Below are 1153433 nucleotides of genomic sequence, written 5' to 3' on the forward strand. Positions count from 1 at the left end.
TTCTAGATAGAGGTATGTGTTAAAGGCAAAATTGTAATGTCAATCAACTGATGTAATTTGTTTTTTGTTTGTTTGTTTTAATGGGTAATGTAATAGCATTGAAGAGAATTTGTCTCCTGGGTAAACATAAAACAAAATATCTGTTTATTCCATGGGAGAATTCTTAAGATTTCTGCTGCCATGACTCATTGCAGCTTCTTTTACTAAATTAATCCCTGTCAGAGAAGGAGGCAATGTTTTACTTTCTGCTGTAAGAGCATAACATTAACAAAGAATACTTGAACAACAGATTTATAATTTTATCAACATTTCACAAACTAACTGGGAAGGAGAGCATGGAAAGAACTGAAATAAGATTCCGACCACATTTTTAAGAGTACTTAAAGAATGAGCAAAGAATGAATTCACAACTAGCAACAGTGTAATAAGAAAAGGTAAGACAGATGTGACTAGGATCATGAAGTTAGTAAATCAAACAGTACTGCAGGTATGTTCTGCAGGATACAGTGCTGTGCACTACACCCAAGGACCCCATACCCCAGTTGCTGCTGGATCACATTGCGGATCCTCATCAGGATAGAACACAGGCACTGAACGTTTATAATAGTACTGAAGGCGTGAGAGCAGCTTTTTCACCACATGAGGATATTTTTCAGACAACTCGTTTTTCTCTTCAGGATCACGAACAATATTAAACAGCCAAAGCCTCTTCGTTGCTGGATCATATGACTGAATCTGTGACTCACTGAACAAAGATGGTGGAGGGAACCAATGACCGCAGCCTACAGAAACAGGAACAGAGTGTTAATTCTCTGATACAGAGCAGAAGTAGAGAGGCAGTTTGTAAATGAGGAAATCACTAGACAAGGCACTGGTCAGTGACTGTTGCTGCATTGCTAGTCCAGCACCAGAATCTCTCTACTCTAAGACTACCTATACATAAGTTATATCTGTACAAAAAAAAATTGCACCAAGTTCTGTGACTTGCATGTTGCTGAATTTCAAATCAAGTAGTTTCATGGACTTACTTCTTGACAGTTTTTCCAGTACTGAAGAAGACAAATGTGTATAAGATATTTACAAAATTGAAAGAGTGTGACTAGATTTTAGAGTGCCCCTTCTAGACTTGTGCATTTGACCAAAATCCTGAAAAGCTAGCAGAATGAAAGAAATGGTAATATATTAAATAGAATATAATTGCTTGGGATGGGGGAGATACAACGCTATGTACAAGAAAGAGTTACTAGTTACCTGGGTATCCAGTTAGTAACTTCCATTTTCCATGACGGATTGCTGCATGCACAGAGATATTGAAAAGTGTATTATCCCACGGAAAAGAATAGGTCTGTGGTAAAGATGTCCTGTTGTCAATGCCAAGACCTTAATGAAATAGTAAACTAAGTTACATACATAGCATATAAATGAAATCACACTTAGAATTCTGATGGAAAGCAAAACAGTATATCATTCATTTACTTTTATGCATTGTACACAGAATTTGAGAATATATGTGCAAAGATCCATGCTGAAATTAATTGGATATATTTAATTCTTGTAACTTAAACTGCAGCCTAGAATGTGATATAATTACCAATGGAGAAAGTCACTCCTGAGCCCAAATAACAGAACTCATCTCATTATATATATTATATGACCGTATGATTATAATACATATATTATATGATATCATATGTTTATCTCATATGCTCACTCTAAGAAATGTAGATGCTAAATTTGTTCATTGGACTTAAAAGTCTCTAGAATGAGTGTTATTATTGTTAATTCCATTGGATCACTCCAGAAAGCAAGGTAGATGTCAACCTGCATCCACACACAAGAGAGCTTGCTCTTTGGAATGACTGCCTGCATTCACATAGATCCACATCTCTCAGCTTCTATGGCAAAACACTGAGAGTCCGTGAAGCATTTCTTAATGGTGTCTTTGGTAGAAAAACTATTTTACGATGTGACCCCATAATCCAGAACTGCAACAAATTCTCAAATATTAACTATGCATTGATTCCCTCTTAAGAGGAATATTCATATGTTCTTTATATGAAGTAGCTCAGAAAAAAATGTAACATGTATACACTACAGATTAGGAGATGAGTTCTGTACTGAAAGAGGAATTCTGTACTGAAGGAGGGAATCAGACACTCAAGGAGAATCCAAACCTTCAGCCATCTTGCATATCAGTTTTCATAAGAAAATCATGTTTACAAAACAAAATCTAGGAGTTTTATAACAATTCTACCAGCTGATACCTGCTTACAAAAGGACTATCAAAAGGCAAGTCTGTTATTGGAATAGAAACCAGACGTGAGGAGAGGACAGAAACTTATTTTGGATTTCTAGCATTTTTCAAGAGATTATTTTCAATCAGTTTGGGGAATTTGAAGGACTCAGCTGACAGATTTATGCCTCTGAAAGAAAAAGAGCAATTCATGAAAGGTGAAATGATCATGTGCAATCCAATATTGGGAATAATACTAGAGGTTTCTACAAAGAGGGAATTCAGTATATCATAGTGGGGCAAATATTCAGACAGAATACAGAAACCAAACATCTGAAAAGGAAATGATTGGATGTAATTTTTGGGGATTTTTATTTTTTTTTTAATTTTTATTTTTGTGTGTGTGTGTCTGTGAAGGTCTTGATAAGTTTCTGTTTTATTACTAGGCATCATACCATTAATTAATTTTCTCTTAATAAGCACTTCTTGTATGTACCCAAATTTTCTGTTTACATCAGATTTGTATAGTGTTCCCAGATAAATAAGGCCATAAAACTTGTATAGAACTTGCATGCACAGATTAGGAGGGCTTAGCTCAGCTTATATCATGAAATAGTGGAGTTGATGGAAACAAAAAAGAACCTATCTCCCCTTCAAAAGAATACTACATAAACAAGAGAAAGATTTGTAAAAATAACCCAAAGAATCTCTTCCGGAACATAAATCTGACGCAGTCATGTGATGCCCATATCAGATAACAACAGTTTGAAGATTTATATTGGCTGCTTTTCCACATCATTACACTACATATTATTCTGTCATACTGTTTGCTAATGGGAAAACTCGTATTTGCCATTTACTTATTTAAAGAGTGCAATAAAGGACACACAGTAGATAAAAAAACCCACACCTCTGTTTTTTAAAACTTTATATCTCAAAATTACGTGGTCTAACAGAAAGATTATTGAAGTCTACTTTTTTCATCTAAGGGTTTAGGATGGAGAATATACTTCTGACTGATAGTGTGAAATTGCATTACATTGCACAATATACATATAAATGATTTAGAATACTTCAAATAAACAGTATGAAAGGTTGCACATTTAATATACTTTGAAAGATATAGGTGACAAAATGGAACAAATCCTGAACTAAGAAATGTTTTTACCACAGCTCGGAGTAGAAGTTGTTTTAGTATTATATCTGAGTAAAATTTATTGATGAGAAAAAGATAAATGCATTCATGTTGAGCTATTATAAATAGAACCCTGCCAGTCACACTGACACACCTATTTTTAAATGCTTATCTTGTGTCAAAGAGATGTGCAGTCTATCATTCAACCAAGCACATTGCTTCACAGGAAATAACAGTCAATTTCTGTCAGATATTCCAGCTATAGAGAACAGACTGGTGATTGCTTGAATGAGCTCTACACAGAATGTTTATAAGACTTCCAGCTGATTACATTATATAAACACCAGATGAAGTGCTTAGAAAACATTGCTTGATATGAGTAGTGTTTCCATCGCAATTTTCACCTAAAGCTAGAACATCTTCCCCTTGCATTTGCCTGTATTTCTCATGCCAACTGTTAAGCTTCCACCTCTGCCCTCATTCTTCAGCTTCTGTAATTGCAGCTGAAATGAAAAATCAGGCAGTCTTTTCCTGCAATATGGATTTTACAGAGATCTCTTATCCAGGTCAATAGACAAAATAAGTCATATTCTTTTTGTTTCCTTTGCAAGATAAAACATTTGTTCCTTAAGCATCTACGAAGCTATTCTTTGCATTTGCTCAAGATTGGTTTTGATGTATGATTTCTTCTTTTCTTCTTTCTTTTAGCATGGCTGACTTGGCAGTAGCTGTAGGCCCATGGACTAATTCAGCATATAAAGCAGCAGCTTTTCATGGAACAATCTAAGTCCACCTTCACATGCCCATATACTTCCTTCACAGGCTTATGTATCTAAAATCTGATGGCTGTGCCTATGCAAAGGCTAGACACTTTATTTTTTTTCCAATTTGCTCAACTCTATCAATAGCTAAAGGAATATTAATGCTTAGATTCCACTATGAACAAATCCTTCAGGCTTTGCTATCATTTATCTCATTTTCAAGCTTAAGTTTCCCATTTCTAAAGCCTAATTTATGGCCCACCTGCTATATTAAAGTGCACTAATAGAAAATGATAATGAGTTTTATTATTTAGGAAAGCAATGACATTTTGTTCATTTTTTCAACATATAAGACTACAACAAATAGATCTAAGTGTTATATTGTTCTGTTTAAAGTTTTAGGTAACCAAAAAAGTATTCAAAACTGAAATAGCATTTATATTTCTAGAGGAAAAAAAAACAAAAAACGAAAAACAAACAAAAAAAAACCAACAAAAAAAAAAAACCAAGAACTTCAGAAAAAGTTCTCCTTGGATAAGTGACTTCGAGATTTATGTCACATTTCAAAACCATCTGTAGTCTCAACAACCTGAAAACTGATTTCAACAACCTGAAAACAGATTCTAAAATCAACTGAGGTGGCTAACTCCCACCATCCACAAAAGCTGTTCATGATCTAAAATCCTGGTACTGTGCCAGATTAAACTTATGATGGAATATCTATGTGAATGACTACATAAACAGGACTTTCATCCCCAAAGAGAAACGGCACAGAAATATGAGACAAATAATCACAGACTGAGAAAGGAAGGAATACTAGTCTTTCATAACACAGGGCACCAAATAAATTATGAGGCAGCTCATTCAAAATAAACAATAGGATGTACTTCCTCATCACAAACACAACTCAACACTGGAACTCCTTTCCAAGGGATGTTGTGGAAGCCAAAAATTTACATGTGTTGAGGGATAAAAAAAAGTGTTTAAAAACTGCAAAAAAAAAATCTATTAAGGATTATAAACGACCAAAACACAGTGTACGAATCAGGAGCTCCATTAGCTCGCTGTAGGTTGTGAGGATATACAGTAGAAATACATTTGTGCCCTTGCGCCTGTATGTTTCCAATATTGATACTGTTGGTAGCAGAATAACAACCAAGACAGATTATTTTTTTTTTTTGCCTAATTAAATACAAGATTACAAAGTTACCTTCAAGTCAGGGTGAACCAAATATTTTGTATACGAAAGGAAGGGTAAGTCCAAGAAGATTTACGCAACTCCTGTTGCTAAATTAATCACTAAGTGTACTTAACACAAGGGGTTGACACACATGTACACGACAAGCCACTTCTAGCATACCCTCTAGTTAGCTTCTCAGTTCTTCTGTAACTTTGACAATTTGATACTTGTGATGCAATATGACATTTAAAAAAGAGGGATTGACCCAATTTTCACTACATTTTATAACTTCCAGTTTCTTATCAGAAGCTCTCTACAGAGTCTATAAATATCAAATTTGTATATTTTCTATGTCTCATCATGCTTCTGATCTGTTTCATTGATATCACTGATATTTCACTAAATATTTAATATTATCAAGAGCAGGCTCAAAAAAAAATATTAAAAACAAAACAAAAAAAGTTTGCCCAAAGTAAGCAATGTCAAGAAAAAAACAAAAACAAAAATAACAAGAATAACAAAATGCCACTGCAACACAGTACTTGATAGCTGGGTTGGAAAATTCAGACCAATCAGGAACTTTGCATACACCCACTACAATTCAATCTTATTTCCACTTTACAAAGAAAATATTTCAAATATTCAATGGACATAATCTGATTTTTTTTTCTAAGAAAAAAAGAATTCACAATATTCAATTACCTGTACTATGTAAATTTGCAAGGCTAAAAGGATTGAAGTCTAAACCTTTTACTTATTTAACTTTGTCTAACATCTATATTTATTGAAAACATTTCACTACATTTAATAAATTCATAGAAGTGTATATTCATTTAGATTTTCCTGTCCAGTTATTAATCAAAAAAAGGAAGAAGACAGTCTGTAAATTTCCATCTGAAATTTTAAAAAGTGAATATATATTTGAAGTGAATATATATATATATATATATATAAGGAAATATATTCTATAGATATACATAGGTACGATACTTGTAGAAATTCAATAAGTATTCCCATAGCTCTCTTCTTTTTTCCCCACTGACAATGGCAACTCAATTGGTAGAAATCTAAAATGCAGAGACAAAAATAGTACATACAAAAATAGAATATTCTGCTCTCAATCTGTAATTAGGATGATGAAAATTACCCGTGTTGAGAATAAGTTCTCTTGGTTGGTAAAAGACCAAAGAGCAGAGAATTCTCTTTAACATACCATTTAGCAAGAGATCGACCACAACATTTGGAGGTCTAAATAATATTGCTATGAAGCATACTGTATTTCTGTACACATATGGTCTATGATACTAAAATGTAGGGAGGAAATAAAGGGTATTCGATACAGACAAATGAATGTTAACTTCTTAATTATTTGGGAAACAAAGCCCTGCCCAAAGATGTAATCTAAACAACCTAATCAGTGCTGGATTGTAGAGTCCATGTCTCTACAATTTTTCAATATACTACACAGGAACAGAGATTTTCATCTATATATGTATGCAGCTACATACAGGGCCCTTTGTGGATAACAGAAGCTAAAGAAACTCATATGTTCAATTCTGCATCTGTAAAGCAATAACCTAAAGCAGTTATATATATTTTGCCAAGGAACTGAAAAACAGAAAAGTAACAGCATTCTCTGTATCAAATAAGAAATTCAACCATATGCAGGGAAAACACAATCACAGAACATCAACATTTCTTGTCACACGTGTTTGTGTGCATTTGTCATGGTTTTATGATTTTTGGTACTGGTATTCCACATCATAACATCATGTAGTGCATTTAGAGTTAAAGAGTTAATGCTCCAGCTCCGTGGATCATCGATAGTTCCAGGTATACCTGTCTCAGAAGAGAAGAAGAACTCCATTCCCCAGAGGACTTTGCGATGCTTTGCGTTCTTACGTGTTTACGCTCAGAGGGAAAGATAAAAACTGTCTGCGGTCACGGGACACTCTCTTTCCTTTGGGATGGACTCAGCAGTGGGTGCTCGCTGCCGTCCGCCTTCAGCGTTAGCGTAAGGCCTTCGGTTTATCGGACACTCCCTCTTGCTCATTTTATTTGATTTATTAGCTTTAATTCCAATTATATTGTATTATATTGTGTTATTTTGCTTTCTGATATCTATTTAGTAAATTAGCTTTCCTCCTCAGATCGTTGCCGCTTTTTTGTTCCTAGGCCCATCTCCCTTTTCCCTTTTCCCTTTCCCCCCTCCCCTTTCCTGGGGCGTGGGTCCGTGGGTCCCCCGCACCAATCGTCACGGAACCGGGCCGAACCTGCCCGTAAACCGTTGACAGCATTATACTACTTGGGTACCTATATAGTTTAGAACTTACATTTACATAAACCTTTGCAGTTTACAATGTTTCTGCAAAGGAAACATACTTCCAGGTATTCTGTTAGTAACTAAAAAATTTTCTCTACAGTTCTCAAAACTTATTTCAGTAGAACATTCATCTGGCCATGCAACTCCTTCTATCACTTATTTGGTTATTTCGTTTCCAGACTTAAACAATACATTAACAGGATCCACACAGACCAAAAGCTTACTTCTTGCACTGTATAAATTATTTAAGGAAAGTGGAAAAGGTAGACAGTGTTAACGCTAAGACTTGTCATAAGAAGAGAAGACAACATAAATCATTTTGAAGAAATCTGTCAGTTCTTGACAAAGAAGATCTGACAGATAAAGCCTAGTTCTATTTCCAAAAGGCTCTAGATAAATAAATTAATTAGCCACGGGATAGGAGGAAAGATCATCACATCTATTAGAAGGCACCTAATAAAACAGGAAACAAAATTTTAATTTCACATTGGAAACATCACTGGATTGCTGAAGGAATTTGTGCTGGGGTTCATATTGTTAAGATATATTTGCCAAATGACCTAGAAAAGAGGAGTGAAAACTCAGATTACACAATCACAGAATTGTAAGGGTTGGAAGAAACCTTTGGAGATCATCTAATGCAACCCCTTGCTAACACAGATTCCCTACAGTATGTTCCACAGGAAGGTGCCCAGACTGATCTTGAATTTCTTCAAATAAGGATACTCTACAACTTCTCTGGGCAGCTTGTTCCAGTGCTCTGTCACAATCAAAAAAGTTCCCTCTCTTGCTCGTATGGAACTACGTCTGAACCTGGACCTGACCTTTTCAACAACTGACTAGATGTCAGATAGAACACCAAATGGCAATACTACACCACACACACACAATAAGAAAAACTCAAATATGCTGAAATACTGGATGAATAACAAAATTATTTGCCTGAGTTTTCTGTTTCCAGTAACAGCCATGTTCCAGCCAGAGTAGACTACGACATTAACAATCTTGTCTACATCCTCAAATGCAATTATATATATATTTTTTCAGTCACTAAAGTTTTCAGGGAACATTTCCATGTTTTTCTATCTCTTTATAAAACCTTCCGTTAAAGCTGAGATGCTTTTGCTGTCAGACAGCAGCTCTCTCTCTCTCTTGTTTTTCTGCTGTTTCATGATAAAAAAAAGTTCATTTTGTTTGCAGATGCTACACAAGCAACATTTGTTATTAGGACAGCACTGCAAGAGAGTCCTGTGTGTCTCTTTCAGGAGGATTAAACACACTGGATGGGACTGCTCATGCTTCCAGACATAGAATTAAACTCAGAGAATCACAGTTTGGAAGGGACCCATAAAGATCACAGAATAGTAGGGGTTGGAAGAGACTTCTAGGGATCATGAAGTCCAACAGCTCTGCTACAGCAGGTTCCCTAGAGCCAGATCACATTTCTGCCAGTGAAACCTGGAGAGGTACATACTCAGCTGTAACCATGACATACATCACAATATTCTTCTAATTATGCATTTAGAGCAAGGATCACAGATATAACAGAGCTTCATCATACAGCCAGAAGAGAAAAAACTACTCAACTGCAGAAAGTAGTGCTTGCAGTATTGCCTTTTCTCAGCATTTGGAAACAGTGATGCTTATGCATATGTCTAAAATAGATACTGCATTTAAAACAGTATAATCCTATTCATACATTTCGTGAAATGACATAAGTCATTCACTCCAGGAAGATGAGATTTCAAAAGGTACTTCTATCCTGCAATGTAAAATTTTGAAGTATTTTCTTTCCCTTTTTAGTACTTATTTTAAGATACTCTAGAACACTGAGTGACTGAAAAAACACTTTCTTTACTTGTAAAAATGCTTCTGGTAGAAGAGAACATCTCTGTACAATATGAAGTAAAAATATGCTCAACAGTTTAACAAAATACTGGGAAAAAAGACACAGGCTATTACCACTAGAATTTAAAACCAACAAACAATAACTCATATTATTTTCATAGTAAGGCAATGCATATGCCTTCTTGCCTCTTGTGATCTGATTAGTAGCCTATAAAAACCACAGAGGAGATCCCCAGACAGAAGTCTGGGACTCACAAACCAAAAACCACTTAAATGTGAAGAGAGAGGATATTTTCCAGTATGTTCACTACTACATTTAAAATAAACATACTGTTTTAATGATGCAATAAATCTCTATTGAATTCAGTAGCTCCTATATATTGTCAAATACAGCAACAGTACGATTCTCCACTGTCTCTGTCAAAATATGTCTACACTTCCTTTTCTAATGTAAATAATTTGACTTTTTTATTAGGATTTGAAACATTTACTTACAAGATGTCCTTTAAATGGAGAAGATTTTTACCCAAAACAACAGAAGAAAGCCAATCTTCAGTTAGCAGACACCCAAACAACTGACTATATATAGTAGTGTGCCACCAAGTAAGAGAAATACAAAGTGGAGAAATGAATTGTAAATTCACTGCAGTACAACTTGGGAAGCCATGTTATAACTATTCTTTGTGGTCAGAACTGTTTCCCATAATCACATCTTAGGAACTTTTATTGGATAACATTTTTCCAACTGTCCAATAGTTTGGTCCCCTTAGGAGAAAATTCTCATGTTACACTGAAAGCTCCATGCAAGTATAGGCTATATACATTATTTTTTTTCCACTACAGCAATTAGAAAGAGATGTTAATTTAATGATAAACTCAATTATTTTTTCAATTAACAGGAAAAAAATAATAAAGTTTAATAAAGCTTTATTTTAATAAAGATAATCTATCAATATCACTATCAATATGTGAGTACAGCAAGATTTTCATGGTTATTTCCAAGTCTACTACAATGTTATGGACATGTTTGTAGGCAAGGCTACTTGTGAGAGACCATGAGAGAGATGAGAATGTGTAAAAAGGGATAGCAAGTCTTCTATGGTCATTTTGAAATTCAGATGGCTCTGCAGACTAACAAAACCTTTGCATACATATAATTTTAACCAATTTCTCTTTTTTTGAACTGTGATGTATGGCTCAATTATTTCACCTCAATAAGGAAACTGCAAATGTCAAGGGCTCCTCCAAACTGCACTGTGACAATGAATTACTAAAAAAATAATGGCTTTTGCTACTTCACTAAGGAAAGACATTTGGTGACCTTTTGCTGCTTTATAGTAATAATGAGTTTTCTACAGAACTCTGAGTCTTTCTGTTACATTATTAAAATAAAAGCATTTGAGTAATAGCAAGGCCTCAGACACCGTAAAGCCCTAATGTCTTGTTGATGAGGCATAAGTCTGTGCCACAAACAAACTCATACAGTGAAGTTCACCTGCCTTAATCCACTTAGTGGAATGTTGTGAAAAAACAGTTTCAAACTAGCTTGTTATCCCTCCTAATTTCATTTTTCTCATGGCAATTTTTTATTCCAAATAAGAGATTTATATGGAATATAAATCTACCAAACTCAGACTCTTAGCCTGTAAACTTATACCCTTCTAAAATTAATTTCAACAATAGTAAGCATATTAAAATATTCTTGTTCTTGTTTCAAAGTACTCTTCACCTCTATTTTTACAACAGGTTATGATTGTACCTTAAAAAACATACAACATAAAGAACTGAGTGAAATCTAGAATTAGTAAGAGCAGTAAAAGAATAAAAATAAAAATAAAATTGCCAAGATAATCAAGAGGGTGAAGCACTTACTGACATTATTACACTCTTAAACTACCAGAGAATAAAAATATCTAAGTTCTTCTAAATAAGAGCAAACTGATCAATACAGCCTTCAAGATTAAGCATCAAAAAATGAGAGACAGTAAAATGAAGTGCTTGACTTTCATCCTTCCTGGAAAAAATATGAAAAAAATACTATTTTTTAAAAATCAGTGTTTTTTTTTTTCCTCCAGGAAACAGTCTGAAACTCAATGAAATAGTATGTATGAAGTATAGAAGACATCAAGGGTCTTGTTGAGACAGCCTTCCCTGTGAAACACACAAACCTCACCTGTGTTACTATAAGACAGCACTTCTAATAACAAAAAAACCTGACAGTCCATAATCTGATATACATATTGTGTGCACAATTAAAACTTCAGATTTCCAACTCAGAGATATTTCATTTGAATAATGTAACCTATTTATGTCAAGAGCAACATAAATAAAAAATTTAGTGTTATGTTCAAGTAGGTATTGGATATAATGAAGCATAAAAAAGCAGCAGTAATAAATTTCTGAATGCCAGCTGTAATATTGGCATTGGACACTTTATCAAGTGACCTATCAATTCTAAATTCTAAAAGTGATTACCTACATCCCAACAGAAACATGGGAATAAGTACTTTTGAGACTAACCAAAAGTGCAATAGCCATATTACTTAGCATAGAATACTATAACAATGGATGATTTACATTCAGATGCAGGTACATTAAGAGACAAGGAAATGTACAACCAAACTTCCCAAGCTACGCCTCCACAAGAGCTACACCATAGAAACTGCATATAAACAGCAAAAAGAAAACACTACACATCTCCGATCTGAACAGCAGTGAGCTGGCTGGAATTATGCCATCCCATCAGCAAGTGGGGTTGAGTTCTACCCAAAATCATCACATCAGCATTAAAACACCACATGAAGTTGTTGAACATCATGCACAGCACAGCTTCAGGGTCACACATTGGCAACTCCTGCTTTATGCAAACACACGGTGTCATCTGAATGTATGATTTACTTGTAATGAAAAGATGACAGATTCCAGATGGTCAGCATATAGACTGTTCAATTTTGTAGAGAGATAGAAATTCAGAGTAGCAGTGTATCTTTTCCCCATTCTGGATCACTTTCGCATTTCAGCTGTCGCAACATAAGCCCAGTCATCTAAAGATACCAGTAGCTTCTTCATACCCTGGTTCTCCAAGAATGATTTCTGAGTCTTAGCTTAGTACAGACTTGGTAGAACATTTCTCCAATTTATAGTCCAAAGAGCATAATCATCCGTGCATACTTATATTGTTGTATGCTTTTGCTGCTGAATGACTCCATTACCAGGGATTGTTTTTCTTTTCTCTTCCACTCATAGTTCTAAGGAAGCTAGATCATCAGTAATAAAATAGGAGAAGAAATCACTTCTGATCATCCATGTCTTTGAAATCATCTTTCACCTGGACACTATAAGTAACAAATGGGGCCTAAAGGAGCCTAGAATGTCTATTTCTTAATCAAGATTAATCATTTTGGTATGTGTATAGATATAATATATAATGCTGTAGCCAATATAATGCAATTTCAATGCCTGTGAATGATATATCAGTCCCAGAAACAAAATGATTTCTCTGTTGTAATATATCATATGTTCATTCTGCACAGAGTAGATTCAGCTCTTTATAAGCAATCATTTATTTTGGCAATTAATAGTGCAATATATGAGGTAATGCCTTTCTTCAAATGTCAAGGAGAGCAATGTAAAGTTTTATTTGCATTGAGAAAATGAATCAAAGCTTAGAGAAAAGTCACAGAATGTTTTTACAAGTTTTCTGTCTTGGATGTTTGACTCTGTGAATAGATATATTCAAGACAAATTGTCTACTATTAGTAGCCTACAGTTTTATTACGCCTTTGATGTTCTACTTTTTGGTTAGGTCTGGAATTTTAAAGGAAGGTAAAAGTTTTTTCAGCCTGAAACAGCCCCACCCAACAACATATTTATTTTGAATACACCATAGTGATTTAAAGATTTAAATTATTATTATTATTATTATTATTATTTCTTAAAGAGAAAGTGATTCTACATATGCAGTCTACAAGATTTTGTAAAATCGACTAAATTCATTAATAAGTTTAGCAAGTCAGATTAAAAAATAATACAGTATGTACTGACAGATTCTTATTAACAACTCTGAAATAAGGGATGGGTTTTCTTTCACCATCTCATTTAGCTCTGATTCTCAAAATAAAATTGCTTTCTGTGGGATATAAAGTTTCAATACTGCTTCAAGACAGAGCTACTAGCAATGATTGTGTGGTCAGAAACATGTTTGGGTTAGTAGTTAGGGGAATTCAGATTTAAATCCAGTTGGTTTTCAATTCAGCTGAATCACCAGAACTTGATGAAATGCCATAAAGACTATCTAAAAGAAAGCAGATATTTCACAATGGAAGAGATGACGTCATCTTCACAGCTGCCAAATCATCAACAACTTGGCGTTACACAGAAATGTGGTAAAACAATTTTGTTCCTTCCAATGAATGAAAACCAGATTTTGATTTATGCAACTTTTCAGTTACTTACACATTTTCTTTGAGATTTCTTAACCTATTTATTACAGAAAAAATAATACTGTTTGAACATAATTCTAGAATTCTGGTTTTAATTTTCTTAATTTCCTAACAAAGTTCTAACAGAAAATGCGACTGTTTCAGACAGAAACCTGCAAGACTGTAAGTCTTTCATAGCTATGGCCTGCTTTTATGGAATTGTAAACTCTCTAATAAATTATCAAGTGACTGAGGCATATATTCACCTTTTTCTGTTTGTTTTATTGATTTTAAATAAAATGAACTGGATGAAGAAGGAAAAACAACAAAAAGGAAAAGATAGTTTTTAGCAAGGAGTGAACAGAGGAACTGCTCCAAGAAGGCAGGGTCCATCTCCATATGGAGAGCTCAGCAGACTGGTTTAGCACAGCAAGGTCCAATAAAAGGGTGCAGCCCACACAGTTTCCCCTGAGGCTCTGGCACCAGGAACAGCCAGCTGGCACTAGGAGGATTGGCTCTAGCTCTCCACTTTCAATTGCACAGCCTTTCTCACCCCACCTTCCTCTGGCACCCATCAAATCTTTCAATGAGTCAGCCAGCTCATCCCAAGTGAAGTGGAAAACAATCTGTTGCCCACTCTAGGTATGCAGGTTGAATCAGTCTGTGGAGCCACTCGACAAGTACTAGAACAGAAGCAAGACAAGCACGGCGACCATGTGGTTTTCTCTAACAGAAACCTGCTGAATCACATTTTCCCCATATTATGAAATAGAGACCTCAAGGTTTAGCTTCAGAACTATCAACAGAATCATTAAAAAAATGTTTTTTCTCTCCCTCCCTTTATGCCAAAATGAACATTAGGTTAAGTGTCCAAAGTGTATTGTAAGTTAAAAATAGGTATTAAAATTTGAATCAATATCTGATTTTATTCATAGCCTGGCTATATGAGTGATACTGATAACTCAGAAGAGAGAGTGACTTTAGCTGATCTAGTGATCATGTTCTGTGGCCATTCCCTCTGTCTGCCACCAACCACACAATCCCATCTTCTCTCAGCCATACAGCTACTGGTTAAGTTGATTCAGATGGCTGCTTTAGTGGAACTCCTTTTTAACACTGATAAAGACAACTGAGAAATTACAGTTTAAAACACAGTCAAGAATAGGAACTCCTTTTTAACAATGACAAAGAAAACTGAGAAATTACATTTTAAAACACTGCAATATGTTTTAGACCACTCCAAAAATTTTACATTTGAATGAAGAAAGTCTGCTTGCAGATACATAAGGTAATAACTAGAGACAGACAGTAATACAAGACTTCCCAGCAGTGTTTTGTAAAGTGAAACTGCAGATGAACTAGTTTACTGTGTTTTGCCTCTTACATTGCTTAGAATTAATGGGAGTGAAGTTTTATCCAGTACTTTGATAAAATACTACTATAGTGCTATTGTATTTGCCACTGGACACAAATTCCAGAACACAGACAAGCAGCTGCCGCTAAGTAGATTCACCAACCTGCTGCTGTAACCATGGCTGATGCCCAGATGTTAGGTTGCAGTGCCCAACCTAAGGATTTGAGAAGCTGCACGATGTTACCCCCCAAGTGGCAAACTCACAAGTCAAGGTTAGTTGTAACTGACCATAGCAGCAAAGATTTAGTTACCTCTGTAATTAAGATAGTATACCCAGCTTTAAATTTAATATTCCATTGAAATCGTTGTTGAAACTGTTAACAGTAAATTAATTATCTTTTGTGTGAATTCTTTCCTGAAAACAATGTCTGCCATTAAAAATCTGAATAGAACAAAATTCACTTTCCGTATTTCAGTCAAAAAAATCTATGAATTATGTAAGACATCCCCTGATGCACTCTACTAGAATATGTATACTATCAGTTTATTTAGAGATGAAAGATAGATGCACTCATTAAATGACAGATTCATCCTATAAAATACAAAACTATTCCAACTTCCAGTTGAGAAACTGGCTACATTCTAACAGTTCAAGTACAAGGCAGGAAGGATTCTTGTTCCCAGCAATGGACTACTAATTCATAAGTTATTTTGCAATAGGAATGGTATGTTCATAAAAAGAGTGGTGATTTGAAAAAGTAGAGTTTTATTTATGTTCTACCATATATAACAGGGATATACATTGTCAAACGTAACAGTAACAGAATTACTTACAAGCAAATCTTTTAGTTATGGTATCATAAAATTCAGAATTAAGAAAAACGTAATACATTCTAATTTAAATGTCACTTTGCCTCTTCTTGACTGAAAGTGTCGTTAAGGGAGAAAGTGAAACGAGTGGCACAAAGCAGCTTTGCCAAAGTTATACACCTTAGCTCAGAAGCGAAACCATACACCAGTTATGTCCAACCTGCAGCCCACCCCCTGCCCCATGCTATAAAGGAGGTGAAGAATACATAGCCATGCTTTCCATTTTGATAAAGGAGTTTGAGAACATGTTTCAAGATTACAAAAAAAAAAACCAAAAAAACAACACTACTTACGTATGTTTACAAGACCATTTTCAGTTGATATAAATACATTACCTGCAATTTTTCCAAATGGAATGTATAGATCTGCAGTCATATATTCAACTCAAAAATCTAATCATGTCTCTTTACCAAACTTTCCTAAGACCCCTCTTACCAGAGAAAAATATCCTTTGCTTCCAATCACACCTTATTCATGGCATAACTTATTGGCAGTACACACATTTGTAAACAATTATAAAAAATGAAGTAAAGGAAGAGTAAAATTTCATCAAATATCTCTGATGAACACCTTGGGAGCTCACTGAGAACTGCAATCACTTTCACTGCACCAGAGTGATACACTAGTTTCACAATAACAAGTCCAAATATTTTACTGGTTTTATGTATTTTTGTTGCTCTCTTTTTAAAATATTTTTTAATAAAAGTATTAAAAATTAAAATATTTTGTTACTTATATATTAATAGTATTGTATCTTTTATGAGGGCTGCTCTGAAATTACTTCCTCCTATGTTAATAATTTGGCCTATGATACCACAGGCAGATTTGGGTTGTATGGCAGGTAGAATTGAGCCTTCCAACCAATATTTCGCTATGTTTTGTTGCTGTGTGACAGCTGGCAGCAGAGGGACAGTCTGAGAAAATGATTTCTAGCACAGAACCCCATATGAAGCAAAGGTCTGTACTGAATTCCTTCATGCACAAAACATCAATGTTTTCTGAACATTTATGGGGACCAAACAATGGATGTGAGCACACCGAGACAGTGAGCAACAGTGGGTCACAAGCACTGGATTTTCATGGTGCAGCATGCAGGCTCTTGTTCATCACTGATGAAAATGTATATCTAATGGTGGTAACTATGCTGAAAAATAGTGTTTTGCAGTTGACAATTTGCTCTATCAAACTTCTTTATTGTGCTCTTCACATTGGTTGTGTTTTCCATGGAATAAATAGAAGGCATTAATTTCAGAGCAACTTGTGTATATGCAGGCTAAGACAATTCCTCTTTAGTCAGTGAAGCCCAGGCAAGCCAAAAGATTTGACACCCATATCATATAGGGTGTTTAAGGACTTGCAGGTGAAGATTTACATTTTGTTTCTCATTACTACAGTTTTAAAACAGTTTATAAAAGCATTATGAATGTAAAGGTACACAGTCCCCTCCCTCCATTCATGATAGTTGAAAGTCACAACTCATTCAGAATAAAGTAAAACTTACTACACCTTCTGCTCAGCTGCCTTGTTGCCTGCCCAAATCTTACACAACAAACAAGCACATAAAGATATGGTGGATGTTGTGTTCAGTAAAGAATCATCAAAGTATGGCTTCATGGAAACAATCTGTGCGAATATTTCCTGAGCTTAGACTTCTGAAAACTTCCTCTTCTCATCCCTTTTATATTTAAAGCAGGAAGCTGGGTATTTAAACACTTCAGCTGTGCCCAATAACAGCAGCTCCCACATGGAAATGATGGTCTCTGAAGTACACCTCAAAACACCACATCATGGCATAGCATTTTATAGGAATGCTACAATTCACTGAGGATTCTTTGAAGGGAAATTGGAGTAGCTATGCCTTAATTCCATCATTATGTAGGAATTATCTGCAGGCAGTATTGTACAGCCAACATCAGATATGCACAGTATTTCTCCTCAGAAAAGCAGCACAGAACCAGATGTGCATTGCAGGCTACCTTGCCACTTTCCTTCCTGTTAGCACAGCAAAACTTGTATCTATCATGCAAGTAACATATCATAGTTCCCACTGTACTACTTACTATTCCTACACCTGGATTTACTTCTTCATCTAATGAATCACAGAAATGCTATAAAAACACTGGGAAGGACCTGTTCCAATGTTCTGTCTGAACAAAATCTCTGCTTGAAAAGTTTGTAGTCCTTAGTAAACCAATAGTGCTAAATCATAAAACAGACAGTGTTCAAAGAGCTATGGAATTGGCAAAGTTGGATTCCAATTCATGTGATTACAGCATTGAATATTCTACTCATGTGATTATGGAACAAAAGCAATCACAAAGCTTGGAACTTCTAAGCTTCTCACTGACTCAAGTTTTCCACCTGCAAGGTCAACAATACAATCACATTAAATAGACACATCAAGATATGCCTGGCTGAGCATTTCATTGGGAGCTACCTGCCAGTCTTGGAGCACTGGAGACAGTATTTGGTGGTTTGTTTTGGCTGCCTGCCTTGCTGTGCACCTCAGTCACATGGCTGCTTGCGAACAACTCCTTGTCACAAACAAGGAGTGTTACAAAGATAATCTGTATGTTTAACAAGTCTTTATCAGTGGCATACTCACATGGGTAATCATCCACAAACATGGGATCTATGTTATGAAGCAGTTCCACTCTGGGGGAAGGTCTTCCTTCACTAGAAGAAATTTCAAAAGAAAACATTAACTTCCTTCTACAGCTTACTAGGATTCTGCATGTTTTATTTCAGTGCTCTTCATCATACTAACACAGAATTAATTCATATTGATAAAATAATTAATCTAAATATTCTCTTCCAGCCCAGTAGCAGTAGCTTTTGCCCCCACCTATCTTCCTCGACTCCAGTGATTTGTACTTGGATTATCCACAAGCTTAAAAAGTAAAGAATGAGCCTTACTAAAGAAGGACTTTCACTATTAGCAACTTTAAAAATCAAACCATGAAAAAAATTATAAGCTAAAACCCTAAACTTCCTCTGCTCCCTGTATACCTGAACAGAAATCATCACCCTAGAATTCTCTAAGCATTTTGGCCATCTGCTTAAAAAAAAAACAAAAACTGGAGGCATTGGCTAACCTTTAAAAAAATCCAACACCTTTCTTTTGTAAAGAGACCACAAGGATTATTTAGATACTCTGAACCTTCCTCTGCAAAAATAAATAAATAAATATTAAAAAAACTGTCTTTCCCCAGCCATTAGTACATAGTATGAAATCCAGAGTTATCAAGAAATTCATTGAATTAAAGAGAACACAGTTCTGAAAGAAACTCAGTAAAATAAATTCAGTCCTTTTAAAGGATAACATGGGGAGGAATTAATAACTAGAAAGAACCTCGTCTACATCATGACAAAATATTATTGCATTTTCTGACTAAGAACGTAAATGTAGGTTTTTAGAAACTTCCAAATAACTCATCAAAAATTCAACTTAGGCCACTAAAGCTCTCGATATTAAAAATAAAAAATGAAGTAATTAACTTAGTGGAACTCTTATAAACAAAAAATGGCACTTAGTTTAACACATATTTCTGTACAAAGTATTTAATAATTCAGTAATATTCACACATAATTTAAAACTTTCAATATCAACTAATTAAAATTAATATCATTACATATCACTTCTAAAATTATTCCTGGACGCTACACATTTTGAGTAAATAAAAAATTAACAAGGAGGATCAGATGAAGGACTACAGTTATTCAGATGATATGACTTAGCAATTAATACAGAGGAAGCACAATAATTAACCTATAGGCTAATTGGTGGTCACACTATTGAGTGACCTGTAACACACTATCAAGAGGTTGTTTATACTTAAAATTTGATCTTAAATTTAAGAGAAGTTTATTGCCTCTAGATCCTCCCGCTGTTGTCAGTGTGCCTTAGCTGTTAGGAAGTTAATACTACTATGGACAATTAGTGCAAGTTAAATTAGGATTATCCACAAGCTTAATTTAGGATGTGAATTAGGATGTGAATTTAGAGTTTACAATTGATTTTATAGAAGCTGGTCAGAAGATATTATCATTCTCATGTGTGAATCTTAAGTATTCTTTCAAAAATGGAGGTTTATAACCACTATATATTAATCATAAAACAATAGCCAGAGAAAAGAAGGAAGAGCTGAAAGTTAGTGTCTGGCTGACAGAAGAGGACATCATGAAGGCAGAATCAATGCCCTTGTGAAAACAAGAACAGAACTTAAACTCGCAGGAGAGTTCCCTTTTTCCTAAACTCAGCCTTCTTCCCAATTTGCAGGAGTCTTAGTCCCTTCAGATGGCCTGCATTAGGAATATGTACATCTAAATAAGAAAGCTGTAAGATTCTCTATGGTATGTTACTTTTGTAATTTAGCAGGATTCATTGTAACCATATCCTAAAATTCTCTTCTTTCAGAATATTTATTTTTAGTCTATAATACATTGCTTCCTCACTCTAAAAATAAGGAGTTTTCCTTTGTCTGCAAGTTTTTATCATGTCAACTGAGTATTTAATTAAGCAACTAAATTGAAAAGAATTTTTTCCAAAAATAAAAAATAAAAAAATGCTCTCAGAATATCTGGATTGAAACATATTCATCAGACTTCAGAGTTAATAGAAGAATTAGCAAATTTACGCTGAAAATATCAGTCTATCTTCTCCTTTATAAATACATATAGAGAGATGTATTGCTCTCTAGTGTATTTTAACAAACATCAACATGTGATCATTCACTTTAATAGTTGTAAAATAGGCCGAAGGTGTCCTTGATAGGAAATCAAGGTTTTTCAGAGTAAATATATTTATCTTTCATGAAAACATCCTGAGTATAACTTAGCAAAAGCATTTGCATGATCTTGTCATTTCTGTGGTTCATATCTGTATACACTTCTCCAAAATAATTTTATTCCACATTTGCTGGAAATAAACATTACTCTCAGCTTTCAACTGCTCTGTTTGTAAGCAGTTATTTATACCATAAATAGATGTGATTGAACTTTCTCCAAACAGTTCCCCAAGTTAACGTCACTATTTAGTACAAAAGAATTTAAGCTGATTTTGCTTTCTACTTCACCCAATCAATTTTAATCTTTCTAACATCACAAAAAATATATAACTGCAACACACCAGGCAAAAGTATCAGAGTAAAACCTCCCAAAATTGCTAAAAAGCTTTAGAGATATAGTAGTTATTCTAATCACATTTCATTTTGAATCTTAGTGTCTATCACAATGCTTCATGTACTTTACTACCATCAGCACTACAGTTTTACTTTTTTTTTTTGTTAATGTAAAACAAAAGCTGCCTGAGCAAGAAACAGTAGGTATTCAGTACTGAAAAACAGAGTATATCAAAACAATGCATCAACAAGGGCAGATTTCTATGTCATTATTTTGCCCCCACATCTCTATTTCAACAAGTTAGAAAGCATCTGGAAAACAGATGTTTCTTAGAAATGTGTCTTTTGAGAAAAATGCAGTACAGTCCAGACTCCCTGACTAGCTGCATTTTAGTAGTTTCCATTAACTGTTTTTGTTATTCTCTATTACTACTTTTGCAAAACATTAAGTGAATTTTCTACTGGATTTTAGATATAATTTCTAATAAATATATGGCTTAAAAGGCTCCAGATACAACGCAGTGTTACATGTGACTATCTAAGGTACTAGATAAGTGGAATCTACTGTGTAAATACAGAATGTCTATGCTTGAGATATTACAGTAGAGAATTAAAACAAAAGGCAATATATTGCCCATGCCATAGCACCCTATGCTACAGTGAGAGCTGGAATGGGAGGCTGAGAAAAGCTGATTAACATTGGTGGACACTGAAGTGACATGAGGAATCACAGGAAGCTGCTCTCAGGGAATACTGGAATGATTTGACGGATATTAAAAAATTGGTGGTTACAGAGATAATATTCTAGGCCACTTTCAAAAAGGAGTTGGGGACGTCTAATTTTATTTCCAAAGAAACCTGGATGAAATCAATTTTAGGAATTACTGGTCCAAAGATATGTTTGAACAGTTTTGCATAGAAGAGCTTCTTTGTTGTCCTAGCATCTTTTACTACGGAGAACTGTAACAGAAAGGACAAAGTTAATATGAATGGAAAGATTCAGACTATATATGTGGGATAATAGCAGCAACACATATCATGGAAAGGTCTCTCAGAATGGCCTCTGTTAATGACACCCAGTTTTGAAGGTGAATAAGGTCTCAGCATGACTACTTGTTCAGGATGTAGATATTTGGAGCTAAACAACAATGAAGACTTCTGATGCCTCAACAGAGAAAAACAGCACCAGTAAGGGAACAAAAAGGCATAAGAAAAAGCTGTGTATAGTCACCAGTCTAGGAAGAACACAGATGTGTCCTTTGACTGCAGCACCACTGCAGCTGAGCCTGGGCATGAGTGTGACAGTGCTCAGTTGCCTATGGTTTCCCTCAGAACACCTGCCATGGTGCCTGGATTCTGGGCAGAGTCTTTAAGATATCCATCTTCTGGTGACTGTGACCATGTGGGTGAAACCTATTTTATTTCTGTTTCTGTTTAAATAAAATTACATTTTACTGCCATTAGGTCTCCCACTGATACAGTGGTGCAATACCATTTCCTACAGTACTATGTCAGTAGATGAATTTGAAAAAACAGACATGGTTTGAGTTCAAAAGCTCTGTGCAACAGCTTCTAAGTTGCATACAAATTTTAATCTAAAAGAAGTTCAAATAAGGAGGACAAGAATACTGTTTTTATGCATTTCATGCATTGTATGACAGGAACTTAAACTATAACTCGGCAAAAAGGATATATATATATATTTGCCTATGAGAATCATGTGCTTATGAACTTAAGTTTTTCATGTCTCATTTGCTCCCAGTCATCAATGTTTCTTCTGGTTCTTCAATCAAAATTCAGCAGAGGAAGTGCAGAATGAACAGCTGCAGACACGTGGTTTTCAGCTCTATTTACTGCAAGAATTTAATATTAATCAATGTCAAGTTAATACAATTCCTAATATGGACTACCAATCATTCTAAAATAATTAAAGAAAGTTTCTTTAATGATTTCAAAATTTATATTTCTTCCCTATATCATGATCTATTTAAACATACCAAATATTGTTAAATAATTGTTTTCAAAATTGTATTTACTCAGAAATATCATATTAAGAAAAGGTCCTTTAAAAAACTATCAACTATTTATAGACAAATCAAATAGATTTAGGAATGGATCCAATACTTCTGTTACTCCTGAGATTATCTGTGTTATTTCATGCAGTGCTTTGAAAGGGTGTTAAATTAATATCCAAAATTTAAAAAATTTTCCCCTTTGATTGCACATATATTAAATAGTTATACTTAGACAAAAGGTTCAAATAAAAATCCTCAAAAAAACCCAGAAACTCACAGAAGCATATGCAGCTTCTCATATTGTATCAGGCAAGAAAAAAATACAGATGTAATGTAGTGATAGGCTATTAATTTCCATTTTTCAAATGAGGCAGAATCTTAGCAAATTTCACTCATTATGAGCTATCTAATCCTAGAAAAGCAATACATTTGAACTTTCTATCAGATGTCACAAAAAAGGCATTATTCCTTCATTGTTTACTACCCAATTGTCATGCGACCTTTTGAGTTATGATCATGAAATTTAATATACTCATTTCTCCTGATTACATGGGAAAAGTCATGTGAAATTTGACATTTATGCTGCAAGTCTGACAAAAAGCAGCCTGACAATTCACAAAAAATGGCTTTTATCCCCCTCTGGACAAAGGCCCTCCAGTTGGCACTACTGCAGGCATATGAGATCAGCTCTACCCTGGCACTACTAATAAACAATATTCAGTAAGAGATGAGATTAAAGTGACATAAGCACACAGCAGATGCACAGCTGTACCTATTATTCCTCACATATCATTTTTATACTGAAGTAAACTGACCTAAGAAGATCAGTCTATAACAAAGAATGCCTGTTTGAAAAGCAATCAGAGAAGACAGGAATCCCGACGGTAGCTGGAAGAAAGGTTAGTCCATGATTTAGCAGTACCCCAAGATCTTGCTGATGCTGTTTTCTCAGTAATGTCAGCATGTGAAACATTTAGCTGTGTCTGGCTCAACAGAATTTTCAGTTTCTTCCTGGAAGTTAATGGACCCAGCCCAAAGGTATTCACATCCTTGTCTTCTTCCACTTGGATGAGAGCTATGCAGTGCACCTGTGCACAGGACCACAAGCTCTCTGCAAAAGAGAGATATCTCTATCTCCAGCTGGGATAGAACACCACCACAGATAAAAAGACATCACTAAAGAAGAAATCAAGCTAGGTATATTCAGAACAGATAATACTACTATTATACAAATATAATAAATCTTTTTGTGAACATTTCCCTTCGTCCTATCACCACACACTGCTGAGAGGAGTCCGGCTTCATCTCTTTGTCTCCCGCTCCTTAGATATTTATAGATACGGATCAGATCCCCTCTAAGTCTTCTTTTTTCAAAGCTGAACAAACCCAGGTCTCTCAGCCTTTCCTCATACAAGAGGCACTCCCGGCCCTTTATCATTTTTGTAGCCCTCCACTGGACTCTTTCCAGGACATCCATGTCCTTCTTGTACTGGGGATCCCAAAACTGGACACAATACTCTAGATGAAGCCTCACCAGGGCAGAGTAGAGGGGGAGGGCCATCTCCCGTGACCTGCTTTCCATCCAACAGGACACCCAGGTTCCTCTCCTCAGAGCTCCTCCCCCAGCCTGTACCGATGCATGCGGTTATTATTCCCTAGATGCAATACTCTACACTTGCTCTTGTTAAACCTCATTTGGTCCCTTTCAGCTTAATTCTCCAGCCTGTCCAGGTCTCGTTGAATGGCAGCACAGCCTTCCAGCATGTCAGCCATTCTTCCCAGTCTCATATCATCAGCAAACTTGCTGAGGGTGGACTCTATCCCCTCATGAAAGTCACTGATGAAGATGCATCATCAGTCCAAACAGATGGAAGTCAGAAGGTGCCAAATCTGAAATACATGGTGAGTGCTGTAGGACAGTCCAGGCAGGACTGGCAATGCTCTTCAGAGTGTGTTGGGTCTGGCATTATTGTGTTGTAAGAGAAAGACAGTCTTCTCTTATGTGACTCAGGAAGTATGAGCCTTTAGCTTTGTCAGCACAGTGGATTAGTAGTCAGAGTTGATAGTTCATCCAAGTTTCTGGAAATCCTAAAAGATCTTTTCCTATCCCAAAAGGTAGCACACATCTCCTTACCTGCGGAAGGCTGAGACTTGAACTTTTTCTTTGGCAGTGAATTTACATGTTGCCACTCCATAAACTGCTATTTTGACTCTAGCTAGTAGTGGTGACGGCACATCTTGTCACCACAAAATGCAACCCACAAAAAAATGTCACCTTCATCCTCATATTGGTTCAATACAATATGGCAAACTTGCATATGATGTTCCTTCTGTTCCTCTGAGAAGATATGCAAGACTCACTGGTGCAAATTTTGAGATATTCCAATGTTACCTTCACTTCCAGTGCAGTGAAGCTAACATTCAACTCCATACACAGTTCTCTAGTTGCAATCTGCTGAATGAGCTGATTGAGGTGCTCTTCATTTTGCGGTGTGACAGCTGTGAATGGTTGTCCAGAACATGGTTTGTCTTTCATCTCAATGCTACTACTGCTGAAATGCACTGCCTACCACCTCACTGTGTACACATCCTCTGTTTGGTCTCCAGAAGCACCTATGAATGTCAGTGGGTGCCATTTTTTCTGCATGAAGTAATTCAGTGACACACCTTTGATTCAAACACACTGCCACATCAGATGCCATTTTGGCAGGCTGCTTCTCAGTTGCCACCTGTCACACAGCAGCAAAATGCAATGGAATATTGTCAGGAACACTAACAGCCACATCTAATTTCATGGGCCAACATCATAAAATAGGAGGCTATAATTTCAGAGCAGTCCTCATATGTCGTATTAAATATATACCACATTTGTGTATAAACACACACAAAACAAGTGATACACAATGCAATTGCTCACCACTCACTGACTATGCCTAGTCAGTCACCTAGCAGCAGCCACTTCCCCGACACACCCCACCCAGTTTTATTAGTGAGCATAAAGCCACAGGGCATGGAATACTCCTCTACTCACACTGAGAATGGAAAGTTCATGAAAACGTATACTATGTTTGTGCAGCATTGTGCACACAGTGATAAATTCAGCACACCTAAGCTAACACATTACAAAGGCTTTGCATCTGGGACAAGGATTAACCTGCAACCTTGATAATTTTCTCATGAGCAAAAACCTGTATCTTCTCTTCAACTAGGGAAAACAATAAATAACATTTTTCATTTGATTCAGCTCTTTTCTCTAGGTTGAATGAATTCTTCCCATAACAGAATTCTAACTCAGTGATTTGACATGCAAGTTACCTGATAGTTTTCCAAACATCAAAGCCATCCAAAGGCTTAGTGCCGTTGGTACTTCCTCCAGCAAGGTGCACCAGTGTTGGCAGCCAGTCAGAGATGTGGATAAGTTCATGACTTTCTACACCTTTTTGTTTCAGTAAAGGACTTGCAACAAAGCCTACTCCTCTAACACCTCCTTCCCAGAGGGTCCATTTTCTTCCTCTGAGTGGCCAGTTGTTTCCACCTGCCATAGTCTGTCCTCCATTATCTGAAAGAAGTAATTAAACAGATCAGAAATAAGTAATTAAACAGATCAGTGGTAAGAAAGAAACAGAACAATCCTCCCTACAACATTTATTCATCTGTTTGAAAAAGATACATATATTCATTCTTTTTGTTTGTTTGTTTGTTTGTTTGTTTGTTTTCCAATCTAAGCATGACACAGAAATTCACACGGTGAATATATTCAGAGAGTATTAAAAACTAAGATAATTCTTGCAGGAGTCTTAGAAATTACTACACTATAAAGTTATTAATGGGCAAAAATAGTACCATATTACAAGCTGATGATTTAAAAGGTAATATTTATAAACATCCTCTTACCTCTAGACAGATAAAGTTTCTGGGATCAAGGACTTCTAATTCCAAGTATATTTGGGACCACAGAAAAAGTTGCTATCAAAACCATCACTAGTGCTCAGACTACAGTATCATTCAATTTTCCAAAGTAGTCATGTTTTAAATAGAAAACTGCTATTTCAGTGACAGGACACCATGCTCCTCATTCACAATTTTTTTTTCTTTTCAGTTTTTTGTAAGATGTCAAAATCACTGATGTGTGATATCAGACAAAACAAATAGCTTCTCAATCAAACTGTACTGTACATTTCTTCTTGTTTATATCTCTTTTAATGATTTCAGAACAATATCTGATGACAAACCTTTTAAGCATGACTTTTTCTGTATTTCAGTATGATTAAAATTACTTTCAAAGCAGTCACTGAACTAACCTTCATTAAAATTTGTCCAGTCTCTATTTTAAGTATTTTTTTATTAAAATCCTGAAACTTGGGGTAAGAAACAGGAAACTAATGTTCAATCCACTACAGAAGGACTCTACTTTAACTGCCAAATGATCTCCCTTCTGTTTCATTAATTAGGGATCAGTGTAAAATACTACTACTGAAAGATTCTTTTTGTTCTACTAAGGAATAACCTGGTAGAAGATTTTCAAAAGTGGAAGCCTTAGCTAAACACTTGAAAAAAAACACCATGACCTGAAAAGTACAAACTGTTTTGTGGCTCAATTAGCTTCCAGGAAGGCAGCTTGCATAGACAGCACTTTAGGGTTAATAAACTAAATAAATCAAGAGCTTTATGGTTTTCAGTACAAAATACAGGCAAAAATAGTAGTTACCAATATTTCTCACACAAAGATCTTGAGTACTGGGACTTAAGAACTTGAGCAGTTGTCTGTGACAAAATAAAAAGACATCAGTTTGACAGATCCTTCTGATGTATGAACAGGAATTTCTATCAGGAGTAATGATGGGACAGAGTTCTCAGTAGCTTTTAACCTTAGTATAATTACAGTGTATACGAGATGGGTTTTACAGTCCGAACTTAAGATCTAAAATTTGTCCTATGTTAAGTATTTACTTACTCTTCATATCAATTTAACAGTTTAGGGCTATAGAAACTAAATATCTGCAAACAGCAAGGAATTAGAGAAGCAGAGTAAGTAATAGAAGAATAAAGGAACTGTACAATTTATGGATTACGGTCAGAACTTTAATACAACTACTTTTTTCTGAGACTTTACTATCTGTAGTTTAGTAAAGACACTCAGCACTGCCAGTTTCATTATGCAGTAAACTCCCTGAGCCAAGGATTCTATCCAACATAAATCTTCAAGTAAGGACTTGTATGCGATGTCATATGTAGTATATGATTAAAAGAAACGGGAGGAGGGGAACAAAATTTTCTTGTTTTGCTAACTTATCTGATATGTAAATGGAAAAAAAAACCCAACATATGAAACAAGCTTCATGCCACTCACTTTCAAGTCGCTAACTTAGTATTTCCTTCTCCCTAAGAAATTTATATGAAAGGCTTGCTTTCTGCTTCAGTACTTTACTGAGCTACCAAGAAAGTTTTGAAGAAGGGAAAATAATGGTCTGTTTTAATTCTTCAAGTTTTCATTCTAGTGAACTAGAACAGAGTCAATGATGCCAGTATAAACTGGCAGCTTATACCATTTTTAAAGGATATAATCATGTATTTCTGAGTGACCTGAACTATTACTTGGGACTTCAAATACCAATAAGAAATTAAAGAGGAGAAAGTTTCATAGCATTAAAAGATCATAATGGTATTTATATTGATGAAATAATAAGGAATAAACAAGAACTTCCTGACTGTATGAGATGTAGACTTGGGAGAAAAAAGCCATGGAAAACCAATAAAAAACTAACACAAGACCACCTAGAAATCAGTTATATCTAGACAACAGGATATTAAGCAGACAGCTGCTACTTATGCACACCCTTTCTCTAAGATAATTCCTCTGGATGTTATCTCATTGATATTTTATCTACCGATGCTAAAAGTTTGCATGGATTCAGCCACTGAAGGAGTTCAAAGTTAAAATATCACTGATAGGTCTTAAGTGAAAACCAGCTCCTCTGCTCTAGGATTTCTTTAGCTATATCTGCTGAAGATTTGAAAATTTTCACAAAATTTTCAGTGAAAGACATCAATGATAAGTTTTAACACTCTTTCAGTCACTTGCTGCCAGATACTGCTATAGTGAGAGGATACATATTCAGATGGATCCTTTGTCTACAAAGTACAGCCGTTCTCACATTCTCCCAAACAACCTAAGTCTTCATGTTATTTCTCACTAAAATTTCATGTTATCTTAGCAAAGTATATTGACTATGGAACACACTCTGTAGTACATACAGAAAATTCCAGTAGCTTATAACACACACTTAACATCCACTTAGGTAAGAGATAAATAGGATCATTGTTGCTTAATGTTCTATGCCATCTTCACATCCAATTCCAAATCTACTTCAAAACAATATTTCCTCAATGATTTATTATCCATTTTTGCAACTGTTTCTTTCCATGACTCATCCTAATACATTATCTCAGTAGACAGTCTCCAGAGCAAAGCTTTCATAATCACGATGGCTAAAGGCTCTGATTTACAATACTTCTAACGAAAGCTTCAGCCTTGCTACTTCAGCTGAAAGCACAAGCACTCCCCCAGGCATGATACTTTAGTTGTCTCTTTGCGGGAGACAAACACCAGGTATGATTTTCATTAAAAATAATAGCAGAATAGTCTGGAAAATGAAGTGAGCATATTTTTCCTATTGGTAAGAATAATTTCTGCAATTATTTCTGTATAGATTCATAGATACATTAGGTTGGAAAAGATCTACAAGATCATCTAGTCCAACCATCCTCCTATCACTAATTTAGGCTTTACTAATACTCAAGACTTATTATGTCCATTAGAAAAATTATAAAACAAACCAGCTCTTGTTCATAAAGAACGGATGAAAGTGAAGAGAATAAGCATATAATTAGAAATGATGGTACTTGGCACAAATATAATCTAGCTAATTTATTCAGTATTGCTCGTTTTCCCAAATGGAAGAAGCATTTGTAATAAGCTTTGTTGTTGCCTCTCTTTGCTCAGATAGCTGTTTAGCTATATCTATGTTCCTTTGGTATTCTTATAAAACTTATCATTTTGTGCTGTTTTTAAGACAGGAGCACCTGAAATGCTCTTTAACACTCTGACAGAATTTTCTTCTTTAAGATTACATTTGATACATACATATGTAAGGTAAATGGCCAAACAAGAACAGAAGAAACAAAAGAGACAGAGAGAAGGACGAATTCCAGCCACTTTAGAAGTCTGGTTTCAGCAAAGTGGCATGCACTTGAATTAACTTTTGTACTGTATAATATAGCAAAAACCCCAATTAAATGCTTTTACTGGTTTGAGAAAAGGTATAATTCTTACTATTTAAGAAATCAAAAACCCTAAAAAAAATTAAACATATTTACAGTTCTAAGTACTGTGGAGAGACCCTGCAACTGTCAGATTTGAGGGAAGCGAGTAGTCACAGGTAGAATAGCCTTTTAAGGGCAGTAGATATTTCTGAGAATCAGCAATTGGACAAAAACCTCTGGGTATAAAAGTCAGATTAATCTCTGATATCCCTGAGATATTATCATCCCTGTTGATTCATGCCTCCTGGGAGTAAAGTAATTGTCCTAATTTTGTATTGGCCCTCAGTATCAAAAAAATAGGAATCCTCTTCTAAAAGAACTGCCACACTGAGTAACTTCAGTGGAACCAACACCAACAAAAGTAGTAGATCTAAAATCCCTAAACCAATAAAACGCCTCCAGACTGTAAACAACAATATTTTGTATGCCAGTTTTTCCATACAAACGTATTTGTGGGAAACAATTCCTTGATATAAACCTTTCCAGATGAAATATTCTTTGATTTAGTAATAACAATACATGATACCCTAGTCCTCTGGAGGTGTTTAACATACTGGAGAAATGCTGCCACACATTTTGTTGATAATTTATGCCAGTAAACAAACATATACATATATATAGATCTCCTAACACTAGTAACTATTCAAATATCCCTTCAAAAAAAAATCATTTCACATAAGACAATTTTTACATTCCTTCAGTCTTATTCAGTCTATTATTTCAGTCTATTTCAAAACCTATTTACATTCAATCACCTTCCCCCCCCCCCCTTTTAACGTCAGTACAATGCTATTCATGTTCAAACATTTTAGTGGTCTAAATTGAAATTAAAAAAATCTTTGTATAACAGGATGTTCTTCTTGTAGATATTGTAGATTTTCTTAAAGGCAATGATTTTTTTTTAATAAAACCTTTAAATGTGACCTAAATAAAAGCAAAAGAAAGACTGTGCATCTTCTACACCTTTAAAAATGAAGGACGATGGTTTTTTTTCCCCTCACAAATATCTGTTTTTTTTTTAATTAATATTCACTATCATTTATGCGAGAATGACTTCAATTTGCTAAATCTGTAATCTGTAAAACTGTCAAAAGATGTTCCATGGGAGTTCTTAAAGGAATCAATAAACAAAACTAAACAGATACACCGTCCTGTTTCTCCCAAACTCTTCTCTGAAGAGTTGCCAGCTGCCTAACAGTCTGACAAGTGCACTATATATATATATATATATATATGTATATATGCAGTAGTGTGGGATGTATGCAAGCAGTAAACAGTTTAATGAATATAACTTCTTTGAAGAATGGTTTGATAATAAAGAACAGGAATAAAGCAAATTCTGAAAACAATAACTAATGAAGCACATACAAATTCCAGTTTGACAAACTTTTTAACTGAATGACACAATGCAACAGAAGCAACAGCCTACTTCATATAATAAAGACAAACCACACAGGCAACAGATAGTAAAAACTATGGGAAAATCTTCGTTTGTCATTTATCTCTCTCTAGACAAAAGAAAAATCAAGTATGGTGAAAGTAAAGACCTCTGAATAATCTGACTAATGATCTTCCCAAGACTGTCTGTCTAAGTCTCCTATGTACACTTCTTGTGAAGATTTACAGGTAGTTATTGAATTCAGATGCAACATTATTTGCATAAAGAGATTTATCAAAATTCCACATCAACAGGTACAAAAGTTATTGCTTTGAAAGCAAGTCAGATGGAAAGAGTACTGCAACAATACATGATGCCAGTTTAAAGGTTCTGTTTTAAGAAAATAATCATCTCCCAATCAAGTGCTCAGAAATAATTACTGCCAATGTAATAGAATTACAAACTATATAGAAGTGATAAAGAGACCTTTAAGTTTTACTTTTGGTTGATGGGAAAACATTGTAAGAAGAGTACCCAAATACACTTAAGTGCAGTATGATCTGCACCTTTCCTCATAAGGTGGCCCAACACCCCAAGCAACTGCTTTTCTGTGACTTCTACTACTAGCACATACAGTTTTAGCAGCTTCTACAAATCATGTGTCTCAAACTAATGCTCTAGAATAGAGGTACTATTGCACAAATAGGGTAGGATATTGCCTTTGTTGTAAAGACTTACAGCTCCTGCAAGACTTAAGTAGCTATTTTAAAAGACTGTAAACAGTACCTCCCAAAATTTTGCTTTCTTTCATGTAGTATTCAAAATGTATTCAGTATAACTTGTCATATTGAAACTGTACAACAAAAGGTGATGATGTCAAGGACAGTGCCTTCTAATAGGATACAAAACTATGAAGCACTAGTAGACTGCACCTCAAGAGAAGAGCAACCTCTGTCCAGAGAAATGCTGCTCTAGTGGCTGTCACCACTTAAATGAGGGGGGTGGGTGGATCCAGGCACTTGAGCAACCTGGGTTAGCCAGACATTCTCACCTGGTGCTCAGCTATTATCTCAGGCTGTGACCTGACAATTCCACTATTGCAATCTACTTGTTCTCAGAAAGGCTGGATATTGTTTCTACTATAGCAAAATAACTTACTTTTTTTTTGTTTGTTTGCTTGTTTCTTTCTTTGTTTGTTGTTATTTTAATAGAGCACACTTTTCTATCTTGTGATTGCGTTCATCTTATGAACGCAACTGAGCTAAACCTTACCTCACAATCCTATTGACTTGCCTGGCAAACTGCTCTAGATGAGCTCATCGTAGAAGGTTTCCTGAAAATTCCCCACAGATCCATCCAGGATTGTATTAGATGCTGTTATTAGGCAGTTTTAATCCCAGTATTTGTTTTCAAGATTTTCTGTATGTCTACTCCAAATAAAGAGCTACTCACAAGCCTCCTTACAGAAACCATCTTTAACTTTCATATGTTCTAAACCTTCCACTCTCATAACATGAGAAAATCAGAAGCTTTAGATTTATAATATATATTATACAACCTTGCTATGGCAGAACTGTAATGCTAAGTTTGTATGTTAGTAATCCTAACGATCATAACAATTTTAAAAAGTGTTTTTGTCATTTTCAGAATAAAAAATGCTACAACAATGTGGAACATTCAATATAATTCTAAAAAAAATAAAAATAAAGCTATAGCATATAATTATTTCCTTTAAAAGAACAGTCTTAACAGACTCCTCTCCTCTTCCCACCCCTCCCCACCAAAAAAACAACAAAATCCAACCCACAACAGTCAAAAGGATCAACTATTCTGGACCTTTTAGATGTGTCAGTGAAACAAAGTCTGCATAAATAAACTTTAGCAGTAAGTAAAAAAAAGAAAAAAACAGTTAATATCTAAAAACATTAACATGCACTATATTTCATCATAAGAATATTAAACACACAAATCCACTTAGATACCTACGTTCATTTTGTAAAGTAGGTATCCAAAATCTTAACAGTTCTGTATACATATATGTTCATGCATACAGAGCAAGAAATAACCAACTAACATTTAAATGAAGGATTCAATAAGGAGTTGAAAAAAAAAAGAAGTGCAAAGCAAGAGAAAATTTGAGCACTGAGGACATTATAAATGCAATCTGGTATCACATATCTATTCACCTCCAATTGTCTATCATGTACAGGTGCCATTAGAGTTCGTAAAGAGCATATTCAATCTAAGAATCCTGTCTCTCTGGAAAATATACCTTATTTCCTGAAATCTATTACAAAATATTTGCCAAATACTCTTGCTGTACCAACAGTACTTCTCAAAGCCAGCATTCACGTGGCAGCTTTTTTTTCTGTTTTTCACCTGTGCTTAACCTCCTTGCATTTTTCAACAACTGTTGAATTTTTCTGAAGCTTTAAGAGAAAACTCCCATACTCTGAAATTTCTCCTCATGGGCCCCTGCAGTAAGTTGATCCAGCACACATCTGTCTGATATATAAACCATGCTAAGCTCTGTTTGAAAGGTTTGTCTAAAGCCATGCAGTATTTTAAAAGTGAGGACAAAAATTAAAAAAAAACACAACAAAAAACAGCCATAATTGTTTAAATTTTATAAAGCAGATCAGGACATTTCAATATATTAAATCAAATTGAAGCATCTTCAAAATAAAGGGAAAAACTCCTACAGCTAAAGGCTACATCACCTGCATATAAACCATCTTTAAACATTCACAAAATGTTTGAAGGGCAAATATGGTCAATAATAATTTATAGTACTTAATCCAGTTTCTTGCTTTTAAGTAACTGATTGTTTTGTCAGGATGAGAGGGGAAGCAAAGCTATTTTTTTGCCAAAGGGATCGATGGAGTTTGTTCTGTATGCTCTCTCTTTTCATTTAAAATCAGGCCTGTACATTTCATTTAGAAGATTGTTTAAATTCACATTTCGCTTTCAAGTACAGCCCTCTCTCCTCTTACTAAGCAGAAAAGATAGGTTTATGTGGTAAACAGACACTCCTCCACGAGGAGAGGAGTGGATATGACTGATAAATGACTGTGAATAATGTAGGAAGCACCAAACTTCAAGCATAAAGCTTGTATGAGCCAGAAACTGTCCAACAGTTGGCAGCGTCTAGGTGTTTCCATTCAGTAAAAGCATTCGGAAGTTTGTTTTGAATATATTTGAGTTGCTTCCTCTGCTTCTGGAAGCAGTGTGAACTCACTTAGGACAAGTGTAGTGCTGTTATCCAAAAAAATGTAATGGATATAATTAGGACATATTTATAGCAACTTTTTGAGGAAAATAGCAGGAAGCCAGGCAACAGTTATCGTACTTATAGACACTCTGTATAAGTACCAATCAGCCAAAACTAATGTACATATACTTCCAAACATATGGAAAATGCCTGACCTGAGGCCTTCTGGTCTAGTCTAGTCTGTTCAAGTTTCAGCTGTAAAGTAACAGATGAACAAATTCTAACATGCGATTACATGATCCAGCCCAAAACTAGCTTTGTATCTATTGTTGATCAGTCCTGTACAATAGATCTCCCTGAATTCAGACACAGCAAAAGTTTTAACGTGCACAGACTGCAGAGAAGGCTGCAAACATTAGAGAATCACTGCTTCAGAAAGAATATTTTGACTTTACGCTTCTTTAAAAAGAAAAAAATATTTAAAAAATAAAACTTCCAGGCTTGTGAAGCTGCCAAAATCTAGAATTACATGCAAACAGTAGAGACAAATGATCCAATTTACATGCATTAAAGCCTCATGCTTATGTCTAGAATATGCATCTTCCATCATAATATCCTGTACCCCCTTTTCCGCTGTGTTTATTTGAGGAGGACTGTTAGGATTGCACTTTGTCACTTATCTTACCCAAAATAAACAGAGCAATCTGGAGCTAATTTAAGTGGTTTAGCGTATCAGGATACAGCTGGGAAAGATTTTAAGAGAAAGGCTCCAGATGAACAATAGCAGTGTGCAGCCGAGCAGGAGCAAGCACAGGAAGGCTATGCAGACAGGCTGGCAGACAGCTGTCAGCCATTCCAATAACAATTCCTGCAGCCAGTGTTAAATAGTCAGCACTGAAACTCCCCAGCCAGCTCAGGAACAGCCACAAACAAAACAGAGAATTAAAAAGTTCACTTGAAATGACAGGAGTGTCAGGGCCACAATTCAGTGTCGTGCGCATTTCAGTTGTTCTTCTCTCTTCTAGCAACAGCACAACTCCTATGTGCCTATGATTTTTATAGATCATCTGCAGGGTCCAGATGTCTTTTTTTTCCCCTTGTTAATAATAAGTGGGTATATGTATTGCCTTAACACTATGCCTTGATTCAGGCAATTGGATGAATTTATACATCTGTTTTTCACATCACTTTTCCTTGAGAGGAGTGACTTGAGCTCTTACCCACTTGGGGCCCTACCTATACCCAGGAAATCCTGGCACAGTTCATAACCAGAAAGAAACACACATCTACTGGCATAAAAACATTAAAATGAAACAGAACTCTTTCATTATTACTTGACATTTATACTGGACATTTGAAAGAAGGGCAGCAAGTACCTTAACAAATGTATCTTTCCCAAGCCAATTCTCAAAAAAGCACATAACCACAAAAATTGAAATTCCACCTGATAATTCTCCCAACCAAATAAATGAAAAAAAGTATTTAGAAAAGAAAAATCTCTGTAATACTAGTCCTAAACTTCAAGGGAGAAGAATTAAAAAAAAAAAAAAGTGTAATTACTTTGCAATCTGTTGTAATCATTTTGTCTACCGTAGTCTATTTCATTTTTCTCAAGATGACAAAGAAATGAAACAGATAAGTTTATTAAGTATACACTGACAAGATAGAAAATGCATCAGTATTGTATCCATACATTCAGCACTGCCCAAGCATATGGAAGGCCTAAACTACCATATGGTGGCCCTGCCTGTGGCAAAGGGGGGATTGCAACTTAATGATATTTGGTTGATTCCAACACAAGCCATTCTATCATTTTATGGTGCCAGTAGTAATGGCTGAATAATATATTGCCAAATATAAGAAAGAAGACATTAATCTGGCTATAACTGAATACATTTCCTTGAATAATAAAAAATAAAATAAGAATAAAAAAATACTAGAGTGTTTTTCAAAAGATGTAACATTCTTCTTCTTCTTAATGTTGCCCCATTAATGCCACATCCAAGGGGTAACAAGAAGCACTTAAAATTTTTTGTTAAACAGAAATTATTTTATTCAAAATTTATGACTTCTTTTCCCAATCACATGCCAAAATAAGCACTCCTCTAATTGATCTTATAAACTTAATCACTGCAGTATACCTCTGAGACACCATGGTAGTTCAGTGAGGTTGTCAGCAATCTTTCTCCAACATCATCATCCTTATCCTTGAACTTTCTGACACTTTTGATCATATTTCCTAAATCCTGAAGTCATGAAATCTCTCCTCTTGAAATGCTCTGCCATTACTGATCACATTCAATTCTCAAATACATATTCTCAGCTCTTTCAAGAAGTAGCTGTCCATATTCATGGCAGAAAAAAAAGACTTCAAGGAAACACTTGAATTGCATATCTTGCGATTAGTGGGCATTGTAGGCTGATGTTTTCATGCCAGTATGTAAGCCTCTAACTTCACAGTTCCACTCATCAACACCACAGTCCACATAGACATTTCTGAGGCATACATTTTCCTTTTCTTTCTTCCCTTTTGTTGTGATTTTCCTTCTGTTGTCTCTGAATTTTTGTAACTGTAACTGTTGACTGGCAGTAGTTTACATCTCCTAGTCAATGTGAATCACTTGTGGTCAGTAATGTGTAATTATTAAACTCTCTTAAACATAGGCTTTGCTTTTTCAGTCAATCAGAAGCGCTAGTATAAAGCCTAAAGGCAGATATACAAGGCATTAATATGCAGTAATTTCAAAAAGAAATATATGTTTTTGTATATTTGAAGCCTCAGCTTTCTACATACAACTTGCTTGAGAACAATGGAAGTCACATTTTTTTTTTCCCCAGGTGAACAGTAATAAAAGAATACTATTGTAATATTTTGGACTTCACAGAAAAGCACAGGATGCATAGGATGTCATTCGTAACATCCACAAATAATATAACAAATGCTAATTTGATTTCAGAATGTGTTATGGTGTTGTAATGCAAACAATAGCAGACTGACAACAGTTACTAAAACTATCGTTACATTTTGCAGATGTCCACATATTTCAACACTTTCACTGGTAATTTGTTAAAAATTTCTCTTGCAACTTATCAGAAGCAGCACAGTACCCTGATAGATGCAGTTACTGCTCTGCATATAAGGAGTAATTATCTTTCATACAGCTTAAATATGTGGATCGCATCTAATATAAGAATTTTATAAGGAAAAGCATATACTGCAGTTGATGTAGTTATTACTTTTGCTTGAAGCCATTTGCTTTAAAATACAAGTGAAATCTCTGCTGCTGCTTCTTCTCAACTAAGTTCAAGCAACTCTGTGATCTTAATTTGAATTCAGGGTCGGTTTACTTCAATGTACACAAAGCACTGGCTATATTTTAACATGAGAAAATCCAATTAGAGGTCAAATCTCAAAACAGGCACAGGCAACATTCTACATGGCTGCAGTGCTATATAAGTTCATAAGTTCATAAGTATATAAGTTCATATAGTAAGTGTTCCTGCTGAAAGAGAGGTTTGAAGATGAAATACTATATGTTAAGGGACATATTCTAGTCATACGAGACATATGAAGACATCTAGAGATATAAAAAATTGCAAATGGTATGAAAAACATTAGTAGGAGAGTATAGCAGAAGCAGAACAAAGATTAAGTTTGAGCTGAAAAAATGACCAAGATACAAAGAAAAGTCTTCGTGAAAAGAGGGAAAAATAAGTATATTAGTTCAAACCTTAGTGTGAAGAGCTAAGAACCTACAACAGATATTGCATTAAGCAGTCTCCCAGCCGGTTTTAGGTTAGATGTTTATACTATCTGATACATTCAACCATGGCCAAATCTTAACACTCAGAACTAATGTTCAGAGCTACTTTGAAACTCTCCCCTTGTTCAACTTTAGTAGCAGTGAAGGACAGACACTTTCTGTGTGCTAGCCTTCACAAGCTTACAGATATTTTTTCCCAATATTAAATAAGTCACTTATGTTCCCCAAACTGTTTCATTAAAAACAAGCAAACAAACAAACAAACAACAAAAAACCCTTCTGCATGCACAGGAGGCGAATAACACTAACCCTAATCTAACCATACAATATCTTATGACCATCAGTTTTCCTCTGTCCAAATCCTAAAGATTGCCAGGCGATGCTGGAAGCACTGCTTTTCATTCAGTACCGCAGATGTTTAATTTATCTACTTTCGCTTTTCTCCATGAAAATAGACACTACAAGATCCCTTTAATGTTTGTAGGTTTATTTTCTGTATAACCTCAGAAAGAGTCCACTTAGTCTTCATCTCTATCCAACACCTGGGAGAGTTAATGTTCTGACACTTGTCTCTCATCATTTCGCAGTAACAAAGACTTTGTTTCCTTATATCAGATTATTTCATTATGGTCCAAAATGACTCCCTTGTCTGTGCTACAACATCCTCTCTGCTCTTCACTGCTGCTAAATACACTGCCATCCTGTCAGTAATCTAGATCAGTATAATGGGTGATGTCTTTAGAATCTGCTACTTCTGCTTGAGCATCCAGATATATTCTAAGACTTGGTTCCATCAGCATTTTGAAGAGGTGATAGAGAGAGAGAGTCAATGAGTGTGGAATGCATGTCCGCGCCCTTATTTTTTCATTTTTTTTAATCATCCTTAGGAAATCCTACTATTACCTAGTTCACATTTTCATAAATATATCCATAGTCTCTTTTCCAGCTCTTAAAATTAAAGCTCATCTTTCCTTCTGAACATTACTGTTTTTTGCTATCTATTTTTCTAACCTCATTTATTTCATTAGTTTCAAGACAGAGGACTTAAAAGTAACAGCTTTTCTTATGCAGCCTACTGTGCATTTTACCTATCCAATGATTCTTATGTTTGCAGCAATGCTTCCAGCCTGCAAAAGCCAGGGTCCTGAATTATGAAAATTACTTACTCTAGGCAATCAAAGACACAGCACAGCAAAACAGGGTAGAGATTTTCACGCTTTAAAAATTCTTATCCTATCCTGCTAGATAAACACAATAATTTATTCTGTTATTTTATAATATTTCACATATATTTTAGGACAGAAGTCATAGTTTTACTGTATTACCAGAATCAAACCTTCTCTTTCATGCCATTGAGTAATCAATATGAAATGTCATTCAGATGAAAGCACACTGTCCAGAAAAAAATTCCAGCACCAACAAGTGCTTCAAAGAAAAGTGCAAATTCTTGCACTTGCCAAAGGGAGAGTATTTACAAAGTCCACTAAGAAAGCAATATGTATTTCATGGCATGAAAAGCCTAAATTCCTTCTAAACATCTATGAGAGAAATGGATGACAAAAGAAAAAAAAAATCAAAAGGAAAGAGCACAAAACTAGAATACTAAATGTTCAATATACGTTCAAATGTTCTAAATTCTGCTGGTTATACTTATGGATTTAGCATAGAGGAAAAATCTTCCTGCTCTAACACGTGCTAAAGTGTAATTTTCCCCAAATACAGATCTATTATGTTAAATGCACTGGAAAAACATAGAATCATAGAAGCCTTACAGTTGGAAGGGACCTTTAAAGGTCATCTAGTCCAAATTTTCCGCAATGAACAGGGACAACACTGAATGAGGGAAAGCAAAAGCAAGAAAAGAATGTAGAAGAAAGTTGTGCTGAACTTTTATATGAAAGCTCTGCTTTGTGTGTGTGTGTGTTTTGTTTTGTTTTGTTTTTCTAGAGTTTAGCCTTCACACATTTATCTGGGGCACACTTTAATTCTGAAATATTCAAAAGTATAAAAATCAGACATACTGGTCAAGCCCTAGCATGCTTATGAGTATAAGCATTTCTTTCAGAGCAGCCTTCATAAATAGGAGGCATTACATTTGGGGTGACCTACATAGTTAAGAGAGTAGTTGATTTGAAAAAGGCATATCTTGGTTATGTTTTAATATTTAGTATCTTTAATAGTATCTGATGATTTAATAATACCTAATGTATTTGTAATTTCATAGCCACAGTAAAAAAACAACTTAGAGGACAAGGAAGAAATACTTAAGGTTATGAAAGGAAAAGTCATGAGGAAAAATGAGAAAGCTTATTTACCCAATTTTTTTTCTAGTATATAGTCCCTACACAAAGTGATATTTCACCACTTGCTTATGCAAGATGGGCAGATCATTCAGAGTTCGTCATATTCACTAGATCTAAATAAAATAAGTACAGACTAAACTCCTTCCCTCTCAAGTTTCCAATGCATTTCCACTGTGCAAAAACCAAGCATGAGGTAAGCTTAAAAAGGAGTACAAACTGGCATATTTTGGAGGCCTTTCTTCCTTTTCTTGTTGTGCTTCTGCCTTAGGAGACTTTACAGTGTATCATAAACAGCAAAAACAAACTTATCTTCTAATCCTGCATCTCACAGCACCTAATGTGATCCTACCACTTTGATGCCGTCAGCCAGGATGCACAGTCATCATAACAGCATGAACTGCATAAGAAAATTGACTGGGAATGCAACATTAACTACCTAAAATGACCACCAAATTGGATTACTGAAGATGTTGCTTCATCTTCTCCTTTGCGTAATTCTGTATATTTTGCAATATTGAATTGTTGAGTTTTCTGATATTACTGCACTCCAAAAATCAAACCCAATTCAATCTTGAATACTAGAGACCATATAGGTTCTTTTAATCCAGAACAATTAGATATTAATGGAAGAAACCAGTACAGAAAAGTTGGCAGGAATAATATGGCAAATCTCGTTCAGTTCTGTAAGCATTTGTTACAAGCTATATATCCAGTGTTCCTTTGTAGGACTGGTGCTTTATGAGCAATCATGCTCTTACACCTAATCACTACCATATGGAGGCCAGTGTAAGGGCCCATCCACAGTGAAGCAGAACTGGAAAGTCTATTAAAAGTTAACTGAGAAGTTATTTTATATGTAACTTACAAACTTTAAGAACCTTACTAACAATGTTAGTCTCAGTACGGTTGAAAACTGAGTATATCAACAGATTGCCTTGCACTACACATTATGTTTCTACAAAGCTATTTTCTAAGTTTGCAATTATTTTAAAAATAAGAAAAACAAGTAACATACAACATGCACACAGTCAAAAATAAACAAAACACAGACACTGAGATAAAAACAGAGGATGGGAAAAAGTCAACTTCCACATAACTTCCTTGCTTTTGTCCATTTGTGTGCAGAATTCTTGTACACAAGTTTTGGATGCTACACTTCCATCATCCATCAGTATGTCAAAGTATCACTTTGTTGCTGGTGGTGGTTTTTGGTCTGTTTTGTTGTTTTTTTTTTCTTCCCAATTCTGGCGTGAATTTGATATAGACAAAAGGGAATTAAATAGCATTTACTAGTGCCAGACACAGTATGAGCAAGCACTAGGCAGCTTCAGTGCACAGCTCTATAAATGCATCTTATTTTTAACCTCCAACATTCTTACTGAAAGTCTAGGTCACAGAACAGGACTTCAGAGCCTTTCCTTTGTATGATTGAAGCTCATGATTGTGACTCAGAATTAAACAGAGAGGACTGTCAATAGCAGTGGTAAAAGATCACATTTGGATAAAATTTTTCCCCTCTGATCTTCACAGCATGAATTCTGCTTATTCTGCACATGTTCCAAGTGTGGAACTCCCATTGAGGCTTTGTTCAAAAAAAAAAAAAAGAGAGAGAGAGGGGGAGAGACAGTACAGCATACAGAGCAGAGATCTACACTGTGGATAAGCTTCTCACAGCATGAATTAGAGAATAACTTTGCCCTTAATTTGAACTCAAGTTCTTTCCTATTTCTCCATACTGAAATTGAAAGATCCATCCGTTGCTGCACTTTCTGAATTGTGCTAAAAGTGCAACAAAAATGTAAGCACACTCCTCTGATGGCTAGCATGAAACATGCATTTTCAGTGAAACAAACAACATTCATTTAGTTAAGTTTTGCAGATTAAAAAAAAAACAAAACAACATCCAATGTATACTTCATTGTGATGCTGTATATACTCAATGGAAAGAGTAACCTTGAAGGTTCAATGTGAGCAGAAGAAAAGCTACTCAAATTATTCAGACAGCTGATCCATTACTATATTTGTAGTACTTAATACAGATTTTTGTGCGCATATCACAGAACTACTGAAAGCCTTTCTGTTAGATGCACAGAGGAAACAGAAAACCACACTTCTCCTATAGAATTCTGCTCATGTAACTTTTGTCAATATTTAAGTGCACCCATAAGGCTTTCATTTCCCAGCAAGAGAACATAATAGTTCTGCTGCATCAGAGCACCATGTTTTTACAGAGAAGTGTTCAGATAAATCAACACTTTTTTATTTTTATTTTTTTCTTTGCAGCTTAACAGAATTGTCTGTTATTCTTCTGACTATTCTAACTCACACACATACACATACACACACACACAAAAAAAAACCATTGATCTCATGGAAAAAATAAATTTTATACAAAGATTCCAACAGTTTCTAACACAGCCTTCCAACAGCTGCATATACAATGTCCTTTTTCATTCTGTTCTTTTTTCTTAATCCCTCCTCCTCTCCAGTACAGTTATAGCAAAAGGAACGATCCTAGAGCAGCTAGTTTCAGCCGATCACTTAGCTTCAGTAACTAAACAGGTCTCAGAGTTACAGACCCTGCTCTGTCAGGTCAATATTAGCATACAACAACATTAAAGACAAAAGAAATATAAAGGCAAATTTTAACATAAAACCAATGTGAATAATCTGAAAAGCTTCCCACATGTCTGCAGTAAGCAAATTAAACGAGACATAAGTAAGAAAAAAATGGAATTCTCCCACTGATGGAGCACAGAACCAGGCCATCAAATTGGATACAGAAGATTCTGAGACGCAGTATAATGTATTTTTTAACACTATTATGGAGAGCAAACCAGTATAGTTGTATAGGAATTATACTTTAGCACAAACTTTTAACAGTAGTGTGAAATTATTAATGTGTGAAATTAGCTGTTTTCAGCATTCACCATTACCCTTCGCCTGAGAAAAAAAAAATTGCAAGGATAACTATTAGCCTGGTGAAGTCAAAGTTTTAACCAAAAATGGACAGCTGTCAACACTGGCCAAATTTCTGAGTTTTATTTACAAGTGAATTTCATTTTAAGTACTGGCACTTCCTTAAAGCAGGAAGAAAAATACCAGGTGGATAGCCAGACTCCAGAGATTTTAAACACAGACAAGTAAGAAGTGAGTATCTCTGTCACAAGGTTACTCTCTGTTCAGTAATTCCATTTCAGAATGCTAAGTTTTGCAAGAGAAAAAGTAGGGAAGGGTGATGGGACTTAATGCTATAAGAAAGCAAAGACGAATAAATGTTTCCTACAAAACATTTCAGGTTTTCACAGGATTTTAGAATAGGAAAAAAAGAAAGGTAGTATATTTCTTTAGTATCGATATTTTCTCAGCTTTTATTTTGAAATTAATTTCCCTTTTAAGATAACATTTCTGCTTTTCATAACATTCTTATAAGACAGTCTAGATGTTCCATTACAACTACCTGCATCTTGTGGCATTAATTTAGATGTCACCCATACTTAATTCTGGAAAATTGGAAAGAAAAAAAAAAGGATAAAAGCCAATATGGAATATGAAACACCAAACATATGGCAGCAATGTGCACTTGCAGCCCACGAGGCCAATCGTATCCTGGGCTGCATCAAGAGAAGCATGACCAGCAGATCAAGGGAGGTGATTCTGTCCCTTCTACTCTGCTCTGGTGAGACCCCACCTGGAGTAGTGCATCCAGTTCTGGAGCCCCCACCACAAGAAGGACATGGAGCTGTTACAGTGCATCCAGAGGAGTGTCACAAAGATGATCAAAGGGCTAGAGCACACCTCCTACAGGGATAGGCTGAGAGAGCTGGGGCACTCCAACCTGGAGAAGAAAAGGCTCTGGGGGGACATTTTAGAAGCTTTCCAGTACCTGCAGGGGGTCTACAAGAAAGCTGAGGAGGCACTTTTTATAAGGGCATGCAGTAACAGGATGAGGGGAAATTGCATTAAACGGGAAGAGTAGATTTAGACTAAGTATTAGGAAGAAATTCTTCACTGTGAGGGTGATGAGACACTGGAACAGGTTACCCAGAGAGCTTGTGGATGCCCCCTACCTGGAGGTGCTCAAGGCTAGGCTGGATGGGGCTTTGAGCAAGCTGATCTAGAGGAAAGTGTCCCTGCCTATAGCAGGGGAGTTCTAACTAGATGACCTTAAAGGTCCCTTCTAACCCAAAACATGCTACGATTCTAAGATTAGATGCACCTTCCATTATTACTCACTCACAGGCAATACCTGTGACCAGTGCAAATGCAATGGTAAGATGCTCCTTTCGCTTTTAGAACAACAACCTTTAACAGACAAGACACAGAAGTAGTAATTTCAAATATACAAACTCAGATGTTTTCACTGAAGGTGGTTGGAACTTAGATATGAACTTAAACAATGCAGATTCTCTGGCACATACTCTGATGACAGTACACTGAACCTGTCAGAATTTCTTGTCGGGACTGATTAAACCAGTTCCTCAGTAAACCTGCTATAATTGAGGAGGTATACTAAAAATTCTGTCTGGTAGCACATCTAACAGCACAGTCAGATAATAACTTTTCCAATCAATCTGTCCTCCAACTGCCTTTGACATAGTCTCCCACAGTATTGGTAGGAAAACTGGCAGCCTGCCACCTGGACAGGTATACCCTCCTTTGGGTAAGGAACTGGCTTAAGCACCATGCCCAGTGGGTAGTGGTTAATAGAATTAAGTCCAGTTGGCGTCCTGTTATGAGTGGTGCTCCCCAGGGCCCATTTTGTTTAATATCTTCATTGATGAGCTAGACGAGGGGATTGAGTGTACCCTCAGTAAGTTTGCAGATGACACCAAGTTGGGAGGATGTGTCAAACTGCCTGAGGGTAGGGAGGCCCTTCAGAGGGATTTGGATAGGCTGAACAGCTGGGCTGAGCTCAATGGTGTGAGGTTCAATAAGGCCAAGTGCTGGGTCCTGCACTTTGGCCACAATAACCCCATGCAGTGCTATAAGCTTGGGGCAGAATGGCTTGGAGAATGTAGAAAGGAAAAGGACCTGGGGGTGTTGGTTGATGTTTGGCTTAACATGAGACAGCAGTGTGCCCAGGTGGCCAAGAAGGCCAATGACATCCTGGTCTTTATTAGAAATAGCGTAGCCAGCAGGAGCAGGGAGGTGATCATCCCCCTGTACTCAGCTCTGGTGCAGCCACACCTTGAGTATTGTGTTCAGTTTTGGGCCCCTCACTACAAGAAAGACATTGAGGCCCTGGAGCGTGTTCAGAGAAGGGCAACAAAACTGGTGAGGGGTCTGGAGCACAAGTCTTATGAGGAGCGGCTGAGGGAGCTGGGATTGTTTAGTCTGGAGAAAAGGAGGCTCAGAGAAGACCTCATCACAGTCTACAACTTCCTCAAGGGAGGCTGTGGTGAGGGAGGAGTCAGCCTCTTCTCCCTGATAAATAACGACAGGACAAGAGGCAATGTCCACAAGTTGCACCAGGGAAGATTTAGACTGGATATGAGAAAAAATCTTTTCTCTGAAAGAGTGTTCAGGCACTGGAATGGCCTGCCTAGGGAGGTGGTTGAGGCACCATCCCTAGCGCTGTTCAAGAAGCGTTTAGATGAGGTGCTAAGGGATTTGATTTAGTAGCTTAGTGGGTAGGGATGGTGATAGGAGAATGGTTGAGCTAGATGATCTTGTAGGTCCTTTCCAACCTAGTGTTTCTATTTTCAGGCAATCTAGAATTAAAAGACTCCCTGTAGTCCCTTACCCTCAAAAGAGAATGAATGGAAGTTCACCCAAGACTAAAGACACAAGGAAGATATAAAAAAAGATATTTTAGAAGTCCAGTGAAGGTCAGATCCCTGTTTTGTAACAAAATAGAGGGAAAATATACAATATTTTTTTCAGACAAAAGCCACAATATGCTTAACACAAAATAAAATGAAATTATATGCTTAAAATAAAATAAAATAATATAAAATAAAACAAAAAAGAGTGAGAAGAATTTTTTTAATAGAGAAAGATAATATAACTTCATATGGAAAAATATGTGAGTTTGTAAGAGAGGCTGTATAAACATCAGGAAGTATGTCCAAGAGAATTTATGCTTCTATTAATCATAATTCTAAAATGACAAAAAAATATATTCTGAGTGAAAACAGTAATCATTGTCACATCCTTCATCATGAAGAGGATTTATGTAATTTTCTCTTAGCCATATAAGCCCTGGATTGAAGTTAAATGCTATACATATTTTACTGTTAAAAGCCCTCAAATGGCAACTAAGAGACACTACAGTGCTGATCCACTTGTAAGAATAACAGTCATACTGTAAGAGAGAGTGTTACGGGGTATTGCTTCAAAGCAGTTCAGAATACTACAAAGCTGAAAGATATGTAAGACAAAGGATATCGCCTCTAATTTAGAACTGAAAAGTCCTATTTGTATTTTCTAATACTGGCAAGTTTCCACTCAAATAACTTGTTGAATTTTGAAGAACTTTGAATACATGCTATAGATAGCAAACCTCCACCTCTTACCTCGAATATAGGTCTACATTGGAAGCAAAACTTGGGCTTCTAAACCAGTGTTAATAGTGCTGAGCTAAATTTATGTGACTAGAATGCTTATTATGACCTTCGGGTATTTTAAATCGAGATCCTCTTCAGGAAAGCTGTAGTTACAGTCTCTTACATTTTCTAAAAGGAAAAATAAACTGTATGTTGTCATTTTGTATTTCAAATGGATAAAAGACCATGGACACCCAATACAATGTTGCATCCATTTTTATCTCTTTCAGTGTAAAGCATTTGTATCTGCAGTACAATCATGCAAAGCTAATTCTATTTTGCAATGAACCAGTCAAGAAGTTGTCTGTCTCTACTACTTGATACATAAATGTAGTACCACCTAATATTTTTATTTCCCTATTTACCTGCAGAAATAACTAGTTTATCTGTTGAAAAAGATCTGCAATGTTGATGTACATGATCTACTTAGGAGTGGTGAGACTCTACTGATCATTAGATGACTTCATTCTTGGCCCAGTACTTCCATGACGCCTTTAATTTCCTTTAAAGAGAAACCGGAGCTCTATACAATTTGCAAAGCCCTTGGAAGATGTGCAGTAGTTCCATTTGCCAGCTGGCATGTTTTCAAGTGAATCTTGATTGAGCCATTACATTATACAAATAGGAAGAAACACTAAAGAGTTTAACAAAAAGAAATCCACTATGAGAGCAAAGATCATATCATGTTTTAGATTGAGTATTCACTAAAAAGAGATCTTTTGCTTTGGGTTTGATAGCAAACAGTGAAGGAATCAACAGGATGACACGTTTGTTTCAATGCTAAGTGGTGTAGCAAACAGCAGCAAACAATCATTGTAGTTTTTACACTGTTTGTCTAAATTTCAAAACAGTAAGGCACAATCTTCAGAATGACAATTCAGGCTATAACTAAAGAAAGGAACAGTAAATAATAAAGGAAAACCTACTGCAAAACTAGAGGCTTCTATCTACTGTTTTCCAAAACTACACTTACCGAAATACATGGGTTTCTAAGAAAACTGAGGGTGTCTTTATGGTCTTATATCATTAACTGAGAAGAAATGTGGCCATAGTCCAATAGTATTATGGATACTATTTACCAATCCCCAGACTCCTCCTTGTAACAGTCTTCATTTAAACTCCTAAATTAACCTTACTGATCCTTAACTTCACAACTTAGGAAGAATTATCTTCAAGATAACTCCAAGTCATGTATGAAAATGTGTCTTTTTAGTCATATGAAACAAAAGGAAGTCCCACAGGTTCAGAGTGGGGCTGGCCTTTGAGAGCTTAAGAAAATGTTTAAGTATGCTAGAAAAATAACTAGATAGGAAAAAAGGGTGAAGAGGAACCTAAACATAGCATGAAGTAAGCAGCAGAAGGCAGAGAGTATATCAACTGAGACATTTGACAGAAGGTAAACTTTCATTACAAAGAAAGTACCAAACAAGTCAAGAAAGGCCTAAAGCCAGAACATACAAGAGCACTGATTTAACTTCCAAAGAGTTCTCACATAACACAATTCTCTGCATAAGACCAACTGCAGACCCTCTTATTCTTCATTTCAACCACTTTCTAATGCCCATTTTAAAACATACCTTCTGCAAAAGCAATAGATGGAATATAGGAAAGTCGAATAGATTTCTCACTTTTTAGAAAGTTCTTAATGGTTTCAACATTTGATATTTTGGATACCGGATCTTTAATGTATGCAATGTTTTATGCTTATAAGGACCAGTTGTGTGAACTAAAGAGAGAACAGTGGAAAAAAATGAATCACTGCTCTGTGATCTGCTTGATCTAGGCTCAATTTCCTTGCATTTCAATCATTAAATTCCACTCCTGGCAGTTTAAAACTTCAGTTAAGTCAAAACAAGTCCCATTAGATAAGAGACACTAGATTCTCCTGTCTGAGTTCTGTTGAAAAGCACATGCAACTGATTGCAAAATAACTACTGTTAAAAGCAAGGTATACTGTGATTATTTTGGAAAAACAACAACAAAACAACGTATTAACACAACATAAATTTGTCCCTTTAATTTCATCATACACTGGACTTCCAATTCAGATGCTTTATTCCACAGTGTACTGAAAAAACATTACTGCAAAAGCTCTATCAGGACCCCATGAACAGAGATTGGATTTTTTCCACATGGAATAACTATTGGTATCATTTTCCATATGGTTTTGCTTACTGTCAGTTCTAAATATGAAAATATTGTAAATGGAAACAGGCACAGAAAAGTTATCAAATCCTGTTAGAGACAAAATCTGGACACAAATGCAACATCACAAGGGAAAAAGGCTTGGACTTAAAGCAGCTGATAAACTCAAAATAAATCCCTGCATTTTCACCAAAATTTGAGTTCTGCTTTCCAGGGTTGTTTTTTTGCGGCTGATGGTTGATTTTTTTTTTATTTTTTTATTCTCAGCATCATCCACATAAAATGCACTTGCTATTTTGACAGCCCTAATATGTAAAGCATGGGAAAATAAGCAATTTTTAACAGGCAGCTTCCCACTGCCAACCAAACATCTATTTTCCTGAAATCCAGCCAAACAGTTGTATTTCAGAAAGGTTTCATTTCATTCCTAGTTTGAATACAAAGGAAAATGCTTTATTATTTGCATTCTGCTATATTAATGAACCTCTGCTTCTCAGGTGCAGTGTGCCAGTAAAATATATTAAGATAGAATTGTGCAAAAGTCATGTTACATGAAAGTAAGGAAAAATAGGTTTTGATTTCAAAGTGCTTGCCAACTGACAGTTTGTGCCGTCTGTGACCTACGTTGATTTACAGACTGATGAGAAAACCACCTATTGCTCAGGACATATGAATTTGGTAGATCACTCACAGTAAGGACTCAGTTCTGATAGATATTCACTGACTTCAGTGCCAAATAAAATTTCTCCAGTTTTACTGTACTACTCTGTATTTACAACACAGTTTTTTTTTTCCAACAGGAGTACCCTCCATTTCCATTGATAGTTCCTGAGAACTGTTTTAATCATACACAAAAAAGCTGTAAGAGGGGGGAGAGCTTTCCTTATGGTTTGTGTTTCCTCTTTCATCCATCTTCTGTAATTACAAATCACACTGGGGAACAACACAAAGGCCAGATGTCTCTGCACTCAGCTTGTTAGACATTATATTGGCACTGTATAAAATATATTACTGAAACCATATAATCAAATGAACTTACCAGTAGAGAACACAAGAACAGTGTTATCCCAAAGACCATATTTTTTCAGAGCATCAGTAAGATTTCCTACAGCTTCATCCATAAGAGACACCATTCCTGCATAACGACGCCTCTTTTCATCTTTAATGGAGGAATATGGTTTCATGTACTCTTCAGAGACCTCAAGAGGTTCATGGACAGACTGAAAAGCAAGGTATAGAAAGAGGGGCTGGGGTGGAAGGGAAAGAATGTAAATTAGTTTAACACAAAGTACTATATGAAAAAAAAAAAGCTTTAATTCATTAACAGGTACAGGAATTTATTCTAGACTTTTAATTTTAGTGGTTGCTAAAATCACAGAGAACACTATTGTTGGAGATGACACAATACACCTGAAAGACAGTACTATCATCAGTTATAGCCAGCACACGTTCACAACTTCCTTTTATGACAAGACTAACAATTCTGTTGACTAATGGGAGTCAGTAGACCTGGTCATTCTGGATTTCAGTGAAGTTTTCAATACTGTTTCTCACAATACCCTTCTGGATAAAATGTCCAGCATGTAGCTAGTCAAAAATAGAATACGATGGGTGAACAACTGGCTGATGGGTCACACTGAAGGATTACAGTAAATTAAGTTACATCAGGCTAGCAGCCAGTGACTAAGGTGATACTGCAGGGTTCTGTTAGGGGGCCAGTTCTCTTTAATGTTTTTATAAACAAGCTGAATGTAGGACTTGAATTCATACTAAGTACATTAAAGGAGCTTTGATAAAAGACTTATCCAAAGGTGTGAGAAAACATCATCTGTTTCTTCTCTTCATAACACCATTAAGAGGTTTTCCTCTGAAAATTCTCCCACTATTCTCTTTTCAGGAGAGCAACTAAAATATGCTAAAATATTTTTATAATTTCGCTGCCCCTATTATTAACAATGAAATGGAGAAGGGTAACAGGTCAGGGCTGTGCAAACCAAATTCATTCAGGAGGGGAGAAAAGATCTATCAGTGATACTTCTCACATTTAGTTGTTCTTTGTGCAACCTGCTGAAAAGCAAAGATACAATCTCTGCATTAATGTTTCTCTCTCTCTTTTTTTTTTAAGAATTATTCTTTAGTGTAAGTAAGAACTGCTGACTATACCTTCTCAGTTTTATGATTGGCTATAAGGTCTATAGCTCTTTCTGTAAATAAATTTGTGGAGTACATGTTTGTAAACCCAGCTGCAACTTCTTCTCCATCTCGGAAGTCCAGAGCACAGCGTGTTACATTCTTTGCTTTGATGAACACACAGTGATCATGAGAATAATAATCCTCACTCCCAAGAAGGTAACCTAGAAACAACAAGTACAGAGGTCCATATAACATCACAGAAGCAGATATAGGGAGAAAAAGGCTAAATAACATGTGTCAGAACATTACTGCTTTTGAGATGAGAAACTAATACAACTCTTGACAATCTGTAGTGACAGTTCATGACAGATCTAAATAGTTCAACATTTAACACGCAGACATTTTATTACTACTACTAGGTAGTAATTTCAAAACACACAAAATAACCCGAAAGCAGTTCAGTGACATTTATGATCAAGTCTTTGATAGAAGTTATAAAGTAATACAATGTTGGTGAAAGAAGTGACCTATCCCAGTAATACTGAGGATTTATATCTGGTACAATTTTGTATACTTGCTTTTTTATGTAAGACTTTTCTGTCTATTGGGAAGTTTGGCTACGTTTTCTCAGTGCTTGTTTTTAATTTTTTTTTTTGTTTGTTGTTGATTGTTTTGGGGTGTTGTTTTTTTTTTTTCTTATATTTATTTTAAAACACTCAAAATATGAAGTGTTTATTCAGCTATAAAGAAATTTCTGATCCACTGCTGACCCCAACTGGTGAAAAGAAGGTATTAAAATTTGAAGATAACCAAAAGATTTAAAAAAATAAATTACAAAAAAATAATCTAGAGGTGTAGACTTGCTCCCCCCACAAATTATACTGTTAAGCACCAAGTATCTTTACTTTTCATTGCCTGGAAATAAAACTCCTTAAAATCATTCAACTCTCATAATTCTAAAATTAGATGTCAGATATTTCCGATATTCCAGAAAATAAAGAAGAAAAAAAAGCAAAAGCTCTGAATTTTTTTCTTAAGTTCTGCAAAACAAAGCTAAAGCTGAGGATAAAACTTCAAAATGGAAGAACTCTACTTAAATCTTATTCATCAGCTTCAAGTATTTTTAGTCATGAAAAAAAATAACTACAGGAAGAAGAAAGAGTTATTAAAACCCAATACATTCCCTACATTTTAAAATCAAATAAAGGCTTTTCTTTCAAAGCATAAACAGTGGTTTTCTGTGCAGACTGCCTCCTTCAATCTATTCAAAACTAAAAATTTCATTTTTCTATTTTGAGTGTCTTCTGGGGGCAACACTATCAAGCTTATTACATAATGAAAAGCTTCTAACTACAATCAGAACCTAGTAGAATTAAAGGAATTTAATAGGGTAACAAACCACCACATTGTCTAAAAAAGAATTCCCTTGGTATCATGCTGGCTGCCCAATGAGCATGCCTAGAGACAACACTGGCCTAGTATTAAATCCTGCTCATTCCTAAGGTGAGATTTCACAATGAATGTAAGCCTGTATCTACATCTGTGATCTCAAAAAGAACTCAAGCTCATTGAAGAGACTGTAGCAGACAGTCAACATGGGAAGAGGTATAAACATTCAAGCAATGATCCATCATATTATGATCCCTATTTAATAGCTTCATTCAGTTATGAAGCCATAGTCTCAAGTTCCCTAAAGAGTCACGAGACAAAACAACCTAACAGAACTGTTCTTCACAGCATTTTCAACTTGAATCATAAGTATCTACAAGGGAATATAGCACAACCAGGCTCTGAATTTGGATACCTAGCATTAGAAGAGAAAGGGCTTCAGAAGGCATAGATGTAGTTTCTCGGTCTTGATTTCCCAGATGTAAAACTGGGCAGCGGCAATTAATAGTGACAAAGTTATTTCCAAGATGGTGTGATTTGAAATTCTCCATTCAATGAAAATTCTTTAAAACCAGTCAAGCAGAAGTTAACAACTTCTTAGTCAGTATCAGGTGATACGAAGGATATTTGTGCAAAGCTATTAAACATCTAATTAATATTTGGAAAGGAGACTTTGTGAGAAAAAAGATGTTATATGTAGTTACAAATTCCTTTGTAACATACACATAGTTGGACAATCTAATTCTGGCTTTTTTGTTGTTTTCTTTCTTTATTTCATTTATTTTTAATCTAGGTGACTCACTTCCTATCTTTTAAATTCCTGTAATATTTTGACTGTTGTTTCAGAAAGACTCTCATGCTACATTCCTTTCCAAAGGAAGTGGAAAATCTGAGATACTCTATTCACAAAGCATGAAGATTGTACGGTGTGATGTCTATTTATCTCCCTTTTAAATGTATCAGCTTACTATAAATATAATATTATTTGCATGTTATTATTCTACTGTTTGATCTAACCCAAAATGTACAGTTTAGAGATACTTCTAAAAAATGAAATCAATCACTACACCTTATATCTCCTAATCATTATGGAACAAAGTTAGATGCAATTCTTTAAAGATACATACATTTAGAGGGACTCAATAATCACAGCATTTTCTTCAGCAAGTTGTAAGGCTTGGACATACATTTAAGACACTACACTTTATACCGTTACGCTTTGCAAATAAGCATACACAAGCATTCATTTACTTAGAAGTCCTTAGAAGAATGAAGCACTTTCCCCATCATTTTTTAACACCACATTTACTGCAAAGATTAAATCTACCCATTACCGAAGTATGTATCAAATCCTCTGCGGGTTGGAAGGCATTCCTTCCTGTACATCCCTAAGTGCCACTTCCCCACCATGTGAGTAGCATATCCTGCATCTTTGAGTAGCTCTGGAAGGAGTTTCTCATCAAGGGGTAGACAGCTGGGCTGGCACGGCCAAATTATTTGGTGTTGTAAACCTGTGTGGATCTAGTTAGGAAAAGGAAGAGAGATTACTTACAATGCAGTGACACATGTATGTACGCTATATATCAAGTCCAAAAATAAAAAATACAGCAGGTGAGCATCAGTTTTAGGGCCTGTTTTCACTGACGTAGCATGAAGTTCAGGAACCCAAAGAGGTTCCTCCATAAGAGTATATGGAGGAAGACTATGAACTAGCACTGCTGGTGTTAAGAGGAGCTTCTTTTCAGGCAGAAATCAAGCACAAAAGACCAATTTAAAAACAAACCAAACAAACAAAGAAGTCCTTTGGTCTTCCACTGAAAAATCCAACAACTGACAACTACCCAACTACCACTGCAGTCTTTCTCTTAGATCTCTAACTACTCCATCTTACATTTCCACACTTAACAAGTGGTGAATTTTTTATCTCTTTACAAAAGTATGACCACTAATGAAAGTTTGATTAGTACATTGTGTTCAATGCAAGAAACCTCTTCCATGACTACGTACCATAAGCCAAATTTTGTTAATTCCCTTAACAACATAGACCATGGGATCAAGTTTACACTCAGAGAGTTTGCTGATGACATGAAACTGAGTGTTGTAGTTGATATAAGGAAAGGATGCCATACAGACTGACTGGACAGGCTTGACTAGTGGGCCCATGAGAACCTAATGAGGCTCAACAATGTCAAGTGCAAGGTTTGCACTTGGGTTTCATAGAATCATATAATCACAAGGTTGGAAACAACCGATAAGATCATCTAGTCCAACCATCTTCTCATTACCACTGCTACCACAGGCTACTAAACCATATCCTCATCCAAACGCCTCTCGAACACTGCCAGGGATGGCGACTCCACCACCTCCCTGGGCAGGCCATTCCAATGCCTGACCACTCTCTGAGAGAAAAAGTATCTCCTCGTGTCCAACCTAAACCTCCTCTGATACAACTTGCGGCCATTTCCCCAGGTCCTGTCCATTACCTTGGAGAAGAGGCTGAACCCCTCTTCACCCCAACCTCCCTTCAGGTAGTGGTAGAGTGTAATGAGGTTTTCCCTGAGCCTCCTTTTCTCCAGACTAAACAATCCCAGCTCCCTCAGCCGCTCCTCATAAGACTTGTGCTCCAGACCCCTCACCAGTTTTGTTGCCCTTCTCTGAACACACTCCAGGGCCTCAACATCTTTCCTGTAGTGAGGGGCATCTTTCCTGTAGTTTGGTCAATCTTAGGTATGTGGATAGATTCAGATAAAAACTCATTCAGAGCAGCCCTGCAGAGAAGGACCTAGGGGCTCTGGCAGACAAAAAGCTGGACATGACCCACCAGCGTGCATTTGCAGCCCAGCTGCCCAGTAGTACCCCGGGCTGCATTAAAAGGGGGGTGGCCAACAGGGAGTGAGGGGTGATTGTCCCACTCTGCCCACATCGAGCCCTCTGAGAATACTGTGTCCAGATCTGGAGCCTCTAGCAGACAAAGGATGCAGAGTCTAGAAGAGGGACACAACTAAGATCAGAAGGATTGAACACCTCTTCTGTATTGAAAGGTTGAGGGAGTTGGGTTTAACTTCTAGAAGAGAAGGCTTCAGGGAGACCTCACTGCAGCCTTTCAGTACCCTTAGGGAGCTTATAGACAGGAGCTGAACTGACATTTTACACAATCTAATTGTGATAGGTCAAGGGGGAATGGCTTTAGATTAAAAAATGAGAGATTATATTAAGTTAGGGGGGAAACTTTTCACTGAAGGGGTGATGAGTTGATGGAACAGACTGCCCCAAGAAGCACTGGATGCCCCATCCCTGGAGCTGTACAAGGCCAGGCTGGGTGAGGCACTAGGCAGCCAGATCTAGTGGGTTTCACCTCTGCTCACAGCAACTGGGTTGGACCTGGGTGGGCTTTAAGGTGCCTTCCAAATCAAGCTATTCTATGATCTCTCACCAAAAATAAAAACAAAACAAAACAACAACAAAAAACCAGCCCCTAAACCTACAATAGAAAGCACACTGCGAGTGTATCCTTCTGGCTCAGACTCTATAAATAAACACCCTACCAAACTGTAACACTGTGAATGCTTGCTATCTTTGTGACTGGTTAAGAGAGGACCTGCAGCAAACTGGAACTAGTGAAACAGAACTGTAACAATCTTGTGAAGTCCTCACAACATACTGTAACATGCCTGTGAAAAGTTGCATAAACACATGTTGCATGCAAGCACAGTGGAGAAATCAAGAGTTAGCTGCCTAGCATAAAGAGGTCTTGGGTCCCATCCTCCAAACACGACCCTCCAAAACATTGTGAAAAGGAAGAAGCACAGCTGATACGCACAGCACATGATACCACACACTCCCCGCCTTGCAATAGCTTCTGGTCTAACTGCAAGGGGCCATCATATGACATAAAAGGGATTGCCAATCCCACCACAACCTCAACCTCACCAGAAGAAGGATGGACTCTCAGGACATCATGGGATCTGCAGTGGTGATTTGCTTTTCTTCCTTTCCTTTCTTTTTTCTTTCTTTCTTTTTTTTTCTCTTTTTTTTTCTTTTCTTTTCTTTTTCCTCTCACACACCTGAATTTTAATAAAGGCACACTCTTGCTTGATCAACACTGTTTTGAGTCTTAGTTTGGATGGATTGGGATCAACATGAGGAACAACAAACCTTTTCAGCTTGTATCACACATACATAAACAAGTTCAAATATCTTATTTACAAAATATTTCTAGTAAACTGCCACTGTCAAAGCACAAAATCAAGACTGAACTCCATGTATTTCCAATTTCTGCTGTTCAGATCAGATACAGTGTCATCCCACTGAAACTGACCCTCACCTTATTAAGCATATCAAATATAAAATGTGTTCTAGAAATGGTCAACATGACAAAATGGGAAATTTACATAAAAAAAAAACCATAAAGAGTTGGTGAAAAAAATAAATGACATCTTTCTATTCCTTATTACTCAGTCTTGATGTTTGAGAATACAGCAAATGTTGCTCACACAGGGTGTCTTACCTGGTGCAGTTGCTCTGAGACAACATACAGAAAAACAGGGTGCATTTATTTTCATTCTGAGCAGTTTCTCTGGCAAATCACTATGGTTAACATACAAATACAGCACTTCTTTAGAGAAAGAAGATGTTTTGGAAATACACTTAACTCCATGTCATTTCCCCCATTTTGAGCTTGCTAAAGTCTTCTTTTTCCTCTCTTTGCCGAAGTTACAATAAAAAGTAAGAGGAAAAGGAAAATAAAATACAAGGACAGCAGAGTGTGAAGACCAACTCTTCTGCAACAGTAAAAAACAAAAATGAATCATGAGCATACTACAAAGTAGGGAGACAGTCAGGTTAAGGTTCAGTCAAGGGACACACAAATGTCTGCACCAGGGGTATCACTCAAGGAGGACGGGTAGGTAAGAACACATTTAAACACTGCTGAGCGATGAATTACCCATAGTCACCGAACTGCTGGGGTTGCAAGTGACCTCTAGAGATCATTGGGTCCAGCCCGATGCAGGTAGCCCAAGCAGGCTACCTGTGGTAGGCTGCACAGGAGAGCGTCCAGGTGGGCTCTGGGTATCTGCAGGGAAGGACACTGCTCAGCCTGTCTGGGCAGCCCGCTGCAGTGCTCCGGCAACCACAGTAAAGGAGTTTTTCCTCACGTTCGTAAGGAACTTCCTGTGTTCCAGTTCGTGCCCACTGCTCCCTGTCCTGCCCGGGGGCACCTTGGAAAAAGAACCTGGCTCCATGCTCTTGACTTTAGACATTTGCAAGCACTGACAAGCCCCCTTCTCACTCAGAACCCCACTTCTCTTCACCCTAACGAACAAAAAGCGAAACACTGACGGGTTCGTTTCCACCAAGCGGCACGAAGCAGGCGTGCCGGGCGATACGGACAGCAGAGCCCCGCCGCTCCCTCCCTACCTGGTAGCGGCCGCTGAGCAGCTGGCTGCGGGACGGCGTGCACAGCGGCTGCGTGTAGTAGCTCTCCAGCCGCACGCCGCCCGCGCCCAGCGCGTCCAGCCGCGGCGTCCGGATGGCCGAGCCGTGCCAACCCACGTCCCCCCAGCCCAGGTCGTCGGCCAGCACCAGCACCAAGTGCGGGGGGGCCCGCGCCGCCGCCGGCCGCAGCAGGCAGCACAGCAGGCAGCACAGCAGGCGCAGCCGCTCCATCCTCGGCCGGCGATCAGGAACCGGACCGCCCCGCTCGTAGCCGGGGGCCCGCCTCGGGGATGGGCCGCGGACGGGGAGGAGGGGGGGGGGAAGCGCTGTGTGGGTTGGGTTACTTCTGCCTGCGTACGCGAGGCCGTGGCCGCTTGCCCGGTTCTCCCCACGCAGCGTGGACGCGGTCGGGCACTGCCAAGCCGTGCGGCGGCCCTGGCGAGTCACGGTGCCTGAGCCGCGCGATTGCAAATGCAACAGGAGGAGAAAGCACGCGGCCTCCCCGCTGCACTTGTGCACTTCTGCTCACGTCCCTTCCCCTGCCCATGGCCCTTCTTCCTCTGCCCATTCCTGCTGTGAGTGAGCAGGGCTTTGCTCTTGGTTTCGGTCTTTGCGGCTGAGGCCTGGCTCTGCTTCTGACATTTCCTTTGTGGCAGTTACAGCGTAGGAAGGAAGTGAAGCAACCCAGAAGCAGAGCTAAGAGCTGTGTCAGCAGAGCTGCTTCTTCAAACATTTTGTCTGCTAAGGCAGTATTGTAAAGGGTCACTAACCTACATTCAAATCTGGGTGTACAAGCTCAGACTGTGAAAGAACAGAAGGAGCTGTCAGATGAATTTCGTACATCCACAGACCGCAAAAATACTTCTGTTTCGAGTTAAAAAGCACAACACCATATGTTTCAGATTTACCTAGAATGGTACATACATACATTCCCAAATTTATGTAGCTGTTTGGCAACAGCTGGAAACAGTATTTATTGGTTAAAAAGAAGGCAAATATCAAGTACACCAAGCTCCTGCCTACTTTCTTTTTGGTTCATAAATCTCTGTAGAAAGTAGGTTCCTGCTCCTCTGAATGAAGATGAGTGGATAAGCCTATGAAATTAGCAGATGCTACAGAAACCCCAAAGGATTCCCTGCTCCTGCTCGTTTGAAAACATCAGCATTGACAAGAGAGGACATGCCTTTCCACAATGATCAATAATAAATTGACTTATATTCCATTGGGGAGTTCATCTAACCTTAAATTTTCAACTCTAAAACATACACAGTATCATCTGGGTGATTCCCAGAATGTTTTCAGACCATTACTAGTTCTGATACCTGTCTAGGTAGATGGTACTTACTCTCTTTCCAGCTTCCAGATCTTCTGATGGAAAAAGTGGTATGTGTCACAGAGGCATTCCAAAGAAAATGATATGAGGAGTGATTGCAACTGCATTCAGTATGCAGGAGATGAACATCCATAGTGAAAGAAGGCAGAGAAGCAGATGTGGACAGCTCTAATAAGATGATACATATGACAGGTAATGCAAAGTGCCAAGGAAATCCAAGCAAAAAGGAATCTGATAAGAAGAAAGGGTAAGAAAGCAGAATATGAGAGGGAAGAGAGGTACTAAAAGAAAAAAACTGATTTCATTGTTAATTTTTTCTCTCATAAAAGACAGTGAAGAATGAATGGATATTATTAAGGTAAGCTGACATTGGTTCTGTTATACCTAGATGTGTAGATTCTATTTTTCTAGTTATTATTCCTGTCTTTGTATGATTTTATTCTGCAGATTTATACCATGTTTATTTTTACCCTGAGTGAACTTCTGGAAATGAACTCTGATATGCAGAAGGTTCTGAAAGAGGGCTGTTCCTTCATGCTTTTGTTCACTTCAGCTCTAGGACTCAGGTGAAAATTAAATAAATTACTCAATTAAGATAACAAAATGTTTGTTGTTGTTGCTGGAAAGAGGCAGCCCTGAGTCAAAATAGAACACTGGCAGTGGAACAAGAATCAATAGAGTCACTTTTCCCTGAAGTAAATTCCAGTTTTCCTGACAAGCTGATATGTGACAGTGAGTTATATTTCCTTTGTTCAGGTTTGATTCTTACTGTTTCTAACTCTGGAATGTTCCGACTTGCCTCGTTTTTAGTCCAGATCCTAGCAGTGGTCAGTTGTCTCGAAAAAATTATGTATTTTGCTAATTTATATAGTTTTCATTCTAGGAAAAATCCCTTTCAAATGTTATCACACTCTTATGATCACAGAATCACAGAATTGTAGAGGGTGGAATGGACCTCCAGAGATCATCTAGTCCAATCCCCCTGCAAAGCAGGCTGGTGAAAGACTCAGCATGAGCCAGTGGTGTGTGCTTGTAGCCCAGGAGGCCAGTGGTGTCCTGGGCTGAATCAAGAGAAGTGTGACCAGCAGGTTGAGAGAGGTGATTCTTCCCCTCTACTCTGTGCTCATGAGTCTCCACCTGGAGGTACTGCATCCAGTTCTGGAGCCCCCCACACCTGAAGGATATGGAACTGTTGGAGTAAGTCCAGAGTTCAAGCTGAATTCATATCCCCTTGTAGAGAGAGGTCAACATTTCTTTCTGTTTGTCCTGCTAAACCATAATGATATGTAGACTGATTGCCTGATTAGCCAGAGCTGAAGTATTTTAAACTACCTAAAACAGTGACAGCAGGTACTGTGCACTCACAGTCTGGATGTTGCTATCTTTCTTTTTTTCCTCCTGTTTTTCTTAGTGCTAAGCTTATTACTGTCTTGAGAAATGGGCCCATGTGAACCTAATGAAGTTCAAGAAGACAAAGTGCAAGATGTGTACAGGACTGAGAGAACTAATTCAGGACACCCCTGTTGAGAATCAGGTCCTGCCTGATAAAAAGCTTAACATGAGCCAGCAGAGTAACCCTTCAGCCTGGAAGGCTGGCAGTATCCTGGGCTGCATCAAAAGAGGGTGGCCAACAGTGAAACAGACAGGGGAATCCCTCTCCTCTCTGTCCTTGTTTGACCTCACCTGCACCACTGCATCCAACGTTAAGAATCACAGAATTACAGGGGTTGAGAAAGACCTCTAGAGATCATTGAGTCCAACACCCCAGAAGGACATGGCACTGTTGGAGCACATCCAGAGGAGGGCCACAAAGATGACTGAACGGCTGGAGCACCTCTCCTATGAAGTTAGGCTGAAGGAGCTGGTCTTCTTCAGCCTGGAAAAGTTAAGGTTTTGGGGGAGACTTTACTGCAGCCTTTCAGTAGTTAAAGGAAGCTTATAAGCAGGAGGGATACTGACTTTTTACATGGAGATTTAGATTAGATATTAGGAGGAAATTGTTTACTCAGAGAGTGCTGAGGCATTGGCACAGTCTGCCCAGGGAAACTATGGATGCCCCATCCATAAGAGGCGTTTAAAGCCAAGGTTGGATGGCGCCCCGGGCAGCCTTACCCATGGCCAGGCATTGGAACTGAATCTTTCAACACAAACCTTTCTGTGATTGCATGACTGTTACTATTTTAGGGATTTGGATTCCCAAACAGAAGAATATAATTTACATCAGAGAGCATTCTCTTGAATAAAAGAAAAAATGCTGGAAATGACTTGTGTTCAGTCACCTCGGTGTTAATCAATCTTTTTTGAATTTGGGCTTGAAAAATTTCAGTGCTGTTTGGAGCTCTGTGATTAATGAAATCATTAACGTGACAGAGAGGATTATAGCATCTGTGTTTGTTTATCATCTTACACAAAGCATGAACATGGTAAAGTATGGAAACTAGGACCAAAAATTCAAGTGGAAGTAGTAACATCCGCTCTTGGACACAAAACTCTCTGGAACCGGGAGGAGAATAAAGGAGAATAACATAGATAGAATGTGTCTAAGAAACCTGCCTTTTGAAATGTCCTAATCCATCCACACACATAAATATGAATGTTTCAGAAAATGTCCTTGATGACCAACAGTTATTTTTTTCACCTCATTACAGACTTCTCTGCTAATTAATGTTGATGCAGAAGAAAAGATGCCTCTGCCATCCTTCCTACCCCGTTATAGCGGTTTGATTGGATGGAAGTCTTCTTAAAACATGGATGTAGTACTTAAACATCCCTGCTCTTACTTTTTGCTGTGTCTCAACACCACAAATTTGTGCGACACCAAATCACAATGTGCACTTTTACAAAAAATGACACCTCTGATTGGTTCAGCAAAGCAGAACCACTTATGAAAGCAAAACAGAAAATTCGTTCAGAATGGATTTTTCACCCAAAACAGTACTGCATGCAAACTTCCAGGTCTTTTCTGTCTTTTATTTTGACCTTTGTAAAAGAGATTCAGAATAGCACAACATATTCTCAGTGTGGAGTAAACCTTTCAACAAGTGTAAATGTTCATTACTCAAATTGTGTTTATCCTGGTATATTCTACTTACATATTTCCCTCTTTGATAAATATTTTGATGAACTACTTGGAAAAAATCACTTGGAATATTATTTATATTCATATGAACTTTGAAAATGTTTCTCTATAGCCTAAAGGTGAGTGTCATTACATGACATTATGATTCAAAAGAACTGATGAGCATATTATGGAATTCAGAAGTGTGTTTTAATAATTCAGTGCATTCCCATTGTTTACATTAATCCAATCCTACTTATTTGGTTTATCATATATAAAAACCTCCAATCCTGTGGATTAATTTTTTTTTCATTGCTAATATTTCTGTCTAACAACAGATGGTTCTAACTACTGTTCTGTCTATAATTAACAGGATAAGGAGGAACAAAAGATCTTCAGTGAAAGACCTGACTCTTCATATTTAGACCAGTAAATCCACAAGACAGTATTTTAGTTCCTTTCAGAGACTGAGCAATAACACGTACATTTATCTAGCAACTCATCTGTATAAAATACTGAAAAACATGTTTTCTGTAACTGTTGAATTAAGAAGAACAATATTTTGATCATTTCTGCCAGGGTGATACATTGAGAAAAAAAATCAGCAATTCAGTTTGCCTTTAATATTGTCTTTATTACTTTTTAATCTTATGGGATAGATTTCAAATCTTTAGAGAGCATTTCTGTGCAGAACAGTGATATTATTTTAATGATAAGTTTGTGAAGTCATAACCAGTTGTAAAGATAAGCTACTTTACGCCAAGGACAGACAAAGGAGGAACTATGAGTCTCCAGGTGAAGGAAGATTTTGCTATTAGTCACTACTAAGAGCAACTTTTTCCTCTACATGAGTTCAGATCTGCCAGCCAGTTACTATTAGCAAGACAAATTAAGGATCTGCTCATTCCCAGGCACCTTCTGCTCCCAGCTGGTACTGAGAAGAGTGAACACATACTGGTCCATACACTGTACAATCCATACAAGGAAGCATGGGCGCAATGCCATTAAATTTCTCAGGGAAGAATGGCAGTGAGGTTCTTACATTCAATAATTAAGGAACTTGAGTAGTTTAAATCTCTTAATTGCATGCATATAGAAGGAACTACTTCATACTGCACCATTTCCTGTATTCTCATCTGTGTTTATATTTTGGGACTTTGACCCTTTCTCTGAAGGCGTGTTCTTGTTGGTTCAGTCAGCACCAGTGGCTCTTGTATAATAGTTGCTGAATAATTTTTTCCTAAAAGTTCAACTTCCAATTTTTGTCCAACTTTGCTGAGCTCTATGGGAACATATGCAAAAGCCAGACTTTGCTGAGCACTATAGCTGAAACTTCCAGATGTGGTGTTGCCAATAACCTGGATAAAAAAACAAACAACAAATCTTAATGCATATATTCAACATCCATTGAGCTTGTTTGTTGGTTAGTTTTTCGCTTGCTTATTTTTTTTTTAGTTTTACAACTCAGATACTAATTTTGGATTGTATTGTTGATATCTGTAGTAAATTTCGAGCTCATCATGCAGTTTGCAACGTTCTCTGTGAATGGCATCACCTTAAACTGGTGTTTGATCCCTGAATACAAGTTTATTTCTGTTGTGTTCAATTTTCACCAGGAACAAACACTACACGTATGTATAAGTACAACTGATATATAATAGATACACAATAATTTCATTGCTAATAAGTGTTTCAGTGCATAATCTGAGCTGAAGTGTGAATGCCTAAGCTTCACTGTTGTTATTTTTTCTTTTAAGCAAATAACAAAATCATCTTAGAACAATGATGAACTTGCAGAATGACTTAGCTGATAATTCAGTAAATGGATGACTATACTTCAGTCTCTTCTATTCCTGTTTTTGTGACAGTATTCCATACATAAACTTTACTGCTTCCTTCCTGAAGATTAGAAAATGGTATCATAGCTTTAAATTATTCTGTGCCAGTGAAGCAAAAATATTACATTCACACCTGAAACATGAACTTAGATTCTGTTCATGAATTAACTTTAGTTTCTTGTAACATGATCTATAGTCATTACCTTGCCATTATGCCACACACTTTCATTTCCCTCTGGATCAACATCATCTGTTTCCAGGGCGAGATACACTAGTCGCCGTTTGAGTCCCTTTTCTTTAATCTGCTTCAGTGTTTTCTTTCCTGTAAAGTCTACTGGCTGAGAAAATAGAAAATAATGATGATATTCAGGTTACTTAGGTTCTGCAAAGTGGTCAGAGATAAAAACATTTATATTTATCTTCATTTATTTTCTTAGGACTTAAGTATTCTGTAAGAAATACAGATTAAATCAATTCTTTTTACAGACATATCTTGTATCTTGATGTTTTTATATTGGTACATTACCTCTTGGTAACATTATTTAGTATATTAATTCTACTAGATCCTGGTCTTTCAGTGTCTGTAATTCCAACATATCTATAGGAAGGTATGTATCAAAATGTATGTTACGAGACTGTCTACTCGGTTAAAATTGTGATGGTTAAGTTTCATTTCAGTTTCAGTTTAAAAAAAAATGGGAATACCAAACCCTAAACTCCTGGCCTCCCCCTGAGGACGTACATCCTATTTGATGGTATCAACAGCCACTACTGTTACCTGTTACAATTCCATTTTGGTACCTCTGTGCCAGGGTACAAATCTGGCAGTTTACTCCATATTCTTGTTTTAATTCGTGTGTGGAGATGTACTCATATCTACCATTTTAAGAGATAATAAAGCATGTTATCTACAGAATAATACTGCTATTTGGAGTTCCTTTTTTCAGCTTGCCTAGGAAAATACAAGTAGACCTTCACTTTTTTAGAAGCAGATAGCATAAAGACATGGCAAGTGCTATGGGAGCCACCTGTAAATCTCTGAATAATAAAAGATATAGAAGATAGATGCTTGCAACAATGTTGAGCTTGTTGAGCTAGCTTGATTCCACAGCCAGGATCGGTGACATGAGCTTCTTCTGCCTACCAGAGGCTGTAAGCCTGACTTTTCTCACACTCATATTTAACTTTTAGATGTACATCAGACAACTTTGTTGCTTGATTGGCTGGGAATAAACTGGAAAAACAAGTCATAGGAAGAATTGTTACAGACTTTGCAGTGCTGGATAGAATGTCTCCAGTGCCAAGAGAAAGCCCTTTTCAACACTGCCAACAGCCTGGCTGAAATGTGTCTACACCAATGCACATAGCTGGGGAAACAAGCAGGAGGAGTTGGAAGTCACAGCATAATCAGAAAACTGACCTAATTGCAATCACAGAAACATAGTGGGACGATTCATATGACTGAAGCATGATGATCAATGGCTAGAAACTTTTCAGAAGAAATAGGCAGGGAAAGGAGGAACAGGGAAATTGCCCTCTGTGTAAAGAGGTGGATATAGAAACAGCCATCATCAGGTTGAGAGCTTGCGGGTGAAATTCAGGGGCTGTACCAATGAATAACATTTGATGCCACCTGACCAGGGGTAGCATATTGGTGAAGCCTCCTTGCTTCAGCTACAAGAACCATTGCACTCGTAGGCTCTTGATGGGGGATTTTAAACCACTTGGATGTCTGCTTGGAAAGCAACATGGCCAGCTGTGCTGAGGACAACATCCTTGTCCAGGTACTGGACAGATCAGCCGGGGGTGAAGCATTACTGGAACAGGCACTCATCAACACAGAGAATTTTATTAAATAGATTAAGATCGGAGGTATTCTGGGCTGAATGCCCTTGTAGAGTTTGTGATTGTGAGGAAGATGGCCCTGGCAAAAAGTAAAGCCAGGATCCTGAACTTCAGGAGACCAAACCTCAGGCTGTTTAAAGAATTACTAAATGTGATCCCCTGGGAAGCTATCCTTAGGGACAAAGGACCAGAGCAGAGCTAGCCACTCTTTTAAGGATGCCTTTCTGAAAGAACAAGAGTCTGTACCAAGTATAGCAAAACAAGCAGAGGAGGAAGGAAACCAGCAGTGCTGAGCAAAGACCTGCTGTTAAAACTGAGGGATAAGAAAGACAGCCCAGGCAGCAGCAGCAGGGATGAGAGGCCTGGGAAGGATACAAGGATGTTGTCTGGACATGCAGAGATGGGATCAGAAAAGCCAAGGCACAGATGAAACTGCATTTGGTGAAGGATGTGAAAAATAAAAAGAAGGGATTCTACAGGTACACTGAACAAGCAAAGGAGAGTGTACTCCCTCTGATGAGAAGGGAAAACTAGCTTCAACAGACAAGGAGAAGGCTGAAGCACTCCAAGAGATCCTTGTCTCAGTCTTCACTGGTAGTCAGGCTTCTTGTGCCTCTCACATCCCTGAACCTCCAATCCCTGTACCTCTAGTTGAGTGCTTGGGGAGCAAAATTCTTCCCATTGTAAGAAAAGAGCAAGTCTGAGACTGGCTCATGAAGCAGAACATATATAAAATCTATGGGGCATAATGACTTGGCTTATATGGCTGCCAAACCATTCTCCACCATATCTGAAAAGTCATGGCTGTCAGGTGAAGTCCCCAGTGACTGGAAAAAGGGAAACATCAGTCCTGTTTTTAAGAAAGGGAGAAAGGAAGACTGAGGGAACTACAGGCTGGTAAGCCTCACCTCTGTGCCTCAGAAGATAATGGAGTGGGTCCTCCTGGAAACTATGTTAAGGCACATGTGAGATAAGGAGGTGATCCAAGAGAGCCAGCAAGGCTTCACGAATGGCCATTCTGCCTGACCAATCTAGTGACTTTCTACAATGGAGTGACATCACTGGTGGACAAAGGAAGGGCAACTGATGTCATTACCAGGATTTGTGCAAGACATTTGATATAGTCCCACACCACATCCTTATCTTTAAATTGGAGACATAGGTGTTCGAAGAATGGACTACTTTGTGGATAAACAACTGGTTGGAAGGCCACAGCCAGAGTATTGTGGTCAACTATTCTATGTACAACTGGAGGCCAGTAATGAGTGATGTTCCCCATCTTGGCTCATCTTGGAGTGCTCAAGGGATGGGTTCCACTTAGCATCTTTATCAGTGTCATAGATGATGGGATTGGATGCATTCTCAACAAGTTTATGGACAAACTTGGTCCAGCAAGGGAACTGGACAAGCTTGAGAAGATGGCCCACATGAACCAGATAAGGTTCAACAAGGCCAAATGCAATGTTCTGCACTTGCGTCAGGAGAATCCTAGACATGTATACAGACTGGGAGAAAATGAGATAAAGACTTGGGAGTTCTGATAGATTAAAAGCTTGGCATGACCCAGTAGTGGTGCTTGTAGCCCAGAAGGCCAACAGTATCCTGGGCTGCATCGAAAGAGGGGTGGTCAACAGGGAAAGCTGCTGCTTACAAAATCTAAAGGGAGCTTATTAACAGGAGGGAAATAAAAATTTTTAAGAAGGTAGACAGTGACAGAACAAGGGGGAATGGCTTTAAACTAAAAAAGGGGAGATTTAGATTAGATGTCAAGGTAAATTTTCACTCAGAGTGTGGTGAGACACTGGAACATGCTGTCCAGAGGAGTTGTGGCTGCCCTGTGTCTGAAGGTGTCCAAGGCCAGGTTGGGGGCCCTGGGTAGCCTAACCTAGTGCCTGATTTAGTGGTTGGCACCCCTGCCATGGCAGTAGGGTTGGAAACAGATGATCTTTGAGGTACCTTCTAACCTAAGCTGTTCTATGATTTTCTATTCATTATTTATTTATTTTTCTCCAAAAGCATAGGTCAGAAACAAAAAAACCTGCATTCATCTAATTTGCCAGATGCACATCATCCTGCCATGTGGGCAAGAAACATAATAGCAGTTAGCATTTTAAAAGCATTAAAGAGAAAAGGAATGAAATAATGTTGAAAATGTCAAGATACTATTTCCAGTATTGTTCTTTAATTTCCATAAAGAATTATAGGTCCTAGCAGTTATTTGAAATCCACTTGTTATGAGTGTTCTGCTTAAAGAGTGATATTCAAAATACCAAGTTCGAAAGTTCTGTACACTGGAAGCAGCTCCTTGTGCGTCAGCACTGAATCATTATTTTGCAGTAATACCAGTAAGAATTACATGCAAAACGTATAGTACTTGTACTTGGAATACATTATTGCACAGTTAGAACGTGTTCTTATTTCTGTACATCTTATTCAGTCTATTTGTAGGCTCAGAAGTAAGCCCTAAAGCACTGATGACTTTTGAAAGAGTGGACTGTACAAGCAAAGGTGGAAAACAGTGAATGTCATGAACTAAGGATCAGTTAGTCTGAAAATCAGTGTGGGCCAACTGAAGAAAAAGGCATAAGTGTCATGAACACTCTACTTCGAAAGGCAGCATGAAATACAGCACAGATCAGACAAAGAAAGGACTGATTTTAGAACTCTCAAGATGCTGCTGGAAAAATATAAAGCAATCAGATAGTAGCTAGCAAATGGGTAGTTCCCTATCCACAAAACTGCTTTTGTGTTACACAGGTATATTTATAAAAGGAATCACCTACAACTAGGAACACAAATAAGACGGTATACCACAGCACATCACACAGAGTAAAACACTTTGCATGAGACTGATATCTAGGAAGCAAATACTCTACAGGTGAGCTTAACACTATATCAACCTCCCTTCCTGCCCCCAGCATGTCAGTGTAGTACGTGGCATTTAGTCTCAAGGAATGCAAATGTAGAACTAAACACAAGAACTCAAATCAAATGGCACATGCCCTACGTCTTCCAACTGCTGATCAAGAAGTTAAGTCTCCCTGCAGTCTTTTGTCATATTTATCCACACAGTACAGATGTTTCTTACTAAGACATCCAAAATGACACTATGGATGTCTTTAAATTCCCATATGGATGTCTTTATATTCCCATATCCCCTTAGCAAAATCTGAACAGTAACAGACAGGACTCTTTCAAAACTATCTCCTATGAGTATTCTTTTACTGTGTCATTGAGTCACCCTTGAGTTTTCCAGAAAAAGAGAACTGTAACCTATGACTTTGGGAATTAAGTATCACATAGCACTAACATAGCTAATGCTATGCTGTCAGTATAGCATTTTTTTTATTATTATCATTATTTTTATTTTTAATGGAGTATTCAGATATTTGTGAGTGCATAAATATAGAAAGTTGAAAGCTCTTAAAACATGTATCATTTTCATTGGTGCGTGTGTGTACAGTTGTTCTTTTTTAATTCAAGATTTCCAGCTAATTGTTACCTCTGTAAGTTTCTTGTTTACAAACAGGTGAACAGTTCCATAAAAGTGAATGTGTCAGTCATAAGGAGAGCCTTGAGTATGACCTAGGAGCATGTAAATACTACTTTAATGGGTCACTTCAAGATTAGCTGTGTAGACGATAGTTAACTCCTGTTAATCTACTAATTACTGGAACCTTAAGGTTGACAGCAAAAAGAAAAACCTTTACTTCCACGGAACCCATTAGGAAAAACTCCAAGCAGCTTGCAGGCTTTGTAATATATGTATTTCTGGATTGCTTTTTTGCCTGTTCTTTATGGATACAAAATGAAATTTTTGCCAAATTAATTTCAACTGGGTTAGACCTTTCGCCACCTGGAATATATCACAGTATATTGTATGTTAACTGGAGATAGATTTGGCAGCTTTTAAACAATGGGCTCATTGTTTGCGGATTTATATTCCTTAAAGGTTAGAATTTTTCTTATTATTAGAATTCTGGCCCGGAAAAATAACCTAAAGGTAACCAATAATTCAAACTCTGCAAAACATACACACACATACACACATATGCACACACATAAACAATCTTCAGGAATGATTCTGTGTTTCACAAAAACACAGAATCACAGGGGTTAGAAGAGACTGCCTGAGATCATCTAAACCCTACTAAATCAGGCTCCCTAGAGTAGGCTGCACAGGAAAATGTCAAGGAGTATTTGAAGTATCGCCAGAGAAGGAGACACCACAAACTGAGCTGTCACTCACAGTGAAGAAGTTTTTTCTCCTGTCATATGGAATTTCATGTGTTCCAGTTTGTGCCCATTGCCCCATGTCCTGCTGACGGACACTGCTGAAAGTAGCCTGGTTCTATCCACTTGACTCCCACACTTTTAGATATTTATAAGCACTGATACAGTCTTCTCTTCTCCAGGTAGAATAGTCCCAGATCTCTCAGTCATTCCTTATGTGGGAGATGCACAAGGCCCCTTTTCACAAATATTTTGTGTATATATAGATATGTAGGTTGCTCCAAAGTACTGTTTCCTATTTGTTTCAATGGAAACTACAACAAAGAGCACAATAACACTGTTTGATAATTTCTCAGCAATCATATAGTATTTCTCATCAGATTCACCATGCATTTTAACCAGCAATCACAGAGAGCCTGCATGCCATGCTTGTAAAAATCTGTACCAGCAGAGCTGAACAGAGAGGCTATTATCACTACTGAAACACAACAACTGCCACACTGCTCACATCCACTGTTTGGTCTCCATAAACATTCAGCAAGCATCAGTGAATGTCAGTGGGTGCCATTCTTATTTCACATGGAGAAATTCAAGACACTCCTTTGCACTATATGCACTTCTGTGTCTGATGCCATTTTGACAGAGTGACCCTCTGCTGCCATTTGTTACACAGCAACAACATGGAATGGAATATTGGTGGGAAGATTCAGCCCCTACTGCCATACCCTCAACATCTGCCTCAGACATCAAGACATCTTAAAGTAGGAGACATTATTTTCAGAGCAGCTCTCATATATAGACACACACATGAACATTACGTGAACATAGCTAACATCTATGTATAAACATATATGCATATATAATGTACTACTCTGAAGAAGACAATATATACAACCATTTTTAAAAAAATAACTTTTTAAAAAATTCCAGCTGTATGAATCTGAATAATTCGATTCTCCTACTTCACACTTCCTATGTCAACTGTACAATGAGCACAGTTCCACCATTATCCATTTTTGATTTGTGTGTGGGTGTGTCTGTTTATGTGCATGTACACACACAGATGAGGTTGTATTTGTTCCTATTGCCTCTTCACTTAAAAAATAAAAAATAAAAATGGAGAAACAATATAATGCTTCCATTAATAAATGATTCTCATTAAACTAAGCCTAAATGATAGAACACTTTCTGTTATCTTAGCATGTGCTTCCAAAACACTAAGGTGGAGCAGTATTATTTTTCACAGTAAGTAAAAAGACTGAGAATCAGGATAAGGACAACAGTACTTAGCTCCATGTACATTAGTTTGAGTGCATTGCAAAAAAGAAGGGTTTAGGTCTTTATATACTGGTTTGTAAAGGAAATTTGTATCTCAATGACAAATCAGCTCAAGGGAGGCCTTAAGGTTATCTAATCTATTAATATATCATAGATGGATTTTGCCTTGCCATTCTCCTCATCAGGGTTACATCTTCTGTCAGTTACTGTGTGCTTGTTAGCACAAAATAAGAGCACTTAAAAAAAACAGTTTTAGAAAGAAACATTTACCAGTGAGGTGATCTTAAGCACTGTAACATAGCCTGAAAAGTTTACCTCGCTGTATTTCAAACATGCTTGGTGTTTGTTCTAAGGCCTAGGGATCCTAATTCTAATTCAGTACACTGCTTAATCAACTTGCTAAAGCAAAGAAACACAAACTGCATACAAAACTTGAAATTTTCTTTTTTAAATTGTGCTGCTTAGTGGAACAAAGTCTGTGTTTCTTGGAAGAAAATAATCGTATCCCATCGTATCGGCAGCAAATATATGCAAATCTCTTTTAATAATTAAATGTAATTGTAATTTATTTTGAATGAAACTTATGCATGTGGGCATACAGCCAAATTATGTACACAAAAGCACCTGACTGAGTAAGGCAGCACCAACAGATGCTGCAATCTGCTATAACCATGGCATTACAACACACTGGAGACAGCATCAATGCCATATTTTGAAAATAATTATTTTTACTTGAATGCTCTAGAGTAATTTCAGAGGTACGCTCCAAATGGTATCAGAGGGTGATAGCTGAAGACCATTTTCCTCCACAGGAATAAAAAACCACAAATATTTGATAAATTTATTTTTCAGCAGCAAACCAAAGCTGCAGTTTATACTACATGAAATAATTTTCTAAAGGACATATGGCCAGTCAGTATGTATGGCACCTCTATCACTTCGTCTTTCATTCAGTTTGCCTAAGCCCTTCTTGTATGCAAACAATCAGCTCAAACAAACTGATACGAAATAAACTGCTGATGAGTTATTTTGGCTCAAAATTCCTAGTTTGGTGGGTGCCTATATTTTTATATGACTCGACGAACATAATGGGAGTGACTCAAGTGTGTGTTTTATACAAATAACAAAATCCCTGCAGATATTTTCATACCCTGTATAAACTGGTTTTCATGACACCTCTGAAGATCAAATGAAACAATTAGAGCCTATGATACCACTCCTAAATTTCCACTCCTACCTCCTTTTCTTGCTTGAAGAAGGAGTAGCACAAAAAAAGAACCTTATTCCGGATTGTGGAGAGGGGTCAGTAATTACTACTTCGTTCATTCCTCTCTGGACAGGTGGTATGCAAGTCAGTGAAAGAGAATGCAGGACAGACCTTGACAAAGAGGAAATTAAAGAAACTCTTGCAGGTTCACCAGCATCAAAGAGTTGGAGCTGTGCTTCCAGCACACCTGCTCAGCAATGGCCAGGCATTCCATTCTTGAAGCCTACCCTATGCAGTTTATACTGCATTTTAGAAGCAAGAAAAAAAAATATTTATCACTTGCTATGGTTCTGCAAACACAGGACCATTTAAAATTCTATGACTGTTTAAGTAAAACAAAAATTCAATTAAGAAAACACATAAAAAGTGCTGAAAGTGTTTGCTTTATTGGTTACCAGTTTCAGACCTTGCTCCATTCTTCTGAAACATTTGTCTCCTTCAGGTGAAAGATTCTGATTTCTTATAACTGCTTAACAGCGCTGTAGTTCACATAATTTAAGCATGGAATAATGAAGGATTACCAGACCAGAAAAATAGCATTTTATATACCTCATGATACAAATGACTACATACACTGCAGTGCTGCAGAGAATGAGAGCCAGCATGTATATCCTCCTTTCTTCCACTTTCCCCATGCTTGCCACCTAGCATTGGTGGTGTTTGTGGCCGGAGTCACAGAGGGCCATGGCAAAAGTAATTCTGCTAGTGCTCCCTTTTGGAGAGATGGCCCCTGTGCTTGGGCCAGTTCAACCTTTTTTTGGTGCTCCTTACCAAAACTCCATCTATAAAATGATGCAAAAAACCCACCCCTTTTCCTAAAAGAAGATTTTGCTCTGTTCTTCAATGAATCAGGACATACCACTTCAAACCATGATTTAGGGTGATGAGGCACTGGAAGATGCTGCCCAGAGAAGCTGTGGATGCCCCATCCCTGGAGGTGCTCAAGGCCAGGCTGGATGGGGCCCTGGGCAGCCTGAGCTGATGGGTGGCAGCCCAGCTCATGGCAGGGGGTTGGAACTAAATGATCTTTAAGGTCCCTTCCAACACAAGATATTATATGATGCTATGATATGGTAACAGAATGAGTTGGACTGATACAGCTTAGGGGTAGTTCTAGAAGAGAGGAAAGCAGGGAGACAAACAGCTGGGGAGATTGTGCATTTGTAAGAATGAACTTGCTGCAGAAGGAATAAAACATGTCTAATAGATGAAATAGCAACAGCCATCACAGAATTCCAATGCCAAGTAAGAAGTGGTAGGCCTTGTGGTGTAAGAAGCACTGTTTGACACTTAAATGTTGGTGGAAATATGACAGAAACAGTGGGAAGCTGACAGGGAAGGAAGATGGAAATAAACCATAAGGTTAAAAAACAAAATGCAGGTATCATAGGCCTAAGAAAAAGCAAAGAGATGGAGACTGGGGGTAATGTCTAATCTGGGGAGAAAAGAAAAAAAGAACTTTGAATAGAGAGATTGCCTCAATAAATAAACAGGACTGCAACAAATAAACACTGCCTCTGATAAAGGTATTTCCTGCTGGAGGAAAACATGCTAAATACTGGCTAACCTCTTCGATCCAAGCCCGGATGCCATTTGGCGCCTTTCCTCGCAAAACCGCAGTGAGCTGATGCTGCACATAATGCCCAGCAGATGGCAGTCTTGCATACACATCAGAGCAAGTTAAATGCCGACAGTTAAAAAAGGAATTTTGTTAGCAGAAAAAAAACGATAGTTTGCTATGAAGCAAAAACAGTTGCAACCTTTTCTTTCTTAAAGACATCCTGTGAATTCCCTGCCACAAAGTTGATTAGGACCCTAATCAACTTATTCACGAGATGTAGAAAGTACAGTGTCTAACAAAGAATAAGGAAGAGAAGGCTCTGGGGAGACCTCACCTATGGCCTTCCAATACTTGAAGAGAGTGTATAAACAGGCTTCTTGTGCCTCTCACATCCCTGAACCTCCAATCCCTGTGCCTCTGGTTGACTGTATGACTGTTTACATGGGATAATAGCGATGGGACAAGGGGGAATGTTTTTAAACAAAGACAGGGAGATATAGGTTAAATATTAGGAATAAGCTTTTCACTCAGAGGGTGATGATGCACTAGAAAAGGTCACCCAGAGAGGTTGTGGATGCCCCATCCCTGGAGGCATTCAAGGCAAGGCTGGATGTGGCTCTGGGCAGCCTGGTCTAGTAGTTGACAAGCCTGCCCATGGAAGGCTGTTACAGCTAGATGATCTTTGAGGTCCTTTTCAACCCAGGCCATTCTACGATTCTGTGCTATTCAGTGGAAACAGCTGAAAACAGAGACAATAGATATTCAAAAAATCCTGCTCCTGAAACAGGAAGACTTTCTTTGTGAATTCATAAAAATGATGTGTACACTATTCTGTTATTGTACGTTCACTTCGATTTAATCACAGTCCATCCTGCTCATCTCCACACCATCAACAAAATAATAAAGGAGTACTAAGAAGAAGCCAGACAAAAACATCTAGAACAATAGTACCTTTTCAGCTTCTCATAAAACAAAATCTACGATAGAAATCTTGAGGAAACAAGTTTACTTACTGTTGTGCTATTATAGATTGTGAAAAAATACCAACTTAAGCTTTATCATGTTACTTAAATAAAATTCATAGTCTCTATGTACCTGAAGATGATGCATAGACTAAGCTTTTTAAATGCAAAGAAATATCAAGATTTTATCATGAATTTGCACTTCTTTATTTTTCCATGACTTACCAGTAAAGATTCACTTACACTGAATTGAATATTTTAGCTATTTGTTGTGCAGTAAGAAGCACTGCCCTATAATCAGCTGAATAGCTTATTTTAGTTTTAATCTACACAAAAATAAACACTTTCTGCAACTGGGTGTGTATAGTTAAAGTTACAATTTCCATCAGAAATTTCCTGCAGACAAAGATGTTTAACAAAAATTTGTTGCTTATGGCCTTTTTTTTCTTAGAAGAAGAAAAAGTTTATTTGACAACAGGAATAGCTGATAGTGATGATAAAAGAATATTTTGCTTGTATTCAGTCACCGTGTCCTGTAGGAAATACTGAAGTCTACGCCATGCCAAATGGACATCAAAGCCAGAGGCAGGAAATTGTAACTAAAAATGGGATTCACAATCCCAACCTGCCAAAAAGAAGAGTAAATAATCTCACACGGCAGTTCACGCTACACTGTTTAGACTGCTTCCAATACGAGTTAATTTGGGTACCCCTGCAGTGTCAACAGTCACAACTGCCCTCTTCTCTAAGTCAATAAATAAACATTGATTATTTCCTCCTTCACATTTGTTCAACAAAGTGTTTTAAGGCTGACATCCTGCATCTATGACAGGTTCTCTTCATACCTACTTGTCTACAATATGAATAACCATGGAGAAAAGTGTGAAGAACAGCAAAATCTAAGTATTTCATGCATAGTAGTGTCTTTGCATATTCTGAATGGGCATCTTGTCAAGCAACAGCTTTCCCAGCACCTTCCTTCCCATACTCAAAATAAAATAAAACAAAGCAGGCAAGCAACAAAGCAACCAAGAACATATGTATGCATTGGAAATGGAAAGAACTGGAAAAAATAATAATATTTTCAATTGTATTAATCTCTGATCTCAGTTTTGTTCTTCTCAAGATGGGAAAGTCATCAATAGCTATGTAAATTGTTGTCCTAACATGTAGGATTTCCTTTAAACATCATTTTCTCTGAGCAGGGAAAAATTACACAACCAAATGGAGGCAGTTGTAGCTTTGCTATATCTAGGAACTCTCTGTCAGCACTTTGCTTTCCAGTGGATAAGCTACATAGCTGGGCAGGGATAAATTCTGTGATACAGCACACATTGATGTTTGTCTGTAATAAGAATGGATGCTTTACTGCTCCTGAATTAAAGCAATCTCTCTTTAACACATATGGACAAGCATTTTCTTGGATTCATCCCTCTTACTGCTAGTACACTTGTCTCATATAGGTAAAAAGCAAAATTTTATGTTTTAACCTGAGTCCATAATTCTTGTGTACCCAAAGATGAAGATCAGTAGCTTATCTGGAGCTGCAACTTATAAGTTGGAGCTATTCGTTTTTTAGGTTAGAAACTTCGTATCCACTGTGTAGGTGACTCGTGTATGAGTCGATAAGCCAACTGATAGCAACTTGTAGCAACTAACTGGTGGTATTGAAGATTCACAGGAAAAGATTTCACAGGGTTTCATGGAGAGTTGGGATACTTGGTTTGTTTATTTATTTGGAATAGAAAATTACATACCATTTCTTAATCATTAAACAATAATAGATTTTGATTTTCTAAAATATTACTACCATAAGAAAATGCAAATGGTAATAAAGGGAGATAGGATAACGTTTTTACTTTTATCACACGTTCAAGTTCAACTAATTCCATTCTCTGAACTGCAACTCAGATGAGAACAAGTTATGAGCAGGGGATCTCCTCAGAAATTCTATCAACTTTCTTTTTTTCTTTTTTTAACCAAGTTAATAATATATCTGATATATTTGACTAGTATCTGAGTTATCAATTCAGCATTTCTTCTAAAAAAACTTTTTTTTTTTTCTCCGTGATTTCTGTACCTAAGCAGTCAGGAGAGATAATGATACTACAGATAGTTTTTTTAACAAGGATAAGCAGGTAAAACATTTTCACAATATGAACAGGTTCGTTCCGCTCATACATACATAACACTCTTTCAATAGCACATAATACATCTTTCTAGAAAAATGAATCAAACAGATAGATATAGTACTACATCAAATGTAGTACTTTCAAGTTCCTGATCTAGTATATACTTCTGTTATCAAGAATCACGGAAAAATAAATAAATAAATAAATAAATAAATCTGTGCTTAACACTATATACTGTAAAAATGTTGCTCAGCTCATTTTCTATCATGTTTTGTTTTACAGATAATTACATTTTTTCTTTTCAAATATTGGAAAGGATAACTCTGCACATAATGGAACATTTTAAAAATAATTTGGACATACCTTGTTTAGCTTTACAAAATATTCCAGTCCAGCTTCCAACGGATTAGTGTCACAGTTCATCTGTTCAAAAGAAAAAGACAAAAGCCATCTCTACATGGTAGTCAGTAGCAGGTTTTACCTTTAAGAAAATATAAATTATTCTGTGCATTCTTCTGTTTATTCCTGGATCAACGTTGTCCACACTGCTTATGTACAACTTCCATCTGAATATACTATGCTATAAACTTCCTAATACATGATTTCAAGAAGAATACTGTATGATCCTTAAAAAGTAGATATGCAAATCATACATTTAAGTTTCAATGTGCAAAGTAAATACACATTTCAATCAGAAATGAGACTTTTTTTCAAAGCAGAATGGAACTTACAGAACCTTGAATAATTGGGTGATAAAAAATAAACTGTAACACACCAGAATGTCTCAGCTAGAGACAAAAATAAAATGCCAGGTTTTCTTATTGCCTTCCTACTGGAGGAAGAGGGGATAACAGTTTGTTGGATAGCATTACAAGAATGAATGAAAATAATTATCAGTGAACAAAGGAAAAGTATTCCCAGATGCCCAGCATTTTATCTTCCTCATTTCTTTCCTTTCCAAAGGAATTAAGAAAAAAAAAATCAGGTAAGCAGAATTCCACTGTTTTTCCCCAAATTCTCTAGCTCTCCTGAGTATTTCTTTACTGTGGATAAGTAAATTCACTAGAAAGAAACTAAAGGGAGATTAGTAAATTCCAACAAATACATTATGAAGCAAGACTAACTGGACTCTCATGACTTAATTACTAGAGAAATAAAACATATTCAGAACTCATCCAGTATATCTTTGATTTCAAAAGACTATAACTCAGCAAAATCCTCATAAGTTTGTTATACACAAGAGGCAAAAGTATCAGTGAATCAACACAAATGTCTCCTTGCCAGCACTGCAGTGGAGTATGGTATCTATTTTTTTTTATTATTATTATTTAGAAAATACACTGTTCAGAATTACATTACTTTCCGCTCAAAATAAATTTATTTTCATTCTAAACTTAGAAACTGGAACAAAAAAGAAACACTATCTTTGCTAATATGGACTAAAAGCTGTATAGTCATAGGGAAATAAATAAATGGAAAGAGCAATACAAAAGTTTTTTCCTGACCTCTGCCCCCCAGGCTCGGAAACCCTTTTCTAGCCTTAAAGCATTCAGAGCATATGTTCCAAAGTTGTCAATTCCCTCTTTTTGGCCAGCATCCATGACTGCATTGTAAAGAGCTACAGAATCTTCTTTTCTGTGATACAGTTCCCATCCCAATTCACCTGTTTGACAAACAAGAGTAGCAGTTCGATCAACTCAGCATTGAAACAATCCTAGTAAACACAGTCTGCACATTGGTGAAAAGTGAGGAGCAAGAGTGTGTTAATTCATGTTACAGGATTAATTCTGCTATCATACATGAAGTCAAATTCCCTGCAAGAGCCACAGGAGAATTTATGCCCTAGATCTTAAGCGGTGGTAATATTACTCTTATTTAAACTGTTAATTGATATCTGAGAGGAAAAAAGACCAGAAAAAAAATTGGCAAGAAAAGATAATGTAACAAAGTGACAACTGGGGATGAAGCTTAAGACATTATAAACTGATGGTGAATTGGCAAGTGTACAGCAACTGTAACAGTGTAAATAAGCAAAAAGTGAATATGTTATTTCATTCTTTGCACAGTGAATTTCAGTGACTTCAGCTGCTTCAGAATGCTCTGAATTCATTCTTTTACAACAGAGATTAATATAAAATAATAATAAAAAAGTAACTCGGAAAAGCAAATATTCCAAATTTCAGTGTTACATTTTCAAAGCACTTGAAGAAAAATATATGGAAATCCAAAACCAATTCTTGACGTTGGTTTTGCAGCAAATACCACAGAGGTTATCAGAACTGCCCTTTTGTTCTGTAAAATAAATATTTACATATTCTAGAGAAGAGGATCTTGGAAAATCTGGAACCGACCATGACCAGATTGCATCTGAAAAAATCGATGTACTGGGTTTCCTCACACATAAAAAAAAGTGTGGTGAACCTACTTAAGAACATACTCGATATACTTTTGATTATACTGATTATATTATTTTTTGCCTCTTTGACAGTCTCTCTTCTTTTATCACTTACCTGTGTATGAAATCCTTACAGCAGTAACAGCAATATCGGAGAGTTTCAAATGTCTAGACTGGAGAAATTTAAATGAGCCATCACTCAGATCCTCAGCTGTCAATTTCTGGAGGACCTGTCGTGCATATGGACCCGCTACACCAAGTACTCCCATCTCATCTGTCATGTTTTCTATTTCAACTTTGTAACCACCTCTCGCTACCTCCTCTTCTATCCACCTGCATGTAAACCACAGCAAAGATGTTAACTCTATGTATCAAAATATAACAACCATATCAAGATTAAAAATGATGGGTTTTTTTCTTACTGCTCAACTTCTGGTGAGATAACTGGTAAAAGAACACAAGCATTTGAGGCACAGTGAGGAAAGTGAGAGAATTTTCATACGTTGAACACTTTATTTCACAGAATGTAACACAATACCAGAATGGCTGAGGTTGTCAGGGATCTCTGCTTCTATCTGTTGCAACCCCTGCCCAAGGAGAGACTTCCAGAGCACGGTGCCTGGGACCATGTCCAGGTGACTTCCGAAGATCTCCAAGGAGAAGACTCTATGGGCAATGTGATCTATTGTCCTGTCACCAGCATAGAAAAAGTACCATTCCCAGATGTTCAGACAGAACCTCCTGTGTTCCAGCATGTGTCCATTAGCCTTGCTGTATCCTCTTTGCATTTTCCCTTCAGGTATTTATACACACATTGATAAGTTTTCTTTAAGCCTTCTCATATCCAGGCTGAACAGTCCCATCTCACTCAGCCTTTCCACCTAGGAGAGAAGCTTCAAGTCCCTAAATCAACCTAATGGCCCTTTATTCGATTCTGTCCAGTATGCCTACGTCTCTCTTCTACTGAAGAGCCCAGACTAGTCACACTATTTCCACATAAGTGTCCTCACCAGTTGAAGGATTACCTCCTTCAACCTGCCAATGAACCTTTGTCTACTGCAGCCCAGGATACCCTTAGGTTTCTTTGCTGCAAGGAACATTCCTTGCTCATATTCAACCTCGTGTCCACCAGGCTCTGAGATCCTTTTCTGCCAAGCCGCTTTCTATCTGAGTGGCCTCCAGCATTTATTGTCACATTTTTTCTTCCTCTCCAGGTGCAGAGCTTTGAACTTCTTGTTGAAATTCATGAAATACCTCTCAGCCCATTTGTTTAGCCTGTTGAGGTCTCTCTGGATGACAGCACAATCTTCTGGCAAATCAGTTACTCTTTCCAGTTTTGTGTCACCTGCAAACCTGCTAAGGGTGCATTCTGTCCTATTATTCAGATGAAGATGAATGTTTTATATGGGACGATGAAGAAAATGTTTCATATGGGACTGGACCCAGCACCAACCCTTGGGATACACCACTAGTTACTCACCTCCAGACGGATGCTGCACCACAGAACATTGCTCTCTGAGCTCAGCCATTCAGCCAGTTTCCAGTCCACTTCACTGTCTGTCCATTTAGCTCATACATCAACAGCTTGTCTACAGGGATCTTATGGGTGACCACCTCAAAGTTTGTACCGAAGGTCAGGCGGACAACACCCACTGCTCTACCTCACCTGCCAACCTAATTGTTTCATCACAGAAACATATCAAATTGATCAAGCATGACCTCTTGGTAAATCCATGCTGACTACTTTTCTATTATCAAGATAAAGAGAAGGAAGTGATATCACAAGACTGAACACAGAGACCTGCCTTTGGATTCAGAATATGTCAACAAAGCCTCAGCATTCAAAAAGAAAAAGGATCAAACAAAATGAACACAAGGAACCACAAATAAATTTCTGTGCTAACATAAATGTACATATGAGCTTTTTGCTTACTGAATGCAGCATTTAAAGTATTGGCAGCAAGTTCAGTTTGGAATCCTGCTCTAATTAAAAACCACAGCTGGGTACATCCTTCAGGAAGTTCACAAAGTAAATGAAAGGAGTATATTTAAAATCTTATAAATTATTGGTTTGTTAAACAGTGTTTAAAGATCTCAGGCCTAAGGGAGTATCAAAAAGCATTGCAGAAGTTCTTTAAATGTAAATACATTAGGTCTGTCCTTTTTTATAACCATGGGGCTGTTATGAATGTGGACTATGCATCATTTTATAACTGTAGTAAATTTCAGCCTTCATGTATTGAGTAACTTCTAAGAACTGATTTGTCAGAAATTAAGAAAAAACTATTAATTTTAATACTACTAATTACACTATAAATGTGTATCTTATTGGAAAAAAAAAAAAAGAATCTAATGGATATTATTGAAAAAAATTAAATGAAGTAAATGTGCAACAGCTTCCACCTCCTTTCTCCCACTTCACTTTATGGCCCCAGAGCAGAAGACATTGTCACACGATCAGAAAGAATACTACCCATCTCTATTAGCCAGGTCAGTGCCCCTGGGGTCATCCATGGTAAAAGTCAATTCTCTTTTTTATGTAAGAGAAAACACTGGAAAGGAACAATCATGCTGTGTTCCATCATACTCAAATAGGTTTGATAATAAAACAAGAACTACTTAGATTAAAGTATACTACATAACTGTCAGTAAATTACCCACCTTTTACACCAACATTAAACCCAATATTCAATCGCTTATATTTCAGGATTCACTTAAACTAAGTTTCTAAGAAACCAAGATCAATGAATAAGTAGAATTATCTTGAAACTAGTGAAAAGACTGTTGAATAATTATTAAAAATTTTGCTCTTACTAAAAAGATTTCTATATTAATGTGACTGTTTAGCATTATGTACTTACTGTATCAAAAATAAATTTACCTCAGATCATGAAGTTCTGATCCTGAGCCAGTTACAAGCATAAATTCTCCTGGATACAGTTGAGACACTGTTAGCTCAGCATAAACTTTTCCTCTGGGTGTCAACATGTGACTTATATTTGTGGAACCAACCTACAGAGTACAATTTCTAGTTAGTAAGGATGCAAAGGATACAAAAAACCTTTGAATTCTTAATCATTATTAAATACGCAGAAATAAGTGTTTACTTGAAATAATAACTTCTTGTGCCTGTTCTGCTATGTCTTAATAGGAGAGATTCTGTGTATAAATGTTTTCCCTAAAGGCAAAATTTCAACAGGTACTTAGCTACGACTGTAACATGTATGTATGTTCATACAGATACCATCTATACAAACAGAAATTTAAATGTGCCAGAGCTGTTGCTCTTGTCTGATTCCAGAGGGAGAATTTTATCCCTCCTATTTCATTCTGCTTTCATAAGAACCTTATCAATCACCCAGGCAGTGCCCAGATTCCAATCTTCTGAACAGAAAATGTAAAAACATTGCAGATACTGTCATTCTTTTACAACGTCATACTACATGACTATAGTTACCACAGCACATTACAGGTACACAGCTTAATTTTCACAGTCTGATGCTAGTCACATTCAAACTAGTTGTGATAGTTGTGTCCTTTTAAGTGTACTCATAAGCTTTGTTTTGCTATCTTTCTTTTTCCCGTCAGCAACTCTTCTAAACTCTATAGAAACTATTCAATTTTTCTTCATAATTTCCTGTTCAATGCTGCTTTAATTCAAAACATAAATATATTCAGCAATTGTTATCAGTGCCAGTTGATGATATCATACCACCTCTATGCAAAGCTGGAAAGAAGACATTTAACCTATTTAATACAGTAAAATATAGGAATATATGGCAGTTTAAGATCTTTTTTTCTCTCAAATCTATGTGACATCTTTCTTGTGTATAGGATTCACATCCAGCTGTCTCTGAGCTCTAAGTAAACATCTACATTCATGACTAAATTCTCAATGTACTTAATGTTTCCTCACATTTCCTTCCTCTGCTTCTGAAGTAGACAAAACCATAATCTACAGAAAAATAAAATAAAATAAAATAGTGACATTCCATTCTGGAATAACAGAACCTCAGAGATTTAGCACTTCAGAAAAGAACAAGACTTACCTTTAGGCACAAATCATTGAGACATGCAGTTCTCAACATTAGAAAGGATCTCATATACCACTGACTGGTGGTGTATCTCTGAAGCTAGACACAAGATAAGAACAGTGGACAAAGCAGAAAAACAAAAGAGACGCAAGGAGCATTACCATGAACTGAAGACTGACAGTAAGAAATCTGGGTTAGTTTGCCAGTGCACCATTTTGGAGAACAGGATAATACTCAGTGGATCTGTGAGCAGATTCAGAATTATGGAGAAAGGAGAGGTATGAGTTTGAAAGGTGAACATCTAGAATATTTGCAACCCTGCCTGCTGTAGGCAGAAAGACATAAAACACAGTTGTTATGAGGTGTGTGGAAAACAAGTATGAGACACATTTAAAAACAAAACAGAACATTAATTTGGAGATTCAGAAAAAATACAAAATCCAGCTATGGTCTGGCAAGAGCACATCCCATTGCTATCCTCTGCTACTTAAAGCTGCATCCTTGGTAAGCAGCTTCCAAATTATTCAATTATTATTGTAAATGAATTCCAGGTTTTCCTCAGATCAGGCTTTGAAACACTGAACATTCTGTCTGAATGAAAGAAAATACTTTTTTAATGTGAGGATGTCAAAGCACTGGATTGCCCAGAAAGGTTTTGGAGTCTCCATCCTTAGAGATATTCAAAACCCATCTGAACATGGTCCTGGGCAACCAGCTCTAGATGACTTCCTTTAGTAGAGGTTTTCACAGGATGACAAGAATGAGGTCTGTTATAACATCAACAACTTTGTGACTCAATGATTTGTGTCAAAAGGTACATCTTGAAGCTACTATAGTACAAACTCCACTGTTTGTGCTCCTGACAATGGAATTTTTTCAAAGGACCTGAATGCTTGGTATCTGAAAGACAGGATGGCAATGTTATGCCACATTTTCCACATTTTCTGAAACGCATCTAGTTTGTCTAAATCTTACATTAAAACAGTTATCATCATCCCCACCCCTTTTACCTTTGGAACAACATTTGCAAACAGATGATCCAGCAGCTTAACAGAATCAGTGCCTTTTACTTTAAACTTGCCAAATGGTGATAGGTCAATCACGCCAACTTTTTCCATTACCTGCTTATACTCACGACCCACTGGGTCAAACCAGTTTGTGCGTCGAAAACTGGGTCTGAAACAGATCATTTATATACTTAACATTCAATCTGGCCACGTTGCATGCTTTTCAGCCAAATGTAGTTAGTCTTGAGTTTTTTCAGTTTAATAAGAGACAGGCATTCCTAATCGTAGGTAGCTTACCCAATATTTTGCTTGGTCTAACATAGCTTAATTATTAAATCATCTAACAGCAGAAAAAGATATGGCTTGATATTTTATCAACTTTGTAGAATAAACTGTGAACTGATCAAATGTTGGAAGAAAGTAGAAGTCTGCCATGTATAAATATATAGAAGAAACAGTAATAGATTTACCTAGTAGACAACTTCTAGCTGAAACAAATGATAAATGTACACTTTACTTTAAATCTAAGTCACCTCTCCCTTGATGACAATTATCAGGAAAAAAAAAATCTTTCATTTACTTGTATCCAGTCTCATCTCCAGGTTTATAGAACCAGTGTGGTTGTTCCCATCCCGCATGAAAGCCCATTGAACATTTTGTTTTCAGCAAATTATATAGACCACTAATCCTCTCTGTTGGTCTCCCAGCAAATCTTTCTTCCTTAGGATAAATAACTAGGGAAGAAAGAAAAAAACCTCTATGTCACAGGATAGAATATACAAAAATGTGTATGTAAACAGAAATCTAGAGGCAGCCTTTGTTGGAATTAATTTTCAGAATATAAGTACAATTAAAAGTATTTTCTTACCAATGTTATTAAAACCATAAGATTCTCTTGCTTTGGCTGCTGTGTATTCTGTAGTGGTCCACTTTCCATAGCGATTAGGATCTAATTCTATCAGGTCAAATGGAGGCTCCCCTTCAAGGATCCAGTCACTCAGGTACTTTCCTATGCCACCAGCGTGTATAATTCCATACCTTCAAAAAAAAAAAAAAACCACACACAAAAAGCCCTGCAGTGCCAAAACTTTTTTTTTTTTTTTTTAATTCAATAGTAGCAAATTTTACTAGAAAACCAGACTAAGACATTCTAGTAGCTGTGGTGAATATTCACATTACAGAGACAAGAACAGCAGCAAAAGTTAGGAGGTAATATTATCAAAACAGTCTTAGATAAACTGAAATAATACATTGCTCCACAGAAAATCAGGGAATTTTGGAAACTGGGGGTAAAGTTAGAAGATTTCATTGCAGTGCAGCCAGAACTGAAAGCTGTCTTTCCTCACTGGATTTGCCTTCTCCATACTCCCAGTATTACAAATATAAACAGTTCCAGAAAATTTCTACTGAACAAATATACATGTAGGAATTTTCTTCTACCAGTCTGTAGCAAAAGCCTGTTCCCATCTAGTAAGTGCGTGAAACACCAGGACGTAGAGTTCTTTTGTTAGAAACTAGGAACAACAGGAGACATCAAAACAGTTTAATAACTCAAAAAATTAAGAAATGATAGATCTAAGGTTTTATTATTTAAGCATTTTGTACATAATTTAATTTCTCAAAACACTCAACATCCTAATTTCCTTGAGAAAAGTCCATGTGTGAAACATGTTTCTGCCCCATAGCTAAGCAGGACACTAAAAGAAGGATCTTTGGTGTACTGCAGTATGTGTATATCACCACTTAGTTTGCATACAGCTAAACAGTAACACACAATGCTAAATCACAGGCATCTGGGAATTGACACTGAAATGATTAATGACAAAAAATTGCTAATAACAAATGATTTTAAAACTTTCATATTAATGTATCTGTGAATTAGTTTCCCATGTCTCAGAAAGTGTCCTACTATCCTTCTGTACAGACAAATTAAGAAAATAAATTCTTAAGTTAGTTATGGAATGCTCCAATTAGTAGAACAGAAAAATCTCGAAGAAATAGTAAACCTGTGCAAAAGCAAGATTAAATTAGCATGCTACAATTTAATCACAGAGAGTCAAACTGAGTAGTGAAGCTAAAATAAGCCTGAAATATCATTCACAAATCTTGCGTTCTGAATTCTGTGCCCTAAATTAAAAAAATAAAGATCTTCTGGGAAAAGAAAGAAAAAGAAGGAAAGAAAGAAGGGAGGGAGGGAAGGAAGGAGGGAAGGAAGGAGGGAAGGAAGGAGGGAAGGAAGGAGGGAAGGAAGGAGGGAAGGAAGGAGGGAAGGAAGGAGGGAAGGAAGGAGGGAAGGAAGGAGGGAAGGAAGGAGGGAAGGAAGGAGGGAAGGAAGGAGGGAAGGGAAGGGAAGGGAAGGGAAGGGAAGGGAAGGGAAGGGAAGGGAAGGGAAGGGAAGGGAAGGGAAGGGAAGGGAAGGGAAGGGAAGGGAAGGGAAGGGAAGGGAAGGGAAGGGAAGGGAAGGGAAGGGAAGGGAAGGGAAGGGAAGGGAAGGGAAGGGAAGGGAAGGGAAGGGAAGGGAAGGGAAGGGAAGGGAAGGGAAGGGAAGGGAAGGGAAGGGAAGGGAAGGGAAGGGAAGGGAAGGGAAGGGAAGGGAAGGGAAGGGAAGGGAAGGGAAGGGAAGGGAAGGGAAGGAAGGAAGGAAGGAAGGAAGGAAGGAAGGAAGGAAGGAAGGAAGGAAGGAAGGAAGGAAGGAAGGAAGGAAGGAAGGAAGGAAGGAAGGAAGGAAGGAAGGAAATATACTGATCCTACTGGATATGCATAAGAAGATTTAGTCCTATCACTTAGTCCTGGCACTTTCTAGCTATAGAATGCCTGACTTCATAGTCTCCATGAGCTTACTTTGATATAGTACTGCTGTTTTTATAGGGACATATTTTCACTGTAGCTTGTTTTTGTTGTTTTTTTATTAACAAAACTAATATCAAGCAGTTGAGTGCATGAAGTAGTTCTGCCAAACATACTTTTTTAGGATGTTCACCAAAAATCTTTAGATTCACAGCACAAGTTTGTATCACACAGCTGATATAGTAAGGATGACAGCTTGTAAACAGTCACTCTCCAAGTACTAGCCAATCCTTGTATTGATTTAGTTAGCCAACTCCTAGGTACTCATGGGTTTCCATTTTGTAAATATAGCTCCAGAAGAAGTTATAGCCACCTCAAATTTCCCTGTACCATTCACTGCAGCCAGAAGCAGGGGGAATGCAGCACAGAGACCACCATGGATGGCAACAGCTCAAACACAGTGAAACTTCTTATCTTCAGCAGATGACTGCTGAGACAATGGTGCAGTACTTCCACGGGAAAGACAGACCAGGCAGCAACCTTGCAAGATGGAGTTGCTAAGACAGGTATAAAACTGCACCAGAGCCAACTGGTCTGCATTTTGCAGAGCTTTCCAGCATTGACTCTACACATATAGCTCACTATCTATGATGCCCCCAGCAGGGTCTACATCATCAGAGATGTTAAATTACCCAGGGCTCCCAAATCCCTCATCAACTCAGATAAGGAGTATTAATAGATCTTTCTTCTGCTGTAGTTTGCAATGATAGTACAGCTGTAAAGACTGGTACAGCTTAGAAGTTTCAGTCTTTGTATGGGGATTTAGAGTAACCTGCCTCAGGGAGCACAATATGCCATTCTGTTTTCTTTCCTTCCAGTTCCTGACAATGATACTCTGCTTTATGCAGTCTTCTCCACAATCTCTGTCCTATTCTTGTATCATATTTCCTTGTGATTCCTTCTCATTAATTTTTGAAGATTTTCATTCTAGTCCCTCTTCCTAGGAAACCAAAGTCCCTGAATACAATGGTCCCTTCTCTATTTACTTCATCCCATATTCAGCCATTTTTCTAACCTGAGTATTTGTACTGCCGCAGGAAAACTCCTATTCAGTCTCTGTCTGTAGAATATGTGTGGATAGAATTAATGAAGATCTAGTGAGTCCCTGTTAAGTGTTTATTAGCCTTAACTTTTCTAAAGGCTAGTGAATGGGTGTCACGTATAGACTTTGAAGGATGGCAGAAGGATACATCTTCTAGGAGAAAGGTCACTGCTGTCAAAATGAATGTGAAGTTCATTCTCAGAAAATGGGAAGATTAGAGTTCTTTGAAAGAAAGACTTCTGCAAAAAAACAAAAACTTAACAGGGCAAAACAACATCCCTTACAATATTCTCATTCTTTTGAGCAGTTATTTTGCCTTGACGCCAACTTCCCTGAATAGAATGCCAGCCTCTTTGTTAAAAATTTCGAAGCTATAAATAACTGAAAGCAGTCTTAAATGGGAAGCATTGAGCAACCTTAATAATAAACAGTGTTACATGCCCTGCTAACTATACTTAATAACCTCTTTGCACATTAAAATGCCTAGCATGCTGCTAATTTTAGATAATAAAAATCCTCTAAACTAACAGCACTAAGCCCTCTGTCACAATGTCCATGCTAGCTGACTGTGAGATAAGGATTTGCTAATGCACATGAAAGATTACAACACTGGCAGAAACACCACTGTGACCCAGAAGTGCAGAACAGAGTCAAAAGTCCCTGAAAAGCAGACAAAGTAATCCAATGACAGCATTATAATTGCAACCTGTGTCTATACATTTAGAGATTAATCAAATTCCTGAAATAAGGTTTGTTTGTTTTTTTAAGAAACTTAAGCACATAACCTGGGCTTCAATTATTCCTGTGCAGAACTTTGATTCTGCTCCCATTGATGCCAATGAAGGAAAACAGGCTCCAAAGTCTGGCAGTGTAGTAATGAACTTAAATAGTCTTTCTAGTGAACTAGGACTAGGCAAACCACTTTTGTAACTGTAAGTTCTGCAAATGTTACTGAAAGATAACAGTTTTGTTGGTTCTTTTTTTTAATCCAAGCAGCAAAGGTGAACACCTTTCACAATGAATCATTGCAAAATTACCAAACCCTTTTATTTTGAGGGCCTCAGAAAGCAAGTTAGTGATACTGCCTTATCTTATGATCTAAGGGTTTGTTTGGTTTGGACAGAAAGAACACTAGAAAAAGCTTAGCTGGATTTTGAACAGCAAATTAGGCAATTGGAAAAGCAATGTAAACAGCACGTGATCAATAACATGCATCTGGAATTGCATTCAGTTCATTCTGTCAATCTTAAGACAATAGGCAAACTAAGTCAATTAAAGATAAGTAAATAAGAGTTTTACCATTGACTCCAGTGCAGCCAGCCTATATAAAATGCAAATCACACTCAAAGAAAATATCATAGTGGGCAGAAGAAAATAAAGACCATTAAAACATTAATTCTTGTTTTCACAATAACCTCAACTTCAGTGATAAAATGAAAGAGAGTAGTATAAGTTCTTAATATGTGGATAGAGGTTAAGACTACTTCCAATCATATTTTGCACAGATATTAAAACCAAAACCATGACATTTTGCAAAGCTCTAGCTAGCCATTATTTTAATATGACAGGCAAAAGTTGCCATAACAAATTTACTCACCCAAACCCAATAGCTACCCAATAATTTCTGACACCTTGATGTGGTCCCACCATAGGAAGAATGTCTGGAGAATAGGTGATAGGACCTGAAATTGTGTTTATGATGTTTGCTTGTTTCAGAACTGGAACCATTTCCATAGCAGCCTCAACATATTCCATTATTCTGTCTAAATCAGATTCAAAAAGTTCTTTTCCAAAACCTGCAGAATATCATTATATACTTGTTAATTACACTGAAAATACTTAAATTTTAATTACAGTTATGCAGTCTAGATATATAAAGTTTATACAGAATTTATCAGTATTGTCAAACTTTTACCACTCTACATGAGAAAAATAGTATGCATAAGCCCCTAGTTAACTGCAGGATCAAGTTTACTGCCACTGCAGTTACACTGTCTTTTATACATATTTGTTTAACCCTAAGGTCATGCAAATTCAACAAAGAAGTAGAAAAGAAGTAGAGAAAGACAGAAACTTCCTTCCGTGTTAATAAGATCAATTTATTTTTCTCATTATGGCAACAACTTAAGGAGAGAAGAAAAGGTACTGCTTGGGTCAGCTTATGACTCCCATGCCGTTTACTGAATTCCTCGATATATTTCAGTCTTTAGTCTGTGCTCTAAGAATTACTGAACATCACTCTATAGAAGGACTTGTCACCAGTGGAGGCAACAAGCTTGGAAAACTGACAGTGTCATTCGAAGCCCAACAGTTTTAACTGTTTTTTTATATGAAACATCTGTGGGATTTTTTTAAACATAAATACACTGACTTACTTAATTTCTGTGAAGAAGTGAATAGAAACCTGAAGCGTAAGTGTATTACAGTATTTTTTTTTAATAATCAGCCATATGGCAAGTATGTGATACTTTTGTATAGGAATTCAGTACAAATCTACAGGTCTCTTCCACTTACACCTGAAAGCATTTCTTTGCTGACATCTCTGCTCCTACTTGTAAACCACATTACTTCTGAGAGAACAGTCAAAAAACTCAAACCAATTACTATGCTGGGCAGGACTGTAGCTTAAAAAAAGTCCCATTCACATGCAAAAGGGTGTATAAAGCAGAAACTGGATTTAATCACAATAAACAGATACCTATTCAGAGATGAGACAAGAATATGTGTCAGTTTTGTATCTTTTATGTCACATCTTTATTTCTTTTCTTTTTTTTTTTTTTTTTACATTAGAGGTCACAGCGATTCTTCAGAAAAAACATTTATGCACTGCAGTCATGTATTACAAGTACTTTCTGTTTTCCAACACATTTTGTGGTTTGATATGGTGGGATTTATATAGATTAAAACATACACTAGTATGTATCAGATCTGAAGATTTAATCTTTTTAGTTACCTGGTGGGACTCCATTTGTGACCCAAGAGTCCTGCAGCTTCATCTTCTCCTGACTTTCATACGGACCAAATAAAAGACCATCTCTTTCTTGCCTTAGATAAAATGATCCTTCTAAGTCACGAATCACAGGCAATTCTGTTTTTAGGGCTTTCACTTCAGGGACAGTTGACGTCACAACATACTGATGATGGACAGGTATGACAGGGTGCTGTAGGCCAATCATTTTGCCTATTTCACGGGCCCAAAAGCCTACAAAAGACAACAAACAAAACAAGAACATTCAAACACTTTCCATACAACTATTAGAAAATAACAGTAAAACATTATCTAAAAGCATTCTGTTTCATGGAATGTGAAGGATTTTTTTCCATGCTTTCACTTTTAAAATTATTTCTTGTATTATCCTGTGTTACTTTCCACCCATGAATTGACATTCTTGTTATTAATTTTACCACCAAACATTACTTGAGTAAATAGGTATTCAAAAACACCACTGAAAAATATGTTTCCAAAAGTTCAGAAGGTAATTCAGTTATTAGTTCCACAACCCTCACTGTTTGTTTCAAAGTAGGTTTGCAACACACAGAAATCAAAAACAAAAGTAGATAAATTAGCTCAATACAATAGCTGTTGCCCTAGCCTCTTATCTCAAACAAATCAGCTAGAATGCTTTTCCAAGAGAGGAGTCAAGTCCTAACACAGCAAGACAGTTCTTTCATCTAGCTCATCTTTCCCTCTTCTTTTATATGTACCATGCAAACTCTACAACTTATGCCTTCCATGTAATAGTCAGTTCATTATGATTTTCCTATTAGTAAGTAGTGAGTGTGCTCTCTTGCAGCTAATTAAATGTCCAGATACAAACCATCTGAAAAAGTGAGTAACAGTTTCCCAGGCCTTGAGCCTGTTCAAGGTACTTCATGTGAACTCCTACACATAAATAAAGGCCTATTTTTAATCTGTTAGGGTCCTTTCTGACCAGTTGTTTCTACCTTGTTAAGAAACATTCACTTAATGGTGTACCAGTGTGTTCTTAGTTTGAGCATGGCTCATGTCTGCTGTGAGGTCGGAATGAATAGATGAGAGAATCTACCAGATACAACAGACTGAGATGGCAGCTGCTCTTAGAACTTGGAAAGTCTTTCAACATGAGCCTCCTGACTCTTTGGATCAAAGAATGAAGATCTCAGAAATAGAAGTGAAAATAGAAAATCCAACAAAGCAGGAATTTCAGAGGAGTCTGTGGTGACAAGTGTTAGGGTTGCGAGAAGGCAGAATGGAAGATGAGGCTGAGGCAACAGGGCCTTTCAAATAAAAGGCAACGTGCTGTATGCACCCCCTAAAACGAGTTTGTACAGACCGGTTCCTGTATAACTGGCTGACTCCAAACTCTAAGAAAAACTATCAGCAATGTTTGCTACCTAATGGAGCTTCCCTTTCTCCTAGGCCTACAGTCATGACGATCAGCTTAACATGCAGCTTTTCTTTCTTTCTGCAGCTTTTTGAAGCTTACTTGGCTTCAGAACCAGTCTTCTCAATCTATATTTTTCCAAGAATTGGTCAAATTTTAGCTCACAGGACCCTGTGAGCACTAACATGCCTCAGTGATCTCACCTGTGACATTCACCTACATCCCTGCCCATGGGTCCTGTAGCACCACTTCTGCTCTGCTCAGTACCAGTCTGAGCTGGTTTGATTGGAGGTGTGCCTGTTTACAGCTCTGTCACAACCATGCCTGTGCCTGGCCATGGACCTCATTGATCCAGACCCTGATCTGTGGACTACTTCCCACTTTGGCCTCAACCCAATCTCGTCACCATGGACCTGCTTGTTGACAACTGAGCAGTCTCCGACCCTGGTTACTATTGACTTCCTGTCTTGTCTGTGGCCTGGGATTGACACTATATGTCACTGTGCATCTTCTACACAAATTTCTCTGGAAATCTCAACAACGGGTAGATGACAAGTGCCTGTCTGTGGCCTGCCCCACTCTTTCCCTTGCACAGTACAGGACGAGGCCCTTGCTGGCAAGATCCTTGCCCTCCTGGCCTTATTTCCATGCTTCTACAGAGAGCAATCATCCCATGCTGCTTACTGACACTTGGGCATACATCATCTCATCTCTGGCATGGCGTAAACCTGGGGCAATTAGAAAAGCTGAGTCGGGCTGTGCTGGCTTGGAGCCATTCCTTCATGCCAGGAGGGCTGTTAAATCTCCTACTTAATATTCCAAGCCAGCCTCAGGGATATAAAAACCCAGAGTTTATAAAATAAAAGAGTTTCCAAGAGGAAGTTTTTCTGTGATAACTCACTTGACAGTTGCTAAAAGACAGGTGAAGCAAGGGACAATTAAATCCAGGATGATGACTGGCATATTCAAACAACTAAAAGCCCCTGTTCAGTAAACATGAAAAAAAAAAATAGTATGTACTGTTCTGCATTTATCATATGTAAGACATTTGCTTCTGAACTGCATCCTCACTACTTGGGGAGACTCACAGACAGCACAGTTGTTAAAGTGGTCAAATTTGTTCAGATAAGATAGGGCTGTAGTTACAGAGATTCAAAAGATCTTTTTAGGGCTTCTGAAACCTGATTTATGCTTCTTAATGCAAAGAACAACCAAAAAAACCTAATGGAGTTGAATTTCCAGCACATCTTCAAGGGGCCATTATCACATGAAAAAAATGAACGTGAATTTAAGCACAGGCTAAGAGGACCTAAAGCTCACTAATAAAATCATTAAAAAGTAAAAAAGAAAAGTGTTCACTCACTTACTAGGTGTTCTGCACACTGCTCCTTTCTATCAACTCCAGGCCATTGACTAGTCAACTACAATCACTGTTAATACAGCTATTACAGTGCTTAAGACTTCTCAGAATCCTTAGGGTAAATTTAATTCATTCATATAAAAGAGAACTCTTTCTTCTAAATCAGCCAAAGATCTGGTCTTTACTACCTCTCTTACTGCTTCCAGAAATCTAGTAAAGCTCACCTAACTGTTACCCAATAATTAGCAGAAGTAGTAATCGGATGGTTTGACTTTATAAAGCATTTTGTGAATTTTTCTATATTAAATCTTTGTCCAGAAAAGGCATGTACTAATCATTTAGAAATCTCTCAGATCTGAAAGCAATGCTCTCATTCTTGAAGTTCTGACATAGGAACACTGTAGATGTGTTAACATGGCTGCATGCATAAACACGTATATATATGATATGTGTGTATATGCATACATACATACATACACATATCATACAATGGAACGGCACATCAAGATCGATAGGGGGCTTATTTTGATCTGGACATTTCCAGGCCACCTCCACAGAATTTTAAAATAAGGCCAGTTGAAATCCATGTAAGAGTAAAGAAAGTGAAATAGCACATCTAGCATCACATTCTCTTGCCAAAAATGTTTAGATTTAAAAGAGATATTTGCAAAAAATACTCCAGGCATGATATTAAAAGAAATTCAATATTCTGCTTACTTGTTAAAAGAAAATTAGAGGAAAACATTAGAGAAAACATATTCAAGATCCTCAAAGTAAAAATGGTAGACGATTTTAGAACTCTGAAACTTAACTTTGCTTCTTTGAAAATTATTTTCCTTTTTTTTTTAACTAGAAAAACATAAAGTTTCCAGAAATACATGGCAAACAATTGATTTTAAACTGCCAATGAATTAAAAGAAAGTACTTCAGGCGTGCTTAAAATAAAACCTTACATATTGTACTTCTAAAAAAAATCATACTTAAACTAAATGCTCATTTAATTGTTTAAATCTACAACAGCTGGCATTTACTAAATGAAATATATCATACTCTCTTTGTTTAAAGTTTTTGAACCATGTGCAAAAGCCATTATAAACACAAAAATGACAACAGAGAGAATATGCTCTCTGAAACAAAATTATAATTGGAAGCAGATGTCAAATCCTATCACAGCTAGAAGAGATAAATGAAGGCATAAATTACATCTCAAGGACATTTATAAAGATTAAATTCTAGAGATCGCAAACATCTGATGCAGAAATATTTACTGGTGATATTACTGAGCGTATCTGTTCAACTATGTAATCTATCTCTTGTATTTAAAAGAAGATAAAATCTTCCATCACTATACATGTACAAATGGTAATATACAGATTGTGTACAGGCCTGAACATGTGTGCTTACGTATGAATATACATATATATTGTACAAATTAACTAAATCCACTATTTTTGCAGATTTTAATTAACTTTCTGTTATAAATAGGCTGAAAATCACTCTAGCAGGCTCAATACCAGTTAGCTCACGTCAGAGATTATTTATTAGACATCTGCTCTCTTCCAAAATGGAAATCGCACATAAGGAACAGCTAAAGATTGGTTGAAACTAGTTTACTCCAATTCCAGTTCCATGACAGATGCTGGCTGGGGGATGAGGGAGGAAGAGAGAATGTGGAGAGCCCTCTGCTATATTCTTCGCTCATATTGCAACATGAGCCTTAAATAGGATCTCTGAATTATACTATTCAGGAACTGTAGTGGAATGCGATAAGGCTGAGAAGAAGAATAAATGTTAGCTGATGGTACATTTACAAAAAATATGGGTTATACAGTATTAAGTATACATCCTTAGCCAGAATGTAAAACGACATGTACTTCTAGTGTTCATTTTGGCTGAACAGTTAGCAGTATATTTTTGGATTAATAAGTTATTAAGTCAGAAAAAAGACTTTGAAAAACTTGTAAGGGCTCATTTTGATTTTAGCAAACTCTGAGAAGCAGTTACTAGAGGATTCTGCCTATTTTCAAATTGATGTATAAGCCAAAGAAAGACAAATACACTACAAAAATTTAAGGAAATTACTACATATGCAGTACTCATAGTTCATATGGTGCAGAGTCAATATTTTGGAATTATAAATATCTACAAGTTTGGGGCCTAAATGAGAAGTCTGACTGCCAAAATTGCTCTTCGTTCCATAATTCTGGAATGTTTCCAGACCAATACATCCATCCTGTCTAAGAAATGACACAAGGATCCTAGTAAGAGAAGTTGTGATTTTGTAACTGAACGCTGTCATGAAACAGTTCATGACCCAAATAAACAAAGACAAAACTAAGACAATCTAAATATTGATGCCTTTCATATTCTAAGTGCTTGACTTTGCAGTGTACATAAAACTAATTTGGCTTCCCTGTCTGTGTGGTTGCCTCTTTTCTAGCAAGCGCACTGAACTCCTCTAGACATCTTCAAAATGTCATTATGGCACACAACACTGACATCATGACAGTCTATGAACTCAAGGTAGGATATTTCAGCAACACTGATAGCAACAGCAGATGAGCAACTATGTATGGAAAGTGTATATGATGAGAAAGCACACTTTTCAATGGGTTTCTCAATCTTTACTGAAAGGCTGGAATGATTTAATGCAGGGCTCTTCACATTCCTGAAATGAAAAGGTCACCTAGTACATACCATTTCTCTATCCAGAGTACCCAGAGTACAACCCTTTTAACTCAATTCCCTCCAAATGACTCACCATTCAGACTTCCTACCATCCTTTATCAGATTGTTTTTTTTCCAGGTACAAGTCAGTTTCCCTCCTTTGTCATGTCCTGTTCCACTTGCTTTGTCTTCCTTCCAGCCCATTCACCTCTACCTTTCTCTTGCTTCTCTTACTTCTTGATTCTTCTGCTTCTTTCAACCTGAGATAGCTCAGACAGCTTCAAATTTCCAGTTCCATTTTCTCCCAAATCTAGTTCTCAAATATCCTTCCTCATCTTTTTTTTTTTTTTTTTTTTCCAAAAAAGCTCCTCCACTTCCTGTAATGAAACATACTGGATCCCTTTAAGCTATCTCCTTCTTTTGTGTCTTCCTCACTGTTGACTTCCCCACAGACCCTCACAGTCTTACCTTCCTTATTCAACACCTCTCAGGTCTTGTGCCAAAGTTGCCAGAGCTCCCAACCACATTCTAGGACCTTTCCCAAACATATGACCCTCCCAAATTACTCTCTTTCCAATCCAATCCACTCATATTTTTAACTACTAGCCATAGTTATTCTACCCACGAACAAGAAGAGTACCTGCCTCACTCAAATTGTTTAGGAAAACGAAAACAAATACTGTTTGAAAGCTCTCTGAAACAGAAACATCAGTTTGGCTTCTTTAACAAATGAAGAATAAAAATTGCGTATGTAAATACAAGCTCCTTGCAAATGGGAAATTTTTATTATGTGTGAAAATGCACTGTTAAGCAAAGCGTACATTTAAAATAATAATCAAAGGAAAACAAAATTCTTCCCTTTTAATGATATATGGATAGAGATAAGTCTTAAGGAAAGATAATACTGAAATGGGCAATTATCTTATTCAGTACAAGTCCTCAGCCTCTTCACAAAACAAACAAACAAATAAACAAAACTGAAGATAATTCTACTTCATTTGTACAATCCCATCTGCCTAAGTAACCCTCCTAAGATTTTAGAGACAACATTCATTCACAGACTGTTTCTTCTACACAGTTTACTGCATAATAGAAGGGGTCTCTTCTGCTTCTAAAATCTAACAAGATAGCCTAACTAGTAATTTCTGGAGACAAGCAAGAAAGAAATATTATTAATGCGTAGTCAAGGGCAACTAACTGAAGAGCTAAACTTTCACAATAATGTGAAGTAATATGCACAGAGTATATTTTACCAAAAACGAATACTCAAAATTATTGCTCATTTCTGTAAATCACACAGTTTATTACAGATCCTCAGTGTCACCTGGTTTGTAAATCAGAAGAGAATAAAAATTATTATGTTAAATCCTACCTGCAGTATTCACAATTCTCTTCGCTTGAATTACTCCAAGTGGAGTTTCAACCTCCCATGTCCCATCTGATCGAGGGTTTAGATTAGTCACTTGGACTGGGTAATTTAATTGGGCACCATATTTTCTGGCTCCTGCAGCCAAAGCCATTGTCAGAGAATAGGGATCTATATGACCATCTCCAGGGTTATACAGGCCTGCTAAAACCTATGTAGATGAAAACCACACAAAATGAAAGGTAATAAAAATCAAAATCAACTAATTTTGTTTCAAAAATGCTTTATTTTCTAAATGTGATCTACCTCTCAAGTAAAACTTAAGGAATCAAATCAAAATAAATTTTAAAAACTTAGAGTAATATAGTGCTGACTTAACAGTGGCCCTAATGAAGAAAAATTACACAGTTCTCCCATGAAATTAAAGGCTCCAATGCTTTGGAATTATAGCATATTCACTAAAAAACGAGTGATTCATGCATTTTTTCACTGAAAAACAAAAGCTTCTCATGCCATTTGTATACACAGGCTCTAAAATTAAATATCTAGTCAATATTTAAATGCAATTGAAGTTATTTTTCTTAAAATTAGGTTCTTTACCTTATCCATGTTCAATAAGGGGAATAGCTCTTGCACTTTCTCAGGTGGAATGAGGTACTGCTCTGTTGGATGCCAACCAGCACGTGTCATTTGGTATTTGAATTCATCCACCCTAGTAGGGGTTGACGCAATTCTGATGCTGCCAGGTTGATGAAACCCCACAGCCTAAATGAAAAAGCAAAAGCTAAATACTGTAAGAATCTTTACTTAACTCCGTACATGCACGTTCCTATGCTATGGAAAGTCCACAGGAATTCTGTCATTAACATGACTGAAAAAGAGCCATGCAAGTCAAGCATTCTTGAAGGAACAGGATTTAGAAGTAAATACTTTTTTTTAATATTATAAAATGAGCTTCCCAAATAAATACATACTACCATCAAAAAAGTTCTAAAAAGCTTTTATTAATATTTGATTAATATTTTAATTTATAGGTTCACATTTAAAACAGAAAATCAGATACCTCTGAAAAAAAACCCAACATAATAGTTTATATTAACATTTATCACCTATGTAATTTTCTACTGAGATACAGCAGAATAAATCTAGCTGACGAAGCACTTTTATTAACACAATGAATAATCCCTCTCCCTTTTGCCTTTCTGATAATGTAGACATCCTTAAATATTTAGACAGTGAATGCTCACTTTTTGGTATATATTATGTACTTCATCTTTTCTCTGTTACTTCACAGGATGTTAATATGGCTTTTAGTAGAACTCCCAATGACAATTTGCTGTAGTATCTTATCTAGTTACAGAAAATGGCAACAGAAAGAAGAAAAAAGCTTGTTATGACAATTAATAAGCTAGTAGACTAGTACTATGATTGCCACACAGTTTCAACTGTAGTATGAAACGAGCATGAGTGTAGTGAAATGAATGGCTAAATGATGCCAGATAAGGAATACATCCCCCTCTCTGCATACCCATTCCTTAAGTCACTAAATAAAAGCATGACTTCTAAAGGGATATGAAGAATTGCAGCAATCTTCTTAAGTACTGACTATCATATCATATTAAGTTAAAAGTGGGCACATTTAAAGCAGGAATTTATCCTAATCAATCCATTCATTCCAGATCCTTGATGCTATTCTAGTTCCTACAGCAAGATAAAGTTGCAGACACTCTATCTGCTGAACTTCTGAGATGTTTGATGAAAACCATCTTAAACTTTACAAAGATCTTGGAAACAATCTAAAATATTTACTGATCAAGCATCAGACTTCAGTATTGACATGCAGGCAGAATATATTTAAATAAAAGGTAAGCCTTATGATATTTTTGAACAATTATATGCAATCTGTCCATTCCAAACTCATTTGTAAGACTATTAATAAGATTTATATTTATTTGAATTAACACTTAAGAAGTCAGTTACCTGTCCAGTCTCTTCTTCCAGCTTTTCATAGAGTTTGATGCTGTAAGCATGGATTTTCTTCAGGTTTATTCCAGGATGAAAATAAGTAGTTAAGCCAGCCTCAAAAAAGAAACAGGAACAACAACACAGTGATTCAATTAGAAATACAACGTTTTCTTTCCCTCCTTTCAACTGTCACTCAAAAAAGGAACTGTCAACATACTGTAAAGAAAAGCAACACATGGATTGGGACAAGTGTCATGAAAATAAAACCAAAATCCTATCCCTACTTAAGGCATTCTTCTCTGCACACATGTTTTTCCACCTGTCCTTTCTCATCAAATTTGGCAGCTCCAGATACTCCTGCAGTTGTCTCTCCTATGGTTTCCTTTCTTCCTTAAATTATAAAGTTGTTCCAAATCATTTGGAAGTGACACACAACCCTCATCAACTTCGGTTTCTGCAGTTGCTGTGTTTCAGAAGTAAAATAAGAAATTGGTATAGTATTTTGCACACTGTTTTTCTATGTTTGACTTCAGAAAGCTGATGAATCCCTTTGGGGCCATACAAATGTGAAAGCAAGTTACTGCAGCCTTTTCTGCATTTAAGGAAACTATTCACTTGCCTCCTCTAGAGGCAGCTGTGTCAATCTAATGACACTCATAACTGCAGATATTGAGCAACTATAAAAAGCAGAGTTTAGGTCTTACAATAGTTAAGCACGTCTTTGTATCTCCAGAATACATCTCACTAAAATCCTTCTTCCAAGTCAGACAACAGCAATGAAAAAGCACATTATGTTTTCAACCTGAGTAACTACATTGTTTTAAATGTATTCGTGTTTCCTCTTTGCTGACTAAAATATATCTTATTCACAGATAATAATTGCTTTCCTTATTAACTCAAATTATATATGAAGGATACATTTACTTGCATGGATATACTAAAGTACGGTACAGGGACTTTTAAAATTTTTAAAGGAAATAGACACCAGAGTTCACCTTTGAGTTCATAGCTGTTTTGTGGTAAAAACAGCAGGGAATCCAAAGGTAAAAATTAACACACATAGTAGAGTTTTAGGCTAGCCACAGTGCAAAAATTTTTTCCTACTTTTCTTCATGTGGATTTTATCTTTCTAATATCTTAAAGTTTATATACAACACCATAGTGTAGCAAATGAGTGAAATTACACATTTTTCAGTTGTATTTTATTTTTACATGTGGCTGCAGTTCCCTAAGCATGTTTAATATTGTTTGTTAACCAAACAATTTAAGCTTAAAAGTGAACATGTAAGTCCACAGAATATCCACCAAAGGCCACATTAAATGCAAAACAAATACCTTAGATTCAGGAAGTACTTAAACCAGGTAGATATTCTAAGGAAGTATTCCTTGTTGTTTTCTTGTTAGGATATTGGCTCATCTGTATCATTGTGGACACAGAGACTGGGTATGTGACTGTGCATGGTTTTGATCTCACTTGGTACATGTGGTTTTATGTGGTTGTGAACATGTTATTTAATTTCCTCAGTTAATTAAAACCCAGGGCTGCCTCAGTGCAAAATATGTAATTAAAACTTGCTTACCACCTAAAAAATAAGCCCTATAGGGCTTTTTTCTGTGTATAGGGAATAAAACAATAAATTAGGCACTGAGGTTTACATTTCTTCAGACACTTGCAATAACCAATGAGTAATTCATTCATTTGTACTTGGAAGTTCTGCCATCTCATATTATTTTTAGTCTTCTATTGTTCATGAAAATGTTTTCTGTTTGATCTTCTGTTGTTTTTATAAATTTAGCAGTATCTTTTCCAAAGTTAAGGAAATTCCATTTTAGTGGCCACTGTTAGTAAGGTCATTTTAACCAATGAATCACAGATTACTTACAAATTAGTTATGAAACCATCAAAATGTATTTAATTTCAAGAATCTATGACAATAATCTTTTTAAGAAAAGAATTCTAAACACATTTAGAATGTGTTTAGAATTCTCGTGAAAAAACTTTCTGATTTCAGGAATGTAATGAGGAGACAAATATAACTTAACTGGACTGCAACAAAATTAAGATAATACAATTACAGAATAATTTAGGCTGGATAGTATCTCAGGAGTTCTGTAATCTCATGCTTTATGCAGGGTCAGCTGTGAGATCCAATCAGTTTCCGCAGTTTTCTCCAGCCTGGAAAATCTCCAAGGACAGAAACTACTCAATGTCTATGGACAATTATTTTCATACTTTGCATTTGCACTTGATAAATTTCATGAAGTTGTTGTTAATCCATCCCTCTGGTCTATTCAGATCCCTCAAAAGGCCCTGCCCTTTATTGTATTGACTGGTTTCCACAGCTTGGTGTTAACTGCAAACTTGACGAGCATGCGCTTTTGTCTCTTGCTCTAGGTCACTGATAAACAAGATGGGTCCAAGGACAGACCCATGTGACAACTCTCTTGCTACCAATTTTGGGTAGAATATGATCCATTAACCACTACCCTCTGAGCACAAGCATACAGCCTTTTATCAGATAAAATATTTAGATGTCCTTGACATACAGTCCATAAAATCTTAAAACTGAATATAGAAGTATTATGGGAGACATAACAGTCTTGCTGAAGTTCAGGCAGATGACATAAGCTGCTCTCCTCTTGTCCCCAGTATCAGTCATTTTGACATATAAGGTACTGGATTTGGTCAGATGTGTTTTACATTTAAGAAATCTATCCTGACTGTTCCCAGTTATGTTCTTCTTTATGGGCCCAGACATATATCTGAAACTTGCTCCACGATTTCCTAAGAACCAAAGGAAGGCAAGTTGCTGGCCTTTAGCTCTGCAGTAATCTCTTTGGATTCTTATGAAGTTGGACACTTTTGTCCTTTTCCAGATGTAGGTACTTCCTTCAACTCCATAGTCTTTCAAAAATGATACAACAGCAATCTTGCAATGCCATCAATGCATCCTTGGATTCAGACCATGTGAGCCAATGTATCTGCAGAAGTCAAGTTCTAGTAAAACCCGGACATTCTACTTATTCACTGCTGATAATTCCTCTATTCTCCAAACTGTTTTTGTACAATCACAGAGGCACAAGAAACTTTGCCATGGAAACTGGTAGTCGAGGCATTGAGTATTTCAGATTTATCAGTGTGCAGTATGGCTCAATCACCAACCTCACACAGCAGAGTCCCACATTTCCCTCGTTCAGCATTTTAATGCTAATGTAACACTGAAAGATAACATTGGCCTTAATGTTCCTGGCAAGTTACATCCCCATTACACACCTATACTTTTTATTTTATTTATTACCTCTTTGTAGCCATTTTCTGCTTCCACTTCTTGCATACTACGCTTTTGTATTGAAATCTGGTCATGGTTTCCCTGCTTAACTTAGCTGGCCTACCAGAATGTCACCCTGAATTTCACAGTGAACCAATATCATACTTGAAGATTTAAGTTTTGCTCTGTTCTTGTGAGATAGATTTTCTTCTTGTAGGTGACCATGAACAATGAAAATAATTTTCTTAGAATGGACATTACGCTATAAAAATTGACACAGAAGTTTCAAAGCATATTCGTATGTTAAATGTTTATATTTTGATGCATTCTTTTCATTTTATTCCAATCTGGTCAGCATCCTTGAGTGAAATGGCATCAACACTTTTACCACTACCATCAGCTTTTCTTAGGAGTTTGACCAAATCTTAACAGGTTTTTATTTGTCTTGTGCTGTGATTTATTAACTATCAGCAGCAAAATCAATTGAATGTTGCAAGAATAAGTATTACATAGCAGAACGATACTTGACACATTTTCTTAGAAAACACCTCTTAAAAAAATAACTACACAAGAACTACTTGCTGGATCTTATATATGCATAGTTCAGTTCTTAGAACTTCAGTAGTAAGACTGCCAACAATCTGATCTGCCAGATACTACAACTTCAAGAACTCCACGTTCTTGAAGCCCTAGTCCTGACCTACTTTGCATTCATATAATAACCATTACTTTGTTATAGCTAGGTAGGATTAAAAAAGAGCAGCACACCCCCCATTATTTACATCTACTCATTACTTCTCATCATTATCACTGTTAACAAAAGAGTGAGCATACTTTCCACCTTGTTTTCATTTCAATATAATGAAAGTCAGACAAATTTATCTCAGACTGAGACATGGAATAAAGTTTTGGCAGTAACACTGGCAGGAGTATGATCTATATGAAACATGATCCTGAGCTCTGGAAGGACTTACTAGCCTGTGAAAGAGAAAATCTGGTATACTATAGCATTATCTGGTACTTTATAGCAATATCAGAATCAGGCTTTCTCAGATTATGGGGCTGCAGACAACATGCTGTGTGCCATTCCACATGCTAACTACATGTGTAATTTTCATTTAAACCTAGCATTGTATCACACTGAGGAGGCCACTGATAAATAAATATACAGTACCTACTGCAGTGAAGAACTGAATCACAATTTTTATGTCCTTGATCTTGTGAAAGAACATTTTCATCTTCAGATACAGCACTGTAACACTGAATTCTAACAGCAATACTATACTACGTATTTTACTTCACAGTTTTTTCTGATCTGCCTCCTACAGGGTATCCTGCTGTGTTAATCACCACATTCTGTTGCATCAGGGACTACAAAGCAGCACTTTCGCCCTCTCTGCTGTGGTCCTGTCCCTATCCTTACAGCAGAGCTCCTCACCCAGTGCTCCATCATTACACTCACTAGGATGTGAGAGCCAAATAGGGAAGGATTGGTTGACAAAGTTACAAGTAACAATCTAGGGGGAGAGTACAACAACAAAACACTTAGAAACAATTCCCCCTGTATGATTTCAGTTTAGAATAGAATTCAGTCTGCAACTCTTATATGCTAAAAACAAATTATTTATTCAACCATTTCACAATCATCATCCCATTTCAAGATGCATGACCTGACATTTTCTATATACTGTTCTCTTCTTTTTACTGTATCAACTACACTGTGACTGTCTAAAATAAATGTAATTAATGGATTTTGTTTTCCTAACTCCACACAGTGTGTTTTTTCCTGCTTTTCTTCTGTCTCAGGCAGTGTTTTTTTCTAAATATCATTTTTTACTATTATTTTCTTGTAAGGCTCCAGACACACAAACATCTGTGTTATAATGAAGTTTTTCAAACTTCAGACCTCCTCCTCTGGGAAATGTAGGAGAACACAAATCAAACACGATCCACCTGAATCATCCTTCACTCAGATATTAGTTAGAAATATTGCATAAATGCTCTATTGTATTAACAGAAAAAATCCATAAACAGCAAATGGTTGCTTTTATATCCATTTTTATTACTATACACAGGAATAGCTTTCTCCTAACTTCACCTGAGTGTAGCTTGAAGTGAGTGTAAAAAGCAACTATGATTGCGGCAGGCTTTATTTTATTTCTTTACACTACCTACTGCAGACAGACATACAAAATATGTAGTTACATGCATGCATGCTGTACATTACTGCATCCAGTTGACTAGCATCGTAAGAAGAGGTGTCCCCACCTGTCACTATTACACTATTAATGATATGTTTTGTAATTCTTTTAATAAGAGTACAGACAACTGGCCTTACAAAACCAAGGTGTACCATTGTTATTTTTGCTCCTCCATTTTATGCAATGCCAGGGATGGCAGGAAAGAAAGCTGCTGCCTCTAACAAGAAACAGTTCTGGGACAGTGATATTCCCTGAGAATTGGACAATGCTGCTGCTTCTCTATCACTCTATCACTCTATCACTTCTCTATCACCTTTTTCAGGATAGCATGCATACTAAAAATGATTAAGCATAAAATAATGCCAAATTTCACATTTCTGGTTTATGCATCACTTCCAGATATACTTCCAGGATAAGGTGAATTACTTATGAAATAAAAAATTAAGTTTAAAAAATTCAAGTTGCACTAAAGTATAAAGTCTACTTCCTGCTAATTACAAAAAATGTCTAATAATGCTAACAGTTATCTTTCACCAATTCCAAAATACCATCAGTATTTGCCCAGATTTTCACAAATGAGTAAAGTATACTGTGGATAGCTAAATCAACTTTGAAAATTCAGAGAAAGTCTATACAGAACCTGGTGCTAAAGTTCATAGGTATGAAATAATCAAAATAGCATCTTGAAAGCCGGGGAATGAAAGGGAAATGAAATTTCCACAACCGTTAGATAAACAAACTGTTGTTAATCTCAGAGATTAACAAAATATTCCTTACTGCATGCCAAGTAGATCCTGCAGTGAGCTCAGATTTTTCCAGTAGCAAGACATCCTGTAAGCCAGCCTTAGCCAAGTGATAGGCTAGACTAACACCAACACAGCCGCCTCCAATAATCACTGTGTCTGCTTTATCTTTCCCTAAGGAAGGAGATTGGTCTTCTTTCCTAGGGGAAACAAAATAATACAGTTACAAAAAGACAACTGAACATTTGTCCATTTTCACTGCTTACAATTCCAAACACAGCACAATTTGGTCCCTGCTTGAGAATCTAAGCGCCTTAGAATTTAACCTATTCACACTTACCTTCTTTTAAAGTAAATGCTCCAAAAAAATCTTCATACATACATAGTACTAATGAATCCACAAAGCAAATGTGCTTCCAATCTCAGCTTTAAACTTTTGTTATTTGTGCCATTTATTCTTATATCTGGACCTCATTTCTTAATGACAACCTGTACCCCACAAGCAACATAAAAATCTAGCTTTCCAAAAATGCTACAGTGCATGCAACAGTCTTCTAAAAATTGTGATCAGCATGGCTGTGGTCAGTGGTGCAGAGTCTAGTTTAAGGCATACAGCTAGCGGAGTTCCCCAGGGGTTGGTACTGCATCACTCAACGTCTTCATCAGTGGCCTGGATGAACAGACAGAATGCATCCATGGCACACTTGCTGATGATACAAAGCTGGGAAGAGCAGCTGACACACGTGAAGGCTGTGCTGCCACTCAGCAAGACCTGGACAGGTTGGAGAGTTGGGTAGAGAGGAATCTTATGAGGTTCAATGCAGTTAAGTCGTATTTCTAAACCTAGGGAAGAATAACTGCACAGTATAGGTAAGAGGCTGATTTGCTGGAAAGGAGATCTGCAGAGAAGGGCCTGGGTGTCTCAGTAGGCAATTGGATGGCTGTGAGCCAGCAATGGCCAAGAATTACACGGAGATGCGTTAAAAAGAACACAGTCAGCAGGCTAAGGGAGGCGATCCTCCCCTTTTACTCTGCCCTAGTAAGGCCACGTAAATGAATACTGCGTCCAGTCCTACAGCGCTACAACGATGATGAGGAACCTGGAGCATCCCTCTTCTGAAAAAAGGCTGAGAGACTCAGGGCTGTTCAGCCTGGAGAAGAGTGACAGGATTTTATTAATGTTCATAAATATCTAAAGGGTAGGTGTAAAGAGGATGAGTCAGGCTTTTGGTGTTGCTGGATGACAGAACAAGGGACAATGGGCACAAAACTGGAGCACAGGAAGTACCATACAAACATGAGGAAAGACTTAACATGTTTTGATGGTGCTAGAGCACTGGAACAGGTTGCTCAGAGAGGTTGTGGAGTCTCCTTCTCTGGAGGTATTCAAAACCTATCCAGATGTTTTCCTGTGCAACTTACTGTAGGGAACAAGTCTTATGAGGTGCCACTGAGGGAACTGGGATTATTTAGTCTGGAGGAGGCTCAGGAGAGACCTTCTCACACTCTACAACTGCCTGGAGGGAGGCTGTGGTGAGATAGGGGTTGGCCTCTTCTCTGATGTAACTAGAATGGGACTAGGATTGTGAGGAAATTGCCTCAAGTTGAGCCAGGGGAGTCTCAGGCTGGACATTAGAAAAAACACCTTCTCTGAAAGAGTGGTCAAGCACTGGAACAGGCTGCTCAGGACAGTGGCAGTCACCAGCCCTAGAGGTGTTCAATAAGTGTTTTAAAGTTGCACTGAAGAACATGGTGTGGTGAGAACTATTGGTGACAGATTAACAACTGGACTGGATGATCTTGGAGGTCTTTCCCAACCTTGGTGATTCTGTGATTCTATGAGCCTGCTTTAGTGGGAGACTGGACTAGATGATCTCCAACACATACTATTTGCCAATTCTGTGAAAATGCCTAATTAGGAAAGTTCTCTAATGTGTCAGCAGACTACATCAGTGTTCATGAACAATGAAACTTAGTTTTTATTTCCATGTTCTTCCTATTTTAACAAGTTTTCTTTTTCTGAAGTCAGAGCATTATGAAAATAGTTTTTTCTCAATTGCTTGCATACAGCCGCTAAGCTGCACTACAGTTCCAGTCACTTTACACCAGGGAAAACCAGAACTGATACCACAGGCAGCTCCATCCTTCTCTATCTTGTGTGATCCCCTCCTCTGCTCTTTCTCCCACAGACTGTGAAACAGCAAGCAGATCAGGAAATTTATCCAAATTAAAACCAGCCATTTTTTGGATGAGTGAGACAAGGTCAGACCTCTTTGTGCAGGAGATGTTTCAGACAGCTGTGAAGCTGCAGCATCTGTTGCTCCAGGACAGTTAATCAATACTCTTTTAATTTTATCTCCACTCTTCTTCCACACAGCTTTTCGCTCTTAACTTTTAACTTCTCTGACATAAGGCTATCTAAAGTGCAACAGGTCTTTCACCCACCCGCATTCAGAAATCCACGATGTCAGCTGTGTGTATTATGAACAATCTTATAAAACAATATCTTAGATATAAATGCAGGGGGAAGCATGCATGCTCACCATGTGGCAGCGAAAGAAAACAGAGGGAATCAGTGGACACCAAGAGTTCACTGTGGTTGACCTATACACACTCACACGCGTTCGTTGTCAAGATTACATATTAATCTTTTCCCAAGCTATCAGTAAACTGTTTAACGGCCTCATGTGAAATGCAGCAGCTCCTATACTGAATGCTGTTCTGAGGTACATATTAATCAGGGTCGAGCTTCTTCAGTTTGAATTTAAGACTTCACCCCCTGGCCTTCTGCTAGTTTTCAGACCAGCTCAGAATCCACTAAGCCCGTCTCCTGCGAACTCCACCACTCACCCCGATGTGACAGAATGTCACTGCGCGTGTGCCCACATCACCCACAGCACAATCGGCTCCGCTCTCCGCCAGCCGATGCCCCACCAGGAGCACCTCCCGCCCCACGGAGGAGCTTCCACGGCCCCCGCCACGTGGGTTTGCGACGGCTCGCGTACGTCGGCAGCGAAAGTCACCTCGGAGAGACCGCCGTTATCGGGCCGGGGGCCGGCGGCTCCCACACGTCCCGCGCCACACCGCAGCCAGCCCCGCACCCGCAGCCCCTCGCAGCCCCCTCGGCCCAGGGCCCGCACTCACCCGCCCCGGGCGCCCGCGGCGAGGGCCCGCGAGGCAGCGGAGGGGCCGGCACTCCCGCCGCGGCGCGGGAGCGGCAGGCGCCGCAGGGCAGCGCGCAGCACCGCGCTCATCCCGCACGGCTCAGGGATGCGGAGCGCTGGCGCCGCGCCCCTCCCGGCGAACAGCCCTCGCGGGGAGGGCCCCGGCCCGCCCCTTGGCCGCGGCTGCCGCGCGGGTCGGTCCCTGAGCGCCGCCGGCCGCCCACCCCTGGCCTCGACCGGGACGGGAGGGACCGAATGGGCGCGGAGCTGTCTCGGGCAGGGCCGGGCGCGGGGGCTGCCCTCGGGGTGAGGAGGTCAGGGGCTCAGGGGGCGAGCCTGGCCGGGGGTGTCACCCGCAGCGCTGCCCCGCGGCCCGCCTCCCGCCCGGGCTATAAAAGCGCCGTCTGAGCGCCCAGTCTGCCTCCCGCTTCGTGCCGAGCCGTCTGGTCCCGCTAGAGCAGCCGGCGTCCCCTTGCGAGGAAGATGCTGCCGATCGCCAAGACCTTGAAACAGGGCAAAAGGGTAACTCTCCCAAACCCCTTCCCAGCCCGGCGGCACCGCGCTGCGGAGCCTCGCCAGCCTAACGACCGCGCCACGCCGCAGGCCGTGCTGCCCCACAGGCAGCGCTGCGCACCCCGCGGCACGGAGCCACTGCTCCTGCGGGTGGGGCGCGGCGTGGCGGGCTGCTGTAAGGGCAGCTGTGGGCTAGTAGGGCGTATTAAACCGGACTTAATGCTGCCCCGGCCCCTAGAATTTTGGTTTGCTCGGAACGTAGATTGCAGCCACAAAAATCCGTTTCGTTTCACGGTATTTAATAAGAAAAATTTGCAACTCTAGGTATTGAAAGCGTAAGCTTTCATTAGGTGGGATTTCTCTTTCCAGCCGACTCTATTTAAGAGCCCCAAACTGCTCTTGCCTTGATTGATAGGACTAAATGCTAGCAGTGTAACGTGAGTACCACCCGCAGTGTATGCACGCCCTTTGCACTCTCATTCAGCAGAAGAAATAAGTCAGTATGAAGTTATATTCTGGCATCAGCCGTTCTGCCTATGAAGACAAACCTTTAAGCAATGTCTGAATCAAAATCTGACCCATAGCAGTGGTGCCACCAGTCATTGCTGCTTGCTGGGGGTGCAGAGCAACACGTTCTGCCTTCTTGCCAGGACAGTGCTGTTTTACTTGTAGAACACCTCCTAGTGCTGTTTTCATTCATTTTTATGTCTGTCTCTTTCATGTAAAACAGTTGTGAATCAAGAGCTTGGGTTAAGATCTTAGTTTTCAGATGCTTTCTTTCTCTTTTCCGATGGGGATAGGTAGAACAAGCAAGCTCTCTGCTGACATGGTTCAGTTAAAGTTCTAAGCAGGTTGGAGATATCTTCATATAGTCATTTGTATACTTTTGGTGAATGCACTGAGTGGTGCAGTGTGATTAATGGTAGCAAAACTGAAAAGGTGGCTTAATTAGATTTTTACGCTATCTTTTCCTTATTATTTCATACCAGATCTGTGTACTACTGGATTGTCACATGGTATAATTTTGATCTAGATTGGATTTAAGTGCACAGCTGTAGTTCAACTGTACAGAAAAAACAGAGCCAGTTGTGAACTCACAAGATCTGGTTGAATCAATGGTATTTCATTCAGTGGGGATGAGTACAAATGGTGTAGTGTGATAATACCGATCTATAATAAACTGTATAAAAGTGATTTCCATTTTGAGCTAAAAGTAATTTCTGTTTTGAGCTAACTGGACTGAAAATACAAGATTAAGTGCTGCCTTAGCTTATGTTGCTCCTGTGTGTCCAAGATGAAAACTATTTTAAAGCACAGTTTAAAAAAGCTATAACGGAGGGGAAACTGCCATTAAATCCAAGAAGTGACTTGTTAGAAGAAAAAAGTTAAGTGTTGTAGTACCTTTAAATATAATCTCTATATATGAAGTCAACATGTATCTATCCCTTCATCTTCAGTCAGTGAGCAGTGCCTGAAGTTACTTTTACCTTCAGGGTTTTTCCCTCTGCACTCCTATTTCCTGCACATTAAACTTCTGAAGCAGGCTTTGTCTGTTCAACCTTCAACAAGCAGAAGAGAGAACTCAGTCATTGATCCTACAGCTGCTTTTTTATGCCGTGCTTGAGCATTCAGACTACAAATCAGTTAACTGCAAACAATTTTCACAAAGCCTCCCAACACGTATACATACAACAGAGCTCCTGTCTGTTGAGGTATGACTGGGGAACTTGCTGAAAGTTAACTCAATTCTGAAGAATTGGTACTATTGAATGAGTTCTACCCTTGTCCTGCTGAAATAAGGAGCATGCATACTCTCTTGAATGCTAGAATTAATCAGGTCACTGTTTTGGCAAGTCCGCAATGTGCAGTAGAATGTGATGCAAGATCTGCATGCCAACACTTGGCCAGGCTCACATAACTGCACAGCGGCCCCATAACCTTGCTGCCATGTCAGCACCAAAAATGCTGACCCTCTCAGGAGGGTTTGTACGTTGGGATGGCTACACACTGAAGAGACCGGTACTGGACTCGGCTACGATACGCAGTGCTCTGTGTTGGGACGATGTACTCTCATCCTTCCTAAAGGGCAGCAATGAGAAGCTGTAGATGTTTGTCTTTCTGACTCGTGTGATAGAATAAATGAATTAGTGGAGAAATTATACATTCTGAGTATGCTAACAATACTCAACTCTGACCATAAGGCTTTTCTTTTTCCTGCTCCATCAGATTTCATTTACTCAACTGCTAAGTGTACCATCAAGGAAAATATAGTCATTAATTTTTTTCTGTGCCTCTTACCTTTGTTAATGTAATGTCCGCATTCATGCATTTTTTGAAATACCATGGAATTATGGTAGTAATCTATTTGCAGTATGAAGTACTGTTTAGTGTAATAGCACAGAACATTTTGGAGAATTTTAACAAGGCAACGAAGCAGTGAATGGAATACAAAAACTAATACCTAATAGGTGCAATTGGTATATATTGTTTTCATATACTTCCCTTAAAAATAGAAGGCTTTTAAAACAGGTTGTCTCCTGGTCTTTCATGATAATTTCAAGAAGGAAATATTCTAAAGGTGTTTCTTTATCCCACAGATATTTCTGTCTTCCTGTCTAATATGGGAAATGACAACAAATCTCATAACACTCGTGAAACTGAAGAACTGTAATTATTAACCTTTCCTCTTGTTTCTTCAGGGTATTCTAGAGCGCTTGGATGCTGGAGAGATTGTGATTGGAGATGGGGGATTTGTCTTTGCCCTGGAAAAGAGGGGATATGTAAAAGCTGGGCCTTGGACTCCTGAAGCAACAGTAGAACACCCAGAAGCAGGTCAGTTTTACTAGAAAATGGTAATCCTGTAAGAAGAGTAAAAATAGTTGGAAAAATAATTAGTATATAGAACTTGTAGCAAGTTTTTTAATAGAAATGTTGCTGAAGAATTAGACATTGTGAAGAACAGCATAAGAACCTGTAGAACAAAAGTTCCCCTTATTCACCTTCCATCTTTCTGTAACAGCAACTAAAAGCAGTTGTCTGGCTAAGAATGAGTAGCGCCTCATTATATATAATACAGTGATACCTCTCCAGAATGCATCTTGTCTTCAATAATTTTTGAACCAGATGTAGTGTCTTTGTGTTCAGTAATCTCTCTTGTGGACTTGTCCTGCCTGTCCTCGAGTCAATATCAAATTTATCCTTGACAGCATCTTGTGACAAAGATTTCTACAGGTGACTATCTGTTTGGTTGGGTTTGACCATTCTAGGGTTTTTATATTGCTATAAATGAATATTTTTTATGGGTTTTTTTTTTCATGAAAATAGTGGCTTTAAATAAACAGTTGAATGGGAGTGGAGTATTTAATGTATGTGCCTCCACTGTGAAAAGGGAAATGAGAACCCAGCTGTTCCAGAAAAGCAGCATCATTTGCTGGGCCTCTACTGTTTAATGAAGTAAGTGCCAGCAGTGGAGGGGGAAGAAATGAGCAATTAGAGTGTCCCACAGCATAAAGATTGTTGTGCATAGAGACTATTTAGCATAGATAGTGCTAAAATAGATTCTGCAATTTTTTAATATGCGTTCCATTTACCTTTTTGTGAACACTCTCATTATCACATCTGAAAAATAGTGCATATATTACAATGTGATTCAATCTGGGAAGGGTCTATTGGTTATGAGCTAATGTCAGCTGGTTTAACCCAGGCAGTGCTAATTGTCTGCCTTGCTGAGATTCTGCTTTATGCTTGGTTCTTGTACTCAGACAGTGCTTTAAAGAATTAGATGTGTCTTCAGATCGTGTTGTTTACTTTCTTTGGCACATTTTATATGGAAAAAAAAACTCACATAGGTGACATAGATGAGCTAAAGAGCACACAGACCTGCTTTAAATTACTGCCTAGTTGTCATTGGTTGGGAATAGACATCTAAGAATTACTGCTGGCTTACTGGTGGCTATCTGTAGAACATACTGCTTATGTCCATAATATAGTTACAACATTTTAATAAACCTTTCTATAGGCAACTTATAAACATAGACCTAACTGGGAATATGTTCATTTCTTGTACTGCAGTGTGCTGCCTCCCCTCCATTACTGATTTTTGCTCCTGCATGTTTTAAGAGTCATGTTACTTGGAAAGCAGGTGTGAAGAGCACAAGGAACAACTGGCTGGGCCAGCTGGTACAAAATTCATACAACTAACAGCCCTTCTACTCTTTGTAAGGGAAGAAGGAAAAGGAGGGAGGTTCTTAGAATGCAGCAAGGCATGCTCAAGAAAAAAAACAGTTGGAAAGCCATTCTCTGTTACAAGAGAAAGTTCTACGAGGCTGACAACTGTTCTGGGCCAGATCAAGTATCTCTGCTGCTGCCCTGCATGGGGCAGTGTGCGTGTGCACTTTCCCAATCTCCTGTTAGCTTAAGTCTGTCTTTTGTTAAATGCCCAACTCCTAAAATGCATCAAATAATTATTAAACATTATTTGTCCTTACTTGAGCTCTTAACTCCATTTCTCAAATGATGGAAGAAACCATAGTTTGAGTAATATACTAGAAATCACACCATAATTTACATAGTTGTTTGGGTTTTTCTGTTAGTGCCACGCAGGTTGTAGGTTTTAAAATAGTAACAGAATATTGTGGCTATAATAATATCTGCCTGGGATTGAATAAGATTCAGGATGATAGTTTACTAATAAGGCTGTTTTTTTTTCTCTCCAAATGTGGACAGAAGACACCTGAGTGAGTCTATGAAACTAACAGTTTGAAATAAGTGTCTTATTGTTTCATCTGCTTGTCTGTATCACTGTCCTTATTCACCCAAAGCCCAGGAATGCAGCTGTTTTAAATAAAGGCCAAACTAACGTGGGTAAATAAAGCTGGTTTATTATGGAAGTCATAGAGCATTTCTGAAAATATTTGTAGAATTTTTTCACTTTTTCCCGTTTCCTGGCTAGCTTTCAACAATGTTTTCTATTCTTTCTTGTGGAAAAAAAAAAAAGAAAATCAAAACAAAAATTTCTGTGGACCACTAGAAACGTACAGAAACTGCTCTTTTGTCTGCAATTAGTACTCTGTTTTAATGCTGTAGGAAAATGAATTCTCTGTGAAATAGTGAAGTTTAAAATTAATGTAGAAGTTGTAAAAACTGAAATCTGATCCCAATAGGGACTTTTTGATCTGTAGCACAGCTACAATCTGTGTTCCTGAATAGGCCTCTCTGACTGCTGAGTAAACAAGCACTGTATTAAGTCACACTGTGGTTGGCCAAGGCTTTAACTGAAAACAAAATACTGCACCAGCAGAGAAAAGCAAGCGACACAACACTGTTCCTTTACCAAAAGCAGATGAGTTCATGTGATTGACGCTAGCAACTACTGTTCGAGCTTCTCTGGCGCATAATGCTGTATCTGTTGTAGCTGAAGGCAGTAACTTCATTATGACACAGGCACACATTTTGCTAATGACACGGAGGTATGATATAGCAGGCATCAGGAAAACTTTTCCAAATGTTTGCCATAAAAACTTAAAGAAATCCTCAGTTATTCGTAGCTGGGAGTAACTAAGTTTTCTGCCTGACGTTGTAAGAGTGACGGGGGGGAAGGGGAAGAAATTCTGGATACACTACTCTCTCTCACAGTGGCTCTGCTAGTAAATACTACGTCGCTTGTGTCACAGTAACATTACTTCAGTAAGCATTTAATTTTAGGATACCAATATTAATAACTGTACTAAGCATCTCTTGTCTTCTTTTTCAGTTCGTCAGCTTCACAGGGAATTCCTCAGAGCTGGATCCAATGTTCTGCAAACATTCACCTTTTATGCCAGTGAGGACAAACTAGAGAACAGAGGCAACTATGTAGCTGAGAAAATCTCTGTGAGTTGAGTGCTATTTTGATGTAGATACGAACTGAGATGATTAAATTCAAAAGCTTCCTTAGAGTAACTTTTGGTATATTTGAGCACAAAAAATTAGATGATGCAGTTACAGAGTTTGGAACAGTCAGAAGGACATGATTAAAGGAGAATAAAATTACAAAATAGGACTAGAGAATACCCACATCTTTTTTTTCTGGTCTGCAGAGATTAGCTTACTCAAATTTTGATATGAAGAGTATGGGGAGAAATCATCTGCACAGAGAGCAAAATTGTTTAGGGTTAAATAGTGAAAGAAATGCTTTAACACCCACTTAAACAAATCAGCTGCTAAAATCGTGAAGAATCCTAGAAATTAACATTGGGTTAAAAAATATTGAATGTTTTTTTTTTTTAAGATCATTTCTTCAGTAAAGTAATATTTTGGATTTTTAGTTACATTTTGTGGCCAGTACTCCCATCCTCGTGTGTAGGGGTAACCTGAACAGCAACAGAAGTACAATGGTGGTGTTTTCTCATTCTGTGCACCAAGGAAGTGTAGGATGCTGAGAGGCTTTACTAGATGTAGGCAGCAGTTCGAATGGGACTTCAGTCATAAACATTTCTAGATAGTTCCCTTCAGATTAGGTTTGCCAGTATGTTTTCCCTGATCCTTTCTCCCTTAGTCATGCTGTCTGCTTAAGCCACTGGAAAATAGAAAAGATGCTGTAGGAGCAGAAGAAGATATAGCAGTCCAGAAACTGGATATTAATGAAACACTTGTGTCACTTTTACCCTAAAACTGTTGTACCTGTCTGTCTGGCTGAGCTATTACAGCATTATTTTCAAAATGCAAAGTTTGACATCAGTTCTCATTTATGTAGGCAGCCTGCTAAGTGATTTCTTTTAAATATTTGTTAAAAGAGCATAATTTTTTGTACTGCTTTCCAGTTAATAAGAAGATTGAAGCCACTTTCTGTACAGATTACATACATAATTCTGAGTAGAATTAATCAGAATTCTTCAGATTCTGAGGGGATTGGAAACACTGATTATAAAGTTGGTAGTACCGTGAGGTACCGTGCACAGCTTAGGGTACTGGTGTGGGAATGATTCAGAAGATGCTAGTTCTACTTAATTAAGTGAAGTCAGAACAAACTGAATGAAGAAACATTAATGAATATTTTCTCAATTTTCTTATACCCATTTAGATTGTGGCCATGTTTACCCTATTTTTTTAACTCTTTCAAACAAGATGAGTTCTGTATGTTATGGATGTTCCTATTTACTATCAACAGTATATAAATGCATGCTTTATTGCTGCTTGTGGCTTTGTGTTTACAGTTTGGAAATGCTTCTGTCACTACAGTTGAAACTTCAGCTCATGGGTATAAAAAATGATTCTCCCTTCTCCCCAGGAGCTGTTCAGTGCATGCAGCATCAGTCATAATGTTGTATGACCAAATGTACTTGGAATACAGTGTCTTTACATTCAACAGATGCAGCATTGGAACACTTGTTCTCAAAACACAGTACCTGTGGAACAAGCCATGCTGCAGCTCCTGCTGCCATGCAAAATGAGAGAGGTTGAAAGAGCACCTGGAAACAAATGCGTTGCAGCAAAGCTTTTAAGACTGGCTTGCTTGTTCTAGAGTCAGGTTCTCCAGCTCTGTCTAGTGTATGGCTCCAGATTCTGGAGTTCCCAAACATGTACCTGATTGCTGATGCAAGTGGAAGTCACTCGGTCAGGTGTAATGTTTAAAAAAAAAACAGCTTTATCTTTTGGGGCATCCATGAAACACTTCAGCTATGAGAAGCCTGTGTAGTTTCTAAGTAACCATTGGCCACAAACATACCTGTTCAAACCAGTACTTGCTATCAGTCCCAAATGATTCATTTCCAAAAATCTTTTTCTTCAGCTTAATGTCTTTTTTCACAAGCTATTATAGTCACCTCTGAGTATAGCAATAATGTCCTTCAGTTTAGGTGATTGATTATATACAGTGCCAAGTCTTGCCTTAATGGTCTTAAATTGGCCATTCTAAAAAGTGATAACTATATCTTTTTTAAATGCCTTAGATATATCTATATGAATATCATATATTTTGATAATTTTCAAAATGCTAAGATAAGTAAAAAATAGAATGAAAAATTAACTGTTCAACTGAGATAACTACGCATTTTTCTTCCACCCACAAAAATGTACACTTAGTCTTACTGACTTCTGAAAGACAAAGCAAATTGTACTTGATAACAAATATTTATGTGGCTTTTTATAACTTTAACTGTTTAAATCGTGTTGAGGGTAATAAGCTCTTAAGAATACATCTAAATGAATATGAAGAAATTACTATGGGTTTGGACTCTTGTCTGTGTTGTACTTTTAAAGCTTCGTGCATATCTCTGATGAGATATAACAAATGTAATCTATATTCATGCAGTGCCAGAAAGTGAATGAAGCTGCTTGTGACATCGCCAGAGAAGTGGCCAATGAAGGTGATGCTTTAGTAGCTGGAGGAGTTAGTCAGACACCATCATACTTAAGCTGCAAGGACAAAGCAGAGGTTAAAGCAGTCTTTCGAAAGCAGCTAGATATCTTCACAAAGAAGAATGTGGACTTCCTCATTGCAGAGGTAAATTTGTAGTTAAAAATAAATGAATGCATTCAACTAATACAGCATGTTAACTTTCAGCCTCCTTTTGGGAACGCAAGTTATATATTGCTTCCTCCTTTAAAATTTTGATTATACTTATATTCTGGTAGCATCAGAAGCTTTTTGTCAGTGCACAGCAGCATCTGCAAGTGTTCTAGAATAGACCCTTGAATTATAAATTTCTTTCTCAAGTCAAATTCTATAACAGCACAACAATTATAATTGAAGATGATTTTGGCTAGCTCCTGTTTCCTTATGTACTCTGAATAGCAAATTATTCTGACTTTCTAGATAAAACTAGTTCTTTGGAGATAAAGCCCTCATTAACCCTCTACATAGGACATTTTTACTCTGGAACAAGAGTACTTGTTTGTTTGCTTGATTTACTGACTTCTTAGAATTCTTTTTTAACAGTATTGTCAGTGAATTCAACAGTTAGAGTATATCATTGTGTTGCTCATTAATTTGGGGTATAATTAATGTTTATGCTTCATCTCCAAGAAATTAAACTTGTCCTGTTTGAATGTCTTTCAGTATTTTGAACATGTTGAAGAAGCTGTCTGGGCAGTTGAAGTCCTAAAAGAATCTGGCAAGCCAGTTGCAGCTACAATGTGCATAGGTCCAGAAGGAGACATGCATGGTGTGCCCCCTGGACAGTGTGCTGTCCAGCTGGTGAAGGCTGGTAAGAAGCTGGTTTAATCTGCTCTCTGAAAGTATGGAATAAATTGAATTACTTAGACATTCAGAAACATGAATGAGTATCCAAAGGAGATAAATTTCTGATTATGTCTTTTAGAAGAGCTTTTGTTTTAACTTTAATAGAGAAGTCTTGTAGAAAACAAAGAATAATGCAGATAAAAAATCATATTAACTGAGATGGCAATGGGAGCAGTAGCCAGAGGTAGCTAATGCTGAATAAAGGAAAGTGCTAAACAAATTCCTTTTTGGTTACAGAGACAGCCCCAAGTTCTGGGATCAAAATTATGAAACATAAGCAGAATCCAAAGCAACACTTGATTGTGTTTTAAGAATCAAAGACTGGAGTAAGTTCAAATTCAGGATGAAAAACAATGAAAAAAAATGATTTTTTGTCTAACAAAAGCTGTATTTTTTTTGCATAACAAGTGGAATCATAGAATCATAGAGTGGTTCGGCTTGGAAAGACAGAAAGAATTAGTCGGTGGCATAATGGGGAATACCTGAGTTTCATTGTATCTGTCATAAACTCTTTTTTCCTTTAGAGTTAGTGTTAAAATCCCAAGGCAGAACCTATGTTAGAAAGCTCCTAGCTAATTGCATATGTGGCTGTGGATGTTTTTCATCTTGGTACTTCATCTTGAAGATAAAGAGGAGTGCTGCTGAATTCCAGATGGAATGATCTGCCTCATGAGAGTTGAGACTGGCTCCAGCCCAGCTGCCTTTTCATAGAGCTGGTGTACAGATGGACTGCTTTGCTTCTAGAGTGCTGTGGCTAAGAATCTTCACTACTTTCTTGTGAATATGTGACTTAAGCTTAATATGTGACTTATTTTCGTCCTCATAGGTGCTTCTATTGTTGGAGTCAACTGCCATTTTGACCCAGATACTGTACTGGAAACTGTGAAATTGATGAAAGAGGGTTTGCAAGCTGCTAAGCTGAAAGCCCACCTGATGACTCAACCACTTGCTTTCCATACACCTGATTGTGGGAAGCAGGGATTTATTGATCTTCCTGAATTTCCCTTTGGTAAGACATCCTTTTTATTGCATGCTTCCTTTTTTTCCTGTTTTTAACAAAACTGAAATTATAAGATATCCTTTTATATGACGAGTCCCTACTATCCTGCCTGGCATTCTGCATAGAGGGCTTGCAGTGTAATATCAAATTCAAGTTCATCCACACAAGAGTATTTAAGTAGTACGATAGCCTGTGACTGAAAATTAAATTTTAATGGAAATTGTTAAAATGCCATGACCTGAACTCAATTAAAAATACACACTGCTTCCTCATGCTAAAGAGCCTTGTTCAAGGTCACTGTAGAACAGCTCAAAGAAATGAGTAGGTGCAAACAGACTAAAAAGAAAACCAGACTTTAAATGCCTTTGGACTGGAGCACACCAATATTCTGGATTGTGGCATGTATTACACAAGACAGTGTTTATCTTCATAAGAATGTTTTGTTCAACAAATGCAGAAATGGATCAGTATAGGTACATTATTATTGCAATTCACAAATTGAGGAATTACTAAGGTTGGAAAAGACATCTAGTCCAAGCATGCACCTACCACAGAATCACAGGATGGCCTGGGTTGGAAGGGACCTCAAGGATCATGAATCTCCAACCCCCCCTATCACAGGCAGGGCCACCAACCTCCCCGTTTAATACTAGACCAGGCTGCCCTGGGCCCCATCCAATCTGGCCTTGAAAAGCTCTAGGGATGGGGCTTCCACAACCTCTCCAGGCAGCCCATTCCAGCACCTCACCACTCCCATTGTAAAGAAGTTTCCCCTGACATCCAATCTATCATCAATATTTCCCACTAAACCATGTTTTTCAGTACATCATCTAAATGTTTCTTGAATGACTCCAGGAATGGTGGCTCCACTATGTCCTTGGGAAGTCTGTACCAGTGCCTCACCACTCTTTGGAGAAGTTTTTCCTAATATACAGTCTCCCCTGGAGCAACTTGAGGCCATTCCCTCTAGTCATATTGCTAGTTACATTGTAGAGGAGGCTGACCCCAACCTTGCCATAGCCTCCCTTCAGGCAGTTGTAAAACATAAGGTCTCCCCTGAGCCTTCTCCAGACTAAGTAATCCCAGTTCCCTCAGTTGCTCCAAACCCTTTCTCTGGACACACTCCAGGGCCTCAATGGGTCCAAAACTGAACACAGTACTCAAGGGGCAGCCTCACCAGTGCTGACTACAAAGGGATGATCACCTCCCTGCTCCTGCTGGCTGCATTATTTCTGACAGAACCTAGGTTGCCATTGGCTGTCTTGGCCACCTGGGCACACTGCTCACTCATGTTCAGCTTAGTGTTGGCTGATTCTCCCAGGCCTGTTTCTTCTACACAGTCTTCCAGCCACTCTACCCCAAACCAGTAACAATGAGTGGGATTGCTGTGACCAAAGGGACTGGGCCCAGCACTTGGTCATCTTGAACTTCATCCCATTGCCCTCAGCACAGTTATCCAGACTGTCGAGATTCCTCAGTGAGGCCTTCGTACCCCTAGGCAGATAGATACTTCCAGCCAACTTGGTGTCACCCTCAAACTTACGGGGGCTGTACTCAGTGCCCTCATCCAGGTCATCAATAAAGATACTGAATAGGACATGCCCCAGTACCGACCCCGGGGGAACACCACCTTGTTACCAGTCACCAGCTAGATTTAACTCCATTCACCACCAACCTTCAGTCTCTTAAGTATAACTGTCTAATGTACGATTAGAGATAAACCAGAAGTAGTATGTTCTTTGATGTTACTAACAAATGGAAAAGCAATTTGGAAACATTTAATCATTTGTGTGCTCAGGAGAAATTTCATGAAATCTGAAAGACTAGGTCACTTTGTGTATACAAGGTTTTTTGTATTTTGGGGCTTATTTGCACCTGGGATGTGAAAGATCACATTCTCCTTAGATGAGAGGAACAAATCAGCCAAAATATTCTTAAATTGAATATAAAAATTGCTCTGTTTACAGGTATCATATGCTCTTTTTTTAAGATCAGTCTATAATTCAGGTATTAAAACAATTGAATTTGTAGGAAAAAAACATTGAGTTTTATGATTTTCAAGATTCTTTTTCAAATTCCTCTCTTTAAATAGAGGAAGGAAAGTTTGAAGCATGAGCCTGAGGCATTCATTAGATGATAAAATCATGATGATGTTCTGAAAATATTTTGGGATACTGAAATGGCAGGAACTCATTTTTGCTGTTTGTTCCTTCATACAACTCCTCTGATTGCAAGCAAAGAGATAAAACAGATGCAGAAAGTAATCGAGTGAGTTGAAGGATTCACTGTTTTCTTGTGTTTATTGGCTTGGTCGCTCCTTGGAGAGACCTTTGTTTTCAGAAATAGCAAGAGGAAATTGCAGAAGCCTGGGTCCGTGAGTATTTATCAGTACCCAGAAGGAGCAACTGATCACTTGATAGTAGATATGCAATTTGGTTATAAAGATCACTTAGTTAACTTTTTGATGTGAAAGATAGCATGCAGAACAGGCACTTAGATACTTGAAATGTACTTCACTTCTGCAAAGGCCAACAAGACCCTGTACTGGCAAACTCCAACTTCAGCTGTCAAAAATGTTTTATCAACCATTAAGACTTGAATTTCCAGTTTTGTGTCTTCCCTTCTATGTAACCACAGTTATCCTCAAATGCCACCAGTTAGGCAAGGATAATGTTTGAGAAAGAAATGCGCTGGTCAGTCAAAGCATACCCAATTATTTCAAGAATAAATGCATAGAAGGGCTAAATCTAGGACCCAGTTACAATATTCTAATCAAAAGTTGATGAAAACGTCAATCTTTTTATAAAATAAATGAATGAAAAGTTAAGCTGTAAATACTTATTTCTGAGTAAAGAAAAGAAAATGAATGTTGTAAAACATTACTACGCATTAAAAATAGAATATTGGATAACTGTGGGGAGGGGAAATAAGAAACAAAAAAAGACATCAAAGGAAACACATGATGTATGTGGAAACTTTTTATCAAATGTGTTTGTTTTTAATCATAATGTTCCTCTGTGTGTGGCCAGTTGATACAATGAGATATATCCCTGTTTCTTTAAAGACATTTGGCTGGCGCTGTTCTTGTGCTTCTGGAGCCTAAGGGCTGATTGTGACAGAGTAGGTGATGGAGAAAAGACCTTATACAGGGAGACACCCTATACTGTTCCCCTGAAGTTTAGTTTTTTATACAGGCATCAGCTGTGTGAAAATTACTGCATTCTTACAATTCATCATTTTGTATTGATGTTGCATTTGCTTTTTAATATATGTGAGACAAGGAAATCATGAAGTGGTGCTTCTGATGTTTTATCTCACATCTACAGGACACAAACTTACTAGTATTTGGAGAGTATTCTAAGGTAGCATTTTTATTTCCTCTGATACAAGTCCATGATTTTCTTTTGTCCATTCTCACCAAGAGCAATGATTTTCTTTTAAAGAACACTTTGCTTTTTGTTGTTGCCTGTCTCTTTAACTACTCACTGGACTTTATGTTCTCATTATGGTTAATCTTCTACAGATGTGCATAAAGGAACAAGAGGATGTTCTGTATTACAATTTCTCCAAGTTATTTTTTGCAGTCCTTGTTCCTTTATTTCCAGTTTTGCAATTCCTGTGCTTTTTTTCCCCTGAGGTGTGCTTTTTTTTTGTTCTTCATATTGCTTACCTTCTGCAAGTGTTTCCTCTAATCTCTGTTGTCCATCCAGTCTGCTTGCTACAGTCTGCAGCAGGGAAAATGACTCAGCTGAGAACACCCTTTCTTGAGCCATCTACACTCAGAACTTTCCAGAAGGAAGTAAGGGACGTGAGGCAGTGGATGGGAGTATAACTAAGTAAGGGATGGGCTAAGAAACAGCTGGTTGCCAACAGCTAGTCGTGGAAAAAAGCTGAGTAAGCACTCTTGAGGAATAATGTGCGGGCTTATTGCAGTTGTAGGAAAGACAGTATCATCTCCTTTAACAGATTATAATCAGATTTCCCAGCTGTTTTCTGCACATTGTGAATGTAACAGGGAAAATGGTCCGGTATTCCAGCTAAGAACTCTAGGAGAATGGCAAGCATGTGGCTGAGAGCTTGATCACTCTCGGTGGACACTGTTTCCTGTTTTGCTAGATGGAAGAAACTTAAGACAAGCGTAGTTCAGCAGCCCATAACAGAATCTAAAAGTTGGCCTTAGGAAATTTTGCATCATTAATTCTAGCACAGACAGTTCAAACATCTACATTTACCAGCAATTTTGTAAACAGTATGGAAGTGTCTCAATAATGTGATTCTTAACTAAAAATCTGCTGAAATGGAGTGTTGTGGAAGCCCAAGATATTCATATCTTTGCAGGCCTGGAACCACGAATTGTCACTAGATGGGATGTTCAAAAATATGCAAGAAAGGCTTATGACTTAGGAATCCGCTATATTGGAGGTTGCTGTGGATTTGAGCCATATCACATCCGAGCAATAGCTGAAGAGCTGGCTCCTGAAAGAGGATTTTTGCCAGAAGCTTCTGAGAAACATGGTAGCTGGGGCAATAGCCTGAGCATGCATACTAAACCCTGGGTCAGAGCAAGGTATGTATATCTGAACTGAAAAGCACATTAAAGCAGTCCTTGCAAAGGCTTATATTGGTTCATAAAGCAGACCGAATTTCAGCCATCTAAGTATCACCTTAGGTTTTCTACATGTTAATAATTTTGAGGAATTAAATCTGGTCTGGGAGCAGTGAAAGGGACGCAGAGGCAGAAAGAGTACTCTAAAAATTGATCATAATTAATGAGAAAGTAATGCATGAAAGTTAAAATGGAAATCTGACAGACTACTGTAAAACAGCTCACAGTATTCTTTTTGAGGATGAAAAGATGCTTTTAAAATGTGTAGCATTTTTTCGCATACTTCTGTTCATCTTTCTGTATCTAAACATAAAGTTGGATTTTCCAAGTCAAAGGATCCTTTGTAATGGCCACAGTTTCTTTGGTATTGTGAGGTGCTGAAACAAACACTTTCTTTTCTTTGTTTCAGAGCAAGAAAAGAATACTGGGAAAATCTGAAGCCTGCTTCAGGCAGGCCATATTGCCCTTCAATGTCAAAGCCAGATGGCTGGGGAGTGACCAAAGGGGCCAGGGAGCTGATGCAGCAGAAAGAAGCAACAACTGAACAGCAGCTGAAGGAGCTCTTCCAGAAACAGAAATTCTAATCTGATGCAATTGTCTGAATGCTAGGATGTTAGAACATCTCATCCTTTGAGAGAAAACTTGTGAAGATTAATATCCTGTTAATTTGTCAATTAACATGTAATGAAAAAGGCAAAATGCAAATGCAAAGAGAATGTTATTACAAATTAAATATGAGTAGCTTTGATAATAAAATCTTACTCTGGACAAATAGATGGATTCTCTTGATTCTCTTGAATCTCATCCCAACCATTCTCCATTAAAGCCAATACCTCTGTGAAAATATGCTTGAAGTTAGAATGTTGAAAGCCGTAGTTGGGCTATTTTTTATGTATGAGCTTCTTCATTATTTCTATGTCCACGCTGGTATTCTGCAGTTCAGGAAGTATTTAAACATACATCACTTTAATTGTGAACTTGACGTATACTCCTCTGTCTGATACTGCCATATAGATTTTCAAAGAAAGCCACCTGCCTTCACCATGTCTATAACAGACTGAAATAATTTCCACTTGGAAATTCTGCCTGAAAGCTGAAAGGAGACAAATCAAGAAAGGGAGTATGTTTAAATGTGGATTATTTGAAAGCATGTTTAGATATAAACACAGTACATTAAACTTTTTATTTTGATTTCCTTCCTAAATCTTTCTGGCAGTTCCTCCTGCAAGAAGTGGAATAATGCAATATATGTGAAACAACAATCCACTCCAATTATCACCAAAATGCTGTCAGCATTAAAGATGTACTAATGTGAAGTGAATTAAAATACAATTTCTAAATAAATGTTTTGAGCAATCATTACCAGTTTAGGGACTAAACGTAGTGAAGAATGCAACTTGACCGTCATACCATGTACAGAAGCTGCTGCACTGGCTTTTCTAAAACTATCCCAATGTGCAAAAATTCCTGAATGACTTCACTATGCAGGCACTTAAGAAAGAGTGTATTTAAGATGATGTCCAAATATTATTTTAAGGACTTAACTTTCAGAAAGCCGGTTTAAGAAGTAGAAAATCTGACATTAAAAAGAAGCACTGAGGAGATTTAAAACCACACAAAAAGAAACCAGGCCCAAGGGGGAAGATGCAAAACCCCTGTTTGATTGTTACTGAGCTTAGGAAAGAATTGACAACGGGATGAAAATGAATTGACAGGATGCTTTACTGATTACTGCAGAACCCCAAACTCTCCAGGGAAACAAACAAACAAAATAAGATAGCATAAATAAAATCAGTCAACAAATCCTGATTTCCCACCTCTTTCTCATGGTCTATTAAATGACTTGTTAAGGCAACAAGGCACAGACTAATAGCGCAGTCCTAGGAAGTTTGTTTCCTCAGAGAGTCTATTTGAAAACGTAGATAATTAGAAGTGAAAGGGTCTTTAGAAGGCCTCGACCTCTCGTTATTACCCTGAGGTAGGATCAGCCCTTCTTAGGAGATGTTTGTTTACACTGATTGTAAACACACCTAATGATGGAGATTCTATGCCATATCCACCAATCCATTTACTTCCTTTATCTTAACAAACTATTCCTAATTTGAATACTCCTTGAGGTAATTTGAATGTATTTTGATGGAATTTGAATCCATTATTTCTTTCCAGCTCATTACAGACACAAATAATTTATTCCCTTTGTCTTTGCTGTCTTTTATACATTTGAACATTGACATGCATTCCTTGTTTCTCTTCCTGACTGAACTGACTTTGTTCACTCAGTGATTATTTATCATAAATTCAGAGATCACCTCCATCCAATCTTTTCTCACAGCATAGAATCAGAGAATGCTAGAATGGCTTGAGTTGGAAGGGACCTTAAAGATCACCGAGTTCCAACTCAGCTGCTCAGAGCAGCCTGTGCTAGTGCCTCACCACCCTCAGAGTAAAGAATTTCTTCATAACATCTAACCTAAATCTCCCCTCTTTTAGTTTAAAACCTTTCCTATCACTGTCTACCCATGCACAAAGTTTATTTTCCTCCTGCTTATAATCTCCCTTTAAATACTGGAAGGCGGTAATAAGGTCTCCCTGCAGCCTTCTCTCCTCTAGGCTGAACAAGCCCAGCTCCTTCAGTCTGTCGTCACAGGAGAGCTGCTCCAGCCCTCTGATCTGCCTTGTGGCCCTCCTGTGAACCTACTCAACAGCTCCACATCTTTCTTGTGCAGGGGGCCTCAGGCCTAGACATGGTACTCCAGACGGGGCCTCATGAGGGCAGAGTAGCAAGAGAATCACCTCCCCCTTCCTGCTGGCCACCCTTCTGCTGGAAGCCCTCTTTTGACTAAGCCCAGGATACCATTGCCTCATGTTTTTTGTCTACCAGGACCCCTAAGTCCTTCTCAGCAGGACTGCTGAGATAGATGTCTGTAGTATGGCAGTGTAGGCTGAACCTTCCCACCAGTATCTGTTACGTTTTGTTGCTGTGTGACAGGAGGCACCAGAGGGGCAGTCTGACAAAACAGCACCTGACATGGAAATGAGTATGAAGAAAAGGTACATCACTGAATTCCTCCATGCGAAAAAAATGGCAACTGCTGAATTTCACTGATGCTTGCTGAACATTCATGGACATCAACCAGTGGATGTGGGCACAGTGAGGTGTTGGGTGCTGTGCTTCAGCAGTGGTGACAGCAATGTGAAAAAACAATCCAGACAGCCATGTGCACAAGTCACATCACAAAATGAAAAACATCTGCATCAGGTCATCTGTGCAAATTGGCTAGTGATGGTGACTCTGCTGAAAAACAGTGTTTTGTAGCTGAGAATTTGCTCTATCAAGTACTGTCAACGTGCTCTTTGTTTCTATTGTTGTTTCCATGGAAATAAATAGGAGGCATTACTTTTGGAACAACCTATTTGGAGTAGGAAGAAGAAGCTGATTCCATCTCATGACTAACAGCAAATATATGCAAAAGATGCTTTACAAGCATTACCAGTTATCAATTAGTGGTTCAATAATGTTTAGCAGCTTTAATCTGTAAATGTTTACATGTCATCATCTCAATGCAATAGAAGAAAGAGACAAATTGGCAACTGAAACAAAAGAGAAAATCAGTAAAAACACGAATAAACTCTGCTTTCCAATTTATCTGCTTGCAGATCAAGACACCAGACTTGTTCAGCCCAAAGGCTAGTCATTGCCTTCTAGCAGCCCATGTATCAAGCTTTATGACTGGTATTAAGCAAAATATTATTTTTTCTTTATTTTCCATCAAGCAAAGAAAGGCAGAGGAGTTCCACACAAGAAAAATCAAGAATAAAAAATTGTACTGTTCTTTGGGTCAAGCAGCAGTGCTTTTTTTCTCACATTGGGAATGAAGACTTTATCTACAAAAGGGGTGCCCTGAAGGGCATAAGGAAGAAGGTTCCTACTCCCTGTCTTGCCACTTCATTCCAAACCTCTAAATCCCTAATGTCTAGTCCATGGTTCTCTATCTACCATATCTTAGGAGTCAATTGCATGGGCTGATCCCTCACAGCTCTACCAGCCCACAGCTCTACCAGCCCTGCTTCCAAGACTTTGCAGTCCCATTTAGCTGTAGGGACTTTAACATGTTGGAACCTCAGGCTGAGACAGCTGACTAGTTTGCTGTTATTTATTTTGAATGTGGTGCATTTTTTGGACATTTTTAAAGATCTAACACATACTATTGTTGTTAAGATGTTAACGCAAACAGTAAGAGGCTATGTGCAGAGTTACATATCTGATAAACAAAATCTAAATCCATTTATGTAAAAAAAGCATTTCTTAGTAGTGCCATGGTACTACAACTTCATATAAAATTGAAGATATGTGCTGTTAAGACAAAAGATTTTTGGAAACCTTGTGTCTTATCCTTTATTTTTTGCTTAGTCTGTTTTTCTGTGTGAGACGTCATGAAACTGCAATTAAAATACACAGCCTTTCAGAAAAATGTGTAAATGCTGCCTCCTGGTGAGCCATTGTAAGGCTACAGGATGTGGGAAGGTGGAATCTCAAATGGCTTCTCAGATGAAAAAAGGCAAAAACCAGAAGAGCAATTTATTTTTATCTAACTTCAGAACAGAGTTAATCACACCCATATCTGTTACTTAACAAGGAATTGTTCTCAAGAACTGACAGAGACAATTAAGTATCCAACTGTACAACAATTCATAATTATTTTACTGCCAGGATAAAAGAGCTGGATTGAAGTTTCTTCTTTGTACATGGTAAGGTCTGCTTTTATACTGAAAAGATAGACTGCGATATGGCATATACAAGCATTTTAAATTATATGAAACAGGGCAATGGAGAAAAGATGAAGATAGAAGGTTGTTAAGAAGTGTTAAAGTTAAAAAATATCTACACACCACCTTCCCATTTAGCACTACTTCCAAGTCCCAACATTACTATAATGCAGAATTTCCATAGCTTGATTCTCATTAGTTGAAAAACTTAACTATTATGTCCTTAAACCTACCTACGTGGGTGCTCATTCTATCCTGTGAATAATACACAGACAAAGAGACACTGTGTGCAATATTAAATGCTGTACAATACTAAATCTAGCACATAAAAAGGGCAGAATTTAGCTGACATGACAGGCACACAGTGCTGCATCCACTGTAGTCACAACTCTACACGGCCGAAATTGCCAGGTTTCTGTTTGTTGCCTTGGTGAGGCTGCCCTGTAAATGAGCTGCAAGTTGAGACCATATTATTTAAACCTTCTTATGGGCTTCCTCAATGGTTTTATTCATTTAAGAATTATTTTCACAGACAAATCTTTGTTATTCTATCCTACTTTCCTACTGCTACACCTACATTTAGTTTGACTGGTTCTGCTGGTTATGCTAGGCAGACAGGTCTTAAAGATAATTAGTATTTGCATCACTGACCTGAAAGATTATTTGCATATATTTCTTCAGGCCTGAAGGTCCTGAAGATCCATTCTGTTCGTACTGATATGGCAGCAGAAATGAGTAGAGGATTAGCTGTTTGCTAATGATGCTATGGATTAGCTGTTTGCCTTGAAATGAAACAATCCCTGGATAGCATAAAGATGACACCAAGTCTCTTATTGCTGGCTTCTTCGCACTTGTGGGAAATGGAACATTTCAAAGGTGTGCCAGTGTGGCCAGAACAGCTCACACTCCAGCTACCTTTGACTAGAAAATTAAAATAGTTAATCAGATTTATCGACTAAGCCTATGGAAAAAAAGGCTGCATAGGAATACAAGTAAAGAATTACAATCTGTTCATGTTTTATGTTCACACTGGATAGAGTTATTACCAACTGCCCAATGTTGGTAATAGCAGCATAGCAACTTAGACCTTTGATTTTTATTTGCGATTTCCACTGAGCTGTTTACCTTGTTTGTACCCTGAGATGTTAATGAAAAGATGTGCCAGAATGTTATTTTTGTCTGAGAATAGAAAGGAGAGAGGAGGATGTCCAAATGGCAACTGCCAGCACTTTTCATACTGCATGCAGTCCCCTGGTTCAAACCATCTAAAGCAGCCACAAACAAATCTGATTAGTTATTCTGTACTGACAACTAGAAGCAGAAAATCATGGATCTAAATCACTATACCTTTGGGTTATTAATAGCAGCACATCTCCCACAAGTGAGCATTAAATGCTGTCAGACCAAAATGACCTGCTCCAGATCCAGACCTCTGTGCTGGTTTCTTCCATGGCATGTAAATTAATAGCTTGGATTGAGGCAAGACACAGAGCACATAGTGTAGTTCATTGCTGCAGAAGCACCAGAAACGTAGTTCACTTTTAGGTACATCTTCACTGTTCATGGGTGTGTTTAACAGTCTGACTGGAGCAGGATCTGTTCTAATAGTGTGTCTGGCTAACAAGCACTTATTTATCCAAAGCACAAAGAGATTTCTAAGTAACGTAGGCTATTCCATTACTCACCTACCTCATTGCAACTAATAAATCAAAGCTCTTCTCATTCTTTTATCCTAATATCCTGTCCTTGTTTCTAAAAGTAGTGCCTCAGTGTTTGTTGTGCATGTGACAGATCCATGTATGAATCCAATTCTACAGGCAACCTACAGCTTTGCAGACATGTCTGGTAGGACATTCTTCAATTTATTTTTCCTGTAATAGGGAACACGTAAATCAATCTTCTATAAAACAGCTAAAAAATCATATTCATCTGCAGGAACATATAATGACATATTTGTTATAATCTTCAATGAGCTGATGCGTGGAATTCATTAAAATAATAAAATGTATGATACTCATAGCTCAGTATTTCCTTAAAAGTGAAAGACAGACATATTTTCCATGTGAAAACTTTCTGCCCCTCAGCGGTTTCTAAAAGAAGCAATGGAACAATGTCATCAATCACTCAGATGAAAATCTGCTCCTCTGGGTTAATAATGAAATCAAATCTTCCTTGACATCACTAGTATGGAGTCAAGGAATACCTTCTAAACAAAGACCTAATGACAATGCCATATTGGTCTATTTACTCACTGAGCCGGGCCCATGTACCTCCCTTTCCCTCTGAACAGTGTTTGCTGTCATTTCCAAAACAGTGACAATAAAATTTACAGTACATTATAGCTTGAGGTCTTAGCTGATCCTGGAAATGGAAAAGACGGAAACTCAGAAATTCTTAAATTCTTAAGGAAGCTGGCCCCAAAGTTTAGAAACACTTAGTGTTTGCAGCTATGGAAAGAGCCAATGTGACCTGCAAGCAGTTTGTATGATCAAAACAAAATTATTCTCCAAGTAAAAAATATTAAGACTGGGATTCCTCATCTGAAATAACATCTAGACCCTGCAACCACTAATAACATAAACAACAAGGATGTAGCAGAGGGTTATGGTAATGAAAGTGCAGTTCATAAGAAGAAGCTTATGTAATTGAATTGCATTTATGTAACTTCCCTTTTTGCAATATTTCAGTGCTCCATAGTCTTATAAAGTATTGAATTTTACAAGAATCCAGTGGGGCAAACAACTACCAACCACCTATCTTACAGGTGGGAAATCACAGCAAAAGAAAGAACAAGAGCTACATTCAGATATATTCACGTAAGTTAACTCTGCTATCATAAGTAACTCCTCCACAGTGCTATGGGGTTTTCCTGTCTTGTAGAAATAGAGCTCTGAACCTCTGAGTGCATTACTGAAATCAGATGCCACAGAAGATGCAAAACCAAAGGTTTCGTACTGAGACCAAGTGTCCTGAATATGGCCCAAAGAGCTTTTCTAAGGCCACATTTTGCTTGAAGTAAAACAGAAGGCTGTAGGTAGATGTTTCCCAATTCCTGCAGGTTAGTTAGGATAAACTGTGGAGTAGTAGAATTTCTGTAAGTAATCTTTTAATGTAATGACAATTTCAGGCGTGCCAGAGAAAGTGCAGTCCCCCTGTCCTGCTTTCTAAGGTCCTACAGGAGGTTCTGGCAGATGTTCACACAAACGCTTTACTCTGTGATTCTCTTCACAACAGCCAGTTAGCTCTCTCTCCTCTCTGAGACATTTTTTTTCCATTTAAGAGACCAAAAGCCTCATTTTCAGTTCAACTGAAGATGATTATAATTGATGTGAATTATGCAAAGCCTCTTGTCACATTTTCCATTCTGGCTGACTCAAAGCCCTGGATCTCAAACCCCACTCTGCAGTGCTCTTCCAGGTCTGAATCTGTAGATCAGGTCCCTTTCTCACTTCAGACATCTTTGTCTAGTAGATAATATTAATAATTGTGTTTTATATGAACTTAAGTCACTACATCAAAGTTTGAGTTAGTGCGTGAATACCATCAGATGAAACTGTCCTTTAGTAAGTCCTTTGCAATACATAAATAACTCTGCTGAGAGCAAAACAAAGGCCCTTTGTGTTATTGCGCAGCAGAGCCAAAAATGTTCTCGAAGCAAAGTTTGTTTTCAATATAATTACATACAGCTCATACATAAAACAGCTTGCCATTCTGTAGCCAAAAAATGCAGTCCTTTAGATTCCATGAACATCTCCAACTATATTAACAATAGAAACAAATCTATAGTAAAACTGCTTGTATTTCACTGGTTCTTCTTTTTTTATTTTTTTTAATTCCACTTGATGTATTACTTGCTGTCTTAGGAGACAGTCCTGTAAGAATCTTACTGCTGGCACAAATGTCTGCCTGTACAAACGGCCTTTCAGCAGTGGGAGTTTTGAGAGTGAATTCAGGACTGTTTTGGTATACTTTGGGATAGTGCCTGTTACTGATCATGACTGGGGACTTTAAAATCTACAGTGACAGAAACAAGCAGAAAAAGTATCAAATACATTTTAAAATGCTGCAGGAAAAGATGTAAATAAAGAATTGCAGCATTTCTTTACATTAGGTGTGCTAAGAACAAGAATAGATTCAAACTTCCCAGTGAGAGACATCTATCAGCTAAGACATCCAGTCAGGATGATCCATTTGGATCTCAGCTATTAATTAACCCTTCTGCACTTGAAATGACAGGAATAAGTTTGAATCACTCAGTGTTGGTGCTGGAATCAGACAGTGGCCCCTCCAGCAGACCACTAACGTTGGAAAATTTTGTTTCTTAGTCATTTTCCCTCACATACCTGCATCCTTCCATTCCACAGTACAGTGACTGTGGAGCCAGATGCCAGTCATACCCAAATCCTTATTGTGTTCTCACTGACATTTCAATGAGGTTTCATTTTAATAGCTTTCTTTCTGAATGCACTAACAGGAAAGCAAATGATGATAACCCACAATGCAGTCTTGTTACCTAATAGTGTACATTTCATTGCTACTACATGTCCATGTTGTTCCAAGAAGAATCACCTTTACAGAAATAATTTTCTTTGTATAGGAATCCATTGTCAGTAAAGGGCTGCTATAGCTGGACAGAAGAAATGCGATGTCGATGCTACACTGAGGTGTGGAACAGACTGAAGGACAGCTGCTAGTTGAAATACTTCAGGATCACATAAAAGCTGACTTTCTCTGTTCAGAACAGGCAAATCCCTGCAAGTCTGAGATCAAAGTAGCCAAGATTTGTGCTAAGCACAATTTACTCTGCTACAAGAACATGAATCATGATGCTACCAAAGGGCCCAGGTCTCTGGAAAAATTCTCCCTGCTACTTGAAAAGTCCATTTCCATCTCAGCTGACGGAAGCAACATGACTGGAACAGCACATAGCTACCATTACCACCAGTAGCTAGGAACTGTGTTATCGTGTATCCACAGTCTTCCGGTTCTTATCATCTGTTATTACCACCTGTATGTATCATACTCCATACACTGTACTGGTAGCAGCAACTGGGAACAAGGAAAGCACCCTAAACATTTTTGCATTCACTACACAAGCAGGCTAGACTACAGTCTTATCCTAAATCACCATGTATTATGAACACAGCCTGGAAATACTAATGACACACAAAGTTGGGCAGGAGTGTTGATCTGCATGAGGGTAGGGGGATCTGCACAGGGACCTAGATGGGTGCATCAATGGCTGCATGCAGTTGCATGGCATTCAACAAGGCTAAACATCAGGCGCTGCACTTGGGTCACAACAATTCCATGCAGTGGTGCACAGCTGGGGAAGAGTGGCTGGAAAATTGCCCGGCAAAAAGGGACCTGGTAGTTCTGGTTGGCAGCCTGCTGAACATGAGCTAGCTGTGTGCCCAGGTGGCCAAGAAAGCCAATGGCATCCTGGTCTGCATTAGAAATCACGTGGGCAGCTTGCATAGGAAAGTGATTGTCCCTCTACACTCAGCACTGGTGACACAGACCCACCCATTCTCAGCTTTGGGGCCCTTACAACATGAAAGGTATTGAGCTGCTTTTTATCAAAAGGAAGTAAGATTTGCACCAAAAATCAATATGCATTTTATCACTATTGTTAAACCCCTGGAAATAAAACTATTTGAATGATTTCTTGTCTAACCAGTTTCAAGCTAACTGGTAACTTGCACGGGCCAAAGTACTTCTTTGTGAGCCAGATGAAGAGGTAAACACAGCCACAAGGAGAATTTTCTGTCAGGGAAGGAAAACTTTCAACATGCTTTCCAATTGTGTGTCACAAATACAAGCTGGCAGATAAGGGATCCAGCAGAGAAGAACATACAAAATGACAGAAGGATGGAATCTTCTTCTAAGATTCTAGAATCTTCTAAGTTGGAAAATACCTTCAAAATCACTAAGTTCAACCCTCCGCCTGACCCACAGGGTCCCATTACTAAACTGTGTCCCTTAGTGCCATATCCAGGCAACTTTTAACTTTTAAACACTTCTCAAGACAGAGACTCCACCACTTCCCTGGACAGTCCATTCCAGTGCTGACCACCCTCTCCATGAAGAAAATTCTTCCAAATGTGACCTAGCTGGCACAGCTTGTGATCATTTTCTCCACTTCTAAAGTTAAAATTGAAACCGGGAAAAAAACAGAAAAATTAACAAAGTAATTTTGGACTCTTTGGACATTCTGCCTGTATTACAATAAAAATTTCAGACTTGCATAAGGAAAATATTGATCAGATTTAGCTAGACATTCAGTGGCAAGACAAACTAGAAAAGCTAAAAATTTTACTTAAAATGTCATTAAAATATGTGGAGTTTAGACAATCTAGTGCAATTCCAGAAAATGCATATGCAAAAGTAGAAATAAACCTTCTGTTTACTAGGTCTCCTACATCTCTACAGCGATGTTTCAGCAGTCCGCATTCACAAGAAGTATAAGTTCCTACATTCAAAGTAAACCAATTAACAGTGACTGTGAAGGTATGCAAATAAAAGACAATAGATACTCTTCAGTTAAAACTCACACCTTGGTTTTCAGAAACACATACTGCTCAGTCACAAACAGTTCCATCTCCAGAACAACAGAGCCACAATCTGTCACTATCTATCAACTACATTTCCACTGAGTGTGTCTTTGGTCTGTGAGCAATTGAACTACTTAGCTGAGGTTTCTGGGCATGATAATTGTCTTCTATCCATCCTGTTTCAGGGAACAAGTTACAGAGAAACCCCTCTGTTCAAGGATGGCTAAAATAGAAGCAAGTCAGTCACACAGGGACTCACCACAGTGAGGGCACAACAGCCGCTAGCTCCAGGGTCCCAAGGGCTCTCCCTGTGTGTGGGAAACAGTGTGGGCATATGGGATTGATTTGAGTGCAGAACAGTGTGTGTGTGCAGGCATGCTTGAGAATATGTGCAAAAATATATGTGTGTAGCAGAGCAGTGAAGAGAAACTTTACAGATATCAACAGTCACAAAAAATAAAAAAGAAGAGAAACAGCAGCTGGAACGTGACCATGAGCAAACCTAAAGTAAGTAAGAGCTTTTGGGCTGTCTGTACTGAGGGAGGATTGGAAATGAGAACAGAGAAATGTGTCCATGTGACCTGAATGCAGATATACTCAGAGAAATACTTTGTTACTATAAAGGCGCAGGATTGAATTTAAAAATACCTAACTGCATTTTCAGTTTCTTCTTTTACAGGAAATATCCCAAGACTCCTCCCAAACAGATTAACTATTCATACCAAAATGAGGAAACAATGTTATAGTAGAAAATTAGGGATGCTGTAAGGGTTTTAGAACTAAAGTCTTAAATCAGAGGTAATCTGGATTGTATCTGCAGCAAGTTTAATTTCTGGGTGTGGGATGTACGCTACTGAAATAAGTAATGCCTTCAACTACTTGGTTTATAAGAGTTGCACAGTGTCACTTTTGTGCTTTTAAGCCTGTATTAGATTGCTGTCCAAAAATGGGTTGCAGTTCAGCAGCGATGACAGCAATCCTCCATACTGCCATCTTTCTCTACCCTGCTTCTTTCCCATTTCAACCGATAGAAAGCAAACACAATTCCATGGACTAACAGCATTAGTGAGAATAGTTGATGTTGTTATGAAACAACATCCTCATTATGAAACTTAGAAAATGTGGCATAGATGAGTGGATGGTGAGGTGGATTGAGAATTGGCAGACTGGAAGCGCTCTGAGGGATGTCAGCAGCAGCAGAGTCTGGTTGGAGGCCTATAACTAGCAGTGTTCCCCAGGGGTTGGTTCTGGATCCGACCTTGTTCTACATCTTCATCAGTGACCTGAATGAATGTATTGAGTCCGCCCTCAGCAAGTTTCCTGATGATACAAAGCTGGGAGGAGTGGCTAGAACACCTGTAAGCTGTGTCAACAGCTTCAACAAGACCTGGACAGCCTGGAGAGTTTGGCAGGGAGGAACCTGATGAAGTTTAACAAGTGCAAGTGTAGAGTCTTGCACCTGGAGAGGAATAACAACATGCATCAGTACAGGTGAGGGGATGACCTGCTGGAGAGGAGCTCTGCAGAGAAGTACCTGGACAAGCCGGCCATGAGCAAGCAGTGTGTCCTTGTTGCCAAGAAGGTCAATGGTATCCAGGGGTGCGTTAAAAGGAGCATGGCCAGGGGTCAAGGGAGGTGATCCTCTCCTTCTACTCTGCCCTGATGAGCCCACATTTAAACTACTGTGCACATTTCTGGGCTCCCCAGTTAAAAAAAGACAGAGATCTCCTAGAAGAAGTCCAATAGAGGGCCACAAAGATGATTGAGTGCCTGGAGCATCTCCCATATGAAGACTGAAAGTGGAGACTGGATATGACTGGATATGAGACTGGAGATTCCTTCTATGGAGACATTCAAGACTTGACTGGCTGCCTACCTGTGAGACCTATTGTAGGGTTCCTGCTTTAGTAGGGGGTTAGACTTGATGATCTCTTGAGGTCCCAAACAACCCTTGTGATTCTGTGATGTTCTTGTTGAATGAACTCACTATACTGGAAAATGAATATGACACATATATTAAATAAATAGCACAATTTTCCTAACTTCTTTTACCGTGCAGAAAAAAATGTTAAAAAAAAAGAGACATTGAAGTGATTCAACTGGACTCAAATATTATACTGTATTTCAGTACCTGTGCTGCTACTCTGGTTAAGGTAAAACCCCATGTACTTGCTGAATATTGGAACTTACTCAGAATATTATTCACCTTCTATTGTTGGAAGAGCTTACAGGAGGTTGTAAATGATGGCGCTTTCATGGAGATGACTCCATATGGGAATCAAGAGACTACAGAAGGTGTCATGGCAACTGGGAATTGTAACTAAAAATCAGAAATAGCCTTGCAATTGGAAGTGCCAATTGCAAAATGACAGAGAATGGAAATAAAATGCATACAAAGCAGAGCTAGCGAAAGATAAAGGCACATACACTATTGCTTTGGTTTAAATTTTAAAAATTTTTGAGGGAAGAAGATAAGAAGATAGTATTTCTTTGTCTCTATCAAATATATAGTCATGAAAAAGGGAGAAAACAATTTTAAACTTGGAAAACATAGTCAAAACTTCAATACAATTTTGTCAGATTGTGTATTCTAAGGAATAAAAGTGGCAGAAAAAAATCCGGCTTTTAATTCAGAAGGGCGGTTAGATAGTAACTGGGGACACCCAAAGGTCAAACAACAAAAATCCAAGTGATGGAGTTAAAGGAAATTAATGACCAAATCAGGAATACAAAAAACAGGGAAAGTATCATAGAACAAATCACAGATTGTCTTGGGTTGGAAAGGACCTTAAGGATCATCAGGTTCCAAGTGCACCACCACAGGCAGGATTGTCACCCACTAAATCATGCACTAAATCAGGCTGCCCAGGGCTTCATCCAACCTGGCCTTAAACAACTCCAAGGATGAGGTATCCACAACCTCTTTGCACAACCTGTTCCAGCACCTCACCACCCTGTAAGAGAAAGTCTTCCCTTGCTATTTAATCTAAATCTTCCCTCCTTTAATTTAAAATTATTTTACCTTGTCCTATCACTATCTACCTGTGTAAAAAGTTGATTTCCCTCATGTTTACAAAATCCCTTCAAATACTGGAAGGCTCCACTTGCCCTTCACTCCATCAAGCTGAACAGGCCCAGTTCCTTCAGTCTGTCCCCACAGGAGAGATGCTACAGCCCTTAGATCACTTTAGTGGCCTTCCTCTGGACCCTCCCCAACAACTCCACATCTTCCCTGTGCTGGGGGCCTCAGGCCTGGATGCTGTACTCCAGATGGGGCCTCACAAGGACAGAGTAGAAGGGGAAAATCACCTCTCTCTCCTACAGTACTTTTGGCCTTCTGGGCTGCAAGCACACACTGTTGGCTCATGTTCAAGTTTTTCATCAACTAAGTCCCTAAGTCCTTCTTATCAGGGCTACTCTCAAGGAGTTCTTCTTACAGTCTGTATACATATCTGGGATTGCCCCAGCTGAAGTGCAAAATCTTGCACTTGGCTTCACTGAACATCATTAGGTTCACCTGAGCCCACCTTTCAAGTTTATCAAGGTTCCAAGTAGAGCATAAGGAAAATGTGAAACAAAAACTGCTGCTTATCTCTTGCTGTGGTCCTCTGAAAGGTTAGGTTCATCTTTTACGCCTACGGTTTCCTGCCCAAGGGTCTCAGTGTTTCACAACTGTAGCAGTGCATCACCATGAGAATGCACTTGTCTCACAGTATAACCCACATTTTTAAACATTTTTCCTTGATGTACATCACACCTATTTCATTGACAGCAGTCCATCAAAGCTATTTAGAGTGCACTGCTGAGCAATCAGTTTGTCTGCCACAAACTCATCACTGCAGATTCGCACCCAGCAGTTCCTATCCCTCTACAGCTGCACCTTCCACATCCTTCCAGGCTGTATCTCCTAACACTGACAGAACACATTGTGGTAAAAGTGGATTCAGGTGGCTCCATAGCAGAAAATGCTTCTTTTGAGGCATTTGAAGATATACTTACCAAACACCCCCTATCCCTTATCCAGGCACCAAATAATGCTTCTTGGGCAATAACATACAAAAAAAAAAAATAGTGTTTGGTTTTCTTCACATCTTTTAAATTTATTTAAATCTCTTTGACTGCAAACCAAAGGGTATGTAGGGCTTTGGCTTCTCCCCAAGACTCTGGTCTCAATGAAATATTAAGTCCCAAACACAAAAGTCCAGTGCAATTGGTATGAAGATATAGGGTTAATCTGAAATCGTACAATAAAGATGAGGACTACTAAGAAGGCTGTATGATGCAAAATATCAGTAGGTGTTGCTTAAGAGAACATGCATTACTGGCTGAGCAGAAGCACAAAGGTTTGGACTGCCCAAGTACAGTCAGACAACTGTTTTGAACACTGGTGTCTTCTGGTCCTAAAATGAAATATATATATCCTTACAAAATTGTATTTTCCTCCCAAGATAAGAAAAAATATAATAAATGAAGGCTAGTTAATGAATACCCTTGTATCCACTCCAGCTCAATTAAAAGTGTAATGGTTCTTTAAGGAAAACATAGCCAGTAGCATGGTAAATAATGGTATTTGAAGAGCTATGTGTGTCTGTCAAACTATAATAGTAACAGCAGCTCAGATTGCCTGACGTTTGAAGCCACATGCCCTGAAAGAAGTACAGACTGGGAAAAGACATCCAGGAAATGTCAGCATTGCACAGAGGCAGCAGGCTGTAAAACAGCACTATTTGTACAAGTCAGAAAGGGTTAAGGTTAGAAAGGTTTCTAAGTACCCACCAAGGACCATGAAAGCTGTGGCAAACAGATCAACCATGACCACACTGTGTCTCCTTCATTCAGCCCTAAGAAACATCTCGACAAGAGGAGCACCAAAGGCAGGACACACATGACGCTGCCACTTCTGCCAGCTTCAGCAAATGCTGGGCTGGAAGACAAAGGGGTTTGCTGTCATCTCTCTTCACTTGTGTCCCTTTGCTTCCCCAGTGTACATCTTCTTGTTTCTCCAGCTCATGCCTTAGCTGGAACACTCTTCTTGGCAGCACTGAAGTAAGTTTAAAACAGGAAAGCAATGCCTTCAAACAGTTCACTGCCTGTACAGGTTAGCCAAATCACTGGCTACTGTGCTTAGTCTCCTCTAGCAACGATGCTGTAAAAAAGTCAGGAGAAGAAACAGAAGGTACACTTTCTAATTTGGCATTTTTCCCCCGTATCCTTTTGTGTGTACTTGTCTTAATTTATCATTGAAAAGGCAGATTCAGGCTTTTACTGTAGCAGTAATAACAGCAGCTCTGGCTCATTATCTTAACCTCTTTTTCATCCAAAAAGAGCAGTTATTACCATCTTTAATACTACCTAGAAGGCTGCCAAATACAACATCTTTCCTTATTATAAGAAACAAAACAAAACCAGCAGTGACTACTGCAGCTATTGGGAAAGGAAATAAGAGATGTAGATAAAATCTCTCTCAACCATTTTCCATGTTCTTTTTTACTTTTATTTGTAGCTAACAAAGGTTTAATCTTCTGGGTTTTTATTTTATATGTGGGTTTTTGCTGCAAGATGTTTAGTTATCTCTGAATGTCCGCACTTTAACTACTCAGTACTGTACAGTGGGTCATATAAATAAATACCTTTGACCCTCCTGACTCATTTGTTCCAGTAAAACAGGCTTAAAACTTCTAATTAATACAGGATGTCACTGTTGCCTCTCCATCCCCCACAGATGACTCCATAAACACTGTGCCATTGTTTCCTCATTATTTTCTTCTTTCCAGTGCTTCTCCTCTCACTGCTCAGCTGCCACTCCTTGGGTTACTTCCCTATCCCCACTGACTTAGGAGCTCCCACCATCAGAGCTACCCCTTGGAAAAAGTTGCTGCTTCTCCGAGGTCTCTTAACAAGCTGAAAGGCAGTCCTTTATGCTAAATACCACAGTATTTAATACTGGTGATGATTTCAGATAATTTATGTTTCAGATCATTCACATTCTTGCCTTCAAAATTCTGGCCCACAGTACTGGCATGATTTGTCATCCCATTTATGCACAGTTACCAAGACGCCTACCTGCGGACACATCAAAGCTGTGGTCAAATCACAATGAAGCTAGGCTCTTGGTAATTGTTTAACAAAGGAGATATGTTTCCACCACCTATGGCCCCATTATAGATGCCCTCTTTGTATCTGCCTCTCCCCATATCCCTTCATCAGCTTCTTACTGCTTGTTCTGACTGCAAACTTGTCTGGACAAATAGCTTATGTGAAATCTTGGCCAGACTTCCTGGAATGGAAGATGTTCCATTCAGGTCAGTGAGACAATTCAAAGAAGTGAAGTGAAGTACATACATACTTGTAAAATACTAGTATCATAACACTGCAGATTTAAAGGAACTGTGAAAACACATTCTGATAGCTGTAATAATGAATTACAAATCACCTACAATGAAGTTATACTTCAGATGACCGAAACAGCATTAGTGCTTTTGTACTTCAACCAAGTAAAAACAGGGTCTGCAGTAAAAGAAACATTTTTAATTGCCACATAAATACACTTGGTAGTACTGAAGTGAAAACTTTCATTTAAGTGAAAGTTAAATGAAGGGATGCTGAACAAATTCACCTGATAGCAGGAATTAACACAGTGACCAGTGAAATATCTCCATTATCAGAAGGAAATGATGAGTATCTCACTGAAATGTTGAACTCCACTGATGTACCCAATAAAATCAGAGTATGTTATAGCTGATTTGACTTATTCACAGCAAATGAGGATCTTTAATATTGCGTTTCTGTCAGCAGATATATATCAAAACCTTTGCTGAAAATGATCAAAAGACAGGTTAAAGTCTGACAATTTATTCTAAGCCACAAAAGCTGTTAATTAAAGCAGAATGTGTGATACTCTAAATAAGCAGATCAATGCACTCCTTAATTTGCTGTGTTGGTAAGGCAAACAATGAATCAGCAAGAAAAATAAACAGGGGCAACTTTCAGTGTTCAACAAATAGTAAATAATCATTAAGAAAACAAGCATTCTTCTACTATCAGAAAGGATCTTGTAGACAGTGTAAAGGAAAAAAAAAACAGCAAAGACCTACAGATAGAATTCAGTTAACAATACTTGAAGAAGAACACTTTTTCCCTTATCTGTATTTCTCTACTAAAAGATCTATCTTTCCCTTGTTTTTAGTAGTTAATCTTGCATTTTTTACAACTGTGGTTATGACAGCCAAGATATATCCAGAAGGAATAAACATACAAAATATAACAATTAAACAGAAAGGATTTGCCACAGGATGATGACAGGAACTTAAAACAGGAACCTGAATAACGATTCAGACCTGTTCAGTTCTTGCATCAACAGCAAAGAATGTCAAGATGTATTTGTTGCATGATGCAATTCTAGGAATAAAGACTGACTGGAAAAGGTGTCAGCTGGTGACTAATGACAAACACAGGAAAAGTCATTAATAAAAACCATTCCTATGGATGTCTTGTTCTTCTCTAAAAGAAAAATAAGACCACAATCTTAAAAATATACATTACTGTAATGAGAATTGGCTTGGCTTACATCATGTTAAAATCTAATAGGAGATCACAGACTTATTACATTTCCTTTCAGTAATGTCAGGAGAAAATTTTCTGAACAGATGCTGAAAGTAAACCTTGGTAATATGAGAAGCAGTGCGTGAGTTAGCAAAACAGAAGAGCCAGTCCCAGAGCCCATTGCTTGGAATGCTACAGTAGCCTGATATTGTGCGAAATCAAGGCTTCCACAGTCACCAACACTTTGTGCCTCAATTACTCCATGTCTTAGAATAGTTGAACATTCTGTCCAGTTCTAATCAAATTTGAAATCAGTATTGAATTGCAAAATAATTCAGGTTGGATGAATCCAACTGCTTACATGTCCGAACATAACTTAATTTTGGCAATGCTGAATGACAAAATGATTCAGGTTGAATGGCACCTAAAGAGGTCATCTGATTAAACTGGTAAAGAGCCGAAGGATGAACACATTTTTTACAAGTCTCAATAAATAAATAAATAAATCATTATGCATATACATACACAACTTATACTTTGTGTCAGCTGACTGACCAACGTACATACGTATTTAATAATATTAAGATAGCTTTGGGCAAGTAATTGCTCATACTGATGCTTACTCAGATGGGGTGGCACGTCATAGGAGCATAGGGTGGGTTACTATGTTGAACAGACCACACGGAACATAAATCTGTAAGGAAATAGTTTTGAATATTCTATTGCTCATAGTATAAATTGTTTGCCTAAGGCATAAATGTTAGAATGAAAACAGTAAGACTCATCAAACAGGCTAGAGAATAGCAGTGTTAATCTTCTTCATAAAATCTGACACATGCAACCTTCTGATTTCAATTAAAAAGTCTACGTGCTATTTTTGCCTGAAAACATATTTGTGCATTAATGATTTGAGTGCTGCTTCCCATTCTCAAGGTCCCACAATCAGAACATGAATTTTTGTGAAAAGGATCTGAGGTAATACTTAAGAGGAAAAATATTTATTTTTAGAAATAAAAGCTGCTTGTCTTGTTTGACAAACCTGATTCGCTTTCAGACCAGCTATTTAACAATCATAATAGTAATAAAATAATCAGATACACAACCATTTTCTATGAATGCTGAAATTGATTTGGATACAGAATAGCATGTAACATCATGCTCTATCTCATCCCACATCCATGAACTTTGCTGTTTCAATGCAGAATGAAAACACAGGAGCTAGCCAAATAATATTGTCCAGTGACATTAAAGAAGAAAGAAAACTCACCTTTCCTTTATCACTCTCAATTAAACTACAAATTACAGCTGTGTACAAAATCCCTCTTGGACTTTGCTACTCTTTGAAATCTGATCACATAGATTTAAGGAGGGATTTAACCTCTCACAGGGTAGTACACAGGTCCAACAGCAGAAGCTTTAGACTTCTTTCTACAAGGATTGCTTCCCTTCCTCAGTGCTGCCAGTGGGACCACACGGCAATTAAGCTGAATTTGGAATCAGATGAAGATACCATCTATTTCTCCCATACTGAGTAAAGGGATCAGACTCAACCATGCAGCAGCTTCAATTGTACTTATGTCCATATATCACCTCTCATACCCAGCATTTCCCCTGAAAAGCTTAATCAGAATAACAGTTACAAAAGGGAGGCTAAGTCTCAAGTCTTCCACTGACACACACAAGAGAGCACCTAAGCTCTCTTAGATGTAGGAGTCTCCTCCTAAAATTCTTTGATGAGGACACTTGGAATTCAGGCTTCCTATAGCATCAGCAGCAATGTTATGACCTTTCACTCCATAAGCTGAGTTTATTCTATTTTATGATGTTATTTCCAGAGTGCTCTGGCGAATTTTGTTATAAGACTTTCTCACTAGTATATATTTATTTACTCATCAGGCTGTTCCCTTTCTTGAACTTTCTCCAGTCTCACTGGATCCCCAAACTGCTGCAACACATATCTGGCAAGCAGTAGTGGCTATCAGTAATTCTTTTTGCTCAAAAACTGTTCAGACTTTAAATTTCTCTCTATCCTGCTGACTTGCATGTTATTAGGAGATAACTTTCATAATGCCTCGGAAAATACTCCATACTTAGTAAAAATCATACCAGCCTAATGTTTTTTATGTTCCAAAGTCTGTTAATACAGACATTATTCGGCCTTGTGTTTTATCTTCTGCCCCAACTCTGCCTTTCACATCAGCATACCCTGCTGTAATTGAAGACGAATGTATATATTTTCTGAGACACCGCTCTTTGAAGACTATTAAGTGCAACTACACTGAAGCCAGACCTATGACTAAAACTTGCACGTTTACATGGTGTCTTTTAACAAAAGCAAGTTGGGTAGTTAAGAACAGTGTAGCTGAAGCTTCAGGCAGATTACATATAGAATGGACATTAGCTAGTTTCTGTGTTGAAACTAGCAAATAATTCAAAACCTACTAGCATCCTTAAGACAGTAAGTGAATAAATAAGCCAAACATAAGTATCTATGGTCTTCCCTGACCTGCATGAAAGAGGAGCAGAATGGTAAATATCAGAATGTTTTGCTGAAAAACTAAAACAAACTAACAAAAATTAACCGTGTCCCTGTGATTTTTAAAAGTCACAGACAATTCAATAATTGACTAAGCTTATAATCTTCATTATTACAGCACTATCATTTACTTTATGATTATTTTTCAAGAGGTTTTATCCATAGATCACACTGGGAAAGAGCTACCACCTAACAGAAAAACTAAAAAAATTGACATTTATCAGATGTACTATTTACTTACACCATACACATTTTCTCAAAACTTAATCAACACAGAGAAAGTAGTTGGACAACTAAGGACAAATTTCCTGTCACTTCCTCAAGGTGTTGTCATGATTGAAATCTCATCTCAGAAGGCAGAACTCCCTGTCTGGTTAGATAACTCCGAAAATTACAAACAGTGCAAAGAAATCCTGGTATTTTCTTGGTTTGGCAGAGATTTTTGACAGCTCTGTAGATTAAACTCATCAGATTCAAGCTAAGACATTACTGAGTAATATTCCCATTACTCAATCTACTCTTAGCTGGTTAAAGAATATATTTAGAAATTTTACCATCCAATTGTGACCCAAATACAGCATTGGCTCTGCATACAATAGTCTGTTATGCTCATCTCAGCCAGTGTATAATATGATGACACGAGTTCTGCAGAATCTCTGAGGGATCAGATGGCCTGGAAACGTATTGGAAGTAAGAGTGACTCATGGAGGACCCAGTTTTTAGACCGAAGGAAGAGTGGTTTACATGTTTATGGGAAGTTCTAGGATCACACACTAAACCAAAAGCTAAGTGGTCTTCAACACACTTTCTTCATTCAAAAGTCAGCCAGAAATCCACAGAGAAATATTTTTCCATACAATCAAAGTATTTTAGTGTAGGCCTTATGTGATCCTGCAGATAGATTAGGCTCACAGTCTATCACTTTATCTGTAAATCAGACACCAAGAAGATGGAAATTCTTAAGGCCACTTAAAAACATCTAAATTGTTTTCTTTTCATATGATATGATCAATCGGAAGGCAGACTGTATTCACTACTGCAGGAACTATAATTTCCTTTTTTTTTTTTAGCTACATGTAGGTATTCTGTCTGTTATAAATCAATGCCTGTTCTGTGGTTTGGGGCTTTTCCTGCCTTCTTACAAATGTTCTTGATTGACTGAGTTAAATTGTGGATGTGGCTATACCTATTGCTTCCTTTTTCCTTGAATAATAGCTTCCAACGCTCTACTACAGTCTTTATATTGCTGCACTTGTTCACACACTGTGTTCAGGGCCAAGAAAGCATTTTCTTTATTTATCAAAGTATTTCAGACTGGAATTTTTCACTCTTGTCCTCAAAGAAAATACAACTTCTAGGCAATTGGTACAATTATCTTTAATTATAAAATATTAAATCTGAGAAAGAAAAAAAGTTAGAAATATTCCTTGAATTTCTGCACTTTCAACTTTAAAAAAATCGCTTTTTCAAAACTACTAATTGTTCTTTCTGTCATCGGGATCATTTTCTTTATTGCCATATACTTGGGTGGAGCACATAAGAATATAGTTTCTGTAAACAAACAAGTTGAAGAAGTACCTTGTAAACCACTGAAGAGAGGCTGCAAACACCATCATTCCCAACTCACCCAGCCTGAAAGACGAGACTGGTCCAACCATGTTTCTTATGGCACATGTCTTTTTATTTGCCACAGAGACTACTGACTACTTTCAGACAGTTTAGTCAAACTCTAGTTAAAATTAGAATTTTCCAACTATAACAGCACATCTAACTTGAAAACAGGTTTTATATCATCTCAGATTCCAGGGAGGGAAACGTAAGCATTAGCAACATGTAATTCGCCATTGTCACTTAAACAAATTAAGTGCATAAGTCTTCCCATTTGGCTAGAGAGAAAATATTGGCTTTTATGAATGATTCCTTTCAAGGAAAGATTGATTTGCATTTAAAGTATTGGGTTTTCTCAGCAGTTCAACTTAATCACACGTTTGTAAAGTTTACCATGCAGTAACAACTCCACATGGTCTACAACTGCAATAATATTTGGTTGCAGAAAATTCTCCAGTTTGGAGCCAGCATAAATATAAAAAATATTTAGTCTTCCTTTATAGAATGGACAGACTATTACATATACTGCTGTATACTTTTTTCCCCTGCACAATGCAATTCATTATATTTAGAAACTACCCCAAAATTCTTCTTCCATCAAAGTTGCTAAGATTAGACATTTTCAGAATTTCAAGCACAGATAAAACTATTAACAGAAAGTGTGATTTTTTTAATGGGAATTTTAATGAATGAGTGCTACTAAGCCATCACATACTCAATAGTGCTTTTATGTAGTCAGCTTCTAGTCTCACTTCACACATACATACTCCAGAAAAACACTCCTGAACTTTTGCCAAAAAAAAAAAAAAAAAGACTCCCACTAACAACAGACAATTCTACTTGGCTTCCCCACATTAAGTTAAAATCACACTATAAACAGAAACCTATTACAAATGCTTATCTGCAATAGTTGTGTTAACACATTACTTAACAGCAATTTCAGGACACAAAGATACTTGCACTGCTACAGCACTTCGAAGCATGCTAAGGAATATCTTCCACTCTCCATCTCAGCTACAGTGAAGCATGGTACAGCTGAGATCACATCAGTCTTGTATAGGAACAGAAATCATATTACAATACATACAGTATTAATAATACATATTACAGTTTGGAATTGATTAAACTTTAGATTAGGTCCAGATGAGACCTTGTTCTCTCAAAAAATGCTTTAACCCAGAACTAGTTTATCCAAGGTGTTCAAAGATACAAATTCAGAACAGTGTTTCAGCCTGAAGCAATCTGTAGGAATCACACATTCACTGGAATGCTTGTATAAACAGTAATGGGAGTATTTCTCTCCTTGTTCATAACATCAGTATGCAGATGACAATTTAGACAGCATTGGATGAGACCACGGGTTATTCCATCCACGGAGGACTCAACCTTTTATGACAGGAAATTACTAACCCACCCTACACATGCACAAGTACATACATGCAATTCCATATGGTTTCATACTGCTACCAGCCTTTGTACTGTGTACTCCTAAGCAGTCTACAGTCAATGCAGCTGAGAAGCTTTCAGTCCATCTCCTTCACTGCTGAATTCTGATTCTGAAGTTTCCTTGTTTTCCCTACACCAATCTGAACTGAGATCATGTCTGAAAATTGGCTGGTCCGAGAACTGGCTCAGGTAAATGAAACTGCAAGGCAGAAAATAAGTACAGAGAAACTTGTGGAAGTTTATTTATCACTGGCTCACTAACCCAAAATCATATTAAAAATCACTGCTTGGAGCCTGCCCAGGGATAGCAATGACTCAAAGTACTCCCTGTATAAAAGTTCTGGCGCTTGACCCGATTCTTTAAAAAAAAATAACGACATCAATTAAAGTCCCAAGCTTACATTTCAGCTCACTAGCAGTAGAATGCTTGTGGCACTCAGAAACCTTTGGCTCTTTGAAACATAATAATCTAGCTTGTTGACTGAGTACCTGTTTCCAGTATCTCCATTAATAAGGTTAACTAGGTCTCTCATACGTGGTTTCCAGTTAAGTGATGGGATCCATGCGCTCTGAAGTGTGGCAGCTCATTTCTCTCCAGGCAGTCAAATTCTCTTAGAAGACAGACACTCCCCAGCAGTTGTCTCAGTTACCACAAAATTTTCACTTTTCTAAACTGTGGAAATCAACCACAAGACAAGCTAATTGGGCCAGGCTCATCAAGTGCTATCTAACTACTTACCAGTGAAGAAGAGCACAGAATAACAGAATAGTTGAGGCTGGAACAGATTCCCAGCAGTCATCTGGTACACCCTCCCTGCTCAAGCAGGACCATGTCCAAGTGAATTTTGACTATTTCCAAGGATGGAGATGCCACAGTCTCTTGGAGCAATCTATGTCAGTGTTGAGCTGACCACACAGTACAGAAGCACATCCTGATGCACAGCAGAAACTTCCTGTGTTCCCATTTACGTCCATTGCCTCTTGTCCTGGCACTTCTTTTCAGAGTCTGGCTCCATCCTCTTTATACTTCAAGTATTTATAGACATTGATGAGATGCTGCTAAGTCTTCTCCAAGCTGTAGGGTGGGCAGCTCTCTCAGCCTCTCCTCTCTGAAGAGGTGCTCCAGGCCCTTCATCATTTTCACGGCCTGCTGTTGAACTCCCTCCAGTATGCCCATGACTTTCCCATACTGGGGAGCCAGCATTGGACACAGCACTCCAGGTGTGGCCTCCCTCAACCTGCTGGCAACATTCCTCTTAAGTAGACTCTACCAGAACCCTTGTTCAGAAGGAAATTCCTAGTCTTTAAGAAATCATTTTCATTTTTTGCTGTTTTACTCGGTATTGTTCATTGATATATTTCCCTCAGTTGGTCTTAAGAACAAAGCAACAAAATCAGGAAAGCCTACCCTTTGTATTTTTGAGTGACAAGTTATGGGTGTCCAACAATAAAGAAGTTGCTATAAAGGTTATTCTGTGTTCCTTAATAATGTGATTTTGAAAAGTTGCTATTTCCTCGCATTTATTTTTTTTTCCCTAAGTACAACATTGGCAATACACAATAGCTTTTGAGACCTGATTGCACAGCTTTCTGCTGCATTAGAACAAGCCTATCAGAAACTTATCAAATTTCAGACTAATTTTCATCCAGCTCCCCAAATGCATTTACTTAATATCTGCTTTAAATTCTAATGGCTCATCCTGTTATCTGAGAACAGCCACAATTGCTTCAAAGATCTTGCCTTTGAATAGCATACTTGAAATACTAGGACTGTGATCTTTGGCTGATGAGAAATCTTGAATCCATGTTTAATCTTCTTAGGCCTGTGTTTATGTGCATATACATACACGCAGACTGACCCACATTGTGGAGAACTGGCTTGGGAAAGGAGGTTGTGTGTGCTTATCCTTGTAGCAGTGCGAACAAAACAGCATGTTCAGATCACTGAATTTTGAGAAGTAGTGCACCGTTGACCAGGCAACGATGAGGGAGTTAAGTTTGCGGTGGAATCAGATGGCCCTGGTATGTGTGGGAAAAGAAGAACTAATTGGACACTACTTATCTTGCAAGGACAGAGCAAGAACCACTGCTTAACAATTATTCTAAAAATAGCATATGTTCAAGGGGTATAAAAGTATGTAACCTGCGCAATAAAGTGGGCTCAGCTGCATAATCATATTGATGTCTCTCTGAGTCCTTGCATCGGCATCTTAAGAAGATCGTTCCGGCGCGGCCGTGGTTCATCCTCCTGGGGTCACAGCAACACCACATCTGCATTATTTTAATTTTTCTTTCATGCATTTCTAATGACAAAATTGGATTGCTATATTCTATCATCCTCTGCAAATTTGTTTCTGAATATCTAACGATCAAAATATAGTTTATTCACCAACGTATTATCATTGGCCTGCTTTGACACTTACATGTTGCACATAATCAAATCTTTCTGATAATTTCACAGATGTTTTGATCTGCGCTGAAACTTACAGCACTAGGAAAGAATGCTGTTCTCTGAGGTGTAAAGCACACACCATCACCATTAGCAGAACCCACTTCTGTCCTTTCCTTCGGCTTCTGAGCTATCATTTCCTTTCTAACAGCTGTTACTTTTGGTATTCAACGTGTGACCCTCCTGACCATGAGGTTGCTCAGTTAATGACCAGAGAACGGCTGGATTGTCGGCGGCTCTCCCCAGGCTCTGCAGCCGGCAAGGACAGGACGCCAGTCAGCACAATAACCTTAGGAAAAGGCAGAGCCCCTGACTCACCCTGCTTCTCGATAAACTCAAAACTATTCCCCCATTCCTAAATGGCAACGGAACAGCAGGATCACAGGCGGCTCAACGCACTGCCTATTATATTTCCGAAGCAAGTATCTTTGGATGCATTTTTGTTTAAGTTTATGCACAGAGTGAAACAGAATATCCCAAAGGGCAACGAGATCCTAGCGATAGCTCTCCTTCGGATCACGTCCGGATAAGCGCTGCTGTCAGTCACGCTTCCAGGAGCGCGGCCGACAGCTCCCTGAGAGTGGCGCGCCATGCGATACGCTCGGAGGCCTCAGCCAGCGCTGCGAGCGCTGAGCCGGACAGGCCACACCAGCACGCAGCGCAGCGCCCGCCCCGGCCCCCCAACCTCAGCTCAGAAGGCACAGAAGTGGCACGTGCCCCTCCCATCACGCCCTGCGCGCGCCTCAACGGCCGCATTGTACGTCCGAGGGAAGGGACGAGGGGGGCGGGGCAAGCGCGTCAGCAGCCAATGGGAAAGGCGATTGGCGGGGCGGGGGGCGGAGCTCGGCGGGCGCGGCGTTGAGTTGCCGCAGCGCCGCCGCTGCTTGTAAACAGATCCCGCCCCATGTGACGTGCGGCAGTACCTGAGTGGGGGCAGCGGGCATTGTCCGCCGCGGCAGTGGCGGTGCGTGAGCTCGGCCGTGTGGTTGCCGGCAGCCCTTCTCCGTCCTCTTCCCGCGCCGGGACGCGGAGCATCGCCCCCCCAGCCCGCGCATCGCAAGCCGTTCCCCCTCCCTGCCCCCCCCGCGCTAAGATGGCTGGCGGTGGGCGGTGAGCGGCGAGGGCTGCGGGCTGCCGGCCGGCCGGCGAGCGGGGGCGGCTGACGGGACGGGAGCGGAGCGGGGGGAGGCGGCCGCGCGGCGCCATGTCCGCCTTCGCGCTGGAGGAGACGCTGGAGGCCGACTGGGTGGCCGTGAGGCCTCACGCCTTCCAGGAGCGGGAGAAGCACAAGTTCGTCTTCATCGTGGCCTGGAACGAGATCGAGGGCAAGTTCGCCATCACCTGCCACAACCGCACGGCGCAGCGCCAGCGCAGCGGCTCCCGCGAGGCCCGCGCCGCCCCCAAGGCCTCCAGCCCCGCGGCGCGTAGGGCCGCCGAGCCCGCCCTGCTGCCCCGCGCCGAGCGGGCCGACGCGCTGCCCGGCAGCCCGCTGCGATCCTCCAGGGCTGGCCCGGCGCGCAGGGCGGCGCGGGGCGCGGAGGCGGCCGCCGAGGAGATGGAAGTGCTGGAGCTGGGAAGGGAGGAGGCGGCCGAGGCGGGCGCTCCCGACGCGGAGCCCGCAGGGGAGGAGTGCAGCTGGGCCGGGCTGTTCTCCTTCCAGGACCTGCGCGCCGTGCACCAGCAGCTGTGCTCGGTGAACTCGGAGCTGGAGCCCTACCTGCCCGCCTTCCCCGAGGAGCCCTCGGGCATGTGGACCGTGCTGTTCGGGGCGCCGGAGCTTTCGGAGCAGGAGATGGACGCGCTATGCTACCGGCTGCAGGTCTACCTGGTGCACAGCTTGGACACGTGCGGATGGAAGATCCTGTCGCAGGTGCTCTTCACAGAGACCGACGACCCTGAGGAGTACTACGAGAGCCTGAGCGAGCTGCGGCAGAAAGGCTATGAGGAGGTACTGCAGCGGGCCCGCCGGCGGATCCAGGAGGTAAGGCTCCGACACGGTCTGCACCTCGGTGTTATCCTCTGTGACACCTTCTGTAGTATTTCTCTGCACTTGGGCCTGTCTGCCTTTGCAGAGTTGACTGAGCCACGGATGAGTAGGAGTGGGGGACTTCACGTTTCCAGGGTCTCCAGGGCCAGGATTTAAAAGTTGCAGATTTCAGTCTGTGCTCGGTGTGGCTCATTGCTTTACTTGCTGCAATCAGATGCAGACGTTCGTGAGCAGAGATCTCGGGTTTGGCAAGGCCTTGCTGCCAGACTTCTGCTATTGCGTTGCTTTGCACTAGAATGGGTTTGGAGCCTGTTTTATAGGAGCAGTAACATGTGGTGTTTATTTTGATAGTACAGTTTAGCCACTGTAGGCCAAAAAATGTGGGCTCTGGGTGCTGAATCTGGTATTTTAAGGGAGACGATGTCTTCTCGTGGAGTTGGCGTAGCTACAGCAGTTGCACAGCCTTGAATAAGTTCTTAGAGTTGGGATTTCAGCAAGAGCGATTTGGCCCTAGCGGGGCTCATTCAGCTCCCCACACTGCCGTTGCCAGTGTCTGACAGGCCTCAGGTGCAGCTGGATGTGCCATCTTGCTTCCTCATACCTTACTCTGCTCAGACAGAAGTTAAGGAAGTTGCATCTGATAGTTTCCAGATTCAGCATGTGAGGGTTTTTTTTACTTCTTGCACTGCTGGAGGTATGCGAGACCCCCGATATGTGTTAAAGAGGGGACTCTTGTTGTTATACTTCTGTGACCCTATGCAGTATGCACCAAGTGTAGGTGTGACTATGTGCATGAATCAGGTCGTGACATTTTTGTTTTTTGTAAACACCATCGAAGTTCTACTGTATGGCTGTAGGTAAAATTCAGCTGTTTCTGCAGCCCACATATATCCTACAATGTTGTGTTTTCAGAAATGTGTGGTGATTAATGTTTTTTTTTTAATGGTGGAGTATGAGCATACATGCTTTGCTGTCTGTGTAGTTGGCATAGTGTTGAGTCTACGAAGGATTCTATGATTTCTGTAATGATTATAGTTACTGAGTATGTGAAAATTGTTGTCAGTGATGAAATCATGACAAGGGCATCTCAGTGTAGCTTTGTCAGATACAAATTTATTTCCAAACTGTTAAGCTAGGATATGTCCCTGTAACTTTAATACTTTTCATTTTTATTTTTCCTTATCCCTATCAAAAGGGCTGAATTCATCATTGTTAATTTTCGTATACTACTAGTCATCCATCTAACAATGTTCTTTGGAAGTTTTAGTTCAGAGCATGTTGAATTGTATCATCTAACCACTTTTTTCTTTGATATAAATGATTGGTAATGTGTACCTAGATTCACTACGCCTTCTGCTGAGTATTTTTTTTGGTATAGCTGATCAGGAAGAGAAATGTTGCTTTTAAACGTGGAATTTGGGTACTGGCTATCTAACTCAAAGTGCATGGTGTTTTTGAAGAAGCATCCTTTCAAAATTACTGCACAAGAACTGTTAGTTTCAGCCACTTGCAGCCATTCCTCAACAATGAAGAGTATCAACTTCGATCTTACTAGCACCAGTTCTGCAGTCAAAAAATAAATCGGTTATCAGTAGTCGCTACAAGTTTTATCCATAAACATACCATTCTCTGTTTAATGTTCAGAATCTGGTGCAGACAAAATAGCAGCTCATATTTGTGTACTTGACTGCAGTACAATCTTCCTTTCTCATGGTAACCAATCTACTGCTGTGCCTTGTGTCAGTAAGCTGTACTTCTGTCACTGTCCATTGTGTAAATCAATCCTTCATTAAAGGTAGTTCATGTTTAAGAAAAGAAACCAATAGAATGACCTGCACTTTCCCGTTTTGGCTCTCAAGTTTCTCTTTTCCTTACCTTGTTAGTGGTTTACCTGGTCATCAATGTCTTTCTCTGAACTAAATGCTGATATTGCCTGCCATTGAGTTCTAAGCAAATGAGGCAGTGGGTGACTGGGTGTTGGTATTTTTTGAAATGAGGGTTTTTCATACTTTTAGGTTGAACTGAATCAGTGTTTCATCTCACGTTTTAATTTCTCAGCTATACCTGAAATCTGCCCGATAGCTGTTGAGAATGTTGTATTACTCAGATTAGCAATTTTAAGCATTTTACTTTTAAATGTTTCTTTTTAGAAGAGTTTCTGAGGAGGAGGGAAAGGGAGTGAATGCCATTGGCATCTGAAATAGTATGGAGGAGCATAATGAATATAGAGGACTTTCATTTACATAATGTTACGTGCAAGTTTAGAACACAGAAACTTTGGTTTAAGATGGTAACATATGCTTCTGAGGACAATTTTCCCTGTACAGTTACATTACTTCAGAAGTACTTTGTAGTTTCTCTTGCATACCTTCTTTGGTGTGGAGGAACAAAGTGAGCAGCAGAACCTCTCCTGTTCATTGTTTCTGCTTCCCCTACGTGGCCATCTGTTTCTCCAGTTTATTCTCACAGTAGTTAATAGTTGTTGGTTTTTTTAATAGGCATTTTTATCTCTGTCACAATTATAAGCCTTTGGTAGGCCAGAAGAACATTACAAGCAGAAACAGACCCAAGATGGGAGGAAAAATAGTTGCAGAGTAGTTATATGACATGAAATTATTTTCTTCTGCATAAACTAGTGTTTTGAAATACCGTGTCTTTTATTTTTCCAAGCAAAAATAGTAATTCTTTAAGAACTTAGTAACATTTATTTCAAAGTAAACTCATGTATCTAAGGGAGTAGAAGTTGTTCTACCTCAATTTTTGAAAACTAGTAGGCCCTTTTTTTTTTTTTTTTTTTTTTTTTTTTTTTTTTGAACTCTGGTTTGTTAAAATGTATGCCTATTTAAAAATTCCTTGGGTGCTCAGCTAGAAGACTAAACACCCAAGTAGAAACATGATGTAAAAACAGTTAATGACCAGATTAAAAAGATGTTACTATTTCAAAACAGTGGATACCACTGAATCATTCTTTAGGATTACGGCTTCTTGGCCAATATTTCTAAGACTTTAACATTTTGTATGTAGAAGGCAGAAAAGGTTATTCTCTCTACTCTTGTTACTGACAGTTCCCTGGCTGTTATAATGTAGGAGGACCTTTTCAGACTAAGCGTACTTGCTTGTATATCTTTGTAAACATAGTAATATCAAAGATGGTTACTACGTATTTGTCATTGCTGTGCTGGCAGAAGGTTGAATGTCATCACAGTTTTACTGAAGAAGTGCTGTTAGTATAAACTGTGATTAACAGGAATTGTTGGCATACTCATAGTCATAGGCATAGTCATGCCAACAAACATATTCTGTTGTATGTGTATCTTTTTCCTGCTCTTGCATAGAAAGTTGTAAGTAAGGAGGCCTCTCTACAATTCATGCATGAATTTGAGTTCGTGGTACCTGTAAATCTCTCTTTTCCTTAAAGCTCAAGTGCTGCAGTGGTCTGAAATTTGGCAGGTGATACTGAATACCAGTTATAAGACTAGTCACAGGCTTGCTTTCATTTTGCTGTTTTCTCAGTGTAACCTGTGGATTATTGCTGTAGGCAGACTGAAAGACCATTCTCTGTGTCTGTTGTCTGGGTCCTTTTGAGTTGGTTTAATATAAAAGCTCAGAAACATTTCTGTAGATGGTTTAACTCAGAATAAGTTCTGAGAGCATCGTGTTTTCAGTGTCTAGTTTATGACTGCCCTGGGACTGGTGGCATCCCCCTTGTTCAGTGGAATGTTAAGCACCAAACTGTGTGAATTTCAGTTTTATGTTTGTTGACTTAATTTTCTTTCCTTTTGACTCAAGATAGAAAGGTTTAGAAAAATACAGTCAGAATGTTTCATGTATTTTGTTATGGTAACAGCTTCTTTTTACGAAGAAAATGTTGTTTGATATTGATGAGGTTTTTTGTTTCTTTCCTTGTTTATTTATTTTTTTCCCCCAGAAACTCTTCTGTCACTTTCTTCTCAGTTATTATATGTGTTGGTGGTGAGACACACAAAAAAATAGTTTTCCACAGATAAAATGGCCTGTTTGTAATCAGTGATCTGCTGCTAGCTAGATTTAGTTGATGCTGAAGGTATCTTGTGGGAACATCAGAATGTATCCATTAATTTAAATTGGGTTGCATGGAGGATTAAAATGACACATACCCTAGATATTTTTTTCTATTTTAAATTTCTATTAAAAAGTGTGGAGCAGGGTCAAACTATTGTGGAGCATCCTGGAAATCCAGCCTATTTTTGTTTGGAATCTGTTTTTGTGTACCTCAGTAGTTGTAACGTGGGTGGTTTTTTTTTTTGTTTTTTTTTGTTTTTTTTTGTTTTTTTGTTTTTTTTCCCTCCCCCAGTAGAACTGTTTTGATTCATTTTGAGTACTTTGTAAGTAAACCATTTAAGCAGTAAAATTCTACTGCAAGTTTCTACTGGGCGAAATGTAGTGCATCACCAGCTGTAGGGCGTGCTCCGTGTTCTTAAGAAGAGCTTTGTGAAAATAGTGCACCAGCTCCTACTTTTGTTGCTGTTCAACCAAAGACTTTTTTTTCTTTCTGGAGTGTGTTCTCGAAAGCCATCAATCTTCCTATTTATCTAATCAGCAGTTGGAGTCCCTGGCGGTGCTTTTGGTTGTTACAGAGTAGTCTAAATGTAATAAACATTTTAGATGTTTGGTACTTTAGTAGCTGAAAGGTCACACCTGAGTCATTCTGTAAGTATACTCACTGTACAGTGCCGAGTATATAATTTCACAAAAGCAGAATGAAATGTGGAGTGGTTCCTCCCCCCCATTTTCCGCTAACAATGAAAAGTGTAAGCCAGATAGATATTTTGCTTTTGAAAAGTTTCTAAACTTTGGAATTTCAGTGAATTTGTGAAATGTTCTCTATGTATGTAAAAAAATGTTACAAGCTAAATGCTTTTTATAAAGACCTGATATTACTGTAAAACGTGGAACTGAGGTAGAGAGAGCTGTATCCCTTGAGAGATGCTTGATTCCCTGTAGCAGCAAGGACCAATAAGTATCTCAGCAACTTAATCATATAGTGGACAGTGCTGAAAGTCATAGCTGTTATTACGTACCATTTTAAAATACATGTTTTAAAATGTCTTCTAGGAATTCAGTATTTAGAGAACATTAAATCGTCTCACCACTGTGTTGTTTTCTCTTTATCCTGTAAATTAAAACTTTCTAATTCCTAAGCAAAATGTTTGTCTTTTATCCAGAAATCTTTCATTTTTCATCCTTCTTCCATTTGATATCTTCCCAACTAGATGTTTATTTTTCTGCTGTTCTTCCCTTTACTTCTCTTGTATAGTTAGCAGCAAACTGCTTGTGATTGCTTATGACTTGTGGATGCAGTTTAGAGTTCTTGGATACAGCTTTTTTTACCAGTCTTTTTGTACTGTGTCTTTTCCAGACTCAGTCAGATCATTGTGTTATATCTGAAGTTACAGTTTCTTAAATATTTTCCTTCCTATTATTCTAAATGGCGTATGTATGTAGGTGAACTTAATATGTTGATTTACTTGTATTGTCTTAGTTTGATGAGCTAGCTGAAGATGAATATTACTAGTGTATCTGAAAGCACTGAAATTCTTAAAATGTACACTTCTTAATTTCTTCAAGATTTATATATGTTATGTGCACAACAAAAAAGGACATCTGCTTGTAAAACTAAGTTGACAGAATTTAAATACTGCATGAGAAAAGAATGACGCTTTCTGTAGAAGATATCAGTACTATTCAGGACAGCACTTAGTCAGCTAAGACCCTAGTGTTTAGAAACTGAACACAGCAGCTTTCCAGCTTCCCATATTTTTCTTCCCTACTCAAATACCCAGGAGAAAGGGAAAAATGAAATAAAATGCAATATATGTTCTGTTTAATAGTGGGAATTGGAGTTGAAAAATCATTTTAATGTTGTAGTTGGGGAAGGATTCTGTTGTGAAGTTTATTTTATTTGGTATTGCATTCAAAACTTGATTTTTTTTTTTTTGTTTCCCTAGATGTAGAGAGAGACTTCTCCTGTTCTATTTTTTTTTAATATTGTTCTAGCTGTTGGGAGTTAGAGTATTTTCATATGCGAGGATACTTTGAAGAGCTTTGTACAGTGTATGCAAGAAAAACACTTTTTAGATAGTGTTGGGTAGTTTTTTTCCTTTATATTTACATTACTTTGTTAGGCATATTTTTCTCAAATTTTGCCAGCATTGCTTTCCTTCTCACTCCTCAGTTTAATGTGTTACAGTTACTGTTACAGTTACTGTTCAATATCCAGTTACAGTTACTGTTCAGTATCCAGTAAGTTTTTTTCTCTTTGGTTTCTATGTTAGTATTACATAGAACGGCTTAGAATTAAAAAGCAGATTCTTTCTAAAAGTTGCATCTTCTTACATTTCTTTCTACAAGACATTGCCAATAGATGATCAGTGATGTTTACTAAAAAAAGAAGCACAAGTTTTTAATTTACAAAGCAATAAATAGCTTGTAAATAAGATACTCTGTTGTAGACATTTTACTGTACTAAAAATTGAACATCCTGCTGTGTATTGGTGTTCAGGATGCTAGTGCTTCAGGAATGGGGCATATGAGGCACATGTAGATGTAACCATATTATGTATACTGATCATGATGTTTTTGAGGAAGGGAGCCTAAGCTGATATACTTTTTAACAATTTCAGTTACTTGGGCATTTTGCATAGCATTAATGCCTCTACAGCCATACAGAATAAGAATCTTGGATAGTTTACCAAAAATCCAAATCCCTGCTTTAAGTACTATACTCTTCAATAGCAAATATGCAAGAATGTTTTAAGAACAATAAAGAAAAAAAAAACTGTGCTGTCGCAAGAAGTAGTAGATTAATCTCATTAGAAATCTGTTGGCAATATCTGCAAGCATATGAGTTAGTGTCTAAGAATAATTGTTAAAGCCTATGTGTAACTTGAAATGGGACTATAAAAATACAGGAAATAGTCTCAGTTTGTTGGATAGGAGATGGATGATCTCACAGTATCTTCCAGTCATGAACTGTATAAATTAATAAGGGAAATGTGTTTCTGCTTTAATTAGTTTATTGCTGAAGCTTGCCTAGTTTCCATTTTCTGAAGAATTTGTGCCTGAAATATAAACCAAGCCATTCTTAGTTTGTCTCAAGACTCCATGAAGAATTTCAACACGTGGGGCTATATTTTTAACTTGTAGCGTGTCCATAAATGTTTCCTTGTTTTCTGACCTCTGCTTTTCAGTGTTCTACTTTAATCCTGTGTTTAAGTAATTCACATTTGTTTGCAATGACTTGTGGGCAATGTACGCAGGTCATCTAAAGTGAGTAGCGCTCTACTTTTTGCATAACAGTCTTGCATCATGGCTTTTCTTTCATACTTTGGGGTAGAATATACTAGGATACTTTGGGGAGAAGGTTGTGTAAAAACGTTTTTCGGTAATGTAGAATCATAGATTATGTTAGATAACTCTGCAGATTTTGTAGTCAAACCCCATTCCTAAAGAGATGCTAATTTAGATTAGTGGATCTTTCTTGTTAGTTTTTAACATCTTGATGAAAACTGTATGCTATATTAATTTTAGGGAAATTAAAAAAAAATGCAACAGTTCTGCTGTGAAGCTTTTGAGGGAGAAAATCTGTAGATTTAGAAGTTTCTAAAAGGTTATAATTTGTCTTTAAATAGCTCTGTGTGTTCAAAGCCCAAATTGGTGCAGTTCGCTCCTCTAAGAATGTTATTTGGACTTGAAAGTAGTGTAATGTTTGCTTGGAATATCCATTCTCAGAATTTCTAATTAAACCCTTTGTTACTCCAGGGTAGTATAATTCAGAAAAATAAGCATGCTCTGGTAAAGTTTAAAAAAAAAAAACAAAAAACAAAAAAAAGAATTCCATACTACTTAAAATGTTAGAGTGGTCCTAGAAGTGTTTAGTGGGTAAACTGTATGTAACATTTGAACTATGTTTTATCATGCTGCAGTACCATGGGTATTTTATTTATGCATCACATTCTTTTTCTCTCGCTTGTCATGAAAGCAGGAGGAAAACTAACCCAAATGGATAGAAGTCTGTGTTCATCTGATATTAGTTAAAATTTCTTTGGAAATGTTTTCATGCTGTGAAGGTAATTAATAGCTTGCTATTTATGTGGTATTTACTACTAGAGTTGGAGGTTAAGCAGTGTTGCATGATATGGTATTTCAGGAGTTTCTCCATGTCTCAGCTTTTTTAATGGTAGTAGCAGACTTTTTATTCTTTTTTTTGATGTTGTATTCAATTCCTAAATAAAGAAAATATTATTTTTAGATTATAAGCTTTCAAAATTGGATATTATTATGTGCTTCCTTCTTAGACATAGCTTTTTGCATGACTTCACTATTGCATAGAGCGATGCAGAAGTTGAAACTTTGAAATTACCTGAATTACCTGTGAGCTGTTGTCCAGGGTTTAAAGGTACCTATCATTTTTACAGCTGCAGGGAGATGAAGAGCTGCACAGTGCTATAATGCACCACCTACCTCAGCTTGCTTTGAGAGGGCGGGACCCTCTCCTGCATCTTGTTCCGTCCTCTTGTGCATCACTGTCACTCAGTGTAAACTTCAGTAAATTAACCCAAGGGCTTTCTGCTAGGCATCAGGCACTTCAACAAGGAAACCCAACAACTAGCAAAGTTTTAGAATGTGGAGTGGAAAAGGTGCAACAGATGGTAATAGAGGAAAAAAGGAGTGGGAATGGAACTGGAAGAAGGAAAGGAATAGGGATGGGAATTGGGATATCTTTTCAGTAAGAGCAAGCAATAAGCACAGCTCAGCTTTAAGAAACTTAATTTGGCCTTAGTGTTGCTTTGAATCTGGTGTTGTTCATCTTTTTAAAATCTAATCCAATAGTAGTAAAACATTATGACATTACCTTAATCTGAGAATGTCTGCTACCAAGCCAAATGCATTGTACTGATGGCTACTAATTCTGCACTGGAAGCCTGAGTCCTAGAAGTTAACTTCAATATGATGTTGATCACGTTGTTTTAATTTCTTTGTTACTGTCAAATTACCTCATTTATATTGAAGACTATTTACTGTTCAGTAGGGTGAGTTTGGTTTTCTGTGTATCTGTCCTGAGACTGCAAGCTGTACACAAAGCAAGGGGCTTTAGAGTAGTGTAGTAATAACTTACATTCAATGAGTGCATTAAATTATAAATATTATTTGTAGGCATTGTTAGTCTAATGTCTTTCTGCCAGATATGCATGCATAGAAATAAAGGATTCATGGACCATAAGTTGATGTATATAACAGCACAACATGAACCTTTCATGTCACATGTGTTCTGATCTTTTTTTTTGGGGGGGGGCAGGGAAGGGGGATTGGGCCACTGCAGGAGGAGTTCCTTAGAACTCATTAGTACCTGACAGCTCTTCGCCAAACCTTCAGGGTGAGGTGTTGCATAGAAGCCTTGGTTCAAAGTTACTGTGTTTTAACTCGTTGGTGATTCATTACTGACTTTATATTTTAGTTATTTTAACCTGTTCCAAAGTGAAGGAGATCCAGAGTACCATATTAACTCTGGAGTAAGGTATTTACCATACGTCTATTTTACTCATCAAGTTACATTGCAGTGTAAATACTCATTTCTTTGTTCCTTACAGCAGAAAAACGCATAGCAATCCTATGTAATTAACTTTTGTTTGCATGATTTATGACATTTATTTGTAGCTGTGTTGTTTCAAAGGAATATACTAAATTCAGATACCTGGGTTTTGTGGGCACTTACATGACACAACTGCATAATTCAGGAGTGGCACAACCACATCATATGGTAATGTTATAAATAGATTTGACGGACTAAGAATCAAAGAGTCAACTATTGAATTTTATTAATCAAATTGAGCAAGGAGCAAAGAGGCAATGCAGCGCTGGGCGACAGGGGACTCTGCGTTCCACCAACTGTCGCAACAGTTGAACCAATACCCGATCCTTTTATACAGTCCGTCTTCCGTATACGTGTCCTTTTCGCTTCCTCATTGCGGTGTACTCTGCGCATGATCCAGTTGTTGCTAGGGGGTCTTCTTCTGCCAGTAAGTAGTCCTCCTCCATATCTCCTTCTTGACCCTTTCTGGTGGTTTTTCCTTTTATGGTATGTTATTTATACAAACAAATCTCACTGCACAATCACTAGTCCTTGAACGTGTTTAGGCTAGCTCCCGGTTTGCACAAGTTTTGTGTTTTCGCAAGCTAAGCTTTCTTATAGTAATGGCTATCTTTTGTGGCTTTCTTGACTGCTTAAGCAGAACATTCATCTGCGTTACATGCTAAATCACAAATCACGGTTACTTATTTACAGGTCCCTTCCTTCTTACAGCGAACAAAAACATTACTTTCTCACAATTCCCTCCTTTTTCTTTTATTACTATTTTTTGTTCGTGGTATCTCAGTACCCCTCTTTCATTAAGCTCCAGATAATCCTCTGTCCCTGTTTCATATTTGGCCCTCATGAGCATCAAATGGACAGCCTCCAATCTCCCTTTCACTTTAGAGATTAGTTTACTGAAAATACAGGGCCCAAAGGTTAACACTAAGATCAGTAGTATCGCAGGGGTTGCATCTAAACGAGGGACTTCCTGAGGTTATCACTGTATGAAGGACCTGATGATCTTTCCATCTTATTAATGACCATTTGAAAGGTTCCTGGCTTTTCTCATGATTCTCTGCTGTTACAATAGGGGGTCCTATAAGTCCTTTAATCATACATAATGTGAGAGCTAGGAGAAGTCCACTGCTGGATTTATTTAACCTTTCGCTTTTTTTTTTTTTTTTTCCCAATACTGTTCCCTGTCCGGCCTTGAGTTTCCAAAGATCCTGGAGCCACCTTAGTATTTATGTTCCATGGGAGTTCCCTGTTCCCACCTTTTATCCCTCTGCCTTGCCCGCCAACCAGGTTGCTGCTGGCTGTGGGGTAGCCCATCTTCACGGCAGCAAGGATTTCAGGGGCGGGTGTCACTCCTCTCTCCCACCTTCTGGCGGTGAGGTATTACACCGGGGCTCCTTTGTTCACTCTCGGTACTTATGTTGGATGGACCCGGAGGCTCGTCGGGGTGATGATGGTAAAATTCAGAATTTATTTCTTTGAAATATATCTATCATTAAGTCGGGGATCCCACTTTTAGCTTTCGAGCTGCCGCCTTCCGGTTCAGGACCAGAGCAGTCAGCTCGCGCTGCCCCTCCCAACAGGGTTGACACATACGCCTAGGAGCCCTCCCTTCTCCGGCAGTGAACTTACCACAACTCTTTACAAATTTCACAACAGAAGCGAGCAAATAGGTGACAATTGCAATTTAGTCATCTACAGATTTCTTCTATATCATTATGTCTTGCGTTACTTTCCCATTTTATAGTTTTCCCTACAAGGTTGACATGCAAACCCCTCTAGATATTTACTCAGCCAATCCCTACAGCCATGTACCAGTTATACTCAGGGCAAATTTGGTAGACTGACCTCACTTAATGTTCTATCAAAACATTCGTCCTTCAAGTCTTAGGAAATGACTCTCATTCTCCTTTATACATAAACACAAATTCCTTTCCCACACTTAACGACTTTCCATAAGAAATACCCAATTAGTGACAAGATTAATGCTGTCACAAACCCTATTAAACACTGTACAGCGAAGGGTAGGTGTTCAAACCATGCCCCAATCATTTCTTCAGGTAGGTTGAGATTTCTTCACCAAAGGGATTATATTGGTTTTCTTCCGTTGTTCACAGAAGTCCTGGATAAGGGTGATTTCTGGAGCTGGTTGATATTCTTGCAAAATCTGTTCTGGGGCCTGCCCGAACAGATTTGGGGATTCGGTAAAGCCCTGTGGTAGTACTGTCCACCTCAGCTGTTGTTTTCTCCCTGTGTCCGGGTCTTCCCATTCAAAGGCGAAATAATCTCGGCAAGACTCATCTAGAGGGCAAGCCCAAAACGCATCTTTCAAATCAATTACACTATACCATAGGTTTTCAGGGCCTAATTTACTCAATAAGGTATAAGGATTAGCAACTACAGGAAAGTGAGATATTGTCTTCTTATTTATTTCCTGTAAATCATGTACCAAACGATAGGTACCATAAGGCTTTTTTACCGGCAATATGGGAGTGTTGAATGGGGACATACAAGGTTCCAGTAACCCCTGCTTTATAAGTCTCTCTGTTTCTGGTTTTAGGCCTCTCCTTCCCTCCAATGAAATGGGGTACTGTTTTACTTTTATAGGAATTTCAGGGTCTCTAAGTTTAACTGAAAAAGGAGGTATTTCCAAACGCCCCACACTTTCGATTGTATACCATACTTCAGGGTTAATCCTCTCTTCATCCTCCACCCTTAAAGGGCAAAGTTTAATCTATTGGGGAATGGCTTCAGGAGCACGGAGGTCCTGGCAATATGTATGAGCATAGCTTGCATGGTAGCACAGACTACATATTCATGGAATAGTACTAGATGTTGATAGGAGGTCACGATACCCCTGGGCCAAGTGATAAACAGCTCGAGGCGGACAAGAACTGCTGCAGCTGAGCAACCCAAGCTGCCAAGACATCTATGGGAAACTTCTGTGATTATGTTATTCACCCTGCTTTCAGTGAAGAAGGCTTCACAGGGTTGCTGATAATTGTAACTATAGGTATTTGTAGAATAAGCTGTCCTTGGTAGTCTAGTCTGTTTAGCTTTCCTTTGGGCTCTGTGTTATGCGCTGGCCACGCTGATACGGCACTCAGGGGAAAGTACACTGTGTGAACCTAGAGAAAAGCAGAAGCAGGAGATGGTCTGTGGCGAGTGGGAGAGGAAAAGTGCACTTTGAACAGGGGACGCCCTGCCAGCACTGCCTTTCACACCCTCTGCCGACGCATTCCTGTTTGGATTTCTTAGGATTAGGATGATATCAAGAGTTACCTCCCTCAGGATGGTTTCTCACTGCTGTTAATTGTTGGGAACTGCTTAAAGTTGTTTTTTCTCTGAGGCTCTCAGCCAGTGATTGTGTGCCATTCTCTGTACGCCCCTGTCTTAAACACTATAAGAATAAGGCTGTCCGGGTAATAAATGAAAGCTTGATCACTCATATTGAGTTTTTGTCATGCTTCCCCGCTTGAGAGCAATCAATCCGGACCCGGAATTCCGCGACATTAATCCTTATTTCCCTGTTCTTTACTTCCAAGCTTATCCCCAGTTCTATAATTAGATCTCGTCCCAACAAATTGAATTCAGCTTCTGGTACAATTAGAAAATCTCCCAATCCTATCTTAGGTTCTGTTTCTATTTTTACATTTTTAACAACCCCTACCTTAAAGGGTTCTCCCTTAGCTCCTACTACTAGGGCTGTTTCTCTGGACAATTTACATCCAGAGGGTAGTTGTTGTATGGTGGATTTCTCAGCCCCCGAGTCCACTAAAAATTCTATTTCTTCTTGTTGGGGACCTATCTTTAATTTTATCAAGGGCTCATGGTGTTTCTGGGTCCCCAAAAGGTAAAGCCCCTGACCTCCCTAGTCTTCTACACAATAATAAATCATCTTGGCTTTACTCTTATTTCCTGTCCCAGGATAATACCTCCACATTTCTAACATGAATGCTAGAGGAGAATCCTTCGGGACTGGAGGACGTTTCATGGCAACAGGGACCTTGCTTTTTCCCTGTCCCATCTTCCGGAGTGCCTTCACTCAGCCGTGTGTGCGTTCCACTTGCTTCCCCTCGTTCGTGGCTCACACCTTCGCAGGCAATGAGAACTGCACTACTAGAGGGTCCACACTCGCTTGGGTTAGTCCGAGCTACCGGCCCCCTCTCACACACACACCACTCGTCACACTCCGGGAAACCCGACCCCGACCGAACGGAAAACCCCTGCCAAAACGGCAGTCACTTACGCGTCCCGCGTCTTCATCCGGACTTCTGCGCACAAAATTTAAGGGGTCGACCAGTCCTTCCTTGCCTTTTTGCTCTTAAATTTCGGATCGTCAGTAGGAGTGAGGCAGGGAATCAAGAGCGGGGCCACCAGTTCTGGCGGGGCGCCTCCCCAACCCTCAGAACCCGGCCACTACTCCTATCCGAGTCACGGCACCAATTGTTATAAATAGATTTGACGGACTAAGAATCAAAGAGTCAACTATTGAATTTTATTAATCAAATTGAGCAAGGAGCAAAGAGGCAATGCAGCGCTGGGCGACAGGGGACTCTGCGTTCCACCAACTGTCACAACAGTTGAACCAATACCCGATCCTTTTATACAGTCCGTCTTCCGTATACGTGTCCTTTTCGCTTCCTCATTGCGGTGTACTCTGCGCATGATCCAGTTGTTGCTAGGGGGTCTTCTTCTGCCAGTAAGTAGTCCTCCTCCATATCTCCTTCTTGACCCTTTCTGGTGGTTTTTCCTTTTATGGTATGTTATTTATACAAACAAATCTCACTGCACAATCACTAGTCCTTGAACGTGTTTAGGCTAGCTCCCGGTTTGCACAAGTTTTGTGTTTTCGCAAGCTAAGCTTTCTTATAGTAATGGCTATCTTTTGTGGCTTTCTTGACTGCTTAAGCAGAACATTCATCTGCGTTACATGCTAAATCACAAATCACGGTTACTTATTTACAGGTCTCTTCCTTCTTACAGCGAACAAAAACATTACTTTCTCACAGTAAGGTGATTAGACCAGTACTATCTTCAACACCTGAAAATTAAAACTACTATGTTGTTACACATATGTTTGACTTGTTCACAGAAAAGGAGGTGTGGACTTTTTACTTGTTGATGTGCCCCTCTTCAGCTTTTAGGAAGAGATTTAATGTGCCATACGTTGTCAGAGTTGGCAGCTTTAAGTGAAACTTGTAATGTTTCAAGTTATGTGGAATATACTGCTACGATTTCTATTCAGAGTTTTGAGTAGAAGGAGAGTAATTGCATTGTTCGGTAAAGTTGCATGCATGAAAATAATACTTGGTTCAGTTGGCTGCATTAAAAAACTGCTTCAGTTTTCCTTCAGTAATTCAGTTCTTTTCTGCTGCCTTGAATTACAGGTAGTGTGTTGCAGCAAGGTACATTTTGGTAGGTTTTGTATATGAACTTAGTGATTGTTGCAGTCCCAGGAGCTGTTAACCTGAGTGCAAATGCAAAGTGGCTATGATATTTCTGATATGCACTCAGGTACTGTGCTAAAAGACAGTTTTAAATGGGATTTAAAGGGAATTAATGAAGTGCCTTACTTGATGTGAGCAGTTCTCCTAAAACATAACATGGAACATTTTATTGAAGTACTGCATTTTATATCCTACATTTTAAACAAACTGCATTTTAATTCCCAGTACCCTTGTTTGCTCTTGTTATTTGCTTTGTGTGTATTCAGTGTTCGTTTCATAGAATAGCTGCAAATTTTGTTAACCTTGTTTATCTGTATTTGTCTTGATTACTTTAGATCAGTCTTTCTGTACCAGCCATTCAGAGAATCCTCCTTCCTTAAAAATCCAGACAGTAACCTTTGCTGTGCATCGGTGTACACATGAATCCTCTAATTTGGAAAGCTTGATTGAAAAAACAGGATTTTTTTGTCCACTCACTAGGTGGAAGTTTGCTTCATATAGCAATTATAACCTGTGGTTTCCAAAGCAGTTCAAAACATAACTTACTCATTTGTATCTTCTTTCAGACTTCAGAGTTTAGACTGATGAGCTCACATACTGATTCCTACACCTCTAATTCTGAGCAGTATTACATGATTTATTTATGCTGTTCCAACTCTGTGTCCAACTGTTGTATTCTCCTAGGTGACATATATTTCAGCAGTAAAATACATTTATAACTGTAATGGAGAAACAAACTTTGGTCAGTTACTAATGTGTTTATCTGCTATAGTTATTCAAATTGACTTTCTGTATTACCGAGCTGAGGATGCTGATGGCAATGTGCTCATGCAGACAGAAAGCTGAATGTCATAGAATTGTAGAATCATAGAATGACTCGGGAAGGGATCCCTAGGATCATCATGTTCCAACCCCCCTGACAGAGGCAGGGCTGCCAACTTCCAGAATGTCCTAGGAGGGGCTGATCTTTTAACCTATCCACTAAATGTGACATTTAAATACAGGAATGTGCATGTAAGAGAGAAAAGTTGTTTAACTGTAGAACAAATATTGTGTAGCAGAGGCTCCTGCTTATTATGAAGATGCACGTGTGCGTTATGTGCATTAACAATAATGCGTTTTGCTTAAAGATAGCTTAAAAACAGAGTCCAAACAATTTTTAGCATGTTCAAATTTAAGAACTTGAAGTTTAAAATCACCATTTGCATCTGAATTCTGTGCGCTCTGGGTTTTTCCTTTTTTGTTGTTGTTGTTTCTGGTTGGTTTTTTTTTTTTTTTTTTTTTTTTTTTTTTAGGATATTGCAAGTTTATCAGCAGGAATATTCAATATTTTTTACATAACACCAATGTTCAAGTGGAAAGAATGTTGTGTCTAAAAATACTGTAACTGCAGTACTGTAATTCATATGCCCATAAAAAAGCTATCCATGTTTATCTGCAATTTTAAATATGCTTCTCCAACTAAATATGTGTAAAATGTGTATAATTATTTATGGAATTGGCAAATAATACAGGCTTTGAGAACTGAAATTAGAGTAGTATATTCTGTAATTACTATTATTTCCAAAGTATGTGCACTGTTAAGAAAGGTTTGAAATATTTATTGTTCATTTTAGCTACAGTTGAATTTGTGGCATGTTTATAGATTTTTATGAATTATACAAAATAAGAACAGTGAAAGTTTTGAAAATAATAGCAAAGGTAATGTAAGAAAGGGCCCTTCACTGATGGCTTTGGAGTAACCTCCTAACTGCAGGCAGCTTTCACACAATTGCACAGTCATCTGTATAGGTTTTAAAGATTTATGGCTAAAATGTTTTTAATACTGAAGACAAAAATAGTCTTTGCTATATAGTTGAAGTATATATACAGTTAAATCAGAGAAAAAGAGTTTCCTGCTGACTAGAGTTTATCTGCATAATAGTTGCCTAAAATATATGAATTCAATTGTGAACAATATAACATCTGTGTAACATCATTCTTAAAATAAATACAGTATTGAATGGTTAGTGCACTAGTCAGGCCCATGCAGGATATTACTCTATCCTCCTCCACCCACTTCATTAAATAATATCTTAAAAAAAAATATGGAAGTAAAAATATTCATACAGAGGTGGCTAAAGTAAATGAATGGTAACATTGAATGTCTGTGTTAAGAATTAACCATCAGTGGGACGTAAATGAACGATTTCTGTGGCATATTTTGTTTTATTCTAACAGTTTTGAAAAGGTACGATTTTAAGGTGCTGGGTTGGTTTAGGCATTTGGCCAGCTTAACATATGTCTTACAAAAACTCAGCTATTACCTTTTGTATTTCTAAAATAGAAATTAGATCCTTCAGATACTTCCTGCATGAAATTTGGAGTATGCACAGTAAACTACCTGTGAGACTGTGAAGGGCCAGGTTTTTCTTATGACATTATTAATTCAGTGGATTCTGTGCTAGGCCTAGCATTAATGTTATCTGATAGTCTAAATACTGTCTGGATGACAGCCAGGTTAAAAAAAAAAATGCTTCATCTGACAGGACAGGACTTTCTAGACAGGAAAGGCTCCCTTCGACTGCACTGTAGAGCAGAATGGAGGGAGCACAGCTAGTGACATCTGTCTGCTCTTCCCTTCAGGACTGATAGCAATAAACCAGCCTCTGCACCTCGCTAACTTATGGGGCCATGTCTACTAGGAGAATCTAAGCTGTCGTGCCTCTCTGGATTGGTAAAGAGTGTAGTAATCACATCAGTTCCAGAAAAGGAGAGAGGGTAGTTTGACCCTTCCCTATACCCTTAAATTGTGCATGTTGTAACTGTCCCTTCAAATAGATTTCGCCATTTGTGCTGTTTTCCAAAACTGGATCATTTAGTACTTCTTCAGTCTCTTATTTCCCTCAGGTAGCACTGAACTTAACTGAAATTTGAGACAGTGGTTTTATGATGTTGATCTGATGGAACGCGCTTTTGAGCTGATTCACAACTTTTCTAAGAGGTTTAGATGTTTTTTCCTTTCAAATGCAGACTGAATAAGCCTTTAGAAGAACACGTTAATGGGAAGGTGTGTGTAATGAGGCTATCTGTAACCTGTATTAACAGGCAGGCAACTTTCCTACCTGTTTCTTACCTGTTTTGAAGAATATCCCTATTTGATATCTCATTGGTCTAAATGAAGAAGGTGGTATTTGGTTGTTTCTCAGTCAGCTTTCCAGTTTTGTCTTTTTATTGAAACTTTAATTATGTGAAAATTGCATCACCGTTTTCATTTAAATAAATGTCTTTATTAGGCACAGGACATGCAGCATGCGTGGTTTGTTGCTGTAGAAATGAAGAAAGGCTACTTGCCTTGTGTTAAAAGTTTAAGAGGATAATAAGTGTTGTGTGAATAACATGCCATTGCTTGTGTTTGTTTTTAAGAGTTTATTCCTTGGGGCTTGGTATTTTGAATGAGTTGGGAAGCATCTTCAGGCATAGAATTAGGGGAATCACAGCAGCAGACCAAATGAAATTGAATGTGTGAAATTATTCCCATTATTTTATCTATGCACCTGAGTGTCAAGATACCTCATGACATTATCAATCCTGTTTCCATTTATGCAATTTTCTCTGAATGACTAACAGTGAACGTAGATACATGCTGCTAGTGTCCTTAAGTATCTTTGCGCACTGTACAGATGGTCATGCATTTGAAATGAACCTTTATTTCCTGGTGCCATTTTAGTCTCTTTTCTGAAAAGCTGTGACTGCTTTCCACAATACTAACTATTAGAAAGGTCTTAAGAGTCATCTGCAAAGGAAAAAAAATATTTTTAAAGGAAACAGCCAACCCTTCCCCACCCCAAGCAACTATATATTGTATTGCTCTGATTCTGAAATTAGATGAAAACCTTCCTTTAAATGGTGATATGTTTTTTCTAAATTTTGTTACTTCTTGCCCTATATAGTATGTATAACAACAGAACAGTAGGATTTCATACTAAAAAAAAAAATTATATACTCAAAAAACAGTTACTATAGCCTAAGCCACTGCTAGAAAACTAGCAGTTCAGTGTATTATAGACTTAGTGTCACAGGTGGCTTGAGAGGGAAGAAGGTTTGTTTCTTTAGTACGTTGATGGAGAAATAACTACAGCTTTGGGATTATGGGAAGGTTTTTTATATGCCTGGTATAAGCAGGAGAAGGCTTGAGTATGGCAACTGTATTTTGAGGCACTGGCAGCAAGCAAGAAGAGCTGAGAAAGTGGTGGCTTTGTAGTCTGAATAGTTAAAACTGCTTGTGGGTTGGAAAAATGCATGGTCTGTAAAAATGTAGGAGTCAAACCCAGTGTGTCTTGCCTGACACTGTTTCTGCAGTTGGAGGTTAAGTTACGCGTGCTTAGCCCAGAAATGTGCAGAGAGCATTAGTTTTATAGACTGCAAACCACAAAACATTACCTAGTACCCTCACTGAGGACTTGAACACCACCGGCTATTACATGCTGCTGGAAGACAGCAGGAGGGTGTAGTGAAGGAGCTTGCAGTAGGAGCGTTTTCTGAGATGGAACTGTTTACATGAAACAACAAATTGTCATATTGCTGATGAGAAACATCCCCACTATTCTAGAGTCTCCACCTGACCTCTCACCTCCAACAAGGGAGGGAAAGACTTTCTGGCCTGTCATCTGTCAGTCATCTCAATTGACGAACAAGCAGTTGAAGCTACTATGAGCCTCTCTACTTCCTGTTTCTTATCTTGGCTGATTAAATTTAGAGTTTCAGAGGAAAATTGAGGGGGTGTAGTGGGGATCGTCAGATGCAAAATTTGTGTTAATGTTTTTTCTTTTCATTTGGATAACAAATGCAGCAGAATAATATAAATATACTGGAACAGAGTAGATCACCCTGGTAAAAAGACAGTTCCAGGTTAAAGATGAGTCAGATGCCAAATAACTATTGATCAAAGATTTGGTTTCTCATCTATGGTTCCCTCTATCTTGTTTTTCAATATTCATACTTGATGAAGTTTTGAGTATATGGCTTATATTTCTTGTACATTGAGCATCCAGCTTGAGAGAACACAGAAGATACAAAATGGTTATTCTTTAGTTTCATAATCGAAGATTAACTAAACTTGAACTGTAAATATATGCTTTTGAAATGGTGATAGGAAGGTCAAGAGATTGACTTTCAGGGTCTGAAATTACATAAGGGAGGAATTTATTTCAGATAATCTTGACTTTGTAAACACAGAACTCCACATGTCTGTATGAGATCATCAGTATCTAAACAGTTGTATATATTTTTGGAAACAATAAGAGGTTTCCACCAGCATGTGAGGTTTGTTGAGACATACGCCCAAAATAGATGCAAAGCAAACACATAAATTGAAAACATATATTGTAGCAAACTTGCTGCACTTAATCCATTTTCCAGAAGATATGAAAGGAGGAATGGACAGGATATCTCCTTAGATGAAGTAAAACTCATGCTTAAATGTATTAAATTTAACTTTTTTTAAATGATTTCCTTGTTTAAAAATATCTAATAGAAACTCTGCACTTGAACTTTATTCCTAAATTATCTATGATAAAATGATGATCACTGTTCTTCACTTAGATTTCTGTCTGACTGGAGCAGCACTAACATAATAAAGCTGTGTGGGTACAAAGTAAGTGAGGTAGGCCATCTAGGAAGCTTGGGATCTGATTTCTCTTTTGAATTAACTTCTCTTCCTCATCATTCCTCCTACCACACCTGGAAGTGGGAAACATAGCATCATATGTGATGAATATGTTATTTCGCATTCTTTTTTACTCTCATTTATTATTAATGGTGATTTTTTGAAGAGAAGAAATTGTAAGGAATGCCATGCATTTTTAGTTAAGGTGAAAGTATCTGACTAGCTAAGTTCCAGATGCAAGTGGGGAACTGAAGTTTTTTTATTTGGTATGTCCATGTGAGAATTTTTGGAGAAGGGAAGTGATGGGCTGAAAGAAGCGCTTTTTAAATTATTATTGCTTTCAGTAGGAATTTTGGATACATTCATTAAGACTGGCATTTTTCTTTTTGCAGCTGCTGGAAAAACACAAGAACACAGAAAGCATGGTAGAGCTGCTTGAACTGTATCAAATGGAAGATGAGGCCTACAGCAGTCTTGCAGAAGCTACCACAGAGCTTTACCAGTACTTATTACAACCATTCCGAGATATGAGAGAGCTTGCAATGCTTAGAAGACAACAGATAAAGGTATGGTAAATGCAGCTGAACTTTTCATTCAATACTTTTTATTTATTGTTTATTAAGTCGTATGTGTAGTGATGGTTTTTCCTCTAGCTATTCTTGTTCCTTTATTCAGAGGAGTGCTTCTGCAGAGTAAGGACACGTCTGACATGTGGCTTGACTATTACCTGTTTTATTCCTATGTTAAACTCTTTAAATTCATTGTTGAATTTAGCAAGTGAAACAATATTATGGAGGCGTACTATATATATAAAATATAAACAAATATTGCACAATATCATTTTAATTGTTAATTTTACAAGGTTCTATGGGAAGTTATGTTTCATTTTTGTTTTCTGAAGTAATCTGATAAACTGTTAGGAGTCAGCAGATTCTAATCTTACGTTGTGGAGCAATTAAAAATAAGTGTGTTAAAAGTATTTAGTTCACTGTAAACCGTAATAGAGTATTTTCCCAAGAGCTAAAGCATTATAACCAGCTGAAGAATACTATTTTGATAGAACTTTTTTTAGAACACATTTCACCTGAAAATAAGAATTCTATTATCTTTAGACTTATTTTTTTTAAGTACTTAACCGAGAGAAACAAACGCTGTCTTTATTGCATTGCATAATTACTTTTACTAATCACAGTTGTTATGCAGTTGATTAGACTACAGCCTTCTGAGTGTTTTAAAACATATGTTGTGACATAGGGGTAAAATGGGCCTATTTTGTTCAGTTTGTATTGTAAATATCAATTTGTATGAGCTTGGTACCTTATTCACCTAGCCAGTGTTGTTTTTACTACTTTCAGTTAAAAACAAGAATATTTTTCTCTGTATTTGAGTATAGAATGAGGGAATGAGGCAAGAGGATTTAAGATTCTCCAACTAATTTTATTTTGAGCCATTTCTATGTCTAAACATAATACTATTTGAACTGGAAACAAGTTTTTCCAAAGAGTTGTAAATGTTGATGCACGCAATTTGAATATTTCTTGGGTTTATTATATCATTCAGGATTATGAACAATACATAAGCCTTTTTCAAAGCCTGATGAAATAGTTCCTTTTTTTCTTTAATTTGTACAACAGGAATTTTTTGTAATATTTTATTTTTTCCACTTGAAAAGAGGAGATAATGGTTCATCTGGAATACAGTACTTAAGAGTCTTTTCTACTTTTAACTTCATTGATTTCTTAAGACTTTTAGAAAATTGTGAAGTCTTTTTTCTACTTTTTGTGAAATAATACGTTGGTAAGCTGAAGAGATATATTCTGTAGTGTATTACTTTATTCTTATGTAGTTGCACTTAATGGACATTTAAATTCTCTTCCTAACTTGGCAAATTTTGAGTTATAAAACTCAGTCATATGTATTGGTTGAGAAAGATGCCATCTCTTGTTTTTCATTTCGTTGCTTGAAAGAAAGCAGTACTTGTATCTATGATGACAAAATATATATATATTACACTTGGTAGCTAGGGTGGATGAATTCATTTATAAATAGAACTTGTGCTTGTGATGGTTTGTGCTAACTTGCCACATATGTGTTTCTGGAAGGCTAAATAATGGAACAACGATCTCTAGGTTTCAATAAACCGTTACATTGGGGTTGCATTTTCATGCATATTTTTGATGCATTCTGCCTCAGTTAATGAGAACTGTGAACACACATTGTTTAAATACCAGTAAGGAGAAAAAGGTTTAGGTACAGGGCATGGTAAGAACACCAGAGCCTGTGGAAGAAGTCACTAACTGTAAGGATAATTATGCCTGAATGCATATATTGATCAAGATTATCTGTGCCTTCTGTAGTGAAGGCATAATTTTTGTTGTGGTTTGGTTTCTTTTATGAATTCGGTTATTTTTAACAAGTAGTTTAATCAGTTTCATTTCAGTCTCTTTTCAGAATAAGATGAAAAAGAAATGAGTTGTGTTAACTGTAGTCCTCAAAAACAGTGTTTAGTGTCCTCTCCTTTTGGCACAGGATATAAATTTTAACATATGTATCTGGTGTTGAATTTCTCCTGTCAGTCTGAAAAGTTAGGTGAGGCAAGCCTTCAGAAGGGAGAAACCCCATACTCTGGGCATATTGTGGAGGCTTGTTAGAACTGTGCAGCTGGTAGCCTAAGTGTTGAGGAACCTGAACGCTTTGTGAGAGATTGCTGACTACAAAACTTCAACACATATTTGATAATTTATATCTGATGATATGCAAGGTGTACAGAATACAAACTGCTTGTATGTTCAATTGTAAAATTGACTGATAAGGTATATAGAAAATGCCAGAAGTCTTTCTGGGGGGATCTTCTCTTACAAAAGGCAGGATTGGATGATAAAGTGACAGATCTATTGTCAACAGAAGTTGTCAGCAGATGAAAACTAAAGCCTGTGTAAAAAGGTGATGATAACATGTGAGAGTATACATGTACGTTTGTACGCACTTCACTATTACTTCTGAAGAAAATGTATGAGAATCTTAGTTCTTGGAAAATAGCTTACCATTCAGCATTCTTAAAGATGGAAGGAAAATTTTGAATTACTAGAGGGGAAAAGAATTATAAAATAGTACTATACTTTTGTATATATCACTGTATACTCATGTATTGAACAATGAAGTTTCAGTTTGTCTATCTCCCAAAGATACTGTAGAATCAGAATAGTTGCAAAACAGAAGGATGGTAAAGGTACTCCCATACCAACAATCTCAAATTAATCAGAGTGCTTTATTTTTGTTATGCAGATAAGATTAGATATGTTTATCTAATTCATTAATGTTATAGGAATTGAAATACTGAATTATTTATTTGACTATTTTTTATACACGCACATGAAATCAAGGGCTTTGTCATTGAACTTGTGGTATTTCTAGACAGCCTGTGAACAAAGGAAAAAAACTCAAAATTCCTATTAAACACCTCACATGCTCTTTGGCAATAGTTTCCACTTTAATTATGGACGCTAAGTATATACATGTTCCAGAAAGAGGCGGGTCCATTGTTGGCTATTAACGGTGATTCAGATTAGCCATTAGCTCAAGAAGCCTCTAAGCTATTCAGTGACAGAAGCTGGGAGGTATCACTCTGTCCATAGCTTGTGTTTTAGTTATTAGTTATTATTCTCCTCTGGCTGATGATTACAGGACAGGACAGCCTTGTATCTGACTTAAGAGTAAGGTACTAGGGAAAGACTGAGGAAGGACACAGGTCATGTGTGTGTTTTTAGAAATACATTTTGATGAGAATCTGAAAGGTCTATGAACTTGCAGAAAATACCAGATTGCTGTAGCAGTAACAGTAAAGAAGGGTGTGAACTGGAGATGTGATTTTTGATGGCTAGGATGAAGATGGGGAAGGATAAGGGAACAAGGTAGAGACTTAGCAGCAATGTTAAGCTGGCTATGAAAGGCAAGAAAAAGAGCTTCAGAAGGATGGATGTGTGCTTCATATTTTGCTGTTGTTTTTCTTTATACTGAAGATTGAAACGCATCCAATCTTTTCATCCACAACAGGAGCCTACAACTTTCTGAAATGCTAAAATCACTTGCTTAAACATTTTTGAGTAACTGGATTTTTTTTTTAAGAATTTTTTTTCAGCCTGGAATTTAGTCAATGAAGTTGAAATGCAGTTAAAATTATATGACACGTGAAGTATAAGTAGACGAAAGGCACAACTCAAAGTATACAACCTTAATCCTATTAATAGCCTGTATAAAATATTTTAATTTAGCAATTTTCACATTCACTTGTGTACGTTGTCATGTGTCTGGAAAATAAGAAACGACAATTGAATAATCCTAATACTTACTTTTTCCAAAACTTTAACATTTTATGACTTCCTTTTCACTTTCTAATTTTTCAGCATTCTTCATAGTTCTGGAAAAAACATTCATCGCTGCAGTTTGCGTATCAGCAATTTTGTTTAGTCTTCTTTGTGTATGTGTTAATATTGTATTTGCTTCTAAGTATGTTACTGAGTTTATTGCTGATGTCTTTATTGACATCTGCCATTTTCCTATATATCAATAGATGAAGTCTAAACCTCTGTAGTTTGTGTTGGTAGTCCTTGGCTTCAGAAACATTGAGGACTTTAAGCCCTTTGATCTAAGTTGGTTTGGATATATTAACATTAAAGTCTATTATAGTATTAATTACGATAAAACTAGTACAGTTGTAGAGCCAATTCTAAAGCTGAATGCTTCTACCTAACATATTTGGGGCTGTACATTCAAAGTTAGAACATATTTTGGGAAATAGTGCTGGGAGCACAGTTAGATTAAAACTTGAGAGACTAACTTTGTCCCTGAGGTAATGAAATGGATGCTTTCTTCTTATTATATCCAACATTCTAGTTTATATTAGTTGTCCTGCCTATTGGAATCTGAAAGGTAGCTAAGGGGTGGAGGTGAAACGATCCTTTATGTATGAAGCCGTTTTCCTTTTTTTTGTCACCTCTGCTATGTGTAGTGCTCCCTAAACTTATTATTTCTTAAGAGTTAAGTGTCCTGCTGTAGTTTAATCTTGTGTTTTTTCTCTGTTTCTGCCTATTGCAATTCTGACAAGGGATATAACAATGGGAATTTGAGAGGTATATAACAGATCCGTGCCTAAGCTATAAATACGACCTGTAGTAAGTCTACTTTATGCCAGTCTCTTCCATTTTTTTCCTGGCTATCTTCAATCAGAGATGGCAAATATTTGATAGCACTGAATGAATGTTTTTCTATTTAGGTGATGTGTATTGCATAAAACTTAACAAAATCCTATAGATGCAGACCTGTTTTTAGTATCACAGTAAACTTACTTTATTATTTTTAAGGGGATAGAAAGATGGGTAAGATCAGGATCTGTGAGCTTTTCCAGGGAAAAATGAATATTCCAGTAGAAGTGTCTCATCTGTCATCTTCTTTCTCACTTGCTCACAGCTGGACTTGGGACCTCTAGTTGTTTCCTCTGAAGAATGAACTAGTTTTCTTCGATGCTTATCTATACAGTCTAGTAAATTTTACGCTTTATTACTCTGAAAAATAGCAAACAGGAGTAACTTGGCGTATGTTGATAGCTTCTGCATTTTCTTCCTTTTCTTTTTATGCTTGCTTACTTTCAAGAAGGCCACAAATAATGTTTTTTTAGTTTCAAAGTATTATCCAAAATAAAGCTTGAAAAATATGAAAGCCTTCAAAAGAAAATTCATCTTTAGGAAAAAAAATAAAACTGATCTTAGCTGATATTATCTTGAGACTTTTACCGTGATTCTTCCCTAAATGAATGCAGTTTTTAAGGAAGAGCTAGCTGAAATGGTGCTTTTTGAGGAAATGGTTATTAGAGGAGAACTTAAGGTGTTGAGGAAATAGTTCAAGTTGCATCTGGAGAGGCTTAGACTGAATATAAGGAAGTATACGTCTTTTCATGGAAAAGAAGACACTGAAACAGTCTGCACAGGGAGGAAGTAATCCCTGGAGGCTCTTCAGAAACATGCAGATTTGGCACACTGGGAAATGGTTTTAATGGTGGATTTGGTGGTTGTATGACTGGCTGTTATGACTTCAATGGTCTTCTCCAACCTAAATGATTCTGTCGTAGGATTTGTGAACTAGTTGTATAAGAGGAGGAAGAAAAGTCTTACTACACTTTCTCTGGGATTTGAAGCCCAAACAGGGAAGCAAAATTCATTTTTCTAACTAAAATTTCTAATTAAAATCTTTTTTACTGGATCAAAAGCAGGTTTACAAGCAGTATCAGTTAAATAATGACAGCATTTTGTAGTTGTTTTTCTCACTACCATTTCAAGTCTTTGGTGTCTTCTGGTAGTCGTATCTTATATGGACAGTAGTCACTTTAATAAAAAAAAAACCAAATACAATTAATTTTGAAGGGACGTAGATCAATTTGTCCAACTGCCTTTCCAGTTCAGGGCTAGCCAAAAGTTAAAGCATATTAATGAGGGCTTTGCCCAATGCCTTTTGAATACTGACTGGTGTAGGGCATCAACCACCTCTTGAGGAAGAGATGTTTCAGTGTCTGACCACCCTCAGAGTACAGAAGGGTTTTCTAATGCCCAGCCTGACCATCTAGCAGTTCCCATGCTGCCATTCCCACCCTGCCATCAGTTCCCAGGAGCAAAGCCTGTCACCTCCCTCTGCCTCTGCCCCTCTGGGAGCTGCAGGGAGCACTGAGGTTGCCTCTTGGCTCCCACGACTATGGGCTGAGCAATCTACGTGTCCTCAGCTCCTCCTTGTAGCATATGCCTTCCTGCTCTGTTATCTTCTCTGGATGAGTCGAAGGAATTTAATGTCCTTTTTATTTTGTGGAGGCCAGAACTGCACACAGTATTCAGGATGAGGCCACACTGATGCTAAATACAACAGGAGAAGCACTTCTCTTGACTGTGGTGTGTTGATGCACCCTGACATACTGTTTGCCCTCGTGGCTTCTAATACACACTGCCAGTTCATGGTGAGCTGTTGGCACCAGCACTCCCAGGTCCCCTTCTTCTGCACTGTGCTCTCTATTAGTGTTACTCTATAAAATGACCTATACTCTTTTATGGACTATAAAAACAAAAAGGTGATGGCATAGTTGAGATGTGCAGTGAAAAAAATGAAGCCTAAATATGTTGTGCATGCATCACAAACAGAATTGGGGTTCTGTAAGATTTTGCTTTCTTAATGACAGTTATTACCTTCACAGATATGTTTATAAAAAGAAATTAATTTTTAAGGAGACAATAGAAAGTAACATCTGCAACACACATGGGCCTGCTCCTGTTTCTGTTTAGTGGGCCATATATTTTGCCCCTATCCTCTCCATTTTCACAGCTAGGTTAAGCTGTAGATTTCTGAGTTCACTCTTCTTTTGTGAAGGCGTTGTAGATCAGTTACAACCTCTGTCTTCCCTAGTTTTCTGTTTATTACAACTGGCATGTCTCTTCAGTTATGCTACTAGTTGTTTTCTGTTGGTGGTGGTTTTTTTTTGTTTTGTTTTTTTTGCCATGAACTTTTTAGTTCCTATGACTGTAATTTGGAAAGATTGCTGACAGTAGTTTCTTTTGCATTGGCATCTCATTTTCAGTAAATCATTTTTCTTTGTTACGTTCCTTGATGAAAAGATTGAATAAGATAGAACACACTATCTGGATGAGAAGAGATTGCTTTTTCTCTGGGGAGTGTTGGAACTCCTTCAGGCCAGTGGAGAGGCTCCCAGAGGCTAAAGGGTGCATGTCAGGCAAGTCCAGGAAAGGAAGCCTCTGTGTTATGCACATTTACTCCAGCCCTTCTGTGGGACAGAGTGGCAGGCAGTTCGACATTGGAGACTGAAATAGTCTCAGAGTTTGCTATCACTCAGAAGGCAAAGGACCTAATTAAAAAAAATTTTTGAAAACAAACAAACCAAAAAACAGAGAAGCAGTCATTTTTTAGGATACAGTACAAAATTTGTTTCTTGAATATGTTTACATCCCTCTGACAGGGTCCGCTTTCCACTAAATGAGGTTCTCTCATTGTTTTCCTTGCACTTGCCTGAGAGTATCTTTGGCTGCTCAGTGCCAAGCTCCTGGCATTACAGAAAGACAAGCAACTTCCCTGAATTTTCTTTGATCTGCTGTGCCTTGAGCAGTCTAAGAGGCCTTCTGCTGGCAGCTAATGTTCATACTGCATTGTTCCAAGTAGAAGTCTTCATAGATCAGTGTTCTTGCTCCAGGAACATCAGTCTTCAGGAGCTTATTTGGAATTCTTGATTCCCAAGACTCTTGTCTCTTACTCTGAGTTTGTTACTGTGAGCCTCAGATGTCCCTGGTTGGCACAGGTGACAAATGTTGTTGGGGCAAGCAATATACTCTAGTCTCCAGTTGTGGATATGTTTGTGCTCATCAGTAATTTCACAGATACTGCTAAGGCAAAGGCTTCTTAGGTTTTCTGTGCCTTGTCAAATGAGTAACCTCAGTGTGCATGATAGTATAGATGATGTAATTGAGATTGCAATTAATTAAAAGGTGTTTTCCCTTTTTATTACTTGTAAATATTTGATCTCTGGAACAGAGGTACAACAGTATTGGAAAATACTAAATATCTGTTCTGTGCTGTGTATGAATAATGTTTAGGCAGGGAAAATTTGAAGAAATATTAAGAAATGTTGTATTGAGGCTTCTTATTCTTTTAGAAAAGATGGCTAGTAATGATATTCCTCACACTACTTGGTGATCGCATTTCTATTTCCATATGAAATTATGTAATCACTACCCAAGAATATTAAAGGGAGACTTTTAACTGTATTACTTTTATCCTGCTTTTTGAAGTTTTTGCTTCATAGTTCTGTGTAAAGCATTAAGTCTGCTTATCATCATTCACTGATTTATACCTGTGGTTTGACTTTTATTTGAAAGTTCTTGTCTTTCATAATCATTACGTGTGGAAATTGTGGTATGCATGTGTTTCATTGAATTACATGTTACAAGGTGTCTAGAAGAGTTAACATTCACTTAGTTCACATTTTTATTTTGCATGTTGTCTTTTTTAGGGTTTTTAGGAATATGTATGAAATATACATATATGAAGTACATTAACATACTGTTTTAATCTACTGCAAACATTTTAAAAACCATTACATATAAGTTGTCTATGTATTTTTTGCTTTTAAAGATAGTCACTATAAGAAGTAAGTGTATATGCAGAGGTATAGCCTGAATGTAGAAGCCTACTGTTTGTAGTAAAACTACAGAGTGAAATGGCTTTCTGACTGAAGCTCTGTGAAATTGAGATGTATTTTTGAGACATTAGAACTTTAGGTTAAATATCTGATTGCATAGAATACAGTGAGTTTGGGGCTTGGGGCTTTTTGTCATTAGCAGTGAAGTATCTTTTTGACCAATATAAATATTCATAATTAAGGGTATAAAGGGTATAAAAAAATAGTTAGTGATAGAGAGCTATATGTTTTTTTAATTTATAAGAGAAACCCCAGATCCCTTACTGGCTTCAAAAAATTATTAGTTCTAATTAAAATTGCCTCTATTTTAGGAATGGAAAAAGTATCTGAATTCTTGGTCACTGGGGAAATACATTTCAAGTCACCGTTAAAATGAAGAACTGCTAAAACTGATGATAATTTCCCAGCATCCCAAGACACCCCCTTTTTCCATCTGTATTATCTAGGAGCTTTCACTTACTCAGTTTGGAATATTCCAGACTGTAAGAAAGCCTGGTTAAAGCATGTTTATTGCTTGATGATATAGTATTTAATGAGAAGTTACTGGTAAATCAGATCTGTATTTGAGTTTGTTGGGTTTCTAGTAAGAATAGTAACAAAGCCATGAATGTATGTTTTCAACAGAAAGGAAAACTTTTTTTTTTCCTGTTGAACAAAAGCTGTGATGATTTATTCATAGTTTTTATCTTTTTTGTTCATCTTTTTTCATTCTTTTGTTCTTAGCCACACTGAGACTGATCATTGTTCAGAAGCTAGTGGTATTATTAACCATGGTCTGATTTATTTTCAGATCTCAATAGAGAATGACTACCTAGGCCCCAGAAGAATTGAGAGTCTACAGAAAGAAGATGCTGATTGGCAGAGGAAAGCCCACATGGCTGTACTTTCAATTCAAGATCTTACAGTTAAATACTTTGAAATAACTGCTAAGGCACAGAAAGGTAGTTATTTTCTATTATCCTGTACTTGAAGTAAAATACCTTCCAAGGTTAACGTCTGTCATGTTCTGTATTGTACCATGTGGTTTCTTTTTGTCATCAATCCTGTGTGAGGAAAATGCAGTTGTCATTCTCATTTGCTTTTATTTCTGTGTATGTTGAAATCTTTCTCAAATCAGTCTTTACAGAATGCCATCAGAATCAGTCACAATATCAGTTTTTAAATAAAATTTCACAACAAGCTTCACAGTGGGATTTTATTAGTGGCACTTACATTTACTGAAGATTTAGGAAACATGGAATCCCTAATGGATTCTGTCTTCTGCATTGGATACTGCAGACCACAGTAAGAGTCCATTACTTTTCACTTAGTTTCATTTTCCGTTTTTCACCGCCTTCCAGTAAATGTTTTCATAGCTCCAAGCACTAAGGAACAACTCAGTTTTACTACTCTGAAAGCAGCTTTGTTTGAAATTCTTCATAGATAGATCTTTAACAGCAGTTTTACTAAAATGAGTCATGCAGTTAAGCAAGGACATATGCCTTTCATAGACATCTGTGTTCTTATCCTTGTATCATTTTAACCTAAATAATCAGTTAATTAGCTTAAGCAAACCTCAGGGTGTAGTTTTACCTTCTCTGTTTTAGTTTGACTCTGGGCTACTGCTGACAGAAGTTTGTCGTCTCTTTCCCCTGCCTGACTGCAGGTTCCTGTCTCTTTCTTTGTTTTGGTGGTAGCAATTGTGCAAATAGATGAATGAGCTGTACCCCTGGGAGAAAATCTTTCAGGATGGGTAGGTTTCCTGTCATCTCCCTGAGTAGATCTGCGTTGAGAGAAGTAATCACTTGTAAACAAGTAAACAAGGAAGAAATACATGATTACAATTAAATATCTATTATCTAACAATAGTGATTGGTATCTTCTGCCACCTGCGGACTGAGTGCTACTCTTTTTGGCTGTGTGACTTCCATGATTTTTGCTATGCAGACTTAGTTGTGATCAGTATCATGTGATTGTTCTGTATGTTAAAAAAAAAAATGGTGAAAATCTGAAACATGTTAGCCTAGATTTTTTCAGGAGCTCAGTGAGAGAAATTCTGAGTCAATGAAGGGAACTGTTGCTACTCTGAAGGCTTCATGAAAAGATTCTCATTCATCTCATATATCAAAGGCAAATTTTACCTTATTCTCTAACTAATTCATAAAGCAATTTTATTTTTTTCTTTTTTAACAAAAATAGACTTGTTACATTCATTATTGTTTCTGAATTGCACTTGAGGTCAACTTCAAATTCTTGTTTAAATTTTAATTCTTATTTCATTCTGCCAATTTATGTTAAATTTATGACTGTACCATAGAATTGGTGAAGGGAAACTGATGAGTTCAGTAGCTGGTGGTAGAGGCTTTCTGGAGCAGGGGGAATCTGGGATTCACTGTAAGACCACATGGTAACATTAACAAGTATTTTTGTTAAGTAAAAAATTCTTAACTTTTGGTTCAGACCTGAACTTTTGGTTCAGATGCTGCATATTCAGAATAGTTCCTCTGAGTAACAGAAATTGGAATTATAAAAATGAAATGGTAAGCAAATAGCTAATTACATAACCTACGTGAATCCTAAAAATGCTTGAAACTTGAATTTGAAGGTTGTTACTTTATAGAATGATTTCTCTGCCAAGAGAACTCTGTATTGTTTTGGATATAAATATGTGTATAGTCTCTACAGTACAGTCATTAGAGATCTGAAGAGAAGACTGATAAAATGTCTGACTTTTCCCTTCCTTCTCTAGCTGTGTATGACCGAATGCGAGCAGACCAGAAAAAATTCGGTAAGGCAGCATGGGCAGCAGCAGTGGAACGTATGGAAAAGCTTCAGTATGCAGTTTCTAAGGAGACTTTACAGTTGATGCGTGCTAAAGAAATCTGTTTGGAGCAGAAGAAACATGCATTAAAAGAGGAGGTAATTTTTCATACTATTAGGTAGAAAAATTTAATGCACAGTTAAAAAATTGATCCTTTGGAGTATTTGTGCACATGAAGAAATAAAACCAACAGACTTGAAAGTCATTATTTTTCATATTTTTAATAATAAAAGTCTGTATTTTAATTCCCTACATTCTGTCATGTTAAGCAAATGGAATTGCACTGTAGGTGTGGCAGAGTCCTGAGGGGATTTGCTGATGTATCACCAAGTCACTCTTGATGTTTGAAAAGTAATGTTGGTCAAGTGAAGTCCCAGGTGACTGGAAAAAGGTCAGTAAAGCAGTCAAATTAAAAATGGCCAAAAGAATGACCCAGGGAACTTCTGACATACTAGCCTCACCTCAGTGCTGGGGAAGATCCAGGAGCAGATCATCCTGGAAGCTGTGCATATAGAAAAAAAGGGAATTGATGTGGGAAAACTCAGGCATGTCCAACTTCAGTACAGCCTTTGACATAGTCCCCCATAACACCCTTCTTTCCAAATTGGAAAGTTATGGATTTGATGAGTAGAATGTTTGTTGGCTGAGGAGCTGGTTGTGAGATAGTACCCAGAGAGTGGTGGTCAGTGGCTCAGTGTCTGGAAGGTGACTGATGACAAGCAGTGTCCCTCAAGGCTTAGTAATAGGACCAGTGATTTTTAACACCTTCATCAGTGACACTGATAGTGGGATCAAGTGCGCCCTCAGCAAGTTTGTGGATGATGCTGTCACGCTCCAATATAAAGGAGGGAGACGAAGGTTCTTTGATTATGTATATACCCAGCGTGAGATTAAGAAACAACGGTTCAGATGTTTGTCCGACCAGTTTATTACCACTATAAACCAGGGAGAAGGGGAAGGCGGACACTGTTAGGGTGATGGGGAAGGGAAGGCGAGCGATAGGAAAGATAGGAAGGAAGCAAGGGCTTGTACAAAGCAGGGATAGTCACCAGCCAGGATCCCAGGGGCGGTCCGGTTGCAAGCGGCTCCGAAGCGGGGAGAACAGCAGCAGCGACGGGCAGCCCTGAGCAGCAAGCAGTTGTCCGTAGAAGCAGCACCGGGTCAGCACAGGAGGAGGGGTGCGGGGTCAGCACGGGAGAAGCGGCGAGGGGTCAACCCCCGCAGGGGCAGCAGCGAACAGTGATCAGCTCGTGAGGTCTCTCCAAAGAGGAGGCCTCTCCAGGAAGCAGCAGGCAGTGATCAGCTTGGGAGGTCTCTCCTAAGAGAAAGCTTCTCCAAGAGGAAGCCACTCCAGAGAAAACCCTCCAACTTCGTGGCTGCAGGACCCCTCTATTTATCTCCCAGATTTCTCCAGTCTACGTGACGAACCCCTCGAACCCCTCAAACCTCTCCTGCTTGGGCATCAGGCGGGTATCACCTAAGATGGTTATCTCCCCCTGGAGATGAGTTCCATAAACGAGTGTTCTCCGGTCATTGAGCTGCAGCGTCAGGGGAGTATCACCTGAGATGGTTATCTTCCCCTGGAGGAGAGTTCCACAAAAGTGTTCAATGGCCACTGAGCTGCAGCTTAGGCAGCCCCAGGACATGCCCATCAGCTTGTCCCTGAGACAAAGGATTTCACAACCCTTTCCCAGGACTAACTTGGACATGTTCGGACATGTTCATCAGCAACCTTTGAGGCAATGGTAAAAGATATTAGTCTCTTACAGATGCCAAGCTGCGTGGTGTGTTTGACATGCCCAAGAGGCTGGATGCCATCCAGAGAGACCTAGACAGACTTGAGCCCAAGTACAAGCTTGTATCAGTACAAGCTGAGGAACATAAGGATAGAGCACAGCTCTACTGAAAAGGATTTGGGGGTTCTGGTGGATGGCAAGCTGAACATGATCCAACAGTGTACCCTCACAGCCCAGAAAACCAGCTGGAACTTGGACTGCATTGAAATAAGCGTAGTCAGCAGATCAAAAGGACGTAGTAACTCACTGGTGAGTCCTTATCTTGAGCACCACATCCAGTTGTGGAGTCCTCAGTATAGGAGGTGTGTGATCCCATTGCACATCCAGAGGTGGGCCACAAAAATGATCCAACACCTCCATTGCAAGGGTAGGCTGAGGGAACTGGGCTTGTCCAGCCTGGAGAAGACAAGGTTCTAAGGCCGCTATCAGTTCTCCCTGGAGTATCTAAAGGGGGGGCTAAAAAAAAGGAGGGGGACTCTTTAGCAGAGTCTGTTGGAACAGGAGAAGGAGACATGGTTTCAAACTAAATGAGGAGAGATTTAGATTGGATATAACAAGTTTTTTGCAATAAGGGTGGTGAGGCACTCTAGCAGGTTGTCCAGACCAGTGGTAGATTCCCCATCTCGAGACATTCATGGTCAGGCTGAATGGGGTTAAGTGCAGCCTGATCTAGCTGCACTCAAAAGATTCTAAGTTTTGTACCACTTTCTTTCTGTCTTTTCCTGGTTAGGCGAGCAGGATGACAGCTTTTATAGTTAAAGTGTACAGCTATCCACTAAAATGCAGTAAAAAAAAAAAAAAAAAGGAAGAGGAGCTGAAATCTGCTGTGTGATTTCCACACCACCTCTCAGGGGCATGAGCACTTTTTCTTCAGAGTAACTTTTGACAGTCCATGTGTGGAAGGTGTTGGCACATTAATAATTATACAGATGACTAGGCTATTCTATATGCTAGTATACTTTGATTTTGCTTACCCTGTTTATTAAGGCCATCTTCCAGAGGGATTGGTACTAGCTGCAGTACTCTTGAGGAAAGAGTACATACATTAAACTGTGTTTAAATGTCTTAGCAGAAAAAAACATACACAGTGGATTTTATCATTACCTCCTCAAAATAAATATTCACTCTTCAAATGTTTATTGGCCAGCAAAATTTCACTGAATTCTGTTTGAAAAATGTTATTCAGAAAGTTCAGGACTTCAACATAGTATAGACTGGTAAGTCTGCAGACAGATCATGTGCCTATTTTATGATCTTCTGCGGAAGACAGAGAACTTCATGTATGATGGAGGGAATGCAAATATGAAAATAAAGTATGCCTCATTACAATCATTTTTTATAGTTGAGATTCATCTTGAGACATGAGTGGTTACTGAGATGTGAAGAAGCATTTGGGACTAGATAGAGAAATGAGATTTGCTGTAGTATAGTAGGGTGATAGAGGACTCTGAAGTGAAAGGTTGGGAGCTTTTTCAAAAAGAGGAACAAGAAGCGTCTGAGTATGCATCAGCACAATGCTTCAGGATGTTGTATAATGTTGAAGTTTAAAACAAGCTGATCAGGATGATACCAGGACCAACTTCTGTTCTGAAGTGCTTTTTATACTGGTTTGATGATGGAATATCCATAAGGCTGCATACTTAAGGCTATTAGGAAAAAATTATTCTCAGAAACAGTGGAAATGATGCCCAGGGAAGCGGTGGAGTTGCTGTCCCTGGATATTTTCAAACAAAGAGCAGATTTGGCACTGAGAGACATGGGTTAGTAGGCATGAAGATGATGGGTCAATGATTGGACTAGATGATATTAGAGATTTTTTTTTCTGACCTTAGTGATTCTGTGGAGAATTAGATGTGACAAAAGTGACCTGGAATCCTCCATGGTTGGAGAAGGGTTTCAGTCTTACCATAGCTCTCATTTAGTATGTTAATGACACTTTTTTTTTGTCTGATAAGATGTTTACACTTATGGAAAGCTACTACATTATCCAGGCTGCCACAATATGCCAGTAATTTTCCTCTGTATGTGAGCATTAATAAAATTACTTTCTCTGTGCATAGTAGTTCAAAAGGATTTAAGTGACTAATTAGCAGTGCTGGAGCAGCATCTTTTTTTTTGTTTGCTTGTTCTGATACATTTCCAAATAGCCTGTTGGAAAGCTGTTACTACAAGAAGATGGAGATGAGCACACTAAAGATAAAAAGATCTTGGTAAGGCCTGTGTAAGTGGTAGACAGCAACAACGGTGTTAAAAGGGGGACTCGTGGATTAGCACACAGTTTATTTGTTGCTGTAGTACCTTGAGGATCATCATGGGTTTTTTTATGATGTCAAAATAATTCATAAATGGTAAAGGTGGGATATTTTTGTTGTAAAAACTGATTGAAATGTCACTGTAGAAGAGCTGGGGAAATCTTAGAGATAGGCATAACAGAAACAGAATAAAATTGCAAGATATGCAGTGACACTGAAGTAAATTCCAAATTAGCAAGCTCATATAATAGTACATAGCTATGGAATTGCCAAAGGTGTGCGGTTTCTGGGAACATTTGACATGGTCATGCACCACATCCTTAAGTCTAAACTGGGGAGAGTTGGATTTGAATGTTAGACTGTTCAGTGAATTAAGAGTTGTTTGGCTATAGCTAAAGAGCCACTGTGGTCAGTGGCTGTATGTTCAAGTGGAGGCTGGTGATGAGTGGTGCTCACTGGGGGCTTTTCTTAAGGCTGATGCTCTTCAACATTTTTATCAACAATGTAGACAGTGAGATTGAGTACACCCTCAGCACATTTGCTGGTGACGCGAAGCTGAGTGGAGCAGTTAATGTAACAGAAGGAAGGGATGCTATCCAGAGGGATCTGGACAGGCTTGAAAAATGGGCCCACAAGAAAGTAATGAGGTTCAGCAAGGGCAGTTGTTGCAAGGTGTTGCACTTGGTTCAGGATAATCCCAGATAGGTATACAGACTGGGAGAAGGATCTCATATAGAGTAGCCCAGCAGAGAAGAACATGGTGGTCCTGGGAAATGGAAGGCCGGATATGAGCCAGTGCTGCACTTGCAGCCCAGAAGGCCAACTGTATCCTGCGCTACGTCAAAAGAGGTGTGTCCAGCAGGGGAGGGAGGTGGTTGTCCCCTTCTGCTCTGCTCTCTTGTGGCCTCACCTTCAGTACTACGTCCAAGCCTGGGGCCCCCAGCATAAAACAGGCAAATGTGGAACCATTGGAGTGGGTCCAAAGGAGGCTTCAAAGATGATCAGAGGGCTGGAGCACCTCCCCTATGAGGAAATGTAAGACAGCTGGGCTTATTCGTCTTGGAGAAGAGAAAGCTCCAGGGAGACTTCATTGCAGCCTTCCAGTACTTGAAGGGAGTTCACAAACAGGAGGAAGGCAGATTTTTTTAACCTTTTGATAATGAAAGACAAGGAAAATGGCTTTAAACCAAAAGAGAAGAGGTTGAAGTTAGATACTAGGAAGAAGCTCTTTAGTCAGAGGTTGGTGAGGCACTGTTCTGTCCAAGTCTGGTGGGTACAGCTCTTAGGTGGTCTGCCTATGTACAATTCAGGAGACTCAACCATTTTGGTTGGACAAAATGGGTATTTATGAAGTATAACAAATCCAGCTAGAAAGTCATGTGAAAATTCTCTTATGTTGGTTATGATGTTATTTAATTGGAATTACTTGTTTTTAGGGAAGCCTATCTGATCTCTCACTGTTTGATCCTTTTGAATCTTCATGTATGTGATTTTGTGAACAAAATAATGTAAAACGACTCACGTTAGGAGTCAAAATTCAAGAACAAAGTTATTTTTTTTAACATTTTATGTCTTTCTCGCTGTGACAAAGTCTTAAAAAATAATACATCAAAATTAGTTTTCACTTTTTTCATGTGTAGGCTGTTTAATTACTACTCTAATTGCACATCAGAAATTCCGCGAAGAAGCTGTTCATGTCAATGGTAATGTCTTTGAATTAGGTAGTGTCTTATAAATTTTAATGAAGTGCTGACTTTAACATTAATTTAGCTTAGGAGAAATGGATATTCTCATAAGTTAGTGAAGTATTGTATATAAACAAGTTAGGTAACTGAAAGTGATGAAATGCAAAGTTAGAGCCCTTCTGCTGTATGTGTAGGTACTTGGGATTTAAGCAACATTCTAGAAGACTAAATTGAAATTTAAATTAGGCTAGTTATTGTTTATTTAACAGTTGAAACTGTTAGTGTTATTGCTATCAGTATTTTTTAATCAAAAGTAGAGTTCTACACGAATTACACATAGAGCTTTCTATTATCCTGTTTAGTACCTCTGTAAATTCCATCTGTTATTCTGAATTTTGTTTGAGGGGAATGATGAAAACTTTCCTTTTGAGGCAGACCAGAGTCTGTTTTTGTGGACTGGTTCCCAAGTCATGTCCTCATGACAGTAAACAGAAACACTAAATCACAGTAAGAATCCTTTGTAATTCAGTAAGTATGTGAAATAGTTTGGACAAATGAAATGTGTAACTGAACACTTAAAAACCAACAAGTCCTCCTTCGTATTTACGAATCCGTAACTAGTCTTGTATTTTTTCTTTTTTTATTTTTATTTTAGAAGTGTGTAGTACAGTTCTAGACATTCACTTCAAAACACTTTACATGTGTATGGTAAATGGTTAGTGAAACTTTCATGAAAATATATTCCAACAAATTACTGGTTGAGTTCTGTAATTTTTTTTTGTGGTTTGTAATTGTAGAAGTTCTTTCTTTTCTTGTGCAATGAGCTTAAATTAAAAACTTTTACTTCAATGAATTTGAATGTTTAAGCATGTCTTGAATTTCATGACTCTTATTTTGCTTTTGCCTGTGTTGAATGCATCAGCAAAAATAAAAAATACCAATCTAGGATTCTATTCAAGGGAACATGAAAAAGTATTTCTAGAAAGCAACTTTTTTTTTTTGTTAGTTAGCAGCAATATGTGTTAGCAGTGAACAGCAATTTGCGAAAGAAGGATGCAACAAAATATTTTTCAGAAAAATGTTTCACAGTAGTAGCTGCGTATCTTTTTCTCAGCCATTTTTCTTTGTGGCAGTTTTTTAGAAAGGCTATGTAAAAAAGTAAGATTGGGAAGTCTTTGAAGTATTTAAACATACTTGAATTATTTCTAGTAACATATTAGGGACGATTTTGCATTCTTCACTTTCTGTGTTCAAACTGATAGTGGCAATGATCTGTTGAATCTGGTATTTCTGGCAAAGGGAGAAGTGTTAATTGTGCTGCATACAGCAGTTGTGAAGTTTCTCCAACACTTTTCTTCTGTATTTCTGATCAAACAAGAAGGATTGGTTCTTACTGTTGCAGGTGCAGAAAAGGTTACTACAGTGTTGCCAGAATGGGGAGACTTCTACAAGTGTTTTGACAAATAAAATTAAGGCTGTGATGATACACCACAAATACACCAATGAGAATAAATCTAAGGAAATGTAATGTGTGTTGCTTTTTAGAATTAAAAAAAAAAACAAAACAAAAAAAAAAACAAGCAATGTTATCTGTGAATAAACAGATTTTGAAAATAAGATTTCTGGCAGTTCAGAGGGAGTAATTGAATGAATTTTCAATAGAAGTTACAAATACACGCTTCTGTAGGAGGTGTTTTTGTTTTTTTTTCCCCAAAACCAGAATAAGAACTACATTAACAATATGGAAATTATTATAACTCAATTTATAAAAGCAGTTGCTTTTTTTTATTTGTCTGCAGCCATTCTGCATAGTGATATTAAATGCTTTAAACAGATCAGGTGAGTGGCAGGATTTCTAATGTATGCTTGTAGGGCTAAGATTTTGTTCTCAGGTGGGCCCTTTATGTTGCAGCCACCAGTGCAGCTGGAAGAAATCTTGAGCTGCTATAACTTCATAAGCTTACGTAGTTTGCGTCTGTGCAGTCTTTCTGCAGTTTCTCTGGGCTTAAAATCTGTGAACTTTTTTAAATAGAAGTTTCAATGATTTTAATAGTTTACTGACAAAGGATGACTTCTTAGACATAGCAGAGATTCTTATTTTGTGGTAGAAGTTTAAATGGCATTGTATTAATTTGCTGAAAGTTGATGTATTTTTTTTACAGTAAGAGAATCCTTTTAACATGCCAAATCAGAGGAGTGTCTTTTGCAAACTGGCTTCTATGAAAACTAGGAGATTTTGAAGTAGTAGTCTTTTTGCCCTGAAAACTTGCAATCTTTGTTTCAATTACTGCTTTGATAATAGCTGCATTATTTATTTTAAGATTTATGATAATCACTTAGACTTACATCCTTTGAATTGAAGGATAACTAAAAAAAAATGGATTAGGTAAATGACTTAGTAGAAGAAATTTTAAGAATAGAAATGTTAAGAGTTATTCACAGTCCTTCTATTAGTCTACCAGTTAATCTCAGGCAGAACAAAGTATCATTTAGGGAGCTGTTTCCTCACTGTTGATTAAGCTGTGAAGTCCCTTTCAATGGGTCATGATTCAGGTGCTAAGAGCTTGCATACTGTTAAAGAGGGGGATGGGATGAAGTAATGAAGTAAAATCAAGGGCGTATGTGCAACATAAAAGGCAGCTTAAGAAGTCTTAAACTGCAAGCTTTGAGAGAGGCTAATGAACTATTTTAGGGAAGTGTCACTGTACTGTCTGTTTTATTTCATCTTCCAGGATATTTGCTGTTATGGTCTTTGTTTGAACCAGTAAGGTACTTTTTTGGTTTGATTCAGTACAGGGGTGTTTTTGATCTAATATGATTACAGTCTAAATTTAGTCTAGGTACATATGATACATTAAACTTAGAAAACTGTTTTGTGGTTATTGACAGCACTGGTCCCTCAAGAGACCACCAAAGTGAAAAGATCTTGTAGCAAGTTTTGTTTTTTTAATGTATAGCTGGCTGGGTCCTTTATTTTATCTCAGTGTCCTTTTCTAGTGATTGAGTCCCTGCCCTATGGTAACTGGATCCCCTTCTGGGAGAATGTTAAGATCACAAGTCTTCAGTAAGAATTAGATTTATTTTCATCCTTTTTATCAGAGAAACTGTAAGGGATTAATTTTTGAGGAGGTAGAGAGTTCAAATGTGACCATAGCGCTTCTTCTGTGTACAAGTTGTAGAGCTGCATGGCTTTGAATTCTCTCTAATGTGAAAACATTTTTCTTGAATATGATCTGATTGGCCAACTATTTAAATCTTGTTTTGCTGATTACCTATTTGAAGATAGGAGAATGATCTGAGTTCGGTGTTTTGGTGTTTCTCATGTCACTTTTTAAGACAAAAGACATAATTACTAAAAAATATATGAAGTTCTTTGTGCTTTGAAGGACTCCAGAAACAAGGCTGCTGTAAGATTCTTTACGTTCTGAAGTGGTAGACCTTGGTATTTTCTTAAATTTTATGGGTGTTTTCCTTCCAAGCTGCAATACTAGATAGGAGTTAGGAGATTGTTCTAACAAATATTTTGGAAAAATAGTATAAAGGGCTTTGGCTTTGCAGATATTCTTTATGTCTGTATTCAAGAATGTTAACGGTGTAATGTTGGAATAGAAAACATAATAAAAGCACCCTTTTTAACCTCTTCAGTTTTTTTTTTTAATTTTGAAATAAACTCTTAAAGTTGTCATCAGAAATCAATACATGTAATTTGCCTTGATTCTCACCACCTCACCATTTTCCCTACTTCAGATACAGTGACCATTTTAGGGTAGTTTTCTAGATGCTGTTATACTTTTTTGGATTGGAGATAATAAAATTGTAGTATCTCTTGAGAGAATCAGGTGATAGAGTAAGAGTGGTAGGCTTATTTCACATTTCTTACTGTATGAGGCTCTGTAGCAGTCAGGAGTAATGTAATATATTGAAAAAAATGCCTGATAGTGTGTTGCTTATCAAAACTAGCCTTCTGGTCTTGATGCATTCAATGTTAACATGCTGTATTTAGTGTACCAGACTGTATCTAGCTGTAATCATATAACTTGTAGTTTTATTTAGTTTAGCCTGGAAATGTATGTTGATTCTTCTTTTTTTCCTCTTTCCATTTAGATGCAAAGTCTGAAGGGTGGTACAGAAGCCATAGCCCACTTGGATCAGTTAGAAGCTGATTATTATGATCTGCAGCTTCAGTTATATGAAGTGCAGTTTGAGATCTTGAAATACGAAGAGCTGCTGCTGACAGCACAACTTGAAAGCATCAGAAGACTGATATCAGGTGCTTTGTGCATTTTAACTTAACATATAATCTGAAAAAGATAATTCTCTTCCTAAAGGTCTAGTAAAGCCTGTGGGAATGAAATGTGAGCAGTCTCTCTACCATATGTCAAGCTGGATATTCTACCATAACTACTATTAAATTGAGTTTACACTTTTTCATAGGTAATACAGATTCAAGAATTTTAGTATGACTCTCGTTGTTTGAAAATGAGCAAATGAGGTTCTGTGTAAAGTTTAGGAAACTAAATTCAGCCAGGAAGAAATGTCTTTATTGCTAGACTTATGACATAAAGGCCTTCATTTGTGTTACTTGTTTCTTAAAAGTGACTGGTTTCCAAAAGATCTTCCTTTAAAACGGAATTCTTCAGCAAAATCTTGAAGCTGTTTTTGTCACAGTCTCACTGCTTTAGAGCAGTGGTGCAAGCCTCTTATTTCTAAACTCTCTTGTGTACTTCAATACTAAAGAAATGGTACAAGCAAACTCTACTACATTTTTGAATCCTGTTCTGTCTGTGGACCTTCTTGGCTTAATGTTTTTATTCACATAAGCTATGTTTTATTCTTTAGAGCATAGGGGTTATGTAGCTTTTTTTTTTCTTTAAGAATAGGAAAGTATAGAAAAGTAATTTGAAAGAGAAAAGATGTAAATAATAATATATTATCTTACTTTAAATGGCATTAATAGTCTTTTACTGTCATTAATCAAATACTGGGAGTAACATTCTAAAAATGTGATTTATTAGGTTAGAATTCTAGAGAGTCTTATCCTATTCATACAAACTTTCTGTACATCTTTGTAAGATGGATTTATGGTGGATGTATTGCCATCAACAGAGATTGTGATAGTTGGTTCCTGTTTTGGATGGGAGGGTGTTAACAGTTGAAAATAACATGGATTAAATCTGAGGGTGAATAATTCTTATCATTTTATTCTAAGTCTTTGTGTCATTAAAATGTGGAGGTACTTACCAGATTTTATAGCAATTTGAGAAGTTCAAATGCGTTCAACAGGAATGTTTTGGAACTTTTGATGGATTTTGCAAGAGAATTTTTTTTCTTTTCCAAACAGCAAAACATTGTTTAACATGTTGACCTGATGGAATAGTAGGGATTGGCATCAAAGAATGTTTATGAAGGGTGTTAGGAAAAGGTTCTTCAACAGAGGCACTGGAGCAGGTTCCCCAGCAGCCCCAAGCTGCTGGAATTCAGAAAGCATTTGGACATATCTTAAACATAGGGTTAAAATCTTGGGCTGTCCTGTGTGGAGCTGGATTTGGACTTGATGATTCTTGTGAGTCCCTTTCAATTCAGGATATTATGTGATTCTTTGTTTTATATCTGGTACATTTGACAGTTTAGCAGCTGAGCTGTTACGGTTTCATTTGTAAACTGCTATCCTTAACTCCTAATGAAATCACATTCTAAAGCATGTGAATTCTTCAGTTTTATAAGTGTTTAGGAAAATCTAATTGTTTTTAGACATTGTTTTTCTCACTATTTCAAAGTGAATTCTAATGACTTAATGGCTTTATGTCTGGGTGAAATTCTATATATTTTTAAACTGTGCACTGCACTCAAGACTTAAATAGGTCAAATGTTTATTGTTCTGATAGTGCCAAGTCCTGCTCACCTAAGATTATCATTACACAGTCAAAATTTTGTTTGCAGCAGAGATCTTATGCACAAATAATGTGAACTAAGAACCACTTTTGAAGTGAACATTGTTCTGAAGAAGACCCTGTCCTCTTCCCTATATAATCTACGAGCAGAAGGAGGATGAAGCCACAGTCTTCCTAAGAGTTAGTTGATGAAGGAGAAATGAGACTTGGTGATACTGTGGAGTAGATAGATACTTGACAGTCATTCTAGCTGTTAACTGCCAGTTGAAGTCAGCAGTAACTTTTATTATTTTTGTTATATTACAAGCAATTCCTACTTGCTATGCCAATGAACAAGAAGCCAAGGGAACAAGAAACCTTTTCTGCTTCTTCATCAAAACACTTTGCAAGGATTTGAAACCATCTTTCTTTTTTTCTCGGTGAAAAATGAGAAGACAGCTTTCAGAGCTGAACTAAATGTTACACTGTGTGCTTCTCTCAGGAGGCTAATAAAAAAAATCATGTGTTGATTAAAAAAAAAAACAATTAGTAATGACAAGCCTGTAATGTTTTTGAAGGACTGCCTTAAAGTTACCTTTCTGCTGCTGCCTCTGAGCACAAGTGGTGACTGGGAGGTTAGAAACTGCCTGAAAGGATTTTTGGTGAAGTGCTGTCTAATTTCCCTGGTAATAGTAGGTTGTGGCAGAAGAATATCATGCTTTAAGACTTCAGTAAGAATCTACATGTTCTGAACTTTCTGGTGAAGGCAGAGGATGTTACTGTATGGTGTGGGTCCCTTATATTGGTTAAGTGATCTGAAGATGTGCATGGGTACTGCAATCAAGTTAGTTTACAGACAGAAGTGCACGTTTTCAGTAGCATTTGTTCTTTTATGTTTGAGCTTACCTGAGTAACAAGCTAATAACCTTTTGATTCTACTCTTCTTCTGAAATGATTGTAGTATCCTTATGAATTAAATCTTGGTGGCATTGTTATGTAACAAAACAAAATGTTGACCAAAGACACAATACTGATTGGACTTTTCTTCGTTGCTGACATCTTTTTAAAACAGAGAAGAGAGATGAAGTAGTATATTATGACACTTACGAAAGCATGGAAGCAATGCTTGAAAAAGAAGATCCAGCAACATCTGTACACTTGCAAAAAGAGGAGCTCCAAAAGTTGCAACAAAAAATCCGCCAGCTGGAAGCAAGGCGTGGACGTATTTCAGCCAAGAAAGCCTACCTCAGAAATAAAAAGGTACTAATAAATTGCAAAACTCTGTCATTACTAGCAAATTTAATAAAACTTCAGAATTGCATTTTAAAAGATTGTATTACATTAAATGTTTTCCATATCTCAGTTTCTGTGGTTTATAATATTTACTGTATATTAAACTTTGTTTTAGAATGTAATTAGACAACTAATGAAGTGTGTATAATAAAACTAATATCATGAGATTCTGTTAAAGTGAAGATAAATTGAATCTTCAGTAACATGGAAGTGAAAAAATAGAATTATTTTTAACTTATTGAGATGCTTGCATATTGAGGTTCTAGCATGTTTTTAAGGAGAGGAAATTTATGTCTTGATTTCTACATTGCAGAAGAGAATCTTTATGGATGCTTTCTCATTCATGAGTTATGTTTTTATTCCTTACTTCTGCCCTTTCAAGCAAAAGCAGTTACATGTGAAATCTAGTATACGCTCTTAATAGCAAACCTAGTTTTATAAATTATGAATTAATAGGTTCAGTTTCAGTTTTTAATATATTTCATGGTTGAAGTTTTCTGTTGACATGCATGTCAAGTGTAGGTAAATATATTCATTCCTTTTCCCAGTATGGCTTGTTCGTTGCTCTCTAGCAGTTGATGCTTATCTCATTATTAAAGCATATTGATAGAATTTAATGAGTAGATTGAAGTTTTTAGAGAACAATCTAATACTTCCTAAAAAAGATGTTTCCACACCTTTCTATACATTCTCAACATATGTATAAGTCCTAGATGAGATCCCATTTCAAATTAGGATCTTTATTTTTTTGTTTTATATGATTAACAAAATATTGATAAGGATGATTAAAGAAGCACAGGAAACAATTGTCATCAGATTTTGTTTTTCAGAGAAGGTTGTTTCATCAACCAAGTATTTGAAAACCATGTCTGCTAAGAAGATAATGTATGAACAGATAATCAGTTACTGTATATAGAATAAGATTTTATGTAATGTAAATATAAATTTGACTGTAATCATTTTCTTTTTCAGAAAGTCTTTCATTGTTTATGGAATTGATATTCTTTTTTTCTTATTACATTGTCAAATATTTTTAACATATCTTTGCTTATAAACTTTTCTTGCAGATTTGTTAAAGGTCTTAATCATTTCTACTTCTGAGTATTGGACCAGATGTTATTTAAATTTGTTGTTTTGCTGTGGTCATTGCAGCTTTGCTGTACTTCTACTAACTTCACTGATATTTTACTAACATGAATATAATCTCTATACTCATGTTTTTTTACACAAATTCTATTCACATTTGTTAAGCGATCATTTCCTGAAGTTCCTTTGTCCTGATGACTGTTAGGGGAGAGAAAAAAACGCTCATTATTTTTCTTGTTTCTTTAAGGCATGTTATGAATTTTTCGTGAGATCTCTATTGTTATCCCAGTCCACCCTCTGCTGGCTGCACAGTAGTATTAATTGAGTTATCATATGAAACAAAACTCTATTTTATTATAGAACTAGATCTCTAGCAGTGTTATGGTAATGAAGATAATCTAGAAGGGGAGTTGAAGGGGCATGGCCAACCTCTTGTCAGCAGCCTGTGGGGACAGGAAAAGGAAAAATGGCCACAAAATGGAGCATGGGAAGTTGCACACCAGTGTGCATGGGAGCTTCTTTACTGTGCAGTGACGGAGCAGTGGCACAGCTGCACAGAGAGGTGGTGGACGTCTCCCTCTGGAGACGTTCCAGACCCACTGGACTCCTACCTGTGCAACCTGGGCTGGGGAGTTATTTGGCAGAGGGTTTGATGAGGTGATCTCTGGAGATCCTTTGAACCCCTACAATTCTGTGATTCTGTGACTCTGTATCTGGAAAAATTATTTAGAGAACAGAGTTAGGAATAGAATTATTAATTATCCAGTGAAAGTGTTCCTTATCCTGAGCAGCAGAGAGAAGGAATCATTTGGTGAAGTTCTTTGGGCCGTTTTTACAGTGCAAGCATTGACCTCTTAATCTTCTTCACATGCGATGTCCATTTAATAGGAGAATTTTTCTGTTTTGCAAGCACCCAGATTAAAGCACAGCCCATCTGTAAGCAGGTTTATATGCATTTGCAGTAATAGTTAACATAAGATTACACTGTATGGTTATTTTGTACACTTTCATACCATTATTATAACTATTATGTTCTAATGACATAACTACTAAGAAATCTTAAAATATGCTTTCTGCACATACCAAGTTTACTAAATTATAAGAATTTTTTAATTGGTACACTGTTCAATGTGAAAAAAAGGTTCACTGTAACTACCTAAATGCTACAATAATACAGACATCTTTTCACTATGTTACAGATTGCTAGTTTTGAATACTGTAGCCTATCTACTGTTAAAAGTTAAGTGGATGAGTTCTCTTTTTCTGTCTTTTGAGTAGAGCTACAGAAACTGGTCAGTTGATGAAAAGCTGCAAGTACATGTAGATAGTTTCTGAAGATTGTATGGTTGGTCAGCATCTTTCACGAAGTGTGGCCCTCTAGTGGGGTCATTGCGATCAGTTAAAAGTTTTTAACAGCCCAAACTGAAAGATTGTCACATGTGGCAGGCTATATTTCCAATTATAGAGTTATATAATCCTTATAGTTGAAATATTTTTTTTAATGAGAATGAGATTGATTTATGTACAACTTGTCATCCACCATAATCATCCAGTTCATTTTCTATGATATTTCCATCTCACTTTTTTTTCCTCATCATCCTTTGCTTGCAGAAGCTTAATGTTGTCTATATAGAACCTTACACTTATCCCTATGAAATTGCAGCCTTTCTTTGTTAGGAACGTTTTGATAATTAAAATGATTCAGAGTTATAATACTCTGCTGAACTTGTTTTCAGCTCCTCCTATTTGTTGTGGGATTTTTCTTGGTATTACTTCAAGTCATGCAGAACTAATTACATTAAAGTAGGTCATTTCTTTATTAGTATGAAGTCAGCACCAGGGATGTTTTTGACCATCTTATCTGCTTTCTTTACATGTTTAAAATATATTTCATTATTGCACTTATTCAGAAAGATTTAAATATTGATGCTAAACAGAAAATTTCAGAAGTGTAGCCCCAGTTAGTTAGGAGAATACCTTCTGCAATTTATATACTGAAGTACCGTTCATACTGTTTTTCACTAGTCTTGCCAACATACAAAAAAACAAACCAAGAAATAGAGCAATCATCTTCACAGAATCATAGGAAGCCTTAGGATGGAAGGGACCTTAAAAATAATCTAGTTCCAACCGCAGTGCCGTTTGCTGGCTTGCAAACCACCTGCCCATGGCCCCCTCCAACCTGGAATTGAACACCTCCACGGATTCGGCCTCCACAGCTTCTCTGGGCAGCCTGTGCCAGTCCCTTACCACCCTTTGAGTAAATAATTTCTTCCTAACATCTAACTTCAATCTCCCCTCTCTTAGTTTAAAGCTGTTACACGTGTAAAAAGGAGAGAATGTAAAAAGTCCAGCATATTCCTGTTTATAAGTTCCCCTCAAGTAACTAGAAGGCTACAATGAGGTTTATCCAGTGCCTTCTCTTCTCCAAGCTGAAAAGTCCAGCTTCTTCAACCTTTCTTGCAGGAGATGTGTTCCAGGCCTCTGATCATCTTTGTGTCCTCCTCTGGATCTGCTCCTCACCTGTCTTGTGATGGGGGCTCCGAGGCTAGATGCAGTACTGCAGGTGGGGTGTCATGAGGGCAGTGAAGGGGGAGGCAGTCACCTTCCTCTCTGGCTGGCCACCCCTTTTGTGATTCAGTCCCGGATACTGTTGTCTGTCCTGGTTGCAAGTGCACTGCTGGCACACGTCCAACTTCTCATCCACTAGGATCCCCAAATATTTCTTTACAAGCTTAGTTCCATCTGTGAATGGCTTTCGTGATCCATCTCTGTGTGTCTGGACAGCATCCCTCGTACTCTTCCCAGACCACACAGTTCTACTTCTGCTGCCTGGATGCATCCTTCTTATCCCTCAGTTTGAACAGCAAGGCCTTGCTCAGCCATGTTGATTTCCTGCCTGATTTCTTATGCTGGGAGACAGAGAACTCTTGTGCTCTCAGAAAGGTGTCCTTAAAGAACTGTCAGCTCTGTTGTATTCCTGTGTCCCTAACAATCATTTCCCAGATCTCATTCAGCAATTCCTTAAATAATCAGAATTTCTCTCTCCTGAAGTTTAGGGTCCTGAGTCTGCTCTTTGCTAGGCCTGTGTTCCTTGAGATCATGAACTTGACTAGGGCATGGTTGCTACAGCTACTTCCTATCCGAACCTCTTTAATGAGCTCTTATATATTGATGTCCACCAGGTCCAGTGACATTTCACCTCTGGCTGGTCTGTCCAATACCTGGGCTGGGAAGTTGTCCTCAGTGTACTGCAGGAGTCTCCTGGGTTGCTTTCAGCCTGTTTTGTTGTTTCCCCAGCAGACATCTGGGTTGTTGAAATCCCCCATCATGATGTTAGTGCAGTGCCTTTTGTAACAATGAGGCCTTGTCATCAGGCTTCCTTTGATCAAGCAACCATTGGTAGACCCCAACCACTAGATGCCCTTTACTGGTCTGTCTCCTCTGGAGATAGTCCAAACCTAACTAGTCACTTCTCTGTGTAACGTGCTTTAGTGAAGTTACTTTAGCAGGGGGAATGGACTGAATGAACTCCACAGGCCACTGAGGAGTACTGAGGAGTATACTCCACTGAGGGTATAATAAATGAACCTGTTTGTGCATGCATAAAATTGTAACAACTTTATTAATGTTTGTAGTTGCAGTTAGTTTATGTAAAAGATGAATGCACAGTTATAAATGGGAAGCTACCTTGTTCCAGAAACAGAAATACGTAATATACTGGAGTCAGTTATTACCATATATACAAACACAAAGAATTGCACAGGAGTTTTGTGAAGTTTTTATCTGATCAGCATTTGTTATCACATATTCATTCTGTAGAAGGAACTTTTCAAGCAGCCATTGTCTATTCTTTGACAACTAAAAGCAGGAGACTTGGGTTTGTTTCTCTAGATCTTGTTTACATGTTATAGTTTTATTTGTAAGTTGAATCAGCTTTGTTAATTTGTTTGTCTGAAATGGGCTTTGTCATTTTTCTAATTCTTAGTGCTGTTTGCTAAATATTACATTATAAACTGAAAATTGATATTTGAAGTTCACATTTTATAACAACATCTTATGTCTCTACAGGAGATTTGTATTGCAAAGCATAATGAAAAGATCCAGCAGCGTCACCAGAGTGAAGAGGAGTACAAAATGCACCACACTGTTCAGCTAGTAAGTTTGAGCTTTCTGCTGTTCAGCTGGCATTTAGATAATAACTTCCATTCCTTGTTATATGTTCATTAGTAGAATATCAGATCAGACTTATCATGTTATGTTGGTAAGGAAGATTGTATTGCTGTGTTAGGATGTCATTGAACCCAATCAAATAAAAAATAAAAATAAATCATTAATACTTGTTTCACAGTCTAAAGTAAATGGGCTGCCCAGGGAGGTGGCAGAGTCACCGACCCTGGAGGCATTCAAGGAACATTTAGATGTTACACTGAGGGACATGGTTTAGTGAGAACCAGACTGATAGGCGGATAGGTGGACTGGATGATCTTGTAGGTCTTATCCAACTTTGGTGATTCTGTGATTCTATGATTACTGCTAGAGTTAGGCTGCATGTGGAATTTCTTACATAGTTCTGGATCTTGCTCTACCTTTCTGTGTGTAGTCTCACTCTGCAGAATAAGCTATGTAGTCGCAACTGTTGTGTTGCCTATAACAGACTTTTTTTTACCGAATATTCCAACTCTGGGCTAGCTAGCTCTTCAGTGCTGATGTAATATCAGTATTTATTAAAGATCACTAACAAAGATGCGTTGAAATCTTAAGTCTTTTTTATTCAGATTTCAGTTAGATTATTGAAAAGATTCTGGGTTATACTTCTACATTTTTAATGTATTCGTCCAGAAACTCAGCTATGTAATTTATTATGAAAAGGTTTCATTTACTGGCATACTCTTTCAGGAACTTGCAAAAAAAAATATATATATTTTTCAGTTCTTAAAATAAGGTGAATAATTTTATTTGCTGGTTTCAGTCCATGTATCACTCTTAGAAATAAGGAGACTTGACCAGCTCGGTCAGCAGGTCAAGGCTGGTGGTCCTGCCCTTCTCAGTACTGGTAAGATCTTACCTGGAGTACTGCATAGTGGTATGGAGTCCTCAGTACAGGATAGACATCGACCCATTGTGCATCCAGGGGAGGGCCACAAAAATTGTCCAAAGGATGTAACATGTCTGCTATGAGGACAGGATGGGAGACCTGGGGCTGATCAGCCTGGAGAAGAGAAGGCTTCAGGGAGACCTGGTAATGGCCTTTCAATATCTAAAGGGATTGGTTCTGAGAAAGGAGACAGATGCTTTAGTGGTGTATTTGGTGATAGGTCAAGGGGAAAGGGTTTAAAACTAAAAGATTTTGATTGGATATGAGAAAGCAGTTTTTAACGGTAACAATTGTAAGGCACTGGAGCAAAGCTGCCCCATCATTGGATAAAGTCAAGGTCAGGCTGGGTTTTCTGAGCAATCCTGATCTAGCTGTAACTGACTGTGTTCAATGCAGGGGGATTGTACTAGATGTTCTTTAGGGCCCCTTTCAACTCTATTCAACCCTATTCAACTCAAGATTCTATGATTTTGTATTTTCTGGTCTCTTAAGTATGAAGGGCTTTTTTATTTATTTCATGGGTTTGTTGACTTACATTATATAAAAAAACAAGCCTTTATTTGACTGAGAAATATCCACTATTGTTGCAGAGTAGGTTTTTACTCTGACGCATGCACACACTCACACAGATGCTCTTTGACCAGGCTGCATATGTAAAATGTAAGTGTGGTGGTAGAACTATACTTTCCTCTTGTTATTAACTTTTCTTTGTATTCTTATAATTTTTTTGCCCCTTTGCTCAGTTTCTTTCTCTTATTGCTTTCTTCTTTTTTCTGTCTCCTGTCTTAACCATTTTCTATGCGTGTACTGCTCTTCCTCTCTCCAATGCATCTATCTATAACAATCTCATTAGAAAGCATGTGAGCTGGTTCTTGGTAAAGAACAACTAGCTAACTTATGAAAACGGCAGATAGGCTGACTGCTTTTATGTTGATTGAATAAGGATAAAAGTTCTTGAAGGCAATAACCTGAACTCTTAACAATATGTATCAGCTTTTTTTAGTTGTATTTGATGCTATATGAGTCTTATAAGAATTAACAGCAGCCTTAATTCTTATGAGGTTTTTCTTTTTCAGTCATTTGTTCTATGACATATCATTCTTCTGATAAATTTTGTGCTTATGCATAGAGTGACTTTTGCCATTTGATACTAAGTACCCATTTGCAATGAATTTGACCCAAGTGTTTAATTCAAATAATAAATGTCCTAGCTGAAGTTTAGTGAAAGTGGATGACTAGTTAATGGAAGTGGATCCAAATGTGTTTGCCCTGGGTTAAGATCCGCAAGCAAAAAAACACCACTGTCTTAGCAGCAAGGAAGAACTTCAAACCTTTACTTAAAATGATTACAGAAAATCAAGCTAAATTAAATATCCAAGCTTAAGATAGTAAAATTCAAAACTTCAGTTTAATATTGTTGCTGAATGTTATTTATCATCTTTCAAGGTAAAAACTTCCAGTCCAAAGATTCTAGTTCCATACTGCAGTCTTTTTACCAAGCTGCGTATTTCATCGAAGTTACAAAATAGGAAATCTCTACTTTTTTTGAGGGGAAGACAATAGTGAAGTTTTGAAATTCAGAAATGTGTTTATTTGAGAAATAGAACATCAATTCATTACAATTATTAGAAGAGTTATTAAAATACAGTAATTTTATGATGTTAAACATAGCTTTAGATGTAATATTTATGTTTTCCATGCATTTTCTCAGAAGCGAGATCAGCTGCAAGATGAAGAGGAAAGAAAGAGCTCCTGGGTTAGTCAAGAACGGCAGAAAACACTGGACAGACTTCGCACGTTCAAACAGGTAACAGAAGAAGATTTGTTCTACTTTTTTTTTTTACTATTAGTAAAATTTCTTCTTCTGTAGAGTTAATTACTCTTTGGGAAATCTGTCACCAAGTATGGCACTGGTAGAAGCAACTCTTTCTCATTGTTATGTTATCAGTGCCATAATAAGCTTCTGTTCTCTTACATCTGCGCATTATGGCAAGACATTTAATGCTTTCCTAGAAATACAATCTAAATGGCATTTCCTACAAAGAGCATTGCCATCTGATAAAACTACATCACTGCTGACTGTTAGCAAATGTCTGTCAATACCTGTCTCTTCCTGTTAACCAGTGTTAGTATCATAAAATCAAATGAAGACTTCATGAAAGGTAGAGAACAAGGAGGGGGATTAAAGTGCATGAAAATGGAGGTTGTATTAATTGGTGAAGAAAATAAGGTAGATGTGAGAAGTTTATTTACTGGAAAGCTTTCTTCCTTTGCAGTATGTTTTTTATATCCTTATTTTCTACAAGGCTTTTTGATAATCTACATTCTGTAAATTAAAGCAAATATACTTATTCATCCATGGATTAATCAAATTTGAAAAGACATATTGAGAAAATAAATTCAGGAACTAAATTAAAAGCACTGGAAATTTAAGAGATATTTGATAATCTATGAGAGCTAACTTTTTAAGTGGTATGATTCACATCTAAAGCCTGTGTTTTAGGCTGGAGTGGGCTTTGTTATGGGGAGAGCCTTTAACAAAGCTTTTATGGAAGATAAGCAAGAAGAAATTTTCAATTTTACTTCTCAGAAAAAAAGTTTTGAATGTACTGTCTGTTTATTAGTGAAATCCTAATCTTAACATATGTGAATCCCTTGTCCAGGTATGTATAACTTATGGCTTAACTAAGAATTGAAATTAGAAAAATAGATTATATGCGCATAAATGTGAAGATATATTTGCTATGGTTTTATGTCTAGAGCAAAATGAATGAAGACAGTAGATGAATTCTACTTGTTGGACATGCGAGCCCTAATGACAAGTATTCAGTATCTAAAGTAGTCTGCTACATATACTTACCTAATTGTAATTAACTTCTATACTCTAGCGGTACCCTGGCCAAGTAATACTTAAATCGACCAGACTACGACTGGCTCATGCAAGAAGAAAATGTGCAGCCAGCTCACTGTCCTCTGTAGATCAGCCTCAATCTTTGCCAGCAACCATACAAATCCAAGAGAAAAGTGAAGAGGTGGAATTGGAAAGTGCAGTTCAGCCTTCACAAGTGCAGGAATCCACGAGCTTAGAACAACTTCCGGATATCTCGTTACCTCCCAACAGTGTTACATCTGAACTGCCTCAAGTTAGTCCTTCTCCACTCGTCAGTAGGGAGCTACAAACAGAGACTGTTACTGCAGTACCACTTCCACCCCCTCTGCCTCCACCACCTCTGCCTCCACCTCCACCTCTGCCCTCCAAGGAAGATACCACCAAATCCTTAGAGAAAAGTGACAGTTTTGTCAAACGTCAGAGTGAAGAGAAGGGAGTCCAGCACTCTTCCAGTGTCCCAACAGCATATCTATTTGACAGCAGTCAACTGGTCAGTGCCAAGAAGAAGCTTAAGAAGACAGGTGACCTAGAAGGTTTACAGAGAAGAAGAGGTGATGTTTGCATTCCAGTGCATTTAACTGTAATGTACATAAATTGCTCTGTTGTACTGCTGTATGGAAAAGTCTGTGCTGTGATTTAGGAATAATCATTAACAGCTTAAAGAATGTTGGCAACTGCTGGCAAACAAATTGTAGGATCCTTATGACAGCATATTATATACATGCTGATTAAACAGAAAGCAACTCATGGAACTGATTAAATGATACACCTTATCAAATCAGATAGAAAATGGTGCTAAAAGTTGCCTTAAGGAATCCTTTCCTATCTTACTTACAGCTAGCTCCACCTGAGGGTGTAATGTTATTTTTTCTTCAAACAAGAATTTTACGTAATATATGACCTAATAAATATTGTCTTGGGACATGAGAAGCCTTGAGAATGCTTTCTTCAAGGTTTTTTCAAATTTTCATAGAAAAATCCACAACTTTTAAAGTCATCTTGAGAGCTGAATAAGAATATACACATCTAACTAAAATTGAAAATTACATCTGTAATAAACCAGCCAAGCATGTAACTTCATTAGAGACTTCATTGGTAAGTAAGTAGGGCACAGGGCTGAGTTGGTAGGTTTGTTACAACTTTACTGAGTGACTCTGTGCTATTTGTTTTTAACTGTTTAACCTTTATATCACATATAAAATGGGGAGGCAGCAGCTGGATTTGAACAAAATGATTTTTAGTTAGAATATGCTACATTAAAGTTTTTTTTATGAGAATTGGATATGGAAATTTCAAAAGCATTGAACTGTTGTACAGAAAGCTGCTGAGACAGTACCTGAGGTAGGCCTTCATTTGCAGTACTGTAACATGAATTGCATTAGAAATTCTGTTAGGGTGTGTCAATTACAACTGCAGGAGGCGTCCCTCAGTTGATGTTTTTCTTCATGCATATAGAATTGTGGCTGCTTTTACCTATCAGACAAGAAACAAGAGTGTTTCTCTTTAATGCTCTTTAAATAACCAAAATACCTTGAAACAGCTGGAGAGCTGTAGCATTCTAAGTTCTTATGAGTCTTGCAGATACTAAGTACACTGTCTCAAGTTCATGATAAACACTGATGCTGCTGTTCTCCATTTTTTTCTCTGTAGCCCTATTTTTTTTATTTTTCTGATACCTGCTTTGTTTACATTTTATATAAAACAGATATTGTGTGTGCAACTTGATATACATCGTAAAATAACAAATAGAAAATCAAATTATATCTTTCCTCTTAAGAGAAGCAGTAATGTTAGCAGCTGCATGCTACCTGCTGCTCTGTGGATGTGAAAAGATAGATGTTCTAAATCTCTAAGCAGCTTCAGAGATGTCAGTCTACAACAGATGAGTGTTTAACAGTCTTCCCTATTTCCTTCAAATGTGCAATCCTTTATATTCTGTCTTTTCCTCATGTCTGTTCCAGTTGTCTGAGCTATTAGTCATTTGGACAAGATCCACTCTTAAATACAAAGGAGGTTTTAGACAGGAACTGGAGCTGGATATTCATCTGTTATGTGTGCTACATTTTGTATGTGCTAGTATTTGCTAACTATTTTGTATTGTTTATTGTATTGCATCTCTGAAATAGAGATATTACCTACCTGTAGCTCTTAAAAGAGCCAAAGCCCAAATTTTATTTCTGCAGAATACTAGCTTCAGTTTGGTGATAAAGAACGTGTGATAAAGTGTAAACCCTTCTTTATAATTAATGACGACAAAAGTAAAAGTAATATATACAGGCACGTTGTAAGCAGGTGTACCTTGGATAGGCTGAACAGCTGGGCTGAGCTCAATGGGATGAGGTTCAATAAGGCCAAGTGCCGGGTCCTGCACTTTGGCCACAATAACCCCATGCAATGCTATAGGCTTGGGGCAGAATGGCTTGAAGAATGTAGAGAGGAAAAGGACCTGGGGGTGTTGGTTGATGCTCGGCTCAACATGAGCCGGCAGTGTGCCCAGGTGGCCGAGAAGGCCAACAGCATCCTGGCCTGTATTAGAAATAGTGTAGCCAGCAGGAGCAGGGAGGTGATCATCCCCCTGTACTCAGCTCTGGTGCGGCCGCACCTCGAGTACTGTGTTCAGTTTTGGGCCCCTCACTACAAGAAGGACATTGAGGCCCTGGAGCGTGTTCAGAGAAGGGCAACAAAACTGGTGAGGGGTCTGGAGCACAAGTCTTATGAGGAGCGGCTGAGGGAGCTGGGATAGTTTAGTCTGGAGAAGAGGAGGCTCAGAGGAGACCTTATTGCACTCTACCACTTCCTGAAGGGGGGTTGTGGTGAGGAGGGGGTGGGCCTCTTCTCCCTGATAAATAATGACAGGACGAGAGGGAATGGCCACAAGTTGCGCCGGGGAAGATCTGAGAAAGCATCCAGACCTGAGGAAGCATTTCTTTTCTGAAAGAGTGGTCAGGCACTGGAATGGCCTGCCTAGGGAGGTGGTTGAGGCACCGTCCCTAGCGCTGTTCAAGAAGCGTTTAGATGAGGTGCTAACGGATTTGATTTAGTAGTTGGGTAGGGATAGTGATAGGAGGATGGTTGGACTAGATGATCTTGTAGGTCCTTTCCAACCTAATGTATCTATGAATCTAGGTGCTTGGACATATCTTAATCCAAAGGAGCAGGAAAATGCATCATGTGGCAGTTGGCTGTGCCACGTTCCTCACTGGCATGCATTAGTACTTATACAGTAGGTAAAATTGCCCATAGAATGTAAGTGCAGAAAATACAGATTCTCCTCTGATCTTGCATTCCTGTTGCTGTACAGTCTAGTATCTGCTAATTGCATGTTTCCAAGTCAAGAAATATGGAGCAATACAAGCTTTCATTATATTTTACTTATCGCAGATATTTTGATTTTCCTGACTTGGAACAAGAAAGCCATTTTCAAAAGTTTTACTACTGAACTATTATTTCTTCATTTCAGAAGTTTTAATTGTTTTTCTAGTCTAGTTTTGACCTGGTAACAGGGAAGATTATTTTTGTACTAGCTTCCAAATTTGAGCTACAGAATGATAAAATTGAAACTGCAGTCTCCTTTACTGTTATGCTGTGGAGCTATTACGTTAATTGCATACAGATACTTTGGGTTGTGTAGGAAACATAAATAGATGCTGAATAAATTCAGTAAAAATGATACTGAGTATATTTTTATTTTACTGCAGTGAGTTCTCCAATGGATGAAGTGCTGGCTTCTTTGAAGCGTGGGAGCTTTCACCTAAGAAAAGTGGAGCAGAGAAGTCTCCCTCCTTTTCCTGATGAAGATGATAGCAATAACATCTTGGCACAGATCAGGAAAGGGGTGAAACTGAAGAAAGTGCAGAAAGATGTGTTGAGAGAATCCTTTACAATTCTGCCTGATACTGACCCTCTGACAAGGAGCATCCACGAAGCATTACGACGAATTAAGGAAGCATCGCCTGAATCAGAGGATGAAGAGGAGAGTTTGCCTTGCACAGACTGGGAAAATTAACCTGTAATTAAATTCATTTAAAATACATACATATTTCTTCAACACTTTTTTATAACAACAGCTGCTAAGCCTCAGGTTGTGCATTATAGGATACCTAGTATGAATGTGACTAAACTGTGTTACGTCCAGTGTGATAAAACATGCACTTAGGAATTCAGTATCACTGACTTTTTAAAGCAATTTAGAGTTTGTATTAAGGAAAAGTTTTTTAAGTCAACATCTTAGTCTGTTATTGTTTGATTACTTGTGCTGAATAGTGACAGGACAGCTACTATAAAAAGCTTTGTTTCATTAGGAAATGAAGAGACTGCAGCTTTAGAACTTTAAAAACCTTTTAAGTAGCAAAGTAAAAGCAGCACAATCACTCTTGGACATATGCTATCATTATTTTCTGACTCCTCTTGGCCTTTTAAAAAATGTAGTATTTACCACTTCAGACTGAATACCTCCAAGTCAAGGATTGTGGATTTGACTGCTGAGCACATTGAAATCTCACTGGCTACCCTGTGTGACTGACTCTTTAATAGCTTGGTTTCAGTCTGTGAACACTCTGAATTTCCAGACTATAAGCATTAAAGATACAATTTGTACTTCTGCTCTTCTCATAAATTCCGTAAACTTACCTTATATTAGGCTACAGTGCCTGAGAGTACATGCGTTAGACTTCTGCGCATGAAGTTAGTTGTTTCAGAACAAAACAGAGATTGGCATTACATTCTGAAATTAGGGCTGTGTCAGCCTTAATTTTTGATTACAGCTGCATACAGCGCTGTTCTTCTGCGGTGTTTTTTTTTTTTCTGTTACTGACATGTGGTTGAGCTTAAGTCTGAATGAAAGGTCCTACTAAATTTATTTGTGAGTATTTTAAAATCTGGAGAGAAGAGAGGTGACAATCTCTTAAAAATTATTTATATATAAATCTGCTTAGAAATCAAAGGCTATTTCAAGAGTATGAAGCTATGGAAGATAAATATTTATAATCCATGTAACACAGCTAGTAGTAGGAAAAATAACCTATTTTGATGCTTTCCATCAGGCAGTTCTATACTGGTTAGTTTTTATCAGTTGTTGCTGTTCAACTACAGTGAAGTGCTACAGCTGTTTAAAGTGTGTTGGTGATGTAGCACCATCTGCGGCATGTTAATGTGATTATAGAATACTGTGTTTCAAATTGTACATTGATATGCTATTTTCAAATAGCTCTATTTAAAACTTTTAGAAAGGAAAGTAAATTTTGTAGCTACCAGCCACACTAGTGGTTTACTACTGCTTAACTGTGGCATGTTCCTTCTATACCAAAGATATTAATAGTTTTGAAATTGAAAATCCAGCAGTGGAAGTGCAGTAAACTCTTGCTGAAGCTCAAAGTTCTGTATTTTGCATTTTGAAAACTCCCACTATCACAGAACTTTAGAAATCAAGTCATAGGTGTAAGAAAAGACTTGCCTTGGAATTGAATTTGTTTTCTCAGTGCAGTTATTTTCTGTTTCCTTGATCACTTAGCAAGAGTATTATCTAACACTAAAGAACACTTACAGATATATACATATATTCAAAGTCACTTCTGGATATATATGTATGTGGATATATATATACATGTATCCAGAAGTGACTTTGAATTTTTTTTAATCTAATAGGTGAATTCTCCCTTGGAACTGTATTTTCACAGAAGTCTTACAAGTACATTGCTGTACAATATAATTCAACATTTTTCTCGTTAACTTTTACAGACCTTTACATGCATTTCAGAGTGTTGGTTGAAAATCACTGCTCTGAAGTACCTGTAGTGCACCAATTCACATCACCTTTCGAAGCAGCACTGAACTGAAGTATCCTGTCAGTTTGCAGCTATAGCCTTTTCCCATTTTGAGGATGCAATGCTGCCAAACACTGAGATCCCATGAAATCAGTTGTACGTAAAGCAGGGTGCGGTGTTGGAATTCTGTGTGTGTGCTACTTGGAGTTTTTCACCCATCCAGAACCTCCTTTCTCTTGTCATTATCATACTCTATTAAGAAAACCATCCTTTTCTCATGAGATGAGATTTAAACAGACAGATTTGATTGAAGAACAGTTGTACAAAATAGCTAGCAGGTTAGAAATGAAAATCTGGCCCATGTTATCCAAGCGTGTGAAGTAATCTGCTAAAATAGGAAGTCTGAAACAAAGTCCATTTGAAATTCAGAGGAGTAAATAATTTTCACATAGATGAGTGGTTGAACATATAGCCTGATTACAGAAGAACAGAAAAAGTTGAAAAACTTGCAGAATAGTATTTTGTTTTTACTATTATCAGTTATTACTGAAATCATCTTAATATCGTGCTTTATTAAAAAAGGATTGATATATTAATTTGTATCTGTAAGATCTGCATATCCAAAAGCAGTTGCATATGAATTTTAGGTCCAAAACAGTTACAAAAAAGTATTTTGGCAGCTGCATTATTAAGCTGAATTTTGCTTAGAATATACACATCCTTATAGGCTAACTGTAATATGATTATTTGCCTTAAGAATGACAGGTAAATCTATAATATGTTTATCAAATGCCAAAAAGTGTCTTAGAATACGCATAGTAAGAGGAAAGAGTATTAATGTACACTAATTTTCTTAACTATTGACATTTGAAGATAATAGTAATTAACTTCTGCGGGAGATCTAGTCATATCTTGTGTTAGCTCCCACGTGAGTTAAATTCTATCTAAAGTTTATGTGATTATCTTCTTTTTTTTTTAAGAGCATTTCCTTCCATACCTCATTCTAAGCCATGTACACTAACGCTGAGGCATTCTGTGTATCTGAGGTACAGGTGAACAAGCAGCATAAAGATGCAGTGAATTCTCTGTGGGTAAAAAAACAAAACAAGATTTTTGGTTATCAGAAGTATCCCAAGCATTTATAGGACACAAGATGGCAATAGTACATTCAGAGTACTGTAAATAGTTGCAAAGCCTGGGTTCCTGGTAGTGATGGGTAGAGTAACCAGGTGAAGAATTCATCTTTTGTTCTCTACAGCCTTCTAATTCAGGGCTTCTTCATGCTCAGATCAGTGCTCAGTGCAAAAATACCAGAAGTAAAAGGAGACCTGTGTTAAGGTATTGTTAGTCTGGGAGCAGTGTTGCCCTGGGAACAGAGAGAATCAAGGGGTTTTTTTTTTTTTTAGACTAAGATAAGTATTGCATGTTGGACTTGCTTAATACATTGATCGGAGAGGACTTGTAAAGCTCTTTAGCTTTTCAGATGTTCCTTTTTTTTTTTTTTCCCAAACAGGTGATATACAGCCACTGAAGTCAGAAAAGAAACCCCAGTTGAAGATCACTTTTCCTCTTCATTTTGAAAATTCAGAGCCAGCCAGCAGTTTTGACCGTCAGTTCCGCAGGTGGCTTTCTTTCACAAAGAAATACTCTTTCTTTGGCAAAAGATTCAGCATCTGGAAAAAATGGCTTGAAGTGTAAATTTTTCAGGTCACTTTTTTCTTCATGTGTTCTAAAAATTTTGGTTTGAGTAGAAAGTTAAGTTATGTCAACATTTGTTTTATATAATCAAGAATGCCCGACTCTCGAGCACTTTTCATATTTGTGTTTGTAGTGTGTGGTCAGTTAAGTGGAGAGAGCGTTTTGAACTGGGAGAATACTTGGCTGTTAAATGAACTGTGTGATCTGGCTGAAGCAACAAAACAGTTATGAAGTCTTTCCCTTCACTGCACTGAATATATCATCTGCTTGAAAAGCAATTAAGAAGGTCCTCGCAGAAAAGCTAGCACTGACATTACAGAAAGAGCAGAATTCCTTGTTGCACCACAGTAGCTGAAATTCAGTAATGACTTTCTACTTAGTTTGAAGAAGTGTATGTCAGTATGAAAAACGGCGAGTGACCACACGGTAATGAGAAAGAGGAGCTGAATTCAGTACATATTTTAAGAATGTGTTTCCAGCATGGTGCTTTTATAGCAAGACATACTGACAGAACCTTTTTAGAAGGTCATTTGTAATCTTAAACTTTTCTAACATAGACATTTTCATGCCTTTTTAGAATAATATTCAGCTGCGTTAAACCAAGTATACTTTATCATTTGTTGTAAGAAGCAATATTTTGTAATTTCATACTTAAAATTATTTTTCAGTTTGGTTTAAAAGGCTTTGTTTGAATACAGTAAGCAGCCATCTAAAAAGATCAAAGCATTTGAACATATTTGATACTTCATTTTTGAAGATGTGCTTCTCTTGCTTTCTTTTGTTATTCTCTTCAGTGGCTGCAGAAATATTTGTATTTCATACCCAAAAGCCTGCTGGCTGCAAAAAAAAAAAAAAAAAAAAAAAACCAAAAAACAAGTCCCCTTTTGTTTGTGACCATTTTTCTTTTTTTTTTTTTAAAAAAAAAAAAAAAAAGGAAAGTTGCAACCTCCTCTGCATTGAGTACCTAGAAGTAATCCTAAGCTTCATGTCTGATGGCTGCAGACAGCTGCACTTAGAATGTGTATCACTAGGGTAAGAGGTGTCAGTAGAGAGAGAGAGTGAGTCTTGGAAGATCCAGAAGCTCCATGTGATACTACTGTCAGCCTGTTACAATGTTAAGAAAGCTAAATTGTCACCAGCATTCTTCATTCATTGGTGTGACATAACTCTGCATTTGAGAAGTGTGCAGTCTGTGTCCTCGTTGTAGTATGTTACTTTCACCATTCCTCTTGTAAAATCAAACTATTATGGGGATAGTGTTTTCTTTCTTAGAGCAGTTGCGCTTTGCTGCTGTCATACAGTGAACATGTGCTGTGTCAGTGTTCCTGACAGGAGATTGCATGTCTTGCCATTTCTGTAAATAGGAACAGGAGCACCCACCTTAGTAACAGGTTACATATACCTGCAGGAACCTCAGAGGTCGGACCCTTCAGGTGTTGTCCTGTGGCTGTCCTGAAATTAAGGCTCATTCAGACGTCTCAGAAGGATGTCACAGTACCCTTGCTATTGACAGGCATTTTCTTAACCTTGTTGCCTTATTTATAGTAAGTGAACATTCATTCTTAAAGCACCCCTGAGTAGTGTTACTTTGGAGCTGTATTGATTTTGCTGTATGTATTACTTGTTAGGTCTGTGTGCTTCTCTCCTGAGATCAGTTCTATGGCACATGATACTGTCTTTCCAAGGACTTAAAACTACAAGGCATAATTTTTCATAAACTGCTTTTCTGAGCTCAGTTAATGGTGCGGTTGTAAGCTAGCACTGTGCTCACGCAGCAATAACTGTGATTTCAATGTTGATCAAAACCACTGGGCGTTGCCTGTACTGTTAGGGGTGTATTTTTGCTCAGCATTTGTCTTCGCTTCCAGTCACACCACAGTTTGAAACTAAATTCTTGGCCATAAAGCAGAGCACAAAGCAGAATTTGTCGTAGAGTGGTAATTCAGATTATGCACTTCATCTGAAGCTTAGTGCTATGTAAATAGTGGTGATTGAGCAACCATGTCAGTTATTCCTATTTTCCAGCCTACGTTTTCATTCCTTACAGTATGCATATGGGATGCAAGCAAAATTTGAGGTCAGGAGACAATATCATAGTTTTGAGATATAGGTGCAACGGTTCCTTTGCACAATGTTTGTGTCTACAGTTTACCGTTGTGTTGTGAGAAATACAAGTAGCTCAATGCTTTACTGTACTGCAGCTTTACAGATTTATTTGCCGTGTGGTCTGTCAATTTTGCCTTGAATGTGTGCATGATTGAGAAAAATTACTGTCCTTAATCTGGTTTATATTTAGTTGAAATCTTAGACTCCTGTAATAGCTTAGTTGATAGAAGTGGATTTATCGTAGGAGCAAGTATTTTATGTGCACACAAAGAGTAGTTGTGCTGAGCATAGCAGCTTATATCAGTTCCAGAACTGCCATCTTCCACATGGAATGAAAAGTATTTTCTCCCACATGCTGCTAAAACAAAAACAAAGCAAAACAAAAAGAAATCCTAGGTTTTAATCTTCAGCAAGTCACTAGATGTCACAATTTCACGTTCCCCACTGTGATACAGAAATTTTGTATGCGTAGTGTGCAGACTAATGCATCAATCTTCCCATCCTTCTCTGCAACACCACATTTTGCAGTGGGGTGGCGGGAGCAGCAAACAGGAGGAGTGTGGTCACAGCAACCTTACTGGAGTTCTGACAATCCTGCAGATTTGGCTCCTCCGAAGCTGAAAGAAGCTAACGAATGTGTTGGCCCTTTAGAAACCATAGCATCACTACAGAAAACTCAATTAGGCATATGCAAGGAAAGAGAACCTCCATGAGAAAGGCCTTTCTATGTATTACTGATATTTTTCCTTTCTGGCTGGACTTCTCTGTGGTGGATGCATCCGTCTGTTGCTTCTTGTTTATATGAAACAGTCTGTCAGCTCTCACGCTTCTTCCATCTTTAGGAACTTCCTTCCATGGCTCTGGTTAAAACTGTTTTATATTGTATGACTGATCCACTGTGGTAAGGAGTCGGAGTGTATATTTATTGTACAGATGCATATCTGAGGACTGAAACACCTATGAGTGAGATCAAGAAACGAGAAGCGGGACTAGTAATTAGATAACCAAAACGTCAGGCAAATAGGAAGGCCTTCCTCAGAAACAGAATCTGCATCAACGTGAATTTCGTCCTCTCATTCACAGAGGTTCCAGATTCTTTAAAAATGACCAATATTCTTAGTTTGTTTGCTTTCTTTTCACGTCGTAATTAGTTATTTTCCTTAAGCATCACTTTTAAGGTTTTCTAAAAACTGACAGTCTGCGTCCTATACCAGACACCTGTAAAATAACTTAGTATAATTATATATTGTGTTTTTTTCTTTTTGTGGCTGCATTGGGGATAGAACTCAACATACTTCACTATGTTATTTGTAAAGAATCATTTTGATATATAAGCACTATATTCTGTAATGTCTAATATTAAAGTAATGACAGATGTGTTGTTGAAATGCAACTTAGTGAGAGGAGGGGCAGGGGCTGTCGGTGGTCAGTGTTCCCCTCGCTTGTTTGTTGCACGGAGTTACAAGAGTGTAATTTGTGAATCGATTTTGTTCACACGTGTAATCCGATTTTATTTTCATTGTAATGCTTATGTAATTAACTTACCCGTGTATACTTCTGGTAACGATTCCATAAGCACGGACAGTACATTATGTTTAGCACTACAGAGTTAACGTTAAGAACAAGCGAAGCTTATTGCAAAGCAAAGGAGCAAACAGAGCACCTTACTGGGAGAGCACGCTGTGGAGTCAGCGCTGCGGGGCCGACAGGAGGTCATTCCAAACTTGACTGCAAATTGCTCTTCAGTGTAGTAAGCACATTGACACACTGCTGCCGGTGCTGTCAGAAGCACAGCGGTGGCTGTTTTTAACCTATAAATATACTGTAATTTAAATTTTTTCCTATAAAATGAGTTTATATTTAATTGCTGCCTAATACATGTACTTAAAATTAGGATTTTTAGCAGGGCTGAGGGCGGGTGGGCGTGCCTGTGTATTTCTGGGAGGGGCTGTTGTATATACATTTCTTTGCACTTCCTGCTCAGTTTAACTGTTAACCCAAACCCAGCTCTGACTGCGACATTGATGTACTTTATTGTGATGGAGGTCCATCTTCTGTGGCCCCAAGCTTCAGCGTTTGACAGAAAAGGTCTTTCCATTCAAATGTGAATACTCTGATGTACCTCTAATGTGGAAATGACCAGGCAATGAATTTTACTCTGCTGAGCTTAAGATGGCTGTAGAGTATTATTTAAAGCCAGTACCTGAAGCTGTTAACCAGCATTTGGAAAGAGTCAGAGGGACGATTGCCTTTTGGTGAGTGCAGCCCTAACTCTGCAGCGCCGTCGCTGCAGAGACTGTTACCTGTTCCGTACTGTTCTGCCTTAGGTGGCTTTGACTTTCAGATCCTTTCAGGAGCACTTTTGATTTCTGAACTGTGGAACAGGTGTTGGGGATCGGGGACACTCACTCAACATCTCCCAGCGTGTTACTGTGCTTGCTGTATGTGTTGGATTTAGTCTTACGTATTTACAGATACATCATCATGAGATTTAAGGAATTGGGATGGCTGCGGATTGTCTCGCACGAATGACATTGGTAAAGGTTAATGATGTTAACTTTTTTTTTTAAACCTGTTGAATAAATGAGAAATAATCAAAACCAGTTTTCTGTTCACTAGCTTTGTGCAATATTATTGGTAGAATCGAACACTAGTGCTTGGCAGCAAGGAAGCCCTTTAACACCATGTACACAAAGATGTGTTAAGTGTGTGTGTTATTGTAAATGACTGCAGATCTGCTATCTCTAAAAATGCTCAAGACCATAAGGTATTAGGCAACAAGCATCTAAAATAAAGAGGATAAACTAAGTAAACATTTCCAGCAATACCTAAAAACTAAAACAACGGTAACTGTCTGCCTTTTGCTTTTTTTTTTTCTTGTTAGTGCAGTTTCCCTGCCATGCACATTTATTGCTGTGTATTTTGTTTTTATTACCATGACTCGGGAGTTTAATCCTGTACATACACTAAGTACTGAACTCACCTTCTTGTACATGCATTGTAACATCATACTCACAGTTTTGGTGCTTAAAAATGATTCCTTTTTCTTTATTAAAGGATATTTATTTGACCACTGTTTCATTTGAGTACATAGCGATGCTGAAAAAAATAAAAATAGTGCAGTTTGGTTCCTCCACAAAAAAGAAAAAGTCATCCACTGTTAAGTTTCTGTTGTTACTGTTTGAGTTCCTCAAGCTGCCCATCTGCTACGAATGGCAGACAGCAATGCCTGAGCTGCACTGCTGCAGGAACTGTCGTACTGATGTAATATCTTCATGAACTGCTGCATAAATAAATCAGGTGTCATAGGAGAACTTCGCTCTTCAGTAGTGCAGGGAAATTGAGCTTAAGTGCAAGCAGAAAACCAGTTGTCATCACTTAGTGAAAGGACAAATACCTTTATGAAATGCACAGATGTTTAAAGTCAGAATGCTCAGATCCCTGTGAGACTCCTGTGTCTCAGAGCTTGCTGGTGGTGGTGCCGTTGCACGGGGGCAGAGCAGCCTCCAACTGTGTGTAAGAATGCAAGGGGTGGTGGAGAGAGGCAGTGGGGCTGGAAGCATCTGGCTTCACTCCTTGCTTGCTTCCCCTTTTTTTTTTTCTTTGTTGTGGCCTCACACTGCAGGTTCAGGTTGGAAATTAGGAAAAATTTCTTCTCAGAGTTGGCAGTGCGTTGGCATGGGCTGCCAAGGCAGAGCTGGTGGAGTCACCATCCCTGGAGGTGTTTCAGGACAGGGCAGAGGTAGTACTTAGGGACATGGGTTAGTGCTGTACTTAGGGGGCTCTGTTGCCATCAGCAGTGTCTGCTTTGGTATCAGAGGTTACTTTTCTGTCACTTGTAAGGCTATTCCTGTGGGCTGGCAGTAGGTGCGGTGCTCACACCGCATCTATAAATCAGAGAATGGACCTGGATGCAGCAGTGATACTCAGAGTAAGGCCCATATGTCTGCACAACACACGGGGGATATGGGAGCAGGGCAGAACTGTCTTTTTTCATGTTATATGTCAGATGGAAAGGTACATTGCCAATAAATACCACTGGGCCACAATCCACCTCACACTTAACAAGCAACACCTATCTGACAGCACTCACTGATGCTTGGCTTTTACTCCTTCTCCAGCAGTCAGCAGAGGGGCTGTGGGGGAGGAGAGACTTAAACACACGGAGTGAGTTTTCCAGAGCTCCTTTTCTGACATTTTTTGAGATGCTTTCCTCAGCAGTGCTCACTGCTATCTCCCATTTCGCAGGTTTTCCCTTCCTGTTGCAGGAGGAAGGAGGCAGCACAGGGAGCCCATCTGGGCCTAATGCTGTAAAGTTTTGTGCCACGCTTTTTTCTGTCGGGACAGAGCAATATAATTAACTGAATTATTATCTTCTCTGTGAAACTCCGATGGATCCCACGGGCTGTGCAACTTGCAAGCGGCTCTCTGCTGGTACTGCACAATAGCAGGTGATACTCCAGGGGCATTATCCAGAATGGTACCAGCACAGCCTCGTTCAACTGTGGCAGAAGGCATCAAGTTTTCCATTGGCAGAATTGTGAACCCCCCACCTCGTTGCTGCCATGCTATTCCCCTATCCCCCTTGCTCTGATACTCAGGTCTGTCTCTTTCTCCTGAGTTTGTGCAAACCTTCATCCCAACTCAGTTTTCACTAGCACGCCTCCCTCAGCACAGCGCCTTGGTGCCAGGGCAGCTGGACAGAGCTGCTGCCTGTCTTCATTACAGGTGCACTCCTCCTTAATAAGCCAGAACTCTGGCAGCAACAAAAACAGCATTATACTCCAGATCAGCCCCTGTATCCACCACCTTCTCCCTTCCTCCCCACAGTAACCACGTGCGGTCTGTGATGTGTGTGGGGGCAAGTGCAGAGATAACAGCTTCTTGTCACTCTTCTCACCACACGGACTTCACGTCTCCAGAACATTTCACTTTGTGTGTCCTGCATTGCTTGTGTGAGGCCAAGAACATCCATGGTCTTTCAAACATCATTTATTCTTTAGTTCATTTTTTTAATCTTTCCTTCTAACTTGCAACACAATCCCTCTGCATATTGCTGTTTGAAATTCACAGGAATAAGAAACTTGAAGAATCATGCAATTCATACAAAACATGTATATTGGCCACACTTTTTCTTCATATTTTATTTCAATCCCCATTAAATTCCAGCAGGAATGTATCTGAGCTCTGAGTGTACAAAGTCATCAGCGCATGCTCTTACTGCCATGCATGTTACCCGCACAGTGTAGACATAACGGATGCTCTATGAACTGACTTAATGTGAAGCACCATGAGGCGATGGCCACTCTTTTCCCACCCCCTTGCTTGCTGTGAGTAAACCAACATCTGGAGCAGATGGACACCCACAACGAACAACTTGACAAGCCCCCCCCCCTCCCCCCCATGCTATGTCAGGCTTTTAAAGGCATGTTGGGAAAAAATAAAATAAAAAATGGCCTTGAATAGACATTCATCAATAAATTGCACAGCCTGCCTACCCCCTTGTCGCAGGAGCACATACACCTGCCACCTCTGCACCAACTCTCAGCAGCCCGCTCTCATGCCCACCACCGCCTCTCCTTTGCTCGCCTTCGTGGTGTTGGCCACCTTCTCCAGAGCACAAGGCAGCAGATGGGGCCCGGGGAAGCAATGTGCTGGTGGAGTCATTCAGCACGTGCACGTTGTGAGTGATGCTTAAGGTAAAAACCAGGGCAAATTTCTGTTCAGGATATGAAATTTTGTCACTTTTAAAAGACCGGTGTGTCTGCTCATGCTATGTTCAGGGGAAAGCAGCTGCAGGTTGCCTGCCAGGACGTGCTTTGCTCAGATGTGTAAACAATCCTCTTCTACCTAAAACACTACAAATCAGTTGTGGTCCCAAGTCAACACTTGGTTACATTTCACAGAAAAACAGACTTTCAAGTCTTCAGTACTCGGTCTCAATTTGCAGTAAGAAAAGTCGCACAGACATCTAACCAGCATTTGTCAAGTCTGCACCATCAGCAGTTTGGAGTGGACCCGTGTGCTGTTCCAGTCACCAGCAGGTCCTCCCTGCACCAGACACACAACTGCCTTCAGAGAGTCCTCAGCAGCTGCCAAGTCTCAGGGATGCTCCTAAGTGGCCGTGGGCACCGTCTGTACCAGTCTGCACCAGCTTGTTTAAACTGAATGCACAACTTCAATTCTGTGCCCTTTGGAGTTCGGCCTGTGGAAGGGACATACCTGTTCCCCAGGAGGTTGTTCTTTTTTCCCTTATCCCCTCTACCTGTCACTGGCATAGCAAACCACGGGTTGCCTTAAAAAAATATATTGTAAATAGTACTGAAATAATTTATGTTGCCATTTCTTCTATCTGCCAAGTCACTCAGCGTAATGAGGGCCTGATCCTTGGAACATTGTCACCATGGCTGCCAGCTTGGCAAGCAGCAGCAGCAATTCCCAGCTGTTCCTACTGGGACAGTTCCTCAAGCACTGCTCCTTCTCCTGGCACAGCATTCAGAAGAGGGACCGACAAACCCCATGGCCACACCATGGCCATTCAGTGCCAGATGAACCTGCTGCCATTTCATCCCTCATGTAGGGATAGCATAGATGTACTAGGTCCCTGTGTGCAGGGCACTCATTAAAGGGCTGACTGTGCCTCTCGTGGTACCCTGGCTCCTTTCTGGATTTTGTTTATGTTCTGGTTGCACAGCCCCTTGTTACATTGCTACGATATGGACAAACTGTCCTCATTTCCCTACCAACCTCTGGTTCACAGCGCGGATCACTGCCTGCCCCCCACGCGAGTGCGGATCCAACCTGACACGTATCCCTGTCCTGGTGCTCCCTGTGAGGTCTCCATGCTCCTGCAGCTCTGATTACAGCACACCGACGTTTTGTTGTTGCCGCCTGTCCCCACTTCAGTGACTTTCCAGCTCCTCGGGACTCAGCAATGTCCAGGGACAACCCGCAGTGTGCCCCAGACGCACGCCTATCTGCCTTCTGTGTGACTCTTAAGTTTAGATTTGTGGAAATGACATCCATGACAAAACAATGTAATAAAAACAGGATTAAAAGGGATTTAGGACATGTAGGTTCCAGCGATAACAGAAAACACCACCACAAAAAAAAAAAAAAAAAAAAAATCATGATCTCTTTTTCTTTCAAAGAGGTGAGCGCTTGCTGCTGTGCTGCTCTTAGAGCTGCAGACCAAAACTTCCTCTCCATTTCTCCGCCTGTATGCCCACAGTGTGGAGCAAAAGGGCTGCTGATAATGGAAGGAATGCAGGAAGGGCCTTCAGCCACTGCCGTGACTAACACCAACACTGGACCTCGGGGCTAGTGGAGGTCAGAAGAATGGCACGAACGGGGTTTGCGGACTGACAGGACTTTGGCTTTGGTTACAAAGCACAACTGTAATGCTGCCTTTGAGGAGCCTGCAGCAGTTCTGGGGCAAGCCAGATGTGCTCAGCATCGTTCAGATATTCTCCGCTGTGCAAGATTTTCTCACCTATCTCACAGCTGGTGGTGCTGCAAAAGGGAATCCTTTGGACAGCCATACATTTCTCCCCCAAAATCTCTGACATCTTCGATGGTTCCTCCCGCTTCCCAGGCCTATCAGCATTTGAAAATGCCACGGGCTACTGGATGCACTGCCCCGGCTAATCTGAGCGTGCGCTAGAGCAGGCAGGGGGAGAAAGTGGGAATAAACTGCGCTGGTTTCTTTGGTCCTAGGATGAGCTGCGGAGGCAGCACGGACAGCTGCAAGTCCCTGAGAGGCTGTGAGACCCAGGAGGTGTGGCAGGAGCTGCGGCACCTCACCGCCACAGGCTGACGCCAGGGGCCAGCCAGCGCTGCCTCTCGTTCCCAAACACGGAACAGAACGCGTGAAATCCGTCACACTTGTCAGGAGCAAATAGAGAAAGAATAGGAACTAACTGCGTAAAGAAAAGCACAGGTTTTAGGAAATACCTATTGTTCTGTGGTATGTTCTCTGCTTAGCACCATTCAGAGGTAGTGTGCATATGCAGCATCGCTACGAAAATGTAAACGACAATCTGAGCAGCGCTGTGCACAGCCCGGCCCACCTCCTGGCTAACGGCGGCGGCGTGGAACCGCACCCTCCACTCGGCATGCTCACGTGCCGGCACTGCACGCGTTTGGCTGCAGTTCCTTGACGGGTTTTCGTTTTGTTTTGTTTTGTCATTCCCCTTTTGACACCCGGGCCTAATCTCTACTAATATTTGGCCTCAAGATCCAAGATTTTCTCATCAATCAAATCAAGCAAGCGCCTTTACTGACACCCAGAGTTCTGCAGAGAATTAAGGCCTGCGACATTTTTCCATTTCCCTTCCCGTGCCGAACTTCTGACAAAGATTTCCATCTTCTGCCTTTGAAATGATCCTCCTAATGAACCAAGTGCTCGCGGCCACTTCGGTACAGAACATGAACGGCAATAAAACAAAGCAAGGTCCAGCCCCTGACTGCAGGTAAACCTGGAGATAGTCCCTAGCCAGTAGAAAACAGAGCAGGAAACAGAAACCTTGCACAGCTGACAAGACGCATCCCAGCATATTCATTTTAATTGACGCACTGCTCATTCCTGCAGGATTTCTGTTGAAGGAATTACCCTCAGAATGCCACCAATAGCATTAAACGATACTTATTTGTGTTACATCTGTTTTAGCCCTTTATTATATTTTACCTGAAAATGTATTTTCGTAGAGAATTTATAACAATATTTCTGCATTATCAGTTCATTTTGTTTGCCTCTTTCCTGGAATATTAGCCAGGAAAAGGAATCCCCAGTCTGTAACAGACATTAATTCACACATTTTACTTTGTGCACATAGAAAAAATGCAATTTCTGGATCATTGAGGCATATGGATTATGAACAAGACACTCCAAAAACCAACTATCTGGACGGGAATATACTTACAAAAATCTTTTTATGTCAGAGTCAGGATTTCACAACATAACACGCTAATGCAAAATCCAGTAGCACCTGAAAGATTAAGGTAGCTGCTGCTATCACTTGCACATACTTGAAAAGATATAAGGAAAAAAAAAAAAGTAAAAGTACATTCTCCAGAGAACAGCAAGTGTATTTCAAAAATAAAAACCGTATTTTTGATTTTTCTTCAGGTTTTGTTAGATGTTTGTCAGTTGTTTTTTTTTTGTTTGTTTGTTTTGTTTTGTTTTTTCACTGTAATTCTCATTGCTCTTTTCTTTTTTACAAGACTATAGTTGCCATTTAACAAAGTTTACGCAGCGCGGCCACTCGCCTCTCCTGTACAAGTTCATGTTCCTGTTTTCAAGCTGCAGGTACTCGACACTGTTTTCACGTACACATATTCCCACAGTTTTGTGAAAGATAGGTACAATTCGTAATACCTGTCTCTGGGAAAAGTCATGTTTCAAATAGGCGAACTATTGTCTTCGAACAGAATTGGAGAGGCTACAGTAGGCATAACCACCTAAGAACCAACTTTAGGTTTCAAATTCTAAACACCCACCTATTGTAAATAAACATCAAAAATACTCATAGCATTCAGATTTTTTTTATATGTGCACGTAAGTCCACCTTATCCCATATTTATGTTTGACAACTATGTGGGAATTCAAAGGTGCAGCCCTCAGTAATTGTAAAAAATGAAATGAAGCGTATCTACCGAATGAGAAAAGAAATTCTCAAATATCAATTTCCAATTTAAAATTTAATTTCAATAGGAAAATATTAAAAATGTGCACATCTAAATTTTTTCGTGTTCTTTATATACATATGTGTGTGTACGTATACATAGAAATACTCATGTACCACACATATTCACAAAATTTAAGTGGAAGAATTTCTGTCCACTATTTTCCCACAGGTAAATGACATCATATCTTTAAAAATGTCAATAATAATATCATTAAAAATAATATTACATTTATTCCATCATCAAGTTTTCTAATGTTTTTATTCTTTCTTCATCCTTATTATGTCCACTGAGCAATAATTAACGGGCCAGATTCTCCTTGCATTTCCTCCAATGTTATGCCAGCCAAACGTTGCTGACACCGCATCAGGGATGCACCTGGTTTACAGCAGCACAAGTGACAGGAAAATCGGGCCCAAACATCCCCAGTTAAATTGAAATCTTGTGATATTTGCTCATGTGGACCTGATGAAGATGTACACATCACTGCCTAAAATCACTGAAAGAAAAACATGTAGCTCATCACAAAGTTTTCAACCAGTAGCACACTGAATCAAGCTCCTCCACCCCACCAATAAATAAAATAGGTGAGAAAACACCCTAAAAATATGGATAAAACTTAAACATTGTGTACATTACATACAGTATAATACATGATGGTTTAGCATTTGACCTAAACCATTTTCCTGACTAGTCAGGGGACACCTGATAAATCACTGGTAAAGAGAGGAAAAAAAAGCAGTATTTTAGAAATAAAGCACATATTTCTAATATAAATGAGAACCTGTGTGTATTATATGGTATATACATACAGTACACACAAAACCAAACTTATCTTTTCTAGTTTTCAGTAGCAGTCTCTAAGTGGAGAAAATTATGTCGTACAAATTTATAAGCAGCTAGATTTCATGTTTAACATTCAAATGAACTTGGGGAGCAAACAGTGCATCTTTCAACTCTGAAGTCTGACACTCATTCATACATTTTAAAAAAGCCCTCTTCAAAATTACAAGCAATTAATTTATGGCAAGAATGTACTTTGATGCAAGACACGTGACACTTGGCTTACCTTTCAGAGTTGTTTTTTGTTGTTGGTTTTTTTTTTTAAGTATATCTATTATATAAAGAAATGTGTGTTTGCCAAAAGTCTGTTAAAATTACATCAGAACAACTTTAAAACCTGCTCGTTGAGGATAACTGGATTAAATCATTTCCTGCTTTTAAGCCTCTAGTTAACAGTAGTGAATATTGCCTGGTGTTGTTTCAATAAAGAGGTGATATGAAGACCCATAAAAGAGTAAACATGTCTCCATTTCAATTTGTTATGACAGCAAGACTTATAGAAACAGCTTTCTTGGCTGGACAAGTTCAGTGTCCAAGTAGTCCCTTGCAACAGCTCTTGCCCTTAATGCAGTCTATAATAAATACTGCTCCCCACAAGCCATTATTTACAAAATCTGAAATTCATGTGACATTCTGAAAAAATCTCCTGCAGAACAGGCTAACAGTTAATTCAACATAGATATCTGATATATTTAGCAAGGCCAGACAACAAATGACTAGCTATTTCTTGTTATCTGTGCATGTCAAAGCTAACATTTTAAATTCCCATTTTCCTTTTTTGTTTGTTTGTTTTCTTGGTTGTTTTTTTTTGTTTGTTTGTTTGTTTTGTTTTGTTTTTTTCTCCTGGGGGACTCACCTGCCATCATTGGTTGGCTTCAACATACAGGTTAGTGGAAGATAGCATCTTGCTGTAATTACATGGAATTCATATGATAATGTAAACCTTACAGTGGACAATATTGTAGAACACCAGAATAAGCTCCATAAAGAAATACAATATATCCCAGTAAATATATAGATTAAAAAAACAAACAAACAAACAAAAACCAGCTGACCAACCAACTGAAATACCCAGAAGTAAGAACTTTACACAAGCAGTTAGGAACTTTGTTTCAATTAAAGATGCAAATCTCTCTCACTCCTGGCAAGAATAAATTGGTAATGGCACTGTTTCTCCACAGCGCAAAGAATCCTGAGAAATTATTAAGAACAACAAAATACAGGGCTGTCATCACTAAGTTCTTGCACAAAACACAGCAATTAAATATCTTAAATAAATAAAACAGTAGATAACCTGTATTGTGGATGTTATCTGGGACACTGGTAATTCTTCCATCACTGATAATTAGAAAAGGATTGCATTCAATTACTGCTAATATCTTTCAAGTTATGTATGGCCAATAATGTACAAGGAGGTAATTTGTAATTCAAGTTTTTTGTTTTGTTTTTTTTCTTCAGCTAGCTACAAGCTGAGTTCTGAATTTTACATTGAAATACGATTCAAATTTAAAACGAACCCTCTCAGAGGAGCATTTCTAATTTTGTGCAACTTTGATGCAGAGCCCAACAAAGTCCTATGAAGAGAGACAGTGCATCTTTAAGCTGATTGGCACTGAAATCCCATTTTCTTTAGCTGCATTCTATTAGCTTGGCCAAGTTATCTCGTAACTCTGTTAGTTCAAATATTTTTCCGTCAAGAATTTCTAAAAGTGTCTTCAAGTTATTGCGAAAAGCTTCTTGCTCATTCTGACTTTTCTCCAGACGTTGCTCTAGATCAGACAGCTGGCCTTCCAGGTCTTTGTTTCGAATTTCTACTTCCTTCAGAGAAAATACATAACATGTTAATGTGTTGTCTACAAACAGAAAGCAGTCAAACCTCCTCCTGGTATTCATGAGATACTTTCGTTTTCAAAACAGTTTGCCATCCTTTAAAGTTTATGTGGTACCAAAACCAGAATTCACATTTTTATTAGAACTGAACAGCCAACCTTTCTTCTGCTGGTTTTTTTTTTTTAGTAATTCAATCTGAAGGAGAGACACTTCTGGAGAGGGATAAAATTTTGTCAGTGTACAGTGTGTTATGTTCAGTGATCACTTTATAATTTGAAAATACGGCACCTATTGAAAACAACTTCTCACTTATTTAGAGATAGATGAATGCTCCAGGGCAGAGTCCCCAGGAGGTGGCCTTGCACAGAAGCTCACCATGATCACTGCTTTATATAGCAAGGAGTACCACTTCTGTTTCATGTTATATGCCTTTTCACACTGAATATTAAGACTAGAATAAAAGCTGGAGGGACTGATCAAGGTGAAATCACTTGTAGCATATTTAAAAACATAAGCAACAAGCTGTGCCCTGGAACAGCCTCCCTCAAGGGCTGTAGCACAGTACAGTGCCATGCAGACAAGCTCTGTGCTCAGCACATGCTGGGGCCCTCTCATATCTCATTGCTAGAGCATGGTCACATTGCACTGCAACAGCATGCTGTTCTGTCTCATTCATGGCACGTCTCATACATTCCTGATAAATTTATTAATTTTAGCTATGGAAACTACTTCTGCAGGCAGCACAGGAACAGCATGCTTAGAGCACCTTGAGCAGCTATTTCTAGAAAGGCGTGGTCTGAATTAGTATTTATGTACACACCAACACATCTCCCTCCTTTACAGCAGTTTTGCATCACAGAGCTCTAAGGGATCTGCTCTGAGCTTTAAGATCAAGGCATTTCACCCAGCCTTAGGGAGGGAGGCCTGGCACCCTGCAGCAGCCTCTGCCAGCACCAAACTTCTCTTCCTCCCCTCCCCACCTCCCACTGCTTCCACTGTCATTCCTCTGTTGCCCTCAAAACTCTCCAAGTGCCATAGAGGTGGAAGGCAGCACCCCAGGCCTGGGCAGGGAAAGCTCTGGCAAGCTCAGGACCCCTAGGCCTCATCTCCTTGTGGAATGGAACAACTTGCTCACTGCTCCTCTGTGAAGTGGCAAGTTAAAGAAGATTTTAAAACTCTCTGGAGATGCTCAAAACCATCCTGGACACATACATGTGCAACTGGCTGTAGGGAGCCTGCTTCAGCAGGGCACCGGACTAGGTGATCTACAGAGCCCCTTTCCAGTCCCTACAATTCTGTGATTCTGCAACAGAATTTTGGCCACACTTCCTGAACAGCACAACTGAGAGGAATTACCCCTTGCTGCCATCGTGAAAATTATTTTAATCCGTTTGACACAGATCAATATAGTTGCCAATAGATTAAAGGAAACTAACTGAAAAAGACTGTTTGTAGACACAGCGTAAATTAAAACGGATGGATGTTTAGGTAACCATTAGCTACCTCACAGCTGTTAGAAACAAAGGAGCTGACTGTCACCCAGCCAACACTGACACCCACCACGGGTTATCTTGCACCTGCCCTAATAGAGGAAGCTCTGGCAAGGACCACGCCATGCAGTGCTGTGGGGGGCTCAGCAACCTGGGGCCAAGTGGCCATGTCCAGAATGAGCCAAGGAGCTCAGCATCATCTTGGCCCTCCTGGGATGACACAGTCTTTCCAATAGCTCATGCAGAACTGACTGAGCATGCCTTTTGCTATTAATGTATGGGAAACACTACCTCCCAACTGTTGTATTTGATCCCCACACATCTTTAGCCAGGGTTAGTATTAGTGGTTTTTAAAACACTTAATTGAATACTCACATCCTGCTAATGTGCAGCTTCCTACTGCAAATCAGACTACCTCAAACCTGTTCCTTTTTAATGGAAGAAGTGGAGAGGTATCCACGTAATACAATCTATTCCCTTAATTGTATCATTTCTCTTTATATGCAGTTAATTTCCTCTGACAATAACCTGATGATACATCCAGGCCCTGGACATGGTTTTTAGATGTTCTTACAGAAGACATGATTACTTTTTATATTTTATTTCCTTTTAGAAAATAAATAAACTACTAAGAAGTCATGTTTGATATTTGCACTGTATGGATCTCCCGGGGAAGTCAGACAAAGGATCAGAATAAAATATTCAAACCATATACAACAGATGTACTTAGGGATCAGGCATATTAATAAAGATATCCTCACTTATCATGAGAATCACACTCATCATGACTCATTCATATATCCTAACTAATGAAATTATTATGTAACAAGAGCCCCAATACTTACCCTGCACAGATATACCATACTACTACTTACTGATATTTGTCTATGATTGATTTCTAATTAGTTGCCTGATACAAGTTTGTCAGAAATGCAAAATATCTTGAAACAATTTTTGTACACTGCTTTTCATACAGGCTGCATTCTAATTAGTTATGTAATCTGTTTGTGAACTCAAGAGGGGAAAAATAGATCAGAGGAGGAAGGAGTGTGATGAACAAATACAGACCCTATAGTCGATCACCCTAAAAACAGGCAACAGGTCTAATACATTAACACACATGGGATGGTCAGTCTGGGGCTACAGAAGAAAACACAATTTTTCTGGCGTAGAAAGAACAGACGTAGGGTGAAGGATTCAGAGAAGGCTGTTACTGTCAAAGCAGAGGCAGTGCTGCATTAAGCAAAGATGCATGACCTTTTATTGCTGCATCAGGTCAGCAATAAGCTTGAACCTGAAGACGAGCAACTTCTATCTCAGATGTTAAGACAACTTTAAACTTATTTCAGTAGAACCACATATAACCATTTTAAGAAACTGATCACTTACAAAGTGACATATGGACATATATACATAATATATCCATTTGTTTATTGAACATAGACCAAAAAGAAGCTGCAGACTTTATAATTTTTAGTAAAAATATAGCATTTTTGAATGCTAAGACATCTTTCTTTTACTAGTCTCCCATAATGCCACTTACTAAGGATAGCTGCTTCTCAGCTCCTTATTACTTTTGATGAGATCTCATACTGATATTATTACATATACTACTGCAAGAACAATTTCTAACTTTCATCATTATCTCTTTTTTAAGCCTCCTTTTCAGTTGAAAATTCCGATGCTTTAGTCTAAACTTAGCAACAGTTCTTGGAATAGTGGAACAGATGAACTAAAAACAATCTTTGAAGAAACATCATAATAACATACTTTTTTTTAAAAAAAAAAAGGATGGTGGAAAATGAATAAAGTACTTCTGCTCTTATGTGGTTCATTCTGTATGTTAAAATGAGTTTCAAGGAAGTTCCAATTCATACAATGTATTTCAAAGAATACTTGTTTAATGATCATTTATCTGCGTACAGATTGATGGAGCTTGTGTTTATCCTGATTTAGGACAAGGTGATGGTCAAATTTAGCTCTATGGATTTGGAACTATTTAATGCCTGAATTTCCAGTTATATCAACATTCTGAAGTCTGAATTCAAATTCATTTCAGCTTCAGGTCTCCCTTAACATGGAGGAACAAGTCTGGGCTGGCTGGTCAGCCCAGCAACAGAAAGGCACAAGATGTAGCAAGAGAGAGCATACTGCTCCCAGATGCTGAGGAATCTGGCTTTACATGTAGGAAAGAAAAAAACAAGAAAGAAAGTAAAAACAGTAAAAACACAATAATTCTAAATAATTCCAAGAAAATGTTAAGTTCTGTTTTTAAAGTCTGTACTTCACGAGAACATTTTAACCTTTATCAGAGTATGTTTAGAAGCTGATTACAGATTCATCCCAACATCATGACACACAGTCTGACAATTCAGTGGGCCCAAGACTATGACAAGATACTGCTGTGAAAATGAGACCAGCTCCAGAGTTGGGTGGAGATCTGAGGTGTTCTAAATGGAATTTGGGTCAGTTCCCTTAGGAAAAAAGTAGTATTTTATTGCAGGTGGAAACTGTGGGACAAATTCCCAAGGAGTATCCTGACCCCACCACTTAGATTTATCTGGTAGCTTCAACCAACGCAGCAAAAACTGCTGATGTAAACTGCTCACTTGAAGATCATTTTGTCCTTCTGTCTAAATGAAGATAATGCATTATAGCTCACCTGTAACTTCTGGGTCAAAGAATCCCTCTGTGCCTGGAGCTCTCTGGCATTGTCGATTTCTTGTTTCAATCTTTCAATTTCCTAAAGGAGAACAAACAATCCCTTTACCAAGACACTACATGGTTTGGCTTCAGTGCAGGTGAGCTAGCTGCTTCTTCTTCTCTTGAATAAGTCATAGCAAAAATACCAAAACTGGCAACTGGCTAATGCCATCTTAAGCCATGTTCTCAATATTCCTGAATCATAATCCCAAAAAGGCAATTGTGAATAAGCAACAATAATGGTAAGTATTTTCTTTGTTACAAAAGTCCAATCCTCTTCCACTTCAAAAGACGTGAAACATTTTTTTCCTAAAATATTAAAGGTTCTTGCTGTTGAAAATTGTATACTTAATGCTCTATTATAATTCAACCTTCCAATTTTTTTCATGAGAAAAATCCAATTTTCATCTGTGAGCATTTTATTGTGTCAGAAAAATTGCCTGCTTTGGCCATTGATTTCTATAATTAACTTGAAGCTAACAAATACTTTTTTCCAGAGGGCTGTACTAGCCTTTCTTTTGGAAAGAAGTCTTTGCATTCAGCATCTTAGAATAATTTGAAAGAGCATGTGTGGGCACCAAAATGGGAAACATTACCAACATAAGGTCAATCTCAAGTATGAGGGAGCCTGAGAAAGGCTTTCTTTAACTCTGGGAGAATATTCTGTTTACATCAAGGAGCCCCTCTCCTGCATCGTCCTTAGAAGCAGCTAACAACAACCCCAACTTCCGCTGGAGCCAGGACCCTGCAGGTTACTGTGGATCTCCAAAATCTCATGCCAGTGCATGCTTTGTCTCTCATGGAAGGCTCAGAGAATCTGGCCTTAAACAGGACAAACAAACTGTCATATGAGGATTCTTCCACCACCCTTTTCCTGTCCTACATGGGTTGATTCTCAACCATTCTATAGCATATATCTGCTTTACTCTAGGTCCCATGTCAATATAGGTCTTATTCCAATTGCTTCCACATTTCAGGTGATGATCTAGCAGAAAGGCAAATGGCACAAGAAAAATAATTCCTGCTGCAGGCTGGAGGTTTGGCCTGCTTTGAACTAAATGACTGATCTTAGGGATATTAGTCAGTTTTATTAACATAGCTCAAAAAAAACCAGATTGGCCTGAAAAGAGCAGAGCATTGTTCTTTTTTTTTTTTTTTTTTGCTTCAAAGCCCTCTCTCTAGAAAAAGAAAGCATGCAGATGACTGACTTCTTTCTTACTGAGTGCTCATAGCATCACAGTGATGATGATTGCTCTAAAGGAACCACTTGTGCCACAATTTAGATTTATTTTTGATAAGAGTAATCTCAGAAAAGCCTTTGGAAAAAAATGATACAATTTTTTGTTCTTCAGATACCCCATGTTGAACTGCAATTATATAGAATAAAAACCAATATTTTCAAATCAGCTGAAAAATTAACTTTTTATCATCTATAGGAAAAAAAATGTGCTTACCAGTCATTGCAAGATTAATATCCAAAATCTTTAGAAATTATGTGAACAACAAATAAAGAAATAAACATTAGGAAATACCTCTTCTTTCTTCTTCAGTGTAGATTCTAATTCCTGTATTGTCTGGTTTAATTCTGTTTTATGTGTGTGGACTGCATTGGCTTGACTGCTCACACATTCCAGCTCAGTCACCTGTTGAAATAATTAGTAGCAACATATACAAAATTAATTGCAACAGTTTTAAGGTACCACTACTTCTTTGCATAAATAGCTGCATTTGAAATATTATCACTCAGTTCTGGGTGACTTACACTGATGAAAATGGCAAAGCCGTTCTTATGAATCCTGCATAAAATTTGTCAAAAAACATTTTTGCAGAAAATGGCTACCATGTTTACTACAATAACTTTGAAACAGTGATTTTGCATCTTGCAGGCTGAAAATAACATTAATTAAAAGTAATACTTATTATTTTATAGAAGAAACTTTATTACAATTTCAGAAACTGTATTGTCTAGATGATTAAAAACAGTTATGTCCATCTAACTTACCTCTCCATCTGACACTTTTTAATGTTTCATCATCTTAATAAACTAAGCCACAACGTTCCCTCCCTCCCTAGCAAGCCAATTAACATTTCACAGCCTCATTTTCTGACACTGCTTCAAGTGTAACAGTAGTCACTCAGCTACCAATGCACAGCTGCCAACTTCTTATGTCCTCTAGATTCACATCTCATCTTGCAGTCACAAAGCCAACAGCTAATGGCACAATTTGGATTGGTACAGTTCTTCTTTATTAGCAGGCAGCATTCTCCATCTGCCCTTGGATAAGATACCTGGCAATGGTATGCCCTTTTCATTTTGCCTCTTTAATTGAAGAGATGTAAATATCCTGCTATTCATAGATAAATTGACATTAAAAAATGTACCAAAGAAATAAAACAGTCTACACAGAACGTCTTTGCTCACATACCTCTCAAATTACAGATTAGAGAACTCTCACACCACATGTCTGCATGGATATCTGCACTACAACCCCACAGTTAAATAACAAATTGTCTGAAGTATATGTAATTTACAGACTAATAGCTCATTTTTTTTTTCAGAATATATACACCCATCAGTCTTAGCACTTAGCCTAGAACAGAGTTGTGTCATCTACCTACAGAACAAATCTGCCTTCTAAGAAGAAAGGATGTTTCCATGCCACTCAATTTGGCAAGGTAAACTTTTAAGTCTCAATTTAACTTCCTTAGAAAAGCAGTCCATAGACAGTGTGGAGGTATGCTTCAGGAAATTTTTCTTGTTTTGATTTTTGAGGAATCAAGATTTGTGCCCTTCATCACCAGTGTAGTCTCACTAGTGAAGCCATTGTCATGCTAGTAATTTCAGACTCTGAACTGTTTGTATGCTTGAAATAGAGATTACAGAGTACAGGAAGAAGTTGAGAGAAAGCCAAGATTGAAATAGAAGAAAATTAAAACAAAATACCTCTCAGCTTTTCCCTTCTGAGTCACAGGGCATGAACCTTCTCTGTTTAACAGTCACAGCTAGTCTACATTGTCCTCCTGGAAAGCTGTCATTTGGCATTTTTGAGCATCAGATTTGAAGATGTTTAGACACTAAGACTACAGCAGTTCTTAGGAGGGATGAGGGAAATTAGGAAAGAGAAGATAGCTTGACAACACCTCCAACCCCCAACACAAATGCACTAAGAATTATCTCATTTACTGGAATTGTCCCAAAAGAAATATCTGTGCTCATAACAAAACAGTAACAACAGTTTATTCAGTTTTACATGCTACTGAGCATTATGACTGCAGTCTTAGATCATTTTCTCAATTTGCTAGAATTACACACAAATATATATATTTAGATCTTTTCTGACTACTACTGATTGCAACTGTTAGAGTTCTCACTTCAATAATTACACAAACACAGACAACCAGAATACAACACACTGACTGGGATAAACCTATATGTAAACAGTGCCTGAACTAACATGCTTTTTTACATTATATTGTGTAAATACATAAAGAATGACAAAATCATAGAACACATTCAGGCCCCGAGGGATGGTTCAGGACCTCATTCAAAACTGGCCACGGTTGGAAGTCATATTTGGTTGCTAAAGGTCTTGCCCAGTCAAGAGCCATTCACCATTTAGTAGAGATGTCACACTTCTACACATTCCTGCATTTCTGTTCTAAGCTCAGCACAAGTCCTGCCACTAATGCTTTATGTTGAGCTCTAGTCCATTCCAAACTTTTGCTACAACTGCCATCCACACCAACTATCTTCACCCCTTCTAAAGTTTAATCTGTTGAGCATTTCCAAGCTTTTCTGCTGAACCAAATCTTTAAGTCAGAAATGGATGCCACTGTGAACCCAGGGTTAGTGATGATTTAGGAACCCAAGTTCAGACCCTCTCCCATCCATTGTAAATGTCTGGAACAGTGTATGATAATTCCAAAGAAGGCCAATCTCTCTTACAAAGCAGTTGTACCCTTGTAGTAGTAATAGGAGTTTGGGGAAATTAAGACTTCCTCTTGGTCAAGGAGGATCTGGCCAGAGGTCATCTAGGCAAACTCAGCACAGTTAAGTCCATGGGCCCTGATGGGATGTAACCATAAGTGCTGAGGAAACTGGCAGAAGTGACTGCCATGCCACTCTATCATCTTCAAAAGGTCATGAAGAACAGGAGGGGTGTCTGAGGTCTGGAGGAAAGCCTCTTGAGGAATAACCACATATACCAGTACAGGGGCTGACCTGCTGAAAGGGAGCTCTGCAGTGAAAGATCCGGGTGTCCCGGTGGACAGCAGCTTGGCCACGAACAGGCCTTTGTGGCCAACAAGGCCAGTGGTTTCCTGGGATTTGTTAAAAAGAACATGGGAAGCCTGTCAATAGAAGTGGCCTTTCCCTTCTACTTTGCACTGGCGAGGCCACATCTGGAGTACTGTGTCCAGTTCTGGGCTCCTTGGTTCAAGAAAGATACTGAACTTCTAGGAAGAGTCCAGAAGAGTCCAGAAGAGGGATCATTTGTAAATATGATGAGGGGCCTAGAGCATCTCCCATATGAGGAAAGACTGAGAGACCTGAGACTGTTCTGAGCTAGGAGAAGAGAAGAAGGAGGTATCTTCTCAACACTTATTAAATATCTAAAAGGTGAGAGAAAAGTGGGAGGGGGTCAGGCTTTTTTTGGTGATGCCCAGTAATAGAACAAGGGGCAGTAAGCACAAACTGGGATGGAAGAAGTTCTAACTGAACACAAGAAAAAAATTATTCATTCTGAGCATTGCAGAACACTGGAACAACTGCCCAAAGAGGTGGAGTCTTCTCTGGAGATACTGAAAACCTGCCTGGATGTTTTTCATTCCGCTTCCTATCTATACACAATCTACTTCAGCAGGGGGTGTGGACTAGATGATCTTCAGAGATTCTTTCAAAATGGTACGATTCTGTGATTCTGTAAATACTCATTTACACACTCAACAAGAGAAACAGGAGAAAACTCAGTCCCAAAATGACCTTTCTAGTGCTCCAGAAGCAAGGGTGCATAGGTGTCTCCTGTGAGCTAGCGTGTGTGAAATGTTATTGTTCTTGGCTGCCTATATTGCTGCTAGCAGGAAACGCTGACTGGAAGAGACCATTTGTGGCTGCATGGCTCACATGAACACTCCTCAGTATGCTCTGCACAATACTAACTCAAGGCACATTCTGAAATTGCTTAAGCAAACACAGCTGATTTTGCTTGAGTGAGTAGGGTTTGCTATACAGATCTTCTTGCCAAGAGTCAAGCACTCTCAGAAGGGCAATTAATTACCCATACTAAAGGGGCTGTGACATGGACTCTAGTTCAGCTTTTCTCTGGGCAAACATGCGTTTCTGTTATTCTATGATTTCTTATTGCTTTTATGCAGAAAGATAATGATTTGTACAGCTGTTTTGTTAAATGATTTTGAAGGGAAAAAAAAAAAGTACAATTAAAAGGACACGGTTACTTTAATCGAACTTACTGTCACGGTGTTATCCGTGACAGTGACCCAAGGGAAACCGAGAAGAGAGAGAGAAAGGGAAAGGAAAAAAAAAGCCTGCACCGTTAGTGGCCACGCGGCCGCTGAGCAGAGCCGTGTGCTCCGGGGGGAGGGGGGGGGGGAAACAGAGGGAATAGATGGGTCTACAAAAAAAAACAAAACAAAACAAAACAAAACAACGGCACGATCTGAGAAGGAACGGTAACTTTACTAAATCTAATAAAATTGAACAATTGAGAGAGAGACAGTTTCCAAACCAAAAGCTGTGAGCTTACGTTGGGGAGGAACTGCAGGGAAAGCACACGCGCTGAATCTCCACAGCAGCCCAGAAAGCGCGCCAAAAAAGAGGCGGGCCTGGCGTCTGGTGCGGAGCTCCGCCCCTCCGCTGCTCCCACAGCATTAACTCCTTCACTGCTGCGTGATGTTCTGGTGTGGAATACCGGCATCAACACCACAAAACCACACCACTTATTTAAATGCCTATTCCTACACAGATCTGAAAAGATGTCACATATTTTCATGATGCTCTCCTCCTGAATGTACGTTCACATAAGAAAATAATATTATGACCTTTTAAAAAATTTGCAGAGTAAGATGGGTTGGAAAACTACCCAATATAAAGCATATGTAAGTGAAAACGTAAGTAACAAAAGATAAAACTAGGCAAAAGTCTGGATAACGCTTACTTGCTCAGTTCCCTTGTTTGAAATTTATTTTTTTTCCTTGTGATCATGGTCCAAAAAACATTTAAAATAATTACTTAAGCATTATGCACAGAGGGAGGCAAATAAGAATGGTAAAATATTTTCGTCTAACCATCCCAATTGTTATTTTCAGGGACATCTCCTTATACATTTTTTTCACATTTAACAATCAATCTCTCAAACTTTTGCCCAGTAACACCAAGCAACAGAACCAACTTATCAAACCTTGTTTCTGGTACAGAATTCTGACTGTAGTCTGAATTCTGACAAATACTGAAAAAACAAATCTGGAACAGTAACAGGTTGAACAAAATTCTTTCTGACACCATAAGACTGCCCTAACTTGCATATCTGGAAAAAGTCAAATATAGTTCTTAGCCCCTACTTCTGTATTTTACATTTGTCACGCAGGTAATGATTGCTCTTAAAGAAAGAAGATCTGAGAGGGCTTTTTGGTGATGATTTAATAGGATACGTTTTCTTGTATATGGATATTATTATACCTAAATCCATATCTGAATGAGAAATATATCAGCTCAAATAAGACAGAAAGATAAGTTGCTCTGATGGAACCTTTCCTGCAGAGGCCAATCTTTTTGATCTACATTTTGATCTAGGGTCAACAGCCTATAAATAGAGAAGAATGCCTAGCAGAAGTTTTCACTGGAATGTTCAGCTGCTGGCAAGACAGGAGTGAGACCATGTAACAGAAGGGATAACAGACTTTAAATAAGCTTAAGACAGTGAACTGCACAAAGATACTCCAAGGAAGCAAACCAAATCAAAGCTCTAAGAAACCAAGTGAAAAGATTGTATCAAATCTCAAAATAGACAACTGTTGAAGGCTGTGGTCAGACAGAGGCAAAGAAGTGGGAATAACAGAAATATTTCAAGTAGCCACCCTTCCAGAGCTATTAATGACCAAATGGATCTGGTATATATTTGCTCTAGGTTGATTCATTATTTTCAAACTACTTTCTTGACATAGCGTGTACTCTTCTGATGTCAATCAACAAGTTTTTATTCAGGATCTCTACATTAGATGCAATAGGTCATGAATTTCTTATTCACCTTCATATAGAAATTATTTCAACTATTACAGAACAGTAGAGAAAGATATGTTAAGATAAATTTTCAGTGCTGCTTCAGTTTGTTTTATAGATGTATCTCATACTCAGTCACTTTCTAAATAAGTCTTCCCCATTTGTATTTACTGTGGAACAAAATATCCAAGGTCTACTAACCCAGGCTACAGTGCAGAACAGCAGAATATTCATGTGCAGTTCAAGTATTCCTTATGTATTTTTAGCCAGTTGAGTTACATCCCTTAATGGATTATAACCACAACTGTGATAATATTATTGCATCAATAATTGAAAATGAGCCTCTTACAAAGGAAAAAGAGCCCTCTGCTTTCCACAATGAGAAGCAAAATGACATCAAGTGTCTCAGCAATACTTGGAATTACTGTTTCACCAAACTTTTGCGCAATTACTTTCTCAGTTCTTCATTCTGGAATGTAAGATGGAGAACAACATGTAAACAAAAAAAAAAATCGTAAAGAACCATCTAGTATAGCTTTCAAGAATAAAAACTCTGGGAAGATTTTTGGATCTATGAAACGTGAAATTGCAGAAAACAAGGAAAAATGCATTCCAAGGTAGCTACTGAAAGAAAAAAAAAAGTGAAGTATTATTCAGATGGATCATTTCTGACAGCAAATTTACTATTTTCACTTTCAAAGATTTACCCATAGATAAAATGAGAACCTGGGGAAATAAGTAGTTTTTGTGAATTACCAACAATATATTATCTTTTCTTCTTGGGCACTGAAGCCTCAGGCCTCAAACCATGGAAATATCAAACTGTTTTCCACAGTTCTTCATTTCTGCAGAGATAAAAGAAGAACAATCCATCATTTGCTTGCTTTGTGTGAATAAAGTAATGAAACTGAAGTAGGAATATCTGAAAATACAGAAAGTGTACTCAACTTCATGCTGTGAGCATCAGCCATTAATTGTTTTTAGCAACTGATAATTCTAACACTAACTTCACGGGATATCTTAGTCTGCAGTCCAATCAGCAAATATTTTTTCCAGCTATCTGGCCATTTAATTCAAGATGTGCAATAGCAAACATGGTACAGAAAGGTTGTCCTTTAATCCTGAGGACTTTATGGCCAGTCATTTCCATATTCTTCAATGGAGTTCTGTAATTATAGTTTAGATTTTACAAAGCTTTGACTATACAAAAATTACATGGTATGCTTCCACAAAGTATGCTTTCTATAAGATGCAGATCTTACAACATGTCTTACATTATTTTTTTTAGAAAGATGATGATAAAGTAGATGATAAACCATTTTTTTTTAACCTTTCCCAGACTGACAGCAGGTACTTTTCTAGCATCTTCCATGAAGTGTAAGTGAACTCCCTCACAAAAAATAAAGTATTTGTTTTGGGTCAAAAATGGATATCTGCTCTAAAAGTTAACAAGGCAAACAAAAAATACAGAAAGGACTTGCCTTCGGTTCACTAACTTTCCATAAAAAAAAGCAGGCTTCACATTCTGATTTCAGGAAACAAAACAACCATTACCTGATTCACCTGCTCTCTGTGAAAAGGGATGGGCTATTTAAGAAACTGGAAGTATTAAACAAGGATTGAACCTTGATAAAGACTATACATGGACTATTAGGACTATTATTCACTCACCAAAAGGGACCTGAGACTGTGCTAGCCAACAAAAGACAATAACAAAAGCAATATTAAATGTATGATAGTTGAAATGGGTTTGAGGGAGCAAAAAAGTGTATCTGAAAGGAAAATACTCCTAGAAACAAAATGTTTGGCTTTTCTCCTTTGGTTATCCCCTAATATCACACAAAGAAGATGGCCACCTTCACAAGGCTCTTCCCAAGCACTTCTAAAATAATACTCTGGATTTCTTTTTACTAGAAATTAGTTCCACTGTGAGGATAACAGACCTTAAGCAGATAATCACTGCCTCCTCTAAAACAGAAACTCTTCTTTTAGGAAAATATTGTAGTTTCAAAAATTAAAAGTAAAGTTACTGTTTTCCCTTGTACCTTCTTGAAACTTGAATATAACAGTTATAAAGACTAGCTTTTTCAGAATTTACTTCATTGTTTCTAACCTTAATACTCCTCAGAACAATTCTATTGAACATTTGGTCAGTATTTAACGTCATTTGGGCAACAGCATCCTTACTAATTTTTCTTTTTCACGACTTTCAAGCACAAGAACTTGTCAGAGATTAATAGTCTGTATATGTAAAACTATTGATTTGCACTATTTTCTGTGCACTCAGGACTCCTCAATCTGTACACTCATTTGTTCCAATCAAATGCACTAAAAAATACTAGCAAAATGGTAATCACACTGTTTCAATTAAATTGCCAAGCTAACCATTCTTACCCTGCAAAACGTTTATCTATTTACTTTATAAGCAAATGGCACAACATGATTCATATGCTAATTAAAATAATTAAGAAGGATGTTAAACTTGGACAATTTTTTCCATTAATCAACCAATCTAAATTTTAATACAATGTAAGTTCAGCTTGTTCAGTAGGAAGAGGAGGGACACAGTCTTGAAGGTAGAATGAAAAGAGAGGTATCTCACAAAAAAAAGGTGTACTGACAGAACGTTTGTGTTTTTTTAATTAAATCTCCATTCATCAGTTTCTTGTTAACAAACTTTCTGTCACCTTATTTCATATTTCCAAATTTAGGAAATTTCCTTCCTTGCTCACATAAGACAGTTATTCACAGAAACCTCATGCTGCTGCTAATAAATGAACACTGAATTCTCAGCAAGTAAGAAGTCCACTATACCTGCCACGAACCAGCTAGCAATCACACATCTTTATGTTTGATGCTGAATCTTGGCTATTCAATTATCAATGCAGGTGGTGAAAACGAATAGGTTACTGATAAGGGCCTGTAAAGATTTTCTACATTAATTTTTAAGATAATCTGAGCAGATGGTTTATATGGAATCCCATACCTCTTTAAAGTTAGTTTAATAATTTAAAGAAATTTGATTTCTTTAGGTAGCATAGAAATGGCCTAATAAAATGGACATATTTCTGTATGTTCATGCATTTTTTTAAGGTCCACTTTTAAATTTCCTTTAATAATAATGAAACCAGGGTCCATTACTTCTCAGGGGTTCTTTATGATTGTATAAGATGTCTTTGTACTCAGTTCATTCACTAGATGAGAGAAACAGAATATAAGAAGAAAATTTTATCTTATTTCCTAAGAAGTCTTGGTAAAATGACAACACGGGATTTTACTTTTCTGTTCTTTTAGGAATATGCAAGAACTCGATCACTTGCCTTCACAGTGGTACTACAGGTTTCTCTTCTTTCAGAAGAATGATCTTCAAGGATTGTAGCATTCTTAGTATGCAGTGGTGGTATTAAACTGTGCCATTGCCCAGTGGCATAGAATGATTTACTTTAGTAGCTGGCATGCAAGAAATGCATAGTTTTCATTTTTCACTTGACAAAGGTGAAACTTTGGGTTGCTTTCCATAATTCATATCACCATTCAATCCTTTCCTTTCTATGATGCCAAGATTCATATTAGTATCAGTGCTATTTTATTTGTCTGATTTTTTTTCTTTTACCAAGCTGTTCTAAGCTCATGAGTCCCTTTTTAACTTCAAAAAGCTACACAGGATGTGTAGGAGTGCTTCCCAACCCTGTTTAAGGGAAATCTCTGTTGTTAAGCTGCTTCTGAGCAGATTAGAGGACAGGAGGCTTAGAACTCTCAGTTAAGCTCCCGACTGGGCATCATATCTTCTCAAAATCATTATGTATTTTTTAGAAGGAAAAATCCATACAGGAATTTAGTGACCTTTTGAAAAATATGTCTGACAAAATACCAATATACAGTATTTCTGACTTAAGCTCATATGATATCAGAAGAGAACACAAAGCTTTAATTTATGGAGAACTTTACACTCAGTCACAGTGAATCTGTATTCTATTTCTCTTCAGTTCCAGGCATTATTAATGCACAAAATAAACAGGAGGAAAAATGATAAAAGCCTCAGAGAATGCAAATAAACTTGATTTAATATGAGAAACTGAATTGATAGATGAGAAAATCTTAATTAGAAAAAAAAATATTTTTTTAATGCAATCAAAAATCAAGTACAGGGACATTATAGCTTTGTCTCCAGATTTTGAAAAGCATAAACTGTGATACAAAGAAAAACTGCTTCAGTCAACTCTGAAAGCAGTTACAGAACAAAAAATGTTGAGTTTAAAATAATTTAAAACATCTTAAAAAGCAAAGCTTACAATGAGTACTGCATGAGAGTGGGAAGCTCTGCAGAGGGATAGGATGAACTGATGGGCTGCATCCAATTGCATGCCATTCAACAGGGCTAAATGCCAGGACATAACGTCCCCATGTAGCAGTGTAGGCCCGGGGAAAAGTGGTTGTAAAGCTGTCCTCCCAGATGGACAAGAAGGCCAGTGGCATCTTGGCTTGTATCAGAAAAAGTATGGCCATATGGCATAGGGAATTGTCCCACTGTAATGAGGATTGGTGAGGCCACACCTTGAGAACTGTGTTCAGTTTTCGGCCCCTCACTACAAGGACATGAAATCGCTGGAGGGTGTTCAGAGAAGAGCAACAAAGCTGGTGAAGGGACTAGAGAAATAAAAAAGAGGAACAGCTGAGGGAATTGAGATTGTTTAGTCTGGAGAAGAGGAGGCTCAGGGCAGACCTCTTTGCTCTCTTACAAATACCTGAAGGGAGGTTGCAGCAAGGTGGATGTCTATCTCTTTTCTCAGGTAACAAGTTAGGATGCAAGGAAATGGACATAGCAAGTTGTATGATGAGAGGTTTAGATTGGACAATAGGAAGAATTCCTTCACAGAGATGGTGGCCAAGCATGGGAATGGGCTGCCCCAGAAGGAGATGGAGTTCAGTGGAGTTATCATCCCTGAACATATTTAAGAGACGTGATCAAACAGTGAGGTAAGCTAATGGTTGGCATGGTGATCCTAATGGACTTTTCCAATCCCCATGAGCCAAAAGACTCATTTTACAACACTGAATGAGAATAATAGAAAATATGAGGGAGATATAAAGTAAAACAAAAGTATGTCTGTAAGTAAATTGTGACAAACTTGAAACTGATAAGAAAGGTACCATAAGATCTTACATATAATAAAAATATTAGCAACAAAAAGACTTTATATATATAAAGAGGCAACTGTTTATGTAAATTAGGCTATTTTAGGGCTGTTTATGTAAAGAGAAAACTAAAAACAGAGGTGATAACATTAAATTTACTAATTTATATGCACTACTTCTCCCCACCACCACTCTTGACAGAGGATATGAGTCTGCCACGGCTTGCAGATAGATGACTCAGGCACCAAGCTTAAAGCCACAATTACATTATATATAAACCACAAAATATATTATTAAATTGCACTAAACATAGCAGCAAGAGCTGGAAGTACAGTTCTTAATTTTGGAAGCTGGTCTATTTTGTACAACCCTATGACCTTATAAGTGAGCATGTCTATCTAATGCATGAAGGTGTACTCACATCTTTCTTCTCCAGCAGGCAAGATGCTGTAATAGCCAACTTGTGCAAATAAAACAACAACTACATTGCAGCTAAAGATGCAAACCAATATTCAAAATTTTCTTTCTCCTTGAAGTAATTTTTTTCTATTTTTTTCTAAAAGTCATTTATTCACTCTTTTCCGACATAGTTCCTTTTGGATCAAACAGTATTTAACCTTTGAATTGGCATCATATGCAAGTTGCAGCATGGTAAACTCTAAATAGATATTAGGAAAACAAGATCACAAGAAGTGTGGAAAAATGTTGGAACAGGCTGTGCAGAGAAACTCTGATTCTCCATTTTTTAGGACTTGACATGGCCCTGAGTAATCTGTTCAAGCATGGAGCTAGATCTAACTTTAAAGTTGGGCATGCTTTCAGTGTGGAGTTGGGCAAGGTAAGTTGCAAGTTCCCCTCCATGTTGAATGATTCTGTGATACTGTGAAATAAAGATGGATTTTGTCTCATTTGACTAAAAGCACTTCCAGAGGACTCTCTAGATTATTAGCTTACGGAGAAATTCAAGCACTTACAGAAACAAATTCACTGAAAATATTAGTAAGTTTTCTTACACTCATGTTTTTGTTGCTATATGAATTATATATATTTTAAAAAGAGATCATCATATTAGACATTATATGTAACTTCTATAATCTCAGGGGAGATGGATTCCAATCTAACAAACATTTTGTTATCAGTTGCATATGTTTATTATATTTTAGTTGAACAGATAAATCTCAGACACATGTACAGCCTGGGAGAACAGAGCAAACCCCTACCAAAAAGGAACTAAGAGCACTGGTGAATGGGAAGCTGGACAGGAGCCAGCAATGTGCTCTCAACCCAGAAATACAACTGTATCCTGGGTTGCATTAGAAGGTTAACAGGGCGAGGGAGTTGATCCTGTCCCTCTGCTCTGCGCTAGTGAGACCTCACCTGGAGTACTGTGTCCAGCCATGGAGTCCTCAGTACAGGAGCGACACTGGCCTGTAGGACAGTGTTCAGATGAGGGCCACAAAAATGTTCCAAGGGATGGAATACCTTCTCTGTGAGGAAGGCTGAGAGAGATGGGGCTGTTCAGCCTGGAGAAGAGAAGGCTGTGAGGGAGACCTGGTAGTGGCCTTTCAGTATCTAAAGAAAAGATGTAAGAAAGAAGGGAACAGACTCTTTAGCAGTGGCTGTTGTTACAGGACAAGTAGAAATGGTTTCAAACTAAAAGAGGGGAGATTTAGATTGAATATATGGAAAAAAAAATCCTACAGTGAGAGTTGTAAAACACTAGAATAGACTGTCCAGAGAGGTGGTGGGTGCCCCATCCTTGGAGACACTCAAGGTCAGGCTGGAGCAGGCTCTGAGCAACTTGATCTAGCTGTGATGTCCCTGTTCACTGCAGAGGAATTGGACTAGATGACCCTTAATGGTTCCTTCCAACTCTAGGTATTCTATGATTCTTTGATAAGGACTCAATGAGAACAAGACTCGGGGTTCTGGTGGATGAAAAGCTGGACGTGAGCCAGCAGTGTGCACTTGCAGCCTGCGAGGCCAACTGCATCCTGGGCTGCATCAAAAGAGGGGTGGCCAGCAAGAATAGGGAAATTGTTGTCCCACTCTACTCTGCCCTTGTGAGGCCCCATCTGAAATACTGCATGCAGATCTGGGGCCCCCAGCACAAGAAAGATACGGAGCTGTTGGAGCAGGTCCAGAGATGGCCACAAAGATGACAGAAGGGCTGGAGCACCTCTTCTACAATAAAAGGCTGAAGCAGCAGGGGGTTGTTGAGCATGAAGAGAAGGCTCTGGGGAGACCTCATTGAGGCCTTCCAGTATTGGAAGGAGATTTAGAAGAAAGCTGAGGGGGACAGTCTGTCAAGTGTGTAATGATGGGTGTAATGGCTTCAAGCAAAAAGAGGAGATATTTAGTTTAGATGTTAGGAAGAAAATTTTCACTGAATGAGTGGTGAAGCACTGGCACAGGCTACCCAGAGAAGCATTCAAGGCCAGACTGAGACCCTGGGCAGCCTGATCTGCTGGGTGGCAGTCCTGCCCAAGCCAGGGGCTTTGGAACTCGATGAGTCTTAAGGTCTCTTCCCACCCAAGCCAGTCTGTAATTCTATAGTTCTATAATAAACCTAACAAAATGATTACATCATACAGTTTCATAACACTTCTTGCTACTGAACATGCCACAGCCAACAATATCCAGATGCAGCATTTCACAAGCACGTTTTCTGTATGTGTAATGGAGAAATATCTGGATCACAATTTCTTTTTGAAATGGAAGACTACTTCAAACTGAAAGATCAGTTTCCAGCACGCAGGTTAGAACAGCTTTTGTGCTGTATGGGTAACAGATTGAGATGATTGATTTTTTTTTTTAACATCCTTTGCACACTTTTGCCTAGAGAGTTTGATTTACAATGTTAGCAAAGCCTCCATTTCTCTTAAAGCAATTCCAATAGAGAGCAGTACTCCTGATGAACTATCTTGTGATAATTTACAGCCACGCCCAATAACCATAAACACAGAGATATGCAAGACATCAGTAAGTCTCATGGTTACAAATTATAGAAAATTTTAATACAAGCATGTAGAAGATGACTGTAACAGTGCAGTGTAGATAATCCCAAGTTGTAGCATTTTGTTTTCCTTCAGAAATACAAAATAATTGCAATAGGTCTGCCTGGCAAATGTAACAAAAAGTAATCATCTATTAATTAATGTAGCTAATAGTGACTGCCAATAACAGGATAGAACTAAGTGACAGACAAAGGGACCATCTTTTACCACACCTTGTTCATCTTGTCTTGTGGGTCTCTCAGCACTGGGCAGGAAATTCAGCCACTGTTGTTCGGTATTTCTTTTATTATCTTTGTTGGATCAGAGCTGCACTGTCTCATCTTTGCAACTAAAGTTATTAATACATATTATTATGCAGAATGCCACTTCATTACGTCTATATTTTAGCAAAAAAGTTATTCCCTCCAAAACCTATCTAGTGGTCAAATAGACATGAACTTCTGCAGTGTAGCAATCACGCAGTAAGTTTATAATTTACACAAATGTATTAACTATGATTAATACATTTCACTCACAAAACTGAACCGCAGGTTAGAACTTCCACCATTCCAAAGGAGATGCTTAAATGAAACAAGTGAAAGACTCTCCATACAAACATATATGACAAGCTTCTGCCTCAACAGAAAATTTCTGAAAAAAAGCAATTTTGCCATCATCTACCAATTTCTTGAGCTGAAAATAATTTGCAATAAATCACCAGTTTTAATTACACTTCACACATTTCATCTGGACACATGAACACATGCAGTTAGGGTCTATTGCAAAATGTCACTATTCCCAGTTGAACTAATTTATCTGAGATTTCAGGATTCTTGTTTCAAGTCAGACTAGATACAGGACATTCCCAACAACCTGATATTTGCCATGGTTTCTTAGGTCAAGGGAATTTTTACTACTCTACTAGAGTTAGGATAAGGATAGTTGGAACCTGCAGAATTTCTCATCTTCATACCAACACAATGCTTGTTCCTGTGTGGAATATTACTGGAATTGACATACTGAAATGTCCAGTTCTTGACAGAAGGTACACCCCAGGGTGGAATGTAGTGGATAATCTGTTCCACGATAGTTCCCTAATGTTACCTGCAATCTTAGCTGTTAGCAAACACCAGGGTAGATGACACTAAGAAAAAGCAGCATGGAGAGCAAAGCAGAGTGGAGTCCACCCGGCCAGACTCCATGATAATCTTTTCAGGGATGGGGACACGGTGATACAACTGGAACTGGTAAACTACCTTGCTGTAGTGAGCCAGCCCTGAACCAGCAGTTTTCCACTTTTACGTCTGACTAGAGTCACACAAGCTCCATCTTAAAGTAAGAAAATAGTATAAAAATGGCTTAAGAGGAATGGAAAGGAAGATATCATTGCTGACTTCTGGGATCTGTCAGCAGACTGAGTCTCTCTTCCACAGTTATGCTGAGTTATGCTAAATGATGCCCATGGGAAACTTAGCAATACCTGTTATAGAGTTATTCCATAATTTAATGTATTTGCATTTGGCCATATTATTCATATTTTTTGTTAACCTCACATTTTGTAGACAGATCACTTATCAACAGCAATCCAAAAGAATCTGTATTCCTGATACTTTAATAAATTGCACTATTCAGTCCAGCCATGATCGTTCTCAATGGGTGCAGACAAATTCCTTAAGGGTCATCGTGAGAGCCCATTTGAACATGACTACGTGAATTGGGCAGCGTGCTACTTGTGAATACATAATTGTGATAACACTCTATTGACTGTGATCAGATTGTTGAACTGGACATCACCCAGAATCTAAGCCTAGCCACTCCTAGACCTTCTGATATCTGAGGACAAGCTGGAACACCAGGGGGCTATTTTCTAGCAAACCTCTCTGTCCTTTTAATGCAACATCCTGTGATGCCTATAAATATCTAAGGAGCTGGAGACACAGGATGAGGCTGGATTCTTCTCAGCAGTGCGTGGTGATAGGATGAGGGGAAATGGCCACAAACCAAAGCACAGGAAGTTCCACACAAATGTGCGTGGGAACTTCTTCCCAGTGCAGTGACGGAGCAGTGGCACAGCTGCACAGAGAGGTGGTGGAGTCTCCTTCTCTGGAGACGTTCCAGACCCGCCTGGACGCCTACCTGTGCAACCTGGGCTAGGGAGCTAGCTGGGCATCAGTCAAGGAATAGTGATCAATTACATATGCACTGCTTATTATATATGTATATATATGTCATAGTTATTATCCTTTTCCTTTTATCTATCTTAGTAAATAGCTTTCTTTTGACCCACAAATTCAAATTCTTTTTTTTTCATTCTCTCCCCCATCCACTGGGAAGGGGGAAAGTGAGTGAACAATTTTGTGGAGCTCAGGCACCTGCAAGGTTAAATCACAACGAGGCCCTTTTTTTTAATTTCTTGACTAAAATAATCTCCTGATGTTAACAAAACTGTAATAAATTTCACCAAATATGTATTTCCTCCATACATGTCTTATAATTGCCTTCATTTTGCACAAATGTGTCCTAAGCTACAATTACAAACTCATGTGGATAAAAGTGAATTACTATAGTAATGTTCTAAGTGTTACATAGGAAAAGAGAAATCATATACTTGTTTTCCCTTCAAACTTGTGTACTCTCTATTCCTCGCAAAAGACTGTTACTCTCACCTGCACTATGCTCTGACTTCTGGTTTGTCAAAAGATTTCTTCAAAAGTGAAAAGGAGAGGATCCTGTCCCTCCTGTACAAATGCAGGAGCAAATTTTTCATTGCATATTGTGAGCTTGATCGTATGCTCAGTTTTCACTGGGTGCAAGGACAAAAGGAAGCTGTTGGACTTTGCTACCTCTGGAAACTACAAGAGGATTTCTTAACTGAATCAGATGTCATGTTTCTATGGGTTTAAAAGCAAGAAGGTGCTGACTGTTTTAACTCCATAGCATTCTATGGAGAAGGTCCTGAAACAAACATGATGCAGCTGACATAAAATGAAGAGTCAATGCTGGCAAAAATGCCCTAGAGTTCACAGTTCAGATAACTTCTACTGCAACAAAATCCTGTACAGAAAAGAAATGGATAGAAAAGAACTTCCTTGTGCTTTAAAGTGATCATTAGTGCCTGTGTGAAAGATTTACCTAAAGCTTCAACATTACGCTTATTTGTTCTATTTCAATATGAGTAAATACATTCATCAAAACTTCCACCTCAATGATCCTGGCTGTTTGCCTTGACTTACCCGCTTATGAAGACGTTCTGCTTCCTCTTGATATGCAGCAAGCTGTTGTTTCCATTGTTTTACATTGGCAGTGGACTCCAGCAGGGCTGCTGTGAGCTTAGCGTTATTACCCTTGAGTGTGGCCAGTTCTGCCTCCCAATGCTTGCTGATTGTCGAACTGTAAGAACAGAATGAGAATGCTCAGACTCCTCAAATCTCTATGACTAAATCTTCAAGTAAGAATGCTGGTGCTCAAATAAACCAAACTTTAAATACAGAAAATAGGCATCAACAGAATTTTTAATATACATATATCGTTATTGGAAAACTACCTCTAATCTCTCAGCTCAACAAATTACTTTGTTTTAATAAAATGTTAATGATGATGAAATCCACACCAACTTCCCAAATGCAACACCTCGTAGTTCTAGAATATGCATATGATTAGTCATCACTTTAACATATATACATTAAATGCTTTTTCAGCCTAGTCTTTAATGAAAAATAATGTAGAAAAACATCTGTAACGAAAGGGATAAAGAGGGTTAAAGTAGTGCTTTGGAACTACAGCTTAGTTGCCCTAATGCAAACCTTGCATGACTGAAAAATACATTATACTTTCTTTTTTAAACTTAATTTATACTTAGAATTCAAAGATCATAATTTCAACATCATAATATTGTTAATTATACTTCAGTACTATAGGCAAAGAACCTAAAGATCAAGAAGCACAGAGATATTCTTTCACTACTGCACACAGGATTTGGTTCGTGAGGTTTATTGAGTAGTCTATGGATGAACAATTTCTGCATACAGTTACTATCTGAGCAAATACAGGTTTTTCATTTTCAGAGATAATTAGTCATCCAACATCCATAGACTCCATCTTTGCACTGAGTATCCAAAGGAAAAAACACATCAGATATGTCAGGTGAATGTATTAGTATTCAAACAGGTCATCCTTGTTTACTTTTATAAAGACAACAGCATGTGAGGTACACACCTAGACGGAAAATATAGAGAAAAAATAAATTTTTTTGCCTGATTAGCTTACTGTTAAAAGCATCATTGAAGACCAATGATATGTAACTCTGGTCAAAATGAATATACATATATAGTTAATTATGATTAATTACTATAATCTAATTATTATGATGTAATATGTTTAATTATATTTTGCATGTTAGGTTTATGGGTTTATTTGAACTTTGCATATAGGAGCAGTAAAACATCCTGCCACCATTTTACGCACTTTCTTTTTTTCCAATTAGATATGCATAGGCTGTCCCACAAAAACATGTTTCAGAAACACGACAATAATTTTTGGAGAACTTCCTGAGGTGTTCAAAGCCATCCAGTCACTAATTAATATTCATTATCCATTCAGATCACATCTACTGTTTCACTAAAACGGGATGTCTGATTCTTCTGTGCTCCAGCATTTTCTTCCAAATATATTGCTACAACATCTTGAACAGGAATACAAGTTCTTTCAGAAGTGGAATATGGGTTCTTTTAAATTGTTCTAGCATTGCATTAACTATTCAAATAATCAGAAGTTCACCACTAGAAATTTTAAATTTTAAATGACTAAACTAAAATAATGCTAATCCTATTTCATCAGGAAACACTGGTTCACATATTAAAGAAGGTGGGAACAAATTTTTGAAGCAATGTCTATGCTTTTCTTTCTCTTATCAAATTTATTTTTCACCTATGATAGCATATCATATCAACAAATTCTGTAAAAAATCACTCTATAGTTCATCATCATATTCCCATATACTTCTAGACGTTCTGAACTTGCAAACAAATGACCACACCAAAAGGTTCATTCAAGTGAGTGGCCATATTCAATAGCTCCACTGCAGCAGAACAAGTAGCTAACCATGTGTATGACACTACTCCTGCTTACAAAACATACCTTAATACTCATCTTTCCTCAAGAAGAATTACACAGGACTCAAAATTCACTTATCACAGCAGATTACATGATATGTGTCTTATTATTACAAAAGAAAACTGTTTTGACCACTTCATATCACAAATGAAGATGCAAAAAGGGAAATCAAGGGATTTTTTAGCTCGTACTGTGTATTCTCACAATGATACTGGTAAACTTTCATAAGCTGACAAGATCTCAGAAGACAGAGTCCTGGCTAATGAAGAGTAATCATGTGAGTGGGTTTCCTAGTATAACTCACCATCACCTTTGCTCAGTGCCCTAACCACCCTGACAAGAAGGCAGGTAGTAGACCTTCTGTTATCTCATGTTTACTAGAATGCCAGTGTTAAAAATGAATCATGTATGTTCTATTACTGCCATAGTTACTCTGGTCCAACAGCTGGAGGATCTCTTAGGAGCTGGTTACTTTAAATTTGTAAATTTCAACAGAACTGCATCAGCAATATTTTTGAACCTTACTCTTTATCTCTAAAAATCCACACAGTGGGCTTGAACATGTCTATTGTAATGCTAATGTTATTTGCTTGTAACATACACTGATTTTCATACAAATAACCTCTCCTGTAATATTTTAAAGATAGTACTACTGCTCCATAAAATAGAATAATATTACTTAAATTAGTCTAGTTTTCTATTTGATAATACACAATATTTTTCCAATTATTTAGGGTTATCCTGTTTCTTCTCATAAAAGTCCGCATTCTCCAACGTAACTACAATGTGTTGGATATCATTATGATAAAACAAAGAACCAAAGGCATGGATTATTTTTTGTATTACTGTACTTCTTAAAATCATAATCTGATTAAAATAGCCTGCAACCAATTGTAGGAGTGCTGATTTAGCTTTTCCAAATAACTTACTGAGGAAAAAAAAAAAAAGGTATGCTTTGTGGATTATTTTGATTAAAGCTGGACTTATTTAGATTTAAATACATTATTTTAGGAACAAATAAAAACAAACATACATCAGGCTGCTCTCAAACCATACTAAGATTACCTGCGTTGAGGTCTATCCCTGTAGATTGGTTCAAATTTATCTACAGTTCCAGAGTAAAAACTGAGAAAGACAAACTTCAGGCTTGACAGCAATTCTCTCTTAGGAGAGAAAATTCTGGGGCTAACACCTGGGCTGGAAAACACACGGGTCCAGAAGCACAAACATGGGTAATACAAAATTACAACTGAGCCCATGGCTAGCACTGCAGTCACTCAGGATAGGTATGCAAGGGCTATACATGCTCTTTAAAACCTTTTATTTAACTGCGGATTGAAAGATTTTTTGCTGAAAGGAAATGATTTTGCCCTCAATATATTAGAGTGCATCACAGGAAATACAAGCAAAGCTCTGCCAGTTGTCTTAACGGTTGCAAGCATCTGAAACAAACCCAAATATATTTGCTCATACGAAATGGAAACAATATACAATGATGAAAGTGATCAAAACAGCAATGTAGCTTCTGATAGAACACTTCAAAAGGTGTTATACACTGCAGCTCAAAGAACAGAGTAGTCTATGTACACAGAGTGACACAAGCACAAACATATTTGCAGCTTAAGGATTAAACATGCCTAAGTATGGGTCTTTTTTTTGTTATGTTCTGGAAGCCAGGCATCTTTTTACCGGCACTGCCACAATTTTAATACGCATTTCTTCAGGCCTGTCACAATTAACAGCACTGGATTCCTGGCACACTCTAAGACTGTTTTTCAAAATAAGAAACATTCTTCACACTTCTGCTTGTTGCCTGTTTCTCATCATGAAAAAGTCTACTGTAAAGCTTAGAAGTATTGTAACCAAAGATGAAATGTAATCATTTCCCATGTGAAAATTCTGTGTGTCTGAACACAAGATAACAAGCAGTTTTACAAACATAGGTGCATCGGTGCTTCTGCAGCAGTGGAGTATAAACCAAATACAAGAGAGAAAATGGGCCGGTAATGGCTAACAGTAAAATAGGAAAATTACTGCTTCATCTGACCACAATGTACAAAAATTGCTTCCATAACAAAGGCTTAGGTCATACTGATTGTAAGTAAAATTGTCTTCACAGTTCATGGGACTGTGAGCACTTCTTAGTGAGCAGATATTCCTAGAACCTCTGATCCTTGCTGCTGGCCACAGAATCTGTAATGTGGGTAATATCATATCAGTGAAGGGCTGGGATGGATAATGGTTCCTGCAGACCCTGGGAATAGAGGTAGCTTTATTCCTCTACCTAGGTCCTTCCAGTATGATAATCTGTGAAAACTCTCAGATTGTAGAACATCTGAGGCTGTCCTCATACCTTCCATTTCAGAGAATGCCTTCTGAAGAGAATTCAGGAAAGTATTTTTCCCTGAGAGGAATGAAAATAAACATTACTAAAAAGTACAAAAGAGACAGGAATCTGCTGGAAAGAGTCCAGCAGAGGGACACACAGATGATAAAGGGCGTGGAACACCTCCCTTATGAGGAAAGGCTGAGAGACCTGGGTCTGTTCTGCCTTGAAAAAAAGGGACTCAGAGGGGATCTGATCCACATGTATAAAAATCTAAGGAGCAGGAGGCCAAGGGGAGAGGCTGGACTCTTCTCAGCAGTGTGTGGTGATAGGATGAGGGGAAATGGCCACAAACTGAGGCACAGGAAGTTCCACACAAATGTGTGTGGGAACTTCTTCCCAGTGCAGTGACGGAGCAGTGGCACAGCTGCACAGAGAGGTGGTGGAGTCTCCTTCTCTGCAGACGTTCCAGACCCGCCTGGACGCCTACCTGTGCAACCTGGGCTAGGGAGCTGCTTGGGCAGGGGGCTGGACTCCATGATCTCTGGAGGTCCCTTCAGATTCTTGTGATTCTGTGATCTTCACACCCAGAACAGTGCATGGTGTCCACCTTCAACATAAAGGCTTCAAAGTCACATATTTAACTTCTGTAGAACACAGTACTTTCACCCCTGCTACAACATCCTCCTACAGCAAAGCACTGCTGGTATCCTAGCATAACTGTGACACCTCTGAAAATTAAGATAGGATTTGATGATCTTGCATACTTTTAGGCATTCTGACCAATTACATTGAGCTGAACTCTGTTCTCACTGGGTATTGGTTATAACTCCAGTAAGTCACTGAGGAATAGCATTGCTATCTGTCCATCTGTGACCCGAATAGAGTGCCAGAGGCTATAAATGAGAATCTTTCTCTGTGAAGTAGGTCGCTTACAGAAAATTAATCCTAAAAGCTGCAGTCACCATGTTTAGACAGTTGGAGAAGACTTGCACAGGCAGGGGCAGGGAGCACGTATTAATGAGCTGTATTCAGAAAGAAGTTATTTCAAGAGATGCCTTCAAGAAATGAGGGAACAAAAGCAGTCTAAATCAAGGATGTTTTCTGAGATATTGCTTATTCATTACTTGCTTCACTGTAGGCAATATCAACACTGTAAAACATGGTTTAAGCTTTCCTTCAGATTTACAGGAAAAAAGAGTGTGCAGAATTATGTTTTATTAATATTATATGGCTTTATTAATATTCTATGGCTTAAATAATCGATTTGTTGCTTTAAAATGAATTAATTTAGAAGTTGGATTTCAAACTCCACTGTAGTCAGTGTTGCAAACCTTTGCACAAGGGCAAGTAAATTCTTTAGGTGTCACTGACCTGCACTGGAGATGTAATGATGAGCAGCACAGTCTTGGGATACAGAAATGAGGAACTTGGTTGAATGGAGACTGGAGTATTTTCACTACAACATTTGGCATCTGGTAATAGTAACTGACTCCACAAGACTTGACAAAAATGAATGAAGCAACGTCCCTGCAGCTGCTGTTTGGATTATAAATAGTGGCACATGTTGGAAGCAGACCAGGAACTTGGTGGAGTGGGCACTACCAATCAGCAGGAGAGGAACGTCAGCTGGCTGCTAGCAATGTGTTAGCTGTGCTGGAAGTAAGGAGCAGTCCTTACTGACAACTGTGCTGGTGAGCTGTACAGAGCAGATCTTCAAGCTCAGGGAAGCAAAGGGGACTTGTAATAATTCTGTTCTCTTGCAGCAGTATCAGATAGCTCTAGTGAAATCAGTCAGCGTAGCTTCCTCTTCCCCTCAGAAACATAAGGTTAGAGTGTGGATTTATGTAAGGCTCTTGGGTGAATTTGGTAAGGAATTCTGACCAAGATCCTTATGAAATCTGTCATATGAAATAAAAGTCCTGCAAATGTTCTCCCACAGTGCTGTGGGAACAGTTACTGCTCCTACCTAAGTAATGAGAACTGCAAATGGTGCTGCAGGGATAAGATGGTAAGCTTTAAAGGGCACTTTAAGAGAACTTCATAAGCTCCACATCATGCTGAGGTCCTAGGCTGGAAGGGTGAAGACTCTGCAATGGGCTGCAACAGCAATTGCTTCCGTTTAGATATGACTCTGTTAGATGCAGATGATGACTCTGTTAGCACAGAGGACGATAGCAGCATGCCACAAAGTATTCCTGAAAGCTCACAAAATACTTTCATTTACACTGGGAGTTAAAATCCACAATTCACATCCTGATTTAGAAAACATTTCAAACAGGCATATTGGGAATATCACCCATTTACAGAGATTTCAAAGGATATTTCCTATGGCCATCTATTCAAAGTGGAAAGCTACTTCACAACAGAAAGAATTTAAACGTGATGTTTTTAGAGTTTGTCCTGCTACTAGTCCAACATACCATATGCTATATGGCGCAAAACTCAATTTTCTTAAGTCTTCCTCTCTCTTAAATATTCAAAACTAATTTGGAAACAGAAAAGCTTTGGTCATGTATTCAATTATCCCTAACCCGGAGTTAGAGCAGAAAGCTGAAGAAAGTGCAGAGGAGCAGACAGACATCAGGTCCTACCTCACCATTCCAAGAAGAGGCAACAATGGAAAATCTTGGTCATATAAAGTTGTACAGGCCTAATATATTCAAACACTCAAAAGATGCTAAAGTTGTGTGCTTGAGGGACATGGTCATCTACCATACAGTTATACCATGACAGTAAAAATCAGCAGAAGCGGAAAACTACAGAAGGAATGACAGTTTCTGTAAGTAGGAAGCCTAAGAAATAAGACAAAAAAAAAAAAAAAAAAACACAAAAACAACCACCCTACCTCTTCATGAATACTGCTGATTGTGCTTTTTATCTGAAGTTGCTATTAACTGGACACATGCAAAAGGAAATGTTATTTGATAAACTGGAATTTATTCTAATACATGGTAAGTCTTCTCAAAGTTATAATCAAGAGATAATTACCAGGAAATTGCTTTGAGTTAAATATTTTCAGTGAAGACGATGAAAAGCTAATTAATATTCAAAAAAGATTTTATTCTTAATTAGAGTATTCAAAAGAATTTTTTAGCAAAGGAAGATAGGTACCCTGGGGAGAGAAGTAGGAATATTAACTGAGCATGAAAGATCTGTTCTTCCCTTTGGGACAAGGAATATCCATATAATCTCAATGGAGTTACGTCAGCATAAAACAAAGGAAAGTTAGTTGTGAATCAGCTCTTTAGACTGGAGTAAAACACAGTTTAAATGACAAATTCATTTGTAGCATAAAAAAGGCTCTTGAAGCATATTTGAAGTGAGGAGATATTCAATATCCATGAACTTTCAAATGATATCTCAGCATTGATGATAGAAATGCAGAAATTTTTCTGCAAATTTGGATGAGGGGTACCTATGGAGCTGTTAGAGGTTTCTCTTTCATGGTGTTTCATACAAGATTTTTCATTTGAAAACATGATAAAACAGAAAGGTTGAATGCAAGTTCTCATTTATCTAAAGCACACATGAATCTCATGGACAGAAGAGCTGACTTTCCAGCGTTGCTATGGACAGTCCTGTTATTAGGCATCTCTTTTCTTACACTGGAGGTTGAGTAATGGCACAGACTCCTTTCACTGTGTGGCACATGACTATGCAGTGAAAATCAGTGGCTATATCCTATTTATCTCTGAAATCCATGTGCTGTACTTCATTAGACAGTCTTAATTAATCACAGGACCTACTGAAATCACCACAAGGCAGACAACTTATCTCTGAAAAATAGACCTCAACGAAATTAAATTATTTTTAAGAAGGAAATATTCCATGGAAACACTCTACACCGTATCTCAGAATTACACTCTTCTAAAAGATAAGAAAGCTAGGGACAAAAAATGTCCAAGCATGGTGATGTTCAAAGCTTATTGAAACACTAGGAGTCAATTGTAGCAGTTTTTCCATAGGATGGAGAAGACTGGGTACTAACAAAAAATGAATGCTTCAGCTACAGTCCTTATCCATCAGGGATTTAGATTCCAGTCCTGACCCAAGTTATTGTGGGGTAAAAAGATAAGAATCATTCTTCCACACAGAATCAATGAAGAAACATTCCAAGCTTCATGCACTCACTGTCTGCTACTGAACTCAGGACGTATTTAGGTAAGTAACATTTAAACTCTGATTTTCATTAAATTTACACTGTTAAAAATTGAATGCATGTCTTTTAAACATTGTATCAGAATGTGAAAGACTCATTTTTAACCTGAATATCACAGCAGCGCTAAGAAAATCCTTATTTCCTCATTTGAATTTTACTTTTGAAAAGATTTCTCATTTCTGTCTCAGTCGTTTAATTTCATAGAACAAGGAGACACTTATTTTTCCATGAAGATCACACAGCATAAAACAAAGTCAATAATTCTGTTTCATAATTTTCAGCTCTTTGTGGGAGCAAGCACAGCTAATTTCTGTGATTTTTTGCACTAAACATTAAAAACTTGCAAACCCAAAATTTCATCACATATTCTGAAAAAATAAAGATTTGCCCTCACTCCTCTACTGAAACTGCCTATCAGTGTCACTGAGAAGTATTTCATTCTTATGCTTTTAATGTAAATTATATAATTGAAAATTGATAACCACTGATTTTTTTATTCTGTTAAATTAATATGGGATATGAGGAATAGTTCCTTGCTGTTGCTATGGTGCTGAATACTTTAAATATTCCAACAAAACTAAATTTTCAAAAGCAACCTAAGTTATTTAGGAACTTATGTCTCATTTTCTAAAATGACTAAGTATTTGGCTGTGAGGTAAGTCAAACTGACTAGAGCTCTTATGGCACTTGATCACTATATAAAAGCAATTAGATGATGTGGTTAGCATCAAGTGAGATACTAGGACACAGTGACCCTGACATTAAAATGATCCAAACAAAGGCTGTTTTCATTCTGTAAGTCATCTGTATACTGAAGAATTTAAAGCAGTTTAACCTTAAATTCATACTTTGAATCAGTACAAACTAATTTTCCAGAGGCCCCGGGTAGAGAAAAGCCTGTTTCTTTCAAAAACCCTACCTAGAACAACATACATCAATACAATCCATTTTCTATCAGTAACATAAAAAATGAAAGACTGAATGGGACTGCCTTATGCTTCTCTCAATCATCTATTGAGTGCAATCCTGCTTTCAAGAATTTCAGTGAATTGTGCTCTCATCAATTACAGCTCTGTGAATTTGGGCATCTCTCCCACATTCACCACGGCCATGCTGTGACAGTAATGTCAAGGAACAGCTCTTTTCCTAGTGAACACATCTCAACCCTAAGCAGAATAGGGCCCGGTGCCCTGAGCATCTGAAGGCCCTACAAATCTGCTCTCTCCCTAGACTTCTACAAAGTTTTCCAAAATCACACTGCAGAGCTCTTTGCAATCTTCAGGCCTCCCCTGTCCAGCTGAAACCCTTATGGCCATACATGCTCTCCACTGGCACGTGGCAACACGACCACCAAACCACTGCATGTATTTGGAAAGGACTCTGCACAAACAGAAACTGTCTTACGCCACAAGGACACAGCACAGGCCCATGCAATTACACTGTTGAGATGCCGGCCCTGGTGTGAAGGCCTGTTTTATTTGGCAGCATACACGTAGCCAATAGGAGGCAGCTGCAGCTACAGGTTGATTCTGCAGAGATCAGCAGTGAAGGCCGGGTTTGCACAGTGATGGTAGACCGAACTGCAGTGGAGAGGGCTGAGGAACTGCACCGCATGGAGCAGTGAGGTGGCTAAAGTCACCCCTCTTGGTCCCACAAATCAAACACACACCATACAACAGGGTGGAGATCCTTTGCAAAAGCCAGTTACACATGCTCTTATGTTAGATTTAATGGAGCCTTTTTGTCAGTGAGACAAGAGGACACCTTAGTCTCTAAGATCCTCCAATGCTGGTTCCTGTCTTACTTCCACAACAAATTGAATTTAGCAGAAGAATAATTGCAGATGCAGGACCTTACAAATCTTCTACAAAGAACAGAAAGACCTTCCATAGAATGATAAAAATAAATATTCGGAATAAAGTGGAATGGAATAAAGATTCTGAATGAAGACTATCTGACCTCCATCCAGCTAGTACATTTGTTTATGTCACAGTACAAAATAGTAACAACCACTTGTTCAATTAATGCATGAATTACAACTGTCAATTTGCCTGTCCTAGTAAATACGATGACATGCATTAATGGCACAGTTGGTATAGGAGGTGAACTGTCAGTTTATTTGTTGAAAACAATATCATTTTATTCAATTAAGGGAATACAAGCTACTCTGATAGCCATGCAATTACATAGAGGCAATAGCCTAAGTATACAGCCCAAACTAAATAATCTACGGAGCTGTCAGAAGAACTTAAAAGAACCAGCAGTAAGTGCACATGAACTATATGACCAGAATAATCCATACTGATGGTGTACGTTCAAGAAGAACAACTCGCTAGTGCCCTGCAAAACTTATCGGTGGATAGAATCATAAAATCAGTATATCATGAAGGTTGGAAAAGATCATCCAGTCCAACAGTCCACCTACCACCAATACTTCACACTAAACGAATAGCCTTAGTACCACATACAAATGTTTCTTGAACACCTGCAGTGACAGTGACTCCACCACCTCTGGGCAGCTTGTTCCAATGCCTGACCACTCTTACAGAGAAGAAATTTTTTGTGGGATCCAACCTGCCACTCAGGTTGTTTTCTATCTCAGATTTTTATAGAGAACAGAAGTATTAAATTGGCCTTGTTTAAACCAAATCCAAAGCCAAGAAAAGACTGAAATTTTTGGACTAGATTGATCTTGTAGTCAAATTTACTTGAAAAAAAAAAAAGAAAGAAAGAAAAAAGATGGAATCTGGTACATGAATGTCTCTGATACTGGTACTTTTTCTATGAACTACAGGAAGAAGCATTCCTGATATAAGTTTCTCTCTCTTCCCTACTGTAAAAATAAATAAATAATAATAACAGTTCTTCTAGATAAAAAACATGTCACCTTCTTTAACTCACCAGTGGTTGTTATTTTTTTTTTCACTCAGTCTACACTAGCGGGATCTAAATGACTTCATTTCCTTCAGTCACTTTTCAGAAAAAATGCACAGGTCAGATATTTTGGCTTTTAACCTTATCGATAAAAGGGAAATAAATACAGGCTAGTTCTCAATTCAACACTTAACTTAAACACCAGTTTCTAAAAAAGAATCCTCTTCTCCCCCTTCAATTTACACATTTATTTTCTAAAATAGTGAGCTCTATTTCACCTTATTGTTTAGTCATCTGGAACAGGAAAAGGGTACAGCAAGCAACATGATGTGGACATACATAAAAATAAGCTTCCCTGAGCCCCCCACTGCACTGAATGAAAGTAAGCCCAGGACAGATAATTTCCTAAATTGCTAAAGTAGAATTAAATAATAATATTAAAATCTCTGAAAAATGTAGCAAGAAGATGTTACAGAATCTGTGTTGTCATATAATTAAACTAGTTCTAAGTTTTTACAGTATTTTCTATATGAAATGAAAATGATAAGTCCCAGTCATACACAGTGAGTGGAGGACAGTTTGTACTAAATAAGCTATTTTAGCAATCTCTTAAAATTCAGGGCAAATTAATACGAGTAATTTATTTACTCGTATTAATTATACTCATACAAGTATAATTTTCAAGTAATACCTACTTGAAAAAACATTTAGTTTGAGACAGTGAACTGAAGACTGATTTCTACATTTATTCTCACAATTAGAGAGGTAATTTGTTGTTTCTTCAGCAAACTAGGGAGTTAAATAATTAATAACTACTTGCATGAAGTACAATTCACTTAGGAGGGTGTTTTGTTTTGTTTTGGTTTGGTTTTATGTGGGTCTCGTTATTGCAGACTCCCAGAACAACAGTTTCCAAAATCCTAACTTGAGCTTCAAAACAAAACCCTTTGCACTCCATGAAATAAAAAAGAATATTAATACACCAAAGTGCCACAGAATAAAAACCACAAAGGCAACAACCCTATAAAACCCATTGCACCCAATAGTCATGTTTTATTTCTATGTATCTGAGAAACCAGAGGCCTAGACATCCCAGGCATTTTATTTCACCGCATTCACTAGCTCCAGGTTTCTTCATTTGCCAACTGGCTTAATAGCTGATATAGAAAAACCCTCTAAAATACTATATGATTGCTGATTTGTGCCCATCCAAAGCATTTATGACAAAACTTGATGACTATTCAATGCAACTGTGGAATAACTTGATGATGCTCACGCATTGCCTGCTTACGCATTGCACTGCTGTTCAGTGACTTGAATCCATCTCATCAGAGACCCCACATGGTCAAAACACTGATCAACACAAACTGCTTTCTGCTGTACTACAAAACATCAGTGGCATCTATAGTGATATTCAAGGAACTCCTAAGATGTGACACTTTAGGTACAGAAAGGTTCTCTAAAGTATAAAAAGCTGAAATACTACAGGTGATACTGATCACCATTTGGCTGTGTTCCCCATTCTACCCCTTGAGCTAACTCTTCCATCAAGAAGACAATGTATCGTGTACTTCATGTTTTTACATATGAAATATTCCACTTAGGTGCTTATTTGTGCCTGCCCTGAACCTTTGGAAGACAAAGATTGATACCCTCAAGTTTCCACTGTAGGGGGTCTCCCTACCAGAATTCAACAGAAATCAACACAATACCCTTTCTGACACAAATATTTTCAGTAAAACAACTGCTGTGCATAGAGCCCAAACAATGCTTATGTGTATTTGGATGCATTCTAGCAAGGTTCAAAACCTTACTTCATCAATGAGCTTTTTTACTTGCATTTTCCAGGGGCTTAAGCTACTATATTAATAGGAACCAACACTTGGAGATGGGAGTCAAGTGCATGAAATAACCTACCAAGGAGACAGACAGTGTGACAGCAATACCAGGAAGCACACTACTGTGTTATCTCTGTGGAAAAGGAGAAACACAGCTCTGAATCATAATGTTGGTAGGAAGTTTTATGCTGGATGTGCTAAAGAGAACATAGTAGATGAAATCCACATCCTCTAGGTTTAGATGTTCAAAAGCAAAAGGAAGTATCATCAGATGGCAAATTTATCTGATAGACATTAGCTGCCTATCTAGGATAAAAGGCATCGGGCACAAAGGAATGAAAAATTTCCAGGACCTAATGTCATGAGAACATGGCAAAATATCCTGGCTTGCTACAAACTTTGCTACTACCTTAATTGGGTTTAATTGTATAGCTTACCTATAAGTAAGGGAAAAATCCTCTGCAATGTTAATTCATCTGGCAAAAATGATATAAACCAAAGAGTATGATACTAAGAAGCTAGTGTGGGTCTTCTGGATTTAGACTTAACAACATAAAGTTAAAATTGACTGCTCCTGGGCCTTGGTCCTACATCTCTTGTAGGGGTGCAAAGGGATCAGTAAAAACATGCAAAGCTAAACAGCTTATGAAATTCAGACAGCTCTACTCCACATGAACTCCAGACAAAAATTACTTTGATGAATCCTATTTTTTGCATTAAAAAATGGGCTCCATTTGAATACGAAACAATTATTATAAAAAATACGCCAGATACTCATACCACGTGTTTTTAATATAGAGTCTTGTGAACGACTTTTTTCTGCTTTGTCAAATGTTAGTTTATAAATAAGAGTTCTTTCAAGAAGTAGACATACCTAATCCATTTGGTAGGATCTTTTCAATAAACGAAAAGATCATCAAGTAGCTTTATCAAATCTGCAGCAATTTTTTTGCATCACACAGAGTCCTATGTTGGCTCCAATCTGGAGAATCAGAGAATCAGAGAATCATGGAATCATTAAGGTTGGAAAAGACGTGCAAGATCATTTAGGACCTGCGACCATCAACCTATTTCCACCATGCCCACTGAACCATATTCCTCAGTGACAGATCTACAGATTTCCTGAACATCTTCAAGGATGGTGACTTCACAGCCTCCCTGGGCAGCCAGTTCAATGCATTACCATTCTTCTCTTTCAGAGAAGAAATTATTCCTAATATCCATCCTGAGTCTCCTTTAGTGCAACTCAAAGCTATTTCTTCTTGTCCTACAACTGTTACCTGGGAGTAGAAGCTGATCCCCAACTTACTACACCTTCCTCTCAGGGAGTTTTAGAGAGCAAAAACCTCTCCTTTGAGCCTCCTCACACTACAGACCCAGCTCCGTCAGCCACCTTCCATAAGACTTGTGCTCCAGAGCTTTCACAGCTTCACTACACTTCTCTGAACATGCTCCAGGGCCTCGCTATCTTTCTTGTAGTGACTGGTACAAAACTGAACACAGTACTCGAGGTGCGGCCACACCAGAGCTGAGTACAGGGGGAGGATCACTTCCCTGCTCCTGCTGGCTGCATTATTTCTGATAGAAGCCAGGATGCCATTGGCCTTCTTGGCTACCTGGGCACACTGCTGGCACATGTTCAGTCAGCTGCCAACTAACACTCCCGGATCCTTTTCCTCTACTCAGTCTTCCAGTCACTCTGACCCAAGCCTGTAGAGATGAGTGATGTTGCTGTCTGGGCACTTGGTCTTGCTGAAATTCACCCCATTGGCCTCAGCCCAGCTATTCAGACTGCCCAGACCCCTCTGCAGAGCCCTCCTACCCCCAGGCAGATTGACACTTCCACCCAGCTTGGCGTCATGTGCAGGCTTACTGAGGGCGCACTCAAACCCCTCATCCATGACATCAATAAAGATACAGAACAGGGCAGATCCCAATACCAACTACTGGTGACTACTGGATTTAACTCCATTCACCATCACCCTCTGGATTTGGCCACCCAGATAGTTCTTTACCCAGCAAAGAGTAAATCTGTTTAAGCCATGAGCTGCCATCTTATCCAGGAGAATTCAACAGATGAAGCACCATTAGATCCTAAGCTGAACTCCACCTGTGCCTGGAACTCAAAAATATTCCAGGGGACAGAAACACTCAGTCAGCTCTATCCAATCCCCTTTGCTGTGTAACTACTACAGCTAACCCTAGCAGCTGCTTAAGGTACAATTACTCATGAGATTTAACTATAGCAAAGGAGCAGGAACAGCAACCACCTCAAAATATCACTCTCCTCTGCTTCCTCTTAATGCAAGCAGAATTTGGCACAGCAGTATCTCATGCCTTCAACAGGAAAAGAATCATACAAAAAGAAAAAAGATATCTGTTGACAGCTATCTGGGGCTCAGGCTTCCATGGTCAATCCCCCAGGAGTAATTTATCTAATTGATTAGAAATTATCTAGTTTCTAAATCCATATGGGCTTCATTAACACAACTAGAGCACTTTTCAAATGGCAAAACCATCCTTTCTGGAGCATATTTCAGTCCACAATTAATAATTTGCCATCACCAGAAGTGGAAATACTTAATGACTTAAGATGATTGACACCTTCTAACGCAGGTCAGATGTACTGTCAATTCCCCTGAGCAATACCTAATCATATTCTTATAAATGCCAACAGGTATATAGTAATTGATAGACCTTTAAACTTAAATCACTGCAAAAGATGGTTCTAGGTGGACTGATTTCTGCTTGCAGTATTCTTCTTATCCAAGGAGAGGGGGTGGTTAAGAAGGGTGTCATACAGAGAAGACTAGGAGGAATATATAAATAAGTAAAGCAAACGGATCCTTTTGTCTCAAACATGAGCTGTTAAGGGCTGAAGGTATATGTATTTATACCCTTCTTGGAAATTTGAGAAAAAAAGAGTTTTGCACTGTCTCAAGAGTCATTCATATTGTCACGATTGTTGTTTTTATCATAAGGCAATCCAGATAGCACTGAAACTGCAACCACACAGCATATAAAAATGTTAGAACTCAGCATTTATCTATGTGCATGTGCAGCTTCTCATATGAGAACTACAAGTCACTCATGATCCACAACTATGCCTGAGACAACATAGAAGGCAGAGAACTGCTTTGGTGTCAGTAAGAGAAGAACTGAAGTTGTATCATATGCATTCAGTGAAGTGTCACTAAAATGCATTCAGTTATAGACTTCTTTCCTTTTTCTAAAGCATATTCCTTAAGTATGGGTTTGGCCCTGCTGCCTGAAGAACTTAACACAGATGTTTGTTAGATACATGTATGATACATGGGAGAATAAAGCACACAGACGTGGCACAGAGACAAAGATCTTTGCGAAGTGCAGGTGAGTGGGCAAACAGATGCTATACCTGGAATGGGGTACAGGGGCCAAGCAACTCGGAATTGCAAAGAGCCTACTTTTGAAAAGAACCAACAACTGAAAGTTTGGGCTTGCTTTGCTCGTTCTGTTGGACCTTTTTTCCAACCTTTTTCTTTTGATTATTTAATTTTAGTTCCTGCCTTCTCAGTACACTGGGAAACTGATTCATGGAAGATGGGTGAGTTATGAAATTACTTGAGCGATTTGAAATATTTCTTCAGTAAGAATACACATTTAAAAAATATTCAAAAAAGAATGTCTTTGGGCATACACTTACACAGGCTTTGAAAAAATTATATGTTAAAACTGATTAACTGTAATGAATTGTAACAGATTTAAACTGATGGTGTTGGCCTTCTGAACTGTGAAATAATAAGTTTTCCATCTTTTTATGTATTTTTATTTAAAGATGGTTTTTGGCTTCTGGAATTTGAACTCAGAATTTCTCAGTAGGACTTCATAATCCTTCTCAGGAATATCTCATGTACTTTTTACCATGACTACAATCAATTTCACAGGTGAATCCATGTTCTGTAAATTGATTTTACAAAATAAATCAAACCTGACAACAAATGAACCTTGAAATAAAATAGTAAAAATAAGATAGTGATACATGCTGTTCTGCAGCATACTTAAAAATGATCCAAAGAACATAGGTGGTCAATGGCTTAATGTCTGGATGGAGATCAGTGATGAGTGGTATCTCACAGGCTCTGAGGCTGACGCTTTTTAATATCTTCATCAATGACATTGACCGGGGGGTTGAATGCATCCTCAGCAAGTTTGCTGATGACACCGAGATGGGTGTGGTCAACAGAGCAGAGGGACAGGATGTCATCCAGAGAGACCTCAACCGGATTGGGCAGCGGGCCCAGGTGAATCTCATGAGGTTCAACAAATCCAAATGCAAGAACCTGCACCTGGGTCAAAGCAACCCCCATTATCAACACAAGCTGGGGGATGAAAGGATTGAACACAGCCCTGCTGAAAAAGATGGGGGGGTATGACATATGGGAATCTGGACATGAGCCAGCAGTGTGCCCTCTCAGCCAAGAAGGCCAACCGGATCCTGAACTGCATCAAAATAAGTGTGTCCAGCAGGGTGAGGGAGGTGATCCTGCCACTCTACTCTGTGCTGGTGAGAGCTCACCCTGAGAACTGCATCCAGATGTGGAGCCCTCAGTACAGGAGAGACACAGACCTGTTGGTGCGTCCAAAGGAGGGCCACAAAAATAATCCAAGGGATGGAACACCTCTTTTATGAGGACAAACTGAGAAAGCTGGGGCTGTTCACCCTGGAGAAGAAAAGGCTGCAAGTGTGGCCTTTCAGTATCTAGAGAGGAGCTACAGGAAAGAAGAGGACAGACTCTTTATCAGGGTCTGTGGTGACAGAACAAGGGAAAATGGTTTCAAGCTGAAAGACAGATTTAGGTTAGATATAAGGAAAAAATCTTTTACAGCAAGGGTAGTGAGGCACTGGAACAGGCTCTCCAGAGATGTGGTTGATGCCCTGTCCCTGGAGACTTTAAAGGTGAGGCAGGATCAGGCCCTGGGCAGTCTGACGTAGCCGTGGTATCCCTGTCCATTGCAGGGGAGTTGGACCTTCAGAGGTCCCTTTCAACTCTAAGGATTCTATGATTCTCTGATAACACAAATCTTCGGTTCTTTTTAAATTTACTTTCTTTAGAATTGTGTAGCCATTTTAATGATATCTATGTGGATGGTAATATATGACCTGAAACCAAGATCTCAAGTATTTTCCAGTATCACAGAACAAGATGATGACTCCAGAGTCTATTTGAGGGATATAAAACAGTAAATGAACAAATCTGGAAAAATTTATTTAGCACTCCAGTTACCAGTACAGATGGTTGTGTGTTTGTTCTCTGTTGTTAAAGATAAGTGGACTACGTTTTGTGCTTGAAATTAAGCAGCTACCTATCAGCTACTATAAGCTTTTAGTCTTCTAATATATTATACATCTTACTAGCCATTTAGCCATAATTTTAAGAGGCCCACTTTTGGAGAGGTGGAACATGTGTATGTGCAGATGAGAGCAAATTTAGTGACACTCTTACCTGCAAAAGAGACTGCCATAGTAATGTCTTGTTCTCAAATAGGCAAAATTCCAGACTCTAAAGAAAGCCCCTCCACCTCCTCATCAATATAAATCCCAAAGTGAACACAGGAGCATGAATGGTTCATGACTTTGGTCATGAAATACTTCCACTCATCAACTTCCTTAACCAGTCAGGATGAAACAATGAAGTTTGAGTGATCAGACACTGAAAATTACGTTAAGAGTTGTCCTGTATAACATCCCCTCTGCCCTTGCTTTTCCCTGAAGACTTCTCATTTCAATGTTCATGACTGTTATAAAATTCACTTGAGACTCAGGGGATCAATAGCAATGTGCTTTTCATTACTGGTAACCTTGGGCACTAATGGCTTTCTGCTCCCGTAGAAGACATTTTTTAAACATGTCTGAAAAATATTTTTAAGTATGCACTGAAGCTTCCAATTCAAGCAAGGCATGAGATCTGTAGTTCCAATGTATTAAGTCATTCCAAAGAAGATTTTTAAAGAATGGCACTTCTACAAAGTGGCAATTTCCTCTTAAAAATTTTCACTGTGATTTTTTTTTTTCTGGAGAAACTGCAGCATCTTTATTTATTTATTTGTTTATTTAGTGTCCACAGTATTTGATTCTAATGACATTTGAGAGTTGAAAAGAAAGTTTCAAAAGACAGTAGTGGAAGAGGTATCTGCTATAGTTGTAAATGCTGATCTAACTTCAACAGTAACTATCCAGACAGAGCTCCAGTGTATTAAAGACAACCTATTGGCTACCTCATGGTGCCCTGGGAAAGCTAAGTTTGTGGTTATCCCTGTTTACTGGTAGAAGGGTTTCCAATGAGGATTCAGGTGGCCATAAGTAAAGGAAGTATGAGTAAAGAGAACATGAGATACGAACCACCTACATAAAATTGCCTATATCTGCAGCCGGAATCCTTCTTGAAAAGATGACTGCATGCTTCAGGTTCAAACGCAGATAACTACACATATTCTAAATATTATGCATGAAAATAATCCTACCCAAAAGAAGAAAACTCTCAGACAGACACTCGGTATAAGAACATACAAAAGAAAAAGTTCATTATGCAACTGAATTACTGGGAACATTTAGAATAAAGAGAATAGCTCCATCATCTTATAGATGACAGAAAAGTAACTGTGTATTAAGACTTGTAAAAGGACTTACACATTTTAGAAACATGTGTCTTTGAAAAATGACAGTGAGGCAAAGGACATAAGCAAAAATAAATACAGAAATAAAAATCACTGCTCCCCTCTGCCACAGAAAACCACCCCAAGGAATCTGATTTTGTGTTGAATATCAGATACTTGTAATGCTGAAGTTTATAGTTGCTGAAGTATTAATCTTTTCATGTCATCCATGTATTGGATTGGTTGAACACGATGTATTCTTTTAAAAAGTGCAAACTCATTCCTTAAGCAATTTAGCTCCTTTTCCTTTCTGTTAGGGTTTTTATTTCTATTATTACTATTTATTTTATGTACGTGATTGAAAGAGGAAAAAATTACATGTTCCAAGTTGTATTCCTTTTTTTTATTATTTTTATTTTTTAATTTAAAGTGAATAAGTATTATATTTCTCTTCTAGGAATGTACTTGACCGTTATGTCAGAAGAGTGCTTCCTTGCCTCTGAGGATGGTATTTACAACATTTATTTTTTCAAACACACAGCTCTCATCTTCTGATACCCCATGGAGCTCTCAGTAAATAAATGGCAGGAAAATTCACATGCTCCAGACTAGAACTTGCTTAGCTATTCAAAAGAGACAGTAAAATTTCTTAAGTATTGGGCTGTTTTCAGTTTTGTCTCTCATTCATTCCCACAACCATTAAAATCAGCTCTATCAGTTGCAGAGTTGCTTTATTTGAAAGAGCTCAGCAACACAGACTGCACAGCCATTCCTCTAATAGCAGATAGAAGTACTCTTTCATCTCTCCTCCCATACCTACAGACACCTTCTTAAAATGTGACAGTATAAGCTGTACTGTGCTGTGCTTGCACACTGCTGGTTTAAAAACATGTAATTGTTTAGTAGGTATTCCAGATTCCACATAGAATTTTCAGAAATTGTCACAATCGGGAGAGCAAGAGAGAAGAACAAATGTGCATAAACACAAGATCTTCAGTTCAAATCACTGATTTCCTAGCAAGAACTCCTATTGTGAAGGACAGTCTGCTTCAGCTACATCCCAGCTGCTTATGCAGAAGTGTGGGAAGCTATCAGTTGGGTGAGGGAAGAAAGTCATACTTTTCCCTGTGCTTCTTCAACAGACCACCAGGGTCTTGCTGACAGAGAGGTAGAAGAGGAAGAACTGCAGCACAGCTAGGACCTTCATAGTGTCAAACAACTGCTGTTTGAGGTGAAGTCAAGACCTACTTCTTAGGTGCTGTACTAATCAGTCTTTGCTTACTCTGACAGTGGGAACTTGTCACATTTGAGTTGGTTCTCTAAATGTGCCACAAGAAATAATAATCTTTTATCAAAAGAGTAATTGAATTTACTAGAGTCTCTCCAGATGCCACTGTTCTCTATAGCACCATACAATTCAAACACAGTTATTGCCTTTTATGTCATAGAGACCCCTTTTAAAAAGACATCTAGCTTTAACAGTCTCCAGTCTTGGAGGTTTTAAAAACCCAGCTAGATAAAGCCTGGAGCAGCCTGGTCTGATCTTGATGCTGATCTGCTCTGAGAAGGAGCTTAGATTACACACTTCTTGAGGTTCTGCTCAACATGAAAAGTATCCTAAGATCAGGCTAGACAGCATTTAAAATCCAGAATGAAAAAAAAAAAAAAGTTATGCACACCACCAGCACTGCTTGGTAAGGAAGTGATATGTACCATCATAATGAATGTCCTAATACTGAAATTTGATTATAAATTCAAATTACAAGACAATACATAAACCTATTATCTCAAAACTTCTCTTCAAGGCCAATTTAACAACTCAGTGCAATCCATAAGGCATTGTTACAGTAACATCACTAAAATACTTAAGCTTCTGAAGTGCGTGGTTGTAATACACAAAGTGAAAAATATACTAAACAGATTTCTGCATACAATTTTTAATGAAAACTCAGTGATAGAACATGAGCTAGTAGCAAGATCTTAGGGTTTTTTTTCATTTTTTTCTATTTTTTTGGTTACAGAATTGGATTTACATGCAGCATTATTAATTGTTAAGCTATCTAGACAATAAAATATCTAAGATACCAACGTAATTTGAAATGAGTCTGTTTTCACTAAGGCAGTGAGTGAATATTTCATATTAAAAACTTATTTGAATACAAAAATAGGAATTTTAACGAACAAGCAACAAACACATGCATATTGTCAACTCAAAACATTAAATTATAGAAATTCCAACTTTCATTAAGTTTAGATGGAACATCCTCATATATGACATGAAAAAAATGATGTAATAGGTTCAAGTCACAGCTGACAGAAAATTGAAGATTTTCAAGACTTGTCCCAGAAGAATCCTCTTATAGTAAGCTTTGTTTCTGAATGCATGTTTTATCCCACAGCTTTCTACAGTGCCAAGAAATTCGAATAAAACTTGTTATGAACAAATTTATTCTTTTCAAAGGGGAAAAAAGCAAATTCATCAAACAGTTATCAAAACAGCCCAAGCAGCATTTGCAGACTTTGCCAGATATACGATTCAGTTTTTACATTTGAGTTACATTCTAAGGCTGAATGAGCTTTGAAAAGTATTCCTTTGGGCTCATTCAGACATCTAGCCATTCTATACTGTGCACCAGTATAATTAAACTTGAATTTAAAAGTCAGGTGCATTCACATCAGAAGTGGTGTGGTTTAAAACTTTTTAGCATCTAGTTTCTCTCTAAACTCAATTTTATGATCAAACTATTTCTCAGTTTAAAAAATATAAAAAGCACGTAATAAAAAACCAAAACAAAATAGAAAAACCCCAACACAATTGAAAGATTATACAAAATACTGAAGGAAAAAAGAGAGGCAGAAAAAGTTAAAAAGATGTCTGAGAAGACTAGGACTAAGAAACTAAGAAAGAAAATCTGTACTTCTTTTAGTCTCATTTTAAGTATTAGATTTTATTAACTGTCTTCTGTTACAAAAAAAGCATTCCTTCAGTAGGGGCTTGGAATTGATGATCTTTAGAGGTCCCTTCCAACCCCTGCAATTCTGTGATTCTGTGTGATTCTGGACAAGCCATCGTTTAGAAAAGGACTGATCAGCATCTCAGCCAAAATTATTAAAATTCTAATGCCAGCTTAGGCTATGTTTTATTTTCATTTCTTCTGGCAATATTTAGTAAAAATGGCAATGTTCAGGCTGTACAGGACAAATACAAGCTCCCAAGTAATAATACTTCATAATTCAACATTAACCATCACAGTTTTTAAAAAAAGGCAAGAGATTTAACTGCAAGTGTTTATCTTCCTGTGCAAGTCTCAAAATGGTTAAATACTGTTTTCTCTCCAGCAGCTGACTAGAACCATTGCTTGTGGACAGCTGTAGACTTTACAGTTAAGAAAAAATTTAAGTAACTAGACAGAGTTTTGTTCTGCTATGCTTACAAGATGTGAATGGAACTGTAGACTTGCTAGATAAAGTTAATCTCAATACTTGCAATTGTTTATTGAAATAATAAGAATTAAAGTTCTAATAACAACACTAGTGAATTAAGTAATGCTTTTATTCAGTTTTTGGGCATAAATGGACAGAAAATAACTATAAATACCATAGTCTACATTTATGCTGCAGAAACACAAGCCCAACTAATCACACCAGGACATACAAAGTGCAGAGAAGAATGCTTGCAGATGACGTATCTGTTCAGAGAAGATGAGTTAGAACAAGATGAAACAGAACATTTTTCAGATGTGCAGATTAAAAATGACAAGCAAGATGTAGCCTAAAGCATGAACTCCACGCTTCTGACTCTGACCTTGTTAATGCCAATCAGACCCTTCCAGTTCACAAAAAAACATAAGAATTCCTTCCCCAGATGACTGTTCTGACAACAACCCCTGTCAACCTCTTAACCCTACCCTCTGCTGCAACAACACTGCACACAGCTGAGCCTGCCTAGCCCTCAGCAGCAATGCAGTTCCCACCTAAAATGCCACCTTGTGTGGTGCTGCAGTACCGTTGCCCATGAAGCTTCAACTTCTACCTGCAGCTCCACCTAAGCCTACCCCATGCTCCAGACTATACTGAGGAGCATCCCTTTCAGACCTTTACCTGGTGAGCAGGTGCTGTCACAAAGCAGAACATAGATAAATCCAAATAAAGCAGCTCATTTCCAAACTAAGTTTTGACACTGATTTGCAAAACATAATCATGCCTGGGAAGTAACTGTTATCTTTTGAAATACAAGGATTTTTAAATGGTAGCTTCCCCCTGACAAAGTGTTCCTTGACTCTCAGACATGACAAAGTGTTCCTTGACTCTCAAAAAGGCTTCTTTTCCTACTATATGAAGAAATGGTCAGAAAATGTTTTCAAGCATTTTCTTCTTGGTTAAATAATATAAATGCCCCCAGTTGTCGTCGTCTTTTTTTTTCTTTTTCTTCATTAAAAACTTGCAGATGCCATCAGCAAGACGAAATGATGTGCTTTGAGAATCATCATAACAAGTGTCACCATTCTAAATTTAGAGATAGCTAAATATAGATATATCTCTAAAGACAGAGATATCACTGGAATGCCAATTCTCGCTAGCAGTATATAACCATACAAGAAACTTAAACCAGGCGCTCACACTGCATACATGAAGAAGAAAGCTCGGTAGTTTTGCTACCTCTGTTCTACCCCATCCACAATTACAACCAGGTAGCTTCAGAAACATCTTCAGTCATGCTCAATGCAGTACAACATGTACTTACTACACTGGCATACCACAAGTTATATTTACACATACATAAAGAGAGAAAAGATCTTGCAGCTATCATTAAATACAAACAAAAAAAACACTTACAGTCTGTGGACCTTATCACAACTACTTTTTGCAAAAGTACTGAGAATTCCAACATAGAAGTAACAAGTTTAAAAGTACTCTTTACAGAACACTAATAGACATGCAACTTTCATATAATTCCTTCAGCATGCAAAAAGCACTCTTACAAGACACCATTTATTTTAAAACGTGTAATAGATGCTCTGGTAACAGCTGAAGTATAAAAATAAACACAATAATTCTGCTAAAAAATTAGTGCAAAAGTATAATTTTTTTCTCAATTGAAAATGCAAGAGAGCTCTCCAGATACTTTTATTATTCTCTCAAAAAAATGAGAAGCTTTGAATAATTTCATCTCTGCGCATTCCAAATAATATGAATGACATATCTGAAGTTCTACTATTCCCCAACTTTTGATTGAAGGCATAAAGCTGTACTGAGACCATTTACTACTACTAATAATAATAATAATGTAGTATTTCTAGTTTTGCTCTAAGATCATTAAATATTTATGTTACTCTCCATGGTCTCAGTACATCACGCGTTTTATTGAGATCCCCTTTCAATCAATAATTTTTAACAAGAAAGACACATCCATCTTAACTTATTCAAATAGAAAATCTTTGCTTTTTTAAAGAACACAGTGGAATTCAGCATCCACAGAATCATGGAGTGGTCTGAGTTGCAAGGAACCTTGAAGACTCCCTGGTTGCACCTCCCCTGCCATGGGCAGGGTTACCTTCTACTAGATGAGGTTGCTTTCAAGTGCAGTGAATAATAATTCAGTCCAGAGCAAAACTACATATCTCCTGTGTTCTGAAAAGAAGTTTAAAAATGTTTTCAACTATCGGAACTGTTCAGTTAAAGGTTGCTTTTAACTGCATAATCCAGAAGCAGCGTAAGAGTCCTTTTCTTCTAACAAGTTATCACTGAAAGGCTGATCCAATGTTACCAGTTATTTAAATAAAAATTGCAAAAATAATTAACTGGAATATTCTACAAAGTGGTTATCTTTACTAAGATCTCAGTCATTGAAATAACACTTCCTGTTAAAGGGACGCCTGTACTAATGAGCATTCAAATTCTTATGCTCAGCTGAATAAATTACAAAATAATGCACTCCTAGTCTCATCCCAAGAGACTTCCTCATACATGGTTCTGTTTCTGTCTTCTGAAAACAAAAATTACATTGCAGATCTGAAAGCCAGTGCTGTACTTTGTTTTATGTTATTAAAAACCATGTAATTTAATTCTTAACTGAGCTAGGTAGAAGCTATGAGATGGAAAAGGTCCCTTTAACAAGGAAGAAGACAGATATCACTGTATCAGGATGTGGGAATGGAATCTGTACCTATGGGTAAATGGCAATGCATTCTGGGTTGGTTCAGCCCTTGGTTCTGAATTCTGTGTCACTTCTGGCGTAGCTCTCTCGTCATCTGTCCCGTTAATGCTTTCTGGCGTTAAAGGAGACTGAATATCCCCTCCAGCTGATTCCTTATGCAAAACAAACAAATGATAAATTAGAATTACAAACTGACCTGCTCAGGATGACAATGTGCTAATAAGCATTACTTTAATTCTTACATAACATACAAATTTTAGGCAACATTAATGTGAGGATCACAGATTTCCAGTGTTCCCCGTAGACATATTTCATCATGTGATTTAATTTAGAAGTGTATTACCATCAGATTCACACTGTCTTACAGAAAACACAACTGACATAAGATTTCTTTTGCGAGCATCCAGCATCCTCCTTATTACAGACATATATCACTCTTGCCTGATATTTACATTCAGTCTCAAACCCGTAAATACACCCAGGATTCTTACCTCTTACTCTATATTCTATCACAAAGAAACAAGTGCTATTTGTTTCAAAATACAGACTTCATATTCTGCATTAACCTAAGTGAACAGTGGAAGGGCCTTTGCAACTGCAGTCAGTCTCATGTAGAAGACTCCTTTGTAAATAACACTTGGTCAGTAGAGTCTTTGCCAAACTTAAAGAGTCACAGAAGCCTGGCTGTCATTCCGGATGTTCACAGTACCATCCGGGAAGGGCAATACTCCAACTACAAGCAAACAGCTTCCACTGCTGCTATGTAACTTGATATCTGATAAACTTGATGGCTGCCGCTTAGCCAGAAGGCATTGGTGCAGTTTATCAACCCTTATCAAACCAGAATATGCGTTTGTGTTTTGATTATCAGACACAACTTGCTTACTTGCAGACACTATTTCTTTAAAAAAAAAAAAAAAAGAGTACACCATATAGCCCACATCCTACCCAAGAAAGTTATAGGACTTTCAATCTCTGTACATGATTTAACTTCAGTATTTTCTTTCCTATCACACTCATCTTCAAATAATGTCTGTCACAGAAGATAAAAAGGGTGATAAGTTAAGTTGTTTGTCCTGATTTTTATATACCTTAGTAAGCTTTTAGTAATGAAGTGGCAAAACTGAACTCGCAAAAGAAGACTTTCATGAAGAGTTAAATGAACACCATGTCAGTACAACAGAAGATGGCTGAACAACAATTGTTCTAAAAGCCAAGCATATCCTATGACCACACAGACTGAAACCATCTGCATGGGTATTTTATGTTATTAAACTGAAGCACAAGCACAGTCTCTGAAAAGTTAATTCCTCCTCTTTCCAGCTCTTTGGCACTGACTAGAAACCTGAAGAATAGCAATCTCAGAAAGAACTGAAAAGTATCTGGCCCATGATCTTAAAAGATCAAGGTCTAATCTCTAGCACCTCCTTGTAGCCTTCAGCTAGTTTAGAAGGCAGCACTGAATCTACGTCTATAGGAAACATGGCCTAGGACTTTGAGACTTAATCACATGGAGTACCTTAAGATCTTCAGAGAAAAATAAGATCAGGCTGTCATCATCACTTTCCACAAAGCCTTGGTGCCACTTAGCCAAGAAGACCGTAATTCACATTTTTCAGTGTGCTTCGAATTACATTAAGCGATAAAGTACAACAGGTATTAAAACTGTGCGTTTACTCTGACAACCATCTCACATGAAGTGAGAGAGATATCTCACATTCTAACTCTACAACATGAATTAGAGAGTGATGCAGAGTAGTACCGTAACATTTTAATACTGACTTGAACTTCGTCTTTTATATTTAGTTTTTATCCAGTAATTCTAAGCACATGTACAACTTGCTCCAATCTTATGAAATTCTGGTAGGTTATAAAGAAGAAAATAATTAATTTATCCTAATTTGCCACACAAATATAAAGCGTTACATATAATAAAAATGCAAATCATTTATTTTGTGAATGTAAACTGTTCTCTACTTCTGGGAGAAAATCTGTTACTTTATACTCAAAAGTTACCTCATATGATAATACCATAAAAGTAAAAAATACATCCAGATTTTTACAGGACAACTTCACTGAAGTGAAACTGAATTGAAACTAAGTGTGGAAGGAGAGAATAATTGGCAAGATAATCAGGCACATACATTGTGTTATATAAATTATGCATTTTTGTCTATTATTATCCTCTGATGTGATGAAGAGTTCCCACCTACATTAAATGAAAGGCAGTAGGAACCCAAAAGTTTCTGTTACTTCCTTCTTTTCACCAGTTACACTTCATGTTCTAAAAAAATACATACTACATTTCATGAAAACTGGTTTGCTTGTGTCTTTAAGCTGAAACCCCTGCAACACTATTATTATGTTCATAAAATCAGAGATTGTCTATTAAAATGTGTTAAGTATGAAAGCATGAAAGAATTTTCTTCAGCAGAAAAAAAATGTGCAAGTTCCACCTATGCCTATTTCTTAGTAAAGCACTGTGACAAACTCCTAATTTGAGAGAAATTTAAGTGACAAAAATTCCAGCACACAAACATGACAGTTTACGTAATACCCAAAGGGTCACTGCCTGTAAATGAATTCCAGCTTGTTTTTTAAGTGTTATATTTTGTTGTTGTTATTAAGTGTTCCACGCACTACCTTACATTTCCCTGCTCAGTTCTGACTTGCAGTTTCACAGGGCTGTGAGCTACCAACTCAGACACCATAATATGAGTGGAAACACTTGTACCAATACAGAAATTCAAGCACTGCAGTCACTTTTTCACAAGTTCTGTGAGAAAACTGTGTCCACAAAGAAGCCGATGGTTGACAAAACAGAATCACAGAACTGTAGGGTTTGGAAGGGACCTCCAGAGATCATGGAGTCCAACCCCCTGCCCAAGCAGCTCCCTAGCCCAGGTTGCACAGGTAGGCGTCCAGGCGGGTCTGGAACGTCTCCAGAGAAGGAGACTCCACCACCTCTCTGTGCAGCTGTGCCACTGCTCCGTCACTGCACTGGGAAGAAGTTCCCATGCACATTTGTGTGGAACTTCCTATGCCTCAGTTTGTGGCCATTTCCCCTTGTTCTGCCAACACACCATGACCATTTTGTCAAAACTGGTCCATTCCTTGCACTTTAAGAAGACCTGACACTAAAACTTAGCAAACAATCACTATCCTTAGTAGCGTGCATAACAAGGGGTTCAGAGTCAAGTAGGAAGAGTTGGATTGTTTTGAACGTCAGTCAGCACAAAATTTCAGATGTGTTATTAAAATGGCTGTGGTCACAAGAAATGTCTGAGGGCAGATTCTGGCTAGGAGAAGAAAAGAACTGATATTCAGACATGAGTTGTAAGAGTGGAGTAAGGGTTCAGGCACCTCAGTCTGTATCATTCAGTTCTGCACTTGAACATTAAAAAAAAAAAAAAAAAAAGGCCAACAAAAACAGCAACAAAATAGTTATCAGGCTATTGCCTCAGGTAGTTCAATGAACTGGTTAACAAAGTGTTACTCCTTCAATGTGCAGGTAAACCAGTAACTGAAAATAGGCCATAGGTCTCTTGTCACTGAAAGATCTATTGTTTTATGTCTCTGTATTTGAGTCTGAAAAAGAAGAGGAGGCAGAACAGAGGAGCCTGTATTTCAGTTTTATATGAACAAGGTAAGGTCCTTGCAAAACCCTAATTCAAAGGTAAGGTTAAAAAGTCAACAGATGGGGTACCTATTGCACAAGTGATTTTATAAGTACCAAAGTTGATAACTTCTTTCTAGTTCACCTCAGTCTGAAGCCTTCATACAGCTCAGATATAAATAAAGTGCATTGTTACATGAATCCATCTTAACAGAGATGGGTAGAAAGTGCAAGTTCTTTGACATAGAAATAATGCTTTTCTTTTTATTAGAAAAAAGTACCATCCACTCGGTGTGACTTACACGTAACAAAGCAGCATCTCTTTCATGATTTGTTGGTCTACACCACTGTAATTCTCTGTACACATTATGTTCTTTCTATGATGAAGGTAAAAGGTGATTTTATTTATTAACTGATATTCTGGGAAATTAAAGCAAAGCCTGCTGGTAAATTGGAACAGGACAGGCAGTATTAAACAAGCGGTTAAGAATGTAGAATTTCTACAAAGTATTTCAGTGGGGGAAAAAAATAGTCGAAGAATACATGTCCTCAGATGAAAAAAGCTGTGAAAAAAAAATTCTCAACATGGGACTACTACTTCCTAGCCACTAAAAGACTTCTTAAGGGTGAGAAATACCTAGCTAAGTAGTACCAACACCTCTAAAGCTATAGCATCTTAGAAAAATAGCCCAACTTCAGTGGACTTTAGATAAGATGGCTCTTAAGTTTTCAACATGATTAACTGGAAAGTATTCAAGCTATAAATTCATATTCTATTTATAATTGAAACTGATACATGCCAGTTAATATTTGCAGGGTTGCATCAAACAATGTTGGGCAGTAAGTGCTTTGTGCACGGTTTTGTTATGCTAGATGCAAGCATATTTTAATAAAGATTCAACGTGTAGGAACATACTGAATGCAAAAAAGGCATATGTCCTTCTCCTAGAGCTGTGCAGCACAGAGGGTGAGCAATGTACCTTACCCAGTACATTTAATTAACTGGTAAATAATGAGAAAGACATTTTCTTTAAACAGTACTGTAACACATTTTATGTAAGCTTTAAATATATGTTTTCCAATTTTGATATATAGTGTTATCATCAATGTGATGCAGAATGACTATCTGAAAGTCTATGGCAGCAGGGGATTAACACTTGAAGTGAACTGAAATATTCTTATATACCACACTGTTTACACACTACCTCCCACTGCCTTTCCTGTCAAAATTTCCCCAGGAAAAAAAACAAACAAAAAAACCCAAAAAAAACAGGTTCCTGGGAAGTCCTGTCTGGCCACTGAATATATCTCCTTCCTTAAGTTGGAAGGGTCCCACAAGGATCATTAAGTCCAACTTGGGGCTTCACACAGGAACACTCAACATTTAAACACTATGTCTGAAAGAACTGTCCAAATGCCTTTTGAACTGTAGCAGGTTGGGGACCACTGCTCTAGGGAGTCTGTTATGTGTGTTCTTCACTCTTCCTAACACCCAACCTGAGCCTGCCCTGATGCAGCTCCATGCTGTTCCCTCAGGTCCTTTTGCTGGAAACCAAAGAGAAAGGGAAGAGCTGTAAAATGATTAAGAAAAACAACACTGGAGTTAAGTGCCCTGCAACCACATTTGGGAAGACAATCAAAATGACAGAAAGTACACCTTAGGTGTCTCTAGGGTCCCACCTACCTTACCCACTACCAATCTTCCCCTTCAGTCATTACTTTCTTTAAATAAACCCTAGCACCATATAAGTGCCAAAGTATGCCATGAAACCATCACTTCTCATCTGCTCTGAACTCAAGAATTCCTGATTCAACTGCCTTCTCTCTGGGGAACTAACGAGAAGCATTAAGTATGTGACAACTATTATGCTGATGTGTCAGTACTTGCACTAACTATACCTTCTGAAATGCACTAACTTATCAATACAGTTAAAAGCCAATAAATGAAAATGAAGGATTGAATAAGAAGTTATTCTTGAATGTGCAGTAATTAAGTTGCAGCTCTCAATGTGCATTATAGAATTGTTCAAGGTAGTATTTCTATAGCTGCCTACAGTATAAAATGTTGGGCTCCAACTATACAGGGAAATGAACAATAATAATAGCATGCATAGAGAAAGGGAAAGCTTAACCCTGGGCAACTGCTAGATGAAAGAATCTTGTCTCCGACTAGTTCAAACTTATGTCGAAACCAAGTAAGTCACTTCATTTGACACTGACAGATTTAACTGCTGAGTCCAGACTGTTAACTAATATGACTGTTAATAATATAAAAATGTCAAAAATAGAAGCACAGTGATCATTTCATCTGTAATCCTGATTAACTAGAGACCTGGCTGAAGTATTCCACTGTCCAAGAAACTATGTGTATATACCAGTTTATAACAGATAATGGAATCAGATATTTTGATATGTGCTTATTATGAAATTTACCAGAAATTCAAAGACAGTCATGAAAATCAGTATGTAAAATAAATAAGGCATCATTTTTCTCCTCTTATTCTACAGACAAGCAGTTTCCCTTTAATACCGAGTCAACTCAGGACTAGGGCAAAATGCCTACCAGTGAAAAGAATATGAAGTTATTTCATTGCGTATATCCTTGAGGGCATCCCTCTGACATCTCTTGGAAGGACACCAGGTGTATCTTTCTTCTGGTGGCAGTAAACCTACGGCATGCTGCAAATCACCTGCCATCATTTTGCAGTCAGTGCAAAAGCACCCAAGAGATGCACTCACTCAATGAATAAGGATGCACTCTCCAAAAAATAAAAATAAAAAATAAAAACACAACTCATCTGCATTAATCCCACTCAATAAAGAATCCTTGTTGAAGTTGTAAAGCGGTGTCATTTTCCAAAACCAAAAATTACTTGTCTTCATTATTGCTTTGAAACACTGGAATGGAGAATCATAAATGCCTCATGCAACTTCTTTTTTTTTTTCCCCAATGTAAAGTCCAAGTACCCATTTTCAAGTAACTTAATTTTAGGTATGATTAATTTCCATTATACATACATAATATATAACATTCATAACAAACATAACTATGTTATCTTTCTTCTGGGTTTATATTAAAGCAGTTCATATGTTTTGAGACATCTTTTAGTTCTTCTATTACAACATGGCTAACTGCAATAAAATTCAGAACCCACAGGTACTATCATCACCTTTCATCACACAGCACAAGTGAATACTACTAAGTTGGAACTAAGTAAAAATAGCGTGCTGTTTTAACTTTGATTTTTGTTTGAATGATTCTTACATAAAGTCCTTTACAGTGTATCAGTTTAAGTTTCAGGGGTACAACAGGAAAAGAAACAAAAGGTCTTAAGCTTTAATCTTAATTATGGCCGTTGTCTTTCCCTAGCCCTTGCCTCAGCCCACTGGCCTCTGTGAGCATTGTCCTGGAGCTGCCCTGTGGCAGACAGCAGCCAGATCCAGACAGCTCCAAAAACAACACTCTTTGAGTCCTCCGGAACATACAATTAAATGCGTTCTTAGACTTCTGGACACTTCTATAGCTGACTGTTGAAAGGATTCAAGCTAACTGGGAAATACTGGTTCCTTTTTTTAAGTAGAACATGTGTTTAAAGATATAATACAAACTGTTAAAACAGTATGCACAGACTGTGAAGTACTAGGGTTGAATGAGGCAGTAAAACTCACTTGAGAGGGTGTACTTGTCAGCTCCATCTTTTCTTGGGATTTCTCCTTTGCTAGCCGTGCAGCTTCTTTGAATTCCTGGAATTTTTCCGCAAACTGAATGTGCATATGTTTTTTTAAAAAAAGAGAGAGAAAGAAGATAGTAGGTTTGAATTAGTTACAATACATGCAAAACACTGCATTGCACAACATCAAATTACGTCAGTAGAATTTTTTAATTGTGTTCTTATTAGATACTCATTTGATTAACATGGTGGCAAACTTCCCATATCTTTCAGAGACAGCATGCTCTGTTTATATAGCAGGAAAATAACTGCAAAAAAGTTTCAATCAACCAACCAACCAAACAATAGTTCAGATATGGCTGGTAACAATAAATCAGCTTACATAGCTACTGCCAGATCTAGGTTTCATTCTCCTCCTTGCAATGAATAACCAGGTTCTGAAGCCTGATGCGGTCACTACTCACTGAAGAGCCCTCACTCTTTCATGACTTAAACAATACCAATTTCTTTCCAAATTCTGTAAAAGCATTTATAGTTCCAATAGTTATCTAAGAAATCGGCAGTGGGTACAGGGTTAAATTCATTTGTTGCAGCAACTGTCATGTGAATCTTGAAATTTCTGCTACGTGTATTCATAAAGCATTAATTTAACCTTAAACCTGAGAGTTGAACTTACTAAGAACTGTGCCTAGATCCTCTGGTCACAGAAAAGTTTTGTGATCTCAGCTTTACAACACACAAATTGCTATAAGGAGCCAAGCATTTGATTTCACTTGCTACTGCTTTTATATAAACATGATTTTACTATGATTGGCCAAACACCGCATTCTGCAAAAACACTGGGATTTTTCCCAACAGCTTTTAAATGTCTTGAGCAGCGACATATACATAAATTGTTTGAGGTTGGGTTTTTCTGTTTGTTTGTTTTGTTGTGTTTTTTTTTTCTTGGATGGTTGGCTGTTGTGTTGTACTGCACATATTCAGAAGCTAAAAAGGCTACCTTTGTTTGATATACTCTCAACTATTTTCAATTAGAAATTCATTTGCTATCCAATACAAAAAAAAAATTAATATCTTTAAATTTATCCTGCTAGGCTATTAGTACTTGAGGAAGTATAATTTTTCTCATATGGTATCCTGTTTTTCAGCTAGTGGGTTATTTAAAAGAAACACCAGATATAAACACTAATCCAGCATCAAAAAAAGATCTCAGAACAGATAAAACTGACAATAGGTCCCCAGAACTAGATTATGCCCTTCTAGGAGTACTCATACTCATACATAGACCTCAAAACCTCACTGGTAACCTATTATTTAAGTCAGAGGACTTGAGGACCAGAGGACTGGTGAATGGAAAGCATGATGCTGAAGTTTAGAATATGTAGTTGAAGAAAACCAAGGCAGTAAACATAATCTTCTGTATCACATTGGTAGAAATTGCAAAAAAAAAAGAAAGTTAATAGATGGACAAACTGGCAATATTGTGAAAAAGAGCCAGCCAGGCTAATGTAAAGGAAAATTTCATCAATTTAACAGAATTCCTTGAGATCTTTGGGTGGTGGATAATAGCAATCTCTTGATACAATCCCCAATTAACAAAGATGAGATCTCCTGGAATGGTAAGAGTACACTGGAGGATTAATAATCTAAGGAAAAGATGAAAAGTTGTGAAAGGATAATACCCACAATGACACTTATGCCACGCTGCATAACTCTTAGATTACTCACTATATGTAGTAAATACATATATATGTCAACTAATTTAAAGGGATACAACAGGAGCTTTTCCTCCCATCTTCTTTGGAAGAATGCTATCCAAAGCACAGACTTATATTCCGGTTGGAAAATTTGTTTAGTTCTTGATGAGTATCATGGGATATTCTGCTTTTTCTACTTCACAAGCAAGAGGGACTATGATAGAAAATCCTAATGCTGTGAAATGAGTACTCTTCAATGCAGAAATCATCTTTTCAATACTGCTGACTTCTGCTTGACTCCTTATGGAATAATCTCAAAAGTGAATCTGTGGTCTGACATGTTGAGAAAAGCTCTAATGTAGATAAACAAATGTTCAATTAATTTTCTTCTATTCTTCTTGCACTTAAAGAGTTGATTACCCTGCTTTTATTTTTTAATCAAATATTCTCAGTCATAATGATAATACTGAAAATGTTTACCACTATGCACTCTGCTCTGGGAATTAGTTTATAAAGGACAAAGGTAAATGAAACAAATAGTTCTGAAGTCAAGTGTTTAGAATAGGCTTTGAAAATCATCTTATGTTTAGAGTGACACAGCTAAGTAGACAATGATATAAGAACAAATATTTTGTTAGAAGACCTTATTATATGTTTCATTAGCCTTTTCAAGTCAGTCACTGACTGGATTGAGTGCTTTGTGGTTGTGGGTTACCTGGAATGCTAAATATTTTCACAGTGTCCAGACACTTCTGCAAAACCAGTTACACATAACAGAGATGTTCACTTTGGGTCTCTGATTCAAATACATAAAAGAAAAGTACCTGTATTAATTTCAAGGCAACTTCTACAAGCAACCTGTTCCTGAATAAATCTGGGGACAATTTCCAAAAAACGTCCTGAGGATTTGTCACCATTATCTTTGGAATGGGTCTGTGACTTGTTATATATCTCAACGGATTTGTGTATTTTTCATGAATCACAGCAATCTGAGCAACTGCTTATCAAACATGTTCTTTTTACAAAATATCTACTGTACTTTTTCTGATTATTTTTAAAATAGCAGTGTAAGATTTTAAACCAGGAGTATACTGAAAAATCTTAGATATCAGTTTGATGGTACCTAAAGAATGGAATTAAACTGGTCACTAAGTCAGGAGAGCAAGGAGAAAGCAACAGAAAAGATAGATGAAAATATAAATATATACTCTTCAGCAAAAACAACCCAGCATTGAAAGCCTGGCAAGCACAGGGTATGCATGACTACAGCATCACAGTTTGCTTTCAAAGAGGTGTTTCATCACTGAGAAACACGAATAGTACATGAAAGAGATAAACTAAATTGGCATTTGCAGTAGATCCTTTTGGAGGCTAACAAAAAAGTTATCTCTGTATTAATCAGTAAGAGCCTCTAGGATATACACACCAATTTAAATGACAAAGTTTCTAAGTTCACTGAAGCGATAATGTGCACAAATTTACATGCAAACATATAACACCAGTACCACTTGGAATTTTGTGGATTTGTGTTGCATCACAGAAATTAAAGCTCCCTGTCTATGAAATGAAGAAAACTTAAAAAGAATCTTACATTGTCCAAATAAAGTAGATGTACTGGTTCTCCTTCTAATGATTTTCTAACAGGCCTGTGCTTACCATTTGTATAGTGATAATTACATTCTCAAATGGGCTGATATGTTTTGGTTAGTTGGTTGGTTTCATGTTGGGATTTTTTTTTGAGACAAGCCAATCATTATTCCTTACTTGAACCCATACCATCTATTCATTTCTATTTCAGTTAGGTTTCCAGATCTTTTGTGGACTTCAGAAATGATACATTTCTGCTTAATGTAGAGACATTCTCAAACTGAAAGCTTTTTTCTGGTGAAAGATGACACTGGCTTCTACAGGTTCCCAGACTTACCTACCAGATTCATCTAAATAGCAAAAGGTATCATAGAAGTGTTTCTCATGGCAACTCTACCACCACTTAAAGGATTTACTGTTTTCCTCAGATTAAGGCCGACTACCCACCTGCTCAAGTAGACTATCAACAAAATAAAAATAAAAAATCTTGTATAGCAGAGAATGTTCTTGTAGTTATTTTAACTTCTGAATTCTAACAAGAAATGGTGACTTTCTTTTACATGAAATAAATTTTTCACTAGCTTTACCTTAAGCCTACAGATGTCACATTATCTGTAACAAGATGCATATAGCAGAAAAGTTAAAATGAATGTGCCTTAAAAGACAAAAAAGCATTAGAAGACTACCAGTAACTTTTTTCTAGGCCATCTCAATATAGAAGTAATACTAAATTGCTGATTCTTTTGAATTCTATCATGAAAAACCTTTTAAACATGAAGAACAGAACAACTTTAAAATAGAGAAGCCTAACAAATCAATAATTAAAAATCATTAACAACACACAATGTAATACCTGTAAGTCTTCTCCCTTTTTCCAGTCAGTTAAGAGAAAATGCACAGGTATCTAAGTTATCTAAAAGCATACTGCCATCATGATCTGTCTTGTCTTTTCATACTGTAAGGACATATACTGTGTGGGTTTTTTTTTAATTATTATTATTTGTAAATAACAAGACTGAGTCAAGGTAAAACAAGCAGGAATCAAATAATCTTAAGCTGTTTGGCTGGCCTAACAGTTTTCATTGCTCATACTTACTTTTGAAAGATGATGCTCAGACGAAAATCCCAAGCCATATACTGTATTTGCCCTGCTGTCTGCCCACTGGCCAAACTTCTGGGATGTTTTAGTAAATGTCATGTTGGGGGTGATAGTGCTGTTTATTATTGCCTGAAGAAAAAAAAAAGTGGATGTTGTAAAAAAAAAACTGGACTTCTTTTGTTTGTTTCAAATATTTTTAGACTTTCTCGTAATCAAAACTACCAGCACTACAGTTAAGTATCTGTGTACCATGAATGCGACAGAAACTAGCAGTTAGGGAACGTTCTTCTATTTCAATCACAGCTAAATTATGAAAGCCTGCATTGGTATAGATTGTCTGAAAAAAAAAAACGGGGGGGGGAGGGGGTAAGAAGCTGTGGTAGAGGAGCTCCCTGTTGACAATTGCAAGTAGAGATTTAATAGTTAATAAGTCTAAAAAGAATCCATCAAAGCATCCATGTAGTCTGATGAGATCTGAAGACAAGGACTAGCAGTCTTTTTTTCTCACAAGTATGTTTCTTTGTCCCCTGAGGCAATGCCTCCCAAGCTGCACTGTTGCAACTGACCCATTGCGTATGAAATTCTCACCTGGAAACATGCAATAAAGCAAGAAGAACAATTTATTATATAGTTATTTTTAAGTTTCTATATTGCAATACTCTCGTTTCCTCTATACACAAACAAAAATAGCTAACTATGCCAGGGTTGTATAAGTGCAGAAGAAGAGCTACTCTTAGCATTTTTCTCTTCTTGTTATGTATAGAATGGAAGGAGAACATGTTTCAGCTGCACTACTCAGCTTGATGTCACCTGCAAACTTGCTGAGAATGCACACAATCCCACAATCTATGTCAACTGATGAAGATGTTAAAGAGCACAAGTCCCAAGACCGACCCTTGGGGGGACACCACTCGTTACTGGCCTTTCCCGGCTCACAGAATCACAGAATTATAGGGGTTGGAAGGGACTTCTATAGACTCACAGAGTCTAAACACCCTGCTAAAGCAGGTACCCTTCAGAAAGTCACACAGGTAGGCATCCAGATGTGTCTTGGATATCTCCAAAGAAGGAGACACCACAACTGCTCTGGACAGCCTATTCCAGTGCTCCATCACACTCCCAAAGAAGATCTCCTGTGAGTTCACTTGTTTCCTTGCTCTGTTACTAGAAACCAACTTAGAAAAATCAGTCACTACCAACTTGACTCCCTCAATTTACATATTACGAGATCTCTCATCATTCTCTTCTCCAGGCTGAATAGTCCCATGCCTCTCAGCCTCTCTCTCACAAGGGAGATCCTTCAGGCCCCTCATTATCTTTGTGGCCCTACACTGGGCTCTTTCCAGGAGATTCCTATCTTTTTTGAACTGGCACGCCTAGAAATGGACACAGTATTCTAGGTATGGCCTCACCAGGGCAGAGTAGAGAGGGAGAATCACCACCCTCAACCTGCTTACAATGCTCAGGATACCACTGGCCTTCTTGGCCACAAGGGCACACTGCTGGCTTACAGCCAAGCTGCTGTCCACTAGGACACCCAGCTCACAGTCATCTTCTATGGGTATATGCTGATTATCAGATGAAGTAGAGGAGAGGAGCATTGCAGGTAAGTTCAGAAAAGACTGAGCATTGCAACATCTGAAAAGATAAGAAAAGCTCACAGAATCCCAGAATAGCTGAGGATGGCAGGGACCTCCAGATTCATCTGATCCAACATCTGCTCAAGCAGGGACACCCAGAGCAGAGTGCCTGTGTGGATCTCCAAGGAGGAGACTCCACAGGCTCTTTGGGTAGCCAGTGCCAGTGCTCTATCATCCATACAGCACAAAAGTGTTTTCTGGTGTTCAGAAGGAAGTTTGTACACACTGCCTCTTATGCTGGCATTGGGCAACAGTGCCTGCTGGCTCCGTCCCTTTTGCTCCCTTCCTTCAGGTATCTATAGGCATGAGATATCTTCTAAGCCTTCTCTTCTCTGGCACGAAGATGGGTTATTCCTTCACAGGTGTAGGACGTAAAGGTACTAAATCACAGATGAAGCAACTTTAACAAAACTAGCAGCTTCTACAGTGTCTTTGGCAGCTCCACTACGCATTCATTAAATAGGAAAAGAAAATCTGAATGTAGCTGAGGATGTCAAACACGCAGTTCTCTCTGACAGCTTTTGCCTCAAAATGCAAGTTTTGCCTGCTACTGTGAAAAACTGCACAGTTTTGGAATGCCTGGAAGCTTACACTTGGTTCAACAAGTCTCAACAGGTAAAGAACAGAATTTGCTGTCTGACTAAAGGCTGAAAAAAACATCTGCAGCCTTAATTGTCCACAAAACATAACACGTTTTCAAATAGGACACATTAGGCAATGAAGTCATTAGTAATTCAGACAATATTATCCTTTCTTCAAGCATAAAGTTGAAGGTCCAAATAAAGCCGGTGGGCTTGCAATTGCACTAAGGCCCTTAAAGGACATCATCAGGAACAGCAGTCTGCATCAAAAAGGACAGAAGAAAGATGTGACAACAGAGATACACTTAGAAGTTCTGAGGCTCTATTTATCTTGTATCCTTCTTGCCTTCTTAGTACCTAGAAGCCCTCCTTACTAAACAATCCTGTGGAAGCCCATAACAGAGCTCTTGACGTTCCTCTAAGTCTGGTCTCTTCCAAAGTGGAAGCTGTCAACAGTAGAATATTTGAAATGAACTATCCTGGGGACAGTGTAGAAAACTATTCTCCCCTAACTCAAGCTGTAGCTATTCTTAACCCCCACTCGTTAACTTGTTAATTGGAACTAATGTGACAGATTTGAGAGTGCAGGTATTTTATCACTAGTGTAATTCTCTTCAGTGCAGGAGAGGACTCAGAACCTGCAAGCAACAGGCAGGTTGGAAGCCTGAGGACTAGAATCTGCTGCAGTGACTGCAAACCCAGTGCAAAACCTTGGAGAAATCAATGAGTTTTCATCCGAGACTACTCAATGATTCAGCTGAGACCAGGTGCCTGCCTGCCTAAGAGATAATCCAGGAATGGGCAGCACAGACACATAAAGGCTGTTTGTTTTGACAGCATTCTGCATTCACATTGGATTACCTAAACTACCTCTTTCCAGTTGATAGGAAGAAAACATTTTAGAAAAATAACACACTGAGAAAGGGCTGCTACCATTCTGCCCTTTGTTTTCCAACGGGAAAAAAAAAATAGGATGCTCCACTCCAGCAGACAGTATTAGTCTGAAGATAGCAAGTTTCTTGCTGGGAAGATTACACTCAGATCCCACTGATACAAAGACAAGTCCTTTCATTAGGTATACCAATTCTAAAAGAAAATCAAGGTTTTCAGTTGTCTCTGAATTAAAAGCATTAGTGTGCTCAATCTCTCGTGTTTAATTAATTATGCTTTAAGAGTGTGCAGTGCTAAAGCATACTACAGATACAGGCTGTGTTAGCTACTTCTGGAAATACTAGATATTAATATCTCATATTCAGCTTTAAAAAAAAAGGTTTTGAAATTATCATTTATTATTAAACTTGTTTCATCTATGCAAATACTATTTTAACTGCTCTCCCTCTATGCCAAGAGACTGCACTGTAGAGTCACCAGTGTAACAAATGTCAAATATGTCATCAACTTTAAGAATGTTGTTAGTCTAAATGTACAAGAATATCTTAAAAACAGAACAGAGTCAATCTGACAGGCAGACATTTAGCTTTTGTAGAAAGTGATCTTGTTATCTTCAGATTTAGTTGGAATAATAAAATAGCTTTCATGTTTTCCTTTCAGATGAGTTTAGCTATGAGAAAATAGAGCATGTGTCTTACTAGGCTCTTCATTTTCCTGACTGCAAGCCCAACACCTGCAAGAAAAACAGCAGCAGTCAAATATGATTTTAGATTGTGCTAAAGATGATGGAAATAATAATAATTAAGACACAGAGAATCTTTGAACTTCTTCAAAGGAAGATCACTTAAGACCTGGGCTTCTGGGACTTATTTACAACTGGTATTTAGCATTATTATTTTAACATATGATTAGTATATTTGACAAGTCATTAAAATGCAAAGATCACTGATGACTGACTCAAAGCAAAAATATTATTTGCCTGGCTTATGAAATCTACAAGCAAAAATCACTCTTTTCCAAAGTTGTCTTTTGTTTTAGATGGATGCAAATTACTGTACTTTTTCCCATTTTGCAACAGTGAAAATAATATCAGAGCATGCACTGGTACTTAAAGAACCACTAATTTTCCTTTCTTAGTGGCTACCAGAGACTGAGGAAAAGACAGAGGGATTACGGTAATAAATAAATCCATATGCAGTGTTACTGGAGAAATAATGGAAGCTTCCTTCCATCACCTGCTAGAAAAAAGACACAAGAAATGAAGTGAATATATAATTAATGTGAACTGAAAGCCTTAGCAACAGCTTCTTGATGTTGTCACGTTGCATTGCATAAGAGATTTTATTTTTCAGGCTTCCTCTTGATTTTTACCATTGTATGAGGAAGTTGCATAAAAAGCATTTACTCACAGTCAGGTTATAATTCTACCAGATTATGTACAACAGGATCTCTCTGAGATGGGTGATAGAGATTCAGATACTGTGAGTACAAAATATGTCCTGTTCAGTGAACACATTATGATCCTAGAACATTTATCAGAAATAAATTAAGAGGGAAATGCATCAATTCCTGCACAAGGTGTTTTATGAGGATACAGCAGCTTCAGAAAACATTACACAGAGGCGGAACACAAGTGAATGGACTTAAAAAGTGAATAACATATATAGCTGGAATAATCTCATAAAATAGCAGTTTAACTACCTAAATACTACATCCACAAGAACCATTAACACAATGACTTGTCCAGCTGTCTACTTTTATATAAGAGAAATTTACAAACTAAAACCAATGGAAGTTCACACCATTTTGAGAAGGATAAAGCTGTTTGAGGAAGGATGAGTTGTGCTTGGCTGCTCCATCACCCAGTTTATACAACACATTTATTTGAGCCTCTAGAAGGAGTAAAGAGAGCAGTCTACAGCTGCATCTGGCTCACAAACCAAGTGATACGGAATAAGGAAAAAAAACCCAAAAACCAAAATGCATCAAAGTTCTCCACAAGCAAATTCAGGTGTATCTGAAATGCATGGTAGGATTTCTCAGAAGTGAGTGGAGATCATGCCATAAAAGATCGTGTCCTGTTTTAAAGAAGAACAATGCAGTGATGTTCAGTCTTTGGGTATAGCAGTTCAATTTTACTTGGGAAACCAAATGAAACAGATGGGGTTGGGGAATGGGATCTACAAACATTATGAGGCTTGTTTGTGGTTTTTCCATACAAACCAGCACCAAAACTCTAGTTTTCAAGATACTCTAAGAAAATAAACAAAAAAAAATTGAAGAATTGTTCCAGTTACTAATCAAGAAAAATGAGAAAGAAAAATAATTTTTTTATTTAAAAATAGTCACTGAAAATGGCTAGCAGAGAAGATATCTCTATCCTCTGATAATAAACATCCAGCTTATAGCTGGCTGGCTGGCTGTATAAGCAGTCTGTAGCATGCTTATTTTCCCTCAGGCCTGCAGAGAGTAGATGGTGAAGTCTTGCTCCATGGGTGAGCACTAAGGGAATGGAAAGTATCTAAAGAGTAGAAAGGCGCATGGATGGCAGAAATAGCACCGACTCAAACCTCACTCTCTCAGACTTCCCTTTTTGTAGTCCAGGTGGAAAGACTGCTCAGCAGCTATCACTTACCAAATCACAACCTAACCCACCATAACTAAGCAGCCATGTGCTCTTCATTCTCTCCAAACCCATAAGGTACTATACACCTCAACAGCAATGTGGCTTTCAAGAAAACCTAGTAGGATCATCTATCTATTCCTCGAGGGATGAGAGCTGCAAAACCAGCATAGTATGACAAGCATTTTTATCAACTGATAACATATACATTCCAGACATTTTCAACATAAAACTTGTTAAAAAATAAAATGGAATAAAGATTATTTTAGTTTCAAAAAGCAAACTAATTTGCACAATTTTTTCTGCCTATGTAACTCCTCTGTGTGACCATTAGACCACATGAGGCATTGTAAGCTCAAAAATCACTAGTGTTAATCCAGCTGTAGGCAATATAGCAAAGATGTAATTTGGATGCACTCTGAATTCACAAATGCTTTTAGTTTACATTTAGTCCTTCATACATACCAGACATATGTGCAGATGTGTTAAGAAAAGATACGGCTATAATTAAAAACATAAGCATTACACTGAAAACATCATAAAGTTCTTTCGGCAGTCCTCCTGGTATTCAACTGTGTGTTTCAGAGAAGTGTAGTGATCCCTAAAACAATGCATCTTAATCATGTTAGATCCTAGATCTTAGTCAGATAAAAAGATAAAAATATTACTAAGATTGCAGCATTTAAAGAAATAAATAAAATTACAGACTGGATTATCAATATACCTTGTCAATACTACTGTCAATATGAAGGAAGAGCTGCAGTAGACAAAAGAGCGCATAGATAGATGAACAACAGCTTGACAATGTAACCCAGCAGGCATACTGCAAGAATTGTGGCTTTAGACAGTCAACAGAACTCTGTATTGGAAGAAGGATTTTGTAAACTGCAGATCAGTTTGAGTGCTATAGATTACAACTATCAGCATTGATTTTATGCAAACACCAAGTTAAGATCCAAAAGTCTTTTATAAATAGTCATGAAAAAGGTATCCCAATTATCTGATAGAAGCAATCTGAAGGAAGGCTGGGAAGGGAAGACAATAAAGACAAAATTTGAAAAATATTGGTAAGCTTCAATACCAGAGTTGTGGTCACCTTAAGGAGTAACATAAAGAGATCTTGGACAAAAAAATTCCTAATGCTTCTGTACGACAGAACACTGTTTTCCTCAACCAAAATAGCAATACTCAAGACCTTAAAAATGCACAATAATGGTTTTCAGATTTCAATGAAGAAACCTCCATGAATACTGTTGTACTTCAACGAAATGCTTCAGTTCCAGCCATTGTGAATGTGCATATCTACAGAAGTTGTAGCTGAAAGTATCTTGAAAAGATTACAGCTTTTGATGACATTTTCTAAAACTTGATTTTTCTTATTTATGAGATTGCTGACAAGTTGTTTGCAAAACTACTGCTTTTATACACACTTGGGATAGAACTTAAAAAACAGTCGGGTGTTTTCCCCAAGACTTCTAATTACTATCTCAAAGTTTCAGTTCAACACATTACCTTAAGTAACATAGAAAAATGAAAAAAACAAAACACAACCCTTATCTCAAACCCAACCCAAATGACTTTTGCTAACTGCTTACTATGGAGAGCTTTAAGATGGAATCACCACATGCTGTACTGAAAAAACTGGAAGATTAAGTAACAAAGAAGGATTTACTGAGTGATTACAGACCCTGAACAGATGTCTTTCATAACGATGAAACCAATGACTTAGATATATCATTGGATACCGAGAGAGAAACAATTTATTGGAGCACTATTTGTAGTTTTTGGAACACCACAAAGGAAATGCCTTTTGACTGCTCAGTATTAATAGGTCATCACTTATATTTAGCAACAGATTTATCAAAGTCTATATCAACAGAAGGAAAATGGTATTTTCCAAAGAACACTTAAGACATCTAATAAAACCATATAACCATTTTAACATATCACTAATCTCTTACTCAGATCCTGACAAGAGCATCTAAGAAAATACATACAGGACATCAGTCTCGAAGATGAATGAATGAAGTAATAGAAAGTCAAGCATGAAAGTTTTCTCTAAGATAAAACTTACCTTTGAGCCATCCAAACTGATTATTCTGTAGACATTTCTTGTGCTGTCGTAGAAATAGGACACAGTAACAGCATGCTTGCTGGTGGGAACCCAGTTCTTCTTAGTGTTTGGGTCAATCTGGAAGACATGAGCTCGGGTGCTGAAGATAGGTTGTTCCCTGAAGGACAGAATGTTAAAGATATGAACATGACTGGGATGTAATATCGTTATACACAAGTTATCTACCATTTGTGCCAAGTAGGATGCACACATTTCACTTTACTTAAAGTTCTTAGGAAAAAAATATCATGTGCTGCTGCGTTCAGGAAATGAACTGCATTAATATACAAGAAAATGCAAGCCTTCAAAAGCAAAAATCAGCACTTAACTGTAGAGTAAGATGAAAGCTGATTTCTCTCAACAGTCAGCCCTGTCCCATTACTCTTCACCCACTACCTTCCACCCATCACTTTAAGCTGCTGTTAATACACGTGTAACTTCTCAATCACTGTATGTTGCAGGATTCATGCAACTTTGAACACCCATCTTCTAAAAAGCTTTTCAATACTCCAATTTTTCAGTCTCAGGTTATAACCTGAAACTGAACTGGCTAATTAAATACAATTACCCTAAAACATTAATTAAGCTTAAGAACATCATAATCATTGTGAAGCCCTCACTTTTTCAAGTTTCACACCTAAATGTTTTCACAGCAACACTAAATACATACAACATAAACTGTTCAAAGTTAACTGCTTAGCAAATCAAATAACGCCAGGAAAAACAGAAGACTACTTCAAAATTTATGATTTTCCCTCACGATCATTATCAAGACACAGGGCCTGGAAAGAATATAGGGATACAAACCAAGACATTTAGGAACAGGATCAGGAAAGCCAAGCCACAGTTCCAATCTCCTGCTGTGGGCTGCATTGCCACCCACCAACTCAGGCTGCCCAAGGTCCCCTCCGACCTGACCTTGAGTGCCTCCAAGGATGGGGTATCCACAGCTTCTCTGTGCAGCTAGTGCCAGCACCTCACCATCCTCTGAGCAAAGAATTTTTTCCTAACATCTACTTTAAGTCTACCCTCTTTTAGTAAAAACCATTACAGCTTTCCTATCAATACAGACACACGTAAAAGATCTCTTTCCATCTTTCTTATAAGCTTCATTGGATGTAGGTGATCTTTACCTTCTGAACTAAACCATTTTGTGTTTCTACATAGTATTGCACAAAATAAAAAAATACTTTAGATTTACTAACATGGATGTTACTTTAAACTTAGTTACACTTTACTGACAAATAGATTGTTCTGAGAATGCTTCATCAAATCCAAAAGAAATGGACAATGAGCATTTCAATTTGGGTTTAACTTTGTAGGCATTTGCATTACTTTTCTTATTCCTGTTTCTAGGATGATAATAAACATATCCTTCATCCCCGCCCTCATCTCCCTTTAAGTAAGAGGTTAAGCTCTTAACACATTTTTCTGCCAAAAATAAAAGCAAAAAAAAAAACAAAACAAAAAAAAAAAAAACCAACAAAACAAAACAAACAAACAAAAAACAAAACAAAAAAAAACAGGTCTTGGAGTAATCACAATCAAACAGTTTCAATCTGGCCTCACTATAAATCAGTACATGTGAAACCTCAGTAAGACTTCAGCTGGTTGGCAGTGACAGCACTCAGAAGCAGCTGCCTCCAGTAGCAGAACTGTATTCCTCAGCTGAGAGGTAAGGCTACTTGAAGCCCATCTGCCAGAAGATGTGGTGTTCTCCTATGCTAAATGTAAGAAGAAATTATCTGAGGAATACAAAACAAACCAAAGACAGTATTGTTCCAACGAAAGCTAAAGGAGAAGACATGCAGTCCAGAGGGATGAATGTATGTTTTAGTTCTCCATACAGATGTCACAGTATACTTAATAACAACTAACACTCTCCTTCTGTCACCCAGTTATGTAAGGTTGGCTAGCAGTATTCCTGATTATTCATGATCCTGATCCCTTGTACAAACACAAAAACTACATAGAAGTGACTTTTATAGCACTACTGCTTCAATATAATCTTTACATTAATTGCTCTTTTGAATGCCTTGAATAACTTCATCGTACTTAAAATTTCATTCTCGATTTCAATATTATATAAAAGCATCTTTCACTTACCTCCCAGTTAAGCACACCCAAATGTAATCTAATGCCTATTACCATAATGCAACCAGTTATTTAACACTGAGACAGTTTAAGAGCTCAACAACACACAAAAAAAAAATCTTAGAAGCTATCTGGAATTATCTGGATGAAGACTGGTATTAGAAAGAGAAAATAATGGCCCTAACTACATTAACTAAAAAGACAAAAGAAAAGCTGAATCTAAACTGTAGATGTGTGGTTAATGAATATACTTTTGATCAGAGCTGCTATCCAGTTCTATCACAGTACCAAATCTCGTGCAACTGAAACATTCAAAAGCTAAGACTTTGCTATGTACAAGCTAGGTGAAAACTATACAACTAAAGCAGTTAGGAGTGCCAGTAGAAGTCCATCTGATCAGCCCTAAGATGATGCTCTCCTGCACTGCCAGCACAAAGAGCTTCCATAGCCCTAGCAACATCTCTTCTGTTTGATTAGATAGCCTGCATATCATGGACAAATGATTAGCAGTGTTTCTCAAACACAAACCAGAGCACTTTGCAAGGCATGTGTGTCCAGCATATGCCTCACAATCTTACATGGGCTATTTTATGGCTTCTGATAAACAAGTTACAAAGCATTTCCACGTTCTGACTGAAGCTAGAGGTTTGCTGTCTAAAAACTGCGATGACAGAGCAGTAGACACTGCTAAAATCCATGGCATAATAAATACAAACCAATTAGATAAATCATAATTTTACCAGATCACTGCTCTAATTAGGAGTTTTTTCAAAAAGGATGCCAAACTTCAGATGCCTCTAAAACATGTTTTGACACTTGATGAACATTCGTACCAATTACATCTTAACACAAATGGAAGTTACCTTACCTACGCAGGATGAAGTCTGTTAAAGAATCCGTCACTGATTTGCCAGTATAGCCCTTCAAAGCTGCAGTAGAGTTACATCATTTGTACTTCTATGCTGCAACACACTGCAGAGCTACTTTAATTTTAGATTTGCTAAGACATTCAGACATGAATGTAAGTTAATATGTAAAACAAACACAGTAATTACAACTTCAACTAACCAATCCTTACTATGAGACTTTCTGTTTTTCTGTTAGCAAAACATGACACGAGGTCCTACCAGTTTGGAGGTTTAAATTAACTCAGTTGAAGTAATACTACTTATTTAAGTGAAGAGTCTCCTTTTTCTCATGGTAAATGCAATACACAGTGCATACATGCCTCTGTTTGTTGATATGTAATCTGCATTAGTCTAGACTTAGGAGACAGGTCCACATCCTAATAGTTGGTGTTATGGTTTTATGATTTTTGTCAACACAACAAAAATCATAAAACCATAACAGTTGGATAAACTGTGCTTTCAAACACTCTTTCCATTTTGACATCTTAACATTGCCTTTTCACAAAAAGAAAAAAAACAAACAAAAACATATTAATGAATATAAGTACCTATGAGTCCCTTTTTCTACATCTGAGATTAATTAAAGCTTTCACAAATGAAGTGAAAGTTAGCACAAAAGGTTAGAAAGAACTTTCCTCACTAATCTGTAATTGGCATTAAAAAATATAATAATTTATCACTCTAGTATCATTCACTGATGTGATTGTGTGTCTGATAATTCCAGACTTCAACAACCCAAGTACCAAAGACCACCATCCCACCGTACTACCATGATGTTGTTTACCATGACTCCTAAACTACGCTCACATTGATATAACATCTACATCTTCTTAAGCCAGAGTTTCTGTTTGCTTATATGCTATAAAAACAGAAAAGCAGGTATGATTATCTATAGCAATAGATGACATCCTACCTGTTCTACAGTGCTAAAAATAAAAATAAATAAATAAATAAATGATAAAAAAGATTCCCTTGATGTTGGGCTAAGCTGACACAGTTTCGGTCACAGAGGTGTTGCAAAGTGTAAGAGATGGTCAGGAACCAATTTGTGGACATGCAAGAAGAGAGTAGGAGAGGAACTACAGAAGCAGAGGCACACTGGTAGTCAGCCAGTCAGGAACTGGAGCTACCCAAGCAGGGACAGAAGGATGACAGAGGAGTAGGTGATTCTGGGTTGATGTTGGCTTGTGGAGAAGTAGCATAAAGAACAGGGATAATAAGAGAAAAGAAGCCACCAGACACTGACCCCTACTCTGTGCACAGAAGAAGCTGTACAACATCTGTAGTAAAGGTCTGGGGAGACCAGGAAGGGGATAGAGAGGTGTCTTCAGGGCAGATTAAGTGATTTCTATGTTTGTTTAATCATTTGTCTGCATACTAAATGACAGTAAACTAAATAAGTTGAAATGTCTTGATTCACATCACTCTTGTCCCCACCACATATACACACATAGACTTATAGCTTAAATAGACTTAAAGCTTCACATAACACTTTCTAGGATCTCTAAGGTGTTGAAGTACAGTAAAAATTACAAGTCTTCAAACAGAACTATCTTTCCCAACTAGCAGGATAAAAGAGGATGAATAAACAAGTCCAGTATGATGAGATCCTTCTACTCAGCTCAGCTAAAAGACCCCTGAAGTATCCAAGTAATGAAAACTCAGTGAGAATGAACATCTATACTCCTCATCTCAGCCATTTCTATTTTCCTGATATGGAAATTAAAACTTAACTATGGGTTTCCAGTGTGCATTATCCATACTTCCTGTTTTGGAAGATCATTTTCAAGACAAGTCCAACAGTACGTGCCTAGAAGTCCTTGCCATCACATCTGCAAGTTGCAAATGCAGCAAGATGTCACCCCTCAGATTCTAGTCCTAAGAGACTCTGATGGAAATGACACTGTGTATACCCAAAGAAAATAGGACAACATTCCAGCACTCAGATGCTCTGAGCACCTGTACTATCTACCACCCGAGCTAATTTCTCCTTCTCACAGAAAGCATTAATCTTCTGCATGATCTATTGCACGCTTGCTGATTATTCACAGGTTTGGGATTAAAAAAAAAGAAGACCATACTGCTTTTTCAAAATGACAATATATCAAAGTTACAATTCTCCTGTTCCTTAAAGAATACTCTCCCTGGCTTGTTTGTAAAATGGAAGCAAGATTGTTCTACTCTAAGCTGCTTCAGGAGACATCCTAGTAAGAGAAGAGATTTAAATGTGCAGCTACAGTCATAGGTTCATAGATACATTAGGTTGGAAAGGACCTACAAGATCATCTAGTCCAACCATCCTCCTATCACTATCCCTACCCAACTACTAAATCAAATCCCTTAGCACCTCATCTAAACACTTCTTGAACAGCGCTAGGGATGGTGCCTCAACCACCTCCCTAGGCAGGCCATTCCAGTGCCTGACCACTCTTTCAGAAAAAAAATGTTTCCTCAAATCTAATCTAAATCTTCCCTGGCGCAACTTGTGGCCATTCCCTCACGTCCTGTCATTATTTATCAGGGAGAAGAGGCCCACCCCCTCCTCACCACAACCCCCCTTCAGGAAGTGGTAGAGTGCAATAAGGTCTCCTCTGAGCCTCCTCTTCTCCAGACTAAACAATCCCAGCTCCCTCAGCCGCTCCTCATAAGACTCCTCAAATCTAGTTTGTCAGCTATGGCATCCAAATACGACTAGTGGTTTCTCATGAGTCATTGTCTGTAAGTTCTAAAGGCAATACAAAGCAATAGTAAAGTAAAGAATTTAGTACAAATTTAGTTAGAAAATGCAGTGTGAATACCTGAAGTCTGATAAATACTATATAGAGTAGCTTATGGTGACAGTGTTGAGTAGGCTTGCCTTCTTGTGGTATGGAAAATGCTCTAATACAGACTCTTTATCTGAACATAACTAACAACTGCCAGCTTGAAGTAAGAATTAAGATTATAAGGTACTTGAAACATATTCAGTGTATTCTTGAGATTTTGCTTTTGATATTTTATACATATAATCAATGTCTTAAAACAAGATTTGAAATAGTAAGAAAAAGATAGCTACAATCAAGTAACTAGATAGAGATATCTTCCATACCACCAGTTGCTTATCTACTGCTGCACTGTCAGGGTTTTATGATATTCTGGTATTGGAATTCCACATCATATCATCATGTAGTGCATTTGGAGTTAGAGCGTTAACGCTCCAGCTCCGTGGATCATCAGTAGTTCCACGTATACCTGTCTCAGAAGAGAAGAAGAACTCCATTCCCCAGAGGACTGTGCAATGCTTTGCATTTTTAAGTGTTTACGCTCAGGGGGAAAGATAAAAACTGTCTGCGGTCACGGGACACTCTCTTTCCTTTGGGATGGACTCAGCAGTGGGTGCTCGCTGCCGTCCGCCTTCAGCGTTAGCGTAAGGCCTTCGGTTTATCGGACACTCTCTCTTGCTCATTTTATTTGATTTATTAGCTTCAATTCCAATTATATTGCATTACATTGTGTTATTTTACTTTCTGATATCTATTTAGTAAATTAGCTTTCCTCCTCAGATCGTTGTCACTGTTTTGTTCCTAGGCCCATCTCCCTTTTCCCTTTTCCCTTTTCCCCTTCTCCTTTCCTGGGGCGTGGGTCCATGGGTCCCCCCCACCAATTGTCACAGAACCGGGCCGAACCTGCCCGTAAACCGTTGACATGCATTAATGTTCTTAAGCCTGCTTTTTCTGTTAGGCTCTGAGTTTAAGGCAGGTTTACTCACAACCAGTAAAAGCTTAGGAAATTGTTCCTAAAAAGCTTAGAAAGTTTTACATATTCAATAGAAGTTACTATACAGATATATCTACTTAACTATGTAACATTCAATGGCTTACTTTATACAGTATATTTTAGTACAACATAATACAGCACAGAGCTGTGCCTTCAAACTGTTTTCTAAACTGTTTTGTTCCCATTTAATATTATATCTTTGACCACTTCTGTGTTACTGTATCATCACAAGTAATAGCAGCAATTTGTCAGGAGCTGAGAAAAATGGGCTAGAACATTCCATTAAACACATAAGGTTAAGGAAACGATACCTTTAACTGTGCCAGAAACAACAATGCATTCTGTTAGATTTTTAAGGATCTGAAGTTTTGATCAACTGCAGTGCTTTTGCTTGAAATTCAACACCATTAAGTACTTAATGGTCATAACCCATAGGAAGTCAGAAGAAAATAGTTTATGTATGTGTTCAAATTTCCATTTCTATGAAAGTTGCCTTCTGTATCAGGTGAACAGAGAAGTCTTGCCAGTAATCCACAAGACACCTGTCTGGCCTGGTGGCCTAATCAGTTCTGGTTAGTACTAATACATTACTTTTCCAAGCGTAAGTTGCAGGCTTTGTTTACACTATTCATTTTTAAAATCTACAATAGACATTCTGATGTTCAGTACTGCCTATTCTTAGTCAGAAAAGGTCCAAACCCTAGCCTGTAAACTTCTGCCCCACCCCCTCAAGGGTCCTTTGTGCATGCTGTGCTTCCTCCCATGTTCCATCTCTCCTCATTTACTCTGCTCTTACACGTGAGCAAGGAAATTTCAAAGACAGTACAACTATATACCATGCTTTGAAATAATTACAATTCCTATGAAATTAAACATCAGTTTGAAAGCAGTAAAAACTTATACAAACCCTGGCATTCTAAAATTCCTTAAATGTCAAACAACTCAACAGACAATGGCAGAACTCCTACTGAAATGATGAAACAACTTATAATATCATAAGGGCTCATAACTAAGTAAAAGTATAGTCAGTCCTCCTTCTTAGTCAAACTACACTGCACAATGGTGACAGTAATATTAAATGGACTTTGAGTCAGAGCTGGCTTTAGAAAAATTGAGTTAGCAGCTGCAGCCCAATAAATGGGAAATCACAACATGCTGCAAGTTACTTCAAGCAGTTGTTTACTACTGGAAATGATTCTGTGTTGGGCTTGTACGAAAGTATCTCACAGGAAAAGATTCCAGAGCAGTGGTATTACTTCTAGTGAAAGTAGACAAGCATATATTTTTAGTCATAGTGATCTTAGTTTATTCTGTGGCTAACTACTAATCAGTGCATAGAAGAAACAGATCTGGAGGTCTTGGTTTACACTTGGCTGAACATGAACCAGCAATGTGCCCAGGTGGCCAAGTAGGCCAATGGCATCCTCGCTTCTGAAAGAAATTGTGTTAGCAGCAGGAGCAGAGAGGTAATCGTCCCTCTACAGTCAGCACTGGTGGAGCTGCACCTCAAGTTCTGTGATCAGTTTTGGGCCCCTCACTGCAAGAAAGACATTGAGACCCTTTAGCGCATTCTGAGAAGGGCAACAAAGCTGGTGAGGGGTCTGGAGCACAGGCCTTATAAGGAGCAACTGAGGGAACTGAGATTGTTTAGTCTGGAAGAAGTTCAGGGGAGACCTTAAAGGTCTCTACAACTGCCTTAAAGGTTGTGGCGAGGTGAGGTTTGACCTCTTCTCCTGCATAACTAGCAACAGGATGAGAGGGAATGGCCTCAAGTTGCACCAGAGGAGATTTAGGTTGGACATTAGGAAAAACTTCTCCAAAATAGTGGTTAGGCACTGTAACTGGTTGCACAGGGAGGTAATGGTGTCCCTGTCCCTGGAGGTGTTCAAGAAAATTTAAGATGTTGAACTGAAGGACACAACTTAGTGGGGAAATAATGGTGGTAGGTAGACAATTGGACTGGGTGATCTTGGAGGTCTTTTCTAGCTTTGGAGATTCTACAATTCTATGAATGTTAGAAAATCAATATGAAAAATAGGTAACAAGATTGATCTGCAGAAGACAAAGCAGAAGACATTCCAATGGAATTGTTGCAGAGGACTTCATATTCACTCAGGTCTACATCTGCACTATTTTGTTTCATCCTCAAGAGACAGTCTATTGTTCAGTTCAACATAGGATACATTTAGTAAGAAGTTGCTGGTGATGACAACCACTCTTCCTTAGCAAGATATCTTAGTATCTGTAAAAATACACGATTAAAAGTATTTGTATAAAAGCAAATTTTATCTCACATGGTTCAAAAAATAAAAAATAAAAAGGAAACTTCCACCTGAAACCTCCCTGATTTTTTGCACAGATCTTGCCTCTATTTTCAGTGAATTCTCAGAAGTCTACTACCTATCTATCTAAAAAAAATTGTTTAAATTTCAGAGCTATTCAGAAAGGATGTGGAATAATTGCACTATATTCATACATCTTAAAATCCCAGACTTTTAAGAAAAAAAAACTTCACAATATTCTACTATGAGCTAAGAGATATGCCTTACAAGTAAGCAACCAGATGCAAATGCTAGCTTTATAGGATATGCATACATATAAGGTAAATTTGACACCAACAAGCAGATGACTTTAATGAAGTTAGAAAAGATAAACAAATCCATATGTCTACTTTAATTTGTATGTATCAATAAATAAAACTTTCTGTATGACACAGGAGGCAAGTAATCTCAAAAAGCAGGGCAGAAAAGAGTTTTGAAATATGATCTAATAACATTTTGGCACATCCACTACTGCGGATGGCATCTTTATGAACACACAATCCTTTAAAACAGTCCATTCAGTTAAAAAACAAACAAACAAACAAAAACAACAATAACAACACACTGTGTATGTGCCAGTCTCAAAATGCTGATGAAGACCTTGAGGTGCTCCAGGGACAGAAGGGAGTGAAGAAAAGCAGAGGATATCCTACAAGTAAGCACTGCAAGACAGCTAAGATAGCAGTAAAATGTATTATCAACACACACAATCATACAAGTTAGGACTACTATGCCTGAGAAAATGAGGCTCTTGCTATTAAACGAACAACATAAAAACAACAAAATGAACTGCAGAGCTCCTCTTCTGTATTTGCTTCCACTTCATAACAGGTTAGTGAGGCTTACCCTAATTAACAGAACATTCCTTTCAACTAAAAGTTAATAGTCTGTGATTTTTTCCAAGTCCCACTCTTGGGAGCTAAGATGACACAGCACGCTGTGCTTATATGCTCCGGTAGGAGCCAACTCCCCACAGTGTCACACATCCACTGTTTGATTCTGTTAGCAAGCTACTTACAAAGCCTATCCCTCCCATCGACAGGTACCTGGTGTTAATAACACGCAGTAACTGCCTGGAGTCCTTTCCTTACAAGGATGGACTACTGGATTTCTTAACACGTGAATGGTTGTTTTTCTTATGAAACAGTGTATAATATGGGTGGCTGCAATCACTGGCCAGAGAACAGAAACAGAGGGGGAGATACTGCCAAAATGTTATCCCTCTGTGATCATAATAAAGCTTCCACCTGATCTGTCTTAAACTGTACCTGCATTACTATGCACTCAGAGTGCCTATACCTGCTTACAGACAATAGCTCTTGGCAAAATGTATAATAGTAAAGAGCATATTCCACAGCATAGATTTAATATTAAGTCCCTCTTCAAGCACACGTTTTTCCAATCTATTTCAATAGCACTTATGTTTAGGCATCTCACTGGCTGTGAAACTACAAAACAGCAGTAATAGGAGCCCCAGAATAGTAGCCCCATTGCTAGCCTACCAACTGCTTTGTGCAGCCCAACTAACAAGCAAAGCAAACATGCCCTCAAAGTCCTGATCAAAGCAGAACACAGTGAATCACATTTGACACTGAAGCAGCAAACTTCTACATCCTGAAGAAAGTACATAAAATTAAGGTTTATATTCTAGAGCAAGAAGAAAGCAACAAAATTCTTTTGGATTTTTGGTATAGTGTCATTGAATGCGGAGTCACTTGATTCATAGGCTAAAGAAGCAAGAAAAGCAAAACAAGATCCCTTGGAATCTGGAAGATATATACTGTACTGTTAACTTTATTTTTAAAAGAAAGAAAATAAATGAAAAATCAAATTGATACCACTTTCATAAATTCAGGTATTTTTTAAAGACTGAACCTGGGAGAAAAGCCTTTTATCCAGTGCCACCAGCTACTGCATGCTGCTGAAGCTCTGTGGGTAGGCAAATACAGTTGTTACTGGAAAAATGCACACCAATAATTTAATACTGACTATGCAAGCTTTTCTAAATTCAGTTCCTAATTTGATATTCAGTGAGATTTCGTGTCCTCTATCAAGTCTCATCATAACTGTGTCAAACTTCTGACTGCTGTATTTCAGAGTATGTAGCAACAGGGGCAAAGCTGATGTATTTTTCAACTTAGAGAGATGTGGATTTTGGAACCTGAATAGGAACAGAAAGACAATCAGGTCATAGAACCATTTCATTAAGTGCTTCCACTGAGATAATCAGCAATTACATGGCAAACAAAGATAATATTACAAAATGAATATTTTTAGATGAAGTTAAACGTAACTAATGTTCTTCAGATCATCTTTGAGAGAAATAATCAATACTAGTCATAATTTTGATGAACAGATCTCTCGGCAACTTTTTCACTATAAAAAAAAAACAAAAAAACTTATCCTCCCAGCTTAGTATGAGACAGTTTTCATTTGTCCCTAATGAATTTTTGTTGCAAAATAGGGTTTCTGCACTTTAGTAACTCTCCCTGTAATGCTTCTTACCAGTGTTCTTACATTACCTTCTTTTTTTGGCTTTAACCTCCCATTTAATTCACTGTACATCTTTGTACAGAAATACCCACACCTCCTTACCACTCCTCAGCCCATCAGTCAAGTCCATCTCATCTTTATCTCCAACATACTAATTTTCATATGTCTTCTGCATGTGAAAATGCTTTTTATTCCAGTCACTTGTTATTCCTTTTGTTTCAAACTTAAATCTCACAAAACTTCTATTTGAACATTAAGAAATTGCCAGTTAGCAATCAGTTTAAAGAGGTTTTACACTTATCTCTCCAAAAGACACACCCTGTAGCAAATCATTAGAGCAGTGTGCACTTACACTGCAGACACCACAGCGCTGAAGCTACACTCACGTCAGCACCAGAAGGATCTCAACTTACACATGAAGAAGTCAGAACAAACAAGGCTGAACAGACCTGCACTTCATAACTAACACCATCAACCAGTCTTCGAAGAATCCAGAATTCCTTCCAAGACAGAATAGCTGCTCACTGTGTTTTGAAAAGAATCATTAGCCTACATCACAAGATGAGAACTGGATTATTTCATTTGTGTCAAGGAACTGAATTAGACTCCTAGAAAGGTAAACAAATTAATTTTATATTCACAGGTAACAAATGAATTTGTATCATCCCACTGAGCACTGCGGGAACTATAAAGCCTCTTTAATTCACTCTGAGTATGCCATTATCATGCCAGCAAGTCCCTCCCACTGGATAACTTACAGCCTAGTAACTATTGAATGTCAGAAGCAGAGGCTGCATCTCTGATGAGCCATAACTGGAAGTGACAGATCTCTGTTTCCCTGATTGTTAACATTATACATATCCAAAATAGGTTCTGAGACATATCCCACCCGACAGGGCTCAGCAAGGAAAATCACCAAAAACATTCCTAGCATGGCTCCAAATTCTAGTTCCCCATGTGAGCTGTCAGGTCACCAAAAACTCTCATGTTAACACCCAAGAGGGGCTTAACTGAACCATCAGATAAAAGTCAGTGTACAAGAAACTGGCAATCTCTGATTCATAGGTTCATAGGTACATTAGGTTGGAAAGGACCTACAAGATCATCTAGTCCAACCATCCTCCTATCACCATCCCTACCCAACTACTAAATCAAATCCCTTAGCACCTCATCTAAACGCTTCTTGAACAGCGCTAGCGATGGTGCCTCAACCACCTCCCTAGGCAGGCCATTCCAGTGCCTGACCACTCTTTCAGAGAAAAAATGTTTCCTCAGGTCTAATCTAAATCTTCCCCGACGCAACTTGTGGCCATTCCCTCTCGTCCTGTCATTATTTATCAGGGAGAAGAGGCCCACCCCCTCCGTGGTTTTGAATTTAGAAAAACAATACTTGTTATGTAATTTAATTGCTTAACCTGGCGAACAGAATGTTATGAGTAGGAAGTATGAATACTATACTAAACTGCAAAAAAATATCAGTGTACAAAAGCAAGTGGAGATAAACAATTATTTAGGAAGGTAAACTACACATACATGACTTGATAATTTAGAACAAACTTTTGTACTTGCATCTAGCAGGTACTGAAGTTAAGTAATCACTATTTGACCTGCTTCATCTTTGTCTGATGCTTGATCATGATCACTAATTTTCCAGACCTCTAGCATAATAGCATACTAGTTTATAAGCTCAATGCATCTGAAGTCATTATTCTCTTCTTTGGTCCACTTTTTTCACTTGCTAGTCACTGTAACTGTCAAATTCCAGTCAAGAAGGTAAAATGCTATTGTGCCATTCTGCTTAAGGATATCTCTTGTTCAAGAAGATAGAAGTTTCAAAAACTACCTTTTCGGAAGCTCTGTCTATCATTTCCTGGAAGGAACGCCATTACTTATGTCTCGATGTTCTGGATGTCTGGGCAGCAGGCCTGCTATATACACATGAGAAATTCCTCTGTGTTTGTAGAACAAGAACTAATCATTGTCACAGAAGAGTTTTATTTTATTTTAATTTTTTTGCAAGAAAAATACTTTGCACTCTAAGACCACCCTACATGGCATCACAGGCCACAGTAAACCCAGTTCTAGTACCTTTGCAGTATTACCTACTATGATTTTTACTATGAAAGCCACAATGAATGAGAAACTGTCTAGTGGACAAGTTCCAAAAACACCTTCCAGACTTCAGCTTCAAAACTGAGAGCAAACTAGGACATGTATAGCTATGGCTCTAAACTGTTGGAGATTTTTTGATCGTATCATGTCAGCATAAGTAGACAGAGCTACAGAGAACCTACACAGACAGAGAAAGGTAAGTCTACCCCACATGTATCAACACATTGCCTGTGCCAGCTCCTATACTTGCACAGACATGTAGCAGTAATTCAGTCAAATACTTACTTGACATATTGCAGAGTTACGTATTTGTGCTGTAGTACAGACAAGAAAAAGCAGTTCCAAACTTCTGTTGTTCTCTCTTCCTGTTGGAAAGCTCATTGAAAACTTCATGATCAATGTGTTGACAAAGAACACAGCCACAAAAAAGGACAAAACATTGCCTGTGAATCGTTCACATGTATACAGTGGAAGAAGAAAAGACCAAGAAGAACTGCAAATTTCAAACACTTCCCTCTTTATTCAGGTAAAACCCTTTACTCAGAACCAGTCTTACTGACTGGAATAACCATCCCTGGAGGTTTTCAACAAAGAGGTAGATGTGATACTGAGCAACATGGTGGTGATGGGTTGACAGTTGGACTAGATGATCTCAGTGGTCTTTTCCAACCTCTATAATTCTATGATTCTACTGTTTCTAAGTAACAGAGTTTCTTTCTGTAACTGGAAAAAAAGATCATTACAAGGATACTGGAAATGTCAATATGTGCTCATATCTGGCAAACCAGCATAATCTATTGCATGCTTAAACAGTGTCTGCCTAGGCCAATTTTTTTAATGCTGACTGGCATTCACCACTATTTGCCACCAGAAAAAAATGTGTCAGAATGCAGGATTGCCAGAAGCATATTTGTGAGGCAGTTCCAGAAAAATCAATACTATATTCAAACACAGTTCCGTTACTTTGCAGAATGGAGCAGACAACATTAACATTACCACTGGGACTCTGTGTTGATGCAACAGTGCCCAACACTGCACGTGCAAGACCCAGATAGAGTAAAACAACAGCTTCCTCTAGCATCTTTTCCCCCTCTAACCTGTCTTGAACGTATTAATTTCAGTGGGTTCTGAACTCCCAAACCTCAGGTAAAATAAAAACTAAGATAATCAAAACAGAATCAGGAAAAGAAACTTATATTCACAAGCAGATAAAAACACTGATGTTTGGTGATGAAATGCCTCCACATCCATAGCACCCTATTTAAGACCAGGTACATTTCAAAAAGCTTTGCAGGGAGAGTAGCGTGAAACACCAAAATAAAATCCATGCTTACAGATCATCCTACAGATGGCTTTCTCATAAGAAATGCCTTTAAATATACATTTCAACCTAACACAGTGTCTTTGAAGAGAAAGGATAATGTACAAAGTTCTCTGACTTTAAGTAATACAGAATAATTTGTTTCTGTGCTCAGTGTTACACTTTCTCCTTGGTAAGACTACAACCACACTAAGGGTTGCCTCAGATACAACAGACAACCTTGTTACAACACAAGCACACTGAATTTCTGTGTAAATATATACCTAAAGTGATGACAGTTCCACATCTGGAACTGCTCCCTGTCTCACTGGGTACATCTACAGCATACTCAATCTTAAATAAAAGACTTCTTGATCTACAAGAGTGACCAGCCCTTGACACCTCAGGCCTTAACAACTTCAAAATTAAAGATATCTAAAAGAGTGGAAACACTAAGCTTCTAATCTGGACATGACATTTACACTGAATAGATGGTCAGTGATCTGGAAAACACTGGAAAATCATAGGCTCAGCTGAAACTGTGTCCCAGGCACCTTTACTAACAACTAAGCCAGAGTTGGGTTACTAGATAATGTTTTCTTGTAGCATGCTAACACATAGGCATAGATTTGGAAGGCTGTCATTTGAAGAGTGACCAGCTAAGAGCTTTACATCTAATGACAGTTTTAAGAGACAATCATGAAAAGTAAATGTTTTCCAACAAAATTTCCATAAAAGCACTGACTTCTACTCATTTTATCAGTTAGCAAGCAGAAATGGTCTAATGCCATTCAGGAGTCATTTCCTCCTCTAATCAGAAGTCAGAGCCTGTCACAGTATATCAGTCTGTTACGTTCTCTGTGGTTTGAAGACCACAAATTTCTTCAAGCAGTGGCCTGACACGCAGTTAAGGGTCCTGCAATACAATGGGAATAGTAGAAAGGTGAGCACTCTTTGAGATGGAGAAATCACAAAGGCACAGACACAAGATATTCATCTGATGTTTGCCTAGAGATACTGCGAGTTAAAATAATCTCAACATGATGAATTAGAAGGATTTACATGTTTTTCTGCAGAACTAGGTCTTCACTCAAGAGCTGGTCTATACAATCCTTCTAATGCATGGCAATATTGGAGCAGATCAAATTCAGCCTTAAGGTATTAGAAATCCCTTCACTGATTAGCATGGAGATAACCCCCACGGCAGTCAGGACACTTGTTTATGTGTCGACCATCCAGAAAAGCTGTTTTAGTCTTCTCATGCTTATTTTACAGTCATAAAAGTACTGTGACAGAAGACAATTTAGGCAGGATTGAGGTCTCTCCACTTTATTGTCTAACAAAAAGGTTTATTAACCATTTCATGCTGATTTACATACAGTCCATCTATCCTGGTATTTATATCTCACCAATCACAGTTTGTGGGTACCTGCAGTAAGTAATGATGATCTATTTCTGTTACATCCAACACAATGCTACAGAAGATAATGCAAAATTACTTGCAGCCACTGCTTTCTCACAGGAAGCATCTCATTTTAGATTTGAGATGGCAAAATGGCCAGGAACCACAGTAACACCAAACTACCAACAAGAAGCTGCACCTTGTCACTTTTTTATCTGCAGTATTTCTGTGTCAGAGGAGCACAGCTGAAGGAACTGCTGCTAAGAGGAAGCTCTGGGAGCTTCATTAGTCTGTGTGAGAATGAAAAAGGTTGAAAAACCTGAGTGAGGTCACATTCAATGGTTAACAAAGATTCTGGTTCCTAACAACTTCATAATGTCTGCTATCCAGTTAAAGAAAGGAAAACAAAAAGTTTAAGGTCAAAAATTTCATTTGGAAACACCTGATAAATCAAGAAGTCAACAGGTAACAAACAAAAGCCAGTTTCCACAGCAATACTTGTCTATTTCATACGCTCAAGCAGTGTAGATTTGTGCATAATTTTAGATTTAAAAGCTTCAAATTGTTTTTGTAAAAGTTATTACAACCCTGAGAGTAGACCAATCAGCTCCCCTGCAGCTACAGAACTCTCATATCAAACTTGCACCCTACACCTTGAATGCCTTAAAGACATGCATGTGACCAACCCCCTATGCTTCAACAAGAGTGGGAATCAAGAATGGACCAACCAGTAACTGCCATTTTCCACTCACTGACAAGAACTAAAATAAAGTTCTTATTTCCAGGCAACGATAATGCTAATAAAGTACATCTTAAAATATTCATCTTCCACAATACTCTCTAGCCAGCTTAAGAACTCTAGTATTGTAATTCTGCCATCTCAAACTGACACAAACCATAACCATCTCTGGGAAGATAACATACTAAATATAGTCCAAAGTGAAGAGAAGCTGAAGTCTTTGTAAAGACACCTTGATTAATGTGACATGACAGCGACAAGAAGATCTAAAGAAACTTTTACCTTGTAATTCCTTGTCATTTAGCATGAGTGAAGGAAAAAGCTAGTAAAATGAACTTGGATCTTTGTCCACAGAACAAAAGCATAAAGAAAAGTAATTATAGGGAAAATACACATTGATAAAATTGATAAATTAGGAATTAATCCAAGAGACTAAGTTTTACAGAACAGCAGATTCTTGGTCTTCACCAACTGTATCCACTAAAACTCAGTAATGACAGCAACACAGCCTACGAGTATCAACCTCTAATTCCCCTGCCACCACATCAAGTAAAGGCAGTACCAATGACCAGTAAAATAAGGCAATAATTTGCAGCTTTCAACATAAACTTAACTCAGCTATGTATACATTAATCTGGTCTACAAATACACATTCATAGTACGTTTACTTAAGATCTACTTCTTTGGGATTTTTAATCTAATCAAATCTTTGCTCAAGTATGACCAACTGTGCAATACTATCAAAATGTTTACTGCTCAATACTTTTGTATTGCCAATACAAAAGAGACATTATGAACTAGAACAGAACACATCAAGTTCTGATTTATGTAAAAGTCAAGGTTTTCTTATTGAATAGTCATTCGGTGAGAGCAATCCAAGAGAAAGGCCTGCACTGATAAATGGCATATCACTGACAGTAACTACTGCTCTCCTTATGCAACAGGAAGGACAAATTACAAGAGGGAATGAGAGTGGCAGGTAGAGGAACAAGAGCAGACGTGTACTGTCCCTGGAGCTCGATTCATTTACCCTCTCCTGTGAGTCAAGAGGGACACACACAGACATCAAGGACAGAACACCAGGGAAGAGTGGCTGCACCCTACAAGCTTTTCTCAAGCTTCAAGCTTCCCACTGCAGCTTCAAATATTTCATCGCAGTACAACTTCAGAGACCACCAATCTACAGCAAGGTATTCACCATGTAGTTACCTGATTTTTCAGATAGTACTCAACCAGCCAAGCAGTTTGAACTATACTGTCAGAACAGGGAATTCTTCAGCATAACTTATAAAACTAAGAAAGCCATTGCTGGTTAGCTAAGCAAGTATTTCTCCCCAGTTCCAAGTTTTCTTTGTTCTGACCATAGGTAAACTCTCCACCTCCCAGATACTACAGATTCACCATATGTAGCTCATGCACAATAGCAACATCCATTAACTACCAAATATACAAGGTTGCTCTGAAAGTAATGCACTCTATTATTTCCATGGAAACCTCAACAGATACAGAGAGCACAGTAACTCCATTTGATAGAGAACATTTTCAGCTACAAAATACTTTTTTTCAGCCCAGTCACCATCATTAGCCAACTTGCACAGAGCAGCTGATGGAGATGTTCTTCGTGCTCTGACAGCTGTGTATGTCTACCCCCAAAGTGGCTTGTCTTTCACACACCAGCCACCTCCTCATGAGCTCACATCCACAAGTTGCTCTCCATAAACGTTCAGCAAGTGTCTATGAATGTCAGTGGGCACTATCTTTACCGCATGGAGGAGTTTAATGCCACACCTTTGCTTCATTCACACTTCCATGTCAGATGCCGTTTTGTCAGGGTGCCCCTCTGCTGCCATCTGTCACCCAGCAACAAACCGTAACAGAACAATTGGTTGGAAGGTTCAAGTTTCACTGCCATACCACTGACATGTGCCTTTGATGCTGTGATGCAACAGAATAAAATATGAGGCATTACTTTTGGAGCAGCCCTCACATGGCTGGATACATGATTATCAGTCATTTTTCCAACTTGCTTCTAAAGGACTTGATTTTCAGGCCTCAGAAGACTATCAGAAGACTATTTTTATAACTGCAGTGTTAAGATTCTAGTGTGTGTTGGTCTCAAAATAGCCCCAAATCCGTAGGGAACAGCATTTCAATGCTAATTCAAAACAGCTTTAGAAACAGGACTCAGAACATCAGCAAATGCCCAATACCTAACTGCAGGTCTACAGGGCTGGCACAAGCTTGGATGTGCTCCCCCGAACTGGCATGGCAGGGGGCCTATCAATAATACACACTCGCATTTCTAGTTATCTCCATCTTGTTAAAAGATGGTCTGCAAAGGAACTCTGCTGCTGTACCTCAATGTGCATCATCTGAAGTGTCTTCAAAACACAAACCAACTTTTGCCATCCTGACCTCAGTGTTCAAAGATACCAACATGAAGTCACCACAAAAATATCCTGGCATTAATTCTCCAAATATTCTTCTAATAGTTCTTCAGTATTCAGGCTTTTCTCCACTCTCTACAGAGAGTGATTTGCTCATTAAGAAACTGCAGCACCATCACAGCAGCAGCACTGAGTTTATTAAACGGAAGGGGCTTTTCACCTTTTTTCTTTTTTTTTTTTTTTTTAATCAAGTATTTGTTTTCTGAAAGCTCTGTTAGAGGACAAGCAATGCTTAATACTCAGCAGTTCTCAGTATTTGCAGTAAGTTGCACCTAAACAACATCTCTGCAAATAATACTGATTTTGAATAAATGTGATGTTTTTCCATTATTTGAATTCAAAAACGTGAAAAATTCTCTGCCTGTTCAGCAGTTTTATGGATAAAGCCCCCCAGAAAGCTTTACTACCATTTAGCCCTTCGCCACGTTTTCAGAACGTATGACCACTTCCCTGAAGATGCAGACAGCCGCAAGCTTGGGTTTATTCTGCAAGGACCTTTTCTTTAAATGGAAAATAAAACCTAATAACTAAGGAGACGTTCCTTCCTACATCTCGCACACTCCTGGTGACTCGGAGCACCAGGAACAGCTGCCACCACCACGACAGTCAGGTTCGTACATTGGAGAGTTCCATGTGCCTTTGACAGCCGGAGGAATGCTGCACCTGCAGCTCCACGTTACTGCACTATGCTAATTTCACATCCAAATTCTTGAATGACCAAAACGAAGACGACTCAAGTTGTAACTCTTAATACCCTGAGCTACACAGCGGTCTCAGGAACTCAGCGTCCTGTTGATGCATTAAAAGCCTGCCTCCACATTGCAGTTACCAAAATCACATTGTGCTTCTGCTGCCTTGGAACATGGACGAGCTTCCACTCCCCATCCAGAGGTTACCAGGCAAACACAGCAGTAAGTGTTATTTCATCACCTCCCTGTACAAATCGGAGATCGCAAACGTGGAAAGTTTCCACAGGTATCTATGCCACTTTTATGTCTCCGAGATTACATGCAGCTAGCTTCGCTTTAAAGATTTTATTCCTTCCCACTCCTTAAAATTTCGAGTGGATGCCCCACGTACTTGAGGGACGCGCTGCGAAGCAGATCCCTTCAGAGTCCACTTCACGTGTGGGCACCTGACACGCTCGATATCCCCCGAAGGCTACAGGGGAGGTGCAACGAACCCCGGCCGCGCCGCAGCTCCCCCGCCACACCGAGCCCGGGGCAGTCGTTCTCGGGCCCGGGCGCCCGCCAGCACCAGGTAGGGCAGGGCCCCCCGTCGGTAAGCCGAGACGGATCCGGCACCCAGCGCGTTACATCGGCCAACCCCGCTCGGTGCCGGTGGCAGAGGCACCCGTTCCCCGCTGCGCCCGCCCCCACTCCACCCCACCCCACCCCGCCCCGCCGCAGCCCGGCGGCCCCGCGAGGTGCTTACCCCATGGCGGCCGGCGGCGCCGGGCACCGGCGGTGCCGCGCGGGCCGCGTCCCCGGGGCGCTCCTCGCCGCGCCGCGCCTCGCCGCGCCGGCAGCTCCGCAGCCCCGTGGCGGCGGCGGGGACGCCGCGTTTGGCTGCCCGCGCCGCTCAGCGCAGGCCCGGGGGTCGCGTCGCCGGCCGGCAGCGGCCGAGCGGAGCCGAGCCGAGCCGAGCCGAGCCGAGCCGAGCGGGACCGCCCGCGCCCTACGGAGCGCCCCCCGCGGGCCGGGCTCGCATGGCCGCCGGCCCTGCCGGGCGTCCGCAGGCAGCGGCTCCGGCCCGCGAGCGGGCGTGCGGCAGCGGCGGCTGGGCGTGCGGACAGGTCCCTCAACCGCGGGCGGGCAGGCGGGCGGGCGGGCAGAAGGCGCTCGCCTTTTCCACGCGGCGCTGTCGGCGGCTGCGGCGCTTCTCGCCGAGCGCTCGGCGCGCCTCAGAGGCGGAGCGGGACGGGGCGGGCGGTGCGCGCAGGGCTCCGCGCCGCCGCTCCCCCTAGCAGCGCGGCGGGCAGCCGTGCATCTCCCCGAGGCGGCAGAGCGAGCCGCGGCACCGGCATCGGGCTCCTGGCGGCTGGTGGCGGGCACCGGGGCACCGCGCTCCGCCCGCCTGCCCCCAGCTGCGGAGACGAGGGGCGCCGCTCCTCCTTCCCGCGGCAGGTCCGCGCCTGGCCGTCACGCCTTCTTCTGCGGCGAACGGGCGGGCATCGCGCTGGGGCGCGGCGGGCCGGGCGCTGCCGGCGGGCGGGGGGCGGGAGGGGCGGCCGCCGCCGGGCCGCGCTGCTCTGCGGCGGGGCCGCGGGCTCAGCCCCGCCGTTCGGGTGGGATAGGACGGAGGGAAGGAGGGAGGGAGCGGGCGGGGGGTGCGGGGAAGGCGGGGGGGGAGGCTGGGGGAGTGCGCCGCGTCAGGCGGTGCCCGGCTGCTGCGAGCCGCTGCCTGCGGCCGCCCGCATCCCCACCTCCGCCTCACACCTCTGCCACCGCCCGCTCTCGCGCTGGACGGGCGCAGCCCGCAGCCGTCCCGCCGCCCCGGGGCTGGGGCGGAAGCCGGGACGGGAACCGGAGTAGGAGCGGGAACGGATCCGGCTGGGGCTCTACAGTGCCCGCCGCCCGCCAGCTGCTGCTCGCCGCGGCACCCGCTCACTCTGCCTCCATCCTCCGCCCGGGGAGCTTTAAATAGCGCACGTCACCGCGCTCCCCTACGCACCGACGTCACGCACTGCTCCCCGCGCTGACGTCACCGGGTGCGGGGGATGATGTCAGAGCGGCCCGCGCCGCCGGAAGCACTTCTATAATAGGGAATGGCGACCGGGGGGGGGCGGCGGGCGAGGCTGCGAGCTCGGCGCGGTGCGGCCGCCTCCGTGCACCTCCTCGGGGCGCCGGCGGCACCCGCCCGCCCCCGCGGCGCCGTCTCCGCGGCAACACCGCACCTGCCCACGGTGCTGCGGAGGCGGCCCTGGTCCGGAGCGTGGGGCCGTGTCCGCAGGCGATCCGCCAACGGCCCGACCCCGACCCAAGAGGGAACCGCAGGGGCATCCCGACATCGCTGGTGAAACGGAGCCGACACCGCCAGCGCGCCCAGTGCGTTGCTTTGCGCCGCGTCTCTCTGCGGTGCCGTGCGGTGGATAACGTGTGTCCCACTGTGCCTAGTTCAGCGGAGCAGCCCGGGTCCTCTGCGTCCCGCCGATAGGCACCCGATGTGTAGGTTAGCACTCCTGACTGTCAAGTGTAACTGTTGCTAGGCAGGGCAGTGGCACTGGGTGGTGGGATGCGCCCTGGCCTCTGCCCCTGCAAAGGCTGGTTTCAGTTTTTCAGGTGTTTGCCTATTCAAGAAAAGTTGTAGTTACCCCAGATATATTAAACTATGAGTGCGCAGGGAAATACTGGTGAGGTACAGACATCAACCCCTCTGCAGAAATGGCAGAAGGTCCAGGTTTTACCCGTGGATTGGGCATGGCACGGCAAAGTAACAGTGTGTTTGCAACTGCTCCTGAACAGTTTTGTCTCTTCCACGGAGGCTGAAGGGGCTGGAATGGAAAAGTGGATCCCCCGATCTACCCTACCACCATACCTCCCAGGATGAAAGCAGGCACTTCCACGTGTGGCTGTAATTCATACATGTGTTTGTGTTACTGATCATCAGCATCTGACCTACAGAAATTACCATCTATGGGATGAGTGGAGCAAACAAGTTAAATAGCAAGGGAGACCTCCCAGCGAAACTAAGCACAAGAGACCTTGCATGAATCATTTGTACCCACAGCACGGAGGTGCAAGGCACATCGCGTCACAGGGAGAAGAAAACAGCAGCTTCCTCACTTTTACACTTCTCACAGTACCTCTCGGTGCAGAGTGAGGCCTCAGCACGAGGGCAGCTGCACAGACTCAATGGCACTATCCTGAGTGGGCAGCACCCCCCACACAAGGTTGTGATTAGTCTGCTTTGTCTTTCTGGATGGCTATTATCACTTTTAGTTTGAGTTTGTACATGCAGTTCAATTCAAGTTTATGTTCCACTAAAAATCAAGCTAGATGTACTATTTTCTGGCAGTAAATTGCTCATGGCAGCCTCCATTGCTATCTGGGGAAAGAGAAGACCCACACCAGCTCTTTCTGCCACCTTACAGCAGTGATGAGAAAGAAATAGACTGTGATCAAAATAATTTAGTCTAGACAAATGTTAGCAGAATGCAGCTTATAAATATATTTTTTTTATGTCAAGTAGCGAGGAGTCTAGATTTATTAACTTCTAAAAAGCCCTCATGACATTTTACATGCAGTAACAGCGGGTCAAGAGCAAAGGAATGAAGGCTCTAAATCCATAGACGAATAAGTGTTGCGTCAGTTCTGTTCTTTCAGCTAAAGCTCACACACTAATGAAAATGCTTTAGTATTTCATTATGTCCAAAGTGTTTTGTTTAGATATCACGGAGATGGCTCCATCTGTCTCTGCCTTTCAACTTATTCACGAATTTGGCTTGCATGAAGTATTACGTTTTCCCACTGCATGGGTGCAAAAACAGAATTCACTATGACTGAAGATAAAAGAAAAAAATATAAAAGAAACAAAACTGACACAGAGCCCTGGGGAAAGAACTGTAAGTGCACTTGAGAAGCAGAGGTGTGAGAAGATCCAGGGGCAAAGAAAAATCACTATCTCCAGAACAACTCTGTGGGGGATACCAAGAATGTCTTCATTGACTGGTGAAATGTCCTATATATTTCATACTCCTCTGTAAGTAATAATGTAGGAGTACAGGGACAGTACAGGGAAAGATAAGATCCTGGGTAGGGTAAAAGATATAGAAACAAGGAAATTATGTCTCCAAGCCTCAAGGCAATCTCAACCTTAATCTTAATCTTAATTTTTTTTTTCCTACTTAGTTCTTCATTTAAACAATGTTAATTAGTTGTTACAGTTCAGTGTAACGGCTCCACGTAACTTCCCTTCCTTATTTACTGTTATCATTCCTCCAGGTCTGACTGAGCCATTTCCACACCTTAAGCTTCCCCTCAACTACATCCATCTGCAATTTTGATCACTTTCCAGGTTGATTTGGTTAAATTAACATCATTTGTCTCCTGGAAATTGTTCATGCTTGCCAAGCTAACAGAAATCAACTCTCTTTCATGCCTGTTCATAAATTAATTTAGGAAAACATGGTGATAACTGTCAGTTGAGGCTGAACTGTACATGCAGATAATGAAGAAAGCAAGACAAGAGATTAAGTGATATACACATACTGTGGCATTAACAGAATTGATTCAGAGTGTGACCACCTCATATTGAAGACGGAGGAAACGTAATACAGTGAAATTCAATGGTGATGACTAGAGGTTCAGCTCTAAGTTTTTGCTGTTGCTTTAGAGTGCTTTTCTTTGTTTGTGAAGCACTGTGGTGGAGGCAACCTTAAGCTGTAGGAGACTCTAACGGATGGAAACCATCAGCAGGTCAGTGGCTGTAACTCTCGGTAAGAAATGCCACGATCAAATGAGATGGATGGCTTCAGGCAGACCAAAGCACAGTATGGTCTGGGAGAGAGGCTGTTGTTAGCTGTCATGAAGCAGCATATTCCTGGCACGTGTATTCATAGGCAGCAACCAAGCTGCCAGACCTCTTCTGACACCACTACCCTAACTGACCAACCAGCTGGGGCAACACCTGTAAGCTTGGCAGAAGTATCAGTACCTCTGAGAGCAGTGTTGTGTTGAACCTCCCACTGTGATATCTATAGAAGGAAATCAGCAGATGGCTGTGCCATTTGAAGCTCAAGCCTGCTGAGTACCAACATGGCCACTGGCATGGACGAAGTCTTGGAAATGCAGCAGAACAGAGCTGGAAAAGTCAAGAAGCACCACAATGGATCTGTATTTTGACTAACCCTTCTTAGTACCTCTGTGTTCTCCATACAGAGCCATATCTGCATTGGTGAATCACATATTGGTTATGAGCCATCATTCCAATGGAAAAGGCAGACATGCTTGTAACATGGAAATCTCATTGAAAGATCTGGTATGCAATCTCTTCTCAGTTCGAGTCAGCACTTTCAAGAAAAGGTATTCTAGCCATACCAAAACCAGACAAATTATTGATAAAGATATTTAAGGAATTTGAGAGCAGATATTTGAAGATTTGCTTGTTTGGTCTATCAAACCAAAACGTGTAAGAACATAGTCTTGTGCTTTCCAAATATTTTGGGTGTTGTCAACACAAAGGAACACAAGTTCTATTGAAGGGCAAAGGAATAAAAAGGTATAAACTTTCTCATAATAACTTCTGACAATCCAAAGGATGTTGATTTTCCAAGAACAGATGGTTTGAAGAGCAGCCTTCCAAAATAAGAGCAAAAACAAAAGCAGCAATGACTAGAGAGTAACCACAGGATCAAGACCTCCTTGTCTACAGGTGAGGGTGGCTGCAGGGACAGAGACCTTCGCTGGTTTGCAGCTTGCAGTCACCACCACCTCCAGGCATCTGGGCTTAGGCATCACTGCTGCTCACTTACATCAGCTGCTGTTTAATTTAATACCCAAAGTTTGCATGTTCCAAAATCCCTAAGGAAGCCAGTGTGTTCATTCCCTTTGAGGATGAGGGAGGATGAGGGAGCAAGCACCTCACACTGGCCTCATCTCAAAAATTGCTGCTGCACTGTATCTCTTCCTTCCTCCTACTCTTTCATGCCTCGTACTTTCCCTGCTTGTCTAATCACAAATCTCTTTCCCCACATGTGCTTCTTTCAGTGTGTGGGATCACTTTATCATATTCCCTTGCAGAATCTGTCTTTAATTTATAAATGAATTAGAGAAAAGAGGGAAATAGCATAGCTGGTATCTTCTTCCCTGAGCTCAAGGTTTCTGTCTGTATTTCCATCAGCCTAGAAAAAAAATCTTCACTTCCATTATCAGGTGGGCCTGGAGGGATACTGGAAAAATTTATATTCACCATTTTTTCTCTTAGAATACTTGAGAAAACCTAAGTGCTCCCTTGTATTCAAGGAAACGCAGTACACTGAAACTACAACTAGATTTGTTTTTGAAAGCAACTGTATGACATAATTCCCTGAGATGCCTTATGGTCCAATATTTCTCAGTCCTGTTGCCAGTGAATGGTAGTTTTCCGGCACCCACTTCCAACATCTAATTGTCTTATCACCAGAAATAGATCACACATCTCCTACACAGCTCTGTGGCATTACACCCCTACAGAAAATTTTTAAAGACACTGAACTGTGAGTAATGCTTGCGCTTCTTAGTCAGTTTTATCAGTGGTTGCAGTTCCTTACCATGCTTTTTCTGACCACAGTGAAAGCATGGCTTATGTTAGCAGACTGACTCTTTCAGCATGTCACTTCTATTTACTCCGTATTTATCTAGGTACATTACTGAAGTTGCTTCCCAATGCTTTCAGGTGTTCTTTTTTGCAATTTCAGCTGAAGGGACTGAAAATACTGTAAACAAGCAAACATTTTTTACTTATGAGTTTTGAAGTGCTCCGATAATGGCACTGTGGATCTCAAACCTCTCAAACAACATCCCTTTCCTGACCAACTGTACTTGCACACACAGAGTCTTCTTCTCTAGTGCTCTGTGTGGGTCACATCTGAGAAACAGCATACTTATTAAAAATATTTTTTCAGTCATATTTATATTATCAACAATATGATCTGTTTTCATAAAGTCATAGCAATCATATGGCTCTTCTCCTTTTGCCAGAGAAAAATATCCAAGTTCTGCCAAATCAGACTAACTTTGTTTCTAGTCAAGTTCCTAGCAAATTCCAGATTTCATCCATGATCTATTCTTCCTATTATTCCTCTCTTTGCAATAACAGCTTGATATTTTTAAGATTATTTCATAGGATCTGAAAGCTTGTAGTATACCAAATAGCATTTTACTAAGTTCTTCTAATAATAGAATCTTTCTGTGAATATTTGAAAAAAAAAAGAATCTTCATTTTTCTGCCTGAATATTCCTTCTTAGAGATGAATTTTTCTGAGACTCTGAGATTTATCTTCCCATAAGGAATCGTTCCACAAAAGACATTGGATACTCTCAACTATTTCCAAACAGTTTCTATGCACGCAGTTTTGGACAGCTGCTGAGAATGAAGTCCTACACATCCATTATCTTGTCCATTTGAGGAAGTTTGGCCCAGGCTTCCTTTGAGAAGCACTAACATCTTCATGCAGTGAAATGGGAAATGGAAAGCTGTCCATGAACATTCTGAAGTGGGTATTTTTTTCCCCCAAATTCTAGTCCTTTTCCATTCCTCTGCCAGTTGTTTCCAGTTTCCACTATGCTGAACTTGATTAGTGTGAATCTTCACTCGCACTTGGGAAATTCACCTACAAATCTCTACAGACTGCTTGTTCTGTAGCTCACACATGACAGAGAAAACAGTATTGAGATTGGGAACAGTTTTACAAGTAGGCAGAAAAGAACATGACATTACAGGAAAACGGAAGTCCAAATGGAAACAACAACTAAGGATCAGAGAGTGAAATGTAAAGTAACTGAGTGGGATACGGTGAATCAAAGATCAAGTCACAGTCAGATGCAGACCCTAGATTAGAATCCCATGAGATAGGTGTGGATAAGTACCAAGCAGGCAAACTGAGTGAAGAACAAGTATGGGGAGAATCTATGGTGAAGGGAGGAAGAAGAGCTTCAGGCTGGACAGGAGGTGAATAAAGAAGAAATTGGAAAGTTCTGGTCAAAACAACAGACAAGTCAAAAGAGAGGGTGAATGGTGTGTTACAGAGCAAGCATAACTGCTCAGATATGATGACTGAAAGGGCATGAGAGGTGTGCATAAGAAGGTAGATATTTCCTCCTGGTATTAAGAACCTCTAGTACATTATGAACCAAGCATGTCATCATGTCAGATGCTGCCAGAACACAGCAGCAAAACCCATGTGCTTAATCTGTATTTTCACCCCTGCCCAGTGCTGACTGTGTAATGACTGATAGCTGTAAACTCTACCAGTTGTTCTGAACTGTCAAGTAACAAGTAGCTTGATTCTGCTGGTGACTCATGTGGATATGTATAATGCCACAGGGTGGGATTTGTCTTTTACAGTTAAAATTTTGGAAGAACATTCAGAGATTGCACTGAAAGACTCTTAAGGGTCAGAAATTCTAGAATTGAGGATGCACAGACATACTTCATCTTCTTATTGTGTATATACATTATGAATTATGATTAAGTTACTACATGACTGTGTATACAGAATCACAGAATCGTTAAGGTTGGAAAAGACCTCTAAGATCATCTAGTCCAGCTGTCCATCTGCAACCAGTATTGCCCACTAAACCATCTTCCTAAACACATCCAGGCATGGTGACTCCACCACTTCCCTGAGTAACTTGTTCCAATGGCTGACCGCTCTTTCTGAAAAGAAATTCTTCCATATGTTCAACCTGAACCACCCCTGGCTCATCTTGAGGCCATTCCCTCTTGTCCTACTGCTAATTATCTGAGAGAAGGGGCCAACTCCCACCTTGTAATTTCTTGCACAGAATTCCAACCTCATTCTATGGATGGGATACCTCTACTGTGAAGGGAGACCTGCAATGAAGGAAAACTTCCATCTAAAAAGCATGGTCTACTGCTTTACTTTGAAAATACTCATTTCCTGGAGGAAACAGTCTTTACCTTCCTGGAACAAAAGGCTTACACTGCAAGGCTACAGAGCCATAGACAATTCATAGAAGCAGGTTTTAAGTGGAAAAAGAGAATGAGAAATAAAGAGGGAGTGAGAATGATTTTATAGATGTAGTGGCTGAATGCTGTTTAAGGGAACCTCACTTCTCTCTGCTGTACTACACTTGTAATTCTAGTTTAGGGGCTTTTTTAAAGTTGGCATGACTGCTACCCACCTCCCAGGAAACTTAAGATCCTGGGAATACTAACAATTAGGACTGGTGTTAAGGGATTTCTGTTTCAACAGGCAAAAGCGTGTATTGTTTCTACCTGATGCATATTCCCAAAGTGAATTAAAATTACACAAATAACCTCATTTCTACAATTTCCTAACAAAAAAAAAAATTGGCTTTATACTTAAACTCTATTGGCAATGTCTGACATAGTTCTTTATATGTTTATTATGTATGTGGAGATGTTGAGGTTTTCCTTTCTACAAATCTGTGAAATATAGAATTCAGACTGGAGAATGTTACCACTCTTTGTATTTCTGTTCCCATTTTTTTCCATGTTTCATTTATTCTCTGTGTCTTCTCAGTGTATGTTTATGATTCTGCTCTTCTAATGATTTTAACAAGCTCTGTAATGGCCCCATGTCAGTGCTCACTGTCTTCCTTCAGCACTAACCAGCCACTGCTGGCTTCATATTTCAATGAGTCCAAGAAAAAATTAATTTTCTCTCTTCTGCTGATGCCAACCATGTCCTTTCACTACTCTGCCTTTCCTTCTGTTGATCACACTAACAGCTCATACTCTGGGTAGGGCAGTCAGTGCAGCAGTCTGCATGTCCCCACTCCAGTTCCCAGTCCTGTGGCATGGCCTTGACAGGTCAGGAAGGGACAGAGCATTTCTGCTGAGACTTTGCACAGCATCCTAAAACTTGTAATGCATACCCTGAAAAGGTGCTGTGACCTCAGTGTTAAACATTTCAAAGCATGGGATTCTATAACTGAGTAAACTGTTTTTCTAAAAGGCAGATTTTCCTCTCACCCAGCCAGCCCACCAGTCTGAGTGAGTTCTAATAAACAGGTGTAAAGATTTGTTGTTTTCTTTTTTCTTGATTCTTGACTTTCCATACAGTAACATACTTGATTTTTCATCATCACCTTGAACTCCTTGAGATTAAATATGCTTCATGGTAGTTATTAATCTTCATTAACTTCTGTGATTGATTTAAAAAAAAGCTTTGGGTTTCTTTCTTTTTTTTTTTTTTTTCTGTTGAGAAGGGATATGAGCTTTTTTTAAAAGTTACCTATGTAGATATGTGCTGTAGATATATGCATAACCTTGGTTGGCAGATCCACACTCAACCAGTGGAGAAAATAAAACTAAAAAGCTCGTACATCTATATAGACAGAGGGATAATTTACCACCATGTCCAAAGCAGACTTGACTTGGGGTAAATTAATTTAGTTTAGTGCCAATTAAAAATAGACTACAGTAGTGAGAAACAGAGACACAAACTGAAACACATCCCTCCCCTTCTTTTTCTCAGGATCAGTTTCACTCCCAGCTCTTATCCAGAGAAGCACATGCAGATGGGAAAACGAGGGGCTGTGGTCAGTTCCTAACAGTCCAACCCTGTTGCTTCCTCAGACTTCTCCCCTGTCTGATGGGAGCAGCTGTAAGAATGATGTAGTTGTAACAGGAAAAATACTGTCAGGAAATCTCCACTGAGACACTGACAGAAGATGTCTGCCAGCCTAGGAACTGCTAGCCTGAGAACCAGCCCTGTGAAGCTGAAGCATCCTTGGAAGGCACAGCTGGCACCTCTGAACTGCAGCTGGGTACCTGGGAACCTGAGGCATCATGAGATGCCCTCAGTAAACACTAAACCAAGAAGCTACTTACTGTCCACAGAAGTAAAAAATAGTCAAAAGGTGGAGCAATCTGGGAAAAGAGGAAATAGCAAGAGCTATTGACTCTTTCGGCTAGGAGAACAGAGTAACTGTTTGGGGAAATCAGTCTGAGAGAATAGACAACATCATCTGTTGACTGTTCTGGGTGAAAAACAGCAATAGTTACTGGCTGTTCTAGGTGATGGTGTCAGGTGACCTCTAATGCCTCTGTGATACAAAAACTACTTGCTTCCTACCCAGAATTGAACCTCACTCAGAGACCTCATCACATAAACTTTTTCTATTAGATCTCTTTACAGACTGAACCTTCACTACAGATTCTGGCTGACTTTAAACTGTGAGCTGGATCATTTTTTACTTTGTTCACCATCAATTGGCTCCGCTCCCAGAATGGCTTTGTGTGTATACTTGTAGTCTGGGTAAACCCTTTGACTGTGATGTTGTCCTCAGGTGGGCTGCTCCCCACAGGCTGCAGCTTTGGTCTGGGGTTGCTACTGCAGGGGTTCTCCATGGGCTGCAGCCTCCTTCAGGCCTCATCCATTGCTGCACCATGGGCTCCTCTAGAGCTACACATGGAGATCTGCTTCATACTGTGTCCATGGGCTGCAGGGGGACAGCCTGTTTGTCCATGGGCATCTCCTGGGCTGCAAGGAACTTCTGCTCCACACCTGGAGCATCTCCTGCACTGAGGATTGCAAGACTGCTTCTTTCTTGTTTTCCTCACATTGCAGTTCTTCACTCATTCTTCAGCACACTTTGACAGCAGCTCTGCTGGCTGCCCTGACTGGCTCAGCTGTGCTGTGCCCCACAGTGGTGCTACTGGAGCCAGCTGGACCCAGCCTGGAGCAGCTACAGCCTCTCCTCCCAGAGTCTGCCCCAGCAACCCTCTCACTGTATTAAAAACAATCATGATGGCTAGAAAATTTAGTGTGTTGGAAAACAAGTGGGAGGAAGGCTAAGCACTCAGTTGCTGCAGTCAGCGAATAGTATGACAATAACACAAAACTCATAGACTTCTCTAGCCTTGTAGGCTAATCCTATTTTTTTCTATTTATCCTTTTGTCATGGTTTACAGGTTGGCCACGTCCATGACTAAGGGGGTGAGGGGACCCATGGACTCATGTCCTGGGAAAGGAAAAAGGGAAAAGGGTAGGCACATGGGTCTAAAAACAAAACAGTGGCAAAATCTGAGGAGGAAAGTTAATTTACTAAATTAGATAACTGAATGCAAGATAACACAATGTAATACAATATAAATGGAATTAAAACTAATAAATTGAATTAAATGAGAGAGAGAGCATCCAAAAACCAAAGGCCTTACTCTAATGCTGAAGGTGAGATGGCTAGTCTCTGTGTCTGATGGCAGACACGCTGCAGAGATGAGCAGAAAAGGAAAAAGAGGACATCTCATGACCTGCAAGCAGTTTTATCTTTCCCTCTGAACAGAAAACAGAAATGAAAAGTCCTCTGGGGTATGTAGTTCTCCTCTTCTGAGATAGGTATCCGGAACTTAAAAAAGAAACAACAAACAAAAAACAGAACTATCAAGTGATGAAAATAACAGAATTCAACACATTTACTTCAGCTCTCAGACATTTAATGCCCTTAGACTGCAAACGGATGCACACACTTTCCAGTATATATGATAAAAAACCCACGTGTTTACCTGTGCATTGTATTGCCCTTTGTGTTATTTGTAAGTGTAAGTAATCAATATTTCATTACTTAGAATCATAGAATCATATAGAATCATAGAATCATATAATCACAAGGTTGGGAAGGACCTACAAGATCATCTAGTCCAACCATCCACCCATTACCATTGCTACCTCAAGTTACTAAACCATATCTCATTGCTGTCATCCAGATGCCTTTTGAACACTGCCGTGGACAGCAACCCCCATAGGCAGGCCATTCCAGTGCCTGGACACTCTCTGAGAGAAAGTTTCTTCCTTATGTCCAATCTAAACCTCTTCAGTTGTTTAGTGCAAATATATAGAATTGACAGGTTTTCCCTATCAATAACAGACAGGAGCTTATGGCATTTTCTTCGCTGGTATAAATAAACAGTTTTAAAACGGAGGACTTTGTTGTTGTAGAGAAGAGGGTGCAGTCTACTCTTGAATTTCATCAACTGTTTCAAGAAATCACTGAATGGCTGAGGTTTGTAGAGACCTCTGGAAGTGATATCCAGTCCTATCCTCCCACTCAAGCAGGTTGTTCAGGTCCATATCCATATGGCTGGAGATTATGATGGAGACTCCAACACCTCAGGGCAACCTCTGTCAGTGCTCAGTCAGATCGAGCTGCCAGAAGGGCTGCAGTAGTCCTTGTGAGGTGCAAGGCAAAAGCATTTGGGAGTTGTAGGGCAAATAACCCCCATAAATGGCACTCAAAGAAAATAGTACGGAAGATGGTACATTTTGTTTTGGCCAGAGTGACCATGAAATTTTGGAGTTTGCTATTCTTGGTGACGTCAAGAGGGTGACTAGCAAAACTGCTACCTTGGACTTCTGGAGGGCAGACTTTGACCTGTTCAGGATGCTTGTTGCAAGGGTCCCTTGGGACTCGCTCCTGAAGGGTAAAGGGGTTCAGGAAGCCTGGATGCTCCTCAAGATGGAAATCTTAAAAGCACAGGAGCAGGCAGTCCTGGAGTCCCACAAGTCGAACCAAAGGGGAAAAAGACCAGTATGGATTTATCCAGGAACTTTTGTTGAGACTCTGAGAGAAAAGAAGAGTCTATGTCCTCTGGAAGATGGGACAGGCTACTTGGGGAGACTACAGAGAACTTGCCAAGATCTGCAGGCAGAAAATTAGAAATGCTAAAGCCCAGCTTGAACTTAGACTGGCTACTGCTGTAAAGGAAAACAGGAAATCCTTTTACAAATATATTAACAGCAAGAGAAGAACTAAGGAGAATTTCTCTCCTTTACTTGATGAGGCAGGGAATGTAACCACAGAGGATAAGGAAAAGGCTGAGGTTCTCAATGCCTTCTTCACATCTGCCTTTATAATAGAGCAGTTCATAGGTTCATAAGGTTGGAAAGGATCTACAAGATCATCTAGTCCAACCATCCTCCTATCACTATCCCTACCCAACTACTAAATCAAATCCCTTAGCACCTCATCTAAACGCTTCTTGAACAGCGCTAGGGATGGTGCCTCAACCACCTCCCTAGGCAGGCCATTCCAGTGCCTGACCACTCTTTCAGAAAAAAAAAGTTTCCTCAAATCTAATCTAAATCTTCCCCGGCGCAACTTGTGGCCATTCCCTCTCGTCCTGTCATTATTTATCAGGGAAAAGAGGCCCACCCCCTCCTCACCACAACCCCCCTTCAGGAAGTGGTAGAGTGCAATAAGGTCTCCTCTGAGCCTCCTCTTCTCCAAATTAAACAATCCCAGCTCTCTCAGCCACTCCTCATAAGGCTTGTGTTCCAGACACCTCACCAGTTTTGTTGCCCTTCTCTGAACACGCTCCAGGGCCTCAATGTCCTTCTTGTAGTGAGGGGCCCAAAACTGAACACAGTACTCGAGGTGCGGCCATACCAGAGCTGAGTACAGGGGGATGATCACCTCCCTGCTCCTGCTGGCTACTCTATTTCTAATACAGGCCAGGATGCTGTTGGCCTTCTTGGCCACCTGGGCACACCACCGGCTCATGTTAAGCCAAGCATCAACCAACACCCCCAGGTCCTTTTCCTCTATGCATTCTTCAAGCCATTCTGCCCCAAGCCTATAGCATTGCATGGGGTTATTATGGCCAAAGTGCAGGACCTGGCACTTGGTCTTATTGAACCTCATCCCATTGAGCTCAGCCCAGCTGTTCAGCCTATCCAAATCCCTCTGAAGGGCCTCCCTACCCTCAGGCAGGTTGACACATCCTCCCAACTTGGTGTCATCTGCAAACTTACTGAGGGTACACTCAATCCCCTCGTCTAGGTCATCAATAAAGATATTAAACAAGATGGGCCCCAAAACTGACCCTTGGGGGACACCACTCGTAACAGGATGCCAGCTGGACTTAACTCCATTAACCACTACCCTCTGGGCACGGCCCTCTAGCCAGTTCTCCACCCAGAGAAGAGTGAACCTGTCCACACCACGGGCTGCCAGTTTCCCCAGGAGAATACTGTGGGAGGCCATGTCGAAGGCCTTGCTGAAGTCCAGGTAGACTACATCAACAGCCTTTCCCTCATCTACCAGTCTGGTCACCCAGTCATAGAAGGAGATGAGGTTGGACAAGCACGACCTGCCCCTGGTGAACCCATGCTGGCTGGGTCTGATCCCCTGGTTGCCATGGACGTGTCATGTGATTTCCCTCAAGATCATCTGCTCCATAACTTTCCCTGATACCGAGGTCAGGCTGACAGGCCTGTAGTTCCCCGGGTCTTCCTTACGGCCTTTCTTGTAGATGGGAGTCACATCGGCAAGCCTCCAATCTTGTGGGACCTCTCCAGATAACCAGGAATGCTGATAGATGGCAGAAAGTGGCTCAGCAATCACCTCTGCCAGCTCCCTCAGCACCCTTGGGTGGATCCCATCTGGCCCCATGGACTTGTGGCAGTTCAGATGGAGAAGATCTCTGACCATCTCTGCTTGGATCACAGGGGGTGCATTATGCGCCCCGTCCCGGACTTCCAGGTCAGGGCAAGTACCCTGTGGACAACTGCTCTGTCTATTAAAGACAGATGTGAAGAAGGCATTGAGAACCTCAGCGTTCAGTGCGACCTGAAAGGTCCACTGCCTGCCTCCCCACATAAATGCAAATTGATCTTGTGATTCTTTAGCAATAGGTATACTAAAAAATGCATTTGCCAAATCCAGGACACAATAGTAGGTTTTGATTTCCCTACTGAGAGCATCCATTAGGGAAGCAATATTGGGTACGGCCGCATGGATGGGTGACATGACCTTATTTAGTTCCCTATAATCCACCGTCATTCTCTATGTTCCATCCGACTTCGGTACTGGCCATGTGGGGGAATTATATGGACTGTGTGCAGGTCTTACAATACCTACTTTCTCTAATTCCTGCACTGTCTTTGATATTTTTTCTTGCCCCCCCAGGAGTCTATACTGTCTTACATTAGTAAACCAGTGTGGTTTTGGCAAACAAATGGGCTCATGCTTTGCATGGCCCCTCAATATTGTCTGGATACTAATGTACCTCTGCCGAAATCTGAACTCTCCCACAGTTGTCCGGAGAGCCAGACCCCATAGAATGTCTATGCCCAGGATGTATTCTGGAACTGGGGCAATCGACACTTTATACTCCCAGGGCGGGAGACACCTAACCCCCAATTTCAACCATGTTTGGGTGACTGGAATAGTCTGTCCCCCAAATCCACCAATCATCACTCTGTTGCCCTTAAATTTTGTTGGATCTCCCATCTATAATCAATGTTTCTGCACCAGCGTCTACTAGAGCCGTCACCTTTTGCACATTCGTCTTAGACCAAAATATTGTTAATTCTACATACAGTCTCTGGTCACATCTGGAGGCCCTAAGGGAACCAGTATTCTTCGTTAATCCATGAATTTTGCTAGATCCAGGTCTTTTGCCACAAGTGGCTCAGGCACTGTAGCCCGCAACACCTGCGGATGTTTTTTCTTCTGTCTGGTATTATGAAATTGGCCAGATTCCAGGTTGTCGTAGGTGCTTCTTGTATTATTCATACTCCCAATTTTCTGGGAGTACTCTGAAATTTTTGATCATTCCTAAGCTGTTTCCACAGCTGTAACAAAATGTGGTTGGGTTGCCGATCGATTTTTAACAAATGCAACCCCGGCCCATATAAGATCATTATCCCATCTTTCCGGATACCCATATGGGACCTGATCAGGGTATCCATAGGGCAGGCTTTTTAGTTTTAACTGGAAAGGCCTCAGCTTCTTCCATTATGTGAGCATTGCAGCTGGTTCTTATGCGCTCTGTTTCCCCCAGGTCTGCCACCAACTGGGCTGCCTGCTGTATGATGGCCTCCGAAGCCACCAACGGATTTAGTATGGAGACCAATGTCCCATATAGGTGGGAGGGGGCCTGCTGCAATATTAGGTCTTGCATACCTGCTGCAAATCTTTCCGTATCAGGGCTTTCAAACGCTTCTGAATACATAGCCTCTCTCATACCTAAATCCTGAATATATGTTTGGAGGTCCTCCATAGAGGACCGTAAACCAGTATCGAGAGGTATGTCAGTCTTATTAGGCCACATTAATCAGCATGCTGCCATCAACCAATCTATAATAAAATGGTTTTCATTGGTATATTGGATGGCTGCATATAACTCAAGGACAGGTGTATAGTCATGGATGCTAATTTCAACATCTCTGTCCCACTGACTAGTACACTTCCTTCTCCTGCATCCCATAACCTTAGGAGCCACGATAGTATGCTTTCTCTTGGTTTGTGATGGAACCACTGTACTAAGTCCATCAATTCATTTGCTGTATTTGGATGAGCTGTCACATGTAAGCAAATTTCAGCGGGGGCCATTGGTCAGGAGGCACCCCCGCTGGTCTATCTTGTGTCGTCTTCATTTTTTGAGTTACAATTCGTCAGATCTCAAATGGATCCATTATAGATGGAGTTTCAAGATTTGCCTTAGAAATCTTATTTTCTGAAATATCCAGGTCTGCTACTTCTGGGTCCTGGATGTCCTCCACTGATATGCTACACATTTGCCTTGTTGGGACATTTAGGCCAGGTTTTTTGGTCACTAATGTGCCTAATTGTTGTTCCAACTTTTCAATATGGTCTCTTAATAGTTGATTTTTGGTTTCTATGTTCATATTTGTTGTTTCTAATTTATGTAAGGCCATAACTAGAGGCCAGGCTACTGCTGAAGCAGCTAGCTGACGTTCCTTTGTAATAAGTATATCTCTGTCTAGACCCTGAAAATAGTCCATCAAATAGGCTGGGGAGGGAGAGGCACTCCTTGGAACCCACAGGGGTCCCCAGTTCTCAATAACAGTTGCTAACCCATAATGGGGTGACCCCATAAACCCTGGAATTTGACCAGGGATTGTCTGGTCTAACATTCTCCCTCCTGCCCCATTTGAACATAATATATTCCAAATAAAAGACATGATTGATATATATTTATTATTTTTAAGCATTCCTGGTTCACCAAATGTAGGGCAAACAACCCCCCAAGAATGGGGCTCAAAGAAAATAGTACAGAAGATGGTATATTTTTAGTAGGCTTATGTAGATGGTATATAGACAGCTAGCAAAAGAGAGTGGCTCACCTTTATGATGGTGGAGACGCACCATTGACTCCACACAGGAGGGATCTCTGAGAAGAGATCCTTCCCTGGTGGTGGTCAGCCCTAAAATAGGATTTGGGAGAGGTGGAGCCAGGCTCCAGCCCTTCCAATCACACAGGAATATCACCTTCACCTGTGCGCTTTGTGGCTGACTCAGTGCTCACCCCAGGTGACCAATCAGTGGTTCAGGCTGTGATTCAACAGCTCCTATACAGGAGTCTGTAAATATTATGTGAGGATGTTGTTCAGATACTCATGTTGGGATGCCTTGATGAAGATCCAAAGGTGAGAGAACGGGATGACGGAGGAAGCAGCATGGGCAAGAAGACTGATAATTCTAGGAAACTCTGGGCTGGAAAAGGGAACTGAGAAATGTCCAGGGCAGCCTCCTGTTGCAAGCAGCACCAATGAAACTGTCAGACCAGGGATCACAGACCAAAGATCACAAGCATCGTTGAGTTCAACTTCTGACTCCACACAGGACCACTCAAAATTCAAGCCCCATGTCTGAGGTCATTGTCCAAGTGTTTCTTGAACTCCCACAGTTTGAATTCATGGCAGGCCTGGGCAGCCTGTTCTAGTGTCTGACTACTCTCTCTCTGGTGCAGACCCTGTCCCCAACCCCCAGCTGCCCTCCCCTGGCACAGCTCCATGCCGTTCCCTCGGGCCCTGTCGCTGTCACACAGAGCAGAGCTCAGCACTGCCCTCCGCTCCCTGGGAGAGCTGCAGCCGCCATCAGGCCTCCCCTCAGCTGCTCTGCTCTGTGCTCAGCACACCCAGGGGCCTCAGCCATTCCTCATACATCTTGCCCTCTAGTCGTTACACTGCCTTCATAGCCCGCTTTTGAAGGCTCTTTAAAATTTTATTTCCATCTTATGTTGTAGCCTTGTCATGGTTTTGGCTGGGAAAAAGATAATTTTCTTCATAGTAACTGATACATGGCTGGGATTTATTTTATTTTTTATTTTTAATTAAAATAGTGCTTATGACACACAGTGTTTTCAGTTGTTGCAGAACAGTGCTTACAGTGAGTCAAGGACTGTTCAGTTTCTTGTGCTACTCTATTGTAAGGTAAATAACTCCTAATGATGATACTCCACCAGGGAATAGTATAGAGGATGGTATATTTTAAGTAGTTCTATATAAACAGTTATACAGATAATACAAAAGAGAAGATAGCTCACCTCTATGATGACAAGGCTCGCAGGGGACTCCACATGGGAGGGATCTCCAAGAAGAGATCCTTCCCTGGTGGTGGTCAGCCCTTAAATGGGGTTTGAGAGAGGAGGAACCAGGCTCCACCCCTTCCACCCACACAGGTATATCACCTTCACCTGTGCCCCCATGGCTGACTTGGTGCTCACCTCAGGTGACCAATCAGTGGTTCAGGCCGTGATTCAGCAGTTCCCATACATCTATCAGTGAGAAGCCGGATGTATGAGAACTGGGAAGGGACACAGCCAGGACAGCTTACCTAAACTGGCCAAAGGGATATTCTGTGCCACAAAGCATCATGCTCAGCAGTACGAGCTGGAAAAAAAGAGAAAGGGGGGGCATTTGGAGTGATGGCATTTTTCCTCCCAAGAAATTGTTACACAGGATGAGCCCTGCTTTCCTGGAAGTGCCTGAACATCTGCCTGATGATAGGAAGTAGCAAATTAATTCCTTGTTGTTTTACTTTCTTGCGCAGCTTTTGCTTTACCTAATAATCTGCTTTAATCTAAACTCATGATTTCTTGCGCTTTTTCTCTTCTGTCCCCCAGTATATCTTCAATTCCCGCATCCAGGTCATTTATAGAAATGACAAAGAGAACTGCCCCTAAAACAGAGCACTGGAGAACCCATCTAGTGATTAGTTACCAGTCTGATGTGACATCCTTTGAATTTGATCCACTGGCCAGTTGTTCTCCTATTGCATTATGCGTTTGTCTAGTCATATGCTAGGAGGCTTAGGGCTTCTTCCAGCCTGCTCCTGGAAAGCTCCAGGGATCTGTGGACAGGGCTGCTAGCATGGCTGCTCTTTACAGCATATGCATTAGCCAATCTTAAGGACAGGTGTCCTGGCTGATTATCAGAAGGTTCAGACTGTCCCCTCCCAGTGTTTAGAAGAGGGAGGACAGGAGCAGGAGAGCAAAACAGGATCTGCTGCAGTAATTCTGGGAAAGAAAATCACAACACACTCCAAGAAGCACATTGCTGAGATAGGGATAGAAAATATTTCCTGCAGACAGTTGTTCTTTGAAGTGCTTCGTCTGTTTATTCTAAGTCAAGGAAATGCAGGAGCCGAGCACGGAGCATCATCATGCTGAAATTTCTGGGATGCCCTTCCACAGGGCTTGCTGGGTGCTGCACTACATTTGGCAGGGCTGGCTCTCTAAAGGTGCTGGACACAGAGGGCCCCTCAGCTGCATTGATCCTCGGCACTTGCTGGCCACCTGCAGGCTCCGTTCTCCCTTCCACGGGCTGATCATTGCTGTGATGCGGGCGCAGGTTGTTTTGCTGTTGTCGGGATCTGTTCTGCATCCTCTGCCTGGATGTCTGCCTCTGGCGGTGGGTGAATGGGCTGAGCAAGTACTGCTGGTAGTCACCATCTGCTTCCATAGCACACAAGACGCGGTCAAAAGGCTTCCGGCAGATTGGGCACACAGCATTCATGGAAGCCCACTGCCAAATACAGCTAAAGCAGAAGCTGTGAAAGCAGGTGGGCACGTGGGCAGCATTGGTGATGGCATCCAGGCAGATGGGACAACGGTTGTCTTCTTCCTGACATGGCCCTGCCTGACATAGTTGGCTTGCATTACTGCTTGCCGCAGAGCCACCTGGCTTCAGATCCTCATCGGTGCTCGACGCCATGCCCTGCCAAGAGAGACATTCTAAGTGATTTTTCTTGCATTGGGAAGAGAAAAGCCCATAAAGCAGTAGGAGAGATGAGGGATGTGCACCCCCAGAGGGTGTTCTTGCAGCTGTATCCCTGCGAGCCATCCAGCTTATCTAGGCTGTATACACAAAGGCAAGCTAGCGAAGGCACAAATGGCTGAAACAGAAATTAAATGAACAAAACTGAAACAAATGAAATCATCAGATTGTACCAGCAGAAGTCCTGATGCAATTCATTTTTGTTGAAAGAGCCACTAGCTAGTTCAGATTAATAGAAGAAAAAATACTACTTTAGACCAATTAGCATACTATCTACTGCTAATTCAGTCCCAAAATGGCAAAAGGAGAAGCTACAAAGGAATTCTGACAGCTTACAAAGGTCCTTTCACCCTGCAATTCCCTAGCACCTGAAGTATTTTTGTTAAAGGAGTATCAAATCTTCCTGAAGCACAGAGAAGCTGAAACAAATAAAGTACTTTTAATTTTCCTTTTAATTTACAGTAGTCACATGCTAATCTTTCATAAAATCAGTTGCTAGCATATTAGTGACTATTTGTAGGCTATGATTTTGCAGGAAGTTTGTATTGACATACAGCAGCAGTATTTAATGGGGTTCTGTATTACGATTGATGTATTATGATATGAGTTTTAAGATCTGAGTTTTCATTTGAAGTTCTCAGCCTTCAAAGTATTGTTTACAAAAGTCTGATTTTGAATTCTTTTTTTCTTATAACAGGTTTTGGCAAGCACTGTAATTGTTTTTTAGATGTTATTAAATAACAACTAATGTTTCTCTCCCGAAAATTTTATTAGTTTATCAATATATTTAAAGACTGATTTTTTATTTTCTAGGGGGTACTTCTCAATGGCAGTTGTAGGTACAAAGATTTTACTTTAGCTGGACATCATGGCCACCTATTGCAGTATTTATAAATCCTAGAAATATATTTACTGTTAACCAAACAGTGCTGCCAGAAGTGCCACGAACAGGTTAAGAAATAAAAAATAATGAACAATGTTTTATCCATTTTTTTTAATACTACTTTGATGACAATATTTCAAGCTTTAATAAATGTACTGAAAATTTCAGTTTCAAAACTGCCCCTCCTAGAAACAGATTGCTCTAGACACTATATGAATTACCATAATGAATACAGGACTTCATCTGAGTAATGTACATTTTTCAAGATAACATACTAAAGAAGTGTTGTGGTTTTGTGGTGTTGATGCCGGTATTCCACATCAGAGCATCACGCAGCAGTGAAGGAGTTAATGCTGGGGGAGCAGCAGAGGGGAGGGGCGGAGCTCCGCACCGGATGCAGGCGGCGCTCGGTCTGGGCGCGTTCCTCTGGGCTGCCGTGGAGGTTCAGCACGTGTGCTTCCCCTGCAGTTCCTCCTTAACGTAAGCTCACAGCTTTTGGTTTGGAAATGTTATCTCTCTCTCAATTGTTCAATTTTATTAGATTTAGTAAAGTTACCGTTCCTTCTCAGATCGTGCCGTTGTTTTCTTGTAGACCCATCTCTTCCCGCTGTTTCCCCCTCCCCCTCCCGGAGCGCAGCTCTGCTCGGGCGGCCGCGCGGCCACTGACGCAGTTTCTTTTTCTCTCCTCTCTCCCTTCTCGGTTTCCCTTGGGCTACTGTCACGGACAACACCGTGACAATTATTGGTGGAGAATGCGGGCAGTGCAGTATTTGTACTCCATTGTAAATGTGGTGCTAAGTGGACTAAGGTTTTTCATGTACCTTATAGCATGCTGGCGTCTTTTTAAGCTCCTCATGTTCAGCACCGGAGTAATGTGTGCATACAGCTACTTTAGTGTGCTGGGAGGGTTACATACCTCCTGCCTAAACACCCTGGCTAACGTGACAGATTATGCGGCATTTGGATTGGTTTCCAGTTACTCTTTTCAGGTCTTTACCTATATTCAGGATGTCAGCCTGGCAGTTGTGTTATCTGTTTTTCTGAATGCACTCTTGGCAACAGTAATTTACATCATGTGGAGGGAGCGTTCCTCAAAACCAGAGAGTGTTGAATGGCAGGGAAGGTGGAAAAAATTAGGAAAGAAATTAGAAGCGTGGGGACCCCCGGTGTTATGCAATTTTGGTCTTGAGCACCTATGGGATCCTGAGAAATTCAGTGAGTGTTTAGGTAAGGAGTCATGTGACTCAGGACGATCTGAGAAGGAATGTATTGTTTGGGGTCTGGCTTGTGCTTATCGAGCCATAATTGATATTCTGGAGAGAAATGGTTTCCAAACCACGGTCCAAAGCAAAAATGAAAACCTCAAAGTTAGACCTGACCAATCACAGGAAGCACCGGCATCAGTGTCGGTTGCCCCTGTGGAAGGCCAGAAATGGACACGGCCGTCCACCACCTAGAAAGGCCACTAAGAAAAGTGAGAGACATGGAGAAGACTGCGATGATGATGGAGTCACTGTTACCACTACTCGTCGGCCCCTAAAGATGACTGAAATACAAGGTTCAAGAAAGGAGTTTGTACAGCGCTCGGGTGAATCTATTGTCACCTGGTTGCTGTGGTGTTGGGACAACGGTGCAAGCAGCGTGTCCCTAGATGGCAGCGAAGCCCGCCAACTGGCAAGCATTGCTCGAGACCCAGCTATCAACAGAGGAATTGGCAGATGTCTGAATGGAGTCGCTACCCTCTGGGAATGAGTACTAGTGGCTGTAAAGGATAGATATCCTTACAAAGATGATCTGGAGCCTAAGGTGGAAAGATGGAACACCGTGGAGAAAGGCATCCAATTTTTGAGAGAAACAGCTGTAGTAGAGATGCTGTATGATCCCAAATTCATCCCTAACAACCCACACCAGGACCGTGATCCTGATAGAGTAAGGTGTACACCTGATATATATCGTAAGATCTCAAAAACAGCACCAGAGAGGTACGCAAGTACACTGGTAGCAATGTTCCATAGATTCGAGGGTCAAGACAGAAGACTCCCAGTTTATGAATTGACTATTACACTCCAAAACTTTGAACAACAGTTTCCACCATCACGTGCTTCCATTGCAGCTGTAGTAGCAGAAGAAGTAGGTGAGATAAAGAAAACTATACTGGACAAACTGTCATTGCTGATGAATAGGGATGAACCTGTGTCAGTATTGGAAACACCTGATGAAGACGAGCATGACCCAAAGAATCTGATGAAGCAATTTATCAAACTGTTGAAAGTCTCGGCCACCAAAGGCAACCGCCTCTCTGCACGAGCAAATGACAGCAGTAACATCATGTCACGTGTGGCCATGTGGAGCTTCTTATGAGAAAACGGAGAGGACATGAGGAAGTGGCATAAAAAACCCACTCCTGCACTGTGAGCACGGGTGAGAGAACTACAGCAGAGATCAGCCACCAATGAAATTGCTCCCGTCACTGCAGGTAACCAATAGAGGGGCCCTGCCCTCAGCCAGGGGAGGGAAAGGGATAACAGAGTGTATTGGACTGTGTGGATTAGATGGCCTGGCACATTAGAGCCACAAAGATATAAGGCACTGGTGGACACTGGTGCACAGTGCACTCTGATGCCCTCGAGTTACAAAGAGACAAAATTGATACATATTTCTGGAGTGACTGGGGGTTCTCAGGAACTGTCTGTGTTGGAGGCAGAAATAAGCCTCACCGGTAAAACCTGGCAGAAGCATCCCATAGTGACTGGACAGGGGGCTCCATGCATACTCGGTATTGACTATCTCAGAAGGGGACATTTCAAGGATCCCAAGGGATACCGATGGGCTTTTGGAATAGCTGCTGTAGATGCTGACAACATTCAGCAGCTGTCTGTTTTACCTGGCCTGTCAGAAGATCCGTCTGTTGTGGGGGTACTGAAAGTGAAAGAGCAGCAGGTACCTATCGCTACAAAAACAGTGCACAGACGGCAGTACCGCACCAACAGGGATTCCTTGCTCCCCATTCATAACTTGATCCGTCAGCTAGAGAGCCAGGGAGTGATCAGCAAAACTCACTCACCTTTTAACAGCCCCATATGGCCGGTGCATAAAGCCAGTGGAGAATGGAGGCTGACGGTAGATTACCGTGGCCTGAATGAAGTCACACCCCCACTGAGTGCTGCTGTGCCAGATATGTTGGAGCTGCAATATGAACTGGAGTCAAAGGCAGCCAAGTGGTATGCCACCATTGACATTGCCAATGAATTCTTTTCTATTCCTTTGGCCACAGAGTGCAGACCACAGTTTGCTTTCACCTGGAGGGGCGTCCAGTACACCTGGAACCGTTTGCCCCAGGGGTGGAAACACAGCCCAACCATTTGCCATGGGCTGATTCAAACCACACTGGAACAGGGTGGGGCACCTGAGCACCTCCAGTACATTGATGACATTGTTGTGTGGGGTGATACAGCAGAGGAAGTTTTTAAAAAGGGAGAGCGAATAATCCAAATTCTTCTGGGTGCTGGTTTTGCTATTAAACGGAACAAAGTGAAGGGACCTGCCCAAGAAATTCAATTCCTAGGAGTAAAATGGCAAGATGGACGTCGTCACATTCCAGGAGATGTGATTGACAAAATCACCAGTATGTCACCACCCACTAGCAAGAAAGAGACACAGTCTTTTCTGGGTGTAGTAGGTTTTTGGAGGATGCACATCCCAAACTACAGCCTCATAGTAAGCCCCCTCTATCAGGTGACCCAAAAAAAGAATAATTTTGCATGGGGTCTTGAACAGCAGCAGGCCTTTGAGCAAATCAAGCAGGAGATAGCCCGTGCTGTGGCCCTGGCGCCAGTACGGATGGGACAGGACGTAAAAAACATCCTCTACACTGCTGCTGGAGAGAAAGGTCCCACTTGGAGTCTGTGGCAAAGAGCCTCTGGGGAGACCCGAGGCCGACCCCTTGGATTTTGGAACAGAGCATACAGGGGTTCAGAGGAGTGCTACACTCCAACTGAGAAGGAGATTTTGGCAGCATACAAGGGGGTTCGGGCTGCCTCTGAAGTAATTGGTACTGAGACACAGCTCCTCCTGGCACCTCGACTGCCAGTGCTGAATTGGATGTTCAAAGGAAAGGTTCCCCCCACCCATCATGCTACCGATGCCACCTGGAGTAAGTGGATTGCACTGATTACACAGCGAGCTCAGATGGGGAACCTCAACTGTCCAGGAATCCTGGAGGTGATCATGGACTGGCCTGAAGGCAAGAAATTTGGAACATCCCCATCAGAGGAGATACCTCGTGCTAAAGAGGCCCCACCATATAACAAACTACCAGAGAATGAAAAGACGTATGCCCTCTTAACTGATGGATCGTGTCGTATTGTTGGGAAGCATCGCAGATGGAAGGCTGCTGTGTGGAGCCCCACACGACGAGTTGCAGAGGCCACCGAAGGAGAAGGAGAGTCAAGCCAATTTGCGGAGGTAAAGGCTGTCCAGCTGGCCTTAGATGTGGCTGAACGGGAGAGGTGGCCCATGCTATATCTTTATACTGACTCTTGGGTGGTGGCAAATGCTTTATGGGGGTGGTTGCAGCAGTGGGAACAGGACAACTGGCAACGGAAGGGTAAACCTATTTGGGCTGCTGAACTGTGGAAAGGCATTGCTGCCCGAACAAAAAGGTTGGATGTAAAGGTGCGTCATGTAGATGCTCATGTGCCCAAGAATCAAGCTACTGAAGAGCAGAAAAATAACCATCAGGTAGATCAAGCTGCCAAAATTGAGGTGTCTCAGATCAATTTGGACTGGCAGAACAAAGGAGAGCTATTTTTAGCTTGGTGGGTCCATGAGACCTCAGGCCATCAAGGAAGGGATGCGACCTATAAGTGGGCTAGAGATCGAGGGGTAGACTTAACTATGGATGCCGTTGCACAGGTTATCCATGACTGTGACACATGTGCCATAATTAAACAGGCCAAGAGGATGAAACCCCTCTGGGAGGAAGGTGATGGCAAAAGTATAAATATGGGGAGGCATGGCAGGTTGATTATATCACCTTGCCACGAACTTGCGATGGTAAGCGTTACGTGCTCACCATGGTGGAGGCAACCACTGGGTGGCTTGAGACATACGCAGCACCCAATGCTACCGCCCGAAACACCATCTTAGGGCTCGAGAAACAAGTCCTATGGCGACATGGCACTCCAGAGAGAATTGAGTCCGATAATGGGACTCATTTCAAAAATTCTCTTGTGGATATCTGGGCCAAAGAACATGGCATCGAATGGATCTACCATATCCCCTACCATGCACCAGCTGCTGGTAGGATCGAGCGCTACAACGGGTTAAAAACCACGTTGAGAGCAATGGGTGGCAGGACATTCAAGCACTGGGAGAAGCATCTGACAGAAGCCACCTGGTTGGTCAACACTAGGGGATCAGTCAACCGAGAGGGTCCTACACAGTCCAGCTCCCTACAGACCATAGAGGGAGATAAGGTCCCTGTGGTACATGTAAGGAGCATGTTGGGAAAAGCGGTGTGGGTCCTTCCAGCTTCTGGAAAGGGCAAACCCCGCCGTGGAACCGTTTTTGCGCAGGGTCCTGGGTGCACCTGGTGGGTAATGGATAAAAATGGGGACGTCCAGTGTGTCCCACAAGGGAATTTGATATTGGGGGAATGCAGTCTGTAATTACATGTGTATGTATGTATATATATAGATTTCTATGTAACTTTTGTTATTACTGTTTTGGTTATGTATAGATGTGTGTTAAGCATGATGTGATGATGTGGAATAAGGGGTGGAATGTTGTGGTTTTGTGGTGTTGATGCCGGTATTCCACATCAGAGCATCACGCAGCAGTGAAGGAGTTAATGCTGGGGGAGCAGCAGAGGGGAGGGGCGGAGCTCCGCCCCGGATGCCAGGCGGCGCTCGGTCTGGGCGCGTTCCTCTGGGCTGCCGTGGAGGTTCAGCACGTGTGCTTCCCCTGCAGGTCCTCCTTAACGTAAGCTCACAGCTTTTGGTTTGGAAATGTTATCTCTCTCTCAATTGTTCAATTTTATTAGATTTAGTAAAGTTACCGTTCCTTCTCAGATCGTGCCGTTGTTTTCTTGTAGACCCATCTCTTCCCGCCGTTTCCCCCTCCGCCTCTCGGGGCGCGGCTCTGCTCGGGCGGCCGCGCGGCCACTGACGCAGTTTCTTTCTCTCCTCTCTCCCTTCTCGGTTTCCCTTGGGTTACTGTCACGGATAACACCGTAACAAGAAGTTAAACTACTTGCTGCCAGGTTTCTTGACTTGAGGTTTGTAATATTCAATATCTGTGCCTTTCTTGCATATTAACCGAGGCAGTGTCTAATTAAAAGGAGACAAAACATAAAAAATTCCCCCTTTGACAGGCAGATAATGGAATTTGGAATTGGGCATAGGAATTCTCAGTTTTACAGCCTAACGAATTGTAGAGATTTCATACAGCTTACTGATCTATCAGGAAAGAAAACAGAGTAGAAAGAGCAAGAGCTATGTTCTTGTGAAATACAAGATGGAGTACTGGAGGAAATAATACGTTTGTAAAGAATGAGTGCTGTACTTCTATGTTTGCTGAAGAAGCATACCATGGTCATAGTTAAACCTTCCACCAAGTACCACTTACATTTTACCTCCTGTAAACTGTGCCTGTGTTTTCTAAGATTTTGCACTTCTGACAGTGCTCCAAAAGGTGATAGCCATAATGTCCTATTCTCAGAAAAAAACCACTCAATACCTTGACTGGTAAGATAGCCATAGTAACATTTTCTGGATGCACATCATACAGTCCCCTTTGTCAACATGCAAGTTATTTCAGTGCAGCCGGCACAGGTCATACCTGAATGTCTGCTGAACCACCAATGCAATTAATATGTATTATAAATAACATTCAGTATCATTATAATTCATATAATAAAAAAGAGGGCATATGTAATGGAGTTGTACAAAGAGAAAATTATTAAAACCAATGCCACACTACCTACCTGAAGGTGTACAGTTAAGGTTTCCATGGCAACCTTAACTCTGCACTTCCTGCCTTTTGTATTTTGAAAGCTCAGCTTCAGTGTTGCTTTAATATAGTATTTTGTACTGAATATTTTTACCAATAGAAGGATTATTTTGAAACCTGACATTTCTAGGACTCCTAATACTAACCCAGTTTGCACAACAATACTATAAATTATTCAGAAGAAACTGTACTAATACATATCTCACAACAATGACTGAACTTGCTTCCAGCTGGTGTTACGAGTATCTGGTAGCTTCTCTACAGATAAGATGCTAGCAACTTCTCTTTGGAGCCCTGCTTCGTTTACTCCTTGACCTTAGCTGAAAAACTATCTTTCCCAAGTAATTCACATTAAAACTGAAGGCAGGAAGGAATATGTCTGCACATGTAAAATGGGAAACATCTGACTATTTGAATTGTACCTCATTAAAGAACATATACCATGATGGTTTTGAGAAAAAAGAAACACTCCAGATTACTATTGAAGTAGACAGAATTGCTTCAGTTTTGAACCTCTAACTTTTGATTGGGCTTCTGTAACTGTTTCTGGCAACACTGTGCATAGGTATTCCATACATACAGATATCTGCCCATTTTTTCACTGCTTACACTTCTACAACTTACTAGTAGTAGAAATGTTAGTAATCTGAAAGAGGCTTGGGTTTGCAGAGTCAAAGCACAGAGGTCTACATCCTTAGAGGCTGCTCTACTTCAATGCTAAGTAAAAAACATATTTTCATTTACTTCTACATTAAGGCTTCATAGGAAAGCCCTGAAGAAAGCACACATACACATACTGAAGAGTTTATGATACTTCTGATACTGAACAACAAGGACATTCATATATCTTGAGTATATCTGAAACAGTAGAACATTTTATTTCAAAGTTTTTACAGTACATTATTCTGCCAAGTGTATTTAAATTTGGCAAACTTCACGACAGCTTTAGTGTACAGACGCCTATAATAACCAGAATAGTAGCGTTTAGTGATTTAAACTGGCATGCAACTGAGCAACATACACTCCCTTCCTCCACAGTGGAATCGAGGAAAGAACTGAAGGTGAAGGAACAAGAACTTCTAGGTTGCAATAAGAATAGTTTAAAAAGAAAAAGAAGAAAAAAGAAAAAGAGGAATAAAGCAAAAAGAAAATAGAGAGGAAAATACAAAGCAAGTAACATGCTCTACGATTGCTTACCACCAGACAACGAATGCCCAGACAGTCCAACACTGTAGCTCTCCTCCTCACCTATTCTCCCTGGTTTTATTGTTCCACATGACACAGAATGGTTTGGGACATCCCTTTGGCCAGTTTAGGTCAGCTGCCCTGGTTTTGTTCCCTCCCAGCTCCTTGTGCCCCCCAGCCTCTCCCTGGCAGGACAGTACCAGAAGCTGTCCTTGGCTCTGTGCAGCACTGCTCTGCAACAACTAAAACATAAGTGTGTTATCAACATTGTTCTCAGCCTAAATCCAAAACACATCAGCTACTATGAAGAAAATTAACTCTACCCCAGCTCAAACCAGGACATGCCTTTAATAATCTTCTAGTGTAGAGGAGAAGAGTGAGGAATTGCTCCCTAGACAGGATTAGCCAAAAGACACATTTTTATCACTAAAGGCACTAGAGAATTTTTATTGTTTTCATAAAATACCATCGTTGTATATACCTGAATGACCGGAAAAATTTGAACAAAAAAAAAAAAAAAGAGTGTTCAGTTGCATCATTCATGAAGAAATAAGTTGTCAAAACCAGTCATAAAAATGAGGAGACAGTAAGAAATGTAACACAACAGAATGCAGGGTGATCACCAACAGTTAGATCTCACAACCTACTCAACATCCTGCAGTGCTAGGAACTGAAGAAAGCAGGCAGCACGTAATATTTTCTTTGCTAGCCCATAGTCAGCCATTCCCAACTTGTTCAAACCTCAGTGTCCTAGTTGAGACATATTCAGTACATGCTTAATTCAGTAAAATCAGGTCTAAAACAGATACTAAACTAAAGTTTCTATAAAAATCTTAATGCTTTACTAATGAAAAAAAAATGTATCTATCTGTCCCTCTGTTTGCCTACGTTAATATATGCATGAATCTAATCTAATGGTTAGGTATTGTTTCCAGATCCGTTAACTTGAAATGGTTGTTTCTCACCCATTGATAAAAAGAACAACTAGGCCACAGAGAAATGTCCACTAGACCTTCATAATAATACTCAAAATCCTCAATTCCATTATCTAACCTTCAAGAACTGGCTTATCAAGCAAAGGCCTCGAAAGCATTACCCATAAGTTTAGGACTTGGGAAACATTAATATCTCTGCAGGACTAAAAAGCCCAACAAACAAAACAAAACAAAAAAAAAACAATGTGAAAGAATATTGTTTTGCAGAGCTGAGAAAAATCAAGTAGCATCATCCAAGGTTTTCAATAAAAATTCAGGACTTATTTTTTAAAATTTGTCTTTATTTGCACAGCGGAGAAAACAGCAACATTAAGGAAAATGAGGAACTTAGACCCTCCTGTTTAAAGAGTTGTACATAAAGAGTCTAATTACAAAATTTACAATTCCAGATCACTGAATTGATACCATTATTAGCAAATACTAGACTAACTTGTGCTCAGCATTGACCATTTAGCACAACAGCCTTGGTGTTATTATGTTGGCCCACAATGTCAGAGGCAGATGGTGGTACGGCAGTAGAAGTGGAACCTTTCCACCAATATCCCATTTCATATCGCTGCTGTGTGACAGATGGCAGCAGAGGGGCAGTCTGACAGAATGGTGTCTGACACGAAAGTGCGTATGAAGCAAAGGGGTGTCACAGAATTCCTCCATCTGAAATATGCCATTGACATTCACTGTGTCTTGCTGAGCATTTATGAAGACCAAAGAGTGGATGTGCGGCAGTGGGTGGCACGTTTCAGCAGTGCTGACAGTGGGTCACCTCCACAGGTGCAGGGTTTTACAAGTGTGGTGTGATGGTTCTTGTTCATTGCTGGCAAAGTTGCATAGCTCATGGTGGTAACTGTTGAAAAGCACTGTTTTGTAGCTGTGATTTTCCTCTGTTAAACAGCATTATTGTGCACTTTGTATCTGTTGCAGTTACCATGGAAACAAATAGGAAGCATTACTTTTGGAGCGACATGTGTATAGGTTCGTTTGCGTAGTTACTATACATTTTGATATCAATGTCTAAGGTATACTTACTACCTTTCATATATAGTTCACTGTAGATTGTGTGATATGTATGTAAGTATATGAAACCTTATTGTAATAAAGAAATACATCACCTTATTTCTCAAATAAAAAAGCAACAGAGAAAGTACATACAGGCATAACACAAAAATTATTAAACCTGCTTCAACACTGAACATCAGAACTGACACACAATAAGAAAAAAATAGTGCATGTCTAATTAAAAATAAACAAACAATAATAATAAAAAGCAAAACATTCATTTCACCTTCTTCTTTGCTAAACTTTTTAATCATGTTTTTAATGCAGTAGATACTTATATGGACACCTGACAACCTATAGCAATAGATTTGTGTACACCTGATTTAAGTTCTTTGCAGTATTATTAATATTTTGTATTGTTTTCCTGAGGAAAGCTGCTTTTTGCCTCATACATAAAATTTATTTTAGACCTAACTCTGTTTTGGCATCAATCCCAGAATATCCTGGTTGCTAAACAAACTGCAAAGTGTATCATATGGATATCATGATGAAAAAAACTGCAGTCTTCACTGTGGATTCTGCATCATATTAATCCCTTTGTAGCTTTGTTTATTTCATTATAGTTACATTTCTTATTTTAATATACTTACTGTGTTAGGTCTCAGCACAAAATATGAAAATTGCATATTTTATAATGAAATGCTGTACTGATAAAAGTCTCATTATTTTAGACCTGATCTTGTGTTATGACTGTTTTTGATACTGAAGAATGTTTCAAGGAAGTTGATTTTGTGGCTCCGGGCAGCCTCGTCTAGTGGTTGGCAACACTGCCCAGCAGGGGAGTTGAAACTACATGAACTTTGACGTCTTTTTCAACCCAGGCCATTCTACAATTCTATGACTTGTTTCCTAGTAAGGAGAGTATATGGCTGCTACTATATGGCTTCTTGCTGTTGTAAAGCATCTTCTAAAGGTATAGCTGGCTCACTTCCCATAAATCTTGCCCTGTGCAAACAGAGTGAGTAAAGAGGCTACAGACTTTTTAGGAATTTTAAGGTTTCCATAGAATAATAACTTCTAAATCTGGAGTATTTCAACTGCAAACAAAAATAGGAACTTTAATGTTGTTTAATTGTTTCCCTTCCATAACAGAGATTTTAACTGCTGTACTGGAGCAGTAACAAAAATTGCTGTATCCAGAATTGGCTTCTGAAAATAGTTTTCTTCTCTATCCAACGTAAATAAATATAGTTTTCACAGGCAAAAATTCAGCCATCTGCTTCTATTAAGGATCCTAAACTTCTTTCATTGTTCAGTTTCTTTGTTGTTCTGCTAGATTTGCTTAACAAACTCTTCTAATAACTGTATCATATTTATTAAACAGTATTATCTTTGGAGGCAAGAAGTACATGGTAAATCCTAATCCCATCCTATTTTGGAGTTCAGGTGAAATCTCTAGAGCCAGTTTTGAAACTCCCTGTTACACAGCTCTTAGTATCTCTTGACAAGCAGCCTGATTCTTCGCAAGAATGACTGAAACCTTGATTCTTCGCAAGAATGACTGAAACCTTGGTAAGGCCTTGAAGCTCTTTTCCTAAACAAGGGGATCTGTGCTGTCTGTTAACTCCCTGAGACCACAATCAGGGTCAGGATGGAGGAATGTACACAATGGAAAAAAGCAGAATAGCTCTTGGCATATCAAAGCACAGAGATTTGTCTCAAAGGGCTGCTGCTGCTATGTAAAACATGAGGTTACTTCAAGTCCTTCACTAAAAATTGCAGCTATTTTGAAAAACAGATGTAGGCAGAACATGGGGAAAAATCCTAAAGAGTAAACAGTCTCAACAACAAAAAAATAAACTAAGCATCTGTTACACTATTTATCCTCTGTTAAATCTCTCTCGAGACTAACTGCCTTCACAGCAAGAACTTTGTTTTTCCCAATCTCTACCACTGCAAACCCCTACCAAACATCCCAGTAGGCACTTCCACCTGGGCATAACACTTACAAGTGGTAGTCCTAATTTAAGACGTGACCTGACCTTAGCAAAAGACCACAGATTTTGGCCAAGGCAGTAATACTCTTTGGTGAGAATTCTTTATGATGCACAAACCTCCCCTTGTCAGCCTCTTTACAGCCTACCACAACACTACCTTTGAATTTTGTTTCTCTTCTGATCCTAGGCCTGAAATTGGCCAGATAGGCTTTAACCCAGAAAACCCAAACCATAGAAAATTTAGAACAATTCTCAGGAGATAACTGATTTAGCAGACCACACCTTCCCCTGGCAGCCTACCTACAGCCCCACTACATCTCAGTCCCTTCGCTTTGTCTCTCTTGGAACCCCAACTGCAGAAGCACATCAGGTTTTAACCTCAGAAAGCTCCAGGTGCGGTCCAGATGAAAACATCCTCAGGACAATTCATTCTGCAGCTCAGACCTTTCCTCAGCACCATCACTCCAACTACTCCCTACGGACTGTTGTCTCAGTCCTCACTTTAACTGGTGTAGTTACTTAAGGGCATTTGAATCCAAACATGGCTCAGTCATGCAGACCCAATCTTTCCTTGATAGCTCTTCTATAGGGCTACCGCAGTTGGTCCTCTATACTGCTTTTCTTCAAATCTTAAAATTGCCTAGAACCCACAGAACCCTCTCTGTGGGCAAACCTTCCCTTGGCAGCTTTTCTGCAACTCCACACCTAGACCCACAAGCTTTGCCTCCTTCTGAATTAAAAAACTAACCTTAACCCCAACTACAAATTGCGCCTTATCTCAACACCTCAAGCTACAGCCCTAATAAAAAACTAAGGGAACTTTCTTATTGTGGCTAACCTTTCTTTTGGCAATACCTTTGATGCCTCATTCTGTTGTATATGCAGGCTTTGTTTCTCATAAGCCTATTGCCAGTCTAGCTATGGGCTGGCTCTTACAGGAGGATCCAAAGCCATGGCTGAGATGATGAAGTTCTGAAGAAAGAATTCTTTTTGCAGCCCAAATTTCTCTACAAGCCATTTGCAGCTTTGCTTGACCCAGATCACTACTCTTTGTCACTTTTCCATTTATGAGCAGCCAGAAGCCTAGGCCATGATGCCTCTACCTGCGAACCAGCTCCCAGGTGAAGGAGTCCTTAACTTGCCACTTCCTTATCAAGGACGGAAGTTTCTCTAGCATCTCCATATATTTCCTGATCTCATGACTTCAGTACCCACCTTGGCTCGTTTTCCTAACTTCCCAAGGGAGGGATCACACCTTGATATGGATCCTGTCTTTTACACCGCTTGGCTACTCAGGGTGCAAGCACTTCAGCTCATTCTTGTCTTTGTATTCATAGTTGTCTTAGTACATCTACTGCCTCCAGAGGCTAAATCCTGACTTCTTTACCTAAACTTTATATTCCTGATTTATTCCTTATTTGCAATCAAAAAATACCCGCACTGCCTGTCTGCTCCCTGAGTTTCACTTGGCACTGCTCATCAGTGGGACAAAGCTGCAATCTACTCCTCTCCATCCTGCCACAGAAATGCCACAGCCACGTGCTGTACAAGGCATCGCTTACAGCATGGCTGTCCAACCTTTTGGCTCACTTGAGCCACAATGAGTAATCAGGAATTTCCTTGGGCCACATATAAAATATATAATAAATTTCATGTATAAAAATAACAAAACTTATTTTAATGGTTTTTTTTTCTTAAAATATAAAAAACAGAGAGCAACAAAAAACATATAACTAGTGTGATGTTTCATCTTGTTTTTGTGTGAATGCACCAAGCTGGTTTGATGGCAATGGATGAGATTCCCATTTAAGTTCTAAAGGCGTTCGTCAGAGATTTCTGATGAAATATCACGCTTCCTGTGCTTCATCCTTGACAGACATTTTCCCCAAATGTGTATACTGCCAAAAAGTGATGACATGAATGAAGTGTGACTGTGAAGTGAAGGATATTTTTCTCTGGTAATAGAGAGAGCTTATGAAAGTCTAGTAAAGAGACATGGCCAAATGCTTTGAGTTGAATGTCTAATTGCAACTCTGAACATTCCATGTGAGAATTTGCAAATAATGCATTTATGTCAACTGAAAATGGAGTTGCAAATATATATATAAAAGTGTCCTTTTTTGAAATCTTGAAACCTGTTCTCAAATTTCTTTATGAAAATGTAATGCACAGCTGCATATTTTTCACTGCTGACAAGACTGTGTTTAGTCAATGTATCAAAATGCATGAAATTATTTGCCATAAATTAAGCTTGCCATAATTTAAATTTTGCTTCATATGTTGTTACTGTCTGAAACATAGCACAGTCAAGGTGATTTTCACCTTGAAAACATGTTTAATTCATCTACATGAGTGCTCGGATACACCCAAAAGGCTAAATCAGTGAGCCAGTGTTAATCCTCATATTCTGCCAATGTTAATCCTCATATTCTGAAAATTTCCTTTTGATTCTGTAAAAAGACTTGATTTCACTTTGCAAATTATAAAGTCTAAATTTTTAGCATTTTACCCCACCTTAGCCACCTTCCTTCAGAAAAGTAAATGATGACATCATAACCAGCGTCTGTATTTTTAAGGAACTCCTGGAACTGGCTATGACTCAGTTCCTTGGACTTCATGAAATTCACAGTTTGATGACGATTTGCATGACATTATCCATTTTTAAAGCTTTTGCTGTCGTGGTGTTATCTGTGACAGGGACACAACGGAAAAAAAGAAGGGAGAGAGGGAGGGGAAAAAAAACCTGCACCATCTGTGGCCACGCGGCCACCTGAGCAGAACTGTGCACTCCAGGGGGAGAAGGGAGGGGAAGGGTATGGAGATAACAGATGGGTGAAGAAAATTAAAAAAAAAAAAAAAATTTCCTTGTGGTACACACTGAACATCCCCATTGTTCTCCTTCACCCAACAAGTGGACCCAGGTCCTTGTGCAAAAAAGGATCCATGGAGGGGTTTGCCCTTTCCAGAAGCTGGGAGGGCCCACACCACTTTCCCAACATGCTCCTTATGTGTACCACAGGGACCTTATCTCCCTCTATGGTCTGTAGGGAGCTGGACTGTGTAGGACCCTCTCGGTTGACTGATCCCCTAGTGTTGACCAACCAGGTGGCTTCTGCCAGATGCTTCTCCCAGTGCTTAAATGCTTCACCAACCATTGCTTTCAACATGGTTTTTAACAACCCATTGTATCTTTCAATTTTACCAGAAGCTGATGCGTGATAGGGAATATGATAAATCCATTCAAGCCTGTGTTCTTTGGCCCAAATTTCCAAGAGTGAATTTTTGAAATGAGTCCCATTATCGGACTCAATTCTTTCTGGGGTTCCATGTCACCACATGCTTTGCTTCTCTAAGCCTAAGACGGGTGGTAGCATGGGGTACTGCATATGTTTCAAGCCACCCAGTGGTCGCCTCCACCATGGTAAGCATATAACGCTTAACATAGCGAGATCGTGGCAAGGTGATATAATCAACCTGCCATGCCTCCCCATATTTATACTTTTGCCATCACCTTCCCCCCAGAGGGGTTTCATCCTCTTGGCTTGTTTAATTGTGGCACATGTGTCACAGTCATGGATAACCTGTGCAATAGCATCCATAGTTAAGTCCACCCCTCGGTCTCTAGCCCACTTATAGGTCGCATCCCTTCCTTGATGGCCCGAGGTCTCATGGGCCCACCGAGCTAAAAGTAACTCTCCTTTGTTCTGCCAGTCCAAGTCTATTAGAGCCACCTCAATTTTGGCAGCTCAATCTACCTGATGGTTATTTTTCTGTTCTTCAGATAATGTGGAATACTGGCCTCAAAACCACAACATTTGCACATCATTTCTTCTGTTGTCTGCAGAGTCATCAGACATTAATTGCTGGTGGTAACCGCATCATCTCCCATTAAGTCCCTGGGTTTTTTTACTATCACTGGAGCACTATCCAGTAGCTGCATCAGATATGCTCACAATTTTTTTCTTACTGTTTCATAGAAACCAAGCGATTTGTGTCTTTCAATGTCACCCAAGAAGCCATTTATTTGGCGACATTACATTCAGAGCTTCTAATGAAAACAGTGAGTTGAGCCCTATCTGTAGCATCAGTACTTTATCTATCACCAAAGTGTAAAATTTGGTATTAGCAGCTTTACTCTTCAGATCTGTTCTGACAGAAGTCCATATTCCTTCAGTTCACCGGGCTGTAGACTGGTGAGAGAAGCTGATTTTAGATTTTTTTTTTTTTAATCAGGACACACCCTGCCTGTTGTGCTTTCCATTTGTTGCTTAACAAACTCACCACCAGGAAACGGTTCCGAATTTTTTTTTAGAAACGCATCTGCTATCACGTGACCAGCTTTGATCACAGAACCCATTTGAGCTTTAACTTAAGAGAAGCTGGCATTTCTCAGTCATGCTATTTCGTCTACGCGAGGCATTCCTTGAAACGCATCGAATTTGTCAGCACTTTTCAAACCGCAACTGTTAGAAAGCGGGCAGGGTTTCCCTCCCAATGAAGCACAGAGGCGCACAACGCAGCACCGCACGGCTCCGACCGCCGGGCCACCATGAGGCGGCAGCAGGAGGCGCGGGCCGGACGAGCCTGGCCTAGTGGGACAGTTGCAGACGGAGAACGAACTGCGACGCGAACGCGTTCGCTCCACGTCTCAAAGGGGAGCAGAAGGAGCTGCCCCACTTCTGTCTGAGGCCACAGCCACGACCCCACAACAACGCCCGTCACTACCTCCGCTCCCGGCGGCGCACGCGCCGGACGGGGAGCGGGAGAGGGGTGCGGGGGGGGTGTAGGCCGGCGGGACGATCTGGATCCGGGTGAGAGGCTGCGCCTGGCGAGCTGTGCTGGCTGTTTGCTTCCGGTCGTGCCGTATCCGGTCGGCGGCGAAGCGCGGGCGAGGTGGGTGCTGCGGTACAGAGGCCTCTGCCCAAGCTCGGTGTGAGTGTGCCGGCGGAGCTAGTGTCGCTGCGGAGACGCTGCTGGGTCGAGCGGCGCGTCGCTGAAGCGGGGCGGGCGTTGACACGGCCTCTGGGCCCGGGGAGGAGTGTTAGCAGTTTCTTGTTTACCTCCCCCAGGAGTATGCGCTCGTCTGAAGGAAGTGCCAGTCTGAGGGACTGAGCCTGAGCCGCCGCGTTCGTGGGGCACCCCGCGGTCTCAATCAAGGTGCAGCCTTGCCAGCCGCCTGAGTGTCGTCACAGCTCCTGCGAGGCAGCCGTGGTATTGTGACATGGCAGGTTTCCAGCTGGGGAAATTGCTTCGTTGCTTTTGGTTCTCTCTCTCCTTATTGTTTCTCTTTCTGTTATTTCTCTCTCACTTTCGATTGTTTCTGTTATTTCTCTCCCCCCACCCCCCCCCCCCGGCATTTGCAGCCATGAAAGCCTGTTGCTGTAGCATCTAAGTCCTCAGTTCTTATGCATTGTTGTGCTTTGTTGCTGATGAAATATGTCCTTCACCTCTTTCTGTATGCCTGAGCACTTGAGGTGATCAGAATGGGATGTGGGATGCTAAATGTTGTTAACCTGATATCTGTGGAAATTGAGGTGTTGGTGCTTGCTCTTCACAGGAGCATTTCTTCATTAAGAAATTACATATTTCTTACTGTAATCCTTACTGAGTCTGCTTCCTCCTCTAATTCATTAAATGCGAATTAGATGGGTGTTTTGCTTGTTTCATGGCTTCGAGGCTATGCTTAAGTTTAATTCAGACTGTACAAATGTCAGGTAACAGGAAGCAGTGGAAGAGGCAGAGGAAGACTTTCACTGCAAGAATTGAGTGGAAATAAACTCCTTGCAATTCTTTTATGTAGGTTCTGTGCTAATGCTGCTTGCACCAACTGCCAGAGCTGTCTGAGGAGGTCAGAACACAGCAACATTTTGCAGTGGTAGGTGAAAGATGAGATCAGGACTGTGGGAACAGTGACACGTTAGCTAGGAATAACTGATTTTATTTCAGAGTGTGACAGAATAGCTACTAATGTAACCGATAATGCAGTTTATATGTATTTGATTAGTTTGATAAGAGAACCTAGAAGTCGTGTTCTATTCCGAACTTAGACTACTGTATAGCACTTCTTCCAGTTGTATTACTATGGCATTGGTTTGATGAAAGATTTTGATATAATAAATAGGGAAACGCTGCCATTACTCTTCTGATTTCTGAATGTTTAAATGTTCAACAAACTTCTCCCTTATGTTTGAATCCCTTTGTTGTAATAAGTAGGTCAATATTTTTAAGAAAAGTGTCAAGATTAATCATGATCAGCTGTGTTGATCAGTGATACGCCTTGATTATTTATAAGGTTCTTATATGAGATCCAAGGAAAAAAACGGAAATTGAAGGAACCTCAAAATTATACCAGGTTTTCACTGTAGTTGGGAGAGGTATACAATATTGATAATTGGTATTTTAAAATCTTCTGATGTGGTCTTGACTTGTAAATTCTGGATTTCTGTTGTTTCCATCATATAAATTAAACTTACAGTTCAATATAGAGGATTTGCATATCATCAGCCATTCAGCCTGTTGTAGAGACAATGATTTTCATTCAGTAGTTCTGTTAACGCATAATCCATGCAGTTGTAGAAGATCAAATAGTAGTCAGTTGTGCAAGAAAAAGTTTTAAATTTAAAAGAAAAAATCAAATTTACTATCATGGTATCTATGTATAAAACAGTGCTATATATATATTTTTTAAATTATTAGTAGATTACTTTCCAGTTGCTGTCATTGTTTGGCAGTTTCTTTGACTGTCATGGAAAAAAACTAATTTTGCTTATGCTTGGTGATCAGCAGCATCTTCATGTTCTTACGATGGAGTATATTTTGAACATTGTTTTCGAATAGTTGGATTATAAAACACTTCCCATTCGAATACATTATTTTTCCTTGAGGTGAAAAATCTTACATTTTATTTCATGGATTTTTTCTAAAATAAAACATAAAGTGGAGGGGAGCAAATAAAAATGCAATTTTAAAAATAAATAACTAAGTAGTAATTGTGGAACTTGGAAAAAAATAGTATTGTCCTGAAAGGAGGTGCAGCTAGCCTGCAATTGCAGTTATCTTAAGCAGTATATAGAAAATTATTGTAAGTTATGCAAATTTTTAAACCCAGGAGTTTAAAAAGCAATTATTATTTATTTGATGCCTATTTTCATTTGATTATTTGCCTTTATTGTAGGTGAAAGGATACATGTTCACCTCAAGTGAAAAGGAGCATGTTCCCAAACACCTCCAACTTGGGTTGTCCACCCTTTCCTCCTAAATATCAACAACAGAATAATTTCCACAGTAAAGTTCCTCTCTATGTACAACCTGTTCTTCTCTCTCACCAGCAAATTATTAATGCTCAGATTAACTTTCAGAATGCAATGTGAGTACAGTGAAATTTGTTACTGGAGATTGAATTGAAAAGTACAGTTTACTGTCTTTTGAAATAAGTGTTTCTGTTTGGGGGGATATTATTTAGTGTTCTTAGCATTAAATTTCATTAGTCTTACAAAATAGTGTCATTTGTAAAGCAGATGTGTAATTTCATATGGTTATTTGCAAATTTTAGTGTTCTACCATGTCGCGCATTCTGCGTAAGACATCTCCGCATCGGTTAATAGAGAGCAAAATAACCAATTCCTAAAAAGGCATTTTAGTCATTAAATGAATAGCAGTTACAGATTGTAGTCTTTCCAGGGCTTCATTGAGTGGGAACCTTGCGACCACAGCAGCTGGTACGACACAGCCATTGACATATGGAAATGCCAGTCCAGTGAATACGTCTGCTGCTTCCACATCATTCCGAGGAAAAAAGTAAGATGGTGGGGGAAGTGGGCGGGTGTGCAATTGATTCTGGTTGTGCTGAACATGTAACAGAGTTTGTCCCATAGTAATTTTTTGTGCGAGTTGAATTCAGTTAGAAAATTTATGAATACTAAACAAAACTTTTTTGATGAAAGGACGCGTCTTGGATCTTTAAAGTGTTCTTGAATGTGCTGTTGACAATTTTAGTCCTTGTAAATGGCTTAGTGCATGAAGTTTTCTTTCCAACAGTTGTGGCCTTATGAAACTGTGATTGTGCATTTTCTTTTAATACCATAATAGCTCATATTCTGTGTATGCTTGACATGGGAGGATTTCTGTCAGTGAATGTTCTCTTCTGTACATTTGCAAGTTAAAACTACTCAGTGTTTATGGGATCTGTGTCATTTTTCCAATAACACTTTAAATCTGTTTTTCTTAATTATGCAGTTGTTTGGTTGTTTTTTTTTTTTAATATGAAGTGTTAAATTCAGGCATATGTAAGTTTTGTGTGTTTTTTTTTTTTTTAAGAGGAAACAGTTTGTATGGAAACAATTTGCCTACTTGTGAAAAACAGATTTAGTTAAGAAAAACAGATTTAGTTAATTTTGTTTCTCCAGCTGCAACAGGAAAAGGAATTTCAGAATTTTAGAAAAAAACTACTTCATAGGAGTTTTGAAATAGTTGATACGTTTGCACACTTCTTAATAATTTTGTGAATCATACATATCAAATTTTGTAATCTTTCTTCATATTTGTTTCTCATATGCAGTTTCTCAACCACATTTTTAACAGAAGTTAAGTAGGAAGAAATTGACTATACAGTAATTGACTATGCAGGCATTGTGTGAACTAAAGATGTTCCTGGTTTAATGCTGCCGCATTTGTGCTTTTTTTCCTCTTGAAAAGCTGTGCCGTATTAAGAGATTTGCTGTCAAGTAGCTAATCCTTAGATCTTGAGTTGACTCTTAAGCTATTTCTGTTGAAACAGTCTCATGTTTGGATTTAACATTACACTGCAAGTTCCTTTAAGACTGAGGGTAGGGAATGTTACCAGAACTTCTCTCATGCTTGAAAACTGAAATGATAATTGGAGGTCTCTTCAGTAGAATTTTGTATTTAATCGGTAATACTATCTGTCCTGATCCCCAGACTGCATTGCTGCCAGCTTTTTGAAAGCATGTAATAATTGAAGTTTCATTAATTCTTAATTCATTGCTTAATATGAGCACGTTTGATTTCACGTTGGCTTTTTTTTCTTAATATATGAACACCATTGTGCTAGTTAGCTTACATGCAGTACTAGATACATGGAAGATAAATGTCCTTGTATTTATTTTTCTGTGGATAGGCCACGGTATTCAAACCCTAATTAGCTTTTAGTATAATTTATTCTATGTAAAGATTCAGATGCAAAGGGGCTGTCTGTTAAGATCACTGTATCTCTTAAAGATAGATAAATTACTGTGATGGGTGAGTTAAGGAAGAAATGTACGCAAGTTTGTGTTTGAAAATGAAACATTCAGTTTATGAACTGAATGACTAACTAGTATCATTAGTTTGATTTGTCAAAAGAATAGTGCTGCTTTTCTTTGCCCAGGTTGTATATTTTACTGTCTGTGTAGTTTAAGCCTACACTGGCAAATGCTACATTTTGATTGGCTGTTTTCTTGAGGTTTTTTCCTTCCCTTCCCACTCCTTATTTTATTCATCTCTGAGTATTTGGGATTCACAAAATTTTCTCACCATACTTCCGTTATTTAAAAGAAATTTGCGCTCAGTCTGTATGTTTCTACAAAAAATAAGAAATTGATGGTCATGAAAGTAGTATGACCAGTATTAATCTTTCCTAGCTGTTGTGCCTAGCTAAGCTTGCCATTTAGTTAGTGTAAGTATTATTTGGTTAGTGTAAGCAGTTTTGGTAAGTGGTTGCATCAATCCACTTCAGTGGAAGCTGTGCTTTTGTAGTTGTATATTCTGTCTTCTAATTTCAGGTTGCTTTCACCTGATATTTAGGATAGACATGCTGCCTGCTCTCTAAAAGACTTTACTGTAGTGAATCAGTTATGTAATTAATTATTAGTGTTTGTTCTTTGCAATAACTACTACTCATTAATCATAGGTTGAAGCTTGTGTGATAGCTTTGAAAGTTTTTCTTTTCCTCCTTTCTTTTCTTAGGAGACTAAATGAACAGAGTGTTCCATATGTTATCAAACGGCAACGATATCATTCACCTCACCGTGAAACATCTGTAATTAACCAAGCAGTGCCTTCACCACAAGAAAATGTGTATTTGTTTTCGGGGTCATCTCCACTGGTCAATGTGTGTTATGTACCAGATCTAAGTGTACGTGTTCCTCGATTGCAAGATACTTCCTTTCCAGACGTTACAGAAACTACACTTCCTGTGGCCAAAGATAAGGTATTGTCTTTCTGTGACCATGTTTGATGCTTGCCTTCTGCATAGTTTGTTTTTATTAAATAAAAAACAAACTTGTGGCTAATCAGTCTTAATGTTTTATCTGCATTAATATAATAAAAGATTTATTTTAGTATGTATATCTGTTGATTATAGCATGAAATTGTGATGTCATTGAAGAGAAACACTTAATACCCGTTTCCACTAGAGATCTTATTACTCTATAAATTTGCAGTGCACAAAATAATGATGCCAGCATTATTCAGATTTAATATTTTCTTTTATCCTAGTTACTTGTAGGCAAATAGTTGATATTTAAGTCAGCAAAAGATGTTCCTAGTCTTTTACTGCCTTTTCCTGTCAGACTTAAGATATTGATCAAATAATTAAAATAAATAAATAAAAATAACAGCAGTTTCTTTGGGGCAGGTGTTCAGGGTGAACTAAAGTGGTGGAACATATCATGTGAAACAACACTGACTTTTTTTAAATGCAGTTTTCTGTTTTTCTTATAATTGCAAGAGGAACAAATGTTCACTTCTTTTGTCTTTACTTTTTGAATATGTGTCAAGTTAAGTCAGCAGGTTTTGGAGTTGTTTCAAGTATGCCAACAACAGACGTGTGATTTGAATAGGAAAGAGCTCTGCAGATCAGAACTCCAGAGGGAAATTCAGCGAATTTTTCCATGTATGTTTTGAATTTGATTACTTAATACTTCTTTGAATGTTGTTGAGGTTCACAATTCTTCCTTACTCTGAGCTATGGTGTGTCACATCAGGTTTTATTCTGTGGTTCTTTTGTTACAGGTAGCAGGCTCTTTTTGGTTGGGTCCTCTCTGAATGGATTTGGCACTCGTACAAGTGATGGTGATTTATGCCTGGTGGTTAAAGAAGAGCCGGTAAGTAATTAAATATATATATTTATACATATAGTTAAAGTCTGTTTGTTAGGTGCACTCTCTAGTAACTTAAACACATTTTATTCAGTAACATTTAAAAACGTATGTGCTTTTATAAGGCTGGCTTCTAAAATGAAAAAAAGTAAAAACTCTTTTGATTTGATAACATATTTTTGCACTGATTATAGCTATGGTTCATGGGTCTTGTAACATTACACATACTAAATAGACCTTATAAACCCTTTAACCCAACAAAGCATTCCAAAAGTGAGCTTTCTCTTCACTTCACAAATGGTCAAAGCACAGCAAAACAGAAGTAGGTTGGCTAAGATCATGAAGAAAGAAAGTTGTCTAAAGAACACTTAATTCATTTTAGGTGCAGGAACTACTTTTAATAAGTTACATTTTTATATGAGTAGGGTTGGTGTTCTATAATATCTGAATGTGTGATAGTTACTTAGTATATTGGATGTGAATTGGTTATGTTTTGTCTAATTTTCACTGCACCAAACACGTGACGATTAACGTGTAGGTATAAGTGTTTGTGTCTTACTGTGAGAACTGATAGATGTTTTCTGTGGTGCTTATTTTTTCTCAATTTGAAAAGTAAAGCATGCTTATTGCATAAGAATAAGGAATTTAAATTAGAGATAACAATGTTTTTCTTTAACTTTAGTGTTATATTTCAGGTGAATCAGAAGACTGAAGCAAGGCATATACTCAGCTTAGTCCAAAAACTCTTCAGTACTAAACTTTGTAAGTTCCAGGCTACAGTGAGGTGGTAAGACTATTAGCACTTTTGGAAGTTTTGTTGCATGGCTATAACTACTTCAAGTGTTTTTCTATTGTCTAGTTTCTAATGACAGTATTATTTGAAGTTAAAAATACTTAATAATGCTACTTATGGTGTGAGATGACACTGATAGATAGTAAATAGAAAAACCTAAATGTTTTTCTTAAAACTAGTAGGCTTCAAGAATGGGTAGGATCTCGGATGATTTTTGAATGATGAAGCACAACTAGGGGTGAAAAGGGGGATGTGAGGGAAATGGATTTCTTTTTCAGAAACCTCTGTTAGTGGACTAATACTCTTTTAGAATGCATTGTATTTCTGTGGATGGTACTTCAAGACTCTGTGAAATAAGCTATTAATCACAGTAGACTGTGTAGAATTTTTTTTGTTTTTCTCTTCGCAGCTTTGATACCAGTGGAGTGGCTAATTAGGGTGCTTAGAGAGGAAAATTTAAGAGAGGATGCCCTCAAGTTGAGCTATAAGAGTTTCATATTGGGTATTAGGAAAAACTTCTCAAAAAAAGTGTTCAGATGCTAGAAGAGGCTACTGGGGGAGGTGGTTGAGTCACTGTCAGTGGAGGTGTTCAGGAAACATGCAGGTGTGGTACTAGGGAGCATAGTTTAGTGGGCAGCATTGGTGGTAGGTGGACGGCTGGACTAGATGATCTTAGAGGTTTTTTCTGAAGTTAATGATTCTATGATTCTAGGTTTTTATACCATTGATTGAATTATTAAAGGTCATGTCATTTGTTATTATCAGTGACTGTCTCCCCTAGTTCTCAGTCTTGTGATACAGTCTTTTATGACATTCCTTACTCATTAGAACAGTTCTGCAGTGGCAACAGGAACTCTACATTTCTGTGCTGACTTCAGAATTTCTGTACAGGCAGATGTGTATATTTGGCCAAGAAGACCAGTGGCATCCTAGGGTGTATTAGAAGGGGTGTGGTTAACAGATCACTCTGCGCTGGTGAGACCACATCTGGAATATTGTGTCCAGTTCTGGGCCCCTCAGTTCAGGAAAGGTAGGGAACTGCTTGTGAGAGTCTAGTGTAGAGCCACAAAGGTGATTAAGGGAGTGGAGCATCTCCCTTACAAGGAAAGACTGAGGGAGCTGGGTCTCTTTAGCTTGGAGGAGAGGAGACTGAGTTAATTACTCATTACCTCATTAATGTTTATAAATAAGTAAAGATTGAGTGTCAGAATTATGGAGACAGGCTCTTGGTGACAACCAGTGATAGGACAAAGGGCAATGGCAAGTTGGAATGTGGAAGATTCCACATAAATATGAGGTATAAATTCTTCAGTGAGGGTAACAGAACACTGGAACAGGTTGCCCAGAGAGGTTGTGGGATCTCCTTCTCTGGAGTTATTCAAAACCTGCCTGGACACATTCCTGTGTGACCTAATCTACCTGCTGGATCAGGAACACCTAGATTGGACTAGATGATCTTTTGAGGTCCATTCCAAAACCTGACATTCTGTGATTCTGTGATCTTTCAACCTGTCCTTCAGAAGCTTACTTGAAGAGTAGATGTGTTTGTCTTAGCACAGGTGTCTGATTTTTAATGACTTATTATTGGTGTTGTGAATTGATGATTGTTTATGTAGTCCAGAGCTTAGTCTAGTACACTTGCAAGCAACACAAGTAATTTCCATTGCTGAGAAATAGTGATAAATTAGTTTGTTTTTAGAGACCAGAAAGGGAATATTAAAATAATAACTGCCTTGCTGTATCTTTTTTTTTTTTTTTCCCAAGAGGTTTTTGAGAGTTTTAGACAAAAAAAAGTTTGTTTTCTAGGGTGTACTATTAACATAAAGGCATTCCTGTCATGGAACAACAGTCCCTGAAGGTTTTTCTTCTGCTTTTACTCTCCTTGAACGGTTTCCTAATTCTCTGTTACACTGCGTTTGCTTTTGGTAATCTGCATTTAGTCCAGCTCTCTTTAGAAGGTGAGGCTGGACAAAATGCCTCCTATGCTGCTGCTCCTGTCTTTTATTATAAGCTGTGGTATGTAGACCTATTAGGTCATCTCATTTTAACTTTAGTGCTATTGTGGATGTGAATTTGTGTATCTAGCCATCTATCTTCGTGTCATGTTGGTGGAGCTGGTAGGCTAACGTTGTTCAAAAGTGTTCACCTGACTTAAAATGAAAATGCTTTTCTTTGTAATGTCTTTTCATTTGGATATAATTCATTTACAATCTTCTTTTCAATTGTGCTGAAGTTCAGTACTTTAGAAACAAGGAGGTTTTCCAGTTACTCTGATGAAAGATCATTTAAACAGAAGTAATTCTCATCCACAATTTAAGAATAGCTTGTGTGATTTAAGACGGGATAGTTTTTTTGTTTTCTGTCTCCAGGTTAGCCCTCAGAAGCTAATACATTCATATGCCTTCTCTTCACCTCTAGGAAAGCAGTATTAACAGTATACTACTGTGGTGTCTTGTGGGCACTCCTGTAGGTTTGTGGATTCAGGCTTGGACTGTGTAGAAATGGAGGAAATGTGCTTCTTAAAACTTGGTTCTTAGTCTGGCTTTGTGAATGAGTTAAAGAGATAAAAAGGTTTCTTGGGTTTTTTTTTTTTTTTTTTTTTTTTGTTTGTTTGTTTGTTTGTTTTGTAAGGCAGTGTTTGTGCAATGGGTAGTATTCTAAGGTTTTTTTAATCCTTTTACTAGATTACCATAGTATAGAAATTCGGGAGATTTTTCTAGGCATACCTCTATCATTCTCTTTGTTCCTGAACTATTGCATTCTTGTGCACATAAAAATGAAAGCTAAAATACTTCACTGTGCAGCCTGTATCTATCCTTTTCTCACCTTCTCACCTCTCTTTTATGTAAGCCATCTTTAGAACTTTGTGCTGTATCTTTTACTCTTTCTGTTGTTAACTGTGATTTTTACATGAGAGTTTCACTCAAGGAGGTCCCTATTTGGATTCAACATTTTTGTAAACTTCAGCTTTTTTCCTTTTAGGCATGCAAAAGTTAAAAAACATGAGCAAGAAACTCAAGAACATCAGATATGAAGTCCATGTTGTCACTGCATTTAGAATACTGACTGAAATAAAGATGTGTTCTTTTATGAATAGTCAAGTTGCTTAGTCAAGCAGGAGAAAGCTTCTGATATTTATTCAGTATTTTATGTGACATGTTGGTCTCAGCGGTAGGTATTGTGTTTAGCTGTACTGTGTTCACTGATTTTTCCTATCTGAGTAAGTTAGAAAGACTTTTTATCTTAGTTGTATGTAGGAATGCAGTGGTGGTCAGACTAGGATTTCAGAATGTAGCCCTTGTAGCAGTTGTCTAGTAGGGAACTTGAGCTCAAATCAATGGCCTTGAAGGATTTTGCAGGTAGGTGAGAATATAATGTACTTAATGATGGTGTGGTCATAAGCCTTTCTTAGTTTTCCAAACATGACGTAAAAAGAAGAGCATGTCTTAAGAAGAGCACTCTTCATTCTCTGTCTGATTCTGTCTGATTAGCATTAAGATCTTCAGGCTTTTCCTTTTACCTCCTTGCTCCTGCATGTATAGTTTGTATATGAGATAAAACAGAGGGCTGTAATAAATGTGATGTAGAAACATAGCCACATCTCCCTGGTGAATTCTTCACAACTGTTAAGCATCTCTTAACTTCCTGCCGTAAAACCAAATGATATTAACCTAATTCCTGTTTGCTGTACTCTGTCACAGAGATGATGAAATTTAGTAGGTTTAGAGTAGCATCACGTAACAGTAATTAATCCTTTACTTAGAATAGATACACCTGGTGTCATGTGATTAAGTTTATTGTGTGTTATCAGTATATACTACTTACAGTAAATTGACAGTAGACAATAAATTTATTTATTGTGTTTTGTTCTGTCATTCTCTAAGGCTTGTATCCAGTTTTCATTCCGTTAGTAAGATACTATTTAATGTAAGTGGAAGAAAACATTTATTTAATTAAAATATGATTTTGCAAAAAGATGTCACCACAAGAAAAATGAATTCTGGACATGAATGACTAATTCATCCTCTCTTGGATGGTACTGTCCTCATTACTTCATTACTCTGCATTCAGAGTTCTGTGCCTGAATATCTTGTTTCTTTCATTAGTATAAAGCTGTTAATGAGACAAGGCTGTAAGTGTAGGGTGCCAGAGATCCTTTTGGCTTGTACCATGTTTGGAGTTAATATTTTGTACAATCACTTAGTCATTTATTCTGCAAAAGGAAAGAAAGAATTAAATTGCTTAGTCTGAAATTCTACATGAATACTTTATTTTGTTTATAATGACAGTGCTTAGTCTTCATTGAATTGATTATGTTTTCTCACTACAGCTGAAGTAGCATCTGTGACTTGATTTCATTTACATGCCCAAAAATGAAGTTGCTGTGTAGAATTCCTTGCAAGATTTTTGTGTGTACCTTCTGGTCATAGCATCAAGGTCAGATAGCATACTAAAGATGCTTATTCAATCTCTATGTATTTCAGAATTTCCCATTCTGTGTTTGTATTATTTATACCAGGGAAGAAGCAATCCTCTGTTTAAGTACAACAGACATTCTGCTAACAGTGTTAATGATTGTGAGCCGCTAACAGTGTCAACATCAAGTCACAGCCTTCTGACATTATCTGTTCTATTTTACCCTTGGAAAACAAATTGGACTTGATTTTTTTTTTTTTTTTTTTTTACTTAGCCAAATAATTTGGCACGAGTACCTATCTGAAGTTGGAAGATACTTACAAGTATGTGTTAGGAAGTGTATTTCCACTAGATTAAATCCTGTTAATACCTGACAGGCTCTTGAGAAAGACTGTAAGTGAGGAAAGTTAAATTGCTGTGGCGTGCATATGGATACTAACAGTTGTCTCCTATAGACTCTGTGTCATGCATCTTTATTGTAACTTGGGCAAAGAAGAAAGACAGGATTCTGTAGCTTTAAATTCAGAATGTTCTGGTGAGTTGTAGAGAGACACTTAGTTGTGTCTGTAAATACAGATAGAAATAGATACGTTAGTGTAAGTTGTTCTACATTGTACGTGCAATAACGATAGACCACACTACCAGCTGTAAAGTTCTTTCTTTACAGTTTGAAAGATTCACTTTTTTTTTTTTTTTTTTTGGGTATGTACTGGGGTTGTGTGTGTGTATTAGCTATGTGTTCCTTGGGATCATATGTGCATTCTAATCCAAATCAAAGATTACTTCTGTTGAATGTGTCTGAACAACATATCTATGAAATACTTTCAGAAAGTCCTGAAAGGTTTCACCAAACTTGAAGATACTACCCAAGCACCATAGAGCTGGGAGTATTTTATTAAAGTAACTATCCAAACTGGTAGAAATTTGTTTCCCAAAAAGTAAACATCAGCATTCATTTAAGGTTATCTTTAATCTGCACTACTACTATCTTTTTCACAATTATGAGTGCTTATTTGAGGTTAACTTATGGAAACAAGCAGAAAATGTCTGAAGTTAGCTCTGGTCAAATTGAAGTGAACTTTATTTTGCAACATAAGAGATGACTCAAACTGTGATTCTTGCCCATTCACATGCAGTTTAATACACAGACTCTTTTTTTTTTTTTTCTTTATTTTCCATTGTTGTCTTGTGGGTGTTTTGTATTTAGGATTATGGCAAATATTTCCTAATTGTCTGAAATACTGTGGAGAACTGGTAAATGGCAGGTAACACAACTGATATAGCAGTTTCAGGTAGCAAATACGCATTTGTTGGCCTGGATGCATTTGACAGAGATTCATGTGCTTAGTTTTGAGTGTTGATGCTTTGAGGATAATCATCTGAGGTGCAATTCTGTGATGTGTACTTAATGTATGTCCTATCTCCTTTGAAACAAAAGGTAAATTAAACTCATTCCATCTTTGTTTGAAAGTGATATCTTAGCTGCAAATCAGATTCCCTTTTTCCAGGATTGATTCACTGGGAAAAATCTTTCTTGGTACTTCTCTGTTGATCAAAGATACAGTGAAAATTTAAGTATTATCTGTTCTCAGTGAAGATACAGTTATGCTAGTATTTTTGATCAGTAAAATGTATAATTTCAACCATAGGAAAATTAGACTCAATTAAAAACTATGCAGCTGATTATGTCCCACTTGCTGTAATGTAATAATGGGCTTAGGTACCTGGTCGTGTGGCATATAAGTGCGTTCTTGCTTCCTTAGTTTTGTTCCTTAATGGTAATAGAAATCCTGAATAATATAAGTACTGCTTTTTGAAGGCACTTTAGACCTGCGTTATTTATATTCAAATTTCTTGAAAGTATTTCCTGCAGAAAAATTTTGCACTGTTGTTTTCTTCTAATGTTTAGTGCATTTTTATATTCCCTATATTGCACTTCTACAGCAGTTGCTAAATGCTACCTAATTAAGGACCACCTTTCTGAGAATATTCTTGTTAAATGTAGTAAGCTTCTATTCACTGTAGATTACTGAGTTTGACTCTACTTTAAGGCATCTTGCATAAAACTTAATTAAGTATTTTCTCCCTTTCAGCAGGTTACATAGAGCGACCTCAGCTGATTCGAGCAAAAGTGCCAATAGTGAAGTTCAGGGATAAAGTCAGGCAAGTATTCTGTTCAGTGTCATTTCTTGGACTTTGACAAGGGAAAACAGTCTGTGTATGTGCTGTCTATAAAAGTTAGCCCACTGGAGTCTTTTTGTTGTTGCTGTTGATGTGCTGTAGTTGAATTGCAGATCTGTACAGTTAGCATGCAGTGGCAGAGTACTTCCTTGGTGGACCAGAACACTTCTTCTGATGGAGATGCTGTTTCATTTCTGTGATGTGAACTAATAATTTGTGTATTGGGGATTCCAGTTAGCAGATGTATTTGTAACAGGTAAAAAAAGATAGTAGGCAAATGTGAAAGATGACTTTTGTGTGTGTGTGTGTGTGTGTGTGTGTGAAAACAGCTGAACTTCCGAGCTACTTAAGGACTAGTTCGCAGCTTTTTACAGTATGCAAACAATACTAAATCAGTCTTCGGTTTCTTGTAATGGCATAGTCTCCTAAAATGTCAAAAATGTTTCAAATAAAGGAAACAATCTTCTGCCCTCTCCTAGGGAGGTATCCTGTGTTTAAACAGAGTGTAATGTTGCATGTTTGCTTCACAATGTTAGGTACTAATTTTGTGGCCTTTTTTATGATGGGAAGTTATTGGAGTGAAGTGGATGTGTTACATATTCTTTCATTGGTTTTGTATTTGTTATGAACACATGAAAATAAGTAACCAAAAGGAATATACAAGAACAGGGAACAATGTAGTTCTTATCAGGTATAGTAGGTATCTAACACTGAGGAAAAAAATTGTGTAAACTGATCAGATTTGTTGAGAGTATTGAGTAATGTTCAAATCTTAATACATCGATGGACTTACATTTTGTAACAGTTACGTATATTGCACGTAGATAATAACATAATTCAGCAATTCTTTGTGAACTGAACTTCAGACAACTTTGTTTTATCCAACCATCTTATCCTACCCACACACTTCTAAAATTCAGCAACTCTATTTCTGTCTGTTAAAAACAAGCAAGCCCACTTCTCTGGTCTCTCTATGTAAAAGCATATCATATTATGCTTTTATAAATGAATCATGACCATTCATATTGTGGGCAAAAGCACACAATAAGCAAAAACTCTTCCGTGATAGAACTGAGTCTGTCATGTTCACAATTTTATCTGAGAAATTAACAAGTTTTTCATCATCTTCTGATATTATGCAATAATCCTGTAATTGGAGTCTGCTACAGACTACCTGACCAGGCAGATAAAAGCAGCCTTATCTTCATAAGTGCTGGTCCTTGTTGAGGACTTGAACCACACAGATATCTATGGGAGGGACAGTAACACAGGATGGCATCAGTAATCAAGGTGGTTCTTGGAGTGATAACTTCTATATCCAGGTGGTGGAGGAGCTAATAAGGAGAGACACTCAATCTGATCCTTTATTTTACATATTGTCCTGAGAGTGTGATGGTCACTGCAGCCAAGGCTGCCTTCAACCTTGAAATGGTGGAATTCCAAGATCCCTAGTGTGAATAGCAATCATAGCCATGAGCAGACTTGAGCCTCTTCAAGAATCTGCTTGGTGGAGTCCTGCAGGGTAAAGCCATGGAGGGAAGAGGGACCCAAAAAAGGTTGTTAATATTCAGGTATTGTCTTTTTCAAGCTTAAAAGCAGTGCATCCAAAGTCATGCAGGAATGCCAAGAGGCCTTCTTAATGAACAGGAAGCTCCTGTCCAAATTCACAGACAAAAAAGGAAGCTACAGAGCATGGAAACAGCAATGGGTAACCTGGAAGTAATACAGAAACACTGTTTGAGCATTCAGGGATGAAGTTAGTAAAGCCCAAATGGAGGTGAGTCAGTCAAGATACGTCAGAGGCAAGAAGAGCTTCTGCTGAATGCCTTCTTAGCTAGCAAGATCAACTTAGAAGAATCCCAGGTACTAGGCACCACAGTGAAAGGCTGGAGCAGGAAGGGGTGTATCCTTAGTGGACAAGGATCAGGTTAGAGGATAATTGAGCAAACTGGACATTTGCAAGTCATAAAATGGTAGAAGAGCTTGGGCTTAAAAGGATTATGAAGGTCATCTAGCCCCAGTCTCCCCTTGCTTGGGCAGAGTTGCTGTCCACTGCATCAGGTTGCCCAGAGCCCCATTCACCACAGCTTTGAACGTCTCCAGGGGTGGGGCATCCACAGCTTGTTTGGCAACCCATTTCAGTGCCTGCATGATTCTAGCAACTAGGATAAGTACCTGAAAAACAAGAAAGCAAATGCTACTCAAATCTTCAAGAAAGGCAAGAAGAAGAACCCAGTCTGTGGGAAGGTGATAAAATACATAATCCTTGAAACCATTTCCAGACATATGAAATGGAAGAAAATCATGAGAAATAGTGAGCATGCATTCACAAAGGGGAAGTTATGCCGGACAAACAGTTTTTTTCAACATTGTTGCTACCATTAGTTATGAATTTTTGCCATCAGTGAACAAGATTCTGCATCACCATCTCAGGGAAGAAAAAAAAAAATGCACACTGGATGTGACCTGTCATCACTGCTGAAACATACCACTCGCCACCTCGCTCTGCTCTCGTCACTGTTTGCTCTCCATAAAAGTTCAGCAAGTCAGATGCCATTCTTTCAGATTGCCCTTCTGCTGCCATCTGCCATGTGTCAACAACATGTAATGGAATATTGGTTGCAAGGTTCAACCTTTACTGCCATACCACTGACAACCTTTGAAGAGGCATTACATTAGGAGCAACCCTCATAGGTTTTTGAGTGCTATGGGTAGTTAATGGGTGTAGGCAGTATGAGGTTCAAATTTCATTGTTGATCAGGTACAGCAGGTAATGCTTGTTTGCATCATTTCTTTTAATTATATGAAACTGTTATTAAAAATCCTGTGCTCTGAATATTTGATTGATATTTATTATTTTTTCACCATTTTTTCAAATGCACTATTTACTAGTAAAAAATATTCATTTCAAAGTGCTTACTGATTATCCCTAATCGTCACTGCAACAAAGAGATTCTTCACATTTTGACCTCTTCCAGTTACATATCCTTTTCAGTTCAGTGGCACGATGTGTTGAATGAATATGCTGAACAATCCTTGCTAGCATCAAATGTGTCAATAGTAAATCATGTATTGGAATTCTATTTAGGAGAAAGATTTGTTAAAATTTTAACAAGTATATGTTAAGCTGTTCTGGTTTCTAAATTTGTATCTGTATATATTCTCCATAAATACAGCTGAATTTGATAATGCAATTGAAGTTTGTAAGTAATTCAACTACTGTAGACGAAACTGGAGTAAAAAATCAAAATGTATGATTTCCATTGTTTGGGAGGCTTCTAAAGTATTGCTATCTTAAGGGTGCATTTCTTTACTTCTGTCACTTGGTTGGTAATAAATATTTTTGGAATTAGTACATAGTTATTGATTTTTTTTTTAATTTTTTCTAACAGCTGTGTGGAGTTTGACTTGAATGTAAACAATATTGTAGGAATAAGAAATACATTCCTTCTGAGAACCTATGCATACAGTAAGTTTTTACTTTATTTCCTTGTTTCAGTAAATTTACCATGCTTTCTTAGTTTGTATTTTAGTGTTGATACACGATGAAAATGCAATTCAGTAAGGAACTATATAAAATTATCAGTTAGCTACATGAGTTTGATTGAAGCTAAATTTCTTGCTCACTTTAAATGTGTGGATTAAACAGTGGGTGGCCAGCCTACGGACTTGCCTAGCTGCGTTGAGTGAAAAGGAAATGTCTTGGACCTCGTGTTGCTCCAGAAGTAATGCCTCCTATTTATTTTCATGACAATTATAACAAATACAAAGCATGCAATAGCACTGATTGACAAAGCAAATTCTCAGTTACAAAACACTATTTTTCAGCAGATAGTTGCCACCATTAGTTATGCATTGTCACCTGAGATGAATGAGCCTTCATGCTCATTTAAATCATTCAAATTTTTAAATCTGCACCAGTGGAGGTGATCCACTGTTGCCACTGCTGAAAGACACCACCCACTGCCTCACTGTGCACACATCAGCTGTTTGATCTCCAAAAATGCTCAGCACGTGTCAATTTCAGTAGGTGCATTTTTTTTTCTACACGGAGCAACTCGATTCTACACCTTTGCTCCATATACGCTTCCATGTCAGGTGCCACTTTATCAGATTGCCCCCCTGCTGCCATCTGTCACACAGCAACAAAATAAGGGAATACTGATGACTATGTTCAACCTCTACTGCTGTACCACTATCTGCTTCTGACATTGTGGACCAACATTGTATAACAAGAGGCATTACTCTCAGAGCAGCCCTTGTAAAATGTATAGTATTGTTAATTCATAAGTAACAAAGCTTTTTATTTTTTAATATTTTTCTTAAAATAATAAAGAGAACAAAACCAGAAAGCTAGTGGGATATTTGATCGTGTTTTTCTGAAATTAACACATCAGTCTGGTTCAGTGGAAGTGGTTACAGTTCTTAGCCCTCAAAATGATTTTTGCTGAAATTTCACTCTTCCTGTACGTAAACCTTGAGGAAGGGTCCTGGACAACTATTCACAAATACGTGTACTGCCAGAAAGCAGTGACATGGATAAGATGTGGTTGTGAAGCAAAGGATATTTTTCCCTGGTAAGAGAAGTCTTAAAGTTCGTTAAAGAGACATGATCAGAGATTTTTGAGTTGAATATCTGAATATTTTTGAAAATATGTAGGTAATCTATTTATATCAACTGAAAATAGTGTCACAAGCAGAAATCAATTTGCTTTCAAGTCTTAAAACTTATTTTCAAACTTGTCTATTGAAATGTAAAGCACAGCTGTGTATTCTTCACTGTTCACAGTACTGTAGGCAGCCAGTGTATCAGACTGCTTACAGTTATTTGCCATCACTTGAATCAGCTCTGTTTTCAGAGGACAGTGTTAATAGCACACCGATTTGGTTGTTGCTGAGTGATAGGAGCATGCCTAGGCCCACTCTATAATAAAGAGGTATTGCCTCTGTAGCTTGGGACACAGGGATGGCCATATTGCCAGCCATGTTGGGCTCTTGGTGGGCCACAGGTTGGACATGCCTGGATGTGTCCACTAGATATGTTTCTAATCAAATACTGTAATATACAGAAGGTAACAAATATTCTTCATACTAAGGTCCACATATCTCGTAAGGATTTACTTCAGTTTTCTGTAGGTAATGAGGGAGGGGAAGGGTGTCAAGGACATTGTTCTGTTCCCTTTCTTTTGTGTCCTGACAGTCATTAATTGCCGCGTATGACTGTTAAGCTAGCTGTAGCTGTATGTTCTTCAGAGTCTTTTCTTGGAAAAATGCAGAATGCTGCTTCAGTTCTTATACTCACTACAAAATAATATGGGCTGTGACTCCTCAAGAGTTTGTGTTTCAGAGAGGATTGCGAAACAGGCTCCTTAATGGGAAGTAATAGGAGTCTAGTAAACTTAAGTTTTTCATAGTTGGCACCATAATGTTTTGTAGCAGATTCTTACATAAGAAACAAATTTCAGGCTAATTACAGAATGAAAGTGGGTGGAAGGGATCTCTGGAGATCATCTAATTCAACCCACTGCTAAAGCATATTCCCTAGAGTAGGTTACATAGGAAAGTGTCCAGGTGAGTTTTCATTATTTCCTCAGAAGGAGACTGTACAACCTCTCTGGGCAGCCCATTCCAGTGCTTTATCACTCACAGTAAAGAAGTTTTCCCTCATGTTCATGTGAAATTTCTGTGTTCCAGTTTATGTCCATTGCCCCTTGTTCCGCAGTACTGAAAAGAGACAGGCCCTATTCACTTCTCTCCTGCCTTTTGCATATCTATAAGCATCAATAAGGTCTTCTCTCAGACTGTTTTTTTTTTCCCAGGATGAACAGTCCCACGTCTCTCCAGGACCCCGATTGTCTTTATGACCTTACACTGTACTCTGTCCAGTAGTTCCCTGTCTTTCTTTAACTGGGGAGCCCATAACTGGACACAGTACTCGAGATCTTCATTCCAAGGGAGTTGTAGGTGTAGGAAGCTATCAAGTGACCTTTACTGGTTAATTTTGAATAAGATTTCAAAGCAAGCCATTTCAGTGTTCCATTTTCATTTTATTATCGCAGTCTAACTCTTGCTCAGGATAAGCTACTAAGTATAATTCTTTTGTACATCTTTGTCTAGAAAGGAATTTAATTCTGAGTTTTAAAAGAGTAGGAAAAAGTTTTCAATTTATGGCTGTGGGTAAGGGTTTATATCAAATGCTTATATAATTGTTCCTAGCTTCTGCCGCAGATTTCTCACAAATAACTAGCTGTATGGCAGATAAGAATCTAGATGTTAAAAGGAGTGGAAGGTGTCCTACTGTCCCATCTTTCCTTTCATTCTGCCTAGGTACCCTCTTTAAGGCCAGGACAACTAATTAAGTTTGCTCTGCCCCCATCCATGATTGAAGTTTTACTGTCCCTTTTCCTACCGTTGCCAAAGATTTTGAACTCAGCTATTTCATCTCCACTGTCACCACAATGAAAAGAATTTACACTTTGCCTGTAAGACCTTCTCTTTACAAGAATCAAATCTAGCAGGGCATCTTTCCTAGTAGGTACCCTATAGTACCTTGACCAGGAAGTTATCATCAGTGTGTGTTCAGAATTTCCTCGACCTTTATGTAGCAAGTGTGTGGTTTTTCTAGTGAACATCTGGAAAATTGAAATCATTTTTAAGGACGAGGGCAGCTGATGTAGAGATACCCTCTTGTTTTTTATAAAGTAATATGTCAGTGTTGTTCTGCTGTCTGGATGGTCTATATAGTAGAATGTCACAGCAGTAGAGGTTCTCAACTGTATCACTGCCAGTGCCAAGCACCGTACAGCTTAGCTTCTCCGTTACATATAGCACCACCCCACCTCACCTTCCCTGTCTCTCCCTCCTAAAAAGTGCAGGGCTATCTGCTCTGATAGACATCGCAGGACACTTCTCACCATGTCTTGCCAGTTGAATCATAGTTCTGGAACTGAGGCAATGCTTCTGAATCCTCTTGTTCCTCATGCTGTGTGCATTGATGTAGAAAAGAAATGTACTTAAACCAAAGAAAATTACAAAATTAAGATTTGAGTGCATGCTTACTGCTTTAATGGACCTCAAAGAAAACTTAAACATAATCTCAGTGGCTTTTAGTCATAAAAATTGTTTTTCCTACTTTCAAAGTTCATATGCTATAAATATAAAAGACCTGCCTTTGGTCTGTCCTGACGGTAAGTCAATTCAGGGGATTCATGCAATAAACTGGAAAGAACTTAGAATGCAGCACTGCTTCATTAACTGGTGCACCCAGTTTTGTCTTACCTGCAAGTTACATTGCAAGAGTTATGCTGGCTAGATATCTGTGAATCTTACCACTCAAGTGACAATTTTTCAAATGCAAATGTTTTTTGTGACTTTTGTAAGATGGATGGAAGTTGTAGAATGATTATGTACATTCTATTAAAAGTTTGCAAAAGGTAACTTCAGAATTCAAGAATAGTGTAATTTTGGTCAAGAAGAAGCAAAAATTGGCTGTTGCTGTCTAATTGAATGTGCTTTTTTTGAGAAGTATTTCTTTTATTTACAGTTGAGAAACGTGTTCGTCCATTAGTACTGGTTGTTAAGAAGTGGGCAAGTTTTCATGACATAAATGATGCCAGCCGTGGTACTTTAAGCAGCTATAGTCTTGTACTGATGGTTTTGCACTATTTACAGAGTAAGTATGTTTTTACATGTTATAACTGTCATTTTTGAAGTTTATATTTGTGTAATTTTCTCTTTAAAAAAGTTAAACACTGGCAGAAATTATCTTCCGCACAGAAAAATCTGAAAAGGAAGTGATTATACTCCATTCCCCACGTGCTGTGATTTGATATAAAAAGTGGACCTACTCTCTGGAGGCAGTTACTGAGTTTAAAGAGAAAAAAGGAAGAAAAAAAAAAAACAACATAGAATTTGCAGGACAGTTTTTAAAATAAACTCAAGCTCTAGTTTCTGAAAAATGTGCCTGTGTTGAAAAGTTCTAAGCTTGAAAAATAACTTTTTTTTTTTTTTTAATTTGGGAGCTTTCAAACAAATTTGGAGACAAATAATGTGACATCAATTTTCCTTGTTCTTAAGTGCGAAGGACTGAATGTGGAAGAGATGCACCATGTGGTTAGACTTTGCTCTGATGTGAGATTTCCTTCTGTAAAGTGACTGATGTTGAAGACCATTAGAAGTTGGGGGATTTTACTGCAAGGGGCAGCATCTTTTTCTTATGTCTGCAGTGTGTTGAAACATTCAGCATCTGTTTGGAGCAGGAGAGCTTTACCTGAAGGTCTGAGGATCCCTGCTGAGAATTCAAGAAAGCCATACAGTCTAAAAATGTTACTGAAGAATAGTTTGAAATAAGCTTTCCCCTGTCACTTTCTGTCACCAGAGGAAATCTACTTTTGTAATTCTGCAGTTTGCAATTCTTGCTTAAAACTTAAGGAATCACATGAAAGGTCATTTAACCCAATATGAGTTTCTTCATTTCTTGTTGTGAGATAAGTAATTCCAGAAAGGAGGACAAGAAACCACTGAAGAGCACGTCATCTGGAGTAACAAACCTGTGAAACTATTTTCTTAATTCCTGTCAGTTCACACGTAAAATTTGTGTTTTGCTGCTTAATTCTGCATCTTTGTTTTGTGGTTGTTTTTTTTTTAATATACTAATAGTCCTTTAAACTCATTTCAACATTTTTTGTCAGTTGTTGTAGGTTTTTTATTTTATTTATTTTATTATGGATTTTTTTCCATTTTTGAATCATATGAATCATCGAATGGCTTGGATTGTAAAGGATCTCAAGGATCATTGAGTTCCAACCCCCCTGCCAAAGGCAGTGTTGTCAAGCACTACATCAGGTACTGGATCAGAGTGCCCAGGGCCCCAACCAACCTGGCTTTGAACACCTTCAGGGATGGGGCGTTGGCATCTTCTTTGGGCAACCTGTTCCAACACCTCACCACTCTCTCAGTAAAAAAGCTTTCCCAGCATCTGATGCAATCTCCCTTTTTGTTTAAAACCATCCCCCCTTGTCCTATTCCTATCAATCCTTGTTATAAGTTTTTCCCTCATGTTTATAAAGTCCCTTTAAATATTGGAAGGCCACTATGAGGTCTCCCTGCAACATTCTATTTTCTAGGCTGAACAAGCCCAGTTCCTTCAGCCTGTCTTAGTAGAGGTCCTCCAGCACTTGGATTGTCTTCATGGCCTTCCACTGGATCCTCTCCAACAGCTCCACATCCTTCCTGTGTTGGGGGCCCTATACTTGGTTACATACAGTACTCCAACTGGGGCCTCATGAGAGCAGAGAAGAGGGGAACAATCACCTCCCCGTCCCTGGTGGCCACCCCTTGATGGAGCCCAGGATACCACTGGCCTTCTGGGCTTCAAGTGTATACTGCTGACTCACATTTAGTCTTTCATCAACCAGGACCCCTAAGCCCCTCAGCAGGGCTACTGTCAAGGAGTTCTTCTCCCAGTCTGTATATATGTCTGGTTTTACCTTGACTCAATTGCAAAATCTTTCACTTTACTTTAACTTCTTCTTTTTTTTTTTTTAAACCATTGGAAAGATGCAGTGTTTAAATCTGACAGCTTATTTGACCTGGAGTGAAAATAATTATTATAGAATGAATAGCCAACTATTAAGTTTCAAGATCACACTACACCCGCTCGCTTATCGGGTGGAAAGCTTTTTTTATGACAGTTCACTCAAGCTGGTAGTTTCCTTACAGCTGAACAGTATCTGTAGTAGAGGACCTAGGAGGATGTTTATGTGTTTGGGATCCAGTTGGCTCTGTTAACTTTTTGCCTACACCACATGCATACTGTTAACGTACAAATCCCAAGGACAGTAGAACATAAGGTTGTCTGTCATGTATGGTGTTTTCTCTACATCTGTTGTGGTGGATTTCCATAGGTATATTTGTTTCTGTGGAAAGAAGACATCGAGTCTGTTGTCACAGCACCAAACCTATACTTTAGGCAACTGGGTACTTCTGTGTAGATTATTAATAAAATGCAAATATATATATACATATATGATTGATGTGGAGGAGGTGGAATGACAGTGAGGTTTGAAAAGCTGAAGTGATTTTTACGTGCAAGATTGAAAATGTTTGGAGCTACATTAGGATACAAAGATTACTATGTAAAGGTGAAGCCAAAGCAGGAAAGGTGGAAAGTATGTTGTTTAGCAATTAGTGAACATCTTAAGAATGACTTGATTTAGTGGTTAATAATGCTTCTAGTGGAAACTGCCCTTTTCAGTTGGCAATTTATTCTCAGCATGTAGCAGTAACTGGACACTGACAGGGTTGTGGAATTTCTTCTATTGAATGCTGTTTACAGACATCATCCCATTGTTGGTCTGTGCATCAGAGTACAAAAGTAAGAGCAAGTGTAAACGTAAGGGCCTGAAGTAATGTTAACAGTTTTGCAAGCACGAGAGCACTTGCTGTAGTCATTTGCGGCAGCTGCCATAGCTGTCTGGGAGAGAAGAAAGTTTGAATAATTATTTTCATGGAAGTCTGTGCGATCAGTCAGTTTCATAAGGAGTAACAGCAGTTGGTGTGGTCATGCATCTAGCACCTAATATTTTATTCCTGCAAATTTCAGGGTTTTTTTGTTTGTTTTTTGTTTTCACTTCTACTACATGTATGTGATAATATTGAAAGCAGCTTATGTCTCAGTCACACAATTTTCTAATGAGGCTTTTGTTGATAGTACTAGGGAAGAAAAGAATTTAAAATAAAAACTTCCTTTAGCAGGAGATAGTGTCCCTGTCTTCCCCAGGCAAACTGTTTTCCTTTAGTTCTTATTCATTACCATGTTTTCATACTCGTGCAGAAAACTTAGAGCCTTGGCTGAGTTTATTTCTTAAATGCATCAATATCTTATGCATGAACCTTCCTCCAGGTAGCAGGTCCAGCTGTCTCTATAAACTGGGAAAACAGTAACTTGTGGCAAATGCTAGTGGCAAGTAATTTTTCCATGTCTCCTTCCTCTCGGTTTATTATACAGACCCAGATGAAATATCTTAATTACTCACATTGCCTAGGTCTTGTAACCATTTCTTTCATTATGGCAGAGGATAGGAAAATATTCCAAATCACATAGAAGTAAAATATTCTTTCCTGTTTGTAAACACCCACAAACAAAATGGTTATTCAAGCAACTGCTAGTTCATATATTACACTTCTTGAAGGTATCCCAAGCATGCAGTGAGATTTCTGCTGATGTAATACTGCAAGAGGGATTCTTTAACATCTTTTCCCCTGTGAGACCTTGTTTGAAGGTTGAATTAGGTCCCAAGTCAAGGTCCTGTATGCTTAACTTAATTACCATTTTTGCTGGTGAATGATGTACATAACTGTGTAAAAAGAGATGCTACGCGGTAATATTAAAGCTTTAGTACAAGAACTGTACTAATAGTGCTGTTCATGCTCTAATTCTTTATAAGGATGTTGATACTTTGGGATTTTTTTCTGATCACTTTTAGCACCATCAGATCTGGGAGATAATTTTTTCTCTCTTTTATTGTGCAGTTTTGTTTTCCCTGTTAGTGACTGATAAAAGTTACAACTGTTTAGTCTGTGTTGTGCTAGTATCATTATTGCCTGTATGATCTTAATGTCCTGTTTGCTGTTTAGTAGACCAGTTAAGAGCATAACTATTTATTTATGTTATATAAATAGGAACAGCTACTAAGTACTGGGAGTTTTATGTTCAAGTTATCTTCAAGACTTTACATATTTAGCAGCTGAAGAGTGTGTACTTACGCTGCATACAGAGATTTCCTGTGCTTTGGCAGAATCATATTAAATCTAGGGGGGAAAAATGAGTGAAGTTATGATTTACCTTTTGGAAATACAGACTAATTTCTTAAAATGATTAATTAGCATTAATTTTCAAAGTCAAATAGTACCCAGCTGCTGTAGATTTTTTGTGCCTACTGCAAATAACTGTCTTAGTAGCAGTGTCTGCCCTGAGCTGAATTAACTCCTTATACAATTACATACAAAATCAAGTAATATAAATATTGTGGAATAACTTTTACTTTCCATAATACATGCAAGTGAAGTTCATAGTAGATGTTTTTAAGATAGCATTTCAGACCAGCCCTTTAAGGTAATTAGTGATATTGTTTCTTATGAATTACATGAATCATCAACTTCGAACTTTTTTTTATAGCCCTACCTGAACCCATCCTTCCGTCCCTTCAAAAAAAATACCCTGTAAGTATTTCTTACATATTTTCTACATCATGTATGTATATGAAACTATTTATCTAAACTATATGAATTCTTAAGTGTCTGTAATGGGTTAAATTAAACAGTTTGTAACCCTGGTCATTGATAGAATAAACTTGAGTGTAAAAAGGGTTATTTGCTTCTTTTGATCACTTCTTTAGTGAAAAAAACTTACTTTATAAGAGAAGACTTCACTCAGTCAGAAATGCGTGCTAATGACAGCTACTGACCTAATTCTCCCTATGCTGACCTTAAAATATCCCTGTATCTTCTTCAACCGTGGTTGTAGTGTTGGTTCTATCCAACTGTGGCATTTCAGTTTTGTGTACCTTCCAACAGGTGTTGAGTTGCCTGATATTTTTTATTTCAGAGACTGAGTAATGTATGTTTGCTATGAGACATTTGAGACCTCACAGAATTGTAATGCCATTCTGGCATAGCGTCTGTGGCTGTATCCAGATCATACTTTGTTCTTTCCAGAGAACTCTGTGAATCTGTCTGCTTTTGATCCTATGCAGAATTACGACTATAATTAGTGAGCTTTTATCTAATTCCTTACCTAAAAATAATAGCTTATCTCTGCAGTGTCTCAGGCACGAACTCAGATGTGAACGATCCGAATTGTTTATTACAGGTTTTAACATCCCTTATATACACAATTTCTCTCTTGTAACTTTCCCACCCGCCTTTACATACCAACAATGTAACTTCCCAAAACAGTCCTTAACCGTGCATACAGGCGGTTATCCAATCAGGGCTGTGAATCTTCCCAAGCCATGCACTCTTCCTCCAATTAGGGCCTGATATCACGCAGCTTACTTGAACTTGTTTTCCTCTTCTTCTGGAAGTGTCCTTGGTTCTCAGCCTTCCTTTCTCATGCTGTTTGTCCTGTTCCACAGCTGCAGCTCTAAATATACTTTTTGTATTCCCACATATCTCTTCAGTATTTGTTTGAGGACGGAACTGTTGCTGAATGTCCAATGTCATCATTTATCTAGAAAAATTCTTCATGCCTTCCTCCTAACATTTTCATTTCAGCTGCTTTTTCTTTTATTCATTGTTTTCATATTTTTCTTTATTCATTGTTGCTGTATCTTGATGTCTCTGTATGGTTGTTTTTTTACTGTTGCTAATAATTTTGTGGAGATAGTGTTAGAAAGCTACTCTTTCTTTTGCATACACTCGCTGTAATACTGAAAAGGGAGTATTTCATAATGCTGTATTTCAGGGAGAAAATATATGGTGTCAGCCATCTTGGATAATTAGGATAATTGAGATGCCGAAGGCTTTGAGCTAATAGGAAGTAAAAGTTTTTATTTATTCCTGTTTTGTAACTCTTCTCAAGTATACCTCTGATAAATTTTGGTGGTATTTATTTTTTCTCTGATTTTTCCCCGTTTTTGCTGAAAACATTGCCGAAAAGCATCTGGAGCTGTTCTTGTATGTTTAGGTTTATCTCCTAGATTTTTTTCTTTTAATTACTAAATTTGCTAATTATATTTGCCCAAATTTTATATGCTGTAGTATTTTAAGTCTATGTAGCATGTAATTTAAAGAAAACACTTATGAGAATCAGTAACATATACTTGTTTGTAATAATAATTCAAATTGTAGTGGTTGAACTGCATAAATGTCTTCAGAGTACTTTACAAGTATGAATGATTTAAATGAGCAAAGCAAAAATGTATACAATACCATAACTCTGAAACTGCTAATGAGCATGTACAAATGCAAGTTTTCATATGTGAAAGTGTTAAATCATTTTCAAATTCCTGTGTTTCCAGAATACTGCTGTAAGAATACCATTTTTACCCTATCTCAGCACATTTTTTTGTTTGTTATCTTGCCTTAGGAGAATGAACTAAACATTATAGGATTAGTAATAAAATTAAAAGAGTATTCTATACGTGATTGCCTTAGAACTAAATCAGAACTGTGGATTAAGATGTTAAGAATGCATTCTGGAAGTTCACAAATACATTTTCATTTACTCTCTCTATTAGGAGTATAGTCAAGTATTTAAAATGTGCTGCAAAGTCACAGCTTCTGAAAACTGATATTGAAAAGAAAATGAAAATGAGAAATACAACAATATGATTTTGGTCTTGTATGTTGTAATAACTATGGAGCATAAGCAAATCCTAATTTCCTAAGAAAATGTGTGATTTTTCTTGTTGTTACTGCACATAAATACCACTTAGCTTCTTCAGAAACAAGCCACCTTTCTTAGTCTGTTTTTCTACAGAAATCACTGCTGCAGCTCTTTCTGCAACCTGAAAATACTTTTGTGCTTTGAAGGAAACTACTTGCTTTAGATCATAGGTGCCATGTATATCTTGAACAAGAAACAAAAGGCAAATTCTGTGACTCAATATATCAGTACCACATATGTGAAGGGTGAGAAGTCCTGGAGTGCCACCAGATCTGCCCACCTGTGCATTCTATTGCTGTGTGGCATCTAGTCCAACTGGCACCAAGCTGACTTTTTGCAGGAGCGCTGAAGCATATTAGTCATGGAATTAGATTCTGGGGATTCCTGGCTGTCCAGCCAGATGGGATAGATGGGAGTAGCCCTCAAAATGTGTCAGCCTGTTCTGAAGCTTATACAGAACTTGCTTCTGTGTTAGATTTTCAGACGTGATCTCTGGAGATCCTGTAATAGCTTAGGTCATTACCACTTCTGAAAGAAAAATGTACTTAACTTAAATGTCGCATTCTGTATTCAGTTTTTTTGTGTTAAGTCGCTTTTTATTCTTTCAGGTAGCTTGAGTATCGAAGATAATACTGCTTTAAAATAATTATATGGCAGAGTGCAGGTTTATATTAGAGTTAGTAGGCTTGAAATGCAAGTTTATGCTGTGAGAAAAAGAAATAAAGTCTTCCTTTTGGATTGAGTGTTTCTATATTGCAGTTATGGTAACTTGTATACAACTGAATTATCTTCACCTACACTTTATTAGTTCAGCTGCATTCAGCTTGGTGTAGGCTATCTTACTATTCCTCTCCTCTGCTCATGCTGTTCTAATAGCTTGTAAACACAAGTCCAGTTCAGAGATTTTCCCATGTTAATATTCTTCAATGAACTGAAGGCAAGGGATGATGTCAGAGATTCCTATACTAGATGATTCTGCTCATTGGAGTGATTAAATATCTAACAGAGGAGCACAAGAATAATTCAACCTTTTGCTTGTTAAGTTCTTCCTGAATTTCTGATAAACAAATGAAGGGCAGCTTTTGTTTTGTAAAAAATATGTGCAACTAGATTAAGGTTGTTTGTGTGTTTGTATAAACATACTCTCTGATTTTTTATTTTTTTTTCTACAGGAATCTTTTGATCCTACTATGCAGCTGCATCTTGTTCATCAGGCACCAAGTACCATTCCTCCTTACCTCTCAAAAAATGAGTCAAGTCTTGGTGAACTGCTAATAGGCTTCTTCAAATATTATGCCACAGAATTTGAGTAAGTAATAAGCACATCTTAGTGTTTAGAATATTCTAAGTTTTCATTTCTTCAATTCAGTGTATCATGATTTTATGATCCTAGAAGAGTCAATAATGCAGCACTAATAACTGAGTGAAGAAACAAATGGAAAAGAATATAGGAAAATAGGAATGCTGATAAAAGTATTTGATGTCTTGAATGTCTGGCTAGCTTTTCCAGCATTAATTGTAAAATATTTAAATGATGGACTGATGATATTTTGCCTAAAAACGTAACAATTATCCATTACAAATTCTGTTTGAAAATTGTCTATAGCTGAGAAATCAGGTTGGGAAAAGTCACATCTGATGCAGTAACGTGCATTACTTTTAACTCTTATTACTGTGGAAGTAAAACTTAGTGTTACTGTTGACTTGGTCATCTGTATATCCCTGATAACTTTAAATCTTCAATAGAAGAGTGTTTGTCTTGAAGTTTTCAAAATTCTGTAGAAGAAATACCCAAATTAATGCCCATGTTGAGATTAAGGCAGACAAAAAATGTTTAAATATTTGTTTGTGTGTGTATGTGTGTGGTACCAAGGCAGTGAGAATAAACATAGTGCCACATAGTATATGATAACTTTGCTTTGAGGCTCCTGGTAGAAACAGTGTGATAGGTGGGAATAATTATGTGTTAAATAGACAAAGCACAGGGTTTGTATCTTTCATAGAGCTGTTGTTTTTCATTGCTGCAATCAGTACAATTTTTCATGATTTTCCTTTCCTTGTAAACATTTACTAGTCTTCTTATGCATTTTTTTAACAATTTTATTTCAGATGATATGGCTGTGAAGTTAGGTCATATCTAACTAACATGTACTGTGCCAGTTAACTGTCTCTATTGAATTGCAATGTGTTTGATTAAAAAGATTACTAAAGAAAATGATACTCCCATTTTTGTAAAATTGAATCTTATAGATTCCTATCCATTGTACAGGACACAACACTACAAAGTTTAATACCCAGGATCCATTTTGCTAAAAGAACAGTGTGTAATGGTCAGCAGTGATGATCAGATTGTGTATGAAGATTTTTGATGTTTGAACAGAATAAGTAATTGAAATTATTTGCCTGGATTGCTCAGGTGATAAACTGTTGCATGTATTGATCAGGAAGATGAAAGCAAGGTGGAGATACATTATTTTAAATTTTCCCCTTAATCTTGCAATGACTAATAGGTCATTTCAGTTAAAGTGTGTATTTTATTTTTCTTGGTGCAGTGAATAATATTTGATAGCAGGATAGATCCAACAAGTATGGCCAGAAGTCATTTTATCACCTTGTGTTCAAAGATACTGCAGGTTACTATGTATTTGTACATTGCTCATTTCACTGTCTTAGTCTGGGCTTTTTGTTGTGCATGTAAGAATTAAATTTTCTCCTCCTTTCTACCAAAACTGTGATGTAGAAGTTCCTGCATAGATAAAACTGTTAGGGCAAAAGTTAAACATTATCAACACAGTTGGAAATTATCTTGCTGTAGAGTTCAAGTCTGCATGATGTTTCACATGATACAGTTGGCTATAAGTATGCTTATAACTTCATTTTAACTTTCATGGAGGGTTTGACAAAGTATAGAAACATATAAAAATGTATAGAGGTGTTCTTGAAAGAAAGTATTTGGAAACTGGTCCATGTTTACCAGGGCCTCTTTGAAAAAGTGTCTGATTTCACTTCTGCCTCAGTGAGTGAAGGCAGCAGGTTTCATCTTGGCTGCCATTTTACATAGTAAGACCTTGAAGTAAGGCCTTGCTGCACTGAAAATACTGTTAGGGAACTAAAGATTGTCATCTGGGACTGTGCTGCTTTTACAATTTTTGTTTCAAGTTAAGGCTATTCCTTGTTATCTTCGGTGGACATGATCAAAAATGAGCTATGTTGTCTTGATAAAATATAAAACACAATTGCTGACAGCTCCCTTCAGGGCAGAATTAGGTAATAGTGTTACATTCTTCAATAGCACTACATTAGGTTAAATATGTTTGCAGTTTGTACACATTTCATAAGCCAAAGCTCCTTACAGATAGTAACACTTCCGAAAATACAAGCTTTTAACTCATACACACCTGGTTTACTATCAAATTCTTGCATTCTACATGAGGTGCACATACATGATGTGGGCAATGACACCAGAAATGACTGATGTCTTAGATAGCTGTTCAAATGGTTGTTGTTAACCTATGGATGAAAATACAAAGATTTAGAGTACTCGCTCTGCATTGGCAATCGTGAAGTTGTGTGGAAGTGATTTAAATCAATTAGCAAATCATTTGCTGTTGGTAATTCACTTTTAATTCATACTGGTTTTGGTACCAAGGCAGTGTTGAAGAAGATTTAATGAGATAAACCAGTTGTTTTCATGTTTTTATACAAAGATTTTTGAACAGATAGAAACATCTTTTATCACTACATCTTAAAAATCAGTATATTATGGATGTTTTTTATTACTTGATGAAGGATCAAGCCATGTATAACCTAGGAAAAAAATATATCAAGAGCAAAAGTGTTTGTGTGAGGTGAAACAGTACTTCAGCCAAATAGCTGAACTGTTTGCTTCTTTCTGTCACAACCAATGTTCTGGAGCTGTTGCAGTTTCTTGTTTTTTTAATTTTGTCTGGGTTTTGTTTGTTGCTGAAGAGCAATATACATGCCCTGTGGAAGGCTGACTTTCAAAAGTAGCTTTAATCATGAGTCCATTTCTAGAATCTGCAGGCACAGTCTTTTAGCTAGTGTAAACTGTCTTATCGCTACTGACTTGGTAAAGTTATGACAGCTGCTCTATGACCTATGGGGCCCAGAGTTCTTCCAAACTTAACTAATGATTTACATTGCCTGTATCTTTGCATTATGTCAGAAGGCTGGTACAGGCAGGAGATCCAGTCAGGTGTACGTAACATCAACTCAGCTAGCAGCATGCTACCCTGCTATTTCTAATTCCCATGTAGATGGGGTGTATTGTGATCTGTTGGTGGAATTTTAGGCTTTTTGCTGTGCCACAGGAGTTGTCTGGCCTAGTTAAGAACAACTGAAAAGTGGCTGGTTAAGATCATAAAACTGTAAGTGTTGCTCTGGCTGCCATTATGCATATTATTGTGCCAAGCCTCATAAAGATTGCCCTCTGAACTGCACTGCTGTTCCTGTTTCAGTGTTGTCATTTCCTATGGTTTCATTGTTGTAAAACTGTGCAGAATGCAGTAGCTTACATTCAAAGGCAGCTTCGTGTTGTCCTAAATGTTGTAGTTGCAGCATATCTACATTACCACATATACTAAATATTAATACTTTCTAATAAGCTTAATAAGCACTGGGAAAGCTCATCTGTAAGCATGCTTTCTTTTTCTCTCTTGATCACTGATTGCATGTTAGTGAAATACTTTGTCTTTCTCTGTTCTTAAATTCTTCTCCAAAGAAACACCTGAAAGATGTATTGGACTGTAATTTGTTTTGAGTTTAGAAATAAATGCAGGACTCCATGTTCAAATTGACAATGGTTGTTTGTTTGTTTGTTTTTTTGGAATAAAAAAGAAAAACTGTCATGGAAATCTTAAGTTCTGTTTTGAAGATGTTTTCATAAATATACTTAAGTGTTTGTGGAATTTTTTCTTGTTTCCTACCCAGCATTCCTTACTTTGGTATAGTACTTTATATTAACGTTCTCATTATCATAAAGGTCTATAATATACAGGCTTGTGACAGAGCAGTATGACAGTTTATTGATGTAAATAGACATTAACTCAGAATTGAGTTAAAAGGTCTGCAATTTCTTTTCCTTTTCCCTAGTTGGAGCAATCAGATGATTTCAGTTCGTGAGGCCAAAGCTATTCCAAGACCTAATGATGCTGAATGGAGAAACAAATATATATGTGTAGAAGGTAAAATTTAAAGCTACATTATCATTTCTAACTACTAAGACACTAAATCAGTCACTTAGATTTTATGGTGCTCATCTTTTAATAATGTGCATGTGAAATATATGCATGCAGTAAATGAAGCTTGATCAGTGTAAATAGTGTTGGAAACAGTCTTACTGAAAACATTTGAGAAGGAAGCTTTAAGTTCTGTAGCATTTAAAAATAGTTCTCCTGACCTTTTCTTCAAGAGGACTCATTGCCCTGTTACTTTTGGCACAGTGATTAAGACTTTGATAAGGAATGGCCTTTATGGACAGTAGTATGCTTTGCTGCTCTGTAAAAATAGTCTTCAGTTTTGCCAAGTCTGATCTTCTGAAAAAACATAGTGGACCATGTTCAGGTTCCTCTGTAAGAATATTCTTGTTTTAGTAATGCTCAGGCATTTGAAGTCTTAGCAGTAAGTAAATTATGCATATGTTGATCCACTTGCAGCTACTGTTTTTGATGGGCATTTGAATAGTTTCCACAGAGACTGCAGAACTGGAGGGTAAACCTAGGCTTTGTTTTGGAGTCACTGGTCTTGGTACCTGCAGCTCAAGCTGAACTGGGAATTAACATAATGCAAGAACCTACTTCTTGTGTTCTTGCTGCCTTTCAACTCCCATTAGTCATCTACATGGAGAAGGTGAAGCTTGAACCAGGAAAAGTGAAAGTAATAGAGAAGGATTGTGATGTTAGAGCAGAGTGTGAAAAGAAAAGCAGGGAAAGGAATTGAGTATTATGTAAACTGGAAAGAGTTGCACTGTGAAGATGAAAGAAAAAAGATAAATGAGAGTCAGAGTGCAGCAGGTGAAGGTGAATTTGCTGGGGAGGAGACTGTGAAAAGGAGCCAGGGTGAAGAAGTAGAATTTAAAGTATCCAGTCTAGGTCACTGAGGTAAGAAACAAAGGTTTGAGAAATGGAAGTGGCTTGGGTCCTGGCTTCAAGTACATGTGAAACTATTGGGATTAGGACTTCAAGGGTTGAAGTTTTTGGATAAGAAAGAGCTGGAGCTTGGGTAGGACTCCGACAGTATGGCAAGAGTTGTTGAGAGACTGCAGAAATCTTTGGGATGCATTGGGGCAGTAAGGCAGAAGGCCTGTGGTTTAGATGCAGGCGTTCCTTAGATCCAGGATTCCTAGCAGGGTGGGTGTGCGTTGTATGTGCATGCACATCATTTCATGTGACTGTGCTACTCTGTGCAGAGAAAATTACCTACTGGTGAAATCAGCTATTCTGTGGCTGGAGTTCACTAACTTCACTGTAAATCATATGGATGGCTGCATGAAGCCACACAATGAAAATTCCTCTGTTTTGTTTGGTTCAGGGAAAAAAAAAAAAAAAAAAAGGAAAAGGAAAGGAGAAGTCATGAACGAAAACAACCAAAAAATCTCCAGCCAATTGTAGGGTAGAATACACTGAAACTTATGAAGAAGGCTTCACATTTAACTTCACTGTTTCAGAGTTAAGAAATGTGAGAATTAAAGAGTAGTTGTGCAGCTGATCTGGGATAGTGTAGTGTAGACATTGCCAAGGCTGTGTTCTGAATGTGGGAGGTGGGAATGCTCAGCAGCTGTGCCTACTGCCGTCACATGATGCTGATGCTCTGTGTTACAAGGCGGCTGCCTATATGTTTCAGGCTTTCAACTTTTTCTTGGCATTTCAGTGTGGTAGAATAAGATTTTCTTTCTGCTAAGTTGGAAAATAGAATATTAGCATACAAAATAGCCATTTTAGAACTCGTGTTAAATATTCTTGGCTTCGTATAACTTTTTAAAGGCTACATTTTGCATTTGAACTATTAAAACAGCAAAATTATCTGTAGTTGGTTCTTCCTATTCCTTCCCGTTACAGTGTGCTTCCACTGAAAGTGTGATTAATCATCGTATTCTGAGTTTTTATTTATAAATTGGAAGGAAAAAAAGTGCATTTCTTATTTCTACACAAAGTAGGTCTCATATTTTCAATAGCTGTTGAGCTGAACTAGTTTAACAGAAAGTATTTGGCTAAACTTTGTAATTGGAGAAGAAACTTTTTTAAGGTAGCTAAAAGTGTCAAAATATTATGGTTTCCAAGTCTGTCAGGACTAAAATTTTAGTGTTTGCTGTTCTATGTATTTTTAATGTTCAGATATATGTGTTGATAGATAATAGAAATCTGTGTGTGCAGTTCTCCATGTAGCAACATATTTAGGCTTGCTCAAAGAAAAAAATATGTTTTAATTTTTATCTGTCTCGAGGCTGATTCTTACTTTATTTCTGCTTTCTGAGAAACAAAATAGCAGAGTTGCTCTTTCAAACAGTTTAAAATTTGGCAGGCCATTACCATTGTAGGGATAGAGAGAATACTACTTTTATTAGTGCATATTCCTTGTCAGAATCTCTAAATTGCTGATGATTAATCTGTTTTGAGGTTAAATCTCATCTATATCAAACAATATCGTATGTTCTCTTTTTGAAAAAAGAGATAAATTTGGAAATGCTTGGAACTGGGTAATTTTATGAGAATTAATTAGCAGTCGCTTAGGGAAACAGTATTGGAAGCACTCTAAGCTGTACATTATTTTTTCTTGTATTAGATGTTAAAAATAATAATAAAAGTAATTCTTCAGGATTCTGTAGCAGTTTTGGAGTTTTATGATTATTTTTATTTTCATACCAAAGAATGATGCCTTTTTAGCTTTCCCTAAGTATTGGTGTTCAAGTTGTATTACATTTTTTCTTTTTATATTTTCATCTCAGTGCGTGAACGAAGTAAATTTTGATGGAGTCTTACTGTCCTGATGGTTAGAAAATGTAAAGTGGTATAAATAGTCACTGATTGCAGAAGAATTTTTACTGTACTTCAAGGAATTAATTTGTCTGTTGACAGCTAGTAAATATGCAAGAAAAAAGGGAAGATGTGAGTCAGCTCTTTGTGACTAGGAAGAGTGCCTTTTCCCCAGGGAGTTAAGGAAGATTGAACAGCTGTGGTCCTGTTAATTCACAAAATCTCTCTTGGCTCAAATACAGAGTAGATCGTGGCTTTATAGTAACAATTAGGGTCATATGTAAGACAAACAAAGGAAGTGCTATACTGTTTCATATGTTGAGGGATATGGAATTCTTTGTAGCAGTAGGTGAGTCTGCCAAATGACATCACTGGTGCTAGAGGACTAGGTACCTTAGAAAATTGACAGTTTTCTGTTTCATTGATAATCATTCAATTCTAAAGAAAAGTATTAAAATCTGCCTTATAAACATACGCCAATAACTTTATATAGGTAGTCTGAAAAAAAACTTGCAGAAACTTCCCAAATGCAACTTTTACTGCTTGAAATTGTTTTTTTTTCTGCAAATTTAAGTAGGTTTCAGTAGTAAAACTCCAATGCCACAGAATATATTCCAAATTTGAAGTCCCAGTCTACATAGTGTCACAATCCGTTCTGATGTCTATTGAGTGCTTTATTTTACCTTATGTCCCTATCTGAATAAAACCAATTCACAACCAGCTGTTGTGGTTTAACATATTAGGTAGCCAAGCAGCACACAGCTGCTTGCTCACTCCCCCTTCTCAATGGGGCAAGGGACGAAAATACAATGAAAAAAAGTTTTTGAGTTAAGGACACCAGTCATTCACTCATGAATTACCATGGTGGTCAAAACAAACACATTGTAAGGAAGATTATTGTCATTTATTGCCAATTAATAGTAGGCTAGAGCAGTGGGAACTCAAAGGAAACTACAGACACCCTTCCCTTTACCCACTCTTTCCTACCTCCTCCCTCTGAGCAGCAACAGGGTGCGGTCACTCCTTAACTCTATCTCTGCCACTTTTTCATGACCTACTCATTGAGGGTCTGTCCCACGGGATGCCGTCCTTCCTCATCTGATCCCGTGGGTTCTCCATCGGCCACAGCTCTGCAGGCACTGCTCCACACGGCTCTGTACCACGGGGCCCACCCTCAGGAGCAGCTCTGGCTCTGTCCCCACGGGCGGCAGCTGCCTCAGCCCTCCTGCCCAGCGCGGACTGCTCCCCACGGACTGTGGCTCCGGACAGGGGCTGCTCCTGCGTGGGGGTATCCGTGGGCTGTGCCTGCTCCAGGCCTCAGCCACTTTCCTGTGGCCTTTCCTGTGGCTGTGTGGGAGACCTCTGCATGGTGCCCATGGGCTGCAGAGGGACAGCCTGCTCCTCTGCAGGCCTCTCTTTGGATGCAGGGAAGTTCTGCTCCACACCTGCAGCACCTCCTGCGCTGATCCTGGTGTCTGCGAGGCTGCTTCTCTCCCATTTCCTCACTCCTCTCTCCCAGCTGCTGTTGTTCAGGGTTTTCCCCTTTCTTGACCATGCGCCCCCAGAGCACACCCAGCATCATTCATAGCACAGATCTGGCAGCAGCAGGTCCCTCTTGGAGCAGCTGGAGCTGGCTTTGATCTGACATGGAGCGGTGCTGGGCTCTGCTCACAGAGGTCACTGCTGCAGCTTTTCTGATAGCAAAACCTTGCCACATAAACCCAGTATACCAAATAATCAACAACAACAAATCCTAATGTAGCATGCATTTTTATGCTTTGTTGGCCTTCTAGGACTTTCATACATTCCACCACTCTGAAAAATACCTGTTATTTAAGTAGTTTTCTCGTAAGGCAAAAAAGGCTTAAGAAATCTTTAGTGCATCATAATAGATAATTGTTTAGTGTCTGTTACTTTTCCATAATGTCAGCAAGTTTTATCAGAAGAAATGAGTACTTTAATAAAAAAATGTTCCAAAGTATTGTTAGGGAAAAAAAAAAAAAGGAAAACACCAAAACCATATAAACCTGTAGTCTGATAGCTGCAAACTTTAATCTCTGTTAGCTGTTAACTTCTGAATAGAGATTGTAGAATAGGTTTTTACAGTAGTCCATACTTGCATAAAAAACAATAGTCAGTGTTTTAATATCTCTATGTATTTCACTGAAACTTTTACACGAGCTGAATTTATCATGTAGCAAGTCTCAAAACATTTCCATATACAAAATCTTATTCTGATATCACAGACTAATAAGCAGTCACAGATAATTACTGATGCATGAGTTCAGCACAACTGTATCGTGCCTTGCAAGAAATCATTATTTTACATTATTGTGGTTTACATGTTAGTATGTTTAGGGTTTGAAACTGTTTTGGGTTAATGTTACACAGAAATAAAGATTGAGAAACAAGCTGGAATCAGCTGCTTAAAAACCTCTAGGGAAGAAATGGTATGTTGAATCCTCTTTTTTCTTTATTTTTTTCCCTATTGCTAGCTCTGTGAAGATATAATAGCTGTAGTTTTTTTCAATACTTCTAATGTTTGCCTTTGATCTTGCAGAGCCCTTTGATAGGACAAACACTGCTAGAGCTGTACATGAAAAACAGAAGTTTGATACTATCAAAGAGGAATTTTTGAAGGTAAAAATAGCATCCATTTTATTTTTCCGGTCACTTTGGTTTTCAAGATAGCTAAACAAAGGATAATTACTGTACCTGCATGATTCTGATGTTTATGATTGTGTTTGTATTACGTAGTGTGTATATGTTTATAGATACACATTTAATATAGGGTGTATACTAGATATGTATTTTATGTTACACGTTGAAAATAGAATATTCATATAAATATGCATAAATAGAAAACGTTTATTAATTTTTTTAGGAAATAATGTAGTGTAAATATGGCTGCTATTAAGTGCTATCTATTCCTGTGGTTTTCATTACCCAAACGAGTGTGCATTAACATAGGAGAGTCCGTGCAGTTATTTGCAAGTTCATGATCTAAAAGTTGTGACAGATGTGTCTTGGAATCCACAAGAGAATATAGAAGAAAATTTTAATAATCTGTTCTAAAGACACAGATTCTGCAAATAATGGAATATCATTTCCTGTATCAGGAGTTTTGGTATGTGTGCTTTTAAAACAATTATTTTGCAGTTAGAGTATCAGTGTAATACTTGAATAATGCAGGCATCTGTCTCAGTCTCTGCAAACTTAAATCTGCTGTCTTCGTGAAAGGATGTACCTTTCTCAGTAGTCCTCTGTATTTTGTTTACCTTTAGATTATTTTCCCCTAAGTAAATAAATAAATAAAAATCTTTTCTTGAGAGGGGAAAAGTATTAAATGTATTTGTGTGGATATGTGAGGCCTACTACTTTAAAGGGTATTTAAACATTGACAAATATATAACTTATCCTTCTAATCCTTCTACCTTTTTCTCAGTCTTGGCAGATACTGCGAGACAAGAAAGACCTGAGCTTTGTGTTACCTTTAAGAGCTACCATACAGAGAAGATAACGAACTTCTTCCATTTTCTCCATGTTGGATCCTGCTGAAATTAAGAACAGTATAAAAAACCAGGTGTAGTCAATACTTCTGTTAAAGAAATCTTTGCAAGAAAGACTACGTGTTTTATTTTTGTCATCTATTAATGCACTTGTTCACGCAGAGATTTGTTTTCTGAAAACACTTGTATTATTGATTTATGGATGAGAATGTCGTGACGGAAACAGCAGACCACAGGAATAAATTTGTTGTAAACAGTGAATGGGGATGTACTGACTTGTTTCCATAATCTGTGTAATCATCAGTTCAGACAAATATAACAGTGAAATAAATGAAATCAGAGCTAAAACAATATATGTGTCTGTATCCTTAAGGCACTGCACACAATAAACTCTCCTTAATGAACAGACATCTTGTGCTTTATGTCTGTTTAATGCAGTATGCACTTTTGCTCAGCTTGGCACTCCACAGTTTTATTTTCCTTTTATATTGAAGAAAGGCAACAATGCATGAAAATTAAGATAGATAAGCTGGATTACAGTTGGTAATCTTCTAGATATCAATAAACTGGAATTTTCTATCAACAGTTCTACTACAAGGAAGTTGACCTGAAAAAGGACAAATCAGTTTACGTAAATGATACATGTTCACGTAGTAGGCAAGATAATTTTTAGTGCTTCATTTTACATATTCAAAGTAGTAGCGATATCTGCTTAAAGTACACCCTGTCCTACCGTAGCCACACTAAGCTGGGCTTCTGTTTTGATTTTGTGTAAATATTTGTTAACTGGAAGCTGCTGTAAATTGATTTCAGATAAATAATCTTAACAACTGTAGCTTTTCTAAACAAAGTAATGAAACTTTTTAGACCTGCTGTAGCACAGTTTGTGCCTGTCATGTGTTACTGAAGACCAATTCATTGTCAAAGCTGTACTTCTAATTGATGTCAAATTCATATTTTCATATTTTCATTTTTTTAAATATTTTATATGCTGTTCAGTGGAATAAAGTTTATAGAGAACACAGCTTCCTTTGCTGTTTTATGTTCTTTTGTACTGGACATTTAATGCAATTCCTCTAATTAAGTTGAAAAGGAAATGAATGTAAAGGTCAAGGAACCTGTTAAAAATAAAAAAAAATTATATGGGCATTTTGTACTGCATATGTGTACAGGTACAACTGTCATCCGTTGCCACTTTTAACAAGATTGTGAAAGCCCTTACAACTCAAAATAATAAACATTATTTATTCTTGTGCAAACATTAGGTTCTAATTTAGTTGAAGTCTTATAATTTAGAAGTTCTGGAAACAGTAAACTGTGTGCCTGCTGGAAGTTGCTTACCATGCACACTTAAACATGATCTAGTCTAATATTTTGGCTTGCTTCTTGAAACAGCTTCCTTTAAACAGGCTTTAAGTTTTAATCTGACTTGTCAGCCCTCTAAAATGTTCTCCCTCCATGTGGATGTTCTCCACATCATCCCTCATCTTTATCAAGTGGTATGATGGGTGAAACGTTTCATTTAGCCCTGTTTTATGTAAAGCACTACCAAATTTTTTTTAGCACAGAATGGTGCCTAGATTCAAACACTGTCTGTAGATAGATTGGCATGAGGGGGATGTTGCTCCTTTTGTAAAAAGCTCTGGGCCTGGGTCTTTGTCTTTATGTATCTCTTTGTCTATAAAGTGTAAACTCTGAAAATAATGTAACTTAAGAAGGGATGTCCAAACTTGGCAAAAATGCATTTTAAGTGAACTGGATGTAAGGCATCAAACTGAAAATGAGGATCTCTTAAGATATTGCATTCAAAAAAAAAATATATATATATATATAGAAAAAAAAGTGCCTTAAATTACTGCATTCTGTTTGAAACAACTTTTTCCTGAAGCTTCCATGTAACTTTTCAAAAACTGACCCATCATATTAATACATCTTTACACAAGCTTACAATGACCTGTATCTTTACAAGTAATCCTGTGTGTTTTTCTTCAGTTCATCTACTTCTGATATTTATAATCAAAATTATAAAATCTAGCTGATAGTTTTGCCCAATACCAGGACAAGCACATTTATCACAAAGCTCCCCCAGTAATAAAAGTACAGTAGTAGTTGCAGGCACCATACTGCAACAAGTGCAATGCAACGTGACTTAGTTTACCTCACAGTGAAAGAAGTTAATTGGGTAAGTGGGTATCTGGCATAGAGCACACAAAGTGGCAGTACTTTCATATATTAAAAAATATTCTGAGGTGTTCAGGAAATAAATTTCACTAGCTGTCAAACTGTCATATTCTTCATCAGGGCAAACAAGAGCAGTGCTACTTTCTGTGTTAGTGCCAGACAACTGGAACACCATCAAGTAAACATGACATGTGGCGAACTGTAACTTCGGATAGAAAACTTCAGATAAAGTTCCAACACAATTCTAACAATTTCAAAATGAAACCCTTCATTACTCCCTGTGAGGAATATTTTTGCTGGGAGACTTTACTTAGTAGGTGTGTTTTCCGCTGCTGACCAAGGTTTCAAAATGTGTGTAAGATGCTAACTTTTTGAAATGAAAGATGCTTTTGTTCAGCTCTTGTATTTTAGGGTTAGTTTGGGGTGCCTGTTTGGCACTGGGTTCACTTGTCACTTCTCATCTCACACGATGTCAGAAACTGTTAGAGCCTTAACTAGTATTTGAGGGACTCTCTAGTCTTCTAGCAGGACTTCTAATTCATAGGTTCAGATTTGTATGGGAGAACCAGACGTTTCCGGCAGCTTCCAATTCAGTAATTATAACAGAACTGGAATAGGCTACACAGGGGCTGTGCCATGTGCCCTGACACCCGGTTGGTGCTAGGACCTGGGGTGGGACCAGCAGCAATCAGGGCTGCAGCTTCACTGCTGTCTATTTAAAGACTGCCCTGAGTCAGGAGAAGCGAGAGCTGCTGGGGATGACAGTTGCTTCAGGCAACCCTGGGGAGGACAGGGTTGGGGGTAAAAATCAACGACGAGAGCCTGAGCTAGAAAGAACATGGAGGGGTACCGTGGTGCAGAGTGCGACCGGGCATCTGAGACGTCCTCCTTCATAGAGGATGAAGAAGAGGAAGAAGAAGAAGAGGAGGAGGAAGAAGAGGAGGAGGAAGAGGTGGACCCAGAGGAAGCAGAGGAGCTGACTCACAGGTACTGCCTCCCCTGGAGCCTCAGCTCGTAGTGCTGCCTGGGGAGGTGAGGGTTTGGGCCTGGGCCTGCTGAGCCCCTCTTCCCCCTGCCCTGTGGCTTCAGGGGCTTTTTGATTACCGTAGCTATGAGGCGGAGGCTGTTTTGGGTGGAAGTGGCTGCAATGAGATTTGCGCAGCAAGCGCCAGCCCCGCGTTCCCTGAAAGCTTTTCTATTTAAAGAGCTGCTGGCCTGACAGCTCAAGTGGCATCTCCCTCTGCTCCTCCCCTTCTGGCTGACTGTCACGTATCAGTCTGAGAAACACTGGAGGTTTGCCTGCTGAAGAGAAAATGGTCGAGTATCATAATCGTGCTTTGGATTTTTTTCCCTTTTTTCTACCCTTGCTCCCTTCCCATTCATCCCTCCCTCACCAGTCGCTGTATTTCCTGAAAAAGGAAAAGCTTCATCAGCTTGATCTATGCTACACTCTCCACTGACAACCAGGATTTGTGGGGCTGATTTTTGGGTGGAAGTAGGAATACAAGGAATACTGTCCCACTCCGAATTTTTGTTTTTATTTATTTATTTATTTATTTTACTTATTCTTTTTCACTTAGTAGCTGTTGTACAGAAGCTGCTTGCTGTCCTAACACTGCTCTTTTTACTGCGAGGAAAATGTGGAGAGGGAACTTGTCCCAGTGTGCAGTGGATGGGGCTGGTCCTGCGCTGGGGCAGGCAACTCAAGGGGGGCTCTACTGACCACAGTGAAACAGAGAGGTCTGAGAATTAACCTCTGTATCAGGTTGCAAGATTTTTTTAGCAAAACCTATCAGTTTGGGTTGGATAGTGTTGGGAGAACCAAAAACATAAATGGTAGCAGTTTAAGATATTTTCAGAAAGCAATTTTGAAAGAAATTTAGGTCATACAATTCCTCGTATCTAAGTGCTGTGGAGCCATCCTGCATTTAGAAACTAGTCTGTGCTTGTCACCTTCTTGATTCAGTGGACTTCACAGGAGAGAGTGAGATGGCCACAGAGGGGGGTGGGACAGCCTCTGTGCAGAACCACTCCGAGTGCTCTGTGGGAACTCAGTTCAAACAGGGAAGCATAGCACAGGAGTGCAGGAAAACAAGCCTCTCCGCTGTGAGAGTGAAGAGCTGGGTTTTCAAAGTGAGGAGTACTGCCTGTGTCTAATGCTGATTTTATCCCAATGGAGATGTTGACTTAGGTCCACGCTGGCAGAGAGCTGGGTTACTTGACTATAAACACGTGTACAGCTGCAACCCAACAAAAAACAGCTAAAGCTGGTGCTACTCACTGCAGACAACAAAACCACTGCTGACTAGATTGCCCTTTAATGCAGCCTACAACTAAATAGCTAGTAACACAATTAGAATGGTAAAAATAGAACTAGGAATGGCTAACTTTTCCATTAAAATAAGGGTCATGCATGTATGTATGTATGTATGTGGGAACATAGTTACTAAGCTCTTGCTAGGAGGTCAGCCTCTCCACAAGTGCCTGTTTTCAGCTCCCTATGGCTGTGTCTTGCTTCTGGCTAGCAGCCTCTGCAACATAAACTTGGGCACTGCATCACAATGTTTAATTAAATCACAGAAATCATTCCCTTTAGACGTCAGTTATGTTTTAAATTGCAGAGTTCATACCTACCCTTAACTGTCTTCCTAGTAAGAGAGATCAGATTCAACCAGAGAGGTTTTTTTTTGTTGTTGCTTTTTTTGTTGTTGTTGTTTTTTAACAGCTGCACTCAGTGCTAACAAATTATAATTTAACTCCATTTGATTAATCAGGCTAATAGAGATGAAAAATTTTGGTTTTGGCACAGATATGGAGATATGGTAGCTGCACTTGGCACTCAGAAATAGCATGATAAAAGTTAACTAAAACTGATTATTTATCTGTGTAAGTTTTGTTGTGGCAAATATCAGTGTGCTTGTAGATGTTAAAGCCTTCTGATCCGCTTGCTGCTGGGGCCAATCTGTGAAGCAGTGGCTAAGCAAGAAGCAGCAGAGCCAAGCCCCTGGGATATACTTAGTCTGTGCAGTAATTATTGGTTAGCAAACACATTTTAAAGCCCCAGTTGCAGAACAGATTTCTATTTTGTGTTTCGAAAAAGTAGCTGAGAGGATATGTAACCAATATGCAAAGTTGGCTGAAGATTGCCTGTCCTGGACCCTGCCGTCATGGATTTATTTTTAACAGCCCCAAGCTCTCTGCCATTTTCGTGTTCCTGCTCTACATGCAGCAAAGCACCTGATTGTGCAACACTGCAGTCAGCGGGCAGTTTCCCATGGGCTCCTTCTATTTCCATCTTTCAAGCATACATGTTCTCATTCCTATTTTATAAAAGAGTTATGCAACACAATGATGGCCCAAGGTCAGGAAGTGCTTCTGTGAGTGAAGCAACGAAGTCCTGGTGTTCCCCTGCTCCTTTCACAAGCTCCAGATGATTTGCACCACTTCCATGCACATCTTTTTGCAGCAGTTATGGAGTCTGGCACATTTTTTGCTGCAGTTCTCTTCATGCATGCCCCTTCCAGCAGAGATGCCTGGCCTTTGCATCTTGTTATTCCCCACCAGCTGCTGTAACACAAGCAGATGCCTGTGTGATGGGGTTCTGGTGGTACACTAGGGTAAAGGTTGGTGCTGTTTTCCTTCTGTAGCACAGACAAAATGCCAGTCAGCTATCAGAATCCCATGGATTACTGACAGCACTGCTGAGAACAAACAGAAAATAGTATTTCTCTGATGGAAAATGCTTTCCTATAGGAAATGCACTACTTAATGTTTAGGGTGCTCAAAAAAAAAAATAGCATAAATATAAAGCAGCAGCAGAGCTTATGACTTGTCTAAGAATTACGATGCCCATATTAAGATTTTTAATGAAATTTTAAAATAATTTTGATTCTCAACTCAGTTTTTCTATACTAGAAATGAAAGCAAAACTTGGCATCAGAACCTATTATGAAACTGGTCTAAGGCATCACGTCCTTGTCAGCATAAATAACCCATTGATCCTCAGAGGGTTCATGCAATATTTTCTTGCCTTTGGGCATTTTGCTGTCTGAGACTGATGACTCTTGACAGATGTCTTTTGTTTCTAATTCTGTGTAGAATTAATCATTTAAACAGCAGAAGTATATTGAAAACATGTTTTGTATATTTTAAAGCAAACAGCAAATAAGAGTATGATGTTAGTAAGTTAGTAAATTTTTGTGTTGTTAACTGTGAGATTACAGTCCAGTTATGGAAAGGGAGTACCCAACTGTTTTATGTACCCTCTACAATACTGGAGTATCTAACGATTCCCGGATGTGTGCGTGACTCTGGAATAGTTCTGCCTCTCATGAATTCCCCAACCAACTTAATTCTGCAGTGGGAAAGTCACAGGGTGTGTCTATATCCAGGGTTTACACATAAAGGGCTCTGCAGGCAATTTATAAGCACTTCCAGGTAACTTCATTAGTGGTGACATAAGAAGGACAGTAAATGAGCAGAAAGTCATAGAGTCTTTGAATTTATTTATTCATCTATTTTAATGAGGGTCATTCCTCAGGAAGATCTGAAGTTAGCAGATTAACAAGTGAAAGGCTGGGTTTAAAACACTGCATTTCTTTAAAGCCTAATTCTGTTACTCTGAAGAAGGAAATGCATGAGCTCTAGCCCTAGAAAAAGCACAGAAGACAGAAGAGATGCTGCTGAACTTACAATTGCTGTTGGTCAAAAGAGCGGTAAAGGCAGAAACCGCACAAATGTATGGAACAAAATCACAGAAAAAATGATGTGTTTACTTCTACTGGAACAGCAGTTGGGTCAATGCTTTTTATTCTCCTTGCACCGTGTCTGATTCTGGAAGCAGCCTTCAGGAAATGAGATGTCTTATCTGTGCAGGTCATTTCTACACCTTGACGTCTCAGTTGTTTCATGGGGTTGTTTCCAGCTTGTGAGGTGTCATGCAGCACAACAACAAATTTGAATCATACCAGGAATGACAAGGTCTGATGTGAAGAGGATGAAAAGAGGCTCTGGATGATTTTAGAAAGCTAGTGCTTCTAAGTGTTTCTCTGTAGTGGCAATGGTGTAGCACAGACAGACAGACTTCAGTGTCTGAACCCTCCTGCTCTGGCAGATGGGGAGGGGAAAACTCTTCCCAACATGATACATAAGGGAACATGTGCCCAGCCTTCTGTGCTGGACTAGAAATCCGAAATCACAGCAGGCACAGCCTTTTGAGAAACAGAAGACTGTGAGAAGGAGGAAGTGGGAAGAAAAATCTGGGGTTTGGGCTATTATGACAGAAAGAACAAAACAGATTATCAGTGTATTTGAAAACTGTAAAAGGTTTGAGCCACTGTCCATTAACAGACTAGTGTGACAACAGGATGGGGTGTGAAATGTCCATCTAAAATATAGCAGCACTGGCTTTAGTCCCTAGGTGCCAGTGTGGACTACAACTGCAAGTCTGGAAAAGAGACCATGACATGAATTAATAAAACTCTTTGATTAGGCAGGGCCAGGGGTGCCCACTTTTATTGGCTAATATTGGTTGAAATGGGAGTGCTTCTCTGTTCTGTGTGGGACTTCATTTTATAGCACCAGGTAATGTAGAATAGGTCAAAAAGTATATGAGGGCTATGTAGAAGTTGAAAAGTCTGTAAAAAGCTTAGATTTCTAGTATTGTGAACTCAGATAAGATATGAATTCTTCCTTAGTATTAATGATATTGATTTTTCTGCTGTTGTCATCTTTGCTAAGCCCAAGTTAACCAAATGCCAAACCATGAAAATGGCAAAGGAAAAGCTAGCAGCAAAATTGATACAGGTTTCTTTGGTTTGTTTTTTCTTCTGAAGTATATATTTTGCCTTATGAAGCCAGCCTTGCTAGGGAGTACCATTCCTAGGCAAGTGAACAGCTGTACATGCTGCGTTTTTGTTTGTGTTGGTTTTTCACTCTGGGTTTTGGTATTTTTGTTGGTGGTTTTTTTTTTGTTTGTTTGTTTTTGTGGGGTTTTTTTTGTTTGTTTGTTGTTGTTGGGTTTTTTTTGTTTGTTTTGTTTTGTTGGTTTTTTTTGGTTTTTTTTTTGTTTTTTTTTTTGTATGGGTTATGTTGGGTTTTTGTATGGGTTATGTTGGGTTTGGGATTTTTTTTTTTTTTTTGGCTAACCAATGATTATTTGTTATCATATTGTCAGATTTGATTTGAACTATGGGCTTTAGTGCAAGTTGTCTTGCAAAGGACTGCCTGCAGGCCAGCCCAGTCACCACTACTAACTTCAGTCTTTGGTTAGTGCAGACTACATCAGAGATGGAGTATGATCTGCATGAATGTTAGCATAGCCAGCCCATGTGCTTCTTGTGCTGTGATCTTTCAAGCAAATTCCCTCAGTTAGCTGAAGGTAATGCCAGCAGTGCTAGAAGTATTAGAAGATTAGAATCTTTTTTGTCTTCTCTCAGAAATCTTTGCCTCCTGCTGTGTGCTTGGTGCCATGAAGGCTAATGCTCAGGGCTCCTCACCAGTGTTCCTTTGGCCTTTGGCACACTTGTGATGCTGGATCGTAGCCTCTGGTGTCAATTGGGTTCTCCTTTCTTCTCCTTTGTTAAAGTGCTTTATCGTGATCACATATAAATTGGCCTTATCCTCAGTTTAGTGAAACTGGACTTTGTGTAGCCATAGGTTTGTAGCCTTCTCCACTTCATCTCTGCTGAAGCTTCTGCCAGCTAAGCACTCTACATTTCTTTCAGTTAGCTACTAGCACAATTATCTGTTATTAACTAATATCTACTCAAGGATTATGGGTGTTGAATGCAATAATCATCATTCATATGCTTTCATGAAGTAACTATTACAGCCCTAATTAGATTATTTTTCTTAACAGTACTGTTTCAGTGTCTTTTTATTTCTTTCAATATTCTCTACATTCTTATTTCTGATTGTTGTTTGTTTTTCAAAGCTTCCAAGAACACATTTCTTTTTCTTTTTCTTTTTCTTCTTTCTTTTTCTTTTTCTTTTTCTTTTTCTTTTTCTTTTCCTTTTTCTTTTCCTTTTTCTTTTCCTTTTTCTTTTCCTTTTTCTTTTCCTTTTTCTTTTCCTTTTTCTTTTCCTTTTCCTTTTCCTTTTCCTTTTCCTTTTCCTTTTCCTTTTCCTTTTCCTTTTCCTTTTCCTTTTCCTTTTCCTTTTCCTTTTCCTTTTCCTTTTCCTTTTCCTTTTCCTTTTTCTTCTTCTTTTTCTTCTTCTTTTTCTTCTTCTTTTTCTTCTTTCTTTTTCTTCTTTCTTTTTCTTCTTTCTTTTTCTTTTTCTTCTTTCTTCTTTCCTCTTTCTTCTTTCTTCCTTCTTCCTTCTTCCTTCTTTCTTCTTCCTTCTTTCTTCTTCCTTCTTCCTTCTTCCTTCTTCCTTCTTCCTTCTTCCTTCTTCCTTCTTCCTTCTTCCTTCTTCCTTCTTCCTTCTTCCTTCTTCCTTCTTCCTTCTTCCTTCTTTCTTCTTTCTTTCTAAGACTAGATTTAATTTCAGCCTGTGACAGTTTGATTGCTTATCATAAGGATTCAAGTTAGTTTTATAAAACATTGCTATTTCATTCAGTAATAGCCTGGATGGTTTAGATTGTTGAATGTATTCTAAATTACATTATTTAATATTTACACTGCTTAGACAATGAAACAGGAGAAGACAGCAATAAACTATTCTCTACTACTGTGCAGATTGCATAAGCATTTTACAATTAGGCAAAGCAAGTGTAGGTGCAATTAAAACACTGACAGTATCTTATGCATGTTTAGTACAAAATTTTAATTATACTGTGAGCTCATCAGCCACTGGTTCAAAATCCATATGATCTCACAAGGTCAGAAGAAATGCAGTTTTCCTGGATTGTCATGAGCATTCAAACACCTCCCCTTTGTTGAACTAACTTTGCAACACAAAGTCTTACAAAAATTCATCTAAAATACATCTGTCAGATGAAGTATGACTTTGCTTCTGTTTCTGTTTCAAAATTTATGCAAGTGCAGCATTTTTATAAGGTTGAAAAAAATTGCTTTAATGCACCGATTTCACTGCAATAATTTGATGTTATTTGATTTTATGGCTCTTTTTCTTTCTTTCTTTCTGTTTCTTTTTTTCTTTATAGTTTAAAAGATCTTATTCAAAGTGAAGATGTGAAACCCAAGCTGCAGTACATCATGACTAACCCCTCCTTTTCTATGGTAACAGTTCAAAGTGAAGATAGTGGGATAACATGGGAAACCAGCTCAAGCAGATGTTCTACTCCCTGGACTTCAGAAACTAGTACAACTTCCGATCTTTACAGTATGGAAAGTTCTCCAGTGGGTTCTCCTCCAGGAAAAGTTATTTTTATTATGGATGAAGGTAAAATTGTTCGGAAAAGGAAGCGTAAACCTTCAAGTTGGGTGCCACTGCCCACACATGTGAGAGGAGGTCAGGGCAATAAGAAACGTGACTCTTCTGGAATGCAGAGGCAAGAACCAAGAATTGTTCTAGGAGATGTGCAGGGCTCAGTGTTAAATGTTGAACAGGTGGAAGCACAGGACACAGATGAAGAAATGTTGGAGGACAAAGAAGATTTGGAGAATATTGCAGAGCAGCCAGTAAAACGTGCTCCAATAAGATCAATATTTAGAGAAAGCAGACTGCGAAAAGTAGGGCCAATCCTCGGAGGACCAGTAAAATCTAGGATCCAGCTGTTCAATTCAATTTTTGGAGGGACTGGGCCACTCCCTGAAACACTAGAAAAAAGTAGAATCCACAGAAAGAGTTCAGTTTCAGGAGAATCTGAATGCTTCCTTGAAGAGTCAGTAAAAGAAAGATCGCATAAGTTCCTTTCAGAAACAACACATACAAAATCTTTCCAGAGAACAAGTAGAACTTTTGGAGCACCATCAGAAAGAAAAAGGAATCAAAAGCAACAATCCACAACACATTCAAATCAAAGCTATTCTTCTGTAACACCTCTTGAAAAACAGCTTACTGGAGAAGATGTTTCATTTCAAAATACCAAGCCTGTTAAAAGAAAAGATAAACAAAGCAAGTTTTCAAAGTCTGGCGAAGAAACATCTTTTCAGCATGAAGAAAGAAAAGACAGGCAATCTCAACTGGAAAATCTGAATCAGGTATCAGGGCGATCACAAAAGTTCAGCCCCCCTGAAGAAGCGAGGAATCAGCAAAGTTACTCACGTTCGCCTGCAGCTAATAGAGCAATAACAGAACAGTTAGCAACTACTGCACTAGAATCTGATTATAAATCAGAGGAACAAATACCACTTCCTTCAGATGAAGCTGCAAATAAGAAACTAGATCAATCACTGCTAGTAGCATCAGATCTTTTAGATGAACCAAAGGAGCAGGAGATTCAGACCAGCTCAACACTGCAGTCTGTTTCAGCAGATTCTGTTAATAAATTAGACGGACAATCTACCCAGCCTACAGAATCCACATCAGAACATCTTGAGAAGGAAGTACAGAAGTCAGCAGTTCAATCTTACTTACCTAATGCTCCGTCAGCTAAATCCAGATATTCCACTCCATCTGAAACAAGACAGGAGAGTATTATTCCTCAGTCATTAGAAACTACACAATCAGAGTCTGAACATGTGCTTTTATCACATTCTGTAGATGAAATAGAGAAGCAAGAAACAGAGTGTCACTCATCAGCATCTGCACAGTCAGAAACTGTGAAGAGTCAAAGGACTCCACAGCCAGGAGTGGAAAATATTTGCTTAGAAAAGCAAACAGAGTCAGAACACGACTCATTCTTTGATCAAACAGAGGATCAAGTAATCAAAATAAATTCATGTACTCCTGAAAAGACAGATTCTAAATATTTTGGCATTTCATATCCTGTTCACACAGAAATGCAAGAAACTCATAAAAGATCAGTTGTAAATAAAGCAGGAGATTTGGATCACCCTGATTTTTCTGTTAATAAAAACTATCAAGCAGAGAGTGCACAAATGGATATAGAATATCCATATTTTTCATATTCCACTGAAGAAAATGAGGAATCGGATAGAAAACAGGCAGGGACAGAACATACAGATTTCTCTTTTTCCAAGGAAGTAACAGAGGAATTGGAGAGTGCACAGCTAGACACAGATGATTCGCATTTCTTATATTCCAGAGGAGAAGCAGATAAATCAAAGAGTTCACAAGGGGAGACAGAGCAGCCAGATTTCTCATTTTCCACGGAAGAAGTGGGGAAATCAGAGAGTCCACACCTGGAGACAAGACATCCAGATTTCTCATATTCCAGGGAAGAAATGATGGCATTAGAGAGTGCACAGTTAGAAATGGAGCAGCCAGACTTTTCTTTTTCTAGGGAAGAAATAGAAGACTTGGAGAGTACGCAGCCTGAGATAGAACATCCAGATTTCTCATGTTCCAGGGAAGAAATGATGGAATCAAAAGATGCGCACCTGCAGTTGGAGCAGCCAGATTTTTCACTTCCCAGGGAAGAAACAAAGGAATTGGAAAGTACACAACTGGAGACCAAGCATCCAGAATTTGATTTTTCCAAGGAAGATGAGCAGGATTTGGAAAGTACACAGATGGAGACAGAGCATCCAGATTTCTCTTATTCCAGGGAAGAAATGGTGGAAAGAGAGAGTGCACAGCTGGAACAGACAGACTTCTCTTTTTCCAGGGAAAGAACAGAGGAATCAGAGAGTGCACAGCTGGATTCAGAACATCAGGATTTTTCATTTTCCAGGGAAGAAACAGAAGAGCAAAAATCTATTCCCTTTGAACTGGAACAACCAAAGTCTTACTTCCCTGAAGAAGCAGAGCAAGAAGGAACAGCACAGCATGAGTTGGAACCTTCAGACATATCCTGTTTGATGGAAGAAGCAGAAAAAGAAAACACTACAAAACTTAAATTAGTATATCCAGATATATATGATTTCACTGGACAAGATAGGACGCAGCAAATGGGGCATAAGGAAACAAGACATGCAGATTTACCATATCCAGTAGATGAAACAAAGCATCAAGAATTGGCACAAGTAGATACAGACAAATCTCTTTTGTCATATTTTGGTGACACAGGAGAACAGCCACAACCTGTACAGCAGGATTCACAACCTGAAGATAAACTTTACTCCCTTGGCAAGTCACTGCAAGGAGAAACTAATCAGCTTCAGTCAGAGTGCCCATTTTTGCCATATTCTGCTGCAAAAGAGCAACAACATAAAGAAGAGTCAGTTACTTCATATTCCACTGGAAAAACAGAACAGGAAATACTGCAACCAAAGGTGGAACATGCAGATTTCCCATATTCCCAAGGAGAAGCAGCACAAGAAGCAAAAAAAGACATAGGGAGTCCAGAGTGGTCGTGTTTCATTAGTGAAGCACAACAAAGTGAAATTGTACAACAAGCTTCAGGAAGTAGGGATCTCTCATTTACCACTGGAGAAACAGTGCAAGAAGAAAAAAAGTCAGAATCTTTGTACTCCTCATGTTCATTTGATGGAACAACACATGGGGAAATAGTTCAGCTGGAGCAGGAACATTTGCTTCCTACCTATTCCACTCCTGATAGTCAGCAAGAGGAAACTACATTACTGGATTTGGCTCAGCCAGACACATCATATTCCACTGGAAAAATAGAACAAGAAAATAGAGTACAAGGAGTACTGGAAGTGCTGGAAGAAGCCCAACCAAAAGCTACACAAATTGAACTGGATTATTCAGATTTGCCAGAAAACTGGGGGAAAGCAGAAACACAGGACATGGACCAAATAAAATTGGCTCAGCAAGAAACAATCGAACCAGAGTTAGCATGTATGCCTTTGCCATATTCTTTCAGTGAACTAATGCAAGAAGAAAGGGAAATGGAACCAGCATATGCAGAACAGACACTTTATGCAAGTATAGACATGCAGGAGGAAGAGACACAACAGAAATCAAGGCAAACATTTATTTCATGTTTCACTGGAAAAACAGAACAAGATGACATAATGCATCCAGAGCAGAAGCAAACATTTGTTCCCTCTTCTAGTGGCAAAGAAGCACCACTGAAAATGGAAATGGATTCAGAATATCCAGATTTGCCATATTCCTCTCACAGATCTGAACAAGAAAAGTTTAGACATCCAACTTTGCCATTCCGTTCAAAGCAACAAGAAACTACACCACTAGTGATGGAATATCCAGATTTTTCATGCAACACTGGTGAACTGAAACCAAGTAATGCCATACAGCAGGAGGCGGAATATCCAGAGAAGTCATACTCCATGGAAGAAATGCAACAAGAAGCAGAATATTTAGGTTCACCGGAAACTCTGGGTGGAGCACAAGATGAAACTGTGGAAGTAGAATCTGAATACCCAAATGTATCATCTTCTGATGGGACAAAAAGCCAACAAGAAGCCTCACAACTGGTTTCAAAATATCCAGGTACATTGTCTTCCTTTGGTGATTTTAAAGAACAAGCAACTCAGGAGTTTGAATCAAAACAGAAAGATTTGCCTAGGGTGGCGAGGAAAAGAGCTTTACCAGGAACAGAACAAATAGACTCAGATCATCCAGATTTGACATATTCCTCTGGAAAAGCAGAGGAGCCAGAAATTGCACAATCAGAAGCAAGACCCTCTGACTTTTCACATTCCACAAGTGAAACAAACAAACAAGAAGCAGCACTGTTGGATCAGAATCACAGAAAAATTTCTGTTGATAGAGAAAAGCAGCAGCAAACACCAAAACAGCAGGTAAAGCAAGAAAAGTTTTCATATTCTTCTGGCAAAACGGAGAAGTTAAAATACGCTGAAGAGGGCTTTGAAAGACAAGAGTTTTCATTTTTCACTGTCAGGCCAGATGAAAAAATGGCTCTGACAGAAGCAGAACACACTGAGTTGATATATCCTCTGGAAGAAGCAGAGGGGCAACAAAGGGTACAACTGGAATCAGAACGAATGGATTCAACTTACCCCTTTGAAAAAGCAGAGCAGCAAATGGCTCAGCCAGAAGTGGAAACATCTCTTTTGACCCATTCTGTGGGTAAAGCAGAACTAGAAGAAATAGCAGAACCAGGGCAGAGACATCCTGACCTGCCTCATTCCGTTTTCGAAATAGGAAAACTGCATAGTGCAGAGCTGAAACCTGAACATCTTGATCTAGCCAGTTCCTTCAACAAAGTACAGGAAACAACACAGCTGGGGAGGAAACAACTGAATGTGTTGGATGACCATGACAAAAAAGAGAAATGCCCACTTGCTAAACTGGAGTTGGGTAATGAAGATCTGGCATCTACTGCTGATAAAGCTGGACAGCAAGGGATGGTGCATACAGTCTTAGAATGCCCTGATGATAACCAGTCTGCCAGCAGAGCAGAGCATCCACAACTAACAGAAGAGAAACCAGGAGTTCCAGATGCATCTTCTCTTAATGGAAAAGAAGAACTAAGAGGAATGGCAAAACCGGAGCTGAAGCACCCTGATTTATCATATTCCATTCATGGAATTCAACCACAAAAATATACACAGCTGGAGTTAGGAAAACCAGACCTAGCAGCTTGGCCTGGCAAAATAGAGCAAGCACAACCTGCACAAGAGAAGTCAGGCTTCTTACTTTCTGTCAACAAAGAGGAAGTACAACCAGAAATGGGACATTCACAGTTATCTTATTCTGTTAGTAAAGCAGAACAAGAAATTGCACATGAGGAATCAATCCATCCAGCTTTATCTGCTTGCAGATTAGAACAGCATGAATTCATACAACTAGAGGCAGAAATAATGGATTTATCATGCTCAATTGGTGAAACACAGCAATCTCAAATAGATGAACTGGATTTGGAATATCCGGATTTATCACATTCCACTGGCACACTACATAAACAAGAGGTGCAACCAGAGCTGGAAGAGGCAAGTGATTTTTCATCATCTCTCAGCAAAGAGCAAAGAGAAGATGCAGGAATGCAGGCAGAATGCTTTGAGTTTCAGTGCTCTGTTTGGAAAGCAGAAAGGCTGCAAGACTCACAGGTGGAATCAGAATGCGCATATCTGTCATCCTCTGGTAACACAGCAGAAGATCGTGAAACGCCACAATCAGAGTTGGAAGAACTTGATTTGTTGCATTCTTTCATCAAAACAAAGCAATCATGGGGTTCTCCGCAGCCTGATCATCTAAATGTCTCAGATGCCATGACCAAGGGAACACACCCTAACTTGCTTTCTTCCAACAGTGAAGAAATACAGAGCGCACAACTGGATTTTAAACAAGAGAGAGAAAGCTGTGCATCACACACAGAAGAAGCAGCAAAATTGAAGTTAGAACAGCCAACACTTTCAAGTGTTCATGGCACAGAGGAGAGACCAAAAAGGACAAAAATGGAAGGAGAGTTCCCGGACATCTTGTATTCCTCTGGTGAAAAAAGAGAAAACAAGAAAGAGAAACGAGATACAATAAGACAAGATTTAGAGTATTCAAGTTTATCAGATTCTACTGACAAAACACAGCAGCAAGAAATCACACAACCTGAATCAGGACAACCAGATTCATCATCTTACTCTGAAAAGAAAAAGCAACCACAAACTGTTCAAGTGGAAGGAGAGTATCAGGAGTTGCTATATTTCCCTGGCAAAACACAATGGCACGGAACAGCACAACCAGAGTTTGAACATCCAGATTTAACATATTCTGTTGGCAAAGTAGAGCAGCCACAGGCTTCACAATGGAAATCAGAGCAGCCTGTAACAACTCATCACACTGGAACAACAGATCAACAAGAAGTGGCACATTCAGAGCAAGACTTGAGACAAGATTTTATAGATGACCCTGGTAAAACGGATGAAATACAAACTGTGCAAGGTGAACTGAAACATATGGCTTTATTGTCTTCTCCTGACAAAACAGAACAAGAAATGGCAATGTCAGAGTTGCAACATCCACAGCTATCTCATGCTGTACGAGTAATAAAAGAGAAAACAGACAGTGAAGATTTGTCACATTCTACTTGCTGTCAGGAGCACCACAAAACTGTACAACCAGAGATGGAAGAAATGGATTTGTCCTATCCAACTGACATATCAGAGTGCTCACAGTCTGCCCAAATAGTACTGCAACAGCCAGAGTCTTTGAAGTCTTTTGACAAACTGGAGGCAAAGGGATTGGCTCAGCCTTCCTTTTCTCACTCACTTGGTGAAGAAAAGCAGAAACCATCTTCACAGTTAGACTTAATGCAGTCACGTTTATCACATTTACTTGATAAAGCAGAAAAACAGGAAACTGCACAAGAAGTGTTTATGTCTTCTGATTTCTCATATTCAGTGGGGAAAGAAGACCAATTGCAAGCAGAACAAGTAAAATTAAAATATCCAGATTTTTCATATTCTCTTGACAAAGCAGAAACTCATGGAGTGAAACCATTGGGTTTATTATCCTCTTATAGCAAAGCAGAGCAGACACAGACAGCCCATCTGGAACATCCAGAGACATCATACTTCACAGGCAAAACAGAGCAGAAGGATGGGACCCATCCTGAACTGCAGCATTTTAGTTTGCAATCCTCTGCTGCTGAAGCAGAGCAACAAGAAACACTTTTTGTATCTTATACCTCTGCCAGAACTGAGGAACAGGAACCCACAGAACAGAAGTCTAAACAGCCAGATTTACTAAATTCTACTGAAAAAGTAAAAAAGCATGAAACAGCTGTATTTGGAGCAGGACATTCAGAGAAGTGGAACACTGGGATTGTTTCATCTGTAACTACTCCGTTGGAAACTGAACAAGATTTATCCTTTTCCACTGAGGAAACAACAAGCCAAAAAACTCAACCCAGTTCATCTCTGCCTGAAAAAGCGCTATACATACCTTTGGGTATTTCACATTCTGAAACAGAAATGGAAAGAAGTCCGAAGTCTTCACCTGTGACTGGAGGTCAGTCCTCTAAGCATTTAGATTTGTCTTACAGCCAGTGTAAAACAGAAGTGCCATCAGAAACAGAACAACCTGTATCAGGTTTCTTCTTTACAAGAAAAGAAGCAGAGAATACAAGAATTAATCTACATTTGCCCATGGCTGCACAGTCAGAGGCTGAACATGTAATTTTACCTGAAACAGAGAGAGAACAGACTGCACATTACTTCCACACAACTACACAATTAGAATCTGAACAATTAAATAAGACATATTGTCTAGATAAAACAGAGACTCTAGAAAGTCAGGAGTGTTTAACTGTACCTTCAAAACTGGAGACTGAACTTTCACCTCCATTTTATTCAGTGGATGAAACACGGCAAGAAATTCCACCTTATTCAAAACCTGCCTGTGAGAATTTGGTTGCCAAGTACACTCTTGCTGAACAAGAAGAGCAAAGCATGAAGTTAGCTATTCCCCAGTCTGAACAATCAGAGTGTAAATATGTAATTCCACCACATGGTGAACCAGAATTGCAAAAAAATCAGCTATATTCACCTAAACCAGCAAGCCTGAAGACAACACAGTTGGAAAATAAGACCATATTGCACACAAAAGAACAAGATGAACAAGATCTCAGAGAATGTTTGCCATTAGAGCAGCTAAGTTCCCCCAAATTACCTGTCAAGCAGGATAAGCAAGAAGTACAAGCTGATGTACAGAAGGTGCCACAGCTGGTGAGTGCAGAGTCAAAGACAGCTGCTGTAGCAGACCAGCAACCAGTGTCATCAGATACATTTCTACCTTTTCATGCTTTACCTGAAAGAGCAGTATCTGTGGCTTTCATTGATGATGAAGAAAAACAAAATATTCCATCATCTTTAACTAACATAGTAGGCATACCTGAAAACCAAACAGATATAGTTTCAGGTAGTTACGCTGAAGAAGAGGATAGACATGAAATGCGGCCATATTTCACAGGGCAGAAGCATGCATCCTTAGAGCAACCAAGATCTGTTTCCTCAGATCATGTTTACGAAACTGTGGCACATAAAACTCAGCATTATTATGGTGAACAGGGTAGACTTACTTCGATGGAGTCAAAATCTATTTTCCCCAGTCCTAATGAAAAGCAGAATCCAGATATTCCATCTCTTGGACTGGCTAGCTGGCTGGCAGGAGAAGTGGAAGTTCATTCAATTAATCCTATACAAGCTAGCAGACAAACAGGCACTACAGACAATAAGGGCAATACACTTAGAGTTTCTGATTCACTGTCAACTGAAATTTCCCATGGACTGTCCTCTGAAACTGGTCACAGAATAGGAAGACAGGATTTACTATCTCCGGGAGCAGATAATCCAGGTCCAGACAAAGGTCCAGGGAGTGAAACTAGGTTTGGAAACCCTACAAAAAGGGAAGTGGTATCACATCTGGAAGCAGACAAAATGTCTGAAGTGCCTGAACATTACCTGAGAAGAGAAGAAGAAATGAAGCATATGAGCACTGTCGAAGACAGTCAGCATGCTCCAGAACCAATTGAACAAAAAGATCTATTCAATATAATTTCAGAAGGCTATGAAATACTCAACATTCATGCTCCTACACATATTTCTTCCATTGATCAAGAAGAAAGTAAACACATGCCAGATAAACTAGAATACTTGGAAACAAATCCTTCATTTAAGAGAAAATTAACTCAAGAAAGCCATGGACTCTCAGTTTCTGGAACAACAGAAATTTCTGATATCTCAGTTTTGGGAATGTCTGAAAGCCACGAAGTAGAAGAATTGGTCAAAACTGATGATACTGGAGAAACTGAAGAAACTCAAGAAGAAAATCCAGTGTTGTCAGAAAGTGAAAATTATGGAGTCTTGGATCCTGACAATGGTATATCTGAAATTGATTATTTTGAAAAGTATACCTTGATTGATGACAAATCCCCAGTTAAGCCACATTTTGAAAGACCACGTTCATCATTCCCCACAAAAGAAGATCTTAATGAACCTGTGGAACAAGCTACATCTTCCAAAGAAACTGCTGAGGAAGATAATTTGGAAGAGGAGTTTGCGTTACTTGAGGATTTAGATGAAGTGTTTTACGGTACTGTGAAAGGAGAAAGCAAAATGCAGTTCTATGTGGGTGCTCCAGAACCTTTTCCTCTGCAGAAATCGATTGACATTAGCAGTAAAAAAGGTACAAGTGTAGAAGATGAACAGAAGCCACCAGGCACACCCCTATTTGATTCAGAAGAAGGAGTGCTAGAACGATCTTTGTTGTTTCCTACCACTGTTGCTGCTGTTAATCCAGAGCTTCTAGAGGAGCCGCCTGCTTTATCATTTTTATACAAGGATCTCTATGCAGAAGCAGTAGGAGAAAAGACAAAGGATGAGACTCCTTCCGATGAAGAAAGTGGTAACTCTAATGCATCTTTTCCAAGTAGAAATTCAGATACAGATGATGGAACAGGAATATATTTTGAAAAATACATTCTCAAAGATGAAATTCCCGGTAAAGTCCCAGAGCCTCCAAAGGATCAGGTACCCAAAGATGAATCTTTTAGTGGAGGAATTTCTGTTCTGAGTTCAGAGGAGAAACACAACCAGAGCTCTGCTGATGTTTTAAGTATCAGAACTGAGATTCTGCCACAGAGAGGTATTGTGGAGAAAGTCCACAGTGACATTAAAGCAACAATTTGTAAACCAACGCATGCCATTCCTTTTGGAGGAAGAGTAATTGTTTCAGGTTCAAGAAGTGATGGTACTGAACAAGGAGAAGAAAATGTACCTGTGGAAACAACTGAGGAATTGCCAGAGCAAACAAGTCAACAAGAATATAATCAAATAGTTGATTCTCCAGGAACTGCTCATCAAGAATCTAGCAATAACCAGGAAGAACAGCGTGGAATAACAGCAATTACTCAAGTGGAAAAATATGTTCCATATACTAGAACTCCTGTTGAAGACAGCGAAGATGATCAGTATACCCAGGAAATTCTTTCTCATGTTCCTACCATTCAGCAAAGGGAGAAGCCAGACTTTCAAAAAGAAGAGCAACACTCCCGTGCTTATGAAGATTTCGCTGAGTCAATGGACTATGATGTGATAACACAAGAAGAGCTTCTGCAAGATGAAATATCATCTGAACTCACACATGAGGAGCTATTATTTGAAGACAGGGACTCTTTTGAGCATGTTGGGGATAGTTATGAATTTTTTAATGAGCCAGAGCAAAGAACACCTGTTGAACTTGAAGATTCAGGATTTGTGGTGATGTATCCTGAAAAATCAGCAACAAACATTCCTGAAATTGAGAGTCCACAAAGAGAATTGAAGAAAGCACAAACAGATACATACTGTTACCACTGCAAATGTCCAATATCTGCTATTGACAAGCTTTTTGGAGAACACAAAGATCATGAAGTCACAACACTAGAAGATGCTGCAACTAAGATGAAGGTAAGAATTAGTTTGGATGGGGAAGGAAATTCTGAGCTTAATTTCTCTATGCTTCCCAAGTAGTCAGTAGAAACTTCAGAAAGCATTTGAAAGACTGTCATGGTATCTATAAAATAAAAGCTGTTCCTAAATACGTGAGAAATCTCGAAGGGAAAATATAATTAAGGTGTTTCGTATCTTAAGTAGTCCTAAGCATGCTAAGCTGATATTCTTTTTTATTCAGAGGTTTGAATGGCCATGCTTATATGTAGTTGTTAAAATAATAGTCAACTTTTAGTCTTCTTATCTGTGAAAGTATGCTTGTTTTCTGTGTGTTGAGTAAGAATTGGGAAGATATTCCTATGAAGAGAATTTTAGTAGAAGCAGCTCATTTCATTTGACAAAGTACAGAAACCTCAAAATGCATGGGCCATTATCATCACAAAGTGTTCCCCAGTCCAGTTATGTGTACTGGTTGCTTGCAGATATTAGACTTATTACAGAGTTTACAATGCAATTTTAATTTTTTTTTAAACCTTATCCTCATTTTCTTTTCTTTCTGTTCATGTTTGCCAGCCCTAATAGTATTTTAGCTGTGCTGCAGCCAAGAGTTTTACAAGTCTTAGTTCTTTTCACTATTTTTAAGCTGTACTGGGCTAAATAAAAGCAAAAAATAAAAAAAGCAAAACAAAAAGATAGAAATTCATCCCATTTCAGTAGAGTACACCTTCAATCTCAGTAACAGTGGAAATGTTTCGTTTCTGTGGAAGTTCATTCTTCGCTTAATTATAGTTCTACTTGTAAAAACCACAAACGTGATGTTTCACTTTTCCCATAAAAGATTTTTTCATGTACAAGTATAAAGATATTCTGTTCTTTTTTACCAGCTGTTTAATCTTGCATCTGAAATGCGAAGTCTCCTTTCTGTCATGGTCAGTTGCCCATAATACATATTTAGTGCAGTTTCATTAACATTCCAGAAGAGCTCATATTTCTATTGTTATGTTATTTTTATGATGGATCATATATAAGAAAAAAATTAAAAGTAGAAGAGGAATGCGCCAGTTTCAGATATCAGTATTTGCAAGCTATCTCCATAGTGAGCAGATGTATAGCAGAGAGCTGTTTTTTATATATGGCCATTCCTGCTTGACATAGAAGTGATAATTAGCCACCAGCAAGTCACTAATAAAGTAACAAACCTCAGCCATCTCTCATATGTACTTGCATTGCTGCAAGTCAAATTAAGCCACAAATAAATGTCCCAAGATATCACTCCCTGGCTGTGGAACATGGACATGAAGCCAGTATTAATTCTGGCCACAGCACAGGCTTGATTTGATTCTAGCACTCGGGGCTCAGGTTACTTTGAGATGGTATTTGTATGTTTCTTGTTACCTCTGTATAATCACTGAGAAGATGTTAGATAGCAAAATACTTGTTGCCTGAACTTTATTGTGGGGATATAGTTTCACAATAAACAAACAACAACAACAACAAAAAAGCTATGGGTGGCACTTGATAGACTTTATCTTTACTAACAGAACTTTGACCTTTAACATTTATAAAGTCAGCTTTCAGTTTTACAGTCCAATGTGACATTTAAAATTAATGGAAAGCCATGTGCTAGTTTTCAAACAGATTTGACTGTAGAAGTTTGCCACAATAGGAAGCTGTTACCAAAGGAGTTGACCCTCCTTTTAGATTTATGTAACTTATTTACAACAAAGTATTTTTATGAATTTAAATCTTACTTGAGTACACATTTTCTTTCAAGAATGGTCAAGAAGCAGTAAGAAAAAGTTCTGAGCTGCTTCTGGTGCCTGTTATCCCTCGGACTGCTTTTGTTTGCACATCTAATTCAGTGATTTTGATGGATTCTGGTTTATAAGGAAATATTTTTAAAATTCTAATTAAAAATAATAATAATATGAGACTTCATGACCTGTCAGCTTCATAATTTCCTGTCATAATCTCTTTTCTTCTAGTCTTTTTTCACTTGAGGATACTCATGAGGCTCTAAGTATCCTCTGTTTCTAGCAGAGCTACAGTGGAATCTGTAGTGTTTAACAACTTGTAGAGACACACTCAGCACCCTGTTGAACTGAGGTCACTTTTTTTTTTTTTGTTTGGAAACAGTTTTGTAGCTGTTCCAGTTGCTATTTCTGTGCTTGTCTCTGCATCCAGGGAGATGCCTGAACTTAATTTAGCAATTGTTCCAACGGAGGCTTATGGCAAAGAAAAACATTTCTTTCAACAAAAAAAAAAATTGTATGTGAGAACTCTATAAAACAACACAGTTAACAATTACTTTTACATTTCAGGATCAATTAGATGAATTGCTAATTGCACTGGAAAAAAAGTCAATGAAGATTGAAGAGTTTGTTGGTGACATTGAATCCCTATTTAACTCTGTTGAGGTAAGTCCACTGTTTTTTCACATTGATTTTCTTTACCTCTACAATATTGCTTCTAAATTATGTTTGACTTTTTCATAGTGTCATATTTTATGCTATGATGGGCTATTTCACCTCTCCTCAAAATGACTTCTCCTGCTGGAAGGAGTTACATTAAGGGGGAAAAAAATGATTGCTTTTTTGCATATTGTCAACAGTTTACGGGCAGGTTTGGCCCAGTTCCGTGATGATTGGTGCAGGGGACCCATGGACCCACGCCCCAGGAAAGGGGAAGGGGGAAAGAGAAAAGGGAGATGGGCCTAGGAACAAAACAGCAGCAACGATCTGAGGAGGAAAGCTAATTTGCTAAATAGATATCGGAAAGCAAAATAACACAATATAATACAATATAATCGGAATTAAAGCTAATAAATCAAGTAAAATGAGCAAGAGAGAGTGTCCAATAAACCGAAGGCGTTACGCTAACGCTGAAGGCGAGATGGCAGCAAGCACCCACTGCTGAGTCCATCCCAAAGGAAAGAGAGTGTCCCGTGACCGCAGACAGTTTTTATCTTTCCCTCTGAGCGTAAACACGTAAGAACGCAAAGCATTGCAAAGTCCTCTGGGGAATGGAGTTCTTCTTCTCTTCTGAGACAGGTATACCTGGAACTATCGATGATCCATGGAGCTGGAGCATTAACTCTTTAACTCTAAATGCACTACATGATGTTATGATGTGGAATACCAGTACCAAAAATCATAAAACCATGACACATATCATTGCAAAGTGTAATATGTGACTATTGAGTATGGGAGGAAGAAACTCCCTTGATTTTGATTTTTGCTTATAAAAAGTTCACTCTGTAGCTATTTTTAGAGCCCTGCATTAAACATCTACATACATTCTTAAGCCTTGAGGACTGTATTAACTTTAGTTGAAAGCATGAATTTTTAGCTATTTTGTTATCAGACTTCCTCCCTATGCTTAAATATAGAAGTTTAATTTTAAGCATTCATATTAAAAAGATATATCTGCCGTTATTTTAAATGTATTTCTCCAGCATTATTTCTCCCAGATGAGTTTGCCTACAGGAATAAAGTTCTCTTATTGTCAGGATGCCAGGAGTCTCGTGGATGAATCAAGTATGGGTGCTGAGAATTTCTGTGTATTCATGAACTATAGTAATTTCAGTCTGAAGATCAATTTACATCTGTTCTTATTTTCCAGGAAAATTGTAAGAAGAATGCGGAGTTATTGGAAAAGCAGAATGAAGAGATGCTTAAGAAAATGGTAGCACAATATGATGAAAAATCAGAAAACTTTGAAGAAATGAAGAAGATGAAAATGGAGTACCTTTATGAACAGATGGTCAACTTCCAGCAAACTGTTGATTCAGCAAAGGAAACTTTGGAGACAACAGTAAAGGAAATGGAAGAACTCAATGGATTTGTTTTCTTAAATGTAAGTATAAATTGCATTCATACTGTAGATTTATTGTACTAGTTAGGAAAGAACTTAGAGCTTACACAGTGCCCGAGCTGAGAAAGAGATATTTATGTTCCTTTTTTTTTTTTTTAAGATCACTAAATCCTGCAAGCTCAGTTATTCCATCCTTAATATGCCAGATCAGCTACTTTTGTCATGTGAACAGAGAATTGCAAAGGTGATGCATAGGAAGAAAATTTGACTTACAACATTAAAATAGTTCTGTTTTATTTTTGGAAGAGAAAGTTGAGAGACATCTCAGTAATTTATCTAGAATTAACCACTGAGGAATAAAAACTTAGAGTAAGAGTTACTTTATTGTAGGAAAAAAAAGTGGAAAAATAAAGCATAACTGAAAGTTAACCAATGTGGAAGCAGAATGGGTTCTTTTGGTGGTTTCATTTGCTCATTTATTTGAGGAGACAGAGAGTAGGTATGCATTCAAATTATAGACACTGAGATAAACATTTACTACTGAAAGATTTCTAAACATATGTGGTTAAGAAACATACATGTGACATTCATGTATGTAGTGGTCCTTTCAAGATTTGAAAAACATCCATTGTGAATATGTGTGACTTGAGTTACCTGATGACACAGTCATCAGTCAGACATAAACTCATTTTAGAGACTCTTGCATGTTAACCGTTAGTGGCCTGGATCTCCCGTGATTGTTCTTGTGTTGCAAGAATTGTTCACAGGTCAGCTGAGGAACTTTCCCCTGTTTAGAAGTGTTTCAGAAGATGTTGGGATTTCTGTGGAAAGAATCATCTCCCATTGTAGAGTTAGCCTACAGGCTGAAAGATGCAAAGGTTATCATAGGATGCAAGAAAATGAAAAATTAAAACTACTTTTTGAAGACTAATCATTCACACAAAATAAAACAGCTTTCATAATAGAAGCTCCTAGACCAAATGCCAACAGTTAGAGAAATGGGGGAGCAATATTTGGCTTTCCTCTTGTTGTGTTGCTCAATGAGTAAGTGAGTCCTTAAAGAGATAGAATATCTTGGGATGGATAAGAAATGTTTTTTATCTTGATAAAATTTGTGAAGTGCTGGATTAGTCCACTTTGTAACATTAAATGTTCACTTTGTAACATTAAATTCTTTTTTAGGGTAGGATAACTATTTCCCATGATACTCAGGGTTATAACTAGCTGTGATCATAAAAGATTTGCTAGCCATTGCTTTTACCAGTATGGGACAGGAACTTTTTTTTCTCTGAGAAAGGAAATATTAGCTGAAGATTCATGGAGTGTGGGAAAAAGTCTTACTACTCCACAGGTACAAATATCACACTACTTCTGGTAAACAGGAGTAATGAAGGAGATTTCAGCCAGAATTTGTATTTAAGTGTTATTAATGCAGAAGTTATTTTCTTCTGTAATAACTTTGATTTAGAAAAGTATTTGATTGTGCCCTAGGGTTATAGCTAGATATTGAATACTGACTCCTCAGGAGTTTTAAACCAGATGTAGACTCTAATAGCCTGCTGAGTGAGAGTCTTGAAGAGAAATACTATTAAGGAACCAAATTCTCTGTGGGTGTGAAAGAGCAGCATCCCAACCAACATCAAGTCAATAAAACTGTGTTTTTATCTCTGTGGAGAGTAGCAGAACTGCGGGATGGATGAGGGGCTCTTCAGTTTCTCAAAGTTTTGAAACTGTTAATATATTTCTTTTTTTTCCTTAGTCATCTAAAGAATTGAATAAAAGGTATCTGAAGTATGGATTAAGTGCACTGTAGTGAACACTAGGCTTAGTGTGCTGGATGCTTCATTTACTAACTACACTGCTAATATTGGTAGTAACTTTCATGAACCTTGTAAATAATGAAATTAAGGGAATGTACTTCATACTTGTAACTAACTTGTTGTGACATGTTTTCTATGTGTTTTATAATATATCAATTAAATAAGTAGCATTTTAAATTGTCGACTTAAGTTTAAATCTAAGGTATTAAGAACATGTTCCTTGTAGTTATTGCTATATATACATATACTAGAAACTATTTTGACCATGTTTATATTCCTTAACATCAATATTACATGATCTCTTAAAGTTTATTATGCAAATTATAAGTTCATAAGTTCATAAGTTCATAAGGTTGGAAAGGACCTATAAGATCATCTAGTCCAACCATCCTCCTATCACTATCTCTACCCAACTACTAAATCAAATCCCTTAGCACCTCATCTAAACGCTTCTTGAACAGCGCTAGGGATGGTGCCTCAACCACCTCCCTAGGCAGGCCATTCCAGTGCCTGACCACTCTTTCAGAAAAGAAATGCTTCCTCAGGTCTAATCTAAATCTTCCCCGGCGCAACTTGTGGCCATTCCCTCTCGTCCTGTAGTTATTTATCAGGGAGAAGAGGCCCACCCCCTCCTCACCACAACCCCCCTTCAGGAAGTGGTAGAGTGCAATAAGGTCTCCTCTGAGCCTCCTCTTCTCCAGACTAAACAATCCCAGCTCCCTCAGCCGCTCCTCATAAGACTTGTGCTCCAGACCCCTCACCAGTTTTGTTGCCCTTCTCTGAACACGCTCCAGGGCCTCAATGTCCTTCTTGTAGTGAGGGGCCCAAAACTGAACACAGTACTCGAGGTGCGGCCGTACCAGAGCTGAGTACAGGGGGATGATCACCTCCCTGCTCCTGCTGGCTACACTATTTCTAATACAGACCAGGATGCTGTTGGCCTTCTTGGCCACCTGGGCACACTGCCGGCTCATGTTGAGCCGAGCATCAACCAACAATCACTCACATGGCTGAGGTTGTTGGGCTGTATTTGTGAACACCTCAGGGGGGGAGAGAAAGGGGTGGAAAGAAGAGAGAGAGAAAGTAGCTGGTTTATCCACAATTTCCATCATTGCTTTTTCAAAAGCTTACCAGGAGACTACAGAGTGATACTGTCCTGTTTTCTCATTGTTGCCACCTGACTCAGGATGTTAAAGATGCTTAATCGTAGCTGCATCGTGGGTCACCTGCATAAACTACCAAATACATAGACTGCAAACATTTATCTTACATATGTATAATAGGTCATACTCCTTGGGGGAGTCATTTTGGTGATCTCCATCCTTCATCAGTCAGAAGTTCAATTTAGTTCATATTACCTTTGTCAGTGCTGCCTCAGTCGACTCAGTGATACAAATGCTGATCTGAGCTAATGGACCAAGAGGTAAAAACTAAATAAGGGTTCCAGCTCATTCTCAGATTACAAACCCAGGAGAATGGTCTGATAAGAGTGTGCCATATGTCCCTTCATAGTTCCCATATATATTTTCAGGATTAGGACTATAAATTTAGATTGCTGTATGCTTAGAAATTTTTGTTAACTTACACACTAAACATTAAGTCTGTTTTGTGCATGGGTTTGGCTGTTATTTTATTTAAGAATACCTGACAATAAAAATGCTGAGAAAAACCTATTTAACAATGCATGCTTTTCTAAAGATAATACATTTAATACTTGTTTTGCTCAGTGAAAATTACACATAATTAACTTCTACAGTGATTTTTCACTTCTTCACTGTAAAGCAATGAGGAGAAAGGTAAATTTAAATTGCTTTGAAAAAAATAATCTTTCATTTCCATCATCTGTTTCTGTCTCAAAATTAAAAATATATCGTTTGATTTTTTTCTTCTAATAAACTCAGTGTAGGCTAATCAGGTGAAATCCAAATTCCTTCTTGTTTGTTCTTATTTTGTTTTGTTTGTTTGTTTTCCACAAACAACTGCTTCACCTTACATCAGTGGGTCAGCCGCTGTAGTTCAGTGCTGACTGTAACCTTGTGCTACTATGCCCAAAACCTGATGTTCTTGGAAGTCTTACTGAGTATTTCAAATCCTCGTATTCTCAGAGATTATATACAAACATACAGTATGTACAGATTGTGTTTGTTTTCAGGGTGTTCCTCTTGTGAATTGTGAGTATGTTGTAAATGTTCAAAATCAGAATAGCTTGTCCTTGCATGTAGTCCTCAGTTTAATGGTTGCATGGACATTTCTTCTGGCTTTTCGAAGCTACATGGCACCACAAGTGATTTACATGGCTGCTTTTCTTCTAAAATAGGTTATGTTCTGCAATGGATGCTACTCTTTCTTTAGAAAAGGTGCCCAGTGCATTTTCATTGTTTGAGCACTATGCGGACAGTCCAGGAAAGAGCAACCAGAACTCTTTAAAACATGTGGCTGGTAAGAATCTCTGAATCTCATCTTCAAAAAAGATTATTATTTTGGCAATACTTTGGAAATTTTAGGAAGCTAAAAACAGAATCAGTTCAAGAAGTATAAATTTGCAAACCATATTATTAGCAATCAAAGCTGAATGTAAAATTAAGTCTAATTGTGCACAAGTGTTTGGCTTATAGTAGGACCTTAAGATGAGCTGAGGGAAGAGGGCTATAATGGAGGATTCTTTCCTTTTTTAAAGGTCAGTATATCAGACTATCTCATGGCTGTGGGTTTATGCCATGAGTATGAAAGCACACTGAAACTTCTCCAAATGGGGATGTGAAGGGGACTGATAACTTTAGTTGGAATAAGCCTCTGCTTCTGAGGACAGTGGTGAAAATTGCACATGATAAATAAATTTATTCATCTCTATTTCATATCCTGTAAAAAGCTTGTCCAAGTGGGCTTTCTGCTCTGCCTGTACATACATTTATAGAAATTACCCAGATCTAGAGAGCTACTAATGACAATCCATTTCTCTTTTAATGGAGTCTAAGTCCAGAGTGACTTTCTCAAGAGTAGGGTTACTCTGGGAGATCACATCTCACTGTCCTGCTTTGTGATCTCCCTCTCTCTATCACATTCACCACTGCTGTCACAGTCACTCTGTGGCTATTCAGATGCCTTTTTCTCATGTCTGGCCCCTGAGCAGTGCAACTAGAGCATCAGTGTCCATGTGGTGCTTTGTTTACTAGATGGATTGTCAAGTGGGATGTTGGAGAAGTGCAGTCTTGTTCATACTCTCCTGTACCTAGTATTTACTGATTGCACTCAGCAGTGTCACTGACTAAATTGTGCTCCTTCTGCACATAGTCACTTACTTTTATTTAGTAGAGAAACTGAATATCTCTCAGACCTTAACTTCCTTGACACACTTGTGGATTTGTGCAAGGGATTCAAAACTGCTCAGGTGAGATTAGACTGGTATTTCTGCTTGCAATATTATCTCAGCCTCGCCTGCTAAGGAAATCAGATGAAAATACACTTTTTTTTTTAATTCTGCACTTAGCCAGTGTTGACTTTGAAGTGTAAATGTGCAATATACCACCTTTTAGTTATTAAACTCCCTCTCACAATTCCATACATGCAACCATGCTTTCCTTCTGGGTAGTTAACTACTGTCAAGGTCATATGGGAGAACAGACCCATTTTTTTGTGCTGTATTTCCTTTACCCACAAGTCATTCCCAATGCGTTCTTCCCAGATTGCTGAGATCTGCTGTTTAGTTTTATTTGCGTTAGCCACTGTGCTTATTGAACACCAAATGGCTCCAGACCAGGTCTGCTTTTCAGACTGGAAATGAGTGACTGCCAACCTGCAACTGACTTTAAAAGCTCTTCAACTTACAAGCTTCATACTCTATTTTTCTTTCTAAAATTCCTGTTTTTCATCCTTCATTTCAGCTACTAAATATCTTTGTTCCTATTGTGATTTTTACTTTAGTGGGCAGTGGACTAAATCCTTTTTTTTTTTCATGATTGTGCCCTTCCTGAAAGAAAATGGAAGTAAGTGCCTGCGGGAAACTAAATTTTCAATTGAAAACTCTGACTATATAGCTTAGCAAATAGTGGAGGCAAATGTCAGACATTCAGAATTTGTTTTGATTTAATCAGTTTGATGAAATAGATGTGAATTTGTCACATTTCTTCAATCCACATATTTTTTTCCTTCAGAAATAACAGTCTTTTACTGAGCAAATACATAGAACTTTTATTTTCATCACTACAGAAAAATCTTTCCTTCAAAGCACCACCCATTTTTTCAAATATTCCACATTCATTAGTGAAAAGTCCTTTTTCCTCCAATTCTTCTTTCATTTAAACCACCCATTACCAAATATATAGTCATACAGAAGACATAGCAGCGTGTCCTTCTGCACACTAAAGCACATATTCTGTCACAAGAGGAGCTGAAATCATTTTAAAATCAGAAAGTTATTTATTTCAAAAGCCTAATAGGCCCTGCCCATTTACACCAAAATATGAGGACATTTGATGATGGTAACAATCATCAATGAAAATAACAGATAAATGTAACTGTTCTCCTTCTTCAAGATTGCAAAGCAAAGGAAAAATTATTTCCCATTACATGGGAAAGGTATAATTACCTATCAAGCATTCTGGATTATGTTCTTCTATGTCCATGGAAATCAGGTGCCATAAAGGACAAGTTTCCTTAAAGCACAGTACTTCAGAAATTAAACAGATCAGAAAATGTCCAATTTTTCTGTTGAAAAATATAACTTAGTATGTTTTTTATTTTAAGAAGAGCCATCGTTTTGATAATGCAGAAATATTCTATTTCCATAGAGAACAGTTCAACTTTTTGCTTAGAAATTACTTCCTTTCGAAAGTTTATTTCTTATTATGCAAAAGTAAATGAGAAATCAAATGTTTTTCAATGCTACTGAACTGAATTTTATTTGTAACTTTTTTTTTCCAGTAGCTTCATTCAATAAGCTAGCTTCTCTTCAGATTTGGCATAATAACAAATTTTGCAATTGTGGGGTTTCTGCGATCGTAGCAATTTCTAGGCAACTTCACAGGAAAAGAATCTGGTTTTCCCACTGGGTCCACTGAAAGGTAGTCCTTTCCTAAGATGATCAATTTTTAAATGGACCAACTAGACGCAGTCAAAAGACAAAATGGGAATGGTTTTAGCAATGAGAAAGATTTTTTTTTCAGTGGGAAGCAGATGTAGTCCAACTGTACTGGTAGCTCTCTGCATAAATCATAAGGAAACAAACAGCATCTGCATTTGCCTTGTTCATGCCACAGGGGATCATCATCATTACTGTGAAGATAACTGAGAAAAAGCAAAAGCTTTTTTTGCTGAGATTCTAACAGAATTAATGCAATATGGAAATATACTGGGTGAAGAAAGAGACCAATGTATTTCTGTTCCCTGCAATTACTTTAACAATGAACATCTTTGGGGGGTTTTTGCTTCTTTCCCCTCTCTCCCTGTTAATCCATTATCTTAGAGAGTAATAATATCTCAACAGAGATTAATCTGTGCAGATCAGCAGCAGACAAAGTTTATATGAAATCTGGAGAATTTTGGATTTTGTGTTACTTTGCATTTTTCTATTTTCTGTTCAGAGGGAAAGATAAAATTGTTGGCAAGTCATGAAATCCCTCTCTCTTTTCCCTTTCGGATCATCACAGCAGCGTGTGTGCCCCTAGTCATCTTGCCTTCAGCATTAGAGTAAGGCCTTCAGTCTTTGGACACTCTCTCTCATTTTGATTTATTAGCTATAATTCCAATTATATTGTATTATATTGTGTTATTTTGCATTCTGATATCTTATTTAGTAAATTAGCTTTCCTCACTGCTGCTGTTTTGTTTTTAGGCATCTCTCCCTGCCCTTTCCTCCTTTTCCCCTTTCCCTTTCCCAGGGTGTGGGTCCCCAGAACCAGCCTGTAAACTGTTGACATGTGCCTTGAAGTGGAGACTTGTCAGTCCAGTGCCAGACTGCAGCTGGAGGAGCTGTGACTGCAAGGAGCAGGTCTCCTGGAAAAAGAAGAGGCATTCTTGCTGCCTCTGGGGTTTTGTGACAGTTCCACTTGTCCAGGCCTGGAAGGTGGCATGCTGCTCCCCTCAGCCTACTGGAAACTAGAAATGAGCAGCCACACAGTTATCCATCTGTGGAATGGTCCTGTAGGCAGGGACTCTGAGAGCTGTGCAGGGCATTGGTGCGTGCTTTGGTCTGGGTTTCTGTGGTCTCAGGACTGAATCTTGACTTTTGGGTCTGTGAGAGAAATGGGTAACCAGATTCTTATTCTCAGTAGTTAATTTTTACCATCTTTAGATCAGATGAACTACTTTTCTAAAACTGCACCACTGTTGTCCATGTTTCCAATACTTGCTGTATTGTTCTGTGGAAACAAGTACCTGAATGAAAATAAGAAACCTGATTGCTCATGAACCTGTAGTTAATTCACCTGAAAATACAGGATTGTGAATAACAACTGAGGACTCTCCATTCAGTCCCACAGACACCGACCTTAATACCTCAAGAGCCAAATTCAGCTACCAGCACTTCCATTGCTGTCTACTGGACTGTGAATGAAGGGGATACCATTGACTGCTTCCAGGTGTATTGTATGGAGGAGCTTCAAGCCAGCAAAGATGAAGGAGGTACGTACAGTCTTGCCTTCATGACAGTAGCAGCCCTTCTTCCAATGACTTCATGTCAGCACAGGGAAGGCTGAGCTACAGGGGTGGGCCCAGGGCACAGTGGTGAAATCCTGCATTGAACAGGTAACAGTAGAGGAGAGCATGAAGTAGATGACATTCCCAATCTTCTCATTCATCCTTCAAAATACAAAGTAAATACTATGGTCTGCAAAGTGCAAGACAGCTGCTTGTGGAGAAGCTACTTATTCAGATGCTTTTAAAAAGCAATCTGACTTTCAGAGAAGATATGTCCTTTCTATTCCTAACTCTCCTATACTAATGGAGAGTGCAGATAGAGCTTGCAAAAGGATATACCCAATTAGGTTTGTAGAGCCTCAAAATGTATCCTAATTTAAAAAATGACAGGAAAAGGTCATTAGCATTTCCACAGTTTTTCCATATATTCCAGAGATTTTTTTCAAAACAACATCAAAAAGGTTAAATATTAGGTATGGAAACTGAGAAAAGAGGATACAGGTGCTTCATTCATCGAAAAGCTCAGGCTGATGGCCGAGTCTCTCAGAACATACATCCATGCATGTGTTTGTTTATGTGCACACACAAATGGATGTATGAGGTATAAATTCCATAATGATAAATTGTTATTTTCTAGAGAAATGAAGTCAACTGTTCAATGCATGTCTCAAACTGCAGCTTACTTCACAGTAAGACTGAAGGTCATAAGCTCCCCTTACCAAACGCACTCAAAAGCATATCAAAAACTCTGTCAAAACTGAGTCAGAGTAAAATACTGACTTTTTGGCTAGTATAAATGTTTCAACATATTTCTTACATGTTAGATGAGAGTAACAATTACAGGCCCTACCAGAAATAACATGTTCGTGTAACAGCCTGTGTATATTTCTCCTAGCTTTGGTGGAAGAATACAGAGTGACAGTGAAGGAGAGCCACTGCATTTTGGAGGATCTGGAGCCAGATCGGTGTTACAGTGTGTGGGTCATGGCTGTGAACTGTACAGGGTGTAGTTTACCTAGTGAAAAATCCATTTTTAAAACAGGTATGTACATAGTTTGGTGTTTGATTACAGTAAGCTTCAGGTTCTTAGAGAAATTTTAGTCTGTATTGTTACCAAAGCAGAGAAGGCTGTTTCATTCAGTCCATCTGTCAGATAGTAGGCAACTCACAATCATTTCCCTTTTTGCTACAAGATGACAGCATAATTGTTCCTGAGAGGTAATTTGAAAGTATTCGGATACGAAGATGTTTCTAAATCTCAGTCCCTGTGACTGGGGCATTGGAGCAACGCATTACAAATTTATCTTCTGAGGGTACTGCAGTGCTCTAGGGCAGCTCGGGGAAAAGCCACCCTGTTGCTCTGCCACTGGTTCTCCTGTGGAAAATTGAGGTAATGGCTGCATTTTTTACCTCTCCACCATCCTCTCAGACACATCTATGTGGATTGATTAAATGATTAACTTTTCAGGGGGAGGCGTGCTTTACAGATCTTAGAAGCCACATCTAGCTCAGTGGAACACACATCTCAGGTGCGGCTGTGAGGCTTTGCTCCCTTTTGGGTAGTGTAAATTACGTTGAGTAATTAGACGAGTACTGTTTATGAGCTTCATTTGACTGATCAATTTTCCCAATTTTAATTTCCTAAATAATTTCTATTGACAAAATATTGATTCTTGAATTACAAACAAAACATGGCATCTTGTGTTCAAGACCTTATCTGAGACACTCATGCCAGATGATTTTTCTAGTGTTACTGGGTAAAAACAATCATTCTGTTGTAGCATTCACAAAATCTAGACAAGGGTACTTAACAATTTCATAATGCAATAACTGTATGACATTGAGTATATTGTTGACATCACTTGGCAGCAACCATAACAAGCCTTTTGTTTAATCCATTAGACATCATATTTGTTGATAGAGGGCAGTAAATATCTGTCTTCTACCTGTCTACGCTCAAGTGACATCCAGATGAATCCTCCGCAATGCTAAAGAAAAAAGAGTAAACACACTTTCTTTAGTCATTCAAACCTATCTGCTACTTTATCTGAGAGGCATAATAATCATTTACCCATTTCTACCTTTTGTCTCTTAAAAGATCTCTCATGAAACTATGAGAATATTACAAGGAAATCAGCTGTATGTTCTAATTAGTACAGTAACTACAGTTAATTTGTTAAAAAACCTTAGAAGCACAGTGACAATTCTTTCTGACAGTGACAATACTGTTCTTCTGACTCTGCCTGCTCTTTAGATAGATCATTTCAAATAAAAAAAAAAGCCAAACAGGTTAAGTCTTGTGATGTACTGATTGCACATCCATTATTGTGGGTATGTGTTTCCATTTCTGAATGCAGGCATTTGTGGATTTAGCTATTAATTTTTCATTCTCTAGCAACAGATAACTTTAAAAACAGACAATAATCAAGTATATCCGAGGAGAATTAGAGGACGATTGCCAAGGGAACTGCACTGGTTTATCACCAGATAAAAGTCTATCCCACATATTCTTTGCTCTGGTGACTACCTAGATTAGCTGTTCCTGTATTAAAACATCAAGTACATCTTAACATGAAACCTGATTTTCACTAAATGAAGAAATCAATATGTGCTTCTGTATTTTCTTCTTTCCTTCTCTAATAATAAGAAATTATTATTGATACAAAGTAGAATGCATCTTCCATATGGGTTGAGGCTCTATAAGATTATCTTGTCATAAAATTGTCTTTTTCCTGTCCTTTACCTAGACCTTCTATTTGAGGCTTGATTTTTTTAAAAGCATAACAAATTTCTATGACATGTTTAAAAATAAATTTTATTTTAATGATTGGTGTTAAAGATGTTTATGAGAGTGAACAGTAGATCACAATGTTCATTTATGTTGCTCTTCCCTGGAAAGGGATAGAGTAGATGAATACAACAAAACTGTTTTAGGCCTGTGATATTGGATGTGCTATTTCACAGAATAGCTTTTGATTACTTTCATTTAGTGCATTGCTTTACATTCAGTTTTCTGTTTTGCATTTGGGCCTGCAGTTCTTGAACTGAGGCTCTAAAAAAGAGAAATTACAGTACCAAATTTTAGTATCCACATTGCAAAAATAACACTACATAATTAAGCAGAAACTCATCATTTCCCCCTCAGTTCTACAGCAGCATATTTCTTACTGATGAAATTCATGCAGGAGCTGCTGAGAACAGGACTGAGATAACCTGCACAGAGCTATACAGAGAACTGCCTTGGTGCTCTGCTCTGTAAAAAAGGGTGGAAATGAGAAATGTATGCTTGGGAAAAGGCATAGAATTCTACTTGGACATTTTAAAGATGTGCAGAAATGCACAAACATTCAGAGACTTTGACAGCATGTTTCCCCCCTCCCTCACCCCCTTATATGGTTACTCTTTGCTGTTGAAGCATGAGTAAGGAACAGATCATCGCTAGACAGGTTAAGCTAACTATTCTGTGTTTTTTGAATGGAGATGACTCTCCCTTTCCTTTACAAGTATCCCCTATGAGCTGCTGGTGTCTTCTTTGCAGTACAGCTAATATGTTCCTGTGTCCCCAGCGCCTGCCATCCCCACCATCAAGGCTGAAGACTGCACAGTGTGTTGGGACACAGCTACCATCCGCTGGCAGGTTGCCTCAGCAGCAGCAGAGTCCTTCACCCTGGAGTACTGCAGACAGCATTCGCCAGAAGGAGAGGGTCTCAGGTCAGTGCTACAGCTGAGAAACATTGGTCGTTTGGATTAGGCAGACATTAATGAGCGCTCCCCAGACTACGGGTTTTAAACAGAAAGAAATAAGTTTCTGCTTGCTGAAGATCTTGGAGGCTGGATACTAATCTGTGAGATTAGGCTGAAAGATACAAAAATACTTCCCTTTCATTCTGCTTAACTGAGCAATCCCTCTCACTTGGGGCCAAAGCCCTGGAGACATTGCACTGCCTGCAATCAACCAGAAGTTGCATGACTATGTTGGCTGGGGAAACAATCACTCCCACTCAGCTGTGATGGCCCCAGGCAGGGCAGGAGAGAGCAGCTGAGCTCTGCAGGAGTGAGTGGGATGAAGGGGTTCTGTTCAGTTTGCTCTCTGCTTTGTGGGGAGCAGAATGGAAACCTGCTGGGTACACAGCAAAGGTAATACCGGTGTCCCAGTAAAGTTGATCATCCACTTGCATACATGCAGATTCCTCCTGAAGTACAGCTGAGCCCAGTGCTGTCCTGACTTGCATGTGTGTGCCTGCACTCCTCTGTGCAAGAATGCCACAGGAGTCTGCAGCAACCCTAAGAACAGCTTGGAAACTGGGGGTAGCGGGTGCTTATTCCATACATTTTCTGGTTTCCACTGTACTACATCTGAACTACTTAAATGAGAGTGTGAGAAGAAACAAAGAGCACAAAAAAGTCAAACCATGGAGTGTGTTGAAATGCACAGAAAATTATATGGTAGTCTGTGTGTCTTTGGATTTGTTTGTTTTTCAAAATATGATGACAACAACGTTCCAAGAAACTACAGTTGCCGATGTAGAGAGTGGGACCCTATGAAAGATCTTCAAGCTCTTTCACTCCCTGAAGACCTGACTGTAGTTTTTACGTATAGGCTAGCTTACGCGGTCTTCATGAAAGTGTGATAGGTAGGGAAGGACTCTGCTCCTTGCAGTCATAATTAGCTAGCTGGACTTAAATGTTCACAGGTTTCTAGTAGGCATGTAAGACAGAGCGATTGTGTGTGCATTGTTGCTTACAAAATTAGGCTAAAAAATGAAAGAAAAAACTTCTGCAGGGTTGAGCTACCCTGTTTTACCCGGCACCAGCATGCTGTGTTAATGCAAGCAAGTGGAGGAGGGGTGACATACCCAGCTTTTCTGCTCTTTGGGAGAGCAGCCATGACCTGTTCAGGTTTATACATATTTCATGAGGCCACCAGGACACTGTCAAACTGCCAAAGTCTCAGTCGGTCAGGAATAATATAGCTGCTCCCAAAATCTAGGCTGTGTGTTTGCCCTTAAGTTTCATTGCTGTTAACTGGAATTGCCTCTTTTTTTAAAAAAGAGCAAGGAAGTGTGAACTGTAATCTGTGAGCTAGGTGCTGTTAGCACCAAGCAGTTTGTTAGTGTAGAGTTAATTGTGGCAACAAGCTGCCAGAACTGACCCATTCCCTTTTTCAAGTAAACTGATGCAAAATCATATTACTGAGTCACGTGTGACTTTTTAGCCTTTATGTGGGCAGAAGCTGTCCTTTTACTGTGACACACGAAAAATTCACCAAGATAAAATCAAGACTTTTCTCTGAATGGCTGCAGTTGAAATGTCTTTATTTGTAGAAGGGCTTTGACCTTATTTTTACAGTGCCAAAGACCACCTTTTAACCACTTATTTTCCCTCAAAGCAGTACCTCTCTTTATTTTTCCAAAAACAACCCTCCTAGGATTAACCTAGGAAGCTTTTATAATAGCACAGGAAGTTTCAAGGACAAAGAACACCTTTCTTTTTAAAAATTACTTTTTTCTTCTTTCTTTTGTGGGAGTGTAAAGCCAGGGGAAAAGGAGCTCACTTGTAAATGAAGCATAATGTCTGTATTACTAGTATTTAATGCCCCTGATGTGCAAGTTAGGACTAGAAATCAGTTCCTTCTGTGGCTAATGGGTGAGAAAAATAACTCCAGGTGGTGAGTCAAATCTTAAATATTTGGTCTGACTTTCCTTCTGAAAGTACATGCAAGGAGCTTTGTGTTACTTTGCCACATACCTGTATTAGGTAAAATAAAGTTGTGTCTTTAATGCCCACATAGGAGCATTTGGAGCTGAAGACACTGTAGTTTATTTTTACTACCTTCCTTGAAAGCTCAGAGTATGTCCTTCTCTGGTTTCCTGAGGAACGCTCATCTTGGGAACCAGCCAAACACAAAATCTTTTGACAGACAGCCTGTGCGTCTTATCAGTCTCTAAGCTGTGCAATTCCCCTGTACCCATGTGGGAGGTCAAACGTGCTTCCCGGCAGTCCTGGAAAGTTCATATAGCTCCTCGCAAGCACACAGTAGGAAAGCAGAGGTGAGGGAAGGTCACCTATAGAAGGTGTGAGCAGTAATGATCAGCCATCTCACAAAATTCACCATCTGCAGTCCCAGCTTGAATGTCTGCTTTCACACATGTCATTCTGGAAACTTATGCAAAGTAAAGGACACTGCCAAGAGAGGAGCAGGTAGGGAGAAATACCCCCACAATAAGCTGGGGCTGTGTGGGATTTGCACATAAGGCATTAGATGTGCTGGTGGCTGTTTAGCTCCTGTGTAAACCTTGGGGATCAAGATCCACAAGGTTGTCCCAGAAAGCAGACAAAGGAGGGAGTGTTTTGCTGCAGTATAGTCCTGATTGGGCGAAAGGTTGTGGGAATAAGCAGGAAACAATTCAGCACAGAATCTCAAAGGCCTCACTGCTCAGAGTGAGATCTTTTATTTCACTAACCTTGAAATTAACACTAAAGTTCATATCTGTCAATATCGTAATGATCTCTAAGAAGAACGTGTTAAACATGTATGACTGTAGTATTTCACTCTCCACCCAAAGCATTTTTAATGTCACCCCGGGGAGGAAAACAGAAATAGGGTTTAGAATGTCAGGGGGGATAGGAAGGAAGAGAAAGGAATAGAGACTGAAAAAAAGAGATGGGATGGGAATGGGGATGAGGATGGGAAAGGTATGTGAATCTGTATTACTCTTCTTCCACTAAGAAGATGACACTACTTTGGTGAGCATTGTGCCTCACTTTTGGGTGAAGAAAATAAGCAGGCTGGCATGCAACTTGCTGGCATGGTCGTTGTACAAGGGCTGCTCTGAAAGTACTGCCTCCTGTTTTATTATGTTGGCCCACAGTATCAGAGGTGGGTGTTGGTGGTGTGGCAGTAGAGGTTGAACTTTCTTGCCAATATTCCATTACATTTTGTTGCCATGTGACAGATGGCAGCAGAGGGGCAGTCTGACACACTGGTATCTGACAGAAATGTGTATGAAGGAAAGGTGTGTCACTGAATTCCTCCATGCTGAAAAAATGGCACCCATTGACATTTGTGGATCATAGAATCATAGAATGGTTTGGGTTGGAAAGGACCTTTAAGATCATCTAGTTCCAATCCCCAGCTGTAGGCAGGGATGCCTCCCACTAGACCAGGTTGCTGAAGGCCCCATCCAGCCTGGTCTTGAATTATTCTAGGGAGGAGGCATCCACAACCTCACTGGGCAGCCTGTTCCAGTGTCTCCCCACCCTCACAGTAAAGAATTTCTTCATAATATCTAGTCTAAATCTACCCTCTTCCAATTTAAAGCCATTTCCCCTTGTCCTGTTACTACATGTCCTTATAAAAAGTCTCTCCCAGCTTTCCTATAGGTTCCCTTCAGGTACTGGAAGGCTGCTATAAGGTCCCCCGGCAGCCTTCTCATCTCTAGGCTGAAGAGCTTCATCTCTCTCAGCCTGTCCATGCAGGGAAGATGCTCCAGCCATCTGACCATCTTCGTGGCCTTCCTCTGGATCTGCTCCAACAACTCCATGTCCTTCTTGAGTTGGAGGCCCCAGAACTGGATGCATTACTCAGGTGGGGGTCACGAGAGCAGAGTAGAGGGGCAAAATCACCTACCTCGACCTGCTGGTCATGTTTTTCTTGATGCAGCTCAGGATACAGTTGGCCTTCTGGGCTGCAAGATCACATTGCTGGCTCATGCTGAATCTTTCATCAAACAACACTCTCAAATCCTTCTCCTCTGGGCTGCTCTCAAAGCCAATCTCGACCCAACCTTTGTCTGTGCTTGGGATGCCCCGACCCAAGTGCAGGACCTTGCACTTGGCCTTGTTTAACTTCATGAGGTTGGCATGGGCCTGCCTCTCAAGCCTGCCCAGGTCCCTCTGGATGGCATCCCTTCCCTCTAATATGTCAACTGTACCATTCAGCTTGGTGCTGTCTACAAACCTGCTGATGGTGTGCTCAATTCCACTGTCCATGTTACCTACAAAGATGTTAAATCACCAGTCCCAACACTGATCCCTGAGGAATGCCACTTGTCACGAGTCTCCATTTGGACATTGAGCCATTGACCGCAGCTCTCTGAGTACAACCATCCTGCCAATTCCTTTCCTAGCAAGTGGCCCATCCATCAAATCCATTTTTCTCCAATTTGGTGACCAGGATGTCATGCGGGACAGTATCAAATGCTTTGCACAGGTCCTGGTAGATGATCAGTTGATCTTCCTTTATCCACTGATGCTGTAACTCCATAATAAAAGGCCACCAAGTTTGTTAGGCATGATTTGCCCATGATGAAGTCATGTTGGTTACCACCAGTCACCTCATCTTTCTTTTCCACGTGCCTTAAAAGAGCCTTCAGGAGGATCTGTTCCATGATCTGATCAGACACAGAGGTGAGACTGACTGGCCAGTAATTCCCTGGATCTTCTTTTTTTCTCTTCTTGAAAACGGGAATTATGTTTTCCCTTTTCCTATCAGTGGGATCTTCACCAGTCTGCCACTTTCAAACATGGTGGATAGCAGCTGGGCAACTTAATCTGACAGTTCCCTCAGAACCCATGGATGGATCTCATTGGGTCCCATGACTTGGGCACCTTCAGTTTCTTTAGATGGTCTCAAACCTGAACTTCACTTACAGCAGGCAGATCTTCATTTTCCAAGTACATACCTTTGCTTTCTGCAGCTTGGGCAACGTGGCTAGAGCCCTTGCCAGTTAAGGCTGATGTAAAGAAGTCACTGAGAATCTCAGATTTCTCTGTATCCCTCATGACCACGTCTCCGGTTTCTTTCCAGAGATGGCCTACATCATCCCTGGCCTTCCTTTTATCACTGATATACCTGTAGAATTTCTTTTTGTTCCTCTTTATGTCTCTGGCTAGATTTAATTCTGACCAGACTTTTTTTTCCTAATCTGATCCCTTGCTGTTCACTTAACTTCTTTGTAGACTTCTCAGGTAACTCATTCCTGTTTCCACTGCCTGTAGACTTTCTTTTTATACTCAAGTAAGTCCAGGAGCTCCTTGCTGTCCACAGAGGCCTTCTGGCATTATTGCCTGCCTTCCTTTTATCTATTTATGCTTGCTGAATATTTGTGGAGAACAAACAGTGGATGTGAGCACAGTGAGTCAGCGGGTGGTGTATTTCAGCAATGGTGACACTGACTTGAAAGACAAGCCATGTTACAGATGGCCATGCACTGCTGTCACACCACAAAATAATGAGTGTCTCGATCAGCTCATCTGCACGAATTGATGAATTATGACCAGGGAACTGTGTATGGAGCTGAAGATTGGCTTCAACACAATGGAAATTATGGTAGCAACTCTGTAATCAATCTCAAAGTTTGTGCCAAGTGGATTTCACAAATGACCACACAGGAATAGAGAACATAACATATGCAAGTTTCTCAGGACCTGTTGAACTAATACAAAGATGACAGTTTGCTGCATTGCATTATTATCAGTAATAAGATAGTGGTATCACCACTACAGGCTAGAGTCCATGGCAGTCCACGTGGCAACATGTGAATTCCTCACTGAAGAGAAATTTGAAGACAAAGCCCTGATGGATAAAGTAATATGCAGTGCCTTCTGGGATAGGAAAGGAGTGTTCTTTATGGATTTTCTGGAACATGGACAAACCATTAACTCTGACCTCTGTGTCACAATGCTGACTAACCTGAATGCTCAAATTTCCAGCATCAGGCCAGAGAAGAAGACAACCTTTCTCTTGCATTAGAATAACACAAGCCCTATACCAGATTGAAGATGATGCAGGACATTCCTGATGTTGGTTGGACTCTCTTACCACACCCACCAAATCTTGATTTGGTACCTTCTGACTTCTGTGATTTTAAATCTTCTACAACTATTAGTCTCTGACCTACTTCTGGGGTTTTAAAGTTCCTCACCTATTTGATACTTTTTTCCAGTATTTTTACAAGGCTTTGAAATGTTTCTTCCAGTTTCTTCCAGAGCACTGCTATTTTCTTGCCATTCAGTATCTTTGTGTTGAGAAGTCAATGGAGCTGTGGGTGGAAGATGGAAAACTGTGAAGTGTAGTCCAGGGATTGAGTATGTGGGCTGTTCACAAGGAAGCCATGTATCACATTAGAAGAAATCTGTAAGACTTGGGGAGGCAGAAATCATTATGGTATGCAGTGAGTTCATAGAAGTGGAAGTGAATGAGTGTCATGCTCTCTATTAATGTGATACTGACAACACTAGTGACTGAAATTTTCTGCCTGCTGAAAGAACAGGTCTAACATTGGAAGCAGGATATCACACCTTCCTCTGATGGCTTTGCTCACAATTGTCCAAACAGATAGGGAAGCAGTTGTGTAGAAAATGGGGAATCTTATTCCTCTATGCCTGTGCTGAGTTTGCCATCTAAGGTAGCATTGAAGACCATTGCAAGGGATGCTTTGGTGATGTAACCCTGTGACGGAGCAGGAATGGAGGAGAGGAAATGAAGCATGCAGTGCAACTGGATGGAATTCAGAGCAATTTACTCTTTTTATTTAGCTTCAGGGGCTTTTTTTTTTGCACTCATGGGGCACCCCTTCTGTGTGCTTGTGCACTTTTTGTCGGAAGCTTACGTGCTTTCAGCTCGAGCTTGGCATCAGAGGTACCAGCACAGGTCCAGAGGTGCTGTTTCAGTGGGATGCTGGGGGTGGGAATGACAATTACAACACAGAGGGTGTTCTAAATCACTACCAGGCATATCATTTTCTGGGTTCATATGCAATATTAAAAAAATATTCTCTAGACACCATGTTCTTGAAATAAATGAGGATGCTGATGAGAGAAATATGCATCAAAACACAGCATAAGATTTCACTAAAAACAGGAAAATCACAAACGTAGCAGACAGATGCTGCTGTAATATTGCTTGGCAATTTAAAGGTGAAAAGACATGTAACTCCTTTTTGCTCTGTGTTGAATAGCACACAACAAAAATGTGGAGCCTGGATTTTGAGACTTAGAAATTCTTATAAGAACAGAGATATATAAAAGAATTAACTTAAAATATTTCTTGAATTTCTAGATTTTGAAATTTTATCACGATGCTGTGAGATTGGGAGGACAGTATAAATATTAAAACATTTCTGCTAAAGGACAGAATGCATCATGCTTTATCAATTAAAACTATCACATTTCCCATCACCCTTAAAGTAGGCATATGTGTGCATATGTGGGAAATAGGACAAAATAAAAGGTTACCTTTACATTTCTCTTTCATGACTGAAACTACATGCTTCAATATAGTCGGCAATCTCAAGGAAGGTCTAGCTGCAATGCTTCTTACAAGAGCTCTGAAATGAAACAGGCTTTTCCCCAACATAGTCAGGATATTAGAAATGCATTTTCCCGTCCCTTCTCCTGTGCTTGTTTTCTATTTCTGTAAGCTGGGCAGCGATCATACCTTCTTTTCATCTTTACTTTTTCTATTACTGATTGCATGGTTCTGAAACATGACAAACAACACTGATTGCTCAGAACCTGGGAAGATCTTGATATTAACTCTTCTCCCCCCTCACTCTATCCTTTACTCAGAGAGAGAATAGTAACACTTATTTCCTCTTTGCCCTTCGTGTCTCATGATCTTGGAGCCAGCTAAGTATTGAAGACAAAAGTCTTTCTTCCTGGCACGTTCTATTTCATAGTTGGCAGTAGCCAACAATGTTTCTTAAGCCATACTTGTAGGTAACACTGATCGGCTCTTATTCTTAGAAAAATTAAAGCTAGCTAAAAAAGATTATCAAGTAGAGAATGCTATCCAAAAATCTGATTGCTGCTTTACTAACCAGATACACATAAAGATCAGGTCATAAAGATAAGGACTAGATATTTCTTTCTCACTATTACAGTTTAAAGAAGTATGCTATTACTATCACATTTAAACATGCAAGCAAATTCTTTGAGGAATTTCAAGTTTGAAAGAGACAGTAATCTGTGATAGCTGACTCTATTCTGCATTCAGCTGGATCCAAAATCTTCTCTGAGTACCCGGGCTCTGGGATTCAGACTTAAGAACATGAATATCCCAAGTTTACCTATGGCATTAAAATTTACTTGCCCGCTTAGAATTAGAAGATTTTTTGTGTTTTATTAACTAGACAGCAATTAAATAAAAGTCAGTAGTATAAGAAGAAAATACCTTCTATTTTCCAGAAGACGAAAGAAGGCACCAGAGAATATGGCTGTAATTTATACTCAGTGATCTAGATGTTGCCACAAAAATCTTTTGAGGGATAGCTTAGTATATCCTCATTTCATCTCACCTGATAACTTCTTATTCAAGCTTCTTGGTGGTTTGTGCTTCAGACTCAAACCCATTATGTCAGAATGGTAATCTTAAGGGACAGATTGGGCCAGACTTGCATGGGAAGCATGAGCAGTTTTTTTCAAAGCTTGGGTACTCTCTTCCTCTGCTTCCTCTTTCCCGTTCTTCTGCTTCTGGCCCCATTTTTCTTTCTATTGCTTCTTTTCTGTTTGCCTCCTTACTCAGTTCCCATCTTGCATTTTTGTTCAACCCATCTTTCCTTTTTCTCTTGACTCCTATGCGTGACAAAGCTTTTTTCCTTTTTCATATCTAAAGGTCACTCGTCGTCTTGCATCTCTTCCCTGAAATTTCCAGGGAAGTTTCCAAGAACTTCAACCTGCCTATTTCCCAATGCCTTGATGAAGTGCTCTTGTAGTCAGGGCTTTGGTTAGTGAAGCAAAAGTGCAATTGCTTTGGGCAGCGTACTTCTTTTTTTCACATTGCATTAGTTCTATTGTTAATATAGTACATTCTGCAAAGGCAGCAGGGCTCAGTGCTGACCATGCAAGAGCCTTGAATGGTCTGAAATTTTTTCAAATTGAAAAGATCGCAGGAGCACCCAGTGCTTTTTCTCAATGTTTTTAATCACTTCTAATGTCACCTGTCACTACAAAATACCTGATACAGACTAATAAAGATGATGAATTATCCTTTCCCCTGACAGTATCCTCCTAAGACACAGAGCTCTGTGTGGTTTTAACAGGAATATGCTGTATGTAGGGCTGTGGGTTTTTTTACCTTAGTCGGATAAATGCAGCAGTGACATGTGAAAAATCCTAATGGATGAATGAACAGTGATTATTCTTCAGATTGTACTGCTCTCTGCTGGGTCGGGTGGGGAAAAACATTCACTACAAATGAATAGCAAAGATCTTAGCTGACAGCTGTCTTGCCTGCCTTACCTCCTCTGGGCTCACAGTAATTAGTGGTGGAAAAAGTGATTTGTTTAATCTAGCACCGCACAGAGACATTACTTGAAGGACGGTACCTACTGTATTGGGCTCCATCTCTAACCCCGCTTGGAAAGGAAGATGCCTTGCATGCTTACAAGAAGTAAATCTGCTGTTTGTGAATTTACTGGAGTACAGATTGAGTCTTCTGCATTCGTCTCATTTCTTACCACTGAAGTTACCATCTTTCAGCCTAGAGGTCGGGGATACCTGCATTAAACTTGAATACTTGCCTTGAAGATTTGTGGAAGAAATCATTGAATTGCCTGTTCTATAAAAAACCTGTCTTCACTGAACAGACATACAGTGCAGTGTGAATGCACTGTGTTTCTTTGCTATTATTATATGAGGCAAAAATGAGGAAAATCAGGATCCATTTATGTGAGGATTTGTTAAGCTCATCTTTCATATTCCCAACGATATATAAAATAAAACTGACATCTTCCTAGCTATCCCAAGTGTTTTCACTGGAGCTTCAAAGTGCCTGTGAAGCATATTGACTGGATACTGACTCTCTTTTGGCTGCAGTGTAACAATAGATCAGTGGCTCTGGATGTTAGTACTTGAGTTTTTCTAGACAACTCAAACAGGAGACTTAGTCAAAGCAGTGCACTGTGCAAAGACAGTTCTCCTGCTGCTACCTCATGCAAAACCAGCTTGTTGGAGCACACAGTGCGGTGAGGGAGGCAGAGCCGAGACTTCACTGATAAGCAATTTGTGATTCAGGAGTTAATAAGCTCCTGGTTTATGTATGTTCTTAGAAAAGGGTATCCATTCTTTTGTATTTGGAGCCTGTACCCAAACAGTACAAACACAAGTACATTCACTATCAAGCAGATGAATTAATCACAAACTTTCCTCTTCATTAGCTTGTTCATTTTGTAATGCAGACTTTTTACAGCAGGCAGATGAGAATTTTATGCTGTGCTGCTTGCATTTTATGTGATTAATTGTGCTGCAAAATGAACATAAAGTGAGTGTTATACTAAATGACTGTACTGAGGGAGAAGGTGTAAGAAGCGAAGGCCTGAAAATTTGTCAGACAATGCGGGCAGGACATATCACGAGAAATAGTAAAGCTCCTACAAAACCTGACTGTTTGTGAAAATAGTGGTTAGTCCTCTGTCTTGGATCTTCCCTGTGGTGCTTGTTTCAATAGTCAACAATATGGTTTGCTTGGTTATCTGCTTGCATAAATTAGTCTTTCTTGGTTTCCATATCTGCATATATATTAATGTATGTAAATCTTCCAAATTTGCAGATCTTTTGCTGGTATAAAGAGACATGAACTGAAAGTATCCCTGGAGCCCAATGTGAACTATTTCTTCTACTTGAGGGCTGTCAATCCATTTGGGACAAGTGAACAGAGTGAAGCTGCTCTCATCTCAACAAAAGGTAGATCACCATTTTCTGATGTCGGAAAAAAAAAAGAGATAGGTGTGCAAAGCAGTAATTTTCTTATCATCTTTCTCCAGAAGTTGTATCTGAATTTTCAGTGATAGGAAAAAAGAGAAAGGTATTGAGATAAAAGAGACCAAATTTTATCTGCTTAAAATTAACACAAACTGAGACAAATTTATTTGAAATTGTTAGGTTTATGTCAATGAAAAACTGTTGTGACATCAGAGGCAAAACTATTAAATTCTGTCAGAGATATGACATATGAAATCATACATGATTCTTTCAAACCAGCCTCAGAATTCAAATTTGCTATTTTGAAAAAGCAGTTGATTGAAAATTATTCAACTAACTAACACCAAAGAGTGTTTTACACCTAGCTAATTTTCTGAATAGTATAGCCTATTATGATCCTTGTGCCTGGTTTCCAGAGATTGCTGTAGCAAACAAACACAGATCAGAAGAGTTTTTGCATTTTGTCCAGTTTTCTGTTCTGAATTGTACCAGGAACTCGATTTCACATACTGAGCGACACAGCTCATCCCGCTTTACAAATCTCCCCTGATGAAACTGTGATCTGCCTTCCAGAGAAAGCTACATTCACTGGGTGAGTAGAAGCATGCGAGCACAGCCAGCCTATGGCGTTCAGGATGGGCCTCACTCTTTCTTTTCTCTGTAGGCAGCTTTAACACATCACTAACTAATTTTGTAGAACTGAATTGTTTCAGTCCAACAGTCGTGGACATTGTGTGACAGACTTCCTTTCAAACACTGCAGTGGTTGCAGCATTGATGTAGGTGCCAGGCAGTGTTTGATGTTGAGGAATTTCCATAGAAAGTCAATGACAGAGGAATTGCTTACTGGGAAAACTGAATTTACATCAGTCAATGGTTACTGCTTAATGTTTCAGAGCTCTATAGTCTCAAAAGAATCTGTTGCTGCACTGAGAAGACCAAATGTGTGAGTTTGTTTTTAAATATATTGTGGCTAGAAGTAATCTGTCCTTAAACTTCATTCTTCTGCTGAGGGCATTACTAGTAATATTTTGCAAAGCATCCTTGGCTTTCGTCAATTAGGAAGTGCCCCTGGTGGGTATTAGAATGATTGTACCAGGCTTGTTCCATCTATTGCAAACATGACTTTTTTTTTTTTTACTTGCTGATATCAGTCTCATCACAAGCATAGAGCCTCCTGTATGATGTGTCATACTTATACAGCTTCCTGTAAAGTAATGGAGTATAACAAATCTTAACACCTTTTTTTAAATGTTACAACTTGCACACATAGTGTTTGTCACTGTGTCTACTTAAAATAGCCATGCTTTCTGGCGTGAGCAAGCCTACTAAATTTGAGGTCTTTTTTTTGCCTCCAAAGTCACCCTTCCACCTTTTGCTAGCTTGTGAGTTTTCTGTACTCAAGATGGTCCACTTTAGTGCAAAAATAGTGACTCACAGTAACAACATCCAAGTCTTATATAGAACCCCGCAGTCAGAAGAGTCATCCATTAATTTTTGATTATGCTGCATGATGTGGCTGCAACAAATATCACAGTATGGTTGACCTACCACCATATTCACTTTACTCTCTACCTCTTCCACAAATAGGTTTCCGTCAGTCCTGGGTGAACCACTGCCAGCTCGAGGATGTCATTATTGGGAAACTGTTGTCACTGCCTGCAGAAGCTACAGGATTGGGATTTGCTATGAAACTACACCACAGAGCAGTGTTGTGGGACTGAGTGATACTTCCTGGTGCATGCACTGCTGTCCTACGCAAACAAGGTAAAGCTGAGTCTAGCTAATTGAGAAGTTACTTGTGTGTCATGTAAGTAAAGCTGGACAACTTTAACAGTTTCAAGAGCAGAAAGGACCTATCTGTTTCCTGTCTGCAAGCAAAGGGCAACTGCAAAGATGCTTTAAACCTCCACCTCTTAATTAAAAATTTTGTAATGCACATTCAAAAACTTCCAACCAACTTACCTCTCTCTTTTGGTTCATGAAGGCCCATTTCTTAAACCTCTTGAGGTCCCTCTGGATGGCATCCCCTCCTCCTATTGCTTCAGCTACACCATGCAGCTTGGCATCATCAGCTAACTTGCTAAGGGTGTACTCAATCCCACACTGTCTTATGTTATTTGATAAAGATGTTGAGCATCAGTTCCTGGACAGAGCCCTTGAAAACTGCACGTTTGACCACCTCCACTTGAACATCAAGCTGTTGGCCACAACCCTCTGGCTGCAACCATTCAACCAATTTCTACCCACTGAATAGTCTGCCCTTCAAACTTGTATCTCTCCAGTTTAGAGATAAGGAAGTGGCATGAGCCTATGTCGGAGGTCTTGTACGAGTCCACATAGATCACATCCATTTCCCTTTCTTTGACCACCAGTACTCACAGAAAGTATACCATAGAAGGCCACCAAACTGGTCAGGCATGCTCTGCCCTTGGTGGAGCCCTGGCTGTCTTGAATCACCTCCCTGTCTTGCATGTGCCTTAACATAGCTTCCAGGAGGGCCTTTTCCATGATCTTCCCAGGCACAGACAGTTCATATCCTGAACTGTTTCACAAAATCCCACCATGTCCATAAATGCAGTCTTTATTGAATCTGCTTCTAGCTCCAGAGAATTCAAGCCTCTGTAGGGAGTGCCTTCTCCTGCCTTGTCCTTCACAGCAACAGGGATCCACCTACTACTGTGGCAGATCTACCAGCTCATGTTCACTGGGCCTGCATTAGGCTACTTGGAGTTCTGTGAATAATAAACTTCTTCATGGTATAAAGGTGCTCTTGATGTAAACAAGTGTATTATTGTAGAGCAAAATTATGCAGATGCATGAACATGACCAGCTAAACAAGCCATCTGAGAAGCAAAGGGTTTTGCTAAAGCACTGCTCATGTTTAAATCCCCACAAATATGTGTAAGATGAAAAATATAGATGATTACAATTTTGGCAAGTCTGCTTTTGACATGAGAATTCAAAGATACTGAACAAAAGGACTCCTTGGTGTGCTTAGCAGGGCATTGAAGCAATGCCACTTTTCACTTAAGTAGGTGGGCTATGTGCCGAGCAAAATTCTGTTGCCACATGATGTGCTGCTGTTTATGGCAAACTGTTAATAGGTGGGAATTAAGCAGTAAGTTATTTCTGGTAAATCACAATGAGGAGGCTCGCTGTATTCTGATTTTCATTTTCCTGCAGCTTTCTTTACAGATTTTTTCACACGGATGTGATGAGTGATGTGCACGTGACAGAACAACTGGCCAGGATTGGCATCCTATTGGATTACAATAGTGGTAGACTGTTATTCTTCAATGCAGAGAGAGGTCTGGTGCTGTTCACCATCAGGCATAAATTTACTGATGCTGTTTATCCAGCCTTTGCCCTGGAGAAGGCTGGAATGCTTACCCTGCACACCGGAATGGAGCTGCCAGAGTTTGTGAAGTACAGCTAATCTGCTTCACACTCTTGGGAAAGCTAACAATTCCAGTGTTAGGGGCAGGGAGGGGTGTCAGAGGGAGATGTCAATTTTCAGTGATGAATGCTATGCACACAGCTCTCCCCCGCATCATCAGTAATTGCAGGTAGTGCTCAGACACGTAATCACCCTGAGCCTGCAGAGAAAACAGCACCTTCAGGTGGAACATGCACCTAGTGATATACACAGCAGAATTTTTGAGGGGAATAAAAAGGTTTGTTAGATATGAACATTAAGGAGAGGGGGAAAATGTACTTTCCCTTTGAAAATAACAATAGTTTTCTGTCTCTTTAAATTTGATGATGAGTCTGTGTATGAAATAAAAGCATCTCTCACTGCAGTGCGTGACTTCTTTTGTCAGAAAAATCTGTCATTTCATCATTTAACAGAATAGCCAGAGACCAAATCCAAGATGTATTTGAAAAATACACAAACATTCCAACAAGTGCAATATTATGCAGGTCAATATATCATGTTATTGTTTGCCGTATCCTTTATTTAAATGTACAAGAAAACTTAGAAACTGAGAAATCTGTCTGTGCAAAATGAGTACCAGATTAGACTTATATCAGCTATGTAAAGTTTGAGTATGTAACACCTGCCCACCCTTCTCATACCAGGCTAACAGACAGTCACCTGACTGTGTGTCAGCGAATATCTGAACTTGTAAATATGTACTCGTGAGAAACATGTTCCTCAGGTGTATGAGGAAAACTTGACAGTAGCACCAAAATCCTACTCATATGGTTTCCACCCTTCACCTTAGAGAACAATCAAATTGAAAGTGACCTTCTGGACCACCTCTTTTCCATCACTGCTTTTTACCTTTGCACTCATAGATTTGATGCTCCTAATTTCAGGTTTGTGGATATTTTTGTGGGTCTCCCTGCTCTGACGAGTTATCTAGGCTAGCACCAGGACATGTTAGCGTGATGCAGTTTTTCAGGGCTGATGAACTGAGCAGGTTGAGCCTGGTTGGTACTAATGGAGGAATAGAATGCCGATTTCACCCCCTGGCTTGTTGAAATCATGTTTCAGAGACCTACACAAATCAGTGTCACTGCTTCCTTCCTGCCTGCCTCGAGGGTGGAACACACAACTGCCGGTGATGCTAAACTCCAGTGAAAGCTGGGCACATATTAATCCTAAGGAAAGTGGGAGATGTTTTTCATGCTGTGTGTGCTCTGACAATTTCTGCCACTGGGGACTACTTCGCCAGACTCACTTCTGTGCTCAGCTGAAGAGCTGTGCTCCCTGTAGTAAAGCAGATTTCAGGAGTCTAATAGAGAGAGTTTGCCTCTGAAGAGAGAACTTCAGAGGGTTACAATGAGGCTTCTGTATTTTATGCTCAGAGAAGGTTCCTGCTGTTGCAGTTTTATTTATGATTTAACACCACCTAGACATGTGTTTTAACCCACTTAATAAGGCATGCCTGGTGACCCAGAGGAGCCAGACTCTTTAACTGTCACAGCAGGCTCGGGCGGGATGTTTGAGGCAAGATAAACTGGATCCTGTGACCGTTTATCTTTAGCCAGAGCTCTTTTTGGCATTTCAATTAAAGAGTGCCATTTCTGAGTCCCTGCTGGGGAGAGAAGAGAATGAAAAAGCAGGATAGTGCCTTATTGGTTAAAAAGGGTGTTTTGCAGAGGTGTGGAGGATGGTGAGAAAAAGGTCCAGGATTAATTGGAAAGGAAAGACAGCAAGGGTGTTGGAGTGATTTTATTGTGAAGGCTGAGGAGGAGGAGGAAGCAGAAGGCAGGCTGGAAACTCACACACAGCAGATGGTGACAAACTAAAAGTCAGGTCAGCTGTGTCATCAGTGTGTATTCTTTGGGCCCCCACAGCAAATGAGCTCACTAGAGGTTTGGCCATCTCAAGATATTAACATGGAGCTTTGAATTAAACCTGAAAAATCCTGGCACTGGGGTGGTTTTGCCTGCGTCCTCCTCTCCCTGATTGCTGCTGCCACCTGTGGGATTGCTCCACAAATGTGACCATGATGTATTGTCAAGGGGATAGCCAGGGGTACGAAGAACAAAATAACATTAAATTATTAGGGTAATTTTTAAATAAGGCAGGAAGCAATCACCTTCTCGAAGGCAACTGCTTGTAAATAAATATTGGTTTTAATATGAAAAGCGAAGTCCTGACCTGTTGCCACCCTTTATTACTTAGAACACAATGGGACATTTTGCTTGAAGATATGTTTTTAAAATCACCTCTTCCTTAAGTACTATTAATTTCATTCTGAAAAACTATCTGACTGTTTTCTGATAAATTTGTTTTAGGTTCAGCTTTGGATTGAATAATATCAAAAAAATGTTGTTAATGATTTTGTGAAAGCTGGGTAAACAATCTGGAGTTAAAATGTAACTTGAGTTAGCCCTCATAATGCTATCCTGACTTTCTAAATTTGGTCTGCATTAAGCTATGCCAAAAGAAGAAATGCCCAGAGACACACTCCTGGTTTGGAGAGACTGAACAAAATGTACAGTAAACAACCAAACCAAGAATGCAATATACAAAGCTCAAGATTTGGTCTTGGCAAAACATTCATACTAGAAGGGAAAGCAGATCCTGAAAGCCAAAATTAAGTTGCTAGGACTTACGGTACAAACTCTCCTGGCCTTGGAAGACCTCAACGTAAACCTGCTGTGATCTTCTATTTCACTGATGGGCATGAACTTGCACCAAGTTCAGGAATTCACTTTCCAGATGGTAACTATCCATTAACATTTTAATGTACAATGCAGTCCATTTGATTTTATGTTCAAGAGTAGCTGAGATTCTGAGATTTGTTGTACTCATTTTTCCTGCACATTGTAGTTCGAAACCATATACTAGAAAAGAGAGAGCAAAAACTCCTTGTCACAGCATTTTTCTAGTATTTAACAAATCCAGCATTTAGAAGTGTACCAAAAAGTACATTAAAAACAGTGTTACGTATGTTTCTGCAGAGGATGTTAGTTATGCTAGTAGTAAGTATGACTTCGTGCAGTTGCTTTTATACACAGTCTGATCTTCATCCCATGCTTAGAGCTACACAGGAACTTATTCTAAGTGTCAGATAAAGAACCGTAAGAGACCTACTCAGAATTTTGGAGGTCATCTTTGTTCTGAAAGTACAAAAGTGGATGTCTGACACTGCAAGTATTATTAATAAATATTTGCATTGATCTGAAACACATCACATTAGAAGGAACTATTTCATTTCAGTGGAGTTTAGATTAGGCTCATAAACCTTTGTGCGCTGAAATAAGAATACAGGACTGACTACAAGAGTGAAACATCAATTTCTATTGTCAAAACAGCACTGAACTGGAATACTGCTAGTATCAGTACTATTGGTCCACAAATCTCACTACGGTCCTTCTGCTCCAGAAAGATCTTAATGCTTCCCTGCAACACCAGGTAGAGGAGCTTGCCAAGGTCTGTAACATCACTGAGCATGCAGTGGGCCATCATGAAGAGACAGCTTTGCTCTCATGCTAGGCCTTTTTGAAAAAGGGTATGTCACTAACATTTATATGTGTTTGTACTGAAAATGGTATAGTCATGCCTTATTTTAGAAATTAAAAACTTCCTCCCATCCCCAACACTACTGTTGTGGAGACTGATAGTGTTTTGTCATGAAGACTGTAGTGAGACACATACCTAGCAATGCTCAGTACCAAGAAATTGTTGCTAAATCCACAGTACTGTGATAATGTTTATGATGTATATGTAAGTTACAGTTTCTATCATCAGAGGCTTGAAGAATATACTTAAGAATATACTTAAGAAAAGTATAAAGTTGTGATCTTTTTGAGCTTTTCTCATTTCCAAATAATAAATAGGACTTCTGTATGGAGGCTGAGATTGGATTTGGAAAAACTACATTTTGTGGTGGAATCACTATTACGTTACTGACATTTTGCTGAAGGATTTGCTAGCTTTCAGGAAGCTAATATGCTCAGACAATTGCACAACCAAGTGGGAGTATCTCTTCCACGCCCAGCCATGTACTGTGGAAGGGAGATTGGACTAGAAACTTATCTTCATCTTTCATGTAGAGTTTGGCAGTTTTCTGTCATACTAGAAAGCAGCATTTGCTGATCAGGGACGGCTCTGAAGAGCACAGCTCCCACATGAGCACAACCTGGAAGGAGGTGGAGCAGATCTGCTCCCTCAACCCTGCCATGATTTTGTAACAGTTAAGATATGTATGATTTCTAGCACAGCTCTACTCTGGAAAATGTCTGGGTAGAAAATGTCTGTCCCACAGAGATGCTGCATTTCTAACACATACTTTTGTTAACTGTGAAGCACTGCTGTAAGCAGGTAGGGAAGCAGCCCACAGCTCATCATACTCCATTAATTCAGTGGGCAGCTGAATTTCAACCTTCCAGAATGTTACCACACCACCAAGCAGTGAGGGACGAAGAGCTAGCTTGACCCCTGGCCACAGAAAGCACATGAGGGAACTGGTTTCTGCTGAGCAAGCGAGAAACCAGTGTGACTGCAATGCTGAGGCTGGCAAAATTTTATAATGCTGAGCATTATTTTATATAAACCAGCCTTGTGAGACTAAAATCCATCTCACGCCATGTCACAAGCCATGTCAGAAGGCATGGCATGTATGTAGTCCCACAGCTCTCATTTTCATGTTCACCACAAAGAAACTAAGACTAGAACTGCATTTTGAAGTAAAATTAACAGCAACTTTTTTTGCGTAATTCTCTAATTTAATTCTATATCTATATCTGACACGATTTTGTAATGTGGCATGTCTCACCGAATGTGCAACTAGTAACGATCTGCTAAGAGCCAAAGAAGTAGCTTTTGTTTGCTTAGCCAGACAACATCCAAGTTTATTAAGCATGCTTAATGCTTTAGCTGATGCAACTGGAGCTAAAAAGGATGCTGCTATTATTCCTCCATGACTCCAAAATTCTACATTATCCTTGCAGTCTGATTTAAATGCATGCACAACTCTTTTCTGGCATCTGTGATTTTTCCTGTGTTCGTAGATCATAGTAAGATTGGGTGTTAATAAGGTTAGTCTCCCTAGACTATACAGACCTCCTCTAATTTGGAAAGGAATGCCAGACTATGCCCTATCCCTGCAGATGAGGAAAACACCTGCTGGCAAACTAACTGGGTGGTTAGTAGAACTCAAAAAGTTAGGTGAAGTGTAATTACGTGAGGCAAAAGCATTTCTATAAACAGTTAAGCTGGAATCAACATTCAAGAGTTAGTGATTGATCTTTTCCACTATAGTTAAATGTACAAACAATAGTCCATTTTAACTGATCCCAGTAATTCAAGTTCTTGTGGTTCGAGGCTACTCTCTTGATAATAAGATGCCCACTAATCTCATTGATGAATTATATTGTTCATGTTCGATGACATCTGAAGAGCAAACCTTGGGAATGAACTCAGAATGGGCCATTTATCAAGAGGCTGTCCAAAGAAACATGTTGAGAATGGGTTCTCTGGTGAGGTAGTCAACAAACAGATTGTATCTTGTCCCATTGCACTGGCTAAGGTAACCCACACATTCTGTTCTGGCTGCGCAGGTACCCAAAAGGCCATCACGGTGCTGCAGGTACCGGGGAGGATGATGACTGATGCAGGTACAGCTTCACCCATTTTGCTGCTACCCATCGTGGTCCAGAACCTGTAGAAACACAAGCATAACCTCAACCCCAAGTCAGTAAGATATAAGGACCTGTCCACTGACCTGTCATTGCATCCCATATCAATACTTTCACTTCATTTTTAACTTCTACAAGACTTCCCGTCATACCCTTGACATTCTGTACCATCAGAGGAAGGTTGTCACCACAAGTATGAGGTGCTGGCAGAGTTGCCATCTAAGCACCCTGGGACGATGCTATCTGTGTCTTAGTGTGGAGAGTTGGCATGCTGTGCAACCCATTACCCAGTCCCTCAAGAGAACCATTGTGATGATATTTCAAAAAACGTCTTTCTGCCCTGTGCCCTTCCTTTTTACAATGCACACATATTTCTCTCTGTCCTGTCTCAGGTCTTGTTTTGTATGAAAAATTCCTTTTTCTACACTGCACTCTAAGATGACCTTGTTTCCCACAGTTGTAACACTTTTGGCCAATGCACGAGGCTGCTGCAAATGCATTTGCTAACATTGACACACAGTGCTCATTTGCCCCGACTGCATTACAAGCCTCAATCATATCAACTATAGTAGCATTTGGAAGTGTTCTTAACAAAAGTCGTTTTTAATCAACACTGGCATTCTCAACTGCTAGTTTCATAAGAATGGCAAATTTTGCTTCATCATCAGATATCTGTTTATTCAAAGCGTCTCTGAGTCTATCAATAAACTGCAGGTATGGCTCTCCATTGCTTTGTTTTACTTGTGTAAAGGACTGCATTTTCTTTTCCTCTTCTGGCAAAGATAACAACGCCTTCAGAGCAAAACATGAAGTACACAGTGCATCTACTGGCAGTTGTGCCTGTGCCCTTGGATCTCTGAACGGAGGTGCTCCTACCAGCTGACCCCCCCCTACATGGAGTAGTGGGTCTCTATCAGGTCTGCCTAGGTAATGCCTCAGCAGCACACAAGCGTTCCCACCAAGCTTCCCATAACAATTTTTGTGCCAGTGTTACTAACAGCCCTACTAACTGTTCCCAATCCCAGGGGGTCAATACCTTAGCCCTATAAATATTATCCAGTAGAGATTGTGTGAAAGGAACAGAGAGTCCATGACTGGTAATGGCTTTCCTTACTCCTTTAATCTGGTCCCAGTGAAACAGAGACCACTCATGTTTATTGGGTCTTACAGACACTGGAGAAGCTTGAAGGCAGAGTACCTCACCTTCAGAGGCTGCTGCTTGCTGAACTTGTTGCTATCTGCTTTGCAGATCTTGTGGATCTCGTGATCCTCCAGATACTGCTCTTCCAGTATCTCTTCTCTCTAGATTTGCTGTTTTTTACAGTGGCAGCCCCCAAAGCATTCGATGGCCAGTCTTCTTCTTGGGGGGGAAATAAATCAGGTTCATTTTCACTAGAATCAGAGTCTTTTGCAGCCACATTGTCTGAGAATGGCTCAGTTTGTGTGGAAGACACTTCTTCAGAGGAAGTGGGTATTACAGTCTCTGTCACTTGGGGTGAGGGCTATGACAGTGCAGTAGGCTTTACTTGCTCCTGTTCGCCTTCATTTGGTGACTGCTCATCTAATATTTTCGTTGCAACAGACGCAACCTTTCACTCTGCACATAAGGCAGAGCTGAGCACAGACCCCTGGAAGGTCAGAGCCAGGATTTTTTTTTTACAGTGTCTGAGAAAGACATGAACCACAGCAAGTGTCTCATGCTCCAGGAAAAATAACAAAAGCCACTCCTGGAAAGCTCACTTCAGGCAGGAGTGATCCATGCCAGTGTGGGAACAACTTTCTGGTTGGGGGCAACAAGCCATGAGGGACCTGCAGCCTTCTCAGCTGCCCTCCCTACTATCTGGTCTCCTTGATCCTCCAGGGCAGATGGCATGGGGTGGCTGATTTCATTTTGTGTGGTCTGGATGTTGTTAACACCAGTTTCCATGCTGGCTGGGTTCCTCCTGCTGCTCTCAGCCATTGCACAAGTTGATTGCTTTGCTCCTAATTCCATTCGCAACTGCATCTTCTAACTACTGCCAACAAAGTCCCCCAGAAGCACTACTCCACAAGTGATTTTGCTAAAGGTTTGGCTTAACTTTTCTCTATTTTTTTTCCTTTTCTTTCTTTTTCTGCATAAATAATGGAGAATCTTTTTTTCTATCAGACCCCATCCATTGGAGGGGATTCCACTCCTGAGCCCTGAGTTACTCCCAGCCAGCTGTATCTGGATGCCACTCTGCTTGCTAATGCCTGGGAAACTCTTCACCTCTAGTATGAAATGGCCAATGTTGAACACTGTCATCAGCAATTGTAGTTAAGCACGATGTGCCCTAGTCTTGCAGAAATTTCACAGCTGTGTGTCTCTTGCTATAATTCTAGAAGAGTGGGATTATTATTCTGCAAGTCTCACAGAAATTTGCACAGCCCAGTTATGACAAATTAGGCATTTTTTTGAATGCAAAACTGCATCATAAGGAAGTTCTTGGCTTTCTGCTTGTAACTGGCACTCTGTTGTCCATTTTGAATGATTTTTTTCATTCAGTCCAAAGGGGGAAAGGCATTTGGACCAGGTAACCAGGCCAGCTCTGCTAAGTCTTATCAGCCCACCTGGCTGATGTCTGCTTGCCTAGATGTTGCAGATAGATACTATACATTTGTAAGAGGGAAGTAGCAATATATTTATTAGTACTAACAGTGCTTTAAGAAAGTTTAATTATAAGCGACAAGATTTAAGGTGGCAAAGTGTCCTTGATTGTTCACTGCACAGAGAATAGGGTTAAGCACACACTCAACTAAGGAACCTGTCATTGAGTTAGAAGGCTCAGAATGGATCCCCTTGCTTTCTAAACTCCTTGAACCACAGAGATTTGAGCCAAGGTGCAGCTAGATCCACTCCTGCTCCCAAACTTGGACAATGGTTTATGTCTAAGGGATCATATGTGCAAAGACGTAAAGAAGCTATCTGTCAGTCACTTACAAGGGAGCTGTATCAGCAAGGTGTGTCTTGAAGTTAGGAATCTCTGCAGCAGATGTAACCTCATGAGGTGTCCCCACTCAAGGAGAGATCCTGCTGTCATACAGGGGAGCTCAGAGGGATTTGGGGCTGTTCACAATTAATGGGGCAAGATGACTTGTAGTCATACCAAATATAGATTGTGGTTTTGACCTAGATGTTATTTCCTCAATAACCTAGCTTAAACAAGACTGCATGTAGCACTGCAGTTAGGTTGGTGCTGGTTGGCTAGTCCTCAGCTGCAGAACAAGGTGCCAGGTTCTCTATCAGGCAGCCAGGGCCAGAAAGCAACCACTACTGTGGTCATCACCTGCCCAAAAAAGGTTACTGGTGGAATGGTGAGTCTGGAAAAAGGAGGGGGTGGGGCAGCACATCATCACACTGGCAAAGAGTTTCTTGTTGGATTCTTAAGGTGGTCAGCTCACTAACAGCCTAACAGCTTGTTCAAGCCCACCTGCCTTCTGTGTGTTAACAAAAAAGAATTCTTTATACTTTTAAACTGTATATATCCTGCATGCAATGTTCTTGCTTCAAACAGAAGTAGCAAATACAACAGCATCTATGAGTAAGCAAACTAGCAGCTACTGCAGGTAGCACATTTCTCCTGCAGCCTCTCTGCTTTTGCAAGTGTCTAATCCAATGATTGCAGCAGCGTGAAATGCTCTCTTGCTTTCTCCTACTTCAGTCTACAAAGTGCATGTGTGGGAGTACATCATGCAAGAACTGCTTCACAAGAAGGACTGACAATTTTTTTAAATGCTTTCCTCTGATCTCACTCCAGGAATGACCCTGCTGCCCACAGCAGGAGCTTCAGAAGTTTTATGCCAACATGAGAGTTTTTATAACTGATGCTAAGGGAGAAAGGAAGAGTGTTTCACTTTGAGAGAGTTGGCCTGTGTGGAGCTTTGCAGGACAGAGCAGAAGTCAGGTTAAATCTTATAAGCTGCAAAATTCTGCTTCAATCAGTAACTCAAGGGAGATGAGATGGATACATCTCTTTCATTCTACAAGTCTGCTGTAGAAAACAATGTCATTCCCTCTTTAGTCCCAAGTCTATAACTCTAAATGGCCTTCAGCTGAGTCACTGAATCCCAGAACATCTGAGGCTGGCAGAGACCTCTGGGTCCATCTAGCCCAACTCCTGCTCAAGCAGGGATACTCAGAGCAGGGTCCCCATGTCTATGTCCATGTGGCTTTTGAAGTCTCCAAGGAGCAGACCTCACAGCCTCTCTGTGCAAATTTTGTGCCAGTTCTTCTGGTGTCCACCAGAAACCTCAGGCCCATTTTTGGAGAGCTGCTTTCCAGCAGCTGGTTTTAGGACTCTGCACTTCTTGTTGAACTGCATGAGGTTCCTGTCTGCCCACTCTTCCAACCTGCTGAGGTCCTTCTGAATGGCTGCGTGGCCCTCTGGTGAGTCAGCCACTGTCTCCACTTTTGTGTCATCCATGAATTTACTCAGTCTGCATTCTACCCCATTGTCCAGGCCATTAATGAAGAATAATATTGGATCCAGCACTGACACCTGGGTTGCATAGTTTGCTACAGATTTCCAACCTGACTTCACACTACTGATCTACCTGCTTGAGCTCACAAATAATCTCTCCTCCCTGACCCTTTATGAAAAACATTATTATAAGCTGTTGCAGTAAAACTAGCACATCTCACTGGGATGTTTGAGCTTCACCATGACTTTCTGATGAAGAAGATCCCCAAGATTTTGTGGAGGTCTAATGCCCACACAGTTACTACTTAGCAATCAAATTCTTCTTCAGGAGAAAGCAAAGTCTTTTCAGCTGGGGAGATGGTTGCTGTTATGGCCATCCAGGAAGGAGGAGGAGAGCTGAAACTGTGTGAAGTGAGTAGCTGTCAGCACATTCATCTCTGAGAAAATAACAATGGTGTTATTCTTCACAGTATAATCTCTTACCATCTGTACCCAGTCGTGCAGAGCCCCCTGGTGCTCTGGGAACAGAGAGCTTGCCTCTTCGTTCCTCTGTGTTAGTGGTTATAGTGTATAGTGGTATGGTCTGCAAGTGGAGTCCTGCTTTATTCAGTTCCTCAGTTAGCATTAATCCATCTTGAGAGATGCTCCCCATGCACCATTGAAAATGGTGCCAGCTGAGGCTGGGGACCTGCACCTGCTTGGTGCAAGGTCACCATTACAGTTAACACGGCACAGTTACTGTAAAGCACCTACTGATTTTCTTCCAGAGCTCTTGAATCTTGCAGAGAATCAGATAAAGGAGCAATTGCTAAGCCAGTCTAGGAGTAATGGCTACTTTCTAGTTAGTCAGGGACACATCCATTGGTTTCTGACCCAGTCCTTCAGAGTATGATCCTACTGCAGGATCACTGTCAAAGAGGTCCCTTCTCCTGGGTTATCAGAACTACTTGAAGTTGGACTCAAGTTGATATTTTGGTTCTCTTCTGAAGCATGAAGAATAAGTACTCTCTCTCTTTCCCTCTTGTTCCAACCTTCTAAGTCTTTCCCTGCCAAGAAAATATGACACTGTATATGGAGAGGAAAAAGAAAAAAATGTCCTTCTCAGCTGTGTTTCAAATGCTCTTTGTGTAAAAGCTGACTCAGTCCTGATAACATGCTAATTAAAATCTCACACTCTCATTTTTTCTGTCATTTTCATAATCTTTTAATAAATAAATTCTGATGTGTGATTTACACTGTTCGGACACTTCTTTGTGTTCTTTCTGTAAATTTTAAGAAGTTACCCTGGAGTTCCTTCTATAAATATTAAGGCAGTCTTAACAAGCATTTTGCATGGTCTCTGTGGCAACATTTCAGAGCTATTTTTAGGTCCACAGTCTTGAAGATTGGTGTGCAGAATTCATCATCACTTTGCTCCGGGAGTTTTTCTTGTCCAATAAGATTTTAAATTCTGCAACCTCTCCGACAAGCAATCTGGTACTTGATGTTCCTTGTGGCTCCAGAATTTTAACTTGTGCCAAATGTAAATGTTCCTTGCTATGATATAAGCAATGACCTTCCTCACAAACAACATGCAGAAATATCTGTTTCTTTCTAGTTTGTAGACATATATATATTTTACATTATTCTGCTTCTGTTCAGTCTTTTCTTTGCCTACATTTGATTTTTATTCTGTTTCCTCAGAAGTCATGTTTTCCATACATCTAAATGGACTCCTGTGCCTTCTCTGGATATTCTCCATGCTCTTCAATTGTTCTTCACTCTTTTTCTCTTTTCCCTAACATCTATTACACAGTACAAGGAATGGAAACTGCCTAGTATTGAGTTAAGAGTTTTTTCTCTTAAGAAGTCTTGATCCAGTATATGTACTACTATAAAATTTTATGTACTCCTACAAAATGTTTGCCTTTTTTGCACAATGCTGCTCAGCTTATGATTGGATAGCGCCTACGGAGCCAGTCCTGAAAGACTTTTGCAAAACCTATTGTTTGTACACATCTAACTTTATTCTTGCTCAGATTTGGTGTATTTGTACCTGTTCTTCTGGAGCTACATGCTCTTCCTGTTTGGGCTCTGCCTTCTAACAGCCTTTTGTCATTCCTGAGCTAGTGTCATTGGGCTCCTGGATAAACTGTTATAGAATCCAAGCTACTGAACTTGGTGTGGAACAGCACAAGACTCACAGTGACTCTCCGAGTCCTGATTCTTACAGGAGTTCATGTTCCATCTAGATATTTTTGAGATGAGAAAGGTGTATTTTCCAATAAAAAATATATAAACAATATAAGATGTTTTTTTTTGAGAATCTGCTTGGTTGCCATTTCTGGTCACCTGTTGTCCATAAGGGGGCAATATATGGCAAGAAGAACTGACTTGCTGAACTGCGAGGGGGGTTTTCAGGACCCAAATCTCATCTGTCTTCGCTTTTCCTAGTGGAGCATCTCCTCTTTACCTTAGATGGAATGTGAAGGATCCCAACCCTGCAGCACTATTGTTTCCAAAACCAGCATTATTTTGATGGCTGCTAAGAAGTTTGTTTCTTTTTGTACAAATACGACCTTTGGTTAGGTCAGAGGTGCTACATTTACCTTTTGCTTTCATGTTGAGAATGAAAAAAAAAAAAACATTTTGAAGAAAACAAAGGGCAACAAATATTGCCTTTCCAACAAGCTGCATCAAGAACCAGAATAAAAATCCTGTTCAGATAGAGTTATACAATTTCAGTAGAATAAATTAATCAGAACTGAATGAAATTACAGGAGGATTATCCTCTTGGTGCTATTAAGGATGAAATCTAGATGAGCTCATCAGCCTCTATGCACCTTTGCTCTCTCACAATGGCACTCTGTACAGTTCCTACGTGACTTTTCCATTCCCAGACCAGGCTGACCCTTCAAACAGGGTAAAGTAGCCAGGTGGCCAGGTCCTCCAGTGCACTGCAAATGATATCAGCCTGGATGCGATGTTATGGCCACAGCCTCCTTCTGTTACTTGTGCCATGATCTCTAAAAGGCATGTAGCTGTGCACTGCCAACAACACATAGGGCTTCTGCCTGTGCTGGCGGCTTGTAGGTTGTTTTTGATGTGGTCCTAAGCAAGAAACAACACTGTGATGTAAAACAATTAAGAAGTAAGGTTCGTGGCCTCTGAAGCCTCACCCTCTTTTCTATTAGCCTTCATCTAATAGATGTGAGCTATGAGTCAGTTTCCAAATAGGTCACTGAGATGAGGACAGTGACAGTGAAATGGAGGCCAGGAGTTGAAGCTATTCAGCAAATTTCTCAGAATTTTGGTAAGCTCCAGCTTCTGCCATGTGAAAATCTACTTCAAGTGGATTGTACAATTTAGGTATTTTGGTGGCATGGTAAAGTTCCTGCACTCATGCCAGTAGTAAAAACTACTTTCACAACTAAAAGTCTTTATCTTCTACAGAAATAGCTCCCCAGTATCATTCAAACACCAGACCATCAGAGCCATTTTCAAGCACCTCTCTGGGGAAGTGAAACACAGCATGACAGAGGAATGGCATTACAATTGCCTTTCCATGGAGCTGGCACCTTGGAGTGCCATAGTACATGTTCCCTGAGCTTGGGACAGGCCATTCGATGACTATAAGTTTCATGTCCCAGCGATGTGAGGATTTAAAAAAATATTGTAGTCTCTGAAGTGCGCCCTTTCCTCTCTGTACAGCCTCAGCCTCTTTTTCTGCTGTGCTGCACCTTCTTTCTAGGCAGCAGCAGTCACCACAAGTGGAGCTCAGACTTGCTCTACGTGACTTTTCTCTTATCGCATTCATTACTGAATGGGCTCAGAAAATCAAATTCTAGTCAAGGCAGGGGGCACATTCTGTGCTGGCAGAGATTGAGTCCTGTTGTGGTTTTGGCTGAGATAATTTTCTTCATAGTAGCTGGTATGGCACTGTGTTTTGGATTTATGAAGGACATAGTGATGATAATACCTCAGTGTTTCAGTTGTTGCAGAGCAGTGCTGCACTGAGACAAGAACACTTCAGATTCTCCTGCTGTCCTGCCAGCAAGGGACTAAGGGTGTACAAGGAGCTGGGAGGGGACAGAAGAAAAACAGCTGACCAAAACTGGCAAAGACATGGCCTGTCCCATGTGGAGTCATGTGGAATGATAAGAGAAAGAGGAAAGAAGGAAGAAGTGGGCTTTTTTGGGGTGATGCTGTTGGTCTTGCCAATAAATCACTAGGCACCCTGCTTTCCTGGAAGTGGCATCTGCTGATGGAAAGTAGTAGCCTTGCTTTGCTTGAGTGCATGGCTTTTGCTTTACCCAGTAAACTGCCTTTATCTCAGCCCAGAAGTTTTTGAAATACCTTCCCATTTCTGCATCATCCCACTGGTGGCAGTGAGTGAGCATCCACATTGGGCTGAGTGGCCTACTGAGCCCAGCCACAAACAGCCCCCAGGATGAGATGGGGATTTATGTCCTCATGGCTCAACCTGATTTTTTAGACCCAGTAAAAACCGTCTCTTCTCAAGTGGGCTTCACATCTGTCTCTGCCTCTACATGGGAACCTAGATGTCAGGCCTCAGCAGAGATTTTGTGACCAGTCCAACATGCTGCCCCTGTTTTGGCTGCAGCAAGCCATAGCAAAGCAAGCACAGAAGATGCTTTCAGCATCTGAAAGTGTGATGTTACATTCTGATCTGAGTGCACACCGTCCCCTAAGTGGCTTCATAACTCCTCACTTCAACATACCCTGACTTTCAGGGTCAAACATGGCTTTACAATAAGAGATAACAAGAAGAAGACCAAGAAAAGGGAAGATGGAGATGAAGTGATATAAAATTCTAAAACATAAAAGATTCTTTCCTCATGAATTTAATAAGCAAAACAGATGGTACTAAAAAGAAAAAAAATTTAGACAGAAGAGTGCAGCTTGGGATGAGTCTATACCCTGCTGCACTGAGACCACAAGCTGAGAGAGGATAATACAATTGATTACCCTGTCAAATAGAAATGTCCATCCTTTAGTTGTTCTGTTTGCAGAGAAAACAGCTTTTTTTTTTTTTAATAATTCTGAGTTGTTTTTTTTTATTATTTTTTTTTTATCAGCGACCAGTGTGACACAAATTGCACTGCTTCTTGAACTACGCACGCTATGTGATACTGTTGAAGACCTTTGGTTGACTTCTTAGGGAACAGCTTCATTATTAATCTGTTTGTGCAGGAGCTAAGCAATTGCACTATAAAGAAGACCATAATGGGATCTTTCCTCAAGTAAAGCAGTGAAGAAGGCAAACTCCAAGATTTCTTATTTTCTTGACTTCAAAATATACCCACCCCTCCAGACACTTTTTTAGCATCATGGTATAGTTCTAAATAACTGAATTGATCTTCTCCAAAGCTATCTCTTTAAAGCTCAGTTGCTAACTAAAACCTTAGCCTCCTAAGTACAAAATCCATTGAAATCCATTACGTTTGACCTAAAATAAATTGTATCCGCCTCAAAAAAAACCCAAATATTTCTGTCTCCTGTTCCCTAACAATGCACAAATGATAACTGATGCAGCTATTCCATGATATCTCTGCTGAACTTTTATTGAAGTCAATATACTTCCTGCCTTGATGGGCACCCCAAAATGTGTCAACAGCCAAAACCAACTTGTCCTCTTATTCTTCTATATTTATTGTCCTCTTAAGATGCTTTCTAATCACCTGTGAATCATTCTGAAAATGGAAGCCAAGCAAGTATGTGGTACAATTTATTTCAAGTATTACGTTATTAGCAATTTATGATCTCTCTCCATTCTTCTGTGGCAGGCCTATGCCACTGTATTTACAAGGAGGGTTACTTCTAGATTTAACATATAAAGATCATTTTAGACTGTATCAGTTAAAAGCATGATGTTTACCAGATCTCAAAATGAGAATATTTTGAGGCATTCACTCCTAAAGAAAGGTTTGGCCCCCTCCATCACATAAGTCAAAGGATGCCTCCTCAAAGAAAATGCTTTCTACTCTGGCTATGGTGTTATGTTTCATATTCTCCCTACAATTTGTTTCACTTGGCATTATTGTAATTACAGGCCAGCCATGAGCATGTGTTCAGCTGGGCCAGAGCACAGGGGGTGAAGCACAAGAGTCTTGTTGAACTTCAGGAAGCATTTTCATGATCCTCTTGGTTTCTGGTCTTGAAACTCAGAGAAATGACAAGATACTTACATTTTTTCTCCACTGCTTCTAAGCCATGTGGACTGATCACTGACATTTTGAGGAAACAAAAGAGAACAAGCTCACTTCAGTCACCTGGCAAACAAAAGAAAGACCTCATGGCTTCATCCAGAGGTGCATCTGTTGAAATCAGACTAAAGCTATTAGAGAAACAGCTATTCAGAAAATGCTCCCTCTCCTGCAGAATCTGTCCTCTAATTGCTTGTATCTTCTTTATGCCATAGGAAGACCTTGATGATAATAGACTAGCTCCTGTTCTAGCCCAGTGTCAACAGCACTCTATTCACACATGTTCAGGCATTCAGTGTAGCAGAGCAGCAGACATTACAATAATATTAAACTATGAAAAATAGTTAGGAAATATCCTATCAGAAAGCATTTCTTTGAAGGTAAATGAATCTGGCTTTGCTGGGGAATAGCTTGTGAATATTCTGTGATTTTTACCCTTTAGCCACTCCAACTATATGTATGAAAAGGGCTTTTTCACTGGAAATGAAGTATTCAGAAACTGCACTTCAAAATATTATCACAGAACATTTCTGTATACAGTAAACATTTCCAACCTGCACACATACTTGCTACTGTTTCTGTGTTGGGATAACTTCTGCAAGAGGAAAGTTCATTTTTGTAAATAAATAAAAAAAAACACTTGAATGTTATTTTAAAGAAATTATTTATTTCAAAAGATATTTGCTGCGGGTTTTTTTTGAACATTTTGATTTCTGGAAACAGACCACCCACTCCATAGGGCCTTCAAGTCTCCTAGCTAATAATCTTCTCTCCATTTGGACTAATTTTAGCTACCACTTAAAGTTTTAATGGTTTCAGCCACCTACTGCATTAACACAACTTTTCCAGCCCCTCTCTACCACTCTGCCTGTTCATATATCTGAGGAATATAAATAGTTTTATTTAGAAAATGGTCACTGGAGATGGAGGTGGAGAGACTGGAATCATCTGAGAGTAAATAGATAGTTAATTCCCTTCTGAGCACTGGGCTGCTGATTCATTCCCAATCAGTTCCCACACAGCCCGGGCTGAGTCAGCCCAGAGGGTGTTGAATAGTCAAAAGCAAAGACAATTCAGAAGATAATGGCTCTGCAAAGACCAAAACAGCAAAGTGATTCAGAAGGGGGGACTAAAAGAAGAAAAACATACACTGGAGATAGGGCAAAAAAAAAAAGAAAATGAAATGGGAAATAAAAGAGGAAAAGCAACCCCTGTGCTACCACCCCAGTGTGGGAAACAAAGATGTTCATGGAGCTTAAAGAAGAAACAGGCGAATGAGAGGAAAGGAGTGGATGAAAGAGGAGAAAAGACAGAAATAGTATCAGAGTGAAATCATCAGGGAAGAACCAAAAGGGGAAAGGAGTGTAGGCAGAAAATGGGCTCAAAGCAGGGAAAACATCCAGGCGTCCTCAGTTTAGCCACCAACTTCCTTTCCACATAACCATGCACACAAAAGTTTGCAGACAAAATTGTTATAGCATACACATCCATGAGGAGGAAACAGCTGATCTGTGGCTCCATGGTCAAGACTCGTATGAGAAACTGGCACCCCAGAAGCACATCCGCACAGATTAAAATTAGGCTTCTCCCTTTTATATTTCCTGAAAATTCAACAGTGAGTGTAAAACTTCTGACTTGAATGCTCTGAATCAACCTGTGGGACATTGCCACAATCTGTGGCAGCTGTGTCACTTCCCTCCCTCCTCAACCTCGTTCATGTGGAACACAGGTAGCTGTGGTGGTGCCTCCTGGGGCAGTGAGCTTGCGCCTTGCTTGGAGTGCATTTCAAATGTCCTTCCCCCTGGAGCTTCTCATTTTAAAATAGGTTGTGTATATTTAATCTGTTCTGGTTTAAGGAGACCACAGGGAAGGCCTATCAACAAGAAGGCAGAAGCAGACTGTAAAAGAGAGAGTATATTGACTTGCACCAGGCAGATTTAACACATGGCAATAGTTAAAATACGGGCATGTATTAGTGGTGCTGATCCCAGAGACTGAGGACAAGTACTTAAAGTCATGTCCCTGGGTACATTGCTATTGTCTTTGCAGATGTTTATGGATGGTGCAAGGTAATTTCAAGCAATGGAGATGTGAATGCCCACATAAAAATTAATCTCACTTCATTCCTCTAGGAAGATATAATAGATTAAGCATTGCATCTAAGCCTACTGTGTACTGTTCTAACATCCCAAACTGATGGAAAAATTACAGGTTCTGGAATATTGCTCGTAATGTCATCCTCTCTGACAAAGGCTTGTTTTGGCAAGGTTGTTCTGCTTTGTTTTTGTTATATATTCCCATTAGAAGAGGCAAATTCTGCTCTTTGCACTTTGAGCCTTGATATGGCCTTGATGTCCTTGTGACTGAGCAGCTCATTGGCCATTACATTTCTGGAGGGTGAGCACTGGTGCAAAGAAATGAAACTGCACCATTTAGCAGACAAGGGGCTACCATCAGCAGCTCCACAACTCTCACATGGCACAGGCTCTCAAGAGCTTACCCCATCCAGCACCAACTCCTGTGCATGAGGAAGCGCACTCTTACACACGTTACTGTACAGAAACTACAGCACCAAATGACTGCATACATGCAGCCACCTATTTTGAGGTTGGAAAGACGTTTCTGGGGTGGAACATGCCTGAGATGCACCATGAAGCACATCCGCCTAGGGTTATTAATAGAACAGAAATTGTAGCTGAATTTGGGAAAACATGGCATCCCTTAATTGCTTCTGGCACACATACACCCTTTGCTAGCCCTACTGACAGAGACAGTGAGTGTGTCAACTGCAGGGAGCACTACTCCTGTTCCACCAGGGCTACGGAGCCACAGTGGAAGAGGTCTACTATTTCAGATGCACTGAGAAAGGGTCCAGACAGCAAGCAGCCATTGGGCACAGGCACCTGTATGCTTCAGTCACTTTATGTCTACAAGAAGTGTTGAGAGCCTTCATAAGTTTCATAGGCCAGCCAGGGAGAAACACCTCATGAACTTGGTAATGCTACATGTCATGTTTTGCTGGGTAAGAGGAGGAAAAGCTGTCCACAGACTTAAGGGGTCATGGAAGTTTCTTCCTGTCCTCCAACTTCTGAAAAGGAAACAATAAAGAGTGCTCCTAGCAGTAGCATAGAGGAAGTTACTTTTGATTTTAGACATCCTATTTTTACATCTCTGTGAGAACACCAGTTAGATCAAAATTTCTCCAGGGGACACATCAGTAGAGATAAATTTTCCCACCCCAAAAATATCAAGGTGAAAAAATAGAGCTAACACACACACACACACACACAAAAAAAAAAAAAAAAAGACAAGACACAAAAGACACATTAGACAGAATTTGATTTTCCCTCTAAAATATACTAATTTTCACTGGCATAAGAAAAGCATGTTTAAAATTAACTATTTGATTCAAAATGTATTGTGTTCACATGAGGATTTCTGGCAAGTTCAGGGCTTTTAAAACAGTGAATTCACGTCATTTACTGGTACCATTTAGTAGGTCATTGATTGGTACAATAAAGGATGATACCAAGAAACACATGGACAGTAAAAATCTCTAATACAGCAAATGTTATCTATTTTTACATGACTGCTATTGCTCGTAGGCTGGAACCTGCCAGAATTAATCACTTCAAGGAAAAGATGAAACATTTCAGTTCCTCTTTTTTTGTAAAAAAGCAACAGTCACCTGCTTTAGCCAGTTTTCACAGAGAAAAGACACACAAAGCTGGAACTGCTCTCCTTGGCTAGGGACTGCTGGCTGCTGGTGTGGTGGCGCAGAAGGCCTCCAGGACATCATGCTGCCTGTGTCTGTGGCAGACAGAAGGGCAGCAGATTGCTGCTTGTCTCTAATCTCAGATAGAGATGACAGCTCTTTACAGGGTACTCTCTTCATGCCTCACTGCTCTACAGGCCCTGCGTAGGCCTTGCTCAGAACATGTTTACATGGATGCCTCAGAGCCACCAGGGCAGTACAGGGGGCTTCAGTGGTGCCAGGGCACCTCTCCTCTCTTGCCATCATTGTATGCTCTGCTGCCTAACACTTACACCTGAAGTGCTTTTCCTGGCTGCTCTGCCTGCAAAACTTCTCTGCATTGACTTACTGTTAAATACAACTTCGTAGTAGGTACAATAAAAGAAATGCATGTATGTGCAGCATTTGAAAATTCTACAACAGAAAGAAAAATGTTGATTTGATTTTTTTTTCTCTTTTCTTCACAGTGCCTTTGGTTCTACAGCTTTTAAATTGGATATGACGTACATTTTATAATTTACATGTACAAACATATGCCTGACTTCAGTAGACTGTTCCCACTGGAGTTTAGTCTGTGCTTTAGTGCATTGCTTAATCAGCAGCTGAAGGTTAATACAGAAACACTGATTCATTATATAAAAAGAATCACTAAAACATTAGCAAACGAATAAACTGCTAATTGGTTTCTGCCTGTTTGCACTGATAGGATTTAAGGCAAGAACTGTGTATTTGCAAAACATTTTGCAATTATTAAGCAGAAATGAGTGGACTTGACTGAACTTATTATGTCTGACTGCAGAAATGATGGCTGTAACTGATTGTGTTCAGGTAGGCTAGCTTTTTCTGGCAGTTAATACCTTAATGTGTTGGGAAAATCTTAGAAGCATGATGCAACAGCACAGAGTTTGGTGGCATAGTTTTAGTCTGTGTATATGCTTGACAGATGTGGATCTGGAATCTTATTGAGTTTTTATTTAAAAAAAAAAAGAATATTAAGAAGGAATAATAAGCAGATTTTTTTATATTTTGCCCAGAGGGCAGAAGGATTTTATCTGCTAAAAGCATTCATTCTCTGATCAAAATGGGCTGCCTCAAGAGATAGCAGGAATGCAGATACCATGTGTAACTTTTTAAGCTCGCGCCTTAATGTGAAGACAAGCGGAGATCCCACTAAGACTTGAGGCAGGAGAGGCAGTGGAGAACCTCTTTGGAAAAAAAAAAAGAAGAGAGAGAGAAATGGAAATGAAGGCTCAATCGTGTTCATAAAATTAATGCACTGAAACAAACCTTGTGTATTATCAGCCTTCACCTGGAAAAGGCCAATCTCAAATTTGTCATGCAAGAGTCTCTGGCTTGGAGTTTGTTTTAGTTTTGTTGTACTGATTAAATCCATTATGTAGGGAGGTTGTCTTATGACATGAAGTAATGCTTTACATATCTCTGGAAAGCAAATGATTGGCTTTTAGGAATCTGAGTCTACTATGTGCAAGTTGTTTGTTCATCTAGAAACTTCACTGGAGAAAAGAGATTTCCTCATTCTACCTCTTAGTACATCAGTATGCTGGATATCTCTCAAGGGAAGATACTCAAGGTTGGTGCTATTTTTAGCTAAGTATACTGCTTAATAGGGCAGTCCCACATGGGAATATCAGCCACTCATGTCTTTTGCTTGTCTCTCATTCCTGCTGGTGCTGCTGGTCCTGGAAGTTCTTGCTCTCTGCTCCTCAAATGCCAGCTCTCCAACGTGCCTCAGCTCTGAGACAGGCACAGAAGCTGCCAGTGGCAGCTCTCGCCTGTATTTTCAGCACTGCCTGTGAGTGCTGGACCAATGTGCTGCAGATGAGCAAAGGAGAAGTCCTCATCTCCTATCAGACGGGGCCCCCTCACAGCTTCAATATCACTGAAGGAGCCATATGCCAGTCAGCAGAGCTAGGGGCCACTCACAGGCTGCCCCCACTCTGCTAATCTAGTTGCACAGACTATGAGCACTGCCACCTTTCTGCACTGTTTTTCTTTCCAGTGGGATGTTTGGCGTAGGAAGTGCTGTGAAGAATCTGCGTGGCTTTGGAACAGTTCTTTCTTGCAGCAATTTAACATCCAGTTCCAGCTCTCCCACTGAGATGAGCCAGCTACCCCGCATAGCCTGGATTGGGTTCTAATCCTGCCACATCATCAGTCTAAAAGGGGAGAAAACAACATTTATTGGATTGGCTAAGCTTTCAATTGAAATAAACAGAACACTAGAACATTACAAATGCTTAAGCAGCAAATTGAGGACAGGATAAGAATGAATGGTTTTAGAAACCAGCACTGAGAGAGAAAAGGAGCCCTTAAAGAACTGCAAGAGCACAATACATCATATCTACAGGGGAGAAAAATAAGCTCTAGGAAAAAACAAAAACAAAAACAAAAAAAAATTTATTACAATTATAAAAACAACTGTGTTAGAGTGATTGTCTGTAGACTTCTTCATCAAAATTAGACCAAATCATTTCTTTTCCCAGGACTGGGAAAGAGTAGTTTTCTCAACAAGAATAATATGTTTACCAAATATTTTTTGTGATGTTCATTACTGAGCCATTACGAAAAAGGGCACTGATTTTTTTCTTCAGAGCTAGTACTTGCCATTGTTAACACCTGAAGCTTCCCATGAACCATCAATTACAAGGTCAGCACATTAGCAGAGAAACCGAATACTTGTAGTCTGGTAATGCTCCTGGGTTTGCAGAAATCTACAAAGCATTTCCTCTTCACACCTTCTCCCAAACGGCTAACCTTCATAATATATATTACAGATTGCTGAGAGCTAGGTATTTGTGCTGGGAGCTGAAGTTGGATCCTCTAGCAGCATGGGGATGTAGCAGCCTCTAACAGCTGTCTCATTATAGTTCATGGGATTATAGTAGCCAGATTAGATTCTTCAAAAGGAAGTGCTTAAATAGCTGGTTCTGGATACCACTGAATAGCCCCTGCCCAGCACTACAGACTTTGAAGACTAGACATAAATAATCTGGATAGCTAAATGATACTTGATATGACAGGATAATCGTTTGCATATGCACAGTAGCTCAGTATGTGGGTAGCTTTTACTTTCAGAAAGCAATATATCGGAGCTCAATATATCAGAGCCACTCTACCACATACCAAGCAATTTTAGAATAGAGTGGATAAGGCCAGAGTAGCATTAAGGACTGAGGAGCAAATGTGCTTAAACCCCACCAGCTCCTGCTGGTGGCCGCCAAGGAAGACACATTGGAGGATCCACAGAGAGTGAACAAGGAGGAGATGCCTGGTGAAGAGTGGGAATATCGTAGTAAGTGTGCTTGGTGCAAAGTGGGTAATGTGATTAGTTGTGAGTTCTTTGCTCATACTGCTGTTGCATCGAACAGAGCTGCTCCAAACTCATTGCAAATTGCTCATCTTTTTACCCCAATAGTCTGACAAATCTTTGAAAACAATGGAGCTGCTCTGTGTATGAAACTCCCCCTGCACACATGGAGCAGGGGGGGCTTCCTCACTTCTCTCTCCTAGTTAATGCAAAAATGCATCCTCTTTGCAAGTTCAAAGGTTGTTTTTGTTTGTTTTCCTTTGTTTCTTGGCTCTGATTTGCCCCCCAGAAGATGTTCTGCTACAAACTTCTTTGTGCCATGGATACTGACGTGGATTATCATTGCTCTTTCACATCCAACTAAGCCAAGCAAAAGTAGGAACTGAGGAATGAGATCACACTGACTTTCTCTACTGAGTTACCATGAAGCAGGGGCCTAGCTCTTTTAGATATTAGCCATCTGCTTCATCCAAAGGGTTGATTTTGGTCTTTTAACGCAATTTTCCCATCCATGATAGGGAAATACTCCATCAATAATTTAAGAGGAAAATAGAATTTCAGTTCTTCTTTCAAACAGACAGACCACCTGAATCACCTTTTCCTTCTGCTACCATCCTAAAGAAGCAAACAGGTTCAAACTGATTAGCAGCTCTTAATGTGATCTGCTTCTCTGTGTCATAGCCAGCAAGTAGTATTCTTCTGGGAAGCTATCCTCAGGCACAAGGAGGAAAGAGAACATGAAAGCTACAGGTTCTTGCAAGTCTTCAAACCATGGGAAGGGCATCAGACTCACAATAACTAGATATGGATTAGAACTGAATGTGCCTTAAAGTGTTAAGATCAGCATCTTTTATGTGTTGTCCATTTAGAACAGAAATAAATGTATTTAATGTTTACATGTCAACATTTTGCTTCCAATTTTTGAGGGCATGTTGGCCAAATATTTTTCTTTAGGAATATATCAACAAACTCAAGCCCTGTCCCTTCTCTTAATTCCCTCTCAACAAGAATATTCTTTGCTCTCAATTACTAACTGGCTGTTGGTTGGGTTTCCTATCTGTGCCCTTTGCTCATTACCACATAGAATTCTCCCTGATTGCACACCTGAAAAATGTGATCTGCCAGCTCACAGAGAAGGTAAAAATACAGGAGGAAAGAATTTACAACCCAGCAGAGAGAGATGATGAGAGGATACTTTAAAGAGATAAACAGCTATGCACATAGAAAGGGAGAGCCTAAATGATAAATGGCTTTTGTCTTCAGTAGCTACTGGTCTCAATTTTCATTCAAGTAGTTTGAATTGATACTATGGAGAAAGAAAATTGGAAGGACTAAAAAACGTTTTGTTTGTTAGTTAGTTAGTTTGTTTGTTTTTTAATTTGGGCTTGTAAAATCTGCAGAGAAGATAAGAAAGATAAGGGAGAGGAAACATTTTGCACATAATCAATTTTTGTACTAGACTTGAGAAAAGGCCAGAGTTGTGAAGAGAGTCTATATATCAAGAATACGCAGGAGTTCCCCAGGAGCTGAAATTTAACTGTGGATGTCTGGCAGCAAATAAAGTATGTCCCAGAAATGACTGTGCTATAAAGAGCACCAGTGAGGATTCCAGATACTACAAGATGTTAGAAAAATGTGTATCACTATTCAGGCTTAGAGCAACAGAAGCTGCAATTTTAAAACTGGATATCCTTTCAGAGCCCTAGGCTTTACTGAAGGAGACCTAGTAGAAAAATTGGGATATAATCAAGACTGTGGTCTGGAACTCTGCTATGGAACTTGGCTACAGTATTTCCTACTTTTTGGTAATAACTGCAGATGTCTGTTACCCACAGTGGGATATTACTGCAAACTATAGGTGCAATTCATTCAATTCTGTTCGTTCCTATTGTCATGAGTCTTCAACTTGTGGATGATAGAATATCTGCTATTTTTAATACAACCACTAGAGATTCTGTTCCTGTCATACCACATAAGTATTATTGCTTTTAAACAATTTAAACCCAAACCCTCTTTTGTGTCGCAAAGATGAGAACAGACAGTGGAAATGATAAGTAAAGTCACAGCATCCCAAGGAAAGGATAATGAGTGTTTTCTACATCAGAATTGTTTCCACATCTCTTGAACAAGACAGTTGTTGGGAAGATGGCTAAACACCATTCTGCATGTTCCTATGAGTCAGGCCTTCAGCCCTCAAAAGAGGACATACTTGGAAGGACATAATCCAAAAAAGAGTTTCTGGAGATGGACATATAAAGTAGATTTGTAGCCAAAACTAACAAAGAAAAACGTAAGAACAGAACTAAGGGTTCTAGTGAAAATCAAGGGTACTTAGTCCGACGAGGTGTTAGTGTTCATGGATTTCATGACATTCTGTGGTAAGTGAGAGCACAAAGCCTGGAGGCTGACCTTCATGCTCTCTGCCTCATTGTCTACACTTGCACAGTGTCTGACCCAAACATAGCCCTGCTCCATGATTAGGGCATGTAAGTGTTCTCTGTAAGAAGACACTGGTGTTTTTTATCCTACAACATTTTCACATGTGCCAGTTGTATTGATCTTCCAAACTGTGACAAAAGTAAGATCTTCTGGCATCAAAAAGTCATTGGCTCTTTGCCAGGTGTAACCAATACCGAATGAGTTCAACTTTATTTCTGAATTTCCAGTCCCTGGGACTCTGATACTTAATTACTCAGAGAAATTCAAACAAAAGATGATTGGCTTTGTCAGAGGTCTCATCAGACAAAGATTTTGGACCAGATGAGCCCTAGCAGTCTATTCTAGCTGATGCTACCCAATGACATATTGTTGTAAGAACAGGAGGCTGCTGAATTCTTATCTTCCAACACCTATGGAAAATTTCAGACTGGCAAGCTGCTGTCTACTCTGAAATGTACAGGTTTCTAGAGAAAGTATTTCTTCAGAAAATTCCTCCTCAGTTCTCATACTGCATGTTCAGTTGTGTTTCAGCTAGACATGTTCCCTAGGGGCAGTTGTTAAGTAGAGTTGCCTAGTGCCTTTTGTTTATCTGGGTTTTTATCAGAACTGACTTAAGTTTAGGTAGGTCACAGTCTGCTATCTAACTGTTGTGAATAGCCGCTGCCTAAATCTTGGTAGATTTGGTGAGTCACAGTCACACGCTTTAAGCAGAGCTACCTATTCTAAGAGAGGGATTTAACCCCAAGATTGTCAGTGCAGTCTTCTGATATTTTACACCCATAGCTATGGAGCTGGGCACATACACTGTCTCATATAAATTGATTGTACTGGTGAGCAAGAGGGATTATCTGGATTGTTTAATGTTTATTTTCTTTTTTAATAAATAAACATTGGCCTCTGTTGCAGCCCCTTTACTTACAGGTTAGAAGAAGGTAATACAAGATACACACAGCTTCTTGGATCTAAGGAGTAACTTCCATGTATTTCCTAATTATTCAGTTTATAGAAAGTCTGTGGTCTGTTGTGACAATGAAGATGCTGAGAAACTACACTTCCTTATCAAGCTGTGTTTTCCCTGAGCACCCTATTCCCAAGCCTTGATAGTCACCCAGCAAGTTGTTTCAGGCCTCCTTTTCTTCCTGGATAAGGTGTACTGAACAAACAACACTAACCTGTTGACACCTTCTGCAATGGCTTTGTGTTTGGGAATGAAATAAAATACAGCTTGCATAATGTGGTCAGGAGAAATGCTCACAGGCTTTTCTGGGTCCTCTTTTAAGAAACTATCCTGCAATTATGTTAGTTGCGCTCTTCTTCCATATGCATGTCTCATGGGGGACTTCACTTGTCCTGACACACTGTTAACAGTGACATATCAGGCCAGTCCAAATGTAGAGTCTGTTTTTACTTTCGTGTATCATATGCACTAAGAATTTCAGCTGGCTTTTCTGACAATGCATTTCTTCCACGTAATTGCTACCAATTACAGAATCACAGTACCATAGGGTTTGGAAGGGACATCTGGAGATCATGTAGTCCAACCCCTTGATAAAGCAGGTCCCATGCAGTAGGTTGCACAGGAAAGCATAACCAAACAACCTGCTGTGACATGAGCAGTTGGAATAAAAAGCAAACCCTACATGGAGACTGCAACAAGTTTTTATTGCATCCAAACCAGAACAGGCAAAAAAATATCCCTCCAAGTTTCAGAAAGCATAAATAGTTCATAGAAGATGGATTAGTGTAGATACAGTAATCACGCACTTCTTATTTTCCCAAATATATCACCATTACAAAGGAAAATCACTGAATGATAGAGGGTGATGGAGGCCCAGGCTAGTGCCCAAATACATGCAGTGATGGACTGTGAGGCTGCTGAACAAGGGGTTGTGATGTCAAAGACAGCAGAAACCTCGATGATCCTCGGCGTTTAAATTCATGTGCCAGCGGAGTCCAATGTGGACTTGTGCCTGAAGTCCAGCTGAGGCAATGTTTACCACCACAGGGCTTGCTGTAGAAATAGAAACAGGAAAAACTCATACGCTCATGACTGCTCCTCTGCACCACGCTTTGTTCCAGTAGGAGCTGTCCTGCTCACAGGATCTTTTTCTGACACTGCCCCCTTCTCTAGAGCTCTGGACTGGAAGAAATGGACTTACTAGTGCTGTTCCCTGTGAGGGAAGTGATGCTCAGCCACCAAGCCATGGTAGAAGACTTCTGCTGGTACACGGTACAGCACTGTTTTCCTAGCTCTTTGTCTGATATGGAGAACACCAGCTCTCCAACGAGGGTCTACTCCAAGCTGCTGTCAGCAAAGCCCCTTCTCAGCCATCACCCACAGGGAAACTTGTACATGTGTCATTTAATCATGTGTTACAGACGTGGTAGCTTCCCTTACCTAAGCATCATGTGTATGGAGTTCCAGTTCCTTTTTGCACTTAATTTCCTTTGAAATACTTCTAAAGCTCATTTGAGACCCAGTACAAGGTTGTACACAGTACTCGTTTTCTGTGTGCACCTGTCAGAAGCACAGAGAAGCACAGCTAGGCAGTGGCAAGATTTCCCTAATGCCACTGTCATGCACAGCAACATTGATATTGTACACCATGTTTCATACTGAATGTGTAATAGTAAACCTCAGTTCTGTTTCACTGGGCCTATTTAAATCTGTACAGATATCATGCAGGCTAAGCATGCTCCGTACCTTTGTAGCTGTCAAGTGTTTTGTACCATCTTTGGTCAATTATCTGCTCTTCCATCTCCTGGAAAGTGACCTTGAGTCATTCTAGCTATTGGATGAGGTTCTTCACTGGGAAGGTTTCCAAGTTTACTGTTAAATCCAACAGGCACAAGCTTTCATTGAACATAAAAAGAGTATGGCAGATGCTGAGCTATAGAGGCCATCTCTCAAAAGGAGTTCTGAAATTAAGGAATTACTTCAGGAATGAGGCATTGCTCTCATTTGCTCAGGAGCTACTTTCTGTGCCTTGATTTACCTCTTCTTGCATTTAAACTGTTCTTATTTTTATGGTAATGTGGCAGACCTCATCTTTCTCTGGCTGCTCTTTGTCAGAACTGCCTCTTCCCTGGCCACAGACTCAAAGCACTTGTTTTGCACACATCTCAGTGTTAAGTGAATTAGATCCCAGCCACCTCCTCTCCTTGTTTTCTTCAGACTACCTATCCCACTATCAGCAGAGACATTTCTGTTTATTTTTTCTCAACAATGGCATTTTTCCCATTTCCTTATAAGCACTTCCTGCCTTTGTACCTCCAAACCAGTGATGAGGTATATAGCATGTAAAGCTTGATTTTTGAAATGGTATTTTTTCTCACTTCATTCAGTAGCTGTTTCCATTAACTTCTGGAACACAACTCCACACTTTGCTGTTACTGCAGTGATATATCTCTGTCCCCTCTCCCACCTCTTCACACTGTGAAGCTGATTTTACCCCCTAGCTATTTGTGTTGGCACTTCAGGCAATGGCATTTCAGGCCCAGCATTCTTTCCAAATCAGGAACAGCAGGAAGTTTGCCTTCTGACTGCTTCTGGTAGTTTTGTACAAGGTGAAAAGAGGAGAGAGTGTGTACACTGAGCTCCCAAATCAGCACTGATTTACACATTTAGAGTTACAGATACAGATAGTCATTTGACAAATAGCATTTTGAAAATGATAAAAATGCTTTTTTTTTATTATTTTATTTTTAACCCACCTTCTGTCATCATTTTCAGGCAAAGACAAACAAAATGTCTCACAGGTGAGAGATCCCATGGCCTCTGGGTACACTAGGCTGTCAATCATTACATTTTGAAATCTGCTGGTGAAATGTTGGTGAGAAAGACAACTCCCTCTTAGCAAAACAGAAAGGGTAGGCTCCTTTAGCTAAGGTTCCCAGCTAGATGGAAGTGTTATTTACTGCCTGTGTGGGATAGTAGTGTAACACAACAGTGCACAACACCCTGTGAAATAGGAGTGGGATTTTATTTTGTAAGCCTCGAACCTGCTCCTGTCCTGACATTCCCACATGTGCATATTCCGAAGCAGCAAGCTGTACAGGCAAGTTTCCTGATGAATTAATTTCTCAATTTTGTGTATCTTTGCAGCTGTAGGATGTTGTCCTGTTAAAAGAGCTGGAAGAACAGTGGCATATGCACCAGACAGTACTTCTGTTGTATTCCCCCTCATACCAGAGAATGGATCTTCTGCTGATAAGTCACCTATGCTGCTGTGGCTTTATCAGAGCATGGGACCTCTGGTATTGCTGTAAACAGCATGTTCCTCTGTTTTTACCAGCCTTATTGCTTACAGTCATGTCCTCAGTTTTGGGTACAGACCACTATTTTGACCCTTGATCTGTTGTTTCTTTTCATGTTTTTGCAAGCATGTTTGCATTAACACTTCATCTCAGAAGTGTAGTATTTCTGTTACAATCTCTGCACCTGTCAGTAGGTATCAGGATAGTGTGAGGGTGGTGATTTTCAGAAACAACCATATGGTAGATTTTCTTGCTAACTAAATGTAGACCCATGTCACATGCTAATGCCAATACAGCCCTCTTCTGTTTTCACAAAATACTAAATAGCATGTTATATTCTTTAAGAAGCCATGCAATCCTAGTACTTGTAGAAGGTGCTATATCTGGAGGAGGTTAGTACTCTCTGAAAAGTTGTCAAAAATTAATTTGGAGTAATATCCTATTAGTAAGCCACAGTTCTTGCTGGTCCACTTGCTGTGAAAATTCAGAACTGGCTTCTCTTCTGGGGCTTCAGCCACAATATGAAGCAGACATGACTGCCTTTGAGATGAGACACGCCTGGGATGAAACCAACAAAATTCATTTCACGTACATGCATAAGCCAGCAGACCCTAGAGGGACAGGCACACTGGGCCATATGATGTCTCCAGCTCAACAAAGGAATGCAATCATTTTCAGCAAACAGGAGTACTGCAGCAAGTGGTAATACTTTCAATCTGTTAGCAGATCTTTCTTCATTCCTTAAGAAGATCCCTCTTTTTGATCTTCTGCTTAAAGCTTTTGGGAATTGTCACTAGGCTTCTCTTTATCTGAAAGCTGTTCCTTTTTTTGCTGGTATGTGTGTAAAAGCATATTTCTTGAACACTGAGCTCAAAAGATCTCATCTATAAGCTGCCAAGCTTCCAGAGAGCGTCATGTTGAAGTCCTTGTGAGACATACGCTCCAAAGACGTTACATGAAAGATACCTGTTTTCTTTTACTATGGATAAAGTTTGTAGAAGTACTCCAACATCAAATATAGCGTAAGTAAATCAATTGCATGCAAAAAAGATTCTAGAAGTGTAGTTATTGCACTTTAAAAGCATATTATCTTTATTAGCTGTAAGTACAAAATTAGAGTCATCTGCAGGATTTCACAGTAATTCATTTAATTTCCTGTTTTCTGTGTTATTTGACTTCTGTAGTACGACTGTTAAAAGAGAGAAAAAGCATCAACTGCTTTTCTTTGAAGATGGCACAGGAAACTCAGGAATCTTAAATTTCAAATATTTGCCAGTTCATAAGGGGAATATATTTTACCCAGTCCGTCTACATTCCAAGTAGTGAACTGACTCACAAGAAAGCTGTGGTGACCAACAGCCACAGTCTGGTCTTTTTTTATATATTTATTTATTTTTTAAGGAAAGAAATAATGCTCTTTCCATTTGTTGAGGGCCAGGAAAAAGCAATACGTAAGATGGCTGTGTAACAGTGTCAGAAAATAGGCACCTGCTACCTTCAGTGGATTAAAACGGTTGAACTGTTACCCCTTACCCTGCCACTTGCTCCCCATTCCATCTCCACCACAATGTAAAGATCAAGTCTTCATTGGTGAGTTCTCAGTCAAACCTAACAGTTTTACTTCCCCCACCCAAAATCTAGAGCCAGAGACCTTCACTGCACATGTTACTAGGGAGCAGTGAAGCCACCATGCCAGGTTTGTCCTCAGAAATATAGGAAAAGGTTTTAGCTTGCAGCTTTGACACCTTCAGCAGTTCTGTCCTGTACATGTGGAGTCCTTGGGCCTGTACAAAACATAGTCTCACTCCATGTAACATGAGATCGGGATTCCAGTAACGTGCTTTCCTCTGGCTTCTGAAATGCCTCAAAAAGGAAGCAACATAAATTCAGAAACATGAACATGCCTTCTGATAGAAACATCCATATGGATTTCCCTTAAAGGCTGGATCAATCGTATCTCCATGATATACATGACTTTATTTCTGTATTACCTGCTACCAGTGTTTCATAACACAGTTTGGTGACCCACATTTCAGAGTTAGGATGTAAGAGTATGAGCACCATCTCACAAATGTCATTCAGCTCCCCTCCATCTGCAGGACAGTTTCAGCAACCATTCTCCCTAAGTAAAGAAAACCTTTCAGGAGCTAAGTGAGATTTACTCAAAACACATCCTTTCGGCATGGGCCTTGTCTTTGCTCTCGGGGTAGAAAAGCAGGCAAGGAAGGGGAAGACTCCACAGAGAACAGCTTTTATCTAACCTCAAAGACAAAAGCTTCAGAAAAGGATTAATGAGTTCATTAGCAAATAAATTGCATGCAGCTACAGACAATAGCAATATCTGATTTCAGGAACTGAAACCATTTGATTCCTCTCTTATTTATAGGCCAGGTCCCCTGAGTGTATACCACTATAGAAGGCATCCTTGGCCTTCTAGGACTAATCCATAATTATATGACTGAAGCATAGACCTAGCACATGCAGATGAACTATAATTTCAAGGAAGTTGGTAGACTGAGCCAGATAAGATACAAGTCCCAAAAGAAATGCTGTGATAGAGTCAGAGATTTTCTAAAACTCGGAGAAGGGTCCTGAGCTCTTTTCTGCTTATCTTGGAACTGACCAGTTGGAAAACCAACCCTCCAATTTTACAGTTACATGGTGGTGGGACCACCACAGCATTGAAAAGAGGTCCCAGGAATTACATACTCTCTCTACTAAGAGTATAGTGATGTACTTCTGATTGAGTTGGTCACACTATAAGATCTGGCCATTTAGTCCAATTATACAGTTTTCTGCCAGAATTTTTAGAAAGCATATTTTGATCTGCTAATAATATGCTGATTCTACTGTGACAGCCCCTAATTCACCAGCACCTTTCTTGAACTGTGGGCATCAGAAAACAGCTGAGCACTCCAGGATTTGCACTGACATCAGGCAGATATGCAGCATGTTCTGTTTTAGTCTCTGTGGGTCCTGTGTCCCACAGGGAGCTCACAATCACACAGGTATCTGTTGGACCCCACATCCTTCCTAGAACTTCTGGGATGAGCTCCACTATCCTGCAAGCCTACACTCTATGCTGCATTCTTCAATGGATCATTTGCCATTTATCTGCATTCTAATGTACTCTGCTTACCCTACACAATCAACATGTCTACGTTCCACATGGCTGTATCTTTATTTTGCACTCCTTTCCATTTGGGAGTATTTTTTACCATCTGTGCTGCTAACAGGCAGTGTGATAAATATAAAAAGAGTATCAGTTATTCAGTTCAGGAACAGCAGGGAGAGTGACTACTCTTCAGCTCCCTCCTTCCTCCTTTCTTTTGCAGTCTCTAGTAGCTGCTGCCATTTTGACTGAACATAAGGATTATTACAAAAGAGGACAGAACATGGCAATGCATATTGAAGAAAACATTACTGTAGTTCATATCAAATGTGGACTAAGGGTCTACACATCAAAAGGGTCTACTCCAGAGCCTCTCCCCTACGCTCAGCTCTGTGAAGACCATGAGGGAGTCTATGAATGAATGGACATGGGGATGTTGGCATCAGCCAACTGCGGCATTTCAGTTTCCTTCCTCCACAGCCACACAGGAATGACTAAGCTCATTTTAAGCTCTCTAACAGATTATCCCCAGCAGCCCAGTATAACGTGGGCTAAATGCTGCCCTGCTCATCCAGGCTTACTAGCAGGCTTTACATTACTGTTGCTGTGCTCACAACATCCAAGCTCATCCCTGCAACTGGCATGCTTTCAGCTGTATATTAAATATTCAAAGGACATTCCAAATTGGGTAATGTTTTGTTTTCAAAGGTGCCAAACATCTTGCAGTCTTAGAACCTGTGTGATAAATTACTATGTACTTTTCATTTGCCTTTTGACTAACAAAGGAATTAATATTATTATGAATCTAAGAATTACAGAAAGCAAAACCAGTTATATGAACTTGCTCAAGTCTCTTCAGTTTTCAGAGAGTTAAAGGCTGTTATGTTCTCAACAGAATTCTTCTGAAAGCCATCTTTGCTTTGCTTCTTTCAGAAAGCTAATATCCCTGTGTGTTTAAAATGATCTTGTGGATGTATTGTTCATCTGAGCTAATTAAAGCCAGTAGACTAACGGGCATTTTGCTCCTTTTTCTATCAACAATTGCTGAAGAAGCGTCATGTGCTAACATGTGTAAGGAATCTTGGGGTTATATTATGATAACTTCATCTGCATAAATGGGATAGCTCAGAGCTGGTACGTGCTGCAAACTGATTTTAAACATTATTTTTTTATTTTTATTTTTCAGTATTTTTAGTCTCATAAAACTGTTAATAATTAATAGGTCAATTTTAACGATTTATTAACTTTCAAATATTTCCTGTCCAGCTCTTGCTATAGGATTATATACATACATATATATATATATATATATATATATATATTTTTTTTTTTTTTTAATTAAAATCTCTTGCAGTTATATTTGAAGAATGCTGGCCAGGCATTCATTGTATCTCAGCCTTCAAAATCGCCAGTGACTGGCTGACTAGATGTATGGCTTTGAAAACTCTTCTTATTTTGCACATCTATTGAGTAAACAAATAAAATAATTGAGAAATCTAGTCGGGAAAATGTATCCTTAAGTACTATCCTCATTTTTCATGGTTGTCACTGCCTTCACAGAATACAAGACTGCAATAGTTTGAGTGGAAATACATGTGATATATACAGTCTGCTTTAACAGCCAAATCCAGAATGCTGCACAGCCGCATTTCTGTTGAGATTTAAGAAAATTGCTCCTCAATTTTTTTGTGTTTAGATATTGGCCTGCTTGTGTTCATATCTGCTGTTATCCACGTTTGCCCTGTGGGCTGCAGTCCCTTTTGAAAATAAAGTGCTGCTCTTTATGTGGAGCATGGATCAGCAAAGGCTGTTCTCATTGTTTATATTAAGACCAATTTGAAATGAAATGTCTGAGTAACAAATCAGATTTATAGGCAGATGGATAAGTTAGGCAAATAGATGAACTGATCCAGTCCCAGCTGACATATGTTGAATCAGTATTAAAATAGCTGTGTTAAACCACAAGGATTTTACAGTGTGTATGTTAACAGGAGATAATGGGTGGAGAATGAAAGTAAGCATTTTTCAAAGCAGGCTAATGAGACAGTTTCTTCATTGATGATCTCAATAAGACAAAGACATTTGTATCCTGAAGCAGACAGCATTTGCCATTTAAGAACACACAGTAGTGAGACAGGTTTTCCAGATTATCCTGTAAATCCAGAGTGAAAGGCAAAAAGCACTGGATGAAGGGAAGCTAATGCACAGAAAATCCCATTGCTTCCAATGCTGAGAGTAAATGCTGTGGCTGGAGGAGGTCTTCCTTCTGCCCTGGCTGAATGTCAAGGGTTGAGAAAGGGGGATTGAAATAGGTGTCCCAGTACAGACAGAGTTGCTTGGCACTACTTGTGGGAGGGAGATGTATGGCCACATAACAATGCCGACACCACTACAAGTTCTTGCCCATCTGGGGAACACGTCTCAATGTCTTAGTTTCAGCTGAGACAGAACTGTTTTCTTCAGAGTGTCTGGTATGATGCTATGTTCTGGTTCTAGAAGAAAAACAATGTTGATAACATACTAATTTTTATAGCTACTGGCATGCAGTGTTATACAGAGCCATTCTAAGGAAAGGGCCCAAGGAGATGGAAGGGAACTGAATTAAATTGGTGAAAGGGGTACTCCATACCATATGATATCAAGCAGAAGGAGTTTTGAAGGTGGTGGGAGTTCATATGGCTCTCTTCAACTGCTTGGGTATCACTTTGGAGTGGCAAGCAAAGCTTGTTCATTACTTGTTATATACACTCATACATATTTGATGTCACAACTATAATCCTTTTCCTTTTATCCATCTTAGTACATAGTTTTATCTCAACCCATAAGTTCTACTTTTTTTTTTCCCCAATTCTCTCCCCCATCCCGGGAATGGAAGGGGGCGAGTGAATGACTGTGTGGTGCTGAGCCACCTGCTGGGTTAAATCACAACACTCTTTTAATGAGAATCTCCTGCTGGTACTATATTATTCAAAACATCTGCAAGGCTGGGGTCCTTTTGCTATAGGCTGTCGCAAATTACAATCTTGAGGATTTACAGCCCTCTCCTGCTGTCCTCAAGGCAAACTGTCTGGTGTCAGTAGGCATAGTTTGCTTTGATAAAGCATATTTTGCTTTATCAAAGCAGAGATGTCCTTTGTAGTACAGCTCCCAGGTAGTAATGCATTGCCTGGAACTTGACATCAGTGAGGTAGGAGAAATCTGTGATAAGAAATAATGTAATCAGCAGCCATGCTAAGGTAAAATTAAAATCTAAGGGTCAGAGCAAGAAGCAGTAGATATCTGAAGATTATCTTAAAACAATGGAATGCTTCTGCATTGATTTAATAGGACTGTAAAGGGTTTCCATAACCAAAGATTTGGACCTTTAATATCAAATTTTTCTAGGGTAACTAACTAACTAACTAAATGAATAAATAAATAGACAAAAACACAGGAACAAGCAAAATACAATAAGCCATACATCACAATGAATACTCTTCTGGATCTGTAATGAACAAGCAGAATTTGTTATCCATCATCAACTAATTCAACACTGGGCAAGTTATTCCCTATTTTCATTTGCCTTGGGAACACAAATCAGATTTAAAAACAGACCAACATTGCCATTCGGATATTTTACAGACATCTGGTGGTGATCAGAGGCCTCAATGCCAGTTAATCCAGCTCATATTTGGATTAATTCTAAGAAAAAATAAATATCTTCCATGGCTATTGGACTGTTGAACTCAAGAAGCTGTCTGGGAGCAAAGATGACTCTTTGAGACTGAATTATCTCCTGTGTTATTGGCTGGCTCTGCTACACAAAAGGGACAAATGCCGCAATGCCTGAGCTCTAGATGAATGAGGTGGCTTCAGATGCCTTCACTTGGGCTTAAGCGTTCAGGAAGTACTTCATCACAGAGTACTTGATAGTGCAGAAACCACTCCTGCTGCACACCATTGTGCTTGTATAACCTTTCGACTCCTCAGCACTGCAAAGTGTGGAGATAATTCTAGATCTAAGAAAATTGTGGAGACTTAGGAAGAGCAAATCAGAAATCAGTGCATGCAGGTCAACCGTCACCTACAGCAGAAGATTTCTGTGGCCGAAGAGATTAGTATGCTTGAAAGAGCCAAGCCTGGAGTGGATGAACCTGAATAGTGAGCTATGAGAACTTAGCTAACTACAGCTGCCAGATTTCAGTATCTTCTCTGGGTTACACATCATGGAGAAAAACATCTGGATAAGCAGAGGAAGATGGGATCTCCACACTGAGCAGTTATCAATAGTTACCTCAATGGTGTTTTAGTGCTGCTACAGCAAGAGCTTAAGAACAACTATGTGAAGTGCTGAGTATTTCTCAGATCTGTTTTTACTCTGTCAGGATAGAACTAATACAGGGGTGGACTTGAAAGTTCTTCTTAGTTTACAGTGTCACACTTAGCCTTTGTATCATCTTCTAAGAAGAATCTCAGATGATGCTACAGGTGATGTAAAATGTGTACCTGACATCAGATGAAGTAAAAAAGCAGCTGAGTATTTGCATGAGGTGGAAGAAAATGGGGAGTTACTGTTGACTTTACTGAGGTAGACACCTGGAACTTCTAGTCAATAAACAATGCCAAGAGGAAATTTCATCAGAAGAGGCATGCACTTACTTTCTCAAGGCATCTTGATTATGTGACAATATCAGACTACTATTTTTCAGTCTGTTTCATACTGGGCAAACTCTTCAGTAAAGTACAGACAAATAAAGTACAGTATGCAGAGTCAGTGAGAAATTCAAGCATAACAGAGAAGCACACAGCCCAGTCTAGATAACTTACTGTGCACAAGTGTATGTTTGTCTTCCTATTACAATTCCCAAACTGTGGGGTCATGAAGTAGCTGGTTAACTCAAGAGGTAAAAATACTTAAATGCTGGTGTCAGTGGAAATTATTGTCATGTAGCCATGTTGATTGAGGAGGCTCTTTATGCCTTGTAAAATCTAAGATCTTTTATTTTTGACTGTCTCTATGCAGGGTTTTAACAACATGAGAGCTAATTAGAAGCAAATATGGAGATTTTCTCCATCTGCTCATATTTTAAAAACACAGTTTGTCAAGCCAAGCATGCTGAATTTGCAGTAGGTTTTACTCTCTGTTAGGTACAGTACAATTCTGCTAAAGCCCTAGGGAGAAAGTATGCAGAAGGAGGCAGTGAAATTGATACAGCACTGATCTCAAACCCCAGTGCTCCTTACAGCAAGATGAATGGCAGATTAAAACCTGCTATTGCAAGGGTGTTTTCTGGTGATGGAAACTGAGCATCTCTGCTGTATGAGTGGTTGCAGAGCTCTATGCTGGGGATGAAGGGATGCATGGAATGCAAGAAGAGGACTGATGTGGGGCTCTGCAGACACAGCCAGGCAAGACAAGACACTGCAAGGAGATCTGCGACCTCATTATCCTCTGCTGGTGAAGGACTTACTGGTGCCACATTTTATAAACTCTCTGCAATGGCATCCACAGCAACCCTAACTTAAAAAAGAGTATTTCCCTATCCTTAGTTCAGCATTCTATTAGGCTAACTAGACTGGAAAGATAATATAGTCCTGATGAACACTGACCTGTATTTCTGTAAGAGCAATGATAAGGGTTTATAGTGTAAATGCATATACTTAAGATCACCTCATAAAAACACTTTGGTTCCCTTTTCAGTTAGTGCTAACTTTCCAGAATTTTTTAAATTGCTGATGTTTGAGAACTATGATGTTCTTGCCTGAGGCGGGGACAGAGCTGAATGGTTTTGTTTAGGAGGAAGCAAAGAGTTTTTGTCAGAAAATGCTGAGTGTTTATACAACAGTCAGCCCCGCTCAGATGGCACATCTGGTTTTTCAGATACTGGCAGAAATGCTGTCATAACATCAAAATTTTGTCCCATGGAAAAAAAAAAAAACCCAACAACAACAAAAAATACAAGCCCTAAAGCTAGTCATTACCCCCATCTGGAGGGAAGTGGCTGCCTGAACCGATCAACTTTTCCAAGGCCAGGAGTCCCTTCCAGTCCAAACCTGTGCAGCTTTTTTTTCATGTTGAGCATGGCACTGATCACTGCAAACAGGAGAGCCCTCAGAGCATGAGGAAGTGACCAGGTAGACAGCAAGGAACTGAAAATATTGGCCATGAGAATCTGGAGAGACAGGGATTGTCAGCTTCAGTTGTGATGTCATTTGTGCCTTAACTAGGTAATGAATGTAAGTAAGCAAGCATTGCTGCCGGTAAAAAACAAGAAATAACTTCTAAATGCTTTGGCAGTTCTCCGGTTTTCAAAAGATTTTAGCAGTAATGGAATTTCTGTGTTCCCCAAGCGCATCTTTCCACTTGATAAGTTCTTTTCTTTCCTTAACCATTCCTTTTTTGTATTATTGTATTTTTTCCACTCTTTTTGAGTTTAAAGGTTGGCACAGTAGTAGTATTTATAATTTCCCACCAAAGCACAGTTACCCTCATGGGAGTTTGAGCCCAAGATCCTTCAAGCATATGCCAAACTTTGTTGTGTTTCAGACTGTTTTGTCTGGGAATAAATAAATAAATAAACAAAAAATAAAAAATAAAGTGAGGCCTAGTGACTAGTATTAAATACTTATTTGCCACTCAAACATCTCTCAGTCTACATAAAAGGAGTGACTAAGGATGCTTTTTGGTCTCCTGTCAGAGACCTGGTCTGGGGAGAATGGAAATACTGCTCAGTTAGGACAGCAACAGCTGAAGAGAGCCAAAGGAAGAATTCTTAAGCTCTCAATCCAACAATCCATGAAATGCATCCTCCTCAACAGGTTACCCATGCCTCTCTGACACCACAGGCACTTTCAAATGATGGAGCTCAGCCCTGCAATGAGCCATGCACATTCTACACACAAACCAGCCAAGTTCAGTAGGCAGCTAGGTCAGTGCTTGGGTGAACTGGGGCTTTTCTGGAAACAGCTCAGAAAAAGATCAATCCCTCATCTGATATCCAACTGGGATGACATGCTGTTTCTACGGAAAACACATTGAAGTTCTTTGTGTGCTTTCAGAGGCCCTCACCAGGGCCCTGCAGGGAAGGCTGCACTTTGCACTGAAACATGAACCTTGCTATATTTTGCCTCTGAGCTGTCTTTAAGGAGATCTCTTTCCCACTTGCCTGAACATTTTTAGGAGTTCAGAGGCAAACTGAGAAGCTAGAGGACTGTAGGAGGGACAAGGGTCAGAGATGCTGCTTTCATTTCCCAGGAGGAAGTCTACAGAACTGTGCAAAAGTGAGTGAAGCCAATGAATTTCAGTCACATCTTCGTGCATGTTATCATTCATGCCTGTTTTGAAATACTGTGTTGCAGGGCAGGCTGGCCACTTCTCTGAAAGAGCAGCTGTGCAGATTGGAGGCTGCCTCATCGAGGTGCTTGTGATGGCTGGGTGGCCTAACTCCAACAGGAGGCACTCACAGATGCATGCATAGCACCAGCCTATAATTAAACAGTGATACCAAGCCTGGCTTTCCCTGTGAGCCACCTCCAGATCTTACCCATACCTCAGATCCCCTGTGCTTGTAGTGTGTGTCTTGTGGCTCACAGCCACACACAGAGTACAAGCCTACTGCTTGTGTGTGCTGTCATGGCGATCATTTAGGTTTTTCCACTGCTGGTGGGGCAATAAAATTAGAATAGAGGTTAGATGAAGATGAAATAATATCCAAGAGGCAAAGCAACAGCATCTAAAAACCCACATTGCAAACTATTTTATTTATATGCTTAGAGCCACTTCACAGAGTTGGCAGACTGGACATAGATATACTGGGCTAGAAATTTCAGTCCTTGTGGTTTCTGAGGTATAAGGGGGGTAATGTAAGCAGCTTCATTGAAAGGGATCTCAGAGTTCTGGTCGACAAGAAGTTGAACTGAGGGCCAGCCATACCCTGGGGTGCACAAGGCCCAGCACTGCTGCTGGGTGAGAGCAGGGGTAGTCCTGCTCTGCTCTGCTCTGTGTTCTCACCTCCAGCACTGGATGCAGGTTGGGCACTGCAATATAGAGCAGACATAAACTTGATGAAGAGTGTCCAAAGGAGGGCTGCAAAGATGGTAAATGGTTTAGAGGGTAAGATGTACGCAGAGCAGCTGAGGCCCCTGGGTGTGCTGAGCACAGAGCAGAGCAGCTGAGGGGAGGCCTGATGGCGGCTGCAGCTCTCCCAGGGAGCGGAGGGCAGCGCTGAGCTCTGCTCTGTGTGACAGCGACAGGGCCCGAGGGAACGGCATGGAGCTGTGCCAGGGGAGGGCAGCTGGGGGTTAGGGACAGTGCTGCACCACAGGGCAGTCAGTCACAGGAACGAGCTGCCCAGGGCAGCAGCCATGGCACTGAGCTGAAGTTCAGTGAGCATTTGAACAGTGTTGTCAGACATAGGATTTGAACTCTGTGTGGTCCCATGTGGAGTTAGTTGTTAGATGTTATGATCCTCATGGGTCCCTTCCAGACTATGATATTCTATGATTCCATGGGTTTGGAAGAGACTTCTGATCCAACTTCCCTGCTTAAGCCGGAACACGCACACCTGGCTGCCCACCTAGTCTCCTGCTACATACAGGCTCTTCCAGACAGTGCTGTCCCCAGGGTTCCCTCCTCCCAGCCTCCTCCCAGTCTGGGAACTGCTGGAGTTTGAAACAATTTCAGCTGGATTGCACTTTTGCAAGATAGTAATACTCATGTCAACAGCAACCACTTTCCAGCGTTTGTCTTCTGGAAATGAAGTGGGACAGTATTTGGATAAGGTCTCCAAGGATGACTTATATGTTTCAGGTTTTAGTGGCATTAGCTAACTAAGCAAAATCAGCTTTGAAGGAGCGTGATGGCAATGTGGTTCACATGATACTGGTTTTGACATGAAGAATGAAATAGAAGCCTTCACTGCTTATTGATGTTCTCATTTCAGGAATGCCTATCTCTTAAGGAATGGACATCTAGTAAAGCTTTTGCATTAGGATGTTAACTTTGATTTACTGAGTAGATTTGGACACAGGCTGTTGCCATTTACCTCTGCACATTTTTCATGCAGCTTCAGTTGGGTACAGAATGATTTTTCATTTCATGTTCAAATCTCATTTAAATAGCTACTTCATACACTTGAACAATGCCTTTATTTCACTCTCAGTAGTGGAAGGATGCTATGTAGCATATACTTGGACCATCTTCAGCGGGAGCTATTACCATCACTACCGAACAAACTACTGTCAACACTGAACAAATCCATTTTCAAGGGAACAAGCCTAAAAAATTATATTCAAAACTTAGTATATTACAGCATCCTTCTCAAAATAGCACCAGATCATGACAGAAATCTATAGCAACTCCAATACTTCATTAATAGTAAATGAGTAGCTCTTGGAAAACCTACTTGTGCTTATGCTTACTGTGTGTGAAATGTAATATCACTTTCCTGAAGAAAAGGCAGAGAAACACATAACTTAGTCTCTATGACAGTGTCCAGAACTCATTCTAGGTGTCTGCATCTGATGCCTTGAGAAGCTCCTTCTCAGCTATTTCAGTTTCTTCATTTCACCAAATAAACTTTTTTCTTCTCTTCTATTCCAGTTGTTCAGATTCATTCGCCACCCTCTGCTCAAAACTGTTTATCTTTTTTCCTCCCACTTTTCAGAACTGTCATGGTTATCATCTCTCTAATGTGTAATAGATTCTGAAGATCTGATGTCATCCTGCTTGGCATATGTTACTCCCGCAAATAAGCTGTTGCGCTGAATAATGTACCATATGTATATTTTGAAGGTCCTCTCAGAAATGTGAAGACATACCACTGCTCTAATGGTGTGCTTTTTGAACCATAATTTTTGTTCTTCTAATGTAAAGCTTCAAAATCTGTTGCTACCAACTGAAATAAAATCCTCATTTCACCTTCTTTTTTGTAGAGCGTACTGCTCTGCCTATCAAACCCTGAAAATATGTGCTGGGAAAAGCCTACTGTGGTGATCAGTTGAAGAAAGAAATTGTGCATGCTTGTATACACCCACTTGTGCTGTAACACTTGAGGTGTTTTTTTATGTGATGTTTTTGCTTACATGTGGTGCTTGAGGGTGTAGGACATGTTGGGAGGTACAGCAGGAAGAGAATGCAGCAGTGAGTTTCAGCTTTCCACAGGAAACTCAACCGAAAGAGATTAAAGCTCCAAATGGTCTTCTTGTAGGGGTTCAAATGGCACTCACGGAAAGCCTCTTCCAGGATACAGTGCAGAGCTAGATCACATCACAAAGAAGGATGTATAATCACTACCTTTGTGGGTTTTGAGGACTTTGCTGGACACAACCCTGTCTGGCTTTGTCTGTCATCAGCAATTGGCTTTCTTTTATTGAGGAGACAGACAAGACATTTCTGACAGCCCCTTCCAGCCAGCAGTACGGTGATGCTGTGTACTGGAGGAGTCTTACTCCCCTGCTCCTGGAGGCTACAGCCCATGGCCTGGGAGAGAGGAGAGAAAGAAAGAGCACATGGGGTGACACCTCAGTGATCCCATTCCCTATTTACATAATGATCTCCTCACCTCTTAGAGAAACTTCTTAACACCTCTTTCTTGACAAAATGAGGGCATATAAAGAAATGCTCTCTGATTATTAGTGAACAGAAGGTTCAGCTATAATGAACCACTTTCACTTTTCAGCCTTAATCCTTTTGCATGCATGTTACCTGCACTGTGTATTTAACTGATTCAACATTAAAGATTTCAAAGCCATTAAACTGAAGCTTGATCACCATCATGGTTTCTGATATAATGTTAGCAAAACACTATTTTTTCTGGATCTCATTTGGGAAAACACTAGGAACAGATGGTTTACTATTCAGGTTTTACAAGTGGTTCAAACAGGAGCAGGCACTCTGCATGTTGCAAATATTTATAGAGGTTAAGCATAATCAGTCCCTGCTAGTCCTTGCCAGCTACATAAATTATGTCAGTCGTGAGTATGGGGAAAGAGCCTAAGGAAATATAGTTTTATGAACGTATTACGTTATTCTATGAAGTATTTAAAATCACTGCTGAAGAGCTGACATAGATGAAAGTCTCATGTCTAGAGCAAAGAATTTAATTTTCATGTTAGGTTATTTACTGATACTGATGACTATCGAAATAAATCTAGTTTCATTTTACCCTGCCAATGAGAAAGATTTTTACAACAGTTGCTGGTGAGGGATACTTTATTTGGAATGCTTTTTTTATTATTTCTGATCAATTAGTAGAAAGGGAGAAGTAACAACAAGATTTAGTTTGCACAGTAGTTCTTTGGGGCAACTGAACAGGTAGTTTTAGTACTCTTACTTTGGCCCTACACCAGTTAAACTTTATAAATCTCAGCTCAGTCTCCTTGAGCAAGACTCTGAGAGACATACTGTTCAAGATTTATAAAGCCCAAAGCCTGTTTGCTGATAAGGAAAATTAGGACTCATCTTTGACTACACCTGAAATGGAAGCCAACAAGAAGGTCTTTCCTTGTTCAACAATTTATAGATGTATTTGGTTTCTAGTTACAATTTTCAAGTTCAGCAAGAGCTGTACATCAGTAGAGATCAAGAGCCAGTAGACCATGCAGTGTGGTAATTTTCTTGCTTGGTTGTTCAAAGTGAAACGTCTAATGAATTGCACACTTTCCTTTACAGGGGAAATATTTCCGTTGCTGAAAATGTGAAAGAACTTTATTCTCAGTCTATTAAAATCAATATAATGATTCATTTAATATCCCAAACAAATCTGCTCAGAAATCACTACTACTCATGAATATATAAAGTATAAGTTCTATTCATTAGCCTGCAGGGAAATTGACCTGCAGGAAAAGATTTTATGTTAAATAAATGCCACTAAGAGCACCCATGATACAAATGGAGTTATGAAGTTGATATTTGATTTTGTCACACAATCTTTATGATGTATTTTTTAAACTTAGCCATGGGTGTTAGTGACTATAAATTGTTCTATGGGTGGCATATGGATAATTTATAGACTAACTGGTTACTGAGGAAATAAGTCTTTTTTTCTAAGGCAGTACACTTTGGTTTACTTCTAAGACATAAAACCTATGGCCTGCTCAGCTGGCCCCATCTACATACAATAGCAGATCTTTGTTTAACATGCTCTGAATTTTAATATGACTTCTGGAATCTGAACAGAAGCAGAGTGCGATAATTGCTTGTATTATGACAGCCAGCATTTTATTTCCTGGGAAGATTTGCAGCCACTGTGCTCAAGGCTTGCTGAGAACTCAGAGTAGTTGTTGTGACAAGGCATCATCAGGTTTGGCACTTCCACAGCAACTAAAGTTCTGCTGTTCTTTCCAAAGCGTTAAATACTTTTAAATATCTTCTGGGGAAGAAAAGAAAAAAAAAAAGCAAAACAATCACCACAACAACAAAAAAACACAGCTCTTCCTCATACACTAAAAGTCACAACTATGTTCAATTTTGGATGAAGGAAGAGGTTTGGAAAGGAAGGAAAATCAAATTCATTTATCTTCTAGTGAAACTAATTTCATTGAAGAAATTAAAAGGACAAGTATTAAGTCATTGTGAAGTAACAAGATAAATGTTTCCACCAAGACATAATCCTATTATTCTTTGTCAGAATCACTTTGTCAGAAGCCCTGGTTAATTCTTACTATTAGATATTCTTGAGAAAATAATTGATATATTAATTTAATAGAAAACAAATGGTTTAGAATATACACCTGTGCCACTGTTCTGGCCCAGTTCAGCCCTTTTAATCACTCAAACAAAATTTCAGCTCTCCAGTACTCACTGTACCTTTGCCTTGTGCTGAAACGTGGTCACTGGCATTACATCTAGTCTGACTGTAAGAGGTAAACATGTACTTGTGCAGGATCCTTTCCTCATATTTACAGACATACAACTTTCTGACTGAAGGTTTCATTGTCACCATACTCCCAGTATGGCAGCGCTCTTTAGCTCTAGCATTGTAATTTCTGTGTAGCAATAGCAAATGCTGTAATGTGTTTTTTTGTTTGTTTGTTTTGTTTGTTTGTTTGTTTGTTTTTGCTGTTACCAGTGTTGAGTACAGTTCAGATAGATTTAAAGTGATTCCAGCAGTGTTTGGGCCCTCTGTGGGCTCCATGGGAGTCAGTCTCCCAAGTGCTGCAGCTGCACATCAAGCTAAGAGACAGAGAAGTAAAACTTAGCAAAACCTTCTCACAGTACCCAGATGATAGCTCCTATGGCTCAGAAAGAAGTAACCAAGCACAAAAGACTGTTCTTTGTCCTGTTTCAGTGTAAAAGTACATCAGGGAAGAGGTATTAAAACACAATTAAAAACCTTGTAGGGAAGTTCTTGGTGCATACTGTTTTGTAGGGTAATACCATAAGCTGCAGCTGCAAGCAGTCATATTGTCCCTTTCAGAAATCATCTCCTCAAGGTTTGTGCCTGATGTCAAAACTCACATCATTTTACAAATGGAGTGCATTCCTTTATTTGCAAAAAGAGTTTTTAGCTCATTATAACCTCATCTGCATGGTAACAAAAAACCTAAGAATATAGCTGATTCTCTTCTCCTGAAATGCAACACTATACATGCAACAGTGGGGTACCTTCCCACCATGTACCACAAATTACTGGTAGCTTCTCATGGAACTCTTCTGTTAAGTAACAAACAGGGAAAGTCCTGAAAAAGGGCAAAGACTAAAGGAGCAATGCTGTGCAACACTTACCTCATGTCAAGATATTTCATTTATTTGAAGGCAGTTCTAATGTTTTGACCTGTAACAGCATTGAGGGCTTCTTAAAAATGTGGGAGGAAAAAATGAATTTTGTGAAAACATGGAGAAAGTAGAGGCAAGTTAATGTAGAAAACAGGCGGGCAAATCTTCACAGCAAATATACATCAGTTATTGAAAGGGTGTGCCACCCCCATAAGCTGAATTACCTAAATTTTTGTGGGAATTACCTCAAACCAAGCCCAAGGAAGGCATCTGGTATCCCACAATGGAAGGACGTGTTACTAAAGCTGAAAACACTCAAGAAAGTTATTAAAATCTCAGACCACACTGAAGTGACTGAAAGAGAATTCAAAGGGTATCATTATTGTCAAGAACTAGCAGCTAATTGCTCCATGAAAATCAGATGGTTTGCATCCTGTGGATAACTTCCAGGAGTGTAGCCTATTTTATTTCATTCAAATGGTCTCTGGAAGAAATGTGGTTTTTATTCTGTACCCTCCCCCTTGTGGCATTATACAATTTCAGTAATGCTTTAACAGAGCAGCAGATGTAGTGAAACAATGTAGGCTCTGAGACTGTCAAAAACCTTTTATATAGCTTGACAATTCATAGAGCAGATGTCATTCTGGCACGTATTGTTTCTTTATCCAAGTGTACATTTTATGATACAGGAAATAAGATGTTTCCCTTTATTCCAGTGGACAGATTTCTTTCTCAAATGGTGAACAAAGCACCTCTCAAAATTGATTTTTCATTTATGTCTGACTTTGCGAGAAGCCAAAAGGCATGCAAGAATTCAGGGTCCCCAAACCATGGGTTAAAAATTTGAGTGTGGAAAATGGAGTCATGTGCAGGCGTGGGCAAGACTTTGCTGCAAATGCATGCCCTCACTGTGAAGGAGGTAAGGAAATCTTCCTTTACTGTCAGATAAAACAGCAAGCTGATATTCTGCCAAGGTTTTCCAGTTTACAAACCACTTTAGAAACTCAGCAAGTGCATTCATCCACCCCTGGAAATCAGCCCCCCTCATTCCCCAGGAACACCCATCTCTTCTGCAGCCCCATGAGTCACCCAGCCTTCAGCAGCCTCCTTACAGGAATCTGGCCCACTCAGGAGCCCAGCCATGAAGCATTGATAAGAACCAGTGCAGAGAAGTGTTGCCATCTTGATAACAGGGAAAACACACCAAGCAAATATCATTTACAACATCTACACTTAACATTAAGCAGAAGTTTCTGAAACTGCAATGGATTTTTTTCAAGCTTTATGAAATTTACAAGTCAGTGCTTTCAGCTTCTGCCACTGACACCCCAGATTCTCTCATTTAAGTTGTGCCAGGATTGGTCAGTTGCAGTGCTTATCATGTCTGTGGGTGAACTCCTGATACCCAAAGACAAAGAAAGGATATCTCTTTTTGCCTTCTGTCCAGCAGCCATTTGGTCATGAAATTCCAGGGCAAAAGCTGTAAAAGTAATTATGGGCGCATCCCAACCTTCATTAAATCTTCTCAAATCCAACACAATAAGCAGTCACATAGACAGCTTGCAGCCCTAAGTTTTCTTCAGACTAGTGAGACCTCAGGAGAGCTCCTGTTGAGCTCAATTCCAGCTTCAGAACATAAGTCAGGTACCTTCTACATCAGCCGGACTTGAGCAAACTTGAGCATAATCTCAGTCTGAACAGAGAGAAAACAGCAGGCTATATATTAAATACCAGGAGAAGTGGGGATCGTGGCCTGTTTTTTCCACTGCCATTCCCTGAGATACTGTGAACCCAGAAGCTCTCCTTTTTCCTTGAGCCTTTGGTGGCATTTGACATCTACTGGGCAAAGCTGCAAACATGAGAGACCTGCGAGATGACACTCGAGACCTGCACAATACTGAAACTGGTAGCTATCAGGCACCATACTGACTGCAGAACATCCTTCAGAGAAAAAAAATACCAAAAATAATAAAAGAAAACAAAAATATATATATATAAAGATTAAAAAAAAAAAAGCAAGCGTCTTGCCTGTTTCAGCCCTATTGAGCATGTTATTTAGTTTTCCACTGGGGTACCACTGACTGCCAACACCATTTCACCATTTCAACACACACTTCTGGAATGACAGCAGCTGGGTTCAGTTAAAACAAGAAGGCCAGATAAACAGAATAATCCCTATGAGCCACTAGGAAAGAAGATAGGATAGATGAGAAAGATGTTTTCTTGCCCCATGGAAGTCTGGGGTATTTTCAAGGTTTTTATACCCTGCCCTGAGCAAACAGGGCCTTTGAAGAATTTTGGGGAAAATAAGTTACCACTGCCCACTGCAGAACAACTACAAATCCATTGGCTTATATGCTTTCCTAGAGCCATGGATCAATCTGGACGAGTTCTCATTTTCCTTAGCTAGCTAAGGGCAGAGAGCTGAAGTCCCTATCCCATGTAATCATAGAGCATAGCTACTCCAGGCTAATTTAAATCCGTCTGACATCCATCAGTTCCCTACCTCATCAAATTCCTATCTGAGTATGAGCAATCTTTTCTCCTTGAAACAGTACATTTTTTTTCCTGAAGAATATAGAAGATCAAAATGCACTTTTTCTAACAAAAGTTTCAGCAGGAGATCCATTGTTGGCCTGCAGGAGCTGCAGCCTTTCCTCCTCCCCACGGATGCTGTTGTGTGGTAGTGCCCGCTGCTGGAGGAATTTCTATAAGATGCCTCTCACTATGTAAATCTTGTTGGGGAATCCTGAGCTTGACATACCACTGCCCAGTTGTAGCAAGCATTGGCTTGTATTTCAACAGTGAGAAGAAAAGCTTTTTAAAGCTTTATCTCCTTTTTTGTTTGTTTATTTGTTTGTTTGGTTTTGTTTTGATGTGCATGCAGTTATAACTGTCAAAACACAAAGAAACCCCATAGCTGGAACCCACACAGAGATCTAAAGGTTTTCTCTTTAGCATCTGACTCTTTAAGAACTATGGCATTCAAATGCAAAGTAAATATAACTGACTGCAGGAATGGAAAAAAATTGAGAGGCCGTACTTATGATTTAAAATAAAAACAATTAGAGGAGGTGTAGGGAAAAGAAAGTGAAACAAATTTGTTTGAAGCAAATACCTACATAAGCAAGTAATTGCAAGTGCCAAAAACACTATAAGAACTTAGGTAAGCAGTGACAGTTCTGTGGAAGTCAATATGGAGTGATGCATCTAAGTGAGAGGGTCGGCACAGGGATGCTGTTTACAGCACAGTACGGAGAAACAGTCTGTTCCTCATGCAGCAAAGGGCAGTTCCCAACACAACTGTTATCACCACTTGCACAACTGCCATTGTGTCAACAACTAAATCAGCTGGTAGTAACTGATAAATGATCACCCACTCCAACAAAAATAAACAGGAAGCTGGACTTCCATCTCCTTTGCTTAAAGGTTGTTCTGTGTAGGTCATAGCTGTGCAGACTCACACATCACTGTGAACACACTCCTTCATTCACCTCTACACCCCTGAAAACAAATCTGTGAGGTGTTTGTGAGGATTGACAAGCTGTCTTATCAAAACGGCTTGGCAAATGTGAGCTGAGAACTGGCTGCTTACAAAGGGACCGCAGCCTCTTAATGAGCCTGCTTGAAACCCAAGGAATGCAACTTCTCTGTACTCCTGTTTTAAATTAAGGACCTGGAACACTCTGTATTTTGGTAACAGAATAGATCACCAACAGAATCACACACAATGCTTTGACACTGTAAAAATGTGGGACACTGACATTCATAATGAAAAAAAAAGCACGTAGTTCCAGTGAAAGGGAATGAACAAAAGGAAGCTGAATTGCACTGTAAACAGCCTCTTGCCATAGGCACATTTACTGCAAGATCTTATTTACTGTGGTATTCAAATTGCTCTGTCATTAATTCACGCTCTCAGCTTAGCTTTCAGTGAAATTTACAGAAAGCCTAGCTCATTTGGTCTTACACTAGACCAGACTGGTCTAACGCATAACAAGGCTTTTCTTTGTTCTTCTAAACCTGCAGAAAAACAGACTCTCCCACCACTCTGCCCACTGGAGCCTGATGAAGATGACTTTCATAATCCCACCACCTGCCTACACTCAACCACTTCTCACCTCTCCCAGCTAAGATTCATATGCCCACTCTCTTCCATGCAAAGCCAGCTGGGGGTACTCCCTCACATGCCCTGGGATCAAAACACTCAGCAAGCTGAATCAGCAGGAATACTTTGAGCAGCTCCCAGCAACATGGGCCAAACTGTGATGACCAAAATTCCTTGACCAGTGGGGTTGAGGAGGGCAGTGCATCTGCTGGCCCAGGTGGGGCTGGATGAGAAGTGTTTGCACTCAAGAGTAGAAAGCTCTTGGTTGCATGCACTGGTCTTTGATCAGCCCAGCGCACTGCGGGACTTTTTAATACCACCTGTGGTGTTTAAGGGCGTGATACTAGAGGCTTATGTATCAGTGCAAGTAGCACATGCATCAAAATTCATCACCTCACAGGCACTGGTTAGCACTAACTGGGATAATGGATTCAAGCTAACTAATAACAGACTAAATTAATTTGTGAAACTGAAGACCTTTAGCTGGTTATTACTTGCTGGCAGAATATTGTTGGAAAAAATACTATTCAACACAGTGTCTTGTTAGTTGACATGGTCTTTATGTTAGGACTTCTCATTATCAACATTGTAGACCAGCCAGATTTGAGCTACACTGTAGTTTGACACGCTATATTAAAAGCTACTCTGCCCTTCTGTATGGGGAAAAAAAAAAAAACCTCCTACTGCAGTGCCAAGAACAGCCCTCCTCAATCAAGTGCAGAAACTGTTTTAGCTAAAAACTAAATTCAATCAGTTTTTTTTTTCTTAATGTAGTGCTAAGCAACATTAGCAAAAGTGATGTTTAAGTGTAGATAGATGTAGATAGACTAACATATCCCCCAAAAAATATTTTAAAAGGGAGAAAGATACTTCTAAAGATATCTTGGAAACATCAAAGGCATCAGCCCATTCCCACACGCAGTTCATGGAAAGAACAGAATAGCCCCCAAAGACATCCACGTATAAGCTTTCAATACAGGATTGCCTACAAGTCGAAGTGTTAAATTTGCAACCTGCCAGAGCAGTTCACCTCATTTAAAACAGGCAGCCTCCACCACAAGGGAAAGTGCAGCACTCTGGATGAGCTGCTTGAGAAGTGTGCCAGCCCCCACCTTCCAAGAGGAGGAGGCCTACTAGCTGCTGTGGTAGCATCAACAGAACAGATACACAAAGGTACATGCACTAACATTGTACAGGTGTATGCACAAAAAAACCCCACAATAGTATTCTGAGAGTGCAGGGTTGCGGTTTGTACAACAAGAAGCAGCTCTACACAGAAAGCAGCTTGCATATGATGCTCTCAGGGCTCCACTGCAGCTTGGTCAGAAGGGCTGATTGCTTATGTCTGCAGACTATCTGCAGTCTTGGATATCAGAAACTCAGTCAACCTCAGCCAGTTTTCACCCAGTTATGTTAAGGATCTGCAGCTAAAGTAGGAAGCTAAGGCTTCCTTTACATTCAATAGAGACGTACAGTTACAGACTGAACTCATTTAGATATTTTAAGTATCTACTGTAAGGATGCAAATCACAACTAATCACCACCTTTCTTTCTTCAGTAGACAGAGAATAAGCTTTGGCTTATTTCAATGTAGATAGCCACATTTACTCAAACATGTTCCACTTTTGGCATCCTAACTACCCAGCTTCAAAATGCTGGTACACAAATAGAGCAGTAAACCAAAGGGTGAGTCTGGGTTGTCAGACCAGAGATTACACTTTCCACATTAAGGAGCCTGATTTTGAATTCTGCTTGGATGAAAAGAAATGAAGTGCCACACAGAAGCTGCACAGGTTGTTTCAGATTGTGTACAACACTGCATGCAGTGCTTGCTCTATCCCTGCAGTCCTCTGCCAGCCAGTGAATGAAGCTGTCAAGCAGACTATGCTGTCTCACTAGCAAAAGCTCACATTTATAAGACTAGAAAACCTATGCTTCTTAGTATCGCCATAAAAGCAGCTGTCACAAAAGAAAGGGCTGCTATTGAGCTGTAATTAAAATTTAAATCAGACATTATGAAGACACTGAATGGTTCTGAATTCTAACAGTCACTGCTAACCTTGTCCATAAAAAAAAAGAAAACAAATAACAAACACGTTAACAACATTTTATACAAGGTGGGGGGAAGGGGAAAAAAAAAAAACAAAAACACCCTGACAATCTGCATTAAAAAGTACTACCAAAACACCAATAAATGTCTAAAATTTTAATCTTGGAACAGCGACCCTTTTACAAAGAGATTTTAAAGACTGAGTACGCATTCACAACAGCCAACAGAATAAGGCATATTCTCCATATCTATGTTCATAAATAAAAGACATTGAATAGCAATGTGACCTGAACTCATTTAAACCTGTCAAGCAGTAAAGACTTCAAGCATTTTACTTTTTATACATACATTGTCAGTTTATTCAGAATTATGAGTATCATTTCAAAATTTCTGAAACAGATATTCTAATACGAGTGAAAGCTTAAACCTTAAAGTGCTCATTAGACATCCAACTTTTTAGCTATGATTAGGAAATGTTGAAGATTATCACATTTCCTAAACAGAACCTGAAAGTACATTATATACATAATCTACAGTCTTCAGTATAAACAGTAAATAATTTAACGGTATCTCAAATGTGACTAATAGTGAAGGGATTCTAAAATACTACCCTGATTCTGCCAGAAATAAAATTGGAAAAAAAAAAAAAAGAGAAGAGTCACCCCATACAGTCACAAGAATTTTGTATCCCCAATGCTGCCATTTTGGTCAATCACCTTGACTAATTCTGATTACATTACTCATGAAGTACCTACCACTACATTACCAACACAGCATTACAACAGCTTTCTTGTGACAGAATTAATTGGGTCCACTGAACAGGAAATGTTGCTACTAAGAAGTGTAATGAGACCCACATCCCATAATCATACAGAATAAATACGAGCTACGGTGCATTACAGTTCTCAGAGATAGAAGAACTCTGAACTACACTGTCAAACAGTAAGATTTAGATGTCCTATATTATCATTTCTCAATAAACCACAGTGCTTACAAAACAAGATAGAGGCATCTGTGACAAATGAAAAAGCCTAAACTGGCTGTTTTACAAAGTCCTAACTAGTTCAATTTAATCCAGATCCACAATATATTTACTAGACAAGTCACGAGCAAATCAAACCTCTCCACCTCACCACCAGTCCTATGCAATTTTGACTTACAGTTTTCTGGCCTGTGGTATTACCTTGTGCACAGGTTAAACCAGTTTCACATAAAACTACTACAAGTTATCTGTGAAATGTTAGTACTGTGAATCATTGTACTCTCCATGGCACACATACTTTTCAACATTTCCCGTTAAAGTACAGCTTAGCAAGCTTTCAAAAATACAAACACTCTTAAAACACAAACACAAGAGTGTTCATCAATCTACAACAAAGAGTATATAACTTCCTCTCATTGCTTTTCTATTCAAAACCCATGCAAAGATGGGTAACACTTCATTCTTTTCAGCTTTTCACCAATTCTACAACTAGACTTTGTAGCTTTTGGAAAGATACAAGAGTATATCCACTAACATACAATAATGCGACTACAGCAAATCAAAAGCCATAAACTGAAACAGAGATGAAACTTCTATAAATGCATTGGAATTCCATAAAAATTGCATTTTAAATTTTGGTCAACATTTCTACTAAAGACAAAAGCCTTTAGTTCAAAAATCATGTTAACATCTGCAGGAAAAAGCCCCTTATTTAATACTTTACTTTAGCCTTAGCTTAGCGTGTAGTAAGCCCGAACTAATAATTATCTTAAAAATAACAGATAGACAGGACATTGTAAAGCTGTGTTTCTTCCCTACTTGAACTCATCAGTAGATTCTTCCCTTGCAAAACCACATTCATGGGAAAAATTGCTGTGATACTCAGAAGAATTGAAGGCAAGCAAATGTGTGTGTGCAACAAAAGCTGTCAAGGTGACAAACGACTCATTGGACCACTTTCTTCTCCACCTGCAGCAAGCTTGAGCGTTGTTATCTTTCGAGGGGGGTGTTGAGGACTCTTACGAAGGTTGTCATCCATCTGCAGAGAAATAATGAGAGCCGGATCTGGCAAACAGCAGAATGTAAGTTATACAATTAGTCTATTTGTCAGGACTGCTATTAAGAATTCTGGTTTGTTGTTTTGTGCAATTTTTTTAACCTTCTTATTCTCTTATAGCCTTCCCTATTTTATCTAAAACAATGTCTTGGTTCCTTTCTTCTCTCAAAAAATCTGCTTTTTTTAAGAGTTGCTATTCTTTCCATGAGCATATGACAAATTAAACAGAATAAATGGGTACATTTCTGCTCAATTGATTTCTTCAGGATTACCAAAGAAAGTAACATCTCTACCTTCTTCTAAGAGGTCACAGTTCCAATTTTGTACAATAGGCAAACACTACTAGAAAGTGGATCAAAAGTCAAACTACTAACATCAGTGGGTACTTTTGCATGCTCAGCACCTTACAGGAAGAAATCTTTTCCAAAGTAGAAATGCTTTGGAGGTGCTGGATGAATTTAGATCAGCTCAGATTTCAACAATTATTTAATAAAGAGATTATAGTATGATCTTTTCAAATACAGGTTAAAATTCATATCTGAATGTAAACATTTCACATTTTTAATAGGATAGCAGTCTAATCCCTGCCTGTACTACAGTATCAAAAAAAGAAGAAAAGAGTTTATTACTACAGAATAAGCAGAATCACAGATGACAGCATAGTGGAAATCTCCAAAGGTTGTCTAGGCCATCCTACTTCCTCACAGTAGAATCAGCTTTACCTAAACCATGGCTGATAAATGTCTACTCAGTCCATTTTTTAAAACTTTCACAGCTATGCTTCAATACCACAAAGAGATACAATCAATACCAAATGCTACAGAAGCTGGACATAATTCATGATCCATCTGACACACTGATCTTTTTCACAAAGTGCATTCTGTCCTTCTAGTAAGAGTTTTCTTGCATCTATGAACTAATTCTTCCTAAGTATTTTTAACATAAGTTCCTTTTATAGGTGCCAAAGGACAGCCCTGGAAACAGGAATAAAAGGCAGACTTAGAAGAACCAGAAGGAAGGACTGTACATTAGTGACTGCCAAGAAATCAGCTGGGTGCAAAGAGACCTGGGTACTGATCTCAGCATGACCAATTTCAGAGTTTTGCTTATAAGTTTTCCTGTGAGGTCTTGCAAAACCATTTCTAATTTTCACCAATATATCTGCATTCCCCCTCACACGGTAAGCGCACTTATGGAAAGGCAACCTTCTGTTGTTTATATGTGCACTTGGAAGGGCATCGTTGATTGTAGTACAAATATTTTGCATACAAGGCTTCATCAATTAATTTCTTTCAAAACACATAATTTTCTTCCCACATATCTACACAAAGTACCTCACTAGAAAAGAAACTATTAAAACAAAATTTTCATTGTACAGTTGCAGTTGTAAGAGTATCTATGAACAAATAATCACAAAGAAGCAGAGACTGAAGCAAAAGTAACCTTTTCAATCAAGTTGGATTCCTTATTTACAAGCTGTGTGAGTTTCTGCAGATTAGCATCTGCTGTATCCTGTCCAGATGGGGAATGGCCTAGAGAGCGAAGGCAGAAAGATGAAGAGTGAAAAGGTATTTACAAAAGCTTTTACATTTTTAAAAAGCAAGAAACAAACACAGGAGAAAAAGTTCATGCAGCATTTTTTATCCTAGGATGAATTTAAGTGGAAAAGCCATTCTTTGTTAGAGAAACAGAAATAATAAGCATGAGCCATAGCACACACAAAAGTGGATTTTGCCAAGGCATGACAGGCTTTAAATCTGAGAATTAAACTTTGCCTTTAATTTTCAATCCTTTCTGCACAACTGTGGGAGCTTCTCTACATCATTTCCCCACAGAACCTCCAGCAAAAATTAATAAAATCTAATAATGCTTTAGTTCAAATGTGAAAACCATCACTACTACTTCAAACAGAATATACATGAGAAAAAGTGGAAAAGAAACACAACTTACCTGTGACAGTTAACCTGAAATAGCAGGTTAAAATATCATCGCAGAACCGACACAGGTTGGTAAGCTGTTTCAAATGCTCTTGTAATTGTACTCTAGGGAAGCACACTTTATAAACTGGTGCAAGGAAACCAAACACAAAGGCATCCAAGGTAGTAGGTCTGAACAGAAAGTCAAAACAGAACAAAGCTCCAGTGTGACTGAGGTAAAACATCAAGACCTCTAGAACGTAACGAGTTTCTGAGTATATCAGACAAAATTCAGGACAGAATCTTCTGAGATTTTCAGGCACTGCATTTATCAGGTATTAAAAAATGCTCTGAACAGATTATTGATTTCAGCACCTTTGAATTACAGACCTGCTGACAAACTAGAATGGTTGGTTTAGCATTAAAATCCAATCATGTGTCACGTTCACTGATGAACGATCCACTCTAGAATACATTTCCAGCATTACAAAAACCAATCAGACAAGATGCATGCCAGTGGAGAGGATTGTTTCACATGAAGAGGTCTAACTTCACTGGCAAAGGGAACACTGTCCTACTTCAGTGCTACCTTGGCAATATACGTTTTTGGGTCTATGCCCACAGAAGGAAGACCAGCCTTCTCAGACCTATGTCTTCCTTCCAAGGAGCTAGTGGTAACAGGTATTTTTTTCAGGTATTTTTTCTACAAGCAGAGGAGGTGAGATTCATGGGCTAGAGAATAATTCTCTAGCACAACCCAAACTCACTAAGCACCCCATGTGAGCTGCTGAAGGCAGGAAAGATGCAATATAAAGACTTTGGACTGACTGCTGTCAGAGGTCACAGTTATGCCCTGTTTGCACACTCACATTAATCTGAAAAAGCAGTGTATAAATCACCTTCTAACATTGTGGCCAACAAACACCAACACTAAAAACAAAGAAAGCACACTCACGTATTTCCAAAGAAAAACTGAGATGTTCCCAATCTCTTCGACAGGAGATTTAGGCACTCCTTGGCATCCCTGTATATCTGATGAGATACAAAACTATTTAAGAGCCCTAGCTGCAGCAAATACTAGTATACACACTATCATATACACCACTATCCCAGTGTGGTAGCCTATTTCATGGCAGCACCAACTTAAAAATTCCTCACTACAAAACATGTACCTGTGCTTCCACTTCAGTGAGACTGTAGAGAGGAGGGCCTCCTCTGGTCAGCAAGATCCTGTTGAGTGCTTCCCTGGACATCTTTCCAGGCAGATACAAACTTAGCGGGAAGGGAATTCTTGAGGCAAACCATGGTTTTGTTACACTGCAGTAATTTTCAGCCTCAACCCAAAAAGTGTGCAGCTATATCAACACAAGGAAGAGCATGACTGGAATTTGAGTAAAAACATTATACTTCTCGTAAAAGGGTAATGTGTAAGATTTCTCACAGGAAAACCAGGAATTATTGCAGTTTAAAGCAATTAGGCTCTGCACAGGATTATACTAATCCTTTAAGAGTGTATAATTAAGGCCACAGAACTATCTTTAACCTGAATAAAAATAGAAAGATAACACTAACGTATATATGCACAAAATTACATACACTGTCATGTGCACGCATGCACATATACACACATCCATGTACTGTACAGAGAAACTGTATTACAACATAAGTTGCAGATGTACAGAATCGGGTTTGAAATTGTTTGAATTTACTTCTGAAATTTTACATACATTTTAAAATGAAGAGATATTAGGAAAAATTGAATTTGAAAGCTTTGCAGGATAACTGACAAGGCTATCTGACATTTCCTGGTCGAAGTAATTTTTCCTGTATGAATTCTAGTCAAAGGTATTCAACAGAGCAAGCGTTTGCAGATTTTTTTATAGCTATAATGTACTTACCTAAATTGTTGAGGGCGTGTAGCCATGTATTATTTACTGAGCCAGAAAATGAACTAGTGGTGGGTATTTCAAAAGTTCCCACTTAACAACTCAAAAGGCTTTCACAGTTGTACACCCCACATCAGCCATACCACATGTTAAACCAAGCTTTTTCAAAAAGCATCATTGCAACAAAGAATGTCCAGAATTAGCTGTTTGCAGGATACTGTCCCCAAAAAAACATCTAAGAAAAAAATATATTCACAGGTGCCATTTTAAAAGTCTTTCATAAGTTCATTATTACTACTTCACACCTCCCACACACTTTTTTCTTTTTCAAAGTTGCTAGGCAGTCTACAAAATTTGACTAAGAACACAAATACATTCAAGCCAGGACTACGGCTAAGAAACTTCTCGGCCTCTCACACTGGGCACCTCTTATAATACTCATAAAATTCCAGCGATTATGAAGCATTCACTAGTATTTACCAGAGCAGGAAGCAGTTTCTCTTCGAGTAGTGCAATATAAGCCAGTGTATCAGCTCCTTGCTTTGCAGACAATTCATAATCAGCATTGTATCTCTGTGAATTTAAAAACAAAACAATAACAATCAGAAAAATGCCACCAACCACCACATACTATAAATAGTGTTATATGGAACTTTCCAGAAAGATGATCAAAACAACTCAAAATTATCTGAAACTGATCAGCTACCAAGTTATTAAATACACAATACTTTTCTGGACAGAAGACATGCAATTTATGCAACTATTTTCCTTCAGTTCTTCATTCCAGCTGCGTTACTTCTAACATTTTCCACTTCTACTTTCCCATTCTAAGATTCTGGGGCACTTCCACTGCCAAAATTACTCTTGTGCCTACTTCCCACTCCTTTCCAAACAGCTGCCTTGTAACACAGAGGGGTTTTTTCAGTACCTATTGCTGAGGCAAACACCTGGCAAGACCTCACTTGTACTTCTGAGGGCACATCTATCACTTAAGTTGTAGCACCACTTCATAGATTTAAAAATAGAATGCTGACAATAAAGGGGATGAAATGCACAGCTAAATTAATGTCATTACAGCTAGCTGAGCTTTTGATTCAAACAATGATTCCTTTTAAGGAACATTGAAAGGGTTGGTAATCTTTTGGGAATTTCACTAATTTAGAAACAGCAAAAATTGGTGTTCAGCCACTTTATTTTTAGGTATCTTAAAAGCATGCATATTACTGGTATACTCTGGAGTTAAAGAGGGTGTTCTTCTTCCATCAATATGGAATCTTCAGTATTCAAATGCCTAGGAAACTGCTGAATTAAAAACACTGTCTGAAATCTCATCCCAAACGCTCAGTTTTCAGATTCCATTTTTCTCTGGGGAAAGATTTAAAGTTTCACTAACATGCCATTTGTCAGATAAGTCCTCTTAACTAGGTAGGAACAGGACTTCTAATGTAAAGACAGAATATTGGGCTGGAAGGCCATCTCGGAAATAAAAATGATGATACCATGCTTTATTAGACGTCTTGATACTTGTGAAAAGAACAAGCTGTATAGCTTTATTCTTTTTAAATAAAACACTGAGAGATCTACAAAAGGCATGCAAGATTTGACTACACAATGACTGCAAACATGACTGCGTCAAGAAATGCCTGCAGACATTTTTATGCTACAAGCTACAGAAAAACCACATATATTAAAAACACCACCACTATGTGTTATTCTTCAGAAAAGGAATTTTAAAAAGAACACTGGGAGATGATTACCCATTTAAACAGTTAAAACTACACCTCCCTAACTGTGATCTCCTAGGTCTGCAAAGCTGTAATGACGTTAAAGTGTTATAATTAACAGCATGATGGAACTCGGTGAGAAACTGCTCAGCTGAGGCCAGTCTGTAGTCCTTTTCAATGAATTATTTTCTTATGCCTATTTTTAAATTTTTCATAGCTACCAAATTTTTAAACAGCAATTTGTGAACCACCATTGTACAATTCTCATGTGCGTACAAAAAACAGAAAAGCAGTGAGTCAGAACCGGTTTCCAGGTTTTAAGAAGCCTGTATCAATCTATGTGGGGGATGCAAACATTCACTACAAGGTAGAGAAAATCTTCTAAAAGCAACATACCTGCTTTCTTAAGAAGTTTAATATTTTTGCTGGCTGAGAAATAACAATGTCTTCTGATATCAGGACTGGTACATCTGCTAGAAGGCATAAATTATACAGTCAACAGAAGTTATACGTAGCAATTCTAATGCAACTGAAAAGCGATCAGTCACTTCATATGCTTTCCTTTTCTCCATAGCAAGCTCTGGCCTTTCCAACACGTATGCATAAAGCTATATGAAGTTGATTTCCACCAAGATCATACAAGAATTTGGCATATGGTGGCCTTTGCTAATAACGATACATTAAAAAGAGCCCAGAATGAAACCAATGTCATCTACTAGATACTTGATACTTTGAAATCCAGGCTACTTGTCTGAATTTCAACCAGAACATCTGCCAGGACATTTTCATCCAACTTTTCCTTACCCTTTCTAAGCCATGTTAACCATCTGTTTTCCAGGACTTGCTACAACCTCTGATTAAGCTACCGTTGCCTAAAGAATACCTCTTCCAGAACCCAAAAAATTTTTTTCTCCTAGAAGGATATTATTCTGCTTTTACTCTTTTAGATTGCTGAATTAAAGACTGCAGTCTGTAAACCTCTTTAACAGGGACTGCCTTATAGCACATTTACAAGGCACCTGTTAGGCTCATTGTATCAGGACTGTTAAGCTAAATACTACTAAAATACTGATTAAAAAATATTTGCTTTTTTTCGTCTGGTAGGGATTTTAATTATCTTGACTGTGAAGAAAGGAAACAAAACATTTTGGGAAGTATACCAAGGTAGTTCTTGGTATTTCTGCTAACAGAAAGCAATACACCAAAGAATAAGAGAGTAAGAGTGAAGATGGAACTGTCATGTGGACACAGTAATGCCTAGATTAAATACATGGTAAATTTAAATGACAAACTACTTCACCTTGCAATGGCATTACTTGTCTGGAATACAGCAACACAGTGACCTAAACACTGAGCAAACAGATATCCAGTATGTAAAAATATCCAGTGTAAATAAATCCTCTGACATCATCTCTGACAACTGATCCAGCCACCTTTCCTGGTCCAATCTCTGTAACTTAGCACAGTACCAAATATCCCAGCTGATGCGATTTACACTCTTTTAGACTCATATTCTACTTCCACCTGCACAAGCTTGTTAAATCATTTGCAATTAAAGAATGCTACTTCCATTATACAAGCCTGGTAACTACTATGTAAATATTTCCATGCAGCTGCCTTCAGTGTATCATCTGTTCAGTCTGCCTGACAAAACAGGTGTGTATTTCTGCATCACCACTTTGTTGACTCTCCTCTGTTTCACCTATACATATTTTACTCAAGTGCCCCTTAAGGCATTCTGTTTATATCTTCTGTTACTCGCACCTTGCAAAATCACACGTTTGATCCTGTTAAGATGCTTATTAATATGTAATGAGAGAAGGTAGACTGCACAGGGACAAATGGAATGTGAACACAAAACCAAAGGAAATGAAGAAAAGAAACCCTGGAATTAGAACCCACACTTGTAAAGTGATGAGGATTAAAAGAATAGAAATGCAAATAAAGTACCTTTTGGCGTGCTCCAGGAGTTATTTATAGTATTCACTGTGAGAGGAGCACCAGAGAATTTAGCATAAGCCTGCAACAGATTGCAAAAAAAACAATCTAGTCAGCACACCTAAGTGTAAGACATCATGTCAAAAAGCAGGCCTGAGCGTTCCCATCAGCCGTGTTGGGTTAGATAACAACAGTTCTTTAAAACTGCACCAACCCCAACGCTCACCTGCATTTCTGCAGCAGGAGCAGACTACTTTTAAGGGTTCTGGTCAGAGCTCCCCGCAGCGACACGCATTACCAACAAGGACAAAACTTTTATTTCAAGCCTTCGGGCTGCTCGCTAACGCCGGCGCACGCCGCCCCGGTCACAGCGCAGCGCAGCCCCGCTCCAGGCGGTTCCCCGGGGGCACAACCGGGCCCCTCCAGACCCTGCCGCAGCCCGGCCCCCGCGGCCCCGCACCCGGCAAGGGCCGCGCCCGGGTTCAGGGCGCCCCTCGGTGGCGCCGCCTTCCCGGCGGGAGCAGCCCCAGCGCGGCCACCGGGGCGCGGGGCAGCTCGCGGCACCGCGCCTCCGTCCCTGCCGCCCTCCTCCCGCAGCGGGTGTCGGCCCCCGCCGTTACCATGACGGTCAGAGACTCCGGATGCAGGGATGGCAGCCCCCAGTCACCTCCCCAGCAGCTCAGCTCCATGGGAGCCGCCATCTTGTCCGCCGGCAGCGCGGGCCCCGGGGAGCGCGCCGCTGCTGCCCTCGCATGGCGGCGCCCGAGCGCCCCCGGCAGCGCCGCCGGGAGGAAGAAGCGGGCGGGAGTGCCTAGGGGCCTCCGCCGCCTGTCCCCGGATCGGGGGCTTCTGCCCTCGCGCGCATTTCCGGCGGCCCGGTTGCCCGAGGCCGCGGATCTGCCTAGAGGTGTCGCCCGCCGTGAAAAAAATATGGCTTTGAATGACCGCGTGGCTCAGCCCTGGCTCTGCGGGCTGACTGGTTTTGCCGCACCAAATCTTGGCTTTCCACAAGAGCAAGAACGACGACTTTTGACGGCTTCAGCAATTTGCCTTTAAAAATAAGGAATTCTGATTGTGTGATACCGTTTTTGACCAAGTAATTATGAGAGCTCGTGTAGTGTGTGTTTTCACTGTGGACCTCTAAAGAAACCAGTCTGCATTTCCATTCAACATCTGTGCAGACATGCTCAGCATTACTGTTGAAGTATGAAGTCAAGTAAAATGTTTCCATCCTTATTAAGCAAGGAAAAATACTACCGGGCCTTAAAATAAAATAAAATAAAATAAAAATTTAAACTATGTTAAAAAAAAAAAACAACGCCAATCACTGCTATTTTGATTTACAGCACAGAAGGAGATGAGGAGAACAAGGGCAAGGCTCCCTCCCTCCTGGTTCCTCAGATCTGTGTTTTCAGATCTGCATGAAATTTGTGTCACAAACCTCCATTTCTGTATGGAGGATAAACCAGATTAGCACTCTCGTTATGGTCAATTGCAAAAAGGCTTAGACTTTCCATAAGCTGCCTTTGGGCCAAGTTCATCCCTGTACCGTCATGGAATCCAGAACAAAGACTGAGAAGGCAATCTATCTCTTCCCTACCTCATCCAGAGGCTTTCCAGGAGTTGTTCCTCTTGGTTGCCTGAGTGGAATTTCTGTTAGTATCAATGAAATGTAAATAGGTGCTCTGAGAATGGATGTATTCCTTGACTTTAAAAAGTGGAGCTTCAGTTTGTGACTTCTGAATAAGCAAATCTTGCTCTGAAACCCATGTTTGAAATCTTATGTTCTTTCTGCACACCCTTTCCATGAAAACATGGCAGGATCAAACTCCTAAGTGTTGATGGAAATAAGGAAGGATATGGTTTACATCTGTACTTCAATGAGATTTCACTTAAATTAAGACTTCTCTATCTTAATTTTCCATGCACCCTGGTTTTTAATCATCCATATAATTCCATAAAAACTGTGAGTCTCCTCATGGAAAATATGCAAAATATGAAATCTAAATTAAGCAGCAGGGATTCCTTCCTAACTCCCCAGTCATATTACTTGGAATCTGAACAGTCCATGCACACTCCTGCAAAACAAAATCTATCAGATTGGCAGCTACTCTGTATTCTCTACATCTACAGTATTTCTGGTTTACATAAAGTCAGCAGGGCAAATATTTTAGCAGTTGGGGTTTACTTGCAGATCTTCTGTTAATAATAATAATAAAATACATAAAAAAAGAAAGTCCTGTGTTCCTTTAAAAAATTCCTTACTGATGTTTCCTGAAGGCATACTGCCCAATAACCACTTTCTGATTTGTATTCAAGATACAAATCTCCAGTAAGTTAAGCTGGAGTTTGTACTTCAGGGCATACACAAAACTGGAAAAGAAATGGCTAATATTCCACTGTTATTATTGAAGACAATGGTTACAAGGTCAAACAGTCCTGTCCAGACAGCAGATAAACACCATGCTTTGTAGAAATCTCTTAAAGGTTTTGCTTGAGCACAAAATCTCTTCCAATCTGTAACATACTCCAATAATAAAAATGAAAACTTAAAAAATTGCAGTGACCTTTGTATGTACTGGCTAGCTTCATTTAAACATGATCTTAAACTTCTGCCGATGTATTTTGTGAACTTGTTCTGTTTTGTTTTATTGTGTAGTGTGCTCTGTCTCCCAAATTTTGCTTTAGCATGCATGGTTAATAAGCACAACGAATAAGCAGGCAGGGGAAAAATAGAATTTGGCTCGCAAACATCAAATAGCAAGAAGAATAAAATGCCACAAACGAGATCTTCCTCACATTGAGTTGATTAGTATCAGTCTACAAGACTCCACTGTAAGTAACTCAGAAGTGAAAAACAAGTTAAAATGATTCATTAAATAGTTTGGAAAAAGGAACTTTTTCAGAAAATGTTTCCTACATTTTGATGAACTCAAAGAAATTACATGATACATGGATGCAAATAATTGTTAGCATTCCCCTGGATAGGCAAACATGAAGCTTTACCATCTAATGCCCTTTTTCTATCTGCGGTAGTCATTTTACCAGGAGCTGTGATGATTTTGCAGATATTCACAATGTTTTTGTGGTAGGCATTTAAACTTATTGTCATGGATGTAAACAACGACACTGTGTGTTTCACCCAGAAATATAAGCATGATACAACATAGCAATCTAAGTGCAACTTAACAAAGGTGGAGGTGGTTGGATACACCTAACTGCATAGAAGGTAGGGTAGAACAGTGATATAGAAGACTCTCCTTTTTAGCCTTAAGGCTCGGAGCAGACTGCTTTCTAAATGTGAGTCACAGAAGTAAGGAGTGAAGGTGAAGGATCTGTATTGGCAAGATATCTTAACATCAAGGTATAAGGGAACTATCTCTGCACAGGTGTAACTTGTTGAGGCTTCTCTACTTAAGGGGAAATTTTGACTGCAATCTACTGCCAAGTAGGTGAGCTCCAAGGGCTATAGTCTGCATGTTGTTTATGGGTAAGATGGTTGAGTCATAGTTGTAGTTTGGTTTGTAGCTCATGCTCTGCTGGCTTTCAGCTGTTGAATCAGGTGTCTGCTATCAGCTCTTTTAGCCTCCCAAATCTGAGACAGATTTGTAGTTATTAATCTGTCTTAGCAAGAATATTGTTAGTACTGTTGCTCGTTGTCCTCCTCTGCAAGGCCTGTGTGTGAGGCTAGTCCAAGGAGGAAGCCAGGGAACAAGGAGGGTGGGTAGGGTAGGGGGAGCACATCGTGACACCCATATTGTCAAAGAATGCTCTTTGGTGGCAAAGGGTTCCTCCTTCCTGCTAACTGATTGTAGAGTAGTATTAGTGCTGGTGTATGTCCAGGCATTACCCTCTGCTAATAATCTGTGCTGTCTCCATCATTTTTAGGGACAGGTTCTGGGCTGAAACTTCTTCCTAGGAAACTTCTTCCTAGAATACTTATCTTTTTTTCCATTTTCTTTGTTCCACATCCTTGCCTCCTGCCCTCTCCCTTTCAGCTTCACTTTTCTTCATGCTCTGTAATGCTCTAAACCCACTGCTCTATTTTCCTCTCTCTGTGGTGCAGCACTTTGCTAGCCCACTGGTGCCACCATGCCATTCTCACACTTTCACCACTTGAGCAGGTGTGGTAGGAGTGAAAGTGAGGCAGCTACCAAAGCATTCTGTGTAAACACACGCTTCAGAAGCATAGCATGGTTAGGAAGAACACTGTGCTACGACACAATGGATAAAAGGGAAGCACTCTCCACCCTCCTAGTAGGCAAAGAAATAAATTTGAAACTGAAGGAGTGGGTCAACACTTACACATACAGGCCAGCAAGTACGGGTGCTCTGGTATGGGGTATCTACCATGTGGGAGAGTATTTCAAGGCCAGCAGAAGGTATTTGAGAATCTCACTGCAGCTATACTGGAAAGGAGCCCATGATTGCACCCTGTGCAGCTGCAGGGCTGTTCCAGCCCACCCTCCCCTTCACAGCATACTGGCAGCCTCAGCCCTGCAGCATGCTGTGTCTTGCCCTGCACACAGTGAGCCCCCAGGTGGTCCTCCTCAGTGCTCATTAGCTGTACACCATGCCTGATGTGCTGAACATTAATCAACACCACTTTGCTCATTTAACATAAAATTTTCCTGCTATTGTTACTCTTGTTTTTATGATGTAAATTATATCAGACTTCTCCAGCTATTCCAGCTGTGCACTGGGATGCAAGCTGGTGGGTGTGCAGCCACAGCTCCCTGAGCAGCTTCTGATGTGACAGAGGTTTGTCTGTGGGGTGGAGTGGGTGGAGAGACACATGATGAGGAGGAGAATGCATCAGGTTAAGAGCCTGCCACAAGCTTTAAGCCCCTGGTGGGAGAATTGCCCAGCAGGCAGCTGGTTTCTGCTTAGACAGTAGGATGCAGGGGGCTCTGCTTTGGGGGTTGTTATCAAAGGATATTGAGCAGACTGACAGCACTGCCCCAAAGGACTTCCTCACTTATGTGTTACTTTATCTGTGTCTGAGACTGGAGCTTTCTGGAGGACTGAAAATGGAATAATTACATCTTGATAGTGCATCCATTATTGGGGAAGTCCATGTAGTGGAGAGCTAAAGTATTGGTTTTTTTTGTTTTTTTTTTTTTTGTAGTTTTTGTTGTTGTCGTTTGTTTTGATCTGAACTTAAGTCCTGAGGCCTAGGGGTTTGTTAACACAAGCAGCCTTTCCAAGTAATCCCAGTCCTGTTGGTCTCAGATCTCCCACTATCCCTGATCTCTAAGAGAAATGGCAGAAGCCAGACTCCATGATCCTCACAGTGCCAGTCAAGGTTTCTAGAAACAGAAGTCTTATGGGGAGTGGCTGAGGGAACCAGGATTGCTCAGTCTCAAGAGGAAGAACGACAGGGGAGACATTACTGCTCCCTTAAATAACCTGAAAGAAGGTTGTGGCAAGGTGGGCATCGTCCTTCCAGGTAACAGTGGTAGAGGAAGAGGGAATGGCTTCAAGTTGCACCAGGAGAGGTTCAGGTTGGATATTAGGAAAAACTTCTTAGAAAGAGTGGTGAGCTACTGGAACAGGCTGACCAGGGAGGTGGCAGAGGCATTCAAGACACGTGTGGATGTGGCACTGAAGATGTGATTCGGTGGGCACAGTGGGAGTGGGTCAGCAGCTGGACTAGGCGATGAGAGGTCTTTTCCAACTTTAATGATTTTCCATGATTCAGTGAAACCTGTTTTGCTCCTCGCTGCAGTCCGCAAAACCCCTTTCAACGACATTTATCAGCTACAAAAACCAGGCGAAACTAAATTCTAAGCAAGACCACGGCCCCACACCGCAGCCACCTGCAGCACCTCACACGGCCGTGCCCTGCCCCGGCTCAGCCCCCACCCGCCCCCGGGCCAATGGCCTGCCGCCCGCCCCGTCCCTCCCCGGACGCGGGGCAGCCCCCGTTAAACGCGGGTCCGGAGCGGAGCGGCGTGCCGTGCCGTCCTGTCGCGCTGCCCGGCCCGCGGCCGCCATGGGGTGCGAGCGCGGCGCCGCCCTGCTGCTGCTGCCGCTTGCCCTGCAGCTGTGCCCGGGCCGCGCCGCGCCGCCCGCGCCTCGAGGTAAGGGCCCCGTGCCGCCCCTCCTCGCTTTAGCAAGCTTTCCTCTTTTTCCTTTTTTTTGTTTTTTTTCTTCTTTTTTTTTTTTTCCTTATCTTTTTTTTTTTAGACGTGGTGGTGGGTTTGGGATGGGGCCTCCCTGCGCGAAGGAGTCGAGGCGGCTGCACCACTGCTCTGCCTTACCCCGCCCCGCTTTGTCTCCTTGGGGTCGCGGCTTCGCTGCTCCCTTAGCCGACCTCTTCACCCGCTAAGGTCGACAGAAAGCAGTCTGGTTTTGTGGGGACCGTGGGCATCTGGAGAGTGCTTTGAGGCTGCAGGCTCTCCTAAGTGAGTGCTGAGCTAAGGAAAGTCGTCGAGAAAACTCCACTTAGTGAAGTAGGACTTGAGTAAGAAAAAAAAGTTACTTCCGAGTCCAGCAGCAGCATTATGGACGCAGTAAGCCAGCACCTGCTTTGTTTTAGAGCGAGTGGCACCGCTCGGCAGCTGCGCATAGTTGTAACACATCGCCGTGCCGCTATGGAAGGTGTAAGCCTGCTGCGCTGCTTCTGGGGTGCTCTAAGCCTCCCTCGTCCTGTGGAATGGTGTTTGACATTTTAGTCGGCTGCTCTTAGTTAGGTGCGTGAAGAGGATCCACAAGAGAGATTTATCTGTTTCCTTTATTAAAGTCTCACTTAGTTAAATGCATTTCTGAGAATTATTGTATTGATTAAAAAAAGCAGAGGCAGAAAAAGAGTTCAAGAAAAGGCAGACTTAGCAAAGACAACAGCCAGAGAAGGACCTCGCTCACATCGTCTGATATTCCTCCGTTTCAGAAATGTGGTCTGGGTTTCATTCCCAGTGTCTAGAAGTGTCTTTGGAAGTGCCACGCAGTGGTGAAGTACTGTTTTCATATGTACAGCTATGGATAGTTGAGACTGTTGAGGAACCTTGGAAGGGTTCTGAAAGTTGGTGTACAGTGTCAGCAGAAATAAGGGGAAGATCCTTTGTTTTGCACTCTCTTCTGTCCTCTTCACTGATCTATTTCTCCCCCCTCTTCAAGGCTTTCTGTCATATATTTTAGTTCCTACCTTCACTGTTGGATTTCTAGGACGTATCTCCAAGGAGTGAATTGCTATGGTTAATCATATTGCCATTTTCATTGGAGGATGAAAAGATCCTTTCAAAGAACAAAACAACAAAATGGGAAGCAGAGGGGAGAAGATTCTTGGGCTGTTCTGCAAGAGGGCTCAGTTTAGGTGGGTGGGAATGCACACATGCACTTGTGCTTACAGGCATGCTCAAGTCTTCCCTCCTACTGCACTTATTGAAACCAGATGCTTGTGCCTTCCAGCTTTGGCAGTCCTGTCCTATTAGCTTGTTTTCAACCCTCTCTTTTCAGACAGAGGAAAATTCAAACGGATGCAATTCTCCCTAAAAGTGAAGTCTGAAATCCTTGTGTGTGTCTCCTTCGTATCCCACTCAAACAAGCAATTGTCCCTGTAAGATCTAAGGGTCATGTACCTGCCAGCTTTACTAGGATGGAGAATGGATTTTCATAACATCATTGCTCCTCTATGCACTTCTGCTGGCACACATGTAGTTTACATGATAGGGTGGATTCTGACATGTGCATTTGGTAAGATACTCCAAGAAAGTTCAGTAGTGTGCTGCTGAACGCTTGTGGAATGCCAATACCAGGCAAACAAATTTCAGTATTAATTTATAAATATAAATTTAACAATATCCAATATTTTTTTCCATCAGCTTAGATAGATTGAAGTTTTTTCATAGTTATTTCTGTAATATTTTGGTGTTTGATATGAAGTCAGAAAGCAGACCTAGGACTGAAAAAAGCATGTAGTTATGTTTTTCACTGTCAGAGATTTCAGTGCTGTATTCCTGCAATCCAGTTGTATTTTAAGAACAGTTATTGCCTGCAAAATGTTGTTGTATACAATCATGAGCTACATTTCAGTCTTTTGCTTAACCAGCTGCTTTGCTTTGAGTGGACCAAATCTGATGAAATACTCAGCCTTTTGCCACTGCTGTTTGGATTGCTGATTTCAGTGGGAGCAGTGGTTATTCTGGGATGCTAGTAAGTCTGAACTGTGAAAGAAAGGGAATTTGATGCATTAATCTCAGATGTTTCTTGACAACAACATTACAAGCATGCAAGTCAAGTGCCTGATTGTTTCTGCATACTGTCTTGAAAGCTCCCAGTAGAGTCATGAGGTCTTTGGAGTCCCAATCAAGGGTTGAATCAAGGGTTTAAATACAAGCTATGATATAGATTTCATTGCTTTTGAGCCTTGAAGGGAAAAACATATTCACTTCTTTTTGGAAATGATGTTGGCGTCCAAATGTGTGGATGCTTCAGAATGAGCAATGGAAGCAGCATGAACCTGAACTGTCACTTGAGTGAACAAGATTTACCACATGGCTGGGGGTAGGACCATGTACCTGTATGATTGTGCTATGGGTGCTCTTGAGTCTCCTTCATCTGTCCTGTTAGGATGGCCCTGTCTGTGGAGTGATTGTGGTGTGCGATAGTTAAATATGCCTATATATTTGAATAATACTTGTGCATAGTCATTTATCAGTCTTCTCTGGAACGTCATAATACATATGCTGTTCTGACAGCAGTAAACTAATAGGAGGTCTCTAGGTTTCTTGGTAGAGTAGCTTGAGTTTGAGACGTGTATTTAGAAACGTTGAGAGGAAACTAGCTTGTTGCTTTAGGGAAATAAGAGAGATAGCTGGCTTACTTAGTATAATATTTAGACCCTTTGCTGCTGCATCATGCAAAAATTTTAAAGAAAAATTGAAAATGGCTTTCACTCTTCCTTAGGGTTTCTTATTTTTTATCAGCCCTGTCTTCGTTATCTGTGCCAGAAGGGAAAAATGAGTGTTATTTATATAATAAATCATCTGCGAAATCAGTGAAGTGAGAAGGAGGTTATGAATATCATATTACTTACCAGATTCTTTAGCATTTTAATTGATGCCCTGCAAATACCATCAAAATAACTCTTAGGGAAAGCACACACACAGTCTATCTGAAAATTTTGATGCTGGGTCATGAATGTAATTAAAAAATGACAGAAGTACTCTCTTTAATTTATGAAAGCTGGAATCTTTGGAGAAGATTTTATGTTGGGGTGCATATCAAAAGATTAAAAAAAATAATCATTTAAAGATCATCCAGTTCCAAGCCCCTTTTGTGAGCAGCGTTGCCACCCACCAGCCCAAGCTGCCCAGGACCCCATCCAATCTGAATACTTGCAGGCATGGGCTATCCACAGCTACTCTGGACAGCCTGTGCCAGGGCCTTACTACCCTCAGAGTGGAAAAAAATCATCCAAACATTTAATCTAAATCTCCCCTTTAGTAGTATAAAATTTTGTCCTGTCACTATCAGACTAAGTAAAAGTTGCTCTCCGTCCTGCGCGTGAGCTTCCTTAAAGTACTGAAGGCTTCAGTGAGATCTCCCCATAGCCTTCTCCAAAACATTGCCATTAGTAGATGAACTGGCTTCAGAATACATTGTTCTTTGCTCATTATTGTAATTAAACCGCTGTTGAAACTATTCTATTTTTCAGTCATTGATCTTCTTTCATATGCTAACAAGAGAGTGGTAACAACCTTCCTGCAACAAGCACTTGGGGATCCTATGCTGAATGAAGTCTTCTTGCTCTCAGCATTCAAACTGCAGCCAAAGAGCACATCCACCGTATTTGGCCTGTATTCACCAGCTGATGACAGGCAGTATTTTGAGTTTACAGTAATGGGACAGATGAATAAAGGTGAGTTTTTTGTAGGGGAAAAATGAGACTGGGTCTGGTATGTCACAGAGCAACATGGAAAATAATGTGATTAACCTTTGTGCTTGGGACATTCTTGTTGCATGTTGCTACCTCGCAAGATAGGAGCATTGGCAACATCTTCCCACTGTACTACTTTGTCCCACTCACAGGGTGCTGTACTTTCCTGGCAGGGGAAGCAGACCCCAGAGTCAGCTGGTATTGCAGAACTAGGAAACAGGTTGGGAAAACAAAAGTATCAGAAAAAGGAGTCAATTTGTTTTTCTTTCTTTTCTTTTTCCCCTTGAGGACAATCACTGGTTCTTATTACTCAGGAATGTGAGGGACACACGCACATGCTACCTCATGCATATGAAAGGGGGTGGTTCTTGTTTCATTGACCCTGGAGGTTAGATGTGGCTATGCAAGGCAAACATTCCTAGCACTTAAAGGACTTCTGGGCAGATTGTTCTTAATTTATTGAAATTAGTTCATTAGAAATCAGGGCAGATTTTTAGAAATGGAGAAATCATATCCATGTATATAGGATGTATTGCAATATTGCAGTTCAGTGAAAAATTACCAAACAATGTAAGTTATTGTTGCTTCATTGACTTTGCTACTACTATGATAATTTGCTGCTGCCATTATTGTAGTCAGGCAGCTGTCTAAGCCTAATTATGAGAAAGTCTGGTGAGAAATTTAAGTTTAGATATAGGAAAACTATTCTGTATTCTGAATAAAAGTACAGCTTTTATTTGGAAAATGCAGTGAAATAGGATGGTTAAAATAATGACTTAACAAAAAAGTCAGGTCTTCCCAAATCCTTCTGAGGTCAGAGAATAAGACCTTTTCTACTATGTGTGTTGAGAGTGGATGAAACGTGGCCAGTGTGTTGTATCAGTAACCATAGTACAGTTCCTAAAACTTTTCACTTAACAATTAAGTGATGCATCACATATACTTTCTCTGTCCTTCCCACTCACACATGCACACACAGAATTATGCCTGTAAATGTTATCTAGGTATACAAATGTTATATTCATACGTGTGTTTAAATAATTTTTATCTCATTGCACTCTTTGTTGATATGCAAGAACACCTGCATAACTGATAGTTACTGATGTGCTTTAACTGAGAATCTTGGTATAGCTCTCTGGTAGAAAGTTGTCTGGTTTCTTTTAGTTTTGTCCTCAGTATGTTAGTGTTGTATTTGAGAAGTGCCTGTAACAGGCTTGTGGTATACAGATGAACAACATTTACTACTAGTGACTAGTGCCATTTTTACTTTGTGTAGTTGCAAGGGTCTTGTAACCTAGATGTTGTAAAGGACTGATTGATCATAAGGGGGCTTTTCGCAGCAAGTCTGTTCCACAGAGATGTCTTCACCTCCTTGTTATTTTAATACACCTTGTTTGAGATGTATGACACTGTGCAAGTTGTAAACAGCGTTTCACAGTGATTCCACGTGCAGTTTCTCCAGAAGTGTCAAGTATCCCATATGGCTACTTCATACAGTCGGTAAAACCACATCCAGGAGATCATCATGTGAGTTGAAAATATGGAGCGTGGGGGCTGTTTTTCTGATCCTTTCAAGGCTGGAGATTGTCACTTCAGTGGTGAACCAGTGTTGGCGTCTTATCAAACTGTAAGGTCTAAATATATTGGCTTTGGAAGGGAACATATGTGTACCTCTGTGTGGTAAAGTCTTATATGAGTAGCCTGAACAAGGCATTATCTACCTTTTACAGTGCCACGTCTATTTGTGAACTACATTCCTCATGGTTGGCTAATGTTCTGTTTTTGCTGTGGTGAACTGGATAGTAAATATAATATTAAATGTTTTTTAAAGCATGAATTTCATGTGAGAGTTTTCTTTTCCTTTTGATTTGCAAAGTCCATGCTGAGGTCTTGCCTGGCTCAAGACTGACATTTCCACACAGTGAGCCATTCAGAGGGAGATTTTGCCTTTGTATCCATTCTGTGCATGTTAATGGTCCAGCTCTTTCTTTACCATGCATCAATAGGACTACACAGAAGTGAGATTGTTAACACATAAGTTAAGGAGTTGCTGGTCAACAATTTGTTTTGACAAATGTATTTTTGGAGGCAAATTGCAAATAGAGTCCTGGGGTTGCTTATCCTTTGTGAGCTGTTCCTTAATGGAATAAACGTTAGTAAACACATAAAACTGTTATAATTTAACTAGTCAGTGAAGTGGTCCCTATTTACTGTCTGGGTTAGTAGTTTCATTGAAGGTTTGTTTCTTAAACAGTGAGGATGAGATGCTTACTCTCAGGAATGTCAGTGTAAGATATCAAAGCAGTAAGAATATACTTCAGGGTCTTGGATGGGTTAAATCGTACAGAGGCTGTGCTCCATCAAAATCCCCCTTCAGAACCCTACTCTAGTTTACCAGATGGGTATTTGGCTTTGGCTGTGGAAGGAATACTTTATCCTTCATCCGAGCCAGACTACTTCTTGTCTTGAAACTATTCTGGCAGGGTCTGTTCAGAGCCCTGCCCCCATCTCCTCCTTCTTTCTCTAATTTATGTTATATTTGGTCACTCTGAATACAGGGCCCAGAACCAAAGACCCTGCTATTTTACAATGCAGCATGCATAATATTTACCTAAGTAAAATGCTTGCAACATACTCAGTCTTGCCAGATCTTTGAGCTGGCCAGTAAATGCTAACTTTTAGCAAGTTTCTGGTGACCTCATGCACCTTTACGGAAATCTCAGCACTGGCAGCATTTTGACATAGACAGCAGTGAAAACATTAGTGATATTGATCACAGCTGCTGAGGCTTTAGTGCTAGTGTAGACTGAAAAGTTGGAGACGTACTCTGCACTGTTCATGCTGGTATAAATTTGGATTATTTTAATCACTAGACTAAGCTATTAGAAAAATTGTGAGGGATCTTTGAGTTACTAGGTATGTGCCCACTACTGACAGAGATATCACAGTGTTAGAGTATACTAGTAGTGGAAAGTTAAAAGGAAAATATATTAGCTGAGTGAATTCAGTGTTGGATTCGTGACCACTCTGAAGCTCATTTTCCTTCCACTGTCTCTGCACTTTTTAGTTGTGCTCATTTCATTTTAGGTGTTTTTTAAAGGTTAGAGTATGCGTGAGCTCTTGCTTGATGCAGTAGTGGCAACCCTGTGGGACTTGAGACAGATGTTGAGAAGAGCTAGCACTTCACTGTATAGGCACCCAGAGCCTGCAGCTTGACTCCTTGGTGCATGAAACATTGCTATGAGCAAATAAAGAACATTTGTTAAGTGATGTCTGGATGCACTCAGCTCGTTGCTTTCACAGTTATCTGCATGTGTCCAGAGAACCAGAGAGAGATTTTGTAGAGATAACTACCTAGCTGATCTAAGAGGTTTAGCATGCAGATCTTAGCTTACAGGTTAAATTTCATAAGGAAAGATGTTTTAAAAAATTATTAGTGTGGAAGATAATTTTTTTTATGCTGTTCTGTTAGTTTTTTGTTTTTTTTTAATGTGTTGTTTCCATTATGTACTGTGTAAGGTATCAAGTAGGTAATTCACTAAAGCCTTAAAGTAAGAGCAGGATGTGGGTCAGTCATCTGTAAGAATGGGGTCTGTATTTTCTGCACTGTATTTTGTTTTCATTCCAATTTGTTACTTGAGATGCAGATAACATGCTTGGAATCATCTTTCCTTCCATTTCTTTAATGATGCATTTGGATATACTGTCAGATGGTTTTGCTGAGTGCAATAAACATCACTCAATTTGATTTTCTTGCAGTATATTTCTGCTACAGGATATTTCTGGAGCTATCATCAGACATGTGCATGCAACAACACTGATAGTAGGCTGTCAGCTACACCTGTTATATCTATCACAATTTTTCAGAATGTTATGTACTTTAAGATGATCTAATTTATTGTTTCATCCTATTAAAAAAAAGCCCGGAGAAAGCAGTGGAAAACTATTCTGTAGGCAGCAACACGTTACAAACCAGGAGCTGCACAGGATGCTTCTGCTCTGAAAGTCAAGGTCCCATTTATTCTTCATGTTTATATCTGCATTTACCAAAGCTAGCATGAGGGAAAAATAACAGAGCCATTACAGATTTTCAAAGAATTTTGCTTGGTCAGTCATGGATTTTCTGTCACTCTGATTGTCATTTTCTATATTTGGTGCCAGTGGTGCTTCGCTATCTGAAGAGTGATGGGAGTTTGAACTCAGTGATTTTTAGCAACATACACCTGGCTGATGGGAAACCCCATGCTATCATCTTGTGGCTGAGTGGCCTGCAGCAGGAATTGTGTACAATAGAGCTGTATCTGGACTGTTTGCAAGTAGGTGCCATTCAGGACCTGCCAAAAGCATTTTCACCTCTATTGGAGAGATCGACAGCAGTAGAGTTACGCACCTTCCCGAAGAAACCAGAGGTGAGTAGGAACACTGGGAGCAGGCTGAGCACTTGAAGGACCAGCAGGGATCCTCTGTATCACTGAATCCAGACTTTTGAAAGAAGTTTAAATACAAGCACCTTATGGAACAGCTGAAAACTTAGCTTCACTGAGCCCAATAATCTATTATTATTTTTTAATGTAATTTTTAGCTTATTTAAAAAATAAAAAATACAGCTTTGTCACTCTCATCTGAAGTAGTACTTGGCAACTGAACTTTTTATAAGATCTTGGCTGATATATAATAAGTGCAGCCCTTTGTCATCTTCTTAGAGGAACTCTTGGTTTATTTATGTGCTTTTTCTTTTTATGATAATCCACGTGGACTGAGAAGACAAAAGAAGGGGCAACTCATATGGTGGTAGATGAATGTCAAAATCACATCTGTTTGACTACGGTAGCTTTTCTGCCTCTTATCTCCCAACCAGGGATTGTCATAGCTTCCTATCATTTCCATCAGTAGTCCAAGCTACTATATCTTCTACGACCATAGTCGTTAATCTAAAATATGCATTAGAAGGTGAAAATGCATTCTAGGCTACACTCTTGTTTTGTTTCATTGTGGACTTGAAAACTGGGAATCACTAAGGTGCCCACTTACCTGATTTGAATGTAAAACTGTTTGAGAGGAGAAAGATTTCTGTCAACAAAATGACTTTCGTATACTGCAGATGTAAAAATGAACTTAAAAAAAAAAAAAAAGCCAAACCAAAAGCCAGATTTCCTGGTACATATATCACAGGAATTGGAATAGTGGTGTTGGGCGGGAAGAGGGAAGGAATAAAACCACAACTATGTGAGAATCTGTGAGGCAGAAATTTACTGTTCAAATGGTGATGGGTGGTCCTGTAGGGACAGCATAGTAGTGCCCTACATACTAAAGAAGTGGAGATCTCTATGAAAAATTAATCTATTATCTCTGCTGTTTCTATTTTTTTCCACTGTTCCATTGTGAGCTCCCCATTTTATTTCTCTCCTCAGGATACACTGGATGAGCTGAAGCTGGTAACTGGAGGAACGCTTGCTCAGGCAAGAAACCTGCAGGACTGTTTTCTTCAACAGATTGAATCTGTTCCTCAGTACACTGGTAAGGCCAGCAACCAGTTCATTCAGATACTGGTGCAGAAAAGCTGTGGTGGTGAATTAAACACTCTATAGATAAGTAATGATAATTATTTCACTCAATTGCATCCACAATAATATCCTGTGAACATTTTATAAAAAGCTCAGTTTGGAGAGAAAACAAACACAATTAGTGGTGATAACATGGAGTGCTGTAAATCAATGAGAGAAAGCTGTCTGCTGATTAAAAAAAGGCTTTTTAGCATAACTTCTAAGACCATACTTCTGTTATTGTGATTTGTGTCAAGTTTTTTTGTCTCTCTGAATGGCCTGGACACGGTAAGTATGAGAGATGAGGAGGAACACAGGAAGCTTCAGGTTGTGCTGATGCAGCAGTCACAGAGCCTGTGCATGTGTTTGGGAAGAAACAATGCAAGCCAACCATTATAGTTCTGCCACAAGTTATCTGGTGCTCCTGTTCATCTGCTGGGCTAGAAATCAGCAGCAGAACCAATTATTTGTTTTCCTGTGCTGCATATTGTGAAGACCGAGCTGGGAATGGGAAGAGAAGGAAGGGGGCAGAGGCTGTTAGGATTCCTCCTAGAACACTTTCCAGCTGGATGCAGTCCCATGTGACAGGCAAGTGTGCTCTCTAACCTCTCAACACAGTGAACTTGGGCTGGACTTCCCCATCTGAACTCCTTCCTAGTCCCTGTTAATCTACCTTCTTGCTGTGGGAGGTAACTGGAGGACTTCACACAGTACATGTAATACTATGTTAATGTGTGACTAGAGGGCAGGGGAAATAAAAGTGAGTTTGAGGCTTGAAATAGGAAATAACTCGTTTTCTCATCCTTCTCTGTCCTCTCCCCTAACCCTGTGGTATTGCTACTTTAGGTTAGCATATACTTCATGTCATTGAGAGACAAGATGCACAGTTTGTGTGAGAGCATCTTGCCTGTTTTATGAGCGTGGACAAATCGGTGCTTTGCAGTTAGAATTAAATGTATTTTGGCTTGTAGCTATATAAATTCTATGTTGCACATGCTTATGTTTTCTTGCTCCTCAACATATAAGTGCCTAAACAACGACAAAAACAACAACAAAAAACCCCACAGCTTTATTGTCAAAGGTCTTTTTATGCTTTCCTGTAGATAAACAGGGATTTATAAATGCACAGAAAGGGTAATTCAGTGATGTCTTCTGGAAAAGCTCACTGCTTTGTGAACAATGTTTCCAGACTGCAAATTTGAAGCTTTCTCATTTGTCACTTTTTTTTCTCATTATAAACAGTATGAACTGTGGCAATACAGAGAAATATTGTTTTTTCCTGGCTGCCTTCACTTTGGCTTGAGCTGTTTGGACTACCAACTCAAATTCTGTTGTTTGTAAATTTTCAGTGGAATTAGTATAATATTAAACTAATTTAAGAAAGGGAAAAAACAAACAAAAAAAAAAGCCACTCACAGAAATTTATTCTAAGTCTTTATAGTCAAATCCAGTGAAGGAATAGGTGAAAACGTTCCAACAGCAATATTAACTCAGCTGCATTACCCTTTGTCCCTTTTACAGGAGCAATATATCACATAATGGCAATTTTACATCTAGCCAGAAAAAACAGAAATGTAAATGCTTCATTTTATGGGAGTATAAGACCTACATATTTTTGTAAAAGCGTGTTTTCATATTAATCAGAATAACTGGATGAGAGCTTTTAGACGTGAAAAACTGGTCATTGTTTGCTACTGTGAGACTGAAACAGTTAAGCAGTATAGCAAAGAGATTACAATATGACGGCTATGCAAAGGATAAACGTGTATTTGGAGTCTTCCATGTGTGTAAGAAAATAAAGTGCAAGGTGCATTGGTTTTGCTAGATGAGACTGGTATGCCATTTTTAGGTAGCATGCCAAAGATCATATTAGAATGGACCTTTGGAGGACACCTGGTTCATTTAGTGTTGCCATAGTGTTAAATAAATACACAAAAAAAGATGGCGTGTTGCAGGACATTTAAGAGTTTTTGGTTTTTTTAACCTAGCTGTGTTTAAAGACTGTGGCTACAACAGGGAAACATTTGAGCAAGAGAAGTTACTGTGTAGTTTTCCATGAATTCTCTTGCAATACTAAAGAGAGCCTTGGAGTCTTTGAGCCTTTGTACTTCATAGAAGTTTTCTACCATGAATTGATCTGACTTTGAACATGTTGCCTTCTGATAAGAAGATCATTACATGTGTCAAAATATTTCCTTCTGTTTATTTTGAACTTGCCTCTCTGTAATTGTGTAACTTCTGTATGCAGCTTCTTTGTGTAGTAGACAGACAAGAGACCAGTCTGTCATCAACTACTGTTCGTATGGTTTCTAATTTTGGCCAAGTAACCACTCTCTCTTTGAACTGTGCTTCAGGAGTAATTTTACTGGGTAGTCTATGGCAGAGTGCTTAAGCCATTATCAGCTCCTTAGTTAGAAGGCATGATATTTATCAGTCATTTCAGTGACCTGAAGTCATACCAGCCTAGTGTTTGTGTCACTCTGCCTGGTCTGATTAGATGAGCAATGAAACTGGCCAATTGCTCCAAATTCAAGGACTTATATGAGGTCCAAGAAAAATACAGTCAAGTAGGTTCCTGTCACGATTGCAGGCTTATGGAAAAGAAGCTTCAGTTCCTTGTCGTCAGTAATTCTTCAAATCCTTCTCTGAATTTAAATATTGCTGAGGGGTCTGGAGCACAAGTACTATGGGGAACGACTGAGGGAACTGGGATTGTTTCTTCTGGAGGAGGCTCAAAGGGGGGACATGGATGCTTTCTACAGTGACTTGAAAGGAGGTTGTGGTGAGGTGAGGCTTAGCCCCTTCTCTCATTTAATGGCGATAGAACAAGAGAGAACAGCCTCAGGTTGCATCAGGGAAGTTCAGATTGGACATTAGGAAAAATATCTCCTCCAAAACGGTGTTCAGGTGTTGGAACAAGCTGCCCAGGGGTGTGATTGAGTGAATCACCATAAATAGAGGTGTTCAAGAAATATTTAGGTCTGTCGTGGCTAACCTGTGTGCTGCATGTGGCCAGTGCAGCTTGCACTGTGACCTGTTCCACCTGCTGCTGTGTCATCGTGGTGGTGGCTCAGCCCAGGTGCTTGGGGAGGGTGCAGTGCTGGTGTAATATGACACTGTGCTTAATTAGCAAGGAAACTCTTGTCAGTTTTCAAAGATTACAATTTTAAAAGACGTTATATGCAGAAACATGCTGCAAAATGTTTCTGCAAAATGCATATCAAGGAATGCTTCACGAAGACAAAATAGAGGAACTGAAAAAAGTCTGTCAGCTTAGCAAAAAACTTTAAAAAAAAGTTTAATGGACTCTGTTATAGCTACCTGTGATAGCAAGTCGGACTGCAAAAAAATTCAAAACTATTTCCTGATGGTGAGTTTGTTAAGCAGTGTAGGGAAAGCACTATGGATATAATGTGTCCATTTATCATGTATAATATAATAATAATAATATATAAAAAAAGTAAAAGAGATTTATCTAAAATATTGTTGGTCTCACCAGTCTATAGTGAGGTAAAGTGAAGAAATAGAAATCAGTTGAAAAAGGTTTGGAGACTAAAGCTGCTAATTTCAAGTTTTACACTTTGGCAATAAATCAAAGTACTGATGCTACAGATGCAGCTTGAACCACTGTTTTCACTAGAAGTATTGATAACAAATATAAAGTCACTGAAGAATGGCTTCTTGGGTGACATTGAAAGATGCAACTAAATCTCTTGATTTATATGAAATAGTAGAAAACAAACAGAAAAACACATTTAAATGATTTTCTTTAACCTTTGTCAGTATGCCTGATATAGCTACTGGATGGAGCCCTGGTGATGACTGGTGAGAAAGACGGACATGAGCAGGCATTCTGCTTCTGGTAGGGCTTACTGTAGGACTTAGCTTTAAATGTAGGATAAAAAAATTCTACTGTTAGTCACCTGCTTATGTTTTGCCAACAGGATGCATAGTTCATGGCAGTGTAACAGGTTTAGTCCACTTTAATTGTGAACAGTCCACAAAATTTAAGCGTGCAAAATGGACCTGCTTTTTCATTCAAATGCTGGACAACAAAGAAATGTCTGAAATCTTGAGATTTCTTGTGTATTTCAGTCACTAATGCCAAGAATATTCTATGCTTAAGAACAGTGTAAACAAAATAAGAACAAACTCCAGTATCTGGTCTGACAGCTTGCATGCCAAGTTCTGCTTTGGGATTCTGAAATACTCATCATAGTAATTTCTGCCACCTGCATCGCAAATAAAAATAAGAAAATAATGGAACTACAACAGAGGTAGGATCTTGAATAGGTTATTCCTGGGTCTTTGAACTTGCTTAGAGAGAAAATCTGAAAAGAAAAAGCATACATGGAATTGTACAATTTGCAGTAGAATGTTTGGAAACGTTTAGAAATGCTCTGAAGTAACCAACAGTGAGGTAAACATTAAGAAAATTTTTTTTCATGCAAGCTCTCAATGCTCTCAAAGTAACACATGAATAAACCTCCCTGAAGCGTTTGGGCATAGTATCAAAATATCCAGCCTGCTTAGAGTGCAAATCAGCATGTATTTGTTGCATTTGTTTTGGCATATGGACTTAGAGAAGCAAGTAATAGGAAGTAAAGAAATAGCTGCTTGAGAAAGCTGCAAGCTCCTAAATGAGCTGCAAATTGGAACTAGTGTGGTAAACATACTGTATTGTTCTTCCCCGGTATTGGGTCAAAACTAATGTTTTGTTTAACAAATATGAATCTTGTGTCAAAATTATAAGCCAATTCTGCTCCTTTCCTATACATGTATCACTACAGATACAACTTTTTTGGTCTTTTCTCAGAGTTGTTTAATTATTTAGTTGGTATTGAGAACTGCCTGTTGAGTAGATGTTTTCTGCTCTGCCCTAGAAGGAAATGCAGCTGTGGAGCTAGTGCACAAAGCATTGTGTTTTCTTTCAGAAGAACAACCAAATGACTGCACAGGTACTAAAAGGCTGTTTTGGTCAAGGTGATCGCTTCTTGTACAAAGAGCTGCTTGATGATCTGCCTCTGAAAGTTGGATGCCTCTACCCTGGAAAGTGTTCAGGAATTGGTTGTGGTGACATGGACTTAGACAGTGTGTCTCCCCATCAGGTGTAGAGATGCTTCATGTTCCTTCATCACCTTCCTGTCCTAAATGAGTTACTGCAAATATTCTCCTTCTGTTATGAAGTCGTGGTTTCACTTAGGGTTACTGGTCTCAGGCTAGTGGAATTAATTGCTGGTATTTTTATATCTTAGCATCAATCTTGATGCTAATAAAAGGGTAGAAAAATCAGACTGGTTTTCTGTTGTGTGAGAGAGAAGTTTGTGCTTTCTCTAGCTCTTTCTCTGGCATGCTGTTGAGTTCAGTCCAGCAGAATCCTGTTCATGCAAATCCCTCTCTAACAATTAGAAATAGATAATGTGTTTGCACTAAGCATAGCTACAGGACTTAAGCAGCAGCAGTGTCTGGCCTTCTTGACTGTTCAAGATGTTTCTACCTTGTATTTCAGAAACAATGAACTAGTTGTGTGTTGTTCTGTTTCCCTACAGGTGATTTTAATAGGCAGCTGATGAGTCAGATGGTGCAGATGAACCAGATACTGGGAGAGGTGAAAGACCTTCTCAAACAACAGGTACTGTATAAGGACTTCAGTGTGAAATATATCTCAAACTTATGACTTCAGTGGGGTCAGTAGAGGATCTGTGTAAGCAGTAAGCTTCTGCGTAGAGTTCATTGCTTAAGATGCATGACACAGTGGGGAAGAAACAACCTGGTGGATCCTGATACACGTATATCTGAATTGAACATGAATTTGTTCCAGTTGCTGCTTGGTCTCAGTACTGGATTTGCAAGTGCATGGCTGTTGTTAAGCATGTCATTTTTAAAGAACCTACCAAACTGAAGTATTACCACTACCACTGTTCTTAACCTTTATAGAGTACAAAGAACAACTGATTCCAAAATAATATGTATTTTGTGTTGTCTGAGCAGCATATTGGGAAAACTTGTATTGGTTCTTCTGGCAGCTAGGTACAAACTACCTGTATCCAAACAGTGCTTATTTTTTATATTCTTAAGGTCAAGGAAACAACTTTTTTGAGAAATACCATAGCTGAGTGCCAAGCATGTGGTGAGTATTCCTGCATTGCTTGTAAAAGGCAACTACGTGAGATGTACATTTGTTTAAAAACCAACATCAGTTTTACTTGGCGTCTAAGAAGTACATTGCAAAAATCCTGTGTCTAAAATTCTAAGATGTATTGATCACTAATTTAAAATAGATTATCTTTAGAGAAAAAGCTTCACCTAATAATCTGATTATCAGATTTAAAAAAAAAAAGTTTTTATACCTCAATAGGGTTATAAAAACCATGTAAACAAGCAGTACTGCCTCACACTGTGCTGTCAGTTCTTGCTTTGCTATGGTGACGTGCTACATGTTCCTGGGGAAGGAGACATTGTCAAATGTCTCATGATCAGTCTTACTGGGAAGACAGGTGAGGAACCATATTCTGCACTAGCTGGTGCATGTTAGCCTGAGGAAAATCCCGTATAGTCTGTCTCAAAATAGTGTGATTCTTCGTAGGTTGTCATTGGTTAACAGCAGTAAGATCCAAAAGGAAGTGTCCATCTTTTCACTGAATGAAAGCAATATATTCCCAAATGCTACAGCATGGCTGTTTTACCCGATTGCAGGATTCACATAATTTCGGTATAAAAATGACTCTCCAAAACTATCGACCTTAACAAGATTGAGTTGAGTTCCAGCCAGGCTAAGTTATGCTAGTGCTGAGGAAAAAGTCTTCAATCTTGCACAAATATGAAGATGTAGTTCACGCATCAATACCACATGTGAACACCAGCCAGAGCCTTGGAAAATCTTTTTTGTCCTGTGCTGGTCTCTGTCTCTGACCCAGTGTGCTTACAGGTCCAGCTGTGCATTCATGGGGTGCCAGCTGTTGCTTCATTATTTCCAAAATTTGTCAGATATGTTTTTACAAAATCAAAGCATTGCTTTTCTTAGAAAGTGATGTTGCTAAATAGATCCTTGAGCATTTTTTGGTCATCTGAAGACCCTGACCTTCACAGTTTTCTACTCTGACCACCAGCTGACCTGTGCTGGGACTGATCTAGCAGTGGGCTAGATCTAGCAGGAGGGCTCCCACATGTAGCCAGGAGCAGCATGGGAACCTAACAGACAGGCTTAATTTCCCACGTCTAGGGATCCAACAACTGACTGGACCGTTGCCAGCATGAACTCTCTTCTGCCATAGCACAGCTGGTAGCAGGTGCAGAAACACGAAGTCCCTACTTAGCAGCATCCTGGGGATCTTTTCAAAACATTTGCCCGCCAAAAGCCATGATTGAAGTTTCTCTCAATTGCTAAAACTTCTCTTCTCTCTGCATTAAAGGTTTGGGAACTGTGAATTTTCCAACTCCACTTCCTAGGCAGAGCAGACCCAAATGTGAAACAAGTTCCTGCTTCAGGGGAGTCAGGTGCATGGAGACAGCTGAAGGAATTCAGTGTGGCCCCTGCCCTGAGGGACTCACAGGGAATGGAGTGACATGTTCTGATATTGATGAGGTAAAATAATAACTTTCACTGAATTAAAAAAAAATTAAAAAAAGCACCAGTTTCATGTATAGCAGTGGATTGCTGGTGCTTACTATTTGGCGTTTGCTGACTGCTTGCATAGTGCATATTAATTCATTGTGATTTGATTCTACATCCCTGTTTTTGCTGTTGCTGCATCATTATGGAGGTATATGTGTGAGAGCCTGAAATACTCTTGTGGGTTGGGAACTTAAAGAAGTTAAATGTTTCAAGAAAAAGAAAAGCTTTTGACGTTGTTATTTCTATTCCACAGAAGATTCAGTATATTCTTATGTGTGCAAAGCTGCATGAATACTTCTTGTTGATGTGGGCTTTGTATCTTTGAAGAGTAGTGATCCTGAGCTGGCCTTGCAGACCAAAGTCCTCTGTTTATCCCTAATTGTAGTAGTGTTTCCAGCCTAACATTTAAGTTCCATGGCAGAAAATAGCCAATTATTCTTTCTTTTGTTTATTTATGGTTATAATGAAAGCTGTTTTTTTTTCTTGTGCTGAATGTTAGCAATTCAGCACTTATATTGAAGTAGTAGATTTACCATATATTAAATGATTAAACAAATCCTTTATTAAGTGAAATGTGTCACTTACTCAGAACACTTAACGCAAACAATTGGAACACCTACAGCTTCATGCTGCTTTATCATTTTTCTGTGTGATTATTTTTGCCATTGACCTTTAGAGGTTGTTGTTATCTTTTCCCTCTGTAGAAATGCTTGGATGTATTAGACCAGGGAATCAGGAAAATTAGGTCATTAATTGTGCCTGTGGATATCACAGTACTATCAGTGTACTTGCTTAATGATGTCAGATAGCAAGAAGAATTCAATTTTTTCACTTTCCTAGCCAACAGAAGACGTGCTTTGGCTGCTTGTTTGGTCTTCAGAAGAGACTGAACCATCAGCGGAAAGGCTGCTTTGTGTCTAACTTTTCTTTGTGAGAAAAGCATAGGAGAGATAATATGGTTTGAGTGTGGCAGATTCTGGAGCTGTAGGTGACATCTTTATTTTGCCTCACATGTATTTGCTGCAACAGAAGGTTGCAAAAAATGGAGGTAAAGCTCAGAAACATGAATGCAAGAGGTAGAGTGGAGATACCTGTGGTATGAGTTCCATGCTGGGCGGCCATCGGAGGGACTCGGGCCAGCTGAGATGGAGCCTTTCAGTATGGAAAGGGTCGATTTCTTGAGCTGTACCCAAACAGACACAGAACTCCTCCCTGCTCCCTTTTCAATCTTCAATCTGGGACAATTCTATACTCATGATAGCAGTGTTGGGAAAACAAGCCAAGACTGACGTACAATGTCTCAGTGATTGCGTTTCTCTGAGCAATTGTGTTCTACCACAGTTCTAAATGGCAAAACTGAATATTAGAAATAGTGAGGAATTCTGCTTGGATGATGTCATACCAATAATGCTGTGCATGTATGGAGTCTGTATGTGGGCACTGCTACTGAAATGACAGCTTGTTTGGTGCATTTTGTTCACCAAAAAATAGCTCCTCTAGCAGCTAGGTTTTCACTTATGTAAGCAGAGTGAGAAAAGAGATAATAGGTGGCAGTAGCCTTTTGTTGCCTAATAAATGGGTCAGTATTTGTGTTACTTGTTTTCCTCTGTTAGCTGAGGCTGTAAGTAAAGTAATCTATTTTTTAAGGTTCTCTAGGAAACTTTTCTAGTGTAACACCTTTCTACTGGATGAACTGTTTCTGTACTTCATAAAAATTGACATTTAAAAAGGTGCTCTTAAAGAAATCTATGAAAGTGACGAAGTTTCTAGATCTCTTTAAGAGCTACTGTTGTTCTTCCAGAGGCTGAAGATATCTGCAGCCTTATCATATCTGATTTATCATATCTGCAATAAGCTCCCTTCTTTACCATCTTGAAGAGATGATGGGGAAGATTTAGATTAGACCTGAGGAAACATTTGTTCTCTGAAAGAGTGGTCAGGCACTGGAATGGCCTGCCTAGGGAGGTGGTTGAGGCACCATCCCTAGCGCTGTTCAAGAAGCGTTTAGATGAGGTGCTAAGGGATTTGATTTAGTAGCTTAGTGGGTAGAGATGGTGATAGGAGGATGGTTGGACTAGATGATCTTGTAGGTCCTTTCCAACCTTATGAACCTATGAAGTCATTACTTTCATAGGCTGTATTCTGATCTGCAGCTCTTCTCTGTTCATGATGTAATTTGAGTGCCCTCTCCTGGATACAGTAAAAAATCCACATTAAATAATTCAGTAATGGATGCAGGTCTGTCTTACGTTTTTGATTTTCCCTGTGCTAATTGCAGACATACTTCCATTGAATGCATGTTCAGTTGCTAGTCAGGAACTGCACAAGTTGCATGCTTATATTTGTATGTTGGTGTGCTCTGGCTTGTCAGACAGACTATTCTTTTTCTCCATTAATTATGGAAGGAGAAAAGGTACATTCTTTTACATTTTTTTATTTTTAATTCTTCGTGGGTTTTTTTGTTTTATATTGTTGTCTCTGATCCATGAGCAGTGTGATTATGGTTTGACGTTTTCAGTACTCTACAAATACTGTTTAGTGGCCAGTGTTGATACTTGAGAGGCAGCAGTACGGGATGTAATTCCTCAACTGGCACCCACAAGGCCACTGAAATGGAATTAGAGCCATTCTGTAAGACCACACAAGGCAGTGAACTAAGTAATGTCTTTAGTCTAAGGGTCATGCTGTGAGTGTGTGGTATTCTGGGAGAAGTGATGAGAGTTGCCTGTGGGCTTCTGATCTAGAAATGCATGGGTGCCACTACCACGTGCCTGTTCATCTGGCTTGTACACTGTATTCAGTTTACTTCTATGAGATTTGCCCAAATACAAACAAAAGAAAACGCCACTGCAACTTGTGTGTATAAAACTCAATTGCTGGACCATTTGTGGCTTGCAGCATTGCTGCTTTCCTGATAGTGTCTGTGCCCTTCCAGTGGCATTCTTATCCTTCAAAGGAGATTAGCCTGCCCAGCAAAAGGAAGGATGAGAATCAGAGCTCAGGGTAACAACTACAGGCAAAAATGAAAGAATGAAAGATTGTGCCATTTAAATTGTAGAGTTAGCTGAAGACCAGCTGGAGTCAGACATACTCGAAATTTTTCTCTGCACGTCAGCTGTGAATAGAGCATAGAAGAACATCCAGGCATTTTCATGTAGCATTACTAGGCAGGTGGACTAAGAGTTTCATGCACTCATTCAGAGTCTGGATGTTACTGAAGTGCGAACAAGTGCTCATTTGATTTTTATTTTATTTTTTTCCTGGCAGTGTCGTTATAGCCCCTGCTTTCCTGGAGTGCGTTGTGTGAATACTGTTCCAGGTTTCCGTTGTGAGACCTGTCCCCCAGGATACACAGGACAAACTTTGCAAGGAGTAGGACTCAGCTATGCCAAGAACAATAAGCAAGTGAGTGACAGCATCCTTGCAGTAACTTCCATTGCTAGGTGACAGTTTGTTAACTATGTGTCAGTATTGCATTTTATTTACGTTTCTGTCATTCCACATTTACCTTAGAAGATCTTAAATCATGTTTTCCTGCCTTTGGTGGGAGCATTAAAAGTTTAATTATTAGGAATAATGTGGAAATTCTCTATACCACACAGTACCTTTTCTGAATTTATAAGCGTTTGGAGATTTGCCTAAAGAATTAAGGCAGTGGGTATGTCTCTGCCATTCCAAAAGTGGTTTCAGGAGAATCTGTGGCTAGACTTAAACTTTGGTGGCCTTTCTTCAGACTTAGATCTCAAGCTGACCTGTTTTTTATGTTGTTTTACTTTATTGCTAGGTCTGCTTGGACATTGACGAATGTCAGAATGGTGGGCATGGAGTCTGTGTTCCAAATTCCCATTGCATAAACACTTTGGTAAGCAATTTTTCATTTCTGACTTTTTTTAAAGTATGATTGTTTTAAAATTCCTAGAGGCTAGAATTGGGTTTGTGGAAGAGCTGGATAGTATATTCTGTTTGTTGACTTTGTCTAAACCAAAGAATCTCTACCCCTTTCTGTGAATAATAGCAAAATAATCAGTATTTGACTTGGCATTCATATGTCCACCTGAGCTGTGTACACATCCATTTCCATGAGGACTGGCAATAACTCTTCTTTCCACACCCTCTAGTTATATGTATTTATGAATGTGTTATGGCACAGAATCTTCTTTCAAAGATTCAGTCTTTCATTCTTTTCATCCCATAAGGAACTGCTGCAAATAAGTTGTTCCTTAACATACTTTCATATAAGAAGTCTCTGCTTTGTAAGGGTATTTATATGGTATTAGATTTTCCTCTATATAATGATGGAGAAGAGGAAAGCTGCAATTGGTAAAGCACATTTAATGTGTGCGGATATTAAATCCAACATGTATAGTTTGAGTACAAAGAGTTTGAAAGATGTTAGGATCAAATAGATCAAGTGCATAAACATTTCAATGCTATAAAGCAATTTGGATCTTTCACTTAGCTTATGCAGCTCTCAGATTTCTTTTTTCCTGCTGTAGCTGGCTGCATAGAGCAGACTTTTTCCATCCCAAACAGGAGAGGGGTTAAAAATAAACTGCAGGTTAAAATGTGGTCCTGTTTTGCAACAAAATATTGTTGAGGCTGCCAGCAGTGTTCCTTGTGGTGTGTTTTCCTTGCAAATAGCCTTGTCTTTCTAGGATTGCACTCACTGCTCTGTAAGTTAGTCTCTCTGCATATGTATTTTGGTGTCCAAATTGCATCTGCCACGTGCTACAACACGTATTGCATGACTAACATTTTTGTAGGTGCTGTCAGTCTTTGTTTGCACAGGTCGACAAGAGGCCCACCAACTGTCAAACAGCAGCATGTGGATTTTGACTCCTGTGTTTTTTCAGAAAGAATTTGGTCTAGAAAAGCTGCCTTAAAGGCAGCTTTAATGCATACCAGGGCTTGATATAGACAGAATACACTGAGAAAATTTAGCAGATTCCAAACCATGGTGTAATGCGTGTAGGCAATTACATTTTATAAAGGTTGTGCTGTTTGGACAGCCAGTGATCATGCAATCATTCATTCATCTATATTAATCTATGTATTCATTCATCTGTGTTTCAGACTAAAAGTATGCAGATGGTATAGAGTTTATATTTGGAATTAAGCTAGCTAGGAACACAAGATAAAAGTTGCCCAGTTGAGTAGTAAATACCTCTCTGTCATGCTGGACTGGAACATCCCAGACAGTCCATCCAGTAGACTTCTTGTGGGGAAAAAAATGAAGTTGTCTGAAACACCTTAATTTCACAAAGGCATAAGTTTATTAGAGATCTGTCTACTTCTTTTCTTTGACAGAAGTAATTATTCATTGGAATCACAAATATGTTGAGTTGGAAGAGACCAACAAGGGTTGAGTCAAACTCATGGATCCTCTGCTCTGGGCTGAACAAACCAGGGAGTCTCAGCCACTCCTCTAGAACTTTCACCGTCTTTTTAGCCCTTCTTTGAATGATCTATAATAGTTTCATGTCCTTCTTATATTGTGTCTGCAAGTTCTCTCTGAGAAATATTTATCTATTTAAATTTATGTGAAAGACAAAGTCATATTAGATACCTGAAGGAAACCTCTTCTCATCAGCTTTTATCTGTTTGTGACTTTTATAGTGATCTGAGCACAAACTGATATTCTTTGGCTTAGTGTCTGTGTTTTTTTCTAAGAGAGTAGTACAATCTCCTCAAGATGGAAATCTTAAAGGCACAGGAGCAGGCTGTCCTGGAGTCCTGTAAGTCGAGCCAGAGGGGAAAAAGACCAGTGTGGATGAACTGGGAACTTTTGTTGAGACTCTGAGAGAAAAAGAGAGTCTGTGTCCTCTGGAAGATGGGACAGGCTACTTGGAGAGACTACAGAGAACTGGCCAAGATCTGCAGGCAGAAAGTTAGAAATGCAAAAGCCCAGCTCGAACTTAGACTGGCTACTGCTGTAAAGGAGAACAGGAAACCCTTTTACAAATATATTAACAGCAAGAGAAGAACTAAGGAGAATTTCTCTCCTTTACTTGATGAGGCAGGGAATGTAACCACAGATGATAAGGAAAAGATGATAAGGCACTGAGGTTCTCAATGCCTTCTTCACATCTGTTTTTAATAGACAGAGCAGTTATCCACAGGGTACTTGCCCTGACCTGGAAGTCCGGGACAGAGCGCATAATACACCCCGTGATTCAAGCAGAGACGGTCAGAGATCTACTCCTCCATCTGAACTGCCACAAGTCCATGGGACCAGATGGGATCCACCCAATGGTACTGAGGGAGCTGGCAGAAGTGATTGCCAAGCCGCTTTCTGCCATCTATCAGCATTTCTGGTTATCTGGAGAGGTCCCACAAGATTGGAGGCTTGCCGATGTGACTCCCATCTACAAGAAAGGCCGTAAGGAAGACCCGGGGAACTACAGGCCTGTCAGCCTGACCTCGGTATCAGGGAAAGTTATGGAGCAGATGATCTTGAGGGAAGTCACACGACACGTCCATGGCAATAAAGGGATCAGACCCAGCCAGCACAGGTTCACCAAGGGCAGGTCGTGCTTGTCCAACCTCATCTCCTTCTATGACTGGGTGACCAGACAGGTAGATGAGGGAAAGGCTGTTGATGTAGTCTACCTGGACTTCAGCAAGGCCTTCGACACGGTCTCCCACAGTATTCTCCTGGGGAAACTGGCAGCCCGTGGTGTGGACAGGTTCACTCTTCTCTGGGTGGAGAACTGGCTAGAGGGCCGTGCCCAGAGGGTAGTAGTTAATGGAGTTAAGTCCAGCTGGCGTCCTGTTACGAGTGGTGTCCCCCAAGGGTCGGTATTGTATATATAAACAAGGGGCCCATCTTGTTTAATATATTTATTGATGACCTAGACAAGGGAATTGAGTGTACCCTCAGTAAGTTTGCAGATGACACCAAGTTGGGAGGATCTGTTGATCTGCCGGAGGGTATGGAGGCCCTTCAGAGGGATCTGGATAGGCTGAATAGCTGGGCTGAGGTGAATGGGATGAGGTTCAGTAAGGCCAAGTGCCGGGTCCTGCACTTTGGCCATAATAGCCCCATGCAATGCTATAGGCTTGGGGCAGAATGGCTTGAAGAATGTAGAGAGGAAAAGGACCTGGGGGTGTTGGTTGATGCTCAGCTCAACATGAGCCGGCAGTGTGCCCAGGTGGCCAAGAAGGCCAACAGCATCCTGGCCTGTATTAGAAATAGTGTAGCCAGCAGGAGCAGGGAGGTGATCATCCCCCTGTACTCAGCTCTGGTGCAGCCGCACCTCGAGTACTGTGTTCAGTTTTGGGCCCCTCACTACAAGAAGGACATTGAGGCCCTGGAGCGTGTTCAGAGAAGGGCAACAAAACTGGTGAGGGGTCTGGAGCACAAGTCTTAAGAGGAGCGGCTGAGGGAGCTGGGATTGTTTAGTCTGGAGAAGAGGAGGCTCAGAGGAGACCTTATTGCACTCTACCACTTCCTGAAGGGGGGTTGTGGTGAGGAGGGGGTGGGCCTCTTCTCCCTGATAAATAATGACAGGACGAGAGGGAATGGCCACAAGTTGCGCCGGGGAAGATTTAGATTAGACCTGAGGAAACATTTTTTCTCTGAAAGAGTGGTCAGGCACTGGAATGGCCTGCCTAGGGAGGTGGTTGAGGCACCATCCCTAGCGCTGTTCAAGAAGCGTTTAGATGAGGTGCTAAGGGATTTGATTTAGTAGTTCAGTGGGTAGGGATGGTGATAGGAGGATGGTTGGACTAGATGATTTTGTAGGTCCTTTCCAACCTAATGTACCTATGAACCTAAATATGATTCATAAAAATGTATTTATGCTTCTAGATAAACTGCTGAAAAAAGATGGAATGGATATGCACTGCAGTGTAAATGAGGCTTTGTCTTCAACTCCTGAATTCCCTTCCGAAGAACATTATTTATCTCATATTGGCTTAAAAGCATCTAAATTATAAAACAATGTGGAGTAAATACAAGATGAATTTTCTTGTCTTTTTTTGAATATTGCACCCAGTCCAGCTTAGATAAGCAGTTGGATCAGCTTTACACTGAAATAAGAGCATTTGAATAAACAGACACTGCTTCACATTTTACAGATTCTTGACCACTTGGAATTAGCTCATAGTGGTACTGGTGGAGACAAGGCATCATGTCGAGTCTGTTGTTGCTGCAAGAATTTTCTCTGTCCATACAAAAAAACTGGTCTCTACTGGTGTGATTTGAACTTGTTTTACAGTTTGTACTCTGGGAGAAAAACCTGATTTTTAATGAAAAGCCTGTTCACAGTGTAAGAAACCTTAGAGAACGAATAACTACATTTGTGCAGTGTAAGCAGTGTGACATGAGCACTTGCTTTAAAAAGAAAAAAAAAAAAGTCTGTTAAAAGGAGCTTGCCAGTAACATTTTGTTCTTACAGGGCTCTTATCGCTGTGGCCAGTGCAAATCAGGGTACACAGGAGACCAAATCAGGGGATGCCAGGCTGAGAGAAGCTGCAGGAGTCGAGCCCTCAATCCATGCAGTGTCCATGCCCGATGTATTGAGGAAAGACGAGGAGAGGTGACATGCATTGTGAGTTCATAAATTCATCCATTTGTTCGTTGAAAAACAGCTGGGAGTGAGTGAGTCCTTCTGGTTATTTTATCAGTACACTTGGATAACCAAACTGCAGCACACTGGCCCAGACCAGTTGTGAAAGTAACCAAACTGAGTTTAACTTGCAATTTTTTCCCTTCTTGGAGCACATCTATGAGGCAGCTATACCCTTGTGCTGTGTTTGATGTGTGAACTGCTTGCATCTATGTGATTACAATTTTTTGGCTATGTTTTCTAAAGTCCTTGTATAGTTTCCTTAGAAAGAATCATAGAATCGTAGGGGTTGGAAGACCTCAGATCATCGAGTCCAGCCCCCCTGCCAAAGCAGGTTCCCTACACCAGGTAAGGACTCTCTCTGCAACCTATTGCTAGGGACCTGCTTTAGCAGAGGAGTTGGACTTGATGATCCCCAGAGGTCCTTACAAACGACTGATTCTGCGATTGTGTGACTCTCAAGTGTGACTGTACAAAATACATCACAAATCCCTCTCCTGGTGCTCTGCTGAGTGGAGGAATTTCTGGCTGCATAGCCTTAACTAGTGATCTTGTCTACATAGCCACAGTGCTTGTATTTGTCTGCTGATAGAGACGGTAGGTTTCCAAATGAGACGATGGGTTCTATGCACAGTAGTAGTACAGTATACCACATTTCCTCTCTGGGAGCAGCAGGGCACTAAGTGGCATATGAAGATTTATTATGAGAGTCTTAACTGTCTTAGTAGTTCTTTCCACATTGAAAGGGGGAGGAGAGAGTCTAATCCCATGTCCTAAATTTGGATGGAGTACATGCTTTTACTGGCACTTATTTTGGTCTCATTTTAAGGACATCTATTTCAAAGAAGAAATGAAGCTATTTTAAGTCTATGCTGTAATGGGAAGATGTCTAGATTGTATCAGGCAAGTCCTTGTTTTCAGGGGAGGCCACAGTTTAACATACATTTCTATGCATTCATGTTCATTTACAAATTAGAGTTTGGTTTGAAATGATAGAAATATCATTGAGTAGGAGAAACTTGTGTGCAGATGTACTTGTTATGCCAATGCAAACTCACTAACTGGGAGAACAGTTTTCTGTTAAAATTTCTTCTAGTCACTCATGTATTCTTGAGATATTGAATAAAAAATCCAGCTAATTTCTTGGTCCCTTGCTGAGTTGCTGCATGCATGTTCTGCATAGATGCAGCATTTCTTTTTTCTATCTGCACATGAGGAACCAAAACTGACTTTTGTTGATTACTATAAGAAATGTGTAACTCCCACTGAAATCATTAGGTTGTTGCAGGCAGACAGTCCATTTAAAACAAAGCTTCAATATATTCTAGCTGTTCCTAGATACAGGCAGAGAGCTTGAATTACAGATTTTCATTCCACACTGAGAGATGCTGAGGTGTGTTTCACTATACTATGATGCCTGTTTATGCCTCCTGCATGTTACCATTTTCAAGGTTGATATTGCTGCAATGACCTATTAATCTTTTGGTAGTACTGCCTTGTTTTGTTGATAGTGTGGCATTGGCTGGGCTGGTGATGGTTATATTTGTGGAAAAGATGTTGACATTGATGGCTACCCTAACGAAGAGCTTTCTTGCCCTACTGAAAGCTGCAGAAAGGTAAGAAATTCTTTCCTAATGCTCTACTAATGCTGAGCTGTAGAGGATGAAGAAGAACGTAAGAAACAGGACAAGATGAATTCATCTTTTTTCAAGTTATTGAATTCCTGAGAATAAATTTGATTTCATTTAATTAATTAAAACAATAATAGAAAATCAGATACTTTCATAATTTTAATGACCTTGACTCACAGAACACCAAACATGTCTCATTTTTTAATCTAGGACAATTGTAGGTTTGTCCCAAACTCTGGGCAAGAAGATGCCGATGATGACGGAATTGGAGATGCCTGTGATGAAGATGCAGATGGAGATGGCATTCCCAATGAGCAGGTGCTCAGTACAGATCAGGGTACAGGGCTGTGTGTGGGTGGAAGGATCTCAAATTATTGCAGTAGGCAGTGATTTTGGAATCTAGTCCTCTTCTATTTGGCAATTTTTTATTTTTATTTTTTTAGAAAATCCCCCAAACACACACAAAAAAAACCCCTAAGGCTGCCCACCCAGCCTCAAGTCCCACCAGCATATGGTCCATTATTATATTTTAACATTGAATTCTACGTGTTCTACACAGAACTTGTGTCCTTCTTTCACTATCCCTTAACATGGCTTTTAGGAATGTTACTGACATTACTGCCTTTCTTTTCAAGTGCAGTTTGATCTCACATTGCAATCAACGAAGGATCCAAAACCTGCAGAAATTAAGGGCTGCCTTGCCAGTATTGAAAAGGCTTTGGTTCATGTTCTGAAAGAGATTTCCATGAGAGGGCAGTACTGTAAAATAGAGCATAAGTTCAGATTGTAAAAGCTCGTTTGTGTTCACCTCTGTCCTCATATGCCCATTGTTCTACACTAAGATCCTTGTGTGTTGTCTTTTAGTGCACACTTGCAGGGAAGATAGCAAGGATATTCTGTTTGGAGTGCAAATGTCCCCGTAAAGCAAGGGCAGAGCAATTGCAATAACACAGTCATAGGTTATTTTTGTCACAGAGACCAACCCTGAATTCTGGTAGCTTAAAGCATCTAGTCTTGTTAATGTTCTATAAAGAAAAGTTTTAATTCCTCCTTTGACTGCAAATCTATTTGCAGTTCTGTTTTGCCTCTTGAGTAATTTGTGTGAAGTCATGGATTGCTATATGTGAGGTGAACGTTGATGTGTCTTTGAGATTCAGCTTCCTGATGGAAAGGGAGAGACAAAGTAATAAGTCTTGTACCTTTTTACATGAAGAAGTTGTAATTTTCCAAACACTTTAGCTTTATTTTGAGTCTCTACCAGAAGAGGGCAACCACTTTTTATCGAGAGCATTTACAGACCTTGACAAATGCTACTGAGCTGCAACATTTGGGAAGCTCCAGGTAAAGAAGCCAGAGGATCAAAACAGGTTACTCATATGGCCCCATACAAAATGAGAGTCAGATGTCAAAACTATAAATGCAGCTTCATGGTACTCAGTGTTCAGGTTAGTTTTCTGTGGTGTGTACAAAGCAGAGCTTAGAGGGACTTAGTGCAATTTGGTCCAGAGCTCCATTCATATCTATCTTGGATCTGTTTCTCTTGCAGGATAACTGTGTCTTGACTCCCAATGTTAACCAGAGAAATAGTGATGATGATATCTTTGGAGATGCATGTGACAACTGCCGCAGTGTCCTGAATAATGACCAAAGGGACACAGATGGTGATGGGAAAGGAGATGCTTGTGATGATGACATGGATGGAGATGGTTGGTAACTCTTCACTCACAACTTTTCTGATATTCTTGAAAATTTTCCAGAAACTGCTGTGCGTTACAAACTTTTCTGCCAACAGCTTCTGTCATGTAAGATGTTTCCTTTTTTCTTGAAACCTCTGCTTTAAGTAATTTTAGTTTACATTAGTTTGTCTTTTAGCCTCTATCTGAAGCAGCATTTTGTAACACAGTGTAAATCTGTGTAATGTGACACAGAGAATAAGACAGAATGAAGTGAGTACAGCTAATGAGGAATGTCTGAAAACTGAAAACTGTTCTTCAGCAAGATGTTTCTAACAGTGATTAAATGAATGGATACACATACAAGAAAGATTTGCTGTGCAGATTTGTAATTTCATTGCAAGATTAAGTAGCTACTGAAAAGGAATAGTGTCTTTACTATCCTTGATGATGATTTTGTTCTTTTAAACTAACATCCTGTTCCCTTTTTGCTAGGTATTAAGAACCTGTTAGATAATTGTCAGAGGATCCCAAACCAAGACCAGGATGACAAGGATAATGATGGTGTTGGTGATGCCTGTGACAGCTGCCCTACAGTGAGCAATCCTAACCAGGTTAGCAGGCAGGAGGAATAAACATTCACATTTAAGGAAAAAGACTGCTGAGATCCAGAAATACATAAGAGAATGAGGCAGCCCATGCAGACAGTGTTTGTCTTTTGGTGGCTGGCATTCAAGAAGGTTTTGTAGAGATTCAAATGCTACTAGCATAAAAAAACCGCCAGGTATATTCTTGTATCTTTAGATGCTGTTAGCATCTCTTCCCTACCACTATCAACAGTGTCTTCCAACAGTCATGCTCCAGTCTGACAGAGTTCACTGCCAGACTTCACACAGTGGTGTGATACAGTTGCAGTCAGTATATCTTTCATGAGAGTCAATTCCTGATGTTCTACTTAGCAAAACTTCCAATGCCTGTTGGTAAGAAGTCAGTTACACTTCTGATTTAACTTCTGATTAAGCCCATTGTAACTAACAAGTGCCAGAAACTTTAGAAGAAATGTGTGAGATTTCTGAAGCTACTTAAGAAACGATCCTAATTTTAGGATGTATGATATGTATGTCTGGAAACTGAGCAGTCTTACATGCATTACTTCTCTTAAGCTACTCCAATTTAATTTAATCCTGCTTATTCATCATTCTGTTTTTTTTTTCCTGTATTAAAACAGACTTCTTGGTTATATGTATGATATAAAGAAGGAAATAGGTTTTACAAAACAAATGTTTTTCCATGCTTATATTTTAATTGCTTTTGTTTTACTTATGTTTTATTTTAATACTGCCATTTTAATAGATGCTCTCAGCAGCTGATACAGGAACAACCTCTGTTTTGTTTTGCAGTCGGATGTTGACAATGACCTGGTTGGAGATTCTTGTGATACCAATCAGGACAGGTATGCTGTATTGTGGTTCATAGCAACAGAAAGGAAGTGGAACAGGCTAGTCATGAGCTGAAGTTCGGTAGTGGTTCTTGGAAAGCTATTATCTTGCATGTTAGGCTGGATTTAATTTCAGTACCTGCTCAAAAGAGCACAATTTCAAAACTAAACAAAAAAACAGTGTTGTGATTCATAAGCCTTGTTAGTTCATTTTCCTATGACAGTATAGTAATGGAGCACTTTACCCCCAGCCCCCCCATGTTCATGCATACTTTGTGTTAGCACAGCAAGAGTGGCAAGGTTCATCTACAGTCTTCACTTTCAGGTGAGCATGTCCTGTGGCAAGCTGCCTTCTGCCTGGCTGGAAGCACATTCTGAACAGCACACTCTGGGGGTGGCAGGGAAGTGCTCATTTCAGAACTGGCACAGCTGAGCTTCAAGTTCTCACCCTGTGGCTGTTGATGGGTTCAGGGTGGCAAGTGCAGGGGAGCCCACTTTCCCACCTCTGCAAGGAGCATTCCCAGTCTTGGAGTAGTAGCTGACTGGGAGCTGTTCTACATAGATAGGCCTTGTTTATTTCTTGTTTACAAAAGAGGACATCTTGTTTTTTCCTGAAACTCAACTGATGTATAGGAAGCATCTTCTATTAGACCACGTAGGCCTGAGGTTAACCTTGCAGTAGACAGATAAATGTGTACAGTCCTCACTTCATTTCACCCTAAGAACTTGCAGGCATTGGTTGATCTTACCTGAAATTTAAGCCCCACTTTTATCAGGGAAGAGCAGGTGGGAATACCTGTAAACTGTAGTGCTGCTGTGCTTGCAAGAAGCTACTGAAGGGAAACATCCGCACATTTCAGAAACCGTTTTGTTTTTGATGTATATATAAGACATGTCTGACTTTAGGACAGTGATGGAGCTCTTGGCACAGATCTAAAGTAAACTGACCCTGCAGCCCTTCTGAGGAGCGAAATCTCCTCAGGTTGGTGAACCCACAAAACTAGAAACATAACAATTGTCATGTTTCTTGGGTTAAAAAAAAAAAATCTATTGAAAACGAGAAGTGAAACCCCTTGAGTTGGGGTGGCATGTGGGAGCTGCAGATCACCTCTCCTTGCTGCATGGCTTCTTGGGGAAAAGTAATATAATGAAACTCGGCATGCAGGAGGTTGAAACTGTTGCTTATTTTTAAACAAGTTTGATTTCTGGTGCTCATGCAGATTCTCCCCTAAATTTTTCACACTCACATTCTAGGATTCCTGAGCTCTGAAACATGTGTGGACAACGGGGATGCTTACTGTTGATCCCTTGCTGTGACCCCTTTGTGACTTTTGATTGGTGACACCACAGTTAGAAGCACACATTTGTTAGGAGTAAATGTCACATGAGACCTTGGGCTGTTGTACCCACTCCCTGTAAGGCTTCCTTTTATTTCCTTATCTGGGTATTTCTATAGCTTTCAGCCTAACCCTACATATCCTGCCATCTTATTGTATGGCCTCCTTGTCAACTTTCTGCCCAGCCACCCCAGTGATACCAGGTCATGGTACCTCTCCATTTCAGTTTCTCAGCTCCTGGGGTCCCTCTCATGGACATCCTATTCAGGTGCTGGTGTTCTCCCCAGGCAGAAGGAGGAGCTGATGCCTCTTTTTCTTTTTGGCTCTGTGTTTGTAGTGATGGTGATGGCCACCAGGATAGCACAGACAACTGCCCCACCATTATCAACAGCTCCCAGCTGGACACAGATAAAGATGGGCTGGGTGATGAGTGTGATGAGGATGATGATAACGATGGCATTCCTGACCTCTTGCCACCAGGCCCTGACAACTGCAGGCTGGTCCCTAACCCAGGGCAGGAAGATGATAATGGTAAGTCAGGCCTTCAGGAATGGTTTTGGTGCTTGCATGCCACATCCTTCCCCAGTTCATATGCTGACTGAGGCTCAACACAATTGTTATGTGTATGCAGAGGCTTTTGGGCCAAGGCAGTGCTCCTTGTGTCTCACCTCCAGGCACTGTAGCTGTCAGGACAGAAACTCTGCCTGTACCTTGGACACACAGATTTAGCAGCTATGTCAGTGCGATTACTTACTGCACCATAAATTGACTCTCATTCCTCTGATATGTTCAGGTGATGGAGTAGGGGATGTCTGCGAATCTGATTTTGACCAGGATACAGTAATTGATCGGATCGATGTCTGCCCTGAGAATGCAGAGATCACCCTGACGGACTTCAGGGCCTATCAGACAGTGGTGCTGGACCCAGAGGGAGATGCACAGATTGACCCCAACTGGGTGGTTCTGAACCAGGTAAAAATATGTCTGTTTCTTCTTCTGTCTAAGAAGGAGTATTTCAAAAGCTCTGTACCTGCCAGATCTTTTACAAAGGAATGAGAAGAAATGAGAAAGGAATGAGAAGAAATTCTGTCACTCTAATGACATGATAGAATTTCACAAGTCCTTTCTCGAGTTTTTGAAATTCTGACTTGCTGTATAGCAGAGCATCTGCTCTTACATGAGGTCCAGTAGATATTATTTCTACTAACATGATTTAGTTTTCAGGCAGCTAATGTTTTCACAGTCACAAGGAATGGGTATTTCACTCCCATTGTCAAAATCTCTGCCAAACCAGCTGAAACGTACAAGAAACCTTCCTCAGCCTAGTCCTGGCAGTCAGTTGAATCCCAAACGCTGTGATCAAATTCTGTGAGCAAGGCACTGCAATTGCCCTCATCTCCCATTTTTTTTTTTTTTTCCTGTCTCATCTCCAATCCTGGCCAGATTCAGTGATTTCAGAAAAACTGGGACAGGGAGGGAAAGAATACCAGTAAGTCCAGTTCTGCAGAGAAAGAAAAGTAATTCCCAACTCTATGCATGCAAGTGGGTCAAACATGAAGATTTGAATATAGCTTTCTTTTTAATTCAGAGCTACAGATGTATTACAGACATGTTAAGAGCATGGGGAGCAAAGACATGGAGGGGGGTGGTAGCAGGAGGCCAGAAGAGGCTGCCATGCTTAGCCAACCTAGATTGTTGTGTGCACTAACCACCCTGAATTAAATCTTACAGGGCATGGAAATTGTGCAGACTATGAACAGTGATCCTGGCCTTGCTGTTGGTATGTGCCCTCTTCTGATATTCAAGTTTTATGGCAGCAAATCAAGTTGCAAGTCAAGGCTTCTTCTGCAGACTTGATTTTAACCTAGTTTCTCCTTAGGTTACACAGCTTTTAACGGTGTTGACTTCGAGGGCACTTTTCATGTGAACACAGTGACAGATGATGACTATGCTGGTTTTATTTTTGGCTATCAAGACAGCTCTAGCTTTTATGTGGTAATGTGGAAACAGACTGAACAGACATACTGGCAGGCAACTCCCTTCAGAGCTGTTGCAGAGCCCGGCATTCAGCTGAAGGTATGTTCATGCCTCCTCATATCATTGTAGCCTGGCTGTGGGCTTAAGCCTTCATGACAGGCATTGGCCCTTCTGCCTGTGGACAAGTTACCATGCTGTGTGTTGGCAGTGCTGCACAGCTGCTTTACTCTCCCTGCATTATGTATCGAAACTGTTGTCAGACTCAGCCCTCTTAATCAGCAGTTTCATCACGATTTTCATTGACAGTCCTACCTTCATAGGCTGGAGCATGTAGTCCCTGCTCTGGCTGTCACATTGCCTGCTTATCCTTGTTCCTGGGTACTTGATTATTTTTCTATGCAAGCAGTGACTGCATTACAGAAGAAGTGAGCGGGAAAGAGGGTGCTTCTGCAGTCCTCCCCAATACAAGAGACTTAGAGCTGCTGGTAATTACATTTCTCTGTTTGTCAGTGCTTGAAAGATATTTTTCTTCAGGCTGTGAAATCGAAGACAGGCCCTGGTGAGCACCTGCGCAACTCCCTCTGGCACACGGGGGACACCAGCGACCAGGTCAGGCTGCTGTGGAAGGACCCTCGAAATGTAGGGTGGAAAGACAAAGTCTCCTACCGCTGGTTCTTGCAGCACAGACCCCAGATTGGGTACATCAGGTAAGAGTGAAGGATAGATAAGGTGAGTACAGACACGTGTCTACCTAAACTGTTGTTTCTCAAGAATTTTTAAATGATCAGAAAATCTGTGGTGCATCTGTGCTTTGCAGTCAGGAAGCTGTTAGAATTGTGAATTTCCATCTGCAATTCTTTTCCTAGAGCAGAAAAACTGCACACTAAGTGTTTTGAAATGATGTCTTCTACCATCTTTGTTTTAACTGCCCTGCACTACCAAACTGTTTAATGGCTTTGATACCTTGTTTCCTCAAAAGACATCTCAGAATGTCTTAATTTCGATCTTTTAGCTGGAATTGTAATTGTAGTAGTTTATTTAGTGCTGTTATCACAGAACATGTAATCAGAGTTGTCCATTTCGTGGCTGTGGTCCTAAGATTAGTAATCTTCATGATTATTTGATGTCACATAGGATGTGTTCAGAAAGTTTATTTGTTGATAAGCATAACTACATCCAAACTAGTCTATTTTTTTTTTAATTTAGAAAAGAAAGTTATTTAGAAACAGATTATCATTCAGAAGGGTTTGATTCTGAAAGAAAAAACAGCAAAAAACGTCGGCAGCATTCTCAGCACAGATTTTGCAAACTTGTGATAGAATTAACATGGAAATTAATTGTTCTTTAATAAACCACTCTGCAATTGAGTTGCAGTAAGTTGGTGGTATGATAATTCCATTTTTCTGGTGCACGTCAGTGGAATGAGTGTGTCTGACTTCAGCTGCAATGCATTAAGAATGTTGGTATTGTCAGTGACAGTGTCCTAGCCACTGGGTGGCAGCGGATAGATTTTTGGTTTTCCTTGAGACCAAGCTATGCATAAAACTGCTTCCCAAGCAGTTGTCTGGCTGTGGTTGCAGTCTCCCTAGCAAGCCTAATTGAGCTGCAGCTGGGGAAAGATGTCAGTATCACAAAATCCTTCAAATCAGAGGCAAGCGGGCCTAAAGCGAACCTCGTTTTGCTGTGGTCCATTTAGGTCTAATGCCACAGACCTTAATGTGTCTTACAGAGATTTTCCAAGGCTACAAGGACATAGAGGAAAAAAGGTGCTCCAGTGAGCAACAAGCAGCAGGCTCTGCTCGTTGTACAGACACTTTCTGAGCTGCCTCAGCAGATCAGGAAGTAAACTCACGCATAACAGGAATTGTTTATTTTCTAATTTTATGAAAAGACATAGGAATTTTCCTTCCCTTCACCACCTGCTGTTTTCTTGCATGTCACACTGGCTCCTGACACAGAAGTATCCTTGCCCAAAGCAGGAACATCAGGTTCATCATCCCCTGAGCTGTTTGCTGGTACCCAGAGGCTGAGGATGTGGTACAGCCAGCACTGTGATAGCTCAGCTGTCTGCAGTGTGGTCTTGCTCAGACCCCCAGGACAGGGCATGTGCTTGGAAATCTGGCAGGGTGCAGTTATTCCCAGAGTTATTTGGGAACTTGCAGACAGTTTTTGTAACAAGAAAGTGCCAGATCATCAAAACTGCTCCTGGAATGAATCATCTAAACATTTTTAAAGAAGTCCAACAGTTAAGGAAGCAGCTTTAAGATTCCACGCAGTGTTTGAAACTTTGCCTGTTTAAAACAGAAATAGTTCAGCTTCATACTGCATGAGACAAAATCCATCTGGCATTCCTCAGCTGACCTAACCTGATTCTCCTGTTCTTCCATAGTTACCAACTGTGGTCTGATACAGGACTGAGGGCAGGATAAAGCAGCAGCCACCAAACACAGAAAGCCTCCTCTTTGCTGAGCTCTTTCCTGAGTGCAGCATTGCTCCAGTTACCACAGTGATGTCTTAAGACTGGAATCAGCGTGGATAAATTAAACTACTTTTATACCACAGCCTTAGAAAAGACCTAACACAGCTTCTCTTTGCTTTCATTAAGGGCTAGATTTTATGAAGGCTCTGACCTTGTTGCAGACTCTGGTGTAACTATAGACACCACGATGCGTGGAGGACGGCTTGGAGTTTTCTGCTTCTCTCAGGAAAACATTATCTGGTCCAACCTGAAATATCGCTGTAATGGTAATGTTCTCTTTTTTCCTAATGTTTAGCAAGTGATCAGACAGAGCTTTAATCCAGCTTTTGAATTAAGCCATCTTGCATCTTTCTCTTTGCTTTTCATTTACTAGTTTTTTACAGCTGTGAAATGCCTCCCCTGACACCAGTAAGGCACTGCAGCCCAGCCAGATGAGGACTAACACTCCACAACTGCTCCTCCCAGAGTAGTTGCTGTGCTGCAGAGATTGTGCTAACTAAGTAGTATAGCTGTCATCAGAGAATTAGAAATGTTATTTAAAACCAGCCAATCATGACAGTTGTACATGCAAACATACTGAGGTCATCACTGGAAACAAGGTGAAGCCGATCTGGAGATCTGATGGGATCATTTGTGTGCTGCTGGTTGCTCCTTTCTGTGAGTGGACAAGATGCCTATGAGGATGGAGTCCTTCTCAGGCTGTGGGAGCATGCTGGCTCTCCACATAGGGTAAAATCCTAAGCTCTAACCCGATCTTCCACCTTACTGAATACATCCAAAATCTTCTCTCACACAGAAGCTGGTCACATTGGGCTATTCCTGCCCCATTGGCAGTTGATCTAGATTCAGGTGGAGGTAGCAGGGGCTGACCCTTGTCTCAGCATCACCCCCTGCCTGACCAAGGCATAAGAAAATAAGTTACCAGCCAAGCTGGCATAGTTTTTTCACTTTCAGTGGATCTAGGAAGCCATACCCGGGGTCTGTGTTGGACACAGCTGTTGCACAGATGAGTCCCCAGCTCTGCTGCTTGTCCTGGTGACAGACCTTGGTTCATGAGCACTTGGATTCACAGGCTGGTGATTGTGAATGATAGTTAAGCAGGTGCTAACAATTAAGGATTACTTGATAAGAGTCTCAAGCAGTGTGTGGTTTCCCAGAAAGCATACTTCAAAGCTCCCACTGAAGCTGCAGATGCTTTTCCTGGCAGTGAGCAGGCAGCAGCTTTGCTGCACACACTGCAGTGGTTCAGTGAAGTCCATGCAAAGAATTCTGTGGAGCTTCCAGCAACCCTTTCATTCTTTTAAGTTAAGATCTTGCATTTGTGGAAAATTTTAAGTATTATTCTACGTACTAGGAAAAGAAGTTATCAAACCAACAGATGCATAAAGCAGAATATTTCCTTTTTTTTTTTTTTTCCTAAATATGGTTTGTCGATTTATTTCCTTTTCTGAGTTCAGAGATGCCTGCCCTGCATTGGGGTGGGAAGAATCGGATCAAAGTAGGGATCAGGTAGTTCAGCTTCACTGCTGAACTCTCTGCTAAGCTGCTGCTTCAGCTCTCCTGTTGGCCCTGTGCCTGCCTATGTGACACATTTTGGCATCTGGCAAAGGGACCCTACAAACTCAGTGTCAGCAAAAACTGAGCTGCTTGTACAATGCTCCAGCTTCTTTTGCCAGTTTTGAAGGTTTTTTGTTTTTTTTCTTTTTGCTGCTGGTCCTTATATTAATGTTTCCTCTTGTGGTATGAAAAGCCATAATGGTAAAGTAGAACTGGGATCCCTGAGAAGTAGAGCAGCTGGTATTATGCACGTGTCTGGGATACAAAGCAAGGCACTCATTTTTTTCACCTTTCTGTCAGCTTTTTAAATCACAAATGTAGAGTATAATCCACTATTTATTGTGTGTGTGTGTGTGTGTGTGTGTGTGTGTGTGTGAAAATTAAAACCATCTGAAGGTTGATAGCGTTCCAGTTGCACTGACAATGCAGCATGCACTATCTTGTGAGCCTCCGTGCTTTTCAGTGGCATTCACTAAAACTGAGAGCAGACCCAGATCATTCTTTATGTGTAAACAACAGTTTGGGCTTGTTACCTAAAAAGATGCAGCTGAGGAATTCATTAGTTTAAGTTCTTTTTTGTCAGAAGGAGACTGATCTTCCCTTTATTTTCCTGCTTTCAGACACCATCCCAGAGGACTTTCAAGAATTTCAAGCTCAGCAATTTGGTGTTGGGGATATTTAAGAAGTAAAAGCAAACTAGTATTGCTTTATTGTTTGCAATAACAATGTATTTTAAATCTTATATGATTGTTGTAAGAGTGCACACTGCGGCTTGTTCTTATTGATGTGATTATGTCAGACTTTTTTTGTATAAAAGTGAAAATAAAAAGGAGACAAAAACATTCTGAGGCTTCATTTGTTTTCAGATTTGCTCTAAGACTTAGGGAGTGGTGTGTAATGTAATGATGCTTAATGCAGTTCTCAGGAACTGTTTGATTCTGTTGCCGTTTTGGATTCAGTATTAAACAGTGTCAGCAAGAAAGGGTGTTTTTGTCTAACTTCATCTCTGCTCCGTGTCAAAGCCTGAAATTGAAGAGATAGGTGCTGCTGAAATCAGATGCTTCTCTCTCTGTATCCTCTCCAGTCCTGCTTACACACAGTTCAGAAGCTGTTCTATCACCTCTGAAGCAGATTAAATCTGCTGGAGCCTCAGTTACCTTTGGCATGTTTCCTCCAAGAACTCTTTCAGACTTTCGTATGCTCCTGCTTCCAGAACATTATGAGTACACTCATAGCCCGTAAAAACAAAAAAAGCTGCCTGCAGGGAGTTGTAGTCAGTTCTCATCACAGTGCATGACTTGCACATGATTTAAAGAAAAAGATGTGAAGAATATGTAGCAAGTAATCCTTTCTCACATATCTAAGCCAGGTCTTTCTCACATATATAAGCCAGGTTTGGATTTGCTGACCCCACTCAGAGCTGAGCTCTCTCAACCAGTACTATTTAATTTTGATTTATTTAAGTAAAAAAACAACTAAACAACGATTGAATTCAGTGTTAACAACTATTAGGAAAAATAACTATTAGGAAAGGAATGGGAAACAAAAGCCAAAGATCAGATTGTCTCAGTGCGCTCTAACTTAGTAGGGTTGGATACTGTGTGTTTCTGCTCCACCCTTTTCCGATATGAAAAGCTGGGAAATGAAAATACTCAGCTCCGTACCTCTGTGCTTCAAATTTAGAAAACAAAGGCATCCTCTCTGAGCCTCATGGCTCAGTTGGATGAGGGTAGTTTACAATATCCTCTATGCAGTAAATAATAAAGGGCACCTCGTTGTCTTGCGTCTTGTTAAGTTGCTGTCTTAATTGTGAGTAAGCTGTGTTAAATTACTATTTTACATCACTATGTTGCTGCTTCTCCCTTAGGAATGAAGTGTATAATTCCATGTGTGACAGTGACATCTTTTTTCTGTTAAACAACATTCAAATGTAACGGGGAAAAAAAATGCAACCAATTTACTTCTGCTAGCTGAGCAGCTGCTTATTTCATATCTTAATACATGTGAAATTTTTTCTGAGTTGACTTTTCAACTTTTACATAACATAAACAACTTCATATGTAAGAAAAAACTTTATTGGTCCATTAAATATTAAACCTATAACAATACATTCACTCAGTATACAAAAGGAAGTGTCCAGAAAAACCACTGACATGCTTTAAAAAGACAAAGATATTTACAATGAAGTTCTCGGAATTCTGAAGCCTTTATCAATCTCAAAAAGTCAAAGTATTACAGTTACTATAGATCACAATGGTCACCAAAAAAAAAGTTAAATAAAACTAGCAAGCCTTCACTTCACTGGGCTATAGACTAATAAAACTAAACTAAACTACACCACACAAACTGAAAAGTTCCCTTGAGTAAGTAAGAAAAGGACTAAAAACCCCATCACCATTAAGAAAAAGCGTTTACGTTTTGCCTGGTTTGCATCCAGTTCTCAAACACGGCATACAAGAGACTAAATACCATTCATTTCAGGTCAATAAAAAGCACACGATGAACCATATGTTCCTTGTAAGTATTTTCTCAGCTTGTATATGACATGTTGAACGTTTTTCTCTGAACATCAGTTTTCCCTGCTTTAAGACTGCATGGATGTCCAACGACACCTAAGCACCTGGGCAAGTATCAGTACGAGGAAAAATAAAGCTAAGGCATGCATAACAGAACATTATTTTCCCATAGCTTTCCAAAATTTTCCTTGGCTTCGGACTGAGACTTCTTTGGCAAAAATACAGCCCGAGTGCTGCGCCCACAGCTCTGACTGGAGCTCAGCTGGAGCCCCTCTGAAGTCCATGCACGTGGGTGTGCTGCAGCATGGGGAGCTATCAGAAGATGGCAAATGGGAGGACTCAAAGTGGTTTGCATTTGAAAAAAAATCTGACATTTTTAAGAAAAAGTATTACTGAACAGACGTGGAATGATTCCACAGCAGTATTGGGAAAAACAAAACTGGACAAACGGATCTGTGGCCTCCCTGAAACCTACAAAATTTCTCCTGGCACCAGCAGGCCACCATCGTGACCTGGCAGCCTCCTGATGCACTGTCCATGGTGGCTGCACCAGGCATGGTGCTGTGTGCCTGCATCCCCTCCCAGCACATCTTCTGCCCCTGGGATGCTGGAAATGCAGCTGCAGCCATCCCCAGGCTACGTGTCCTGTTAGGAGCACAAAGAACCAAAGCTTTCCAAGCACTTGACCCCTGGCATTCCCTTGTGCAGTCATATGAAACACTAAGTTCAAATTACTGTTTACAAAACTGAAAACACAAAGTAAAGTTTCACTGTGCTGATTATGTGTTTTCCTCCCACAAGAACTTGCAGGACACCTCAGGAAAACAAAGATGCATTTTCCAAGCAGGAAAGCTGATCCACATGCAAAGTAACAATCCTCAGCTTTGCTTCAGCACTGCAGCAGGGCTCTTAGAGAAAGGCAGGAACCAACAAGACCTGGCAGAGAAGTCTGTCAGTTTCTAGGACCAGTGACATGGCCACGGCAGGCAGTGGGATGGGAGCTATGCAGGTTTGTGGTGCCTTCAGAAAACAATCTCCAAGAGAAAAAGGCAAGTTCAAAACGAGAGGATGCAGCCTGCACAGAGAACACGCTGCTTCTGAAGCCCGCAGAAAGAGAAGAAAAATTTAGCTGCAAATAATCTTGCTCATTTAGCCACAGGTGTACAATCTTGCCATTTTTTGCATCACCAATGCATTTAAGAGAGAAGCATAACAGTCCATAGCATGAACCCTTCACAGCATGCTTTACAGCCCGTCAGTGGATTATTTTGTCACCAGTTTGTTCAGAGATCCCCATGACACTGCAGGCAGCTTGATGAAGTTTTCAAGGACCGTATCTCGAGTTCCTAAATATCCCTTTAAAATTAGAGAACTGTTAGGAACCAGATTTTTTTCTTTCTTTCTTTCTCTCTCTTTGAGTGCAATGGCTGCTCAATCCACAGACATGCTCTAGCCTGGAAATGGCTGCACAAGTGGCTGGTGAAGCTGTTACATGCGCACAGCTTACAAAGTCAAAGCGCTTCAAGGCTTTGTAAAAAAAAAAAAAAAGGTGCTAAAATGCTAAATAAATAAATAAATAAATAGACATGCAGTGCTTACGATTTTGCAAGGGATAAGCCCTCCCTCTGGACTACGTGCGCATTAGCAACACCGAATTACCCGTTTCACACAAAAATGGCCCAAACCCAGCTAGGGTTTATCAGAGTAGCAGGGCAAGTATGACTGCCGTGGAAATGCTTGAAGTACAAAGCTAGAAACATCAGAAACGCATCAGTGATTTGTGAGCACAGTGAAGTTCCTTACTGAGCATCCAGCTTGGAGAAGCGAGGTGGTGAGCAGCACACGTCCATCTGCTTTCTGTATGTTCTTCGTAAGGTTTTACAGTCTCATTTGTTACCCAGTATTTGGATTCACAGACTTGCTCTCTGAGTCCATCCACACTGGTTTTATCCCCAAATAAAAAGCAGTCATCATTGTTTCAGCTCTTGGTTGCTTTCACAAGAAAAATGGCTCCAGTTGCAGGCAGCAGTGCAGCAATCAGGTTCCGAGCAACCCTTCTTCTGGTGGCAATTTTAACAAGTAAGAAAATGCCGATGTATTACTTCATTTTACTAGCAGAACTAACTTCAGCCAACATGGATCGTTCCTCTTAGAGTCCCTTGAACAACGGCACTAGCTCAAACTCAAGTTTAACTAGAGGAAACGCAGCACAGACTCCAGTCTTCCTGTCTTTAAAACAGCAGCCTCCTCACTTTACACAGCTTGAAAACAGCAGGAACCAGAAATACTGCAACACTGTCTTACATCTGGGAACAAATTCAAAGAACAGCCATGGCACATGGTGTGCATCGGTGCAGGAGGGATACTGCACTCCTCACTGCCTGGAGCACCACAGCCCTTCTGGGCACAGCAAGAGGATGCCAAGCTGCTTACAGTGCAAGCAACAGCCTTTTGTGACTGACTACCTGTGAGCTTTCCCAGTTCATCTTCCACTGAGCTGTAACACCCAGCAGCGGGCCAAGCACAGGTTATTTGGTCACCCACATGTACCACAGGCATCAGGGCGTCTTGAATGCAGTGGTAAAGGCAGCAGCACTGCGCTGCAGGCTCAGTTCAGGTTTTCCAGTTCCAGTGCCACTGCCCTCACAGCAGCAGGTCTGAAGGCACTTGTTAAAAAGATTCTAAAAGCCCATCTCTGTGAACTGTTTGCAACCAATGATTTGGGCATTTGAATCTTAGACCCTAGCCCAGAATTTGTACTAAGCAGTTGTGTGCGGAAAGTTCACAGTACAGATTTCACAACAAATGCAAAGGCTGAAATCTTTGCCCGGCAAGCAGGAGGTCGTGCCTCACTGAGGCTTTTCCACCGGGTTTCCAGAGATTACTAATTCCTTAGGAAGGTCTGGAGACCCACAGTCAGATCTGGGGTCTCAGCATGGGCAGGCAGGTCTTCAAAATTATTTCCAGGGTCTTTCTCCCCCAAGGCTTGCTCGGGTGCAGACAGAACAGCACAGTCTGGCACTGCCCCATTCCACCCTCTGTACACCCACAGACATGGGAAGTCAACAGCGGATGGAAAGGGGAGGGGGAAGGAGCAACTCAGCAAGGCAGATCTGTGTAAGAAGAATGGACTCAGGCCTCATTGTGGAGTTTCCTCTTACAACCCTGTTTCCTCTGTGCAAAAACTATTTCCCTAAATACAAGTTATAAAAAGTGCGCACAAGGAGGTGCTTTAAGTCCTTATGTAGGCAGACACTACCCACACGAAATAAGCATTTTTGTAAGCAAGTAAGAACACCTGCTGGCCAAAATATGTATTAAAATCATCCAAATTTGTGACTGAGTTCCCTTTTACCAGATTCAGAGAACAGCTGCCATTCGTAAACTTACAACCTGACATACTGAATGCCTGTTTCTGTACAGCCTCTTGCCCATACTGTTCTGCTAAAAATAACATTGCTAACTTTAATAAAATAGGTTTGTTTTCTCATACCACGACATAACTGACACTAGAAGCAACTCTTACAAGCCTCTCCTGTTAGACAGCATTCACATTTGTCAAGGGAGGACAGAAGGGCTGGACTATTTCAGCTGCAGCTCATAGCTGAAGTTCTGGATCAGGACTGTTTGTGTCAGAATAGCTGCTACTAGTAAGGCGAGGCAATATTCATCACTGCACAGTACATAAGTTCTTAAAAATGGTGCAATTAAATGCTTCCTATTTGCAAATGCAATAACAAATGCCTTTCCGCTGGAGAAGGATCTGCTCTGCTGGATTCCAAACACAGCCAAGCATACAGGGCCCCTGCTAACAGAGCTCTTAACAAGACAAGAATCTCTCAGCAGAAGCAAAAGGAATGACAAAACCTAGCCACCAGTTTTTAGAGCTCTGGAGCTACTAGAGATTCCTCCTTCCCTCAGTCTTCATGCTGGAGGTATTTTGAGACTCCTAGTCACTGCAGCAGGCAAACTCTGGGACATCCATGCCTGTGGATTTTCCTTGAGGTAAGAGTACAAAGATTTGGGAAGATAACACCACTAGCAAATTGCAAGCAGGACAGGAGCCCTGGGATACCGCAGCAAAAAGACAGTTGAAAATCACAAACAAAACAAGAGCAAAACTGAGATGCATTATATTAGGATCACTCACCAGGTTTGCCTTAGCTATCAGTTATTGCAACAGAACAAATAAGGCATACAAATATTTTGGCCACCTCACTGGCCTCTGTGTTGTGCTTTTATTCTGTAGAAAGCATTGAGTGAGCACTTAAGTCTCGATCTTATTTTCAAATAAAGAGAAAAAAAACACCCTATGCCTGCTAAACTGGTTGTTTTGGTTTATAACTTGCACAGTTCACACTGTGTGTATATACGTACACATACACACAGAAAAAGAGAAGAAAAAACCCTTGGGGGCACCTTTCAGTTTAAGTTTTTCCCACTGGTAAGCTTAAGTAGGTTCAACCTTATTCAGCACTTGGAAGCATTTGAGCTGTTGTCCAAATGCAAAGAAAAAAAAAAAAAATATATATATATAGTAGGGCTTCATATTGTCAAGTCAGTCCTTTGTACTATGGCAGCTGCTGTCACATTTGTGTAGAAAACATGCTTTAGATTGTGTAGAAAAAATGCTTTAGTTTTCGTGACTCCTTATCCCACTGTTGGAAATAGGAGCACTCCAAAGGAAGTTCCACTCCCCTTAATGGATCAGTCAGCTATCTCCCATTACAACAACAAAACTAATGCCAACAGAGAAGTATACAAGTACAGCAGTGGGGAAGAATTCTTCCAAATAACACAGGCAGAAAAGGAGGATGACTACAGTCCTTTTTCTGTCTAACAGTATATTTTCAGTAACAGAAACAGAACTGAAGACTCTGGGAGATCCTTAGACACAAACTGAGACAGCAGAGTGGAGAAGTAACTGAGCACTTCACCTTTAATGTTAACAACAACTGGCAATGCTCTTCTAATTAATATTTCCTCAGCAGAAAATATTTTGAATAAATATTGTACCATTTCTTAAATCCTTGTACAGTACACAAAACTTGCAGTTACTAATCTTAACCTGGCAAAGCAGAATTAATCAAAATTCAGTGCTCAAGAATCTCTGTGTGTAGAACTCCCCTCTGTCAATAGCTGGATCAGTTATGAATTGCGTAAAATATTCAGGTGCCTGTTTAAGTTACAATAGGATAAATAGTTTCAATGGCAGACTGTTTTTCAGTCTAGGTAATAAAATTTCTCAGTCTAGGTAATAAAATCATTTATAATATATTCAAACAATTATTATACGTTTTGGCAGTAAAATTTTTGTATATTCTCTATTTCTACGGAAGTACTCAGGTATCTTTCTGCAAGAAGTGATTCAGGTACTACTTAGAAGAATTATAGGCTGTACAAAACAGCAGTTCACATCACAATTGCAAAAGACATGGTTATTAAAAAGAGTATAAAAAAGGAATGTGTTTTGCTAGAAGATGTGTCTTTGTGAATATTTTATATCTGCACCTTTTTTTTTAAATTTCTTGCCAAATTGTTTGTTATTCTAAAAGCATTTAACTTATTCCTGTTAATGAAACAACCATGTTCCATACACTATGCACATTAGTCTTAAAAAGTTTTGGAACAGGTTCATCCCCTCAGGCACCACTTGTTGAGAATTAAAAAAGAGGTTAAAAAAAAGTTTTCAATCATTTTAAACTAACTAAAAAGTTACTATCTAGTATATTATGATCATGAGGCAATGGGTGTATCCTCATATCCTCACTGCACAGTGACCACCAAACTCTGTACAAAATTTGGAAGAAAAAAAAAAAAGATAAAATGCTCAGAAAGTTCTTCTGAGTGTTCACACTGAGAACTCTCTGGTTGGGCAACAGAGTGGAGCAACAAGAGTCCATAAATAGAGAAAAACACAAAACCAACAGGAGACCATCTTAATCCAGAAGATGGACCAGGTTCCAGTGAAGAATTTTTCAATCTGAGCACTTTCATAGCTGTTAAAGAGAGAGAAAAAGAAAAAGCAATAAACTCACTGTTCTTCTTGCAAATTGTAGTAGCCTCTGTTTTTCCAAGTGGGTCACACACTTCAACTAGGTTGGCACAGCCACAAAGGAGGGGAGGGCAGTTATTTGTAGAGCAATGACTTGCTGAAAAATGCCCCAGGAAAGACCTGTACCCTCTCTTGCGGCTTCCTACTTCATGAGGAGAGATGAACTAATGGCAGGCAATGCCACTCAGATCTTTCCTCTCAGTGCTCAGAGACATTAGTTTCTCAGGTTTAACAGAAATGCACTTACTGGAACCAATGAGTTACTGTCATCATTACGTAGAGCGAAGCCAGGAAGAAAACGAAGTGGAAGAAAGTATAGCTGTACACTGTGCCTTTCTTTTCATCATAAATCACAGTCTGGCCTCCCCTTTTTTCAACATGCTCCTCAGCATCAGCTGTAAGAGACAAGAAACAAGAAAACATTTGCAAATTTAATGAGAACTGAAAATAGTGGCTAGATTCATGAAAAATGGAACAAAATGTCTAGTGTGATTCTGCAAAGCAGGAGACAGCATTTTCTTGCTCTCAGGGCATGGCCTAAGCATTCAGTAAAAAATAAACATGAGAATCACTGAAAGGCTGCCCTGCATCAGGCTGTGGGTACTGCCACTTTTTAAAGTGTTTGGGTTATTTAATTGGTCTACTTGTGGGACATTCTCCTGCCAAGTCTAGGTCAATATTCCTTCATGTACCAGTTCTGCAAACAGAACACACCCCTCCTGAACTCCCTCCGGAACCGGAATCCCTGTAGTCTTGCTGAGCCAAAAATCCTACAGTCAGTCACACCCATGTTCATGCGAAGTGCAGAGATTTCTCTTTGTACGCTGCATTATCAAGTCATTTGTTAGGGAATTATTAACCAGCCTGCAGTTTTAAAACAATACTGATGTATGTGCTACTTTCCTCCTTAGTCTAATGTTGAATACTTCAGCTGTTTCAGTTTGACACGCTACAAACTAAGGATACAACAAACGGATCTCAATGTTTGTGCCCTTAACCCTCTTCGTTTGATCTAAAAGCCACTAGGCTAGGTGAATTTTGCAGTGAAAATGTAATTACCATCTCCATCAAGCACACAGCAAAAGCAGCAACGAGCTACCTGTGGAATAAACAACAGGAAAGGTGAGAGTCTGTGCAGGAGCAAAGAAGCAGAACAGCTGGTGAAGAAGGTCTTGTTGTGTCCGAGTTACAGGCACTAATTTAGAAAAATCTGTTTTGTATTTCCAAGCAATACAAACTCAAATTAGGAGTTGCCAAAATGTTTGCAACAGCAGTTTCTAAGCTTTGGAAAAACCTCAGAAAGAGCTAGGAGCAAATAAATCAATCTTTAGGAATTAATCTATTTTATGTAACCCAAGATCAAGCATTGGCATCATTACAGCACAAACTATTGCAAACTATGGTTGCACATTAGTGACTCAGAAGGACATGTACCTCTCTAGACATGCATCTAACTGTTCTTTAAATTAATTCTCTACTGAAATTAAGATACAGTGAACTGCCAAAACTCTGCTGCAGAGGTTGGGAATAACAGAAATGCAAATGTACTTGTCTTTAAAAATAATCTGGCTGAAATGGATCCAGACTGAGTACGAGCAGGAAGTTGTTTTCAATGCTTCACAGCAAATAACATTTTTTTAACTGATGGAAGAAGGAAAGCTGGTACTGTTTGCTGAAGGGTCAGACACTCCCAGTGCTGACTGTTAACGCAAATAGAAAAATGGAGAGTATAATAAACACAAAGCTAGGTAACAAGGTGCACTTTTTGCATCAGACCACAGCACTACGTATTGCATCACCTACATTATTTTTTTCTGATAGAATTCTTCTCTAGGATTTAATTTTGGTTTGGTCTGTTATAGATTGCATGTAACTTCTGGAGTGCGTTAAGCATCCAGAGTTTCCAATGGAAACAAACTACAGCTTTCACTCTATATATCTGTGATTACATGTACTCACTGGGTACATAAAATCATGAAAAGACAAAGAGCTCATTCTTGTTTTTTAGAGGACTGGTTCAGAGCTTTCCTTAAACTCTTATTCCATATCTCAACAAATTAATGGGCTCTTTCCATTGCTAAACCAAGCCTTTAGCCTGAGTATTAAGATTCTGAAGAAAGTCCTGCATTCCCTCAAACATTTTAATGAGTTGCATTTGTCAGAAATTAAGTCCTTGCACACATACAGTGATGCCAATAGCAACGCTGGCTCACTTACAACTAGCCCTTCCTAACAGTCAACTGTCTTCAGCACAGACTCTGAAAGACTTTCTGTATACCACAAGCAACTGTAAAGCTATGTTTATATCCATGATTGGGAAGACAAAGAACCTTTATCACAGACAAAACAATCACAATGCAATTAGTTGCTCTCTGCAAGTCATTTCTTTACATTTACATTCAGTTGCTCTTGTACTGCTCTTTAAAACCAAATGGTGCAGAAATAACCACATTGGCAAGTGCTGCTGTGCAAAAGCTGAGTCTTCCCAGTAAATGGGCTGCATCCAGCAGCTTGTGCTCCTCCTGCAGCAGGGCACACTACAAAGTCATGGCTTATGTGTTTTTTCCAGAGGTGAAGTGAAACTTCTGTAGCACCTGACATTTCCTAACGCTAACCACGTTTTGCTTTCTCATGTCCAGGTGCTGCAAGTACCAGCTGTATTTCTGGATTCTCACAAACGCTTTTGAGTTTTTTCACCTCTGTTTTTCATTTTTTAATCAAAGTTCATGTGCAAAACAAAGGCAATTAGAATTAAAATTTTTCAATTATGTCTTTAGCTTTTTACTGCTCAGTAGACTTTTTCTTTTAATGAGAAAACAAGCTTGCAAAGAGTAGAAGATTTACAGGAAGTCTGCACAATGCTATGCAAACTGCTAAAATGCAAGAGCAGCAAATTATTTCACTATTTAAAGGCACTGCCAAGGGACCTGCAAGATCTGCAGAATGGGTAGAGCAGACAAATATTCACACAATTCAAGAGCCAGAGATAACTAGGATGTGTGATACAATCACTTTTGTTTTTTACCTAATTACAGATTAGTTAGCCATGAAAACAATAGCAAGAAAAGCACACAAGGAAATCTGTACAGATGAAGTAAGAACTCACTTCGGTTTCAGGTGCTGCATATATTCCCCTCAATGTCTCAGAGCTTGCACGTGTTGTTGAGGTCAAACTAAGAGCAAAAGAAGACTGAGTGAGAACCTTCTGTGTAAGCCTAAAAGGGTGATTTTTCACCACAGGAAACACAAGTGCTAGGCATGTGAAAAGTTTCTTCTGCACAAGTATAAACCAGCCTGACAGACAGCCTGACAGGCCAGCTATGAATGAATCACAAGCTTAAAAGTAGGTCACCTCTGAACAGTGGTGAATCCATCACCTGCAGACAGCAGCAAACAGCTCAGCACTCCAATTTGCATCTCAGACAAGACATTTCCTCCTGCGCACTACTAATGCTTTTATATTAACTTCACAGCCACTGCTTGGGTTCAGCATTCATAAAACCTTCTCTAAAGGCTTTGCCAGTAAAGAAGCCTGCTGCTAGCAGTCACTTTTCAGAGCAGATTACCAGCTGCTTGTCTCTATTCCAGTCACTAAAAATCACTTCCTTGCATGACTGTAATCATTCAGGGGAAATCTATTCTAGATGCTTTTGATAAGAAATATTTCTTATCCAGCCAGCCTTCCCCTCTCACAATCAGAAGTTGAACTTCCCACTACCCACAAAGAGAAGTGTGCTAATGCTCTGTACGCACTCATCATTAGAAAGCAATAGGTCAGAACTCCCTCTGAAATCCCCTTGACAACCCTTATCGCCCCACATTCGCAGTGTGTTTCCCCATCAGGTTGGCTACCTGGAAAGTCACTCCCCAAACACCCTCTGATGTACTGGAAAACACTGCTTCAATGCAAACTAGATCTACAGTAAAAATCCATGTATTTGATAGGCAGAGGATTTCGACTTCTTCAGAATGCCTCTCATATTCACTTCAGAATTATAAGAGTTTCAGCACATAAAACTCTGGACTCATTCAGAAGCAAAAACTGCTCAAAAACCTGCAACAGACAGGCAGTGCTGTTGCCTGGCAACTCACAGTCAAAACAGTAATAAATTACATTTTTATTATCAACAACTGTCTTCTCCTTGACCGACAATTTAGTTTAGTGATGCAAGCTGCAGTAATATTAGGTAAGCATCACAACACTATGGGGACAGATTTTAGAGCAAGACACTACTGGCAAATGCTGATAGCAGTCCTGTGTTAACAAGTTGTTCAAAAGAAGTCCTAAACCCTGCAAGCGTGTTTCTTTATTTGTTTTACTCCAAAAAGTCCAGAAGAACAGTGATAGCTTCTGCCACGGTATTACAGAAACTTCAAGCAGCTTTTTTAGACAGACATATCTGCATGGGGTTACTCCTACAAGATGGTAAATACAGAATCAAAGCACCTGGAGACTAACCACCTTAATGGACAGGTCCATTAATCTTTTCCCTCCACTTTCATATGTGCATTGCTCTATTTAGTTTTATGAAACACAGTTTTTTCAAAAGCTGTATTATTCTGTCGGGCATTTCTGAAATTAAGGGAATAGGAACCTTCCACCTCATTTCTATTTCTCACCATTACTTTGCTTGAGGACTGCTATAAGCCACTATCAGTTAGACAATACTGGATTTATAGCAAATGTAAAGGCCAAGACTTACCAAGAATATAAAATGCAGCCAAAGAGAATCGTAGTACCCAGGCCTGTAACCAGGTTTTCATCTCCATGCAGGCCTTGGCTAAATTCAGGTACACAGATTGTGATGTTCTGATTGTTTTCATCCAGGACTACACAAAACAAAAACAAAGACAGTAATCAGTGCCCATTTCACTGTATTTCAAAGGACTCTTCTGAACAATGTTTTTCAGGAAAACATTTTTTTTTTTTATTTCTGATACTGAGTAGATAACAATTCAGATGCATCCTGATCTTTCAGAAATTCTGCAAACCTAACTTTACAGATATGGTGTTTTGGGGAAAACAGTGCCATTTAGTAGGGTAATAAAGTTTCTCATTCACTAAAGCTGGCAAAGAAGATAACGGACGGCCAGGTAAAATAAGAAGCTGGAAGTATCCCAGCACTTCACCCAAGACTACAAAGCCACGTAAAACCAAGATAGTATGCATCTGAGATCATAATTTTTTTCAAATGCAAAGGTGGCTTGAGGACACTATGAAACTCACACTTGTTGAAAAAAGTAACACGTATCCTGATCTCAAATACATAGAGAAAAAGATGCAAATACTACTTTTAGGTTCCTGAAATGAAATAAACTCACTTAATGTTTCAAGGTGCATTTACCATTTTGGTATATGCTTTGGGTCAAAGCAAAGTAACGGTCTGCAGCATCAACCTAAAGCATCTGATTACAGCCACATCTTATCTCAAATCAAGAATTTTCGTGCCAATGATGTTCCAAGCAAACTCTGCTCCCATCTCCCCTTCTCAAGTGCAGCAGCAGAACTGTTTGGAAGGCCAGAGAGCAAAATGCATCAAAGGCTACATCCAGGTTAAAAATAAACTCACAGTCAGTCCCCTGACCTGGTTCCATGTAGGGCTGCACAAAATCATTATCAGCAGATGACAGGAACAAAACCACACCAGCAGCAAGGAAGGGAAGACAAGCCTTCAGGGAATATGTTGGCAAGAGATGAGCAGAATGCCCCACCTGCGTCCATCATGGTGGCAGCAACAAGGTTTGACATGCCTTTTAGTTCAGTTTGGCGCCAAAATCAAAGGCACACAGTGATAAGTAGAGGTTCAATGGACATTACTTTTTGTTTGCCTTTTACTTCTGACTTTTGCAACTGTGCTAGATGTTGTAATTAAGTGTTTATGGTGTGCATTTTCTTCAGGTCTGATTTGCACAAAGGCTGAATTGCAGGTTCCTGCCTGAGGAGTGAGTCATCATTAAATCAGTGTATGGCGAATGAGAGTGAAGGGGTATAGGACATCTTAGTAAGTGTCAGCTCCAGCACATGCCATTGTAAAAGCTGCACATGCCATTATGAGCGTTAGTATGACAAAGACAGGAGTGAATATAATGAGGAACATCTGATTCAGGGAGTTATAAAGAGAGCATGCCTGATGCGAACTCTGCCAAATGTAATGACCACACTTGCAATGTGTACCAGAAGAACTGGAGCACTCGTTTACTTAATGGCTAAAAGCTCTGATTTTCATAAGCATGAAATAACACAAAACCAGTAATATAATATCATGCATCACTTTCTTTTCTCGGACTGTGTCAAATCTTATGATTAACTCAGATGCCATCTAACACATTTTTTATATTCATTCAAAAAACACTGCTTACGTTACTAAGTAAATCTTCCAACAAAACAGTCTGGTTTTCATTCCTAGCTCTGGAATATGTTTGTGTATGTGCCTGTGCCTACTCAAGTGTAAGAGATTCTTCCCCTCTCTTTTCCTTTCCCTCTGGGCAAGTGTCTATAAAATTCCTTTCAGCCACTGGGCTTCTAGCCATCATCGCTTTAGCTTTTCAATACTAAATGCTGAGCAATAATAATAGAAGTTTTTTCTTCATTACTGATCTGAATCCAGAAAATACTTCTGCAAATGAAAAGAATATCCCCCATCTAAACGAGTAACTCTAATTGTTGATGGGAAAAGAAGAGTTTGAGAAGAACATGCTGATGCTGAGAATTCAACAGAATAACTTGACATGCCAATGAGTTACGTGAAGAAGGTGTTCCTTCAATATAGCATTGGGTGCATAGGAGATCATTCCACTAAACACTGTCCACCAAGAAAAGCAGCAACTGCACATTTATAGGCACAGCATATACAAATTAATTATATTTTCAAGAAGTTGGTTACATATGCATTAGATTTCTGGGAACTTCTTAACATATTGTCCCACCCTTCCAAGCATGCATCCTAAAATCTGGGGAGGGTCTCTGGACTCCATGTGGTGGTTGCTGGATGAAGGCTATTAGTCATCCTCATGAAGGCTCAAAGTCTACCTCACTGGAAACTTCTAACTTTTAGGTTGGTTGCACTGTGTCACAACAGCGACAGAATGTTTTCTTTCAAAGTGAAAGATGAACAATGCTCAAGTTTTTGTTCAATTAGATAGCAAAGGCTATCTAGCGTAATAACTGTAGCAGAAAAAAAGATAGAGATTTTAGTATCCACTCTGATCACCAGCACAGCAAAACAGAACAGAGCCACTCGAGTGCAAAGTACTCATAAACCAATGTGGATCTAGTACACTTTGGGATGGGGCTGGTGACCTGATATCATCTAGAGGGAGTTAAGAGCAATCTGTCCCTACTCTTGTCCTGTCACGTGATCAAAGACGTTATCTATTTAGTTACATCCTATCATATGAGCACATGTGCTTGCCACTTGGACAGACTGCAGGACTCTGGGAAATTTATCAGTGGAAAACAAGCTGGAATAACTCCCATGCAGCAGACGCAATCCACAAACTCTGAGTTACACTCTTCTAGGCCAAAGCATTGATGCTACAGGGAGAGTGTTCATGGTCTCTCAAATGCTGCCCAAATTCATCATCTACAATTTCTTTTGTATAGGCCAGAGCAGATCAATAACAGCACTCCTACGTTCCTCAGTGCTAAGGTTTCCTAAAGGTCTTCTCAAACTTAATACACTGTTTGTCTTAAAGGATTTACGTGAAGCACCTACTGGTTTCTGGTGGCTTGCTGGATAGCGCTGAGAAAGTGAGGTACATGACATAGCAGCTGATAACTCCTGACTGCAGCAAACCAGAATGGGGCTGGCCTTTAGAAAAAAGAGAACAGAAGATCATTTTTGTAGATATTTTAACAAACAGAAAAATAAACTCATATCCCTTAAAGAGCAGCAAGCACGTTAGTATTTTTCAAAACAGAGGAGTACCATTTATATTTTATTTAAAGCAGTTCGTAAGTTTAGATATGTTTCCTCTGGCAATTGAAGAGAAAGGAGTCCACCATTTTGTTCTGCTGGCTGTTTCAGAAAGGCATTGAAGATTCCCACATAAGAAAGGAATCACCTCTCTGCTCTTGCTAAAAGCACCAGCTTTCCAAAAATCTACTGACAGGCTGCCACTATAGATTTATTTGCCCACAAAACTAGTTTTGGAGACACTTAAATACTACCTCCAGGTCCAGTATATGCAAGATATTAACAGCATACATTGAACATACCAGAGAAGAATAAAACACTGCTGTCAACTACTTCAGGCCCAAACTTTACAGATGGTAAATCACAAGCAGCCAAAAGCAAATGCTAAAATAGAGGTGAAAGGGTATTATGCTATTGCCTCAACTGCTAATGGTGCAAGTGTTATGTAAACTCCTCCACAACTTAGCAGCCATCAGCACATGCGCATTCTTTACAGTACAGAGGTGCCTGATGGCATGCCTGAAACATTTTACATCTCTGTAGTTTTATCAGCTGAGCTGGTAAACAACCACAGCACAGTCAATAGTTGACAGGGGACAGAAACAAGAACAACACTAGTTCTGAACTATCATGCCTTAAGGCACACAACTTTGGCAGCACCAGAAAACCAGGTGGTCAGCACTCACGATTCTGGACGCAGGGTGATATGGCTACAAGCGACACAAAGAGGCACAGGCCACCATTGACACCTATCAGGATCTTGTTAAACAAGCAGCCCTCTGAACGCGTGTAGAAAAGAGCCATGAGGACCAGGGCTGCCACAGCAACGGAGTACAAGATGAGAGTGACCAGGGCGAGCAAACCACTCCACATCTGCTTGTGATTTGCACTTGCAGTCCTGAGGAGACAGAAAACAGTGCCTTATTTTATCTCCCGTCCTAAAAAATAAGTTCTAATAGTTGAATAGTTCATGTCATCCAACACAAAAGATAGTTCTTATGTTTCTGAAGCCTGCGTATACCACTACACTAACAGAGACCCTCGCTAGGCTCCATCCATGAAAGTGAAGTAAACTTTCCTTAGCTATAGTACTTTTTCTTTTTTTAATTGGAATGAACATCTATTGTAGAAAGTGCTACTGTTAAATGCTGCTGGAAAAAATTAATCCACAGAAAAGCAGCTGTTTTAATTAGCAGTAAAAATATCTGTCATATAAGATCTTAACTCTTCGTCCATGAAAACAGGTATCTAAGAAAGGTTTGCTAAAACCCTTCCTTCGCAGTCAGCATGCTAACTGGAATGAGAGAAGACACCAAGGGCTATACTGGAAAAAAATGGGATAGAGAAAAGTATACAGGAGGCAATGAAAGTTCCTGTGTATACACAAGAGTACAATTTAAGTATTTTAATCCATGAGCAGAGGCTGAAGACTAGGAGCATAATATGAAACCGAAATTAAGTCAGTGCCAAAACAGGGTAAATGTGGGTTGACAATGGAATCTTGCATGTTTAGATGAAAACAAAGAAGTTCTCACAAACAGAAATACATAAATAACTAAATAAATCATGTGATGTGCATTATGCTGATACAAAAAAACAAAACAAAACAGGATTTACCAGTATGTACCACTACAAACAGTTTCACAGCTACACTTGGCAAATTGTGTTCTCTTTTCTTACAGTGCTCTGATTCCTAGAAAGTATATTTTCACAGAAAACTGAACAGCTTAAAACAAAGTGTTTGCATCCCAACATGCTACCACTCAATGGAAACAGAACAATTGAGGTTAAGAACATATCAGTACAGAGGAGAATAAGGAGGAAACACTTCCTGTGGCAAAAGATGAAAGGAGAAGAAACAAAGATGCACAGTTCTAAACCTCAACATCTATACTACTTCTAAATGCTTCATTCCCTTGTTCCAAGAGATGTGTTGTTCAGGCGTTCACTGTAATATTATACATTATACAGTATATATTATGTATATACACTATATAGTGTGTATGCACAGTTAGTATTAATCATATATTGCATCATTATATATAGTTACAAATAACTACTTGCCCAATACATACCAGTTTTTATTCCATTTGTGTGCAAACTCAATAAGCAGGATGAGTTGAATGGCAATGAAAAGGAAACCTCCTGCTGCTCCCACATAGCGCCAGGCTGCAAGGCAGAGAAACAGAAAAGAGGTCAAAACTGCAGTCACCTTTTCCCCGAGATAAAATGGAATTGTTGTCTACAAGGTGAAGACATTACACAGTTTGAATATCTCAAGCCCACAGATACAGTAGGAGATGAGGGGTTTTAGTCAAAAGGCCAGCTCAGCTATCTCAAGATTAGCTCCCTGCTGAATTCATCTTGCAAGCTATTATACCCTCAGAACCTTGTTAGGATAGTTACTGAGACTCAGTTACTGAGTGTCCCTTTTTTCTGGACACAAGGTTACTATTATCAGACAGAAAATACTGAAACTTTTATTTGTGACCGGTAGGGGTGGAGGAGTCCAGAAGGCATTTTCCTGAAGCCTAAACCCTAAAATTGCAAGGTACTGGAACCAAGTGCTAAAAAGGGCAACTACTTCCCTTGACTCCAGTACCACTGGAAAATGAAGGCATGGCTCATCTATTTACAAATGCTGTCCTGATCCACTCCCAAAGGAATAAGAACACTTGGTAATTACTGACTAGTTCTAAGACAGGTTATTTGACTACTTAATCACTGACCTACTATACTGTATGTGGGTAATTGCATGAATACTTTGGACAACAAATCTCCTATGAGCAATACCAAAGTCTCTGAGAAAATACAGATATCTGTCTAAACGTTTAGCTGCAAATACAGCTTGTGTTCCTCTACAGCATGTGGCCTGTATGACTCCAGTTATGTGGCTGATCTCAGTGAATAAGACCAAACAAGTGCATTAGCAAAGCTCATCCATATCCTAACAGCAGATATTCCTTCTACAAAAAAACAAACACGTATACATGAAGTGGAATAACAGAACCATCCAGTTACATTACTCTTAGTAGATGAAGTAAAGTTTTTTGTGATTGTACAATAAGTCAATTGTTTGAAAGCAAGCAAAAACATCATCTGTCTGGTTTTGAAAATCATACTGTACCCACTTGAAAGGCATGCTGTTCTTCAAACCAACACAATAAAACAAAAGAAACAAGAAGAAAATTAAAAAAACAAGCATGAAAAAAGAAAAAAAAAAAGAAAAAAACAACCACCACATTATAATAGAGTATGTTTAGAAAAAGCACTGAAGGAAAAAGACCACCAATGCAGTGAGCAATTAATTAGCAAGACTCTCAGTAACAATCTCTTATAGCCACAGGCATTGGGACATACTTTATGGATGCATCATAGATATGGTTAGTAGGCCAATGCAGATTTAATGCCACAGCCCCCACAAACATAGTGCTTGACGTAATGCCCTTCATTTATAATGAAAATCCTAAGCATGGGAAGAACATTTTACATTTTTAGAAAAAAAAGAAACTGTATGTTTCTTGTCAGCTAAGAACAACAAAAAGAAAAAGAAGAGAGAAAACAGAACCACATGATGCTCAGATCCCGTTTCTCAGGTTCAGGAATAGTGTTAGATTGTAGTTCCAATCGGCACAAAAAAAAGCTGTTTAATTTCTTCCCCAGATACTTCAGTTCTTGATGACTTTTTGCCATGGAAAAGATTACTTACAAAGATGACAGGGTGTTGTGCTTGCTTGTGGGTGGAACACACTGTACCACCTAAACCAAGCAGTGATTAGACACTAACGACAATCCCATACAGCCAGCACAAGACTTTGTGGGGAAAATAGGAATAGGGATAAGGATCTCTTCACCTATGGGGCATCAGAATGAACCAGACATAAACAGCCAGTAAAAGCAAGAAGTTAAAATAAGCCTAACTGTGGTTTACCTTGAGTAATTTTTACCTTAGTTTCCCAGAGTGGCATGTTCACAGTATGTCTGTCCAGTATATTCTTTTCCCCTGTGTTACTCTTTCCTTTTACTGTATTATAAACACCCTGGCTAGTTTTAACAGAGAAGACTGAGGGAGCTGAAAGCACACATAACCAGTGTGCTTCAGTGGAAGCAACTGTTCAGACTCAACACTTTAAGGGCCTGCAGGCACCTGGCATATCAAAAAGCACAAACTCACCTTAGTGTCATCACCTGGACCACTGCTGCCAGCCCACCAGGCCCCTGGAGTACCCCACAGAGGTGGTATTGAAGGACTTGTCCAGTACTAGCAAGCCCAAGTGGTGCCAGGACACCTTCCAAAACTGGAAATGCATTGGGCACAGCACTCCCAACACCATGCTTGTAACAGGCTGCAAGAAGCCTAGCTTTACATTACTAGCTACTTATTATAACAGCATCTACACAATCAGCCTGACAGCTGATCATAAAATAACATTATTTCACGATACTGCATGCTTCTAGGCAGCCAGTGCCAGCAGCCTGCACATCATCCTGTTCCCCCCATGTAATTTCTCTATCACACACCATGGCCCCCAGCTGCTGCACTATACAGAGATACCTGCCCAAATCACACTTACACACAGCTCTACACTCTCAAGAGTGAACGACTTCTTCTGCTATTTGAAGAAAACAGTACAACAGCTCTGCAATAGTATTTTACCTGCCCACTCAGTCCCCTTGTGGTTAGCACCAACAATGAGAGGTTACTGTGTGTGTAGCTACCCCCAAACAGCTCCAAATACTCCTTCTGCTCCTGGACTACACTGAGTTTACTTAAGAAATGGTCACACTGATCAGGTTTCTGGGATTTAAAACTACCCACAAGGCAGTACATAATGAAGGCGCATAACAAAATGAGAAGGATGTACCATTGAGGAAAGTGTCCTGATCAGGAATGAAGAAAGCTCCTGAGCACATCACTGCCAGAAGAAGCAGCTTTATAAACCAGAATCTGGATGAGAGAAAACAAAAGAGATCATCTAGTTATAACAGGAGTTAGAGGTATTCAGCTCAAGTATTATGAAAAATATGTAGCCCAACAAGACAAAAAACAACCTCTGTTAATTGACTGCTACTGTCTGCTCTTGACCTCTTAATACCCAACAAAAGCAGTCCAATAAAGGGTTTTTTTTCTCTTACTCTTTGCCTAGTACTACATTCAATTGGAAAGTAAACTGAACAGATCTATAAAAGGAGTGGAAATCAAACAAATACTCACCCATTATGAACATATGCTCGGCAGCTTTTGCTGTTGTTAATTTTGATGGTAAACAAGCAGAAGAAAAAGAAGAAACAAGCCATTCCAAAACAGACTTTATACACTGCAGAGTATCCCACCAACTTTTCACACTTCTCACCGGCCTGAATGCCCTTGCACATCTCCTCATAGAAGGGAAACTGAAAAATAAAACACATTACAAGCTGTTACGCCTCACAACTACACCTTCATAAGCTGGTGCACGATTATTTTTCACTGGTTCATTTAACACTGACGGCATTCACTGATACATTTTGTTGATACCCCTCATCCTGGATTTGACAGTTCAAGGGATGTAGAACAATGTGAAAGACAAATTAAAGCTTTCCAGAACCTCAACTGTCAGCTAGTTCCACATGGCTTTGGGGTACAAGCATACCTCACTTTTCTTCAGCTCTACTGGCCTATATCATCACTGTTCCTTAACAGTTATTCACCCACTCGCTTCTTCCCACGTTTTACAATAGAATCTGTTTCAGTAATCCAGCTTACATAAAGTCATACTGGAATTTTCACCAGCCAAAGATGACACGCACAGGGCAGAAAGCTCTGCCTTGTGCTGCCAGCACACCCAAGCAATATGGAAACAACAAGTTCCCTCCCTTGTATCACAGCTTCTGAAAGGGAGTTCTGCCAGTTGCCTTGATTTTATGTTAAATTAACAGAGAGGAGGGAAAATTCCACTTTCCTCTCAACTCATTAAATATTTGCTCTTGAGGCTTTGCGCTTGCTGTAAAGGGAGTGTAAACTGCCACACATTTTGGCCTCAGTTTCATCAGGTAGATGTGACACTGAGCGCCCAGAAAGCAGGACTCTGTGGACTGGACTGACTCCTGTGTGGTGCCTTTGTGCAGACTGATCCCTGCCTTCTTGCAGACAGGGAGTTGTGCAGAAATAGAGATGTTTAATTAGAAAACCACCAGCCATTTCAAAGGAAGAAGGCCTCTCTGTATGCACAAATTGCTCAGCCAAGGCTAGTGAGACCAGTCGAACAACCATCTAAAGCTTTGGAGCTGATCACTGCTACCTGCATGGGTAACTGGAAAAATCAGGAAACAACACCTGCTAGGACAAAACACTGTACAAATAAATCAAGCAGATGAAATGGGAATCAAGTGTGAGAAAGTATCAGGTCAGGCCTGATTTTTCTGGGAAAAAAAGCATGCAATGACTGTGGGCAACACCATCCTTGAACTTCTTCCTGTGTCTAATTCCTTTAGCAGGCTTGTAAGCCTACAAAAACAGGACTGGGAAGAACAAACAGGTCTCAACAGAAAGGGATCAGGCAGGGTTCCCAGCTGGCTAGAGAGCCATCCAAGATGCAGGAAACATGGGATTAACACATAAACTCTCAGCTTCCAGCAGCAAGGCTTTGAAAGCATGATTTCCCAGTGCACACCGCGCAACTTTCAATTGCATGCAGTAACACAAGCCAGTCAACAGCCTTCTTAGCCATTTCCCAAAAGCAAGTCCTTCAGTAGCTCAGGGCAACACATAGTTAAAAAGTTGCTAAGTGCAGTAAACAGAGGAAAGCCAAACTGTGATACTGAGCTAATCCTAGGTGGGCTACAATAAGAGAAGGAGATGAAAAACAGGTTTCAGCTCAGCTGTCTGACATTACAGAAGTGGATTCAAGCTGTGCCACCCTGCAATATCTTTCAGAAGCAACTCAGAGAGAAGTAGCCAGGGCTTGAGATGCTGTACATTAAATAAGTAGCTGCGACAAAAGTCACATACAAAAATTTTAGAGGGCTAGTAAGAAAACATCTGGGCCAACAGCAGCACTTTTTCTTAAGTTTTGAAAAGCAATGAAACGTCAAACTAAATGAACATGTCAGCATTCCAAACAAGCACAAGGACTGAATGAAATAATTATGAGACCTGTCAATGCCACACTGCTGCCAGGGCAAGCCAAAGAGCCACAGCAACAACAGGAAAAGCAACTGGGATGTCAGCTAACCTCACAATTGCTTGTAATTACCGTCAGTCAGCACAGATTAAAAAAGTATATTATACTGAACTAACAGTATTTCTGAGAAAAATCGAAGTTTTCTTAAAATAGATGATCATACTGATTAAACAATTTCTGTTAGATCTAGACTTAGTACCAGAAGGCATTTTGATTATGAGTTTTATAAACAAGAAAACACTAAGGCACTTGACTAATCAGCTAGCTAGTTAAAAACAGATCTCTGGGTAGCTATAAATGGGAATATTCTAATCGCATGGATTTCTACTGTGGTCTTGACAGGACTCTTGACCCTCTGAGTTCTTTTCTGTATCTTGCAGTAATTTTCTTACAGATAACGCTGAGAGAAAATGGATGGATTCACAAGAACAACAGCTTACTTTGTGCCTACATGAGTAACAAAGAGCTCAGCACTAAGTAGGATACACAACATACAGTGATCAATGATGGCCAAAGGAACAATCACAGAAACATAGAATCACAGAATCATAGGGGTTGGAAGGGACCTCTATGGGAACAGGGAACCTGTGCTGCAGTTTCTGTCCGTTCCCCCTTGTCCTGTCTCCACACACTGCTGAAAAGAGTCTGGCCTCGACACTTTATCCCCCACACCTCAGATATTTATAAACCCGGATCAGGTCTCCTCTCAGTCTTCTTTTCTCAAAGCTAAAGAGACCCAGTTCACTTAGCCTTTCTTCATAGGGGAGATCCTCCAGGCCCTTCACCATCTTTGTGGCCCTCCGCTGGACTCTTTCCAAGAGATCTCTGTCATTTTTATACTGGGGAGCCCAGAACTGGACACAGTACTCCAGATGATACTCCAGATGAGGCCTCACCAGGGCAGAGTAGAAGGGGAGGATCACCTCCCTTGACCTGCTAGCCACACTCTTTCTAATGCATCCCAGAATGCCACTGACCCTCTTGGCCACAAGAGCACACTGCTGGCTCAAGGTCAACGTGTCGTCCACCAGGACACCCAGGTCCCTGTCTGCAGAGCTCCTCTCCAGCAGCTCATCCCCCAGCCTGTACTGCTGCATGCAATTATTCCTCCCTAGGTGCAAGACTCTACACTTGCTTTTGTTAAATTTCATCCGGTTTCTGACTGCCCAGCTCTCCAGCCTGTCCAGGTCTTGCTGAATGGCAGCACAGCCTTCAGGCGTGTCAGCCAATCCTCCCAACTTCGTATCATCAGCAAACTTGCTGAGGGTGGCCACTATCCCCTCATCAAGGTCATTGATGAAGATGTTGAACGAGACTGGACCCAGCATGGACCCCTGGGGGATACCGCTGGTTACAGGCCTCCAGTTGGACTCTGCACCACCAACGACAACCCTCTGCACTCTGCCAGTCAGCCACTTCTCAACCCACTTCACTGTCCACTCGTCTATCCCACACTTCCTTAGCTTTGTTATAAGGATGTCATGGGGGACAGTATCAAATGCCTTGCTGAAATCAAGGTAGACTACATCCATCACCCTCCCCCCAGCCAGTGACAACATCATAGAAGGCCACCAGGTTGGTTGAGCATGACCTCCCCTTGGTGAACGCATGCTGGCTGCTCCTGATAACTTCCTTTTCTTCTAATTGTTGGAGATGGCATCCAGCACAAGCTGTTCCATCACCTTTCCAGGGACAGAGGTGAGGCTGACTGGCCTATAATTACCAGGATCTTCCTTCTTGCCCTTTCAGAAGATTGGAGTGACATTGGTTATCCTCCAGTCATCAGGCACATCCCCCATTCACCAAGACCCCTCAAAGATGATAGAGAGCAGTTCAGCAATCACCTCCAACAGCTCCCTCAGCACCCATGGTTGCACCCCATCGGTCCCATGGATTTATGAACATTAGCATTACCTAGGCGCTACAGGCCACCTCTTTCCTAACTAAAAGTCTCCCATTCCCCAGACTCTCTCACTGACCTCCAGGGTCTGGGATTCCCGAGGGAGAGCTTTTTCACTGAAGACAGAAGCAAAGAAGGCGTTCAGTATCTCCACCTTCTCAGCATCTCCCATTACCAGAACACCCCCCTCACCTAGGAGGGGGCCCACATTCTCCCTAATCTTCCTTTTACTGTTAACATACTTTAAAAATCCTTTTTTATTATCCTTTATCACTTCTGCCAGATTCAATTCCAGATGTGCTTTAGCCTTCCTCGTTCATAAGTTCATAAGTTCATAAGGTTGGAAAGGACCTATAAGATCATCTAGTCCAACCATCCTCCTATCACTATCTCTACCCAACTACTAAATTAAATCCTTTAGCACCTCGTCTAAATGCTTCTTGAACAGCGCTAGGGATGGTGCCTCAACCACCTCCCTAGGCAGGCTATTCCAGTGCCTGACCATTGTTGCATCCCTGCAGGCTCTGACAAACTTTCTATACTCTTCCCAAGTGGTCAGACCCTTTCTCCACATTTCATGGACCTTCTTTGGTCTCCTCATGGACCCTTTGAGTTTGCGCATGAGCTCCTTGCTCATCCACGCAGGTTTCCTGCCACACCTTCCTGATTTCTTGCTCAAAGGGACGCACTGATCCTGAGCTTGGAAGAATAGCTGTTTAAATGCTGACCAGCTCTCACAGGCCCCCTTACCTTCTAACACCCTAGCCCATGGGATAGCTCCAAGTAGGTCCCAGAAGAGATCAAAGTTGGCTCTCCTGAAGTCCAGGGCAGCAATGCTAATTTGCTCCTTCCACTCAGGATCTTGAACTCCACCATCTCGTGACTACAACCAAAGCTGCCCTCAACCTTTACTTCCTTAACAAGTCCTTCCTTGTTAGTGAGAATAAGGTCCAGTAACACCCCTCCCCATGTCGGTTCCTCCACCACCTGCATCAAAAAGTTGTCTTCAGCACATTGCAAGAACCATCTGGACCGTGTGTGCTTGGCCAAGTTGTTCATCCAGCAAATATCTGGATAATTGAAGTCCCTCATAAGCACCAACGCCTGGGAATGTGACGCTACTTCTAATTGCTTATGGAAGGCCTCATCAACCTCCTCTTCCTGATCAGCAGGCCAGTAGTACACACCCACAACAGTGTCACCCTTACCAGCCTGCCCCTTGATTCTCACCCACAAGCTCTCCACTGCTCCGTCACTCTCCTCCAAGTGGAGTTCAGTACATTCAAATTGCTCTCTCACATGAAGATCAATTCCATCACCTCGCCTTGCCAGCCCATCTTTCCTAAAAAGCACACAGCCCTCCATGGCAACATTCCAGTCATGACAGCTGTTCCATCATGTCTCTGTGATCACAATGAGATGGTGGCCTTGTGACTGCATGCAGATCTCCAACTCTTCCTGTTTATTTCCCATGCTGCGTGCATTAGTGTACAGACACTTAAGGGAAGCAGCATCCCCCCACCTCTCACCATGCCTAGGAACTCCACTCTCTTCACAATCCTGTGAGACTGAACATCTTTTACAGAGACCAGTGGTCCTGAAGTAATAAATCAAGAAAAAAAACAAACACTTGGGGACCCTGGCAGATAACAAACATGAGTACAATGGTAGGGACAAAAGGGTTGACGTAATGTAAAGGCCATCTTTTCATAACAGGATAAACTACTGCTGTGAACAACTTATCAAGCCTTGTGTTCTTAATCAGTGAAAGTTTAAGAAGACAATTTTTGTTTCGAAATTTTATCGCTGAAATATGCTCAGCTGAGAGCAGCTGACCCAACCCAAGTTCTTTATTAAGTTTTCCTTTTGCTGAGTAGTTTTGCTGGCTATTAAAGTAAGGGATTACTTAGCCAAGCTCGATGGGGTTAAGTATTTACCTTCCTCCCTTTATAATGCAGGCAAATTCCCTGGCCTCTGAATAGGGGACAAGGCATTCCTTCTGCAAAACTCAGTCTCTTCTCAGATAACGTGAATACCTCTGTAGCTGCATGTGCAAAGACATTATTAAGTTGGTAATTTTTTAAGTGCAGTGAAACAATGAGAACAACTACGAGAACAAGTTTAGACTACTCTGAGCAGGAACATCTGCAAGAACAGCGTCAGACTGCCCTGAACTTGCTTTCCTATCCAAGCAAGTAGCTGAAATCCTAACCAACTGTGATGCAGCATGAAACTGATGCAGTTGTGCTGTGTCCAGGCTCAAGTCGGCTGCATTCCAGCCACCTCCAAGCCTGAGTCTTATTTGAGCCCAACACCATAGTGCCTTCTGCAGAGCTGATGAAGGAAACAGAGCTGCTGGTGTGACTGCTGAGCTCTTGGGCCTCACAGACGCAAGCCAAGAGGACAGCCTCTCCAGCATGACTTCCAGAGAGCCATGTCTCATTACCAGACCTTATCAAAGCAGATAGGCCCTCAGATGAACCAACACGAGAGTGAGAATGTCAGAAACCCCTCCACAAGCAAGGACAGAGCACCTTAAGAGCCAGAGGAACCTAAGGACTGCTTTACCCACATGCCCTCATCCAACAGAAAGACAATGTAGCAAATGAATTTTGTTACGGAAAGCAGAGAATGTACATAAGATAATTTTCCTTAGTGGTGAGCCAAAGGGAGAAAACACTGGTAAAAACCCTTGTCTTGAACTGATGAGATATGGAGTGAAAAGAAAACCAACAATGCGATCAAAACATACATCAGATTGCACGTGTAGCTAAATTCTTATCAGAAATAGGCAATGGGTAACTTCATTTAAAAACTTAGGTTTTGTTGCAAACTTACATTTTAACATACTGTAATGGAATTATGGCTGGGGAAAAGAGCCTGAAAGTATGCCCTACCAGAACATACAGCCATCCAGAACTGAAATGTTCTGACAATAACGAATTGATTTTTACAAACATCTGCTTTCCTGAAATCTTCTTTCTGATTCTTCTTTCATTACTTAAGGAGGACAAAGGTACTTTCAGGATGAAAACAGTAGTTTTGAAACAGCTTTGATGTTAATAAATAAATTTATTAAAAAAAATCCACAGATTTTTTTGACAAACCAAAACTATTATCTCCCTCTTCTTGCATCAACCATCATTTTAAAGCCTGTGACATGCAAGGTCATGCTTCAATAGAACATTTGCTAGTAAAGCTGTACCTGGTTCTCACCAGAATAACTGGAAAAATACATACGTGGATCACAGAAGTCTTTCAAGTTGAGGCCTCCTTTGCTTCCTTTTGGAACAAAGTCAAATTTTAATACCAACTTGTATAACTGTATTGTCACCATTTGTGCCTTCCCGTCCACATTGCTAAAACTTTCATATCTTGATACTGTATCCCATCTTCTGCCTTGATACACACAATCTTGCTCTTCTGAAACGTAACCTACTTGCTACAGTTCCAACTATTTTCTTTGCCAGAGCCAACCACTCCGCCCTATCTGTTTCACTCCCTATCCACTCCCTCACCACTGCTGCTTGCTTCTTCCCCAGAGATCAAAGATAAATGCTACGGTTTCTCTGCATATTTTTCAGAATTTAACTCTTTAAGCCTCTCTCCCTTTGTGTGTCATGGGCACAGGAACAAATCAGACAAGAAGGAAAGATGAAAAGAACAAAAACCTACCGAAAAGAGATCATATTTTCTTTGTTCAACTCTTAGGGCTCACCAGAAATACAGATCACCAAAATCACAGAATCACAGAATTGTAGGGGTTGGAAGGGACCTCTAGAGATCATCGTGACCAACCCCTGCCAAAGCAGCTCCCTAGACCAGGCTGCACAGGTAGGCGTCCAGGCGGGTCTTGAACCCTGACAATTAGATTAGAAACTAAGGTTTTGAAACCAAACACTCCACAGGAACTGTGTCTTCCCAATGACACATGCTTTATCTACATGCCAGTGTGAGTGATGAAACAGAACCTGTAACACAGACTTGTTTTTCCAGCCATGTGGCATGGCACAGAGCAGGTTCCCAACTCTGGGCTAGCACCTGCAGAATAAGACAACTCAGAACTGAAAATCCTATCTTAAATGTAGGAAATACTGACAAACTGAATGCATGACAGTTTAGGTAAATTAATTATTATAAAGCAAACATTTTTTTTGTGTTCATAGGAGTTGCACACTGCTGTTGCTTCCTCTCAAAATAACTTCAAAGACCCAAAGGTTACAGTGCTACAATACCTCTAGATCTACTGCAGACTAAGGAATTTGTAACCAATCAACAAAACAATAAAAAAAATTGCTTTACTAACAAGGTGAGATTCCTTTCATGTAACATCAGTGTGATTATTTGATTTCTAAATTGATAAAAGCAGACTCATGGTTTCCTTCCAATGTGACGGCTCCTTAAAGGACTGCACTGAAATTTTAAATATTTTTCTAATAGAGAAATTTAAACAAAATTAGCTAAAATGAAATAAAATTATGTCCCCTCTCAAGACTGAGAGCACAAGGTCCTAAAAGCACTGTGTAATGTATGTGCTTACAGTCTGGCTTCAGGACTTAGGAATACTCTGTGATCCAGCCAAAGCAAAGGAAACAGTAAGTGCCCTGCACTTTCAGAACACAGTTCATCTTTGGGAGGCCAAGACCAGTTTCTCTGGATAAATATTTTGAAGGTGCACTTTACTAGAACAGGCTTGAATTCGCTTCAAGAGCCTGAACTTTTAACAACCCAGAATTATTAAATTAGAGAGAAGAAAGACAGACTACCTTCAGGAGGTCTATTTCTTATTCAAAGTCATCAAATGCTCTAAATTAAGAAGGTGATTATCTTTCTGCTTCACACTAACAGCTACTCTTTGTGCCACTTCTTCCTTCACTGAGCTTTAAAGACTATGAACTAGAAAAGAAATTTGGCAAAACTTAAAAGCATGCTGTTGAAGGCTGCTTGAATCACTTTTCTGTTGGAATAAGGAGGTATTTTTTTTCATTAGGAATACAAACAGCATTAAAGCCACATTACTCATGGAAAAGTGACTTTATGAAATTTGGAAACATATTAGCATACAATTTGTCTTCCACATATACTTTAGTTCCTTGGATTATTAACTTTATTGCCAATCTAAACATCTAGTAACTCAAAGTAAACCCTGGCAAGAAACTTCAGTATCACGTTGAAAAGCTTTTGAGCTGTAGCTCATAGTCAAGCATCTTACCTGTAGTAGGCATTCTTAAAGGACAGACAGCAAGTTATGGTGAGGGGTAAAAAGGCAGCAATGCAATAATCCAAGCAAATCTAATACTGAAGAGAATTAGGGCAGAATGTACAAAAAGGGCATAAAGGGGTGAAGGTCACTGGCACCAGAACCCTCAAGACAGCCCAACGTAATCCTGTCATTTCACTTTTCTTGCAGTTACAGGATGTTACACCAGCTTCTGGGCCCAGGCTGCTGCAGAGTGATGTGTTTCACAGCTAAGTGAAAGCCAAGTGCAGAAGTTAAGTAGGGCACCAACTCAGCCAACAGCCACTTAAACAAGGAAATGACCATCACTGTGCTCCCTCTGGGACTCCGTCTGGGAAGGAAAACAGAGATCAACTAGATGCTCACAGCAACTGAAGCATTCTGAATCTCCAGGGCAAGTACAGTGACAACCTCAAAGCAGGTCTGATGCCAACCTTAGGGCAGGAAAGTTTCAGATCACACATTACTTAACTTTTAAAAATTAACTGATCCAGCCTTTGTTCCCTCTACTTAAAAACAGACTTATTTTCTTGTAGCTTGTAGAGTGAGAGAGGATTTATGCTACTATGGGCAGCTTGGGTGGCTTACAAAATGAAACCACAGAGGGAGTACAACAGGTCTAGCATCTGACCTCAAGCAAGCTGGTGACATTTACCTCAGGAAAATTATACATTAGGATTCCAAAAGAAATCTGAATTTTATGATCTAGTTTTAGCCACAGCTCCTTTAATGCTTTTGAAGCTTTTTAATTAAAAAGACAATTAGAACGGAATAATGTCTGCTGTAGTTAGAGGCCATGTGAATGTGATGACTCAAAGCACACGGAAGAAAATGCATTGCACAGGATTAACTTGCTTTGTAGTAGTAGTCTGTCACATAACATAAAGGACACAGAATTACTGTTACAAATACAACTCCTGAAGTGTTGTTTTCTAGCTGCTTTTTCTGCTATTAAACAAGCTACCAAAGAAACTCAAAATCATAAAGCAATTTAATCTACTACAAGATGTCTTGAAACTACTCACACAGCAAAATTAGGATGAGTTTACTGTAATGGGTTTCTCTATAACAAAAGAGAAGGCTGGCCACTAGTCCTGTGATCTTCGACTCTTGCTATTGTGAAATACACTCAGAGAGTAAGCAATTCATGAGAAGGCACTAACAATGTACAGTCCTCCAGTCAGAGTTAGAAAGTGGGAACAAAAGAGAATAGAATGCCTTTTCTGAGAAGGAAGCACCCTTTATACAGGAGGAGACAAGAGAAAGAGCTCCATTTCTCCTCAGAAGCAGTAGCAAATATCTTACTTACGTGTGTTTTCATTTCATTAGCCACTGTCGTTGACATCATGACACAGCAGATAATAGTCACCAGGATGAAGTAAAGCGCATACATGAAGCGGGTGCTTGTTGACTGTTTTATCTTGGGGCAGCATTTGCAGCACAAGGAACACGCAGCAGTACCACAGCAGCAGGCCAACTGGAAAGGAAGACAAAAATCCAAGTCACTCCATTATCTCTAATAGATTTCTATTGCAAAAGTCACATGGCAAAGCTTAAAGACTTAATACAAACTCCAGAACTTCTATAGTCATCTCCTTTTAGCATATCAGTATTTAAGTGGAAGAAGATCATACTCTTTAACAAATCCTTAAGTCTAAAGACACTAGTTTCTAGTTTTCCTGCACACAAAAGATGAGAGTGTGAAGGAACTGCTTCTGATTTCTTCACCCTACCCTCTGCCATTTCTGCACAGCTCACAGTCCTGGCACATTCTACAAAGCAAAACAGGCATTGCAATGGTCAGTCTCTACTTCTTGTAGTACCCAACTCCCCTCACATAGTAAAGAAACAAATCTGGAAGAGCACAGATTCAAAATCTGTTTGCTTTTAACACACAGAACAAAATAAATTTTGTTCCTAGGACAAGCTGGAGATGGGTTTTGTTTCACAAGAAGCTGTACAGACTCTTCAGCAGAGTTTGTAGTAATTGGACAAGAGGCAATGACTTTAAACTTAAAGAGGGTAGGTTTAGGTTGGGTATAAAGAAAAAGTCTTTTACAGTGAGGGTGGTGAGGCCACAGGTTGCCCAGAGAAGTGGTGGAAGTCCTGTCCTTGGAGACATCCACGGTCAGGCTGAACCAGGTTGTGAGTGACCTGATGTAGCTGTAGGTGTCCCTGCGCACTGCAGGACTAGATGACCTCCCAGAGGTCCCTTCTAACTCTAAGGATTCTATGATTTTCAGTTCACTGGAACCACACTGCTGTCTTAAAAGAAGTCTTTTTCCTGGTACACACGTAGAATCATTATTTTGATAGAGTAAGCTACTGAAGATTTTAAGCAAATTGAGGATGGTGAAGAAAAGCTGCTTAAGCAACACCTTGGGATAGTTGTGCATATGCATATGTGCATATGGCGAAGGGAAGGGGAAGGGGAAGGGAAAAAGCTGACACTAAAAGACCAAAACACAATGGCAAAATCTTATACTGAAGAAAGCCAGGAAGTCAGAGAAGAAATATAAACTTACAGTTGTTCAGAAGTAGTTTCACAAAGATTAAATTAGTGATTTTCATCTTCGCAAAAATAAGAGGTCAGAACGAATGCATAACACAACAAAAAGTAAAACAAATACCAACTCCTACTTCAGCTGATGTTGCCTACAATATTTAGAATCCATTTGAGACAGAATTGTTTGTATGTTTTTATTTCCTTTCTTCCTGCAACTATGTGAGCATCCAAAATAAAAAAGAAAAAAAAGCATTCTAGAAAACAAATAATTCCTTTATTCAACAGAGGAAAATGGAACCAAACAAATCCTGTGAAGGACTTAACATACTTCCTTGCTGTTAACAGTACCACTGACTTCCAGAACAACTAGACTCACATTCCCTTCCTTCTGCTTTAGGAGAAGCCATAGATAAAACTACAAACGTATGCGTTATTTCTGTACACAAGCCAGCAGTGTCTTTGGCTGGGCCCTTCCTTGCAACAGGCATGAACTTCAAGTGGCCCCTTGCGTCACACAGCAGATGCAACCACAGGGGCTTCTGGACACCAGCAGGCACCCAGGCACAAGGAACTGCTTCTCCAGGCCCTGCTGCAGATCAGAACATCCTCATTCCCTGCACTCCTGATTTCATGCTGTTGGTGGCCAGCATTCAGTACAAGGTCAGGCACTGGAGGTGTCAGGGGCAGCAGAATAACTAAAGTATGTCCATGGGAACATGTGCCCTGCAATTCCTCAGCCCTCTGATGGATCATGGATGGTCAGAGGATCTCCCTGCTAGCTAGCAAATAGCCGCAGACATCTTTTCTTAGCCCTTGCCAGAGGCTTCAAAATGCACTTTTTTGTCGCCAGGGATATGCTCTAAACAGCAAATGCTGCATTTGGGTCGTCTAGGCACAGCTAGTTTACTTGACTGCACTTCTAAATGCCCAGCACCCACACAGATTTCCTCCTAGGACATGTCCTCCTCTAGCAGCAAAGGCTGGCTGACCCAAGAGCAGCAGGTATCCCATTTGTTTGTTTGCAGACCTGTGTCCAAGATGCTACTCCCGTCTGGCCCCTAGACTGGTTGATCAAAGAGCACCTAATCATGCCAACAAAAAAGTGTCTTTAAAAGACTTCCAGCTTGCTATTTCCTTACAGCTATTATAGTTGCAACACCCAAGCTCAGATTTCCTGTCCTCAACCCCTGCCTCGCTCCACAGCGGCTGTGCAGCTCACACAGCAAAACAGGGACAGCATGACCCATTCTGCCATGCTCTGGGTTCACTGCTGCACCTCATGCCAGAGGAGACAGCAGCCTCCAAGCAAGCAGCTGTTACAACTGCTGCTGCTGGGGAGCAGAAATCCTCCCAACAACACACAGAGCTTAAGCTGTGGGGGATAAACAGAACAGGATCATGTTGGCACCAAAGCTGGAAATTAAAAGCACAATGTGCATAAGCACATCGGGCAAGTACATCTGGAAAAGGCAATGCCAGCTGCGTGAAATTAAGTTAACTTCTCCTGCATCAACTGCAAAACTGTGAAATAAACACAGTATAGTGAGCTATTTATTCAGCAAACAAATGGAAAAATAGTACTTCAAAACAAAAAATATATCCGAAATACATAACCTATCCACCTCAGAATTATGAAAATAAAGAAGAAAAAGATTAAGACCAAAGGTTCTCTCAGTCTGTATTAGCCAGATCCAAAGTATCTAGGAAGTATTTTAACTGCTGGCTGTACTCACCGTACCATTAAAAACTATACTGAAGAATGGAAAAGTTACACAGCTTTGGCGTTTTTAGGAGTGCAAGCAGAACATCATTTTCTTAAGTGCTACAGAGCTCTGCCAGTGAAACTCCATCCATGTACAGCAATGTATCTACTATTCCAGTCCTGGGAGCCCTCCAGTCCCAGGAACCTCTATTTATAAAGTAACAAATACTTAAATAGCATATATAGTTCACCAACACATTGCTTCTCATTATTTAATGAAACTTTAATGATAGCTTCTAATAGTCAGTATGCATCTGTCTTATTTCAGACAGACTCTGAATAGACATGGAAACCATAGAAAGTTGGTTAGGTTGTTCAGCCACAGTCCCATATTTTTAAAAAGGAAAAAATAAAGTAACTCTGGATATGATTAACTACATTCCAGAGTGGGCCGCAATGAAATAGGTGTTATCCAAAAATATATGAAAACAGTCCCTGTCCCAGAGAGCGAGATGTTGGCTGGCTGCGAGCCACTGACCCGAGAGGTTTCAAAGATGTTATCTTTGGATGGCAGACTTCAAAGTCCAACTCTGCAATGAGCTCTCTGTTCAAAGGCTGCTGAAATGCACAGCTGTACCACTACTGTCTGATGCCATGTGCCTTACTATGGTAACTGCTCATCTCACCTCCTTCTGCCTTCTGACTGTAAGCACAAACGCCTTGGGAATCCTGGTCCTTCACAGCGCTGTGACCCCTTCAGCTCCTGGCTCCCAAGGAGCACCAGGCAGCAGCACTGGGAAGTCTGGCTGCTGTAGCAGGAGTCTGTCACACTTGCAGTGGGGTCTGGCTTCATATCTTACTAGTGCAAAGACCACCACAAGTCAGGCAATTCCCAGCAGCTGTAGACAGCGACGTGGGAAATTCTTCAGCTAAAAATATTCAAGCAAAGTTTCACAGGCATTTCTTCTGCTGACCAGGTCGGCTCAGCAGCTGCTGCTGCCCCAGCCCCTCTTCCTGTCCAGTCACTCACCCCTCCCCCTGCAGTTGCACTGCAGCAGCTGGCAGTGGGTAACCAAACAAAGGAGCTACATGGTCAAAAAACAAAAGAGGGCAGAAAAAATGCCTTATCAAACCTCCTCAGCTGCCTGACCGGATGTTCTGTGCAAGGGCAGAAACAATTCTTCCTCCCATCTGAGGGGCCAGCACACAGGAAGGAGGGCAGGGCAGAGCCGAGCTGTCCATACCGTTCCTGGTCTGTAACCCACACACTCTGAGCAGGTATTTTGGCGGTGGGAGCTAAGGCTCCAGGTCTACCAAGCCATGTACCAGCTGCATGCTCCCTGCAGCAAGCATTCCACCAGCACACACAGAACATCTGGCCTGTATGCAAGCCTTGGTTGTGACAAGATCCATGCTGTGATCCAACCTGGTGGAATTAGAGAGGTAGTAAATGCTGAGCCCACACATAGCTAATTACACACACAACTGAGAAGTGAGGTTGACATGTCCTATCTATTGCATTTGTAGACACAGTGACATTTTTAGAAGGTATGTTCCAGAGATGTTTCCAAAAAAATCTTGAAGGTCATAGAAAATATGTTCCATAGCCATTAAAAACATGTGTGTATCCACAAGCAGTTTCAGGCCCACTGCCCAAAATAGCCTACGGTATTTTTTAAATATACAAGCCACAGGGAAGTACCAAACTTGTCACAACAAGGCTCTCTTCCTTTCGAAGGACTTCAACAGAAATTGTGAAAATCCAAGCCAGGAAGAGCATGTTAAAAACAAACAAAAAAGCATTCTTAAAAGAAACAAAGACCCAGCAGCATTCCATTTCTTTCCTGTGAACAACCACCCAGCCATCTTGACAGGGCAACATGCTTCCCAAACTGAAGAAATCCATGTGAAGGGACTTAACAGGAAAAGCTTTATTACCATTAAGCAGGTATTATTACTGGCAGTGCTGGATGAATGGGGGTAATCCTCCTATCATGCACAGCTTATACAAATCATCTTCAGTTTATATACATTACTTATGTGACATATCCAGAAGTTTTCCAAGAAGTATGCTACGTATGCAGAAGTTTCCCAGATGTTACATATTCAGTGATTGCCAACTGATTTGAAGAACTAGAGCACAATGTATTTTGTAACTTCATTTTAGAAACAGCTGACTTGAAAAAGAAGAAATACTATACATTTTAATCGCATATTCTAGAAATATAGTTGTTGAACTGTTGTATTACGTGATTAAATCTTGCTTGCAAAACTGTAATAGCTTTTAGATGTTGTGAATAGTATGGATGTAGTAGTATAGCCTATAAAGGACGTTGTAAGGCTATTCTGTTTTGATAAGTGAGGCAGAAAATTGCAGTAGTTAGTTAACAGGAGAAATGTAAAAAGCCACAACACAGTGAAAGGGCATTGGGATAGAAATCACGGGAGTTGGTTAAAAAGGAGAAAATTAAAAACATGATATAATGAAAGAATACAGAACAGAGCAAGAACTCTGAGCAGACAGTGCAGAGCCAAGTACTCCAAATAAAGATGTTATGAAGAAAAAAGAAAGTGGCCAGAAACTGGCCCATCCCAAAGAGGTTAAAGGTAGACAGTGAGGAAGATGACCAGCCTTCATCCAAAAACCACCAGGAGAAGCTCTCTCGATGGACAGTGCAAGTGTGAGGAGGAGGGACAGTTTGTATAGCAGTCCTTGGAAATCCACTGAATATGTATGGCCTTGGCTTTTATATGAAAATAGCTTTTGCTTGTCGGTGTGCAAGTTAGGTGGAGAGATCCCCCTTATATCCAGCATCTGTGCAATGCTGAATAAACACATACCTGCTTTATAACCTAACTCTGGGTTATAGAGTTTGTTTCTGCACGTCATAAGAGACCCTCAGCAAAAGAAACACAATAATGAAAGCCAGGGCCTCCACGCAAGGCTGAATTGTCTCACTCTGGGATTAGGTTGGGATGCAGCAGGCAGGCATCAAGATACTCCCTGCTATCCTCCTTACCCTCTACACCCCAGTATATATCATTAAAAGACAGGTTAACACCCTAGTACATATATGTCATTAAAAGATAGGTTGACAGATGTATCTCTATCCAAGGACGAGCAGATGTCCAAAAATAACGGCCAAGTGCTAAGTAAGTCAATGTTACGATTTTGGTACCTATAAATTATTTATAATAAGCATCCTTCTACTAAGCATGCATCAATAAAGAAAGTTCATCTAGAGGACAAGCGAGGATGAAGTAAAAGTCTGTTGGTTGGACTGTAATGACGCTAAAAGGACACAGAGATCATGGAATGGAGACTGGAGACCTCATTAATCACTACCTGAGACTGGAATGTATATAATAATCATCTCACATGTAACTGATGAATGTGTACTATCTGTGGAAATACAATGATCTCTGAACCATGTAATCTTTGAAGCGGTTATGTTGGAAATACACCCAAGTGCTTCCCTGCACTGCTAATAAAGAATACCTGACTTTACAGGAAGAAAACATTGCTGTTAAGCTTCTTCTACACATCAATTTATTTGATTCACAACCTGTATCAGTTCTAAGCAGGACCTCCTATTTCCTTCATACAAAGACTCAGCAGAGCTTCCTTATTTCCTTGGTTCAGAGACACAGCTCTTTCTGGTATCTAAACAAAATGGCAGGGCAGGGTTATCCATCAAGGAACACTAGCAAAAGTAAGTATACTGATTCAAAGAAATCGATGTGTAAAAACTTAACAGCAAAGTTCTGTTACTGTTAAGCAAGGTGTTTTTTATTGGCAGTGCTGGTGTAGCATTGAGGTAACTCTCCAAGAACGCTCCAGCAGTTGATCATTCATTAACAGGTTATATTTTCACACACATTATACGTTCATTACATTCCCAAATTCATTATCCTTCCCAGCCCCAACAACTGCCTAACAGTTTTGTCTCACAGACTGCCTTACTTGGCAATCTTTGATGTCATCAAGTGTCATTCTAGCAACGTGACAGTTCACTGTTAGTCCCTGGGGTTGCTCACTTCCTCCCAACACTTCTTTTGTCCCAAAGATTGCTGTGGAAGTCTCTGCACACAAACACCTTGATGCTATCTGTCACATTTTAGGCTTCCCGCTGTTGTTTATTCTGCCTTGTTAAAGCAGAACAGCCTTACAACATCTCCCCATCCACAATGCTACATACAACTATCATCCACGGCATTACAGGCAATGCGGTGTTGTAAGCAAACATTATGCACATTATACAAAAATTCACTGGCTATGCTTATAAGGATATACTAGCAAAATGTTTTGTGTAATGACGTCTTCAAATAATTCCTGACCATGCCACAGAGCTGAGGAATGTGCTGTGCTGAAGCTTCTTTTCAGTTGGGCTGACAGCAGCCCAGCTTTCGTACAGTGATTACCTGACCACTAGCATTACCCTTGTTGATAACGTGATCATCAATCTCTTAATGTCAGAGTCTACCAGAAACACCCTGACAGCTGCTCACAGTGTCAAGAAGCATGCAGATTGAACCAGGAACAGTGCAGGGCCAGCATAGCTCACACTGAGCTTCAGGAAAAAGCAAAAAAGCAAGCAAACCTTTTTGCTAGCACACTTGTTGAAGAAGAGGTACGTGACACCAGTCAGCCTAAGCTCCAGAGGTAGGATTAGCGAATCGTTCTTCTGCTACATGTACATCTTGCAAAAACTTCTCCAGCTGGCTTCATGGTTATGTGGCAGATGGTTTGTCCTTGTAAAACTCAAACTTTATTTTGTTCTTTGCACACCTGAGCTGCTTTTCACTGCTGCTTTAGTGACCAGGTGGCTCAAGACAAGAGGGTCAGCGATCAGTATACCAGTTAATCAACTAAAAGCCTATTTTTAGGTGCACACCTCACACTGCAAGTTGTACAAAATTACAACCAACTCCTGACACATGTCCGTTGCTTCTTGAGGCCTTCTTGCACTGAACTGAGGCAAAATGGAGGCTCATGCCCTGCACCATGGGACAGGGTGGCCATAGAGTAAGAAACAGACTGAAGCCTACCAGAGGAAGCAGTGTCTGGGACAGTGACACCAACGGCTGTAGCACAGGCAAGCTGCTGGCAGATGCCTGCAGAGTGGAAGTGAAACAGTTGGCTGGACTGGTTTGCTTTTGTCTCTGCTCAAACGGTACTAAGCAGTGACTCAGCTCAACATTAGCAAATAACATCACTGCCAAATTTCTGAATTAAAGACTGGCCAACTGCTCTTCTCCTGAAGGTTACGGAAAATTCAAGGCAATTGTTTAGTCTGACCTGAGCACTGTAGCTCATCACACCACCCAGCCCCCTACTAGCATTGCTATTACTCAGTTATTAAATTTAACACAGAACGTCTCAAAGGAGATGGGCAGTCCATTCCTCCTAGTCATTACTCACATCTCTGATTAAAAAGAGCAAGGAAAAAAAAATTGTCTGCTATAGTTCCCTGATGCTCAGTGAGGCTTTCCTCACTAGCTCAGAGTGTCTTGTAAACTAGAGAAGCATAGAATGGCTTGTGTTGGAAGGGACCTCAAAGCCCATCCAACCCCAACCCACTGCCACCCACTAGATCAGGCTGCCCAGGCTCCTATCCAGCCTGGCCATGAAATTGGTCTTTTCTTCCTGCTCGCCAAAGAGGGAACCCAAACCACCTACCCCAGATTTCTCATTCAAAGGCCCTAAGACATTTCCTACCAGCAGCTTAAGGTTGTGTTTCTCTCTGGATCCCCTTGCTTCCCCAGCACCTCCTTCCCAGACAAAGAGATGGGAACTGCACCCTCAACCTGAGTGCCTCTCACAGTAAAAGAGCTACCAAGAAAGCAGCTGGCCAGTGGAAGTCTTAGCACCAATTGCAACGTCTGTTGACAATTTGAGGGTGTCATTTCATATAGCAAGCATGTTTTCTTCTTGGTATCTCCTCTATCTGAGACCAGGAGCATGGCAGCATGAAGACACAATGTGGCGCATCACCGGTCACAGAAAGAGCTAATCAGTGTTCCACAGGAGTCAAAAAGCAGTTAAAATGAAATTTCTACTTGTAGTGATTTACAAGCATGTAGCTGAAACAGCTGCTTCACTTCTGAACAAATGTACAGCACTGAACTGTCCCACAAAGGTGCTGTGCCTTTAAAAAGCACTTTTGCTATTGAGTTCAAGTTCAGATTTTAAGAGGGGAGAAAGAGATTCTGGCACTTCATGTAAAGTGATGAAAGACACTAAGCTGGTACAAAAGATTAACTATTTCTCACCATATCTTACATTAAAAAAAGAAAAAAAAAAAAACAACACAAAACAAAACAAAGTCAACAATCTAAGCACTCATGCTAAAGACATTCCAGTTTATATCAGAGTGAAAACAACCACCTGCACACCCATTTCTAAGCAGACCGGTTCAAAATGGAGCCTGCTCCAATCTCCCAATCTCCTACTTTCTGATCAGCATTTTTAAAATACCATTACAATGACAACTTCAGAAGTATCCTGACTAGCATTCGCAAACCACTTCTTTGCAAGTGGCAGCAATGTAGAGACAAACTCATGTTCTCTAGTCTCAGAAACTGTTAGGAATGGTTCCTATTAAAAACTTGCTTTGAGAGGTGACATGATGGCACATATTGGGTCAGTTCTACTGCACAGAAAAAAAAAATGCAAAAAACTTCTCACAATCTGGTTGTGAACTCTTTTATATGTTTAAATATTTGTGTATGTGCTGTCTCTAATTGCAAGGAGTTCCAATCACAAGCTGCAAACAACACCAGTCCTAGCAAGTTATGGAAGTGAAATTGCCAGGTATGTCTCAGAACAAAAGCAGTGCCGTACTCCAATCACAGTTGTTGTGACAAATGCTGTACCCGAAATCTGTCCATCCCTGTCACCCAGTGCCTGCACTGCAGCACAACACAGCCTGCAGACAGCCCTGCACTTGAGCTGCAAAGAAGTGACATGGAGGATGCATTCAAGATTACAGATTAAGACTCAAATTAATGAGTCTAAATGAGAGAGGTCATTGTCCTTCCACCACAGCAACTCAAGGACATCCTCCCTCAAAACAAAAGCGCGCAGATTGATGGTGTTGAAATCTGTTTCCTAGGTGACCTGAACAACGCAGCAGGTCAAAGTCAGTGGTCAGAATGGTCCAGCACGTCCTAGAAGTATAGAAATATTTAACATGTTAGGACATACTATAGCCCAGTACAGCAGAGGAAGAAATGGAAGTGCTATTAACTCATATTTAAGAAGAGCCCTGGAAACAACCTGTAGCACAGGCAACTTCACACAGCCAAGTTGCAAACCCGGAATGTGCCTGGGATGGCAGGAGTCACCTGCTCCAGGCAAGAACTCCAGTTCACACCCATACTTACAGCAAAAGCTTTCACCCAGCTGCTGCCTAAAGCAAGCACATCTTGCACTGGCAACTGTGAGCACATCCTCTACAACAGTCCAAAGACAGTAATGAAAAAAACACCCTAGAATAATGATGTTTGTGAATAAAATAAAAGCAGCATTAGGATGCAAATCCTTTTCCAGAAAAGTACCACCTTGTCTTGGAAGCTGCATTCTTATGCAGCCTTCACTCTGCAGCTGTACCACTACTGGTGTTTAAGCTGTTTCTTTAAGCACACAGTACAGTCAGCTGACAATGTGGGACGCAAGAGGAAAAAAAAATAAAGAAAATAATGAAGCAGGAATGATAAATTAAGCAGGAATGAGAAAGCGTATTGTCTGCCTCAAATCACTGCCAGGGAAGGGATTACTCTGAATTTAAGCTAGCAGTGCAAACATAAGATAATACAATGCTTACATGACCTCACTGTCTTTTGGTTGTTTTCAGCTCCCTTTCCAATCACTCTTGGATCCATCAGCAAATTTTATCCAGCTATGGAGAGGGTGATGGGGCCTCAAAGATATTACTTTCTCACAATTTTAATGAAAATAGGCAGAAGGGCTAACTGAGAAAAATGACGTCTGAACCCTGAACAAAGACAAGGCTTTTGTAATTACTAAAGAGGAAATCAATGTATGATACTAACCTCAACACACAAAGCTATAGGAAAGCACACTTTAATAATTCTCTTGTTTAAGAAGCCTTAAAGTAGAACCTCCACATTTTGACAAGTCAGGGAGAAAAGAGGGAGAAGTCCCTGCTTTTCACGAGCATACCTGTGGTAACCCAAACCAGACCTCAGGTAGTTAGCTGTCCCTTCACCCATGAGTCACTGTGTGCCCCTCCCTGCCCCAGAGGCCCTGGATTTGAATGTAGCTTTTTATTGTCTTTTTATACCCAAGTTAGAGGCCTGGGCATAAAAGGAAAAAATCATATTCTACTTATGGCACATCTCACTGTGTTTACTACTTGATATGATTTCAAGTGGTGAACAGCACTAAAGACAGCACTTGAGATTTAACAGACCTACAAAAATAGCTCTGAATGCTTCATAAGCTCTAATAACTACCAATTCTAATTGAAAAATCCATCTTCTTTGTCAAGTCAGCTGCAGCACACTGCCCCCTACAAACTGAACAGTAACTATTTAAATTACAAATAAACTTTGGGAAAAAAAAAATCTTATTCATTGTAATAAAGATTTTCCGCAACAGCTGGTTTTCTTAACCATGATCTCAACTTGATTCTCTTGAGAATAACTACTGAAGAAAAGCCAAATGTAAAATCCTGTTTCCTGTCAATTTAAGCAGATGTTTTTATGTAATCAAAAGCATTGTGGAGGTCCAAGCTAGACTGTACTCTTGCTACATCCTGAAAATGGGTCTACCAAAGAAATACCTACTGAAGAAAAAACACTAGCAAGCCTATTGCAGCAGAAGCACCTTAATATTGCCATTTTCTGCAAAAGTCAGCTTGCATGTTATGTGACAAAAACAGCTGTTGAAACTAAAGTTTGTCAGCAGCCAAGTTCCTTGAGAGCAAGTTCCATTGGTCCACTTGGCAAGGATGCAAGTCACACAGTGATGTTAATTAAGATTATTGGAAATAATTTTTAGTGCAAAATCAGCATAACCTAAGTACACTGAAGTTTGGCAGCTAGCCACTGTATGCTTTAACAACAGGAATTTGGCCTGAGAAACCTGAATAAGCTTATTCAGACAGGCATCATCAACTAGACATTGAGTACAGTTTGGTCCAAACCCAAAAGAACTGATAACTCATTGTCTGCTTCATATTAGAAGAGTTCGCTGGCACTCTGAATGGAGAAAATCAATAGCCAAGTGATACTAACTCACAACATTTTGGTATTGGCTGCAGACAATAGCATGCGTTGCTTGTACTTTCCCAGCTCACAACAAGAACGCCAAACCTCACAGTCAGTTCTTGCAGAGCAGATCCACAGAAACACAGCACAGCAGAGAGTGCAGAGCCCAGATACTTCCTAACGGGAAAAAAAAAAAAAACCAAACCACTAAAAATAAACACATACCATGGGACATCAGACCCATCAAACTAGTATTTCTTAGACAGGAAGGAGAGACCAGCATAAGGGCTGGTTTTCAGAACCTATTGCATAAAGTCCCATCTTTCCTCAAGCACTTAATTGCTGTTTCTGTAGGCAGGGTTATATTTTGGAGAATACATAAGGAGAGGCCAGATTCCTTCCTGATTTTCCAGCTTGACTAACAATACTCGTAAAATGCCTGGAGAAGTCGGGCTGAGAGAGAAGAGCTTCTATCTCCTTTATTTTTATTTTTGTGTATTAATTGCACTACACCTTCATCCTCTGCTCCATCAAGGTTGGGTTTAATGCAGCTCGCAGACAATTTTCCCTTTGAAAAAGTTACACTGCACACTTCTGAAACATGTTTTATATCATTTATCATCTTAATCTGTAAAAAGGTTATTCACACTACATTTGCTGGTGTAAATCCAGCAACATGCCGTATTTAGCACAGATAGTCTCACATCAAAAATAATGTTTCATCCAGCAGAATACACCTCCCCAGGGTATTGTATAATTTTGGCACTACAACTACTTCCACTTTAGGGCTTTTGCTTAGGCTCCAAAATTATGAAGGAGTTCAGTTTCTTTCTAGACTCTGAAGTGACACACCAGTGTCAATATAAAACATTACTACACTAGTAGATATTACCACACAGGATTCCAAGACTGGTTTTAAAAATTCTTCGAAGTTCAGCTCTGCTAAGTGAGCCATTCTCCATATGAGCCTCAGCGTGGTTTTCTCCTTTTGGTTTTAAGTTACACCTCCAAGAAATACACCAAAAATAGCTAAGAAGACATGAACAGCTAGAAACCACCTAACTGTATCTACTACCAGCATTCTGTTCCCTACATTCCATGGAAAAGACCAGGCAGATCCAAAACTTGCTTCACATGCTGCAAGAATGCAGCCCAGGAGCCCTTTATTTAAGGGGAGCGATCCCAAATGCAGTTCCTTCTTGCACCCAAGAATTCTTGGTGTGGTGCAACACAGCATTTCGTTTGGAGGACAGGTGTGTGGAGGCATGCACGACAGTCCTGCAGCCTGCACTGCAGGACTGCAACAGCCACAGGACCAGACCTAGACTGGGTTCACAAGCTGCTGGCACAGGCTGGGGTTTATTCCCAGACGGCTCACACAAAAGCAGAACAATCAGAAGCTGAGGATGGGCAGTCACCAGTGGGGCAATATCAACAGAATCTGGACCTTAAGGCGTTTGAATACGTAAAAGGCTGTTGTAAACCAACAGAATTAGCCCGCCTTTGTCAGGACAAGTAGTAATGGGATTAGGGAAAAATAAACAAAGAATAAAGCGCTCGAGGGCTGAATGCAGTCTAACAGCCTAAAGGCAAGGGGTACAGCTGCAGTCCTTCCCTGCAGCAGATCTGGACGGGGCCTCGCGCAGCCCTTCCAGTCTCATTCCGCAGCCCTTCACCTGTCAGAACGCTGCAGGTGGGCAAACCGGGGCACCCCGGCTTCAGAACCCCATCGATGCCGAAGGGCGGGCGCCCAGCAGCTCCCACCGCGCCGGCACCTGCCGAACCCGTTCCGAGCGGTGTCGCCGGGAGGACCCCTTCCTTGCGGCGGCCTGCCGGAGGGCAGCGCGGCCCCGGGGCTCCCTCCATTCGCCCGCGGCCACAGGCTGCGGAGCGCTTCCCCGGCTCCCCGCTCTGCAGCGTCTACAGCCGCGCTGTCCTCCCGAAATTCACAGCGACGCACCCGGGACACTTGCAAGACGCGGTTTTTTCCCTGCTACCGATGCGCAGAGCAGTGACAAAGAGGCACCCCTGCAGCGAAAGGCAGGACAGGGAGCCAGGTGCCCGAAGCGGGCCGGCTCCCTCCGGCTGCGGGCAGAGACACACCTCGCGCCGCTTCCCCCCAGAGCTTTGCTCCGCTCCGCTGTGCTCCGCCGGCGGGGCATGCCCGCGCAGGACGCGTTCCCGAGCCCTACCTGGCCGGCGCAGCAGGGCGCGGACATGCCGGCGGCGCGTCGGACTGCCTGGCTGGCTGGCTGGCTGGCTGGCTCGCTCACAGCAGCGCGGTGCGAGGCGGCCGCCCCATGCGGGCGCGCGCTGGGCCGGGCCGCGCAGGGTACCGCCGCGGACGGGCGGGGCCGCACCGCCTCTGTCCGCTGCCCTCGGCCCGGCCCCGCCGCTCGGCTTCCGCTGTCGTCAGGGGACACGGCCGCCGCGGACGACGTTGAGTCGCGGGTTCTAGGTGCGCGTCGGCGGGGGCGAGGCCTGCTCGCGGCCCCCTCCGTCCACGCCACCCGCCGGGGTGCTCCCGCTCTCTCAGCGTTGCTCGCCCCGCGTCCTGCTCTCCCCACCGGGCCGAGTCGGCGTGAGGGCACGGGCAGCCCCCGCGGCAGGTGCGGGGCTGACAGTGTGCATTCAGTCTGCGTGAAGCGATGACAGAACTGCGCTCTGGTGGAGCGTGTCACGCACGGCAGTCAGGACGGGGTCGATAAGCATGATTTCTCAAGAGATTTTGGGGTTGCCACTCCATTTAGTTGGTGCAGGACGAGCTCCCACGGTGTGCCTCGTTCTATTGGATGCTGATGACCAGCCTGCTCTAAAGCCCCTGTATTTTAGTAGCTGGGATTTAGTGAACTCACTACAAACAACAGCCCAGCATAGAGCTGTTAAAAAACTGAGTGTTAGCATAGCTGAGCTTTGCACCTGCAAGTGTGATACCACAACAAAGAGCTAGACTTGCTCCTCGTGGGTGCCTTCGAACTCAGGATATCCTGTGATTCTGTGAACAAACCAAGCTCAGGTTCAAACCACCTTGTAGTGTCCTACATCCCCACACTGCTCACATGTGCGACACATAGAATTGTCAGGTTTGCTTGTGTGGCAGCTGAAGGGCTGTGCTTTTCAAAAAGAGCTGAGACCTTTCCTGGTGTTCCTGCAACATTTTGATCAGTATTTGTTTAGTGGAGTCCAGTACGGTGCTAATGTGTCACTGAAGATTTAGAATCATAATAATATTAGAGTGGTTAGGGGACCCTAAAAAAAAACAGTTCTAACCTTGTGCTGTGTGCTGGGCTGCCAGCCACCAGCTCAGGCAGCCTGGGGCCCCATACAATCTGGCCTTGAATGCCTCCCGGGATAGGGTATTTGCAGCTTCTCTGAGCAGCCTGTGCCAGTGCCTCACTGTGCTCTAAGTAAAGAATTTCCTCATAATCTCTAACTTAAATCTCCCTTTTTTAATTTAAAGCCGTTACCCCTTGCCCTATTGCTGAGTCCCTCTTCAAAATTTTTGTAGCTTCTCTTTAGGAATGGAAAGCCAGTAGGTCTCCCTAGAGCCTTCTCTTCTCCAGGCTGAACAAGCCAGCTCCCTCAGCCTTTCTTTGTAGGAGAGGTTCTCCAGCCCTCTGATCATCTTCGTTGCCTCCTCTGAATCTGCTCCAGCAGCTGCACATCTTTCTTGTGCTGGGACCCCCACAGCTGTACACAGTACTGCAGATGGGTCCTCACAAGGGCTGAGTAGAGGGGGACAAGCACCTCCCTCAGAGATCATTCTTCTTCTGGTGCAGCATGGTTGACTTTCTGGACTGTAAGCACGTACTGCCAGCTCAGTCAGTTTTTCATCCACCAATATCTTATTTCCTCCCATGTGACTGAACTCCATCCATTCATCCTCCAGTCTGCACTGATGCTTCAGACTGACTTGACCCAGAAGCAGTCCCTAGCACCTAGCCTGATGAGGTTCACGAAGGCCCAAATCTCAAGCCTATCCAGGTCCCTTTAGGTGGTATTCTGTCTTCTATCACGTCAGTGGCATCATTCAGCTTCCTGTTTTCCGTAAACTCTCTAACAATGTAGTCATTCTCCTGTTTATGTCATTAAGATGTTAAAAAGTAGTAATTCCAGTATCAATCCCTGAGGGACATTGTTTTTGCTGATTATCACTTGGATGTAGAGCAGTTAACTGTGACCCTCTGGCTGCAGCTGCTGGACCAGTAACTTATCAACAAAATAGCCTATCCAACAAATCCATCTATCTCCGATTTAGAGACAAGGATATTGTGGCACATAGTGTCAAAGGCTACCTGAGACTGGTAATCTCAAATCAGTATGAAGCTATCAACAACACTCTGTGGACAATTTTACATTTGAAAGCATCTCTTTGTAGTTGTTTGCCTTTGAAATCCAGGGCTCAGGAATGTTAATTGTCTGAAGACTTGGCCTGTAAGCAACTCCAGCTTGGTACAGGAAACTGGGAGGTGATAGGATACCATTGTATCCTGTGAAGACAAGATACAAGCTGGCACCCTGCTTCCTCTTATATGCTGTCTTAAATTTGCAAGATCTTCAAGTCGGGAACAAGGAAGGTCCTGCTGAGATCCCTAATCCAGAAGCTGGCTCAATGACTTTGGATTATAAGTAACAGTCTCTAGAGTCATAATCAACTGAACAACACAACCTCCGATGACCCACCACTACTGACACCAAGACATCAAGACATCACTGCATCTAGGAATGGTGAACTGCTTTGCTTTGCTGTGTTTATATATCTGTCTGTCTCTCTTTCCTCTTTTTCTGTTTTTTATCTTCTTTTATTCCTTTACTCTTCATAGTAGGCATTGCTTAAAATTGTCTTACCTGTAGCGCTTATTAATCATAATTAGCCAGTTAGCCAATTTCACCTTCAAATAGTTGTCGTTAGTTGTTAAGAAAGCTCTCAATAAATTGATGTGTATTACTCCTCTGCATCTTGGATGACTCACATTAGCTATCGCTTTCTGACTAGAAGAGGCACGACTCAGGAGACTTCCTAGCTAAAGATTCACCTCCCCCAAGACCCTCTGAGTGGGAAGAGGTAAAGGCCTTACAGAAGTCTGGGTAAATTACACCACTTGCTCTTCTCTTGTTGACTGATGCTGACACGCCAACACAGGAAGCCACCAGATTGGGCAGGCATGATTTGCCCTTGGTAAAGCCATGGTGGCAGTCTCAGATCAAATCTCTGTCTTCCACACACAGATACCAAGTTCCAGAATGCTTCTGAACATTTTTAATTAAAGTAACAGTATCCCAGTACTTTCAGTGTTAAAGTAACCATAAGAAGTGGGATGTACTTATTTAATTCCCTAAAATCTAACGTCATTCTCCATGACCCATTACTCTTTTTGACAGACCAGACTAGATTGTTCAAATCTGTGGTAGTTCATTTTAAAACTCTTGCATCCAAGAAATCTTCAGTTATCTGTGATATCTCTTCATGCCCCCCTGGAATTCTGTATTATTGTGACTAATTTGGTTTCAACAGGAATATGGACAGAGGTGTTTTTACTTTTGCTACTAAAACTGTCCCAGTGCTGATACGATTTTTCACCCCAAACTGGTACTGACCATCTGGGAGATTCAAAGTCAGACCCTTCAAATTCCCCTTCTTCTCCAGAACAGCTAGTCCACTTATGGGGCATCCTGCTGAGGCACCAGAAGAGGTGTTGTAGGGTTGAGTTGTTCCTGGATCTTTTGCTTTACAATTCTGCACTTTCTTGGTAGATTTATTCAACCCTCTCTGTTTATATATCCTCCGTAACTCATGTGTTGGAAAGTCATCAATCTTACCACTAGACATACCATCTCTTAATAAAGATGCAAATATTTTTTCTCCAAGAAATCCTGTATTCACTGCTCTTAGGATTGCCCTGAGTATCTTGGTTTCCTGAATTTCCCCAGAGACTCCATTCTACAAGGTCGTCTAGAAACTGTATTTTTTCAATTATCCCATCAAGGAGCTTTCCTGCCTTGTTATGTTGTAGTCACATTTTCATATGCTGGTGGAACACTTTTAATTAATAATAATTATTTATCATACAAACAGATAGAGCATTCCACATCATAGTATCAGCATCTCCTATAAAAATGGCCAATTTCATCTTTTCTTGCTTCATTTGTTGTACACAGTCTCGAAGAGTATATCACTGATGTTGAGATCCTGGCCAATCATATTCTGTAGGGTAAATAGCATTACATTCCTGAGCTGCTGAGACTAACAAATCAGTATCATAAGCATTATTTCAAAATGCATCTTGCACAAAGGAATCTGAACTCACAATTAAAAACTTTTTAGAATCCCCAGTCCATAATCCTGATGCTCCCTGATCATACAAACAACCATCTGGGAAAACAGAGGCTCCCCTGATCTTTGTTTGAACTTCATTTACTTCAAACTGAATATAATCCTCTATCACATCCTACTTCACCTGTTGCCCATTAGCATCTAATTCCATTTTTCGTCTTCATGCAGGTTTCACACCTACAAACTCATCTAGGTGCCCAACCTCATCAGAATCCATAGAATCCCAAGTACTTCTATCCCACCTGTTGGGATCCCATTGTACATGTGCTTCTGCTGGCAGTAAATGCACATTTCTGTGATTCACTCATCCTCTTTTTCTTGTTTTACTGCACAATGCAAACCGCAGTCTTTTCGGCTACAGTCTGATAAGTGTACAACTTACTGATAAGCAACTGTATTTTGACACTGTAACATCACAGTTTGATTCCACAAATCACACAGCTGTTGCTCCATGTGGGAGCATTCTGTTAACTGCTCTTTCTGTTGGTGCTGTTTCCTGCATGCTGTTAACAGAATTCACCTCCATCTTCCCATACATTTTAATGTATCCAGTGATTCAACTGACTTTCCATTGTTCACATCTCCAACCTTAGCCCACTTGAGATCCAGTGAAGTATAGGAAAAGTCTTCTCACCTGGGAATTTCAGATGAAGCTGAAATTTTGTACCATTTTGTTCTGATCCTGTCTGTGATGTCAGTTTATGTCAATTTATGTTTTGCCAATGGACAGGGTCAGCATAAAGGATAAAAACACCACCTTAAAGAATGAGTTTATCTTTCCTTATATTTAAAGCAATCAAATTGTAAGTGAAATGATAGAGCAGGAATAAAACAAAACAAAGTAATGCACCTAATTCTTACTACTGCTACTGCTATTACTAAGATTAACTACAGTGATTAAGAAAGATATATCATTTATTGCTCTAATACTTTACCATCACCCAGATCCATAATTTCTGGGGAGCCCTGGTTACAGCAAAGATATGGAGAACTTTTCTGAGCAACTGGGAGGTCCTAAGCTGTTTGTCCACTTGTAGGTGAGGTCTCCAAAGTAGCTGCTAAGCAGACCAACTTCCATATAGATAATAAACCAGCTTACGTAACTTCAAATGCAGAAACATCTGTTTTCATCCTTTTGGATTACACCCAAAGCCTAGGCAGCACTCAAGGAGGAACCAGGGGAGTTTCTCTATCTATTTGGACTTTAACCACGTGTTTCTCAGCAAGGTCAGATGTCTGGTTTCAGGGTCTTGCAACATGCCACTAAATAAAGAAAGATCCACTAACTGTTCTTGTTACACAGAAAGTGTTACAACACATCTTTATGAATTGGCATAGAAACATATATTCATAAGAAAATAGCAAAATAGATAAAAATTTCACTGTATGTGTTGTGTAATGTTTGGCTGTGAGATTCCTCTAGAGGTCAACTTTGGTTCAGGGCCTGTTGTTCAGGCTTTAGTACTTCAGGCCTTTCAGCTTCTAGAGGGGGGCTATAAGTAAGAAGGAAACAGACTCTTTAGTGGGATCTGTTGTGATAAGACAAGGGAAGGCATGCTAGACCAGGCTGGGAGAGGCTCTAAGCAACCTGATCTAGCAGTAGGTGTCCCTGTTCATTGTGGGGGAATTGGACTAGATTACCTTTAAAGGTTCTTTCCAGCTCACATGATTTCTATGATTGTTTGACCTCCTCAGGCACAGAGATGAGGCTGACCAATTGGTAGTTCCCAGCGTACTCCTTCATACATTTGTAAAAATGGTAGTGATATTTCCTTTTTTTCCAGACACTAGGGACTTCACCTGACAGCCATGATTTTTCAAATATGATGAAGAGTGGTTTGGCAGCAACATGAGCCAGTTCCTTCAATACCCTGGGATGCATGCCATTAGGCCCTGTAAACTTATGTATGTTTAGGTTCATCAGGTGTTATCAAATCCAATCTTCACTCACAGAGGGAAGTGACTAGTGCCCTTAGTTCCTCCTGTGAGGTTCACAGACTTTAGAGTTGTGAGAAGACTGCCAATAAAGAGAGAAGCAAAAATGTTTTTGAGAATCTCAGCCTTCTGTGTGTCTGTTATCAACAGTTCATTCCTCTGGTTTACCAGAGTGGTACACTCTGTTTAGTATTTATTTTTATTCTGACCAATGACAGGGATCTCCTCAAAAGAGTGCAGCGGAGGGCTACAAGGATGATAAAAGGTGTGGAAAACCTCCCTTATGAGGAAAAGCTGAGAGACCTGGGTCTGTTCAGCCTTGAAAAAAGAAGACTCAGAGGGGATCTGATCCATGTCTATAAATATCTAAGGAGCAGGAGGCAAAGGGACGAGGCTGGACTCTTCTCAGCAGTGTGTGGCAATAGGATGAGGGGAAATGGCCACAAACTGAAGCATAGGAAGTTCCGCACAAATGTGCGTGGGAACTTCTTCCCAGTGCAGTGACGGAGCAGTGGCACAGCTGCACAGAGAGGTGGTGGAGTCTCCTTCTCTGGAGACGTTCCAGACCCGCCTGGATGCCTACCTGTGCAACCTGGGCTAGGGAGCTGCTTTGGCAGGGGGTTGGGCTCCATGATCTCTGGAGGTTCTTTCCAACCCCTACAATTCTGTGATGCTGTGTATCTGTAAAATCCCTTATTATTCTTTGCATCCCTTGCCAAGTTCAGTTGCATCTGTGCCTTGGCTCCCTGATCCCATCTTTGTACATCTGTACAGAATCCCTATATTCTTCCCAGACCACCCATCCCTGCTTCTGCTGCCTGTACTTTTCCTTCTTATCCCTCAGTTTGATCACCAGGTCTTTGTTCCACCATGCTGGCCTCCTGCTTCCCCTGCTTGATTTCTTAAACATGGAGATGGAGAGCTCTTGCACTCTGGGAAAAGTGTTCCTAAAGACCTGTCAGCTCTATAATTTAGTTCCTTTACCCCTAGTGCTAATTTCCAGGGGATCTCATCCACTAACTCTAAAGAACTGGAAACATGCTCCCAAAAAATTCAAGATCCTGACTTAACCCTTTGCCAGGCCCATGTCCCTCAAGATCATGAACTGCACCAGGGCACAATCACTGCAGCCCAGACTGCTTCCAATTTTAACCTTTCTAATTATTCCATCTGTTGGTGAGCACTGGGTGCAGTAATGCTTCTCCTCTGAATTTCTCAGCTTTTTGTACAATTTCAGGCTATCTTGCTTGCTACTGCAAACTAAGTCAGCAATAGTACAATAAGGTTCCCTGTAGAAAGACTCCAACATCTGCTTTGTCATCTGTGTGTGTGTGTTCTATAACATTTAAGATAACTATTTAAAACTTTATTTCTAGTCTTAAAATGCCCTAATCTCCGAAACTGTATGACTACAGGCTATTACACTGCATATACATGTAGATATCATCAAAAAAGGAATCAGTATGGATTGCAGGATGTATTGCATAAAGCCCCTTTCTCTTTACTTGTGTGTGCAAAGAAAAAAAGTGATGCTCTAGGAGAAAAAGCAGGTCATAAGATGAATCAGTGTTAAATTTGGTGTTCTGCTGTGGACTGAAGAGCTCAGAATTACTCTAGGACTAGATTTTATTAAAGGCAAACAGGTGGTACTCTGACATTTGCATGTATTAAAGTTAGAGCTGGGGTACTTAACACTCTCACAAGATTATTTCTGTCAGTCTGAAGGTTATTTAGTTGCAACGGACACCAGCTCACAGGGATCCTGCAGGATCCCACCACATTTCAGGCACCATTGCAGTTGAGAGTTTTTTTATAGCAATAGCAGCAGCCACAACCTCAAGGAAGGACTGCTCATGTCAGGACTGGGGGTAAGAGTATTAACACAGCTCCTCTAATTTACAGCTCCTCTCCACAAAGTCAGGACTGAAAAGAAAGAATCAAGAACTGAACAGCATGCAGGAAAGCGGTGTGGCCAGCAAACACATGATGGTAAACCACTGGTGCCTTTAACTTTGAAACACAGTCAGGTTCTTGAAGCATGTGGTTTAGACAAGCATCACAGAACAGTAAGTCAGCAAAACTATGTTCATTTTCTGTTTCTGTTCCAGACTTCTTGTACAATCACCAGAAGCTGACTGGTCAGGGTTGGCTTAATTTTCACACATGCAAAATTAACTCAAAACATTTAAAATAAAACTGTCTTGCAAGGGGAGTCTGAGCAAGGATGACATATAGGCACGATGGAAGAGTAGAAGCATCAGGAGGTTGGTGGTGGATAGAAAAACCTTGCCTCACATCATGCAGTCTTTTTCTTTTGAGTCACCCATTTTTCTCAACTAGCATTAGGGCCCAGCTGTATCCCACTATGAACATGAAAAGAGGGAACCAAATAAGAAGGAAAGGAAAAACAAGAACTATCTGCATTAATGACAGGCTTCAAACTTATGTCATCAGAGACTCCTTGAAGCATTTTAGGGATGCACACTGCAATTTAGCAGGTTACATCTGCTGCCTAACCCAAAGTGTTAGCTCATCTTACTGCCCCTCCTCAGCGCTCTCAAACTTCATGCTTTGTGATAGCAACAAGCATTCCCTGGGTGGAGAACACCATTAACTCAAGCTCCATGCATGTCCCATCATGCCAGCACTGTTATCCCTATATCAGTGATCTGACACATATAAATCCAGGCTCTGCACTGAAGAAAACAGTGGAGCTCTGTAATGGACTTGCCAATTAGTTGGTCAGAGCACCTCAGGGCCTTGGGATGTACTCTGGATTTTTAATGGAACATTTGTCACTAAAAAGGTTTGAACTTCCCTGCTCTTGCTGGCAAGCATTAAACAGGGTAATAGCTAAGCGACCAGATGTTACTGTCACTCTGAAACTAACCATGCATTTAGAATAAGGTTTACTCATCAAATGTGGATTCTGAAATCAGAAAAGTCTGCTGTATTCCCCAAATGTGATTTACTGGCCAGAATCTTCAGCCAGTAATTCCTACCTCAAACTGTTCCTGTTGGCAGGATAGAGAACATGTCTTCAAAGAAATACTAGATCTGACTGATGAATTTCAAGTGATGGGAAATTCTAACAGAGAAAGGCAAGATGCTTTGGCCTTTTTTTGTATAAGGAATATTAAAAACACAGATTTACTTAGATTTAATGAGTAAGGATGGGAAAAAAATGTACATGTACCACCAGCATTATATATATATATATTAGAATGTGTATATATATATATATATACACACACACACATATATATACAATGTATATATTTATATATATACAATGTATATATATATATATATATATATAATAATATATTATAACGAATATATATTATATTGCCTGAACCTGTCACACTGATAGGAGAGAGGCAAAATGAAAGCATCAGGTGTTCAACTTGAGGAATACCAAGGAATGGATGTCAGACTCTGGTCTCAGTTTAGATGCTGGGGAGCAAAGAAAGAAGGAAAGTACTTGGTTAGAAGATGTAACTACGAAGTTTTTACCAGGAAAAATGCTAGTAAAAAGCCAGTTGTTGTCTGTGAGCAAACCAATTTCTACTCTTAGTAAATATACAAACATGAAGCCTCAGAAACATCTGCCTTTGAGACACTGAGCTCCAAGCAGCCTACAAAACAGCCTGCAATATTTCTAACTCTGCTTCATACACAGTAGTGCCCTTCTCTGGCACATCAGCTTTACTCAAGCTAACAAGAAAGGCATTTCCCTTGGATCCCCAGTGCAGTTTCACTTGCAGATACTGCAGTTTAAAGTGCATCTGCTTTACCCATTCCCAACATATTTCTACATGTATTATTGTAGCAGAAACTTGGACTCTCACTATCGCCCTTCACTGTGAGAAGAATGCAATATTACCACTTCTATAGAGAACACAAAAGCTGTTTAGTGGTGAAGCAAAAAGCTTTTTGGCACAGTACACAGAAATCACAGCTGAGAAGGAATGCTCAAGGACTCTCTGCTTCTTGAAGACTCAAACGATATGAACCAGCTCAGTGTTTTTTATTGTAAGAAAATTGCAAATTGTGCTATTTCGTTGACACCTTCTGAAATGAAACTGCAACTGGGAATGATGTCCTGAAATTCCATGATTTTTCAGTAATTAAAAATAATTTGGCCTCTGCCAGCTGACAAAGAGAAGCACAAAGGCTGCATGAAATCTACCACTTGGCTGTGATTCAGGTGAAATAAAATACACAAAAACTTTCCAAATACACATGCAAACAGAAAGAAAACAAAACCAAAATCCATTACATGTGGTGGTGACACATACAATTTGTTCATTTTTCTAGTGTAAATCTATGCCTTATTTGCCTATTAACTTACAAACCATTTTAGATTGCTTTTTAGGAAAAAGTGTTTTGCTTTAGCCTAGAAATTAGACAGCAATCAAAAATCTGGTCGTGGAAAGGAGGAGAAATGTGTGTGCACAAATGCACATGCACACGTTCTGGAAATGACCACTCAGATCCAAACGGAAAGCTGTGCCTGACAGGAAGGGACCTTGGTGTACTGATGGACAGTCAGCTGAACATGAGCCAGCAGTGCGCCCGGGAGGCCAAGAAGGCCAATGGCATCCTGGCTTGTGTTGGAAATGGTGTGGTAAGCAGGACTAGGGAAGTAATCCCCACCCTGTACTTGGCACTGGTGAGCCCCCACCTCGAGTACTGTGTACAGTTTCAGGCACCTCAATACAGAAAGGACACTGAGGTGCTGGAGTAGGTGCAAAGAAGGGCAACAAGGTTTGAGAAGGGCTTGGAGAATATGCTCTATGAGGAGTGAGAGAAGGAACTGGGGCTATTTAGTGTGGGGAAGAGGAGGCTGAGGGGAGACCTTATTGCTCTCTTCAAATACCTGAAGGGTGATTGCAGTGAGAGTGGGGCTGGGCTCTTCTTACTGGTGGCAAGTGACAGGACAAGGGGAAATGCCCTCAAGTTGTACCAGAGGAGGTTCAGATTAGATATAAGGAAAAACTTCTGTATATAAAGGGTTGGTAAGCACTGATATAGGGTCCTCAGGAAGGTGGTTGAGTCGCCATCCCTGAATGTGTTTAAATCATAGAATCATAGAATCACAGAATCATAGAATCATAGGGGTTGGAAGGGACCTCAAGAGATCATCGAGTCCAACCCCCCTGCCAAAGCAGGTTCCCTACACCAGGTCACACAGGTAGGCGTCCAGGCGGGTCTTCAATATCTCCAGAGAAGGAGACTCCACACCCCACTGTGCAGACTATGCCAGTGCTACGTCAAACTCACCCCCTTTTCTTCCAATTGTAAATCCATTTGGATGTGGTACTCATGGACATGATGTAGCTGTGAGTTATAAGAGGTAGGGTAGTTTGGTATGGTTGCTGTTGGACTTGATGATCTTGAAGGCCTTTTCCAACCTGAGCAATTCTATGATTCTGTGATTCTCTAGAAGCCCTAGAAGAATATGAAGTTAAAGGAGGCAAACAGTACATGCTGAATAGCACACCACATCTCTGACCTTACTGGAACTTCAAGATGGCAAAGACCATTCTCAAGGAGGAAAGTATGATGTTAAGATCAGAATGTTAAAATTGTTACCCTATTTGACCATCTGCTTTATTTCTCTGACAGACACTACCTTCTGTGGCAGGAATGAAATACATTCAAACATGTATCAGCTTAACTCCTGCAGTAAAGGCCTTATAAGATTAGAACAGGTTTCTACCATCACATACAAAGGTAAAAAAAACTGATGGCAGCCGTGGCTATCTTCTCTGTTGTCTTCCTCAGGATGCTGATGTGGAAAAAAAAAAGAGGCTGTAAGTTCCAGGTATATTTCAAGTAGCTAGAATAACTTTTACTTATGTCAACTCAGTAATAAACCTCGGAACTGAACAACTATCTGCTAATTTTCTGTTTAGTTTTCTTTATCAATGACGTTAGAGACAGAGAGGAGACAGAGAGCAAAAGAAAAAAAGAAATAAAAAACTGATTCAGGGATGGCCTATACATTCTTTGAGGTTACCTGCCCACCAGTCTGACCCAAACTGGAGGTGTCACAAAATCAAAGTACATAGTTCATGATCCATTGCTAAAGTTAGGACAGTGGAACTATTAACAGCGGAACACCTCTACTGATGTGATACAAATCTCATGGAGTACGCAATAAACCCCATTCCATTAAACATACTCATTGAGACAAAAATGCCTCCTTCTCCTCCTTCTTCCCTTGCAAGCCATTCTTTTTTTTTTTTTCTTTTTACCATTGTAATGGATGCTGTTACTATTTAGATTTCTGGGCATGATTTGAACTGGTACCACTAGAAGTAGTTATGACACTGCCAGTTTCTATGCAGGCCACAAAGCAAGCTTCTCAGAAAGTTCTTGTGCAGGATCTGCCTGCTTGTCTGTATATCTGATTATTGTAAGGAAGAGACAGAACTCCCCAAGTAATTGTTTGAAAGAACAAAGCAGTCTGCAAAGAGAATAGTTTTATGAATAAGTAGCCCACAAATTGAGTGAAAATAATAAAAATAGTAGGGTGAACTGAACACAAACAACAGGAGGACACTTCAGTAGCATCAGCATTGAGATTTTATTCCAGTTCTACTTGGGGAGCGTGAAAAACAGGTGGATACTGGCATTGAACAAAGTTTGGCCATTTTGGATTTGTAAGAGAAATGCGAGCTGCAGCTCTCAAGAAGCAAGAACTAGCAAGAACAGAGCTCCTGGAGCCTTCCTGCTGCGGGTGGTGGGTTTTAGGAAGAACAGATTGAAGCAGGCTTTTGTGAAGAATCAATAGAAGGTTCTCCTATGCAGTACTGTATTTTGTGCTCAAAAGGACTACAGCCATGCATCTATCTTCCCTAGTCTCTCACACTACTGGGTAACAACAAAGCATACATCATTAAACCTGTTTATAGCATTCAGTTTAGCCCTCCAAGAAGTTTCCCTCTCTCAACCTGACAAGCTAAATCCAGACTTATTCTTGTTTTATCCTGTGATTTTATTACAGCCATATGGAGAGTATACCTTAGTTACCTCAGACAAAGTTAATGTAATTAAGAAATGCAAGAGGGAACAGAGGGATTCAAAGAAAAGTGATGAAATTATCTTTTTTTTTTTTGTCTTGTTTTGTTTTGTTTTTATAGTAATTCCTCCCTTGCCTCAGAGAAGCAAACAAATGTTAAGAGCCACAGGTAAAGCCTGCTACTATTGTAGAGATTCATAAAGGAATCTTTATAATGGAGCACACAAAGCATAAGTGACCATGCACCACCAGAAGCAGTCAACCAGAAATTAAGATCGCAGCAATCAAGAGAACAGGAATAGTCACAAAATCCAAAAAGAAAAACAGGTAAACAAGCAAAGCTCCCTGGAGTGCTGGTAGCACCAAGGCCACAGGACGAATAAAAAGCATATAGCAAATGCAAAGCCACAGTGTTACAGCTCCATCTGGCTCTAAGCTTCTTTGTCAAAACAACATAAAGACTGGAAAGAGATCACACAGTGCTGGCACTAAAGAAGAATTAAGGAGACAAGATTATGACACAATGGCCAGCAGTTCTGGCTCTTCAGCTCACCACAAGCAATCCCAGTTTCTGCAAGAAAACGCAGTTTTCTTTAAAACAGAGCTCTTTCCCCTTCTGCATTTTGTGATCTTAGAATGAGCTTTGCTGCTTTTATTGAGGCAATGTAGCGGCAGAAAGAAAAAGTGCTGATTAAATTATACAAGGGATATCAATACAATGCATAGGAGATGCTCAAATTCCAGTATAGGTAAATCTCATGATAAGAACTATCAAGTTTGCAAAGAAAAGTACTAAAATTCAGGAAGAAACAGTAGGGATTCACAATTTAAAAAAAAAACAAAAAACATATAAGCAAACTGCCAAAAACAGGAAAATGGTCTCAGTCCAAGAGAGGAGGTACTTAGATTATATTCCAGTTTGCAGAAGTGTACAAGTTAAGACCTTTGCATAAGCAAGCACACTGCAGGCTCAAAATAAATCATACTTGATTATTGTTATTCTTAACAGAAGCCAAGCAGGTTGCAACAGCTATGTACTCAATGAGCTAGTGTGATAAAACATAGTTAAAGATGAAGCATGATTTGCATGATAGCATGAATCATGAAGCATGATTGCAAGGCAAGCCTGTTGCAAACAGTATTTAGATGACTAATTGCATATTTATCTATGGCCACCAGATGTCCTAAATATTCCTTCCAGAGTTCTGACTTATGTCACAAAAGGTAAGTAAAACTATTCCAAATCCTGGAATAAAAAAATAACCAACAAAAACCCTTGTGCTGATGCTTTTTCCAATCTTATCTTATTGTATTTGTACATAAACTTTATCTATGGACACCACCACTGTCAAAAGCAAGGCAGTTTTTGTAACTGACACAAAAGGCTTCGTACTGGAACAGGCTGCCCAGAGAGGCTGGCAAATCTCCGCCTTTGGAGATGTTCAAGACCTGCCTGGACACTTTCCTCTGCAACCTACTGTAGGGAACTGTTTTAGCAGAAGTTTAAACTTGATAGAATTGGAAAATCATACAATGGCTTGGGCTGGAAGGGACTTCAAAGATCATATAGTTCCAACTCACCTGCCATGGGCAGGGCTGCCAACCTCTAGATCACACTGCCCAGGAACCCATCAAGTCTGGTCTTGAACAACTTCATGGATGGGGCATCCACAGCTTCTCTGGACAGCCTGTGCCTATGCCTCACCACCCTCTGAATGAAGAATTTATTCCTAACACCTACCTAAACCTTCCCCCTTTCAGTTTAAATCCATTTCCCTTTGTCCTGTCACTATCTGTGTGTGTTAAAAGTTGGTCCTCCTCCTGCTTGTGTCTTTAAAGTACTTCTGCCTTAATTGCAATGAGGTCTCCCCAGAGCCTTCTCTTCCTCCAGCTAAACAATCCCAACTTTTTCAGCTTTTTGTCCTAAGAGAGGTGCTCTAGCCATCTGATCATCTTTGTGGCCATCCTCTGAATCTACTCCATCAGCTTCTTTTGCTGGAGACTCCAGGCCTTGACACAGTACTCCAGATGGGGCCTCATGAGGGCAGAGTAAAGGGAGACAATCACCTTCCCTTCCCTGCTGGCCACTCCTTTTTTGACGGAAAAAAGTTTTGATGGCCACAGGTCTTGCACAAGTCCAGATAGATGACACCAGTTGCCCTTCCTTGATCCACTGATACCATCACTCTGAGAGGCCACCAGAGTGATAAGGCACGATGTGCTGCTGCTGAAATCATGCTGGCTGACACAGATCACTTCATCTCACATGTGCTCTAACATAGTTTCCAGGAGGATCTGCTCCATGACTTTCCAAGGCGCAAATATGAGGCACACCAGCCTGTATCTCCCCAGGTCTTCCTTTCTCCCTTTCTTCAAAATGGGAGTGCTGTTTCCATTTTTCCAGTCACCAAGGTCTTCACCTGACAACCACAAGTTTTCAGAAGTGACAGAGAGGGACTTGGCAAGCTCCTTCAGAACCCTAGGATGTGTACCATCCAGACCCATAAACTTGTACACATCCAGCCTCGTGAAGTGGTCTTGGACTTGCTCCACTCTTACACTGGGAGAGATTTTTATCCCCTGACCCCTCCTTGGAAGTTCAGGGACATGGGGGATTTGGGAAACCTGACTGACAGTAAAGACCAAGGCAAAGAGCTCATTAAGTACTCCACATCTGAAGAGGCCCGATTTCCCTTTTCATTTATCAGAGGGGGTACACTCTTCTTAGCCTGTCTCTTGTGACCGATGTACCTAAATAAATCCTTCCTGTTTTTCACATCCCTTGCCAAGCTTAATTCCATCTGCACCCTGGCTTTCCTGATTCCATCCTTGCACATCCTGACAGCATCTGTGGACTCTTTCCAGGCCACCCATCCCCATTTCCACTGCCTCAGCAGGTCCTTGCTCAGCTATGCTGGTTTCCTGCCTCCTATGCCTGATTTCTTATGCTGGTGGATGGAGAGCGCCTGTGCTCTCAGAAACACGTTCTAAAAGTGCATCCAGCTCTGTTCCTTTCCTTTGTCCCTAAAGACAGTTTCCCAGGAGATCTCTCCAACAGTTGACAATTGTATACGCTTGCTGAATATCTGTGGAGAACCATAAATATTCCACTGATTGGAAAAGGGAAAACATAACCCCCATTTTCATGAAAAAAGAAGATTCAGGGAACAACAGGCCAGTCAGTCTCACCTCTGTGCCTGGTAAGATCATGGAACAGATCCTCTGAAAGCTCTGCTGAGGCACATGGAAAATAAATATGAGGTGACTGGTGGTAACCAACATGGCTTCACCATGGGCAAATTATGCCTAATGAACTTGGTGGCCTTTTATGATGGACTTACAGCATCAGTGGATAAAGGAAGAACAACTGATCATCTACCAGGACCTGTGCAAAGCATCTGACACTGTCCCGCATGACACTGGTCACCAAATTGGAGAAAAATGGATTTGATGGATGGGCCACTTGCTAGGAAAGGAATTGGCAGGATGGTCGTACTCAGAGAGCTGCGGTCAATGGCTCAATGTCCAAATGGAGACTCGCGACAAGTGGCATTCCTCAGGGATCAGTGTTGGGACTGGTGATTTAACATCTTTGTAGGTAACATGGACAGTGGCATTGAGCACACCATCAGCAGGTTTGTAGACAGCACCAAGCTGAGTGGTACAGTTGACATATTAGAGGGAAGGGATGCCATCCAGAGGGACCTGGGCAGGCTTGAGAGGCAGGCCCATGCCAACCTTGTGAAGTTCAACAAGGCTGAGTGCAAGGTTCTGTACCTGGGTCAGGGCAGTCCCAAGCACAGATATAGTTTGGGCAGAGAATGGCTTGAGAGCAGCCCTGAGGAGAAGGATTTGGGGGTGTCATTTGAGGAAAGACTCAACATGAGCCAGCAATGTGATCTTGCAGCACACAAGGCCAACTGCATCCTAAGCTGCATCAAGAAAAACACGACCAGCAGGTTGAGGAAGGTGTTTCTGCCCCTCCGCTATACTCTCACGAGAGCCCACCTGAGTATTGGATCCAGTGCAGGTTCCCAACACAGGAAGGACACGGAACTGCTGAAGCAGGTCCAGAGGAGGGCCACAAAGATGATGAGAGGGATGGAGCACTGCTCCTGTGAGGACAGGCTGAGAGAGATAGGGCTCTTCATCCTGGAGAAGAAAAGGCTCTGAGGATACCTTATAGCCATACACTGTGTGAAGGGAGCCTACAGTAAGCTGGGGAGGGACTTTTTAGAAGGGCATCTAGCAACAGAATGAGGGGAAATGGTTTTAAACTGGAAGAGGGTAGATTTAGGCTAGGTATCAGGAAGAAATTCATTACTGTGAAGGTGGTGAGACACTGGAACAGGTTGCCCAGTGAAGCTGTGGACACTCCCTCCCTGGGGGTGCACAAGGCCAGGCTGGATGGGGCTTGGAGCAACCTGGTCTAGTGGGAGGTGTCCCTGCCTATAGCAGGGGATTGGAACAAGATGACCTTAAAGGTCGCTTCCTATCTAAACCATTCCATGATTCTGTAACCAAACAGTGGATGTGTGCACAGTGAGGTGGTGGGTGGTGATTTTCAGCAGTGGTGACAGTGATGTGAAAGACATGCCACATTCCAGACAGCCACGCACAGCTGCCACACCACAAAATGATAATGTGGATTACAACCAGGGAACTGTGTACAGACATATTGGCTTCAGTGCGTGGAATATTGTAAAGTTTGTGCCAGGTGGGTCTCACGAATGCCCACACAGGTACAGAAAGTACATCATATGCAAGTTTTCCAGAACCTATTGAACCAATTCAAGGGTGAAGTAACAGTTTTCTGGATCGTATTACCACCAGTGATGAGATGTGTTGTCATCATTATGAGCTGGGTGTCAAAACAGCAGTTTGTAGAGAAGCAACATGTGAACTCCCCACCAAAGAAAAAGTTGAAGATGCAGTCCTCAGCACATAATGTGACATACAATATCTTCTGGGATAAGAAGGTGGTGATCCTTCTGGATTTTCTGGAGCCCAGACAAACCATCAACTCTAACCACTATGCTGCAACACTGACTAAACCAAAGGCTCAAACTTTCAGTCATGCCAGAGAAGACAACTTTTGCACCAGATAACACCAGGCCCCATAACAGTTTGAAAACCATGGAGCACATTACCACTCTTGACTGGATTCCCCTGCAATACACACGATATAGTCTGGATTTGATACCTTCTGACTTCCATCTATTTGACTCGATGAAAGGTGAACTGTGTGGGCAACATTTTAATAGCAATGACACATCATAGCAGCTGTGAAACAGTAGGTCACCTCTGCTGGTGCAGATCTCTATAAGAACAGCATACAGACTCCTGTACATTGCTGGCAAAAATACACAGTAGTAGTGACAATGATGAAAAACAGTGTCCTGTAACTACAAATTTGATCTATCAAATGGTGTTACTGTGCTCCTCATATCTGCTGAAGTTTGTATGGAAATAAACAGGAGACATCACTTTCAGAGCTACCTATGTACATCAGAAGACAGAATGCCAAAAGCAGTTCATAAGTGGGAAAATGACAGTGGCTCAATGGGTATCCCTGAGATCCACTGCACAACAGGGGTGGATGTGCAACTAAGCTGCACCAACTGGCTTGTTTCTTTGCCCTGGAGAGGTCTAGTTGCCCAGAAGGCACTTTGCAAAAGAGCTAAGCTTATTATATGCGATATGAAACGTTCAACAACCATACGCTGACAGGAGGTCTGTTATGGTTTCACAGACTGAGTCTCCATCTCTTGCAGTCCTGAGGCTATGAAGAAAACAGTGTTTACATGCTCAGACAATTTGTCCTGGAAGACTAGAATGTGTGGGCAAAAAAACCATCCAACCACTACCAACTTCACAGTCACCCCATGCATCACAACGTTTTCAAGAAGGTGGCATGTTGTTTGAGAGAGCCTCCCACCTTTCTCTTACAGTGACGGAGTTGTTCCAGCACACATCATTAGGGCAGACAGTCATGTATATTTAAGCTCCAGCTGAGAAAGCTGTATTTGCCACTTTCCACCTAAGGGTGTGCATCTGTAAAGGACAGTGTGTGACTCAACACAAAGGCTCTACAAAATCGGTCTGGGTAAATCAGCAGCAGGCAGGCGGTTTAGAAAGCACTACTACCTCAAAGCATGAGTCAAAGCACTGAGATTGTAAACCAGAGAGAGGAACCATTTTGTTTTGTTTAAAGAATATTTTATTAAAAGAAAAAAAAATTAAAAACCTCAGTTTTAGTAACAAAATATTGCATTAACATTTTACATATTCTAAAAACAACCATCCATTGACTATTACAGCGTTTTTCAAGGTTGGGACTCAGGTCATTTGATCTCTCATTTTCATCCACCATCCACAGCAATCAAAAAATCAATTTTTTGGGTAATCCTGAAAAGTGTAAATCACATTGTTACCACAGTAAAGGGTTTGAAACCCCTCCTCAAGGCTTCTGCACTCATTTAATACTTTTGTTGAGATCCATCTAACCAAAGATGGCTAATGCTGTTCGCTGCAGCAACAGTACAGAACTGTTTTTAGTGTAAATCAATGAGAGTGCTAGAATCCCAGCTGACTTGCATCAGTAGTTATACTCCAAATGAGGCCTGATTTCTGTAATCATTGACTGCATTTGGGATACACTTAAGTATTTCTGTCAGAAAAGTTAACCAGTTAATTCTACATCTAAGCCTAAGAAAAGACAACCCTGCCCTATCACACTTAACATGCAGTGATCTTTTTCTCATGCTGTGGCTGCCCAGCAGAACTGCCTGCAGGAGGTAACAGCCTTTTAAGTCTGTGACTCATTCTCTTCAACCATGTTTCTGTTAGTAGCAGCTGCAGAAATGAGGGCAGCAGCACTTCTTTGATACTAATGTGCCTCCTGTCCTCTCATTTATTCATGTGCTGCTTATTTATAACATTGATAGAACAAACCATAGCTGCCTCCTGGAATGGATATAAAGTCTTCTATAGAAGGATCCAGCAATTTTTACATGTCTTATAAGCAGGTGTCCTATAATATAAATTAACAGTGAATAATTCCCACAAACCCTAAGCAAACACCCAAATTATAGAAGCTTCTAACTTTAGATACTAATAGGCTGATTTATTTTTTAATTCAAGCCAGTGTAGAATAGTACAGGAAACACGCCTGATGTCAGATCTGTGTTAACTTAGGAAAGAGATGATTGCTGTATCTTCTACACACAGCTCTGGAGAAATGCAAATCAGCAGGACTGGAAGTTTGTGTCCTGAGGAAGAAGTGCTCCAGAGTGGAAAAGATGGACAATCAGTGGCTCAGCATACTTCACTGATTAGAAACTAGTGGCAGCAATAGCCAGCAATGATGTATGTTTAATACTATTTACAGACAGTCATTCATGTGATAGTCTTCCCTTGGCAATAGATTATTTTTATGAAAAGTACAGCCATTGCGCATTTAAGTTTGCTGAGCACTCCCCAAGGAAACAGTGTTCTCTTCCTGTGGAAAAGCAGCACTTCGTGGGGAAGGCATAAATACACTCTCACTGTCAGCATCTGGTGCCAAGATTCTATTAGAGAGCACCCAGCACTTCCCGATTTAGGCCGCTCAGTTTCTGGAGCGCTACATCAACAGGGCTGAGAAAGATGCTGTGCAAGATGCAAGCACAGGCAAACTTGAGAATGTCAAGAGATGACATACTTTTCTTTGAAATGACTTGTACACATTTGTATCCCCAATAGCAATAAGAAGATAATGCACTTCTAATTCCATCTATAAAAAGACTGCAGAGTTGTTCTTCCAAACCAAAAAACATATTCACATTTTAACTTTATATGATTGTGCCACATAAGAGTGTCAGATGAAATCCAGGAAAGCAGATCTGCTATCTTTAACAATGGCTCTCCTTTTCTACATTGGTTGGGACTGCAACATCTACACTTTTGATACACTCAGGTTCTGTAAGCAACAGAATTTTTGGATATGCTTAAGAAAGCACTTGAAGGAAATAATACTGCTTTTCATACTGACAGTAAAAATAACTCAAAAAGTAATGCTGACTTCCTAAATGCCTCACTTATATCCAAACTCCAAAGTCTTAGCCTTCTCCAAAGACTGACACACAAGTCAGATTCCCCCTTGCAGAAGATCAGATTTTTGTAAAGATGTTAAAGCAACAAATGTTGTAGTTCTAATACAGCTCTGGAAACTCAGCTCATCATCAAATGCAAGATGTCCAACAGTTAAGTTGCAAAAATAGGAAGCATTTATTTATCTTTCCTGTACTTTAGCTAATTGGTATATTCTAGGGACATGGACCTCAAAACACTAATTGCAGACACTCACATGGTGTTGCAGGAGATAAAAAGCTTCAGCTAATGACTTAAACTAAAGAACCCGTTCCCACATGCCAGCTGCCCCATGGTACTGAGGTCAGCAAAGAGCATGCAAATAGTTAACAGGTTAAAGATTCTAATTTCAAAGGAAAATTATGCTAACAAACTAAAGCATTTTACTTGTAATTTGACAAGAGTCTAAAACACAATGGGTAGAAGTGCTTAAACAGTAAGATGAACTGTAATAATTTAGTTGTACATCTGAGCTCATGAGGAAATGCATTTTCATGGAAGCATCTCCGTTCCAGCAAGATATCACACTCTTGTATTGAAACAGTTTCATCCTGGTGAAAACAAAACTGGTATTAACCCACTACCTAACCATTAACCTAACCTAACTACTATTTAGCAAATTCCTGCTGCCAAGATGACAAACTCCAAGCTTAAGAATAATGTTTGCCTCTCTGCCAGAAGGGCTGGCTAATTTAGTGTTAGATGAAGCTGTTGAGTCCACAAAGCTTTTCTTGCTATGAAGGAATCAAGTACATGCTGCTTTTCTTGCTATGAAGGAATCAAGTACATGCTGCTTTTCTTGCTATGAAGGAATCAAGTACATGCTGCTTTTCTTGCTATGAAGGAATCAAGTACATGCTACTTTTCTTGCTATGAAGGAATCAAGTACATGCTACTTTTCTTGCTATGAAGGAATCAAGTACATGCTATTTTTCTTGCTATGAAGGAATCAAGTACATGTTTGAGAAAAACTGGAGGTTCCATATGAAAATAAATGTTACAGGATAGGCTTGCTTCTTAAAAGGACTGCTGTAATGCACTGAGATCTTCCTTACCCAGAGTGGTCTTAACAGTTAGCTCGCTTAGTCCAAAGGAGATAGCAGAAATCTGATTTACATTCTCTAATCTGTCACATAAAATAATGAAATATTATTTTTCTCTTATTCCTCCCTTTTTTTTAATTAAGTGACAAAGTTGATTAACTCACTAAGATTTTTCTTGTTTGAAAAACAAGAAAAAAGCCTGATAGCCTCTAATTCAGTAGATAATACCACACTCCATTAGAATATTAATGATATTAGAGATTTCTTCTAATTAACAGACCACTAAGCATAAACAGTCTTTTTTGTACCAATTCTGTTAGAACACAAAATCAAGCCATTCTCACCTTCTAGTGCTTGTCCTAAAACATAAATCCTAAAGGGCTCCAGGTGGTACTGGTACCCAGGAATATTACCCATTCAGAACTTTTTTGTCCTGAAATGCTGAAGTATACCTTTCTCTCTGAGTTGCCATTTTAAAACAGGTGAAACATTAAGAATTTACCTTGATCTATTCCCTCTGCTCGTTTCCTTTTCAAATTCAAAAGCCCATGTGGTTGCTCCTTCACAGCTTCTACAGGACAGTTGGGTCTGGGTAGCAGATCTCCTGGAGTGGGTCCTGGTCGATTACTGAAATACTTCTGTTTCAGTGCCTTAATAATAATGGGGGAAAAAAGAAAAAAGTAATTAGTATAAGCATCAGAACTCCACATATAAAAAGACTTTATATAAACCACTTTTAATTGCAACTTCAGAAACTACTGAGGCATCTTTGTACTGAAACATAGCAAGATTTAATATTCTCAGTGACTACCACAGTACTTTGTTAGCCAACAGGTAACTGCAAACTCATTTTTAACTAGTGCTCAAACAATCTAAAAAAACTCTAGATGACACTGCAGGAGATCAGTGAGTTTCTAGCTCTGAAGAACTTCCATTTTGAAAAAAGAGAAGAAATACATGAGTAAAGCCAAAATTGGGAAAAAGACAGATTAAAATAATAAAACTGAAGTTTGGATCAACTTGGGGACCTGAACACCACTGTTTTGCTAGCTTTTAAGACAGGTCTTCCTACTGATTTCCTTTAACTGTGCTGCTTCTACAATGTAAACTGCAAGAAGATGTAGTCTGAAGGAGAACAAAAGATAAACACAAGTAAGCAAGATTAATTCAATGCAGTAGAATTACATACCTTATTTTAAATTTTAGCAGTTCCACTTACTATGCCTTGTGGTTTTATTTAAGTAGTTATTTAAGTCTACACTACTTTTCCTTATGCCAGTTACAAAGTATTCAATGCCATGTATAAATCAAGGCAATACAGTAACTGAAAGTTGCTTCCTCCCTTACACTGTGGCGATGTCATTAAAAACGTAAGACTAGAAAGATCATATAAACTCAAGAGTCAAGTCACTGTCTTACAATATGGCCTGGAAAATGACTTTGTATATATGAATCAGTATAGAAACGTCCAGAGCATACTGCAACTAACTACTTGGAAACTTGTACTCTTAGAGATGGTGTCTTAAAAAAAAAAAAATCCTTCAATATGCTCTCAAAAAGTCCTCTAGTAAAAAGGTGTCTAATATTTTAAAAGCAGGGAATAAAACATGCTATGTTAAGGTTTACGTTGCAAGCTTAACATGACTGTATTTTGAATGTTAAATACAATTGTCTGGCTCATACATCTTTTAGCTGTTTAACTTGGCTACATAATTGGGAACAGTGATTAGAGTGTTATTACAAAGTTCTCTGTATAAAACACAGGAAATATGTTTACAGTATTTCACAGACAGAGATATATGACATTTCTTTTCAAACCTGGCTTATTAGCTTCAGAACACATTTATCTGATATTAAGAGTATGTTGTTAATGAACATAATGACATAATTAAGTGTACTATACCTCAGTGGCTGTAATTCTAGAACAAGGATTAAATGCAAACAATCCCTGTAAAAGACTAAGTAAATCATCACCAGCTGCACTGAAGATATGTTGAAGAGGCGTTCCAGGGAAAGGCTTAAACGTGATGTAATCTGGAAGATTTGCCATTCCCTACAAAGACAAAAATGGGATGTATATTTTTCAAGATTAAAAGAGTTTAGGTTTTCCACTAAAAGGAAACCACTAAAAGGAAGAGAACTTCATACAGCTGCATCTACAGCAGAAGCAAACTACTCTTCAAGACACCTTTAATACTTGGTCACTGAAATAACAGCTCAGGAATATCAGGTCATAGGAATTACTCTAACAAAATAATTGATACAGTATCATTACCAAGTAATCTTCCGTCCTCTTGCTTCAGTAGTAACTAGTACAACAGGAAACAAAGCTAACAAAGGAAAAGCATAGGAACTTAAGAGGGAGCGCACATAAAGTAAAACTAGTTTTAGCTTTTCTCCTGCAAACTCATGTGGTAGAAAACACAAGATTCACAGAGGAGCCGAAGTGCTTTCCCTCCTAGTAATACACTGTCCTCTTCAGAGTTTGTTGTTCATCATTAGCATTTTGAGCTACTTTTTGAAATGCATGTTTTATTTGTGGAGTACAGGGAGGGAAGGAAAAATATGCCAACCAGTTAAACAAAAGATGAATGGCATTTTTCCCCACCTTAGGTACAAAAACACACACACACAAAATAGCAAAACCAAAAACCCTAGTATTCAAATTTCATCATAAAATCAAACCTGTTACAGACATTTATTCAAATGTCATTAAGTATTTTAAACCTTTAAATCAGCACATTTCACTAACTTTGCTCAGTAAGTTTATCTAAGCTAAATAAAACACTAACAGTGCATATATCATAACAGTGTGTATATCATAACAGAGTATGAAGCTGCAGTTCACACAGCCCATGTCAAAAGCATGCAGTCTAGTGCAGAGAAGTAAGTGCAGCACATGGTTCCCTGGTGGCAGTACCTGTTGGGAAAAGCTGGAGGCTACAGGAAAGGGAGCTTATGAAAAGTAACACATAGAATTATAGATTGACCAATACTAACAGAAATAATTGGTGCAATCTCTATTCAAATTATGAAAAATTTAAAGCTCAACCAGACTTATGACAGCCCATAATTACTGAAATACAATATAATACTAATATAGAAATCCCAAGCATCGATACTTGTTCTCTGACAAGCACATACCTAGCACGTTAATGAAGTGCTATTACAATTTAATCACTTAACCTGGCTTGCAAATATGTTATGTGATACCATGCAGATTTCAGAAGCAAATGCCCAGATCATCTTTACAGTGTGGAATCTGACCACAGTAGTGTAGTCTGTGTTCTGGAGCACAAGTAGCTTATACTGGAAAAGATGTGCCCTGAGATGACTGACAATGCCTATCTATTCTGAGTGAGCACAGCTTGACAGATTATCATTCATGTTTTAGAACTAGCTTGTGTGGCGGATGAAATATTAAGAGATACTAACCCACTGAAATCCAGTGGTGCAAATCATCAAAAAAAGGATCCACTCAGGGGACAGACACTGATTTCTGTTTATTACCATACAGTTACTTTGAGAAACTGCCTCCCCTCAAAACGTGTTATTCTGTCTTTTACTGGATCTCCAACCAAAAAATTGGACAGCCCAACTTAAGGCTCTATAAATTGTTCCTGTTTTGAAAGTGATTAAAGCCTTACAGGTAAAAGCATCAATATATCAAGCATCTCACAAACATTAAGCAATCAATATTAATTTCATACTAATAGCCATGGGAAACTATAAGAGAGTGGACTAGGAGAGAAAACCACAAAATCTCTTAACCGTTGCTTGATGCTAACAACACTGATGATTAAGTTATTACAATGATTAAGAGATTTAACTAAACCTCAGCTGCTTATCTTCCTTCTTTGTGACAGATGGAGCTGTATTCTGAAAACTTACTCAAATATTCTAATTTATTCTTTAATTTCAAAAGCAAAAGTAGAGATCACATCAAGTAAAATTAAAGTCAGCACATTAAACAAAAGAACTCACAGGCCACTGTTCTTCTGTTGGAGTGCCCAATGTTTCAAAAATTCTTGTCAACTGGTCAAGATCAGAGTCTCCTGGCAAAAAAGGAACCTGGAAGAAGGCAACATTATTTGTTGAACTAAATTCTATACTTAATTCTAGAAAGCAACTTATGAGTGGCTCCTCATAATCGCACTGCATATTCAAAGCAAAACACCTTTGTGTATCAGGTGCCCAAAAGAAGGTACACTAGACATTTTAAGCTATGTAGTAACATCCATATAGATTTTTAAGATTTCTTGTAAACCAGGCTTAATACCACTGACTTGACAGAACAGAACTAAACATAACGTTAAAACCACTACAACATTAATGTAGAATCTTCCTTTGCCTGAGCCTTGTTATTTTACGCATGAGCTATAAATTTACACTGTTGGTCACAATGATCTCTCCAGCATCTACAGTCTCAAGTTAGGTGGCATTACAAAATGTAACATTATCATAACATTATATACAAGCATTGAAGCAAATTACAACTGAATTACAAAAGCAAGAATTTAAGAATAGTAGAATGAGAGAACATCATGAGAGAGGATACTGACTCCCAGCCATAAGGGAAGAAACTGCCTAATGAGTGTCAGATGTCAACTAAGCTCGGCAGAAGACAGAAAAAAGGAGATGTTTGTCCAGTTTGAGGTGTCATTTATGCAACCAGCACACAATGGAGGAAAAAGAGATTCTGCAAACAAAAGCAAAATTAAGAGGCAGTATTTTAATAATTAGGACAGAAGGAGCATAATGAACACCCCTGTGAGGCAGTGCACTCAGTTTTGGTGCCCTGAAAGCGCATTGAACATCGAACGCTTTTGTAAAGCTTCTGGAAATTTCACTGTCCCTCAATCTAGTACACCCAGGAACAAAAAGGGACAAGATATGTTTAAAACTATCATAGTGATAAAACTTTACCGTAAATGTATTTCCTGTTTTGTTAGAATAATTTAATATAATTAAATAATGTATTTACTTTCTAACTTTCCAGAAATGTACTCAACTTTAGAGAGTCTAATCCAGGCATGACCAACCCATAGGCCACACATGGCCCAGTCCATCCCATCCTGCAGCTGTTCCCTGCTCTGTGCCATCTTGGCAGTGGCTCTGCCCTGCTCAGCAGCCCAGCCCAGCCACTGGCACATACCCAGTGCCCACAACAACCAAACAGCACTGTGTGACTGGCACTGCCTAGGATGAAATCAGGGCACAGAGTGGGCATGTACAGTGCTAACTCAAGTTAAAGCAAATAACTGTATGCCTTGAGACATATTGTTCAAGCACAGTCCTGTGAAGAGCTGTGCTCCCCATTCTGATAAATTTCAGAACAGGTTTCAAGGCTGCTGAAAAAAAAAAAAATCAGTATATTTGTGGATCTGTTTTCAATCAGCATAAATATATTACCTGCAAATTTTGAAATGGGATCTTTAGAATTGTAATCAGATATTTGACTTGAAGAAAAGCTCTATCACATCTTTCTGCTGGACTTCTATAAGTCCTATTTTACCAGAGAGAAATATCTCCTCACTTCATCATGCTTCGTGAATATTATGTTGCTTTTTGGCAGTACATATATTTGTGAACAACTTTTCTCAAGGATGAAGCACAGAAAGGGAAAAATTTCATAAAAATCTCTGATGAACACCTTGGTAGCCCACTGAGAATTGCAGCCACTGCTACCAAACTCCGATTTTGTTATGCTGGCCCACAAAGTCAGAGGCAGATGCAGGCAACATGCCAGTAGAACTTGAACCTTCCCACCAATACTCTTATTACATGTTGTTGCTGTGTGACAGATGGCAGCAGAAGGAGAGTCTTACAGAACAGCATCTGACATGGAAGTCTATATGAAGCAGAATTATTCCGCATGGAAAAATTGGTACACACTGACATCCATCAACACTTGCTGAACATTTATGGAGAGCAAATGGGATAAGAGCACAGTGAGGGGGTGGGTGGTACATCTCAGCAACGATGCCATCATAACAACTGTGGAATAGAAGATAACCTTTGCAGGTACAGATTTTTATAAGCATGGCATGCAGGCTCTTGTTCACTGCTGGGAAAAAAAGTGCAAAGCTGAAGGTGGTGGGTACCACTCTATTCTGCCCTGGTGAGGCCTCACCTGGAGTACTGTGTCCAGTCCTGGGCTCCCTGATACAAAAGAGACAGGGATCTCCTTGAAAGAGTCCAGTAGAGGGCCACAAAGATGACAAAGGGCATGGAAAACCTCCCTTATGAGGAAAAGCTGAGAGACCTTGGTCTGTTCAGCCTTGAAAAAAGAAGACTCAGAGGGGATCTGATCCATGTCTATAAATATCTAAGGAGCAGGAGGCAAAGGGACGAGGCTGGACTCTTCTCAGCAGTGTGTGGCGAAAGGATGAGGGGAAATGGTCACAAACTGAAGCATAGGAAGTTCTGCACAAATGTGCGTGGGAACTTCTTCCCAGTGCAGTGACGGAGCAGTGGCACAGCTGCACAGAGAGGTGGTGGAGTCTCCTTCTCTGGAGACGTTCCAGACCCGCCTGGACGCCTACCTGTGCAACCTGGGCTAGGGAGCTGCTTTGGCAGGGGGCTGGACTCCATGATCTCTAGAGGTCCCTTCCAACCCCTACAATTCTGTGATGCTGTGACTACAGCTGAGAATTTGCTCTATAAAATAATTATTGTGCTATTTGTATTAAGTTGTTGTTTCCACAGAAATAAGAGTCATCACTTCTGCAGCAATCCACATGCACTGTCCAAGATGATCCCTGTTCACTCAGCATGGCCCAGGCAAGCCAGAAGGTTGGACACCTTGGTCTAATCCATGTTTACATATGCACTACTGGTGCTTCTTAAGCAACATCCTGGCATGTCAAGTTACTTTATTGGTTTTCTCGGCTTCTCAATCATCCTATATTTCCATCCTGAAATTGTACTGCCACACTTGAATGTATGATTAATCAAACAAGGCAAATTATATATTCCAAGGTGTTTTCTGACAGACTAGTTCCCTAATCTGGCTCACAATATAGCATACAGTTAAAATACAGTGCAGAAACCAGGCAAAAACTGCTTATTTTGGGAAGTAAGTTACACTGCAGGCTACTCCATACTTTCAGCTATGTTTGTACCCCTTTCCTTTCACTTCCCACCTCCTACTTCCAGGTCTTCAAAAGAGCTACATAATAGACTGCTTTCTTCAATAAAGCGTATTTATGGATGATTACATCTGTATCTCTTACTCAGGAGTGACAATGTAATCTTGACCACCTTCAACTTCACTCCCATCTGTTAACTAGCCACATTTTACAATAACACTTTGTTGTTATTTTTTTGCCTAGCTGCTCTTAAAGGTTTCCAGTCTTTGCAACAGTTATGGAACCTCTGAAAATGTCCCTTTCCTTACGGATAGAAAACTTTCGGAAGGTATTCCCTCCTCACCCCCCTTTCATTACCTCCTAGGAATAAGCCTAACTTCCTATTGCTGACATTACTGCAGGACAGAAGAAAACCACATCTAAGATGCACCAAAGAACAAATACAAATGCTTATATTTGAAGACTTACCCTGAGTAGCAACTCGGCTAGAATACAACCAACAGCCCACATGTCAACACCGACACCATACATTCTAGCTCCAAACAATAGCTCTGGGGATCGGTACCATCTGAACAGAAAAAATATTTTAGGAAAATAATCTGGTTTTACTGATGTCAAATGCTGTATGCTGCAGCAGTGCAGCAACTTCAAAGAGAATTCTGCTCTTGCCTTTGTATTTTTCTAACACTAAAGAACCATAGAGTGCATTGTTTAAAAAAAAAGTTTGAAAAAAATTGCATTGCACATCATAGGGTTATGTATGACCACAGTTTTACTACAGATCTAGCTGAGCTAACTGGCAAATAACAGAACTCATAGGATATATATTTTTTCCTTTGCATACAACAGGAAGGCTTACAGGTTACTGACTACTGTTTTCTTTAAATTTATCTTCAATAAATAAATAGTACTTTAAGTCATAATTCCTTTCAGCTTTCAAAAACATTACTGGAAACAGACTTAAAGATTAATTTTGTGCAAAATAAATCTTGGCAGCAATTATTTGAAGCTGTGGGCAAGATCTGACACACACTGCATTTCAAACTATAGTATCACTTCTGCCTTTTGATTGAGTGAAGAAGTTCAATCATTTGCTATATCATTTTAGCATTGGAATAGACAAAAGGAAATCTTAAAAAAAGCAGATTACTGCAAAATAGTTAAGAGTACATGTCTTATGTAAGTGAGTCATAAATGGCATTAATAACTTAACTGGGTTGAGCTTTTGCATTAGAAATAGTTTACATGCCTAACTAGAAAAAAAGACAGTATGGTTCAAAATCAGCAGCAGGTAACAACTATCTCTCTGAAATCTAGATTTATAGGTAAATACACATCATTTTCACGTGTTTCAAAACCATTATTGTGCCAAAGGACAACCTTCAGGGATAAAAATTCCACCCATTCTTAAAAAGACTATGCTAACAAACACTTTATCATGTTTTCTGTTATGAGGCTTTTTGTGACTTGAGCTAGAAATCAAACTTTAAACATGTTGATTAAGCATGGTATATTCCAGTAGGTAATATGAGAACAGTTACAACCAATCTATATCTAAGATATGTCTTACCTTGTTACTACCTGGTGTGTGTAAACTCTGTTTGGGCTTCCATAAGATTTTGCCAAACCAAAGTCAGCCAATTTTAAAACACCGTGTTCATCTAACAACAAATTATTTGGTTTAAGATCCTGTCAGAACAGAAAGCAAAGAAGGAATCCTGTCATTGTTAATAAAAAAGCCAGATGTATGCTGGACCTCCCAGCAAGAGTATTCTAAAGAGCAGTAATAGTATTCTAAAAGCCATTCTTCTGAGTGTATTTTGAGTTTTTATGCTGTGATAAAAAAAAAAAAACCAACCAAATAAGAAATCAATTATTCCCACATAAGTGAAAATAATGAAAAAAATAATAATCAAGTACATCAATTTGAGCATTATGTTACTTAATTTCCAGAGCTTAAGAACACAGATTTATGGTAGTTTTTGATTTATGGTTTTCACTTTGCTGAAACATTAGTTCTGTTTTACTGCACTGTAGAAAAATGAAAAATATGTCTACTTTTTCTGACAGTTGTAGAGATCATAGGATAGTATATAGTTTAATACAGTTAACAATGCTGTGGGTTGGCCACAACCAGCAAGCACACAGCCACCTCTTCACACTCAAGTGAGACAGAAAGAGGAAGAAAATTAATGTATTGATATAAAATTGATATAAAGGGGGGTTTTAAAAGGTAAAAAGGAGGAAAAAGGCCATCCCCCTTGTTCACTGCTGATGAAAGTGCATAGCTAACGGTACTGACTATGCAGAAAAACACTGTTTTGTAGCTGAGAATTTGCTCTGTTTATATAGTTATTGTGCTTTTTGTATTGAAGTTTCCATGGTAATAAATAGAAGGCATTACTTTTGTTTACTATATAAATGTCAGTAATACTTAGCATTTCCAGCAGTACCATTGCCACTGCTCATCCGCTAGTGCAACCCTACGCATTCTGAACCAATCTAAGTTAGTTTTCAGACCCAAATTGTATCAAAAGTGAGATTTATTATAGGCATAAAGGCATTTAAAGCATGCTTACCCTATGTAGAATCCACTGTTGATGCAAATACTCTAATCCTTGAAGCGTCATCAGCATATATGCTTTGATGTGAGACTGTGTTAACACAATACTAGTATCCTTTATAATAACCTGCAAAGCATAGATTGATAGTGGTAGACTGATAAACACAGAAGCTTATAATGCAAAATTATTCAGCTCCAGTTATTCCAGCTCAAAAGTCAGATCATACTTGAGGATGAAGTTTGAATCAGTAACCACATATACTCTACTGTTCCTACCCTTTCTACAAAAAACAAACAAAAAGAGTCTATACTGATCTAGAGATCAGAATTGAAATAGGGAGTCCAGATGGCCTACTGTGAACTTGGCATAAGCAGCACATTTAAAAAATTTATGGGAAACATGACTGTGTTATTTTATCTCTATTTCAAACATATCCAATCTTACAAGTCAAAGCTATACACAAATATGACAGATGTGTTAATAAATTTCAAGAAATTATATTCCTCTATGGTCACTTGTCCTCTGTGCAATTTAAGCATCTAATCTTTGTTAACATATTGGTTTCATTTTTACAGAAAGACAGGGAAGGATAGCCACTACACTATAATTTTTAATAGGCTTGTTAAAATATGTAGAACATTTAACACCAAAATTCTAGGTGAACATCCTCTTTAAAAATATTCTCTAAGCTACTCCCTCAAAATTGTTTAATGTTACTTTTCATTAATACCATTTCCCAGTATCTAAATTGTTCAAGATTTACGAAGTAGCAGCCTAAAACTAAATTAAGAATTTTCAATATGCAGCACATACCTAATCACAAGCTGCAATCCCTAATGAAGGCCTCTGAATGTTACCACAATGTGAAAAACTGCTCTGCATTACATGTTACTATTTAATTCCTCCTTCTACAGTGTACCTTCTTGATTTCTAAATATTGCATAGTTACTAAGTAAGCAGTGCATGAATCCTCTAGAAAGTGTACTCATTACTTCTATCAGCAAAACAAAACTTTAGCTTTATACTCCTCTGGGTTCAAAAGCTTGTCAATGCTTTCCTTAATATTTAAAATGAGAGCTCCAGTGTCTCATAGCATACGTGTAATGGGTTAATTTCTGCCCAGAGTATGGATAATGTGTGTATATACATATATGACATGACAGAGTCATTCAAAGTGTCTTTTGAACAGTGTTCCAAAATGAAGAATCTGCACTAAGGTATCTGATAAAAAGATTTTGGCAGAAGACAAGCTAATGAAGTGTCTGTAAGATTCAGATCTGCAAACACACACCACTGTCAACTGTAAATGAAGGGTTCAGGAATATGTGACTTTTACTATCAGATCATTACTTGTCATTCTTTAGTATCACACTTGTGCATGTTTTACATTACTGTGTTTAGCAACTACACTCTGAGATTCTGGCTTATGATCAGTGGTTCTATGCTCTGACTGAAGTGCTAGAAAACTGACATGGTAAACAATCTGTTTCTTGAAGATCGTGCTGACAAAGAACTTAAAAGTAAAGGCATTTTCAGTTGAAAATACACAAGAGCTGTCACACTATTCCAGCTCTTTTAGAGGTATGATCTTAATCAAGTTACATAAATGAAAGGCACCATTCTAAAAAATAAACAGAAAATGTAAGGCTATGAAAATACGTTTTTCAAAACACATTTTCAAAATGCACTGAAGATACTGAAATATGAGACATCTTAATCCATCTTACCTCTAGGTCTGTTTCCATGAAATCAAACACTAAGCTAATATTAGATTTGTGTCCAAATGCATCTAAAAGCTGTAAAACAAAATATGTTATGATGAACTATACTCCTGCATTTCCAGTTTTTTAAAATTCCATGCTACTATAGTTTGCACATGCACCTTCAGTTTGCTGGCAGGCACAGAGCCACGTTCTGCCCAGACTTGATCATCAAGAGGACAGTACGGGACTAATTTCACAGTTCTGTTTTAATTCTGATTTTATTTAATATAACCCTTATGAAATAGTATTGTTGCAATTTTCCAACCTGCAACATAAAACTTATTACTCTGTTTATCTTCTTAACTCAATAGAAAAGGAGTCCACTTTATCTGGTAACATTTTACACAACTACCTCTCCATCCTGGAGTTAAAAATCTTTAAGTTCATGGAATCATAGAATCATTTGAGGAGTTAGGGATCCTTTACGATCATCTAGTTAGTCCCTCTCCCCTGCAATCAAAAGGGACACCTACAGCCAGATCAAGCTGCTCAGAGCCCCATTCTGCCTGACCTTGAAAGTCTCTGTGGTTGGGGCATCTATCACATTTCTGGGCAACCTGTGCCAGTGCCTCACCACCTTCACTGTAAAAAAAAAAAACCAAAAAACCCCGAAACTTTTTCTTTAAGTCCAATCTAAATCTGCCCTCTTTTAGTTTGAAATTATTTCCCCTTGTCTTGTCACAACAGACCTTGCTAAAGTGTCTGCCTCCTTCCTTCTGATAGCTTTCCTTTACATACTTTAAAGGCCACTCTCAGGTATCCCCAGAGCCTTCTCTTCTCCAGGTTGAAAAGCCCTAGCTCTCTCAGGCTATCCTCATAGCAGAGGTGTTCAATTTCCTGGATATTTTTGTGCCCTTCCTCTGGACACACTCCAAAAGGTCCATGTCTCTCCTGTTCTGAGGAGTCCACATCTGGGTGAAGTACTCGAGCACAGAACAGAGCAGAGGGGCAGGATGACCTCCCTCACCCTGCTGGCCACGCTTCTTTTGATGTAGCCCAGAATATAGATGGCTTTCTGGGCAACGAGGGCATACTCGTGGCTCAAGTCCAGCTTACCATCCACCAGCACCCCTATGTTCATGCTAATTTTGATGGATATTCTAATGCACACCTTGCCCCCTTACCCTCTACCCAAGCTTAACTGTTATACAAAACTTCTATCTTCTTGAACTCATGAATGAATGTAAATCTGCCAAATTCCTTTTTCAAACTGATGTTATCTGCTTCTGCAATGCCTGTGGAAATAAACTTGAGAGATTCACTATGTTCTACAAGAACTAGCATAGATTTCTTTCTACAACATAATTTAAACATATCCCCTTTTTCTATGGTTTTGGAATTGTTTTGTTTGTTTTGGTTTTTTTTCCCCAGCATTTGCTCCACTTTACCTAACAACTACATTTAGTAGGCTTCTCTGTGCACAGCTTTTTCCTCCACTTCTTCCATTAAGGAAGTGCTTCAACCCTTTGCTACTTCAGTTTTTCTTCTCTGCATATTCTCACATTTTGCTAGCTAGGGTAAGCAATTTGAAAGTTAAGCTCATAGTCCGTAAGGGTACCATATCTTTAGTCTGAAATATTTAATAAAATATCTGAAAAATTCCTATCTGGTCTAGTAGTGGTTATGGCAAAGCTTTTAATGATCTACTTTTGCTAATTTTAAAGTATCTTCATCTCCTGCTAAGTATCTGTAGCCAGAAGTCAATCTAAGTAAGACTGAATGACACAGGAATCACACTAGCCAACAAGGTGTTCAAGTGGCCCCACTGAAACCTAATAAACTACATGAATCCCACTTCACTGTTACTTGCTAAGCCAGCTTTTGGTTGTCATCAATTTCATCTGAAGCTAGCGAGTTTAGGTAAATTTAACACTGCATTCATTTGTATTTCTATCAGTGAAATACAAAAATCAGGTCATCTAAATTTCTACATGCCTTCCCACCTTTAATTTCCATAAGCATGAGCTAAATAGTAAAATGAATTTAAAAATAAAAGACTTAGCATTTATTGAGAAAACAGATATTTTGCTACAACAACTGTTTCATAGTTCATGTTGGGCAAAAAATAACTACAATAAAGTAGCTTTCTGATAACTAATTTTAAATTTTAGTTTGAAATTGTATTGACAGTATTTGGGAAACAGTTTTAGAAGTAGCACTCATTTTACTTACACCAATAACATTCTGATGGCTTAGTTCCTGTAACAACTTTATCTCTCTGAGAGCTGTTCTGTTGATTCCTATATTGAAAAGAGTAAAGTTAAAAATTTCAGATTAAGCTCCAGGAAAGAAACCTCTCTGTTCATTGAATATTTAATATTACAATCCATTTCCTCATCACTCATCTATCTGAGTGCAAGTCCAAGCAGACTGCCATAGATATGTAAATTGCTGCAGACAAAATAAGGTAATAAATAGAAGATATAAAGCAACGTATATATCCCCTTGTCTAAAAGGGCCTGTTCTACAACAAACTGAGAAAAATAATTTCCAGGTTACAGAAAGCTTTGATTTTCTTTCAGTTACATCTTGGAAATTTCAGTTCTACAATGCATCACCTCCAGAGGTAGGCACAGTGAACACGACATTCTAAACAATGCTATTTCAGAAAGAAGAGCTTACAACTTTTCTACAATTGTATTACAACACAAAAAGTAGTGGCCAAAACCTGCTCACCCTAAAATAAATCCTGTAACAGACAGGTTTTATAAAGAAAAACTTGTGGCAGGAACTTTAATGGTCATCCAGGCTGCATCCCATCAAACCTTGCACAGTGGTAACAACTCCTCTCTCAAAAAAATGCTGGTATGCATGGCTCATACAACTGACTAGCAAGCAGACAGTACGGCACTACATTGTGCAGGAATTTCTGGCTATGCATGAGCTGAAAAACTGTTATCCCCACAAATAACATAAGATTCTAGCAAAGATTTGGGTGAAAGTGGTGGGTTAGTTTAGACTCTTGCTTTGCCTACTTTTAATTACTTCTTTAGAACCAAACAGACAATGATGGCTTTCAGGTGGGCATATTTTTTACGTTCAGAAAAAGGTATCCCAGGCATACTACCAGATGAGCACAAGGAAACCAGACATGATGGTTGTTTTCCAAAGTATGGCTGTAGGCCATAAATGATGACAGTCCTAAAAGACATTAGTCTAGTGAAGAGGAGGTGAATCACAGCTCTGTAGCAACTGACACAACTGGAAAACTCTCAGACACCTAGAAATACTTCCTTAGAATGGAACTGGAGAACTGAGAGTAAAGAACTTTCATAAGAATTTGGTAACCAGATGCAGGATCCCTGAAAGATGGCAGTCTACATGCATGCTACTGCATTCTATTGCACCAGATAAGCAAAAAGCAAAGCCCAAGATTATTGGGTTTTATTTGCAACACCAATGCCTGGATGCATGCAGCTGGTCAGAGCACCAGATCCTAAGACAACGGTACATGAACACAATTTCTCAAAACAAAACAAGCAAGTTTGAACAGATAAAAGATTTTTAGTACCTCATTTTTACTTACTTTTGCCCCAGCATAAATCACAAAAACAGCATAAAGGAAACATGAAAACAAAGGTAAGCACTCTCACCTGCCTTGTGCATTTAAGGCATGGAGACAAGTTGCATCATAAAGTGTCAAAGATCATTATTCTGTGTTATATTCATGTTCAGGTCCCAGTTAAACTGAGAAACTAGCCAGTCATATATGCACAGTTAGACACACAGTATGAAAATACAGTATTTCAGATGAAATTTTTTCTCTCCCTCTATGTTGGGTAGGAATCCTTTTATGCCTTACACCAAAAGAGACGATCAAATTTTCTCAGACGAGTTACAATGTGGAAAATTTACCACACAATTAGCAGAAACAAAACCAACAAAGGCAGCTCATACAGCATGAACTTGTTTTAATACTTACCATCTTTAGCTTCTGATCGATGTCCCAGTTTAATCTGAAAATAAACATGTCTCATTATACAAGGTCAAGCCATAGGCCCCAACAGTAGGGTACATTCTTGGTGTTATTTTTCCAAGACAGGATGAGTTTTAATAGCACGTTTTCAAGTATAGGAAGAGTAAAATTTTGTAAGAGAATGAGACGCATTAAGAGCTGCAGCTACTGCTACCCAACCAGACTCATGTACTAGTTGTACAAAAAAAAAAAAAAAGTCAAATGAACCTAGTTTTATTTTGCTGTTGTCCTTTTTATGCTTTAATAGAAATATTACAGATTAAAATAAGTGTTTTTACTTTTACACATTAACTATATTGAATATTTTACAAGGGTTGGTCAGAAAGAGATGCCTCTGATGTTATTTCACTGGCCTATGATGTCAGAGGTGGATGCTAGCATGGCAGTAGAGGCTGAACCTTCCTATTACATTTTGCTGCCATGTGACAGATTGCAGCAGAGGGGCACTCTGACAAAACACCACCATCTGGTGTGGAAGTGTGAAGTGAAGCTGTGTTGCTGAATTCCTCCAAGCAGAAAAACAGCACCTACAATGGCACTCATTGATGCTTGCTGAACATTTAAGGAGATCAAACTGTGAATGTGAGCATAGCAAATAATGCATTTAAACAGTGGTGACAGCAACAGAAGGTCACCTCACCTAGTACAGATTTGTTGCTGGTGAAAATCATAACCAATGGTGGTGTCTCTGCTGAAAACGTTTCTGGTAGCTTAGAATGTGCTCTATTGCATTGTGTTATCATGGCGTTTGTAGTAGCTTCCATAGAAGCAAGTTGGAGGCATTGCTTTTGGTCCAGCTTATGTGTACGTGGCCCAGAACAATCCCAGCTCACTCCGCGCAGCACAGGCAGGCCAGAAGGCTGGGCACCCACAGACTACACGACCTTCATTTCCTTTTCCAGTGTAACGACTCTACCCACCAGAGTAGGATAAGATGCTCAGTGACACACCAGGAGGACACTCACCTTTTTGATAGCCACGATCTGCCCCGTGTTCTTGTCCCTCGCCTTAAAGACAGTAGCGAACTAAGGAGATAGAGAGAGAGCCACGCATGACACGGCGGCAGCGCGGCCGGCAGGCCCAGCGACGCAGACACCGGCGCGGGCGGCCCGACCACCCCTCACAGGGCCTCACAGGGCCTCACAGGGCCCCGCCGCGCCCACGGCCGCTCACCTGCCCCTCCCCCAAGAAGTCCAGTTTCTCGTAGCGCTTAGCACGGGCGCGCGCATCCATAGCCACCGGGTGAGTAAAAAAAGCAAAAAGCAGCCGAGACCGGCAAGCAAACCCACACGACGGAAGGGGGGCGACGGCGTTTTAACAGCGACGCACCCCGCGCCGCTTCCGGCCCGCCGTGCTGCGTGCTGCAGAGACGTCACCGCGCGGAGCCGGGAGCTGCGCATGCGCGCGCTGCTGCTTGTCATGCTGGGCGTCTGCGGGCGCTGTCTGTGAGCTCGAGGAGTAGGGGCCTGGTGAAGAGCAGAGTCAGGATCCTGAACTTCAGGAGAGTGAATTTCTCGCTGTTCAAGAAGTTGTTGGATGAGATCTCCTGGGAAACTGTTGTTAGGAGCGTAGGATTAGAACGGAGCTGGCAGCTCCTTAAGGACACCTTTCTGAGAGTGTAAGAGCTCTACATCCCCTAGCATAAGAAATCAGGCAGAGGAGGCAGAACATGGACACAACTGATCAAGGACCTGCCGTTCAAACTGAGGGGATAAGGACGCATGGAGCAGAAGCAAAAATGGGTGGTCTGGAAAAAGTACAGGTATGCTGTCCAGAAGTGCAGCGCTGGAATCAAGATAGATGGAAGTAAAGTTGGTGAGGGATTTGAAAAATAGCAAGAAGGGGACCCACAGGTCCATTGGTCAGAAGAGACAGGCCAAGGAGAGTCGTTCCCTCTCTGATAAATGTGAAAGGAGAACTGGCTACAATAGATATGCTGAGGTACTTAATGAAATCTTTTCCTCAGTCTGCACTAGTAGTCACGTTTTCCTTTTCTCTAGCATCTCTGAACATCTTGGTGGGGACTGGGGGAGCAAAATACCCTCCACCCTAAGAGAAAAGCGGGGCCAAGACCACCACATGGGACTGAATGTGTACAAGTCTATGGAACTGGATGACAAGCATCCCTGGGACTGAAGGAACTGTCTGCTGCGGTTTCCAGGCTACTCCCCAGCATAACTGAAAAGTCATGACTGTCAGAGAGGTGACCGGAAAAATGACTCCCATTTTTTAAGAAAGAGAGAGAGGAAATGAAGACCTAGGGAGCTAGAGGCCATTGAGCCTCATCTCTGTGCCTGAGAAGACAATGGAACAAGTCTTAAAACACATGTGAGACGAGGATGATATCTGAGAAAGCCAGCACAGCTTCAGCAAGGGTAGACTGTGCCTTCTATAATTAATTGATGGCACCAGTGAACGACAGAGCAACTGATGTCATCTCTCTGGGCTTGCACAAAGCCTTTGATGTGGTCCCACACCACCTAAATTACCTCTAAATTGAGGTAGTTTTGAAGAGTGAACTGTTCAGTGGGTAAGAATTGGTTGGATAGTTGCAGCCAGAGAGTTATTTTCAATGGCTCTGTGTCCAGGTGAAAGCCAGTGATGTGTGGTGTCCCCTACAAATCCATCTTGGAAACGGTGATCTTTAATGTCTTTATTAATGACATAAACACTGGGATTGAGTACATCCTCTTCAAGTTTGCAGACAATACCATGCTGAGTGGTGTGGTTCATATGATAGAAGGGTGCCATCTAACACGACCTGGACAGTTTGATGAAGGCCCATGTGAAGCCAATGAGGTTCAACAAGGCACCGCACTTGGGTTGGAATAATCCCAGATACATGTACGGACTGGGAGAAAAACTCCCTGAGAGCTCATTGAGAGCATCCCTGGAGAGAAAGACTTCAGGGTTCTGGTAGATGAAAAGATGTACACAAACCAGCAATGTCTTCTTGCAGCTTGGAAGGCCAAATGTATCCTAGTCTGGATCAAAAGTGGAGTGGCCAGCAGGGTGGGGTGACTGATTGTTCCACTTTGCTCTTCTGAAACCCTATCTGGAGAACTGTATCCATGCCTAGGGCTCCCCAGCACAAAAAAGATGGCTCAGTTCTAGTGCATCATAAGGCTGGTCAGTGGGCCTCTTATGAAGAAAGACTGAGAGAACTGGGTTTATTCAGTCTGGAAAAGACTCCAGGGAGACTCCACTGTGGCTGTCCAATACTTAGAAGGAGCTTATTACAAACAGGTCAGAATAGGACTTTTCACACAGTCTGAAAATGACAGGACAAGAGGAAATGGATCTAAGCTAAAAGAGGGGATATTCAGATCAGATGTTAGGGGTAAATTTTTCACTCAGGGGGTGGTGAGGCACTGGAAGAGCTTGTCATGAGAAGGTTTACACCTGACCCCACACAATGCCCCCATCCCTAAACATGTTTAAGGCCAGACTAAATGGGAACTTGGGCAGCCTAATCTAATAGGTGGCAACTCTGCCCTCATCATGGGGTTGGAAACTTATGGTCCTTAAGGTTCCATCCAAATCAAGCCATTCTATGATTCTCTTTCTGAGTGTGCCTATTCTGTGTGTGAAACCACTCCTGAGGGGACTTGTTAACAAGGAGTATGAAGCAACTCAGTTTGTTCCATTGCCAAATTCATAGAATGGCTAATTAGAAATATATTCTAGTGATTGTTATTAGTCATCAACATAAAATCTCTCAATCACCAATTAATAGTATTTTGTCAACCTTTACACCTTCATATAGGGTTTTTATTAAAGCTACCAGTATACAATTACTTATAATATTAAGGAAAAGTTTTTGTGATGAACACAATACTTCTTTCTTCAACAGTGGTGAGCAAATTATCTTCAGTACTTATTCTGGACCTCCACGCTGTAAAGCAAAAAACAGAGTTAGCTATATTCCACTGAATCTCAATTTCCCTCTCTTTCAATCTTCTTTTGCACAGTTATAGATTAACAAACAAATCCTAGATTTAACTTCTTGTTTACACTTTCATTTTTAATCTGTAATAGAAGACATTATAAGTCAGAAAATTCGTTATCTATCATTAATAGCTCATTTTTCATATGGGACAGCATAAAAAAAATATAAAAACCTCTGCAACCTATTATTTGCAACTGCTCCCTATTCTCCCAGTTGGAACAAATATGACTTTTATTCACTTCAGAAAGATCAGAGAACCAGTAGGGAACTTCCAGTATTTTTTTACTGCCTGAATTCCAAAGGGCAAAAGTAAAAGCAAAGCCTTTTAAAAAGGGTAAGCAATTATAATCTTTAAGAACTATAATCTTTACAAGAAATCAGAAATCCACTATTTTGACAAAGTTATTTTACAACTTGCCTCACAGTTAAAAAAAAATGGAGGTAAAGAAGTATGAAACTACAGGAAATAAATCATTTTATTTTGAATTTTAACACTCAACCCACTTGCTTGCTGACAAATAGATATCCTCTACTAACACTGTTAGCCTTTAAGTGCATTTAACAAAGCTACATAAGTGTCTTTTCATTTCAGACTTAACACTTACTTGTCTAGTTCTTCAAATTCTGTGCGTTTTCCCTTTTTGAGTAAAAATGTTTACATTTGAAAATTTTTACAGCAGAAATGCAATTCTTTCTTGGCCATATAATGCTGCAATTGCAAATATTTTCATCAAGTTTAACATGTACCCATCTACTAGAAGTGCAAAAATTAACCTACTATTACATAATACTTTTCAAAGTACTTTTTAATTAATTTTTTACTTCAGTCACCTGGCAAGGGCTGGTCCATGAACAGACTCCTGTGCTCCCATCCAACATATTCAAATTATACATTAAACAGCTGTTACAAAACAATCAGTGACTATGCTTAATGTAGGCTCTACCTACCACTACCTTTCTACATCTGCTTTAAATCCGTATCTGGCAGTGACACCACAAGCTACTAATTAGTAAGAGCTAGGAACCCCCTGCACCAAGGAGTTGTAGTTTTGGTACTGTGTATCAAAGCTGTGAATGCTCTTCTTATCAAGAATTACAGTGTATATGTGAAAGTTAACCTGCAGAAATAAGGAGAATGTTGGGTAAACACGATAACACACAATTACTGAGACTTACTTGAATATATTCAATCTCTTCAACTGACATAAGTTTCCTTCTGTATTTTTGAGGTAAGATTCTTGCTAATTCAGAAGTGTCTGGTGCACCATGTACACTACTAACAGATGAAATATTTTGAAAGGCCAATGGTCTCCCTCCTACATCATCCTGTGCTTTTGAAGCGTGAGGTGATGGAACACTTGCTTGTAGAGATTCCTGTACTGAAACCCGGATTGAAAAACAATTTAAAGAAATATAATAAGACTGTAAAATTAATTAGATAAAGGCAAATAAAAGTTACTGACAATTAAGTTTTCTCTGTCATAACAGATAATAAGATACTCAACTGATCACAACCTGTTTTTACTGTTATTAAATATGTCAAAAGCACAATAAAAATATTCTGAAATTAAGAGAAAGTATATTCAAGTGGAAGAAATATTAACATGGAGCAAAATGAAATCAGTATGTATCTTTATAAAGGCTTTTATTGTGGTGAGAATCTTTCCTTGCAGAAAAAGTATGCACTATCATAACTGTGTTGTGGAGAGGGTAACACAGAAGGATAATTAAGATGAATAGCTAATGTCCACTGAGATGACACTTTTGTTTACTGCAACTGTAAAGTAAGAGAGGTGAAAGAGGTAGGGTCTTACAGAAAGGTGAATGTCACAACATACTGTAACACATGCTACTCTACACTTGTTTTTAACATTATTCGATGGGGCAGTGTAGTGTATCTATAATAATGTCAATAATGTGCAGAATGAGGATCACATATTGGGTATCAGTAATCAAACTGTTAATGAGACATAGTGACCAAGTAGTATATTAAATCATTTAGAGGTGAGGGCAAGGAACAAGGTTTAAGAGAATTTGCATGAGGGAAGCTGCCTCCAGTTTGAGAACAGGAAAACCGATGATAAAAGGCTGTTAACTGTATATAAGCTGTTAACACTGTTAACAAAGTCAGCACTGTGGACCTCAGGTCCACCCCTCCATGTCACGTCTTACAGTAGAAATATAGTTACCATACCAGGCAGGACTGAGTCCCATAGCTGTATGTTTACATCAGAAGTACTCAAGGCCTCTGTATTAAAAGACCTGATAAAGTAGAATGCTTTCACAGGAAGTTTTTCTCAGTGCCTCTGAAAAATTAGAAAGAAAAAAAACATCTAAGCAGCTGGAACAGCAACAAGCAGCATGATCAAGACTGAGCAAGACCAGATGAGTTAAAATGCCACGATATTGCCTGCTCGTCTCCCTGCTGCCTCCAACAAGATCAGTAAAGAGAAAGGAGGAGCTATTGGATGTCTGAGTCAGTTGGGATAGGAATGAAAACCAGCTGCAGCAAAGTCACCCAGGCACTGTCAGTAAAAACAAACAAACAACCCCAAACAAAAGAAACAAAACAACAAACAAAAGAAAAACCAAACCAAACCAACCAACCAAAAAAAGTTGAGAGGCATACTGAAAAGTTCTCAGTCAGAAAAATGCATCTGAAAGCTACAAATTGGTCAGATGGCTCAAGAAAGGAGGTCCCAAACAGAGTGATGAGAAAGAGAGTCCATGAACAGGACTATTAAGATGAAATTCTAAAATTTAAGAGTGGAGGCAAAGAAAACAGAAAAGAGAAACAGAAAAAAAAGAGCTGTTGGCCAGATTTTACACAGTTTTGGCCAGGAGTCCCTAGAATATATTTTTTGTTTCAAGAAATAAAACATCTTATATATGAAAAATGAGAAACTGTTTCTCCAAGCTGGTTTTATATGTCATGAAAACATTTAGAGATTTGCCTGAGATTCTTCTCTACCATATAGTTTAAAGTCTGATATATAGCTGGAACAGAAGCATTACTCAAGTAAAAGCAAGAGAACTCAGGACTCAAAAGTATCAGGCCTAACACTGTAGTTGCTTTAGCTCAGATACTGTCTACTGTTTTTTTACTTCCTTGCTTGAAAGCATTCAGCAATAGTAATACCCTAAAAGAATTTGTCTCGCCTTTCAAGCATTGAATTTCTAACAGCACAGCCTTAATCTACAACATTCTGTTTGGCTATGCACAAGCAGCAGCCTGGTATAGAGAAACACAGTTACTGCTGCAGCCTTTGAGCAAAGGGACAGATTGCCATTTTTGAGGTGACTGAACACGGTTAAGGTAGAATGGTCTACCATACCAGAAAAGGGTATAGTGACAGAATTCTTCTGATGCAGAGATCAACAAGACATAAGCATGAGAGGTGGAGTGACAAAATTATCCCAAAAAATAGTTCCTGACTAGTTCACAGGTATAGCAGAAATGGCACTGATGTGCAACATAATACTTTGTAACATTAATGGATAAACTAAACTTGCAGCTGCATCACAGATGTAATAATGCTACCATAAATATATAGAACAGTTATTCATGAATTGAGTTGCTTCCAAATGTTCTCTACTGAATAGTCACACCTCACACTTCAGATTGTTTTATAGAATTAAGGGCGTGAAGTTTGAAGGTAGCAGTTTCTGAAATACAAAATTTGTGTTTTTAGCCATCAATATCTGAACATCAGAAAAAAAGAGAAAAAGAAGAATCTTTAGGTGTCTGAACAAGCTTTCTGCTTCCAGGAGATAATTAGGCTGATGAAAATTTTTGACTTGAGTATTAGGAAAATAAAATAAAATAAAATAAAATCAGTAGTGAACTAAAAAAAAAAAGTAAAAAAAACCCCAACACACTGTGAATGAATGAGAGCAATAGAAGACAGCTTTGTAAGATATTTTCTATTTTTGTAAGACATTTGCTATTCTAGTTTCAAATGCTTTGTTGACTCGAAAGAAAAACAACACACAGCTTACACAGCTTTGATGTCTAAATGTAACAGTACTGGAGATGCTATAGATATCAGTGTAGCCGTAAGTATAAAGGCTGATGTCTCAAAGACAGCCTTGTAAATATATATTTTTTTCCCAACAATAATCAATAAGACTGGGAAACACTTCTTGAAATATACAGTGAGATAGCTCTGCCACCTGCAACCAAAGTTTTAAAATAACATGAACACTAAATACCACACAAATCAAGAAGAGAAAGGATGAGGAAAATGCAACGGCATTTCTGCAAACATCACTGAATGCTTAAAGCTGCTTCAAACTGACCTTGGCACACCCACTTTAGGTGAATATGAGTATGTGCAGAAAAGGGACTTCGTGTGAGTAGGAAATCTTAAAGAATCTGGTCTGACCAAGAAACAGATGTAAGAAATAGACATGCATATATATTATCCATATTCCTCCAGTTATAGAGAAGACATCAGAGTGATCTCCATTCTAAAAAAAGCAAGGATCTCACGGATAAACTAAAAGAAAAGAAGGTCTATGAAATGTGAAAAAAGGGCTTGTCCACCTGAGAAGAATATAGGAATGCTGTCAGGGCCTGAAGAAGATGCAGTGAAGGCTAAGACCATGGGCCACTAGAGAAGTACATGCATGTGCTGAGAACTGGCAGAGGTGACTGCTGAATGACTCTCTATTGTCTCTGAAAGGTCTTAGCAAATGGGAGAGCTGCCTGAAGACTGGAGGATTGCTAGTGTCATTCCAGTCTTCAAAAAGGGCAAAGAGGAGGATCCAAGAAACTACAGGACAGTTAGCCTCACCTTCATCCCTAGAAAGGTGATGGAACAACTCACTCTGGATGCCATCTCCAAGAAATTGGAAGAGAAGATAGTTATCAGGAATCAACACAGATTCACCAAGGGAAAATCATGCTTGACCAAGTGATAGCCTTCAACGATGTCATTACTGGCTGAGTAGGTAGGGGGAGAGCAGTGGGCATTGTGTACCTTGGCTTCAGCAAGGCATCTGACACATCCTTATTATGAAACTTTGAAAATGAGTGAACACTGAGGTGCATTAAGAACTGTCAGACTGGCAGAGCTCTGACAGTTGTCACCAGTAGTGCAGAGTCTGGTTGGAGGCCTGTAACTATCTCTGTTATCCCAGTGTTGGTGCTGGGTCTGGTCTGATTCAACATCTTCATTGATAACCTGGATGAAGGGATAGAGTTTTCACCCTTCGGAAATCTGCTGATGATACAGAGCTGGGAGGAATGGCTGACACACCTGGAGGCTGTGCTGCCATTCAGCAAGATTCGGACTGACTGAAGAGTTGGGCAAGGAGGAACCTGACGAGGTTTAACAAGAGCAAGCGTAGAGCCTTGCACCTGGGAAAGAATTACCACATGCATCAGTACAGGTTAGGGACTGACCTGCTGGAGAGAAGTGCTGCAGAGAAGGACCTAGGGGTCCTGGAAGAGTTGGCCATGAGCCAGCAGTGTGTCCTTGTTGCCAAGAGTGTGGCCAACAGGTTGAGGGAGGGGATCCTTCTGATCTACTCTGCCCTGGTGAGGACACATTTAAATTTTGTCCCATTCTGGGCTCTTCAGTTCCAAAAAGAAATGGAGTCCAGTGGAGGGCCTCAAATCTGATTAAGAGCCTGGAGCATCTCCTGCGCAAGGAAAGGCTGAGTAATCTGGGTCTGTTCAGCCTGGGAAAAGAAAACTGTGGGGGGCCTGATTAATGCTAATGGGAAGTGGGAGGCAAATAGATGAGGTCAGGCTCCTTCAGGGGAAGGTAGCAACAAGACAAGGAGTAATGGCTTAAAAACTGAACATAGAAAGTTCTGTACTAACGTGAAAAATAACTTTACAGTAAAGGTGACAGACCAACTAGAACAGGCTGCCTACAGAGTTTGTGAAATTTCCTTCTATGGAGATATTCAAGTCCCAGCTGGATGCCTACCTGTGTGACCTACTGTAGGGTACCTGCTTTAGCAGGGGGTTGAATTCAGTGATCTCTTGAGGTCTCTTCAAACCCCTGTGATTCTGTAAAACAATCCTTTTTCAGAAGCCTTACCTGGAATCAGTTGAGTCATTTGGCTGAAGCAGAAAGTGCATTCTGGTATAGAACTAGTAACACAAAAAGATGTGGGGCGTGCCTCATCCCCAGTCGTAACACTTACTTTTAGGCCTGGGACCACTTTTCCTATCTGGAAACTTAATCAGTGGAGTATGTGGCTTCACTACCTGGAACGTAACAAGGCAGAAGAGAAATAAGGGCAATAACGAGTATTCCCGGACAAGCATTAACTTCGTAAGAATACAAAGGGTCATTCACTGTGTTACACAACCCCTCCACAGCACTGCCCTGCGCACTGCCAACCCGACCACCTTCTCACCTACCGCCGTTTGCTTCCTCCCAAGGAGGAACTTCACCCTCGTTGGTATTCCTCCGCCCTCGCGTCCCAAAGGGGCGGCACGCTCCCTTCGCCCCCCGCAGCCATCGCCGCGCCGCGCCGCGCCGCACAGGGAGCCGGGCATCGCAGGACCCGCTCCCGGGCCGACCGGCGCCAAGGACACCGCTGGCCTCCCCGCCGCAGCCCCGGGCATAGGCCTCCTCAGGCCCCGCAGGCAACGAGCGGGGCCCGCGGGCCGCGCCGAACAGCCGACCCCGCCACCGCGCCGCTCCCGCCGTGCCTCAGGAGGGCACCGGTACCTGCACGACCCGAGTAGCCGCCGCCATCTTGCTGCCCATGGTGACCCGCCTGAGGGGCAACGCCGGGCCCCGCCTCGCCGCGTGGGCAGGGCGGCCGCGGGGGGTGTGACTCCGCCCTTTGACAAAGCAGACGGCACGTAATAGCGGAAGCAGTACTCTTTATTGAGGCCGTTACACGCAGACTGGTTTAGCGGATTGAGTACAGGTGAGGCACGTACCCGTCAGTGTTCAAAGGGGTGGGATACCGCTCACACGTGTAATTACCCGCACGGAGCTGCTTCTCTATCTTCTGTCCATGTTCCACGTGGACAGCAGCAGCTGCCCGCACCTAATTCCTAGGTGCTCGCCTTAGCTAATCACTGTGCAGCACAGCAGCACGCTTGAGTATACAGAAAATGTCCAGAGTTTAAAATAAGGATTACAAGCAAGCAGTGCAGTCTAAGCTTCGCATGGGGTGTGCTGCCCAGGGCCTGGTGGTGTGGAGCAGGGAAGCAGCAGGGCCACGCCGTCAGCCCCTCTGCAGAAATGTTCGTAACACAGAGGTTGCTATTTCTTGTATTATTGCTGCATTTCACAGGGAAATAGGTTCTTGGCATAAGAGCTGCAAACTGAGTCTTCAGCTCCTTTGGTCAGCTACGTGTTAGGTATTGTAACACCCACTGTTTACCAAGTTAAAAAATCACTTTGGAAAAGTGAGCAGCACAGCTATGTTCTGAGTCTGTAGAGAAGAGAAATTTCAGAAAGGTTGAAATCTCGTGTTAAAAGGGTGATTTCACTAATAAAAGTATATTAAGTAGGCGCAGTCTAAAATCAAACACTGTCTTTCCTGACTACAAGAGATTCTGAATGGAGGTATCTTTCTCAAGCTGCAGAATAATTGCTTTTAAAGATGGATCTTTCGCCCAGTTGATTTGGCATCCAACTACGATATTCTGCAAGACAGAAAAAAATGTCATTTAAAACCACAAATCTCTTCAAAAAGGATCAAAAAGTGGAGTGTAGGAGGTTTTATTTATTTATTTTTTTGCTTTTTTTTCTTCCCCAATTTGAAAGCCCACGAGACTTGAAACACTGTTTTAAATGGACAGGACTAGGGGAGGGGGAAGGATCCTACTGTCAATACATGGGCAGAAAAAAACCAAACCAAAATAGACCTTTAGATTTTCTGCTGGTGGTGGGACACTATTCCTCTTTAAAAGATAGCAACTTGTTTATTTTTTTTTAATCATATCAAAGAAAGTTTGCCTAACGCACGATGGTACAGTTTCTAGCATTCTCAATCTAGAGACTGGACTGAATGTGGGATTTTTTAAATTTAACCAAAAAAGATTTGTCCTATTTATGTCATTTAGAATGTAAACAGACCTAATTAAACATAACACAGAACCCACTAAAACATTTAATTTCCCATTTTTAATGAGATGAAACATATTTCAAACCACTAGCAGAAAAAGCATGCAACACAAGAACACGTGGCTCTTTTTCTGCTCTTGAAATTCTGACCATAAGAATTCACATGATTATATCCTGTTTTCCATCTAAATGCCTCAACACACACACACAAATATATTTAAATAAACTGTCCATTCACTGGCATTTCGTAACTAATTTGACAAATTCACAGCTCCTACGATTCACTGTGCCTCACATCTTTGTATTTATTGGGTCACTGATCTGCAGGGTCAGGTGCTGCAAGTGATGCTGTGAAAGGACAAGTACCAACCAGCAGCAGAGGATACATGCCCTTTAGTAGAGCCACTCTAAGCACAGACTGTTGCAGGAAGCCCTCCTTCCACTCCAATCTCATACCAGTTTTCTTCCTTACTTAACATGATGCCAAACTCAGGGTAACCTGCCTCCCAGGTGTGCTGACACAGACTATTTAGCAGTAGCTGACAGATGGGTAACCAAGACCATGAAGGCTACGCTAATAAAAACATTCAGAAACACTTTCACAACACTGTGCAGGGCAACATGTAATTAGAAGGAGCTGTCTGGATCATTGGTATCAAAGGATTAAGAGTTACTTATTTGTCCTAGTCACAAGAGTGGGAAACTCGTTTGAGGGGATGAAGGGGTGACTCATAGTGTAAGGAATATGGCCTCTGCCACGATAGACATACTTCTGGAAGACGCATTATCTTTGTAGTTTTAAGGGAACAGAGAAAGACATAGATAGACTGTTTTTAAACTCTGTAAATAATTAATCCAAACAAGTTTCTAATAATTTAATACCTTTAGTCTTTAAAACAATAATGTTTTCCTTTAATAGTGCAGGTTTTTTCTGTGATGCTGTTATAAAAAGATTTTTAAAAACACAACTTTGTTTGAAGTTACATTCAGTATATAGCATCTTATCTTTTCATAATGCAAACTGTAAACCTTCTTTTGAAAGCTCTGACATTACCTGAAGTATATTTTGAATTAACATAGTCACCTTCCTTTCGTACTGCACATTCTCGTGGATAGACTTCAACTTTTCAGCCATTTTCTTTCTCACTACTTCCTTTCTTTTTCTCATTGTGGTAAACATTTGCAGCACCTTCTCTCCTTCCTCCTGTTTCAGAACTGTTCCATCATTAAGAAAGCAAAGCATTTAAAAGTTGATCAGTGGGCAGAAGACTAAAGAGATGCTTCGTCCTTATAGACATGTAAAGCAGTTCCATTGCAATAGCTTGAACTTCTCACTCCATCCCTTCCCTCCAACATACTTTCCACGAGAAACAAACGCTGTATGTATCTGGTATCAACATACACCAACCAGTTCCCTGGCTGCTAACAAAACTGTCCACATTTCCATCAGACACGGATGCTGATTTAAACACCTATCCTACACCCTGTCTTCATTTGACACAGTTTTATAGTCAGAGACATTTTAGATCTTTTTCTGGCCTGATGGAAAACATTCAGAAGTCACACAGGGGATGCATGGACAGTACCAGCAATATTAATATTTTTAGAAGAAAACTAGGCTAAAAGTTAGAATGAGTAATAGCTTGAAGGGAGAGTTCTTATTCAGAAAGCATGCTGCTCCTCCTGACCCAACATTCCTTCCCTTATTTCTCCAGATATTACTGAAAAGTGATTCCAAATCTAAAGTTTCACCCACCATAATAAGCGTACTGAATAACAAGACCTATACTATCACACAAGCTCTATGTAAGTAAATACACTCCTATTTCACAAATATTTCACTAAAGTACAGTTTGACAAAAAATATCCTTTAAGCCTCTCAGAACTGATCTGAGTTCGTAAGTGAAACGTAATCTGCTGGGGACCTTGTACTAAATAATGAAATACCACCACTATTTTTTTCGTACAGTCTTGTATCTCTGGTCTACTATCTGACTGATACATTCTACTCTATCAGTCTTACTTTCATGTAGACATCATACAAGCTTATTTTTATAGTATTTCATACACTCCTTTCCAGAATTTTTATAACTCTATTGATAATTTCAGTTACTTAAAATTTCTAAAGAAGCAGATTAAGATATGAACTGTATTTTTAACTATAAAACAAAGCTAATATATAAAACACTTACAGTATCTTTGCCTTCTAATTTCATTCAAATTCTCTCTGATCGTACGTGTTTGCTAGAAGAAAAAAAATAAAATCCTAGACTGTCATCTCCTATAAATACTGATGATGCGAATTCAGTTTGAAGAAGCAGTTAAGGGCAGCTGTAGAAGCAGACTTTCTTACATATTCACATTAAGTAACTATTGTGCTAATTTTATCACCCCTAGGAACCACATCTGGGCCACATATTTAGTTCAAATGACTTGTTACTTTATTTAGTTCAAATGACAGTTACTTTAAACTGTGCCTCTTTCCATACTGAAGTTGGCAGGCTTGGACAACTGCAACAGTGGGTACAACTGATACTTACCTGATGAGCTTGAAGTATTTCCCAGTTGATCATAATTATGTCTTTCATTGTTTCCATGATCAGTCTAATGAAGGAAATAAAGTTGCATTCTTTAAGACCATTATGATGTGTCAACAACATAAATGCTTTAACCAAAGTTATTTAGATGAAACAAAAAATGCCCATTTATCTTAACACAAAAATAGAAGTTACTATACTAAATATAGTTACAGGCACCAAATAGTCTCCTTGCTCTCACTCGGTTTTGCTAGTTTCAGTAAGTTTGTCTAACACTTCAAATCAGAGACTGCAAAAGGAAGTCTAGCCACTTGAGAATGGCAAGTGACTGGAGCTCCTGAATTCAGGTCTGTGACAGGGGTGTAATGGAGATCAGATGGAATGCCTACCCAAGAATGTGGCTGTTCAGGTCCCTGGATGCAAGGAATGCCAGAATCTATTGCTGCTGGTAGAGTGGCAGGGATGTGTGAGCAGGTGGAAGGCCTGCTCAGCCTGGTGGAGGTGGAGAGCATGAGGAGCATAAGGGAGTGTCAGCAGGAGAGAGATGGACTGCTAGAGTAACTCCCTACAATATCTGTGAGAAAGGCACTCAAACAGTGATGGACCCCCTGCCCTGTCACCATCATGCAGACAAGGAGAAATGGAAACAGGTCCCAGCTCAGTGTCACAGGCAAACCCTTTATCTACATACCTCAATTCTCCAGCTTCCCCTATGTAATAAGTTTGAGGCTTTGGATCTTGAGAGAGAGGTGAGTGAGGACACGGTGGAAGGTCCACCTAGAGGTTGCCTAGAGTGAGGTGTTCAAGTCCATGCCTCAAGACTGCCTCCACCAAGAAGGAAAAAAGGGTAATTGTTGGAGGCAACTCCCTTCTAAGGGGAATGGAGGACCCAATATATTGGCCAGACTCTGTCTGAAGGGAAGTGTGCTGCCTCCGTGAGGACCAGGTCAGGGACATTACTAGGAAACTTCCTAATCTGGTTTGCCCCTCTGGTAATTGTCCTTTACTGATAGCTCAGGCTGACAGCGATGAAGATGCTGGCAGAAGGCTGAGAGCTATCAAATGGGATTTCAGGGGGTTGGGGTGGTTAGCTGATGGTGTGGGACTACAGGTGGTATTTTTCTCTATCCCTTCAGCGGCAGCAAGGGATACTGACAGAAGCAGGAAAAGTAATCTCTGTTATAGCCTGCCTAACCAGGATGAAGAGACAGATGAGGCTTTCTATGAACAGCTGGCAGAAGCTGTGTGATCACCTGTGCTTATTCTCATGGGGGACTTCAACTTCCCTGATATATGCTGGAAATAATACAGCACAGAACTAGTCTAGGTTTCTAGTACATGGAAGCTAACTTTCCTGATGCAGCTGGTAAAAGAACCTACCGAGGGGGGCCTTGGTAGACCTGCTGGTCACAGAGAAGGACTGGTAGAAAGTATGAAGGATATAGGTTCATAAGGTTGGAAAGGACCTACAAGATCATCTAGTCCAACCATCCTCCTATCACTATCCCTACCCAACTACTAAATCAAATCCTTTAGCACCTCATCTAAATGCTTCTTGAACAGCACTAGGGATGGTGCCTCAACCACCTCCCTAGGCAGGCCATTCCAGTGCCTGACCACTCTTTCAGAAAAAAAATGTTTCCTCAGGTCTCATCTAAATCTTCCCCGGCGCAACTTGTGGCCATTCCAGGTCAGGAGCTGTCTTGAGCAGAGCAATCACAAAATGGTAGAGTTCTCCATTCTTGGTGAGGTCAGGAGAGGGGAAGGCAACAAAATTGCTACTTTGGACTTCAGGAGGACAGACTTTGAACAGTTCAGGATCCTATGGGTTTCCTATGATTCAGTCCTGAAGAGCAAACGGGTCCAGGAATGCTGGACACTCCTCAAGAAGGAAGTCTTAGAAGTACAGGACTACGCTGTCTCCCTGTCCTGTAAGATGAACTGACAGGGAAGAAAACTGGCATGGATGAGCAGGAAACTTTTTCTGAGGCTCCAGGAGAAAAAGAGCATCTATCTCCTATGGAAAAAGGGACAGGCAACTCACAGAGTACAGAGAAGTTGCTAGGATATGCAGGGAGAAAATTAGAAAGGCAGAAGCCCAGCTTTAACTTGAAACACCTTACCGTGTGCGACTATCACTTTGTTTCACTCTGTTTCTCAGAGCATCCATAAGCTGGATCCTGTGTGGTATAAAGAAGAGACATAGCTCTGATGAGAACTGACAAGAAATTGAGAGATCTGAATTTAGGTACGTAGCTGAAAAGAGATTTCCAAGTTTCTATTTATACCTACTCTGGCACTAGAAATTAAAAAACAAAACAACACAATGTTAACTTTCAAATGTCAAACTTGTTAAACACTGGAGCTTAATTATCAGGAGAAGAAAAGTGTAACAACTGAATATTTGTAGGAGCAACAATGCATTTCTATCTTGAAGTGTACCTCAGACACCATTAGTCCCAGCCTGCACGAGTAAAGCTGGGTAAAGGTAGGAATTCAGATGATAAGTCATGCAACATAGGTGACACGTAATTACCAACCTCCACCTTTTCATAGGAATTTGCAAAATACTACCAACAACTTTGTTTGCTGACACACACAAACTGCCTTCTCATAATTTTGCAGGACCTCAGAGGCTTGCATGTGCTCCTATTTATTGTTAATCCCTACGTTATGTGCCTCTCTGTTCCTGGTGTTTCAATGGTGTCAAATCTCTCATGTTTGCAACACACAGTACATCACTTTGAAATCCTATTTTAATCAGAATTAAGCAATTGTGCATGCACACGCACACAGATAAGGAAGCCTCCAAATGAACAGGAATTAAAAACATCTACCTTTGCAAGACTAATGCTTTGCTTTCAAAGGCAGCTTTTACTTTCTCCACTTCTTCCAAACTTTCTTTGCCACTGAAAAAAAAAACCAACAAAAACAAACAAGTGAAAAGAACAAAAAACATAAAAGCAATCTCCAGTTTATAACTTCCTCTGCATGCCTGAAATAAGAACTGTTCCTGTATGCTACAAGCTACTCAGGATCCATATTTGAACATGGCAGGATATGTAACTGAATTCTAGCCATCATCAGAAGGATTGCAGTTGTACACTGTAGGGAACCACGGCAGATACAGAACTATACTGGAAGATCACAGTCACAGAATTGTAGGGGTTGGAAGGGATTTCCAGAGGTCACTGAGTCCAACCCCCCCTAGCCCAGGTTGCACAGGTAGGCGTCCAGGCGGGTCTGGAACGTCTCCAGAGAAGGAGACTCCACCACCTCTCTGTGCAGCTGTGCCACTGCTCCGTCACTGCACTGGGAAGAAGGTCCCATACACGTTTGTGTGGAACTTCCTGTGCCTCAGTTTGTGGCCATTTCCTCTCATCCTGTCACCACACACTGCATAGAAGAGTCCAGTCTTTGCCTCCTGCTCCTTAGATATTTACAGATGTGGATCAGATCCCCTCAGTCTTCTTTTTTCAAGTTTGAACAGACCTAGGTTTCTCAGCCTTTCCTCATAAGGGAGATGATCCACGCCCTTTATCATCTTTGTGGCCCTCTGCTGGAGTCTTTTGAGGAGATCCCTGTCTTTTTTGTACCAGGGCACCCAGAACTGGACACAATATTCCAGGTGAGGCCTCACCAGGGCAGAGTAGAGGGGGAGGATCACCTCCCTCGACCTGCTGGCCACACTCTTTTTAATGCACCCCAGGATCCCATTGGCCCTCTTGGCCACCGGGGCACACTGCTGGCTCATGGCCAACCTGTCGTTCACCAGGACACCCAGGTCCTACCCTGCAGAGCTCCTCTCCAGCAGCTAGTAGTTGGGTAGGGATAGTGATAGGAGGATGATTGGACTAGATGATCTTGTAGGTCCTTTCCAACCTTATGAACCTATGAACCTATGAGCTCATCCCCCAGCCTGTACCACTGCATGCAGTTATTCCTCCCTAGGTGCAAGACTCTACACTTGTTCTTGTTAAACCTCATCTCGTTCCTCTCTGCCCAGCTCTCCAGCCTGTTCAGGTCTCGCTGAATGATAGCACAGCCTTCTGGTGTGTCAGCCATTCCTCCCAGCCTTATATTGTCAGCAAATTTGCTGAGGGTGGACTCTATCCCCTTATCAAGATCACTGATGAAGATGTTGAACAGGACCGGGCCTAGCACTGACCCCTGAGGAACACCACTAAGCACAGGCCTCCAGTTGGACTCTGCATTGCTGATCACAGCCCTCTGAGCTCTGCCAGTCAGCCAGTTCTCAACCCACCTCACCATCCACTCATCTATTCCATAATTCCTCAGCTTTGATAAAAGGATGCTGGGGAAGACAGTATCAAATGCCTTGCTGAAATCAAGGTAGACTACATCTACTGCTCTCCCCCTATCCACCCAGCCTTTAATGACATCACAGAAGGCCACCAGGTTGGTTGAGCACAACCTCCCCCTGGTGAACCCATGCTGACTACTCGTGATAATGAGAGATACTCCTGATAAGATGGAGAGGTATATCTCTTTGTCATAATTCCTTCTGTTGCTTTGTTTTCACTGAACCCTTACACACTAAGGTTTGTTAGTGAGGAGCTCTCACTAAACAATAGTAAGCAGAAGCACACTTCTGACATGTTTTAACGGTTGGGAACCGAACTGAGAAGTTTGTCCATAACAAATTGCATACCTTTCGATAAAGTTTACTTCTATGCCATTGTTGCACTCTTCATCTGCAAAGAAAGAGCGTGAGCAAAACAACGCACAGGGAAGGCTGACGGCAGCTGGCAGCGCACAAAACACGAGCAGCTGACGGTCTGCCTCCCGCAGCACCCCTTCTCTGCCCGCCTTCCCGCTGCCGCAAAGCCGTCATTCGGCTTCCGAGCGCTTCCGCCTACAGCTCGGGGCTCCGAACGCCGCTCCGGGGAAGGGGACGCGGGCAAAGGAAGCGCGACGAGGCCGCGGAGGAGCGGCGCGCGGCGTCGCTCGGAGAGCGGAGGGGAGGGGGGGGAACCCCGGCGCGGGCTGACCGCGGGGGCTTACTGCGGGGACAGGCGGTGTCGATCTCCATCACCAGATGCTTCAGATGTGTTCTCGCGCTGCAAGGGAGCGAAAGATACCGTCAGCCCCGCCAGTACTCCCGCCCGCACTCAGCGCCCCTGCCCCGCGGCACGGACCAGAAGCACTCCAGGACGTCCTGCTTCGCGTTCGGATCTGCCTCGGGATCGGGATCGGCCTCCGGCCGGCCGGACTCCGCCAGGCGCTCCGCCATGCCTCGCTTTCAAACAGCCGCGCGCCCGTCGGCCACCGCGAGCCGCCCACTTCCGCCCGCTGCCGTCAATGGGCTGTGCCGGAGCCGGGCCGGGCGGGAGCGCCGGCTGCCACTGGGGGAAGGCCGCCTGGGGCGGGGCTGCTGGCTTTAGCGTCGCCGGCCGTCTGTCATCGCAGCCCCCGCACGCGGACCCGCAGCTCAGAGCAGACAGGGGATCAGGGTTGCAGTACAACAGGAGACGACAGCCTTTATTAAGTAGAAGTGAAATAGGTAAAGACAGAGAATAAATAGAAGCTCGGCGCTGACACTACTGGGATCCAGAGAAGGAATCCAACAGAGGCTGGGCGAGGTCGTAGATGAGTGTGGAGTTCAGCTCTATCACAGTGCTGATCTTGAAGTTTCTGTTCCTGGAATATTTTTTCTTTACTGCCTGCAAACAAATAAGCAAGATTAAGTTTATGCAGATTCAGCTGATCACAGAATTGTAGGGACTGGAAGAGACCTCTAGGGATCATCCAGTCCAACCCCCCTGCCAAAGCAGGCTCCCAAGCTGATTTGGGAACACGGCATACTGACACAGACAAGTACGCTGCCCCTACAAGATTCTTACCGTGTGTTTGACAAGGCCGTTGTTCACAAGAACTACATTCTTTGCCAGATGCTGCATGACAGGGAGGAGGTCGCTCTCACTGTACGATGTGTGGTTTTGCAGAGCTGGTGTCTGAAAGGAAAGGGAGTTGCTAGACAGGCCTATTAGAGAGCACCACCCTACTTCTGTCCCTGTAGTACAGGCTGAGGGGAAAAAACATCGTGCTAAGATACAACAGAGGGAAAAGGTATATGTGCATTTGGTACAGAGTGGTCCTTGAAACTGGTGTGCAGGTGCACCAACGCCATGCTCAGAAGTGGTCTGGAGAGCACTTACCCAGGTTTCACCGTTAAAGAGTTTCATAGCCAAGCAGAAAGCGGCAGCAGAAGTCATGGATGGAGGGAAATGAACCATATCGTAGTCCACGATGGATAACTCCAGCAGAAACTTTGCTAGAAACTGCTGTTCTTCATCCACCTGCAGGAAGTCACAGTTGAGCACTGGCCTTCTCCAAGGCAAAAGCATCATGTTAACTCTTAATAGTTGCCTTTGTTTACTCAAGGAGGAAGAAATGCTTCCTAGCAAGCACTTTCAAGCTCTCGGCTTGACATACCAGTGGCTTAATCACCAAGCAGTTTTCATCTAGGTGATACTGCTCATGTCCTTTTAACAGGTGTCTAGCAGTCGCCCACAGTATCAAGCATGTCAACTCAGGTTTTATCTGGGCTAGTGACTGAAGGCAAATAGTTGCTAAAATGTTGCAATACTCAGTGGGAATTTCGAACCATTTTTACAGGCTGTGATAGTCAAGTATTGCATCTTGCAGAGACTGCTTACCAAACAACTCTTTTAACTTTACCTCTGCAATTTCTGAAGCTCTTCTTAGAAATTGTAGATGGAGAGGAGAACAAAACCTAAAGTCCAGGGCTTGTAGAATCTTTGTTTCCATCTGGCGAATTTGGGCTGCTGTGAAACCGTTAGTAGTTACTCTGGAAAGATCATCAATTGCTGGAACGTTTACCTCTTCGTATTTACTAGCAAGGAATAGTGCTGTGATGCCAACCAGTTCTAAGTTCTGATTTGTCTCAGCATTGTCCTGTGGTAAGAAGCAGTAGAGATTTCTTTATCAAAATGGCTTGGCTCAGAATGCAAGTAGTCACCTTCAGCTTTGTTCAGTGGCAGACAGTTCATGTTAGCACATACAGAGCAACAACACATCATCTACTGTTGGGTATGAGCAGGGTTTGAGACCAAATTAGGGAGAATAAGCAGTTTGGATACATTAAATCCCCATTCATTGTTGACAGGATTGTATGGGGCATACAGTTAAAAAAAAGATATGCATTTGACCAGCAAAGTGCATTTGATACAGGTAGGAAACCTAATGTGCTACTGATCAGATGGATCTGCTTACACTGGACTTACCTGAAGAGATGCTTACCTGTAGAAAGCGATCAATTATTGCAACAGATAAATAGAGAGTTTCTTGGCTGAGTTTTAATTTCAGATGTACTTGTACAAGCCAGTCAACCAACACTGTACGCATGGTGCCAGTAATGTCCCGGCCTTCTAGATACTGAGGCTTGATTGCTTGTTTCATCTGTGTGGAAAGAGCAGGGTTAATAAAGATCATCAGTTAGCTCAACCGTGCGTAATGCCTAGCTTCTGTTTCATCCTAAGGCTTTTCAAGAGGCCGGTACGAGTGGAGCCCATAGTTCCAGGCCAGAGGGCTTGAGGTGAAGACTAACACGAGCATAGTACCAGTGCAGCTACGTTAGTGGCCTCACAACAAGCATCTGTCTTAGCAGCTCAAGTTACTCTAGTATTATATTTCTTTTGAGCTGAATCACTTACTACTGCCTCCTGAAAATGCATGTGTGAAAATGAGTGCTAACTGCGTCAGTGGGTCTCTCTGGTTTGCGCTAGGCTACTGACCTCAAGATCTCTGAGGTAGCTGTAGATGTCCCTCTCATAATCGTTGCATAGATAGAAATCCACATTGTCATTCAGAGTTTCTGTCTCAAGCAGCATGTAAGAGAAAGCCTTGCACATCCAAGTTTCTGTTGAGGCAAACGCTGACGTTTCTGTGGGAGGTTCGGATTCTAGCTACAAGGAAACCGGCAATCAGCAATGGCAGCATCCGCGCGGGCCAGCCGCCACGGGGGGAAGCCGCTCCTCGGCTCGCTGCCGCCGCTTCTCTCCACGCGGAGTGCTCGCGGGGCCGGCTCTGGAGGCGGGCTGCGGGCCATACCTGCTCAGGCTTCAGCTCCCGCTGCAGCGGCGGTAGCAGCACGTCCTTTTTGGCGGCGGCCTTCCGCTCATTCCTGCTCAACGGCTTCCTCCCGGACTGGGCGGAGCGGACGGTGCTGTGGGCAACCGTCCCCCTCTTCCTGAACCAGCTAGGGACCCGCGGCAGGGCAGCGGAGACGGCGCGCGCCCGTCCCGCGCTGAACCTGCCGGGACCCAGAGGCGGGAGCTTGCTGACATTACTGCAGACGTCCACTAGGGCGGTGCGGGTAGAGGGCTCCCGCCTCCTCCTCGGGACGTCCGGCTTTAGCGCGGGCACGGCGCACCCGTCGGGCTCGAACGCGGCGGGCTGCGAGAGAGCGGAGAACGCTCAGCGGCACCGGCGGAACGGGGAATGAAGAGGGGCGGCCGGACCCGGACCGGCGGAGCCGCGCTCCCCGCCCGACGCGGGGACGATGCGGCAGAGTGGGAGCCGGCTCCGCCAGCTACGCTCTCCGCCGCGGTCCGCACGAGAGAAGAGAAGAGAAGAGAAGAGGAGAGGAGGGGACGGGAGAGGAGCGGCGCGGACGGGCGTACGCCCGCAGCACAGCCTCCGACCCGTACTCACTGTGTCGGAGTTCTGCGGTGTGGCGCGGCGCATCGCAGCGACTTGTCTTGGAGTGGAAGTTCTTAGGGCTCAAAGGAACGCGGCTCGACGCTTCGGACAAGCCGGCGTTGCCGCTGCGGCTTTAAATCAGCCGCCAGCTGCTGCTGCTCGCCGCCGCCCATTGGCTCCCGCGGCGCCTGCCCCCGCTCGGGGGGCGGGCCGGCCGGTGCGGTGCAGAGGCGCGGCCGGCAGGGGGCGCTGTGTGGCTGCAGGGGACGACGCTCCCGGGCCCACGGACCCTGCCCTCCCCTGATGCAGCCCCACGCTGCTCCCTCAGGTTCCGTTGTTGTGCAGCAGAGAAAAACGGCCCAGAAACCCTGTTTCATGGAGAAGCCCCGTTTCATAATGAGCTAATGGATGATGTGAACAGCTCTCCCTCATACAAAGCCCAGATCAAGTGCCCCCAGACAAAAGAACTGCAGAGGGAACGCAGCCCCTCCCTGGCGCTTCTATCCCTGCTCTGTCCCCCTAACCCTGCTTGCGATGGGAGCTTGAACTACGTATTTAGACAGGTTTTTAATGATACACTTCTCTGTTTCCATCGCAAACGTTCAACCAGAAAAGATGTAGTACATAACATTAAAACAAACTTCAAAAATATTTTTATTTTCATGTACTGATACTGCTTGCTGTCAAAACAAACTGCAGCTGCATATTGTAAGTTCATCTTTGAAAGTGCCTCAACGGGAACTGTCTGCACACAAACCAAGTGAGTAGGACAAGAACTTCCCTGCTGTACTACTGATCAAAATACAAGCTCAACTGGCCTGCACTTGTGATTTGAGGAACTGCCCTTACAGCACACTTATCTCAGACCTTATAGAGAGCCTGAACCCTTTCTCTGGAGGCTTGCTGCTTCTGCAGCACTACCCTGGGAAACGAGGGACTTCAGGATGATCAAGACTCACTACACAAACCAATATCAAAGCGACTTTTAGATGCTTTCTGGCCAGTTTTTCAAGTCAAAACAAAAATCTGCAGTATGAGACAAATACAGCACCAGCAGGACAGAACAGAATGCATACTTTTAGAAAAGTTAGAAGAGAAACAGCCCAGTTTGTATATACAGACTGATCACAGGCAGAACTGCTTAGGGATATTTCAGAGGGCATTGCTGCTAAAACTGATCTGATACAGTTAAGTTCTACAACACTTTACGTAGTTTCACTAACATCAAGAATTAAGTCTCTATTATGACACACAGGTATATAAATACCTAGAACAAGAAAGCAGAATAAAAAATAGGACTGCTGTGATACACAGAATTATGAAATATGTACTCACTCTTGCCAACAACTGAACTGGTTCCTGAATTTCAAGGATAGTTTTTAAGAATTTTCAGGCAAGGGAAGGAGGTAAAGGAAGATGTAAAGGTAACTGCCTCTGAAGGCATATATTATGCCTGCTGTAAATAGGTTTTCCCTAAAGAGAGATTTGTCTTCTCCAAGACCCCAGAATGCATTCATTCTTTCTTAAATAAATCCTCTCCAATCAGTGAGTTCCAATTTACGGCCTGTTTCAATAGCTTACCAAGCCTCATACTACTAGAGTGTGGCATTCTAAAACTGGACGACTTCCTCGGGTAATATATAATCAGTGTAATTTGCTACAGTGCATCTGCAGCTGTATTATGGTACAGTTTGATTTTTCATACATATATATATTTAAATCCAATAGCTCAAGCATACACTTACTGCCTATCCAGAATGGAAGACTTCCTTTTGCCTAGCTAGATATTCAATCACCACAGCTTATCTTGAACACAATTCAAAGAAGAAAAAGCAATTGAATAACAGTTTAGCAATGACCAAGTCACAAGCAGCAAAGATTTTTGCTTCTGACTACTGAGTTTGCAGTTATTAAAAAAAAAGTACTTTTTTTTTTAGAGAGGCTTTTTGATTCTTAGTCCTTCTAGAAAACAATACAGTGTCTGCAATTCTTTTCTTCCAGTTTCTCACCACTAACATGTGGATTTATCCCTTTAAGAAATAATCTCATATAAATTTAAAACGGTAACATCTATTTGCAGTAAAATTAAGTTTAGAAATCAGTACTGGATGAAGAGACACAGTATAAAAACTGTGTATTATCTATTATCTAACAAACTCTGGGAAAAACTCGCCTTTGAATTTAGCTTAGTTTTTACTCCCCATAATAAACATGAATCTTTTTTATTCAGTCTTCAAACTACTTTTGGAAGAAAGAAAAGTATTTTTCAGTTGATTTTGTTTGTAGCCCGACAGAAACTATTTCACTTTCTTACTGTTAACATAAATTTATAATCATGATGTTCCATACTTAAGAGAACGTATGGAATATATTGAAGTTCATCCACCAGTGGTAAAATGTCTGTTTAATGAACACCACAACGTACAGTACTTAGGATTTCCATTGTTTTCACATATACAGCAAATATCATAGTCCTTATTTCCTTTACAAAAGCATCTTGATCCAACCTTAATACAGATACAATGCTTAAAAAAATCAAAAGTATAGTACATTTTTCTGTACATGTATGTGCAATATCCCCTGACAGAAATAATACAGGCATGGAATCCTACATCATTACCATCTACCCTTTGGCTAGAAAAAGTTTTTGTCACATTATGTAAGTACCATCTTTGTAGTATTTCATGGATTCTAGATGTTGAGTCATTGCAAGTACATCCTGAAATCCTGTACTGAGGCCGGACATGTGTTGAAAATAAGCTTCCTTTTCCACTTGGACAGTTAGGTTGTTTACTCCAGCATCTTTCAGAATTGCTGTAACCTGAATATAACATAAACATTAAACTTATATGCAACTCGCAATAACTTACTCAATTCTCACTCTGAAATACTGCAGATTAAAACAGCACCATCACAAAGCTTTTCAATTTTCTAGAAGAGTGAAGACTAGCTTCATACAAGGCTGGCTCTGCAATTTCTGCAAATTTTCAACTCGTCCATGTAAAGAAGTAAACAACCTTTGAAGGAGTTTGAGAATAAAGCACTTAAGATGTTACAAAGTCACAGAATCACAGAATTACAGGGGTTGGAAGGGGCCTCTACAGACCACCTGGTCCAACCCCCAAGTCAGTAACAAACCCATGTTAGTATGTAGGTTTGCTTGTTTTGAAACATGAAACTAACCTCCTCCTGCCTTTCTCACAGCAGATATAACTTCACTATCCATGTTTCCCTCAACTCTCTTGTTTTTAATCTTGCTCGTTTTGAGACAAGTTTTAGCAAACAACACTTTTATGACAGCAGCCCAGGAGAGATACAGCATTAGAGGCCAGCTCTGAAGCATTAAATAACAGCTTACAAAAACAGTACTGCACAGCAAGAAATAGCATGAAAAAAAAACATAAAAACTTTGCACCTTACCTGCTGTACAATTCTCTGTTCCATCACATCCGATATCACTTGCACATGTATTGTACCTGCCACAACACTTGCAGAATGACACCAAAAATGAGGATCTCTGTAGGATATGACTCCATCTATTTTCTGAATCTGTAAAGAATTTATATTAGCAACAATTATTTTCAAAAACAAACACATTTTAAACTTGTACATGTAGGTGCACACTGATAACGAATGTTCCAGAGGGAAACAAAGCTGCATTTCTAGCCAGGTCACGGAGAATTAATGTAGAACCTAGACGCCATAAAGCTACTGTCAAACACTAGACCTTACAAGCCAAAGGAAAACCCAGCAGAGTGCAGTGTGAAAAGGGATGAATAGAAACAATTGTTGGAGTCTCAGTAACACCTATGGACAGATTAACTCTGGTCTGGGCTTTAAGCCACTTTACAGGGCATCTGCTACGTTGTTATCCAGGACAGGCAGCTGTACAGTTATCATAGCTGTACATTTTTCAGAAATGTAATTCCATAATTCATCATGTTTTGAAACTGATCTTTGCCTGGAGGGGACTTGGCAGCCTGCATGATATTCTGTTTAGGATTTATAGCCAAAACAGTGTTGATAACAAGCTGGTGTTTTGGCTGTTGAACACAGGCTGTAGATTCTGGGCAACCTGCTTTAGCTTTTGATGTAGCAGTTGGCAATCCTTCCTGCAATAGGGGAGCCGCAAGAAGATATCTCTGAGGTTCCTTCCAACCCAAACCATTCTGTGATTGTATGATTGTCAAGAGTTCCCCTTTTTCCCACCTTAATCCAATCCAGCAAGTCTGCTATGGGTGGACTAGAAACTGGGAAGAGACACAGCAGGGACAGCTGACCCAGGTGGCCGAAAGAGATGCTGTCTACAATGCAGTAGCATAAAAAACTGGGCTAAGAAGGGAGTTCTAACCTTTTCTAAAGCAGCATGCAGATCCTTCTCCTGTTCAGGAGGTATCCTCAACAAAAGCACTTGACAGGCATCTTTCAGTAGTGGGATAACACTGAGGAAAATCAGCGTAGCAATAAAAAGAGAGCAAAGGGGATCAGCTATCAGCCATCCAAACTGTTGAATAAATGTGGTAGATACGATAACACCCACACTGCCAAGAGTGTCTGCTAACACGTGCAGAAACACACCTGAAAACAAAATACACTGAGTGATTAAGGGGAACACTTCCGCTTAAAATGTACATAGATGCTCATTAGCATCACATTCACTTTCATGACATTAGCCTTCCTCAAGCCACCTGCCTCACCTGCTGCAAAATGAAACAAAACATTTAGTTTAACCAGTATTTAATTAGAAATCAACATTTTCAGTATGACAGCATTTTCACTCTACATTACAATAATCTAGGCAGACATTTACAGATTAAACCACATACAAACATAGTCTTATTTTGTTAGTGGGTCTTCTCCACAGTGCAGTGACGGAGCAGTGGCACAGCTGCACAGAGAGGTGGTGGGGTCTCCTTCTCTGGAGACATTCAATGCCCACCTGGACGCCTACCTGTGCAACCTGGGCTAGGGAGCTGCTTTGGAAGGGGAATTGGATGAGATGATCTCTGGAGGTCCCTTCCAACCCCTAAAATTATGTGATTCTATGTAAGACTAGTAATTACAAGCTGCCAGGATTTAAAAGGATGTTAAACAGTTTTAGAGATGGGCAGGCATTACAATACAATGCTTGAAAACAGGAGAGTCAACTTAACAAATGACTGATGTAAAAATAATTATAAAAAAGGAGACTCTTATCTTAAATGCTTATGCTATAACAAGCTTATACAAAATGTCATTCTTCTATAGACTTTTATAAGTGATATAATTGGCAAAGAACTACCTTCTAACTGGGAGGTAAGAAGATTCTAAGAAGTAGCTGTTCTATAATTTTATATATATTGCCCTTCTCAGCTTCCAACTTTAGACATGGAAAAGAAAATTTCATCTTTACCACCTTATCTTCTGAATCACAAATAGAAGCATATTGCTTCATATCCCAGACTGCTGGTCTGCAGTTGCTCTTCTGCTTCTTTATCACTTCCCCCAGGGCTTTTACAACCAGCTGTAACATGATACCTAGAAGTATGGCAATAACTTTATAGACGAGACATTCTACTTTCATTTTGAGATGGAACGTAGAAATGTTTTGGGTTTTTTTGTCAGGTTTATGACAACTAGTTACTAATATTAACAAAGACTGCAGATTAATGCTTTGTACTGGTCCTTGTGTAACACCCACATCTGAGAAAGCCACGTGAAAAAATAATTCAAGTTCTTAAAGTTAAATTCACTTACAAATAAATACTTGAGAAATAAATGTATACAGTGTTACTTGATTTCCAGGCCTTTCCTGGAGGGAGATTTTAAGAATGATACACAGTACTGGGGTTAAATCTAAAAAACTTTGAAGTCTGCTGTAGACTAGATATGCCATTTACAATACTCTATACTTGCCTCTCATGTTGGTATTCATGCCTCCTCCAGAAGACACATGGGAATGTCCATGGCTGTGCCCATGGTCATTGTGAGAATGGCCATGTCCATGGCTGTGGCTGTGTCCATGGTAAGAATGGCTGTGATCATGTGAATGATAGCCTCCACGAGAAGCCCCATGGGAGTGTGCGTGGCTGAAGGCACAGATACCAACTAGGTTTACGATCAACCCTCCAACAGAGACTGGCTGTGAGAGGGAGAGAAGTACTTAATTTCACTATACATTCCTGGGTGTTCATCCCAAAATGCCACCCAATGACTGACATCAAAATGCAACACTCAATACCCATATGTCATGAGATGGTGATAACTTTTATTTATTTTTATTTAATTCTAGAATGAGAAAGTGGATTGGCTACAAGCTTTGTGTTGCTCTCATTCATTGGAAAAAAAAAAAAAGGAAGTGTATAAACCTATTTTGGACATGTATACTCATCTAAAATTGTAGTTAACTGAAGATAACAACTACCGCTTTACTGGTTGTAATTTTTTTCTCTCAACACATTCTTCTACTCTTCTCTTGAAAACCTTGCAAACTGCAGTAGAGTAATTCTAGCTAATACTCTAGTTAATCAAATGCTGCTCAGGAGCTATCAGGCCTTAAATCCAGCAAAGCACACATGTAATTTTACCTACACAAAAATCTTTGTTACCAAAATGGCTAAAAGAGAGCACAAATTCGTGTGTATGAGGGAAAAAAAAAAGTGAAACTACAAGTATGATAAATAGAGGTTTAGACTCTCTGAAATCTATAATTTAAAAATTTAGTTTGAAGAAAATAAATTACAGCCGTTTGGAAGAAAGCAATGAAGGCCTGAAAACTTAAGTAGGGAGCCCCTGGAGAGGGTATGGAAGGTAGTGAGACACAGGCACTGTTAACTACTCAACAGCTTCATGATTACTTATGCCACAGCAATACAATCATTATCATGTTACAAATCCTGGCTAACTTTTGTCGTTTCTCAGAGAAAAATACAAAAGCCTTTTTTGTAGTAATTGACGTGGGTATACTCAATAGCAGAGCCAGATTTTGTCTTGTACAGATTATTTTCCTAGTATCTTTTTTTTTTGGTTGTTACCGAAAGACAACCGTTTAAAAAGATTAGAATTATAACATCTTTGAAAAAAATTAAAAACAAATTTAAAAATAAATTATATTCAACACTATATATTTCCATATTTAAAATAAGATGTGGTTTGTACTTTAAAGTTGTAATTATGCATTAAAGAGCCAAGGTGCAGCATTGATCTCTTGAGCATGCAACTTCAGTCTTTTTTTTTTTTTTTTTCCTTCTAAAGATCAAAGTAAACAAACACTTAACTGTAAAACAGTATGCGTAACAATAAAACTTACAGTTAGCATATTTGTGTCTATGTCTGGAGGGTCTACCAGTCTGGCCACTGATTCCATGAAAACAAAGAAAGCAATTACCATCAGAAAGAGGCCATTAATAAAACCAGAGAGAATTTCTACACGTCCATATCTGAAAAACAAAACAACATAAGTGCTTTTGAGAGTAACGACTGAGTATCCTGCACAAATTACGAAGCGATAATATAGTAAATGGTAACATATTTAATACAACTTTGGTATATATTTTTTCTTCTTTAGACCTGTGAAATCAGGCCTTAATGTCTTGGCTGTTTGCTTTTGACCAATAGGTGGCTAGCTTGCAACTGTTCATAAGTCAATAGCACAAAATTTTAATAACATAAGTTTTTTTTAATATACACAGTACATGTAGGGCTTCAGGCTGAACAGCTTTTAATCACAAGAGTGCAAGTGAAATCCTCACACGAACATTCATTTTCAACATATTCTTATGACATGTACATATATACAGTGAGTCCATTTCTATACACTATTTTCAGTGGAAGTTTTATTTGTAGGATCATTTGATTTATTTGTAATCAAATCTCACACTTTTTTTTTTTTTTTTTTGCTGGGGTAACAGTACAATGACACGAACATGAATGGAACAGAGACAAGACACAGCAAAAAAACCAAAGAAGCATGCATGATTGAAAGCATCCTGAACATATCTTTACAGTTGGATATTTTGAAAATGAGCAAATAGAAAAATTTTCAGGTAGTCTTTAATGGAGTTAATATACATACCCATAGGAAAATATGCGAGTTGCTTTCCATCTTGTCATCAGAGCTGCAAAAAGCCCCATCACTAATGCAGAACAATCAAAAAGCATGTGAAATCCATCAGATATAAGACCAAGGCTATTGGTCCATACTCCATAGAAAAGCTCCACAAAAGTGAAAGCCTGAAATGAAAAGGAGTTTAAGTTTTTCTGGAAGATTAAATTGTAATTTAATGTCTTGGTGATTAGCAGGAAGACCACTTAATGGAATGTTTCCTAGTTTTCAAAAGATATTACTCCAACTATTTTCAGACCATTTTCTTTCTCCATGGGAACCAACCCTTCTAAAAGCCACAGATGTAAGAGTACATAAATAAATCTAAGTTATCACTTAGAATTTTAAATGAGTTTTATGAAGACAAAAACATATGCACTGTTATTAAACACTGTAACTACTTTAATCTTACCTATCATGAATGTCAAAATCAATGCTTTTACCCATGTTTTGCATAAACTGTCTACAAAAAACGTCAGGACGAGCAAAACAGGTCTAGCTCTTGCAGTTAAATGGAAGACTCAAGGCAGCTACTAACAGACTTATTTCCAAGAGCCAATGTAAATAATTAAAAAAAATAAAAAAGGTTCAAGTGAACTAGAAAGAATATATTTTTCATAATTCTGTCTGAATTTAAAGGGAACACTTTTTAACTGTGTGAGTGGCTGAATACTGGCACAAGTTGCCCTGAGGCTGTAAAGTCTCCTCCTTGGGGTTCTTCAAAACCTGCTTGGTCACAGAGCTGGGCACCCTGCTCTGGATGTCCCTACTTGAGAAGAAGTTGGACCAGATGGACCCACCAGTCCCTGCCCACCTCAGCCATTCTGGGATTCTGTGATCTAAGTCTGTACATTAACAAGCACTTGTTTCACAAGTTATAAATATCTAATGAAAGTTCTTCTTGTTAGACTAGCCTAAGCACCATCTGTAAAGAATGAAGTATCAGCATCTGAGGGGCTGAATTACGTAACAATACATATGCTAGTAATTGACCAAATTAATTGCTAGCAATTCTGCTACAGATTCTAAATCAGAAGGAAAAAAAAAAAGCAAACCCACATTTTGTTTAAAAATGAAGCTGAAGTTATTACTGGTTACATCCTAGTATTCCTGATCCTTAAGAAAAAAAAGTATCTGATTAGTTGACTGTTTCAATCTTAGAAATTAGTTTTCAGAAGGATTTATGATTTATTATTCTTTATTAACTGGTCTGCCTGTATACTATTTCTCTCATCTTTCAAATTCCACAATGCAATTCCTTAAAAGTTTTAATGGGTAGTTCACTTTTCAGCCCCTATTCTCTTGTGTAATTGCCAAGGAATGAACAGAGATCTTTGCAAATTCAGTCTTGCTTACTGCCCGACCTTTCCTTCTTCAAGGCAGAGGAGCTAGAAATAAAAACTGTTAAAAATTGTCTGCTCCAAAATCACATTACTCAATCCCACTCTTATTATTTTGCCATCCATGGGTAAGAAGGCCTCCTTGGTTTCATCTTATCAGCTGGTAACATTGAGGTACCTCAATCTTGAACAAGATCCTGCTATTCTTATCACTGTACACGCATTTACTTGCTAGTAAACTAGTTACACACAGAATCAGTGTTCCACTGTGATAACAAATCAACAGAACTTGCTGCTTACTGTAAGGTTAGCTTAAGAACCTTCTATTTTAAGATTCTTTCTAATGCAACTACAGTACGAAGGACTCCTTAAAACATAAAATGATCAACAAATCAATCTCAGGAATCATTTGATGAATAACTCTTCATACCGTATAACAGAGTTGAAAAAAAACAAATGCAGACTTACCAGATTTAGGCACAAGAAATAGAAGATCTGCCTAGAATCATACTCCTCAAGAATCTGTTTCAATGACTCTTTAATAAAACGTGGTAATGACTGAGAACTCTGCTGTATTGCATCACCCATGAAGTTATACAGAGGAGTGCCTTCAGGAGAGTAGCCAATAAGGGTGCCCTTTTGCCCTTTCCTGGAGGGGGAGGACAGAATATTGGCTGCTGCAAGGAAAAAATTGAAGTTTTTATTTTTATAAAATAGCTGTGAAACTTATAAGCAATTTGTTATATCATAGATAGTCATAGATCACATGAAATTACAAGGTAGTAAAGTGATTATCAACCTCATCTTAAGGCTCACCATTACATTTCATTACTAAGTAAGAATAGATTAATTACTTCCTCAACAGATATATATATATATAATTATATATATATAATATATTATACATATAAATATAATATAAATAAATATATTATTATAATATAATAATAATAATAATATATATATATTATTGTACAGTAAGAGGGCACAAAGTTGCATGCTCTTTTTACCCAAAAGAATCCATACAAAATCATTCAAAAGCATTCTGCATACTGCTATTTTCTCACCGGCTTCTAAGTAACATGGATAATAAACTTTTTAAAAGAGAAATATGAATACGTACATAAAATGAAGAAAACAGCACTCACTACCACTCCTCCAGAAAGAACATGTTCTGTGCTCTCATGGTGTGCTGGTTTGTTCATAGCTCGAAGCTGGTCTGTTATTGGATGTGTCCAAAAGTTGCCAAACAGCAGTGCACTAATGAATATAAGAAAGGATCCGTATCGAGCACACTTGGAAGATTCCATCTTGACAGAGCATATAGACTCCACATAGAAATCCAAAATCACAACAAAAAAGATGACTGTTACGAAAGGCATGATGAGAGAAGACCAAGACTCGACTTTGCTCTGCAAAAACAACAACAAAAAAACATTTCACACAGGATTATTCACCATTATACCACTTGTGAATACAGCATTAAATCCAGCTCACTTTCATTAAAAATCCTTTCATCAGTCCATCAGTACTTTTGTATTTCAAATTGATCATATAAAACCATAAACCAAAAATCATATAAAATAATCAAACTAGAGAAAGACAAATCTAATTAATTATCTGTATCTAATTAATAATCTGTATCTTATTTAAAGCTTTAATGTGCTTAAAAGCAATGCTGTGTGAAATGCCATGCTTGCATCGTTCCATTATCCCTAATCATGAGGGCATAATGAACATGTCTTTTAAACTGTATATATTCTACTGGAAGGGGAGGGAGGGAAGAGCCATGCATTTAAAGTAATTAATCCCTGCACAAAGTTAGTAAACAATCCAGGATGCATTTGAAGCTAGAAATATAAAATAATGTTTATCATGTAAAAGGAGAAAAAGTTCAACATCTTTATCGGTGACATCAATGATGGAATTGAGTGCACCCTCAGCAAGTCTGCAGATGGCACCAAGCTGAGCAGTGCTGTCAGTGCATTCGAGGAAAGGGAAGCCGTCCAGAGACCTGGACAGGACGGAGAAGTGGGACTGTGTGATCTTAGTGAGGTTAAACAAGACCAAGTTCAAGGTGCTGCATATGTGCTGGCCAATCCCAGGTATTTATACAGGCTGGGGGAAGAAATTCTGGAGAGCAGCCCTGCAGAGAAGGACTTGGGGGTCCTGGTGGATGAGAAGCTGGGCATGAGCCAGCAGTGCGTGCATGCAGTCCAGAGGGCCAACTATAACCTGCGCTGCATTAAAAAGGGGGTGGCCAGCAGGGAGAGGGAGATGATTGTCCCCCTACTACTTGGCTCTTCTGAGGCCTCATCTGGGGTACTGAATCCAGGCCTGGGGCCCCCAGCACAAGAAAGACACAGAGCTCTTGGAATGGGTCCAGAGGAGGGCCACTAAGATGATCAGAGGGCTCAAGCAACTCTCCTATTCCTCATAGGAAGGTTGAGGGAACTGGGCTTGTTTAGCTTGGAGAGGAGAAGGCTCCAGGGAAACCTCATTGTGGCCTTTCAGTACTTGAAGGGGGCATATTAACAAGAGAAAGAATGACTACTTACACAGGTTGATAGCGATAGGACAAAGCAGAATGATTTTAAACTAAGATGGAAGATTTAGGCTAGATATTAGGAGGAAATTTTAAAGAAAAAAAGAAAAAAAAAGAAAACGACTTTGGTAGTTCTAAATCTTTCATTTAAAATATTAAGTGTCACTTCATAAGCAAAAGCATTACAAAAAATGATGTATTTTTTCTAACATGCACTTCCTATCTTACCTCTGTTGTCAGAGAGAGGACAATGACCCATGGGCACAACAGAAGTACAGAAACAAGATGAGACAAAGCTTGAAGACGCTTGGCTCCACCTACATCGACGGAAAGCTTTCGAGAAGCCATGTGAAAACCAACCTTACAACACAATGCCAGTACTAGAAGCAGTACTCCTCCCTGGAAGCAAAGAGAGATCCTGTCAACACTCCCCATGAGCCTAATTCGTTGCTCCAAACAAAGTGATTTGCTTTCCTTATCAATGGAAAACAAAGACAATATATTTCATCTACCTCAGGGGTTTCCAACCTTTAGGCGTGCCTGGGCCACACTGAATGAAGAGGATGTATACAAAATATGTAGGTTCCTACAAAAGTAATGCCTCCTATTTATTTCTATGGAAACTATAACAGATGCAGAGAGGACAACCAATAATTTGTTTGATAGTACAAATTTTCACCTATGAAACACTATTTTTCAACAGTCACCATCATTCACTATGCATTTTCACCATGGTGAACAAAAGCCTGCATACTGCACTTGTAAAACCTTGTACCTGTGGAGGTGACCCACTGTCACCGTTGCCACTGCTGAAATGTACCACCCACTACCTCACTGTGCTTACACTCACTATTTGGTCTCCAAAAATGCTTGACAAGCATCAGTGAATGTCAATGGGTACCATTTTTTTTTCCAAGTGAAGGAATTCAGTGACACAGCTTTGCTTCATGTGCATATGTCCAATGCCATTTTGACAGACTGCTCCTCTGCTGCCATCTGGCAATGGAATTCTGGTGGGAAAGTTCAACTTCTACTGCCATACCACCATCTTCCTCTGGTGTTGGGTCAACATAATAAAATAGGAGGCATTACTTTAAGAGCAGCCCTTGAAAAATGTACAATATAGTTAATGCATGCAAGTAACAAAACTTATTTTAATCTTCAGTATTTTTTGTTAGAAAGGGAGCAACAAAATCATAGAAGTAGTGGACTATTTGATTTGTTTTTGTGCAAATAATTCAACATTTTGGTTTGATGGCAGCAGTTGCAATTCTTAGTGAGGTCTCAAGGTGTTCATCAGAGAACATTCATTTCTGATGAAATTTTACTCTTCCTGTACTTTGTCTATGGCAAGAGCAGTTCAGAAATATGCATACTTCCAAAAAGCAATGAATGAGGCAAGACTGGTTAGGGAAGGATATTCCTCTCTGGTAAGAGAAGGCTTATAAAAATCTACTAAAGACAAGACCAAATTTTTGAGTCAAATATCTGACTGCAACTCTATGCATTCCATGTAAAAATTCACAGGTAATGTATTCATGTCAACTGAAAATGGCGTTGCAAATATACCAAAAATTGATGAATTTTTTTTTTTTGTTTTTGCAATCTTGAAACCTATTTTCAAATTCTTTTATCAAAATGGAGAGCAATGATACCTATTTTTTGATGTTCACAAGACTGTGTTTAGCCAATGTATCACAATGCATACTGGGCTGGGCTGTGTGTTACTTGTGAGCTGATGGCTGGATAGGCCTGCTTTAACTGTTACTCTAATAAAAGCAACAATGCAGGATATATTATTATACCTTAGTAATACTTAGAACATCTTGCATTATAAAAAGAAAAGCACTGAAAGCACACTGTCTTCAAAGGAGTCACATCACTTTGGCACTGTTCTAATACTTTCACAACCTTTTCATTCCATTAATTGCATTGTATCATATTTCTTCAGAATATTTCAAGAGTCTTCTATTAACAAATATAAGACACTCCACACACAACATCCCTCTTAGATCACACTTGATGTTTGCAGTTAACCAGTCTCACAGACATCAAACTTATTCTGAGAGTAAAACCTTCTCAGCTGTTAGTAGAGGGATATATAAAATAGGGATTTGATTTAGTAGTTGGGTAGGGATAGTGATAGGAGGATGGTTGGACTAGATGACCTTGTAGGTCCTTTCCAACCTAATGAACCTATGAACCTGTTCTAGATTTTTTTTTCATCTCTTTTACTGCTCAATGCACCAAATTTAGCAACAAGACTCTGATTTACAGTTCCCACATATTACAGCAGGATAACTAATAAGAAGCATCAGAACCTGTGCCTTCAAATTCCACTTAAATCAAGGAGAACACTGGGAAAAGATAAAGCAGAAACAAAACATAGACTGGAAAACTGAGTAACAAATATCTTGTATGCAATGCATTACAGATGTCCAAAACACTGATTATAAATAGAGTGCTTTATGATAATTTTAACAGGGCTTTTCAACTTGTATATTAAGGAAAGTCCTTATCAGCTATACAAGTATGCTGTATGGACTAGATTGCTCTACATTCTGGTTCACTCTCTGCATGGGCTTAAATGAAACCAAACCTTGCTCTTCCTCAGATTCACAGAGCTGATACAGATCTGATCTGTGAATGGAGTGTTGATCTTTTGTTATTGATTTCAAATTCTGAGCTGCAGAAATTTTTACCTGCAAAACTCAAGTACGTATTAATGTACTAAAATAAGTTATTTACCTTGTGATCTGCAACACCCAGGAAAGCAATGACTGTATACAGGACATGTGTAAGAGCGCTGTCGTGATGTCCCTCAGCTTAATAAAATTAAGGAAGCGTTTCATGTGATGATTTTTTTAAATGCTAAACACAGATAGAGGTATTAAAAGATCACTGACATCAAAAGCAACCAAACTTGAGTTTTGCAAGTTTTGAAGATCCTTAAAATTCAGGAAAGATGAAAATGTTTTCCACATAGGAGCCATAAAACAGAGTTTATGTTAATCTTGGCAACTAGATTTAGAAAAATATACTCAACTGCACTGAAACTTAAAAGCACTAAAACAGTGACGTGTCTAGAATATGATCTACACATTTTTAGTTTATGAACATGTAAACTTTAGAAATCTAAGAGCAATTGACAAGCACAACCCAACAAGTACTCCACCGGTGGTAGCTTTTGGGAAGACTACTTCTAAGGGGCACGTGAACAATGAACTTACTTAAAATTTGGTTGATTAATCAGTACTATTTCTGAATATATCATTGGCATCGGTAATTCCATGTTTTCACTCTTAAGATACTCTTCAACTTATTTCACTCTTTCACTCTTCAACTTATTATCGTTTATATGACTGTGTTGTTACTTCCCATCCTTAGATACATAATCTTTCCCCACCACACTTTACTGTGACGAGAAGACCGGTTGGAAACTCAGTTTAAAATCACATCCAATTTACTCAGTGGCTTTAAAAACATGTTAGTCAGCTTCCATGTGCAGTTTAAACTTCAGAACTACTGGATTGTTTGCATGCTACTTCACATCATTTTTCAGCCTAGAAGCTGTTCTGGCACTTGTACTGCATTTACAAAGCATACAAACAATTCTTCTCATTATACAAGAAAGACTGTCAGCTAGGCTGCCAACCATATACTGCACACAGTCGGGCTGCAGCCATTCTGTATTGAATTTTATAAAAAATGAAAGCTAATCTAAAAGCTGTCTAACTATCTACAGTGGTCTGATATGTGCAAATGGGAAGGTGGCAATTAATTACTGAACTTAGAGCACAGTTACAGATTTTATCAACAAACCAAGCAATGGCATTCATTTGACTACACACACCAGTATCTATATGGAAAGTAAAATCTTATGCGACAGCATTCTCATAAAATTTCCAATGGGAAAAATATAAATACATGTGATATAGTTCACTCAACTTAATCTATTGTCCCTACTCCATTAATAAGGAACACTTGTGCTAAGCAAGAAGGATACGATGTTCTGCTATTTTAGCCATAAGGTCATCATTATCAAAAAGCAGTAAGCAGATGACAGCGATGATGAAAAATGCAGCACCTCTTGTCTGGAGAAAAAGAAAATAATTAATACACCACAACATCCCGCAACAGTTTGATTAAAAAAATTCTAGGAGATTCCCCCTCCCACTCCCAATGCAATTATCCTTTAGTTCAAAAAGAAAAACATGAGAAAAAAACATTTTTGGAAAAAGCTGACATTGACAATCTTATTTGTTCTAGTTTTAGATTTGCTATAAAACTCAGCATAAATAAATCATGACTGTTATAAGAAAGAAGACAATCTTGAAAACTTCAGACTTTCTTTCTTAACAGTCTAGCTCTTCCAGCCAGAATGTATACCTACTCAAGACTGATGATTCAATACTCTGTAGTATCAATAAGTCATAAACAAGATCTACTCGATAGACTGTAGCATTTTGTCTTAGGAGAAACAAGGGCTACAGACCTGCACAAAGGCTCTAAGAAAGCAGAGGTAGGGACAAAAGTAATTATGAACTTTACAGTGAGGGTGACAGAGCACTGGCACAGGCTGCACAGAAGGAGTCTCCTTCTCTGGAGATATTCAAGACAAAGCTGGATACCTACATGTGCAACCCACTGTAGGGAACTTGCTTTAGTGGGGGGGTTGGATTTGATTTATCTCTAGTGCTCCATTCCAACCTGTACAGTTCTATGATTAAAAAAAAAAAAAAATCCCAGCTGTCTGAGCTTTCACTACCCTTACTTTGAAAACTGCAATTTTGGTATCCATCATCTTGACAAAACCCTGAAATCTACAGCCAAAAACTGTTATTACAATTCATCCTCTGAAGTCAAACACAGCTACATCACATTACTTTTTTGGAAAATCAAGTGACTTCCTTCTACCACAGTTCATAAGGCTGAAATATTCAGAGGATGAGGTTATCAACCCTTTGTTTCTGCCTTCTTTGACATGCACCTTAAGGTGGAATCTAAGAACTTTTCTGGGTGTAATCTAAGAACTTTTCTGAAGCTCTGTATTTACCACTAGAGTCAACGGTTGGAGAAATAATTTTTCTCCTGGATGAACAGTTTCAAGCTGAATGCCCTAAACATATCAGTTTGAAGGTGATGGGGGCAGGGCATCAAAGTAGTTAAATGGGCTGTTTAAACTGCTCTAAGATAAAACTAAAAATGATAAGGGACTCCAACAGAAGTTACAGGACAAATCTTGAATTTTTTAATTTCAAGGCAACACTGAAGCCAGCCCTTGTCTTACATAGCAAAAGTTCCAGCCTTGGGTATATGACATCATAAATAAACTGCCTGCAGACATTACTGTTTTTGAATTCAGGTGGCCAAGGCTGCTAGGTGTTGGGATCAGCTCACTCCATTTAGGGCTGAACACAATTAGAGAATACCTTGTGAAACTGCATGTGATGAAACTCAGACAGAAGATATCTTATAAATTAGATCTCTGATTAAGTGAAACACAGGGCCAAGAACTCAGAACATACAGAAAGAAAAGCACTCATAAGTTTTTGTCAGGAAAATAAATTGTATGAAAAGCTACATACACTGAATAGGACAGGTGGGGATCTAAAAGCTGTGTTGCTGACTTCAGTGCCTGAAGGCCAGGACTGCTATATTCATAAATGTCTTTCTGTCAGCTTGAACCCCAAATCCCTTTACAAAGAATGCTGCAGTGCAAAAATCATTTTCAACATTCTCTTTCATACCTTGAAAAAGCTCTCAGATTGCTGTCACAGATCTCAAGCAGCCTGACCCACTGCTTCCCCTCGGTTGTTCCACTTCTTACTTCAGGTAGTATACTTACAATTTCACCACTAACTAAACTTAAATAAACCCACACATTTACTATGAAAACAGGTCAAGAACACTGTATGTTCTGTGTAAAGCGATAAGTATTTATAGCATTTAAATATTTTTTTACATCTGGCAAAAAACCCCACCATGTTTAAATACCTTAGCTGGTCCTCCACCTGAGCTTGTGAACAAGACACTAAGGAGTGACAGCACAACCACATCACTGTGTTCAAACAGCAAGAGCGTTCTATTGAAAAAAAAAAAAGTTAAACACTTATGTCCATTTAGAAGGAGTTAGCTTCATAAGCATGATATATTTCAGATAAATTTCAGTAACAAAGGTTAGAGATTCATCCTGCTACTTCAATAGCAAGTTTAAACAACTCAAAAGCCACATATCCTACTTCTTCCCAGTGTAGTGACGGAGCAGTGGCACAGCTGCAGAGAGGTGGTGGAGTCTCCTCCTCTGGAGACGTTCCAGACCCACCTGGACGCCCACCTGTGCAACCTGGGCTAGGGAGCTGCTTTGGCAGGGGGTTGGACTAGGTGATCTCTAGAGGTTCCCTCTATCTGTGATTCAGTGATATCTGCTTGTCTTCAACAGCAAAGTAACTAACTGGTGACAGCTAGACATATCACAAAACAGCTTCCAGAGTCAAGTAACAGACCGAAATTTGTCATTTATTGATTAAACTGTCAGTTCCTTTGAGTAGCACAAGATACTCACTTGCTCAAGATGAAATATTACTCCCATTACAAAATTTCCTTTAAAATCAAGTTTCTGGCTCCCAGAAAAAGAGGTCCTGTTCTGTTACATGACATCATCCCGTTTACTGAAGTGTCGATCATTTAATAGCTAATGCAACCTCAGAACCTCCTCGCTTGTGACTCGCACACTACCTCCTTCAGGTAGCAAAGGCTGACTAATAAGTTGCAACAACAGCCTTCCAGGGAAGAACACAAGAAAGCAACCTGGGTGAAATCTACTGTTCATTGCTCAAAAATAAAGTCTACCAGGGACCTTGTTACTGATTCTGCTTGGGAAAAGCATCACAGTACTTCTTAAAGAAATCCAAATTTTCTTAGATATGCTTTTTGATGTTTAGACAATAAAGGTTCAAATTCATAAAATTTAACATATTGTTTTATATTCCCTCTAAGTAAAGATGTACTTCTAAGTTGTTAACCTTTGTCATTCTTTATTGCTACTTATTCCTGCATGCTAACAAACTGCACAAGTGATTTTAATTGGAAGATGTGCACTAATGTTATGTTCCAATACAGCAGAGGTATAGAATGACAAACTAAAACACTGTCCCCACCCCAAAAAAACAGGGAAAGTAATTCTAGTCACCCAGAAGAGTAATACAAACTACTGTCACTAGCTGTCAAGCTGTGTTTTTAAACAGTTATACACACTAATGGGTTTACAAAAATGAGACTAAGATAACAATGAAAACCACAGTCTATGTAATAGTCAGGTTTCCTTCTGTATCATTCAGACCAATAGTGTCAGCACTATCAAGAATTCCAATGGCATCTTGTCGAACAACAAATAAAAGAAATTAAAAGACGTACAGAAAATGGTAAGGGGTTTTTCCCAAGTAACACAAACTAAGAGGACTAAGTTAAAGGTTCATTTTAAATTTCAAAAAATAAGCCATGGGCTGACAGGTGAGTGAAGAACAAAGGGAAACATCACAGAAATGAGTTTAAAAAGACAAAACATTATTTACAATAAACACGTATTTACCTCAGTGGTCCACAAAGAGTTAGGCCAAAAAACCATAAGAGTGAAATGATACATCCCACAACTGCATGCTTAAAAATTTTGATCCACTACAAAAGAAAGGTATTTTATTATCATTTTCTCCAGTTTCAAAAGAAACAACTTAATATTAAAATTCTTTTAGCACAAAAGCTGTAGAAAAGGACAGGAAAATAACTGCTCTGCAAGTTCTGAAAAATTTAGAGTATAATTATTTTCTTCTTACCTACTTTGTCAGGTAAGCTTAGGTTTTTTGCACGTTATGAACCAGCATTTTTTTTTCTAACACAGTATGAGATTTTTTGATACAATCTTCAAGAGACTGCTCTGAAAAGCCTTTTACATCAATGCTGAAAAAATTTAAGTCTATTTGCAAAATAGCATTTTGACAGGTTATTTATTGTGTATGATAAACATATCTAGAACCAGATAAAATATCCAAGATAAGAGATTAAAATCTCAGTTCCACAAATATTTACGGATACATCAAATTCCTGTAAATACATTACAAGTGGAAAAAAGGTTATTTCTTACAAATGAGAGTGTTGCAAATTGAGCTCTGCTCTGAATTCTTGGGATAATGGGAACTCAGCATAGCTCGGAGCAGCTAGGCTGGCTTCCCATTACAAAATATACATCATCCAAAGAACACTCATTGGGTAGGGGCATGCAGCTGGAACAGTTTGACTCTGGCAGTCTGGAAACTGCTGTTTGAAACTGCTAAGTCAGCTGTGTGGACTAAGCTACAGTCAAAAATCTAGTTCACAAAACAAATGCCTGCGTGGAGCTTAAGATCAGACTTTTTGCCATACCTTCTGCAGGAGCTGACAAAAGCTAAGAACGTGTATTGTGCTTTACAGTGCGGAATATACATCAGTTAAACACTTCCAGAAATTGCAGTGACATCTGCCACGTGGATTAACCTTTGTTCCTCTTTCTGCGTGGCTTCTGTTAAGTGCCACATTGTGAAGAATATCTACCAAGATGTTATTACTGCATGTCAACTCACCTGACGCTTGGTTATCACTTTTCCAGAAGAAAACGGTTTTTGAAATAAAACCATAAAAAATGCAGACCTGTTAAAAGGAGAGTTTTCTCTGTTAATATATTAGCAGTCAGCTTTTTATTCATATCAGCACTAAATAACTAGGTGTCTCCACACATCATGCTTACTTTACAAAAGTTTCCTTTGTATTCTGCACTAAAATGTCTCATTTGCAGGCTGCTTTTTCCCTGATACCTTATTTGTGTCAGATAACAGTAAAAATTGATGACGATGGTTCTAATCAATTAAACATATGAATTCTTCAGAGAACAGGCAGTGACAATATCCTGAAGAACCTCTGAGATGGAAGGGAGCCACAAGGGTCATCAAATCCAACTCCCTGCTCCACATATGACCACCTAAAATTCAAGCCCTGTCGGAGAACACTGTCCAAAGACTCTCCAGACTCTTACTGCTGTGACCTGTGACCCTCTGCAGCCTGCACCAGTGCCCAACCACTCTGATGAAGAATTTTTTCGTAACTCCCACTTGACCCTCTCCCAACACAGCTCCGTGCCATTCCCTCGGGCCCTGTTGCTGTAACACAGAGCAGAGCTGCCCTCCGCTCTCTGTGAGAGCTGCAGCCGCCATCAGGCCTCCCCTCAGCTGCTTTGCTCTGTGCTCAGCACACCCAGGGACCTCAAGTGCCCTTCTAGACCATTCTCCACCTTCAAAGACTTCCTTTGGATGCTCTCCAATAGTTTTATGTCCTTCTTATGTTGTGGCACCCAAAACTGCATGCAGTTCTGGAGATGAGGCAACACTAGTGCAGTGCAAAGTGGGATAGTCCCCCCCTTTGACCTGTTGTTGGCACTCTGCTTGAAGAAGTCTATCTGTGGTTTATAAGAATCAAAATAACTGATCTCAGAGAAGTTTTTAGTAGACATATTAATACAATACCACTAACAGCTTTTATGTTAGCAAGAAACATATCCAAAGGCCTCCTTAGATATGGAATGAATAAGAAGTTGTGTTAGGAATCAATGTTTCTTCCTCAATTGTGATCAAGAGTAAGTGATGGAGAAAAAAAGATGATGGTGTTTGGGAATACTCTGCTAAGAAGCCCAGAAATGTAAATAAGTTGAAATAAAAGGGAAAAATGAGGTTCCAAACGCACTAGTGCTGTCAAGTTTATTATAGAAATGCTCTTCCATATCTTATCAGCTGAACATACAGTAGGATCATGCAGAGTGCATCCTAACAAAGGTTGATTATATATATTTGCAATCAGTTTCTACACTTCAGTTCTCAGTCAGGTAAGAATATCAGTTAAAACTTGTAAGAAGTACCAGAATACAGGTTTTAGCAAAAAGTCTTTTACATCTTATGAAAATTCAGACTGAGTTCCTGTATACTCAGTACTGTCATAACACCATCAATTCTAAAGTAGCAAACATTCTGCAACTTCTGAAATTACTCTGAGCACAGAAGAGAAAGAAAAACACTGCTACAATCACAGCATTTCCTGGATCCACTGCTATGTCTTTTCCTCCATGACTGAACTACAACACGGCGGAAGGCAGCGCCTTGACACCAACACCGAATTCTGCGATCAAAGCGTGCAGTGCTGCAGCGGACAAGGCTTCACTTGTGGTGCACTCACCCCAGCTTCACTATGAAAATAAACTGCACGAGATGGACTGCTTTCAGAAGATCGTAGGATTCAAAGAGGCCCACCGCTTTCAGAAACTTGGCAAAGCACAGCAGCACAATATACCGAGTCAACCTGTAAAAGCAAAGCAGTCGGCATTCGGGGAGACCTGGCACCTCATTCCTCACCTACAGCCTCGCCGAGAGGCAGCCCCACTTCCCAGCACCGCGGCCGAGCCCCAGCAGCCCCGAGGCGGCGCCGGCCGCTCCCCAGCGGCAGCGCGGATGCAGGCAGCCGGGGCGGGGCGCACCGCGGCCCCCTCACCCGCCCCAACCGTTACCGGGCGCTGGGTACATCCACGGGCCCCAGCACGCCGCCGCCGGCCAAGGCCTGGCTGCTGTACTTCTCCTCCATGCCGCGGCGGGGAGCAGGCCCGGGACAGGACGGGCGCTCAGGGACGGCCTCCCCCGCCCCGGGTGTCCCTCATCCCCGCTGGGCGCTAAGGCAGGCCCGGCACAGGCCGGCACCGACGCGCACGCCCAGGGCGCAGGCGCCACGGCGGAACGGGCGGCCACGTCCGCACGCGGCGGAAGCGCTCACTGCTGCACGGTGGGGGTCGAGCGTGAGACGGTGTAAAGGACGCGGAGGGCAGTACGGCGTGTTCCCCCCCTCCGCGCCTGCATAATGGCACCGCCCAGCAGCGCGTCACCGCCGCTCGCCGCGCCCCGCTCTCGCCGGGAGGGGGCGCGCTGTCTCGCCCCGTGGTGGGGGGGGGTGGAGCGGGATTGGGGCTGAGGAGGTTCCGCCGGACTGCGGAAGGAACGAGGGCTTCCGAAGTTAACGAGTTTTGTAGGTGTGGAAGCGCTGAAGTGAAGGGGCGTCAGGAGGCGGTGTGAGTAGTGGCGTGAGGAGCTCGTGGAAGGGTCGGCCCGAGTGCGGACGGCTGAAACGAACTTGCTGGATAAAGAATTGTCCTTTCTGTTGTCTATGAGATTGTTCTTTTTAAGTGGGCCTGTTAACCAGTATGGCACCGTTACCTGCCGTAGTTCATTCTTTCAGGTATCAGTGTATCCCTCATCAAGACGTCTGGGTCCACTGCTGGCAGGATCTGCAGTGGAGTGGGGAATTGCAGCATACAACATAGGGGTTTCCTGCATCAGAAGAGTGTGGAGACTCACTGTTATCTGGCAGGTCTGGTGAGAAGAACTGAGGAGACTCCAGTGGCGCCAGGAGCAGTGAGTGCCATTCTCTACACATACAGGAGTCAGCCCTAGTGACTGATGAGCAGCACATCATAGGTCTTATTGAACCAGACAACTGTTACCTACTTCTGCTCATTCAAGATGGGTCACAGAAGGCTTTAACTAGGAAACTACACAACATTAAGAGAGACTTGACATCTCTTGGAAAGATGTAGAAGAGATCAGGAGTGTAAGTAGTGTACTCCTCTGTCCTTCTGTTTGGAGGCTGGCTCCTGGGAAGGAGGAGAAAAGGACTGGTGAATGATTGGCTATGTGGATGGTGCTTCACACAGGACTGTGGGTTCCATGATCTTGGACAGGCCTTTGAGTCACTGAGCATGTTGACTTCAAATGGGAGACAACTGACTGGATAGGACTAGAATGTTCTGGGAAGCTGTTTAGGCTGATGAGCAGAGCTTAAAACTAGATTTGATGGGGAAAGGAGGTGGATTTCTAAATGACAAAGGAGGACTGGGTAACGCTGTCACTTTAGGAAGCACTGCAGAAAGACTTCACATTTGTCCCAGAGGAACTCAGGATGGCTCCCTGAAGGACGTAGTGCTGCATATTGTCTGGAGGAATTGCCTCTACACCAATGCCAGCAGCACTGGAAATAAGCAGGATAAATTGGAAGCCATGGTGCAATTAAGAAACTGACCTAATTGCTATCAAGTAAACATGGGATGAATTCTACAACTGGAGCACAGTGATCGAGGGCTATGAATATTTCAGAAGAAACAGAAAAGGAGGGAGAGGCAGAGGAGTTGCCCTCTGTGTTAAGTGGATAGATTGTGGAGAATTGCCTTTGAAAAACAGCTGTGCTCAGATGGAGAGCTTGTGAGCAACAGCTGGAGCTGGTCCATTGAAGGATGTCTGGTGGTTGGGGTCTACTACAGGCTGCCTGATCAAGGGGAACCCGTGCAAGAGGCATTCTTCCTACAAGAGGCTCTCATCCTGATGAGGGATTGTGAAAGACAACAATTGTTTGTTCTCATGTCTCAAAGCTTTCTCTCAGGCATTTTTTTTGTAATAAGACTGGCTTATCTAGGAGGCCAGTGGTAGGTGTCACACAGCTGGCATCACTGTTTTGCATTTGAAAGCATTTCTTCAGAGGTGTTTGCCTTCAAAAGGAGATGCTCAGGAGTGTTTACTGGCCGAAGATCTGGCTTAAGACCAAATAACTGGTAGGAAAGATTGAGGAATGATACCATTTTATCCTGAGAAGGCAAGATACAATTTGGCATCTCCCTGCTCCCTCTTATCTGCTAGCAAGGCTGGGAAGATGGGAACAGAGATGTTCCTGCTGAGATCCAAAAGCCAGGAGCTATCACTGAAAAGAGCTGACTTGACCAATTTGGACTTGTAAATATGTTTGCATTGTTAAGAGAAATTAAAAGTAGTTGTGGTCTACCAAACAACACAACCTCCTATGACCTGATGACCCATTGCTACTGGAGATCAGCACGTGAACTATGAGCTACATTGGAATCCTGGTAGTGACTATCTCTCTCTTGCTTTCTACAGAGACTACTTGCTTTTATTTCCTATCTCTTCCCTATTACCCATCTTCCTTTCCACATTTCCCTAAGCAACTAGAATTTGTAATAAACTGGTGAGGCTAACATTTGACTGGTTGTATCTTAATCTTGCTGTTGAGTATGTTTATATCAAAAGAACCTCCTCTAGCTCCTGTTAATTGGAGTGAGACAGAGGTTTCAATCACGCAGATGCTTGCTGGTGAAACAACGTGATGTAGATTCCTGAAGTGCACAGATATCGGGCTGGTCCAACAAAGGACATCTGATGTTAAGGGGTCTACTACAGGCTGCCTGATCAAGGGTAGCCTGTGATTGAGGCCTTCTTGCTTCAGCTACAGGAAACTGTTTGCAGGCTTCCATCCTAATGGGGGATTTCAGCCATCCAGATTTCTACTGGGAAAGAAGCACAGTGAGTTGTAACAATCCAGGAGACTCCTGAAGTGTGATGATGATAATTTCATGGTCCAGGTATTACACAAACTGACCAGAGGATAAGTATTACTGGATCTGGTGCTCACCAATGCAGAGGAGATCATTGAAGAGGTTAAGATTGAAGGCTGTCACAGCTGTAGTAACCATACCCAGGTTGAATTTGCGATCTTGAGGAATATGGGCCTGGTGAAAAGCTCCTGAACTTGAGGAGAGTAAACTTATGGCTGTAGAAGGAATTGTTAGATGGGATCCCCTGGGAAGCTGTCCTTAGGGACAAAGCGTTGGAGTAGAACTGGCAACTCTTCAATGTCACCTTTTTGACAGTACAAAAGCTCAGTATAGGAAGGCGAGCAGAGAAAACAGGAGACTGGTATGGCTGAGCAAGGACCTACTGGTTAACTTAAGGGAAAACGTGGACTCTCTCCTGTAGTCTCCTGTTTCTTGAGCTGGGGTGCCAGAATGTGGACACAGTACTCTAGATGTGGACTCACCAGGGCAGAGTAGAGGGGAGGATCACCTCCCTTGACTACCTCACCACACTCTTATTAAAGCACCCCAGGATACCGTTAGCCTTCTGGGCCATGAGGGCACATTGCTGGACCACAGTCAACCTACTGTTCACCAGTACACTCACATCCTTTTCTGTGGAGCTTCTTTCCATCAAATCAGCCCTTAATCAGTGCTAGTGCAAGAGGTTATTCCTCTCCTTGTGTTGGACTCTACACTTGCCCTTGTTGAACCTTATAAGGTTCCTTTCTGCCCAATTCCTCAGTCTGTCCTGATCTTTTCAAATATCATCACAGCCTTCTGGTGTGCCAGCCTCTTCTCCCAGATTTGTATTGCCAGCAAACTTGCAGAGGGTGCACTCTATCCCTTCATCTATGTCCCTTAGGAGGATGATGTTAAACAGGACCACAGTACTGATCCCTGGGGAACACTATTAGCCACAGGCCTTCAACTAGACTCTGTCACTGATCACAGCTCTCTATGCTCTACCGATCAGACAGTTCTCAGTCCACTCACTGCCCATTCATCTATCCCACACTTCATAATGAGGATGTAGTGGGAGTCAGAGTCAAAAGCCTTGATGGTGTCAAAGTTGACAACATCTACTGCTCCTTGCTCATCTATCCAGCTAGTCATGGCATTATAAAAGGCTACCACATTGGTCAAGCATGATTTCCCCTTGGGGAATCCATGTTCACTACTCCTTGTGACCACTTTTTCTTCCACTTAGAGGTGCTTGGATTTCATGCTTGAAGATGACATCCAGAATAAGTTTTCCAACCTGCAAGAGTCTATGATTCTATTTCTTCATGTTTGCACTATGTTGCAGATTTTCTGGTAATTGCCAAGATACTGGGAAGTTCTCTATAGCACTGCATTTTCAATTTTGTCCTCTGAATTTTCTGATGAAAATCAGCGAATTTCATACAACGTCCAATGTAACATTAGGGACTCTGAACAGGGACTGCTTCACGGACAGAGCAAGTGGAGCAACAATCTATAAGGCACATTAAGTGCCTGAGTTTGTAGAGGTGCTACAGAAGAGCACAGAGGATTAAAATATGTTGTTGATGCTAATAAGAAAATAGAGGCAAAAGACTGGAAATGTTCATATTGTGAGCTAGCAGCTTTTTTCCAGACATGTAATGAGCTTCCTTATTTTGGGACTTGCCGATGTATGATTTTGGTCCCAAGGTCCACTCAGGGAGGGAAAAGAAATTAGAGAAGTCAACAAAGATATGAAGGGCAGTGGTTTATGGATGGAATGGTACAAGGCAGGGGATAGAGATCAGATATCTCAGAGAGAAGAGACTACCTACCTTACCTGTTTTGACTCTGCTGCTACTAGCATCAAGTGTTGAATGAGTCTCAGTAATGGCCAGTTGCATCTTAGATTTCATGTAAGTAGTAGCTTTAGAATGAGGAGAGATGAAGTGATGAGAACATATAGGAATATGTCTGCTGGAAAATGAGTGTTATTTTAAATTATAATTATTTTTTATTTGCATATTTGTAAATTGTTCACAGTGCAGGTGAGGACTTCTGCCTGGGATATGTAAGCCTATTAAAAGAAGCACAGGCTCTGCTATTTCAGCTGCCTCACGAGGATCCCTTAACAGTTTAATTGTCCACCCGTCCAAAAGCCTATTTCCCAGTCTAAAGTTCCCTGATGGCCATGAATCAAACATCGATGATATTCAAGACTCACCTGGACACCTACCTGTGCAACCTAGTCTAGGGAGCCTGCTTTGGCATGGGGGGAGTTGGACTAGATGACTCTCTGGAGATCTCTTCCAATCCCTACAATTCTGTTATACTGTGGCATTTGTATGCAAGAAAAAGGATGCTTAGTTACACTCTTTCCGGTAGGGGGAGATGTTGCCCAACGGCAGGAGTATTCAAACTGGAGAAAACTTGTTTCGTGGCCGAAAGCAGTGAATGGCCCAAGTGTAGCCGAGGGAATGGTTCACTGTGGTAGTGGAGTAGGAGTTGGCCTGTTGGGTTAGGGCCACCCAGGTGGTGATAGAATGGACTAGAGGGGAACAGGGTGAGTTTTCTAGGGCCACAGCTGGAAGAAAACTCCACAAGATCATCCTACACAACATCAGAGAGGTGAATTAAATTACAGCACTGCAAAGGCTGTGGGATGCTAGATAGGCTGTTCCATACTTTTTAAGGTTGGTAACATGCAACGTGCTGGGGCAGGTTGCCTACTATCAGTGTCATGCCTATGACTTCTGCCTCATGAGTGCTCAAGGGCCAGTAGATTAAAAAGAAAATCCCCTCTTGGTGGAAGCATAAGTACTTTATTTTATGTTCAGTGAAGAGCTGCAGAGACAACTCTAGTTTGGGCTCTTGATCTGTAAAGAAAGTTGATCTGGTTTCCTTCTGGATGGAACACGATGATTGGTGTGGGTGCCCGTGCCCAGGCACCCCCTGAACACAGGTGGATACTTGAACAAGCTCTGTACTTCAGTGTGCTGGAAGGAAAGTTGAGACTATTCATTCAGGGAAACTCTGGCAAAGGTGTGCTGTGCATGGACATTTCTTCCCAGTTGTACTTTCCTTAAGTTTTGTTTAGAAAATATCTTAATAGCTTTGTATTTATTGAGTAATAGTGACAGAGATCTCTGTACCAGGAAATGCTTGCTGGGATTAACTAAATAACGGGAATGGCAGAAAATGTCTATTTTTTTTCTGATTTAGCATGAGAAAACAATGACTTTGTTAAGACTTTTGTGTTTCATCCTCCTCATTCTAACTAAAACTGTGCTCTTTCATTTTTCAGATAGCAAAGCACAACTAAGCATAGAGTGGCATTTCTGGGAAGAGACATCAGGTGCCTGTGGATTTCAGTTCAATCATGATAGTAAACTGATCCATAGAGACCTGCAGAAAGTTTCAGAGTAGGAATTTGAGGAAATGAGGAAAGAAGGGAGCTGTCTCTAAAATGATGTAGTGACTTGAACTGCTCTGAATCTCCTCTTCTTGCACTTCTAGGATATATTACCTTATATCTGTGCATCAGTATCTGTGTACACTAGTAAAATTACACTGGTAAAAGAGAAAGCAAGGGCTCTATGTTGTAGTAATTAAGAAAAAAAAAAAGAAATAACTTAGCACGAAAGGCTCACTGTGAGTTAAAAATGACATTTTCCTGTTATACGTGCCAATATCAACCAAGTAGTAGGTGTAAGAAGGAAAAAAAGGCTGATGAGAAGTCAGAAGATTGCTTAAAAACGGTCACTTTAGAGGCTTCTGTGATTTCCTGTAATGTGACATAAAACATCTATTGTGTTTATATTGGAAAATATGTAGCTGAGGTCAATGTAGCAGAAAATAAAAGCAGCAAAAACATACACAGGGTTGCTGTGCTGGAATGAGAGTTGCATTCCTCATCGAGTTGGTCACAGAGAACGGTGCCTGTTTAAATTTACATAAAACAAATCCTAAAGCATCTGTCATGCCATATTCTAACGTGTTCTGTTTCCTGTCAGTTTAATTTTGGATTATCAGGAAGTCTTTGTTTAGATATAAGCAGCTTTTGTTACTCAGATTTGCCAGCATGGGTCTTTCTTTCCAGCTACAGCAGTGCTGGTTGTGGCCTAGGCTCTGCCATGCTGGTGTGGGCTGGCTCTGGAGTGCTCTGGCTCCAACCTCACTGCTCCAGAGGGCATCAGCCTCTGCCTCTGAGAACCCTACTTATGCATGGATGTCCTGTTAAGAGCTAGCCTGTGGTACTGCCTTGAATATGCCAGAAAAGTCAAGAAAATGAAGAAATCAGTTCTTTGAGCCTTCATGAAGGAGCTGCATTGGGAAGAAAAGAGGAGGGCAGTACACCACGTTTGGTGTTCATAGGTCGAGATGGCATTGCTTCCTGCAGGCTCCCCTGCTCTCTGCTGTTGATCTAGTAGTGCTTGTCTCTGTGTCCACTCTGGTTTCTGCCTGGTATTTCTGCTTACGTGACTGTCACTTGATTGTGCTAGTAGGAAAACACTTGGAGCTGTCATTGTTCTTCGTGACTGGAAGTCCATGGAAGGAGCCAGCTCTACTTTGTTGCCTGTCAACAGGGATGGTGGGGCTCAGCAGCTATTTCTCATGTTCATGGCCAAGGAGACTTTCCTAACGGATAAATCTTGTTGACTTGGCCTTGTCATCTTCCTCATGAATGAGAGAACTGGTTCAGGGTTTGGCCCTTTGATGGCAGGAATGCATGCAGAAATGGAGTGTCTCCCAACATCATGTGTGTTTTGCTAAAAGGTTTTGCAGAGGGAATATATCAGTGGAGTCCAGCGAACCATTGCAGTTTTGTAGGAACATGAATGGTGTTGAAACCGCAGTCCTAGGCCAGTGGTTTAACCACAGGGTCAATTTCTCGTTCATTAGGACTTTGCTTAATGATAAAACTAAAGTAAACACTTGAAATTGTCTTGGAGAATTTTCTGCAACCTTCCAATCAAAATTAATCAGATCTAGTGAGTAGAATACCTGAACCAATGGAAATGACTTCCTGGTTCATAGGTTCATAAGGTTGGAAAGGACCTACAAGATCATCCAGTCCAACCATCCTCCCATCACCACCTCCACCCAACCACCAAATCAAATCCCTCAGCACCTCATCCAAACGCCTCCCGAACAGCACCAGGGACGGCGCCCCAACCACCTCCCCAGGCAGGCCATTCCAGTGCCTGACCACTCTTTCAAGCCCTCTGGGCCTGGCACAAACAACACAGCCTAAACTTTTTTTTTTCTAGGCATGGCAATGTGTGCTGTGACTGCAAGCCATTCTTCAAACCATCGCTCTGCTGATGCTTCTGGCTCTTTCATTAACCAGGGCAGAGAACATCTGGACTATGCCAACTCCGTCCCATGTGCCTCCATCTGCACCTTGATCTGAAGCCCTCCAGGTGTTTTCGGGAGGCGGCAGAGCTGCCTTGGCTGGGACAGAGGTAAGGAGCTGCTTTGGGGGAACGTGAGAACCCTTGCAGTTTTCACATGACTCAGGACAGCTGCCAATGCAGCACACCCAGTGCCCCCTCTATAGCGATGTCACCTCTACCCTGCTGAGTGGCCCTGGGTGTGCACCCATTGCTAATGAACAGCCAAACCACTATTAATAGTGTCAGCTGAAACCAGGGTGTGGGGAAGGCAGTGCTGTGCAGTGCTGACTCAAGTTATGGCAAATTATGTATCAAAATGCATACAGTTGGCTAAATACAGTGCTCTGAACAGTGAAGAACACTAAGTCACGCTTTCTGATAAAGAAATTTGAGAATAGGTTTCAAGATTGCCAAAAGATCATAAATTTATGTTTGTGACACCATTTTCAGTTGATATAAAAATATTACTTGCAAATTTTCAAATGTAATGTACAGAGTTGCAGTCAGGTATTCAACTCAAAAATTTGATCATGTCTTGTTACCGAAGTTTTCATAATCCCTGTCTTGCCTGAAAAAAATATTCTTTGCTTCACAATCATGCCTTATTCATGTCATCATTTCTTGGCAGTATGCAACCACTTTTGCAACCACTGCTATTGAACCAGGGTCATGCATTCATTTCAAGAAAACAAGTCAAATATCTCACTAGTTTTGTTACTTACACATTAAGGGTATTGTATATTTTATGGGGGCTACTCTGAAAGTAATGCTTCATGGTTATTTCCTTAGAAGCTACAACAGATACAAAGAGCATGGTTCCCAAGACACTTCCTCTTCACTTGATGCAGCCCAGGCAAACCAAGAGACTGGACACCCAAGATGTTCTGTTTTGCTGACAAAGCAAATCCTGCTGTAGGGAACTCAATGAAGCATGGCTAGTGTGAGTAGAGACTAACGTATGATACTAACTTTCCATTCTAAAACAGAGGTCTCGGTTAGCTCTTATTTTTTATTATCTTCTCTCCCTTCTGATAATTCTGAATAACAAGGATAATATACTACTGAGAAGCTGAGTCACACAGACCTCTTCCAACAGCACTTTATTTCAGATTTGCCTCTTTCTCAGTGTGACTGAACGCAACAATTGTAGTTGCCATCGCATAAAATTTTACATTTGAACCTTTTTCTGGCAAACTGTGCCTATCTGCATCTGTGTGTGTGCTGTGTATGGCCCATATTCACTTTAGACACATGTTGAGGCACTCCAGCTGCTGACTGGTTGGCTTAACATGTGTGGACTTGTAGTGGTCAGTGGGCAATCCATGCCTTGGGACCAGGCCTGGGCCTGGGCTTAGCTCGTAGTACAAGCATATTCAGAAAGCTGTTTGTGCTGACAGAGATAAATTGGTGCTATAAGAAAGTGATAGAAAGTAGAGTTCAGGCTGCTCCTTGTGGGTGATGTTCCTGTTCATATTTTATTTCCAGTTATTTTAAACTTGCTCAATTCATCTTATCTTCTGCAGAGCTCTGGGGGACAGCCATCGTACTTTATCAGAATGCAGACCAGAGGATTTCTGACCATTGTTGAGCTGTTGTGTGTGTGTTTCTGTACTGCTTGTATAGGCAGGTGTTTTCTTTTATGTAGTTCTGCAATATATCAGGCCTTTTTTTCACATACTGTTAACGTCCATACTGGTATTCTTCAGGTCCTGTTTTGACAATAAGTGTAATAGGGTCTGGTCTCTGGAGAGCCAGAACTTATGCTGAGGATACATCTTTGCCTGCGTTAGAACACAGCGTTGGAAAAAAAAGATATTTTCAAAATAAAAAAAATATATTTTTTGTAAAAGCAGTTTAAGTAAGGAGAGGAGGAAAGGGAAATAAAAAGTCCCTGTGAACAAAGGAACTTTTTTGCCAAACCTATAACTAGTAGTAATATGTAGGTTCTCTAGAATGATCTTCCAACCACAGAAACATTAGTTGAGCCTGAATTAAAATTTTCCTGCTATTGAGGCATTTATAGTGTTTTTAATCAGTGTGAAATCTCTGTGGTCTAAAAGTTTGATTAAATTAATGCATAAGACTTTTCTGCGATAGTATGTCAGTCTAGATTGCTCTCCTCCACCTGGCTGTGTTGTTTTTTTCACTGAACTCAGGGAACTGATTATCTCTAAGATCTCTACTGCTTTGTCAATAGCTAAGGCTGGCCAGCACATGAAAACATGTTTGGAGGGAATCAACACCAAGCCAGCTCATTAATCTGTATGCACTGTTTAGGAAAACAGGCTGGTAGAAAAGTATACATCCAGTGGCAGTGAAGCTAGCTGGTAAATTAAACACTAAACAAACCTAGGCACAGTACTGAAGAGTCTACTCTGTGAAATGGCTAGACTAGCTCCTGGCACATGTAGCCATGGGCATTTTTCACTCTCCAGGAAACTTGTTGGTGCAGTCTGGGAATTACCACAGGCCAGGGATATTTCTGCTTGTCAGTGACTGTGCATGAGCCCGTTGCAGAGGGAAGGTGACCATGCTGTGTGTTCTGCTGATCCATCTGGTCACTTGCCATGAGGTGGTGCTGGTTGTGTTCAATATACAAGTGCCCCTAAGGTTGTCTTGGGGTATGAGTTTGGTTCTGGCCCCAAGAAGCTAAGTGTTAAAAGCTTACTTGCCCTGTGAGATTTCATGAGAGACAGAGTGGAATGGAGAGCTGCTGACTAGCTCAAGGAGGTGCATTGAGCTGTTGGGGTCTGAATAAAGTATCTTGTATTGCTGTCATGGAAGGAGGGAAGTCTTTGTTGAAGAAGCAATGGAAATAGAAACCAAAGGAGAAACTTGCCAAGGGATGGCATGGCAAGGTTGAATTGAGGTGGAGGTTCTCTCGTGAAACACTTAGTATTTTTTGTTCATAATCTGGTCAAGTGTGCAGATCTAAACTTATCTTTCTGTACTCCCCTGCTTGCTCCATTTGCTCCCATTTGCTCTTTGGCTGGGCTACTGAGTACCAGACTCTTTAGCACAGACAGTGCCTAGGATCAGGGCTTGCATAGCATTCCAGCTTGGCATACTCTGCTTTCTCTCACTTCAAATCCTTTTCTCTTTTGCCACCCGTACTTGTTCATTTCTGGCAGAGCATAGCCTCCCTTTACCAAGGTTACAGTGTGTCATGGCTAGCAGCATTGCTTCTCTCTGAAATGAATAAAGAGGAGACTGTGATTCATAGGCTAGAAATGTGCCCTTTCTTACCTGACAGGTGCAAACTATAGTATAGCAGACCCATCTTGCTTTTTGAGGGGCCTGAAGCTCTGCAGCTGAATTTCACACAGTCTCATCTAAGTTTCTGCTTTTTGCAGGATGTAAAAAATAGTAAGAAAGGACATGGTCAGCAAGACAGTTCCCCAGATAATTGCAGGAACATGTTTAATCTTATGTTGCTGTGAACCCGTTGTTTGTTTCTTGATGCCTGTAGACAGAACATTTATCATAACTACTCTGAATTATCTCAACATGCTATGATGTCAGTTTGGGCGAGAGTCTCCCTTTGAAGTGGCCTTCCTTTCAGTAGTTGGATTGAGCAAAGAAAAGGAGAAAGGTTTTAATGAAGGTTAGTGGAACAACTGCGATCGCTGAGCTCACCCAGGGCAGATGCTCTTGCATAAAGGTTGCTTTGTGTTCACTCAGACACCAGCAGCTGATAGGGTAGCCCTGTAGGTACATGGGTGGTGAAGGGCAAGATTTGGCCCTGTCACTTGCAAGTGCAGGTCCACTGAAAATTACCTACAGTGCCAGGTCTGGATTTGGTAGTGAGTGTAAAGACAAATGGGACATGCAAAACAATTCAAAAAAGCAGAAAACACGCCCAAAGTGATCAAGCTGTTCTCCTTCACCTAAAAAAGGACAATTATAGTCTGACGGAAATGTTGTGTCTCAAACCTTGTAGTGAAGCCTGCTAGTGAGGCTTATTTTTCTCATGCCCCAAGCAGTTTAAAGCGTTTTCAGAATTGCCATGATACATTTTTTCCCAAAAAAAGAGTGGGCTGTAGTTACCATGTGGAGTGTGTCTATGACTCTATGCTTGCCTTTCTCACCTGAACTTTTGGGCCAAAGACATAGAAATGTCAGTTTCAGGTAATTTTTATTTCAACCTGTTTGAAGAGAGGAGTGATGATGAGGGACTCATTTGAAATAGAGGCAGGTATATGCATTCATCCTCTATAGAAAATCATCTTAGGAAAGTGATTACTGGATGTTTCTTATATAATAAAACTTCACTTGGAGGCTGTGCCTGATCAGAAACCCCAGCCTTGAGAGACAAAGCAGTGGGAAGCCATACTTCAGTTAGTGCAGATTCTCTTTGTAGTTTTTCTATGTCCCTTTTTAAGGCAGCATTGACTCTGAGCCACTGCCTTTTGACAGGCTGTGCCACCACGGTCTTGGTCACTACTGAAATTTTCTGAAATAAGGCATTAGTCAGCAGGGTACTACTGACTTGTTTCCTGCAATAAAATGTAGCTCACTGAAGGGCATTGTCCCATTTCTCTGAATGTTTTGGCACTGTTAGCTATTATCAGGTTTTATTGACACCTGTCGGGGTTTCATTGGTTCACAAAGACCAAGCCTTTGAGGCATGTGACAGGGGATACGAATCAGAAAAACAAGCAGCCCCATACTGTAACAAGTCACGTTTCTTTACTGTAAACGTGAAAGTTCTTTGCTAAAAACACAATATGGGAAAAGTAAACTGATAAGCCTAAATCAAACCAACTAAACTAATTCAGTTCATTTGGTAATCAAAAATAATACTCAAACTGAAGGCTGTCAGTAGCTTTCTGGCTACCCTGCAGTGATTGGGAATATTTTAATTGTCGATGCAGTTACTGTTCATGTCTTTCTTGAGGTCTGTGAAATTCTAGCTAGCCATTTAGTTCTTTTTTCATCTCATTATACTTCTTGTTTTTAGACATTACCAATGGAAGAAATCAAGTGTTAGGAGAAAGGTTGTCATTATTGTATTTCTAGTCAGACTGGAATGAGGAACTTTCAGAATCTTTCCTGGAAGAAAAGGCATGTGATGTTGTCATTTTTCTAAAACAGTTAATTTTGAAACACTTTAGAACTAGGCCTCCAGTTTCTGGTTGCCCTGCAAATAAAAATATAGCTTGAATATTGAGTTACCAGTTTTGTTGAACTCCACATTGCATGTGTAAATCTTTAAAAAGGAATGAATTCCTAGACTGAGCTTCCCTTTTACATTATAGTCTCTTCATCTTTTTGACACAGACAGTGGCTATGAGTGTAGGTTTCTGTGAAAGTAATGCCTCCTACTTATTTTACTGGAAACTAGTACTGATACAAAGAGCACAATAGCACTGTGATAGAGAAAATTCTCAGCTACAAAACACCGTTTTTCAACAGAGTCACCACCATTAGCTATGCATTTTCACCAGCAAGAAGCAAAAGCTTGCATGCTACTCTGCCACAGATCTGTACCATGAGAGGTGACCCACTGTTGCTGTCACCAGTGCTGAAATGCACCACCCACCACCTCACTGTGCTCACATACACTGTTTGGTCTCCATAAATGTTCAGCATCAGTGAATGTTAGTGGGTGACATTTTTTTTCATATGGAGGAATTCAGTTCCACACCTTTGATCCATATGCACTTCCACGTCTGACGTCAGTTTGTCAGAACGCAACTCTGCTGCCACCTGTCATGTGGCAATGACATGTAACAGGATATTGGTGGGAAGGTTTGATCTACTGCCATGCCACTAACATAATGAAATAGGGGGCATTACCTTTGGAGCAGGCCTTGTATTTAAATAGTCAGAGAGTATAAGATAAACAGTGGGGGTAAAAATCATAATAAAGTGGTTTAATTGATTTCTGGGTCTGTCATTCAGACATTTATGCTGATAGTATTTTTATGTTCTTAGTTTTCATTTTAAAATAAATAATAACAGTCTGATGGGAGATCTCCTAATTTCATGTTAATAGACTTTAAACTGAAAAGCATTTTTCAGTGGCAATGTTGTCCATTCAAATTATGGATGGCAATTTTGTTCCATTTTTTAACTCTTCTCTTCTGGCAGGAGATCCTCAAGTCATAAGGCATTTATAGCTTCTTTAACAATACGTAACAACATCAGAACTGACACTTCCACATGTGTCTATAATGATGTTGAAAGTGCATTTTGGCTATAAAAGAAAAAGGTAAAACCAACAAGTTACAAGGGAGGCTGGTTTATACTCAGTTCTTCTCCAGCTCTGAAACCTGCAGCTATCTCTTCTGCATGTTTGTGATAGACTCGTGTCAGTCCACAACTGGACAGATGTTGGGACTGTATTAAAAATGGGAGCCCCTCTAGTTTAAGTGTATGTACATTCCTTCTTTGGTGTTAGAGATATAAATTTGTACATACGTATTGACAGCCATATCTGCACCTCCATCTGTACTTATATATATATGTATAATTATATGCTCAGTAAAAGGTAGAAATGTATTGCTGCTGATGGGGCTTTGGAATTATCTATTAGAGATTTGGGGATGCTGGGCAGTGGTGGAGGGTAGAATGAACATCATAGGGCTGTGCCAAGCCACAGGCAAAAGAAACTTAGAGTGTGAGGTCCTGGTCCTGATGAAGTAAATGGAAAATCTCATGCTGTGTCTAGAGCCAATATCCAGTTTGAGCAAGATATTAAAAAGGAGTCGATTAAAAAGGAGAAACCCTGGTAATCAGTGATCATGGAAAGGAAAACAGGAAGAGTGCATGCCATCTTAATGAGACTTTAGTTTAGAAATACATTTTATTCTTTTTGGGATGTAGTATAAGAGTGATTCCTCAACTCCAAGTTTATCTGCTTTTATTGGTTTTATATATCTGCTGTGATTTTATTTTCATTTTTAACAGTGAAAACATAAGGAGCTTCTGCATCTTGAAACTTACAGAAAGCAAACTTTTCTGTATTTTCTTTGCAAGTCAGGCTCCTGTGTTTAAATTTGGTGTTTCAGTTTGAAGTTAGAGGCTTACTGTGGCTTTATAAATGGCCATTATTGGGAATAGGAACTGGAGAATTCTGTACTTGAGGCTCATTTTTGATGTGCTTCTGATTTGAGAGTATTACCAGAGTATGTTGCATCAGTCATGTTGGATATGTAGTAAATGACCTCGACTATTAAGAAGCCATTAATCAACAAATCATCAGTATTATAAAACTTACTGTCTCTTCTCGTGCCTTTGGACATGAAAAACTGACACTTCCAGGGCCACTGTAATCAGAGGAAAAATGCTGCTCACTTCCTTGGGAGTTAGTACAGTTTTGTTTCTGTAGTGCCACATTTGCCTGGTGAAAACATGAAATCCTATGGGCTGATATGTGAGAATATTTTCCTGGCTGCTCACCAGTTACCAAGGAAATCTAGAGTCCAGAATTTTTTGATTTTATGGACGTGAACAAGTTGCTTGGGGCAATTTGCCTGGGGCATTAAACTGAAGGCAAATGCAAGAGCAACTTTGTTTATAAAAATGATTTTTAAGCATGAAGAAGGGTCAAGAAATATGCTGAAGCAGTTGGGAGTTATTCTGTCTCCCATTGTCTAGAAGTACAAGTGGACAAGGGAAGCATGTTTTATGGTCTTTGAGTGGAACAAGATTAATATTGGCAATCCATGCTTGTAATTTTTGGTGTTGCTGTTCTAAAGCAGTGGATGTTTCTATGATTCCTTTCATTATGTCTCCAACATCCATTCAATTTCTCTGTTATGTATATTTGTATTTAACCTTCAGTAGGATTGGATCTTAAAATATGCATTGGCTTTTGGAATGTTACTCGTGTTTACACGTATGCTGTGGCAGATATTACCTGTAGAAAATGGAAAGTATCAAGAATACTTGATGTGAGTAGCCCTGAAATATGATGCCTGTAACATGACCCAGTGAGATGCGCTCAATCCTGTTACATTTCAAAAACACTTAGGAGTCAGACTTTTAACCAGTGCAGCTTTGTGCGTATCTTTCTTAGGTCTGCAGTTCCTGTTGTCTGGACCAGTCTACTCATCCATGCTAAACTTTAGAGAGATCTGTCTAGTTTCTCCTGATACCTTTGTGTTTCATTCAGTATGGTGTATTGTAGAAGTGAGACTCAAACCATGGCTTTCCTGTGCTCACAACATTGCTCTTAGATGAGCTGGATTTACCGAATGACAGATAATCTCTATGACAGAAAGGCAATGGGAAATTTGTCCTCTGTTTTCATAGGTTCATAAGGTTGGAAAGGACCTACAAGATCATCTAGTCCAACCATCCTCCTATCACTATCCCTACCCAACTACTAAATCAAACCCCTTAGCACCTCATCTAAACGCTTCTTGAACAGCGCTAGGGACGGTGCCTCAACCACCTCCCTAGGCAGGCCATTCCAGTGCCTGACCACTCTTTCGGAAAAAAAATGTTTCCTCAGGTCTAATCTAAATCTTCCCCGGTGCAACTTGTGGCCATTCCCTCTCGTCCTGTCGTTATTTATCAGGGAGAAGAGGCCCACCCCCTCCTCACCACAACCCCCCTTCAGGAAGTGGTAGGTGCAATAAGGTCTCCTCTGAGCCTCCTCTTCTCCAGACTAAACAATCCCAGCTCCCTCAGCCGCTCCTCATAAGACTTGTGCTCCAGACCCCTCACCAGTTTTGTTGCCCTTCTCTGAACACGCTCCAGGGCCTCAATGTCCTTCTTGTAGTGAGGGGCCCAAAACTGAACACAGTACTCGAGGTGCGGCCATACCAGAGCTGAGTACAGGGGGATGATCATCTCCCTGCTCCTGCTGGCTACACTATTCCTAATACAGGCCAGGATGCTGTCGGCCTTCTTGGCCACCTGGGCACACTGCCGGCTCATGTTGAGCCGAGCATCAACCAACACCCCCAGGTCCTTTTCCTCTCTACATTCTTCAAGCCATTCTGCCCCAAGCCTATAGCATTGCATGGGGTTATTGTGGCCAAAGTGCAGGACCCGGCACTTGGTCTTATTGAACCTCATCCCATTGAGCTCAGCCCAGCTGTTCAGCCTATCCAAATCCCTCTGAAGGGCCTCCCTACCCTCAGGCAGTTTGGCACATCCTCCCAACTTGGTGTCATCTGCAAACTTACTGAGGGTACACTCAATTCCCTCATCTAGGTCATCAATAAAGATATTAAACAAGATGGGCCCCAAAACTGACCCTTGGGGGACACCACTCGTAACAGGATGCCAGCTGGACTTAACTCCATTAACTACTACCCTCTGGGCACGGCCCTCCAGCCAGTTCTCCACCCAGAGAAGAGTGAACCTGTCCACACCACGGGCTGCCAGTTTCCTTAGGAGAATACTGTGGGAGACCGTGTCAAAGGCCTTGCTGAAGTCCAGGTAGACTACATCAACAGCCTTTCCCTCATCTACCAGTCTGGTCACCCAGTCATAGAAGGAGATGAGGTTGGACAAGCACGACCTGCCCCTGGTGAACCCATGCTGGCTGGGTCTGATCCCTTTATTGCCATGCACGTGTCGTGTGATTTCCCTCAAGATCATCTGCTCCATAGCTTTCCCTGATACTGAGGTCAGGCTGACAGGCCTGTAGTTCCCCGGGTCTTCCTTACGGCCCTTCTTGTAGATGGGAGTCACATCGGCAAGCCTCCAATCTTGTGGGTCCTCTCCAGATAACCAGGAATTCTGATAGATGACAGAAAGTGGCTCGGCAATCACCTCTGCTAGCTCCCTCAGCACCCTTGGGTGGATCCCATCTGGCCCCATGGACTTGTGGCAGTTCAGATGGAGGAGAAGATCTCTGACTGTCTCTGCTTGGAAGTTTTCATCAAGAAGATACCAAGGAACACATTGCATTCCTCTATGTAGTTAAATGTTTTGCAGTTAAGGATGGATGTAATCTATTTTATCTGCTACTATATGGTGCACTGCAAATGAGTTAGCAATTGATTAGTTGATTAGTTATATGTGTGCATACACTACGTTACAGGGTAGAATACGGTTTCTAAGGGATGCCACAGCAAGTATACATCCTCTGCCCTGTTAAACCTGGATCTCAAATCACAGCTTTTTCTGAAGAGGTGCAACACCACATTCATTCTACTGTGCTGGAGACTTCTAACACAAAATACAGAGCACCACAAATGCAAACACACCCTATTTGAGGACACTACTCAACATTCTGTTCTGCATTAAGTGCATTTAAAACATGATGCATAGTACCACTACTAGACATAAACTCAGGCATGTTTACATTTGGTGGAGAAGTGAGATGATGTTTCTGATGATAATATAAAGATCTGCTGGTAATTCAGCTAAGTTACAATTACAGTAACGTGTGCACTGACTGGCAACATTCTGCTGCAAACTAATGGCTTGCATGTGTTTGTGAGTTCAGATATTAAGTCAGTGAAGAGCTTGGATTGCCCTACAGTATGCTGAACCTACCTACACCATTGGCTGCCACAGGAACTCAGCAGCAGGCAGGAAAACATGGTCTTGCAAGAGCTTCTGCATTTGTTCAACATTAAGACTGAATAGATCTACTGGTGCTAATTGCACTTCTTCAGAGCTTTCTCCAAGATCATTTTTAAAAGCTTGCAGGACTCTAGTCTAATAGCATCCCAATATTGGTCCATAGGAGAAGAATGAAAAAATGTATGATAAAAAGTGCTCTATTAATTCAACAGATGTATTTAAATTTTAATTATTTATTACATTTGAGAGTATATTAGTAAATGTTCCAAAGCGTATTGATAATAGTAATGAAGTCTGAGTAATTTGAGACCGAATTACATAATCTAGCTCTTCAGTCTTGCTTAGAATTGGAAAAACACTGATTTTAGTTTAAATATTGAAATAGGACTCAGCATAAAAGTGTTGGTTAGACTATATTTCCAAAACAGAGTGCTTCAGATTTAATAGATTAAACATCTGTTGGTGTGTCAGTTTGGCTTGACTTTCAGGAATATTCAGTATGTCTATTTGTCTACACTGACAGGGTTATTTAGGTTAGCTGGGTAGCTTGGACTGTTGGTTTAATCATGGTATTTGTAGTAAGAGAAGTAGATTTTTCTATGATTTGTAACAAATGTTTAGAACCACCCCAACCCCCCAAAACAAACAAACAAACAAACAAACAAACCCAAAAAACAAACAAAAAAAAACCCTGGAGGTTTATTCAACTTTTACTGCATATACAAACACATAGGAAAATACAAAAGAGCCAACAAAGACACGGTCATACTACACGAACAGTGATAAAAGAAGATACCATATTATAACCATAAGAATCACAGAATAATGCAATCAATTTTTATGAGGCTGTTGTGCCATCCTCACTGTTTCCTCACTGTTTTTTGGGTGTGAGGAGGATATGTGTGCCTTGACCAGGCCCATGAGTTACTGTGGCTCACACAGAAGAGACAAACTTGAGGTCCACAGTGTCTTATGGATGTTACCCCTCTCTTATACTTATGGGAGAAGTATGATGGCCTTGCATGGACCAGACTGGCATAGCAGAAAGAAGATACATCATACACAGAATTGTGGTTCTGCCACTGCATCCATAACAGCTGGAAGTTGGCATTTAGCAGAGGACACTGCTATTCAGTGCCCAAACTGGGTGGTCTGTAGGTTAAAGGGCTCATCCTGTCTAAGTGAGGGAATGACCACCATAAGCAAAAGGTCTTGCCAAAGCTGGCTCTTTGAGGAAGCATCCTGGCTTCCCATCAAACTTCTGGAGTGGTAAAAGTGGCTGTCATGGCTTTTGGACCAAGATGTCCTGTAATCATCTTCTGTTACCTACTTTGTGATGCTCTCCTTAACACTTTCATGGAGAGACCACCAACATGTACTGGCTATATACAGATCAATATGCCATAAAGTATGAACATTAGGAAGATAAAACCTCCCTAGTTCATTGGCAATTATTTTATGATATTTCTGATTAATGATTCCATTTTAGCCATTTCAGTGCTCAGCAGTCTTCATTTGCTAGTGTTGATTATGGGAACCCATGCCTTGCCTGAATCTGAGTAATTTTGACCAACAAATGCGAATTAAAATCAATAGAAATGTCATTAGCATCCCAGAGCCATGAAAGATAATATGACCATTTCTCATGCATTCAGTTTATTAAAATTTGCTTAAGTGTGAAATATGTATGACAAGTAATGATGTTTTAATCTTTTGCCAAGGTAACAATTGAAAGCTGATTGATTCCATTCAGTAATTATAAAATCAAAATGATGGAAGATTGTAATCAAGACGGATTCTGTCTCCTACTTTGTCATGCCTCCATGGAAGACAAAATTCTCATTTATATCTTCTCTTTTCTCTGAAAAGAAATCAAACTGATATTTGCCCCAGTTCAAATCTCATGGCTAGTTAGATAACAACACCTTTTTTTTTTCTTTTTTTTTTTTTTAGGACTTCGGTGAGAAAAGGAGCTGCACTTGCAAAAGTGTTGCATCCTTATGTATGCCATGGCATGGCTCCTTAAATCTTCTTTCTTCATTTTTGGGTGTTCTCTTGCAGGACAAGTTTGAGAAGGTGGCTATGTTGCACTGCTGGGTGCTGGCAGCTATTTAGGCCTTCGTGAGACAGTTGGGCCTAGTCCTTCCTCATAGCAGCCTCTATGTCAAACCATGGGAATAGAGCCTGATGATCCTGTGAACAATGTCTTGAGATGAAGAGGCAAGAAAAATCTCAGCCCATGTTCACTTTCCATGCACCATGTTCCTCCTCCCCAAACACAGATGTATATGCCCCCCCATGGGCATTTCCCACATTGCTCTCCACCTGCACCTCTGAATGTGGGAGCAGAGTACGTCCCATATAGGCCATCCTCACTGGATTAAAGTCAGGTGAGAGGGCCTGTGGGTTCTTCATTTCCCTGCCAGGCATGTGCCTTCTGTCTGGTCTCTTGATACCTTACCTCCAGCTGAGGTACCTGGAGATGCATTCTCGTCAGGAGACTGAACATCCAAAACTATCCATGAGCATTCTGCATGAAGTTACTCAGAAGAGATAAGCTCTGCTCTCTGTTGGCATTTCAGTGTAGTAGCTAGGGAACTAGGAGACCTGGCTTTGTTTTTATCTCTGTCATTCGTCTTCTGCATGGCCTTGACAAGTCCTTTCCCCTTTCTGTGCCTGCCTTTGCCCACATACTCCTCTTCTGAAGTAATGGTGGTACTGTGGCTGTTTGAGTCTGTTTTATAAAAAAAAAAACAGTAACTGTAGAAAGGTTTTATTTAAAAAAAAAAAAAAGATTCTGCTTGGCAAGATCTAACATTAATTGAAAATGAAAAAGGTGTGGTATGTTGAATTCTGTCCACCTCTACTTTCTTCTTACCTTCAGGAGAAAGCTGAGTCTCATCACTTGAGGAACAGAAACAGGTCCCAGCCTGCTAATACAACTACAGTGTTAATTAGGAATAGTCTGAAACACATGCAGAGAGTAAAAACAGACAAACAAACAAACAAACAAAAGCAGCTTATCTCTACACTGACTTCAGACAGTAAGAGTATGCTGTGGACCAGACGTCTACTGAGAGGTGTCCTGGAGCAGAAAGCTAAGTTTCCCTTTTGAACAGCTTACTTTCGACATCCAGATCCTGGATCACTCAGCTATTTGTAGGCATAGTATTTTCTCTGCAAAACATTAATGTTTTTGGGTAGGTTGAGTATTCTGCATTGAAATCCAAGATACTGTGCAGTCAGTGGGTGGCCTTAGACAACTTTGAATAGGCTTTGGAATAGGGGCCAAGCATATCACAAACAATGGAAGAAGGAAGCTTTGGTTTAGCCAAATCTCCAAGCCTGTGCTTCACCATTTAAATTAATAAGAATTAAGAAGCATATACTTAAATATTCTGTGTACCTTAACCACTGAGTAACAGATACAGTCCTGCAGAGACTCCACTTTAACTAAAAATATGCCTTTTATATGTCAAAGAGAGATGTGCCACTTAAAACAGCAGATTTCTTTGATTTTTTGTAGTGACATAGCAAAAGCAATATTTGCCTCTGTGTTCCTTGGAACAGGGACATTTCAAATTATTACCAACTGCAGTTTCTCTCTGCATCATTTTGCATTATGCAGTTTAATGGCTGCCTGCAAGGAAAGGTATCTTCTCTGCTTCAGACATCTAACAGGATTTTTTGTACCCAGCTCTTCAGATGGATGTAGAACTGCATCTTTTCAGTGTCCTGCTGCATTATTTTGACACAACCATTATATCTTTTCAGCTTATTGTTTCTGGAATTCATTTTCACTTTTTATCAAGCAATGTTGCTGTGTGTGCTTTTTCTAACAAATCTTGGTGGAAGATCAGGAAAACAAACGAACAACAACAACAACAACAAAAACCCTAGTATATCCTAAGGATTGATAATTTCAGGGTCAAAACAGATCTTAAATGCTGATCTTCTTGTACTCACTGATGAACCTTTCCGACCAAGCAGCAGTGTATCAGATCTAGCTGGCAGCACACAGAACACATTAGGAAAACAAAGAGAATGTGAGATTAAGCTGAAAAAAGGCAAGAGAGGCATTTTCTCACTGTTCTGCATGAAGGTAGAAGATGCTTCAAGAGGATACAACCTCGGTTTTCTTGGTGGAACTATGGCCTCTTCCCCCCATCAGATTATTTAAAGGTAAATCTGCTTTTCACTCTCTCAGACAGACCATTTCCCCCTCACTGGTATACTTATTTATTAGTAACATTATTTGTAAAATGCTAACTTCATTGCCTGCACTGTTATCATGTTATCTCTATGCGCTTCTGTGAGAATGTAACAATGTCATGAAGAAAAATGATGTAAAAATGATGTGGGTACATAAAATGGGATTGACAAAATGTAATAAATCACTTCTGGGCTGAAGAACAGAGCTGCATGTGTAATGACATACTTTGGCATTACATCATTGTTTATGTAACATCTGGCAGAGCCTTGTATTTCAGTGCTGCTTTGAATCAGGATCATTTTCTCTCTCTGGGAAAAGAGAAAAACAAGCCTTTAGGTTTTGCACCTAGAAAACTTGAAAATAAAATGGGGGCAAAAAGGAAACTCATGAAATATCTGTATGAGTCTCCCCAGAGAAATTCTGTTATCCCTGGCTTAATGCAAATAACATAATATGAACTACTAAATAGTTCACATACAGGCAGGATTTTCTTCAGCTCTGAAAGAGAACTACATCTTTAAATGTGAAGGTGATGTTTTTGAGATGTCACAGTTCTTTTTTTCCAAGAGAATTTTTCTGATTTTCTTCATTTACATATCCTGTGGCCAGGCTTCTAGCAAAACAAACAAACAAACCAAAACATAAACACACACACACAGTAAATTGTACATACTCATGTGCTTTCCACAGGGATTTTTTTTCCAAAGGAAAGCTGAATTACCTTTTTGCCATTGCTGGCTCCTGGTCTGTCCCATGCAACTGTGTGGATTCCCCTTCAGTACTGAGTCCATCACCCCCGACCACCAGCAGCAGTCTTCTCCCAGTAGAGAAATCATCCTGCTCAGGTTTACTTGGAGAGTGGGGCAGCAGACAGGGCAGGGTGAGCTCCTTTGAAAAATTGAGAAATCTGATTATGCCTTGTCCTGACTGATCTCAGCAAGGCTTCTGCTATTAATTCTGAGGGGATGTGAATATTGCCTGCTGCTCTGGCCTCTGAGGTCCCCTGGGTGGCCATGGTGCTGCTCACAGTGGCTGTGTGGATGGAGGTTAACAGTGCTCCTGGCCATGATGGTGATCCCCTTCCCTAAACCTTCACTGGGTGGCAGTCAACCAGGATGGGGGAGGTGGTCATTGGCAAGAACTCCCAGTATCTAAAAGTAGGCAGTTTTGCTTTCATTTTAAAATATCCTATAATTCAAGAAACAAATGGAACAGGTTGCCAAAGAGAAATCACTGCTTGTCTGTCTCAACTGTTAACCAAATGTCATGCAGGAAAAGCCACTCTCTTCTCCCAGGGATTTTCATATGGTATATTTATCCAGCAATATAGGTCTGACTGATACAGAAATAGATCTGGTAGTTGTAGTTATTTTGCTTCCCCTGTTTTCTCTGGGCTGATTCAGAATGGTAGATTTTGTTATGTTCTTGAGTGAGGTGCAATTTAAGCATTAATTTTTTCATAGTAGAAGCAGCAAGGGGAAGCAGAACACTCTGGACACAACACTTACTGCTCCAGAAACCCAGCATGGTGTTGGTGTCTGGAGTGCTTTTGCTCCTTCTGAGTAATCGTGAGAGTTACTGAAAAGTTTATTTGCTTTGTTTTTTAAATCAGTGCTTATAACTTCTATCGATTTTCCTTTTGGAGGAGACTGGTGCTGTAGAGCACGAATGTCACTGCAAGCAGGACAATATAAAATTGGCAAAAGTAAGAGGGAGACAGTGGCCGTAAGATCTGGAATCAGGACATTTTGTTCCTTTTTCTATTTTTCTTGCAGGTGACCTTGGGAAAAGAGATCACTGCCTGGGCTGAAAGCTGTCTGTACTTGGGGCCACAATGATTCTTACTACCAGCAAAAGGAAGAAGGGGGCATTTTAGGATGAAAACCCCTCTTTCTATGGCCTGTGGCTTTTTGGATGAATGTAAATTTCCCTTTTTTTTCCAGGAGTGTCATGGCAGTGTACAGTTGCCCCAGGTATTTAGAAGCAGGAGGAGAAACAGATCTACATCTCAGAGGCATCTCCCTGGCTTTTTTTTATCCTGGACACAGCAGGCATGGTCTGCCACATTGGAGTGGTACTGGGCAGGAGTGGGGAAAGATTTGAGGATGAGTAGTAGCTAACCTCATACTGGGGCAAATATGTGCACCAGGGCACTTGTATATTGCCAACGCCTTCCCCTGTGTTTTAGAATGAATTGCCATGTCTGGGGTGATGGGTCTTTGTGGTGAGCCAGCAGTAGGTGATGTCTCTCTGCAGAGATTTCTGAAAGGTAATAAGTGAGACCACTACAGCACTTCGCTGCTGCTTTGTGTTTACAGATTGTATCCATGCTCCTTGTGCCACAATTTAGACAGGGTAATAGAAGTCTAAATTGTCTCCTGCTAATAAGTTTCTACCAGTCCCTGGAAAAGGTCAAAAACTGAGCTGACAATGTAAAGGTATCTGTGAGTGTTATGGAGAAGTGGCTCTCAAGGAGAAAATAAGACTTTGTTTAATACAATACTGGCCTAATGGTGAGTGAGATTTCCTTGATCTCTGGATGTTTCACTGTTGTCACAAAAGTGACTGAGGAAATTTTGTGACTGAGAAGGAAACAAACCCAAGGGAAGGTTTACAAAGCTTTACCGAACATTAGTCATAATCAAGAGACCCTCCATTATGGAAACAAGAATGGGAGAAACTCTCCATTAAAATCTACAGCAGTTCATGCACAATTTCCAACAAAACAGTATGTAAATATATCAGTTCTTATAATTACACTAGTCCTCCACAATCCCATGCACAGAGGTCCTGGTGCTGGACAGGTGCATCCCTGGGCTGTCTCGATGCCTCTGTTTGTGTTACAAGGGACCTTGCTCTCCTCCAGAGATCAAAACAGAGCTCTGGGTGTTTTTGTCACACAGTCAGTTTGTTGCTTCTGGTACATGTGCAAAAGTGCTCAGGCAGGTGTTTATAGCTCTGACAGAGACAAAGCAATTGGTGCCTATCTTCCATGAGAATAGTGATTAGCCCTTAGCTTGCTTCTTTGCTGGCTTGGGGCAAATCCCTGCCATCATCAAGATCCTGAGCCTTTGCAACAGGGACATGATGCCCTTGTGATTGTACTCCAGGCAGGAGGAGATAAAGCACAGGGGTTTCCATTTCTATCAGCCTGTGTCCATAATAAACTTTGCAGCTGTGTTGCCTGTTGGGGTTTATATTTATTCGCATTCGATTACATGATGACTTGGCTCAAAATAGTGGTGAGCCAAGTCTTAACCAGGCACCTCCCAGCTGGCAACCCTCAAAATAGAGACCTTTCCCCAAAGACAGTGTACAGTCTGGCACAGCATGAAGTCTCCTGGCGACACCTGTGTCTGCTCTGTAGCCATCACTGCCACCACCACCATCACCGCTACTAGCTGTATCTGCCTAAAGGGCTGCAAGTCTGCCAGGGGGCACAGGGGCCCAACTGGCCTTGTACAATTGCTCAGTGATCAAAGCTCTGAACATGTTAATGAGTTTATTCACCATCTAGGAGATGTTTTCTTGCTGGCACAGTAGATGAAGGAACTGTGATGGCTGCAGGGAAATAATTTTGTACAGAGATGTGTAACAATGTCATTTCAGCTTAGTTTCTTTTTACTTCTTGACAGCTGCTTAGCATTACATAGACATATGTATCAATAATTTTTCCTGTCATTTCTACCCCATGAAACTGACACACTGTCAAGTCAACACAAAATATTTATGCTGTTTAACATTGCCCCTGCCTTGCTTCTGCCCGTGCTGTTGTTCGTCGTGAACCTTACTGAAGCTGCTGGCCCACACCCTGATTTCTCTTCCATTTTGTTTTTTTTTTTACTCAGAACTGCTAATGTTGAGCTGACACACACTGAGTTATTCCTGATTTATACCAGATGAGGTCAGAATCGGAACCATTATTTGGAAACAATAAGCCTTGGATATATAAGGGGTATATCGTTCGGGTATATTTTTCCTTTGTTCTCTGTTACTTTATGGTTTGCTTCCAATGTTCCTTCCTCTGACTTCCAACAGGGGCTTCTTGCTTTATAAACAACTGGATTGATTTCCAATATGGACTTTTACTTCCTTGAAAAGAGATCTCCTTGGGGGAAATTGGCAGTTCTCTCTGTATATATTTTCTTATTTGCATTTACTCAGAGGGGTTTGGAACCCAGAGACGAGATTTACGTCAACAAATCCCTCTCCCTCTTATCCAATTTAGTTGTTTTAACATAATACAATCATTTTCTAAATCAAACTGATGGAACAGTTCCTAAAGGCATTACACCAACTGTATATCTGGAATCATATTCGCCTTCTTTTATTGCATTAGCACCAGGCTTGAACTTTTCAAATTTGAATTGTGCTTTGCAGAAGTTCTCAGGATATTTGAAGCAGTTTATAGCTGGAATCTGGTGTGTTTTAAACCAGAGACTGGAGAGTAAATTATAGAACAGAGTTCATGTAGAGATTAACTTTTAGTTTTGTGGAACAAGTAGAAAGTGGAATGAGAAAGCAAGGGGAACATTTCATCTGGTAGGTGTTTTTAGAGACACTGCAAAGTGAGCGCTGTGTTACAGCTCTGATTCTGGGTGCATCACCAGGCTCATTAGGAGGTTTTATTTCTTCTCTTTGAAGGAGGTGCTGAGTAAGGGTATGACCCTACTATCAGGCATCCTTCCTAATATCTGCTTATGATATTAAAGAAAGAATTTTCAATGACATGAGTGAGAATCTTGCTCTCATCTGTGTTTAATTCATAAATATCCAGAGTAGTGGGGAGTTGATTGCTAAAGCAAGCCAATGACTAACACATTACATTCAGAAAATAAGCCTAAGGACTTGCAGTGAAGGTGCAAGGGAAAAAAAGAGCTCAGATGACATGGTCTGGAGCAAGGCACTGAGCTCCCTGAGCCACTGGACAGAGTTGCATTGCTGCAGCAATCCCGTGTGGGCAGCTGCTTAGTTTGTATCTGGGATGTGGCATTCTTTGAAAAACAGAAAAATGTGTGGCCTTGCAGCAGTGAATGTTCTGAGGGAAGTGGTTCCCACTGACAGTGCATTAATCCTGGCCCTGCTGATGGCTGCAACACACTGCTTGGAGGTGATAATTGTTATTAAGAGTGTTTAAAACATCCTTTCACTGTTCACCATTGACTGCCCATACGAGCAATTTTACTTACAGCCCAATCTTTCCTTTACAATTGATTATATTAGGAAAAAAAAAGAAAAATATGAAACCAGTGATGCAGAAGGTAGTCAGTTTATTAAGGCTACCTTTCCAAATTGGCTGTTTTAAAATTCAGTAGATGAACATGAAAAGGAGGTGCAAGCAAGAAAATAGCATTAATGCAGTACAATCCAAAGGTAGAATCCCTCTGCTTTTTACTGTCAGGCTTTTCAAGAAATCCACAAAGCACAAAGTATGCTTGAATACTTGACAAGTGATCAGGGGTGCATTTTTCCTTACTCTCATTTGAAATGCAGCAAATCACTACATCTCCTATGTATATTTCTCTGTGCTATATATCATTAATTTAGTATTTTTCTATGTGTTATCACATGATTTTTAGATCAGTATCTTCAAACATAGTGCTTGAGGTTAATACTACTTATAAATATTAGAAGTACTGTGGCCTTGAGGAATTCCTTACTCTTCAAGGGCTGTACATGAGCGATGTGCAATGGCCAGGGACAGAAAATCTGGAGATAGCCTCCACAGTGCTCACAGCAGTGACAGAGCAGAGGGAAGGATGCTTTTCCTGTAGGGTGCTTGTACCTGCAAGCTGTTCATCAGCTCCTGGGCCTTCTTGGTACTCCACCTTACTGGATACAAATAGAACCTGATGTGCCTGGAGTCTCAGGCCAGGACTGAAACCCTGCTGCATAAGGCTTAGAGCATGCATGGCACAGGTAGGCAGCTCTCACCCTGGGGATGTGGTAGCAACTCCATGAAATGGGAAGGTGGAAAAGCTGGGGTGTTGGGAGGACAAAGAATTTACTACAGCCATCCTGGGAGCCTGTGCCTTACACATCAGAACATATCCGGATTTGCACTTATTTGCTCTAAAATGGATAATGAGGGCAAAATCCCAAGGAGAGTTATGATAAAACTGTGTAAGGAAAAATGGCTGATGGCCTTCCTGTGCTGTGACTAGGTATCTGCCTATTTGCAAAGGGAAAGAGTGCTGATGACTTTCCAGCCTAAAGCCACTGCCATCCTACACCTACCTGGCTGCCTGCTTATGCTCAAGCTTATTTCAACCCTAAATACATTTTAAACAGTAATAATACTGAACTGACTAAATTGATGCATCAGTACATCTATTGCAGTATGGCTGAAATGTGGAGATTAGAGAGAGACAATATTCATACCCCATGCTGTGTAACAGCATGGGTGGAGCAAACAGCAGGACAGATTTGTGACTTTTCCTTATCCTAGGGCTTGATATTCACTGCATTCACAGCATGCCCAGGAAATCAGTATGTGTGTCTGCAAGGAATGGCAGCCTACCCTCTACCCTGCTCCCAGCCTGCCTTTTTTTGTGTGCACCAGGCAGCATCCTATGCCTGCTTGTGTTCTAGTGTCACCTCTAATGTCGGGGGCTTTAATTCAATAGTTAAATCTGCCCTAAGACATCAGCAGCAAACTGTCCTAACTTGATTTCTCTAACCCAGGGACCTCATTCACCATTGTCTTCCCAGCACATGGATTTTCAGATGTCCTTGTTCCTTTAATGCAGTTATGAAACAACACTATTTTCTATAACCTTATACATCTGCTGACAGGGTAGAAAAGAAACCTAACACAAGCCAAATTTTGTAATTTCTTCTCCAGACAGAAATTAATTTACCAGCAGAGGGCTCTCTTATGATTAAATTTATTTTTTTTTCTTTGCCAAGGTTACTGCCAGGTTTAAAAAAAAACAAACACAAACAAAACATAATAATACAGAAGGCATGCAGCTGTTCCCATCCCAGCAAATCTAGGCTGTGAGGTGGGATCTGGCACTCTCAGTGTGGCCTGGGGGAGACGTGGGCAGTGCCTCACCATGGGACTCATGCTGTTTACACCAGGGATGATAAAAGGGGTAGACAGCAGAATTTTGAAAAAATAAAAACATGTGGGGTTGTAATCTTTTCAAACCTGGCTTGGACTCTGACTAGCAGTCTGGGGAGGATTAACAGCACTGTTGGGGACTGTAGAGCAAATTCCCCAGCACAGGGAAGAAACAGTGACAGAGAGCTGGTGGCAACCTCCAGCAAAGCCAAGTGACCCACTGAACAGAAAGGGTGCTTGTGGGGCAGTGGGAGTAGGGATCCCTCTTATGCCCCCTGAGAGGATGCCCCAGCCCCATTGCTCCCAGGATTGCTCTCCTTTGCATCAGAAGGACCAACTGTGGTTGGTCATCAGTCACCATTGCCTCCAGCCTGTCACCTCACCATCTCTCTTTCCATCTCCCAAGCTCATAGTGCCTCCAGATGTGTTCACAGGTGTGACCACAGCCAGGCGCAGAAGCCCTTTGATGGAAACCCAACAGCCAGCACCTCCAGCCCTTTGCTAACTATTTGGACGAAATACTTTCACAGCAAATGGTAACAAAAATGCACAGTGAACACATTTGCAGATTAAGGTTGTTGTGACAAGATTTTGTTACTCGGTTAGCTATATCCCATTGCTGTTTCCCTGCCAACATGGTGGGAAATCTGTCTCCCTTGCCATTCCCTGCTTCTGACCATTGTTGTGGTTGCACTGTTGAGATGCACTGTTGATGGTATATAGAGCATGACAAGTGATTTTGCAGTGATGGTACTGTGTAAAAATCCAGTGAGGCAGCGGACACTGAGAAGCATGTTGGGGTCCAGCTGTTCTCCTTTCATAATTTAAACACCTCTATTTGCTAATAATGTATACAGTGAAAGAAATCTGTACGTAAATGTGATTCTGGATGATTATAGAGGTAATAACTTGTATGAATATGTATGAATCTGTTTTAAAATAATCTGCATGCATTCTCCATATGAGGAGTGCATCTGGTTTATGTCTTACAAAAGGCAGTGATTCTTCCAGTAGTAGGTGGTGGGATATTTATTATTTCAGATGAGTACTTAGAGAGTAGAAATAAAATTAAGAGAAAAAGTACATTTTCTGGCTGTTTGCATAGGCCATAATATTTATTCTTTTTGTGCTAATAGTATAGATAGGCTTCCAGTTCTGTCCTTTTAGTACATGTGAAAGTATATCCTGAGCGGACCCAAACAACATGAATTTATCAAGTAAATTCCTATGTCAAGAAAAAAAAAAACAACCCAGTTTAATACTTTTATTTATGAAATGTGAGAAGCAATGAAATGCATTGGATTTTTTATAACACTGTAACTCACTCTAGTAATTTCAAAGTCTATCTTAAAACCTTGGCTGTATAAGGCCATATAAAAGCTCTGTCAGGATATAACCAGGCCTAAATGCTTTGAACTTTTGAGAGTAGGAGTTAGTTCTGGGCTGGTTTACTGGCTGAATGTGGAGAGTGGGAGCTCCGGAAGCTTTCTTTGCCTGTAGGTGAGAGCATCACAATCGCTAGGTTATTTCATTCTCCTGACTTCCTCAACTCTGTTTTCATAGACAGAGAATGAGTCACCAAACAGATAGAGCAATTTATCTCCAGGAATTTTGTGGCTGGGCTGAACTCATGTCTCTACTACCCCAAAACAGAGTTTGAGCCACTGAGGCTATCCTAAATATCTACATGGTGCCAAAAACACAGTAATTAAAGGCCTACAACCTGTGTAATAATCACCACTGTTGTTTGAAAACACTGTTATTCCATAGACAATGTAATCATAATAAAGTCCTATTGCCTTGGAGGCCCTCCAGCCCTGCTTGGCATAAGGGCACAGGCCTCACCAGAAGCAGTTTGTTCCCTCTATGAACAGGCACTTCCTTCCACTGAGGAAGGGGATTGGGAGGTGACAGGTCCCTCCAACCACTTGGTCATTGCCTTTGTCACGGCACAACAATGTCTGCTTTGTTGTGAAGACTGCATTTCATTTGGGGGATGAAAATTTGCTGTTGTTGATGTCTTGAGAAGATGGCATGTTGAGCCCATCCTGAGCTGATGGCTACTGGCAGAGCATGGGGGAATTGGTTGGGGTTGGGCAAGGTGCATGGTACAATCAAGCTGGTGAAGAAAAACACCAATATCAGCACTCAGACCACATCCTGTCTGTATGTTTTCTGAATGACAAACTGCCTCTTATCACAACATCAGTCATCAGAAAGTGTTTTATGGTGTTTTTTGTTTGGGTGATGGACATTGTTGTTACTTACAGAGACATGGTAGCTGTGATAAACCTATCGCCTTTCCTCTGGGGAGTTTCAGAGTCTTTGTTCTTTCTCCAGAATTGAGATCTGTGTGTCTCCTCTCCTAGACCAAACAATACCTAGCATGAAGAGTTTAGATGTGACTTTTTTTTTTCCTTAAACCTGAATTTGTAATTCAAGTGTAACAAAACCACCATGAGAATAGCCCTTAACAAATACAAATAATAGTTTAAATAAGTGATAGCAAACCCTACATGTACTATAAATATAGTATATATACTAAACCCTACACACACTATAAATATAGTATATACTATATATAGTACTTACAAGTAACGTTTAAAAAGGATATTTATTTATCTTAATAATCCTTTGTCACAGTTTAAGTCTGCCCATTCAGTTAAGCTGAGTTGTTTGGCACATCTCTGGGTTGCTGAATCTGGACCTGGTGTCCTTGGCTGCCCTGTCTCTATGGCACCCAGGAGCATGGAGCACCCCAGTATGCATAAAATGTGTGGTTTGAGTCACAGGGCTGTGCTGACATTAGCTTTTTTGAATGACTTTTACTTTGGGAAGAAGTGAAATATCAAAGAGTGAGAAGGTGGCAACTCCTCAGCTCTTCCTTACCCAGCAGAGAATGGAGGGTATCTGCTGCCTTTGTTGGCATACCCACCAGTACACTCATGTCCTACTTTGCAGAGTTCCTTTCCATCAAATCAGCCCCTAATCTGTGCTAGTGCAAGAGGTTATTCCTCCCCATGTGTAGGACTTGTTACTTGCCTTTGTTGAACCTCGTAAGTTTCCTCTCTGCCCAATTTCTCAGCCTGTCCTGGTCTCGTCAAATATCATTACAGCCTTTTGGTGTGCCAGCCACTTCTCCCAGATTTGTATTGCCAGCAGACTTGCTGATGGTGCACCCTATGCCTTCATTCAGGTCATTGATAAAGACTGAATAAGATCAGACCCAGTACTAACCCTTGGGAAACATCATTATCTATAGGCCTCTAAACAGACTGTGTGTGCCACTGATCACAACCCTCTGAGGATTCCATATGTAGATAAAGTACTCCAGGTGATGCTTCACCAGTGCAGAGTAGAGGATCAGTATCATCTTGCTCGCCCTAGGGCTGGCCACACTTCTTTTGATGCAGCCCAGGATCCAGTTGGCTTCCTGGGCTCCAAGTGCACATTGCTGACTCATGTCCAGTTTCCCATCCACCAGTACCCCCGGGTCTTTTTCAGCAGGGCCTTGCTCAGTCCTTTCATTTCCAAAATTGTATTGATAGAGGAGGTTACTTTGACCCAGGTGCTGGTTCTTGCAGTTGGATTTGTTGAACCTCACGATGTCCACCTAGATCCACTATCGATGTCACTGATGAGGACACTAAAGAGTATCGGTCCCAGCACTGACACCAGGGGACACCATTTGTCACTGACCTCCATCCAGACATTGAGCCATTGACCATCTCTCTATGGATTTAGTACTGCAGCCAGTTCTTCACCCATTGGACAGTCCAGCCATCAAATCCATATATTTCCAATTTGGAGAGAAGGATGTTGTGGGGTACCGTGTCAAAGGCCTTACTGAAGTCCAAATAGATAACATCAGTGGCTCTTCCCTGTCCACTGATGCAGTGACACCATCATAATAGGTCATTAGGCTTGTCAAACAGGATTTGCCTCTGATGAAACAAACCATGCTGCTTCCTCCGTGTTCCCCCCCTTCTTCCTTGTGCCTTAGCGTAGCTTCCAGGAGGACCTGGTCCATGATCTTTCCTGGCACAGAGGTAAGACTAACAGGTTGATAGTTCCCAGGGTCATTCTTTTTTATTTTCTTAAAAATGGGTGTAATGTTGCCTTTTTTCCACTCACCAGGAACTTTACCAGATTGCCCTGACTTTTCAACTGTTATTGAGAATGTCTCCTTACTAGAGCACACATCTCATTCAGCAGTGGGTCTCACTTTCCCTAGTCTTCCTTTTGATACTGACATAGTTAAAGAAGCCTTTCTTGTTGTCCTTCGCCTCCATCACCATATTTAATTCCAAAGACCTTAGCCTTCCTTGTGGCATCTCCACATGCCCTCACAATGTTCACAATATATTATTTCCAAATACACGACTCCTTTTCCATGCTCTGTAGACTTTCTTGTTCCATGTGAGTGTCACAGTTTTATGACTTTTGTTATTGGTATTCCACATCAAAACATCATGTAGTGCATTGGGAGTTAAAGAGTTAATGTTCCAGCTCCATGATCATCAATAGCTATAGGTAGAACTGTTTCAGAAGACAGTTAAGAACTACGTACCCCAGAGGACTTTGTCTGGCTTTGCATTTTCCCATTTTCCTCTCAGAGGGGAAGATAAAAACTGTTTGCGTGTCACCAGACACAGGGTCTTTCAGACAACCCAGCAGCGGGTGCTCACTAGCCATCTTGCCTTCAGTGTTTAGCATATGGACTTTGGTTGTTTTTTTGTTTTTTGTTTTGTTTTGGTTCGTTTTTTCCCAGACATTCACTCCCTCATTTTATTTGGTTTATTAGCTTCAATTCAAATTATATTGTGTTATTTTGCATTCCGGTATGTTATTTAGTAAATTAGCTTTCCTCCTCAGATCGTTACCACTGGTTTGTTTCTAAGCCCATCTCCCTATTCTTTTTTCCCTTTCCACTTCCCCTTTCCTGGAGCATGGATCTGTAGGTCCCACATCCCAGTCATCATAGAACCAGGCTGAACCAGCTCGTAAACCGTTGACACTCAGTTTTTCCATGAGCTCCTTACTCATTCAAGCAGGTCTCCTGACACTTCTTCCTGATTTCTTGCTCTTAGTATTGCACTGATCTTGAGCTTGGATGAAGCGGTGCTTGAATGTCAGCCATCTCTCTTGGGCCCCCTTACCTTCCAATAAGATGACAATGCTAACACACAATCCACTTAAACTAAGTTTAGGATCAGTACATCAGTACATAGAAGCAGATAGAGATAACATCTTTGAATGAGTGGAATGTAGAAATCAGCCTAACTTCCCTCAAGTATGTCTCCTGTATGTTCTGCAGTGGTTTTAAAAGTGACTGTATGCTTCTGTAGGTGCTGCTGCCAACAATGGAGAAATAACAAGCCCATCCAAACCATACCCTCCTTTACCAGACTGAAACAAATGAAGACCAAGCCAAAGTATGTATAGAGTAGTCACTGTGTAGAAGTTAATCCTTGTCAGAATGACTCCACAGATCTCTTCCTAGTTGTTGTCCTGTTTTGGCAGACTTTCTGGGAAATGGGTTGGGTGCAGCGGGTGTTTCATCCACCTGATATGTTCCTTTGTTGTGACATTTGCAATGTCTTAAAGAAAAAGTCCAATCATTATTCAAAATTCTAGCCAGTTACTGAAAACAGCTTTTAAAACGAAAGAAAAAAAAATGTTGTATTTATAAGACATCAATCAGACATTGATAATCAATCAGGCAAAGAAAAGACAAAGCCCAGCAACTTCATAAAGTAGGAGGTGGTAAAGATCCCAGATAAAATCACTCTTCTCAGTGGGTGGCAAGTCTGACGAACTGAAAAGGAAAGTCCTTCTCATTGATTTTGGTGGAAAAAGTAATTGACTTTGAACTATTTGAATAAGTTGCAATCTGTATTTAATTTCTTGTCTGATGAATAGAATGTCATTTTGTTTTTCTTGCAGCTCCTATTAGCTTTAATGTCAGTTGCACGATTCCATTGCATCAAGCTCCAAATTTACTCCTGATGTCAGTGTGCATAGGACTGAAATAAAAATCAGACTTCTTTCTCTCAGTTACTTAAAGGATCATGACATAATACCACATTTATTAATTCAAAATCTCTCTTGTCCATACATGCACAGATGGAGCTGACTCCAGAGGAAAGGCAGAGGAAGTGTAAATATTGTAATTTAACTTTTAGATATTAATGCAGCCTATTAACTGTAAATATTCTTACAGTTCTAGCAAATATGTCCTTGGACTTCCTGAGATTCAAAGAGATTCAGCATTTCAGGCTGCCAAGATCACAGATCCAAATGCCTGACCTTCATGAAGGGCCAAATTACCTTTTGAATGACATATTTACTATGTTGGATTTGTCATCATTAGTTCAAATGTGGATGGGGGGCCCACACCTGAATAGTCACTATGGATGTCCAGAGGAGTCATGGTGAAGTTTTGTCATGAAGATCCATTCAGATGACATCCCACTAGTCGCATATTGAAACAAATACATGAAGAGGAAAAGAGTGTGCTTGAGTTTGTGTGTGCTGCACTGTGAAGTATGTGATTGGATCCTGCAAAGTCTTCTGAAGTAAAAATCTCACTTGGGCACTGCTGTTCACTTTGTGTAAATGTGTACAAGCAGTCTGTAAAAATCCCAGCCCTCCTGAATTTCAGGATGACTTGTTTAGCCAAAGATTACGATAAGGAGAAAAGTTTTGATAAATTCTAATAATTTACACTGTCAGCTGGAGACATTACACTTTCAATCGCAAACATAAACAAGAAGATCAGAATGCTCACCTAGAAATACATTTTTAGGGAGAATAATGAGTCTTACTGAGTCAGGGCTCCTGATAGATGTGCACGCTGCAAAGGCAGTGAAAGTAAACATGAAGCCTCTGGAAATGATCCTTAAAAATTCCAGAAAAACTAAGCAGGCCATCATGTGAATGAGGAACAGGGCACATTTGCTTTCATTTTTTCAGCTTTTTTTTTCTGAGAAAAAGCATAATGGCAATCACAGCTGTGTTTTATAGAAATGCTAGATTTAAGGGCAGGAAACACGGCCTTCTTACATAGGACAGAATTCTTCCCCCTTTCTCATAGCTTCACAACGATAAAAGTCTAAGGGAAATAGGAAGAGTAGCTGTGTAAGTGTACTTTAAAATGATGCTACACTGTTTTTAAGCGTCTCTCCTTTTAAAGAAAATAAATGATCCAAATACATCTGCTTCCCAAGAGAATGTTACTCTTTGTCTTACTATGAGCAGAGTAGAGAATCAGAAGAAAACATTTTTTTCCTGAAGTGTTATTTTGCTGTTACTTTCTTCTGGTGGATCTGCTGATAAAAGAAGACAAGCAAAAATATTGCTTTATGAATGTTTAACATGGAATTTATGTATTTAGAAGAATTTAGTCTGTGCCCTGTGCTTTTCTTCACTATGTTTTTCTGTTTCTTGTTTCTCATGATACAGACTTGCTCTGTTTAGGGTAAATTTCTGACTTCTTTGGTCATAGAAGGAGATTCTGCAGTGGGCTAACTACTTTTGGTAAACTACAGATTTTACTGGAGATTCTTTCTGCCTAGAACTGTGGCCTCCCAGCATTGCTTGTCTTTCAATAAAGGCCTAAAACATTCCTCCAAAACTAGGACATTTTGGACCCATCCTTCAAGTTGAGAAGATGAATTTAGGATATTCCTATTCACCACAACAAAAGCACATGTCTGACTTCATGATTTCCTCAGGGTCATGACATGAAATTAGTTCTGTTTCAAACATGCACCATGCTTCTTGGCCTCTATGTAACAGGCTACACCAGGGAGACTTTACTGTAAATTTATAGTGCACAGTTAAGATCTTGTATGAAGCTTCTTACACTGTTGACTTAGGACTGTTATTTTGATGACAAGTGAATGAATGCTAGTGAACTATAGATTTAGTCTTTAATGGTGGAAAAGGTGAAAGCTGTAGAAAAGTATGACTGTACATTGCCAGATTGACATCTGCTGTTTCTTGAAGTCTAACCTGCTTTTCTGTCTTATTCCATGTATTCGTAAGATATTTCCTTTTTATGACACATACTTTATCACAGTAGCTCAACACTTCAGCATTTGAGCAGTGTTTATCCTCACAACCTGCCATGAAAAGGGAAGCACCTTTACCCTTACATTTTCTAAAGAACTAAGAATTGACAGGAAGGTATTAAGTCATTTGCTGAAGATCAAAGAGCTATTACAGGCCAGGAAATCCTAAATCTGAAATTTGTAGGCTAACAATTATACCATCTTTCCTCCAATGCTTTGTAAAGAGGCAGTTACTTGTTATGAGGGACACAGACTGAAAACACATGAATACATTCACATTATTGGCCTGATGTGACCTGGCAGAGCACTTGAGCAGTGCTGCCAGCTGGAAGTGTGTGAGCTCTTCTGTCTTTGGGAGCTCTGCTTTAGAACAGAGCTACTCTATGGAAGGAATCTACATTGTCACTATGCTTGTCTTCATGAGGAAATGTGGTTGGAAGCAGCAAGCAGCTACAGGAGCTTTGGTGCATTTTGGCTGGAGCCTTTGCAGGTAGACATGATGTTTTCTGTGCACTGCATCATATTTGCTGTCTGCTCTTCTATCATCTCCTTGAACAAAGATGTGATTGTTCACCCCTTTCCTACCAGAGGGTGGTAGAAGTGGTTATTGATTTGAGTAGTTGCAATTATCTGATGTCCAGAGCTGGCTTCTGGAAACATAACATAAAATTTTTTCTGGGACACCCCTTGGATGAGTGGACAAGTTTGCCTGCAAGGCCTAGCTCTGAAGATATGATGCATGTGAATGATGCATGTGGCAGCATGGCCCACTCCATTCCTATGGAGTGTCCCTGAGCACATACCTGTTTCTCAGCGACAGCCAAAGTGACAGTGCACTACAAATGCTGTGTGGACTGAAATCAGGGCACAGGGAGGGCAGTGCTTTGCATGCTGACTCGAGTGGTGGCACATAACTGTAAGTGTTTTGACGTACTGACTAAACACTGGGCTCTGAACAGCAAAGAATATGTGGCTGAACCTCCACTTTCAATAAAGAAACCTAAAAATAGGTTTCAAGATTACAAAAAAAAAAAAAGTCATTATGTTTACAACACCATTTTCTGTTGATATAAATGCATTACCTACATATTTTTGAATGGAATGTGTTGAGTTGCAATCAGACATTCAGTTCAATAATCTGACTTTGTCTCTCCACCAGACTTTCATAAAATCATAGAAACATGGAATGATTTGTGTTAGAAGAGACCTTTTAGATCCCTAGCTATAGGCAGAGACACCTTCCTCTAGACCAGTTTGCTCAAAGCCCCATCCAGCCTGGCCTTGAATACTTTCAGGGATGGGGCATTCACAGCCTCATGGGGAAACCTGTTCCAGTGTCTCACAGTATAGGATTTCTTCATAATATCCAGTCTAAATCTATCCTGTTCAAGTTTAAAGTCATTTCCCCTCATTCTACTGCTACACATCCTTATAAAAAGTCCCTCCCCAGTTTTCCTGTAGGCCCCCTTCAGGTACTGAAAGGCTGCTATAAAGTCTTCCAGAAGTCTTCTCCAGGCTGAACAGCCCCAACTTTCTCATCCTGTCTGTATAGGAGAGGTGCTCCAGGCCTCTAATCTCCTTTCTGGACCTCTTCTCAACTGACTCCAACCACTCTATGTCTTTCTTGCAGTGGGGGCCCCAGAACTGGTCGTAGTACTTCAGGTGCTGTCTCTCAAGAGCTGAGTAGAGGAGCAGAATCACCTCCCTTGAGGTGATACTGTATATTTTATGAGGGTTGCTACAAAAGTAATATCTCCTGTTCTATTGTGTTGGCCCATTATATCTGGGGTGAATGTTGGTTGTGGAGCAGTAGAAGTTAAACTTTTCATCAATATTTCATTATTTTGTTGCTGTGTGGCACATGGCATCAGAGGGGCACTCTGACAAAACGATGTCTGACGTGGAAGTGAGTATGAATCTAAGATGTATCATCAAATTCTTCCCTGTGGTAAAATTGAAACCACTGACATAAATGCTTGCTGAATGTCAGTGGTGACCAAACAATGGATGTGAGCACAGCATCAGGGGGTGTGTTGCAGCAGTGGAGACAGTGGATTGCAGTTTTTTATGCATGCAGGCTCTTGTTCATTGCTGATACAAATGTATAGCTAATGGTGGTAACTATGTAGAAAAATAGTGTTTTGTAGCTGAGAATTTGCTCTATCACATAGTGTTATTGTGCTCTTAGTATGAGTTGTAGTTTCCATGGAAACAAATAGGAGAAATTCCTTTCAGAGCAACTGCGTATATGCTGCCCAAGACAATTCCAATTCACTCAGTGCGGCCCAGGCAAGCAAAAAAATTGGACACCCATGCACTAGAGCTTAGAAACAAATGCTCATATAGACAGTGCACAAAAAAACTTTCACTGCTGGCAACACCCAGTTGCAAAACCAAGTTCTTTAAATATTCCACCACCTACCTTTGAGATTAGATTAATAAGCATGCAGCAAGTGCCTGCCTACCTGTCATCCATCAGTCAGCAAGACCCTCCAGAAGCCCTCCTGATAAGAAGAGCTGGAAATCAGAAGGGAGTCCCTGCCCAGAGGTGAATGAAGGTGACATTTGCGGATGAAGGTGGTAGCAGGGAGCTTCTCCCTCTTGTTCAGCTCCTGTTCTGTCCTCTCACCGAGGTGTGCTTGGTATGTCATAATATACATAATGGCGTGGCTATACATAATATTAAGAGAAACTTAATATTTTCCCCTACCCTGGCTGGTATTGCATGTGGGTGTTGTGGAAGTCTCCAGGCAAACAAAAATGTCTCAGACAATTTGTTTGTTCTTATTCTCCCTCTGGACTTGTAAGAAACACAGAGCTTCTGTCTCATGAAGAAAGCATCTGTGGAGGGATATACTCAGGCACCCAGCATACCTGTGAAACCTGCAACCAAGAACTGCCCTCTTGCCACAACACTCCTATGCCTCTGGTTAAGTGAAAGGACCCACACAGGTTTCCAAACAACCCGGCTCAGGTGTGTAGATGAGGACCCTGCCCTGTGCTTGGGGGATGTTGGGACTGCCCATGAGGCAGGAGCATTGGAGTGCTCACTGTGGCTCCCTGAACTAAACAGTGTGGCAGGCTTGCTGCTCTACAGGCTGCCCTTGGGGGGCATGGAGAAGCTTGGGGACCAGCAACCATGCTGGAATGTGTGCAGAATAGCACCCCAAAGGCTGCATCAGAAGTGAGACTTATCAATCACTTTGTGATGGATTTTCCCATCTGCATAAAGCAAGGAATGATGTTTATTCTCTTTTACTGATGCCTTTAACTTTTAAATAGAACAGAGCAAAATTTGGTTTTATATAGCTCTTCTCACACTTCTGTCTTCTAGAACACTTTTAAAAAGCAGTTAAGTTAGAATATAGTGCTGGAAATGAAGTGACTGTAGGCAAATGTGGCAGTCTGAACTAACCATATATCATTTCACCCACCTCCACCGTGTTTGATGTGCATGCTGATTGATCTTTTTTAATAGCTACTCTGTACCTGCCCTTGGTTCTGACTGACTAAATCTGAGCTATTAAATCTGTGCCTTGGTACTTTTTAAACACCTTTTTAAAAAGAAACATAGATTAAGGTAGTTTTATAGAATATGCACTCCTTTTCCTTAGAAGTGGCAGCCAAAGCTTCAGAGGACCCATCAGAAGCATTGACTCAGCAGCCTAATTTTTCTGAATCTCATCTCTTAGTAGCGCTTTTCTGGGAAAGCTGGCCGGATGTGTTGTCCTTCTTTCATGAATTGTGCTGTGACAGAAAAACATCAGGTTCAACTTCCCTGCCACAGTGCCTGGTGTTGCCTCTCCTTCCTCCTGCTGCTGGGAGGTGGGCACTGACATCAGGCAGCTCTCTACATAACTCTCTTACATAACTGACTCCATTAGCCCTGCCCAGCACAAGCATCCTTTTACCTAGCATTTTAACCTCCTTGGTGCATCCAATTAGCATATGTTACCTTTTCTTTAATCATGAGCCGAGGCTGCAGTAACAGAATACAGCTTTGTAATGTTGTTCATACAGGAATACTGGTGTGTGAGAGCATTAGTAGCCACATATTGCCGAATGTGCTGTGCCATACTGGGTTGTGGCTCTTGTGATTACTAATTTTTAGTTCACCCATCCTTGCATTAACTGTGAAGCCAGAAAATGTTATTCCTGTACCTCAGAGTCTTCCCATTAGCCTTCATTAATGATTGCTTCTGTCACTTTCAAGCAAGTTCTGTAGAAATTATACATATATAATTGACCAAATTCTTTTCTCATTTTCTTTCAGGCAACATCACTGAAGTCAAGTGAGAGCAGAACAATGCTGAAATGTGAGTAAGAGCACTCTTTTACTCAAGGGCTACATAGTACTAAGAACTTTCCTGTCCCATTGTAGATCATAACAAATATTTTTACTAGAAGATACCATAAGCTCATTAAACCATCAAGAGACTATGTAACAGCTAAAGCTGAAATATTAAAATTATTAGTGGTTTTTTTTTGGAACAAAAAAAGAATAATCTTTAGAGTTGCTTGCTGTAGACTTCCTTGTGTAGATCACTAATGGTTAAATTCTCTCTGTTCAACCCTCATAAATGAGGGTAGCGCCAGTGACTTTAATAGAGTTAAGCTGAAATTACAGTGGCGTAGTAAGCTCATTTTGGCCCTACAGACTTGGCATTTGTTGTTGTAGATCTGATCCAAACCTCATGGAACCCCCTGGGAATCTCTGTATTCAGGTAATAGGATTTGTATCAGACCATATACGTTTAATGTGAATCATAATTAGCTCAATTTGGTGTTTGTATGGCTTATAACATGCAGGAGATCCACTTAAACCAACTGGAGCTTTGGTCTCGTTGCATAGGAACGGAAGTGAAACTATGAAATCTTTTACTTAATCCACCTAATCAGACAGTAACTACTTCAAGTAACTACCAAACCAGAACCAGCTTGGAATACTGATCTAATATGATGGTCTTTGTCTACAGGCACCACATCTCCAGATAAGTGAATCTCCTCTTCTGCTACTTTTAAGTCTTGCCTGTTTATGATGCTTATCTAGATGTTGTTAACTACCTTTAATATTCTGTGCACAGTATATTACCTACCATATTTACTTAGTTCATTATATTCCATGCTGTTAGTGGACAGAGACTGCAGAAGTCATAAAGCCAGATTCTGAATTTTTTTGCATTGGTGTTGCCCCAGTAGAATTTGATGAACCTTAACGAAATTATTCTTGGTTTATAGCAAAGCAGGATAAATACAAGGCAGACATCTGCTCAGATTCTATTGATCTGCTAAAGTGACATTGCTCATTGGGGATGAGGGGGAGTTGTGACAGATGAATATATACATATAAGTATATTCAGATCAAGATTTTTTAAAATGACCAATCATGTTCAAAGGGGACAATTTTATTCTCAGTTCATCACTGCATTTCTGGAGATGTTCCACTGGTGTCTGTGGTAGCAAAATTCAGTCTGGCTTATTCCATGCCTTGAAGTGAAATAACAGAGAACCAGTACATGTATCCCTTTCCCAAAATATTGTTGTAGAAAATGTCTAACACATTCTGTACTGTTGTAAGAAAAGCAAAACAGCTAACTGCTGATTTATACAAAAGGAAGAAGCTTTTCTCCTGTTTTTTTTTTTTACCTTGGAAACAAGTAGATGTAGAGAAAGGATGCTATTGTATCAATATCATATAAAGGGTAATGAAATTGGAAATAGATTTATGATTTATTGTCCCTCCAGCAGCACAGAAGTATATGGGAAAATTGGCTTTCCATATATACAGTAGGTGCTTACATACCATGACTAAAGAAAGACCCTGTGAATGTGAAAGGCCTCAAATGAATGAGGCCTGAAATGGAAAACCTCTATTGCTATAGCACACGAGATTGCGTGGCTTTTATATGCGCTGCCAGTAATTTGCCAACATTTACATTTGATCTTTGGCTAACAGAAACACTGATTTAGAGGGCTGTAAAGGCCACTTTCTTCAGCTGCCACCTAACCTGAAAGAAAATCATTATGCTGCAACAGTCCCTTTCCCTAGGTGTTGAGCAGGAAAGCTATTATCCTGGGAATGCATAGAAGTTGTGGTGTAAATCCTCTGTGAGGTTCCACATCACTTCCTACACCTGAGAAGATATACAGCCCCTCTTCCAGATGCAAGAGCAAGGTTCCACTACAGTGAAGAGGAGGGTGCTCTAAATCAATTCAGGAATGCAAGACTGCAGGTTAACGGGGCAGAGCTGGACTCTTTGACGTGACCATATCAGGGAGAGGACAGCCTCATTTCTGTCCTCACTGCACCTCATCATCCTCCCACTGCTGAGGTTGGTACCCAAACCCATGGTGTGGTCTGAGCCATTCAGGCTCCCTTCTTTCCAGTGAATGACTTGGTTTATGCTTCTCCATCTTTTTTTCCCCCTTTTCTTTAGTGGAATGGCAGCTGGCATCACAATATCTTCATGCTTGTGATTCAGAGCAAAAATGCAACTGAAACCCTGAAAAGCTCCACAAGACTGTTTCTAGCCTGATGAAGGACACACCTAGCCTGTTAAAGCCTATGGTCTCTCTGCCTGTCTGGGTTGCAGAAGACAGGCCATTGGGTACTGCGTACATGTCTGTTTGAGGGCACAGCTTGTAGCCAGGTGTGCAGAGTGATTTCTTTGCCATATTAATATTCCTCGAGCAGGTCCTGGGACTGTATCTCTTTCTTAGATCTCTCCGTTAATGAAATGGCCAAATACAATTGTCTGGCTAGAAACAGAATTGCTCTTCAGCAATATAAACAAAAAGACCCTAATTTACGTTTGTGCCAATACCATTAATGTAAATTGGTTATTAGCTATTTATGCTAAAAAGCTGTAATACAAAGCATAAAGGTAGTTTTATTAACTAATCTTGCCCTGTGAAATCCATGCTAGAAGGCATACTTTGCAATCACTGACTTTCTTTTCTCAGGCAATATGGCATTTGCTCTACCTAATTAACATATTTATAAACAAATTACTACCCCCTTTTCTGCACTTTGCATTTTATAACACATCATTGCTATGAAGTTAATAGGACAGCCATGTGCAATACTTTTGTAATTCAATTGCAGTGTTGGATTGTTCTTTATTCTATCATTCTCATGTATATGTGGGAAGGGGTAATTAAAGAAAAAATGGCATTTACAAACAATTATTATGCACGAATAACAAGGAGGTAAATGGGTTTCCATCACTGCTTTTTAATAGAGATGTAGGGAGGGCTAGGAATAGAGGGAAAACAGTGCAGCATCAATTCCCCACTCTTCGTTTTCAGCCTCTCCGTGAGTTCAGGGGAAGGCACGTTGGCCAGGCTGTCCCTCATGTGGTGCCCAGACTGGTGAAAGGAAGAGAGGACCTGCAGTTGCCTTAATGTGGCTTCCTTGTCTCCTAGCACAGCTGTTTCAGGGCCATCCTGCATCGGCAGACAACTTTGGAGCCTCAGAGCTGCTTGCTCAGGTGCCACATTCGTGACTCACCAGCAGACATGCAGAGAGAGATATGAGGGGATGGGGAGAGGTCAAGCTGCTGGAAGGCAGAGAGAGGAAGTGGGAATGGAATGTAGAAAGAGGTCCTGAGATTATTGCTGTACCTAACTGCCTGTAACAGAATCTTGAGAAAGGCAGGAACAAGAGAGGTGAAGGAAGCTTTCTTCTCTTTTACCCTGAAATACATGGAGCTTTTTAATTAAAATGAAATTGTAATAACCCTAAGAGCAACTGTGAATTTGGAGGCCATTTGTATTACTACTTACTTCTGGAAGGAACACATTCTTGAGGATGAATGTAACTTCAGTTTAATGAATTCACATATTCCAGTGGAATTTCAATCTTTTGTTTCAGTATTAAAAGTTAGCATTAAATTATATTCTTAAATAATGGTGTCATCTAACCCAGTTATGTCTGATCTCTTACAGGCCAATATTGTATTATGACAAATTAGCTATTTTGGAAAAGACAGAGGTAAATATGTTCTCTGTGCAAAGAGATTTTTAAAGTCATGACTGAATAGCCACTAGTTTATGTGCATAGGAATACTTTTAACCCTGAGAACATTGAGTGCTCTGTGGTACCAGATGCAAGAATGTATAGGAGAATCTGAGCACATGTATTGCAAGACAGAAAAATGGTTCAGTGATCCAATTATTCTCACAAGAAGGAACTCTAGATTATTTTGTGTTGTGGGTCCATGTTAGAGGTTATTTGCACTCAGTGCCCCTGCAGTAGACTGTTCCTGGAGGGTTGTTTTTGGTAGCATGGCAGGGAGTGCCATACTGCCCTCCCACCAGCTGGTTGGGAGTCATAACACTGGTGGCTCCGGCTGCACAGCAGAACATGAAAAACAAGTTAATAATTGACCTATGCCCCTTGTTTTCATTCCTAGGCCTACAGATAGCATCTATTTAAAAAAAAAGAAAAAGAAAAAAAGAAAAAGAAAAAACCCACAACTTTTTAAAAAAGAATATCTTTTACATCTCATGTGAAAAACAACAACAGAAATAGGAGGTCAAGGAATGGGTGATTTACGGTCTATTTTTAACAAGGATTCCTTAAAGAGGGAGAGATCAGATACTGCTAGGGGAGATCATGCAGCATTCAGAAAACTTTGTGAATCACCCACAATAGGCTGAGGCTGCCATTCTTTGTATGACTTTCCAAGTTCACAAAAAGGTTACATGGCTACCAAGATGAAAAGCAGTCTCATCTGTTTTTTTCTATCACAGCCTTTTTCCATTACTAAAAATGAGGATTGTGATGAATCATGTCTTCAGCTGAACATCAAACACACACAAGTCTGTAGTCTTCAGTGAGCATTAAATATAGATGTGAATATAAATAGAGAAGAGGAGGTTATTATGCAGGAAGGAGAAGGATAATAGCAAGGCACAAGTTAGCTATTTAACATATGTTTTCTTCCCCCCTTGGTTTCATATGTGCTTTTATCTTGGGAGAAGAGGGCAATGGGTTAGCATGACCCTGTCATAGGCTACAGACTCTCATCAGAAAATTGGTGATGAATTGTCACTACAGTCTTTGAAGCACCCGCAACTCAGCCTCTATCTGCAAATATCTGGACAGATATTTCACTCAGCTTTATATTCACACAGCTTTCTCCAACAGTATTTCGTCCTGTTACCAGAACACAGTGGCATGGAGGAACCTCTGACTTCAAATGTGCCTCTTTCATTAAGGGCACTAGTTGCATAGAACCTGCAGGACAACATGACATTCCTTTCAGAGCAGGACAGCTGCCATGAAGCACCTTTCAGGGCCTGCTCTGTGCAGGTGGCTGTAGGAGTACTCTGCTCTCTGTCATTCTGGCGTAGATTTGTTAAAGTGCAAATGTTAAACATGCTGCAAATGCAGTCTTCAGTGCTGCAATATTTGTCTTGTTGGGCTATGTCTTCTTTGGGGTCTGTGACTGCAGCGCTCAGCTCTTACGCTGGGGCTGTATTTCAGGCCTGCCCCCACACCCAAGTTCAGTGACTCTTGTCTCTATGTGCTCTGGATACAAATGCTGAGGCTGGACCTCAGGTGCCTCAGTCACCTGCCTTTTTGCACATCCCAGTGAAAGCAATGGGCTGTAAATACCCTCTTGAGGTTTGGGTCAGCTCCACCATTGCTCTCAGTGCCACTTGCAGTTGTTGTCACTTGACTACATTGACTCCTCAGTGCTTCCACAAACCCTTTCCTATGGAGGACTCCAGATAGGCACAACATTCAGCCTGTGGAGGGAATCTTACCACAGGCCAAAAATGGGGCCAGCTGTGGGTCCTCCATATCTGGTTTGAAAATAGAATCTGTGAGGTGTGTTAAAAAAGGTATATGAAGATTTGTATTTCTGCCACACTGAGGTCCGACCTATGAGCAGCTAGCTCCCACCTGGTACAGGGGTGCTTATCACTCATTAAGAGTCTGATGCGCTTTATTGTATTTCAACTCTATAATGGATTGCTGTTAACAGTGTAAAAGCACATTTCAGTCATCATTCTCTTCTTCTGAAAAAATGCAAAATGCCCTTGTTTATTAAATCATCCTTACTAGTCTGCTCACTTTTCAGATTACCGAAATTACACTGTGCTGAAATAACACCTTTGCTGCACTGGGGAATGGAACTGGGAATGACTTTGTGGTGTTCCTTCGACACAAAGTTTTAAAGATTTGATTAACCTGGTTGGTCGAAATTAGAACCTTCATGGTCAGATATAATGCATATGGCCCTGAAATTTATAGTCTTCAATGATTATAAATACTATGTAACTAGGATAAAGATATGCAGCTTTAAAAAAGGTATTGAACACTCATGAAACAGAACTGAAAGTCAAAATGCAGCTACAACCCCTTTAATTAATTCCTCTCCACATGAAGAAGATTCTCTAAAAAGTCTGTGTATACATATCTTCAGTGTATGTCTTCAATGAGCAGAAGAGCCCTTAATGATTGGGCTTAATTGTTACTCATCAACACCACTGCACCATCTGTCCTGAAGTGGTAGTTTTCTGTGATAGCCATATAATAACACAGCATCGGTGCTCTTCAAATATCAGGATACTGAATTAATCATGAACAGGTTTTTATTAGCTCCAGAAAAAGCTGTGTCAATTAAAAACAAAACAAAACAGAACAAAACAAAACAAAACAAAAACTTTCCTTAATAAATATCTGGTCAAGAAGCATTTCAACTTTTCAAGGAAACTGAAAAGTATGACAGAAGTTTAGTAGGACTGTCATGCCCAGTTTTGGTTGTGACTTCTCTGCGCATTCCTGCAGCACTGTTTCTGGTCTTTTTGTGGAAATACTTCTTGCTTTAAACTTCTCATTTTCTCCCTTACTTAAGTCTTGTGGTAGGACACAGTATTTCTTCCAGCCCTGGATATTTATAAAGTCAAATCACAAATATATTTTGACACAAAATGATTTCTCACCATATACTTTCCCCAGACTTGACACTTGATTTATGCTAATCATAGAATTCTCACCTTTGACAGTCTTGGTCTTCTCATAAAAAAAGTGATAGCAGGGATATGAGATTAAGTTCTAAGGGAATACAGAGTCCAGGCCAAATATTCTGCCAGGTATCACCAATACCATCCAAAGGTGTGAAGCTGCTTCTACTAGGGGCCCAGCCTGGCTGGAATCTGTGTGAACTCAGAAGATTACAGATGGAGAACTACACAGAGACTACAGAAGGGAACATATCAGCATATAGTAAGGTTTCTAGGAGGTAGACATACAGCATGATCTTTTTAAGGGTTCATCCATTTGAGACATATTGAAGTAACATCTCACCATTCTGGAAAACTTACCTGAAATAGACTTTATGTTCTGGATCTCACTTCAACGTGATGCATATAAACACTAACATGCTATGACTTTTATGTCATATGATCTTTCTATGTAATATCATGATCTGCAAGTCTAGAAAGAGTTGCAGGAGTTCACCAAGTTCATCTCTGTCCTCTGGGTTGAGATAGGTTATGTCTTAGCCTCCATATGGGGCTGTCTGCAACATTTGCCCAGGAACTGCTCTATCCTTGCTCCTGGAGAGCTTCTCATGATGTCTATTTGTCATCCAGCTAGATTGCTGCACTACACCCACTCTGTCTGGTCTGTTCCATCATAGACATGGGGGCAGCTAGTTTTTTCTTTTTGTTACAATCTTTTATCTATTTGAAGCTGAATTACCCACAAATGCAGTCCCAGTCAGTGTTTTCGAGATAACATTCTGCACAAGTTTGATGCTTCAGGACTTTCAGAAATGCAATGGAAAGCAACATCTGTCTAAACTCTTCCAGACACTGCCAGTAAACTTCCCACTCTCTGCCCTGAGCTGTCTGATAGTACATGCTCTGAAATGTCAAATATGGAAAGCCCCTTTGGCACAGAGCCCATCTTTTTATTGGGGGGGTGAGGATGACCGACTCTGAATCTGTTTGGGATGCTGTAACAGTGCTAAATGTGTTTCTGTTCAGTGTGTCTGTCCAATGGTCAATGTGCACAGGCCTGTGATTTTCCTCTCATCCTCTGTCTGAACACACGACTGCTAATCGTGACCAAACTGAATTACTAAACATAAATTACTATTTATGTTCTAATTATCTCTCCCTGTTGGGCTTTAGTGTTGAGGATCAACTATCAGCATTTCAGATTTCAGTTTGCCCAGGAATTATAATGCAGAATTTTCTCTTGCATAGTCTTCTCTTGCACATGTAAGGCACAATAATGTGGCCCGTACCCAGGAGTAATAAGCACCGTTAAAATGATGTGCTGAAAGCACTGCCAGCCCAGTGTGCAGTGATAACCACCAGGCTGAAATCTGAGTGACTTCAGCACAAAAAACTACCTTCTTACATTGATTCCTTGTTTGAAGTCTTACTTTTTAAAAGATCTGCTTTGTAGTTGAAATCACTTACATTAATAGTAAGATCTAATTTCTTCTGCCCCACTGATGAGACTGTGACATGAACCCAAGAGTAACTCTGCGTGTGGTATGGTCACCCTCCTGGTGACAGATGCCACAACTTTTTTTGTGTTATAGAGTAGGAAGGTCCTGGCATAAATGTTGTATCTAGTTGCAGGCATTACCTAACACTTGAACTGACTAGAAGCATGGAGTGGCTTCTTTCTTCTGCTATCATTGCTCATCTTACCTTCCAGGAAATACCCAAGAAAGATGAGTTTGTGCTCTTACATTCTCTAACAACGATCCTGGACTCTGAAGATGAGTCCCAGGCACCTTGAGAGTCTATGTGACTTCAGCAGGCTGGGAACTTTCCCTTGAAGAGTTTTCTAAGGCTTCCACTTCGGAATAATCAAGCTTGTGTGTTTTGGAGTGCCCTCATCACCCCTGTAAGCATGGCAGTGCTATCCTCACACTGTTCTTAACACACTCATTGCACATTCTCATGCAAACAGGAGTAACTTTTCTGCAGGAACAGAGAGGGAAAGTGCATGCCCCTAGGTTCTTGTGTTTGACCTTGTATGATGTTAATGAACCAATTAATTTTGTACAGAATACTGGCACATGGACTGTTTCAGTTTGCTGTGTAAACAGTCTTTCTTGTAACACTGAGTTGCTCACTGCATATTTAGATTAGACCTAAAAATTATTAATCAAACCCCATAAAACTTGGAGTATTAAATTATTTAGTAACAAAGCCTGTCATTATCAAAAAACACCTATATATCATGTATATTCACTCCTTCCCTCTTCCTCCCTTCCTATCTTTTGTATTATTCCTCTGTTAAAAATGAAATATAAAGCCACACAGAACTGGAACCTACTGACTTAAAGTTTCAGTGACATTTGTGGGATTTCACATACAGCCTTATTTATTTCAGCTACATTTAGGAGTTTAGTGTACAGATGTTTCTCTGCAAGCTGCTCAATTAACAGCTGCTGGGAAGCTATAGCACATCCATGGTTGAGAATGACTTAGGGTGAGAAATCCAGGGCTATGGACATGTTACTCTCCCTTGGTCTGCAGGAGGCCTTGTTCTCAATAGCTCTCTCAAAATGTGATGCAAATATGCATTTCCTGCTGAAGTTCCTGCAGTGTCAGTGGTGATGGGGGAACACTGTGTTATATAGAGAGCATCAAATAAGGAGTCATCTGTGAGCATGGTTTCCTTTCCTGTTGCTATGTGTGGGGCTGTATACAAAAGCCTGTGTCACCTTCCCTGGATACAGCTCCTGCTCTGTCTGTGACAGTGCTGGTATCAACAATGAAATCATACTGAAGATGATAGAAAAAGTCAGTTTATCTCATGCGTTACTAGCCTGTGATATTTCACCCAGACTCAGTTCTGCATACAGAGAGCAGCAGGGAACCTTCTTGCTCAGGAGTGGGAGATTCCTGCTGCTGCTTCATATCATTAGAAAATGTCACTGAGGCTGGGGAAACAAGCAGCCTATGTCTTACTCTGAGAAACTGTGAAGGAGCAAGCAAATACAGAAAATGTGATCTTTTCCAGAGTCTTTACCTATGTGTCCTAGGTCAGTAAGAGCCCATGTTAATTCATTCCTCATGTAAGTCATGAAGCTGAGAAAGGAAAAATGAGAATGGAAATAAAAATACCTATGTCTGTTTTTTTCTCTTCCTCCCCTACCCCTCCCAGATGTATTGACTGCTGTTGGAATTTCTGCACTCTATAACAGGCATACATTTGTTCAGCACCTCTGAAAGCATTTCTCATCCTAAAGATGAGCATACAACGTTGTGTGGTGCATGGAAAAAAGAGAAAGTATGCTGACCAGATGGTCTTGTTAACACAGAGCAAAGTGATAAGAAGGTAGGGGATCAGGTACAATGTGGAAGGAGCTGGCATGAGCCAGAGACAAATCCAAGGCTGAGGATACAGCTCATGCAAACTGCTTGAGAGTCTGAGTCTGAACTTGTATCATGCTACCAGGGGTCACATGGCTATCGCCACTGGTGCTTCTGTTCTTTTCAGATTTTTATTTTTTTTTAGTTTTGGTCCATTTTCTTTTGGTAAACTTAAGCGAATACTTCATTTCACCTGTCTGGTGTCACTGCTGGGATAAATTGTTATAATTTAAAGCAACACGCTGTACTGATCGAATTGTTCTTTATCTTGACTGCTGCTGTGTTCTTGATCTCTTAATATTTAGTCTTTATTAAGTCAGTGATGAATGGGCTTGATGCCTAATTAGATAAAACTGACTCCATGTTGCCAATCTGGCACATAATATGATGCACTGAGGTGTCATTTTCACTGTTGTTAGAGGTGTAATACCAAGAACATCCCAATGTGACATCATTTCTAAACCTTGCCTTAAAAGTTTTACTATTACTCTTGCAACAGATTAACTTCATTTTAGTTCGTGCTATCTCACATTTTCAGTCTGAAAATCAGTGTTCTAAGAATCTAAAATTAAAGAAAAATTTGACATTTTGTTCTGATGTTCAACTAGTCTGTAATGAAGCTTCCACTGGGAACTCCTCTGTTTGACTTCAGAGTCACTTACAACTCAATTCAACTTGAAAAGGTTTTCAAGCTTTGTTAATTTGTCAGGGAGCTGGTATAAGATTTGTGTTTGTAATCACACTTGAGAAGTCATGGTAATCTGTCAGGCAAGCGCTCAGATGTGAGCTTAAATTTAGCCATTGTTTTCAGTGCAGATACTTGTGTATTTAAAGTTCAGCAAGAGCCAATGTGTTTTTCAGAACAAAGTTCTAATTAGCTGCTGAATTTCGTTGCAGCTCAGTTTCAGAAATAACATGCCAAAAGAAACTGTGTTTATCTTATTTTAAATGAGAATAACATCTTTTAGTTTTCCTCTGTCTGGCAAGACCCTATGATACAAAATAGTCACATCTGTCTATTTACTACCTTTCTTCCTGACATCTTAATGAGAACTAAGAGATGCATATTTTCTGTGCCAGCATCACCCTGGCATTTATTAACTAACTGAGGTAAAAACTAACCTGAGATAGAAATAATGAAAACATGAACCCAATGTGATTTGATGGTATCCTTATTTAGTGGTCTCATTAGTGATGTGACTGTTTTAAATGATGGTAGAATAACTCAATATGCACATTAATATTAGGTGCTGATAGATTAATTATCCAAATGCCGAACTAAATTCATCCCTCATATAATTCCAGGAAAGCCAAACAATACCAGAAATAACACTGATTCATGTTATCTTCGATATGATTGTTATGAAAAAATTAATACTGAAAAACTATCTAAACATCTGATAAAAGCTCTGATTTTCTATAGATTCAGAAAATCATGGCATGGCTATCAGGGGCTTTTTGAGCTGTAACAGAGCTGGAGGGTTTGGCTACAAAAGAGGTTTTGTAGCCCAGTTTTCTGTCTGGAAAATAGGAGCAACGATGTTCAGGTTATTTCTGTCAGTGCTGTGTCTAATCTGTTCCTTAAAAAACTTGAAGTATAGTGATTTCACAACCTTTCGCACCAATCTGTTCCTGTGCTTGATGTCTGCAGTGACAATCAGTGATGCTGAAAGACAGCTAGATGTTCAATGTGTAGAAGCAATCAAAAGATTTTAGGTACTTAAATGCTTGTGATGATTTGGGTCTCTGTGACCCCGGTGTTTATTCATTACACGTTCACAGGTCTATTTGCTAATCAGATGCACTGAGCTAAAGTAAAAAATTTATTGTCAAGTATTGCCCACTGGGTAATGATGTTATGACATTAACATACATTAAGCCCAGTCAGAGTGTAGGTATTTTAACAAAAATCTTAACAAATTGTCGGCAGATATGTGCTGTGCTTTCATGAGTGCCTCTTGCTCAGCAATGATGAAATCACTGAAGAACTCACATTTAGAAAAAGAAAAGAAAGGCCTTATCCAAAAAAGGAGGAAGGTTCAGAGGTCTGATTTTATCAGAATTCCGTGGTTAGAATATCCATTATGGAACTAGTATTGCTGTGCTTTAATATCTCTGCATGAATCAATGTTTTACACAGAATTTCTTTGACTTTCACAAATAACGAGAGAGTACCTAATTGATTGTCAGACTCCTTAAGTAGCATTGATTTTACTGCTGCAATATTCAGATGATGAGGTAATTGCATCTTATCAGCTTATTGAAAAAGTCTTGTTAAAAGCAGTCAATGGTCATGGACTTCTTCAGCTTCCTAATTTCTCTTTTGTTACTGTTCTGATTTTTCTTTTATATTTTATCTGTGCTTTGCAAGGTGGAGTGGAGGTCATTGCATTGATGTGTATCCAAATATATCACAAGGGTACAGCTATTAGTTCCTGATCTTGGCAAAGATAGCAAACTGTGGTAAGGTACTTACAAATCCAGACCTGCAGTGGTGTCCACTGTGGTACTTAGAGGAAGGGAACAGGAGTTTGGCTCAGGAAGGAACTTCTACACACAGATAACTGTTAGGTTGCCCATGCAATGGTGAATTAGTACCTGCATGGGGTGTTTATGCCAATGAGATTTGCAATAAAAAGGGGAGTTCTGGGAATCATCACCAGTGTGTGTGGTTTCTTGATACTGACAAACCACACACTTTTAGATATTTGGATTGTCAGGAAAACTCTTGAGTGCCAGATTGTCCATGTTAGTTCAGGATGCTTACAGGTATCTAATAGTAACCATAACTCTGCATGCAGTTTGCTAGACCTCTGCCTTAATCTGAGCCATTCTTTATCTTCACAAGAACCTTCTGCATTTTTGGATTACTCTAGCAATCACCTATCGATCACCAGCCTCCAGAAACTTTAATCCGATTACAGACAATAGAATTGATTTCTATCTCTGGCGCCTGACTCAGGTTTCAGAGCAAGCAAAAAGAATGACATCACCCCTGCTTGCATCTGTGTTGGGTATCTAATGAAATTACACAAAGGGTTTGAAGACCATTAAAGTCAATGTTGATCCTTATTATTATTAAGAGCACTTTCAAATTTACTGCACCACAGGGCAGGCTTGAAAGCATCATTTTTCAAAGGTGTGTGCATTGCATTGGATAGCAGTGAAGAGCCCTGGTGGCTGTAGAAGATGCTGGCAGCAGAGGGAATCAATTCTGAAATTAATTGGCTAAAAGTCCACATAGCTCCTTTCCCATACAGACTCACGCACCCCATTATTTGGTGATAATGGGCGCAATAGAGACCTTGGCACAAGAAACACCCAAGTGGTCCCTTCTGTATGGAAAGGAGACAATGGTTTGCAAAGGTGTCCTTCTGCCCCTGTTCTGGCTCTGGGGATGCACAAGGTCTCCTCTGCTCTGTGGGCAGTACCAAGCTTTGATCAGAGGCACAAATTTTCCTTGTTCATCCTCCTTCAGAAGAATGATTGCATATTTTTCCCCTCAAAGTTGCTATGGCCACTTTGTAGTTCTGATCAAAGACAGTGCTTGATGCCCACATATACAAAGTGCAATAGTAGAGAATAACAGAATCACATTATGATTAAGGCTGTCATAGATCTCTGGGTCCATCTAGTTCAACCTCTGCTCAAGGAGAGACACATGGGGCATGTAATCCAGGACCATATCAAGGCAGCTTTTGAAGATCTCCAAAAAGGAATATCCACAACTTCTCTGAGCAATCTTCGCCATTGCTCTGTGCTATCACTTGCACAGTAAGAAGTGCTTCCTGACGTTCTGATGGCATATCTGGTGTTCCAGTTTGTGACCACTACCTATTACACTGACACTGGGTAATTCTGAAAATAGCCTTGCTCCATCCTCTTTGCATCCTCCCTTCAAGAATTTATAGATGTAGAAGAGAACTGCCCCAAGCCTCCTTTTCCCCAGGCTGAACATTACCAGCTCTCTTAGCCTCTCCTCACAGGATTGGTGCGCCAGTCTCTCCAGCATCTTGAAAGCCCTCCTTGAAAGCCCTTATGTCCAGGTGCCTCTTGGAAGGGAAGGGGGAAAGATGAAGGAGGGTCAGAACTGGGTGTGCACACAGCAGGTGTGCACCAACACTGAGCAGAGGGGAAGAATCACCTCTATTGACTTTCTGGTGATATGTTGCCTAAAGCTGACAAAAATACCATTAGCTCTCTTAGCATCAAGAGTATACTGCTGAGTCTTGTTCAACCTGGTGCCCATCAAGACCTCCATGTCCTTTTCTGAAGAGCTCTTTTCCTGCTAGGTGGCCCACAGGATGTGCTGGTGCCTGGGGTTGTTCCTCCCCAGGTACAGAACTCTGCACCTCTTGCTGAACTTCGTGAAGTTTCTGTTAGCCCACCTCTCTGTTGAGGTCCCTTTGGGTGGCTGCATGGCCCTCCAGTAAGTCAGCTACTCATCCGAGCTTTGAGTCATCCACAAATTTCCTGAGGTTGTACTCTGCCACATTGTCCAGACTGTTAAGATGTTAAAGACTGTAATCAGTACTGACATCTAGGGCATTCAGCTTGTTATTAGCTTCGATATAGTCTTTGAACCACTGACCACTACTACTCCATGGGTTCTGCCATTCAGTCAGTTTTTGATCCACCTCTCTATCTGCCCATCCAGCCCTTACTTCCACAGTTTCTCTATGAGGATCTTATGAGGGACAGCATCAAAGACATTATTGAATTCCAGAAAGACAGTATTCACTGCTCTCTCTTTATCAGCCAGCCTGGCAGTTTCATAATAGGAAGTTGTTTGGTCAGGCATTATTTCCCCTTGGTGAATCCACGTTGACTATTCCTCATGATTTTCTTCTCCATGTGCCCAGGGGATGGCTTCCAGGGTGAGTTGTTGAATCACCTTCCCAGAGACTGAGGTGAAGTTGAATGGACTGTTATTTCCCTGATCCTCCTTCTTGTCTTTTTAGAAGATGGGAGTGACTTGTGCATTCCTATCATCATTAGGCACTTCTCCTAGTTGTCATGACCAGGCAAAGATTATTGAGTAGCTTCACAGTGGCGTATGGCAGCACCCTCAGCACTTGTGGGTGAATCCCATCAGATCATGGTTTTATAGACATCAGGTTTGATCAGTTATTCCCTGACCTGGTCCTCCTCCAGCCATTCAGCTTAGCCTCTGGAATTTGAAATTCCTGAAGATTATTCTTGATGGTAAAGACTGCGGCAAAGAAGACTTTCAGTACCTCAGCCTTTCCACTGTATCAGGTAGTTAGGTCTGCTTAAATGAGGCCTCTAGGCCAAGGCCCACATTTTATTTACTTTTTCTTTTGTCATTTGTACTTGTAGCAGACTTTCTTGTTGACCTTGATTTAATTATCAAGATTCAATTCTGTATGGGCTTTAGTTTTCTTAACTTGAACACAGGATTCTTGAACAATGTCTCTGTGTTCCCCTCATGTTATCTATCGTTGCCTGTCCTACCCTCTGTAGGTTTCCTTTTGTGAGTTTGACCAGGTGTTCCCTGTTTGTCCATGCAGGCCTTCCATTGTTTTTGCCTGACTTCCTCTTTGATAAGGACATATTATTTCCAAATTGGAGAGATACGGATTTGAAGCTGGACTATTACATGGATAAAGAATTGCTTGAATGGTCATAGCCAGAGGGTTGTTGGCAATGGCTCTATATGTAGGTAGAGGCTGGTCACAAGTGGTAACCCCAGAGGCCTGTCTTGGGACTGGTGTTCTTCAGCATTATCAGTGTCATAGGTAGTGGGACTGAGGGTATCCTCAGCAAGTTTGCTGATGACACCAAGCTGCATGGTGCAGTTGACACAGCCTAAGGGAGGGACACCATTCAGAGGAACCTAAACACACTCAGAGAGTGGGTTCATAAGAATCTAATGAGGCTTAACCTGACCAAGTGCAAGGTGTTGTTCTACTCTACCTTCATGAGACCCTATCTGAAGTACAGTGTCCAGACCTGGAGCTCCCAGTACAAGAAGGATGTGGAGCTGTTGGAGGGGGTCCAGAGGATGGCCACAAAGATGATCAGAGCAATGGAGTACTTTAAGCAATGGAGTACTCCTATTAAGGTTTATCTTGGAGAAGGCTCTGGGGAGACCTCATTGCGGCCTTCTAGTACTTGAAGGAAGTGTATAAACAGGAGGAAGACTGACTTTTTAAAAAGTGTGATAGTGATAGAACAAGAGGTAATGGCATTAGACAAAAATAAAGAAGATTTAGGTTCGATGTAAGGAAGAAATGTTTTACTCAGAGGGTGGAACAGGATGCCCAGAGAAGTTATGGATGTGGATTGCTGGAAGCATTCAAGGGCAGGTTGAATGGGATTCTGGGCAGTCTGATCTGGTGGCTGGCAACCGTGCTCCAAGCCAACAGAAGTGGGGTTGCAACAAGATGATCTTTAAGGTCCCCTCCAACCTAAGCCTTTCTATGATTCTAACATCATTCTTGAGCTTGGAGAAGTTGATCCTTAAAATTATTAGCCAGCTTTCTTGTGCCCCTTTTCCCTCCAGTGCTTTGTGTACTTTACCAAGCAGATCCTTGAAGTGGCCAAATCCTACTTTCTTGAATCTTAGGGATGTGAGCTTGCTATTTTAGTGAGAATCTTACTCTAAGTGTTGTAGATTTTTTGTTAGTATTTTTGAGATGTAAATCTGCTCTTTGTATCTTAGAACCCCAAAAGATATGATGTGGAAGGTAGAGCTTTTTTGGGTACAGATATTGATATGAGTAGGTTAAACCTCTGGGTATTTCTGAATTTTGCTTAGGCAAATAAGTTTATCAGGTTCAAGTTATACACAGGAATTTCACAAAAGAAAGCAACTAAAAACTACTTATGTCACATGTGATTTTTCAAATCTAACTCGGGAAGGCAGTTTATAAGCTAACCTAACTGAACCCACAGAATTTTACTTCACACAAGACTGACAAGAATGTGGATGTCTTCTCTGAGGAGTTTTGGGGTTTAGTCTGTATAGCAGTTCGGCAGTGTTTCATGGCTCAGCCTTCCTTTTGTAATGGTCTCCTTTGCTCCTCTGGTAGGTTTATCACATGGTAAAAGGTGTTCCCCACATAGAGGAGCAACAAGGAAGAACTTCCTCTGTAATATGGCTTGTTGCTTCATCTCCTCTCCATCTGTTGTTTGGCAGCTATTGGCTGGGCAAAGGTAAGCTTATTTTTTCTTTTGAACAGGTTGATTTAATTCAAGTGATGGCAGCCTCCCAGTTCAGAGCAGAGAGTTCTGTCAGAAGAGTCTCAGAGATGCTGCACTGCCAATCTTCAGCTCCTCATACCAGCAATGCAAGATCCTGCTGAAGGCTGGCACTAGCTGTACAGCTTTGCTAGACATCTTCTGGGCAGCAGACAGCCATGGGCTTGTGAAATATGCTCACAAGCAGCTGGTGCACAGCAGCAGGTCTGAAGTAAGAACCTGGAAGCACTGGGACTCAAAGGGCTTGGAGCAAAATGTTGCATCTTGCAAATACAAATACAGTTTACTGGTGAAGCTGAAATTCCTGCCCATGCAATTTCCTATCTGTGCCCAGCTGCACTGATGAGGAAAGAATAGACACATCCATAGAAATTCTCAGAAATAGTTATTTCTCATTTTCAGTTTTGCACTGCCTTGTCTCAGCAGACTCATAATCTTCCTAATGGAGCTGGGGGAATGGTGTGCTGCCTAGAGTAAGTAATGTTGCCTAGTTTTCCAAAGGGAGATCATTTAAAATGGTGGAAATGGTATAATTAGAATGAATGTATCACTTAAAACCATTCTAAATGTCCCACTATTGACTTTTAATTTTATTTGAAAGACATAGAGCACCAGCCTCAGCACAACAGAGCAATATCAATTACTACTGTCCTGATTTATTTAAGGCAGAGATGCCCTTAAATTAAGTGTGAGTTTCAATCAACAGGCTAGTTCAAGAAGCTACCAAGAGTTCTGTCTCTCATAAACAAAAGTCCCTTTCCTCCAAATGTCTTAAATCACTTCACAGTTGTTACATGCGGTGGTAGGGACAGAAACAAAATTTAAAGATAATACCTGCCGGCCCTCAACATTAATTTTTGCTACATGTGACAGCACTTATAAATTTTGAAGTATGAACTTGGAGGGACTCTGGCTTATAATCTTAGCTGGTTCTTACCATCTCCGGAGCTTGGAAACTCTATCCCTGGCAGAGGTTTATCCTAAAACAGCTAGCCCAATCAAAAGCAGTGAAGCACACTTTCCTGGCTAGCAGTCATAGATTTTCTTTTTTAACATTGGAATTCCACTACAGGGACATTAAACACATTGACTGCAGTAATATTAGAACCAATGTCCTGAAAATCAGAAATTTCAGTGAAATGATGTACTATAAAAGATATTTTCCGGTCCTCTGCACCATCACTGAAGCCTCACATATGTTTTGCTCCTTCATTTTCATATATATTATGTTGCCCATTGGCATGCTGCTGCATGTTGCAGATCAGTGAGAACTGCTGACACAGTGCTTGGGTATAGAGATTGAACCATGATCATTTTGCTCTGCACTCAAAGCTTGTGGATTTGAGATAGAGTTGCCCCTTTAGAAGCTGCAAAAACTAATATTCCCATTTCAGGTAAATGTCTACAGAGCTACAGCTTAATCTGCTCATGCACCAGTACTCCAGTGGAGCCTGCAAATTTGGAGGAAAATCAGCTACTCATCTATGAAATTAAAAACGACTATTCAGTTACCCTTCTCTTAACACAAAATATAGTAAAATCTACTGCAAGGTGCTCAGAGTAGAGCTGTAGAATCATTAAGACTGGAAAAGAGCTCTAGGGTTATCTAGTCCAATCCTCAACCAATCACAACCACATTCAGTAACCTACATCTTTTAGTGCCATATCTACAAATTTCTTGAACACCTCCAGGGACAGTGACTCTACCACCTCCCTGGACAGCCTTTTCCAATACTTGACTGCTACTTCAGAGAAGGAACTTTTCTTAATATACAACCTGAACCTCTCCTGGTTAAGCTTTAGGCCATTACCTCTCATCATACTGCTAGTTACCTGGGAGGAGATGCAGACCCCCACCTCATACAACCTCCTTTCAGGTCACTGTGGGAAGTGATAAGGTCTCTCCTGAGCCTCCTCTTCTCCAGACTGAACAATCCCAGTTACTTCAGCTGCTCCCCATAAGACTTGTGCTCCAGACTCTTCACAGATTCATTTCCCTTCTCTGGACACACTCCAGGGCGTAAATGTCCTTCTTGTAGAGATGGGCCCAAAACTGATCACAGTACTCGGAGGTGTGGTCTCACCAGTGCTAAGTACAGGTTGATCACCTCCACACTCCTGCTGGCAACTCTTTTTCTGATACAAGACAGGATGCCATTGGCATTCTTGGCCACCTGGGCATACTGCTGACTCATATTCAACTGGCTGACGAATAACATCCCCAGATCCTTTTCTTTCTTCCACTCAAAAATATCAACACTTCCTCCCAACTTGATGTCATCTGCAAACCTTCTAAGAATTTCCCCTGTCCAGATCACTAGTGAATAGGACTGACCCCATAACTGAACCCTCAGGAATACTGCTCATGACCACCACCTGTGGTTCACCAGTTCACCATGACTCTCAGGGCCTGGCATAAGTCAGTGAAATGAAATAAAAAATATAGCTCCCAACCATAGAACAGTCTATACCCTTGGGGCAAATTTCAATCACAACTGATTAGAAACCCAATGAGCAAGAGCACTAAAAGAAGGTTTTTGCAACAGTATTGATGCTAGGATAATGCCCAACAGAGCACAGTATGACAGCTAGTTTTATTTTACAGTTTGAGTTGTAGTGAACCCTTGAATGTCACAACAGTCTCAGGGCAGGTTCTTGACTAATTTTCATGAGGAAGAAACTTCTCTTTACAATGTAGGAATGTGAGGGGAGCAAATGTGCCATTTTGAAGGTTTCACTGTTCAGCTTTTATAACTATGGAAGAACAAAAATATTCAACTCTCACTGAGTATTCTTTTCATATGAGCATGCAAGATACCTTGCTTTGCCCTTACCAAAGCATTGCAGTTGGCAAGAGCAAAAATCTTGATCAACGGCTTATGGCCATCTTTCTCCTTCCATACTAGTCCCTGTGTCAAGTTGAGGTAGATGGATCATGTCGCTCAACACAAACTGAAAGTGAACTGCTACTCTGAAGACAGCTCTTCTTGTAAATATGTTAAAAATATGATGATTAAATGTTATGACCTAAGGTTCACTTCAAAACAAGGCTTCTGAAACAGAGGTGTGTGAGATATGTGAGGTACATAATCTGCTACAGATATAGCCTGTGGTGGTCACTGGCTACCCTAGTTACTGCTCTGTAGTGTTGCCACTGTTGACAGTGGAACACAACAAAAATGTGTCAGAAATTACAACTGCATCCACAGCAGGAGAGAACAGCCATCTGAAGGCAAATATGGAGTCACCAAAGGGAGCTCATGAGTATTCCCTATAGTACCGAGTTATCATCCTAGTCTAGGGAGTTTATAAACTCAGTTCTCAGCAGCCTGTGATAGTGTGGTAAGGAGCCACTGCGAAAATATATGTTTTTCTAAGGATAAGGCAGAAAGGTGTAACTCAGACTTCACTCATTTCTGTTAGTCCGCAGGTTGGTGTTGGCTAAGCCAAAGAATAATTTTCTTTTTCCCTCACTGACCATAAGCTCAATACCCACCATCTGCTAGCTGGCAAGATGGTGCTGCTGTAGGTTTGTTTAAAAGGGGTTGTTCAATAAGCTTGTATCAGAAACTGAATTTTTTAATTTTTACTTTTTTATTGCCAGCTTACCTCTTCCAAAAATGCAAGAGATTTTTCCTCCTATGTTATTGCTATAGTAGCTAAGTAAAAAAAAAAAAAAAGGAAAAAAAAGTCAAAGAAAAGAGTATAGAGATAAATTCATAGAAATGTTTGGTTATATCAGAAAATGCAATACCTTTTCCATAGAGGCTGTTTGCATTTTGAAATTTTGAGTCAAATTCTGCCTTCATGTCAATAAGCTTGGGGGCTGTAGAACCACGCTTCGATCACAGACCAGAAAAAATAAAATTTTGTCATAGGTTACATTAAAGAGCTTCAATTAATTTACAGACTAAACCATGATAAATGTCACTAGCCTTCCACATATCAACATTTGCTTCAGAATAATTTACTGCCTATATATTGTGTGCTCTATCTATACAAAACCATATTGCAGCCTGTTAACTTAAGAAAGATAGGAGAGTGAGAAAGCATTCTAATTTCTCATCAATGTAAGAAAAGATAAGAAAAAAAATATTAACACATTGGATAATAGCTTTCTGAATAGAATTGGATGAGTTTGCAAGAGAGGAGTCCTAGGCACTGATCCCGGTCTTAGTTAGATCTGGAATAAATTCACTGGAGTCAGAGTAATGCAGGTACTAGTTCAGAATGAACTTTGGAAACTATTTTATTATCATTATTTTTTTTTTATTTTTTTAAGAAGGAGTTTATTTAGGCCAGATCCTGCTTTAATCTTCATGACTGAGAATCTGGTAAAAAGTCATTAAAGTTACTGGTGTGACTCTAGGTTTGTGTGAGTTTCACTGAATCAGAGTAGTGGGTCAGGAATAAACTTCAGTCTGGTTTTATAAGTTTCACAGTCACGTTAAAAATGACAGCTGGGGACCAAGAGAAGGGAAATGTATGATCAAAACAGAAAGATTCATAAAATTTTCTCTTCAAAATTACTCTTAAATTTTTGCAGGGGATTTAATTTTTTTTTTTACATAATATTACAGCTCCTCAGGGAGCACCCTCTTCCCAACCACAATGGGCACCCACACAAAGCAGACTGATGAAAATCCATCATCTAGCTGTTGTCTGACCCAGGCTGTGAGTATTATGAGGAACAAGAAGTCCTTAGCAGCATGTTCCTGTCATTCAAAGTTCACCAATGAAAATTCTTCCATTGGAGAAATCAAAAAGCCAGGATGAAGCATTTCTCTTGGAAAGATGCACTGAAAATCCCTCCATTGCTGATTTCTTTGGTGCCTGAAAGCTAGACATAGCTGAGCTACAGAGCAGATGGGAGGAGGTTCAGCAGGTGACACCTGAACCCATGCTGCTCCTGTGGAGGAACATAGACTTAGTCACCTTAAAAATGAAAAGAGATGCAATTATTGGCACAAAGTCCATTTATTATAACATTTATTATTAAAAAAAAACCAAACACACACACACACACACAAAACAGTCAAACAAAAAAAACCCTCAGAATGTTTGAGAGAACAAAACAATCATTCTTTCCCAAGTTTATAATGTGTTTTATAATCTCTTTCTGTGAACTTTTGAAAATGAATGTTCTGCACTTGCTATGCAGCAAAGACTTGGTGTCAAGGGTATGGACCATTTTGGTGTCTGGCTGGGGACAAGCCTGCCTACAACAGTGTTCTCTTGGAAGAAAATTGAACTGCCAAGGGTGAAGTAATATTTTATCCATTACAAGAGAGGAATTTCTACAATCCACAGTGAGGAAAGAAGTGGTGAATTTGATGTGCCCCAGACTTCTTCCAATAAAGAGATGAGGAAGAAGTTGGTGATGGTGGCTTTCACCTCATAGATAGTGCAATGTCAGGGAATGAGCTCAGCCTCTTGCTACATTAATAAATTGTGATGAGATGATCCTAATAATGATGAAATGAGACTACTGAGATTAGCTGTTCCTAGGAAGGTCAGAGTATGCTACTGAGTTTAGAGGAGCTTCCTCAGAACCTTGAGAACCTCCCTGGCATCTCTTAGGGTGCTGTCATTGTTTTTCCATGTATCACACAGTGAAATCTGTAGTCAGAGTGGATTCATCAGTAGCTGCTTAGTTGGATTTACAATTTTCTGTAGTGGAACAAAGAGATTACGACAATTATAAACCGTCTTGTTTTGATACAACTAACAGCAAGACTATGGCAACATGCAGTTTAATGAGGATTTACTGCTTGGGTCTCCATGCAGTCCTTCAGATGGCTTTTGACATTGTACTTAAACTACATGCAGTAATACCTTGACAAGGTGAGCTGCTCTCTGGTGTGCTTATAGCATCACTGCACTCTGCTGTACTTGGCGCCCTACAGTCTAGGTTGCTGCATGTCTGTTCCTGTTAAACTGCATGTCTCCTGTGGGTATGCACTATCCCATCACCATGGCAGCCTGGCCAGAGTAGGCAGCAATCATGGAACACTATGGAAACCAAGTGAAAGTGATGGCTTAAGTATGTATGTATGAGGGGAGTGGGTTAGAGCTGCTCGACCAAACCTAAGGAGAGGGACTGAATTTCTGCAAGGGACAGCTGTTTTCTAAATTATTCATAGTTTCAACTACGCTTGAAGGTAATATACTATTTTATTGCCATAACCACTCTGCAGGAGAGAGATATTATCCCTGTTTCACATAGATACTGAAGAATGAATTTACCAAGACTATCATTTTCAAAGATTGGAAAATATTTTTATTCCCTAAATGTCTCAAACTTTTCATTTCAGTGAGGTGACAGAGGTCACAAAGGAGGTCAGCTGTAATTACTCTGAGTCGCTTCTTTTGTTTAGTCAACGGTTTTGTCTTTTTAAGGAGAAGGGTGTTTGTCCTTTTTATTTCTCATACAGTTACACTCTGTGAAAAGCCCTTGAAGAGCTGGTGGGCATCTGTCTAGCACAGTCATCGCTTCATATCGCTTTGTCAGGTGGCAACAGCTGGCTCAGTCTCTGAGTGACAGATCAACATACAAGTGCTAATAGAAATCTAGATGGAAAAGCATCTTTGTACCTTTAGGCACTACTTCCCTTCTTTGTCTACTGTTTTTTTTTTTTTCATTTTTCTTAATTCTCTGGTTTCTTCTTCTTTCTTTCTTTCTTTCTTTCTTTCTTTCTTTCTTTCTTTCTTTCTTTCTTTCTTTCTTTCTTTCTTTCTTTCTTTCTTTCTTTCTTTCTTTCTTTCTTTCTTTCTTTCTTTCTTTCTTTCTTTCTTTCTTTCTTTCTTTCTTTCTTTCTTTCTTTCTTTCTCTCTCTCTCTCTCTCTCTCTCTCTCTCTTTCTTTCTTTCTTTCTTTCCTTTCTTTCTTCTTTTTTCTTTCCACCAACGTTCTTTCTGCTCAATACTTAAAGCATTTTGAAAAATCTAGCGCTTTTCATCTTTGAATTCAAAGAACCTTTGTCTGAAGTAGTAAAATCACTGGCTAGCTAAGCCTGTTATCCAGTGCAAGAGGATTAGTTTTCTTTTGATTACAGAAACGACCTCATGGAGAACATTTAAAGGAGCACCTTTTTGGTTTTTTTTCCTGCCATCAGCCATGTTTTAAAGTGCAACCACCCTTTATCTGCTTCACTAAAAGATGAGATTGTGTTTACTTGTTTTCTTAGAAGATATAAGAAAAAGATTTTAGGTCCTGTCTCTCCTTGTTTTAATATTAAAATCTCCCATGGAAATCTAGAGGTTTAAGCTGAAGCATCTTTTTGGTTTAGACTGGTTAGGCAGGAAGACAGTATCAGGCACTACAGCAGTAAGGAAGGGAAAATGGTTGTTTCCTACTGCAGTATGGCATGCCCAGTAGCTTGTTTTTGACCTCACCCACTCCAGACGAAACACCCCAGGGCTTCAGGAGGGTTCCTTTGAATTTCTGTCTGTCTGGAGGATTTTCCGGATCCCGCTGCATACAGTTACGATTTATCTTCCTGACTCAAATTCTTCTAAACAGAGCAGAAGGAGCTAACAACTTCACAGCTGTCTATGGTTTCACAAACTTTGGCACCCCCAGAGCAGATGCCTCCGTCTGTGTGGCTCCATCAGGGCTCCTGCATGACCAGAGGAGATATGTGGGCATTCTGAGAGAGTGATGGATCCCATCTGCAAGCACAAGCATAAATTAGCTCTGACAAATTTCAGCATGAATGCCTGCTGAGGCTATGCTGGGTACATCCAGCCTAAACATCGGTCTCACAGTGCATCAGGTGCCTGAGAACATGCACAGCCCTGATATTGCTGATGAATAGATCCTGGAGCCTGGTCCCATCCTGCCCATGGCCTACTGCAGCTTGTCAGTCTGTCCCTCTGAGAAACTGTGTCACTGTTTCTGGGATGACGTGACAAATTTTGATTTTGCAGAAAGCCCATAAATTTCAAATCCACAGAAGGATACCAATATCTGTAAAAAGAAAATAGAAGACTAAATCTGCTCCTGTAGGCTGTTTTGGCTGCTTCCCAGTGCCCCTCACTGTCTGCGAGCTGTTGTATAGCCCATTACTGCTTCCTCAGTATCACACTGTGCAGAGCACTCTCATACCTTGAGCATAAAATATGCTATAAAAACCTAATTGCATTCTGTATCTGATGTTAACATAATATTCCCTCAACTAATGGAGGACTTTGCAGTGCCCATTTAATTTCTCTAATGTTAACTTTCTAGACAAATTTAGCTATGGTACAAAGGTTTTATGTGGAGTAGGGTTTTTCCTTTTAATTTCTTTCCTGTTCTTGCTTTTCAGTTGAAGGTCTGATTCCATAGAGCACATTGTTCTCCTTGCTAGGCTGAATTCAGCAAAAACAGAAAGAAGTTGCAAAAGCAGTAGGGCTGCCTGTGTCTGAAACTTCTACCGTGACCCTTTTAGCATGTTTGCATTTTTTCCTAAGCTGGTATATTTGCACTCTGGTTTACTGATAGCTATGAACAAGGAAATACAGTTTTCCTCAGTTGTGCAGTATGACTGAGCAATTATGAATTTATTTACACTGTATTACTTTCAATGTATTTCCCTGTTTGTTAAACCCCACCTTATTTTTTTTTAAGAATTAGGAAGAATTTGCCTACTCTATCTTGACCGTCTGAGGGCACTGTCAGCTAATAATTGCTAAAAGTGTAATGCCTGGTCACTGCATACTGTTTGCACTGTACTCACCCTCTGAAGATGTCATCCAAAACTCAGAGATATCAAAGGGAGCCTTTCCACAGATTTTACCTGCATCTTGGACTTGTGTGTATTGCACTCACTCATCTGGGCCACAGTGCTTACCAATATAAACTTTTACTGGCACCAAATCCAGTTTGAGATATAGATCTGAAATAAGATGTGACCATGACACACATTTGGTTCAGATCTCTTACACAAGTCCAGTGTACATTCCTACAAAGTGAGATTGAAAGTAAATGATCTTTAAGTTCCTGTCTAATGCAAACTGTTTTGTGATGCCATAAAACGCTTTTTGTATGAAGATATTTATACCTGGCTAGAACACGACTGAGAAGATTATCCAGTTGTGTTCTAAAGACCTTAAGTGATAAAGAACCTATGGCAGACTGATAAATTGTTCTGTGGGCAATCAAGCTCCCTGTCAAGAACATCCATGTTGCCCTAGACTAAATATGTTTAGCTCATATTTTACTGGATACTCAGTTATTCAGAATAAGTTGTGATTCACTTTAATTTTCTTTGTTCTTAATGGTAATTACATGTTGTGGAGCACAGCAAGCCACCAGTCCTTCTTGTGGATGCTTGTATTAATTACTTGCTTTCAGGCACTTTCTCATCTCCTTCCACCAATGCTGAAACAACACCTTCTGTTTGTGATCAAAACATGTGTTTTATGTAGGAAGAGATGGGAAAACCCACAGAAGGGACATCAACAGAAAAGGAAGTCTGTCTTCTGAATTTGGTAGACCTTTCTTAGATCTTCTCCACTGGACTTTAAGTTTGTGTGAATATGAGTTTGTGTGAATATGATGTAAAAAAATGGAAAACACCAGCATGATTACAATTTACGTCATCTAAGAACTTGACCTCATGGTTTAAACAGTTTAGCTGTGGGCAAGTGTATAGGATAAAAGGTACAGGGTTTAGTGGGGAAATATTAGTGATAGGTGAATAGTTGCACTAGGTGTTGTTGGAGGTCTTTTCCAAACTTGGTAATTCTATTATTATTTATTTTTATAAAGATATATCTTAGGCCTAATCTTCCCTGTTTTGCCTGGAATATTTCATGTGAAACCATACATTTACAAGTTGAGGCCCGTGTCAGTGTTCCTCAGTGGTCCTTACTGGGATGAGTTTTGTTCATTGTCTTCATCAGTGATCTGGATAAAGGAATAGAGTGCACACTCAGTAAGTTTGTTGATGATATGAAGCTGGGAGAAGTGGCTGACACACCAGAAGACTGCTGCCATTCAGAGAGACCTGAATGGACTGGAGAACTGAGCAAAGAGGAACCTTATGAGGTTTGACACAGACAAGTGCAGAGTGCTACACCTGGGGAAGAATAACTGCATGCACCAGCACAACACAGGGGGGGATCTACTGGAAAGGAGTTTTGTGGAGGAGGGGTCCTGGTGGACAGTGGATTGACCATGAGCCAGCAGCGTGACCTCGTGGCCCAGAAGGCCAATGGTATTCTGGGCTGCATTAAAAAGAGCATGGACAGAAGGTCAACAGAGGTGATCCTCCCCCTCTGCCCTGGTGAGGCCACATCTAGAATACTGTGTCCAGTTCAAAGACCCTCAGTTCAAAAAAGGCAGGGGTCTTCTAGAGAGAGTGCAACAGAGAGCCAAAAAGATGAACAGCTTGGAACATCTCCCTTCTGATGAAAGGCTGAGAGATCTTGAACTTTCTTCAGTCTGGAGAAGACTTAGAGGGGATCACATCACTGTTTGTAACTATCTGAAGTGCAGGAGTCGATTCAAGGGAGAATGGTTCTTCTCAGTAGTGCACTGTGAAAGAGCAAGGGGCAATGAGTGAAAACTGTGACATGGAAAGTTCCATACAAACACAAGGAAGATGGTGACAGAGCATTGGAATGGGCTGCTCAGGGAGGTTGTGGACTCCCCTTCACTGAAGATATTCAAAATCTTCTTTGACACTTCCTATTGTAGGGAACCTGCTTTAGCAGGGCATTAGATTAGATTATCTCCAGAGGTCCTTTCCAACCCCCACAGTTCTATTGTTCTGAGATAAGATCTTTAAACTGTAGTAGGAACCATTGTGATGCAAGTTTTGGTAGCAAATGTCTTAACAAGTGAATTTTGAGTGTATTAACAAAGAAGAGAAAGAGGAATGATACAGAAGAATCTCTTGGTTCTTCTCTAGAAACAGAACTACTCTGCAGCAAAAATCTAGATTCACATAAAAAAAATAGGAAAAGAGAAAAGGATTATTCTAGCAGAGCGCTGTAAAGAGCTCTGAAGAAATGATTATTAGCACAGTAATCCCAATTTGTCAGTGCTGATCATCCTGAACCTGTTACCAACTTAAAGCATTAAATATAAAAGATTTTCCAGATGACTAGTGTTGGGAAAGTGGGACACTGTCAGTGGTAAATACAGGTGGGTTGTAACATTCAGATACAGTTAATTAATCGCCAGTCTATCAGATAAGTGCTAGTCATCAGGCGCTAGTAACCAGCTCTGGGCCCTCAGGTCAACTCCAAACACACTGGAGAACAGGAAATTTTACTGGAAACTTGATGTTTTGTGGGTGGGAAGTTGGCTCACCTCTTTCTCCTCTTTCATGCATTTTTAAAGACCATGTAAAAACACTTGCAGTACTGAACCGAAATCAGAAACATCTGGTTAGAGTAGTGAGGGAGCAGTGAGGGAGTAGAGTACTTTGTCCAGAACAGTTACTAAGCTACAACTCATTCTGCAAGTCCCCTTTAAAATCCACTGGAGTTCCCCCCCAGCTGCAGCTTCCTCCCTGGGGAGTCTTCCAGACACTGATTCTTTTGGAGTGCTCTCTTTCCCTGTCCAATGCTCTGTCTTTCTTCTCTCTGGCCCAAGACACCTGCAAGCTCCTGTGAGGAATGGGCTTACTGCTCAGCCCAGCTCTGCGTGGGAAGAGCTTGTTGGAAGTTGTTCTGAAAGATAGGCACCAATTGCTTTGTCTCTACCAGAGCTATAAACACCTGCCTGAGCACTTTCACAGGATGTACCAGAAGCAACAAACTGACTGTGTGACAAAAACACCCAGAGCTCTGTTTTGATCTCTGGAGGAGAGCAAGGTCCCTTGGAACACAAACAGAGGCATCGAGACAGCCCAGGGATGCACCCGTCCGGCACCAGGGCCTCTGTGCATGGGAATGTGGGGAGGATTGTGGAGGAATGGTGTAATTATAAGAACTGATATATTTGCGTTGCGTTTTGCTGGAAATTGTGCATGAACTGCTGCAGATTTTAATCAGGGTGTTTCTCTACCTCCCATTTACCTTCCTCATGGAGGAGAGGTCTCATGATCACAACTAAACTTCAGTGGAGTTTTGTTAACCTGCCCTTGGGTCCTGTTTCCTTCTCCGTCACAGAGAGTCTCCTGTCACTTTTATATCACTCGTATTGTATTGGTTTTCCTATCTTAGTTTTTCTCATCCTACTCTGCTCATCTTTACTTGGCCCCCTCTAACATCAGCTCTCTCATGACAGAACCTCTTCTCTCTATGTGTGTTTATGACTCTTCTTCACTTTTAGCTGGAGGGTTGAAGAGCTGCCTACTCCTTGGAGAGTGTGTAGACCCTGCAAAACAAAAAAATGATGCTGTTCCACTTGGGCTTTATGGCTACTTAGGGCTCTGTCTTGCATGAGCTTCAACCACTTAGAAAAAGCACTACTTTCAGACCGAAAGCTCAGAAATTGAAGAGTTTTTAACCTCATTACCTTGAGTAATGATCCACAGCAGTCATAAAAAGGAGAAAGTTGGAGAAAACCTCAGGTAGTGGTATCCTTAAAAGAAATTATTTTATTTTTTGAAGAAGGAATATAAAAAATGATGATGAAACATTTTCCTGAAGAACAAATTGAATTGGATTTATTAACAATACATAGAATAGGATGTGCATACCAAGGTGAATCGCTGCACTCTTGGGACATGATTACATTTTTCTTGCAGATTTTCATATTGCCTGGAAGAGAAAGAGAAGAAGGTAGGAAGATGTGACAGGTAGATGCCATTGGCATGAGAGAGAGCAGGCTGAGACCTGATGCTGGAGCAGGACTAGACCAAAACATTTCTCCTGTGTCAGTCAAAGAGAGTTTCAAACCTAAAATTGTTCGCAGAATGAAGCCATGAGCTGGCCAGATGGAAACAAGACTCCACTCCATGGTACATGGAAAAAACAAGTTCATCATGTTCTGTCTTCACTCTGAGACATTCTTGGCAACTTTAGCCACATCCTGGAAAGAGTGGAGGAGAGGAAGAGCAGAGGGGAGCCAGCAGGCAAACGGGGTTAGGGGGTTTGGTTTGTACAGTGCTTTTTGAAGCTGTTCAGCTTCAAGAAAAATATCTGATTGCTGAGACAGGGTGTACTGGATAATTATTTTTTGAATGTCCTCACCATTTTTCAGTATTTTAATTTTTTTTACTTTTTTTTTTTCTACAGAGTCCAGCAGCAATAATCCTTCCTGGACAATGACACAATTGTTTCAGCTAGATCTGTTGTCTACCTATGTGGCAGGTAGGTCTAACTAAACAGGTAGGGCACAGAATTGATTTCATGATTGGGGTCAGAAGGTGAAATACAATAAACTGAATTTTTTGATATTGCAAGTCTTTGTTTTTTATTGTTGTTTTTAGATACAGTTGCACCAAAAATAGCTTTGGTTCATTTGTCATTTCCTTTTTTGGTTGACACACAGTATTTAGCTATTCAATTTTCCAGTGTTCCAGCAAATGGCCAGACAATTTTTAAAATAAATGTTCCCTTAGAGTTTGCATGTTTTTCCTTCTGTTCATTTCTGGATCTGGAAAATGGAAAGACACCTCAGAAACAGACCAAATTTATTTTAGAAGCTGAAATATGTTTGTCATTCTTTTTTCCTTCTACTACAGTGTTGTTTTCTTCATTTTGTTGTCTCAGAGTTGATGTCAGTCATGATTTTTTTTTCAGGGTGTATTTTGGATTTCCAGGATTTCTAAAGCACCTTTTTCTTTTGGTCATAGAAATCAGAATCAGTTTACTGCCAGATAAGTAATGTTCATCTGCACTGTTGAACTGAATAGTCACTACAATGTCCTAGCAAAACCATCCTCTTCATTCTTTTATCTTATTTCTCTGTTGTTTCCCTGCTTTCCTGGGGAGATTGTGTTTACGCAGCCTCAGCCTCCATCTGTCACTTTGGTGACTTTTGAACTATTCAATTTAAATCAGTTTTGAGAGCGATCAAGAGGGAGGTCCCTGCGTGTTTCAAGAAAGAAAGTCTATTAACAGATGGTCACACTAACAGTATTGGCCAGACTCCTGAGTCCTTCTGAACATCCTGTGCAGATTCAAGTATGAGGAATGCATGCTCTACTCAGACTTAGATCCCACCTTCACTTGGGGCTGTTGAAAAGGCAACACTGATGGCCACACATTTGTCCTGTACCACCGTTGCAGTCACCCTCCCCTAGCTTCTGTGGTTGTCACTGCAGAGTAGAAGTGCAGAAGGAAAAGATCTTTTGGGGAGAAAATGCAGAACTGCACCAGCTGGCATAATGACTGAATGAGTGACCTCACTGTCCACTGTGTCTGTGCCAGCTTTTGAACCCCTGGCAGGCATAGCAAGCCTCCCTCTTGGAGCAGTCAGTTGCCACCTGAAGTAGCTGCAAGAATCGTATGTCATTACAAGGAGCTTTTTAAAAAAGAGAGAATGTCTATCTAGAAAGCTGCTTAGTGTGCATATATATCACAGAAGTGTTAGAGCCAATTTGAATCAGAGCATGACACTGTCCATACCTTTGGTATAAGGTCACTATTACACTAATACACCTTCAAGTGAGGCTCACATGGCTGCAGTTCATATACTGGAGGTGACCTGTGCTTCTCAGACATCTGGAGCGAGTCTTGAATAGGCCTGCACTCCCCCCTCCCTCCTGGTGCCTTTAAAGCAACACACCCTTGTGTGAATAGGTTGTGCTGCTCTGCAAGCATTGGAGATTGAAAAAGCCATGCTGAGCTGCATTGAGCCTGGGTGTTTACTTTCAGACACTGCAGTGTTAGGCACCTTAATCTGATGGGCCAACAGGTTAGGTGTTATGGATCCTGCTCTCTTAGTTAAACACATTTTTGCTGGTTGTTAACAGATAATGATGCAAGCATGTGTCTGCAGTATGCTCATGTGCTGCTGCAGGTGCAGGGGTGCCCTGCTGCACAGACATGAAAGCACTGCTGAAGACATTACTGAAGTTTTGGGTGAAGTGTGTGAAGCCTTTGCATGGATTTGAGGGATTTAAGGAAGCCTTTAACATCTTGACTTATCCCTTCATCCCAGAGCGTATTTAGTAAAAGAAAGGCAGTGTACACTTCAGGCTCCAGGTGCAGCTGGCAGGATGCTATCTGCCCAGAAGGTTGTATTTATTCCTAAAGAGTAGGAATAAGTTGTAACATTTCTACCCAACTGATTTTCTTGTGTTAGGCATCATCAACAATAAGAGCAAGAGGGGCTGAAGAAGCAGTGAGATGCGATTATTTCTGATATTCTTGCTGAGGTTTTATGTTGGGCTTTTTAGTCTTGATTATATATCTCAAGGCAAAAAAACAGTTAAAGCAGATTTTATGTATCAGTTTAGATTATTTTTTGTCCCTATTATTAGTTTTCTTTAGAGAAAATTAAAAAGGAAAAAAATTATATTTTTAGGTTCTCTCATTTTAACAGACAGCCTCTCTTGCTAAAATGTTCTTACCTGCTGCATTTTTTGAATGTTTGGCACTTACTGCTAGAAATGATACTATTTATTTCTTATACTGAATCCCTCTTGCTGCAAAACTCAAAGCATGTCTAATTTATAGTACAATTTTGAACAGACATAAACATGGATTCATGGTTTCATAGCTTCATATATGAAGCCAAATGTCAATTTTTGAGGAATGCTCTTTTATGTATCACAAGAGTTAATATAACCCTGCTATTTTTAGTGTGGTTTAGTACTTCAGTTTGATAAACTCATAATAGATTGAGACACTCACAGACTTCTGTTTTCTGTCACCTCATGACCAAAAAGCAAAAACGTGACAAAAATGTTTTAGAAAATATTTTTCTGATGATGGCAGATTTTAGCTACTGAAAAGCCAGAACAATACATTACTGATCAGTTTGGTCTTCAGAAAATTCTAAATATCAAGGGAAATAAAAATGAAATTTGTCTCACAGGATTACCAGTTAGACTAATTTGTTAACATCTGTAACATATGTTGAAAAAGGAAAGTATGAATCAAACAATAGTTTTCTTTTTAGTTATAAAGTAATTTAATTTTTAATTTAAATAATGTCCTTATTGGGTCAGTAGAAAAGTAAGACAAAATAAGAAGTAGACTGGGACTCAGATTTAAACTCACAGAAACAGAAACCAATGAAAAAAAGAGAAAAATGTATGCTATGGACCAGAGGCACCGAGACATAGGCAGATTGCACTTGTGGAAGACAATGATCAGGAAAAAAAAAGGATGAGAGCTGTCTGGCCAGTGTAACCTGGATTTACAGATTCATATCTTACTGAGGTAGGGAGAACTACTTGTGTTCTGTGTTTCTCACTCCATATTCAGTATAGTAAAGCATATCATAATTAAAATGTGTCAGTTTTGGATTTTTACAAAACTCCAGTTACCAGATAAAAAATAGTAAACAAAGGTGGGATTACATACACATGACCTTGGCTGATAGCTCTATGGCCCGCTTCTATAGAGGGAAAAATTCGATTGAATTGAAATGTGCTCTGTGGAGAGAAATGCCTTCCATTTTTATCCTTGAATCAATCCGCTTACACTGAGAATAAAAGACGTGAAGAAACAATCCCTAGGTAAATTACTGGAATGGGGGTTGATGCTCTGTTTTTGATTCTTCACACAGTTTCCAGCTTCCTCTGCACAGTGAACAGCAATACTCAGGAAGCAGTAAACAGCTCTGGCTGTCTGACAGTAACCTGAGGGTTCATCCTGCAGAACAGAAAATGAAAGGTAAGGACAAATTCAATGGGAATGCAGGGTACAGCACTGGGGAAAGCTACTTAGTAAATGTTTGTAATTGGGACCATTCTGGAACGTGAATAAGCATGCTAGAAAATCAATATAACCTTTGAGACCTCTGTCCTTTCAGACAAAAGCTTAAAAATTCATTTTGTGTCCAAGTTGTCCCTACCAAAATCATATCTTCAGATATGGGAAAATTGTTGCAAGAGTATAGAATAACAGATGACAAGCACGCAATAGTGATAAATGAGAGTGAAAAAAAGAAGCAATACGGAGATTGTACTTAAAACCCACACTGTTAATTGGAATGAAGTTATAGTGCTATCTTTCTTGGAAGAAGAATAATAATTTTTCTTCAGCTTTGGCAGAACAACAGCATACATAAGAGCAAATAATATTTGAAAGTAGAACAAGCCGACATGGCACCAAGTGAGATAAATGCTTATCTCATAATCATTAACTCCTGGCCCAGCAATTGCTTTGCATTGCCAGAAATTCAGAGCTAGAGGAGAATTGCATAGACTAGAAATAATAGTTCCAAGGAGCAGCATCAGAAAATAGTTGCAATTGTATTCTTCTATGATCTTTGAAGTATTATAAAAACAAAGAAACAACAACTCATTTTGGTGGTTCTAAATCACAGTTTTGGAGTGATAGCTTTTAATTTTTGCCACAGAAGTGGCTAATGCGCATGTTATTCTTAAATCAAGTGTCTGCTTCTGTTGGACAGCCTTTTCCATCATTACCTGTCTGAACAAAAAAATCCCTGCTGTTCCTAGAAGGGAGGGAAAGTGGTTACAGCAGCTTCTAGACAACAGGTCAAAAATATTCTGGACTCCTGCCTCAGCATGAAGCTGATCTGCTATGTTAAGCCATCTATTTAGCAAGATAACCATCTGTCCAGAGTAGGCTTGGTGAGGTAATGGTTTTATTAATTTCTTATAATAAGTAAGATGAGCAGATGAGCCTGCCTGTGGCATTCAGATAGGAGAATCTGACCTTTACAAAATTATCTGCTTTCATTTCTGGTGCAAAACATTATATTTTTCAGCATATCAGAGGTGTGGGTGATTTTTGCCAGGGGTTTTAAGTGGGCATGAGAAAACGCGAGGGTGGTGAGTCTGAATTTGTTTTCATGTCTGCAGATTAGATGTTTTCTGATCGCCAAGGCTAAGGCAAGAGAAAAAAATTTCCTTAGGATTTGTATTTCTGTACACTGAAGGACAATGATTGCAGTTCACATGTTCTTCTAACTTTGCAAGACAAAACAAAGCTTTCTTTCAAGCTGCTTGCTGTTAATTAGCTTTCCTTGTTTTTTCTACCAACTCTACTTAAAAATGGTGATTGTAGTTGAATTTCCTTCTTTGATTTACACTCATTGTTTTTCCAGTGCACTTCTACTTGAACTTAGAAGGGCCTCTAGGACTCAGCATTTTCACTATCTAAAGAAGCCACAGGGAATGTCACTTTACTAAAGCGTGCAAACAAGGCTCCTGAAATCTTCCCCTGTGCTTCTTTCAGCCCCAAAATCATTTATACAGCCCTTATCTTCAATATCTTGAGACTGTCAGCATCTTTTTAGAAATGTGAATGCCAGAAGTGCTTTGAACAATGACTTCTATATTCATGGGGAAAAAAAAAAAAGTATTTTGGAACAGATTTTAGGGTAAATTCAGCCTCTATTATTACCAATAGCTAAGTAATGCAAGTAAAGCAAAAAGAGCTTGTACCTTTAAGATGCAGTGTTTACATGGTGTGATGATGAATCATAAACAGCACTTATTACAATAAATTGCAGAGAACACTGAAAGTGCTGCTACCAAATAGACTAAAATATTTTATGGATTATCTTTTCCTTTTATCTGCAAAGAGAAAGTCTGATTACATTGTCCATCAACTCTAAGGATTATTATATATGTCTACAGGTGCCTGCAGTCTTCTGTGTTGAACAGCCAGACCAGACATGCTTGGCGTCATGTATTTTGTGTATCTGTGTGTGTGTGTTCACTTTACCACCATCACTTAACCATGCTGAGCTTTTCAGGTTAAACGATTTGACATTTCATACAATTCAACATTTCATTTTGCTCCTCCAGACTTCCTGTAGATTTTCAAAGATTTCAGAGATCAGACTACTGCCAGATTCATTGTTTGCTAAATGTTCTCATCATCCTCTGAACATCTGATTATTAGGCAGTTACCTCCAGCAATTAACTTAGCTGAATAAACAAGCAATGGAGGATGGCATGGAAACTGCTGCTTGTATGTTTGAGCCCTCCATTTTGACTTTTTTCTCCATCTGAGATGTATGCCTCATATTGCTCAGCTACAACTGCCCTAGGTGAGAAGTGGGCACTGACATACACTGAACTTGAGGGAGAGGGATGTCCACTCAGTTTTTAAAGATCTCAGCAGGTTGCTCCTTTCAGAGATGTGTAAACCATCGCTGCAGGGTATTTGGCTGAATTTCAGCAGCTGTCAGGGAGGTGTCCAAGAAGATACGGGTGACCCTGCACTCACTTAAACTTCTTTGCCTTTGCCACCACAGTCTAAGCTAAGCCTGATGCTGTTAACTTTGTATTTAGTAGTGGAAAGCAATGCTAGTTGGCCTGTAAAACCTCCCTGTGGCTCTGCATCTGCATGGGTATCTGGGAATAATAGAATCATTAAGATTACCTAGTCCAGCGATCAGCCCATGCCTGTGAGTGCTCTGTACCATATCTGTTAGTGTGACATCTCCCCTTTTCTTAAAGACCTCCAGATTCTGCCACCTCCACAGTCAGCCTGTTCAAATTCACCACTATTTCTGAGAATAAATTTTTCCTAACATTCAACTTGAGCCTCACTTGGTGCAGCTTAGGGCCATTTCATTTTGTTCTGTAGCTATTACCTGGCAGAAGAGACTGTCCCATACCTCACCACAGCGTCCTTTCAGGTCATTGTAGAGAACAATAAAGTCTTCTCTGAGCCTTCTCTTCTCCAGACTGGGCAGTCTCAGTTCCCTCAGCAGCTCCCCATAATACTCGTGTTTCAGACCCCTCACCAGCTTTGTTGCCCTTCTCTGGACACCCTCCAGGATTTCAATCCCTTTCTTGTACTGAGGGGGCCAAAACTGAACACAGTACTTGAATTGCAACTTCAAAAGTGCTGAGTAAAGAGGAAGGACCACCTCCCTGCTCTTGTTGTCAGCACTACTTCCTTCAGATAGAAGCAAGGATACTCTTGGCCTTCTTGACCACCTGCTTGCCCACAATCAGTTGTCCATCAGCCAACACCCCTAGATCTTTTTCCTTTCTAGACATTCTGTCCCAAGCTTCTAGTGTTGCCTGGGGTTGCTGTCACCAAAGCACATGACCCAGCACTTGATAAGCTTCATACAACTGGCTTCAGCCCATCAATCCAGCCTGTCCAGATCCCTCTGTAGGACCTTCTTACTCCCAGGCAAGCAATCCAATTCTTTCTCCCTACTTGATGTGATCTGCAAACCTTCTGAGAGTGCACTCCGTCTTCTCATCCAGATCAACAGTAAAGATATTAAACAGGGCTGGCCTCAGTTCTGACCCCTGAGGAACACCACAGGAGAGGGGTCATCAGCTGGATTTGTCTCTATTCACCACCATTTTCAAGGCCCAGCCCTCCAGCCAGTTTTTCACTTTCTTTCTCACCTTTTTTTTACCTTCACATCTGTTCAAGCCATGGGTTCCCAGCTTTTCCAGGAGAATGCAATGAGAGACATAGTCAAAGGCTTTGCTAAAGTCCAGGTAGACTGCACCACAGCCTTTCCCTCATCTACCAGGCAGGTCACGTGGCTGTAGGTGGTGATCAGGTTGATCAAGCAGGATCACTTCATGAGCCTATGCTGGCTAGGCATGGACACGTCTCTGGGACAAACCATATTGTGCAGAAGCTGCAGGGCCCCATGGCTGAGCTATGGCTAGAGTCGATGTGGCCCTGTGAAGCACTGGGAGCAAGATCCATGCACAGCTTGTGCTGTGTGTTACACACAGTCCTTCTCTGTCTGGGAACATTGAGGTGGTCTTCGTTGGTGTCCAACAAGGCACACCCAGCTTCGTAGCATGGAGGAATTAAAATCAACTTGGGGCATGCAGTAGTAGATGCAGTAAGGAAAGGGACATTTTCACAGGGATGGGTTTTCCCCAAATTTTCCTAAATAATTTCTGAACATATGGCTCATGCCTTACTCATTTGTTAAGTTCAGAGCTGCTGAAACATGATGCTTCCAGAAATGTCATCTCATCAGCACTGTAGGAAGCATTTCAGATTGAATGGGGAGAAGAACCAGGGATTCGTTTAACTTAAATGACACACTGTACAAGTAGCTGTAAGAAAGCCATAGCCTGGCAGCTATTCACTTTCCCTTTAGCTGGCACTTGGTGCTAAGGCTTATATGTTCTCAACTTCAGGAGCAACACCATCCACTGACAGTAGATGAGGCCCTTGAAGTGCTGTTGAAAAGCCCAGACTGACTGAATAATGTTGTCTTCAGAAAGACCTTGCAGCTGAAGAGAGTACAGCCATGTCCTTGCTTCACAGAGCACCCTATTTATAACCAGTCTAAACATTAATGATAATAAAGAAAATAGAAGCAACTGTGAAAAGTGATTTAAATAACTAGCTCAGGAAAACAGTGTTTGATAGTACGTTTTGAACAAGCCAACAAAGAGAGATAGTTTGAAGGGAATAACAGCTGTTTGAGTACCAGTATGGCTGTGGTGAGGTATGGTGAGGAGGGAGTTGAAAACATTAAATTTGCTGCTTTAGGATGGGCAGTTTTGTCTCCTGGGTGCATTCCTGGTTTCAAGAGTCCACATAAGGCAGTAGGGTTTCCTCTACACATCAGCTTTGTGCCTGTGAAGATGCCATTCTGCATAGAAAGTCACTTGCTCTTGTCCTGATGAGGGGGCTTGCTAAAAACAAGCTGTGAAGAGACTCCAGCTGCCATGAAAGCATCCCCTTGTTTTGCCATCACAGGGCACCTACAGGCAGTCACCTTTTCTGAAAGATGTTTTTTATGTGAGGGGAATATTTTCTTCTCATCTCTGATATTCACCTACCTGTGAGCTGAAGGTGAGGATCACTGTTACTTCTGTGAACCTGTCCTATTGATTTTTTCTGGGGTGAAAGAGGAGCTTGTGTTCAGAGCAAGTCATTTACATGTCCTTGGACTTCAGAAAGCCAAAATTCTGAATAATCATGTCCTGCACTCCTGCACTCCTCCTGTCTTAAGTAGAGTGGATGTTCTCCTTCCATCCTTCCATACTGAGCTGCTGTTTCTGTGCATAACTCTGCAGTTTGCTCTGGAAAAGGTGACTCTTCTCAGAAATAAATAAGCCCACTGTGCCTGTGCCCTGTTCTTTGCTGCCAGTGAAGAGACTGAGGCTTCCTATTAAAAGTATTTACTCATGGAAGGGCAATATCTGTGTGACACCTGCCTTGGTGACGATGCTGTGAAGAGGCATGGCACACAGGGAACAACTCCCAGAGACAGTGGTTAAAATCATATAGGCTGCTGGTGAACAATATCCTTGTGATCCACTGCCTAGCTATGAACCATGCCTGAGTCCTGCTTGGAGGTGGCTGAACCTTGTGCTGATCCCTTGCAATATGCCAGGAGCTGCTGTAGCCAGGGTACTTATACTGAGGCTATCTCTAGGGGTTTGGTGTGGTAGCTTGCACCAGATGGGGTTACCACTCCTCTCACCATACTTTGAATGTCTCCCTCTGCATGCTGACAACTTTTCTTGTCTTTGTTCCCTCCACACCTGGGGGAAAATCTGCCCTTCAGTGGAGGGGCACCAATTCTGCACCAATTGTCCCAAAGGGAGCGCAGTGGACTTGCACGTAATCTCCATTTACAGTAGGAGTCCCTGGCCACGAGGGAGATATGGCCCAGATATGGGTGTGTTGGAGGTCAGTGCTGGGGCCACATGTTCTCTATGTGTGCCTTGGTCTGGTCACAGCCATGCCTTTGCATTTGGGCACTCTAGGGGCTTTGATTCTGGTTAGGCTGACCTGCAGTCCAGGCTGTGAGATACCCAATAAGCTATCCCAAGTTTTGCCACTGGAGACATGAGCATTTATGATTTCCATTCTCTTCTGAGCTGGCCTACAGGTGATGGCAGAGGGGAGCTGCACTGTAGTCACGGACAAGAGACAGATGCAGCTAGTCTTTCAGGGTCCTTGCCCTGACCAAGCCATGCAGAGCTCTTCAGGGCTTTTTTTTTTTTTTTTTAATAAGGTAAAAAAGGCACGATTCCTGTAACAAATAAGCAGTCCTCAAGAAAAGAAGACATGCACATCTGCATGATTGAAGTTGAAACAGTTCAAAAATAGCAAGGATAAGTTCTTGGAGGACATGGTTATAAATGTCTTACAAAAACTGAGAGGGAAAACTCAGAGACAAGGGAAAGGGATCTTTCTCAGAATTCTTTTTCTTTCTGTAGATGTTCCTGAAGAATACTTTTCTTTTAAAGTATGTAATATCTCCTCTTTCTCTATTCTTTATTTTTATGCAGGAGCAGATAACTCATAAATGCTGAATTTGATGTATTGCAAAGTCTCTGATAGACAGAACTGGATTGTTTGCCTTCTGCAGTGACCCTCTGTGTATCATTTTACAGATGATAAAAATGTGTCCAATTACGCTGTTACATTTCTGATGTAAATCCTCCATTAGCAAGTTTTAATGGTCCAGGGTAATTAACACTTTTGGCCTAACTTCATTAAAAGTTCTCCTCTTTGAAATTGTTATGATAATTTGAAGCAGGAAGATGTAATATGAAGGTGATTTCATTAAAACTTGCTCCAACCTGGCATCTTTTGGAAGATTTTTACTGGTTAATGTTTATATAACTGTGTATGTCAACAGCAAGTATATGTGCAAGGCAGAAATTTATCTGTTCAACGGATTAGTGCTGAGAGTCTTCACATGACAAAGGAACCTGTTGTTGCCAGAATAGTTAAATATGGGGAATAAAGTCATTCTTAAAAACAAAACAAAACAAAACAAAAAAAATTTGTCATTTTCAAGTTGATTTTTAAGTACAAAAGTAAAATGTTAATTTGAGTAATGCTAAGTCAGCTTGCTTCAGCTGAGAATCTGCCCCATGTAGACACATTCAGAAGGTTGATTATTAATCTATTTATTCAACTGCACAAAGTTCAGTAGAATAACTGTTTTCACTAATTGCTAATGGGCAAAATTGCTGGTGCTTATAGGGAGACATTCTGGAAACAGATAATTAAGCAACTAAGTAGTGAAAATGTCAGGAGAGAAAAATGATCTTTTCACCTCACTGAGTTCATTTCTAAAATTGTGTCAGCTGAGTTCACTCTGCTCCTATATAGCTTGGCTGCAGCTCTACTTGGGCGCTGCACTACAGCCAATGAGTGTGGAAATGCAAGGAAATCGGGGAAAACACCTGGCTTCTCCTTTGGCAGCTACTGCCTAAACTGGAAGAGAAGGGCTGCAGTTTGCATGATTTACATTGACTTTTATGGCTGTGTCTTGACTCTCACTCATTTGCTGTGTAGCTGAAAGAAGCTGTTCCTTCCTAAGAGCCACATCTCTGCACCACTGCACCCAGATGACTTTCCTGCAGCTCTTGGAGTTATACTCCAGGTGAAAAAGAAAGGATGGGCAGGTTGTCAGCTGTAATGATGAAGAGAAAGTAGAGAAACCCCTCTCGGACTTTGCAAGACGGCTTGGAAGGTGAAGACAATGCAGACAGTATGCTAGGGCAAGGGTCACTGCATACTATTTTGGCCTCTCCACAAAGATTGAAATTAATTTCTCCACATACAATGCAGAGCTGAAAATGGCTGTCTTTTTCTATAGACCCCGATCAGGCAAGAGTTCTCTCCAGCCTCCTGGGCAAGGCAGTGAGGGCCTGCCCTCCTGGCATTTCATCTGCCTTTGGGGCAGCAGCATGAACCCTGGGCACAAGGGAAAGGTAGAAACAGGCAGCGCTTCCAAAGCTATGTATCACCCCACAGCCACAGCGCCTACTTCAGACACGGATCTCTTTTTGGCTGGGATGTGACATACTTCTTTTCTCCCTCTCTTCTGCAGTCCCAAGGGGACTCTGCATACAGAACACAGGCTGCCCACTGCTTTTGCAGCTCTACTGCCAGAAGCAGAGTCTAACTTTCAGTGTGCCTTGATAGCTATTCCTACACATCATAAGGATGCCCTCAACACTCCTGTCTCTCATGTGTGAGCCCACCCCTATTGGCAGCTGTTTGCACTACTACTCAGCATCTTCTTGCAATTCCTTTTAATCCATCTATGGAGAGTGAACTGTGTACACCACATTTTGCCTAAATGGGTAGTTGTGATGAAAAGTTGTGTTCTGGTAATAGTGACTTTGTGATGAAAAGCGAAGCTTCTGCCATAGAGGCCTTGCAGCACTAGTTCCAATGTGCTATATCTACACATGTCATGCAAACTCATCTTCTCCTGCAGCTCTGTCTGCACACCCCATAGGGGCAGCATGCTGATGCAACATGGAGCACGTCTAGTTGAGAGTTACTTTTACAGTGAAACATAATATTGTAGCAACTTTTGCCTCCATAAATACCAACACATCCTTGCCCAGACACTCAAGTTGCACTGTGCTGAGAGCTGATCCTTGTTGCAGGGTATAAAAGATGATTCCAGATGCTAGACTGTGTTATCGTTCAGCTGAAGTGAATTTTTCTCAGTACTCTGAAAGTTAAAAGCCTTTAAGTTACAAGGCTATAAAATGAGTGACAGATGCAGTTCATTACAGATACAATTAATAAAAAACAAAAAACCCCACCAAATCTATTTTGCTATATAAACTCTCACTGAGAGTGAAGAAACTGCATCAAAAAGGAGTCCACTCCCCAAACTCCCACCTCCAGTAACACTACTACAGAGCAGGTGAGAACTTGCTGTTCAAGCCTAACCTCATGAAAATCTGGCTGAGGTCAGTAGAGGCTGTGATAGGCTTTCACCAGACCCAAATATGTTCTCTTATGAACAGGACACACGGCATATGTTGTCCATAAATAATCACCAGTGACAGAGGACACAAGCATACTTGTTCCTCAGGATCAAGGACATGGGTGGATGGCTGTGGGCAAAGCGAAAGGCTTTGGGCATTCCAAAACCAGATTTTTGTGCCTATGGTCTGATAATGATGATCTGGAGTGAATGGCAAATTCATGTGTCCACTGTAATGCCTTGGACTTCCATCATGTCCTGCTATTGTCAGCTTGGTTTTCTAAAACAAAAACAAGCTTTGTGATTCAGTGGGCAATCAAAACAAAAATGGTGAGAAAGCCACCAAACAAGCAACAAGAATTGAAGAATGTTATTGAACTAATGCCAAAATGCTAGCTGACCTTTTAAAGCCATTTCAGTTTCATTTTGGCATTGCTTAATGTTCTCCAAAACATTTTTACCTTTCTAGGGGGGCACTTGGATCGGCTTTAAAGTGGAGAATGGTGTTTCAAAATAATGAGTAGAAAAGTTTTGTTTTCAGCATTGAATGGAAATTGGGGCAGCATTCTAAAATAAATCCCTGCATGTCAAAAGTACAAAAATTAAATATGAGCTTTCATATACACTTGCCATTTTTTTCCTTGGAAACTTATCAAGTTATACCTAGTCCTTTAAAATTTGCTATTTAACAGATCTGCTTGCTAATAAAAACTCCTTCTCCCTCTAATCCAGAGTTAAAGCTGTGAGCTACAGCCTCGTGCTTTAAGGCATTCCCACTGGGACTGTAGCAGGCTGGTGTCTTCTGCAGGCATAAATTCACGAGTGAGATTCACAGCTCAGGGAAGAGTAAAATCAGTTGAGGCACTCAGCTGTAAAACCAGAGCCATGCAGTGGGGAATCAGGAGCAGGCTTCTAATTTCACACCATTGGTGAAAAGAAAAAGGAATTTAAAGTTAATTAAAATCAAAAGAACCCCTTTGTAAATTATATCTGAGGATGTTGGAAGGAAAAGAACAGAAGATAAATGCATATTTAAGATAGCGAATTTAGCTAATTCTGTTCGGAGCTTTGGCCTCACTGTCTTTGTTGCAGCTGATGGGGGCTGCTTATGCAGGGTCTGCCTCCCAAATGCATGAGGGATGTGGAGCCCACTGCTTTCTGACAGCAAGAAGTCAGAAGACGTGCACCCCACTGCAAGGAAGCATCCCGATGCCACGAGGACACCCACGAGGTCTTGGAGGGACCTGCTGTCTGCTGGGAAGCTGAGAGAGTACCCCGACTTGCATCTCCCTGAATGATAGGAGCTTTTTTCCCACCAAGGTGATGTCACCTGGCACTGGCCATTATAGAATCATAGGAGATGCTGAGTCGGAAGGGACCCATAAGGGCTTCCTTGTGTGACCTGGAGGGTGCCGTCCACAGCACAAAACCTGCAGGAGTTCCCACAAAATGGGCTCTGTCTGGTATGAGTCCATTGCTTGGCACCTTGGGCCAAATTCTGCTCCTGTTTAAACCTGCATAAGTCTGAAGTAGCTCTGCTAGCGTTCAAGAAGATAATCCAGATTTATGCCACGCTGATTAGGGGCAGAGTTTGGTCCTGTGACGTTATAGTGCCACAACTGCAGTTTCACTAGTCCTCAAGGTGGGAGCAAAAGTGCTTGTATTTACTCTCTCTGAATTTTAAGTGCACTTCGCTGTGGTGCCTTAACTAAAGCAGCTTTCGGAAGCATGGATCTTTCAGATCAATATATTCTCCTCTGCTAGTGAATTGTGGCCAAACATCCTGAGCTGTGCAAGACCCATAAAGCTCCAGTATGTAATAGCTTTTCACCTTGGCAAATATAGCGTCTTCCCCTGTGTTATATATGACATCAGACCCTGACCTTTTGGAGCACTCAGCTGCCAGTAATCCCGCATGTCTGCAGGCTGCTTTGTTCCTGCTTCAGGTGGTAGGGTAAGTATCTTCCCTTGGGTGAGTTATTACAGCACATCATTGCCTTTTCCTGTTGAAATGAATCAATGTCAAAAACTCCATGAATGTATTTTTGGTGAATATATCTGGAAACGCACCCATTTTTTTCCACCTCTTGTGGCTCTCTTTGACAAAACAGACTGTATTTTCCTGCCTGTAGGTAACAGCCTTACTGAGTTACCTTGCCACAGTCAGGAAGAGCAGGAGGAGGGGAGCTTGCCACATGCATCCCTTGGGAATATTAAGTACTAACAGCGCTTGGCTCCCCAAATGTACCATTTCTGCCTGAGGAGAGTGGCAGCTGTGGCTAGAGCGTCCTCTTCATGAGCACTGAGTTTGGGGTGGGGATGTCAGGTGTTATATGAACACAAGGACTCGTTCTCCTCTTTAAAGCTGTATTATTCAGGCACTGCAGTCTGAAAGGAAATCAAGAAGGGGAAATGTTTTCAGTCCAAGCGGGAAAGCAGTTTCTGGCAGGATGAAATGCTGTCCTGTCACCCAAATTCTGCTTGTGCCACTAATCATTCCTTTATGATGAAACAGTTGCTGTTACAATCTTTCTAGAAAACGTACTTCAGCTGTAGCAGAGAGCCTTAAAGCACCAAAATGTGACAACCCAGTGAAACAAATAATTTAAGAAAAAATGGAGCAGAAAAATAAAGCCCTCCAATGAATAGAATTAGTCCGTTTATAATAAGAAGGGGAATTGTAATTTAGTCATGGTTGAATGTTTCCCATTTCCACTTAGCTTTCACAGACCGCATTTCTAATTGTGCTTTTGTGGTAAAGGAGGTGTTGGGATTCTCATGGGTTTGGGGAATATCCTTGCTTTATCCTGAAAGCACCTGTCTGCTCTCTCCATGGCACAGCCTCTAATCCTGCCCTAGATGCAGTGAGACAAAATGGGCTGCTAATTTCATGGTTGAAGTCAGAAGAGATAATATCTGCTCAGTTCCCTGCACAAAAGCTGCTCTCCAATATCAGCCTCCTGGAATTCAGCTTTTGCGTCCTCAAATGGATTAGGATGTGAGGATCCAGCCAGGTGGGCACAATTTCTACATGTGCTGAAAGACAGAATATTAGGATTGCTTGTTGCTAAATAAAAAATTTAATAAGAATCGTGTCACAGAAAGCATTCCATTGCATTCCCCTTTTATTCTCAGTTATACCCTAACTACGTCTGTGGAATACAGCTTGTCAATGCACATAGGTACAATCTGATTCATGTTGACGTCTTGTAAAGACTGGGGAGGTGTTTTTAAGGCAGCTGCAAAGGCAATGCTCAGAGACTTGGAAGAAACTGTATTCTGCCCCCTCTAACACAAATTTTTAAAGGCTACCTCCTTTGTACAGCATGTTCAAAGACATCAAACCTGAGATCCAGAAGGAAGCAGAGTCAGGAGAGTGTTAAAGAAGGCAGCGATGCCTGATGTTAACATCTTTTCCCCCTTTCAGCTTTGTAAAAGATAAACGTTTCAGATTTCAATCTGTGGTTCCCAGCAGTGCTTTGGGAACACTGCAGTAGGCCTGCAAAAATCGCTAATGCTGGTCCAAGCCGAGATAATGCGTCTCAGCAGGAATGACATAATGCCCTAAAAGAAGACTATGATGTAATGCATATCTCAAAAAAATCAGAGCCAATTTCCGTTACCAAGCCTTGAAGTCTAGTGCTAATACTGCACTATACAAAACTTGGGGAGGTTAAATCTTTTCTTCTTTCTATTTTTTATAATAACAATTTTGCAAGGCTTACAGCACTCGTGCACTCTGTAACCACTCTGTTCCATGCTTCCTGCAATTTGGGTGCTTGCTGAAAACCATTAAGCATTTCACCTTGGTTGAGGTGCCTGCAATCCATTAATAGGAATGCTGTAATTTATAGTGTTAACATGGCTGTTTATGCAGGTGAGGCATAAAGCATATATCACATATTACAGTAAATCCCGCTTAATGAAGGTGTTACACAGGGATTTATTAGAATCACTAATGTCTCATGGAAAAGTTAAGCAGTATTTGTGCTAAGCTCAGCTTGGGCATCATCCAGTGCAACTCCTCAGACCTTCGTGGAGCTGATCCCCTGGGAAGGGTGAGCCAGATTTGGGTCTGTGGGGCTTATAAGCCATCCCATCAAGTTTCGCCATCTTGTATTAATATACATGCAGCCAGAGCAGCTAGGTGCACCTGCTGCTCAGTGCTCCCATGGTGCAAGAGCATGCAGGACCAGCATGAGGGGAAATGCTGTGGGCTTTCTTTCCAAGCAGGGAATCTCTGAGTGACTCCTTTGTATTCCTGCAACTGCCATCAGATTTTGGCTCCTGGACAGCTCCTAACCCAACTTGGAAGCCAATTGCTTGCTCCAAATTGTTTCCCTGATGCTGGTGTCTGTTGAAGTGGTGGGGTGTCCTGGAGGATCCTTCTATCTCCTCAGATGTCTTGCAGCAAGGAGCTGATGGTGATTCCCAGGCTCAGTGCTGCATCCTGCACCCTTCATACTCCATTTGTGAGTTTGCAGCCTTGACTGCTTGCACAGCAGCATCACCATATTGTCATAACATGACAACGTACACCCTTGTGTGAAGGTTCTGCCTGCATCTCACCAAAGGCACACTTCCAGTCCTCCTGAGTCAGACCTGCTCTGGGCCATACATGGAACCAGTCACCTTACAGAGGTTCCAGCCTGGTCTTCTGGAGAAGGAAAACTGTACTAAAAACTCTCAAATCATTCAGGTTTCCAGCAGAGGTGGCCAGCAGGGCAAATAAAGTGATTATTCTCTCCCCTCTGCCCTCATGAGGTCCCATCTGGAGTACTGCCTCCAGGCCTGGGGGCCCCAGCACAAGAAAGACAAAGAGCTCCTGGGGTGTGTCCAGAGAAGGCCACTAAGACTGGCAGAGGGCCAGAGCAGCTCTCCTACAAAGAAGGGCTGAGGGAGCTGGGCTTGTTCAACCTGGAGAAGGCCCCGGGGAGACCTCACTGCAGCCTTTAAATACTTAAAAGGAGTTTATAATCAGGAAGGAAACTGGCTTTTTACTTAGTCTGATAGTGATAGGACAAGGGTGAATGGTGTTCAACTAAAAGTGGATGTTGAGGCCCTTGCACAGGCTGCCCAGAGAAGCTGGCCCCATCCCTGGAGGTGTCGAGGCCAGGTTGGATAGGGCCCTGGGCAGCTTGATCTGGTGGGTGACAGCCCTGTGCGAGGCAGTGGATTGGAAATGGTTGGGCTTTAAGGTCCCTTCCAGAACAAACTGTTCTACAATTCTATGATACCTCGGATCACCTCAAGTGTGCTTTTAAAATCAGAATTAAAAAAAAAAAATCCGATGAGATAATTCATTTTGCCCCAGGGTTTCCTGCATAGTGCATTGCAGCCCTTTGCTGCAGCCAGCAGCCACTGGTGTGACTTTGGCTGCCATGGCCTCCTTGGGACAGAAAGCTACACTGCCCTAATCAGACCATCTCTGCTACAGCAGCCAAGGTATTAATGTGTAACCTCAGCTGGCTCTTATAAATTTGAGGTTTACATTTTTGCTTTTCCTTGTTAAGAAACATAGGGATTGTCAGATATTGAAGGCTTGTGTTTGCTTGCCTACAAGATACGAGGTCACTAACTCAGATTCAGCAGGCAAGTAAACTTGTGACCTTGTGCTAAAAATTAATAAACCACCATCAGCACCTCAAACAGAGGGGGAAGGCAGCATCTGCTTGTGTTAGCTCAAGCCTGGACCTGCTTTTCATTCAGAACGACCTGACTGCAAATGGAGGCTGCTGTATTTTATGTTGCAGACTGCCTTCTAAAGGAGACTGACCCGAGACGCATGGCATCATTAAATTGGGAATGATGCTGGACATGCACTGCAACCACACAAGTGAAAGGTGAGCTGCTGCCTCAAATTGTTTTAAAAACTCATTATCGTTAATAAATACCAAGCTGTGTTACGTGCACCATTTCATTAAAAGAGGATATCCAGAAGGAGAGCTTAATTATCTTGCTCTCGTAAAATGCCCCAGAGGCAAAAATGGAATGCATAATTACAGTGTCGATATGGCCTATTGGCCTGCCAGTGGGACAGTGAGGTGGGGTCCTGGCTCTTTAATTCTGATCTCACCTTGACTGTACATGACTGTTGGGGCACATCATCCAACCTCATTTCCAACATGAGAGCCCTAGGACTTCCAGAGGTAAGTAGTGTTTCCTGAAGATTTATTTTAGTATAAGAACTGGAGCATTCACAACCTATTTCCCATTCACCTTTATGCATGCTTAGGTAGATATCTACTCACCTTATCTCAGATGTCTTGGATTCAGCAACCAGGAATACCTTGGCAAAAGGTGCATGCTTATTTTGGGACTGTGGCAGCTGGTGTAGAGACTCTGAAGTTGCCTTGCTGCTGACTTTGGCTGTCCCAAACCACACAGAAAACAACTTGCATACATCAGATATGTGGGACTTATTTTGGTAGTAGTTGAGGAAGAGGAAGCACAGGGCAAGATTTACAGCATATCTACAGCTGCAAAATATGCAATGTGTTGTGTTTCTCCTAATCAGAATAGAAAGTCAGTAACAAAACTGCATTTGCACCATACAAATCAGCCCACAGTGCTTGGGAGTCCTTAGTATCTAGTGATGCTACTAACTTCTTCACCTACATCCCATACATTTGCACCTACTGCTACTTCTCCAACCAATAAGTGCCACTGCATAGACTTGTCCAGCTGTCTCACAGCAGCCAGTTTAGTGCTTGCACCCTGATAACCTGCTATCAGCAGCGAGTCCATAGTTTTGTACATCCACTTGATCTCAATAGCTACCTGACACAGCACTGAGTGAAGCACCTCACTACAGCACAGAAAAATCTTGGACATATTAGTGTCCCCTGAGATGTGCAATGTCATTGGTACCTGCCAGTGGTTTCTCTGTGATGGTGGTGCTCCTACAGCAGTGCTGCTCAGAGGAAGGCAAAGGGTTACATCCTGCCTAAACATTTACTTCTCTGCTACCTGAACATTTACCATGCCTGCAGCACTTCTCATTTGTGCACTTCTCAAAACTGCCCATGTTTGAGACTCTTATCCCCAGTTTGAGTGGTAATAAAGCCTAGAAGCCAGGTTGATTAATCCCAGTTTCAAGGAACAGCATGATCTACTAAAGGAGAAAGAACTGGTCTTCTTAGAAATGTCCCATAGGATGAGAAATTATAAAAACAATAGCCAGAGAAGACTATCTCTAGCAAAACAAGAAGCAGAGTTGAAAAGCATTTGAGTGAGATATTGCAGATTCTGAAGGGCACAGCCAGAACTCATCAGCTCCTCCCTCCTGACCCTATCCCACAGCATGAGATCAAGACTCCACTACATTAAAGACAATAAATTTAGAAGGAATTACAAAGGGCATTGCTTTGCACACTGAGTAGACAGCCTTTGGTCTTCACTAATGCAGACATTCAATGTCAAGAATATACAACTGGATTTTTAAGAGCACTGGCTAATTTAATCATTGCTGGCTACTACATGTAGCATTCAAATAATTCAGGACTGGACTTCACCCTACACTGTTGCAACTGATTACCTCTGAGGTATGTGTGTGCCTGTGTGGGAGAACTACACAACTGGCACCCATGTTTTTGTTTTATTTTTCTTCTGAATCTTTAATGTTTACAAACACATGAGGTTTAAGCAAATGGAATGACTTTACAGCAAGAATGTCCAAAGCTAAAGCCAGAGCTAAGGGGAAGTTAGAAGTCAAGACCTTTCTTGTTTGCATATGCATCTTGGCATTAGACTGTGGAGAAAATTAATATTAGTTGTTTCACTAGGTCTAATCCAATGGGGTAGAGTAGCAACTGTAATACTTGTAATCTGCACCATAAAAAATAGAAGGAAAGTGATTCCTGTCACCTTTGTTCCCTGGTATGATTTTGAAAGTACCCTGTAAACATCTTTACAGGTGCTTCCAGTGCAATGACCCCACAGGTGAAATCTCTGCTATCTTTCATTAGCTATGTCTGAGCATGTAGCTAAATTTCCTATGTCGTGTGGCTGGGTCAGACTCTGTGCTGCCTGTAGTGATAGAATTCAGTTCTGAGACACTCCTGTGGCTGAGTTTCACTCCTTCAGACCTCTAGGCTGCCTTGACTGCTGTTTAATCATAAGAGTACTCTAGCATGAGGGCAGAGATATCCTCCTAGAAAGACTGGATAGGGTCGAGGATAAGAGGGATGCAAGACCAGGCTGATCCACACTTCTACTTAGCTGCTCTCTGTCAAGAAGGCTTTCCTCCTTCTGAGATGTTCAGATGTACAGCTCACTCCTTGGCACCCAACTGTAACTCACCATAGTAGTAGTACAGTATCCTCATCCTCTTCTGGAGAGCAGAGCCTCTGGAGGCTACCAGAGGTTTGGGCACTCTGCCCTAAGCAGCTGATGGCCCTCAGAGCTGGACTGCCCATGGGCCATTTGCCCGTTCTCTCTTGTAGACCACAAAAGCAGTGGATTCTGGCTAACAGGTGAGCTTCCTGAAAGCTATGAAGACCTTCTGCGTTTACATATACATATTTGAGCACTCCATGTGTTTCATGGGTTCTCTGGGGAGTTGAAAGCACTCAAGACACAGGATGTGACAGCACAAGCAGCTGTGGGTGCAGTGGAAGACATACCAGCCCTGATGTACAAGACTGGAGAGAAATGCAAGAGTCTCTTGCACAGGCTGGAGCCTCTGTGAGCTCAGCAGCTCTCAGAAACAAGTCCATGACTAAATAAATGTTCAAGAATGGCTTCAGTAGAGGAAAGGCTGTGCTGCCCAGCACTGCTGCAGGCTGGTGATGTTTCTGGCTGGTGTTACCTGGACAGAGGTGCTCTGCTCTCACATCCAAAGCCACCAAGCACCTCAGTCCAGCCTGCATCCAGCAAGAATCCTGCCTGCTCTATCCCCACGAGGTCTGTGAAACTGCTGTGAGATGCAGGGGCTTAGGTGAGTGATTTATGGCTCCAGGCAGAGCTGGTAGCACCTCCTATTAAGAGCCCTGCACAGTATTTTCCATTGTGTTTCTGTTGTTTCCCCACTAAACCATGTCCCTTAGTACAACATCTAAACATTTCTTCAACACCTCCAGGAATAATGGCTCAACCATTTCCCTGTCCATTTCTAGCGCCTGAACACTATGGGAAGAAATTTTTCCTAATATCCAAACAGAATCTTTTCTGGTGCAACTTGAGTCCATTCCCTCTCATGCTATTGCTAGTTACCTGGCAGAAGAGGCTGATTCCCACCACTCTACAACCTTATTTTTGGCAGTTGTAGAAAGCTATGAGGTCTCCCCTGAGCCTTCTCTTCTCCAGAATGAACAATCCCAGTTCCATCAGATACTCCCCAAGTCTTGCGTTACACATCTCTCACCGAGTTTGTTGGTCTTCTCTGGACATGCTCCAGGGCCTCAGTGTCTTGTATGGAGGGGCCCAAAACTGAACACACTACTTGAGGAGGAGCCTCACCTGTGCTGAGTCCAGGTGCCTTCCTGCTCCTGCTGGCTACACTATTTCTGATACGAGCCAGGAAGCCATTGGCCTTCTTGGCCACCTGGGCACATTGCTGACTCATGTTCAGCTGAGCATTGACCAACACCCTCATGTCTATTTCTTCCACACAGTCTTCTTGCCACTCTGTCCCAAGGCTGTAGCATTGCCTGGGTTTGTGTGGCCAAAGTACAGAACACAACACCTGGTTGTGTAGAATTTCATTCCATTGGCTTCAGCTCAGCCATCCAGCCTTTCTGGATCTGTCTGTAGAACCTTCCTACCCCTAATCAAATCAACACCTCCTTCCAGCTTGGTGTTGCCTGCAAACTTACTGAGGGTTCACTCGACTCCCTCATCCAGGTCATCAATGAAGACATTAAACAGGAGATGTGGGAGTGTGCCTCAAAGTGGAGAGAAGGAGGGGAAAAGGTTGTCTTCTGTACTTAGGAAATTTTTTTCCATGAAGATATTTTCTTATCTCAGTGTTTTGAACAAATCCAAGGTTTTGAGTTCACAGCAGCGGGTTTTCTTTAAGAAAGGATAAATTCCCTGGATGTAAGTGATGACTGCACACAAGATAAGCATCTTGTTCTTTAAATGTATCTGATAAAAAATTGTCCATTGTATGCAGGTGAGGTGCATGTCATAGCAGTTATCAGCAGTCATAGAATCATATTACCACAGAAAGGTTTGAGTTGGAAGAGACATTAAATACTATCTAGTTCCAACTCTCAGCTAATGGAAGGTATACCACCCACTGAAACAGGGTGTACTATGCAAGAAACCCTGGGGCAAAATGAATTATCTCATCGTATTTTTTTTTTTAATTCTGATTTTAAAAGCACACTTGAAGTGATGCTGGTGCTCCAGATATCGTAGAATTGTAGAACAGTTTGTTCTGGAAGGGACCTTAAAGCCCAACCATTTCCAATCCACTGCCTCGCACAGGGCTGTCACCCACCAGATCAAGCTGCCCAGGGCCCTATCCAACCTGGCCTCGACACCTCCAGGGATGGGGCCAGCTTCTCTGGGCAGCCTGTGCAAGGGCCTCAACATCCACTTTTAGTTGAACACCATTCACCCTTGTCCTATCACTATCAGACTAAGTAAAAAGCCAGTTTCCTTCCTGATTATAAACTCCTTTTAAGTATTTAAAGGCTGCAGTGAGGTCTCCCCGGGGTCTTCTCCAGGTTGAACAAGCCCAGCTCCCTCAGCCCTTCTTTGTAGGAGAGCTGCTCCGGCCCTCTGCCAGTCTTAGTGGCCTTCTCTGGACACAGCCCAGGAGCTCTTTGTCTTTCTTGTGCTGGGGTCCGCAGGCCTGGAGGCAGTACTCCAGATGGGACCTCATGAGGGTGAGGGGAGAGAATAATCAAATGTGGGCTCTGCTGCCCAAGTCCTGATGAAGTCTATAATACTGCTGGACTTCTGGGCTGCTAGTGGACACTGCTGTCTCACACTGAATTTCTCATCAACAGACATCCCCAGTCCTGTTCCTCAGGGATGCTCTCAGTAATTCTACTTTTGACAATGCTCTCACACAGAGACATATGCCTCTTCTGTGTCATCCTTGCAGCTCAGCTGAGGTTTCACCTGAAACCTATATATTAGGCATGTCCTGGAGCTACATGATAAAAGACAGATACTCCGGTATTTGGAAGCACAAGATGAGGCAGTGCAATTTCTCACAGCAGGGCGTTGGGGAAGAAACTTACAGACGTGTTTGTGCAGCACCTAGGATAAGAAGGTTTTATAAAAGACTGGATTTTGAATTATGAAATTCAACTATGAAAAATATCGATATAAAAATTAATAACTTTTGTCAAGGGTACATTTAAATCACTCTTCCTCTGAAAATGACATAAGACCCTACAAGTTTGTGCACCAGATATTTCTAGACACTTTCTAGTGTCTAGAACATGTACATGCTCACAAGCTTAAAAGGCCATTAATCATCTTCCAGTGGCTGAAGGGCAATGTCAGTCTTAAAGGGAATAAATCCAGGGCTCCAGGTTTACCTGCACCTGATCAGAGTTCACACTGCAGTATCTCATGTTTGTGTGTATTTGTTTGCACTAACCATAACAGCACCAATCTGCTTGAAGGAAAGGGTTCTCAGGGAAAAATACTGTACACACGTCTTGCTCCTTATTCAAGGCTGATGCCTAGGTCCTACACAGATAAAACCTTTTGCCACTACTTTCATGATCAGTATCACTAAGAAAATGAGATGAGAGACATAGTGCACTCTGCTTAAGGGCAGCAATATCAACTTCAGTGTTGCTGCCCAGGGCTTGCCATCTCCTTTCCCAGCTCAGGTTGACGCATGGCCATTTGCTGGCTCAAGACATGAGCACACAAGTCATGCTCAGCACAAATTGGAAGCTGATCAGTGGCAGATGCAGATGCTTTTTGCTCCTTTCCATGCAGTCTCTAAGATCTGTTGTACTTCCCTGAACTCTGGTAAGCCTATTGCATCTGCTTTTCTTTCTGCAAGCAAGCTGTAACCCTTCATCTATTTCACTGTTTTCTATGAGCTAACATCTACAATCCCATCTGACTTATGGGCTATCTTTCTATGCTGTTAAACCATCTAACATAAAGAGGTCCAAATATATAGCTTTGGGTTTTAAAAACAGAATTTGTCTCTTCTGCTTGATCTTGTGATCTGCAATGCCTTTTACTGACTTCAGTGGAAATATGCTAAGGAACATTCAACACTGCACTGCACTAGGTAACACTTCACTTCGAGATGGAGCTGGTGCTCAGCAGGCAGTGGTAGAACTGTGTTCTCCAGGGGCTTCCTGAAAGACACTCAAGGAATTTGCTGATTGTCTTTCCCACCTATACATAAAGGATCTAGCATTTAGATTAGGGCTTCCTAGGGAAATCCTTGTCTTTCAAGGTGGAGAAAATAGAAACCGGGAATTGGACTTGGTAGTCCTTCCAACTTGGGATATTCCTTGATTCTATGATTCTGTGCTGATGGCATGAAGCTAAAGGTTGATTCTTGATGGTTACAGCTCAGGGCCATTTCACAGAGAAGAGCAGCAATGCCCAGGGAGGCTCTGGCTTGGGGCACTTAGCAAGGACGCAGTATGAACACTGTCCTGTACACCAAGGGACTTCAGGTAGTTGAATACCTTTCTAGGCATGCTGATGAGGAGACCTGCCTGCACTCTGGAATAGCACTCAAAAAGAGAAATCTGCTTTACAAAATTCCATAGCTGAACTGTTGGCAGTACTATAGCATCACATTACAACTACGAAATTCTGTCATAATTTGTGAATTGAAACTGATACTACACTAGAAAATGACAGGTACCACAGCAGTGTCTTTCTTTTCCTGATATTAGTCTTTGGACAAAGCTGCACAGAGAGCTGAGCTCCAGTGTCGCCTCACTACTGCATATGTAACTTTTTGGTAGGACTTCCTTCAGTCCTTTGGAGACAGTGTGCTTTCTCCTCCAGGTAAATGTTGGTCTGTTTTTCATTTAAATATTAATTTGGTCTTGCACATTATAGTCTGTAATATCACCACTCTGTGTGAGGATTAGAGTGATTAGGAGCCTCAGAATTCACTTTAATCAATCCATTCAATACTGCTGAGATTTGCCGTCTACCCTCTCCCATGCAGCAGCCAGAGTCTTTCGACATGCTAACAAAATTGAAATTAGTTCCTTCATCTTAGACAAGGATAATTAATCTTCAAACACTGTTTATCTTAGCCCCAAAATCCCCAGAATTCAGAGCCAAATTAATTTAAAGTCTAAATCTGCTTTAACTGGTAATTGGTTAATCAACGGGCTCGATGTGTAATTATATTCTTCGTTCACACTCCTCACAGGCTTGAAAAGACCATCTAATTCCTATGTTCCTTTCATTCCTATAATTAGACCATGTGACATGCAATACTGTATGTATAGTAAACCAATTCTTAGTGAATAATTTCCCTGAGATTGTTTCCTAGAGATGAATTTGTTGGTTTTTTTTTAACTTAAAAAAGCTTTCATATCACTTTGTGATTATTTTGGATTTCTGTGACTCATATAAAGAATGCAGTGAATTTTCAGCTTTGAATCTTTCCTATCTTACTGCCACTGGAGAAATCTACATCGTGTTTTTATTTCCCTCAATTCCACTTGACATAGCTTTGATAGTTAAGGGATCCTTGCTCCCTCTGAATAATGATAGGATGTGGCAAATTCAAGATAGTGTAATTCTTATTATCTTTCAGAATAGACCAGCCACAAAACCTATTAGCTGGCATTACTCTTGTGGACAGGAATTATTGTTGCTGTTGGGAATAGTAGGTCTGAGAATAAATTGGAGAAGGAAATTGTGGTCTTTTTAACACAGAGTTGTGGATCTTCTTTACTTAGTACTTAGATTTTGTCATAATCCAATTGTGGTCAGTGGTCCGGTCAATGGTTTTTGTATTTCTGTTCACAGAATTCCCTATTTCAATTGGCTTCTTGAGTGCTTTTATACAAGGATGTATTAATATCCTCTGTTCTTCAGTAGTGCCTCCTTGTTGACACTATGCATACCTGCATATTCCATCTCTCCTTGTTAATGCAATGCAGATTACAGAAATGAGTTAAAAACTCCTTATGGTGAGTTTGTCTGCCAATCCCTTACTGATACAAGTTCTTAGACATTAGGGAAATATCAGGTTTGAATGCAGGCCCAAAGCTGCTTGGATTCATGCAGACCTGTACTTTTATTCTGCAATGCCCTGGGAAGTGGAGCATCTGCATGACATGCAACCTATTTACTGCTTGCTGACACTCATTGTGGTCACTGATCCAGGACCAAAAAAGCAAAAAAAAAAAAAAAAAAAAAGCCACAAAAAACCCAACCAAAAACCCAGAAGAAATGAATGGGAGAGAAGAATGACATCAGAAGGGGAGTATTCTCCCTTGTCAGTCACTGGCTGGCTGCAGCTGGCACATTTGTCTATGACCCCACTGTACGGAGCATGCAAGCTACCTGGGGCTCTGCGAGCTGCCCTGTCACAGTGCCATAAGTGGAGCTGGTGAATTGGCAAGATGTATCTTGGGGAAACTTCAAACACTACCCAGCAGCAAACTGAGGGTTGTTTTGCCACTACAGCAGTGAGATGATCTGCTACCTGGGGCTGCTCCTGTGAGGACATCCCACTGCCCAAAGCCATATCTTGGGAGTCAGGGATGAGGTCTTTCTCTGGCAGACTTACCAAAGGCACTGTCAGAAAGATAGCGATACCCTTTAAAATCTTTACCTTTGAAAATATTTTCTAGGGTTAGATTTCCAAAGGCAATGTCAAGGCATTTCATGGATCAGGAAAGCGATGGCAGCATTTAGATCATCCACTGCTCGACAGTAATTTGTTCCTGAATGCTAGTCCACGTTACAGTACAGATTTAGTTTACTTGTCTTCACTGAGGTTCATAATGATCTGTGGATTTCTCACCTTCCCACCTAAAAGGTGACAGTTCTGCCCCAGCGCTGATCCTGGTTCAAGACTCTTGACAAGGGTTCCCTGGGCTTGCAATTAGCCACTCCTTCCATCTTCCCACACAGCTGTGTCCCAATTATGAGCTGAGATATGGGCGGAGAAGCCAGCACTGACTTGAGACTCTCTCTAACCAAAGGGAGCAGTGGGCAGTATCCAGTAGTTCCACATTACTCCTCACTGAGCATGCAGCTGAGCCTGTTTCAGGCTCTCTTTGAAGAGCCTTCACACTACAACAGTGGGGTTGCAGGATCATTAAGCATGGTGGTAATGAGAGTTAGATGAATGTCAATACCTAAATTTGGCTAGAAAATTCAGCATGTAAAGACTGCTGCAAGAAATCTTCCTCATTCTGAGCATAGGACAGAACTTTTGCATACAAAAATTCAGCACTGAAATCAATATCAGGGCTTGATCAGAAAGTTCTGTGGCCTCTTCTAGCCTTTGGGAGCCCAAATCCCAGAGCTCTACCTCATTGAGGATCTTAGGACATGCATGGCCCATGGCCTGGTCTGTGATGCAGATCTACACTTGAACCTCAGCATGAAAAACCATGTGTCAGCCTCCCCCTCCTGTTCCACCAAGATCAGCAGTGGCTTTGGGATAATGGAGCTGTAAATCTGTGTTTCCTTTTATATAATTGCCAGCTTTTGAGCCTCTATGAGTCATTCTTTCAAGCCTTTAATAAACACATGAATAAAAAGCATTCTTGAAATGTTCTTAAAAAGGCAAAACAAAGCAAAACCCAAATAACAACTGCATTTTTCCCGTGATTCCTGCTTTTGGTGCAGACAGTTGATGAACGTAAAATACGGGAAGATGTGATAAGATTCTGGAGGCTGGGGATTTTGAAGAAATGACACTTCATCTGAGGTTTGTGATCTGTACCATTCAACCCATTAGAAAGGTAAAAGAAAGAACTATTTCAATTTTTGCCTTTTCTTTCTTTTTCAGTAGAAATGTATACTGTAGAGTGACAATTGAATGAGGCCTGTTATAAAATTTACATTATGTAACGACATTGTTTGAAAGGTCATAGATAATTTCAGTGGAAACCTTTCATTCTGGCACATAATGATTTGCTAAGTCTTTCAGTAATTACTTTAGTCCCAGCTCTTCCTTACCAACATAGCCTTTGCTTTAAAACTCTCAGGAAAATGCTGTCACTCCAATGCTTCCTTCATTGCCTGGATATTTCTGACCTGCATGTTCCTCTGTCCCGTCTAGACACAGTTTGGAAGCTACAAGTGCACAGCACAGGTGGCATCATGGTGGCTTTAGACAAGCTTTTGCTTCTCAGGGTATTGTTTCCTGTAACTGAGTAGCTCTCACTGATCAGAAATCACCCACCTCTACCCTACTCATGCAGCATCTTCTGCTTCAGCCAGTCTCCACAATCAGCTTGAAATCACTTTCCTTGCATTACTCCCCTTCCTAATACACAGGAGCTCACTTGGGAGGCTGTCTCAATGTGTGATCTCAGTACAACTTGTGCAAACTCCCATGCAGCTATTGCTTTTTGGAGCACTCTGTGCTCTGTAGGTTTTGGTGCTGTCCTTGGAATAGCAGACACTGCAGAGCATGCACTGCTGCTGCACAGTCCCTCTGCACAATGCTGCTTACAGCAGACAAAAGTTGTACAGGGAATTTGGGGCAAAAAACAGCAAATTTTATGCTAGAAAGAAATCACCACAAATTTCTATTTTGACAGCCACAGAGCACCTCTAAGACAACATTCTTTGGACATGATTACATTTCTTGTGTGGCTGAAATCTCAGCGTACAGGCTTTTGTGGGCCTCTATGCAGAGATTCTCCTCAGAAATGCAGAATCCCTGGGGTGCTGTTGCTGCTTAATTATACAAACATTCTCTGCAAAGTGTATTTCTTTCCCTTGCAAGTTCATCCTCGTCATAGGTCTATATTTTCAGATAGAAGAAAATACATTATCATGGTGATGACTGATAGCTGAAGAATTCTTGGGTTCAGAGTGTTCCCTAATGTCAGTCATTTTTCATCATCTAGAGCTGTCTGATAATGATGTCATTTCCATTGCTTAAATGTTGAAGCATCAGCCACATATCATGGAGTTAAAATGACTGTTTATAGGGCAGTTAAATTGTGTTGTTATCAATTAAGGGCAGTGTTTGTTTTGCTTCTGGGGACAAAACAACTATTGGACTTTCCTAAAACTCATCAAACAGAACAAGAATGCCAAGAATACAAATCTGCACTGTACTCAAGTTCGGTAAAAAAGGGAGAGAAGAAAAAAAGGAAGTTATTTTTGTGTGAAGATATGATGACCATCAGATAAAAATGACAAAGTTGTACTTGTCAGAAAATAAGTCACATTGCTGATCAGTGGATAACTTTGATGTAATGTTCCACAATAATTTAACTGAGATTTCATGGCAAGATTAATGGTTGAGTTTTTTAAACACGCATGAAGAAGAGCTTTCTTCTAATATCCAGCTGTCAGGCAGTCCTTATCTGGGACTTATGCTGATTGATTATGATTGGGATTAAACTAGAACATGACCTCTAAGTAAAAAAAAAAAAAATGCAGATTAGAAAGAGAGCCATCAAGATTTTAAGACTTTTCTAAATATTCCAAAACATTTTAGATTCTGATATGATTTTATATGCATGCAAACCCTACAAGCATACACGTATATGAAGTCTTAGAGCCATCAAGATGTGAAAAATCCCCAAGAAAAATTAAAAAACAGCCAAACAGACATTAGCTATCTTTTGTATTATAAAGTACTGTGAAGTTAGGTTTAATACATCGTTTGCAGCATACAGAAGTCACACTGGAATGTGTCGTTTATGAAATACTCCATGATCGTGAGTGCACAGATTTCAAGTGGAAGCACAGCAATTTTCTTTAAAAAAAGAGACCTAGTTTCTTGTGTATGACACCAGATTAATTGTTATACATACTTTCGAATGAATGATGACCGTAAATCTCACCTTGGACACTTCATGAAATATTTGCAGCATATTTCATACTAGCTTAGTGGTGCCAGTTCCTCTCTACTGCGTACTGTCTACCTTAATAGTTTTGTGTGGAGGAGGGAGAATTTGGTTGGTGCTGACCAGCATGATGCCCACCAGGCTGCAGCCAGCTGGAGATACTGTTCTGCACAAGAGTCTCCCTTCCTCAGCTAGACAATGAAGGAAATACATCAGCACTTTCCAGTTTTGCCTTCCATTAGTTCTCCCTACAATTTGAGGGAATTACAGCTCTGTTGGCTGTTTGATCTGATCAGCCACCAAAAACAGTTCTGGAATAGACAGGAGTACAGGTAGGAGTTGCTGAGCTGAGGAGCACGTCGTCTTGAACAGGGTGATAGGTCAAGCAGAAGGCACAACCCATCACAGGCATGGTCCTACACAGCACAGACACGTAAATCTGACTGAAGGTGATGCTGCCTGCATCTGACCACAAGTCTATAAGCTGTTTTGTCTGCAACACATATGGGCCCCTGCTCCTACTTGCCCCTTCCAGCCCTACATTTCAATTTACCCTTCTTCAGACCTATCATATTTGAGGGAGCTTAAATGTCGCACTCAGCATACTTGGCACTGGAATTAACTGCTGCACTACTACACTGGTCCTGTAATTGGAAGTTAAAGGCATAGGAGAAAGATGAAAGGGCAGAAAAATGAGGCTGGTCTGCCTGTCTTCAGGGGGTGGCTTGGTACCCCAGAGCAAGGAGGCAAGGGTGCTCTCCTTCACAGAGTGAGAACAGCTGGGACATTGATGGCTGATGCACTTCTGAAGGGAAGCAGCGCCTTGTCCATTGGATCTGTTTCAAGAGCCTGCTTTGCAATGTGGCAAGAAGAACTAAAAAGAGAACTCAGCACTTATATGGATGATTACCTCCACCTAAAATGGAAGGGTGGGGGCAATCAAAGTGAAACATGTCTGCTTTCAGTATGTAACAATGTTAGCATTTAGTTGTACAGTAAGACCACTGCAACTATGTCCCATCAGGTGACATAGAATATGACAAGAAATAAACCCTTCGGGACTACAAGAGGACTGATGGTGCCTCTTTCCCAATTTGCTTCATGCATCTGTGCTGAATTTAGTGGAACAAGGAAAACATTTTACAAGCAGATGTCAACCTTAAAGTAAGACTTTGCATCCCCCTGAAATTCCACTCTCTGTTCCTCACCTTTTTGAGTGTCTGGAATGGAGAGGGAAAATGGAGAAGCAATGAGATAATTCCCTGCTTTCCCCCATGAAGAAAGCACAAGTCTAAAGAAATCAGATTTCCCTGTGACACTTAAAAACTTTGGTTTTCTTCTCAGGCACAGGGGATTTGGGGACACATAGTTTCTTTCCCTCCCATAACAAAAGCTGAACTTCTTTAAAAATGACATTTGAAAAATACTTTTCAGCCCAAACACCTTTGTTAAAGAAAGATTTTCAAAATAGACAGAAAATGCATTAACTGCTTCTACTTTCTCCTGGACCTCATTCAGGTTTCTCATTTGCATCTTGATGTTATTTGGGGCTAACTATAAAAGTGGGTGTAACAATGGACTTCAGGCTTTGTATTTCAGAATTAGAGGCTGAATAAGAGTGATTCAGATGGGAGATGCTGCCAAGAGGTTGATTTTTAAAACAGTGTAAACATAGTGGAAGTGGAGCTCTGACATTTCCCTGTGGTGGTGAAGTTGAGTGCTCAGGCTGGGTTACTGGCATGTAGGACATAGGTAAAGGTGGCACAAGCCAGTCTAGAGTGACTGAGAACTGTAGATTATGAGGAGTATAAATTTGTTGCTGCCATTCAATCTCAGTAGTTTTTTAAGTTTTATTTTATGCTTTTGGAACCATATGAAAACATCAGACATAAAAAAAATAAGTAAAGTAAAACAGAAATATGTGGTGTTTTCTTTCTTCTTCTTTTTTTTAATTATTTTATTATTATTATTTGTTTTTGTTGTTGTTAAGTATCCAGAGACTAGAATCACATTATGTCTGTAATCTGGAAAAACATGAAAATAATAGTGACTGTATCTCTTTGTAGCATCTTATCCAGGTTACTATGGAATACTGTAAATGATGTTGTTGTAACAAGGGTGTCATGTTTTAACGACAAGGGAAAGCAGGATAGAATGGATTCATATCAAAGTCTATTACGACAGAGAGTCTTACAACAAGGGCAGAATGTATTTGTGTCATATTCAAAATGTCATCTCAGTCACAGATAAGACTGATAAGGAAAAATCATTAGATGCAGAGATTTGATTTATCTTTCTGTTCCAAAATGGAGACTGCTGACAGTCTCCCTTTACATTGCAGTGCTTGGGACATTAAAACCCAAATTTCCAGCTACAGCACAAAGGAGATGAGCTTCTGTCTGCATCATTTTCCTTTCCTTTCTTTGCTCATCTGCTGAGAATCAGCAAAGCTTTGTTAGTCAAGCAGAATCATGTTCTCTTTTCTTGCAGAAGTTGAAAAATACCCCTGTCCAAAAACCTACCACATTACTTTCCATTGTTCAGCCTGAATGCAGAAGTAAACCCTCCTTCCCTAGGAGGTGCAGTTTTTGCTGAGGGCCTCCCCTGCCCCAGCTCCTCCGGCTCCACATCGCTGTCCTCTATTGATGCAGACAGCGCACGCTGCTGCAGATGCGCGTGTGTGGTAGACGTACTGCTTCTGGGAAACTTGAGGCACTTCAGAGCATAGCCTCTAGAGGTGCTGTTCTACTTTTGGTACATTCATGAAAACAGTGCCCAAATCCAACACGTAGCCATCTTATTTGACAAAATATTGAAAAAATTTTGAGGGTGGATGCATAAAAATTGTTTAAGTTAAGAGTGCTCCTGTAGACACTTTTGGACCTGTCAGTCTGGATTCTTTTATATGACCTTGACTCCATCTGCATTAAGAACCCTAATTCTAAAGATGTCTGAACCCATTTGGTCCTGAACAAATCTATGTTTTAGTGACTGATAATTTTACGTGGGGAAAAAAATCAAACTGCAATAATTTAATTTCAAGTGTTTGCCTTTGCTAATGAATGGTAGCATGGAAAATACATATATATACCTCCTGCCCAGCTTCTTACATTTACCTTACATCCCTTGTGCAGCTTCACTAACTGCAGGCTATCACCAGAGGTACTCTGTCCCATAATTCAAAGTACAAGACACCAGCAGAGTTTTAGAGCAATAAAGAAGGGGCTTCTATTCATCACTCATCAACGTCTTCCTGCTGCTCAGAGACGAAACATGCACAAAAACTGTAGGAGGCTTTTATGTTCCCGTTAGTGATTACTGTACAAAAAAAGAAAATTCTGACGTGAATTGTGCAGGCTGTCATACTCATACTCAGAAATGTGACACGATTCTGACAGCCCTCTTCTGACTTAAATTCAAACATCTACAGCCTCGAGTTCAGAACGTGCAGTAGCAATAGGAGCTCAGGAGATAAAAAGGTAGACCCAAGCGTTGCCATCAACACTTCTGCATGGCACAGATCCAGTGCCCTTATGGTAGAAACCATATGTCTGTTAGTATTTTTCTGGCTCTTTTTGTTTGTTTGTTTGTTTGTTTGTTTGTTTGTTTTCTGAATTATGCATTTCTTGAAGTACTGCATGTCTTCCTTCCTGATCATTTTACAGCTTTGGTCGGCCTTCTGCAACAGACCCATTAACGTGCAGATTTTCTTATATTTCAGAGGGCAAGCCATCCTAGCATGGAGTCTGTTTCTCACTGCTTTGTGGTGCAGTGCATCAGAGCTGTGTGAAGGCACAGCAGGCTTCAGCTGTCCAGCCACAAGCCTGTGAAACCTGGACAGTGACTTATTTAAGGCTCCATGCCTCCATGACAGCTTCTGCACCTGTGCTACATTCAGAGTTTGCAGGTCTGGCTGCATATCACAGTAGCTCTCTTTCTCCTTTCCAGGCACACATGAGGGAACAAGAGTGTGTTGGCTGGGTGGCAGTCATGTACAACTTGGACCAGTAATGGCTCAGGCTCCTATATGGTGGCCAAGAGGGAGAAGGAGACCCGGCAAGTGCTCTCTGTGCCCCGTCAGTGCCTTGGGATCACTGCTCCACCAATGTCCCAGAGTTCAGACTTCTGGCATCTGAACAAACACCTTGCTTCCTGTGCTCGCCAGGAAATCAGTTCTGTGGGGAAGATTATCATGCTTTTTGTTCTTATCATGCAGTTCAATGTATCTGGTGTCACAGTACTGGAAGCTTTTCCCCTCAGCAGCATGTGGTCTTAAAAAATGCAGACGGGTACTGCCAGAGAACTGGTGTCTTTTTCCACATGAGCAGTGATCTTACTGTGTCATTAAAAGGGGTAGTTCCTTCTTGTTTCAAATTCTGCAGGGTGGTATAAGAAATCTCACTGGAATTTGTGAAGATGTTTCTAGTACTGCCTTTTTAGCTACAAAGGGTTTAGATACAGGTCACTGGATTTTGCTGGGTTTGAGAATTTGAAAAAAGTTATTTTTTTGTCTTCTTTCCTTCACTGTAATAAATTTGAAGCCAGTGAGATGCTGTTTGTAACTGAATACTTTTTGAAACCTGCCTCCAACAACAGAGTTAATAAATGTTTTGCTTTCACAAGGTAAACAATATCGGTGAAGCCATGAAGCCATCTATGCCAGGCAATTAGCATACAAAGAACAGATATTTCATTTCTAATTTGTATGTGCTGGTTGCTTACATTTAAAACAAGCTGGTGCTTATCTCCTTTCATCTGCCATATCTGAACGTTTGTTTCCTGGTTACCCTGACACTCCTTTCTTAACCCCCACTCTCCTGAAAATCCCCCCTAGCTTTGACAGGAAGTTAAAGTTCTCATCTTGTCTCAGCCACATGTAACTAGCCGCTGTTTTGAACAAAGCTACCAACGTCTCTCCTAACAGATGATTTTTTTCTCTGCATTCATACTGAAGAGTGATTATTCTACAGTGAATGCAACATTCAAGTAATATCCTATATTTTAGCAACTACTTTCAAAAACAAAGCGTGTGCTGAAATGGTACAGCAGATTGTAGCTTTGGTGTTTTTGTCAGTGTAAAATGTCAAAAAAACTTCAGACATGACTTCTGGCCTGTGGCGAGGCTGCAAGCTCAGCATTTCTGTCACAGATTTTTTAATCTTTTCTTATTCTCAATTTCTATTTAAAGTTGTGCATGATTTTTTAAAGAGATGCCTAAGTTAATTGGCAAGAGTCCTCTTGTCCAGTCTGATATCCAAGTAAGACAGTGTATTTTTAAATACCCAGCACATTTAGATGCTATTTTGAGCATCCGGGCACCACTTGGGCTGAGTCTTCATGGCATGCAATTTTCTACATTTAGTTTACTGGTGACCAGCCAGCTCAGGTTGATAGAGACTGACATTTTTGTCTGGTGCCCTATGACAGCTTATGTACACACAGCAGCTGATCTTAAGTGGGTATCAGTATCAAGGCAGTCAATCAATATTGACAATAGTAGTAGCTTTACTGTCAGTCCTCCAAGTATGAAGACCAATGCTCAGGTAGTACACTGACTACTGAGCCCTTATCTTTTAAATGCACAGCATGGCTCAAAAGATGGGCTGTGAAGGTGACCTGAGTTTGGTGGTTGATGTCAAAGCAGACACTTGAAAATTCTGGGATGGACACCAGTCCCTGCCTGTAGTCTGATGACCTTCTCAGTAGCAGAGACAGACAGAAGCTGTGGCTCTGCTGCCACCATGGAGGTGATCGAGGCCAGCTTTATTAGAAGAGGCAGTGTTATTTATAAGGAAGAAAAGTTAAAAAACAATTCATGTACCTGGACGGCCAAAGTGCAGATAACAATGACATCTTAAGGAAGATACATATGAAGCAAATATTTCAAAACCTAATACTCACTATAGATACAGTCAGGGTAGTTGAAGCGACTCAACCCTGAGACTACTTCAGTAATACTTACATGATTAAAGATACAGCAACTGCTATGCAAGACACCAGCTAGAGGGAAAAGGTGTTTTTTGAGGCAGTCTACTGATGGCATATGACCTTGGAACAATTTATTAAAGAATAATCGAGTACAGGAGTTGGTTTGGACAAAGGAAGCCCCAAAAACTTGTTACTGTAGAAAAAATCAGGGAAGACCTCAGCCAAATGCAGTGGAGGACAATTACTTCAGAGTTAGTGGATGGTGTGTGAAACCATATGATGCATGATGGCAAGCAGTATTACTTGTTCTAGCTTCAGGATCCGCTAATAAGACAGAGATTGTTGTAAATGTCCATAATGCTAAAATGAAAAGCTGTAAGTTGGAAGAACTGCTAGGAGTTTAGAGTAAAAAAAAAAATCCTCTCGTTTTCTGATTAAGAGACTTTCTGCAGCTGTCTTGCTTTGGTTCTCAGTGGGTCTTAAAAAAACTAACATTTGAATGATGTGACGTAAGATTTTTGAAAAGTTCCTTGAAATAATCAAATGAATTATGCTATCTGCAGCATGTCTTTACCCTAGATATTGCAAAAATATTTGTCTAAAAACACTTATAAATACTATAATACAAGGAGGGACTAAACACATCAAGGTAATTTGTGAATCTGCTAGATTCATTTAAATTCTTTCTGAACAGACTTATTTTTAACTGCACAACAGAAGTACCTTCCTTATTATCATAATATCCCAGTCTTGTACAGACTGTGCTCATCAGGGCTTCAATTTAGAAGTGAAGTGAATATGGAGGAGGAGAAGGGAAATTCCTGCATGTCTTACAAAGCATGCAGGAAAGCTATTTTGAGAAACAACCTCATACACCCTTCACATATGGGGAAAAAAAAAAAAAAGAAAAACTGAAAAAAAAACTTTAAAAGTTGCTCAACTATTTAATTTTTGAAAACATTACAGCTAAATTTTCTAATTTTACTATCTTGTGTGATTTGTTCAGAAGGAACATTTCCAGAAAAACTTAGTAAGGAAAATGCCCTTGCATCTTCACAGGAAAGTGCAATATTAATTCTGGCTTATTAAAGTGTTCCAGAGAGGAGTTTCATAGCATCACGGAGATGTGAAATGTCAATCTTCTATATACTGTATTACATCCTTCTGCTAATGGCTAACTGTTCCCAGTGCTATGCAGACTGTGTTGTAACCCATTTTTATCTGACCCAAGGGACAAAATTTGCTATAGTATCTACTGAATATTTTTTCCACTGTTCATTCTCCATTTTCTTCTGCTTTATGATCTTGAACATGAAGTTACTGCTCCTGGATGAATTCCCTTGCCCAACTCACATCTCTTCCATGTCATGTTATGCACACACATTTAATGTAAAATTTTTCACATCTTTAAAAAACCCAGTACACTAAAAAGAAAGAAATTCATCTGGAAAATAAAATGAAAATTCACTCTATTTATTGAGTGAAACATGGGGAAAAGTGTGCATGCTTTCCATGGGGACAACAGGGTAGAGCTGTCCAGAGCTGAGGCTAAAGAACCACCAACCTCCTCCTGTAGGACAGAAACATGAATTTTCACTTTCTGTTGACTTTTAAATATTCAAATAAATCACAAAAATGACTTCATGTTCAATTTTAAATTCATTGTTTTGTCCAGAAGAAACCTTTCTCTGATGTCAGTTTTGGTGGAAACAAATATAAATGTACTTTGACACAAGCAAGATTCATTTTCTGGTCTTGCTCAATGGATCAAAAACTGTAATGCTCCTATTCACACTCCAAGATATTTAGAGACTTTATTTATTCCTCAGTATACTTTCCCAGTCTGTGATCATTCTTTCTTTATTCAATACTTTACTGCTGAAAAAGAAGAGGCAAAAACTCTGAGGATCAAACCCAAGATTCCCACTATTTTAATAAGTATCAAATAAACAAGGCTCTCAAAATTTTCAATTTTTTAAAAACTTCAATTTTTAAGTAAAATTCAGTCTAAAATGTTGCAGTGTGAAAAGGTGTAATTAATGTGTCAGTGAGATGGAAGAGTTTCTCTGACAGTTTTGTTTGACACTGATTGAATAATACACATCTTGGACATAAAAAATTTATTTTACTAATTAGTAAAAATGGTAACTAAGCTGACGTGGTTCAGAACTTATCAACATATTGCTCTCGTCTGAGAAAATGAAGTATTTGAAGCCTGAGATATGATGAGCAAAGCTTCATTTTCTGAAGGGATGAATTTGTTGCAGACTGACAGTGAGGAGGAATATGCATGGTTAGCCTGTCCCCATCCTGGATGCATGCCAGTATTCCTGCAAATTTCAAAGATGGTAGGTCCCTGACTTGTTTCTGTGTTGTTAAAAATGATGAAAAATAAAGAATATGCATACCTATTTAAGGTCAGTTGCCTCTATTCTTTGATCAGGTCTTCTTACATGCTAACAGCAGTTGAGAATACTTGACTAATGCTCCCAGGATGAACACTGTCAAAAACTTAAAGGCCTGTATATGAATATATTGTATAGGTTTTTATGGATTTGGAAAGGAAGTTTTGAGGCAAAGCTGTCAATCTGTGTTGGGATCACTCATGAAGATAAAGAAGACTGCTCCCTGCCAGTCTGCTGCTAGCAGTTTTGTGTTCCCTGCTTGCATCAGAGCAGGATTGGGAGAGAGGGGATGCTGCGAAAGGGATCTGGGAAGAGGGATGATTCTGTCCTTCTTGTGGTGGAGCTGCTCCCCTGGAAGACAAAGAGAAAAGGGGAGCATTTCTGCTGTTCTTGTGCTGCTTAAAAGACATAATTCAGTTCTCCAAATGCTTAACAGCAAGGGAATGACTTTAGCAAAAAGTGGTGAATTCTGTGGCCATTATCATTTGCTCTGGAGACTTACATCAGAAATGCTGAGTGTTGTGTCTGGAGATCTGGGCTGCAAGGGACAAAAAAATAACCGATCTTATTGGAAAATCTAACAGTGGAGTAATATGTGGGAGGTGAAGAGAGAAGAGATGAAGAACCTAAGGATATTATTTTGTCATTTTAATCTCTTCTTTATTTTATTTCTTTTTTAATGCCTAGAAGCCTCCCTGTCTATGCTCTGCCCAAAGACACAGAATGCCCTCCCTTGATGTTTGTCTTGGGAAGGGACAAGGAAAATAGAGAACACCTATTTCCACAAGCCATTTTACCTTCTAGTCACAAGAGAATCAGGATCAATATGAAAACAGACACTGCATTCCTTCTAACTGATTGCTGACACACTTTTTGGGCCTCTGGAAAGCCAACCAGCAGCCATAGACCTGATTTCGAGGCTCCTCTATGCATGTAACCTTTATTCTTAGCCAGACCATGGGTACAGGGACATTGCAGGGAGGCTATTGGATGCAGCAAGAATGCCCAGGGGTGCCCTTTGCAAGGGCATGTACTGGGTGAAGGATACCTGGGCTAATAGTGCAGTATGACAGTGGCTATTCCTGGGAGATGCATATACAAGAGTGAGTTTTAGCTGTATTACCCTGGCTTTCAAGGTGAGATCCTTCTACTTTCTTTCATTTCATCCTCTTGTTTGTGAAGCAGTGCAAATAGTTGAGGCACAATATTTTGCTGCTTTTCAAGTGGTAGCACTGGGGTGTTGTACCGGGGTTAAGAAGTAAAGAACATGATCAACAAAAATATGGATACAAAACTAACACAGCTGATAAGAAACTCTACCAGGAGAGACACCCTACTAGGCCTGCTGTTTATAAACAGGGAAGGAATGATTGGAGATATGGTAGATGGAAACTATCTTGGGCAGAGTGATCACGAAATGATAGAGTTCTCAATTCTTGGTGATTTGAGGCTGCTACCTTTGACTTCTGAAGAATATACTTTGGTTTGATTAGAACACTGAATGGGAGAGTCCCTTAGGAGACAGTACAGAAGGGCAAAGGGGACAAGGAAGGCTGGATACTCCTCAAGAAGAAAATCTCAAAGTCACACGAGCAGGCCATTCCTGCATGCTGTAAGATGAGCTGGTGTGGAAGATCAGCCTGGCTAAACAGGATGGTTTTGCTCAGACTTTGAGAAAAAAAAGCCAACAACAACAACAAAAAACAGAGTTCCTCACTGCTGGAAGAAGGGGCAGACAACTCAAGAATAGTACAAGAATGTTGCTAAGATATGCAGAGAAAAAATTAGAAAGGTAGAACCCATCTTAATCTGGCCACCGTTGTAAAAGATAACATAAAGTGGGCCAAGGAGAATCTTCATCTTTTGCTGGATGCATCAGGGAACACTGCCATCAATGATGAGAAAAAGGCTGACATACTCAATGACTTCTTTGCTTCTGTCTTTAAGTCAGATCAGTTATCCTGAGAGTACTCAGATCCCTCAGCTGGAAGACAATGACTAGATGATGGGGCCCAGAGAGTGGTGGTGAATAGAGTTAAATCCACCTGATGACTAGTCATGAATGCTGTTCCTTAGAGGTTGGTCAGTCCTGTTTAATATCTTTATTGCCAATCTGGATGAAGGGATTGAGTGTACACTCAGTAAGTTTGCAGATGGCACCAAGTTGGGAGGAAGTGCTGATATGCTTGAGTGCAGGAAGGCCCTACAGAGGGATCTGGATAGGCTGGATTGATGATGGGCTGAGGCCAGATGTACAAGCTTCTGTACAAAACCAAAAAGTGGATCCTGCACTTCAGCTACAACAATCCTAGGCAATGCCTCAGGCTTAGGGAAGTGTGGCTAGAAAGCTGTATAGAGGAAAATGATCTGGGGGTGCTAGTTGACATCTGGCTAAACAAGAGCCAGCAGTGTGCCCAGGTGGCCAAGAAGGCCAGTAGCATCCTGGCTTGTACCTGAAATGGTGTTGCTAGTAGAAGCAGGAAGGTGGTCGTCCCCCTGCACATAGGAGGCTCTCCGTGCCCACTAGGCCTCCCAGAGTGCGAACAATCATGACCCAGCACTGGCAGGTGTTTACTAGGCCTGTGGAGGCAGCTATTCAGCAGGGCTGGTGCTGCAGGTGTGAAATGCACCCCAAGACTGGGCAGTGCCTAGCACTCCTGTCAACCCACTGATCTATGCTATGTACAGTCTCTGGGCTGACAACGTAACAGTGTAATGCATGGGATGATGAAAAGAGCTCCAGTCCCTCCTGCACTTCTATCCCATGGCAGTCTATGATTTTCCACAGTGTCCCCTTGCAAATGTTTTTATTTAATTAATTATATATGTTTTTGGTTTTCTTTTTTGTCTGCATAATATTTTTTTCTGCAGATGGATCATAAACATGTTATGATCTTCGAACAACAACTCTGAGGAAGCTGGTCTGGCCTTTCCCTGACTGGAGACCGCATCTCACATAAATCTTTCTCAGCGCATGTAAAAGGCTTTGGTGTTCTACAGTCTTGTCCCAGATAGCATACCCTGTGAAAGTAATGTTTCTACTAGATACAGTCACTGGTCCATTTTTCCTGTCATTAATGGAACATCTAAAACACAACAGTGGAGCAGGTGTTGCAGTTGAAAATCTACTTTCACATGCTGGGGCAAGCTTGGTATTAATGACCTGCCATGTACTTGTTCTCCGGTTCAGAAGTGGCAGACACCAACCTGTGCAACTTATTGTGGGATACCTGCTTTAGCAGGAAGGTTGGACTTGATGATCTCTTGAGGTCCCTTCCAACCCTTCCAATTCTGTAAATATGTGATTCTATGATCTCTTCACTTGGCATCAGCCTTTCCACAGGTGAGCTTTTCCAACTGCACGGTATCCAGCTCCTCGTCACCCATGCAACTTATCTCACTCTCGATGCAAAGTGAACTTTCTAGGCCAAATCCACCTTTGCTTTTTCTCCTTCAGTTCTAGGTCCGTACAAGACACCTGGAAATGCAAGTTTGACAGATGAAGGATGAGGTGAAATTAGATGCAATATGACACTTCTGAAATGATGTTTGGACGCAGCTCCTGTGGAGAACACAGCTTCTGGCAACCGTGTGGTAGGCTGGAAGCATAGAAGTGCCAACCTTTTCCCCACTGAAGATGCAGGAATGAGATAATGTAGTCCCTGGCATTTTTAAGGATTTCTAACAGTGCAGGAGACCTTACATCCCTTTTGCCCTACAAATGAGCATTGCAGAAAATAAGCTGCTTTCTGTTCTTTAAAAGATGCAAGCATATGAGCTGCTGCTTCCTAGGAGTGGCATCAGAAGATAACCTCAAAGTGCACATCTGCTGTTACCTTCTTCCTGCCACTGATCAAGCAATCTTTCTGTCATGTTTTTTTCTCTCATGGCAGTTTTCTTCATCCTTCTTGAATGTGTGTTGATCTGGGTTCTGAGCCCAGCAGTGTGCTGCTTCCCTTGTGACCAGCTGCAGAAGCTCCTGTTTAGTTAGGATGATGTCTGTGGACTTGTCCATAAAATACTACTCTGATAATAACCATAAAATACTACTCTGAAGTAGTATGCACAGTGCCACATATATTAATAACGCTGAATAATTTTATGGTGTTTATTAGTGGTCTTCTGTCTCCCTTCCCCTGAAGCTGTAGCAGACAAGTAGGTGAAAGATCATGAAACAGGTCCCCTGAACTTTCCATTCACCCCTGCTTCCTGCTGGCAGCTGGTGGGGCTGGGAAGGCTGCGGGCAGCCAAGATGCAGTGTCTTGCATGCCCGCCCTTGCCCTGTGGTATGCTGCAAGCCAGACCATGTAAACTCCAGCTTGTAGCATGCCGCAGCCATGAAGCAGGTGCATGAGATGCCTTTCACCCCAGAAGCAAACATGCCACATGCCATGCCCCTTGCTCCCCTCCTACAACAACAGTGCCTTCCCTGCCATAGCCTCCCTTGAGCCTCATTAGTTGCGTGAAGGTATATATAGATATAAGATTTGTTAATGAGGTACATGCCATGTCAGCTCCTTATTGTGGTATGATTTCCAGTGTGTATTCAACCTTTGAATACCTACATTATGAATTTTCAAACAATATTAAAACTTACAGCAATAATTTTAAAATGTACTGCGTTACATTATTGCTTATTCTTCTTGCTTGTGAGAGCAAACTGAAGTTTAACTTGTAGGAAAAAAGTTGAGAGATATAAATATACCAGTGCGTGGTATCCAGAAGCCAGAAAGAAGTACTCATAAATCAATTGTAAGGAAGAGAAAACAGCAAACTGGTGTGAACAAAACAAAACAAGATCATCAGAGACTGCAACTTGCACTTTTGGTTCCAAACTGGGAACTGAAAATGTGGGGGGGATTCTGTGGATAGTGAGAAGGGAAAAAGAAGAGTTTAAAAGGTGAACAAAATATGCAGTCAAACAAAAAGTGGGTTTTTTTTTCAGTACTGCTTTCCACTCCTTCCTTGAAATAGAAAATAAATATGACTCCGCAGATAAGTCAGGGCACTTCTTTGTTGAAAGAAGGGCCTTAGTAAGACTCTTTATTTCCTGATAAGTAACTTCACACTGTCTATTTTAAAACAGACTTCTTTAAGAAGCGTCTTTGCAAAGTTAGAGTCAAGAAGACAATTCACAATGAATAATTTATTTATTATTATATAATTCAGGATATTTTGTCTTATTTTCTGTTCCCAGATTATCCAAGAGGCAATTTTGATTTCTTTGAATGTATTGGAGTTTATTCCCAAAAGGTTTTAAGAGTATTATTTTTAGACTGGATTCATGACTGAATATGATACTTGTTATTTGATCTCCATTGGCTAGTTATTATTAGAGGCAGACAAACTATTCACAGTTGAACTAGACACAACTTATTTTAAAAATGTAGTCTAATTTCTGTTTGCTAATTATCTGAGGTCAGATTTATGTTTCACCTGTAAGACAAGCATGCAAAGAGATGTTACCTGTACAGGCCTCCTAAGAAATGCAAATAGGAATATTTGGCATTCACTTCTCATTTCTGATACAAAACATCATGTCAGCTTCCTGATTAGATGGTAGATGTCACATATAGTCTGTTTACATTCATGCATTATCAGTTAATATTCATAGAAGTTTAATTAATTTACAATTCAAACAGTAAACAGAAGGGCACTTTTGGTGCAAATGCTCCTGCAAACATTTACCAAAACCTGTTCATCAATGTCTTGTGAACATCTACATAAATATGATTCATTTGTTTACAGACCACTTTCCCCTCTATTCCCACTACTCCACGTCTTCCCTATGTGGAGTCCCAAATAGCACGTCACTGCAACCCCCAGGCTGCTGTTGGGTGTCCTTTTGACTGAGTCATTCTGCCTATGAGCAGTCTGTTCTCACCTGAGAAATGATTGCTACACTTCTTAGAGAGGTTCCTCATACTCCTGACCTGCCTGTCAAGATGCTGGGATAGGTAGAGTTGTCCTGAGACTGAAGAAAAATGATTGACTTATTCTGAGATGAGGAAGCAGAGGAAAAGGCTTTCTGGCAGTGGTTCATCAGGTAGTTTCACTAATTACAAAATTTATAGAATAAGTTGTGATTTCAGAAGTATGTTTGGAGGTTGTATCTGCCAAATCCCTGTGAAAACCTGTCACTGACATTACTTGTAATGGAACAGTGCTGAGGGTATGTCTGCATTACATCTTAAATTTCAGAGACACAGGATGAATAGTAGTGGCTGCATGTCCAACATCACTTCTTCACTTGATCTTTTCAGGCAGCAGAATAAGTAGGAATGCATGCAACATAACATATTTTCATATGTCCTTACGTTTCCTGATTACAAAAAAAAAAAAAAGACAAAAAAACCCACAAGCTTCTGTCAGTCAAGGTTTCAGCCAATGCCTCATGTATTAGTGCAATTGCCTAAAGAAAGAATAAGTTTCACATGAAATCAAATCAGCACTTTATAATGAACTTGGTAAACATAAATCAGGTTTCCATTTACCTTTTTATTTTTTTATTCTTTATTTTTTCCCAGGGTGGTCATGCTTTACATGGGCTTTAGCTACAATTACCTTATTTAGATATTTAGGTTAGGCTCTACTAATGCCTTTATCATCCTCACAGTCACGGTGTTGCTCACTGTCTCTTTCTAAGTTCTGCAGCACTACTATATGTGTCCTATCTCTTTTCCTCTGGTAATTAGCGAGTGAAAATGAGAGAGCTTCACCCCTATGTCCTCTGTAAAATTCACAAACTTCTTGGTAGCTCAGTTTTGAAAACTGTATAATATAAGAACGTTTCTAATTAACATTGTTACTTGTCAAACAGTTCTTAGTTGAAGGAAAAAAAACCCACTCCTGTTAAAAAAAAATAATTCTCCGGGAAGTTGAACAGAATGATAAACCAAATGAAGTTTTGATAGAAGCAGGTATATTGCAAGTCATTTTAATTACTTTGGTTGAAATATTACTTCTTTCGAAGAATTAGGTATGTTTAATTTAGTAGAAGTAGAGTAGTTTCTGGGGATGAATTGCACTTAGTGATGACAAGATATCTATTCTAACCTAATGTACAGCAACACAGAAGCAGCAAATATGAGGTCAATTGGTAGACTCTTCAAGAACGAAACTCCAGAGAAAAACCTCTAGCACAGGCACAGGCCTAACTGTCTCATCTTTTCATGGATACTCATGTTTTAGTCAAACTCATGTCCTTGTTACCAGAATGCAGTTATCCAAATAGTATGAGCCAGCCATACATACTGTCACAGTGCTTCTAAATTAAGCAAATCAGGAGGAAAGAATATGAGAACACAGCACAAAAGGGAGGGGGGACTTAGTGTAGATATGCTCATCTTGAAGTACTTCCTAAGGACATTTTATACTACCAGTCTTGGTACATTAGCTTGGAGGTGACCTAGGCTCCCACCGGCAACCTCCTGTGAACTGAATGGCCGTCATCAATCTCACCCAGATGCCTTCTGCACAATTTGCTCTGGAGGCAGAAAGGCAGAGGGAGGCTTAAAGGTGGCTTGAGACATATGCCAGGGATCCCGTTTCAGCTCCCAGCCAGAAACAGGCATTGCTCTTACAATCCAGCCCTGAGATGGGATCAAGAGAAGAAGTTCCCCATTGAGGCCAGTGAAGGCCAGGACATAGGAGCAGGGGGATGTGCACTGGTGGTGCTGGCCAATCCCCTGCTGTAACTGAAACCAGACGTTATATCTGGCAGGACTGGTATGGTGACCACTGTCCCAAACAGCCTGTTCCAGTGCCTAATCATCTTATGGTGAATAACCTTTTCCTAAGCCCCCAAACCCTCCCCTGGGATAGCTCCATGCCGTTCCCTTGGTCCCTGTCCCTGTGAGAGCTGCAGCCACCCACCATCAGGCCTCCCCTCAGCTCCTCTGCTCTGCACTGAGCACACCCAGGGACCTCAGCTGCTCCCCCATACATCTTGCCCTCTACAGTATTCACCATCTTTGCAGCTTTCGTTTGAATGATAATAGATTTGTGTCCTTCTTACATGGTGGTGGCCAAAACCACACGGTGCTGGAGGTGAGGCTTCACACTCCTTCCCTCACCCGCTGGCAGTGCTGGGCCTGTTACACTACAGGGTATTGTTGGCCCTTTTGGGTGCCAGGGCACACTGCTGGCTCATGTTAACTTGCTGTCAGCTGCAACTGCCAGACCAGTCTCTGCAGGGCTGCTCTGCAGTTTCCTGTCCCCACATCTGCATGCGTAGCCAGGGCTGCCCCATCCCAGGTGCAGCATCTGGTACTCACTCTAGTTAAAATTCATGTGGTTGGCAATTGTCTAGCTGTCACGCTCCAATATAAAGGAGGGAGACGAGGTTCTTTATATGTATATGTATACCCGAGGGCGAGATTAAGACACAACGGGTCAAATGTTAGCCCAACCAGTTTATTACAAATACTAGTTGCTTAGGGATATGGGGAAGGGAAGGTGTGCGATAGAAAAGAGATGAAAAGCATGGAGATTTGGCAGAAAGCAAGAGAGATATAATCACCACCGTGGATCCAGCGAGGTTCGTAGTAGGTCCGTTGATCTCAGGAACCTGTCCGGTCACCGCGGGGGATGGGAGATGGCAGCAAGCAGGCCTCAGGGTCCATCCTAAGTCTCTTCGGGAGTTCTCCTCAAAGATCTTTTCTTTGGGAGTTCTTCTCCCAAGTTCTTTTCTGAAAGTTCTTCTCCCAAAATCCGTAGTTCAGTGAAGGCCTTTTATCCCCCATTTCACAGGAGTTTTTTTTTGTAACATGTCAGGCCCAACAGATAAGCCAGCAGCAGATGTGGCCTTCATTGCCATGCAGGAGCATTGATTTGTGGTGGTCAGCTTCTCCAAGCCATACCCCCACGAAGAAAACTATTTGCACCCATTCCTGCTTATCTTTACAACCGTAAGCAGAGACAATGAGACACCATGACACCCCTCCAGATAACCGGCAGTTAATCAGTCAGAGTCTTATCACCAGAAGAGGCCTAACAAAGCAAGCTTTGAGACAAATGAAAGGAAAAACAGTTTCTGTCTTTTACACCACCCGGTGGCTCAAAGATTGCTTGAAACTGATGCGCAAACATCTGTCCACGGTGGTGAAGGAGAGGAAAAAGAAAACAAAAAACAAGCATAAGGGAAAAGAGGGAAGGAAGTAATGGGGAGTTAAATGTTACAAAATTGCTATAATAGATTTCTTGGGCTTAGTTACAAATGTTGCTCTGATCTGTTGGACTTGACCATCATCAGTTGAGGCAGTTACAATGTGCACTGAAGATACAACATGTTGAATAAGTTGAATAAAACAGGGGATCATTCAAGGAATAGACAGAAGGTTTGCAACTACACACAATAGTTAGAATACATTTCACCCATGGCCACCCGGAGGCCAGGAAAAATAAGATCAGTATCTAGGCCTTTCCAGGTTTGGGAGGGAACATGGACAATCTGTTTAACAACTTTACCATTATCATCGATTTTAGACAACAACTAGAGTTATTCACTTTGTCACAAACAACCTATTCCTTAACAACATACCAAGCACTAACTGGTTTTGCAATGCCATTCTTAGTACTTGTTGCATTGGTGATTTTAATTCTCAGGAAGCATATCTAGTCTAATTCAACAATACGTGGATTTGCCATGTAATGTTTTCAAAGATCATAGATGGAACAAACATGTTTTCTAATAGGCTGAGTGAAGGTATAACTTCACCACACTGCAATACTGCATGTTGCTTCAAGGTTAAATATGAACAGAATTGTCATTTAAGCATCTCAAAAGCGATTGAAATGCTGAGAGAGATATATACTAGTTTGGCAAGTTCAAGTATTGTTATAATCTATAGAGATTTCGCGGGATAGTGTGTTTAGGATATCCCATAATATAAAACATTAGAGAAACATACACAGAAACATCACAGAAACATACACCTTACTTAACAAAACATAAGCACTTTCCAATAACCATGTTTTGGATGGAACTCCTGGACTGGTGTTACAATAAACATCATACTGGGTTTCTTTTTGTGGCCACATCTGACAGACATTAGATGGTTCACTTCCAAATTTATTAGGAAGTTGGAAACACCATAGCAGTTACATGCAAATCATAATCAGTTTGATAAAAAGAGGTAGAAGAAGGGATCAAAAGGAATGGCATTACTGTGCAGGGAGTAGCCAGTAAGCCAGCAAAACCTGTGAAAACTCAAACCCAAGTGTGACGCGCCTAAAGACAACACCCACACCCACAACAACCTGAAACACGATACTATGCAACCCAAATACAATGTAATACAGTGTAATCAAGAGGTATATTCAGCGTTCTAGTATGATCAAATCTTCAGCATTTGTCCCAAAACACAAAAGATTAAAGTCAGCTGTCTGCCTTTCTGTGTTCAGTCGAGGTCCAACGGGGGTCTTCTGTAAAACAAAAGAGGACATCGGCTTGCCCTTTTGGGGCTTGTTAATATGGTTAAAATGAGGGAATAATCCTGTGAGTGGTACTTTGGTATTCCTTTTCCCAGGCATCCCTAGACTTCTAAGCGTATTTAACAGGTCGTTTCCTTTTGTTGTAAGTTTTCTAATGTACATCCACCCTCCTCCCCCCCACTCACTTGAGAGGGGCGAGAGCCTTAGTTTTCCTGCGGTCCTAGTGCCCGTACTGATTCCGAAGTTTGGGGCACTCGGAGGTGGAGTGTCACTTCTTTCAGACTTTTGTTTTGGCCAGCCATTAACTAACTTCTCTAATCTGTCTGTAGGCAATCCATCCATTAGTTCTCGCGGAATGCCCTTCTGCCGGCCCAGCATCCAAAAACTATTACGTTTATGATTTATATTTCGCCCACTTGGTTTCACTGAAAATGAGAACCTTTTAGATCTGTGGGGGTCCCGGTTAGATAGGGGAGGGGTCGAATTGGCAACTGCACTCCTCACTGCCTTTATCTCAAATTTACTGTTGGAGGAAGTCACTGGTCCATATTTTCTCCCATAGTTAATTAATTCTTGGGCAACCTCCCCCCACGTCCATACTTTGCATCCTGACTGCAGACGATTAGGGGTTGCAGCACCTTCTGACGCTGCCTGAATTCTTTCTCCCTGAGGCACAGCCTGTATTTTTCCCTGTAGTTGTATACCTATAGGTTTTAATGATTCAGGAAGCCCCCTAATTAAAGGAGTCATCCTCTCAGGATCAACAGGCATCATCATAGGGGATTCATGGTGTGGCTGCAGCTTTCTATCATACATCATTTGCAGACAAGCAGCCTTTTGAACACTTTCTACTAACTGATCAACTGTCCCAGTAATGGCAAGGGGGTCTCCCCTTTCTAGAGGGTTAAGACCACCTGCCCAATAGGCAGCTCTCTGTGTGAGGGACCAGGGAGCACGATTGTTACCAGTAGTTAAAAATACTCCTGGTCCCCAGTAACCTTCAGCCTCCTTTTCGGTTAGAAGTATCTGGTCTCCACCCGTGAGGCTGACCCTCCATACGTACTCTGTTTCTGATTCTTTAGGGGAGCGGCCAAAATCTCTTTTCAATTTTGCTAGCTCAGTAGCAGAAAAAGAGGTTTCTTTAATGTTCATTTGAGGATCTAAATCCTCACCGTTATCGTATGAATACTCAGTTTTTATTAAAGGACGCAACTGAGCTGGGGGAACTTCTAATTTGTCAATATTTGCCTTTATACCTTGCAATTCCTCCCTTGGATAAGTTTTCTCTTGAGGTGTACTAGTATCACTAGCATCCTTACCCGTTAACACTTCCCTTAAGACCATTTGCAACAGATCAGAATTATGTTTTTCCCTTTCTAACTGCTTCTCTAGGTTTGCAATTTGATTTTGCAGAGATTTTATCAGCTCCTGACTTACTTTAACTGATTCCTGCAGTGCTTGTAAAGCTTCACTCTCTGCTTTAAGCTGCTGGTCGCGGAATTCTATGGCTGCAACCAGAGCCGAACCCAATACCGCACAAATAAATGCCTTTCCTTTTCCAGCTCGGATACGAGCATTCTTTTGCAAAACATTAATACGGTCTGAAACACTCTGCAAGTTATGCCAGTTCTGCCGTGCCCAGTCTACCCCTGTTAACGAGGGTCTGGCACCGTGCTTTTCTAAAAGGTCAAATAATACATCTTCACCTTTCATTGTGACTACACTGTCATTCATTTTTCAATGTGCAGAAAAATCTACACGGAGAAAGAGAGAGGGAACAGTATCCAAAACTTCGAGTCAAACAAATGCAATTGCTCAAATCACTCCTCTGTTTACTGAGAGGAGCATGCAAAAGTCAAAGAAGATCAAAGAAAATGCAAATACGTAAATCGCTTCTCACTTCCCTGTGAAACCACACAGAGAAAAAAAAAAAAAAAACCTTCAAACCCCACACCTAAGTTAGGAGGAACCCGTACATTTCGAGAATGCACAATAATCTTCACGGGACTCAAAATTCCTTAATAGGTTCCCGAGAGGCATACACACAAACAGTTCCAAAGACACAGTTAAGTTTCAATATGCGGAGTGATTCTTCCTGGAGAGGTACACACGTCTAAATTATCACAATTATCACTCCTTACAACTCCAGGAGGCACACACGGGAAAAAAGCTCAAATTTCACACTTAAAACTCAATATGCGGAGTGATTCTTTCTGGAGAGGCACTCACATCTAGATTATCAAAAATATCACTCCGGGCAACTCCAGAAGGTACACACATCAGCTATACTTGGAAAGGCAACACTCTCACTGTCGGGTATCCTGCCGACTACGCCATTAAAATGTCACGCTCCAATATAAAGGAGGGAGACGAGGTTCTTTATATGTATATGTATACCCGAGGGCGAGATTAAGACACAACGGGTCAAATGTTAGCCCAACCAGTTTATTACAAATACTAGTTGCTTAGGGATATGGGGAAGGGAAGGTGTGCGATAGAAAAGAGATGAAAAGCATGGAGATTTGGCAGAAAGCAAGAGAGATATAATCACCACCGTGGATCCAGCGAGGTTCGTAGTAGGTCCGTTGATCTCAGGAACCTGTCCGGTCACCGCGGGGGATGGGAGATGGCAGCAAGCAGGCCTCAGGGTCCATCCTAAGTCTCTTCGGGAGTTCTCCTCAAAGATCTTTTCTTTGGGAGTTCTTCTCCCAAGTTCTTTTCTGAAAGTTCTTCTCCCAAAATCCGTAGTTCAGTGAAGGCCTTTTATCCCCCATTTCACAGGAGTTTTTTTTGTAACATGTCAGGCCCAACAGATAAGCCAGCAGCAGATGTGGCCTTCATTGCCATGCAGGAGCATTGATTTGTGGTGGTCAGCTTCTCCAAGCCATACCCCCACGAAGAAAACTATTTGCACCCATTCCTGCTTATCTTTACAACCGTAAGCAGAGACAATGAGACACCATGACACCCCTCCAGATAACCGGCAGTTAATCAGTCAGAGTCTTATCACCAGAAGAGGCCTAACAAAGCAAGCTTTGAGACAAATGAAAGGAAAAACAGTTTCTGTCTTTTACACTAGCACACCAGTTTGTCAAATTCTCTCTGCTAGGCCTCTCTACATTCAAAGATACTTTATCTTCAGGCCCAGTGTCTCCTATGTCCTGCTGCCAAGTGTCTCCCTGGCACAGACCAAGGATCTGGGGTGGTGGGCTAATAGATAGGGTCAGCAGCTGCTTCTGAAGTGCTAGGTATCTGTCTTGTTTGTGTGTGTCCCTCTCCTCCACCCTGAATTGCTCCAAGCCATGTCAACATCAAAATGGTTCTCTGGAAGACTTTGCCACCAGGGAACTGCAAGCTTTATTTCTTTAATGAATTTAATGGTCAGAATTGTGCCAGGTCAAGTCATTTAACTATGTATTTAATTAGTCATCTGTATGCATGTAACTTGGAGGCATTCAGCTGTGCTATTTTATAGGGATTAACTAAGTGGGCAGTAAATCACCTATGCCAGCAATAAAAGTATTTATAGCATTACCTTTTTTAATTATTATTGCTGCATTGTTTGTGCTGCCAGAAGTCTGCAAAGGAATAGTTTTGCTCTAAGAGATGGGAGAAATGCAGTTTGAGGTTTTAACTGATGCTAAATAGAAACAACAGTGGGCAACATGGAAGGAGCTGAAACAGGAGGTTCACAGCCAGATAACCCAAAAAGTTATTGCAAGCTGCAGGCTTGCTATGTTAAAGAAAATGAAGATGAAGCAACTTGGCCCTGTGAAAGCTCATAATTTAAAGAGGAACAGGAGAAGAAATATGACCTGAGCAGGTAGGTGGTAGTTCTCTGGCTTGAATAAATCTTTGGAATATTTGACTGTTAACAGTTCACAAGTTTGCACTGGCAAAATACTGCCTGGAATAGTTAGCCTCCCTGTGTCTCTTGTTTTGCAAATGAGTGAACATGCAAATGTCATTGAAATGCTGTGAAGAACTGTAGGACCATGATCCTGCATAGATAAAATTTGTATTTGAAAGTGGGGAAATTTTTTGTACTTACATCAGAGGGACATAAGTCTCTCCTAAACAGGAGCAAGATGCTTGTTGTTAGTGTTGCACAAACTTTTTCTAAGCTGCCTTTCACAATAAATCATTTGGGAGAAAAGTGACTGTTTATAACAAGCACTGACCTGTGAAACAGGAAAATAGATATTGTTAAAAACCTTGGCTTGCTTATTGGGAGGTCATGTGGCAAGGCCAGGTAACTTTTGAAGTAGTGCAAAGGGAGTTGTTTAAGCAGTGAAAGCTGCAGTAACAACACAACTGATCTGAGTGTGTAAGCCTCTTCGCGCTCCTTGGCCAATAAATAACATCATGAGACACACATTCCATACCCTTGTTATTCCACCATGATCCAAATGGTCAGCCAAAGGATCTCATGTGCATGGTTCACACTTGGAGAAAATGAGCAATGGAGCCAGCTGTCTTTAAAATGTTCCTTCTGACCATATCTCTGCTTTATGTGGGGTGGAAGCAAACAGCAAGAGACATCATTCTTGATCACAACTTCTTACTTCTTGTCTTCAAAATTTCTCTCCTATCTTTCAGTCAGGTCTGTCCACATCATGTTTTACTGTCATCTCTCTGTTTGTTTTCTTTTTCTTTCTCTTTCTCTTTCTCTTTCTCTTTCTCTTTCTCTTTCTCTTTCTCTTTCTCTTTCTCTTTCTCTTTCTCTTTCCCTTTCCCTTTCCCTTTCCCTTTCCCTTTCCCTTTCCCTTTCCCTTTCCCTTTCCCTTTCCCTTTCCCTTTCCCTTTCCCTTTCCCTTTCCCTTTTTCTTTCTCTTTTTCCTGTTCCTGCTAAAAGCAGCCTAACTGTTTCTGTGTGCTAGTGTACTAGACTCTATGCTAGCACAGTACATAGCCTGAGGCAATATAATTCAGCTTTTGCTCAGACGTGACTTCCCATTTGCCCTCCTGCAAGTGCTGTCCCTTGGGGAGAGAGGGGCTTCAAGGGCTGCCTAGAGCTTCTGGTTTCCTCAGCTGTGGAGTGCTTAAAAAGACCGCACATGTCAAGCAGGAGGAACTGGACCTGGATTTGTGTTCAGGTGGGAGATTGCTCTACACCGAATGCACGGAAGTCTGGTGAGAAGTTAAAATGAGCTGTTGTTTCAGTCATAAACTCCCCCCAAAAGCAGCTCTATGTATAAAAAAACACCTGGTAAATTCTGATTGTGTTTAGTAAATATGTCCATCCAAACAGATAAGAGGAGAAGGATTTATGAAAGCATCAGTGTACTTTTATTTACTAAGGAAAGGAAAGTAGACCTTCAGGAGCAGTTTCCCCACTCTGAGACCAAAAAAAAAAAAAAAAAAAAAGTGTTTGGTAGAACGATCATTTTTCTGCCCAGAAATAAAGAGTTTCAGTGCAAGCTGGGGCATGAATGGGTCCTGTGCAGCCCCATACAACCATCTCTGAAAGGTGGACTTCTGCCTCAGCTATTGCCTTTCTCCCACTCTCCTGCCCTCCAGCCTACTCTTGGTTTCCATTTGTACCAGTTTGTCCTCCTACCCAACCCTCCAGCTGAAATGTTTTTCACCATGTTTACTCTTCCTTTCCAGTGCATTAATGAAGGAAACTGCTCTGCCTTCTCTTTCACCAGCATCCTATGGTCTCTTTGCTCTGCTCTTGTCCTGCTGGAGGCATGGGTGAGGGTGCCAAACTGCTAGCCACAAGAAGTACACTGATGCCCATTTCTTTACTGGCACCCAAACAAAATGGGAAAACACTCTTCAACAGACCCATTAACTTTTTGCTCTGCTGCAGGATCATAATGTAGATTAAGACACCTGCTTTACTCCTTATCCTCTGTCCAAACAGGCAGTCCTTTTGAAACACGGGATTAGTTATTCTGGCCAGCTCTGAATTAGCTCTTTTGTTCTCCTGCACAACTGTACAGAATCAAACCAGAATGGATAAGGATTTTCAATGAGATGAAATGCCCTGAAAGTATTGCTTCCTATTTTATTATGCTGGTCCACTGTGTCAGAGGTGGATGTTGATAGAAATAGAGGTTGAATCTTCTTGCCAACATCCTGTTATGTTTTGTTGTCATGTGATAAATGGCAGCAGAGAGACTCTCTGACAAATTGGCATCTGTCATGGAAGTGTGCATGAGTCAAAGGTGTCTAAGTGACTTCCTCCATGCAGAAAAAATGGCAATAAATTGACATTCATAAACACTTGATGAACTCTGATAGAGATCAAACAGTGGATATGAGCACAGTCAGGCAGTGGGTGGTGCATCTCAGCACTGGCAACTGACAGTGGGTCACCACTGCTGGCGCAAATTTTTACAAATGGTATGCAGCCTCTTGTTCATTTCTGGCAAAAATGCATAGCTAGTAGGGGTGATTATATTAAAAAATAGTGTTTTGTAGCTGAGAGTTTGCTCTGTCAAATAGTGTTATGGTGCTCTTTGTATCCGTCATAGTTTCCATGGAAATAAATGAGGCATTACTTTTAGAGCAACTTACGTACTTTCCTAAAAGCTCTTGGAAGCTCCTGCAGGATCACTGGGCTTGCTTGCAGCCAGCCCCTGCAGGAGCTCTGCTTGCTCCTCCTGTGCCTGCAATTACCAGTGCTCACTCCCCTTGGCAGCTCTCCCACCCTAGCGCATTCCTTTTTGTTATGCTAATAGACTTATAACCAGCTCCAGCTCCTGAGATTGTAATACACCCCTTTTGATTCCCTAATCTACTTCTCTCTGTGCATTAGGGCAGCACGTGGTTTGCCAAGGGCCTGGCAGAACGTGTTGAGCTGACTGATTCTTGCTGTTCCCATTAGACCCTGGCATGCTTCTGAGATTTGTCACTTCCACACAAATCACACTCCTAATCCAAGGGTTTAACAAAGTTTGGATGGATTTGGATTCTACTACATCTTTTCTAAGGAAGATGATAATGCTCTCTGATGAAAGATCCCTGAATGAAAAGCATCGGTGCTAAGCACAAGCATGAGAACATCTCTTCTGTCCAATATTCCCTCTTTTTCAGGATGGATACCCATATCAAGATAGAAGTGTGAGCTACAGTGAGGGTCTGAACTTGCACTTGATACCTTGATGGTGAAGACATGATTTACAGTTGTCGTAGAGGCATGTACAAACATGGACATAATTCAGATCTTGCATTCCAAAATGTGACCCTCATGAAGATGATCACTCAAATTACACTCCCGGAGAGCAGTGCTTCCTGGTGGAAACCCTTTGAAGTGTTCAAGGCTTATGGCACTTTCTTTCCACAGAACAAAACACAAAGTGTTTTCAGTGTGTTTCCAGAACCTTTGCTGCACTTAAAAAGACTGTGAAATTAAAAAAAGATTCAGCCTGATTTCACAGCCAGTGACGAGATGGATGGCACCTGGAGTGTCAGTCTTCGCTTTTTTACCATGTCACCATTTCACGATAACTTTTCTTGGCTGCACTGATGCAGGAGGAGCACTTGGATTTATGGCATTGTGTCTAAAGGTTACGTAGCAGCTAGCTCACTGTATAGATCTTGGGGTGCAGAGCTGTGTGAGAGATGCTATGAGCTTCCATATCTAAGCATATCTAAGCAAAGCTATGTCCCACAAAAAACCAAAACAAACGAACAACAACAACAACAAAAAAAAAAACTATGAAAGGGGGAAATGTAGCCTGGCATACAAAGCAGGCAGGGGGTTCTGGTGTGAGGTACAGCCAAAGTACTTCCACTGACAAGCAAAGGGGTAAAGCAGGTGTTTAGGTCCAACTGTTATTACATTTTAATTCTGAAGTAAAGCCATCACCTTTTCTTAAATGAAGACTGTTGACAGGTGTAATATTACACTGGGATGCAACGTACTGCAATAATAGCAGGGTGACAAAGTATTTGGCTACAGCAAATGAGAATGTGACCAAATGTGGCAGCCATGGATACAGAAATGAAGGATGCACCTGAGCTCCCCTTGGTTGGCCCTGCCTTCCCACCAGGTGCTCAATCACTGTTTCAGGCTGTGACTTAGCAATTCTGCTACAGCAGGGCAGGGGTTTCAACCTCACTGAGAAATTACTGCCTTTTGGGAGAGGGAAGCTGTGGAGGAGGGTTTCTGCAGGGAGCTTAACTTTGAAGGCATGGACATCAAAGAAAATCTGTGTGCAATTGATTTTTGTATGTCAGATGTTGATAGTCAGGTCTGTGGTGGTTGATTTAATCAGCTGCACACTGGGACTTCACATATGGATGCTGGGGAGGGAAGTGAGGTTTTTAGTAGCATGAACAGTGACAAAATAAAATGGCTGGCATAGGAGGAGGGATTGCTGCTGCTTGTGCTCAGATTTACAGTATTTCCCTTGAGTTTAGTTTGTCTATTTAACCTCCATCAGAAGGTAAATACAATTTGGAGAAACTTCAAAATCTGGGATAGCACCAACTTTGACTTGGTACAAAGTGGGACACTCAAATATGATGGAGTAGAGAACTGGCTAATGCTGCACAAAGCAGATCTTCCCTGCTGCCCCTCTGGATGTGAGCACTGATGCTCAGTTTATCTGATTCATGGGGAACATTAGATGTTTTTTGCTTGTTGGAAATCCTTTCTTTATCTCTGTAGAAAACAGAAGTGTAGGCAATGTTGCCCTGTAAAATCTGCCGTTATGTGGTCCTGGGGAGACGAGGTACAGTGCCCCTGGCATCCTGCTGCCCCAATGGGGAGGCAAGAAGCTTTTTTCCTACCTCACCACTGTCCCTGCAGCTCTCCAGTAAAATTTCCCAAGAATCAGATTTAGTATGCTTGGTGGCTTAGAGAAGAAACTATTTTCCTTGTTAATGCAAGGGAATTAGATGTGTTCCATTGTTATGCTGATCCCAGCTGCTCCCTGAGAAGGCAGCTTCCTGCTCCTGCCTGTAACACTGCCAAGGTCTGTCTTCCCCTCTCTCGGCTTTCCAGCACTGAAGGTATGAAGCTTCAGGAGCACAGGGTATACTACTAAGGCCCCTGTCTGGGCCCTCAGCAGTGCTCTTCTGTTCTGCCGATGATGCAAAATCTATGTGATGATCATCCACGTGATTTGGGTGTGCAGACTGTCACTTCACTTGGGTAGAAGGAAGTGTTCATGTATATGCAAGGGGTACAATCATTGTGCTGTTTGCTATTGCTTTACAGCATCATGTTGTTGCATCATACCTTGCATTTTTTTTGGACAACAAAAAAGTTGGTCTACATTGCAGCCAATTTTTTTGGTTTATGAGCAGTTCTCTTTTTTTAAAAATAAAAGCATTAACAATCCTCAAACTTTTAAAGGTGATAATTGCATCAGAGATTGGAATCTAACACAGGATATCCAGAAAACAAACAACAACAAGGAAATACAAACCATGCTTTTAACTGATTTTCTAGGTTGGCCAACCCCCATTTAGCCTAATGTAAAGCTGCTCTGATGGATGTGTGCTGCCTGGGCAGTTCTGGCTGGACTGTTTCCAGCACAAGGGAGAGGCGGTCAGAAGAGAAAGCACCCTTTCACAATTTGTTTTTAATAATACTGCGGGGAGCACCAGAAACCCAGTACCTGATACCACAAGAATGAAGGGATTAGAGGTTAATTTTATTTCTCCATCATTCAAATATTGTCAGTACAGGAAAAAAAATGCATGACTGTAATTAAAAAAAAAATCTGCTCATTAGCCACTTTTCTTTTACAGTAAAGTATCTCTTCAAGGAAGACAAAAATGGAGAACTTGATATAAGCCATGATGATCTCATAAGCCATTACAACTGAGGAGTATGTTTAATTTCCTTTTGTGATAAACTGGAACAGATTTTCCATTTATGTCTTCTTTTTAACAACATCAGCATTGTTGCAGGTTCAAGGCCATTAAGCATATGCTGTATGGACAGTAATTTTGCTGTTGTTTAGGGTTTGTTCTGACACCCCTCTTTCTCCTCTTCTAGTATCCCAACCTGTGCCCTGGGTGCTGATGCAGGACAGGCTGCCATGCTTTGCCTGGTGGAGACATCTGTTGCCCCCTGGAAATAAAACAAGAAGGTGGGATATGGCGCAAATGTGCCTGAGGCCTTCAAGAAGAAGAGGACATCAGGATTTCAGCTGTGGAAGCAGACAGGGTGTTCAGAATTGAGGGCTGCACTGCGCCATGTGGCATGAATCCCCAGACTGACTGCAAGTGGAACAAGAACCCATAGGGGAGTGCAACCAGCCAATACTGCTGGGGACAGGAGGGACAGAAAGATGGTGTGCTCAGCTGGCACCACTGCAGTGGCTGTAGCAAGAGGCTGAGGTGCAAAAGGAAAACATTCTCGATGACTTAAAGAAGGACTGTATGTGAGCTCCAGAAACATTTGAGAGAGCTCCTGCTAGGGTTAAGGGAAGCAGGTGAATGCAGGGCTGGCGATGAGGGCAAGCATTCCTGACATGGCATTGATCATTACATCTGGACCAGCTGAGTGAGAGTGCCAAGAACAGCAGATAGGCACTGTCCCCTTTTAAACCAGTCTCCAGACCGATGCACTGGGAGCTATTTTAGCCATTCCTGTTGTTACATACCTCCTGCGGTCATTGCAAACTCTTCTTTCTGACTGTCACAAGGTTTCTTGTTGTCTTCCAGGACAGTGTTAGTAGAGCCTGAGATAATATTGCAGGACAAAAAAGAGTGGTCTGCTTTAACAGTATTTCACAAGTAATGTGCTATTTCATCTAACAGTCAAAAAGCTTTATGAGTGTGCCTGACTAAAGACAAAGCTCAGCTTTCATCCTATGCGTTTGATATAAATGTCTACACGGGCAAAATTACTAATCAAAAGGAAACACCCAGGTACACTTGAATTATAATGCTGGAGCAAAATTTAATCACTGCTACAGTCAGATCATGTCCTGACTGCATTGAGGTTGGGATTTTTGCACGCTCTCTAATGAATAAATGGGACAAAGGCAGTTTTCAGCTGTTCCTCAGACTGACATGAGTCATTTACAAATTCCAGTGGCTCCTCTGAAGCATGCTTAGTTGGAGCTGAAATAAAGTGCTGATGTAGCCAATTAACGAAAAACAACCTTAATTTTACTTGTGGGTTGAAATCAGTGCAATCATTAACCTGTTTGAAGTACTTTGCTGAGTTAGGACCTAAGACTTTTTAAGAAGATGAATGTGGATTGAACTCCAATACTATTTTGCATAAACCTGATAAAGCTTGGAAAAGCTGCTTTGCTAGTTGTCAGGAGCATAAAGTGCAAATCTGTGGAACAACAGTGTCCCTTGGAATATCAGCATAAGCCACCCATGAGCTCTGGGAAGGCGCATGTTAACTTGTTTTCTCTCCTTAATGTATGTAGATTCTTCCAGGGTGAAATCTAGGAAAGAGCTGAATAGTGCACATCAACAAAAACTGTTAATTCAGGAGAGAAAAATAAAAATGACAAACTTCTGGGAACTCTAAGCATCTTCTGAATATAATAGTCAAGATATGGATTTTGTTCTGGACATCTTGATTAATACCTCCTCCTCTAGCATAAGGTACCACGGGACCTCTCAAAGAGCACGGAGGAGCCTCTAACAGCATAGCTCTTCCTAATCATCTGCTGGAGGAAGATTTCAGTATTGACTTGGAAGAATACTGTATACTAAATCACCAAAACTTTTCTGGAACAGCTTGCTTTTGTTTTGGTGATCTTCTATCCAAGTAATTGCATAGGCCAAGATTTTATGACATTGGCCTGATTTCTTTCCTCTGTTCAGTTTTGCTCTTAATATGCTTGTAGTTTTGCCATCAAAGCAGATTCATTTTCAGTCCTGGTTCACTGGGTGGAGTCATCCCATTACACCACACATAAAACTCTCTGTCTGTGGGAGGGCACACGTGACAGTGTGCACAGCCTAGCTGTCATGGAGTTGGCTCACTTGTCTGCTTTTTGGTTTTAATAAAAATAACTATCTTTAACTTGTTCTTGGTTTCTCCCTCAAGCTGTTGTGCAAGCTAAGATAACAGCTGCCTTTTGGACTGAAAGTCTTCCATGCCCACCTTCAATGTTTTTCTGCGAACATCAGGCTACTCCTGGTACTGCTGATGTCTTGTCTCACATTGCAGCTTCTGTCCCACAGCAAGGCCAAAAGATGATGCAGCAGAATTGGGGGGACACCACCAGAAACAGAAATTTTCAGGAGACCATGGCCTAAAGCTGTATTCTGGGATGAGCAAGCAATACAGCTACCACTGTGTAACAGCTATCACCCAAGAAATTAGACCAGAGAGGTGCTGTTCCTTTGTAACAATTCTCCATTTTGGTAAATGATTAGACCACTGAAGTCATAGAGCATAAAAACAATGAAAGACAGAAAGAAAAGTACTCAATTTACCATACATCCAAGAATAGGCAACATAAGGCTTCAAATCTTAATTCTGTATCTTTTACTCTCTATTTTGACTGGGCAAGAGAAACCTTATTTCTCCTTTTCCAGAATTTGGATACTGATGTACTTTTTTTTTTTTTCTCTCTCTAGTAGATTAACCCTGCTCTCCATCTGAAGGCTTGCGATTGCATCAAATTTTCTTTGCTTTCACAGTCAGCTAGACAGCCTCCAACTCTGAAAGGGGCTGTATGCCTTTGGCTTTGACATTTGGTTTCTAGTCTCTGCTAGTAATCAGGGTCAGTTCCTTTGCTTGCCATGATGAACTGTGGACTTTGAATGGTCTTAATTTATAAAATGCTTCTGCTACTGCACTAGCCCTCATGTTCTTTGGCTAGCACTCCAGTAGCATCTTGCTCTGTGTTGGGAATGTGAGAAGTGCATCCTAAAATAGGGATCTCCCTGCTCTGCTTTTCTCTTCCATAGAAAGGACGAGTGTTTGCAGTGTGTGGCTTGCACCAGTTATCTCATTTTGTGCCCCCTCATCCTACTGAGCTCACACTCTGCCACGAATCTTCTCAAAGTGGATCTTGGCTTTTCCCATGAAAACTAAGGAGATACACTGGCATTGTCTTCCATTGTCTATCTAGCTTCCTTTGTACAGTCTGGGTGATAGAAAAAAGTGAAATGTGCATGATCAAGAGAAATGCAAAGACCTTTTGCTCCCCCAATAATCTCCTTCCTATGTAAAAGAAACACTCATCCAAGTGTAACAAGTACCTTGGAATGGAACAGACCTTGCTACACTGGGCATGAAGATGAAATCAAAAGGTTAAATGATATGAGTGTTAGGGAGCCAAAGATATTAGGATAAATAATAGCTATAAATTATTCCAGTCTCTCAGAAGCAGGAGACAGTATACGTTGCTCTGGTTCCTGCCAAGAAGATCATTTAAGAAGTGTAGCAGAGGGAGAAGGAAGCTGTATCATGGTGAACTGAGAAAGTTGATATGGAAAGTCATCTTTCAAGTCTCTTTTACAGGAGATCAGATGACTGATACCAGCTGATGTATCACAGAACTACTTGAAAAATGCAGTGGGTGGTAGATCCTCCAGATCCCCTCTAGAGGTTCCCACTGGGACAAGACATTACTCATTCACCAACCCTAAAATAAATGAAGTAGATGATACATTTAAAGTCAGAAATATAAATTCTCATTTTCACTGGTCCTACTTTGTCTCTGTAACAGGATCCTGGAATGGCTGTAAATTATTTTTAAATCCTTTTATTCTAGCAGCACCCTGTGAGGTTATGTTGTTGTAAATGTGAATCAGGTGTGTGGCTTTCTTCTGCAGCAGGAGCAGTATGGCATGGCAGGCAGTCTGTATCAAAAGCATTACTGGTTGCTCAGCTTTTGATAAGACCCTTAATATGAGATACATGAAAGCAAATAACAGAGTGGGACATGAAGGGGAAAGTCCAATTAATGCCTGGATAAGCAGTGGGAAAAAATGAGATCCCAGGGCTCTGGAGCTGTTTGTGTTGAAATAAATATATTGAAGGATGGACAAAGGGTGTTATGGATTTTTGGATCTTATGACATTTAATATATTTACACTGAAAAAGCGATCTCTTTTAGTATGTCTTATTTCAGTGAACAATCTTATATGCCACAGAAGCTGGTAGACACTTTGCTAAGGATTAATGAGGGAACAGTTCAATGCTTTCTAATTACGTGGCAGTTGAGCTCACAGGTGCTACCAACAAAACTGAAGGGGTACCAAGTGCAGGGAAATGTCAAAGTACGGTAAGGTTTTCAACGAGTTTTGTCTGGCAAGGTGCTTAGAAGAGTGAGCAGGAAAGAGTTCTGCTACACTAGGGGAAGCAGGACATTTATTGGTGTTGTGTAAGAAAACTCAGACTGTGATGAAGAAAGTCTTGATGCTGTTTTCCCCTCCCAGGACAACCAATCTGCAACACCAAGAACTGATGATAAGCATTTGGGCTAATCACTTTACCCAATCATACTGAGCAGAGAGAATTAAAAATGGTGACCTGGGGAAACTTTCTGGGATGCCAGCTCGCTTTAAACAATAACAGTGCTATAGTACAGTATTCTTCTTCCTTCTTTATTTCCCCTTTAGTTCCAGCTTCTGAGCAGTGCTGGTCTGGAATAGCCAGTCAACAGAAATACAGAGGGAAAATCCCAATGGCCCTTTCGTCTGTGAAAGAGCTTATGCATTGCTGTTGCTTCTGATGGTGGAGAACTTAACGCATTTTCCAGGTCATTGTTCCTATGTAAAAATCTTTAGAATAGTACATTTTTGGCAACTAGTCAGTGAGTAAAAAAATTTACTTAAATGGGAAGCAGCAGATCAATTTTTCTTTCAGATGTCCACATCCGTCCCTGATTACTCCTGAGAAGTGGATCAACACCCATTGACAGTCACATGCTGGGTTGCAAAGACCAGCTCTGATGTCCCAGAAACAGAGCTTTACACAGCCTCGAGGAGCACTGTCAGGAGCTACATCAGAGGTCAGTCAGTCCCTGGTTGTGGCTCTTCAATGGGAGAAGGAGAGAGAGAAAAAATGACAGGAAACCAATGGAGGAATGACCTTCCCCAGTGACCAGCAAATGGCTGAGCAGTGAGCATATACTGCTTGGAAGAGAACTGGATAAACAAGGACTTACTGAGTTATCAATGCACTTGGAATAGGTTTCCTGTTTGAGAGCAAGACTTGCATGTGTTTTCAATGGACTTTTAACTGGCGGAAAGGACAAAGGAATGCCCTTTCATGGGTGAATTCAGCAGGGCCCATCATGCTTTAAATATGTTAATTTGGAGAAGACATCTTCCCCATCAAAAAAAGGCTGCCAGAGCAAAGGTGTTCTGTCCCAAAGCCAAATGTTTCTTTCTTCTTTTTTTTTTTAACTCTGACCATTTGCAGTGGATTTATATGACTGTTTATTTGTCTGTTTCATAAATAATGGAGCTATTGTCTCATGCAATGCACAGTACTTATGCAATTGCCTGAGTGCTAGACAAAGGCTGCTGGGAGACCTGGAGCAGATTTTAAAACTTTGAACGATCCTTCAGTCAGACATCCCTTTTCTCCAGCCACGCATCTTGAAAAGAGAAGAATTTATCCCTGGGGACATAGCTTGCTCTTCCTCATCTTTCCTCCGATTCAGATATCACAGTCTGATAACCAATAGATGAAAAGGGAGTGGTTGCAGGGTAACTGAGTGTAGGCAAATTGTCTGTATGAAGCACAAGCTATCTGCAGTGTTCCAGGTTATATTTAGCCATGAGAGAACTGGTTTTCTAAAGAAAAAGAGGACTTCTGACAGAAGTTCAAAGTGTTTCTGTGTGTGACTGTGAAACAGTTCATCTGATTTTCCTCTCCCATTTGATGCTGGTGGTACTCCAAGCTTTCATACCATTCTAGATACCAAACTATCTATTTCTACCACTTAATGAATTAAACTCCCCAAGCATCTCAAGAATAGCCTTAGAATTGTTAGATTTACTCTTTCTTTGTCATCAGGTATTTAGGACTTTCCTTCCTATGAGCTGGAGTCCAAGTTCCTGACAATTGCACTGAAGAAAAGGCAGCAAGAGGCAGAAAGCAGCAGCATTCCTGTCAAAGCTGTTTCTGAGACTTCTTACTTATTTTATGGTCCTCAGTTACATGCTGGAGGCCCTGGTTTTATTGGACCAACTCAAGACCAATAGGTACAAGAAAGCTGCTTAAGCAGTGCTGTAACTTTTAACCTTGTTCCATGCTAGTGCTTAATACCATAGATTATAAATAGCATCTTGCTCTGTGATAAGCCTAGCATACAGCTGGGAACTCCCCAGGAGCTTATCGTTAAGATCTCTAAAAAACTCTGCTACAGAATATTTAAATTACTGCTTCTTCAGTCTGGGGGAGAGGAGTTCATTGAGTTGCTATAGCTGTTGCTGAAGGGGCTCCATGCAAACCAAACTGTAGTAGTGTTTCTGGGTGGCTAAAATTTGGAGCAGGGTGTCCTAACCAGATGTGTATCTATCTGGCTGGGATATGAACACTGGCAACTTGCATGGTCTTCTAAACTTACCCCTGCCTATAGATTCCTGTGACCTATGGTGCTGGAAGACTCTGGATAGGAATGTAGGGTAGGTGTCCCTCAGCTAGGGCAGTCCTGGCTTTTTCCCAGACCCATGCTCCTCTCCTAGATGGGAAAGGGGATGCTTTCCTCAGGGCAGAGCCTGGGCTGTGAACATACCTCAGTGATGTAATCCCTTGTGCTAACCCCATCAAATATCTGCTCTAGGTGCAGATACATCCTTGTCTCTAGAGTTTGTTACCTTTGTTTTCTACCTCTCCTTTCTTTGCTTTATATCCCCACAAAAAACTATTCGGGAATCCCTATCGGTAGGCAAGCAAATACCACATGTCAGGAGGGCATTCCTTCACTGCTGTTCCTTACACATGGAGCCTCAATCACATCCGAGACTGAAGCCCACAGAAGAGAATTTCCAGGTGATAGGTTCTTTACCTTGCTGGCAGTGCTCTCAGTCCTCCTGCCTATGGGCAGCTGACCATCTATGTGCCTTCAGATGTTGCTCTGCATGCATCAGAAAAACCAGGAAGGCTCAGCAGTGCCCCAGTTCCTGATACTCTCCCATGATTTCATTCTCCTTCCTAAGCTGGCATTGTCCTGGGCTATGACCTAGGCTTGAAAGCTTTGCAGAGAAGGATGTCTATGAGCTGCACTGTGAGGGCTGGAGAGCAATCAGTTTTATTTATACGTTTTTATCTATCTATCTATTATTCATAAATTTTACTTATTAATATAGACATAGCTACAGAGACCTGAATAAACCCCAAAACTTTTTTGAAAAAAGTTCCATATGATAACTTGGACAGTCAAAAAGGGAGTCTTTGTAAACTACAGATCTTGGAGGTTTTGTGGAGAGAGAGGTGGAGGGAGGCAAAGCACACTGCTTTTGCTAAGAGAGCAAGGAGAGCAGTGTGGATGGAATACTGGGAGGAGGCTGCCTGGAATTTTCCTGTGATTTAGGCAGCATAACATGCTGGGACTGTAAATGACTAGAGGTAAATCATTCACTGTGCTAAGTACCATACAGTCAAGAAAACAGATGTCCTAGCTGGACTGTGAACAGAACAACACATTGTATTTGGTTGATTTATCAATAGTATAGTGAATCTGAATAGTTCAGATTGTTGAGTGTTTTTTTAATATCCTAAAACTGTACAACTAGTTAGTGCATGAAGTCACTGTTACCAAAGTTCCTACCAAGCTGAAACTTCAACAACATGAAAAAGAAAACTTTAATCTGAATACACTGGGATTATTACTCAGTCCTGTGTGGCTGATTCATTCCTATAGATTGCAATTGATACCCATGGGATTGAATGGATCTGAGTAAATTGAATATATGGCCCAGTGATTTTGTGTTGATGTAGTAAGCAAATGACTGAATTTAAAGTTAATATTGGCTGGAACAAGAGCCTTTTTTCTGATCTTATATGTATAAAAAGTGAAAAAATGAAAAATAATATGCCTAGGGGAAAATTTGCACTAACTTTATTCCAAACCTTCTACACATGAACCTAGTTTGTTGCGTCAAACTTACAACACCACTAAATACTATGAGATGGCACTGCCCTCTGATAAGCACTGCTTCATGTGTACCAAAGGTTTCAGTTACCTGATGGAGAGGTAGTTGAATGCTTTTCCTCCAGCCTGCACAGAGCAAGGTGGGGGTTCATGTGGGCAACCAAAGGTATGTGGACATGGTCTAGGTCTTGTGCATATTGCCAAGAAAAGAATCACAGTATCATAGAACAGCTGGAGTTGGAATGGACCTTAAAGATCACCATGTTCCACCCCCTTGCTGTGGGCAGGGGGACTTGCCAGCCACCAGATCAGGACACAGATCACGGCCCCATCCAATCTGGCCTTGAATGCCTCCAGGGATGGGGCATTCACAGCTGCTCTGGGCAACATGTTCTAAAACCTCACCATGTTCTGACTAAAGAATTCTCCTAACATCTAACCTATATCTCCCCTCTTTCAGTTTAAAACTCTTCCCCTTGTCCTACCACTATTAGACTGTGTAAAAAGTTGATTTACATCTTTTTTAGAAATTCCCTTTAAAGGGTCCACATGGCTTCCACCACAGGAAGAGTTTGTAAGTCTTCATGAAAACATTCGGATATGCTTTCTTCTGAGAAGTGTCAGGACAAATCCAGACATTAATTACAAACCAAATACCATTTATATCCTGAAAACTAGCGAAAATGTGCTTAAATGAGTGTTTTTCCAATGAACTGTCTATTGACAACTTATGAAATGCTTGGAAAGCTGCATCTTACAGTAGCATCACATGCTTATTTCCTTCCAAAACCCTTCTGCCCAGCTCCACATTTTGCATGCAAATCTCTCTTGGATGGGCCACATTTTGGAACAGTCAGGTACTCTCAGAGCTGTGGGAAACTAGAGGATTTGGTAGTGCATGTGAAGTTCTTCAGCAAGTTACCTTGCAAGCAAAATACCTTTAGAGGTCAAGAAATAAGCCCCTCTGAATAAAGACCATTGTGAAGTGTCCTATAGTATCCACTTCTGTGGTATCTATTGCTGGTACACTTACTTCTCACGATCCAAAAAGAAGACGACTTTTTCCTAAGGAAAGGCTTCTGCTGCACAACAAAAACCAACAACAGCAGCAACAACAAACAAACAAACAATCAAACAAACAAAAAGACACAAGCAAGTAGACAGAAAGCTCTGCTTTATAAGCTTAATTACTGCCACATGTTCTAATGAGAGCATCCAGTACAAACAGTGAGTGACATCCTGTGAAGCCTGCTCTTTTCCTGAGAAGACGGTGAATTTAATTGCAAAGCATGTCCTAGCACCCGTCCTCTTGGCCCCACTCTCACTGATTGACCCCTTGCTGCATAGCTGGCAGGTTGATCAGTGCAGAGGCATGACGGCTGCGCTCTTGTTATCTCTGCTCAGAACCTGGAGTCAAGACAGTATGGAGATAGCTATCTTAAAATAATAAAAAGCAAGGAAGAAATGCAGATAATCGAGTTTTGGGGGAAGTCGGTGAAGGAGGTAGTGGCAGCTAAAGAAGACTGTGCATTAATCACTCTCCATGATATTCTTGAATGTATGTGACCGAGACATTATTTTTAATTTTTGTGAGTTGAGCAATTGCTGCAGGGTGCATTTAACTTTTCACCTCTGGTGGAGCAGCCCACTCCCAGAGTTAAAGCTCTTCCTGTTTATGATTTCAAAGGAATTTAGCTCTATTTCATCTGAGCAGCGCACTGAGCAGGATTAGCACTGCTGACATAAATAAGAAATAAAAAGAGAGGGAGAATAAGTCACTTTTAATAGCATGAGTTTATTTTTCCACTTGAAAGGGAATCTTTGCCCCTTTCATGACTCAGTGTGTTTCATGCATCCCACCCCCTTGACAGCATTCATGCTCCAACAAAGGAGCTGAAATTCTATTTCATATTCACCAAACAAGGACAACTTGTTTAAATGCCTTCCCCATGGCGGAGAAGCTTGTTGCTTGCGACTGTCTAAAGACATGTTAAATTGGGTTAACTGCTGTCTTGTTATTACTGTAAACTGTACTGTCTGATTATCAGACTGCTTGAGATAAGCTAGTCTGGTGGACAAGAAAAGCACTGGGAAATCCCACTCCAGGACAGATTATAGCAAAGCAGGACATTGTTTCCAGTGCAATACTCCAGATGGGATATTTGCACCTGCTGGGGATGTTGATTGGCAATACCCAAGATGATCTGATTGTCAGTGTCAAAACATACTGTTTTCTGACTGCCTCAAAGGTTCCCAAAAGTCACAGGTAATCCCACTCCTGACAATCGACTGGTTTCCTTGAATATCAGGAAGATTAGGATCTGCCAATGGGAAGCTGTTTTAATTCCCTTACAGACAGACCAAACCAGAGAAACAAAGCAACAGCCCCAGTTCCAATGGCCTGAAATAGCACAGATTTGGGGTTAGGATTAGCATCACTCAGGCTGCCCATTGCAGCTAATGCTTTTGGGAAGCAGATTCCTTTTATCTCTTTTCTCTCTGTCCCAGGGCTGAATATTCATAGCTGATTTGCTCTACTTGAAATAATCAGAGAAGGAATAGGTTTCTGGGAGAGCTCATGTAGGGCTGAGTAGTGTCTGCAACAGACTTGTGGGCCACATGACACAGGGCAGCATGTATAGAGAGCAGCAATTTGAGAAAGTGAAGACCTGGATCTACTTCTACCCCTCCTACAAACTTATGCTGTTGATTGCAAAATTGGACAATGCTTAAAAAAAAATAAAAAAGCGTCAAAGATGGCAACAACAACAACAACAAAAAAAGGCATCTAAAAATAAGGGACAACAAAACCATTGATTTCATTGTACTAAGGGAAGAAAAATTTTCCTAATAGGACCCACCATAACAATGTGGAAACTGTTTCTGCCAGCTGGAGCATCTCTTCACATTCTCTATGGGGAGTGGGGAAAAAACAGAGGAATATCTGCAGACCCTTGAGCATACTCTTCTCTGTCCTTTCAGTGCCCAGTATGTAATTACTCAGCTACAGTCTGACATCTACAGTCACGGAGACCCAGGCTACCTGCCATTTTGGTGATACATGTAATAGTTGCTGAAATACCTGTGGACTGGCTGTCAAGGGGAAAACTTCTAGATGGTAGTAAAGAGTGTCTTTCCTTGCAAGACATTGCTGTAAAAAATAATATTCCCACCTATACTATTAAGCAGGAGGTTCCAGCTCTTTGCATTTCTTACAGATCAAAACCAGTGATGAACCTAGAATAGTTTGGCATTCCCTTTGCACAGGAATGTTCTCACAGTTTACTGGGACTAATATGTTGGCAGGTAATTAATTCAGACCAATGTCCTCAGGGAGCAAGGGATTTTCCTTCATTGCCTTTATTTAGAAAGAAGCATTGAAATATGTTGAAGATGCATGCAGTGATAAACCACAGAGTAAATAAGAGATAGGAGAGAGGCTGGGAGAAAACTGCATGTCTGGGATACTGGAGTAATCAGAAGACAGAAAGAGCTGGTAGTATGGTTGGTTGTGCATGGGTTGTGAACCTGTAGTTTCTCCACTTCCTCACCTCTCATCCAAAATCAAGTATTTTGCTTGCTATTTGCAGGCATAATGCTGCACAATTCCTACTCTTCCTGTGAGAACTGGTGCAAGTATTGGCCCTTGCTTTTGTCACATGTACATGCCACGTGAGTGGCACAAACCCATCCTTCAGCACATGTCTGTGTTCTTCATCTCCTGGGGCTTCACCTGTAGCATCTGGCAGAAGTGTGTTAAGCACAACGCAGAAAGTGCCTTGCAAGTGAGGAAAAGCAGTTTGAAACATTAAATGCATAAATTGAACTCTTCTTTTGTAGATAGACCTTTCTTATCTAGTCACTAGGAGGTATGTTACTGCCTTGTGTGAAAGTACTGCTTGCATAATGTGTGTACTAAGAGATTAATATACCCCTAAGGAAATCACAAATGGTCCTAAAACTTTTCATTGCATCACCTCTGTTACTTCTAGGAGTCTAATTATCCTCCAAAGCTTGGAATTTCGTTAATACTTAGGTACAATTGAACAGGATGTACCTAATATTTACACATTAGGTACAATTGAACAGGATGTACCTAATATGTACGAGCAGGAGGTACCTAATATTTAGGTGCACTGTAACAGCAGGACTCAGTAAGTGCCTCAAATTTCAGTCTGGAAGGTGTTTTGCCTGTGTGATGCTTGTGTGTGATGGTCAAAGCTCTGGTCTATTACGGGTTGGTTTCACAGCCTCTCTGAAAGCTCACTGGACCAAAAATACAGACACTTCAGCCCTGCAAAGGTGTGAATTCAATGAGTATTTGACCAGAAACTGTGGAAATGCCATGTCATTTAGTAATAATAGAAACTTCTATAGAATAGGATCATCCAAAGGGGTTTAAATCAGATTGCTTTGACCTCATCATTAGATGTCCAACTCCCTGTTCAAGTTAATATTTGATTTATAAGAGTGACTCCTCATCCAGTAGTGAGAGCCATGGTGTGAATTCCCTGACCAGGCTAAATGATGGTCAACAATGGGGCCTTTTTACTCTTCATTTTACTTCTGCTGACTCTTCTTTCTGCCCCTGCAGTAAGGCTGTCCAATCACGCTCTGTACCTGCAAACTGAATATGACACTTGAAAAAAGGTAATTCAAAGTCACAGTCAAACTAAATGTGCAGAAAACTGCTTGGCTAAACGAGATGCTAGTTTTGTGCTCTACTCCATGTCAAGCAATGGTGGGATGTCTCCTATTTCCATATGGTACCTTTTCTCCATTTAGATTAGGCCATTCTTGAACCCACCCTTTTTTCTTTTAATCTCCTGAATCCTTCTTGAATGTGCAATGAGAGTAGCTCTTGTATTTGTTACACAAATATTTATTGGTCTTATGGTACCTGCAGAAATTACAAACTTGAAGTTCACTGTCTGTAAGAAAAAACATCAGATTTATGAGAATTTTCATGTCAGCCTCATGATTCTGACTCACGAGTTACTAGAGAGCTGGGACTGGAAACCTATGTAAGCCTCATTCTGAGCCCACCACTCCTTGCCTTTCACTATGTCTCTGGCCCCAGTTTAACAGCTGCACCAGGAATTTGCCACTTGGGCTCACTGTTGCTACTGCAATAATAGTTAGCTGATTTTGAACAGAGGTAGTGGTCTGGGTACAAATTTCATGGCTGTTTTTAAGTTGTATGAATTGCCAATAAAATAATAGCTGGTAATTTCTGAGTTGCTGATTTGTCTGCATGTTCATAAGCAGGAGTGCAAACTGACTCCATTTTTCCAATTCAATTTTCCATGCTCTTATCCTCTGATGTAGACTGGGGGCCCTGCTATAACTCAATTTAATTTGAAACAGCCAGCCCATTAGGACTGGAAAGATGACTACTGACTCACTTATGTTCAGAACATTTCAAAACGGCGCTCCGTCTGGGTACTAACCTCGCAATGGCTTCATGCCACCCACTGGCAAGGTGCAGCAGGCAGTGCAAATAAACAGAATGCGTTTTTCCAATATGAGATGTTCTCCCTGGGGAAATCTAGGTTAGGTTTTGACCTTTGTGGAACCTGCTCTAATTCAGCAGATTTTCATGGTATCAGTGGAACAGAAAATGTCCTTCTGGAGATAGACTTCAGGCTCTACTTGTTGACAGAAGGTGCAACTTGTCCCAGCAATGGAAGCTTGTGCAGCAGGGCAGGAAAGGAAAGGAAGGTATTACTTTTTCACTCAGACAATGATTACACTGCAAAACTCATTGCCATAGTATGCTTTGTGGCCCACAGGTACTAAAATAGAGAAAACAAAAAAGGACAATTATATAATGTGGAAAAAGGTCTCATCCACCAAGAGCTATTGAGCCTAATGTAGTAGCTGTGGCTCAGGAAATCACCAAAGCAGACACAGCAGACCTATGGGTGAAAAACCAAGCAAGGACAATGTTTTTACTCAGCAGCTCCCAATAGTAATGGGCAGAGACAGAATAGTAGGGTAGGTGGTCCTCTATCATAAATGTAGATGCACCATGTTCTCCAGAGAAAAAAGATGGAGACTCAGATGGAAGGTTGGTCATCCTTTAGGCCATGTAGTGTATTTTACCAGCATCAGAGTTCAGAAGCTTATCTTTTAACTACTACACTTATTCTTGTTTTAAATTAGATTTCAGAATGAAAATTTTGACGGCTTTGAAACTGTTCAAAAATCCACTGAAGTTGGACTGAAAAATTACAGAAGCACAATTATGTTTTCTAAGCAGCTTGGAACACACACACACATATATGTGTGTTAATATATATATATATATATATATTCTGTTAAACAATGTGCTTTAAATAAAGATTTTTTAAGATCTAACTTTGGAAAGTTTATCCTTCCAGACTGGAGAGCTGCTCCAGGTAGCTCTGGGTGCCAGGTAGCCCTACTCCATAGCTCTAGAGAGCCGTAATCTCTTTGGAGAGAGTTCCTTAATATCAGTGTGGTCTAAACATTAGCCCAAAGCCTGTTATTCTAATTAACACCATAAAGAGGAATATTCTTTTTCTCTCCCCTTAATGCCTATCTAGGCAAATTTTAATGGACCCAGAATGGAACCCTCCTATTTTACTTGGATGAGAGCTAGAGCAAAGCTAACTGGTTAATTATACCATAGTCTCATTGGCAGATGAATAAAAGAGAGTTAAGTTGGCATCCTTTTCTGTATTTCAATAATCTTTGCTGAACTTAATTACCTGTAAATTATACAACCCCAGGGCATGTTGTACAATAGAGAGGAAAGCAAGTTAATATACATACACTTCTCTGTTAGCAGTCACAATAGTGATCAAGGAGTCTGATTAATTTTGACTTGGCATTAGGTGGCAGCTGGCATTTTAAATTCTCCAGCTTGTTTTCATCATGTCTCTGTGACTCAGCCCTGCTGCACAGCCTACCCATTCAGCTGCTGACAATGAGAAGTAAGAATTGCTCCTCAGAGCTGGGGAGAACAAGGAACAGGCAGTGCATGCTGTGCATGGCTAAGCGGGGCTGGGAAAGGACCACTGGGATGCTGATGGGAGCAAGATGCATCTCCAACAGTAGACAACAGCCCCTCTTCTCCTTACTGCCCAAATACCAGCATAGGCTCTTCCCACATGGACTACTTTAGATGCTAGCAGGGAAATTTGCACCTAAATAAATTCCCTCCATTCTCCCTTTTCTCTTTTCACACTGACTCTGACTCATGAGGTTTGCCACAGTATTTCCTTTTCTGTAGTGTATGAAAAAGTGCATTGATCTGATCTCTAGGTCTGAAATAATCAGCTCCAAGGGACAGAACATACACATTCACAGAGACCACTAGGACTGGAAGCTCATGCCTTGTCTCACTGGGGAGCTGGGAGCCTTACTCTGTTCTCCCCCAGATTAATATAAAGCATTTGTTTCATGGCCTGGCTGACTGTAGGCCATGTACTCACTCTACCCTGCCTTGTGACTGGTTTATATTACTTATAGAACTCTCAGATTTTCCCAGACCTCTCCTCCTCCTTCATGCCTTGGTGAGGAATTCCTTGGCACTGAAGCATTATGCTCTGGGTGAATACAAATGCCTATGGAGAATATTTATGCTGACATACAGCTAACTCTTCCTATAGGTATGGCATGGTTATGGCCTGTGTCTAGCCATGATGGTGTGACTGTAGTTCTGGCTGTCATTTGGCTGAGGCAGTGCATCACCTGCCAATTCTGTACCCTACTCTCCTCCAAGCAGCCTCTGTTGGCAGGTCTGCCTGTCCCCATTCAGTGCTCCTCTGAAATGTGCCTTCTTCCCAGACTTGAGCTTTGTGTCATTGTTGTGGAAAGTCACTGAGGATGAGGCAGGTCTTGGGGAAAACAGATTATTTGAAAATAAATAAATCACTGCTTTGGGGCAGGTGGTGATGAGTGAGTGCGTGGATCTGCCAGCCCAGTGGTTTGCAGCTGGAAAACAAGTCCCTGCTTCTCCCCACCTTCCTGCTCCCACAGTGGTGCTGGAGGTCACAGCTATTCATCTACATTGCCTCCCATGTCAGGGTTTGCACTCACAGTTTTCAGTGCTATGAAGCAGCCAGCTGTACATGAAGCATCCTCTTGAATTTCTTTTCACAGTATATTTCAAAACTAGCACTCCAGGTTCTTTACAGGTTAGGGGAGAAGTGGTGCGCAGGAACAGCCAGGGATGTCACCTTGAATAATGCACTGGTTTTCTTTCCACCTTGTCTGGAAAGCAACTAGATGACTGGGTGGTGTTGGAGGGGATGTGTGGGACCTTTTTTTCCACCCTTTTCCTGCCTGCCTGCCCTTCAGCCCATGACAGATCCAAGCAGGAGCATCATGCAGCAGGCTGGTAGCACAGCTGATAGTGACACAGCCGATGGCCAGGGCCAGCTGCAAGGATGGCCAGCAGCCTTCCTAGTGCTGCTTCCCTCTGCTCTGCCAGCCATTTGCTCCCGCAGCAGGCTGGCACTGACTGTGCTGCCAGCAGCAGCCGGAGCCAAGGGAGCGGAAGGCTGTATGCAGTCTCCCTGCACCTGCATCACCCAGGCAGGTGGCTGCCCTTGGCCATCAGACGTGGCATTCTCAAATATCTGGTTTCCTCCCATGATGGGCCCCTTTCCATTGACACGAGGACACTGTGCCCTTGACAAACGTGTATTGTAAAATCCATTTAAACAAAGGGGCCCTGCAAAGTCCTCTGAGGCTGGCTAGCTCCTGGCTCCCTGCCAACACACATGGTGGGATGAAAGCAGTGTTAACGGGCTCCTTCCATTATGCCCCTAGAGATCTTGTCCCTTTGACGAATGAGCTCTTTGCAGCAGATGGTGGAGGAAAGGACTACGACACAACACAGGGAGAGTGCACTGCAGAGCCAGAGGTGGAAATGGGGTCTTGGGGAAAAATACATGTGCACAATTGAAATTTATGGAAAAGCACTATGGAAACTCAGCATGGACATAAAGAGCCAGATGCTTAGCCTGCCACTGCTACACACCAGCCTTGGAGCAGAGGACAGCTGGAGACCAGTGCCAACAGGATCTCTCCAGGTCTTGTGGCTCAGCATGCACAGACTGTTCAAACCGCCTTCACCCTCCAGTCACTGATCACAGCTTGCCCCCATCAAAGCTCAGAATCATTGCACAGCACCGCCTTGCCACTGACAATCTTATCTGCGTGGTTTATAGAAGGTGGAAGCATGCATGCCGATTAAGTTGATGCCCAGTTGACTTCAGTGGTCCTCAGTTTCCCATAGATGTAGATGTGTTGATAGTTCTGGCTAGGAAGGGATGGGTCTGTGAGGCCATCTTTAACTGATGAATGGGATGGCTTCAGGATATGAAAGACTAAGACTGGTCCTGTTTTTCAGTATGTTTCTTATCTGTTGGAGATTCTTTTTGTTAGCTCCACCTCCCTGTAGTGCAACACACCTCAGTAGTCATGAACACGACTAACAGATGCCAAGATCACATAGTTTTCTTTGAACTTACCTGAAAAGAAAATTACTCTGTATCATTATTTACATATTGGAAATTCTGTGTTGTTTTTCTTTAAACTTCAGTCATTCTAAGAGTATGCTTTAAACCTTTCCTATTCACTCTCCTCCTTCCTTTTCTAATAAAAATAAGTACACTGTTATCTTCAATTCTGAGTACAGAATCCAGTGCTTATCTCAGCATACTAAAATGCTGTAGAGATCTGTGGTCAGACTGAATAGGAATGCTGAATTTCTTATGCTATGCTTTGAGAGGAATGACCAAGGGTACATTGGCCTAGATGTCTTGCACTTCTAGGATACAACATGAAAGCCTGACCTTATTTGCAAACAGGGACCAGTATCCAAAGCATGCACAAAGCTACTCCAAGATGTGGAGGAACCTTCAGTTGGGAGGATATTTGGGTGTCACCCCACCTAAGATGGGCATGAATGAATAAGCTAGAAGGAAGGTTGAAGTGAGTGTGCCTGCAGTCCCAGAGAGCTAGCACTGAAAGAAGAGCAGAGATCAGTTTGTTCAACACATGCTCTTCCTGCTGGAGTTCACACACAGTGACCTTAGCAGGCTCAATGAAGAGGTGGTGGTGTGGGGTGACAGTAGGAATCCCTTCCTGGAAGTGGGTTTGAGGACAGCTATAAACCGTATGCCACAGCACCTCAATTCAAAATAAACCTAGACCATGTGTAAAGTTACGGGGAGGTGTTGAAAAGCAAATGCCAACATCTGTGCCGTAAAGAAGCCGTGGCTTGTTGGTAGAGACCTTGTAAACTATCCAAGAATGTATGATCGCTGATCTGGGATCTGGAGTCAATGCAAGATGATACACGTGTAAAAAAACAAGTCACCTCTCAGTGCCACCAGGCACTTTAAAAGAGAGGTGCTCTGCCCAGGCACCGCATTAATATGCCCCCTTCCACAGGGAAGCGGCTTGGATTCTCATCACTGGTCACCACTTCTTCTCTCTGAGCATGCTATGTTGCATTTACCTTACCCAAACACCACTTCTGTTGTCTCCATCCTGTGAGTGTCTGAAACGTAAGGACAGAAATGGCTTGGGAAAGCTCTGTTGAAATTCAATGGCACCTTCCCTTTCAAGCTTAGCTTTCACACTTTCATCAGCAAGAGTGGGGCTAGGCCTAAGCATGCCCTCTTGATCTGGGGATTTCTGAAGCCATAGTTTCGTTAGCCACAGGAGGAAAAGCATGTTATCTCCTCAAATAACACAAAGCAATTGGGTTAATTTGAAAAATGTTTAATCCTCTATCTTATCTTATCTTGCAGCTCCTTCTGCACATATTTTACTGTCTGCTTCATGGCCAGGCGATTAAATGAGAAAAATAATTGATTAGTTTAATAGCATGGAGCTTGCTTAAATCCAGATGACTGAGAGCTAAGGATGAAACTCTATCAATTAGGCGCTTGCAATGTTGCCTAGAAAAAGTGGCAAAGGGGCCACTACAGATCATGCAGGACCAGGCCTTTATTGCAGTGCAAGTCATGGTACAAATCAGTTTTGTTCCACTTATTCCTCTATGCAGTTCCAGCTGGTCCATTGTCCCCAGAGATGGAGCAAAGAAAATGAGAGAGAAAGGAAAAGAAAGGAAGAGAGAGAAAAAAAGAAAGAGAGAAAGAAAAGTCAAAGATATAGCTTCACAGAAATCATGCTGCAGTGTTCCTGTTCTTGCTCTCAACGCAAGCAGGATTATCCCCACTTAGCTGCTCTGGTGCTAAACTTCTGTATAGCTTATTGTTTTTAGGTTTCCAACACCAAAATCCTTTTCCTTTAAAAGAAAGAAACACAGTTAGAGTTCCTTTTCTCAGAACAGAGGAGTGAATTATTAATTTTAGAAACAAATACTTGTTATTAACTACTAGTCAGGGATCAGGTCAGAGAAAGAAAATAGGTTCATAGGTTCATAGGTACATTAGGTTGGAAAGGACCTACAAGATCATCTAGTCCAACCATCCTCCTATCACCATCCCTACCCAACTACTAAATCAAATCCCTTAGCACCTCATCTAAACGCTTCTTGAACAGCGCTAGGGATGGTGCCTCAACCACCTCCCTAGGCAGGCCATTCCAGTGCCTGACCACTCTTTCAGAGAAAAAATGTTTCCTCAGGTCTAATCTAAATCTTCCCCGGCGCAACCTGTGGCCATTCGACAAATGTGAAAGGCAATAAGGGCCTGTGCTTGGTGACTGCAAAGACACTCACTTTGCAGATAAATCAGCTTGTGTTTGCTGTCTATATTTTGACAAGAGTTCAAGGCAATAAGTATTGTTAAAATGAATAATCTTAGACCTCTGGTGTTGAGTTCATTTGTAATACTTCCAGGATTTTCAGCCTGGCAATTATCTATAGGGTTAACATGCTTTTGTATTGCACTATAGACAAGTTCCTTGTCTCTTACGAGTAGGCAGAGACAAAGTAAGGAAAGCCAGCCCACTCAAGACACTATTGCTTATGGTCTGGAGTTTTGTGGGAGGAACACAGTAGCTGCAAATTAAGAAAGAAAATCCCCTTCAAATCAGAAGTAACTCATTTTTTCTTCTGTATTTCCATAAGGTGGATACACTAGTGTTTGATCATAGTGAAATAAATGATCTGTACTCCAATATGACAAAATCTGAAGTTTGTAAGTCCCATTTAGAATGTTCAGTTTTACCCTGTTTTTTTCTAAATGTCTCCAATACATATTAAGTATTACATTGAGTATAACCTTAGATAAAATAATCACCATTTCCAGAGGTCAACTCAACTTTAAAGATGAAAGAACTTTAAATCATGATTAGGTTTTCACTGCTAATTCTGGACTGTATTTTGGATTAAGTATAATGCTTGAGCATAAGATCCATGTAGTCATTGACATTGCCAAATTTATGAGTTTGGTGGATGCAATAGGGAGGAGGCTGGGGTCTTGCTATCAATTGCTGGCTATTGGCACAGCCCCGAGCCAGCCCTGTGCCGTGTTCAGCAATGAGGAACATCTTTAGTAAGTTCTGAGGAGAATGCTGGTCTTAAGCCTGTTCCCTTGTGCCCTTTCTTAAGGAAACTAGAGTTGTTAACACTGAGGTCTACATTTGGACATGTAAGAGTCAGTTGGCATACACACTGAGTCATACTGGATTTTTCATCTATGAATTTCTCTGTTTTGTCATGCTGCTTCTTCTTCAACAACTTTGTGCTGATGAAGGCTGTTAAGGAACAGGGCAGCCTTGAGGAAAGGAGGACCAGAATTACCACAGAGGCTGGGCCTCAGTTTCAGTTCAAGTACCAGGTAATGTCAGCTGATGTCACCAATGTAGGCAATGCTAGTAAAGAAAAGGAAGTTATTAGTTTACATAGAATAAGTAGGTACTGTCCACAAGTTTCCGACTGGGCTGAGAATAAACCATGCTACAAATACAGAGAAAAGACTATGCTGCTTCAGAAGATGGCTAGGCACATGTAACAGTAGAGAGCCTTAATAATATTTGCAGAACTGGACCAAATACCACTAGGGAGTTGAAGTTGTCTTGCATCATTGCAACTGGAGTTTGAAGTGAATGAGGCTGGACACAGGCAGGATCCAGAAAAGACTCCATATTATTGATACCAGAACACTGGCAAACAAGCAAACAACAAACAAACAAACAAAACAGAATTAATGAAATATGGGTCATATTTTTAAACACACCTTAGCATTTTTCTGTGTCCTTTCAAGGAAGGAAGAAAAAGGTAAATGCTGATTTCAGTAGAATGCCTACGTAGGAGAGTTCAAGACTTTCACATCTCTAAAGAATGAACCACCAGATCTTCAAATTGAAAAAGAAAACAATTATTGAAGGGAAGTAATGCCTGAATTTCCTTTGAATATTTTTTTATTTCAATGCTTCTTTGCATTTTCTGAAGTAACAGGAAACTATTTCAGAATTCCTCATTCTGACAAAATTGGGTTCTACCATTGTCTAAGTTGTATTTTTCACAAAAAAATAACTATGGGAGAGGTTTTAGGGTTTTAGTGGACAGGAGTAAACTAGGTCAGAGTGAGACTGCTGCTCCATTTTACACTGAACTTTGAAGTGTTCCTATGATAGTTGCACATTCGTAGAATGAAGATATTTTATGCAAGGAAAGACATCCCACCCCTCAATACTTTAATTATACTTTATCATTTTGATAATGAAACAAGCTGTTTTAGGTAGCCATTTTGTAATCATGAGCCCTATACTCTTAACTTTCTTTAGCCTTGGGATTTTGCTAGTCATCATCTTTGCAAAATCTTTACTGGTATTTGTTCCACAACTATGTTGCATTATTTGGACTAGAATCAATTTAGAAGCAAAACTTCTACTCTAGGAGAAGTTTCAGCACTGTAGTCCTACCTTTTGTCCTTGCTTGAGAAAAAACTCAGAAGTCAAACAGAACAAATTTTCTTTAGGTATTTAATTTTGGACATGCCAAGACTGTCTTTAAAGGATATATTCTATTTCAAAAAGGCCTTATTTTATTTAGGCTAAGTCATTTTGGTCTGACTTCTCTCTTTTTTAACTTTTAGGTAAAAACATAACATAATATATTTCACACAGGCCAGTCCTGTAAAAAGCATCACTAGTTTTTCACTGAAAACTATGAACAAGTCATTTCCCTACTGGCCTTTAAAATTAGATCAGTGTTTTCTGAAGGAAAACAAACCACCTGTAAATTTTCCAGTCACTATTACTGGAAACAATGCTCCTGCTGCCATATTCATCTTCTTTGAGGTTGGCAGGTCGATTATTTATCTGCAGGGCTATATGACAATGAATATGCTACATCTTATATGTATATATATGGCATATTCTATACGTATGCAATTAATATGTCAGCAGTTTCAGATTTTTAAAAGCAGCAACGCTTAATTAACAAACACAAAATTCAGAAAAAACAGAAAGTAGAATATAACCGTGCACTTGTAGTGATTACTATGGTAAACGTTGCTGTCCTGCCCTGTCCTCACACCTCGTGTGAGGAGCCACTTGGCCTCATCCAGCCAGAACAAGCATCCAACATCTGTCCGCCATAGTGGGACCTTTCCAAAGCTCCCCCTCTATTGTAACAGTAGATATGACATGTGCTATCCATTGCTCAGTGCTGGAGTGTCTACTCTCTTCACTAGCTCCAGATCTTAATGTACAAAGGGGTAGATAACTAGACTGTTGTTGACTGCTCTGTTTAAAATGAAGTCTAATTTGTACCTATAAAATGCTAAAAAATGCTAAAAATAATTTTTGATCCATATAAATTAAAGCGTTTAAGTAACAGGCAAATAACACTATGTTTGTATCATAGATTCAGCACAGGAAGAAAAAACTAAAAGACCCCTGCAGCAGAAATACTCACTCTGAAAGAGGTATCATATCTGTTGCAGAGTCCTACCCTCACTCTCTGTTATCCTCTTCCACAAACACTGTGACATTGTACAATACCAATCCCTGCCTGTGCAGCACCAGAGCTGACAGCAGCTTGAGGACAAGAGCTATAGGGAGGGCAGCTCTTGGGACACCAGCTTATGGGCATCATTGGCAGTACCTCAGAAGGCCATGTATGTGAATGTTGGGTATGTGCCCCAGCAAATTATCCTCAAAACGAACCTCATGCAACTGAGGTGTGGGAATGCAAAGCATGCAGCTACCACTGAGACCTGAGGCAGAGTACCACAGTGATACTGCCAACATAGCCTGCACTGACCTTGTGTGGCCTGGGGGGCAGATCAATCCACAACTGATCTGAGACTTAAAGGACAAGTTACTCTTTCACACATTTTTGAGCAAATGTGAGTGGGTAAAACAAGCTTGCACCAGACGAACTCAGTAACAGTTTTAGGACCTTGAACTCCAGGGCCAGTGCCTTCCTAGACACATGCAGCCACAAATGCCTTTTCAGAACCTTAGCACTTAAAGAGTTACCTGGTTGCATCGTTCCCATCTGGCCACTGGAGGCAAAGTGTCAATAAGGACTGAAATCTCCCTGTCTAGGAGAAATCAGACCTTTGCTTGCAAGTATACCAGTATATCAATTTCCCTGTGTGAGAGAGGCAGTTTTTCTTTGGAATGTTAAAGAAATATGGACCATGCTAGGTACAGAGAGCTATATATAAAAGATTACGAGAAGAGCAGGAATTATTTTGTATACTAATTCCCCAACCTTGTGCTAGCAGCTTTAAACCCAGATCTGATATTCCACTTGTTAGCCTAGGACAGTGTGGCCTTTTCATTGCTCTTTGCAAGTCCAATTCATGTCTGTAGGATGAAAACCATCCTCCTTAAATCAGCCTGAAGACTGCTGTGGTGTGGCAGAAAGTGGTCCACACTCAGTTCCTAAAATATATCTGAAAGGGCAGATATTTGTGTGCAGAAAACCCACACTGCTTTATTTACATTCAGTACCCCACTTTCTGAATTCATGCCCCATCTACCCTACAACCATACCTTAGGATGGATCTCTGGGTCAAAATAAAGAATACTCTTATTAAATAGGGCTGAAGGCCAGACTCTTCATGATAAGACTGGAAATACATTCTAAACAAGGACAGTGTAAATACAGCATAGCACTCACTTAACTGGAGGTTGGAGAGTTTTCTAGTGTCCAAGTTCTGCTACCCAAAATCATCCAGGTATAGAGTTGAGAGACGGTGATACAGCTGCAGCTGCATGCTTGCTTCTGTTTGTGGAGGAAGAAATAGATAAGCTCTATGTGTAACGTCTCTTCTGTCTATGGTGTCAGTCAGTTTGAAGGGCCATGAGCCTTGAAGTGACAGGGCTCCTACATGCTCCTCCTTAGCTTTAAATTGTCACTTCCCCCTCTTCTCCTTTGAATTCTATAAATTACCTTCCTGCTTCACTAGAAAACTGCACTTAATTTCCCCCCATATGTTGAAACAAGGGATTCTAGGTAAAAATGGAAATGTCTTTGATGTCTTCATCAGGAGCTGGGCTGGTTGGGTGGTTGGGGACTACTGTTTCAGGTTCATCCCTGTCAGCTTGTTTTTATAGTAACTGATGCTTGATATGAACCATCTAATGCACGTGCTGTCTGGATCTATGTTCACTGCATACTAAATGGTACCCACTGTACAACAGAACTTTGCTATATGTCCTGTGAAAACTGTGATTTATAATGTGTTACCACTTTCCTATAAAGTATCTGACAACACTAATGACGGACTTCTAAGTAGGTAATTTGTCTGATTCTTCTCTTACTCAAGCATAGTTATTAAAATTAGGAGATTTTGCTTGACATCTGGTCAAAAAAGTTCAGAGTATACAATCTTCCAACAAAAATGGTGCAATATTACCTTCAGATGAAATACTGATTGTAATTACGTGAAATATATCTATTATGTGAAATATATTTCTCTAAACTTACATTTAGAAAAAAATGAAATAAATTGTGTGAATTCATTTTTGAACTTATCAGAATGGTATGCTTTCATAATTCAGAGTACTTAACTTTGACTTAACAGGCTACAAATTATAAAAGTTACATTACTTACATTTTTATGGAATTCAGATCTTGTCAAAGAAAGACAACAATTTTGTTTGACATGATTATGAGTCTGGCTGTCATAGGTATCTGTACTGAAACAATCATTGTCAATTTCAAGGCATCCATCACAACAATTTTATTAAAAACTTGCATTATTCAATTTATAGGGATCATGTTAGATTAAAAATCAGCTCTCTGACATATTTCAAAATGCAGTTATCACTGAGGATGTATCAAAGAGCATGCACTGGCCTGACTCTGATGATGTTCTTACATTTCTTCATGGTCATCAAGAGTTTTATAATCCATATACGGATAAAATTTTATCATAGAGTCACCAAATTATGAGGATCTGCAAATTGTCCAGGTATTGGCTTTATGAGGAATATGTTGGGATGTTTAACTGCACACTTAAATCACTGTTCTTGAAGGATGAATTCTTCTGTGTTGAAGCTGCTATGACTTCATGTTTGCAGGAGTTATTTTAATAAATATTTATGTAAGTTTGCATTTAAAGACATTGACAAGAAACTGCTACAAGTACCATGACTTGGTTTTCAAGATAATACTCCCCAGAATTTTTCTCTGTTCTGGGAAATCTTACTCTCAAATCCTGAAAAATAGAAATCTAGTATGTGTTTCAGTAAAGAGAAAAGAATAGGGGCCAGAGAGAAGACTTGTGACAGTTTATATGTAGTTTCAAGATAAGTTCACTATTCCAACTAGAGATTGAGTAAGAATTCTGGACAGATATTTCCTAAGGAGAAAGTTGCATATTCTTCTTTGTACGAAAGTTCAATAAATCCTTGAGGAAATTCTCCCAGGAATTCGCTGACCATTAGAGTCAAGCTTTTTTTTCTAAAAGATACAGAAATGCTGCTTTTATTTTTGAACTCTACCTTTCTTTCTTTCAGTTTCAGGAAAGCTCAAGTCTCAGTGCTTCTTGGGACTGCTGGCTTAAGAAACTCGTAGGGAAATAGGACAATTGGCCTGTGACAGCAGTGACACAGCACTGGACGTGACTAAATCATATGATATCTGCCAAGTGTGATCAGGCTACTTCCCATAAGAATGGTAGAAGCCCCTCCAACAAGTACAGCTGAAAGATCATCTCTAGATTGTTATCATTTGCAGAGGAGGCTGCAAATCTAGTTTTTTTTTTTTTTCACACTTCTTCTTTTCCTTTCTCTTGAGAAAAAAAAAAAGAAAGAAAGAAAGAAAGAAAGAAAGAAAGAAAGAAAGAAAGAAAGAAAGAAAGAAAGAAAGAAAGAAAGAAAGAAAGAAAGAAAGAAAGAAAGAAAGAAAGAAAGAAAGAAAGAAAGAAAGAAAGAAAGAAAGAAAGAAAGAAAGAAAGAAAGAAAGAAAGAAAGAAAGAAAGAAAATAAACAGAATGTACCCAACTGATCCATTATATATTTATAAGCTAAATATATCATCAATTACAGTGCATGCTAGCCCTGACTTTTGTGTGATTACATCTGTACATCATCAGTGAGTACGGAAGGAAGGCACAGTCCCTGTTGTTGTTAAGTCTGTAATCCAGAACTCTTGTCAGGTTCAGTCTTGTGATGAGTGTAATTGTGATGACCTACTTGTAAATGGGGTACAGTCATTCTAGTGATTCTCTGTGGCATCACAGTCTAATGAACTCATTTGCGCTTGTTGCTCTACATCGCAAATTACTTCCCTGAAAATTTATGTTTGGGAGATATGTCATCCAAAACAAGTGCTCCCTACACTCCAAATAAATATTCTTCCATAATTTCTAGAACAATTTAAGGAGAAGTGGAAAGCTGAAATCTGCCACTTTGTTCATCTCCAAGTGTTTCTCATTAAACTCCAGATAATCAGGGAAAGAACAAATCTCCACTGTAACTGAACATGCAGGACACACACATAGGAGCTCCTTATAACAGGCATACATACAAACAAATAATCCACCTGCAGTCTCAACTTTTCTCTGCCTTTCATTTGTGCCACACCATCCTCACTGTTTTATTATTATTTTTTTATTATTATTTATTTGTATCTATGCTTTCTCCTTTCTTTACTAAGATATGTGGCTGAATCTTTCCATTATCCCCATTGCCTAGTAACCAGCTTCTTGGTAATGCTTTGAAAATCTCTCTCAATTCACACATTAAGGCAGCAACACTACCATCACCGCGGTACCTTGGTCTTTAACTTAGGCTCCTGCCATCATAGAACTTTGCTTAGACTCATAATTGCAGACATTTTGGGGGAGATTTGTGAACTAAAACAATTGTGTTTCCCAGAGATCTTGAAACTGAAAACGCTTATTTGAAGTAGTTAACAGCTTGAACAGAGCATTTCCTTAGCCATTCTAGGTTTAGGCAAAGATGATGACTTTCTATCAGAATGCTCAGAGGGAATGATCTCCAGTGTATGCATGTCGTTGGCAGTAACAAAGAACAAGACAAGTGCAACTCTATTGTTTCTTTGTACTGAACCCTTTGATTCATGTGACTAGAGCCAACAAATTACTCTCTGCTAAAACCACACTATCCTCTTGCTTTTCCATAGAAACAATCTATCCAACTTGAGTCAATCAGAAGAAAGCTCCTAGACTTAGACTGGTAGATCATGAAACATTCAACTCACAGGTGGGAATTCCTCATATCAGAAAACAACAGCTCTTCTGTGGAATACCAGAGCATATTTAACCACAACATAAAAAAAAGCAAGACTTGCTAATCTTTCTGTCTCTCAACACAAGTTTGTATCTGGCAGCAGAAATCTTATAGTCAGTATAACATACAAACAAAATTCACTGAGAAACCATGGAAGCCTCTTATTATTTTGAAGTCTATCTCCAGATAAGCTTAAGCTTATCTCTTAAGAGATAAATTATTTGCTTTTCTCAAAAAAAAAAAAAAAAAAAGTATATGCAGGAGACCATAGGTACGTAGGTGGTCTTGAAATATCTTAAAGAATCCAAAGAGACCCTCAGAAGAAGAGAGATGGGCTGCTAAGAATGAGATAAGTGTGTAAAAGGTCAACAAAATTTCCTCTGGAAAAAGGTCAGGTAGAAATTAACACAGTACAAGAGTTTCAAAAATAGTACAGTTTGTGGTTTACCCTTCTTGTCTTTCTCTGAGGTTTTCTCACAGTAATGATATGGCAACTCCCATACAGACCTTGCTACAGAATATTTTAGAGATGTAAACATAAACTGATGGCTCAAAACAAGCTTTCCCTTTATGATGAAAATACTTCCAATGTCACATCAACACATATCATTCAGTCAGTCTGATCAGCTGGTTTTCTCTTCATTAGGTACAGGTATTACCACTGTCAGAGATGATGGGATGTTCTTTTTTAGGTTATAGGATTTGTTATCTTTTCTTGGGTACCTCTTGTGTTTGAAGTAAATAGCTGAATGCGTTAGCAATTTGAAAGCAAGCGTCTTTAAGAGTTTTACACTGAAAGTACTTTGCTACAAATAAATGTGAGGGGGGGAACTTGACTTCTTATTTTCTTATCTTAATTACATTAAGTTCTTTCTACTGCATATGTTTCTGTGTCCAGAGGAGGAGATAAAACCAGTCTGCCATAACATGCTCCATTCTGTAAAGATGCAAAAGGCACACATTTATTCAAGGAGCCTAAAAAGCCCTATATCCTCTGTGCCTTTTTCTTCATCGCTTGCCCTTCGTGTTCCCCATCTCTTGCTCACTGTGAATTTCTGTCACAGCACAGGAAAACTCTTTGAGCTCACCCTAAGGGATGGGAAACTCACTCACACTGGCTGACCCAAGAGACTGATAGTATCATACTGAATGTCTAGATTTTTCCTGAGATGCCTCATTGCTGTCAAGCCCATGGTGCCACAGAGTAGGTCCTCCTGAAGCTAGAGTCCTCCTGGATAACTGCCCTTTGCAGTCTCTCTGAGAAGTGAATATGGCCAGGGGAAGGATGCAATGCAGAAGGCTTGCAGGAGATTCCCTTTGGGCTGACACAAGGTTCAAAGACTTCCACAGTGGGAGTATTGTGCTCTGTAGCACAGCTGTTCTGAAGCTGGTTGTCAACAGTTTACAGGCTGGTTCGGCCTGGTTCCGTGACGACTGGGGTAGTGGGGACACACAGACCCACGCCCAGGAAAGAGGAAAGGGAAAAGGAAAAAAAGAAAAGGGAGATTGGCCTAAAAATGAAACAGTGGCAATGATCTGAGGAAGAAAGCTAATTTACTAAATAAGATACTGGAATGCAAAATAACATAATAATACAATATAATTGGAATTGAAGCTAATAAATAAAATGAGTGTCCAAAAACTGAAGACCTTACAATAATGGTGAAGGCAAGATGGCTAGGGAGTACCCACCACTGCTGGGTTGATCCTAAAGGGAAAGAGCCTGTGCTTTGTGACATGTGAACAGCTTTAATCTCTCCCTCTGAGTGGAAAATGGAAAAACACAAAGCAACACAAAGTCCTCTGGGGTACTTTTCTTCTGAGACAGGTATATCCGCAGCTAGCAATGATCCATGGAACTGAAGCATTAATTCTTAAACTCCTAATGCACTAAATGATGTTATGATGTCAAATTCCAGTAAGTAAAATCATAAAACCATGATAATGGTGTAACACATAGGTCTTGCTCTTGATATCTCTTGTATAGCCAGGAACAAGAATCATAGAGGTCTTGCTACTGGAAGCAACTGGATGGAGAAAATCTCCTGTGTGATGCCAGTTAAGGTGGGATCACATCTAATGGCCCTGTAAGGTGATGCTTTCTGTATGTCTCATGGAGAAGACTCAATATATCCATTCAACATTTGGAGACTATGCCTACGACAATAATTTCTTTACTTGTTGGCACTTTATTGAATTTTTACTGGAAAGATGGAAGAACATCAGAATATATGGAACTAACTAGAGATGAAAAAGATGACCAATAGAAGAGTTTCTCCAGGACTGATAGAAAGACGAGCTTGCAGGTGGAGTAGCAAAGAGAGGAGTAAAAGCAAAATCTGTGAAGGAAGACAGGATATCACCAGGAAAAAAGCCATCATCATTTGGAGGAGACATGGCAACTTGTAAATGGGAAAGGAACTGGCAGTGAATAAAAGAGTCATAGAAATACTGGAATTTTTTCTTTTAGGGTCAGATGATTCAGGCTTAACCACCATGAACAAAAGTGAGATTTGCACAGGTAAGATTTACCCTAGTGAGCAAGCATTTTGTCCTGCATTTCTGGTCTCTGACATACTAGAAACTGTGTAGCAATGCACTTGCTACTTCTGAAGGGTGTATGGAGAATTACTGTTTATGAGATCATTAAAACAGCAGTTTCTTCTCTTGCTTTGTGGCTTAAAGCATGGTGGATAAGGCTAAAGGCCTAGAGAGAGAAAGATAGGTTTTCAGGTAGCCTTAGTTGTAGCTTAATTCTTCCTATGTTCTTGTAAATCAGCATAGAATCTCAAAAAGTGGATGGTATACATTTCAAGAAAATACATTTTCAAATTAGATGCAGAACACTAGCACTTAGGAATCTAGCTAAAACAAGCAAAAATGTTGTAACTTTTCCTGAGTTTAAGGAACTAGTGAAGGGACAGTAGATACTGGAGATCTTCAAAAAATGCCTAGACATGGGTGTCCCTGCTCTGTGTGTCCCTGCTGGAGCAGGAGCATTGGACCAGATAACTTTCAGAGGTCTCTTCCTATCTCAGCCATTCTATGATTCCAAAAATCATAGAGAACCAAGCACTATCTGTCATTTGTCCTGGAGGATGTCTGATGTCTCAGCATTCTAGGACAAGAAAGGCTGAGAAATCTGTGAAAGCAGCATCAGCAAGTGAATAAGTAGCTCTGCCTTGAAACGTTTTTAAAAGGTATATTTCCCGCTGTCCACAGAGTCAGAATATGTTATTTGTCCAGGTTAAACACAAGAACTGTTCCTCATCGGAAAGATACAGCACTGTCTTCACCCAGAGCTCTCACAGAGACCCTTGCACTGAGCACTGCTGCTTCCCCGCAGTTGTACAGTTGCTTCATGAAAGGAAACCAATAAAGCATCATCTCAACCATGTAGACACTTTGAGGTTGGACTCTGCCCACTCAAGATTCAAGGGACTGGTCTCATTTATTGGGAGGAGCAAGTTCATGTGCGTCAACTGAGCCACAATAACAAAGTATGTTTAGTGCTAGCCTGAGGCGTGAATTAAAGGTGTTAATTTAAGCTTGAGTGGAAAGTGTCTAACTCTGCATTTGAAGCAATGAGAGCGCACGACCACACTGTGCTTTAGCTGATACACAAAAACTTGTCCAGCACAGGAGCTCAGCAATACCTGAAGTCTCTCCTACTGAGCAGATAACCTCATGAAAGCAGCATTCATAAATTAACCACTGAGTTATAAGGATGTCATGCTGTTGCTGCTGTGTTTCCATGTGACAACATAGACTGTACACTGGAGAAAGCAGAGAAGTTGGCTTTTTGGTCCACTAAGGGCTTCCTATGGGGAAGATGCAATGAAAGCAAGGTTCTCTGCTGAGGCTGGGAAGCAGAGAGCAGCCAGGGACATTTGTGTCCTGGTGTAATGCTGCAGCATTGCCCATTTGACAAAGACCTTCTTGAAGTTGGGCTTGATGATGCTGAAGGTCTTTTCCAACCTGAACAATTCTATGATTCTATGACCTGTCTCTGCCTGCCACAGAAGGACCACCCTGCATCCTCAGATATTTACTCATAGCCTGCAGAGGTCCCAATTGCCAGCAGCCCTTGCCTCTGCCCCCATGACATCTCTTCTCTGAGGCTGAAGGGGAAGTCAGAGGGCCTTGATGATCCTCTTATGGATCATCCTGCCTGCCACACACTGGAATCTACCCTAGGCAGTCCAACTGAGCAGAGCAGTAGCTATGGTATCCACATTTAATAATGATTATGTGTTTGAAAGCTCCCAAATTAACATAACTCTCCCTTCATTTCATTACAAATATTTGTAACTGGTGACTGTACCACAGGACAGTAAAAAGATTTGAACTCTAGAGAGCACATCATTTTATTTCAGGATATACGGCAAAATGTAAGAGTAAACATAGGAGCCATATCTGGTTATGATCCTTTCTTTTCTCTGTTTTCTGTTATCAACTTTATTCCTTCCACATATTACTGAAACAAGGGCTCTGCAATGTGTGTTATATATGACCTTCAGAATACACAGAAAAGAAACCCACTTGTTTGCATTCAGCCAATGTGTACATTCTCTGGTTTTACATATGAAAACAGAGCAGCCCTCTCAAAATAATGTGACTGTGCTGCTCAGCTAGAAATAGAAATGAGTAAAGGCCTCAGAGGTTGCCCAGGGATGCCTTAGGCAGACCCATTCACCTTTTGAAGGTCCACTAGACATTAGATATGTTTGTTCTGTCCTAATGTTATGTCCCTCTCTGGATTGTCCCAGAATAATGATGATAGATTAAGAATAGAACTGTTTATTACCTTTGACACTTCTGGGATAGTCATGATATTTAAAGAGGAACATTGCTATTGGAACCTTCTTGTTTGTCACCTCAAGTGTGCACTGCACTGTCTGGCTAGCAACCTCAAATGAAGTACCTCAACACACTGCAGATTTAGGCCCTGTACCGAATGAACAGGATGTGGTCCTTTTCTCAAAAATCTCAAAGTCTAATACAATGGAAAATGTCTAGAAAATAAAAACAAATTTACCACCAAATGGGATTTTTTTTGGTGTGTGTATGAAGTTGCAAAATCAAGAGCCATTCTGGTCTGTAAGGGCCTCTTAACTGCAAAATCACACATCCTTTGTAGAGGTTATGATCAAGTTATTGATAGTTTTTATAAAAGGAGGATTAATGAGTAATGGTCACTAAAACTTTTTTCACTGGGGCATTTGCTCATTTTTTTTCTTTGTAGTTTTATTCATTTATATTTTCATTAATTCCACAGATTGAGGCTTGTGCTGGTCACCCTTTATTTTTATTTTTACCATTCCTTTTGTCAACTTATCAGTTGTTCATTAAATTTTTTTTAATCAAAATCCTTGAGTTCGTCACACTACATTTCTGTACTAAAACTGTTCACACCCAGGAATTGAAATTCCATTATTCCTCTGGGGAATGGCAAGCTGTGCTACTGTGATTCTTCAGTAAACATGATGCTAGTCTCTCAGACAAATGTTTTTCCTGAACGGCTGGACTATGATTTCATCCTATATGAAGCATTGAAAAGCTGAAGTAACTCTTAATAGGTTTTCGTCTCAAATTCTACATGCAGTATGAAGCTCAGTTAGAATAAAATACATTTATAAAGAGATTCTATATTAAAACTTCATGTAACTTGTCATGAAGATTAAGGCTTAAAGTCTGTGTCTGCAAATGAAACAAGTTTCTAACAATAGATATGTGGGTTTTGGTTTTTTTTTTTGTCTCTCCTTTCCTCTTATGAAGCAGAATTAATCCGTACAGACTTGCATACTGCACCTGATCTTGCTTGATTTTCCTCTGAGCTCATCCCTGCCCTTGAATTTTCACACTTCATTGCTGGGGCTTGAAGATTTGAACATCTCTATGAATATCTTCTGTATGTAATCTGAACTGTTCTCAATTTCTGACAAAAGTTTTACTTTATGTTTTTAGCTAAGGCCTTGCAAATATTTTAGTAAAACCCTGACAATTTGTTAAGCTAAACATAGATGTATATGAGGTCTGACAGAAAGGAAAGAAAAACTGTCAATTCTTTAATTACAACATGGTATGTAGTGTTCTCCAAAATAATGCCTCATATTTATTTCCATGTAAACATCAACAGATATACAAGGAGCAGAATAACACCATTTAATAGAGCAATTTGCAGCTACAAACCATTCTTTTTCAACATGCACTACACATTTTGAACAAGAGCCTGTATGCTGTGCCAGTAAAAATCTGCACCAGAGGAGGTGACCCACTGTCAGTGTCACCACTGCTGAGATGGACCACCCATCCCTCACTGTGCTCACATCCACTGTTTGTTCTCCAAAAATGTGCAACAAATGTCAGTCTGCTTCCTGCATGGAGGCATTCAATGGCACACCTTTTCTCCATACATACTTTCATATAAGACATTGTGCCAGGCTACCCCTCTGCTGCCATCTGTCAGACAGTGACAAAATGCAATAGAATATTGGTAAGAATGTTCATCTACTGCCATACCACCAGCAACTGCCTCTGATACCATGAACCAACATCATAACATAGGAGACATTACTTTTGGCACAACATCCTTAACAAGGATTTAAATTTGAAAGTTGGAGTTTCTCTTTTTAGAGGTAGAAATTAAGCTTTCCTTCCCATACACAACATCCTGTTAATGAATATGTTAAATGCAGTAGCAAACTAAATGTAGGTATGGACCACAGAGTAAACTAAATGTAAGATATAGTTCTAAAAAAATGCTAGAATCACAGCACTAGCAGTCAGGAGTCAGTAACTGACAATGAGTCTGTGACAAGAAACAGCAGACATTAAAATTTTAGCTTTATACTGCAGCCCTATAACATTTCTTATGAGGTACATGTTGCAGTTAGCCTCTTCTTGTTACGCCATACAGGGCCTTCCTCAGACTGTACGAAAAAAACCATGAACAAGATATTTCATAATATTTCTCCATTATGTCTTGCTTTTGTATGATGGTTTTCATGTTTGTGAGTAAGAGATTGTTCAAGAAAAAGCAGGTAGGTGCTTTGTATGTGATACAATAAAAGGAGTAGTTCTGTGACTGTAATTCATATGGGTGCAACGTCCACAGGATGATTTAGTGCTACATTGAATTCCACAACAGTTTTAGAAAGCTGTGCTTATCCAGTGTGTCAGTATGTCAGATTACGATGTGGAAAAGCACTACGGAGCAGGTTCATAGAATCACATGATCACAGAATCATAGGGGTTGAAAAAGACATCTGGGAATCATCAAGTCCAACCCTTAACCATGCTGGAAGATATGATATAGAATGAGAGGAAAGTGATATGGGATAATGAGCACAGCTTCATCAAGGACAACTCCTGCTTGTCACTCCAACCTAGTTGCCCCCTATGATGGCTTAACTGCACCAGTTGTCAAGGGAAGACCAACTGGATTTCAGTAAGGCCTCTGATGCTGTCCCCCATAACATCCTTCTTCGTGGAGGATCTTTGTCTTCTATCACTGAGGATAAGGAAAAGGCAGAGGTTCTGAATGCCTTCTTTACGACTGTCTTCATAGGTCAGACCAGTTATCCTCAGGGTACTTCATTCTCTGACCTGGTAGTCTCAGCTGGGGAGCAGACAAAACCCCCCACGATTCAGGAGGACACAGACTCACTACTCTAACTAGACTGTCACAAGTCTATGGGGCCAGATGAGATTCACCTGAGAGTGCTGAGGGAACTGGTAGAGTTGATACCTGAGCCGCTAGCCATTATCAATCAGCACTCCTTGTTGACTGGTGAGGTCCCAGAAGACTGGATACTTGCCAGTGTGACTCCCATCTACAAGAAAGGTTGTAAGGCAGACCTGGGGAACTAAGGCCTGTTAGCCTGACCTCGGTGCCAGGGAAGATTATGGAGCAGATTGTCTTGAGGGAGATCATGCGGCATGTGCAGGACAACCATGGGATCAGGCCTAGCCAGCATGGATTCATGAAGGGCAGGTCCTGCTTGACCAACCTCATCTCCTTCTATGATCTAGTGATCCATCTGGTGGATGAGAGAAAGGCTGTTGGTGTAGTCTACCTGGACTTCAGCAAAGCCTTTGACACTGTCTCCCACAGTATTCTCCTCCAGAAGCTGTCAACCCATGGCTTGGACAGGTACACTCTGCTGGGTAAGGAACTGGCTGGAGGGCTGGGCCTAGAGAGTGGTGGTGAATGGAGCTAAATCCAGCTGGCGACTGATCATGAGTGGTGTTCCCCAGGGGTTAGTGCTGGGGCCTATCCTCTTCATTATCTCTATTGATGACCTGGATGAGGGCATTGAGTGCACCCTCAGTAAGTTAGCAGATGACATCAAGTTGGCTGGAAGTGTTGATCTGCCTGGGGGTAGCAAGGCCCGTCAGAGAGATCAGGACAGGCTGGATAGCTGGGATGAAGCCAATGGGATGAGGTTCAACAAGACCAAATTCCAGGTCCTGCACTTTGGCCACATCAACCTCAGGCAGTGCTACAAGCTTGGGGTGGAGTGGCTGGAAGACTGTGTTGAGGAAATGGACTTGGGGTATTGGTTGATGTTTGACTGAACATGAGCCAGCACTGTGCCCAGGTAGCCAAGGCCAATGGCATCCTGGCTTGCATCAGAAACAGCGTTGCCAGCAGGAGCAGGGAAGTGATTGTCTCCCTGTGCTCAGCTCTGGTGAGGCTGCACCTCGAGTACTGTGTTCAGTTTTGGGCCCTTCACTACAAGAAAGACATTGAGGCCCTGGAGTGTGTTCAGAGAAGGGCAGCCAAGCTGGTGAAGGATCTGGAGCACAGGCCTTATGAGAAGTGTCTGAGGGAGCTGGGATTATTCAGTCTGGAGAAGAGGAGGTTCAGAGGAGACCTTATTGCTCTCTATAACTTCCTGAAGGGAGGTTGTAGTGAGCTGGGGATCGGCCTCATGTGGTTAGGGATAGGACTAGAGGGAATAACTTCAAGCTGTGCCAGCGGAGATTCAGGCTGGATGTTAGGAAAACTACTACTCTGAAAGAGTGGTCAGGCACTGGAATGGACTGCCCAGAGAGGTGGTGGAGTCACCGACCCTGGGGGTGTTCAAGGTATGTTTGGACGCTGTGTTGAGGGACATGGTTTAGTGACAGCTATTGGTGATGGGTGAATGGTTGGACTGGATGATTTTACAGGTCTTTTCCAACCTTGGAGATTCTGTGATTCTGTGATCCTTCACTCTAAATTGGAAAGATATGGGGGGACTGTATGATGGATGAAGATCTGAGATTGTTCAATGGATGAGGAATTGAGATTGTATGTTGTGAGATCATACCCAAAGAGTGGTGGTCAATGGATTGATATCCAGACAGAGATCAGTGATGAGTGATGTCCCTCAAGGGTCATTACTAAGGTCGGTGTTCTTCAGTATCTTATCAATCACATTGCCAGTGGGAATAAATGTACCCTCAGCAAGCTTGCCAATGACACCAAGCTGTGTGGTGAAGCTGATACACCTGAGGAAGAATAGGATATGACCGAGAGGGACCTAGTCAGATTTGAGCAGTGAGCCCTGGAGAACCTCATGAGGTTCAACAAATTCAAGTGCAAGGTCTTGCACCTGGGTCAAGGCAATCCTCACTACCACTACAAGCAAGGGGATGTAGTGATGGAGCAGAGCTCTGTTGAAAACATACTGAGGGTACTGGTGAATAGGAAGCTGGACATGAGCCAGCAATATGCCCACACAGCCCAGAAAGCCAAATGGACTGGTGAGAACTCACCTAGAATACAGTGTTCAAACATGGACCCCTAAGTACAAGAGAGACATGGACCTGTTGGAGCATTTCCAGAGGAGGGCAACAAAAATGATACAAGGGATGGAACGTCTTCCCTTTGGGTCTAGGCTGAGAGAGCTGGGGCAGTTCAGTCTGAAGAAGGGAAGGCTCTGGGGAGACCTGAGAGCAGTCTTTCAGTGTTTAAAGTGAGGCTACAAGAAATTAGGGGTGAGACTCTTTAGTAGGGTCTGTGGTGACAGGACAAGGGGAAACGCCTTCAAACTAAAACAGGGAAGATTTAAATTCATATAGGAAAAAGTTTTTTATTGTAAAGTTGGTGAGGCATTGGAATGGGTTGTTCAGAGAGTGTCCCATCCCTGAAGACATTCGAGGTCAGGCTGGACCAGGTTCTGAGCAACCTGATCTATCCATGAGTGTCCCCACTTACTGTTGGAGAATTGGACTAGGTGACTTTTAAGGGTCTGAGCATCCAAAAAGTTCTCAGTCTGAAAAATCATCACTTGTCTGATGTTTGTATCTCATACCATGTTACTTTTTCCAGGAGAGATGATGTTTTCACACTAGTTTAGTAAGTCCTTCCTGAAGTGCTGTTGTAGTTGGTGGAGACTCTTCTATGTTGCAGGGTATATTCTATCTGCCAAAATGCCATATTTATCTCATCACTTACTGCTGAACAATTGCTCAAATTCCAAGGAATGCTTCTCTGTTTTAAGAAAAAGATTGAGATGCTTGGCAATAATCTGAAACTTACTCTAGCCTGTAAAAGGAATTGTAGTTTGGAAGACACAGAGAATGACATAAGGGACTTGATATTCAATTTTCAATCCAGTCTTAAATGAATCAAATATTATGTCATTATTACCTAACACTATAGGTGAAAAACAAATGATAGGGAGGAAACTGTGATATCAGGGTTGTACTCAGTCTGGAGGAGATGGAGTTGGCCTTCTTCACAGCAGCCAGTATTACAACTGTGGCTAGCACAATATTGAAAACAAGGTATCAGCTATGGCTGAGCAGTGCTTGCACAATGCCAAGGCTTCCTAATCATCCTCTCCTGCAGTGAAGAGGCTGAGGCGGACAAGGATGTGTCAAGGGACACAGCTCAGACAGCTAGTCCCAGCTGACCATAGGGATATTGCAAGCCACGCTCAGTGATAAATATGCAGGGAGAGGAGGAAGGAAGTATGTCTGCGGTTATGGTGCTTGACTTCCCTGTTGGGCATGTTGAGACCCTGCTGCCTACCAAGTTGCAGGATATCCGCCAGCCCACAGGAGGTAGTGAGTGAACTCCTCTTTTTCCAGTGAGGTATAATGAAGCAGATAGCGAGTACTGAAACAGATGACATATTTCCTGCCATTACCTTCTGTTATTTTGTCCAGAGAGTAATTGATAGAATTACTTACTGTTGCAAACATGTTCAGAATTACGCACCAAAAAACAATTTATACATGATGGTCTGCTTTTTAATCCAGTACTTTTAAAGAAGAGAGCCTAACATTCAAATGTATAGCAAGAAAAGGTCGTTCCAGTTGTGAAATTTGTATTTGAGTTAAAATATTTCTCTCCCTGTTGTAGATACTATGTGCTGGGTCTTCAGAAGATGAGGGGACTTAGCAGATTTTTCCTGCCCATACCTATCTCAGAGATCAAATGAGTCTGATGATTACTTATTTCTTATTATTAAACATGAATTACAACAGATCTGCCTGGCACTATTAGATGTATGACAAATATCCCTGCAGGAATTTGCTGTCTGTCACCCCCACATCTCACTCTAGCCAGCCCTGTCACTGCCCAGGAAACCCACATGTCTCCTGTGGGGAGCTGACTACTCATGAAACACTGCCAACAGAGTAAAACCAGCAGAGGCCTAAGAAAGATCCTTCTGAATCCTGAGAAATACAGCTTTTCAGAATATTTTCCTGTTTACAAGCATTTCAGTTGTAACTTTATATTTCTGACATTTATAGAGATGAGAGAGAAACTAAGGGTCATCATCTGGTTCCCTGAGTGTTCGTGATGCTAACTCTCAAAAGTTCATAAGTTCATAAGGTTGGAAAGGACCTATAAGATCATCTAGTCCAACCATCCTCCTATCACTATCCCTACCCAACTACTAAATCAAATCCCTTAGCACCTCATCTAAACGCTTCTTGAACAGCGCTAGGGATGGTGCCTCAACCACCTCCCTAGGCAGGCCATTCCAGTGCCTGACCACTCTTTCAGAAAAAAAATGTTTCCTCAGGTCTAATCTAAATCTTCCCCGGTGCAACTTGTGGCCATTCCCTCTTGTCCTGTCGTTATTTATCAGGGAGAAGAGGCCCACCCCCTCCTCACCACAACCCCCCTTCAGGAAGTGGTAGAGTGCAATAAGGTCTCCTCTGAGCCTCCTCTTCTCCAGACTAAACAATCCCAGCTCCCTCAGCCGTTCCTCATAAGACTTGTGCTCCAGACCCCTCACCAGTTTTGTTGCCCTTCTCTGAACACGCTCCAGGGCCTCAATGTCCTTCTTGTAGTGAGGGGCCCAAAACTGAATACAGTACTCGAGGTGCGGCTGTACCAGAGCTGAGTACAGGGGGATGATCACCTCCCTGCTCCTGCTGGCTACACTATTTCTAATACAGGCCAGGATGCCGTTGGCCTTCTTGGCCACCTGGGCACACTGCCGGCTCATGTTGAGCCAAGCATCAACCAACACCCCCAGGTCCTTTTCCTCTCTACATTCTTCAAGCCATTCTGCCCCAAGCCTATAGCATTGCATGGGGTTATTGTGGCCAAAGTGCAGGACCCGGCACTTGGTCTTATTGAACCTCATCCCATTGAGCTCAGCCCAGCTGTTCAGCCTATCCAAATCCCTCTGAAGGGCCTCCCTACCCTCAGGCAGTTTGACACATCCTCCCAACTTGGTGTCATCTGCAAACTTACTGAGGGTACACTCAATTCCCTCGTCTAGCTCATCAATAAAGATATTAAACAAGATGGGCCCCAAAACTGACCCTTGGGGGACACCACTCGTAACAGGATGCCAGCTGGACTTAACTCCATTAACTACTACCCTCTGGGCACGGCCCTCCAGCCAGTTCTCCACCCAGAGAAGAGTGAACCTGTCCACACCACGGGCTGCCAGTTTCCTTAGGAGAATACTGTGGGAGACCGTGTCAAAGGCCTTGCTGAAGTCCAGGTAGACTACATCAACAGCCTTTCCCTCATCTACCAGTCTGGTCACCCAGTCATAGAAGGAGATGAGGTTGGACAAGCATGACCTGCCCCTGGTGAACCCGTGCTGGCTGGGTCTGATCCCTTGTGCAAATGCCTTTGGAAAGTGAATACAAAAGTCAAAAGTGACTGAATATACATGAGTTTTCAAACATGAACAAAGTTTTTAGACATTGCTCTTCTCCTTTGTGTGGGTTTGTGATGCTGACAGAGGACTTGGTGAGTGTGCTGATCTTTGATAGCTGCAGGAACAGCCTAAACAAGAGTAATGAACATTCAACTTCCTCATTTTAGAACTTCTACATTCAAATTTCATTTCTGTTAAGAAATACAAATATTTTCAATTTTATTTTCCAGCTCTTAAAGGCTATGAAATAATAATGAAATCTATATTATTTGGCCATGACCTTAATAATTTCACTGTAAACCCAAAGCCAGTTTAATGAGTTACTCCTAATCTAACACTGACATGAAGGTGCTGACCTGAAGATTGCTAATGTCTGTTTATTCATGTAAAAGGATTTGTGGTATAGGTTTGTCTTTCATCTGCTACACTAGAATGCTTTTCCAACTTTGAGCGTGATGTATTCCTGCCTTCAAAGTGCTTCCAGTCACTACACTGTGTTCTGAACAGATTTAAGTAAAGATGTTAATAATTATTTTCCAGAAATGCATGTTCATTTGCCTGTCTCCACTGTCGATTTCCTGACTTTTCTTGACAACATACCTGACCATTTCTTGTTAGGCAGAAAACTGGTAAAGCATTGCCCTTCATTTATAAGAACCAGGCTGCATTGTTGTCATGGTTTTATGATTTTGGTAAGGGTATTCCACATCACAACATACCCATACCAAAAATTATAAAACCATGACAATTGTAGACTACTGATCTTTACATGAGGTGAAGAATCTGGGGAGTCCATAGGGAAAAGATCAGGCAAAAAGTGATGTTAGAACTGCTAAAATGATGGTAATAAATTGTGAGAGCATCTCACAGCAGGAAAGAGTACAGTATCTTCTACACAAAAGTCCTCACCCTGCAGCAATGATCATAAACCATGGTCAGTAGCAGGTTCCTGTAGGACACCCTGTCATTTTGCCTGGGTAGACCAAGTCTATTTTAGTGGATCTCTGACTGGCATTCATATTAACTAATATTTTCCTCATTACAGAAATCCTAGCTACCTTAGTGGCAAGAAATTCCACAGGAATGAAATAAAAATTGAAAAGAGCAAGAATAAGAAAAAATAGATAGACATCTACAAAAATAACACTGCTTCTGAGGGTATCTACTACTCTGGACAGAGCAGGGGCAGCTGATCAAAGCATAGCCTGTGTTTGTTTTTGAAAGCACTAGGTAAGTGTAATGCCTGCTCTGAGATGAAGGAACGAAAATGGACTCTTATTCTCAGAAGTCCCTAACACCATCAACAAGAGATCCTCTCCACGCCCAAATAGAGGAGGGCTTCTGCAAGTAAAAATTCTGAAGATTTGAGAGAAACATAAGGCTTTAGACAGGAATCCAGTAAAAAATAGTCCATTCAAGGAATGTAAAGCAATAAATAGAACAACAGTTTTCTGATATCAGTTACTTAATTACAAAATGCACAAGTGCAATAAAAAACACAATTTGTGTGTTAGCTCACGCGGTGCAAAGTATCTAAAATGATGCTATATCTGCAAACAGGACATTAGGTAGATTAGCACAGTACAGAGCAATTCAATTAGAGACAGAGTGACCTTTTACTGCTTATGCTAAAAAGCAGAAGAGGGAACCTTGGGTATAATGCATATTTAGCTATCTCCATTTCATTGCTGTTTTCTAGCATTACATAAATGAATGTGCCTTTTCTGTATTGCAGATGATTCTGGAAGTCTGTAGCTTTTCATTAGGGTGATTTCCTCTTCTCAACTCAGTGTTCTGAGTATTGTCTATGAGGTCATGTATATATTCTCAGTAATATAGCAGTAGTTTCATTTTAACCATCAAGATATAGATTCGATCCTTTGGAAAATTCTAAGACATCATTACAATAACATTTGCCACTTTGTAGTAATTGCAGTAACACAGTATCTCTTTCGGTGCACCAGAAAACAGAATCCCCCACTTCCTGCAGTGAAAGTTGTGCATTAAGTGGAGTCTGCTGCAGGTAACAACAGTGTTGAACATACTACCTCACCTTTGTATGTTTAAAATCAAAGTTACAACTTAGGCTGAGATGTAGTTTCTCCAAGAAACAAAGGAAATAAAAAATCTACTGAGCTCATCCAAGAAAATAACTATCATTTATACATCAAAACTAATGAGTATCATGTGATCAAGATCTAAATTTTATCTCTCTTCTATGTGATAAAGTGCAATGACCCTTTCACATCATGCTGGGAAATTGGCTCAATAATGACTCAGAAAATACCACCTGCACTTCCCGTCCAGCAGCTGAGTTTTACTACTAGTCCTTTAATTGGAAGTACAGCTCCAGCTAGGCTTTCTTTCTTAACAAAAGTTATTGTTCTTACATTTGAATACCTTGTACTTGCTTTGTTCTTAAATGTAATGGTTGGCATATACAGTGTGTGGTTCTGAATAATAACCTGCAATATAACAAATACAGCCAAGTTTACGATGTCAGGAAACAATTTATTAAGGGCAGGGTCTGGCGTTAGCTGACACGGGAGAAAAGCACCTCACTGTGCGGAGCTGGAGAGTCTTCAGGTACAGATGATGGTTTCTAGTCTGTGAGTGAAGCAGTAAGAAATTAGATGGGAAATGTAATTATATGAAAGTCAGGAGAAGGGGACAGGAAGCAGCCTTGTTGAGGGTCTTTGGTTCACACAGTCTCTGATAGCCATCTAGGCTTCTGGGAGGTTAATCAACTGCTGGGACAGAAGCACTGCTACTAAGCATTGCAGCTGCACCAGGAGATGCAGCAGGGGTTAATAAAAGCCTCAAGGTCCAGCCAGGAGGATTTCAGGGACACAGCTGAATTGTGGGGAAACCATGGCCTCACTGGGTGTACTCTGGTAACAGAGACCGAAAGGAAAAGTCTTAATACACAGAATCACAGAATTGTAGGGGTTGGAAGGGACCTCCAGAGATCTTAGAGTCCAACCCCCCCTGCCAAAGCCACTCCCTAGCCCAGGTTGCACAGGTAGGTGTCCAGGCAGGTCTTGAATGTCTCCAGAGAAGGAGACTCCACCACCTCTCTGTGCAGCCTGTGCCACTGCTCCGTCACTGCACTGTGAAGAAGTTCCCATGCACATTTGTGTGGAACTTCCTATGCCTCAGTTTGTGGCCATTTCCCCTCGTCCTGTTGCCACGGACTGCAGAGAAGAGTCCAGCCTCGTCCCTTTACCTCCCACTCCTTAGATATTTATAGATGTGGATCAGATCCCCTCTGAGTCTTTTTCTCAAGGGTGAACAGACCCAGATCTCTCAGCCTTTCCTCGTAAGAGACATGTTCCACATCCTTTATCACCTTTGTAGCCCTCTGCTGGATTCTTTCAAGGAGATCCCTGTCTTTTGTACCGGCAAGCCCAGAACTGGACACAGTACTCTGGTGAGGCCTCACCAGGGCAGAGTAGAGGGGGAGGATTACCTCCCTTGACCTGCTGGCCACGCTCTTTTTAATGCACCCCAGGATCTCATTGGCCTTCTTGGCCACCAGGGCATACTGCTGGCTCATGGCCAACCTGTCATCCACCAGGACACCCAGGTCCCTTACCTCAGAGCTCCTCTCCAGCAGCTCATCCTGCTGTACCAGGGGCATGCGGTTATTCCTCCCTAGGTGCAAGTCTCTACACTTGCTCTTGTTAAACCTCATCTGGTTGTTCTCCTGGAAATCCTCAGCTGAATACTGTGCAGGAAGATGGGCAGTACTTCTACTAACTCTTCAGGACAAGGACACCATACATGTACATAGTCTTGGGTCATTGTTAAAAGGAATATTTCTATCTTACTCTATGTGCAAGAATGTTCAAAGCAGGAGTGGCTAAGGTGTTTTTCCAGTTAAAGTACTGCTTGTTTTTGAGAGACTGAAAACTAAATTTTCTTAGGAGCTAAGATTATTAAAGAAGGCATGTCTGCATGAGTTGCTCTGGAACTTGGTCCCTCTTTCACTGCCCTGGTGATTTCCCACCTAGCACACAAACTAATTTGCACCTAATCATCTTTTCTTCAACTATTTTATCCCAAGAGAAAACTCAAAAGTGGCTGTTGAGGAAGACTTCACTCCCCAGACTGCCTGCTCAGCCAGTGAAGATGTGGACTCTGCAAGATTCCACCATTCTGTCCAGTGATCTTCCAACATTATCTATAGGAGTCTTGTGCTCCTCCACATTCCATGTGTTCATGACCCAGTGCTGACTTTCTGTTATATGCTTGTGGGTTGCTGTTAGGCCACTCTACAAATAATCTGTTTTCTCTTGGGTTGATAAGCTAAGAGCAGCTAGCATTACTGCAGAAGGATGGGTTGGGGATGAAGAGGCCAAAGACATCCCAGATGCTCTCTAGATTCCACTGTTATGGTGGCTCTCCCCAGATAACATGGCAGCTTGGCACAAAATGGAAGTGCTGCAGTAAACTATGCCATACAGCCTATCAGAAGTTTAATACAGTCTTCTCAAAGTCTAGAGATGCGACCAAAAAGTCTGGTGGAACTCCATATAAATGTGCAAGCAGCATTCTTTCTTTGTAGAGAAGGTCTTCATTGGCCCACCTCTCCTACACTGAGTTCACTATTTGTCTTGTCTGTGACTGAGCCTGTTACTTCGGCTCAGTATACTTAGAAGTCCATCTACTGTCACTGTGTCCTCAACTCTTAAAGCTACGGAGTGGGATTCAAGGAAACAGTCACCTCACCACTGTATCTTCATCTCCCACAGCCCTGCAGAGAATGGTGCTCCAGAGGGAGATCAAAACTTTTTGAGTGTATGGGAGCTCAGGCTGGGTAAGTCAGGCTCAGTTTGTTGCTATGATAGAGTATACTGATTATGACAGTAGCCAGACAGGGCTGTCTTTCTATGGCCAGCTGCTTGGAGCCTGGGCACGAAGCTTGTAAGTGAAACAATCCAAAAAAAAAAAAAAAAAGGGAGAACTGTGGGGCAAAGGTCTTCAAAACCTTGATATACTCCATCAAATGTGAACCATGCAAGCCTCTGTAGAATGGCATTGCGAATAACAAATATCTACAAATATTTTCAATTCTTACATCGATGTCCTATTTAAGTCTGACACCTCCTCAAGGAAGGCGTGGTCAATGTGTGATGATGTGAAACCAAAGGGACTCTAACATTCAAACCAGGCACTGCAGAGCCAGCCTTCTAGCCTCTAAATTTTGCATCGAAGGCTGGCCATTTCATATGCTTTGTACCAACAATGGCAGACACCAGTGTCTATAACCTTAAACCTCCTTCATGTGAGGAAAGGACTGTTATAGGTTGCAGTCACAAAATAGTGTTTAGCAAATCAGATTGTACTGGGAAAAAAAATAAAATCAAGAGCGATCTGGGAGCCAGAATTGCCCTCTATCAGGTGGTAGCTCTCATCCAAGGCTTTCCTGTCTCTGCAGGGGACCATCAGACTGAAGTCATCCCAGTGAAGGTATTCCACCATGTGCTAAGGACTGCAGGTACAGATGAAATGGCAACAGGCTTATGATCAGTTCTGCAGGGATTAAAGGGTCATTTTTTAAAGTGCTCTGTCATGGTTCTGTGCAGAGTACAGTACCAGTGATGAGGAGTTGGTGCTTTAGGGACATGAAGATGACTAAATATGGGGGGCTCAGGGACTGAGATCAAGACAAGGTTTGTTCTAAGTTCTGCTGCAGCCAGTCTACTCTAGGGGTAATGGTCTTGAAGAGTGTGGGCATGAGTCACTCCTCAGCAGCTGATCAGGAGCCTCAGGCTCCCTTTATGAATCCTTAAAGTCTCTACAGATATACCCATAAGCATCAGAATTCAACTGTCAGGCGCAGCTATTACTCACAACTTATCATTTCAGAAGATAAGTTCTTTTGAATCTGGTTTTCCAACAAAATGCTCTAAATCTGTGCTTTTCTTTTTGCTGGCAGGTAGACATCCAAATGATAGTGCTGCCCAGGGAGAAATTTATGACTCAGTCTTCCTGGAATTCACAAAATTTATATCCTCCTACTTATTCCACATTGCAGCTTTTTGTCACACATTTATTCTTAGCAACCTGAACACAAAAAGTGCATGAAAAAAGGTAGGGAGGCTTGTTGTCACATCACCTCCTTTCAACTACTGGGGAGTACTTCCTCAGAAATGATCAAGAAAAAGGCATTCTTACATCTGGAACACCTAGGGTCCAGTGTGGAGCACCCATCACAGTCAAGAGACTGTAGCTGGTTAGTTAGCTGCTGCCCAAATAGTATCAACCTTGGATGCCCTGAAAGAAAGGCCTTTTCACTTCTTTGCCGCCTTGCAAAATGGGAATGACATATTTTTTCCACACGGTTATTTTAATGGTCTACTAAGCTCAGGACAGTGTCCATGAGACAATAAATCATCAATTTCCCTCAAAAACTAATAATAAACCCTCCCTGCAAACTCTAATACAGATCAACATTAGATCAATACTGTAAAATAATTCCTCTCAATTCATATTTCTTTTAAATATATTAAATATTTTTTAAATATATTTAATATTTTTTAAAGTATTAAATATAGTATAAAAAAAATAAATTTTTTAAAGTATTAAATATAGTCCAATCTCTTCCCATTTTGCAACAACAACAAAAAAATCCAAACCTAGACTGCTTTAGATAGCAGCTATTTGATCTATATAGGTATAAACTACCTCTACATTTTAAGGGAAAGAGATAAAGGATAGCTTAAAAAGGTTCTGCAGGTTTACTGTGCTAGAAACTCTAAACACTGTGTTCTGATTTTCTTGATTAGCTGGAGCAGAAGGGGAAGTCTCAGGGATGTTTAGTGGTTTGAGTGAAAACGAATGAAGGCTGAGGATCTTTAAGAAAAAGTTTCCTAATTTCACCTATTTATTCATAATTTATATTACCTGTATGCTAGTTAAGCAAAACAATAGCAACAAAACAAACACAGAAAACAAAGAAAAAAACCCAAATCCAGAGCTTAGAACAAATAATTCTGCTACTCCTACCTTTTCCTACATAGCTTTTCTGCCCTTTGTAATCTCACCATTTCATTAGCTCTTCCCTCAGCCTGGTCTTCCTTGTCTTCAGGGATTTCTAGCCTGTCTTTCTGATGATAAAGAAACATGAATTTTTAAATGAAGAGAAAGACATTTTACTATTCCTTAGCACAGAACCTTGCTCAGCACTGGGATTCTGCTCTTGAAATAGAAATTGCAGCTCCCACCCCACTAGCAGTGATCTGAAGGATGAGCACCACTGCATGTCTGTGGTGCTGCAAGGTCTCAAAGCAGGTGGTATCATAGTGAAATCAGTCTCTTCCAGTAGTGCCGTACATATAGAAGAGTCACCTCTTAATGGAAGCCTAAAAACTGTCTTACTTTACAGACATGGATATGAGCAGCTGTGTGACAGCCTTCACAGGGAGCGTTCACATGTGAGGGCTTCACAGAAATGCCACTGCAATCTGAAGCAAAGGAAATTTTTCTGTCCTCTGCAAAGTCAAGCCTGTCGACGTGCAAGGCAAACACAAATGACTTACTTGTTTAACTGTTGTTGGAAATCCTCTTATTTTTATAGAGTTTATAAGAGAAAAAGTTTATTTTTATTCTTAAAAATGTTTGATGCCTGATGTCTGATGTGGATTTTTGATATAACTAGTATAATTTATCTTTCTTCACACAACTAAATTATTTATCCTCTTCACTTCAATAGAACACATCAGCTTGCATTTACAAATGCTTAAATGTCCTCTTTCTTTCTTTAGACTTGAAAAATCTCTGCTAAGTGAGCCCAGAGCTTTAGCTGTGATGTTAACTTCCTGGCTAATCTTGTGTCCAAGATCAGCTACATCTTTTTAACACTGAACATCATTCAGCTCCTTCTTTTCCAGGTAAACTCCACTCCGAATCTTTTTGGCCTCCACAGTGAAAAAGTGCTTAGTGAATAAAACTGTCTGAGATGGGTCACATTCTCAGCCCTTCAACAGTTAAGTAAAGGTAATTCTTCAGTAGTGCTGACTTCATCTCTTTGGGGTTTTTCCATCCCCTAAGACACATGGTACACTCTGTCTCTCTTTTTTTCTGATGCAATGCAGTCTACATTATTGAAACAATCCATTGCTGATTTACTAATTAGTCTATATTACCAGAATTGGTCTGACCTTATCTACCTTCAGTACTGTTCTTCCTGGCTCTGTTCCTCCAGTGCATTCTCATCTATTCCCATGTACAGTGCACATTCAGGAGCTTGTTTGAGTTATGAGTCAGAAGATAAGCCCGTCTCCCAGTTGGCTGCTGTAGCTAGAAGGCTTCTGAGGTTTAGCTGTAATCTCCAATATTCTTTACAGTAATTGTTATTTTCTTTACGGGGCAGATTAAGGGATCAATATCCAAAAGCAGTAGAGATATTATTATAATTTGTAATCCAAACTGTAGAACTGTTGAGAGCAAATTTTACAGGCGAAGAAATGCATGCCATAAATACCCCAGTGTATTTATTCTTTCTGTTAAGCAGAAAGTGAATGTTGACAGTCTCCAGCATGAGGGAAACAGACTCAGAGGACAGAGTAAGGTTTGTTTCACCTGCATTTCTTGCTCTGACAGGGATGCTGGATGTTGACAGGAAGATGTTGTCCCAACTTCTCCTTCCTGCGCAGATGAGACAACAGTGTCATGACATAAATAATTAAAAGAACATTAACTTAAACCAAACATGAATCAGCCCAGGAAATCTCTCTGCTTCAGTAGGACCATACATTGCAGTCTCACACAAATGTGCTTATCTGCTTATCAGGCTTAGGTGGTATATAAAAAGCCTGCCTGGTGGGCTGTTTCATGAGGAACCAGCAAGATTGCACAAGGTTACAGTCATGCTTAGCTTTGGCTAGGGCTTCTGTAAGACACTGAGGAGCTTGGCCTGGCAGGAAAATGTGTACTTGCAGAACTCAGAAGAGATTGATGGTATTTGGGGTTTCATATAGGGAAAAGAGAGAGTGTTTCTTTGAGATGTTCTGCTGTTTTGATGATTCCTTAGAGTGTGCCGATTTCATTGGACCCCTGAGCCTGCTGGCTTCAATGGCACAGCAACAGCTTACACCAGTTCAGGGTTTAAGCACTAGGATTTATATATTGCTGAATGCCAGTCCATGTCCTGTTCTTCAGGACTGTGACACTGAATGCATTTGACACCCTGGAAAAATTTCCAGAGTGGGAAGTACTTCTTTTGGAAGGCTTGCCTCTTGCTACCCTTTGTATCAGAAAGATATGCTTTATACTGTTTTATTATTATACTCAGGGTATTGCTAGGTACATTTCTTAACACTTCAAGGAGAACACAGTGGATAAAATTGTTATGTAACTTTGTCTCCTGCATATGTGACATAGCCTACAGTCAGCTATACATTCAGTATACTGCAGACATCAGGTCAAAACAATTTCCATGTGAGATGCTGTAAATTACTGATAGCATAAAACAGCCAGTTGTAAGCAAGCTGGAGCATATTGGAGTGCTTTGAATAAAGTGTGTAATTTTTCCCCTAAACACTGTCCTAAGAGAAGATGATGCAGTCATTATTCATTTGCTTTAAGAAAATATAGCAATTTGGCACTCAGTCACTCAGTTGAGGGAGAAGGGAACTGTGGTCTTTACTCAAGAATAGCCATTTTTCAAGAAAATACACCTGACAAAGAAAGAAGACATCCCAGTAGGGAACAAATAAATAAATCAGGGACTGAGAAGATAGAAGAAAATATAAAAGAAACAAAACAAAACTAATTTTTCCCAATAGTGCAAGTACTTCTCTTCAAACAAAGAAAATCTTTCTTGTGCTAATGAATAATTTCCTGTTCCCGAAAAGATGCTCTTGAAAAGGGAGGAATTCACAAGTTCCGTTGTTAAAATTATTTTCTTTTTATTTGTACTTGGACAACCAAATACTTCTTATACACTTGAGCAAGGCTAGTGGGCAATCTTACATCCAAAGACAGAGAAAAGATAAGGTAGGGAAAGGAACTAACAGAAAGTGTTGTGGAATGAATATGGGAGGAATGTCCACAACAGAGGAGACAAAGTGCACAGAAAAGCACCTCAAGTACCACGATCAAGAAAAACAAACAAAGCAGGTGAAAAAATGAGATCAGTAAAGCAAGATGGCACCAAGATGTGGGGTTTTGCACTTAGATGACCTCCATGCAACACAAAATGAAGAAGGAAACCATGAACCACAAAACACACAAATGAACAGAAGATGTCTGTAAAAACTGGTAGAGTGCTAGATAGGAGGAGCATTGGACACAAGAGTAGACTTGAAGTCAAAAACCAGACACTGGGACGTGGCTAGGTGTGTTATGTCACAAAGGCACCCCATGCCTTTTGCAAGGAAAGAAAGTGAAATCGCAGCAAAACAAAGCAAATCAAAATCATATGATGAGATGCTCATAAAACCAGAAACCAAGTGTAACTTAAAAGCAGAATACAGAAGGGAAAGAAATAGGCTCACGTCAAGAACAAGAAGAACAGAGAAGCCTCTGCTTTTACTAAAATATATTGCCCTAGCAACCTCTGAAGCCGAAACAAATGCTCCTCTTGTAGACAGCTGGCAAAGTGAAGGTGTAGCAGGAGGAACTAAATTTTCTATTCCATCCAGGCAGCAAAAAGAGTAGTAAATTACTATTATTATTATTATTATTATCATCATCATCATTATTATTATTATTATTATTTTTGATGGACTGGGATGTCTTCCAGACTCATTATATGTGATAAAAGATGAAACAATTTGGCTGTTATAGAGTCTGACTCCCAGAAAATCAATTTTCTGACAAGAACAAAACAGCTAACAATGGGAGCCACAAAGAAAATGGAAAAGGAGATAGTAATGTCACAGAAGCCAAGAGCTGGATGAGTAGCATGGTACTCACTGAGAAACTAGGCAAGCTATTTACAAGAGATTCAGTTGCTTCAAACAAAGCACTAAAAAGAGCTCAGCATCTGAGGCCTGAAAAGGGAGAAATATAAACTGACTTAACATCAACAAAACATGTTGTAAACCAGAGCCAAGAGTGGATATTAATAAATGGCATGGGAGCTACTTCACCATATTTGGGATGCCATCAGGTTGACAGAAATGGCAAAGAACGACATTTGGGGTAAAAACTGAGGGCAAGACTTTCAGTGTTACCAGAAAGAGGCACAAACAAGATTCTTAAGAAGTTGCATCATAGCAGATGATGTTCTGATGGCACAGATGCAATGACAGCTTGGTGAAAGCCACTATGAGAGACCATCCAGGGAAGCAGAACTGCAGTTTGGAGTGGTGTCACATGCAGAAGTCTTCTGATTACTCATGGGCTGTGACCTGATGTTGCTAAGACAGAAGTATTAAATGGGATATCCATATTAAAGGTAAATTACTGATGTGTGTACAGAAAGATGGTGACAGACACCACAGAAGAGGCAATAAATGGCTTCTATACTGGAGGTCAAGCTGGAATAAGGGCTGACAAGTATGCATACATGTGGAAGTTATATGACAAGTACATCCAGCATGTTCAAGTGTGGAAAGCCTTCAGGAAGGTGACCAAGAACTATTCACTAGATTTTTAAAAAGCCATTGTTATCAGCCTTGGAGGGATTTCAGCCATACCATTGGTACTGAAAGGCTGACATTTAAACATACACTTCAGAAGACTGAGATGCACATAGCTAGCTTCTTTTCTGAAGGAGTGTTGTAACAGGAAGCATGGCAGCTCACCAAAAATATGACATCATAAAATTGAAAGAAACACAGGCAACCGAATGACATAGAAAACATCTATCAGAATAGTTGTGAGGCAGTTTCAAGACAGAGGTTATAAAGTGTCTTCAAATAAGTTACATAAAACAACTAATTGCCAGTGCTTGTGTCAGTCATTCTGTTGGAAATGGAATGCTCAGAATGAGGCATAGTCTGCCTCTGAAGACTGGTGATATGACATGAGTGGACCATGACAACATCATAGGTAAAAGCAGACATATCACTGCAGAAGTCATCTCAAGGACACATGATGGTCAAACTGGAGAGCAAGAAAGTACACACAGGCAGAAGAAGTAAGGACAGGTACTGTGGAAGGAGTATGGGGATGCTGCTAGGCTGCATAGGGAAGGGGTCAGGAGGGCCAAAGTCCAACTGGAAGTGGACATGACAAAGGATGCAAAGAAGAAGAAAGGATTCTACAGGTACAAAAAGTAGAAAATGCAAGTCCAGGAAGACATATCCCCACTAATGAGCAATATATGCATGCTAGTAACAATGGTCAAGGAAAAGGCTGAGGTGCTCAACATTTTTGTCTCAGTTTTCACTGCTAAGTACTCTCCATAGAGCCTGCCAGTGGATGAGTTGGAAGGTAGGGATTGAGAGAGTAGTGTCATTCTCACTGTAAGAGAATATCAGGTTCACAATGACCAGAGGAAGTCACAGGAGTCAACTGAAGTCACATTTTTAAGAAGGGTGGAAAGGATGACCAAGGAAACTATGGTCTGATCTGTCAGCCTCACCTCTGTGTCAAAGAAGATCATAAACCAGATCCTCCTGGAGGCTATGCTAAAGAACATGGAATAGAGGGAGGTGATACTAGACAACCAACAAGGGGCAAGTCATTCCTGATCAATCTAGTGGCTGTCTATGATGGTGTACTGCAGTGCATGAGGCACAGATTCACATGTGAGTGATCCATATTGTTTACTACAGGTTCAAACATCCCTTATATACATTCACATGTTATCTCTTAACTTTCCCACCCGCCTTCATGTAAAAATAACTTTCCACAAACAGTCCTTAATTGCATATGCAGGTGCTTATCCAATCAGGGTCATGAGTCTTTCCAAGCCATGTGCTCTTCGTCCAATCAGGGTCAGCATCACCTGGCCATCATACTTCTTACTTGACTTTGTTTTTCATCTGGAGTGTTCTTAGCCTTGCTTTCTCATGCTAATTATCTTACTTGACAGCTTCTGCTCGGAATAATCTTTCTTATATTCCCACAGTATACCAATGAACCAATGGACCAATGGACAAGAGAAGAGCCACTGATGTCACCTATCTGGATCTTAGTAAGGCCTTGGATACTCTCCTTCACAACATCCTTCACTCTAAATTTTAAAGATATGGATTTGACTATTTGATGAATGAGGAACTGGTTGTGAGATCATACCCAGGAAGTGGTGGTCAATGGATCAATGTCCAGATGGAAATCAGTGATGTGTGGTGTCCCTCAAGGGTCTGTACTTGGACTGGTGTTCTTCAGTATCTCATATCAGTGACAGTGTCAGTGGGAATATGTGAACCCTCAGAAAATTTGCCAATGGCACCAGGCTGTGTGGCGAAGCTGACACACCTGAGGAAGAATAGGATGTGATCCAGAGAGACATAGACAGGCTGGAGCAGTGGGCACAGAAGAACCTCATTATGTTAAACATATCCAGGTACAAGAACTTTCACCTGGGTCGAGGCAACCCTCACTACCACTACAAGCTAGGGGATGTAAGGATGGAGCAAGCTCTGCTGAAAACATACTGAGGGTACCGGTGGATGAGAAGCTGACGTGTGCCAGCAACATATCCAAGCAGCCCAGAAAGCAAACCATATCCTGGTGAGGGAGGTGATCTTTTCCCTCTACTCTGTGCTAATGTGACCCCACCTGGAATACCACATCCAGATGTGGAGTCTTCACTACATGAGAGATATGGACCTGTTGGAGCACATCCAGAGGAGGGCAACAAAAATAATCCAAGGGATGGAATGCCTCCCCTCTGAGGATAGGTTGAGAGAGCTGGGGCTGTTCAATCTGGAGAAAACTCCCAGAAGACCTGAGGTAGGCCTTTCTGTTTTTAAAGGGGATCTATAAGAAAAAAGAGGTCTTCAGCAGGGTCTAGATATAAGGAAAATGTTTTTTATGATAAGGTTATTGAAGCACAGGAACAGGTTGATCAGAGAGGTGACGGACACCCTATCCCCAAAGATGCTCAAGATCAGGCTGGATAGTGCTCTGAGCAACCTAATCTAGCTGTAGGTTTCCCTGTTCCCTGCAGAGAAGTTGGATCAGATGATCCTACCAAGTACAGCCATCTTCCTTAGGTCTGTGCTTGATTCTTTTATGTGGAGAGTTGTAAAACAGGCTTTCCAGAGACGGTAACCCTTTAAGTGGCTCACAGCTCATAGTCTGTAGATGCATTAATTCACAGAGAAGTATTTGCTGAAGCCGTGAAAAATAAAACACTCTAGATTTTTCATTTTATCAGATTGTTACGCCAGCAGCATCACTTCAGGCTTAGATCCTATCCCTACAAAATAAAGATTTAAAATTTTGTATACTAAATAGAAAATTATATTCAACAGGATGTATAAACAAATGCCGTTAACAGCTTCTTAAGAAAGTTCTCCAGTGCTCCTGATCAAGTGCCCCAAACCACATACACTACTCTGCACTGGTGAGGCCACACCTGGAGTACTGTGTCCAGTTCTGGGCTCGCCGGTACAAAAGACAGGGATCTCCTTGAAAGAGTCCAGCAGAGGGCCACAAAGATGATAAAGGGTGTGGAACACGTCTCTTATGAGGAAAGGCTGAGAGACCTGGGTCTGTTCACCCTTGAGAAAAAGAAGACTCAGAGGGATCTGATCCACATCTATAAATATCTAAGGAGTGGGAGGTAAAGGGACGAGGCTGGACTCTTCTCTGCAGTCTGTGGCAACAGGACGAGGGGAAATGGTCACAAATTGAGCCATAGGAAGTTCCACACAAATGTGCATGGGAACTTCTTCATAGTGCAGTGACGGAGCAGTGGCACAGCTGCACAGAGAGGTGGTGGAGTCTCCTTCTCTGGAGACATTCAGGGCCTGCCTGGACACCTACCTGTGCAACCTGGGCTAGGGAGCTGCTTCGGTAGGGGAGCTGGACTCAACAATCTTTAGAGGTCCCTTCCAACCCCTACAATTCTGTGATTCTGTGATTTTCCTGGGAAGTCCTTAATGTTATCAGGTATGGAAGTGTCTGTTTACGTTGACACCACTCACTACACAGTAGCACATGAACCCTTCCCTAAATATGCCTCAGGGAAGGTTCAATCTTTCCCTCACTGCTATGCAGGGGGAAGTGATGCTATCTTCCCTTGGAGCTGATAGTGGGGCACATTCTTGCTGCTGCCTCACAGGCCAGCCCCAAGGGCTTGGGGATCAGATTTTGCTAAGGGATACAGGTCTGACTCTTAAGATGCCAGTTGCCAACAGATGGCGGTTGCCATCATAGATAAGTAGTACTGGTCTGAATTCAAGACACTGAGATATTAAAAATCATACTTTTTCTTCCCGATCTGTAGGAATTTCTAACTCTTCACAGTTTTCCTCTACTTCATATCAAGGCAGAAAGACAAAATACTGAAAGCTGAACCAAAAGCTATTTCATTTCTTTCTTTTCAATCTTCAGTGTATCTTTCCTTTTACTTTTTTCTTTGGAACTTTGAAAGGAAACCTCACCTCACTCACATGCCATTTTGATCTGCCCTCTACTCCCCACTGTCCTGCAGAAGCATCCCCTTTTTGGTAAATGCTTTCAGCTTGGGGTGGGCTTTTTTTCCACCTCCCAGTGAGCGCTGGCACCTCGCTGGTGTGAGCTTCTTGGCTCCTTACATCTACCTGCTACCAAAGCACCCACCCAGCATTACATACCAAACGGTTAACTCTTTCAATTAAAAAATAATTGAATGACAAGTCCACACAATGTAAAAAGGCATCTCCAAATATTTTTAGCCAAGAAATTCTACTTACAAATGAAGAGATAGGAGCAATTGTGCATGGACGTGCTGAATGCCCTACAGCTCTGGGCAGCTTGTCATCGAGAACTGTGCTCAGCCTTAGTCTAGAATCTCACATGCTAATGCAATGTAGATTAAATGCACGTAGATGAAGTCAGCCCACTTCTGTTCCAGACAAAGTGACATTTATCCACTTCTCGTTCCCTGGTTCAATCCTGCATGACAGACCCAACCAACTGATCAAGAAGCAAGAACTGATTTTTGTTAATTGACACGGACATATTTTTAAGCCAGCTCCATTCCTGCAAGTGTCCTAAAAGACTGAAAACAGTCTGTGAGATAAGAAAAGAAGGATGATAGCAAAATAAAATGACAGTAACTGGAAATGCAGTGAAATCCTGTTAGAACCAAAATGGCTTTATGCAGTGCTTCTGATGCCTCAGCTGAGTGTTGTGGCTTAGTGGCTGAGGTAGGAAAGCAGGGGTCTTGCAGACACGGCTACATACAGCAGAACATATTTGTCCCCTAACGCATGCACCTCCCACCTCAGCAGACTTCTAATTTGTTTGCTCAGAACTACGTATCTACATTTTTTTATAACCTTACACATAGAAGGTTTCCTCAGTTTAAAACATTTTAAACCATTTCCACCTCCATGTTTCATCTTGATGTTGAAAGAAGAGATATCTCATATGCATTACTGAACACCCGAGACAGGAATAGAATTGAAATCAGACAAGTTAGAGCTACATTAAATATAGTTGACAGTGTATCTGTTATGCTCCTGCCCACCACAGAAAGGCCTGGCCAAAATTGTCCTGAGATACCCAATGTATGCTATGTACCAAGTAGAAATCACAACCTAAAGAAGATCTTTGGCAATGTTTTGTCAGCAGATAAGCTGGCTAAATATTAACCTTTTTTTTTTTTTTTTTTGCAATCCCTAATCAGAGGTTTCCATTCATATGGCTGCTCTGTACTCTGAACCTTGAGTTAATGTGTCTCTGTTTTACAGGAAAGCTTTGCTCACGTCGCTTCTGGGCTCCACAGACCTCTGCAGACTCAATGTGACCTGCTGCCAGCTCTGGAGGGAACACAATGCTGCCCCCACTTAGGTCACATTAGTTAATGAGTTCACGTCAGGTTCAATGTTTAGCTTGTTAAGCACGACTTGTGGTTTCCAAACGAAGAGGACCATACTGGAATTAGAATGTTACAAACTGAGGAAATTCTGAGATGGACAAAAATATTTCCAATTTGCTGTACAGAAATGAAGAAAGAGTGAAGCAGATTGCTTGCCTGGGAAAGCAGATCCTGCCAGCAGTGTACCTGCAAGCTGCCAGAAGTTGTCTTCTTCCATAAAATAATCAAGTGCAAAACTAGACATTATGCATTGTAGCACTTCTAGATAGTACATTTGTATGGTTTGTTTTTAAGGATACAAATCAGAGAAATACATTAGCTCAATGTTGTCATTTATCAGTTCTAAACACTAAAAATGAAATAAAGAGGCATAATAGCATTTGATATGCTAGATTTATGTAGAAAATATTGAATTATTATTTCAGCAGTTTAGGACTGTTCTGAGATTTCTTGGTTGTGCTGTACTGTTGTGGTGTGGAGCTGGTTGCTGGGTTAGTGCTGGGTTTGGGGTCATGGTCCCTGGCTCCCTGGTCTGTTACAGGGCCTGGTCATCAACATGGGGTGAGAAAGTGGCCTGAAGACTGAAAACCATCTAATGAAGTTCTTGGTCTGAGCTGACCACACAAAGAGGTTACCATCCTGTCTTTTCCTCACAAATTCTGCTGCCAGAACTTGGGACAGTCTCTCTACTAATGCTGTTTTAAGAACTGAGGCTCTAAGCCTCTGTGTTTAAATGTGCTGCTGCAGAGTTAGCCTGTTTCTTTGATGTCCTGGGAACCTAGCTTAGAAATGCATTTCCTTAACTTCTTGTGGCCAGTTCACATGAGAAAAATAGCTGTGTTACAATTCAGTAAGCCATCCCTATACCATGCAACACTTCATTACATACTTAACCATAACTCTAGCATTGACCTAAAGGGGGCAGTGAGCACAGACTCATGCTAAGTTATTTTTCTGAGCAAGGATTGACAGAAGGATCAATTCCGAGCTGAGCTGTGGCTTTGTGACCTTGTATTTCATAGATCTCAGCTATTTTTTGCTGTTGTTTAGGTAGAAAAAAATGCACAAACACACACACACACACACACACACTCACACAAAACAAAAAAACCAATACCATTGCAAGAATTTATTTCACAACAAAAGAAAAGATGTATTTTTTTTTTACTTTGCCATAATTCAATAACAATGGAAGGAATGATGTTCACCAGAGAAATTTATTTCTGGCCAGAAAGCAGACACAAACATTTTTATCTCAAAAAATGAATGTTTTTTAGACTCAGAAAAGGTGAGAGCTTTTGGGTGATAACTGAAGCTGCCTTGTGGTCTCTCTGCAGCCCCACTGGCTGCTCTCATGAAAAAGCTCCTAGGTAAACAAGCTCTTCTTACATGTGGTTTCTGGCTGTAAGGTTTTTGTGGAGGTCCTGTTAATGCAAAATCATCACCTCAGAGATTACATTTATTTTTTCAGTTCCAGAGCTCCAATCCAAGCACATTTTTGACACTAAGCAAGTAAGGGATAGCAGCGGATGACAGGGTCAAATCTGTCTCCACATTAAAAATGCAGCACAGGTGATTGCATTAGTTTTGGCTTAGAACAAAAAAAGATAGCATGTCCTGGTTGCATAACATCTGTGGCCAGGATGGGCCCTCCACCAGCTCTCAGCAACCACAGCGCTTGCCCAGAGATGTGAATTGAACCCTGCACCGAACAGTGGCGACATAGAAGCCTCCTGCTCCTCCACATCCTTTGCATGCACATTGTGCTGCTGAGGTGCAGCACATGCTGCAGTGCTGATGACATCAAGATGCTGGCAGGGCTTCAGGCCTTGCTCCCTTTTCTGACCACAGTCCTGGCTCAGGGGGCTGGGTCTCCCAGAACAGTGTCCTGAGGTTTCTCAGCTGTTGTCCTCAGTGTGCTGCCTGCACTGAAGCAATCTCAGAGATAGCCAGCTCCTGCGAGGTCCCTCCCAGAACGGCTCTGTGACACCTCAGTATCCTTACTTTCCAGAACTCCAGAGAGCCTATCTACAGTCTCTGTCATCCCACTGAATGGATCTGCTTCTTTCTGGGATCCCTCAGTCCTCCTTTAAGAGGAAATAATTTCCTTGTAAGAATGTGTCCACGGCTTTGCTTCTAAATCCTCTGTGACTCATTGCCATCATGAGCAGATTTCTTTTGCCATTTTTGATGTCAGATACAATCTATATTATATTTATATGTGTCCTACATTTCTGCTATGTAAAGGATTTCCAACACACTAAAGCAAAGCCTAGAAACTGCTTAGGACTAAGCAGCATTATCTGATTTCTTTAGTATCTCGAGAATAGTAACCATACATTACTCTGAAGTAAAGCCATTATATAATGATCCATCTGTGGAAGAACAATTTCCATGAACCTGGTGGTAACAAGACGACCGATTTTAGCTGCCAGTCACTTCTGTGTGAAATGAAAGCACATGGCTACGCTGCACAAAACTGTCTCTCCAGAAATGCTGGTGAGAAGGAGGATCTTGAGGATGGAGAATGATTTGCTTACATAAAACTGAGATAGGCTGATAGGCTGCAATGTTATCAATATCTATATCCATTTAGATTTACCTTTGTGGTCACTGAGGAATCACAGAAGGATATAGTGTCACGTGTAATTGCAGGCTCCATCCCTTTCCATGTGAGAAGAGGCACTGCAGTTTTCACTTAACATCCTTTTATCTGAAGATAAGAACTGTACACAACTGATCAATAACCCAGAAAGTAACATACATCTTTTATTCAAATTAATAAAAACTTGAAACAAAACATAAGCACAAAGGGTCAAACTGTGATGTCCTTACACGCAGAGAACAGAAATAAATGTGGTTCAGCAAAAGTGAATAGTGGACACAAAAGACTAAGTGGTTAGTCAGTGTCAGTAAGGCACTGCAGTCAGATGAAATCACTAGAAAAATAAAGAAAGGGCAAGTGAAGGGGAGATATCTGATATAGCATTGCCAGGGTTGTGTGTAACTGGGTAGGTTTTCCTTGGCAGAGTTGAATGAGGCACAATTCCAGGTAGTATGACCCCCAATTCTCAAAGAATCACAAAATCATAGAGGTTGAAAGGGACTTCTGGAGATCATCTAGTCTAACCCCTAATAAAAAAAGGTTTTCTACAGTAGGGAAAGCATCCAGATGGGTTTTGAATATCTTTAGAAAAGGAAATGCTGGGCAGCCTGTTCCAGTGTTTTGCCACCCTCACAGTAAAGTTTGTTCTCATGTTCAGATGGAACTTCCTGTGTTCCAGTTAGTTCCCATTACCCCTTGTTCTGAACAACAGACTTGTTCTCTCAGCAGGCTTTTACAAAGACACACCATTTTAGATGAACAAATTTGAAGTGAAACGATATGTTGCTAAATGTAGTATGTTCGCTATATGTATGTTACATACATAGCTAAGAGGCATATAATAGAAACTATATCTGTATGCTTTTTGCTTTACCGTGGCTAGAAGAACATGTAGAAAAAAAGAGCAGTAATCCTTTAAATCTTCCAGTCAGCTGGATAAGCCAATAAAAGATAATTAATTCTTCCTGCCTTTGCAGCACATAGAGAAAGGGGGCAACTTCTCAAGGTCAAAGTGGCTCTGCAGTCCTCTACTAATGCCTACGTTTCTAGGGGCAGAGATTGACTTACCTTTGATTTGTGCTTCTTGCTAGACAGCTGATGGTCATGATGTAAAGAATTCTTGCCTCAGCTTGGTAAGGTGCTCTTGTAGTTGGCTGTAACTTCCAGGTGATTGTAAGATTTTGGTTTGTTTGTCCTGGGGGTTATTTTTCTTGTTCTGCAAATTCTCCTGCTTGGCTTGAAAGTATGATTTATAGCTTGCTTTGTTTTTATGCAAGAGTAATTATTCATTTCCTTTCCGCACGAAAACCTTCATCTGCTCTTTTGCGCCTGCATTCCTCTTCAGGACTGCAGTTTCAGATTCAGGAGATCCTGAATATACAGTTAAAACAGACAGTTGCTGATGGTCAATTAGAAGACACAGGGACAAGAAAACTAGATGCAAACCGCAGTGCTAATGGGGGAGAAGCAGCTGAACAAACAATGCCCACGGTCTCCTCCCTACTGCTATGCGAGCTAGACATATACGGGGAGAGCAAGTTATCTGGTGTACCTTTCTTGGAGATGCATCCTCCTACCACAGGGTGTTAGAGGGATTACTTGCAAGACTAGATCAGTCTCGAAATCTTTGAATAGCTATTCTCTTTAACCAAGAGAAGATGTTACGGCAGGCCTCAGTACATATGCAGAAAATAATGTTAATCTCACCTGTGTTTACTTTACACCAGACTGATTTACTTCATTTTGCATGTCATAGACAAATAGCCTCCAGCTCAGTATTCACCACCCACAACTGCCAGCATTGCGGGGGCTGTGCCAGGCTGCTTTGTGGGGTAGAACTATGGCCATGATGGCATGGGACAAGGGGCAGCTGAAGGATGGGCTGGGGAGCATGCAGCCTGTCGGTTAGATGTGTCATACACAACTGTTGACAAAAACAAACAAAAAACCTCTAGCACCCAGCCCCAGCTTTTAACTTCGTAACCATATCTGAATAGTGAGACACATACTTTTGCAGTTGCCCTACTGAAGGGCATGGAGGTCAGTGCATCCATCCGGGCTACGGCATACACAGCTCAGCAGGAAAAAGCATTTCACCTTTCTCTAAGATAAAATTCCTAATTTAAAACAGCTAGTAGGAGATCTAAAAAGGTAGATCTAGGACATGCAATTGAAGGTGAACTTATCTCTCATACCTTTGGAACCATGCCCCAGGCTTATCTTCACAAGGAAGTGCTTACGGACACAATAGGTTTGATTTCAGAGCTCGGCAGACAAGGCTGCTAGTGGTAACAGAATGAATCTTCACAGAAATGGACTGATGAAAGCAGCACCCCATTCTGCTACTTTGCATTTTGCAAAATGTACATCTGTCTGTCCCTCCACACAAACAGGTTCCACACAAAGTTTTGTCTATTCCACACCTGAGAAAATCACATCACAGAGAGGATGAGAGATTTTCTCTCATTCACACGAAGTTGGAAACATACTGCAGGAGCATCTGATTCAACTTCCTGGCTCAAGCCATCAGATGACAGTTCCTTGGGATGAAGAAAACATGCAGCTCTTCAATAGTAGGTTCTTATTGCTCCAGCTCCAAGTAGATTGTAAGGCTGTTAGAAATTGGTGTTCATAAACCATTATGAAGGCCATTTTAAGAGGCTAACTGTATGTGAATTGTCATATCATGAAATGATCACCCCAGTCTCTCTTCATTTTGGTACTGGCATCATCACTGTGATCCTATGTGCCTTTCGGAAACTGACATTTTTATCTCTTCTTCCTGCCACTGAGGATTTTTACCACATTCTCTGTAGGTACATTTCTTATTTTAGATTAAATATTTTTTTCTGGGGTTGTAAAGAATAAATGCCTTGATCAGCTCTTAACTCTCTCTATGTGCTTCCAACTGCCTACAAAACCTGCCATAAGTCAGTACAATGGGGCATGCTCTTCTCATGAAGATCAAGATTTGGCTAACCAAATCCTTTGATAAAATTTGAGAGACTGCATAGAATCTGCACTGTCATTCTTAACCCCTAAATGCTCAGTCTGAATCAGATTTAAAACGAAGAAGACAGAGGGAGGAAAAAAAGAAACCCAAACACATGACATAAATAAGGAAGTAAAGACAAATAAGGAGTGTAAGGAATGTTTTTAATAATGCAGAGATCCAGTTCTTCAAGCAGAAAGAAGCTTAATCGATTTTTAAATATTTAAACTGGGAAATCTAGTGTAGGAAACATTTCAGATAATTTATTCAATTTAAAAAACAAAACAAAACAAAATTACTGGAGTTGTGAGTTCAGTGGAAAGCTGGAATGATTTAATCCCAAGATGGTGAAGTATTCATAATGAGTTCCTGGATACTTCACAGAATCACAGAATTGTAGGGGTTGGAAAGGACCTCCAGAGATCATCTCATCCAATCCCCTGCCAAAGCAGCTCCCTTGCCCAGCTTTGGGTAGCTGTCAACATCCCAGACAGAAAAGACAGAATGCATCAGGGGCAGTATTGCTTTTTCTTGGATGAGATAGCCAGAACTGTGTTTGTATATAGGTGGTAATAGATACCTAATTTTCACAGGAAAGAAAAATGATTTTGGTTATTGTAAGCTGAGCCTTGCCTTTTATTTGGGATTTCTTGTTCATCTCCATTCCTTCTTTTCTTTTACTTCTCCTTCTCTGTTATCTCCTTGAAGAAAGAGGGCAGTGTTCTTCGGAAATGTAAGTCTTCAAAACTCACTGTAGTTCCTGTGGGCTCCTAAGAGAACAAGACTAGAACTGTTACCCTGTACTTGGTGGGAACAGACCCTGGAATCAAATGTCCTATCTTTGTACCATCAGAATAATAATCACAAAAAAGTAACTTTTCTAGAAGAACAGTACTCTTCCCTGTGTGTTCCACTATAGTAAGTTGTTGTGCTATAAGGTAAAAGATTTTAAGGAAGCAGAAATGACATAACCCATCTCTTAAATACAATGCTATTTGTCTTGTAATCACCATATTCAGGAGCATTTCTTACATGCTAAAAATATTGCTCTGGTTGGTTATTTTGGGGGATGAAGTCACCTAAATTAAACATATGCAAAATAATGAAGTCATCTGTATTTCCCTGAACACTATTCTTTACTATCCTTCAGTGGATATCCACTATTCTTTACTATCCTATCAGTGGAATATCCACTGCACAGTGAGGCAATAAGGAACAATTGGCACCGCTGGGAGAAAAGTCTTGCCTATGCTACAGTAGAAATGCTTCCCTCTGCCTGTTTCCAGATATGAGGTGTTAAGTGTATTTTGGGGCTGCCATTGAAAGCTAAGCACTCATCACTCACAGTTCTTTGTCTGAATCTACTCCTTATCTAATGCTTAGTGTTTAGGCAAGCACAATGGCCTTGAGGAACCAGACATCCTGCTGAACTGTAATCTGTTTTTATGCTGCTGGAGCAAGCTCTGTTGATGAGCAGGCAGGTGGTGTAGTTGTTTTCTTTTCTAGTGTTTGTTACTTAGGTATCTTTTATTACTTCCACTTTGCCTTTGTTCAGATAATCCATTTCTGATAATTTCTTTTGAAAGTTTCATCTTCCACCCTTTCTTTGAACAGTTCCTGAACTGGGGTGAGTGCTAAATCCCACGAGCGAGTGTGGCTATTTTCTTTTGGACTATATGCAGATGCTAACCTGTAATTGCTACCAAGTGTCATAATACCACAAGTTAGCCTCAGGGGCTTGCCTACGTGTCAAAAGACGTAGAATAAGATGTTCCTCTGATTACTTCATTATCATGTTACTCAGAAGTGCTTTGGATCCAAGCATAGTTTATAGGATCAGTCAAGTCCAAAAAGTACTGACAGGAGATGCCAAGCTTCTGTTTAGAAGTACCTCACAGCAGTGTTGACAAACTGTCAGTAATGGTACTTGTAGGTATTCTACATCAGCTAAGGCTGGAATGGGTTTGATTTTCATGTGATGACTCTACTTTCTTTCAGCACTTCTATGACACTTTACTCTGTTACTGTGTCTGAGAGAAGGAAAAGCATATCCTCTGGTGTGCTTTCTGGGTGGTTGCTGCTATGTGGTGTGGGCTTTTCTTGTGCCAGGGATGCTTGGAGCATTTGGCTAACAGTCCATGATACTGCAAAGCTGATCTCCAGAAAGAGTGGGGAGAGCTAAGGGATGAATGTGGAGGTCTGGATAGTCTGGAGTGTAGAAATGAATTTAACTGCTGCAAAGGCAGAATGAAGACATCTTTCATTCAACACATCCACCATAGAGGATTTGGAGAACACCTGAAAGATGTCTGATACTAGTAATCTTTCCCATGCCTTCTGTTCTATTTTCATTTTTCATGATTTAAACTGATTTTTCTTTATGCAGGAATGGTTTTAGAATAGCTTACCAGTGATAGCAGTTCTCATTGGTATTTGTCTATAATTCCAAATAATTGTATAGTGTGATGCACTGATAAGTACAGCTCTTATCTTATTTGTGGTTCGGAGATTCAGTGCCTGACACAATATTATAAACAACAATCCTTTCTGAGTACCCAGAGGAATGCTGGGTACCTACTTGTTCAAGTATCTACAGAATAACAAGCTTACCGCTTTGGCTGGACTTGTAGAGTGCTTCAGATTTCCATTTGTAGCCTGAAAAGGTCCGTGCACAGACCACAAAAATTTAATGAAAGGAGAAAGAGTATGTGCATGAGAGAAACATCTTATAATGAGATTTGGAACTTACTTAGGTTTCAGAGTACCCAAACAGAAAAGCTAAACAAACACATTGATTACAATTAATGAGTTAGTGTTTCTCCCCATAAACACAACCTTTAATACACATTTCACTAAAGAGTGGCTTTCAAAATAATGCTTCCCATCCTACGGTTCCTTTGCTCTTGTAGTGGAGGCTCTAGACAGACACTGTAATTTGTAGTCATCTCTCCTGGGTCTGATCAAGCTTTCAGCATATGACTGTAGCCTCCGAAAAGCTTTTCCTACGTTCTAGTTGGCCCAAATATAATGCTTTCTCATATGATCAGAGAGATTAGCTTAGTTCTCCTTTAGCAGGCTTGCCTTTGGACTGTTTGTTCTGCATCTTCCCCTCTGCAACTGCTCTTCACTTACCATAATGCAGATGAGTTAAAGGTGCAGTACCTCAGGGACCCAGCAGAACTGGGGTTAAATACCTGCCTCAGTGTAATCAATAACTGCCAATGAAGTGATACACGTCTGCAACATGTACTGCTGCTTTGTGAACTGGAAAGGTCTGTTGTGTTGAATATCATGTATTCTACATGGAAGACAGTATTTATAATTAACTAATTAAATTGTAATGATTCTATCATGCATTTTCATTCAGAAATGGCTGCTGTGTGATTAGAAGGCATGTGGCTTCTAAGCAGACTGTGTGGCAACAAAGAAAACTCAGACATCTTTGATGGCAAGGAAGGTGACTGATTACAGAATTCGGTGGAAATGTGGAGCAGCCTGAGAGTTATCAGGCAGAGAGATTCAAAGCTGAAATATCCATAATGTTGAGTCCAAGATTGTAGAACTATTCTGCTTTCTTTAAGCCTCATTGCTTTTAAGGGAAGAAACTGATCAGGAACTTGCAAGAAAAATAAATTTGAAGGAAAAACATAACTCTAAATAGTCATCAGGCGGACAATAGAGGGTTTAGCAAATAAGGACTACTCAAAAAGTACTGCCTCCTGCTTTGTTATGTAAGCCCATGACATCAGAGGCAGCGGTGACATGGCAGCAGAGGTTGAACCTTACCACCAATATCTCATGTTTTGTTGTCATGTGACAGATGGCAGCAGAGGGGCAGCCTGAAACAATGGCATCTGACATGGAAATGAGTGTGGAACAAAGGTGTGTCCTCCATGTGGAAAAAATGTTACCCCTAACATTCACTTGCTGAATGTTGATAAAGCACAATGAGGTAGATGGTAGTGTTTCAGCAGCAGTGATAGCAATGAGAAAGACAAACCATGTTTGGGACAGCCATGTAGTTGTCATACCATGAAATGAAGAGCATCTTGATCAGCTCAACCACATGAATTGGTTAATGATTATGATGAAAAAATAGTCATCTGAGAATTTTCTCATTCAAGTTGTGTTATTGTGCTCTTTTTATCTGTTGTAGTTTCCACGGAAATAAATAGGAGGCATCAAATTCACAATGACCTACATATACTATGGAGAGGAAAATAAGTCTCTTTTGCACTGGGTTTAACAGACCTGATTTTGACTTTGACACTAGGCTGTGTATGTCTGTACTACAGACCAATCATTTTACCTTTCCTGTGCTTTTTTCCGCTTCACATTATGGAAATATTTCATGCTCCAGGTTTGTATCGTTCCTTGCATAGGAGAGCCTCTGGTTTTCTGGGGACTTGAAGCACCATGGCAACAAAATATTACCTAATTATAACAGAAATAATAGAAATCAGGTTAGGTCCAAGTACAGACACAGACTGCTTTTTGAAAGGCCTGGAAAATGAAGGTAGTAATGGAGAGGGAAAATGCAAACTGATAGTGGCCTGTACTAGGAAGGAGGAGTTCTCACCTGCTTTGAAATCTCTGGGTCTCCTTCCTTTTGTCCATTCCTTTCCTTCTTTCCATTCCTCTTGCATTGTGCCTTGATTTTTATAACTATCAGTTGATATTCAGCAGCAAAAAATTACGTGTCATTTCCAAATAGAGCTTGCACATTGCTACAGAATGCCTCTATAGCCCTGTTTCCATGGAAATCGGAGCTAGCAGCATGACCATAAAATAAGAAAAAATCATCAAAAGAATGCAGTCTAATACCTTTATCTCCTGCTTATTATTAGCAAAAGGCAAATGCTTTCTATTTAGAGCTATTTCCAGTTGGTGGGGCTCAAACTTCTTTCCAAGTGTAACTGTAGCTTTATCTTAAAAAAAAAAAACTTAGATAAATATTACTCCCAATTTACAACGGGCAAGTAGACTCTTTAGGCTTAAATCTACTCCCCCAGGTACATACAGAGTCCATGTTCCAAGCTGGAATTTTTATGCCCTGCATGGTAGTGATGTACGTAATGTGACAGGACCATAACATGTTCAGGAGTGGACCCTAGGGCTTCACATCACATAGCCTTTCTTCAAGAGTTATCTTCTTCCTAGATGTAAAAGGAAGCAAATGGACTTCTCTTGGCTTCCTGAAATTACAGTTTTAAATTGAATATCATCAGAAATAACTAAAATTGAGTATCTGACTTTCATTCCCACTTCCACTTTCAGAAAAATGAGATCAGGGAATAGCAAAGCCTTTCAGGCACCTTTAAAAACAATTGCCTATACCATATGTCTGACCTTCTCCCTGCCATTTCCATGGAAACAGTAGAAAAAAAAATACAGTAGAATGGGATAGAGGATAGTTAGGCAAGAGTATGTTATATGTTATAATTCTCACTCCAGTTTCAGGCTTGGAAGCATTTTCAGCAGGAAAATTTGAAATCAGATAAATATCTGAAGGTGGATCTCTTCCCAGTCTGAATCTTCACCAGCTAGTAACATCTCACATTTCACAATATTCACATCACAATAAACTTCATCCATTCTTAGGTTTTTTCAGCTAAGTTCTTGGTCACAGCTTGTATGTATTGCTTGTATCTTGCCTGTATGGCACAAATGTACTAGAACTGGTGCATATGAACACCAAAGTATTAAAGTTTCAGGCACACCATCCATCCACTTTTGCAGTACATGTGCAGCTCTGTTTTCACAATGGATGAAATGTGTTGCAATTGTTGCATATGGCAGCTGCCATATGTTTTTTCTTTGTTTTCTGGAGGGATGCAAGTATTGAAATGAATGACATTACTCATGATTAGTAGTAGCACAGCTCAATAGCATTCTTTCTGTGCATATTTGTTATACTTGCCCCTCAGTAATCCTCGTCAGAACCTCCTGGAAGCTATGCTAATGCACATGGAAGACAGCAAGGTGATATGGGAGAACCAGAATGGCTTCACCAAGGGCAAATCCTGCTTGACCCAAACTAGTGACCTATTATGATGGTGTCACTGCATCAGTGGACAGGGAAGAGCCACTGATGTCATCTGTCTGGACTTCTGTAAAGTCTTTGACATGGTACTCTACAACATCCTTCTCTCCAAATTGGAAAGATATGGATTTGATGGGTGGACTGTTCAGTGAATGAAGAACTAGCTGCAGGATTGAGTCCAGAAAGTGGTGGTCAATGGCTCCATGTCTGAATGAAGACCAGTAATGAGTGGTGTCCCCCAGGGGCTGATGTTGGGACAAATACTCTTTAATATCTTCATCAGTGACATTGACAGTGGGATTGAGTGCATTCTCAGCAAGTTTGCTGATGGCACCAAGCTGTGGAGTGTATTCAATACAGCAGAGGGACAGGATGCCACACAGAGGAACCTAGACAGGCTTAAGCAGTGAGCCCAGATGAACCTCATGAGGTTCAACAAATCCAAATGGAAGATCTTGCACCTGGGTCAAGGCAATCCTCGCTACCAGTAGAAGCTGGGGGATGAAAGGATTGAGCGCAGCCCTGACAAAATGAAGACCTGGGAGTACTGGTGGATGAGAAGCTGGACATGAGGCAGCAATGTGCCCTTGCGTCCCAGAAAGCCAAGCGGATCCTGGGCTGAATCAAAAGAAGTGAAGGTGAGGAAGGTGATCCCGCCCCTCTGCTCTGCACTGGTGAGGCCTCACATGGGGGATTGCATCCAGATATGGAGTCCTCAGCACAGGAGAGACATAGACTTGGCGAAGTGTGTCCAGAGGAGGGCCACAAAAATGATCCAAAGGACGGAATACTTTACCTATGAAGACAGACTGAGAGAGCTGGGGCTGTACAGCTTGGAGAAGAGAAAGCTCTGAGGTGACTTGAGAACAGCTGTCCAGTATCTGAAGGGGAGCTACACGAAAGAAGGAGACAGACTCTTTATCAGGATCTGTGTTGATAGAAGAAAAGGACATGGCTTCAATCTTAAAGAAGGTAGATTTAGGTTGTATATAAGGAAAGAGTCTTTTACAGTGAGGATGGTGAGGCACTGGAGCAGGCTGCTCAGAGATGCGTTGATGATACCCTGTCCCTGGTGACTTTCAAGGAGAGTCTGGATCAGGCCCTGGACAGCCTGTTCATTGCAGGGGAGTTGGACTAGATGACCTTTGAAAGTCCCTTCCAACTCTATGGATTCCATGGTTTTACAATTCTATGAAAATTTTGATGAGCATCAACACATTGATGGAAGGAAGCAGACTTGAGATATAGTTTACCCAAGTTGTAGATGTTTTTCATGTTTCCCTCTGTTTTGGCAGAGAGATACAAACTGATGATGAAGTGTTCCCACACATACACTCAGACACATATTTTGTGTCAGTGACAGGAGTGATAGAAAATTCCAGAGCAATCTCTAATATGCAGCTGGAAAAATTTCAGTGGGTAAATTTTAATAGTTTTAAACTTGGGTAAAAGGAAGGAAAATATCTCCAGAGGTATTTGCATGGTCGCAGCCGTGTGAATCTATGTGCATGAGGGGACACTTCTGCACAGACTGAGTTGTACAGGTCTGCCTGGGATTAGAGATTTGCATATGGACATCATATTGCATGGTAAATCTGTCAGAAGACTTCAAATGGCATCCTTCTAAATTAGGTGTATCCTCCAGACAAGTATCTGGTTATATACAGAAGGAAAAGAGGGACACTGGCTGCTAGGGCCCCACCCAGTTCAACAGAGCTCACTCATAGGTAAGTCTCCTCAAGAAAGAAACCTGTGCAGAAATTTTATAAGATGCTATAATTCTGCATTATGGCTGCTTCAGAGTTACTTTAGACTCCTCTGTGCCCTCACTTTGTACCCAGGGAGTCAGAGAACAGAAAAATGCCCTGCAGCCTGAAGCAGCCAGCTACTGAAGGCTCATATTAAAATACCTGAAGGCGCACAGAAAGGGAGAATGAAGGATTTCGGTGTGCAAAGGGGAGTGCTGCTGACAGGAGAAGGGGAGAGACTCCCAGAGAAAGAAGTAGTTACACGAGTCCTGCTGACAGGATGGTGCCAGAGGAGCAGGTCAGAGAATATTGCAACACACTTATTGGGAAAATGCAAATAAAGGCTAAATGAGGGGCAATTGTGGTCTGCTTATGGATATTCTGGAGGCAGACACATTGGCTGATTTAATTGGGAAAGTTATTACTGAGAGTTCATTCATTCCACCTGGATGATAAACAAGTCTATTTATTCCCGCAGCCCATTTTGTATTTCTTTACAGATCTTGCAGGTAAATGAAGAATTGGTTACTTAGGTAAGGCATTTTGATAAAGGAACAAGGTAAACAACTAGTCAACTTGCTTACAATGGCTTCCTGCCCAAGGGCACTTGACACAGATTACATTACACAAAGAAATAATTCAGATGCGACACTGAAACAACCACATGACTCCCATTGAGCCTGTATTAGAAACTTTGTTAAATGTTTACACGTGCAATTGAAGAGTCTCTACTTCACTTTGTCATTAGTAGAACCAGTATATTCCCCTTGAACTTTACCCAGAGAAGTCTGAAAATAGACTATAAAGCAGATACACCTTTATCTGTTGGGCTAAAATGTTTTGGCAAATTGCAAAAACCTCTGATGTTCTTCTTATATTCCAACAAAGGAAAGCAGGCACTACCTTACTCACTGCCTAACTTATCTGCAGATATTGCACGGAAAGAGAATTGCTGTCCTGGGAGAACCCCACCTTTCTGACACTATGGAACATTTTGAGCAAGCCTGGTTGGAAAAAATTCAGTTGAGCTGTTGGCTGCAACTGTCTGAGTGCAACCATCCAGCCAATTCTTTATTCAGTGGGTTGTGAGAAACCTTTTTCAGAGAAACCTACATATTTTTTCTGGTTTAAAGAAAAGTGAAGATCAGTCTCAATACAACTAGGGTCTCTCTCGAAAAAAAACCCAAAACCAAAAACAAAGCACAAACTCAGCTCACGTTTATCTGCCCTGCTAAATTTGACAGAAATCAACCAATCTATTCAAAAGATATTGACAGTACAGAGTATTAACAATATAATCTTCATGGCCTTAAACCAGGCTGAAAATTACTCTTCGCGTTTAGCTTAGATTTCTGTAGCCTTCATATGGTACCAAGTTAATCAGCATAAATAATTTTCAAATGTCCTTACAGCAACCTTTTGTTTTAGTGTATTTATCTTTTTACAGTCTAATATTAATGAGTTATTTACTGTGTTCTTCAGGCTACTTCTTTCCCTTTTCTTGTTGAAAACAGCTTATGAAAGAGAAAGGGAGAAGTCTGCGTAGTCCCAGACTCAGGCTAGCAGTACCTTGAGTCAGCTTCTTGCTAAGCAACTTCATCAGATACAGATACCTTTCTTATTAAGGTCTTCTATTAGTGCTGGTTGCTGACTGTTAGGTGATGATGTTTCATTTCAAATTGACTTCATCTGTTTTCTAGTGTTACAGTGCATGTCTGCATCTTGAGACTCTGAGCTGCAGTTGCATCCACACTCGTCTTAAGTATCTGTCCATTCGAGTATTCATATCCGTGTCTTGAATCCCTGCGCTGCTGTTGCTTTCAGCCTATTATATCCACAGCAGTACACCAAAATTAGCATTTCAGTTCTGGTAAGATTGGCTGACACAAGACTGATTTAAATAGACACCTTCTCAGTTATCCTTCAGTCAGTACAAAGACCCTTGTTCCTTTCCTCCCTTTACCTCAAAAAACAACTACACTAGAGAGCTTGGCAATACCATCAACTGTTTATAATATCCACCCTTATTTTTAATCCAGAGTGCTTATTCTTTCTCATCAGCTGTAATTACAGAATAGTTTTGCATTATCATCTACACGGGACATGAAGCTTGTTCTGAAGAATGTAGACATGTTCGTTTTCTCCAAGGAAGCTTCTCCAAAGTTTTGCTCAGACTCTTTGTGATGGGAATCAGAGCTGTTTTCTCACCTCTCCAACCTCAGACTGCTAACAAATCCTATCCAAGCAGTTTCAGCATTGTAATTCTCCACTCTGTAGAAGATTTTACAGGCAAAATTCTCAAATGTGATAGTCCAGATGTGCTGGACAGTACTACTAAAAACAAGCTGCTTGTAATCTTCATATATTCCTGAACATTATCCTTCCAAGTGCTCCACCTTGGTTCCAGCATTATTATAGAAAACAGAAGGAATGCAGGGCTAAATAAGCAGGACATAGCTCAAGGAACCAAGAAGCCTTTGTTTTAATTTGGATGGACCAGTTTCAGGGGGTGAAAGACATCCTATAAATGGACTCCAGAGATGATGCAAGAGATATTAGTGCTCCAGAAGAATGTTGCCATTTAAAACAACCTCTTAAATGTTTATGTATTCCTCAAACTCTTCAGTTTTGTATAACCTTTTTGAGTGATGAAGAGTTGAAGGTACACATGGACATTTTTAACAGGTTCCCTTCTGTGACTTCTGAACCAAGCTAGTGAGTGCAGATGTGACCTACCCAGACAACCATTCTCTTCCTTCCAGCTCTGCATTCCATCTCTATGAGACTCACTGTCAAACACAGTTGTGATTATCTACACTCTCATGATCAGCAGCTCGGTCTCCAGGAATAAGAGAGGTCTCCTTACCTCAGCATTTTATAAACACTGTGCACTGGAATTGCTTTTTCCTCCAGAAAGCTGCTTACATGGTATGAAGGCTGCTAGTAACCACTGTATCCTGTATTTACCTTTGTACTTCCTGTCCTTTCTGTTTCTCTCCTCTTCTCCTCCACTAGCTTACCTCAGCTCCAGAGAACACTGTTCTGTGACATAAAACATAGCAGATATAAATATTCACATGAAAGCACAATCTATAGTAGAAATAAAACAGTATGGCCAATGCAAAGTACAAGTACTTTATTTTCCTATATTAAAGTTTCTCTAGTTCTCTCTACTTAAATTACTTTTGTGAGCTTACAGGGATTGAGGTCGCTTTTTTCTTCTGCATTTTTTTTTTCATCATGTTTATCACACAGGCTGTGTTCAATAATAACAGCTAATAAGAATGACATGGCAATGGTTTTCGAAAGGACACAAAAAAGAGTTAAACCATGCTAGTCTGTAATATGCATAATGATTTTTAAAACTTACCAGTAGTCTCCCACTCTAGTCTTTAATTGATTAGAACCGTCAGAATAAATGAATTATTAAATTTTGTGCACTTTTTGGTGCTTCAGTAGATGTCCTGTCACTTGCAGAAAAAAATTTTTTGCCTGAAGGTATTCGGTTGCATAAATACCTATTATCCCATCAAGCATGCAGGCTGGGCTAAGGTGAAATATCCATGTGACTCCTCATTATTGAGGGCATGTCTTTCTTCCATTCTTCTAGTCCCATGTCTTTTTTTTTTTTTTTTCCAATCTAGTGACAAGTAGAAAAGCAAGCATGGATATTCATCTCTTCCATGAAATTCAATTAATTACCTTCTTATAATCTTGCTTCTCTTTTATGTAAGAAACTAGCTGCTCTGTTTCTGCTTGTGAGTATACATGAAGTCAGAAAAAACAATGGCCTCCATGTTCATTTGTGGCCTCTCTGATAATGTTCTAACGCAGTTAGAGCATAGTTTAGCCTCCCTTCTCTCTCACAAGGAGCCCATTGGGAGAATAACCACTAAGAAAGGCATATTTAAAATTCTGCATGTCATTAGATGGATTTTGGTCCACAGTGTTTCATAAAATCAAGAATATCAAATGAGATTATATTGATAGGCTGTGAGAAAGGAGAGGTAAATGTGGTTTAACATTGTGAAACACGTAAGTCACAGGGTAGAATAACACTCAGTGGACTCAGCATGATGGTGAAGGTTATGTTTTTCAGCTCAACCTAGACCCTGCTGCTGTAATCTGTATTAGTTGGCTACAGATTTTTCAGAGAAGATGAAACACTATTCACTCTTGAATTTCATGTTTATTAAAAGATTTCATCTTCTCCTGTGTAATGTTTGCATCACAACACAAATCATCAGCTTTCTTTGACCCTGACACCATTTTATAGGCTTAATAATAATAAATCTATGTCCTGAAATAGTTTCTGCAGATTACAGCAATCAATCAAAATTCAGGGAGCCTTAAACCATTAATGTCATCGGCAATGATCCAGCACCCTGGGAATCCATCTAAATCAGCCATCATTACTGAAAATGCTCCTTAAGAGCCTTAAGATAAAGGTAGTATTTGGGAGCATAAATTGAAGTTCTATTTTTATCAGCCATTGAGGGATGATTTTCATAGACTTTTTTTTTAAATCTGTTTTGAGCAAGACAAAACCAGAAGAGTTCTTGCTTTTGCCTCATGTGGCTGTTTTGGTTACTGTAATAGAAGAAATAGAAGTCATTATGTGGTGGATTGCTTTACCGTGGTGAAACGGAAGCATTTGATTGTTATGCAAAAGACTTTCTGGATTTTTTAAAAGGAAAAGAAAGTTCTGATCTGTCATCTTAAGCTCTCTGTGCACTTCATACTACAGTATTTCTTGTTCAAAGCAGTGCTCCTTATGGAAGCTGTCCCCAGTTTATGTAACTACAGATATCTACAGGTTTTGTGATTTCACACCCTGAAGTGGTGATATGGAGAAACAATGCAAGAGGACAAAGCAATTTGTTCACAGAAAGATACATTTACTTTTGTCTTGGGATTTTCTATAGCCATCTATTAATATTAACAGAGTATCTGAAAGCCCATTGGGTAACAGTGAAATCTAGCAGAACTCAGATACTTTTCTCTTTTGCAGGTAAAATTCTGTTTATGTATGAAGTTTCTTAAATGGCTTTTCTTTTAGTGTTTTAACTGAATCTGCAGGTGCAACTTTTTGAAATTATTTTTGCTTAGTTGACTGGCTTGAAATATGCTGGTAAGATAGAAAGAGCACATTCTTTAGGGTTGGGTCTTTTGAAAGTGCATAAACTTCATCCTACCAGTTACCATACCTAACATGCTCTGGCAGCTTGTTTGCACCCAGCTGCGAGCACACAACGCATCTCAAACACATCTGTTATAGGCGCTGTGATCAGCATCCTGAAAACAGCCTTCACAGCGTAAAGATCAGAGCTCTGTCACTAGTGGGAATGGTTTCAAGATGCTGTTGAAGATTGTCTGGACTCTGTTTTGCTAGAAGCTAACTGAGTCCCAGTAGCCTTAACCATACTGGAAGGTGCTGAGAAGCAACTGAGGCAGTTCAGCAGGCTCGATCTTCTGCAATCTGTATGTCAGCAGAGATTGAGCCAGATAGCTATAAAACATACTAGCAAACTCAAAGTCAGAGGAAGAATCTTTAAGCCATGTTGCTGCAGATAAGAATCAGCTCATCAGTCTGTCCCTGTCAGAACACATTTCTAAAAAGGAAACAACCTTTTTTTCAATGGTCTAATTTATCCACAGGTGTAGCTAACATTCTGTTGTTTGTGCCATTATTTTCTCCAAAAATAGAGCAAACATTAAGTTGCTGCATGGATGATTTTGAATTAATAAAGAGAAAAGAAGGGAAGGGGAAGGGGAAGGGGAAGGGGAAGGGGAAGGGGAAGAGGAAGAGGAAGAGGAAGAGGAAGAGGAAGAGGAAGAGGAAGAGGAAGAGGAAGAGGAAGAGGGAACACAAAGCCCCGTCTCAGAAAGCATGTTATATGTTTCACTGAAAAGCAGCTCATTCAAAGGAAATATATCTACAGACAGGCTTTCAGCCTTCTGTTTCATTCTGAAAAGTGGACTGTGTAAGAGATTAATCTTCTCATTCCCTATGTGTAAGAAGCACTCCAATCTCACTTGGTGGCTCCTTGTTTTTGCAACTGCTATAATTCCTCGATAAGGGATTAACTGCTGTTCTGCACTTGAAATATGACAATGGCATTGTTCTCTGATAATGGTTCAAACAACGCTTTTCGTGTCTAGGGAAAAAGATTTTCATGGCTGACTCATTCCTAGTGAGAACCTTCTAAACTTTGCTCCCCTTCACCATAGAGGCCTATAAAATTTTGGTCCCATCAGCAGTATGCCAGGTTTATTTTCCTGAAGCTTGATTATAGCCTGCAGAGCGTGTGCATTAGAAGAGGCCAGGTGTAAGGGGAAAACAAACAGGCATTGTTATTTCTTGCCTGTTCTGTGAGTTAATGAAAGAATAATCTATGAAAATAATAATCTAAGGAGCACATGGTTAAATCACCTTCTCTTGTTCTCCCCTCAACCTTGCATTTCCTAAAAAGATACAGTTGACCTTTTACGTCTTTTAAATTTGATAGCATTATCTTTCAAAAACAGACAGGCAATTTTGACCTCGACAATGTCAAATAATTTTATCTACCATTAGATGCAGTCCTCATTTAACTGATTTGCATTCGGGGCTGCAGCTCTCCCTGAGCTAGGTGGCTGTTAATGGGGCTTGCTGCTGTGGCTGGTGATGCAATGAGCTATAAATGCAACCTTTTATTTTAGCTTTTACTATGCAAGTAAAACCAGTTACTGTAAAAAGCTGTTTGGGAAAATCAGTGATGAAGACCATCAATTGAATAATGTGGCCTATCCTATGCCTGAGACTTTGCTACAGAAATTGCAGTTAAAGACTCGAGGTGGGGACAAGGAAATCCTAAGGCTAAGACTTTGGAGGTGGATAACTACTACTTTCTTGGAGTAGAAGAACAAACAACAGAGTTTTTATGAGGTTATTTTCCCAGGCATTCGTAACTGGGCTGATGAGGAAAAGCACATGAGGAGGAGTCAGGTAATTTCTTAGGGTTCATGAAATTCATCAGTGTGATGATTTGGGGCATGTTTTAGGCTCTGTCTTCATGATTTTTAACAAATGATTGTGAAATCAATATGTGAAGTGCTGTTACAGTGTAGGAATGTGCCATAATTGATTCCTGGACAATGATGGAACTGAACCCCAGAATGGCTGAGGTGGGAAGGGACTTCTGAGTTTACCTGGCCCAATCCCAGCTCCATCAGAGACGCCAAGAGCAGAGTGCCCAGGGGCATGTCCAGGAAGATCTCCAGGGAGGGCAGTGATTAGCCTCTGGACAACATGTGACAGTGTTCTGTCACCCACATGGCACAGACATGCTCTCTGATGTCCAGACATCAGACATTTTGTGCCCACTGCCTCTTGTCCTGGCACTGGGCACAGTGTACTGTCTGTATGAGCTGCTGGAGATATGGAGATTTAAAGGACTATAAAAGTACAGTTGTGAAATGACACTGAGATATACAACCATCATTCCTGTCTACAAGAGATAAGCCCTTCAACTCTGCTACAGTTGCAAGATAAAAATTAAAAAACAAACAAACAAAAACCCCACAACACAACAACAATGGACCTGGGCAATAAGAAATCTCAGGGATGTGCCAGATAATGACCTAATCCTCAAATAAAGGTAAAATATGCTTCCTTCTGAGTTGTGCCTTATCTTCAGCAGATCAAGCAAAGGTTAATCAACTACAGATATTATCCAAACAGATTTGGAAAGATTTGAATCTCTGGGACCCCTTGTGAAGAACATTTGGATTTTGAGCAGCTAACTCTTGATGTAGTATTTCTTCTCTCAAAGGAGTGTTGTGTTATCAGAGAGAGCTGCTAATTTGCCCTGAGTTGTATTTGATTTCAGTCTGAACAGGAAGCAAGTATTTCAGTACTGGGATTACTGGTGTGTAGATTCCCCGTACTTACAGACATTTTGCTTAACCTTTGACCTTCCAGTTTTGACTGTCTGAAGGGTTTTGATCTGATCTGTGAACTCTTATCTATCAACTAACTTGGAAACTGAGATGTTGACATCTGTACAGCAGGGAGGAAGAGACCAGCAAAATCACTTGTATACACAGGATATTCTGTGGCACAGACATAGAATCTATCCCAAAGATTACTAACTTACTCTTGGTTCCTTACAGGAGAAGCCCTGATTATGTCACTCTGCACTCTGGTGAAATAACTTAAGAGAAATTTTTAATACCACTGACAATGTGTGTATTGCAGTTCACAAATTAGAAAATAATTTCACAGATGCACATCTGATACTTAGAAATACTTGAATGCATTCAGTAGAATTCATTGTATTTAGTAAGCCACATAAAATGTCTCAAAGAGCAGAACATTAAATAATGAATATATTTAATCCTGTTCTACATTCTGATTTATGCCATAAAGAAAGTATTAATGAGAAGCTTGCAATAGTGTAACCTTCCTGGAGCTTAATAAAGCCAAATGAATGTAGAAAGACCTGTCTTATGAGTATATACATCTTCCTAAATACATTGAACTTGATCTTTCTAAGTTTGGATTAATTTAATCTCAGTAGATTTAAGTTTCTTAATTTCAAAATTCAACAGCCCAGAGGATGATTCAAATAGTTCTGCTGGCCCAAAGGTTCTGGGAGAGCCCAGATCTGCTGTCCCCTTATGGAGTGTGAACCTATGCCATAAGGAATATCTTCACTATGAGTTCAGCACAGTCCTGCGTCTACTGAAGGTAAATAAAACCCTCAAGAATATCAAGTACCTTCTGGAGGAGCTGCTAGAGAGATAATGTCTTAAGGAGCTTGAAATAAAGTTCTGAAATGGCATTGAGGTACAGAATCAACAGACACTAAGCCATCAAAATGTGCTAAAGCTGTGAAATAAAGCAAATTGTCAGGGTGTGTTGATAAGAAAAAAACTGGAAGGTTGTCAGTAAGATAAGAAAAGTCATGAAAATATGTGCAAAAAACATTCTTCAAAGCTTTTGTAGACTTTTCTCCTCCAAACCTGAAGACTCAAATTTCATCTTCAATGAGCTGATACTCTCAAAACATGGCTCAATCTTTCTGAGCATTTCCTTGCATGATGAGGACCAGAGTGAAAAATAAGTAGGTGACAGCAGACTAGTGACTTGGATGAGAGCTGTGGTTACAACATTGGTTTTACTGAGAGGATTCTTACTGCTTAGTGGCTAAAGCAGTAGATGGAGGAAAGAATTACTACTTTAATTATAATTCTGTTGAACATTTCTGGATGGAGATGAGTGATAAGTGGTGTCCCACAGGTCAGTTCTAAAACAAATACTCTTTAATAACTCTTTAATATATGGGAGAACCAGAATGGCTTCACCAAGGGCAAATCCTGCTTGACCCAAACTAGTGACCTATTATGATGGTGTCACTGCATCAGTGGACAGGGAAGAGCCACTGATGTCATCTGTCTGGACTTCTGTAAAGTCTTTGACATGGTACTCTACAACATCCTTCTCTCCAAATTGGAAAGATGGATTTGATGGGTGGACTGTTCAGTGAATGAAGAACTAGCTGCAGGATTGAGTCCAGAAAGTGGTGGTCAATGGCTCCATGTCTGAATGAAGACCAGTAATGAGTGGTGTCCCCCAGGGGCTGATGTTGGGACAAATACTCTTTAATATCTTCATCAGTGACATTGACAGTGGGATTGAGTGCATTCTCAGCAAGTTTGCTGATGGCACCAAGCTGTGGAGTGTATTCAATACAGCAGAGGGACAGGATGCCACACAGAGGAACCTAGACAGGCTTAAGCAGTGAGCCCAGATGAACCTCATGAGGTTCAACAAATCCAAATGGAAGATCTTGCACCTGGGTCAAGGCAATCCTCGCTACCAGTAGAAGCTGGGGGATGAAAGGATTGAGCGCAGCCCTGACAAAATGAAGACCTGAGAGTACTGGTGGATGGGAAGCTGGACATGAGGCAGCAATGTGCCCTTGCGTCCCAGAAAGCCAAGCGGATCCTGGGCTGAATCAAAAGAAGTGTGGCCAGCAAGGTGAGGGAGGTGATCCCGCCCCTCTGCTCTGCACTGGTGAGGCCTCACATGGGGGATTGCATCCAGATATGGAGTCCTCAGCACAGGAGAGACATAGACTTGGCGAAGTGTGTCCAGAGGAGGGCCACAAAAATGATCCAAAGGACGGAATACTTTACCTATGAAGACAGACTGAGAGAGCTGGGGCTGTACAGCTTGGAGAAGAGAAAGCTCTGAGGTGACTTGAGAACAGCTGTCCAGTATCTGAAGGGGAGCTACACGAAAGAAGGAGACAGACTCTTTATCAGGATCTGTGTTGATAGAAGAAAAGGACATGGCTTCAATCTTAAAGAAGGTAGATTTAGGTTGTATATAAGGAAAGAGTCTTTTACAGTGAGAATGGTGAGGCACTGGAGCAGGCTGCTCAGAGATGCGTTGATGATACCCTGTCCCTGGTGACTTTCAAAGAGAGTCTGGATCAGGCCCTGGACAGCCTGAACAAACTGTGAATGCTCATGTTCATTGCAGGGGAGTTGGACTAGATGACCTTTGAAAGTCCCTTTCCAACTCTGTGATTCTTTGGTCTGAGAGGTGCATTTAAGAAAGTCCACATTGTCCAGAAAGAATTGTTGGTTGTCCCTGGACTTTCAGGAGGTTAAACAAAGTGTTGGTTATATGATATTCCACAGAACCATGGAGGAGAGTTAAGCATAGTAATTAACTGTAGAAATTTCTTTTCTAGGAAACATAGATCAGTTTTTTCATTAAAGATCGTTAAAAGTATCTTGTGCTTCTTTTCTGTGCAGATTTGTGCTGTCATTCCCATGTATCTGAGGTGGAGTATGAGTGGGTGCAGAGAAAATTGAGAGTACAAGAAACTGTTTCTACAGTTGTGGAGTAATGGTCCATATTCAGAAAATAGTTCAAGCATTTAGACTTCATGTTGTGATGAGTATCAGTGTAGCCAAGGACTAATGAGGCCTTCAGAACAGATTGGCTGTAACAGAGAAGCAACTTTCTTCATTTCTTTTTTTACCTACATTATTCTAGATGTAATGGAAAGAAACTGCAAAGAAGCACTATTCTGAAGTGTCTGATAAAATTTTTTAGTCAGGCTGTTTGAAATGTGAAATTTTTCCTCCTTTAAGATGAAATGTTAAGTGGAAGCATTGTCTGTATTGTGGATGATGAATTCTGAGTGCAGAGAGGGAGAAGAGAGCTGACAACTGTACACTGGAATGTTTCTAAAAACTATCTGTGGTTTTCAGTCACTAATTGTGCAATGAACATATTCTTGGCCTAACATTATGCATAGCTATTAGCAGAGATTTAATAGAAATACATCCATTCAATGTTTTGGTGAGGGGTCTGGAGCACAAGTCTTATGAGGAGCAGCTGAGGGAGCTGGGATTGTTTAGTCTGGAGAAGAGGAGGCTCAGAGGAGACTTTATTGCACTCTACCACTTCCTGAAGGGGGGTTGTGGTGAGGAGGGGGTGGGCCTCTTCTCCCTGATAAATAATGACAGGACGAGAGGGAATGGCCACAAGTTGCGCCGGGGAAGATTTAGATTAGACCTGAGGAAACGTTTGTTCTCTGCAAGAGTGATCAGGCACTGGAATGGCCTGCCTAGGGAGGTGGTTGAGGCACCATCCCTAGCGCTGTTCAAGAAGCGTTTAGATGAGGTGCTAAGGGATTTGATTTAGTAGTTGGGTAGGGATAGTGATAGGAGGATGGTTGGACTAGATGATCTTGTAGGTCCTTTCCAACCTTATGAACTTATGAACTTATGAACTTTGTCTTTTAGGGCTTGGCAAATGTTGTGTAGTTCCCAGTAGTGATGAATGTTTTTGAATCTCTAGAACTCACAGGATCAGAAGTTGTTCAGTGTGTCTCCTCTGGAGAGGATTAGCCAATAGGCTCATTGCAAATCAAGTCTTAAAACAGCACAGGTAGAGAACAGCATGTTTGCTGTTGATCAGAGGTTTAAAGGTCTACAATCTGAAGAACATCATCCCAAGCAGGCTCAACTGCAGTCCTGAGGTAATGCTCCAGTTTGGCATTCTACAACAGAGAGATGGGCTTGGCTGGACAAGAAGTTCCCCCTAGAAGTCTCATCCATTCATGGTGGTCCTATAAATGTCAGGTACAAAACAGCAGTTTTCCGTGCTTTCCTACACTATAGTACTATAAAGGCTGTTGAGTTTCAGTGGTTGTTTATGGTTATAGCTGAGTGCTGGGCTAGAAACTCCGCTGGGAAGAGCCTCCTTGCTCTAAGTTTTTGCACCATGCTTACACCACAGCTATGGCAACATTCACAGCCATTCAGGAGCATGCTTGATTATTTTACTGGGTGGAAAAAAACAATCCTCAGCGTAAGCTTATCCTTTCATTTTGATCTCAGTTCATGCTTCCTTAGAGATCTTGACTCAGTAGGTTAAAAAGCATCATTCTTCACTAACATTTGCTCAAGCAGAGCAGTTCATGCAGTTAAAAAACTATGTTAGTCTTCCAACTAATACGCTCAAAAACTTGTTAGCTGCCCATACTTGGTGAAGTTTAGATTACAAAGCACTAATACACCTTCAAACTTTGTTTTGCTCTTCACATACTATTATCAACGACAGGAAACCACACAGGCATAATTGGATTCCTAATGGATGCATCAAAAATATATATGCAGATTGATATATGTACAGCTTCACTATCTAGCTTCTCAAGAACGTTTGCAGTGGCATTCACACCAGTGAAATAAAGGCTGAATCAAAAGCTACTCAATTTTTTTTTAAGTTGTTAGCTATTTATTTACTGTAGTGTGCTTTTCAGTCATCTTGAATTATCTTAGCTACACCTTTTATGCTCCTAGAAAGATCAAAAACATATGATCAAAGACATCTTTTCTGAATCTTTTACTTGCAGTGAATGAGGTTTGTCTAAACAGATAGTCAAACTGAAAAGGATTAATATTTATGTTTTACTTAAATAAATTTGGACAAGAAATATATTTTCCTATTGTTCCTAATGCACATGGCATCTTGATACAGGTAAATGAATGCAGCTTTTACCTCCTGGTTGGTCATTTCAAACTCAGACTGAAAACTAAGCCTCAAGTTTTTCATGTGTTTAGATTCAGTTTGAGAAAGAGATATGGACTGTTATTAATTCAGATCCAGGGTTTCTAAACATATGGGTGGACTGAGGGATTATTATTGCTGTAAGACCATTCCAAGCATACAGCAGTGATATAGATTTTCTTCAATCACAGCCTTCTGTTTGTTGCTGCAGTGGTTCTGTTTGAAGTACTCAGCATTGACACAATATTAATACTAAGAAAACAATTTCTTGAATAACGCTCCATGTGCACAGGGCATTTCCCCAAGCATGCCTCATGAAACACCCTTTCATAACACATATTTTTCTACACCAGCCTTTGAGGTCTGTTACCTCTGCTCCAATCCCTACTAGTTCATGCTCGCTCACATGAATTCCTCCTCCACACAGCTTCTACCACTGGAGAATCTTCTTCAAATCTTTCTTTGAAAATATAACAAAAAAATGTACAGGGCAAAGACTCTCTCAGTCTTTCCTCTTCCTCATAGCTTTAAAATATCTAAGCAGTTTATTTTAAGCCACCCCTTGATCTAATTCCATGTCTCTAATCAAATTATGCTGCTGTTAGCTGTTCCATCAGTAATCCTCACAAAATTATTACATAGCTAAGCTGATTTGTAACAAATTCTCCTCCACATGCTCAACTCTGGGGCCAGAGCTCTTGGTTCCTCCACTCTTTTAAAATCATAAACTTTTTCTCTTGGTTTTTATTTCATTTTTTATTTTTCTGACTTGGTTAGATAAGACAAGGTGATGCCACACTGCTGAATGATTCCCTAAACACTGCCTGCTTCATGTAATTTCAAATTCACATGCAACAGTCTTCGGCTTCCTTACATCCCAGAGATCATTGGAGAGGTACACACTGAGTCAAGGTAACCTCCCAGCTGGGATGCAGCTTCTTTTGCTACATCGGGGCAAGCAACATCTTCTTTCTTTCATGAAAGTAAACAAAATATGACTAATGTTCCCATTTTGTGATAGGAGAAAACTTGAGGGGAAGGGAGACCAGTCTTCAGCTAACAGAATATCTAATTGTAATGAGCTTTTTCCCCCAAGTCACTTTAAGAATAAAAAGCATCTTTTTAACAGTGTAGTGGTATATTCTTACCATTATGCTAATAGGTACTTGGAATGGGACTTCTTCAAGTGAGATCTCTTGTTAGTGCTATTACAGTAGATAAATAGTGTCTTTAGGGTATATAAATAATTAAATTGATGCTTGAGTAGGATCTTGAACTTTGTTCTCCTATATCCCTGGTGAGAGATCATATCTTTCCTGATTGCTTGTCCTTGCTCTGGGTCTGTGAACATTTAATTATTTCTATAAAGGCAAATAGATTGGTACTGATGGGTCTGGTGGTGATGCTGGTTTGGTGAACTAACAGTACAGAGTCAGTATTAGAATATTCTTTCAGCAGCACCCTTGATCTTTTCACCCAGATACTAAACATAGATGCTTAATGACTATAGAAATTGTTCTTAAAAACTCAGAGGGATTTTTTGTTTGTTTTTCTGTTATGCCTGTGTTTATAGTTTTTCATTTTTAATTTTGTATAGACTGAATATTGTCTCATGCCCCTCCTTCCCACTTCAAAAAAGCTTGTGTTAGAAGGCTAAGATAAAAGGCTTTGCTGAAAGAGAAAAGATGAGACCAATTGCAATGACAAGCCTGCACTGGGCAGTTTAGTACACACTCAGAGGAATTCATGCTTGCCTAGTACACTGCATTGGTTAGTTGTGCTACTCAGGTGGCCACAAGAAAGGATTCTGGTCTGAAAGGCAAAAAGCTTTTGCCTAGCCTTCTGCCAGTTTGTTCCTATTAACTCACAAGGCCAAAAATGAAGTAAAAGTGTCTGCAAGGCTACTGAGTTAAACTGAAGAACCAGACAGGCCAAAATTGATCAAAACCTGTTACGGTCTCCTGTGACAGAGCTTCAGCTAGTGACATTGATGAATTCCAGATATTTTCTTGTGTTCAACTGAATAGAAGGAATTTGAATGTTTGCCTTGAAAATGACTGAGAATTACATAACTGTAGCTAAAAGCTGGAGGAAAAACTGATTTTTCACTAGCTTGATTTAAAAGAGTTTTGGTCGGTTTTCTTCAGTGTTTGGAAACAAAGAGATTCCAATCTACTCAAAATGGTTCAAGTAATGCAGAATGATGAAAGAGGCAAATGGCAGGAGGTAATACAAATTTTGAAATGCATCAGATGGATGTGTAATGACCTACCTATGCTAATCTTGGGATGAACAGACTGCATCTGGCACGATACTAGGGCTTTTGCAATCCCCATTTCACTCCATGATGAAATTCATCCTTATGGTTGAACAATGGACTATGATGGAAAAGAATCTTCATTTTTTCATCCTTTTCAGAGTGAATTTTCCAAAATATAAAGGAGGAGAAAGTTTATCTGAGTGACTGGAAATTAGAAGTACTCAGTGATGGGGAAAATATTTCTAAAAATGTGAATGTTATTTTCATGCAACATGAGTTCTGAATATATGGGCTAGCAATTACACAATCTATTATAGGCCACTGCATATTGGATGGCAGCTACCAAACTCTTGGCTTCAACATGTTTGGATAGAACAGTACCTTAATTCTTCTTCCCCTTTCTGTTAATGGGAAGAACAGCAGCTGGGAGGAACATTTGCTGTGGACAGAGTGTAGACTGTATTAAGGATCAAACATTTAAGCAGAACATTTCAACAGGGATGCAGAACCCATTTAGATTTCAGCTGTGAACATGTTTAATCTTGTTTAAAACTGAGCCTCCTAGAATGCCTTTGCAAAAGCTGAGAAATACTAGAAATCAAGCTTCCATTTACCTCTGAACCAAAAGATGAAAAAAGATTTGTGTTGACAAATACTTGGTGTAATTTTAGTACATGTAACTATGGTACTGTTCACTCCAGAATATAAACGTGAGTCTCATATCCTCCCGTGGAGATGGAATTCTGCCACATTGTTCAGAACTTTCACTAGAACAGTCATGAGCTCCTGCAGAGTTACAAAAAACAAACAAACAAAAACAACAGTGAAATAACATACATGAAATACGAGTTAGAATCAAAATTCTGTGAAGAAAGCAAAAGGAGAACACTATTCCCAGAATTCTGAAGGTAGGAATCCAAATAAGCAAGTGGAGATGAACTTTCCAACTGAAGCTATAATGAGCCTAACCCCAAAATCCTCAAGAAATTTGGAATCCAGATTTGCATTATTTCAATAACTTTTTTCAGATGCTCTTCTAGTTCTCTTAACAATAGCTTTTTGATAAATCATTGCTTTTGTTCTCAGAAAGCATAGGGTAACACACTGTAAAAACAGAGCTGTATATGATTGAATCAGTGGTCAATGCGCCTTAATACCTACAACTATGACTATTAGTAGACTACAAAGATGAGTATAAATATCATGTACACTGACACTTGTCTGGACTGTACTCCACCCACACTCAGTTCAGAATTTCACTGTCTGGCAGTTGTAGCAGCAGTTTTGTGCTCTGTTGCCCTGCTGGATTTGACTGCCATGAATTTGATGTTCACTGTTCCCTGGGTCCCAGAGTTTCACAGTTCAGCTGTGTATTCTTTGCATTTACTTGTTTTAAATCAAACGTGTTAGGTTGGCTTGATGTCTATGGACCTTGCATTTTGAGAAGGAATAACAAAATGTAGCATTTGAGTGAATGCTTTCTCTGTCCTTCAGAAGAAGTTGTACTTCTGTAATACTTCCTCAACAACCTCTTTTATAAACTAGAGCATCCCAGACTTGTTTGTCCCCCTGCTCAGTAAAGCCAATGGGGACAGCCCAACCCTTTAGACACCTTTGCCATCTTACTTGTTTCCTTTACTAGTTATATTATCTACTTTTCTAGGTAAGTGGAAACCACAACCAAACATAGCCTCAGATTTCCACTGCCTTTGAAACAGCTGAGTTATTTACCAATTTCTGAACTGATCTTCTTTGGTTTGGGTACTATATAAGTGCTTTCTCACAGATAACTGTGTGATAAAGCAACAGACCTGATCTGTGAATTTCTAGTCAGCATGAGAAAAATAGGTAGGCGCAGGACTTCTGTCATTGTGCTCATGTTGCAAGCTGGTGCTGCAGCAGTGACAATAACTTAGTGGCTTGTCCTTTATTGACTGTCTACAATAATAATGTTAATATTTATATTATATTGTAATAAATATCATATTAATATTATTAATAATATTGTTGTTGTTATTAATAGTAGTAACAGTCTTTATACACTGAACTTTTAAAGGAGGAAATGTAAACCTCCCTTTGCCCTTACCACTAATAAAGAAGTTCCAACTGTCTCTGCAGCCAGAGACAAAAATAGAGAAACCTTCCAGATGCAGGTAGCCATCTCAAGAATATATTTGCAGCAGACCTTGTGAATCTTCTCTCTTATGGACAGTTTGTCTCACTGTTCACTTGTAGTAACAACAAGGTGAGCCAAACTGTTGATCAGGCTGTTAGTTTGTACCAGGACTCCTTCTTCTAGAGAATATTTAGGCAGGGAGGTGAACATGCAGAAGAATGTATAAATTAAATAAACAAACAAACAAACAAATAAATAAATAATGCCCTTAAACCCCAAAACTGAGGACAATGTGATGAGAACAACACTCAGTTTATAGCTCGGATTCAGTGTACAAAGAGATCCAGAAACTCAGGCATCTGTAATAATTGTCAAGTCCTCTAACTGGCAGAGGCAAGTTCTGTTTTTCACTGCAATAGATGTACTGGGTACATGCAATCAGGTACGCAAGAGGAACAGGTTTCCATGACACCAATGCAAAGGCTCTCAATGGATGCTCATGGCAGCAAAATTAAAAGAAGCTGACAATTTACACTTTCTCACTCACAAATGCAGTATCATCAGTGCTAGATAAATTACTGAAAAAGTTGTCAAATAAGCTGCCTCGTAGGTATGATCACCGTTTTGCTAGTTGAACAGCATTTGAACAGCTGTTCCTTCAGTGCTCTCTGGCATGATTGCTTGATAGAAGTTATAATGTGACTCCTCTTCCACTAAACATTGTTTAATATAAACCCTTGGTATGATTCTGTCACTCACTTGGGATATTTGTGCTTTAATTCTGCTCCCATACAAATGATAGGAGAAAAGTTTCTCCTTTGCTGGGCCATGTATGTCTTTAAGACTAGGAGTTCAGAACAGTGCTTTCTGTTCATTCACATTTAAAAATTTTGGTAAACAAAGTAGGAACAATTTTTAAATATCTTATCTTAACAAGTAGGCAGGGCTAATCACCGAGTGGCAAACCTGAATGGCAGCCAAACCTATCTATAGGAACTGGAGATAATTCCGGGGAGATTCTTGTGCTGGGATTAAATGGAGTCAGTGAACCTAGAGAGATTTTAAGTACACACAGCCCCTGTGTGTCCATTTCTAGTTCACATGAATTTGTCCTGCAGTTGGAGTGGCCGAGAGGAAGGGAGGGAGGAAGGGAGGAAGGAAGGGAGGGAAGGAGGGAGGGAGGGAAGGAGGGAGGGAGGGAGGGAGGGAGGGAGGGAGGAAGGGAGGGAGGGAGGGAGGGAGTTTGAAACAGGAGACCCAAGGGTCTTTCCTGTTTTTCAGCTTCTAATCAGTTAACAGTTGGTTAAGCTGCAGTACCTTTTTAGAGCCATAAAACCTTCTAATGCATTCACTGGCATTTTCATTGCTGCTGTCAAGTGCTCATGTTTCTAATCCAAAAAGCTAGGTACTATTGAGCTTTTCATTAACACTGAGCCAAACCAAAAAACAAAGATCTAAAATACCTTTGATTTCTGGGTGTACAAAGTACAGTTATGAAAACACCAGTCCAGTCTGTTTTCTGTGTCGCAGTCAGATCTGGCTGGGTTTGGTTTCCTGTTCTGTTTTTAAGTTGTATCTGTTCAAAGCAGAACATCTGTGATCTCTGCAAATGTGTGAGTGGTTTTTCATGGCTGAAAAATCTCCCAGACTTTGGTCTGTTAGAATCCAAAGACAGATTCACATCACAGCCCAACTAGGCCTTGAAATGTGAATATTAACCAAAAAGTAGTTTTGACCTAGATGTCAATTCTTAAGCTGTAATACTCAGTGAAGAGCCAGGAAATCGAACAGCTGAGAGCGAACAACACCACTTCTACGGCTCCACAAACACCTGTCTCAGCTTGAGTCTCTCAGTTTTCAAGAAGCATGATACATGGTTTAACCATTAAAGTAAGGATGTTAATTCAGTCTTCTCTTGACTCTGATGAGTGCCAGAATGACTGGACACGTTACGTATCCCAGTGAATACTTCTATTCATACAGAGTCAAATCACCAACAGACTGAAGCTAATCCTTTAGCCAGGCAGGAAATGGATTCACCTAGGATGTCTGATGTCTGACTTTAGCCACTGCTCACTGGAGGCTCTTCTACAACTCATATATCCTAAGCAACAATCATGGTGATCAGTGTTGGCAAATAGGATGTATTAGATGGAAAGTGGAGTCCAGCTTCTCATTTCAAACACTGAAAAAGGTCTGCTGAAACTGTAACTTCTTGCAGGAGTTTCATACCAAACAAGTCAGTTTTTTTAATGGAGAACTGTCCTTGCTAAACTATACTTGATCAACCATACTGCATGAATGCTGAGACTTACATTCCTGACCTCTTTCAAGGTTCATGATTAGATTATTTGCTAAGAATGGATGGCAAATGACAGTATTCCATTGCAGACTGGGCCATTTATCTGACATGGGAAAGTAGCTATGTAATATCAGATATGTCAGTACTAACAAATACACCAATAACTTTAAACTGATAAAAATGCTGGGCTGGAAAATTAGGTTCTTAACGCTCTCTAGATCAAAATTAAAAAGATAAATAAATCCAGCCTCTCTCAGTGGGAACCAGTTCTCAAACCTTCAGAGCTAGGTTTGCTTCAGAAACTACACAGGTGAAAGCTTGCAGACAGATGCCAGATACAAAAATGCAGGGACTAATAGATACATGCACCCATAATTTTTTGGTCAGGAGTCTACAGTCTGCTAGTCCAATTTGAAGACTGTACAGAGTAGAGCTAATATTTAAAGAAATCAGAAAAGACCAGCTGCCTAACTTCTGATGGTTTTTTTTTTTTTTTTTTTTTTTTTTTTTTTTTGTGAGTTAAGAAGCTTTGAATGTGGCAGCTCAAAGAAAAGAACATGTATTTTCATGGACTTAGATGCACATAAACCAAGGTATGTATTACCAAGTACAGGAGCACCTTTGAGATTCTGAGTTCAGGTCTGTTCCTCAGGTGTGTCCTGATTGTGTATCAGGTCAGAACACCACCTCCCCATGCAGGCTCACTGCCACAGAACAAGCTGGGTGTATGAGTGGGGCTGCTTTGTCCAGCTTCAGCTAGCTCCTCTGTGAGCAGCTGAAATACAAAGATTTGAATACATTCAAAAAGGCTTCACTCTTTGTTCTTGACTGGAGACAAACCAAGAAAACCTGATCTGGGAATTCCAGTTACATGCAATAATGATGGGACACAGTGATAAAGTTTGGATAGATTCACTTTCTGAGCTCCAATACATCTTTTCTGGGAAACTCCTACATCTGTCTGTTTCACTTGTGCAGCTTGTTACCTTTTTACTGAGTCACTGACATGGACTTCCCAGGCTTCCTAAGAAGTCTGTGGCAGTTGTTGCTTTTCAATGTATCCTTTCTTTCCTTCTTTCTTTCTTCTTTCTTTCCTTCTTTCCTTCTTTCCTTCCTTCCTTCCTTTCTCTCTCTCTCTCTTCCTTCCTTCCTTTCTTTCTTTCTCTCTCTCTCTTTCTTCCTTCCTTTCATTCCTTTCTTCCTTCCTTTCCTTCCTTTCTTCCTTTCTTTCCTTCTTTCTTTCTTCCTTCCTTCCTTTTCCTTTCTTTCTTTCCTTCTTTCCTTCTTTCTTCCTTCCTTCCTTTCTTTCCTTCTTTCTTTCTTCCTTCCTTTCCTTCTTTCTTCCTTTTTTTACTATTTTCAAGGGACAAATGAATGTTTCAAACGTGAGGAAGAAGCATGTGGAAACAAGGACTATTCAGTGGTGTAGCCTCTGAGTAGTCAGCTTATCTTCAGAGCTGAGGCCATGTTATATTCAGTTAAATGATGCCAAGTGAGCCCAGGTGTGCCCACAGACCCACAGTCACACTGCCTGCAGCACAGACATGCTGAGGAAGCGTTTATACATATGCTGCTGTATGAAAGTAAGGGGGAAAAACAGGTTTTGAATTGCCACAGCTCACCACCTTCCCTAATAACCAGTACAAAGAGGTTTCTAGAAAGGCCTTGTCTGAGGATGTGCTCTGCCATATATGACAGCAAAAGGAAAAATCTTGTGAAAACAAGTTCTTAGTGAGGCTTCAATAGCAATCCCCTCCCCTCACATGTGCTCAGCTGTTTTGAATCACCATTACCCAGGAGTTGTCACACAGAGCTGAACAACACCTGCACATGCACCAGTGTGACTTTCCTTGCCCAAAGACGAGGTGAGCCCAGGTCCTGGATGCACCCTGCTGGAAGCCCATGTGGCCCAGCCAGATAAGGGGCATTTTCTCCATGATGAGGCCTCACTGAACTCTGCCTGCCAAGAACACTGTGGGAGGAAGACTATGACAAGGTTTCAGTTTTAGAAATACTGCTATTTAGTAAGACATATTTTGAAACTGCTTCATCATTTAGATGTGTGTCTTTGTACACCAGCTGGCATTATTTTTTCCAATCATTTTATCCTCTCTTCCCCTCTGAAATACTCACATCCCTGCAGGAGGGTGGTTGTGCACATGTATTCACCTGTCATCTCAGTCTGTCTTCACCTAGGAGGACTGTTCTCTTGTTCAGAAGCCTCCAGCTCTTACCATAAATAGGTACAATACTGTGAACCCATTCTGAGGGCCTTATTCTCATGCCTTGAGGACTCTTGGTGCTCATGGATTGTGTGACAGTCTGGGGATTTCTTGTTTACATTGACTGTTAACAGTACAGCAACAGCAGTTTGCATAACAGCTTCTTCTCTTCCATATCAGGTTTCGTTAAGCATCTCCCCAAAATGTTGCTCCTGGCACTGACCCTAATCCCACTTGTCACTGTACCTGCTGAAACTGCTGGAGCTCTGCGAAGCCAGGTCTTCCATTTCACTGAACAGAGAAACTCTCTATGCCAGGCTTTTCCTGGCAGACCATTCTCTACTGAAAAGACTCAATTTAACTGGGGTATGCCAGCTGCACCCAAAAATACCAAAGGGTCTGCCATCTCCTTGAATTTTCCATATAGCTGGAGTATGAAGAATCTCGCTCAGGTCTCCTGACCTGTGGTAGAGCTCACGTATCTTAGAAGTAATTTGACTGAAGTCATTCCTATTTTATTTTTTTCGTAAAAATATCACAGCCCATGATCCTGACTATGGATTAAGTGGGAGGAAAGAAAGTTAAGTTCCATAAGTTTCCCCTGGATAAGGAAGGAAATGCAAGCATGGTGACTAACAAACTGATCTCACTTGGAAATACCCAAACTACCTTCACCCATATCTTTACAGCTGATCACATGGCTGGCAAGAGATCAAATGATTCACCAGGAGGCAGGTCTGGGGCAGATACACACAAGCTGTTGGTAGGCACTAGGATGCCTGAGGCAGCATTAGGGCTTTCTCTGGAGATGGCAGAGAAGTTGGCAGGGCATGCATGGAGACCAGCATTACATGTCCAAGGAGGATATGGCCTGGCATGTTTTTCAGCTTGTTACTTTCAAAAAATCAACAGATCTTCCCACCCCTGATTATGCCCTATCATCGTGTCTAGGAGCAGAGGATACCACAGATGGTACTGGAAGGATATAAACTGAACCTCCTATCAGCAGGGAAGAAACTGCGTTCACTTAACTTCAGCTGCCTTCAATTTGCAGATCTCCTACCAACCATTTCCCGGGCTCCCCCTCCAGTCAGTAGAGTGACTGCAGAGCATGATTCACCACATCCTAAGAATAGAGCCTGAGGTAGGTGGGGTGAGTCACCCTGGGGAATTGCCTGTCTCTCCCTGTGATGAGAGCTCTGCCAGATGTCTTTGATGGCAAGCCGTTCTTTCAGGTGCTTAAAATTAGAGATGAATTCCACCTCAAAATGTTCAGCCTCACTGCTTTCCTGAAACAGGGAAGAGCCAGAGCGAGTGCTGCAAGCTGCATGAGCATGCAAATTGCCACTATGTTTAACTGGCAGCTTTCACCCAACAGAAAAATAATCCTGCATGGACAGAGAAGGTGAATGGCACCTGTGCTCATACCCCAGCACAGTGCAGCCAGTGTCCTGCCCAGAGGACACAGTGAAAGGCACAAGGCTATTCCCTTTGTGTCCACTCCTGGTATGACATGGCTGGCCACAGCTGGTGGAGTTGCATTCCTGTCGTATTTTCATCTCATTCTCTCTCTGGTCTCTGTTTCCATTCAGACTTGCAACATAAAAGCTGCTAAAACTTTCTTTACCTGTCTTTCACATCAGTAAAGAAGGAGGCCTGAAGCTGTCAACAGTGCAGAGCGCTGCTATGGGTGCCAAACAGGCTGGTGTGGTGTACCACTCTGCCATGCAAACCAGCCACACATTTCCCTTCAGATGGGTCAAATAACGTTGACTCTTACTGTGGTTCCTACACCCATTGTCCTGTGGAGAAACCTGCAGAAGTACTTAGGTTTCTTGGCAGGTGAAGAAGGATTAATCCAGCAACATTCACAAAACATCTGTTTTACACCAAGTACAATATCTGTGAGAAAAACAGGTAAACTGTGTAAGGAAATTAACATTCATAGAGGAGGAAATCTTCCCTTGTGTGAATTCACTGTTTCTTCTGAACCTGCAGTCTTCTAAGGATTTAGGAAAACCAGACACGTGAAAGTGAAAACATTATCTGACTTAAATATACTCATCTCTGGTGCTTCAACTTTGTTTGCTTAAGGACCTGAGAACAGCACGTTTTAGATCCTTTTGTGTGCTACCTGCTAAATTTCAATTCTGTCAATATTTGCACATATCTAAATTAATGGCCTGAACTTCTTCTTTCTTAATATGCAAGAAATAATGAAGCATTATGTTTGTGCGATAGTGTTCTGGCAGGGAATAGGGACTGACAGAGCCTGTTTTTTCAAAGAATTATCAGGACGCTTCTGGTCATCTGATCGCTGTTCAGAGGTTAAAGTGCTGGTCCCCACAAAGATTATCTACATTTGAAATCTACAAAGCTGCTGATTGACTGATACTTGTTTACCCAAAAAGCCCCTGCAAAGTTTCTATTTTTGGTGGTTTATGTATTTGAGGACGTAGGTCCTCCAAGGGAGGTTTGAAAGAGATGGACATAAAAAGAGAGGAAGAAAGAGCAAAAGAAAGAAAGAGAAAAAAATGACCACCAAGTATTAGGAAAAAAGCAGAGAGAAGTGGGAGTGTGCTTGTCTGCAGGCGACAAAAATAGAATGACATTTTTGAAAACTGTTCTTTTCAGTCTGGCAAGTGTGATACAAGTATCAAACAACATATGAGAGGGGACAGAAAGCCACTGGTCTGTAGATTTCTGCAGATTATGATCAACCAATCATAATGTGTCTGAGGAGCTGATGATGGGAGATGTGTGATTCATGACCATAACCTTCAGTTTTATGCGGATCTCTGTCTTACAGAAGAGCTTGCGTAGCTTAATATATGCTTTGTGAGCAGGAAAAAGATAACTGTGGTGTCTATTTAAAAGAATCAGCTTACCAATTGACAAAAACTGCAAAGCACACATTCATCACAGATCTAAGCCCACTTTCTGTTATAGTGGGTTGAAAATCTGGTATGGTCTTTAATCTGTATTTCTTATAAGAAACTGTAAGGGCCAGTGATTATGTTGTGAAAATTAGTAATTTCTACCCATGATACCTGAGTACCTCAGTACCTCAGAGGGTATTATGTGACTACAGTGAGCAATACGTGGATTTTGGAATGGAAACCCTGGGAATGGGAATCTCCTTATTCTTCTAGAGGGACTGGCTGGCTTTCCCCAGGGGACTTCTAAAGGCAAGATGTGGATGTGCTTAAAAATTCTAACAGCATATTTCAGCCTCAAACTTCCCTGTTCTTCACTGTCATCCTAGTTATCACAGCCAGGGGCAGGCATGAACTGCTGAGTTACCTCTAGCTGAAGGGTTGTTAGACTAACTTGATGGATCTCAATAACCACACTCACTCAAATACCAGAAGAAACAGAACTTCACCTGCAGTGTCAAAGGCAGATGCACCGCTCTTGCAAGGGTACAAAACTAGCAGAACTATCATTCTGCACAAGACTATGTTGGAGCTAGTCAGATACTTCATTCATTTCTGGTAAACAGACATCTCAGACTTTACTGAAGCCTCAACAAATGAAATGCTTTTTCAAAACAACTTTTATTCTGCTTGAAGACTTATTACAATTTTTAAAGCAACTTAAAAACAAGACACAGCTCCATCAACTCTATAGCTTGAACAGAATTTCAAGGAGGCATGTTTTCACTGTTGCCTTGTGAAGGCAATTTACAACCCACTTCACCCTCCACCTCCTTGAAGACCATTTTAAAACAAAGTAATCTTAATGTTTTAAAGACATTTAACAGAACAGAGCTTTATTTTTAAAAACAAGAATAAAAACAAAAATATAGCAGCATCTTGGGCAGCTAATGCAGTCTCATTAGGACAAGCACAATGTAACGTTACCAATTTCCCCAGTTTAGTTTTGCCTTCCACTCAGCAAATACAACGCAATTCTACATAAAACGTTGCATTTTGAAACCGTCCTATGGGAGGCATTGTGTTTTGAGCTGCCCATTTCTAAAAGTGACCCTGAAAAAAAAATACTATCAGGATTCACTTTCCCAACTTAATACCATGCATAGCAAAAGCACTGTGTGAAAATCGGCGTAAGTTTTCTCCATTAGAAGCATCTGCATGTTTTCCCAAGCGTTATAATTTCATTGCCAATTACAAGACAAAGCCATTTCTTTACTACAGAACAGTTGACACCAAATAGAAAATCTGAAGATTTGGTTTTACAGATTTTTTGACAAGATTTTTTATATAACTAAACTCTACAGACAAGCTTTTTTCTTTTTAGAAATTTAAAAAAAAAAAAGAAAACCAACAACAACAACACAGAAACTGTATTTGGAAACATGCTGCACCCACAAAGGTCTAGTGCGTTTGTGTCTTACACAAAAGTAATGATATCACTTACTGAATTCAGCAAATTGATCACATTTGGTGAAAATGCACCTATACTGAGATCTATTCATATACAAACACAGCAAGTGTGTGCACATATGCACAAGATGCACACATGCAATATCCCCAAACAGAAACTCCTAATTTTACTTGTGGGTGTTGGTTCTCTGTGTTTTGCCTCATACCTTTCAAAACCCTTGCACAACTGCTGCTGAAGCGCAGCAAAATTCAGGGAATAAAAATGAAATTAAAAATTCCCCAAAGAACCAAAAAAAAATAAATAAAGAAAAAAAAAGAACCCAAACAATTCCCACCTTTCAATCTTAACAGGTGGAAGAAGTACACGTCAATAGAAACACAGAAAAGCAATGTGTTTCTTCAGTCATATCCACGTGTTGTTTTGCTGTTGTTTTTTGTTTATTAGTTTAAGATCAAATCAAAACTGGAGTGAACAGTATGGTACATTAAGGACAAACTCTGCAGTGAATAGGGCCTTTGGCAGGATGCAGCTCTGTGCATTAAGGAGGGAGGGAAATACAGAGGCCACACAATACCTAGGTACCAAAGAAATCCCACTCATGCCCACTTTGAGGGCGCAAGTGATCCTTGTGAATTGCACAGACCCTGTGTAGGCAGAACTTCCCTTAACGAAGCCCTAAGCATTTATCCCCACAACATAGTGCTTATTTCTCATTGTTGCTTGTGCAATAAAAGCAAGTGCCAGATTTGCACGCACACTATTTTTTCTCTGCTAGAACCACAGATGAAGTGAAGTAGTACAGCACAACAGGAACAAATGACATCCTATACTAGGCTGGGCATGCTAAGGATATGGCCCACTGACACAGCAGAGGTTTACTTAATATGAGGAAAATTAGATCCGAATGCATTAACTACTATGAAATTTCTTGAGAAATACGAAGTGAAACATCCATTCAGATTACACATATTTTGCTTATAGAGAAAAAAAAACCAACTTTACTTGTAAAATATTCAACATTCAAAAATTAATATATGTCTGAAGAATACCTTGGATTGCTACAAGTGTTAAGTTGTACATTGAGCTAATTTGTAACTTCAAGCCCAGTAGTTGACTGTCATGCTAGAGCAATTGTTGCTGTTTTTCACAGTAAAAAACTGTTATTAGAATACCAACTTTACATGGTTCTACACTGAGAGGCCTGAAAGGAGAGCGGAATGCATGAGGGAAGGGATGAAGACTAAAATTCTATTCAGAAAAAAAAAAATTCCACAATAATTTTGCAAGTGAAACATGAATCCTGAAACATGAATGTTGGTTGAATCTTGTTTCCTGATATAGATTCTAGCAAGAAAATACATCTATAGGAAAGCAAAGACAACCTACCAAAAAAGCGCAAAATCCAAGTAAAAATAGAAGATTTACAGCCTCAAAAATGAAGGGATACTGTAAAAACTAAAAGACAATATAAAAACTACTGGAGACCTGCAAATTCTTATTATTTCCAACACCTTAAGAAGCACTGCATACTTGGAATCAAACCACATGTATCTCTAAAGCAGAGCTGTTATGAGACATCTCCATGGAACTTACTCTTCTGCAAAGTCTCTAAATAGCAATGGATTTTCCCTTTCAATCTTTGGGAAGAGTAAGTTCATATTCTCGCTTAGTCAAAACTTTTCCATTATTTCTAATAACTTCATTACTTTAGCAATTTGCAGTAAGTGAATTTCTGCAACAATCATGGCAGTACATGGCCATTGCAAACCATCCACAGTGAACTGTCCCAGAATTACTAATAAATTTAATTCAGTGGAGTTTTTGTTTGCTTCCTTTAACTGAACCATAACTCTGAAAATCTCTGGAGCTTGAAATTACGAAAGTGTTCACTTTGATATTCCCTCAGTCTACAAAGTTATGAAAACAAATACAAAGTGTTAATTAGGAAAGCCTTATCATTTTCAAAACAGATGTTTTCCAGTTGCAATTCACTCTATATTGTATCCAATTGTTCTACCTAAAGATGAGAATTTTTTTTCAGAACACTAATACAAAAAACAAACTTAGGCAACAGTTTAGAGAAACTTCCTTCATATGAAATGAAAATACCTTGACATGCTGACAAAAATTCTGCCACAGTAGATTAAGATGTCATTTATTTGCTACGAAGCATGATTTCACTGTGAAATCCAACCTATCTAACCCAGTAGCCAAATTTTCCTGTTTTTCTGCAGTCATTATCAGAGAAGGATACACAATTTTTCATCTTCTAAATACAAAGACAATCATGACAGAAATTCAAAATGCTTCAAAAAGCAAACATAGCATGGTACCGTAGTCTAAAGATATCTCTGAAACATTGTTGGAGTCTACGATATTTTGCAAGGTTCATATACTTTTTATTGAATAAAGCAGCTTTGAAGCTTATCAGGCACTGCCCAACAAAATATTTAGTAAAAAAAACCAAAACAAAACAACAAAAAACCAACAACAACAACAACAACAAAAAAAACAACAAAAAAACCCACGAACTTTTAAAACTTGGAGCTAATAGCTCAATATTCTGTACAAAGAAAACTGTAGAATATTTCATAGTTTTGATTATGAAGCCAACTCTCGGTGACTTCCTGTACATTAAAAAAAATATATCAGGAAAAAAAAAAGACAGTAAAAAGAAGGCAAGGAAAGAAGAAAGAAAAACAAGCTTAACCTGTAGACATGCTCAAGAGAAGACTACAGCCTAAAGAAAATTCAGTATTGCATAGCATGGTCTAAGAGTTCAGCTTTCAGCAAACAGAAAGGGGAAAAGAGAAGCAGTTTGGTATTGATAGTTTCCATCAATGATAGTTAGCCATCCAATACTATGTACACTAGTATAGACTGTATACCACTGAAAGACCTGTTTTCTTAAAACAGGATTTTTAAACGTCTAAGCAAAACACTTTCTGGCACTTCACTATCACGATTTCTCCTAACAGCATACTGTAACTGAAGTCCTTTAAAGTGTCCCTTATAAATGAAAGTGCCACTCTGCTACATGTCATTCACCAGAAACCAAAAAATCCACAATGCTGTGTGTTTGGATCCACTGAGTGTGGCAACTCCAAATCCAAGCCAGGTCGTGACCAAGGAATTCCAATAATTGAATGAAAAGACCTCTTAAACCTTGTGTCTGCAGAATCCAATGTTCTAGCTGGTAAAGCTTCAGAAGTGGTCGTAAACAAGCACCATGGTTAAAGGCCTCTATGTCCCTGCAGGGAGGTCAGGTTAGGATTTATCACTCTTGTGTTTTCCGTTTCTCAATTGGAAAAAAAAATAAAATAAGTAAAAATAAAAATAAAGCACTTCAGATTAGAAACATACGTTCACAGCTTAATACTGTGATCTCTCCCACTGCAGTTGTGAAGGAAAGCTCTAGTCCCATCTGAAGACAGACAGCTTTGACACTGCAGCTCAAATTCTTGAGTAAGGCTGAAAGGAGCCTTCTTTCTCCAGAGGCCTCAATGTTGTCAAATATCTTCTTTAGAAAAAACCAAACAACCCAGAGTATTAAGATCTTCATCGCCTCTGCTGTGCATATACTGGGTAGGCTAGTGTGACATTAAGAGAGTCATTGTGCTGCACAAGTGATGTGTGTTGATAATGTAGCACCAGTTCTTTGAGAGAGTTGTACAAGTTATATGGCTCTGCAAATCCATACCCAGTAGGTGTTTTGTTTATCACACAGTGCTTCACTTCTCCATCCACCCTAAAAAGGAAAAGAAACAACCAGTTTTTAGTTTCCCAATACAATAAAATTAAGCTAGAAAGTAAGGTGTTGGCAAGAAACCTTAAAATGCTCATTACTACATAGCACTCTTATCACAGACTCGTAGAATCACCAAAGTCATCCAGTCCAACCGTTCACCCATCACCAGAATCACCTCTTGTCTTCTGTGGTAGGATCACAGAATCATAGAATGGCCTGTGATGAAAGGGACCTCAAAAATCATGTAGTTTCAACAACCCCCGCCATGGGCAGGGTTGCTAACCACTAGACCAGGCTGCCTGGAGCCACATCCAGCCTTGCCTTGTCACTCTCAACCTGTGTAAACACACTCCCCCTCCTGCTTACATGCTCCCTTCAAGTACTGGAAGGCCACAATGAGGTCTTCCTGGAGCCTTCTCTTTTACAGGCTTAACAAGCCCAGTTGCTCCAGCCCTCTGATCATTTTAGTGGCCCTCCTCTGCACCCATTCCAAGAGCTCTGTGTCTTTCTTGTGCTGGGGGCCCCAGGCCTGGATTCAGTACTCCAGATGGGGCCTCACAAGCGCCAAGTAGAGGGAGACAATCACCTCCCTCTCCCTGCTGGCCACCCCTTTTTTAATGCAGCCTAGGATATAGTTGGCGCTCTGGGCTGCAAGCACGCACTGCTGGCTCGTGTCCAGCCTTCTTGTCCACCAGGACCCCCAAGTCCTTCTCTGCAGGGCTGCGCTCCAGTTCTTCCCCCCATCTGCACAAATACCTGGGATTGCCCAGCACATATGCAACACCTTGCACTTGGCCTTACTGAACCTCATTAGGTTCACACAGGCCCATTCTCCATCCTGTCCAGGTCCCTCTGGATGGCTTCCCTTCCCTTCAATGGACTGACTGCACTGCTCAGCTTGGTGCCACCTGCAAACTTGCTGAGGGTGCACCTGATTTGACTAGGCAAAAACTTAGGTTTAACCCAAATTCCCAGGTGCTGTGCTACTTCAGGGAGACAGGAGATAGGCAGGATTTAGTAGCTTCAGATAAATGCGTTATTCCGTGCCCTATGCTCCTTTCTTCACGTCCTCAAGATTGGCTGATCTGTTTCTAAACTGTAAGATCCAATGGAAACCATGAATATGAAAATATATTTGTGCCCCTTGGTCAAGGCACAGCATTTGAGCTGCCTCAAAGGTTGTTCATGTCTTTCACAGGTTAGAGTACATACACAACAGAACAGGCATAGCAGCCTTGTTTGCTGCTCTCTCGAACAAGGAATGTTCCATCTCGCTTTCCCCGCAACAGATTTTCAGCTTGGCTTCTATTGATATTTCCCACATTCCATGTTCTCTCATCATGATGAGGCAAGTCTTCATCATCATCCACCATAGAGTATTGGCTGTCAAAATATGACAAAATATGTTTGTGAAACATGCTGCAGAGCTACATGCAAATTGTTGGAGCAACAAAGTAGGTCTCCTTTTATATTACTTGGGAAAACACTGAATTGCTGGTTAGTAGCTTGCCTCCCAGATAGAACTAGAGGTGTAAATAATGTAATACTGTAACATTTCACTTGCTGAATGAAAGTAAAACTTAAGGCCCTTGTTTCTTTTAAAAATACTGAAGTGGATTTGAAGAAGGACATAACAAGGATATGATTTTATCTTTCAAAATACACAGCAAGCACTTCAGTACCTCTACAATAGCCCCATGTTTTGGTGAACAGCAAGCCCAGTGAAATCAATACCCACTGAGTCAGCTTTATTTCCAAAAATCAGAATACTTGGTCAGCAGTGAAAAATCATGCAATGTATGGATTATATCTGCTGCTTGTGAAAGCTATGAGCAGTAGTACAGGTAGACAGATTAATTATTCATATGAAAGATGGCTTTGTGGAAAGGGTTAAATAGTAGAAGATTCTCTTTTCTTACAACCAGACTATAAAACACGTAATATAGAACCTCCTTTACCAGAAGAGTCACCTCTACAAAGCTGATTCAGACTTTTAAAGAATTCATTGAGATAAATCCATGAAAGAAGATGCCTCTGCTTCATCTATGTGGACACACCACCTCAATATTCTACAACTCAAGAGCTGCCTATCTGTCAGCAGCCTGCAGTAGTGGGCCTCTCCCACTCAGTTTACAATCATTCTTTCCGAAGAACCTCCAAGTAGCCCATGAAGATCAGCAATCTCACACAGATACAGCACTCTGAGAAAGAAGGGTTCCTTTGTTTCAGGTGACTTTTTATACAGCTTTCTTATCCCATCGTACTCCTTTCATTCAGAAAGATATTCTGTATGGCTGTATTTTCAGCACCTAGAAAGATTCCTATTTTTACTGCTGCTTATTATACTCATTTTCTCTGCTTTGCAACTTCAGAAAAAAAGCCAAACTAAAAATTTTGTCAGCAGAAATCTGAGTTCTTAACAGATTCACTGACAAGGACAGTCTCAGAGACACAGGAAATAAAGATTTTCTTTAAACAATTTCACTTTTTGATGTTATCTAATATAGGGTACGACCATAGTGGCATATCCAATCAACAACTGGAATATGGAAACAGCACCTAAAAGAACTTCTGAACAATTTATCCAACAATTTGACATCCCTCTAAGATACTAACACCTTATTCTTGTGAATGAAGTGAAGATTATAAAGTTAAGTTTTCGTGCTTCGCTATGGTAACCTGATGAAACACTTGCCTGAATAACGGCCAAGCAGTGTCTTAGAGAGTGTCCTTTTGAATACTTACATGTCTGCCACCCTGCGTTAACTGTGTACACTATTACATGAGACTTAAGCTTGAAATTCTCTTTCAAATTCTTGAAATTCTGTGGTCCTGTAATCAAATATATTCTACCCCACTTCTGTGCAAGATGACTTGAAATACCAGGAATATTTAAATCTCAGAATACTCACTCTTCCGTATTTTCATTTCCAAGCCATTCATTTAACTTCTTTTGCCGAACACCTTTCTGAGTCAGCCACCTGGACGATAATTGCAAATAAAATTATTAGTTACAGAAATTGGATGCCATTAAAAAAAAATCAAAGAAAGAATTTGTTAATTCATAATGATACTTACATCAAGTACTGATCTCTTGTCTTCCTCAGCTGTATAAGGTCTGGCTTAATGCTGTTCATTCGCTTGTCTATCTCTCTATATTCAGCTGCTTGCTTCTTTAAGTCCTCTTCTAATCTACGTCTGCTGTCCACAATTTCACTTATTCGAGACTTCAGTTTTTCATAGTTGTGCATAATTCTGAATAGAATAATGTGGTAGGTTATATTGTCATTATGTTTTATTTTGATCTTTATATCTGCTGTTTCCTGAAGATATTTAGAAGATCATTTCTCTAAATGTAGCTTCATGCTTTGCAATTCCACATTTACCCCATTTTAAGTCTTTGCTTACAACTGAACTACATAACTTTGCCATCTTGCTTTAGTTTTAGGCAGAGCTATACTTGACATTACTTCTTTCTATAAAATAAAAAAATTTGAAATGCAAATACAACTACTGACCTTTGTATTTCTTTTTCATTTCCTTCTCGTTTAAATTTTTCAATGTATTCCTTACTGTATCTCTCTTGTGTCTGGCACTGCTCTTCAAATATTTTTATTGTTTCATTAAATGCTTCAATAGCTGTTCTTTTCATTTGAATTTCCTGAAAATAAAATAGTTATTCAAATTATAGTCGTTATCAAACAGAGGGATAATCTATTGGCTTGTATCATGGAAACACTTGAGCATGTTTTAACAATGACTTCAATATTCAATTACCAGAATGTATTGTCTGCAATACAAAATAAAGAAATCAGACCTGTGCAAAATGCTATCATGATGAGGCTTTCCAGGAAAGAGAAAGTGCTAGACAAAGAGTAAATTGCAATCTTTGTTTTGTATAAAGAAGTTTTACTTCGGAGGATTAAAGACCTGTGGCGATCCATTTTTCCCTTTGTATCAAGCTAAAATCCTTAGAAGTACAGCTGACTTCCTGAAATAAAAATTTACAAGCGGAATGGACAGGTCTCCAGAAGTCACCTAGTCCATCCTTCTGCCTCTAGATCGCTTGTCAATAGCTGAGTCTTTGAGTGTTGAAATGAAAGTTGCCTGCACACCTCCACCCTTCCTCTGTTACTTTCAGTCTTGTTTTAAGCTAACTTTAAGGAGCAGTCTGGATTCCAGTGGTGTAAAACAGCACTAATTCACTGATGCTTCAAGACTTGGTTAAGAATTAGTTAGAATGGAAGGAGGACAGAGGCAGCTTTTCGTTTCAGCAATGTATCTACATGCCATCTCTCCAGCCTGCATAGGTGAAAGCAGATCTTTTCAAAACTGGTGATAAAACGGCATACATGTCTTGAAAACCTTAACTTGGGCAGAAGAGAACAGTATGCAGAAGTGTTAGTAAATCAAAGTAGCTTCGTGATTGCTTTGGATGCATGTGTCAGTGTTCAACACAGTGTTATGTTGCAGGTGGTGTTCAAATAAGAGTAAGCAATTCCACTACACAAGCACATCAAGTACGTTGTTTTCGTGTTTTTGGGCAACAGTAAAGGGGGTGGAAGAGAGAAGGAGAAAAGAAGATGGCAGTATGAATTTAAAGCGACACTCTTCTCAATTCACATTAATCTTCACTTTCCTTTTGGTTTCAAATCTATCTTACCTGAGATGTTCTCGTGTAGTCTTCATAGAGTCTGTCATATTCTCGGCTTTTTTCTTGGAACTGGGTATTATACTCGTGTAATTTCTTACCCACTGCTTCAATGCTATCTTCTTTTACAACTTGATCCTGGGAACAGAAGAAAAGATATTTAATAAATCAACAATACAGTGCAGAACTGCTTAAAAATGTCCGAATATTTACATGGTAAATGTGACACCACTTGTATCAATATAAAGGTAAGATACACTATATGCACAATATGCAAAGACAAATAAAATTAATGACAAAAAGCAATTCTGCATTACAAGTTTGTAACAGTTTATATGAGAAACGATGCATTTCATCTGCAATGAATGGGCTATTTATTAACATGAGTTTATTTCTTAATAATGTATCTGCAGTACTTAAAGTTTTAATTATTTATAAGCAGTTTCTGGAGTTACCTTTGAACAAAAATACCCCTTTCACACTCATTTTATTTTTTCAAATATTAATGGAGCTGAGATTCTTTGTAACAAATAACTCCCCAGTCTGCAATAATCTCTCTGTATTTAAGTGGAACACAAAGAAAATAGACCAAATTACCTGCTGGTACTTTGACACTGGATACAGTAATTTTACATCCAGTTTGGGATTGTACTGAGCTAGAGATTCATTCCGGTAGTGGTTAATTAGCTCAACCACAGAGTTGAAAGTCAGCGGGTCAGAAAAGCCGTATTTCCCATCTCGGTGAAATATTTTGATTAATTTGTTATTTCCTCCTTTCCTGCAAATAAAGTTTGTTAAAAAGTCAGGCATACTTGGAGTACTACTTCATAAAGAACGTCGTATTTTCAATGCAGTACTGCATTTTGCTGTCAGGTAATGCAGACCTAGCATAACTGCCTTACCTTAGAGTAAGCGTGTAATCCCCGTGCATTTTGGTTGAAGCATCTCGTACCAAAAAGGTACCATCAGCAGTGTCTCGAAGTTTCTCATTCACTTCTTCTCTAAAATGAAAGCAAAACTAAATAATCATTTCAGTTACTTCTCACTCCTTTATCATCTCTCAAAGCTCTGAATTCTTGTTTTAAAATAACTTTTTAATAAGCCTTCTTGATCTTCATATAAATACAGACAGTTATTTAACAGCTTATTTACTATTGCCAGAGAACAACTGGGATACACAAACTATATTCTACATCCTCTCACTGCTGAAACAAAATTATATTCTTGCAGAGGTCTTTCGCTTGTTCATACAAGCCTGCGCAATTGGAGCAGCCAGTGATGGTCTAATGTACCCATATATATATATATATATAGTACAGTTAAAAATGTTGCTAATACATAGCACTTGTTAGTCTGGCTTGTTAACTATTGTGCCTTCAGCTGAGGTTCTGGATGAAAGACAAGAAAAAAATACTTATTTCTCAGTGTTGTCCTTTCATGCTAGCATTTCATACAGCTATCTTAAAATAACAGAACAATCACCAAATCATTTCATGTATTACATTCTAATGGACTGCCAGTAACTTTTTAGTCATGTTTGGAATAAAACCAACTGTGATATGATTGTGTTGGAAAATATCCTAAAAATAGCTCTTATTACTGTAATGTTTCTGTACAAAAGTAGAGTACATACTCAAAGAATAACACAGCAAGAATATAAAGTCAAACATGAGAACTACACGTCTTGAGCTGATTTACCTTGATATATCTCCCCAGTACCATTCAGCATCTTGTAATGACATGTTGTTATTCATGCCGTTGTTAGTTACAGTATTAGGTTTCGGTGGCTTAGGAGGCAGTGCTACAAATAAAAGGGGAAAAGTTCATTATAACTCACTGAAAACACAACCACATATCTCTTGAAATCACGGATTATTACATGAATGAGAATAGAAATAGTTATGAAATGCAGTTTTCAACCTCCAGCAGTATTTAAAAGTAACCAAAGGAATGAAGATATTTTTCTGAAAACAGTACAATTCAACAAAATAGATGTCCTGTTTAAAAAAAAAAAAGTATGTTAGTCTTGCAATAATGTATTTTAAGCAAAATATGATACCTTATCTCTTCCCATTCTGATAAAAGCATTTGAAAAAAAAGGATTCTGAAGTTTGCTTTTGTCTTCTTCCAGTACCTTTGGTAACTATAAATAACAAAACATGCAGAAATTATTTTTTTTTTCCTATGTCCTTTTCTTCCTACACTATAAAATAATACTGCTGTTTTCTCACCTATTTGCTGAGTAATAAAAGATGCAAACCCACAGCAGTACTGTACGTTTTAATACAATGAACTAGATTTCCATGATCCTCTGCATTCTGTGCATTGAATTGCCCAAAAACACTTTAAGAAACCCATCTGTGACCCAAATATCCCTTGTGTTAATCTTAGTATTCTTCAGAATAAACTGTCTTCCAAATGCCAAAGCTGATTAAAAAACCACATCCCCTTTTCTCAATGTCAAAGATGCATACGTATACCAGTGGGTGCCAGAGGTAGACACTGCAGCACTCCTGACTTACTAGCAAGGGGGACTATACTGAGGTCAGGAATAAAAAATCATCCCAGCTCTTTCAGTTTCTTAGCATGTACAACACTCCTAATGAACATCCTAGTATATATATTACGCCTGGCTACAGAAGATGATGCAATGAAAACAGAGAGCACATTATTTTTATATGATATGAAAAGATGATGTGGTATTAAGTATTCAATTAATACTGTTAGATTTTAAAAGCTGTTCTTCTTAAAACAATCCAAACCAACAGTTTGTCATCACTGCTTCAGAAAATAGAAGTGTTATTACAGCACCTCTTTTTAGACGCAATGTGGAACAAATATAGCAAAAAATAATCATAAGAAAATGAAATTTTTAATGACAGACAGAAAAAAAATCAAAACAGAAACAGGTCAATTCAGAAAAATTCAATTAAGTAAGCAGGCAAGTATTTCTACAGGTTATGATTCAAGTTACTATAACCATGCAATAAAACGCAATTTAATTCTTATTAAGGAAAAATAGGAAAAAGTATTTGTATCAATGACATTTTAAATATATCCTACATATCCACTAATAATTTTTCAGCAGCTACCATAAAGACCAAAAAGAATTAAGGCTTTCATAATAAGACTGCAGTTTTACCTGGTGGATCCATTTCTATGTAAAACATCAAGTCTGTGCCACAGTTTATATCTGTCTTGGGATATTCTATATCCAGATCTTCCATATTCCAAACAGTATTGTACATTTGTATGAGTTTCACTGAGTAAGCTCAGATACAAGGAAAGAGTCAGGCTCTCTTTGTAATGGTGTCTTGGAATTCATTTTAAAACCTATAAGGGGCTGCACTGTAACCTATTACATCATAATCCTCAGCCAATCATGTCAAAATAATGTCACCAGACCACTCCTGTCTCATCATTTTGTTCTACATTAATCTTAAAACAATTTCAGTTTCAGAAAGAACTTGCATTTAGCAGAACTTCAATATAAACCTGGTATTACAAGCAAAAAGACTGAGCAGGCTCTCCTTACACACCCTTGTTTCCATTTCATTTTCCTGACTTTGCAGCATGGTACAGTCCAAGGCTGGCAGGATGACAAAAGGCTGATATGCTGCAGCACGTAGCTCTCACACACACGCGCACACAACACATGCACGCTCACACACGGAGCAGCTCCCTTTATGGATAGGTAGGTCACTTCTCAGACTCATTTTCCTATTCGGATGTCTGAAGTTTATTACTGAAAAAAGCTCTGGATGGTTTCTGTACATGTTAATGATGTGGAAGGGAATAATTGCATGACTCTGCATGTGTGTTCCTATGTGTCTTTATCCATTATGTACCCCTTACGCACACACACGTACTTAGGCACGTATTTATCCACATAATGAAATATGGATTAGGTTTTTACACTGTGCAGATCTCTTGTACTTTAACAGGCACACAGATCCAGTGCTCCTAGAATTACTATATAAAGTGGATACTCTGCAATAGATGCCTCCCCCTGGTATCACTTAATAATAAAATACAATTCCAACTGATCTGGACTAACTCATTTTGAAACCTAAACATCAAATACTGTAACCTTACGTTCACTGTATTCTCCTACACTGTGGAAGAAAGTAAAAAACTGAGTTACGATCTTGAAAGATAATTTTGCTGAATATAAAATGCCAGTCTGTCAGGATATGGCAGGATTTAGTTTACCTTTTCACACTGTATCTCCACCCTGTTCTCACTGAGATATTTATCAAGTTGACTGTTTTTAAAAGCAAGAGTCCTTGTCAGTGTCTTCTTCCAAACTTGCTTTTATGCCACCCGTGTACTCCTAGTGCTCAGAAATATTCTTTCTAACCCCCCATCTCTGACTGCTGCTGTCAAATCTCTTTGGAAAACACGCACAGAACAGACTATTGATTACAGAGCAAAGCACAATGGAAAGCAATCCGAATGCTTCTTACTCGCTATCCTATATGGCAGCAGAAAACAAGATACCAAAAATAACCACAACAAAGAGTAACTGTAGCAACTAACAGCAACTCATCATAAGGAATCCTGCTACAGCTGAAATGTGCTTGATCTTACAAATACTTTTTAAAAAATTAACACAATTTCTACCCTTCTCAAGCATTTCACACATACCTCCCCTCCCTTGGCTCCCTTCTCCAGACCACCCCCTTTACACAAGCATTAACACATCAGAACATGTCTGGAGTACCAACAGTCACAAAAACACACACTACTTCATTTCATATGTTAATAAGCTTAAAATCATTGTGAAGCACTCTCCTCCTTGTTTAGGTAGACATGCTCCAAAGATTCCTTCCATTTTCTAAGTGAAACAGGACACTTGAACTCATCTCAGACACAAGTCCTGACACCGCGCTCCAAGGTTTGCCCACCTGCTACCTAAACATTGAGTTGCCAAGGTAATTATTTAAATTAGGATACAAAGATCTCCTGCAAAGGCTATGTTGCTGCACTTAGGGCAAATGTTGGATCAGCAACATTTTTTGTTCTGTTGAATGAAGTCTTTCAGGAGAAATTAGTTCTCCTGGGATCAGTGCTGGGCGCATTCAGACTGCCTTGCTGCACAAGCAGGCTGCTGTTCAGCCCTGGGCAGGATTGCTCACGGGCAGGGAAAGACAGGAGGCAGACAGGCGTTTCTCCTGCGTAACCCACAGGTACCTGACCTTCACTCCCCTACTTTAAGACCATGAATCCCTCTTGGTAATCAGCTATAGCAAAAAACTTGCACAAGGTGATGAAGAAAACACAAAGAAATTCAGAATCACTTACTTTGTACATTATGCATCGCAAATGCTTGCCCAGATTGAAAAGATAATCCAATAACCTGAAAAATCGGCTTCTTCTAACAAAAATCTTTCTTAAAAAAAAAAAAAAAAAAGGCAAAACAACAACAACAAAAAACTTCTTTGAGTAAACTTCTCTGAAGCAGAAGATAATTACAAAAAAGAAGACTCTGCTTTCCAACCAGTGTTCCACTAAAATCTCTGAAAATGCTGCAATATATAATGAGAAAATCCCAGCCTTCTTCCTCTTCTTAACTGCTCACTACTCTGTGCTGTGCAAAAGGCATCCACTTACTCTGGTTCATCATTAAAAAGTGAACCTGACTTTAGTACTGTTAAAAAAAAAAAAAAGAAAAAAAAAGAAACCACCACCCTCAGTAGCTTGCATGTCTCAGAGATAAAGATCTCAGTTTCATGATTAACTTGGGCAGGTTCAAATATTTGCTGAGCCAGGGATTTCTGGTGGGGGAGGGGAGCCAAATTCAAAGTAAAAGTTGTCATCAGCCAACAGGTGGTCAATGCAGGGCTAATTTTCTCATTTTAGCTAGGTAAGTGAGAAGATCATTGTATAGGCTCTCTAACTTGCTGCTGAGTGCAGTATTGAAGAAACACACAGAGAACAATTAACTACAGGAAGTGGCTCGCTTTCTGCAGAAAAATAAAACAGAATCAAAATCTTCCTTTAACAGAGCTGCATCTCTCAGATAAGCCCTGTGCAAGCAAAATAGCCTGCTTGCAACCACTGCATCACCTCCTAATCTGGATTGCAAATACAGGTGTTGCATGAAAACCCCTAGAATGAAACTGCAAGGCATTTTACCCATTTCCTGTAAAGTGGAAATAGTAGAGAAAACGCCTCTCTGAATCTATGTTGTTTGCCAGTATGTCAGGGTTACTCACTTCATGCAGGCATATGGGAAAAGAGACTGTCCAGAGAGGGAGCAGTCCAGGTGAAATCTATCTTCCTTGACTCTCTTTGGTGGAGATCTGACTTCTTAAGGAACAGAACAGCAACTGAAGAGTCTGCTCTCTTTTGTCTAACAAAGTTAACTTCTTTGCCAGCTATACCTTTACAAGGAAGTAAATCCAAAGTGAGAGGATAAGCAGCAGACCACAAGATTTAATTCAGAGAAAGGAGGAAGGGGATGAGTATTTTCCTCCTACTTTTTTGAAACAATTGATAACTTATGGTAGCAGGGTTCCTTGAGATTTGCTTCCCTTGCTTCTGGCAGTCAAATAGCATTGAAATTGTCACCCTACAAACAGATTCCCTATTCAAATTCCTCTATGCTACAGAATACTGTAGTACCAAAAGTTGCTTATACTTCATTCTACCATTAAATCCCAAATATCTTCTCTATATTATATATACATAAAGATATATTAAAATGTATCTATATTTAAAGGCTTTACAGCTGATGCACTTACTTCACCTGTAAAAATCACTCACTTTCCAAATTTTAGTCTTTGCCTAGTTGAACAATTATCAGTTACACATATAATTTAAAGCAGTGCCATCATAAAAGGACAGCATACTGCAAATGGCGATGGTAACCTGTGTTTCTCTTAACATATAGCACTGTACAGCAGCAAAAGAGGAATAATGTAGATATGCCTCCTATTTACTGCTAATACAAAAGGATAAATTTTTTTGTTTTATAGGGCCAAAATACAGATGCATATTTTCAAAGAAGACAACCCCAAGTTGTCTCACTTAATGGCTTATCATTTTAAAAAGGACTGATCAAGTCCAACAGGTTTGCATACACTTATAAACAGATATAAATTAACACACATTAATCTGTAATCAATTACTACAATGCCCCAAGTTTCACTTTTACCGAATACGTTAAACTCTGTATTGAGAAATATAAAACAAGTCCTACTGTCAAAATCTAATGCAAGAATTAAGCACTCCTAGGGCTGACTTTATCAATGCGTTTTGCTCTTTGCTACACCAGGTACGAAGCCTGACTTCCATTAGCTTAGGAGGGGAGCCCTCTGCCGGATGAGGAGCCAATGCACAACACCTGGCACGAAGCGCTCTCAGGGGATGTACTGCCCCTGCGCACACAACAACCCACGTTCGGCGTAACCAACAGCCCATCAAAACCTGTAACACGATGAAGGAAAGTCTGCACAAGGTACAGCATTCATACGTTCTCTACTGTGCCCTCAGACATTACAGACAGCACTATGAGCTAAGCCTAAGCAGCAAAGCTCAGAGCAGCTTTGAGACAGATTTCCAGAAAAAGAGGAAGAGCCTATATAGCCTCCCCTGCACTGATTACCATCTGCTAATCTTGCTGATCTTTTGTACAGCTAAAAGTGAAGTGCCTGCACCTGGGTGATACTGCCAGGATTCTCATTGAATCCCCAACAGTTAGGTGTAAGGCACTTTCATTATCCCACTTCCTCTTAGCTATGACCTGAGCAGTAAAACCCACTTCTCCATGCTTATTTTACAACAGTAAAAGTGGACAGGCAATCTTGAGGTAAGTACCACACAGCAGCTGCTTCCAGCCCCTGAATCCTTCCTGCCCACAATGCCACCATTGGCTCCCCATGTTCCTCCTGCTGTCCCACCACCTCTTCCTACCTGTTCACTTCCTTGCCCTAGGATTCATCTTCCTCCAGCAATTGCAAAGCCACTCTACACTGTTCCACTCCAGAAAGACCCCGACTGTGCCTCTCGTTATTCCCTCAAAACCATTCCTAACCTTCCGTTCCCCTTGGTCAACCAGAGGTTTCCTTGCCATGTCAGCGACAATTCTGTGTCTTCATACACTACAAACATAGGCACAAGATACATTTTAGCTTTGGCATTTTATGACAGAAGGCAAAATGTTACTGTAATAATAATAGAAAGAATAAAATACAAATTTTGCTGCTGTTACATGGGGAAAAAGAAATCCAGGCTATAGTTATTGTTAGATAAAATAAATAAATAAATAAATCTAATAATGGCCTAACAGTAGCACCTGTTTTGTGCTATGCTGTGCAGGCATCGCTTTTGCTATCAGATGCCCAATATATGACACTGCTCTGAGCAGCATACTTTCTACTATGTTGAAGCGAGAACCACAATTAGTGTGTGAAGTGGTAAGAGAAAGACCCACAGTTCTGTGAAGGTCTTCTCCCTACTCTGATCAGTTATCTCCAGGCCAACATTTTTTATATCTATTCACTGCTTAAGATATCACTAGAATTCCATGCACAATTTGTTTTAGATGAAATATTTTCATCCAGACTTCAGAATAACAGAAAGAAAAAAGAAAGGAGAACACTAACCCTTCACACAACTCTGTGTGAAGAAAAAAAAGGCAGCGCTGGCTTACTTGTACTAGCTTAATTGTCATTACTCTGTTTTCAACAAGTGAGATTCTTTCTGTTTGAAACTTCTGAAATTTTCAAATTCCATTACAGTTATTCTCAGAACACTTACGTGACAAATAAATTCTCTTTGCTAAACATCTTCCTTTACTACAATGCCTCTGAACATTTTTATGGAAATTCAAGCCACTGCTATCACTTACCTTGAAGTTCATCATTTAGAAAAATGCATCTTACTGAGTTCTATGAGAACTACAGAAACACAGTACTATGGACAATTGGGTCACTGAATGAATTTGGTGATGAACACAGGCTTGTCTGCTAACCCTGGAGACTCTTTAGCATTCAGTAAAGATTCAACTTTTAGAACTCATTCACATGCTTGACGTGCCTAAGAGCAGAGTAGCTAACCACAGACTGCAAAGCTCAAAAATTTGTACCTAAGCTTTTATTCAGCATATTAATAGATGTGCAAATATTCTACTAAAAATATTCCATTGTTCAGGATGGACTGTCACACACAAAGAGAATGAGATCTATTTTTGTCATACAAGAAATCCCTGAAGGATCCTCAAAATAAACAACTGCATAAAGAAATACTAATTAACTCATAAGCAATATTAAAAACAAATATTTATTTTTAATGACTAATGCTTAATTATTAATGTAGTGTCAAACTAAATCTGATGAATAAAGCCATATTTCTTCTAGTGCTGTAATGTCACTCTCAGAATGACTGTTTTCTCATTAGTAGTTCTAACACTAACACCTTTCACTTTTTTATGTTCCTCATATGAAGCAACTCAGGACTATATGCAACTAAATGATCTTGTAAGTGCAAGTTCACTAACTCCCATTTGGCAACTTAAGAAACTCTCAATACCCACTCTATCCCACATATCAGTGTCTCAAGCCACATAAATCCACATATCCTGAAGTATCTGCAAACACATAATTTCAAAAACTGCTATTACCAAATTCTGTCAAGCACAAAGGATTCAATAATGCATTTTTCTTTTTAATGCTTTAAATATGTGGCAAATAAAAACTCATTCTTTAATAATAAGCGGTTATTTGCAGATTCTTAATAAGGAAATACAAGTAGTCATTAAAAGTTTGCACTCTCCTGGTTTTAATGAAACATTAGGAACAGAAATGCAAAGTGATTTTGGAAATGCCTGCTAAACTATTTTGAGGAAAGTGAAAAAAAACCGAGGAACTATAAATTAGCTGAAAATACATGTATGCTAGCTGCTAGGGAAATGTTCCAAATTAACAGAGCTGGCAGGGCTGGAAAAACTTTATAATCAAAGCAGTAGGAACAAAACACTTCGCTTTAGACATTTTAAATTAATCACCTGTTGATGGAGGGGATTACAGAACGTACTTATATGTAATACTAGCAATAAGGCAGGTTTTTGCTGCTGTTTTTCTGCTGCTGTGCTCCAGCTCTTTGAAACGTGAAGCAGCCCTAAAAATCCCACTGTCATGAACTTTAACTTGTGCTGTGAATACAGGTGGGAGAGCTATACCATTCCCAATGTTCTATTCCTTGTGATCCTATCCTTTGCTCAGATACTCTTCGTTAATAAGCTGTAAAAAAAATTACTTTGTTAACATATAAAGTAACCCTGTGTTAACATTTTCCTTCGTACACAGTAAGCGTTTCTGCCTTGCTTCTACAAGTTATTTCATTTTAAAAGAGGAATTTCTGCATAAATGAGAAATATTATTTACTGTTTTACTGACTAAATCACAGCACCAAAATGATTATAATCTAGTTTTCTTGTATGAGATTTTAATATTTTCTGCAGTTAAATGATAAAAGAATCTTCTGAGTTACTGGATTAAAAAAAATAACAAATAAAAAGGAAAGCCTTGACTTCTTCGGATGATCTGTGAGCTACTACAGTTCTAAGAAAATTCTAGGAGTTGAATGACAATTAAATAAAATCTCCAGAATGTACACCTCCCACCTCCACTACTGCATGATACACATTTTATTGGTTTATAGGCCTTAAAATTTCAAAATTAATGTTTTCTCCTTAATGAAAAAGGAATGAAAATCTTAAGGCTTCAGAAACTATGCATACTAAGCTGATTTAATGGGAAAGACAACTGCTTATAAAACAGATGCTGCATATCACTATGAAAAAATAGAAACAATTTAGTTTTGTAATTATGCGTTTTACATTGTTTGAATAGAAAGAAAAGCAACAAGCACTTATGGTCCTTACGCTGAATTTTACCATTTAAAAAAATAGCACAACATAACTTTTAAAATTAGAAATAACTTTTACCTGGTACAGGCTGTCTCTCATTCCATTCACTTGTAATTAAAACCTCTAGAATCTTTATGTGGTGTTCAGTATTATCAGAGCTGTAGAAGATGGATTAGACATTAAGAAACAGGAAAAAGACAAGCATTTTCCTTAGTATTATTTAAAAGAACTGGAAAAATTTACAAGAATAATCCCTCCACTGGAAGTCAGGTCACAAAATTAATTCAATTCTATTACTTTTGTCTACAGTTAACACAAGTTTCTGGTAGAGAATAGAATAAAGATGTCCTACATACCTTGCTATCTGGAATTTGAAAAGGAGAGGGCTGAAAATTTCAGCTAGAGATCTTGCATTCAAGAGATTTTTGCTGGAGGCTTGACAAATTCTGAGGAAATGTTTGAGCAAATATTGGAGTGTGAGCCAGTATTGATGAGGTATATTTGGAGATCTAATGAGTTTCTTCAGCAACTGAGCACACTCTTCTGAGCTCTGCACATCTGCAAGTAAACAGATAAAAGGATCCTGATATCAGCATGCGAATATTCAGCAAGTAAAATGTAAATATATGTGACTCCTTTGGAAGCATCAGTTTTGTGGAAGAATAGTAAAAATTCAGTCCTTCATTAGTGCTGTAAGATTTGTTTCTTCTTCGGAAAAGAAGTGAAATGCTCGGGGAAAAATAAAGAACAAGTATTCAAAAGTCAAATGGAAACAGATATGCATTTTGGTAGAAACCACAATGTGTTCAGAGTGTACTGGTAGAAGTCTGTCTTGTGTTTAGCGTCACACATGATTGGGTAATTCTAAGATGCACTAGATAAGCCTCACAGGTGCTGTGCTAACTCTGAAGGTTACCACTAACAATATCCTGTCCCAAGACACACAACAGAATACTTGGCTGATGAGCTGAAAGCCTATAAGCTGTTTGTTTGAAATGAGCACTGTAGATGATGAATCTTACATGCATGTATTTGTCACTTCATAATCTGTAACTCTCAACATACTGCAGAACACCATGACCTCTAATACATTTACTTTGTCAGCACTGATAAAAAGTTAAAAATTAGCTTTCTGCACACTGATAAGTCCTTGATTTTTCCCCCTATTTTTTCTATAGTCTTCTACCTACTAAAATGCAGAGAATTATGTTATCCCTTATACTTTCTATTATGTTTACCTAAACATTTAAATAAATAATGCACACCTAGATCTGAACTGAAACAGCTACCATCAAAAACAGTAAAAGAATTTTTTTTCTGAGATACTGCCAGGTTGTGCAGAATCTTCCATATTCTCTGGGCTATGAACTGGATCACTGAGTACTCAAAATCCTAACAAAAGCTTTTTGACATTTGAAATAATCTAGAATTCATACCTTGAGCTACAGAAATAATGTCACTATAAACAGCTGCTGGAATGATGGGATTTGGCAGATCTAGGAGATACCTCTTGAGAGCATCTGATAACGTGTGCACATCGAAAGTTTCTAAATCCAATGAAGAGGCATCTATAAGGAAATAACAACATACTTTTAAGACATTAGCAATTAGAAGAAAAATGTAGACTTACGATATTACCCCTTTAAAACAAGACAGAACTGCTAACTAATATCTGTTTTACGATGAACAATTCAAAATAAACAGTCTAAAACATCAGCATACATTATTAATACTTGAATATATAGCATTCAACACTGTGCCCAGGACTTTCACTTCTGATGAAACAACTTCCACAGCTGTGTGGCCTTCTGTCATACATCGTACTAGGCTGAACTCATAATAATGATAGTAATTTGTTTTATGTTGGCAATGTTATGGAATATCAGAATATTTTTAACAGGTCACTGTTTTACCTATAAATATTTTGTGTAAGTATTGATCAAGGCTTCACTCAAATGCAGGTTCTCTGCTGACAGCTAGTGCTATTATGACTGGAAGCTCAATTAACAACTTGGGGCCCCATGTCTGTAAATATTATGTGAGTAAGTGGAAACAGATACACATGTGCAGAACTGGGTGCTCAGTGTTTTATCTAGCAGTTGGGATTTATCTTGTAAAACCTGGTATCCTTCCAGTGTTGTTATGACTCAAACTAAGGTCTGAGAGTACCATTACTTCTTAGTGCTGGAGCAAGGAACATCAGCAGTGAAAATAAAAGCAGGAATACATAGAAATAGCACAAACAAGTCTGATTTTTCTCTTAAAACAAAAAATTCTGGTGCAGTTAAGCCCCACAAGTTTACAGAAAGATTCACATTTGGGATAAGAATCTAGAGATACCTATGCTGAACAACCTTCTAGGCTAGTCAAGTCCTCTGTAAAAAGACTCTAGAATGTACTTAGCCAGCTTGAACCGAATTCTACTGGGAGGTAGAAGACTCAGTTATACGGTGTGCCTATACGTTCTGTGAAAAAAGTCAAGAGAGGTTAGTGAGATACCCAGTGCTCTTCCTCCTCCTTGCTGTTTTCCCCTAAGGAAAGGTTGCAGCAGAGTTTAATCCCTGTCAGACACCAAAGAATACTTCTGAGAAAATAATGAAAAAACCTGCAGTGTGGCTACAAATTCTACAAAAACAATTAAGCATCAGGAAATACAACCAACTACAAATTCATAACAATTTTAACAGTTCTGTTGCTCCCAGGATGTTTATCTCATGAATTAAGTCCTGATTCTCTCAGTGTTGACCCATTCCTTCGCATGAATGCATGAGTAAGAGTTAAATTGAGCTGCTCTGCAGCTTTTTGAGTGTGAAGTCATAAACAGACATTAACTCTTCAGTCTACTGAGCTGGCCAGATGCAAGATAGCTTTGATTTTGGAGCTAGATGGTACTGTATTGAATCTAAGAGGCAGTTATCCAAATAAATATGCAGAGCACTTTAACCATAAGCAGAACAGCACACATGCTCTTCACAGCTTGGAGAACAAAGCCGACTTGCACACTGCAAGATCAAGAGAGTAGGAAGCAAAGACCCAATCTGCCTCTATCCCTGTGTTTGGACACCCACCACACTGGCTCTGTACTGGAAGACACTGATAAGATCTTAAAGTGAAAGATAAAGAGACTTTGTTACTAACGAGTAAAGCCCTGATTTCCCTTCCTCAAACCTAATTACATAAAAAAACATAAACCACAAGTTCTTGATCTTAGGAGATAAGACAAATCTTTCATAAAAGTATACACCAGTTTGAAGACTTAACATGGGATTTGGATTAATTAAGAGCTACACTCATATTGGTGCTGTAAAAATCTGGATTTATATGGACTGAAATATAATTACAATGCTAAAAATAGGGCTTAGGCCGTTAGCACCACATACATATATTCTTTGTCTGCCTTTATACATGTACTTCTACTCTCCTACCACAGTCAACAGAGGAGTAGATGCTCTTTTGATTTGAAGGAACAGTCAACTCATAGCATCATCTCTTGTTTATTTTGTTAATACTTGTAATTACTAAAACTGGAGAGAGGAGTATGAGTTGCTTGCTTAGTCCATTTGGCATCATGGCATGTAACCAGTTTCATTTTCTAGCTCTTGTATTTTTGTGTTTCTTCATGCAAAAAGATGCTCACACTGCACACCAGTTTGCAAAAGCAGAGTGGAGCACTGCTCCTACAACAGCTCCTCATCTCACATAGTGCAGCTAGGTGCTGCCACACCTCTACATTCTGGCAAAAAGCATAAAAACAGTAATACCAAAAGAGAAGGAAGTATATGTCAGAGAAGCAGAATGGGTATGTGGTATTAGCGGTGTAACTGCATTTTCACAGCCCAAAGCCTGAGAACCCAAACTTTTGCAGCAACATCATCTCAAATCTTTTTCTTTCCCTTCCATCACCTTTGTACCAGACTGGGAATGTTCAGCTATTGCTTCTCCAGTCAAAAATATGTGTTCAGAGAACTGTAAGTAAACAACTGGCCATTTGTTTACAAAATATTATCCAGTAGCACTATAGGAATGATGTATCTTTCCCTTGCTTCAATAAGAAAAAACCCAAACACAAAACCTGCTGGTTCTTTTTCTGTGCAGACGAACTTTTAATCCTTGAACAAGCAGGTGGCCAACAAATGATTAAAAGTATTATTGATGGAAAAGGGAACCAATGCAGTGCATAAAAAGACATCCTGCAAGAGTTAAAAAAAAAAATCCATATTAAGCATCAAATTTACAAATCTTTTTTACTGATATTTGTCTTACAGTATTATTCAGAATCAAGTTATATATAATCTATGTGGTGAAACAAAAAAAACCAGGAATGGGGTGACCCCAAAATCCATCTATTTCTTTAGGGAAGAGAGCTGTACTTACCACACTCAAGAATTTGTCTTAACTCTGGTGAGCTGCTTGAGCTTTGTGTCACATACAGAGTTGAGCACTCCAGACCTTCAAAACAAAATTGATGAGACTTAATAATATTCCAGTGGCTGCTGCGTAACAACTTACTTTTGTATTCTTCAAATAAGTACTTAGAGAATAAATTAGCTACATTATCCCACCACTCTCCTCCTACTAAAAACAACTGCTTTTTAAGGTTGCATTGTACATGCTAACTTTTGGTTCTGCAAATAGAGCTAGTCACAGATGATCTGAGTTCCCAGAAGCCCCCCATAAGCTGTGCAATGCTCCATGTGATAACCACAGAAAGTTAAGATTTGGCAACACAGACAGCAAAGAAAATAACTTGCAGGAGCAACACTGAAGCCAGCTTTTCCCTTAACAAGCCTATTAAATAAGTAAGAAGTCTGAGTTATACTATGTCAGGAGTAGGGCAGGACAAAAGTTGTGATGCATCCTAATTAGCGTTAAGCCTAAAGAGACTTCTAAGTTACAAGCAAGTTCACCCTTTGGCACTCTATGCAGTTAACAGAGACATACAGCCTTTTGTAAGGGACAAGTCTTGGGTTGCCACTGACTATCTGTAGAGCACAAAACCTCATAGTGTACAGTCTCCTCTAAGGAACAGGCAAGTCTTGAGTTGCCACTGACTATTTGCAGTGCCCCAAACCTCACTGTGTAAATGGGATGTGTCACATCACTCCTGTAAGCGAGAATGTATGCATCACATAGCATGTCTCAGAATCCACCCCAAAAAAAGACATCAATACAATGCTTGCACATGAAAGACTCTGTTTTTAATTTTGCTAATTCAGGGAAAATACAGAACACACAAGAAATGAGACAGTACCCAAACATGCAGAACAGCAGAAATCAAATATTATCACTGGCGTTTCTTGGAAGCAGTCACTGTTTATGCAAACTGTCGCTGAGCACTGGTCCTTCTCACTGATATTAGCAAACTCTTCCTCATTCAGTAAAAGATAACAGACTGCCAGTGTCACAGCACTATGTGAGAACCCATATCCTCAAGGACAGCAGTTTGTATCTGTAAGAATACCATGTCTCCTTGTTTCCAAGGCCTGAAGTAGCAAGGCTGCTCCTAATCTCACCAGCACTATTGAAGGAGGTATCACAGAGAAGCCAGGAAAAGGGATAAAGGGCAAAAGAAGAAGATAGAGAAAGGTGAAAGCCTCTAAGGGACAGAGAGACACAACATGAAAAAGCAGCAGAGCAAAAAAAACCATAAAAATTATCACTGACTGTCTTTGCACACAGTAGTAATGAAGATTTGCTTCCTGAAGAATAAAAACAGTTCTTTTCACATTCAGTTCTTTCTTTTTTTTTTTTTTATTTAAAGGAATATTACTTGTTTGGCCTTGTAACCAATTAAATGTTACAATGCCTCTTACAAACTGAAGGTTTTAGCGGGTTAGAAAAAAACAAGCTAAATCCAATCCCTTCTTCCTCTATCTTTGTTCAGTTCTCAATAGCCTCTAAGCAGAAACCAATGTAACAAACCTTAAACAAGATTATTTTCCTATCAGTTGAGTAATGTGATGCCTTAGCACCTCTAGGACAGGGAGATGTCAATTCTGTCTCTAATTCTGCAGTCTTGGTTCACACAAGTAATAAAAAGATATTGGTAGATCACTCATCAGCCTACCTTTCTTCTCAATTGTCTCTATTATCCTGATGAGGATTGGTGGAGCAACATCAGGAGGTGAAAACTGCTCTGTAAGATCTGGAAGTGAAAAAGCTGTAAAAGAAGAAAAATAAAAATAAGACAAACTACACTTACACACAACCATCATTTATGAAAATCATGACAAAAAATGAAAGCAGTTCATTTTTAAGTAGTAAACAGTTCCTCTTATCAGCTGTAAAAGACTATGCAAACATCTCACTTGTCAGGCCTAAGTATGAACATCTCAAAACTTATCAGAAAGCTGTAAATAATTATGAGGATTCTATTTTTGCAGCATTTTCTTTTTCCACATAATTCAATCAGTCCTAAGATCTCCCTCCATTTTACACAGGAAGAAAAAATACAATAGAAGTCTGCTACCTATGGGAGGACAGAAATACAATGAAAGAAAGGAAAAAAAATATTCCTAAAATATTTACATCCAGTGTGCACCAGGTGAGGGAGCTAAATAAATCACCATATGGGAGCTGTGGATACACTACATAAAAAAGTTTGGAACAGCAGTAGAAACAAGCTCATACTCACAAAAAAGCTCAATTATATATATATATACATAGATATTTACATTATTCAAGTTTAACATATTAATAGTATTGTTCTTTTGAAGCAAGAATTTTCTTTTCTATAATTACTGCTTAAGAATAAATGGTGGGTTAATCAGAAAGGAAGATTATGCAAATCCAAATGAACCTGCGTAATATCTCTACGCAGCTCTCATGCAATATGAAATCCAATTCATGCAATCTGAATGCTCTCTTCTCTGAGGGAGCATATCATATAAACAAAAGTTCTAACTCTGTGATGTGAGAAATGATCAACCTCTCAATGCACTGTTTTTGCCAAAAGAATAATTTTAAAAGTTTTAAAGAGACCCTTCTGAATTCCTAGAACACAAGAACGTTTACATAATGATATTATTAAACAGCTGCCAGAAACATCCGGCATACTTTGATGGGTTATGACTGATAAACAGAGCTTAACCACTGAAGTAAAATTTGCTAGTTGCCTAAACAATGGTGATCTCTGCTCAATTAACTTCATCAGAAACAAACAGAGCACTTCTTAAATGCATACATGCATACGCAACTGAATAGAACTATTAGGATAACTAAGTAGGAGGGAAAAAAAAAGAAACCAGAAAAATTTTAAGCTAAAATCCTTCAGAGAAGCAAAAAAATTAAACACAACTGAGACAGCAGGCAATTTTCGCTGAGAACTTACCCTATTTTAAAACAGCAATTACAGATCTTTATAAAATGTGAAAAATTTGCCAAGTAGAAAAGACATAAATTACAGAAGAAGTTTGGAAGCAAAGAAAACTGAAGTAAAAATGAAAGATAATGCACTATTTAAGCACTTATAGTTGGCATTTTGGTAGTGAAATGTGTTCCTTTCAAGAAGCAGCAGAATGCCTGAATGATGACCACAAATTACTTTCCAATCCATTCGTAACTGAATGGACATGAGAAAAATATCTGTTAAATCATAAAAGTTTTTTCTTGGAAGGCCCAAAAAATTGTGTGATCGCAAAAAGGTTGCCTAAGATCTCTGGCTCGCTGATGTTACTTTTCGGTCACCCATGGAAAATCATAGCAGTCCCTGGAGATCAAAGGAGCTCTACTGTTCTACTTATAGCATGAAAAGGCAAGCAAAATGACCAACGACTACACACTAGTTAGACTGTCAAAAATAAAGGAAAAGTTGATATTAGATTCCTACCATAAAACAATAGAAGGTAGCACTGTAGCTAAGGATTGTATGCATACCTTATAGAGGATAGGTTCCCTTAAAAACCACACTACTTCCTTCCTTATGATGCAATAGTTATTTTAAACATGCAAATGAGTTGACATAAACTCTCAAGCTCTGTCAGATAGTTGACAGAGCTTAACATTATGATTAAAATCTACTCACAAACAAAGCATGTGTCATATAAGTGTAGCTGACCAGAAGCTATTAATGTAGAACAAGCAAAGTTATTAATGTAGAACAAGCTACTCAGGGAAGTAGATAGATGTATATATCTCTTCACATCTTCAAACCACTTTCAGGTGCCTTCTGGAACACTTCCTTTAACTTAGCATCATATCTGCTTTATCAAATAAAAGTTGGGCTCAGATGCAGTCCAAGCAGCCTCTGCTGAGGCACAATGAAATACAGAAACACCATTTGATGCGAACACTTTCAAACCCGAACTATGAATCTACCTTATGGAAAGGGCAAATCTACTGAAAGGCTAATGAAAGATCAGAATCATATCAAAGGGTATTCTAACAAAATACTTGAAGTATGACACATACTAACAGACTCACAGAAAGCTAAGGGCATAAAATAATAAAAAATAATAAAAACACCCCTCACAAGGTAGCAAAGCAAGAATAGGATTTGAGAACAGTTTACATACTTAAATAACTTTCTGCTCCCCTACATAGCCGGTTACAGTAAGTACTTTATTCTTTCTTAAGTAATAGCAAAGAAATTGCATAATCTCTGAACGAAAATGCACATCTCATAATACCAGCTGGAGGCAGTGTTTCAGTCTAAACTGAAACTGCATAAAGAAAGAGAGGAAAATAAGGAGACAGAGAGACCTGCACTGAGTGGAAGTCACTCAGACACTTGAAACCTTTCAGGTGACAGCATGGCAATTCAAGGACAGTCTGCCCAGCATATTCAGCTGCTGTCCCTCCTTTCAGGCAGCAGAGATAACTATGCTTTCTCACATGCAGCAAAACAAGCCCTCAAAAGATGGCAAGGGATACTCTGCAAATAGTTATAAGCAAGATGTATTTAGAAAGATAATTCCATTTGCCACTAGATTTTTTTATGTGAGGGATGGGCTATGACTGATAAACAAAGCTTAACCACTGAAGCAAACCAAAAATGGGGATCTATGTCAGGTGAAGACTTAATGGAAGGAAGTCACTGCAGAGAGAAGACGCTACACAATCCAGTCTGTCCACATGGGATATAAAGAATGGAGTGAATACAGATCTCAGGACACCTCTGCATCACTGTATTTTCATCCACATCATCTGCTACTGAATCCCTTTGTTGCACAGTATTCCTAAATAATATTCTTAGATAATGATAATGAAAAGCTTCTGGAAACATTTACCTTCATATTTATGTAAAAAATACACTGTGCATTCAAGGACATGTATGTACAAGCCAACACACTGTTTAAAATTGAGAATTTCCTATACTCTTCTGCTAAAATGTGGCTATAAAAATATTAAAGTAGCAGTGAAATATTAAAATAGAAATCAAGATTTCTGATTTCTGCTCTTCTTTCATATATCTCATTCAATTTCTCCAAAATTTCTGTCCATCAGAACATTGCTGAAATTTTAGACATTAAGAGAGCCTTTAAAATAATGCAAGTCTATTCCTTAAATAAATAAAATATTTACATAGCTGACTAAAAAATGAGGATATTGATCTCCTTGCTGATAAGCTGATAAGTAAAAGCTCAGTAGCAAAAGGACACAGACACATGCACACAAGCACATGCACACCAACAAACCCCAATCTAGTCACCTTCAGCACAGAAATGTCAGAACAATGCATCTAAAAATACAGTTACATTGCTCAACATCAACGAATAAACTTCCATTTTGTAAGCAAGCAGGAGAATCTATTAATGAATGAATACTACTTAACCTCCTACCTAGTCTAGACCTTCCTATTCATTACTGTCATTTCCCATATAATTAAATGATAGCCTCACACTGACTTGTACTTTAAACTCCACAACTTTTGCAGGAAATATAAAATAACATTCATTTTAACATGGAAGATCTCACAAAATATATATCTGTTAGGAAAAAAACAATAACAAAACCTAGAATTTGTAGAACTGAAGCCATTTTACAACATCTGCATACAATATTGGGAAATTTGGGAAGTGCCCTTCATTTTCAACATGTCAACAGGAAATGGTAGAGGTTAAAGTGAAGAAAACTGTACTAGTTTTGGAAAAACAATTTGAATGTTGTAGCCAGAATACAAGATACTTCTGAAGTAGACTAGGTGAAGGAAATACAGCATGCGTATTAAGAGACAGTTGGAAAAAAAAATTCAGATAGACCACTTTTAGTGAAAGGAAACAAAATCCAACATGCAACCTGCATTCAGTACCTGATTTTAAATGTATCTTTTGCTTTGAATTATGCTGTAGTGAAGCACAGAGGTTTGGAGAACCAAATCCACTCTTCAGAATCTGAGCAACTTTGTAGATCCCTTTACTACAATTCAGTATCAGTTTTTCACTTAAAGCTATCATTTTTTTCCCATCAAATCTGTATTTCTTCCAAAACAATAAGGTTCTGAAAAGCTATCATACACTTTTCGTGTCTTCCTTCTAGTCACAAGTCCATTAGTATGTCTCCAGATAGTAAGGAAGCTTCTGATGACACATGATAAAAGCTATATTTTCCACTAGCTCTATTTTTACCTTGCCATAGTGAGAACCAATGAGAGAAACCACAAGCCAGGGTTCTCTCCAATCTGTGAACTCTTCACTCTCCGTGATACAGACAGGCCTGAACAACATTAAGGCAATCACAACGTGTGGGAGATGAGAGCATACCTAACGTTCAAGGGTTGCCAACACAGCTATGAAGTGAAAGACGAAACCAGCCCACAGCTGCACCTTTTGGAAGGGTTCTCAGTAAAAAGAGATATTTTAGCATTAATACCTGGCAACGGCAAGTGGAAATTTAAAGCTGGAATTTGGCTTCAGAAGTTCCTGAGCCAAATCCTCTGTTACTGCTGGAAGAAGAATGAAAATGAATACATTTCAAAAAATATATAGGTTAAAATATAACAATGCAAACACCATAGAATAGCTTAAAATGTAACAAATATCACAAAAAAGCTGCAGTTCAATTTCTGGAAATTTTTCAGGAAATATCTATATGCTAACAAATTTGAAATTAGCACTAACTCAAGATCACTTCATGCTTGTTATTTTTTCAAGGACGGCATTTAAAGCACAAATTGCAATCAATGACAACACATCTTTACATAAAGGTCTGGTATTTCAGAGCACAGGTCTTCAGATGATCATAACCAGCTTATATGTGATCAGATAAACTCTTTACATGTGCCACTAACAAAGTATGCATTCGTAAGACTTTCACACATGCATGTTGGAAAATCACAGGTATGTTCAAACATGAATGCAGTGACCAGCACTGAAATGAACTGAAATAAAAAAATAAGTTAACTGACACAGTATAAGAAATGTAGAAGTAATGGCCATCATCAAACAAGTGGTGACCAAGTCCTTCAATGAGATTAACTTGCAAACAATAAGGAAAAAATGGCTTATCAAAAACATGAAAAACTTTTCTCGTGGCACCATCAAAGGCACAATGCATAGTAAGGTGTGGACAACAGAGGATTTTAACAGAATCAGTATCCACACTCACTGCTGAAAATTTCCACGTAGGTATGAGCTTACTTTCTTGACTGAAAAGCTGTTATTTCAGAAAGCAATCAGGAGGATCCTGTAGCTCTGGAAAGCACCAGGAAGTGCCTCTGAAAGGCTGAGGGGGCAGCTCGATGATCCTCACAGATGTCCCAGATATCCCTACATAGGGCTACAGTGTCCTCAGCACCTGCTTTGTCAGCACAGGAAGTACAGACAGGTGAACCCCCCAGCAGGGAACAAAATGAACCTCAGGGATACAAAATAACTAACGTTGAGTGTGGGGGCATTTCATAGTTCCCTGCATGCTTGGCTACAGTCTTAGGAAGCAGCTACCTTTGCAGAAATTTATGGTAGAACATGTGAGAAAAAAAGGACAACTATCAACCTAGGTACTACTGGGGAAGTTATCATAGGGATCTCAGCTTTGAGTTAAACTGAGACAGAAAAAGACAAGTCTGGCACTAAAAATTCAAATATCACAGAGAAATTAACTCTGAGATTTGATGAGTGTAATCTGGCCTTGTTACCTATCATTTTATCAAGAGAGCAAGCAAATACAGTATTAAGAACTGCCTACTTGCTACTAACAAAATGTTTTTGGTGGAGAAGGGTGAAGACAAGAAAGTGAGAGTGAAGACAAAGAAGTTTATGTCATTGTGTGTCACAGATAAATCAAGCGCACCAACAGACAATAAATTCAGCTGCAACTGTCGGAAGAGAAAAAAACCTCTCTTTATGCTCTATGTGACCTGTAATAATTCAAGTTTGACTGCAATTAAATTCCTCTAGGCGCTGAACATGATTGAAAATGGCAGGAATGCTCAGCTATCTCCTCCAGTACTTATATAATAAGATCTATTTTAAAAAATAACAATATTCATAGGAAAATGTGAAATAAAAGTTGTAGGCTTCAGTGAATTTGACATGTCATTAAGAGTAGCTTAGTAAGCCTGCCTACTATTACTTGTCTTTTATTTTTATCAGATGTCATCAATCAGTCAGAGTCTGTGAACTCAGAATACCACAGAAGCCAACACTGCTAGAGGAGACTAGATCCAGGAAAAATACAGAGAGATGAAGTCTATCCCAGTGCTAGAGAAAAAAAAAAAAACATTTGACCCGATAGCACTATCAGCACATAGGCTCACAAGAAGCCCATTTTTACGCAGACAAGAAAAATGTCTGCTAGTCAAGATTTAATACTGTAAAAATGATCACAAAGCTCTGAAAACAAATGGAGAAATAATGTCTGCTGTTGACATTAAGTGACTGGAGTACAACTAGGAAAAGTGATGAAAATACTGCTGATTTTAAAACCTTGTCAGAAAACTCTTCTATCATAATTTTGCCTGCCCAGTTTTCTTCTTGCATTGGTCAGCAAGCATTGACTATGTGCCAGAAAATGGAGTGACAACTTAACTGAAATGTTCTCTGCTAATGGTTTACTGATGATTTTAACCGCAGAAGAAAAACACGGACTTGTACTTGAAAAACAGTTTATCATATTTGTGGTCAGTCCTCTTTTTCTTTCATCTGTGAAAAAGAAACACCTGAAAAAGTAGAATATGTTTTCTGAGTACCTCAATAACAATAAATCCTTATGGAGAAAGAATATTCATTAATATGCTTCTGGACTTTAAATCACTTTTTAAAACATTCATATTTCTTCTGTGGTCCTATGTAAGTAACATACAGGGACAAGATTTTTCTGAAGGCTTTTATTGCAAAAGGTATCAGCAGGAATCCTTCCCAACGTGACTGTGAATTTCAGTCAGTCCCAATACACTGATCAAAACACAAAGCCAGCATCTGCAGAATCCTGTGTGTGAGGTAGGTACTGGCAACACCATTTACAAGCTTGAAAAAGGGCATTCCAAACCAATTTCAGGAAGACAAATGTATGCATATTGTGATTGGGCCATTCTAATTCAATGTACTGAATCTAAAAACGCTGGAATAAAAACTGAATGTTACTTTACTTTATCCTGGCTGCACACAGTATGTGGAGAAATACACAGTCGACTGTATAAATCAATGCTGAAGTAAGTTAAATACTTAAACACTTTCTAAGCATCATACACATACATTCAAGCAATGATCTGACTGATCATATATGATCATATAATATGATCATGAAATATAATATGATCATATTTCAGCATATATCATATGCTGAAATACCACGTGCATGGTGATTACGCAGGATGTTTGGGGAGCTGGAAGAATAAATTCCTCTTCTCATCCCTTTTCTATAATGTCAAACCAACTGCAACCCCATGGGTAAGGAGAACTACTAGAACAAATGGGAAACAGCCCAAGACACTTTCAGATGAGTACAGTGAAGTTATCTGTAAACAGTAGATGGCAGAACTAGACAGCACAAACCTTTGATTTGAGATAAAAATTCATACTTGCTAACTATTCTCTCAAGAGAAATTTGAGGTCTCCTTACCCTCTTCTGTCACAAGAAAATAACTGCTGCACTGATAATTTAAAAATTCATATAAGATAGAACAAACTGAAAGCTCAGAAAAGAAAAAAGGAAAAGGAAAAAAAAGCTATGTCTGACTAGTTCAGCTGCATAAATATGTGGAAAAAATAAAACCACCAAGCAACAGCAGTACAGAATACTTTACTCCTTCACAACAGTTTATACATCTAACACTGCCTGCTAATCATGTTTCACACCCATTAATTTAATGTTTCATAAAGCCCTATTCCTATCACCTGCTGAAAGGGAAGTGATACTGTTTGTACTGGGCAGGAATTCTGTACATAATATTCTATCAGATTAAACCTCAGTAACTCTGTGAATTATGAGCTGTCAAGCACTTTTCTCATATGCCACAGAATATACTTCTTAGAAATAGGAGCTATAAATAAGGCAACAGATGTTCTTTGTTGGCTTCAACTGAAGTACAGATAATTTTTAAAAAGCCACTAGTTAGCACTGTTCTAAAGACAGTATTTTGCTTCCCTCTACTGGTGAGCTTTTGCAGTACTTCTTTTCAAACTATGATTGAACTCTAGTTTTGAAATGGCGGCAACTATTTCCAATTCATATTAGCAAAATTAGAGAAACAGGCAGAGCTATGCTAGGGAAAAACTGCACAGCACACCTTATGAAAGAAATACTAAATACAGTATCTCCTGGCATGCAGAACACTGAATTGTAATGACACACATAATGCTTGAACTGCTTTGCAAAATCAAACACTCCACAAAGTGAAGGAAAAGATGGGAGAAGTAACTGTATATTAAACTACCTTTCAAAGTGTTGCCAGATAAACAACAATACACAAAATAAATTAGAATGCAATAAAATAAGCTGCCCTCCTACTAAGCAGAGTAGAGCAACCCATAAGCTGAGAAACCCAGTTCAAGTGCTCTGGGAGCTGTGAGCAGGCACCGGGGCTTCCTTTACTGCCAGGGTGAGAGAGGCACTGGCCATACTGTGCACAGCAGACTGGAGCACAGGGCTCAACGAGATACTTCCCACAGTTTTCTGGGGCTCACAGGCTGATGTGTATTTTACCCTTCTTTCTCACAGACCACACTTTCTCACAGAGCACACCATGTAGTGCAGTTGTCACAGCTCCTGTCACCTGTTTAAGTGGAAGAGCAGCTGACGTCTCTAAACTGGGAATAAAAACACTTCTCACAGCATGATCCTGAAGACAGAGAAAACATTTTATATGAGAACACACGCTGTTTCCTGTGGATATCTGCAGGTTCCCAGATAGCAGTTTGCAGTTAAGAGAGAATGCAGCACCCATTTACTGCATCCTCACAAGGCAGGGTAGGATCATGGAGGGAACAGCAAGGAGAGGAAGGTTAGACCCAGTGAAGTGACAAATACTGCCTTTCTTGTCAAGGGAAGGCTGTGTACATCCCTTCCTCCTTTAGGACAGCAGCTCCATAGCTAGAAAACAGCTGAGCTCCAGAAAAATTTGAGTAGTTCTGCCAAATTGTTCCTCGCTGATACTCGCTGGAAATGATTTTACATGAAATCATACATGACACAAAGAAGGAAAAAATAAAGCACTGAATAGTGAAGTGTACTGTGGATAGCACAAGTGTGAAGGGAAATAGCATGTTCCACTGACATCTGCATCTGGAACCTACTTAACAGATTTCCCATACAACTTCCAGGTGTATTACTGTCAGTAAACATCTAGATTGCAGCAGAAGTACTTATAAGCCCTTATCTAACAAGAACTATATGATAGTTCTGCCTCCCTTTCTGGTATTATGATTAACTACTAAGAAATCTCTGAGAAATCGTACCAATTGTTTTACTGACCTTCCCACAAACTTTCACAAAGACATTAACGCTATAATATACTAGTAACTTCTGCATTCTCAAATAAAAATAGGTCAGACTGTATTAAAAGTGTACTTTATTTTAAACAGACTATACATAGGTTAATAGACTTTTACTTCAGTCACTCCACAAGAGAACTCCATGTCTGTCTTCCACACCACACAGGCAGAAATAAAACTACAAGAAAGGAGCACCAGTATCACAGGATACTGTCAAGAACTCAAAACATGAGACAACTATGAACTAAAGTTGCACATGAAATTTCAGTTCTTTTCATGTCGAGATTTAGCATTTTTCCCATGAATGTACTCTGGTTGCTTCAGCATGCAGTGCCCACCGCTCACAACCCACTTGAACAATTGAGGTATTTACTGTCATGAACATTAATCAGATTATATAAGCACATTTCTGTATATGGTCTCTTAGGAAGCTTCTATTTCTCTGGTCACTTCCCCCTTCAAAACCGAGGCCTTGAAGGGCCTGGAGAATCTCCCCTATGAGGAAAGGCTAAGTGAACTGGGTCTCTTTAGCCTTGAGAAAAGAAGACTGAGAGGGGACCTGATCCAGGTTTATAAACATCTGAGGTGCAGGGGACAAAGTGTCGAGGCCAGACTCTCTTCAGCAGTGTGTGGAGACAGGACAAGGGGGAACGGACAGAAACTGCAGCACAGGAGGTTCCACAAATGTGAGCAGGAACTTCTTTATGGTGAGGGTGACGGAGCAGTGGCACAGCTGCACAGAGGGGCGTGGAGTCTCCTTCTCTGGAGATATTCAAGACCCGCCTGGACACCTACCTGTGTGACCTGGTGTAGGGAACTGCTTTGGCAGGGGGGTTGGACTCGATGATCTCTTGAGGTCCCTTCCAACCCCTATGAGTCTATGATTCCCTATTATTTCATGTTCAACACCATGCAGAAGCACTTAGTTCCACATCTTATTTTCTAGGTCTTTGTAGAAAGTGGAGAAGGAAATAGACACTTGTCTGTTCCTGGAAACAGTCACCATTTGCAAGAGACAAGATGCCCATCTTTTAAAGGGAAGGAATCTCAGGTTCGTATCAAGAAGCAATTGAAAACTTTGATTCTATCCAGACAGTACCATCTTAGACCTTTTCTGTGCAAGACTGTGGAGAATATAACAGTGAGATGATATCAAAGACCTCCATGGGGAAAACGACACCAATAATGCCAAGTTCCCTTATTATTTTTAGGCATTTCACCCTCTTTACTTAACAAGCACTGCCATAATCTCTTTTGAATGGCTGAGTACAAACCTACCAAGATTACTATCTCAGTTCTCTTTTCACATAAGCACAATGATGGTTAATAGCAGTACTCCTGCAGCATCTTCTTGTCACAGAAATACGACTGCTGCATGGACATTCAGTGGGAAGCTGGAATTCCCTTCAAAATGACCAGTGCCACCTACACCAGATCCTTGTTCCTTACTCCTTCCTACTCCTTCTAATATTATCTTTATTTCCCACCTTATGCAAGGCTGTCACCACTTTGTAATAATGACTCCACCTGAGAAGCGTCTTTTAAAGCATTCTCTTTTTATACAGTAACCAGAATACATTAAACTTCAGGACAGTATGCAGTTTTGCTCTGAAATAGTATTTTATTGCTATTTCTTTGCAGTGAATTAACTAAGGTGGTGGAGATACAGAATACTCTCAAAGAATCTGTTGGAAAGCTTTCTAGAGGGAAAGAATAAGCTCTCCATTACAGCAAGAAAAAGATAATGTGTATTACTGTGCTTGAGAAGTCAAGTTGTTTAGATCTGGAAGATTTACATAAAAAGTGCTGGCAGAAGCTGCTGACAGATAAAAGCCAAAACAGTTCCTTCATCTTTGGGGAATTATGGGAAACATTTATAAGTACACAGAGTTAAAAATAATGAGTTCACAGCAGTCACCAAGAAAAAAAAAAAGCAAACAATGGTAACAGTAATCCAGCATCAAAAGGAATTCTTTTAGTTCTGGAAACTAATGTATTTCAAATCAAGCATTTTTTCCTTCTTAAAAAAAGTTCAGGGATCTAGATAAATGTAATCTTTTAAGAAAGTAAAACTGGGTTAATCCTTACTGCCATTAAACCATTCACTGATCTGACACAGATAGAAACAACAACATTACTTGGAAATTCCTGAACTGGAGTTACAGAGAGTTAATCCCACCATCATCTTTAATTTCATATAAAGAACTCTCAGTCTGTTCATAATAGATTTTCTGACCCATGTCATACACCTGTCTATATTTCTCTACGCAGTAAAACCAGTGTTGATTTCTCATCCCATTAATTCACACTATGAAGACACTATACAAAAAAAGATGTTAGAGAATATGCAGTATAGGCACTTTATGCATGAACTTACAGGCCTCTCTTATAAATCAAACTTTATTCATACTGTACAGCTAAAGTAACTGTAATTTAGATCCTAGCAGTTAAAGTGGTGAATTAATTTCATGGACCTTTGCAAAGCAGTCAGAGACTTAACTGGCTGCAGAGGGACAAAGAACTTCATTTTTTACTGTCTAGCACACTGTGCTGCAGAAATTCACACAGTGAGAAATCTGTTGATAGGGAGTTTTAAAAAAACTGAAAAGAACAATAAAGATGGTGTCAACGAAAAGCTGGCATGAAAACCTAACTGGTTTTACCTTTTCATCTGCAAGCCAAAGACTAACTTAAGTCAAGGGTAAGGAGATATGGTGCAGGATTTCAGCTTGCATTGATAGTAATCACTTGCAAACATACTAGAAGAAGCAGGCTAAAGCCTCTCTGTAAGAAACCTGTAGAATTAATAAAGCACTTGAATCAAATAAATCGTTTTGCAAATTCTATTCAACACTACAGCATTAAGGCATTTATTAAGGTTTAAATTAAAAAAAATATTCCTCTTGAAAATAAGTATGGTATGAAGGAGTGAGGATGAACAGAAGAGGCTGAATTAATTGCAAAAATATTATGTACAAGATCATGGAAAACCTAACCTGGAGAAGGGTTGTGCATGGAAGAAAAAAAAGAATGCATATGACTGAGACTAGACATGATCCCAGTGATTATCTAAGGTGATCAAATCAAAGCTCTGCCATTTTATTATGCCTTCTACAAAGACTCAAAGGCGAGCAAGCTACACGCAGAGCAACTGCTTCCCTTCTGTCACCCAGAGCTGGCCTTTTCTGTAACAAGAAAAACCACACAATTGATGCAGGTACACTCCAACTTCACTGAAGAAATTTGAAGGATCAGGCCTCACACTGACTCTCCAAATCTGGGGCAGTACTGACTGAATAAATGAACATGCCACTAACATGTTATATATTTAAGTGCTGCAAGTGTACTAAAGGCCCCTCCTCCAAAAAAACAACAGTATGCCCTGGTCAAAAAGTCAGGTTAGTTAGAAGACCAACTATCTGCATCTGAAAAAAGGATGACACTTCCCATAAATCTGATTTTTCCACATATGTACAGATATCTTTAAGCTGCAATCACTCACTTGTTCAAGTACACTGATTATGAGACAACAGAAGTAAAAATACTTGCCTAAGTAGCACAAGATGTGGTCAATTTGAAAAAAAAAAAAAAAAGTCTTCCAGCTATGACTCAGTAAGGAATGGGTGGAGGTTTGTGAGGCTGAAAGGTTGGAAGGAGTGTGCTGCCTTCAGCGCTGGCCAGCAAGGATTGGGAACTGGTTGCTATTCTGTCAAAAGGCCAGGTATATCATCCTAGTTGTTTTACTGCTATGCTGCTGGGGTAAAAAGAATAAAATTAAAATAAAATAAATGAACTCTTACATGTCTGTTCTGTTATCCTGTTCCAGAGGAATCCCTCCATCACCATCTTGCCAAAACAAAGAACCATAGTTAGAGTTACCTTTATTTGACCCCAATAGAAGAATAGACCTCTTTCCTTATTTGACATTTTAGAAAAAGGAAAGGCAAGCGAGATTATCTTTCTTTTTCTTTATTTTATTGTAATGTGGGCCATGCCAAGAAGCATAAGGATGGCTCACTTGATTCACTCGATTCCCAGACGGAGAATCCTTCCAGAAAACTAGTTCCCATTGAGAACAGAAGGAAAAAGAATGCATAAATTTTAAACTGACCTGATTTTTTAAATAGGCTTATGACTCCCTGTTTTTGAGGGTACTTCACATGACTTGCCTGATGCATCAGGATCAGCACCATTGTACTTATTCCTTTCTAGTTTTACCCTTCCAAACTTGTGCATACATCTGTGAAGAGTTGTGTCCTAATATATATTCACTGAACTTCAGACAGTTACAATGCAAAATTCCTCAAAAAAAGTAAATACAGCTGACAACTGGTCTAACTCACCTAAGCATTACTCCCACCACGTACTTAATTCCTGCAAGACTCAGAATCCATACACAGCAGCCTCCCAAAGGGTTGGTAAATCTGCCATAAATGTGCCAGTAATTGCCTCTTTTAGAGAGATCAATTTGAGCAATCATTTAAAGCTAGGTCCTGTTTAAAGGGAAATGCTTTTTTTTTTTTCTTTCTTACTTTCTCAGGGGAGACAGCCCTTCTGCTTCTCTTTCCATTATGTTTCATCCCATCAGTCAAGTCAACTTTCCACTAGTTAGCTTTCCCATGTTTCAAACACTGCTCTCAAACTGAGAAAATCTTAAAAGACAAAGCAGAGCTACCGGTTATTTTAACAGCATCCAGTCAGGAACAAAAAACACAAAGCATTAAGTGAATATTCTGATCTGTACTGGAGAAGGATGCAAAGAGATGTGACTAGAAGAAGAAGCAAGTGATAAGCCACAGGTATAGACTCCTCTGGAGACACATATACTCAGCTTTGTTCAGACTCCAAAACCTTGGAATGTTCTAAACTGCTGTGCAAAGAGACTATAGCAGTGTTTGTTGTTCTTTTTTTTTTTCCCCCTACAGAGTAGCTACAAATGACGTACCATCAAATTACATGCAGAATCTTAACATATACTGGGAATCAATACTGCAGCTGTGAATCAAGCTAATCAACACTAAGATCGCTTCCAAGCTTTAAAGTGTCCACTTACAGCATCATCTGACAGCACTCTGTAAAGCTTCAGAGAAAGCTTTTTTTTTTTTCATTCGAGACAGGGAAATAAGCATGGATGGAAGACTTCTGACAGGCCACAAAAAGGTGACCAAACTATACTTACAATGATAGAAAACTAGATTTTCTAAAACACTGATTTTGTCTTGAAATTAAATAACTTCATGCTTTTACTTTATACTGGCTATCAACTTGAGCCCAAAAGAACAAATTAGAACCACACCGAAGCCCACATTTTCCTGCCTGCTTTATAACTTCTCCATGCTTTATGTGCATTACATATTCTCTTACTCTCAGCATTTGTTCTCTCTTTCCTTCTGGCATTCTGCAAGCCTGCCAACTGACGAGCTTTGCTTTTAATAAGTAGATCTGCCAACTTAAACACCAGTCTCCTAAGGCAATCAAATAATGAAACACACATGCATATACTTGCACGTAATCTGTCAAATGCTTCTATAGCTCACTACAAATGATTTTTGCAATTTGAGGTTTTCACAGGACTGTGCACTCATATACCCTTGGTTTTCAAAGATCAAATGCCATGGCTCTTCAGAGTTCCTGTGACAGTAATGGCCGCGTGGTTTACATATTACTATATAGAAGACAAGCAAGAGAAAAACAAATGAACAAACACACAAAAACCCAACAAGATGACAACAAAGGGAGTACAGGCAACTTCATATGGAATAAGCGTATTTTTCAATTCTTCCAATTTGGTATAAAGGTCTGGTACTAGACAGCACAGATCCTCCATGGCAGAACAGTCCTCCCATGTTTCTCGTGTGCCTGGTAAGTTAATGAATAACTGTTCCAAGTGTCAAGGGCCTTTTCCCTATCTCCCCCACTTCTGATCTATCATGCCCATTAACACTTTCTTAATTTCAAACGTTTAAACTACTATTTTCCCAGACAGATATCTTGCAATAGAGTAATCCGGAAGAAAACTTGTGTCTGTCACGCTGGGATTAAATTGCACTGCTACATCTCTGGATGAAATAAAGATGCAGTTTACAGCATGGCAGAATAAAGATGGTAGCAAAGGATCTTTCAAGTAAGCAAATTACTAACTGGTATTAGAAAACCAGCACCAAGTTTCAAGTACTGTTATTTCCGACATAATTTCCCATAATTTAGAAAATTCCCCACATTCCCTCTGCAAATCATAACTACAATACAATGAAAGAAACTATTAGAGATGTATCATAAGAAAAATGTGAAGAAAAAGGTACTTTAAGCACACATCTCCCTAATATTTCTATTACAAGACAAGCTTTACATTGACAACAAATGGCTGAGAATCTCAGTATAAATTCTCAGTATTAGGAAAAAAGTGAGATAAGATTAAATATCACCACGTCTGTTCCATGCGTGCACTCACACTGTAATAATTATTTTGCTTTTGATGCTTATAGCTGGATTCTAGCTGGTGATGCTGGATGATGCAGGCAGAGGTATGCCAGTAAAATGTGCCTGCTCTGCAAGGAATCCTCTTGAATTCCTAGTAGCAGCTGAAGCCAGAGGTAGAGTGAGCAGATGGTACTCACTGCTTGTGACAAATAAACCATCACACCATCGAACCTAACATAGTTCTGGTTCTTGGTTTTAGTTATTTCTGTGAATATTTAACTGAAATCTTGAGTGCTATCCTCAGATTCAGCTTTTTGTAATTGTCTTCCACATGACCTTCCTATTACAAAAAGACCTTAAACTACCTTAAAATTTTAATTGCTTTGTCATTGCATTTTTGGCCCAACTCATTCCTCACAGGAATCACAATGCTGCCTCTGCTCACAATAGTGCCTTGACCATGACAATAACTGTGAAGCTCTTTAAGGTACCATCAGCAATGCCACTGGAACAAGCACAAGAGGTAATGAGGAACTCTGCTTCCAGGGGTGAGTATGAAGGCAGTGAAGGTGGCCTAAGACCTCAAACTAAACAACAAAGACCTCTAAAATGAGCAAACAAGCACACAAAGGAAAACACAAACTGAATCTGACTTCATACACTGTAAGAAGGTGTAATTACATGTATAAACATGTAAATTAATAAAAGTTCTAAATGCATAGCTTTGTAATCTTAATGATTTGCTAATAAAATGTATATATACACCCAGACATCAGGGTTATAAACTCTGTATCTGAAATGTTGTAATTTCCTACAACAACAGAGCATCCAATTGAAATTGTCACCATATCATTTTCTCACTTACAAGAAACTCTAATTATCATCACACTAGATACCCAAACTAGCAGCCCTGAAAAAAAAAAAGTTCTTTACCAAAGTAGCTTGGAACTAATCTTTCATTTGCACTATAAATGATGACTGAATGTAATGGTAGAAAATAACCTGGTGAGAATATACTGTCATAACCAAACACTAAAAAATGTCTTAAATGGGAGGGGAGGGACAGACATTTTTGCTACTAAATTTGCAAGTCTTATTTTATAACAGATGTGTGAATGGGTAAAATTTAAGTCATGCTCATTAAGTATGTACTACAGAGAGTAGTCTGGACAAATCAAAAACATGTTTAAAATTACCGAGATGCTATGAGCTTAATCCAGGAATTATGGAGTGAAATTCCATGCCCTGTGATAGTCCTCAGACAAGATGATCCTAAGTGTTTCACTTCCACATCTTCAAAATCCATGGAAAAAAAAAGTCAGACTGACTTTCTTTACATTAGGCTTTAATCTGTGGCATTTTATGCACATTTATATTAAATGAAATTTGGTACACTGAAAAGAGAATATTTTCAGAATAGAGCTAGGGTAATTACAGCATTTGTGCTCCAGACCCTGAGGGCAATGGGAATTTTGCCTGAGAGAAATGAAAGTAACAGCTGTGGGATTTGTCCCACTGCTGCTAAATCCTGACTGTAGGTTTGATCCTTTTCCTTCTCAAGCCAGAATGTGTTTTGCCACCAGTTTCAAGGGAAAGCATAAGAAGAGCCTGCTGCTTCTCGTAAGAACAAGTCAAAAAGCCCATGTATAACATTTACAAGAAGAGTACTTTAAAATAATCTTATTTTTAGTTTGTATTCAAGAGGACATTGAATAAAACTCTTTAATACTCTGCTTAGGAGAGCAGCTCTAATTAACAAGCACAGGCATGTTCCATCTGAACTACCAGACGATCTACCACAGTATTTGATTGACTGGCTGTTAGATCTAACAATGAACAGAAAAAAAAACGCCCAAACCATTCTCATCTTACTGGCGTGAGGTTTTCTTTTTCTGTGTCATAATAAAACCCTAGATATTTGTCTTAGAGGAAACATCTGGAGAAAAAAAACGTAGCAGTTGGTAACTGTCTTCCCCTTTTTTGTTAAAATGCTAAACTCAAAAGTCCTGAATTCTAAATCACTAGGGAAGGAACCCCCACCACACTATCCTTGTCAGTGCAAGTTTTTACATCAGCAGTATGAGAGACATTTCACTAGCACTGAGACCAGTGCAGTCTGAAGCAATTATGAGTATTACAAGCAAGAGATGAGTGCCAAATGTTCCTCTAGAAGACAGTCAGAATTCTCCCAAAAGCCAGAAGGACTTCAAGCTAGTCACTCCAGGTGATTTACTGTAACAAAAAAAAAAGTGTTTTGATAATACCAGGTTGTAAAAATCTCATGTTTTAGAGATAAGGTTGCAGCAGCTTACACAGGCTAACAAAACAGTCTTGAGTTGTCCGCACTAAGTTTGAACTCAAGAGGAAGTTAGAAAAAGCAGTTGAAAGCAGTGGGGAACGCACACTGATCTCTCAACCAACAGTAATAAATTACAAATTCAGCAGAGCAAAGAGAATTCAAACATTCATCCTGCTGTGCCCTTGAGGACCCCTAGCTAAGTAAACATAAGTCCTTTATCTCCAGATATTCGATACGAAGATTTTGCTACTTACTGTTTTGAGTATGAGCTCCTTAACGCTTTTTCTATTGAAGAAGACATATAGTGCGACCCACAAAAAAACCCAAGCCCTTGTCTCAGAAACCAAACCCATGTCTCAGAACTGGCTTACAGTGGAACTTTTAACTCTGTAAGAAAATTGTAAGAAAATGAGCAACTACATTATTCTGGCTTTAGTACAATTGAATAGATTTGGACTGACAAAAAATATTCTTTATTATACTCAAACATCTGTATAGACACACACCCAAAATAAGTCATTTCCTAACGTCAAGGGATAACATTTTCTGACATTTCGCTCAAGAGGAAGAATATATTGCAAACAATACAATAAATATAAAACACAAAATGAAAGACTTGACTACAGTAAGACACACAAAGCAACTAAGTCTGGTCAGCCAAGAATTTGTGCTGCAGAGGAGATCCCAAATGGCACCGACTCATCACAGGAGACCCATGCATCACTCACACAAGCAGCTCTGGGACCTGTGCTTGGCAGAGGCAGCAGATCAGAGCACAGAATACACCTTGCTGCATCCCACCAGCATTCCATGCCAGTGGCTTACAGCTAGCTCTAAGACTAAAGAAGGTTAGATGCTCTGCAAGTGCACACCGGTCAATGGGGAGGAAAGCAGGAAACCACAGCAGGCTTTGCAATCGCCTCTGTCAGCCCTCACCTGTGCCAAACAGCTGTGTATCAAGCCAGGAAACAACTCACTGCTGTGTTCGTAAACACAACGGCCACTTCCCCAACCAAGCACAGCTTATTAAAAAATTAAAAATCAGCAACAGAGGACTGGGATATGTACTCAAACTGTTAAAAACCATGTGAAAGTAGGAAAATTACCACAAATCTTTGCCTTTCACTGCTTATTTCTGGAACGGTTCTGCACAGAGAGATAATGAAACCTCACAGCTGTGAAACCTTATCTACCACTGTGCATAGTTAGTGGTTTCTTTCATTAATTTTATGACTTAAGTGCTTTGGTCTACCTTGAGCAAGAAGCAGTTTAGGAAGAGGTCCTGGAAGTTAAAAGGTAACTTCACAAACTAAAAACTCCAACTTTCACACAGACTGCTTTAGAAGCAAGTGTAATACGATTTGAAACACAGGTCTATACCATTTAGAAGCCCTTCACCACACTCATTAGCTTGATGGGATGAAGAGAACTAGGATGGAATCAAGGGAGGGGCTAAGCTTTTCTCTCCTACCCCCTACAATAAATTTTGCAGTTACACTTGTAAACAACATTTACAAAACTCAAGCAGTCAAGCCTCCTGAAAGGTATTCTCTCCTTGCACTACAGAGCTCACCTTGCACTGCTCTCCTCACTTTCCACAGCAGCCATGGCACAGCAGTGCCGGGACACACTGCATCAGGCAACTCCAAGAGAGCAAGGAATAAAATCCTGAACTACCTGATGTGCTTAATTGTAATAGGTGAATCTGGGCAACATCTTCACCTTTTTTAGGGTGCATTTTTTTTTTTTTAAGAGGAAGCCTCAAAGGTAATAATAGTTAACTTCCCATCTGTCTTCCAGTGCAATGTAACACCATATAAACAATAAGAATTGTAGAAAAAACAGCCTCCATTAAGCCTTGGTTATTTACTGAAACATTCAATAGCTGCTCAAAAACTACTGGAAGATACGTGGACCAGAAAGGGTCCTGAGCTAGATTACCGAGCATAGAACTAGCAGCTGCCCTCCAGGTCTGCCTGCTGCCAAGCACATATGAATGAATCCAGAGAATTATAAAGCACACCGCCTGACAGATAGCTGAACTGTTAAAGACCTTTTTCATCATTCATGCTACAGTTTACACAGTAGTTCTGACATACAACGAAGTCCTAAAGGATATCTAAAGAAGTATGAACTACATGCAATCGCTTCTTTCCCTGGCTCAGAGCAGTAGTGTTTTGGAAACTGTCCTGAAAACTTTCCATTGTAGATATTTATTACCTAAAAAGGTGTGAACCTACTTACTATTATCAGATGCCATCTTACATGTAAATCACACAAACTCTTTGTAAAACAGAATATAAAGAAAGAATATCATTTGACTACTATCTTCTAGACCATTTCATGCAGCACTAAAATATGAATGAAAAAAAGCAGTTAAATCAGCACAAAAATTTACACCTGCCAACACTCTAGGTGTTGTACAGGAGTGTGAGAATTTCTATAACAAAATGCAAAAAATAAGTCCATACAAAAAGAAAAAAAATCAGAACTTTCATGGATGGAAAGAAAGTAGGATTGGTTTTAGATATGTATTTTGCTGAAAGCTTGAGAAGAAGTTAATCTTTAACCACATTTTTTTTTTTTTTTAAAACAGCCAAATATTTTCTCTTCAGATTCTTGTAAGTATCTAGAGTCTCACCAAATTGTTCTCAGGACTTAACATCCTTTTCCAGTTGAATTCTTTTTTAAAACCCTGTAATTCCCCTCATCATTTTTAGCTATTAAAATAAAGCAGTTCTTTGTATTTCAGCGTTCATATTGATTTCATGGACGTTCATCACGGAAAGCAGCTTTGCAGTGAGACACAGATGTGAAAGAGCATACAGCCAGCTGTAGTTACAACACCTGTGTTCTTTCACACAAGAAAATCTGTATGTTTATATGGCATCACACAACTATTTAAGTGGGCACGGTTGTGCTCAGGGTGCCAAGTGACCCATTCTTGGCAAATACAAAGCACCATGTGTTGCTGAAACTCACAAACTGATGTTATCATATGCAAATCTAAGTAAGAACTATTTGCTAGCCAGTTAATTCTGATGTTCCTGGATCACAGTGAGAAGAACAATTGAGATAAATCTAACTGAAACAGGCTATTTTACCTTTGCCTTGGTTTACATCTTGCCCCAGGATCATTCATGTCAGTAAGATATATTAAAATACTTCATCTGTATTAGAGAAGGCTCAAGAAACTCCAATGAAATCACTCAACATAATGCTATAGAAAAGTGCATCAAAATGAGTGTAATGCAAAATGGACAAACAGTTTCTGAAAGCGTGTAGAGAAAGTTGTGTTTTTTTAGACTAATTGATACAGCTGAGGAAAAAAAAGGTACCTCAGCCACACAAATCTTTTTCAGATCTGGTAATCCTCGAGGATCAGTGGGAGCTTCTCTGTGCCTCAAGTGGTATGTTTTTCTTCAGAAATAACAACCGGCCAACTGAAATAAAATGTTTTTCCTAAACGCTCTCTCTCTCATTGTATCCCATCACAATTACAGTACAACATGGAAGACAGAGGCTGTAAAGCTCCCTCCTTCCTCTTGCTTCCTTCCTCCTCCACCAGCAGATGGGGATAAGCATCAGCCATGAACTTGCCCTGGCCTCAAACATGCAGCACAAGCATTTGTACACATCATCCTGTGCTACGCATAGCATTCGCAGAAAATATTTTAATTGCCACTTACTACTGCAAAATAAAAATTAAGATTAAAAAAAGAGCTCTTTCTCACTTCACTACAGCTTGCAAAATCTTTGTTTTCATTAGTGGTAATAAAAACAGGTGGTGAGAGCTTTGTTTTCAGAAATGTGGTAATCTGACAGTTTTAAATTTGCCTCATACACTGAGCAGCACTACCGTGAATTAGCTACTGAGTTTTTCTTGCATTAACCTGCCCCTTTTCTCATTGCAAGTAAACATCAACCAACTTTGAGGGTTAGTGACTGTAGGGCATTCAGATGACACCAGCCACATGAAGAACTGATCTCAAATTGGGCTTTTCAGAACAAGTCCAAGGTTCCGCATTGAGTGGCAAATACATTTACTGAATGAGATAGTGACTCATCACTTCACCCCACAATTTCCTTTTTCCACTCGCTTGAATCAGGGGAGATGATGACTCTTCCCTTTCCAGCTAAGGTTCCCGGCTTGCTGCATTCCAGTTGCTATTATATCCCCTACTTTACAAATGTGAATAATTTTCATAGACTTCATCTCTCTACTGGTTTTGTAGGAAAATTAAATACAGAAACAAATCCTACAGCACATTTACTTCAAGCATGCACAAATGGTCTTCTACTCTTGTCAATTTGGATCTCTGTCAGACATCACCCAACCTGGTTTTGATCCAAATGTTGTAATTACCTCTGTCTAAGTCACTGATCCATATCTGTTCAAGGAGGAAAGTAAAGAAAGCTGCAGTTTTTTGGTGGTTATGTTGTTTTCTTTTTAAAAAACTGAGGTTTCACCATAAGAAGAAAGATCTTCTGATTATTTTTACGCTCTAAAACAGCTGAAACTGTAGTAAGTGTCAACATACACAATCCTCTTAAGTTAGGCAGGAAGTAGAAGAAAGCTCCAAAACAACTAAACAGACAAATTACTCATAAATTTCTGGTCTGTCTTCTGCAAAATGACGTTCACTTACAAGTGGAAATTTAGTATTTCAAGTGAAAAAAATACACTGTCAATCAAAGCTTCATACGCTGAAGTCTGGTTAAAATCCACTTTCTCAAACCTGGTAGAGAAACACCACTGTATGAACTGAAGTACACAGTCATACCAGATCAGCTTAATCAAAAGTTCAGAAGACTCAGTTGAACTCAGAAGAAACAAGAATCAGCACTACATAGCTGCAGTTTGGGGGGGAAAAAAAAAAAAAAGACAAAAGAAGAGTCTTTCCCATCAAGTCTGAGTTCTGGTTTATGTAAACTGCAGGGGCCTGGAAGGAGATGTAAAGATGACCCTGTGTTGGGTGTCTGTACAGGAACAGCAGTCTGGGAAGAAACAGCAGGCCAGGCACTGATGGCCTCATGCCAACTGTATGGGTTAAACCTGCCTCTCAATAGCTCTGCTCTGCCTTATGCCTGAAACTGAAACCTCTGCTTTTTCATGCATTTTCAGATGCAGTTAACACACAAAACAGCAATAAAAAACAAAACTCTGATGAACTCTACTTCTTCACTTAGAAATACAAGGGAGAAATTGACAAAATGCAACAGCCCTTGAATTTCATTCAAGTGGTCTCTGCTTTGGTCTTAACCAACTGTTCTAGCAATTTAAATGGGTCACTGCTAAAATAGAAGTGTGGACAAAAATTTAACCTAGGTATTATAATACAGAAACAAATGTTTTTTTATAATACAGAAACAAACAAACTGACACCACTAGCAGTTTTATTTGTTCTAAAATTAGCTTTCAAGATTTAAAAGGCCTTCCTATTTGTAAATAGGACTGTAACTGCACAGGACGTGTCCTGATGGACAGCTCTGCCAGCATTACCAACCCCACTGATGTTTAAAGGCCTACTGTTATTCATACCTGGCTGCATTGTGCTAAATACTGCAAGTTTGATCTAACACAAAATCTGAACACAAGTGACCATAATTAACAGGGCTGGGAAAAAACATTCAGAATAATGAAAGTCTTGGAGATCACTGTAGTGCTTAGAAAGTCATTTCTGAAAAAAAAAAAATCTATGCATGCAGTAAAATTAACAAAAAAAGCTCAGAATTGTATATAAATTCTTTAAAGTCCACAGTTCACTTCCTAATGTCTTATTCAAAGCATACATATATATAGGTAGGTATTGTCCTTTCACAGAAGGAAAAAAGTATATGGATTACAAATAACTGAGATACATTTAAGGAGTCTGTTTCCAGTTTCCCATTAATTTGTCATTTTGATGCACAGCAGTTTCAAATAGTCAAGTACTGAAAATGTAAACTTGACTGTATTTGGTCAAGCATGTTTCGTACTACTCATTAATTCACTTAAAATACGCTTTTGGAGTGTAGAGATGGAGCATCATCCTGGGAAGAACCTTCTGGTGCACTGCCCATGACACTGACTGACACGCAGTATTAAATGTGCTATTCCCTGCACCAAGTTTCAAATGCAGAAACAGCAAAGCTCTTTAGAAGTCAGATGTACATTACTATCTTATCTTTAAATGATCTGTACTTCCTCCTGTGCTTCAGGGTACCATAGGTATCTTTTTTTTTCATTATTATTATGCTAACTTAAAGATTCCACCTTTTTTTCATAGTATTCCTTCCTTGTACTTCCCATATTTATTTCTAGTATTTGGAGCACTCTCTGCCTCGATTCTTTCCTGCGAAAAGAACTGTGAAAAGACACAGTTAAAATTTTTTTTCCAATTTCTTTGAAGTATTCATGACGTTAGAAATAATTTACCCCATCTCTTCAGCCATTTTGAGTTCAAATTTCAGTGTTTCTCCTAGTTCTACTTGAGAGGGGTCTAATTCCTGGTGCTGAACATGGTTAGCCACTTACATGGGAATTTAGAATCTTCAATTAAAAAAGATAGTGGGAACATTTTTTTTAATCAGAAAAATATGTGTCTGAATTGTAAGCTCATCCTTAAAAAAGTCAGCACATAACACAATCATATCTCCAGACTGACTTTATCTCAGGTAAATGCTAGGTAAATTAAAATACTATTTGTTTCAAAACTCAGTAGAGCCAAACTATTAGAAAATTAACATACTGCATGAAAATAGTACTCTGTTCTGAAGGAGTAAACTCCAGATTAGGAAAGGCCTAGTCCCTAACACTGGGGCATAGTCTAATCTCGAGAAAGCAGAAGAACATTCAACAGGGTCATGTATCCATCCCTCCCCCCCTCCCAAAAAACAAACAAACAAACAACAACAAAAAAACAACCCGTGCACCAGGATTTCAGGCTTCAGTGGAGCATCCAGAGCTTCCACCTCCGCCTGTTATAAATGCAATTCTCAGGGGCTCAGAAACTGCAAGATTAACACCAAGACTTCTCAACACAGTGCTGAGACACGTGAGCACCAAGCAGGCGTGAGCACCAAACCAGCTACAAAGCACTAATGAAGTTTAAAGCATTAAGTGCCTGAAAGCCTTGGGTGATGGTTACTGCACCGCAGGATGTGCATGTGAACAATCAGATTTTCCATCCAGCCTCTGCTTCTCAGAATAACCTGCTAACATCAAGTGTCTACACATAAAGCAGTGTTTACTCTGCAGTTAAATGTGATGAAGACAACTATCTCAGCACCTATCCCTGTGGGTAAGACAAAAGAAATATCTATAAGTACCATCTAAACAGAGGAATCAAAGAAAAAAAATCAATACCAGTGCAAATACCTCATTTTCAGAAGTAATCAAATGAGAAACAATGAGAACTGTGTGACTAGAGGCCAAGTGTTTAGGGAGCTGCAAACTAAGATACAGCCACGCACCCATCTGATCCCTCCCAGTGCTCTAATGATGATGTACATGTAGATACTACACACTTACTAGCACTTCTTCAGTAGTTAAGGCTATTGCTATGCAGAACAGTTCAAGACAACTCATTATTAAGCCCGCACCAACTTAGAAATGCTTCTTTCAAGTTTCCACTTGGTTGCTGCATACAATGTTTTATATTTGTTTTTTCTTTTGCTGATTATGAGCACATCTGAATATGACACCATAGTAAGTGAAGTGGGATGGAAATTGATAAACTGACTACAGAGCTTTGCAATATGTTGCAATTGTTTTGAAGAAGGCAGAGGGCAATGATACTATTCCAGACTGTGGTGAAAGTTAGGATCGCATACTACAACTCCTATTTCCAAAAGATAGAAACATCAAGAACTTAAAGCATTAGATGTTGAAGCAATATGAAACACTATAGATTTCTGGGAAGTGAGAGACCAATGTACAACTCATCCTCAGATAGATGTGGCTGGCTTCTATGTAAAATTCTAATATCTGAACCTAAGCAGACAAATCAGTTTGATTCATTTTGTTTTTAAATCTACCGCTCTTTCAATTCTTTGAACTTTCTTCTACTAACAAAGGAATTCCAATCAAATCCTGCCTGAGCTCTGCCCAACATACTGTTGGGAATGTAGGTCAGAAAGCAAATTATGTTTAAACAAAGGAAGTTATTTCCTTAAAATATATTAATTATTAATATTGGTTATTAATTTATTTTATTGATATTATTAATATTAATAAATTAGTAAATTTTAAGTATATCTTTAAAACCCATGAGAAGTCCTTCACAGTAAGGCACTGCAGCAACCAGCAACTGAGACAAAGCACGAGACCGCAAAGTATATCAGCTAAGTATTTCAAGCACACATAATTCTTAGTTGTCTGAAAGGATATAGACACTAAAAAAAAAACTGACCAGTGCATGTTAAACATGTAAATGCAGAGTCATGTAAGCCAATGAAGCAAGAATATATGAAAAATATGAGACAAACAGACACACACAAAAACATACACACACCTTCTGAGGTCAATACTAACCTTGCTGCTCACTCTCTGCTTCTGCTTTTGCTGGACTTGGTGCTACAGGAAGGGGTCGAGGAGGACGAGGCTTCGGGGTTGGGGGAGATATTTTTTTTCTTCCAATGTATTCTACATAAGTTCCTGGAAAATCCCCCCTCTCCCCTGTGGTTTCATTAAAGCCATTCAACCAACCAATTTCGTCAGGCTTTGCTTCTTCCCCTTCACTGAATCCAAGTGCTAGTAAGGTACCTTTATTCACAGTCAATATATCTCCTAAGTGCAAGTCAATGTCTTCTTCTCGCTCTTTTTTGTAGTCATACAAAGCTCTGTACTGATATCCTTCAGCACTCATCTTGGCAAATGATTTAACATTCAAAGTGTTACTAAACAGTATCAAAAATGCAATTGTCCAGTTATATTCTAACTTACAGATATATTCAGGATGTACTAAATGGGATAATAAAAATGTCAATAGCAATGTCTAAGTAATAAAATCCACCAGAAAATCAAAAAGCACCAGGGTCTATCATTTCACTGCTGATGATTTTTAATTCATGTATATATTCTGAGTCAATGATGGTTGCAGAAGAACGTGTTCCTCTTCTATGTCTAGCAGAACTTTTCCAAATAGCTCCTTTTCTCAGCTTGCTGGAACTTCCCAGTCTCCATACTCAACTTCAGCTGATGCTCATAGCCAGTCACACCATCTGATGAACTTGCCATAGACGTTCATGTACATTAAATATTCTGTCACCGAATGCTGCACACATGCTCTTGCTGGAAAGAAAAGAAAAAAACTGTTGTAATCATTTGTGAACTTGGAATTCCAGTTATGATTTAAGTTTTCTGTAACTTTGGCAGACAGTGTATCCCACAGGAAAAAACACACATATGCATACAATAAAAACAAACAAAAAAACCCTATATATATATATAAATATAAATCTGTGCTTTTATAAAGGATGTGTCTAATGACTTCAACTAAATTTCTAACCCTGCAGTATAAGGCAAACTCCTATCCAGTGTCTTTCTTCTCTGGGGCTTATGACTACTGAAGTCTCTGACAGAGAGAGGGCTAAGTCCTCAAGGCATCCCTGTCAATGCAGCATCTAACCTGGCAAGATTTTACTAGTAATCTCCCTGGAGACACATAGCCACAACCCCTTGCCAAAGGGCCTGCCAGAACACAGGTGGATCTCACTGTAATTAGCACTGATGCACTCAGTACTGTTTATGCAATCTCGTACTGTTTATGCAGAAAGCAAGCATCAGCCCACAACCCAAAACCAATATCCCCAAAAGCTCTTGGAGGGAATCACCCTTTTTAAGATACAGGAGAAAGAATATGGCTGAAATGTCTTACGTGATGGATACAATACTTCTGCTTTCTTACAAAATGTGGGCTTTCCTACTCTCCATCATCCAGATGTTCTTCAATGTGTTTATAGCATAACATTGGAAAAATAACCAGCAACTGAAACAGACACGCCCGGACCACCTAAGCAGTACTACAGGAGAAAGGTACCAGGGTGTATTCTTAAATTGCACTACATGCAAGGGACTACAGGCCTAACCATTTGACTCAAGGTTGCCTGACTAAAGAGGAAAAATATGACAAAAAAGAAATTAGATTTAGAAAACAGCAGCTTATAAGTCATACAGAACAATGAAAGTTTTCTAAATATCGTTTTGACTTCACTCACTTTCATCTCCCTAAAAAGTGAAGCCCACTCAATTTGAAACACCACAATGGGAACCAGAAAGAGTAAACTACTCAAAACTGCATTGAAACTCTTGAACTATGGCTGAAGCGACAACCTGAGCGGGCTACGCATCACCAGTAGGTAAAATATTAACTGCATACAGTATGCCTAATGCAACAGAAAGATGGAGTTTTTTGTGTAGCACTCCTCTTCACATTGCAAGTGGACAACAACAGACAGGAATGAAAAAGGGAACCTCTGACCTCTCTTTTCCACACGGTTTTCTCTAACATCTGAGTCAGCAGGTCCTAACAACACTGTCTGAAAAAGCTAAGAAGCACTCATAAGTGTGCACACAGGCTTCCTTTTTCAGCGTATGGTCCTATCCCTAACTGGCATGTGGCTCCTCTTCTGTCTATTGAGACTAAATATAATTCCATGCAGCTTATTGCACAACATCTCTTGTAACAGAACACAAACTCTTGCAAGTTCTTGAAGAACTTCCTTATCATCCACTGCAACCAGTTTTGCTGTAGGGAAGAATTATCTGAGTCTCAATTAGACTTCTCATTTTAAAAAGACCTACACACAAGTACTTATTTTAAAATTCTGCAAATCTAGTCACAGCCTCCAGTTCCCACCAAAATTTTAATGAGAAATTTCTGTAGCCACTTCTGAAAACCCAAACTATGCGCTTTAGCACATACCACCAAACATCAGAGACTCTGAAATTAACATGAAGAGAGTTTCAATGATACTTAATTTTAGCTTTTTTACCAGGAGAAAGTAAATTGGCATGAATTAGGAAGAAAGTAAAAAAAGAGGGGGGTGAAAGGGAGAAGAACAAAAATCTACAGTACAAGTATCAATTAAATTGTACAGAAATCTTTTCAAAAGCACGAATTCCTCCCACAAAACAAAGAAACAACACACACATTTACCCCTTAGATTTAAATGCTGGAGCTGATCTAAATTCTTCCAATAAAAACCAGTAATGTGCAGCAAAACCTGCTAGAAACTTACCTCTTCTACTACTAAGTTTTCCAAAATATTTATTTTCTTTTTAGGAAAGGTTCAACAAGTGCCCTGCTACAAGTACTCATTTTACTCCTACTGCCTACTGGCGTTTTGGCTGCTAACCAAATACTCCTTCTGAACACTGCATAATTTAACTGACTTGAGCAACTCCTCTGATCTTTTATTATCAAATGTATCTTACCAACTTTATGGACAGATATTTAAAATGAATACTTGTACGTCTTGTACTTGGTCTGATGATACAGTATTTGAAATGCTGCAGTAACAGAAGAAACAGCTTGAAACATTTTTAACACATATTTTTTAAAAATGTAAAGTCTGTGAGAACAAAGGCATGATTTACTTGCATGGCAGAACAACTCCATGCAATGACAGCAACAAAGCTTCCCCAAATCTAGCTAAACAAGAACTGGCATAGCCAGCAGCTCTGGTGCATGCCCCAGGTACAGGGTCCCAACATCTGACTGATCCAAGCCCCACACGCCCTTTTATGTTCTCAGCGCCTGTCAAGTTTGGTGACTCTTAGAACCCTGCAGACAACCCTATGGTACATGGATGGATAAGGAGCATTTCTCCACACCAGCCCAGTCATGCTGTAGTGTCTCCAAAAATCCCTCTTAGAAAGTTCTTCATGTTCTTTTCCGCTAAGATTCAGTATAAAGAGACTCCCTTTACTCCAAGTGGACTTACATGGTCTTTACCCTCAGACATTTTGACTCAAACTGATTTAAGCTAATTACTCTTAAAATAAATAGCTAGGAGACCATCCTAAGTAGAGCGAAAAAATCAAACCAAACACTTTAGGCAAGAAACATTGTTATATTTGAAATGATGTATTACTGGATTTCCAGTTGGCGGGTGGAATGGAAAAGGAGGAAGAAGCATTGTAAAAGAATCGAGCGTTCATTTGTTTTTTATTTACTAAGAGCTTGATCCCAATGAAAGATTCCTGACTTCAGGCAGAATTTTGGTCTCAATGAAATGATTTATGTCATGCACATTGACAGCTAGAGACTTTAACATGCACCAGAAAGTTGCAAGAGGCTTGTGTAAATTTAAGTGGAAAAGGAACATGATGCAAAAGCTTCTCCCCCTGTTAAGACGATGTCTGGCTTCTACCCCACTGGTACCCAAGCATTTCATCCCACAGCAGCACTCTTTTGGGGACAGAGAAAAAAAGAATGCTTCTGCTCCATGGATCCACATTACTGTGTCCAGCTGGAGCGGCATGTGTGCCACTGACTGTTCACCTCTAGTAAGGCAGTTAAGGACTTCTTCTCAATTATCACATTTAACTACCCACACCTCGCTGTACTGTCGTCTCCCTAACCCTTGCTTGTTGTCCTTCTAGCACCTACTCAGAGCACTTCTAAGGAAGCAGTAACTTTCCTTCCACTGCTGTTGCATGGTTGACACTAGACTATCTTAACTAGCATGCTAGGGGAAGCACTGGAGCCGCAGCCACGGCCGCGCTCGGAGCCCGACTCCTGTCCCCACTAGGTGTCCACACACCTGTAACACACCGCAGTTATCTCCAAGCGCGACGCTGCCGCTCTCTAAAAGGAGGTAACCACGGCTATGCCACAGCGAGCAGTGCTTCTCGCAAGAAAATGATGTCCGAGATAGATAGCGAAGTATTAGGAAAGACACACAACTACGTACCCAATTTCCAGCCTTTGAAACACAGCTTTAAAGCCCCTGGGAAACCGAACAACGCGTAGAGAAGTAACGCACTAACTCAGCAGAGGACGTTACGAAGCACGTCCCACTCTGAAGCGTCTCAAAGCTGAGGGTGCTGCAAGGCTGCGCAAGAAGGCAGGCAGAGCAAAGCAAGCTTCAGAGAGCTCACTCACAGCGGCAGCAGCAAGGCCAGACCGGAGGGCAGCGCCGCCGCGGTTCCCGCAGCCGCGGGGCAGCCCCACCGCAGCGGCCACCGCTCCCCGGCGCGGAGGCGGCCGTCGAGCACCGGGCTGACGCCGCGCTCGGCGCCGCCGGCTTGACCGCCCGGCCGCTTCCTGCCGGCACCCGGGGCCGCAGGAGGGCCCGGCTTCACCCGGCGCCCCAGCCCCGCCGGTGGAGCCCAACCAGGAAGCGCGGAGCCGCAGGGGGAGAAGAGCCGCCGCCGGGGCTCGGCGCCGTCCGCCCGCCCTGCTCTGGGCCCGCGGCGCCGCGGGGCTCGGCGGCAGCGCGGCGATCCGGACGGGAAAAAAAAAGTTGCGAGGGGTGACTCCCGCTCGGCCCGTCCCCCGCTGGCGCCCGAGCCGCGCACGGCCCCGCACCGCCCTGCCCTGCCCTCCGCCCGCAAGCGGCGCCGCGCTCCCGCAGAGCTGTGCCAGGCGGGCGGCCGCGGCGGCACCCGCTTTACCTCAGCGGCGGAGGCGCCACCTCCCTCCCCGCCGCCGCTCCGCTGTCCGCCGCGACCCGTCCCTCCGCACGCCCGTGCTCCGCTTCCTCCAGCCGCGCTCACGGACCCAGTGATGGGCGGTACAGTGCCCGCCACCGGCGCTGCCTCCGCCCAGCCCCGCCCCCGGCGCGGGCTCCAACCCTGTCGGTGCCCGCCCCCTTCCACTTCCCCGAGCTCCGCCCACTGACAGACCAGGGGCGGTGCCCGCACGACGGGACCTGGAGCGAGTTGCGGGCGATGGGAGGTGTGCGATTCCGCTGTTCGCAGGGCTCGGGCAGCGCAGGCTTCTGCGGGGTGGACGTGTCGGGCCCCTCCCGGGCGGCAGCGAAGCCTCGGTAACGCGTGTGGTGCGTGGCCACACGGGGCTGCTCGCATGGCCATGCGTTCCCCTCGGTTCGGCTGCCCTGGGCCGTCGGGAACCCCACGTCTCCTCTTGGGACTGTCAGTTTCAGCCTGGAAGCAAGTGCGGTGTGCTGGGTGGAGGTGGCGGCGGTCTGAAGTAGCAGAGCTGTTGGGTTGGCACCATTAAGTACAGTCTCCTAGGGTGCTAGAGTCTGCTGGGCTCCATGCAGTGCAGAATGAAGTGACATATTCCCTGCCCCAAGGAGGTCACAACCCGAGGTGGATCTGATGACACAAGGGTGTGACATTACACCACGAGGCTGCAGCAACAGAACATGCTTTTTGAGGTGTGAGTACTGTGTCTGGACAGGTCTCTAAATCTTTAGGTAATAAATACTGGTACATATGTTACTGTGAGTCAGTTCTTGTAGGTACTGCTGTGAAAGTGCTCCGGGCACAGGTACAAGGCACACAGGAATGGAGGGTGAGGGCCAGGAGCAAGCTAATGAAGGCCAGTGTCGTGGGATGGTGGATACAAGTGCCAGGAGCTTCCTAATGAACAGCAGCTAAATGAGGACAAGAGATGAACAGGCCTTGAAAAGTAAAGACAGGACGTTTGTGCCTGTGGTGGTGGTACAAATGGGTGCAGCTATGGTGGGGTGCTCCAAAGAAACGGGGTCAGAACTTCCATTACACTGCAGAGTTGTCTTTCTCAGCTGTGCTTAGCACAAGTTATAGGAGAACAATTTGTGTGTTAGAGAGGTGTGCATAAAATTGGTTCTGATTGTGGAGGCAGGACACAAGAGTCACGTTCTTAAATACGATTTGGAAGTCAGATCGGTTAAGTCTTAAGAGTGCCTTACAATGAAAGAGAAGCACAAGTTGGCTGTGGAGAAGAGTCTGCCTGGCTTTAATTGGTGGCTGGGTGTTCTTAGACAGCATTAACTTATGGTCTGATAACAGACTGCTATGATTAAAAGTGAGAACTGTTCTGCAACATGGTGCTAACAGGTTTTGATGAAATGCATAGAGATAATATTCACGTTCCTGGAATCTTCAGGTTTTGAAGGTATTCTTGCTGAAAAACGTTCTAAAAGAGGAAATTTGGAGTGTTAAGAAGAAGTTGAAATCTCTTAGCTGTTATAATTTCCTTAAAGCATATTCCTCCATGGCCTCTTCCTCATACTCCGCAGAAATTTATTGTTTTCCCCCATTGAGTTCACAACTTTGCAAGCTTCTGTGAGGCACTGCCTTGTTTCCTGACACCCATTAATCCTTTCTGCTTTGACTCATTAGGACTTGATTCCCTTCAGAGCTGCAGATGAGAGAAGATGTCAGCTCCCAAGGCCTCTTGGAGCAGGAGCATGGATCTGACCACACAAGGGTGTGCCCGCAGGGCAAGGCTGCAGCCATGGGGCTGCTGAGGCCAGTCCCTGGAAAGCTGTAAAATGCTCTCATGAGCTGATCTGACAATTGAAGCACACGGAGTGACTTTTAAACTAAACACTCCTTTTGGAGTAGGGACTGGTGTTTTTATGAAAGCAAAAGTATTGCTGTGATTTAATTACTACATCGTAAAATGAAAGGTTGAGGGAAATGCCAGCACTCATCTCTCTTTTTTTTTTTTTTTTTTTGGTGGGATTTAAAATGTATGCAGATGCGAAGTGGCGAAAGTGTTCCATTTCTTCTGTCCAGACTACTGTCTGTGGCATTTGCTGTTGCTGAGGGCAAAAACAGCATGGATTTTGAAGAGGATTAGACAGACTGGCTGGTTGAAATGCCAGTCCTGGGCACTGTCCTGACAGTGGGTATGTAAGGGAACTAAAAGCCTTTGGAGTAATGGTTCCTGACTTGTGCAACTAAATGTGTTCCACAGGTGAAATACAGAACTGGGTCTTATGGCTGCACTCCTTCCCCAGAACAGGGTGAGAAAGACCTCCTACTTGTTTCCTTCCTGCTGCAATGGAGCATCTTGGAATCTGCTTTCTTTGCCACATTTTCTCCCTGAACTTTTCTTCTGAGTTCACTGCATGCACCTGACTTGTTTCTTCCTCTGTTGACCGGAGATAGAAAAGAACTGAAGAGGAGAAAGTGGGCGGTAGATTCCTCTCCTAAGGTGACTCCAGCTCCCTCATCTTCCTTTCTCCACTAACCTCATCATTATGCTGGCATCATCAGGGATCATTTCCCAAGTTTAATCTTGGTGGGTGAGGGCTGTGCGGTGAGGTTTGCTCTGAGAATTTTATGAACCAGTACTGTAGTGTAAATCTCATAAGGCAGAAGAGGAAGATGCACAGGTTCAAAACATAGGTCTTTTTTCAGTCAGCTACTTTCATGAAAGTCCTAGGGCTGCATAAAGCTTTTCTCTATAAAGCTTACAGTGGAGTAAGACTTATACGTGTGCTTGATTTAAATACAGGTTTCTTGAAAAGGCTATGCTTTGGCCAATTGGAAGTCATTATAGCAACATGTAAACAGGAATGATTGTAAATCTGTAGAGATAAATAAAAACAGCTGAAATGCAGGTAGAGTGTAGAATAATACTGAGCTACAAGCCATAGGTTCTTGTGCTTGCTAAGGAAAACAACTTTAGTGTCTGTCAATCAGAATAACTTGAGAAACATTTCTGACACAGGCTGCATTGGGGAATGCAATATAAAAATGGTCAGGTGTTTTGTTTAGTACTAGTAGTGGTTAGGTGATTTGAGCCTTAACATATTACCGCTGAGCAGGCTTTCTGTGGTAAAGGTCATGCAGTGCTGGAGAGAATATACCCCAAAAGTTTTCTTCCCTCTACCAAAAAAGTTTCAGATTGATTTTAAGAAATGTTAAAATACATAAATTGAGTAGAGAGGAAAAAGCAGTTGGCAAAGAGAATCTGTGGGGAAAGCACAGTTCCTTGAACTATCTATCTGTGTCATTATAACCGGCAAACCCCATTTCTCTTCCTAACTGGCACATTAAGTAGGGAGATGTCTTCTAAGATATGTCAAAGCAAATCCATGTGAAAAATAAGATTCCAAGATCAGTGGATTTTCTCAGTGCAGAATCTGATCTCCTGTGGTAGTGAGGGCAAAGGTAGACAAAGCAGTACAGAAATCTTTATTAGAGTATACCTGAGGTGTGATGAATGCTAATGATGTATGTCATATACTGAGTCAGAGCATTCCTGTCACTCCTGACATAATATCACAATGTCTTGCAGCAGTGCAGTTTCAGCCAAATGAGAATTAATGTTTCTTTCTTTCTTTCTTTCTTTTTAGGAGTCTTTCATTCTCCTAAAGATGAAAATGAATTCACAGAGAGTATGTTGTTCTATTAGCACACATTGCTAAATTACTCACGTAGAATTCCCACAGGAGTGACCATAGTGGGGAGTCAGGAAAACCACAGAAAAAAATGTCCAGAGTTATTGTAGACTCAAATTAAATACAAAATAAATGAAATAGATCACGGGAAACATTAATACCAGTGCCTGAGAATTGTGATACTTTTCTGTCGTAGCCTGGACAAATAAAATGTTACTGCTTAAAACCATGTTTTCAAGTGTGCATTAGAAGACAAAATAGTAGCATGAAATACAAGTTACTTCACTGCCTAAAAGAATTTTAGCATATGAAGGAGAAGAATTAGCTAAAAATAGAGGAATCCAGGAAAGAAAGAGAGAAAGCTTGAATGGAATTAAGTATCAGATAAGTAAACGTGACTACCTTCATTTTATAACTGGAAGGTAACAGATTAACAGTGTGCTGGTCAAGCTGGGCATAGCAGAGCAATTTAATTTGTATTTTATTTCATTTCTGTATGGAGGTTAGAATGGGCTCTGCTTGGCCAAAAACCTAGCGTCAGCAACAGATGTCTGTATCTGAGCTTATCAGCCAGATCTCCATTTATAGACATTTCCAATTTATTACCAGTTTATTATTCACTTAATGCTGTAGTGAACATCTAAAGATTTCATTTATTTTTCAGCACATAGGGCAACTAAAAAGATGGTAGAATCTTTGAAGATTTTTAGGAACAGGCTGGTCAAGCAGCTGCCTAGCTTATTTTCTGGTTGAGGTGCCTTGGCCAGAGAGACGGAATAGATGACCACTGGAGTCCTTCTTGGTACTGAAAGTTCATGCACATAGTAATTTTCTGAAGGATACACAAACTGTACCAAATCTTACTTTCACTGAGTTAAACTTTCTCACCAGGAATTGAAGTGAGTTCTAAATCATTCATCTATCCCGAGAAGATGTTAAAAGAAAAAAAAATAACACTGTAGATGAGAAAGATGAGGGTCATATCATTGCAGTGCAGTCAATTAGAAAGGAGTCTATCCGGTTTGCTTTGGAACACATCCAAAACACAGAACTAGTGGAAAACAAGATTTCTGTGTGCAGATGACAGCCTGAAAGTATTTTGTATTCATTAAAAGTCTTCAAAATATTTTGGTTAAAAAACTATTTTTAATCATCTGAAAGTTGACATTTTGTGTAATCTATTTTCTCTGGTCTCATAATTTTTGCTTGCATGAAAATTTACATTTATGGAGAATTCTTTTTAAATAAAAAATAATTATTTTTTCAGATCTACAGGCTATTAAGACAAATAATTAGACAGTGTTTTTCCATCTTTGAAGCACAGTGTCATTGATAAAAATAGTGTTATAAATATCATATCTACAAGTGCAACATCTGTGTTTATCTTTCAACCATATAAAATTACATAAACATAGATTCTGCTTTTTATGAAATCTATGAGTAATTCCTCCTCTGCTCTCTCAGTGCTTGTGTGCTAAGTGATAGAAAAGTCTAGGTTTGACAGCCGTGCAAGACTCTTGTCTTCTTTGTAGATGAGTGGAGCACCATGAACGGAAATCTTGGAAGTTTTCATGTGTGCTGTATTGTTTGCGCACCCAGTGTTATTGGCCCTTTCTGAATATGACCAACAGTAGTAATAAGACCCCCATGACCAATAATCAATCAAAATTTCATGGCCATCTGTAGATGTGTATTCTATTGAGACTGTTGCCCTATATATGCCATGTTCAGGTTCCAGTACTGGTATCTTATCATGGGGAAATTTGCATCCTGCTATAGTAAGCTCAGTCTAAGTAGCAGAAGTTTAAATTAGACTGAGATCATCTAGCCATTTTGCGTCTGTTTGTATAGAGGAAGAGTCATCCTAATTCCTTCCAGTAACATCAAAGTAGAAGAGGTAACTTGTTGTTGCCAATTATCTGAGATATCTTAGACCATTACATCAATTATGTATTATTATATTATGAATATATGAATATTTTAATTATGAATAACAGTCACTGATCTCAATAAGTCTCAATATGGGTACCTTCCTTTCTTTTCAAAGAGCAAAAAATGTAAAACCAAGCCTTGAAAAGCTTGTGAATTTCGTTATGTTTCTGTAGAGCCTGCAAAATTCACTGCAATATGGGCATGAATAATCAAAATTCTGCCAGGCGGGAACATGTGCTGTTGCTTCTACATAAAATACATCTTGAGTGACGTCTCTAACAATTACAGTACTGGGAAGCAAATATAAAACTAGGTCTTATCCTGTGATGCTAGTAGGAGCTTAGAGCAGGAGAAAAGAATATTCAGTTTCCTTTTGCTGGTTGGGCTAGGAAATTTTTTTTTCCAGTAGTGAACAAATGAATCTTCATTGTTTAATCTAATGGGCCAGAGTTATTTTTATGCTTTTGGGATGAAATTGAAATATGATCAATTAGTTGTTTCATGGTATTCTGTTGCCAACTGACTGCACAGCAACAAAGTTTCCACTCACTGTAACATCACAGCTTGACAACTGTCATTCTAGCAAGCACAGAATGGTTGAATAAATGCTGTGTTGCACCTCAGAAAGAGATTCTTCATTAATTCTCCAACAATTAAGAAGGCTGAGAAGATTTGCCTCAGTGTTTTCAAGTGAGAATATATGGTGGCTAATTGCTTTTACTATTCTTACCTACTTCCTACCTCTTCTTTGGTAGGATCAGAAGAAGGATACCAACAGTGTCAGTCCCACCTTGCTGTTGCAGGTCAGAGTGATTCATTAAGATATCGTCAGAGCACATGTACACACATGTAGATGCAATTGGCAGTTGTTTTTCCAACTGTGCTTAAATGAATGTCAGTGTACAACAAGCAATTATTTGACAAGTTAGTGTTTGGAAGCTTTTATCATTTATGTGATTTAACGTTTAAGCAGCCCTAGATGGAGCAAATTGGAAATACTGGACTAGAGAGAACCTCAGGGATCCTTTCCAACTTGGTTGCTTCTATGAGTCTGTGGTTCTATGCAAGTTGAAGTTTTATTTCATCTGAAATGTAGTAGTCAGTATTATATGTGATATTTCTATCAGAATACTTACTTGGTATATGCTACTAAGACACCATTGTTATATAAGAGTAATATTTGTGTGCATTTGTATAGTATATATAGTATACTTCAGTACTAACTTAATAGCTAGAAATAACTTTTTTTGCAAAATTAATAGAAAAAGAATATTATTTTTGGAAAAGTTTGGAGCTGAAAACTCATGGAACTGGTATCAAATGGTGTCAGGAATTTGCTAAATTGAAACAACCAAACAAAAAGCCTGAACACAAGAAAACTAAAGCCCACAAGCAAAGAAGCATTCTGTTACTAGCAGAACAAAAAAATGCTATCCTTGGTGTTCAGTTGTCAGTTCATCCTATCAGCAAGTGTCAGAAAAACAGAGTAATGTTATGTTTTTGTAGGTAGCAAAAGTGGTGAAACCTCCTCCCTTTCTGACTTTATCTGTTAAACCACAAAGAAAAGGGGTGGGAAGAGAGAATGCTACAGTTTAAAGTTTTGGGGTGTAAAGAAAAGAAAGAAAGTTCAAAATAAAGGTGGTAGTCTCTGCCCAAAACTCACCAATTTGTACATTGTTGTTGCATGTTTCGTATCTGAGCAAGTGTTTCTCTTCTACTTGAGTTTGGCAACGTGATCATTTTGGAAAAGGAGAACTTGCCAATAACATTTACAAGAGGGGGAAATGAACCTATTTCAGAGCTGTGTAGTCTCTGGGAATACTTATTACTGGTTTGGGGGGGTTTTTATTGGATTGGCATGGGTTGAGAAGGCAAAATAAAAGCAGTGGCTGGTGCCAGGATTATCAGAGTCCTCTTCAGATTGTGATAATGTGAGTTATGTTGTCTGGAGTACAGTTTGCTCTGTCATGGTCTTCATTTGCCTGTGCTTGTTCCCTGAAGCAGAAGCTGTGTTATAAAATGCAGTTTATTCATGCAACTTGCTGCTGAAAAGAGATCCTTTGATATGATGCAACTGTGGCTTGTGGTAGGGTCACCACCATCATAAGAGATGGGACTGCCCTCTGGCCTATTTCCTGATGTGTTGCTTTTTAAAGTAAAGGAATTTGGGGAACTTGAAATTCTTGAGCTGTGTCATATCATATGTCAGATCTCATAGGGATCTTGTGACATCCTTGAAGATGAAATAGCCTGAAGTTGGTACAAAAAGGAATTAAGAAAGCAGCCAACATAAAAAAAAAAAGTCATTAATGTGACACCAAAAAAATCATTTGACTTTCATGAATCTTTCTGGAGGTAAAATTATAGAAGAAACAGAAGGTACTGATAGCTTGAGTATGGGAAATTAAAACCAAAGCGTATAGGCTGTAGGGACAGAGTGTGGGTGAGGTTCACTGTAAGGGGCATCACAGTAAGATGCAGTACATAAGAATTGGTGGTACAGCAAACCTTTTCTTGTGAGCTCATGTGAGGAAGTGGAGAGTGACATATTCCAAAACTAGATCTGTCTTGCTTGTGGTAACTGAAAACTGCCAAAGGGAAATGGCCTGTGGGAAGCAAATCCCCCATCTCAGATCCTCCACTGGAAGACTGTTCCCACATCCAACCTGAGGCAGTAAGACAGAAAATGGGGATCCAGAGAGGGTCAGTGTCTCTGCAAGGGTGATTTTAATCAGCCTTTGTACACTTGGCACAGACTTTTACATGCCACAGTAATTCAGTCTTAAGTGCCACCAGAATATCTGCAAGCTGGGTGATTCCAGAACAGGCCTAGCCTCAGTTAGGTACCTTGATATAGACACAGCTGGGTATCAGCTGCTTTTGGTAACAGCTAAATGAAAGAAGCTGGAGAGCTAATGTAGCTAATGTAAACTATGTGGAAAATGAGTTATAGCAGCATGTGTGGTAGATTCACCTGTGAGATAAGCTGTGTTCTTAGTGTTTCTGCTTTCGACAGGGAGAGGCATAGGTAGCCTGGGTGAGTTGTGTTTTATGTTGTGCATGGTGCTGTACTCAGGAGAGCTGCATGAAGGCATGGCCTTAGGAATTCACAACCCACTGTGAATTCTGATGTGTCCCACTGTCCTACTTTCCAATCACTGGAAGTTTTCCCTGTGTCTTTCGTTTGTTTGTTTGTTTTTCCCTGTGATTGCTCTCGATTTACAAAATGATTCAGGGAATATTTAATGTATCATTTCAGTTCTTGTACTGTGGAGTAGTGAGCAGAAAAGAAAAGCATTTAAAAGAAAAATCAAGGAGTCTACAGATACACTGTGGGTTGGGAGTCCTACCATAGTATGTGCTGGAGAGTATTGCGTATTCTGGATTTTTAATAAAGCATGGTCTTTCTTTTTAAGGACTGTGATTATATAATACAAATTTGATTTTCTTCCACTACTTGTAGTGGGAGCAAGAGCAGGCTGAATAGATGCCTGATCTATGTATATCTGATCCCCACATAATAATGTAACACCTAAAGTGGTAATTAAGTAATTCCCGTAAACCTGGTGAGCCTATTTCCTGCACAGTGCTATATTTCATAAAGTATTGTCACTGCATGGAATCTTAGTGAGTCTTGGCAAGAAAGAGCTGAAGGGAGACAATTTTTGGAGGTATTCTGAAATAGATTTTGCTTCTCTTGCCAGTATTCACTCAGAAGCCTCAGTATTTCTGCAGAAGTACAACGTATGGTGTTTGCAGTCTGTTCTGCCCACCTCACCTAGTCCTAACCTGTGTACCAGGCAGTGGCACATTGACAGATGCCCAACTCAGTACAGTAGCAGTCTGCATAGCATAGCATTTTAAAAAAAATCTGGTATTACTTTTATGTTTGAGTATATTTTTTAATTCATAGAACAGATTGTTTAAAGAACCCTCCATGACAAAATTGCTGCTTTTTTGTTTTGTTTTGTTTTTTATTTATTTATTTAATTTTTTTTTTGTAACATATCCACTGCTTTGGATGATAACTCTAGATGGAATACATTCCAGTGAGCATTAATTGCAATTTCAGGACATATCCTCTGTGTGAAAAGCCATTTTATTCCTTAGAGCATCACTGCAATAGACAGTCACGCTAAAGAACCAGATCGCATAGTTTGATGTCCTTGCATCAAGTCCTGATGAAGCCTACTTGTCAGTCCTCACCTGAGGTGAACCAGCATGTTCTTTTATTTATGCCAGTAGGTGATTTATGTATCTGGGTTCATTTCTAGTAAAAGGGTGTGATGCAGATAGATCTGTTTGAAAGATTCCCTGTCAGGAATGTTATGAAGTTAAAGTGTTACTTTGACAAGTGTCTTGTCATAATTATTCATCTTGTCAATAGATAAGATTTCACTGTTGTTTATCATTGGGTTACCACACAGGTTTCTGAAATAGTTGCAAGTGCATGTAACCATATTCCTGTATGTGCCAATAAAAATAACTCTGCTATAGGAAAAAAGAAAATACAATCTTTTTTATAAGCCATATTCAACTTAAATAGTATCTTAAGTATCTTGATCCATTTTTATACTACCAAGTATAGTCTACGTATCTCTCTTTTTTATATTAGCAGTTATTCCTATGAAGGATTATTCCACCAGATCTCTGTGTTAAACTCTAATAGTAGAGCTGGTTGAACCTTGGTAGAATGCACTTTATATATTTGAGTGCTAACATATACAATATATTTTCTCATTTGTTTTTAAGACATGCTCAAATTAGAAATTAACTAATATAGTTGCTTTTGTAAATGAACCATAAGAATACTTAATTATTTATATTTTTTCAGATTCCAGAGTGCAATACTGTGAAAATGAATGACTAATTTGTTGTTGATATGGGAAGGAATTTTAATCTTTTATGAGAACATCTTGGCTGTGGGTATGCTTATCTTTGAGAAAGAGAGCTGGAACTGTTCAGAGGGCAGTGTATGAATATTATCTGAGACAGTGTTAAAAGTAAAAAATAACTGAGTGGGGAACTAGTTACAATTTCCTCTCCTATGTCTAGGAGTTTTACCAGCCACTTTCCAAGCAAAATTTTAGCCCATATGAAATCTAGTATCATTTCCAAAATGTGTCTATTCATTTATTCTTTGCACATTTATATGCTTCTGTTATGGTATTCAAAAGTGCATTGCTACAAATAAGCTAAGTGGGAAATTTTGTCTCATCTTTTCATAAATATTCCTAAAAGTGGGATTTCATGACCAGTAGCATCATGGCTACTTCAGCTAGGGCTACAGAACAGCTGGTTGTTTGCAGCCATTTTCTTGTGTTCTGCTGTTTAGTTGGTGCTTCCATTTTAAGATCAGTAGTAGGTCTGTAAGCGCAGACCTGGTGTCTATAGGGTCAAATGGAAGCTCTGTCTTCATCAATAGCACTCCCTAGTGCAGTGTTCTAATGTGTCCTTCCTTTATGTAGATGTAGAGAAAGAAAAGAAGTATGAAGCCCTGGTCAGCTCCAGCACTCATAGCTATCTTATTTAGGTGTGCAGCCCATAATCAATCTCCTACCTGTTTATTATCTTTATCGAGGCAAAGTATGTTGGTACAGTATCTATTGAACCTAAAAATGTCTTACTCTTAATTTAAAGTACCTTGCGGTGCCTCATAAATATTTGGTACAATTGTTGATGAGCTAGTAGTTAGTAAAGAAATGGAAGAAACCTTTGTAACAAAACATAAGAGGGATGATGACATGGCTTCTCTCACACCACACATTAATGTGTGCTCATGCACATGCACACAACCTCTTCTGGCACCTGATTTATTCCCCAGGTTCAGCACTACATTGCTTTCACACTCTGCAGTTCTTGTGCTCAGATTCACCCATTGTGTAAGCCTCTTTTGTTCAGACAAGGAGGCCAAATGCCAGAGTGTGCTGTAAGACCCATGGACAGTATCAGCTGTCAAACTGAAATAGTTATTATTATCTTAGGCAGAAATAGAGCCTTTAGTCCTGCTTGCCCCTTTCTTTGGCATGTGTTTTAGCTGCTGCCTCCCCATTCTTCTCTTGCACCTCACTGGTCACCAAATCCTCATTTTGTCTTACAGTTCCTGCCCTGAGAGAGAGTGCCTTTCTTTGTGCTTATGTTGCACCTTAAATTACAAAACTTCAGTCTGGACAAGCCTGCTGAATGATACCGTGGTATAAATAAACAATGACAGCTACCTTAGCTGTCCACTGGACTAATGCCAGTAGCTGAGAGAGATTTCCTTTCTTTTCATATTTTGCATTCTTGTTATAATGACAAAATCCAGACTTTGCAGATCCCCAGATGTAGTGTCTCATGAAAAATCATTTCTTGATCCTTCTCTTTAAATTCATCTTCTTTTTTCTATGAAAGGGCAAAGATGGAAATGGAGATGGGTGTGCTGAGAGCCATGACAGCAAAGGCAAAGGGAAAGGGAAAACAGGTTTAATGTCCTTGTGTGACTCTAAACTGTCTTGGAAGAAACACGTCCAAGTTTCTCAGGCTTTTGCTTTTCCTAATTTTTGAACTTGTCTTTTTATTAGAGACAGCGTGATTTCATCAATTTTCTATGACTGACCACTTCATTTTCTTTAGGAAATGATACAACTGGAAATTAAACAGTTTTAGAGTGAAAATTTTAATGATTGCAGTGGCATAGATTTTTATCCTGTCTTTGCTGTCTTTGCGGGAAAGATTTTTATTCTTGCATTCAAATATCTCCTCTTCCATAATTGTGTGTTTTTAGTCACAGTTCTTCTCTTAATTAACTTTACAGCAATTTCTCTCCACTAAAGACTAGAAAATCATTTCTGTACCTTCTGCCAGGCATTCTATCAGTATACTTTCAATTATGTTAGACTGTAGAGAAAATATGGATGAATTATACTTCCAATTTATTCTTTCCATACCAAAATCATTCCATGTAGCATGTTCTCAAGCACCTTGAGCAATAGCATTGGGAGTTCCTAAAGAAGGCATTCTAGTACTTGATGGGAGCCTCCGGAGTATCTGAAGGGGGTCTACAGGAAATCTGGAGATAGACATTTATAAGGGCATGTAGGGACAGGATGACGGAAAATGGTTTTAAACTGGAAGAGGGTAGGTCTAGACCAGACATCAGGAAGACATTCTCTACTGCAAGGGTGGTGAGACACTGGAACAGGTTGTTCAGTGAGGTTGTGAATGCCCCCTCTCTGAAAGCATTCAAGGCCAGGCTGGATGGGGCTTTGAGCAACCTGGTCTAGAGGGAGATGTCCCTGCCTATAGCAGGGGGGTTGGAACTAGATGATCTTCAAGGTTCCTTCCAACCCAACCGTTCTATGATTCCATGATTCTCTTTCTCCTGCTCTTACATCTGGAGTAGCATTTCATGTTCCTTTAGACTAATGTCTAAAATGAAAAACTTTTCTTAATATAATACCCAAATTTAGCTCAATTTCAGACAAGCCATGTCCCCTTGTGCCTACAGTAGGCCACTTTCTCTCTGATTTCAGTTATGTTTTTTTCAGGGGTGCTTCTCTAAAAACTTCTGCAGTGCTAGATTGGCATGTATGAATATCTAGAATTTCTAGGAATCTAGGACTTGAAGCAACTCTGAATTCAGACACCACAAAATGATAACTTCATCTGTGCTGGAATTACTAGGTTTGTATGATCTTTCAGTGGAAGGAGTAGGAGTTTTATGCACCAACTCTTTAAAGGACAAATATTCTTTTAGTTTCTAGTAAGAATTGATCTTTTCAGTTTATGACCTAATAATGGCTGTAGAGGCAAAAGATGAGAGCCAGGAGGAGAGAGAAAAGGAGGGTAAAAATATCCTATTTTAGCAAGTGAGCTATCTTGCCTCCCTTCTTTCTTCCTATGTACGCTGTGCTGCTTGAAGCTGCTAGAAAGAATTTCTGCATCAAATGGGTAAAGGAGTTAATCAGCTTCATTTTCTTTCATTTCCTCCCAATACTTTGGAGGATGCAACATAAAACCTTGAACGTCATAGTTCTTTTTTGACTTTTTCTGTTTCTTTTTGTACTTAGCAGGGAAGTTGCATCAGGGTGTGTATAGTACATAAGTTTCTTGTGCTTAAGGTACATATACAAACGTCGCTTTTTCCCTATCGGTTTTACTTTGTAGAGTGGATGCTATTGTTGGCTACAGACTCAAATGTCATCTGGATTTACAGTCTTCCAGCTTATGATTTCATCTTTGCAAATGCTGAGTTTCAGAAGTCTGTTTATATGCTCTGTAAACTGAAATGTTCAGTCTGAAATAGGTTCAGGCATTAAACTCTAATAAAAACATTTTATGGTTGAATTATGCCTGGTTCCACTGTTATAAAATTTCTACTAATTAAATAGTAATATAATTTTAGACTGGATGCCTGAAGTTTGCTTGCTCTTGAATTTCCTTCACCTGGACAAGCTGCCATTTCCAAGGAGCAGAACTTGGAATTCTAAAAGGCACATATTATTTCTGTAATTGATCAATTAAAGTAATGACATAAGTATTGCCAGTTCCATGAAAACCTTAATGTTGGTGAATTTGCTAGTTTAAGTCACTTGCAATCTTTGTTAGCTACCTTCAGCGATCATGCATTTCCTTTAAATTCCAGGATAGATGCCTTTATCCAGCATTACAGAATGGGGAGGTCAGTAATCTTTTGAATGCTTCAGTGAGCAAAATAGGTGACAGGAAACAGTCCTGCCCACTTAAGGATTCATCCAAGTCCTGTTATAAGGACTGGAAAGACATCCATTGACTTCACTGGGAACTGGATGAGGCTCTAAACGTCAATAAAATCAAAGAAGTCTCACAGTGAATTGGCCTATCTGGCACACTTTAAAAAAAACGATTGTAAATTTCGAAAATGAGTCTTCTTGCAACGTAGGCCAATTGGTCAGCTGCAAACTTGGCACAGCTGTGAAGCATGTGTCCTGGGCAGTCTGCAGGAACACGATGTTCTTTCTCACTTCTGAGAGCTATGGAGACAGAAAAAAAGGACTCAACCCAGTGCTGAAGACTAAATGCTGAAATAATGGAGCTAAATACTGAAATTAACCAATAGTATACAGAGGTAGCACTTCTTAAGTAAAAATAGAAATTGACAGATCCCTCCGAAGTTGAAACATTTTTTAAGGAAAATCTTCTGCTTTATTTTGTGTCTTGGGAAAAAAATAACAAAATTGAGAGAATTCTCTGGCAGAAGCTTATGGAATTTGACCTTTATATCAATGTACTGTAGAAATCAGGCAGAATTCCTGAAGAAAACAACAACAACAACAACAACAAAAAACCCTAAGCACGTAATTTTCATCCTTTAACCATCTGTGAGGGGGGGCGACTGAAACTTGTCCAAGGAAATGCAAAGCTACTAAGCCCCAGGCTTCCAAACTGCTGTGCTGAAATGTTGCTGTTCTATCTTCAAGTAGAAGCATAATTTTACTACACAGACTCCTAGTTGATGCTTTTAAAGCCTTGTGAGTTGGTTATCAGCTTTAGAAAGAACATATAAACTTTGTATACAAAGACACAAGAGCAAAAATGGCAGTCGAATGTTGTGGTGGATGTAATGTGCAAATGGAGCACAACACATGTACATTTAGGCTTGAAAGCAACCACTGAAAAACTGTTTTTGAGTGCCTTGATTTCCCACAAAGGAAGCTTCTCATGCTTAGAAAGCAGGAGCAGTGTCATTAATTGCAGTGGAGTCGCACCACAAAAAATATATAAATAAAAATAAATGCTGCTAAGCCATAATCTCCAGACTGCAAGTCCAACATTCTTATGGCTCAGCATTCTGCAATTACAGATATACCAAAAGATGCATTGGAATTGCTTCTTTTATATTATCAGGGTTAGACTTCACCGGTAAAACAATGTGTCAGAGTATGTGATTATAACTAAACATTCCCATGACCTATATATCTGCTTCTTTCCCATAATTGCACCTTTCCAAGGACAGTGGCTTCCTGAAGAGTGTGGTTGCACCTAGTTAAGGAACTCGATAATTTGTTTTAATAAACAAAGTTATGAAATTTCAGCTAACTTTTGTTTTGCTTTTTTCTTCCAGATGTTGCATGTGATATGGAGTACTCATCCTCATTGTCTGCTTCCCTGGCTATGGTTGCCTTTGTTGCTCTGTTCCATAGCATCTGAGCCTGGTTATTACAGAAAAACACATGAAAAGATTGTTTTAAGGGTCATTTTAGAACTCCCATTTTCATTAATTCAGCGTCTTTTTCAATTATAGAAATTGACCGCTAGTAGCTTAAATTGACTCGTGGATGTTAATGGTCCATTTCCACCTCTGTTTCTATGAAAATGGAAGTCAGTCCTGAGGGAAGGAAGTGATTTTAACTACTTCATAAAAACTGTCAACTACTTAATGTCTTTTTTTTTTTCTGTGACACAGAATGGTTTCTGGTAGCAACAGCAAAGTTCTGATGACTGCTTTCAATTGTTAGTAGAAGACTGGGCATCAAAATTCTTTTTTTTTTTTTTTTCCCAAACAAATCCAAAACAAAATCCCAAGTCCATTGGCTTTTAGGTCACAATTTGTCGTTGTCTTGCATCCTGTTCAATAATACACTGTATGTAGTGTATGTAAATGTAAAATGCTATGAAAATAGGATGGAAGTGAGGTAAGATGACTTTACTCCTGCATTAAGTATTCTTGTATAGAAGTGGGCATGGGAAGAAAAATAGACCATTTTTAAGTATCTTCTCATAAGAGGAGGATAAATGTCAGAGGCTTTACTAGTGAGGAAAGGACTACCTTGCACCAATATTTTCTTGGGGGGAATTTTTTTAATTTTTATTTAATTTTGTGGTTAAAATTCTGTTTGATTCAATAGATGACAATTTTGTTCTCATGTAAATGAGAGCAGAATTTGTCCTACACACTGTAACTTGTCTTTCCCCCTACCCCCTTTCCTTTTTATTTCCCAGAAGAAACTTGAAAAAATATTAAACTGACAGTCTTTCTCTCTGGTCTGTGTGCATGTGTCCACACATGACCTCAGTCTCATACAAAATACTGAAGTACTGAGGAAGGATAAAATGGAATGAATACTTGCACAGAGTAATACCCAGCAAATAATGTCTGCTCTTCCACTTACCTAATTAATTTCTCAGGTGTAGCGTGGAAATAGAGAACACCTGTCCTAGCATGTGTGCAATTTCAGCATACCTTGGAGAAGTGCCACACTGTTGTTTTCATGACTCTATGATGGGTTCTGTCACTGGCTATCACCTGTGTCTAGGTTATTTGAGTCAGATGTAATCTAACATGCAACAGGCGTATTTAATATCTTTAACTGGGCATGCTGCAGAGTCTCCTGATAGATTTAACATACTGAGCATTTTGCACAGTGCATGACCCATGGATTCCACATGTGGTTCTCATCGTTTGAGGCCCTGGCCTTCATGCCTCTCCCACTGCACACTTTGTCCACTCTCACCATCAATCAGGTGGCAACATATTTCACTGAAAACAGAGTACTGGCTGTAAGTAGCTGTCTTTACATTGATCTTAATGTAAAGAAATATATTTGACACTTTGAACCAATAATTCCTCTGGAAAAGACCTTTGTCCTTGAATAGTTCGCTCCTGGATGAGCAGTTCACCATTCTGGCAAGTTAGGGTATTCTGAATCACTGAAAATAAAAGAGGAAAATAATTCTTTCCATGTTGGCTTTTTTTATGCTTGTGGAAATGAGGTAAGAAAAAGAATATTGATTTCTGCCTCCTCACCCCTTAATCCTTACCACCCACCAAAATGTTTTGGTGCTTGAGGTAGTGTTACTTTCTGTGAGCTGCAGCCCCTCATTAGATCACACTTCTCTTGCTGAGCTGTTAGGATTTGACTTGAGAATCCCTGATGAGAGTACCACAGAGAAAGCTGAAGTTCCAGGGCACAATCAAGCTTAGCAGCTATCAGATCAATCAAAATTGGCAACGGTGTGAAAAGAAAGGACTCAGATGAAAACTAACAACATATTAACATTATGTTGAAAAATTGTATTAGTTGAAAAACTGTTTTCTGTTAAAATGAAGTTTAGACAAAAAAAAAAAAAAAAAAAAACCTCACACAAAAACAAAATACACACACAAAAAAACAACTCTCAACCAGTCAAATCTGAAAGCGTAACACTCCGCTGATGGCAAAGTATTTGGTTGCTAACTTTTGTACAGATGGCTGCATAACATTCACAGAAGGAATGATTCTAGGAGCCAGTTTTTCAAATGTCATCTTCTACATATGTAAGTGCAAACGGGTCCCTGCATATCACTTGTGCATGCAAATGCTAGGCCTAGCATTTGCACATCAAGTGCAGATCAGCTTCAGGCATTATCCTACAGATGGACAGATAAAATGTGAATTGCGTTTGTTCAAAGCTACAAACCACTTTAAAAAGGTGGTCCCTGGTTTTGTCTACTCCCAGCAACATTGCACTGCTGAGGTAAACAGAGTTACTCCTACTCATTTGGTGAAGAGAATTTTTCTTCTTTGTATCATGCTCTTATCATCCTGTTTTTTGTAGATCTGGTAAGCTTTGGTAAGGCTTTGTGTTGCAGAAACCAGGACAGCTTTTGAAATTAATGTTGGAATGGCTTACCTCTGTAAAAAGCTTGGCATAAAGGAGTACATATTAGGAGCCTGGATTATTTCATGAAAAAATAGGTCATATCTTTGCACTTGTATCTGTTACTAATGATGCAACTTTGGGAAGTTACCTTATTTGTATTTCTGATTAAACATATTTATGGTGGGACACAAGGGTCATCTATTTATTATGGTTTTCAGCCTACTTGTTGCTGAAAGTAGCTACCAGACTAGTCTTAGGACTTAGAAGTTTTAGGGCAAATTCTCAGCAAGTCTAAATTGGTTCTGTTGACTTCTACTTGGAGTATTCAGTCACAGACTGAAAATAAACAGCTTCATTCAGACTCGTAGTAATTTGAAATAGTGTTAAACTGCTAATAGGCTGCTATATATAGACGTTCGAGTACGAATGTGTTAACTGGACATGCATCAGATATCACACTGACACTGCTTCACTGAGCAGAAGAGAAGTACTGAGGTTTCACTCTTACTTGTTGGGACTAACAACAGTTCTCAAATAGTATTGCTTTGAATGTAAAACATACAAGAAATTCCCTTTTACCTGAATTATTTTTGTTTCAATTGAAAATGTCACAGATCTTTTCCCTGCTAAACAAAACTCTTTCTTGTGCCTTCTTTCTGAATTTGATGAGAAAACGAAGGCACAGAATATACCATTTTAGTTTTTTGTATTTATTGTTAGCACTGCTTCAGTGTTCACAGTCATTTTTATATGTTACTCTGTTAACTGTGCTGGAGATAATTTGCTGACTATTTGACACAAATAATGTTAGTGCAGATGAAATAAAGTTCATGGAAAGTATTGAATTTCCAAAAATCAGTCAGGTTATCAACTCTTCTGCCAGTCCAGTCATGTGACATTGAGGGACTTGTTATGACACAATTGGTTTTCTAATCAACAAAAAATCCTACATGAGATGAGTGTTGTATGGCAGTTTGTCTAGTCAGCAATAAATGTGTTTTTTTGGATTCACATGTATAGACTGTTAAGAAAGTATATAGTCATCCATGAAGTAAAAGAACAAAGTGGACCTTTCACTGAATTTTGTAGGAACACAGCCCAGATTACTATTAGCTTTCTGAGTAAAGGCAATGCAATCTATTTTACCAGATTTAGATTTCTGTGCCTGCATGGCTAACTTCAAATAGGCGATGTCACAGACCAGTAGGCCTGAAATAGTATACTGTGAGCAAAGTTTTCCTAGATGTTGCACACCAACCAATAAGGCATACTGTTATCAGGCTGGATGTAGTGTCAGCTAATACAGGTGTTTGTCTTCTGAATGAAAGAAATAAAATGAAAAAAATGTATGTTTCCTCCCTGTCCTACTCTCCCTACAAAAGATTCAGAAAAAAGGGCGTTGGATTATTCTTCCCCTTCAAACTTAAATCCCCAAGGCCTGTTTAACATATCATTCATTTTCTGTTTCCATCTCCATAGTGAATATAATGTAATTCTTGATCAGAAAAGGACAAAGAAGTGAAGAAACTGGGCCTCATATTCAGTAATAAATAGTTTGGAGTGGGAAAGAAATGGACCAAAAAAACACCATTAGTATTAAGATATGAATTTCATGCTTTACTTTACAGTTATCTCCCAAAGTTGAATTTGTTGTGATGTCACTGTGTAGTCCAGCTCTTAGGCAGCATGAGAAAATAACATTTTTTTTTTTGCTGATCTCCCCAAATTCTTATCCCTTCTTACTGAACATGAAAAACAAGCACCTGACATGAACAGTAAAGTCATATTCTCTTGCCTTCAAAACAAAGTACTATACTAAGTAACCTCTCGAGATCCATTCTCTGTCTCATTTCCATTGATTGTATTATTGCAGGCAATGTCTTGGTGGTCATAGTTCTTTTTGAATAATGGAAAAGTAAAATTATACTTAATTAAAATTAAAGTCCTATGTAATTATTAAAGTTGTATTTAATCTTCATTTATAAATTCACTAGTCAGAAAGGAAAACACAGCTGGAAAGACAGTGGTCTTCTTGGGTCAGTAACATGCCTTTGCCAAAAAATTTATTCCATGGTGTGAGTATGTTGCTGATTTTTCTCCAAATACTAGTTTAATCCCTTGTTCTCGCCCATGCCAGTGACAGGTGACTGATGGATTAATAGTTGACTTGTACTTGCAGCTAAGTAAATTCAAGAACATCTTTTACTATAAGGTTGAACATCGAGTCTGGTTTTAATTCTCTGATGGGCATTTTATTTTCATGGAAGGAGACTAGTTCTAGTTTATTTTGTCTACTTTTTCTCTATGGAATATGGGCATCCTCTTGTGAAGCCACTACAAAAGATAGAACTGAAATAGCTTACTGCTTTTCAAAAGGGAAAACAAACTATATGGGTTCATCTTGAAGTCACCAAATGGTCAGTGTTGGGTCCGATACTCTTTTATCAGTGGCAACTGACACTGAGGTCAAGTGCACCCTCAGCAAATTTGCTGATGACACCAAGATGTGGGGTGTGGTCAACATGCCTGAAGGACTGGATGCCATCCAGAGGGACCTGGACAGGCTTGAGCAGTGGGGTCAACCTCATGACGTTCAACAGGTCCGAGTGCAAGGTATTGTACCTGGGTCAAGGCAACCGTCACTGCCACTACAAGCAAGGGGATGAAAGGATTGAGCACAGCCCCAAGGACTTGAGGATACAGGAGGCTAGAAGCTGGACACGAACCAAAAATGTGCCCTCACACCCAAGAAATCCAAATGGATCCTGGGCTGCATCAAAAGAAGTGTGGCAAGCAGGGTGAGGGAGGTGATCCTGCCTCCCTATTCTGCACAGGTGAGGCCTCACCTGGAGTACTGCATCCATGTGTAGTCCCCTATAGAGGAGAAACAGGGACCTGTTGGAACACATCCAGAGGATGGCCACAAAAGTAATCCAAGGAATAGAACACCTCTCCTATGAGGACAGACTGAGGGAGCTGGGGCTAGAGAAGAGAAGGCTCTAGGGTGACGTGATAGTAGCCTTTCAATATCTAAAGGGAGGCTATAGGAAAGAAAGGGACAGACACTTTAGCAGTGTCTGTTATGACAAGGGGAGGTATAGATTGGATACAAGATAAAGGTCTTTTACAGTGAAGGTGGAGAGGCACTGGAAGAGGTTTCCCAGAGAAGTGATTGATGCCCTATCCTTGAACACATCCAAGGTCAGGCTGGACCAGGCTCTGAGCAACCTGATCTGGCTGTGGATGTCTCTGTTCATTGCAGGGGAGTTGAATGAGATTGCTTTTAAGGGTCCTTTCAAACTCAAAGAATTCTACGATTCTGTGATAAACACCAAGATAAGATATCATAAATCCTACCAAATTTGGTGGATGTTAGATACGCATGGTAGACACAAACCAGGCAGCATTCTTCAGACAGGCATGCCTTCAGAGAACAAAGGTTGCTCCTCTTCCTTCGTGTGCTGTTGCTCCATATGGCAGCTGTACACGTACTGATGTCTTGGTCACATTTCAGCATGCATAGTCCTTCCATATACTGCTGAGTGTTGAGTTTCGTGTAGATGGATCTTGAAATGGCAGGTGTCCTTGATAAGTATTTACCATCCAGACTTCTTGAATTAAAGTTCTTTGACTCACAGGTGACTATTAATGACTTCAGGATGGTTTCAGGGTGAAGCATTCATAGTAAAGTACGAAAGTACGATATTCTGAGACAAATGTCACATAACTCCTCAAGAAAGATAAGGATTTATAGGCTGTTCTTTCAAACAGCAGTTATAACTTTCTTATCACCGCTCTTCAAATATGAAAAACAAAGTAATGGTGCAGATTGAAAGTTTGAGCTGAATAAAATGAGCATTAGTTATTTTTTCCTTGTAAGAAATTTCACCATTCTGGTCCTTGGACTGTACACTGAGATGTAAATACAGACATGCACATTTTACAGTTGGCCCTGTGAGAAACTCAGGGGTGGAAATATGGCAGGGGAGAGACTGTAGATAGTATTTTTATTATAATTTACAATATTTTCACTACTACTACTACTACTACTCTTCTTCTTCTTCTTCTTCTTCTTATTCTTCTTCTTCTTCTTATTATTATTATTATTCAAGGTGGAAGAAAAAAATCACACTTTGTTCTTGAAGTATGGTGGATTTCAGCACGGAAGGGAGAGACAAAAAACCTAGACCCTTTACACTCCTGCAGAGATCAGCATCATCATATAACAAGAGCAACCACAAGTGCAGTTTCCTGATGATTATGACTTGCATTACTCATTGTCAGTCCTTTGTTTTAATATCCACATAGGCCTTTGCCTCTACCTCATGTAAATTTTGTTGCACTGAGCCTCTAACCAAAAAGCAAATAGTCCTCTTCTTGACATGCTGCCACTGATTCTTTAAAAAGATACCACTCCTCACTGAGTGCCATTACTTTATAGCCACAGTGTTCATTCCCAAAACATAGGTCTCATTTTCTGTTCTACTGGAGCTCTTTGGAACTTGTTCCTGGGAGTGGAATGCAGACTAATAAAATTCCAGAGTATGTGGGGTTTATAAATAAATCAGAATACCTTAAGCTGAAATACTTTGTAGAGTTTCATGTTTGCCAACACTAACTGTAGGCATGCACAGTTATACACCATTACCAACTCTTTATAACACTGTGACTTTTTTTATACAGTCTTTTCCCTCCTCTTTAAGCCACTGGTGTAAAACCTCCTCTGTACTGTATTTTAGTAAACATTTATCCCATTTGCAAATGCTAGCTGGAGCTATACAGGTGAGAAAAATTGTACAGTAGACTTCTTTTTTTTTTTTCCCAAGGAGTTCAATGGCTTTCTGGTGCAAATGAAATCATGTTTCTTTCACTACATTTATTCAGTTTTAAATATGTTATAAGTAAATTAAAATAAATGCAATTCCTATTGAGCATTGTCATCTAAATCTGCATGTTTTCCTGAAGTGGAACAGGTCTCCTATTCCTTATTTGCTGATTAACACTTTACAACTACTTCAGCACTATGAGCTGTTTATGACTTTGGGAATAGAAAGAAGAGGCCAAATTGCAGACGTAATAAAGACTGAATATTAAGCAGATTTTTAGTATGTCTTATAGTTTGGATAAAGAGAAAACCTATCTTTCTGGTAGAACTACTTCTTTTTTTCTTTTAAATTTGATAACAAGGCCTTTATTAAAAAAAAGAAGAACAAAAAAAAAAAAAAAAGGAAAAAAAAAGGAGAGAAAATAACTGTTTTCAGCTTGACATGTCAAATGACTGACCTGCTCAATTTGTTTTGCTTTTATGAACATGGCATGGGGGATAATGAGCTGAACACATTTCAGAGTATGGAAAATGTAAATCATAAGTCTGTTTGATCAACCTTTGTGCACAGACGGATGGATTTTTACTAGATGCAGATTTTACTCTCATATAAATTGTTTAAAGAACATTATTGGTCTTTCAAAGAATATAGGTCTTCACTGCTTTTCAGCAGCAATGTGATGAGACTGAATCTTAGCTCCCACTGCAGAATATCCTACATCTCAATCTATTGCTGCTAGTATTTCTGCTTCAGATTTGCTACCATATTGTAAGTATGCATTTCTGTGTTAAGATTTTTTTTGTTGGCTTTGATCCCATCATCAGGAGTTTCCATTTTCAGCCTGTAGCAGAAGGCTGCCACAAAACGTGTTCAGCTTTCAGGACACCTAGAAAGTGTGAATCCATCAAGCTTGCCAAATGGAAGAATGGGTCTTCTATAGGTTTACATAGATGCTAGAAATACTACTTATTAGAAAGATTGTTCATATTTTAAAGTTTTATTTGAAAAATGGATTTGCTTTATCGGCACTAAACTATAAAAATAGTATGAAAGTAGAATTTCAAAGCAAAGCTGTCCAATGCTTGCTCCTTTCTGAAACTGAGCAACTGTAACTTTATTGGGTTTTCTCCACTAGAGACACATAAGACAAGATGTATTAACTGATCAAGTAGAAGACGGCTTTTTATGTGCTGACTCTCTAACTGAGTTTGGAAGCATTTCCAATAAAAATATGATGGCCAGAGGCCAGAAGCACAACTTATCAAGAATTTTTGTTTTGTTTTGTTTTTTTTAATGTTAGTTTCAGTGTTATCAAAATACTTCTTTGTGATTTTTGCCCTAAATAAAAAATAGGATAGTTAATAAGAAATACAGTTGTCAGAGTAGAAATCTGCAGAAATTGAGTGAAATTCAGATGAAGCATTTTTGACAGAAAATAAATCCATGAGGATGTTTCTCATTTTTATTGGTAATAATTTTTGTCCTATGTAACCTAAAAGCCAGAAAGCACGAATTTGGCCTGATATTTTAATGTCTCCTTTTTCTTCCCACATCTATCTACACTATTTGGAAGTGTTTTCTTTGGTAAATAAGCTTCAAAAGGAGAACTTTCTTCCTTTTATAGATTGATTTTAATCTTAGTTGGAGTAAATTTGTGAAGTCACTGTCTTGGTATTTAAAATGTCATCTGCAACTGAACTGTTACCAGTATCATTGACACAACAGCAAATTGATACAGAAGGAAAGGAGTTCCCTGAACAATATAAATCAATGGGCTTCCAACATCAGTGGGTATAGCCCAGCTATTACATACGATTTCTTACAGAATGGTTGTTGTTCTACAACAAATAATCATCTCTCTCTGCAGTTTGGATGGAAACTCTGTTTGAAAAGGCAAGAGAAGTCCCATTGTCTGCAAGGTGTGGCACATAGAATTCCTCTTCATAATTAATTGAAGTGATGGGTAGAAAGTGTAAGTGGTCAGTAAGAATCTGGTTTGTTCATTTGTTGGCAGAGCACCTAAGTGCAACCACAGAAGCTGGAGCTGTAGGATGGAGGCTCAAAGTCCAATCCCCACCCACTGAAGTCACTGATAAGTGTCCCACTGCTGCTGGAGAGAGTACAACTAGGCACCATCTAGTATGCTCTGTATCATATTAGCTTTCCCAATTGAATGGATAACAATGCATGGCTTGAGTCCCTGGCTTAGTCAGTTCTGAGGTAATGTCCAAAATTAGCTTGCCTCTCATGCTTGTCCATACATTATTAAGGAACAGCACCATCAAATCTATTTTCCTTGAGTGAGACTTCGGGTAATGAGTCTACGGGACATACATGGCTAAGCAGATCAGTGTGGATATACACCCTGACAGAAATCCCATACATCAGAAATTTACATAAATTACTTACGTGCAGATCTGGGTGTCTTAGCCTAAAATGGAAGTTGCAGCAAAATCTCTGCTGTGACTATGGAACAAAGCCTATGCCCAAAAGATAAGTTTCTATTCTCAGCACAGGTGTCATTAGCATTTGTATATATTCTCAACCGTGGCCAAAAACAAAAAAGACCCTTTAAAATCTGCATGGAGATAACTAAATCCAGAAACATGACTTATGCATTATTTTGCTAATACATGGAAAATCCCCATTAACTTCCAATTCCACTGTCAGAGGCAATGGTAGTGAGGCACCACAATAACTCTAAGGTTCGGGTCTAAGATCCTAATGATGTTTTGTCTAGAACCCAGCCTTTATCCCAGGGCAGACATCGTCGTTTCTACTGTGTTTTGTTGTTATAGTTCAGTGTGTGTGTATTGTAACTGTAATATTTGCATGTTACTTCCTTTCAACCCTTTCAACTCCTTTAGATCTTCCACTACTACTAACAAGTTGCTTATTGCCTGAAAAAGAACAGTGTCTTTAGTTTCCAAGTCCAAACATACTGACCAGGAAAAGATCTAGCTGAAATTTTCCTATTCATATTGCTTTCAAATGTTCTTCTCATCATCTCTTATTTAAATCATATTTTGGCAAATATAATTAATCTTTTATTCATGAAAATTCCAGAAGCTGGCTAATATAAAGAATACTTGAAAATTTCATGTTCTTTATTTTTCATACTATGTCATTGTTAATAGATCTTTGATTATAAATTAAGACCAGCAATAAAATGCAATTTCTTTTTCATATTTCTGAGCCAATATAGCTCTCTCTACCTGCTTTCAAATATTTAACTAATTTTATTTATATTGAAGAAGTTAATAAATTTATTTTAACTCAATATTGCCAGGTTCTTACAATTCCTTGTCTGCAGAATTGTAAAAACTGCATGGATGATGCATCACATCAGTCATAGCTTTATAATTTCTTACCAACTTATTAATACAGTTCATCATATATTTTTATATATTGCATATATATATATGTATATATTACATATATACATACATACATTATTTTACAGGACTTGAGGTGTTCTCTTGGTGAAAATCATTGGGATTTCTTCTGTAAAAGATGCAAATGAAAAATGGATTTTCCAAATACATTGAGCAATGCAATTGGGTTTATTGGCCAGTAGGACTTCTTAGTATTCATTTTAGTGGGAACAGGATGACAACGTGAGAATTATTAAGGCAGAAATGGATGGAATACAAAGTGTTCTTCCTCACCTCATTTCACTCATAAATTATTAACATTCCTAAAAATTTCTCTTTCCCTCAATCTTCTCCTGTTAATGCAATAAGACTGATTTTTTTTTTCATGCTTTCCTTTTATTCAGTCCACTGTAAGGGAATGAGCTGTTGCATGGGAAGGATTGTGCTGGTATTCGATTGCAAGCACAATACATTTCCTTTCTTTGTAGAGTGGTGCAAGTTCTCCAACCTATTCTATATTGCATACTGTTGATTTCAGTACCCAAATTATTGCTAACCTTTCCTTCTCCCTCTTTCCTGCCCACTCTCGAAATAGATAGATAGATAGATAGATAGATAGATAGATAGATAGACAGACAGATAGATAGATAGATAGATAGATAGATAGATAGATAGATAGATAGATAGATAAAGAGAGAACAACCTGAAGGGTAAAGGTATATTGCTGTTTCTCCCTGTCAGCAGACATTTGTTATAAACACTGTCAGAATGTGCAGCATTCCCCATGCCATCCTGTAAGTAGATGACTGCTGACTGCTAACCTTGTACAGCTATCAGTTACCGCAACTACCAAGTGACAAGTCCATGTGGTTAAGCAGAAGCCTGCTGCAGAGGGGAGCTTTCCAAGCTGACAGTGTGCCCAGCAGTACTTCCAAAGCAGGGTGTCATAACCATTTGATATTGCACAGTGAGTGCTTGTGCCCAGCACTGGCAGATGTTTCCCATGCTCTGATTCCTGATTTTGTTTAGTTCAGTATCTGCCTTTATCTGGAATTTTCCTCACTGCCATGGAGCTGATAATGCTTATTACACTCAGCATAGTTTAGTGGACAACCTGAGCTGGGACCTAAAAACTCCGGAGTCAGTCTCCATTGAATGATTTCTTGCAATCCCTTTCTGCTCTACACAGCTTATGAGATGAATTACACAAAGTGCTTTCATCAGACACTCAGACATGTATGGTGAAAATCTCTACAGAGATCTCTCAACTGAAACTGGGTAAACTTCACATTCTCCCAGTGTGAATGCAATTCTAGATTGAATCACTTCTGCTAAACTTCACTTCGTTATTTGACAGTGTTCTGCACAGAACTAAAGCAGCATCCTGCTCCCCTTGATGTTTGGACATTCTGCTATGATCATGGTCTGCACTGCTCTGCTGCTCATCACAGAAGGGAGCTCCTTGTGTGCCAGCTACAATGATATCTGATCTGTAACACTTCTTGTGTGGTTTTCCTATCAAAAGCCAGCAGATGCCCTCTGGCCTCAAAGCACACTTTGCCAGCAGTCAGCCGCATGGCTCCATGCAAACGCTGTTGATTATCTCAACTGGCTCCAACAGCAGTGGGTGTCCCAATGAAACTGCAATCAAATGGTGTGATGATCAGGTATCATAATGACACATATGACGGCTAATGGCTGAGAGATGCTGCACGTGTGCTACTTTCTTATTCCTTGTGTAGCCAATGTACAGGACAAGGGCAATTTTTCTGCAAATACTGCAAATCCAAACCTACATCCTAATTATTTCCATGTTTCCTGCTGCTTCCCCAGGCATTCACACTGCATCCCAACACCTGTCCTCGTGGTCATCACTCCTACTTAACATCTATCTTAGAACTGTTGTTTGATCCTTTCCCACTGCTGGTCTTGTTCTTCAGAAGTGATCCATAGGATTGGATATATTTCAGTCTGTGCCATAAGCAGGAGTAACTAGTTCTCCAGACAATCCTGTCCTTAAGAAGGAAATCCTCATTATCTTTAAAGGCAGATGCAGAGGTTAGATTTCTCACCTGAGTATAGTTGACTGGTCTTCCATTTCAGATCGCATATCAATCACACAAATCTTTCTGTACTGCCCTTATGTCCAGGATCACTGTATGCAGGCAGACACCTGTTTGTTCCATAGACTGAGGGCTTGCAGCAGAGCCACAGGCAAGTCATGGTCCTTCCCTTTCTCCCAGTAAGATAATCAAATTTTGATTCTTACTTTTTATCTTTCACTGTTGTCTTTAAGTTTGCTGCACGGGTAGGCTCCAGTCTTGTTTTGTGTGTCTACAGAAGCATTTGCTGAGGACACAGACACTGAACCTTCAGTGTCTGTTTAGCCACAGCAAATTTAAAGCCAGAAAGATGGTAAGGCTCCAAAGAGAGTGAGTAGAAGGACCTTTATCTGTGGAGGGGCATAAGCCAGATATATGACTTCTTGTCTTTTACAAGGAGGTTGTACATTAATCCTGATGTAACTATTCCAGGCAGAACTATAATAAAATCAAAATGCCTGTAATATTATGATAAATTTTACAGGAATATTTACAGAGTTTTATTTTCTTTTATTTTTTTTTTTTTTTGAACTGCATCTGTTCCTGCACTGTTGGAAACAATTATAAGTTCACGCCTCTCAGTCTTGATTTAGTCCCATATAAAGGCCAAACATGGGCTTCGATGGGCACAAATCCTTTCCTTCTTCACTCCAGTTCTTAGAATATCCCTCTGGCAAGTTGTGGATGCCAGTCTGTGGTATTTATCAGTGCTAGTACACCCTTTGTAATCTGCTTTGTGGCATAATGTGGCTGAAAGACAAGCATGTCTTGCCTCTTCTTGAGGTGGCTGTAACACTTACTGAAGCAGGCCATCAAGCTACTGAATGTAGCAGAACCATCATCCTAATCACCATCATCCTATCAGGCCATTGCTTGCAGTGATACCACAACGTGACTTGGTATGGACTAGTGCTACATGCTAGCTAAGGAGAAGGTGCAGCTTCTCCTTAGACAAATTTTCAGGGAGTTAGGATCTCTCTTTATTTCCCTTACTATGGCTAAGGCAGAATGGATGAGAAGAAGGTTGCTTCCTCTGCTGCCCTTAGGAAATGCATTAATCCATTCTCCTCCTGGGACATAATGCCCAGAAATTGTCTTACAGAGCAATCAAACGGTTCCAGTCTTGGTGTAAATAAACATTCTGCTTTTTCAGAACTAGTTTGGTACAGAGGAGATTCTCAGTCTGTTAAGGACTCTCCTCTGTGACAAACTAGCCTCGAAGAGGTGATTGCTCTGTGCTACCTCCCCTGTCTGCTTAATCATGAATGCATATATCTCTGTAATCTCTTCCATCTGATTTGGTGAGAATAGTAATATTCCTGAGTAACAATCCAAAATTGGTAACATCCCAAATATATTCCTATCCATATGGAAGTCCTCATTTCTTCCCACTGAGTTCTTGGAAAGCCTCAGCAAGATAAGAATATTCTTTCAAGGCATTTTTGTTTTAGTAAAAATACAGAACACAAAAATCTATAGAAACTATGTAAGATCAAGCCATAGACTTTGAATTTCACCAAGACCTGCTTTCTCCTTCCTCTCATTTTCTGCTTTTCCATTCTGCTTCCTAGGAGGATAATAAGCACCAGGTGACTGAGACCTTTGCCGACTGACCTTTGCTTCTTCATCCTGTAGCTCTAAGATCTTTCACACTGGTCATGCCCTGGCAATAGACCTTGCCACAAGTATTTAACTTATTGACCCTGTAATATATTTGAAAACCTCTTATTAGATAAGAGCATTAAAAATAACAACACCACCAACACTTTCAGCAAATGAGCCAAAGATTCACTTTCAGTTAATATCTTGTGTTCCTAATGGCAAGAGTTTGATTATTCATGGAGTGAGAACATGCAAGGGTTACAAATGAAGTCAAGAAATTAGCTCAAGTTACTAAATTGTATTGGTGGGAAAGGTTTCTGTTGCTTGTACTGCACTAGCTACGTCTGTGGATATAATACACTTTGTATTTCACATATGGTAAGCATAAATGTAACTATTTTGGTAATCCTTTGTGCTTGACAGCTCTCAAAATGACACTGAATTATTCTTCTGATCTTATGGATTCCCATGAAACTGTTCTCAAATGTTGATTTAAGAGATCCTATGATATCCCTCTGGCAGGTGTTGTGCTGTGCTCCTTGTGGATTCCAGTCTGACGTGAGAAGAGTTTCTTTTCAGGTAATTCAGCCAGACAGCACATGGAAATTAGACTGGATGAAGCTCGCATTTTCCCTATGAAATCAAATTCATTAAGAGATTATCCAAAATTCTTAAGTATCTTAGAGTTGCAGGTGTTCTACCTATGGTGTACAGATGTTATGAATACATATGGGCAGCCAGCTTCCTTCATAGAGAGGGAAGGCCGACACATTTCTTGAGGGAAAGTACTGCCTCTAGAATAGGTAATAAATAATAATAGAAAATAGATAATAAGTAATAATAGATAATATTAACCTCCAGTTAATATTTTCAGAAAACAGAAGTGCTGTAAGTGTTGCACTCTGAAGAAGTTTGTATCTGAGCAAATCATGGTGAATGGTAGGTGTGCACATGTGGTTTTAAATGCATTTCACAGTAGGAAGGATTTTCAGCAAGCATGAGGTGAAACCTTCACCTCAAAATATTTGTTACACGAAAAGCTGTGTATCTGACGCACTGTATTTCTGGTGTTTCACATGTATGAGATCATTCGTGAGACAGCTAGAAAATTTGACTCACAGGTGGCAAGTCTGCTGATATAAGGTGAGTATTAATAGAAAGGCCCCATAGACACAGAAACTTATTACACACTGTCATCACTGTCATTCACTGATGGCATGTTGATAACCAGTAATGGCTTATCAAGATTTACCAAGTCTTTTAGCAATGCTCATCAGCGCACAGCATGGTACAGCATAGCAGAATGCACAGTAGTCAGCTACTTCCCGTTAGATACCTTGCACAGAAGTATGTAAAACAAAGTGCTTTAACATACTGCCCTGAGATAGGTATATCTGTCCTGGAGAATATTAACAACTTCACAGCTTTAAGGGTGTGGGAATCCTGGAACAGCTGGGAACTTTTCCTACAAGGTGTACTGCAAAGCTGCCTGTTAGACAGATTTCTTTCAGAAGGCTGCCAGTTGGCTCAACTGTATGCTTGGCCAACCACCTGTAGGTCCATGAACTAAGTTTTAAGAGGTTGCCACCCCTTCCATCTGCTGCCCTACAGATAGCAATGCAGATTGTTTCAGATTGGCTAAATGACACATAGGACAAGCCTGACAATATGGCTGCTTCTGTTCTTTGTAGAAGTTTCATTAGATGTATCTGAAACAAAATACTTGACATGAATTCAAAATAAAATGTCATGGGAAATTTCTCTTTCCAAAAAGCTCTGAAATTTCTGAAGAAATTTTGGAACAAGGTGGAATATCTTTCTCTCCCAGTTCTGGGACATTTAATAGAAAGGAAATTCTTTCTTTCATCAGCTTTAGAGGTTTTACAACAGCCAGCGCTCTTCCACTGTCTCACTTTAGCAACAAAACGGAATTTTATCAGAATTTAAACTTGGCTGGGCTAGAACTACTGGCTATGCTTGGCTTCACATTGCTTGCCTTATGGTTTTTTGTTTCCACATTTCAATTTTTTTTTTTAAACTTAATATGCATTAGTAATGTCAGATTAAAAGCCTTCTTCCTGAGGATGAATGCACAGCCCCTGGGAAGCAAGTAGCAAGTACACGAAAAGACAAAGGCACAAGAATGGGGAAAAGGTGAGTTATTCAGGGTATATGTAGGCCAGGAAGAGAAGTTGCTTTTGAAAGGATGCCATGATGCTTCAGAAAATATTCTATCCATCATTCTGTGTGTGAGGGGGAAAGGGTGGGGGAAAGAAAGAGGAGGGGGAATTCAGCATTCAACCGCTGAAACTTTCTGGATAGGAAGTGAGGAAGAGGAGAGAGTTACATATGATTACTAAATCCGTTAAAGAAACAAGTTAAAAAAGAAAACACAGAAAAATTTCACTGATGTAAATGCAGAGCCTTTAAATTAGGACACAAAGCAAGCAAAATGCTAAGTGAACATAGCTAGAGTTGACAGCTTCTCCCACATGGTTTGCAAAACTAACTACACTGCCCTGTTTTGGCCAGGAAAGCAGAAATCTTTGAAAGCTATTGTAGTTCTTTGTGGTGAAATAATACAATCCATATTATAACATGATGTGAGCTGGTAAGTCATGAATGTATGGAAAAATTAATGCAAGTTTATTTTCCTGTGTCCAGTGAGGATCTTGGAAAGTCCCTATTAGTTAAGCATCCCTCTTGCTGGTTAGAATTCTGACTTGAAAAAACTGCTACATTTACAAAGAAAATAGCAATCTCTTTTGCTAATAACTAGGCTTTGTCAAACAGACAGTAAGCAGCACAAAGGATGTGCACTACAACAGCCATGCACCTACCTTCTACATCTAACTGGGCTCTGATCTGTCTGATTTCTTTATGTCCAAGCATAAAAGGAAAACCCAGTGGAACATACAGATCCTATGCGTTCCTTTAGCCATGTGTGTTTCTCATGTGGAATATGCAATGAAATAAAAAAATTCTCAAAAGATAAAAAAGGAGAACTATACTCCTGTTCTCTATCTCAGATACTTCAGGGTTCTTTTTTGTAAGATACAAAGTTTTGCCCAGACAAGGTAGTTGTTTTATAGTGATGGGGTAATTCAGATGGTTGCCTCTTGTATCGTCACTGGTAACATCAAAGTTAAGTTGCTAGCAACATAAATGTTTGCAACAATTCTATTCCCATGTGATTTCCCTGTGATTCTGTGATCTTGGCTCTTTTCACCAACTTGAAAGAAGACCCATTTTGCGCTCCAATATAATACATTTACTCCATATTCACCATGCAAGAATTTCAGTGGTCTGTACTGCTTAGTTGTGACACTGGGAACACATGGCTGTGTTGCCCAAACTTAATTTAAGTAGGGAATCAAATCAATCCTCTGTGATTCTGAACTCTTAGTTGGAAGTGGGAGAGAAAAGGCTGGGAGTTGTTACAATATTTAATATTTTGTTGTCTTCGGCTTCAGGGAAAACAAATCCAGCGTCAGCGTACACAAATGAAATATGATTCACAGGCTAACAAATGCTTTTGTTTGCTGTTGCTGTCAGCCACTGAGCACTCCTGTAGGACAGTGCAAATATAGGCCCTGTGTCATACTATTGGCTTTCAAGGCATGAGTGTAGGATTCCTCATAGTGTTAAAGCCTTTCACAGTAAATGTCTACGCTATAAATTTTGATGTGCTTCCCAGATGAATGGATTCTTTGAGTGGAGACAGACTGGCTGGAGCTAAAGTAGTTAGCTTTGATTTACCTCTTCTCTATTATTCAGTCCTACTGAGAATTTTGAGTAGTGGTATCAAGGCATGTTGATTGGCTTCAGTTTATAGATAGAAATAAAATGAGTGATATTTAACCTTGGTCAATAGCATGCAACCTTATAATGATATTAGTGGGATGAAGTAATGTGTAGATTTGTAAGACAGGGATAATGAAGCATAATGTTTGCAAATAAATCCATTGACAGATGAGTTTTCCTCATCAGTCATTAAGTGCATGTGCTTTGAGCAAGTCCTTGAAGGGTTTCCAATATTAGGGAAGTACTTGTTCAGAGTCTATGTATGTCATTTCTTAAGCACCATTTATAGTTGGTCTGATATGTAATGTTTGGTTTGCATATAACATATTATAGGCATATTCATGCAATGCAGCAAACCTCGGCTGCTTTTTTTCCTAATGCTAAAGTAGTTAGTTCCTGCTCTCTGGCTCTCACGGACTATTAGTCCTCCTGACTTCGTAGTGGGAGTTGTTAGTTATTTGCAGGTAATCCAAAAGAAGTGGTTTGTTTTCTAGAACCCTGTTCTGATGCTCTGGGCTCCCTCATGAATACCTGGTTTCTTCTAATATTCACTTCAGATGAAATCATGTGTATTTAAGGGGTTGAGTAATTTCCCTGCTAGTTTTAACTAGCTTGCCAGATAAGAAGGAAATTGTAATTTCTAAATTCTTTAGCAAGGAATCAGTGATACCAGAATAACTTCCCAGGTAACTATTAATGAGATTGATTAACAGTTTTCAGTTCATTAATGCAGTTCAAAACTCCTCTGCTCTGCTATAAATCACAGGTCAATTTTAACCAGTTAACGATACTGATACTTGAATATACTATGCAATAAAAAGGGCAATTTTTGGTGGGAAAGAAAAGGCAGACGTGCAACTGGCCTGAAAGCAATCAGTGGTCCTAAACCTGAAAAACTTCTTGCCAGCAAGATTTCAGGAGGCAGTGTGTTAGTTTTGTGGGAATCTTGAGGCACCCTTTGAACAGGAATGTCTGTCTAATATGGCAGCTATAAGTTATAGTCCCCCAAGAACATATTTGGTACTCTGCATATTTATCATTCTGTCTGGTGGCCCAAGGTTAAGCCAGAATTAGGATATTTATATCTTGAATATTACTGTCACCAACCGACACCAGAGTTAGACACAGTTAAGCCATATTTGGCCATTGCATTAGACACTATACGCTCAAGGGAAATTTCCAGAAAGGAGAGGGGACGGGCTGAGTGGTATCAGCTGTTACCATGCAGAAAAGCAATGGTTAAGTACTCTGCATGTATAATTCTGGTTAATGTCTGGGCATGTGGTAAAATGGCCAGTTCTCACTGTGCATCTGCTGTTACTGTGCACTGTGCCCGGCTGCTGTTGCTCAGACAAAACAGCAGCTGAAAGTGATGCCTGATCCTGGACAGTGAGGCATTATTTTTCATTTCCCATCTCCTAGAAAGGAACTAACATAAACAAAGTAAAAAATGGGATTGTTAGAGCCTTTCATTTAAATAGTAGTCTATAAATGAACCACATTTTATCCTTTCTCATCTCTGTTGATATTTTCAGACCTACCCTTCCCTTAGACTGACAAAAATGCTCAGCATTTTGTTGCATGACTATATCAGGCTCCAGCGGAATTGGAAATAGTAGCAACCTTGAAGCCCATAGGTCTGTCAAAGTCTATGAAAATCCAAAGTGTGTGCAATACAGCATAGATAGAGCAAAGCCACAGCAGGAGATTTAGTCCATCTCACATGATCTGAAGGCTGCCTAACATGTTTGGGTTGATAACCAGCTTTTTATTCCACATGCAAAAGATAGATGTGAACAAGAAGTCTGCAGACAATTTGAAGTTTACCGAGTAAAGCCAGATACAGCTCAGTAAGCTTTCAAAAGACTGTAATGCAGTTCTAGTCATCAGTACTGCAAGTTTTAGGGGATTTGCTCCAATGGGCTGCCTTTGTATTTTACATGATGTATATAATGTTGGCTAGAATATTCTTAAGATGGTGCTTGGAAGGAATATAATTGTAACAGATTCAGGTATGAAGAGCCACACAGCCAGGTGACAGCATGCTCTGGCAGCCCAAAACAGAAAGGGAGTCCTCACAGGAACAGCTCAATGGATGTAAAGCCAAGAATTATACCCATGGCCACATCCTCTGAAGTAGCTGCTGAAATAAACCAGGAAAAAAAGATATTAAGATATAAATAAATAAATAGCCTGGGAACAGCTTGCATCACTCCTTTCCTTGGTACCCTTTCTTGATTAATGTCAGTGAGCTCAGGAGTGAGGTTGTGTCCGGCCTGTGTGTGTTGTCTATCCCTATTTCTGTCCCTCTGACAAGGCTCAGAGGAACAGTGAATCTCTTTTTATTTTGGGGTATTTTGTATGCAAGACTAATATAACCATCTATGCAAATGCCTATTTAGAACACTTAAAATGTATATGTGTGTGTGCAATTGACCCAGTATGGCTCTAATATTCTAGACCACCCATAATATGCAGTACCTTGTCTGTAAGCAGACCAACTGTGCCAGTATAAGTAGTTCTTAGTAGAATATTAAGTTTTACCTCTAAGGTGTTCATGTTCCAAGCAACTAAGTAAATCTAGTTGCCCATAGTTTACCTAATACCTTCAGAATGAATGATAATTATTGAGGACGGTAGTTTTTCTCACTGCTTGGTGGGCCTCTGAATCACTTGGAATAGCTCTTGAATTTACCAAACCATGTTGCTGTAGAGGAAAAGAGCTCAACTATGGCTCCCTCTTTGATGCCTTGTATTGACAAAACATGCCCAGAAATAAAACAAAATTCAACATGTTCTCTCCATGAGTAGTCTCATGAGTCTCACAAGGAGGCTACATCTAAAATCACTCTAATTGCAGATTAATCATAATCATTTATGATTGGTCACTTACTACAGTTTCTCTACATTTACACAAATACTGCAGATCAGTAGAGTTAGATATAAAAAAGTAAATCTCACAGAACATAGCTAGTTAATAAATGATCTGTTCTCATATTTCAGAGTACCCACTCATCCAAAGAAAAACTGGTAGCAGAACTGTTTAAAAAAAATCTGAATTTAAAAATTTGTAAAAACATCATCTCTTAAAGGAGAGTAGGTATTGGTTTAGAGTTGTTTTCTATTTCAAAATTGCTGTCAAATTGCATTAAGAAAACAGAGAGGGATGGAGGATGAAACTAAACAAAACTATCAGACAAGGAAGATGTAAATTCACTTGAATTCAACTAAGGAGGAAATTCTGGTACAGAAAAGATAAAAAAATAAGGCTTCATACACTAAATAAATATGTCAAACAACTGCTTAAAGTCAGAGGGCTAAGGTAGATCCATATAGCTATAATTAGGGCTAGCAAAAGTATGTCTTGGTATCTTCCAGCACCATGTATAATTTCCTGGACTCTCCTGGGACTTTGTCCTGCTGCATGTGAGCCTCTTGCAATTCCATTAACCAACATTCAGGATCCAAATGCAGGTGGCAAGGGTACACTAAAGTATGAAGAGACCAGCATCTAAGGGTTAAACTGGCAGACTCATTGCCTACCACAAACTGCAAGGCATTCTTGACAAATAGTTACCTGTTTGTCAAGAATCAGCCAAGCTTCACTATTTTTCTTCTGCATTCCTTTGCTCTGCTGGTAACAGTTCTGCTGATTAGCTCTTCTGTCAGCAAGATTCATAACTTTGGATCGTCTTGGGCTACTATTACTGTTTGTTTCAGAGACTCTTTCATAAAGGGCATGCTTTCACCTTTCTGTAAGTAATTCTTCCATGTCAGTAGCTGAGGTCATCTGTTTAATGCTTAGCCAGTCCCCCATATACACTATAACCACAATATTACCAAGAATAAAAGCCCAGTCATACATAAGCCCCTGTGTGCACAATTCTGTAATAACCTTGCATCACACAATATCAGTGTGCTACTTAGTGAGTACGTTTGTGTACGTGCCCTAACTCAGCACTAAAACCAGAGACAGTTGTTAACATACTTTACTAATTCTTCTCTAAATGATACAAACCTCCCAAGTTTGGATGAAATGTCACACACCATTTTGGCATCATTTACAGTTTCTCATCTCTCTTAAGGCACTAAGAACTACATCAGAATCTCAGCTTTTGCTAAAATAAATAATACTTAAGTATATAAATTATATTTGATGAAACTGTCCTTTGATTAAAGCATTACAAAGGAACACTGTAGGTTCAAACATCTTTAGGTAAATAAGCAGGACTTTGCATGCATTCTTATTTAACATCTAATTATTTAGATGTTTAACAATAGCTTTTTGTAAAATGTATCTTTTTCTATTTTTTTTCTTTTCACTTTCATTTTTAATTTTTTTTTTAAGCCTGGCAAACACACGGCTTTTTTTCATGGTAAAAAATTCGAAAGACATTCCAACTCTCTATATTTATCACTGAAAAATGTCATCCAGTAGTAAGATTTAGATATGCATGTAACTTGCATAGGCATGTACCTGGAACTGTAGGATTTTACTGCATAAATTTTGTTTATTTATTTATTTTAATTATATGTTTAGTGGAGAGACATAGCTGATCAGTAAAAGTGATTTTTGCTAAGCAAATATCTCAGGATCTGTATACCTGAAACAGAAGATAGGAAACATACTTGATGTGAAATTTTTGAGTTCGAAGATGAATGTAAAAAATTACAGTGTGCAAATTTCAATTTCTGTTTATAAAACACACCTATGTTTGAAACGTTCTTATACACATAATATCAGGTAGTTCCATTTTCACTGCAATAGTGTTTAGTTTAAGATAAGATTTTTTACTTTAAGCAATTTTCAAATCTAGTAATATTCTGTGGTCATTCTCCTTTGGAAGAGTGGACTCCTGGTGCTATGTTACTAATCAGAACACAGCAGACTTTTTCCCCACGATATTGTTCCTTGATGTAGAAGAAGTAATACGCTGTATCTTTTCTGCACTACATTTAAGAATCAGACTTGCTGATGAGGTCATAATGCAGTTGCTAGCATGATAGATTAAGGGACCAATAAAAGGGCAAAAAAGTGATTTTGTGAATGTATTATTCAGTACCTTTCTAAAGTTCTTACACTGAGAGAGCCAAACATTTAGTCTTCTGAAATTCCTTACATCTGTTGTTAGCTTAAATTTATATTTTTCATAATATTCTTTATATTTTTAGCACTGACTCAGACATGAAAAGATCCAAATAAATTACATACAATTAGTAATACCGATGGTGTGATAAGCAATAAACTTTTTATTGGCACAATGTTTAGGCCATTACTATTCATGGCAAAGCCACAGAACACTTTTCAGAGCATCACAGATCAGTCCAAGCTATAACTTCGTAGCACCTCATGTTGTTAAAAACATATCAATTTAACTGCTCCATGTTTGTAGTAGGGAAAAAAAAAAAAAAGCCCAATGGAAATTACTTGTACTTGGCTCATGAAGACATTCCAGAACTTGACCCTGTAGTGACTCATGACAAAACCATCAGTTGAAAATGACTTAGGAAGAGTAAGAACTTAGTACAAAGTTGATTAAAGAACAGCTATAACATTTTCCAGTGCAATGCAATCAGAAAAAAGGCAAACATGAGACTAAATCAGGAGAGAGATTTGCAACAGGAATGGAGCACTGTTAAAGTCTGTGCAAAGCTGGGCTGCCCTGCAACTACTCCTCCCTCCCTCCCTCCCTCCCTCCCTCCCTCCCTCCCTCCCTCCCTCCCTCCCTCCCTCCCTCCCTCCCTCCCTCCCTCCCTCTCCCTCCCTCCCTCCCTCCCTCCCTCCCTTCCTGCCTCCCTCCCTCCCTCCCTCCCTCCCTCCCTCCCTCTCCCTCCCTCCCTCCCTCTCCCTCCCTCCCTCCCTCTCCCTCCTTCCCTCCCTCTCCCTCCCTCCCTCTCTCCCTCCCCCCATCCCTCCCTCCCCCCATAACTCCCTCCTCCCTCTCTCCCTCCCCCCCCCATACCTCCTTCCCTCCATGCCTCCAACCCCTTTCTTCCCCTCCCTCCCACCCTTCCTGTTTCCCTCTAACACAGACAGGTGCCCATTGCCTCCACAAACACAGAATACAAACCTTCTTTTACCATGCCCATGCAGTTTAATGTCAGAGGAAGGCATTTTTGCTTGCACTGCTCACTCAAGTTCATTGGGCAGTTCTGGTTTGAGGTTTGCAACTCCTTCTGACTTGTGCAGATGACCTTAATGTATTGAAAACATGTTCAATTGACTTGAGCTAGAATCAAAATTGACTCATTTATCTAGAGCTAAAAAGCCTGAAATACCAGCATCAATAGTTCTGTTATCCATTTTCCATTATAAAATCTTGTTACCTTCTAAACAGTCATTAAGAGAGACAGGAACAGTTACTGAGCAGAAATGTGGGAGATGAGATGCATTTGGACTCGTCTGTCCTCTTCTATTTCCAGAACTGGATTCAGTCTTTGATGTCTTCTACAAACTGTTTCAAGCTCCTGCCTTTTTGTTACTGTCCCAGATGACTTTCATCCATCTCCAGTTCTACTTTACTCTCCTCTTGTGCTCTCCATTCCTCAACTTGTGGCTTGGATGCAGTGTCTCAACTGCCAGTGGAAGATGTGTTTCCTATGGTTCCCTCATTGTTCTGTCCCTCCATGTTCAGCCACTGGCCTTGTTTCACCGTTCTGCTCATCTGGATCTTAGCTGCATGCCTGTGTTTCCTTTCCCTGGCTGTCAGGAAGTGTTGCACGTGCCTGCAGCAAAGGAATGGCTGTGCAGCAGCACGGCAGGCAGTGATATGCAAAGGGGCCACACAGCTGGAAGGCTTAGAACAGTTTTTAAAAGAATAACCTTTTCTTTAGACAAAATGAGCCAGTGGCGAATGGCAGAAAGGAAATGTTTAGTAGAGCTGGTGAAGAGCTATCATTTTTTCGTGTCAGCTAGGCAAAGTGAAGCTGCCAGGGAGAAGGGAGTTTTTTCAACAAGTTTTCTGATTCAAAGAATTTCCAGTCTTATTGGAAGTGATTAATACCGTTCTCAGTTATTTCAAACACACACAAGTTGCTATTTACCCCTTTGTTTTACGTTTTCCCAAAAAACTTCTTACCAATTACAATAATACACAATCACATTAGAAAGGTTATAGAAGTTATAATGAAAGACTTTAAGCATGCCTAGACAAAACGATACAGTTCATCTGTTGCAAATTATTTTTCAACAGTGTATTAATTGATGTCTCTGCTTTTCAGTTCCTCCTCCCATTTCAGCATTGGAGAAAAGCTACAAAAAAAAATCTCAAGAACTTGAATGAAATGTAATAATAATTTTTTTCTATGTTTGTCAGATATAAAATGAATAATATTATGTTTGCTTCTTATTTCAGTTTACCTTTCCCTTAGTTTCTCTTCAGTCTCATGAATATGGCTGGAGCTATTATAGTACAGACTGTCAGAGTTCACTGACTCGCACAGGCAGAACACAAAAGTATTTTGGCCATATGAGAATAATCTTTATATATATATATATATAATTTCTCAATTATATACCTGTCATTACATTCAGAGCACATGAAGAGTCTAAAAGCATCAAAATAAATGAAAATCTGGGACCATTTCTAAGTATAATGTTCTCTTCAGTCCCGGAACAGTGAATTTGGGATCTCACCACATCGCTAATGGCACATTCTAATATCTGAGCCTTTTTTGGTTAACGTAAATGGCTGTGCAACTATTGAAACTGGTATTCATGAAACAAAAAATTAATTCACAATCTGAAGGAGGAGAAAGCTCCTACATTTTTCTCCTCTGACTAAACTGAAAGTTGTTGTTGTATCTACAGTATGCAGTATTCTGGAGAGAGAAGGAGGTTTGTGTGGGACTGGCCTCCCAGAAAGATCAAGCAGCAATGGTAACAACAACTTTGTTGTTTAGCAGTTTTCAGAGGCACATTCAAAGCACTTACAGTATCAGTACATAAAAAACTTTTAAAGAAACACAGCCAAATGTTACATTTAAAGCAGAAATGAAAACATGATTTTTAATGGACTAGAAAACATATTCTCAAGAGTTGCCTTTCCAGGATCTTGCATGAAGCTAGAGAAGGTATCTGCAAATTAGTGGTCTTGACTACATAACAATTACACATTGCAAAGATAATTCTAATAACCATTTTTAGATTTCTTTTACTTTTTTTTTTCTTCTAATTTTGCAGAACACTAGGTTACTCTATACAGTGCTACAGCACTGTAATTGCTAATTAAGTATTCTCCCCCAAACCTGTAAGAATTAGCTACATTTGCATTGCTAAATAAATAGGGTCCAAAGAAGTACAAGTTGATTACTAATTGGCTTCACTTTTCTGAGCCATCTGACCAGCATTGTTCAAGGAAAAGCCACTCTTGTTTCTAGAGGCAGATGCCTTCAGAGGCTGTTTCCCAAAAGAGGCAATCCTCAGAGTTCATTCTGTCCACAACACACAGTCCTCCAATCCAATCCCATCAGTCTTTGCATCCTCTGATGTCCTCTCATACCTCCTTACCACATCCTGAGGAATACAGAAATGGCTCTGAATTTCAGTCTATAAAAATTCACACAGGCAGTGCACTTTATTTGCATTATTCAATCAGTCTCAGACCCTCTTTCCAGAGTCCTTGTCACTGTTCCCTGGGCCTCTCGTGTTCAGTTGGACAGACACATCACTTGGGCCATGTGAGGGTCCACACAGCCCACCCGGTGTCAACCAGCATCACTTCAGACAATGTATATGGCTAAGAATATTAGAGCAAGAGTATAAAAATACACAGACCAATCAAACAGGGAGTGATACTTCCTTCCTTGTGTCCTAACACTTTGTGCTGAAGGATTTTCTGAGGTAGATTTTTATAAATATGAGACATTGAGCAGGAGCTGTGATTTTCCTCACCCCAATTTTTCACATGGCTAATGGAATTTGAAAAACAATACATATATCCCCTTTGATACCACAGGGAGTGCCAGAGTATTTTTATTTTCTTGACCCTAAAAACTGTACTTCTCATGCAGTCACTAGCAGCAAAGGCTTTAGGAAGTTAATGGAGGTATTATGAGACTTGGCCACACTGAGCAGGATGCAGAGCATCTGACTGTAGGACCAGGGTTTGAAATCAGAGCTATCTTATTCCAACACCGTATTATTTTTTCTGCTATTTTTTAAGCAAAGATTGTCTAGGGCTTGAGGGCTTTTAAAGTAATAATATCTTAAAACCAACAGTTTTTGAAAGGTAATGAAAACTACTATAATCTATAAAATCTGTCATTGCTTTATTGCATGAAATGCTAACATTGGCAAGAGTGTTTTAAGCAAGTTCAAGCGTGTTTATCATCTCTCTTGGCAGTGCCGAAGTCAGGCAAGTGTAGTAATCTATTCTGGAGAAATACTGTTCTTAGTATTACTCTTGGATACAGATGAAGAAATTGAACTTATGAAAGTATTTTGTGTTAATGGGCATAATTTTTGCCCAGTCAAGCAATGTTAGAAGGCACTGCCAACCAAAATTGATAACTTTCGTATATTCAAGGCCAACAAGAAAATATTGCTGCAATTCTGAAGTAACAGCAAAAAAATTCTGTTTATTTATTTATTTATTTATTGGTTTGTGTTTGTTTTAATTTGTGTTTCACAATTCCTTGTCTGTTTCAGTCCAGGTAATTGGTTCACACAGAACCAACCCAGGTAGATTACATGCATATTTGTCTATTTATGGCACTGAAAGCACATACACACTCAGCAAAATATTCTATATGTTATTGGAACTCAAACAGAAGTTGTGGATGTAGAAGTTGTAGAGTTACTGACTAACTCCACAAACTATACTATACTGGAGGTCTAACAGCATGATTATGATGGTCTTTTCTGGTTTTAAAATTCCTGGCTAATTACTAGCAAAAAGTTCACTTGAAGAAAAAAGGTGGGTGCTAGACCCAGTGGACAACATCTAGCTTACAAATGTAAATGAAATCGATACTAAACCAAGCTATAGCTCCACAGAGGGGAGCGTCCCTGTGCTGACTACAACATCAGGTCAGTGCTTTTTGGGAATGTCTCAAGAAATGGCAGAAGAGATTCCTCTGAACCACAAGAAAAGTCTTGTTTGCATTGTTTTCCCTTGCTAGATCCAAGTTTAGATGGGTTCTTATTTTACCTGCACCCTGTTCCCCACCTTCATAGGTGTACACACAAAGCGGGGGCTTCAAAGCTTCCAGCACTGGCCTAACTATTCTCATTAAACACATTGGCAAAACTCCCAGTTGGCTTCAACAGCAACAAGATTAGGTCAACTGTGAATGCTTTGAAAATCTCACCCAAGGCAATAAATCTGCCATGAATTCACAAAAAGTGAAGCCAACAAGAAAGGTAGGAAGAGGGAGAAAAGTATATTCATCATGAAGTTTTCCAAAGGCCTCTATCAGAAAAGGGACAATAATTATACATTAAAGTGTATGATCTCTGAGGTTGGTCCATGAGAGTTAGCACTGCGTGCTTGTTCCTCTATTCAAGCTCACGTATGGAGACCAAAAAATGAGGATCCTTTCAGTGGTTACTATTTGCAGAAATGGTCAGTAATCATGCAGTTTACATGGTACAAGAGTGACACAAGCTCCAAGCTTGGTCTCTCTGTTCCTCCTGGGCATGGGGAAGGTTAGGGTCCTGGACCCGGCACCCTGGGGAGCAGGGTTGGACTGCCTGAGGAGAGCACATTCACCGTTTCCCACTATGAAGCATGGGCTGCTCTAGCCTACAGTCTTCTAAGGCACTAAACTGTCATTTGTTTGAGATATCCAGATCTAGTTTTTCTCAACTCACCTTGCACATTATTCATTGTCACTCTCTAACAACTACCATGAGTGCTTCTATTTGAAATAATTACACAATTCGGGTGTTTTTCTGGCACGGAGATAAACACTGTAGTGATGAACTTTGCCCAAAATAGAGAACACACAGCAAACATGGACAATATTTAAATAGTGCCTGACACTTTTCATTTTATTCAGTTTATTTGCTTTTATGCATGACTCGATATCTTCCTCATTTTATTTGATATACACCAAAAATATGGAATTGTGAAACCAAAAATAAAAAGCATGTTTGGATTTTTTTTCCTTTCTTTTTTTCCTTAAAATAGAGAATTTTAAGACTCTACATGAAAATTGAGTGTCTTCCCATGGAAAGAGGCACGTGCACTTGTAGAGTAAATAACTCCTAATGACGATACTCCACCAGGGAATAGTATAGAAGATGGTATATTTCAAGTAGTTCTATACAAACAGTTATACAGGTAATACAAAAGAGAAGATGGCTCACCTTTAAGATGACAAGGCTCGCAGAGGACTCCACATGGGAGGGATCTCCAAGAAGAGATCCTTCCCTGGTGGTGGTCAGCCCTTAAATGGGGTTTGAGAGAGGAGGAACTAGGCTCCACCCCTTCCACCCACACAGGTATATCACCTTCACCTGTGCCCCCATGGCTGACTTGGTGCTCACCTCAGGTGACCAATCAGTGGTTCAGGCCGTGATTCAGCAGTTCCCATACACTCCACCCCTTCACGACATGAACCACTGATCAAGTAACCATAAGGTGAGTTCCCCTTGATACAGAGACCCAATACATCGCGACGCTTACATAATTGCCCGTCGCAACGCATGCTGATGTAATCTGATATGAGTGATGATCGGCGCATCCGTCGAACTCCTCTTTGGGCCAGTGCTCGGTGGTATCTACTGGAAGCATGTAATCATACAGTGCAGGTCCATCTTACGTGTCATCAGTCCCGGTTAGACCATCACCAGATGCTTCACATGGTCTTATAACAACTCTGGAACACTGCAGTATTGTTTTGATTCCTTTTGGTGATTCATAGACTTATGGGGAGTAATACAAGTGTTTTAGAGGTACCAAGAGGGGAAGATCCGCTTTCCAGGGCAAGATACAGGCCGTATTCCTGTCTTGGGTTAACACTTCAGCTTGTACAGGGGCACGCCCTGGTCGCCTGTACCAAACCCTTTGACCCGATGTCTGTGGCTGTACGACTATATCAGGCACCAAAGGGGGTGTCCTGATCTGCCACAGAGACATGATAGGGGTCCCCTTAGCAATGAAGACTGGAGTGTTAACCATTATTTCAGTAGGCCATGTACCTATAACCGGAGGAGCTACCGAACCCCCCACCTCCAATAATCTCCCCCAAGGTGCAAGTAGGCCGCACCATCGTGGTCCTACCTGCACCTTCCAGGGCCATTTTATTCTATTGGTACCTGGTTCTAGGTCCTCAGGGGCAGGGAGCAGAAGGTTGTTCTCATTGCCAATCTGAGGTTTCACTTCATTATCGGTGCCCGTAATTTGGATCCTAAGTGGGGAGGCCCATATTGTTTGTAACATTTTCAAGGCACTGGGTCTGCCATCTCTAGGTCTTTCATTCAGGTCCCGCAGGGTCTCATGGAGTCTCTTTGTCCACCCCTGCAGGGACTGAGAGTCTGTCTTCAGGGCAGCCTTGAGAATACCATTGTAACGTTCGATAAGGCCTGCCCCCGTTGGATTATATGGCAGGTGGAATCGCCACTCAATATTATTTTCTTCTGCCCAGCGTTGTATCACTGCACCCGTGAAATGACTTCCTTGGTCACTCTCGATGACTTGCGGTGTCCCGTAGGCAGCCATCAACCTTGTGAGTGCCTTTATAGTGTATGCCTGGTTGGCTTTTGGTACTGGATAGGCCTGCATTAGCCCACTCGCGGTGTCGACACAGGTTAGGGCATATCTCGCCCCCTCAGACCGAGGGAGAGGCCCAATATAATCAACCTGCCACCTCTGTAGAGGATTGTGTCCTCTAGCAAGATGGGCTGTAGTTTCAGGCAACGACCTCGGTCTTATCTTAGAGCAGGCGTCACAGTCTCGGCATGCTTGAGCGATGTCCGATAGTTGTACGGGCAGTCCCCACGCTTTAGCGGCTGCCCACATGGTCTTCTGCCCAGCATGCCGCAGCTTTTGATGTAGCCAGTAAGCGATATTCTCAGATGGAGAGTTCTCAACCCATCTAACTCGGGCCAGTGTGTCGGCTTCATCATTTCCTGGTGACTGTAGGGGTTGATGACCAGAAACATGGTAGACACACACAGTTCTGTGTTTGACTGTATTCCATATGTCTAACCACATATCTTTGCCCCAGATCGGTCGGGAGTGGATAGTCCAATCCTGGGTGGCCCACTGTGCGATCCAAAGAGTGAGCCCCCGATACACAGCCCAACTATCTGTGCAAATATTCAGGATACCATCACCAGGTTCTTTGGTTATAACCATCCACACCGCCCGCAGCTCTGCCCACTGGCTGCTTTGACCATCCCCCTCTTCGAACCAGATTGTGTCTGTGGCAGGATGGTACGCTACTGCTCTCCACTTACTCGGGTTGCCCTTGCTGGACCCATCCGTGTACCAGGCATCTTCAGGAATAGGATATTTTCCTTCCTGGACGGGACTCTTCTGTGGTGGAGCAACCGAAGTTTGTTTTGGTGCATCACTATGATACGTTACTGGGCCAAGAATCTTCTGAAGCTCTTCTTTCAACGGTGAGGAAGATAGACTACTCCTCTGACTGAGATAGGCAACCCATCGTGCCACCGTCTGCGCCTGGGCCACCCCCGTCTTAGGAAGGTGGGTCAGATCTCTTACCCACCCCTGGATTGGCAATGTAGTCTTGACTATAACTTCGGCCGTTTGGGTTATTGGCTCTACCGCTTGTAATGCAGAATAGGCAGCCAATAACTGTTTTTCAATCATACTATATCTTTCCTCTGCTCCATGCCACACCTGAGACCAAAATCCAATGGGGGTCCGAACAGAACTCTGACGTTGCCACAGGCCCCAGCCAAAGCCATCTTGAGTTACGTGAACATCTAGCTCAGCTGGAAGGGTAGGATCAAATATACCCAGTGCCTGGGCTTGTTTAACTGCCTGTTTCGCCTGTTGAAAAGCATCCTGTTCTGTTCTCCCCCAGTCCCATAATTGGCCCTTTTTGGTAAGTCTATATAAAGGTCTCAGCAGCTGCGCCAAATGAGGTATAAAGGAACGCCAATATCCCAATATACCCAGGAATTCCTGCAGCTGCTTTGGTGTTGTGGGGACTGGAAATGCCTGAACCTTATCTATGATGGCATCAGGTAATACTTTGGTCTTTCCTGACCAGACTACCCCTAGAAATTTTACGGACAGTCCTGGACCTTGCACTTTTTGAGGATTGATAGCCCATCCTCTTTCACTTAGGTAGGCAGTTAATGAATCTGCTGCCTCCCCTACTGCTTCCAGTGAGTCGGATGTTAACAGGAGGTCATCAATATAGTGGTATAGGTTCACACTGTTTGGTTTCCTCCAATCAGCCAGGTCACGTGCCACCAAATTATGACAGTATGTTGGTGAGTGCACGTACCCCTGTGGCAAGACCTGAAAGGTCCACTGCCTGCCTCCCCACGTAAATGCAAATTGATCTTGTGATTCTTTAGCAATAGGTATGCTAAAAAACGCATTCGCTAAATCCAGGACACAATGGTAGGTTTTAATTTCCCTACTAAGAGTGTCCATTAAGGAGGCAATATTGGGTACGGCCGCATGGATGGGCGGCGTGACCTTATTCAGTTCCCTATAATCCACCGTCATTCTCCATGTTCCATCCGACTTCCGTACTGGCCATATGGGGGAATTATATGGGCTGTGTGCAGGCCTTATAATACCTACTTTCTCTAATTCCTGCACTGTTTTTGATATTTCTTCTTGTCCACCCGGGAGTCTGTACTGTCTTACATTAGTAATCCGGCGTGGTTTTGGCAAACAAATGGGCTCATGTTTCGCATGGCCCCTCAATATTGTCCGTATTGCCCGGATACTAATGTACCTCTGCCGTAGTCTGAACTCTCCCACAGTTGTCTGGAGAGCCAGACCCCATAGAATGTCTATGCCCAAGATATATTCTGGAATTGGGGCAATCGACACCTTATACTCCCAGGGCGGGAGACGCCCAACCCCCAATTTCAGCCACGTCTGGGTGACTGGAATAGTCTGTCCCCCAAACCCACCAATCATCACTCTATTACCCTTAAATTTCGTTGGGTCTCCATATATAATCGATGTTTCTGCGCCAGTATCCACTAGAGCCATCACCTTCTGCACATTTGTCCTGGACCAGAATATTGTTAGTTCTACATAGGGCCTCCGGTCACAGCTAGAGGCCCTATGGGGACCAGAATTTTCCGTTAATCCATGAATTTTGCCAGATCTAAATCTTTTGCCACAGGTGGCTCAGGCACTGTAGCCTGTGACACCTGCGGATATTTTTTCCTTCTGTTCGGTATTATAAAGTCAGCCAAATTCCAGGTTGTTGTTGGTGTTTTTTCTATAATTCGTACTCCCGATTTTCTGGGAGCACTCTGAAATTTCTGATCATTTCTAAGCTGTTTCCACAGCTGTAACAAAACATGGTTGGGTTGCCCATCAATTTTGGTAAATGCAACCCCAGCCCGTATGAGATCATTAAACATAGTCCTCCGGGATACCCGTACGGGGCCTGATCGGGGCATCCGTGGAGCAGGCTTTTTAGTTCTAATAGGGAAGGCCTCAGCATCTTCCACTATACGAACATTACGCCTGGTTCTTACGCGCTCCGTCTCCCCTAAGTCTGCCACTAACTGGGCTGCCTGCTGTACGATGGCTTCTGATGCCACCAACGGATTTAATATGGAAACCAACATCCCATATAGGTGGGAGGGGGCCTGCTGTAGTATTAGATCTCTCATGCCCGCTGTAAATTTTTCCGTATCGGGGCTTTCAAAAGTGTCCGCATACAGAGCCTCCCTCATACCCAGTTCTCTGATATAGGTCTGGAGGTCCTCCATAGAGGACCACAAACCAGTATTAAGAGGGATATCGGTTTTATTGGGCCATGTTAAGCGGCATGCAGCCATCAACCAATCTATAATAGAATGGTTTTCCTCATTATAATGGACAGCTGCATATAATCTTTGTCTTAATGCCGGGTTTATCGTTATAGATGCTAATTTTGACATTTCTGTTCCATTTACTAAAACACTTTCAGCTCCTGCATCCCATAACCTTAGGAGCCATGATGGTATGCTTTCTCTTGGTTTCTGATGGAACCGTTGTACTAGGTCCATCAACTCATTAGCTGTATATGGACGAGCGGTCACATGGAGGCAGGTTTCTGCAGGGGGCCATTGGTCAGGAGGCACCCCTGCTGGTCTATCCTGTACCTTCTTTGTTTTTTGAGTTATAATAGGCCGAATCTCGAATGGGTCCATCATAGATGGAGTTTCGAGATCTGCCTTAGAGATCTTTTCCCCTGTCATATCAGAGTCTTCTTCCTCTGATTTTGGGGTGTCTTCTACCAATATATTCCTTATTTGTCTTGTGGGGACATTTAGGCCAGGCTTTTTGGTTGTTAACGTACCCAGCTGTTGTTCCAGTTTCTCAATACGGTCTCGTAATAACTGATTTTCAGTTTCCATATTAACATTTGCGACATCTAACTTGAGTATGGCCATTACTAATGGCCAGGCTACTGCAGAGGCAGCTAACCGCCGCTCCTTGGTAATAAGTATGTCTTTATCTAATCCTACAAAGTAGTCAGTCAAATAAGATGGAGAAGGAGCGGCAGTCCCTGGAACCCGCATGGGTCCCCATTTCTCAATAACGGATGCCAATCCATAGTAGGGTGACCCCATGAATCCTGGAATTAGACCAGGGATTGTCTGTTCTAGGGGGGTAACGTTCTCCCCCTTGGCCCATTTAAATATACTCCAAATAAACGACATTATGGATTTAGTTAGAGCTGCCTGGCTCGCCAAATGTAGAGTAAATAACTCCTAATGACGATACTCCACCAGGGAATAGTATAGAAGATGGTATATTTCAAGTAGTTCTATACAAACAGTTATACAGGTAATACAAAAGAGAAGATGGCTCACCTTTAAGATGACAAGGCTCGCAGAGGACTCCACATGGGAGGGATCTCCAAGAAGAGATCCTTCCCTGGTGGTGGTCAGCCCTTAAATGGGGTTTGAGAGAGGAGGAACTAGGCTCCACCCCTTCCACCCACACAGGTATATCACCTTCACCTGTGCCCCCATGGCTGACTTGGTGCTCACCTCAGGTGACCAATCAGTGGTTCAGGCTGTGATTCAGCAGTTCCCATACATGCACTTCAGGTGAACTATCCTGGTGGCAGAACTGCACTTCTTGCTAGATGGATAAAATCAGAGCTTAGACCATGCAGTAGATTACTACTGTATTGCATCCCATGGGAAACTTACTTTTTTAAGGTTTTGAAGCTTTGTACAAAGTGGGATTTGTCTTATTTGAACATCTTGTTTCACTTATGCTTTTTTTTTATTATTTTTTTTTTTTGATAAAAGAATTGGCAAGAATTCAACTACCTCTGAAAAAGAGAAGAAAATGGTTACTTGCAGTGCCTGGCAGATGTTGTCTGGACTTACGAGAACAGAAAAAATGTTTTGTACCAGCAGCTTCAAACAATGGGTCAACACAATTAATGGGCAAACCTGGCATCTTTATAGCTTTGACAAAGTCAGCCCCATTACAAGAAACAATAAATTTAATCTTTCTACCCCTGATATTGACATAGGAAAGAGATATTTTCCAAACAACTTCACCACCCTCCTCATCCCTTTATCCTTTGAAAGACAACTCAGGGAGGTCCGAGAGGCTTACATGACACTTGGTGTTGTTGGTTAATTCTGTTTGGCTGCAGTTTACATACTCAGTATGGGGAAAAACACGCACTATGCAGCAATAAGCATTTTTTACAGCTTTCATTACAAATGTGATTGTCCTGCGGCTGGCAAGTAGTAGTGTGTTTTGGGAACATGACAGCAGTTTTGTTCAGAGTTTTGTGTTACAGTTTATGGCTGTGTGCAGTGCTTTACTTTCTATCACAATGGGAAAATCATGCAGTTTTGAATTCAGCAGGACTGCATTTTTGCCACCATTTGCACTGAATAGTGAACATCTGAATTTCTCTCTTTTCTTTCAGCTCCAGAATCTCACCAGGCTCTGCCATATTCTCCAGCAGGGCAAAGAACAGAAGATGCATGACTGCACAGCCATAAAATGAGTAATATTCAAAGCATTCTCGGCAACACTTTGATGGAAAAGCAACTTTGGAAATGTCCAGGTCCTACTCACTTCTCGACAGTGCTCACATGTACTTCACAAAGGGATCTGCCTCTCACAGATGCTGACTTTGAGGCTATATAGGTGGCATTTCACCCTTCACTATTCATGAACAACCTACACTGCTCTGGAAAACCAGAAGAGTTTTGTGTAGTCTCATGACATGCTGGATAGGTATCATTGTAGAAGGACTGGCCCTGACTTTTAGAGAGGGAGAGCACTCATATCTGCCTGACATCTGACAAGAACAAGGATTTTATGCAACAAAGATGCTAGTACATATCTTGCCTCAGGCATCTAATTGTCCATGTTTGGTTTTCTTTTTCGACTGATATAATAATGTTAGTCCCCAAAAATTTTATTTGCAAATTCTTCCATTCAGTCTCATGTCATGAGGAGCTGTATCCAGGATTCAAAGCAGCAAAACTGAAGTTTTGTCATCTCCTTTAAGCCACTAAGGATTTCTTCCTAGCCTGATTCCAAATTCCAAATTCCTTTCTGGACTCATGTGGGCATTATTCTAGCACAGCTTAATGACCACAACTTATATCTTTGTACATTTTCAGTGTGAAAGCAAAACTACTCATGCACAATAAGCACAAACAAACAGAGATTGTTTGGAAGAATAGTCACTTGAAAGCATACCATTCATCTATCTGAAAATAACCTAGGAGTTCAACACTCACACAAAAATTACAGCTGCTGCTTTTGCCAAGGAAACACTCCTGAGTAGACTTTTGTATCCAGAACTGAGCAGCTAATCAGTTTGGGGGGCTCACTGGCACATTTACAAGAATTCATTTTGTATCAAACTGGAGTGAAGTACTCAGTCAGATATAAAAATAGGAAAAATAATATTTTTTTTATTGAGAATAAGGTTGGGGTTTAGGAGGGGTTGCTTGTTTACTCATTCATTCTTTCATAAATCTGAAGCTGATTTACAGATGCTTTGAACTAAAATTCATAGTATCTCAAAACTAAAATATTGATATTTTTCCAGTTTTAAGACTTTTTTTTCTCCATAAGCAACTCACAAAAATGGATATAATTGAATCCTTGTCACACAGTAACAACATTTTGAATAAAAACATTTTGCCCAGCACTAGCTGTCTATCAGATGCCTTCATACAACATGTCTTCACTTTTTTAATATGCAGTGGGAATGTGCTGAAATACAAAACTTATTGCAACTTCAGTAAAACTATGCAAAAGGGCAAGTCAGCACAGTAGACAAAAGGAACTATGATACTCAGCTTTTAGTTAAAGCTATTAGGCCAGTGGATATTCATGCTCACTTCAACCTTATTAAACCATGCAGGACTGCATAATATTTTTCCCTTTATTTTAGTACACTCTGGAATACTTCTGACACATCTGATTCTCCATATAATCAGAAGTCAATTCTGATCTGGGAATAAAAAAAAGCAAATGCTGTAAGAACAAGAAATCGGATGTGACATAAAATAAATGTATTGTCATTTTTATATTTCCTTAGTATCAAAACTAGTGATTTACATTAGTAGCTGGTTAAAAAAACAAAAACAAGCAAACAAACAAAAAAACCCATCACCTTATTCATTGAATAAGTTAAATAGCAATTTGTCTCAAGTTCATATTTGAATATCCATAAAGTTCACTGGATAAAACAACAACATAAAAACATACTCAAAAATAATCTTTCAGACTGTTAATGTGTGCTTCAGCTTACTTTATATCCTTTTTTATCTACCTTTTGTTAGTGTTCTAGCCTCCAAATCTGTGCAGAAAAAAACCTACAAACACAGATAAATTTAAGAAATTAGTAAGAACATTCAGAAGGATTGAATTTCAGATTTGATCCTTAATTTGCAAAGAAATATAGTGCATTGTTACTGCTGCATTACATCAATGAACATGTCTTACATGACTTTGTTAAACCAAAGCAGTCTGAAATATTAGTGGCAACTACCAGACAAAAGCTGCAAACAATAACTAGCTATAGGCTAAGACAATGTCTGTGAAAATGATCTGAGAGAGATGCTGAAGAAAGAATGAATTTGGAGAAACTTAAGCTTGTTCACTGACAATTCACAATTGGAATATGTATATAAAGTGGAAATGTTCTGTAAACTGGTAGTCCCTTTTACAGCAATCAGTGCATAGCCAGTGCAAGAGCAGCAACAGAACAAGTGGTACTTAAGGGAAGCAATTCCTTAAAGAGGAGGAATACCAGTGCCATTGGGAAGTTTCCTACTGCCAACACTTGTCTTTAAAATAGGCCTTAAGGTAGCAGCTTGGAAATGTAACTTTCACTGGCAACCTTATTTGAAATGGATATTCAAATTAGCCACAGTCATACTGAGGCATGGTTAGAGGGAAACATCAGAGCTGCTTTAATGTTTTTCTGGTTTTTGTAGTCTTCAGCAAAACTCAGAGCATTCACAGTGCTGGCACAAAATGGACTGGCACAGTCTCGTGCTGACAGTAGCCTGAAATAGCTACAATACACAGGGCCTTGTTGGAAGCCAGCAGCACAGTGCACTAACAAGCACAGAAGTGAGATCTAAGCCTCAGAGTAAAAGGTTGGAGGAGCTGCTTGTTGCATATGGGGAAGGACAGGTGAGTATCAGTAACAAATGTTGATGCCACTGTACTTCGCTTATTTACTGGTCTGAGAGGCAAGTGGAGATTATTGCTACCTCTGCAGGTTTGACATTCCAAGGCAAGGTTAATCTTTTACTAGAGTATAGATGAGCATTTATTTAAAGAAATGGAATATTCATTCAGAGATGTGAGTAGAATTAAAATTTTCTGCTGTTGCATTTGGCTTGTAAAATAAAAAGATATGAAAGCCTGGCAAACACTGACATATACTTTGGGCTTATACCTCTGCCATTTCTCATGAGATCTGAAGCTAGCTTTTGGATCTCCAGACACTTTAGAACATGACAATCCAGGAAAAACATTTGGAAACATTTTTGAAATCTACCCTACATTCCTCTTCCAGAACTGAACTTAGTTTTCTGCTAAGTGGTTTGAAGTAGGCTCTTAGCCAGTGCGTATCTCAGCCCTTCACTTCTGAGCATGAAGCACATAATCTAAAACTCCCGAACTGAACCAAGATAACATTCCATCCCAGGGCAGTGATAGATAAAAATGAGTTGAGTTTAGACTTTCCTGACTCCATATGAACAACAAAAATCGGAAGTTTAGAATTTTGAGATGAGGGTGTAGCATGTGGATTAAAGAGAGAGAGACTTAAATAATGAAAAAGACTCATGTTCTAACGATATCTTAAAACAGCTATAATGGTCCTAGGGCTCAGTGACTTTCTTGCCATTATGGAGTGCTTCCAGGAACATCCAAAAGAACAACGTGATTCCCACGTCCACGTGTGTCCTTTGCAATTTCTTATCTTGCAGTCAGTAAGAACATTGCATAAGCACCTAAAAATGTAACTACAGTGAAATAAGTCGCTAGGTAAGCACAGACACCAGCAGTGCCACATCCTTTTGAAGGCAGCCTATGCCTATACTTCAGGCAGGTGTGTTATAAGGGCATATGTGCTCCAAGATGTCCTAGAATTATCCTTCACTGATGCATGTCTGTATTTCTTTGACATTTTTTTTACACTAATATGTCCCTGGTTTGTATTTGCCTTAAGACTTTTGCCTTAAAAATACACATACCATTTCATCTGCAGTCAAAACGTGTTCAGGCACAGGTAATATGAGAGATTAAAAAAAAAAAAAAAACACACAAAAAACAGAAAACATGTTCACTTCATAAAACAGTTGAATAACTAACTAGAACATATTTGAGATCCGGGTGATTACATCAGTATTTATTTTCATATTTCTCTCCCTCCACATCTGAGCACTCTAATGAAGTCCTGACCACTTAATAAAATGCATTGGGTGACATTAGTATTGCCAGTAGGACAGTGTATACCACAGCCGCTTGAAAAAACACTGCATGGCTTTTTTTAGCAGTGTCCTGCAGAGCACTGGTAAAGAAAGAGGTGGGAATTAGCCACTTCTGTTATGAATGTCAAGGTTCTTAGAGGGCTCGAGTAACAAGAGGTGCTGAAAAGTATGGCAACCAAATCCCCATCTCCCGATTGCCACTTCTGTGGCATTCTTGGCCTCTTCTAACCCAGTGTCTGGGAATTTGAGACTTAATCTTCGGTCTACCACATGTTGGTGCAGAATATAGCTGCTGCAAAATGAGACCAACCTACAAATGTGGAAAAGAACTATTTTTAAATTAAAAATCCCATCCTCCTTGTTCTCCCCTAGCTCAGGCTTTTTTTTGAACCAAATTTCAGTCTCGTACTGACCACTTAATAATATCTGGGCAGTATTTCTCACTCTGGACAGGCAAGAATGTTTTGCTGTTTGCCTTGAAAGTCAGCATGTGTGCCTTTGCAGGAAGCATCTATTCATGTATACCAGTATGCAATTTATATTCTCATTTTTGACATCAGAAAAATTCTGTCTGGGTTTGTTTTAAATAACAAACCATATAGGAACTGAAATATTACCATAGTAATTAACATTTCAATGGAGTAAGCAAGTTACTTAGGTTTACAGTTTAGTTTTCTAAGATCATTTATCAGGGCTTGACTAGATAATGAATTCCTGGTAGCTGCTGTATTCTATACTGATTTCACACTTGGTCTGCACTACTGAGAATCTAGGCAGGATGGAGAACCCAAACACCAACATCTTCACTCACAGTCTGCACAGTTTATGGTGGGGCTGTGGATCAATAGAGATGCATTACTTACACTGCGCCCTACAATTCCTTAGTTTGTGGGGCCTATCAGGCTGCAATTTATCTACTTGTCAGTACTGCTACTGTGAGATATGAGGAGCTGGATGTAACAGTGTGAAGATGGCTTTACATGCCACTGTATCTGACACATTTGAGGTGATGCTGTTTAATGGTTGCAGATGTTATATCTTTTTTTTTATTATTAATGAAGCATATCATAATCTCAGCATGAGATTTCCTCCATACTTGCTGGAGTTCTTGGTGTAACTCTTTGAGGTGAATTCCAGGAACTTCCAGCTTTTTCCAACTTTCTCAAAAGTAATGTTCATAAAATTTAGCATCAAAACTGTGACTGCTGTCTGGGAGGTACTGCATATAACATGAATAAATGAGGTTCACATCAGACTTACTCTTCAACCCCTCCTTGCTCCTGAAGGTTTTCCTCTAATACAGCTTAGCCCAGAACATCTTTCTTCAACAGCTGACTCTCTACATTTCACTTCAAGAAAGAACAAGCTTTATAGCTTCACAGAGAACAAACATCTTGGTGAAACTTCGCAGGAACACTCAGCCTTTTTTTGCTTACTCTCTTTTTCTGCCCAGTGTAAGCAGATACCCTGACAGTGTACAGTGGTGAGTTCATGATGCACTAAGTTTCAGCTGCATCTGTACACAGTTTCGCAGCATGATGAGATAGAACCGTTTTCTCTGATTGTCTAGGACAGGGATGGAATTCCCTCCCCTCCTTACCTACTCACCTTTGTTCTACTCACCTCACTGGATGTAACTGTAAATCAGTGTGGGGATAGATCTCTTTGGCTTCATTCTTTCCCTTCTTCTGGTGTTGTTTTTCACCTCACAGAATGTAATGTACAAACAATTTGTTGTCTCCTCAAACTATCCCTATTTCTTATAAAGAGCAGCTTCTACTGAGCTGTTAGAGTCACATAGGAATCAAGCATTTGTACTTAAGCACATTAAGTACTCATGTTTAAAACTACAGTTTAGAGCAAATTTTGGGCTCTCAAAGTGCATTGATAGCATGTTGGATTTTATCCTCGTGCATAGCATGTAAATAAAATGAGAGCAAAGAAATAGGGCTCAGCTTGCTGCCTCTCCTTTGCCAGAGTGCTTTAGGAGCTGCTGGGCCTGCTCTCCATTAGGATGACCTAATTCTGCATACATCCATATTGATCTGATATGTGTCATCGCCAGTTCAACATTCATTAATACAATTGGGTGCAGAAAGCTTTCAGGAGAAATGGATGAACAGAAAGAACAATACATGCTGTCCTCTTAGAGCAGGAGTGGAAATGGATTATTTTCATGTGTTTCAGCAGAGACCTGCTCCGTGGCATTTCAAGCAGGCGGTGTTACAAGGCCTAGCCTGCCCTCATCACCACCACAGCACCTTCAGCCACACTGTGGCGGGGTGTGCAGTGGGTGCCTCCCTTGTTGCTTACCACAGGCAGGCAGGAGGCCTGGTTGGTGGCTGATCAGGGTTGCATGCAGTGCTGCCTCTGCTGGGGCTCGGCCCTTCCCACAAGCAAGGGGCAGCAAGCAGTGTTCCTCTTCCTATGTGGACAGAAGTGATAAATACTCATGCTAACTATGTTAGTCTCATGCTAACTATGTGCAGGCTTTCAACTGCCCAATTCTGCCGTTTATTTCATTGGTATGATGGGGAGAGACAGCTGTAAATCTGAAAGAGTGATGAAAAGTTTGGCATGAAATCCCCCAGCAGCTCTTCCCACTTGGGACAGGGGTCCCCATGTTTCTCCAGGGAAATCATTCCTAGTTTTCACCAGGGTAAAATTAGGCCCACACCTTCAGCTCCGTGGATTACACAATGTCAGGCATGAGGAGTAGCCACCTTCTTGTATATCCCTCAGACTCATGAGAGGCTGCATTTGCTAGGCTCCTTCTTCAGAAGGGGAAAAGCTTGTCCCTTCTTGTTATGATTATGATTAGAATCAGAACTGCTTGATTTGTTCATACTATAGAAAATATGCAGATATGCAGGGGTAGAGTATTTCTCGATGAGCATGAAAAGTTAATGAGATTGCTTTGTGCTGGAGGCACTAACAGCCATACGCTCCCAATTGGTACAGGCACTGAGAACTTCTTGGTCAAAAACAGAGTGCGTAAGAAATGCATTGTAAGGTGATGTGAAAGTTTTTTAAATGATTTGTTGAGAAAAAACATTATATTTACCAAATATCGCTGTAATGCATTTTTAAAACCAGTAGGAGAAAGCACAACAAACCATGGTCTCAGAATCAGTTCAGATCTTCATTGGATACCAATCTCATTTATTTTATTCAAATCCTTGTTTTTTTCTCCATGCAGGCATTGTGTATGACTGTTGGTACTTCTATCAAACTACCATTGAACTACAGCTGTAAACAGTTAGAAAATATGCAAGGAAATTTGGATTAGGGAGATATAAACTCTTTACAAATATTTAGTTTGATGACAACATAGCAGGTTTGTTGATATTTTTAATTATTATTATATTAATACCCTTAACGGAGACAGCCTTGTTTTTACCATTCTGCTCTTAATTGTAAGCAGAGAATGCAACAGAGATGACATAAGAATGCAGTTTATCAAAATGGAGACTTTGATAAGACAGAACTGGAGAAAAGCCGGAAGGGAACTGTTAACTCCATTCTAACGCACAGTCTGCAATTCACAAAGCTGCAAAAATGAAACAAAGATTTTTGAGTGGTTCCCTGTAGTGGCTGCTATTTTGTAATATACCTAAAAACGAAACAAAAACAAACAAACAAACGTTTGTATCCCTCTTTGAGGGTTTACTTTGCATGTTTAGTGATTTCTGTTTGCGGCTGCCATGAGGGATACATGGCCCCACAGACACATTGATTCTCTTCCCACGTGAGCATATAATTATTAATAGAAGACACTGTTCTACGACAGAAGGAAAGGAAGGAAGGAAAGTTTATCATGGTGGCATTTTAGGAAACTTGTTGCACTCTCACATGCTTCTGTATTAATACACTATAAAAGTGTTGAATTCTTTGAGGAAATTTATAAATGTACCGAAATACATTCTTTTGCTTAAGGAATTATGCTAAGCACTGAGACTTTTCTGTGCAACTCAAAAAGGGAAAAACGAGTGGTGGGGGCGAGAGAAAGAAGAAAGTGCTTTGTGGATGCTGGGATCAGTTCACCAATGCAGCTGGTTTGTGAATGTGCCCTAAGTCTTGCTTGATCTTCTTAATACAATGTAATCCTTAATTATCTATTCTGACACCTAATGAGAGAACACAGGTGTGTGCACTTCCAAGGCATGTATCTGTCTGTCTTGCCTTGCTAATCCCTTTATCCAGGCTGTGCCTCTGCAAACTCTATTGCTGTGAATGACTCACAGATGTACTGTCTCCCTGTGCTGCTGTATCTCTGCCATGTAATCCTTGTACTTTTTACTGTAAGAAAGGTCTGGAAACAGAAAAATCTTCCACCTGTTGACACAGGGTGAGGTCTGTGCATGTTTTTGGGATACAGTTTGTTAGGCTGGCGTTAAGTTTTAAAGGCCATTGTAGACCATTTCATAATATTGATGCTCTTGCTGTGAAAAGCTGGCAGAGCAGAGTCCTCTGCTTGATACAGCACAGACTTGAAGCACGGAGGTAGGGGAAAGGGAAAGATGGTAATTATTCACTGGGAAACAGGCAAGGATTTTTCCTTGAAAAGAATAAATCCTTTCCTGAGCACTTGATGTCACCAGGCTGTTCTACCTGAATGTCTTCCAGGCTGTACTCCTGCTGACTGTCCTACAGGTATAAACTTACAGAGCATCCCTTCCTCAAACACTAACACAGAAGCAGAGTCAAGGATTTGTCCTCATTATTTGGCTTGCTCTGGCAAAACTGGGAACTGAGTGCCTCTAGAAAGTTCCAGGAACTTGTAATAAAAGTTAATCTCTATATAGAAAACAGGGAAGGAACCATTTTTAAGCAGTTTCGTTTTTGTTGTTGTTTTGTTGTGGTGCAAGTGGTGTTGTTTTTTTTACACATTTTACGAAATGTCAGCTCAGGAAGTGAAGATATGGTGATTGCAATGAAAATCCCCTCACAGTTCTCGTCTTGATGGCTGACACTATCAACATGTAGCCTATGACATTCCTGCTACAGGGAATACTGTGACAAAACTAATAACACTGGCATTGGTGAGATAGAGAGCAGCTTTCAAGACCAAGACAAACTTGTTATGTTAGATGCACAATTAACCTCTCTGCAGCATAGCAGAGCACTCAGATAATTATGTGATTGGCCCTTTCTCCTGCTCCACTGGAAATACAAGGTGAGCCAACCTTGTTAAAAGCAGTAGGCATCCCAATTCTAACTCCAGCAGAGAACTCCATTTTGGCAGCAGCAGGTGGAAATCAGGAGCTCATGAATTTGGGTTAGTGCTCAGCGCAAATCTAATTCTGAATCCAATGAAGTGAATGCAGGTTTTGTCATCCAGCAGAAATACCACTAAGGGGAGGTGTGATGTCACTGGGGGAGTGCAAGTGACATAGCAGGTAACAGGGTCTTGAGACTGGTGACTGCTGTAGGATGGTGACAGTCTCGTGGAATTTCACACAGTTTGAGATCATTTTTGCTGATGTACTTCTATAGTACTGTATTGTTGAATGCAGGGGCACATAGATCTTCACTAAAATATGCACACTTGCCAGCAGCTACTACATTAGATGTTTGAGACATAGCTTCCCAGTGAAAACTGCATAAGCAACTGCACCATGAAGCTCAACTGAGCTGCTATAGAGACATGGCAGATTATTGCCAAGGAGGATAACAGTTAAGTTTCTGAAAGTAAATTGGAAACAGATGCTTTTTTGTGTTTGGAGTAATATGCTAAGGTGATTGTGCTTCTCTCCCTTTAATGTCTGAGAGTTTTTGTGCTGTATTCCACTGTGCAGTGTACATAAGCTTGAGGTATTGATGTCCCTTTGACTGAAATGCAAATAAAAATTATGGCACTTTCATGACATTGCTATGTTTGCATGTAGCTAAATCTTAAGCTACTACTATTTATTTCTTCTTTACTACTGGTGAGCTATCATGAACTCTGGAAGTCTTATCTTGCTGTTTGATAAACATTGGAAGTAGAGAGGTATTATGGTAAAGTCATATTTTGCAAAACCTGTACAAGGAAAGATTAAAAAATGCTCAGTATGCATAAGTGATAATACTGCCTTATCAACTTTACTTACCTCATTAGTTTGTCACAGTTTGCATCCAACCTGGATTCCTACCTCATCAGCCATGCCTGGCTTTGATGCTCTCCCGACACTCATCCTTTCTGATTGCTGAGACTTTCTTGGAGCCAAGGGCTAGGACAAGAGACCTCCCCACTGGGCAGGCATGAGTGCCTGGGTGCTGTCTAGACAGCAGATGGAGTATATGTAAATTGCATGAGAGATTCAGGCTAAGATGTGCTGGCTAACAGCTAAGAGGCAGAGAGCAGAAGAGGGGAGACCATCTCTTCTCCTGCAGTCTCTGCGGCTGAGTTTATGAGTGAGCCTGATCCTTCTTGGTGAGAGGTAGCCAAGTTAATTCACACTGTCTCCCAGTTGTGGGTAACTAATCTCTTCAACTTTGGCCTGGAAAGGGAAGGGAGTGCTTATCCTGTGCTTCAGCTGAGCACTGATATCAAACAGCTGAGAGTTCAAGAGATAGTCTTCATGCAGCTAGCCCTGGTAGGGCTGCAGTTGCAGGCCTTACCCTGGAGTGGAAGTAATCTCTGAAGTGCAAATTTCAGCCTTGCAAGAATGGCTCTGTTTGGGTTATACCACATACCTGAGCGATTGCCCCTGGAGTTCTTCAGCACTGTTTTTTTTTAAATGATCTATACATATTAGAGTGAATAAGATTGTGAAATTGAGTGGTAAATTCTTAATAGAAATCTTATAGCAAACACTGCCACACCAGCAGACAGTTTCCAAAAAGATAGGATAAAGGCGTCTATTCTAGTAACGTTTATTTCAGATTATTTTTAGTATTCACAGCGTATTGTGAAATGGAAGAGACAATAGAAGGTGTGAAAGAGATCCATTTGAAGAAAGATGGGCTGTGTGACCTTTAGTTATTAGTAATCATGGGGACATCAGAGCTTTCTAGATGTCTCTTGAAATAAAAATACATGATGCATATCCTGTAAATTTGCTTGCTCTGAATTATCCATGGAAAGGAGTAATGACATAGCTTTGGAGAGCAGAAAATAATAAGAGGAGAAAGTGATGTTCATTCATAAATTCATAAAGAATTTTATAAAGTAGGGTAGAATCATGGTAAATTTCCCTGTATGTTAAAACATAACATACATTTTATTATGTTTTATTATGGAACCAACTAAATAGGTCTCTGAATCAGGTAAATAACAAGTGGCTTCACAGAAGAGGTCTAGAAGAGGATCTTGAATTAGGAAAGGATCAACCATGGCATTGTATGACAAATGAGGGATATGGAGGGGTATAATAAGGAGGGGTATGCCGAGCACAAAGCTTAGAGAAATCTTCTATCCATGGACTCTCTGGGGCAGTCAGATTGAGGGCATTATTAATTTGAATTCCTCAATATCTGACATTTGGAGGCCCTTGTTTCACATTCAAATAAATAATCCTTTCCTGAAGCTTACAAAGCTGGCTTCACATGGCAAAGAGTTTTTCCTGCTAGCAATACCCTGTGAGATGAGCTGTTAAACCGGGATGGTTTTCAATAGCATTAAAATAGAGTGTACTGTTTTTGCATAGCAAAAACACACACCATTTTTGTCCAGCATCTTTCCTTTTGAGTATTTTTTTGAGACATTTCAAAGAGAATGTAGATTCTAAGCCCATTTTTGATGATGAGAGCCAGGTGCAGTTTGGTTGGCATCCATTTGTCAGGTTTGGGATGAAGCTCTATTTGCAGGAGTTCTTTATCCCGTGCAAGAATTGCTGTAATGTGGGAAGGTGTTGCTGCCAGGTGCTGCAAGGTTGAAAGCACAGTGACTTTTGTCTGAGAAAATGTTAGGGTTAAGATGGAGAGGAAAGGACGTAGATGTCTATCTGTAGTACAGAGATGGAAGACAGTAAAGAATACTGATATTGATATTGAGGGAGATCACACGACACGTGCATGGCAATAAAGGGATCAGACCCAGCCAGCACGGGTTCACCAGGGGCAGGTCGTGCTTGTCCAACCTCATCTCCTTCTATGACTGGGTGACCAGACAGGTAGATGAGGGAAAGGCTGTTGATGTAGTCTACCTGGACTTCAGCAAGGCCTTTGACACGGTCTCCCACAGTATTCTCCTAAGGAAACTGGCAGCCCGTGGTGTGGACAGGTTCACTCTTCTCTGGGTGGAGAACTGGCTGGAGGGCCATGCCCAGAGGGTAGTGGTTAATGGAGTTAAGTCCAGCTGGCGTCCTGTAACGAGTGGTGTCCCCCAAGGGTCAGTTTTGGGGCCCATCTTGTTTAATATCTTTATTGATGACCTAGATGAGGGAATTGAGTGTACCCTCAGTAAGTTTGCAGATGACACAAAGCTGGGAGGATGTGTCAAATTGCCTGAGGGTAGGGAGGCCCTTCAGAGGGATTTGGATAGGCTGAACAGCTGGGCTGAGCAAAATGGGATGAGGTTCAATAAGACCAAGTGCCGGGTCCTGCACTTTGGCCACAATAACCCCATGCAATGCTATAGGCTTGGGGCAGAATGGCTTGAAGAATGTAGAGAGGAAAAGGACCTGGGGGTGTTGGTTGATGCTCGGCTCAACATGAGCCGGCAGTGTGCACAGGTGGCTAAGAAGGCCAACAGCATCCTGGCCTGTATTAGAAATAGTGTAGCCAGCAGGAGCAGGGAGGTGATCATCCCCCTGTACTCAGCTCTGGTGCGGCCGCACCTCGAGTACTGTGTTCAGTTTTGGGCCCCTCACTACAAGAAGGACATTGAGGCCCTGGAGCGTGTTCAGAGAAGGGCAACAAAACTGGTGAGGGGTCTGGAGCACAAGTCTTATGAGGAGCGGCTGAGGGAGCTGGGATTGTTTAGTCTGGAGAAGAGGAGGCTCAGAGGAGACCTTATAGCACTCTACCACTTCCTGAAGGGGGGTTGTGGTGAGGAGGGGGTAGGCCTCTTCTCCCTGATAAGTAATGACAGGACGAGAGGGAATGGCCACAAGTTGCGCCAGGGAAGATTTAGATTAGACCTCAGGAAGCATTTCTTTTCTGAAAGAGTGGTCAGGCACTGGAATGGCCTGCCTAGGGAGGTGGTTGAGGCACCATCCCTAGCGCTGTTCAAGAAGCGTTTAGATGAGGTGCTTAAGGACTTAATTTAGTAGTTGGGTAGAGATAGTGATAGGAGGATGGTTGGACTAGATGATCTTATAGGTCCTTTCCAACCTTATGAACTTATGAACTTATGAACTTATGAAAAACATCCACGTTTATGAGGAGGTTACTACCATATGCTGCTGTGCATTTGGATGAAATACAATTTTGCTGTTGTGAAGAAGGGAAGGAGAGCCCATAACTCTTCTTTCATGCCATGGAACATTTCTTGTCTGAGCTCAGATACAGCCACTCTGTCCGTGCAACAGCAGCTGCCATGCCAATGGCCTGGTGTAGCCCCGCCATTTCTGCAGATAAGGCTTTTGCCAATTCCAAATGCCCTCAAGTGAATAGCACTCTGTTCAGAGAGTGTATTGCTCTGCAGAGTTACAGCCTGACTGAGATTTATGTCTGAACAACATTACCCCATTTTGGCAGTGCCAGCAGGCCAATCAAGTGGGTATAAATGAAAACCAGCATCTGAAGCAACTATAAAAGAACAAGGAAAGCTCTGGCAGCTGAGCAGTGAGTATTTGGGCTGCAGTATTTTCTTTTCTTTTCTTTTGGTTGGCATGTTTTGTAATTTATATGGCAGCTTGAGTGTTTTTGGTGCTATGTAACAGATAAAACATACTACTAACAATGAAGGGAAATAGGACGTGGAGAGACAGAAAACTTTGCAGGTGGAGAGGATGCTTCAGACGTACAGAAACAAAATAAAGAAAGCCACTGAAAAAATTAAATACAGCATTCAGTGGTGTGGGAATGGAAAGTCAGCAACACTAGGGCATGCTGCAGGAGAGCAGAGCAGGAGAGGAATTGCTAGAAACAAAGGACTGTTATCTTAGCAGCACACATAGAAAAGGAAAGGGAAATGCAGAGTGACAAATAATTTGGGAAGGAATTGGCAGCATTAGTTGCCAACACTAAGAAGAGGCTGTCATTGGTAGGCAAGTATATGTCACTACAGTCTGGTTCAAATGCAGCATTGCCGTAGAAAATTGTTTCCTCATCTTAAATGTGGTCCAGGCTGTGAAGCTGGTTGAGCCTAAGCATCCTTACAAGATTGGGTTGGACAGTGGACATTACAACACACGGGTCCCCATCCACTCAGACAAGATGAATAGAAGGATGTAAAATGTCTATTTTACTTGATGAAACAAATAAGGTGTGCAAATAACAGATCTTTTTGTGTATATATATATATATATATATATGTATGAATGACAAACATCTACTGTTTTCTCGTATTATTTTAAGAAAAAATTGAGTTATAGAAGGTTTGCAAAGTTTCAGCTGCTACTGTATACTAACCCTCTGCAACTTCCAGGAATAATGTAGAAAACAGTCTTTTATGAAAAAAAAAATGAAGGTTGGTAGTGATAATTACTTATCTAGCTCTGTTGTTATGGAGCTGAAGTCCCAGCATCATCAAGTTAGGTGGGAATAGTCATTACCACAAACTAACAGTTTAGGATTTCTTTGTCTTGAATGCATTTATGTAACTTATAATGTTTGGTCTCCAACCAGCTTGGTAAGAATGAATATTCTTATGAACACTTACAATGGAAAATGATGTTGGCTAACTGTAGTGTGATACTTACATAACTATCCACAGATCAGTTTTATATGTATTAAGTCAGTGCTTAGTATAATTTAGAGCTCACATGGCATGAAACATTGTTTATTTGGAACAAAATTTGGATTTTTGTTGTATGCTTCATCCTTTTAAAACCATTCTAAGTGAGCTGCCATTGTTCCTTGCTGAGTTTTAAGAGAAATAAGTCTGGTTTTGATCAGCTTTCTCTGGGATTTCTTGATATTCTGCTGGGATTTCTTGATAGCTACATTCTGTTTGTTGATGAGAAAATGAAAGATCATCTTAATGAATTAAAGCTTGATACAGACTGCATATAGCTCCACCCACATTCATAATGCAGAGATGCTCAACTAACTCTGTTTCCACACTGTTGAAAATGCTGTTTATATCAGGGTAACTCAGTTCACTTTTTCAAGATAGATTGAAGAGGCTCCAAGTATTTCATTTGACATCTTACTTTGCTGATCAAAATTGATTACTTCTGGCTTGTACAACTAGGTCAGCTTAACATTTTCTCAACTTTAAATATTCTTTGACGAAACCACACTGAATCAATTCAAAGCAGATAAGATATGCGCATGAGTTATTCATCTCACAAAATGTCTTTTTTTTATTGTTCCAAGAGATAGCCATTTGCTTATCAGGAGAAAGTCAATGCTACTTGTCATCTGAACATAGCTAGGAAAGCAAATTCAACCTTTCGAGGAATGGAAACTGCTTATTTGTGATGGTCCATTCTTCTGAAATGTCTGATTAGATTTTTTATTAATCCTAATAAACTAAATAAAATGAGACTTTCCTGATCCAAGCTGTACTGATATTCCTCTCCGCTCTATAGTGTGTTGACAGTGGAGGCTTGGGAACAGTTCATGCATTTTGTAATGCCTTTACTAGAAGCAGTATTATATTTTATGTATTTTAGAAGTTATGGAATATGGAATATTCATAAACCATTTTCTTGTGTTCAACATCATCTTAATTTAATGTTTTAGAGATGAAAAACTACCAATTGATTACAAAATAAGCTCATTCCACATTGTATCTCTTTTATCTTTTGGTGGGTGAAGTAATTAATTAGCTAATTTAGAGTGATGGGTATAATATAGTCAAGAATCATGGCTTGAGTCATGGAAGATGGAATTCAATTTTCATTTTAAAGTACTGAGTGAGTGTAGATACTCGTGACTGGAGTAGACTTGAGAATTGATTCTGGACTTTGTTTTTTTATTGCAACTTATGTGCAAACAAGAACACATGTGAAATATAGATGAAATACGAGTGAAATACAGCTGTAAATCAATTATATATTGCATTATCTATAAAAAGTGTTTCTTTAAAAGGAAGACATCCACTTTTTTCTGTGTTAACATTTACTCAAAATTCACATTACTTGAAGTTGCAGGGGAAAAAATGCAGCAAAAGTGCATCAGTAGCAATACATGGATGCTCTTAAATACAGGAATCTGTTAATGACTAATTTTTTTAAAGTCAACTTTCCCAGTAACAGTCAATTTTAGTGTGCAGCTGGTAAGTGCCAAATTGATTTTGTTTCATTTCACTTTATGATCGTTTTAAATTAGATCTGTTCCCATTGTGAAACTTCACATTGTCGAATTACACTCCTTGAACACTTCACTTTCCAACTATTGCTGCTTAATACAGGGCAGCCTCTTCTCTCTCTCTGCCCTTCTTAGTGAAAAGCATTTACTGTGGAGATCCTATTTCTGATCATACTGCAAGTACATCTTGCAGTGGCAAAAAGTTAGATCTTTTGCCTTTGTTCAAACCTGTCCCACAGTCCTTTAGAAATTTTCTAGCACAAATTCCTCAAATCCCATGAAATGGAAGCTTGTAACTATTCCAAGAACTTTCTGAACAGCTATGGTTGCCTTTTCAAGTAGATTTGGGCTTCCAGTGTTCAAAAATTTTTGCTGTGATCTTATATCACAGAGAATTAGGAGCTGAAGACTGTCTTGAGCATCATTTATGAAATGTCATTTTTTTCCATCCTTCTAACAATGATCAACACTTCAATAATTCTCTCTTTTAATCTGAAAGTTTTAATTTTATAGGTCTGTGTTTCATGAACTCCTTTGCATATTATCTGAAAATCATACCTTTCTTTTTACCAATATAATAGCAGATTCTGGTTTAGTTTTACAGTCCTAAGAAATGTATATAATCACAAACTGAGAAAATGAAGAGGAATTTATTCTTGGTTTTTATCTGCTTTTCATCTTTACATCATCAACAGAAACAAATTAAAAAAAAGATACAGTGGATGTGTGGTAGAGGTAAAGATAACCTTTTACTGGGATTTCCTTTTTCCTGAAGAATCCCCCTGCACTGGCCACTTCCATTGTAGTGGAGGTAGTGTATCTGATGTGCCTGAGCAAACACCCTTGTTCTTGGGCAAGGTAGTTCTCATCATTGACTAAAATAGCACTGAAAGCTCCAGCAAGTTTTGAGGGTTTGCTTCATTCTCTGAGTCTGTGTATTTCTGAAAAAAAAAAAAAAAAGGAAGAACAAGAGATGATGGATCTAAGATGACCACTTTATTCCTACAGTAGAAACTACAAACAGCAGGGAAGCTGGCATGGAAAAGAGGGGGGAAAGAGTATGCCAGGACCACCCAAAAACCAACTGAACTTACTTCTTCACCATGAAGCAGGGAGATGTGTCTCTTGGGTAGTCCTTTATGCAGTATGCAGATATATTTTCTTCACAAGCTTATCTTGGGTCTACTCTGTCCATTGTGTGTCTCTCCAGACATGTATCCCATCCCACTTCCCTAGTACATGACTATCCTTGTCACCTTCCCACTTTCTTGGGTTAGATAGCAGAGGGTCTGTGAGTACATTTCTAGCACTGAGTTTTGTGATCTGTCTTTGCACAGGGAGTAATTGTGCTGTTTGAGTGTGTGGGGGAAAAAAAAAAAACAAAAAAAAACCAAACTGAACATTACTTTTGTGTTTTGTTCTGAAAATAGTTCCATATCCATTATCCCTCTTGCAAAAGCCTGCTCCATGAGGTCAGACAACTGAGACAGCTCTGCCCTTAGGGCTGTCCCTCACCCCTGTTACATGGGTAACCTCCAGAGTTTTCCTAAGTTGCACTTCTTCACAAGTGTCTGAAGAGCCTTCAGTATTGTACGAGCCTATAGATTGCAAGAATAAACAGTCTATTGAAACAAGCAATAGGCCGTTAACAAAACCATAAAAGACAAAACAGCTAAGACCACTTCCTTCACTCTATGCACTCTTTCTGCTGTTTCAGATTTAATTCTATTCCTATTCTCTTTTTAGATTAACTGCCAAAATTTCCATGCATTCAGTAACCTTAAAACACACATTTCCCAGTTAAGTATTTATTGTGATTTTTGAGTGGTACCTTGTGGTGGGCGCTCACTGTTCCATATGCACCAAAAGTTCCTTGAAAGATAACAGCAGAGCTCAAGAAAAAAATATACATAAAACTAAGTGGAAATCCAATATTAATAAGAAAATATTATCGTATTAGAAGATAGGGAGATATAGCCAGTAGTACACTCAGGTGTTAATGTAGCTTTACACTGGATCATGGCTGTCAGCTGTGTTTGGAGAGCTAGTCACTGCTAAGGTAACAGACTTTGCAGATAGCTATCTAAGTATGGAAGAAGGTCCTGGTGTTGAGGATGCCCCTCTCTACCTCGATCAAATGTGAGGGTAAGCCTACTCAGTAAGAATCTTTCTCATAGACTCATAGAGTCCTTAGAGTTGTCCTTGCTACTCCATAGGTATCATCTTCTTGTTCGACACGTATTTAGATTTTAATTTTGCTCCTATTGTTTCTGACCTGAAGAATACATCCCTTGCAAGATTGGTCTGCTTTTTCCACCTATACCAGATATCCTGTTAAAAGAAATTCTAATTTCTTCAACTATGTATTCAGACTATAACAGCTATGGTAACACTGCGATTACTGCTGTAATCTGACAGGAACTTAAAAGAGCTTCCAACCAGTGACTTACAAGGCAAGTATTTACAGGGCTGTCCTTGGTGACTGTCACCTTTTAATAACCTGAAAAATGACTCCATAAATAAGGAGTGCCAATTACTGAAAGTTACCCAAAACAAGTCTACTGTTATCTTACTGCACTCCTCACGTGGTAGCAAAAGGAATTATGGTCTGTGTAGACAGTAAATGAACCTTAGAATGCACATAAGAACTATGGCACAATAATGAACAAAAATACATTTTAAAACATGTTATGCCAGTCTTAGTATAAAAATGAGATACAAATTAAATACAGAAGTTATTCAGTTGTAACTTGGCAGCTGGATTCTTTTTGTCATTTACTTGTGAAGAAGCTTGTTTCACTTTTTCTTTGTTTTAGATTCATCTCAGAAAGAGGTTTGTTCTGCTCTTACAGTTCATTTACAGTGTTCTAAGAGAGGCAAAATGCCCATCCTTTTGTGAGATGAAGAGAAGGTTTAGGAGTTTTTTTAGAACAGCCTCTTTAGTGCTGTACATTTTTTTGTTCCCATCAAAGCTTGTCCTTTAAGTGACCTTTGAGATTTCTCCCCCATATCTGTTATGCACCTAATTAGCATTTTAAAAAATCTGGGCAAAATGTGAGAGTATCAAGTGTTTCTGAAGTCAGATTAGGAAATGTCACATTCAAGAAATCCAAAAAGGTGTTTGCTGACTCTCGGTTACAATTGTACTCCTACTGGCATCATTCACAAGCCCAGTACTTTCTATATATATATATAACTGGAATAGCACAAACCCCCAGAATATGAGGAGGAGCTGCCTAGTTACTTGTGATTTTTGCCCTATTTTGGTTGAGATATATCCAGATGCAAATTACACATGCAGTCACATTGATTAAACACTCTGGAACATGAAGTCCATAAAAATGAATGGTTCATATTCATCCACGGTTCTTTTTGTCTTACGAAATAAATACAAGTGATATTCTTAATTCTTGTGACTCAATACAGGCTAAGGATGCAAGAAAATGCAAATGTTCTTTGTTTTATCTGATTACTCAGTTTCCTAAGAAAAACTGCATAATGGAAGTTGCTTCCATAACATCGGAGAGGAGCCTGTGTTTTATTATGACATGTTGTATTTCTCAGTAAAGGGAAAAGTATTTCACGCTTTGTCGTTTTGACCGAGGCATGACAACTAATCTGTGGTATGTAGCAGCCAGACAACCAGCTTGTTATATGCCTATCACTTCACTATGGAGCATGCCTCGCAACACAGATATCCTGACTGCAAAGTATCACAAGGGCTCTTTCTCAGAAATGCAATACTTCTGACCGATCTTTAACTTACAACTGCAACAGCTGAAAATGGCATATAAGAAGTGAAAATACACTTCAGAAATATTCTATTAAGGTAACTGAGCCAATAATCTACCAAATTATTAGACTACTGTAGCTTTTAAAGATATAGAAATAGCCTGGTTGCCTTTATGACTAACTTTAGACCACATTTTACTGAAGTTTTTAAATGACTCCATAATCAATATCCTAGATTTCTAGTGCATTTTCTGAGCTGCAGTCCAAGGAAAACAGAGACCAGCAGTGAGAGGAAAAGGGCAGAGCAGCAACCAATCTTGTGCTGCCCATGATTTGAAAACACCCCTCTTACCTATGATAACACAGTTTTATTAGCTCATAAATAAATTCTGCTCATTTCAGTCAGACTTTCTTATAGAAGATGATTTATCTAGTCCCATTTGCTATATGCCTCCCTACTTATATTTGATGGCTTTTATTCACCTCGCCTTTCCAGTAATACTTTGGAGAATTCAAGTTAAGTGCAGTGCCATACAAAAGTAGGGTTCTAAGAAGTTAGCAAGGACAGTCCTACAAGTTTTTTGAAAACTAGTGCCTGGATGGAAGAAAGGAGATTAAATAAGTATTTCAGGGAGAGAATGGTGGGCAGAATTTAGCTGTTATACATTGCTTTTGGCAGTGACTGTCTGGCCAGAGAGTTTGGGATTACAGCACCTGCTATCACTCATGGCATTAGAGGACAAGGGGGAAGAAATGAAGGGGATTGAAAGGAGCTCAGGTTATTTGAAGCTAACTTTTTGAGGGGAAGGTTATGGGGCAGTGCACACAAATCCTTAGAGAATCAATCTTGCTTCATTCTTGTTCTCATAGCACAGAACATTTCATTTCCTCAAATAATTTTAAATGATGTATACTTACTGGTCTAATATTTCTTGCATTTTATCAGCTTGTATATCCACTTTCTTTTGAGTCTGCTTTGAAGTGCAAGTTTATTACATCAAAAGAAAGCCCTTACAAGTAAAACTTACGTTATACAGCAACATATTTGTAAAAAAGTGCATTCAAATTTTAGGAGTGAAAAATACAGCTGCATCTAGATAGTGTCACTCTTGATTTCAGCATAGCCTCTAGAATTTCACTGGCAGTTATGTATGTAACTAATTAGTGGCAATAATCTTTCTGGCTAAGGGGAAATTAGTTAACTGGGATGACTCATATGTTTAATTACAGCAACAATAACATAAGAAACTGCAAGAGATCTACATGTTTTCTCTCTGTCAGGCTGGTAGCTCTCATACCTGTAGCTATGGCTTCAGAGGAATGCTCTCATCTTTCAAAAAGTTTGTTACTCACATAGTAACCATCAGAATATCAGGAACTTGAGACTATCATGGAAAATCACCCATAACAGGTAATTCTGATGTGAAATGGAACAATTCTTGACCTTTCCCTCCCAGTAAACAAGAATCCCATTCCTGGAGTTGGGAATACATAATGCAGACTTTTTGTATTAAGTGCTAAACTTCCATTCAAGTTACTTGCAGAATTTGGTTTGAATGTAAACTGCAGTAAGCCAACAGTCTCATGAAGTATTGACTGTTGTTGGTGTTTGTAGCTCACTAGATATCTAACTCTGTTACCCTCTGGAGGTTCCTGGAAGAAGACCAAGCATGCACAATCTATGATTACTACATGTGCTCAAGCTGCAGAAAGAGGCAAGTGGAAAGCATGTCTAGACGCATGTTGTACTGACATTCAGTAGAAAAATATCTCTGTCTGCTTCCTGGTGCTTTGTCACATGCATTAACTGGTTCATAAGGAAGAACAAATGACCTTGTCACTAGCAATTTACCTGGCTCAGCAGAAGTCTCTTGACCTTAACTGAAAGGGATCAGCAGGAAGTCTGCCTGGCCTTTCAGAAATATCAGTAAACTTTATCCCACTTCACAATCTGACTTTGGCAAATATCCTCCCTTCATTCTTACCATTCTGCAATACTGTAAGACTAGAAAGTGTAGGTGGCACAGCTACTCCAGAGTTTCAAAGCTGGAACTATAGATTTGAATCATTGCATATCACATATACAGATACTTTTCTGTGACAATCTATGTTTACTATTACTATGTGGTTGTTTTTTTTACTACAGTAGCATAGAATAGTGCAAAACAGCATCAGGGTAGTGCTAGGTATAATAAAAACGCAGACTCTGAGGTAGTCCCTGCTGTTTTCTGGGTGAGAAAGATAACAGTGAATAAGAAATGTTATTACCATTTAGATTTTGTAACAAGTGACATGAGTAACAGAGAAGTCAAAATGCACGTCTAAGGATGTAACTTATTCTCCATTCTGTGTTCCTGGAGAAGGACAGCACTGGGCACTTAGCCAAAGAGTGCTGTGCCCCACTTTGCAGCAAACATGGATTTCCTCTGAGGGCTGTCCTGCAACCAGGTCTGCCCCTGATGTAGAAAGATTCAGTGACTGGATCATTCGTCGATGTCCAAGAATTGGGAAATTTTCCTAGAACAGGTGCAGCCATTCCTATTCCAGTCAGTCAAGAAGATCCTGTACACATAGGCTTTGGAGAAAAGTTCTTCTACACAAGAAGATTTGAATGTGTTCAAAAGGGGGCAAGAAAGGTAGACAAGATACTAGAGGGCAAGATGTATGAGGAGTGGCTGAGGCCCCTGGCTAATCAAAATCATAGGATTTGAATTTTGGTATGAAGCTGTGCAGAGCCAGGGGTTGGACTTGATGATCCTTTTGGTCCCTTACAACTCAGGGTATTTTATGAATCTATGGTCTTTTTGAAAATATAAGTTGTTTTTCAGATCTAGCTCAAGAGGCAGACCCAGTTTCAAGCATCTCACTTCACTGCATGAGCAGAAGATAATCTGCCTTCTTTTCTTCACGCATATTCCTGTTATACCTTGAGGATACAACTGCTGTGGCCCACATGCTGAGGTGTCAGAAATGTTCAGTGAGGAGATTTAAAATAAACATAAAATGATAGTGCCATCTGTACAGCAACCATGCCTTCAACACGCCCCACTTCCAGAATATGGCTTAGGGTACCTTGCTAACTATCATTTTGTCCATTTTTCTGCCATTTTCCCTCTAGAAAGTTTTAAATCTGTTGATCGGTTGAGGGTGTATTTAAATAGGAGCAGACAACTTAAAGATAAGTTAGTTCTTGTAAGTTTTATGAAAGCAAGTAGGAGATAGGAGATCAAACTTAATTCAATTTTGAGTTAAAACTTAAGAAGCCACCCTTAAGCATTTGGCAGTGTCCTGCTAATAGACAACCCTTCTTATTGTCATATATCAGCATACAGCCAGGACCAACTTGGACAAAACACTGAATGTGTTTGTATCTGGTTAGTGTACACACCGGTATGAGGGTAGCTGGGATACTTTGTCAGAAGATTTAGGAAAAAAAGACAGAAATGTCCAGGTAAAAATAAAAATAAAATAACAGTCTTGAGCAGTGCACCTTAATTAAAAAAAAAAAGGTTTTAAAACAAGGCAAAATGAGAAACTAAGCTCTTATTGTTTTGCTGATACCTATAACAGAGACTAAGAGGATTTCACTGCTTTGTTTATAATGTTAATAATCTGTTTCTCTAAATCTGTGTGCTCCTTGCTTTTATTTTTTCTCTTCGTTTTTATTTCCTTTTGTTGGATTCATAGGGATTTACCTCACTTTATCCACAGAAAATCAAGAGACACTCTCAGCCTTTACTGAAGTAAACCACCTGCATACAATAATCACCATTATAAATCTGACTTTAGTGAAAATTTACATGAATTTGAGAAGCTGCCTTTTTTATTTCCTCATTGCAAAGCTGTAGTATATAAAATATGGAAATAATAAAAGGAAGTAATTGATAAGGTCTTATGTAGCACCATGAAGTAACCCTGGCTGGCTTCCCAAGTGACTTCTGTCTTGTACATATATTTATAACATCTCCCCTTCCATCAGCTGTTGCCATGGCATACGATAGCGTACCTGCCTGACAAACACTTCTTGAGACAATGAAATGCAATATGATCTCTCCTCATCCTGTGAAGCACCCAGTCCAGCTTGCTTTCTACAGAGCTCCACACAGCACAGTAACAGCCCTCAATACATGGCCTGCAATCAGTGGAGGGCAGGAAGAGGCAAGCTGCTGGAACGGGCTGCACAGAGCACCCACTGGACCCAGTGCTGCAGGACCTTGTGGGGACATGCAATAAGAGGCCTGATGCTGCATTGCTGGTCAGAGTCTGGGGCTGTGAAAGGGAGAGGAATATGGCCAGGAGCCCTGTGTGAGGGGGAGTGAGCCTGCAGGTGGCCTATGTACATGGATTGGAACTTTGGCCCTATTTGGAAAAATGAGGAGCAGGCTTCTCAGGCTACAGTGCATGCTTGATGGCTGCTGCTGAAGGGGAGAAAGAAGAGGAGGAAGGCTAGGAACTACATTTATGAAAACAAGAAAATATATCCAAGACTGAAAACTATTCAAAACAAGCAGCCAGACTATTTGCACAAATGACAGATAGTGGTGGCAGGAAATACAGAGAATGTGAACTGGAAGTTGTTTTTATGACTTGCAGGAGAATGACTGTCAAATTATATATAGCACAGGCTAAATGTGCCTTAGGGTAACAAGGAGGTGTTTTCTTACTCACACAAGGAATGGTCTCAGTGTGAGACGGGTATTGCCCTCAGCTGAGCAGGGGAAAAAGAGGGCTATGATGCAGAACTTGCAGACTTTCTTATAAGCCTGACACCTGCTTCCTTGACCAGCTGCCTGGAAAAACACATTTCAGTGTTTGTTTGTTTTTTTTTTCTCACATGAGGAAGGAAGTCTATACTACTTCACTTTCCCAGGGGAAATCACTACTGGCAGGGTATCTATCAACAGCATACTTTAGCAATGTATTAAACAAGAAAATGTCCTTATGTCAGAAATCTGGATGAAAATGGGGGGTCTAGTCTTTTTTTTTTTTTTTTCAAAAGAGTAAGGAAATTTTTCCTCTTAGAAAATGCACTGGTAGTAGAGATTTTGGAAGAGGAAAAGTACTTTTAAAGAGCTTTGTGGGTATCTGATAATAAAAAGATTAGCATTTCTTGGGGGGAGGAAAGAAACAAAAACAAAAACCAAAAAACCCCATCACCAATCGCCCAATCTCTTCAAGCATTTACTTACATCAGATCATATTTCTTCCTGAAAAAATGCCAGCTTGATTATTCAGAAATATGTTTTATCAGCTACAGACTTCTGTTGATTAGATACCATCTTTTCAAAAGTGAAAGTCTTTCGAGGCATGTTTGGAACTTTTAAACATTGGAGGAAAATGCAGGTTATGACAAATCCTGCAGTCTGTGGCAATGGAGCCATGGCTGCACTGGGACTGCATACTTTGCTCTGCTGTTTTGGCATCTGCAGCAGCAGCTGCTGGCGCCGCTCACTTGAGAGCGGCCATGCCAGGGTTCCCATTATCAATGCCTGGCTTCAGATATATAGAAACAGACTGTGAAAAATCAGTCTGGTGTGAAGGCAAACAGCCTTTCTTTAAACGTTATTTTCTTCATTTAAAGCTGACTTCCTCTGATTTCAGTATAAAAGCACTGCATTATTCCTGTGAACAGGAGTTAGCAAGCAGCCATCACAGCACAGAAGAGTTACACTTCCCTCTCTCACTTGCTTCTTTTTTGCAGTGCCAAGCTACTTTCGCCACCTTGGCAGTTGTTGTGTTGAGAGGATGAAAAGACAGGGGCTTTCTGCAGAACACTCTTGTGCTGTGGGTATGGGGGCCAGAAGAATAGCTCAGCCACTGTTAATGGCAGGCAGGCCCAGTTTGCACTTGTACACATGGCTCTTACCTCTTACATTACCTGCATTCATATGGTCTCATTGCTTTTTCAGATTGGAAAAGGAGCAGGCAAAGTGCGTGTTTGCACATGCTTTAGTGTATAAACAATGTTGCAAAAAGGATTATTTCCATGCAACATGGAATGAGCTCACAAGGAATACACTGGGTGGTTTGCTTCATGGAGAAAAGAAGATATTTACAGTTTCTACTGATAACTATTTAATGGTGTTTTCTTAAGCACAGCGGAATTTCTTATCTGCTCATAGTCTCCATTACCGTAATAACTGTATGCTACAGTAATTAACAAGCTTAAACTAAGAGTACCCTTTAGACATAAGTAATATTTATTCTCTTTTAGATCTGAGAACCTGCAGCAAATGGAACAGTATCCCAGAGTTCACTGCAGAGGCTGTTAGGCCCCACATTCTGTGCTACAGCTTTGAGACTTCATTTGGAAGACTTTTGAAATATATATATATATTGCATATCCATGTGCAGTGCCAGGAACAAACCTTCAGGCTTACAGAGTCCCCTCAGCATCACCCCTGGGAGCAGCAAATCAGGTGTGTACCTCACACAGATGCAAACTTGCCTAAACACTTGCTTTTGCACTGCATACTGGTTTCATCTGGTACATCAGCACTCCTTGCACCAACATGGTGCAGTACACATGTGGTGCAGGAAGCACATGAGCATGAAGACATGACTGAGTGGATGGCCACTAGCTCTGCAAGCAGCAGTCATCCCACAACCCAGGATGATCTCCAGATACAGCTCTTCCATTGGACAGTCACACATTGGCTCCTGGAGGTCCAGGAGCCCCAGGGATATGAACACTAAGAAGTCAAAGATGGGATACACAGAAAGGCTGGATAGCTACAGGAAACGTACAGTGCCATTACACTGCTCTTGTTTTCCCAGAATTTCCCTGTAGCAACTACATTGCCCTTTTTTTTCTAGGTCATATGTCTGGACTGCCCAAGCAGAAAGCTGTCAGTTTTAATCCAGAGTTTGATCTGAAGGGACAAGATGAAACACATTTCTGAGGATTTTGTATTTTCATGGGGAAAATGCTGCTGGTTCCAACATATGCTATTTTGGAGACTTTAAGCACTGTGCAAGCAGCTTTTCTAACACTGTCTTCCATTGCCATCTCCATCCCAGGGTGTACAACCCTATCTTCCCATTAGGTGCCAGCTCCAGAGCATTCAGGAAGGGGTACTGGAACCAACAGCACACTGGTCCTGTCCTGCTGATGGTTTCTTGAAGAGTGGGGGCTTCAGGGACTTCTCTTTGTCCTGTGCAAACAAGGAAATTAAGTACGTGCTGTCTTTGAGAGCAGTGACATTTTTTGTCCCTTCTTGGGGATAGAACATGCTTTGCCAGACAATGAGTTGCTAGTTTTCTGACTCAGCAATCCATGGAGGAGTCTCCATGCTTTAAATTAGCCTTCTGCATATGTGTATATGTGTATGCACACATTCATGCATATACATCCATTTGTGGGACTGAGTTCTAACCCACCAAACCTGTGTGAGATGTCAGCCATGGGCACAAACAGGTAGAGCCACTGCCTGACAGGCTGTGGGAGAGAGTCTGCTAGCCTGGAGAACTCGTCTCTGCCTCATATGCCTATGCTTTTTATTTTTCATGCTGGTAGAGACTAGAAAGAAGCCACACTGGCTTGTGGGACAACAGAGGAAAAGCTGTATGCAGTGTGGACATGCCTCAGGTGCTGTGGTTGTGCCCTGTGGGTTTGCAGCAAGGAAAATAGCACGTATAGTCCAGTCCCAAGATGAACACTAAGGACAACCTTGGGAAGCAGTGTAGATGGGCCCAACAGCATCTCCACTTCAAGCATCCTCATGTTTTGTTTGCTTTCCCTGAAACTCATGTATTTGTGTAGTTTGCAGGTAATTGATGACTGATATTAAAGACTGACTGAAAGAGCTGTACTGTTTGCTCCAGCTTTGAAAGAGTTTAAGTTGGAAGTTGGGCTTAGATAGCAGTCTGGTGAGCCTGTGAAGACTCCTCAGTCTAGTCAGAAACATACTTAGGCATAGAAAATTCAGGTCAACTACAGAAGCATATTTCAGACAGAAATCCATACTGGTCATGGAAGATGCAGTTCAGCCTAGAAACTTAGTTCACAGAAGGCTTAATTTAACTCTGGTATTTTTTATTTTAGCTGTGTATTGTTTTATTCAGAAGGTACTGTTGGAATATTTGTAAATTATTTCAGTTTCTATGGAATGTTAACTCCAGAAGAAAATATTCTTGATGCTTCTTTTCCCTCCTCATTTTCTTCTTATACTGGAACCAGCATTCCAGCGTCAATATGCAAAACTGTGGTATAATGGCTTGCCACAACATGATTACTAAGGCCACATGGGTGATAGCACGTATCCAGATTCCTCTGCTTGGTTGTTTGTTTTCTCTGACTATTCTTGGAAGTATAACCCAATTTTCACATTTTCTTGGAAAAAAAATATATATATTAAGAACATCTTCTCTAAGAGACTTACGTGGCTTCAGATCACTTCTTTGGGAGTTTCTGTATGAACTGAAGCATATGCCCTACAGATCAACCTAACTTGCCTGTGTTGAAGCCCACAGATGCAATTCAGCTAAAAATGCTGCTAAGTGCAGACACTCATCAGGTGAATGGGTGTTCATTTTCTGCTCCTTTTCCATGTATGTGCCCCTATGTACTGTTTCATCTCAGAGTCTCAATGTGTAATGAGTTCCTTTTCTACTTCTACTGATCATCTAACAATTCCACTCATTATTGGTTGATGGTATATTGGCAGACCAAGTTAATAACTTACTTTTCTAAACTTTTCTTTCTTAGCTTCTACCTTAGAACTAATAAATGCCAGAGGTAGTTTCTGTCACTAGATTAGAAAGGGCAGGATAACAGGAATCATAATTACAAATCTAATTTGCATATATATAATAAAGGAAAGTCAGATGTGGTAAAAGCAGATCACCAAGGAAGTCAGACTGGCCTAGTGGCCTCCTTTCCATTAGGAAACTCACATACTGTAAGGATGAATTTTAACACTTTTTCTATTACTGGCATTTTCTCTAGTAGAAAGAATGAAGAGTCTTGGATGAGGGCATACACACAGAAATGTTGTTAGCAAATTACATGAGTTACAAATGGTTATGCAATACACCAAATAATTGTGACTAGAACTAGGGCCTGAATAGGATTAAGTCCAGTCTTAATTAACATGTCAGAGGTTGAGAACATCTTGAGATTTGTCAGTTACAAATGAAGAGGCCTTTGAACTGCACTGAGAAATCAGATGTATACAGAGACACAGGAAAAACCTCCTTGCAATGTTAGTTTAAAAATAGTAAATTGAGATTAATTTCACAAGAAATGCTAACTACAACATATAAGAAAAAATAATCCCAAATACAGCTAATGATCTTGCAGGCAGTATGGCAGATCTGGACGTAGACATGAAATTAAGCAAGTGGTAATAACTAAAAATTAGCTGGTGCAAGAATCAGTATACACAGTTGTATTGTAAATCAAGGGAAAAATATATGTTTTTAAATGCTTTGAGAAAGTGTATAAAATATTATTTAATCAAAACTAATTTTTAAACTGCCAATAAATGTAAAAATGACAGGACTTTACCTCTACTCTCTGCTTTTGGACAATAGCAGAAATAAAAGAAAAAAGCAATAAAATCATTCAGAGATTTAGATTTGAGTTAAGAGGGAAGATTGCATTTTTTATTATGAATTGTTCTTTTTGAGACAAAAAAAAAAAAAAAGGAATGCTTGATTTATCTGAAAGTTGTAATCTTCAAGTATGAATAAAATGAAAACCATCATGTGAAAGCTTAAAGTGAAATAACAGCATAAAATTATGGTTTCAAGGCTTTTGCCTGAGCATTAGTAAAATCTTTGCACTGTGAATTGAGCAGAGCTGCACAGTTCTTAGATATGCCCTGGCATAATGCCTGGTGTGCCAGCTGCACTGAGGGTGATGCTGTGGGGCAATGCAAGAGTGTCTGGGAGCAGAAGGAACTCTGTTGGTCATTTTTTTCAGCCTCTTGCTGAAAGGAGGGCTGCCTCCAAAATCAGTGCAGTTTGCTCAAGAAATTGCTTGATCACATTCTGATGATCTGCATCTCTGACAGCCTGTCTTGTCCTTAAGCCTCTTGGATAGCAGTCATGCCAGTTTCTGTTTGTTGTTCTTGGCATCAGCAAAATATGATAGTGCCACTGCAAGTCAAGTTAGGGGCATCTGCAGTGTGAGCTGGATGCACAACTCATCCAAGCAGATAATTAAACTTCTCAGACAGCTGGAGTCTTGAAAGTTGGCGTATTAATTAAAATACAGCCATCGCATACCAAATGTCTTCCAAAAGATTGGCTTGATTCTTTCTTTCTCAGGGAGGATTTTACCTAGAATTGCGCTTACGTGTGTGTGCAAGGAGAGTCTGCTTTTAGAAACCACAGTCCCTCTCCTTTTCCACATGCCAGTCTACAAATGGTAGCTTTGTAGGAGGGAGATAAAAGCATTGCAACAAGTGGGTGATCATTTCCATAAATGCCCTAAGATTTCCACCTACTTCAATGATGCTGCAGTTTTAGGCACTTAATAAGGATACAATTTGTCTGAATCTCCATTATTCTGATACCTTGCCTTGAATGAACAGATTTTTGTCAGAATTCTTGATAGATTTTTTCATGTCATTTATTTAGTTTTATGGATAGGATCTGCCATGAGTGTGCTAGTGTGTTTTGAAATACACAGGTAATCCTTCATACATACAGACTGAGAGCTAAATCCTCATATTAGGGGCAAGTCCAGAAGACTTCCATTGCTTTTCACTCTTGGGTGTCTTTTTGATCTTCATCCCTGCTCAGCTTTGAAAGATGCAGACACTTTTGAAAAAGGCATTGTAACACATGAAAGATAAGATTTTGAGTCACCTTCTGTGTATATATTTAAGTCTGAAAACAGCTTGACAAGAAGATATGACTAATTTCTCCATTCCTTCTTTTATTTCTCTTTTCAATTCTCACATTAGGAATTCACTTGAAAGTGCTATTTCAAACAGTATTGCTGGATGACAAAGTAAATTAAGACCTGAAAGTTAATTTTGTGAACATTAGGATATCTAACAGATTGAAAAGTATTGTTTGTTAGCAAAATTAGACTGTTATGTGATCTTCAAAACAGAAAGCTAATATATTTTAGGTGTATTAAAAAGCATGAGGCCATTATTTCATTTTAGTTTATAAAAGATCCCAATACAAAGTTTAAGAGCATTATGGAGTTTTATAACATGAAAGCCATTTGTATGTTTCTACAAGTGTTGAAGACTTGCTATTTAGGTATTAATGGAATGGAAACACTTCTGTCTTAACTTGCTATTGTTTACTTAAGTAAAACATGTTGTTGCTAAAACTTTTCTATCACATTCACATGCATTGATGAAGTGAGATTCCAGGGTCTTAAAAGAGAACTTTCAAATCTAACCTAATCTTTGATTAGCCCTATCCTTCATACTATAATTTCTTTGCAGCATTGAGTGGTAATGGCCTTCCAAGTTTACACAGGAGTGTTATCCTTTGAATTTCATTGGGGCATAGATGAGGCTTAGCTGTCTCTCTTCTTGTTGTCAGAAGACTGCCAAAACATTATGCCATGCAGGAAAAAAGTCACAGTTTTGTCAGATACTAAATAAACATCCATAAGCCATAGATAATACCATGTTATTGGCATTTGCATGTTGTGCTGCCTACACCTCTCTAATTAGGAAATAAAGTCTGATAAGTATTTGAAAGTAATCATAGCTATAAAACAGGAAGAGAGTCTGACTGCTGAGGTAGAATAAGAGTCTCAAGACCAGAGTTAAAACTCTGGGAAACAGCAGTGCAGCAGCCTCTGAAGAAGGATGCCAGAGAAAAGCTGAGTGAAGAGGTCACAGTCTGTGGGGAGCAGAAAAACAACCACAGCTCAACCACTGTGGATGTGACAAATCGCAGCCATGCTGCTTTTGTGGGGTAGTTATAACTCTGTGAACTCTATATTATCTTGCTTAATAAGAGGATAAATCTTTTGCTTTGTGTGGTCCTTCACTGGCATTTGCCTTCTCCCCTCCCCATTCTGTTATTCTGTTATTCTGTTCATGAATAAACAAGGCACTCTATTTTCCTGCAGCTGTAGGAAACAAGTGTAATCTCTACACCTAAGCAAGCTGTGGAAATCACTTAGTTGCCTAGCACTTGCTTCATGCAGTATAATGCTCCAAGGAAATTGTGCTTTCATGTAATCCCACATTGAAGAAGTGATACTAAGATGCTCCATGTGGCTGCTTCTTTAAAACCAGGTAATATGGGTGATACCAAATGGGACAGGGAGTACAATTTGCTGCTAGTTAATCTCTCTTATATTGTGCACAGTCATAGCCAGTCTGAAAACTTCTGAATTATCTCCTAAGAAGACATATGACCTAGCACTTTGGAGCAGATTGCTTCTCAGCTTCATCTAGGATAACATTTTAGCCAAATGATTATTCAGATGTTCAATGAAACACTTCGTAACACCTAATACAGTTTGCATTTCTAAGTGAAAATCAAATAGCAAGAGGAGGAAGTACACATATTGCCATCCTGATCTGAGTAACTCTGAGGACATCCACAAGTATGTCAGCAAAGCTGCAGCAATGAAACACCTCCTGGTCTCAGCTTTCCATACAGTCCCATCAGCAGTAGTCAAAATAAGGCTTTACATTCCCTGCAGGCTTCCACTTCTTCTGTTCAGCGCTCTCCCCCACTCCTTACCCACTCTGGGAACCAAGAAATACAGTAGAAAGCCAGAGCTCTCATATATAAAACAAAGCAAACAAACAGAGCATCAAGGACAAAGGAAGTGTTTCTTGTCCATATCTTGGGAAAGACAGCCCTGAGTTTGTAAGCCATGACAAGTCAATGTGAGTAGTTAAAGCAAACAAACGGTTGCTATTGACTGCTGTCATGATCATAAGATGCTCCCCCTAAAGCTTGCATTTTTCAGTAATAAAATATGTAATAAAATAAATTAACAAACAAACAAACAAATAGTAGCTATGCATCCTCAGCCTTGGAGGAGAGCCCAGATTAGATGAATGGCATAGTGATATCCAGGCTGCACTATGTCAACTCTTGTGGAGGAGATTGGATGGACCAAAATGACATGAAATGATGAAGAGATTGAGAATTAAGGGCTAATCCCGGACTGAAATTAGAGCACAAGTTGAATTTATTCAAATCTGTGCAAGCTGCAAAAGCAGCTGCACAAGGTTATCTGACACACTGCTTTCAGTGTAATTAAAATGATCACTGTATTAGCTGTCCCTCTAAAATAGATATAACAATGATTCCCAACTGCATTATGCTGTTTTGGCTCACAGGCAGAATGGCCAAAATGCAGCTCACAAAAGGCCCAGCACTTGCTGATGCAAGGCACTTAGGACTGTTTGCAGGCTTGCTGCTCTCAGCATCCCCTATCTCAGATTTCACAAGCCTTGGCCCTTCAGCTGGAGAAAGAATTGGTGCCCTGTTATTGGTAAGTGTCATGAAGGAGAAAACTAGCAATAGCTTAGCTAGTACCAGTCTGCAAGATGATGTCCTGATCTCCTTGTGTATGCCCAGCAGAAATGGTTCTGTAGGGAGCCTAGCTCCAGGCAGCTATTGACACAGGAGCAGTCAAATAAGTCTTCTGTATGTCTGAAAAGGACTGTGCTCTGAAGATATGGACAGCATTCATGGCATGTGACCCATCTCACTGTGCAGAGCAAGAGCCTTGCTGCCTGGAATCAGGCAGGATGCTATCCCAGATTTCTTCTTCACTGGAATCCCAGTGTCCAGTGCAGGTGAAAAGAGCAGCTAAGGTTAAGCTTGGCATGTTTTGGGGCAGGCTCATAAACAGCTCAGATGGAAAAAAAAAAGAAAGAGCTTAGTGAAAATCTCTGAAGTTGGTGTTCTGAAGAGTAGCATAAACCTTCCTTCCGGAATTGTCTTCTTCTACTCGTAGCCTTACAGATCCAGTATTAGAGCCATGTACAAGTTTTCCTACTGCTATGCCTTGGACGGCACTATTTTCATGGCAGGTATGAAGCCTGACAGAGTACCTAATGTTCTGATCACCTATAAAATACTTCTTGGCTGGCACTGTTAGCTGTGGGACTGAGGTAGCCTGCCATGGACAAGTTTTGTACAGACTGGTATGATTCAGTGTTGTTTTGCCATGGGCAGCCTTCCTGGATCAATGAGGTGGAATTTTTCTTCCCCAGTGAATTCACTTGTTCTCTTTTAAGGTGTCCTTGAAAGACCCTGAAGAGAAAGCAGGGTGAACTGGCAATGCATTTCTCTTTGTCTGTGCTTGCTGTGGGATAGTCATTTACTCTGTTAATCTCTACATGTTTTAACACCATTTTTTTTACCCTTGCTTCTGGAAAACTATCAAGACTTTCTTGTGTCATCTTGAGTTCTCTTTTTTAGCCAGGTAGCATGTACAGTCTTGACTTTGCTTTCTTGTAAAGCTTTCCTCATTTCTTTCATTGTGGGTTTTTCCTCTTCTCTCTCCTCTCCATCCCCCACTTTTCTTCTTCTTTTTCTCTGCCTTAGTTTCAAATGTCAGACAGAGGTGAAGTTGCTAGCACTGGGAAAAAGCAAGTGAATCCTTCCCATCTAGTTATGCTTTCTGGAAGCTTGCTCAGGTGATGCCACTTCTTCTGGAGAGGGTGCCTGATGGGACTGTATTCAGAGACCGGAACAGCCCAGTTCTAGTCTCCACTCTTCTTCCAGAACATGTACTCTTTGTCTTGCTCATTCTACAGTTGGATTCTCTTTTGTAACATCCAAATTCTGGTGTGCGCATGTTGGTTTTCAAGTATAGTGGGCTTGTGTGATAGTGCACCATGTTTGTGTTTTGTGTCTCCGCTGCTTTGTTCTTGTATTCTCAGGCAAAGTTACTGGCTCATGGGAGATACTCTCCAGCACATCTTGAGCAAATCTAATTCAGGTTACTCACCATCCATGTCATGGAATCATAGAGTGTCTTTGGCTGGAAGGGACCATAAAGATCACTGAACTCAAATCCCCTTACTGTGGGCAGGGCTGCCACCCACCAGCTCAGGCTGCCCAGGGCCCTATCCACACTGCCCTTGAGTGCCTGCAGAGACAAGGCATCCACAGCTTCTCTGGGCAGCCTAATCAGTGCATAAGCTTCCTCTGAGTAAAGAATTTCATCCCAACGTCTAATCTAAATTTCTTTTAATGTGAAACTGTTGCCCTTTGTCCTATCACTACATGTTTGTATAAAATGCTGGTCTACCTCCTGCTGTTCCCCATCCTGGAAGTACTGGAAGGCTGCAGTGATGTCTCCCTGAAGCCTTCTCTTCTCCGGGATGAACAAGCTTAGCAACCTTGCCCTTTCTTTATAAGAGAGGTGCTCCAGCCCTTTGAACTCCTTTGTGTGCTTTTCTTGTGCCAGGAACCCCAGGTCTAGATGCAGTAGTGCAGGTGGGATCTCACAGGGGCAGAATAATCCCCTCCCTCTCCCTGCTGGCCATCACTTTTAATTCAGCCTAGAATACAGTTGGCCATCCAGACTGCAGAGGGACACTGCTGGCTCGTGTCCAGCTTTTCAGAACCCCCCAAGCTTTTCTCATCAGGGGACAACAAGCCTATGTGTCAAAGGAGTGCAAAGGAACTAACTAGTATCTCCTACAGACAGAGGAGGAGGTTGTACCTGCTCACTTTATTTGCCTAAATTCAAGTACTGTACCTCTTGCCTTTTGTAGCACTACTGCTCCTCCTCCATTTCAGCTGCCTACTTCAATGCTAAGACATTTTTTAATAAAATCTTTTATTTCTAATGAGCTTCTTTCCTCCATAATGGGCCTGCTAATTTTTTACTTGTTCTGAGATGAAACATCTCCAAAGGAAAATCGCATGAACTTGAAGATGAGCAACTTTTGTAATTCAGCAAATTTGGCTTTTGACAGGATTTTCAACCAGCACTCCAACATGTCCTCTCACAGAAAGCTGAAGTCTAATTTTAGAGATGCTGGTATGTCTGTGAATCCAGCATTTCTCAGACTGGTTATGTAATTTCTTTTTATAGTGGATTGTCTGCTTGATTCTGTAGTCTATCAAAAGCTGGAATCACTACCTGATATGTTGCTGTTTCCTCTTTCTGCTACTCTGTTTTTTTTCCCTTTTTATATCATTTTCTTTAAAACGTATGCCTTCTTGCTCATCACGCAGTATATGGCTTTGCTGTAGATGAGGTCAGATGACCTGTAGTAGTCCTGACACATCAAACTTGTTGACTACTTCACAACCCAGTACACTTTTATGTCTACAAAAGAACTATCCTTGTGAGGCAGAAGAGTGCCTTTGTAAATGGAGAACTAAAACTCAGATAACAAAATCATTATGACAACTGAAAGCTGTAATTTCTATGCCAGATGTAACACAGAGAAAACACACCGAAATAACAAAGAAAATATATTTGTAAAAGGAATCTAGATTTTTTTTTAATCAAAGAGATATTAAAAAAAATAATAGGCTTGAAACTGATAACTTTTTACAGTGTCTGATTTTTTATTTTTTTCCTCCATGTTTTTGACATTGAGCTGGAGCCCTGGACACATCATAGGAAATGATGCTGTTTTTCTTTCAAATATTCATTATTGTCATAGGACATTGAAAAACTAAAATGATCAAAAGGGTCTGGGTGGATTTCCACATTATACCAAAAAAATGAACTTGCTACAAAGTTATGTACTTAGGCCAAATTAAATATCTAAAAAAAAGTAATAGCCAGGTGTATTTCTAAACTAAACAAAAATTTAATGATTATAGTTCAGGACAACATCTTCTTTCCACTATTTAATATCACACTTCTATCATCATAAAAAAAAAAGTTTATTACATTGCTACTTTCTCTTCCTGAAAAGATAATATACAGAGAAAAATATATTTTTGGACTGTAAAAAAGGTATATGAGGTGAATTGATGGGGCAGTAGACAAACTTTCTCTTAATCAAACTCCACAATGCAGTAGGAGGAACAGAGCACATCTAAATACTGTCTCCACTATACTTTCATTACCTGACTGAAAATAACAATCTATATTTTCTGACTGAGAAAATCACCCACTAAGGTGGAAAGTTCTTTCTCCCCTGCTCATCCAATGGGATGTATTTTCAGGGACATGTGTGGGACAAAAAATTTTCTGTTCTATTGTAAACTCATCTAAATGTGGAGATAGATTTTGAAAAACAAAACAAAACCCCATAATTGTATTGAAGCCATGTGGATAATTGATATTTTGGTTATGGTAGTTCTTCCAACAGAATGGTAGTTCTTCCAGGGAAAAAAATCAACCTAGGTCAACAAGAAGTGTATTTTTTCAACATATTCAACAAATTGGAAGATTATAGAAAATATTTTCACTGTAGTTTAAAATCAGAAGAGATAATGTGTTGCTAATATTTCACACAATATTGCATTTCAGTTGTGAATATTTTTCAGAGTTAAACAAAACATTGGATGGAATTTCCCACTGAAGCATCAGTGAGCAGAAAAATAAATCCTTTCTACAGACAAAACAAACATAATCAACAATTTTTCTCTCTCTCTTTTATTTTTTTTTTCTTTACATTCTCAATTCCTTCTTCCATGGATTCTCATACAAACAAAATAGCTTCTTTGAAATTAAGTTTAAATGTTGGAGATGTGCATTTTCTACCAGAATAGTTCTGGCCATGATATCTCACCCAGTTCTCTTTGGCTAATGGTAGAGTACTGTTGCCAAATGCTGTTAAAACTCTGTCCAGGCGTGTCAGACTGGAAGCTGTTAGGAGCAGAGCACATCTGAATAGGCACTCATTTATGTGCCTCACTGGAAGCAGAGCATTGAAAAATTGGCCACAGAGATATTTATTACTTGGAAACAAGGAGGCAACCAGCAAGTACACAAAACTATTGATATGAGCTGTCATGCCATTCAAGCCAGATGGCCTTCACATGAAGATTTATAGTTTTTCACACATCTCCAATGTTCTTAGCACTGTATAATAAATGGAAAAAGAAGACATGGTCCCTGCCCCTGCTTTTCCTGGAAGTCTGTATTTGAAACAGCATGTCATATTCAGGGATGTCCACCTGACTATGCTGCCTGTTACCTGAGAACACTAGTAAATTTTTAATTCTATTCTTGTTTCTAAATTTATTACAGGAACATAACTTCCAAGGGTACACTGTATTTTTGAACTGGACTTCTATTTAAAGCCCTCCTTTTCTAAATTTGATCTTCCCTGCATCCCGGCTGAGAGTGCAGTGTACTCAAAAATGCCAAAGCAAGGCAGCTTTCTGTTGTGAACTTCAGGCTAATAGATGCTGCTGTCACAATGCTATTTTTGAAAGTGAATTTTCTCCTGCTGCTTATCTTTTTACCGAGCCATCTGGCAGATTTAGGCTGCTAACCAATGGAGATGTACTGTGCAATGTATTAATATGGATCTCATGAATCACTCAACAGGTCAGATTTAGAAAAACAAGACTTTTGCAGCAGACTTCCACTAAAAATGCAAAGTCTGGCTAATTAACAGATCCCCTCTCTGCCAAAATGTGCAAAAGGAGTGCATTAGAATGAAGTAGAGGGATGGGAACGGTAAGGTCTTGTGGCTATTTAAGGAGGAGAGAGTGTTGCAATACTGCAGGGTCAGAAGTGTTACTGCGTTTCACTTAAAAGGTCCTCAGAGCAAATGTACCCACAATGAAATCACAAGGGCAAGCAGTTAAAGCTGCTAATAAGCAGCCAAACTTCCTAGCTGGTAAAGATACTGTGTACATGCAAACACTCTCTTTGCCTTTCCTATGCTACGCACCTTTCTTTGATTCCTCTGTCCCAGGGCAGCTGCATGACGAGCTGAGTCTCTGGGCCAAGTTTAGCTGCCTGGTTGCTAATTAACAAGCAACCTCGGAGGCTGGGGAAAAAAAGAGGAAGCGTCCTGCAAGTAGCTACAGCTGAATAGACATGATCAGGGGAGCCATTCCTTCACGAGATACACCCTAAACTTCTGGCTGGCGTTCTTCCAAGAGATTAAATCCTCCATTATGGTGATCTTTCAAGGAACAAAGGCCGCTGTAATTACCCAAGTGACCAAAGGGAAATACTTCGAAACTTGGTTAGTGTTCCCATTGAGAAGCTGACAAAAGAAAAGTCCTTGTATTTACATGGGAGTAGGCAAAAAACTCTAAATAATCTAAATCTATGAAGAAGAGGGCTCAAAGAAGATCTAGGACTATGTCCCTCCTCCCTTCCATCCCCACAAAATGCAGCATGAACAGTTGGAGTGTTAACTTCTTGTCAGTGCTGGGTTTGCACAATAGGACTGGCAATTTCCCTGCCATGACATGGGCATGGCCCTGAAGAAGACTGGCCTGAGAGAGCAAAGGAAATTCCTTTCACACTCCTGCACATAGTCAGCTCATATCCCGAAGCATGAGAATGACTGATCATAACTTGTGTCACCCTGAGGATTATGGATTGTAAATTGATGCAGACAAAACTTTTCCTATCAGTTGCCTCAGAGGACTTTGGTCATTGACCATGAGAATGGAAATGACTCATTCTTTGCAATCTGTTTCAGGTTTGCAACTGTTATTGACTGAGTGATATTACTTTTGCTTTCTTCTCCTCTTAGCTCTTGTGAGTAGCAAAAAGAGATTTTTGTCATGCTCAAATAGCCAAAGCCAGACCCTTCTATCCCTTTTCCAAATTTTACTTTCTCTGTTGTTGCTAAGTCACTTCAATTGCAGCTTAGTGTAAGTATGTATGCACATGCATATACTTACAGATTTTAATTGTTTAATGCACTTTGTTTATGGTTGGTGTTCTGTTGGGCCATGTCCCCGCCTCCCAGGAGAGCAGCAGTTCTCCAGTAAGCTCACAAGGGGCTCATACATGAACATCCCTTGTCCACCTCTTCTTTTTTTTATGAGAAACGACAGAAATTGTGAGTTCCTCCTCGACTCTCACACTACCTCTAGGGAACCATCCAAGATACCACGGTAGGAGTACTGAAGTGAATACGATTGTCAGCATATTGATGAGCTCAGTGCTAAAAGCAACTGATGGGATGTTTTTGCCTCAAAAATAATGTAGGTGCAGGATGACTCTCCTCCACTATGCAAAAACCACTCTGTCCTGTGTGGTTACATAACTCATAGTCTTTCTGGAGATGTTCAGAATGCAACACTCATTTCAAGAAAGGAGGAACACACTTGGAGGGTGAAGAAGCCATTCAGAAATCATATTCACCAGCAGGAAGTACATACTCTATAATTCTTTGGTGTATTAAAACCAGGTAGTGGTAGTGCCACACCAGACTGTCTCTTTCTGATGTTGAGCAATTCTCTAATGAGCGGTACAATAAAACTGCTTTCTAAGGTGGGGCTTTGTGCATTTTGAACGGTTTAACTCCCATTATTATCAACATAAGCTCCTTGGTTGCAAGGGAGCCTGTACCAGGCAGTAGAGGCTGGGACAGCCTTTACAGCCTTGAGGTCCTGAGGTTGTATTTGCAGTCCTGGGGGTCCGTCTTGCTGAGTATACATGCCGCTTGAACCATGGGCTTATCAACTGTTGCTGTAGTGAGCCTGACCATCTCTGCTGCTTGGAGATGCAGAGCTTTATTCCTCATTGCCTTCAGGCCTCATCCTGCCCCACTCTTAGGCTGTTTCCTGGCTGTTCATAGTCAGTAGAGAGTGCTTTCATGCAATCATAGAATCATAGAATTGTTTGAATCAGAAGGAGCCCTTGAAGTTAATCTCGTCCAACTCTCCTGCTTTGAACAGGGACACCTACAGCTGGATCAGGTTGCTCTGAGTCCCCTCCAGCCTAATCTTGGATGTCCCCAGGGATGGGGCTTCCAGTGCGTCTCTGGGCAGCCTGTTCCCGTGCTTTACTACCATTGTAAAAAAACCTTTTTCCTTATACCCAGTTTAATTTTCCCCTCTTTTAGTTTGAAACCATGTCCCCTTGTCTTGTCACAACAGACCCTGCTAAAGTGTCTGTCCCCTTCCGATAGCCTCCCTTTACATACTTGAAAGGCCACTCTCAAGTGTCCCCAGAGCTTTCTTTTCTACCAGGCTGAACAGACCCAGCTCTCTCAGCCTGTCCTCATAGGTGAGGTGTTTCATCCCTTGGATGGCCAACAGGTCCATGGCTCTCTTGTGCTGAGGACTCTGCATCTGAATGCAGTACTCCAGGTGAGACCTCACCAGCAGAGAGTAGAGGAGCAGGATGACCTCCCTCACCCTGCTGGCCACTCTTCTTTTGATGCAGCCCAGGATCCAGTTGGCTATCTGGGCTGTCTGAGAGCACTGTTGTCTCATGTCCAGATTCCCATCCACCAATATCCCCAGGTCCTTTCTGGAAGGGCTGTGCTTTATCTTTCATCCCTCAGCTTGTGTTAATATTGAGGGTTGCTGCATCCCAGATACAAGATCTTGCATTTGGCTTTGTTGAACCTCATGAGGCTCTCCTGGTCCTAAGGCTGCTCAAACCTGTCCAGGTCTCTCTGGATGACAGTCTCACTCATGTGAGATCAGTACCTCCCAGTGGGTTAATTTCTACCCTACAGACCAATGTGCTGGCTAAAACAAGGTGGGTGAAGACAGAAAGAAGGTGAGAACAAGGAGAAAGAGCCAACATAAGAATCAATGATGGTGTAGTTGTCTTTGTGTAGTTCATCATCTGCTTTTTTTGCCAATATCTGTGGGCAATGGAAGAGATATTAAACTGCCGTACTATTCATTTCTAATCCTGTTCTTTTGTTAAATGCCACATGATTTTCTTTTTCAGTGTGCAAATGAGACTGAATCAAAAGGAAATAACTTTGCAGAGGATGGTTTGCTTATCAGAGAAACTGGCTTTCTCTACCTCTAAATGAATTTGTGATTTATTGTGTTTATCTAGCAGATAGTAAGTTGAAGCAACTTAAAGCAAATGGCTTAAGAAATTTCCCGGTATATTGTGCTTCCTTACGAGTGGAGAAGGCATGTGCAAACATGAGTGAGCATAGTTAGGACCTTCTTCCCAATTCTGCACATTCCTGCGCAGAATCTTTCTGCTTTGCATGCAGTTGAACTGAATAAATGGCCTGTCTTGAATTACATTTTGGATAAACTAGGCATGTAATGTATCCAACCGGCTTTGTTGTTCATGGCTGTCACTTGTATAACTGAGCAGCATGTTTCTTAGGCATTGCCAGGTTCAGAGGCATCTCACAAGTACAATCTGTTCTTAAAATGAAATGTGGTGAAGGAAGGTGGCAGAAGGGAGGGAAATTAGAGCTTGTTGGGCATATTCCCTGCGCTGTATTAGCATTTCAGTTCTTGGGAGAAAAGTTAAGGAGACCCATTCTGGTTTTAATTGCCTTCTCTTTGAAATATTCTGTGATAGTAATGAAGGGCAAAATTATTCTACCATTCTGTCATTGTTGGATTACTCCCTGCCCTAAGACTCAGGGGAATGGAGAAGCTCACAGTTTGTACCACTGTTTTCCCAGTGATGTCTCTGCCTCATAGCAGCAATGAGTAATATCCTTTCTTTGCATTCACTATTCCAGATTGCCCCTCTCTCACATCTGCAAAAGTATTGCCTGGCACAGGGAGTGAAGGTAGCAGCCTTTCAAGCATTAGAAGCCACAGCAAAAATGCATCAAAATATCTGTGCAGTCTGAGTATCAAACATCAAGATTTGCAGTAGCTACTTCTGTTCAAGTCCAGGACATACAACCTGGCAGATGTGTATGAAAGTGCTATCCTACAGCCAAGTTGTGGATCTGAAACATTGAAACTTGTGCCACACAGCAAGGAACCTCTTCTTATCCAGGTCTTGTCCCCCTTCCCTAAACTTCAGTGACTTTCCAAGTAGCTTGACAGGATTTCTGCTTTTGCTTCTCCCAAACCACTCCAGATCTCAGAAGGTAATATAACTGGTTCTTCCTTCTCTTTCCTGTTCCGTCATTCAGAATACTATGACTGGAGGTTACAGCTATTACCTTCAGTCTTCTGTCATATTAAACTGACTTTTTTTGCAGCTGTTGCATCAGAAAGGACAAGAGCAGTGGTCTGGCTTTCCTCTCACATGAAAATGCCAAGAACACAAGCAGAACTGAGCCCTGAACAGTGGTGAGCAAGTCTTTCCATTAATCCACTAATTGTTATTTCCTACTCCCAAAAAGGCCATGGTGTCAGTCAGAGCTGGCATTGTAGAGCATCATCTGCTTTCTGTGAAATCAAGCTTAGTTCTATTAGTACTTAAGGTTTTCCATGGCAATTGCAAAGAACTTGAAGATATAGACAGACAAGAAAAATCAAAATATCTTTACACTGATGTCTAAGACCCATACATGACTTAAAATCTCTCATGGATCCACATTCTTTATTGCACTTGCTCATCTTAGGTATGACTTCAGTACTGAAATATGGACTGTATAAACTTGCATATCTTGGGAAGAATAGCTTTAAGAAGACAAAGCTGGTGATTCTGATTTGCTGGTTTTCACCCCTTCGAAGTGCCTACCCATCACTTTGTTCCTTATTTGTGATCCCTTTGGAAGGACTTTTACTCAGCCTGCAGGACTTTCTGTTTGTATGACTCAACTGCTCAATATTTTAATCTATGCAGCTGGTTCCTTGAAATGAGATGAATGGAAGTGCAGAAGCCATGAAATATCTACAGAAAATTTGTACCACATTTTCTTGAAGTATTTGCAAAACCACCATGAAGAAGGTCTAAACCAAGCTCTGTGGTCTAAACCAAGATGCCACAGCAGTAAGATGAGCCCAGAGTGAAGATTCAGCCCTTTCACTTGTAACACTGAAAATCCAGGACTCTGATTTCACAGGTGATAACAGTGAAATGTCTTCTTTAATCGAACTCAGTAGAAAGGGCAATGGGCATGAATGCAGTTGGCATGGTGAGGAGTGGTGTGGTTGGTGCTCCATGTGACATAAGGGTGAGGGCATTCCTGAACTTATCTCTTTTTGGTGAGTGCTCTGACTGATTTTATAAGAGCATGAACCTGCTGCCAAGCAAAGTTATTTTCTTGCAAAAGCTTTCAGCAATGCATGGGACAAAGAAGCTACAGTACATTTTCCAGAGCTTTATAACACCACAAATGTGGAAGATTAAAATTCAGAAATCTGAAATGGCATAAATGCATACTTCACTGGAAGAAAGATGTAATATTGTTTAGCTTATAACTCTCTTCTGGTGTTGTGTTGTTGCTAAACAATAGTATAATTGTTTTCTTAAAGGCCTGTGCAAATTGCTTGTACAATTGAGAGCAGAGGATGGAAAGCAATAGGGAAAGAACCCTGAGAGGAACTTAAAGGTGTTTGTCTGACCATCTCAGAGCAATCCATCACAAACAAAGCACTGCTAGAAAACATGACACTCTTCAAGCTGTCCTGAAAAAGGAGCCAAAGTAAATGAACACAGTGGGCCTGCACTCAAGGGTATGCTTGAAATAATCAAGTTTACCTTGGCTCTCTCAGGTGTGACTGTATAAACAGATGATCAAACTCCTTTGTTTTCTGTCTTCTTACCAGCAAGTACCTTGAAGTCCCTACACTTTACTTGAATTCATCCAAATACATCAAACTGCACATAAGACTCTTTCATAACATTCCCACTACCTGTGTTAACATGTCAAGCATTGTTCTCTGAATAACAAGTACCAGCCATACAGACGTTTTTGTTTTGTTTTGGTTTTTTTTGCAGGGCTTCTAAAAGTTTACCTCAGCTGGTGAAAGTATTCTTCTTTTATTTGAGTTCAGAATAACACACTTCCGCTGATAGTGAGGCAATGCTCATGGAGTTTCTGTCCCTCTAGCATGATGAGAAAATGCCACCGCTACCAACATGTCAAAGTATATTCAGATGGGGCACAAAAATGCTTACATTTTGCTTGTGTTTGTATGTGCATTACAGTTTTACCAGTATTGCTATGAACAACAAGGAATTTGTGGCAGCTTTAGTTTCCCTGTTTTCATGGTAAGCAGTAATGGTCCTGGAACACAGCCTGTTTAATGATGTGCTTCTGGTCAGCCCTTGAGAAGTGTGGGGAAAGCAGGGAGAAGAGGTTTTTGTGATCTTCTTCTGTCTGGTAGGAGCAGATCTTGAAGGCCATCATCACAACTCTGCCTGGTGCTGTACCAGGCTCTGCCATGAACTCTGCCTGTGCATGGGCTGTGCTGCCAGTGCATATTGTTCCTCTTTAGATACCTGTTGGTTCTGCAGGCAAATGACCAAACTGGAAGAAGCATTTTTGTTTGGATCTCCTTTTTCTGTGGCCCAAAGCAGAAGTGTTTCCATTCTTTTTTCAGAATCTTCCTGAACATTTCTTCCCTGCAAGAATTGCAAGGACAAAGCAAGCCTGATTTTCATTGGTATGGCTGCCATGGAGAGATGTTTTTGAGGTGGGTAAAGGCAGTAATGTGAGGCTGATGGCATTTTCAATGGAGATAAGTAAGCACATCTGCTATTTCTACATGGTGCTTGCCAACACTGGCCTATTCTCTAGTCCCTTGTCATTCCAAGAACCTCTGAGGAAACGTCAAGGCAAATACTCCCACTGAAGCAGCCCTCTTCAGGTTTTTCCTTAATGAGTCCAGAATCCCCTTTGGATTAGGGTACTTGCTTAAGCTTTTGCAGGATATCAGCAGCAATGCAGTGAAGTGATTATATCTACCAGATGAAGGAACAGGAAACACTGAAGTAGGAAAACAAGTGAAGGCATGCAAAGGTGAAGATCACAGCAGATTCTCAATGGGTGGTATAACAATACATGCAGAACCTAATGGGCAAAGCAAGACCATGTATAATATAGATCTATAACTAGGAAACAAATAAACAAACAATAAAAACAGCAACTAAAAATACCATGAAAGCATGCAGATTAGCACAGAGCAGATCCTCAGACAATCTTTTAATTTCTCTTCAAATCTTTAACAAACTGATCTTTAAAACTTTTACAAACCAGTGGCTAAGCTGTGTATGTGCCCTACATTAATACGTTTTTATTTAATCAAAGTCCAGAGCAAGCAATCTGCCAAACAAGAAGGAAGATAAATAGTTTTCACAGCACTCTTTTGAGGTGGGAAAATTTATTCCACAATAACCACTACTCAGTGTGAACTCCATTGTCCACATTTCCCTACATGGCAGACACCACTGGCAGTTGTCCTCAGAGCAAAAATATAGACCTTCCTATCATGTCCATGTCTTACCCACTAGTCTGAAGGTGAAGACAGCCTTTTCCCCATGGAGGGAGCCTTGCCAGAGCCAGAACAGTCAAACAAATTGCCAGTGCAGAAGGTTTAAAACAGGAGACCTTTGCTGCTGAATCTAGGAGAACACAGCAACACTTCAGAGATGTTGTGACAAGAAGCAAGCTAATGTGTAAAATTTTAGCTAACTCCTAGGTCTTGTTGGAATTGTTATACAATTTACAACTCAGATGAATGCGGGATCTTCACAGTGAATGTTATTACCTGCATGACAAATGTTGGTAAGTAAAGACAAGACCTAATAAATGAGTGAACAAAGGAAGAAGGAATGGGAAAATTAAATTAAAGAAGCAAAGATAGGAAAGTTATTCTCGCAAAAGATATGCATGTTTGTATGGGTATTTGGGAATGTTTTGTGTTTTAATGTGTAAAATAAATTGTTTAAAAAAAGATAATGGTGCATCCTATCTTTGTTTTAGACATTTGCAGTTGTCAGTCTTCTGTAGACTTCTCAGTATGATCTTTAAGGAAAGGTCTGATATTATGCAGAAAAATAGCCTTAAGGTACACCTTCAAAAAGCTATGCTTTCAAAAAAGAAACAGAATGAAGAAAACATGAAGTAATCTTTTGGGCAACAGGACAAATGGACACTGGAAGCTGATGTTGCTACAGAGGCAGGAGGATACATACAAGAGAGGAAATAAGTTCTTGTGCTTCAAGCGGTATTGAACATAACCTCAGAAAATTTGAACTTGGGAAACCAGAGAAAGTTTATTTGTTCAGAAAGATAAATCTGGAAGATGATCTCAGAAATGCTTCTTTATGTGTCTGATGTGGCTTTTAGATCCCCAGCAGAATGCTATAGTGGGCAAGTGTGAAGATGAAGATCTGAAAGTTTTAGGAATGCGAACAGAAGAAGAGAACTGAATGTTGATGATGGTATGTAGGAGTGAACGTCAGCACTTTCACGCTGCTTAGATGTTAAAGTGAGTGGAAGGAACATTGTGAATCTATCAACAGATAAAAAGGAAGTAAAGAAAAATTAAGAGGCAAGTGAAAGGACTGAGCTTTGACAGTACTGGGTCGCATCTTCAAAGCATGTTTCGTGGTGAAATTTCACTGATGTTAACAGAGCTCTTTTCATTTTACACAAGCTCAGGATCTTACACTGCCTGAAAGAAATTTAGGTTAGAAAGTGGTGACTGTGAAGACAGACAAGAGCTGAAACTGTTTGACAAAGGAAAATGTTGTGGCCTTTCCAACATCAGAATACATAGGTGTAGCTCAGCGTGCCATGGGGCATGGACAGAGGTTCCTGCTTATGTAGTTTGAAGAAATAGGATACAAATGGGGCTGAGGATATGACTCTTTAATTAAGCATCAGCTTATTTGAGTCCTGCTCTCTCCAAGTACAGCATAGATACTTCAAGCCAAAGTTATTACCAGACTACACCAGTAACCTGAACAAAAAGTTATATGGACCTGTCCAGTGATGTATGAAACTCTACTCTCTTGCCTGCATTTTGACCATAATGACCAAAAACTGGCAGTAGAATCCTTTCCTTTCATTGGACACTAACATCTTCCAGTAAACAAAAACAACCTAGATGAATTGGATTGCTGACAACTAAAAAAATTTCTTTTGGTTGGAAAATTACACCTGAGATTGACTGGTAAAGCAAATATGATGGAGTAGAATAATACCAACATTCAGGTGGAAGTCCACCAGTTGTGAACCCTGATGCAAATGGATTTTGTGAAGGGCTTCTTTCAAAGCCACTATGCACACAAATATGTCACTTGGTAGCATTAACATTAATGTGGAATGGATTTTTTTAATACAAAAATTTTGTATTGCTATAAAGAAATCAGATTCTTTCAGTAAAGCAATAGAAGGCATTCTGCTTTTCTCTGAGAAGGTCTGGTTAGCCTGAATGCTGCTTATGGTTCTAAGTGAATTGTATAGATTAGAGGGGGAATAAAAAAGATTAATAGTTTCATAGTCATGCACAAGTTCAGACGTATGCAGTTCAGAGAAGGTATTTGGATTGCTGACATATCTGTGTCCTGATTCTGACAATAAAATATTTGTACTAAGTTGTCAAAGTAAAAAATACACACCCTGCAGAAAAATTCTGTTACCAAGGGCAGTTATGGCAGATGTTGAGGAAGTAATCTGAAGCAAAAAGGAAGGCAGCCAGTTTTCTGCACTGATTTATTCTGTTCAAATGCATTTGTTTTGAGGGATCCTGACCGTGCAGGCCTGGTTTTACTGTATATTTTCTTGATCATAAAAGGGCATATCGTGAGCCACAAAGGCTCAAGCCACAAAGGTCAGATCAGAAAGTTCCTCAGAGATGCATGTGTTTTCCAACCCAAATATTTGCTCTCTCCTGTTTCATACAAATCTGATTTTTTATTTGTAAGATAGTTTTTGAATGAGTGGTTTTCTTGTGATGTCTTCTCCAGGATATCACCAAAAGAAGTTTATGCAACCTGATACCAAAAATATAAGAAAACAGAAAATTGTAGTAAACAGTTGTGTACAAGAGATTTAGTTCAAATTGGACTTTATCAGCATGTACAATTCAGACATCCATTACCAAAGTTATCTGTGCTAAAGAAGTTTCCTATCTTTATTCTGACTGGTCGAAATCTAAGCACAAGAGGAAAGCACAATTACACATATGAATAAGCAGGGCTCATGCCCATCAGCCAAATGCCATTTCCTGATCAAATGAACGAATGGCTGATTAAACTCTGTATACATATTTTCCAATAGGAAATCAAGTAACAGACTGGAAGTGTTTGGTGGAAGAACAGGGTAGCCCAAAGCTCCATGTATTTCTGGACTATTGGCAGTTTCCCAGAGATGGGCAGAGACTTCTTCACGTAATGAGACAAACAGCTGGACCACAGATGACAGTGCATGCTGCCCCTCTTCTCCATCTGTATTTGGTAGTACTAAGATGGCATGTAAAATGTGTCCCTCACTTTCCTGCATCCCTGCTCATCCTGAGCAATTCAATCTAGTGCCAAATAGATTATTTCCTTATGTTGAGTCATAGAATCATTGAATCTGTAAAGATGGAAAAGATTTCTAAGATCATCTCGTCAATGGTCTGCCAACCACCAATATTGCCTACTAAACCATGTCACTAACTACTACATCTGCTCTTTCTTTAATCCCCTCCAGGGACATTGACTTCAAAAACTACCTTGGCAGCTTGTGCCAATGCACCACCACTCCTTCTGAGAAGAAATTCTTCCTAATATCCAACCTAAGGGAGAATTGAAATGTTTTCATGTTTCATGGCTGGTAGCCCCAATCTCTCTACAACAATGGAAAGAAAGAACAGAACAGTCTGCCCTATAAGGGTTTTTTTGGGGATCTTCTCCATCTCAGACACTTCTATGACTGTCTAACACACAGTACTACACTGGAGTGACTGTACATGGACAGAGAAGAAAAAAGTTGGGTTCCTTTATTCCCTTTGCATGAGCAGTTCAACATGGCAGAGACCTTCCCCTTCCCCACTTGTAACAGTGAAAATATCTTCACCGGTGATGGTCCCATGTCCTCTCCGCATGCTTCTTGCAGAAAGCACAATTAACCAGTGCAGAAGGAATGTTAAGTATCAGGAGGTCTTGTAGGTTAACAGCTCATGCACAAAGTAAGGAAAACCTTGAAAAACTGAAACAAAAGAGATTCCCTTCCTTCAGTGAAGGATTACTCAGCTGTATGCTATGTACTTCTGAGCTTCTTTCTGCACCTCTGCCAAGACTCGAGAGAGGGAAAATCAGGACAGATACATGAAAAGAGTAAAAATAATACGACAAAAAGGAAGAAGGCCAGCATGTCTGAGATCAACCTGAACTCTCCACACTGATGTTTATCTGTCTGACGTTTTTCACAACCGACTGCAGCAGAAACTGTATGATTAAACTGTATTTCAAAAATTGTCAGCCCCAGAGCATCTCTGTGTTCTCCTCTTGTCTTGTCCTGTTGTGTAACTGTGTGTGTCAGGCCAGGAGCCAGAGCTGACATCATGTTGCAGAGGACTGCCCTGGGTCTTGCATAACCTTAATAGGAGAGCTACTTAGAAATTGTTTAGGTACCATTAGAGAGGTTACTCTTCTAGCCACTCTATTGAACTAGGGAGCACAGGCGTTACAGATCAGGCAGAAGTATTAATTGCTTTTGCATTACTTACATCTGCCATGGAGTATTTCAGTGATACTTCAGGTCTTGGTTCCTAGAATTTGAAGCTCTAACTGCCGTAAATGATGGCAACTGGCTGCAGCAATGCTGCATTTTCCCCATGAGTGTTGTGTTACCTCCAGATGGTTTGTGATTACTTGATGTGGTTAACATTACAAATATTGGGCTGCAGGCAGGTTCACAGTTTGTGTCCAGTGCTGTAAGCTTTAGGTCCTCTGGCTAACAACCTCTAACTTGCTTGTTTCTGGTTGGCTGTTGTTGCAAAGGATGATTGTAGCCTGTAGAAGTGCAAGTGTGAGAGAGCAAAAGAGGAAGTAAAATACATGCAGATGCAGATTTGCTTGAAAAATGTGTGCTTCTCACCATACCAGCTGTCATGCTTAGATTCACATTTCTTCCCCTTAATAGGCAGGGTCCACATGAACCCTGACATGATGCTGGGATGAGTCTTGAAGCCATATGAAGAGCTGCCAGTCTCTATCTGCCCTTAGCACCACTTTTCCCCTTGAAAGAAAAGATTCAAGATGTAGACACAGAAATAAAATACAGCATATGGCTGTACTACTTTTACAGTGCAGAAGGTGACATGCACGCTTCCTGGCCCATGCACCTTTCTATGTGCTTAAAGAAGACATGACACCATTCAGCTCTGAGAAGGAAAAAACAATGGAAAAAATGGGTAACAGAGGTAACAATGAGAATCTTCCACCAGGTGAAATGAGATCCTTCATTCTGCACTGTGACATAATATTCCCATACAGGTACCCATGAACTCACTATAAGCAATATCACAGCAAAAATGAAATACTTTTCTTCCAAGTATTGCAGTATATCCCTTTGTATTCATCAGGGCAGTGGTATTATTTTTAGGATATTAAACAAGATGTAACACTACTTTGTCTCATTTTTCTCCTATATCATAGAGAAACAATTTTAAACATGACAGCTCCGACATTTATTAAGTGAAGGTTTATTTTGGTAAATCTATTCCTGCTGTAATTATGCTGACAAAACCTCAATAGAAAGCTCTCTCCTAAAAAAGTTTGAGTGCAGTACTTTGTACTTTCAGGCTGATTGAGAAGAATTCTTTGCTGCAGAAACATTTCATACATGGCATACTGTTGCCATTCTGCTTCCATGTCATCCCAGCAATTTGTTATTTCTTAACAGGATGAGTGGGAGGAAATAAAAGTATTGAACATAAGCATTTACTCTTTTTTGTCCACAATTCTACTTCGGCAGCAGCAATAAAAATTCTTTTGAAATAGGTGAATTACTACACCACAAGAAATCAGTTCACAGAAGAACAATTTGCCCTATGGATCCTGATGATTTTATAAGTATTTGGGCCATTGTAAAAGGTTATGCTACTAAAAAATAAAAATAAAAAAATCCAAGGAAACTCAGAATAGCTTTGCCATACAGAGTACTGCCACTAGCTGGTTACCCACAGTGACAGAAACAATTTGTGAGATCATTAAGTACCTTAACAAAGTACTCCAGGCTCCATAATTTTGAAATAGCAGCTGATTTTAATTTTTTCATTGGCATTTATACACATGTCCTATTGCAAACATGATTCATTTCTTTTCACACTGGAAAAAATGTTAAACCTGGAATGGGAAGTCAGGAATGTGGGAATTCATACATTGCGTGCGTATGTGGTTTAGTGGTTGGTGCCATTTGTACACATCACTTACTGGGGAAGTTAAATCACTTTTGGATACAAATTTCAGCAACTGCTTCCAAAACTCTGTACACTTCAAAACTTTGAAATAGCATTCTCCACAACCTGTTATTGAAATAGTTCTTGCCAGCTCAAAGCAAGCACCATTTTCTGAAGCAGAGATTTCTCTTCTTTTGCTGTACAGCCTGCAAAGTGGCGTTCTTTACTCACAGTTTTACAGACTAGCTCCCCAAACTGGAACTGACTGTCTTCTTTCTGCTGGGAGCACAGCAGCTCTTATGTATGGAAGGTTTTTTGTGTTGGTTTTTTTTTCTTAACGCTCTCAGACTTTCTTCATCATTAGCAATGAAAATGAATGCAGTGCTCTTCCATGTGCAAACAGGACTTCATTCATTTATGTAGATATTAAGGAAGTCTTAGAGCAGTGGACATGCACACCAGGCTCTGTTCGTCTCAGTGAACTACTGTTCTTTTGTAGAGGGTGCCTCACGCAGTAGTGACACTGAATTTACATGACAAAGGAATTAAAAAATATCTTTACTGCTGGCTTCCAGATGACTGGAGAACAGGTTTCAATAAAAGGCATCATGACTCATGCACCAGTTGGCAAAATAGTCTTCCACCAGTGGGAAGAACAGCTTTCTGAGTCTATTGGCTCCTTATCTCTCCTGCACTGCAGGACAGAACCAGAGCACTGCAGCAGCTGTCACTTTGTGCAACCTACTGTAAGGAATATTCTTTAGAAGGGGTTGGTCTGGGTGATCATCAGAGGTCCCTTTTTACCCCTACTTTTCTGTGATTCTGTGCTGGGGAGCAGTGCCATCCTGGTGCATTTGCTCTGTTGGACATGGGTCTGCTGCAGTTGTCCTGCATTTACACCACACAGATGCAATCAAACTGCCCCAGGGAAGCAGCTAGCTCAGGTGCCTTGCATCTGTCCTGCCATCCTGCAGATGCATCTGAATAAATTTTGTTTTTAAGGACTCCTCTCAAAAAAAAAAAAAAAAAAAAAAACGCTTGGGTGAATGCTCTGCACAACTAACTTTCAGTAGTGTCAGAGCCATGGGATGCTGGGGTCTCAGTCCCAGAAACAGGTTCTGCAGTGCTTGCAGAGCTTCATGGCCTCCTCACTGTGCTTCTATGGAGGATTTGCTCCCACCAGCAGCTCAGTGTGGCTCATTTAGTGTAAAGCCTTATCTTGCCTTCCTCTGCCGCTGTCTGCCGGCCGTGTCCAGCCTGTCAGACCAGGGCTCCGCAGCTCTTGCCAAATATGCAGGCTTTTTAGTGCGTTCCCCTCATTCCCATTATAAAAAATCCAGCTGGTGCAAAGATTGCCTCTCTAGGGGAACTCATCTTTGCTCAGCAATTTTGTCACTGTAACCTTCCCAATGGAGTTTAATTATGTGCTTGCGATTAAGCAATTATGCATTATCAGGAACAGAGTAAATCAAGCCTTTTATCTCCACTAACAGGATATTTCCTGTGAGCGTTCCTGCCAAAAGAACCTAGGGGGGAAGATGGGATGATTTTCATGTTATGTAAGCATGTTTATTTAGGGAGCTGGCAGCACTGCGCGCTGCACGGAGCCGTGTCTGCTCCAGTCCCCACACACCATGGGGCTGGACCTTGGCTCTGGCATTGTGCTCCTGCAGGGTGACACTGAGCCTACACACCAGGCTGGTTCTGGAGGTGCAATAGGCTCACAGAACCAGGGGCTGGCTGGGAGAGCTGCTGCTTGGCAGGCACGGGTTTGGTGGGTGGCGGGGGGATCCAGTGCGGCTGCACACTTTACACTCAGATGAAAGAGGAAGAAGGCCACCAATGTTCTGCTGTGCTCTGCATTCAATTAGCTCATTCACTGATGGGCTAGCACCACCAAATGGGTTTTCCCACTGATTGATCTCTTAATGTAAATGAGCTCTGGTTTTAAACTCAAACCATACACATTTTTTTCCCCTTGAAGCTGCTCTTCTCTCATATGTGGTGCAGGCTATATTTGCTGTCTTGGTAGCATCTGCAGCACCATTGAACTTGAAGGCCTGCACAGTTGTTATTTGTAGAAACAGAAGTGGGATGGCTGTTGCTTCAAAATGTCTGTAGTTATTATTTTTCTTGTCCCATTCAGCTCTTTCCTCTTGGTCCTTCAGGCATTTTGTGCAGAAATAATATTCTCTCACTTGGTAATAATAATACATGTGATTTTTTCCCATGTATGTCTACAAGAGCTAGACCAATCAGTAATATTGATGCTTTAAGGAAAGTGAGATTCCTTCATGTATTGTAAGATCTAAGAGTGTGTCCTTTTTTAATATAATTTATCCCTTTATTATAGAACATTTCTCCTCTTTGTCATTCATATGTTCCCTGTTGTATTTTCAGACCTCAATCAGAACTTTGTCCTCTATTTCTGTAGGAATAATTACCTATTTCTTAGTGGCTCACTTCTTCTGAGCCAAAATGTCATGTGAACAGAGCCTTTGGTGCTGCAACAGTGAAAAAGCAATAAACGTATTATAAACCATTAACAGTGCTAAGAGCTACTGAGAAGAAACACATAGATACTTCTATACAATGCATTAGTAATGGATACACCTAAGAAAAAGAATCTGATAACAGGAGTTTAAGTAGAATAAGCTTTAATGGAATTACACCCACCTTCCAAAGCAGACTGTACTTTATAACCCCATATCTCCCCCCCCCCCCACCCCAAGACTAATTTCTCTGTACTCAGAGAAGCAGCAAGATAATGTGGTAAAAAAGAGAGAGGGAGAGAAATGCAGCTTTAAAACCTTGTTATTTTCATAAAATTGAAATTTTCATTAGCCAAGTATGGTATTTCAGAACACTGCTATTTAATATCTAATCACATTCAAATGGAAACTTCATAATAAATATTTATGAAGACAGAAGCTCATGACTTTTGAGATTATTTCTATTAAAAGTAACATAATAACCCTGTCTCTTTTTGTTTCTCCATGAAAACTGGCAAGAAAAACACTCAGGTGTGGTTAAAGAGATTATAAATTCCTGCTGTTGAGTGTAAGTCCAATCATATTTGGATACATAGTTTTTAAAACAGTAGTTAAAATCATTTAGATTAAAGTTGTCCTTTGGCGAACCACTGTCCATTTATGCTACTTCGTACCTTGTTTTCTTTCAAACAGCCAAGGAGGATGATGAAAAATTGTGAAACAATTCCAAATTAGCAAAGGAGAAGATAGTTGTATAAATCTGAGATTTAACTATCAACAGACAGAGCTGGAATTCATTTGCAGTGCTGTCTGTGTTTCATTACAGATGTTGGCGATCACAGGCAGTGCTGACACTTGTGCTCAGTGATGCTTGCATCTCCCATGCATCCCTCTCTGCCATGCTTTGGGACACAGGTTCTTCAAGACATGACTTAGGTCCTTTTGGAAGTTTTGGAATAGGTCAGTAATCTGAGTTTTATTTAGGATGTCGAAGTTGTGCCTGAATGAATTCTTCTAGAATGCTCAAAATTAAATGAAGAGATACTCAGTTCTTCAGAATAACCCCAAAAAACATTGTGGTAGAAATTCTTGGGCTTTGGTTAAAAATAGCAGGCTGGCCAGATGGTACATATAAGAGGCATTTGTAGGAATTTGAGACAGATGTGTCTAGTAGAACTGGAAGTGGCATGGAAGAAGATGCTCTGTGCCACCCAACCTGTTAGGGCAGAGGGTAGACGTGCATCAGTGCAGAGGACACTAGAACTGCCAGCTTCTGTGCAGAGCCTTCCTCCACCCAGTGCCTGTCCCCCTGAAGGTGCGTGTGAACTTAATGACAATAAATGCACCCACAAGGGAAAGGGAAGAGCAAATGCACATAGAGCTAGGAAGGGGGAAATCTCTCCTGACTGTGGAGAGATGGTTCTGGAGTTCAGTGCCCTCTTGTTCCGCCCCTCACCCTCACTGCCCATCCCCAGCCCTGCCACTGCTGGGCTTCACTTCAGTGACCCCCACTACCCTTCCCGCTCTCTTGTGAACTGATTCTATGGCTCCTCCGTGGCAGCTGGATGGCATCTTCAGGCCTCACAGACATCCCTGCTCCTCTTTAGTGGTACCTGCAGTGGAAAGAAGTCATTGAAATTGAAGAGTTGGCATCTGCAGCGCTGAGCTGTTTGATTTCTACTACAGCAGTACTTGCTCCCACAGCCTGAAGTTGCTGTAAGGCCATGCACATGGTATACATGGCAAATTGGTACCTCATCCTAACTGTACCCAAACTGAGAAGTCATTCTGAAGAGTGAAGAACATGGCTGCAAGCTGTGACAGGCTGCAGAAGCGTAGTCAGTTTTGTGCTTCCAGCTGAGAGTTTTTACCAAAATCTGAGTTAGATCAAGATGTTTGTGTGCAGGAGACCCATAACAATCCGTTAATTTAATCAGTAAAGTGTGATCAAGAAGTCCTCTGAAAGTTATCATCTTCTCCCTACAAAGGTTATTGCCAAGTGGTTAATTTTCTTTAGTCCAGATTTCAGAGCCTGTGGTCTATTATCTGCTTGTTGGACTGTGGATGATAAATCTGGGCTGTTTACAGATTTCTGGGTACGCATGTAGTGCCTCATCTAAACACAGAAACTACAGAACATCGAGCCTCTCAAGGCCACTCACTTGCCTTTGAAGGCACTTATGGCATCTTTTCATTTCTGTCTGTTTTCTTCCTCCTACAATTTGGACTTGAGTATTTGCTTTGATACAAACATTTAAAGAAATTTGATTCTGCTGAAGGATGTGAGCAGCAAAATCAGCAGATGAGGGAAAAGCCTGAAGTGCATAAAGAAACAAAAACTCACATAAAACAGTAAAGAGATAATAACTACTGACTTTTTCTGTAAACAGTCACGTCTCACCTTATAAAAACTGAAAAACTGCTGCAAATTTCTGTGCTCCTTTCAAAATAAAAAGAAAATTACAAACACTTCACTGCAGAATAATAATGGAATTAGGAGGTTACCAAGGAATAATCAAGAAAACACATTTAGAGGGAGGATACGTTCAAGTAAGCTATTTACAAGATAAAATTGTAATGTTCCTAATAAGCTGTGATATCAGTAAGAAGTTGACCAGAAAGAGTTGGAAATTCCAGTGTTTATTATCCACTCTCCCATGACTCATATTCCTCATTATAATCTGGCAACACATAATGAACATGCCAGAATTGCTCATATGGGCAAAAGATATCTGACTTTTGCAACACAAATAGTCTGTTCTGTGCTCAGAGCACCTCCAGAGGAAGGCACCCTTCATGGTGGGCAGATTTCACATGAGGTTTTACTTACATTCTTCCTGGCTGAGAGTAGATATGACAAAATGGAACCTCTATGTTGAAAGCAGATCAATAAAATCATTTTATGCTTTGTAAAAGGATGATGCATCTGTTCCTATCTGGTTAACAATGTCCTGCTAAGTTTAATATTTCATCAGAAGGAAGTGCTTGTCTTCTGGGGATCTTGAGAGGTCTTGCTTCCTGAGGACCATCATTACAGAAGTCTTGGTGGAGGCCAATCAAAGCTGAAAGTCTTTGTCCCAGAGGTGCTAGAACCAGTGCAGGAGGAGGTCTGGGATGCCTTTTTCCCCTGTAGGAAATAACTAAGGAGTGAAATGATGGAAGGCCAGCATGTACCTTGCATTGCCTTTATGCTGTGGCCAGGGTTGAGCTAAATCAATCTTCATCCTTTGGGAAACACCATGCATGATGATGTGGAGGTATTGGAACTCACTCCCTTGAGAACACAATTTAAAAGAAATTTGAAAAAGAAAGAAGTTTTAGCTCAGATACCCCAAATAATTTCATGTATCTTGGAGAGATTAAGCAAAAATAAGTTGTATTTCACTATCTGGTCACCAGTAACGTTGGCATTTTCAATCCCACTAAGAAGTCTGATAATCTGACTTCCTATCCAGATACATGAGGAAGAATAAATGTCTCACTATTAAAGTTGTAACGCATAGAAAGATCTGATTTCATCCACCTCCTACTGAATGCAGCACTTGATGGAAAAAGTAAAAGGGTGGTATTTTTGTGCTACCCAAGAGGCTGCAATTCCTTTGCTGTAACAGATTTCCATAGCAGTATCCCCCAGTGTCTGAGCTCTGGACTTTGTGCTTGTTGAGCAGTCCAGTGTTTTCATGCATGACCTTTTTCCCATCTTTCTCATGCCAAAAATGCATTCTGGGATCTTCTTATCTGCATCACTCTTCTGTTTGCAGCTGGGGTGCTACTATCTGGGGCTCTATCATCTTTGTACATGTGCAGAGAAATAGCAGCTCTGCAAATTGCATCATGGCACTGCATCTCAAAGCCAGATCCTTGGTTTTCACTTGAGAAAATTCAAAGCAAAGTTTAATAGCTGGTCAGCAATGAGCTCTGTTTCAGCCAGTGACCTAAAAGGTGAAAGAACTCATAAACTGTTAATAATTTCCTGAATCATCCAGCCTTCTCATCATGAATATTCTCATGTGGCTTTAACAACTTCTGATTTTTGAAACTTTTTTTTTTAATAAAAAAATCTTGTAGCTTTGCAGCAGCAGCATAAACTCTCAATGTGAAAAGCCCTGAACCCAATAGCTGAAGGCAATAGGGAAAAGTCGTAAAGGGTTTTTTTTTCAATGTTTCTCTGCTTTACAAGATCAGTGCATGCATTTGGTTTCTGTGCTGTACCTTGGTTATCCAAATTTCTCATGTACTAGGTGTAATTTCTTCTGGTCAGGATGTGACAGCTTATACTGTGCTCTTTGTACCATATGTACAGACGATTATGTATGCAGATAAATGTGCATCCCTTTGCTCCAGCCACTGGAGCTCAATTATGAAGAAAAATGACAGGGATGCAGTGTTTCATCACACTTGCAACTTATTGTTACCTTGCCTCAGAGCTGTGAGGGTAAAGTAGTCTTGTGCCCTCAAGTTCAAAACTACAGCAGTGCATGCAAGATGTCTAAGCCCTTGAGAGCATTTGCTGGTATAGTGAATTAAATTTAGAGCTGTGTATATCCGGCTTTGGATTTAGATTTAAGAGATTCACCTTTGACCGGGCTTTGGATGGAGATTTGAATGCTTGTCTTGTGTGAATACATGAGCAATCTCCATTTGATAATACCTTTCATCATACCAAAGGGTATAATTTCTACAAACCTGAGCAACACTTTACTGACTTGTTATTTTTCAGCCATGGTATCTATTTACAGTTACAACTCCTCATTTCTGTAAGATCAGGTATCTGAGATAAGAATAATTTTAATTGAACGGTCTTGATGCAAGCAGAAAACTGGGATTATAACATGAAATTTGATATGTTGTACATGGAGATCTGGGTAAGTGGACTGATGTACACACAATGTAAATTGTAATAGGTTGGTGTTCAGACAGCAAGGAAGATGTGGCTTAATTGGGAAGTGTTACGTTTGGTCTGTGATAGCTCTTGGGTTTTCCATTTCTTTCTCAAAAATGAGGGGATTCATCTTGGAGAGTTCTGTAAGTCCAGAAAGATGATGAATTTCACTGTAGTGTTGATCTTCCTGGGACATTTTAACTAAGAACCAAACCCAAAGTTGTGTCAAGAGGTGCCCTTAAAGACCAGGCAAAACCAGCAGAACCACTCCATGGTCTCCCTGTGGTCTGCACTGTCCAGCTCATCCCCTGCAATTAGCACCCAGACACAGTGTCAAAAACTGCATCTCTTTCCTAATCGGGTTTCAAAACACACCACTGCCTCAGCTGTCCAGACTTCCTGTGCTAATGGTTGCCATGACTGATATTCTCTTTGATCCTTTTCTGGGGACACCCTTCCATCTGCAGCAGCTATTATCCTGGCCAGAGCTTCCTGCTGAGGAAGTCTGTCTGTTAAAGGGAAGAGAGAGAAACATGGAAAGCCAGTTCGTTGTACTCAGTACAGAGTAACACTATACACAGGGGAAAAAATAAAACCACCTAAATGAGATTAAATAAAATAAAACAAAATAAAGTAAAATAAAGAAATAAAATGTCCCAGAAGCTAATTCTCCCCTTCTAAAATAAGACAAAATGGTAATAATGTAATTTTGCAGATTGTATCTGCATTACAGACTGTGAGCAATAAATTCATCTGTTGAATCTAAGAGGAATTAAAATGACTTAGCAGCTTCTGATCTTTATTTGAAGAAATATCCCTCAGGCAAAACATAAAAGGGTGTCCACTGTCTGCAGATTTCTCAGACTCTGGGAGGTGAAAGACTTCACCTGGAGTAGACAAGAGCCTATCTGCTGCAGGAATCCCAAGCTTTGTGCCCAATATCCAGCACAGAATGGAGGCTCATTTTGGCATTGGTGCCCCCTGTGCCCAAGCACATAGCTCCTGACACTGCTGTCATTTTTGGACTCACCCGCCACCAGCATATCCAGTGTCCACATCCTGAGCAGTGGTGAGTCCTGGTGCTAGCTTTGGACCTGAGCAAAGCCCACAGCCCCAGCACCAGGATCTCTCACCTCTCACCACAAGGTCTTATATTAGTTTCCACCTGGACTACACAACGTTATGCTGTTGTTATTACAACATTCTATATATATTGAATATTAAAACACTGTAATTATTAGTTTCCTGGTCAGGCCCCAGATAAACAAAACCAACTGCAGTGACTGGCAGCAGCTGCCCAACACAGCTCCTGCATGTAGAATCCCCAGTGGTGCTTTCCCATGCACCAGGAGTATGCAGAATGCAATCTGCATATCTTGCAGAACACACTGTGAGAAGGTGGTTATTTATATAGGTGTTTGAGTTGCTTTACTGTATTCAGTGAGTCCTGTGGATTGGCTTTAGCTGAAGATCTGAACCTGGTGCAGCCAGAAGGCAAGAAAGGAAAAAGGAAGAATAGAAAGAGCAGCTCAATGAAATAATATCCTTCTTCATCTATGGCATGATAAGGGATGGCACTAAATCTGGGATTATAGTGCCCTTTCTCCCTGACCAATAGTGGATGTGAGTGTGTGTCCCTCAGACCCTAGTGGCTCCAAACAAATGAAAAACTGAAAGAAGATGCAACCATGCATCTTATTTTCCAGGCATTTTAGGAACACAGGGGCAAATACACAGCTGTAGGTGGGAAGGTAGCTGTTGGCATGCTGAAAGCTACAGATGTCTGTGTGACTTTCCTCTCATTACCAAAGCTTTTCTCCAGAGATTTTTGCTTTGAGTCTGCTCCCTCCATGCCACTGATCCTTCTGCCTGGGACTTTCCACCCTTCTTGCTCATGTAAGCATCCTACCATGGGTCATGGGGAAGAGTTCCTGAAGGTGTTATCTGCAGTACCTTCTGCTATGGACCTGTGGTTTCCTTCTGTGTTTCTCTTCCATCAGCTACACATTTCCATGCCACATTTCCATGTCTTTGCTTCCAAGCTTAGCAGAGAAGAAGGCACACAAGGAAATCTTCTATTCAGATCACACTGGGAACAGAAATCTATGCCAGGCAAGTTCAGAACCAAGAATGATTTTAGTGCACATAAAAACTGTGGAACTGAATGAAGAGTTTTGAAAATCTCAATCACCAGCTAAAATGCCAAGAGCAATATGAAATAAAGCAACAACTGCAAAAGTGAGAGGAAGCAAAGTACATTTTCCTTTCTTCCTGACATACTCACTTTTGGACTCTTCAGTGACAGCATATTAATTTTCTGTGTGTTTTGGCTTCAGAAACTATAGGAACACACACAGACATATATTCTGCTGAATCTTAAAACTTAGTTTTAATGTGAAAAAGTCAAGGGTTTTCACATCAGCCAGTCTTTGTACACACTGTAAAAATATAAACATTTTATAACGCCCTTAAAGCACAAGCTGTTATCATCCCATGGACTGTGGAATCCCCACAGTGAAGCAGAAATGCAGGCACTCACCACACTGAACTGTGGTGCCAGAGGGAGATTCTGAGGAACACCATGCATTGACATAGGATGTGGCAGACACTGCTGGGTATAGGACTGTCACCCAGTTTCCCTCCCTTTACCAAGGACCACACATTCTGTTTTTCTGGCAGGGTGCAACCAAACCTTAAACAAGCTCCTCAAAAGTCTTTCTCTGCACGTTCTTTGTTCCTGAGAGTCTGTTAAGCTCTTATGTCCCTGCTCTTTGGCTCTCCATTAATTCTGCTGATCTGCACACAAGATCTTTTTGCAGAAACATTTTCTAGTTCTGCCCTCAAAGCCCACCTGTTCTGCTGATGCCACTACCTGTGGAGCTCAGCCCACACTGTGCCCCTGTGGCACGGGAAGCAACCAGCCCAGTGCCCAGTCCAGACACTTCCCACCGCTGCTTCCCACCACTTCTAAAGGGGTCAGAGATTCTCTTCCCACTGCCCCAGAAACATTCCCAGCCTTGGCTAGCAGGCTCACACAACGCATCCAGTGTGTCACTGAGGTGGGCTGGGGCTGCACTGAGCAGAGGAGAAAGCAAGCCTGCCTGCTGTAGGGTGCAGGAGATGCACTCCAAAGAGCCGCCTGCAGCCTGGACATGGCATAGGGATGCAATGCAGCTGGCAGTCATGCTACAGGGATACTTGATAACTTCACTCATGCTCTGGCTGATCCTGATCATAGCTCATGAGTGATGGAGGACAGCTACAAGCAGGCCTGATGTCACACCTTCACCCTGCTAAGGATGGCAGCACTCATGTTGCAGCCACCACAGAGGGCTTTGGGAGGGGGCCCAGCCTCCTCCCTGTGTGGCTCCTGTGGGCTCATAGCACAGATGTGGGCTTTGCTTCCACAAGCAAGACAAGCAAACAGCCTTCAAGGTAGAAATATAGCCAGGAGAAAGTGCAGGTAATTTCCAGTTGGAACAGTGCTCTGCTTACCTATTTTTCATATATGCACAACAGGTGACTTTACTGCTCGCTTTATCAGCTAAAATCTCTGCTCAGAAAGTTGCTTCCAACCTCCCAAGTCTCATAAAAATTTATTTCATGCCTATTTTCTGGACTTTTTTTACTACCTGCTTTATACACTGCCATTTTACAGCTATTATCAATCATATTTCCTATTGCCTATTCCCTCTATAAAATCCCATATACAAAAAACTTTAAAATGAACCACATTTTATGCTTATTTACTAGAAAATTAAATGTTGGGATCTGTAGCTGTGAATTCCAGCTCCTTAAAAACGTGTCTCCAGTATTGCTGGCTCTTGCATCTACCCATTCAAGTGGAATGGGGATGCTGCAGGGTCTGTCAGACCTGCTCAATAAACTGTGCTGATCTTTTCATCTTCCCCATTTCCTGAGTCATCTCGGCTCCGGACCTCAGCTGCCATATGGAGTCCTGCTTTGTGGAACAATCTAAAACACACTTTCAGCTCGTAAATGTGTTAGCATTTATAACTACAAAGGATACTTTCTGGCTATTCAGTAGGAATTTTTTAAAATAAAAACATATTTATGAATTAAAATGTCAAGTCACTTGGTATACTATTTTGCTCATACCCACTTAATCCTCATGAGATTTATTATGATTAATAATGAAGGCACTGCTTTAAATAGAATTGAGATTCTGATTCTCAGCTGAAGATTGCTTTTAATCTCTTATTTTCTAGATAATATCTTCCTGAATGTATTTTCCTGCTATTTTTAACAGAAATACTAAAACCCAAAAAATATGTACTATTGTATCTCACTGTGAGTAAAAAAAAATAGTTGGAAGTGATGTGTCTCATTTTCAATATGATTTTATCTAAGAATTTTATTTGTTTCTTTGATTCCACCATTTTTATTGCATCTCAGCAACACTGAAATACTGTTAGTTATTTAGTTAATTAGTTAACTGTAGCTGCTTGCACATTGGTGCCTTCAGAGTGGGGAAGGAGATCACATCTGCCGTGCTTGCAAATCTCATTGATTTGTGGGTTGGACTTCAGTGAACAATTTTAAAATTGCACACACTTGGGTTGACTTGTTTCTCCTTCAAAGATATTTCAGAACTTTTATGTTTCAGCGCTGAGAGGCTCAGTTAATTTTCTCTATTCTGATATATATGTCACAGGTTATGAACATGGAGAAGGGGGAAGTGAGTGATGCTGAGCTGTTCCATACTGCACACAGGACAAAACAAGCCCTTGGCCTGCAATACTGCCTGCAGCCCATTCTCACCCCAGCTTGCTCCTGCTGAGGCTGCAGTGCCAGGTCCTGATGCTGCTCAGTTCAGAGCTTCCAGGAAGCTTTACAAATAGTATGCATGGTGGAAGATGTGCTGAAGGCTTTCAGTTCTAGAAACAGACTTGGAACAGCCCCATGGGCACACAGCATAGAATGAGCATGCTGTGGGACTGAGGAGCCACGCAGGCACCTCCAGACATGGCAATGCTTTTACATGGCTGGCCTTGCTGGCCCGAGCTTGAGCCAAGTTAACAGAGATGTGTGATTTCTACAGCTTCAGGGAGCACCCATTTCATTCCAAGGTGGCTCCACCAAGTAGCTCATAGGATCATAGAATGGCCTGGGTTGAAAAGGACCTCAAAGATCATCTAGTTTCAACCCCGCTGCCATGTGCAAGGTCACCAACCATTAGAGCAGGCTGCCCAAAGCCACTTCCAGCCTTGCCTTGAATGCCTCCAGGGATGGGGCATCCACAACCTCTCATCCTTAATCATGTTAGTATCTTGCCTTTCCTCCCCTGAACCATGCCAGGACTTTGGTCTTTCCTCCCCCTGCAAGCCAAGCTGGGTCCCACATGGGGCCCTGCAACTGCTGTCCAATAGGGTTTCTAGAAATCAAAGGGGCTGTGTGGGGAGCAGGGCTCTCCTGTTGCCTGAGGAGGTCCACTCTAACCCCCTCGTGCCACAACTCCTGCAGCTCTCAGCAGCTGTGAACACCACAGCACATCACAGTGGTGCTGCACTTCTGCAGTGCAGATGTGGCCACGTGTTGCCTTGGACCCACAGGGAGCTGAGGACATCAAAAAAGCATATGTCTCAGCAGTTACCCTTCCCAGCAGCTAGATGTTTGCCTGCTCAGAGTCACAAGGTCCAGCCCCTGGTCCTTCTGCAGAGAGCTGCTTTCCAATGGGGCAGAGTGGGCACCAATCTGCAGCCAGGAAACCTCAGCTGAATTAATAGGATGGCAATGGGATGATGCAGGACAGGTCCAGGGAGATATTACTGGCACTTTGAATCTGCACGTAGGGAGGAAACTGAGCTGGTCAAAGAGGGGGAGTGTTTTACAGATAGAAGTTAAATGGGCATGGGCACATCTGCTTGGAAAAGAGCCAGCACAGAGTGGTGTGACAGAGGCCAGCAAAATGAAGTTGCAGAGAATGAGAAAAGGGCTCACTTAGTTCCCTGTTGCTCATAGTACAAGAGATCGCACAAAGGAAGAACAAAACCCCTGAATTGGACCCCCATCCATGAAAAAAAAGATCAGACTGTGAAAATCATTGTTAGAGGCTAATCTGGCAAAAAGAGCAAACAGACTCAGAAAGTGCTGGACAGAGAAGGTGTCCTGGATACATCGTGCAATGCTAGTCTTGGGAGACCTTTAAACTCTCAATACCAGGGGGTTGTGCTGGGAGTAGTCAATTTTTAGTTCATTTGTGAGCATCCAGCACAGTCAGAGTACAGGACTGAGGAGATCTGTGAGATGATTAAGGACAGCTGTTATGCTGGCATGTCCACAGAACAGTTGCAAGATTATTTAATATTTGTTATGCATTATTTTGCATTTCAAAATCAAAATCATCGGGTATTTTTATTTTTATTTTTTGCAAATTATATAAAGGAACTAGTTTGCTATAAAAAATAAGCTATAGTCATGTGTATAAAATCATTGTGGAGCTAACGAGGAAAAATATATTCCTCAGTGTATCAGAATGAGGAGAGAAATTAACTAACAAAATTTCCAAAACAAGGGCAAATCACAGAAAATTTTTATTCCTGATAAAATGTAATGTAATTTATTTTCTACCAGGAAAGCAATTTCAATCAGTCATGAAGTAGGAAATAATCAGTTTTATTCCAGACTGTTTATTACTCCGAAACTGCAGTTCCCTAAGCCCCGAGGTCCAGGAAGATGGGAAGCAGATGTAAAGATGCACACTGGTCAGTGGGTGATGGGCAACATCATTTCTGAGGTTTTGTCACACAGAAGGAATGTATAAATTCTGGGCAGTTTTGTGAGGCACAAAGATTTGAACAGAGAGAAAAGACCACTGGTAAAATTTTGTTGAGAGCCCTGCATAGTGGGAGAAGTCTTCAGATAATTCCTGTGAGCTGAAGCCTGCAGTCACAAGGCCTTAATTTATAGTTTATAGATGCAGTTTCTCCTGTTAATTTTCATCTTTTGTGCTCCTCAGTGAAGCAAAGCATAATAGTGGTACAGGGCTAGCATCACAAATCTGATGCTTACATGGCTGTAATCAAGCAGGCATCTGGCAGGAAAATGTTCCAAAAGAAAATGGTCTCAGTTATGATACTATATGAATAAGTTCTTCTCGGGAAAATACAGAAGGCCTGAGGTGGCATGGAGTGAAGCACGGCTTCTTGTGAGATCCAGATGTGTGAGATCTGCAGTGCCTGTATCTTCTCTGCACTGTGAACTGCAGCATCCCCACTTCCCCATAGGAGGACATGCCTGCAACCTCTTCAGCCCAGCACTGGCTGAACTATGGGCTGGAGAGAGCTTAACACCATGTGCAGTTTTCTTCCTTACTTGGAAATTAACTTGCTTGGAAATCATGTCAGGAATTGGTGCCACCTCCTGACAGGGAGGTGTGGGACAGCATCCTGTGAAAGACAGGAGCAGGATTTTGAAGAAGGGAGGTGGGCATAGTGAGCGAGCCAGGCCCACACCTGCCACTATCCAGCCTATAAGGAATACTTGCCATCAGAAACATCCCTTGAATTACACCATGGCCAGGTAAGACAAAGCAGCCTCGCGTGTCCTGCTGCAGCCTCAGGGCAATGTCCTGCATCGTTGTCTGCATGCAGCATTATAGCACAGAAGTGTCTGTGAATGTAACTGCCAGTTTCCCATTGTACAGCCCCCATTATCCCATATTATAAGGAGCAGTTTTTTTTGTTGTTGTTTTTTGACTTGTCCCTGGCCTTGACCTTGCTTTGAAGCACTTTAATGTATCATCCATATTGACTTTTCAGTGTCAGAGGCAAGGCTGTAGCACACTTCAGCACTGAAGCTGCACCAACACCATCTTGCCTGAAAGAAGATTCAGCAAGAGCAGTTTTTCTTTGCCAAACTTTTGAGGAGAATATCTGACACTTTAAGTGTTTTGTCGAGGAATCAAAATCTTTTTGGATTTGAGATATTCATTTTAAAAAAGTTAAGAAGATCCCCTGAGGAAAGCAGACACTTCCTGAGAAAAAACTGCTCTCAGAAAAGGTGTCTTGGTATTAAAACATGCTTAGGCGTCACTTCTATTGACCAAGAGTCCAATTCAGAGATGGCTCACAGGTTGAAACATATGACCAGCACATGACAAGCAGTAGGGAGCTGATCTTGAGTGTTACTACCAGATAGAGAGCCTGTACTAAGGCACATCTATAATGCATGGGAGCTGTATCTATTTCTCAGTCTTAGATCATCTCCTGTAAAGCAATGGGTGGTGCTTTTTAATTCAGAAGGTGGTAAATTCCCAGTCTCAGTCTTTTTAATTAAGGAAAAAGACTGTACTTTAGGACAGAGCAGTCAACTGGCAAGCCCCTTAAATGTGAAGTGACCTCTTTGGCTGGAACAGCACTTTCCTGTAATTCACCTCTCTGTCAAATGACATTTGTAAAGGAAGTTAGAAGGAATAATAAAATAGACAGTCTTCTATGCTTTCCTCACAAAAAAAAAAAAAAAAAAAATCCATCTGTACAGACAGCTCACCAAAATAGGTTGTCACTCTTTTTTAGACTTGTAAAGAATCACAGTTTGAGCACATTTTTCAATCTCCATAGAGATCCTAGAGCTTGGCTTACCCACAGGAGCAAAGTGTTAGGTTGTTTTGAGTTCAGCTACACACCTTCCCTTACTGCTGGGGCTTAAATACTCTACTGATATTAAGCTCTTTTTGCTTGGAGAAAAAATGTAACAGAGATCTCCCACATTGCACCCATTCATCATGCCGAAAATTTGATTTTAAAGATCTTTGATCCCCTGCATCCAATCCATTTAGCCATAAGCAAAAAATAATTTAAAATTAAAATAGATTATTTCTCTACTTAGATGTGAAGAAGTATTTTCAGCTGAAGTTTTCAAAATATTCAGTGCCTGCTCTTGATAGAACATATTCACTGGAGAAATTGCATATCTGTTCTTTAAAAGGTAGCTTCAGATGCTGCTGAGCCAAAGCTCTCAGGATTAAAGAGGAAAAACCTGTAAGTTGGGAGAACTTTGAAGGCTCTTCCTCCTTTAGCAGCACAGAAAGCTGAAGAAAGCTCCCTTTCCTACAAGCATAAGAACCATTCAATGAATTGAATCTATTCAATAAAAAACTGTGAACTTCACATGACAATGTTAAAGATGCATAGTCTTTGTTTTGGGAGCTCAAGGGAATATCAGTTAATTTAACTCCTCAGTGCTGGGTTTTACTCTCTGTTATTAATTATGAGTGCTCTCTTCTACAGAGAAATGGAAGAGACAGGAAGACCTTTGCATTTTATGACTCACCTGACTCAGTTTTGACTACAGCGAAGGACTGGATAGGCAGAAAACAGCAGCAACTGCAGCTGAATAGTATAAGCAAAAGTTTGCTGGGGGTATATCTGTGAATGCCTCTGCCTGCAGTTATAGATTCATCTAATTGGGCAGAAACTGACCAGGTGTTTTTGTTCAACCAGGAAAAACTCATTAGTTAATTTCCTTTTTTTTTTTTTTTTACCATTTTCATCAGCAATCTATGCTCTTGTATACCATGGTCTTGTATACCATGACCAGGAAAAGAAAGGGCTGTGTGGAGACCTCATTGTGGCCTTCCAGTATGTAAGGGGAAACATGAGAGAAATCAGCCTTTTACAAGGGTATATTGATCAGATGGGGGAAAGTGGTTTTAAACTAAAGGAGGGGATATTTAGATGAGATGTCAGGGGTAAGTTTTTACAGAGAGTGTTGAGGTACTGGCACAGGCTGCCCAGAAAGGTTGTGGATGCCCCATTCCTGGAGGTGTTTAAGGCCAGGTTGGATGGGACCCTGGGCAATGTGATCTATTAATTGGCTGTCAACCCTGCCTGTGGCAGGGGCGTTAGAACTTGATGATCCTTGGGGTCCCTTCCTACCCAAGCCATTCTACGATTCTGTGATTCTACAGTCACAAATTATATCATGATTATATGATCACAAATAACAGCTACCAGCACAGAGATTTGTCACTTGTAGCTCTGTGCCTATTTTTTTCCTGTGTTCTACATAGTAATGATTTCCAAAGAAGCAAAACAATGGATTTCAAAATGTATTTGCTGTTGGTTTTCTGTGTGCTTTTTTCTCCACCTACACTGAGCATTTAAATGTCCCATCTGTCCTACTGCTCTCCTCTTTGCAGAATCCCTTGTCCAGATGTGATAGGATCTCTTTTTCTCTCCCACTATCTACATGCATTGTCACCTACTTTCCAACTTAAAGATGGTAGAAATACGCAGTGAAAGCTATGTTGCAATTTTCAAGAGGAAATTATGATAATACCAACCTGTGTTCTTTATACAAACATAAGTGTCATGTTCTTCTCCTCAAAACTGAGAAGAAGATCTGGGTTGGGTTAGGTCTTCTTAGCTGTAACTTAACAGTTTTCAGGTCTCTCTTCAACTGTTTAAATCTTATGAACCCTAGCTCAAAATTGTAGAAGATCACAAATAGTCTGAAGAGCAAGGACATCAAAACAGAAAGAACTCCTGAGCTTTCGAGGACAACAGAAAAGTAGAAATGGACATTTATTGTGTGAGAGTGGAAAGGGAAAGTGATTTAGGTGTTAACTCCGTTTTGTGTTTTGTTGTAGTTGATTCTATTTATTTACAGATTTACTTACTTTTTTTGGTGGGCGATGATCAACTCTAGTGCATTTTAGCTCTACCGTGAGAACTGCTGACAGCATTTCATCAAATCATGGAATCTTTTGAGTTGTAAGGGGCCCTTAAATATCATCCTGTCCAACACACTTGCACTGAACAGGGATACCCATAGCTAGATCAGATTGCTCAGAGCCCAGCCCAGCCTGACCTTGAGTGTCTCCAAGGATGGGGCATCCATCACCCCTCTGGATAACCTGTTACAGTGCCTCTCTGCCCTTATTGTAAAAAAGACTTCTTCCTTATGTTCAATCTAAATTCTCCTCTGAATTTTCTTATAACCAGAAGAAACAATGAAGCATCAGCAGAATACATTTACCTTTCTTTCTTTTTTTTTTCTGTGCTATTTGCTATTCAAACAAGCTGAACTGCCTTCTTGCTGTTATCCTTCCAGCTGAATGGAAATATTCAAGTATGAGTCTTAGGGACAGTCTCCCAGCATGGCACTGAACAAGGCTGACGAACTTCTGTGGAGTATCACTGAGCTAACCACATACTGGCTTTGGCTCTCTGGAGCCTGCAGCCATAAACAAAATCTTGCAGAGAACCTTTGTTACATTGCATTTGATTTATGTTTCCAGTTAGAGTAGATTTTTTTAGATCATTTCCCAGCTCTGCTTTATTGCTGTTTACATGCCTTCTCCATTTCCCAGTTGCTTGTAATAAGCAGGTTAGTTCTTAAGGATGTATTTTTGTTTTGTGGATAATTCCAAGATGAGGGATAAAACAGACACATATATGGCTCCCCACCCCTTTACTTCTAAAGCGTGAAGAGAACTAAGCCCCCCATATAAGGCTGAATTTATGAAGCAGATTTCTCTATTAACAACTCTGAAGAAAACGTGCTATATATTTCTATTGTTTTTCCAAAATGTATTATGCACTTTGTTCACCCCTGAGTTCTCATTAAATACCTCATGGCATATTTCACAATAACTGAGTAATAATCTGTATTATGATTGTGACTTGATAGTGAGCAGAATTCTTCACATATATACACACTATTAGCTTGAGCATCAATATAATTACCATCTGACTTGTTGAGTCAAGGAACTGGTTTATCAGGAATCCCCTACTGCAAAAGCAGCAGGCAAGCCTCACCCTTCTCCTGGCCTAGCCAAGTGTTGAGGAACTTTCCAGGCTGTTCTCTACATAGGTAGGTAGCAGGTGACAGGCCCACCTCAAGGACATCTTCAGATTTGGTGCTTAGTAACTTTGCCTCTGCATATTTTCTATACTTTGTGTGGAACATCTCTCTGCAAATTGCCTATGATGTTATGTATGAAAATAAGAAAGGAGGTTATCACTAGGGATATACGTAATGCTATATGTTCACATAGTTGTGTGCTAGGCTGCAGATAAGACAAGATTACTGTCTTGAACTGACATATGAAAGATTACTGCACAGCCAGCACTGATAAATCATTCTCCAGATCCCGTCTGAAATTGCTGTGAAGGTGATTTCAGATGAGTGCAATATCTTCTTTTCTCAATTCATTAGCAGAGGGATACAGTGTACTGTGCTGCCCAGGAAGGTTATGAGGTACTCCACCTGTAGAACTTCCAAGAACTGGTTAGACAAGCAGATGTCAGAAATGATGCAACGTGACTTCTGCCATTGTGTTGGGGAAAATGGACTAAATGACCTTTGGGAGCCATTCAGTTCCTCTACAGTTAGTTCTGCTATTTAAAGTGTTGCTTCACTCCCAAGTGGAAAAGGATTTACTTATTAAATAATCTCTATTATGTAAGAAAACATTTTTGGCATAGAAAACACTTATGATTTTATTAGATACTTTCAAGTGCTATGGAGGCAGAAGAAATGTGACTTACAGTGATATGCAGAAATGTAATAATATTTCTGTTAGCTTTTAGAAGCATAAATGTGTGCATTTGTTTATCTGTCGTCTTTCGTCTGTATCTAAAAAGAACCACTGGAGTTTTATAAAGCATAAATAAGCAGCACATTCCAAAAATCCATGTCACTTCTTTGTTGGCTGCCCTTACACGCTCATCTCCTCGTCTTTCAGCCATTTTATACAGCTCTGTATTTTTTCTCAGTAAGCCCTTTCTGCTCTTGTTGGGCTTTCTCCTGCTGACATGCCTTTTGCTTAGGCTGATGAGGTTAGTTTTGAGAGGAATAAAGATTCAGTACATTTGTTATAATCACATCTGCACACAAACTGCTCAAATGTTGAATCTAGCTGTTGACATGGTAACAGCTAACAACATTTAGGTACTGTACGCCTCTCTAATTCTCATTTAAAAATCATGAGGCTTTCAAAGGAGATGATTGAGGATGAGTGGTGTGTGATGTGAGGGAAGGAAAGTCACAACTGAAATACTGGGATGCACCATTTTCTTTGAGGATTGCAGTTGAAGCTTGTCTATGTACCTGTTATCTGTCAGACTAGAGAAATTCACCGGTATCTATTCCATGACCTACACTGCAAGGAAATTCCTCCCTGATTTTAGTCCAAATCCTCTACATGCACTACTGAATTGAATCTTCCATTTATTCCTGCAAAACCACCAAAGCTGGAAATCTCACAAATGTTCTTTGCTCACTCTGGCTACTCATTGACAGTTTCAGGTTGCAATTCATTTCATCTTTCATGTTTGAGCATGGCTCACTGAGATACAGAAAATGAGAAGACATGATGAAAATTATATGGAACTTCCCTGTGATTGTGACTGGCTGACATTTCCTTGGGCTGTGAGCTGGATCAGCTCACCTTAGATCATTAGAAACTACTTTGTCTGAGAAAGAAGTCGGATGCAAAGTAACCTGATCCATCTGGAAAATTTTCAGTTGAAAAACAATGACAATAACAATATTGTTTCCATCCCTGGGTCAGCATCATTCTACAGCAGACAATGTCATGAAACATACACACAGCATTTGCCATAATTCTGTTAATTCATCCTATATTACAAAAGGAAAGGTCTTTTTATTTATTTTGTGTGTGTGTGTGTATGTGTGTGTGCGTGCATGTGTGTTTGTGTGTGTGCATGTGTGCAAGGGCTTACACACAATATGCACTCTTCCTGAAATCTTTTTGTTGTCATGAAGGTTTGAGATGTTATGATATATGTTCTATACACTTTTCAGGGGAGGGGAGGGGAGGGGAGGGGAGGGGAGGGGAGGGGAGGGGAGGGGAGGGGAGGGGAGGGGAGGGGAGGGGAGGGGAGGGGAGGGGAGGGGAGGGGAGGGGAGGGGAGGGGAGGGGAGGGGAGGGGAGGGGAGGGGAGGGGAGGGGAGGGGAGGGGAGGGGAGGGGAGGGGAGGGGAGGGGAGGGGAGGAAGAAGAAGAAAAGAAAAGAAAAGAAAAGAAAAGAAAAGAAAAGAAAAGAAAAGAAAAGAAAAGAAAAGAAAAGAAAAGAAAAGAAAAGAAAAGAAAAGAAAAGAAAAGAAAAGAAAAGAAAAGAAAAGAAAAGAAAAGAAAAGAAAAGAAAAGAAAAGAAAAGAAAAGAAAAGAAAAGAAAAGAAAAGAAAAGAAAAGAAAAAAGAAAAGAAAAGAAACTTACTTTTTCCTCCTCCTACAAGGTCTAGTGAAAATTAGCTCCCTGAATGCAAGCTCAGCTTCTAAAACTGCATCAGTATTCATGGCTGGGAATGAAAAAGTGAATTACAGCTGAGAGCATTCAGTATGCCAGCTGGTGAATAAAGAAAAGCAGCTGCTGGTGGCCGCCAACTGTGAAGCTCACATGAACAATGTTATGTTCAGAACATAAAATGAACAAGTTGCATGCTGGCATGGAGTCTGTTGCAACAAAAGTACCCATTGCCTTGTAAAACTTTGCAAATGAAGTCCAACTGTACAGATTCTCTGTGTCTTAAAAGTGGGACAGACAGAAATACTGCAGCCATTGCTATGAAACTGCTACAGCTAAGCACGGGCTTTATCTTCTGCTGTGCGCTAGAACAGAATGGAATCCATGCTCTTCCATGACAGGGTTTAAATCTGATTCCTGCTAAACTGGTGAACAGCATAAGCAGACCTGGTGAGCTGTTAAACCACCCTACAATATCCACATCTGAGCCTTAACAAGGACAGCAGTGATTCATGCTGGTACTTTTGTAGAGCTTTCTTGTTTCAGAGAGGTTATTTTACAACAGGATTGGGATCCATAGTTTGGAGTGATGACATGAATCCATATCAAGGAATGGCAATTCTTTTACTGTGAGGATGGTGAGACAACACTGCCCAGTGAGGCTGTGGATGCCCCCTCTCCTGAAAGCATTCAAGGCCAGGCTGGATGGGGCTTTGAACAACCTGGTCTAGTGGGAGGTGTCCGTGCCTGTCGAAGAGGGGTGGGAGCTAGATGGTCTTATCCCTTCCAACCCAAACCATTCTATGTATGATTCTAATATGCTATTCTCCAACATAATAATATACACTAGAAGTCAAAAGGCTTTGAAGTCTATTTAAAAATATTCCATTTTTTCCTGTTTCCAACTATTCAGTGCCTATCTCTGCCACCTGGGTAATTTCTATCTCTCAACTAAAAGAAAGGAAAGGTGGCTTTTACTACACTTTGTATGCACTCATTGCAAGGGATCTCAAGATCCATAGGTATACCAGGGACAATCGGCTGTGAGTTCAGATCTTCTGTGTCCAGCATGAGAAGTGCTACATGTACTAAGACTGGTGGCAACGGGTATATTTTGTCACAGGGAACTGACAAAAGCATCACTTGTGACATAGCTAGAGCACAGAGAGGTATCTTCTCCAGATGCGATACCACATCTCTGCTTCTTTTATCCCTGTTATCCACAGTGTGAGCACAGCACAGACTACAACGTACATTTGCCCCAAGTACAGTCATGAGAACAGGAAGTTGTGAGCCTGGCATGTAGAGCAGAAGACTTAATTGCTCTTCAGAGAACAGCAGTTCATTGCAGTGCTAAATCACTTCTGCAGGAAAGCACTTCAATCTCCTTCCCATTTACTAATGAACATTTCTGTATGATATTCCTTTTACTTCTCATTCAGGCTTTGAAACCCCTTGCTAAAATTTCCCTGTAGGCCAGCATGGGCTGAACATCTTCTAATGGGCAGCTGTTTCTCCTCTCTCTCTTTTCAAGAGCATAATCTCTTTTCTCCTCTAAAGGCATTATAACAGACATTTGTTCCACTTCAGGTATTTTCCATTTATAATGCAGCAGTCACCTGCTAGACAGAAATATGGATGCTGAGTGCAAAATCTGAGTCATTTCTCTACATATATAGAAGATGCATTCCCTTGGGTAGGTACTTCTTCCCAAGACAGCTGTCGTACTTGGAAAGCTCCTTCCTCCTGGGACTTTTTCATTCATTAGGAAGTTACTCCTGATCATAAATATCAGAGGTGTCTTCCAACAGAGCCCTCTTGAAATCTTTGTGTGGTCCTCATGACTGTTCCATCCAACAGTTCTGCCAGACTTGTCCCTGTGTGAGGAGCTAAGGGCTGTTTTACAAACTAACAGATGAAGGTTCACAGGGGCTAAGGGAGGGATTGAAGTCACTTCACTTACCCCCAAAATGAGGCATCTAATCAAAGTCAGTCATCTAGGCTCTTTCTGCAGTCAGTGAAGAAAGACAGGTAACTCCAGAGCATGATTTGTTCCTTCTTTCTTGGACAATTATCCTAAAATAAGATGAATTGTACACTGGAGATGCCTGTCTCTCTGCCTGAATGATAGGGGAGGCCCAAATAACTAGCTTAGCTAAGATACCTATCTTGAAGATGGCTTTGGCTGAGTGCTATTCTCCTAATTTTGGATGACTCACCAAGGTCAAGAGGGAATTCTGGGGAAGAGTCAGAGATGAGACCTCTTCTTCCTCTTCCTAGTCAGCTGTCCAATTGGAGAGTCCTTATTCTCTAGGGAGACACTCTTTGAAGCAAGATGTTAAAACTTCCACACCGTGCCTCTGTCATCTTGTCCTGACATCATTAATGTTCCATCCAAATTCTTTGGAAACCCCAAATCTACCATTAAATCTCAGATGTAGAGTTTTTTCATTCTTTTTGTTCTTTCTTTAAAACAGAGCAACAGCAACAACAACAAAAAAACAAAAAACAAAAAAACCAACAACCAACCACAAGGAGGAAAATGCAGGAAGAAAAGGCTCAAGGCTAAGGCATGTTTTCTGTCTAATTTGAATTCAAATAAGTTTTTCATTATTTTTAAATTTAATTATAGCTTTAGAAATGTATAAAATTTCATGTGAAAATAGTACTCAGGGTTCAAGTATACTTTTAGAACACCAGGCAGAATCACAGCCACTGTTAATTTTCAGTCATGCCATTTCCTTGATTAACATGACATCATGATATCTTCCTTTGTATGCTCAACGTTAATTCCTCACTGACTAAGCAGATGGAGAAATGTCTTCTATTTACATTACAAATGTATACAAATACACTCCCATCTGAGGTTCAGTGAGCAGGCTTGACCTTGGAGGGAATACTGGGACTGTCAGTTATGAAGTGCCATACAAAATGAAACTGGAACCAGTAATTTTCCAGAAGTACTGTTTAACTAATCATAATCATTCTAGTATCACATATATAATGTCCTAGAAAATGCTATTGAAGATTTTCAGAAGTCTCTATATCTCAACTTTAAAATACAGTGCAAGTATCTCAGAGGCCTTTCTATAATATCCAGTTTTGGTCCTGTTTAACCCTCTTGGCTCATTCTTAATACATTGTTAACAATTTTATTCATAGGAATAGAGCACAGGACATGATCCAAATGTGCTGACTTTTTTTGCCTCCTTTTTTTCAGTACTTTCAGAGATGTCTATCTTATTTTTTTTTTTCCCAGAGAACACAGTAAGAGTAAGGGCATTAGTAGTAGCAGTTTTTATTTGTACTTTACAGATCCTGTATGGAACTTTATACAATAAAGAAAAGGTAGCTCATAAACCATATGTTTTCAAAGTACTTTTAAGAGTAGTAAAGATGTCAGAACCCCTTCAGTAAGTCTTTAAATGTATTCTCTTTAAAGTACTGAGGAACTTAATTCAACAGATCATTAAAAAGCAGCGATGGATCTATATGAAGAAGTTCACATCTTTCTCAAGACTTGTACTTCAGTTTATTTGTTTATTTGTTACTGAAGACAAGCCTACCGGGATCTGCAATGTACTCAAAATTTAACTTGCAGCCAAAGACATGAGAAATGTACATCTTCTTTCCTTCCCTTTAAATTCTGAGACTTTAAATTCCTTTTCTGGGCTACCCTTGAATACATTTGTTGAGAATTTAATGGCAGATTGTGAATTAATTCAAACTTCAAATTTGTGTCATCTGAGATTTAGAGAACTTGTATATGGGGGAATGTTGTGTGCTCAATTCTGAATTGTTTTCAGTTATTGTGCATACAGGCTCATTAGTTACAGACAGAACATCCACTGACAATTTCCAAGCACTGACAATTTCCAAGCACAGATCCTGCCTGTCCTCTCATCCTCAAACTTCAAGATTTTTCACACAGTTCCTGCATGGGTGTGTAAAAATGTGCAGTCTTGCATACTAAAACGTCTTGTTGTTCAGAAGGGGAAACAGGCAGCTTTTCCTTCGGTGATTGAAGTAAACAGTGTATTTTTCACATAATTCTCAGGAAGTAAAAAATGTATTCTCAAATTTATAGCAGTATATTATACCATGAGGAAGATATATTATCTGTCCATGAAGAAGAAATGAAGCCAGTTCCTATCAATGGCTTTTTCAGGCCAGCTCCCAGCCTGTGAGGCAGGCTACTACTCACCAAACCCTGACTTCAGAGGTCTGTGAGTCAGGCTTTTAGTCAGTGACTGCCAGCTTTGCCCAATTGCTGATGGTTCCCATCCCTTCCTAGCCACCAGCAATGACCCAAGTCCACTCCCACAACTCAGGGCTTGCAAAGACCCAACCAGGCAAAACCTCCGAGAAATAGGCACAAAGAAGGGTGTGTAAGTTGTGCAAAGGTTCACCAACAAACCTCTAAGCTCAAGAGTTTGTTTCAGATTTGCATGACATCTGCTGCAATATTTTCCATTTTGTGTGCTCAGTATTTTGGTTTAGTCTTTGGAAAAGCAACTCTATCCTACAGTCTCTGTGCTCTGTCCTGTATTAGTAAAGTTCACAATAACTTGGCTTCATTCCCACTTGGAAAACGTCTGCTGCACTAACAAGCTACTGGCCAAATTTCTCCCTGGGCAGCCTGAAACCTGCCAGACCAAAATGAGATCTGTAAAACTGAGCTGACAGCATGAGGTCTTTATGGACTTTCCAGGCCATTTGCCAGGCCCTAGTGGCCTAGTTTTAGAAAGACAAATTGAAATTATAATCATTTAACTAAGCTCTCTTCAAACCCTTCTAGGGCAACACAAGTCTGCCCTTGCCAGGCCTAGCCTAAATGCTGATACTGAAATAATTGCCAATGGCTTTAAAAATACATGGCACCAGATGTCACAGAGAATGCTGGTAGATGCAAGTCTGAAATTCCAGTAAATGGTTTCATGGTAAATGGTAAATTCAGTAAATGTGTGAGGTTTGCCACCTCCAGCTCAAATGGAAGCGTTGGCAGCAGGTTCTGGGATTTCCATGTAAGTATCCAAGAAGTTATTTGCAGGATAACTTCAAAAAGAAAACATGACCCTGGGATTCATCAGCAGTGAGAGTGGACACCTGAGAAAGAGCATTGGAGAAAAACCTGGGGCCTACTCTTTCCCTCAGACTCCATCTGACTCTGGACCTGAAGCCTGCTCATTCTTACCAGCTGCTCTTGGAAGTGCCTACCACTGACAGCCCCATGTCTTCCTCACACAGGTTTTCTGGGCATCAGCCGGAGTTGATTTGGAAAAGCCCGGAATTTTTAAGGGGTGAATATTATCTACAACTAGTTTTCTGTGTAAAAGAAATGTCAGACGCCCATTCTAAATACCATTTGAAGGTGACAAATTATTTGGCTTTATTTGATTGACATGTACTTTCAAGGATGAGGAAGATATGATGAACCTAGCTTATTTTATTTTATGATATGTATGTATTAGAATTACTATGGCCAGAAACTTTTTTTTTTGTTGTTGTTGTTTGTTTTTTAAGTGGAAGAAGACTTATTTTACTGAGTTATACTTTGCACACATCTACAGTGAAATAAAAGGAAAATACAATTATTTGCTGTATTAAATACTGGTTAATATCAAACAGAGAGATCTGGTGTTTGCAAGAGGAAACCATGCTTATGAGATATACAAATGATCCCTGAGTCCAGCACTTGGGAATTTAGTATATATATTTAGAGATGACTGATTTGTGACTGAAATACTAGAACATATTCACATATCATTATTTCTCCTGCCTCAGCTTATAGTTCTTTCATCTTTGTTTGTTTGGGTTTTTTTGTTTGTTTGTTTGTTTTGCCAGGAACTAAAGAACAGAGAATCTTTTTTTAACCACAACACTTCTTTCCAAGGCATGAAAAAATAAATAACCTTTTTCTAAGAATGGGCACTACAGACCACAAATCAAGGGGAGGATCTTTTCTAACCAGAAGTCTTTAATCCTGGAAAAATAAACACAGTACTGACTCTCTTCTACACAAGATTCCAGAGCACTACAGAAATATTTCAGGAGAAAGAGTGAAAGGTAATAGCCATAGCCTAGACCTTGATTCTTCAGTATTCGGTGCAGCAGTCTAACTTGGAACAAAAAGGCTTGGGAGTGGAGGAGTGAAATAATACACAGTCCCTGGACAGATTCCTTACCTTAACGATAGTTCCCCCAATTCATAGTTTCATATTCCTGAACTCTTGTTCCCTGGTGCATAAAACACATGTATTCTGTTAGTGGTTTTTCTCCAATTAGAAAACAGTTCTAAATGTTGATTTTGATGCTAATCTGTGATATTTGAGCACATGTTGCTGCAAATCTTGAAAAATCCATGGCATGGAATTAATCAAGGTTTTTAATATGCCAGTCTCTACATTACTTAGTTTGGTGGAGAATCTTGCATAAATCTTTTCCTGTGTGTCTAGGTTTGCATTTTGGATAGATTATGCTTCTATGCTTTTGACAAAGCTTTTCAATGTATCAGAAGATGAGGCTGTTTCTCAAGAGTACACTTTGTGCTATGTATAAAACAACATTAGTGACAGAGTGTGCTTTTTTCAGTTGGAACTGACATTTGATACATTAGCCAAATGGGGACCTCAGCCAGATCATAATTGGATATGTATTTTCAACATCCTCAGCCCTTCAGCCAGTTGGCTGGGACTCTAGGAGACTTATTAGTAGAAATGCTGCTTTATCTTTTCAGCTAATCTGAATAAAGTGAAACCATCAAAGAAGGAGCCAAAATGAGGAAAAGAGAGAAAGATAGAAATGCCAGACCTTAGGCAGCATGCTGCAGTTCAAGAAAATTATGGCTCACTAGGCTGTAGGGCCAATGGTAACGTGCAGAAAAGGTAACACAGAATGGCTTAAAAGAATCACAGGATCACAGAATCACACATATTCACAGAATTATAGAGGTTGGAAGGGACCTCCAGAGATCATGGAGTCCAACCCCCTGCCAAAGCAGCTCCCTAGCCCAGGCTGCACAGGTAGGCGTCCAGGCGGGTCTGGAACGTCTCCAGAGAAGGAGACTCCACCACCTCTCTGTGCAGCTGTGCCACTGCTCCGTCACTGCACTGGGAAGAATTTTGTATGCACATTTGTGCAGAACTCCTTATGAATCAGTTTGTGGACATTTCCCCTTGTCCTGTTGCCACACAGTGCGGAGAAGAGTCCAGCCTCATCCCCTTGCCTCCCACACCTTAGATATTTATAGATGTGGATCAGATCCTGTCTGAGTCTTCTGTTTTCAAGGTTGAACAGACCCAGTTCTCTCAGCCTCTCCTCATACAGGTGTCGCACATCCTTTATCATCTTTGTGGCCCTCTGCTGGACTCTTTCAAGGAGATCTCTGTCTTTTTTGTACCAGGGAGCCCAGAACTGGATACAGTACTCCAGGTGAGGCCTCACCAGGGCAGAGTAGAGGGGGAGGATCACCTCCCTCGACCTAATGTCTACACTCTTTTTAAGGCACCCCAGGATCCCATTGGCCTTCTTGGCTGCCAGGGCACACTGCTGGCTCATGGCCAGCCTGTCATCCACCAGGACACCCAGGTCCCTCTCCACAGAGCTCCTCTCCAGCAGCTCATCCCCTAGTCTGTACCGGTGCATGAGGTTATACTTCCCTAGGTGCAAGACTCCTCACTTGCTCTTGCCAAATCTCATCTGGTTCCTCTCGGTCCAGTTCTCCAGCCTGTCCATGTCTCACTGGATGATAGCACAGCCTTCTGGTATGTCAGCCATTCCTCCCAGCTTTGTATCATCAGCAATTTTGCTGAGGGTGGAGTCTATCCCCTTATCAAGATCACTGATGAAGATGTTGAACAGAACTGGACCCAGCACTGACCCCTGAGGAACACCACTAAGCACAGGCCTCCAGTTGGACTCTGCATTGCTGATCACAGCCCTCTGAGCTCTGCCAGTCAGCCAGTTCTCAACCCACCTCACCATCCACTCATCTATTCCATACTTCCACAATTTTTTTATAAGGATGCTGTTATTAGAATACTTTCAAGATGTACATATCTATCATAGTCAAACAGTTCAAGGGGAAGATACTAATGGTGAATATTACCTTAAATCTATGAGGGCTACTCAAAAGTTCTGCCTCCTTATTTACGGTCTTGGTCCATGATGTCAGAGGTGGATGTTGGTGACATGGCAGTAGAGGCTGATCCTTCCCATCAATATTCCATTACATGTTGTTGCAACGTGACAAATGGCAGCAGAGGAGCAGTCTGTCAGAATAGCATCTGACATGGAAGTGCAGATGAAGCAGGAGTTTGTCACTGAGTTCCTCAGTACAGAGAAAAATGGGGCCCATTGACATTCATCAGTGCTTGCTGAACAAACTGTGGACATGAGCACGGGGAGGCAATGGCACAGTGAAAATGGTGGATCACCCTCACTGGTAGAGATCTTTTAAGTGCAGCATGTTGTTCATTACTGGCAAAAAAAAAAAAAAAAAAAAAAAAAAAAAACAGGTGTCAACTATGTTGAAAAATAGGTGTTCTTTTGTGTTTTTGTTTGTTTGTTTTTGATACTGGGAATTTATCAAATGATGTTACTGTGCTTTGTATCTGCTTTAGTTTCCATAGAAATAAATTGAAAGCATTACTTTTGAAGTGACCTATGTAGTATCTATGCAGTTTATGTAGTATCTATGTAGTTATTCTGTTTTTGTTTACTTCTAAAACAGGTTGAAAGAAGTCGTACCAAGTCCTTTTCAAGCACATCATTTTGTCAAATGTTTGTCATTGTGCAGCTGGAAGATAAATTTACATATTATGTCATACATGGAAGAAATTAATGAATTTAGCTTAAATACACAGATTTTATTAGTTTTGTTCTAATGAACTAGTTTAAAATTCCCTTCCTCTTGCATAGTTCATCCTGAAGTGGAGTTCTGATGCATTTCAGTGAGTACAAGTGACCAAGATATAGGGACAGCAGGAGCTGGGCTAACAGCTCTTGAGAAACAATGGAACGGGAAGTTTTGCAGGAAGACTTAAACTGTGTGCAAATTACAAAGCTAACATTTCTGGAATAAAAATCACCAAAATAGATGTAAGCCAAGACTCTTGATGAAATACAACAGCACATGGATGCACCCACAGAGATCTCATTGCAAAATAAGAGCTTGCATTTTCATTTACAAATTGCAAGCTGTAAGACACTTCAGGAGACTATGATTTAGCATGCCTACTTCCAGCTGCTATCAGCTGATGCCTTCACCATATGTGAGCTGATAAGTCCTATTCTGGCTTGACACATGAATTTAAGCAACGAATCAGAAGTAGTGACTGTTAAAATGGAAGTTTTAATGAACTTAGAAGTGGCAATCCACCATCACGTGTTGCTAGACAAGAGTATGAATACTGAAATGAAGAATCAATACCCCAATTTTTTTTTCCATTAACAATTCAACTACTATAATATGGAAATGCTTTAAAAAAGTTAATTTGGAATTATTTTTTTAAGCAAAGCAAAAATTATTGAACACAGATCAGACAGTGGTCCAAACAGTTTAACATTTTATACCTGATCATAATCAGTAACAGATGCTATTTAGAATCATAGAGTCACAGAATCTTTAGAGTGTAAAGGGATCTTTAAAGGTCAACTAATCCAACTACCCTACAATGAACAAGGACACCTACAGCTTGATCAGGTAGCTCAGAGCCCCATCCAGTCTGGTCTTAAATGTCTTTGATGAGAGGGCACCCATAACCTCTCTAGCTGTTCTAGGCCGTCTCCACCCTTATTGTAAAAAACTTCTTCCTTATATCCAACCTAAATATCCCCTTCTTTAGTCTGAAACCTGTACTGATGACTCTACATCTGGACACAGTACTCCAGGGAGGCCTCAGAGTAGAAGGGCAAGAACAACTCCCTCCACCTGCTGGCCATGCTTCTTTTGATGCAGACCAGGGTCTGTTTGGATTTCTGGGCTGCAAGAGCGTATTTCTTGCTCATGTCCAGGTTGCCATCCACCAGTAACCCCAGGTTCTTTTTGTCAGAGCTGTTCTCTGTACTTACATCTCTCAGCCTTATTGGTAGTGGTGACTGTCATGATCCAGGTGCAAGATGTTTCACTCAGATTTCTTGAATTTAATGAGGTTCTCCTTGGCCCACTGATTGAGCCTGTCTAAGTCTGTCTGCATGGCATCCTATCTCTAGCACCACACAGCTAGATGTCCTTTGCAAATGTGCTGAGGATGCATTCAATCCCACTGTTGGTGTCATTAATGAAGATATTAAAGACCACCAGTCCCAGTCCTGAACACTGAGTGTCAACACTCAACACTAATTTCCACCCAGACATTAAGCCATTGTCCACCACTCTCTGGGTACAATCTCCTTACCAGTTCTTCATCCATTGAATAATCCACCTATCAAATCCATAACTTTCCAATTTGGAGAGAAGGATATTATGAGGAGCCTTACTGAAGTCCAGATAGATGACATCAGCGGCTTTTCCTCCTGGCTGCTGATACAGTTACACCATCATAAAAAGCAATAAAGTTGGTCAGAAAGGACCTGCCCCTGGTGAAGCCATGCTGGTTATCCCATATCACCTCATTCTCTTCCATGTACCTTAGCGTACCTTCCAGGAGGATCTGCTTCCAGGATGATCTTCCTTGGCACAGAGGTGAAGCTGACCATCCAGTAGTTGCCTGGGTCACCCTTTCAAGTCTTCCCAAAATTAGTGTGACATTGCTCTTTTTTCTAGTCACAAGAATGGAAGCATAAAGAGTTGCCTGCAGTCCAATTTCTTAAGGTTTTCTTCTTCGGTGGTTAGAGTTAATATAAAAGTCAGCAAGATGTGACTGAGCACTTACTTGATTTTAAAATCAACATTACATTCATCTTTTAGCCCACAGAACAAGAGAGGTAATTTAAACTAGTCCAGCAAAACACTCAAAGAATTGTGGTCAAGCAAGTTATGTTTCATTACCTGTCTACTACCTATGAAGTTCAGTCACAAAATGACCATCACAGGTGAGATGAAGTGCAATCACTTGCTCCTACATGGTATTTTGCCTTTGCATTAACTCCACAGAGTAACTGGGAAGGCCTATCTGGAGGTCTTCCACAGCCTCACAAGCCATGGGATGCTTGGTTTCTTACAAGCCATGGCTCAGGAGTGGGATTTACCCCATGCCAATTACTTACCACTCAGGGAAAGTATACCTTGTGGTGGTTATTTGGTCTCTGAGACACCAAATTACTGATGTTTAAGTGGGAGGCTGAAGGGAATGCTTTAAAACCAGAGCAAATTCACATCTAACAATAAAACCCCTTGCAAATCCCCCTCTCTCTTCTCTGTTTTGCTCTTCTTCAAAAGTAATTCAATCAAGCCCTTATCTTTAACCACGTAAGATCTTTAAAAGGCAGGGATTTTAGCATGCCCTGAATTTTTTTTACAAACTATGACTGTTCCATTCTGCAGTGCTTCCAATCTATCTTTATATTATGCCTCATTTTATAATAGATGCTAACGTTAAATGCATTATATTAACATACATGCATATCTGCTGAATATCATTCTATCAGATATTACAAGTACCTCAGTAAACATCATATCTGTTAAAATAACTGCACAACTATGTACTACCTGAGAGTTTTGCTGTTTACATCACAGCTTTAAGAAACCAACAGTGCTTAAAGACAAATGTAGATGCCCCCACACTTACAGCTGTATTTCCCAGGCTAAAAATCAGTGAGCCATTGATTGCCTGAAATGGGCACTGTGAAACATCTTGTTTCATGGATATTCATAAAGAACTGTTCTTTTTCTGTTCAAGGTAGGTGTTTGTTTTGGTGATCAGTTATCCAGTGTTTTTATTCATCTTATCTAGTGAAGATATTTAAAAGAGGAGTAGAGGTGATAGATGGCAGTCCAAAGCACTTGCTTCTGATGAGAAGAGCCTGCTGGCAAATCAGACAGCTGAAATATATGAACCTTTCAAGATATGCAAAAATTATTCATGATTACTTAGACTATAGCTAATACAAGACAATTATTAACGAAGAATCACACTCACTGTTCACACTACAGAATTAGGTGCAAAAGACAAAACTGTTTCAGAAATCCAAATAAATGAATGCTGTGAAACATCATTTCCAAGGGGAATATGAAATCTTGATGAGCTGCCTTATTCTGAGACCACAATTTAAGTATAGTAATGGTAGCTTGGAAAAAGAAAAAGCCTCTGAAATTACCTTGTTACAAATCACCACAGCACAAGGAGGCATGCAAATGAACCAGTACTACTGTTTTCAAGCGACATCATTGTGGATTTGTACCAGCACACTTTAGCAGTGTGTATGCCTCAATAACTGCATGCCAATGAAATGCACACACAAATTTTGGTAACTCCAATTTGGAACTGCACAATGAATGATGAATAGTACCACAAGATTAAAACAAAACCAAACAAGTAAGCCATGGTGTATTTCCCTGTTTAGTTGATACTTCAACTGGGCCTGAGATAGTATAATGAAATTATTAGGGGGTGTCTAGAGAAAATAGCCTTCTTTTTCAAAAAAATGTTTACCTGCCTACCTTTGCTCTTTTGTGGATCCCATCACCAGCAGAGATGCTCCAGTGTGATGAAGAGTTTGTACTCAATGCATAGCATATTTAATTTTTGGCTTGATGTTTAGTTGGGTTGAACTCCTGTTGACTATAGCAGCAGTTTAGAAAATTCTCTTGCAATACAATGGATCTTTGTCCAAAAACAAATACAGGAAGCAAAAATTAAAATTTCCAAGAATAGTCCTCAGGATTTAATCCTTAGACTTCAGCATAGTTCTGGCTAGATGAAAGGCTGCAAGCTGCCTAACTGAATGTAGGCAGGCAGCAGTAGGACCCAGATCCCCACCAGTGGCATCTGGCAAAGCCATATAAAATAAATGGAGGAAAGCTAAAGTTGCAAGCTTTACTGTAACATGCTGGCTCTTCTGTCTTGAAGCTCAGTCTGGGTTCAGCCATTAAGATGACTGCATGATAGACTGCAAAGTTCTGTGGAATGACTGGAACCCCCAGCATGAGAAGGGCATAGAATTGTTGAAGCAGGTCCAGAGGAGGGCCACAAAGATGGTCAGAGAACTAGAGCACCTCCTCTACAAGGACAGGCTGAGAGAGCTGAGGCTCTTCAGCCTGAAGAAGACTCCAAGGAGAACTAGTAATAGTGGCTTTCCAGTACCTGAAAGGGGCCTACAAGACTTTTTATAAGGGCTTGTAAAAACAGGATGAGGGGAGATGGCTTTAAACTGGAAGAGGGTAGATTTAGAATAGATATCAGGAAGAAATTCTTTGCTGAGAGAGTGGTGAGACTGGAACAGGTTGCCCAGTAAGGCTGTGAACACCCCCTCTCTGGAAGCATTCAAAGCCAGGCTGGCTGGGACTTCAAGCAACTTGTTCTAGAGGGATGTGTTTCTGCCTATAGTAAGGGGTAGGTACTTGATGATCTTAAAGGTCCTTTCCAACCCAAACTATGATTCTACGAGTGCATGCAAACAAGAGGAAGGCAAAATCTACGTAATTATTGCCAGCAATTGAACCCTATGGGCCAGGCTGTGCTTAGTAGGAATGGGGCCTCAGTCAGACTGAGGAATAAGAAGGTATTTCAGTCTTTTCTGCTCATCCCATGGCACAAGACCCCCAAAAGGGGCTGCGGTTCAGGTAGGACCATGCAGCAAGCTGGTCCCCAGAGCTCTGTCCATCATGCTTGCAGACTGAGCAGCCAGGAGAGAATGGGCAGCCATGAAAGCTACAGAAAAAGGGAACTTTTCTTCTTTTGCTGACGTAAAGCCAGTGCAATGCCATTATTTTTGGTGCTACTTCAGATTTGGCTGGGAGCCAAGAGCACAGCCCAGATCCAGGACCTCAGCAAAACCACACAGAATAAAAGGAGAGCAAAGTAGAAATATAGAAAAGTATGGAGATATTTATCCTGTATATCCTGGGGTCTATGATATTCTCAGCTTCTCCTGCAGTGTGGTGGATGGAAATGTACCACCAGTGAAGGATCAGTGCCATTTTTGGTACCCTGAGGTCAGCCTCTGGCACAGCCTCTTGCTCTTGTTGCAAGGGTCCCTTGGGACTTGCTCCTGAAGGGTAAAGGGGTCCAGGAAGCCTGGATGCTCTTCAAGATGGAAATCTTAAAGGCACAGGAGCAGGCAGTCCCGGAGTCCTGTAAGTCAAGCCGGAGGAGCAAAAGACCAGTGTGGATGAACCGGGATCTTTTGTTGAGACTCCGAGAGAAAAGGAGAGTCTATGTCCTCTGGAAGATGGGTCAGGCTACTTGGGGTGACTACAGAGAACTGGCCAAGATCTGCAGGCAGAAAATTAGAAATGCTAAAGCCCAGCTTGAAATTAGGCTGGCTACTGCTGTAAAGGAGAACAGGAAACCCTTTTACAAATATATTAACAGCAGGAGAAAAACTAAGGAAAATTTCCCTCCTTTACTCAACGAGGCAGGCAATATAACCACAGATGATAAGGAAAAGGCTGAGGTTCTCAATGCCTTCTTCACATCTGTCTTTAATAGACAGGACAGTTATCCAAATGGTACTTGCCCTGACCTGGAAGTCCGGGACGGGGTGCATAATGCACCCCCTGTGATTCAAACAGAGACGGTCAGAGATCTTCTCCTCCATCTGAACTGCCACAAGTCCATGGGGCCAGATGGGATCCACCCAAGGGTGCTGAGGGAGCTAGCAGAGGTGATTGCCGACCCACTTTCTGCCATCTATCAGCATTCCTGGTTATCTGGAGAGGTCCCACAAGATTGGAGGCTTGCCGATGTGACTCCCATCTTCAAGAAAGGACGTAAGGAAGACCCGGGGAACTACAGGCCTGTCAGCCTGACCTCGGTATCAGGGAAAGTTATGGAACAGATGATATTGAGGGAGATCACACGACACGTGCATGGCAATAAAGGGATCAGACCCAGCCAGCACGGGTTCACCAGGGGCAGGTCGTGCTTGTCCAACCTCATCTCCTTCTATGACTGGGTGACCAGACAGGTAGATGAGGGAAAGGCTGTTGATGTAGTCTACCTGGACTTCAGCAAGGCCTTTGACACGGTCTCCCACAGTATTCTCCTAAGGAAACTGGCAGCCCGTGGTGTGGACAGGTTCACTCTTCTCTGGGTGGAGAACTGGCTGGAGGGCCGTGCCCAGAGGGTAGTGGTTAATGGAGTTAAGTCCAGCTGGCGTCCTGTAACGAGTGGTGTCCCCCAAGGGTCAGTTTTGGGGCCCATCTTGTTTAATATCTTTATTGATGACCTAGATGAGGGAATTGAGTGTACCCTCAGTAAGTTTGCAGATGACACAAAGCTGGGAGGATGTGTCAAACTGCCTGAGGGTAGGGAGACCCTTCAGAGGGATTTGGATAGGCTGAACAGCTGGGCTGAGCAAAATGGGATGAGGTTCAATAAGACCAAGTGCCGGGTCCTGCACTTTGGCCACAATAACCCCATGCAATGCTATAGGCTTGGGGCAGAATGGCTTGAAGAATGTAGAGAGGAAAAGGACCTGGGGGTGTTGGTTGATGCTCGGCTCAACATGAGCCGGCAGTGTGCCCAGGTGGCCAAGAAGGCCAACAGCATCCTGGCCTGTATTAGAAATAGTGTAGCCAGCAGGAGCAGGGAGGTGATCATCCCCCTGTACTCAGCTCTGGTACGGCCGCACCTCGAGTACTGTGTTCAGTTTTGGGCCCCTCACTACAAGAAGGACATTGAGGCCCTGGAGCGTGTTCAGAGAAGGGCAACAAAACTGGTGAGGGGCCTGGAGCACAAGTCTTATGAGGAGCGGCTGAGGGAGCTGGGATTGTTTAGTCTGGAGAAGAGGAGGCTCAGAGGAGACCTTATAGCACTCTACCACTTCCTGAAGGGGGGTTGTGGTGAGGAGGGGGTAGGCCTCTTCTCCCTGATAAGTAATGACAGGACGAGAGGGAATGGCCACAAGTTGCGCCAGGGAAGATTTAGATTAGACCTCAGGAAGCATTTCTTTTCTGAAAGAGTGGTCAGGCACTGGAATGGCCTGCCTAGGGAGGTGGTTGAGGCACCATCCCTAGCGCTGTTCAAGAAGCGTTTAGATGAGGTGCTTAAGGACTTAATTTAGTAGTTGGGTAGAGATAGTGATAGGAGGATGGTTGGACTAGATGATCTTATAGGTCCTTTCCAACCTTATGAACTTATGAACTTATGAACAGCACTCCTTCCACTTGCGCACTCAGGGATAGAAGTACAATTCAGCTACTGTCTGAACCATGTTTCTCTGCAGCTTCCTGCTCAGCCCAGCCTTGGGAGCTGGCTGTGCCCTGTGGAGGCCAGAGATCCTGCTTGTATCTCCTATCCAGTGTGTGTGGCCAGAAGCATCCCCTGGAGCAGCAGAAGGGAGGGAAAACATGGCAGGATCATGCAGTGAAGTCAAGGTGGGCAATTTACCTGTAACAGAGCTGCTAGAGAGTGAGCTCAGCCTCTGAGGCCATGTTAACAATTATGTTCAACTGTCTGCAAGTTATGCTGCTTAAGTAGAAGGAAATGCTGCCCAGCAGCATATGCCATTGCCAACAGGGGACAAGCAGTCAAGCACTGCCTGCCCAAGGCAGATCTTATTCCTTCTCATGCTCCTCCTCCTCTACCAGCACTCATACCATCATTGTTGGGAACCACTGTTGTTGGGACCAGCAGATGGAGATGGCTGTGTGCCACACATGGTTGCACCAAAGCAGGCCTGTGGCTGGTGTCAGAGGTGGTGGTGCAGCATCAGGCTTTGTTCTTGCTGCATGAGTGCTGCCGTTAACCTCCTGCTCTTCATCTCCAGGAGGGAAAATTGCTTCTCGATGAAACCTGAGCAACAAAGAGGGAAATGTTTTTATTAAAAACAAAGGGTTCATGGAAAGTAACAAGGACTTGAAAACTCAAATTATTCTCTTTAAAGACAGCAGAGAAGACAGATAATGAACACTGACTTTTAGCATAACTTTGTTACAAATGTGCCTTCACATTTGCTCCTGTGGGCCAGCTTATTGCTGCCCTAATGAGCAAACTAAAACACAGCCCAGCTTGTATGCCTAAGGCAGAGCCAGAAGACTCCAATACAATAAAAATTCTCCATTGCCCTCAAGCCTTCATCTAAAATTGTATCCAAACTCAAACTGAATTATTTCTGAAAGGATAATTACTTCTTGATTACTTTTTACCAACCTCTAGGCTTCCAGGCTCCAGGCAGAAGTCAAATTGTCAGATGTCAAAAGGGAGGGAAAGATAAAAAACATTCTTACAGCAACTCTAACCCAGCTGGAAGAAAGAAGTGCAATAAATCTTTCCTTGTGGGTGCTCCAGCCTACTTTCCAACGGCTGTGTTACTTCTGATACATTTCTGATAAGCCTCCAGACCGTGACAGGACTCTGACCTGCCCTTGTTTCAAGGCACGGAGTTTGGCATTGGGTCAGAGCACAAGAAAGGGGAATGTCTACGCCAAGTCACTGCTCTGCCGCCTGTGGAGGCAGGCAAGGAGGGATGCAGCTCTCACCCGGCCCCAGACACAAGCACAGGCTGTGGAACCACCCAACACCAACCACCAGCAAGCAGTCTGGTGCTGGGAACTGGGTCATGGTCCCCCTGCGAGATGCTCCCTAGCAGGACCCAGCCTGTGTGGCATGCTTTTAGGCCCTTCCTCTTTGCACCTCACCTATCTCCTTGCACCTTTCTGGCGAGTGGGCTTGCATTCTTCCCCCTCAGGCTCTGTCATGCCTGAGCATGACAGCAGCTTCGCACACCCACCCTGCCGAACTCCCACATCATGCTGCGCAGCATGTGAGCCACCTGCATGCTGATGTCCCTGCTGGGAAGGCTGGTGGCTCATGCAGATCAGCAATGAAGGTGGTCAGTATGTGATTGCCTAGATCTTCCTTAATGCAAATCTATTTTAAGCTTTTCCTTTCTCAACACAAGTAGCTCATACTGAGCACAGTATTGCAGGAATAAGTATTTTCCTGTTTTCTCTGATGGCGTGTGACACTTTCTCTTTTTCTTGCTTCTCATTTTAACAAATCCTCACATCCAGTTTTCTTGGCACAGAACAGGTGCTAGTGAAGCGTTATCTTCAGTGATTCCAGTCTTCCTGGATTACTTCTTCAGAGAGTTTTGCCCACTTAGAGTCTATTCATATATATGTATCCTTAGGACTGTTTTTTCTTGTGTGCATAATGCAAAAAGCTCTTTCTGACATTAAACATAGAATTTTATCACTCAGCAATTTACTGCTGGAATGTTGAAATGTCTTCTTTTTTTGCCCAGCAAAGTTAATGAAATTATTCATGGCTTTTCCTTTGTAGAGTAAGTATCACCAGTGCTGCAGCCCTTGACCAGATGTCTTGGTTACAGTTGCTGTATTTGAGTGAAGAATGCTGCAAGGAACATCATGCCTAATTCATTCTCCAAAAAGAAGCAGTCTCATCCTGAACATCTTTTTTTCCTTTAAGTGTTTTAAATGATGGCTTCCTTCCTTTGTTTCTCTTTGATTCAGCAGATGCTATGTAACATCAGGACTAGTTTGGGTAATATTTCATGCAAAGTCACCATACACTGGTTGGATTGGATTTATTTCCACAGTGTTCCTTCAACCTCAAGGGTATGGTATATTTTATATTCTTCAAAGTGTAGTGGCAGGATGTGTAGTTTCTGTATGTGTTAGTGTGGGTATGAATCTGTTTCTGAGATTAAAAGGAAAACTTGAAGGAAAGGACACAGCACAAAATGATTCCATGTGATAATTCAGCCTTTCTGTCTCATGGAGAATTCCAGGAGAAATCACAAAACAGTACTGACACAATCAGTGAAGCACAAATAGACCTGACAAGGGGAAAGCAAGGCTACTGTGCTAACTGTGAGGTGCCCGCTATCACCATGCAGTGCAAAGAAGCTGTTGTTATAGGCTTTTGGACCATGAAAAAGGTCAATGGGCATCTTAAGACAACCAAGGCCAAAGGCAATCTGTGTTGTGCTTTTGACCAAATGGTACAATCTTAACATAAAGATGTTAGTTTGGATTTTACTTCATTTTTGTTATGTCTGCATGAGAACTGGATTCAACCTGTTTATGGATCCAGAATGACAGTAGTGAGTAATCAACAGGGAAAATTATTATGAGTAGCTCTGAAACAATCAAAAACTGCAAGAAACATACATAGTTCAAAGAGGTGCTCATTATCAAATTACAATGGATTCATATGCTTTGAGTAGCGTGCATATGGACAAGCAAGGAATTCAACTGATGGAAAATCATGGAAAGTATTAATGTTCAGTTTTGACGAAAGAATGACAGTAGTCCACAGTTTCCAATTTCTGTAGTCGCATTCTAGAGTTATTTAAGTATTTTGTGGTTCTGTCCTCACATACTTCTTCAGTCACTGATTTTTCTTCACAGGATGAGCACTCTGTTCAAATTTCAAATAATTTAAGGACTATCTCCTCACAGAAGGTTGTTCCTGTCAAAATGGCCAATAAATTAATATTTTCCCTGTTTGCTGAATATCTCAATTACTTTTCTTTGTTGTTCATTCTCTATCTTTAATTTAGGGAGGGGCTATATGACTTTTCAAGCTGTATATCTGTTATTTATACTAAAAATTCATTTCATTTACAAAGAGATTAGCTTTTTAAAATGAACCAGTAGGTGAGTACTCACAGAGCATAGACATACAGTCAGAAAGAAAGCTGCTGAGAGCTTAAACTAGTATTTTATTTTAATCAGGCCTTTTTTTTCACCTAAAAGGCTATTAAAAAGAATACATACAGTCAGCAAGGTTTCATTCCTCAGAAGCTGCGTAGGCTGAGTGTTGTATCAGGTGTTGTAGAGGCTTCTGTGGAAAGTATGGTTTCTTTATTTATTCTTAATACCTTGTTAGGTAGCGAGTGAAATCTGAGTAACATTTTGAAACATAACTTATGAGTTATTTCCCCCAGTTTTATTATGAAATGGGGTGGAGAGAGAGATTGGTGGCTGTGAGGAGTAAGCCACCAGGAGATAAGAGGGTAAGTTGAGGAGCTTAAAAATAACCCCTCCAGCAAACTCCACCCCAAAATTTGTGATGATGAGCAGGCTGCACAAAGATCCTCTGGTTTTGTACATCTCCTTTTGACAAGAAATGGGCAGAAGCAGAAATGATTTTGATTTAGCAACACCTCTTTGGCCAGCTGTTTGATTCCAGTGGCTTGGACCAGGAAACCGCTTTATTAAAACCAACTGTGTTTGCTTGGGTGCCTGCTTCAGATAACTGGATCTGGTTTAGGCTCAGATTCATCTCTAGCCACAAGCTGATGCTCCCTTTCTGACTCGTTTTTTGCACTAGTCTGTTGCAACTGAAGGAGATTTTCATTGCTAGAAAAAAAAGCAATTGAATTTAATTGTGGGGAGTGACCTGGTTAGAGCAGAAGATGGGGGGAAAACACATCTAATATAGTTTATCATTTTGAATAAGCACTGAAACAACTGCTAGCCATCCACTGCATACTTCCCTCCTTGGATCAACAGAGGAGCCCTGCCAAACGTCAGATTATATATTCCACAGCTGAAGTGTTTGCATAACTTTTCAGTGGCTACCATTTAAAGAAAGAAAAACACTGATGGGTCTTTTCTTAATATATTCCCCTAAGCTGACATGTTCACAGTGTACTGCCAGCAATCATTTTGTACTTGGAAGGCAAAGTTCCTCGTATCTTTGCCGTGGCCTTTGTGCCAGCTAGCAAGATGGGACTGGCCTTCCCCATTTTCTCAATCTTGGCATTTCACCAGAGGAGCCTCGGTACAGTTACAGGGTGCACTAGGGGCGCTGAGCCCTTGACATACACAGATGTGCCAAGCACAGCAGCATAGGAGGGGGTGGACGTATTGAAGCACTAGCCATGTGCTATCAGTAATGACATCCAGAAAGTGCACATTTGGCCATTTTAGTCACTTGCCCAGTAACTCAAAAGAAGTTGTCTGATACTTCTTTTTGGAGGAAAAGAAAATGTGTCTACATCCAATTTCAACACTGGCTTTTGTGCCATTCCTATCACTGCCTGGATTTTGTCTTTACTGAAGAATTATCTAAGAAGCAGATTTCCTTTTCTAAGCAGAAGGTGCTAAGATAAGCCTTCCCACTCCGTGGCCATTGAACACATGCTTCAATGCAACAATGAGGGAGTCACTCTGTTCCCTTTGAATCTGAGATTTCCAGGCTCCCCTGGGGACTTTCTTGCCAACAGCCACTATCTCTGTCTTTCTTAAGTTATGGCTCAGGCAAAGTCATGCAGCCCATGTAATTTGCCTTTGCTGTGGGCTGGTGCTTCAGTAGCCCTAGCCACTATCCCAAAGAATGAGCAAAGATCTTCACTCTGGGTTAGGGCATTTTGTGTTTTTGCAGAAAGCCAAATCAAGGAGAATTATCTCTGAAGTGACAGACTGTATGCCAAGTGAAAATTGATCCTTGTAAGTGTATAATGCACTGCCACCAGCGGAAAACAAACAAACAAACAAACAAACAAATAAATAAATAAAGTGTGAGAAGATAATTAGCATTCTGTTTAATGCTTCTTTATTGTCATGTAAAAGGACAGAGTGAGACCTTCCTTGTTCTTTCATAGCTGAGAGATACTAAGACCATGTGATACATCTAGAGGCTCTGCATAGTACTTTTTTCTCTACTTTTTTTCTCAACTTTTCCATAAAGAAAGGCCTGGAATTAAAAGGAGCAAGCAGTTTTATCCTAGAGGTTCCCTTATAAAACTACCCTCTTTCAGAATGTTAAGCACTTCCTGTTTTCAGGGAAGTAGATGGCCTTGTGATGCAGGGTAGATGTAATTAACTATGATTATGCACTCATTGGAGGGAGGATGAGAAGTGAAATATTTTCTTAGCATCTGTTTAATTTTCAGGTAGTTTCTCTACATGCTTCAGGGAATAATGGCATTCCAATCCAAAACTGCCTAAGAGATCTTTGGTAGTGGATGTCATTTGTGACCATGCAATATAAAACACTCCTGACATCTAAGATATGAAGTGTTGTCATAAAAATGGGAGATATAATTTATGTCTGTAGATACTAATTTTGAACATCCTGCTTGAGGTAGAAGGTTAGAAAAGCTGTCTTCCAGACTTCTGTTATGACTGAGGTTTTCATTTGTTTTAAAATCTATTGTTCACCTGCTGCTAGTGTCAGTCAGTATCTTCAAACAAGTTATTGTGCATTGCTGCATTTATCTTGTCCTGCCTATTCAGACATAAGCACATTTTTCTCCTCTTATTTTCATCTTAATACAGACACTATGAGTGTAGACTGCAAGAGCACACTCTCTAGAGAAATATGGTTGAACACCCAATAAATCCATCACTTCAAGGCAGAATGCTGCTCTGCTGGTAGATGGCTTCTGACAAACTTCAGATTCACCCATTCCTAATACCTGCACCCCTAGCTCTCTTCCAAATTAAGTACAGTCATTTCTGAGCTAGCAGTCTGCTTCAATATCATTAGTTGCTTTATTGCGTTGATGGGAGCTCTCCTGCAATGAAGCAACAGGCTGCGGTACTAGAGGTTGGAAACTCACCAAGTGATTCGCTGAAGGCAGTGATGATGCAATTCAACTTCCTTCTTGCTGATCGATTTACTAGCAGTCTTAGAGCCTCGCTGTGTGCCAAGTCTCATTCCTACCAGATTCTTCAGATTTCCAACACTTGTGTGGACTTGAGGAGCACTGCATCCCTGTCACAAGCTGAAGCTTGAAGAGGGCAGTTGTGCCCATAGTCAACAACTGGACAAGGTAGTGGACCATACAGACCACTGCTATGTAAATGACAAAGGCAAACCTAGCATGGGATTTCTTTACAGTGAATGCAAGTTCTGCATAGGGTAGAATATGTCACAGAAATTACTCAGTTGATTTATGTCTTTTCTTTATAGAAAGGCACAAGCAAAGCCTGATTTTGTGTTAAGTAATTAGTTGAATCCTCTGTAGACTGGCCATAGGCATCATGCAAAATTCAAAGCCCTGCAGTATGAATTGGGGTTGGAACTAGGAATCCCTTTCATGAACTAGCAAACTGTGCTTCAAAGAAAACATTTTTGGGTTTAAACCATCTAACTTTGGCTGTGTTCCATTTCTTAGCCTGTATGGTATTACACTGGATTCCTTTTCACATGTGGTTTTACAACACCAGCTCATAAGTGACAAAGAAATCAGGGAATGGAACAGCAGAAACAGGGCTGGACACTGTAAGGGAGGGAGAGCTTGTAAGAAGACATATATGGAGACAGATGCCAGGTAAATATAGATTTCTGTTAACTTCTTTCAAGGAAAAAAAAAAAGAAGTCTAACAATAGAGTATTATATAGCCTAGCTGAATCCAACAGATCTGTTATTTCATACTGACAATGACCTCCATCCCATTGCTAACAGCTATGCAACCAGTGCTGTTAGAAAAAGCTGTGGCTAATTTGCAACAATGAAATGTTATTTTCTAAAAGACCATGTGCCATCCATCTTCTCACCATTTACACACAGGCATGAACATGCCACTTACATGGCTCACTTTTTGCAAGATTTTTCTCTGTCGTGTTTACACACAGGACTTACTGCTAAGATCCCAATTAGTCTAATGAAAAGTACTTCATACTGCTAGACTGTACTAGAAAGTATGACTTAAAAGTATTCTTTACACAGTACATATTTTTCTTAGAGTTAGTTCAGTCAATCTTTTTGTAAGCAAAAACTCAAAAAGAAGGAGGAACCAAGCATGCACGTATCAGTGATAAGAGGAGATGTGCTGATGTATTGGAGCTGTGGTCACTGCTGTTCCACTGTGGTCAGTGGCTCTCCAAGCTTCATGGAGATTTCTGCTGAACTGCTGGACCATCCATTGGACAGAGCCATGGCCTATCTTTGAAAGACATGCTTTAGGCAGCTTAAGAGGTGGCTACAAATTCTAGCACCAGTTTATCACTCTATGCATTTTCTCCACCCACTAATCCAAGAAAAGGAAAGATGCAGGCTCAGAAATAAGAGCATTTAAAAATGAGACTCTACTTTAACTCTCACTTCTGGCCTGGACAGACCAGAATGGGAATGTGCCCTTGCTTGGAAGACGCTGCTGCTTCTCTCTCTTGGTCAGAGAAGGAGATGTACTTAAGTGGCCTTGGGCAACAGGGAGAAGGACTTGTCACTGTGTGCTGTCCTGAAAGAAAGAAAAATGCTTGAGCTTCTGTGGCAACTGCGTCAAGTGGCAACTCTAGATAGACTGTCTAAGGACTTAGTGGCAGTAATCTGAAAGATGAAGAGCAGTTCAAAAATAAGTGCAGTTCCAACAGGACATTGAAAGATGTTTGAGACCACTGACACATGCCTAGTGAGACACAAAAAGTAATTTGCTCTTCAGGGCAAAAAGTGTTGATTTTTGTAGAGTTAGTTTCTTAGAAAAAACATCTAAAATTTAAATTATTAAAATAGGAGAACAGCTTGAAGAAGCAAAATCTATATGCAAATTTAAACCCATAAATATAGAACGTATATATATTCTGTAGAGAATCTTCAGGAGCCAACTGATAATTTCCAAACTACTCACAGCAGTGTTAGAAGACTTCCCAAGATCTTCCTCATTTTGTCACACTGAGAGACATGTAGGCCACATGTCACTTTCTTCACTGGTGTTATCACTTTACCTATGATCTTACTGGAAAAGAGAGGAAATACAGTGAAATTGAGTAGTTTTCTTGCTAAGAAGTTCACCTAATAATTTCTTTCCCATCTAAAATCCTTTAAGATGTTTATTGAGTGTTAGGACTTCCGTTGTTATTTTCTGAAGATTTAGCTAAAAGGCAGGGTAGATGCAGCTTACAAACAATTTCACTTTAATAGTTCACAGGTGTTTTATTTTTCTGATGCTTCATGTTGTTCATCTGCAGGTTGGAAGAGAAGGCCAGCACCTGCAGTCTGCCTCTAAATTGGCAAAGTTTTAAAAATGATTAGCCATTGAACAATCTGTTCTCCAAACACAATGATAAAATTGCTGCCATTGAAATTAAAATCTTGTTTTCCAAGTCTGCCCTCTTGGTAACTAACCTAACAAAAGACAGGCAGAGTGAGCTCTTGATTATCTAATGAGTAGGTTTTGAGGTTTACCCATCAAAGGAGGCTAGGAATTACAATAAAGACAAAATTTGCAGTGACGTGGAAATAAAGGAGGAAGTGAAAAAGTACAGCAGTTTCATGGTCTTATCATGCGGTTACTGCCTTCTGGGGTGACAAGCAAATTGCAGAAAGGGTGTGCATGAGGGCTGCTGGAGTTTCTGTTGCATCTCAGGTGCTTTCCCTGTGCAAAATGGAAACAGTTCAGGACATTTCTGTGCAGTCTGTTCATTTCTGTTCTGTCTGTTTACAGGCAAGAGGGCAGATCTGGGGCAGCTGAGACCAGTGGGCTGCAGTGACAGGTGGCAGAGCTGATGACCTGGGCAAAAGCCTGTCAACATCTAGAGGCTGCTCAGGCAGAAGCCTTGGCATAGCCACAGAGAGGAGTTGACCTGGGCTGAGTTTCTGTTAATGATGCTGGGCATGGCATGGCTGTTTTCACCCCTTGACTTTGCACTGCAGTGGCATCGTGGCTTCCCTTGTAGTGGGAGTATGGCCATACAGGACCAGGAGCATGCAGGTCAGCTTTGCAGGGTCAGGAGTGTCCCCATGACCTTGCACTGCCCCAGAGGCAGGCAGGCGGGCAGGCAGTACCTCATGGTGCTTCTTGACCTTACTTTGCATTTCTGCAGTGACACAGAGAAAATCTGCAGTGAGAGAGGAGCTAGTTCAGCTGTACACTTTGTAGCAGGAAACTGGCACCCTCAGCCCACAAAATGGGAAAGAGAATCCCATGATGGTAGGTAGAGAAGAGGAGCAGGAGGGAGACATCACTGTGCCTCTGCTGCTATCTTCTTAGCACTGTGCTAATGCTAGCAGAGGAGGGATGGACACTATGAGGCACTTGCCCAGTGAACAGAACTGTGTGAGTTACTAAGAACAATTTTGATGGGAAATACAGGCATTTTGCTGGAGATTTTAGGGACCTCTGGGTATACCTGCCCTAACTCTTACCCAGGCAAGGGCACCCAGAACAGAGTGTCCATGTGTACCTCCAAGGAGGAGACTTTGGGTAGCCCATGCCAGTACTCTGTCAACAGTGTTGCCTGTATTCCACTTTGTGCTCACTGACTTTCGTTCTTAAGCCTCTTCTTCTCCAGGTTGAGCAGCCCAACTCTCTCAGCCTCTCCTCACAGAAGCTGTTTTCCAGCTCACCTATGGGGACAAATTCATGCTCATTCTGCACAACTTAGGCTGGCACAGCCCTCTGAGCTCAGCACTACACACTTCACCTCTCCACTAAAAGTATGTCTGTCATTAGTGCTTCCCCAGGGATGTCCACAATCTTGTCCCATATTATGAGGCCCCCCAGACACAATAGTTATCAACAGTGCAAGTAACAAGGAGACATCAGCTCTGAGTCCTCTCATTTCTTGCCTGACCCAAGCAGTTAGGTGTGTCTGACCAGATATATTCACAGACATCTCGAAGATCTCATGTTCTGCCAAACTCAATCTGCTCCAGACATCACTGTTCATTATCATGCCTGGGTTTCACCACAGCATCACGCCTCTTCCTGATTTGTCAATGGGATTTTGAAGCAAGGGAGGAAGGTGGCTTTAATCTGCCCCACAGCTTTTGTGCAAATGTTATCTCTCTAAAGTTCCCCAGTGATTTCTCAGTGATGTCAATATTTTCGAAGGTGAACTGTGGGGAAGTAAGATACATTTCCTAATACTTCCCATTTCAGTGTCATTGCCTAGCACCTACATGTAATGGTCTGTTACCCTTCTCTTTGGAGCTGTGCTGGCTAATACATTGGTTAATACGTTTTAATGACCAGAACTAAAATCCCATATTTGTTACTTCTTCCTGGGATTCCACTGAATTAATCCCAAATGTAATCCATTGAAAACAAACACTCTTTTTCAGAAGAGAGAAACCTATATCTGGCTGTTACAAATCTGCTATGAAGACCATCAAAACTTTACACTTGTTGTTTGGCTGTTTTATATCATTTGCGCAAATATAGTCACTATTTGAACTTCTATTTTATTTTACTTTATTTTCTGCACTAAGTTTCTTTTCTCACAGTAAATGTTGGGCTCAATGTTTGTCATTTTCCAGTTTTACTTTGCTGTCCTTCTCAAAGCTAAACATGACTGTAGAAATACAGTAACACAGAATCACAGAATTTCAGGTATTGGAAGAGACTTTGAAAGATCATCTAGTCCAATCCTCCTGCCAGAGCAGCAACACCTAGATTAGGTCACACAGGAACACATCCTAAAGGGTTTTGAATGTCTCCAGAGAAGGAGAACCCACAACCTCTCTGTGCAGCCTGTTCCAGTTTTCTGTTACCCTTACTGTGAAGAAGTTTCTTTCTCATATTTACGTGAAACCTCTCACTTGCCAGCTTGTACCCCTTGTCCCTTGTCATATCATTGCATGTCACTGAGAAGAGCCTGGCTCCATCCTCCTGACACCTGAAAAGTCCTTTAAAAATTGGACAGAGTAAGGAATAATTAGTATCCTCTACATTTAGGCTTTGATGAATTTACTTTCTGGAAATGTTCTAGTAAGTGCACATTGCAAGCACCTTAACAAAGAGAAGTGAATTTGAATTAATTGTGACATAATTTTTACTGAAGCTAACTACAGGCTCATAATTGTGCCTGTTTGCAGTCAAAATCTGATTTTCGGAATTAAAAAGCAAGACAAAATTTCTATGTACTTTATGCCTAGTTAAATGTTACCAGTACACTTTAAATGTCAAATGCTTGGAATAAGCTGTTGACAATCAACAGGTCAGTAATTTTTTTGGTAATATCTGATCTCTTTTGTAACTGATTTTGAATAGCAAATGCACTCAAGGAAACCACTGCAAAGATTGAATAAATTGCAGGTTACATCCCATTTTTAAAACTCTGTGTAACTGCTTTTTTCTTCTTCTTTTCTTTCAGAGCTTGTTGAAAGAACAAACACTGTCTGTTACACAGAAGTGTATAGCCTACAAGTGGGATTCTGCAACAGTCCAAACACCCTTGGGGTGCCCAAGCCCAAGACAGGTCTCAAATGCCAGTATGGCTACCTGGCCATGGCACACCCCAAAGCCCAGTGTATGAAACAGCTGCATACACATCTGTTTTTCTGTTGGTAGCACATGAGATATTGTCCATGGAACTTTTAGCTAAAAAGAAACAAGTACAGATTTAATTTAGTGGACGTGTACAGTGAAATGAGTGCTCATTGGAGTAGGGAGATAGCAGAAGTCCTTTCTGGTGCTGGTTCAAGCAAATCAACCCCTCAGCAGCTCTGATCCTCAAGTCTACAGGATTAGGTACCTGCTGGGAGATAAGTACATGCTTGCACGCACAGTGGGATTGCTGCCAGCATGGCTGAGCCCAGGCTGGTGCATCCTGTGGTGGTACTCAAGAAGAAGTGACAGTCATATGAGTATCTGGGCATCCACTGAGACATTTGCAAGAGCCCAGTGCCTCAAGATTTCTTTATATAAAATTTTAAGTGAATATATTATTTGGGGGAGTTAAAAACCTGACACAATAACAGTGAGAAATTTTGCTTCCGAAGACCTGTACCCAGAAGAAGAACAGCAAAGTTAATATTCATGCTCAGCCTCCTTGGTAGTTACATATATTCTTAGCTATTTGGAACTTTTGCTTCACATGTAAATATACATATAGATAGCCTTCATGTCACTGCCTTGTAAGTCGGTTTGAATATCCTTGTGAGAGTTGGTTAAAGGAGTCCATGGTGAGCTTCCACTCAGTCAACTGCTCTGGAAAAGCCCTTCCTATGAGTGCAATGGGCAGGAGAGATGAAGGAGACACGTGTTGTCTTACCTGCTTGCTGCAGCCAGAAACACAAGTATCCCTAACAGACTGCTCCATCATGCTGATGGGGATCTGCTCAATGGGTGGCCTGGATGCCTTTCTATTGCAGTTTTTAACATTATATGCTCCAGCTGCAGCTTAAAACTGACCAAGCTGTCTTTATTCTGAATGCAGGAAGTGCATTTCATTTGCATAGCTCTGATAGGATTAAAGGAGGCATTAGAGTAATTAAGGTCAGAGGAGTCTGCCATTTACTAATTCCCTAAATCCACCTCTGCTCCAGCATTATTCGCTAATATCATGGGGCAAAAGGTCTCTGCAACAATTTATGCCTGTCTAGCTTTCATCACAAAGAGATAAAACATTTTTTGATTAAATAAAGGGAGTAGAGGGCAAACACAGTGTGCATGGCCTCATGCCCATAGCTACAGTAAGCAGCAGAAGCCTGCTGCATCACAGATGGCACATGGAGGGAGGAAGCAACACGCACAGAGAGGTGGGGCACAGAAGGTTACAGGTATGGAGAGGTACATCACAGGCATGACTTTTTGTGTCACTGTTGGGAACAACACCTGGATAAGACAATGCAAGTTGTACACTGACACACATAGTTCGTCATGAAAGGAGTTTAACATTTTTTACTGCTAGTTAGGAGGGGGTAAAATAGAATAAATTCTAACATTGTTATCTTGTTTTCCTTTCACTGACTTTTATAAAAACAAGTAAACAAGTGACTTCTCCTGCTTTCAATATTCTAGACTTGGGTGAAACTGAAGACACTTCACTGGGAGTATATCAGAAGCAAATACATGTTTATTTTAAATTTCACCTTTTCATCACTAGAGTTGCTATAGAAATGTCAAAAATAGCTATGATCATGTGTTTTGGTGAAGGTGTGTTTTATAAATGACATACATTATCTTCTACAGTTGCGCATGAATCAAGCCATGTACTGCCCTGTGCTTCTGGTTTGCTTTTTCTCTTGTTCCACATTGGAAAATTCATAATACATTTTACGCACAAGAACTTCTATGGTTAGAACAACAACAAACAACAGCACATAATGCAGATCTTAAATACATATTGCAATATTTTTTTTCTGAGTTTGAAGTATAAAAGAGTTCCTGTGTTAATATAAACATAAGAAATGCACAGGCAGCATTTGGAACATGTTTTTGAATAGGTAAATATTGCGAGTTCTCGCTAGTAAGTTTGCAGCAGTTACTACTTTAAAATAATGGTACATGTATTTGATGCTGCTGAAGGCCAGCTCTCAAGACTTCATTGTTATGTGTAATACCAGGATGCTCTGATTCAATTGAAAGCATCCTAAAAAAGGGGTAACGGTGATTGAAACTGCTCTGGAAATTGACAAGCATATTTTCCCTTCACAACTTCAGCAAGCTCTAAGCCAAACTGACTATGCTGAGTGCCCTGGACCAGCTCAAAGAAGGATGTGCCACACAGATGCAGTCCCAGAAGGTCTCTGCAGTGCCCCAGTGAGAGAGAGAGCTCAGATAGTTGCTCTTCATTGATATTTTAGTGATGACCCTGACAGTATTTAGTCCTTCACCCATCGTGGCACTGAGTTCTTCCACATGACTGATTTATATCTCCCAGCACAAGAAAAGGAGCTGAAGGATGAAAAAATGTATTTGAAACCAAGGAGGATTCAAGAAAAAAGCTTTAACCATGCTGTGAATAAAGAACATGTGAATTCAAAACAAGGGGAAGTAGCTGAAGAAGTTTGAGTCCTGCTAAAAGTTTCAAGAATGCTGTCATATTTCCTTGAAATATCTGTGGTGACACACTCGTTCCCATTAGTGACCCTTGTGTTGCTTCAGCCCTGCATCTGATGGAGTGGGTGATGGTTTCAGTAGTGGAACAACATATACAAGTAAGAATTAAAACCCAAATAACATTTCAGGTCAAAGCTAATGAAGAGTTAAAATGAATTGTTTAGTAGCTCAGCTGTGTGGGCAGTGAAGGAGCAGTGTAAGGCCCCAGTTCACGCATGGGAATGGCCAGTGAGCTGCACTGCTGATTTTGGGGCAGGGCTGGAGGTTTTTCCATGCACGCAGAATAGTCCTGCTCTAGGAGGGAGAACTGAGTGGCAGCACAGATGGTGTATGGATGTTGTATCCCACAGGTCTTGCACCATATTTTTCTTCAGCAAGGAAGGCAATGCTTGCTCACACCTTCTAAGAGTTTCTGGTGCATTTTTTGATCAGAAACCCCAGGGCTGGCAGCCCAGATTTGTTTCCAGATGTCAGCATAGGATCTGGAAGCAACTGGCCAGGTGTTGGTTGACACTGGTTGACACAGCCCTCTAGGCATCGACTTCTCTCACCCTTTGTTGCTCGTGGCCGTGACAGTGACATCTGAAGGCACTGGTGGCTCTCATGAAGTGCCACTGGGCTTACTGTGCTGGACAGATTTGGTAAGACTGCACTGCTCCTTTCATTATTGTAACATTTTCTCCTCCCAAAAAGACAAAGAGGCAGTATTTGGGGAAGAGCTTATGTTTTCAACCAGATTTTCCAAGTGAATATTGAAAAAGAAGGAATCCACCCAATGGCCTGAAGGATACAACTACACAAACATGAAGTAGACACAAAGAAAGGGGCTGGAAACAGGAGATGCTTGAGCACTTCTCCACTTCAGAGGGACCAGTATGACATGTTGACCACTGACTGTTCCCAGCATTCACTACAACAGTAGTCGCGAAGTCTGTACTATGTAAACAGCATCTGCCATAGCCATGAGCTGTTTGAAAGTGCTGACTAGCTGGTGAAGAGATTAGTACCGTCTGATTCCTCTGCTAATAACTGATTTGTTACTCAGGGTTGGCAGTGCCTTTGTAATTGTCAGTTATAACTGCTGACATGCCAGGATGCTGTTCTTCAGATGTAAATAATACTAGTTTGAGGGTACTGTGGCCTCTGTTCTGATCCTGTGAGTTCAAGTGAGCTGTATGAATCCTTATCTCATTGCCTAAAGAAAACAAAGCTGGGGAAGAAAGAACCAAAACAAGTTTCACCTCAGAGAGTACATCCATGTGTCATTTTAATTGTCACCCTTAAAGGCCATATTTTATATCATACATTTGAAATTTTAGTAAATATCTTGACAGAATGGGGCTGAGATCGGTAAAACTCCCTCACAGTGGGTTTACTCCTTTGGAAAACATTCACCAGCTCCTCTGAGTGCAAAAGAGTGATGTTGAAACACTTATATGCTAGCAGGGCCATGGCTGGAAACAAATTTTTAGAGATAAAACTGTTGACAATTCCACATTCTTAATAAAAAAAAATTAAATGTGGAAAGGGCACAGCTATGTTTTGTCTGTCATGTGTTTATGTATATTACATACTGAATTAAGAAAGTGTCTTTGCTGAAATTCTCATTAGGGTTATTTCTTCCACTGTCTTTTAAAGATTACAGAGAAAATGTTATGAAAATTACAGCTATTTGGATGCTTCACGTTCAAAATATGTAACAATCAAGACATGTGTTTTTATTCTTCTCTCCCCCTATTTTAATTTCTTTATGCTTTTATACTACATCTCTGCTGAACAGATGGCTGCTAGCTCCTGACAACGATACTTCACTAGTCTTGGCAGGATGATGATGGTTCAATCACCCATTAATCCCATGGCGGATAGTGGCTGAAAGCACCGTATCAGGTCACTCCTGTTGACCAGATTGTGCAAATCTAGATGCATGTTTTTTTCACTGATTCCCTTGAAAGTTGTTTAATTTGAATACGAGACATTCCCATGTCTGTCATTTTGAGTCTCATCACAAATCCTCACCCTGTCCTTCTATGATCCTCCCATCTGCCAAAAAAGCTTCCACATTTTTCACCTGCAAAATAAGCACCACTCTTAGAAATGACTGTTTTTCAATGGAAAACACTCCTGTGAGACAGGAGAGCAGATCTTGATTCTCTCCTGCAGGCCAGGATTCAGCCCAAAGGCTTGGTACTGTGTGTTCTAGAGCTCCTGGGGATGTGGAGGCAGCCACCCCTCCTCCGGGGCACCGCCTTGAAGTGGGCAGTCAGTTCTGCTGGAAGCTTGTAACAGGAATGAGAACTACACCATGGCTCACTCCTACTTCGCAAGGTGCACAGCCTGGAAATGTTCTGATTTCCTACAAATCACAATTCCAAGAAATTTCTCCATTAAAAGAAAGGCAAAAATACTAATTATAGAGCAACAGAAACAGCATATCATTGAACAACAACACTATTTTTCTTCTTCTCTAAATGAGAAAAATACAAAATAAAAAAATACAAATTTTTCTTGCCTTAATTTCATTCCTAGCTTCTTGTGCTTTACCTTTTTCATGTGACTGTGGACTCTGAACAATCTGCCTCTCTAATGAATGCATACAGTAATGGTAGGTGGAAAACTGCTTATTTGCATCCTTTGCACCTCTATGTTTAAAGTTATTACCAGATTGTGTTACAACTGGAAGCCTCTTGGAAGATGGTCAAAAAACTTGCAAACCAGCTCTGTCACAGCCTGATGAATACTGCACGCTAGTCCAAACAGTGGAGTCATTATTCAGTACTTACTCTGGCAGAACCCTCCACATAGCCAATGGCTTGGAAGAGACTGGGGTTTGCAAGGAAAGCCATTGAGCCAACCACCTTATTGCAAGACCTGAGGCTCCAACAGCTGACTGTGAAACTCTCAGATTTAGCAGTTGCCTCAAGAAGCTGAGTAATTAACAGTTCAGCAAACAGCCTATGGAAGAGGATTTTTAAGTGTGGTAGTAGGTACCAACCTAGCGTTTCTCCCACCAAAACTGGAGGATGAGGGTAGTGCCATGCAGAGGATACTGTACTAATGCAAGACAGTCACAGCTTTCTCTCATCTCAGTCCATGTGTCAGAGCATTGTCTTCAACCATCTCCTTGACTTTACTCCTATTTTTAAAAATTAATTAATTAATTACCCTACTTTGTTTTTCCCTGACAAGGCATTGTCCATGTGAAGTCTTATCAGTGTCCCAGTGGCCCAAAGCTTGACACCACTTTATTTCAAAGCAAAAAAACACATTTCTGTCATCTACCTGGGGGACAGAATATGATGAAATACTATGTGTTTTTTACTGTTGTTTTTACTTTTGTTTTTGTTTTTGGGTGTTTTTTTTTCAGCTGTTGCTAGCTGTGTTTAGCCAGTGTGATTTTCATTAGGTCTGACATGTCCTTATCCTTCAATCATTCTCTGGTTTCTAACGTGGGCATCAGATGTCTGTTTCTAAACTGACTGTGCTCATCTGGATGCTTCTGATGAAGGAGTTAATAGAGCCCCAAACTCATGAAAAGGGCTTTTTGAAACAGTAAAACTCTTATTACTCAAGGGATTTCCTCAAAATTCAAAGCTGTTGGATCTTGACTACGTCCCTTCATTTTCTTGTTTAAGATAATCTAACAGACAATGTGTCCCCTCTGAAATATCAACCCTTACCAAATGTCTGCTTAAACTGAGTTAAGGCCTGATTATCTCCCATCATTTTTAATGAGCAAAGCAAAGAGGCATGAGCTATCTGCAGCTTTGTTTTCAGCCAGTAAAGCCCCTTGCTGCCATCCCATGGCAATGGGTCTTAGTATGAGAACCATTCAAATGGATGTTTATGGAACAAAATGTGGTCTTCCTCTGCCCCTGGGCCTGAGGGTCCCTCTTGTTTGATGTGCTTGTAAATAAGCCTTTTTATTTTTACAGAGAGGCTGCTTTTTGTTAGGCCCTATTAAACACTCATCTGGTATCCTGGTTTCCTGTGTTTGAAAGACCTGAATGCTGTAATTTCACCATGTCTAAATAGTCTTAACTGAAGGAACAGTTCATTTATAGTTACATGAAATAGAAGTAAACAATGACAAATATACTTACAGTAACTTGTATGTAGAGAGATAACCAGAGGGTTTTGGTTATGGGAATAAATCAGGAAACCAATCAGGAAGCACTGAGATAAAAGGAGAGGAATTGCAGAGAAATATATTCCTTCTCTGGCTTAAAAAGGTCTGAATACCTAACTGAAGCTCCTTCATAGAGGACAACATGAATCACAAAATGAAAGAACCACTTTTTATTCACAAGCAGGGGTACTACCCAAGACACTACCCCCATTTTGTCATTATTAACTTCTCCTTATACTCAGCTAGCCCCAATTCCCTCCATTCCCTTACTAAACATTTCCTTGACATTTCAATGAGAATTTTCCTTAAAGATTTTATGGCAAAAAATATTTAAAACTACCCTGTGAATTGTTGATTTGCCTACATACTTTCATATTCACCACCATCTATCCATCTTCCCATCAGGTTTAGATTGTTAGTCAGCAGTTCACATTGTACAAGTGTCATGTGGCAGACAACATAAATTAACTTGGGTATCAAGTTGGACAAATCCAAATCCTCCACCTATCCTTACACCTATACTTCTAGCCCCCAGACAATTTCTTGTTGGAATCCATGTCTGGTTTGAAAAAGGTGTGAAATACACGATTTCACAATTTATTTACAGGGAATCTATGAATAGTGAAGAGGGACAGAGAAACATGAGTATACCAGTTGCAAATTATTAGCTTACAATTAGCATTCTTACAATAGACATGTGCAGATAGATTTAAGCTTAGTTTCAAAACAAATGATCACTGTGAAGGTTACTGAATTGTCTTCCACGCTTTTTCCAATGAATAATTATTTTGGTAAGGACCAAATACATTGCAAAGTTAAAATGTCATTGCATAAAATAAACAATGAATAAAATAATTGTTATATAAAATATGTTTATGTGTAAAAAGCAGTCTGCTTTTCTCTGATTAAATTACTTCCATCATACATAAATATAATAACGAAACCTTTGCTCTATTGAGGACACTGTGATTTTTGCCATTGACTTCAATGGGGCTCAGGGTTTCCTCCTCAGAGCTGATTAGTGGGGAGGTCAGGTCTCATAGAGAAGATCAAATACAGACATTGCATGCTAACATTACAAACTTCTTAGTTTTCATACTCTCAAATGATTAAGATTTTGTACCATATTTCTTTCCAATGCCATGTGAGCATGCTTACTTTGATAAGACCTTTAAAACACATCAGCAAGATGGGAGTGAAGTCAAATTGAATATTAAGGTAGTTTATCACAAGGCCAGGAGAACTTATTACTCAACCAAAGAATGAACTGCTACAAGAATGTGTCTGGAGTATGATGCAGAAAATGGATATAAATGCATCATTTTTAATTATTTCCTTTTTATACTATTTATTTATTTATTTTCTTTTCCTGAGATGGAATGTTCTGAAACTTGGATCTGCACAAATTATCATGTTTCTTTCTCCAAATAAGCAATCCAGATCATTTTACTTCCCTGGACAGCCTCTTGTCAGAAAGGACTAGAGTCCACACTGCAGTAACAGAAGTAGTTTATTTTATACAATCATTTAAACTGATCAGTTAAACTATCCTCAGAGTCAAGGATTAGAAATATTACCAGAAGCCCTCAGTTCCTTCCATTGTTTTCCCTTGTTCTTTCTTTCTAAACATGTTAACCCATATGAGGTAGCTTTTTATTTCAGACAGGCTGGAGCAGCACAAATTAAATGTAACATATTCAATGCTTTTTCAGAATAAATACTGTTTCAGACAGCACTTTTCTTTCTGAACTCTTATGAAGGTTTTGTGTCACTAAATTACACAGAATGAGGGAAAAACAGAGAAATGAAAGTGCAAAAGATGACACATACTTGCAGTTCCACAGTATGGCTCCTCAAAAGTATGCTTGTAGCTACCCTTTTCTGTTGAAAGCAAAGGAGGATTCAATTTCAGATTCTGGCCTGAGAACAGTTCTTAAAGGGAGAGTTCCTCTGTATCTCTGTTATTAATGTCCTGTAAGTGATGTTACACTCAAACAACTGATGAATGATAAAAGGGACAACATAGTGCCAGGAGGGCTTCTGAGCAGAAGTAATAGCTGGAGCTATTTGTTGCTATGTAAAAAAGGTGCTTGTGATCATTTTTCTCCAAGTGGAATAATTTTTTTTAGAAACTGCCATCAGTATTTTAACTTTTTACTGTGCTACAATTTTGAAGACAGATTGCCAGATCTAGAAAAGCAGCAGATGAGAGCTACATTATCTTCAAGATAATGGCTTGAAGAATGTAAAGAGGAAAAGGACCTGGGGGTGTTGGTTGATGCTCGGCTCAACATGAGCCGGCAGTGTGCCCAGGTGGCTAAGAAGGCCAACGGCATCCTGGCCTGTATTAGAAATAGTGTAGCCAGCAGGAGCAGGGAGGTGATCATCCCCCTGTACTCAGCTCTGGTACGGCCGCACCTCGAGTACTGTGTTCAGTTTTGGGCCCCTCACTACAAGAAGGACATTGAGGCCCTGGAGCGTGTTCAGAGAAGGGCAACAAAACTGGGGAGGGGCCTGGAGCACAAGTCTTATGAGGAGCGGCTGAGGGAGCTGGGATTGTTCAGTCTGGAGAAGAGGAGGCTCAGAGGAGACCTTATTGCACTCTACCACTTCCTGAAGGGGGGTTGTGGTGAGGAGGGGGTAGGTCTCTTCTCCCTGATAAGTAATGACAGGACGAGAGGGAATGGCCACAAGTTGCGCCGGGGAAGATTTAGATTAGACCTGAGGAAGCATTTCTTTTCTGAAAGAGTGGTCAGGCACTGGAATGGCCTGCCTAGGGAGGTGGTTGAGGCACCATCCCTAGCGCTGTTCAAGAAGCGTTTAGATGAGGTGCTAAAGGACTTAATTTAGTAGTTGGGTAGAGATAGTGATAGGAGGATGGTTGGACTAGATGATCTTATAGGTCCTTTCCAACCTTATGAACTTATGAACTTATGAACTTACTGAAAAGAAAGACAGACAGTAAAAGAACCTTTCTTATAAACAGCAAATATACTGAATCTCACCTAGAATATCACTCTAGTAAATAATCGGTTCTGGAGTGCTTACATCTGCTGAGATAATTACACAAGCAGAGGCCATGGCTTTCTCCAAATCATTCACACACAGGCTGTAGCAGGCAGCTCACAAAGACAACTTCCCTTCCTGACCTGTAGATACATTTCTTGTTGCACAGGTGTGCTGTATGCTCCCAGGGAATTCAGGATGTAATCCAAAAGTAAACAGTTTCTCTAATGATATGTTATGATTCATGGTGCAACAAATTCTTCCAATTAGCAACTGTAACAGCAAGGAGGAAGTCAAACAACTGGAGAAAAGAACATATGTATATGAGGATTCCCTGTTTCATTGCACACAGAATCATTCAACATGATTTACAGATAGGTGAAAATGCAGAGTATTTGAAGGCCATCAAAATTTAGTTTTTGAAAGGAAATCCTCCACTTTTTTCTACCTGCTTCTGAAGGTGATTCTCCGACCTCCCTGCAATCTCCCTTGCAGAGGCAAAGCCATAATCAAACCCAAATGCAGCTATCCTTTTTTTCAGATCTGTGCCTAATTTATTTCCTTACAGGGAGCAGCTCTGTGTGCACCTCAGGCCCCCAGCCCCAGGCTGCTGTGTCAGCCCCGGCACTACAGTACAATTATCATGTCTCAACCTGCCATCACTTGCAAAGGTACAATATCATCATGAACTCACTACAATGGGATCTCTTAGCTGTGCCAAAACAACTGCAAGGTGCAGGAGAAACCTGAGCAGATAAGATCACTATCAGTAAGATGTTTCTAGTCTAGCAGCCTCACCACAGACTTGCTACTTTCTCTCTCAAGCAAGAGAATGAAAATTTTATCATGTTCTTCAAGTTATTGGTGTGATACGGTTCTGAGCATTTATTTTGACTTAAGCATTGTCCTGAATCATTCTGTCTGCATCAGCAAATGCTGACAACCTTCTTACTGGACTCTCATACAGTGAATGCTCTTGTCCAAGTGCATATTGCTGGAAAGGTTGGATTGAAAAAGCATATTCATTGCACACACATACTTCTTTCCAACCTGTGTATGAGTTCAAGCACTGTATGCTTCAATTCTCATATTTCCCACAGATCATCAGATAACCTAATTTTTCCTCTGCATTTCAATTGAGGGGCCTCCTAACTTAGATATTTTCCCTCAGGAGCCTTCCCCCTTATCTAAAGCATTCTTCTGTTTCCAGGTTATTTTGCATAGCATAACTCCAACAAAGTTTTCTCAACTCTTTTTCTGCTGGCAGCAACTTCCAGCCACAGGGCATGGCAGTGCCTCCTGAGCTGTGCATCCAGCCAAGGACTGCAGTCTCATTCCCTCCAAGCCCCACCTGTGATGTGAATACTGTGGTCAGGAACAACAATAAAGCCATTAACTGGTTCATAGCCAAGGCAATATCAGTTCAAAACTTCTCTACTGTTTTCCCATTAATGCATAAGCTTTCCCAAATCAAACTGGGTGAAAAAAAGCAATGTTTGCACTGAGGCAACAAAAACTGGGTTGGAATGTTCTTTTTCTAGCCTGTCTTTAATTTCTGTCTGACAAAGTTGGCACTTGCAAATCAACATTGCCTTCTGGACCAACAGCTGTTTCTCAGTCATTTAAAATCAGAGTAACTCCCATCAGTTGACTGAAAACAGAATTAAGATAGAGTTGGCTAAAAAGTAGCCTGACACCAAAGTCTGTGCTCACTCCCTGCAGTTCTTTTGCTGCTTGGACAGTACTACATCCTCTTGATCTAAACATCAGCAAGGGAAGAAAGCATTCTTCTGCACAACAGCTCCCTGCAGAAAAACCACTTGGATGTAACCTGCAAGCAGAACACAATGAGAACAACTTTCCTATGTGTTGGGCCATGTCTAAGAGAATTTCACTGCTGCAAAGTAGAGCTTTAAAATCTGAATTGGCTGAGGAAAGAAGAAACATATGGCAGGCCAAGTCAAAACTTTTTAAAACTTTTACAGCTGCTTGAAAACTATTGTCCTTGGTGGCGTTTTGTTTTGTTTTGTTTTGTTTTGTTTTTAAGAAAAGACTTTGCTATGATGTTTGGTTTATAACAAAAGACACGGCAGATTTTGTCTAGATGAAGTTGTAAGTGCCCAGTGTTCCCAGGTCAAATGCTTTGGTATTGATGACTCTGAAGAGAAGACAGATGGATTCCCACATTTCTTCCTCAACTTCTGGGAGCCTGGTTGCCCTGGAGAGCCAGTGAAAATCCAGACTGCCTTGTGGAAGAGTATCCTGAAAGTACTGTGAGGCTTGAGCCTAGCTTGCATCTAGCACCATTTCTGTGAGAGATCAGACCTGGCAGCTTGCTTCTGTCCTAACATATCCCTGGTTTTGCTACAGCATATGAGCAGAGGCAGAAGGAAAATGCCAAAACATTTGGTGACTCCAACTAGAAAGTTGTTTTATAACTTCCCTATGCTTATGAAAAAATAAAATAAATGTGAAGTCATATGTAGAAAAACTACAAAAGCAGGACCTAATGTAGCATCCTTGTTTGTATACTTAGCAGTATAGCTTGGGATTATTTCTCTGGGGAGGGAAGCAGTTTGCATCCTCTGAGCTACTGGCCTATAAAATATTCATTTCCATAGTTATATTATGTGGTATCATATCAGTCCTTGCTTCCAAAGACCTTTAAGCATAGATCCAATTTATACATGCCTATATACATGTGTGCTCAGATATACATGTTCTGTTTAGAAATTAGGGCAGGGAAGAGGCCATGTAAGGGGCAATCAGTCCCTGGGAGTGCCAAACAACTCTGGCATGACCAAAGGTCTCCTCTAATACATCTATTACAGCGTGTGAAATCTTTACCACAATCTCTCTTGTGTTGCTTTGTGATACTAGCGGCTTTAATAAATGGGGATATTACTGAGTGAAACCATGCATCAGGGCTCTCTGCTCTGACAGGGGCCTGCAGGCTGCCAGTGCTCATCCTAATGAAGAGGGGCCTCTCTTGGAGCCCAGAGGACTTACCTTGGTATCTAGTCTTGCTAGGTCCTTCTTCAGTGCATTCAAGAGGTGAGAGCATCAGAAGTAGCCCTGAGAAGAGCTGCTGGAACAGGGAGGCCTGGCACAACTTTTTCTCTTAAATTTCTGCTTTTTTTCTGGACCTCCCTTTCTGTTTCATTTCAAAGCCCTTCATGTTACCAAGACTTCTGAGCCTTCCATCTACTGCAGCAGAAGTGCATGATACACCCCAGTGTCTAAATTGCCAAAGGAGAGGAAAACACTGGTCATCCTCCCTAAAACTAGGTCACACATTTTCACCCTTCCCTGCATGCCTGTGGGACATGAGATCTTAATTTATGAAGTTTTCACATGCACATGGTCAAATTTAATTTCTCTAACATAATTCAACTGAAAGCAATGTCATTGAACCACTGGCTCTGGGCTGGACATTGGCATTTAGGCCGTTAGCCTGTGAAATATTTTGAGGTTCTAAATGATTTGTACCCTAGTGATGCGCTGAATGACATTTTGCTCCACAGACACAGCTCCAAACAGCTACCCAGTCACACTGCATTTTATGCTGTTGTACTACCATGGACTTTGTGAGAGCCACTTTTGTGGTAAGCCCATGAAGCTGGGACATGATGAAGTAGCTCCCATAGATGTGCTTTGGGTTACAAATTCTTTCTCCTGTACTGAACCCTTGCCACCTTCCCTTGAGCAGCCCCTAGAGTTCAATATATAGAAAATGACCCTCTCAGTCTGGTATCTAGCTTTCTTAAAGTAAATCTACACAATATTCTCAAGTTCAACTATAAACAGTGCCAAATAACCTCAGTGCATAACAACCAGAAGAAAAAAGCCCTTGGTGTTCAGTGACTAACAGAAGACCATGATCGTTGGTTTGAGCATAGCTTTGCTATTTGGGGTCACATTTTCCTTCAGGACTATGGGCAGATCTTTGCAATCAGAGAAGTGATAGCTTTTACAAACATGATCAGAAATTTTCAACCTCTTACCATCTGGCAATATTATTTGCTCGCAGGAGGCAGAGAAGAGTTTGGCACAAAACAAATCCATCCGGTCTAACATAATTATTTCATTTTGGGTATATCATAATCCTACCTTCCTGCTTTTTGCACTGCTTTGAAACACTTGTATATCACAATGTTTTTCTGCCAGCATGTTTATAATTATCAGATCAAAGAGCACTATCTACCCTCAGTTTTTCTGTGATATTACAGTGTGGAAAAAATAACGTCAAACCAAACAAGGAACATCCTGTTGCCTTGTTAGCTCTCTGGAAGGAGGTAAAGCACAAGAAGGAGGGAGCAGCCCCAGGGCTGCATCCCTTTCCCTGCTGATGACTTGGAATATCACGTTCCAGCTGGTCATGCAGGCTCCGTATGGCTGGTCACACATGCAAGCACCAAAGGAGCTAATACAGTATAGTCCAAGATTAATAAGAGAGGGAAATCAGACAGCCCTTTCATGAAGGTCTCTCCAAATTCTAGAAATGTGTCTTCGCTATTTCATCTCAGAGTAAATTAAACACATCCATCTATCCAATGTCAGTATCTGGAGGCTAAGGGGCAACCCGGTCTTTCAAGATCCAGTGCTAATGTGGAAACACTCCCTCCAGAGGAGAATGTCTTGCTGGAGACATAAAGACCCCTACATGTCTTGCTGCTGTGGTAGAGAAGAAAGGTTTGGTGCGTGAGTCCATTTGGAGACATCCATTGCTCACTAAATCTGTAAGAGTCTGGCATGACTGAAAAGAGATGAAGGTAAAAGTATCAGAAGCAGCAGAACTCAAGTAAATGAAAACTCAACCTGCTGAAAGAGAAACTCCAGCAGACCCCACACAGGTGCCCCCTACTCTTGGTCTTGCTCAGCCACACTCCACCGGCAAGCCAGGTTGCTCTCATATGCCCTGAAAAAGACTAGAGAGGATATACACTCCACAGGAAATGCAAGAAAAAGTGAAGGGATTTGGCAAAAATCTTTGATTATAAAGACTGCTAGGATATAATACAAAAACACTGGAATAAACAGGAATGAAATTGGCATCTCTGCTTCACAAAATGTGCCAGCATTTTTAAGACTTGGCTGCCTGAACTTCAGCCCCGGTTGCTGACTTCCATATAACTATAGTAATTAGTTTTTTCAGGCCAATAATAATAGCTCATGGGAGAAAGAGGAGTATTTCCCCACAAAGATTATCTTGATCTCCATCACAGTGTTGGCTATGTTTTTGTAGGAATGTAGCAATATGTTAGCTTTCTAACCTCAAACTCAATGTATATATCGCTGCACAAGGTTTGTTTGCACATGGTTTTTTATAGCTTGTGTGCTTAATTAGTTAATGATTTATGTCTGTCATTAAGTACTGCTGCTCTGCTTTTGAGAGGCTCCAGGAGAGAATGGAAGTGGCTTGGAAAGACTCCATCTCTTTGCCTCGTGAGGAACAGAGAGCTTCAGAGACATAAGCCTTGTTGCACTCTTCCATGAACTCCTATGGAGCCTGTTCTCCACCCAAGTGGGACAAACAAGCAAGGACACATAGAGCTGACCTGGCTCCTGCTTCATTACATCTGACTTAAATGTGTATTTTCCCTATGGGACTTCCCTGTCCCCCAGTTGGACTCCTGCACATTCCCAGAGCTGGAAATCAACACAGTCTGGTGAGCTCTCACTGTGGTTAGAGCAGCTTTAAGGTGGTTGTGAAAGAGGTATTGCAGAAGGCAAGTTCCAGATTTCCATGTATTAGGAGGTTTAAGTCAAGTATACTTTAAGCCTTTAAATGTTGACTTAATGTTCTGGAAAGTATCAGGCACCATTAACCTCCTTACATAATGGCAATTCATATTACTGACACTTTGAGGACATGGTAGCAGTGATTCTTTTCTGATGTTGTCCCTGATATCTCCCACCAAAATGTGCCAGTGCTTCCCACATAAACGATCAGAGTGAGAGAGACAGGGAAATGTCAGTGACTGAAATCTGCTCCCATGCAGGCGCAGATGGGCCCCATGCAAGTTCGCTGCAGGGTCATCATCTCTCAGTGGGGGGTCTATGAGGAAGTGCTAGGTGCCAAGTCTCTTCAAAGAGAAGCAGTAAAGCATTTGGACTACGATAACATATTTGAACAATGGTACAAGGTTAGAGAGCCTGTTTGTAGACAGGTTTTTTTGTTTTTTTTTGTTTTTTGGTTTGTTTGTTTTCCTACTATGAAGTGCAGAAGTTGTTCAAGTCTGGAAAGTGCTGTATGGAGCTTTATTTCTATAGTTCCCACCTCAGGAACTTACTGACAGAAGGATTCCCCATTTCCACCAAACTCCCCCATGCTGCACCACAGCAGTATTTGTGCTTACTGGTGGTGGGCAGGCTGGAGGCTTTAGGAGGTTGGAGGCTTTATTTCTGAATAAGAGAGGCAGCTGTGAGGAAGCAGATTCTACAGAATATGCTGTATCAAGTGGCCTCAGACTACATTTGTCCTCAGGGCCTGCTAAGGCAAAGCAGCTTTCAGAAGAAACTGGGCATACATGTTGTATTAGAGTCCTTTTAAGTATGGCCCAATTGGACAAAAGCAATTCTCTGAAGAAATGTGAAAAAAAGCTCTTGCAGTTTGCAGGTGAAAAGTTGGCAATCCTGCAAGTTCATAGGCCCAGAACTGTCAGCAAATAACTGTCCATAAGACCAGTTCTGCTGTGCATGCATCCCTAATTTTTATCTTAATCCAGAGATATCTGAACTGTACACCCATTACTTTTTCTAGTATTATCTCTCCCAAGGGTCATAGGGTGTTATTCCACACCAAGCACCATACTCCAAGTAGAGGACCTGATAGCAGCCTGGAGAAGATCCTAGTCATAGCTTGATAGCCAGATGTGTTGAGCAACAAGAAATAAAATACTTCAACTGCAGTAACACTGGGATGGCATATGACACTTACAAAAAAAAAAAAAGGTTGCGTCTTCAGTTTCACTTGCTCAAATGACATCAAATTTGGCCTCTGATCTATACTTGGAGAGCAACATTTTCAGGGAATTCCACTACTCGGATGAATTAATTGATAATGTCTGCACTGCACAATGCAATGTACCACCGAGCTCCTCGGGTTGATGTTGGATGAACTGGCTCCCAAACCAGAAACAGCACAGCTGCCCCTGGATGGAAGAGTTGCTTCCAGTATCCAAACTTGTCTTCATACACACTGTGCAATTGACAAGAAGTCTCAGCTGGAGCTTGCGCAGGACCAGAAAGGCTCAATACTGCCCTGTATTGATGTGTCTCCAGAATACAGACACCACTGTGAAAACGTACTTGAACTTCATTTTTAGCTCAACTTCCCAAGGAAAATAGGCTTTTCTGATTACAGTGTTCACACCCATCTGTCAGTTCCACATCCCTCTCAACACTGTTTTGAACTTGCTTGCTTCCTTTTCCACTAAATTGGATGGAGGTGGAGGCAACATCTGCAATGGCATTGGGTGACTACTTAAAAGTACTCCTAGCAAGGGAAAAGCTGCAATGTAGTCTCATTTCCAGTGCTCATCAAGAGAAAGAAGGCCTCAGAAAAGCAGCCATTCTGTGCAGGAGGATGACTGGTTATGAGCACTGCTAACAGCAACCCTGGAGAGCAGAGGTTGGGAGCCTGGAACTAGCCCTCCCTTCCACGTGTTCTGAAATGTTTCCGCTTCCAATAGCACCGCTTAAGATAAGAAGATTAAAAAGTTGTGGCTCGTCACTGCTTATCTTAAATGTGGTTTATTTTTCACACTGCCTTACAGTGAAGTCAGGAGAGCCCAGTTCCTCCAGCGGCAGCCATAGGCTGCTTGGTTTCTCTGAATCCTGTGCTGCAGCAGCCATGGAGCCCTGCACTCACGCACAAGCTTTGAACAAAACAAAATTCAAGGCTAGAAGAAGGAGAAATGCCAATGCTAGGGTTTGGTCTAGATGATTTATGAGTGTCCAGGCTATTCCTGCCAATTTGGGCAGAGATTTCTGCACTGGGCTGTCTCATGCAGATGATTCAGGAATAACTCCAAAGAAATTCCTACTGGCCCTTTCTAATAGTCTCCTAGAAGGCAGAGACCAGGGAGGGGTATGTGGAAAGCCCAGCTGCCAGAGCCGGCCCTGCACAAGCCAGAATGGGTCTGGGAAGGCTCGGTTTGCTTGGCGTTAGCACCTCTCCTAGGGTGTGAAGGCCTCTGCAGCTGCAAACAAGCACCCGCAGGCTCCAGAGAGATGAATGGAGAAAAACAGGAGTGTAATTTATGCCACATCTTCTTATCTCCTCTTATCGCTGCCAGGATGCAAATTAGTCATAGCTTTAGTAAGTGATTACATAAGTATCCCATTAATTTTGTTCGTATTTCCCCAAAGAAATCAGCAAATTGTTTGAACCACTTTGGACTCATGGATTTATTTTTCAGGCATCATGGACTACTGGCAACTGAGGTGAAGTCATTTCTCATTGCACAACAAAGGTAATCAGGTTAACAAACCAAATTTCTTCCATTGGAGAGAAGCAGCAATAAATGAATAGGCAGTGACAACTGAAAGCCACAAGAGGGATTGGAAGAGAAAGCAAATTTGGTTCAGCTCATTGTTTTCTGCATCACATTCTCTAGAACTGCCTAAAGATTCATTTGTTCCCTTCCAGAATATTCTGTTATGCAAAGCATTATTCAAAGATGAAGAAACAAAGGCTGCATATACACAGATGGAAAAGTGTTTGAGAGAGTTCATCACAAAAATGGCCAGAGCCTATGATCCTGAGAGCTGATGATTGTCCCAGGCCAGGGGCACACACCTCCCACTGCTGCTGTCCAAATCTGGCTGAACAATATGCTCATAGCTGTTTCACTGGAAGGAAAAATAAGTTCAAAGAAGAAACTCTGCTGTGTCCATTTTCTGAAGAGGGGGGAAAGGTGCTCTTGGAGGGCATGTGAAATCCCCTCAGCAAAGCTTAGAAAAACTTGAAGTGTGCCAATGAAGTAGATTTACAAGGCCACTGAACAGCCCTGCCTCTGCTTTTGCTAAGTGCCCTCCTGCAAGAAGCAACTCCTTAAACTCCTGCTTGAGCTGAGACATATCCTGACTAATGCTTCTTCAGACCTTGGGCTGCATCTTTCTGTGCACCTGGGATCCAGGACTGGTAGAAAGCCAACAAAAGTAAAGTCTGCCTTAAACCTGGGAAGAGGAACAGGGCATTCTGTAAATAAAATGAAATTCTTTTATCTTCCCAAAGAATATTATCAGCTGTGAATACTCTGTCTGAGGACAGGCTGAAAAGTACCAGGAATCTCAAGCTGACAGCTTTATTATTTCTTCTTCAAGCAGACACCCTAATATGCAAAGGGAATGAAAGATGCCGTTGCCTGAACACTGGGCTGCCAAAGGTGTCTGGCACATAGCCCCTGCCCATAAGCGCTGAGTGGATGTAGACACATATCTCACCCCACCTTCCCCAAGCCTATTGTCACCCTCAGGCTGAATGGCACAATTCTTGCCACTGACCATGCAACTCGAGGTTCCCCCATGGAAACAACCAGCTGCAACAGGCACAATTATGTCCCTACAGCACAGTTGATTGTATGATGGCCATGCTAGTGAAATAGCCTTTACCATGAGGTCTGTGGAAGGAGAGTAGAATAGTCAGGAACAGCTGGGCTGTTCCCTTCCTAACAGCAGCATTCTCTCAATCTGAAGTCCCCTGCAACCTCCTCATAGGCAAGTGATGTCCAACAAGGCACAAGAGGGGAGAGCAGAATGGCAGAGGCTGTGCCAAAAAACATGGGCAATACATCTTGCCCAAGTTTTATACTTTTATCCCAAGCTTTATGATGCCCATTTGAGCAACTGAAAATAAAATAAAATAAAATAAAATAAAATAAAATAAAATAAAATAAAATAAAATAAAATAAAATAAAATAAAATAAAATAAAATAAAATAAAATAAAATAAAATTAAAATAAAATAATAAAATAAAATAATAAAATAAAATAATAAAATAAAATAATAAAATAAAATAATAAAATAAAATAAAAACCAACAACTATCAGGAGAATGCCTGAAGTTCTACCAGTTTCAGGAGCCTCTTTTGATTACCGTTAACATTCTTCCTCCACACAGGGCTGTTCCCAGGCCTCTTTGTAAAGAAATACAATCATTATGAAACAAAAGAAAGAGGTATTAAAATAAACAAGTCTAACCTTTCAAACAAAACAAAGTGCTCATTTGGTATTCAATGTGTTTTTTTCTGAGCACTTGTCTAAAACTAGAGGAACTAGGTGCTAGATCCCTACCCAATCCAACTTGCCTCAGAAGGTCCCAGAAAAGCATCCTCCATGGTCAGGAGTCCTCTGCATATTTGAAGTTCCAGATCCAGGAAGGCATCTATGGTGACCATAAGCTCTATACTTCTACACATGAGGTTGCCATTCACTGCGGACTTACTGGAGACTAGTATTTCTTACAAACTGCTTCCGGGCCATTGGCTGGAGTCAGCACCAGCACTGCTAGCATGTGCTGCATGTGGTCCACATACAGGATTTAAGATACTAAGCATGTGTGGTTACAGAGAACAAGTAATGTTTCTACTCTGAAGAGATAATGATGACAGTGGTCCAGCTAAGTCTTCTTAATCTTTTTTTTTTCTTTTTTTTTTCATTATTTTGCTACACAAGAGGTTACTTTAACAACAGATCTGTGTTCACTGGAGCTATAATCACTTAATTCAGAGCCGCAGCAGACCTCCTAGCATTCTTGGACTCCTTCTGTGGTGAATGATTTCTCTCTCTACTTTCCACTCATCTGATGAGTTTGAAGTCCTGAGGCGTTTAAGGCCTACTCCACCAAAACAGTTTGTTATGCTCCTACATATAAGAACAAAAAATTTCTGCTTGAATGATATTTTATTTTATTTTTATTTAGGAGATATTTAGTTGAAGTAGTCACAGAAAGTAGCAATAAAAAAAATCCATGAACTTTGAATGTGTATATCTAGGTTATATTGCAATAAAATTTGTGTCTATAACCTCATCTACACCAGCCATTTTGCTTCACACTCCTTCTATTCAGAGGTTAGATACTACATCTAGCATACTCTGGTGGTGGAGGAGATCTTTAAATACGCATGAAACAATCTGATTGGCATATAGTAGTCTTTTCCACTTTATCATATAAACTGTGGTTGTTATATACAGTGAAGCAACTCCAACACTTCACTGATAGGTCAACAGTCTGCCTTAAATTGCAAGGAGATTAACTATATGTAAGCACTGTTTAGATTGTACTTTAGAAGAGTGGAAGTAGAATATATTCTTACACAAGTACTGGCCTTCAGCCAACTGATTTTCTTTGCAATTTTGTACAGATGATTATTTGTTTCTAAGCTGAGATTTGCCATATTGAATTCCACCTTCAAGCGCATTTCTGAAGACAAACTCTAACTTCTTAAAAATGAAAATTCATTATTAAATATAAGCAATTCTTAAACCATGAAAAGGAGAATGGGAACAAGGGTAGAAATCATTCTTCTGTGATAAGAATGATTTTTCTCTGCAGCTGAATCATTGTTCTGCACTGAAAATTTGAAAGAACTACGGCAGTCTTACCTTCCCTGTCTTAGCCTTAGACAATTAATTAAAAGTTAACAGAAGGTAGACTAAAATTAGATCAAAATGCTGCAGTTTTGTGATAATCCAGAAATAAAAACTGAAGACCTGTCCATTATGATTAAAATCTAAACAAGAAAGCAACAGGATTAGACCTTGAAAATGCTGGAAATGCTGACCGAGTGTCAACAACCTTGTCTTGAATATATGAATAGGAAGACTGAAAATGACCCTACGTCAAAGGTGTGGTGGCAAGGGGGAGCAGGACTCCAGATGCAAATGCACACATGGACCCTGACAGCAGGTTGGCACGAGTCACAAGCCTGGGGAAGTGGTCTGGAGAGGTGATCTGCATGACAGAAAGCATCATGAGAGTGTGCAAGGCCAGTGCTGCCCCTGGCAGCAAAGGGGCTAAACCAGTCACTACTGCAGCCTGGCACTGTCCATCATCTCCCCTGCTGGCATGAGACATGAGTAAGGACTGAGTGCTAAGAGCATTTTAGGCCTTCTCACAGTCTGCTACATGGCTTACCGGTCTGCAATCGTGCAGCCCTTCCCACCTTCCTCAACACATACTAATGACAAAAAACAGGGTACTATATGGCTTTGTCTCCTGATAGAAAAGTGAGCAGTAGTCATGCAGGAAGGTATGCATGCAGAGCATGCCAACTCCTTGCACTTGCTTGTGCCCACTCATCCTCCCACCAACAAGCAAGAATAGCACCTGATCATATTGCACATGTGGTTTGCCTTCTCCTGAAGAAAGCATTGTTAATTTCAGCTCCAGAGTTACTTTTCCAATCCCACAAACATCAGGCTCCTGCCTCTCTGCAAACCAGCGAATAGTCAGTTCACTTAAGGGAAGTCCTCAGAACCAGAGTTGTATACCTAACAGCCTTCATCTTCAGGGCAGTGAACACATAACTCAGCTCCCTCTTTGCTATGTAGGCTGGAGTAAGGGATGCTTTGGGAGATTAGAACGATAATATTTCTCACTGACCCCCACTGCTGGCAATGCAGAAGAACTGACTGATTCCCCATAGTGGCATCCTTACTCTGTGGCAGAGCTTGATCCTGGTACGGCTGTCTTCCATGCAGACCAGGAAAGCAAAAAGAGCATCATTGCACTCCATCTGCTGTGGTGCATGCAGCTGATTCAAAACCTACCCGTGACTTTCACAGCAGGAGGCATGTTCAAATTTTATATTACTTCTTTACATAATATTGTTGGCAAATGTCTCTGCTGCTGGACTGGTTACAGAGTTAAGTTTTTGAAAACCCTTGTGGGTTAGCACCAGAAAGAGGAAACCCAACTTTAATCCAATTGTATGGGTGTCCTGGTGTCCTTCAGTACCCCTGTGGACAAGGGAGAAAGAAATATAACTGAAGCTGTGGAAATGGTGGAGGACTGGGCAGCAAAGACTGGCCAAACCAGATAGATCAGCAGAGAACATGGCTTTTAGGAGCATGTGCTTGGTCCTGGGCAGTGGTGAAGCTGTCCGGGAGCTGTAGATATATGAGGTGCTCAGCACCAGGGCCAACCTCTGCAGCAGAGCCTGCCACCACTAGAGATGCCACAGGGGCATCATCTGAGCATCAACATCCAGACCAGGGGAATCTCATCTGAATTCTCATCTCTCAAGTCAGCTTGCTCTATGTCTCTTTGCTTATAGTGTTTTCTCTGAGTTGTTCATGGGTGCTTCTAGCTTGCCTCAGTGACTGTTGGAATCCTTTGCAGCCTAACAGTGCAAAAGTTCTGTTGTGCTATGTACATGGTCAGCAGACCAGAGCCACCTGGTGTCCTCTGCACTGCAGTGCTTTTTGCTCCCACCAGCATGAGGGAACAACTGTTTCCAGGGGACCACCAGTGATAGCAACAGTTTGGGGTGTTTAAAAGCACCATATGCCCAGTTCCATCAGATTCCTTAGTGTGTCTGAGTCCCCAAATATATGAAATCCTGGACAAGACTAAATATCTTTGGCTCCTCTCTGCTAGGTCTCCAAAGAGATAAGCACATGTATGGAGGAACCATCCCGCAAAACACCTCATCTGGATGTGCCTAAGCTCACAAAGACTATGGTGTAATTTCCAGTGTGTGGAAACCATGGGGCAGGTTGGGAGGGGGAGAAGAAGGAATTCTGCCTGTGATGGGATATGCAGAGCACACAGCTGTGTCCAGTAGGGTCTTGCCATGCAATGCCAGAGCTCAAGCAGCAAGATCAGCAAGGAGCTGCCTCAGCATGGACAGAATCACAGAATCACACAGATTCACAGAATTGTAGGGGTTGGAAGGGACCTCCAGAGATCATGGAGTCCAGCCCCCTGCCAAAGCAGCTCCCTAGCCCAGGTTGCACAGGTAGGCGTCCAGGCGGGTCTGGAACGTCTCCAGAGAAGGAGACTCCACCACCTCTCTGTGCAGCTGTGCCACTGCTCCGTCACTGCACTGGGAAGAAGTTCCCATGCACATTTATGCAGAACTTCCTGTGCTTCTGCTTGAGACCATTTCCCCTTGTCCTATTACCATGCACTACTGAGAAAAGTCTAGTCCTCGTCCCCTTGCCTCCCACACCTTAGATATATATAGATGTGGATCAGATCCTGTCTGAGTCTTCTGTTTTCAAGGTTGAACAGACCCAGTTCTCTCAGCCTCTCCTCATACAGGTGTCGCACATCCTTTATCATCTTTCTGGCCCTCTGCTGGACTCTTTCAAGGAGATCTCTGTCTTTTTTGTACCAGGGAGCCCAGAACTGGACACAGTACTCCAGGTGAGGCCTCATTAGGGCAGAGTAGAGGGGGAGGATCACCTCCCTTGACCTGCTGGCCACGCTCTTTTTAAGGCACCCCAGGATCCCATTGGCCTTCTTGGCTGCCAGGGCACACTGCTGGCTCATGGCCAACCTGTCATCCACCAGGACACCCAGGTCCCTCTCCACAGAGCTCCTCTCCAGCAGCTCATCCCCTAGTCTGTACCGGTGCATGAGGTTATACTTCCCTAGGTGCAAAACTCTACACTTGCTCTTGTCAAACCTCATCTGGTTCCTCTCTGCCCAGTTCTCCAGCCTGCCCAGGTCTTCTGGTGTGTCAGCCATTCCTCCCAGCTTTGTATCATCAGCAATTTTTCTGGGGGTGTACTCTACCCCCTTATCAAGATCACTGATGAAGATGTTGAACAGGACCGGACTCAGCACTGACCCCTGAGGAACACTGCTAAACACAGGCCTCCAGTTGGACTCTGCATTGCTGATCACAGCCCTCTGAGCTCTGCCAGTCAGCCAGTTCTCAAACCACCTCACTGTCCACTCATCTATTCCACACTTCCTCAGCTTTGATATAAGGATGCTGCGGGAGACAGTGTCAAATGCCTTGCTAAAATCAAGGTAGACTACATCTACCACTCTCCTTCATCCACCCAGCCAGTAGTGACATCACAGAAGGCCACCAGGTTGGTTAAGCACAACCTCCTCCTGGTGAACCCATGCTGACTACTCTTGATAACCCTCTTCTCTTCCAATTGCCTGGAGATGGCATCCGAACAAGCTGTTCCATTACCTTTCCAGGGACAGATGTGAGGCATGGTGACAGCATGGCTGCTAACTCTCACTTGAAGGAGTGGAAAAGCCATTGCTTGGAAATATCCCCATCCCTTCCGCTGGTTTCCATTTGGCATTGATCCAACACAGACCAGCAGTGCAGATCCTCACATAAGAAATGTGTGGGGACCACCTGCTGGAAACTGACTCACTAACTAAAGATGGAAGAGGGGAGACGGACTAGGGCCGTCTTGAAGAGCTTAGGGAACATTGGCAAGTGCCACTAAAGACTTCCTCTTGTCTCTGTCTTCTAGGGTTTCAGCTTCAGTAGAAAATAAATTAGAAGTCAACCCTTGCTGCCTCAGTATGGTTCTCCACCTTCAACATCTGCAGGGATAACCTTCTTTGAAATGGAAATCATATGGATCTTAAATCACATTCCGCAATTTTTTAAAGCACATTTAGGACACGACTCTTAAAACACAGACTTCTGCATTTGCAAATAACTTTCAACACAATTACTGGGTGCAAATGAGGATATAGTCTGCAAATGATCAATTACTTGATTGCAGCAAATCAGGCTGCTAGATGTCTGTGTAACCTCACTTGAATCCTTAAGGAGTTGCAGCTACAATTATTGGGCATATTAAAATTATAACATGATAAACAGGAAGCAAAGTGAAGGATGCCTAAAACTTTAGGGATAGTATTCTATAGACAGTAAGCAAATCTGCTTTCCTCCTAACTCTTACATGTGAAAGAGCATTAGGTTACAGAGTAATATCTAGATTTTACTTTCCTTGCAGTTTTTCCTCCCTTTAAATGTACAACCTGAAAATATTGCATTGCTATAGAAACTTAACTGTACTTTTTTTCCCGTTTCTAATGCAATTTTTGTTTGTAGAGAGATATTTATTAG

General features: G+C 40.1%; 17 protein-coding genes and 1 long non-coding RNA gene across 34 annotated transcripts; 5 read left to right on the plus strand and 13 right to left on the minus strand.

Moving 5' to 3' along the window:
• Positions 1 to 383: 383 nt before the first annotated feature.
• Positions 384 to 59121, minus strand: ARSB (arylsulfatase B). Its single transcript, XM_065739806.1, has 8 exons — positions 58873 to 59121; positions 54789 to 54975; positions 52096 to 52286; positions 50972 to 51179; positions 26576 to 26819; positions 18731 to 18801; positions 1252 to 1380; positions 384 to 782 (listed from the first exon to the last, which is right to left on the minus strand). The coding sequence occupies exons 1-8, from the start codon at positions 59119 to 59121 to the stop codon at positions 517 to 519; spliced, it is 1545 nt and encodes a 514-aa protein (XP_065595878.1). The 3' UTR covers positions 384 to 516.
• Positions 59122 to 64254: 5133 nt separating this feature from the next.
• Positions 64255 to 110929, minus strand: DMGDH (dimethylglycine dehydrogenase). Its single transcript, XM_065739779.1, has 16 exons — positions 110802 to 110929; positions 107692 to 107857; positions 101460 to 101558; positions 100080 to 100244; positions 99486 to 99690; positions 92676 to 92924; positions 91320 to 91518; positions 86702 to 86871; positions 86414 to 86567; positions 85837 to 86002; positions 83674 to 83804; positions 80908 to 81125; positions 79903 to 80060; positions 78761 to 78820; positions 65323 to 65457; positions 64255 to 64639 (listed from the first exon to the last, which is right to left on the minus strand). The coding sequence occupies exons 1-16, from the start codon at positions 110909 to 110911 to the stop codon at positions 64424 to 64426; spliced, it is 2601 nt and encodes an 866-aa protein (XP_065595851.1). The 5' UTR covers positions 110912 to 110929; the 3' UTR covers positions 64255 to 64423.
• On the minus strand, positions 93127 to 603222 carry SERINC5 (serine incorporator 5). Of its 3 annotated transcripts, XR_010622422.1 has the most exons (13): positions 603163 to 603222; positions 588838 to 589005; positions 578442 to 578620; positions 578092 to 578174; positions 575302 to 575395; positions 573913 to 574124; positions 573026 to 573121; positions 570014 to 570140; positions 568417 to 568483; positions 566370 to 566409; positions 565558 to 565705; positions 565052 to 565254; positions 93127 to 93139 (listed from the first exon to the last, which is right to left on the minus strand). XR_010622422.1 is itself a non-coding variant. In XM_065739813.1 (12 exons), exons 1-12 carry the CDS (start codon positions 603187 to 603189, stop codon positions 565107 to 565109), a joined length of 1389 nt encoding a protein of 462 aa, XP_065595885.1. In that variant the 5' UTR covers positions 603190 to 603222; the 3' UTR covers positions 564808 to 565106. The 3 variants fall into 3 exon arrangements, 2 of the variants coding, with proteins under 2 accessions (XP_065595885.1, XP_065595886.1); XM_065739813.1 differs by lacking the exon at positions 93127 to 93139 and having other exon boundaries at positions 564808 to 565254; XM_065739814.1 differs by lacking the exons at positions 93127 to 93139; positions 603163 to 603222 and adding an exon at positions 601196 to 601230 and having other exon boundaries at positions 564808 to 565254.
• On the plus strand, positions 111210 to 126936 carry LOC136050745 (betaine--homocysteine S-methyltransferase 1). The gene is made up of 8 exons (XM_065739820.1): positions 111210 to 111343; positions 114034 to 114166; positions 117087 to 117205; positions 119625 to 119816; positions 120372 to 120519; positions 121381 to 121563; positions 125893 to 126121; positions 126570 to 126936. Exons 1-8 carry the CDS (start codon positions 111305 to 111307, stop codon positions 126742 to 126744), a joined length of 1218 nt encoding a protein of 405 aa, XP_065595892.1. The 5' UTR covers positions 111210 to 111304; the 3' UTR covers positions 126745 to 126936.
• Positions 154234 to 217643, plus strand: JMY (junction mediating and regulatory protein, p53 cofactor). The gene is made up of 11 exons (XM_065739778.1): positions 154234 to 155043; positions 176167 to 176340; positions 185809 to 185959; positions 187747 to 187916; positions 197656 to 197821; positions 200494 to 200681; positions 205872 to 205958; positions 208610 to 208705; positions 209787 to 210339; positions 213487 to 213797; positions 217064 to 217643. The coding sequence occupies exons 1-10, from the start codon at positions 154267 to 154269 to the stop codon at positions 213792 to 213794; spliced, it is 2670 nt and encodes an 889-aa protein (XP_065595850.1). The 5' UTR covers positions 154234 to 154266; the 3' UTR covers positions 213795 to 213797; positions 217064 to 217643.
• On the minus strand, positions 230689 to 321124 carry HOMER1 (homer scaffold protein 1). 2 transcript variants are annotated; one of them, XM_065739822.1, is made up of 9 exons: positions 320897 to 321124; positions 299852 to 300008; positions 292040 to 292171; positions 287658 to 287750; positions 280382 to 280524; positions 254504 to 254660; positions 237437 to 237547; positions 235864 to 235944; positions 230689 to 231699 (listed from the first exon to the last, which is right to left on the minus strand). In XM_065739822.1, exons 1-9 carry the CDS (start codon positions 320899 to 320901, stop codon positions 231511 to 231513), a joined length of 1068 nt encoding a protein of 355 aa, XP_065595894.1. In that variant the 5' UTR covers positions 320902 to 321124; the 3' UTR covers positions 230689 to 231510. The 2 variants fall into 2 exon arrangements, with proteins under 2 accessions (XP_065595894.1, XP_065595893.1); XM_065739821.1 differs by lacking the exon at positions 320897 to 321124 and having other exon boundaries at positions 299852 to 300128.
• Positions 340515 to 341111, minus strand: LOC136050699 (E3 ubiquitin-protein ligase Topors-like). The gene has a single exon (XM_065739737.1). It carries the CDS (start codon positions 341109 to 341111, stop codon positions 340515 to 340517), a length of 597 nt encoding a protein of 198 aa, XP_065595809.1.
• On the plus strand, positions 359059 to 398700 carry TENT2 (terminal nucleotidyltransferase 2). 4 transcript variants are annotated; one of them, XM_065739807.1, is made up of 16 exons: positions 359059 to 359398; positions 360042 to 360116; positions 361416 to 361607; positions 361922 to 362038; positions 364205 to 364448; positions 365018 to 365132; positions 365252 to 365343; positions 366033 to 366099; positions 372640 to 372709; positions 376120 to 376196; positions 380271 to 380399; positions 384906 to 384949; positions 388289 to 388425; positions 392229 to 392320; positions 397668 to 397747; positions 398553 to 398700. In XM_065739807.1, the coding sequence occupies exons 3-16, from the start codon at positions 361453 to 361455 to the stop codon at positions 398625 to 398627; spliced, it is 1494 nt and encodes a 497-aa protein (XP_065595879.1). In that variant the 5' UTR covers positions 359059 to 359398; positions 360042 to 360116; positions 361416 to 361452; the 3' UTR covers positions 398628 to 398700. The 4 variants fall into 4 exon arrangements, with proteins under 4 accessions (XP_065595879.1, XP_065595880.1, XP_065595881.1 ...); XM_065739808.1 differs by lacking the exon at positions 359059 to 359398 and adding an exon at positions 359424 to 359469; XM_065739809.1 differs by lacking the exon at positions 359059 to 359398 and adding an exon at positions 359427 to 359452.
• Positions 401531 to 450843, plus strand: CMYA5 (cardiomyopathy associated 5). Its single transcript, XM_065739758.1, has 13 exons — positions 401531 to 401784; positions 408905 to 420098; positions 422402 to 422497; positions 423702 to 423935; positions 425653 to 425675; positions 428031 to 428152; positions 432182 to 432331; positions 433242 to 433388; positions 435913 to 436057; positions 446898 to 447031; positions 447542 to 447641; positions 448639 to 448815; positions 450235 to 450843. The coding sequence occupies exons 1-13, from the start codon at positions 401636 to 401638 to the stop codon at positions 450485 to 450487; spliced, it is 12924 nt and encodes a 4307-aa protein (XP_065595830.1). The 5' UTR covers positions 401531 to 401635; the 3' UTR covers positions 450488 to 450843.
• Positions 504845 to 513743, minus strand: MTX3 (metaxin 3). 5 transcript variants are annotated; one of them, XM_065739754.1, is made up of 9 exons: positions 513660 to 513743; positions 513052 to 513121; positions 511498 to 511574; positions 509858 to 509950; positions 508664 to 508846; positions 508447 to 508523; positions 507526 to 507683; positions 507019 to 507107; positions 504845 to 505557 (listed from the first exon to the last, which is right to left on the minus strand). In XM_065739754.1, the coding sequence occupies exons 1-9, from the start codon at positions 513738 to 513740 to the stop codon at positions 505447 to 505449; spliced, it is 939 nt and encodes a 312-aa protein (XP_065595826.1). In that variant the 5' UTR covers positions 513741 to 513743; the 3' UTR covers positions 504845 to 505446. The 5 variants fall into 5 exon arrangements, with proteins under 5 accessions (XP_065595826.1, XP_065595822.1, XP_065595824.1 ...); XM_065739750.1 differs by having other exon boundaries at positions 511498 to 511571; positions 513660 to 513740; XM_065739751.1 differs by having other exon boundaries at positions 505455 to 505583; positions 513660 to 513740.
• Positions 522857 to 557581, plus strand: THBS4 (thrombospondin 4). The gene is made up of 21 exons (XM_065739790.1): positions 522857 to 522901; positions 527081 to 527328; positions 528331 to 528436; positions 534012 to 534094; positions 534541 to 534592; positions 535875 to 536047; positions 539345 to 539482; positions 539862 to 539939; positions 544477 to 544629; positions 546159 to 546263; positions 546489 to 546596; positions 547825 to 547984; positions 548447 to 548565; positions 549352 to 549404; positions 551064 to 551257; positions 551520 to 551698; positions 552458 to 552506; positions 552606 to 552802; positions 553238 to 553410; positions 555309 to 555448; positions 557360 to 557581. The coding sequence occupies exons 1-21, from the start codon at positions 522883 to 522885 to the stop codon at positions 557419 to 557421; spliced, it is 2589 nt and encodes an 862-aa protein (XP_065595862.1). The 5' UTR covers positions 522857 to 522882; the 3' UTR covers positions 557422 to 557581.
• Positions 603223 to 622466: 19244 nt separating the features above from the next.
• Positions 622467 to 642086, minus strand: CDK7 (cyclin dependent kinase 7). Of its 3 annotated transcripts, none has more exons than XM_065739825.1 (12): positions 642010 to 642086; positions 641802 to 641861; positions 640783 to 640816; positions 639033 to 639100; positions 636825 to 636893; positions 635113 to 635223; positions 634104 to 634222; positions 633002 to 633101; positions 629427 to 629513; positions 627346 to 627495; positions 625945 to 626092; positions 622467 to 622677 (listed from the first exon to the last, which is right to left on the minus strand). In XM_065739825.1, exons 1-12 carry the CDS (start codon positions 642067 to 642069, stop codon positions 622652 to 622654), a joined length of 1032 nt encoding a protein of 343 aa, XP_065595897.1. In that variant the 5' UTR covers positions 642070 to 642086; the 3' UTR covers positions 622467 to 622651. The 3 variants fall into 3 exon arrangements, with proteins under 3 accessions (XP_065595897.1, XP_065595900.1, XP_065595899.1); XM_065739827.1 differs by lacking the exon at positions 622467 to 622677 and adding an exon at positions 623562 to 624950; XM_065739828.1 differs by lacking the exons at positions 640783 to 640816; positions 642010 to 642086 and having other exon boundaries at positions 641802 to 641863.
• A 2499-nt stretch (positions 642087 to 644585) lies between these two features.
• Positions 644586 to 651581, minus strand: KGD4 (alpha-ketoglutarate dehydrogenase subunit 4). The gene is made up of 4 exons (XM_065739756.1): positions 651478 to 651581; positions 650945 to 651008; positions 645962 to 646164; positions 644586 to 644731 (listed from the first exon to the last, which is right to left on the minus strand). Exons 1-4 carry the CDS (start codon positions 651514 to 651516, stop codon positions 644714 to 644716), a joined length of 324 nt encoding a protein of 107 aa, XP_065595828.1. The 5' UTR covers positions 651517 to 651581; the 3' UTR covers positions 644586 to 644713.
• Positions 651582 to 651615: 34 nt separating this feature from the next.
• CENPH (centromere protein H) lies at positions 651616 to 660663 on the minus strand. The gene is made up of 9 exons (XM_065739755.1): positions 660527 to 660663; positions 660393 to 660448; positions 660040 to 660082; positions 658205 to 658276; positions 657491 to 657547; positions 655371 to 655434; positions 655023 to 655074; positions 653885 to 654045; positions 651616 to 652409 (listed from the first exon to the last, which is right to left on the minus strand). Exons 1-9 carry the CDS (start codon positions 660619 to 660621, stop codon positions 652308 to 652310), a joined length of 702 nt encoding a protein of 233 aa, XP_065595827.1. The 5' UTR covers positions 660622 to 660663; the 3' UTR covers positions 651616 to 652307.
• A 192-nt stretch (positions 660664 to 660855) lies between these two features.
• On the minus strand, positions 660856 to 664097 carry CCNB1 (cyclin B1). Its single transcript, XM_065740130.1, has 8 exons — positions 664065 to 664097; positions 663462 to 663806; positions 663146 to 663316; positions 662652 to 662810; positions 662070 to 662306; positions 661547 to 661687; positions 661232 to 661342; positions 660856 to 661051 (listed from the first exon to the last, which is right to left on the minus strand). Exons 1-8 carry the CDS (start codon positions 664095 to 664097, stop codon positions 660929 to 660931), a joined length of 1320 nt encoding a protein of 439 aa, XP_065596202.1. The 3' UTR covers positions 660856 to 660928.
• A 2336-nt stretch (positions 664098 to 666433) lies between these two features.
• Positions 666434 to 686834, minus strand: SLC30A5 (solute carrier family 30 member 5). 2 transcript variants are annotated; one of them, XM_065739780.1, is made up of 16 exons: positions 686603 to 686834; positions 686275 to 686397; positions 684636 to 684702; positions 683612 to 683697; positions 682018 to 682105; positions 680027 to 680114; positions 678769 to 678845; positions 676249 to 676419; positions 674599 to 674887; positions 673944 to 674152; positions 672106 to 672263; positions 671341 to 671470; positions 669948 to 670173; positions 668404 to 668630; positions 667473 to 667601; positions 666434 to 666873 (listed from the first exon to the last, which is right to left on the minus strand). In XM_065739780.1, the coding sequence occupies exons 1-16, from the start codon at positions 686674 to 686676 to the stop codon at positions 666703 to 666705; spliced, it is 2313 nt and encodes a 770-aa protein (XP_065595852.1). In that variant the 5' UTR covers positions 686677 to 686834; the 3' UTR covers positions 666434 to 666702. The 2 variants fall into 2 exon arrangements, with proteins under 2 accessions (XP_065595852.1, XP_065595853.1); XM_065739781.1 differs by lacking the exons at positions 666434 to 666873; positions 667473 to 667601 and adding an exon at positions 669448 to 669569 and having other exon boundaries at positions 668512 to 668630.
• Positions 677914 to 678286, minus strand: LOC136050759 (uncharacterized). The gene is made up of 2 exons (XR_010622424.1): positions 678225 to 678286; positions 677914 to 678103 (listed from the first exon to the last, which is right to left on the minus strand). It is a non-coding gene; the product is annotated as an uncharacterized LOC136050759 (long non-coding RNA).
• Positions 686835 to 918654: 231820 nt separating the features above from the next.
• Positions 918655 to 973737, minus strand: PIK3R1 (phosphoinositide-3-kinase regulatory subunit 1). Of its 4 annotated transcripts, XR_010622421.1 has the most exons (17): positions 973634 to 973737; positions 968546 to 969304; positions 941510 to 941602; positions 939817 to 939891; positions 936879 to 937010; positions 935799 to 936000; positions 935521 to 935600; positions 926268 to 926370; positions 925472 to 925570; positions 925167 to 925347; positions 924582 to 924707; positions 923437 to 923579; positions 922997 to 923173; positions 922831 to 922899; positions 921131 to 921301; positions 919534 to 919918; positions 918655 to 919421 (listed from the first exon to the last, which is right to left on the minus strand). XR_010622421.1 is itself a non-coding variant. In XM_065739786.1 (16 exons), the coding sequence occupies exons 2-16, from the start codon at positions 968877 to 968879 to the stop codon at positions 919729 to 919731; spliced, it is 2175 nt and encodes a 724-aa protein (XP_065595858.1). In that variant the 5' UTR covers positions 968880 to 969304; positions 973634 to 973737; the 3' UTR covers positions 918655 to 919728. The 4 variants fall into 4 exon arrangements, 3 of the variants coding, with proteins under 3 accessions (XP_065595858.1, XP_065595861.1, XP_065595860.1); XM_065739786.1 differs by having other exon boundaries at positions 918655 to 919918; XM_065739789.1 differs by lacking the exons at positions 935521 to 935600; positions 935799 to 936000; positions 936879 to 937010; ... (2 more) ...; positions 968546 to 969304; positions 973634 to 973737 and adding an exon at positions 929874 to 930186 and having other exon boundaries at positions 918655 to 919918.
• Between the last annotated feature and the right edge of the window lie 179696 nt (positions 973738 to 1153433).

The sequence above is a fragment of the Cyrtonyx montezumae genome, unplaced genomic scaffold (genome assembly GCF_038088225.1).
Source record: "Cyrtonyx montezumae isolate F1298 unplaced genomic scaffold, pur_monq_1.0 scaffold_25, whole genome shotgun sequence".
In the NCBI taxonomy this organism is placed as follows: Eukaryota; Metazoa; Chordata; class Aves; order Galliformes; family Odontophoridae; genus Cyrtonyx; species Cyrtonyx montezumae.

Bases quoted from the DNA above. Each gene is read 5' to 3' on its own strand.
- ARSB (XM_065739806.1), bottom strand. From the start codon at position 59,121: ATGGAGCGGCTGCGCCTGCTGTGCTGCCTGCTGTGCTGCCTGCTGCGG. The intron at 52,287-54,788 runs GTAATGGGTAGA...TGTTGTTTCTAG, and splicing joins AGGATTTGATACATACTTCG to GTTACCTTCTTGGGAGTGAG. The intron at 26,820-50,971 runs GTAAGTTCATTT...TACTTCTTTCAG, and splicing joins TGTTCTTGTGTTCTCTACTG to ATAATGGAGGACAGACTATG.
- DMGDH (XM_065739779.1), bottom strand. From the start codon at position 110,911: ATGAGCGCGGTGCTGCGCGCTGCCCTGCGGCGCCTGCCGCTCCCGCGC. The intron at 107,858-110,801 runs GTGAGTGCGGGC...TGTTTCCCCTAG, and splicing joins GCCGCGGGCGCCCGGGGCGG to GAAAGAAGACCAATCTCCTT. The intron at 92,925-99,485 runs GTAGGATTTAAC...TGTCTTTTGTAG, and splicing joins GAGAATTGTGAATACTGCAG to GCTTTTGGGCCCGTGAAATA.
- LOC136050745 (XM_065739820.1), top strand. From the start codon at position 111,305: ATGCTGCCGATCGCCAAGACCTTGAAACAGGGCAAAAGG. The intron at 117,206-119,624 runs GTGAGTTGAGTG...ATATTCATGCAG, and splicing joins ATGTAGCTGAGAAAATCTCT to TGCCAGAAAGTGAATGAAGC. The intron at 119,817-120,371 runs GTAAATTTGTAG...AATGTCTTTCAG, and splicing joins TGGACTTCCTCATTGCAGAG to TATTTTGAACATGTTGAAGA.
- JMY (XM_065739778.1), top strand. From the start codon at position 154,267: ATGTCCGCCTTCGCGCTGGAGGAGACGCTGGAGGCCGACTGGGTGGCC. The intron at 185,960-187,746 runs GTAGTTATTTTC...TTCCTTCTCTAG, and splicing joins AACTGCTAAGGCACAGAAAG to CTGTGTATGACCGAATGCGA. The intron at 187,917-197,655 runs GTAATTTTTCAT...CTTTCCATTTAG, and splicing joins AACATGCATTAAAAGAGGAG to ATGCAAAGTCTGAAGGGTGG.
- HOMER1 (XM_065739821.1), bottom strand. From the start codon at position 300,103: ATGTGTGCATCCTACTTGGCACAAATGGTAGATAACTTGTGTATAACG. The intron at 287,751-292,039 runs GTAAGTATGAGC...ATGCACATTCAG, and splicing joins CTGAGCATCATCTTTCAAAA to TTTGCGGAAAAATTCCAGGA. The intron at 237,548-254,503 runs GTAAGTCAAGGC...TTATTTCAACAG, and splicing joins CAGAACGTCTTCATAAGCGG to GTGACTGAGCTGGAATGTGT.
- LOC136050699 (XM_065739737.1), bottom strand. From the start codon at position 341,111: ATGGCGTCGAGCACCGATGAGGATCTGAAGCCAGGTGGCTCTGCGGCA.
- TENT2 (XM_065739807.1), top strand. From the start codon at position 361,453: ATGTTCCCAAACACCTCCAACTTGGGTTGTCCACCCTTTCCTCCTAAA. The intron at 366,100-372,639 runs GTAAGTTCCAGG...TCTCCCTTTCAG, and splicing joins ACTCTTCAGTACTAAACTTT to CAGGTTACATAGAGCGACCT. The intron at 384,950-388,288 runs GTAAGTATTTCT...TTTTTTCTACAG, and splicing joins CCCTTCAAAAAAAATACCCT to GAATCTTTTGATCCTACTAT.
- CMYA5 (XM_065739758.1), top strand. From the start codon at position 401,636: ATGGAGGGGTACCGTGGTGCAGAGTGCGACCGGGCATCTGAGACGTCC. The intron at 428,153-432,181 runs GTAAGAATCTCT...CTCTCCATTCAG, and splicing joins CTCTTTAAAACATGTGGCTG to TCCCACAGACACCGACCTTA. The intron at 447,032-447,541 runs GTAGATCACCAT...GAATTGTACCAG, and splicing joins TGCTCTCATCTCAACAAAAG to GAACTCGATTTCACATACTG.
- MTX3 (XM_065739754.1), bottom strand. From the start codon at position 513,740: ATGGCGGCTCCCATGGAGCTGAGCTGCTGGGGAGGTGACTGGGGGCTG. The intron at 509,951-511,497 runs GTATGTTGCTTT...TTAAATTCACAG, and splicing joins TAAACTTCTTAAGAAAGCAG to AGATACAATGCTGATTATGA. The intron at 508,847-509,857 runs GTAAATACTAGT...GTGTTGATATAG, and splicing joins AGAAACTGCTTCCTGCTCTG to CTGCACACTTTTTGGGTTGA.
- THBS4 (XM_065739790.1), top strand. The intron at 534,095-534,540 runs GTACTGTATAAG...TATATTCTTAAG, and splicing joins AAGACCTTCTCAAACAACAG to GTCAAGGAAACAACTTTTTT. The intron at 549,405-551,063 runs GTATGCTGTATT...CTGTGTTTGTAG, and splicing joins TGTGATACCAATCAGGACAG to TGATGGTGATGGCCACCAGG.
- SERINC5 (XM_065739813.1), bottom strand. From the start codon at position 603,189: ATGTCCGCGCCCTGCTGCGCCGGCCAG. The intron at 573,122-573,912 runs GTGAGTGCTGAC...TTTTTTCTAAAG, and splicing joins ATCACCCTGCGTCCAGAATC to GCCAGCCCCATTCTGGTTTG. The intron at 570,141-573,025 runs GTAGGTGCTTCA...TGTTTTGTGTAG, and splicing joins CAGCAAGCCACCAGAAACCA to TCCTGGATGAAAACAATCAG.
- CDK7 (XM_065739825.1), bottom strand. From the start codon at position 642,069: ATGGATGCGCGCGCCCGTGCTAAGCGCTACGAGAAACTGGACTTCTTG. The intron at 635,224-636,824 runs GTAAGATGGATT...TATGCTTTGCAG, and splicing joins TCATGGAAACAGACCTAGAG to GTTATTATAAAGGATACTAG. The intron at 633,102-634,103 runs GTAAGACATATC...TTTTCTGTTCAG, and splicing joins ACACACCAGGTAGTAACAAG to ATGGTACCGATCCCCAGAGC.
- KGD4 (XM_065739756.1), bottom strand. From the start codon at position 651,516: ATGGGCAGCAAGATGGCGGCGGCTACTCGGGTCGTGCAG. The intron at 651,009-651,477 runs GTACCGGTGCCC...GTTACGTTCCAG, and splicing joins CGGCTACTCGGGTCGTGCAG to GTAGTGAAGCCACATACTCC. The intron at 646,165-650,944 runs GTAAGTGTTACG...TCCGGGTTTCAG, and splicing joins AAGTGGTCCCAGGCCTAAAA to TACAGGAATCTCTACAAGCA.
- CENPH (XM_065739755.1), bottom strand. From the start codon at position 660,621: ATGGCGGAGCGCCTGGCGGAGTCCGGCCGGCCGGAGGCCGATCCCGAT. The intron at 660,449-660,526 runs GTCCGTGCCGCG...GCTCCCTTGCAG, and splicing joins GACGTCCTGGAGTGCTTCTG to CGCGAGAACACATCTGAAGC. The intron at 654,046-655,022 runs GTAAGTGTTTTA...ATGATGGAACAG, and splicing joins AATTAGAAGGCAAAGATACT to TTCTGAAACAGGAGGAAGGA.
- CCNB1 (XM_065740130.1), bottom strand. From the start codon at position 664,097: ATGCGCCGCGCCACACCGCAGAACTCCGACACA. The intron at 663,807-664,064 runs GTGAGTACGGGT...GCTCTCTCGCAG, and splicing joins CACCGCAGAACTCCGACACA to CCCGCCGCGTTCGAGCCCGA. The intron at 661,343-661,546 runs GTAAGTGCTCTC...CTTTCCTTTCAG, and splicing joins TCTTTAACGGTGAAACCTGG to ACACCAGCTCTGCAAAACCA.
- SLC30A5 (XM_065739780.1), bottom strand. From the start codon at position 686,676: ATGGAGGAGAAGTACAGCAGCCAGGCCTTGGCCGGCGGCGGCGTGCTG. The intron at 674,153-674,598 runs GTACGTATTCAT...TTTTCCTTGCAG, and splicing joins TGCTGTTTTCTTCATTTTAT to CAGCCAATATTCTGTCCTCC. The intron at 672,264-673,943 runs GTAAGTCTGCAT...TTTTCATTTCAG, and splicing joins ATTTCTTGTGCCTAAATCTG to GCTTTCACTTTTGTGGAGCT.
- PIK3R1 (XM_065739786.1), bottom strand. From the start codon at position 968,879: ATGAGTGCTGAAGGATATCAGTACAGAGCTTTGTATGACTACAAAAAA. The intron at 924,708-925,166 runs GTAATTTGGTCT...TTCTGTTCCCAG, and splicing joins CAGTGTCAAAGTACCAGCAG to GATCAAGTTGTAAAAGAAGA. The intron at 923,174-923,436 runs GTCAGTAGTTGT...TATTCTATTCAG, and splicing joins AATGAAAAAGAAATACAAAG to AATTATGCACAACTATGAAA.